The sequence below is a fragment of the Sus scrofa genome, chromosome 13, assembly GCF_054392235.1.
Source record: "Sus scrofa isolate SSC_HxYL_T2T_F1_AM1 chromosome 13, Sscrofa_HxYL_maternal_Yorkshire_Landrace_v2.0, whole genome shotgun sequence".
Taxonomy (NCBI): Eukaryota; Metazoa; Chordata; class Mammalia; order Artiodactyla; family Suidae; genus Sus; species Sus scrofa.
In genome coordinates this window covers 14,800,382-15,874,772 of record NC_139395.1, presented here as the reverse complement: position 1 = coordinate 15,874,772, position 1,074,391 = coordinate 14,800,382, and the positions used below count along the sequence as shown (strand labels likewise).

At 40.8% G+C, this 1,074,391-nt stretch overlaps 3 protein-coding genes, 2 long non-coding RNA genes, 1 other non-coding gene and 2 pseudogenes across 11 annotated transcripts; 3 read left to right on the top strand and 5 right to left on the bottom strand.

Annotated features, from left to right (window-relative positions):
• Nucleotides 1-9,207: 9,207 nt before the first annotated feature.
• LOC146397180 (uncharacterized) lies at nt 9,208-16,455 on the bottom strand. 2 transcript variants are annotated; one of them, XR_014825076.1, is made up of 3 exons: nt 16,326-16,455; nt 13,096-13,272; nt 9,208-10,031 (listed from the first exon to the last, which is right to left on the bottom strand). It is a non-coding gene; the product is annotated as an uncharacterized LOC146397180 (long non-coding RNA). The 2 variants fall into 2 exon arrangements; XR_014825075.1 differs by lacking the exon at nt 9,208-10,031 and having other exon boundaries at nt 10,090-13,272.
• Nucleotides 16,456-16,653: 198 nt separating this feature from the next.
• NUDT16 (nudix hydrolase 16) lies at nt 16,654-19,435 on the top strand. Its single transcript, XM_021071323.2, has 3 exons — nt 16,654-16,809; nt 16,910-17,179; nt 17,943-19,435. Exons 1-3 carry the CDS (start codon nt 16,672-16,674, stop codon nt 18,123-18,125), a joined length of 591 nt encoding a protein of 196 aa, XP_020926982.1. The 5' UTR covers nt 16,654-16,671; the 3' UTR covers nt 18,126-19,435.
• Nucleotides 19,436-106,276: 86,841 nt separating this feature from the next.
• On the top strand, nt 106,277-108,972 carry LOC100153897 (elongation factor 1-alpha 1 pseudogene; annotated as a pseudogene).
• A 1,523-nt stretch (nt 108,973-110,495) lies between these two features.
• Nucleotides 110,496-149,472, bottom strand: MRPL3 (mitochondrial ribosomal protein L3). Its single transcript, XM_001925038.6, has 10 exons — nt 149,243-149,472; nt 148,056-148,240; nt 146,970-147,061; nt 144,969-145,067; nt 133,414-133,513; nt 131,564-131,624; nt 122,477-122,585; nt 119,242-119,319; nt 117,146-117,223; nt 110,496-110,954 (listed from the first exon to the last, which is right to left on the bottom strand). Exons 1-10 carry the CDS (start codon nt 149,332-149,334, stop codon nt 110,802-110,804), a joined length of 1,047 nt encoding a protein of 348 aa, XP_001925073.3. The 5' UTR covers nt 149,335-149,472; the 3' UTR covers nt 110,496-110,801.
• A 21,241-nt stretch (nt 149,473-170,713) lies between these two features.
• On the bottom strand, nt 170,714-765,934 carry CPNE4 (copine 4). 5 transcript variants are annotated; one of them, XR_014823542.1, is made up of 16 exons: nt 763,025-763,330; nt 585,842-586,022; nt 370,821-371,000; nt 331,005-331,076; nt 327,789-327,863; nt 316,437-316,520; nt 313,590-313,679; nt 226,134-226,232; nt 221,534-221,620; nt 218,314-218,373; nt 198,631-198,764; nt 188,641-188,695; nt 185,006-185,057; nt 180,208-181,683; nt 175,761-176,785; nt 170,714-171,319 (listed from the first exon to the last, which is right to left on the bottom strand). XR_014823542.1 is itself a non-coding variant. In XM_021071322.2 (16 exons), exons 1-16 carry the CDS (start codon nt 765,825-765,827, stop codon nt 171,185-171,187), a joined length of 1,728 nt encoding a protein of 575 aa, XP_020926981.1. In that variant the 5' UTR covers nt 765,828-765,934; the 3' UTR covers nt 170,714-171,184. The 5 variants fall into 5 exon arrangements, 4 of the variants coding, with proteins under 4 accessions (XP_020926981.1, XP_020926979.1, XP_084845162.1 ...); XM_021071322.2 differs by lacking the exon at nt 763,025-763,330 and adding an exon at nt 765,775-765,934 and having other exon boundaries at nt 175,761-175,997; nt 181,550-181,683; XM_021071320.2 differs by having other exon boundaries at nt 175,761-175,997; nt 181,550-181,683.
• On the bottom strand, nt 351,446-352,069 carry LOC100739261 (protein FAM136A pseudogene; annotated as a pseudogene).
• LOC146397179 (uncharacterized) lies at nt 763,551-764,545 on the top strand. The gene is made up of 3 exons (XR_014823543.1): nt 763,551-763,681; nt 764,201-764,287; nt 764,410-764,545. It is a non-coding gene; the product is annotated as an uncharacterized LOC146397179 (long non-coding RNA).
• A 182,530-nt stretch (nt 765,935-948,464) lies between the features above and the next one.
• TRNAC-GCA (transfer RNA cysteine (anticodon GCA)) lies at nt 948,465-948,536 on the bottom strand. The gene has a single exon. It is a non-coding gene; the product is annotated as a tRNA-Cys (tRNA).
• Between the last annotated feature and the right edge of the window lie 125,855 nt (nt 948,537-1,074,391).

The window sequence follows — 1,074,391 nt, the reverse complement described above, 5'->3', positions numbered from 1 at the left end:
CAGCATGTGAAAATTCCCCAGGCCAGGGATGGAACTGAAACACAGCAGCAACCTGAGCCGCTGCAGTGACAACAGGGAATTCCCACACATAACACATATTTAAAGATGCTGTTAAAGAAAATCTTATTTTGCAGTTCCCTGGTGGCACAGTAGGTTGAGGATCCAGCATTGTCACTGCTGTGGCTCTGGTTACTACTGTGGTGCCAGTTTGATCTCTGACCTGGGAACTTCTGCGTGCTTCGGATGTGGGGGGAAAAACATTTTTTTGGACACTTGTTAGACACGTAAGAAGGAAAGTTTTATTCAGGATTAGGTGGAAAGACAATTGCAACAGGGGAGACAGGTGTATCTTAGCTCCTAGTGCAGCAAAGACATCAGGGGATTTACATCCCAGGAGGGTAGGGGCGCTGATGGGGATGGGAAAGGGAGGTTATTACAAAGAACAGATGTCCAGAGCAGGGGAAATGGCTGCTAAACTGACCTAAGCAGGATTCCTGCTGGAGGCAGACCAGGATGATCAGATATCGCGAGTGGGGGATAAGGAATTTTATGCAGTATTGATGGTGGACAGATATCAAGCGTGGGAGGAGCCTCCCTACCTGACTCGGCAGGCTGCAGACAGGGCCCAAGGTTGAGGCTTAGTCAAAAGAGGGCTCTCAAGAGACTGTCTTCAGACAGGAGAGAATCAGAATCTTTGTCTGTATCCAGGGAGATAAGGAAGGGTCCAAAGCCTGTCTTTTGTTACAAAGCTGCCAGGGTGAATCCGGTGTGCAAAGCACTATTGTTCACTATTTTGCTCCTGCTACCAATTCAGGGGGCTGAGGCAGAAAGGCTGGTTGCCTCATTGACCCATTATGGATGGTTCTGTACCCCTAGTGCAATGCTCTATCTATAGACAAGTGTTTCTCAAGTTTGAGCCTCAGAATCATCTGGAGGAAATGCAGTGCATAATATGGCTAGATTAGAAGGATTTCAAGATGCAGAATTGCAAGAAGGATGAATAACTACTTGGAATAAAGTGATTTAAGAGGACTACCCAACCAACATTAGATTATGATGTGCACAAGAAATGTAAATTTTGGAGTTCCTGTTGTGGCACAGAGGGAACGAATTCGACTAGTGTCCATGAGGATGAGGGCTCGATCCCTGGCCTCGGTCAGTGGGTTGGGGATCTGGCATTGCCATGAGCTGTGGTGTAGGTCTCAGATGCAGCTTGGATCTCGCATTGCTGTGGCATAAGATAGCAGCCTCAGCTCTGATTTGACCCCTAGCCTGGGAACATCCCTATGCCACAGATTCAGCCCTAAAAAGCAAAAAAAAAAAAACAAAAGAAGAAGAAAGAAATGTAACTTTTTTGCGTATGCTGGGGAGAAGAATCACCTGGAGAGTTTATTAAAACACAGATTACAGGCCTATCCCCAGTAACTCTGATTTGATAGATCGGGGCGGAGCCCAAGAATTTGCATTTTTAACAAGTTCCAGGTGATGCTGATGCTGCCAGTGTGAGGACCTTACTCAGAACCACTGTTCCAGACCCTCTTCCACACCTCCCCTTGTTGGAGCAGTAGCTTTGTCTCCTCTCGGTTGGGGCATAAACCATCGCATATCTCTGAAGCCAGTTTGAGGATTGGGAGGAAGAACCTAGACTCCAGATGCCTCACCATGAATATTCTCCAATGTGGTGACTGAGAGGAAAAAGTTAGTGTCGATAACTTGACTCGAGGGGACTGGATGGGGTCAGTTTAAAGAGAAGGGCATTTGGCCGATGTGTTCTAAGCCTCATCCCCAGTTCTGCCCGGCAACCCAAGGAGACACGAGGGCTCAAGTGAACCACAGCGTCAGTGGTCAAGGGCTTGTAAACAGCACTGTTCTGTTTTCCCTCCAGCTCCTGTGCTCTATGGAGAGACCACCATAGATCCTCATGCTGCCCCTTCCCAAAACTAACAGTGCCTGTGTGGCCATCCCTTCCTACAGGCAGGATCTGCCAAATTCTGAACTTGAGCATGTTGCTTAAGTCAAGACCTAGAACCTGTGGCTGCTGCCAGGGGAGAACCCTGAAGTCCTGCTTGGGTGGGTCATAGGACCACTCTGCTGTAGAAACAGGTATGGGCATGACCCTCAGGGTAACAAGCAAGCGACCTCACCCCCAGGAGGAGCTCCCCACAGCCCCCCTGCTCTTTTATGACCAACCAGGATTTTTTGTTATCCATTTTAATTTTATATACATAATTTACAGACATTACAATTATTGTTTTCTAAAAACATCTTATATGTATACATAGATTTACCTCTTATATTGTTCTTCATTGCCTTCTACATGCCCACATTACTATTTGAAATTATTTTCTTTTCCTGCAGAGCTACTTGGCAACACATTCCCTTAGTCCTTGTTTATCTGAAAACGTCTGTATTTCACCTTCCTTTTTCTGTGGTTTCTAGGTATACAATTGTAGTATAATGACCAACCAGATTCAACTGCATCTGGAAGAGGGGACAGTAGTAGCACATCAGTTAATGAAAGTTTCTGAACCTCCCTGCTGATGGTTTTCAGAGTAAACAGAATATGTGCGTTGGGGCTCAGGCTGGGCTGCCCCCAATGATGCCACGATGGCAGCTGATGATTTTGAATTGAAGTTGCTTGAGAAGAAGCCAGTGCAAGAAGGAAGCTCTTACCCTCCTCTGTCCCCCCAAAAAGCAGGAAATAAATGTCCTATGAGAGGCACCCTCACTTCATCTGGATACCTCCAATATCTACCGAAGTCTGATCGTCAGAGGTAGGGAATTCAGAGCTGGGAAGCCTATAAACAAACTTGGTTACTTCTTTTAATTCACTACCTCACTAATTGGGCACCCAAAACTAAGTTTCTTTGTCCTGTGAATTCCTCAAAAAGTTATTTTTTCCTCATCTAAAAAATATAAAACCTGACTGCTTTGGCCAAACTTAGGTCCCATTTCTTGCCTTTTTTTTTTTTTTTTTTTTTCTTTAGGGCCACACCCACAGCATATGGAAGTGCCCAGACTAGGGGTCTAATCAGAGTTGCAGCTACTGGCCTACACCACGGCCACAGCAATGCAGGATCCAAGCCTTGTGTGTGACCTACACCACAGCTCACAGCAACACTGAATCCTTAACCCACTGCGTGAGGCCAGGGATCGAACCTGCATCCTCTTGATGCTAGTCAGATTCATTTCTGCTGAGCCACAACAGGAACTCCTCAGTTCCCATTTCTATGGGACCTTCATGCACATGAGTTAAAATGTGTTTCTTTTTCTCCTGTTAATCTGTCTTGTGTCAATTTTATTATTTGTCCAGCCACAAGAATTCCAGAGGAACAGAGGGGAGATTTCCTCCTCCCTAACACATGTGTGAGTTGCTGGACTAGAAGAAGAAATATCTAGAGTTTCAAATATTTCAAAAACATGTCCAGGGAATAGCACCCTGGGTTTAAAAACATGTTGTAGGGGCAAAGAGACCCCTTCTACTCTCTTAGGTTCTGAAACTGGGGCCTACAAAGTAAACTGACAAAAGATGAATTAGCAGTAGGAAAAGGATACACATTTTATTTGATCTTAATGTTTTTACATGGCCTGGGCGGGGGTGGGGTGGGGGGGTGGCTTCTGAAAAGAAGTGAGAACCCCAAAGAAACAAGTAGGCCTGAGAGCTTATGTACTATTTTGATAAAAGAGAAGTCATAAATTTGTGGAGATACAACAAAACAAAGAATAGAGATTTGCGGAGTTCTCATCGTGGCTCAGCAGAAACGAATCTGACTAGCCTCCATGAGGACGCAGGTTTGATCCCTGGCCTCGCTCAGTGGGTTAAGGATCCAGTGTTGCCACGAGCTGTGGTGTAGGTCGAAGAAGCGGCTCAGATCTGGCGTTGCTGTGGCTGTGGTGTAGGCCAACATCTGTAGCTCATTTAACCCCTAGCCTGGGAACCTCCATGTGCTACAGACGTTTTTGTTTGTTTGTTTGTTTGTTTAACAGTGCACCCCCCCCAAATAAAAGAGATATTAAATTGTGGGACAGTGTTCAGAAAGTAGATGGGGAAATGAATGGAAGGCTTGAGTTAGCAGGTTTGTTTGTACAGAGCCGTCATGGCGTTAGTGCCCCATCCCCAGTGATAAGAATGTTCTCCTTTTCCTGGTCCAGGGAGGGTGTCTTCTCATGCAACATATATGCGTTTAAGCAGAAAGGGGGAAGGCAGAGGGCTCTTTCTGAATCCGCTCTTTCTTAATTACTTTCAGCTCAAAAAAATCTTTATGCAAAAGTGGCATATGTGGGGGTGCCCTAATCTGGTCCCCTGCAATGTCTAGGAAAACAAGTTCAGAAGGAAAATACCTTATCTTTCTAGGATTTGTGCTGTGCACTGTATCAGGCTTCAAAGAAAGGAAAGCTAGGAAGAAATACTGTCTTGGATCACAGCTCCATGTCTTATAGAGAAACTCACTGTGTTTACCTTCCAGTCGGTTCATTAGGTGTGGCAGGATCTAAGGCAACTAGAAAATTCCCTTTTGATTTTACCTTTGGGAAAATGCTTTCTCCTTCAGCCATAGTCAGTGTGGGTATTATTAATCACTGACTGAATTGCAAGATGGTGAATGAACACTGGCTGAGGAATTAGAGAGCTAGGAAGCTGCTTGTTATGAATCCATGGCAAGAACGAGGAAATAAAGAAGCTCTGCTAGCTTGCTGCTTTGTAAAAAATACATGTGTTTCACAAATGCCACCTGACCTTTCTGCTTTCTCTTTACACAGAAGAAATGCCACCAGCTATTTTGGGTGATGCAGGGATAAGGCACACAAAGGAGAGGATGGGAGTTAATTATTTAATGGAATTGGGGCTAAGGCTGGAGCAAAACTTCTAGGTCTAATAAAAGAGTCCAATTGTCACAGTGGACTCAGGATACAGGAGGCAGACAAACAGTAGCTCAAGGGGCCAGGGGAGGGCATACCGACTCCTCTTTCAAGATGATGGGGTAACTCATGTGTGTGTTAACCAATGTGTCAGAAGGGAATGTGGCCAGGCCACCAAGATCATAAAGGAGCAAAAAAGAAAAATGCGGCAAAGAGAAGATGGTGGTGTGAGAGAGACAGAGGGAGAGGATGGGGAGAGGGGCCGGGATGGGTACACAGTAAAGAATATGACCTGCCACTTGGAGTTCCCTGTGGCGTGGTGGATTAATGATCCAGCGCTATCTCTGTGGTGGTGTGGGTTCAATCCCTGGCCCAGCTCAGTTGGTTAAAGGGTCCAGCATTGCTACAGGTGTGGCATAGGTTTCAGCTGTATCTTGGATTCAGTCTTTGGCCTGGGAACTTCCATATGTTACGGGTACATCAAGGAGAGGAGAGGAGAGGAGAGGAGAGGGGAGGGGAGGGGAGGGGACGGGAGGGAAAGGAAATGATCTGCCACAACCTGTGTAAAGGGGAAAAAATTTTTTTTCTTTTGTCTTTTGTCTTTTTAGGGCCACACCTGTGGCATATGTAGGTTCCCAGGCTAGGGGTCAAATCAGAGCTGCAGCCGCTGGCTTATAACCACAGCCACAGCAATGTGGGATCTAAGATGCATCTGCGACCTACACCACAGCTCATGGCAACACCAGATCCTTAACCCACTGAGTGAGGCCAGGGATCGAACCTGCATCCTCATGGATACTAGTTGGGTTCGTTAACCACTAGGCCACGATGGGAACTCCGGGGGAAAAAAATTTTGAACTTGCTGCAGATGGTTGGATTCTGGACCCACTCTTGCCATTTCCTGAGTGATATAGGGCAAGTCATTTCCTCTCAGTTTCCTGCCTATGTCTGAAGATTGCCATTAAGAAAATAAGCAAGATCATGTCATATGTTGAATCACAGGACATTGCTAATGGTGTTCAGTTGTAATGTGTGGACATGCTTTAAATGGTGTAAGACGCTCTCCACTTTGGAGGAGGAATTATTAACTTTGTCAGGCTGCCTGATCTCCCATCATTGGAGAGTCATCCCTGAAGGCTTCCTTAGGCTGCTAAGATTCTACCACCACCATGCAAACTCACCCCAAAAGTAAACACTTTTAGCCACTTTCAGCCAGCACTTGGCTAGAAATTCGCTGACAGTTGCTGAGAGCTGGGGGGCCGTGACAATGAGCCACCTGGGAAGCAAGTTCTCTAGCCCCTGTCAAAAAGGGACTGCTTCCCTTGCTGATCCCTGTGGAACAGAGCAGAACCTTGCAGGCCTCCCCCAGAAGGACGAAACTGAGCACTTAAGGATGAGGACAATAAAGTCACACAGTACAGTTTTACAGATACTGTAGCTGCCAGCAGAGAGAAAAAGCTAACTGCCTGATGACCAGCCTGCCACCATGACATAATCTGCTCCATCTTGAGCAGTGCTGAAGCTATGGCTAGCAGAATTCCAAGAACTGGCCTCAAGAAAACAAGATTAACACTATTTCTCAATAACAATTTCTATCTTTGTGGGCATGAGAATAACTGCAGCTTGCTCTGCCCATATATGTAAGCAGGTGTCTAAAGCAAAGAGATGCTACAGACCCACTCTGAAAGTGCAACGCCCGATGTCAGCATGAAGACGTTACAGAAGACGGACCTTTCCCCCTAATCCCATAGAAATGTAATGATGTTTGACAGTGGGGAACTGAAAGCAGCTCCTTTGCCCCTTTCCAGTTTACTCATTTCTGTTCCCCTCTAGCCTTAAAAGAACCTAATTATGGGAATAAGATCACTAAGCAATTGAGACGAACTCTTGACTTACGCTCTCCTGAATGCACCCCATGCCTTGTCTAACCCGTGATTCTTTTCCTAGACAGAAGATTGAAAAACTAAGTTTAAAAATGACTTAGTTTACCCTCAACAGCCCCCTTAGCAATCCTGCAGGGAGATCTCACAGGCAAGATAACATCCGAAGAGTGAACCGGTCTGCATGCAATGGAGAAGGCTGCAGACCCCTACCTCTTGCCTTGATGATTCAGAGATTCTTCCCCCCCAATTTTTCCCTTTAAAAACTGTTGTGGTTGGAGTTCCTGTTGTGGCTCAGTGGTTAATGAATCCGACTAGGAACCATGAGGTTTTGGGTTCGATCCCTGGGCTTGCTCAGTGGGTTAAGGATCCAGTGTTGCCGTGAGCTGTGGTGAAGGTCGCAGACGAGGCTCAGATCCCGAGTTGCTGTGGCTCTGGCATAGGCTGGCGGCTACAGTTCTGATTCAACCCCTAGCCTGGGCACCTCCATATGCTGTGGGAGTGGCCCAAGAAATGGTAAAAAGACAAAAACAAATTTTTTAATTAAAAAAATGAAAACTGTTGTGGCAGAGCAGAATCTTCAGAGTTGGTCTCAGGACACCAGTCCATCATCTCCCCAGATTGTTGGCTTTTCTGGTTAAAGCATCTTTCCTATCTACTGACACTTGCCTCTAGAATGATTGGCTTATGAACAGCAAGCAGCCAAACCTGAGTTCAGTTACAGCTGGACTAAATCCATTGTGGCACAGTAGAAATAAATCCGACTAGTATCCACGAGGATTTGGGTTCGATGCCCAGCCTTGCTCAGTGGATAGGGGATCTGGCATTGCTGTGAGCTGTGGCGTAGGTCACAGATGCGGCTCAGAACCCAACTTGCTGTGGCTGTGGTGTAGCCCAGCAGCTATAGCTCCAATTCGACCCCTAGCCCAGGAACTTCCACATGTCACAAGTGTGGCCCTAAACAGAAAAAAAGAAAAAGAAAAAAACTCATGAGAAACACCGAGCCAGAACCATCCAAGGAGCCATTCCTTAATTCCTGACTCTCAGACACTGTGAAATGTGAAGTGTTTATTGTTAAGTCTCTACATTTTACAGTACGGGTCAGCCTTAGATGACCGATACAGAAGGAAAAGCCCAGGTGTGAGCTGTTGGGTTTGCTCTACTAAATCTGGTAGAAATAGCCGGCCTCTGCAGGGGGCACGACTATCAGCGGCAACATCAGGCTGTGTGGAGGGCAGATGTGAAGAGCACGAGGTGAGGCAGTTAGGTTAGTTCAGGCAAGCAGAGGTGAAGCCTGACTGTCATCTGATGCGTCTGGGTATGGAGGCTGGAGGTAATGGGAGGGAGCTGAGGGGTGAGGGCTGCCTGGGGTGGGGGAAGAAGTCGGGTGTCAGTGAGGCTCCTAGGTTTCCATCCTGGGCAGCTGCGCAGGTGGCGGGAACTCATAGCACGGGAGATGCAGGTGAGTTCATTCCTGGGTGTCCTGGATTTGAGGCATTCGGGGGAGATTCTAGGGGAGAGGTCCCAGCATGAAGCTGGAGGTATCTAAACAGCCCTGTCCTGGAGTTCCATTGTGGATCAGCAGTAACAAACTCAACTGGCATCCATGAGGATCCAAGTTCTATCCCTGGCCCTGCTCAGTAGGTTAAGGATCTGGCGTTGCCATGAGCTGTGTTGTAGGTCACAGACAAAGCTCTGATCTGGCTTTGCTGTGGCTGTGGCGCAGCCCAGCAGCTGCAACTCTGATTCAACCCCTAGCCTGGGAACTTTCATATGCCACACGTATGGCCCTAAAAAGCAAAGCAAACAAAAAACAAACAAACAAAAATCCTGTCCTCCTAGTGAAATGGATCCACCTAATGAGCTCCAGACAACACAGCCATGGATATTGTTGATGCTGCAGCTGCAAATAACCTAGAAGAGGACTGGCTTTGTAGAATGCCACCTCCTTGAAGGCCGCTGGATATGACTGCAGGTATGTGATGCCTAAAAATAATCTAGCAGCATCTAGCCCTTTCGGTAAGTTTTTTTAGCTAAAACCCCCAAATGGCCCTAGTGGGCAGCTCTCTGTGGGTGGCACCTCCTCTCCCTCCCTGCCCTTACTCTTCAAAATCAGTAGCTCTTAACCTTGGCTCTGAATTCGAAACACCAGGGAAATTTTATGTGGATGAAGCAGGAGATGTAAAATTTCCTGGCAGATGGGAGCTGTTGGTTGCACTCTTCTTTCTGCCTAAAAAGTGAGACCAGTCTCACTCTCTCTAGGACCAAAAGGGATCCTGTCTATGAAAGGGTTTTGTGAAATGCAAAGCCTTATTCAAATGTAAATGATAACCTTTACCTTTACCTTTAACTACATGAGAAGTCAAAGAGCTTTTTATTTTTAACTTTTCGCTATGAAAAACATCCCAACTATACTGAAGAGAATAATATAATAAGCCCTTATTAAGGAACCATCACTCAGCTTCAGAAATGATCAATTCATGGCCAGTCTTATTTTATTTATAGTCTCACCTATAACCCCCCACTAGATTATTTTTATATCATTCATAAATATTTCAGCATGTATCTCTAAAAGATAATCTTTTTTTTAAAAAGCCACAATACTATTATCACAATTTCAAAATGATCAATAATTCCTATATAACAAATATCCACTCAGTATTCACATTATCCCCAGTCTTTTTCTTTGTTTCTTTGGGTTTGGATCCAAATAATCACTTCCTTAGATACGTCCTCAGTCTGGTTCAATGTATAGATTTTGCCCCAGTTGCTCTCCGTTTCCCCTTACAATTTTTTGTTTGTTTGTTTGTTTGGCTTTTATCAATGCACCTGTGGCATATGGAAGTTCCCAGGCTAGCAGTCAAATCTGAGCTGCCGCTGCCAGCAAGAGTAAGGCGGGATCCGAGCTACACCTGCAACCTACACCACAGCTCACGGCAACGCAGGATCCCTGACCCACCGGGCAAGGCCAGGAATTGAACCACATCCTCATGGATACTAGTCGATTTGGTACCGCTACCCCCTTGCACTTCCTTTCTTAAAAAAAAAACAGTTCATTGGTCCTGTAGTTTCCTTCAGTCTATGGGAGTTCCCATCCTTGTGCAGTGGATATGAGTCTGATTAGTATCCATAAGGATTCGGGTTCAATCCTTGGCCTTGCTCAGTGGTCCAGCGATCCAGCATGGTCGAGATCTGTGATGTAGGTCGCAGACGTGACTCAGAGCCCAAGTTGCTGTGGTTGTGGTGTAGGCCAGCTCCTATTCGACCCCTAGCCTGGGAATTCCATATGCATCCCTAAAAAGCAAAAAAAAATTTTCCTTCATTCTAGATTTTACTGACTGCATCCTTCTGATTTTTTTTAAAAAAATAAACTTTATTTTATAGATGTTTTGGTTTTACAGAAAATTTGTGAAGACAGTACACAAAGATTCCAGACAGTTCACTCAGTTGCCCCTTTAATTACCATCACATCAAGGGTATGAACTACCAACAGGACCTCACATTGGCTCTTTTTGTAATCATTTAAAATAAAATTCTCATGGTAACCATCTCTGAAGTGATAAAAATCTCAGAAATATTCTCCCTGGTTAAAAAAAGAAAAGAAAAGAAAAGAGAAAAGAAATATTCTCCCTGATGTTGCAGCATGCATGCAAGAACCCTCTAAGAGTCCTAGAGGAACGTGAACATTTAATGAAAGCTAAGTCTTCTTTGACCCTGGTCGTAATAAAATAAACCTATGACATTTATCTTTGGCCTTGCCTGTGGCATATGGGGGTTCTGGGGCCAGGGGTCATACCTGAGCCACAGCAGCAACCCAAACTGCTGCAATGACAATGCCAGATCCTTAACCCTCTTGAGCCATGAGGAAACTCCTTAATATGTTGATAACAGATTGTTTTTCTCTATTTCTTTACTTTTTTTTTTTTTTTCCTTTTTAGGGCCACAGCAGCAGCACATGTAAGTGCCTAGGCTAGGGGTCAAATTGGAGCTACAGCTGCTGGCCTACACCACAGTCACAACAACACAGGATCCAAGCTGCGTGTGCAACCTACACCACAGCTTATGGCAACACCGGATCCTTAACCCAGTGAGTAAGGCCAGGGATCGAACCTGCATCCTCATGGATCCTAGTCGGTTTTGTTGACCTCTGGGCGGTGAAGGGAACTCCATGTTTTTCTCTGTTTCTTAAATAGATGTAGTAGGACTGAGAATAGGGATTCGGATTCATTAGAGTCACTGCCGTGGGCAATTCTCCGTGTAAACAGAAGAGATTTCATACTGCTGGCTCTTAGCAAGTCCTCATTGATGTACATGCACACACTTGTAAACATACAGTAGTTTTAGTTGGACTTGGTTGGAGGGAGGTATACTTCTGCCCTTGTGTATGGTTTCTTGACTTCTCCAAGAGGACTCCAGCCCTTAACTTGGATCCCAAATGTATATAACTCATCTGCTGAGACTTGAATTTCCCCAAATAGAAATTTATTTTTTGGATAGAAAATCTGTCACCCTTAATACATAAAGGCCCCCAGTAAAGAGTGTAGAATGCAAATTGCTACCAAAATTTTACTAGTACTTCTATCGGTTTCAGGCAATAAATCTACATTGTGTGATCGTCATTGTCTGAAACCTCAGGAAGATCTCTTGCCACTCTACCCTGCTACTGCGATCTGAATTTTCTCCCTCACAGCTAGTCATCTGGGTTAAAGCATTGCTTTAAAGTACTGCATTTAAAGTGCACAAGGAGGAGTTCCCGTCGTGGCTCGGTGGTTAACAAATCCAACTAGGAACCATGAGGTTGTAGGTTCGATCCCCGACTTTGCTCAGTGGGTTAGGGATCTGGCGTTGCTGTGAACTGTGGTGTATATTGCAGACAAAGCTCGGATCTGGCATTGCTGTGGCTCTGGCATAGGCCAGAGGCTACAGCTCCGATTGGACCCCTGGCCTGGGAACCTCCATACGCCTTGGGAGCGGCTCAAGAAATGGCAAAAACACACACACACACACACACACACACACACACACACACACAGTGCACAAGGAGTTCCTGTTGTGGTTTAGGGGGTTAAGAAACTGATTAGCATGCATGAGGATGCAGATTTGATCCCTGGCCGCCCTCAGTGGGTTAAGGATCCAGCATTGTCATGAGCTGTGTAGGTCACAGATCTGGTGTTGATGTGGTGTAGGCCTGGAGCTGCAGTTCTAACTCAACCCTTAGCTTAAGAACTTCAATATGCTATGGGTACAGCCCTAAAAAGACAAAAGAAAAAAAAAGTGCAGGACCAAAACATGGTGACTTGGAAAGGTGCTACATTAAGCCATGAATCTGCCATGTTTTGTTAGAGTAACTGCTCTTATCAAGAGAATGCTTTCCAGGTCTCTCTCAGGTCGTTGCTCAAATGCCTTTAAAGTTGAAATTTTTTTTTTTTTTTTTGATCTTTTTAGGGCCACACCTGTGGCATGTGGAAGTTCCCAGGCTAGGGGTTGAATCAGAGCTATAGCTGCCAGCCTACACCACAGCCATAGCAACATGGGATCCGAGCCACGTCTGAGATCTACACCACAGCTCATGGCAACTCCCAATCCTTCACCCAATGAGCAAGGCCAGAGATCAAACCCACATCCTCATGCATACTAGTTGGGCTTATTACTGCTGAGCCACAACAGGAACTTCCTTATGTTATGTGTTTTACCTCTTCCTTTCACCTATTTTTTGTCTTCTCCCACTTGAAGGAAATCTCCCTGAGAGCAGGAATCCTTTTTTGCTTTTGTTTTTGCTTTTTCACTTAAGAATCACCAGGTCTTAGAAGGGTTTCACCAGAGTTCCCTGGTGGCCTAGTGCTTAAGGATTTGGCGTTGTTACTGCTGTGGCTCTGGTTAGATCCCTGACCCAGAAACTCCTGCATTCCATGAATGTGGCCGAATCACTGTTGATGCTGCCCTGGATCATGTGGCAGAGGCAGTGCTGCTCAGGTCTCTCCATAGAAAGCACCACCCCCCGCCCCCTGCCACTGCCGTCTTTGGAAGGAAGTTGCTGTTCACAGCCCACATTGAGGGAGTGGACAGTATTCACCCTCTTCAGAACAGAGTATCTGCTTCCGCATGGGAGATTTGTCTTCTCCCCAATCTATGTACTTATTCATTATTTATATGAGCACAGACCTGTAGATATTTCATACTTTGGATTGCAGTCCAATACTGCTTTATTTTCTTGCCCAGATTGTTCCAGCTTTGGCTGTAGGAAGCTCTTTCCATTGGCTCCTATGTGTCTGTTCTCCCCCACCCTTTTTTTTGTGCCTGTCCCTTTGACAAACTTCTTTTCATTACTGACGTATTTATTTTTAGTGCACTTCCTTACTTTCTGACATCACGAGATGCTTCAGGCTCATCATGTATTATCCCCCGGATGTATTTCCTGCCCCAGTGCTTGAATCAGCCGTTTCTTCAAGGAGTCTTTCATTGGGAAATGATAAGAGAAATCAGATCTGGGCACTGGGTGTGCTTGTTGCTCCTGGGAATTGTCACTTCTAGGCCCCTGCAGCCAAGAGAGCAAGGAAATATCTACGTATGTTACCTCTGTATGTACACACATCCAAAAATATTTCTATATGTAACCATCTGTATCTAAGTTAAATACAAATTCTCACTGATGTCTCCAACTCTAACCCACTACCTTCTCGACCATTTAGTTTCTTCCTGATATTTGGAAAAGATGTCCTTTTGTATCTCATAAAAATCCAGATTCAAATTCAATTTTTTGGCAAGAATATTTCATGGGAGGTGGTGTGTTCTGTCATCTTAGCAATGTTAGCAGCCACTGATGATCATTTCCTAAGATCTCCTAATTCTTTAAAGTTAAAAAAAAAAATGGTTTTGACTGGTTTCACTCTTCTCTGAATAACTGGAATTCTCTATAGAAAGAGAAACCTCGGGGAGTTCCCTTTGTGGCTCAGTGGTTAACGAACCCGACTAGGACCCATGAGGATGTGGGTTCGATCCCTGGCCTCACTCAGTGGGTCAGAGATACAGCATTCAGTGAGCTCTGGTGTAGGTCACATACATGGCTCGGATCCTGTGTTGCTATGGCTGTAGTATAGACCAGCAGCTATAGCTCTGATTTGACCCCTAGCCTGAGAACTGCCAAATGCTGTGCGTGTGGCCCTGAAAAGCAAACATAAAATAATAAAATAAAACCCACCCATGCATCACCACCAGATTCTGATTCGATTGGTCTGGAATGGCATGCTGGAACAGGCAGGTCTTTTTTCTTATTTATTTTTTTATTGTGATATAGTTGATGTATAACACCATATAAATTACAGGTATAGAGATTCACAATTTTTTTTTTTTTTGTCTTTTTGCCATTTCTTGGGCTGCTCCCATGGCATATGGAGGTTCCCAGGCTAGGGGTCGAATCGGAGCTGTAGCCGCCGGCCTACACCAAAGCCACAGCAACAGGGGATCCGAGCTGCGTCTGCAACCTATACCACAGCTCATGGCAACGCCGGATCGTTAACCCACTGAGCAAGGGCAGGGATCGAAGCCACAACCTCATGGTTCCTAGTCGGATTCGTTAACCACTGTGCCACGACAGGAACTCCAAGATTTACAAATTTTAAACGTTATACTCCACTTATACTTATTATAGTTCTCCATATATGTGTCAGTTTTTTTGTTTTATTCACTTGTTTGTTGTATTTTTTAGATCCCACATGTAAGTGATGTCATACAGTATTTGTCTTTCTGTCTGACTTATTTCATGCAGCATAATGCATTCCAGGTGGATATCTTGCTGCATATGGCAAAACTTCATTCTTCTCATGGCTGAGTAGTTTTCCATTGTATATCTGGTATATTTGTACATCTTCTTTAGCCATTCATCTTCTTTTTTTTTTTTCTCTTTTTCCTTCTAAAAAGAAAGATATGCACCGGCAGCATATGGATGTTCCCAGGCTAGGGGTTGAATTGGAGCTACAGCCGCTGGCCTACACCACAGCCATAGCAGCTCAGGATCCGAGCCACGTCTGCGACCCTACACTGTAGCTCACAGCAAAGCCCGGTCCCCAACCCACTGAGCGAGGCCAGGGATAAAACCTGCATCTTTATGGATACTAGTCAGATTCATTTCCACTGCACCACAGCTGGAATTCCTAGCCATTCATCTGCTAATGTACATTTAGGCTGCTTTCATAATCTTGGCAAATACAAATAATGCTGCTATGAACATTGCAGTGCATGTATCTTTTCAAATTAGTGTTTTTATTTTTTTCAGGTATACAGCCAGGAATGCGATTGCTGGGTGGTATGGTAACTATTTTCAGTTTTCTGAGGAGCCTCCACAGTGTTTTGCACAGTGGCTGCACCAACTTGCATTCCATAACGGGCAGTTTTTGTGGAATTTTTGCAGAGTGATTCTAATGTTTAACCAGGGCCATTTCCAAGGCCCCTGGAACTCTGGAGAGTTGTCTCACATCTACAGTCTCGTCACCTCAATCCAGTTCCCTGTCAGTAGCTGCCACCTCTGACGTGATATTCAGAAGACGAAGCCAGGACAGATGATGCCAGGGAAGGCTCACTAACCCCCCAGGATGCTGAGGCTCAGTTCCAACCATCAGGCCTTTAACATAAGACACAGCACTCTGTCCCACCCTCAACTCCACGGATTTTGCCGTGGCTAGCACTGTTCCAAGTGTTTTAAATCTCTTGACATCCCTACTAGGTTGGTATAATCTCACCTAACAGATGAGTGACTGGATTTGAGAGTTGACTGACTCACTAAGGTCTCCAGCCTTTTTCTGAGCTGGTTCCTGGGCTTTGTCTCATCACGTGACAGCACTTAACAGGCTATGACTCCAAGCCCAGCCCCTCTCAAGGGGCTCCTCCTTCCCTAAGTGTAACAGATATTTACTCTTGAAGCAGAGACAACCTGCAGGGTGCAAGGCCTGAAAAAAGGTGAGGAGGCCTGGCCTGGAGAGAGAGATCCGGAATCCCTGTCCCTCATTCAGCATCAGGCCCTGTCTGGGTGTGGGCGGTGCCCCTCCCCTTCCTTCACAGCTCAGTGGTCTGAGCGTGGGTGAGGGCAAAGTCTAGAAACCCTGGACACTCTACCTCTGACTCCTTCCTGTGCCCACGAGGTCTCACCCGCAACTCCTTCCTCACTTACCCTTTCCAGAAAATCTCGTGGGTGCTCTCCATTCTATCCGCCCCCTATTGCCTCCCCTAAGTCCTGACTAGAACTACACTCATCACCCACCACCACCCCTCCATAATCTCCATCCCAGACAGTAACAACGCCATCCACCCAGACCAGAAACTCCGACCTCATCCTGGCACAGTTGTTCCTGACACTCAATCAGCTATTAAGTCCCAGCAGTGTTACGTCAGGAGGGCTGTTAACACCCATCGGCTCTGCTGTCCCCATGGCCCAGGGCAGACTGCAGCTTTGAAGCCAACTCTGCTCCATTCCCTGTCTACGCCTGCCCTAGGCCCCCGGGCTTCGTACACCATCCTGAACCAACCAATGTGGCTCCTCCTGCTCCCCGGACGCGTCCCTAATTATATAATTAAACCCCCGCTCAAGCTGCAAACCTCTGCGCAAGTGCCAATTCGCTCAGCCTGCTCCAGGAAGGCAGTGACGTCAGCGTTATTTACCGGTCTCCCTCAGCAACCAGGACACCTGCTCCGCTGCCGCTCCGCCCCTGCGCTGTAGGCCAAATTCCCGGGTGCCCCAAGGCCCGAGACTTCCTCCAGAGGCAGGCCCCGCCCTGATTGGCTGCCGCCTGGGCTCGGTCTCCGCGCTCCGTCCGAACCAGGGTAGGTTCCGCCCCCAGGCCCTGCAGGGGATTGGCCCCGGCCGCCCCGCCCAGCTCCGATTGGTCCAGGATGAGGCCCGCCCACGTAGGCCGTCGGGCCCACGGAGGCCAGAGCGTCCAGCATGGCCGGAATGCGTAGGCTGGAGCTGGCGGAGGCTCTACAACTGGGGCCAGGCTGGCGGCATGCGTGCCACGCGCTGCTCTACGCGCCGGACCCAGGGCTGCTCTTCGGCCGTGTCCCGCTGCGCTACGCCGTGCTGGTGAGGAGGGGGCGCGCCCGGCCACTGCCTGCCCCCCCCCACCCCGCCCTGCGGCCGCCCCCGGCCACGCCCCCGACCATCCCTGCTTTCCTCTTCGCAGATGCAGATGCGCTTTGACGGTCGCCTGGGCTTCCCTGGAGGCTTCGTGGACTTGCGGGACCACAGCCTGGAGGATGGGTTGAACCGCGAGCTGGACGAGGAACTGGGCGAGGCCGCAGCCGCCTTCCGTGTTGAGCGCGCCGATTACCGCAGCTCCCACGCGGGGTCCCGGCCACGCGTCGTGGTGCACTTCTACACCAAGTGTCTGACCCTGGAGCAGCTGACTGCGGTGGAGAGGGGTGCGCCGCGCGCCCGAGACCACGGGCTGGAGGTGCGGCCAGCCTGGGACTCCACCCCACGTCCTCCCCGGCCCCAAAGGCCTGTCCCGAAGTTTCTTAGTGTAGCTGTTGCCTGGGTGACCAGTTGCAGCCAACCTGGTCTTCCTGCAAAGACCTTATTCTCTCCCCGGTTTACAGGCCTCTATAGCTGTCTTTCCAGAACACATCCATCCAAGTCACTCTTCTGCTTCCCTTTGATAATAACAGGCATTGCACCTTAGGCCCTAGTTTTTCTTGGATGGGAGATAATGGTCGGATATTTTGTGGGAAAACCTCAGCGGTTAGGCTAGACGAGCAGGGGACAGACTTGTATGGCAATGGGTCTCAAACTTTGGCAGGTATCAGGATCATCTGTGAGGCTTATTAAAACAGTGGTTACTGGCTGCACTCCCAGAATTGCTGGCTCAGTGGAGGAGGGGGAGAAGGACCTGAGAATATGCATTTTTCAGAAGTTCTAGAGAATGCTGATATGGCTGGTCTGGGTACCACATTTTGAGAACTACTGGTGTAGGGCTGTGCATGCATCCTGGAGGCGGGAGCCACTAAGGTTTAGTGATGTGGGAAGGGCCAGCATTTATGGAGCTGGATAGCATGCCCTGGCTCATTTCTTTGCAAAGACTTGGGCCCGCTAGGCTCCATAGAGGTACATGTCCTCAGGCCTGGTTCTGCTGGACTGATAAGGGGTGAGCCTCTGGAGTATCTGGCTGGGCTGAGCTCCCTGAGTTCCCAGATTCTCCCATCTCCTTCCTTTCCCAGGTGCTGGGCCTGGTGCGGGTGCCCCTGTATACCCTGCGGGATGGCGTGGGAGGCCTGCCTGCCTTCCTGGAGAATACCTTTATTGGAAATGCACGGGAGCAGCTGCTGGAAGCCCTCCAGAACCTGGGACTGCTGGAAGCTGGTTCTTTCGCCCGCCTTAAGATCTCAGCTCCTCCTCCCTAGAGGCAGCCCTCCTTGGACTAGTGGCACCTTCCTGAGATCAGGGCCTTTGTACTGGGGAGGGAGGGAGGAAAAGGGGTTGTTTTCTTTTCTGGGCCTGGGCCTGATAGATGATAACAGATTAAAAGAGAAGTGTGTGTAATATGTTCTGAACAGAGGGCCCCCACAGCGACTCACAGCATCAGTGGCAAGAATCTGCCACTCACCCCAGGGCACCCTGGCAGATTCTCAGAACCTGCCTCTTCCCTATACATTTGCACACACACAGGATGGCAGCCCCCAGACATGCCGCAATCTGCCCATACATGAGCTGATGCCCCTCCCCCCACCCCCTGCCAAGTCCGGTTTAACCAAGAAGTGGCGTGTGTGGGGCATAGAGTATCATCACACCCATCTCCTTGCTGGGAAGGAGCTTCTGAAGCAGGGAAGGTCTTTCCTCACACTCCTCCATGGCTGTTTCCAGGGTCCAGTCCAGCCCTGGCTGGTTGATGAGGGCAGAGAAGCAGATGACCCTCTTTCCCCCGAAAGTGGTTGTATCCTTGCCTGGGGGTTGGCCAAAGGAGGATCCCCCCAAAAGGAAGTAGAGGGTCCTAACCAAGTCCCTGCCCTCTTCTGAAACTGAGCAGAAGGGATGAGGAAATGGTTTGGCCTCCATGGACCAACCTTGGAATTGGATCCTGGCGCATCTCCTGCAACGCTTTCATTTGGGACCCCTAAGCTCCAGGGGACATCAGAAGGGAGCTGGCCAGCCCTGACAAAAAGAACCTCCCAGTAAAGAAGGGCTTGTAGCTGGACCTCAAAGCCTTTCAGTTGTTTCAGCAAATGAGCTGTATGAAATATTGGAGGTCTAAGAATGAGAGAGAGCCTAAGACCTTGATCTTCCATGTGGCCATGAAGCTCGCTTTCTTTCTTTCTTTTTCTTCCTTCCTTCCTTCCTGCCACACTTATGGCATGTGGAACTTCCCAGGCCAGGAAGGGAACCTGTGCCATAGCCGCAACCCAAGCCCCTACAGTGGCAATGTGGATTCTTAACCCACTGTGCTACGAGAACTCCAGGAAGCTTTTTCTTAAAGAGCCAAATAGTGAATATTTCAGGCTTTGTGGGCCACAGAGCATGTAAGTAGCAAGGTCGGACACATAAATTGCTGGGTGTGGCTGTGTTCCATTAAAACCATTTAAAAAGGGATGTGGCCAGTCTGAGGGCCACAGTTTGCCAGCCCCTGCTCTAGAGGGAAAGATAATTATGATGCTTATTTACTTATTTTATTTATGTCCATGCTAAGAAAGGAAATAAAGGATTGATACAAGTCCTACCTTGCTGTCTTTCACTGTTAGTTGAGGTGGCCTGGAAGGGCCTCTGAAGAGCATTTAGGGTGGATCCAAGGAGGAGTGTGGGGAGAGGAGTCTAGGTGTTCCAGGAAGAAGCACATGTTAAGGCCCTGGGGTACGTCTTGGCAGATTATCCCAAGACAGAGGTAGAGAATTAGACTCTGCCAATTGGGTGGCAGCAGGGGGTGAGGCCATGACCTTGCAGGTCATGATCAAGGGTGTGGTGTGTGGAGCATAGGCTGGGAGGGGCTTAGAGAAGAAGAGGGCCTGGAGCTGGAGAGAAGTGGGGGCATTTGAGAGCTGGTGCTGGGGCAGCAACAGGCCCTCTGGCGGGCTGGCTGGAGGGTGTCCTAACTACAAGTTATAGATGAAGGGAAAACCTGGCAAAGCTGGAGGGGGGATCACACAAGCTTTTGGAGGGTGGAGTCAAGGTCATTTAGAGTATATGCTGAGACCTACATTTGTGAGTCATCAGCATCAGAATGGTGTGGCAAGTTTTCACATTGGATGACACAGTGATGGACAGTGATGGGGTGTGAGGCTTAGGTCTCAATAAGACAGCAAAGGCAGGAGGTGACTTCAGAGGGCCTAGCAAACGAGTCTTGGCGAGGCAGGACTCCAGCATGGGCTGCAGTGGTGGGGGAGGTATACCAGAAACAGCTGGCAGCACTGAGGAAAGAGTTTAAGGGGCCAGATCTCTACTAGCTTAAAGGATTCTTTCGCTGATCAAGAGTTTATCCACAATGAGCACATGAATTTCAGATTACATACAGCGAATCCATGGAAACTGCAAGCAGAGATCAACAGAGATCTCAGACCCAGGTGGGAGACCATAGCCCCAGTTCCCCAGTCCTAGGTAAAATAAACTGACAACATAGTAGGATGGAATCTAGGATATAAAAATGATAATGATGATGGTGACAACAGTTGAACATTTTGGCGGTGCTTGCAGGCTGTATTCTAAGCTCTTTTCATATATTAATATTTGTAATTTAACCCAACCATATCATAGAAAGACACTATTACATTATCTCCCTACTCCAGATAAAAAGACTTAGGCAGGAGTTCCCGTCGTGGCGCAGTGGTTAACGAATCCGACTAGGAACCATGAGGTTGCGGGTTCGATCCCTGCCCTTGCTCAGTGGGTTAACGATCCGGTGTTGCCGTGAGCTGTGGTGTAGGTTGCAGACGCGGCTCGGATCCCGCGTTGCTGTGGCTCTGGTGTAGGCCGGCGGCTACAGCTCCGATTCGACCCCTAGCCTGGGAACCTCCATATGCCGCGGAAGTGGCCCAAAGAAATAGCAAAAAGACAAAAAAAAAAAAAAAAAAAAAAAAAAGACTTAAGCACAAAGGACAACAAAATAATATACTTTGCCTAAGTGATAGGTCCTTTGTTGTGCCCATGAGGAAGCTCCTAGGCCAGGGATCAAATAGCAGCAACCCAAGCCACAGCAGTGACAATGCCAGATCCTTAACTGATGCGCCACCAGGGAACTCCTAAAAGATAAATCTTGAACTCTGCTGCTTGAAGCGGAGACTCTATCTTTAAGGATCCAAGAAACACCAAATTACTCACCTACTGGGGCTTGGAAAACCTCAGTAAATCCTCTGGGCTTGTACCACCTTCTCTGAAAGAGTGCCCATCGAGTTCTGTGAGTACATGATAAAACTGGAAACAAATGACAGGGAGAGACACTCTGGAACTTTCTTCTTTATTATTGTTCACATCACCTGAACTTTCTACAGTATGTATGCATTTTGTCTATAAAATGTCCAGTTAAAAGAATGAAAATGTGGAGTTCCCATCTTGGCTCAGCGGAAAAAAATCTGACTAGCATCATGAGGATGCAGGTTCAATCCCTGGCCTCACTCAGTTGGTTAAGGATCCGGTATTGCCTCAGGCTTGGATCTGGCGTTGCTGTGGCTGTGGTGTAGACCAGCAGCTAAAGCTCCAATTGGACCCCTAGCATGAGAACCTCCATATGCCGCAGGTGTGGCCCTAAAAACAGCAAAAAAAAAAAAAAAAAAAGAATAGTAAGGAATTTGCTTTTTTTCTTGTCAGTTTGCAGAAACCCAGCCCAAATAGATCTAAAGAAACAAAGGATTCAAGGCATGCACAGGACACAACCCAGGAAGAATACCAGGCAGTCTGTCCAGTTGAGGGAGAATCTGAAGTTCTCCAGTCCCAAATGAGAAAAATCTTGGTGGAGCCTGAGGGGCCAGGTGTGGTCACAGGCTCAGCTGGACTCTCCCTGCCAGCCCCAGGCGATGCCCTTGACTGCCCAGACCTGGCTCCTCTGCCCTCGCAATGGCCAGGAAAGCAGAGAGCAGATATGGGGATGGAGCAGACAAGGGAGGGGACAAGGATGCTGTGTAGCACCAACAACCTATGCCTACCCCAGGTGGGAAAAAAGGCTAGAGACTCACACTTCCTCTTTGTGCCAATAGGGACCTCATTCACAAGATTCCATAATTCTTCACATGGCTTTACTTTGGTGTAGAAACTCATTCCTATGATTTTCAATAAAGGCTTTGCTCCATGTTTAATGTAACCCTCAGAGGATCCCTTTTAATGGCTCCGTAAGTTTCCCGGCAGGCATTTCCTCTGAATTTTGATCACCTCCTCTAGTTTCTTATCTCCAACCCACCAGAGCTGAGAAAGCTATGACCCTGGGCTCATTGCAGTGTAATCCCGAATCCCTTCCCAAGGCCCCCGCCCCGCCCCCCCAACTCCTCTCTCCCAGAGTTTACATTTTGCTTTGCTAACTTCAATTCCGCCTTTTTTTTTTCTTTTTTGGCCACACCTGCTGTATATGGAATTTCCCAGGCCAAGGATCAAATCCAAGCTGGAGCTGCCACCTATGCCACAGCTGCAGCAACACTGGATCCTTAACCCACTGCACCACATTAGGAACTTCCTGTCTTTTTATTTATTTATTTATTTATTTGGTCTTTTTAGGGCCACACCCATGGCATATGGAAATTCCCAGGCTAGGGGCAGAATTGGAGCTGCAGCTGCTGGCCTATGCCGCAGCCACAGCAAGGTGGGATCTGAGGTGCCTCTGCAACCTACACCACAGCTCATGGCAATGTCAGATCCTTAACCCACTGAGTGAGGCCAGGGATCGAACCTTTGTCCTTAGGGATACTAGTCAGGTTCGTTGACCGCAGAGCCACTTCTTACTTTTAATGTCACTTCCTAAGGGAAGAAGTCTCCAGTCCTGATTTTCTCATATTATATAGAAAATGGTAGAATAAAATTGAATAAAAGAGTATGCAAATCCTCCCCAAAGTAGGAAAGAATAGTATAAATGTATGTCAGGTAATCAATTTGTTGTAATTTTATGGGTTGTTTTTTTTTTTCCCTGAATTTTGTCATGTTTGTGGTATTTTTTCAGCTTTTGTTTTGTGGGTTTTTTTCTTTTTATTGTTCAGCTTTTGAAAGTTGTAATTTGTTGCAATTTTACATCCTATATCAATATTCCCTTTGGTTTCTTTTTTCTAATTTTGATTTCTTTTTTCCCTAAAGAACATTTCCCAAGTTGCATAGGATTCGGGTACCCAGGAAGCCTAGTCCTGCCTGCATGTTGAGGCCTGGCAGCCCTTGTTGTCAGGAAAACAGCAGGAAGTAGCCATCACCACCGCACACTTCCCAAAGCCCCTGGTACCAGGACAGAGCCCCAAAGTCCAGGAAGGAACTAAAGAGGGAATTAACTGTTATCCCTTTGAACTTTTCTTCAGCTTCCAGAGCTAACTCAAACTATTCCTCATTTATACAATAGATAGTAAATTATCTAAATTTTCCATTCTGAAACTTAGGGATGATGAATATGAGAATATGAGAATATGAATGGAGAGGGTAATTGACTCTCTGTGAGCAGGAAGTCCCTAAGAATCACACTCCATTCCCAGAGGGTGGCTTCTTCTTGCTCTTGTCATGGGACAAACCATCGCCACATGTAGTGGCTTAGAGTAACAGCAATTGTTTTATCTCTCGTGTCTGGAGTGGGATTAAGGCTGGACTTGACAGCTCAGAGCTGGCCTGTCCTTTCTGCCTGATCACAACCTCAGAGGTAGATGTTTTTTAGAAAAACACAAACATCTATGACCTCAAGTTGAAAAATTATTCAAAAGAGATGGACATTGTGCAGAAGATTTAGGAATATTTGAATCACTTTATTTAGCTTATATTTCCCACGTATGCCCAAGAGTCAATACATAGAAAAAAATGAAGTAAGAAAACATTATGTTATGGCCTATGCCAGAAGACAGAATTATTTTTCTTCCCCTTTCTTTCTTTATCTTTTTTCTTTTTCTTTTTTTTTCCTTTGGCTGTGGCATGCAGCGGCTTGATATGCCGTTCCCAGACCAGGGATTGAACCTGGGCCACAGCAGTCAAAGTGCTAAATTCTAATCTCTGGAACTCCCAGAATCTTTCTTTCTTAGAAGTACATAAAATAGATAGTTCCTGTTGTGGCTCAGGGTGAACGAATTCGACTAGTCTCCATGAGGATTCAGGTTTGACCCCTGGCCTCGCTCAGAGGATCAAGGATCTGGCGTTGCTGTGAGCTGTGGTGTAGTTCACAGATTCGGCTCAGATCCCATGTTGCTGTGGCTGTGGTGTAGACTGGCAGCTGTAGCTCTGATTCTACCCCTAGCCTGGGAACTTCCATATGCCATGGGAAAAAAAAAAAAAAGGAAGAAGAAGAATTGCATAAAATAATAATGCAGGTAGTAGTCAATAGCGTCTTACAATGCAGGACATGCAGAAGGGGAGAAGCTCGTCTTTCACCCTGGAGGCGCCTGGAATCATAAGTGACTTGAAACAACCCACAGCAGGCAGCTGGTCTGAGAGACACAGGTCAGAAAGGCCAGCAGCTGGCTCATCTGGTTCATCCCCTGCCTGAAACACCAGGCAGAGACCAGGAAGGACAGCACCGAGTGAAAAAGCTAAAAAGTGAGTTCGTGGAGACCAAACAATATGCCCAGCGGTGGCGCTGGGGTGGGTGAGGTGGGTGGGACAAGATGCTGGCAGAGGCCTCCCCAGTGTGGAACAGAAAGGAGGTTCAGGGGTGCAAGGCTTGGGAGGATGAGTGCTTCTGCCTGTCAGTGCCGTTGGTGACCAAACTATCCCCAAGTCTCCTTCTAAAGGGACTAGGAGGGGGAGTTCCCATCCAGGCTCAGTGGTTAACAAACCTGACTAGCATACATGAGGACCTGGGTTCAATTCCTGGCCTTGCTCAGTGGGTTAAAGATCCAGCATTGCAGTGTGCTGTGATGTGGGTTTGCAGACGTGGCTCATATCCCACATTGCTGTGGCTGTGGTGTAGGCTGGTGGCTACAGCTCTGATTGGACCCCTACCCTGGGAACCTTCATATGCCACAGGTGCGGCCCTAAAAAGACAAAACAGCAACAACAAAAAGACAAAAGGGACTAGGAGGGCCTAGCCAAGCAGGGAAGAGATCACGGGTGGACACAGAATTGTCTCCAGAGACAGGACAGGTTGCCTGGTTGAGGCAGGCACAAGGGGAAGCAGAGCCTTTATGGATCCATTCTGAAGGAAGGAGTTAAAATTCTCCTGGGTCTGACTGGGACAAAGATTTCAGGTGGAATAACTCAGCCACTTGACCCACTCATAGGGACTCTAGCACCAAGTACTTTAAGTTCTGTTCAAACATTGATTTCAATACCCCATTTTCAGAGTTCCCCCTGTGGCACAGTGGGTTAAGAATCCGCTATTGCTGCACCCGTCCTGTAGGTCACAAGTGTTGCTCAGAGTTGAACCCTGGCCCAGGAACTTCCATGCTGCAGGTGCGTTCAAAAAATAAAAATAGAAAATACCTCCTTTCCCAAACTAGAATATGGTCGGTTGAAGCGGCTCCAACTTTGCAGACAAAGTTGCTGAATGAAACTGAACACGTGGTCTCCCTAGGTATCAGGCACTGATGAAAAATGCCAGTCCTATTTGAAGTAACATATATCTTATGTCACGTGGTGTTTGTCCCAGAAAGGCCCACTTGCCCCAAATCTCCCTACTGCCTACTTGTCCTTCAAAGCTCATCGCCCCTTTAGGGCAGGTCTGGTCCCCCTCATTTTGGCTGCCGTGCCAACTTGAGCATGCCGCCACAGGAAAACCATCTCACTGGCCAGAACCCTTCCTTTAAATTGTTTTTGGCCCTGCTTGAACACAACTTTACTTCCCCAGCATCTGGCAAGTTACTAATGAAGTAGGCCCAGGAAGCCCTCAGTAAAATACTTATCAAATTCATGCTTCTGGAAAAGTCTCTTATGAAAGCTAAACAAGCCTATAGAAACTCAATTTTGAATATTAACTTAGATTAATTCTTTTTTTTTTTTTTTTTGCTTTTTAGGACCACACCTGTAGCATATGGAAGTGCCAGGCTAAGGTTTGAACCAGAGCTGCAGCTACCTGCCTACACCACAGCCACAGCAGTGAGGGATCTGAGGAGCGTTAGCAGCTCACTGAAATGTCGGATCCTTAACCCACTGAGCAAGACCAGGGATTGAACCAGCATCCCCATGGATACTAGTGGGGCTCGTTACCACTGAGCCACAATGGGAACTTCCTAATTCACATTCTTTTCCAGGTTTTTTTCACATTATGGCAAATAGCACTGGAGTGGGATTCAAGAGGCTTGCACAACTCCAGAGGCCATGTGACTGGGCAACTTCCTACCCTCTCTGGGTCTTGGTCTCCCTGTCTCCTGTGCACATCTCAAGGGTGTCCTTTGTCTCCTATTATTTATCACACCGCCTGGCACATAGTATGTGCTCAATAAATATTTGAATAAGTTAATCTGTGAAATGAATGAAAGTTAGGATAAATTATTTCAAAATTCCTTTTTTGTTTGTTTTTAATAAAATGAGTTGGATTTTTTTAAATTTATTGTTAAAGTATAGTTGATTTATAATATTGTGTTAATTTCTGCTGAATAGCAAAATGATTCAGAATATACACATATGTATCTTTTTCCATTATGGTTTATCACAGGATGTTGAATATAGTTCCCTGTGCTATACTAGGATCAAAGGACCCTTTTTGGTTTCCTAGTAATGCATACTTCCTGTCACTCTATCCATTCAAAACACATATTAGTTCTTAATCCATGTGATACAGTTTAACAAAGTCAGTTTACACTGCTGCTTGGAGGTATCCTAGCAACTAATTACCATGGCAACATCATACTTCCTAGTCATCAAATATGGAAACAGTCGAGATGAGCCGATCAGTATTTATATTGAGGTTTAGAACTCAAATCCAGCCTTACCAATTATTGTCTTATAATGTTTCAGCAGTCCTGAGGGACACTTCACAGATTCTCTCTTACCTATTGGCTGATAACTGAAATCCTATGATTCATCTCTCTAGTGTGAAGAGCTTTATGTCCTTTTAAAAACATAGAACATCCATGTTTTTTAAACAGAGTCCAATATCAGAACAAGTATCTTTATGTATTGACTGCATGAAACTTCTAAAGATACACTGGTGAAACTTCTAAAGATACACTGGTTGAGAGGGTCATGTTGCTTCAGTTTCATAATATTATCTTAAGGGAATTAAGCTCACAATTCATTGTTTCGGGTCTGCTAGCATGACAGCTGGTGGTAGTTTGTCAGACTGCAGATTAGGCCCCCAAGTGCATTCATTATGGCTAATTACACCAAAATACAAGTTATTTATAGAAGGTATTATTTCCATACATTTTAACAGGTAAACCAAGCCTGTTGGCTGAATGATAGATTTTTTTTTTTTTTCAGGTATCACTCAACATAGCAAAAAACCTCCTAGCTCAGCCAGTGGTCTGCCATCGCATCCTTTTTAGCTAAAACATTCTGGGCTTTCAGACCTTTGAAAGCCACCAGAGTTATCCAATGGTTCCTGCCTTCATAGTTATTTTAATTGGGATTTGGGTGATTCTGATTGAATTTCCTACTAGAAGAAGGAAACCTACTTCATAGCTTTAATACAGGGACATTTGTAATTAAATGCTATTTATTAATTATGTGAAACCAAACCAGATGGACATGTAGAAAAGGGCAGGTAAATCTGCTGCTAAACTTCACCCCAAACATTCTAAAACAATGTCTTTGATGAGAGAGAAGCAAGAATGAGAACCCTTTTGAGTCTAGCCCTGCAGAGGCTGTCAGTACACCCTGAATTTCTGCTGACCCATTCACTGGCTAATAGATGTTCAGGTGTTTTGCCTGTCTGACTCTTCGCTGATGCTGGACCAGCCTGGCAGGTGCCAGATCTAATTCAGATTCTGCATGACTTTCTGAGATTTTACTACCTAATCACATTCATAGAGGTAGTCAGAATGTGCAGTGCTCACTTATAAATGAGCTGCAAAATCAGGACTTTGATTCTACTTCAGATGGGAAGGAAAATCATTCTGCTTAAATAAGATTGTCTACCTTGGTTATATGCATCCCAGCACAAGGAATTTGGGCTGGGGCAAAATGCAGAAAGTCAAATATAATGTTGGAAATTTATATACATTTCCATTTTCTGATGGGCATATGTTATTTATGAAGTTTTGGGTTTTCAGTGACAGAAAATCCAATTTAAACCTTTTTAGCTCATATACGTGGAAATCTGAGAAGTATGTAGATTTCAGGAATAGTTGATCCAAAGCTCAATGACTTAGTTTTTTTTCTCACTACGTGGCACTGCTACAGTAAGGGCTCCGTCTCAAGGCTGGTATCCCTTATTTATACCCAAAGGAAGAGTCCTTATCTCTGCCATGATTGGCCAAAACTGACCATTCTCTGTGGTCAGAGGATAACAATATACTTTGGCCTGGGAGTCCTAAATCAGTGACCATACCCAGGGGAATAGGATTAAGTGATGGTCAGTTGTAGTCAGAACTCACGGCTGCTGTTTATGAGGGAGGAAAGAAAACCACAACGTCCAAACTGTCAATAACGGTGCCATAGAAGACTGAACATTACCTTTGAATAAGTACATGATTATTTCTGTCAATCAAAGTATAAAGAGGGCACAAAGGAAACTTGTATTTTTCTGCCTGATTTCAAACAATTCCCTGTAATTGAAGAATTTACGTGACACCATTGTCTCTCCTTGGCAGTTTTCCCACTTCCATCCCACATTCAACAGGAGACTGGAGTCAGAAATGGATTTTGTAGTTTCTATATCATGGTAACTAGTGGCTGTGGCTGATCTCATGTTCCAGGTTTTGCTATTAGGAATGCTTGAGCAGAAAGAGTCAAATGTCCTGTCCCCTGTCTGGCTCAACCGTTCTGCTCTCAGTCGAAGCTGGAAGAGTCAAGCCTCAGCAGCAATATCTCAAATGGCCAATTTAAAAAATTTACTTACCAATTAGGCTGTTCTCCAAAGTGTGTTTCGAAACATTTGTTTGCTTAAGTGACTATAAAATTAGTAATACAGTTAGGCATCAAATGAATGGGCTTTCAGGTTTCATTGAAAAGCTCTGCTTGGAGAGAGCATTTTGCATTGATTCCTGTCATCCTTAAAGCCACTATGTTATCCAGCCCTTTACAACTGATCCAGAAGTACATTTAAACCTGCTCACCCCTGGGTCCCTTGAGATTGTGTGAGCATGTAATTGCTGTGTGTGTACACGTTGTTTTTGTTTGTTTGTTTGTTTTTGTTTGTCTTTTTAGGGCCGCACTTGCAGCTTATGGAGGTTCCCAGGCTAGGGGGGGAATCCGAGCTGGTCTACACCACAACCACAGCAACGTGGAATCTGAGCCACATCTGCAACCTAGAATACTTTATCCAGCAAGAATATCATTTAAAATAGAAGGGGAAATAAAAATTTTTCCCAACAAACAAAAACTTAAAGAATACAGCAACACAAAACCCAGGTTAAAGGAAATATTGAAAGGGCTTCTCTAAACCAAAAAGAAAGGAAGGAAAGGGAAGAAAAAAGAAAAGAAAAAAAAAAGAAGAAGAAGAGGAAGAACTAAGACTGAGGAAACCGCAATCAGAGAGCAGCACTCAAATAAGCCAGCATACAGATTTAATCATGAACATGCTTCAAACAAAATAAAATTAAAAAGAAAAAAATAAAAGAGTCATCAAAACCATAAAATGTGGGCAAGGGATGTTAGGAGGTAAATAATCCTTTTTGTTTGTATGTATGTCTCTCTTCTTAATTTTAATATAATAATGAAGTGTTTGAACTTACAGGACCATCAGGCTAAAACACACAATTATGGGAAGGGGTTAGCATACTTAAAAAACAGGGCAACCACAAGCCAAAACCAAATATTGCATTTGCAGAAAATGAAAAAAAAAAATACACTCAAGCAGATAATAACAGGAGACCATCCAACCAAAAAAAAAAAAAAAAAGAAGAATGCAGAACCATAGAATCAACTGGAACACGAGGTTCAAATGGCAATAAATAATCAGCTATCAATTATCACCTTAAATGTCAATGGACTGAATGCCCCAATCAAAAGACACAGAATGGCTGAGTGGATAAAAAGGCAAAAACCTTCAATATGCTGCCTACAAGAAACTCACCTTAGGACAAAAGATACATATAGATTGAAAGTGAAAGGCTGGGGAAAAGTATTTCATGCCAATAGACATGACAGAAAAGCAGGAGTTGCAACGCTCATATCAGACAAAATAGACTTTAAAACAAAAGACATAAAGAAAGACAAAGAAGGACACTATTTAATGATTAAGGGATCCATCCAAGGAGAGGATGTTACTATCATCAACATATATGCCCCAAATATAGGAGCACCCAGATACATACAACAAATAGTAACAGACATAAAGGGAGATATTGATGAGAATACAATCATAGTAGGAGACCTAAATACCCCCCTCACATCAATGGACAGATCCTCTAGACAGAAAACCAATAAAGCAACAGAGATCCTAAAGGAAACAATAGAAAAGTTAGACTTCATTGATATCTTCAGGACACTACATCCAAAAAAAGCAGAATACACATTCTTCTCAAATGCTCATGGAACATTCTCAAGAATCGACCACATATTGGGACATAAAGCGAATCTCAATAAATTTAGGAGCATAGAAATTATCTCAAGTATTTTCTCTGACCAAAATGCCATGAAATTAGAAATCAACCACAGGAAAAGCAAAGAGAAAAAACCTACTCCATGGAGACTAAACAACATGCTACTAAAAAACCAATGGGTCAATGAGGAAATCAAGAAGGAAATTAAAAACTACCTTGAAACAAAGGATAATGAAGACACAACCTCTCAAAATCTATGGGATGCTGCGAAAGCAGTGCTCAGAGGGAAATTTATAGCAATCCAGGCCTTTCTCAAAAAAGAAGAAAGATCCCAAATTGACAACTTAACCCTCCACCTAAATGAATTAGAAAAAGAAGAACAAAAAAGTCCTAAAGTCAGCAGAAGGAAGGAAATTATAAAGATCAAAGAAGAAATCAATAAAATAGAGACTCAAAAAACAATAGAGAAAATTAATGAAACCAAGAGCTGGTACTTTGAAAAGGTGAACAAAATTGATAAACCCCTGGCCAGACTCACTAAAAAGAGGAGAGAAAGAACCCAAATCACCAAAATTATAAATGAAAAAGGAGAAATCACAACAGATACAGCAGAAATACTAAAAACCATAAGAGAATACTATGAACAACTATATGGCAATAAGTTTGACAATCTGGAAGAAATGGACAATTTTCTAGAATCTTACAGCCTGCCAAAACTGAATCAAGCAGAAACAGACCAACTGAACAGACCAATCACTAGAAATGAAATTGAAGAGGTCATAAAATCACTCCCTACAAATAAAAGCCCAGGACCAGATGGCTTCACAGGTGAATTTTATCAAACATATAAAGAGGAATTGGTGCCCATCCTCCTTAAACTCTTTCAAAAGGTTGAAGAAGAAGGAATACTCCCAAAGACATTCTATGAGGCCACCATCACCCTCATTCCAAAACCAGGCAGAGATACCACCAAAAAAGAAAACTATCGGCCAATATCATTGATGAATATAGATGCAAAAATTCTCAACAAAATCTTAGCCAACCGAATTCAACAACATACCAAAAAAATTATACACCATGACCAGGTTGGGTTCATCCCAGGTTCACAAGGATGGTTCAACATATGCAAATCAATCAGCATCATACACCATATTAACAAAAAAAAGTCAAAAATCATATGATCATCTCAATAGATGCAGAAAAAGCATTTGACAAAGTCCAACATCCATTCATGATCAAGACCCTCGCCAAAGTGGGTATAGAGGGAACATCCCTGAATATAATCAAAGCCATTTATGATAAACCCACAGCAAATATAATCCTCAATGGGGAAAAACTGAAAGCCTTCTCACTCAAATCTGGAACAAGACAGGGATGCCCACTCTCACCACTGCTCTTCAACATAGTTTTGGAAGTCCTGGCCACAGCAATTAGACAAACAAAAGAAATCAAAGGCATCCATATAGGAAGAGAAGAGATCAAACTGTCACTGTATGCAGATGACATGATTCTATACCTAGAAAACCCTAAGGACTCAACCCCAAAACTCCTTGAACTGATTAATAAATTCAGCAAAGTGGCAGGATATAAGATTAACATTCAGAAGTCAGTTGCATTTCTGTATACCAGCAATGAAACATTAGAAAAGGAATACAAAAATACGATACCTTTTAAAATTGTACCACACAAAATCAAATACCTCGGAATACACCTGACCAAAGAGGTAAAGGACCTATATCCCGAGAACTATAAAACCTTAATCAAAGAAATCAAAGAAGATGTAAAGAAATGGAAAGATATTCCATGTTCCTGGATTGGAAAAATCAATATTGTAAAAATGGCCATCCTACCCAAAGCAATCTACAGATTCAATGCAATCCCTATCAAATTACCCATGACATTTTTCACAGAACTAGAACAAACAATCCAAACATTTATATGGAACAACAAAAGACCCAGAATCGCCAAAGCAATCCTGAGAAACAAAAACCAAGCAGGAGGCATCACTCTCCCAGACTTCAAGAAATACTACAAAACCACAGTCATCAAAACAGTGTGATACTGGTACCAAAACAGACAGACAGACCAATGGAACAGAATAGAGAACCCGGAAATAAACCCTGACACCTATGGTCAATTAATCTTTGACAAGGGAGGCAAGAACATAAAATGGGAAAAGGAAAGTCTATTCAGCAAGCATTGCTGGGAAGCCTGGACAGCTGCATGCAAAGCAATGAAACTAGAACACACCCTCACACCATGCACAAAAATAAACTCCAAATGGCTGAAAGACTTAAATGTACGACAGGACACCATCAAACTCCTAGAAGAAAACAGAGGCAAAACACTCTCTGACATCAACATCATGAATATTTTCTCAGGTCAGTCTCCCAAAGCAATAGAAATTAGAGCAAAAATAAACCCATGGGACCTCATCAAACTGAAAAGCTTTTGCACAGCAAAGGAAACCAAAAAGAAAACAAAAAGACAACTTACAGAATGGGAGAAAATAGTTTCAAATGATGCAACTGACAAGGGCTTAATCTCTAGAATATATAAGCAACTTATACAACCCAACAGCAAAAAAACCAATCAATCAATGGAAAAATGGGCAAAAGACCTGAATAGACCATTCTCCAAGGAAGATGTACAGATGGCCAAGAAACACATGAAAAAATGCTCAACATCGCTGATTATAAGAGAAATGCAAATCAAAACTACCATGAGATACCACCTCACACCCGTCAGAATGACCATCATTAATAAATCCGCAAATAACAAGTGCTGGAGGGGCTGTGGAGGAAAGGGAACCCTCCTGCACTGCTGGTGGGAATGTAAACTGGTACAGCCACTATGGAGAACAGTTTGGAGATACCTTAGAAATCTATACATAGAACTTCCATATGACCCCGCAATCCCACTCTTGGGCATCTATCCGGACAAAACTCTACTTAAAAGAGACACATGCACCCGCATGTTCATTGCAGCCCTATTCACAATAGCCAGGACATGAAAACAACCCAGATGTCCATCGATAGATGATTGGATTCGGAAGAGGTGGTATATATACACAATGGAATACTACTCAGCCATAAAAAAGGATGACATCATGCCATTTGCAGCAACATGGATGGAACTAGAGAATCTCATACTGAGTGAAATGAGCCAGAAAGACAAAGACAAATACCATATGATATCACTTATAACTGGAATCTAATATCCAGCACAAATGAACATCTCAGAAGAGAAAATCATGGACTTGGAGAAGAGACTTGTGGTTGCCTGATGGGAGGGGGAGGGAGTGGGAGGGATCGGGAGCTTGGAAAAAAAAAAAAAAAAAAAGAAAGAAGAAGTACAGTTAAACCTGCTCACCCCTGGGTCCCTTGAGATTGTGTGAGCATGTAATTGCTGTGTGTGTACACGTTGTTTTTGTTTGTTTGTTTGTTTTTGTTTGTCTTTTTAGGGCCGCACTTGCAGCTTATGGAGGTTCCCAGGCTAGGGGTGGAATCCGAGCTGGTCTACGCCACAACCACAGCAACGTGGAATCTGAGCCACATCTGCAACCTACACCACAGCTCACAGCAACTCCAGATCCTTAACACACTAAGCAAGGCCAGAGATTGAACCTGTGTCCTCATGGATGCCAGTCAGGTTTATTTCTGCTGAGCCACGGTGGGAAATCCCAAGTACTTAATCTAAATCATTGTATTTAATTTGCAGTGTCATTGCATTGAATGTGAGTCCCATTTCACAGATAAGGAAACACCTTTGCAGAAGCTAATGATTCGTCAGCTGTCCTAGAGCCAGAAGTAGCTGAGGCTGAACTGAACTCAGGTCTGCTGTGCTCACAGCCCAGGAGCTGACCCACCTAGGTTCATGGCCTCACTCTCTCCAGGACTTGAATTAAGTTAAATTTTCATTTTGCTTTTAGCTTTGCCTCCCCCTGGCAAACTTTATATTCATTGACTCAGTACTTACTGAGCACCTCCTATATGCCAGATACTGTTCTAGGAGACACAGCAGCGAACAAAGCAGACGAATCCTTCCTTTCAGGAGCTTACATTTTATCAAGATTAAGCTCAGTTGTCTGTGTCCTGATGTCCCAGGTTTTCACCTAAATATCTTTTTCCTTTCAATCACTCAATAAACTCAAGGCCTTTTCCAAAGGCTGCTTGCTCTGAAATATAATTCAACATTTCGATTCTGTTTTGGTTTCACAAGAGGCATCAGAGCCCTGAATTTGCTGCTTACCCAAGTATGTGGGCACTGGGGTGACCAGTGCATTGACATCTGTTTGGACTGAAAGAGTGGTGGAGTTTCCACTCTGACGCAAAGGGATTGGTGGCCTCTTGGGAGCTCTGGGACCTAGGGTAGATCCCTGGCCTGGCACAGTGGATTAAGGATCTAGCGTTGCCACAGCTATGGCTTAGGTTGCAGCTGCAGCTCAGATCTGATCCCTGGCCTGGGAAGTCCATATGCCATGTGTTGGGCAAAACAGAAAAAATAAAAGTATTGCAAGTCCAGTTTCCAGGGAAGCAGGTTCTGATTTTCAGGCAACACATTTTTTGGAAAGGACTCACAGGCACCAACCAGACAGGGGGAAATGCCCAACTGCTGTGCAGCTACTTGAACCAGCTTCTTCATTTTGGTGAGACCAGCAACAGTTGTTCAACTGACTTCTATTATTATGTGGTTCCCTTTGATATTTGGTGTTATTTGAGGACTATGATATTGTTTTGTTTAGTTGTAGTTAGCATTTCCTGGCCAGACTAGGCATTGGACCTCAAGTTATACAGATTACATCCTTTAATTCTCAAAACACCTCAGTGAGATAACTACTACCCTCCCCATTTAACAGAGGGGGAGACTGAGGCACAGTGAGGTTTGGCGATGTCCACAGCTGATATCTGAACCCAAGTCTATCCGAAGTTGGGGCCTGCGCTCTGACCATTGTCTAACCTACCCGGCCTCTCCTCTTTTTGCTAGGTTGGCTTGAGTCTCCTCTAAGTTTAGTGGTTACAGTATACTCTTGGTCTATATGACCTACTGATTTATTTACCAGCAAACATATCGTATTCTGAACAGTGTTCTGGGCACCAGAGCTATGGCATATAAGACAGACCCTCAGAATATATCACAAGGTAGTGAGGGGCTTCCGAGAAAAAGGGCACTTACCAGAGGGAATAAGAGGTGCTAAACTTCAGAAAGCCCTGTGTGCAATGAGGTACACAGGTGGCCTCCTAACCCTCATAGGATGGGGAGCTTCCCAGTGAAAGCGACAGGGACCGGACAGCTAAGGAAAAGCCTAAAGCAAGGATCCAGATACGCCTGTGTTCGTGCAGGAGTGAGCATGGGGGATGTTCCAAGAAGCCAAAGGATACACATACTTGGCATAGACCCAGGGATGGGGAGAAATCCAGGATGTCAGGGCCCCATGTGAGAGACTGGACATGGTAATGGTTGCCTTGGAGACCGGGCAGGTCCAGATCAGAAAAGCCTTCCAAACACCCCTATAGAGACCATTTTGCCCTAAGAGTACTGGGAAACCACTGCAGGTCATTAAATAGGGTGACACTATAAGATTTGCATTTTGTTTTGCCAATACATTTTTTTTGGGGGGGTCATGCCCGTGGTATGTGGGAGTCCCAGGCCAGGGACCGAACCCAAGCCGTAGCAGCGACAACACCAGATCTTTAACCCACTGAGTCACCAAGGAAATCCTAATATGTTTTTCTTTTCTTTTCTTTTTAGTGGCTTTCTTGAGATATAATTGACATACAATTAACCACACCTATTTAAAATAACCATTTGGGTGAGTTTCCATGGGCATATATCCTGCTGAAACCATCAAGTGTTTGTGTCACTCCAAGTGTTTTCTTCTGTCCCTTTAAAAATCCTCCCTCCTTACCCCAGGCCTAGCCCCAGACCATCTGCATTCTGTCAGTAGAGATTAGTTTTTATTTTCTAGAGCTTTATGTAAATGGAATCAAATTTTGTAAAGAATATACATTTTTGTATTATTTTCAGCAAGATCATGGAGATTGCCAAAGCAAGAATGGATAAAAAGAAAGACTAGAGGCTTTAGCTCATAAATTATTAGCTAAAGTAACTCGCACCTTTGGAAAGGGGCTCTTTCTGAAATGCACTCTGTTCATCGTGATGTAAAGTGGCAGAGCTAAAAGCAAGCTTAGTGATGTCTAATTCTACCTCTCTCCCGGGACCTTGTAGGTCCTTGTTTGCAAGGACAGAAATTCAGTTCAAGCTGTCTGGAGGGCTTGCACAGGCGCGCGCGCGCAGGCACACGCACACACACACACACACACACACACACTCTCATGATTTTATTGGTTCATGCCACTGAAAAGCTCTGCAGTGGCTGGCTTTAGGTGTTGATGCTCAAATGACCTAATTAGCCCTTGATTTTTCCCGATGACTTAGTTCTCTTCTCCTTCACCACTGCCATGTCATTGCTGTTGCTGTGAGAACATTTAGGATCTCACAGCAACTTCCAGTGTTGCTAACTAGAGTCCCCAGGCTTCACACCGTTTCCCTGGAACTTTGTCATCTTGTACCTGGAAGTTTGTACCCTTTGGTCAACATCTCATGCCTTCCCTACCCTCCAGCCCCCTTAGAGTTTCTTGTGTTTATTTAAGCTCTTGCTCCAGAAGTTCCATTCAGCGTCTGTTGTTCCATTTTCGTCTTTAGGTGGATGGTTATTTTGCCCTGGGAACTCATTTCCTGTTTAAGCTATCACGTATGTTTGGCCTTTTTTTTTTTTTTTTTTTTTCTTTTTTTTTTGCTTTTTAGGGCCGCACCTGAGGAAGTGCGGAAGTTCTCTGGCTAGGGGTCAAATCAGAGCTACATTTGCCACCTACGGCACAGCCACAGCAACGCCAGATCGCTGACCCACTGAACAAGGCCAGGGATCGAACCCGCATCCTCATGAATACTAGTCAGATTTGTTTCCACTGTGCCATAACAGGAACTGCCCCCCCAAACCTGGTTTTGATGAAAATCCACTTCCCTTCAGGGGAGTTTAAACACAGGAAATGGGATAAGCCCCCAGGCAGATGGCTTGGAACCCCACATAACTCCACAGACGACGCTTTTGATGCCACTCTGCCAGGCAGTCCTGTGAACAGTGGTCTCCTAGGTTAGACTCCATTGTCCCAGAGATCCTGAGGGGAGGGAGGTGAGTGAGCGAATGCTAGACATCAGCTGTCCGGTACTGTTTTCATCACCCCAGCAGGGCTCCTGCAGTACTGTTATGCACCCTGGCTGCACGGGCAGCCTGCGCTGAGGCTGCAGGTTTCTGTGGCCAAGAGGTGCCTCGGATTCATTCAAGGCCAGGCTCTGGAGAGGGAGGAGGAGTATTTGGAGGCCTTCCTCGGTGCATGCCCTCTGTCTGCTCTGCCCTCCAGCCGTCTCCCTGGGCTGTAGCCACCTGCCCCCACACTAGACAGCCTGTCGTGTTGTTGATGGCTTTTTCAGATCCATGGCTGCATCTGCTTCTATAGCTTTTCTAGGGTAGATTTAGGTGGAGAGAGCCGGCAAAGTGGTTAGTACACTTTGACAGAAATAGGAAGAGACCTGGACACATGTGTCTCATTTTACAGAGCAATTGGCACGAACCTCTGTGTATCACTTCTCTCTTAGAAGGAGTGATGGGGAGAGCAGGACCAGGAAACATAGTCAAGGACCAGTACTTTTTCAAAAAATTTATTTTACTGAAGTTTATCTGATTTACAATGTTGTGTTAATTTCTGCTGTACAGCAAAGCGATTCAGTCTTACATATATATTCTTTTTCATATTCTTTCCATTATGCTTTATCACAAGGCATTGAATAGAAGTCCCTGTGCTATATAGTAGGGCCTTGTTGTCTATCCATCCTGCATGTAACAGTTTGCATCTGCTGATCCCACACTCCCACTCCATCCTTCCCCTTACCCCTCCCCCTTGGCAACCAAAAGTCTGTCCTCTATGAAGGACCAGTATTTTTTAAAGCAGAAGAAAAATATTAAACTTTAGCCCTCTATTTTCTTCTCAAATCAAACCCAAGTTAAATCTTCTTTTAGATAATTATTCAGACACCCTGAAAAGCATTTAATAATAGCTTTTAATGATTCATATGAATATTTTTCTCTGAAGTTGCTTGTCTTTGGGGAATGTTGGTGTGAAACTTTTGCTCCTCGGAAGTACGGGTGAGGTCTAAGTACTTACTGCTTTGTGAAGTGGTTATGATAATAGGAATTAATAATTGTATTTCTCTGTGCTTTGCCAAAGCAGTTGGGCATTGCAGAAACACTTTAGAATAAAGCAATAAATAGATAAGTAGCTTAAAAAACCCTTTAATTAAGCCCCTTAATATAAAGTACAAGTTCATTCTTTTTTTTTTAACCCCAGTGTCTACAAACTTTAAAAAATTGTGTTTGCACTAATTACTTTGGTAGATACCAAAGATTGTCATTTGTAGAAATATGTTATTAGAAATACAACACCAAGATTCTAAAATGCATGGCAATGCCTCAATCTGAGGCAAAAATGTTTACTAATGGTAGAACCAAGAGGGTTCTAAGCCCAACAGTTGTAGGCCTTGACTGCCACCAGCTAGCTTTGTGACCCAGGGTAAGTCACTTACTCTCTGGGCCTCGGTTTCCTCATCTGTTAAATGAGGTCACTCAAATAAACCTCTTAGGTTCTTTCCTGCTTTAGAATTTTTTTAGCCTCTATAAATGCACAAGTTGCCCACCCCGAATACAGTTAATAATTTATATAAATAGCCCACATGTTTTCTCTAACATTTTATTAAAGAAATTTTCAAACAAAAGTTGAAGTAATGATGCAGTAGAGAGATACCCCTGGGCCCACCATCTAGATTTGACCACTAAGATTTTTCTTTCCTTGTTCTATCACGTTTGAATTTATCTGTCCATCCCTTTAGCCAACCACCATTCCATCATACTTTCTAAGGTAATTCAAAGCCAGTTGCAATTGCCAGTATACTTCACCCCTAAGCAGCCCAGCACATGTAGTAGTGGTAATCAGAGGTTCAATATTTGTGTTTGTTTGTTTGCGGTCTTTTTGTTTTGTGTTTGTTTTTTTGTTTGTTTGTTTGTGTTTTTTTTTTTTTTTTTGGTCTTTTTAGGGCCACACCTGCATCTATGACCTATACTACACCTCATGGCAACACCAGATCCTTAACCCACTGAGGGAGGCCAGGGATCGAACCTGCATCCGCATGGATACCAGTTGCATTCATTACAGCTGAGCCATGATGGGAACTCCTGTGTATTCTTTTTTTTTTTTAAGATGAAACCTATGAACTGTTAAATGCACTAAAAATATTTTTTAACTTTTTAAAATTTGAAATACAGTTAATTTATAATGTTATGTTAGCTTCAAGTATACAGCAAGGTGGTTCAGATATACATATATATATATTCTTTTTCAGATTCTTTTTCATTATAGGTTATTACAAGGTATTGAATATAGTTCCCTATGCTATATAGACAAACAAGGAACTATCCTTGTTTACAGTAGTGTGTATATGTTAATCCCAAACTCTTAATTTGTGTCCCCCACCCCCCGCTTTCTCTTTGGTAATCAGAGTTTGTTTTCTATGCCCATGTTGAAATGCACTCTTAAGTGCCAAATGCATACACCCAAACCTCTATCAGGGTTAAGGAGCGTTACCATCGCCCAGCAGGTTCCTTCCTGAACTTTCCATTCCATCCCCCCACTCATGACCCCACCTCACCCCTACAGGTCAATTTTGGATGTTCTAGAGTTTGATGTAAATGGAATAATACAGTATGCTCTCTCTTAGTCTGGCTTTCATTCAGCAGTTTTGCATTCATCCGTGTAGTTGCATAGAAGCAGTAATTCCCCTTCACTAACTAAATCCCGCTGTATAAATACATCACGATTTGTCTAACTGCTCTTCTGCTGATGGACCCTGGGCTGTTCCGCTGTTCCATTCATTCTCAGGATACCTACCCCTTCTGGTCCATTCCACGCCTTAGCAGATTCATTCCTGGAAGACTGGATGACAAGAGTGCTCTGGAGTGATTGAAATGCAGCAATACTGGTTGAGAATTTGCAAGGAATTTTGTTATCTCAGTTTCTACTGCTAATATAGTTACATAGATAAAAGCTGAGAAATCTGTAAAATCTTGGGAGAGGAGCTTGTATGTACCATTTTCTCCTATAACATCCAAATACAATTATAATAAATTTAAGAGTTTGGCATCAAAAAAAAAAAAAAAAAAAAAAAGAGTGCTCTGGTGTACCAAGCCCAGCTGGCCAGCTGGCTTGGGCCAACATTTCTTCAGGGGCACTTAGCATATTGGTGAGTGGTGTATGGGACACAAATGGCACCCTTGTGAATGCCCTCTGACCTCAGGGACACTAGGCCAGGACAAGGTAGCTAAAGGCTGGAATCCCCAGATAGGCACCTCAAGATCTGAAGTCGCCCCATCTACCGTATAAACACATATTTTATGAGTGCCCTGATATGAAAACCCTGGGGAAGACCTGATTTAGGCTTATAAAGTAAAAGAGGCATCCATCCCCCACGGAAAAAGAAACTGAGACGTCATGGAATCACACTTGAGATTTCAGCAAAAGCTAATTAGATAGTATACACACACTGAACATTCAAAGGAAAACCTCTAGATGAAATAGGAATAATCCTGAACACGTGCTATAATGAGTGATTCAGAAGGAAATTCTACAAGAGCCCTGCCAACTTTCACAGGGAAAATGGGAGAGATGGAAAGAGCCACCTCTGAGTGTGGCTAAAATGGAAACAGACAGCAAGCATCAAAGGACTTTTATAGAAGCAAGAGCCTGCATTTTTTTTTTTTCTTTTTTGGCCACCCTGCAGCATATGGAATATCCAGACCAGGGCTCAGATCCAAGCTACAGCTGCAGCAGTGCTGGATCCTTTAACCCACTGGGCTGAGCAGGGCATTGAACCTGCATCTTGGCACTGCAGAGATGCTGCCAATCCCATGCACCACAGAGGGGACACCAAACCTGCCCTTTCTGTCCTCTTTTGGCATCTCTTTCGGTCCTTTTGGAAATGGCCCCATGCATTCCAGATGGTGTCAGAGGATTGGCTTTAAGGTCTGGAGACGAGGGCTGAGACTAATCCTAATTCTTCCAATAGCCAATAGAGTGACTTTGGCAAGTGCATGAGAAAAAGGAGTACAAATTTCTATAAAAATGCCCACCGTGGATTTCCCATCATGGCTCAGTGGTTAATAAACCCAACTAGTTGGAGTTCCTATCATGGCGCAGTGGTTAACGAATCCGACTAGGAACCATGAGGTTGTGGGTTTGATCCCTGTCCCTGCTTGGTGGGTTAACAATCCGGCGTTACCGAGAGCTGTGGTGTAAGTCGCAGATGTGGCTCAGATCTGGCGTTGCTGTGGCTGTGGTGTAGGCTGGCAGCTACAGCTCCGATTTGACCCCTAGCCTGGGAGCCTTCATATGCCACGTCTAGAAAAGACAAAACACACACACACACACACACACACACACACACACACACACACACACAAACCCAACAAGTATCCATGGGGACAAGGGTTCAATCCCTGGCATCACTCAGTGCATTAAGTATCCCGTGTTTCTGTGAGCTGTGGTGTAGGTCACAGATGTGGCTTGCATCCCAAGTTTGCTGTGGCTGTGGCTGATGGCTGCTGCTCAGATTTCACCCCTAGCCTGGGAACCTCCGTATTGCACAGGTGCAGCCCTAAAAAAGACAAAAAAAAGAAAAAAAGAAAAATGTACACCCTGCCCACTTCCAAAAAAATTTTAGAGATGATTGCAGACAAAATAATCTTTTTTTTTTCTTTTCTTTTTAAGGTCGCTCCTGCAGCATACGGAAGTTCCCAGGCTAGGGGTACAATCAGAGCAGCAGCTGCCGGCCTACACCACAGCCACAGCAATGCCAGATCTGAGCCCTTTCTACAACCTACACCAAAGCTTGCAGCAACTCTGGATCCTTAACCCACTGAGTAAGGCCAGGAATGGAACCTACATCCTCATGGATCTTAGGTAACCCGCTAAGCCACAACGGGAACACCACCACTGAGTTTTAATAATGTATATAATGTTTAAGCCCCAGTTACAAAACTACCCTCAAATGCACATGGTTTCAGCTACACATATTTGCTTCCTAAGTAAATGTTAATGGTTCTCAGTGATTCTAGCTCATTTCAGGTCTGGTTTATGTCTCCAACTTCTGCAGTGCCACACACTCCTGTCCTTACACAGGAGATTCAAAATAAACTAGGACAGGGTGTTCCCTAGTGGTCTAGTGGTTAGGATTCAGTGCTTTCTTTTATCATTGTGGCCTGGGTTCAATCCCTGGTCTGGAAACTGAGAGCTTATACTGAACCACTGCATGCCTTAGCCAAAAGGAAACAAAAATAAACAGAATAAACCAAGAGAGCCGGACGCAATTTTTATCTTTTGAGATGAAAAGCCCATAATGATTTTTTCAAATAGAATCAGTCATGAATCAGGGATTTCCCATCCTGGCTCGGCAGTAACAAAACCAACTAGTATCCATTACAATGTGGGTTCAATCCCTGGCCTCGCTCAGTGGGTTAAGGATCCATCTTGCCATGACCTTCGGTGTAGGTCGCAGTTGCAGCTTGGCTGCCATGTTGCTGTGGCTGTGGTGTAGGCTGGCATCCACAGCTCCAATTAGACCCCTAGCCCAGGAACTTCCATATGCCACAGGTGCAGCCCTAAAAAGGCAAAAAAAAAAAAAAAAAAAAAAAAAAAATCAGTCTTGAATCATATATTCTGAAACACCGAGCTTTAGCATTGTTCCTTGAAAGTCAGTACGTAAATTGTAGAAAAGGCCAGGAACAATGCAACTATCAAAAAATAGACAACTCCATGGAAAAGAGAGACCACGTTTGAAGAAGAATGCCAGGAAATGGAGTTCCCATCATGGTACAGTGGAAACAAATCCGACTAGTATCCATGAGGATTCGGGTTCGATCCCTGGCCTTACTCAGTGGGTTAAGGATCCGGTATTGCTATGAGTTGTGGTGTAGGTTGAAAACGCAGCTCAGATCCCACATTGCTGTGGCTGTGGTGCAGGCCGGCAGCTATAGCTCCAATTAGACCCCTAGCCTGGGAACCTCCATGTGCCGCAGGTGTGGCCCTAAAAAGACAAAAGACAAAAATAAATAAATAAATAAATAAATAAATAAATAAATAAATAAATAAATAAAACTAAGAATGCCAGAAAACACAACAAATGGGGCTTATCTTCTACTTCCAAGAGAAATCGAAAGGGCAGTCTTGTAACTGAGTTGGCGCCCTGTGGAGCTCCTGGCACCCCAGGTTTTCTGTGTCCTCTACTTCCTATTTTTAGGAATAAGGAGTTCCCGTCATGGCGCAGTGGTTAATGATCCGACTAGGAACCATGAGGTTGCGGGTTCAATCCCTGGCCTTGCTCAATGGGTTGGGGATCGGGTGTTGCCCTGAGCTGTGGTGTAGGTTGCAGATGCGGCTTGGATCCCAAATTGCTGTGGCTCTGGCGTAGGCTGGTGGCTGTGGCTCCGATTGGACCCCTAGCCTGGGAATCTCCATATGCCGTGGGAGCAGCCCTAGAAAAGGCAAAAAGACAAAAAAAAAAAAAAAAAAAAAAAAAGGAATAAGCCTCAATGACCTTCCCTGAGTTCCAAAGGGCAGTTGCTAATCAGAGAAGGGAGGGGATGCAGACACCAAGGAGGAAAAGTGCAGCCTTGGGCAGGGTCCTGGTTCCTCCTCAAGAAATATACCCAACAATATCTTTGAGTCTTTCTGCAGAACTAAAACCTCCAAAGAATGAAGAACTACTTGATGAAGTATTTTTCATTCTGGGAAGAAGGAAGAACACCCAAACCAGTCCTGGGGACCACTAAACACCCACTTTGAAAGGCAATGCAAGGTTGTCTCTACCCTGATACTTATCTGTGGCCCTATTTTCCACTGCCCATACTCACCATATTAGGAGATTAGGCTACCTCCTAATCTCTCCCAAGGAGGGCACAGTCTTTAAGGCATTGTCCTGCAGTGGTCCCCTTTGCCAGGCAAAACAATAAAGCTGTATTTTCCTTCACCCAAAATTCTGTCTCCATGTTTCTATTCAGTAATGACAGACATAGGCTGAGTTTTGGCAACAATCTGAAAATACCTGGATTGTTTCACCAGGAATGAAACACACATTCTAAATCAATGGATCAAATTATAACAGTATTCACTCTTCAGTCACTTAAAAAGTTCAGTATAAGAGGAAAACATTCTGGGAGTTCCCATCGTGGCTCAGTGGTTAACAAATCCGACAAATCCGACTAGGAACCATGAGGTTGTATGTTCGATTCCTGGCCTCACCCAGTGGGTTAAGAATCCAGCATTGCCATGAGCTGTGGTGTAGGTCACAGACACGGCTTGGATCTGGCGTTGCTGTGGCTCTGGCATAGGCCGGCAGCTACAGATCTGATTAGATCCCTAGCCTGGGAACCTCCATATGCCCTAGGTGTAGTCCTAAAAAAAAAAAAAAAAAAAAAAAAGAGGAAAACATTCATGTAATAATATGTAATCTAATTTTACGTTACAGAAATTTGTAATTTTCCCACAAAATATTTTAGCTACAGAGACATTTGAAGACCAATGAGAACAATCCTGAAGAAATAAGATGTGGAAAGTGTTGTAATTTCTGAAAACCGTTGTCAAATGAGTTTTTATGTGCTTAAGACTTTTCCCTGTGATTTGTCTGTTACTTCAAGTGAAAGACATCTTTCAGAGTAAAAATTAATAAAAACTGTCTTCCATGAGCTGTAAGTGAAAAGATAAGTAGAGGAATTTGGTTATTGTCGTTTAACATGAACCTGCAAATTTTGACCAAATCATTGATACTTGCAGAAGTTAAGGCTCAAGCACAAGAACTATGTTATTTCACCAATGAGATGCAGTTGGCAATTTTTTTTTTTCAAAAATTTCATTGACACCAGTCTTTTTGTGTGTTTTTTTTTTTTTTGCTTTTTATTGCCACATCCATGACATATGGAAGTTCCCAGGCTAGGCATTGAATTGGAGCTGCAGCTGCCAGCCTACACCACAGTCACAGCAACACAGGATCTGAGCTGCATCTGTGACCTCCTCCGCAGCTCGAGGCAGTGCCAGATCCTTAATCCACTGAGCAAGGCCAGGGGTCGAACCTGTATCCTCATGGGTACTAGTCAGATTCATTTCCACTGTGCCACGTGGGAACTTCTGCATTGATACCATTTTTGTTGTTGTTGTTTTGGCTATACCTGTAGCATGCAAAACTTCTCAGGCCAGGAATTAAATCCACACCACAGCAGTGACAATACCAGATCCTTAACCACTCAGGTAACTCTGCATTGATATCATTTAAAAATATCAATCATCTTTTATCCTTTGTTGTAATACTTATTAAATTTCAAAATATATTTACTGACATAATTATGCACATGCAGTTCACTAATAGAAATATTTACTGTTTGGGAATTCCTGTCATGGAGCAACAGAAACAAATCTGTCTAGGAACCATGAGGTTGCGGGTTTGATCCCTGGCCTCACTCAGTGGGTTAAGGATCTGGCATTGCCATGAGCTGTGGTGTAGGTTGCAAAAAAAAAAAAAAAATGTTGACCTATGGATGTTATTTTTCTTTTCTTTCTCACCTCAGAGGTTTTTTTTGTTTTTTGTTTTGTTTAGTACGAACTAGTCCCAATGTTTAAAAATTGAGGATTTCCCTAATGTCTCAGCAGATTAAGGATCACACGTTATCACTACCGTGGGTTACTGCTGTGGCACAGGTTCAGTCCCTGATCTGGGAACTTCCACATGCCATGGGTGTGACCCCCCCCCCCCAAAAGAAATAATTGAGAGTTCTAACACTTTTAAAACAAAAATTCATCTCTTTTAGAAAACTGGGGAGTTCTAGCTGTGGTGCAACAGGATCAGCAGTGTCTCTGGAGCACTGGGACACAGGTTTGATCTACAGCCTGGGAGAGTGGGTTAAGGATCGGAGGTGCAGCTTGGATCTGATCCCTGGCCCAGGAACTTCATATACTGTGAGGCAGCAGGAGGGAAGGAAGGAAGGAATGAACGAAGGAAGGAAGGAAGGAAGGAAGGAAGGAAGGAAGGAAGGAAGGAAGGAAGGAAAGAGAAAGGAAGAAAACCTGAAGCTCCAGCAATACAGTGCCCCCCTGTCACATGCTAGGGAGGGGCTGGGCTAGAGAAGCACTGAGCCTGTGTTGCCTGGCAACAGTAGGGGCTGTGGTTATCCTCTGAAGGCTGGGCAGCCTCACTCACTCCCTTCAGCTGCCATGCCAGGTGGCTTTTGTGCTGCATATGTCTGCCCTAGGCTTTTACCATTCCCCTGCTCATGCTTCCGGTTAAGTCAAATTAGTCACACAGAGGTGATAAGGCCTGATAAGGATGGAGGTGATGGTATCTTTCTCTGGGAGATTTGTATTCTAATGGGATTTAGGGGAGGGACTGTCCTAATCCTATCACACCCTGACTGTGAAAAATCTCAGGAATTGTGTGAGAAACTTTTTTGCCCTCTTGGCCTGGGATTGATGGCAGAGTTGTGTTGCTTTTGCCTCCAAACTATTTGACATTCAGTCTGTTTTTCTTCATCACCACTTTCTGAGATGGTGAAGCATCAAGAGATCGGTTTTGGAGATGCCTATTAGAGCTGAAAGTGTAAGTTTTAGAGTCACCAGCTAGAAGTTCCCGTTGTGGCTCAGTGGGTAACAAACCTGACTGGTACCCTTCAGGACACAAGTTGGATCCCTGGCCTCAATCAGTGGGTTATGTATCTGGCATTACCCTGAGCCGTGGTGTAGGTCACAGACACAGTTCAGAGACCCTGTTGCTGTGGCTGTGGCAGCTGTAGCTCTGACTTGACCCCTAGCCTGGGAACCTCATATGCCTCAGGTATGGCCCTAAAGACAAAAAAAAGGGGCGGGGGGGGGGTTCTCATCATGGCTTAGTGGTTAATGAATCCGACTAGGAACCATGAGGTTGCAGGTTTGATCCCTGGCCTTGATTGGTGGGTTAAGGATCCAGTGTTGCCATGAGCTGTGGTGTAGGTCGCAGACGTGGCTCAGATCTGGCATTGCTCTGATGCTGTGTCACTAGCTAGTAAATGGGGCTAAAAATCAAGAGACTAGATGAGACTCCACTGGGTAATGGATGATTTTGGAGTCACATAGAACTGAGTTTAAATCTTGTCTTCACTGTTTATGAACTTAGGCCAGTAATGCAATCTTTTTTGTTGTTGTTGTTGTTCAATTTTTTTTTGTCTTTTTGCCTTTTCTAGGGCCATTCCCGTGGCATATGGAAGTTCCCAGGCTAGGGGTCCAATTGGAGCTGTAGCTGCCAGCCTACACCACAGCCACAGCAACATCAGATCCGAGCCGCGTCTGCAACCTACACCACAGCTCACGGCAATGCTGGATCCTTAACCCACTGAGCAAGCCCGGGGATTGAACCAGAAACGTCATGGTTCCTAGTCGGATTCGTTAACCACTGCAACCACTTTGTGCCTCAGTGTCCTCATCTGTTAAAATGGGTGGTAATAATAATAACAGGCAGAATACTAACTCTGGTAGTCAGTGTAGTAGCATGGGCTTTGTAGCATTCTTTGATATGGCTATTGATTAACATTTGTGGCTTAAGGGCTCCAGAGAGTAACATCCCCACAAGCCTTGATTACTACAGGGAGTGTACCTACACCCAGACGGATCTTAATATCTAGCCCCCTGTAACTCAGTATGTGGGAGGAGAAGGGCAAGAAACCATGAGACTTATGGGCCATTTCCACCCCTAAGACCCCTATTGAACAAGGACTGATATAGGTTATTGGGCAAGGCCAATGGGAGAAAACCACATCTTTTTGGATCCCACGTTAGTAACCCCCATCTTTTAGGGCTAAAAACACCTATAAGACAATAGAGAGAGGGACTTTTCTTCCCCCTACCAGATGTTCTGGGAGCTGTTTGCTTTCCTATAATAAAGACTTTGCTTGCTTGCCACCTATGTGCTCTCAAAGTTCATTCTTCGGCTCTGTGAACAAGAACCCAGATTCCGGTAACATCTTTCCAGCATCATGGGAACCTCCATGTGCTGCAAGTGCAGCCCTAAAAAGCAAAAAAAAAAGTGATAATTTTGAACAGTTTAGCACTTGCCATTAGCAAGTGCTACATGGAATAAAACATGAGCCACTGTTGCTGCCAACCTGCAGCACCCCTTGAGTGGAGTTGAGAGTGGAGACCAGGAGTGAGGCACTCTGAGCTCTTGGTAAACTGGAAGAACATATCTTCAGATAGTTCAATTTTTTTTTTTTTTTCTTTTTAGGGCCACATCTGTGGCATATGGAAGTTCTGAGGCTAGGGGTCTAATCAGAGCTACAGCTGCTGGCCTATGCCACAGCCAAAGCAATGCCAGATATAAGCGGTGTCTGCAACCTACACTCATGGCAACACCAGAGCCCCAACCCACTGAGTGAGGCCAGGGATCAAACATGCAACCTCATGGTTACTGGTCTAATTCGTTTCCACTGAGCCACTGTAGGATCTCCCCAGATAGATATTTTTAGAAGATTTTATGAACCCATTTCTTGCATCTCCTCAAATCTAGTACAACACTAAAATCCTTCAATGATGACTGATGTCTATGACTAGTAGAAACCTTCACAAGACCAGCAGCAAACCTCTGTAAAATGTGTGCATAACTGCATGCCTATCCCCCTTCACCTTTATGACTTATATCTTAATATTTCCACTTTCCTCTTTGGGGCAGTATTTCAGAGCTATCTCCTGGGCCATGGTTAAGTGAACAAAACAATGACGTCTCCCGTCTGTGAGAAGAGCCACTTCCAAAGGTGGACTAGGGAGTGCTGAGGGAACTCAGGAAAGAAGCAAAGAAGACTGGCCCACAGCTGAGGTGCATTTCAAAGGAGGGGTTCCAGGAAGCCCAGACATTTACATCTTTCCATAGAAACTGGTTTTCTGTAAGTCTTTTTCTGTAAATCTGGTTTTCTCTAAATCTTTTTGTTCCTATGATCTTCTCTTTGTTGCAAATACTCATATATCCTAGCTCCCCCCTCACCTCTTCAGCAATTTCTTGGGGATACCTGAGATTCTGTCTCCAGGCTTAAGTCCTAATTTCACCCCAAATAAAACTTAACTCTCAACTTTCAGATTGTGCTTTTTTTTTTTTAAGTTGACATAACACAGGTAAAGGATGTTGACTATAAATAATAAAGTGAAGTCACTTATGTCAAAGGTATTTAATAGAGATGAGGACACTGATTCAGAGAAATGGGAGATGAATGGGAAATCTTTGATTCAGAGGATGAGCCTCCTCATCATGCCTTCTCACAGCAACTCTGACCTTCTGGGCCTTGGCTTACTGTCAGGGACTGCTAGTCTAGGCACCAGGTTCCCAAGTTCTTGTCACTTTGCCTTCTTTACTTTCATTGTCAACAGCAGCTACAGGGGACATGCTAGCAGTCTCTCTGTCTGTGCTCTGATGCTGGGTTCAAGAGCTCTGGTCCCCCCCACATTTAGGGGTGAGAATCTGCTACTAACTGTGGATTTTCATACAAACCACTGAGCCCAAATTGGGATACAGTGCTCCAGTTCTCACAAGAGCTTCTTTGTTTCTTTCATTCTTTCTTTTTCTTTTTCTTTTTTTAATTAATTTAATTTTTTTTAGGGCTGCACCCATGGCATATGGAGGTTCCCAGGCTAGGGGTTGAATCAGAGCTGCAGCTGCCAGCCTACACCACAGCCACAGTAACACGGGATCCAAGCCATGTCTTTGACCTACACCAGAGTTCACGGCAATGCTGGATCCTTACCCTACTGAGCAAGGCCAGGGATCAAACCCTCATCCTCATGGATACTAGTCAAGTTCATTAACCATTGAGCCATGGTGGGAAAGCCCAAAGGCTACTTTCTTTAGACTGTGGCCAAAAGGCTGTCCTTGAGGTCACCAAACACTGAGGGAATCAAAGTGAAACTTTAATTTAGCCAGGAGATGGATGATTCAGGTCCCAAATTTCACTGCATTCCACAGGTCCATGTTTTCATGATCTGGTCCCTGGGATCTTTCCTCTGTTCCCATCTAAAGATGGTCACTAAGTAGATATTTGGCCTTTTAGGAATGAAGGCTTTAATGAAAAGATTTCAGGCATTCCCTTGCAGCACAGCAGGTTAAGATCTAGCATTATCACTGTGTCAGCTCAGGTCACTACTTGGTGCAGATTTGATCCCTGGCCTGTTGTAGGACTTACGTACAGAGACACAAGACCCCAAGGCTTTTGCCAAGAAGCAGCTTTTATTCATGCTGGCACTGGTTCAGTGGATTCATATCCAAAGGCTGAACCCCATATGCAGCAGGATGTTGCCTTATATAACCAGTTAGTTAGTTTTCCCACTACATCTCAATTCCTTTGTCCCCCTTTTAAGTTGTTCTATAAATTTTGAGCAGACAGTAATAGATACCCACCACCCCATCCTCATGGATACAGGTTATGCTACATTGTTGCTGAAATGTGCACGCATGCATAGATATTGGTGTTGCATGTTGCCTTCCCTTTGTTCTGGGAGGACCCTTCCCCCTCTCTACTATATTCCCCCCTTTGATGCTCTGATCCCTCTCTTAGTGTCAAAGAGCATCATCTTGGGCTAGGGGTTTATATGTTCATAGCATCATTGCCTGTGTGGCCATTTTCCTTTTGACCATGGCCTCAATGAGGCCAGAGACAGATCTTATAACTAGAGGAGCCAGACAGGGTAAGATCAGACAGCCTCCCAAGATCATGAGCATGATACCTATGAGGGTTTTGAATCCCCCAAAGGTTGAAAACCTTTCCCTGAATAGTTCTCTGGGGTTCCAGCCCTTTCAAGTTTGTAGGGGGACACGTGCCACTTTTCTGATGTTTGTGGCTATGTTAGTTACAGTCTGGCCATTATCATCTGTCTGGAGGCAGCAGTTGGATTGGTTAAATTTTTCAAATACTACTCCTTTTTGTTAATAGGTAATTCAAGGCTAGGTGGTTCTGGTAAATTGTTGGGTGCATTTACGACTGCTATTTTGCCATGAATTCTAGGGATGTGGCTGTTTGGTTAGTAATAATTTCCAGTATGGCCTGCAACCTGATGATTCAATTGAGCCTATATAAATGGGTTTGGTAGCCCCAACTCCCAATTTGTGTCCAAATGGCTGGGTCATATGTTTTAATAATCCTTTGGGGTGGCCACTCATTTCCCCCCCATCTTCGTTGTCCTCCTATCGCAGGACTCCTTTTGGTTCTAACCTTTAGGCTCTGATTAAGGGGAACTCCTAATTTCTCTCCCTCCTGGTTCAGTAGGAGGAAAAATCCTGGTTGGAGTATTCCAGTGGTGCAGAACCCTTTCCATTGGGCAGAGAGTGGGTATATGTTCTTTTTTCCCACACATCCAAAACAGTCCATCAGGTGCCCTCCTGTGTTTGGGGTCACCAAGAGTGAGGCTGTCCCAGTGTTTACTTATTTCAGGTATGCCATGGAATGGGCTGGCCTCCTCCCCAGTATATATGGTACTGTTGACTATGGCTTGATAGGGAGAGGATTGGCACTGGGGGCTGTTAACCACAGAAGCCAGGGCCCAGTACCAGGTAGGAGTGTTTGGCCACCACTTGAAACTGATACAGTCCCAAGAAAGTCTTTTTACATGGGGTTTTTATATAATCAGGACCTGTTTTACTAAGTCACTCTTCTCCAATTACCTCTGAGGCCAAAACCCAACTTTCGGGATGGTTGTTTTCTCTTTCCATTATGAAATGATTCCATTGGAGTAAATGGAGTACATTTAGGCTGGCCCCCTTCCAAGGTCATTTTTCACTCATAAGGGCCCCTCCACATACCCAACAGTCAGTGACATTGAACTCATGGGCAATCCCTTCAACTAGGTCAATGAAAAGTTTCTTCCCTAGGGTGGGGAATTCCCGGTCAGGACCTAGGTCCTGTCTTAGTTGGTCATAGACTGGGCTGGGCCCTGATTGAGGGGGCATCAGACCTGCCTGTTGTTTTGTTTCTTGTATCATTTCTCTGACTAGCTGGGCCTGGATGTGATTCTGAAATCCCCCTCCATCGGACATGCCCCAATGTCCACCATATGTCCAGCAGGCCCAAGCCCTTTTATTTAGTCACTGGCAAATGTGCCCCTCTGGGTATTTTGTCTTTATCCATCTCATCCAATACGTTTTACCATGATATGTGTAAAGGGTGGGGGTGTTACCTCAATAACAAGCAGCTGTTTGGTAGGCATAGGAGGTGAAGGATGATCCAACCTTCCCTTGGTACCAAGAATTTCCCATACACTTATCACAAGGGGTGGAATTTGAGTATACAAAAGGGACAAAAGGGGCCCAGACCAGAAGCAATCAATAATGAACAACAAAACAAGCTACCTAGAAGAGGAAGCAGAGTACTAGCGGGACCTTTTGCCACATTGCCAATCAGTCACAGACAGGTACGAGGGGTGGCAGTTCATCACAATAAGGGGGTCAAAATGAGGAATGGACACAGTTTATTTATCCCATCTGGTGGCTGACTCCTCAAGCTTCTGCCACGTATAGACTAGTCAACCTCAGGAGTGACTGGATCAGGGCTGTCGTCCTCGTGGGTCTCTGGAGCTGCAGTTTGTTTCTTTTGGATGGTCAGCTTGCATGGTATCAAGGGAACAGGGACACACTCTCAGTCTCAAGATGCTGGTTTTACTCTGCTGTGGGGAATCCAAGGAGCCACTTCTCCAAATTTTACTGCAGTAGGGGTGGATAAAATGACAGTAAATGGGCCCCTCCAAAGAGGTTTTTTAATGGCTAGACACTCTATTCTTTTACCCATACAGCATCCTCTGGTTTGAAGGGGTGGGTGTCTGTGTTAGACTTATAGGCAACCATTCCCTAACCCACTAATGGTGGCCACGGTGGAAACTCTCAGGGTGAGGTTCCCTAATTTCTTTAAGTCCCCCCATATACCCTTAATGAGAGAAGGAGGATTTTGTAAATAGAAAACCCAGTCTATTTAGTAGGGGTGGACCTAATTTTTAGCAAGGCTAATAGCAAGTGGTCCCAATGCAGATGTGTCTCCTGACACAGTTTTTTTAATTGTGGTTTCAGAGTCCAATTTATCCATTCCATCTTCCCAGAGCTTTGGGGCCTATAGACTATGTGCAACTTCCAGGTGATTTGCTACAAATGCTTGTCCATTAAATCCAGTTGACTGGAGAATATTTTATCCATGGCTTTAATACAATCATAATCTGATTGAGCCGGCCCCACCGGCAATAGGGTTGAGTAGTGTTTAGAGTCCTCACCACCTTGGGTTGTAGGGTTTAGAGTCCTTACTGCCTCCAGGCAAAACCACAGATTTTTACATAAAATTCCCTGATATTTGACCATCCGGACATTAGTCAGCCAGTATTGTCCGTTATATTTCATTAATGTCAATACTGAATGTGACACATGAACTGTTAGTTCTTGTTAATTTATTAGCTTCTGACATTAAGAGAGCTGTAGCTGCAAGTACCTACAGGTAGGGTGGCCACCCCTGTGCAACAGAGTCAAGCTTTTTGGAAAGATATGACACTGGATGATGTCATGAACCCAGCATTTGAGTTAAGACCCCTACTGTGACCCTGGCATGCTCATGGACATACAAGAAAGAAAGGCTTAGAGTTATCTGTGAGGCTCAGGCCAGGTGCATTGGTGAGGACTGCTTAATTAATTTTTTTTCAAAAGCCTTTTGTTGTACTCATTCCCACAACATATGTTCCCGTTTCCCCCCTGTTGGGGCTTCATAAAGGGGTTTTGTTAAAATGGAGAAGGTTGATATCCAGATGCTGCAGAAACCTGTAGTCCCAAGAAATTCCTGAAACTGGCATTGGGTGGAGGGAAGTGGGATTGAGCAGACAGCCTGTTTTCTCTCTGGGCTGAGTTGACGTTGTCCCTGCTGGCCTGGCTTTTTGGTTGCCTTCCAACTGGAGTATAAGGGGCTAGCACTGGCAGCTCTGGAGAGGCGGCTACTGATAACATAATGGGTGAGTCAGGGAGGGGCTGTCCTCAGGGGAGGCAGCTGCCTCTGGTACAGCCCCATCCCCCCGAAGTGTAGGCGGCAGAGGAGGGTACAATGGTGCATAAGGTGGGGGAATTTCCTCCAGTTCCTCAGATAAAACAGGATTTTTGGGTTCCAGCTGGCATTTTGAGTGAGTCTGCATTCGATCCAACATGATTTTACAATTTTCTTTCAGACAGGCTCTTAACTAAGGTGGCCCAGATAGGACCATGTCTTGCCAGCAGTCAATGTAAGGGAATTGGTCGAGGTGCCCTGGGTCACCTGTGATGACTCTAAACACTTTGTTAACTAGTTTTTTATCTAGTGACTCCTCAGAAGGCCACCCCACCCCGAACAAAGGCCAGTCTATCTCACGGATGGTCCAGAGTTTTCCGGGAGTCAATTTTACCATAATCTCCTGAATATACCCTCTTGAAATTTTTTTTAATCATACACTTTAAGGAGGTAAGGTTTACTCTGTTTTCCACCCATTTCTTCCCCCTAAAAGATGACAGTTACACACAAGAAGAGAAAGGGAAACAGTAAACAGTTGATTCATCCATCTCATTTACTCACATTCATACAACATCTCTAACCCACTGCCCAGCACCTTAGCGTTGTGGTTTCACCTCTCATCTCCTGTAAGAGAACTCCCGTGAGACTATTTGGACAACTCTGGGAGGTGATCAGGGTCCCCTTCTGCCTTTAAGGGCATGCCACCAAATTGAACCCAGGTTCTTACCAGTCCAACGGGCGGTGCTCCCTTGGCTGGTTCCTGGGCCTCACCGGGTGCCATTGTGCTCCCCTGGTCCTTGCCCTGGCTCACCAGGAGGGCTGGTTTCCTACAGATCAATTGGTCTGCAGGCACCAGGGGAGATCACCTCTCCCAGCATCCCAGGGGTTTCACCTCGGTGACAAAAGACATGAAATCACCATCTCCAAATCCCAGATGAGCCCCCAAGAAATGTGGTAGAACTATGTACAGAGAAACAAGACCCTGAGGCTTTTTGCCAGGAAGCAACATTTATTCATGCTGTCACTGGCTCAGTGAATTCATATCCAAAGGCTGAACCCCAAATGCAGTGGGGCGCAGCTTTATATACCCCGTTAGTTTTCCTGCTACATCTAAATTCCTTGTGCCTCTTATAAGGGTGTTCTACAAATTTTGAGCAGAGTTATAGACACACCTGAGCTCATGGATACAGGTTATGCAATGTTGTTGCAGAACCCTACATGAGTGCTCAGATGCTGGTGTTGCATGTTGCCTTCCCTTTATTCTGGGAAGGGCCTTTCCTCTCCCCACTACAGCCCAGGGAACTTCCACATGGCATGGACATAGCCAAAAAGTTTAATGCATTAAAAAAAAAAAGAAGAAAATATTGCATCTGGGGTTTTAGGAACAATCCAAAAGCTTTGAGGAGAAGCAAGAATGTAGATGATAATGGGTGAGATAATTGTTGAGACTTTTCTGATGCAAATCCTAAACTTCAGATGCCTAAAAATGGGATGATCTGAGAGTTTCAACCTAGAGCTGAGCTGGAAGGTATTCATGGGCCTTTGGAGGATGTGGTGACTCTAATTGTTTTGGAAAGACTAGGCAGACTCTGGTGGGCTGAACTCTCATGTCCAATTACTTACTCTTTCTAGAGCACTGGCTCTCAAAGTCTGACCTTTGGAACAGCAGTTGTTTCCATGTTATCTGGGAACTTCCTTACATGTAAATTTACCCCAGAACTATTGAATTAGCAACTGTGGAATTTGGGCCCAGCAATCTGTGTTTTATCAAAATTTCCAAGTGATTTTGATGCAGCTCAATTTTGAGAACCACTATTCTCAAGTATAACTGCAAATCTAAACAAGTCTCATAGAACACTGGAAGCAGGGAGGTAAGGAGCATGCTGGAAATGGGAGGAGAGGCAGAGGGAAGTGGTGGAGGACTGGTGTAAATGAGCAGGACCCTGGAAGGCCTTCCCAGAGTGGACCCCCACTCATGTCCTCCACCTGCCTTTTTATCTATGGAAAAAACTTTAGTCAAAGAATCAATTTAATCAGAGAAGTGAGAAAATACAGAGAAAAAAGGAAAACAGTCAAGCAAGACAGAATGATAATATTTTAGCCATTCAACAAAGTTAAGGACTTTTAGTTAGTTCTTCTTCAAAGACTATGGATAATATTCTGAGCCATGTCCTTGGAGCTGTTCTGCAGGTGCTAAAGCCGCCACCATGTGGAAAAGTTTAACTGTGTGCTGCTCATAAGCACATAGGCCCCAGACTAGCTCGAACCAGAAGGTTGATCACACTGACTCCCAATCACCTCACCACCCACCAATCAGGAAAATGTCCATGAGCTGATCATGCCTGCTCCTCAAACACTATAAGATTCTTCACTACCCCCTCTAAGGACAGGAATAGTCCTTGTGGTGCTAGCATGCTGTGTTCCCCTCTTTGCCTGGCAATTAAAACTGCTTTTTCTATTTCCTCCAACTCTGAGTTTCTATTTGACATCAGTGTACAGACGCAGCTGATATTTCAGCAACATTGTCAGTGTGATGTGTGAATCTGTAAGCAGATAGAATGGAAGGTCCCCAGGGAAGGAGAACCAGACATGGCTTTCTTTTCTTTCTTTCTTTTTTTTTTTTGGCCATGCTCATGGAACCCACATCACAGCAGTGACCTGAGCCACAGCAGTGACAGCACTGGATACTTAACCCTCTGAATGAGGCCAGGGATCTAACCTGTGTCCTCATGGATGCCAGTCAGGTTTATTAACTACTGAGCCACTAAGGGAACTCCTCTTTTCTTTTCCTTTTTTTGCTTTTTAGGACTGCACTTGCAGCATGTGGAAGTTCCCAGGCTGTGGATCGAATCAGAGCTGTAGTTGCAGGCCTACACCCCAGGCATAGCAACAAGGGATCTGAGTCCTGTCTGTGACCTATACTGTGGCTCACAGCAATGCTGGATCTTTGTCCCACTGAGCAAGGCCAGGGATTGAACCCTCATGGATACTAGTTGGATTATTTTCATGTATTATTTTCACTCTGCCACAATGGGAATTCCAAGTACCTGATCCTGAGGGAACAAAAGAACAAACTTTTCAAACAAAACAAGTAAGGATAGTAAAGATAACATATCTATTGTAGACTCCCAGTTCTCTTTCAATGGCAAAGATTAGATTGAAGCCTCAACCACCAGGTCCACTGGAACCCAGGAATGATGATTTTAAATGTTTCTGACCCTGTGACTTCACTAATTAAAGCTGGAACTCTGTTGACTTTTGCCCTGATTCTATACTGAATTCTCCTCTGCTCAAGCCTCCTCCTGAATATGCATGTAATTTTAGCTTAAAACTTCCCCAGTTTTGGAGTTCCTGTCATGGTGCAGTGGAAACAAATCTGACTAGGAACCATGAGGTTGCAGATTCAATCCCTGGCCTTGCTCAGTGGGTTAAAGATCTGGCATTGCTGTGAGGTGTTGGCCCTAAAAAGAAAAAAAAAAATGTCCCCAGTTTAATTTCCCAGATGATCTCCTTTTTGCTGCAAGTAATAAATCCTTCCTTCTCCTTCTCTTTGGCTTTGTTGTATTTTGGGCTCCATGTATACCAAGATGCAAACCTAGCTTTGTCAGGAAATAAATCTACAGGTTATCCTATTTCTCCAAGTATGATTATACAGTCTGAACTGGGAGTCAGCATGTAACTGAACACAAGTTCATGTGCCTGAAGCACAGTGAGGCCAAATAAACTGAAATCAGAGTTTAGAGCAGAGGGAGGTTTATTGCAGGGCCATGCAAGGAGAATGGGGTACTCATAGCCCCTTAAACCCCAAACTTCCTGGAGAGTTTTAGCAAAGCATTATTATTATTATTAATATTATTTTAGGGCCACACCCGAGGCATATGGAATTTCCCAGACTGGGGGTCAAATCGGAGCTGCAGCTGATGGCCTACACAACAGCTACAGCTACAGCAATGCAGGATCTGAGCCTTGTCTGTGACCTACACCACAGCTCATGGCAATGCTGGATCCTTAACACACTGATTGAGGCCAGGGATCAAACCCACATCCTCATGGATACTAGCTGGGTTAGTTACCACTGAGTCACAATGGTACTCCCAGCAAAACATTTTTAAAGCTCCATTCAGGGCATGGGTACAAGGTTGTAAGAAATGAGATCAGCTTATGCAGTTTTCTGATTGGTTGATGGTGAGGTAACAGGGCAGTGTCACAAGGGTAACATTTTTAATCCTTAGCACCCGTAGGTCAGCAGCACTTAATTTCTTCCATTCGGTGGTGGTCTTTAGGATCTGGAAAAATTCAAGAAATATGCATGAGATAGTCTTATCTTGGTACTTCAGAGAGGAGCTAAAGCAGAGGATATGGGGAGGGACCTGTCCTGGGAAGGCCCCAGAGGGTCCTGCTGTTACAAGCTTTTTCCTCCTGTGTTGGAGCACATTTGTTGTAAAATTTTACCTCCATTTGAAATTTCTCATGATTCAGTGGGTTCCCAAATCTACTTTCCATCTGGGCATCTGTTCCAAAGGTGATCAGATAGCTGTGATTGCTTTTCAAGTACCTCCTGCAGAAAGCTGAGCCTCCCCACATGCTTTCCTCATTTGCATGCAGAATACATTTTAATGAGGATGATTCAGATTCTGGGCATTTGGCCTCCTCCCCTTGCTTCCACGTCTCACACTGTAAAGCATGCTAAACAGAGCCCAGAGGGAGTGCACTAAATGCACAAAGAAGTAACTCCATAAAGGCAAGCAGGAGTCCCAACCAATATCATTTTGCTTGTAATTGACACATTATACAATCTTAATACAAAATTGCAGACATCTAGTTTCCTTTATGGCCAAACACTGATGAGTCCAGACTCCTGAGACTCTTCAAAATATTCCAAAGCCATAATGCCTAAATCTAGGGGTGTTATAGAACTCAGCAGTGTTAGAATATAATCAGGAAAAAATCATCTTCTGACACACAGAGAGCTGTTAGGAGAGAGGAACCTATCTTTTAATTTGTAGGAAGTACATGGAGTTACTTGCCTGGGAATTTCTATAGGGTTGCAGCCTAGGCTATAGGTGCTCTGAAGGCTACTTATTGGGAAGACCCTTGACCCTGCTTGAGCATTTCTGTTTGGAGAGAGGATGCTGAGAGCCAATTTTCAAGAAGAGAGTTTTCAAGAAGAGAATCTGCCTGATGATAAAGTCCAGGGGATTCTGAGAAAGGCTGCAAGGCAGCATGTCTGCCAGTACACAAAAGGCATAAGGCTGTAATGCCTGAAAAAACATGTTTCTAAATTCTTGCCTTTCTTGTTTTTAATGATCACCCTGTGTTCTGTTTACTGTGCCTTGACTCTTGATTTGGGAGTCATTCTTGCTTGCTAAATTTTTGGGAGAATAGCTCTTCGTTATCTGCACATAAATTACGTGAGTTTTTAGAAAGATTCCTTTTTCTTATAAGAGAATCATAGATAACAATGGTATTTACTACTTGTAATTTTAGAAGAAATTGTTAAGTTTTATAGATGTAGTTTGAAACATTTAGAGTTGTTGATTAGTTTAACAAATTGTTTTTCTTTGGCTGATTTATTAATCTATAAAAAGAAAATAGGCATAAAGGCCTATTGCTGATTGTTAAATATGTTAGTAAAACAGGTTGTGGTTGTTGAGTTACTAACCAAACGCCTGCCCTAAAAACACAACGCATTTGTGGTAATCACAAAGGTCATGGGAAGTCTTACACCTCTGACATTTACGGCCTACGTGTGATCTCTAGTCCTGCCTCATTATCTTTTAATAGGTTTAGAGCATATCCTGCCTGGACAATGTGCTTCTTAATCTTTAGACTTAATTGACCTCTTACTGTTTCTACAAGTTATAGTCTTTTCTCCTATTTAAGTCACTGCTGTCCACCAATAAAGTTGAGACTGCATGAACACTACTTGAGAGTGTGCATCTCCGTTATTCCTCCACCTGCTGCCTCTCCTCTTCAGGAACATCCCTGGCTTCTGGGGCTGGACTCTGGCAAGAGGATACCTGACCAATGTGTGGAGCACCTTGTAGTGCCAGGAGACCCTGTGTCCAGATGCAACACTCAACGAATAACAGATGGGGAACCAGTAGGTAGACATCCACCATGTCTTTGCATCTTGGGACAGCTCTGAAGAGGGTCCTGCCCTACCCCCCAGAGCATCCTAGTAGAAGAGAGCTCCGTTATGTACTGTGGTAATTGGCTTTATCACACACCCTTTGCCACTTTTTTCTTTTTCCAGGCCACTTTCCTACTCCTTTGCTGGAGTTTTCTCAGATCAGCTCTTGTTACCTGAAAACTGGGTTTGCCTCCTAGGAATGTCAAGCCAATAGACACAACCAAGCCAAAGAACAGGAGAAAGATGTATTGCTGTTGATGAAACTCATCCTCTGTCTGATGTTGCTGAATAGAAATGTGGAGACAGTTTGGGTGAAAGAGAAAAAGATAGCTTTATTGCTTTGCCAGCCAAAGGGGGCTACAACAGGTTAATACCTTAAAGACTGTGGCCCCCCCTTGAGAGAGATTAGGAGATGGCTTTATAGTATAGGGAGTGGAAAATAGGGCTATGGATAAGGATCAGGGTAGAGGCAAGCTTGGGTTGTTTCTCAAAGCTGGTGTTTAGTGGCCCCAGGACTGGTTCTGGTGGTCCTCTTTCTTCCAGGAATGAAAAATCCTTCATCAAGTAGTTCTTCCAGTTGTTGGGGGTTTAGTTCTACAGAAAGGCTCAAAGATATTTTTACGTATATTCCTTGAGGAGGAACCAGGACCATGCCCCAAGGCTGTACTCTTTTTTTCTTGACTGCTCCTTCCTGATCGCTGCATCCCTCCCTTCCCTGATTAGCAACTGCCCTTTGGGACTCAGGGAAGGTTATGGATACTGAAGCTTATTCTATAAAAACAAGAAATGGAGGACACAGAAAGGCTTGCATGCGCAGGAGCCCTAAAGGGCCTTGCTTGATTACATTATTATTTGCAGCAAGTAAAGAGAATGCCAGGGTAGCTCCAAAGTAGTGTCTTCCCAAACAGCCAAATTGGGGAATTTTTAAGCTAAGGATACATGCATATTCATGAGGGGGTTTGATCAGAGAATTCAGCGTAGAATTGGGACAAAAGGTCAACAGAGTCCAAGCTTTAGTTGATTGAAGTTGGGGAGAGTCAACTTCATCTTTCCAGCCTCCATCTGGGTGGGGACATTAGTTCTGCAGAAGAGCTCAAAGATATTGTTACATATATTCCTTGAGGAACCAGGACCCTGCCCCCAAGGTTGCACTGTTGTTTATTGACTGCTCCTCCTTGTTTCTGCATCCACTTCCTTCCTTGATTAGCATCAGTTTGAATCTGCCCTTTGAAATGCCAAATGAAGCCTATTTCCCACAAAAAAGAAACAGGGACACAGAAAGGATTTGTACCCAGGAGGGGCCCACAGGGTCCTGCTTGGTTTCATTCAAACTTCTTATCCTTGAATCTTTGTTTTAGGGTCTGCTCTTGGGAGAAACTGAATGGAAAATTTTATAGAGTTCCTACTGTGGCACAGTGGGTTAATGATCCAGCTTATCTCTGTGATGTTGCCTGTTCAATCCCCAGCCTAGTGCAGTGGGTTAAGGATCTGGTTTTGCCACAGCAGTGGCATAGTTTGCAGATGCAGCTCAGATTTGATTCCTGGCCTTGGAACTTTCATATGCCAGAAAAAAACAACTTTCATATGTGGCCAGAAAAAAATATATATTTTAGGTGGGACACCCAATAAGAGAAGAGACAGCTTTTATTCTTGATAATAGAAAGCAAGCTATTACATTCAGGTAAATGTTATTGAAACTGAGAGCACTAACAGCCTGAACCTAGCCAGAACACAGATTGGGACTTGAACCCACATGCCAGAACTCAAATCCAGCCTAAACCCAGTTTGGGACTTGAACTCAAGGTTTTAAATTAGAATCACTCACCCTGTGTCTGGACTCACTGAGATTCAGGTTCTTCATGTCTCCATGCAGAAGGAATTTAGAGAGAGACAAAGTGATAGGCAAGAAATAGATTTATTAAGATAGGACGCTTGTGAGAGATGCAAGTGGGCAGGCACGGAAGCTCTGCCCCAAGGATCTGGTGTGCTTACAGTTTTATCTTCCAAGGGGAGTCGGGGTTGGAAAAGCCTGCCTCCTTTCTCCTTTCTCCTTCTCCTTAGTATCCAGTAAGGTGTGTATTCAAATCCACAGAAGGGTGGTCCTCAAACTCTTGCCCTTGGTCTGAATGTGAATGCAAGCTTAATCCCACCCCCCACCCAACCACCTGAGGCAATTCTCCTCAGGCTGCGGCTCCACTAATGAAGCAAAGCTGCCTTGTTCTGATGGATTTTTTGAGCTATTTATTTACTGACAGCAATCACCCAGTGTCCCCAAGTTTCCCTCGTCATCTGTGGTCCTTTATTGGGATTTCTAAAAATACCAGTGTCTACTCCATCCCTATCAATATTAATGAGTTCAGTCATCCATTTTTTACCAAACATTAAGTTGGTATCACTATCTACCTGGAGCCAAGAGAGGTGTAGAGCTTGGGGCCTGATTGTAAGTGATTGTAAGGGATATCATCCTAATGAAATGACGCTTGAACCCATGGGCTGGAATTCCAACCCAGCCAAGACTCAGATTGTGACTCAAACTCATTGTCTTTTAATTAAGATCACATACCTCATCTCAGGACTTCTTGAAGTTCAGGTTCTTTATGTCTCAGTGCAGAAGGAATTCAGTGAGAGGCAATGTGATAGGTAAGAAATAGATTTATTGAGAGAATCATACTCCACAGGCAGAACATTGGCCTCTCAAAAGGCAAGAGGACCCAAAATAGGGAGTGGTGAATTTTTATGGGCTGGTTATTTTCATAAGCCAATGAATGGGAGCATTTTCCAACTACTGTTGGGGAGGGGTGGCGACTTCTAGGAATTGGGCCACTACCCAATTTTTGCCCTTTTACCGATGGCCTCTGGACTGTCATGGTGCCTCTGGGCATGTCATTTAGCTGATGCACTGCAAAGAGTGTGTAATGAAGCTCAAGCTTCACTGGTAATCAAATCTTTGCCATCTTGGGCCTAATAGGTTCCAGTCAGTTTTTATTGTATTTTCAAGGGCTATATCATTCTTTAAGGAATGTGTCCTGACTTTTCCCTCCTGTTTCACTGATGCATTTGAACTTTCTTGTATGAAAAAGAGGGAGCTATTGAAGAGCTTTGACTAAGAAGGTGATATAGTCAGAACTGGACAATGGGATGCTTAATCTGGCTCCATAGTGTGAACTGGAGGCTGCGATTGGGCAAAGAAGACACATTACAAAATCGGTGGGATATTTTTAGTGCTAGTGCTGAAAAATACTTTTCAAAAAGCTGTATGCATGACTTCATAAAAATATAAAATACGTCAAAGATTTTATTCCACTCATTAAGGAATCAGTAATATGTTAAAAGTTATTCAGGAGTTTCTGTTGTTGCTCAATGGGTTTAGGAACCAACTTTGTCGCCATGAGGATGTGGGTTCAATCCTTGGCCTATCTCGGTGGGTTAAGGATCTGGCATTGCCACAAGCTGCAGTGTAGTTCACAGATGTGATTCAGATCTGGTGTTGCTGTGGCTGGGGCTTAGACCATAGCTGCCGCTCTATTTGGCTCCTAGCCTGAGAATTCCATATGCTGTGGGTGTGGCCATAAAAACAACCTTAATCAAATGAGAATTTGAAGAACAGAGCCTTACAAAAGTCAACCCCTCCAAAAAAACAAAAACAAAAAAAACAAACAAAAACAAGCAAAAAATGTGGAATGTGTTTGTTCAGAGATGTGGAATTGGTTAATGTCCTACAAATGATAAAGAATAAATTTGAATGTTATCATTTTTAAGTGATTTTTATTTTTTCCATTATAGTTGGTTTACAGTGTTCTGTCAATTATCTACTATACAGCAAAGTGACCCAGTCATATATACATCTATATACATTTTTTCTCACATTATCCTCCACCATGCTCCATCACAAGTGATTAGATATAGTTCCCAGAGCTATACAGCAGGATCTCATTGCTTATCCATTTCAATTGCCATAGTGTTTATCTATTTACCCCAGATTCCCAATCCATCCCACTCCCTCCCCCTCCCCCTCTTGGCTGTTGTGAATAGTGCTGCAATGAATGTACCGGTTAATGTATCCTTTTCAAGGAACGTTTTGTCTGGATATATGCCCAAAAGTGGAATGCTGGGTCATATGTTAGTTCTATATTTAGTCTTCTGTGGTACCTCCATACTATCTTCCATAGTGACTATACCAACTTACATTCCCACCAACAGTGTAGGAGGATTCCTTTTTCTCTGAACCCTCTCCAGAATTTGTTATTTGTGAACTTATTAATGACGGCCATTCTAACAGTTGTGAAGTGGTACCTCATAGTAGGTTTGATTTGCATTTCTCTAATAATGAGTGATGTTGAGCATTTTTTCATGTGCCTGTTGGTCATCTGTATATCTTTGGAGAAATGTCTATCCAGGTCTTTTGCCCATTTTCCAGTTGGGTTGTTGGTTTTTTTGCTGTTGAGTTGTATAAGCTGTTTGTATATTTTAGAGGTTAAGCCTTTGTCAGTTGCATTGTTTGAAACTATTTTTTTCTCCCATTTTGTAGGTTGTCTTTTTGTTTTGTTTTTATGGTTTCCTTTGCTGTGCAAAAGCTTGTTAGTTTGATTAGGTCCCATTGGTTTATTTCTGTTTTTATTTCTATTTCCTTGGGAAATGTTATCATTTTTATGATGAAAGTCGATTGGCTCACTGCCGGACAAAATCAGCATTTGTCAGACATCCATTGCATTGCATTCTGGCATAAATTATTTGTATAGCTGTCAGTTTTCTACAAGTTACCCTTCTCCCCTAAGAATTATAAAATAGTCTGATTCCTAGAAAACCAGTCAGAGGTACACTCCCAACATTGCTCTGAAGGAATGCCCAATAATCTCCTTGGCCTATTTTCAAACCTAAGATAAATTTCTTGATAGTCTCCCCCCACTCCCTGTTGTTTTTTTTTTGTTTGTTTTGTTGCTTTTTTAGGGCTGCACCTGAGGCATATGGAGGTTCCCAGGCTAGGGGTTGAATTGGAGCTGTAGCTGCTGGCCTATGCCACAGCCACAGCAATCCCAGATCCTTAACCCAGTGAGTGAGGCCAGGCATTGAACCTGCATCCTTGTGGATCCTAGTCAGATTCATTTCTGTTGTGTCACAACAGGAACTCCAATAGTCTCCCCTTTTGTGATCATAAATAACATGTGAAATTAAGGCATTTAGCAAGAGTGTTAAGTAACCCTAAATGTGTCCTTGACTTTGCTTTGCAAATCTAGAGCTATAGAGTATTGGGTAAATTTACAGACCAGCAGTCTCACACTGGACTTTATAAAGTCTCTATTCTTTTCTTTCTTATCTTGAGGCTTAGGAAGCAAACCCAAGAAATTCTGTCCACCAGATCTAACCTGGAGAACCTATCAATTTGGTAAATTATTCTCTTCTTGAGGTTCTCTCAATTTTCTACTTTGTTGGCCTCTGAGAAAAAGTGACATTCCTTCCCACCTGTGAGTCTACAACCTGTCAGCCAGGCAGCAGGCCACTTTTCCTAGGAGAGGTTTATGGGTGTTGGCTCACATACAAAGTCAAACACTTAATAGAAGTTTTGTTGTATGTGACCGGGTCTAGGAATGTATATATAGAGATGTGATAATTCTTGAAGATTGCTCAGTACACAGGAAAACCTGATATGCCCCGAAATCTTCCTGAACATCTGTTAAAGAGACTGGATAATTTTCTAATTTGAAAATAATCATTAAAATGTATATAACTTACCAACAGCCAGCAGTAAAGTTACAAGAAAACCAAGTGTTATCAATAATAATGATAATAATAATAATAATATATTTCAATCAACCACAATAGAGAAGGGAATAAACTAATGGTGTGGTCAGGACATACTACCCCAAAATAATGGATACTGTGTTGAACCCAAGTTCATGTGCTTGATGCACAATGAGGCCAAACTGAAATGTTGGAGTTTGGAGCAGAGAAAGGTTTATTGCAGGGCAGAGCAAGGAGAATGGGCAGCTTATGCTCAAAAAATCCCATACTTTTTTTTTTTTTTTTTTGTCTTTTTAGGGCTGTACCCACCGCATATGGAGGTTCTGAGGCTAGGGGTTGAATCAGAGCTGTAGCAGCAAGCCTAAGCCACAGTCACAGCAATATGGAATCCGAGCAGCATCTTCGACCTACACCACAGCTCGTGGCAATGCTGGATCCTTAACTCACTGAGTGATGCCAGGGATTGAACTTGTGTCCTCATGGATACTAGTCAGATTCATTTCCCCTGAGCCATAATGAGAACTCCAAAACCCATACTCCTTGACAGCATTATGGGAAGAGGTTTTTTTTGGTTTTTGGTGGGGTTTTTTGTTTGTTTGTTTTAGGGCTGCACATGCGGTATATGGAGGTTCCCAGGCTTGGGGTTGAATCAGAGCTGCAGCTGCTGTCCTACCCCACAGCCCCAGCAACACTGAATCCTTAAATCACTGAGTGAGGCCAGGGATCAAACCCGAATCTTCATGGATACTAGTTAGATTCTTTACTGTGGAGCCATAAAAGGAACTCTGGGGGAGGAGTTTTTAAAGGGAAGATTCATGGTGAGGTCTTCAGAGTGTGTAACTTTCTTCTAATTGGTAGGTGATGAGGTAACAAGGAGGTGGTCCAGGAACCTTGTGCTCAGCCTCCACCTGGCTGGAGGCCTTAGTTGTGACAGAAGAGCTCAAAGATATTGTTCTGCATATTCTTGAGGAGGAACCAGGACCCTGATTTTCCCTGCGCTGTTGTTTCTCAACTGTCCCTCTTTTGTTTCTGCATCCCTTCTCTTCCTTGATGAGCAGTTGTTTGGAACTCAGGGAAAGTCAAGGAGGCTGACTGAAGCCTACTTCCTACAAACAAGAAATGAGGGCTGGAAAGGATTTGTACCTGAGAGAGCCACTCAGGGTCCAGCTCCATTTCAACATGAGCTACTCTGTTCATTCTAATTGTTTAAATAGAGCAAGTCTATCTGCCCTTGACTGTGAATAGACGCTTTTATGTAAAAATTAAATCATAGTATCAGTCATGTTTTGAGTAGAGAGAAAGGAACTTTCATGTAGAATAGCAGACTGGCCTTGAGGTGGAATACTACCTCAGGTAGTCAATGTAGGGGCATGGGCTTTGATGCATTCTTTGATATGGCTGTTGATTAACATTTGTGGCTTGGAGTTCCCATTGTGGCACAGTGGAAATGAATCCAACTAGGAACCAGGGGGTTGCGGGTTCGATACCTGGCCTTACTCAATGGGTTAAAGATCTGGCATTGCTGTGGGCTGTGGTGTAGGTCACAGACATGGCTTGGATCCTGCATTGCTGTGGCTGTGGCATAGGACAGCAGCTGTAGCTCCAATTCAACCCCTAGCCTGGGAACTTCCATATGCTGCAGGTAGGCCCTACAAAGACAAAAGACAAAACAAAAACAAAAACATTTGTGGTTTAAGGGCTCCAGGGAGTAACACCCCCACAGCTCTTGTTTACTATAGGGAGTGTACCTATACCCAGATGGACATTAATCTCTAACCCCCTGAGTAACCTTCCCATACACAGTCTATGGGAAGAGAAGGGCAAAGAAACCATGAGACGTACAGGACATTTCCACCCCTATGACCCCTATTGGACAAGGACTGATATATAGGTAACTAGACAAGGCCAATGGGAGAAAACCACATCTTTCTGGACCCTGCATTGGTAACCCCCATTTTTAAGGAATAAAACCCCCTATAGGACAATAGAGGGGGGCTCTTCTCCCTCCTCCCAGCTGTCCTAGGAGCTGTTTGCTTTCCTGTAATAAAGATTTTGCTTGCTTGCTTCCTGTGGGTGAAATTCATTCTTTGGTTCTGTGAACAAGAACCCAGATTCCAGTAACATCTTTCTGGCATCAGCCCCAGTGTCTGCACACGTGAGACACCTCATGTATTTGCTACTCAGAGTCAAGGAGCAGCAAGAACCCCAGTGAGTTCTGGGGCTGCTCCCACACACTGCCTTGGAGCAGGTTCCAGGCGGGAATGTAAGTAGCAGGGACCAGGGAGTGTTGAAAAGAGAGGTCTGGGAGTTGGTCATTTGAAGAGACAGGGCAAAGTCCTCAGCCATTTTCCAGCAATTTCATGACCTCTACTGAAGAAAGTCACCGTAACATTTACAGCTTGGCCTGCACTGGGAAAAGAAAGTGAATAATAATGCCATCAAAGGAATTGTGGTTTGCATTCTCTCTGAATGTATATTTATTTCTTTTATCCCAGCTGCTTCTGTACCCACCTTGCTGTGAAACAGCATAATTAACCACTGGGTTTCAGAGAGAGGTGATAATTTTCAGCTTATTCTCAATTCATTTTCAGTACAAATTTTAGCTTAAAAATGTTTTTCCTTCTCTTTGACAGCAGCTCTCAGAAGTGGGTTTTGCTGGAAGCCTTCTATTTTCATCACTCTGATTGCATTATTTATGTTGCAAATCACTGATTTGGTATTTGTGAAATTGCCATGTTTGGAGCAGCAACGCTTTTAGTTAATGGATTGATGAGTTTTAAACTTGTTTATAAAAATTTTTTAAAAAAAAATAAAGACTCAATGTTTCACCCCTTAATGCCTTGCTTTCAGGATAGCCATAAACAGGAAACTCTTAATATTTACTTCAACTCTTACTGTAAAATTAAAACTGAAGACCATAGTATCTAATCTTCCCTGATTAACATCGTGGTACCAATCTAAACTATTAGGTTGAAAACACCAGTTTTCACTCTAAACCAAACTCTAAATACATCATTCCCCAAATATCTGATCTTGGTGAATGGGGTGGAATGACAGAGCCATTGAAGTTGGCTCTGCCTTGACTTGGTTGTGTCACCATATTTTCACACACACCATTTTTCTGGGGGGCTACTTGTGGCATATAGAAATTCTGGGACCAGGGGTCAAATCAGAGCTGCAGCTTCTGGCCACAGCCACAGCAGTACAGGATCCAAGACACATCTAAAATCTGCAACACAGCTCACTGAAACACAGGATCCTTAACGCACTAAGTAAGGCATCAAACCTGCATCCTTATGAAACTAGCTGTATTTGTAACCTGCTGAGCCACAACAGGAACTCCCTATCCTCACCTTTTTTTTTTTTTTCCCCTTTGGCTCTGTTTCTCATTAATGACTTAAGAAGATTAGATTGGATTATGAGTAATTTATACAGTTTTTCTGTTTGTTTGTTTGCTGTTGTTTTGTTTTAGGCAACAGAGTCCTTTAAATGAAATTTTACTTGAAATTCTGATGTATAAAATTGTGTATTTATCTTCAAATTCCGTTAAACAAGTCTCCCCAATGGTTAGTGGCTTAAGGCAAGTAATACTTTCTTATTTCTCACAGCTTCTGTGGGTGGAGAATTTGGGGGCAAATTGGCCGAATGGCTCTAGCTTCGTGTTTCTTATTGTAACCCAGCAGATGCCTGGGAGGCCTTCCCAGAGTGGTCCCCACTCATGTCCTCCACCTGCCTTTTAATCTATAGAAAAACTTTAGTCAAAGAAGCAGTTTAATCAGAGAAGTGAGAAAATACAGAGAAAAAAGGAAAACGGTCAAGCAAGACAGAATAATAATAGTTTAGCCATTCAACGAAGTCAAGGACTTTTAATTCCTCCTCAAGGACTACAGATAATATTCTGAGCCATGTCCTTGGGGCTGTTTTGCAGGTGCTGAAGCCCCCACCTGGTGGAAAAGTTAACTGTCTGCTGCCCACAAGCATGCAGACCCCAGACTGGTTAGAATCAGAAGTTGATGACACTGCTCCCAAAGACCGCACCACCCACCAGTCCATGAGCCGACCACACCCTGCTCCTTAAATACTATAAGACCCTTCACTGCTCCCTCTAGGGGAGCACAGTCCTTGACATACTAGCCTGCTATGTTCTCCTGTTTGCCTGACAACTAAAGCTACTTATTCTGTTTCCTCCAACCCTGAGTTTCTATTTGACGTCAGTGAACAGAGGCAGCCGAGATTTCGACAATATTATGAGATCAAAGTCTGTTGTCAATTGACGGCTTGACTAAGGCAGCAAGTTACAAAGATTCCACCTCGGAGGTGGCTTCCTCATGCAGCTGGCAAGTGATGCTGGCTATTGGTCAGGGTCTCAGTATTTCTTCATGCGAGCTTCTCCATAGGGTTGCTAGAGTGTTTTCACAGCATGGCAGCTCTCTACCCCAGACTTGTTTCTGCCCTAAGCTGGGTACAGTTTTACATCATTCTTCCTCCAGATACATGGGTCTTTGTGCCCTGGAGACAGCAAGTTTTGCTTCCCCTCCCCCAGCTGTGTCAGGTTTTGTTTGTTTGTTTTTACTTTTTAGGGTCATATCTGTAGCATATGGAAGTCCCCAGGCTAGGGGTCGAATCAAAACTATAGCTGCCAGCCTATGCTACAGCAACGTCAGATCTGAGCAGCATCTGTGACCTATGCCACAGCTCATGGCAATGCCGGATCCTTAACCCGCTGAGCGATGCCAGGGATCAAACCCGTGTCCTCATGGATATTAGTTGGATTCTCTTCCCCTGCACCACAACAGGAATACTTGTCAGGCTTTGTAGGAGACTCGGTTCAAGGAACAGAGCAGGGCTCTATGCTTCCCCCACTCCCAGTTGTTATCGATGAAGAAACCAGCTCACAGAAGTTCGGGCCCCATTCTCTCCTGATTTCCCTCCAGGCTCAACAGAGCCAGAGGAAGAGGGGGGCAAGACCAGCTCTCTTCCAGACTCAATGCATCTCTAGGAGCAAAACCTCTGTCGTTCCTGCTCTTAATTCTGGGGCAACCAGAGTTCACAGATTGGGTTTGGGAGGCTGTGTCTGTTTTTTCCATCTACAACACATATCATGTATTGTCTATACCCTGTGCCTGATTCATAGCAGATACATGCAAACATGGATCTTCTTTCACATCCCATGAAGAGTCCCCATGAGCTCCCATGTTTCCACTCCAATTTGACTTGGATAAGTAAACTGTAGGTAGGGCTTTGGCTTTTCTGGAGCAAATGTAAACAGCAGCCTGCTGAGCTCCTCCTCTGCTCCCAGCACATTGTGTTCAAAACCTCTTCACAGCCCTCTGTGAGCACAGGCCTGAGCAGGGAGGAAAAACTCCCTTCTTCCTTTCTAGATTCTTTGGCTGGTCTGTAATTAAATTGACATAAAACAGATTAAGATGAGGAAAACAAATTTAATTTCCTATGTATGGGAATCCCGTAAGAATATGAGACTCAGAGTCCCCGTCGTGGCGCAGTGGTTAACGCATCCGACTAGGAACCATGGGGATGCGGGTTTGATCCGTGCCTTACTCAGTGGGTTGGGGATCCAGCATTGCCATGAGCTGTGGTGTGGGTTGCAGAAGGGGCTCTGATCCTGCGTTGCTGTGGTTCTGACGTAGGCTGGCAGCTACAGCTCCGATTGGACCCCTAGTCTGGGAACCTCCATATGCTGCAGGAGCGGCCCTAGAAAAGGCAAAAAGGCAAAAAGACAAAAAAAAAAAAAAAAGAAGAAGAATATGAGACTCAAGGAAGTGATCAAAGATCCCGTGAGAGACAGAGAGGAAATCTCTTCCTAAGAGGGGGGCCGACCCCTGGCACCTGGGTGTGCTTCTAACCCAGAAGTTCCCCGTATTTGGGGTTTTTATAGAACTTCATCACATAGCCATGATTGACTAGGAACTCCATTACCAGCCCCTCTCCCCTCTTTGGAGAATGAGGGACGGGGCTGAAAGTTCTAAGCTTCTAATCATGGGTTTCTTATGACCAGCCCTCTCCCAGGAGGCCACCCAGAGTCACTTCATTTGAACAAAGATGTTCTTGCCCTCCAGGAAACTCTGAGCGGTTTGGGAGCTTGGTGTCAGGAACCAGGGTCAAAGACTGAAATATTCGAACAAAAGATTCTCCTGGCACCCCTATTTACAAGGATTTTAGGAGCTCTGTGTTAGAACCTTTTTTTCCCTCTGTTTTGAGGGCCACACTGGTGGCATATGGAGGTTCCCAGGCTAGGGGTCCAATCAGAGCTATAACCGCTGGCCTGCACCACAGCCACGCCCATGTGGGATCTGAGCTGCAACTGCAACCTGCAACACAGCTCACAGCAACGCCAGATCCTTAACCCACTGAGCCACGCCAGGGATTGAACCTGCATCCTCATAGATGCATATCAGGCTCGTTAACCACTGAGCCCAGACAGGAACTCCTGTGTTAGAATGTTGGGGGCAGAGACCAGTATGTCTTATTTAAAGACCCAGATTTAAATCTTGATTCCATGACTTACTGATTTTGTGACCTTAGGCAAGTTTCTCAAACTCTGTGAACCTCAACTTTCTCATCTGTAAAATGGAGGTATTAACGACAACCACCTTGTAGGCTCCCATGAGGATTAAATGGGGAAATGCACATAAATCCTAGTGTTTTCTGCTTAATGAGCCCTCATTATGGACCTCTTTTAGGTGCATCATTGTGTGACATTGAATGGACAAGAAGGTTTTTTGCCAAAGGAAGAATTATAATAATAATTATAATAATGTTTGAACATATGCCTTCTACATGTATTAGCCCAATTCCTCCACACTTTAATTGTCTGTTACCAAAGGCAAGTTCATGTGCCCGATGCACAATGAGGCCAAACAACACTGAAACATTGGATTTTGAAACAAGGAAAGTATATTGCAGGGTCATGCAAGGAGAAGAGTAGCTTGTGTCCCCCAAAACGCAAACTGCTCAAAGGGTTTCAGCCAAGCATTTTTAAAGGCTAGGTGAGGGAGGGTGTGGCTGGTAGTTGTAAACTTCCTGGTCTACAAATCCTTTGTTCTTACAGCTGTCCACATAGGTCGTGATATTCCTGTAACTCTCCAACAAGACAAATGTTATTCTCTGTCCTGAAATTTTTTGACCTCTTATATGAATTGAAAAATGTTGTACTCTTAAAGGTCAGTGTAAGGTCGGCCAAAAGGACGAGACCGGAGTTCAGGCATAAAAGACTTTATTAGGGGGGTGTACTGCCAGGCTGACTCACAAGGGGAGGTGAGGAGGGAGGTTAAATGTGGGTGCCAAGAAAGAGGGTCTCTGTGCAGAAGCTGATTGGCCATTTCTTATGTAAATAGGGTGAAAAAGAACAGACCAATTAGTTTGGGGGAATTGTTAGCAGTATATGAACAGAAGTTTAGACATTCTCCTGGATAGTGGGGTAGTCTTTAAGATTGGGTCCCATGATTTTGGGGAAGACTTAGTCATGTCTCAGTCATGCCTTTTCCAAGAGCTAGGCGAGAGCCTAGAGCTAAGTCCTGTTTTTCCAGAGACAAACCTAACAGTCAGAGACTTGGAGCTCCCTTTGTGGCTCAGAGGGTTACAAACCCAACTAGTGTCAATGAGGATTCAGCCTCGATCCCTGGACTCCCTCAGTGGGTTAAGGATCAGACTTTGCCGCAAGCTGTGGTGTAGGCTGCAGAGGTGGCTCGGATCCTATGTTGCTGTGGCTGTGGTGTAGGCTGGCAGCTGCAGCTCTGATTTGACCCCTAGCCTGGAAACTTCCATATGCTGCAGATGCAGCCTTAAAGAGAGAGAGAGGGAAAAAAGTCAGAGACTTTAGAATGGGGGTTATTCTACATATTTCAGGCTATATTCTTTTATGGAAGGTGCAGGGCCAGCATGACTAAGCCCGGGTAATAGATCACAAAGGTTGTTTCTTTCTTTTTTTTTTCTTTTTTTTTTTTTTTGTCTTTTCTAAGGCCTCACCTGTGGCATATGGAGGTTCACAGGCTAGGGGTCTAATCAGAGCTATAGCCACCGGCCTACACCACAGCCACAGCAATGCCATATCCAAGTTGTGTCTGCAACCTACAACACAGCTCATGGCAATGCTGGATCCTTGACCCACTGAGCAAGGCCAGGGATCGAACCGGCAACCTCATGGTTCCTAGTTGGATTCGTTAACTACTGAGCTGCAATGGAAACTCAATAGAGCACAAAGGTTAAAGTAAAAGGAAGAGACCTAATGTGAGTCAGATTGGTTCTTCCCTACTTCATAAAGGAGAGACTCTTGTCTGCCTTTCATAGATGTAAAAATTTCTTTCTTTTTCTTTCTTTCTTTCTTTCTTTCTTTCTTTCTTTCTTTCTTTCTTTCTTTCTTTCTTTCTTTCTTTCTCTTTCTCTCTCTCTCTTTTTCTTTCTTTCTTTCTTTCTTTCTTTCTTTCTCTCTCTCTCTTTCTTTCTTTCTTTCTTTCTTTCTTTCTTTCTTTCTTTCTTTCATTCCTTCTTCCTTCCTTCCTTCCTTTGGTTTTTTTAGGGCCACACTCGTGGCACATGGAGGTTCCCAGACTAGGGTACAAATCAGAGCTGCAGTGGTCAGCCTACACCACAGCCACGGCAATGCTATATCTGAGCCACATCTATGACCTACACCACAGCTCACAGCAACACTGGATCCTTAATCCACTGAGCAAGGCCAAGGGTCGAACCAGCATCTTCATGAGTCCTAGTTGGGTTTGTTAACTGCTGAGCCATGAAGGGTACTCCCATAGATGTAAAAATTTACTGAAGGATGCACAGCTGGGAAGATCGAGGATTCAAACAGAGTTGGCTCTCTGAAGTCCAAACTCTGCTGTATTTTCTCCACTGTTCTTTCCATGTAGACCCTTAGAGCCAGGAAGGACTTTAGCAGACTGTGGAGTGTATTGCAGATTGGAGTCTCCAGAAGGAGAGGCTGAAATGGAGTTTGGGGCAAAGGGTGTTGACTAGAGATCAACACCCACTGAAGGCAGGGAGGAGAATGGAGTGGAGGAGGCAGGTGAGCCAGGATGCGTGTCTGACAAAACCATGACCAGCCTGGCCTCTGGGAGCCCCATGGGAACATCAGAGCATCACAGTTATTTCTTTCTTTCTTTCTACCCCCCCCTTTTTTTTTTGGCCACACCCACCGTATAGAAGTTCCTGGGACAGGGATTGAAACTGTGCCACACAGCAGGGATCTGAGTCACTGCAGCGACAATACCAGATACATAACCTGATGAGCCACGCAGGAACTCCCTATCAGAATTGTTTCTGCAAGTTCCTGTTGCGACTCAGTGGAAACAAATCTGACTAGTATCCTCGAAGATGGGGATTCTATCCCTGGCCTTGCTCCATGGGTGAGGGATCCGGCATTTCTGTGGCTGTGGTGTAGGCTGGCAGCGGCAGCTCTGATTTGACCCCTAGCCTGGGAACTTCCATATGCTGCAGGTGCGGCCCTAAGAAGAAAAAGAAAAAGAAAAAAAGAGTTGTTTCTGATTCACTGTTGTTACCCAAGAATGGAGGTCAGTACCAAGGGAGATATGTCAGTTAGGAAATGTATTTGCTATGTATCAAGACCACTCTGACCCCACAAGACAAATGAGGGACTGGATTTTTCTTACATGAAGGAAACCTGGAGATAGCCATTTCTGTACTACACTCTATGAAATGACCAGAGATGCTTTTGTCTTTCTTAACCCTGATCTACTACACCATTCAACTGGTCATGCCTGAGGCATGCAGAAGTTCCTGGGCCAGACAGTGAACCCGAGCCACAGCAATGACACTAGAAACTTATGCCTGAAAGAAACTCATGTAACACATGCATTTTTTCCTTAAGGCTCATAACAGACTTTTGTGCTTAGGCACCCAGATAGCAGACAGAATTCAGCATTAGGCTTGAGGGTCATGTTAAACATCAAAATCATCAACAGAGAGCACAAAAATGTGCAAACATCGCACTAAATAGAATGCAAAAAGGACACTTTATGAGAGCTTAATGTCAGTGTCACCTTGTATGACCTCAGTGGGGAACATGACAGCAGGAAGGTGTCTCAATTTTTTTTTCTCCTCTCCGTGTGTCTGTGACTGACCCCAGGCCCATAAGTACTGGTTTTTCAGTTACAGAGGAAATTTAGTGAGCAGTTGAATTCATAATGAGCATTAACTGTATAAAGTCAAAATTTTCACTTTTGTCTCTTGGATTTAACATCACTGATGGACACCATTTATCCAAAATGAGCTTATTTCTGTTTTGGATGCCCATGCCTATTTTCAGTCCCTTCCCCTACAATGTGTGGGCCTTGACGGCAGGTGAGTACTTTCAGGTATGAGTAACATAAAATAGGATGATAGATATGATGGAGGTGGCTGTTTCAGAGTGGATGGTCGGTTGGAAGCTCTCAGAATTTGAGAATCCAGCCCTCAGTGATTGGTAGCTTTTTAGTTTTTTTTTTTTTTTTTTTTCCAGGGCTGCACCCACGCCATATGGAGGTTCCCAGGCTAGGGGTTGAATAGGAGTTGTTGCTTCTGGCCTGCACCACAACCCCAGCAATGCTGGATCCTTAACCCACTGAGTGAGGCCAGGGATAGAACGTGCATCCTCATGAATGCCAGTCAGATTCATTAACTGCTGACCCACTATGGGAACTCCCAATGATTTGCAGCTTTTTAAAACCAAAGAAAAATGCTGTGGAAGAAAGAAATTGTTTGAATAGTGGGTGGGTGCATTAGAGAGATGGGGATACGATTCCCTCCCCACCCCCTTGTCTACTTTACAAATTTCAGTAAAATCCCTAAATAGTTAATTATGAAAAAAGAGCTATTAAAAAGAGGAAGAAATATCAATTTAAGAGATCCTAGACTCTGGGAGTTCCCATTGTGGTGCAGTGGAAACAAATTCGACCAGTATCCATGAGATTTGGGTTCAATCCCTGGCCTCACTCAGTGGGTTAAGGATCCGGTGTTGCCATGAGCTGTGGTGTAGGTCGCAGACATGACTCAGATCTGGACTTGCTGTGGCTATGATGTAGGCCAGCGGCTGTAGCTCCAGATTGACCCTTAGCCTGGGAACTTCCATATGCCACACATGCAGCCCTAAAAAGCGGAAAAAAAAAAAAAAAAAGGAGACAGAGAGGGAGATCCCAGACCCAACCTGGGCACAGCACTCACACCTCAAAAAAGGACTTGTTTTGCCTGCAGAAGGCAAGTGTCATAAGCTAGAAACATTCTATTCGTTGAGTTTGTGGTTTTTCAGCACCTGTTGGGCAACATTAGAGTGAGGTGCACTCAGGAAAGGAAGGGGCCTCTGCAAATGGTTTCGGTCCCTGGTGCTTCCAGCCCCTCCTAAATCAATAGCCCTCAGTTGTGTCCCCTTCCCCTGGCCTCCCTCTCATTTCAGCCCCAGGCTCCTCTGTTTGCTGAAATGACACTGACACCGAAAGTTTGCACAGGCCATGACATTTCAAGAAAGATCACCCCCCCAAAGGCATTCCCTGGAAACTTTTTCTATTCCAAAAACGGTTTCCTCCCCCCTCCCCGCCTCCAACCCAAGAAATTCTGGTTTGCTGCTGAAGAGCTTCTGAATTCACTGAAGCAATGAAATTTCTGCCTCTTGTCGGGAGCATTGCCCAGAGACAGGTCAAGGGCAGAAAAGCCAGCAAACACCTTGACTGGAATCCCACTGCTGCTCTGCACACTTTTCTTGATCTTTCTGCATCCCGTGTCACATGGGTGCTCCTAGCAGGCTGTTCACCAGCTCACTGATAGAGCTGGGGGGCTGTTTCTCAGTTCTACCACCTCCAGTGGAAGGCACAGCCAGGGAGAGGCGGAGACTTCTCTGCATGAGGGTCCTTGGGCTGCTGTGACAAACTCCAATAAGCTCAAGCTTGGGGGCCTAGACAGAAATGTATTCTCTCCAGTCCTGGGGACCTGGGCTTCCTCTGGGGGCTTCCTCTGGAGACTCCCGGAAAGGATCCATCCTTGCCTCTCCCAGACTCTGGTGGTTGTCATTGTTCCTTTTTGTATGGCTTCATCCTTCTAATTTCTGCCTCTGAGGTCACTCTGCTTCTCCTCTTCTGCTTCCTTCTTACGAGGATGAGGGTGACCTCATTTAGGGTTCTCCCCCATGATACAGGACACTCTCTCCGTCTCAAAATCTTGAATGTTATTACTTCTACGAAGTTCTGCTTTTCCATATAAGGTGACTTTTGCAGATTCCAGGGAATTAGGGCATGTGTATATTGGGGGGGGGGCGTTTTCAGTCTATCAACTCCCCAAGAAAGAAAGCTTCCCTCCTGGCATGTGGGGGCATTGACACTAGATACTCTGAGACTGCAGCTTGAGCAGAAGTATTTATAAAACATTTATTAACACTGAAGATGTGTTTGGGAAAGAGGCAGGTGACTAGGGGCTGGAAAGCAAGCATCTCTTAGGAGAATAATCTAGAATGGCCCAAAATAAGAGAGGAGGAGATGTCCCAATTTGGGAACAGCAAATAGAATCCAGGATGAGGCAGAGGGCTTGTGAGTTCGGAAGTGGGATGATTCCATGCCCTTCTAGGGCTGTGAGGTTGCAAAAATGGTGGCATATCCCCAGATGAGGTCCATATGAAATGTGCTATCCCTGCATGCCAAGGGAAGCATGAAGCCAGTTGGTGGTGCTCTTTTTATTTATTTTTATTTTTATTTTTGCTTTTTAGGGCCACACCCACGGCACATGGAGGTTCCCAGGCTAGGGGTCAAATTGAAGCTACAGATGCTAGCCTATGTCACAGCCACAGCAATGTCAGATCAGAGCCACATCTGTGACCTACACCACAGCTCACTGCACTGCCGGATACTTAACCCACTGAGTGAGGCCAGGGATCGAACCTGCATCCTTGTGGATCATAGTCAGGTTTGTTAACTGCTGAGCCATAACGAGAACTCTGGCGGTGCTCTTTTTCAATGAACCCCTTTCTAATATATCGTAAAAGGGCTTCTGAAAGGGGTGGTTTAGATCTTGGGGGATGAGGAGTGAGAAGTCATGCTCCAAAAAGGAATTTGTTTCTTTTTATCCCAGAGACATGTGAAATGTTCCCTTCTTCCGGTGGAAGCCAGTGCCTCTGAAGGTGAATGTTCAGTCCTGATCCCCTTTACTCCTTGTTTTCTTCCCCCGGACATTTCAGTTCTATCTCAAACCCCTCTTCCCTTCCCTAGATAATAACACTGCTCAGCATCACCTCCAAGAAACTCACCAGCCACGCCTGGGAAGGGCTGGATGGCCAGGTCAGGCTGCCCAGGTCAGCTAATCCTCACCCATGAGGGGCTCAGAGTTGCAGAAAATGGGCTTTGCTGTGCCAGCCCAGTCCAAGGAACAGGATTGGGGTTCTGAGGGTCAGGATGGATGTGGGGCTGTAGCTCTGGCTTGTTTTCTTTTCGTTTTCTTTCTTTCTTTTCTTTTTTTTTTTTTTTTTTTTTTTTTGCCACACCCATGGCATGTGGAAGTTCCCAGGCCAAGGATCAAAACACTGCCACAACAGTGACCTAATCTGCTGCAGTAACTGTGCTGGATTGGGAGTTCCTGTCTGACTCAGCAGGTTGAGAACCTGACTAGTATCCATAAGGATGAGAGTTCCATCTCTGGCCTCGCTCAGTGGGTCATGAGCTGTGGTATAGGTCACAGAAGTGGCTCTGATCTGGTGTTGCTGTGGCTGTGGTGCAGGCCAGCAGCTGCAGCTCCTATTTGACCCTTAGCCTCGAAACTTCCATATGCCACAGATGCAGCCCTAAAAAGAAAAAACAAACAAATGAACAAACAAGCAAAAAAAACCCCATAATGCTATGTCTGTAACCTGCTATGCCACAGGGGAAATCTTGATTTGTTTTCTAATCATTTTAACTGGCCTATGAGTGGAAGGCAATTTCCAGAAGACCTGCTCCTCCTGAAAGAATCAGATGACTCAGGGAGAGGAAGGGTGGTGGGTAGAGACAGAGGCCTGGTGCTCCAGGTACAGTGGAAACACTGGAAGAGCCAGCAGAAGGAAGCCACACAGAGTGAAACCCAGGGTCACAGACATGTTTAGGAGCTGTTGCCTCTTAGTTCAGGTCCTGCTCTGAGGTGCTCAGGGTCAGCTCTGACAAACAGGTGGGGCTGGGGGTGGTCTGCAGAAGGGCTACATGTGTGGTTCCTGTGTGCTGAGCCCTGATGACCTGCCTTCCAGGGGGTCCCAAGCTCTGGGAAGGGCCTGCGCACATAAGCCCCAAATCCTGAGGCCTAGGTAACTCATATACCCTGGGAAATGCACACCCAGGTGAACTCCATATTCTGGAAGTGGCCTGCACAAAAGAGCCCTGTGTGCTGGGAGGGGATACGAATGAACATCCTCTCTTTGTACATGGCACAGGGTTGCAGTCAGCCTGTTGCTATGAGCTTCTACAGCCATATCTGGTTGCTGAGACCAGGCCTGGGAAAGGTGAAAACCTTGGCTTTGCTTCAGTGAGATCCATGTAACTGAGATAAGGCTTGTGAGCTAGAAAAATAGGACATGGTGGTCAGAAAGGAGGGTATACAAAATCAAGAATTAGAAGATCAGGAGTTCCTGTCGTGGTGCAGTGGTTAACAAATCCAACTAGGAGCCATGAGGTTGCGGGTTTGATTCCTGGCCTTGCTCGGTGGGTTGAGGATCCGGCATTGCTGTGAGCTGTGTTGTAGGTTGCAGACGTGGCTTGGATCTAGGGCAACCTAGAAGAAATGGAAAAATTCTTAGAAAGGTTCAATCTTCCAAGACTGAATCAGGAAGAAATAGAAAAGATGAATGGACCCATCACAAGTACCAAAACTGAAACTGTGATTAAAAAATTCCAGCAAACAAAAGTCCAGGATCTGATGGCTTCACAGGCAAATTCTATCAAACATTCAGAGATGAGTTAACACCTATCCACCTAAACACGTCCAAAAAATCACAAAGGAATGAACACACCCAAGCTCATTCTATGAGGCCACCATCACCCTAACACCATAACCAAAGATATCACAAAAAAAGAAAATTAGCGGTCAATATCAGTGATGAACATAGACACAAAAATCCTCAACAAAATGCCAACAAACCAAATCCAACAATACATCAGAACGATCATACACCATGATCAAGTGGGATTTATTGATTTTTCAATATCCACAAATCAATCAGTGTGATACACCACATTAACAAATTGAAGAATGAAAACCACATGATCCTCTCGATAGATGCAGAAAAATCTTTTGAAAAAAATCCAACACCCATTTCTGATTAAAAAAAAAAATCCAGAAAAGTGGGCATAGAGGGAACATGCCTCAATATAATAAAGGCTATATAAAACCAACCAACAGCTAACATCATTCTCAATGGTGAAAAGGTGAAAGCATTTCCTCTAAGATCAGGAACAAGACAAGGATGATTACCCATGCCACTTTTTGTGTGTCTTTTTAGGCCCCGCACCCTCAATATATGGAGGTCCCTAGGCTAGAGCTGTAGCCACTGGCCTATGCCACAGCCACAGCAACTCCAGGTCTGAGCTGTGTCTGTGACCTACACCACAGCATGGCCACACCAGATCCTTAACTCACTGAGTGAGGCCAGAAATCGAACCTGCATCCTCACGGATGCTAGTCAGATTCATTTCTGATGAGCCATGATGGGAATTCCACCCTTGTCACTTTTACTCAATATAGTTTTGTAAGTCCTAGCCAGGGCAATCAGAGAATAAAAAGAAATGAAAGGAATCCACTGTTTGAAGATGAGGTGGTATTATACATATAAAATCCTAAAATGCTACCAGAAAACTGTTAGAATTTGTGAATGCATTTGGTAACACTGTAGGATACCAAATTAATACAGAGAAATGTATTTCTATATACTAACAATAACAATGAAAGAAAGCGAAATTAGGAAAACAATCCCATTTACCAGCACATCAAAAAGAAAAAAATACCTAGGAATAAACCTACTGAGACAAAAGATCTGTACTCAGAAAACTATAAGACACTGATGGAATAAACCAAAGGTGATACAAACAGATGGAAAGATATACCATGTCCTTGGACTGGGAAAAAAATCAATATTTACAAAATGACTATACTCCCCAAGGCAATCTACAGATTCAATGCAATCCCTATCAAATTACCAATGGTGTTATTCATAGAACTAGAACAAAACATTTTAAAATTTGTATGGAAACACAAACGACCCCCCCCAAAGCCAAAGCAATCCTGAGAAAGAAAATTGGAGCTGGAGGAACCTCGCTCTGTGACTCAAGACTATACTACAAAGCTACAATTATCAAAACAGTATGATACCGGCACAAAAATAGAAATATAGATCAGCGGAGCAGGATAGAAAGCCCAGAAGTAAACTCAAGCACTATGGTCAACTAATCTATGACAGAGGAGGCAAAAATATACAATGGAGAAAAGAGTCTCTTCAATAAGTGCTGATGGGAAAACTGGACAGCTTCATGTAAAAGAATGAAATTTGAAAACTCTCTAACACCTTACACAAAAATGAACTCAAAATGGATTACAGATCTAAATATAAGACTGTATAGTATAAGAACTTTACAAGAAAACATAGGCCAAACACTCTCTGACTTGAACTACGGCAGTGTCTTCTCAGATCCACCATCCAGAGTAATGAAAATAAAAACAGAGACAAACAAATGGGACCTAATTTAAAAGTTTTTGCATAGAAAAATGAAATCATAAACAAAACAAAAAGACCGACAGAATTGGAGAAGACATTTTCAAATGAAGGAACTGGCAGGTAATTAATCTTCAAAATATGCAAACAACACATGCGGCTCAATAAAAAAAATAAATTAAAAAAATGGGCAGATCTATTAGGCATTTCTCCAAATAAGAAATACAGATGGCCAAAAAACATATGAAAACATGCTAAATATTGCTAATTATTAGAAGAATGTAAATCAAATCTACCACCTTACATCAGCCAGAATGGCCACCATCAAAAAGCACACAAATAGGAGTTCCTGCTGTGGTAAAGTAGGTTAAGAATATGACTGCAGGGGTTCAGATCACTGCAGAGTTGCTCATTCAATCCAGGCTTGGTGCAGTGTGTTAAAAGTTCTGGCATTAGCACAGTTGCGGTGTAGGTTGAAGCTGTTTGGCCTGTTTTCTTCTAGATTCAGTCACCAGCCCAGGGACTTCCACAGGCCTTGGGTGCAGCCAACAAATTAAAAACATAAGTCTACAAACAATAAATGCTAGAGAGTGTGTGGAGAAAAGGGAAACCTCTTACACTGTAAAGGTTCAGCTGCTATGGAGAACAGTATGGGGGTTCCTCACAAAAGCTAGAAATAGAACTACCATATGATCTAGCAATCCCACTCCTGGGCATCTCTCCAGAGAAAACCATAATTTGGAAAGATACATGCACCCCTATGTTCACTGCAGCACTGTTTACAATAGCCAAAAAGGAAGCAAACTAAATGTCCATCCACAGAGGATGGATAAAGAAAACATACAATAGAATAATACTCAGCTATAAAAAAAGAATGAAATAATACCATTTGCAGCAGCATGGATGGACCTAGAGATTATTATACTGAGTGAAGTCAGACAAAGACATATATCATATGATACCACTTACATGTCAAATCTAAAAAAAGGGTAGGGAGTTCCCTTCATGGCTCGGCTCTTAATGAACCTGACTAGGAACCATGAGAATGAGGGTTCCCTGACCTCTCTCAGTGGGTAAGGATCCCATGTTACCATGAGCTGTGGTATAGGTTGCAGATGCGACTCTGATCCCCAGCTGCTGTGGCTGTGGTATAGGCCAGCAGATGTAGCTCTGATTCAACCCCTAGTCTGGGAACTTCCACATGCTGTGGGTGTGGCCCTAAAAAAGAAAAAGAAAAAGAAATAAAAAAGGTATAAATAAATTTATTTGCATAACAACAATGACAAAAGAATTAGTTGATCCATTCCACAATTCTATCCTGAGTGGCCAGGAGAATTCTGTGGTTGGGTACCTGAATAAATCTCATCTGGAAGGAGATAGGAGTAGACAAAGATTGACACTGGAAATGGCCAAGTAGTCACTCAGCCCGAGAGGGAATGTGGGGTCAGTTTTTGGTTTGGAAAATGATCATGCTTTGTCTGTGTTCAGACGTGTCTTGTTCTTGTCTCCATTCATCAGTGTCACAAAAGGACCTCATCTGATGATGCTGGTGTGTGCAAATATTAAGCTCTGCAAGAGGACTACATCCCAGCAAAGAGTACCAAGCCAGTTCCCGGGTGTCAAGGATGGCTTTCCTTTTTTTCACCATATACAACTGACCAAACATTAAGAGCAAGAAAACTCCAGCTTTCAGATGAGATCAGATGCATAGACAGACAACTCCAGCTTTCAATAAATTGCATCTGTTGGTCTGACATTCAGGAGAAACAGAACAGGCAGGGTTAAGAAATTCCCCAACCTCCCAACAGCAGCCGCACAATGCCTTTTGAAAAGAAATTAAAATTTCATGTCAAAATGATTTAAATGAAAGAGCAATGAAAACATTTGAGCTTCAGTGATTATAGGCATAGTCTAGAGACACAGCTGACCTACTTTCAAAGTGTGATCATCTTTCTGGGGATTCTGTCATGGATGCTAAGTACATTTGAAATTCCTTTACAGTTGCTGTGATTGTTTTCTAAAATGACAACACAGTTTCTATTTTTATGACCTTGACTGTATTGTGGGTTCACCCCTCACACATTACAGTTGTTTTAGTGAACAAATGCATCTGGAATAAATCTGTGGTTCCCAAATGCATTACTACTCAGGAAAAAATCAAATAATAAAATATTGATGCAAGAGGGAAGCTACCAGGGCGCCAACCATCACAAGATCCTCATTTGGAGCAGAAGCACAGAGTTGATCTGGGTCTCTAGCCTCCAGCTTTAACCAGACAATGAGCTATTCCCCATCGGTCCCTACAAAGTCAGCTCTGTGTGGTGAGAGACATTTTCTGTCTGGTTTCCTGCACAAGTCCCCAGGGCCCAGCATGGTGCTTGATGAACCATAGATGCTCAATAAGTAATTAAGTAAATAACATGTTTGGGATAACTAGAAACACAAAAACATTTCTAGAAAGTCAATGCTTTGGATATGTAAAGGACATTGGACTCTGGTACTCAAAATACGGTCTGTAGACCAGCAGCTTCAGCATCACCTGGAATCTTGTAGAAATGCAGAATCTCATCACTTATAACTGGAATCTAATATCCAGCACAAATGAACATCTCCTCAGAAAAGAAAATCATGGACTTGGAGAAGAGACTTGTGGCTGCCTGATGGGAGGGGGAGGGAGTGGGAGGGATCGGGAGCTTGGGCTTATCAGACACAACTTAGAATAGATTTACAAGGAGATCCTGCTGAATAGCATTGAGAACTATGTCTAGATACTCATGTTGCAACAGAACAAAGAGTGGGGGAAAAACTGTAATTGCAATGTATACATGTAAGGATGACCTGACCCCCTTGCTGTACAGTGGGAAAATAAAAAAAAAAAAAAAAAAAAGAAATGCGGAATCTCAGGTTCCACCCTGAACTGCCAAAAAAATCTGCATTTTAACAAGATCCCTAGGTGATTGACAAACATGTTAAAGTTTGAGATGTGCTATCACTGGGTGGATGGGGGAGATTTTAGTACAGATGGATAATTTGGGTCCCATCTCCAGAGACTTGGATGTATGTCCAGGATAGAAAAAAAAAAAAAAAATCACTGATGGTAGACCAGTATCCTGTGTGACCTTATGTAAGTTACTTAGCTTTTCTGAGTCTCAATAGTCTTATCTGTTAAATGGGCTTTGTCAATGTCCCCCAGCCAAAGGCCATCAGGAAAACAGCTGTGGTTGAAGAAAGTGGATTCAGTGACCAGGGGCGATGTGGAAAATAGCCCTTCAAAAGGATCCTCAAGACGTTTCAGGTGAGGGAGGGGCTGTTTGCAGGATGTGAACTTGTGTGAGGTGATTTGGGAGAGAGTTCAAAGGCAGGTGATTGTACTTTGAGTGGGTGCTCTCTGGAAGCAGGATCAATTCTGCTATACCTGAATAATTTTTATTTTTTACTTTTTTTTTTGGTTCATTTTATTTATTTATTTTTATACCTTAATGATTCTTATCCCTCAGAGGTAAGGAGAACAAAGTAGGATAAAAGCTGTAGTTGGTAAAGAAATCACTCATATTGGCCGGGGGGGGGTGGGGGGGTTGGTCATTTTTATGGTGTGAACTGTGCTCATGCTGATCTTGTTTTTGTCCTGCTCCATCGCAGTCACAGAGTAGCCTTGTCAGTGTTGGTGTGTATGAAATTGTCGGTGTCCAATCTATGATAATATAAAAATTATTATTATTATTATTTTGTCTTTTGTCTTTTTAGGGCCACACTCATGGTATATGGAGGTTCCCAGGCTTGGGGTCAAATCAGAGCTGTAGCTTCCAGCCTACACCACAGCCATAGCAATGCCAGATCCAAGCTGCACCTGTGACTTACACCACAGCTCACGGCAACACTGGATCATTAACCCACTAAGCGAGGCCAGGTATAGAACCCATGTCCTCATGGATGCTAGTTGGGTTTGAACTCCAAATATAAAAATTATTAATGAAATGTGGGTTTTTTTGTACTATGTGTTAAAATTCCAGTGTGTATTTGAAATTTATTTTATATCTCAGTTCAGACTAGACACGTTTCATATGTTCAAGAATCACATGTGGCCATGACTTTGTCAAGTATAGTCTTAGAGAGTTGATTTTTAGAGATTAAATTAGGTAATAGTTAAAGTAATAAGCCCTTGGCCTGGCTCAATAAATCTTAGCTATTATTGTTGTTACTGATGCAATAAAGGCAAAGTGACAGTCACCTTATCTAGGATAAGGCTGGAATGAATCTTCCAGATGGGAAAATATTAATTAATGCCTAGAAAACTCCAGAGAGAGCTTTCTGCTGCCAGGATGTAATGGCTCCATAAATACCTATTAGATTAAACATGTTAATTGTATTACTCAAATCTTCTATGTCTTCACTGATTTTTGTTTGCTTCTCCTATCAGCTTATTTTAACAGACCTGATAAAGATATGTTAACATTTTTTTAGTCACTAAATTGTGAGTTTTTTTCCCCTTGTAATTCTATTTTTATATGTTTTGTGTATTTTGAAATTAAATTGTTAGGCACATGTCATTTCATAATATAGCAATCCGTTGTTGTTTCCTTTCTGCCTGTTTTTGTTTTGTCACTTCCTGCCATGAGCATCCTTCTTTGAGCATCCTAAACACATTAATTTTAAGATCTTTGTTGAACTGTTTATAACTTTCACGTGGAAAGAATTCATTCTGATTTTTGGTTGTTTTGGCTCTTTCTTAGCATCTGATTTCTCTTTATATTAAAAAAATAACAAAAATGTTTATTAAAAATATTAAAAAAGAAAAAAACAAAAATTTTAAAACATTTTGGTTTTGAATGGGAGATGGTTTCTTTACCCTTAAAAATGTATTTTCTCTTTCTCTTTTTGCCTCATTGCCTATTTGTCTTCATCTGATATATATTTTTTTAATTTTATGGCTGCACACCCCACCAGGAATTGAATCTGAGCTGCAGCTGTGACTTGAGCTGCTGCCAGTAGGATTCTTAACCCACTGTACTATCAGGTGGTAACTCTCTTCTGATAGTTTTGCAGTTGCTTTTACCTGGCTCCTGGACCCTTAGTCCAGAAGGATTTCAAAAGACCCTGATCTTGGTAATAGTGGAGACTTGTAAATCCACTTACTGAGCCAGCAGGAATTTGGCGTGTAGCTTGGGCATAACATTCATTCATTCATTCATTCATTTGCTCATTTAGGATTTTTTTAAAAAATTTATTTATTTTATTTTTTTGGCTGCCCCACAGTATATGGCGTTCCCAGGCCAGGGATTAGATCCGAGTCGCAGTTGTGACTTACGCCAGAGCTGCAACAATGCTGGATCCTTTAACCCACTGTTATGGGGCAGGGATGAAACCTCCATACCTCCAGTCCCATTGCCCCACAGCAGGAACTCCTGGTTTGGATTTTCTCTTATTTTATTTTATTTTATTATTGTTTTTTTCTTTTTAGGGCCACAACTGTAGAAGTCCCCAGGGTAGAGGCTGAATTGGAGCTGTAGCTGCCGGCCTGTACCGTAGCCACAGCAACTTGGGATCCACGCCGTTATCTGCAACCTACACTGCAGCTCATGAGCTCATAGCAACGCAGGATCCTTAACCCACCGAGTGAGACCAGGAATCAGAACCACATCCTCGTGGATACTAGTTGAGTTCTTAACCTGCTGAGTCACAACGGGAACTCCTTTTTGTATTTTAATCTAAAGACAATGGAAACCTTTATAAACAGGAGAGGAGATATACACACACACGTTGATATATAACTGAAATAGTTGATCTATAATATATTAATTTCAGGTGTACAACCTAGTGATTCAGTATTTTTATTTTTATTTATTTATTTATATTCTTATTATTTTTTTTGCTTTTTAGGGCTGCACCCACAGCATATGGAAGTTCCCAGGCTAGGGGTCAAATCGAAGCTACAGCTGCTGGCCTACCGCACAGCCACAGCAACTCGGGATTGGAGCCACATCTGCGACCTACACCACAGCTCACGGCAACACCGGATCCTTAACCAACTGAGCGAGGCCAGAGATCAAACCCGCATCCTCATGGATACCAGTCAGGTTCGGTTCTGCTGCGCCACAACAAGAACTCCCCAGTATTCTTAATGATTATACATTAAAAATTATTAAAAGGTAATGGCTATATCTATTTACATAGAAAAGAGTTAAAATAGCTTATCTATTTTATGCCTAGTAGTTTGTTTCTCTTAACCCCACACCCTTAAGTTGCCTCACCCTATTGGTAACCACTGATTTGTTTTCTATATCTGTGAGTCTGTTTCTGTTTTGCACATTCATTCATTTGTATTATTTTTTAGATTCCACATATAAGTGATATTTTAAAGTATTTGTCTTTGTCTGACACATTTCACTAAGCGTAATATTCTCTGGGTCCAACCGCATTGCTGCAAATGGCAGTGGTCTCCAACATCCAAGGCCAGTAAATGTCATGAGCAACAATAGTTTTGTTTTTCTCTTGTCTTCATTTGCTGAGGATATTGAGATAGTGGAGCCCTCCCTCTGGTTTCATGTAAATTTTGGCTTTAGTTTCCTCTCTTGGGTCAAGCATTTGGGCCCCTTTCATTCCACTGCCATGAGTTTTTTTCTTATTCATGTCTTAAAAGACTTATGGTTCAGTTTGTTCTCGACTTTACTTATTTTCCTTTCCTGGTTTATTTGTCGTGGAATCTGGCTATGCCTATTTACATATCTTGTCCATCACTGTTTTGTTCTATAGCAGAGAGGGTGCAAGGAAGTGTGATTTCATTTCTCTTTTCAGATGAGAAGTCTCAAATTGCTGTTTTTAATAAGACTCTTTGTTATGTGTACTTATGGGTGTGTAAGCTCTTTGGGGCTTTGATCTCCTGAGAATCAGCATAGCATCCGGGCCATGAGAGAAACTCTTAAGAGCCAGCCTTCTCTTGCAGCCCCATCTTAAGAATCTATCATCAGGAGTTCCCGTCGTGGCTCAGTGGTTAACGAATCTGACTAGGAACCATGAGGTTGTGGGTTCGATCCCTGGCCTTGCTCAGTGGGTTAATGATCCGGCGTTGCCATGAGCTGTGGTGTAGGTTACAGACGAGGCTCGGATCCCGCGTTGCTGTGGCTCTGGAGTAGGCTGGTGGCTACAGCTCTAATTCGACCCCTAGCCTGGGAACCTCCATATGCCGCGGGAGCGGCCCAAGAAATGGCAAAAAGACAAAAAAAAAAAAAAAAAAAAAAAAGATTCTATCATCAGTCTTTTTTAAAACGTCTCCTCAGAGAGATAATTTATGCTTGTTTATTTAGCTCACAGATATGACTTTCCTCAGTTCTATATTTGTGCATTAAAAAAAGACACCAAACCAGTCTCAAATGAAAACCCTGTCAACCTAAAAGTTTACACGAATGGTTGAAGAAGGGAAATTAGGAGGAAGTTTGTGTGTGATCCTCTTCCTCTCCAGGTTCTGTATTTCCTTTCAAGCATCTGCTTAGTTCTCCTGAGATCTTTCCTATCCAACCTCTCTGACTTAGAATTTTTTCAGCAGCAATGAGTATGTTGTATCCTTCTATTTGTGTAATTCTATGGTAACTTAGAGTAGTTTATTTCATTTGTGAAAATTCTGAGTCCAATTTTGAATACTTTTTCTCGGTCCCATTTCATTACCCCCTTCATTGAATTCCATTCCTGCCCTTTTATCCACAAGACTTGCTCCCAACCACATTAATGAAAAAAATTTACATTTATAATTGAGGCATAATATGTATAAGTACACAAATTTTAAGTGAACAGCCCAATAGCTCTTTGCATATAAACCCATACACTCAAGCAGCCATTGCCAAGATCCAGGTTTTTTTTTCGGTCTTTTGTCTTTTTTCAGGGCCACACCCATGACATATGGAGTTTCCAAGGCAGAGGTTGAATCAGAGCTGCAGCTGCCAGCCTACACCACAGCTAGAGCAACTCAGCATCCAAGCCTCATCTGTGACCTACACCACATCTCACTGCAACGCCAATACCCACTGAGTAAGGCCAGGGATTGAACCTGAGTCCTCATGGATACTAATGGGGTTCATTAACCACTGAGCCATGATGGGAACTCCAAGATCCAAGTATAAAATGTCTCCAACATCATACCTGACTCCTGTGGGCTCTGCCCACTCAATGACCTCCCTCTTGCTCTTCTGCAGAGCAGACTTGCAGAAATCTCTTCCAATCTCTAGAAGGATATAGTAGTTTTTCCTATTCTTTTTTTTTTTTTTTTTTTTTGTCTTTTTGCCATTTCTTGGGCCGCTCCCGCCGCATGTGGAGGTTCCAAAGCTAGGGGTCTAATCAGAACTATGGCTGCCAGCCTATGCCAGAGCCACAGCAACGCAGGATCCGAGCCTCGTCTGCAACCTACACCACAGCTCATGGCCATGCCGGATCCTTAACCCACTGAGCAAGGCCAGGGATTGAACCTGCAACCTCATGGTTCCTAGTCGGATTTGTTAACTACTGAGCCACAACGGGAACTCCGAGTTTTGCCTATTCTTGAACTTTATGTAAACAGAACCATAACTGTGTGTATTCTTAGGAAAAAAACCTTTGTTTTTGGAAATAGTTTTAAAATCACAAAGAAGTTGCAATAATCATACAAAGAAAATCTCTGTACTTTTTACCTAGATACACTTGTTGCTAACATTTTTCCACCATTTGCTTTATTATCCATCTACCTATGTTATATAAATATTTTCTCCTGAGTCTCTCTCTCTCTCTATTTTTTTTTTTTTTTTGGCTGCACCCCCAGCATGCAGAAGTTACCAGGCCAGGGACTGAACCAGTGCCAGAGCTGTAACCAGAGCCACAGCAGCGACAATGTTTGATCCTTAATCCACTGAGCCACGAGGGAACTCCTCCTGAGTCTTTTCCTGAACTTTTAAGAGCAAGTTGTATCCCCTGCAACTTTTTTGGGTTTTTTTGTTTATTTGTTTGGTTTTGTTTTGTTTTTGTTGTGTTTTTTTTGTTGTTTTGTTTTGTTTTGTTTTGCTTTTTTTAGGGCCTCACTCACAGCATATGGAAGTTTCCAGGCTGGGGGCCAAATCAGAGCTACAGCTGCCAGCCTATGCCACAGCCACAGAAACGTGGGATCTGAGCCATGTCTGCGACCTACATCACAGCTCATGGCAATGCCAGATCTGTAACCCACTGAGCAAGTCCAGGGATCAAACCTGCATCCTCATAGATACTAGTCAGATTTGTTTCCACTGCTCCACAAAGGGAATTCCCCCTGGCAACTCTTTTTTTGTCTTTTAAAAAATTTATTTATTTTTTATTAAAGTTGATTTACAGTATAATGCTAATTTCTGTTGTAGAGCAAAGTGTTTAGTTATATACACACACATACATTTTTAAAATATTCCTATCCATTATGGTTTATCCCAGGAGATTGAATATAATTCCCTGTGCTATATTTACAGTAGGACCTTGTTGTATATTCATTCTAAATGTAATAGTTTGCATCTACTAACCCCAAACTCCCACTCCATCCCTCTCCCTCTCCCTCTCCCTCTCCCCTCCCCACTGCCTTCCCTCAGCTCTGGTGGGACCTACAATTTAGAAATGACAGGCAATTTTATGAAATGTAGTTTTTTCATCAGGAACAAATCTGTTCTTCACTTATTCAAGTTTTACTCTAACCATTAACATCTAGAAACGTTGGGTACATTAATGTGCGGTTTGCTCTGTGGGTTTTATAAATTGTTTCCGACTTTTACAAGAATGTCACTATGGTGCTTGGAGTCAACTAAGAGAAAGGCAGGTGGAAGAACCAAGGAAATTGAAAGTAAAAAAAGAAAAAGAAAATTCTCCGGTGTGTTCAGTATGTTCATTTCATTTACTTGTCAAATACCTGTCACCTGCCTGGCACTGTGCTAGACATGGGGACGCAGACAGGAAGCCAGACCAAAGAAAAGAACAAAAGAACATAAGGAGAAAAAGATTATATTTTCAATATACTCATTCCATTCCCTTCTTGTGTGTGTGCCTTTCAGAGGCCTTCCAATGCCACCTGTGTAATCTGTCCCTGGGAGTTCACAGAAAACTAAGGTTGACGTCTAATGAAGGGGGTCTGGAATGATTCAGAATCCGCCTGTCAGATGTCAAAAATCTTGGCCACAGTGCAGCACCTTAGAGATGGAAGAAAAGGGTTTTTAGGACAGATAACAGGACGTTCCACTTAACACAGCAGGTAGTAAAGTGCTGGCTGGATAATTACTAATAGTTCAATGATGAGCTCCAATCAAATGTCATGTGATTCATAATGTGTTAACGTACAGCCTAGGGCACTGCATGCACATGGGGCAGGAAGAAGAAAGGAGAGTTTATCTGTATATCAGAATTTTTTTTTTTGCTTTTTGCTTTTTAGGGCCACACCCATGACATAGGGAAGTTCTCGGGCTAAGGGTTGAATCAGAGCTGTAGCTGCTGCCCTACACCAGAGCCACAGCAACTTGGGATCCAAGGTGCATCTGTGACCTACACCACAGCTCACAGCAACACTACATCCTTAACCCACTCAGCTAGGCAAGGGATCGAAACCTGCAACCTCATGGTTCCTAGTCAGATTTGTTTCCTCTGTGCCTGGACATGTGCTTTTGCATTCCTTCATGGTTTCCAGGCAATGACCTGACTAGTGTCCATGAAGTGGCCTCACTCAGTGGGTTAAGGATCTGGCGTTGCTGTGAGCTGTGGTGTAGGTCCCAGGAGCAGCTCGGCTCTGCGGCTGTAGTTCCGATTCAACCCCTAGCCTGGGAACCTCCATATGCCTCCATATGCAGCCTTATAATGACAAAAAAAAAAAGAGAGAAAGAAAGAAAGAGAGAGAGAGAGAGAGAGAGAGAGAGAGAGAGAGAGAGAGAGAGAAGAAAATTAAAGAAAAGAAGAAAAGAAAAGACAAAACAAGATGTCCCCAGTTGAAAGTAGAGAGAAAGCCCATTCCTTTTTCACTTCAGGGAGGGGGACCAGATATTTTTGTCTCAAATAGAGGAGATTGGAACCCATGTAACATTGCTACCGCCAGGGCTGTAGTGTATCATCTCCAGCAGCAGCCCTGTGGCCACAGTGTATCAGCTCTAGAAGCTCTTTTATCCTGTGAGAAACTAAGGGAGCACTCGGAGAGTTGCAGAGCTCAGATTTACTGTGCTGGCAGGCTCAGAGGAGATTGCTCTCCCGAGTCTGAGCCCCAGGAAGGGTTTCACAAGGCTTTTGTGGGCTAGTTCTTCTGGGTCCATGCTTGGCTGGATGGACAGGAGTGAGGTCAGGCAAGGTAGTAGATGCAGAAGCAACTTTACAGAAGTGGATTCGTTAGGGGCTGTTGACTGGACTTCGCTTAATCGTCATGGCCGGGATGTCTCCTTTCTACCTTTTTTTTTTTTTTTTTTTGGTCTTTCATCTTTTTTTTTTTTTAGGGCCGCACCCACGGCATATGGAGGTTCCCAGGCTAGGGGTTGAATCAGAGCTGTAGCCACCGGCCTACGCCAGAGCCACAGCAACACGGGATCCGAGCCGCGTCTGCAACCTACACCACAGCTCATGGCAACGCCGGATCCTCAACCCACTGAGCAAGGGCAGGGACCGAACCCGCAACCTCATGGTTCCTAGTCGGATTTGTTAACCACTGCGCCACGACGGGAACTCCTTTTTCTAAATTTTTATAAAAAAACAAATATCACTTTTGTTAGAGTGGAAAATCAAAGAATAGGCAGGAGGCCAGATTGCTGAGACTTCCAGTGAGTTTTATTGACCAACAGACTGGTCAGGAGCCCTGAGAGAACTCAGGCTCCCCACCACTTAGGGAGCAGCTAGTTATATAGGAAAAGGGGTAGTTTCTATTTTTAGCACAGGTTTGTTCTTGGGCTAAGTGGGCATTCAAGGCCTAGGGGGACGAAATCTCCTTAGGAAGGTGGGTAATGGTTTGGGGGTGGGTGTAGGGGGAAGTTGTAAAGAAACATCCCATGACAAAAGACTGCTTAAGTTAACTGGTCTCCAAGGCAGCTCATTCATTGTGGGGGAGGTCTCAGCCTTCTAGATTGCAAGTCTGATTAGAGTTTTGGTGGTACCTAGCAAGTCATGTCTGATTCCCCACCTAAGAAATTTTATAATAGTTTATTTTTAACTTTTAAAAGTCAGTAACTCCTTTTTAGTGTCCTCTTAAAATCTGAGTGGATGATTGGCCCACAATAATTTTTCCCTAATTTTTATTTACTCAATTAGTGAGTTCTTGGAATGTCACCTTTGTTTCCTGGAGAGTAGGAAACATCCCTGGCTCCATGTGGGATCAACAAACCAAGAGCTCAGGAGGTAACAAAGAGGAAACACCCCCCTCACCATGGCCAAAGAATTCCACACAGAGATGAGCAAATAAGCAATGATGGGGGAGTTCCCATTGTGGCTTAGGAGAAATGAATCTGACTAGTATTCATGAGGATGCAGGTTCGATCTCTGGCCTTGCTTACTGGGTTAAGGATCTAGCATTACCATGAGCTCTGGTGTAGGTCAAAGATGTGGCTCAGGTCTGGTGATGTTGTGGCTGTGGCATAGGCTGGTGGCTACAGCTCTGATTTGATCCCTAGCCTGGGAAACTCCATATGCTGTGAGTGTGGCCCTAAAAAGACAGACAGACAAACAGATAGACAGACAGAAAGAGAAAGGAAGGAAGGAAGGAAGGAAGGAAAGAAGGAAGAAAGAACGGGATCTCCATGCCAGGGAGCACCAAGACCCTAAAAACTCAGGCATTTTTCTGTCTGATGGTAAAAGAGAAGGGTCACCAGGAGATTTCTCAAAGTTAGTCTGATGATCGATCTGTGTGGGATAAATTAAGTCAACCTAATTTACCATATAAATAGGAGAAATGACTAATCCGTAGACATTCTTCATCCATGAAGTGACGTGAAGGCCAAGAACGCCTGTCTATTCTGTCCCCCGCTCCTTCCCACTTAGTTAGATGGAGAGAAAATTGGGACAATGTCCTTAAAAAGCTGCAAGCGTTCTCTCTTCAATTGCACTCAATGATAATTTTTAAAGAAGTTTGTTCAGTAGTTTTTTTGACCTTTTTGATATTTTGGAACCACAGGATTTTTTAGAAGTCTCATACTGTTTTACTGCCTGAAGCTATTTGCAGATCTAATCAACAGCTATTTGTCAGACTTAAGACTTTTTTTAAAAAAATTGAATTATAATTGATTTACAATATCATGTTAGTTTCAGGTGTACAGCAAAGTGATTCAGTTATACCTACACACACATATTCTTTTTCAGATTCTTTTCCTTTATAGGTTATTACAAAATACTGAGTTCCCTGTGCTATATAGTAGGTCCTTATTGGTTATCTATTTTTTATATAGTCATGTGTATATGTTAATCTCAACCTCTTAATTTATCCTTTCTCCCACCCCCTTTCCACTTTGGTAACCCTAAGTTTGTTTTCTATGTCTGTGTGTCTCTTTCTGTTTTGGACATAAGTTCATCTTTATTGTCTTTTTCTTTTTTTTTTTTTTTGATTCCACATATAAGTGGTATCATATGATATGTGTATTTCTTCCTCAGACTTCACTTAGTATGATAAACTCTAGGTCCATCCATGTTGCTGCAAATGGCACGATTTCACTCTTTTTTATATATCCATAGTATATGTGTACCACATCTTCTGTATCCATTCCTCTGTCCAGACTTCTATGTATTAAATTTGTATCCTGCAACTTTACCAAATTCATTGATAAGCTCTAGTAGTTTTCTGCTCAGTGCTTATTTTTAAAGAAGTTGGTTCAGTATTCTTTTTATTTTTGTCTTTTTAGGGCCACACTCTCAGCATATGGAAGTTCCCAGGCGAGGGGTCGAATTGGAGCTGCAGCTGCTGGCCTACACCACAGCCACAGCAAGGCAGGATCTGAACCCTGTCTGCGACTTACACCACACTCACAGCAATGCTGGATCCTTAACCCACTGAACGAGGCCAGGGATCAAACCCACATCCTCGTGGATACTGGTTGGGTTCATTTCTGCTGAGCTAAGATGGGAACTCTGGTTCAATATTTTTAGGTGGCATATTCCAGAACCTCAGGATTTTTTTAAGTCTCATACTGTAGCCTGAAGTTATTTATGGATTTAATATCTATTAAGCACACTTAAGATCCTTGTTCAGATCAAAATAATAATCTTGGAGGTGACTGCAAGGATAATATGATTGTCTTGAGTTGCACCATGAAGTGGAAGGATAGATGTTTTCATCTTTATTTTCTCTTTGCCACCATCACACCGACACCTCAATCCCACACATCCCCCTCTTGGTCTTTGAGGATTGGAAGGTAAGGTGGCTCTGTCAAAAGAGCAATTTCACTCAGTTGTAAATAGGAGAGGCCTCAACAGAAGCTCCCCTAGTCTGGTGGCAGGTGACCCTACACCCAAGGCCAGTTCTTCTCACACTCCCTCCCACTCCATTCTCACAAGCCTGGCTCTGCCAAACCAGTCTTCTTTCAAACCAGTCTTCTATCTCAGGTGATAGAAGAAGAGATGAGAAGTGGCAAGATTAAGGGATACAACACCGCGTTTTCTTCTGGAGACGTGGTTGCAACTGCCTCCCAGAAAATTTGTCTAAATCATGCAAGAGGTATAGCTGGGGGAAGGGGTTTCTATCTCCCCACAGCTGGAGAGAGGGCTTATCCCCAGAACGGTTAGGAAGCTGGGGCCCTGCCCAGGATGCAGAGGTCCAGAGAGGGGGGTCACACCCAAGACCCTTCATTTCCACAGCAGCTTCTTTAGATTTGTTCCTTTTTTTTTCCACAAGTTTTCAAAAAATAATTTTTTCTTGATTGAAGTCTAGTTGATTTACTATGTTGTGTTATTTCCAATTGTATATATGTGTGTGTGTGTGTGCATATATATATATATATTCTTTTTCAGTTTATTTTTCCTTATAGGTTATCACCAAATATTGAATACAGTTCCCTGTCCTCTATAGTAGGTCCTTATTTATCTATTTTATATAGAGTAGTGTGCATATGCTAATGGTGAAACTTCTAAGTTATCCCTTTCCTTCCTTCCTCTTTGGTAACCATAAGTTTGTTTTCTATGTCTGTGAGTCTCTTTCTATTTTCTATCTTTTTAGATTCTGCGTATAAGTGATATCGTATGATATTTGTCTTTCTCTCTCTGGCTTTCTCCATTTAGTATGTTAATGCCTATGTCCATCCATGTTGCTGTTAGGGTTGTTCTAAAGCATTGAGCCAGGAGAACATCTGTCCCAATCTGCATCCAAAGAAACGAAAGTCAATGGATAACCTTTCTCCACTTTCAGTTTCTCCTCTCAGTGGTTTTTGCTAAATCTTTGAGACTTGCTGCAGGTGTAGGACAAGAGAAATAAATACAGTTGCAAATATCACAGCAACAATAACAAAATTTGAAAACTTTAGACAAGCTAAAATTGGCAGGTCGTTTCATCTGTCCTAGTATCAGAGGCCACTAAAGCAACCTAAAGCAATTCAATAGACGTTTGTAGATGAGGTTAAATCACAGTTCATAACAGAAGAAACCAACGATATCAATTTTTTAGGGAGCTCTTCTAAGATAATGATGGCTCCCATGTTGTTGTGGAGAAGGATACAGGAAAGTCAAGGGTCCAGTTTTGGTACAAGCTCTGTCAGCAGCTTGTCTGGTGAGATCCTGACCAAGTCCTTGACCCCCTATTCTGTTTTTTCAGTGACCACACAGGCTTACTTGCATCTAACATTCATATAGCTTATGAGATGCAGTGTACATTCCTGGGGGGGCGGGTAGATACTCTCACAAGAACATAAAAACACTCTATAATATAAAGTAGTAATGTGCACATATACACATTACTATTAATAAATTTTTTTAAATTAAATTTTACTGGAGTATAGTTGACTTATGTTGTATTGGTTGCAGGTGTACAGCAAAGTGAATTAGTTATACATATACATGTATCCATTCCTTTTCAGATTCTTTTCCCATGTATGTTATTACACAGTATTGGGTTGATTTCCCTGTGCTATACAGCAGGTCCTTGTTAGTTATCTATTTTATATATAATAGTACATATATGTTAATCCCAGCCTCCTAATTCATCCCCCCCATGTTTCCACTTTGGTAATCATAAATTTGGTTTTGAAATCTTTGTTTCTATTGTGTGTGTTGTTTTATATCATTTCAAATTAGATTCCAAATATTAGTGATCTCATATGACAGTTGTCTTTCTCTGTCTGACTTACACCACATACATTTTTATATTTTCTCCAAAGTGAATTGCTCTGCGGAGGTTCCCAAATAACTGTCCTAGGTGCCCCACATGATTCTATTTCAGGCCAATGGTTCTGAATCTCAACGATACATTGGTGTTACCTGAGCTTTAAGAAACCCCAAAGTCTGGTGCCCAGCTCTAGAGAGTCTGAGAACACTGTACTGGGGTTTAAAAACTCCCTGCATGACTCTAAAGAGCTAGAAAGTTTGACATACACTGCTTCAAGTGAAGGTAAGACTTGCCTTTGGAAACCATGGTGAGAATTTCCTGTGTTTGACATGGTTTGGATGGACCTCATCATAAACACATATCTCAGTGGTTCCTGGGCCACAGAACTTTGACCCTCTCTCTTTACGGCAAATGGTGTCTACTAAAGGGCTTTGGGTCATTAAATCACAACTTTATTCCTGTGGCAGAGGCATCTTCACGGTTATTGGCTAGAGAAATGAACCAGGTAAACAGGGAAAAGATGCTGCCTGTACTAAATTTATGGGTAGAAAAAGTCTAGAGTTTTTACAACTTGATCTTTTCCTTACTTGCTTTTTTTTAATCAGTTCTTTTGTATTTGCCTACTTCCTCTGCTTTGATTCTTGTTTTCCTAAATATTCGCGTCCTCAGTTCTGTCACTTAGGGTGATATTTTAGCAGCAGGCAGCTATTACTGGCAGCTGGTGGAACTCTATGTTTAAGGAGAGGAGGGCCTCCTATTCCTCTGTGAGGTGAAGCATCACATCAGTGCTTCTGCCGTTAGCAGAAAAAATAAAAAGGACAGTCAGCCAACCGTTCTGACATTATTTTTGTTTCATCATTTCAACGCACCATTTCAGATAAGTAAATTTCTGTTGGATGCCAGAGAAAGCCATTTATTATCATTCATTCTGACAGAGTCCAATCAATACAGTCATCCATGTTCCCTACCAGGACTTTTATGATGGAGTGTTTAGTTAGTTCCTTCTCAAATAAAAACAAATTCAATGCACTGTCAGACCTTGATGGATATCTTATCCTTCTTCTTTAAAGACATCAAACCTGGAGATCCCATCGTGGCTCAGTGGTAACAAGCCCAACTAGAATCCATAAGGACACGGGTTCGATCCCTGACCTTGCTCAGTGGTTGAGGATCTTGCATTGCCGTGAGCTGTGGTGTAGGTCAAAGATGTGGCTCAGATGCTGCGTTGCTGTAGCTGTGGTGTAAGCCAGCAGCCATAGCTCCAAAACTATGCTGAAGAGCAGTGGTGAGAGTGGGCATCCCTGTCTTGTTCCAGATTTGAGTGAGAAGGCTTTCAGTTTTTCCCCATTGAGGATTATATTTGCTGTGGGTTTATCATAAATGGCTTTGATTATATTCAGGAATGTTCCCTCTATACCCACTTTGGCGAGGGTCTTGATCATGAATGGGTGTTGAACTTTGTCAAATGCTTCATGATTTCTGATTTTGGTAGCATATCTGCATGTGGAGGATTTCCTACCTTTACTATATGTGTGCCTTTACTGGTGAGCCTTGACACTTGTAATATTTTTGTTTCTAGTTGTGGCCTTTTCTTTTCCACCTAGATAAGTTCCTTTACTATTTGTTGTAAAGCTGGTTTAGTGTTGCTGAATTCTCTTAGTTTTTGCTTATCTGTAAAACTTTTGATTTTTCCTTCAAATCTGAATGAGAGCCTTGCTGGGCAGAGTAATCTTGGTTGTATTTTTTTTTTCCTTTCATCATTTTAAGTATATTGTGCCACTCCTTTCTGGCGTGCAGAGTTTCTGCTGAAAAATCTGCCAATAACTTTATCGGGGTTCTCTTGTGTGTTATTTGTTTCTTTTCCCTAGCCGCTTTCAATATTTTCTCTTTGTCTTTAATTTTGGTCATTTTGATTAATATGTATCTCAGGGTGTTTCTCTTTGGGTTTATTTTATATGGTACTCATTGTGCTTCCTGGATTTGAGTGGTTCCTTTCCTATGTTAGGGAAATTTTCAACTATTATCTCTTCAAATATTTTTTCTGGACCTTTCTCTCTCTCTTCTCCTTCTGGCACCCCTATAATACAGATGTTGGTGCATTTAACGTTGTCCCAGAATTCTCTTAGACTGTCTTCATTTCATGTCAATCTTTTTTCTCTTTTCTGTTCTACATCAGTGAATTCCACTAGTCTGTCCTCGACCTCCCTATTTGTTCTTCTGCCTCTTGTATTCTGCTGTTGTTTGCTTCTCATGAATTTTTCTATTTCATTATTGCATTTTGTATCTCTGCTTACTTAAGTTTTAAATCTTGTATTTCTTTGCTCAGTGCTTCTTATTTATCAATCTTTGCCTCCAGTTTATTTCCAATGTCTTGAATCATCTTCAGTATCATAAGTTTAAAGTCTTTTTCATGGAGGTTGATAATCTCCAGACAACTTAGCTGTTTTCCTGGGGGTTTTCCTTGCTCCCTTACCTGAGTCATAATTCTCTGCCTTTTCATTTTGTATAGATTTTGGTGTGGGCTCCTTTTTGCAGACAATAGAGTTGGAGCCTCTCTTACTTCTGATGTCTCCCTCACCTTGTGGCTGAAGTTGGTACAGGGGCTTGCTGTAGGCTTCCTGATAGGAGGGACTGGTGCCTGCCCACTGGAAAGTGGGGCTGATTCCTATCCCTCTGGTGGGTAGGGCGTTGTCTCCGGGTGAGATTAGAGGTGCCTGTATTCCTGGGGGGTCTTTAGGCAGACTGTTTACTCATGGGTGGGGTTGTGATCCCACCCAGATTGTTGTTTGGCCTGGGGCTTCTCAGCCCTGAGGGATGGGGCTGTATTTTTCCAAAATGGCCACCTCTAGAGGGGCACACACTGATGATTATTCCCAAGACCTCTGCCTCCAATGCCTTCCCCCACAACAAGCCATATGCCACAGTCACCCCCTGTTTTCCCAGGAGATCCTCCAAGAACTGCAGCCATGTCTGACCCAGATTCCTATGGAGTCTCTGCTTTGCCCTGAAAGCCTGTGTGCCCCTTTCAAGAATGGGGTCTCCATTTCTCCCAGTCCCATGTAGCTCTTGCACAAAAGCCCCACTGGCCTTTAATGCCAAATGCTCCAGGGGTTCCTTCTGCCAATTTCAGATCCCCAGGAATGGGTATCTTACATGAGGCTCAGAATTCACATTGCCATGGGTGACTCTCTGTGATATGATTGTTTTCCAGTCTGTGGTTTGCCCACCCAGCAGGGATGGGGTTGCTGGTATCACATAATTGCGCCTCCTACTGTCTTGATGTTGCCTTCTCTTTGCCTTTTGGAGTAGGATATCTCTTTTGATAGTTTTTCAGTCTATTTGTTAAAGCTTGTTCACAGTCGGTTGTCATTCTGTTGTTTTTATGAGAGAAGATGAGCTCCAGTCCTTCTATCTGCCATTTTCCACTTGGAGTTTATTAATTCATTCCACGAGCTTTATTTACTGACCACCACATGCCAGCCACCCTCAAACCTGTGTATTCTCACAAGTTACTCAGTAAAGGGATGTTGCTGGTAAATTTAAATTATACATAATGGCCCATCTCTGGCAATTCTGCCTCCCAGTAATAAGCATTATGCTAAAATACCTTGGTTTCATTCACAGGAAATATCTTGACCATTCCCACCTGTGCATGACTGCAAAGAGGAAGAAATCAGCACATCCTCTCCAGAGCCTGGCTGAAACCAGGACTTTACCTTTCCTCTTTCAGTGTTAAAGCCTGAATTCTAACTCAGGCAAAATGGTTCTTAGGGATATGAGCCCACCATCCTTTCCATCTGCTGGATTTTTTTTTTTTTTTTTTTTTTTTTTGCTTTTTAGGGCCGCACCCATGGCATATGGAGGTTCCCAGGTCTAATTGGAGCTACAGCTGCCAGCCTACCCCACAGCCACAGCAACGCCAGATCTGAGGCATGTCTGTGAACTACACCACAGCTCACAGCAACACCAGATAGTCAATCCATTGAGTGAGGCCAGGGATCAAACCCACAACCTCATGGTTCCTAGTTGGATTTGTCTCTGCTGTGCAATAACAGGAACTCTTCCATCTGCTGGATTTCTGAATAAAGTTATTCCTTGCCCCAATAATTCATCACTTGATTTATTGATCCTGCCATGTGTTAAGCAGTACAAGCTTGGATTGAGTCACAAATTTTGATGAAGCAGTCAGGAGCCTTGTTGCTCTCAGCTAATGCCCCCAGCTGAGGAATTTTCAGGTAAGGCACTAGCAGCTGCTTGGACCACTTGTCCTGAGGATCTGCCCTTCAAATTTCCCTAAAGTTCTTCCAGCTTCCCCAGTGCTTGGCAGTTGGAGCAAAAAACTGACATGTGGGAGCCAATGGGCTCCATATAGGAGGGGAAGTCGCTCTGGTGTGTCTAGCTGGTAACCTTATTTCCTCCGTTTGGGGATTTTTCTCCAGAGTAAACCAATTCATTTTGTATCTAAATGGGGTACCCTGTTGGAGAGAGGAAAGTGTTGTTGGGCTTTGACCCAATTTATAAACCAGTTCATATGTTTCTTTGGATGCTAGTATTTGTGTGTGCTGTTTGTGTTTTGTTTGTCTTAAATTGCTGTCTTTTAAAATGGGAACTGTTTCAACTATCCCTAAAGTCCTCCTGAGGCATGATCTGATTACAGCCACGAACCCATGAGAGAGAAGATGATATTTTATTGTAACAGTGTGTGGCTATAGCACCTATTCAGACCTCCATAAGGAATTTAGGCAGGCTTGTCTTCAGCACCATGTACTACCACCCTTGCTGTGCTAATTATGTCATTTATGGTCTCATTTATGGTCTCCTGTGTTATTGGTATATAAAAAACTCAAGATGAAACTTGAGGGTACATTTAAGATTTTTTGTCCTTGGGGTTTTTCATTTTGTTTGGTAGTGTTTGTTCATTTACAGCCAAATAAATTTTGTGATATTTAAAATTTATATATAAAATATATATAAAACTGAATCACTTTGCTGTACAGTAGAATTTGATACAACATTGTAAATCAACAATACCTCATTAAAAAAGAAAATTCTGTGTTAGTTCCTGAGGCTCAGGGATTTGGTCTGGTTTCACCCCCACAGGGCACCCAATTTGAGCCAGCAGCCACTCCCAGGGTGGGCAATTTCTCTTCTGCTGTTATGTCATAGGGGGCCTAAATGTAAATGACCAGATGGCTGGACTGCTCAGACTTGTTTAATTGGAAAGATTGCGACACTCCTTTTTTAAAATCTATTTTTAAAATAAGTATATTTTCTTCTTTTTAAAAATTTTATTGATGTATAATTGACTTAAAATATTGTGTTAGTTTAGTTTCAGGTGTACAGCAAAGAGAATCAGTTTTTTTTTTTTTTTTTTTTTGTCTTTGTCTTTGTCGGGCCGCACCTGCAACATATGGAGTTTTCCAGGCTGTGGGTTGAATCTGAGCTGTACCCTCCACCTATGCCACAGCCACAGCAATGCTGGAACCGAGCCACTTCTGTGACCTACACCACAGCAATGCCAGATCCTTAACCCACTGAGTGAGGCCAGGGATCGAACCCGCAACCCCATGGTTCCTAGTTGGATTCATTTCCACTGCACCAAGATGGGAACTCTGAGGATGAGTTCTTTTATAGGGAGGCTCCTCTACAATTGAAGCCCACTTGGCAGGACCCACAGTGGAGCCAAACTGGGAGCCCCAGTGAGGGAGGAATGCCCTTATGCACTTCTTATTAGAGCATCTTCTTGGGGCTTTGAAAAGTAGAACCAAAGCAAAAGAGTTTGAACAAAATTCAAGTAATTCAGCAAAAAAAAAAAAAAAAATGAAATCCCCTATGAATTTCTGGAAAAGCTTTATCAGGCCTTTTGACATGATACTAATGCAGAGCCTGAGGGCCCTGAAAATATCAGAATGGTAAGTTTTTGGCAAGTGCCTTAGATATCAGGAGAAAGTTGCAAAGATTAAATGGTGCATTTTGAATGAACATTTCTCAGTTGGGTAGATGTTGCTTTTTTTTTTTTTTTGAGGGTGATGGATGTTTATTATCTTGATTGTGGTGATGGTTTCAAGGGTATATGCATATAATTTATCAAATCGTACCCTTTTACCTTTTTACAGAGATTTATGAATGGACATTACAGAAAAGGATATGGGCTCAGAGTTGAAAAGGATGACCGAAATAATAGCACTAATCAATGAAGACAATTCATTGATCTTTAAGGCATCATTCCAGAAGTTGCTCTTGAGTATTTACTATAAAAGGGGAATTTTATAGACTCTTTGGAGTAAATTTTTTTGAACAAATCTTTATCTATGTATCCAGAATCTGTATATCTTTAAATAAATACTTTAAAATATTGGCCCAGGTCTAGGGAACAGTATTAGATGCTATAAGCCTTATTTGATGAACAAGTTAACAAATCCTACTCTTAAACTTAATTCCCTTCCAAATTTCTTTTACTACCATCCATGAGAATGCAGCCAACTTTTTCACAACTAAAATCTGAGATCAATATCATATTCAAGAGACCAACATAGCTCATTTTTTCATTCTGATGGATATCTCATTTATTAGGCACAGAATTCATGATGCTCCAGTGCCAAGAACTACTAAGCAACAGAACATATGTAGGCAGATGTGATGTTTGCGTATTCACACAATATGACATTTACACCAAGATCAGAAGTGTATTATTGCTGGAAAAAGAGTAACAGTAACAGAAAGAGAAGTAGTAATATTTATTCATTTTATAAGGTACCACTCATAAAAGCATCTCCATGATCTTAACAAATAACCCTCTCCTAGACCAAACAAACAAATTCAGAGGGACATTCACATCTTTCCACGTTTAGTTTCTCCTAAATGCCAGGGGTAGATGTTGCTTTTGAAGTGTTCAACAGGGAACAACAGAAGAAAGAAGCGCAAAACAAAATGCCACTTTTTGGCAGTGGCACTGGATTCCTGGAAGGTAGGTAAAGAAAGAGAGGTAAGCCACCACTGGGGAAGGAAGAAGAACAGTGGAAAGCAGATTGTCCTAGGCTAAAACCTAAGAAAAACAATAAAAGAGCCTCTCGTATGGTAGAAAGAGAGGAATGCTCTTAATGAATGAAGAGGCCCAGGGGCTCCCTTGGCCTTGAGGCACCTAATTCTCCACAGGAGCGCCAGGTAAAATTGACAGTGAGGAATAAGCTGATAGGTCTCACCTTGAAGCTTGTCACCAGAACAGCTTGATATCATAGTTTCACCAGAATGCGTTAGCCTTCAGGTGGTGCTCACGAAAACTCCAGGAAAAGGAGTTCCGGTCATGGCTCAGCAGTTGACACAAGGAACTCGACTAGGCTCCATGAGGTTGTGGGTTTGATCACTGAACTCGCTCAAGTGGGTTAAGTTTACTGCGTTGCTGTGGCTGTGATGCAGGCTGGCAGCTACAGATCCGATTCAACCTCTAGCCTCCGATTCAACCTCTAGCCCCACACTTCCATATGCTGCAAGTGTGGCCCTAAAAAAACAAAAGAAAGAAAGAAAAGTAAACCCCAGGAAAGAGGCAGAGCTTTCTCCCAAGATCTATGAAAAGACACAAAGTGTGTGCTAATGGCCTCAGAGAAGGCCAAAAACATATGGCCAATAAGAACTCTATTAAAAAGTGATTCTGGGGAGTTCCTGTCGTGGCTCAGTGGTTAACAAATCCGACTAGCATCCATGAGGGACTCCGGTTTGATCCCTGGCCTCGCTCAGTGGGTTAAGGATCTGGCATTGCCCTGAGACATGGCTCGGATCTGGCATTGCTGTGACTCTGGTGTAGGCTGGCGCCTACAGCTCCGATTGGACCCCTAGCCTGGGAACCTCCATATGCTGAGGGTGCGGCCCTAAAAAGACAAAAGAAAAAACAATATCCTTGGCAAGAGAATCACTTCTCTCACAGACATATTTGTCAAAATGCTAGCCAGTGTAATCTGAAAAGGACAAAGGGTAAGTCTGGGAGTGGGGTTTCACTTGGATCACATGTCACCTGGATGGAATTGGAATGCAGTTGTCTTGATTCCTGAGCCACTCTTGGACACTGTGTTGCATTCATAACAGCGTCCATTACAGGAGAGTTACCACATTACAATGGATTTAAATATATATAAATATATAGCTATAATTATATATAATATTTATAGACATATATATATATATGTATACATATATATAAAGTGAGGCCTAACCTACAAAAGACCATGCAGTGAGTCACTCAGAACTGCATGATCTATGCTAAAAATTACCCAAAGCCCTCTTCAGATATGGACCCAACAAAGAGGAACCTGAGCCACCTCGGAGGACTGTACGCAAGTGACTGCCACCACAGAGAATTTTGGAAACCTGCTAGTGCTTGTGGACACTTTTTTCGGGATGGTCAAAGCATATCCCACCTGGACAGAAAGTCTCTAAAGCGTATGCCTGGGTCTTGGACACACTGAAAGCTGAACGTGAGCACAGTATCTACCATGGATGCGTCTGTGGAAATTCGAGGTCATTAAGTACTGCGTGACCACTATTGATGCTTGGACACAGAGACGTCAAAGACATGATGACAGGCACACCCCAGGCTGACTGTGTTGTCCTAAGCGTTGCTGCTAGTTTGGTGAATTTGAAGCAGGTATCTACAAGAATGGGCTGACCCTTCTGGCTTACACTCTGGGTGTGAAACGACTAATTGTTGAGGTTAAGTTGATTGACTGCACTGAGCAAGCCCTTCTGGCTTACACTCTGGGTGTGAAACGACTAATTGTTGAGGTTAAGTTGATTGCACTGAGTCACCCCTATGGCTAGAAGAGACACAAGGAACTCATAAAGGAAGTCAATACCTACATTAAGAAACTTGGCAACAACCCCGCCACAGTAGCATTTGAGCCAATTTCTGGCTGCAATTGTGACACACGACATGCTGGAGCCAAGTGCAAACATGTCTTGGTTCAGAGGCTGAAAAGTTGCCTGTAGAACCACAACTGCTTGAAGCTCTGGACTGCATCCTGCCATCAACTCTTCCAACTAACAGATGTGGTTTCTGCTTATCCAGAGAATCCACAAAGCAGGTGGTATTGGTACTGTCCCTGTGGGTTGAAGGGAGACTGGTGTTCTCAAACCAGGTGTGTCAGTCACCTTTGCTCCATTCGTGGTTACAACCAAAGTCAAGTCTGTTGCAATGAACCATGAAGCTTGAATAAAGCACTTTCTGGGGACAATGTGGGCTTCATTCTCAGGAAGGTGTCAGAGATGTCTGTTGTAGCAATGTGGCTGGTGACAGCAAAAATGACCCACTGATGGAAGCAACTGGCTTCACAGCTCAAGTGATTATCTTGAACCATCCAGAACAATTCAGTGTTGGATACACACCTGTGCTGGATTATTATACAGCTCACACTGTTGGCAAGTTTGCTGAGCTGAAGGGAAGACTGATTGTCTGATGGTCCCAAATTCTTGTAATCTAGTGATGCTGCCATTGTTGATACAGTTCCTGGCAAGCCCATATATATTGAGAGCTGCTCTGACTCTCCTCTGGGTTGTTTTGCTGTTTGTGACATGAGATAGATGGTTGCTTTATGTGTCACCAAAGTGGACAAGAAGGCAGGTGGAGCTGCCATGGCTGTGGCACAGACTGGCAGCTGCAGCTAGATTCAGCTCCTAGCCCAGGAACTTCCATGTGCCACAGATGTGGCTCTGAAACAGAAAACAAAAACAAAACACACATAAGACATATTTTATCTTCTCCAATAAGACCTTACCATATCTCAGGCTTTTTCCCTCAGGAATCTTTTTTAAAAAATTGCTATTGTGGATGGTATACATCTTTGCATAGAATTTCCCAATTAAGTATTTCTCTTATGTTTGTCTCTGTTGATGCTGATTCAGTCACCAGGACAGTATTCATTGGTTTTGGTTTTGATAGCTTATCAGTTTTCTGTTTTGATCTTCTAGGTTGTTTCTCTTACAATGAGATTTGTTCTCACTTTTCTATATTTACGACTTTTTCTTGTCTTACCGCACTGGATAAGATCTGCAAGAATACTGTTGAACAGAACCAGTAAAGGGTAGCTTTGACCTCTGACAAGAATGTGTCTAATATTTTACCCTTGAATGTTATGTTTACCTTTAACAAGGTCAGAATTTTCTAGTTTGATAATATTGGTTTTTTTTGATAATTTTTGTTTTTAACAAAGAATGGTGTGGTAACCAAGACCTACTACAGTTTAAAATGATTCCTCTTGAAGATTTCATGATTAAAGAAATACGTAGCAGATCAATATTATTTGTTTTAAAGGAACAGTATTATCTATTTCTCACCCAGGAAGCTCAGAGCCAAAGTGAGTATACCAACTTTGCATATCATACCTGCTCATCTTCCCAACCCCATACCTATTCTAATTCATACCATCCTACATGTTTTTCCCTTACTTATAATGCATGGACCTTTTATCAACTGCCACAAATCTTTAATGAAATGAAATGAGGTATAAATAAAAACTTTCCATTAGTTATCAGGAAATCACATGGAACTCTAACAATGTGGTTAATAAGGCTCTTGGGTGGCTGTGTGAATCAAGTCTCAAAAAATATTTGGAATTAAGTTAGATTCTGTGGGTCCTCAGGAATCTGGTCAAGAGGAAATCTGGTAGTTAAATGAGGCCTACTTATACTTTCATTGTCAAGCTTAATTATTTGTCATAAGTAGCCATCAGTAAACACATTTTCAGTTCATAGAATGAAGAGAAACTCAGGATCCCTTCACATTTGAGAAGTAGATGATAAGTTTATTGAATGCACACCCAGGCCATTTTTCCTTGATTTTTTTTTGGAAGACATCAAGGAAAAAATAATTACACCTATCTTACAGTTGAGTGACTTAAAAAACTCTACCTTCCAACAGAAGTATAAAGAAGATCCATAATTTGATTTATTGTCTTTGTCAGGCTTCTGACATACATTTCTGCAATTTCAATAAAAATCTCAATTCCTCTATTTTTAGGGCTGAGAAAATGCTTTCTTTTATCTGAACAGTCCCCATATGATCTGACACTGTTCCACATCCACCCTTTCACAAAGACAGACAAATCTTTAGTAAGAGAAGTTATATTTATAAACTTGAGAAATAGTTAAAAAAGAAACAACAAAGCCCCCAAATTACAAAGAACTTGCTAATATGCAATTCACCAGTCCATCTTAAGTTTGGCATATTCAATCTACTTAATTGATTTGTTTAATGTGGTAATTTTTAAATACAAAATCCACTTGGGGGATGAATGATATATTTATGCCCTTGACAAAAGATAAGTGTGGTAACTAAGGCAATACAATTCCTGGTTATTTTATTGCTCAGGCTCATCAGAATTCACAGGATATGTGAATAATGTCCAATGAAGTCAGCTGAATGTAATAGAAGGTGCCCCAGGCTGACACACATTTTCATCATACAAATCTTCTGGTAGTGCCTCTTCATCTCCATCAGGAAAGTAGGTGGGGAATGGCAGATTTTTACAGAAATCCTTATATGCAGGCAGTTTAGAATCTTTGATCTGGAAGGAGGAAACAACGATCTTATTAAAAAGTTATACCAATTATTTAAAGACAGACTATTACAATTATTATTCACAATCAATCTGTTCCTATATTTTCTTTTTTTTTGTCTTCTGTTTTTTAGGGCTTCACCCACGGCATATGGAGGTTCCCAGGCTAGGGGTCTAATCAAAGCTGTAGCCATTGGCCTACACCTACGCCACAGCAACGTGGGATCTGAGCTGCGTCTGCGACCTACACCACAGCTCAGGGCAACACTGGATCCTTAACCCACTGAGCGAGGCCAGGGATTGAACCCATAACCCCATGGTTCCTAGTCGGATTTGTTAACCACGGAGCCTCGACGGGAACTCCTTGTTTTTTTGATCCTACATTTTCTAATGTAATGACAGTTGTTAAGTATATAACATATATCCATTTTATAAATCCTATATCCTTTTATAAATATATTTTTAATTCCAATAGTTCTTTTTTTTTTTTTTTTTTAATGGCTATATCCATAGCACATGGGAGTTCTCAGGTCAGGTCGGCATGTGGAGGTTCCCAGGCTACGGGTCAAATTGGAGCTTTGGCTGCTGGCCTATGCCACAGCCACAGCAATGCAGGGTCTGAGCCATGTCTGTGACCTACAGCACAGTTCACAGCAACGCCAGATCCTTAACCCACTGAGTGAGGTCAGGGATCAAATCCACATGCTTATGGATGCTAGTCAGATTCGTTAACCAGTGAGCCAGGATGGGAACTCCCATGTATTTTTTGTCTTTTTTTTTGTTGTCTTTTTGTTTTTTTAGTGTCCTACCTGTGGCATATGGAGGTTGCCAGGCTAGGGGTCGAATCGGAGCCGTAGCCGCCGGCCTACGCCAGAGCCACAGCAACGCCAGATCCGAGCTGCATCTGCGACCTACACCACAGCTCACGGCAACAGCGGATCCTTAACCCACTGAGCGAGGCCAGGGATCAAACTTGCAACCTCATGGCTCCTAGTTGGATTTGCTTCTGCTGTGCCATGATGGGAACTCCCTATGTATTTTTACCACACTATTTGCTACCAGATTTTTTGAGTTAGGGTTAAAAAAAATTAAATTTACCTAGTATTTTTGGTAGTCTTAATTAGAATTAAGACTAAGAGCATATACACCAAAACATAAAGGTTCCTTAAAGAAATTAGCTTATATTTAACATGTAGTAATCTCACTGAGAAGCAAAGGACAGAATAGTACTTAATGAAAATAATAATAAAACTATAAGTCTTTAACTTTTTTAATTCTAAAGATGTTCTAATTACATTTATGAAGTCATAGATCAAGGAACAGTACAACTATTGATATGATCTAAAATATTGGGTTTTATTTTTGGAAAATATTATTGCATTCTTTAAAGCTTTTCACACAAACTTCATTCAGAGAAATAAGAAAAAATTACACATAATTATACACACAGAGTAAAATGAGACATAATCATTTTGCCAAAAAGAAATAAATAATTTGAAGTACACAGCTGCTAGGAATAGCTAAGTATAGAAAAACAACTCTTTTCATATAGCTCATTAAAACAACAGAAATTATCAATGAGTTGACCAGAAGAAATACTTTTTTTTTTTTTTTTTGGCCAATTGTTAATCTTGGTTTGAATTTAACTTGGAAAAAAAGTAATATTCTGCCAATTTAAACTGTTTCATAACTTGAAACTCAAAATAAAACCCAAGCAAATAAACAAAACCAACAACAAAACTTTGTTACTTTCGTAACTGTGAAAACTTAGTTATAAGTTGCCTAAACAGTGAACTTATACACAGGCACTTTCACATTTTTATGATCTCTCATACATGAGGAACATTTCAGGAGAAAGCACTACTTATGCATTCTGTCAATGCTACAGTACTACAAAAGAGTGCTTTGAAACACAGATGATGCTATTTCATCTAAATCTCATGTCCTAGGGACACTGAAGGTGAGAGAAGAAAAGAGAGAAAAGTCTTGAAGCCCACTGGCCACCTTTAAATGTAAACGCATGTCTCTTTGGTACACTGCTATTATTTTTTGAAGGTTCATGTTCTCCATTTATTTAAACTATAGTAATTTGAAGTATAGCTGAATGTTGTTTTAGTTTCAGATGGAGAGCAAAGTGATTTGGTTATACATATATGTATTCTTTTTGAGGTTCTTTTCAACTACAGGTTATCACAAGATATTGAATATGTTCCCTCTGCTAAATAGGAAGTCCCTGAGGTTTATTTTATATATAGTACTATGTCTATGTTAATCTCAACCTCCTAATTTATCCCTCCTGCACCTCTTTCCACTTTGGTGACAATAAGTTTGTTCTCTGTGTCTGTGAGTCAGTTACTGTTTTGTAAATAAGTTTACTTGTACCTTTTTTTAAGATTTCACATGTAACTGACATCATATGATACCTGTTTATCAGACTTATTTCATTTAGTATAAGCTCTAGGTTAATTCATATTGCTGCAAATACCTTTATTCTTTTTATGGCTAAATAATATTCCATCACCCCCCCCCCATATCTTCTTTATCCATTCATCTGTTGATGGACATTTAGGTTGCTTCCGTGTCTTGACTAGAGTAAACGGTGCATTAGAACATTGGGGTGCATCTATTTTTTCAAATTATATTTTCCTCCAGATACACACTCAGGAGTGGGATTAGTGGATCACACGGTAGCTCTATTTTTAGTTTTTAAGGAACATCTATACTGGCTGCAGCAGTTTACATTTGCGCCAACAGTGTAGGAGGGTTCCTTTTTTTCCACCATCCTCTAGCATTTACCGTGTGCCGACTTTTTGATGATGGCCCTTCTTGACTGGTGTTAAGGTGGTACCTAAAGTAGTTCTAATTTGCATTTTACTAATACTTAGTGATGCTGAACATATTTTCATGTGCTTTTCGGCCATTCATATGTTTTCACTGGAGAAATGTCTAGTGAGATCTTATGCCCATTTTTTGATTGGATTTTTTTTTTTAAATATTGATCTGAATAAGCAGTTTGTATTTTTTGGATATTAATCCCTTGTAGGTCACATTGTTTGCAAATATTTTCTCCCATTTTGTTTCTGGTTTACTCTGCTCTGCAAAAGCTTTGAGGTTTAATTAGGTCCCATTTGTTTAAATTTGTTTTTATTTCTATTACTCTAGGAGATGGGCCCAAAATGATATTGTTGTGATTTATGTCAGTGTTCTACCTATGTTTTCTTCTATGAGCTTTATAACATCTGGTCTTAACATTCAGGTCTTTTATCCAGTTTGAGTATTTTTGTATATGGTTTGTGTATGGTGGTTTGTATATGATGTTCTAACTTCAATGTTGGAAATGTAGTATCTACTTTACCCATCATGACTTATTGAAGAGACTGTCTTTTCTTGACTGTATATTCTTGCCGCCCTTGTAGAAACTGACCATACTTGTGTGGGTTTATTTCTGGGCTTTCTATCCTGTTCCACTGATCTATACTTGGTTTTGTGCCAGTACCATACTGTTTTGATCACTGCAGCTTTGTAGTATAGTCTGAAGTCAGGGAACCTAATTCCTCCCAGTTCTGTTTTTATTTCTCAAGATCATTTTGGCTATTCAGGGTCTTCTGCGTTTCAATAAAAATTTAAAATTTTTTCTTGTTCTAGATCTACAAAAAAATGTCATTGGTAATATGAGATTACACTGAATCTGTAGATTCCCCTGTACAGCACAGTCATTTTAACAATATTGATTCTTCCAATCCAAGAACATGGTATATCTCCCCATCTGTTTATGTCATCTTCGATTTCTCTCACCCACAACTCATAATTTTTGTAGTACAGGTCTTTTGCCTCCTTAGATAGGTATATATTCCTAGGTATTTTTATTCTTGTGGATGCAATGGCAAAGGTGATTATTTCCATAATTTCTCTTTCTGCTCTTTTGTTGTTAGTGTATAGAAATGTACAGCTTTCTGCATATTAGTTTGTATTCTGCAACTTTATGAAATAATTTATGAGATCTCATAGTTTTGGGGTGGTGTCTTTAGGATTTTTTATGTATAGTATCATGTCATCTGCAAACAGTGACAGTTTAATCACTTATTTTTCCAATTTGGATTCCTTTTATTTCTTTTTCTTCTCTTATTGCTGTGGCTGGGCCCTCTAATGATGTTGATACAAATAGAGAGAGTGAGCATCTTTGTCTTGTTCCTAATCTTAGAGGAAACCAAATTGTAGCCTGATATGTCTAGGGCTCTGGGGCTATTCCATTCCCCCTTACAGTTTTCAGGATCTTACATTTGCTCTCATCAGCAATGAATGGAAACTCTGGACTTGGGCCATAACATCTTGGGGCAGAGTGGAATAACGGTGCTCTTTGAGGCTTTAAAAACAAAATAACAGCCCCTTAAAAACACTCAGGTTGAAGAACAATGAATTTATCACAGAAATTTAGAAATTGTTAAAGGATGTGAAAGAACACAATCTGAAACTGATAATGACGTAATGATGCCAGAACAACCAGGTCCTCATATTGTGACTTCCTTTCCTGAACACCTTGAGACCTTTTATGAGTACCAAAGGGGGGAATCTGAGATCTCTGAGTATCAAATGTTAATTACTGGATCAAAATGTAGAATTGAGCACTGGTTTTCATTCTCTGGTTTCTGGTAAATTCTGCACAAGTCACATACCCACTTTATGTTAAAATGTTACCTCTCACAAAGATAATAAAAAGCAAAGTACTTACAAGAAAAAGGAAGGAAATGCTTTTCAGCTTTTCTACACTGATTATGTTAACTGTGGGTCTGTCATATATGGCCTTTATTATGTTGAGGTAGGTTCCCTATATTCCCACCTTTTTTTTCCAAGAGTTTTTTTTTTTAATTTTTTTTATCATAAATGGATGTTGAATTTTATCAAAAGCTTTTTCTGCAACTATTGAGATGAACATAAGGTTTTTTCTGCTGTTTGTGAATGTAGTATATCACACTGATTGATTTGCAGATATTGAAAAATCCCTGAATCCCTGGGATAAATCCCACTTGATCCTGGTGTATGATCCTTTTAATGTATTGCTGGATTCAGTTGGCTACTATTTTGTTGAGGATTTTTGCATCTATGTTCCTTAGTAACACTTGCCTTGTAACTTTCTATTCCTTTGATATCTTTTCTGGTTTTGGTATTAGGGTGATGGTGGCCTCATAGAATGAGTTTGGAGGTGTTCCTTCCTCTGCAATTTTTTGAATAGTTTCAGAAGAACTGTGTTAACTCTTCTCTAAATGTTTGATAGAATTTGCCTGTGAGGCCAGCTGGTCCCAGACCTTTGTTTGTTGGGAATTTATAATCACAGACTCAATTTCGGTACCTGTAATTGGTCTGTTCATCTTTTCTATCTCTTCCTGGTGCAGTCTCAGGAGACTGTACTTTTCTAGGAATTTGGTCATTTCTTCTAAGTTGTCCATTTTATTGGTATATAGCTGCTTGTAGTAGTCTCTTATAGTCCTCTGTACTTCCGTGGTGTCAGTTATAACTTCTACTACAAATTTATTTTCAGAATGGAATATTCAAACGTAAAAAGTGATCTCTCATGCTATTATGTTGGCTTAAATGCCAGGTACACTATTTGTATTTTACTTGATGGAAATAAGTCTCTGAGAGGTTAAGAACTTTTTTGCAAATCTATCCTGTACAACATATTTTATCTGTATGTTTTGAACTTAAAAATGAACACACATTTTTAAAAGGAAAATGCTTAAATGTGTAATCAGAGCAATGCTAGTAATAATAATAATAATAATAAATCTCTCCTTAAAATGTCCACCTCAAAACACCTTTCTTGTTGACTCTCATTTAATGTCCACTTCATATATTTCCAGTTTCCTTGTCAAAGTACTCTTGAAAAATGAAAAAAAAAAAAAAAACTTTTTAGACAGAAGTATTCAATATTTTGGCAAGTAGTTATCCTAATATCCCTTTTTGTATTTCTAAAGAGACTTTTACTGGCCCTACCCTTTGTGCAGGTTCATGGTTTTTGAGACAAAGGCTATAAGTTATTTTGTGCAATTTTCTCACTCAGGTTCTCCTAAAAAGCAGAAAAATTAGCAAAGAACATGTGGGGAAATAAGCACTTATTTTCAAGTCACATTTATGGGTGCAAAGGAGAACTTACCATACACATCCAAATATCTGAATAAGGAAAAATGAAAAGTTATACATACCTTCACTAGGCAATTTTTGTGTCCAGGTACAGAGCCATTTACATAGATTATATTGTGTTTTGTGTTTATTCTCCACACCTAAAGTAGAAATGAAAACAAACTTTGAGAATATACTTGTGTTACAACAAACAAAAGCTGAGGCTATAAGTAGCCTGTGAAGTCATAATGATGTTAGCACCTCAAAATGTTGAATAAGAATAAAATTTTCAAATTCCTATGGATGACTCGTGCTGTAATATTATAATGTGTATGTCTCATGGAAATGGTAGAAAACTCATTTTAAATATAAATGTGACAATATTCCAGGTATCTTAATATTCTGCTGGCATCCTTAAGAATAACAAGTAAAAATTCAATTTTATTTTATTTTAGGTAATATGAACATGCTTGCTGTAACTAGAAACTGGGACACCACAACCTCTTTGGGTCTAATTTTTTTTTTTTTTTTTTTTTTTAAGTAGCCTGAGTACATGGCATTCAAAAAGATCTTCAAGTGGAGAAAACATTTACACACGTGGAAGAGAATAGTCAAGAAATGGTACTGAAAATATTTGGGGAAAAAATCCAGTTTGACCCACACCTAATATCTAATAATGGCTTAATGTTAAATACTAGGGAAGCTACATACAGATGCACACATGAAAAGAAAACACATAGGAGTTCCTCTTGTGGCTCAGTGGTAACAAACCCAACTAGTATTTGTGAGGATGCGGGTTTGATCCTTGCCCTCGTTCAGTGGCTTAGGGATCCAGCATTGCCGAAGCTGTGGTGCAGACCACAGACATGGCTCAGATGCATTGCTGTGGCTGTGGTATAGGCTGGCGGCTGCAGCTCTGATTCAACCCTTAGCCTAGGAACTTTCATATGCTGTGGATGTGGCCCTAAAAAGATTTAAAAAAAAAAAAAATACATAGATATGTCGACATAAATAAGCCTCCATGATAAGTATAAAATAGAAGAGAGGAAAAAATCTTAGATTTAATTATATAAAAATTTAAAAACTTCTGCTGATCAATATTTATAAATAAAATACTTCTGCTGATGAATATTTATAAATAAAATACTTTATATCTAGAGTAGAGACTGGAAGAATCTGCACTAAAATGTTACTTACCAGTGGTTACCCTGGAGATTGTTTTTTTGAGTGGCTTATTTTCTATTTTCTATACTTTTCTTACACACACACATACACACGCTAATAAATATATAATTATATGAAACCCATTATAGTACAACTTTTTCACTTAGATATTACATACATTCAAGTTAGCAGAGACTGAATTTAACTCTCCTCTTTAAATGTATAATTATTTTATAAACATGGATGTATACCACAACGCTATTTTATACTGTCTTTTCCTATTTTGACTGTCTTCCTCTCTCCTCTTCCTCACCCACATTTAACATTTAATCAAAAACCATCTGGTATATAACTGTCTACTCTTCTTTGTGATTACATGGCATGGCAACATATATATGTAGGGAGCGTCTGTTTACTCTTTTAAAGAGTTTTTTTTTGTTGTTTTGTTTTTTTCCTTGTCTTTCTAGGGCTGCATCTGCAGCATAAGAAAGTTTCCAGGCTAGGGGTTGAACTGGTGCTACAGCTGCCAGCCTGCACCACAGCTATAGCAAAGTGGGATCCAAGCCACATCTGTGACCTACACCACAGCTCATGGCAATGCCGGATCCTTAACTCACTGAGCGAGGCCAGGAATTGAACCCATGTCTTCATAGATACTATTTGGGATCGTTACTACTAAGCCATAATGGAAACTCTTTAAAGGAGTATTATACATTTATAACGCTCTGAATCTTTCTTTTTTCACACAACAATACTTTGTGGAAATCTTCCAGATCAAATAGTAGAAAATTAACTTTTTCTTCTTAATGAGTGCATGTTCCATGGCTTGGATGTTCAATATATATATGAAAACAAATACAATACACATACAGGGTTCACGTATACCCCACTCCTCAATAACTGTAAAACCTACTGGAACAATCATATGCTGACACATGTTAAGTGCATATTCTGGTGTATTCGCATTCAGGAATTAACTTAACCATTCCTAAAAAGAGCCGCTCCAGAAACTTACTTTCAGTCCAAATGCTGTCCTATCGATGTTCCCCAACTGTCCAGGCATTTTAGTTCCAGGCCACACTCTGGCAACATCCTTAATGACAGACCAAAAATTAGCACTTTTAAGTAGGGCTCTCCATTTTAAACAGTACCAATCAAACCAAATATAAATAAAATAAAACTTATTAAAGTGCTATTTTTTTCCCCATTTTGTTAGGCCCCAGTAAAGAACTAAATATGGAGCTAGTCACATGTACCCCTAAAGAATTTCCTTTCTAAGTTAGATTAGGAAAAAAAAAAAAAATTAATACAGGCGAAAAACATACTTAGGAGAAAAACTCAGTAATAAGAGTGTAGCAACTGAGCCAATAATGGTTGGGAAGGATATACAAACATCACACCACCATTCAAAGAAAAATCGGACTTCCCAGCTTGTCTTCACTGATCTTTGCATTAACTGACTTGGACTCCATCCACACCACTGTTGCTAGAATGGTCCTACTCTTCTACCCTTGCTTTTCATGTTACCGTCCCTCAGCAGAGGGACTGATCAAAGGATAGATAGTTATCTCTAATGGTGAGAAACTTGACCCCCATTGTCAATATATTTACCATCTGCTCAATTCCACAATTCACAGAAAACATCTCAGAATAGCTAATACTACTTCAAAAGACAAAGATAATTAGAATTTAACACTTGCGCAGAGTGCATTTTAAACTTAGACTCTGAAATGGTGTGGAGAAAAGGGAACCCTCCTATACTGTTGGTGGAAATGTAAACTGGTATAACCACTATGGAAAACAGTATGGAGGTTCCTCAAAAAACTAAAAAAAAGTTACCATACAACCAGCAATCCCACTCCTGGGATATCCAGACAAAACTGTAATTCAGAAAGATATGTGCACCCCTTATGTTCATAGCAGCACTATTTAGCCAAGACATGGAAAGAACCTAAATTGTCCATTGACAAATGAATGAATTAACAAGATGTGGAACATATATACAAAGGAATACTACTCAGCCATAAAAAAAGAAATCATGCCATTTGCAGCAACATGTATGGACCTAGAGATTCTTGTACTAAATGAAATAAGTCAGAAAGACAAATACTATATATCACTTATATGCAGAACCTAAAATATGAAAACAAATGAACTTATCTATGAAACAGAAACAGGAGTTCCCATCGTGGCACAGCGGAAATGAATCCGACTAGGAACCATGAGGTTTCGGGTTCAATCACTGGCCTTGCTCAGTGGGTTAAGGATCCAGTGTTGCCGTGAGCTGTGGTATAGGTCGCAGATGCGGCTCGGATCCCACGTTGCTGTGGAGTAGGTGTAGGCCAATTGCTACAGCTCCGATTAGACCCTTAGCCTGGGAACTCCATGTGCCGTGGGTGCGGCCCTAAAAATACCAGAAAAAGAAAAGAAAAAAAAAGAAACAGAAATAGACTCATAGACATAGAGAACAAACTATTTACGGTTTCCAAGGGGGGGGGGGCATGGGAGGGATAGAGGGGGAGTTTGGGGTTAGTAGATGCAAATTATTATGTATAGGTGGATAAACAAAAAGGTCCTACTGCAGAGCACAGGGAACTATATTCAATATCATAATGGAATCATAATGGAAAAGAACATGAAAAATAATATATATGAATCACTTATAAATCAACTATATTTCAATTTTAAAAATTAAAAATAAATAAACTCTGACTATATGACCAAAACTGTGTATTCACATGTTACTTGAGTTAGTCCACTCTATTCCCCCACTTTAGTTAAGTTCTGTTACTCATTCAAAATAGTTAGGTTCATTTCTAGTTATATTCCATTAAGGATCCCCTCCACTGCCCCATTTTTATTTTATTTTGAGTATGTAAAATATTAACATGGTATCAAAGTTAAAAGTAAAATGAAAAAGTGTATCAAATTAAGTGCCACTGCTGCCTCTTCCTAAACCCTTCCATACTGTTCAGTTCCATCTCTTGTAGATAACCAATCTTATTAGCTTCTAGTTTATTTTTCATCCTTCTTTTTGCAAAAATAAGCAGATAACATGTGCATTTCCTTATATCCTGGAAATAACCCCACTGTTTCATGACTCTGTCATTCTTTTTCAGTTGCATAGTATTCCACTGAGTAGATACACCATAGTTCATTCATCCAAATTCTCAAGTACGGACATTTATGCTTATAATTAAATAATGTTACAATGACTAATTTTGTGCAAATGTATTTTTATGTTTTTCAAAGAGTATCTTTTGGGTAAATTCCTACAAGTAGGGCTGCTGTGTCAGAAGCAAACACATGTGGAGTTTGTTAGATACTGCCACATTTCCCTCCATAAAGGATACATTATTTTATATTCTGACCAGCAATGTATGAGAGTGCCTGCTTCCCTACACTCTTGCCAACAGAGTGGCAAAATTAAACAGTGTGACAGCACAATCTGCTAGGTGAGAAATTAACTCAAGAGAGCTTTTAGGAGTTCCCGTTGTGGCTCAGCGGTAATGATTCCCGACTGGTATCCATGGAGATGCAGGTTTGATCCCTAGCCCCACTCAGTGGGTTAAGGACCCGGCATTGCCATGAGCTGTGGTATAGGTCACAGAAGCAGGTTGGATCTGGTGTTGCTGTGGCTGTGGCAAAAGCCAGCAGCTGCACCTCCGACTCGACCCCGAGTCTGGGAGCCTGCCATAGGTGTGGCCCTAAAAAGAAGAGAAGTAGAATATATAATCGAGCTTTAGAGACTGATCTTGCATCCTCTGACACTCCAGAGAATAAGACTCCCCCTCTCTTTACGCTGTAGCTCCTCTGGGAGATGTAATCAGTAGGACTAACACAGCTATATAAAACCTCTTCTCTATTTCCTATGCTCTTATTGTCTACTTCTCCACTTCCACTACTTTCTCCTCACCATTTTATTGTCCTTGACAACCTTTCTCAATGGTCTCTTTTAAGGCAAAAACTTGCAGCTGACTTCAGAGTGTGGGATAGGAGACAGAGATGGGAAAGAAAGTAGCCAGACAAGTACTGAGAACACTGACTGAAAGTCTGTGGGACATAACTGAAAGATTCAAGTCCAGCTCTGGAAAGTAAGTAAGGCCAGAACTTATAAAGGGTGGATTTTTACTATACTTTTTAACTACCTGGAATCAGAGTCAAATGATATGACTGAATCCCAGGAACAAACAAAGAACACACAAGTTGACTTTTCAGCACTAAAAAGAGGATCACTAAGTTATACTTACACCAGTTGAAATAGCTCCAGGCCTCCTGTGGGTTTTCGTTTGACCATGAGTAGCAGGCTGGCCTTTAAATCCCCATCTTCTCATGACACCTTGAAAACCTTTGCCAATACTGAACAAGATAAACATTAGAATTTACATAGTGAATAGAGGGTAAGAGATCCCCAATTGCATAACTCCGACAGTACCTGAGAGTTTTAGTAAAGTTCCTTATCTAAATAACTAGAAAAGGCCAAGCAAGTAAAACCACAAATGAACAATGCCTTTATCTCAGTCCTGGTTTGCACCCCTTCCTGGAGTCTCATTCCACACAGAATGACTAATTCAAGATTGTGAGACAACAGCAAGCTAAGCAGGGGGAGTTCTGTCATCCTAATCCTATGAAACAACACAGTAAAAGGTGTACATTTTAAATGTTCAAAGTATTTTGTAGGAGAGGTAGCGGGCAACTATTAAAATCCCCATCTCTGGAGTTCCTGTCGTGGCGCGGTGGTTAACAAATCCGACTAGGAACCATGAGGTTGCGGGTTCGGTCCCTGCCCTTGCTCTGTGGGTTAACGATCCGGTGCTGCCGTGAGCTGTGCTGTAGGTTGCAGACGAGGCTCGATCCTGTGTTGCTGTGGCTCTGGCGTAGGCCGGTGGCTACAGCTCCGATTCGACCCCTAACCTGGGAACCTCCATATGCCGCGGAAGCGGCCCAAGAAATAGCAAAAAAAGACCAAAAAAAAAAAAAAAAAAAAAAAATCCCCATCTCCTGGTACACATGCTCCCGTGTGATCAAGCACCTCCCCTGGAGTCTGGGTGAACCTAGCAACTCACTCTAAGGAATAAACTGCAGTAGAAGTTACGAGACGTCAAATTTGACATTAGGTTCCAAAGAGACTGGCTTCCATATCTGCACTCTCTCCCTCACTAGGCTCTGGGGGAAGCCAGGTGCCACATCATAAGCTATCCTATGCTGAGTCATGTTGGAAGGATATCACTAGCTAACAACTATGGACCTGATGCTGGCCAGTGGGCATGCTAGTGAGCTTTTAGGCAATTTTCTCCAAGTCGAACCCTCAGATGACCACAGCCCTGACTAATGCCTCGGCTGCAGCTTTATTCAAGACCCAGAGCCAGGAGCACTCAGCTAAGCTGTACTGAGATTCGTGACTATAGAAACTGTGAAGTAGTAAATGTTTGTTGTTTTAGGGTAATGTGTTTGGCAGCAATATACAACAGAACACTTAATAAAACAGTAATAACTAACAAGTTTTAATTTCCAAAGATGGATCTTGGTTTCAAGGTCTGAATCAGAAGCTAATGGGGAAATATAATCAGAGAGCAATAATTTCTTAAAAATCTTACATTTCATATTTCAATTTTTAAACAAAAGCATTCTATTTTCAGATTCTGCTAACTAGAGAAACATTCTGCAATGGAGGCAGAAACAACACTAAGATTCAAGAATTATTAAAGTTTGCCTGACTGATATATTTATCAGGACAAATAATAACTGAATGGGCTACAATGAATTGTAAGACTACCAGACATATATATATATATATATATAATAAAAATATTATATATATAAATATAATATATATGCATGTATGTATATCTATATATATATATAAATGGGGGGGGCATGCCCATGGCATGTGGAAGTTTCCAGGCCAGGGAAACCACACCACAGCAGCGACCCAAGCCCCTGCAGTAACAATGCTGGATCCTTAACCTGCTGCACCACAAGAGAGCTTAATGATGAATTTTAGAATATATTTGAAAATAAATGCTTGGCAATTTAAAAATAAACAAGAAGTACCTAAAGAGTCATCTGAATCTTTATTATTTGGCAAATAACATTTTAAAGAAAAAAAGGGGAGGGGACTGGAAACACCCATTTTAAATTAGCATGTTTTAAAAATGCTGCATTTTAATACCAGCCACTCTTGGTAGAAAATCTGCAGCATCATCTAAGTTCAAAAGCTGATTCATCTGCTTAGAGAGAGAGCCTGAGTGTGTGCACCCATAAAAAACATGCCAGGTAAATTACAGAAGATAATTTAGCTCATTTTAACAGCATATGATTACAAGATGAAAGCGGTATCCTGAAAGTGCTAATTATGCACTGTTTTTCAATCTAGTTCTAGAACACGTCATGTTGTTACACTCTGTACAATAGGAGCCTCTTCAACAAATAACCTTTAGACAAAGGATAAGACATACATGAGGTGACAAAATCACTGGCTGAATTAAGATCATGTAAAACAGAGGGCACCTGTCGCTCCATTAGGGTGGGGATGGGGGGACCCACATGTGTCTATTCTGTTGTTTCTCTCAGCTGTCACCCAACTGGAGAACAAAAATGAAACACAAGCAAGAACAGCACAAATCTACACTTAGCATACTCATCCACATTTCAAATATAAGGTTTCCATACATCATATAAATTAAAACCTTCATCTTACTAAAAGGATACAAAACACATAACACATGCTTTATCTCTCCCACCCCTTTTCTGCTGCAGTTTTTAGTTAATGACAACAGAAAAAAAAAAAAACACAAATGAAAATTCAAATCAGAAAGAACAGTGTTAGAGGTTTCAGTGTTAGTGACACATACCTGAAAATTAGGAAAACATAAAACATGTAATTCAGAGCATCTATCTTGTTAAAACCAAACAAAAAACTCATAAAAAAAAAATCTCAGGAATACTATTTTTTTTCTTTTTGTCTTTTTGCCTTTTCTAGTGCTGCACCCACGGCATATGGAGGTTCCCAGGCTAGGGGTCTAATCAGAGCTGTAGCCGCTGGCCTACCAGATCCGAGATCCAGATCCGAGCCGCATCTGTGGCCTACACTACAGCTCACGGCAACGCCAGATCCTTAACCCACTGAGCAAGGGCCAGGGATGGAACCCGAAACCTCATGGTTCCTAGTCGGATTTGCTAACCACTGCACCACAACGAGAACTCCTCGGGGATACTATTTAAATTTAGGAGACTTTACTGCCCTCATTTCCCAGTGTATTTCCTTATTATGCTTTAAATTCATGAAGCGCAGGGATTGTGTATTATCTAACCCTAGCACCCAACTGAGAGAGGTCAGAGTGATTTTGTCACTGGCTTTAACTGTCTTAGGAAGAGAGATAATTATTTCCTTTATTTTGTACTATAGTTTCCAAATGCTATCTAACAGGCATGCCTTTATAAAAGTTTAAGACTCTATTAAGAAAAGGAGATGAGAGGCTTAGAGGTTTGACTGTAAGAATCTTGCATAAACGAATATATAATCTAATACTTCCAATTGCATTCTATGAATCTCTTGAGATTACTATGTGAACTTCATTCCCCTGTCTCATTGTGACAAACGCCTAAATGTCTACCAGAAGACACACAGGTTTCCCCATTTTGTGGGAAACTGCATTTGACTGCATGGGTCTGGATATACTTACATATGGGGATGAAACAAAATGTCTTAGGTGAGGAGAACTTTCCATTCTGAGTCCTCTGAGAAATTCCTCCAAAATTTCATCAGAGTCTTTCTCTTGCCACTGAAGATCTTTGCAAATTCTGGGAGTCAATTTCTACCCAACTTATTGCTGTCTAAACCTATTCAATCAGTGATGTCAACAGCTCCTGAGCCCACAGGTAAGTCATGGTGGAATTTTCCGTGCTTTGTGTCCCGTCACATAGAGTTAAAAGCTGGCACGGAGTATCTGTATGGTTGCTATTCTCTAGGATGAATTTGTGACAGCATGACCTGAAGTGAAGGTATTCTGTTTCCATCTAAAACCTTTATAAAGCGCCCTTCAACATTCGGAAACATTTTTATCAACGAGTGACTGCTGAGAGTACAATGCTCATAGCTTTTACTAACATCAAATCTAGCTTGTTCGACAGAACAAAGAGCCAATGTGCAGCGATTCCTTTGAGTCCTCCTATAAAATGGAAAATGTTCTGGCTGTCCTAAGGAAACTCAGAACATCACATTTACCGTCCTGAGGGCAGTCTGCTCTTCTCAAAAAAGAAAACTCCAATAACCAATTCTGCAGTATCATGAAAAGACACACCCGTTGTCCGAAGGTCTTCAGCCATATCAATTTCTTCAACAGTTGAGAAGACCATACTACCATGTGCTGCGAATCTGCTGTTATGTATTACTTCTTCATTAATATAAAAAAAGAGTGCGTTACGCCTCTTGGAAAACGGAGGGATTATTTTAGAAACATTTAGAATTGAAAGGAATCTTAGAAACCATTTACTCTCAAACCCTTATATTAAAGATAATGAAATCTACATCCAGAGAAGTTAAGCCACTTGCCCAAGGTCAAATCCTGGGTAAACAAAAGCTTAGTCATGTTTTCACAACCTAGGTCACACACTGCCTCTTGAAAAACAGTAAAGCAAGATATAAAAGTATCTGGCAAATCAGAGAGGCACTGGAGCTATTTCAAGGGCATCCTCATCACACTGCAAATTCTTGATGTAGTAGTTAGTATGTAATTTTAAAATTACCTACAGTGCTTTGTAAAGCTACTGCTGTGCAATACAAAAAGATAGTCTAAAGTAAGAGGTAATAATCTGATGTATGAGAAAACACCACATTTGAATTCCTAATGACTTAATGTCTTTCATTCATTTAAAAATATATTTCCTATTGAGGAAAACACAGATTTTTCCTTTTAAAATCTGAAACAGATTAAAAAGCAGTAATACCAACTATAATAGTGATCACATCCACACTTCTGAGCATTTATTATGTCCCAGGTCTTGAGCTAAGAGCTTTCTGTGCATTATCCCAATATTTTTTTTTTTTTTTTTTTTGTCTTTTTAGGGCCACACCCACGGCATATGGAGGTTCCCAGGTTAGGGTCTGAATCGGAACCATAGCTGCCGGCCTACGCCACAGCCACAGCAACATGGGATCTGAGTTGCATCTGCAACCTACACTACAGCTCACCGCAATGCCGGATACTTAACCCACTGAGCGAGGCCAGAGATCAAACCCTCGTCCTCATGGATACTAGTTGGGGTTGTTAACCACTGAGCCACAACAGGAACGCCGATCCCATGAAATCTTTATAACAAGCTATGGTGTAGGTACTATAACTAGTCTTAATGTTAATGATTAGGCAATAGAGGTTAAGAGCTGCTGAGAAGCAGAGTCATGCTTTTAGCCACTGCCTAGATTGTCTCTCACTAGACAGTCATTCTTTAAGGGGGTGGAGGTGTGTGGAACCCATCTATACATGCTAGACTTAAAATTTTATGTAGAATAAACTGCATGAAACAGCTATATTTCAAAGACTGGGTCTTATTATCTACTAATGGCATAATGAAAACAGTAAAAAAATTATTCTGTTATAATGATTTTATATATTAGATTTAAAGATCTTTCCCATTTAATCTAAATTGAATTTGTAGATGAAAAGTATTTCTGGTTTAAAGATTAAAATAAAAAACTCTAGTTCATTCCAAAGTGACACTGGTAAATTTACTTATTTATAGAGAATTATACCCAAATCCAACATAGGTAAAAACAATACATCTGTGTATCTTTTGACATATGCAGACACTCCAATGCAAACATTAAAAAAGGAACATTTAGGAAATCTTTAAGAAGAAGCTAATACTGGAGATCCCGTCGTGGCTCAGTAGTTAACAAATCCGACTAGGAACCATGAGGTTGCGATTTCGATCCCTGGCCTTGCTCAGTGGGCTAAGGATCTGGCATTGCCGTGAGCTGTGGTGTAGGTTGCAGACGCAGCTCAGATCCTTGTTGCTGTGGCTCTGCCTACAGCTCCGATTTGACCCCTAGCCTGAGAACCTCCATATCCCATGGGAGCAGCCCTAGAAAAGGCAAAAAGACCAAAAAAAAAAAAAAAAAAAAAAAGCAGCTATTACTGTTGGTTACTGGTCATGTAAAGGAAAATGTCTGCAGATAATTTCATTCTTGAAGTAGCTAGATTCTATTAACACTACTTCCTTAAATTAGTGTTTTTCTGTTTAATTTTTATTTAGTTATTTCTAAGGTACACTTAATCCAGCAATTAGAATCAAAGGTACAAGGTAAAAAACTTAAAATAGCCTAAATATAAGCGTAGATTTAACAATTAAATATAATCATTACAATATGAGAAAAATGAAGAATTTAAATTAGAAAAAAGCCTCAAATTAATCTCTAATAGAAAGATGATGAGGCCAGTTATGAAGGGTAACCAGTTTTCAGTTTCATGCTAACTAAAATGTGTACAATACACATGCCTACTTTTACTGACAATGCTCTTTGTAATGGGACTGATTAGACTTGCCTGCTTTAAAACAGATGTCTGTATGTTATAATCTGAGAAAAGGAAAGGAAGGTACTGGGACTCTGTGCTGGGTAAAGGAGTGGCAAGAAAAGCAGGCCCACAGGTCACCTCTTGACTATTTTCCAGTCCAGTGGATCTCAGTGTGTGGTCCCTGGACCAGCAGCATCCATAAAACCTGGGAACTTGCTAGAGATGTGGATTCTCAGGTACCAGCACAGATCTACCAAATCTGAAGACTCTGTGTGTGTGTGTGTGTGTGTGTGTGTGTGTGTAGGGGGGGGTTAACAAGCTTTCTTGGAGATTCTGAAGCTCATTCAAGTGTGGGAACTGATCATCCATCCTGTAAACTCATGTCCCTCATCTGACCTATGTCACTACACAAGTTTTTCTTCTAGTGTTTACACCTGTAACAGGATTAATAATCAAGAAGATGGAGCCAAGAAGTTTTGAAAATTTAAAACAGGGGCTGAAAATGAAGGAAAAGGTAGAAAATCTCTGGCTGTAAGTGAGCCACAGCAAGGGACGGGGAAGACTCACATTCTACACCCAAAAGATGACAGTTCCCTTTATAGTTGATGAGGAAAAAAATATTCTCTTGCTGGATGCAAAGGCCTAAAACTCCAAATGCGGGCAACTGTCCAAAAAATGAGAAGCATGAGGGAAAGGAGACAAAATAATTTAAAAAGGGAAAAAAAAAAAAGGCAAGCAAATTCACCACACACTCACGCACAGACACATATACTTGGGGAAGTCTATGGCAAAGAGAAAAGGCAGCTTCCACCAAGAAGGACTATGTGCAGCTGAGACCCACGGCTGCAGCCAGGAAAGAATTCAAAATATCCCCATACAAGAAGGACAAGGAGTCCTAATAATTCACAAGCATTTACAAGTACCTTGAGGCTGTAATAACATGCCAGCCGTAAGAAACACTTAGCTAAAGGTCAAATAAAGTCTGTTTCATTCTGATCTCAGGTACTATCTCGCAAAGGTACACACATAGGACAGTGCAAGTTACTGCAGTCCACACAACAGCAAGGGTGTCCTCAAAGGCAGGTCCTCCCCTCTCCAGAGTGAATGTCGACTAACCTAAGTCCCGGTTATTCTCCCTGCTCTCACTGACTATCTAGTCCCGAGGCTGGTATAGGGCTGGACACACTCTTATTTTCTAGGTACATGATCTTAAGACACAAAACAAAATCAACACATTCTCTTTTCACTTTAAACTCACAAGAAGGCTTAAGTTTTAATAGCTTTCAGAAGCCAAGGAGATCCAACAGTAGTATGAAATAAAAGCGTTTACTGAACACAGGCCCTGAAGAGCTAATCTCCAAGCCAGGCTAGTCACAAGTGCAGCCACAAAGCATCTACTAATAAAGGAATCTGACTTTCAGAGGGCTTCTGGAATATCTTGTTTGTCCTGTGAAATTTGCAATGGAATGCACACACTACCAACCATGTATAAATTAACAAATTATTATGAGCTATTTTATTACATGTAATACTTCAGAAATTTAAAAAGTAAAATAATCTGATTCACAACACACATCTCCCCAGACAACCAAACCAAAACTTTATAGCTCCAACATTTTGAGTTCTTCACAAGGGCAGGCAGGACAAAAAACATTACCAAGAAGCCAGTACTTTTAGAGGCCCAAAGAAGTAGGAATAAGCCTGCAACAATCAGGAAGCAGGGAGAAAAAGAGGAAGGGTCACAGTCTCTTTTCGAAGAGGCCCATTCTCTACTCCCCTGCCCAGTCTGTCCCAGTGCATTTCTAAATAGCTCATCAAAGGTTAAGGCCCCCAGGAGCCATGTGCAATGGCCCAGATTTGAAAGTGGGCAGTAGTAATGTGGAAGTGAAGACATTACCAGACCTATTAAGGAAACTGATACTGGATTAATCTGGTTTCCTTGATAATAAGAGCTGCTCTTGCTCAGTCACTGTGATCCTAAGACTATTCCAGAGCACCTGTGGGCCACTGTTGATTTTCAAAGGGTTCCCAGTCAGAACAATGCTGGAACAAAGGCTGAGGATCTTGTCAAATGACAAAAAGAAAGCCTAGGTGCATAAAGAAGTGATGCGTCTTCTCAGTTGACAAAATCAGAAACAAGAATGGACAAGAGCTGGCATTTGGAGTTACGCTTGGCCCAGATCATGTGGACCCTGACAATCTACCTGGAATAATTTCTACATCAACACGTTTAGGGCCTGGTTACTCCATTCCACAGTGAAGTAACCAAACATAGTTTCTGAAAAGCAACCTGTTACATCTTAATGTTTCCTAGAGCTCATCAAGCCAGTACTGAGAGGATATGATAGATGGCAAGTTATGAAAAACTACAGTACCCAAAATACCACCACCCAGTCTAAATATAATTTGAAGTTAGCATTTCTGCTAGAGTGACAGTTGGGTGTTAACTTCTCCCCAATTGAACGACCACTGTTAATTTCAACAAAGTAACCCATGTCACTGTACATAGCCTTAGGTCTTCAAACAGATGTGGGCCCAGCCCATGAGGAACCTAAGTTATGTGACCTTTTCCTCAGTCCCATTTCAAGAAGCACGTATCTCAGTTTAAAAGCTGAAACCTGATGTGAACTCCTCACAGACAACTAATTCAGCACAATTTAGAAACCAGTACTGTCAGTAACATTAGCATTAAAATTATGAATGAGAACAATGGTTACGTATCCTTTATTCACTGACTTGAAATACCAATCTTTCACTTGATCTGCTGTTTTTCTAATATACGAGGGAAACAAAAGGAAAAGAGAACCTGTTACATGGACCTACGTTTTGGCCGTGACATCCACATACTGTCCTGGACGAAAGTGAGCAGCGTATAGAGGGGTGCCTTTATGGGAAAATAAAACAAAAAGTTAGTACGAAATGTGTCGGTCCAAAAACAACTTCATTAAACATAAAGTATATCCAGGAAGCCTTCAAGTTATCATATTTCAAAAATGTTGGAAGTCTCTTCTGCAGTTATTAGAAATTTCAATAATAAAATAGCAAAACTGCCCAACAAACACATTTTAATGGACTGTATGGGGGCTCAAGTGACCAAGAGACCCTGGTGCTGATACACTATGCCTTCACAGAGGCCAGGGTGATACTGGCTAAGACGGCAACTCCCGCCTTATTTTTTTTCTGCCTATTGGAAATAAGTTATCCAAAAACAGGAACTTTAGTTATTTGAACACAGGTCCATTGTATGTTGGGTAATGATTATAATATGTATGATCTATCCATAAAAAGCCCATGCAGATCAGATTTTTGGTGGACTGGTCATTGTTCCAGTAAAATATAGTTATTCTAGCACAGTGCCCAGATATTTAGTATAATAAGAAACTACCATTATAGATACCCTAATTTTATACATAATATTTCTAAAACTAGTTGTATCTAAATAAAATCTTTCTTTAAATGCACTTCAGAAACATGTTATTTAAAGGAATTTTGTAAGTCAAAACCCCTCATAATATCTTACTTACATAAATTTGGAATGAATACTTATGAGAACTATTTAAATTGGCAATTAATCTCCAAACATTTATAGGATGCTTATAATATGTACAGTTAGAAATATAAAAGTATAAGATATGGCCCTAACTTCAAGAACCTATTATCTAGATGAAGAATCAGTATTAATATCATCTAATAAGAGACTTATTTTTGTTTAAAACAGGAAGTAGAGTGCTGCAGGATTTCAGAGGGTAGTGTCCTTTAGGTAGGATTTATGGGCAGAGAAAAACCTTGAATTAAGAAAAAGTAGGGGAGATAAGGTGACTGAATTTCTATGAGGACAAATGACTTGAACTCCTGAAATCCGATCATTTTTCACCCACAAAACAATATACATGGTTTGAGCTACAGCAAGTTAATGAGGATTTATTTTTTATATTTGTTAGTTTAACTCCATTTACTTTATCCTTAAGATGAAAAATTTGACTGCCAAAAATATTTTTAATTCTAGCTTATTGACTCTGCCGCCTCAATTAATAAGGTCTGTTGCAACTGTATATTACTTCAAGAAATTCAGTTCACGTATGACGTTATCAAATCTTAAAACATCCTTCTATAGTCTACTTGTTAGAACTCAAGTACAAGAGATCAGGGAGCCCTGCTGAAGTTCAAAGACATCAAAATGCTGTTAACTATGAACCAATAGAATATTGCCAAATTTTACTTTTTGACATCCCTGGAGTAGATAAAAATACTCTGGAATTTTCAAGTAAGAATTTTTACATCAAGGCACTATGGTTAGTCACTTTCCCATTCTAGGTACATTTTCTCACTCTCAGTGAGAGTCTAATTATTCTTCATTTAACAGAATGCCAGCCTACCAACAGAGAACTTCACATTTTAAAAGTTCATTTATTTATTTGGAGTGGCTTTTCTTTGTACATTAAAAACAAAAGCGTTCCTCCCTCTTTCGTGGAAAACAAAGAGTTCTCTACAGTTCTTTCCACTTAAAGAAACAGACTTGTTTGTCCCTAGTGATTAAATCAGATACTGTTTTATATTTAAAAATAAATGTTTGTGGCTTTGTATTGTGAATTCACTTTATTGAAAGGGTTGACATTAAACAAATCACATATTTGGGTATTTTTACCTCCCTCCGCTTCCCGACCTCAGATTACCTGGCTTAATTACAGCATTTTCTGTTACATTAAAGATTTTAACTTTCTGTTTTGGAGGCAATCCAAGTTCCTGGTAAAATTCCAATATAGATGCAGATTTCTACAGGAAAAGTAGCACACATACATAACACAGTAAATACTAAAGGCAGAATTTAATGCATAAAAATCTAAACCAAGTTACTAACACCCCAGAAAACAAACTGTAAAGCACTCCGATTCCCTAATCAACAAAAAGTACCCTACTCCCCTTATTTAAGGGAAGTAAGATGTTTATCCATCACACTTAGGGTCCAAAGAACTGGCACAGTGCAGCTCATATAAAGTATATGAGGGAAGTCCCCGTTGTGGCCCAGTGGAAATGAGCCCGACTAGTCTCCATGAAGATGTGGGTTTGATCCCTGGCCTCACTCAGCAGGTCAGGGATCTGGTGTTGCCATGAGCTGTGGTACAGGTTGCAGTTGTGGCTTGGATGCTGCGATGCTGTGGTTGTGGCATAGGCCAGCAGCTATAGCTCCGATTCAAGCCCTAGCCTGGGATGGGAACTTCCATATGTCAAAAGAAAAAAAAAGTATATGACGTGCGGCCTAAAAAGCAAAAGCAAAAAAAAAAGTATATGAGGAAGACGTTTGACCCATAGGAAAAGAAATAGTTGTGCTCATATCTGGGTTTTGACTGGAGACTGCATGTATCAAGAACCCCAATCCTGAGAAATCTGACTACGTCTATTCTGCATCTGCATCCAAGCAGCTGGGAGAGAACACGACAGTTCACACATTCGGATGTGCAACCACAGACTTCAGAGTGTTAGTGTTCCAATGTGGCCTGGCCAAGCCACATTCCTGGTTAAATCCCTCTCATTCCCCAAGGCAGCTCTGTCACATCCTCTTAAAACCTCTAGCACTGTCCCCTTCCCCCCTCAGAGCTGAACGTGCTCCTTCTCATTTCACTGAAAAGAAACAGAGGAAACGAGAGCCCTTCCCAAGCTTTTACCGCCAAATCAGCCCAAGTGCCTGCACCAGCTCCTATAATGCCATCCTCCCAACCCACTCCAGGTGCATATGGGGAGCTTTCAGAGAACGCTAAGCCCAGGGCCCTCAGCTTGGAGCTGTAACTGCAGTGGTCTAAGGCAACATTCAGGTATCAATGTTTTTCAGCACTCCATGTTTCTCACATGAACCGGGGGTGGGAACTATGATGATAAATAAACTGTCCATGTACTTATTAAAGCCAAGTCCTTCAATGTGGACTGACTCCTACCCACCTCTCACCTATGCAATGGCTTTACTCCTGAAATTGTCCCCACCATTCTCTGAGTGGAAAATCTCCCCCTTTCCACTGAGATTTCTTATGAGCATAAAACAACCACAATAATTCATATAAAACCAGAAATTTTCCTCAACCCTGTGGTCTCCTCCAGCTAATCTTTCTGTTCCCCCTCATGACAACGCCCCACCCACTCTCTCAAACCCACTGTCAGTCATCAGGGCCTTCCAGCCCCTAATTATCAAAGGAATGTGCTGGTCAAAATCCCCAAACTGGTCAACACTCATTTACCAGCTCATGGCTCATAACGGGTGATGCAGAGGATGGCTTTCTCCTTGGAAGGCTTTCAGCTACAACTCTGTTCTTTCAGATGCTAATGACCCACTTTTCTAACATTGACCCCAAATTCTACTCTGAACTACAAATTCTTTTTGTCTAGCTGCCAACTCAGCATTTCACTTTGATGTCAAATGAACAACTCAAGTTTAATGCATCTACACCTCAACTCAAAACTCCTCCCCCTCCCCAGGCCTGCTCTCCTCACCAAATCACCATAAATGGCAGCTTCAAATCTCTGTTGTTTAGATCCAATATCCTGTGGTCTCCTATCACTCCTCTTTCTCATATACCATGTCCAACCATCAGCAATTCCTACGGACTATCTAAAAACACAGCCCACATCAAACACTTCTCACCCCACCTCACCCCCACCCCGTCATACATTGTCTGGATTATCTCAGCAGCCTCCTAAGAGGTCTCCAACTTCCAAACTCCTGACTCCCTGGTCTGCTCTCCTCTCACAGGCTAGGTTGATCCTTCCAAGCTACGTCAATCTCCATCTCATGCAGAATCAGGTCCCAAGTCCTCACCATGATTTACTAGGTTCTGTACCGTCTGACCTTGTCCACGACTCTCCTCCCAGCTCACCCTGCCTCAGGGACAGGGCTCCTGCCAGCCTAGGAACTCACTGAACAGTGGCCTCAGGTCTGCTGCACAAACTGGTCCCCTACTTGCAATGCCATTCTGCCCGATGGTTTTCCCTCTTTCCTTTTCCTCTTCAGTCTTAAACTGCCTATGCTTTTTACAACTGCAGAAAATGTCTGCCTCACTATTTTAAAAAAGGGTAAGAAGGAAGCATGTTCCATTCTTCTCCAGGATTTAAATCTTCTCTCCCAATAGGGTAAGAATGCTATATTAATTATGTTTGTTTACGCATGTTTAACATGTCCTTTTTAAGTTCTGTCACTTCTAAATACTGTAGAAGGGAGACTTTTTAAAATTTAAAAGTGCATTTTTATTAAGGAAAACTGCAAACATATAAACATATGATGATGATGTTGACAGAGTCAACAATTATCAAAACTGGGCCAAATTCATAGGTGATATTTCTACTTTTTCTTCCAGTTTTATTGCGATATAAGTGACTTATAGGACTGCAGAAGTTTAAGGAAATATAGAGAATAATGATTTGACTTACATTCATCATGGAATGATTATCACAATAAGTGAACATCTACCATTCCACACAGATAAAAATTAAAAAGAAAAGAAAGTTCTTTGTGATGAGAACTCAGGATGTACTCTTAACAACTTTCATATATAACATTCAGCAGTGTCAATTACATTGATTACATTGTATATTACATCCCTAGTATTTATTTTTCTATACCTCTGACTGCCTTTATCTAATTCCACCTCCCCCATCACCTACCACTGGTAATCACAAATCTGAAACTCTTTTTCTATGAGTTTGTTTGTTGAAGTATAACTGACCTACAATAATGTTAGTTCCTGGTGTACAACATAGTGATTTGGTACTTCTTTACATTTCAAAATGACCATCTGTCACCATAAAAAGAAACTGCACAGTTATCAGCTATATTCCCCATACTGTGCATTTTATCCCTGTGACTCATTTATGTTGCAAATGGAAGTCTGTACCTCTCATCGTCCTCACCTATTTCTCTTCTCCCCCGACACCCTGCCAGATTTTTGTATGACATGCCCCCTCACTTTATTTAGGTCTCCACCTAAATACCAACTTACCTTTCCCAATTATTCTACTTAAAATAGCACCACTTTCTGCCTTTCTATCCCCTCAGTTTACTTTATTAAAGCATGTCCCTCCATCTTTTGCAATACACATTTTAAAACTGTTTATCTTGTGTACACCACCCTATGTCACCCCCAATCTCACCAAAATGTGTTTCTAGAGAGCAGGTACTTTAGTTGCTGTTCCATCCCCAGCTGCTGCTATTGTAAATATCCTTAAGTAGGAAATATCCTCGGTTAGAAAACTTTATGGACAAGCTATCCTTACCATAATGTTCTGGTGTCTTTTTTCTTTTTTAATTCTTAAGACTCCCCCCCCCCCTTTTTTTTGTCTTTTTGCCTTTTCTAGGGCTGCTCCCATGGCATATGGAGGTTCCCAGGCTAGGGGTCAAATTGGAGCTGCAGCTGCCGGCCTACGTCAGAGCCACAGCAACGCCAGATCCGAGCTGCATCTGCAACCTATACCACAGCTCACGGCACCGCTGGATCCCCAACCCACTGAGCAAGGCCAGGGATCGAACCTGCAACCTCATGGTTTCTAGTCAGATTCGTTAACCACTGTGTCACAACGGGAACTCCAAATTCTTAAGACTCTTGATATAGACTGCTGTAAGACATACCTTACCTTAAGCTATATCACTTTACACTTCCTGATGTGAAGAGCCTCTTCCATGAGAGTATAACCAACAATACCTATCCTTCTGCTGTTCGCTCTCCTCAGCTTCCCTTCTTATCCTAAGTGAAGCACCTGCAGGACTCTCCTCGGCCACAGCACTCTATGTTTGCTGACCTGTGTCTGCCTAGGCCAGTCTCTTGCCCTGTAATCTATTTCCAAAGCACATTAAAAGTCTGCTAAATATATGTCTTGTCCCAGCTCCAGTGATAAGTCAGACTTATTTGAGGAATATGTATTTAAATATACAGTAAACTTCAGACACTGGCTAATAACTTCAGTTTGAAATATGAACCACTGGTGCCCCTTTTATAACTTACTGAGTAGGCTTCCCTTAGATGAAATGAAACTTGGTGGTACTGGCTTATAAGTAGAGAATGTTAGTTTCTGGATCTATCCACAGCCCCCTGAGACTCTCCCAGGAGTCCCCAGTGGGACTGTGCTGCAAATGCTGAGCAGCTCAGTTCTGGATGTCCACAGAGATTGTTCTCTCCCTCTGGAGTCCCCTCAGGAGCGCTTTCCTCCCAGAGTGATAACACAACCTCCTCCCCATCATCCTCTACAGTTTCACACCCCCACATGCTGAACTCTGAGACAGATATTCAACATCACTCTCCCCACGTCCCCTGCTTGTCATCTTCGGTCATGCACACTTCTTCCACAAAAGCAAACACAAAGGTTTTCATTTAGAAATATGGCTCCTTGAAGAAGAAATAAAAGGCATCCAAACTGGGAAGGGAGAATTAAACTATCACTGTTTGCAGATGACATGACACTATACACAGACAATCTTAAAGGTACCAACAGCAAACTATTAAACAGATGATTCAGTAAAGTGGCAGGATACAAAATTAATATACAAAAATTGTTGCTTTTCCATACATTAACAATGAACTATCAGGAGAAATTAAGACAACACACAAAAAATGAAAAGATGTATTGTGCTCATGGATTGGAAGGATTAATACTAAAAAACAGTCATACTATCCAAGGCAATGTAAAGATTCAATACACTCCCTAACAAAATAGCAATGACATTGTTCACATAAGTACAATAAACAATCCTAAAATTTGTATGGAAATACAAAAGATCCAGAATAGACAAACAAGGTTGAGAAAGAAGACCAAAGATGGAGGTGTCACACTCCCTGAATTCAAACTATACTTCAAAGCTACAGTAATCAAAACAGTATGGTAGTGGCACAAAAACAGACACATGGATCAATGGAGCAGAAAAGAGCCCAGAAATAAACCCACACTTACATGGTCAATTAATCTATAACCAAAGAAGGTAAGAAAATACAAGGGGGAAAAGACAGCCTCTTCAATAAATGGTGTTAGGAAAACTGGACAGTGATATATAAAATAAAACTGAACCACTTTCTCATATCATATACAAAAATAAACTAAAAATAGACTAAAGACCTAAATGTAAGAACTGAAACCATAAAACTCCTAGAAGAAAATATAGGCAGTACGACCTTTGACAAAGACTTAGCAAAATTTTTTGGATACGTCTCCTCAGACAAAAGAAAGAAATCAATGGGACTATATCAAACTAAAAAGTTTTTCCAAAATGAAGGAAACTATGAACAAGACAAAAAGACTATCTACTGAATGGTAGAAGACATTTGCAAAAGATATATCTGATAAGGGATTAATATTCAAAATATACAAAGAATTTAGGAGATGGGATTAATTTAAGATGGTGGAATAGAAGGACTGGAGCTCAACTTCTCTCCTAAAACAACAAAATTTACAACTAAATGCTGAGCAATCTTCAACCAAATGGACCAGACACTTTCAAAAAGATATCCTACTCCAGAAGACAAAGAGGAGGCCACATCAAGAGGTAAGAGGGGTGATTACACAATACAAAATATACAAAGAATTCAGACAACTCAACATCAAAAGAAACCCAACAACTGGATTAAAAAAGCAGAGGGGACTTCCCTTTGTGGTTCAGCGGTTAATGAACCTGACTGGGATCCTTGAGGATGCAGGTTTGATCCCTGGTCTTGCTCAGTGGGTTAAGGATGTGGCGTTGCCATGAGCTGTGGTGTAGGCCAAAGACGTGGCTTGGATCCCATGTTGCTGTTGCTGTGGCTGTGCCATAGGCCAGCAGCTACAGCTATGATTCGACCCCTAGCCTAGGAATTTCCATATGCCACAAGTGTGGCCCTAAAAAGCAAAAAAAAAAAGCAAAGGACCTGAACAGTCATTTTCCCAAAGACATACAGATGACCAACAGACACATGAATAAATATTCAACAACACTAATCATCAGGGAAATGTAAATGAAACCACAATGAGATATCACCTCCCACTTGTCAGAATAGCTATTACCAAAAAGACTCCTTGTAATTTTTTTTAACAGAGCAATAGTTTTACTTTAATTATTTTCATATAAAAATATTTCAATGACTATGATTGCAAGCAGCCAAGCCAAGTTTTAAAAGGATGTGCTGAATCTTACTTCCTGCCACTCAAATTACAGGTCAGAGTCATGGTCACCAGTGTCATGCAATCTTGTGGACATGTTTTTATGTCTTCATTTTACTTAACTTTTTTTTTCTCATTTTTAAATTTATGATAAGTCCAACATAAAGGATGTTCACATAGGACCCCTTTAATGGGTACTTCCAGAAGAAACTCCTGAGTATATGTTATCCCAAATTACTATACCTCCTCTTAGTACCAGTTTATATTTATCTTTTTTTTAATAATGATCATAACAATTTGATTTCACAGGATTTCCATCCCACAAGACTTTCTGTTATTTTTATAACAAGTTTTGGGGAGAATGTGGAGAAAAGAAAAACCTTGCACACTATTGTTTGGAATGTAACTTGGTTCAGACACTATGAAAAACAGTACAGTGGTTCCTCAAAAATTAAAAGTGGAACTATCATATAATTTAGTTATTTCATTTCTGGATATTCTTCCAAAGAAAACAAAAACACTAATAGGACAAGATATATGCACCCCTATGTTCATCACAGCATTATTTACAATAGGTAAGACATGAAAGTAACCTAAGTGTCCATCAATAGATGAATAGATAAAGATGTGTGATGGATACACACACACGAATACTACTCAGCCATGAAAAATGAAACAGTGCCATTTGCAACAACATGGATGAATCCAAAGGGTAATATATGAAGTGAAATAAGTCAGATGGAGAAAGACAAATACCATATGATTTCACTTACATGTGGAATCCAAAAACAAACAAATGAACAAACAAAAAGAAAACAAACTCATAAATACAAAGAACAAACAGGTGGCTGCCAAAGGGGGATGGGGTGGTGGAATGAGTGAAATAGGTGAGGAAGGTTAAGAGGTACAAGCTTCCACTCAGTTACAAAATAAATGAGTCATGGGGATGAAATGTACAGCATGGGGCATAGAGCCAATAAGAATGTAATAACTCTGGTAACAGATGGTAAATAGATTTATCCTGGGGATCACTCTGTAATACTGAACCACTATGTTATGCATCTAACAGTATTGTAGGTAAATTAAATATCAATAAAAATTTTATAGTCTCCTTGAAATTATTTCCCTGATACACTGGATTCAGATTTATTAAATCTTCGAACATACTTCAATTTCATTTTTATATATTCATATATTCTACTTTGTGATTTATAAAACAAATTATTTTATTAATATCAATTTTTAAATATGCCAGGAGACTTCTGAGAAAAAGCCTTTATTTTTTAAATACAAAACAGACAAGATAAACATCTTGACTAAGTAACTACAGACCAAGAAATAAAAAGAATAAAGGTAATATATACTTCCTGATTATCTTCCAATTTCAACTAAAATCAAATACTTTAATTTTTCTTTTAAAATAAAAATACCATAAAATGAATTAGGTATCAGTTGTGAGAAAAACCAAATGTTCAAGTTGAGTTGAAATCAACAGCAGTGTAACTGAGGTTGTTTTTTTTTTTTTTTTTTTTCTTTCCTAACTTCCAAATAAATGATTTCAAAAGGCAATTTAAAAGACTGACAGCAGTGTCACACTTGGATAATTCCATCTATGAGGTCGCATCTTCCCCCCTTCAAAGTTCTCTGCAATTATCTTTCTCACAATGAAAATGCTTCTCTGCTATGAAGACGAATTGATTTAATCAACTTTTAGGGCCATTTATTCAAAAATACTATGTACGACATCAGTTTTTATTTATAATAAGGTACAGAAATAACAAAGGAAAGTAGTCTAATTTCTTGGAGGCATAAATTCTTTACAGGTTAAAAAATAATATTTTAGCCCTATTATAAAAAAAAATGATTCAACAACTCAATTTTAGAATGCCTAACTATTTGATATTATATATTTATAGGTCTCTTTCCCCTCTCTCAAACCCTCTACAATCAACCTACTTGCAAGTTCCCTGAGAGTGCAAGAGGAAGTCTGTACACTTTTAGTTTCAAAAATCTTTTTCCTTTCTGAACCAAAATGCTTTATTTATAAAAAATTCTAGAACTTCATTTTCACATCCTATTCTGATGAAAGGTCAAGAATTTTTTTTTCTTTTTTTTTTTGGTCTTTTTGTCTCTTTTGTTGTTGTTGCTATTTCTTGGGCCGCTCCCACGGCATATGGAGGTTCCCAGGCAAGGGGTCCAATCGGAGCTGTAGCCACCGGCCTACACCAGAGCCACAGCAACGCGGGATCCGAGCCGCGTCTGCAACCTACACTGCAGCTCACGGCAACGCCGGATTTTTAACCCACTGAGCAAGGGCAGGGACCGAACCCGCAACCTCATGGTTCCTAGTCGGATTCGTTAACCACTACGCCACGACGGGAACTCCCAAGAATTTTTTTTTTCTTAATATTGCAATACATGCTCTCTGGACCTTAGAAAAGACCAAGAAAATTAGTATCTCAAAGAATAAAAGGACCTCTATAGAGGCCTACATGAGAGCAGTGAATAGTTTTAAAAGTTTATGTTAAGTGGTTAAAATTCACCACAGTATAAGAATACAGCATCCAAATCACTCTGCTATGCTACATATTCAGCTTAAGGTACATAGACCATAGTCTCAAATGTGATAGTAGAAATAAAAGCTATCATTTTGGTAATATTTTAGTGGTAATATTTGATTTATGCTAATATAATTTTATCAATAAGACTATCTTCATCACTAAGCAAAATAAATTGTGCTGGCAAGTACATTTTGGGGGGAAACTTTTTTTCTCAAAAACAAAAATGGATCTTTACAAAGATGAAGGAGCTAAAGGAATCAGAACTCAGCTCTTCTAACCCCATGCCCACTCACCACTATCCCACAGTCCTGGGAAAGTGACGCTCACAGATCTGCTGGAGCAGAATGGATCAACCCAGTATCATATCTGACTTACAAACATCAAGGCTATAATCAGAAATTTACAAAATCAGTAATGAAATAAAGATGACAGTGCTACTACGCCTAATGAAAAACACAGAAATGTAATCAATTAAAAACCTGTGGTGCCCATCAAACTGAAGAATTATTCACATGATTCATAGGAATCCTGGCAAAGACACACCTAAAAATGCAAATATTTGACTTTTTTTTTAAGTTTCCAGCTGTATTGCACAGAGAACTATATCCCTGTGTTGGAAGATGATGGAGGATAATGTGAGAAAAAGAATATATATATATATATACGTACATATATATATATATATATATATATATATATATGAATGACTGGGTGACTTTGCTATACAGTAGAAATTGACAGAACATGGTAAATCAACTATAATGGAAAAAAATAAAAATCATATAGAAAATAAAAATAAATAAAATATTTAATGAAAAAAGTATCCAAAAGTATCATACTATGCTTTTAAATAATGTGGAATTAATTATCTGAACATTGAAATTATCAGTCAATAAACTATTAAGAATAGCAGATGTTACTATGAAGGCTTAATGAAAAATAAACCCTACTACCATAATGTGCAAAATAGCTAACTCCTTTAATATTTATGAGACAGGCCTATTAAACTGCAGGATTCCAACCACAGCCAATTTACCAGTCAGTATACCCCACTACTTACAGAACAACTCCACCAGATTTTCTGTAAACACCTCAAACACATCTTTCTGCACAGCTTCTCTCCTTATCCCCATTCCAGGTCAGGGCATCAGTACTGATCAGCTGGATCCTCTTCCCACAGGCTCATACTCTCCCAGTCTTTCATAATCCCTACCTTTAAGCCCAATGCAACTGCTCTGAGGCAAAAGACTTATTAAGGGCTTAACACAAACTCCAAAACGTCCTCCCTGCATCAGGATTCTTCTAATTTTTGACCACTGCCTTGGTTCAAGAATTCAGAAAGTTCCTCAAAGTCTACAGGATGAGGTCTAATTCGTCAGCTTCCCTCCCTGACAGCTGTACCTTTCACATCTTCCCCCACCAGCACCACTGCACATTAAGATCTGGACACACCACCATCCTCTTCCAGAGAACATCTGATTCTGCAGAGACCGCTCCCCTGGTATGCCTTTCACACCCTCTCCTTTCTGGTCTCCTCCCTATGACACCTCCTAGCACCTTGCCACCCTCACTCTGTGCCTATCGCACTTACAGTAGTGTATTGAGATGGCTGATGCTATGTGGTCCCAAAGGGTGGATATAAAGATGCAGTTAAGAAAGTAAAGCTTTTGGAGTCTGACTGTCATTCTACCTCTAATCAGTAGATGTAACTCCTGAGGGAGTTAACTTAACCTCTTAAGCTTTAGAGGCTGAAAAAGTTACCAAGTAATAAATGTAAATGACTTAATGCTTACATACCCTGTATGTAGTAAGTGTTCAAAGATGAGCTATGACAAGGAAATAGGAGGCACATGATAAACACCCATAGTTCTGACAGTTGCACAGGACAGGGTATAGAGTGATTTTCATTCATGTTCATTTCATAAACAATTTATAATGGAGAAATGCTATTTAGAAACAGGCGATGTTTTAGTAAACCTAAAGATATTCCAGTAGCCATTAATGAAAACCAGCACCATTTCTAGAAAGGCAGTTTCTGCTTTTAGTCTCTAAAAAGCACGAAACAAAAAACCTAATTGTGCAGATTTTTCACATTTAAACTACAAACTCAGCATTCTATTAGTACTCTACTTGGAGGAAATAAACTTTAGAAAAATCTTTTGTGGGTTCATATACAGTTTTCTCCCCAGTGAATCCTCACATGCTGTTGGTGTCAAGAGATGAGACAATTTAGGAAAAAAAGTGAAATTAAACATAAAGCAACCACAGATTAATCAAACAACTATCTTTTGAGTGTCTTGTTATACACCAGGCACATGTGAAAAATCTCTTGTAATCCTGGTAACAAACTTCTTGAGTACTGTTTTTATCCCCATTTTAGATTGGACAACACTGCAGCTTAGAGGGTAAAGTTATGTGTTCCAGATAGTGAAGGAAGCTACTGGAACAAACTCAAAGTCTCCCTGACACCTGGGCTCAATGGCTCCCCCCAAACCCGAAACTTAAAGAATTCGGATCTAAAATTAATGAAGTGTACTCTTCTAGGAATGAAAATGCTTCCTTACATGGAAATGTGATACAGTTTTTCCTCCTACAGTTAGGGCTGCCATTCTTCCATTATGATTTTCCTTTGGAGTATATTTTAGGACATGACAGTCTTGTACCTAAAAAAACAAACATTAAAAAAAAAAAAAAGAAAACTAAGTATGCAGCAGGATACATGTTTACATACCAGCCACCTCAAGGTCCTAAGACAATTAGGAATTCCCTAAAGTTTCTTATCTCATCATTCCTCTAAAACAAACCACAATCTTAAAATACAGAAATAACCTTAAAAAACTGTCAAAGACAACACATACAAAAAAGTGCATTAAATACAAATATATAACAAAATGAGTACTTACAATGCAAATTTGCATGTAATCACTGCCAATGTCAAGAATCCCTCAAACCTGTGTCTTCCCAATCACCAACCCCTACTCCTATTTTTACCTCTAGAGCAGTGGCTCTCAAAGAGTGGTCCCCAGACAGCATCAGTTTCACCTGGGAACACGGTGAAAATTCAGATTCTCAGGCTTCAGCCGAGACCTACTAAGTCAGAACCTGTGTTTCATAAGCCCTCCAGGTGATCTGAAGTTCAGGAAAGTCTGAGATGCCTGCCCTAGAAATAACCACCTCTCTTGACATTTAAGGTAATCATCTATTTAACTTTTCTTTATAATTACTACCTTTGAAAGTATTGCTTAATCCTGCAACTCAGTGCTATCTGTCAAACCTTGATGTAAGTTCATAAAGACTCCACATTTTCTTGCTTTTGCTCAAGATTCTATTTGTAAGCTTGGCCCATACTGCTGTGTGTGGCTCCATTCTATCCATTTTCACGGCCACCCATCGTGTAAACATACTATGAAGGACATGTGGGTTATTTCTGGTTTTGGAGCATTTAGAGCAATGCTGCTACAACCACTGCTGTACAAGCATTTTTGATGCTAGACAGTAGAAATGGGAGACCTCAAGGCTCACTACCTCAATTTTACCATGATGCCAAACTCTTTTCCGAAGAAGCTGTACCAATTTACAATCCCACCTGTCATTCCTGAAAGCTCCCAAATTCTGTAGAGTTCTAGAAACTATACTCATTCCCTAGATCATTCAGAGTCAACAAAAACTTGCTAAGGGCTCACATGTCACCTGTGCTGTCAACACTGGAAGCACTTACGTGCATGAACTCTGTTTTTAATCTCCATTGCAGGTGTAAGTGCTTGTCTAAGCCTGGGCTCCAAAGATAAACTGAGCTGTCCAAAGTGATTTGGGAACGATGCCCTCCTAACTTTATCAGTGATCTTTTTTATAATAATGACAAAAACAACAGCAACTAACATTATTGGACATTTAACTTAAAACTGTTTTACATTTTAAGTGCTTGACATTCATCAGATTGAGCAAGCTTCATGATAAGCCTTTGAGGGAGGTCAAATTACTTCTTTTCCAGAATAAAATTCTTTTACAGACAAAGCAGTGTTCCAAGGAACACAGTTTAGAAATGGCAGAATCAAGATTTGAGGTATTCTGGTTCTAGGGCCTACATTGTTAACCATTAGAGTTTATTTTATCTCAGAGAACAAAACGCTGCTTCTCCAGACAAAACAGTGTTACAAAAGAGTTAGTAAAGAGATTAAAATTACAATCTGGAATTGAAAGAACTCCATAATGAAAATAAGCTGGGGCGAGTTTTTTTTTTTTTTTTTTTGCTTATGAATTAAACTAGAAGATCTATAAGAAGCTGGGTTACAGGTTTTTTTTTTGTTTGTTTTGTTTTTTTTAATTCATTGCCCCAGTTATCCCAATGCCAGTATCAAGAAAGCTACCACTCAGATAAAAGTAAGAACATTCACTGAAACCCATCTGAAGTAAAGTTCTTTCACAGTATTTATGCTTGACTTTACCTCTTCTTAGCCACACAGTAACATGTTTCAGGATACAAATATTGCTCATTTAGGTTACAACAAATGGAGCTACACACACACACACACACACACACAGCTGAATTACATCTTGTTTCTTACCTGAAGTAACGTGACTACATGCTTCTGACCATCTTTGGTCCATAAGGGCATCATGCCTAGCTTCAGTGCAATGAGGCCTACTCTAGAGGAACCTGGCAGTTAGAAACAAATCAATGTTCACATAGTTTTTTCATCACCTGTCAATACAACAGTATTTCCTAAATTCTGGTTTCAATAACAAGAAGCAGGCAGATAAGAAACATGCTGATATATTCACAAAGTAAAATACAACTGTCCTTTACAGATATAAGTGCCTGCAACTACTCCTGACATAACATGTTGGTACTCAACAAATCTCTATTAAATGAAAACATATAAGAGGACTGTACAAAATAAAGGAAACAGTTAAACTGGTATATTCTGGTATTTAAAATAATTATATTAAAGGAGGATATGATAAATCTATCATGATACTTTGCTTTCCTGGTATCAATTCATATCCACAGAATACACCTGCTACTCAAATTCCAAGAAGTCAGCTGGAGTTATACGAATGACACAGGTGCTTATGTTGCTAAAGTATGTCAGCATCCATCATGAAACCTGATTTATTGCATACATTGATACGCTGCTCCACTAACAACTTCAGTCATTGTATAATTCAACAGCCACAATAAACCCCAACCAAAGACAACACCTTCAACAGGAAAAGCTTTAGGTTTCTTGGTCTGGCCACATGTGGATTTAGTAGTCTACCAGAAATAAAAACTGCTGATTCTGGGGGTATGCTTGGCAGGCCTGGAGTGCTAGAATACCCCAACTGCAAATGTCAGTGTAATACACTACAGTTTAGATCACACTCTTCCAGCTTTCCTTCCCTGATTTAATATTACTTTTTATCTGAAAAAAACAAGAAAACATTTGCAGAATGACTCTCTTTTCACCTACAAAGCAACTTCTTTATATCCTGATGATTATCAGACATTCACTAACAGTAGACTAGGATGCCAGAAATATACTTGCAAACCAAACCACAATGAAACAGACACACTTAAGACACAAAAACTAAATTCAAGAGATGACAAATTTATCTAGAAACTATATAGTAATTAGGTGATGAAAACACAACATATACAAAATAACCACCTGGTTCCCAAGGGTGTATAGGCCATGGCTCATCTTTCAGAGGACAGAGTTTACTTGCTAATTGGGCTTTATTTTCATCAGAGACCAACTGCTTAACAAAGGGAACGTTTTCTTCAGAAAGATGCTCATCCCACCAAGTAACACTCTTGCCATGGAGACTTCTAACCAAAAGACAGATGTCTGTTCTGTAAAAATAAAAATTAGAAAACAAAGCACAATTCACGTTTCCCCACTTAATGTTACGGAATGAAGGTTACATAAGCTGAAAAGTGTAGCCAGGGCCTTAGGAAAGGGTTGGGTTCCGGTTCTAGTTTTTCCCTTGACATTCCTCATGATAATGGGGTTCACATTTTAACTGCCAATGGCTACTGTGGAGGAAAAGTTCTTCCTCTTCTCCGGGATCAACAGATTTCCAACAGAAATCTTTATGTAGATTTCTAACAGTAGTCTTTATGTAGGCAAGAGAAGCCACAGGTCTATTTAAACATGTACCTTAACAGTTTACATCCAGTAGAGGTGACAGAATGTGGGATACACATCTTTCTCTGATAAATTCACCTCTTCCCTGAAAGAACATGCCCTAGGCTGAGTGATAAGGAAACTGGGTGTACAAATTTTAAAAATCCCTAAAAGACATAACCTCAAACTAGCTGAACAAATCAAAACAGACCTTACAGAGAAGGTCAAGAAAGAGGTGTGTGTAATTCTTGCAAGGAGGGTCAGAAAAGCCTTCTGTGCTCTACCTCTCCTTTGCTGACAGGTACATAGATCAGCTAGAGTCTCGATTTTGCACTTACTAGCTAAGCGACCTTGGGCAAACTACTTCTCCAGTCTCCCTTTTATATGCAACGGAATAAAGATAAGACGGAGTAATATCTTTAAAACGGATGACAGCAGCTCTCACGTGAGGCTACATCAGCTAAGGCGCCTAAAGTACCTGAGCATTTAGGACGGAGTAAATTCTCCCTAACTGGCAGATAATATTATTGCTGTTGGTAATGCTCGCTGCAGCACGGGGGGTAAAAAATCGCCCCTTCAATCCTTCAAAGGGCACGTCCTCTCTCTTAAGGCAGAGCTGGAACTTTCCTCCCCAACCCAGGGCGCACCTTTCAGCGCGGGGCCAGTCTATGGCCCAGGGCCGCTGATGCAGGGACCACCATCCGCCCCCGCCTCTCCTCCGCACCCACCTGTTTCCCAAGCCCCGGGAGGCACCCAGGCCATCCGCGCCGCAGCCCAGTACCCGGGCGCCGGCCCTACCCAGCAGCCCCCAGCCGGGCATAGTGAGGCCGAGGAGGGCGCGACCGCTACACCTCTGGGCGCCCCGCCACTCCGCTTTCAGGGCGTTCCGCCGCCGACCCTCCCAAGCCTTTCCGCCGCCGCCAGCCGCTGCTCCCCGCTGCCCCCACGACGGAAGAAGAGCTGCCGGAGCCATTTCCGGTCCAGCAGCAATGCGCGCCGGCGCCGGGGTCAGCCCCGGAAACTAGAGTTCCGTCTCTGGAACAGTCCTACTACGGAGCCGAGGCCGAGCTGTAGGGTGGGGTCTGAGTGACTAGGTTTCCAGGGGTGGGAAAAACGAAAGGTCGGAGTTTAAACTTTAGGAGAATGAGGCGAACTAGGGATAGGCTTCCTAAGGAAGCGAAATCACTTCTAAATAATGCCCGTTATGGGGCAGTTCATTGTACTAACAGTGCTTGATATTCTTATATTGGTTTACGTTGAAACAGCCCTGAAAAAAAGACTTATTTTTTATATTATCAATGAGGGTACACAGAATTTTGGTGCTGGTCCAAAAGAGCACATTTGGCAGATGGGCAGAGTTGGCATTGAAACACGGTTGGCGTGTGCTGGTAGAATATGACCAAGTTAATGATGTGTGACTTCCAGGACTGGATCGTAGAAGGTATTGCTACTGTCTTGGGCTCCTGGACGGCTGGCTCCCTATGGGGAAACCTAGCGGTCATGTCCTACAGACACTCTGTAAAGAGGCCCATGTGTAGAGGAACCAACTTTTCCGCTAGGAGTGAGCCACGTAGGAAGGGGAAGGAAGGTTGCCAGTCCCAGGAACCTTTCAGATGACTGCAACTCCTGACGGACTTTGAGCCTGAACCATCCAACCAGGGAACTCATGGGTTCTTCACCAGAAGAAATTGCCAGAGAGAATAAATGATTACTCTTATCTTGAGTCACTAAATAGATACCTAATACACCTTCTGCCCAAAGAAATCCTTATCCTGGGTCCCAGAGTCACCTAACCACCATGTGTATATCTTGGGCATTCATTCTATTACTTCAGAAATGTTTTTCTTTCTTTGTCAAATGGGTGTCTATAGAAATTGGGAAATAAGAACTTAAAATTTTAGTTATTTCAAGAGCCTCTTCTTATTTGAGATCTGGCTAGCTTGGCTTAAAAAGTCCAGGCAATGCTCAGTTCCTGCTGATTACTTGGGCTGTTCTATAAAAACATCGCCTACTACTGTCAATGGCTAGTGTGTCTTGTGTGTATACTGTGCTATAATATGCATTTAGTATTGTGGAAGCCTATCAGTCAGAGACCACCTGAACTCAAACAAGGTTAAATTTTATTAGCTTGCTGCAGCACAAGAAAATATACACCTCAGGAGTTGTCTATGTAAAGGAATTATAAGATTTGGACTTATGATGGGTGATTTTAAGGTGGCATCAGGGAAACAGGGACTTGTTTTGGAATGGATGCTATCAAGAAGCAAGGACAATTCAGCATTTGGACAACTCAATCATTTTGTTCTGGCGGAAAGAAGGACAAAGTGAGATTAGGGATGATGCCAGTGAGGGAGCAGAAATCACTCAGAAGGAACTGTTAGTCATTTTGTAGCTGGGATAAGACGGCAGTCTCTTAGAAAGATTTTATTGATATTCCTCTATAAACACAGCAGTCTGATTCCTAACAGGATTCATTTTAACTCTTTCAGTGTATTTCCTCACTTAATCTTTATAATGACCTCACATGATAATATGTATAATTATCTCCATTTTACAATTGGGAAAATAAACACAGAGAGATGATACAATTTAACTCAGCTAGTAAGGGTGGACTTAAATCTCAGTGGTGTGACCACAGAGCCTATGCTCTCAACTATTTTGTTTCTTTGATTCTCTAAGACAAATATGTTGTTACCCTTGCATTGTAATTCCTCTATAGCATAGAGGAAAACTGGTAAGTGAACATATCATACACAGCGGTCTGTGAGGAATGAGGAGGCAGCCATTCAGTCTAACCTTTGCCCCTGGCGCCAAATCTCTCTCGGTCCATAATGGCAACCGTGAGTAAAAGACATCCTTAGCAGGCACTACTGCTGAACTAAATCAAAGGAAATCATGTTTTGTCTGCTGTCACAGAGCACACATCTCCTGATTGCTAGCCATGTCTGGTAGGTATCATTTTACTTGATTTAGTCACTATAGTATGCTGCTAATCAAAGAGGATCAGCCTGATTTTTAAGGGATCCACCCAGGGCCTCCTTTAGGGCACTCAGGCACCAAGTTCCCATCACTCTGACTTCAGAGATCACCCTGGACCTTGGGACTCTGATCCCAATTTGCCTCTCTGGGACTTCACTTTCTCATTGGAACAAAGATAACCCCCCTTATCTCTTTTTAGTACTACCATTCCGTAAATCTTACTCCTCTAATTCAGACCAAAAACTGATATAATAAATGTTCTTTTCATTAAATAAAGCATTAGGAATTGTTTAACTTCTCAATTTCTAAATCCATGTCCAACACAAGAGAATCATCACAGGAGGAGTAGGTTTTAAACCAAAGTTGTTTTTTTTTTTTTTTTTCTCTTTTTGTAGGGCCGTGCCTGACGCATATGGAAGTTCCCAGGCTAGAGGTCTAATTGGAGCTGTTGCTGCCACATCTGCGACCTACACCATGGCTCACGGCAATGCCAGATCCTTAACCCACTGAGCGAGGCCAGAGATTGAACCCGTGACCTCATGGTTCCTAGTCAGATTTGTTTCCACTGTGCCATGATGGGAACTCCAGGAAATATCTTTTTTATGTTTTCCTGCCTGTGGGCCTTTCAGATAGTTTTTATAATGTTTGTGATATGCCCTTTTGGGTTGGCAGAATTATGCTTTTTTGTTTGTTTGTTTTTTTGCCATTGCTTGGGCCACTCTCGTTGCATATGGAGGTTCCCAGGCTAGGAGGCTAATTGGAGCTGTAGCCACCGGCTTACACCAGAGCCACAGCAATGCGGGATCCAAGCCGCTTCTGCAACCTACACCACAGCTCACTGCAATGCTGGATCCTTAACCCACTGAGCAAGGCCAGGGATTGGACCTGCAACCTCATGGTTCCTAGTCGGATTTGTTAACCACTGAGCCACGACAGGAACTCCTATATTTTTTATTGTTGATTAGTTTTACATTGTATATTCATGTATGCTACCTCTTAACATGCCTTATATTTGAAATTGAAAACGTTTTAAGTGAGTTTAGACTTCTAATTAAATTATCCTTGGCTTTCCTCCATTTTTCTAAAGTTATGAGAATTTAGAATGTTTTAAAATCAGTAGAGCTGTTATGAAGTTTAGTTGAGCATAAATGGAGGAATAGATAAAATTAACTTTGGAAAGTTTTGAACTTTGGGATTCCACTGTTAGCTGGAATAGAAAACTTAAACGGCCATATTGCAAAATCCATAGAGCTTCATTCTGTAAAAAGATGGATTCTGCTTCAATGTCCTCCAGCAAGACTAAGTTCCAATTTCATTTTCAGGATAAAGCTTTTATTTTTATTTATTTGCTTTTTAGGGCTGTACTTTCCGCATATGAAGTTCCCAAGCTACGAGTCAAATTGGAGCTACAGATGCCGGCCTACACCACAGCCACAGCAACATGGGATCTGAGCCCAATCTGCAACCTATACCACAGCTCATGGAAATGCAGGATCCCCAACACACTGAGCAAGACTAGGGTTTGAACCTGCATCCTCATGGATACTAGTCAGATTTGTTTCCACTGAGCCATGATGAGAACTCCCAGTATAAAGCTTTTAAAAAAACAATTTTATTTATAAATTCCTAAGTTTGCCTACAGATTTTAGGGTTCCAAGAGTTGACCAGCATGGGAACACATTTGTCCTAAAGTGAAGAAGAAGAGAAGGAGGAGGAGGGGAAGGAGAAGAAAAGAAGAATCATCAATAGTGTGGTCACATGGTGATATGGGTTTAAAGTTTCCCAGCATCCTGTCTTTGTATTCAGAATGGTTCTGAAACCTAATGTAATTAAATCCATGTACATTTATTTAAAGTTCTCTGATGATTGAATAAAAATGTTGATGCCTACCGACCACGGAGCTTCACATAGCAGAGGACCAGATGCTTTCAGCCCAGGAAGGCTCCTTCACCTGGACTTCCTCCAGAAGCCATGGAGCTTTGAAGGCTGCAGTGTAGCTTGAGACCAGTGAACACTCTTGTAATCTGGAACCAGGGTCAGGGTGTCCTGTCTGAGCCCAGCAGAGATAGAGTCTTGAGAAATTCTAGAGAATGAATTCATTTTGGATTTTGATTACACTTGGAAAGGGTCCCAGAAGAATTAGAAATAGCCAACCCTTAAACTGTGCCTGCTAAGTGACAGGCACTGTTCAAAGTGCATTACACTTATTCCTCACCTACGAAGTAGGCACTATTGTTTTCATTCTCATTTACAGATGTTGAATTTGAGGCTTAGAGAGAACTAGCAGCTCATCCAAGCTCATGAACTTTAAGTTTGTTAAGTAAGTGTTGGAGCCACTGCTCTGTTACACTGTCTCACCTAAGATGAGAAAGATGTATATCTGAAAGATAAGATTTGAATATTCCTTGAGGGAAGAGTAAGAGTTCCTAGGAACAGAGTAGAGAAATAACATGCTAAGAAAAAGGACCATGGTTCCAGCTACTATTGCTGGGTAATAAATCACTGCACCCTTTTGGGCATAGCACAACCACCATTTTATTTTTGTATGTCTTCTGTTGGTTAGGGTCAGAAAAGGCACAGTGGGGGTGGCTTGTTTCTGCTTCATGATGTTTGGGACCTCTGCTGAGATGACTCAAAGACCAGGGATGATGTCAGGTGTGGGGCTGACATCATTTGAAGGCTCTTTCACTTCAGGTCTATTGTTTGATGCTGTCAGTCAGGACCTCAATTAGGCTGTTCTCTGGAATACCAGTGTGTGGTCTCACCATGTGGCTGCTTGGGGTTCTTCACAGTGTGGTGGTCAGATGCCAACAGCAAGCATCCCAAGAGAATCATATGTCAGCTGTGTTATGCTTTATGATATAGCCTCAGAAATCACATGCCATTACTTCACTTCAGACATGAGCTGGCCCAGATTCAAGGGAAGGAATAGAGACCCACGCCTCAATGTGAGCATGATAGAGCCGCCTTGTGAGAAGAGCACATGGGGTGGGAGACACGGTTACCACCATCTTTATAAAGTATAATCTGCCACAAACACCACAGATGTATCCATGAAAAAGGATAGAATTGCATCTAGGTATTTGCAGGAATGACCAATTGCTGGTCAATTGTTGATTGACCAATACTTCCCTGTGAAAATGCTTCAGATAATTTCTGGCTGGGTTGTAGGGAAGAAAACAAGACTTATCCGATTTATCCCACATTTTCTTCTGCTTCCTATTTCAGCTTCTTGATAAATATCTAGTATTTCCTCTATTCAGAGAGACAAAGGCCAGGCTTGAAGGACTGTAGGTGCCCAGGGAGACGTGAATACCACCCAGCATGAACAGCACATTCTGGGACAGAAGAGACTGACCATCAGGCAGGATGAGCCACCAACCCTAAATGCCCTTTCTATTGCGCCTGGTCTCTTAGTGACAAGGGCTGGGGAAGCTGAGAAGGGTCCAGGAGGAAGAGTGGGTGACTGCAAGGGGCAGGGAGGGCACTGCCAGGCTGCTTAGCGGTCAGACAGTGACAGCAGTTCCTCCCTCTGTGGTATTTAGATTCCAACCAGGTCTAGCAGGATTGTCATGGCAACTCACTTGTCTGCACCACTGAGCTGAGACAGGATTCCCTTAGTAACCGAGGGGCCCAGGAGATGATGCTTAAAATAATCTTTTATGCCCAGGCAGAAATGCCTTTGCAATTTTATTAACCATGAAGCATCATGGGGCATGACTTTTACTCCCACTTTATTTCAAAATGGAACAAAATGGCTTTTTAAAGCAGGAATTTCCACCAAGGGCCAAATGCTGTCTTGGCTCTGCAAAGCACATATCCTGCTGAAACCAATGAGCATCACACCCAAGTTTCTGAGAGGAGCTGCTGGTCACTATTATATAAATTATCTTCAAATAGGCCTGGCAATCTCTGGCTGAAATCACTGGGCTTCATCTAATCTCTTTTCTATTTCCTATTGAAGTCCCAGCCAGTCTCGCAGTAGGACAAATAGTTATGCTTGGCAAGAGTTTAACGCTTGGGCCATTTAGCCTGACACCTTCTTGCATCTGATGCCCTCCCTGCTCACATCATGTCTCCAGTTTTTCTTCATATCCAAGACCTGCCTCCCTGCTAAGGACTCCCTCATCATCACCAGCCCTGGCAATGAATCCTTGCTCTCTTAGCACTTACCATATGTATGCATGTTCTCTTGGAGTATTATCTTTTTGATATAAGTAGTGAGGAGCTTCAAGTTTATAAATCATGCCTTCTTGACAAGATTGCACATTCTGTAAAGGCAGGATAATACATTTCCTCAGTCCTCCCAGAAGTCCTACATTGTGCTAAGAGCTCCAGAAATGCTTGAAAATGATAGTCATGGTGGTTGTACAACTTTGTGAATATGCTAGAAAATACTGAAGTGTACACTTTGAAAGGAACAGCTTGACAGATGTGCATTATACCTCAATAAAAGATATGAAATCTAATGGAAAATATCCAGGATATCTAGAATGATCATACCAACAGGAGTACAGTTAACCCCAGAACCATAGCCTGTTGAAAGGGTCTTAACTTGGGTTACCAAGTGACTAGCCAAAGGCAAAGGGTTTGTCTTGCCCACACATTGCTCCTTCTGCCTCCTCCACCAATATCGGGAGCAAAGGACTTGATCTACTTATGTAATAGCTAGAAGCAGAATTTTTAGGATTGGGAAGTTCTGGGTTCAGCTCCTCTATCTGCTACTATTCCTCTGCACCTGGGGGAAACCACTTAGTTTCTCCGAGCTTCCTCATCTATAAAATATTTTTAAAAACAACAACAACAACAAAACAAACCCATACACCAAAACCCTTCTCAAGGCAACAGTACAGATTAAATTAACTGATACTACTCAGCCATAAAAAACAACAAAATAATGCTGCAGCAACATGGATACAACTAGATATTATCATACTAAGTGGACTAAGTCAGAAAGAGAAAAACAAATACCATATGATATCACTTATATGTGGAATGTAAAATATGGTGCATGGAGTTCCCGTCATGGCACAGCAGAAACAAATCTGACTAGGAATGATGAGGTTTCGGGTTCGATCCCTGACCGCTCAGTGGGTTAAGGATCTGGCGTTGCCATGAGCTGTTGTGTAGGTCACAGACTCGGCTCTGATCTGGTGTTGCTGTGGCTGTGGTGTAGGCTGGCAGCAGTAGCCCGATTAGACCCTTAGCCTGGGAACCTCCATATGCTGCAAGTGCGGGCCTCAAAAGACAAAAAAAAAATAAAAATAAAAATAAAAATAAAAAGTGGCACAAATGATCCTATCTACAAAACAAACAGATAATGGACATGGAAAGCAGACTTGTGATTGCCAGGGGGGGAGGAAGTGGGATGGACTGGGAGTTTGAAGTTGGTAGATGCAAACTATTACATTTAGAATGGATAAGCAATGAAGTCCTACTATACAGCACAGGGAACTATATCCAGTCTCTTGGTGCAGAACATGATGGAAGATAGTATGGGATAAAGAATGTATACATATGTGTGTATGTATGACTGGGTCACTTTGCTGTGCAGCAGAAATTGACATGACTTTGTAAATCAACTGTACTCTAATAAAAAAAGTTAATAGCCTGAAAAAAGTGATGCATGCAAAATTCTTAACACAGTAGTTGGCACATATTATGAACTAAAGAAAAAAAAAGCCAACTACTTCACTATTAATAATATTTAGATTCACTTTCCGGTATAGTACAATAATTAGGGAAAACCTTGATTTATCATTTCCTTACTTTCTCGTTTCCTTACTTTCTCATTGGTTAGGAGCTCTCTTTTTCTTTCTTTCTTTCTTTCTTTCTTTTGTCTTTTTAGGCCATACCCATGGCATATGGAATTTCCCAGGCTAGGAATCTAATTGGAGCTGTTGCTGCTAGCCTACACCAGAGCCACAGCAAGCCCAGACCAGAGCCGCCCGTCTGCGACCTACACCACAGCTCACGGCAATGCCAGATCCTTAGCCCACTGAGCGAGGCCGGGGATCAAACTGCAACCTCATGGTTCCTAGTCAGATTCGCTTCTGCTGCGCCACGAGAGGAACTCCAAAAGCTCTCTTTCTCATCAGATCACTTTGCTATTGTTTCGCCTCTAATGTCCTTTATCTCCTTGTTTGCTGATCTGATTTTAATACTGCAGAAATACAACATGTGAAAGATTAGTAGTTTCATTGTTTAAAAACATCACCATCACCACTACCATCATCTTTATCACCATCATAGTTTCATCACCATCACACCACCATCGATTTGCCTGGGCTCCTATCTGGTCAACATGTAGTATGGTAATCCCCCTCCTCTCTCTCACTTCCATTTCTTTCTTTGTCCTTGGAATCCACACTCTTCAATCCAGGAGCACTGCAGAGAATTCTAGGTGTAAGTCTGAAAGATTTGCCTTAAAGTTGCCTTCCAGGGAGTCAGTCATTATGGGAACAGTCATTTGTCTGAAGGAACATGTGTTTTCTTGAAAAAAGAACTGCTGTTATATTACAGCCATAGTAATAGTAGTAACAAAAAACTCATAATAATTTTTGAGTCACTTGTATGGTATCAGATGTAATGGTAAATGTTTTGCAAATACTATTTCATTTAATCCCCTCAACAATCTTTGAGGAAAGTACTGTGCCTAGAGAGATTAGATAAACTGTCCAAGACCACGTGTCTCCTAAACATCTGTAGGAAACCATATAGCTTGTCCAGCCTGGTTAGAACCCAGGTCTCCTAATTCCCTTCTGTTTTTTTCCACTTAATGTGATGCTGAGCCCTTGGATTTGCTGGCTTGGGTGACTGAGAGCAGAAGCTATTTATAAAATATCTCCTTGCTTAAGTTATGGCCAGTAGAAAATGGGAAAATGATCTTTAAAGTGAAATATCAACCAGATTGGAAATGTCTAAATGTAAAATGCCGTTCTGAGTGGGCAAGGCTTTCTGCAAAAGGACATTTGAGACTTGGTCGGACAACAAAATAAAATATATCAGGAACTGATACTTGGGGAAACTGACTTTTCACCTAAACTCAGCTCTTCCTCCCATGAGCACAGGGGAGTATCCCGGCACCAGACCGTTGGAAGTGTCAGGCAACAGAAAGATGCTGGTTATAATTAATGGATGCTTTCTGTGACTCTAAGGCATACTGGCCTTCCCTGAGAAAGAAAAATAAGATAACCCATGGGACAAGCAGCCATTCTCCCCAAACTTCTCTCAGTTTTTCTCTGCAAACTTCTAGCAAATTCAGAAAATACCTTAATTAGAATTTCTTAGAGTTCCCACTGTGACAGTGGTAAAGTAACTGACTAGTATTCATGAGGATATGGGTTTGATCCCTGGCCTCACTCAGTGGATTAAGGATCTGGCACTGCAGGGAGCTATAGAGGAGATCACAGACACAGCTTGGCTCTGGCATTGCTGTGGTCGTGGCTTAGGCCAGAAGATATAGCTCTGATTTAGCCCCTAGACTGGGAACCTCCACACACCATGGGTGCAGCCCTAAAAAGACATACATACATACATAAATAAAATATTAATAGATGAGTAATTCATATTAACTTAGCTACTTCTCATCCCTGCAAATGTTCAGTGACCAGAAAGAAGTGAGGGGAACAGATTCCCCTTGTGGCTGGTGAGAGTAGGTATGGCCATGTAGCACCACCTCCCTCTACACCTGCCCTGGTGTCTTTCTTCTCTGACCAAGGTCAAGCTACATTAGTCAAAAGTCTTCCGTTGTGAGCATAGCTCATACAACTCAACAACAACAACAAAATAAACAATCTGATAGAAAACTGGGCAGAAGACCTAAATAGATATTTCTCCAAAGAGGACATATGGATGGCCAATAGGCACATGAAAAGATGCTCAACATCACTAATTATTAGAGAAATGCAAATCAGAATTACAGTGAGGTACTGCATCACACCAGTCAGAATGGCCATCATCAAAAAGTCTGCAAATGACAAATCCTGGAGAGTGTATGAAGAAAAGGGAACCCTCCTATGATGTTGGTGGAAATGTAAATTGGTGCAGCTGCTATGGAAAACAGTATGAAGATTCCTTAAAAAACTAAAACTAGAGTTGCCATATGATCCAGCAATCCCACTCCTGGGTATATATCTGGAGAAAACTATACTTCAAAGAGATCCACGCACCTCTGTGTTCATAGTGGCACTATTCACTGTAGCCAAGATATGGAAGCAACCTAAATGTCCACTGGCAGATGAATGGATTAAGATGTAGTGCCTATGTAGTGTGGAATACTACTCAGCCATAAAAAAGAATAAAATAGTGCTATTTACAGCAACATGGATGCACTTAGAGACTCATACTAAGCAGCATAAATCAGACAGGGAAAGACAAAGACCATATGATATCATTTACATGTGGAATCTAAAATATGACAGTGGGAGGGATCGGGAGCTTGGGCTTATCAGACACAACCTAGAATAGATTTACAAGGAGATCCTGCTGAATAGCATTGAGAACTATGTCTAGATACTCATGTCACAACAGAAGAAAGGGTGGGGGAAAAAACTGTAACAGCAATGTATACATGTAAGGATAACCTGACCCCCTTGCTGTACAGTGGGAAATAAAAAAAATAAAATAAAATATGACATAAATAAATATATTATAAAATAGAAACAGATTAACAGACATAGAGAACAGACTTGTGGTGGCCAAGGGGGAGGAATGGACCAAAACTTTGGGGTTAGCAGATGCAAACTATTATATATAAAATGGACAAACAACAAGGTCCTACCATATAACACAGGGAACTATATTCAATATCCTGTGATAAAACATAATGGAAAAGAATATGAAAAAGTATATGTATATGTGTATAACTGAATCACTTTGCTGTATAGCAGAAACTAACATTGCAAATCAACTATATTTCAATTTAAAAAATAAATAAAATATCAAAAAAAATCTGTGGTTATGAGCAACAGAAGTTCAGTTTCAACTGAATTAAGTGAAAAAGAACATCCATGAGCTTTGATGGCTGAGAATTCCAGGGATGAGGTTGGATCCATAGTCTGAGATCATCAAGATGCCACATTCCTTTTCCCCTTTCTACCTCTTCATTCTGTGCTGGCCTCATTCAGATGAGGTGGCGAGTATGTTAGGGATTTTTGGCCTGGTGCAGGTTATGTGTTTATCCCTGTGTGGCCACTGTGACAAGGACAATCAAATGCTATTGGTTTGTGCACTTTCCAGCTTACTTCATTTTTTTTTTTACGCCATCCTTTTGTCTTCCAGGCCACACATCTTGCCCCTTATGCTACAAATAATGACTTAGAGATTGCTTACTGTATGCCATGCATTGAGCATTTATCTCCTTAAATCCTCACAAAGACTCTAAGAGGTAGATAGCATTGTTTCCATTTTGCAGATGAGAAATCTAAGGATCAGAGAAGGTAGCTAAGTTTATATTCTCTAGGAAATATATTTTTGCCTGACTCCAAAGCCTTTGCTCATAACCATATCGATGAGTCAGCCTTCATCAGGAGGGTAGGACAGGCTTGTTTCCTTGCCTTGGTAGAATGGATAGATGCACATTCTAGGATAAACTGAGATCTGCAGAATGGCAGCTCAGCTAAGTTCATTCTGATCCCTAGGATATTAAATAAAGAGACAAAATCAGAACATGATGGTAATTTCTGGACTGTGGCTAAATTTAATGGTATTTTTAATCACTTTCATATGATTTGTATTCAACTCTAAATGAATTAGTTTAGATTATGAAGTTATTTTCTCAGCTTAATCTAGTTCCTATGCGTGTACATATTTTTAATATCCTGCACTCCAGTCCACCTGAGTTTGACATTTGGTGCTCTGAATGCTTTCCATAATGCAGGGATTACAGTTCCAGTAGAGACCAGCTGGTTGCCAGGGATTAATCTGTGGGTTTTTAATGAATATAGGAAGTCTTCTTTAGCATTTTATGTCACTTAGAAAAATCATTCTCTATGCAAGAGGGAAGAAAAATGCTTCTTTTGAAATACACCATACCTTTTTATCACCTGTGAAAGAAATTCCTTTCTTAGAAATCTCACCTGGTCATCAGTATGGGCACAATAATGAGGGAAATCCTGTTTGTCTTAGCGTGAACTATGCCAACTTGGGGCTCTGCTTTCAATCTCACAGAGTGAAATCTAATGAATACACGTGCATCTATATATGTAGATGTACGAAAGAGAAGGGCACTCTATATAGTATAAGAAATCAATGTATGTTTGAATCTATTTTAGTTTTCTTTCAGAAATTCCTGGGTAAGACTAGAGAAATCATTCATAATGCCCAAACTTGAAGCTGGGTTTACTTTTCTGGGAAAAAGCATTTTTTTATTCCATCAACAAGGCTGCAGTTTTAGGACATTTTATGTTCCCAGGAGTCAAAGAAACAGACAGGAATGCAATGGCAGCCTGGTGCTCCTTTGTGAATTCACACTGGGCTTTTCAAATTACAAACCACTGTAATTTTCATCAGATTGGAAATGCATACTCAACCTTAGTGTTCTTAGGTAAACTTCAGAATTACAGAATTACTTTATTTGCCCTAAAGATCCCAAAACATCAAGGTCCCAAGCAGTCCCAAATCCCAGCATTTATTTACCATGCTCTGCTTAAGTTCAAAGGACAGAAACACTTCTAAAGTCACAAAGTGAAGAAGGCTCAGACACATTTTTAACTCTGAAGAAGAAAGAAGAATGGGATTGTGGGGATAAATAGTGCTGTTGTTAGCATATATGAAATTTTTGTAAATATTTTATGAAGGCTTTCTTTTTCTCCTAGGAGTTATTAAATGAATGATACATCTTATAATCCATGATTTATTAGAGCAAACAAGGCATCCTCTTTTAAATGCATCTCCTTCAATTAAAAATGTTTGTTGTCAGTTCAAGCATTCAGGAAAGATTTGTTGAGCACTCCTGTCTGTTCTTGGCTGTACTTTGGGGAATTAAGCGAGGTGTCCATGGTGATGGTGGTGGGAGAGTGGGGGTGGAGTTTGATTGAAAGATACAGTAGCCCAGAAATGTGCTAATGCAGGAGGGGGTGATTAGTGACAAGAACCACAAGTCACATCCACAACCACAAGTGGAGCCACATCGAAGGCAAGAAGTGAGGGTGGATCTGGGAGCCTGGTGAAGGACTGGATTGCCTGCTCATCAAATAAGCTGGGTATTAGAATGTTGTATTATTTTTGCTTTTCCGAAATCAAGGTGAAATTCATGTAACATGACATACATAAATTAAAATTAGCCATTTTCAACTGAACAATTCATTGGAAGTGCATATATTCACAATGTTATAAATCTCTATCCCTAGTTCCCAAACATTTTCATCCCTCTTTTTTGTTGTTTTTAATGAAAAGCAGGGGAAGTATTAGAGATATCTGAATTATAAATTTTATCACATCAACCTCAAGGTACTTGTCACATTCTCTTGCAGTGTAAGTTTGCTGTACTTCATGGTGAGGGGCTAGAAATCTTTGTGTTAAACAGTGGCTTTTGGTATGGTAGAAGTTATTGCACCAGAATCTGATTTTTGCTCAGCAGCTGTATTTCTCAGAAGACTGTGGGGAGATCTGTCATTGACCAGAAGGGCACCTCCTCTTACTGCTTCAGCCCTGCATGCTCTGATCATGTATTGGGTGCTGATAATAGCTCCTGAGGGCACTGCTCTCTGGGAGAAACTCAAATTTTTGTTGGAAAGAGGTTCTGGCAGAGGTAAGACCAGGTGAATATGAACTGGGAGGAGAAAAACTTGGCCAAGGCTTGATTCCGAAGGGCTCCTAAGAGGAGTTGTCACATGGACTGAGAACTCAAAGATAAGTAGGTGCCAACTGAGTGGAAGGGGGAGTCGGGGAAGCTTCCACCAATGCATTGCGACAAGATTGTCAGCTAGCAGTGTGGAGTCGGGTGGCTGAGGTAGTCAAGAAAACTGGGCAAGGATCAGATGATGAAAAGTCAAGTACATGTTAAGTTCAAAGTCATTTTCAAGTATTGTGATTTTATTCTGAAGTTGGTGGGGAGCCACTGGAGGATTTTTAGCAGGGCAGGGAGGTAAAATGCTTAGATTATAATCACTCTGGCAACAGTATGGAAAGCAGATTTGAGGAAGACAATGTAGATTTAGGGAAACTGGTTAGGAGGCTCTTTTGTATCCCAGACAAGAGATGATGAAGACTCAAACTAAATCAGGGCAGTGGCTGTACAAAGAAGGATAAAAGTGATGCTGCCAATTATAATAGCAAATGTTAAAATATATTCAGTACTTGCCATATGCCAGGTGTCATGGCTCTTGAGCTGTGCAATCCAATCTCCCCTTCAGGACAGAAGGGCTTTTCCTCCAGATGTAGGGACCCAGAAGCTGACCTCTCCGTAGTTTCCTCAGTTAAAGAGAGGCGACTCCTCCCAAACCATCCCTCTTCTTGAGGCATCTCATATCACTGGTTGGTCTATGAGGGGGTATAAAGGTTTGACTGCCATGCCACAACTTGAGATAACTTGGAAGGACTATCTCAGCTTCAAATCTACCTGTTACAACCCAGCATTTTCTCTGCCCAACTTCCTTTCCTCTCCTTCCACAGGTCATAATCCTGAGAATATTCCCTTAATAATCTACCTTCACACTAATCTCACTCTTGGAGTTTAGTTCTTAGGAAACCCAAACTGCAACACCAGAGAGGGTTCTGGGTACTTACACACATAATCTCACATCCTCACAGACATCTGTCAAAGTAGGAATTATCTCATTCCACAGATGGGAAATAGAGGCTTAGAAATATCATCCAACTCTGAAGCAGCAAAGGTTGGATTTGGATCCAGGAAATATTCTAGCTGGAAAACACTGGGTATTCCCACTGAACCATGCTTGGTAGGAGGGCATGGAGTCTAGAGATATTAAGAAAGCAGAATTTTTTAAGGACAATTTGAAGGTCTATCTCGTGTGAGGGACAAGGAAGAGGAGGATGAGAATGGTTGGCATGCTTGCTATTTCTTCTCACATGTGCCCCCACTTCTCTCGCTCCACACCTTCATGTGTTTTAATGTTAAGGCATGTGCCAAAAAGGATTCCAAAGTCCTAGAAACAGAGGGCAACTCTGGGCTGGAAGACCCTCTACATATAGAGACCACATATTGCCTCTGCTTCCGTCACTCCTAACTACCTCTCCCCTCCACACCGATCCCCACCCCCAAGCCTTGGGCAGGTTTGTATTCAGCAAGCGCTGTAAAGACTGAAGAAATGAGGTATTCAAACAGATTTAGAGGAAGCTCTTCTGGACAGAGTATTTTTGCTATCTCTCCTTAGCCTTGTCTCTATTCCCCTTCTGTCTCTGTGGGCAACCTTTTTACAGTTCTTGAACACCCAACGTTTCCTTTTAGCATCTTCTGGCAATACCCTGCATTCCCTCTGGGATAGGTAAAGTGGCCCCTCAAATGTGTCCAAACCATAATCCTTGGAACCCATAAACATGTTATTTTTCATGACACCAGGGACTTTGCAGATGTCATTAAAGTTATAGATCTTTGGATAGTGAATCCTGTCTGTCTGGGTGGTTCAATATAACCAATGTAATATAACCTTGCTGGAGCCAGAGATGCTGCAGAAAAAGTAAGGGAGAGTCAATATTTGAGAGTACTTGACCCCCAGTGCTGGAAGGGCCATGTAGAAAACATGAAAGGGGTAAGGGAATAAAGACTCTCCACCACCAGCCCCCAAGCTGACAGCCAGCAAGGAAACAGGACCTCAATTTGACAGGTGCAACCAACAGCTGGGAGCTGTGAAGCAGATTCTGACTCAGAGACATTCAGTAAGGAATGCAGTCCCCCTGACATCTAGATTTTAGCCTTATGAGGCCAAGAGGACCCAGCAGAGTCTTCCTGGACTTCTGCCTACAGGAATTATGCAATAATAAACATGTGGTTTTAAGCCATGAAGCTTGTGGCAATTTGTTACGCAGAAATAGTCAACCAACACACCTTTTGTCAGGGGTCTGGAGCAAGCAGTTCTCAAAGTGTGATTCCCAAAGGTCCCTGAGACTCTTTCAGTAAGTCTGTGAGGTGAAAAACCCTTTTCACAATAACACTAAGATTTTATTTGTACTAATAGTGCAAAATCATCAATGGGGAAAACCATGGGAATCTTGGCTCACAGAAAGGTGGCATCACTTTACCAGGGGTCATTCCATTTTTCACTGGCACAACCATGCAGGGAAGAACAGTTTCACTGAAGGATATTCTTAAGGAACAGAAAAATTGCTAGTTTTATTAAATCTTGACCCTTGAACCCATGTCTTTTTCATTTGCTGGGTGACCAAATCAAAGCACCCAGAGAGAACCTCTGCCTCAAAGAAGAGCACATATGCTTTTTCCCTCCATGGAACACCATTTTTACTCAAAAAAAAAAAAAAAAGACTGACACATAAATTATAGTTATTAAGATGTGGGTATTTGGGAGATATTTTCCTGAAAAAAATGAATGAAGTGAGCCCACCACTTCAAGAAAAACAAATGACAATTTTTGTTGTAAATGATAGCAGCTGAGCTTTCTAGCAAAGAACAGAATTGAAAACCTGAGTCTGCCACTGGAATTTGACAAATTCTTAATATCTATGCTGTCTGATGAGATCAGTTGTGATATTATATAACAGAAGAATGTGATTTTTTTTGTATTGTAAAATAAACCATTGTAAGTATTTGGAACATTTGAAAAACTGAGTGGATCAATATTTTCCAAATGACCAATGCATGATGTTACAAAATCATGCGCTGGTAAAAGAACCATAGAAAATGCCAGGAAGCATTTATTGATATGCTTCCATATTCCAAATTGTAACTAACTTTCAAGAAACTACCACTTGCTTTATATATATATTTATATATATAATGAAATATTAATCAACCATAAAAAGAATGAAGTTATGCCATTTGCAACATTACGGATGGACCTAGAGATTATCATACTAAGTGAAGTAAGTCAGAAAGAGCAAGACAAATACCATATAATATCAATTATATGTGGGATCTAAAAAACAACACAAATTAACTTATCTATGAAACAGACTTCGGCTCACAGACATAGAGAACAGACTTGCAGTTGCCAAGGGCGGGGGGAGACACAGGTTGGGAGTTTGAGATTAACAGATGCAAACTATTAAATATAGGATGGATAAACAACAAGGCCCTACTGTATAGTATTCAATATTCTCTGATATGAAAGGAATATGAAAAGGAATATATATATCAAATATATGTATATCTGAATCACCTTGCTGAACAGCAGAAATTAACACAACATTGTAAATCAACAATACTCCAATAAAATAAAAAAGGAAACTACCACTTGTTGAGTTTTGATGTGGTAAAAAGAAGAATTAGCACAATTATCATAAAAATACCCTTACCTTACCAGTTACATAGCCATCTAAGGCTAGATTTTCTTCGTTGTGCTTCAACCAAGACATCATTTCACAACAGGTTGAATGCAAAAACAGATATAAGAATCCAGTTGGCTTTTGTTAAGCAAAACACACAATGCTGCTTGTCTCACTATTTTTTGATTTCCAAAATAGAGCTTTTTATAAAAATCTTTTAATTTTAATATATAATGGGTTTATTATTTTTATGTAAAGGGATTAATAAATATATTATATTTTCAGTTTCAATTTCAAATACAGCAAATATCAACAGACATGAACCACAGAAATAAAATCTCCTTGTTATCCTGAAGAATTTTAGAGTACATATTATCTACTGAGGTCTGCTGGAGCACAGGCCATTTGTGGTTATAACTCAGTGGTTCCGAATTTGCACTCAGAGCCAGTGTAAACCCAGAGGTATTTTTCATTTGACTCGTACCCCTTGGCCCTTTTGGTGTTTAAAACAATTTTTGACTTTTGAATGGGTTTTCCCTATTTACAAATCAGTAGGTTTTATGTGAAATACAGTTTTCTATTGTCTTGAAAAACTGGACCCTGCCTGCACCAGGTCCATGGTTCTGCTTGGATCCTGGAGCTGAGTGCAGCTGCTTTTCTCTGCACACACACTTTCCAGTTTCCCACCATCCTCACCACACCCTACTCTCTACATCTCTCCCTTTAAACCTGTTTGTCCTGAGTTATTCACACATGGCTCAGACCCTGGAAGCATCTGTATCTGAAGTGTCTCATCAATATGGTGGCAAGAAGCTGGGAAGACCCAGGTGTATCCTGAGACTCTTCTACTGCTCCCAGGGGAGACGTTGTACATTGTGAGATGCCAAGAGCCCACAAAAAGAAGATGAAATCACCAGATGAGACAAGGATTTATTTTCCTTTCTTTTTTCTTTTTGGTTGTCCACATGGCATGTGGAAGTTCCTGGGCCAGGGATCAAATCAACTCCATAGCTGCAACCCAAGATGCTGCAGTGACAATGCAGAATCCTTAACTTGCTGTGCCACAAGGGAACTCCGAGACCAGGATTTCTGAAATGGAGGCAAATGTCATTTTTTAATGTTCATTCTCTCAGATATTTTAATATCTGCTGATGAATATGGCTAGTGGATGGATATCATGCCAGGACTGTCACTGAAATGGGGATTATAAACGGAGTTTGTGCCCAAAGGGCCAGAGTATTTGGGTTCAAATCCTGGCTATGGGTTTTGAGTTATATGACCTTGGGTTAGTTACCCAAAATGAGACTGATAATACTATCTACCTTATAGGGCTTTGGGGAAGATTAAATGAGATAGTATGTGACAAGCACTTACAACAGTGGCTGGCACAAAGGATGCCCTCAACGATTATTAGGTATCATTTTTATCATTCTTTTGAGCTGGGCTTGAGTCTGGCTTTGAAAAAGGAAGGCAACTGCCTTAAGGTTCTACTGGGGAACCTGGGCTCTCTCCTCACTACCCCATCTACCAGATCCCAGGCATGCTGACATGAACATAATGGATTCTGAAAGATATTTGAGAATGATAAGATGCATCATTTTGATAGCCACAGCCACTCAATCCACCTGTTCAATCTACGGTGGACTTGGCAGAAGACCTAAATAGATGTTTCTCCAAGAAGACGGAGAGATAGCCAATGGGCACACGAAAAAATTCTCAACATCACTAATTATTAGAGAAATGCAAATCAAAATCACAATGAGGTATCACCACATACTGGCCATAATGGCCATCATCAAAAAAATCTACAAATAACAAATGCTGAAGAGGGTGTGGAGAAAAAGGAATCCTCCTACACTGCTGGTGGGAAAGTAAATTGGTGCAGCCTCTGTGGAAAACAGTATGTAGGTTCCTCAAAAAACTAAAAATAGAGCTGCTATGTGATCCACCAACCCCATTTTGGGCATATAGCCACAAAAAACTATAATTTGGAAAGATACATGCTCCCCAGTGCTCCCCATATCACCACTATTTACAATATCCAAGACAGGCAAGCAACCTGAATGTCCATCAACAGACGAATGGATAAGAAGATATGGTGAATATATACAAATACTACTCATCCATAAAAAAGAATGAAATCATGCTATTTGCAGCAACATGGATGGACCTAAAGATTATCATACTAATTCAGTCAGATGGAGAAAGACAGATATCACATATACGGAATCTAAAAAAATGATACAAATGAACTTATTTATAAAACAGAAACAGACTCACAGACTCTGAGAATAAATTTATGGTTACCAAAGGGGAAATGTGGGGAGGAGGGATAAATCAGGAGTTTGGGATTAACATATACATACTATTATATATAAAATAGAAAATCAACAAGGACCAATTGCATAACACAGGAAACTATATCAATATTTTGTAATAATCTAGAAGGGAAAAGATCAGAAAAAGATACATATTATATATATTATATGTATATATGGTTTATATATATATGCATATATGTTATATGTGTGTATTTGTGTGTGCCTATAACTGATTCATTTTCTGTACACCTGAAAATAAGCCAACATTGTGAAGCCACTGTATTTCAATAAAAATTTTAAGAAATTAAAAAAAAATCCACAGTGGATTTAATATTGATCATGAGGCACATTAACAAGTCCACTCATTTGTTCTTTCATTCATTCACTTATTTGATTATTTTTTTTCTTCATTCATTAATCATCCATTGAGTGCCATGTTCCTAGCCCATAGACATGGAAGCTCATGTCCTTGTTTTGGGTTATAAACACCCACCAACTATTTCTGTAGGACTGAGTCTAAGTATTTTAATTCTTTGTCTGTTGCAAACACTGATCCACATGTTTCTACAAGACTGTGAAAAAGCTATTCCTAATCTGAGGCCAAGTCACTTATGTGAAATAAATCACTGTTCAGAAATTTCCTTGAAAAGAGAAACAAGATTATAGCTCTTAGGAAAAATTCTGCAAGTACCCCATTTATTCATAAAATGATACAGTTTAAATATTTATGTTTTTTTTCAGTCATTCATTTTTATCATCATTTCCAAATGTGCTTTCAGCCAACATGTATTTGCAAGGTTAGGATCTCTAGTTATAACCCTGGAAATTGTACAAAGCATTTGATTTGCTTGTTAATACTTCTCCCTTGAGCAAACAGCAAATAGATCTATTTTGCCTTGTGATTTACTTTTCCATCTCTCTGACCAAAAGTGGGTTCCATCTAGTGTCTTTTATCCTTTTAAAACACTTGTCCATTTCACTGCAAAAAGATTATACAAGTAAACATTCATTCTTCTGGTTCAAGACTAGGCATTTTATATCAAAACACCTCCACTCCAAACAATGATTTCAGGCATTTGTGCTGATAGAGTTTGCTCTCAGGAGTGATAAAAGAAGCCCTCCACTAAGCTGAAACATCAACCTTGTGGGCCCTCTCTCTGGAGAGCTACACTGCATGGCCCTTGGCCGTAACAAGTTTCCACTGTCTTGGGCCTATTGAGGATGGTTTGAGGTATTCCTAGGATTGACATAAACAGGGGGCCTGTACTGGGTCTTTGTCAGAGCTGTGGGATCTTGGACCCATGCAGACCTACAGTACCACAGTCTAAATTTTAACAAGATATTCTGGTGAAGATCTGTTTACACAGGAACGTCTAAGAAGGGCTGACTGGGTGCCCCAGACCCACTTCAGGGAGACCACCTCTAGGCAGATAAATGACACCTTCAGTGGAGAGACCATTCTCAGCATGTAGGAATTAAAGATGACAACCGCAAAAATAGTGTTTTTTTTTTTTATTTTAAACATGCAAAATACAATCCATGCATCTGCCATTTTAAAAAGTCTCTCATCCTGTAACAGATAAAACCAAATATGTTTTGGCTATCAACGTCCAATAAATGTTTCAAAATGCTTTACAGTGTAAAGATAATAAGAAATTTAGCAAAATTTCAACAAACCTGTATAAAAAACAGATACAGATTACATTTTATTTCAAGGCGACCATGCTGTAATGTAAAGAGTAGGTTATAATTATCTGTGTCTCTTTGTAAAAAGTCTTCAACAATCCAAGGGCTTAACAGATCCAGGCCTCGGGGCTACACATGCAAAAAAAATTGTCAGTTAGTTAAAAATCACCAAAACGTGCTATTTTTAAATGTGTTATGTGCGTGTGTTTTTTAAATAGAGGAGTAAAAGTATTAAATATTAGCAGGAAGAGTATTTCAGAACGCTGTAAAAGTGTGTGGAGTTCATGGAGCCAGTGTCCGGGAAGATTCATACATTTCTGATGAACACTTTGGCTTAATCCCTTTGCCATTGTAATAGTCCACAACTTGGTTTGGGACTTCAGCCAACACGCTCTTTGCCAGGGCAGCTGGAGACGCCTGCAGAGAAGAAGAAATCGCCATGACTTTGGTACCTGGCCAAAGGAATCCGACCCAGATCCAATCCAACCCAAGCCTAAAGGACTTGAGTCCCGCCCTGAGCCACTGGTCTCATTCATTCATTCATTCATTCACTCAGGACTTGTCCAGCATCTATTCTAAGACAAGAACTGTCAGATTTTTAGGGAATGAATCTTTACTTTCAGAATTATATTTTTTTTCATATGTCTCAAAATATAAAACTATTCACATCTGAGGATGGGTGAATGTTGAATGGCAGAAAGAAGTGCTTTGCAGTTTTGTGTCTGAATTATACTCAAATCCAGACACCTATTTGTGTTCCAGGGACTATGCTAAGATTTATACAGGCTATGCTTTTTGCCATTAGGGAAGTTACAGTCATGTGAGGGGAACCTGAGGGGGCTGAAATGAACCGTCCTATGAGGCAGAGCATGATACATGCCACAGAGCAGCAGATCTCATTGCATGGGAGTTGACTAGAAATGCTGAATCTTAGACCCATCCCAGAGCTACTGAATCTGAATCTGCATTTGAACTTGACATCCAGGTGATTCCCGTGCACACTGAAGTTTGAGAAGTGCTGCTTTTGAGTCACAAACCTTATGTGACCAGAGCATAGAAAACCAAGAGACTGAGTCATCTTGGAGGAAATTACAGCAGACTTCCAAGAGATGGTGTTTAAGTTGGGTATGTTTTAAAACAGGGAGGAGAGGGTTGGCATTTGATTATTCCAGGGACAGTGAGTCACCCCATGGGGCTAAAGGAAGTGCATGTCTGTGTGCGTGTGTGTGTGTGTGTGTGTGTGTGTGTGCTTGCACGCGAGTGCACTGGGGATGCAGGATTGGTGGGGCATTCAGTTGGAAAATGAGCTTGCAGCCATGTAATGGAGGGTCTTAAATTACATGCTAATTAACAAAGCCTTTGCTCCATCAGCATTATGGACCCTGGGGTAAAGGAAGGTGGAGGTTAATATTCTGCAGGGACTCTGGGGTCGTGCAGAGCTGGGTCTGACCTCTGATCCTGGGACTCAGTACTAACCCAGCCCATAGGCAAGTAAGATTGCATGAGCCTCATTATGAATAATTACTGAAGTGGTTGAAAACTTGAAGCAGAGTAACTATTAACAAATGTTTGAGGTCTCTCAGGAAAAATCCTGAAGGAAAGGGGGCTGGCTAAGTGCCAGACGACCATGTTTCCAGCTCTTTCTTTCCTACGTGGCTTGTCACTCAGTCATTCAATTTTGCTAAGCCCTGAGATTCTCAGAGACAAAATAGGCAAGAACAGGAACTCATTCTATATCATAGAGTTTTTTAGGAGGCTCACAATGTAAGAGACACATATCTTTAAAACAATCTGAAAACACTGTGAGGAGTGTTTCTAAAATGGTCCTTCACATTCTGAAGATGTCTTAGTATGCTGGATATTGGCATCCATGGATGCTCTATAAATAACTGCTCAGGGTTGTGTGTTAGATCATGGCCCACTTGTATACCGGGGAAGACACAAGAGTCATGTCTCACCCTTTTCTCTCTGGCCATCACTCATACAATGGTTAGAAAAACAAATATGTTACTTTCCAGCCTCCTTTGCATCTAGGAGTGGCCCTGTGATCTGGTTTCATCATTTGAGACACAAGTGGGAGTTTCCTGGGGGATGTTTCTTGGGAAGCTCTTCAACAGACATGATTGGCTCTGTTTCTCTTTCCTCTTCCTTTTTTTCCATGAACTAAAACGTGATTCCTGGAGATATGGCAACCACTTTATCATTATGAGGGAAGAGCAAAAAAAATCTCTGTTAGCCCTAACCCTACTGAACCATTGAAAAAAGGAATGTCAGCAGCTGCCAGGCCCTAACTTCTAGCTACATGAGCATACTTGTATTTATATAATCCAAGGTTTCTCAACTTTAGCAATATTGCTGTCTTGATACATTTGATCATTCCTTGCTATGGGGCTGTCTTGGGCATTGTAGGATGTTCATCAGCATCCCTGGCCCCTCCCTACTGGATGTAAGTAGCCATCACAATTGTCTTCAGACACTGCCAAATGTCCCCGGGGAGAAAAATCATCTTCAGTTAAGAACCACTCATGTGATTCACTGTGAGATGGATTTGCTGTTATTTGAAGACAAAAATATTCTTGAACAGTGTGTCAAATAAAACCTTCTTGGATGATGAAAAGTATTCTATATGCATGCTGTCCAGTGTGGTAATGACCAGACGCATGCTGTCACCAAGCCCTTGAAATGTGGCTAGTGTGACTGAAAAGTTGATTTTTAATTTTTAAAAAAACTTTTAATGAATTTAGATTCAAATAACCACCCATGGCCCTTTGCCACTTTGTTGGACAGCAGAGTTCCTAGTGATTTGCCGGATCTTTGCATATCTGTGTTGGTGGTTCCAGCGAGCAAAGAGGGCTTGGAGGGCCATTAGCTTGGGAAAAGGCAAAAAGTATGAAAGTAGGTAAAAACAGCTGGCAGCAATGGCTAGAGCTGTATTTATTAATCACCTACACAGACCAGGCACTGTGCTGAGCTTTTTTTTCATAGGCACCACATCTAATCTTCCAATGTGTGGGTCATCTGCCCTACTCTACAGATCAAAGTCTGTGACACAGAGCTTTAGTAATTTGCTCCAAACCACAAAGCTCAGAGCCTCTTCCCTGTCCAAAGCTCTGAGAAACCATGGGGAGTAGACAAAGGGAGCAATTCACAGGTTTCTGGCTGCATGAAATGGACTCAGTACCTCACCTTGCATTTTATTTATGATTTATTAAATTCAGAGTAGATCAGTCTGGATAATGAAGTTGTTCTCAGTATCTAATTTGAAATCCAGGAAGATAAGGTGGGTGCTATGCTCCCGGTGTTCTGCTCTAGTGGTCCACAGGGAGCTGGGACCTTGGGCCAGAGGGACAGCGAGCACACCCCCTTCCTCACCTGATCAGGTACTTCCTTGTCACTGGTACCCCTCACCTCCCTGCCCACTAAGGTCTGGCCTCCTCGTGTCCAGCTCCAGCTGCTTCTCTCCCTCTGAAGTTCTATAGCCACAGGGAAGCCCACTTCAACCACCCACAGGCTGCTTAGAGTGGGAGTTTTCTGTGGATACCTAGGTCCCAGCCATGTACTTATCCAGTAAATTGCTAGAGGCCAGGACCCATGGCTCCTCATCTCGCTGTGGTCTGGTGCCAGTATGCACCTCGCATACAGCAGACACTCTGCTAGTATGTGAGGAAGAGGAGGGGCTGGGGTAGAGGGTGCAACTTTGCATGGCCCAGTGGTGTGTGTGTGTGTGTGTGTGTGTGTGTGTGTGTGTGTGTGTGTGTGTGTGTAGGGGGCAGGGAGAGGTGGTTTGGGGAAGCTGATGAGTCTCCTAAGGGGTGAGCTCTTGGCTCTTTCTTCACTCAGGGTGGTGGTCAGTTCTGAAAAAATAGGGCAGAACATCAAAATCTGGAAGGACACCATCTCTTCCCCTTGGGCATCATGCAAGGAGGTAGCTTCACTGATGAACATACCTGCAGGGAATTTAGCTCTAGCACATCCCTCCCTGGAGAGACTGCCACTCCTGCTGTCCCATGCAGACAACTTGAGGGCTTGGAAGCCTCCCCTTGGGCAGGCTGAAGATGGGTTAGAGCAGCAGCATTACCCTTCACCCATACCCTGTGGGGGAGCTTTCACAAGGGCATGGGACAACACAGGGGACTGTATGTGACAGCTATGCTGCCCCCAAGGACTCCCAGACACAGCAGGTGAGGCCCTGCAGGGCTCTTAAGGGTCACCACCATCCCAGAGGGAACTTTTGTATGAATCAGAAAAGGGCTGAATTTTTAAAACCCTGTTGGTCATGAACCAGTTTTGATTCGGCCTTAGAAAACTTATTCCTACATTTTCCCCTATTGACTACAATCAACTATTAAAAATAATCCTTTAAACTAGCTTTGTCATCTTGCTAGTTCCCTCATTAATGAACTAAATAAACCCTTGATGCAGCTGACTATGTATTTATAGAGGATTTAGATTTCTATCAATTTGAAAATACACTTTGCCAAGGCAAACACAGGCCTCTGCCAAGGCACATGGCTTGATAAGGAGAACAAAGGCCGGATTTCAGCTTCTCTTTGCTGCTTCAGCCAGGCACCCTTGGGCAGGGAACAACCTTCACAACCGTACATGGAAGGCCTGGGTGCACTGGAGACCCTGAATTATGTGGATGAAGCTGGGCTCCAGTGACATGCTGGCTACATAGTTGGCATGATTCTTCATCCACAACTCAGGTTACTTCTTCCCCCAGCAAGTCAAGCTCTATATGTCCTGGGTGGGAGGTGGCCTGGACCAGGTGGGGATGGCTGCACTGCTTCACTATGAACACTGGTAGAAAAATAGCGGACCTCTGCTCTCCCACAGGAAGCCCCCGGTACATGCGTACGTGTTTGAAGTTCCTGAAGGGCACGAACTGGACGATGTCTCGAAGGACAGGCTCTCCCTTGGGTGACCTGAGAATCCCATCATCGCCATCGAGCATCTGCATGTCACTGAAGTCTGCGTTGCCCACTCCCACGATGATGACAGACATGGGGAGGTGGGAGGCGTGGACGATGGCCTCTCGTGTGTCGGCCATGTCTGTGATGACCCCGTCGGTCAGGATCAGCAGAATGAAGTATTGCTGCCATCAGCCAAACACCAAAGGGTGATAGGGATGGAGAGGTGTGGGAGACAAGGACAAAGCCAGTTACGCACTCAGGTGGCTCCAATGCCTACTTACCACAGCAAAAGTGACTACAGACTTTTTCTGAGCGCCCGTGTTGACAGCCCTAAGACTGAAGACTTAGGATGAATGGAACCTAAAGGCAGGCATAGTAACTGCAGGTTAATTCTAATGATCACCCTCTTTGCCTTGGAGGTTTACAAGAGTCCAAAGCTAAGCTGCCTAATACAATGGCCATCACCTCCATGTGATTTCTGAGCCCCTGAAATGTGGCAAGAGCAAAGGAGAAATGGAATTTTAAATTGTATTTCATTAGAATGAATTGAAATTTAGCTTTAAAAATCGGGTACACAACTGAGTTCTTAGACATCTCTTAAGGACATTTGAAATAAGTGAATCCACTTTCTCAATTATCCGTTTATAAAATCTAAGTAAAGATCAGTACTCTTTATGGTAGCTTAGCATCTGAATTAAGACAATGTAAGTATAAAACACACACTGGATTTTGAAGACCTAGTACCAAAAAAAGAATGTAAAATATTTTATTAATACTTATTTACATAGGTTATATACATACATATATATATTTGTCTTTTAGGGCCACACCCATGGCATATGGAGGTTTCCAGGCTAGGGGTCCAATCGGAACTGTAGCTGCTGGCCTACACCATAGCCACATCAACTCAGGATTCAAGCTGCATCTGCAGCCTACACCACAGCTCATGCAACACTGGATCCTTAATCCACTGAGCAAGGCCAGGGATCGAACCTGCATCCTCATGGACGCTAGTTGGGTTCACTAACTGCTGAGCCATGATGGGAACTCCTAGGTTATCTCTTATGATGATAATATCTTAGTTATATAGGGTTAAATAAAATGAATTATTAAAATTAATTTCTCTGTTCTAGTCACTTTTTAAAATGTGGTAATGGAGAATTTAAAATTGCTGCTGACGGGAGTTCCCATCGTGGCGCAGTGGTTAACAAATCCAACTAGGAACCATGAGGTTGTGGGTTCGATCCCTGCCCTTGCTCAGTGGGTTAACGATCCGTTGTTGCCGTGAGCTGTGGTGTAGGTTGCAGACACGGCTCGGATCCCGTGTTGCTGTGGCTCTGGCATAGGCCAGTGGCTACAGCTCCGATTCGACCCCTAGCCTGGGAACCTACATATGCCACAGGAGCGGCCCAAGAAATAGCAAAAAGACAAAAAGACAAAAAAAAAAAAAAAAATTGCTGCTGCCTCCTGTTGTATTTCTAGTGTGAGGCAATGCAGTAAAGCCCCAGTGGGAGAGGCGAGGTTGTGGTCTCTTGCTCTGAAGGCCATGTGCCGGGGGCTGGGGAGTGGTCTGCAGGTGGCTGCTCTTCTCCAAGGATGTGGGCAGAAGGCTCTTCCTGCTCTAAGTCCTAGCTGGACAAGCTGGCTGGTGGCTCATCTGGGATGGAGATGGAGAGAAAGCTCTATACTCATCAGCGCAGAGGGTTTGGGAAGGACCACTGGGTCTCAGGGGGAAGGCCCACTGGATGTCATCACTGTTCTCAGATGTTAGAGGCATCCTGACAGCCTGCCCAGTGAGAGGGGAGGGAAGGAGGTCACTGAGATGCTGCTTGTGCCAAATCAAAAGGACATCTATGTATTAATCTTGCAATAGGCTCTACATCTGCAGGACGTAAATGTGGGACAATTGAGTCATTCCAAAGCTGCCATCTTTCAAGGGAGAAAGGCTAGATAGAATAATCACATGTTGAAAACATTTGGTTTTGAGGATCATACATGAAAGTCTGTCAGTGCTAGAGTTCCCGTTTTTCTCTGTAAGTCTGAAAAAACATGTTTTTAAAGAAAACAACTCAGTCGAAAATACAACTGGAGAGGAACTTCACACTATGATGAAGATGGCCACATGTTTTGAATGTTTTCATACAGTTTAGTATGTCACTAATTGTTTCATGTCCATTAACTACTCACCCTTAGTTCTAGCTGAATCATTTTCAGATTCATTTGAGTTGTAATTTTCATTCATATCTATTTTTTTTGTCTTTTGTCTTTTTAGGGCTGCACCCGCAGCATACGGAGGTTCCCAGGTCAAATTGGAGCTGTAGCTGCTGACCTACACCACAGACACAGCAATGAGGGATCTGAGCTGTGTCTGTGAACCATACCACAGCTCACGGCAATGCCAGGTCCTTAACCCACTGAGCAAGGTCAGGGATTGAACCCGCATCCTCATGGACACTAGTCAGGTTTGTTAACCACTGAACCATGATGGAAACTCCCATATCTGAGTTTTGTAAGTTTTACATATTCATAAAGAAAGTGGTCTGGGAACTTGGAGGAGGGTTTTAAAAGGTGACGTAATGGAGATACAGGGGGAAAGGGTAGAAGAAGGCAACTTGGTGACTTGGGGATGGAGAGAAGGGGCAGCAAACACCAGAACACAGGTCACGATTCCCTGGTGTGCTTTGGAGGCCATAGCAGATGCCACACCTGGGTGGAGACTCCTCCTGATTCCTGACTCTGTGCCCTCCTCTGCCACTCGCCACCTCCCCTAACTTCTGTCTGATCTGATCTTCATGGTCCAAGGTATGGATCTCCCCTACCTGCTCCAAGCCTCCGGGAGCAAAAACCTGACACTTAGCCACATCAAGAAAATTTAGAGTTGTCATGGTCTAGAGAGGGTGTTGGGAAAATGTTTTCTATAAAGGGGCTATAATAAATACCTTAGGCTTTGTGGACCATAACGGTGCCTGTGGCAACTTGCTAATGGCCAGTTAGTGTGAAAACAGCCATAGACAGTACTTAATATGAATGGGCATGGCTGTATTCCAATAAAACTTTACTGATGGACACTGAAGTTTGAATGTCACATAAGCTTTGTGTGCCATGAAATACTATTATTCTATTGATTGTTTTCAACCATTAAAAACTGTAAAAGCAATTCTTAGCTTGTAAACCATTGAAAAACAGGCTGTAGAAGGTAGCTGACTTTTCATTTAGAGCAGGGGTTCTTAACCTGGGCCAGTGGACTTCTGAGTTGAAAGAACTTAGTCTGTGAAGTTGGGGCAAATTAAAGTTTTATTTTTACTAAAATTCACCATTTTTTCAATTATAAATATAATCAACAAATAAAATTAGTTTTAACTGTGCTTGTCACTGAGTCAAGAATAGAAAACACAGAAGATGTTCTTGTTATATTACAGTGGCTGCAAATATCTCAACATATCATTTACATTCAATATTACTTAGAAATTATAGAATTATTAGGCCAACCCTTAATTCTCATAATTTAATTTTATCACTGTATTTTCAATACTTCTACGTCACGTTTAAAGATATTTTGCAAACTGCATTTCAATATAATTGGTTTATTTTATGATATATATATTTATTTTGTTCATTTAAAGCCCCTTCTGAGAAGGGACTCCATGTGCCTTAGCAGTTGCTGGTGGTGTCCATGTAACAAAAAGGGTTAAGAAGCCCTGGTATGAAGAGACTGTCAATATTCTAGAATCTGATCCTTCCAGGTTTAATCTAGCTAAAGGTAAAAGGCTGCAGACTGCTGGATCAAAACCCTGGTGGAAATTTCCAATAAAACTACTAGTAACAGTTGCTTCCAAAGTCAGGCTAGGAAGATGCTCATGCTATAGCTTTGAATGTACTTGAGGTCCTATTCACATAAGAAGAGGACTTTTTTCCTTTCGGAAGAGTTCCACAAAATTATAGAGAAATCCTACAGCTACAGATTTCCTGGCAGAATGTGCTTATAAGGTTCAGGGTTAGGACCCATTTCAATCAGTGGTAATAAGGGGTCCTGGACTGCACACTGTTCAAAAGACAATAGAAATCAGGAGTTCCCATGGTGGCTCAGCAGGCTAAGAATCTGACTAGTACCCATGAGGATGCAGGTTCGATCTCTGGCCTTGCTCAGTGGGTTAAGGATCCAGCGTTCTGTGAGCTATGGTGTAGGTCACAGATTTGGCTCAGATCTGGCATTGCTATGGCTGTGGTACAGGCCTGCAGTTGCAGCTCCGATTTGACCCTTAGCTCAGGAACTTCCATATGCTGCAGGAAAAAAAAAAGACAGTAGAAACCTCTGGGGGAAAGCATCAGTGCTTCTGGCCTATAGGTGTGAGTTGTTTGAGGAGATGCAGATTAAATGCTTTATATATTGGCTTTCTGAGCAAGGTATCATTTGTAGTATTTGAACTTGAAGTTCTGGTAATCAAAAAAAATTAAAAAAAATAAAATTAAAATATTGATCTTGTCTAAGCCTATCCCTAAATCTTGCCTCTGTGAGGATTCAGATTTGCTCCAAGGCTTCCGCGGGTTTGGTGAGATGGAGATACTGCTAACTGTGACAAGCGTAGTCTTCAGAAGGGTGTTGGGGGGAGGTCTGGGTGGCGTGGTGGAGGGCCAGTGGGAGGAGCGATGGAGACAGTGAGTATGGATAACTTTTCACTGAATTTTGCTCCAAAGGAGAGTAAAATAAGGGACAGCAGCTAATGGGCCAAGTGGTGTCAAGGGAGAGCTCTGGACTTAAGAGATATTTTGTTTTATTTGCTAATAGGAATGAGTCTTCAATAGAAAGGAAAATAAAAAAAAAAAAACCAAAAACCAGATGATAGGGAGAGAAAGGGAATATAAATACAAGGTCAATGTCCCTGGATAGTTGAGGCACTGAGGCATGTGCTGCAATGGGCAGAGGAGAGGTTGCTTTGAGATGGGAGGGTGGTCCTGGCTGTCCTAACACGGAGGAAGCTGAAAAAACGGGGGCAGGGCAAGGGGTCAGATGAACGCATGTGAGAAGGGAGTAGTATATCATTTTCTTCATGCAAATGAAGGGAGCAGTAAATTATTTTCTTCCTGGAACCCAGGGTAAAATCATAGAGAAAATTTCTGGCATCGGTAATATCTTGCAAGATCAGAAAAAAGGTTATAAAGCTAAAAACGGAACATATTAATGCTATTGAACAGTAACACAGAAAAATTATTATGGTAATGTATTTAATGCTAATGTATTAGGGTAAAAAAATCAAACTCTGGCTTTGAAGCCTTGGTTTGCATTTTTCTTAAGAAAACCACCAAAAGAAAATGAAACAAATATTCACCAAGATGTTTTATGTTACTTCACTTGACCACCAGAGGGAAGAATAACTCCTTGTTTTACTTCACTTGCATCTGTAGTCTGGGTACACTGGAAAGCAAGTTTAGTTTTGGACAGTTTTTATTTTTCCTTCCCAGGAACAGAACGTAAGTATGAGCATCATGAGTATGCCCTACACTCCAGCGAATATAGCAGGTTCTCTCATGGACTGTCTCCTGTGCTCAGGTTAACACTGCATACTTATCCCCACTTTTCAGATGGGAAGACTGAGGACCAGGGAAGGTTAAGTCATTTCTCTAAGCTCGCACAGGTAGAAATGCAAATTTACTGTCAGAACAGGATGGGTGCTGTGGCCAATATCCAGGAGAAGAAGGTAAACGCCCATCGTAGGCTGAACCCCCCTCTCCTTACCGATGCCTCCTTGGTGTTGGTTTCCTCTGATGCTGACTTTGCGACCTTCTGGATGATGGGCGCGATGTTGGTGGGGCCATAGAGCTGGAGTTTGGGAAGGCAACTCTGGTAGGCTTCCACAACTCCTTGAATCCCTGGGGTGAAATGGCCAAAGATCAATTCCTCAGTAGTCCCCTACACACACACACACACACACACACACACACACACACACACACACACACACACACACACATTAAATTCCCCCAATAGTCCTTATCAACAGTATATTTAAGTTCTTAAGATAAAAAAGAAAACACTGTATCACTGAGCTGGTATTGCTGCCTCTATTCCCACTGAAGTCATTCTCCTTATTTACCTATTTTTTGAAATTGGCTTAGGAGGGATTTATTAATGAATGATTATGTTTGCTACAGAATATAAACAAGATTTTTATGACAAAGGGAATATTCTAGAACCACTTTTTTAAAAATGTCAGTTGTGAACCTATGTATTCCCAAATCTTTTTCTTCACTTTCAAAAACAAGCAATTCATATTGGGAATACTTTGCAACCCTACAGCTTGAAACTCAGAGAGGAAACATTTTGATCTGAAATCACTGTCCTTCAAGGTTCAAGTCAAAGTCACCGTTTCCATAAACATCTCCATAATGTCTCACACCTTATACGTTAGATTTCATTAGATCCTCCTACCTAATGAAAGAGCTGTTATACCCACTTTACACATGAAGCTTAGAGAGGTTTGTTGCAGATTTACGATTCACACCCAAGTATATCTGGCTCTAAGGGCCATGCTCACAGCTCTAAGACACCTCTAGTTTTCACAGCATCTTTTGTTGTTGTTGTTGTTGTTTGGGTTTTTTTTTTCTTTTCTTTTTAGGGCTGCACCCTCAGCATATGTAGGTTCCCAGGCTAGTGGTCAAATCAGAGCTATAGCTACCAGCCTATGCCACAGCCACAGCAACGCCAGATCAGAGCTGTGTCTGCAACCTACACCACAGCTCATGGCAATGACGGATCCTTAACTCCCTGAATAAGGCCAGGGATTGAACCTGCTTCCTCATGGATGCTAGTCAGATTTGTTTCCACTGAGCCACAACAGGAACTCCTCATAGCATCTTGTTGATTCTAATATACCCATCTTGGGCCACCTATGTGAGTGATGTGTACACACAACCATCTTCCCAAGTTTTAAAGTCCTCATGTGCAGGAATTGCGGCTTTATTCCTCATGAGTGCCAGGCATGTGGGCCACTTGGTAGCTGCTCCCCAAACATGCGATGAATGAGCAAAATGACTGTCATTGCTGTCTGTAGGACAGATGCGTGATGTCCATCACCATGGTCACCCCTCATTTAAAGGGGGGCTTCCATCCAGGAGATCACAAGGGGTGGGACTCTTCTGGAAGAGACAGTCCTGCCAGCAAAGCCTTGACTGCACATGGAATGTTCTGCTCATGATCCCACAGTGACAGTTCCATTACTAAAGACTTTTGTCCAGTGGCTCTTCTTCATGTCTGTGCCTGTGTTACTTCTCACCTTCCTCGGTTTCAGCACATCCTCCTCCTACATCCCTTTCTACCCTGAAACAGCACCCTGGTCCTGTTTTAAGCCAGAGAGACCCACAGAGCCGCTCCTGTGATTGTTTTCCCTCCACATCCTGCCAACTAGCTTTTGGGCATTTTGGATGAGCAAGTTCTATTCTGTTCTGCCTTGACACCCATGCATGTAACAAAATTTGTATGAAACTAACTGAAAACACTGCATTCTCTTTGTCCTGCCCCAAAGCCTGCCATCCTAAAGACAGATGCCAAATCATCTGAATTTGAAGTTAAATTATGCTGAACAGAAGCTCATTATCTCTCTCTCTCTCTCTCTCTTTTTTTTTTTTTTTTAGGGCGGCACCCGCAGCAGATGGAGGTTCCCAGGCTAGGGGGTTCCGATCGCAGCTCCAGCTGCCGGCGTATTCCACAGCCACGGCAACACCAGATCCGAGCCATGTCTGCGACCTACACCACAGCTCATGGCAATGCCAGATCTTTAACCCACTCAGTGAGGTCACGGATCGAAACTGCAACCTCATGGTTCCTAGTCAGATTTGTTTCTGCTGAGCCATGACCAGAACTCCAGAAGCTTTTTATCTTTTCTGTTTCTTCAGTTTTTGCTAAGAAAAGCAAGTTTGATTTCTCTTCCAAGAGCACCAGACAGATGAATTCTCAGATGTGAAATGGGCTAACACTGGATACATCCTTTATTTTGTTTTGGTAGGAAACTGTCCTTACAGTTGAATGGCAGGGTGGTTCCGGATGAGGGAAGCTTAAATTCTAATAAACTTGGTGTGAGGGGTGGCGAAAAGGAATAAAAGGCAGAATGGGGATGTGTTCTCAGAGGCTGTCACGAGCAGAACCGGGGATACTGATGTTGTGCTCTTGGACGGTTAGTGCAAAATCTGTGAAAGAACCTGTGAGGTGCTCTTCCCCTTCCATGGGATCTGAATTAAACCTCCTTGACAGGAAGGAGCGGGGAGACAGGGACATTCCTACCACCCCAATGTAAAAATATCTTACCATTTTCCTTCCTTCTTTCTAGGGCCACACTTGTGGCATGTGGAAGTTCCCGGGCCAGGGGTTGAATTGGAGCTGCACCTGTTGGCCTACGCTACAGCAAAATCAACACTGGTTCTGAGTCTCATCTGCAGCCTATGGTAACATCAGATCCTTAACCCATTGAGGGGCCAGGGATAGATTCCGCATCCTCACAGAGACCACACTGGGTCCTTAACCTGGTGGGCCACAACAGGAACTCTGTACCTTACCATTTTCATAGCAACAAGTGTTCTTGGCTCTACTTATTATTTAGAAATAAGGAAAAGTAATTCTAGGATACAATTTATCATCATCATTTTGTGGAGTGTGTTCGTGAATTTCTAGCTGGAAATAACAGAACATGGACCAAAGCCTTTGAGAAAGCTCTTTCTGTCACTTGTTTGAAGTTGCTGAGGCCATATCCTTGGCCAACATGCTGAAAGTGTCAAATGATTTCCTTGCTTTCTGCCTGTCCTTATTCCTTCATAGAAGGAAGTTGTGAAAGATAAATACTTGATGACAACTTGGAAAGCAGAAATGGGTATCTCATCACTGCCCATCAGGTGACCCTCCCCCATGGTTTTTTTTTTTTTTTTTTTTCCCTCCAGAGGAGTCCAGAATTGGGGTCAATATTCTTGCTCTAACCTCAAGACCTCGTCTGCATTCTGTATTTCTCAGCTCTTATGTCTCTGCTCTCTTGTTACAGCTCTTTGTTGCCTTCAGAAAGTAGCATGTTTATTCGGGTCCAGGGAGCCTACTTCTTTACTGTGGACAGTCATCACTGAACACACTGTATCAGGAGAGAAACTAAAGTGGGAAGAGTAAGAAGGGAGGGGCTGTGAGACCCTGGCTTCCTCTCATGCTGTGATTTACCTGCACATTCCGGGTTGTCTTCATTAAAGTTGATGGCGAAGTCATGAGAGACCTGAACACCAATTAAAATTTACACAAGGGAAAAAGGAGGATGACAATGTTAATGCAGTAAACAGGCATGGGGGCTCGGAGTCTACAAACAAAGGCCCATTTCACTCATTATGTGTTAAGCACCAGGAACCATTTGAAGCCTTTACACAATCAATCTGAGATAGAGGATGGATTCTAAGCTCCCTGTGGAGCTGAGGTGACAGGGAGATTTTCTAGAATCAGATAAATGCTGGCAGGAGGGGGAGAATAAGGCACAAAAAAATTCAAAAAAGATTTCAGAAAAAGTCCAAATAGCTTCCAGATAGAAGTGGCCACAGACTGGAGGCTTAGATTTGGCTGAGTTTGATTTGGACACAGTGATTAAAAAATGATAACTCAATAACCCAAGCTGTCTGCTTGACACAGCCATGGTTACAAAGGCTCCAGCTAAGCTGTTGACATTTAAGACGCATTCTAACATAATGTAAAGAACTGCTGGGCAGGAAGATTTTCACATACATACAGGTAAAAATAGATTCTGCTTTTGAAAAAGTAATATAACTTGGAATCGTCCAACTCAAATTTTTCTACCTGGGAGGACCTAGTCACAAGGTCAAATAACATGTAGTTTACTTTTTTTCCCCCTAAAACCCGATAAAATAAGAAGGATTTCCTGGTATCTAGACATTTTTACTGGGGCACTTGGAATTTTAGAGAGACTTCCATTTCAAAGGCTATTTCCCAAAGCACTAACTCTCTGAGGGCTATAAAATAGGTCACTGTGTTAAAAGACCCCTCTCTTCTCAGTAGGGGTCAGTGCTGAGGCTGTTGAGGCCTGGCCCATATTCCTTTGTCCTTGGCTCTTCTAGGCAAGTCAGCTGACTGCGAACCATCCTACATGTTTTATTTATGCTTAAGCCTCCAGAGCCTGTTTTGCCTGCCCAAGTGACAGGCTAAAAGTGTAGGGGAGTTAAGGTCCCCTGGGAGTAGCCCTTCAGCCCAGCTCTCCCATCCGTTGGGGTCTGTGTGTGCTCTGCGCCATCTCCAGGATTCAACGCTGACTGGCCATGCTTGTTAGTAAACCTTATGTTGACTTCTTCCTGTTTCCTCACTCTCTACTGAGGTTTCCTCCACCTCTCAAATAGTCTCGTTGCAAGGTCTATTCCCAGGAGAGTGCAAACTAAGACAGAGGTGCCCGTAGCTCAGTTTCAATGCAAACACTGAGATTTTTATCCTGAAGAAGTAAGTCATGGTAACTTTGTAAACTCTCTGGAGCTACTGAGACCATCAGTGCCTATCTGGGGCAGAGGGAAGATGAGGCATGGAAAAGGGATATTTAAATGGCTTTTGGGGAGCTGACTGAGGATACATGAGAGATGCCTGTTAGGACAGCAGGAAGAAGAATTTAGCTGCCAGGCAGAGTGGAGCCAGGGGATCAGGACTTTAAAACAGCAAGAAGGAGAAGTTGCCTCAGGATGTCACAGATGAGGACAGGAAGGCCTGGAGTCAGGTACACTCACACCTCTGTTGTCAGCTCCTTGGGGCCAAGCTGAGATGGGAAGGCTACCTGGGGGGATGTGGAGAGGATGCTCAAGCATCTGGGGGCAGCTGGATTGGTGGATGTCCAGGTGCATTCCAGCCCCTGGGCTCGGCAGCTCTGTGAAGGTGAGCCCTCACTTGAAGGTGTCTGCATCTCCTGAGCTCTGGCTAATTCTTTTATGGGTAATCTTTTAACTTTATTGTTGCCAGGCCTTTCAGTTTTTCCAGAGAAACCAGAAATCTGACATTTTATATGAAATTGTCTAATTCTTAAAAAAAAAAAAACAAAAAACAAACAAAACCCTATGTGTCAAATGGAATATATTTGTGGCCTGACTAACGTCTATTGCCACCAGCTGACAACTCTTGCTCTATATTATCCCCCCCTACATGTATGCTATTTCCAACAAATGCTTCAAGAATTCTCTAGCCATGGCCAGCAGGGAGGCCAGTATGGGCCACAAAGGAGGAGGACAGGTTAGGGAGCCAGGCCACTCCAACACTGCTCTTTCCAGCAGGATCAGGGAGATAGATTCCATCTTTCACTGAAGGCCCTTAGTCTGATTGTTCCAGTGTAGGAGCAAGTGCCAACATCTGCCTCAAGATATTCAGCTGAGGTCAGTTCAGTAAAAGAAAAATTGATGACTAGGCAGGATTGCTTGCACTTAACTCAGACCTCAGAGGCATTGTGAGGCTGGAGCAGGGGCCCTGCTCCTCTCCAAGGCTCTCCCACCTGGGAAGCTGAGTCCCCCAAGGAGAGTGCTTGAGGTATATACAGGGCCATCTGATATACCTCAGTCCCACTGCAGTGCAAACCTCTCTATGCATAGTCTTTGCTCTTTTTGTGTCATGACAAATTGGCATCAAGACCAAATAGGATTTTAGCATCTTCATAGAAGCCTTTCAGCTCCAGACTATCTGAGCCAGAGAAGCTTTCTTCAGGCCTGTGTCTCCCACACAAGATTGGTGCTTAGGAACTCAGGATAAGGGGGTCTGGGGACCTCACTGTCATGGCCTTTCACTGTTTCCATGATCTTATCTCCTTTCTTCAAAGGAGATAAGAACAGATGGGTTCTGAGCCACTGGAGATCAACTTTGCATTTCATCAGTCTCTGACCACATCTAGAAGCAGCTAAATGATGCAGCTCTTCATTTAGAAATGACTCTGAAAAGAACCATCAAGAATACCAGGAGGCTGGGTGTCATTAAAAGATAGACTCCAAGTATAAAAATCTTTCATAATTTCGCTGTTCTAAGATAACTGCTATTAAAAAGTCAAAAATAATGTAATACCTTTGATGACAAAAGTGGTCAACGGTATGTACTTCCAATTATGAGACAAATAAGTACTGGGATAAAATGGAGAACATGATAAATATAATGAACACTTTTTTTTTTTCCTTTTTGTCTTTTTAGCTATTTCTTGGGCCGCTCCCGTGGCATATGGAGGTTCCCAGGCTAGGGGTCGAATCGGAGCTGTAGCCACCAGCCTACGCCAGAGCCACAGCAACACAGGATCCGAGCTGTGTGTGCAACCTACACCACAGCTCACGGCAATGCCAGATCCTTAACCCACTGAGCAAGGGCAGGGATCGAACCTGCAACCTCATGGTTCCTAGTCGGATTCGTTAACCACTGCGCCACGACGGGAACTCCAATAATGAGCACTTTTGTATGTTGTATATGAAAGATCTTAAGAAAGTCCCAAGAGTTCTCATCACAAGGAGACAACATATTTTTCCTTTTCTTTTATTTTGTATCTTTGTGAGATGATAAATGTTCACTAAACTTATTGTGGTAATCATTTTATGATGTATGTATGTCAAATCATGTTTACACCTTAAATTTATACAGTGCTGTATATGAATCATACATCAATAAAACTGGAAAAAAATGTAAAAAGAAAACAAAACAAAACAAAAAGACAGGTTCCAAGGAGTTACTCTCATTGGTTCTGAAGACTACTTCTGACTTTTTGGGATTCATGTAGTTATATCAAGGGCTGAAATAGTGAGACTCCTGGGAAGAAAACCTAAGTCATCCCATATTTATAACAAAACACTTACCGTGTACTCTGGGGGTATCCTGGCACCAAACCCAAAGGCTGGGAACATTTTGTCACTGAAATTAAAAAAAAAAAGAAGTTGCTTCATTTGTTCATCTAATGAGGAGGAAAACATGAACCTACATTACCTCGCTGGAACAGCACTGCACCAAATGCTGACTCATGTTTCTTGATTATCTGTGTAATAGGGGACAGTGATAGCATGGGCAACTAAAATCAAGAAATAATCTTCAAAAGTCCTCACAGTCTTTTGTCTGCAACTTCTTCCCTTACCTTTTTTCCAGAATTGATACCAAGGAATAAAAGGGCCCCAGGATTTCCCCCACGTCCCCTTTTCTGTCTCCTTTGAAAAGTGATCATGAATTAACTCCTATGGTTGACTGTGTTAGGAGCTTTCATATATATTATCTTTTAAAATCTTTACGGGGAGAGATTATTATTCCACTTCACAGGTGGGGAAGTGCCTAGGGCAGTAGAGTGACAGGCCTGAAACCAAAGGGGAGATTAAACACTAATGGGAAGTTTTAGAGGCTAGTTGACAGAATTTGGTTCCATCTCCAGGACCCGCTGTGCCTACGCTTCACTCACAGAAGCAGCAACATATTGTGTGTGTGTCTTGTCTTATCTCTTGAATTCAAAGGGACACTGTTTTTTGTATTATTATTCTTATATCTCCACCGCCTCCCTGCCCCAGCTGCCTCTTGCCCCTATCTTCAGCATAATACTTGCCATAGTGTGTGTGGTTAATAAATATTTAATGAGTAGATAATCCATGAATTGAATCGTTACAATTTGGCTACGTAAAGAAGGGAAAATTCTTATGAAAATTCATGAGAGTCATAAATCTGTTTTTGGCTTGGTCTCTCTCTCTCTCTCTCTTTTTGCCACCATGTCAGGTATGAAGTTCCTGGTCCAGTCTGAGCCACAGATCCAGCCTATGCCACAGCTGCAACAACTCTGGATCCTTAACCCACTGTTTTGGGCCGGGGATCGAACCTGAATCCCTGGGCTCCAGAAGCGCCACTGATCCTGTTGCACCACAGTGGGAACTCCAGCTTGGTTTCTCTTAAGCATACTGAAATTTCTCTCTCAATTTATTCATTCATGAACACTGCATCTTAAGTCTAACTTTACTGCTTTCCTTTTCTATAGGTGAGAGGGGCGTAGGAGAAGAATTAACATTGGTTGGCTTGGCTGTGTACATACATAGAAAATTTTCACACGTTCAAAGGTCCACCTACTTGTTATTCCCATTTTACTGATGAATAAACAGTCTTAAAAAGGCTAAGAAACTGCCTTAAGGAACTTACCATGGAGTACTGTGTGATTCCAAAGCCCACACCTTTTCTTGTTATACTTATACTCCATAATAACTTAACAGTTATGCACATACAGCATTCAATGTGATTTCCTCTTCCACTTCCTGTAACTGGGCCCCCTGGCCAGACAACAAGTAAGACTCTCCTTGAGCAAGTTTTGTGCTGTCAGAGGATTGTTGTGACGGGACTCTGGGATATTGCTTTTGGCAGAGGGCATGTCCTTCTTAGGCCAACTACGTTTTCTTTCTCTCCCATTAAAAATACAACTGAGATTTCTTGGAACAATTCCTCCATTTCTCAGTTTTTTGCAGAGTCAGACAAAGAGAAAAGGAAATTCAGAGGAGGGCTTGTTCTTCCAGAATGTCTCTGGAAGCAAAAGGGAAGGGGAGCTCGCAAGCTGAGAAGTCAAAGGATCAAAGCCAGAGTGTCACCTATCACCATCTAATGGATTTATTATTTATTTATTTGCTTGCTTGCTTGCTTGCTTTTTAGGTCCACACCTGGGTTATATGGAAGCTCCCAGGCTAGAGGCAGAATTGGAGATACAGTTGCTGGCCTATGCCACAGCCACAACAATACCAGATCCGAGCCACATTGGCGACCTACACCACAGCTCACAGCAATGCCAGATCCTTAACCCAATGAGTGAAGCCAGGAATTGAACCCATATCCTCATGGATGCTAGTCGGGTTCCTAACCTGGTGAGTCACAATGGGAACTCCATCCACAACTGATTTAGAGGTCATCAGTAGACAGTGATGGCTTTGAGAGAACTACACCAAAATACAGCCAATTTGACCAAATTGGGGTGGGAGTTGGGACATACATAGAAACCAGAATTCTTTGAAATCAGAGACCAAATTCACCAGAAAATCACCAGCTCCCCCCTTTCTTCTTTTTGTATATTTGGGCTTTGTGGTGCATTGCATCTAGCAGGTATTAGAAAAGGTATTAATGCTGATATTAAAAGCTTATAAAGGATTAGCCACAGCACTGAGAAAAAATACTCCTGCTCCTTGTAAATACTTCAATACTTTGCCTCAGCAATTCCTTCTTAGCCAAGACAAGGGTGAGAATATGTGGGAAGGAATCAGCGAGGAAGATTTTAGAAGTACTTTCTAGTTAAGTCTGAAAAGAAGCTATAGTTATAGTTATAGTTGGAGGATGGGTCCTGCTTCTTCCAACTCAGATGGTTCAGAAGTCAAAAACAAGAAAGCTAGAGGGCTCCACACTTTATTTTCTTTTTTGATGAGTTCAGGAGGGGTAATATCTAATATTCCATCATTTCTCATCACCAAGCCAGTGTACCAGCCATAATGATATTCCTTTTATTCCTTTAAGCCACCCTTGGGGATTGAAGTTTGCTGAGCATGAGGCCCTGTTATATAATTGAGTTTCAAGAGTAGGGAGGTAGGGAAAATGCCTCACCTAAAAGGGGAATAATTAATGAGTCCGGAGGGCATCAATTCTCTGAAAATAACCACCACAAAGACTCTAATAAACATACTAAAGAAAACATTTTAAGCCTAAGCACAACAAATTTAAGCATTCATTTTCCCGATTAAAAATAAAACTAGGCAGAGAGGAGTCTTATTAAGCCAGAGGCAAGAGAAGGCAGGTTGAGCTCTCAAGCAAGCACTGGCATGCCAACACAGCAGAAAACTAAGACTGGACCCACCAGCACTGAGTAAAGGGGCCATTTAGCAATTACTGGGAACATGACTGCTGGAACCTTCCAACCAGGAAAATTCAGGGCAGATCCCCACATTGCTGAGGGTATTATTTCTAATTATTGGAATAAAATGGAATATAACATATGATCAAAGAGCTCAAGATCTTTAGTGGCAAAGAGCATGCTATCTTGAACTTCTTAGGGAAAGATCTTGGTCAAATGATCTGCCAATGGAAGATTCATCTTTACTCTCCCTGGAAAGGGAGACTGAGCTAAATAAAGCAAGAGATTAATAAAAGACAAATCACCACATCCATAAGGAAATGGAGATAAACTCAGAGCAAAAAAGCACGTCAGAACAACTAGACATTTTACAAAGGCTGTTCTTGGGAGTTCCCATTGTGGCAGAGTGGAAATGAATCCGACTAGGAACCATAAGGTCGCGGGTTCCCTGGCCTTGCTCAGTGGGTTAAGGATATGGCATTGCTGTGAGCTGTGGTATAGGTCACAGATGCGGCTGTGGTGTAGGACGGCAGCTGTAGATCTGATTGGATCCCTAGCCTGGGAACCTCCATATGCTGCAAGTGCGGCCCTAAATAGCAAAACAAAAACCAAAACAAAGGCTGTTCTCTAAAACAGTGGTCACAAATCTCAGGCACATGGAAGTGCAAGCCCTTCTGGGGATATAAGAACATGGCTTCTTTGTTTTTAAAAGAAATTACTATCCAGTTCCTCTACCTCCCCACATATTCTTTTCTGAAAGTGATCTTCTTGGAGCACCTGTGATGGAAATACTTGTTCCCCATTCACAACTTCCCTATCACAATTAACCCTCTCCTCACCCACTCAGAACCTCAACACTGTGGCATATTGCTCTCAAGTGTAAAAGCTCCACTACAGAAAATAAAGGGATACTTCCCAAAGTGAATAACTCACTAGCAAACAAATCCTTCTGCAGGTTAGGTAGTTGCCAATTTTTCCTTAGAAAAATTGTAGGAGGTGTTAATGTCAGGTGGTAGATCATTAGAAACACCTTTTGATGATAGACCACTATGTCATTTTTTATATAAAACCTGGAATTGAAAGAATTGCATAATACTGCTAGCCAAGCTCTTTCCATTACTATGGACTTATTTATAAAAGCAAGTTTTCTTAGTATTTACACTGATAAAAACAAAAACTTGGAATTCTTTGGCAGCTCAGTGGGTTAAGGAGTCAGCGTGATCACTGCTGAGGCTTGGGTTGCTGCTATGGCACAGGTTTGATCCCTGGCCCAGGAACTTCCACATGGCATGGGCTTATTAAAAAAAAAAAAAAAAACACAAAACCCAAAAAACAAACCACAACCCCCCCCAAAACTGGATTAGAATTGATGCTAGAACATGGATGGAACTAGAGACTCTCATACTAAGTAAAATAAGTCAGAAAGAGAAAGACAAATACCATATGATATCACCTATATTTGGAATCTAACTCATGGCACAATGAACTTTTCCACAGAAAAGAAACTCATGGGCTTTGAGAACAGAACAGACTTGTGGTTGCCAAGGGGGAGGGGAAGGAAGTGGGATGGACTGGTGGTTTGGGGTTAGTAGATGCAAACTATTGCATTTGGAATGGATAAACAATGAGGTCATGCTGTATAGCACTGGAAACTACATCTAATCACTTGTGATGGAACATGATGGAGGCTAGTGTGAGAAAAAGAATATATGTATGACTGGGTCAGTTTGCTGTATAGTAGAAATTGAAAGAACATGCAAATAAACTCTAATGGAAAAAAAATCATAAAATAAAAAAAAAGTAAAAGAAAAAAAGAATTGATGCTGGACTCTCCCATCCTGGCCATGGGTAGAAGTCATCTATGGATATGTAAACTGATTAGGAAAAAAAACCAATATCTGTTTCACTAAGATTTTTTTCGTTTTTATTTTTTATAGGTAATAGTCAGGTATTGAAATTTCCCATCTATTTATAATCAATTAGACACGATAATTATTGCAATAAAAACTAAAGAAGATATTTTTAAGTTCTTTTTGAGTTTTTCATTATAGTAAATTTTAGAAATTGGAAATTTTAAAATGTATATTCATTTTTTAATTAAAGAAATATATGATACAGTGATCAATAAAGGAATTTCAAATCAAATTTTAAAAGACACATTGGGATGGGAGTTCCCATTGTGGCTCAGCGGAAACGTATCTGACTAATATCTATCCATGAGAACACAGATTTGATCCCTGGCCTCGCTCAGTGGGTTAAGGATCCAGTGTTGCTGTGAGCTATGGTGTAGGTCGCAGACATGGCTTGGATCTCACGTAGCTGTGGCTGTGGCATAGGCCGGTGGCTACAGCTCCGATTCGACCCCTAGCCTATGGGAACCTCCATACGCTCAGGTGCAGCCTAAAAAGAAAAAAGAAAAGATGTATTAGAATGAAATTTTGTGGGGAAGGGCATGGAAATATGAGTTCATGAAAAAGAAGAAACAATTAAAATTCTTAACTTTAAATGATGAGCTTGTTCATGCATTTTTCAAATGGATTATGGTGGATATCAAACAGCTAAGGCATTTAAAGTCTAGTGGATGCACTCATGAGAGTTATACAAGAGTTTTCTTTTTAAATGTCCATATTTACACTACACTAGGATTTCCATTCTTTGTCACTATTTAAACCCATGATGGAAAACATCCAATTCCAACATAAAAATGTCTGAGGGTTATAAGTTGTCATAATATTCTTTTTAGGGATATATGAACCAAAAAATTTTTAAAGGTCATTGACTTTTAGATAACTTTTAGATCTGAAACGATAGATCTTCTCCCTTTTGTAATCAGTTTATGTTTTAAAAACAAGTGAAGAGTATTAAAGTTAATAGCCTCTATCACTTACCCAGTATGTACAACTATCTAGTCTTTACAACTGGTCTGCCGAGAAGCTGGATGAATCTTCCCTTTGGAATCAAGGGAACCAAAGCCCAGGGAGTATAAACCTCAGGAGGATAAAGGGAGTGAGCTGGGGTCTGAACCAGGTCTGCATGTCACTAGGACTCTGTTGACTCTGCCCTTTATAGGTGTAATAATTCACAATAATATTCTATCAACAAAGAACAGATTTAGCAGAATTCACCACCATCAGGAAGCCCCCCTTGATCACCCACTTCTCTTCCCACAAAAGGTAGAGTTAATTCTTCTCTCCTTATAGTCCCCATCCTTACACAGCCATGTGGGGCTGGGATTTACTTACGTGCCCTTCTCTGCCATAAGACTGTGACCAATTTGTGGGGAAAGTGTGCTTATTTATTTCTGTGTCTTAACTGCCTGGTGTGAGGGCCTGGCATGCATTAGGCCTTCAGCTTTTCCATCTTCCCCATCTCCCTCAGTTTAACTCTGGGTCTCAACCGTGGATGCCCACTGGAATTAAACACCCCAGCCCCTTGGATGTACACAAGACATTAAATCAAAGCATCTGGGGTGGGGCACAGGAACCAGCTTGTTTAAGGCTTCCTGGGTCGTCCACTGGAGCCAAGGCTGGGCAATGCTGACTATTTCTGGCAGAATTGGAAAGGCAGCACGGTGATGTGGGCCTACCCTTTAACCTCTCCCCAGTCTTCTATGTTCAAAGATGTCTGTCAGGAGTTCCCTTTGTGGCTCAGCAGTTAACGAATCTGACTAGGATCCACGAGGATGTGGGTTCGATCCCTGGCCTCACTCAGTGGGTTAAGGATCCAGTGTTGTTGGGAGCTGTGGTGTAGTTTGCAGACATGGCTTGGATCCCACATTGCTGTGGCTGTGGTGTAGGCCGGCAGCTGCAGCTCTGACTGGACCCCTAGCTTGGGAACCTCAGTACGTTGTAGGTGTGGCCCTAAAAATCAAAAAAGAAAGAAAATGTCTGTTAGGGCTGAGGTTTCTGTTCTAACCTTGCCTCCTAGCAGTACCTGGCACACCACAGAGGAGCTCCCTGCCTCAGCTGGTAGAATCTGGGATGGCCTGTCTTCTTCTGGGATGGCCAAATCTACCCAAGAGCAGTCTGGACTTCCACGCAACGGACCGTATCTACATTCACTTGGTAGCAGCCAGACCAGCCTTTCTATGAAAGGATGTGGCAGGTGGTTAGAGACTCAGGTATCTGCTGAGCCCCAGGAAAGGGCTGCCACCTTGGCTTTGAGCAACCTGAGGGGACCAGGCTATTCGTAGGAGCTGGAGAAGGGCTAGAGCCATTGAGATGAGCTCATGCATGAGTGTGTGCTCTTGGGAGCTGGAGGAGAGAGATGATAGGGGTCTATCATTTGGGGGTGCAGAAAGAGCCGGCTGGTGGGGTTGCTCTCTGGGCTCAGGACAAGCTGTTTAGGGGGAGACCCACCAATCAAGGCTAGCCTGAGAACTCAGTTCTTCACACAGCTCTCAAGCTGCTCAGCTTCACGGATCAGCTTGTCATGACCTTTGAGCAGTGACTGTACAAGGCAGGACGAAAACCCTTGGCTGTCAGAGCTGGAAGGAATTTCCAAGGCTCATGGGGATTAAAAACCTCCATGTCGCTGCAGGGACGGGAACGGTGCCTTCTGTCAGTTATTCAAGTGTTTCTTTTTCAGCATCAACCTCACTGACTTTGATGCAAGAATAAATTAATTCCAAAGCCTGACTTGAAATGTCCTGACTGCCTGTCTATTGTCTTTCTACCCACACAGAGGAGAAGCTGTGGAAACTTGTCAGTTTTCAAGACATGATTAGTGTGCCCATTTCAATGCTGAGCTGCCTTCTTTGTAAAAAAAAAAAAAAAAAAAAAAAAGCCCTGCTGAGCTGAAGAAACCTGATTTTCTTAGCCAGTTGGGGCTGGTAACTTTGATACTATTCTTTCAAAATTTTTTAAAGAATCATTTGCAAGGATTCTTCACGTAACCCCTGAAGTGTCATCTCTTACCTTTATATGGAATCTGTATTTTTGATGGAATACAAAATGCTCCCCAGGCTTTGTCTGGCTCAAATTACAAAGGGACAACAGTTCTAAAAGATGAACAGGTTCCTCCCACTATCGTTGCTGCATCTTGCAAGCCAGATAATCAGGGAATAGTTCTGTTGCTTGCTCAGACCATCCAGGAAAACTGCTGCAGAGCCGCAGAAAGGGCTCCAAGCATCCGCATCTTAATTCCCGGCCAAGCCATCAATCTTCTCTTTGGAATTCATTATTGAGCTGTCCTCTGCCCTGCTTAGTCAGAGTCAACTTTATAATTAAGCATCTGCTGTGTTGTATTCAGTACTTCTACTTATTTTATTTTATGAGCATTGCAAGACTTAAAAGTTATTAAGAAACCTGAAGATGTTCCTTTTCCTCCTTCTTCTCTTATATGGATACATTATGACACTAGGTCATGTGTGCATATGTGTGTGTGTGTATGTGTATGCGTGCATGGGTGCGTGTGATAGAGAAAAGGGAGATAATTACTGTGCTGGTGTCTTGGGGACATTTGGAGGGGTTGCTGACAGTGGGGATGCAAATCTGTCAATCTTTTGCCTCCTTGGTAGAAATCTTGTGATGTGAGCCTCTCTAACAATCCTCCCCGAAATGGGCCCTGAAAAAATCAGAGCTGGGATTCAAGTTGTCTTCACAGACAATATTGCAGAGTTAAGTACAAACATCACTTCAGCAAGGTTATTTAAAATGCCACTGTTGCCCTTCATTCTAATTGTCTAAGAGGGAAGTGTCAGCATGGGCCTAGTGTTTAGAGCTGTCTAATTTGACTGGACCTGTTCACTCATCCCAAGCTGGCTTCACACCTGAGTTACTAGTGATGACTAAGCTGAATCCAGAGATGTGCCTGCAGGTAGGACACTGAAGGAAACTTTCCTATGGCTTACCCTGTTCATTTCTCTGCACCTTCTAGGTTGTGTCACTCCCTATGGTGCCTAGGTATCAGGTTTTCATCAATTATGAAATTAGAAAGAATAAAAATCAGGCTATCCCATGAAATCACTCTGAAACTAGAAGACAGAGTCCCTTTTTTTCCCTGGTTTACCAGGTCAATTAGCTGTAGCTCATTACTAACTAGTTCTCTTTTACCATCATGACCATCAGGTAGTCAACTGAGATTTACCTATATTTATATTTACACAGGTTCTACCTCAAAGGGTGTCCTTGATCAAAGATGTGAAAACCTTCACCTTGGTGTGGAAATACTGGAAAGGCAGAATACATTCAGCTGAATGCAATTTATGTAAATCATTTCTTACAGGGAATTCTCTTGGTGAGAAAGGTCAATATTTACCATCAAGCAAAATTACTATTCAGATCTCAAACTGTATTTTCCATATACTCCCACAAGCACACACTGGTGTGGGCACACATACATGTGCAAACAGGCAGACACACACCATCTGCTAAAGCTACCAATAGCTTTTGAGGTCAGCGAAAACCCCATAGTTACAAACTTATGCTGTGGGATGAGGTGGATCTGGGGTTAAATCCTGCCTCTGGCTGTGGGACAGGTCACAAATCACATCATTTCCCTGCATAGTTTCCTCTTCTGTTAACACCCAGGACAGAAGGGTGAATGTGAGGATCAGAGAGAATAGTGCCCAATAAGCCAGTGCTTTGCAGACTCCAAAGTGCACACAGATCATCTGGGAATCTCACTATAATGCAAATTCTGATTCAGATTCTCAAGTGGAGCTTGACGGTCTAAGTTCCTAGGTGACACCGTGTTGCTGGCCCATGGACCAAACTTTGTGTAGCAAGGCACATACTGACACTTTGCGAAAGGGAAACCAACATTGCTATCCAGGTGTCCTCCCAGCCAAGTGAGAGAAGAAAGCTGAGAAAGGATTTTTTTGGTGCCCAATGTGAACTTGGCATGAACTCAGTTGCTCTAGGTGTGGAGAGGATGACATGTTTGGGGCAAGATTTTATTCTCTCTCCTCATGAGCCTCAGCATCACTTAATTTCCATTCTTCTGCCCAGGGTCAGCCAGGGAATGTGGGAACCCACAGGGATGGGAAGGCTCCTACCTGTCATAGTCTTGGCAAATCTCCCCCACGGCCACCAAGGCCTTCAGGTACTCGTTGGGCTGATAGGGGTGGATGTAGTGCAGGGAACAGCTGTTCCTGGGGTCCCCATTTGAAGCGGTGAAATCTATAGCTACCTGGAAGAGAAGAGAGGAAAATGGGTCTTGTAGGAATAGCTATCAGCCATGAGAAGACACAGCCTGAGAAGGGAAAAGCTGCTTCTTACACATCCCACTGATAAGCAGAGTGAGAGAAGAAATTCGTTAGCTTTAAAAACCAGTTATTAATTTGATTGAGGACATTTCTGTAGTTTTCAGTCTCCCCCTCCCGTTGTCCTCTCTTCTCCCTATCTGAAATGGAACTTGCAATCGACGTCCAGGACAGAAAGCCCAGCTCCTGGTCTACAACATCACCAGGCAGCAAGGGCAAGGATGGAATATTGCAATTCACTAAGAAGAGTCTTCTGTGCTTTCTGGGCAGAAGATTCCATCTCTGAGGCCTAGGTAAACTCTCTCAAAACTAAATTGTGTGTTAAGGATGTATTCTGTATAACAAAGCCATTGTTGTTTTCATGAGCGGCCAGTTACCGAGAGATGTGTTAAAGTTGGTATAGTAAAAAAATCTGTCAGAGGCGGCTCTGAGCAAAGCTTTTGGTTCCCATTCAACTAGGAACTCCTGCCTATGACAGAGAAGATGCTTGAGTGCTACAGCAATGTCTGTGCCAAGTAGAGAAGGGAAACCTCTGTCCTGCCACCTAGTAGTCATTTTCCTCGAACTTCTTAAGTTTTCTCTGATCCCCCAATATCATCATCATCTAAAGAAAATTTGACTCACTCCGTACGTCTTAACAACAACCACAACAACAAAATGCTTAAGCCGGCAGGGTGCTAAAATGGGAAGGTGCATTTCTTCTGATTTCTAACCTCACTGCCATGTTATTTGCACACTATTTAGCAAGATTCCATTATAACAAATAACTGGAGTTTCCCATTGGATTTAAAGTGGGATGTTCATTCTGGAAGGACAGAGGAAAGATGCTAAGTGTTCTGTTTCTGCTTCTGCAGGGCCAGCCTCTAAGAGCAACAATTACTAAAAAAAAAAAAAAAAAAAAAAAAAAAGCCACCAAGTCTTATATTGTAAGAGCAACAATTACTAAAAAAAAGCCACCATGTCTTATACTGTAATTAGAGTAACTACAAGAGAAAAAGCAATAGGCTAATGGTAATTCGCTTACAACCTCTCTTTTTGGTTCATAAAGTTATTCTTTCATCACTGAATTTTACCCCTTTTCTTCATCACCCCTCCACAGGACTTTGTTGAAAATAAATTTAAGCAGGAGTCAAATTCTATTTTCAGAATCCCTAGAGGTTTTCGACAAGGTAGTACAAACTGATAAAATGCTAGTACTAAGTGTTTCAAAAGGAAAGGTCATGTGAAGAAAACTGCACAGTGTTTCAAACTCATAGATGCCCTGACTGTGGACACAAGAGAAAGAAGGCAGGGGTCACCTCTGTTAAAACCCTACTATGTGTCAGACACCTGGGCTGTTTGACAGGCATTGTGTCATATCGTTTTCATAAAAACTCTCTGAGGTAGAGACCATTATTCCTTTATATTGATGAAAAGCCTGATGCCCAAAGGTGATTAAGATGACAAGGTCATGGGGGATGGAGCTGGGTTTAAACCCAAGTTTATATGGTTCCAAAGACTCTTCTCCATCATAACATTACACACCCAAGAGAATGAGTAAGTCTGTGACCAGCATGTTCAGATGTCTTGTGGGTATGTTTTCTTTCTATAAAGAATGAACGAGGCAATTTGGCCTGGAGGCAGGGAGACTAACCAGGAGGCAACTACAATAATGCAGAAGAAAAGAAATTCCTTGAATCAACAGCTCTTTATGACCAGAGCAGCTGTAAAAGGTAGGAGAAGGGCAACTGAAATGTGTGTGTGTGTGTAAAACAGTGGAGGAACATGTAACTGAGGATGACTGGGACCGACCTAAAAGGACCACTGAATGAAGTATTTTCTGAGATAATTTCATCTTAAAGGTGAAAGCCGGAGATGGGATTAAGATGGCAGAATAGAAGGACTGGAGCTCAACTTCTCTCCTAAAAACAACAAAATTCACAACTAAAGGCTGAGTATTCTTCACCCAAATGGACCGGAAACCTTAAAAAAGATATCCTACTCCAGAAGAAAAAGGGGAGGACACATCAAGAGGTAGGAGGGGTGATTTCATGATATAAACAACCCCATACCTCCTGGATGGGAAGCCCACAGACTGGAAAGTAACTGGTTCACAGAGACTCACCTACAGGAGTGAGAGTTCTGAGCCCCACATCAAACCCTCACATGCGGGGATCTGGAACTGGGAGGAAGAGCCCCTGGAGCATCTGACATTGAAGGCCAGTGGATCTTGTGTGCAGGAGCTCCACGGGACTGGGGGAAATGGAGACCCCATTCTTAAAAGGTGCATACAGACTTTCATGTGCACTGGGTCCCAGGGCAAAGAAAAGACTCCATAGGAATCTGGGTCAAACCTGACTGCAGTTCTTGGAGGACATCCTGGGAAAACAGGGATGAATGTGACTTGTTGTGAGGGAGGGACATTGAAGGCAAAGCTCTCAGGAATATTCAGCAGTGTGCCTTTCTCTGGAGGTGGCCATTTGGGGAAAATCTGGCCCCACTCATCAGTCAGCACTGAGAAGCCCCAGGGCAAACAACAATCCAGGTGGGATCACATCCCTGCCCCTCAGTAAACAGGCTACCTAAAGACTCCTCAGGCACACAGTTGCCTCTAATCTCATCCAGAGACTAAGCCCCACCCACCAGAGGGATTAGAATCAGCTCCACCTACCAGTGGGCAGGCACCAGCCCCTCCCATCAGGTAGCCTACAGCAAGCCCCCATACAGACTTCAGCCACAAGGGGGGCTGACACCAGAAGTAAGAGAGGCTACAACCCTTTTATCTGTAAAAAGGTCACCACACCAAAAACCTATAAAAATGAAAAGACAGAGAACTATAACTCAAATGAGGGAGAAAGGAAAAAAATCCCAGAAAATCAGCTAAGTGATCAGGAGATTCTCAGCCTCCAGGAAAAAAAAACTTTAGATTGTTGATGATAAAGATGATGCAAGACATTGGAAATAAACTGGAGGCAAAGATGGATAACTTACAGGAAACACTGACCAAAGAGATACAAGATATAAAACTTAAACAAGAAGAGATGCAAAATATAATAACTGAAATAAAAAACTCACTAGAAGCAGCTAACAGCAGAATATAGGAGGCAGAAGAACAAATGAGCGAGGTGGAGGACAGATTAGTGGAAATTACGGATGCGGAGCAGAAAAGAGAAAAAAGATTGAAAACAAATGAAGAGAGTCTCAGAGAACTCTGGGACAATGTGAAACACACCAACATCTGTGTTATAGGGGTGCCAGAAGGAGAAGAGATAGAGAAGGGGACAGAAAAAATATTCCAAGAGATAATAGCCAAAAACTTGGCTATTATGGGAAAGGAACCATTCACTCAAATCCAGGAAGAACAACAAGTACCATATAAAATAAACCCAAGGAGGAACACCCTGAGACACATATTAATCAAACTGATCAAAATTAAAGACAGAGAAAATCTTGAAACAGCTAGGGAAAAGAAACAAGTAACATACAAGGGAACCCCAATAAGGTTACTGTCAGATTTTTCAGCAGAAACTCTGCAGTCCAGAAGGGAGTGGCATGATATACTTAACGTGATGAAAGGAAAAAACCTCCAACCAAGATTACTCTACCCAGCAAGGCTCTCATTCCGATTTGAAGGAGAAATCAAAACCTTCACAGATAAGTAAAAGTTGAGAGAATTCAGCAACACTAAACCAGCCTTACAACAAATACTAAAGGAACTTCTCTGTGGGGAGCCGAGGAGATGCAGGGGGCCAAGGAAGGGAACTAGCCTGACGGAACAGTTCCAAAGGCAGGGTTCCTAACCGAGGAAAAAAAGCCTACCCAGTGGCACAGTTCCAAGGACAGGTTTAGAAATAGGGAAAAGGGCTTACCTGGTGGCATAGTTCCGAGGGCAGTTCTAAAAATAATGAGGGTCACCTGCTAACCCGATAACAATGGCAACAATAACAAAATGAAGGCTTTGCACAATAGTGCAAGAATAAAATCGCTCTTTGGAAAAATCAGTCTTTCTTGCTATTTACTTATTATTCAATCTTTCCTGTTATTTGTTTGTTATACTTTGTTATTTTCCTATATTGTTTTGTGACTCAATAAAATTGGAACAACAAAAAATTGGAACAGTAATAAAATAATAAGAGCTTCACTTTGGTTGAATTCCCCCTATTGAGATCCAATGTAGGTAAAAACAAAGTATTCATTAGTTTGTTACAAGTAAGAATAGGTTTTAGAGTTAGGTAATTGTGTTATGTACAATAGCTTAAGAATAGGTTAGACATACATGAAAAAACATAATAATAATCTTGCTTTTAATGAATTTTGTAAAACACTTTTAAGTTTTAGGAAATTAAGTTGCTTTGATATAAAAAATATTTTCTCATACTGTCCCGACCATAACACTTTGAAGTTAGTACCCCAAACTTTAATCTAAAAAATGAGTTTTTGTAAATGTCAAATTCTTGTGCTTGTGACCTTTCTAGTTGTTAAAGATTAGCTTAAAACAATAACAGGTGGTGCTTGCTAAAAGTAACCACAAAATGTTTTGTACTGAATCGCCTTATTTTCACATAATGTTTTTTCCACATGATGTTTTGTACCCATTATAGTTTTACATGATGTATTGTATCTGTTGGTTTTAATTAAAATCCTTAGAATAAAATGTATATCTACTGTACCATGTAATCTAAAAGTTTAACCTTTAAAAATATGACCTAAGCACTGTAATGTCAGTTACAATTAAGCTTCTATATAAACTGCTACTTATGCTAATAGCATTTGAGCAGTCCAGTGCCCTAAAAGAAGGGACAAAGAGGCTGTCTCCGTGTGCATTGCTGACACTGTCCATAGGGACACCCTGGCTGCTGGAGCTGGACTCTGGCACTTCTCTAGCCAGAAAAGAAAAGACAGCAACAGGAAACAAAAATACTGCAAACGACAAGGCTCACAGGTAAAGGTATATATACAGTAAAGATATGAAATCATCCATGCACAATTGTACTACCAAAATCAGAAATCATAAGAGGTGGGTACAAACGCAGGACACTGGAGATGAACTTGCAATTATGAGAACAACTTAAAACAATCTCATATACATACAGACTCTTATATCAAAACTTCAGAATACCTGCAGAACAAAAATCTACAATTTATACACAAACAAAGAAAAATCAACTCAAATACAACACTAAAGACAGTCTTCAAACCAGAAGAAGAGAGAACAAGAGAAGAAGGAAAGAAAAAAGAGCAACCAAAACAAATCAAAAGCAATTAATAAAATGGCAATAAGAACATACATATCAATAATTACTTTAAATGTTAATGGACTAAACACCCCAACCAAAAGACATAGACTGGCTGAATGGATATGAAAACAAGACCCATATATATGCTTTCTTCAAGAGACCCACTTCACATCTAGGGACACATACAAATCGAAAATGAGAGGATGGAAGAAAATATTTCATGCAAATGGGGATCAAAAGAAAGCTGAATTAGCAATATGCATAACAGACAAAATAGACTTTAAAATGAAGAATATTTTAAGGGACAAAGAAGGTCATTACATAATGATCAAAGGATCAATCCAAGAAGAAGATATAACAATTTTGAATATCTACGCACCCATCATAGGTTCACCACAATATATAAGGCAACTGATAACAACTGTAAAAGGACAAATCAACAATAACTCAATCATAGTAGGGGACTTTGACACAGCAATGGAGAGATCATCCAGACAGAAAATCAATAAGGAAACACAGGCCCTGAATGAAGAATTAGACTAGATGGACTTCATAGATATTTATAGGACATTCCATCCCAAAGCAACAGAATACACATTCTTCTCAAGTGCACATGGAACATTATCTAAGATTGATCACATCCTGGGCTACAAAGCCAACCTTGGTAACTTTAAGAAAATTGAAATCATATCAAGTATGTTTTCCGACCACAACGCTATATGCTATACGACTGGCAATCAACAACAAGAAAAAACCTGCAAAAAACACAAACACATGGAGACTAAACAACATGCTACTAAACAACCAATAGATCACTGAAGAAATCAAAGAGGAAATCTAAAAATACCTAGAAGCAAATGACAACACAGATACAATACTCCAAAACCTATGGGATGCAGCTAAAGCCATTAAAAGAGGAAAGTTTATAGCAATACAAGCCCACCTCAGGAAACAAGAAGAAGCTCAAATAAACAAGCTAACTTGACATCTAAAGCAGCTCAAAAGAGAAGAACAGACAAGACCTAAAGTTAGTAGAAGGAAAGAAATCATAAAGATCAGAGCAGACATCAATGAAATAGAAATGAAAACCATAGAAAAGATTAATGAAACAAAAAGCTGGCTCTTTGAAAAGATCAATAAAATTGATAAACCCTTAGCCAGACTTCTCAACAAAAAAAGAGAGAAGAGTCAAATCAATAAAATTAGAAATGAAAAAGGAGAAGTAACAACAGAAATCACAGAAATACAGAGGATCATAAGAGACTACTATATGCAACTATATGCCAATAAAACAGAAAACCTAGAAGAAATGGACAAATTCTTAGAAAGGTACAATCTTTCAAGACTAAACCAAGATGAAATAGAAAAGATGCACATACCAATTACAAGAACTGAAATTGAAACTGTGATTAAAAAACTTTCAACAAACAAAAGTCCAGGACCAGATAGCTTCACAGGGGAGTTCTATCAAACATTTAGAGAATAGCTCACACCTCTCCTTCTGAAACTATTTCAAAAAAATTTCAGAGGAAGGGATACTCCCAAACTCATTCTATGAGGCCACCATCACCTTGATGCCAAAATCAGACAAAGATACCACAAAAAAAGAAAACCACAGGCCAATTGCACTGATGAACATCGATGCAAAAATCCTCAACAAAATACTAGCAAACCACATCCAGCAATACATTAAAAGGATTGTACATCATGATCAATTGGGATTTATCCCAGGGATGCAAGGGTTCTTCAATATTCCTTAATCCATCAGTGTGATACACCACATTAACAAACTGAAAAATAAAAATCATACGGTCCCCTCAATAGACACAGAAAAAGCCTTTGACAAAATCCAACACCCATTTCTGATAAAAACCCTTCAGAAAGGCAGCATAGAGGGAACCTACCTCAACACAATAAAGGACGTATTTGAAAACCCAGAGCAAACATAATTCTCAATGGTGAAAAGCTGAAAGAATTCCCACTGAGATCAGGAACAAGACAAGGATGTCTGCTCTCACCACTACTCTTCAACATAGTTTTGGATGTCCTAGCCACGGCAATCAGAGAAATGAAAGAAATAAAAGGAATCTGAATTGGAAAGGAAGAAGTAAAACTATCACTATTTGCAGATGACATAATACTATACCTAGAGAACCCTAAAGACTCTACCAGAAAACTGTTAGAGCTCATCCATGATTTGGCAAAGTCGCAGGATGCAAAATTAATACACAGAAATCGATAGCATTTCTTTTTTTTTTTTTTTTTTTGTCTTTTGTCTTTTGTCTTTTGTCTTTTTGCTGCTGCTGTTGTTGTTGCTATTTCTTGGGCCACTCCCGCGGCATATGGAGGTTCCCAGGCTAGGGGTTGAATCAGAGCTGTAGCCACAGGCCTACGCCAAAGCCACAGCAACACGGGATCCGAGCCGCGTCTGCAACCTACACCACAGCTCACGGCAACGCCGGACCGTTAACACACTGAGCAAGGGCAGGGACCGAACCCGCAACCTCATGGTTCCTAGTCGGATTCGTTAACCACTGCGCCATGACGGGAACTCCGGATAACATTGCTATACACTAACAATGAAAGAGCAGAAAGAGAAATTAGGGAAGCAATCCCGTTTACCATAACATCTAAAAGAATAAAATACCTAGGAGTAAACCTACCTAAAGAGACAAAAGACCTGTACTCTGAAAACTATAAGGCACTGATGAAAGAAATCAAAGGTGACACAAGTAGATGGAAAGACATACCATGCTCTTGGATTGGAAGAGTCAATATTATCAAAATGACTATACTACCCAAGGCAACATACAGATTCAATGCGATCCCTATCAAATTACCAAGGACATTTTTCACTGAACTTGAACAAAATATTTTAAAGTTTGTTTGGAAGCACAAAAGACCCAGAATAGCCAAAGACATCCTGAAAAAGAAAAATGGAGCTGGAGGAATCAGGTTCCCTGCCTTCAGACTATACTACAAGGCAACAATCCTGAAAACCATACGGACTGGCACAAAGATAGAAATATAGATTAGTGGAACAGGATCCTTATAAAGCCCAAAATTAAATCCACACACCTACAGCCAACCCATCTATGACAAAGGAGGCAAGAATATATAATGGAGAAAGGACAGCTCTTTCAATAAGTGGTCCTGGGAAAACTGGACAGCCACATGGAAAAGAATGAAATTAGAACACTCCCTAATACCACACCAAAAAGAAACTCAAAATGGATTAAAGGCCTAGACACAAGACCAGACACTATAAACCTCTTAGAGGACAACATAGGCCAAACACTCTCTGGCATAAACAACAGCAACAACTTCTCAGATCCACCTCTTAGAGTATTGAAAATAAAAACCAAAATAAACAAATGGGATCTAATTAAACTTAAAAGTTTCTGCACAGCAAAGGAAGCCATAAACAAAATGAAGAAACCCACAGAATGGGAGAAAATCTTTGCAAGTGAACCAACTGACAAGGGATTAATTTCCAAAATTTATAAACACTTTCTGTAGCTCCATACCAATAAAAAAACAACCCCATCAAAAAATGGGCAGAAGAGCTAAACAGATAATTCCTCAAAGAAGACATACAGAAGGCCAAAAAACACAAGAAAAGATGTTCAACATCACTCATTATTAGAGAAATGCAAATCAAAACCACTCTGAGGTACCACCTTACACCAGCCAGAATGGCCATCATCAAAAAGTCTATAAACAATAAGTGCTGGAGAGGGTGTGGAGAAAAAGGAACCCTAGTACACTGTTGGTGGGATTGTAAGTTGGTGCAACCACTGTGAAAAACAGTATGGAGATTCCTCAGAAAACTAAAAAATAGAACTCCCATTTGATCCAGCAATCCCAGTCCTGGGCATCTATCCAGAGAAAACCAGGACTCGCAAAGACACATGTACTCCGATGTTCTTTGCAGCATGATTTTCAATAGCCAAGACATGGAAACAACCTATATGTCCATCAACAGAGGAGTGGATCAAGAAGAAGAATATTCCATATACACAATGGAATATTACTCGGCCATTAAAAGGAACAAAATACCAGCATTTTTAACAACATGGATGGACCTAGAAATTATCATGCTAAGTTAAGTCAGCCATACAATGAGACACCAACATCAAATGCTTTCATTGACATGTGGAATCTGAAAAAAGGACAGACCGAATTTCTTTGCAGAACAGATGCTGACTCACAGACTCTGAAAAACTTATGGTTTCCAAAGGAGACAGTTTGGGGGGTGGGGGGATGTGCTTGGGCTGTGGGATGGAAATCCTGTGGAACTGGATTGTTATGATTATTATACAACTACAGATGTGATAAATTCATTTGAGTAATAAAAAAACAGGTGAAAGCCAAGCCACTGGAAAAGAGAGAGAAAGACAACAGGTGTAATGCCTTTATGAACTGTGTGAAAAGCTAATTGAGGGGGTGCCTACATACATATTCTGTGAATGAGAAGAAGGTGTACAGTACTCCAGGACCCATCCATGGACCCCCAACCAGAGAGAGGTCCGGATGCATGCTGACAATCTCCAGAAAACTCCTCCAGGGAGAACCTTTGAGAGATACCACAGAGACAGTGTTTGGAGAAACTAAACATCTGGGACCTCCTGGATTAACTAAGCTCCAATATGCACCCATAACTCTCTGCCTTTTTGTCCTGAAGAGACACGCTTAAAAGATCATGGCACCTCACATGTGTGTACATAGTATTGAAAAGGTAAAAATATAATGTGAGAAAAAGAACATAAACAAACAAAAAGAAAGTGCTTTTATTTATTTATTTGTTATTTCCCCAATACAATTTTTTTTCTACTGTACAGAATGGTGACCCAGTTACACATACATGTAAACATTCTTTTTTCTCACATTATCATGCTCCTTCATAAGTGATTAGACATAGTTCCCAGTGCTACAGAGCAGGATCTCATTGTTAATCCATTCCAAAAGCAATAGTTGGCATCTATGAACCCCAAGCCCCCCAGTCTACCCCACTTCTTCCCCCTCCCCCTTGGCAACCAAAAGTCTATTCTCCAAGTCCATGATTTTCTTTTCTGTGGAAAGGTTCATTTGTGCCATATATTAGATTCCAGATATATGTGGTATTATATGGTATTTGACTTTCTGACTTACGTCACTCAGGACGAGAGTCTCTAGTTCCATCCATGTTGCAGCAAATGGTATTATTTTGTTCTTTTTTCATGGCTGAATAGTATTCCTTTGTGTATATATACCACATCTTCCTAATCCAATCGTCTGTCGATGGACATTTGGGTTGTTTCCATGTCTTGGCTATTGTGAATAGAGCTGCAATGAACATGTGGGTGCATGTGTCTTTTTTAAGGAAAGTTTTGTTCAGATATATGCCCAAGAGTGGGATTGCTGGGTCATATGGTAGTTCTATGTATAGATTTCTAAGGTATCTCCATACTGATCTCCATAGTGGTTGTACCAGCTTACATTCCCACCAACAGTGCAGGTGGGATCCCTTTTCTCTACAGCCCCTCCTGTATTTGTTATTTGTGGACTTATTAATGACATTCTGACAGGTGTGAGGTGGTATCTCGTGATAATTTTGATTTGCATTTCTCTAATAATCAGGGATGTTGAGCATTGTTTCATGTGCTTGTTGGCCATCTGTATATCTTCCTTGGAAAAATGTCTATTCAGGTCTTTTGCCCATTTTTCCATTGGGTTGTTGACTTTTTTGCTGTTGAAGTATATCAGTTGTTTTTATATTCTAGAGATTAACCCCTTGTCCGTTGCATCATTTGAAACTATTTTATCCCATTCTGTAAGTCGTCTTTTTGTTTTCTTTTTGGTTCCCTTTGCTGTGTAAATCTTGTCAGTTTGATTAGGTCCCATTGGTTTATTTTTGCTCTTATTGCTGTTGCTTTGGGAGACTGACCTGAGAAAACCTTTGTAAGGTTGATGTCAGAGAATGTTTTGCCTATGTTCTCTTCCAGGAGTCTGATGGTGTCTTGTCTTGTTTGGATTGTTTGTTTTAGTTCTGTGAAAAATGTCATTGGTAATGTGATGGGGATTGCATTGAGTCTGTGGATTGCTTTGGGGATACTTAATTATGATGCCCTCATTTTGGAGCATCCACTCTCCCTGTGCTGCCCAGTACTGCAGCTGACAACTTGGTCCACATGCTGATCACCTGCTTTGCTAAGGGTAACCTGTGATAAAAAAATATGCTGGTGTCCTAATTAAAACCAGAGAACAAGTCAGATAATATAAAGAGCAGATGGGAAAATCTCCATAAAGAAAAATGGCAATTCATTGAACATAATGGGACATTTTATCCTCTCCAGGCATGGGATCCTCTGAAGACACAGGCACCAAGGGCAGCATCTGAGCCCAGGTGTATCACCTGGATGAGGACCTGTGGTGTGAGGAAGAGTGGATGTAATATCTGGATGAGCTTGGAATGGATTAGCAATGAGATCTTACTGTGTAGCACTGGGAACTATGTCTAGTCACTTATGATGGAGCATGATAATGTGAGAAAAAAGAATGTATACATGTGTGTGTAACTGGGTCACCATGCTATACAGAAGAAAATTGACAGAACACTGTAAACCAGCTATAATGGAAAAAAATAAAAATCATTATATATAAAAAAGATTTTGGCAACAATTCTTACTGAAAATAAAAATCACAGGGCTGGGATTAGGGTAAGACAGGGGAGGTGATGAGGGCGTAAACTCAGGAAGGTAGTCATCTGAGCCAACCCTGTCCTTGCCTGATCCTGACAGTGATGCCTCCTTACACCGTGCATCCTAGGTACCTCTCTTTCTTCACTCCTGTCCTGGTGCTGCAACATCATTTCATTTCTAGCAACTCTTCATCCTCAGGCTTGGAATGATTCACTTATGCTTAACAAATGAGGGTGGGGCAGAGATGATGATGAGGAGAGCATTTTTTAAAATGATTTTTATTCTTTCCATTATAGTTGGTTTACAGGAGAAGAGCATTGTGACTGAAGATATTAAGAAACAAATAGGATTTGGTGACTGACTGTGAGGTTGGATACTGGAAGATGGTATTAAGCTGCCCATGCCTGGTGTTGCTATAGGAACTTAACACACATGCCTGATGGAAACTGTGCTGTTTTTCTGTAGGCAGGCTTCTGGGTTTCCACTCTTCCCGAGGGGAAGGGCCTTGGGTCTGTGACAACCACAGAGGCTATTCCAGCTCAGGAGATGCTGATATAACTATGGCGAAGGGTATGAACTTAAGAATTATCTGATGGAAAAGGAAATATACCAATGATCCTTATTACCTACTGCTTTCTATTGTTCAGAAAAAAAATTTAATCATTTGACTAGGCAGCAAATGGGCAGTCTCAAGTACATGGCAGCTAAAAGATTTTTTTTGCTGGCAAGTGACGGATTCTGAAGACTCCTTGATGAAGCTGGAGATAAAATCGCTGTCTTTAGGGGGTGGCCTTCTATCAAGAATTCTCTGAGCTCTTTAAGTTAGCATGAGTGCAAAGAGAACAGAGTGAAAGCTTAGGTTTTAAAAAGCAACAGGGAGGCCGTGAAAGATAGGATTAAGTTGAGAAATAAAAAGCAAACAATGAATGGAAAATGCCAGTTTGTGGAGGAGGATCCCGACTCCCGGCATCTTGAATGCGGTGGGCTTGCAGAGCCGCTGTTTTCATCTTCTTTTATGAAGCATTTAGGAAAGCCTGCGGTTCTGGTGTGTATGCCAATCCTCCCAGCAGGCAGCGCCTGAACAGGCCTCCTTCGTCTCCCCTTTTGCCCAAGAGGCCTCGCTCTACATTAGGCAGAGACGTGGAACGGTTTTGCAAAATCTAATAAAGTAAGAAAGCAAAATACTTGCTCCCTTCACACCGCCAAGTCCTCAGTATGGGAGCTGCTTCCAGAAAAGGATGGACACTAGTGATGAGCAGCCTTCCTTGGACATTTTTAGCTTCCTACCTTCTTGTGATAAATGCACCATTTGAACACCTCCTGGATGTTTTCTGAGAAAAGCTGCTGTGAACCCATCTCTGGGTAGCTGCCTGATCCCTCTGCCATCAACCTCGGTGATACCACTTGTTTTTCTTTTTTAGATTTGTATACAATTTGGACCTATACAACAAGCCTTGTAGGTGGAGATAATGTTTAGTCTTGACTATTTCTTAAATAATTTGTCAAATTCTTGTGCTTCTCTGTTTCCTGCATAGCGGGCAAAGAAATAGGACCCTAGGTGAGATGGAAAGATGCCAGAGGTCAGCTGGTTTATTTCCTGGAAAGAGCAAAGCTTTCTTCTCTTCAACCCAGGACTCATCCTTATTTCTCAGAGGTCTACCCCAGAGTCCATCAGTGTTTAACCTGGGATATAAAATCAGTATTTAAAACCTAAACTGAGAGACAATGTGGACATAGGGTGTCCTAAAAGATTACATGAGAGAACTTTTAATAGGTAGTCTTTTTTTTTTTTTAAGGCTTGAAGGTTAATCTGGGAGAAGCCACACTGAAACACAGACTACGAAATCAGAGGTAAAGGAAAGCAATACCATCTTTATTTCTAAAAAAATTGCAAATGATAAAAAAGGGTCATTTGAATAAAAAAATGAAAACTCGGGATTCCACTAGCCTGGTAAATTGCATACACACACACACAAACACACACATATAAACAAAATATTTTAAAAATTCATATGTAAAATATAGTTATATATATAATATATATAAACATTTAACATAGTTGTAATCATTGGGCAATTCTGCTTTATATTCTTTTTTCTTCACTCAACATTATGTCATAAACATATCCTCATGTTATTATTAATTATGATAATTGTCACTTAAAATGGACTTAATAGTCCACTGAAATAAGTAACTGCAATTTACACAGCTATTACCTTCAGGTTGCTTACAACCCGTCTCTGTGAAAATTCATTTTACAATGAACACTTTTTTTTTTGCATCTGGAAAGGCAATAACTTTCTTTCTTTTTTGTCTTTTGAGGGATGTACCCACAGCACATGGAAGTTCCCAGGCTAAGGGTCGAATAGGAACTGTACTGCCGGCCTGCACCATAGCCATAGCAACACCAGATCCAAGCCATGTCTACAACACACACCACAGCTCACAGCATTGCTGGATCCTTAACCCACTGAGTGAGGCCAGGGATTGAACCCACGTCCTCATGGATTCTAGTTAGGTTCATTACCGTTGAGTCACAACAAGAACACCATGAAAAGGCAAAATCTTTCAAAAAAAACATTTAATTCTTCTACCACTTTCTTTCCAAATACCTTATGGAGACTGTTTCACCTATGCTGTCTATAGTTGTGCATTTTGTATGTGAAATTCTAGCATTTTTTTTCTTTTAGCTGCTGTGCAATGTGCCGAACCCACGAAATCCAATCTCTTTCCCTGAGGGCTCTGCTTCACCTCCACCCAGCTCCTCCAAGACCACAATGTGACCATTGTCCCAGAGTCCTTATGACTCAAGGGTTCACCTGAGAAACCAAGGTTGTCCTCAGAGGTGCCCTTGATCGCTCAAAACTGTGTGTGAATCGGGTGTGTGCACTTGCCAGTGAGAGCATATAGATCTTGTATTTGATTTCAAGTGGCCCATGTGACCAAAAAAGAGGAAGAATCATTGACTGGGGCTCTTTTTAGCATCCTTTCTCTTTTTCCCTCCCCTGGGACTTCTCTGCTAATTTTACAGCATAAAACTCCCCTCTTCTCAAACCCAAGTTGTCACTCTTATTTCTGCCTCTTTCCTTCCTATCGCTGTTGGCCTTCTTGAACGAGAAGTTATAGCCACTGCGTTCACTTCCTCACCATCTGTTACAGTCCAACTCTGGGGTGTCCCATCTCATTCTGCAGAAGTTGCTCCTTGAAGATGATTTGTGCCTACTTATCACACAGCCCAGTCACATGTTTTCATTCTTCTCCGTCTGTCTTCTCTTTAGTATATGGGATTATTGCCCTTGACTTTGTAACATTTCCTTCTGATTGTCTGATTTACGGCCTCCTCCAGGACCTTTTCCTCTGGCATCTCCTCTCATACTGTTTGCCCCTCTTCCCTCTATTGCCAAATGGAGGTCTTCTACAATTTTCTGTCACCATGCCCCTGTCCTTCTGTATTCTTTTCTTTGGTCATCTCATCCAGACCCATATATGCGCAGCTTCCACCTCTCTCCTGAAACCAAGATGGGTATTTATAAATGCCATCTCCACCCAGATACCCGAGAGTCCTTCCACCATGTGCACAGGGAATTCATCCTATTGTCTGACAGCAATTCCTGATTTCCACATTTCTGTGAATGAGACTGCTACACTTTGTGTTCAGGCACAAAAGATTTGAGTCATCCTGGACGCATCATTCTCCCCTGCTTCCCATCTCCCCCTACATCGTAGGTCAAGTCTAATTGACTTGGGTTCATTAGCTATTGATGAGGCTAATTGACCTCAAAAGGGTCCACAATGCCCCTTCCTACTGTTGTCCCTCTAGTTATGCCTTACTACCTGTCACCAGGAAGACTGCAGTGGGATTTAATCTCTTTCAGAGTCCCTTCACCACCACTGCCTTTCACCAAACCTGCCCCAGATTTACTTCCATAAAACATGGCCTAATTGTGCCAGAGTCCTGCCCAAGATTCTGCTGAATGTTCCCTTATCCATCAAATTCAAAGTCCTTCAAGTTCTCAATCCAAACCATTTCCCCAACACTTCTCTAAATATATGCTGTATGTTCACATTAACCCAAGTAAAGTTTCAGTATTTATCATTAGAATAATTGGATGCATAAACATTTAAATTCATAGGGGTGCTTTTGAAAGCAAAACCTGTTATCACATTTATTTATTTATTTATTTTTAGGGCTGCACCCAGGGCATATGGAGGTTCCCAGGCTAGGGGTCTAATCAGAGCTGTAACTGCTGGCCTACGCCACAGCTGCAGAATGTGGGATCCGAGCATGTCTGCAACCTACATCACAGCTCATGGCAATGCTGGATCCTTAACTCACTGAGCAAAGCCAAGGACCGATCTCGCAACTTCATGGTTGCTAGTTGGATTCGTTAACCACTGAGCCACGATGGGAACTCCCCAGTACATATTTATTGATCCAATTTTTTCCTTTTCCCTAAACCTTATCTCTTCTCAAAGATTTAAGCTTCAGTCCATCGTCACTCAACAGAAGTATTTTGATCCCCTTCTATACATCAGCCTGGGACCTGGAGGGAAAGATGTGGAAAGTGCAAAGTCTTTCTCCTCACCTCTGTTTGTAGTGAGTACTGGTCAGAGTCTTGACAGGAAGCAAATGGTCCATTTAAAAGGGATGGTTGAGGAGAATTTAATAAAAGGACAAATCAGAAAGGTTAAAGAAGGCTGACTAGAAAGGGTCGAGGGGGACAGTTAGTAGGACTTGGTGAGAGAAGTCTCTGCAGGGCCAGCACCTGATGGAACCGTCTCTTTCCGTAGAGGAATGTGGTCACTACCAAACAGAAGCCTGGCTGGCAGAGAGCAGGGGAAAAGTGCCCCATCTTCATTCTCCTCCAACTGACCTCTGGCTGCTGCCTACCTATTGGTCAAATCCAACCAAAATCCATGAGCAGGAGAGCCTCCTGGGGCACTGGCGAGGGGCCAAGATGGGCACGGGGGCGGGGGAGGAAACACGCAGAACGGAGTTCCACTGCTGACTCCTGAGGGGCTGTCTCCAGGGAGACAGAGGCTCATCTTGGCTGAAGCTGCTCAGGAGTATAGTGTTATCCTCTGGCTAGGGGGAGATTTTGACTCTGGAGGGTTGAGGGGCAGGATGACTGCAATGGAACCTCTTCCTCCTGCCCTCTGCTCTGCCTTGTCTTCAGGCCAGGAAGCTCTCTTCTCATTTCCCATCCCTCTGCCACAGTCCCTTCATTTTGCCAGATGGCTTCAATAAAATGATTGGCAGATAATAAATACTTAGAGGCCAAATTAAATAAGACATGTTAATTGTTATTGATAGTTTGCATTACATGTTATCATTTACATTGGATGGCACCGCTTGAGTAATGAGACATTAACATTGAGAAAGCTGACTTAATTTGAGGGGAAAATGACAAAGAAGTGGCTGGTATGTTTTCTTCAATATAAAGCTCAAAATAGAACACCTAGCACCCTTCTCCTGCATCCCTGGCCTGAGGCCCTCCAGGAAGAAGGGCTTTATTGCAGGCACTGCTGATGGCCTGGCCCCTTCTTCTCAGCACTTCTCTGTAGGTGCTACCCCTCTTCTCAGGCCTTGCTCCAGACTCATGCATGCCAGATCTCCCACAGGCCCATCTGTGGACTCTGGAGGGCTAGAAAGCTGGTGGGTGAGAACTGCTATGGAGTCCCTCTCAGTTGAGCAGGGTCAGCAAAAGTGAGGAGGGGAGGGCAACCCTCCTGTGTCAGACAGGCCACGAGACTTTGCCTCCCCTCTGTGAGTCAGAGTGTGGAACTGGGAACCCTACGGGGGTCAAACTTCCAGTTTTTAACTGGAGTTGATTCTTTGTAGCCTGACCCCAAGGACAAAGCAAGCCCCTGAATGTTGAATAATTAATTGTTCAAAAGCATGGGATCTATAGACTCTAAAACAGACCCAAATCAATAAAGCTTTTCCTTGAAAACCTATAAATAGTTCCCTGAAATTACTCCTTTGCCTATGATTGAGGACACCAGCTTCTCTGTGACATTGCTGGCTCCTCTGCCTCCATTTCCCAGGACAGCTAGAGTCAGGGGTATGTGCCTACAATGCACACATTTGCTGCCTTCTAAACATGCCAGTGTAGATGGGAGGGTTGGGTAAGTATGTCTTTAGAGAACCTCAAAGAGATGACCAAAATCTATAATTAAGTCCTGCATATGTTCAGGGGCAAATGAACCGTGCCCCTACGTTTAGGCGAGACATAGGTAGACCCTCTGAGGTTAGGGCAGAGGGCCATCCTTATCTCATCCACTCAGAACTCCCTTCTAGTCCTTTGGCCACCATTACCCCCAGTTCCAGGAATACACTGGTCCTGTCTACTCTCTTGGGCTCAAACCTAGATTAGAAGGGGAAACCCATTTTCCTTGGCTTCCTAACATGACTGAGCCAGTCTAGGGAGCTAAGCAGGGGTGAATTTCATAAGTGCACTTCTGGAAGATGAAGGACAAATGCTGCACAAACTGGATTCCTCTTGTTTACATGCACGTTGCTTCCCCACAGGTTTTAGAAGGGTTATCTCTTGCCATCTGGGTATTCTCTTTGTGGAAATCATGTCTGCCCAAACATGGGAAGATCTTAAATATGAAGCCATTGAAAGCAAACTGTTCCAGGGCAGATGGACCTAAAACCTTGGCTACCCAGGCACTTTAAAAGGACCCAGTCCACCCACTGAGATACACATTAGGAGTGTGTAAATCTCATGAGCTCACGAACTCCACACAGGAGACATTCCTCAATCCACCTGCTCATTCTGCTTTTCAACCTTAAAAGACCAGTTATCCAATCTTTAGGAATTCACCTTTTTATTGCCTGATGAACCACGTGGATGGCTTACTCTTGGCACTGACCACTGGGCATGAAACAAATGCTTATGTTCTTGCCACATGGACACAAGCAAGATGTCTGCATTGGTTCAGTGAGACATCCTGGCATGGCTCACTTCCTTCCCTCTCTTCTCATCTGTGATGGGATCTGGAAACCTGCCCCCTGCTCATGCCTCATACAGTGACTAAAAGAATGGAAAGCCTTAGGCTGGTTCCTCAGACCACCTGAGGTTGAATGGCATGAATTTCCTCATAGGATGCTGAAAACCACACTCACCGGGGAAAACAGATGTATGGGCTCATTTAAAAAACATATTACTGTATAATTTTCTTTTGCCTTTTGTCATTTTTTAGGGCCACACCCATGACATATGGAGGTTCCCAGGCTAGGGGTCCAATCGGAGCTGCAGCTGCCAGCCTACGACACAGCCAAAGCAATGTGGGTTCTGAGCCATGTCTGCAACCTACACCACAGCTCACAGCAACGCCGGATCCTTAACCTACTGAGCAAGGCCAGGGATCAAACCCACATCCTCATGGATACCACCTGGGTTCGTTAACCACTGAGCCACGACTGGAATTCTGATAATGTATGATGTTTTAGCAATGAGACTTGAACAAAGCTGACCCAGGATCTTAAGAGACTTTTGTCTTCTCATGCCCCAAACCCAGCACCATTCCCCAACCTCATTCCCCAAATAGGAACAAACGTAGAAACGACTTACTGTAAACTGGATTTGACAGCCACCCATGATGTAGTCTAGGAAAGAGTGCATCTTGTGGATCTGTGGAGGGTAAAGTGAGGAAACTGTATTAGGAACAGTGGGATCTGTATCCCTACAGATTAGAGGCCTAAACCTTGGGCAGAGAAAGATCTGTGGGAAAAAGATGGGTCAGCTGACTTTGTTCTATGAAAGGAGAGAAAGAAAGCAATGCTGAATTTAGATGGGCATGTGCGGGCTGCAACTGTCCATGCCCTGCTACTCTCTCCTTCGGTTTATGCATGATTTTAATCAGCCTCAACCTTTAGGGTGAGACTAACACTGTGATTTCAGGATCACCACCGGTTTGAAATAAAGTCTTGCATTTGATTTTAGTCTTGCTGCCTGCATCAGTCCCAGTCCTGGTCACGTTCCCAACACCTGAGAAAGTCTACTGCCAGAGGGTTAACATTTATTGAGAACTAACTGTATGTCAGGCAACATCCATTATCTAATTTAATTATTTGAACAAGGCTGTGAAGGTGATGCTAGTATTGTTATTGTGCCCATTTTATAGATGAGGAAACTGAGGCTAAGATCACCTACCTAGATAGTGGAGGTAGGACTCAAATGATGGTGGTCTGACTGCACAGTTCATCCTTTGACTTCTAGGTTGGAAGTAAGCAAGATCTGATCCCTCCTTTCTGCCCAACCACCATCATCTGTGTTGTCACATGCTTTAATGATTTCTAGTCTCAATTTCTGCTTCTTTATGATTCTGCTGTTTGTCTTTTTTTTTTTTTTTGGCTTTTTAGGGCCACACCTGCAGCATATGGATGTTCCCAGGCTAGGGGTCTAATCAGAGCTATAGCTGCCAGCCTATGCCACAGCCACAGTAACGCCAGATCCAAGACTCATCTGCGACCTACACCACAGCTCACAGCAACGCCATATCCTTAACCCACTGAATGAGGACAGGGATTGAACCCGCAATCTCATGGTTCCTAGTCAGATTCGTTTCCACTGCACCATGGATGGGAACTCCTGTTGCTTGAGTCTTGGTGACATTCATTTATTCACTTACTCAACAAGGAATTCCTGAGCCCCCACTCTGCACTGACGCTAGGGATACAGGGATGAGCAAAACATGGTACCTGAAGTCACGAGCTCACAATCCGGATCCTTTCACCAGGACAACTTCTAGCTGAGTGTTGACCCTCACATCTCTGACTCCATCTGATTATCACGGCAGCTTCTCAGAGACTGACACATGAAACCCCATGGTGGTATTTCCAGGTACCACCCTGGGTGGCACCCATCTATGGGCAGACTTGTCTCAGGGCTGATGTTTACTGGGCCCTCTGAAGAGGGCCTGCTCCAGGCTTCCTTATGGCGATGCACTTCCTGGTAGTTGGGATACCCTACTACTATCTGAATACCAAGAAAAGGAGTTCAACAACCATGGCTTCTGAGTGCCAAACTCTTAGATCAAAACAGTCACCTTACAGAGACAGAGTGTTGAACTGACTCATCTAGATCTTCTTTCTTCCTGCTTCTGTGGGCACAGGGGTGGTCACAGGCTTATTCTCAATGTACCAGGATTTGGTCTGTACAGACAGCTAAGATGACCAGAGACAACTGCCTTTGAAAGAAGAGTTTGTTATTCTCGGCTTCCCAAGGGACAGGAGGTGTATCCACGTGAGGAAGCACTGGGATCAGTCAGGAGGCAGCAGGAGTGAGGGGAAAGCATGGGCAGAAGCCATATTGTCATTTTTGTAGGAAGGAAGAAGTGAGGCAAGGTACGCAGTTAAGCAGGTTTAGGATTGACTAGTTTGAATAATTTTGGAGACTCTGGGCCATAGGAGTGGACTCTAATAGTTTGAAACCTGGCTCTGGGGTGACATAGGGCAGGGAGCATACTGGCTTGGTGTGTGAGTTCAGGAGAGGAGGCTCCAGGCGAGTGTGCCTGCATGTTAAAGGTAGGCTCCAGGCACGCTGATTGCTGTCTCTAGGAATTAACTAACTCTGGAAGGGCCAGTTCCTCCCTAGTATGCAAAGCCCCAAGACATCAAAGCATTATAAAATACAGAAAAAAAAAGACATTATGAGAACAATGACTCCAGATGGCCAATCATAATGCACCATCCCCTGGTCTGAGTGATTGGTTCAAGGGGTTGGGCATGTGACCTAAGCCAGACCCCATCAGTCTTTTCCTCTAGTCTCCTGTCATATAAGGATGTGCCTCTGCAGTTCCTGGCAGCCAGGAAAGGCCAACTCTGAGTGAAGGAACATGATATATATATATATATGAGAGAGAAACTGGATGGCACTTAAGTCCTATATGGTAGAGTCAGATTAAAATCTCAGCTGTGAGGTAGTACACAATCTCATTTGAAAGCAGAGATATCAGGGTTGTGATAAGAATAAACACAATGTATTATAGTGATTTTCACATGATAAGGACTCAACCAGTGGCAAAATTATTCTCAGATGTGACTTAAGAGGTTTAATTATTAGCACATGGGACTTTCTGTGAAGATAGCACATTTAGGCCCCGGAGTCTTCCCCGTGTGCCTTGGTTTCATGGTGCTCTTTCAGTATGGGGGAGGTGCCATATGTAAAGCACCAAACACTGTGACAGGCACAGAGCACATGCTTTAGAAATGTTGGTTGCCCTCTTTGGGGTTCTCCCTCTGGTGCTGCCCTGGACAGAGAAGAGCCTGACTTGTGACCAGGCCCTTCCTACTCTTGGGGGGCAAGAGGTCCTTGTGGAGGGGATGGTGGCATCGGGCCGCCACAGCTCCAAGACCACCCATGCTTACATTTCTTGTGTACATCCATTAATACATTGACTTTCTGATTTTTTTTTGTCTTTTGTCTTTTTAGGGCCACACCCATAGCATATGGAGGTTCCCAGACCAGGGGTTGAATAGGAGCTGTAGCTGCTGGCCTATGCCACATCTACAGCAACGCGGGATCTGAGCCACGTCTGTAACCTTCACCACAGCTCATGGCAACACTTAACCCACTGAGCAGTGCCAGGGATTGAACCTGTGTCCTCACGCATACTAGTCGGGTTCATTAACCACTGAGCAATGACGGGAACTCCTGACTTTCTGATTTTTATTTAAAAAGAGATCACATCTCCTTGACACTCTCTCCTTATGACTGACCACACAACCTGAAGTCTTCCTCCTAGACAGCCCTAGCTTTACAGAACTGGAAGACAGGGCCACGTGTATACCTTGCACTGATTCAAAATCACAATGCCCGAGTTCTTATAATTCTTCTTCTTGGCTTTGTACTTGGGGTTGATGCACTCCCACTGCACCTGCAACAAGAAAGGTTATAGCATGACTGCCAGCTCAGGCAGAAGTGGAGTCATTCATGAGGGGCCCCTGGGCACGGCTGCCGATGGACCTGAGGGCTGACAAATGGTCTCAAGTGGATACCCTTGCATCTAGAGAGGCAGTAAGGAGGAATGGCAGAGAGGAAGAGTCTGATATCATGCTACCTGGTTTGAATCCTAGCTCCTCCACTTTCCAGCTGTGTGACCTTTGGCAAATGATGTGATTCTTCCAAGCCTTCCATATCTCCTCTGTAAAATGGAGCTTATACTTGTATCTATCTCAGAGGCTTACTGTGGGATCGAATGATCAACCTCTGTAATACATTTAGAACAGTGTCTGGCGCTTATAAATGTTTACAATTAATGCGGCCAAAATCAAGCAACAGAGGGAAGGATTGATTTGGAGACACACATGAGTAACCCAAATGCTGAGTCTTAGTGTCTAGGAATTGACTTAAGAAGTAGGAAAATTGAGGAACACTGAATACTGGCTATAGGAATTTGGTGAGGATAATGATGAGTTGGTGTAGAACTTCCCAGAGAACTAAGACAATGGACTGATACACATCACAACCATGACACAACAGATCTCCAAAGGGGCTTTTGTGAGGGACAGAGTCAGAGCTACAGGAGGGGCTAGGAACTGAGGAGGTAGCTACAAGCTAATGGGTTCTCCAGGCAAAGATATCTCAACCTTTCCAGCCTGCAGATGACTTCAGGGGACAAAGTCAAACACCGAGAGTTGCTGAACACTCCTGCCCACTGGCCTGTGGGAGTGGATGTTTGGATTTCAACTCTGAAGACAAATGTTCACTCCCTGATAATTGGATGTATCTGAAAATGGAGCAATTTCTAAGGCAGATGTGAGTGGGATAGACTGCTACAGCACCAGCCCCGATGAGCCCTTCCCCATTGTCCTCGCTTGTGTAGTCCCCTCTCACAATGACTTTGAGCTTAATCAGGTGATTCATTTTGACCGATGGGATGTTAGCAAAAATGAGATAAGCAGAGGCTTGAAAAATGCCCAGGCAATGGGGCTGACCCTCCTCTTGCTGCTGGATGGTCACCACCATGTGAAAAACCTTAGGCTGGTACCCTGGAGAATGACAGAGCACGTGGAGACATGTCCCAGCCCCCAGCTGCTGCGGCACAAAGGCAGAGGAGTCTCCTTGGCACCATGTGGAGAGAGAGGAGCTGCCCAGATTGTACATCTCCTGTCCTGCCCATAGAGTCACCTCCTAACACCTCCCTGCCACTTTATCTTGTCTCTCTGTAACTGATCATTTACACAGCAGCCAGAGTCATCTTTTTTAAAAAAATTAAAACCATTCATATCATTCTCCCGCCCAGACCCTTTGCAGCATTGTCCAATAGAATTTTCTGCCATGATGGGAATGTACTCTATCTGCACCAACCAATGTGGAAGACGAGATATACAAGCACTTGATATGTGTGTGTGTGTGAGAGAGAGAGAAAGATATGGAGGAATTGAAATTTTGGGTTAACTTAAACTTATTAAACCTGAACTTTAAATAGGTTCATGTATCTAGTGGCTACTATATTGGAGAGCATGGTTTCAGTATACTCTTAAGACATTTATAAGAAAAGCCAAACTCTTTCCTCTAAGCCATCAGAATCTACTTCTCCTGGCCTCTGCCTCTATCTCTGACCACTTCTCATGCATATGGCTCCCTCACCCTCTATGCTCTGGTTTCTTTCCAGACCCTTAAGCACATCAGCTCTTTACCAATTCACTGCTTTGCAATGCTGTTCCTTCTGCCTGAAATGCTATTTCCTTGCTTGTTATATGGTTGGCTTCACTTCATCCTTAAGGGCCCTCAACTTAAATGTCACCTTTCCAGGTGATCTCTTCTATGTTACACCTTTATAACTAAACTGGCTCAGTTTTCAATAGCATTTGTCACAAAGTATAATTACATTTTTATTTTTTGTTTACTTGACACATATTTATATTTTACTTAGATGTACACATGTGTCACACCTAGAGCCTGGCACTTAGTAAGTGCTTCTCAGTAAATATTAGTAGAATCAATAAGTAATACAACGGTTTCCACAGTGCAAATATGTTAGAATAGGGGCTGAGTGGTTGCACTAAAATCTTTTTGGTGTCTCAGTGATACAGAAAAATACAGTAGCTTATGATCCATTTCCTCAGGGGGACTAAAAGATTTATTTTTATTTGAAAGAGATCCACTACATAGGAAACAAACTTATGGTTATCAAAGGGGAAAGCGGGGGGGAGGGGTAAATTAGGAGTTCGGGATTACCATATGCACACTTCTATACATAAAATAGACAATAAAGACCTACTGTATAGCCCAGGGACCTAAAAGAATCTGAAAAAGAAAATAAAGAATACACATATACATATACATATACATATACACATACATTTATATATAACGGAATCACTTCGTTGTACGCCTGAAAGTAACCCAACCGTACTTCTTTTTTTTAATTTAACTTTATCAGAGTATAGTTGACTTACAATGTTGCATTAGTTTCAGTTTTACAGCAACGTGGATCAGTCGTACATACAAATATACCCATTCTTTTTTCCCAAAAAGGTTATTATGAACCATGAGTAGATTTTCCTGTGCTATTCAGTAGGTTCTTGTTAATTATCTATTTTATACAGTAGAGTGTGTGTATTATCCCTACACTTCCAATTCTTTCTTCCTTCCCATGGTTCCAACCATGCTTCAATAAAAAGATTAATTTCTGTTTGTTGGAAAGCACTAGGCTTTAGCGTGCTTCAATTGTGATGTATGCCATGATCTTACTTTTAATATCCTCCTAGGATTCTAAAGGTGAAATAGTTCCCATTTTTATTGGTTTGGCTATTTCTATAAAGGAGAACAAAGGCAAAACTTCATAAAAATCTTTAGAATTCTAGCAGGTGGTATCGATAACTATCATTGATTTATTAGCTCAATGGGGCCTGGTTGTTTAGCTTCAAAGAAGCAAAAATGTTTCTTGCTAAATTCCTAGTTATTTGGGAGTGACTTTATTTATAGTTTAGTGTTGGTTTTAATTGTAGCCCTGAAAGTCTTCATGCCTGCTTGTGGGTGAAGGTCTCTGTGTGTCTGACAATTTTCTTGTAATGCTGGGTATATAACAGTGCATATACAGAAGGTTTTGTGGTAGCGTACAGCCCTTGAGTTTTCAGTTCTCTGGGAAGTATTCGACAAATGGTTTGATTCTAAAGAATGTCAGTTTATTTTCATCCAGTATGTATATCTTGACATATATGAAAGGAGAGACTTGAACAATGAGTTGGGACATCTTCCCTAAGCAGCACTCTGAGCAGGCTAGGCACAGGGTCTTATCTCTAAGGGAAAAGGTCTTTCTCTGCTGTCACTCCTTTATGTTCTATGGTGACAGTGGTTCCCCAGAGTAAGAATGGCAGGTACCTTGATTTGAGTTCCTCCAGACGTTAACCCTGAGGTAAGGACATAAGTTCAAGTAATTCATCTTGAAGGTAGTACCAGGAAGCAACGATAGAAGAGTGGGGAATGGAATAGGGAGGCAGCCGAAAGGGGTTCAGGATCAAGTCCCATACCCCTGCAGGCCACCAGGGCTGATTCCTGCTAGGCAACTCTGGGAAATGGCACAGAGCACACCTCAGAGTTTTGCTTACTGAAGGGCAAAAGAGCTGGGGTATTTATATCCCATCTCTGGATGGCTATCTGTTGAGGGTTAATCCCTGAAATGTGTACATTTCCCCCACCACTTCTAGCCTGTTGTGGTCAGAGAATGCCCTCAGACAGAGAGTCGGGTTCTGCACCTGAAGCTGGGAAGGTGAGCCTTGAACTGGTCAGAGGAGAAGTTACATAGTGAGAGATGTATGTACATATCCATCAAAGTCTGAATGTGCTAGTGTAGTGTTCTTCCTAGCTCTACATTTTCCACAGCCCCGTGGCATTAATCACACATTTAGTCTTTGGACAAATTATTTGATTCCTCCAAGTTTGTATTTTGGGCACCCTATTTTCATATAGTCCCACCATTTCACTCTTACACTCTTGATACCAAGACATAAACCCAAATACCACCACATACCTCATACAGGGATTAAACTGCATCGTACAGAAACATATACCTCCTCTGTATGTCCCTCAGATGCACAGAATCCACCAGGTAGTTACCATTATCACCTTCATTTTTTTAGGTGAGAAAACTGAGGCACAGAAAGACTGTCACTTGCCCAAGTCTACAGAGCTACATGATATTAGAAACATTTTCATCTGAGTTATCCATTTTGCAAGTACCATCTTGAGGCAGGGTCCTGTGCAAGGTCATACCAGCTGCTGTGGGCTGGATTAGCACTAGAAAGCTACCTCCATTATCTCCCTCCTTGCCCCACTTAAACATGTTTTAATGTCTCCCCTCTAGACATTCCTATGTAATGGTGCTAAGGATGCACAGCAAGAGATGAGTTTTGGGGAAATGCAACAGCTGGTTTACCACATACCTGTTTCCCTTCCATTGCTCCTCGCATCTCCTTGAATGTTGAGGTGAATTCACCAATAAAGTCATGTTTGCCATTGGAGTCCCAGTCCCATACTATACACTGCAAGAAAAAATAAGCACTTTTAAAAAACTAAGAATGTGTCTGTGGAAAAGGCTAGAGAGGGATTCCTTCAAGATTGTGGGGTAGAATGACTTGAGCTCACCTCCTCTCACAAAAACAACAATTAAAACTAACAGCTGGAAGCTACCAAAAACAGATATTCTACACCCAAAGGCAAAGAAGAAGCCAAACCGAAATGGTGGGAAGTGTGCTTTCATGATATAAACAGTCCCATTCCTGCCAGGTGGGCAAGCCACAAACTGGAAAATAACTATAATGCAGAGGCCTTCCCACCAGAGTGAAAGTTCTGAATGCATCAACATTTGTATTATGGGGGTGCCAGAAGAAGAAAGAAAGACAGAGTTAGAGAAAATATTTGAAGAGATAATAGCTGAAAACCTTCCTAAAATGGAAAAGGAAACACTCAAGTCCAGGAAACACAATGAATACCATATAGAATAAACCCAAGGAGGAGCAACCCAAGATACATATTAATCAAACTAACAAAAATTAAAGACAAAGAGAGAACATATGAAAAGCAGTAAGGGAAAAGGAACAAATGACATACAAGATAATCCCATTAGGTTATCAGTTGATTTTTCAGCAGAAATTCTGCAGGCTAGAAGGGAGTAGCATGATATACTTAAAGTGATGAAAAGAAAAAAACCTACATCCAAGAATACTCTACCCAGCAGGGTTCTCATTCTCTTTGGTAGATCACATTCTGGGTCACAAATAAAGCCTCGGTAAATTTAAGAAAACTGAAATCATTTCAAGCATCTTTTCTGACCACAATGTGTTAAGACTAGAAATCAGTGACAAGGAAAAAAAAAAGCTGCAAAAAACACAAACTTGTGGAGACTAAATAAAATGCCACTAAACAAACAATGGATCACTGAAGGAATTGAAGAGCAAACCAAACTCTATCTAGAGAAAAATGAAAATGAAAACATAGTGATACAAAACCTATGGGATGCACCAAAAGCAGTTCTAAGAGGTAAGTTTATAGCAATACAAGCCTACCTCAGGAAACAAGAAAAATCGCAAATAAACAATCTAACTTTACACCTAAAGCAGTGAGAGAAAGAACAAACAAAAAAAAATTAGAGGCCATGATCAGTGGTGGACATAGATGTAAAAATCCTCAACAAAATACCAACAAAACAAATCCAGCAATACATTAAAAAGATCAGACACCACGATCAACTGGTGATCAAGTAAATCCCAGGGATGCAAGGGTATTTCAATATCCACAAATCAATCAGTGTGATTAACCATGTTAACAAATTGAATAATAAAAACCACATGATAATCTCAATGGTAAAAGCTTTTAACAAAAATCCAACACTCATTCTGATAAATACCCTCCAGAAAGTGGGCATAAAGGGAACCTATTTCAACATCATCATCATCATCATCATCATAATATGACATAATAATAATATGACAAACCAACAGCTAACATCATTCTCAATGGTGAAAAGCTGGAAGAATTCCAGCTAAGATCAGGAACGAGTAAAGGATGTGCATGCTTATCACTTTTATTCAACACAGTTTTGGAGGTCCTCGCCACAGCAATCAGAGAAATAAAAGAAACAAAAGAATCCAACTTGGAAAGGAAGAAGTAAAACTATCACTGTTTGCAGATGACATGATACTACACCTAGAAAACCCTAAAGACACTACCAGAAAACTATTAGAGCTCATCAATGAATTTGGTAAAGTCGCAGGATATAAAATTAATACATAGATATCTCTCCCATTTCTACACATTAACATCAAAAGAACAGAAAGATAAATTAAGGAAACAATCTCATTGAATTGAAGAGAGTAAGACAGCTAGAAATAAATCTACCTAAGGAGGCAAAAGACCTGTACTCTGAAAACTATAAGACACTGATGAAAGACATCAAAGATGGTACAGATGGAAAGATATACCATGCTCTTGGGTTGGAAGAATCAATACTGTCAATATGACTATAATACTCAAATCTACAGATTCAATGCAATCCCTATCAAATTACCAATGCCATTTTCCGGAGAACTAGAACAAAACATTTAAAAATTTGCATGGAAACATAAATGACCCCAAATAGCCAAAGCAACCATAATAAAGAAAAATTGAGCTGGAGGAATCAGGCTCCCTGACTTAAGACTATACTACAAAGCTACAGTCTTCAAAATAGTGTGGCACTGGGACTAAAACAGAAATACAGGTCAATGGAAGAGGATGGGAAGCCCAGAAATAAACTCACACACCTATGGTCAACTAATATATGACAAAGGAGGTGAGAATATGCAATGGAGAAAAGACAGTTTCTTCAGTAAGTGGTGCTGGGAAAACTGGGCAGCTACATGCAAAATAATGAAATTAGAACACTCTCTAACACTGTATACAAAAATAAACTAAAAATGGATTAAAGACTTAAATATAAGACTGTATACTACAAAACTCCTAGAGGAAAACATAAGTTGGCATATATCCGTAACAATATATTTTTGGATCCACCTCCAGAGTAATGAAAATAAAAACAAAAATAAAAAAATGGGAGGGAAATTCATAGCAATACATGCCTTCCTCGAAAAAGAAGAAAAGTCTCAAAAGGACAACTTAACCCACACCTAAAAGAATTAGAAAAAGAACAAACAAAAACTAAAGTCAGCAGAAGGAAGGAAATCATAAAGATCAGAGAGGAAATCAATAAAATAGAGATTAAAGAAACCATAGAAGAAATCAATAAAACCAAGAGCTGGTTCTTTTAAAAGATAAACTAAATTGATAAACCTCTGGCTAGACACACTAAGAGGAGAGAAAAAAACCCAAATAAACAAAATCAGAAATGAAAAAGGAGAAGTCACAATAGATATTACAGAAATGCAAAAAACCATGAGAGAATACTATGAACAATTGTATACCAACAAATTTGACAACCTAGAAGAAATGGACAAATTTCTAGAGACTTACAGCCTACCAAAACTGAATCAAGAAGAAATAGATCAACTGAACAGACTGATCACTAGAAATGAAATTGAATTATGTCAGAAAAACATTCCCTACAAATAAAAGTCCAGGACCAGATGGCTTCACAGGTGAATTATACCAAACATACAAAGAGTAATTTGCACCCATCCTCTTTAAACTTTTTCAAAAGGTTTAAGAAGAAGGAACACTCTCAAAGACATTCTATGACACCACCATCATCCTGATTCCAAAACCAGACAAAGATAGCACCAAAAAAGAAAACTATCGACCAATATCTTTGATGAATTTAGATGCAAAAATTCTCAACAAAATTTAAGCCATCTGAATCCAACAACATGTCAAAAAGATCATAAACCACAACTAGGTGGGATTCATCCCAGATGCACAAGGATGATTCAACATACATAAATCAATCAATGTCATACACCACATTAACAAAAGAAAAGTCAAAAATCACATGATCATCTCAAGAGATGTAGACAGAGTCCAACACCCATTCATGATCAAAACTCTTACCAAAGTGGGTATAGAGGGAACATTCCTTAACATAATCACAGCCATTTATGACAAACCCACAGCCAATATAATACTCAATGGAGAAAAGCTGAAAGCCTGCCCACTAAAATCTGGAACAAGACAAGAATGCCCACTCTCACCACTGTTATTCCACATAGTACTGGAAGTCCTAGCCACAGCAATCAGACAAACAAAGGAAATAAAAGGCATCCAAATTGGAAGGGAAGAGGTAAAATCGTCACTGTATGCAGATGACATGATACTATATATAGAAAACCCTAAGGACTCAACCCAAAACTACTTGAACTGATCAACAGATTCAGCAAAGTAGCAGGATATAAGATTAATATTCAGAAATCAGTCACATTTCTGTATACTAACAATGAAATATTAGAAAAGGATTACAAAAATACAATACCTTTAAAAATTGCACCCCCCAAAATATCAAATACCTGGGAATACAGCTGGCCAAGGAGGTAAAAGACTTATATGCCAAGAATTATAAAACATTAATCAAGGAAATTAAAGAAGATGAAATGGAAAGATACTCCATGCTCCTGGGTTGGAAAAATTAATGTTGTAAAAATGGCCATACTACCCAAAGCAATCTACAGATTCAATGTAATCCTTATCAGATTACCCATGACATTTTTCACCAAACTAGAACAAACCAAAAATTTATATGGAACCACAAAAAACCCAGAATTGCCAAAGAAATTTCAGACTTCAGGCAATATTACAAAGCCACAGTCATCAAGACAGTGTGGTACTGGTACCAAAACAGACAGGTAGACCAATGGAACAGAATAGAGAACCCAGAGAAATAAACCCAGACACCCATGGTCAATTAATCTTTGACAAAGGAGGCAAGAATATAAAATGGGAAAAAGACAGTCTTTTCAGAAAATATTGCTGGGAAACCTGGACAGCTGCATGCAAATCAATGAAACTAGAACCTCACACCATGCACGGAAGTAATCTCAAAATTATAAGACAAGACTCCATCAAACTCCTGGAAGAGAACATAGGCAAAACATTCTCTGACATCAACCTTACAAAGGTTTTCTCAGGGCAGTCTCCCAAAGCAATAGCAATAAGAGCAATAATAAACCAGTGGGACCTAATCAAACTGACAAGATTTACATAGCAAAGGAAACCAAAAAGAAACCAAAAAGACAACTTACAGAATGGGATAAAATAGTTTCAAATGATGCAACTGACAAGGACTTAATCTCTAGAATATAAAAACAAGTGATACACTTCAACAGCAAAAAAGCCAACAACCCAATGGAAAAATGGGCAGAAGACCTGACTAGACATTTCTCCAAAGAAGATATACAGATGGCTAACAAGCACATGAAACAATGCTCAACATCCCTGATTATTAGAGAAATGCAAATCAAAATTATCACAGGATACCACCTCACACCAGTCAGAATGGCCATCATTAATTAGTCCACAAATAACAAATGCTGGAGGGGGTATGGAGAAAGGGAATCTCTCTTGCACTGCTGGTGGGAATGTAAGCTGGTACAACCACTATGGAGATCAGTATGGAGATACCTTAGAACTACCATATGACCCAGCAATCCCACTCTTGGGCATATATCTGTACAAAACTTTTCTTAAAAATGACACATGCACCCGCATGTTCGTTGCAGTTCTACTCACAATAGCCAAGACATGGAAACAACCCAAATGTCCATCGACAGACGATTGGATTAGGAAGATGTGGTATATATACACAGTGGAATACTATTCAGCCATGAAAAAAGAACAAAATAATGCCATTTGCAACAACATGGATGGAACTAGAGACTCTCCTCTGAGTGAAGTAAGTCAGAAAGAGAAAGACGAATACCATATGATATCACTTATATCTGGAATCTAATATATGGCACAAAGGAACCTTTCCTCAGAAAAGAAATCATGACTTGGAGAATAGACTTGTGGTTGCTGAGGGCGGGGGAGGGGGAAAGAGTAGGTGGGGGAGGGGGAAAGAGGGTGGATTGGGAGCTTGGGGTTAATAAATGCAAAGTATTGCCTTTGGAATGGATTAGCAATGAGATCTTGCACTGAGAGCTATGTCTAATCACTTATAGTGGAGCATGATAATGGGAGAAAAAGAATGTTTACATGTGTGTGTAACTGTCACCATGCTGTACTGTAGAAAAAAATTGTATTGGGGAAATAACAATAAAAAAATTAAAAACATATGGAAGAGAACAAGAAGTGAGATCTTTAATTTTTAACCTACATGAAAAAACGGGTGAAAACTGGTCCTAAGTGAGTCATACTGCTAAAAAGCAGGCATCAATCACATGTAAAGGTGGGACTGATCACTTCCAACAACAGGGTTCTATCTGACATAGGACTGTCAGGCTAACTTCTGGTTTCACTAGGAACACTCTGCCCAGTAACTAGATTGAAACAGTATCCACCCATCTGCCTGGTTACACGTCAGATGAAGAGAGAGCCCCCCTCCCATTTTTTCCACGGTAGAGTTTGGGCTAGGGTCTCAGGAACTCAGATCACTTCTACATCTTAAACCAGGGATTTGTATCCAGGAAGCCCCAGACCTCCAATAAGATGAAGAAAGAAAAGGAGAATTTTACTCAGAGGTTTTCTGTGGAAATTGGGGTTCAAAGGCAGATTGGTTCTTTCTTGGAATGAAAACTTCACTGGCCAGTCCTGGCTTATAAACCTGGCTTGTAAATCTATTTTCTGATCCTGTGGGATGCTGCATGGACCTACAATGAAAATGTTCAAAATGAAACATAGGTCCCTCCCCAAATTTATTCTTACTCATTTATTTTCTGTCACAGTGTGTTGTATCCACAGTCATCCAGCTGAAAACATCTCTCGGGATGTGCACCTTGAATGTCACACTGTTGAACACCTGTCCACTGATCTCAGTTACTTACACAGGTGTTTTTCTATTTGCCAGCCTTTCCTTATTGACCATGACACTCACACAGTCATTACCCAGAGCCAGAAGCAAAAGAAAGCTTGCCTGGCCTGGAGACAGAAAGAGAAGGAAGGGTGCTCCAGAGGCTGCGCCTCTCAGGCTCCGCCTCTCAGGCTTCTAGCTGTGCCCAGGAGTGAACACAGCCCTGGGACATCTGAGTCTGCCACTCGGATACTCATTCTTCTGTCTTGGGAAGGAAGGGATAAAAAGGCAAAGGGGCAGAAACAAATAAGAGAAAAGAAGAGGAAGCAGCCTTTTAAACACTCCTTTGTGTTTTACTATGTTTCTTTTCAACTCTTCCTGCCTCCAGAGCCAGAGCAGGATATAGAAAAAGCAAGAGAGAATGTTTGCAGTACTTTGGTTTGTCACCACATCTCACGCAAAATCACCAATCATTCATGGGCCCTCTTTTAGATTTTCCGTCATGCTGCAGCTAGTTACTGCCCTCCTCCCACCCGCCACCAGAACGGTCCAGACGATTGCTCTTTCTGGGCATAATTCCCCTGGGCTGGCGAATGAGTCAGGCTCCCCAGGGCTCCAGATCTGACCCCCTGAGGCAGGCACTGTTGCTAAAATGTGCTCTGCTTCTTCAACTGATGGTATTTCTCCTCATGGCAGTTGCAGAATTCTGTTTTGGCCTTTCTCAGAAGGGATCCCAAAGGAAGGATGATACAGCGAGGCAGAAAAATAAAAACACCGTCTTCCCCTTTCTGTCTGCTATGAAGCTGGCTTATGACAGCTCTGAGGCAACTGACAGAGGAACACATCCTAGTGAAAGTAAACAGATCAACTGCCCTGCAGAAAGGCTGACACAGCAGCAGGGTTCTTGGTGTGAATCAGTAAGGAAGCCTTGACAGATCAGCCAGAAAACAGCAGCTCACAACCATCTACAAGCCAGGAGGCCTTCAGTTCTAACAGCTCACAGTGGAGTTTAGGTATATCATCTTAAAACGTCTAAGCTCGACAGATGGTCTTGTCACCTCCCTCATTTTACAGAGAAGGAAATTAATGGAAGAGAAGTGACTCCTCTGAGTTCACTCAGTGAGGGACTGTGACTAAGATCCAGGTTTTTCTGCCTACCTAATCTCACCACCACCACCAAACAGAAAGTTATAGTAATTACAACATATGTAGTGCTTACTATGTTCTGAAAACCACATATATAAGTTCCCTTAATCTCCAGAACAGTTTATCATTTTGCTCATTTTACAGGTGTGGACACCAAGGCACAGAGAGAAGTCAGGGTCCCAAGAGCACATAGCTAACAATAGGTAATCTTCGACTTCTAAGAAGTTAAACTTCATAGCCTGTCCTAACTGACCATCTCTTATGAACTCAGGCCATTTGTGTTTATGGCTTTTAATCTTATACAATAACCTTAAAGTGAAAATGTTATTATTACCATTTACAGGTATTAGTCACCAGCTTAAGAGAGGTTAATTGACTTAACTAAACATCTAGAAAATGACAAAGACGGTGCCATAGCTGATATGTTTTCTGTTACGCCTCTATTAAGAACTTGCCTTGCAAGTGGGAATTCAGAATCAAGGTCTCCTTAGACTTCGCTATGTAAAAAGCACCATTCTTTGCTTGAAACTCTAAACTACTGGGATCTCTGAGGCTCAATGGATCTACCAAGCAACATGGAGAAGCTGCTCATTATTTTAACATTGTACCTGGTCATTTGTCCAGGCAAAGTAGGATTCACTGTCCAGTTTCTCTTGGCTCGCTTACACCATTTCTGAAAGTTTCCATTGCAATTTGATGTCTATTTTAATGCATCTCCAGCAATATGGTCACCACTGGTCTGTATCCACTACTAGAAGGAAAGTTCGAGTATGGAACTTTTTATCATGGTTTAGCTTAGTTCTTGGGCACAAGTAAGAACTCATAAATATCTGATGAGTTCATGAAAAAGGTATTTCTCCTTAAGTGAGTGTGTGGCAGTTCTCAGATTGGCCCTGTTTCCACACTGCAAAGTAAAGGGAGGGTACCACAATCAACTGGTTAGTTTAGGAGACAACCAGACTGGGTGATATGCTTTGGTGGTGATTGACATGAGTTTAGGCAGAGTTGTCCACATGGGATTCAGGACACGAGTTGATGAGTTCTGTGCTTGCTCTGCAGATAGAGCTGTTGAGACCTTGGGGAGGCTTCTCAGTATTTATGTGCCTCAGTTTCCTTCTCTATGAAATGGCTGTCTGGGGAAGGAGATGTGGTGTGAATGCCCTCTGAGGTCCTTTCCAGATCTGGAATCCCCTAGTTATACAGCATGGCATCTTTATTCCTTTGCGAACTTTCTGTTCTAAAGTCTGAGATAACCATATTAAAGTCATAAAATTCTCAGTTAACTATCAGTAGCTGAGGAATGTAACAATACTCCTTTTGTTTTCTTTTGTGAAGTATCTTTTTGCCCCTTGGACACATTTTCTTAGGGTGATTTTCACAAGGGCACCTTGAGATGGAGGGTCTGTTCTCACAGATGACAATACTAAAATTCAAGAAAGCAACTGAAGGTGACTTATTTCCCAGCACAGAGCTAGCAAGAGTGGAATTAGACTGTGAACTTGCCTTTATTTCTCCACATCCAGGGCCCTTTTCATTAGACCACAGAGCTTCATAACATACTCGTGCCAGGTACCTTTTCAATGGTAGGCTTCGCCCCTACCCTTTTTCCTTTTTAAAATAACGAACTAAATCATGGACATCTGACCTATCCCAGGGAAAAATATACTTATATACATTTTTAATCCTCTCTTTGATAATAGGCACTCTAAAATTGCCCAGAATGATTAATCCAGGAGGGCCTTACTGGGCTCATTTAAAGGTAGAATTTTAAACTGAGACCATTAAAATTAAATGCTAATGGAATCAGCAGTGCAGGAACCCAACTGTGTTCTCATATCACTTAATCTAGACCAGTCTTCTAACTGCAGCTTTTGGGAAATCAGGCAATGTTCTATCATTTTAAGGAGTTTTAGGCAAATATAACAATTGTTTTTCAGGAGAGCTATGATTAGGGATTTTGCAAAATTTCATTCATAATTTAGTACTTGGAATGGCTTCCTTTTTGTAAAAATTCAGTGACAACACAAAATTAGTGGTTTATAGAGGACTAAACATCTGTGAAAAGAATATCAAATGTGTATTTGCTTATTTGATTGTTGTGACTTGGGCACAGACAGATCTTGGCTGGGCATGGGAAGAGTGTCCAAGCCCCTTTGGTTATTTTCTCATCACTTGATTGCTTCTGCTCACTGCAGACCTGGCAAACTTTCTGACATCAACTCAGCTGCTAGGATAGGAGTTAAAAGTAGCTCCCTTCATTGTGGTATATACATACAATGGAATACTACTCAGCCATAAAAAAGAATGAAATAATGCCATTTGCAGCAACATGGGTGGACCCAGAGATTATCATACTAAGTGAAGTAAGTCAGACAGTGAAACACAAACATCATATGATATCACATAAATGTGCAATCTAAAAAAAAAGATACAAACAACTTATTATAAAACAGAAACAGGCCCACAGATACAGAAAACAAACTTAAGGTTACCAAAGGGGAAGGGGAGGGATAAGTTAGGAGTTTGGGATTAATATGCATACATTACTATATATAAAATAGCCACTAAGGACCTACTGTATAGCACAGGGAACTATATTCAATATCTTATAATAACCTATAAGGGGAAAGAATTTGAAAAAGAATGGATATATGTATATGTATAACTGAATCACTGTGCTATATACCTGAAACTAGCACAACATTGTAAATCAACTACATTCCAATTAAAAAAATAGCCCCCCCCCAGCTGTAACATGAACCCTCTGATTTGAACTTCTGAGTTTGGCAGGGCAGGATTTGACATGAAGACAGAAACCTTCACAGTAGAGCAGAGATGAAGCTGGACTCTGTGAGATAAGCATATGCAGCATCTAGATGGAGGGGAGGGTTTCTCAAATAACCATTATGTAAGTGCAGCCCCAGAAAGGACAGGCAGGGCTGCGGCCTCAGCCATGTGCATCTCTGGCAGTCAACTTTGCTCAGCTGGTGGGCAGGACAAGCAGACATTTGTCTGATGAGAGCCTGAGTATCTTCTGGGAACTCAACTTAAGGTGAAGAGAGAGGACAAGATGGGCCCAGGAAAAAAGAACTGGATTTTAGAGGAGTTTGGGCGAGACTGGGTAGCGTTTGGTGACAATCACTCAGGATTTTCCACACGTCTAGCCCCCGTGCATTTGTGTCTGAGTTCTGAGGAAGGGGCGGTGAGTAGAAAGGAAGCTCAAAAGAGGAGTTTTTACAAACTAGCAAGGTGTTATGTAGGTCAGGAGAACAGAGGGTGTGGTTTTGATGTACTGAGAAGCCTAGGTTTGGGCATTCCGAGGGCTCAGTGCGTCTCCATGCAGGGGAAGTGAGTGTTGCTGGGGACTGAGGGTAGAGGGATGGCAGGGATGGCAGCAGCAGGGATGTCCCACAGCTTAGAGGACCCAGTCTGGACATCCACACACTCAGACATATACGCATCAAAGTGGCAGCAGCAGCAGAAAGAAAATGGTGCTGAAATCTTTGGCATCTGTGGAAGATGACTCCCTTTGGCCTGGGGTTCATGTGAGCTTCTAACACATGAGAATGGAGAAGGGCTTTCATCAGGCTGCAGGGGAGGCAGAAGCAGGAGGTAATGCATTGAAGGAGGGTGGGCTGTGGCCCACACAAGAAGGAACTGAAACGACGTGGGGTGGGAATGTGCAAGACTTTGCTTGAAATTTTCAAATAAATAACTGAAGGGCAAACATTAGAGGGTAAGGGAGGTCAGAGGTCCTGCCTTAGATGATGATGCAAGACCAAGGGAAATGTAGGCTCTACTCCCTGTGTTTATTTTGGAAACTACACTAAATATCAGGCACAACAACAGGTCTTAATTCCAGGTGCAGACCCTTTACATACATCTTTGCACAGTCACCTACCACCTGTTTTCCCTGTCAGACCTGCCCTCACTTGCTGATGCCACCTCAAGAAGAAACACAAGTGTCTGGGACTTGCAGTGCAGAAGCAGTTGGGTGGGGGGGGGGACTCTGTTCTCATCCTGGAGATGTACCACCAACCTCATCTGCACCCTATGTCCAGACCGATGGGGCTTCCTCTAATCTTGAAACTCAGATTGCCCAATGGAGAAGCATCCAAAGCACGAGTTCTCCTTGCATACCTGGGTCAGCTCTATTGGCCTCTGTCTGCTCCTTACGTCTTAATCTTCAGGATCTAGACTCTATTGCTGTTGACTTCACTGCCTTTCTTCTAAATCTGCTCTGGATTTACACCTTGCATTTGTTTCACTACCTTTCCACAAAAGGGGCACAGCTTCCTTTTCCAAAATTAGAGTTGGTTAAAGATGTAGGTGCTTCCAGGAGAGGAAACACCTGACCTTGGAAGGAACCTGCTAGTGGTGTGATAAGGGTGGATATAGCAGCACTCTGGAGTCATTCAGAATTTGATTCCAATCTCCTCAATTTCCCAGACAACTGGATAATCATGTCCAAATTATGCTGACTTTCTCTACCCAGTTTATTCATCACTAAGGTAGGGATGATAATTCCTCTCCACTCTCTAGGTTACTGCAAGGATTTATTCAATGCCTTTATGTTATTTATTACCTACCATAGACTAGGAATCATGCTGACAATGGGGAAAAGAAATGAAGGACTTAGCTCCTGCCACCAAGATGCTGATGATGTCGTGCAGGAAATGGACACACAAACCAACAGAGGACTGTGATGCAGGGTGGAATTGGTGGAAGTGGCAGAAATGGAGGGTTGTACCAAGGGCTGTCTAGGCATCTTCACTGAGGACAGTCAGAAAATTCTCCTGAGAGAAAACAAGCAAAGTCCCTGGTGAATGGTATATGCAAGTATGAGAGATCTTTATCTCATTCACACAGAGAAACCAAACGTCATCAGACATTTCTCTGAGCACAAAGTAAGGTCAGATAGAGCAGAAGAGTATTCTGGGTGCCTGAAGGTAGCACTGGAGAATACTGAGGTACTTTCTTTTCCCTCTTGCTTATATTTGAGGCTGCATAGAATAGGAATGTAATTTGGAATGTTAAGTTGAGTTCCTTCTCTCCCCTCACATTACATGCCCCAGAGCCAGTGTGAGCATCTCAGAGCATGTCTCTGCAGGACCTTGTGCTATGCCACAATGAGCATCCTGGGACATGGGTCCTGGTGTGGCCTTTGATGTTAAATAGCTCTGTCCCACTGTCCTCATCAGCAGAATGACTGGTTTGCATTGGACGAATAGTGATAAAAATTTTTTATGCCTAGGGATTTCATATGTTGAAGGAGAGCTTATGAAATTTCAGATTCCTGGGCTTTGCCATCAGAAATTCTGATTCATTTTTCTGGGGAAAGGGCCCAAGAATTTGACATAGAAGAGAACTAGCCAGTTTGGATGCATGTGGTCTCTGGACACATGGAGAAACACTGGACAGAAAATTTAGGAGTCCATGGTTTGTGACAACAGTGGAATAATTACAGTTATAGCCTGGCTTCATACTATGTTCTTCAATCCAATGAGAAACCTGACCACAGGCAGAAAAGAATATTCAAGGGCCATCCCAGCACCTTCAAGATCATTCAATGCAGCACTGCTTTAAGTAGGCAGGTAGAATCCTAAAATGTTGTGCTCACCTGTGTTGGACAGAGAGATGCCCAGGAGGGAAGGGCGGTGTGGATGTTGGCTTTATCTTGCCAGTTCACACAGCTCTCCTGGACTGCAGCCAAGCCTGGAGACATTCCACAGTGAAGTGTGTCACTCTTGGAAACTGTTGGAAATGTATGGCTTTGGGAGGCTTAGTTAGTTCTGATAAGCTTCAGAGCTTCCTAAGGGCTTGCCCAAAACTTTTTAACTTCACACCTCATTAGTCTTCAGGAAGACTGAAAGCCCCATGTTCGTGTAGACAGAGTGGAGGGGCTGCCTCTGACAGTGACTTATGCCCCAAGCTTTTAACAGAAGCTCCAGCTCCATGACCAGTTACTCTGTGTTTGTTCAACCTGTACTACTCAACCTCCATATATACAGGTGTTGGATCTTTCTGAGAAGCTGATATTTAATCTGATGAGTGGCTGAACTCATCAGATGAGTTCAGATGATTGATGAGAGGTTGAAGTCAGGAAACATCCTTAGGTGAACTGCAAATATGGATACAATCCTTACTCAATGCACAGATATTCCATAATACAAGGAAGTCCAGTAGGTTTCTGGAGCATGATGCGTATTATTCTGAATATCTGACAAAGCACTGCTATCCTCGAGGAGTTCTGAAATTATAAGAGTCTCTCTCTCTCTTTGGTCCCTTTGCCTCTTACCTATGCTCCACCTTTCTACATAGTTCTTAAGACCTATGTTGGATGAGTCTGATTCTATAACAGGAGGTAGAAAAAGCAACTGTGGATTTTATTTTTCCTCTTTGATGGCTTTCTTTCATTCATTATCAAACCTTTATCAACCACCTCCATTGTGTCAGAAGAAAGACAGATGTATTAATCTCCTCCCATATAAAGCTTGCAGTCTAGAGGTGAAAACAGACATTAGTCACATATAGAAAAAAGATGTAAAATTAAAGTGGGTACATAATAGGGTTTCAGAAAGTGTTGGTTAGATAAATAAATGAGGAATGATCCCAACATGTGAATGAGATCTTTTATGTAAGGATCCTGGAACACTTCTCACAAATGCTGAGTAATAATTACCTCCAAATGTTCTGGGGATCTGCAGGAACTGGTACAAAAAGCCCTCCCCTCTTTCCTCTGAAATTCAGATTAGGTATATAATCTGTATCTCATAACATTAACCTCAGAGTTTTAAGACAGAAAAGCCATCCCAGGGCTCCAGAGTTGGCTAGTGTATCCACAATATGTGCTGTGTTAGATTCTCTAACTCTATTGAAAAAGCCCAAATTCCAGTTGAATGATGACCCTTGAGATCCTTGGGCTGACTGGATAGGGGTGGTATGTGCAACGTAGGTTTTAAGTCCTGCAGGTCAGAGGTCACAACTCCCCAATTTTCCTTGTAAAATGCCCTGTATGAGTGACGCCTAATAAATACATATTTTCCTATATTTATCTGTTTTAAATACAATTAGCACTTGAGTTATTTCTGTGGGCCAGGTACTCATTGGCCAAGTCCTCTAAGTACACCTCATTTAATCCTCGCAACAAACAAATTATTATGTTGATAACATTTTGAGGGAAATTGAAGCCTAGCGAAATAAGATAACTTTCTTAAAGTTTCTTAGCTAGAAAATGGTACAGGTGGGATTTGAATATTGGTCTCTTGGGAAAGAGCCCACACTTTTCCATACACCACATTGCATTTTTAATTCATCATTGAATGAATATTTATTACATGCTATATTTTATGTTACTTTCTGAGTACTGACGACATGACAGTTGAGACAGGATGCTATTTCACTATTTTTTGAAATCAATCTATCCTAGCATTTATCAAGCCCCAGAGCATTATATAGAATTCCTTGGTTGGACTGATCCTCTGTAGGCAATGTAAACTATTTTAAGCAGAGGAATAACATAACCAGACTAGTAATATAGAGAGATCACTGTGACTGCCAGGTGGAGGAGGAATAAAACGGGTGGGGGATAGAAGTTCAGTGAGGTCAGGAAGTAAACCCGTGGCGTGAGATTTGTTATGGAGGGATTAACGAGTTAGCAGCTATGGGTCTCAATCTCTAAATAGATATTGGGGTTGAGGGAGAGGAAGAGGAAGAAGAAACTGGTATCAGCCCCAAGCTTCTGGCTTCTGGGTGTATCATTCTCCTGGGCAGGAAGAACAGGAAGAACAGGCTTGAGGGCTAAGGGATGGTTCAGTATTTCGCTGTGTTGAATACTGGATCCCACATTCCTGACCTCTAATAAAACACCATGAATCTCTGGTCTCACGACAGGTAATCATTGTTTCTTCTAGAAAAATGCCTGTGTCTCTGTTTCTAAATGAGTCAAGCTGCTCGTGGTTTACAGATTGCTAGAAGTTGATGCCTGGAGGCAGCCTCTCTCATTGTTCCCTGAGAAGGAAAAGGTGCTTGAAGACCGGAAAAGAACAGATGACTCCGTTTGTATGGCTTCATCAGTCTGGAAACCACAAGCTGGCAATGTGGGCCTCACTGACAGCCAAGAGGGAGTCTTGGCACAGCCAGGCAACTCCGTTACAGTGTATTTCTGACATAAGCTCATTTACTTGCTTCTCTTGTTTAATTATTGTCCATGATGTTTAAGACTTGGAGGTTTTAAAACAAGGGAACAAAACAGACCTTAAAAGCATGGAAAAACGAGCCATCCCTAACCAATCACACGAAATGATTTATGGAAAACTGCTTTGTTGCCACCATGCCCAAACCAGTTCTGGGAGTTTACAATGGACTAACCATCTATCAATGAGACAGTATAAAATTAACTCAGGCCATCCCAGATATTGTTCTGAGTCCTCCTGCCTCATCACCACCACTGACAGGCCCCTGCTCTGCTCCGGTGTTTACAAAGTTTCTTTGACCTTCTTGGGCATATAGCTCATCCTGTGGGCACCATGGGGCCTGTGATGGTCAGTTCTTTCCATGGTCTGGCTACTCCTTGGGACCCTCCCATTCATGTCACTGTGAGCATACATCACATCTCACCCTGGTTTGGATTCTGAGTCCTCATCTGGAAATTGACTTCTGACTGCAACCCTGTGTAGATCTACTCCAGCGATCCTTGGAACTGAGCTTAGGTGATGCAATACTTTTTAAAAAACTACTTTAGTTCTTTGTGAGGGGAGCCCTCTGTCACTTAGCTTTTCTATGCAGTCTGAACTCTTCATGGTCAATCTGTGCCTCTTTGAGTTATGCTACATATTTATTGAGTTTGAGGAAAAGAGTCTGGAGTTCCGGGATGAAACAAGAAAACCCAACAATGGTACTAAGCTGTTAGCCTAAAATTGCTACTGGTGAAACTCTCCTTGTCAAAGAGAATCATTTCTCCTCTTCTAAACAATAATTATTATAGACAGACTTTTGAGTAGAATACTTTCCTGAGAGAAAGGAGGACTTGTGTCTGAGTTATCCAGGAAGATATCCTATTCTTTCTATCCAGATAGAGTCAGACACACATTTGCAAGATGGACAAGCAGAGAGTTGAGATTTTGACAGTATTAGGCAGGGCCACCGATCTGTCTTACCTGGCTTATCACCTAGGTAATTGAACCTTTCTTCTCATTCCATTTCTATTACCAGACAGACCAATAGCTTTATTTGTCTCAGGGGAGAAGACACAGAACTTCTCTAACTGGAAGTATAAACCCATCCATTCACTGATGGGCATGGCCCTTCTAGTAACAGGCTTATCAATAACTAAGACCCAGAAAAAGCAGTGGACACTAATTAGAATTTTTTTCTGGATATCATAACAGTCAGTGTATTTTCAATGGTGGTTTTTGATAAATGAACCTAAATTTCAATCTAAATTCTATTCTCCATATCAAGATTATCATTTTAAAGAGCAGAAATAAAACTTCATTAATACATGTGGTAGCAAAGCATTTTAGAATCTTCTGATCCATGGTGAAGATGCGTTAGCCATTGTACCACTGGCCCTCTTGGTAGCAAAGCATTTTAAAAGTTCATTTTAGAGCACAAGTTTTATGGGAGGCTAATATGACATTAATAACAAAAAAAGAGGACTAAATACTCAAATAAACATGTTTTCCTGAGAAAATGAAGGTTAAAGTTTTCTCTCTTGCAGATTCTGAAATGCCAGTGTGCAGGGCACATTACCAGGGTGAGGCAAAACAGCCACTGAGGACACAAAATTTAAGGAGGCACTTGTTTTCAGGGCACCATAAGGACGGGTTGTCACTTGCATGAAGCTGAGAGTGAGTGCTTCCTTTATTCTTGCATCAGTCCTCCTTTTTGCCTTCCCCTACTCAGGGTCTTGCTAATGTGAATTGTGAATTATTTTCAAGATTAGGACATAATACACAGTGTTTCCCAGCTTATTTTGTCAGGAAACTTGGGTTTGCATTTATATACAGGTAAAATTTGTCATGAGATTAGTGCCTTGGAAAAGAAGTTTGACAAATGGATGTTTTACAGTCATTCAATAAACATTGTTTTTGATGGGACCAAATAATAGCAAGGCACTGGGGATATGAAAATGAAAATTCCTTTCCTTTAAAACGTTGAAATCTAGTAGAGAAAATCAGTCCAAATAAATCAAGTATATGATTTAGTTATGTGTTGTGCTAGAGGGGCTTCTAATGTGGCATCTGACTCAGAATGGAGTTTGAGGAAAGTGAGTGGAAAGTTTACAGTGGAATAAGTAGGGAAGCTGAGTTTTGGAGGATTAATGCAATTTAATATGAGAGATGAGAGGGTGACAAGTCTGCCAGGCAGAAAGAACACCAGTGTGTACTGTAGGTTCCAAGGTCTGAGAACGTGTGGCATGTGTGAGTCATGCCTGGTGTGATGGAGCCAAGGAGGAGAAGACAACCATGTTGAAAACAACTGGCTTTAAAGAAAGGACACTCAGAGGTTCATAAGCACGGATAATTGAGGTTGAGGACATGGATGCATGTGTATGTAGACCAGAAGGTCTACAGGACACACATACAATAATCAACAGAACTGGGAAGAAGATTAACGTCCTAATCATAGCCAAAGAGGGCCCCAAATGTCATTGCCTCCTTTGCCATCCTCATCCTCTCCATGCCCCCACTTTTCCTCAGGCTCAGGGATTCACTACCCAGGCATCCTTCTTCAATCAGGGTCCTGGCACACTCTGTTCCCTTTGCCTGGAGAGATGTTTTTTCCTCCAACTTTTCCTAGGTAACTGCTTAAATTCTAGGGTATCTACTTAAAGGTCCCTTCCTCAGGTATTCAAACTAGATTTAGCTTGTTTTATTTATTTATTTGTTTATTTTTGGCTGCACCTGTGGCATATGGAAGTTCCTGGGACAGGGATCAAATCCCACCCACCAGAGCAGTAACCAGATCTGCAGCGGTGGAAACACTGGATCCTTAACCTGCTGAGCCACCAGGGAAATCCAACTTAACTTGCTTTAAACTTTTTTCTCTCCCTGCACTTTTTTCTTCATTTTGCACTTTGGGATTACATGTTTTCATAGAATAATACAGATCATGATGACCTGATTAATTTCTGTCTCCCCTCATAAACTGAATGTTAGGTTCAGGGGCAGCCACCACTTTTGTTTCATTCACCATTTTATTCCCCAAAGCTGATATCGAACTTTGTGTACTTTAGGTGCTTAATACATGTTGCTGACTGACTGTGCAGCAGAGGTGGTTAGCTATCCAGGGCAGGGTAGGGCTGCTGAAGGATGGGCTCCATTTCCCAGCCACACGGCTAGCCACCACAGAGGAATGTGATGTGTCTCACTTCTGGGCTGTTGAAGGGGATGCACATTCTCCATTATTCCCTGTCTACTGGTTGAAGTGAAGGGATTTAAGGCTTTAGAAGGCCGTAGAACTATGAGGTGAAAGGGGTCTGGATCCCTGAAGAATTCCCATGAAATAACCAATTCAATTTTTCCTTGACAAATAAATTTCCATTTTCTAAGCCATTGAGAATTCAGTTAAAAAACATACAAATAATACATGTAAAGGGATACATGAAAGATTAAAACATAATCCAGATGTGATCAGAATAGATCTGGTTCTCTAGACCACTTTAGCCAAGGATTTTTAACAACATTTAATGAAAAGGAGCTGGGAATTACTAGAAATCTTATTGTTGTCATAGTTATGTTTGTTCAGATTAACTATATATATAGCAAAATGTTTACAGCCTTTATTCCAGACCATGGGGTTGATTATTTGCCCCTAATCTTGTTAATTTTAGAGCCCCAGCTAGACTGTTACAAATGAACTCATGGGCTAGATGGAATATCTGAGTTTTAGAACTGAGATTCTCATGCTCAGAATGAATGAAAATAGATCAGCATAACCCCTTTAAGAATGCTGTTTTACCTCATGTCTCAGGAAAGAAGAAAAACCCAAATAAACAACCAAACCTTACACTTAAAACACCTAGAGAAGAAAAGACAAAGCCCAAACTTAGTTGAAGGAAAGAAATCATAAAGATTAGATCAGAAATTAATAATATAGAGACAAGGAAATTAATGGAGAAGATCAATGAAACCAAAAGTTGATTCTTTAAAAAGATCAATGAAATTGATAAGCCTTTAGCCAGACACATCAAGAAAAAAAGATAGCAGGTTCTAACCAATAAAATTAGAAATTAAAAAGGATGTTACAACTGACAACACAGAAATACAAAGAATCAGAAGAGACTACTATGAGCAACTGCATGCCAATAAAATGGACAACCTAGAAAAAAATGGACAGATTCTTACAAAGATACAACCTACAAAGACTGAATCTGGAAGAAATAGAAAATATGAACAGACAAATCACAAGCACTGAAATTGAAAATGTGATTAAAAAACTTTCAAAAAACAAAAGTCCTGGACCTGATGGCTTCACAGGAGAATTCTATATAACATTCAGAGAAGAGTTAGAACCTATTCTTCTGAAATTCTTTTAAAAATTTTCAGAGGAAGGAACACTCCCAAGCTCATACAAAGCTACCATCACCCTGATACCAAACCAGAAAAAGATACCACAGAAAAAGAGAAAATTACAGGCCAATATCACTGATGAACATAAATGCAAAAATCTTCAACAAAATATTAGCAAGTCACATACAAATATATATTAAAAAGATCATATGCCATGATCAAGTGAGATTATCCTAGGGATGCAATGATTTTTAAATATCTGCAAATTGATCAGTGTGATTAAACCATATCAACAAACTGAAAAATAAAAACCATATGATCATCTCAATAGATGCAGAAAAAGCTTCTGACAAAATTCAACACTCATTTCTGATAAAAACACTCCAGAGAGTGAATATTGAGGGGAACTACCTCAACATGATAAAAGCCATTTATGACAATCCCACAGCTAACATTATTCTCAATGATGAAAAACTGAAAGTATTTCCACTAAGATCAGGGATAAGACCATGATGCTCACTTTCACTAATGTTATTCAACATAGTTTCAGAAGTCCTAGCCATGGCAATCAGAGAAGAAAAAGAAATAAAGGAATCCAAATTGGAAAAGAAGAAGTAAAACTATCACTGCGGATGACATGATACTATACCAAGAAAATCCTAAAGATGCTACCACAAAACTGTTAGAGCTCATCAATAAATTTGGTTTATGATGTGAGGCAAATGACCCTCACATCGAAAAGAATAAAAAACCTAGGAATTAACCTACTTAAAGAGACAAAAGACCTATACTCTGAAAACAATAAGACACTGATGAAAGAAATCAAAGATGACACAAATAGATGGAAAGATATACCATGCTCTTGGATTGGAAGAATCAACCTTGTCAAAATGACCGTACCACTTAAGGAAATCTACAGATTCAACACAATCCCTATCAAATTACCAATAACATTCTTCACAGAACTTGAACAAAATATTTTAAAATTTGTATGGAAACATAAAAGATTCTGAATAGCGAAAGCAATGTTGAAAAGAAAAAACAGAACTGGAAGCATTAGCCTCCCTGGCTTCAGACAACTACAAAGCTACAGTCACAAAAACAGAAATACAGATCAATTGAACAGGATAGAAAGCCCAGAAATAAACCCAAGCACCTATGGTCAACTACTCTATAACAAAGGAGGCAAGAACATACAGTGGAGGAAAGATAGTCTCTTCAATAAGTGGTGCTGGGAAAAATGGACAGCTGCATATAAAAAAATGAGATTAGAACATTCTCTAACACCATACACAAAAATAAACTCAAAATGGCTTAAAGCCCTAAATATAAGGCTAGATACTATAAAACTCCTAGAGGAAAACATAGGCAGAACACTCTTTGACATAAATCGCAGCAATGTCTTATTTGATCCACCTCCTAGAATAATAACAATAAAGACACAAATAAGCCAATGGGACCTAATGAAACTCAAAAGCTTTTGCACAGCAAAGGAAACCATTAAAAAAAACCCGAAAAGACAACCCACAGAATGCGAGAAAATCTTTACAAATGATGCTACGGACAAACCCTTAATCTCCAGAATGTACAAACAACTCAAGAATAGAAAAACAAACACCCAATCAAAAAGTGGACAGAAGACCTAAATAGATATTTCTCCAAAGAAGACATACAGAGGGCCAGCATGTAAATTAAAAAATGCTCATCACTAATTATTAGAGAAAGGCAAATCAAAACTACACCAGCTAGAATGGCCATCATTAATAAGTCAACAAACAACAAATGCTAGAGAGGATGTGGAGAAAAGGAAACCCTCCTTCACTGTTGGTGGGGATGTAAGTTGGTACAACCACTATGGAAAACAGTATGGAAGTTCCTCAGAAAACTAAAAACAGAACTACCATATGATCCAGCATTCTCACTCCTGGGCATATATCCAGATAAAACTTTCATTCAAAATATAATGCACCCTTAATGTTCACTGAAGCATTATTCACAATAGCCAAGGTATGGAAACCACCTAAATGTCCATTGACAGATGAATGGATTAAGAAGATGTGGTACATATACACAGTGGAATACTACTAAGACATAAAGAAGAACAAAATAGTGCCATTTGCAGCAACATGGATGAAACCAGAGAGTCATACTAAGTGAAGTAAGTCAGAAAGAGGAAGACAAATGCCATATGATATTATTTAGTTGTGGAATATAAAATATGGCACACATGATTCTATCTACAAAACAGAAACAGATCCTGGGCATGGAGATCAGACTTGTGTTTGCCAGGAGGGAGGGGAGGGGAGAGAGGATGGGACCGATGGGGAGTTTGGGGTTGGTAGATGCAAACTATTACATTTAGAATGGTTAAGTAATGGGGTACTACCATACAGAGCAGGGAACTCTGCCCAGTCTCTTGGGTTAGAACGTGATGGAAGACAGTATGAATAAAAAAAGAATGTATGTGTATGTGTGGCCTGGTCACTTTGCTATACAGCAGAAATTGAAGGAACATTATAAATCAACTATAATTTAATTTAAAAAAAAGAATTTTGTTTTATCAAGATTTGGTTTTGAGTATGAATTATGTCATACTAGTATAATCCTTCCATTAAACCAATCTCCCTCCTCCCCTTCCTCCTTCCCTTTTTTTCTCTCATTTCACAGATATTTTTTGAGGACCAACCATGGGCCAGGTACTATGCTGGTCCTTGATGATAGAATGGTGAATAAGACTTAGGCTGACATCTGGTAGCTGAGTAGAGTTGATAGGGTGTGTGGAAAGTGAGTGGAAAAGAAGGATGTCTAGGCAGGTGTACAGCACATTCTGGAGAATTTGTGCTTGGGTGGACGTTCTCTCTCTTGAATCCATCTTATTTTTCCATTTTGGCAAGTTTTAGGGCAAGCTTACCTTTTCCTTAAGCTACATGTCAGCAATACAAAAATGCCTGTTTCTTTATGATCAGCATTTATCAGAGCATTTTTTTAAACCACAAAACAAAATATTTGTTCCTACTTTATTGGTGGATTCATGGCCAGTTACCAGTATGAATGATGCCTTGGCCAAAAAACAGGAGTGGGACAGCCCATTATGCTTAGGGATATAAATTATCCTTGATGTAGCTGTGTCATCAATTTAATAGCTGCACGCTAAGGATCATTAAACCTAGCACCATTTGCCATACCATTATTTATAATAGTGCCCAAGAGCAACATGTAATTAACTCTGTGACTGACTGACAAACCAAATTGCAGGGTAATCAATCATATTGTATAAACACTTGTCACCAGGCTACATGTGGGATGTGAAGGTTGACATGTGGTGTCTCAGTGCTTGCCTGTCTAGATGGTGGCTCTGGGCCAGTGTGAGGCCCACCCCGATGGGGACTTCATTCTCAGATCCAAATTTAGAGCTGGTAGCTGTTCCTTGGTAGTCAACCTCACCTTGCCATCTAGTGTGATCTCTGGGCGGTTGACCAGAATAGAGACTGTCAGTTCCACCTTAGCTGGGATAGCTGTCTCTTTTTAGAAAAGTCCCCTCAACCCATGAATTTTTCCTTTGCCCACGAGTCCCTATCTTCACTAAGTTTTCTTTCTGCCACTTGCCTCAAAAAGCAACATCCACTCTTCTGCATGTTTCCCTTTCCGACATCTATTTTGTAACTTGTCCACTTCTTTCAGGTGACCAGCTATGACTCCACCACAAGCAAGGGCAGATGAGACCCTGTCAGGGTTTTTCTCCCATGCACAGATTGTTTCATAAAGCTTACCATTGCCCAGAAAGGTTAGCCCCTCTGCCTGTTACAGCTGCTTGCAACTTGAGAAACTCCAGGTCCTGCGTGGCCAAAAGGAAGTCTGAGACAGTTGTTCAGATTCATTCCAGAGAGAAAAATGGCCCATGGGAAGATATGCCTCCCCTATCAGCATGAGTTTCTTCTGTGTGAATACTGAGGCTAACGTGCAAGAGTCTAACAGTCTGCGTATAGAAACTGGACCCTGTGGTGAAGTGAGGTCTTCCTGAAGTGGGGAGGCATCTTTTCAAGTGTCATAGGAACCACTGGGTTCTTAGAGTGGTGAAAGAGAGGATTCTGTACCTCTATCTTGTCATCTCTTTCTCACATCTAGACCTAGATGGCTAATGCCTGGCACAGGCACATTTCCCCACTGCTCTCTGCTTATGTTCTCAGCCTCACGCATTGCAGACATCACTCAATCATTATACTTCCCTCACGCAGACTCGCTCTCAATCCAGCATCCCAGTTACGGTCTGCTGTCCACAGTTGGGATCTAAGATGAAAATCTGTTTCCTACTGTCAGTCTCAAGTCTAGTGGGTCAAGATGAATGTACGTAGGGGGGTGCAACGAGGAAAAGAACTCCGTGCACGTCACTGCCTTGCCCATTGGGGCAGGAGGGACGAGCGAGCCGTATCTTTTAAATCACATTATTTTCACTTCACACTACTCCCTGGGTTTATTTTCTATTTGTTCTTTCCTGTCTTTCAGCAACATTTGGTTTGAATGATTTGGCTTTGTCACAGCTAGGCCACACAGCACCCACAGGAAAACCATGTGCCTGTGGTTGGGTCAGAGTTACGTGGGAAGTTGATTACTTTGAGACTGCTAATTAATAAACACTCCTAGGAAGTCTAGGTCCTACAGTTCAGCTGCTTTTCCTTACTCTGAGAGTCTTTCTCCTACTGACAACCTTAGTGATCCTGATTGCTATTTTATTAAAGAAGGTAGCTTTCAATATTTACAATAGCCAAGACATGGAAGCAAACCCAAATGTCATTAACAGATGAATGGATTAAAGAAGATGTGGTATATGTACACAATGGAATACCACTTAGCCATAAAAAGGAATGAAATAATGTCATTTAAAGCAACATGTATGGACACAGAGATTATCATACTGAGTGAAGTAAGCCAGAGAAAGAAAGACAAATACTGTCAGATATCATTTTTATGTGGAATCTGAAAAAATGATACAAATGAACTTACTTACAAGCAGAAATAGACTCACAGACCTAGGAAACAAACTTAGGTTTACCAAATGGGAACGGGAGGGGGATAAAATAGGAGGTTGGGATTAACATATATATACTACCATATATAAAGCAGATAACCAACAAGGACCTACTGTACAGCACAGGGAACTATACTGAATATTTTGTAATAATCTCTAAGGGAAAAAAATCTGAAAAGATTTTATATATATATATATATAAAATGTATGTATAACTGAATTACTTTGTTGTATACCTGAAACTAACACAACATTCAACATTGTAAATTATGCTTCAATTTAAAAAAAAAGTTTTTAAAAAGGAAAGTAACTTTCACTTCTGCCACCTTACCAAGACTATCAAAAACTCATAAAGAGGCAACAAAAAAGTATTTTATTCACAGAAATTACTATCCCATCTGTCTTCTTTCCACCTCTCCTAGTCACAAAAGCATGTATTTTCCTTGTCAAGTCCTTCTAATTTTATATCGCTAAAGCTACATATCCATGTAGCAAATCTCAGTTTCCTGATGACTTAAAACCCATGGATATAATGATGTTTTGGATGATTTTCCTGGCATGGGTTTCTAAGAAAGATACAGGAAACCTGTTTTCTTCTCCTTTAGCCCTTAGAAGCTTAGCTTTTAAGATGCTTTCTGGAGCTTTTGATATATGAAGAGGTGAATAAATGGGCAAATACAAATGGGCCTTCTAATAGCTTATTATTCATATTTGCAAACAGTTACCTTGACAAGCAGGTATGTGCACATTAAACCCAAGTATTGCTTTGACAAGTGAATCAAAAGAGAACTTCTTGTAGGCAGCCTGCAAGGCAGGAGTTCTTGGAGGATTCGCCTTGGCATGTAATCTAGTTCAGATGAAAGATCTGGACACACAGACCATCAGTCTCCTCTTTGTCTCTCTGTTCACATGCAAATTATTCTTTCGGTAGGTTCTTTGTAATTCCACTAATTAAGGGCAAACTATTGCTTTTTTTGGCCCTGAGTCAGAGTTCCACAACATTTTTCTTCAAAGCCTCCAAATCATCCCCACCAAAAACATGGGGTGGAATTAAAATACAGTAAACTTGTAATCAGTATTTGACCTGGTGACTGGCCTGGACCTTGTTTAGATTCCCCACTAAGCCCAGCATGGAGAAACATAAATCTACTCTCCATCGAATGAATAGTCTTTGGGATTTTATTGGTTTCATATCCCAGGTAAGTGGGTAAGAATGAATCAAAAGGTAGAGACGCTCACTGTAAAGGTATGGGATCCATTCTGTGCATGTCTATACCACGGCTTCAGTCATCACCTCATTCATTCAGCCCAATAATATTCCCCAAACATATTCTCTGCAGGCTGCCAGGAAACATACAACATACAAAGTGAGTTTAAAAATGCAGTCGTACAGAAGTTCCCATTGTGGCTCAGTGGAAATGAACTCGACTAGTATCCATGAAGATGCAGGTTCGATCCCTGGCCTCGCTTAGTGAGTTAAGGATCTCGCATTACCATGAGCTGTGGTGTAGGTCGCATTTGAGGCTCGGATTCTGCATTGCTGTGGCTGTGGCATAGACCAGCAGCTGTGGCTCCGATTCGATCCCAAGCCCGGGAAATTCCATATGCCATAGGCACAGCACTGAAAAACAAAACAAAACAAAACCCCAAAACGTGGTCACTGCCCTCAAGGAGCGTGCCATCTAGTAGGGAAGATAAACATATATTAGAAGTAACCAAAAACCAAAGCCAAGTTGCCTGTGATTTTATTAGGAACTGTAGGAAAAAGGTTTGGGTGGAAGCTAGAGAGGTGTGATCTATTATGGATCCTCGCAGCACATGAGAAAAGAAAGGGGCAGATTCTTACTTGTTTCTGTAACTTGTTCCAGGAAAAAATTAGGTGTTTAATAAACGCCTGATGAATGCAACTGAGAGGAAACATGGAAAATTCTTGAGGGGGTTCCTTTCTGAAGCAGGTCGAGAAGGAAATATGGAGTTCAGGTTAACAAAGAGAAAGCAGGAGGAAATTCTATACAGGAAACTGAAGGACCCTATTAGAAATAGTGAGGAGCAGCCTTTTGGAGCAAAAGGGAAGAATAGAATATAAAAAGAACCGAAGAACTGTGACATTTACCCTTATTTTGGGCTTCCTCTCAGATATGACCCTACAGAATTACTTAGAGAAACAACACATGCTCTTGTTCCTGACCAAGTTATGGGGAGACTGAATTGTTCTCATGGAAATAGTCTTTCTGGGGTCTTCTAAAGTTCACAAAAGTCTTAGCTCAGTATTCTTAAACTTTAGTATACATAAGAATCTTCTGGAAGGCTTGTTAGAGCACAGATTTCTGTGCCTCATTGGCAGTTTCTTTCTTTCTTTCTTTCTTTCTTTCTTTCTTTCTTTCTTTCTTTCTTTCTTTCTTTCTTTCTTTCTTTCTTTCTTTCTTTCTTTCTTTTAGGGCCACACCCACAGCATATAGAAGTTCCCAGGCTAGGGGTTGAATTGGAACTGTAAGCTGCTGGCCTACACCACAGCCACAGCAACACCACATCTGAGCTGGGTCTGAGACCTACACCATAGTTCATGGCAACACTGGATGGCTGACCCACTGAGCAAGGCCAGGGATCAAACTAGTCAGATTTGTTTCCACTGTGCCACAATAGGAACTCCCTGGCAGTTTCTGATGCAAAAGATTTGGGATAAGGCTTGAAGATCTGTACTTCTATCAAGTCGTCTGGTGATGCCGATATGCTAGTTCTGTGACCACATTTTGAGAACCCCTGTCTTAGATAAATATACAGCTGCCCTACCTCATATTTATACCATTTCCCAAAACATGGAGAGAACAAAATGTCCTAAGATGGCTGTGATGGTCAGAGGTTTAAAAAATGTTTGCTGAAGGTAGTTATTTCAAAGACGCCTGGTTTTAGGTGATTTAAGATTTCTGGAATAAAAGTGCATTAATTTCCAATTGATAAATGATTATACTCTAGAAGTTACTACTTGGTTTTTTTTGGTCTTTTTTTTTTTTTTTAAGGGCCACACCCATGGCATATGGAGGTTCCCAGGCTAGAGGTCGAATTGGAGCTACAGATGCTGGCCTACACCACAGCCACAGCAATGCAGGATCCAAGCTGCATCTGCGACCTACACCACAGCTCATAGCAACACCAGATCCTTAACCCACTGAGGAAGGCCAGAGATCAAACCTGAAACCTCATGGTTCCTGGTCGGTTTAATTTCCACTGAACCACAAGGGGAACTCCTGGAAGTTACTACTGTTACCTGAATGTTGAGAACTCAGAACAACAAAGTTTTAAATAGTGTTTAGGTCTCCAACTCATCACAAAAAGCCCAGGCCACCTGAAATATATCTAATGCACTCAATTTTGCAATGGATAATCACAGAAAATAACACCACAGCAATAGTTAAGCCAAACACAAGCCTAAACATGCATGCCTCACTCTGTCCAACAGAAGTTACATGATCATTAAATTTTGATAAATTTATTTTAGTACATTAGGAACTTCACTAATTGAATATTCTTTAATGTAAGAATAACAGATTAGTGCAGAATGAATTTGAAAATAATGAAATAGTGCATAAAGGAGTAGTTAAAACCTTTGTGCTTTTTTAAAACTTTTTTTTCTTTTGGCCACACCCATGGGGTGTGGTAGTCCCCAGGCCAGGGATTGAATCTGTGCCACAGCAGTGACCCTAGCTGCTTCAGTGACAACATGGAATCTTTAACCTGCTGTGCCACAAGAGAAGTCTAGGTGCTTTTTAAGTTGTAATTTATTTTTATATATCACAGTTACTTGTAGGAAAGAAGATTTGGCTCACATAGGCATTCCAGCCTCTGTTACGGCACTGGTTTTGAATGATTTACTGGAGGCTGGGCTTCAGAATATCTGCTCCTCCCACATCCCTCTTCTAGGGTTTCTGTCCATTTAAGTTGCCATAATGGTGCCTCATGCCTGTGCTCCCCTGAAATGGGCACCTAGTCTAAGGGCAGCCCACCTGCAGGTTGGCCAGGAGTCTACAAGATGACCTGGTGTCAAAGTTTGGCTTATCATGGACAATGGGGGACTAACTGGACCAATCAGAACTTGGGACAGAGAGAAAAAATGAAGCAGTTGGTTTTGGGAATGGCAGTAGCTAAAGGACACAGGGAGACTAGCTAAGTTGCCATATTAGTACAGCATGAGAATTTGTGAATTTGTGAATCCCTGTTGCTTACAAGGTTGACTAGATGATCCAGTCATGTGTGCTGCTTTGAATTCTGAAAGATTTGAGTCTTGAACCACTTAGTAAGCTCTATGAGAATTGGTGTTCAGCTGTTCCTGGAATCCTGGGATTGAAGCAAAACCCTATCTTCTCCCTTTTTTTCAGGTAAGTTTTTACCTAACTCACCCAAACTAAAAGCCAACAAAATTCCTTTTAATAAAAATAGCCTAACCAACAAAAACTCCTCTGGAAGTTCCCCTAGTGACAGATTTGGGACATAGCTGCAGAACTGGAATAGCATTTCTCTCCTCTCCCTCCTGATCACTCCCAACGGAAGGATTAGGAAGTTAAAATCCTCATGGCTTTGAATTCATCAGAACGGAGGCACATCAAAATGCAAGGAATTAAGGAAGAGACAGTACATAAAAGAGAAAGGAAGAATGGGAGTCAGGGGATCAGTCCTCTACACAAAGGAAGGTGCAAAGCCTTTGATGAGCTGCATCTATAAATAATTAGCTTTGCCAGTCTCTGTAGGGCTTTGGCCAATTGGTCCAGGTCCACTAGCAATAATGAGGGCTAGAGATGCTGGCCAGGAAGCTCAGCTATAAGATGAGCCAGAGGACAAGGTACTTCAGATACTCTGCATTTGTGTGATGCAGATTTATAGGGTCTGAGGAGTGCTAGCATGCTTAGATTCATTAAATGACAACTTAATCACCATGACTTGTATCAAGCGTGTCATTGAAATCTTAGTATCTTAGTTGAATAGTAATTTAGGGATTACTCTACTATTATTCTCATTTTAAGGTTGAGAAAACTGAGGATGATCATGATGAAATGAAATTTCTAGTTTTAAGGCAGGACAAGAAAAAAATTAAACATAAAATTCTCTCTGCATTTGTTTGGGCCTCCTCCCTCCCTAGTGTGTAATGTGCATCTACATTACACATTCATCAGAAGTCCTCAAAGGTGGGAGTGCCTGCTCAACCATAAAGATCATTTTTTCTTTCTTCTGTGGCTAGCAATGCAACTTCTTAAAGGAGTAAGTAGTGTTCTTTCCCAGCTCTGTAGGGGGTCATGGTGACTCACTGCTCACTTTGTATGTGCTTACCTGAACTATGTATCCTTGGTGACTTTATGTATAATATTAGTATGTTATTTTAATGTATGATCCTTTGTCCCAAAAATGTACATGACTATGCTTTTGACTTCCAACAGGTGGAACAGTTCTCAGAGCTTTTTGAAAATCTGCTTCCTGGGTTATTATCCTCAGTTTGGCTCATATAAAATTCCTTTTTTTTCTCCTTCCAACTTGATAGTTAATTAAATTTCATTGACATTTACTTGGTAGAGCTGGCAGGATATCAGAGACACCCATCAGAGGACACTTGGAGTCTACTCTGAACTGGTGCTTGGTACCAGCTCAGGCCCTTTGAGCCCCGCCTGATATTCTTTAGGTGCTTTTGTGAGTTCTCCTGATATCCAGATATCACTGCTGAGAATGACATCCTAAATTTTACTTGAGTTGTTTTTCTCGGGACTTAGAGTCCTAAGGGGGTACCAGTACAATTCCTAGGCGGGGACCTAGGGGGAACTTTGGAATGAATTGAGTTGGCTGTCTTTTTTTTTTAAATGGCTTAAATTGGAAAGATTATGTATATATGATCTAAACAAACTACTAGTGAAATGAGAGACTGAGACTGCTCAGCTCCAAAGAAAAAGGGACATCTGTTTCTTCGGGCCCCAAGGTGTTCTGAGATGACTGAGAACTTAGCAGAAGTGTCTGAGGACACTAAAATCCCACTAAAATCATTAAGTAAATTCTTCTTGTTGGGAGGAGGGGCATAATAAAGGCTGATCACCTGGTGACCTGCGCAGTTTTAGACTGTCAGAGGAAGAAACCAAGACTCACAAGGATAACTCATTGGGGAGCCAGACTCAGAAGCAGCACAAATTTGATCTATCACACTTCCCTCAAAAAGTTTAGCTCATATCTGACTTAGGCTACCAAATTGATAATGGGAAACGCTGACTCAAAGGCTAAATAGCTCCAGCACAGGCAGCCCCTCACTGGAACTCCAGTTGGCTTCATGTCTGGAATCAGCATGCTCAGGTATTCATCTTAACTCTTAAATGGCCAGGATGGACCTCCTTTGACATTCGAGAGAAAGCCAGTTTGATAAAACATCTTTTCTTCCTCCCTCCCTGTCCCTCTCTCTTTCTCTTTTTTTTCTTTCTTTCCCTCCCTTTTCCCCCTCCCCCTCCTCTCCCTCTCTTTCCCTCCCTCCCCACTTCTCTCTCTCTCTGTCTTTCTTTCTTGGCTGTGCCTCTAGCACGTGGAGGTTCCCAGGCCAGGAACAGAACCTGTGCCACTGTAGCCACCCAAGCTGCTGCAGTGAAAACACTGGGTCCTTAACATGCTGTACCACAGGGGAACTCCTAAAACACTTTCAAAATTCTGACCCTGAGAAAATAAAAGTATTCCTAGGAGAAAACTTAAAGTTAACAACATCATCTGAGACTATAGTCTTTTAGGTCAATTAGCAGAACTAAAAACTGAAAGGAAGGAAAAAAAAAGGGAAAGAGACTTTTAAAATAAACCAAGTAGGAAAATTATGAGATTTCTGTGTGTGTCTGAATGTATGTTTCTGTGCGCTAAGTATGATATGTCTTTATCTCCAGATGGTGTTATCAAAATTAATTTGTAGGAGTTCCCGTCGTGGCGCAGTGGTTAACGAATCCGACTAGGAACCATGAGGTTGCGGGTTCGATCCCTGCCCTTGCTCAGTGGGTTAACGATCCGGCGTTGCCGTGAGCTGTGGTGTAGGTTGCAGACGCGGCTCGGATCCCGAGTTGCCGTGGCTCTGGTGTAGACCGGTGGCTACAGCTCCGATTAGACCCCTAGCCTGGGAACCTCCATGTGCCACGGGAGTGGCCCAAGAAATGGCAAAAAGAAAAAAAAAATTAATTTGTAAAAGAACTCTATTCAACTGACTTAAAAGTAAATGCTTGCAAATAAAATATTTCTAAATGTAATTTAAACTAGCCCCAATTTTAAAAAAAGGATTACATGATCCAGGATTAATCTTTAATAAATAAAAACAAGTTTAAATTGATGGTTTTATTAATACAGATGTGTCTTTAGAGTCATCAATATTAAGTATAATACTCTTATTGTACCTATGTTTATTGAAGGTCAATAAACTCATATTATCAATGTTACAAAATTTGTCAAGACGGTAATCAATGGTATGATGATATTTTCATAAGTAATAAAATAGAGATAAATGGGATAAGGGCTTTGGGGTAAACTCTTTAATAATAATATGCTATATGGTATGTCTACCTAAAAACGGTTTCTCCAGATTTTTGTCAACCTGAAACTTTACAGTTCTGATAAATTAAATGATAGGAGTTCCCACTGTGGTGCAGCGGAAATGAATGTGACTAGTATCCATGAAGATGCAAGTTCGATCCCTGGCCTCGCTCAGCGGTTTGGGGATCTGGTGTCACCTTGAGCTGTGGTGTAGTCACAGATGCGGCTCGGATTCTGCATTGCTATGGCTGTGGTGTAGGCCAGAAGATGTAGCTCTGATATGACCCCTAGCCTGGGAACTTCCATATGCTGTGGGTGTGGCCCTAAAAAAAGAAAAAAAAAAAATAAATGATGGAAATTCATTAAATGTCTAGATTACTTTCAATTAGATAAAATGCTGAAACAATAATTACTAAAGTCTATATTTACCTGCTTTTGACCTCTAATTACAGAGAGACTAAATATGTTTGAAACTATTAACAAATATATTTTGTGCTTTATTGAAAGACTGCACTATGAAATAGTATATATTTCTAGAAATTAATTTTAAAAGGGAATCTTGAGAAAACATTTTTATGCATTTCAAGACTAAGATTAAATTGAAGTAAATGAATTTTAATATTCATGATGAAATTATGTACAATTAGAATTTTTTTTCTTTGTTGAGAGGACAAAGCTATCGTGAAATGTTGATCTGCTTTTGATAACAGCTTGTAAAGTTTCTTTACCAGTAACTTTCTCTACTTCCCCTTGAAATCATTTATTTGACATTTTCGTTATGCAAATAAATATTACTTCACAGTGCCTTATGATTCTACTTAGCCAAATGTTTCAAAACATTTGGATATCTTTGACAACTTACTCAAATCAAGAAATTATATGAAATTCCTAAAATTTGAAATGTCCTGGTATGTTGTCAGTCATAATTATAGCTATTATCTTAAAATGTCCTATATCAGAAATAGCCAAATTTCCTTGACAATCACATTGTAATCAGGTTTAATCAGGTTGTTAGCCATTTTTTTTTTGTCATTTAGATAAATTTATTGTCTTAATCTGATGCTTTTACAAAAATGCTTCGGGATGACTTGCTTTTATGCTCCAAAACTAAATTAGACTCAGTAGGAAGAGGCTTCCACCTTGTATGAGGGTTACTTCTGAAAGAGTTCTCTCATGTAAGGCTACTGAAGAAACAGTAATGGCTCATTTAACTATTTATGTTTCATGCTCAGTTGAGTCTCTTCTAAACTCTTACCACACTCAGCCAATTCTGTAAGCCAGCTAACTTCTTATAAAGCATGGTTGATTTCTGCCTCTAACACTGCTTTAGTCTGATGTAACAACCTTAATCCTGCAACTCTGCTTCCAGAACTACAGAAAGGAAACAACCACAACTACGTTTTATTAACAGATTATTTTCTTGCTCCCAGGAATAATTTACAAGAAGCCCTATTCATAAGACTGATCTATTTTAATTTACAGATGCCTCCTACTTAAAGGATTAACAAGGACATTATTGAGATGGATGTGCAATAACATTCACAATGGACATAAATGAAAACTTTTATGTACCAGAAACAGCGGAACAAGCAAATTAATTGTCTTAATTCTAGCTTGTCAACTAGCTAAAGACCAGGTAACAAATATTTATATTGATAGTTGCAATGCTTTTGAAGTGGCACACAACTTTGTAGTGTTATGAAACAATGAAGTTTTTCACCTTTTCAGGACCACCTGCAAAAAAATTACAAGACAGGCTATAAAATTATTAATTGTTATACAACTGCCAAAACAGTAATTATTAAAACAATAGGGCATTCCAGGTCTGACACTACGGAAACTAAAAGAAATCAACTTGCTGATGCTGCAGCAAAATAGGCAGCTTTAAATATTCATCCTGTCCAGTTTTGAGAATGTCCACTGCTTTCCATTAACCCTGCTAACCCAATTAATGATTTCTTTCTACAGGCTCAAGAGATCACCAATAAAGAAAAGAAACAGATACGGCAACAAAAAGGGAGAATTTTGACTCTACCACACAAATATGGTTTAGGCCTGATAAAATAAAACTTATGTCTCTTGAAGCCCAATTGCCATTACTCCAGCATGAAAATTCTTTAACTCATTGAGTATCTGAGAAAATGGTTTCATAGGAAAACCAGACTTTTAGAAACTTGTATGTGCAATAGTACAGAGGATTATATTATGTTATTGATAGGGCCTTAGTGAAACATTTAAATGGTAACTACTTTTATAGTGAGCACCCAGGAGATGTAAAGGATTATAGATTACAACCTAGAGATTCTGTTTATTGGAAGGACACTGAAAAAAAAAAAGAAAAAGAAAAAGAAAAAGAAAAAGATTCCTTGCAGACATGATATTCTTTCTAATACCTTATTAGGTATTATTAACTAATCCATGTACAGCCAAACTGAAAGACATTAATTCATGGATTCACATCTCTCATTTAAAAAAAGCCCCTCCACCTAAATGGACTTTGACCCTAGTTTCTAGCACCTGGTTTCAACTAAGCCAAGCATCACCAAGCTAGGAAAAGACAGTTATGACAGTAGCAGAGAGATGACCCAAGAGTCTGGACCAGGCCTTATGCCTATTCTACTAGTTTAATTGTACTGTTTACCGAGTATCTATCAAAATTAAAAGTTATTACTTTATTTCTAGCTATATTTTGCCCCGATGTTTAGGATAGAAAGAAAATAGTAACACTGTCACCAAGTACTGCTACTAGGAACAATTTAACTGGTTGTTGGATTTATCATCAAATTCCTGGGTCAATACAAGGCCAATATAATCCCCTCATAATTCTTGTCACTGACTTTTCAGATGTTCCTATAATCTATAAAATGTTTCCCCACTAGCATATACATCCATGTTTGTTTACTATATTCAATTAATCTACTCACTTCTGAAGTTTCTATGAGAAAGTGACATTGCAAAACTAAATGTTTTTTTGAAAAATATATCCATTCTTTCCTCCCACATAGGTTATTACAAACTACTGAGTAGATTTTTCCTGTGCTGTACAGTAGGTTCTCATTGATCATCTATTTTTTTTTTTCCTTTATATGGCCACACCTACAGCATATGGAAGTTCCCGGGCCAGGGGTTAAATCGGAGTTGCACCTGTGGCCTATGCTACAATCTTGGCAACACCGGATCCAAGTAGCATCTGCAACCTATTTTGCAGCTTGCAGCAATGCTGGATCCATAACCCACTGAGTGAGGCCAGGGGTCAAACCTGCATCCTCACAGAGACAATGTTGGGTTCTTAACCCGCTGAGCCATAACAGGAACTCCTGATCATCCACTTTATACAGTAGTGTGTATGTGTTATTCCTACCCTCCCAATTCTTCTATCTCTCCAATGGTTTCACGTATGGTAACCATAAGACAGGTTTCGAAATCTCTGAGTTTGCTTCGGTTTTTAAAACAAGTTCTTTTGTATCATTTTTATTAGATTCCACATAAGTGAAATCATGTGATATGTGTCTTCCTCTGTCTGAATTCACTTAGTATGATCATCTCTAGGTCCATCCAGGTTGCTGCAAATGGCATTATGTTACTCTTTTTTATGGCTGAATAACATTCCTTTGTAAATATGTGCCACATCTTCTTTATCTATTCCTCTGTTGATGGACATTTTGGTTCCATGTCTGGGAGAAAAATATTTATAAACAAAGTGACCAACAAGGGATTAATCTCCAAAATATACAGACATCTCATGGAGATTTATATAAAAAAAACCCCAAAATAATCCAATAAAAAGGGCAGGTCTGAAAAGACATTTTTCCAAAGAAGACATACAGATGGCCAAGAAATACACAAAAGAATGCTCAACATCACTAATTATTAGAGAAATTCAAGTCAAAACTACAATGTGGTATCACTTCACACTGGTGAAAAAGGCCATTACTAATAAATCTACAAATAACAAATGCTGAAGAGGGTATGGAGAAAAGGGAACCCTCCTTCACTGCTGCTAGGAATGTAAATTGGTGCAACCACTATAGAGGACAATTTGGAGGTTCCTTAAAAAAAACACATATAGAACTACTATATGATCCAGCAATCCCACACCTGGGCATACATCCAGAGAAAGCTCTAATTCAAAAAGATGCATGCACCTGAATGTTCACAGCAGCACTATTTGCAATAGCCAAATGGTTCTTGATTTTTTAAAACTGCTTTGCAGGGGAAACTTATGCTGTAATCCAGACAATATTGTGTTTTCATATCAGATGAGTCCTCTAATATAGCTATCTAATGAATGACTCACATAGAAAATCAAATTTTTGCATTGAAGGGTCCCTTTTTTAGTCTAAATGAAGTGTTGGATAAATGGTTCCGTTCTGGGGAGTCAAGGCTTAGATCTCTGCTTCTCTGCTTAATTATTATTGTTACCTATATTGATTGTGTTCTATATCATTTAAATAATTATAATCTCTTGTACCTCTCAATCTATATTCAAAACTCCAACTAAAATAATGGTGTCTAGTTCCTGCTGTGGCACAGTGGGTTAAGGATATGGCATTGCCACGGCTGTGGTTGTAGGTCACAGCTGTGGCTCAGATTTGATCCCTGGCCTGGGAACTTCCATATGCCATGGCCAAAAAATAAAAATAAAAAAATGATGTCTAATGACTTGAAACTATTGATCATATCTATAGTTCTATATAAAATAATGGACATGCACAAGGCACATACAGGATACTACTGGCATAAGTCTTATTGGACAACTTAGAAGCAACTAATAGTCCTTGCCAAGCATTTGACTAGACTAAGCCCCTAAAAAGAAAGAAAGAACTGGGCTGTTAAGGCCAGCTTTGAGGGACATGACGGATCTAGGGCATGTAAGCAGCCATCCTGGCATCAGGGGACCAAATATTTCATCACCTTTCTACTGAAAGGTTAATGATCAACAGGGGGAAAATAATGACATAAAATTTCTATTTTAGGAGTTCCCATTGTGGCTCAGTGGTTAACGAATCCGACTAGGAACCATGAGGTTGGGGGTTCGATCCCTGGCCTTGCTCAGTGGGTTAAGGATCCGGCGTTGCTGTGAGCTGTGGTGTAGGCCCGTGGCTACGGCTCTGATTCAACCCCTAGCCTGGGAACCTCCATATGCTGGAGGTACGGCCCTAGAAAAGGCAAAAAAGACAAACAAACAAACAAAACAAAAAATATTTCTATTTTAAATCAGGACAAAACAATTAAACATAAAATTCTCTGTTCTAGTTTGGTCCTTCTCCCTCCCTAATATGCAGAGTACATCTGCATTACACATTAACTAGAGTGCCTCAAAGATAGGAGTGGACTGCTCAACCATAAAGATTTTGCTGTTGTTGTTATTTTTTATTCTGATGTTAGTGATGTAATTTTTTGAAAGAATAGTGTTCTTGCCCAGCTCTGTATGGGGTCATGGTAACTTGCTGTTCACTTTGTATGTGTTTACCTGGACTATGTATCCCTGATGGACTATGTAAAATATCAGGATGTTATTTTGATGCCTCAAAAATGTATAGGACTGTGCCTTCAACTTCTAACAAGTGGAACAGTTCTCAGACCTTCCTGAGAATCTATTTCCCAGGTTATAATGCTAAGTTTGGTTTGAATAAAATTCCCTTTTTTTCTTAACTTGACAGTTAATTGAATATTTGTTGACAAATATCACAAAATTTATTCCTGATGGCATTGCTTTTATTTATTTATTTTTGTCTTTTTGTCTTTTCTAGGGCCACACCTGCAGCATATGGGTGTTCCCAGGCAAGAGGTCTATTTGGAGCTGCAGCATCTGGCCCTCACCACAGCCACAGCAATGTGGGATCCGAGCTGCGTCTGCGGCCTACACCACAGCTCACGGCAACACCAGATCCTTAACCCACTGAGCAAGGCCAGGGATTGAACCTGCAACCTCATGGTTTCCAGTCAGATTCATTAACCACTGAGCCTCAACAGGAACTCCCGTGATGGTGTTGCTTTTAAAGCCTGCTCTACTTGTTCTTAGCTCAGAGGCAATAAAAACCTTCATCTTATTGAATATTTGTTACTGATTTTGTTAGGCCATTTACTATAGCTCTCACATTCACTCTGTCACACCAGCAGCTACGCTTATAAGTTTTAAAATAGCTGTTACATATCCTATCTCATTTGATTCTCTCAACAACCCTTTGAGATGGGCAGAGGTATCATTTCCATTTTCCAGATGTAAAATGGAGAGCCAGCTTCTCTGAAATCTAATTCATATGCCTTTCAAAGTGAGAACATATTTGAAAATAATTTATAAGCTAAAATTTGAAATAGAAATGCTGGTCTTTATCACATCTCTCCCCTTAATCTCCATGACACATTCCCTGGACAATAGCAAAGATACATCCTTAATTACAGTGTCTTTGCATCTTTGGTTCTTTGCACAACACTTTGCATTGATAGAAATTTTCCTCAAATTAAGTTAGACTCCCCACTGTATTTAAACAGGATCCTTTTGAATGTTGGTAACTTTTAAAAAATTCCCCCAAAACTATCTTGAATCTTGGTTTAATCACTGGACGTATTTAAAGAAAATCACCATTTTCTTTAAAGGCTTTTGTTTGAGAGCAACATTAACTCACCACTACCTAAGCTAGTCATTCATTCATTTACTCATTAGTTCACTTCTTCCTTGGCAAATACTATGCACCAGACACTGTGTTAAAGCTAAAGATACAAAGATAACAAGGCATGGTGCCTTTTTTTCCTGGGAGCTTATAATTTGGTGCGTGTCGGGAGGCGAGGAGTGGGAAAGAGAAAGACAGGCAAACACACCAATAGTTATGACAAAGTTGAGGACAGGATACTGTGAAAACACAGCAGAAAGTTCTAAGTTACAAGGAGACATCAGGAAGGCATGTTTTGAGGGGATGGCATTCATCTGTAAGGACCCCTGCCTTTCTGAATATATAGGAGAGCTCTTGGTGCCAGTAGAGATGGCTACAGATGGCAGAAGATGCTTCTTTTCATTTCTGTATTCTGCTGTCCCAAAAGAGGGGAACTTATATGGCAAAAGGGAAGAAATTAAGAAAGAATAATAATAAAGCTTTGCTGACAGTTTAGCTTAAAGTTGTATTAAGCTAGGACACATCCTCTCTTAAAGTAACTTATCTAAGGATCCATTTTATAAAAGAACAAACAGAGACCCAGTGAAATTAAGTGAGTATCCCAAAGCTAGGCAGCCATTGACTGGGATGACTCAACCCAAGTCTCCTGAGTATTGTTGCCTCTCCGCCATCCATATATTTTTCCTTATATTACAAATAAGTTCTTTGTCTTTGTTTTCTGTGCATACTGACAGGCCAAAAGGAATAAAGCTGGGCCTTGTACAGTCCTGAGCTATTTAGTTTCACAGTAATTTGGGAAGATAAGCTTCCTTTTGGTCTTACGGTCTCGCATAAGCATAGAGAAGGTCTGTCTGATAGGATTTGAAGGAGCACTCTCCAAACATCCTTCTGCTCCTAAAAGATTTATCTCTCAGGGGCCAAAGTGTCCACTGTAAGTGGGGCAAAGTTAAGTGGCAGAGACTTCTGAGAATAACGGCACAATCTATCATCATAAATTTAGAGTTTATTAATTTATCAAATAGGAGCAGCTTTGTCACCACCAAACTGGGGGAATGAGGTCAGGGAATAAGAAATGTCACTTTTGGTGCAAAATAAACCTTGGATTTACAGGGAATTTCTAAAGGGATTCAAAATAGGAGATCTTGAGGGACTCTAAAGGGCTTGGAGTGTGAGTATGGGATGGTTCTGGGCAGAGGCAATGCTAAAAGCATAGAGAGAAATGACAATGAAAATATTTAACTCATGTCCTTGCTTACTTTCTGTGTGTGAGAAATAACCTGTATGTGCTACAGTATCTGGACCTTCTTATAGCATTTCAAGGATATTCTTGGAGAAAGTGCAGTTATGGCAGAATGCATTTTCTCTAAGCTTCCAGGAACCTGTTCTATTACCACTATAGATTAGGTGTCCAAACCTGGAATGTTTGTTAGAAAATATACTTCCCAGTACTTTGAATATATACCAAAGCCATGTGTGTTCATGGAGCATCCAGTATTGGGACAGAGAAAGCAGATGAGGTCCCTGTTCTCAAGGAGGGAGATATCACTGGCCTATGACCACTGGCTGAGTGAGCACAACAGACAGTGAGTGGTCCACATCCAAGGGCTTGTGTGTAACCTAGGATTTAAGGACTGTCAGCATAAACTTGGGGAAGCTGGGGAAGATTTTATATCAAACACTATGGAAAAAAGTTTGAAGAATAAGCAGTGTGGCCAGTGGAAGGACAGAAAACATTGCATATGAAGTTATGAAGTGTTTGCTTCCTTAATGGGGAGGAAATGACCTTTCTGAGGAGGGAAAACTTAGGAGAAAGGAATTGTTGGGGAAAAGAGTTGCAACCATAGGTGAAAGGGGGAGACAGGTTAAGGAACAGCAGGCAGGGGACCTTTAGAAAGACATAACAGAACTGGAAAAATCCCAAGTTCCCATAATGGCATGCATCATGTGTCCACCATCAATTCACTAGCGGCATCTCCTACCACCGTCTCCCTGCTCATTCTGCTCCACATATGGTAGCCTCCTTACCCCTCCTCAAATTTGTATGGAATGTGTCTACCTCATGGATGTTGTGCCTGTGTTTGCTCAACCTAACACACTTCTTTCACAGATTTTGGCATGGCTTGCTCCCTTTCCTCCTGGTTTGTACTAATGTGTCACCTGCTTATGTGATCTTTTCTGACCATCCTAATGACAGTGTTATAGTGTTAATAGCCAAGATATGGAAGCAACCTAAGTGTTCATAAACAGATGAACAGACAAAGAAGATGTCACACACACAGGAAACCTACTCAGTCATAAGAAGAAAGAAAATTTTGTTATTTGCAACAACATGGATAGACCTAGAAATTATCACACTGTGTGATGTTAAGCCAGACAAAGACAAATACTGTATCATATCACTTATATGTGGAGTCTTAAAAATACAACAAACTAGTGAATAAAACAAACAAACAAAAAAACAAAAAAGGAGACTAAGATACAGAAAACAAACTAGTGGTCACCAGTGGAGAAGAAAGAGGGATATCCAATATAGGGACAGGGTATTAAGAGGCATAAACTATTATGAGAACCTGGTAATCACTCTGTACCCACTGCCATCACCTTAAGGAGAAAAAGAGGGTGAGTGAAGTGGTAAAGTAAGAAAATAAAATAGGGCATCAAGTCATAATATACTCCCAAGATTCTTTGGAGCCATTTAGGAACAGAATAGCTTCAGACAGGATTAAGATGGTGGAATAGAAGGACTGGAGCTCACCTTCTCCCATAAAAACAACAAAATTACAACCAAATGCTGAACAACATTCAACCAAATGGACTGGAAACTTTCAAAAAGATATCCTACTCGAGAAGACAAAGAGGAGGCCACATCAAGATGTAGGAAGGGTGATTATGTGATATAAGAAACCCCATACCCACCAGGTGGGAAGCCTACAGACTGGAAAGTAACTGTATCACAGAGACTCACCTACAAGATTGAGAGTTCTGAGCCCCACATCAGGTCTCCACACCTGGGGATCTGGCATTGTAAGAAATAGCCCCCACAGCATCTGGCATTGAAGGCCAGCGGGGCTTGTGCTCAGGATCTCCACAGGACTGGGGGAAATGGAGATCCCATTCTTGAAAGGCACACACAGGCTTTCATGTGCACTGGATCCCAGGGCAAAGCAGAGACTCCATAGGAATCTGGGTTGGATTTGACTGCAGTTCTTGGAGGATTTCCTGGGAAAACAGGGGGTGACTGTGGCTTGTTGTGGGGGAAGGACACTGGAGGCAAAGCTCTTGGGAATCAGCAAGTGTTCCACTAGAGGTAGTCATTTTGGGAAAATCTGGCCCCACCCATTAGTGCTGAGAAGCCCCAGGCCAAACAACAATCCAGGTGGGATCACAACCTCATCCATCAGTAAACAGGCTGCCTAAAGAGCACCACCCACAGCCCCAGACATACAGCTGCCTCTAATCTCACCCGGAGACAAAGCCCAAAACACCAGAGGGATAGGAATGAGCCCCACCTACCAGTGGACAGGCACAAGTCTCTCCCATCAGGAAGCCTACAGCAAACTCCCATACCAACTTCGGCTACATGGGAGGCAGACATCGAAAGTAAGAGAGGCTACAACTCTATTGTCTGCAAAAAGGAGACTATACCAGAAACCTATAAAAATGAAAAGGTATAGAACTATAACTAGGATAATGGAGGAAAAAAAACACAGAAAAACATCTAAGTGATCTGGAGATTATCATCCTTCAGGAAAAAGACTTTAGATTGATGATGCTGAAGATGATGCAAGACATTAGAAATAAACTTGAGGCAAAGATTGATAATTTAGAGGAAACAATGAGCAAAGAAATACAAGATTTAAAACTTAAGCAAGCAGAGATGCAAAATACAATAACAGAAATAAAAATTCATTAGGAGCAGCCAACAGCAGAACACAAGATGCAGAAGAATGAATAAGCAAGGTGAACGACAGACTAGTGGAAATTATGGTTGCATAACAGAAAAGAGAAAAAAGATTGAAAACAAATGAAGACAGTCTAAGAGTACTCTGGGACAATGTTAAATGTACCAACGTCCATATTATAGGGGTTCCAGAAGGAGAAGAGAGAGAGAAAGAAAGGTACAGAATAAATATTCAAAGAGATAATAGCCAGAAATTTCCATAACATGGGAAAGTATCCACTAACTCAAATCCAGGTAGCACAACGAGTACCATATAAAATAAATCCAAGGAGGAACACCCTGAGACACATATTAATCAAACTGACCAAAATTAAAGACAAAGAGAAAATCTTGAAAGCAGCTAGGGAAAAGAAACAAGTAACATACAAGGGAACCCTGAAAGTCTAGTGGCAGATTTTTCAGCAGAAACTTCAGGCCAGAAGGGAGTGGCATGACATATTTAATGTGATGAAAGGAAAAAAACTCCAACCAAGATTACTTTACCCGGCAAGGCTCTCATTCAGATTTGAAGGAGAAATGAAAAGCTTTACAGACAAACAAATGCTAAGAGAATTCAGCAACACTAAACCAGCTTTACAACAGAGAGTAAAGGGACTTCTCTAGGTGGAAAAGAAAAGGCCACAACTAGAAACAAAAATACCACAAATGATAAGGCTCACTAGTAAAGGCATATGTACAGTAAAGGTGGGAAATCATACAGGCACAAATATGCTACCAAAATCAGAAATCATGAGAAAAGGAGGGTACAAATTCAGGACACTGGAGATGCACTTGCAATTAAGAGTCCAATAACATAAATCAATTTGTATATTAAGCAGACTCCTATATCAAAACTTTAAGGCAAATGCAAACCAAAAATCTACCACTGATACACAAATAAGAAAAATCAACTTAAATACAACATTAAAGACAATAATCAAACCATAAGAGGAGAGAACAAGAGAAGAAGGTAAGAAAAAAGAGCAAGAAAACCAAATCCAAAACAGTTAATAAAATGGCAATAAGAACATGTATATCAATAATTATCTTAAATGTAAGTGGACTAAATGCCCCAACCAAAAGACATAGACTGGCTGAATGCATACAAAAACAAGATCCATATATATGCTGTCTTCAGGAGACCCACTTCACTTCGAGGGACACCTAAAAATTGAAAGCGAGAGGATGGAAGAAAATATTTCATACAAATGGGAATCAAAAGAAAGCTGGAGTAGCAATGCTCATATCAGACAAAATAGACCTTAAAATAAAGAATATTAAAGAGACAAGGAAGGACATTACATAATGATCAAAGAATCAATCCAAGAAGAAGATATAACAATTTTAAATATATATTCACCCAACATAGCATCACCTCAACATATAAGGCAACTGCTAACAACCTTAAAAGGAGAAATTGACAATAACACAATAATAGCAGGGGACTTTAATACCCCACTTATAGCAATGGACAGATCATCCAGACAGAAAATCAACAAGGAAACACAGGCCATGAATGAAGTTTTGGACCAGATGGACTTAATAGATATTTATAGAAGACTGCATCCAAAAAACAGCAGAATGCACATTCTTCTCAAGTGAACATGGAGCATTCTCAAGGACTGATCACATTCAAGGCCACAAAGCAAACCTCAGTAACTTTAAGAAAACTGAAATCACATCAAGCATCTTTTCCAACCACAATGCTATACGACTGGAAATCAACAAGAAAAAAATTTCAAAAAACACAAACACGTGGAGACCAAACAACATGCTACTAAACAACCAATGGATCACTGAAGAAATCAAAGAGGAAATTAAAAAATTCCAGGAAGGAAATGACAACAAAAAGACGACACTCTAAAACCTATGGGATGCACAAAAGCAGTTCTAAGAGGAAAGCTTACAGCAATACAAGCATACCTCAGGAAACAAGAAAAATCTCACATAAACAAGCTAACTTTACATTTAAAGCAATTAGAGAGAGAAGAACAGACATGACCTTAGGTTAGCAGAAGGAAAGAAATCATAAAGATCAGAGCAGAAATCAATGAAATAGAAACGAAGAAAAGATCAATGAAATAAAAAGCTGGTTCTTTGAATAGATCAACTAAATTGATAAACCCTTAGCCAGACTTATCACGCAAAAAAGAGAGAGGATTCAAATCAATACAATTAGAAATGAAAAAGGAGAAGTTACAACGGATATCACAGAAATACAAAGGATCATAAGAGACTACTACATGCAACTATATGCCAATAAAACAGAAAACCTAGAAGAAATGGACACATTCTTAGAAAGGTACAATCTTCCAAGACTAAAACAAGATGAAATAGAAAAGATGAACAGACCAATCATGAGTACTGAAATTGAAAGTGCGATTTTAAAAAACTTCCAACAAACAAAAGTCCAGGACTAGATGGCTTCACAGGTGAATTCTCTCAAACATTTAGAGAAGAGCTAACTCCTATCCTTCTGAAACTATGCCAAAAAAATTGCAGAGGAAGGGATACTCCCAAACTCATGCTATGAGGCCCCCATTACCCAATACCAAAACCAGACAAAGATACCACAAAAAAAGAAAATTACAGGCTGATTTCACTGATGAACATAGATGCAGTAATCCTCAACAAAATACTAGCAAACCAAATCCAAGAATATGTTAAAAGGATTTTATATCATGATTGGTGGGATTTATCTCCCGGGATGCAAGGACTCTGCAATATCTGCAAATCAATCAGCATGATACACCACACTAATAAATTGAAGCATAAAAACCATATGATCTTCTCAATAGATGGAGAAAAAAGCCTTTGACAAAATCCAACACCATTTCTAATAAAAACCCTTCGAAAGTGGGCATAAAGATTCCCTACATAACATAATAATTCCCTACCTCAACATAATAAAGGCCATATATGACAAACACAGCTAACATCATTCTCAATAGTGAAAAGATGAAAGAATTCCCACTAAGTACAGGAACAAGACAAGGATGTCCACTCTCACCACTACAATTCAACATAGTTTTGGAAGTCCGAGCCATGGCAATCAGAGAAGAAAAAGAAATAAAATGAATCCATCTGGTCCTGGACTTTTATTTGTAGGGAGTGTTTTTATGACATATTCAATTTCATTTCTAGTGATTGGTCAGGTCAGTTGATCTATTTCTTCTTGATTCAGTTTTGGCAGGCTGTAGGTCTCTAGAAATATGTCCATTTCTTCTAGGTTGTCGAATTTGTTGCTATATAGTTGTTGATAGTATGCTCTTACGTTTTTTTGTATTTCTGTAGTATCCATTGTAACTTCTCCTTTTTCATTTCTGATTTTGTTTATTTGGGTTTTTTCTCTCCTCTTCTTGGACCAGATGGCTTCACAGGAGAATTCTATCAAACATTCAAAGAGGAACTTATATCCATCCTCCTTAAACTTTTTCAAAAGGTTTAAGAAGAAGGAACACTCCCACCACCATCACGCTAATTCCAAAACCAGACAAAGATAGCACCAAAAAAGAAAACTATCGACCAATATCTTTGATGAATTTAGATGCAAAAATTCTCAACAAAATTTAAGCCATCTGAATCCAACAACATGTCAAAAAGATCATAAACCACAACTAGGTGGGATTCATCCCAGGTGCACAAGGATGATTCAACATACATAAAAAAATCAATGTCATACACCACATTAACAAAAGAAAAGTCAAAAATCACATGATCATCCCAAGAGATGTAGAAAAAGCATCCGACAAAGTCCAACATCCATTCATGATCAAAACTCTTACCAAAGTGGGTAGAGAGGGAACATTCCTTAACATAATCACAGCCATTTATGACAAACCCACAGCCAATATAATACTCAATGGAAAAAAGCTGAAAGCCTGCCCACTAAAATCTGGAACAAGACAAGAATGCCCACTCTCACCACTGTTATTCCACATAGTACTGGAAGTCCTAGCCACAGCAATCAGACAAACAAAGGAAATAAAAGGCATCCAAATTGGAAGAGAAGAGGTAAAACTGTCACTGTATGCAGATGACATGATACTATATATATAAGAAACCCTAAGGACTTAACCCCAAAACTACTTGAACTGATCAACAGATTCAGCAAAGTAGCAGGATATAAGATTAACAGTCAGAAATTAGTCAAATTTCTGTATACTAACAATGAAATATTAGAAAAGGATTACAAAAATATAATATCTTTAAAAATTGCATGCCCCAAAATATCAAATACCTGGGAATACACCTGGCCAAGGAGGTAAAAGACTTATATGCCAAGAAATATAAAACATTAATCAAGGAAATTAAAGAAGACGTAAAGAAATGGAAAGATATTCCACGAGCCTGGATTGGAGAAATTAATATTGTAAAAATAGCCATACTACCCAAAGCAATCTACAGATTCAATGCAATCCCTATCAAATTACCCAGGACATTTTTCACAGAAATAGAACAAACAATCCAAAAATCTATATGGAACAAAAACCCAGAATCACCAAAGCAATCCTGATAAACAAACACCAAGCAGGAGGCATAACTCTCCCACATTTCAGGCACTATTACAAAGCCACAGTCATCAAGACAGTGTGGTACTAATACCAAAACAGACAGACAGACCAATGGAACAGAATGGAGAACCCAGAAATAAACCTGGACACCTATGGACAATTAATCTTTGACAAAGGAGGCAAGAATATAAAATGGGAAAAAGACAGTCTATTCAGAAAATATTGCTGGGAAACCTGGACAGCTGCATGCAAAGCAATGAAACTAGAACACATCCTCACACCATGCACCAAAATAAACTCAAAATGCCTGAAAGACTTAAATATACGACAGGACACCATCAAACTCCTGGAAGAGAACATAGGCAAAACATTCTCTGACATCGACCTTACAAAGGTTTTCTCAGGTCAGTCTCCCAAAGCAACAGCAATAAAAGCAAATATAAACCAATCGGACCTACTCAAACTGACAAGATTTGCAAAGCAAAGGAAACCAAAAAGAAACCAAAAAGACAACTTACAGAATGGGATAAAATAGTTTCAAATGATGCAACTGACAAGGGCTTAATCTCTAGAATATACAAGCACCTTATACACTTCAACAGCAAAAAAGCCAACAACCCAATGGAAAAATGGGCAAAAGACCTGAATAGACCATTCTCCTAGGAAGATATACAAATGGCCAACAAGCACATGAAACAGTGCTCAATATCCCTGATTATTAGAGAAATGCAAATCAAAACTACCATGAGATACAACCTCATACCAGTCAGAATAGCTATCATTAATAAGTCCACAAAGAACAAGAGCTGGAGGGGGGGTAGAGAAAAGGGAACCTTCCTGTACTGTTGGTGGGAATGTAAGCTGGTACAACAACTATGGAAATCAATATGGAGATACCTTAGAAATCTATACATAGAACTGCCATATGACCCAGCAATCCCACTCTTGGGCATGTATCCAGACAAAATTTTCCTTGAAAAAGACACAGGCACCCATATGTTCATTGCAGCACTATTCACAATAGCCAAGACATGGAAACAACCTAAATGTCCACCGAGAGATGATTGGATTAGGAAGATGTGGTATATATACACAATGGAATACTACTTGGCCATAAAAAAGAACAAAATATTGCCATTTGCAGCAACATGGATGGAACTAGAGACTCTCCTCCTGAGTGAAGTAAGTTAGAAAGAGAAAGACAAATACCATATGATATCACTTATATATGGAATCTAATATAGGGCACAAAGGAACCTTTCCTCAGAAAAGAAAATCATGACTTGCAGAAAGGTGCCAAGGTTGCCAAGGGGGAGGGGGAGGAAGTGGGAGGGAATGGGAACTTGGGGTAAATAGATGCAGAATGTTGCCTTTGGGATGGATCAGCAATGGGATACTGATGTGTAGCACTGGGAACTCTGTTTAATCAATTATGATGGAACACATAATGTGAGAAAAAAGAATGTGTACATGCATGTGTAGCTGGGTTATCATGCTGCAAAATAGAAAAAAAAATCTGTATATATAAAGAAATATTAAAAAAAAAAGAAATAAAAGGAATCCGAATTGGAAAGGAAGAAGTAAAACTATCACAATTTGCAGATAACAGACATGATACGATACCTAGAAAACCTTAAAGACACTACCAGAAAACTGTTAGAGCTCATCAATCAATCTAGCAAAGTCACAGGATACAAATTAATACACAGAATTCGACTGCATTCCTATATACTAACAATGAAAGATCAGAAAGAGAAATTAGGGAAGCAATCCCGTTTACCATCACATCCAAAAGAATAAAATATTTAGGAATAAACCTACCTAAAGAGACAAAAACAAAAAACAAAAAAGAAACACCCTGTACTCTGAAAACGATAAGACACTTATGAAAGAAATCAAAGATGACACAAATAGATGGAAAGATATACCATGCTCTTGGATTGGAAGAGTCAATATTATCAAAATGACGATACTACCCAAGGCAGTCTACAGATTCAATGCAATCCCTATCAAATTACCAAGGACATTTTTCACAGAACCAGAACAAAATATTTTAAAGTTTGTTTAAAAGCACAAAAGACCCATAAGAGCCAAAGACATCCTGAGAAAGGAAAATGGAGCTGGAGGAATCAGGCTCCCAGACTTCAGGCTATACTACAAAGCAACAGTCATCAAAACTGTATGGTACTGGCACAAAGACAGAAATATACATCAGGGGAATAGGATAGAAAGCCCAGAATTCAACCGATGCACCTACAGCCAACTAATCTATGACAAAGGAGGCAAGAACATACAATGGAGAAAAGAAAGCCCCTTCAATAAGTGGTGCTGGGAAAACTGGACAGCCACATGGAAAAGAATGAAATTATAACACTCCCTAACACCATACACAAAAAGAATCTCAAAATGGACTAAAGACCTAGACATAAGACCAGACACTATAAACCTCTTAGAGGAAAACATAGACCAAACACTCTCCAGCATAAATGACAGCAACATCTTCTCAGATCCACCTCTTAGAGTAATGACAGTAAAAACAAAAATAAACAAATGGGACCTAATTATACTTGAAAGTTTCTGCACAGCAAAGGAAACCCTCAACAAAATGAAAAGACAACCCACAGAATGGGAGAAAATCTTTGCAAATGAATCAACTGACAAGGGATTAATCTCCAACACCACTCTGCTAAAACTGCTCTCATTAACATGGGGGTATCATTTCAATGGCCCCACGTTGAAAAAATCCAGTGGTCAATGTGCAGTCTTCATTTTTCTTGACCTGTCACCAGCATTTGACATAGCCGATCATTTTCTTCTCTTTAATAGACTTTGTAGACTCGGCTTCTAGTGCATGACACTCTCTTGATTTCCTTCCAGTATCACTAGACATACACCCTCTCATTCCTCTGTTTCACATTTCCTTAAACTCCTAGGAAGGCGTGTCCCAGAGCTGAATCTCCAAGTAGCTTCTCTTCTCCAGCTATGCTCGTGGCTCTGCATCCTCAGCATTAGCACTACTGACATCTGGGCCAGATAATTCCTTGTGTATTACAGGATGTTTAGTAGCACCCCTGACCTCTAAGCACTTACATGCCAAGAGCAACCAGCCTTGTTACTCCCAGTTGCGAACCACTGCCCTGGGTATTCACATCTATTTTTATGGTTTTGCTAGCAAGCCAAAAATGCCCAAGTTTATATCTCAAGTTTTTGTCTTCAGTTCAGGCCTTTCCTCTGCCTACTCTACTTCTCCACTTGGGTGTCTAATGCATATTCTTCATTAAACCTACTTTAGCTGTGGTGCTACCCATATCAATTAATGGCATCCCTCACTTCCATTTGCTCATGAAAGAATTCTCTCTCCCTTATTCAATTCTTTAGGAAATCCTCTTAATTTTCCTTTATAAAATATATCCATAATCCTATTCTATCTTACCACTTCCACTACTCTTTTTTGGCCCACACCACTCTCTCTTGCCTAAGTAATCACAATAACTTCCTAACTGGTCCCTTTGTCTCCATGCCCGCTTTCTATAATTCCATTTTCCTCCATATGGTCATTCCCACCCTGCAGAGGAATCCATTCTAATGCAGATGAAACATATTCTTCTCAAGTACACATGAAATCTTCATGAAAACTGACCTCTGGCTCAAAAAAGTCGAAGATTTAGTAATAAGAAGATCATGTTCTGTGACTACTACAAAGTTAAAAATTGATTTTTAAAAACTACATCTACATATAGATATGAGCTGTGGTGTAGGTTGCAGACGTGGCTTGGATCATGCATTCTGTGGCCGTGGCAGAGGCTGGCCGCTGCAGCTCCAATTCAACCCCTAGCCTGGGAATTTCCATTTGACATGAGTGTGGCCCTAAAAGCAAAGCAAAACAAAATAACAACAACAACCAAAAAAAAAAAAAACCCCAAAAAACTGCAATGCTAAAAATGTGTATACGTTTAAGGTCTTAGATATATTTGGGGTTGTGGTTAGCCATATTCATCTCAATTAATGTTGGGGATTATACCACAACCCTTGATACATTTAGTAACAACCTCCTGTTTTCGATCTTGCACTTTGTGGGGTGTCACAATGCACCCTCTCAACCAACAGGTATGTTTATCCTTCAGATACTAGAAACACATCCTTCAGATACTAGAAACACATCCAACAGTCTCCTGAATTTTGCATAATTTGAATATTAATCAACTAATTTAATAAGTTTAGAAGTTATGAATTCCAAGACTGGCAAATATTTTGCCAAAGCTATATCTATAGGAAATACAGATGAGAAAGAGTGCTTCACTTTGGATCATTTACCCAGGTAGAGCTGTCAGAACCAATAAACAAAGTAAGTAATCAAACTCATCTATTGTCACAATCCAATTTACTTGAACTTCAGCCTGCAAAGCAATTCTAGAGACAATTAAACCTGGTCTCCAGTGAAGGGGCCAGTAATAGTCAACAATTTCATAGTCAGTCCTCATGTGTTCATATCCATTCTTAAGGTGAATGTTTCAGATTGGGTAAATATGATTACTTCTACCTTAATCATACTCTGACCTTCATTATTGTTCTCAAGCCTAGAAATACCATAACTAGAAGGGAGATGAGAGGCTAAGAAGATATTGTGAAGCAAGACTCTTTCCACTTCACATGAAAAACTAAAGTTTAAAGGCTCTCACAAACTAGAAGGGAATGGCAAGGTGTATTTAAGGTGATGAAGGGAAGGAACCAACAACTAGGAATACTTTACCCATCCAGGCTCTCATTCAGATTTGATGGATTGAGCAAAGCTTTTCAGACAAGCAAAAGTTAAGAGAATTCAGCACTTCTAAACCGGCTGTAAACAACTACTAAAGGAACTTCTCTAGGCAGAAGAGGCCACAATAAGAAACAAAAGTTATAAATGAGAAATCTCACCAGTGAAGGCAAGGATCTGATAACAAATATGATACCAAAATTGGCAAGCATGAGAAGAGAAAAGGACAAATGCTGGAATATTGAAGGTGCATTTGAAATTACATTAACTGAGCAACCAAAAACAATTCTGTACATACATAGATGGTTATATCAAAATGGGGGAGTTCCCATCATGGCTCAGGAGTAATGAGCCTGACTGCCATCCATGCGGACCCGGGTTGGATCCTTGGCATCGCTCAGTGGATTAAATGATCCAGTGTTGCTGTGAGCTGTGGTGAAGGTAGGAGATATGGCTTGGATCTGGTGTTGCTGTGGCTGCAGCATAGGCTGGCAGTTACAGCTCTAATTTGATCCCTAGCCAGGAAACTTTCACATACCATGGATGTGGCCCTAAAAAGACCAAAAAAAAAAAAAAAAAGAATGGCAACCACGAACCAAAAAACTAGAATGGACACACATATAAAAAAGAAAAAGCAAACCAAATACAACACTAAAGATAGTTAGCAAATCACAAGAAAAGAGAACAAAAGAGGATGAGAAGAAAAAAGACCTAAAATAACAAATCCAAAGCAACTAAGAAAATGGCAATAAGTACATACTTATCCATAATTACACTGAATGTAAATGGATTAAATGCTCCAATGAAAAGACACAGTCTGGCTGCATGGATACAAAAATAAATGCTGTTTACAAAAGGCCCACTTAGGACCTAAGAACACATACAGACTGAAAGCTGGGGGATGGAAGAAGGTATTACATTCAAATAAAAATCAAAGGAAAGCTGGAGTAGCAATATTCATATCAGACAAAACAGATTTTAAAATAAAGAAGGTCACAAGAGACAAGGAAGGAAATCACATAATGATCAAAGGATCAATCTAAGAAGAAGATATAACAACTGTTAATATATATACACTCAACATAGGTGCATTGCAATATATAATGCAAATGCTAACAGTCATAAAAGGAGAAATTGATAAGGACACAATAATAGTGGGGGATTTTAACACCCTACTTACAGCAATGGACAGAGCATCCAGACAAAATCCACAAGGAAACACAGGCCTTAAATGACACCCTAGATCAGACAGATGTACTGATATTTATAGAACATTCAATTCCAAAGCAGTAGAATATACATTATTCTTAAGTGCACATGGAACATTCTCCAGGATAGACCATGTCTAGGGTCACAGATCAAGCCTTGGTAAGTTTTAAAAAACTGAAATTACCTCAAGCATTTTCTCTGACCACAATGTTATGAGACAAGAAATCAATGATAAGAAAAAAATAAAAACAATAACAACAACAAAACAAAATGCTAGAAGCTAAACAATATGCTACTAAACAACCAATAGATCTCTAAAGAAATCAAAGAGGAAATCAAAAGATACTTAGACATACATGACAACAATATACATCAATCCAAAACCTATGAGACACAGCCAAAGTAGTTCTGAGCAGGAAGTTTATAGCAATACAATCTTACCTCAGGGAACAAGAAGAATTTCAAATAAATAACCTAACCTTACATATAAAACACCTAAAGAAGGAAGAACAGACAAAGCCCAAATTTAGTAGATGGAAAGAAATCATAAAGATCAGAGCAGAAATCAATGGAATAGAAACAAAGAAAACCATAGAAAAGATTAATGAAATTAAAAGCTGGTTCTTTGAAAAGATCAACGAAATTGATAAACCCTTCGCCAGGCTCATCAAGAAAAAAAAAGAGGACTCAAATCAATAAAATTAGAAATGAAAAAAGGAGAAGTTACAATGGACATCACAGAAATACAAAGGATCATAAAAGACTTCTACAAACAACTATATGCCATTAAAATGGACAACCTAGAAGAAATGGACAAATTTTTAGAAAAGTACAATCTTCCAAGACTAAATCAAGAAAAGTACAAAAGATGAATGGACGAATCACAAGTACTGAAAATGATTAAAAAACTTTCAACAAATCAAAGTCCAGGACCAGATGGTTTCCTAATTCTATCACAAACTTAGAGAAGAGTTAAAACCTATTCTCTGAAAAAGCAGAGGAAAGAACACTCCCAAATTCATTCTATGAGGCCAGCATCACCCTGATATCTAAATCCGATAAAGATACCACACACACACACACACACACACACACACAATTACGGGCCAATAACACTGATGGACACAGATGCAAAAATCCTCAATGAAATACTAGCAAGCTGAATCCAAAGAGTACATTAAAAGGATCATAAACCATGATCAAGTAGGATTTATCCCAGGGATGCAAGGATTCTTTGATATCCACAAATCGATCAGTGTGATACACCCCTTCAACAAACTGAAGAATAAAATCTATATAATCATCTCAATAGATGCAGAAAAAGCTTTTGACAACATTCATCACCCATTTCTGATAAAAACTCTCCAGAAAGTAGGAATAGAGGGGAACTACCTCAATATAATAAAAGCCATATATGACAATCCCACAGCTAAGATCATAATAATAAGATCTCAATAATGCAAAAGTACTTCCACGAAGATCAGGAACAAAACAAGGATTCCCACTTTCACCAATGTTATTTAACATAGTTTTGAAGCCCTAGCCATGGCAATCAGAGAAGAAAAAGAAATAAAAGGAATCCAAATTGGAAAGGAAGAAGTAAAACTATCAGTTTTTGCAGATGACATGATATTATACTTAGAAAATCCTAAATACATTGCCACAAAAGTGTTAGATCTCATCAATGAATGTGGTAAAGTTATAGGATACAAAATTAATACACAGAAATCAATTGCATTTCGATATACTAAAAATGAAAGATCAGAAGGAGAAATTAGGGAAACCATCCCATTTACCATCATATCAAAAAGAATAAAATACCTAGGAATAAACTTACCTAAAGAGACAAAAGAGCTATACTCTGAAAACAATAAAACACTGATGAAAGAAGTCAAAGATGATACAAATAGATAGAAAGATATGTCATGCTCTTGGATTAGAAGAATCAATATTGTCAAGATGACTATACTGTCCAAGGCAATCTACAGATTCAGCACAATCCCTATCAAACTACTAATAACATTCTTAACAGAACCAGAACAAAAAATTTTTTAATTATATGGAAATACAAAAGACCATGAATAGGCAAAGCAATATTGAAAAAGAAAAGAGAACTGGAGGAATCAGGCTCCCTGATTTCAGACTATACTACAAAGCTACAGTCATAAAAATATTATGTACTGGCACAAAAACAGAAATACAGATCAATGGAACAGGACAGAAAGCCTAAAAATAAACCCAAGCACCTGTGGTCAACTAGTCTATGATAAAGGAGGCCAGAATATACAGTGGAGAAAAGACAGTCTCTTCAATAAGTGGTATTGGGAAAACCAGACAGCTACATGTAAAAGAATGAAATTAGAACATTCTGTAACACCATACACAGAAATAAACTCAAAATGGATTAAAGACCTGAACATAAGGCCAGATACAACAAAACTCCTAGAGGAAAACATAGGCAGAAGACACTTTGACATAAATCATAGCAATGTCTTGTTTGATCCACATCCCAGAATAATGACAATAAAAACAGAAATAAACCAATGGGACCTAATTAAACTCAAAGGGTTTTGCACAGTAAAGGGAACCATAAGTAAAATGAAATGACAACTGGGAGTTCCCGTAGTGGCTCTGTGGTTAACGAACCAGGCTAGTATCCATGAGGACACAGGTTTGATCCCTGGCTTTACTCAGTGGGTTAAGGATTTGGCAATGCTGTGAACTGTGGTGTAGATGGCAGAAGCAGCTTGGATCCCATGTTGCTGTGGCTGTAGTGTAGGCCAGCTGCTCTGATTCAACCCCTAGCCTGGGAACCACCATATGCCACGGATGCGGGCCTAAAAAGAAAAAAAAAAAAAAAAAAAAAAGACAACCAATAGAGTGGGAAAAAAAAAATCTTTGCAAAGGATGCAACCTATAGGGCCTAATCCCCAAAATATTCCAACAACTCCAACTCAACGACAGAAAAACAACCAACCCAATTGAAAAATGGTCAGAAGACCTAAATAGACATTTCTCCAGAGAAGACATATGGATAGCTAATAAGCACATAAAAAGATGCTCATCATCACTAATTATCAGAGAAATGCAAATCACAACTGCAATCAGGTAGCATTTCATATTGGCCACAATGGCCATCATTAACAAGTCTACAAATAACCAATGCTGAAGAGGGTGTGGAGAAAAGGGAACTCTCCTTTGCTGTTGGTGGGAATGTAAGCTGGTACAACCAGTATGGAAAACAGTATAGAGGTTCCTAAGAAAACTAAATGGAACTACCATATGGTCCAGCAATCCCACTCCTAGACATATATCATGGCAAAACGACAATTCAAGAATATACATGCACCCCTAGTTTCACTGCAGCACTATCACAATAGCTAAGACAAAGAAACAACCTAAATTTTCATCAACAGATGAATGGATTAAGAAGATGTGGTACATATGTAAAATGGAATGCTACCCATTCATAGAAAAGAACACAGTAATGGCATTTGCAGCAAGATGGACACAACTAGAGATTCTCATACTAAGTAACTCGAAAGAGAAAGACAAATATATGATTTCACTTACACATGGAATCTAAATTATGGCACAAATGAGCATATCTACAAAACGGAAACAAATCATGGACATGTAGAACAGGCTTGTGGTTGCCAAATAGTAGGGGGGAAGGAGTGGGATAGCCTAGGAATTTGGGGTTAGCAGATATAAACTATTACATTTAGAACAGATAAGCAATGAGATCCTACTGCATAGCACAGGAAACTACATCCAGTCTCTTGGTATAAAACATGATGGAAGATAGTATGAGAAAAAGAAAGTATACATGTATATACTTATATATACATATATACATGACTGGGTCACTTTGCTATACAGCAGTAACTGACACAACACTTTAAATTAACTATACTTTAATAAAAAAATTGTACAAAAAAAAATCTCTAGCCAGGTGTTCCCTCTACCGATCTGGTGTTGTCTCTGAGGATGCACAGGTTCAATCCCCGGCCCAGTTAAGTGGGTTAAGGATCTGGCATTGCCTCAGCTGTGGTGCAGTTTGTATCTACAGCTTGGATTTGATCCCTGCCCCAGAAACTTCTGTATGCTGCCAATGCAGCCAAAAAAACCCAAAAAACAAAAAAACAAAACAAAACAAAACAAACTCTGGCTATATTTTATGAGACTATTCCCTGGTTTTATTTCATTACTTCATAAACTGAAATCACCGTAAGTGTAAAATGAAGGGAGTGGGCATGGCTTCTCTTGGCTGAGAAAATTACTGGACACATAAAAATATCTGGAAACATCAACTTGACAGTACATTAAATGGTTCTCAGATGCTGTCATACATGAACTTTTAAACTTCAAATTCTTTTATTGATAGCTTATCCTTTTGCAAAACCGGATAATCATAGCCTTTTAATGGGTGACATCACTCAGGATCAAAAGTGAATTCAGAGTTTTGGAACACTTTTGTATGGTTTTTGTTGAATAAGTGTTATTTCACATTCTATGATTTCTTTCAAACTTGGATCTAATTTAAAATAGATATTAGAGAGCTGAAGTTATAAAAAAATTTCAGAAAACCTGCTGGTCCTACAATTCTTTAGTGCCATAATGAATGAAAGTCTCCTAATTTTGTCAAACTATCAGATATGATTTAGACATAATCAGTTTTGGATTGGCCCTAAAAGTGATCCATCAATTTAAAAAAGAAACTATTCCTATGTTATCAATTTGTCAGTTTTCTAAATATTCTAACTACACATGGCTACTGGCTACCCTACTGGACAGTAGTGATAGACACATAATAGAACAGTCCAGAAATCCTACTGGACAGTGCTAGCTGAGACCTTTATCTGATATCCTGCATAAAGAATAACTATGGGTTAGACTGAGTAGTCAACTCAAATGTCTTCAGAGATCAAGAAGATAAAATATGTGGGTAAAGCAATAATGTAAGCCTAGAGAAAGATTTAGCATCTCTCTTAAATTTAACAGTACAAATTATACATTCCATCCAGAGAACTATCTGCCTGCAGCTAACAGTGTCCAATCTGGATCCTGCTTTTTTTCAGCCAGGTCTGTGATCCCACAAGACCTTAAGAACTGTAAAACTTCTCAGCTTGAAAGGTAATAGCTTATCCAGGTAAAATAACAGACTTGAAATTCAAATGTACCTGTGAAATCCAAACACAATTTCATGCATCAGCACCCATTTAATGGCCTTATACATTATATGATTTTCACATAGCCTGTACCATAGGTTCTCACACTTCAGCATACATCAGAATCACCTGGAGGGCTTGGATTTCTGCTTCTGTTGGTCTTGGGTGGAGCCTGAGATTTTAAATTTCTAACGAGTTTTCCACTGATGCCGGTGCTACTGCCTAGAGGATCCCACTTTAGAAACCCTAGTTAAAGTACTTGCTGATCATTCTTTTCCTCTTAGGACATTTTCCATGTCTATAGTTCTGAGTCATTTCTGTTATGAGAGAAGAGGCCATCTGTACAGGAAGTAAAATGATCCCAGAATGAAGAGTTAGGAGACCTTGCTTCTTGTCTCAGTCTGCATATTGAATCTATGACCTCAAGCAGGTTATACACTCCTCTGCGCCTTAGGAGAATGGGAACGGTCTAAAGATGCTATGGATTATAAATAAAAATAGCAGGGATATAAGAAGGGTGTCTTCAAGGAAAGTCAAGAAAAGCTGGGCACAATTTCAAGTTTAAATGGCTTTCCAGTAATGGACAAAAGCAAAGAAAAAACAGTTTATTCCAGCTTTAGGTAATCTAATTGCAGCTCAAAAAAGTTTTCAAAGTAGGGAAGAGATGGAGGGTGATATTGTACTAACAAAATGCCCCTGTTGAAATGGATCTGGAAGGTTCTGCTGTCAAGAGAGGTACTAAACCATCACTGCCTGGAAGAGGAAATAAGAAAAAGCTGGAAGACTGAAATCACTGTAGGGAGAAGTTCTCCAAACCAAAAAGACACAGGATGTCTTAATCACATTTCTGCATTGCTATCCATCCACTATCCATCTGTGATGTCCAAACTAACACTGCACTACCTTGCTTCAGCACTAAGAGCTGGAGTTATTCATGCAGATGCCCTCCTGGTTACCAACTACAGATAGAATTTTCCCATCTTTCAGATTTAGCTTTTTTTTTTTTTTTTTTTTTTTTGGAAATAACTCTCTATGGCAGTGACTGTTGCCTCAGAGAACACATGTACATTTTATTTCATTTGGTTCCTGGACAATAAAATATCTTCATGAAGGATCTATCATGGCTTCCAATGCAGGTAACATAGCTCATGCTTCCTGACCACTTAGTATATGCTGAGTGAGTTGTTTGTATTTCTTCCTTTAATCCTGAATACAGCTCTATAAAGTATATAATATCTGGTATTATTTTATGCCCAGAGTGGAGGTTGAAAGAAGTAAAGTATTACCTAGTCATAAATAAAACAAGATCCAAAGTTTCAAGTATAGAGTCTTGATAAAGTGAGCCGTGAGCTGGGTTTTCATTCTTTGAAGTCTCAGCATTGAGAGCCTTTGTGGCAAGTGTCTGTCTGCCCTGACTGTGTGACTCTGCTTAGAAAGTGTATTTCTAAAATAACAGGTCCCATAGAGCAGTCCAAGTGATTTTCTGACATTCTCATTGCCTCAAAAAATGTCACTGGGAAGTGGGTGGGGGCTGGCATTACCATCTTTGTTTTGTAGTTGATACAATTCAAGCACAAGAGGGCTATTTATCCAGAATTGTGAGTGGAACTCAGACCTTGACCCTGGAGAAAGGCTTAGGAAGCTGAAGAACCTGCCCATAAAAGACCTCTCTTTTCAATAGCTGCAGAATATCCAATTTGTAACCCAGGGGGTTACTTTGTGCCAGAAAGCAGTGAGAATCACTCTTTGCGATTTACTAAGAACACAAACTCTGCTGGAAAAAGGTGCTAAACTATGCACGAAAAAAGTAGAAAACCTCTTGTTGCCTATCAGACCAAGATACCGAAGAGTTCTGGTTATGTTTCTCTTAAAACATATCAGGCCTTAAGAATTAAGACTCAGGCCAAAGGGTTTTCCCCTGTCCACAGCAATATATTTCTTATTATAAAATGGGATGGCCTTATCTAAATGCTGTAGACAATTTTTATTAATAACTTTCATTGAAACTACCTATTCTGTGAAACAACAAAAATTCTTCCCCTACATATTATGGTCCCCACCCCCCTCTCCAAAAAAACCCAAACCAAACCAAAAAGCAAAATAAGACCTCACATGCTTCCATTCTGTCCTCAGGAAACTTCTTAAAACCTCACCCATGTCTCCAAGGCCCAACAAATGTCATAGGCTGAATCCAGAGAGTGAGCTCTGCTGAGGACAGCTACAGTATGTCCAGTATTAGGAAAGCATCTCAACACTGGGCTATCATCATTCTTTGACATTTTCTTTGGCAGCATGGAACAGCAGTAAATAGATGAGTTGGAGAAAGAGAAGTGCAAGCATGTCAGGATGAGGAAAAGGGCTAGGCAGTCAGTGATGACAGCTGGGTACAATCTCTGGACTCCGCTGCTGCTAGGTAACATTTTTGTTAACTTGGAAATCATTGATGATGCAGAATAGATGGTACCATTCTATCTTCTGGAAGCAGAGTCTCAAGGAAAAGATGGGGGAAGAGGGGCTTTCTAGTCTGCCTCTGTCTTACAACTGCTGTGCAGATTGAGAGAAAACTTTGAAGGGTGAAATAGCTCCTATCCACTGTCGAGATGGTGCTTTGGCCAGACAGAAAGTTCTGTCTTGCAAACGTCAGCTGGAGTGAAAGATAGAGCCTGAGAATGCTGGTAAGGAGACAGCAAACTAGAGTTTCCCAATTCTAATCTCTTAAACTGTTCCTTTTGGAGCACATTAGATGTACCCCCTAAATGTGGCAATGCGGTTGGAAACCACAGCAAATCTGACTGCCAGGGGCCACTGCAGAGAGTAACTGTGTTGATTCCTACAGACAGGAATGGGTCACCAGGAGGACCCTGAACCCCAAGAACCATGCACCTGCTGGTGTAGAAAAGTGATGGGAAGGGATGCAGATGCTGGAAGGGAGAAAAGTCTGGTTAGCAGCCCCGTCCTTTGCCTGCCCTCCATCATCTCCAATCCTGCTGTAACCTCTCTTTTCCCTTGTCCCATCTAATGGTCCAGGGAGTAGGTTTTTGAATCTAAGAAGTGGGTTGCATGGAAAGGCTAATAACAAGATCCTGGAGGGGGCTGGGTTTGTAGTAGAAAAGATGGACTTTGGAATCAGGCTGTGGGTTTGAATCTTGTCCCTGACTTTACTATCTACTTGATCTTGAGGCTCTGAGTAAAATGCCAATAACAATACCTACCATGTAGGGCAGATGAGGGGAATTAATGAGATTACTCAAGCAAGAAATTGGAGAGGAATCTTAATCCTCACTTTCCTTTCTCCTCTTCCCCATCTGATATCTAGGCCATCACTATTTCCTGTAAAACATATTGCCTAAATATTCTCCAAATGACTCATTTGCTCTCCTACTCTCAATGTCTTGTCTGGATCACACAAACACCTTAACTATTGTTTTTTTCTTGTTCAAGTCCATGGAGTCAGATTAATTATCAGGAATGTGAGTCTGACCATAGATTTCCTCTCTTATATCCCAGGATGGGTGTCCTATAGATTTTTCTTTCCCTAGTATTTCTGTACTTTAAAAAGTATCTGTTTATACGTGGATATCAGGCTTCCTCATTGCACTTTGAATGTTCTGATGGAGACATTCACCTTTGTACATCCAGAAACTAGCATGGTGCTTCACAGAAAGTAGGTCTTGAACAGAGATTTATATATAATTGAATGAATGGTCACATATTTAATGTATTGAGGAAGCTGGCACTTAAAAGATATTCAGCAAATGATTATCACTTTCAAGGAATAAATGGCCTAAATATTTGAAATTGAGATGGTTCTGAAAATTCTGATTTTGCTCCTTACTGACACTTTTTAAAAGTATGGATTATTAAGGCTGTCTTGACATATAGTAGGCAATTCAAGATCTGTTGAATGAATAAGTGAATGAATGAATGAATGAATCCTGTGGCATAACGGCAGGTACTCCATCTGACTAATGAAGAAAGTAAGGTTTAGAGAAGTTGGTACTAAGCCCTGGGACATCCCCAGGGGGCCCAATTACCTGGAAATAGATGGTGGGGCTAGAAGCAAATGTTCTTCCTCAGGAGAACAAAATGCAACCAGCTGGGCAGGCATGGAAACCTGATGGAAACCAAAAAAGAATTTTCCTTTTTTGCTCTGTGTTCTTGGGGTTGATGAGTGATGGATTTGCAAGGCCCTGGAACATGGAAACACAGGAAAACTGTAGGATAGCTGTTGCCAGGTGAAAAACTGATTTGTAAAAGGCAGCAGTTTGGGGCATGGTGTTCTACTGTATTAGCACATCACAGTAGAATGAAAGAGAGGTCATATCAAATTGCCTCCAAGAGCGCCAAGCTCCACTGATACTGAATCATTCTACTGTTTGAACTCTCCAGTCCAATTATCTTTTTTGGCCCTGAGAGATGGCTCTCAAACAGATTCCTTCTCATGCATAAGGTACAACAACACACAGAACCCACTGTTGTCACTTAAGAGATACAGGCCAAACAGCACATCAGCACTGAAGGAAATGCATTCGGGTCAGTTTGTACAGCATTAATGGAAGCCCAGTGGAAAGGCTAGTTAAGGGCTGAGCTCTATTATGGGCACACCAGAGGAGAGGGGAGTGCCAGGCTATTCACCTTGCTCCCTTCCCTGCCATGCTGAGGTTTTGGCAGCATCTATGTTCCTTTGTCATCACAGCTCCTGGGTGTAGGGGAAGGAGATGGCTTTTATAGTTTTGTCTCTCTGGGAACATAATCCCCTGCCGTTGTCTTTTTAGACCTGGAGTGGTAAAAGCTTCCAGCTATTGTTAGTTCCTGGGCACTTAACCACCTCTCATTTTACATCTGTGAAATGGTCCTTCATTAAATGCTCTGCCAGGATCCTGACTGACAACTGAGGAGAAAATAATTTCTCAACTTTCTCCTTAAGAGAGCAGGTTGTTAGCTCTGTCCTAGGAAAATGTGGGAAGAAAACATACTGTCAGAGACTTAGTATTAGAAGATGGCCATGGATTAGATCCCTTAAGCAAAAGGCGTTTCGTTGTAATTCTCAGTCAAGTTGTGTGCAAGGGTAGGGCAGCCTAATACGTATCACTTTTTAAAACTTGTCGGAATACATTGCACACAGTCAGTAAGCATTTCATCAATAGGCAAAGGCATGGGGAATGCATTTTCTTCTGTTGCCTTCTGTAAGGTCATCTGGAGGCAACAGAATAAGGGAAGAGAGTTACTGGTTTTATTCTCAGCTCCGAGGTGAGGGAGGGTCCAGACCTTTGCCTTTCATTTCTATCTGTGGGACCTGGGGAACATTGCTCAATCCTGCCGAATCTCAATTGTAACACCCTCAAATAGATACAAAAATACCAATTCTATAAAGTGGGGAGGATTAAATGACATTAAGGTAACTTGTTGAGCAGACTGCCTAGTGCTTGGTAGGTCCTCAGATTAGAAAATAAGGTCTGCAAAACCAAGAGGTGCGAGGACCATCCTCTGGAATATTCATTTTACTTTGCTATGTAACAAATGACTACAATGCAGTGGCTGAGAAGAACACGTTTGTTATCAGCTTCCATGGGTCAGGAGTCCGGGTACACCTCAGCGAGGACCTCTGCTTGGCATCTCACAGGCTTAAATCTAGGTGTTGGCTATCTACTTCAAACCCAGGTCATTGGCAGAATTTGGGGCTACAGAATTTATGGAAGTTTGTTTTTTGAAAGCCAGCAACAGAGAAAAAGGGTCTCTACTGCTTGAAGTCTCTGACTCCAGGGAAGGCACAGGCCCTCTTTTAAGGGGGTTTACTGAGGCAAGAACCACCAGGGCAATCTCCTTTTTAGTAATACAGTGTCAACCGAAGGGCTCTCAAAGACATCTTCACCTTTGCCATATAAAATAACATAACCACGAGAATAACATTCCACCACCTTTGCCACATCTACTGGTTAGAAGATCACAGGTCCTGACCACACTCAAGAGGAGGGAAACAGACAAAAACATGGATATGAGAGGGTGGGAATCACCATAGCCTGGGTGTGTGCACAACTGGAGTGAAGGGGAAAATATTAGCACTTGCATTCATATTCATTTTCATCACAGCCTTTAAAATTCTATTATTGAGTATGTGCATTTTATATTTTATAAAATTCTATTATAAAATATAAAATATACATACTCTATTAGTACAAGAGTAAAAGTGTATAATTAATAAAATATGTATATGTTGAAAGTGCTTTTGATGGAAATGCATGGTAAAAAAAAAACACTGTAAATCATTTCAAGCAACAGCTCTTTCCCCTACTCTCTCTTCTCACTTTTGCTAATTATCTGTGATATCCTGTGCAAATTACTTAATCTATGACTCAGCTTCTTCATCTGCAAAAAGGGGAATAATAATTCCTGCCCTGTCTACTCCAAGATGAAGCTCTGAAGAGAAAGTGTTGGGAAGCATTTGGAAATAGACACAATACATACAAAACAGGCAGAAAAACAAAAGAGTTTTTATCATCTCTGATTTTACACTAAGAAAAGCCAGAAAGAACTGTTCAAGGTAATGTCTCCTTCCTGCTGATACATGATTTCTCCAACATATATGCAGGGTCCCCCAGGAGATTTAAAATACGATACGGCTCTCTGGGATTTTACAACAGGCTTACAAAAACTCTTGAGGTTCCTATTTCCTGGCTGTTCACTGCAAGGGCAGGTCACCTGAAATGTGATGGGCGATATTAAGTTGCGGGAAGGTCCTTGGTATTTCCTCTCTTCCCCTGCCCTTCAATCATTGAGAAAGATGGAAAACAAATCTGCTGTTTTGTTTTACTCCTACCTTGGAGACTGCAATTGAACCCGTTCCCCCATTTCTCCCAGGCATCAGAATAGGAGCCATAAAGAAAGGCTTCCGGAAACCTTCAGGAAGAATCAGATAGATTTCAGAGTCAAACAGACCTAGGTTCAGGTTCTGTCCTTAGGATGCTTTTGAATTTATACATATGGATGACTGGGTCACTTTGCTGAACAGCAGAAATTGGCAGAACATTATAAATCGACCATATATATATATAAAAAACCACCTCTCTGGGCTTCAGTTTTCTTCTTAGCCTCACAATCTTGTCATGTGGTTCAGAGGGGATACAAGGTGGGAAATAGCTGGCATGGTTCCTGGCATACAGTAGATGCACAATAGTGGCTTCATGCTCTTGTCCCTCCTTGTAAGTCCAGATTCAAGCCATGATTTGGCTTCTAATGAGCCATGCGGTCCAGGGCCAGTCCTCTCTACTCTCTGGGACTCTAACCCACAATTCTAAGGAGACTTAGGTTCAAGCCCAGCACTGCTGCGTGAGGTTCCATGGGACTGTGGACAGGTCACAGAGGCATCCTCCATGTCCTCTTCCTAACTCCAGTGTCTGTAACTCCTGTTCACTGATAAAATAGCTGATGAGGAGTTCCCTTCTCAGCTCAGCGTTTAGTGAAACCAACTAGGATCCATGAGGATGAGGGTTCCATCCCTGACCTCACTCAGTGGGTTAAGGACCTGGCGTTGCCTTGAACTGTGTGGAGTAGGTCACAGATGCAGCTCAGATACCGAGTTGCTGTGGCTGTGATGTACGCTAGCAGCTGTAGCTTGGGAACTTCCATATGCCGCTGGTATGACCCTAATAATAAATAAATAAATAATTTAAATAAAATATGATGCCTCCCTTTACTCTCAAGATATAAATCCAGACTCCGTAACATGACCCATAGGTTCTGTTTACCCAACAGATTTCTTTCTTTCTTTCTTTCTTTCTTTTTTTTTTTTTTTTGTCTTTTTGCCATTTCTTGGGCCGCTCCCCTGGCATATGGAGGGTCCCAGGCTAGGGGTCCAATCGGAGCTGTAGCCACTGGCCTACGCCAGAGCCACAGCAACGCGGGATCCGAGCCGCGTCTGCAACCTACACCACAGCTCACGGCAATGCCGGATCGTTAACCCACTGAGCAAGGGCAGGGACCAAACCCGCAACCTTATGGTTCCTAGTTGGATTCGCTAACCACTGAGCCATGAGGGGAACTCCTACCCAACAGATTTCTAACTTCCATCCTGCCAGGGGCCTCCTCCCTGGTACACCAAAGGGCTATGGAACTGGGCCTATTAATCATGATCTTCTGAGCCATTTCACACATCTTCGATGTCCTGGCTTAGATGTTCTATTCTCCCAGGAAATCTGCTCGAAAGCCTGTAAATATTTTATGTTCTCTATAATAAGTTTATATAACTTATACATGGGCAGAATCTTAAGACTAGTTGGCTGAAAACCCCTTAACAAAACTTGCTGGGAGATCCATTCTCTTAAGAAATATCCAACTCTTAAGACACCTCCATACTCTTAAGAAATACCCAACAAGGGACTAAATTTCCTCAGACTATTTAGTTAAAGCAGGAATTCTCCACCTTGGGTAAACATCAGAATCCTTTTGGCAATTTTCAAAATTTCTGATGCTTTGGCTCCATACCCATCAATTATTTAATTGGCCTGAAGTGGGATCAATACTTTTAAAAGGTCCCAGGTGATTCCAGTGTGTGTCCAAGGTTGAGAACCACTGCCTTTGTTATGTCAGGGCAGTGTCCCCTGATGTTGTCACAGAATTATTTTCTGCCCATTCTGAGTTTAGCTCTGGGTTTCCTCACCTATTGCTACTTACAAGCCAAACCTCTCCCAGGAGAAGGCTTCCTTCCTGTGCAGTAGGGGTCAGCTTTAGCAATAACGATGTGACAGTTCAATCTCCATGCTTCTGAATTCTGTTTTCATTTCTCATTTGGGACAAATTCAGAAAGAGGACAATGCATTTTCACCATTAATACCCAACAGAGAGGAAGAGAGTAAAGATACAATTGACTAGATTAGTGGTTCTCAACCAGGGGTGATTTTGTCCCCCAGGGGAGATTTGGCAATGTCTGGTGATATTTTTGGTTGTCACATCTGGGAGTGTGTTACTCATCTAGTTGGCAAAGGTCAGGGATGCCGCAAATGTCCTACTCGCACATGGTAGCTCCCTATAGCGAAGATTTATCTGGCCCCAAATGTCAGTAGTGCTAAAGTTGAGAACCCCTGATTGATAGATGAGATGATTCCAATACCTCCTTCTAGCTTTAAAATACTTGAAAGTATCAAATTGGTTCAGCAACTATGGAAAACAGTATGGAGATTCTTCAAAAAAACTAAAAACAGAGTTACTATGTGATCCCATGATTCTACTCCTGGGTATATACCCAAACAAAACTAATTTGAAAATACACAAGCACCCTTTGTTCATAGCAGCACTATTCACCATAGCCAAGACACGAGACAACCTAAACGTCCACTAATAGAGGGAATGGATAGAGAAGATATGGGACATATGCACAAGGGAATACTACTCAGCCATAACAATAATGAAATAATGCCATTTGCAGCAACATGGATGGACCTAGAGACTATCATACTAAGTGAAGTAAGAAAAAGATAAATATCATATATCACTTATATATGGAATCTAGAATATGACACAAATGAACTTATCTATAAAACAGAAATAGATACACAGACATAGAGAACAGACTTGTGGTTGCCAAGAGGTAGGGAAGGAAGGATTGGGAGTTTAGGATTAGCAGATACAAACTACTATATATAGGGTTGATAAACAACAAGGTCCTACTGTATAACACAGGGGACTGTATTCAACATTCTCTGATAAACCATAATGGAAAAGGATATGAAAAAGAATACATATACATATACATATACACACACACATATATATATATGTATTACATATATATATATATATATATATATATATATATATAAAACTGAATCACTTTGCTATACAGCAGAAATGAGCACAACATTGGAAATCAACTATACTTCAATAAAATAAATTTTAAAAATAGTTGTATCGATGACCAGCCATTGAAGAGTCTGAGTACTATGAGGAACTGAAGTGAATGAATGAATAAGTTAGTTTGGGCAAGAAGGAAACAATGTATGCAAACACTGAGAAATTTTAAGGTGGACACAGATGAATGAACACAAGTTGCTGAGATTGTTTCTTGTTTTTTTTTTTTTTTTTTTGTCTTTTTGCCTTTTCTAGGGCCGATCCCAAGGCACATGGAGATTCTCAGGCTAGGGGTATAATCAGAGCCGCAGCCGCCGGCCTACACCAGAGCCACAGCAACGCAGGATCCGAGCCACGTCTGCGACCTACACCACGGCTCACGGCAATGCCGGATCCTTAACCCACTTTGAGCAAGGCCAGGGATGGAACCTGCAACCTCATGGTTCCTAGTCAGATTCGTTAACCACAGCACCACCACGGGAACTCCTTTTTTTTTTTTTTTTTTGAGATTGTTTCTTGACTGTTTCTTTAATATCTGCATGTGAACTCTGGACCAGCAGTATCAGCCTCCCCTGGCAACTGTGAAAAATGGAAATTCTCAGGCTCAACCCTGGATCAACTGAATCAGAAACTCTGGGGTTAGAGACCAGATATGTAAGTGTTTTAATGAACTTGATGCATACTCAGGTTTGACAGCATAGTTCTAGGTCATATGTTGATCTGTCATCAGGTTTGTTGAGTTTGGTATAATACTGTACCCCTCCACAAGTCAGTTTCATTATTGGAACTAGCAGGGGTGAGTGGATTATAACAGAGTGTATGAACAGGGCCCATGAGTCTGCAGGGGAGATGAGCTGCAGGTAATGCTTCCTGACAAGCCCATTTAGTGATTTTACTCCTTCATGGGATAGCTGTCATAACATGTTTTAAAGGACAGTGCAACCAGGCACGCTGGGCAGTCAACAACAACAGAATTTGGGTAGATGCTAAGTGTCAAGAAAAAAGAAAGAAAGAAAGAAAAAAGACGAAATTATAACAATGTTTCGATGACCAGAAAGTAGAGGATGGCCCTTTCTCTTCTCATCCACTCCAGGGCTTAATTAAATCCTGATGATCTCACTCTCTTTCTCTCTCCTGATTTTCTCCATTGAAAAACCTGACAACATAAAGTTAAACTAGAAGTTATCATTCCTAGTACTAGATTTGGTCCTTGCTAATTTTACAGATTTTTGGAAGGGAGTAAGTACCTGCCCAGGAAATATTCCAGTAAAATGAGAGAGACCTGAGATGTGGAAAATCCACAAGGCAGCTTTCCTTTCCTTTCCTTTTCTGAGAGGAATTTAAGCCTCTTAGTCCTCCAAAAGCTATGCTGTGAGAGCCAGGTGGGATCAAGATCTTGTTTCTCTTCTTTGTGGCTTTCATCCCAGCCTCTCATCCTGAAGGAGTGTTTTCCCTGTTGGTTTTTCCCTCGTCAACATTCCTCCCTTCCTTTCTTTCCTTCTTGCAACCCAAAAGGGCTGATGGAAGAAAAGATGTGCTTATATTCAAGAGAGGAAAGCTATTAGGAGAGGGTATGATGGTAAATCGCCTGTAGTGGGGTGTTTTCCAAGATACTGACAACAAAGAAGAAAAGTTTCTATAGTATATTTAGACTTGCCTCAAATAAAAGTAAGTGTTCAAGATCAAAAGTGATAGGATGACAATAATAAGTTAATTGGCAGTGTCAATATATGTGAGGGTAAGAATAAGTGGCTGAGAAGAGTATTTTTCTTGGAGCCTTTAAAAGGGTAGACCAAATAGCAAAAACTTGGCAGAATGTCTTCCAAAAGATCTCACCAATGTAACTATGGACATTACACATGCATGCAAACACACTAGCCATCAATCCATCCACACATCCCATCCATGCATACATACCATCCATCCATGCATCCACCTATCCATCTACCAGGCAGATATTTATTAAGCATACATTATGTGCTTAGCACTGTTTTAGGAACTGAGGATACAGAGAGGAATTAAATAGGCCTGTTACCTTCCCTTGAACCCTTATACTTGCATTTCAGTACAGGAAACAGACAATCAACATATAAACAAATAAACACGATGATTGCAGATGATGCTAAGTGCCAGGAGAGCTATTAACGTGGTGATGGTATCACAGGAATGAACCATGAGATAAGTTCATGAATGATGAGGTCTGGGAAGGCATCTCTGAGTGGCTGGGTTTTGAGCTGACATCTGAAAGTGAAAAAGATGACAACCATTCAGAGATGGAGAGGGAACAAAGGGGGACAGATAGGAATTTCAGGCATATGTCAGGTTCTTGAAATGCGAACCAGGCGGCCAATGAGTTTAAGAAAAATTATCTATCACCTAGAAACAAGTCAAGAGTGTGACTGCAAGTCCTTTCAATGGCATATCGAAGCTCTTTTTGGCAGTCCCAAAGGAAGATCATATTCCTATAAGAATGTACTATTGTGTGATTTTGCTATTTATTATTTATTAAGAACTCAGACTCTGTGAAGTTATTTATGTTAAATTTACATATGATGCAATGATTTCTATCTAGAAGCAAAGATAACCCTAAAGTTTATGATTTATTTCTATAAAGGACTCTGACCATTCTGTATTTAAAAATCTTATTCCCATTTAAATAAAAAGACTGTGTAAAGCCTATTTCTCAAAATGCTCTTGGAAAACAGTTTATCATTTTATTGGTTTTCTCATTCATGAATGGGTTGATTAAAATCTCTGACACATGTTCATGTGATAGCTGGGTAAGAGTCATGCTTTTATCTTTCTAAAATTATACTTTGACAAGACTCACTGTGGATAAGTACCATTGTCATGAAGAGTTGCTGATGCCCCCTTCAGCTCCTGAGAAGGAGGGGCTGTGGGATTGTTCTGCCCAGCACCTAAGAAAGGGTCACTGCTCTTGGCCCCAAGGACTCTTTATAAAAGCTGTCCTTCATCCTAAGAGAGAGCTCTCTTAATGTTTTATTTGATAATTCTATTGAAAAGATTTTCCCCAAGAAATGCCCAGGATGGCAGATTGCATTACTTTTTTTTTTTTTTTTAAAAAAACCTACATTCTTTTTTTATTGTTTAAAATGTGGGAGAGTAGCTGAATGCCTTACAGAAATGCATTCAATACAAAGGCATCTCAGGATGGCAACCCAGTTTGTGAAAACCTTCCTATTGACAAGACTACGTTTAAAATATTTCCAAAGGGCACAAACAAAAAACTGAGATCTGGAGGCAACTTTTTCAGCTGCTACATTAACAAAGGGGTGCAATGAATGATGAAAGGTGGCCTAAATAAACCCAAACATACAAGCAAACAAGGGTAAATGTAGTAAGTGAATGTCCATGTCACCCACAGACGGTGTAATTTGGATGGAAGAGGGAGCCCCCTCGGGTTGAATTATGCCCCAAAGCTGCACAGAGGATGCTCAGACTTTCCTTAGAACGTTCATTCACTGTCATTGTTCAGTAACTTGGGCCAGCTGGTTCTCCCCAAGCATCTTCCTAAAAGCTGGTTACCCATTTTAGTGTTCAGTGCAGACAAGGGCATAGATGGGTTGAATAATGTGAGAGAATTGCTTCTCATCACAGCAATAAATTACAATTTATTGAAATAGATGTTTTCTCTAGAAGAAAATGTCCCTTGGGTGACAAGAGGGTTCCTCCCTCTTCACTTTACACTAGCAGTCTCACCAGGGCACTGATTAGTGTTGATTTGGTGCCCTTAGTTTAGAATTTCAAAGTATTTTCCAAAGGTGATTTCTTCAAAAACCTTTTCTGAGTCTGTCAGAAAGAGCAGGGACTATGGACAGTTTTTTCAACAAAATAGCTGGGCCAGATTGTGCCGGCCTCTTCTATGCTTTTCACTCATAATGGCAGAAGGAAGGACCCCATCCCCACCCCACAAGGTTTTCTGAGAGAGGGAGGAATACGGCTCCCTCATAAGGCTCTGAGGAGCTGCCACACCCTCATCCTGGGTTGCTGTGAGAGTAAGAGCCATCCTAGGTGAGGTTTGCCAGGTGTGGGCAGTACCCAAATGCTGCTTAGGACAGTATCGCCAAGCAGTTGTTTCCCAAGGGACGAGTTTGAAGTCACCCTAATAGGAAGAAGATTCTTTTTATACACACATTTTTTATTATGGCAAAAGTTATATAACCTAAAATCTACCTTTTAACCATTTTCAATGCACAGCTCTTCATAAAGTATGACATACATTCAACACTGTTCATTCAATACAGCATGAAGCACATCCAACACTGCTGTGCACTCATCACCACCATCCATCTCCGGAACTTTTCCATCTTCTGAACTGAAACTGTATACCATTTAAGGCCTAACCTGCAAAGTTCTTTTTATATAAGACCAGATTGTACGGTTTCCTGGTGGTGGGGGGAAACATAGCACTTGCTTTGGCAAAAAGTGTTCTCTCTTCTTAGATAGTGAGGGAATCAGACTTGATTCTCACCGATAAAAAAAAAAAAAAAAAAAAAAAAAAACTATCTCAGCATTGAAGTACCTATTTTATTTTTATATTTTATTTTATTTTACATTTTTTTTTGTCTTTTTGCCTTTTCTGGGTCCACTCCTGAGGCATATGGAGGTTCCCAGGCTAGGGGTCTAATCAGAGCTACAGCTACCGGCCTACGCCACAGCCACAGTAACGTGGAATCTGAGCTGTGTCTTCCACCTACACCACAGCTCATGGCAACACCGGATCCTTAACCCACTGAGCGAGGCCAGGAATCGAACCCTCAACCTCATGGTTCCTAGTCGGATTCGTTAACCACTGAGCCATGACGGGAACTCCATTTTAATTTAACATTTTAAAATAGTCTTTATTTCATTTATGTCTTTCATAATTTCTACTTTTAATTAATTAACTTTTAAATGAAGTATAGTTGATTTACAATATTGTGTTAGTTTCAGTGTACAGCACAGCATTTCAGTTATACATACATACATATGTGTGTGTTATACATATATGTGTGTGCACGTGTGTGTGTGTGTGTTTTAGATACTTTCCCCTTATAGGTTATTACAAAATATTGAGTATAGTTCCCTGTGCTATACAGTAAGTCCTTGTTGGTTACATATTTCATATATAGTAGTGTGTTAATCCCAACCTCCTATATATCTGGAAAAGAAAACATAATTTGAAAAGATAAATGGACCCCAATGTTCACAGCAGTACTTTTTATAGTAACTAAACTTGGAAGCAACCTAGATATCTATTGACAGATGAATGTATAAATAAGATGTGGTATACATTTTACACACACATACAAACACAATTCAGTATTAGTCATAAAAAAGAATGAAATGATGTCATTTGCAGCAACATGGATGGGTCTAGAGATGATCATACTAAATGAAGTATGTCAAAGACAAATATCACATAAGGTACTTGCTTTTGGCCTCATTTTCAGGACATCCATTCCTCTTGTGTTGCAGTCACTAAAGCCTGAATAGAGGAGGGCTCCCATGAGCACTGGAGGCTTGACCTATGAAGGGGTGAAATTTTCTCCTTCGATGGTGTTAATTGGAGAAGTAATGGGTTCCCAGCATGGAACTAGTGAAAATAGGAGGGTTTCTTGAAGAGAAAGAGAGGAGAGGGTGGGAGAGAATTGTTCTGGCCACAGATAGGCAGCGGCTGCTCTCCTAAACATTGAGACATAGAATATTCCACCATCATAGAGAACTTTATTGGACAGAGTCAGACAGACATGATTTTGGATATGTCACTTATAAGCTCTGTGAATTCAGTCACGCCCCCTTTCTGAGCTTCAGTTTTCTCACCTGCAAAATGGGTATGAGTAAGAGTGTCTCTATGGAAGAACCAGCTCGCTGGTCACCAAAAATCTAACTAGACCACATTTCTCAGCCTCTGTTGCAGTTCAGTGTAGCCATATAACTGAGTTCTTTCTAGTCACTGCAACATGGGCAGCAATGCCAAGTGCTGTTTTCAGCTGAAACTTCTAGAGAGCCCTTTCCACATTTTCTACCTTTCTTCCTGCTGGATGCTAATAACAGTGAGGACCTAAGGTATGGAGGTGTCACAAGATAGAAGCAACTGGCCTCTGAATCACTTCATGGAGGGGAGGCAGACCCTGATTAGAAAGCTTTAGCTGTCATGTGAGCAAGAAATAAACTGACATTGCATGGTGGCTCCTTGTTACTGCAGCATTATTTAACTTAGGATAATTATAGGATTGAGTGAGATAATTTAAGCAGTGTCCAGAATAGCACCTGGGAGTTGGTGAATGCTCAAAAATGTTAGCTGTTTTTTAATAGTTTAGAACAAGGACTATAGAGCATGAGAGACCTGGGTTTAAACCACGGCTGCACTACCCACTATGGAAAACAATATGCAGTTCCTTAAAAAACTAAAAATAGAGCTACCATATGATCCTGCAATCCCACTCCTGGGCATATATCTAGACAAAACCACAATTGGAAAAGATACAGGCACCCCTATGTTCAGAGCAGTGCTATTCACAATAGCCAAGACATGGAAGCAGCTAAATGTCCACTGACAGAGAAATGGATAACGAAGATGTGGTACATTATACAATGGACTATTACTCAACTGTAAAAAAGAATGAAACAATGCCATTTGCAGCAACATGGATGGACCTAGAGATGATCATACTGAGTGAAGCAAGTCAGAAAGAGAAAGACAAGTACCATATCTTACCATTTGTATGCTGAATATAAAATATGACACAAAGGAACTTATCTGCAAAACAGAAACAGACTGACAGACACAGAGAACAAACTTGCAGCTGCCAACAGGGGAAGGTGGAGCAGGAGGGAAGGAGTTGGAGTTTGGGATTACCAGGTACAAACTATTACACATAGGATAGATAAACAACAAGGTCCTACTGTATAGCACAGGGAACTATATTCAATGTCCTGTGATAAACCATCATGGAAAAGAATATGAAAGAAAATGTATGTATATATGCATAACTGTATTACTTTGCTGTACAGCAGAAAGTACATGACATTGAAAATCAACTATACTTCAATAAAATAAATTTTAAAAAAACCAAGGGCTGTACTACTTAGCTGCATAATCTTAAGCAATTTCCTTACGCAGTTTTGAATTCCTCATCTATAAAAAAGGGGATAATATTAACATAAAGGGAAGTATTAAAATTAAGAGATCATGTAGTTTTTCTCACATTCAGAAGCTTCCTCTATTCCTGCATGATTCAACACTATTTTCCATGCTGCAGAAGTGATGGCAGATCTCAGGAGAGGGAGCCTGCTGTGCTCAGGTGCCATTTACTTAAGCAGTGTTGAGAATTCCTGTGCCAGCAGTGATCCAACACAGAGACACCTTGGTGAGTCTGCAGTCCTCTGGTAATTGCAGGATGTCTAGGCTGAGTGGGCAATAGACAGACACAAAAGCCACAGTCCTCCAGTCCAGAGACCATAAAGAAAACACATTTTAACAGATCTCAAGAAAGCTTAACAGGATCATGAGCCATCCAAAAATTTTTCCATGCTGCACAGTAGAAGAAAAATAATGTATTGGGGAAATAAAAAAACACAAATTTTTTTCCCTTTCCATGATAAGGTATGCAGAGAGGGATGTGAACTTGCTTCCAGCTGCCTGAGAATGTCAGGTTCTTTATTATAGCTATTTCCAGTAACATTGAACACAGTGACGAAGCCTTCACTTCCAACTTCTTGTATAGTGTAACAAGAATCAGGGCATGCTGGTGTAATCCATGAGCTATTTAATGACTGCAGCTCTCTTTCTAGGAGTTTGGAGGAACTATGGGGCTGATTTGGGACCATTGTCAAGGCTGAAATCTGGGGGCTTGAACTGGGGTTTCTTCCTTTCTAAGCAGTAAGAGCCAGAAGAAAATCAGGATGAAACAGAAAGAAAATGAGTATGGCAATTAAAGGATCAGGCACTTAGAGATCCAGGAGTTAGGAGTCATGTGGGTTTGGGAATAAGCGTGAAGGTCCAAGGCAAACTGCAAGAACACACTCCAGGAGTGAGATCCACTTGGCAGCTGTATGTCAATCTGGCTCAGAGAGTCCAAAGCAAAGACAGTGAATTTGTGGAGAAGATGGCCTGGTTAACAGGAGAAGGGAGGCCAGGAATAGGTGGATAGAAGCTAAGGACAAATGCTAGGTTTCCATACAGGAGGAAGAGCAGAATGTAGACATATTTACATTTAACTTTGCAGTGAGGTGGCAGGAAAAACAAAGAGCTATCTAAGAGAGGTGCCAGGACGTCAGCTACGTTTGGAGAATCTGTAGGAAGCCAGTGTTTCTTCCATGTGTGCTTGGCAAATGGCCTGCACCAGCATTGTTTAGGAAAATCATTAAAATGAAGGTTCCAGGACTACTGGGATTCTGCTTCAATAGACTGAAAGTTGGCCAGGAATCCAACCGTGGGTGTCAGAAGGGAGTTCATGAACTTGCTGTTTTAAACCTGCCACAGAAGACGGAAAGCGTAGAACTTCTCTGGTGGTCTAGTGGTTAAGAATTTGGCAGTGTCATTGCTGTGGCTCGGGGTTGATCCCTGGCCTGGGAACTTCTCCATGCCATGGGTGTGGCTACAAAAGAAAAAAAGGAGAAGAAGAAGGAAGGCATAAAATGAACAAGATGAATGATGGAAGTGCCATTTATGGTCGTTAGGCTTGTGTCTGGGCCTCCCCTCACCTCTCATTGTGTCCGGGCCTCCTGAGTCTTATCACTTCTGCTTTGACTTTAGGGACCTGCTTCTCCTTTTCTTCTACTTCCTTGTCCTGGTTCTGTTTTGCTTGTGTCCACCCCATCATGACCTCAGCTAATAACCTGGGTATACCAGCTGAATAAGGGCTGGGCGCAGGTTGATACAGAAACAACTGGTTCTCATCACCCGAGATCCCTGTTCAAGGCAACTGGTTTCTATCACTCATACTCAGAGGATGATCAATAAGCTCTCAAGGGGAAAGTCTCCAAGTTACCTGCATGAAGGAGACAGAAGGAGATAGGAAGTGACCTCAGACTGTTTACATAGTGTTTGTCTGGTTTGTTCCGGCATGGCATTTCCCCAGTACCGGGCACAGTTATGACAGGGATGGAGTAGGCACAGGTAGTTGTAGAAGTGCCAATAAGGGACCACAGATAAAAGAGGGAAACCTAGGGGAATTTGGGAGACCACTGTAAGTTAAAATAACTGCTTGTGAGGGCCATGAGAACAAGGCAGGCTAGCTTGACTAGTGGAGGTGTGAGATATGCCTCAGGTCATTGGGTGGGGGATGGGGTGAGGCCTGCCTACCTTCAGGTTCAGACCAAAGGCAGGAATTTGAGAACCACCCTTCTGCTGATTTGAATAAGCCCCTTGACCAATACCAAAGAGGAGCTACTACTTGAAGAAAAATGAAAAGGCGGTCTTTTCAGACTCCCACTCCCCTTGGGTGAAAAAACTGTAGCCCACCTGGGGGCAGAGTCTACTTGCCTGCCTGCTTGCATCTCTCACAAGCATCCTATCTTAATAAATCTATTTCTTGCCTATCACTCTGTTTCTTACTGAATTCCTTCTGCATGGAGGCACAAAGTCCAGACACCAGGTGAGTGATTCTAATTTAAAACTGTGGGTTTAAGTCCCAATCTGGGTTTTGGCTGGGTTCGAGTCCCAGTCTGGGTTCTGGCTAGGTTCAGGCCATTAGTGCTGTCAGTTTCAGTTAGGCTGTTAATAATACTGGCTGGTAGTCCCTTCTCCCTCTCTTCCTCTCTAAGCCTCCATCTGGAATAATCTGTTCTGAATACCAGCACTGTCTCCTAATGAATATGTAGTGTATATTAACAATGTGTTGATCAAATCAAAGGAAATGATTAATATCATATTTTATAGAATTGAAGAGGCACATATTTATTTTCTTAACAACAACAAATTGATAAGAAAGCACCGTGTTATAGTTTCAATGAGAGCATTTTTTTCCCCTTTAGTGGTATGGTAAATAGCTGATAGTTTCTCAGACTTTATGAAATATGCTACATATAGAGAAATCTTTCTTTGTCAAATCTTTCAAATGATGATAAACATTTTGGTTGGGTGAGAGTAAAGGGATATGCTCTTTCACAGAAATACAGCAAAATAGAGGCAGCACAATTCAATAAAAAGTATGGAATTTGGCATTTGACTGCAGGGGGTTTCAAGCCTCAGTTTTTTTCATCTGTAAAATGAACAGTGGAACATAACCTCACAGTTCAGTTAGAAGTAAATGAAGTTATTTATTTTATGATTTTAATAAGGGCTCTATATTTCATTAGATAAGCCAATGTTAAATATAACCCTAAATATATTCAGGAAGCAGGAACTTTGACATAGTTCACAAGACATTTCAGCATGTTGGAGGGTTGACTCTTGAGTTACCAAGAAAGAATCCTCTCTGAATTGCCATCACAGGTATTGAAGCCTCAGTAGATGTGGCTGAGAAAACGCTAAGCCTCTTGAGGCAGAATAATAACTCAGGTAGTCAGTGTAGGAGTGTGGGATTTGATGCATTCTTCGATATGGCCATTGAATAACATTTGTGCCTTAAGGGCTCCAGAGAATAACATCCCCACAAGGCCTTGTTTACTACAGGGAGTGTACCTATGCCCAGATGGACATTAATCTCTAAGCTTCTGTGTCTCAGTCTATGGGAAGAGAAGGGCAAAGAAACCATGAGACATATGGGACATTTCCAACCCTAAGACGCCTACTGGACAAGGACTGATACAGGTAACTGGGCAAGGCCAATGGGAGAAAACCACATCTTTCTGGACCCCACATTGGTAACCCCCATTTTTAAGGAATAAAAACCCCTATAAGACAATAGAGTGGGGGACTCGTCTTTCCCCTCCCAGCTGTCCTGGGAGCTGTTTGTTTTCCTGTAATAAAGGCTTTGCTTGTGTTCTCGAAGGTCATTCTTTGGCTCCGTGAACAAGAACCCAGATTCTGGTAACATCTTTCCAGCATCACTCTGACACCTTCACAATTACTGTAAAAAATTATGCCATCAGAACAAATGGGGCAACACCAGAGGACTTTCCACCTTAGTGATGGGTAAGACTAGATGATGCCCTCATCTGCACTGCTATTTAACACTGTGCTGTGGGCACTGGTCCTCACAGGTAAAGAAAACAAAGAACTAGAGCTATTGGTTAAGTAAGTAGGGGCAAAACCATCTCTATTTCCAAACAGTATATATTTTAAAGACTCTAGGAGTTCTTTTGTGGTGCAGCAGGTTGAGGATCTGGCCTTGTCACTGCAGCAGCTTGGGCTGCTGCTGTGGCAGTGGTTCAGTCCCTGGCCCAGAGACTTACATATGCCATGGGCAGGGCCAAAAAAATAATAAATAAATAAATAAATAATCAATAGAAAATTACCATAAACAACAATAAAACTTAATAAAATAGTAATTTAAGAAAAAGAATAGTTTTTACATATGCGAACAACAGTTAGAAGGCATAGTGGAAGAGAAAGAAACAAACAAAAAAATAAACTATGCATAAACCTAAAAACAAAAATCCACGCACTGAAGTTTGGCACTTGCCATCAGCCTCTGCATGGATTAAATCTTGAGCCACTGCAGCTGCAGACCTGTAACACCCTCTGAGCAGGGTTCAGGGTGAACATCAGGAGTCTGGCACTCTGTACTCCGGGAACACTGGAAGGACAGTCTTCAGTCAGATATTTTTAGGAGATTTTATGTGCCCAATTCTTGCATCTCCTCAGATCTAGAAAAACACTAAAATCCGTCATGGTGATGTCTGCTCCTTGTGACTAGTAGACCTTCAGGAGATCAGCAACAAACTTTGTAAAATGTGTGTATGCCTCATCCACCTTCCCCTCACCTTTATCATATCCTGATATTCCCCCCTTTTCCTGGAATTTCAGCCCAGTCTATAGTTAAGGATAAAACAAAAAATATCACTGTCAATCTGTGAATGCAGGTACTTCCTAGGATGAGAGCAGGTGAGTCCTGCAAGCCCTGAAAATTCAGGATACTGGCTCTGATAGTGGAGGTGCATATCAAAGGTACGATTTATGTAAGCCCAGGCCTCTTCTGTTCCTGCTCCTTGCCCTTTGTTGCAAAATCTCTGGTATATCCTAGTTTCTCCCTCACCATCTTGGAGCTGTTTCTCAGGGCTACCTGAGATGCTGTCTTCCAGGCTTAAGTCCTAATTTGGCCCCAAATAAAACGTAACGCTCAACTTTCAGGTTGTGCTTTTTTTTTTTTTTTTTTTTAATGTTGACATAACCTTCTGGAGATCAGCAACAAACTTTTGTAAAATGTGTGCATGGCTGCATGCACCTCCCTCTCACCTTTCTATCCTTTACATCCCTGATAACCCCTCTTTCCTTTCTGGGCAGTGTTTCAGAGCTATCTGAAATACTACCTGGGCTGTAGTTAAGGATAAAACAAAGAATGTCATGGCCATCTGTGAATGCAGTCTCCTCCAAAGGTGAGAGTCTGTGAATTCTGCCAGCTGTGAAAACTCAGGCTACTGGCCTTGATGGAGGAAGTGCATATCAAAGGAATGATTTCAGTGAGCCCAGGCCTCTTTTGTTGCTGCTACCTACCCCTTGCTGCAAAAATTCCTATATATCCTAGCTCCTCCCTAGCCCCCGAAGCAGTTTCTCAGGGGCTACCTGAGTGCTGTCTCCTGGGCCTACATCCTAATTTTGCCCCAAATAAAACTCAACTTCCAGGCAGTGCACTTTTTTAAAGTCAGCAGTCCCAAACATCTAAGAGGAAACATAAGTGCTCATGCAAAACACAAAAGCAGACTTGAATGAACTGAAAGACAGGCTATGCTCTAGGCTAAGACTCAGTATTAGAAAAGATTACCTTTGCAATCTCAATAAAAATACCACTTTTTCCCCCCCTTCTGGTACTAGTTGCTTATAAAGCTGAATGGAAAGAACAAAGGAGGAAAATATCCAGGAAAATCCTTAAGAAGACAAAGAATATAGAAGTGAGAGGGGCTGGCTCTATCAGGTATTAAAATATCCTATAAAATGATTACCTATAAGGGAGGGGGGTAAAAAGTAGAAGAAAGAGTAACGAGAGCTAAACTTTTCTGAACATACTTCGTTTTGTAGTTTTAACTTTAGAATCATGTAAACATTTTATATAATTATAAAACAAAGTTTAACTTGAAAAAATAGGAGTTCCTTCCCATCATAGCACAGCAGAAACGAATCCGACTAGGAACCATGAGGTTGTGGGTTCAATACCTGGCCTTGCTCAGTGGGTTAAGGATCTGGCGTTGCCCTGAGCTCTGGTGTAGGTCATAGAAGTGGCTTGGATCTGGCGTTGCTGTGGCTCTGGTGTAGGTGTGAGGCTACAGCTCCGATTAGACTCTTAGCCTGGGAACCTCCAGGTGCTGCGGGTGTGGCATTTAAAAAAAAAAGAAGAAAAAATAAATCCTAAAACCTGAAAGCAGAAGTGAACAAAGGAACCTGACAGTTCCATGGGGTAGAGCTTTAACTACAGAGAGGAATTGTTTCTAGACTTTAAAGTGTGACTCAGCAGCCACAGAGAGATATATATCTTATGGAGAAAAGGAATTTCAAAATTTCAAAGCTTATAAATTTGGAAAATTCATTTCAGAATGCAAGGAAACTATTAAGCATCTGTCATAAGAATTCAAGACCCAACCTGAATGGGGTTTTAACTGGTTAAACACGGGCCAATTCAGGATTTCAAAGGAATAGTAATAACTGAAATAGACTGAAACACTTGAGTATATTAAAAAAAATCCATGAATTTTTAATAATACTAAGGGACCGCTTTAGTCACCTATGAATGGGGGATGCCAGAGAAGTAACTTGTGATTCTGAAAATTGTTTTAAAAAAATAAAGAATAAAGCATTTTCCTGCCTTTCTTGTATAAATCCCACCTCAGGGAACCAAAGGGTTGGTGAAGGGAGATTTTCTTTACAGAAGAACTCTAAATAATAGATGGAGAAGAGATAATAGAATTAGAAAATTACCATTTTGGAAATTCAAATGAAATAATGAATCTACGCAATGCTCCTCGATGACTGTAAAGATCACAAACATTCTGTAAATTGTAAAACATTCTGGCTATAAAACAGCCCCTGAATCTGATCAAGTCCCAACTAGCTGTTTATAGGGAGTGCAGAGTGGGGGAACAAAAGCAACCTGGTTTCTTCATTAAGTAAAGGGCGAGGGCAAAAAATAGGGCGAGAGAACTATAGATTAAAGGAGACTTCAGAGATATTCAGTCAAGTGTCATGCTTGGACTTAGATTCCAGTTTGAAGGAAAAAAAACCCTACACTTTTTAATATTAGTCACATATGAATAATGGCAGAATATTTGCTGGTATTTAGGAAGCTTAGTTAATATTCCAGGTAAAAAAATAGGTTTGTGGCTATGTTTATAGAAAGATTCCTTATCCTTTAGAGACACACATGGAAACATTTTCAGATGAGATGATGAATCTGGGAGAGGGCCTCATATGACTTCTGTTGGCCCTAGACCCTTCTGCCTTCTTAGGCCCCCTCCCACCATAATAGATTTTGGGGATCCTAAAAAGGTTATTGTTTTCTGATGTGTGAAAAATGGAAACATTTTATTTAATCTTACAAGTCCACTTTTCCTTATGGCTTTTAAAAGAAATTTTAAAAGAAATTAAATTTTTGTAGGCTCCTGAAGGTATTATGGTTCCTGGCACTATAGCCAGGATTAGTGAGCCGTGGTCTGAGATCTGTTTCAAAATGGTCCAGGGGTGGGGAGAGGGAAAGGGTAGATGGGTATTGGGAGTATGGATGAAATAAAATCGGCCACAAGTTAATAATGACTGAAGCTATGTAATGGGTAGGGGGAGTGGAATAGGTTATTATAAGGTCTTTCTACTTTTACATATGTTTAAAAATTTCCATAATAAATAAGTTAAAATATCAATTTATGAAAAAGACTTATTTGAATGTTATTTTTACTTTTCCCACAAAGGAAGAATATGAAATAAATGAAACCAGAAGAAAAGCCTGGTTATCTGACTTTGGTATTCGTGTGGACCCTGAATAAATAACAAAAGATCTCAAGTCTCATTTGCGACAAAGACCTCATTATTAAAGTTTTGCTAAGACTGAGAATCTAAATAGACAGAGGGCTTTTAAAATGTTTAAATTTAAAAGAATGTATACATGTATGTGTAACTGGGTCACCATGCTGCACAATCGAAAATTGACAGAACGCTGTAAACCAGCTATAATAGAAAAAAATTAAAATAATAAAAAAAAAATTTAGGAGTTTCCGTCGTGGCGCAGTGGTTAACGAATCTGACTAGGAACCATGAGGTTGCGGGTTCGGTCCCTGCCCTTGCTCAGTGGGTTAACGATCCGGCGTTGCCGTGAGCTGTGGTGTAGGTTGCAGACGTGGCTCGGATCCCGCGTTGCTGTGGCTGTGGCGTGGGCCGCAGGAGTGGCCCAAAGAAATAGCAAAAAGACGAAAAAAAAAAAAAAATTTAAATTTAGAAGTTCACTTTCGGAGTTCCCCTTGTGGCTCAGTGATAATGAACCCGACTGGTATTCATGAGGATGCGGGTTCAATCTCTGGCCTCATTCAGTGGGTCGGGGATCCGGTGTTGCCATGAGCTGTGGTGTAGGTCTCAGACGTGGCTTGATCCTGCATTGCTGTGGCTGTGGTGTAGGCCAGCAGCTGTAGCTCCGACTCTGACCCTGGCCTGGGAACTTCCATATGCTGCAGATGCGGCCCTAAAAAGACAAAAAAAAAAAATTCTCTTTCTCTTTTCTTCTTTTTTTTTTTTTTTTTTTGGCCTTGGGGAGATGCTGTCTGCTAATATGGTACCATTTTATTTCAGAGAAAGCTGAATGGGAATTTCACAGTGGCCTCTGTGACAATATCGTTAACACAAACAAAGGGCGATATAGGAAGTCTCTTCTGACTCTCAGAAAAGCTGTGAGCAGCTGAGTGAAAATATTGTCTGTGGCCTGGTGAACTTAGCACACCTGTGTGGGAGACCCCCCCACCCCGGTGAGATGCTAAGGACCTATCAGTACCTCCCTCCCTCCTCCATCCTTTCTCTCCAGAAACAGTCACTGAGCATCTACTCTGTTGAGCACTGGGCTGGATGCCTGGATACACAGAAAACAAAACATTGTTCTTACTCTGAAGGAGCAAACCAGAAAGCACGAGTCATCTGGTGGGGAAAAGGAGATGTAGACAGAAATGTTCCAACAAGTGAAGAAGTATCTCCACATGTGGATGCAGAGCACTGGAGGGCACCCACAGATGCTCAGGAAATCAGGGAGAGTTTCTGGAAATGGAGGGAGACTGAAGAGACCCAAAAGAAAATAGCATGATCCAAAAGAATGAAGAAAGCATCCCCGCTGCGAGGCCTGTGCCAGACCCTGAAGGCTAGGTGGGTGCAGGGTGAGTACCAGTGCTCAGGAGTGAAAAGTTGGTGGAGGGGAGCCTGGGTGGTAGAAAGTGGTGGGGGGCACCGAGTCTTGGAAGGGCTCTCATGAAGGAGCTAATGTCTGCTCCAGGGCTTCTCAGTGTGGGCTGAGACCAGCAGCATTAGCATCACCCAGAAACATGTTGAATGCAAATTCTCAGGCTCACTCCAGACCTACTGAATCAGAAATCTGTGGGGGTACTGCCCCAGCGGTCTACGTATTAAGTCTGCTAGGTGATTCTGATGCATCAGTCTAAATGATTTTATCCTTCAGAGAACATTTAGTAATGTCTTTTGGCTTTAAGGCTGATGGGAGTGACGTACTACTAGCTTTAGCAGCCTGGATACTGCTAAATATCCTATAATGCGCCAGACAGGACCCCCCTTCTCCACCACCAATCCAAATGTCAGCGGTGTGGCTATGGAAAAATCCTGATCCTCCCTTTCTCTCTGTCTCTCTCTCTCCTTCCTTCTTTCCTTTTCTTTCTTTCCTTCCCTCCCCCTCCCTCCCTTCTTTCCTTCCTTTCTTCTCTCTCTTCACTCCCACTTGTCCTCTACAGAAAGCATAACACTCAAAAGGCCACAAAGCACTCCTTTTTTGCATTTTATTTATTCAATTATAGATAACCCTATCCTTTTATCTAATAAATAACTCCCCATGACTAAGTTGACCTACGGCTAATGGTAGCATTATTTTGTTTCTGCCCCGAAAAGTCCATTTATCTCTCTGGGAGTGGGATGGGGTGGTTCAAAGTATAGACGATAATCCCACCCTAGGCCTGAAGCTTTAGGCCTTGGCCACTCTGCATATGAGCTTACACATGAGGCCCGAAGAGCCAGGGGTTCTGATTATGGCATGAAAAACAGTTCCAGTGGAAGCTGAGGCCCCTGTAGGAGATATGAGGGACAATTCTGCGCTGTTCCTCAGATCATGGAAGTAAGCATGTCCACAGAGAGTACAAAGTCCTAACAGAACAGTTTTAAACAAATATATGTAAAGTCACATTAAGAGTCTGGGATTAACCAGCAGGTAGGATTCTAATCTGATTGATGAGACTGACAAATCCAAGAAATTATATCTATTAGAAGAGGGGTTGTAGGACAAAAGAGTGAGGAAAGTGTAGTTACAAAGACAAACACTGGCAGTACCCATCTAACTTTCTGGGAATGTTTAGTCTGCCTAATGGACCTCTTACATCCCCCTGGGGTGATAGATGCATCAAGCTTTTAAAGTCTGAAGCCATTAACCCATCTCATCATCTAGCTTCCCTGGCTTGGCTTTCAGGCTGGCACACAACCTTCTGACAACTGTCTTCTCTCTACGGTTTTTGCCCACATGGAGAAAATGCCCTGGTGGAGCTGATATGAATGTTGAGTCTGAGAGAGGATCATGTTTTTCACTGAACGTGAACCAAACGGCCTCCTGTCTTATAGCTCCAGCCTCTATTGAATTTACTCAGTCATCCTGAATTGGCAGCAACAGCTCACCATACTCTGAAGCTCCTCCCACCAAGATGTAGAGTCCATGTCCTATTTTCTCATCCTTGAACCTGGGCTAGCTGTGTGACTGGCCAAGAGAATGCAGATGAAATGACCTTGTGTGAGTCTGACACGGGGCCTTCAGATACAGTGCAGCTTTTGCCCTGGCTCTTTTGGACCCTAGGGTTGCTGTGTGTCTAAATCCAAGCTAGCTTGCTGAATGATAAGAGACAAATGGCCCAAGCACCCCAATTATTCCAGATGACAGCCAGACAAACCCAGAAGCAGAGACCTCCTGCTCAGTGCATCTGACTATGAATACATGAGGGAGTCCACACAAGACCCATGGAAGAACCTCCTCAATGAATTCAACTTGCCAACATGCAGAATCATAAGCTAAATAAATGCTACTGTTTCAAGTATTAAATTTTGGAATAGCCTGTCATTCGACAGTGGGTAACTGATACAACAGTATTTGTGTTTTTAATAACTTGCAATTATACCCAGAACTGATTGCCACAGTTTCTCTCTGAGAAGCTACGGGATTTGCCTCTTAACATAACACAACTGGGATTTATCTTGTTATCCCATGAGCCTAATGGCTCTAGCAGAAGGGGGAGCCTCTGCTTCTTCCGTCAAGATGCTGAGAGATTTGGGTAAACGCTACAGAAAACGTTGGATTTGCCAACATTCACTTGAGGAGAAAGAGGAATGTCAAATAAATAAAATTGCATTTCACGGACACAGATAAATTTCTGACCTTCAGCCGGCGGTCGGGATCTCCGCTGCATAGAGAATTTACTGATACTTTGAATGATTTCCAGGCCGGGCTTAAGTTATTCATCACAACCTGAGGGGGGGAAAAAAGAGAGGAATGGTGGGTGGGGAGGAAATGCTTGACATTTTCACATTTCAACATAAAAACTGCTTGAGAAGCATTCAGTGCTTACAAAAAGGACAATTGTCTGGAACAGGTGCCTTAATAAAAACTTGGAGCAGGGAATCTTTTAAGGGTGCCCACTAAAGGCCCACTAAATGGGCAGACCTCCTGTGGTCACTGGCTTGGCTGTTATTTCATAAATAATAACAGTAATATTGTCCAGTATGTAGAGGCCGAGGGTGACCCCTTCTATATCAAAAGAGGTTGGGATTAAGGAGATGGGGCTGCCTCTAGCCTCTGATAAAGTATCCCTGTTCCATAGGCAAAAATTCTCTTCTGTTGAGGTCAGCATAGGTAAAGTCCATTGATGGGTGTGGGGGTATGAGACAGGATAATTCTGTCCGGTGAAACCCTTTTGAAACCAGTTTACTAATCATGAACTTGGCTAAATCCTGACCGAGTCCTATTCTGCCCTCACTATGATTTAAATAATTCAATTTGGTTTAGAAAGTATGAGTATCTGCTTTAAGCCTAGGATTGCACTATGTACTCTATGGCAGGGGCTCCCTAACCGTGGTTCCTGGACCAGCAGACCCTGCATCAGCCGGAAGCTTGTTAAAAATGCAAATTTCTAGATTCCACCAGAAATCTTCTGTGGGCTGCTAGGTGGCTCCAATGCATGAAATTTGAGAACCACTGCTCTAGGGGACATACAAATGAAGTTAAATGGAATACTGTCATATTGGTTTTTCTTCCTATGAAATTTTTAGTTAGAATTTTTAGCATTATAAAAAAATTAATTCTCTATCCAAAAAAACATAATTATTTTATAAGTGATTCCCTCTTCTTCTGGGTTCCTTAAAATAACTGAATTATTGATTATACTGTCGGCTCATTATTAAATTTCCTTTAATGCATTAAAGTAGAAAGATGATGTTCCTGTGTGACTCTGCCTTTTATTTACTCTGATTCCGTGAATGATCAAAGTGATAGTGAGAAGAAAAGTTAGATCAAATTATTTTGGTTAATTTAAATTTCTCACTTTTATACAAAAAATACTAAGCAGTGAAGATGTTTCACGGCAACAGTTTTGTAAAACTCAATAGCTGATCAAAATTTCAACTATAAATTTCTCTGAAATTAAAATCTGTGTTGTGTGTGTGTGTTTCATATGCACCAACATGTGCTTCCTCAGAAAGAACAGTATTGCATGGAATTTATTTTGTATAGCTATTGAGTAAGAAAGAGGAAAAATCAATGTTATGCTGGTTGACCCACTGGAAAAGTTTCCAATCACATTTCTTGTGAGATTCCAGCAGCCACCTGCAACAGGGTATGGGGAAGTTCTAGAGATTCTGGAGAATTTACCAGTGTCAATAATGAGAAGAGGGTTGCTGTCAGGAGCAAAGAAGAGAAGTCTAACAATATGCCACCGCTCTTCTTTCTCCCTGCACATTCAAGTCCCCATACACTGGCTGGAGCAAAGGCATGAATGGGTACCACTTCTGATTCTCAAGTTACTACTCCTGAAAGAAGTTTGTTTCATCAAAGGAATCTTTGTGTGGAAAAAGTCCTATTTTGTGGTGGCGATGGGGTGCCACTCAGGGAAACAGTCTAGTTTCATCTGAAACTATTCCCCAGGGATCAAGGTCCAAAGAATCACACAGCACTATCACAGGCAGTGGACATACTTCTACGCCCGACTACATTCATGTATTCAATCTTTTATTAAACACACTTTATTAAATGCCATCTATGTGCCAGATGACAGCCACAGACTAGTCCATCCAAGACTATTCATTTCTTGTTTACCTTAAGTACAACCCGAAAAGTTTCCTTAATGCTACCTACAACTCTGTGACTTAAGAAACATGGAAGTGGATGTCCGGTGCAGGGTATGGGAACATGGTGCCCCATGATCATCCTATGAGAGGCATGAGGTTCTTTCTTCCCTTACCCCACACTGTAAGCACAGCAGTCTTTTCTCAGCTCCAAGCCATTCATCAAAATTACCCGACTTCCTCCTTATCAGTGCACTTGTGACCCCCCCACAATCTATCTTGAACTGGCTTATAAAGAAAATGAAATAAAAAGTGAAAATTAGAATTGGCTATTAAGTGGGTAGTGGTAGTTGGTGGGAGTGAGGGGTAGTGAAGGTTATGGTTTGGAGTCATGTGGAGAAAAGGCGGGGAGGAGATGCAGCCAGACCAAGTGCCCGCTGATGCGGACAGTCATTCCCATGATGCACCTGACATCAGTGCAGTGCATGGACTCTCCCTAGGGAGGAAGACTGGCTCCTGAAATTACAGCCAAGTTCGGGCTCAAACTAATTCAATTCAAACTTCAGCTCTGCCTCTTGCTCACTGTGAGAAATGACTTGAACTCAAAGTGCAGTTTCTTCAATTGTCGAACAGGGTAATAATAATCACGTCAAGGGATAGTTGTGAGAAGTAAATAAAATGATGCACATAAAACCTCAGTACAGTGGTTGGCACACAGTCATGCTCATTAAATATTAGCTATTAATAAGTTGCTGGCTCTCTGTATTAAAGGTCAGTAACGGAAAATCTGGGCAAAAGAGGCTCTTCTGTAGCACCCGTATTGCGAACGAATTCAGAGGCCTGGTGGGACAGCTACTGACATTAAGAAAGGGAACAGTTTCTCAAAACAGGTCAGTGTATCGTCTTAAGGAGACGAGACGGCACAGCTGAAGATGACCCTTCTCACCTCAGTTCGGTGCACAAGTTGCTGAGTTGCATCATCATTCATTCGAAAGATTTCCAGAAATGGGTCAGACTTACTGAAGAAATCCTAAAATAGATAAGCAGAAATGAGTTGCTGCCCTCCCCTTGTACAAATAACATTTGAGCCAGCTCTGGGTAAAATACCCCTGAATATAACCCTTCCCTGCCTTATTCTTCATTCCTGGGACACACCCTTGGCTAGAATAAGTTGCATCTGAACCCCAAGTCCTTTGAGAAGTAAGGACTTGGTTGATTGCAATTCCAAGTATTTTTCAAAAATCAAATCAAATGCCAGTTCTCTGTGAGGCAGTGTATCTTCTGTCTTAATTATGTTAATTCTAGTTATTGTAAAGCCTATGTCAGATGCCCACAGTATCTAGATCACTGTGGGTCTGTTTTTATTATCTGTTTCTTGGCTCTGCTTCTTGTTATGCTTGTTATTTTTTGATTGAATACTAGACAGTGTGTAAAAAAAATATAAATGCTTTAGATGAGTCTAGTGTCTGGAAAGCACGTAGAATGGGAGAAGTCACCTGAATCCAATTAGGATTGAGCTATTTAGAGATTGCTTTCTTCAAAAGTCTTTAAAGGTCTGATATATTTCTGATTCTTCTATTCCTTGGATTATTTTACAGCCCTCTTACTCAGAAGCTGAGTGGTTATGGGGCTGTTCCTCCTTGACAAGTCCTCAATGTTCATTTCTGTTTGTGAGACTTTGAAAAGCTCTGTTTACTTCCATAATCTCTGGGATTTATACTTTTTTTGTTCAGTTTCTCTCTATGCTGCTATTTTCTCATCAGCAAATGCCTTCAGGGGATAAGTCACTCCAATTTTGGGCTGTTTCCCTTCTCTGAAGCATCTACAAATAACCTGAGCTTTCTCAGTAGCCCTATACTCATTTTGCTTCCCCAATTCCATGAGACTATCAGAACCACTACCCAGTTTCTTATTTCTTAGTAGTTATTTCTGCTAGGCTTCGCAGATTCTCTACTCAGGGGTTTTTATGAATCAGCATTGTGGAATTGCCTTAAGTAGAAAATCTGCACAAAATGTCTGAATCGCCTCAATGGATATCTCTTCTTTCCAGTACTGAAAAGTATCAGCCTGGAACACTCTGAAGGATACATTAGAAATAGAGGAGGTGGGAGTTGGAGATATGTCTTTTCTTTGGCTTTCCTCCCTACCCAACCAGGGCCAAACATCCAGACTCTGGAAAATACACTTCCACTCTATTTCTGAAGGTGCCTTCATCTTGTCAAGAACCCACACTGACTGCTTTCATTAAGAAGTCTGCCCTGCAAACCTGTCTCTCTGATAAAACAGCCTCTGCTTTGCTCCCTGACATATTTCTGATTCCTACCTGTTTTCATTTGTTCAAGACATTTGCTCCCTGAGCCTATTTCCCATTCAAGACTCATCTTTTTTTTTGAATTTAATTTTTATTTTATATTGGAGTATAGTTGTGTTAGTATAGTTACATACATAGTTAGTATAGCATGTTGTTGTTTATGCTGTATAGCAAAGTAATTCAATTATGCACATACCCATTCTTTTTTTGGGGATTCTTTTCCCATATAGGTACTGTAGAATATTAAGCAGGGTTGTGTTATATAGTAGGTCCTTGTTGACTATCTATTTCATATGTATATGTAGTAGTGTGTATCTGGTATTCATGAATTCCTGATATAGCTCTTCTCCACTCCTCTCTCCTTTGGTAGTCATAAGTTTGTTTTCTATGTCTATGAGTCTGTTTCTGTTTTATAAGTAAGTTCATTTGTGTGATTTTTTTTTTTTAGATTCCACATCTAAGTGATATCATATGGTATTTATCTTTCTCTGACTTACTTCACTTAATATGATAATCTCTAGGTCCACCTATATTGCTGCAAATGGCATTATTTCATTCTTTTTTATAGCTATGTAATATTCCATTGTATATATGTACCACATCTTCTTTATCCATTCCTCTGCAGATGGACATTTAGGTTGTTTTCATGTCTTGGTGATTGCAAATAGTGCTGCAATGAACACTGGGATGAATTTATCTTTTTGACTTAGAGATTTCTCTTGATATATGCCCAGGAGTGGGACTGCTCGATCATATGGAATTCTATTTTCAGTTTGTGGAGGAACCTCCAGACTGTTCTCCACAGTGGCTGCATCACTTTATATTCCCACCAACAGTGTAGGAGGGCTTCCTTTTCTCTACACCTTCTCCAGCATTTACTGTTTGTAGACTTTTTGATGATGGCATTCTGACCAGTATGAGATGGTACCTTGTTGTAATTTTGATTTGCATTTCTCCAATAATTGGTGATGTTGACCATCTTTTCAATTTTTTTTGGCCATTTTTCTGTCCTCTTTGGAGAAATGTCTATTTAGGTCTTCTGCCCATTTTTGATTGGGTTTTTTGTTTTTTCGATATAGCACTATGTGAGATATTTGCACATTTTGGAGATTATTCCTTGTCAGTCACTTCATTTGAAAATATTTTTTTTCCCATTCTGTGGGTTGTCTTTTTGTTTACTTTATGGTTTCCTTTGCTATGCAAAAAAACTTTTAAATTTAATTAGGTCTCACTTGTATATTTTTGTTTTTATTTTCACTACTCTAAGAGGTGTATCCAAAAAGTTACTGCTGTGATTTATATCAAAGAGCGTTCTGCCTATATTTTCCTCAAGGAGTTTTATACCATCCAGCCTTACATTTAGGTCTTTAATCCATTTTGAGTTGATTTTTGTGTATGGTGTTAGAGAATGTCCTAGTTTTGTTCTTTTACACGTAGCTTTCCAGTTTTCCCAGCACTACTTATTGAAGAGACATTGTATATTTTTGCCTCTTTGTTACAGATTAATTGACCATAGGTGCTTGGGTTTATTTCTGAGCTTTCTATCCTATTCCATTGATCTATAATTTGTTTTTGTGCCAGTACCATACTGTTTTAATGACTGTAGCTTTGTAGTATAGCCTGATGTTAGGGAGCCTGATTCTTACAGCTCCATTTTTCTTTATCAGGATTGCTTTGGCTATTGGGGATCTTTGTGTTTTCAGACAAATTTAATTTTTTTTGTTGTTGTTATAGGTCTGTAAAAAATCCCCTTGGTAATTTGACAGGGATTGCATTGAATCTATAGATTGCCTTGGGTAGTATAGTAATTTTGACAATATTGATTCTTCCAGTCCAAGAACATGGTATATCTTTCCATCTGTTTGAATCCTCTTCAATTTCTTCCATCAGTATCTTACAGTTTTTAGAGTACAGGTCCTTTGCCACCCTACAAAGGCTTATTCCTAGGATTTTCATTCTCTTTGATGTAATGGTAAATGAGATTGTTTCTTTAATATCCCTTTCTGAAATTAAGTTATTGTTAGTGTATGGAAACGCAACAGATTTCTGTGTATTAATTTTGTATGCTGTAAGTTTACCAAATTCACTGATGAGCTCTAGTAGTTTTCTAGTAGAATCTTTAGGATTTTCTGCTTTGTGCTGGGTCCCAGTGCATGCAAAACCTTGTGTGTGCCCTCCAAGCATGAAGTCTCTGTTTCCCAGTCCTGTGTAGCTCCTGAATTTGAGCCCCACTGGCCTTCAAAGTCAAATGCTCTGGGGCTCCTCATCCAGATGCCAGATCCTCAAATGACAGGGTGCTTAGATCTCTCACTCTTGTGGGAGAACTTTTGCGATATAATTACTTTTCAGTTTGTGGATCAACCACCTGATGGATATGGCATTTGATTATATCAGGAAAGCATCCCTCCTAACATCTCATTGTAGCTTCTTCATCTCTGGATGTAAAATATCTTTTTGGTAGTTTCAGTTGTTCAGCAGTTAGTTGTGATTTTGGTGGTTTCATGAGAGGAACTGAATTCAAGTCCTTCTACTCTGCTATCTTGTCCAAAATTGAGGGGCTGCTTTTCAAGACTCATGGTAAAGAAGCAGAACTTCCCTCTCCATCTCTTCACTAGTGGGGGCATCATTTGCAAAGATTTCTCCTATTAGCTTGTTCTGTGTGTCCTTGGGGCCCTTCTCCAGGAAGTCAGGCTTTACTCCTGAGATGGACTGTTGGTCCTTCAGGGAATGTATGTGTGAATTGTGCTTAATAACTGCTTAAACACTGGAGGAACTCTATCAGTTCTTTTCCTGTTTCATTTTATTGATAACTTTAAACTTTTGCTATCATTTTTATTCAAAAATAGAACATAGAGAAAAAATAGATGACAAAAATAGAAAGAAGGAAAAAATAACCTATAGTCTCACTCATAATTCCACAACTGTCAACAACATTTCAGTAATTTTTTTTATAGAATTTAGATATAATTTTATTTTCTTTCTTTCTTTTAAAAAATACATTTGTAATTATAGTTTTGTCTGGATATATGCTCAGGAGTGGGATTGCTAGATCACATGGTAGTTCTATAGTTAGTTTTGAGGAAACTCCATACTGTTTTCCATAGTGATTGTACTAATCTACATTCCCACAACAATACAGGAGGGTTCCCTTTTCTTCATACTTACTCCAGCATTTGCTTTTTGTAGTCTTATGGCCATTTTGACCCATGCAAGGTGGTAACTCAGTGTAGTTCTGACTTGTCTTTCTCTAATAATTAGTGATACTGAGCATCTTTTCATGTATGTATTGGCCATCCATATATTTTCTTTTTTCTTTTTCTTTGTTTTGCTGCAAATGTGGCAAATGGAAGTTCCTGGGCTAGGGGTTGAATTAGAGCTGCAGCTGCTGGCCTATGACACAGGTATAGCAATGCAGGATCTAAGCTGGGTCTGCAACCTACATCACAGCTCACAGTCACGCTGGATCCTTAACAAATTGATTAAAGCCAGGGACCAAACCCAAGTCCTCATGGATACTAGTCAGGTTTGTTACCACTAAACCACAATGGGAACTCCTAACCCATATATTTTATTTGGAGAAATGTCTATTTAGGTCTCCTCTGCCCATTTTTCAATTAAGTTGTTGTTTTTTTTTGTACTTGAGTTGTATAAGTTGTTTGTATATTTTGGAAATTAAGCCCTTGCTGGTTGAATACTTTGCAAAGATTTTCTCCCATTCCTTCTTTCTTTCTTTCTTTTTTTTTTACAATTTGCTTTTCTGTGCAAAAGCTTTTGAGTTTAATTAAAAAAGATACATGCACTTCTATGTTCACTGCAGCACCATTCACAATAGCCAAGACATGGAAAAAACCTAGATGTCCATCAACAGATGAATGGATTAAGAAGTGGTATATATATATATATATATAATGGAATAAAACTCAGCCATAAGAAGAAAAAATTAATACCACTTGCAATAACATGGATGCAACTAGAGATTCCTATACGAAGTGAAGTAAGTCAGAAAGAGAAAGACAAATACCATATGATATCACTTATATGTGAAATCTAAAATATGGCATAAGTGAACTGATCTACAAAAGAAAAACAGACTCAAAGACATAGAGAATAGACATGCCAAGGGAGACAGGGAAGGGAGTGGGATGGACTGGGAGTTTGGGGTTAGTAGATGCAAACTATTACATTTTGAATAAATAAGGAATAAGGCCCTATTGTATAGCATAGGGAACTATATCTAACTCTTGGGATGGAAAGTGATGGAAGATAAAATGAGAAAAAAACTGTATCACACACACACACATACACATATATATGACTGGGTCACTTTGCTATATGGCAGAAATTGGCTCAATATTGTAAATCAACTGTGTTTTAACAGAAAAAAATAAAATATACATTTATAAGCCTACTCTATATGCACTTCCTTACCCTATTTTTTTTCTCTTGAAAGTGTACTACAAGGTTTTTTCTATTTTGTTTCATATTCTTTTAAGGTACTATTTAGGATTCGTACAGAGTTCTTGTCAAGAAAATATTCATATTTTATGTGTTAAGTATATTTTCTTTTACAGGGAGGCAATTCCCAAGTAAAATTCATCAAATCAGACAATAAAAACTTTGATTCTAAATTGGTGACTAAGGACTCAAAAGGATATGTTGTAGGGTATTTTTTGGTAAATATGTATCTGAAAAGCTATTTTTGTATTGAATCCACTGCCTTTTTATCCTTGAATAAATATAAACTGGCAGCAATGAAAAAAAAAAAAGAAAATACACTGTAAATGAAGAAAAGAATGATCAGATACAATCTTCACCCTTAAGTAACTAAAAATCTAACATGTCGCACACTGGCTTTAGGAGTGTTTTCATATCCATATATACAGTCTGGATGATCTGGGACAGGATATATTTAATTTTTCCAAGTCTCCATTTCCTTATTAATAAATAGAGAGGTTATCAACACAGAAGGATAAGAAGAACCCAGTGACTGGCACATGGTTAGCGCTCGAGAAGCATTGCTTCTATGATATTACCAATAAAAGAGAGAATATATGAGGACACTTAGTAAAGCACTATACAAGCATCAGGATAATTACTATTAAGAAGTCATCCAATTTTTGGATGACTCATAAGCAGCTCACACTCAGAAGTCACAGTTCATAGACAACAAATCTGTCTTTAACTGTATAGTTACTTGACCACAATCTGGAATTTTTAAGCTGCCTTTCCTTGACCATCAGAATTAAAATGGCCCTTGGGACAGTTTAGTGCAATAAAGATTAATTATATAGGAATTTCACTGAAGTTTTGCTACAGAAAAATGTTTTAATTACTTGGAGGCTACATGACTCTGATTTTTTAGCCCAACATGGAAGAAATTTAGTCACCTGAGAGGGTAATAATCAGCTGAGATCTGACACAGAAAAGGAAGCAGTGCATAGCCACGACAGTGATCCTGAAAACAGAATAAATGTAACTAGAAAAGACTAGTTGAAAGACTTGGGTTCATATCCAGACTCTATAGCTTCCTAGCCTTGTGACTTTGGGCAAGTCATTTAAGCTAACTATGCTTCACCTGTAAAATGGAAATAATACTTACTTTTGATAATGTGGCTATGCATTTTGTGGATAATGTAGTTGAAACAAAATACCTGATACATTGTAGATACTCATGAATGATAATTTGCTATCATTAACACAGGTTGGGTTGGTTTGCAGGCAGGCATACTCAAAGAAAGTAAAATCATAGCACAGTATGAGAGAGTTAATGTTTTTTAGAACAGGGGTCAGCAAACTGTAGTGCATGGCCCAAATTTGGCCCACTGCCTGTTTTTGTAAATAAAGTTTTATTGGAACATTGTCATACTCATTCATTTATGCATTGTCTATGGCTGTTTTCATGCCTCAAAGGCAGAACTGAGTAGTTGGGACAGAGATCATATGACCCGTCTAAACTATTCACCATCTGGCCCTTTATAGGAAAAGTTTGCTGACCTTGGCTCTGGAGATGGATTTGCTTGCTTATATGACACCGCATTAAACTAGCACTGTGGTAACATTAAAAAATGCAGCTTATAAGGATCATGATTAAAGATATGAAGACCGCTAGTGTGAGAATCAGTTCCAAAATACCAACATGAATACTTTCTTAGGAAAGGAAGGAAAAAGAACACTTTGTCAGCTTGAACGTTCCAAACTGATTACATTCATACCGCTACTTGATAGATTAATCACCAACTAGCTGCTAATGTAATAAATATGCTTTAGGAGTTAGAAAGCCCACTCAGTGAACTGCATTAATATTAGACAAATTTAAGTTATTTCTTGCAAACCTAATCTCTTTTATGTGCAGTTGCCATGAAGCCTACTTCTCATTTTTCAAGGACTCTGCATTTCCATCTCAAGTAGATAACTGCTGGTCTGCTGAACAGCATTGGAAGTCAAGTTAAAAATGACTATTTCTACAAAAGAAAAGGAACATTTCTCTGTCACTGTGGTTTGCAAAACTACCATTATACTCCACAACAACAGGTCTCATTCATTATACTATTTAAAAATAATAAAAATAAACCCTTTATACCATAAAAGAAATAACGTTTTAATGGAAAATAATTATATTTTCCAAATGTATAAAATAGTCAGAAGAATTACATTATTTTACAATTTTATAAATCAATTTAATAACTGGCTTAATACAAGGCAGCAGGATTCTCACATCTGTTGCTGTCTTCAATCTGTTGTGAAACTAGGCATCATGCAGATTCTGGAAAACCACTGTACCACTGTGACATGATAAGAGTGAAGAAAGAAAATACTGTCCTACTATTACTTTGAAAATGGTTTTGACCTCATGCATTCTCCTGAAAGAGTCTTGGGCCTGGGACCACACCTTGAGGACTGTTGCCTACAGCAGTCATACCCTCACCTTTCTCCTCCCTGGCTCCCTACTTCCCTGAACTAAGATGGGAACATTACCTTTCTAGCTAAGGCTAGAAGGAGGTCCTCCTTGAGAACCCCTGGTAACTATCTTTCTGGCTGTGACATGAAATCACTGGTTCTCTTATTCTGATTCTACCACAAAATACTGCGGCAGGTTGTATTTTCCACCACAATGTCCACTGTCCACAGGCTTTTCTACACTATGACTATCACTCCTCCACCAGGGCTGGAGTCTCACCCTCCTCTCCTTGACTCTGGGCTCCTAATGACTCACATATAACCAACAGAAGCAGCAGAAGGTATGATGTATGACTTGCAAGGCTAGGTCAGAAAAGGCTGCACAGCTTTCATCTGCTTCTCTTGGGATGTTCTCTTTGGGGAAAGCAGCCACGAACCCAAGACTACCATGAAGTATGCTTGCTGACTGTCCTGGTGGAGCCCGGCCTTCCAACCATCTCGAGTCCTGGGCGTGTGAGTAAAGCTCTTCCACTACCTGAGTTTAACTGAGTGACTTCTGTCAGCGTCATAAGGAGTCGAATTGCCCAGTTGAACCCTGCCTCAATTTCTGACCCTCAAAATTATGACATATAATAAAAGAGTTGTTAGCCTAAGTCACCACATTTTGAGGTGGTCTGTGATGCAGCAACACATAACCAGTGCAGCAACAGTGTCTTTGGATAAGTCACCAGGCCTTGCTGAGCCTCTGTTTCCTGAAGAGGTTGTGTGGGAAAATCTTCACGGTACCAGGTTGCTCCTCAAGTCTACCACTTTGCTCTGTTTCCACCCAAGCCCATTCACCTCCCAGTCTACACTAGAGCAATGGTCTCTGCATTGTTCTGAACAGGGCCTGCTTCTGTCTGGGTGACTGAGTCTGAGCAAATCTCACCACGTTATGGAGGATCTGGGGTCTATAGCTCCAGGGTACTGAGTCTCAGCAATGGGCCACTAAGGGCCCTGGGGAATCCGCAGAGCTGAGGGTGGGAATGGCCATCGAGAACCAGGGTAAGTGCTCTATGAACTCTTAGTTCTGCAAGCAAGTGCTCATTTAGGGAAAACGCTCAAACACCTTAGAGCCAATGGGCCCACTAATAACGCCCCACCTCCCCTTGCACTATAACACAGGTCACTTAGAGGACAAATCAGAGGTATTCGAGAGATGATTAATTGGAAAGAAGCCATTAAGTGAGCAGCTTAAAACTGCTACACACTGATCCAATGGCTTATAATGGCACAGAGAAAGACTACAAAGCAGTCTGGTGAGTTCTTCCAGAACTTGAAGATATGGTGGCAGAGAAAGCACATGCTAATCACAAGGATATGAGGGTTAAGAACTTATGCTCCACTGACATCAACACACACAGTTAGCAGTTTGTAAAAGTGTCTCACAATCCACTCAGGACAACAAAAAAATCCAAGACTTAAGAATAAAGTCTTTCCTAATATCTCCAGGTGAATGAATTACTCTTTTCAGAACACTGATTATGTATCACATCCTCTCATGGCTTGAGTGCTGTTATATTGTTGTTTAAATTGATGGTTCACTTTGATGGTGAATTACAGATTGTGGGCAAGAGAGTGGTTCAAAGTATGCCCTTTTCCCACCAAACAATACATAATAAGCATGCAACAAAGGTTTGATAAAGGAATGATGAATGAGCAAGTACACAGACAAATAAAAAAATGAATAAATGCATAAATGGGTGGAGGCTTTTTTGTAGGTGAAAATGAATGAACTATGCCAGGAGCTAAGCTGTTGCTTGAGACTAAGCTTGAGATACAGGTTTACCTTTCTCAGCCCAATGCCTGTAAGAAATTGTTTGAAAGTGGTGCCACATCCCTAAATTGCCTCTCTTCTGGCTGTCTACTAGGAAAATGGAGTTCTTTGTGAATATATGTATGGAAGTGATGTGTTTTTGACTCAAAGATTGGTTGGAGGGAAATCATAAATATATAGTGAGCATGGAGAGGAAAATTTCTTTTCAGTGGTGGAGACTATAGAACTTGTCTGTAGATATAAAACTAATATGACCTGTGACGGGTGGAAGTTGTGAGATATAATAGAAAGAATACAGATGGGACTCAGACTCACATGGGATGAGTCCTCAGTTTTACCACCAACCAGCAGGGTATGGTGGCCATGAGCATATGCTTTGCAGACCTCCTACTAAAGGAGGTATGACTGACCATAGGCCCCTAGCTGCTGTGCTCTGGGATGCAGCCCTATCCTTACTCCAAGGCCAAGTTATCTATGGACTGCTCCCAGACAGTGCTGTATGTATAGGGGATATGCAGGCACTCATGGGAGATACCGGTCTCTCTCACTGGCAGGTTTTGGCTCAAGGACTCCTTGACGGATTTGTGGAATCCTCCTTAGACTGTATGGCAGTGCAGGACCTGCCCCTTCTCCCCTTCACTCCTTTGCTTACGGTAAGCCTTACATGGTGGTCATTCGCTTTCCCAGACTCCCTCCCACTGTTCCCTACACAAGGGTTTAATCCTAATGAAATCCTTGCATGTTTAACTCCATCCTGGTGTCTGCTTCTTGGATTATCAGGACTAACACATGAAGTGACTTTAGATATATTATTTCATCTTGGAATCTGTTTTCTCGCCTGTAAAATAGGGTTAATAATACCTGTTATGTGGGTGTTATAAGAATGACTGTGATCAGGCATGATAGGTCCTTAACCCTGTATCTGGCAAATATAGGTGCTTAATAAATGTCACTTTTCTTCCTTTCACATCTCTTTTCTTTTGAAATATTCCTAGAGATTAAATCACATTTGCCCGTGCAAATCTGACCCATGGAATCTGGGAGCAAATGAAGTCTTTATGTAACAAAATTGTCCTATTTTAATTATAGCCCCTCTCCCTTCTCATTAATTCCTTCTCAATTTAGGGGAAGTCTTACTTTGCAGACATCTCTGAAATCTTTGATCTGTTTAATAACGTGAGTTGAAAAGGAAAAAATAGCTGTAAGGGAAATCTTATTAAACTTGTGTGCCAGCTTTATTACTTCTTCAATAAGGCTGATGGCAAACACTTTACCTTGTCATCTAATTTCCGTGCATTGAAGGCAAGTTCAACGTAGTCATCATTGCCAGATAATTCTTCAGCAATTACCTGAAGGAAAAAGCACACATCAGGTGCAGTGGTGGTTGGACCACTCAGTGTAGGAATTCATGAACAAAAATATTAGCTCATGTTTGATCCCAAAATCAACAAAGACTGATGTTTGGCATGAAGTTTCCTGCAACTCAGTGAACATGGCATAGCATCTCCAGGTGAACAGGGGAAGCCTCTAGAATGGACAACGGGAGGTAACTAGATCTCATTTATTGAGATGTGGGGTGTAAGCTGAAGAAGGAGGTGTTGGAGCAGTAGTTAGGAAGAATTTCTTCCTTCAAAGGTCACATGGCATTGAAGGGCAGGGCCATAAATAATTATACATATTGTTCCTTTGGGATGTTACAAGGAAAGAGGAGCAGGAAGCAATATTTCTCCAGTGTTTTGAGTCAGATTAACTAGGGATCAGGGAATAAACTGGTCTCTATGTCCTTTCTAGACCAATGGTTATAAAGTCATCTAAGAAATGTTCTAACTCCCATGTTTCAAAAAAGACTGTCCCTTTGGAGTTCCCATTGTGGCTTAGCAGGTTAAGAACATGGCAAAGCATCCATGAGGATGTGGGTTTGATCTTTGGCCTCCCTCAGTGTGCTAAGGATTTGGCATTGCCGCCAGCTCTGTGTTGCTGTGGCTGCGGTGTAGGCTGGCAGCTGCAGTTCTGATTCGACCCCTAGCCTGGGAACTTCCATATGCTACTGGTACGGCCATAAAAAGACAAAACCAACCAACCAACCAACCCCCAAAGGACTTTCCTGGAATTCAGAGACAGGGCGGGGGAGTGTTGCAGGGAGAGAGAGAGATAGAAAGAGTCTGAGCTCAATCTAGGGAGAGAATAAGGATCTTAATCCTGTCCTCCCAAGAACAGAGAATTCCTGACAAAGATTTGGCCTAAGTGAAGAGAAGACAGTATCTAAGAGCCTCTTTCATAAAATATCACTTCCGAATATTTAATAGTGACCCTCAAAGCCTTGGAACAGAAATTGGTGGAAAAAGAACTCAGGAGAAAAACAATAACAACAACAAAAACCTAGGGAAAAATCTAGTTACATGCAGGTTAAACCACTTTTAGACTATGTTAGGACTTCACCATGCATCAGGGTACAGAGCATGGATGCTCTTATCAAATCTGTTACAGAGAGATGCTGAACTTTAATTCAATTTTATCTGCATTCTACCTGGGCTCAACTTTCCATTATGATTTGGGTTCATCTGTTCTGAGTACACACTGGGAATCTCTGGAAATTTCTATTTTATGTGTAATATTAAAGTTAAAAGGGTTGTCTAAGGAGGGAAAGACTCCTCCAAAAGTGTGAGCACCTGAAGAGTAGGGAACCTGAGTCCAGAAACACAGTGAAAACTCAAGAACTACTTGATAAATGAGAAATCATACTGTTTCAATTTTTCATTGCATTCTCTTTTGTCCCATGTCCCCTTAATACCTCTTACACTCCACTTGGGGCATGGTCTTTGGCATGGCCCCTTTGAGAAGTTATGATCTCCATCTGCAAAGACTGGAAAAATTTGCACACAATTTCAAGTGTTTTCCAGGTGCTATGGAAGCCATTGTTCTGATTCAAGAACCAAGGATAAAGAGGAGTATTTAAATATTTAAAATCAGGAAAGAGATTAATTTTTCTGGGTTGTGTGGAGGAGGAAAATCTCCAAGACTTCTTAGAAAAAGCAGCAAGATGAGCTTTTTTTTTTTTTCCCCTGGGAAAGAACCATGGGAAAATCTCAATGCTTCTCTGGGATTGAGGCCTTTGGGAGGGAGCCCTTGGGTCCATGGCTTTTTAGAGCACCAAGGGGTCTTCAAAGACCACTGGAACAATTTGTTCATGATTGAACATGGCAGTCAAGAAAAAGCTTGGACATACCCATATGATCTAAAATATTCAAGCTGGAGTTCCTGTAGCGGCTCAGTGGTTAATGAACCCGACTAGTATCCATGAGGACAGGGGTTTGATCCCTGGCCTTGCTCAGTGGGTTAAGGATCTGGAGTTGCTGTGAGCTGTGGTGTAGGTTACAGACTTGTCTTGGATCTGGACTTGCTGTGGCTGTGTTATAGACCGGCAACTGCAGCTCCAATATGATCTCTAGCCTGGGAACCTCCATATGCTGTGAATGTGACCCTATAAAGACAAAAGACAATAAAATAATAAAATAAAATATTCAAGCCAAAACCCCAGATAAGTTCTTGTGAGAATGATCCTACCTTTCACCAGTGGAAATGAAATGCATCTGAATTTTTTCTTTTAAAAAAAGTCTTCAATTTTTTTCTTTTAACAAATCAGTAACTTTCAAGTTAAAAAGGAATATCCAAAGGAACTCAGGAGGTTTGCCTCCTAAGGCAATTTGTCTCACAAGCAATTTAGACTCTCCTGCTACTTTTTCTGTCTATTATGATTATCATATTTTTTTGTTCACAGAGCTAAATGGTTAGACTGCTTTATCTTTCTCAAGGACTGTAATACAAAAAGCCAAAGCTTCGAATACTTGAAAATTTAACATTTTATTTAGAAATACTTCCAATATTACCCAATCAACAAATATGCTCTGTAATCTGCAGTATCCAGTATAGTAGCTGCTAGCCACATGGAACTACTGAGCACTTATGTGACTAGTTGCTTTTATTTAATTTTAAATAATTTTACTTAAGTTTGAATAACCACATGGCACATCTCCAAACTATTATATTAAAGAGGAAAGTTAAATGTTAGGCTCTCTGGTCCTTAGGCAACAAATCAAACTTTAGACTACATGTTATTAGAGCATTGTTTTTCTCCAAAAAATGTGAAACAAGGACAGATAACTTTGATGATTTGAAAATTCTGGACAATTCCATATTCTTACTGTGCTCAATAACTCTATATTTGTCCCCTGCTAAAACCTACATATAATTACAGAAGTGCTTAGTTGAAGTGAACGGCCTCACTTTCAAATCATTTTTCCTAGAATGGAAAGGTCTAAACTGTATTGGAAGGACAAAGAAAGATGGGAAAAAAGAAGGGATGACTCGGATAGCTGAGCAGTTGTGGGATCAATTCCCAACAGCCAGAGGATCTGCCTTCCACATGGCTGGTTGGGACTAGCCAGCACCATCTGGGAACCTGGGCAGGTGGCTGCCTAAGGAGGGCTTACCGTGATGGAGGATTTCCCCGCTGTGTTCCCATGTTTCAACAAGGATTTGGACAGCTTTCTTTGGGAAACAATCTGTACAAAAGGAAACACAAGATGGAGATACTAGTCACATACCTGTAGGTATACTTTTATCATTTCCCCTACAGAGTTCTGCATTTACAGCTCTGCTTGAAATAATGACTTTGATGTCCATTTATTTTCTAAGGTTCTTCCACAAACCTCTCCTAAACACAGGTTATTCCCTCTTATGGTCTATGATGTTGAGCATGTGAGGGATTATAGATAATTACAGTCAATTAGGAGGTGGCTTAATTTTTGCTGAGACATTTATATTAAAATTAGGTAGAATATGTTGGATGCATACACTAAGATAAAGGAGATGAAGTTTCAAAATAATCTCAAATTAGCACTAAAACCTCTCTGCAGTGCAGAGTTGGGTGGGGTGCCAGGAGGGAAAAAAAAAAACCCAAAAAAACTAAAGGTCTAAATATATCCCTCTGTTCTATAACCTCTAGGTTAGAGATATTTTTAATCTATTCTTTTTGGGCATGTGGAAGTTCCCAGGCTGGGGGCTGAATTGGAGCTGTAGCTGCCAGTCTACACCACAGCCAGAGCAATGCAGCATTTGAACTGCATCTGCAAACTACTCCACAGCTCACAGCAACACTGGGTCCTTAACCCACTGAGCAAGGCCATGGATCAAATCTGCATCCACATGGATACTAGTCGGGTTTGTTACCTCTGAGCCAAAACGGGAACTCCAATTATTATTTTTAATATATTCATTAGGAGATATAAAATAAGTCATCAGGGGAGTTCCTGTTATGACACAATGGAAACGAATCCGACTAAGAGCCATGAGGTTGCAGGTTCGATCCCTGGCCTCGATCAGTGGGTTAAAGGCCGGCTGCTGTAGCTCCCATTCAACCCCTTGCCGGGAATCTCCATATGCCGGGGGTGTGGCCCTAAAAAGCAAAAAAAAAAAAAAAAAAAAAGGGCATCAGGAATCCAATGCTCAGACAAGCCAACAGGAGTAATTGAGGTTCTCTGCGCAATTCAATGTCAAGGCACAACGAGCAAAACAACTAAAATCACCATTACACTGGGAACTCTTCTCAGCAGCACCTGCCCCATCCCCTTCTTACTCTTTTTTGAAAGAGAAGAGTAGCCAGGCACTGAGGCCCGTGTGGGACGTGCACGCCATGATTCCCAAGGAGACTAGGCTGAAAAGACTCAAATGAAAGCAGTTCTCTCACCAAGTGAGAACAAACCTCCTGCTGCAGGAGGGACTTCTACCCAAGATGACCCCAGGGATCCTTGCTTCCGGGTGTTTGCATCACTGGTGTAATCCCTTCCTTCGAGAGTGGGGTAGATCTAGTGACTCGCTTCCACAGAAGAGAACATCATTACAGTGATAGGGCATTGCTTCCAAGATTAGGTTCTGAAGTCATTCCGACTTCCTTCTCACTCACCATCTCTCATTCTCTCCCCAGAGCCTTTGCCCTGGGGGAAGCAGGCTGCTACATTGTGAAAAGCTCTATAGATCAGTCTATGTGGTAAGGAACTTGTGTCCCCACTCAATAGCCAGAGAGAACCAGAAGTCACCCGGCAGCACAGAAATGAGCTTGGCAGGTTATCCGCGTGGCACCTGAAGGTAACTGTCCCTTGAGCACAGCTTGTGAGACACCCCAGTCCAGAGGCCCCAGACATACTGCCCAGATTTCTGGCACACAGAAACTGTGAGACTATAAATGTTTGTTTTTCAAGCTTTCAAGTTTTGGGGTAATTTTTAATGCAGCAGCAGGTAAAAATACACATAAGATAGGGGAGGGAATCACTGTGAAAAATCATACATAAACCCATTCTTGGAAATCCTTATATATATATCTAATGTATATTACATCCTTATTATATATACTATATTGTCACGAGACATGTTTCTCCAATATTTTCTTAGCCTCTTTGCTGAAAACCCCATCTTGTCCTGCTTTACTTTACCCCATCTTCCTGCTTGGAAAACAGTCCAGTGCTGGTAAATGACTTAAGCTTAAGAATAAAGATCTAAAGGCATAAGTTATTCATAGGGTCAGCTGAATGAGGACTTAATGCATTGGTCTAGGCACGCTGGACCTGTGCCGATTGGCACGCCTTTTGCACAGCATGATACGTCCTCTTAAGAATAAAAGAAAGAGGAGCCTCATGGCCCCAAGGGGTTTATGAGGGGTCATTAGCAGGATATGCATTAGCAAGGAGAACTGAGGTGCAAACTTAGGCATGCAGGGTTGCTGCAGATAGGCACACTGTCTGCAGAAGCACAATGTCTATTCTCGAGATGCTATGCATAGATAGCTGATGACAAGCTTCCTCAAATGCTAATGACTATTAGATGCCTAAAGGTCAGAATAAAAGCTTAATCAGCAATCAGCTATGTGACTTTTAAAATAACTTAAAAAAAACCCCTATATCCTGCACCTACAACCCCCTTCTCGCTTGACATAATCCCAAAGAACACAATAAAAGCAGTGTGGTTTCTTGAGGCAGGGCTCTTGGTCCCAGAGACCTTGAGTCCCTGGGTTCCCACCTTTACTTAAGATAAATGTCTCTGTGTCTTGTTCTATGTTAACTTTTTTCCTTAAGATTCACAGCACCCGTTCTTCAGCCCCATCCTGCTGAGCTGGTCTTGGCACTATATAATATATATATATGGATATTTAAAAATTGAAGTTCAGTTGATTTATAATGTTGTGTTAATTTCCTCTGTACAGCACAGTGATTCAGTTACACACACACACACACACACACACACACACATTATTTTTCATATTCTTTCCCATTATGGTTTATTATAGATACTGAATATAATTACTTGTGCTACACAGTAGGACTTTGTTGTTTATCCATATTATATGTATTAGTTTGCATCTGCCAATCCCAAACTTTCACTCCCCCCCTCCCCTACCTCCCCTTCCCCTTGGCAACTACAAGTGTTCTTTATGTCTACAAGTCTGTTTCTGTTTCAGAGATAATTCACTTGTGTTATATTTTAGATTCTACGTATAAGTGATATCATATAATATTTGTCTTTCTCTGACTTATTCACTGAGTATGATAATCTTTAGGTTTATCCATGTTGGTGCAAATGGCAATATAGGCACATGTAAAGATGCTCAGCATCGCTAATCATTAGAGAAGTGCAAATCAAAACTACAATTAGGTACTACCTCACACTGGTCAGAAAGGCCATCATTACAATTCTATAAATAATAAATCCTGGAGAGGGTGGAAAGAAAAGGGAACCTTCCTACATTGTTGGTGGGAATGTAAATTGGTGCAGCCACTGTGGAGACCAGTATGGAGGTTACTTTAAAAACTAAAAATAGAGTTACCATAAATTCGGAGAGAAGAGACTGGATTTATGAGATTTAAGTTGTAAAATAGTCAGAATTTGGGAATGAACTCAACATGGAGTGGTGGGCATCATAACAGGAGCCATGCCCTTTGGTGAGCTAAGAGTCACAAGAAGAGGACATTAAACTTGAGGGCAAAGAACACAGTTTGGGGTAGAAAGCAGACTGGAGTAGGTTGAAGAAGAGAGGAAGGGAGAGGACAAGGACATGTGCACAAGGAAGTTCTGTTAATTTTGGCTGCACGGTGGGGAAGAAAGAACAGACTCTGAGGGGAAGGAGACGTTCGGTGAGGTTTTTGTTTTTGTGGTCACTTTGTTGCTGATTTTACAGTAACACAAATTTGATATTATCAATTTCCCTTTGTAGAGGAGGAACTTTGGACACTAGAGAGTTTAAATAATTTTCCTAAGGCCACAGAGGGAGTGTGGCAGGAATTTGAACATAGGTCTGACTCCAGAAACTGATCTCCAGTTACATTATGGCTGGTTAAACAAACTCCTTTACCAGATTCAGAAAATGTTTACATCTGGAATTTCATTGCATGCATTTTCTTTTAAGCCCTAGATGTCATGTTAGTGCTTAACCCTCAATATATAATCATGGAAAAGATGGTAAAGAAACAATCAAGTTGAAGCTTAAGAATGAAGTGATCTAAAGGCACTGGCTTTACTTAAGTGTGGTGCAGCATAATAATTAAGAACATAGGTTTTTTATTTATAACTAATGATCAATAAAATGACATGAAAAAATTCAGATGATAAAGGAATTCGTTTTCCTCCCCATAGGAATTCTGAGTCCAAAGTCCTCACCTTTTGCACAGACTCTTTAATAATGTTCCAGTGCTTTTACTCCTGTAGGCAAAATCATTCCTTCCCTCTCCTCATTCCTAGATTATCACTTATCCTAGAAAGGCTTCCATTTCCTAGAATAATGTAGACATTATTTTTTTTTAACTTGAGGTGAACCAAACACAGAGGAAACACAGAAGACAAACAGCAAAAGGACATCAGGAAGACTCTGGTTCCCCTCTGAGGGTTTTCAGCAAAGAAGGGGGTGGGGAAGATATGTGAATAAATGACAAACCAAGGGTCATAAACAGTAGTCAGGTCAATATCTGATTAAAGAAAGGCAACGTTATGCCATTACCTAAACAAATGTGGTCTCAGAAATACTTCTGTCCATTGTCACTGTATTTCATCCACACTGGTTACCTATCCCAATGCTCCAGGTAACCCCAACAACCCTCTCAGCACTGTGATGACCCACACATGGGGTTACCAGGTGCAGGGAGACTGTGGGTTACCAGGTGAGGGGAGACTGTGGGTTACCAGGTGCAGGGAGACTGTGGGTTACCAGGTGAGGGGAGACTGTGTTTACAGACTGTGTCTTTCAAGATCTACATTCTCTTTCTTTAAGGAAGACCAAAGGGGACTTAACCCATGGGAACCTGGATGGTTCCAGGTCTCTCCCCTCACTCTTAACTTATTTAGAAATGCCAGCATTTCCATTTGTAGGGTCTAAAGAGAATGCCTCCCATCTTTTACAAATGCTAGGAAGATAAGTAATTTCTCAGGAAATATTCCTTCTTAAGAAATGGGCATTTGACTAATCAAGCAAGCATTCAAACAAACTTATTTTACAGCCCCACACCTCCATCTCAACTCCAAAGCTGAGTAATAAATAGGGTTTCAAATCTTTCATTGTAACGGTGAGTTGCCCTTGGAGTTGCCATTCTTAGGACTGTTGGGCAGAAATAGTAGGATGCCCAGCTGGAGCATCGATCTATAGAGAGAAACCTATTTGTTGCTGATCCCTTCCCACGAAATCTTTGTTGCAGCTGAAGCAATAGTATCAGACTCCAAAAGGCCTTGGGTCAGGTCAGAGGATGTGAGAGTTAGAGTGACAAGGACTTACCCTCATCCCAGGTGACATCTGAGGCCAACAATTAAGCAGCTCTGCCTGGCATTGAGATACAGAGAATGCACTTCTCAGAGGTCCTCTAATTTGACTCTACTCACCCTATAGTGGGGTCGCAGCCGCAATCTTTAGCACTTGATAGAAGGGTGAGGTGGAGATAAGGAAACACTCTTATTAACAGTTGGACCAGAGGAAAAGTGCACCATTTAGCGCCCTAATCCATATTCACACATGGGTCTGGGGAGGAAGAGCTTCTCCTCCTATGAAGTGGACAGTATTCAACCATCAGGGATCCCTATTTTGCAGGAAAGTGCACTGCTTCATTTAGATGAATGGAAACAAAGTCAGGAGAATGAAAAAATTCTGGTCAGTATTTCAATAAGTGTATATTGGTTGGACTTGCTTACAAGTCTTTCAAAATCATCATTTTGGGGACTAGATAGTTGTTTTTCATGAGATATCTTTTACTGAAAATATCTTCATATTATTTTTCGTGAAATTGCTTTAAGACTATTGCAAAAACAAACATTTATTGCACACCTTCTCGGTGTCATGCAATTTAGAGGTGACAGTGGCAGACAGGTGAAAACATCTTTACAATACTTGACAGTTGCACCTCTGTGAGCCAGAACTGATGATGCCCAAAGCATGTATCAGAGAATTTTCATTCTGTTAAGGTAAGTAACTATTGTATGGAAAAGTCTTTGTGTAAAAAGTCTTTGGAAATCACAGAATTGGATAAAGTTTGACATCTTAACTGCAGGACATCAAGAGAAATTTAGCTGTGAATTACTCTGGGCACAGTCATGGAAGGAGCATTCCTTACACTTTCTTTGGCCCCAAAACCTCTCATCAAGGAGCATCCCCGGTGTTCCGTTAAAATATCAGTTACAACTTCCACCACTACAAGGGATGACCAAGGACTCCTGATGGGTCTCAAAGCAATGAGGAGGACCAACCCAGGTGCCCTCAGGCCTGGCTTGTGCAAACTGGCTGGGCCTCTAAAGGTTGGCATTGACCCCTCTTTGCTTAAAGGATCCTCTGGTGTCCATGCCTGCTGTCCTCAGGCACAGTGAGCTGAAAGTGGGCAGGAATAACACCTTTGGGGGTAGAGTCAGCCAACCGACAGGCTTTGATGCAGAAACCCACAGCTCCTTTGCCCCAGGTTTGGGGTGACTCTAGGTGTCTGTTCTGAATGGAAGCTGAGTTTCCCTGACGGATGGACTTCTAGGTGTTCTCAGTGGTGATTCCTTAGACATCACGCCCTTTGCTTTATTGGCTGCTCTCCTTCCCTTCTACTTCTCCACTCCCATTCTAGTGTTTTCTTCATCTCCCAATTAATCTACTTTCCAATCCTGGTCTGCTTCTGACAGGAGGTTCCAAAATTTACTCTGTGTCAGATAATGTATTAAGTACTTCATACACATTATCTCATTCACTGTCATTTAGTGACAAAACTCTCTCTTGCCCCCAAGCAACTGGGATGAAAGAAGCAAGGCTTAGAGAAATTAAGGAGTTTATCTAAGGTCACACAGTATTGTGTGAATTGTGTTACCACCTCTCTTCATACTCTGAAACCCTGACACACAATGTGGCTGTATTTGGAGATAGGGCCTATACCGAGACAACTGAGGTTGAATGAGGTCATAAGGGTGGGGCCCTGATCCAATAGGTGTCCTTATTTTAAAAAAGAAGATACATCTTTCTCTGAACACTTCATAGAGGAAAGGGTATGTGAGCCCACCTAAGAAGGTCTTAAAGCCAGTGGAGGCCTCACCACAAACCAGTCCTACTGTCACCTTGATCTTAGAATTCCAGCCTCCGGAACTATGATAAAATAAACTGATGTTCCTTAAGCCACTAGTGTGTGATATTTTGTTATAACAGCCCTAACAGACTAATACACATAGCTGATAAGAGTTGAAGCCAAGATTTATTCCTTCATTGAGTATCTTATTTGGTGAATATCTCTTATGTGCTCAGTGTTGAGAATAACATAATCACAGAGGGTAGGCAGGCTCTGCCCTCCCTGCAACAGCTACATAAAACAGGTCAGGGGAGTTCCCGTAGTGGCTCAGCGGTAATGAATTACACTAGTATCCATGAGGATGTGGGTTCAATCCCTGGCCCAATTCAGTGGGTTAAGGATCCGGTGTTTCTGTGAGCTGTGGTATAGGTTGCAGACACGGCTTGGATCTGGCATTGCTGTGGCTGTGGTGTAGGCCAGCAGCTGCAGCTCTGATTCAAGCCCTAGCCTGGGAACTTCCATATGTTGCATGTGTGGCCCTAAAAAGAAAGTCAGATTCCAACTTTGTAAGGAGCAATGTCATGCCATGGGTGGGTGGGAGGAACGGGGACTGACTCACCTTTCCAGGAAGTCAGGTAAGGCTGAAGAAATTACTCCTGACCTGAAGGCTCTTGGACAATAGCCGAAGAGTCAAAGAGGAGAGGGCTGATACTCCAGGTGGAGGGGGCAGTAGGTTTGAAGGGCTTATGTGAATATGAGGAGCAGGGTGAGTATAAGGTGAGAAAAGAAGTCTTTTTATTTATTTTCAGAGACCAGGCTCTTGGCTGTGCTGCCCTCTGACTCAGTACTTTAGCAAGATTGGCTGTGGTTGGTAAAGTGACCCCATAAAGATATCCATACCCTAAATTGCTAAAACCTGTGGGTATTACCTTACATGGCAAAGAGTCTCTACAAATATAATTAAGGATCTTGAAATAGGGAGATTATCCTGGTTTATTTGGATGGACCCTAAATATAATCTCAAGTGTCCTTATCAGAGGGAATCAGAGGAAGATATAGTGAAACACACTCAGAATAGAAGGGAATATGAAGACAGAGCAGAGAAATATTTGAAGGTGCCAGACATGGCAAGGAATGGATTCTTCCCTAGAGGCTTCAGGAAGAAGGTGGTCCTGCCGACACCTTGATTTTAGATTTCTGCCCCCAGAACTTTGAGAGAATAAATTCATGTTGTTGTAAGCCACGACATTTGTGGTAATTTTTAACAGTAAACACAGGAAACTAATAGACTGATTTAGCCCATGATCAGGTTCAGATGGTCCTGGTGATGACTGAGTTTAAGGAAGTCCCTACCTTCCCCTTTTCATCCCTAAGACTTCTGGGTAGTATCACTTCACCTGCAGGAGTCAGACTTGCTCAAGGTAAACATGCCAAAAGGCCTTGGCCTTGACACTCTCCCTCCCTTCCCTGGCCACCTTGCTCCCACCACTGACCCAGAGGCCCTGTTATCCTACCTGAGCACTGAATAATGCCTGAGAGCTTGGGTTTCTCATGTGCACTATGAATAAAGGGAAACTTTAAAATTGTCTTAGTATTAAAAATAGTCTTTAAGAACTATGCTTTTTTCTTATGCTGTTCCCTCTGCATAGGAAAACTCATATGCTATCCTCTCAATTGGCAAATTTTATTAATTTTTAAGATAACTTGCTAGAAGTTTGGGTGGTAAGAGTGATGTGGAGTCGCCTGTGGGACAGAGATCTGTGCCTTTGCCCCTCACAGTGTGTCCTCCCCTCCTCACCCCATCTGGCTCCCTCCAGCAGTAGGCATGGCCTGGGAACTTGCTAAAAATGCCCACTCTCAGGGCACATCCCAGACTGGCTGAATTAGAATCTGCATTTTGATGAGATTCCCCAGGTGATGTGCATGTACATTAAAGGCAAGGAGCCCTGAGCTAGAAAGAGAATTGCACAGAGACAATTTTAGTACAATATGATCAAATTAAAAAGATTTATAGAAAAGGGCTTTAAAAGGAATCAGGTCTACTGACTTGGACTAAAGGAGCAAAGAGGCTTTCTCTGCCATTTGGGGAAAGGACAGGGAACACATGGGTGTATGTGTATTTTATGTGCTTACAGACTAGGCCTCAGCTCCCCAGTGGAGACATCCAGAAGGACCAGTCTGGGGACAATGATTCTGAGTGACAGGAGTGATGGGCAATCAGCAGACTTATGCTTCCTATCTTAAGCTTTCATTAAGCAGGGTTTTAATTACTTCAAGTGTAATTATAGGCTTTTACCCTTTCTCTGACTTCATTTGCAAGAGATGGAGTGGAGAGAGTTTCAGAGAGGGATTTAAGGATTGCCTGTGTATAACTCATGTACCTTTGTCTCCTCATCACAAATGATCTGGCTCAGAGGCTGCCTCCCTACCCCTTGATGAGCCATAACACATGGAGAGCAGGAGAAAGAGAAGGAGCCATGTCTCCAAGCAGCCAGTGCCCAGAGTAAGGCATCGTGTCAGGTCAGGGGCAGAAGGAGCTTTCTGACCACCACCTTTGGCAGGCAGTAACTCATCTTCAGGAAGGCTGGTAAGCAAACACTAGTAGTCCCCAGGACAGGGGAGAGTGGGAGAAATCCTTTGACCATTTTTAAGTGAAGGAAGCAAATTCAAAACTTTCAAGTTGTTAGACTAGGTATTTTCATTACCAGTTAACAGGTGAAGAGACCACAGACTCAACGATAACTAAGGTCACACAACTATCAAAGATATTATTGAAGGACCACTTAATATGTGCCAGCTACTGCTCAAAAGTGCCTTATGCGCATTGATTTATTTCATTCTCATGACAGCTCTGTGGAGTATTATGCCTATTTACAGATGCAAAAACTGACTATAGCGAGTATATTGGTTTGCGAGGGCTGCCATAACACATTTTTACAAACTTACTGTCATAAAACAATAGAACTGTATTTTCTCAAGGTCCCAGAGGGCAGAGTCTGAAATCAAAGCATCTACCAGGCCATGTTCCCTCTAGAGATTCTAAGAGTGACTTCGCTATCTTGTCTCTTCTGGAGTCTGATGCCTGCCAGTGTCCCCTGGCCTGTGGCTCATCCTCTACCTCCTTCCTGTGGTCCACTCCTATCTGTGTCTCTCCTCTGTGATTCTTTTATAAGGACACTTGTCACTGGATTTATCCCACCTGGATAATCTAGGAGGAGATTCTCTAGGAGGAGAATCTCTTCATCTTGAGATTTTTTACTCAATTAGATCTGCAGTGACTCATTGTCCAAATAAGGTCATATACAGATTATGGGACTGAGAATGCAGACTCATCTTTCTTGGGGACATTATCTGGCCCACTACAGAGAGGCTAGGTGACTTGTTCAAGTTTGTACAGCCAGGAAACAGCAGAGCTTGGATTTAAACCCAGACTGTCCAGCTCCAGAGTCCATTCCCTCTCTGCTGCTTCCCATAAATGATTCAGGCAGGGCTTGATCCAGGCCCCATGCTAAACCCTACCAGATGGTATGTATGCAGTGATTCACATGTATTCCTCTCCCTGGAGGAGTTGGCCTCAGAGGGGAGTTCTCTGTCCCCCAAACCATTGCAGAGGCCACCTAACTCGTCCTCTAGCTTCACTCTTTCTAAAAAATGTAGAGTAAGGATCTCACATGAGGCTTCAATGCTGAGCCTGGTGGGGGGCCAGGCAGGTTAACCCCTCTGTGCCTCAGTTTCTTCTGTGAAATGGTGATAGTCCCATCCATCCCACTGCTTTCATATGTGCATAATGAATGCTAACAAAATCTCAGCATCAGGCACATAGTGATGCTTTGGGAATGCTCCTTCCTCTTCTTTTCTCCCCCATCTGATCAATCCTTACATAGAGACAATCATAGTCACCGACTGGTTTGGACAGTTGTCCTGGCAGTGGAGTGGAAAGAGGTGGATGGTAAAGATATTTAAGACACTGAGTTGATGGTGCTTTGGGAATGGCTGATTGGTGGGCTGCAGGGAAGAGGGAAGGAGGGAGTGACATGAGGAACGGCTCTCGGGTTTGGGGCCTCTGCATCTGAGAGGGCAGACGTCTCATTCCCTGAATGGGACACAGCAGAGATGGTGCAGATGGAGGGTGAACAGGGAAAGCAAGAAGGCATGGTGAGTTTGGTTTTGGGCTGCTGTGTCTGAGGTATCTGTGAGTCATCCAAGAGGAGTCAGTATCTAGATACCCTTGAGTATATAAGTCTAGAGCATGGAGGAGAGGCCTGAACTGAGAGTCTCCAAAGTGTGGATGATGAATGGAAGGGCAGGAGCTTATAGGAGACTTTATGAAGGAAAGAAAGGAGAGGTCTTAGAGTCAGGTGCCCTTCCCAGACTGAAACCCACAGCAATGTCTCCTCACTACCCTCAGCCTCTGAACCCTGTGGGGGCCAAGCCTCCTCTCTCCCATGGAGGGGTGAGAGATCCTCCCGGCTTGGAGGTTGTGTTGCTGTGGCTGGGGCTATGATCTGCTGGGGGCAGGGACTGCCTTCTTTTCTATGTGCTGATGGAGGCTTCAAAAGGAACAAGATTAAAAAGTGTGAGGCATCACTAACAATGAAATATCAGAAAGAGAAGTTAAGGAAGCAATCCCATTTACCATCACATCAAAAAGAATAAAATACTTAGGAATAAACCTACCTAAGGAGGCAAAAGACCTGTAGTCTAAAAACTAGAAAATGCTGATGAATGAAATGAAAGACAACATAAACAGATGGAGAGACATACTGCATTTTTAAATTGAAAGAATAAATATTGTCAAAATGACCATAATCCCCAAGGCAAGCTACAGATTCAGTGCAATCTCTATCAAATTATCAAAGGCATCTTTCACAGAACTGGAACAAAAATTTTTAAATTTGTATGGAAACACTAAAGGTCTAGAATAGCCAAAACAATCTTGAGAAATAAGAATGGAGCTGTAGGATTCAGGAGCTGACTTCAGACTATACCACAAAACTACAGTTATCCAAATGGTATGGTACTGTGAATTTCCATGGTGGCTCAGTGGAAATGAATCCGACTAGTGTCCATGGGGATGCAGGTTTGATCCCTGGCCTTGCAGGGATCTGGCATTGCCATGAGCTGTGGTGTAGGCTCCAGACATGGCTTGGAGCTTGTGTTGCTGTGGCTGTGGTGTAGGCCAGAAGCTGTAGCTCCGATTTGATCCCTAACCTAGGAACTTCCATAGCCCGGTGCAGCCTTAAAAAGCAAAAATGAAACAAAAGAAAAAACAACCCCCCCAACCCCCACCCCCAAACCTGTATGGTATTGGCACAAAAGCAGAAATATAGATCAATGCAACAAGTAGAAAGCCCAAAAAGAAACCCATGCATTTACAGTCAATTAGTCTACAACACAAGAGGCAAGACTATACAATGGAGAAAAGACAGTCTCTTCAATGTTGTGCTGGGAAAACTGGACAGCTTACATGCAAAAGAATGCAACTAGGACATTCTCTAACACCATACACAAACTCAAAATGGACTAAAGACCTAACTGTAAGGCTGGATACTATAAAACCCCTAGAGGAAGACATAGACAGGACACTCTTACATAAATCAAAGCAATATTTTTTGGATCTATCTCCTAGAGTAATGGAAACAAAAGTAAAAATAAACAAACTCGACCTAACTAAACTTAAAAGCTTTTGCAAAGGAAACAATAAGCAAAACAAAAAGACAACCTATGGAATGGGAGAAAGTATTTGCAAATAATGCAACCAATAGGGGATTAATTTCCAAAATATACAAATAGTTCATACAACTCATATCAAAAAAAGCAACCCAACCAAAAAATGGGCAGAAGACCTAAAGAGATAGTTCTCTAAAGATGATATATAGATGGCCCATCTATGTCTTCCTTCCCATTTCAAGCTTTTCTGATTCTAGTGGAATCCTACCTGCAAGTCCTACTGCAATATTTAGTTTTTTTGGTTCTAGTCTCACTGTGGAGAGACAGGCCTAGAGGATTTCCACCACTTTGTTTTTGATAACTGACCTGGGAGTGCATGCTGATCTCAGACTCCTGTGGGCAGAAGCAGGGGAAGAGTGGGTGAAGCCCTGTAATCAGCTTGCTTAGCCTAGTCTGACCTCCCTGCTGGCCAGAGAAGCCCCAAAGGCTCACATTCCATTGAAAACAAAGATAATGAATTCACACTCAGCCTCATTTTGCCCCTCAATCTAAAATCAAGACTTGGGGAGTAAATGTAAATGCCCTGAAGGGTGGGTTTAGACAGGCAGTAATTCTGTGTTGGGTGCTAGAGGGATTGGAATGAAGGCTGGTTGGCCATAAGCAAAAGTGGGGGGAGGTCTGGTAGAGGTCCCAATAGCTGCTTCCAAATCCAGCTGGCACATGTGGGTGATAGACCCAGGGCAACCTGGCAGGGCAGGTGGAGGGCTGAGTGCCACCCACCCTGCCTTAAGGGACTGGACCGGGACAAACACCTAGAGCTGATTTTCCACCGTGACTTGTCAGTTCTTGCTAATTCTCACTTAGTTTCAGGTAACTTTCCCTCCTCCCTTGTCCTCCCATAAAGCTGGGAGAGTACCATTTTCCTGTGCTTATATGTGGAACAGGACTGTAAACACAGGCCCAGTTTTCAAAAATTAGAGTATAGTTGGTTTACAATGTTGTGCCAATTTCTGCTGTACAGCAAAGTGACCCGGTCTCTCCCCCCAAATACATACATATCCATTCCTTTTCTCATTATATTCCATCATGTTCTATCCCAAGAGAATACTGTACTGTGTTGTTCAGTAGGATCTCATTGCTTATCCATTCTATATGTAATAGTTTGCATCCACATAAACCCATTTGAATCGCCACTATTATCTTTGGAAAGCTATCTTTGAAATTAAGCAGACATGAGGAGCTGCTTTCCTGGGGTGGTGCTGGTGGGATCCTTAGGCAGGAGGTACAGTCTGTGGCTGAATGACATCTATGATTGGCAGGCTCAGTCCTGGATGAGATGAGAAGGGTTGGGGGCAGTTGAGGTGGGCAGAGGGGATCCTGCAAAGGGATGAGGATGCAGAGAGGGATGCTTACTTTCAGGGACAAAGGGAAGGACAGAGATGAGTGAGAATCATTGATTACTAGAACTGGAAGGAATGTAGAGATTAATCAATACAAAACCTTCCCTCTATAACAAGGGCATTACATCACTGAGATCACACTGGGACTTGGTAAAGACAGGTTTCAGAGCATATGATGCCAGTCTAGGAGACCATGGAGGAAATTTAAGGGTACAAAAGGAGGTTCTAGAGGAAGCAAGGGATTTCCCCTAGGATCTGAATGTAAGAAGATTACTTGCTCAACAAAGATAGCCAAGGAAAAAGGCAAGAATTAATTTTCTTCTTCTTGGAAAGCTGAGGCGTGTGCTCACCCACAATTGCCCTGTGTGAATCCTACCTCCCTATGCACAGAATAGTCATCAAGGGAAGTAGCACTGCTTCCGAGGATTTCTCAACAGGTCCATGGGAGCCAAGATGATGGTATTTATTGATGACATCACTAATCACTCATCTGCCTTGTGCTTGCAGTAATTCTGCAAAGTTGAGGAAAGCTTTTTGTGTGCACAACAGAAAGAAAATGAGTTGCCTGCTGTAATGTGTACAATTTGACTTCCTGAGCCATCAATTTTATGCCATGGGGCTACTGGATATTACGCAACAAAATACCAACCTTGGGAATTGTGGGTTTTACAATGAGCTCAGATAGCACCTTCTGCACCATCATACCCCAAGTACTTGTGGATAGTGTCCATTTCAGCCTGAGACAAAATGCCCATGCATCATTGACAGCTTGTCTTCAATCCTTTCAGGGGTCATTGTGGCTGATGTAATCCTAACATTCACCTGTGGCAGGAGAGGAACCATCAGTCTGGATAACAGGTTCACTCAACTACACTGAGTGGTTAGGAGAAATGATCTTTGGAAACCAAGACCCTCACTGCGAATATAAACTCAAAGCTATATACTTGGTTCTTTGTGGGACTATAACTTCATGAAGCAATTCCCTTACTTTCCAGATGTTTTTTGTCCTTCTTATTTTCTTCATATTATTGCTTCAAATATTAGTTATTTTTCATAATTGAAACTAGTGATACAGTGTCCAAGTTTCATTAGCCCTGGTTCTCAAAGTGGGGCTTCTGACCAGCAGTATCTCCATCCCCTGGAAACTCAGAAAGGCAAACCATTTGGTTTCTCCCTAAATTTTCTGAATCAGTAACTCTGGGGGGTAAGGCCCATATTCCATGTTTTAATAAGCTTCCAGATGGCTCTGATAAGTTCAAGTTTGAGCACCCCTGCTCTGTGGGAAGAAGGCACATAGCACCTTCCTCTCTCAGGAATGAGTCAGGGACCCCCAAGAGTCTAGAACTCTTGTAATGGGTCACAGATTTCCCTGCTCACTTAGAGTGACAGGAAGCAGGAGGTTCTTTGTTTAAACAGATACTCTCTGACTTCTGGGGGAAGCCATACACTACAGAGCAGCCCAGTGACAAGGAAATGAGGAGGATTTCACACAGTGTATCTGTTCTCCAAGCCAGGGAGGAGAGAAAACCTTTGTAAGAAAAGCAATGATGAAACCCAGTGCAACCACTGAATTTGGACAACAGGCTTGATCAACATGCTTGAAGGTGAATAAGGCCAGGAGGGACCACCTTTTGAGTGCTGTATTTGGAAAGGTTCTAGTTTGGGAGGTTAACACACTATTTAAGAAATCATATTATGTTTAAAGTGAATTCAGTATGTAAACCTTGAGGAGAGATAACCAAAGGTATTTTTTCCCCAAGAGGATTCCTATGTTGTCTATATCAGCTATGTATAAGACAAACAAATAAACTTAAAAAAAAACCATAGCAAAGGAAACTCCAACTTGGATCTGCATTAACAGCTGCTACATCATAATTTACATTATTTAAGGATAAGCTATTAGAGTAAATGGAAAAGATCATGAGGGGCTTAGGAGCCAAACAGGTTCCAGGTTCCAGCTCTACCACTTAGCAGCCTTGAAGAAACTATCTAGCTGTATTCAGTCTCAGTTTCTTCAAATGGATGTAGTGATAATGGTACCCTACTTACCTACCTCTCACAGATGGTGTACTGATTAAATGAGTTGAGGTATGGCGAGTGCCCAGCACAGTGGTTGGTAAATAAAAGTGCCTGGAGAAAGGTACCTGCTATATGTATTATTTTTATTACTTCTGACTCATTGTCCACTGTATTGGTGCACAATGGAGTGGAAACGTACAGGGATAAATGAAAGAGTTAAGCAGCAATGGAAAATGAAGGCATCATATTAAAGAAGGTCAGTTTACTGTTCCAGATAGTGAAGGGTCACATTTTTCCTTGGCATACGCTCTGTTGGGTATGGGGGGCGCTTATCTCCTGGTCTTCTTTCAGCCAACAGAAACTCAAGGATGTCCTTTGTGCTCACACAGAAGGTGCACACAGCTTTCCGAGCACCCTGCATCTCTGGGATTCACCCCTTGCGCCCATCTGCTGAGAACACACAGTTCTCCCTTGAGTGCCCTCAGTGGATGTGAACCTTCATCTGGCATCACTGCTAGTGCTAAGCCACTTGCCGTGCTGGTACCCACGTCACGGCCAATGCCAGTTTCTAGCATCCTGAGGGTTATTTTTCCCTTCCAAAAAGCCACATGGCAGAGTGAGAATGTGACAAAAACTTAGAGCAAGTACCTGTGGACAACCTTGAAGAGACAGGCTTTGAATGTGTGCCTTTCTGCAAAGGTTTCAGGAAGACCATTAATCTTTGCTTTTGGGTGGCTTCAGGTGTAGAAGACAAGAACAGGAACATCTACCCCAGATGATTTCAGAGATTTTACTTAAAACCATTTTTATGAAAACTAGTATGATAAGGGTAAGTATTACATACAATCTGAATTTTGACTATATAAAGTACACAACAAAATTAAGGCAAAATGATAAGTTCAGTTTGATTAACTTCCCAGGACATGGGTTCTGTCATAACATTTTCACCCTTTTCCCTTCCATATTCACTCCTGAAAAAACATTAGTCCCTCCATGTGTCTCAAGTGTCTATAGTGGTCACTCCTTAATAACAGGTTTCAGATCCTGAGTCCTTGTTCTTTCCAGGGACCCTGCTGAGCATCTTATATCTGTTTTCTCATTTGATTCTCACAATAGTTCTAGCACTATTATCATCTCCATTTTGCAGATGAAGAGACTGAGGCATAAATGGCTATAAGAATTTGCCTCTGGACATACATTTGAGTGTGGCTAAGCTGGCATCTGACTCAAAACCACCTGGTTCCACGGTGGTATGTACACTTACTTGAGCATCATGAAACAGCACCTCGGACATGGACCACATCATTCCCACTGCTCCTGCATCCACCGTTCCCTGGCCAACTAAACGGTGCAAGGAAAAGGAATCTTCTTTTACCACTGAAGTTATGAAGAAGGTAAATGCTGGTTTTCTTTTTATTTGATCATATCAGACAAAAGAATGATTTTGAAAAACAAGAAAAATTCCCATCCATGCCTAAAGATTACAGCCTGTGGAGCCACAAAGGAAAAGGAGGTCTACCTGCCCTTCACATAGTTCCTGTTACTTATCTGGCATGCCACTCTACACACAGAAAATGCTTAGCAAAGGATTCTGATTTTAAGACATCAAGTTCACATTTTCATCTAAGAAAAATGAAATGTCCTTACATACTCAATGATTAAAAAAAAAACCCTTTATGATTTGTTCATATGTGGTGTGTTCGATGAATTTCCTTCCAAAAGTGAAAATAAAACAGCCTATTTGCGGTATCTCATCCCTTTCCTGCTACCAACTACCACCTACAGGTATCATCTTCAGACCCACAGGTCAAGCCACAAAGTGGCAATCCCCCCTGGATTCTTTAGACACCCTGAGCTTAGGGTGTTAGCATCACCTTCTATGCCCCATCCCACTCCTCATTCTGATTCTCCTCAAAGAGAGTCACGTTGCTCCTCCAGTAAGTAACCTAAGCTAGATGCCAGCAACTCCTTATCCCTCACCCAGTCTTATTGGTTCTGCTCTTGGACAAACTCCCCTCTGCATCTCTTCTCAACTTTAATTGCCACTGTCCTCATATCGTTCCTATTATTGTAACAGCCTCCAAACTGGTTTCACTGCCTCCACATCCCTCCTCTCCCATCCATCATTACAGGAATGCCAAAGCGACACACACATCCAATCTTGACCTTCCCCTTGTTAAAATCCCTCAAGGTCTTCAGTGCATCAAGGCCTAGCTCTCCAGACTTTAGAGAAAGGCTCCTGAGAGCATCACGGACAGCTCCCCCCTCCTGTATAGCCCCATTTATCCTTTTCCCAACTCTCTTGCCCATTCCTGAGTCACTTAAAGTCATTTTCATTCTTATGCTGCTGTGCACCTGCCAGCCTTTTGCCCAGAGTCCGTATTTCTTTCTCTGCTGGTGAATCCCTACTCATTTTTTGAGATACAGGTCCAGAGTGGTACACCTTTTCTGTGAGACCTCCTTGACTCCATCTAGGCAGAAGTAAGTCTTTCCCATAGAGACTCTGGAAAAAACTCATTGAAGCACTTAATAATATTTTGATTATTTATTCACTAGTCTGTGTCTCCCAGCTATTTATAAGCTCTTCTGGGGCAAGGCCCCTGTCTTTTTCATCTATGTGCCTCCAGTACCTAGCATGGTATTGGGCATACCCAGAGCACCTGTTAATGCTTATTGAAAAAAATGAATAAATGGAAGAATGAAACTTACTATGTCAAAATAAAGGTTCATACTGATCTGAAATTTTCAAAATTAACTGATCAATAAATGTGACTTCAGCACGAGTGATATACAAAGTATGATGACATCTTAGAAACAAATAACAAGTTCTTTTCCGAAGAACCTGGGGGCCAGATAAATATGTATAAAAATAAATGCTAATTAAGAGAGAAATTATTTTTTTAATTAAACCTTATTTATTTTTAAAACCAAACCACTAGGAAAATATATCATCGTCTTGGAACAGCAAAGAGACAGGCTATATTATCATTTCAAGTAATAAGTTGGTAACAAGACAACAGGGTCCTTATCAAAACAATAAGGTGCCAGAACTGGGACAAGAACAAAGGCCCTGAAAAAAGTGGTCAAGGAGTCACAGCTGGCCCCTGAGTTGCTTACTCTTTCTCTGTTGATCTTCATGTTGCCAAGGGATTGTCTCAACAGAGCCCTGTTATTTCAGGTGGCAAAGTAAGCAATACTGGGTTTAGGCTTTCATTCGCTTTTTTTTTTTCTTTTTTGCTTTTTAGGGCCATACTTGTGGCATATGGAGGTTCCCAGGCTAGGGGTCAAACTGGAGCTACAGCTACTGGCCTACGCCTCAGCTGCAGCAACGCCAGATTCAAGCTGTGTTTGTGCCTACACCACAGCTCACAGCAATGTCAGATCCTCAATCCACTGAGCGAGGCCAGGGATCAAACCTGAAACCTCATGGCTCCTAGTCGGATTGGTTCCCCTGCACCACGAAGGGAACTGCTAGGCTTTCATTCTATTCTGATTTATGAAAACCAGATTTTTCCAAATCCAGTACTTCACAACTCTCTTAATTAAGCAGACAACAGTTCCTCTTCCACTGTTCACTCCAAAATCCTAGTATACAGCACAATCAAGATCCCCTTCAAGGGTGAGTGTCACTGTAAGATTGTTCTGTCTCTCTGCTGCAGACAGCCTCAAGGCCCATTGTGGCTGCTGGTGAAAGGGAAGACTTGCTTTCCATACCAGTGTGACATCACCTCTCATATTTTTGCAGGGTCTCCAGACTGAAAGATGTAAATACGTGAGCATTTTAAGTAAGGCACATCTACATCTCCATGGCCAAAAATGAATACTCACAAGGACCCTTTCAAAGTTCTTATCCAAACTCTTGCTCCCAACTCCACGTCTTAAGCTAAATAGATGTATTTAGCTTGTATATAAAAGAAAACCAAGCAAAACAAAACCCCAGAAGCCCCCTTTCACCTAAATTGGTGACCTTGAGGATTTTGTTTTATTGTAGTTTGTGGAAAATGGCATGGTGTGTGTTGATCCGTCTGGTAAACAGGAGGTTGGCTGGCAACAAACATAAATACCTCTCCTCACACTCCACTAGATCACAGGCAGGTTAAAGGAAGCTGTCAGCCTGCTGGTATCTGTGTACTAAGATAATCTGGTACCTAGGAGGGCTCTGGTTTGGTACAAGAAAGGTTCGCTACTGCCAGGGTAAGCACTTGCTACATGAAACTGAGGCTCTCAAAAACTCTCTTGTGCAATCTCTGACCCAAATTTTAGCACCGTTTTTTTCCCATTTCACTTTTTAGGATTGAAACACAAGGGAACCAGTGTCTAGAGGCAAGTGACAGAGGCCTTGAACTTGCTTCCCATCTGTAATTTCTTCATTCATAAACTTTGCTTGAAAGACCCAAAACCCCATTCCTCTTTTTTAAATAGATTCCTGCCCTCAGACCCGATGGCCAACAGAAGTCCCATGGACGAGAGTGACTCCTTCAACTTCTTGGTCGTGGTTGGGACGAGGTTCATGTGGTCATCCACACACTTGGTCACACAACTCTCCAGCTGCCGCTTCACCTGGAGCTCCTTATTGGCTACATCTATTGAATCTTTGGCTTTGTTGTTGCAATGCAAAGTGCACCGGGCCAGGTGGTCCTGGAACTTCTCAAATTCGCTCATGATCAGGAACTGGGCTTGAGCCAGAGGTGCATGGCAGTGCTCAATGCACTGATGCACCTGCTGCGTGGATGCCTGACTGTCCTCACAGCAGCCAGCACTGCATAGGAACACGAGGTCCTGCATCTTCTGGATGTTCCCTCTCTCCAGCTTCTTCACCATAGCGCCCCCTGCCTCCTGCACCCAGAGCTGCTGCAGCTCCGCATGGTGACCACCAGCTGCTCCCTGCTGCACTGGTTCCCACATAGAAATTACTTTCTTCTTCTTCTTTTTTTTTTTTTTTTTTTTTTTTTTGCTTTTTAGGGCCGCACCCATGGCATACTGAGGTTCCCAGAATAGGGGTTGAATGCGAGCTACAGCTGCTGCTGCCGGCCTACACCACAGCCACAGCAACATCAGATCTGAACTGCGTGTGTGACCTATACCACAGCTCATGGCAACACTGGATCCTTAACAAACTGAGCGAGGCCAAGGATGGAACCCACAAATGGTTCCTAGTGGATTAATTTCTGCTATGCCACAACGGGAACTCAGTATTATATTTCTGTTTGTTTGTTTGTCTCTATTACTCAATGAATTTACTACATTTATAGTTGTACAATGATCATCACAATCCAATTTTATAAGATTTCCATCCCACACCCCCAGCACATCCTCCCACCCTCGAAATGTCTCCTTTGGAAACCAGAAGGTTTTCAAAGTCTGTGAGTCAGTATCTGCCCTGCAAAAAAGTTCAGTCTGTCCTTTTTTCAGACTCCACATGTCAGTGACAGCATTTGATATTGGTGTAACAATATCTGACCGACTTCACTTAGCATGATAATTACTAGGTCCAACCAATTGCTAAAAATGCCAGTATTTCGTTCCTTGTAATGGCTCAGTAATATTCCATTGTGTACATGTACCACATCTTCTTTACCCACTCCACTGTTGATGGACATTTAGGTTGTTTCCATGTCTTGGCTATTGAAAATCATGCTGCACTGAACATCACAGTACATGTGTCTTTGCGAGTCCTGGTTTTCTCTGGATAGATGCCCAGGAGTGGGACTGCTGGATCAAATGGAAGTTCTATTTTTAGTTTTCTGAGGAATCTCCATATTGTTTTCCACAGTGGTTGCACCAATTGACAATCCCACCAACGTGTACTAGGGTTCCTTTTTCTCTACACCTTCTCCAGCACTTCTTGTTTGTAGACTTTCTGATGATGGCCATTCTGGCTGGTGTAAGGTGGTATCTCAGAGTGGTTTTGATTTGAATTTCTCTAATAATGAGTGATGTTGAACATCTTTTCATGTGTTTTTTGGCCATCTGTATGTCTTCTTTGGAGAACTGTCTGCTTAGATCTTCTGCCCATTTTTTGGTGGGATTGTTTGTTTTTATGGTATGGAGCTGCAGAAGGTGTTTATAAAATTTGGAGATGAATCCCTTGTCAGTCGACTGACTTGCAAAGATGTTCTCCTATTCTGCGGGTTGTCTTTTTGTTTTGTTTAGGGTTTGCTTTGCTGTGCAGAAACTTTTAAGTTTAATTAGATCCCATTTGTTTATTTTTTCTTTACTGTCATTACTCTAAGAGGTGAATATGAGAAGATGTTGCTGTCATTTATGTCGGAGAGTGTTTGGCCTATGTTTTCCTCTAAGAAGTTTATAGTGTCTGGTCTTATATTTAGGTCTTTAATCCATTTTGAGTTTCTTTTTGGTATGGTGTTAGGGAGTGTTCTAATTTCATTCTTTTCCATGTGACTGTCCAGATTTCACAGATTGAACAGGCTGTCTTTTCTCCATGGTATATTCTTGACTCCTTTGTCATAGATTAGTTGGCTGTAGATGCATCGGTTGAATTCTGGGCTTTCTATCCTATTCCCCTGATGTATATTTCTGTCTTTGTGCCAGTACCATACAGTTTTGATGACTGTTGCTTTGTAGTATAGCCTGAAGTCTGGGAGCCTGATTCCTCTAGCTCCATTTTCCTTTCTCAGGATGTCTTTGGCTCTTATGGGTCTTTTATGCTTCCAAACAAACTTTAAAATATTTTGTTTGAGTTCAGTGAAAAATGTCCTTGGTAATTTGATAGGGATTGCATTGAATCTGTAGACTGCCTTGGGTAGTACAGTCATTTTGATAATATTGACTCTTCCAATCCAAGAGCATGGTATGTCTTTCCATCTATTTTTGTCACCTTTGATTTCTTTCATCAGCATCTTATTGTTTTCAGAGTAGAGGTCTTTCGTCTCTTTAGGTAGGTTTACTCCTAGGTATTTTATTCTTTTGGATGCGATGGTAAAAGGGATTGCTTCCTTAATTTCTCTCTGATATTTCATTGTTAGTATATAGAAATTCCATCAATTTCTGTGTGTTAATTTTGTATCCTGTGACTTTGCCAAATTCGTGGATGAGCTCTAACAGTTTTCTGGTAGAGTCTTTAGGATTCTCTAGGTATAGTATCATGTCATCTGCAAATAGTGATAGTTTTACTTCTTCCTTTCCAATTTGGATTCCTTTTATCTCTGTTACTTCTCTGACTGCTGTGGCTAGGACTTCCGAAACTATGTTGAAGAGTAGTGGCGAGAGTGGACATCCTTGTCTTGTTCCTGATCTCGGTGGGAATTCATTCAGCTTTTCACTATTGAGAAGGATGTTAACTGGGTTTGTCACATATGGCCTTTATTATGTTGAGGTAGGTTCCCTCTATGCCCACTTTCTGAAGGGTTTTTATCAGAAATGGGTGTTGGATTTTGTCAAAGGATTTTTCTGCATCTATTGAAAGGATCATACGGTTTTTATTCTTCAGTGTGTTAATGTGGTGTATCACACTGATGGATTTATGGATATTGAAGAACCCTTGTATCACTGGGATAAATCCCAATTGATCATGATGTACAATCCTTTTAATGTATTGCTGGATGCGGTTTGCTAGTATTTTGTTGAGGATTTTTGCATTGATGTTCATCAGTGCAATTGGCCTGTAGTTTTCTTTTTTTTTGTGGTATCTTTGTCTGGTTTTGGTATCAGGTGATGGGGCCTCATAGAATGAGTTTGGGAGTGTCCCTTTTTGGAATAGTTTCATAAGGATAGGCATTAGCTCTTCTCTAAATGTTTGATAGAATTTGCCTGTGAAGCCATCTAGTCCTGGACTTTTGTTTGTTGGAAGTTTTTAAATCACAGTTTCAATTTCAGTTCTTGTGATTTGTTTGGGCATGTTTTCTATTTCATCTTGGTTTAGTCTTGAAAGAATTTACTTTTCTAAGAATTTGTACAATTCTTCTAAGTTTTCCATTTTATTTGCATATAGTTGCATATAGTAGTCTCTTATGATCCTCTGTATTTCTGTGATTTCTGTTGTTACTTCTTTTTCATTTCTAATTTTATTGATTTGAGTCTTCTCTCTTTTTTTGTTGAGAAGTCTTGCTAAGGGTTTATCAATTTTATTGATCTTTTCAAAGAACCAGCTTTTTGTTTCATTGATCTTTTCTATGGTTTTCATTTCTATTTCATTGATGTCTGCTCTGATCTTTATGATTTCTTTCCTTCTACTAACTTTAGGTCTTGTCTGTTCTTCTCTCTTGAGCTGCTTTAGATGTCAAGTTAGCTTATTTATTTGAGCTTCTTCTTGTTTCCTGAGGTGGGCTTGTATTGCTATAAACTTTCCTCTTAGAATGGCTTTTAGCTGCATCCCATAGGTTTTGGAGTGTTGTATCTGTGTTGTCATTTGCTTCTAGGTATTTTTAGATTTCCTCTTTGATTTCTTCAGTGATCCATTGGTTGTTCAGTAGAATGTTGTTTAGTCTCCACGTTTTTGTGTTTTTTTTTGCAGATTTCTTCTTGTTTATTTCCAATCATATAGCGTTGTGGACAGAAAAGATATGATTTCAATTTACTTAAAGTTACCGAGGTTGGATTTGTAGCCCAGGATGTGATCAATCTTAGAGAATGTTCCGTGTGCACTTGAGAAGAATATGTGTTCTGTTGCTTTGGGATGGAAAGTCCTATAAATATCTATTAAGTTCATCTGGTTTAATGCTTCATTCAGGGCCCGTGTTTCCTTATTGATTTTCTGTCTGGATGATCAGTCCATTGCTGTAAGTGGGGTGTTACAGTCCCCCACTATGATTGTGTTATCATTGATTTGTCCTTTTACGGTTGTTATCAGTTGCCTTATATATTGTGGTGAACCTATGTTGGGTGCATAGATATTTAAAATTGTTATATCTTCTTCTTGGATTGATCTTTTGATCATTACATAGTACCCTTCTTTGTCTCTTAAAATATTCTTCATTTTAAGGTCTGCTTTGTCTGAGATGAGTATTGCTACTCCAGCTTTCTTGTGATTCTAATTTGCATGGAATATTTTCCTCCATCCTCTCACTTTCAATTTGTATGTGTCCCTAGAAGTGAAGTGGGTCTCTTGAAGAAAGCATATATATGGATCTTGTTTTTGTATCCATTCATCCAGTCTATGTCTTTTGGTTGGGGCGTTTACTCCATTAACATTTAAGGTAATTATTGATATGTATGTTCTTATTGCCATTTTATTAATTGCTTTGGATTTGTTTTTGTTGCTCTTTTTCCTTCCCTTCTTCTCTTGTTCTCTCCTCTTCTGGTTTGTTGACAATCTTTAGTGTTGATTTTTCTCATTTGTGTATAAATTGTAGATTTTTGGTTTGCAGTTATTCTGAAGTTTTGATATAAGAGTCTATATGTATATGAGATTGTTTTATGTTGTTGGTCTCTTAATGGCAAGTTCATCTCCAGTGTCCCGCATTTGTACCCACCTCTTCTCATGATTTCTGATTTTGGAGGCATAATTGTGCATGGATGATTTCGTATCTTTACTGTATATATACCTTTCCTGGTGAGCCTTGTCATTCGTGGAATTTTTGTTGCCTGTTGCTGATCTTTTCTTTCCTGCCTAGAGAAGTTCCTTTAGTATTTGTTGTAAGGCTGGTTTAGTGTTGCTGAATTCTCTCAGCTTTTGCTTATCTGAGAAGGTTTTGATTTCTCCTTCAAATCTGAATGAGAGCCTTGCTGGGTAGAGTAATCTTGGTTGGAGGTTTTTTCCTTTCATCACGTTAAGTATATCATGCCACTCCCTTCTGGACTGCAGAGTTTCTGCTGAAAAATCTGCCGGTAACCTTATTGGGGTTCCCTTGTATGTGACTTGTTTCTTTTCCCTAGCTGCTTTCAAGAGTTCCTCTTTGTCTTTAATTTTGGTCAGTTTGATTATTATGTGTCTCGGGGTATTCCTCCTTGGGTTTATTTTATATGGTACTTGTTGTGCCTCCTGGATTTGAATGAGTGGTTCCTTTCCCATGTTAGTGAAGTTTTCGGCTGTTATCTCCTTGAATATTTTTTCTGTCCCCTTCTCTCTCTCTCCTTCTGGCACCCGTATAATATGGATGTTGGTGTGTTTAACGTCCCAGAGTTCGCTGAGACTCTCTTCATTTGTCTTCAATCTTTTTTCTCTTTTCTGTTCTGCACCCGTAATTTCTTCTAATCTGTCCTCCACCTCGCTTATTCGTTCTTCTGCCTCCTGCATTCTGCTGTTAGCTGCTTCTAGTGAATTTTTTAATTTCAGTTATTGTATTTTGCATCTCTTCATGTTTAAGTTATATATCTGGTATCTCTTTGGTCATTGTTTCCTGTAAGTTATCCATCTCTGCCTCCAGTTAATTTCCAAAGTCTTGCATCTTCTTCAGCATCAACAGTCTAAAGTCTTTTTCCTGGAGGCTGAGAATCTCCTGATCACTTAGCTGTTTTTTTTTGTTTTTTTTTTTTCTCCCTCATCTGAGTTATAGCTCTGTGTCTTTTCATTTTTATAGGTTTTTGGTGTGGTGACCTTTTTACAAATAATCGAGTTGTAGCCTCTCTTACTTCTGGTGTTTGCCACCCTTGTGGCTAAAGTTGGTATAGGGGGCTTGCTGTAGGCTTCCTGATGCGAGGGACTGATCCCTGCCCATTGGTACGTGGAGCTGATTCTAATCCCTCTGGTGGGTGGGGCTTAGTCTCTGGATGGGATTAGAGGCAGCTGTGTGCCTGGGGAGTCCCTAGGCAGCCTGATTACTGATGGTTGGGGCTGTGATCCCACCTGGATTGTTGTTTGCTCTGGGGCTTCTTCTCAGCACTGATGGGTAGGGCAGATTTTCCCAAAATGGCCACCTCCAGAGAAAGGCACACTGCTGAATATTCCTAAGAGCTTTGCCTCCAATGTTCTTCCCCCACAGAAAACCACATTCACCCCTGTTTTCCCAGGAGGTCCTCCAAGAACTGCAGTCAGTTTTGACCCAGATTCCTATGGAGTCTTTGCTCTGCCTTTGCACCCAGTGCACGTGAAAGTCTGTGTGTGCCTTTTAAGAATGGGGTCTCCATTTCCTCCAGTGCCATGGAGCTCCTGTGCACAAACCCCACCAGGCTTCAATGCCAGGTGCTCTGGGGCTCTTTGTCCCAGTGCCAGATCCCCACATGTGGGATTTTGATGTGGGGCTCAGAACTCTCACTCCTATAGGTGAGTCTCTGTGAACCAGTTACTTTCCAGTCTGTGGGGTTTCCCACCAGGGTGGTATGAGGTTCCTTATATTGTTTCATCATCCCTCCTACCTCTTGATGTGGTCTCCTCTTTGTCTTCTGGAGTAGGGTATGTTTTTGAAGGTTTCCAGTCCATTTGGTTGAAGATTGCTCAACATCTAGTTGCATATTTTGTTGTTTTTAGGACAGAAGTTCATGTCCAGTACTTCTATTCTTCCATCTTAATCCCATTGAAACTGAGGTTTTGAAGGGTAATTTTAAAATTGTTGTTTCTTGGAGATCGATGGAAAAACTCAAGCCTCCTTCAGGGAGTATGTGAGGTAAAAATTTTTGATAATAATAAGTATTTTTGTAATAATTCTGAGACATAAGTTGCGTTTTTCACCCTCATCCTCTTTCAAGTAGGCAGTAGTTTTTCATGATGTCATCAGATTCTTGATAGGGTTTTCTCTGAGCAGGAAGGTAAGATGGATCTGCAAACCCTGATTCCACTCCAGATGCCCCCCCCACTGGTGTCACCGTATATCCTGGATGGTAGAGCCTAACTGTGGAGTGTCCTGGGGCTCAGGGAGTTGTCACATCTACACAGGATCCAGGGTCCTGGTATCCCCTCGCTGGCATCCAGGAGGTTAAGTTGTTGGTCCCCGTGAGCCCAGCTCCTTCCAGCCTTGCTGCTCATCAGCTGCCCAGGGTACCCCTCTGAGATCCTCTATTCTTTTCTTTTTTTTAGTGGTTGCACCTGTACTACATGGAAGCTCCTGGGCCAGGGACTGAATCTATGCTGCAGCTGTGACCTACGCCACAGCAGCAGAAACACCAGATCTTTAACCCAGTGTGCCAGGCTGGGGATCGAACCTCTTCCTCTGCAGTCATCCAAGTCACTGCAGTCTGATTTTTAACCTACGGCACCTGGGTGGGAATTCCATGAGAGAAATTACTTTAATGAATTGACAAAATTGAACTTATCAAGGCCATGTAATATGAGCTAATTAATGAATGACATGGAGATTAATTCCTGGAGCTTAGAGTTTGAAGAGGTCACTGTGGCCTGGGAAAGTGGTTCAATGGACTCCACAGTGCAAGTGGCAAAAAAAAAAAAAAAAAAATTAGCCTGCAGTGGTTCAAATGTCACAGGGAATCTATTGGCTGAAATTTCCAGGAAAGGTACTTCTATCTAGTGACTATCATTTGATTTCTATCTTCCGCCTCATAACTCCATGTTCTTCTATTGAAAGGTCTATTTCCAGACTTAACAGGCTCTCCTTTTCTGTCCCAGAAAGCTCCAGGAAATATATGTTTATATCTCATTATGCCTGATATTACTCAATATTTAAAGGCCATTTTCTATATGGCCATATTTTGTATATGATGGGAAATGGTATGAAAATGATCAGGATCTGATAGCTAAAAGTGCAGGGAGACAGGCTATGGGGTGGACAACCAACAGTCTGTATAGCAGATGCCATCGGTGCCCTGCTCTTATCCCTATGCCCTAAGACCTGAGTGCAGAGCACTCACTTCTGACCACCTGCACCTGTATTTCTTTGGTTGCAGACTTCTACAGGTCTTTGCAGCTGGCTTTGCACCCATGCAAGAAGCCATAAATGCCAGGTGATTAATGTTCCCTTCCTGAGAACAGCCATTGATGACTGATGATAGCAAGTACACTCCACAGGTATAACACCCCACTTCCCTCATCCCAAGGGTGAGATCACCCTGTGGTGTTTGCTCTAAACCAAGTGTCCCGGCCCAACTACACTCTAGCTGCCCACTGTGGTACCTGCCTGGACAACATACCCTCCCAGGCTGCCCTCCTTTTCCTGCCTCACTTCTCTCCACTGTGCTGCTTCCTTTACCTCCTTTGACTTCCTATCTCAGAGTTGGCTTCTTGAGGAATCCAAACAAAGATACTCTGCACCATATGCCAAATTCCTTCCTGAATCCAGAGGCTCTGTATGCAAAATTCCCATCTGCTCAGAATGTGTTTCCTCTCTCTCTCTCACTCTCCTTTCCAGTCTCAGGGTAAACGTCACTTTCTTCAGGAAGTCTTCAAGTCCCTATCCACTGACACCATCCTTTCAATGTTTGTTCTCCTATTCTCTACTTCTCCCTAACAATGGTTGTGATTTAATCAATTATTTGTGTAACTGTTTGTTTAACATCTTTATCCCCAACTATACTGTGAGCTGCTTGAGGGCAAGGACAGTGTTTCTGGCCTGCTGCTCTATTGCTGATCCCTGGCACAATGCCTGGAATGAAGCAGAAGGTCAAGAACTGACTGAATGTTGGAAAGATGAGCCTTAGGAAAGACGTAAGTTTGAGGTTGCTTCACATCAACACAATTAAAGCTCTGGATGAAAAGGATCTTTTATTCACATGACTTTTGAAGGTTCTTCATTTATTTCTTGGGACAGAATATAACTGTAATACATGGGAGGGATACCCATTATCTAAGGGAGAATCTTGAAATGGCTCCTTTGTGTCTATAAAAATTCCATTTTAATCACCATTTAATTTTATTTATACACTGCAGAATTTCACCTAAAATCCAACACTCATTCATTCACTTATCCTTCATTAAATGTCTACTTACAGGGCCATGTACCTGGCAAGAACCTTGAACTACCTGTCATCGACTCTTCAGAAGTGAGAGGGGACCAAGATGGCAGAGGAGTAAGACGTCGTGCTTACCTTCTCCTACAAACACATCAAAAAAACACATCTACATGTAAAACGACTCACATAGAACATCTACTGAATGCTGGCAGAAGAACTTAAACCTCCAAAAAGGGCAAGAAACTCTTCACATAACTGGGTAGAACAAAAGAAAAAAGAGAGTGAGAGAGAGAAAAGGAGTCAGGACAGGACTAACATTCCTGAGAGGGAGCCGGGAAGGAGAAAATGAACCTACACACTGGGAAGCCACCTTGCTGATGGAAAGATCAGCCTAGACAGAGGGACCTCAAAGTCTCTGAGAAAAGTGCAGCAGCTGGACTGAGGACAAAGTAGAGTAAGAGCTGCACAGGTCATCTGCAGCACTGCCCAGGACTCCACAGCCTGAGATGCTTGGGAGGAGGCTGGGCGCTGGGACTCAGGCTCTGGAGGTCAGTTCCAGGGAGCCAACTAGGGTTGGCTGTGTGGGGATGGCCTGAGGGGCTTCGGAGTGCTATGCCATGGGTGGGGGAGCGGTATGCTATGGGCTGGGGAGTGGAATGCCATGGCAGAGGGAACCCGGGAGAAGGTCTGAACCCGCAGGAGAGACAAGGCGCCATTGCTGGGGAGAGCGAGAGGAGGAGGGGTGGACTGTCATAGGGAACTCCCTGCACCAGAGTGTGAACATATTTGCAGGCTCTCAGAGGGCGGGGTTCCTCTGGTAAAGGCTATGGGTGGTGAGAAGACACTTGCTAAGGCTACCGGAGACCAGGCGCTTCTTGGGAAGGGTATTGGTGGCTATAGACCTTTTGTGTGGGCTAAGGCCAGTGAGGAACTAAGTGCAATGTGGTGCCTCTTGCATGATCTATAGGCAGCAGGGATGGACTGTGGTGGTTGTCTTGAAGGCCAGAGGGAGGTGTGGCCTGCCATCACTGGGGGCCTGTGAGTGGGCTCCACCTGCAGCCCCAGGAACTTCATGGGTCAGCACAAATAAAAAAGAGGGCACTGCAACCAAGCACCATACATTGTTGCTCTCACCCACCTGGAAACACACCTGGCCTGCAGCTGCCACTGCCAAACACTCTGGGCAGCTCCCAGATGCTTGATCACTACAACTAGGAACAGCTGGTACAGCACCTCTTGCATGGGGTAAGCGGGACGGGGTGCTTCTTGCATGGTCTGCAGGTGATGGGGGCAAACCACTGAAGTTATCTCTGACTCCAGAGGTGGGCATGGCCCACCACCACTGGGGATCCCTGAACAAGAACCACTTGCAGCCCCAACCACCTCAGAGGGCGCCACAGAGGAGGACATTGCAATGGAACACCATGTGTTGTTGCTCTCACTCCTCTGGGAACACGCCAGCCCTGCAGGTGCCACTGCCAAACGCTCTGGGCAGTGCCCAGATGCTTGATCACTGTCTCTTCCCAGGTACCTATGACAAGGAGCTGGTACAGCACCTCCTGTGGGGGCTAAGTGGGATGAGGTGCTTCTTGTGTGGTCTATGGGTAGTGGGGGCAAACCACCACAGTTATCTCTAACTCCAGAGGTAGGTGTGGCCTGCCATCACTAGGGGTCCATGAACAGGCACCACGTGTGGCCCCAATCACTTCAAGGGCATTGTGACCAAACCACCTGTTGTTGCTCTCACACTCTTGGGAGCACACTGGCCCTGCTGACACTACTGCCAAATGCTCTAGGCAATGCCCACACACTTGATCCCTGTCACTTCCCAGGATCCTGCAACTAGGAGCAGACTGTGCAGCACCTCTTGTGTGGGCTAAGTGAGATGGAGTGCTTCTTGCATGGTCTGCAGGTGGCAGAGGCAAACCACTGCAGTTATCACTGACTCCACAGGTGGGTGTGACGTGCTACCATGAAGGGACCCTGAACAGGCACTACTTGTGGCACCAATGAAGTCAGAGGAGGGCATTGCAATTAAACACTACCTGTTGTTGCTCTCACTCTTCTGGAAACTCAGACACCCTGCTGCTGCCACTTCCAACTGCTATGGGCAACTTTTAATCTGCCTAAGGTTCATTATCACTTCGTAGGGGCCTGCAACTAGGAGTAACTTGTGCCAACTTCCTGCAGGTCCTTGCTGCTATTAAGAGCCCAGCAACCAGGCACTGACTACCAGCACTACCTGTTGCCTCCTTCTCCCTGGAAACACACTCAGCACCCTGGGGATAACAGCCTACTCACACCAAAGAAAGAGATAGCAAGTATTCAAACTCTCATGCCAAGAATAAATAGTAACCCCTCCATAAAATACAAAGGGATGCTCTTGCATAGAAGTACACTCCAAGACTATAGGTTGGCTTCCCTAAACTCACAGAAAGAAAAATATAAGCAAGATGAAGCTCGGAAATGATTCCCAGTTAAAGGAACAGGAGAATTCACATGAAGCAGTAAAAAATGAAAAGGACCTCTGCAGTTTGACAGACACCAAGTTCAAAAGGAGATAGTGAAAATACTGAAGGAATTAAGGCTGAACATCAAGGAATTAAGAGTGGATATGAATAGTAATGCAGTTTCCTTTAGAAAGGAACTAGAAAACATAAGAACATAGAAAAATTAGAAAATTCATTTGCAGAGACACAAACTGAGCTAAAGGCACTAAAAAGCAGAATGAATAATGCAGAGGAATTAATTAGTGACTTGGAAGACAGAATAATGGAAATCATCCAATCAGGACAGCAGACAGAACACCAAACGAAAAAACATGAAAACAAAAGAAGAGATCTATGTGATAACATAAAGTGAGCCAATATAGGCATAATAGGAATTCCAGAAGGAGAAGAAAAAGAAAAGTGGATGCTGGGAGTTTGGGATGGAAATGCTATAACATTGCACAACCATAAATGTAATAAATTCATTGAGTAATATAAAAAAAGAAAATATATTTGAAGAAATCATGGCTGAAAACTTTAAAAATTTAGAAGGAAACTGATATCAAGACACAGGAAGCAGAGAGGGCCCAAACAAGTTGAACCCAAACAGGACGACACCAAGAAATAATGTAAGGAGTTCCCGTCGTGGCGCAGTGGTTAACGAATCCGACTAGGAACCATGAGGTCGTGGGTTCGGTCCCTGCCCTTGCTCAGTGGGTTAACGATCCGGCGTTGCCGTGAGCTGTGGTGTAGGTTGCAGACGCGGCTCGGATCCCGCGTTGCTGTGGCTCTGGCGTAGGCCGGTGGCTACAGCTCCGATTCGACCCCTAGCCTGGGAACCTCCATATGCCACCGAAGCGGCCCAAGAGATAGCAACAACAACAACAAAAGACAAAAAGACTAAAAAAAAAAAAATAAATAAATAAAAAAAAAAGAAATAATGTAATAAAAATGGCAAAAGTTAAAGACAGGATTCTGAAGGCAGCAAGGGAAAAACAAAGCATTACTTATAAGGGAACCCCCATTAGGCTATCAGCTGATTACTCTACAGAAACACTACAGGCCAGAAGGGAGTGGCAAAATATATTTAAAGTGCTGAAAGGAAAAAATTTGCAGCCAAGAATACTCTATTCATGAAGAATATCATTTAAACTATAAGGGGAAACAAATAATTTCTCCAACAAACAAAATCTGAAAGAGTACAGCAATATTAAACCCACTCTAAAAGAAATACTGAAAGGGATTCTCTAAATAAAAAAAAAAAGAACTAAGAAGAAATAGGATTGAGTAAATCACAATTGGAAAGCAACCACTTAAATAAGCCAGTATATAGATCTAAAAGGGGTAAAAAAAAAAACCCTACTGTAAAAGTGATGATAAACAAAAGGGACAGCAAGAGGACAAACATGAAGATGTTATAAAAGGACTTCAAAATCATAGAATATGGGGAAGGAAAGCAAGAAAATCTAAACTCTTTTTCTTTTTTTTTTAATAATGTGTTTGAGCCTATATGACTATGAGGCTAAAGCAAGCAGATGCAGGAAGGGGTTAACATACTTAAAAAAAGGAAACCAGAAATCAAAACCAAACACTGCATTCACAAAAACTAAAAAGAAAAGTACTCAAGCATAAAATAAATAGAAATTGACCAACCAAAGAAGGAAAGGAAGAAAGGAGAAACACAGAATCAACTGGAAAACAAAGTTTAAAATGGCAATAAATACATATCTATCAGTAATTACCTTAATGTCAATGGACTGAATGCTCCAATCAAAAGACATGGAGTCACAGATTAGATAAAAAAGCAAAAACCTACAATCTGTGGTCTACAAGAGACTCATCTTAGGGCAAAGGACACATATAGATTGAAAGTGAGGGGATGGGAGAAGATATTTCATGCCAATGGACAAGACAGCAAAGCAGGAGTTGCAATACTCATATCAGACAAAATAGACTTTAAAACGAAGGCCATAAAGAAAGACAAAGAAGGACACTATTTAATAGTTAAAGGATCCACTCAAGAAGAGGACATTACAATCATCAATATATATGCCCCTAATATAGGAGCACCCAGATACCTACAACAAATACCAACAGACATAAAAGGAGAAATTGATGAGAGTACAATTAACAATAGAAGACTTTAACACCCTACTCACATCAATGGACAGATCCTCTAGATAGAAAATCAATAAGCAACAGAGATCCTAAAGGACACAATAGAAAAGTTAGAAAAAAAAAGTGATCTATAGAATCAATGCAATCACTATCAAATCACTAATGACATTTTTCACAGAACTAGAACAATCCAAAAATTTATATGGAACCACAAAAGACCCAACATTCCTAAAGCAATCCTGAGGAACAAAAACCAAGCAAGAGGCAATATTACAATGCCACTGTCATCAAGACAGTGTTGTACTGGTACCAAAACAGACAGACAGACCAATGGAACAGAATAGAGAACCCAGAAATAAACCCAGATACTTATGGTCAATTAATCTTTGACAAAGCAGGCATGAATTTAAAATGGGAAAAAGACTGCCTTTTCAGCAAGTGGTGCTGGGAAACCTGAACAGCTGCATGTAAATCAATGAAACTGGAACACACCCTCACCCCACGCACAAAAACAAACTCAAAACGGCTGAAGGACTTAAATGTAAGGCCAGACACCATCAAACTCCTGGGAGAGAGCACAGGCAAAACAGTTGCTGACATCAGCCTTACAGATATTTTCTCAGGTCTCCCAAAGCAACAGAAATAAAAGCAAAAGTAAACCAGTGGGACCTAATCAAAAGGACAAGCTTTTGCACAGCAAAGAAAATCATAAAAACAAAACAAAAAGACAACCTACAAAATGGGAGAAAACAGTTTCAAACAATGCAACCGACAAGGGCTTAATCTTTAAAATATACAAACATCTCATGCAACTCAACAGCAAAAAAGTCAACAACCCAATTGAAAAACGGCAGAGACCTGAATAGACATTTCTCCAAAGAAGATATACAGATGGCCAACAAGCACATGAAACAATGCTCAACATCACTGATTATTAGAGAAAAGCAAATCAGAACTACTATGAGGTACCACCTCACATTGGTCAGAATGGCCATCATTAATAAGTCCACAAAGAACAAATGCTGGAGAAGGTGTGGAGAAAAGGGAACACATATGTACTGTTGGTGGGAATGTAATCTGGTACAACAACTATGGAAAACAGTATGGAGATACTTTAGAAAACTATACATAGAACTACCATATGACCCAGCAATCCCACTCTTGGGCATGTATCCAGACAAAACTTTCCTTGAAAAAGACACAGGCACCCATATGTTCATTGCAGCACTATTCACAATAGCCAAGACATGGAAACAACCTGAATATCCATCTGATAGTTGATTGGATTAGGAATATGTGGTACATATACACAATGGAATACTACTCAGCTATAAAAAAGAACAAAATATTGCCATTTGCAGCAAAATGGATGGAACCAGAGACTCTCATACTAAGTGAAGTAAGTCAGAAAGAGGAAGCCAAATATCATATAATAACACTTCTATCTGGAATCTGATATACACTACAAATGAACCTTTCCACAGAAAAGAAAGTCATGGACATGGAGAACAGACTTGTGGTTGCCAAGGGGGAAGGGGAGGAAGTGGACTGGGAATTTGGGGTTGATATATGCAAACTATTGCCTTTGGAATGGATGATCAATGAGATCCTGCTGTATAGCACTGGGAACTATATCTAGTCACTTGTGATGGAGTATGATAATTTAAAAAAAAAGAATGTATACATGTATGTGTAACTGGGTCACCTTGCTGTATAATAGAAAATTGACAGAACACTGTAAACCAGCTGTAATGGAAAAAATAAAAATTGTTATTTAAAAAGAAACAAAACTCTTCAGAAGTCATGAGAGAGATTACACTGACAGAGAACATCCCAGGCTCCTCTTCTACCTCCCCTCACCTGTACTTCCACGGTAGGCCTTTCGCTTTCATTGAAGGAACAAACTTATGAAATCCATCACTATATTTGCTGGAAAAGGGAAACTGAGGCATTGTCTATTTTGTCACTCAGTGCTCACATGGGAGAAAATTCCGTTAATGACAAGTGGCACAGCAGTGTGAAAACAAACCAATGAACATGCCTGCTTGCCATCTCTCTGCCAGGCAGATTCTTTCTTACTAATCCCTAAATAAGCATTAACTCTTGATGTGGCTTTTGTGAGTCCTGAGGCTTATATAATTTCGGATCCCTCTTTGAGAAGAATTTACAACGGTACAAATAAAAACATGATGCTTTTAGTGAGGACTCTTGGGGGGCTCTAAAGTTTAAGCTGCACTGGCTTCCTAGTAAACCAGTATCTGACCCTGATTCAGATTGGCCTATCCTCCAGCCTATGTTTTCTAAGCATTGTTTATATTGCTTTTTTATTCAGAAGGCCTTCCGCCCTCCTCCTTTTTCATACCCTGGACCATTTTTTCAAAGTGTGGTTCCACAGTGCCTTCTCTGCTTTATCCCAGTAGAAAGATCTCCATTTCTGGCAGGTCCAAAACCCTCTGCATAAAGCTCTGGATATGCTATCTCATTTTGGCTTAAAGAGCATCATGAGCCCTCCCATCAGGAAGCCTACAGCAAGCCCCCCATACCGACTTCAGCCACAAGGGGGGCTGACACCAGAAGTAAGAGAGGCTACAGCTCTATTATCTATAAAAAGGTCACCACACCAAAAACCTATAAAAATGAAAAGAGAACTATAACTCAGATGAGGGAGAAAGGAAAAACCCCAGAAAATCAGCTAAGCAATGAGGAGATTCTCAGCCTCCAGGAAAGAGACTTTAGACTGTCGATGCTGAAGATGATGCAAGACATTAGAAATAAACTGAAGGCAAAGATGGATAACTTACAGGAAACACTAACCAAAGAGATACAAGATATAAAACTTAAACAAGAAGAGATGCAAAATACAATAACTGAAATAAAAAACTCACTAGAAGCAGCTAACAGCAGAATACAGGAGGCAGAAGAACAAATAAGCGAGGTGGAGGACAGATTAGAAGAAATTATGGATGCAGAACACAAAAGAGAAAAAAGATTGAAAACAAATGAAGAGAGTCTCAGGGAACTCTGGGACAATGTTAAACGCACCAACATCTGTATTATAGGGGTGCCAGAAGGAGAAGAGAGAGAGAAGGGGACAGAAAAAATATTCCAAGAGATAATAGCCGAAAATTTCCCTAATATGGGAAATGAACCACTCATTCAAATCCAGGAGGCACAACAAGTACCATATAAAATAAACCCAAGGAGGAATACCCCGAGACACATAATAATCAAACTGACCAAAATTAAAGACAAAGAGAAAATCTTGAAAGCAGCTAGGGAAAAGAAACAAGTCACATACAAGGGAACTCCAATAAGGTTACTGGCAGATTTTTCAGCAGAAACTCTGCAGTCCAGAAGGGAGTGGCATGATATACTTAACGTGATGAAAGGAAAAAACCTCCAACCAAGATTACTCTACCCAGCAAGGCTCTCATTCAGATTTGAAGGAGAAATCAAAACCTTCTCAGATAAGCAAAAGCTGAGAGAATTCAGCAACACTAAACCAGCCTTACAACAAATACTAAAGGAACTTCTCTAGGCAGGAAAGAAAAGATCAGCAACAGGCAACAAAAATTCCACGAATGACAAGGCTCACCAGGAAAGGTATATATACAGTAAAGATACGAAATCATCCATGCACAATTATGCCACCAAAATCAGAAATCATGAGAAGAGGTGGGTACAAATGCGGGACACTGGAGATGAACTTGCAATGAAGAGACCAACAACATAAAACAATCTCATATACATATAGACTCTTATATCAAAACTTCAGAATAACTGCAAACCAAAAATCTACAATTGATACACAAACAAGGAATCTCTGGAGAAGAAATATATCTCATGGTAAATAAGTGCATAATCCACCATGAAGGGGGTCATTTAGATCTGATTCTGATTTCCTCTCCATCAAAGAACTTGTGATAATTATAATTAAATAATGCCACTGTGCAATTAAACAATACAGTTCTACAATTGTATTATTAATAACCATTTCTCTCCATGGCACAATGTAAGGTCTATAATGTCTTGTTTATCACATCACCTAGAACAGTGTAATGCATTTATTGAAGAATCAATGAGATGGAACAAATTGTGAGGACATATTTATATAGTTACACTGCTTTTTAACCAACTTATGCATTTTATATTTTACTTATTTTCAGAGGGTTTATTATTTTTGTTATGCTTACCAGTTGTTATTCTTTTTACTATGCTATATAAAATACTTAAAGGTATATAAGGCTTTTTTCTTTATAAATTTTAGTTGCATAATATAACAATTTAATATAATGCTAGTTTTTAAAGAAAAATTGAAATGTAATAGATAAAACTAAGTAGTAAAGATGAAAGCCATAAAATTGGGATAAAGTATAGAATAAATTTCCTATTTGTCTCAGCATATTTTCAATTCCACTTTTCCAGTGGGAGTCACTTAATCTGTTTCTTAAGATCCATGTTATAATAATCTGTGTGAATGTAATTGTGTGTAAATGTATGTATTTTATTCTGTAAAAAAAAAAAAGAGCATCATGAATGGCTGTATTTGGGGGGCATATGCTGTGCTTTCTCCAATTAGTCTTGGGCACAGGGACTATTTCTTCACTTATGTCTCCTCTCAGCACTCACGTTCTGGGGAGGGGAGGGAAAAATGAAAGGTATATGAAACCAAGATGATGGGGTTTGGAGTCAGGCTAACCTGATTTGGGTTCTGACTGCTCCTCATTATTGTGGGGCCTTGGGCAAGTTCTTAACCTCTCTAAGTCTGGGTTTCTCACTGACAAATGGATATAACAATGGTGTGTATTTCCCATCATTGTGAGGCTTAAGCAAAGCATTCACACATTCACCAAATAGCTATATACCCTGTCTTTGGCTAACTTTGGCACCAGAGGCTTGGGGTAAACTTGAAAGAGCAATCCTTCTTGTGTGTGGGGTTACCATATCTGAGTTGGGAGATGGAAATGTATGATGTATCAGTATGAGGCTAGAGCAGATAGACAGCCAGGGCAGAACAGGTGCTCCACAAAGAGTTGTTTAATAAATAACCAAGAGAATGAAGGAATTCAGAAGTAATAGGATTCACTTGGCAAAACAGGTAACACTTTACATATGTACAGCATCATCTAGATGTAAATGTAATGTTAAATGTACTGTCACAACAGTGCATGGACAATCATTAAATGCTACATGTTCAAGGCAATAAAATCAATAGGAGAAAGAAAGCAAGGACTGAATGAGAGGAGAGAGGGAAAGGGGAGGGAGAGAGGCCCTCAGAAGGCAAGAGGAGAGGAAGGGCATCATGCACCCACCTGGCCCAGTGTGCACTCCATGCCGCCCAGGAAGTCGGCCTCCTTCAGGCCATTGTGGTTGCTGCTGATGTCGTGGACCTCAAACCGCAGGCGCTGCACCTCCTCAAAGTAAAAGTCCACAGTGAACAGCTTCGAATACACTGGGTTGATACAGGTGCGAATCACCTCTGTCCTGTCAACCTGAAGAAGAGAGGAAGAGTGAACCCATCAGAGGCCAGGGTTTCATATCATTACCCTTCCAGAGGATTCATCTGATGGCAGCTTCTGCCCTTCCAAACTGTCAATGCCCTCTATCAAGTCACCAGGGTGAGCAGTTTGGATGTCTTCAAGGAAGCACCTTCAGAGAAGAAGCAATGTTTCCAAGAGGAAAATCAGAAAATAATCTGAAGCTTTGTATTTAAGGGTTTGGAGCACGTTGTACTGTTAAGTAATCGGGCAACAAGGTGGATTATTAGGGGTTGCCTGGAGCCTTAGGATGTGTGAGTTTGAGGGCACATCTGGGCTCAGGAGTAAAGAAATCTGAGGTTGATTCTTGATGTCTAATGGGCACAGTAAGGGCAAATGACCATGTAAGATGCTCCATTTTAGCCAACCCTACTCTAATATGGGTATCACAGTTCATGATTCACAGCATCCTAAAGAGGAAAAGCTGGGAAAAGGAATATTTAAACTTTTGCTGAGTTTAAATGTAACGTTGACTCAGTTCCCCCCCGCCCCCGGGGCCTTAGTTTCCTCATCAATTAGTGAGGATGACAGGATAAAAAGTCTCTCCCTGCTCTAACATTCTTGGAGCAAAGATTCCCCTTGCCTGCTGTGAGACAAACTCTCCATTTCTCCCCCACTTTCTTCCCCTCTCTGTGCCCCTGAAGGTTGATCTCTATGGACTGACTTGCCAGGGCAACCTTGATCTCTGGGTTCTTGCTTGGAGGCAGCCAGAGACAGACCTCAGCAGGAGATCAGAGGGGGACAGGCAGTGTCACCATGCCTCTCCACCTCCTGCTAGTGGTTCCTGTCCACAGAGGGCCAGGATCTAGTGACATGGTCCTGACCCTCAGACCAAGTGGGGGGAGTGGGTCTCTGCTGCCACCATGCCATCCTTGGTGGGATCCCTTGTTCTTGCCTATGACCATGCAGAGTCTCTCTGTGCAGTTTAGCCCTTTGGGTGAAACTCAGGTATGCCACCTGTTTTCTGCTCCTACTCCCAGCCCCCACTAAAGTTGTTCTCTTCTGTGACTGTCACAAGAAAGAATACTCAACATCACTTATAATCTGCAATGCCTTAAAGGACCAAATTAGAGATAACCCAAGATCCGTCACTCACATTTTACAATTGGAGCCTACATGTACTGTCAGCTTTCAAATAGAAATATGGTTTACTGGATACTTAGCAAGAGTCACTTATTAGCACAAACTATGAAACACATACCACTTTTATTAGAGCACTGGGGAAGTCTGTTAATAAAATAAAATGAAAAGAAACCATTTTTGACCATATCATGCATATACATGTCATCTAGCAAAGAAAATTCAATACATTCTTTTTTCTTTGTTTTTTTTTTAGGGCTGCACCTGTGGCATATGGAAGTTCCTGGGCTAGGGGTTGAATTGGAGCTGCAGCTGCTGGCCTATGCCACGGCCACAGCAATGTGCCAGATTTGAACTGTGTCTGCGACCTATACCACAGCTCACGGCAATGTTGGATCCTTAATTCACTGAGCAAGGCCAGGGACTGAAGCTGTGTCCTCATGGATACTAGTTGGATTCCCAACACGCTGAGCCACAACAAGAATTCCCTTGGTACATTCTTGAGTTTAGCTTTGTCCCTGGCCTTGTCCCTTCCCATGCAGGGTCCTGTGTAAGACAGGGTTATCCTTCAAGGAACATTCTATTCTTGGTGGGATGTATGATACAGGCTGTGAGGAGGAGAATATGGTCCTTTTATGTCCCTACATAACAGACAGAAAACTAAACCCAACCCACTGCCGATTAGCATTTTTGTAATGCTACTGTCCAGACCAATGGTTATTGACTTCCCATGAAGATTTTGGTTGAGCTGATTTTTACCTTCTTTAAAATGGTCATTATTGGGGGCAGGACTGCATATGCTACTGGCAGATTTGTGGGTACAAGGATTTACTGTATTGCCGTACTTTTATTTTTAGTTACTAAGAAATCATGGTTTTCAATAATAGTAAAAATCAGAGGTCACAAACAGGCAAATTCACAGTCTTGGAGGTGTTTTATTTGTCACTCTTAAAAGTAGTTTTCCCTTAATTTGCCAACATAAAAGAGGTGCTATTTTTATTGCTTCCCCCACTTTGGCAAAAAAATCAGATTATCTGGCAGCCTGGGGCTACATTCAGATAAACATTCACACTTCATTTTCCAAGCTTTAGCCCTCAATGAATTTCCCCTTAGAGATATTTTTGCAACATCTGGTCCAAATGCATTGAATAATGAGCCATATGATAAGAGATTTCATTATACTCATTATATTCATATGGTGCCTGTTGTAGAGAGATTTTGAAATAAGAAATAACTTATAGGTGGATTCTCAAAACAGAAAAAGGAAACTTCTTTCCTCATGTCTAGAAGAACCGAGTCCTTGCCAGGTTTAGATGATAAAAGAGTGGATGGAAACCCTCGTCTTTGCTTCTTTGCTTTAACCATCCCAAAGGGCACATGGCTAATGTGCCTCAATCCTGCTGCTTTTTTTCTCACTTCTTGATGTTCATGCTGATCCCGCATAGACACAATGTTTGTGCTGGCATCAGGTCACACTTCAGATGGACCATCAAAGGCAACACTGGATGACTTGGTTTTGTGAGGGAAGGAAGGGACTGGCTTGGAAAGAAGTTAAGTAATAAACATTTGCATTACTAAGAGAGAGATTTCCAAGGAGAATCTCAGGGCCAGTAAGAATTCTGAGTGTGAAGGCTCAGGAAGAGAAAGAGAATGTTGATTAGGAAGTGTTCACATCACGAAATGCCTATTTGAAAGATGTTTCAAAACATTCTGCATTCTCAGTCACTATGGGAGGTGCTTTAACTTTTCTGGAGACTGAGGCAGATTTAACTTGAGCAACAGAGCCTAGGATGGTTCATATTTCTCACTGAGAGGCGTCAAGGTCAAGACAGTTGTTTCCAAAGAACCATCCACTGACTGGTGTTGTGGCTGCATCAGAATCAATGGGACAGCTTTCCTTAAAACTCAGACTCTATTCCCTACCCTTAAGGGTTCTAATTCAGTAAAAGTGGAGACCCCAGAAATCTGTTCTTATTTATTTATTTATTTTTTAGGACTGCGCCTGTGGCATATGGAGGTTCCCAGGCCAGGGGTTGAATCAGAGCTGTAGCCGCCAGCCTACACCACAGCCATAGCAACGCAGGATCTGAGCAGCATCTGCAACCTACAGCACAGCTCCCAGCAGTGCCGGACCCTTAACACACTGAGTGAGGGCAGGGATCAAACCTGCGTTCTCATGGTTACTAGTTGGGTTCATTACCACTGAGCCACATTGGGAAGTCAGAAGTCTATATTTTTAAACATATCCTAGGCAACTTGAATGTGGGAATATCAGAGTAAAGGAATTGAGGTCTAGTTCTTGCTCTCGTGTAAGGTTTTCTTGTCAAGGTTTTTAAAAATATTTTTCTCTGTTACCCAGTCTGCAAAACTGTCGACACTTTCCTCTTCTGCAGCCATAATGACTGATACACCAGTGTTGTTTATGGTTAGCAGAACATATCCACACCCAATTTTTATTTGGTTCTTAAAGCAATCATGTGATGTAGCTTTATACTATCTTATATATGAGTAAAATCAAGGTTAGATGTCAGCAGACACTCTGGGTGACAGAGTGGGCATTGAGCTCAGGCCTTCTGACCTCAAAGTCTGGACTATTTTTCTTAATTCATCTTTATTCATGAACATTGCTAGAAAGAAAGGAAAAATGCAGCTGGGTTATGATATGTTGGTGATAGACTCAATTACTGAATATTGCTTTTGATGAGATCCTCTTTTAAGAATTTCATCCAAGTATAATTAAGTTCCATTAGTTTATTTTTGTTTTTACTGTCATTACTCTAAGAGGGGGATCTGAGAAGATGTTGCTGTCATTTATGTCGGAGAGTGTTTGGCCTATGTTTTCCTCTAAGAAGTTTATAGTGTCTGGTCTTATGTTTAGGTCTTCAATCCATTTTGAGTTTCTTTTTGTGTATGGTGTTAGGGAGTGTTCTAATTTCATTCTTTTCCATGTGACTGTCCAGATTTCACAGCACCACTTATTGAACAGGCTGTCTTTTCTCCATGGTATATTCTTGCCTCCTTTGTCATAGATTAGTTGGCTGTAGATGCATCGGTTGAATTCTGGGCTTTCTATCCTATTCCCCTGATGTATATTTCTGTCTTTGTGCCAGTACCATACAGTTTTGATGACTGTTGCTTTGTAGTATAGCCTGAAGTCTGGGAGCCTGATTCCTCCAGCTCCATTTTCCTTTCTCAGGATGTCTTTGGCTCTTATGGGTCTTTTGTGCTTTTAAACAAACTTTAAAATGTTTTGTTCTGGTTCTGTGAAAAATGTCCTTGGTAATTTGATAGGGATTGCATTGAATCTGTAGACTGCCTTGGGTAGTATAGTCATTTTGATAATATTGACTCTTCCAATCCAAGAGCATGGTATGTCTTTCCATCTATTTTTGTCACCTTTGATTTCTTTCATCAGCATCTTATAATTTTCAGAGTACAGGTCTTTTGTCTCTTTAGGTAGGTTTACTCCTAGGTATTTTATTCTTTTGGATGTGATGGTAAAAGGGATTGCTTCCCTGATTTCTCTTTCTGATCTTTCATTGTTAGTATATAGAAATTCCATCAATTTCTGTGTATTAAGATTGTATCCTGCGACTTTGCCAAATTCATGGATGAGCTCTAACAGTTTTCTGGTAGAGTCTTTAGGATTCTCTAGGTATAGTATCATGTCATCTGCAAATAGTGATAGTTTTACTTCTTCCTTTCCAATTTGGATTCCTTTTATCTCTGTTACTTCTCTGACTGCTGTGGCTAGGACTTCCGAAACTATGTTGAAGAGTAGTGGCGAGAGTGGACATCCTTGTCTTGTTCCTGATCTCGGTGGGAATTCATTCAGCTTTTCACTATTGAGAAGGATGTTAACTGGGTTTGTCACATATGGCCTTTATTATGTTGAGCTAGGTTCCCTCTATGCCCACTTTCTGAAGGGTTTTTATCAGAAATGGGTGTTGGATTTTGTCAAAGGATTTTTCTGTATCTATTGAGAGGATCCTATGGTTTTTATTCTTCAGTGTGTTAATGTGGTGTATCACACTGATGGATTTGTGTATAATGAAGAAGCCCTGCATTCCTTAAAAGTTTCTGCACAGCAGAGGGCAAAAAAAAAAAAACCAACCAAAACAAAACAAAAAACAACTCACAGAACGGGAGAAAATACTTGCAAATGAATATACTGACAAGGGATTAATTTCCAAAATTTATAAATGAGGTGTTTATAAATTTTGGAGATTAATCCCTAATCAGCTCAATACCAAAAAACAAACAACCCCATCAAAAATCGGCAGAAGATCTAAACAGAGAATTCTCCAAAGAAGACATACGAGTGGCCAAAAAACACAAGAAAAGATGTTCAACATCACTCATTATTAGAGAAATGCAAATCAAAACCACTATGAGGTCCACCTCATACCAGCCAGAATGGCCATCATCAAAAAATCTACAACCAATAAGTGCTGGAGAGGGTGTGGAGAAAAGCAACCCTGTGACACTGTTGGTGGGAATGTAAATTGGTGCAACCTCTGTGGAAAACAGTATGGCGATTCCTCAGAAAACTAGAAATAGAACTACTATGAGATCCAGCAATTCCACTCCTGGGCACCTATCTAGAAAAAACCATGACTCGAAAAGACACATGTACTCCATTGTTCATTGCAGCACTATTTGCAATAGCCAAGACATGGAAACCACCTAAATGTCCATCGACAGAGGAGTGGATCAAGAAGATGAGGAGTGGATCAATGAGATATTATCCAGCCATTAAAAGGAATGAAATACTGGCAGTTTTAGCAACGTGGATGGACCTAGATATTATCAAGCTAAGTGAAGTCAGTCAGACAACAAGACACCATCATATCTATCTCTTACATGTGGAATCTGAAAAAAGGACAGACTGAACTTTTTTGCAGAACAGATACTGACTTCGAAAAACTTATGGTTTCCAAATGAGACAGGTTAGAGGGTAGGGGGATGCACTGAGGGTTTGGGAGGGAAATGCTGTAAAAGTTGATTGTGATGATTGCTGTACACCTATAAACGTAATAAAATTTATTAAGTAATTAAAAAATACAAAAAAAGAATTTGATCTAAAACATTTTTCAGTGTAACAGTAAAGTTTATAATAGTTCATGCTTATGGAAGGCCCTCACTTTAAAAAAATGCATTATTGAGGTAAAATTTACATAAAATCAACCACGTCTATTTAAAATGTGCGATTCAGTATGTTTTGACATGTGCATATATTTGTGAAACCATCCCCACAATCATGTAAAGGCAGAGTGGGCAGTGAGGAAATTTGAGGCGCTTTCTCCTAAATCTTATTGTTCAAAGTAAAGATATAAAACATGGAACTGGTGGGGAAAGTCAGTGAAAGAGGCCGTAGTTGTGTCTCTGGAGATATGGGCTGTCCACTGGGCATATTGGAGATACCACGGGGCCATGAACACCGCCCATGGAGACTGAAATGTGTCGGGGATAAGATCAGTGTGTCATCAATAAATGGTTCAATACTTTGCAGAGAATAGCCGTCTGTGTCCTGGGGCTCCCAAGAGCTGCAACTGACACAGGCCAAGAAGGTGAGGTTATTGGGAGGTAAATGACAAACAGTGTGATACTATTAGTGGGGAGAAGGTAAAGTCTGGAGCCAAAACCGACGTCGTCACTGAAGGGTCTAAGGTTTCCTAGAGAAGTACAGGCTCTTATCCTAAGGATAATAAGGCTAGCGAAAAATGACACTATGAAAGCTCCCAGTGCAAGCTTATAATTAGGTATTATTTCAAACTGATATTCTTTTTTTTTTTTTTTTTTTTTTTTTTGGTCTTTTTGCCTTTTCTAGGGCCGTACCTGCGGCATATGGAAATTCCCAGGCTAGGGGTCTAATCGGAGCTGTAGCCGCTGGCCACAGCCACAGCCACACAGGATTCAAGCAGCGTCTGCAACCTACACCATAGCTCACGGCAACACCGGATCCTTAACCTACTGAGAGAGGCCAGGGACCGAACCTGCAACCTCATGGTTCCTAGTCAGATTCATTAAACACTGTGCCACGACAGGAACTCCTCAAACTGATATCTTTAAATATTTCCTCAATATTTATTTAGTGAGGGTGGGGAGAAACCAATATTCTCTGAATAAAGAATGGATAATGTGGCACACCAGCCAATATATGATCAAAAATAAAGGACTGCTTAACAGACAATTTTTCAAGCCATGTAACTTCCAAAGGGATATAGTAAACAATATAAAATTTAGATAATAAAATAGGTCACTGAGTCATAGAATTAGCATTATTCAATTTCAGGATTTCAGCTGCTAGGGCTGCTGATTTCAAGTGCCTGGCCTCGGGGTTGGTGGGGTTGCACTGCAGCTGCAACAAACAAGTTGCATGTCCCAAAATGACTCAGTAGTGGGAGACAGGTTGGTGCTAATGAGACATGGCTTTTATCATCTATCTATCATCTATCTCCCTCCCTACAACCTGTGGTATATAAAAGGTCCTGGGGTAGGGACTGAATCAGAGCTGAACCTGCAGGCATATGACACATCCACAGCAACACCAGATCCAAACTGCATCTGCAACCTATGCCACAGCTTATAGCAATGCTTGATCCTTAAGCCACTGAGCAAGGCCAGGGATAGAACCTGCATCCTCACAGAAACAACATCTAGTCCTTAATCCACTGAGCCACAATGGGAATTCTGGCTTTTATTTTTAATGTAAGTTGATTCTCTACTTGAATAGAGAATCAACATTTTGCTGATTATGTAAGAAGTCACATGTAGGAACTTGAGTTTCCTGTTGACATTTTTTCGATGTGTCTTTGTGCTGAGGTTGCATCATTTCTGGCTGCCTGGCTGGTGTGCCACATGGATGATTCCTGCTTCCCAGACTGAAAATATGCCTGAGTATTCAGAAGCCTTTGCTTCTCCTTCATTTATCATAACATCCTGGGCTGAAGCTGACCTTGCACCTGGACACATCTGTCCTCAGCTCATGGTCCTCACTATGGACAATATTTGCATTCCCAGGGGGGCATGTGGAAATGTGTAGGGGTATGTGGGGTTGTCACAATGATGGGGGGATATCATTGGAGGCTAAATTCCCTATGATGTGGAGGTGTGTCCTGATCAGCACAGAACTGAAAATTCTCCAAAGCTAGCAGTTTCTCCATTGGTCCACCTTGGACCCCAACCAAAGAAGTAGAGAAACTTCTCAAAGGGTCTCTGGGTCTCAGAACTATCCACATGAGAGGACTTACTAGTCAAGACAGTAACAAAGAGCGGGATCCATTGGTGTGAAACTCCAGAAGCCACTCCTATTTGATGGTTTTTTTTTTTTTTTAAGGGCCACACTTGTGGCATACGGAAGTTCACAGACTAGGGGTAGAATCAGAGCTATACCTGCCAGCCACAGCCACAGCAATGCAGGATCTGAGCCGCATCTGCGACCTACACCACAGCTCATGGCAACGCCAGATCCTCAACCCACTGAGTGAGGCCAGGGATCGAATGTGCACCCTCATAGATACTAGTTGGATTCGTTTTTGCTGAGCCACAACGGGAACTCCCTATTTGATGTTTTGTTCTAGGAATAACACATTTCACTGAAGTCACCTTCTTATGAATTCATTTTGACCTCTGCCTAGTAAATTATTTAATTCCTCTTGAAAATAGTTGGCAAGCTGGGTGGGGACCAATGGTGATGGCAACTTTTTTGCTCTGGCAAAGGAAGGAATAAGAGAAAAAGTGATGTCCCTTGATTGTTTACCTTCTTATCTTCTTATAGAAGGTGATTTACATGTTACCTTTGGTGCTCACCTTCATCAACTTTAAAATAAACTTTTCTTTCATAATTCAACATTTAGAATTTGGATGCATAATTTTGCCTACCATTGCTTAGTTAGAAGTATTTTTTTTCTTAACTAGTGGTACATAAATAGTGCTCCATTTCCCCCTGATTAATCACCTTACCAATGAGTCTATTAAATATATCATCCTTATTTTGCAGGTGATAAAACTATATCAGAAAGGCAGTGGCAAAAGCAAGGATAAAACTCAGTGTATCTGATTCCAAAATATATGTTCTATGTCACTGTTTGTTTTGGGTTGAATTATGTCCCTTAAAGTTTGTATGTTGAGTACATGAGGATGTGATCTTATTTAAAATTTTTTTTTATATTGTAGTTAATTTACAGTGTTTTGTCAATTTCTGCTGTACAGCAAAGTGACCCAGTTATATATACATAATTCTTTTTCTCATATTATCTTCTTTCATACTCTATCACAAGTGATTGGATATAGTTCCCTGTGCTGCACATCAGGACTTCATTGCTTATCCATTCTCAATGTAATAGTTTGCTTCTACTAACCTCAAGCTCCTAGTCTATTCCACTGATATTATTTGGATACAGCTGTTACAGAAGTTAGAAGTTAGGATAAGTCATTCTAGAGTAGGGTGGATCCCTGATCTGATATGACTATGTCCTACAAATAGGGGATATCTGGACACAGACATGCACACAGGATGATGTCATTTGGATGGAGAGATTGGAGTGATGCACTAGTAACCCATGAAGCACCAAAGACGGCCAGCAAACTACCAGAAGCCAGAAAAGAGTTGTGCAGCAGATTCTCCTGGGTGCCCTAAAAAGAAGCAAAGCCTGGAACACCTTGATCTTGTACTTCTAGTCTCAAGAACTGTTAGACAATAAATTGCTGTTGTCCACGCCACCCAGTCTGTAGTACTTTCCTACAGCAGTCCTAGTGAATTGTACAGCATCCTAACTCTCTCAAGTAGCATCCAGATTCATCTCTGAAAAGGCACTTCTCACCCACCCCATGGCAAAATCTTCAAATACTCTAGATTAAAGTAAACGAGTGATCCAGGATTATGAAAGTCAATCTTCAGTCCCCCACCCCCTTCATCTTCCTGCTATGCATTTAACCTCAAAAAATAGGACCTCTTTGCCAGCTGTGTTTTGTTTGTGGAGCCCTGGGGATTAGCCTGATAGAGAACCTGGAGTGAGACCGTCCTTTATCCTCTAGACACAGCCTGGGCTTGTGCTGTTCAGAGTGAACATCAGAGTCACGTTGCTTCTCCCCGGAGGGGGGCGCAGAGTGAATGAAGTGAGCATTACCTAGAGGCACCTTCAGTGAGGTCTTAAGGGCCATAGGGATGATTCCTCAGGCTTCCTCTTCTTTTGTTGCCCTTCTCCGACCCTTTAGACTGCTGGATCCATTCACACAGAGCCTGGGCCATTCTGGCCTTGATTTGCATGTTGGCAGGTGTCTCCTCAGGTATTCCTCTTCCCCAGTGTGAGTGGCCAGAGTGTGCAGCTTAGTTCCCTGGTCTCTACTCCACACCCCACTGCCCTCAGCTCTTAGTCCACCCGGCTGTCACTGTACCAGTGCTGGAGGATAGAACTTCCCGTGATGATGGATGCACTGTCCAAAATGCTAGCCACCAGCCAGATGTGGCTACTGAGCATCTGAAATGTGTATAGTGGGACTGAGGAGTTGAATTTTAAATTTTGTTTAAATTATACTGAACAGCACTTCTCCAGCCCGTGTCAGCTGCATTTCCCCACAGACCAATGAAATACTGATGTATATACTGCAGTTGATCCTTGAACACCATGGGTATGAGCTGTGTGAGTCTACATATATGCAGACTTGTTTTCACTAAATACATCCTTTGGTACCACACAGTCAGGGGCTGGTTGCAGCTGAGGATGTGGAACCACAGATTCAGAGGAGCTATGTAGACAGATGGCTGACTACAAGTTATGTTCAATTTTCGGCTACGTGGAGGGTTGGCACCCCAACTCCTGAGTTGTTCAAGGGTCACTTGTATATTACCATTTAATGCGCCTAGAGACACCCAGGTGGTTCCAGCAGTCTTGCACAAATGTTCTGCACATTGAAAACACCTGGGGATTACTAGCCCTCTAAATTAGAATCTCGGGGGGTTGATATAAGTAGTTTAAGAAACCCAGGTGCTATAGGCTGACTGTGTCCCCTCAAAATTCATATGTTGAAACCTAAGGCCCAATGTGATATTAGGAGGTACGGCTTGGGGTAGGTGATTAGGTCATGAGGGAGGGGCTCTCATGAATGGGATTAGTGCCCTTTTAAAAAAATGAGACCCCAGTGAATCCTCTTGCCTCTTCTGCAAGGTGAGGACACAGTGAGGAGACGGCTAGCTGTCTGTGAACCAGGAAGCAGGCTCTCATCAGATACCGTATCTGCTGATGACGTGTTCTTGGACTTACAGCCTCCAGGACCATGAGAAATAATTTTCTGTTGTTTATAAGCCATTGAGTCTACAGTATTTTGTCACAGCAGCCTGAACGGACTAAGATACAAGGTGGTTTTTAAACTCTAAAGTAGGTGATTTGTAAACTATGCAGTAGTTTAAAAATCATAACCGTGGAGTTCCCGTCGTGGCGCAGTGGCTAACAAATCCACCTAGGAACCATGAGGCTGCGGGTTCGATCCCTGGCCTCGCTCAGTGAGTTAAGGATCCGACGTTGCCATGAGCTGTCGCGTGGGTCGCAGGTGCGGCTCAGATCCCGTGTTGCTGTGGCTGTGGCGTAGGCCAGTGGCTACAGCTCTAATTTGACCCCTAGCCTGGGAAACATCATGTGCCGCGGGAGTGGCCCAAGAAATGGCAAAAAGACAAAAAAAAAAAATCATAACCAATGTACAATTAATGTTTGAGCCAGTAATACTCTATTACCAGCTGCACAGCTCAACTCCAAGATGAACGACAACCAGAAGGTACCATGTGATATATTCTGAGCACTCTCACCTCTTGGTAAGACTGTGTGTTTGCGCATTTTTGCAGCTGCCACTTTGACTGCTGCTCGTCTTGCTATAGGATATGAAGACTGAAGGAAATTAACTATGTTGTGAGCTGATTTATGTGATGTATTATCCAACTGAGCACTCCATTAACTGGCTGACTCCCAATTTGTGAAACAAGAGTTAGTGAATATGGTGATTAGTTTCCTTTTCTGCTCTGTGCCCTGAGAGATTGGCTACATGAATTGATTCATTAGGGTTTCTTTGCTAGCTTGTCTCCTTTAGTCAATGGGAGATCAGAAAGTGGGAGGGAAGAGAGATCCATGTTTGCTTGCCCTCTCCTTGCTGCCTCATGCTGCAGTTTTAGGCAGTTACTACACACTACCCCTCATCTCCACACCCCCCACTCCTGGCAGTCCTTCCTGCAAGTCTCCAGCTCTCATTGGATTCAGTTTCTGCCTGCCCATCAAGCCCAGTGGTGCCTTCCTACTGTTGCTCGTCCCAGAGCATCTCAGTATTCCTTGCCAGTCCCTTTCACTTTGCCCACACATCTGTATGGGTGTCATAAACAATTCCCTTTCTGCTGAAACACTGATGGGCAGCAATGCTCTTCAGAATGACCCATGATAATGCAAAACCCCAGGGTAAGCAACATTGCGTCCAGTCTGATGTCTCAAGATGAATGAATTATATAATCTTTTAAGAGTTTGAAAACTGGTCATATATGATTCATGTGGTAACGTCCTCTTAGCCTCAATGTCTATTCTTCAACCATGTTCAGTAATGGATCATAAGAAACATTTACTGAGCACTTGGTATGCACTAGGCACTGCTCTAACCCCTTCACATGCATTGTCCCACTTGGTCATCCCAACAATCATATATTACCACTGTTACTATTTATACGTGAGAAAACTTAGGGTTTAAGGGATTAACTTGCCCAAGGTCACTCAGCTATTAAGTGATGAAGCCACTTGGGATTTCTCTTAAAGCTCCTTCCTGGAACATGACATTTCCTTGAAGAGGACACATCTCTTCCAGCATCCTCTGAACATAGTGGTTCCAAGCAGGGCCCTTCCCAATGCTCAAGACTTCAAATACACTTTGACAGTAAAACAATCTTTACTGCTCCCAGCTGGGTAACAGACCCTGAAGAGTCTTTTCAATGTGACTGTGGGGTGCCCTCTGTGCCTCTCCTGTCTTCAAACTTTCTCTTCCCCCTCCTTTATATTTTGCTTTTTAATTTTATTTACACTTAGCTCATGCCCCTTTGGGAAGGCTCAGGAGAAATCTGGATGTTCTAAGCCAAGAGGATCTAAGAAGATTCTAGAACATAAATGATGTTTTCAATCCTAAGTCAACTGCCTTCTACCCAACTCCAGCTGTAAGCTGGAACATAAATATCAAGCAATCAGAAACTGCCTTACAAAATTCACGCCTGTCTGCTAAAAAAGGCATACTGCCAAGCTGGGGAGGGAAGGTGCTGGATTTCAGGTCACTCTGAGTTGCAGCTCCTGTCAGATCCTCCTCATAAGGAAGCTTGGAGGCTAATCCCACACAAGTGTAAAGCAATTTGCACTTCACTCAGATGCTGGTTATTAACAGGATGTTCCCACCATCTCATCTCTTTGTCACAGCTGTAGAGTCCTCAGAAAAGGTCGTCCGAGACTGGAGAGGCTTGGTTTTTCTTATTAACTGACATTTGAAATAGTGAAAGAAACTCATCTGCAGGATGCTGCACACACATCCTAAGTCTGACCGTGCACCAGCCAGCCAACCGCATAGGTGGGCTCGCAAGGCCACCTCACCTTCCGTATAATAAATACCCATGTGCAGGGACAGAGCAGTGGGGGTGTTCCACAGCTTGGGGTCTGCCTCCAAGGTTCCAACTCCTCCTCCTCTGGCTCTTAGAATAACAAACATCCATTCTGCTTATAAGTCAATTCCTAACTGCTCAGACTGTGAACCAGTCACATGATCCAAGTGGACCTTCTCCAAATGCCACTGGGCAGGGAGGAGTACACAAGTCTCTGCCGGGGCTCGTCCTTATAGCGCTTGCTCATTCATGGGGGTGCTCACTTCTCCTTGACACTTTGCTTTTCATGGAAAGTGGATGTTGTTAATGGCAATAATCTTGGATCTTAGCATTAATCCAGTCCAAGGATGGCAGCAGCCTTCATCCTGCCTCTCGGTTCAGAGTAGACAGTGGGAAAATAGTGCCTGGAAAGGTGCCTGAGGCTACCTCTGCATTTACAGGGCAGATGATTGCTTAGCGGGAGTGCGGGTGCGGGAGGGGTTGGGGTGGGAGTGGGCTCAGGTGTCACATGTATCATTCTCTTCTCTGATGATTCAATTTGTAAGGAGGAAACTGAGATCTACAGATATTGCCAAACCCCCGAAGCTACAAACTGGCAGTGGAGATGTGGACCAGCTAAGTTCTCTGCCAGATGGTTCCGTGCTTTGTCTCCCACAGCTAACTGCTTATTCCATAACTGATGTACAGCTACACAGGTGCTTGCAGGATTCAGGGTCCAGCATTTCCGCTTCAGAGTTCAAAACAAACACACATATTCAGCTTCTTTGAGTGGTTTTATCAATAAGCTAATCCACCTAAGCATCTGAAACAAAATTCTAAAACCCAAGTTCCATGAAGGGGGCCATACCTTCAGGAATTTAGAGCTAGGAAATGGGCTAGCCCAGGTGTCTCCCCACATAAGCATAAGTTGCAAGGGAACCTCGCAGCCAGCAAGACCAGGATGTTCAGCTCACAGAGCAGCACGGGCTCAGCCACTGTTGCCTGTCCCCTAGATGAGATGATTCAGAGCACAGGCAGACGTCCTGCCTGTCCTGTGAATGGGACGAACACCGCTTCACAGCAGCATCCCTGAAACATGCTCTACAACACGCAAGCACAACAAGCAGCTCTGGCAAAGGAGTTTTGGAAGTTCTGCCCAAGGCACCCTTTTCTTAGAAAGCTATTATGCATAGTAAAGTCTATTAAAGGTTCCTGAGGGGATCTGCAGATAATAAATGTGTTAGCTTGATTAAAATTTTCCAAACTTACTTAATCCTCCTTTTCCTCCTCACAAATTACAAATTACATACCCAACAAAACACATTTGAAGGAGTTTGCACTAAAGTGTTAAGAAAATAGACATCTTTGATTTTCTCTAACAGCAAAGAAGTTAAAACACAAGTGGGACACATTGACTGGTGTACTCCACAGCTGGCACAGTGACAAACAATTTGTTCAGTGTTTATTTATTAATGAATACATGGCAAACCTCTGAATGTGTCTGAAGTTTTACACAACTTCAACAGTCCTTGCCTCTCATCTTCCCTTGACAGGCTTCTCTCTCTGAACTCATTAAAATGTTGAGCTTCTACCTGAAACTAGACCCAAGTTACCATAAATTCTTATCATCATGAAACTCTAGCTCAGAAGCTAGAAGGCAGTGGGAAAGAGAGGACTGAGTTTCTTCTCAGCCTGGAGTGGATCCTGATAGAAGCCACAGGCCCCTGTTTCTCATCACAATTAATTTAGACCAAATGGTTTTGTTTAGCCACATGCCATGGCGTTGCCTGGTGACAAGTCTGGGGGATGCCCGTCTGTCAGTCTAGTCACACAGCTGGGTTGTCCTTCCACTGGGACCCGACAACAAGCACCCCTTCCTTTTGCCTCACTCCCATATATTTCACTTTTCATCTTACTAGACCTCAAAAGACTTCCCTTTGAATCAAAGGGATTGAAAACCCTTCATTACATTTTGTTACTTAAGAAGTCAAAGCTGCTTACACTGGGCTGAGAGAGCGCATGGAGGATGGACACCCTGAGTATAGGAGGTATATTCTCCTTATCAAGTCCTGATCGTCTGGGCCTGAGTCTATCCTGTGATAGGCTGAGTACTGGAATGTTCTAGACTATTGGAGATGATGACTGCTACTGATTCACCCCAGAAGGTTCAAGCAACTCCACATACCACAAAGCTCTCCCAATGTACATCTTCCCTTCTATCCCTGTTTACCTCCTCATAAATAGGAGAGAGAGTTTATGATAAATAAAAAGGATTGGAAATCAGAAAAATAATCTCAATGGATTTTTCAATTTGCTGCTGACCTCTTGGGCAGACTGATTCTTTATGGCAATTACCCTCAGACTGTCACAAGATAACATCTTTATTAAAAGAGGTAAAAATCTGTCTCTTTCTTTTTCTCCTTCCCATTCTCACATTTTTACTTCCTCTGTCTTTAAATACACATATACATACAGCACATGAGGCTCTTCTATGAAGCATGTGCCTTTTAGAGGCATCTCCCACTGATGCTGTGATGCTGCTCTTATTTACTTGTCATTCATTCTGCAGATACTGAATAGCTTACATTGCTGGGTTCTTCACAAAGTACAAGCATTATTGGGAGTGGGGCCAATTGAAGTGGTGAAATTTCCCACCATACTCTTACCACCATCAGCATTATTCAAATGATCATCAGCGATTAATATTTATTGCACACTTACATTTTTAAGCACAGCCTTGGATACTCTTAGGATTACAGCTGACCCTTGAACCACAGGGGCTTGAACTGTGTGGGCTCACTTATATGTGGACATTTTTCAATAAACATATTGGAAAATATTTTGGCAATCTATGACAATTTAAAAAACTCACAAACCATATAGCCTAGAAATATTGAAAAATTTAAGAAAAACTTACATGTCATTAATGCATAAAATATGTCTAAATACTAGTCTGTTGTATCACTTACCACCATAAAACATACACAAATCTATTGCAAAAAGTTAAAATTTTTCAAAACTTAACGCACACAAACATTTACAGACCATACAGGGTGACTTTTGCAGTGGAGAGAAATGTAAACAAATGTCAAGATACAGTATTAAATCATTCAGTTAACTGCACTAATACTGTGCTATTGTAGTAATTTAGTAGCCATTTCCTGTTGCTCTTGAGATAAGCTTAACTGTTGTAAGATACCATGTTACACAAATCATTTTCACATGAGCAGTTGCTCTCTAAGGTAAATTGTGTATCTCAGTAAAAAGTGATCTCTTGAAGGTCTTGAGTATTTTTCATCATGCTTGGTTCAATACTGTAAACCTTGAATAACTCCAAAGGACCCACACAAAGTGCCACTGGTGATGCTGGCAGTGCTCCCAAGAATCAGAGTGAGTTGCCTGATGTACCCTATCTGGACTGATGTCTGCAGCTGCTACCATTTCAAGATGAATGAATCCATTATTTAGAAAGTAAAGGCAATCTGTGAAGCCATTGCTTCAGCTATACCAGCAGGTATGAAAACCTTGCACTAGTTGTGAAATACCTTTTATTATGATTTTTAAAAGTAGCTTTTATGGGGATGTAGGACTGCTTTAGGAAAGGTATACTTATAAACTCCTATGGAATTTGACAAAAAGCCAAGTTCTTATATGGCAACTTAAAGCAAAAGGAAAGTGAAGGATCTAAAGGTGGAGAATTTAATGCCAGGCAAGGATGGTTTGATAATTTTAGAAAGAGATTTGGCTTAAAAAATGTCAACAGGAGAAGCAGATTCTGCCGACCAAGAGGCAGCAGACATATTCCAAGACACCATTAAGAAAATCACTGAGGGAGTTCCTATTGTGGCTCAGCAGTTATGAACCCAATTAGTATCCATGAGGATGTGGGTTCAATCCCTGGCCTACCTCAGTGGGTTAAGGATCTGGCATTGGCATGAGCTGTGGTGTAGGTTGCAGATGTGGCTCAGATCCCACCATATTTCTGTGTAGGCCTGCAGCTGCGGCTCCAAAGAAAAAAGACAAGAAAAGAAAATCACTGAGGAGAAAAAAAAATATGTGCTTCAGACAGACAAAAGCACCACAAAGGGCATTTATTAGGAAGAGAACAAGCCACTAGGATTTAAGGCAGGACGGGATAAGCTAACTCTACTCTTTTGTGCAAATGCAGTGGGATTTAGGGTCAAGGCTGCCCTCATCTATAAAGCTGCTGACTCTGGAGCCTTGAGGGGAAAAGATATTTTCTGATTGCTGTTGTTAAAAAACAAGAAAGCCTAGACAACAAAAGCCCCTTTTCTGGACTGGTTCCATTAATGCTTTGTCCCTGAGGTCAGGAAGCACCTTGTCAGTAAGGGATTGCATTTTAAAGTTCTTTTGATATTTGACAATACCCCTGGCTTCCCAGAACCCCATAAATTCAACATCAAAGGTATCAAAGTGGTCTTTCTGCACACAGACACAATGTCTCTATTCAGCCTCTATAGCAGGGGGTCATAAGGATCTTTAAGGGTCATTACACATGGTGCTCCATGGAAAAGACTGTCAACACTTTGGAAGAAAACCCCAACGGAGGGAACATTATGAAAGTCTAAAAGGATTATACCATTAAAAATTCCATTGTTGCTATAAAAAAATGAAAGCCATCAAGCCTGAAACAATAAATTCCTGCTGGAGAAAAAATTTGTCCCAATAATGTGCATGACTTCACAGGCTTCACAGGGGAGCCAATCAAGGAACTCATGACAGAGATTGTTGACATGGCAAAAAAGGTAGAGGCGAATGGTTTCAAAATGCAGATCTTGGAAAAATTCAAGAGCTAATTAAATACCACACCCAAGGAATTAACAGAAGAAAACTTGACAGACAAGTGCTTTTGAAGCAGTGCCAGTGGATGAGGAAGTCGTAGAAGAAACAGTGCCAGGAAACAAACTGATATCAGACAATCTGGCAGAGGGTTCTGATTATTCAAGACTACTTTCGACTTCTTTTATGACAAAAATCTTCCTATGAAGTGGGCACTGGAACCAAAGCAGAGAGTGGTACTCTATAGAAACATTTTTAGAGAAATAAAAAGGCAAAAAGTCAGGCAGAAATGACAATACATTTCCATAAGGTTACGCCGATTATGGTTGTCTCTCCTGCCTTCCCTCCCACCTCCTTCACCTCTGACACCTAAGACAGCAAGACAACACCTCCTCTTCCTCCTCAGCTCACTCGGTGTGGAAACATGAGGATGAAGAGATTTATGACGATCCACTTCCACTTAATGACTAATAAATACTCATCATGCCATACAGATAATAAACTTCGCTGTGTGTGTGTGTTTCAAAAGTCTAATGACGGTATGGCAAGAACTATATGAGATGTCTTTGTGTCACCATCATCAACCTAAGTGTTCATCAGCTAGAACATTATGGCCAAGACTTGTACTGACGTGGACAGCCTCTCCTAACATAGGTGTAAGGTGAGTGATATTTAACATAAAATTAATGTCTTAATTTTCTGTTTTGTAACTTTACTTTCAAAGAATTACGTTACTGAACAATATGCCTCCTCTTCCCCTAACCCCCAAAGTTGGAAAATGCATATCAGCATTAGATCACTGATTTTTTTTTTAAGTAGTAATGTTTCCAACACTGTATCATGAATATGACTATAATACTGTATACCATAAATATTTTCTAACAATTCACTCCTTAGTGTAGGACTAGGCTACCATGAAGCAATCGCATTGCTGTTTTCCTTCATTATCAATAAATGATTTGTCATACTTGTGAATAAATACGAATTTCTCTTTCACATTAGCTCTTAATTTTTTTTTCTTTTTAGGGCTGTGCCCATAGCATATTTAAGATCTCAGGCTAGGGGTTGAATTAGAGCTGTAGCTACTGGCCGACACCATAGCCACATCAATGCCAGATCCAAGCCGCATCCATGACTTACTCCATAGCTTGTGGCAATGCCAGATCCTTAACCCACTGAGTGAAGCCAGTGATCAAACCTGCATCCTCATGGATACTAACTGGGTTCCTAACCTGCTGAGCCACAACAAACAGAACTCCTTAGCTTTTAATTTTTGATGTATAGTATTGGTAATATATATAACAGCTACAGTGCTTTTTATTATATAAGACAACATTGATATAGGTACAGACAGATGATTCATCTTATAAACAGATGATGTAAGCTTGTGGTACTGATAAATACAGTATTGTAAATGTACTTTATCTTCCTTATAATTTTCTTAATAATATTTTCTTTTCTCTAGCTTACTTTATTATTTTACAGTATATAATACATATAACGTATTATATATAGCTTATGACAGCTTAAGTTATTGGTAGGCTTCTAGTCGACAGTAGGCTATTAGCAATTAAGTTTTGGTCGAAAGTTATATGTGAATTTTTGGAGTTTCCATGTGGCTCAGTGGGCTAAGGACCCAGTGTTGTCACTGCAATGGTTTGGGTTGCTGCTGTGGTGCAGGTTCGATTCTTGGCCCAGGAACATCCACATGCCATGGGTGTGGCCAAAAAATATTACATGGAAATTTTTGACTATGTGAGGGAGTTGGCGTTCCTAAGCCCCAAGTTATTCAAGGGTCAACTTTATAAAGAAGCAAGAAATTGACAATGACTGGAGTGCTTTGACAGCTCATCATGGGCTCTGTGCTAAGTTTCCTGATTCTCAATCTCTCTTCAAAGCTACATGACACCGTTCTATGTTTGTAACTTGCTCAATAGGTAAGGAAACCTACTCTAAAGTATCTTGCTTTCTTGTAACATCATCAGTGATTTCAGTGCCTAACTTTGGCCCCCTGGAGGATTGCTTTTTCTTCTAAGAGAAACCCCAAACCTTCTTTTCCTGTGTCTTACTTATTTGCAAATGCTTCTGATTAGCAATTTATATTCATTTCCATGCATTCTCTCATTCACTCAGTGAAGATTTAATAAATGCACGTGATTCTTCCAGCACTGAGGTGGTAGGCCTTAGGGATTCAGCATTAAAACTAGTTATATACCATACCTCCCAAAGCCAAGAGTTCAATTTATAATATAGATGTCCTACACAAGGTCCCATTCATCCTGTGGGAAGGACACTCTGTGTGTCAGTGGCTACTGGTCACACTCTGGGGTGCTCTGCAGTGGAGGGATTCCTACTCTAGCACAGAGAAAGAAAGACAGAAAAATTCTCATAAGTGACATCTTTAAGTGTGCAATAGGTGCGACAAATACAAGTAGTTCTTCATCAGTTTTGCAAGCCCATTATACATATTTTTTCTGATCTGGCAGCTATTCTTGGAGCTGGGCTGAGTGTTTTTTGTATTTATATACCAAGACATCAAGCTTTCAGGAATTAACAGGCCAAGGCCAAAATGAAGCAGATTTTGGCTCCATAAAGAGAAGACGTCTTAACATCAGAAAAACCAGAAGGAAAAAGATGTCACCTTAGCAGGAATAAAGAAGAGATGGGGGTGGGAGAGAAATGGGTTAATTTTTAAGGTTTCTTGCAGGTCTGGAACTCTAATTCGATTCTTAAATCCATTTTTTTAAAACTGGCTTTGATATAGCTAGAGAATAGTTTTAATTACATAGAGGATAATTTAGTTGTTATGGATTGTCCGTGGCTCATGTCCAGCTCCCTGATTTTACTTGATCCACTGTGAGGTTTTCTTTCTTGGTCCACCAAATACACGCAAACATAAACAAAACAGAATGTGTGTATTATTAATGATGACTTTTTGATTTCTATACTTTTTACATTTTGACATTTTGGGCCTTGCTGACCCTGGAGGGACAATCCCTGTTAGGGCTGGCCAATTCTTAGAGAAAATAAGAATCCTAGAGAGTGTCTTTTCATATGCAAACCAACCAATCCAAGAGCCTACCCCCAGACCCCTCTCACCTCTTTTATCTTACACTCTGCATCGTGATTCCCCTACCGAATTCACCCCAGGCCAGGCATCTGACAACCAAGGACAGCTCATAGCCTCTGGAGCTCAAGGAAAGTATTCACACCAGCCCAATCATCCTAAACCTGCTTACCTTGCCTCGCCCAGTCTTTCCCATGAAAACCCCAATAAAGGCTCCTGCTCTTGCTTCCTCTGACCCCCTCTGCCTCCTGACTGACCCCAGGGCTGCCCCATGCACTGTCTCCTGTTTCTAGGGCAATATGAGTACAGACTCTGTCCTTTACAGCAGTCATTAGAGTCTGCAGCTTTTACCATGCCTGATTGAAATAATTCCTTAAAGTACCCTTAAGGTATGTTTAAAACAATGTAGCTATAGGAAGTTAGACAGTTTGATAAGGAAGGAACAACTAAAATGGATATTTAGGGATTATTTTGTGGATTTGGGTAGCTTTTCCTTGGCCTCTGTGGTCAGTAGAGGAAGGAAGCTGACATTTATTGAGCACTTACTGCATGCTACTGCACTTAGATTATATTACTTACATCTCAGAACATGATGGCATGAAGGCATATACATGAAGGTACAGGATGATATGGGTACAATCAATATTGTGGAAACTGACAGGTGAGATCATTAAGTAACCTGCCCATGGTGGTCTCACCCTCAGTTCCTGGCTACGCTGAGTGGAAAACCAAGTTGTCTACTCCAGGTTTTATTTACTTATTTATTTTTAATCATACCCCAGTACCTCTTTCTATACCAAAAACTGATGTCACAGCAGCCTGCTCTGATTTTCTTCAAGATAGCAAATGCAGGCTTGGAAAGGATTCTGCTCATCTCCTACCCAGATGGCCACTTGGATTCTTGAGACAACAGCCTATGCTAGATGTGGTAGAGGAAAAAGCACGTTTACAACCAAGTGATATGGGTACAAGATGAGACATACAGGTATGAAGCTCAATCTGTCTGTCGCTTGTGGCTTGAGGTGGATCTGGCCTGTGGCTAATGGAGGAAGTGTCTCCTGGCACTGGTCTCAGGCAGGAACTCCTCATCTGTTCATGGCTAAATGCCTTAGCTTAGCTCTACAGGTGGGTATGATCCAAGGCTTAATTCTCTCTCTCTCTCTCTTTTTTTTTAGGTCCACACCCATGGCATATGGAGGTTCTCAGGCTAGGGATCGAATCCAAGCTGTGGCTTCTGGCCACTGATGACTTCCAAACCAACATCTCAAGCCTAGATGTCCTTTCTCCCTTAACATCAGACACGAATGTGTTGTCACCAGCCCTGTGCTGGCACAGTGGCAGGGAGGTTCTGCCCAAGGCAGGAGGCAAGCCTTAAGGAAGAGAGCTCAAACTGAGGGGGGTGATTTTATTTGGAACAAAGCCTAAGAGGTTCTGCCTAATGCCTTGATGCTGAAAACCATAGCGATCTTGATGGAGAGCAATTAGGAGAGGGCTAGTAGTCCTATGATACAGGTAGCAACAAGCTACCTGGCAGATCAGTTAGAAATTAAACAGAAGAGAAAAAGGAGAAAAGGAAAGACAAGACAGGCCTTTCTGGGGGTCAGAAAGGCTATGGGCATTCCTTAGGCTGCACCAGCTCAGGAGCAATTAGAGCAGAACACAGGGCAGACTCAAAAACGTCTCCCAAGCCTATCTGATCTATCAGTGAAACACTAGCCTAAGGGGATTAAGCACAAATTCAGACCAATACAAGCTGAATATTAAGTTGCTCTCACCCAGGGATGACTACTAGGAAGTCAGGCTTTCAAAATAAACTCATGTTTATCTCTGACAGTCTGAGAGACTGTGCATACCCAAGGCTGAACCCTCTCAGGACAAGCTGGTGAGTGACTGCAAGAGCTACTGCCCTGTGACTGAATTAGGGGCAAAATTTAAACTCCTTGAGCTCTACAGTCTCCAAGCTCCCACCACACTTAACATTCTACAGGCATCTCAGACTTTACATGTTAAAGATGTTTGCATGTCCTGATAACCACTCCTGATTTTTTTTTCTTTTTTTTTTTTGTATATTTTTTTTTGTTTGTTTGTTTTTTGCCATTTCTTGGGCTGCTTCTGCGGCATATGGAGGTTCCCAGGCTAGGGGTCTAATCAGAGCTGTAGCTGCCGGCCTACACCAGAGCCACAGAAACGTGAGATCGGATTCACGTCTGCAACCCACACCACAGCTCACGGCAACGCTGGATCCTTAACCCACTGAGCGAGGCCAGGGATTGAACCTGCAACCTCATGGTTCCTAGTAGGATTTGTTAAACAATGCGCCACTACGGGGACTCCTCTTTTTGCTTGTGTGATAAAATTGTTATTCATTGTGCCTCATCAGTTTGGAAAAGAATTTTTCCAATTTTTCCTAGAAAAAATCAGGAGTGGAGTTCCTGTCGTGGCACAGTGGTTAACGAATTTGACTAGGAACCATGAGGTTGCGGGTTTGATCCCTGGCCTTGCTCAGTGGGTTAAGGGTCTGGTGTTGCCATGAGCTGTGGTGTAGGTTGCAGACATGGCTCGGATCCTGTGTTGCTGTGGCTGTGGTGTAGGCCGGTGGCTACAGCTCCGATTAGACCCCTAGCCTGGGAACCTCCATATGCCACGGGAAGTGGCCCTAAAAAAGGCAAAAAGACAAAAAAAAAAAAAAAAAAGATAAAAAATAAGAAGGAAGAAAAGAAATAAAGTATAATAGTCAATGCATAAATGAAAAAAGATCATATTCTCCCACTGAAATATGAAGACCACCTTACCAGCTCTAAAAGAAATCCAGTTGAACCCTCCTATCCTGTTGTTGGTACAGGTACAGCCTCTATGGAGAACAGTATGGAGGCTCCTCAAAAAACTGAAAATGGAGTTACCATATGATCCTGCAATCCCACTCCTGGGCATATATCCAGACAAAACTATCATTTGAAAAGATAAATGCACCCCCCCATGTTCATAGCAGCACTATGTACAATAGCCAAGAAATGGAAACAACCTAAATGTCCACTGACAGAATTTATAACAAATATAAACATGACATAACACACACATACACATGCACACGCACAATGGAATATTACTCAGTCACAAAAAATAAAACAACGCAACAACATAGGTGGACCTAGAGCTTATCTATACTAAGTCAGACAATTAGGATACCAATTACATGCAGAATCTAAAATATGACACAAATGAACTTATCTATAAAACAGAAACAGACTCACAGACATAGAGGAGAGATTTATAGTTTCCAAAGGAGGAAGAGGAGGGAGAGGGATGGAGTGGAAGTTTGTGAGTAGCAGATACAAACTATTATATATAGAACGGATAAACAACAAAGTCCTCCAGAATAGCACATACTCACTATAGCACTATATTCGGGAACTATATTTAATATCCTATAATAAACAATTATGGAAAAGAATTAAAAAAAAGTTGAATGCAATTTATAGGAAGAAGAGTTAGAGAAAATAATAAAGATAAAAATAAGGATTAATCCAGTAAAATAAAAAACTTAAGAAAGCAGGATTGGTGGTATTAACAGCAAGTAAGATGGAATGTAAAGTTAAAGTGTAACCTTACAAGGTAAACAGGTGCCATGTATTTATAAGTTGCACAATTTTTCAAAAAGATAGGTGTCATAATTATGGATGCGCACACACGTAAATATCATCTACATATAAGAAACAAAGCCTATTCTGGGGAATGCTGCAAAATGCAATTACCATTGGACATTTCAATATATCTACCTCAGAATGGATCGATTTATCAGATAAACAATAAATAAAGTCATAGAGGAATTTGTACAAAAAAGTATGTGTATGTACATACACACACGTGTATGTATGCATATATGTGAATATGCACACATGTATACACATACACACATATCATATGTATTTTCACATGCATACATACCATAACCTCATTGAATAGGAGACTGTTTTTCTTTGCGTATATGGAACATTTATGGCTTTCTAATTACTCATCAAGTGAAACTTAATAGTGAACAAAATCCGATAAAATTAGAAATAAAGAATTAAAAAGTGACCAAAATTTTATTTGCTTTGAAAGTTAAAAAAAAAAAAATTCATAGTCAGTCTTTTTTTTTTTTTGCCATTTCTTGGGCTGCTCTCACGGCACATGGAGGTTCCCAGGCCAGGGATCAAATCGGAGCTATAGACGCCAGCCTACGCCGGAGCCACAGCAACTCGAGATCTGAGCCTTGTCTGCAACCTACACCACAGCTCACGGCAATGCCAGATCCTTAACCCACTGAGCAAGGCTAGGGATTGAATCTGCAACCTCATGGTTTCTAGTTGGATTCGTTAACCACTGAGCCATGACAAGAACTCCCATAGTCAGTCTTTATGTTAAAGGGGAAATAAACAGAAATTTCGAACAATCTAGAAATCAACTAAATGAATATTTCTTATCAAAACCTATGAGATTCTGAATATTCTACTCTTTGGAAAAATTGTAGTCTGAAATGCTTTTACCACTAAAGCGTATAGTATAAAAATATAAAAATTTGGTACTCATCTTAAGAAACTAGAAGAACAATAAAATAAAAATAAACTAGGAGGAGAAACTAAGAAAGATAGGAGCTTATGTCAACAAAAGAGAAGATAAGGAAATACAAATACTAGAAGGGATAAATAAATTTGGGAAATGGTTCTTTGAATAATAATGTAAAATAAAACAGACCAACATCTAGCAGTCGGATTATAGATAAAAGAGAAATAACAACCCCAAGGCAGGAAGGATTAAAATAATATTTAAATGACTAAAAGAATATTTAATATTAAAACAATATTAAAATGATGGTATTTTTAAGAAAAATATAAATTACTCAAACCTATCTAAGAAGAAATGGAAAACCTGAATAGATCAACAACTGTAGACAAGCCTGTGAAGGTGATTAGAGATCTAACATTGAAAAGGGCACTAGGACCAGATGGGTTCACAGCTGAGATTCAGCTAACCTTTTTAGAATAGATAATTACAACATTACTTCAATTTTCCAGGCCATAGAAAAAGCTAGACAGCTCCCCAATTAGTTTCATGAAAGAAGTGTAAATTTTATACTAAAATATCATACAGAAGAGTAGAAAATGGAATAGTATACATCAAAATCATTTAGGAATATAGACATGAAGACTCTAAACAAAACATCGGCAAAAGAATCCAGCAGTGTATATAAAAATATGCACAACCAAAGAGTTTATTCCTGTGATGCAAATGAAGTTAAATATCAGGAGATTTATCAATACCATTAATTACATAAATGCATTAAAGGTAGGAAATCATGTGATCATATCTATAGACACTGAAAACAATGCTACTAAGTGAAACAGGAATCTATGGAAACTACTTAAAACACCGAGAGCAAATCAAATCCAAACAGAATAATAAAAGCATTTCAATTAAAATCACTAATTAGACAAGTACATCCATTATTATTATTTAATATAATCTGGAGAGTTGTTTGAAAACAATATTAAAAAATTAAAGAACTGGCAGATATATTAAAAAGTATAGTTAAATCACTTCTTTTTTGCTAACATAAAACTGTAAAATATATAGAGAACCAAAACATGCTAATAAAATATACCAGTTTTAATAACAGACTTTGATAAGAGGCCTGAAAATAAAATATGAGAATTAAATACAGAAATTTTAAAAAGCTATTGCTTTTCTCTATTTTAACATTAAGGATGCAGAAATGGAAATAGGAAAGGATCCATTTATAGTAGTGATAAAATCATTTTTTACAACATTGTAGGGAGGAGTTCCTGTTGTGGCTCAATGGTTAACGAATCCAACTAGGAACCATGAGGTTGCAGGTTTGATCCCTGGCCTTGCTCAGTGGGTTAAGGATCCTGCGCTGCTGTGGCTCTGGCATAGGCCAGCAGCTACAGCTCCGATTAGACCCCTAGCCTGGGAACATCCATATGCCGTGGGAGTGGCCCCAGAAAAGGTGAAAAGACAAAACAAAACAAATATATTGTAGGGAGTTCCCGGTGTGGCTTAGGGGGTTTAGAACCTGACATTGTGTCCATGAGGATGCAGGTTCAATCCCCGGCCTCACTCATTGGGTTAAGGATCCAGCATTGCTGCAAGTTGCAGCATAGCTTGCAGATGCAGCTTGGATCTAGTGTTGCTGTGGTTATGGTACAGGCTGGCAGCTGGAACTCCAATTTGACCCCTAGCTCAGGAACTTCCATATGCTGCAGGTGCAGCCCTAAAAGAGGAAAAAAAACCAACAAAACCAACAAAACAAACAAACAAACAAACAAACAAAAAAACAAAAAAAAACATGTAAACATATTTATTAATCAAACTTTAAAATTTTGAGTTTTACAGATTTACATGAAATTGTATGAAAAAAATACATAGATCCTTTGTAAACTTTACTCAGTTTCCCCCAACAAAAACACCTTCCAAAACTCTGGTACAATATCATAACCACGATATTGACATAGATACAGAAAATTTGTAACATCACAGGGGACCTTCATGTTGCCTTTTTATAATCAATCTCACTTCCTTCCCACACTGCCTCTATTTTTTTTTTTTTTTTTTTTTTTTTGTCTTTTTGCCTTTTCTAGGGCTGCTCTTGCAGCATACGGAGGTTCCCAGGCTAGGGATCCAACTGGAGCTGTAGCCACCGGCTTACGACACAGCCACAGAAATGCCAGATCCGAGCCATGTCTGTGACCTACACCACAGCTCACGGCAATGACAGATCCTCAACCCACTGAGCAAGGCCAGGGATTGAACCTGCAACCTCATGGTTCCCACTGAGCCACGATGGGAACTCCCACACTGCCTCCTTTTTAACCACTGGCATCCACTAACCTGTTCTCTATTTTTACCATGCTGTAAACTCAAGAATGTTATTTAAATGGACTCATACAGTATGTAAGCTTTAGGGACTAGTGCTTTTTTCCCCCACTACTAAGCACAATTCCCTCTGAAGACTCATTCAGATGGCTGTGTGTAACAGGAGTTCGTTATTCTATGTTGCTAACGAGAATTCCATGACATGGATGTATCAGTTTGTTTAACCATTTACTTGTTACAGAACATCTGGGTTGGTTTTCAATTCTGGGCCATTAGAGATAAAACTGCTTTAAACATTTGTGTACAGATTTCTGTGTGAACATAGTTCATAATTTCTCTGGGACAAATGCCCAGGAATGCAACTGCTATGGTATATGGTAGTTGCATGTTAATTACTAAAGAAACTGAAAAACTTTTCCAGAGTGTCTGTACCATTTTACATGCACATAGCCAATGCATAAGCGATCCAGTTTCATTTTATCCCCACAAGTTTCATTGGTCATCATTATTTTTAGTTTAGTCATTCTAATAAGCATGTAGTGATCCATCACTGTGTTTTTTTTTAAACTATAGTTGATTTACAATGTTCTGTCAATTTCTGCTGTACAGCAAAGTGACACAGTTACATTATCCTCCGTCATGTTCCATCACAAGTGACTGTATACACATCCCTGCTATACAGCAGGATCTCATTGCTTAGCAACTCCAAATGCAATAGTTTGCATCTACTAAACCCAAACCCCCATCCCATCCCACTCTCTCTCCCTACCCCCTGGCAAATGCAAATCTGTCTTCCATGTCCAAGATGTTTCTGTTCTGTAGACAGATCATTTATGCCATATTTTAGACTCCACATATAAGTGATGTCATATGGTGTCTTTCTCTTTCAAACTTGATTCACTCAGTATGAGAGTCTCTAGTCCCATTCATGTTGCTGCAAATGGCATTATTTTGTATTTTTATGGCTTAGTAGTATTCCATTGTATGTTTACGTGTGTGTGTATGTATGTATGTATGTATGTATCTATCTATCTATCTATCTACCACATCTTCTTCATTCATCTGTCCATGGACATTTAGGTTGTCTCCATGTCGTGGCTATATTGTAAATAGTGCTGCAATGAACATACACTTGCAGCTGCAATGAACATACACATGTATCTTTTTCAATGAAAGTTCTGTCCAGATATATGCCCAGGTGTGGAATTTTTGAATCATATGGTAGTTCTATATTTAGTTTTCTAAGGTATTTCCATACTGTTTTCTACAGTAGTTGTACCAATTTATATTCCCACCAACAGTGAAGGAGGGTTCCCTTTTCTCCACATCCTCTCCAGCATTTGTTGTTTGTTGACTTGTTAATGACAGCCACTAGAACTGGTGTGAGGTGGTATCTCAGTGTAGTTTTGATTTGTATTTCTCTAATAATTTGTGGTGAGCATATTTTCATTTGCCTGCTGGCCATCTATATGTCTTCTTCGGAGAAATGTCTATTTAGGTCTTCTGTCCATTTTTCAATTGGGTGTTTTGTTGTCGTTGAGTTCTATGAGTTGTTTATTCTGGATGGGTTTTTTTTTTTTTTTTTTTTCGGTCTGTTGTCTTTTTTAGGGCTGCACCCATGGCATATGGAGGTCCCAGGCTAGGGGTCGAATCAGATCTACAGCTGCTGGCCTACACCACAGCTCACAGCCACGCCAGATGCTTAACCCATTGAACGAGGCCAGGGATCAAACCCACAACCTCATGGTTCCTAGTCAGATTTGTTTCCGCTGCGCCACAATGGAAACTCCATATTCTGGAGATAAAACCTTTGTTAGCTGAACAATTTGCAAAGATATTCTCCCATTCTGTGGGTCTTTTCATTTTTTTAATGGTTTCCTTTGCTGTGCAGAAGCTTTTGAGTTTAATTAGGTCCCATTGGTTTATTTGTGTTTTTATTGTCTTTATGGAGTGGGTCAAATAAGATGTTGCTGTGATTTATGTCAAAGAGTGTTCTGCCTATGTTTTCCTCTAGGAGTTTTGTAGTATATGGCCTTATATTTAGGTCTTTAATCCATTTTGAGTTTATTTTTGTGTATGGTGTTAGATAATGTTCTAATTTCATTCTCTTACATGAGGTTGTCCAGTTTTCCGAGCACCATTTATTGAAAAGACTATCTTTCCTACACTGTATGTTCTTGCTTCCTTTGTCACAGATTAGTTGACCACAGGTACTTGGGTTTATTTCTGGGCTTTCTATCCTGTTCCATTGATCTATATTTCTGTTTTTGTGCCAGTACCATACCATTTTGATGATAGCAGCTTCATAGTAGAGTCTGAAGCCAGGGAGACTGATTCCTCCAGATCCATTTTTTCTTTTCAATATTGCTTTGGATATTTGAGGTCTTTTGTATTTCCATACACATTTTAAAGTATTTTGTTCTAGTTCTATAAATAATGTCATTGGTAATTTGATAGAGATTCCAAAGAATCTATACATTGCCTTAGATATAGCATAGTCATTTCTACAATACTCATTCTTCCAATCCAAGAGCATGATGTATCTTTCCATCTATTTGTGTCTTGTTTGTTTCATCAGTGTCTTATCATTTGCAGAGCAGAAGTCTTTTGTCCCTTTAGGTAGGTTTACTCCTAGGTATTTTATTGTTTTTGATGCAATGGTAAATAGGATGGTTTCCATAAATTCTCTTTCTGATCTTGAGAAAGATCAGATTTTTGTGAATTAACTTTGTATCCTGAGATCTTACCAAATTCATTGATGGGCCCTCATAGTTTTCTGGTAGTGTCTTTAGGCTTTTCTAGGTATAGTATCATGTCATCTGCAAACAGTGATAGTTTTACTTCTTTTCCAATTTGGAGTCCTCTTATTTCTTTTTCTTCTCTGATTGCCATGGCTAGGACTTCCAAAACCATGTTGACTAACATTGGTGAAAGTGGACATACTTGTATTGTTCCTGATTTTAGTGAAAATGCTTTTAGTTTTTCACCACTGAGATCAAAGTTAGCTGTGGGTTTGTCATAAATGGCTTGTATTATATTGAGGTAGTTCCCCTCTACACCCACTCTCTGGAGAGCTTTTATCAGGAATTGGTATTGAATTTTGTCAAAATTTTTTTCTGCATCTATTGAGTCGATCATATGGTTTTAATTTTTCAGTTTGTTGATATGGTGTATCACATTGATAGATTTGCGGATATTGAAGAATCCTTGCATCCCTGAGATAAATCCTACTTGACCATCATGTCTAATCTTTTAAATATATACGTGTATGTGTTTTGATAATATTTTTTGAGGATTTTTTCATCTATGTTCATCAGTAATATTGGCCTGCAATTTTCTCTTTCGGTGGTATCTTTGTCTGGGTTTGGTATCAGGGTGATGGTGGCTTCATAGAATGAGCTTGGGAGTGTTCCTTCCTCTGAAATTTTTTTGGAGAAGTTTCAGAAGAAGAGGTGTTAACTCTCCTCTGAATGTTTGGTAGAACTCAGCTGAGAAGCCGTTAGTTCTGGACTTTTGTTTTTTGGAAGTTTTCTTAATCACATTTTTAAATTTCAGCACTTGTGCTTGGTCTCTTCATATTTTCTATTTCTTACTGGTTCAGTCTTAATAGATTGTATCTTTGTAAGAATCTGTTCAATTCTTCTAGATGGTCTATAGTTGCTCATAGTAGTCTCTCATGATCCTCTGTATTTCTGCAGTGTCACTTGTAACATCTCGTTTTTCAATTCTAATTTTATTGAGTTGAACACTCTCCCTTTTTTTCCTGATGAGTCTGGTAAAGGTTTATCAATTTTGTTGATATTTTCAAAGAACCAACTTTTGCTTTCATTGATCTTAATGGTTTTTTTTTGTCTCTATGTTATTAATTTCTGCTCTAATCTTTATGATTTCTTTCATTCTACTAATTTTGGGTTTTGTCCTTTCTCTAGCTGTTTAAGGTGTAAAGTTAAGTTGTTTATTTGAGTTTTTTCTTCTTTCCTGTGATGTGACTGTATTGCTAGAATCTTCACTCTCAGAACTGCTTTTGCTGTGTACCTTAGGTTTTGGATTGTTGTGTCTTCATTGTCATTTGTCTTTAAATATCTTTTAATTTCCTCTTTGATTTCTTTAATGATCCACTGGTTGTTTAGTAGTATATTGTTTAGCTTCCAGGAGTTTGTATTTTTTGCTGTTTTGTTCTTGTAGTTGATTCTAATCTCAGCATTGTGATCAGAGAAAATTCCTGAAATAATTTCAATTTTTTAAAATTCACCAAGACTTGATCTGTGGTCCAAGGTGTGATCCATCCTGGAGAATGTTCCATGTGCATTTGAAAAGAAATTATATTCTGCTGCTTTGGTTGTGAAAAGTTATGTAGGTATCAGTCACGTCTGTTTGGTCTAGTATATCATTTAAGGTCTCTGTTTCCTTGTTGATTTTCTGTCTGGATGATCTGTACAGTGCTATAAGTGGGGTGTTAAAGTTCCCCACTATTACCGCATTACTGTCAATTTTTCCATTTACCGTTGTCTGTAGTTGCCTTATATATTGTGCTGGTCCCAGGTTGGGTGCATATATATTGACAATTATTATTTCTTCTAGGATTGATCCTTTAATCATTATGTAATATCCTTCTTTATCTCTTGTGACCTTTATTTTGAAATCTATTTTGTCTGATATGAGGATTGCTACTACTGCTTTTCTATAATTTCAATTTGCATGTAATATTTTCCTCCATCCCCTCACTTTAAGCCTGTGTGTGTCCTTATATTTGAAGTGGGTCTCCTGTAGGCAGCATGTGTATTGCTGTTGTTTTTGAATCCATTCGACCAGTCTGTATCTTTTAGTTGGAGCATTTAATCCACTTACATTCAATGTAATTATGGATAAGTATGTAGGTACTGTCATTTGCTTAATTTTTTTTGGGGGGATTGCTATTTCGGGTCTTTTTTCTTAGCTTCTTCTTTTTGTTGTCTTCTCTTATGATTTGATGACCATCTTTAGTGTCTGTGTGGCTTGCCTTTTCTTTTTCATGTGTGTGACTATTATAGTTATTTAATTTGTGGTTCCCATTATATTTTGATATATCATCTATATGTATGCAGAATTGTTTCTGCTTGCTGATCTCTTAATTTCAAATGCATTTTCTTTTTATTGTTAGATTTTTATTTTTTCTATTATAGTTGATTTACAACGTTCTGTCAATTTCTGCTGTACAGCAAAGTGTCCCGGTTATTTATATTTATATATATGTTCAAGTGCATTTTCAGTGTTCTGTATTTGTCCTCGCCTTTTCTCATGCTTCCTATTTTTGATATCATTTTTGTTAATGTGTGATTTTCTTATTTGCCTTTACCAGTGAGCTTTTTCATTTGCAATATTCTTGTTTCTAATTTTGTCTTTTCCTTTTCTGCTTAGAGAAGTTCCCTTAATAGTTGATACAGAGCTGATTTGGAGGTGATTAATTCTCTTAGCTTTTGCTTGTCTGTAAAGCTTTTGATCTCTCCATCAAATCTGAATGAGAGCTCTGCTGGGTAGACTATTCTTTCTTCTATGTTCCTCCTCTTCATCACCTAAAATATATTTTGCCACTCCCTTCTGGCTTGTAGAATTTCTGCCGAAAGTTTAGCTGTTATCCTCATGAAGGTTCCCTTACATGTGATTTGCTGCTTTTCCCTTACAGCTTTTAATATTTTTTTCTTTGAACTTATTTTTTGTCCATTTCATTAGTATGTGTCTTGTTGTTTTTCTTCTTGGTTTCATTTTGTATGGAATTTTCCATGCTTCGTCCACTTGTTTCCTTTCCGATATTTGGGACATTTTCAGTTATAATCTCTTCAAATATTTTCTCTGGCCCTTTCTCTTTCTCTCTTCTCCTTCTGGAAGCTCTATGATGCAAATGTTGGTATGTTTAATGTTGTCCAAGAGGTCTCTTAGACTCTCCTCAGTTTTTTTTTTTCATTCTTTATTTCTTTTCTGTAGCAATGATTTCTACCAGTCTGGGTTCTGCCTCAATTATTTATTCTTCTGCCTCCGTTAACCTGCTATGGGTTCCTTCTAGATTATTTTTCATTTGAGCTATTATACCTTTCAACTTGCTCTTTAAATCCTCCAGCTCTTTATTACAGATTTCTTTTAAGTTCTTGATCTGTGAGTCCATTGTTTTCCCCAAGATCTTGGATCATGTTTACTATCATCACTCTGAATTCTTTTTCAGGTAGATTTAGTGGTTTTTATGTGTTTCTGTCTTGTTCCTTTGTCTCAAAGCTGCTTCTTTGTCATCTCATAGTGACTGCCTTTCTGTTTATTGTCTTCTTGACAATTTCTATGTAGATACCAAAGCAGGTGCCCAGTCCTGGAGTTCTCAGGGGTGGTAGCAGTTCACGTGTACCCAGAGCATGTGCTGGGAACAGTGATATCACACTACCTTTCCTGGAGCTAGGTGGCTGCTAGAAATGGGGTCGGTGAGGTAGGTGGCAGTGATTCACCATTCACAGGATTGCTTTTGTAGTTGCAGGGGTAGCAGTGTCTCTTGCAGCCCCACCTGCTACCAGGTAGTTTTCAGGGCTATTTCCTGTAGCTTGTAATGTCAGCTTTTTCTCCTGCTGCCCTCCCTTTGCTGGGAAGGCTCTAGGGACTTCATTCTGTCGCTGTAGGGGCAGGTGCTGCTGTTCTTGCTTGGCCACTCTAGGGATCTTTCTCTAAAGTCCCAAGGGCAAGGGAGCTTCTTCCTAACTGTTGCTAAAATGCTCTCTCTGTAGCTGCAGGATGTGTTTCTGGCAGTTTCTCCCCCTGCCTTGCTGCTGGTACGAGTGCTCTTCGTAGCTCTGCAGATTGGAATGTGGGTTAATGGGCCTCCCCTAGCTCCCCTGGTGTGGAACGAGTGCCAGTGGCATGGGCCTTCTCAGGGCCACTGGCAGGGGCTGTGTATCTTGTGCTTTTCTCCAGTTGGGCAGCCCACAGCTCTAGTAGGGAGTGGGCACCAGCAGCCCTCTTGTGGGGAAAGGGCGCTGCCACTGGTAGCTCTTCTGGTGCTGGGGCCACACTAGCACAAGCTCCTGCAGAGTCTCTAGGTAGAGCTGATGCGCCTGTGTTTTCCCTCATGGAGCAGATTACTGCTGTCATGGGGATTGGATGCCACTGCCAGCATCTCTTCTGGAGGTTGCACTCCACTAGCGTGGGGGCTACTGCCAGGAACCGGGAACTTGGTTATTCCCCCAGGTGGTTATGCCACCTGCTCCAAGAAGCCTGTAGCCCTAAGGGCAGGGTTGCTTCCCAACTGCTGCTAGGCAGCCACTGCTGCCAAGTGGTTGCCCGAGCTGAAACAGGCGGTGTCCTGCTACTAGAGAAAGCATGTTCAGGGAACAAGGCTGTAGTGTTATATTCTGTTCTTTCCTTCCAGCACCCCAAACAATGGTCTCTAGTCTAAGCCTGACTAGGTTGCCTCTACTGAGATGCTCTCAGTTCTGGTCACCCTACACTCTAGTCCCTCTAGGTTGTCTCCACATGGCTGACTCCAGCGTTTTTCCACGTAGCCAGCCCCAGCTCTGTCTTTGGGTCTGATCTAAGGCCAGAGTTTTAGTTTCCAACACCTGCTGGCACCCGCCTACGGTTGCCATTGCCTGTAGCACTGACTGTGGAGGATTTTCGCCTTTTTACTGCTTCACACCATTTGTGTAGAGTTCCTTCCCTGTTTTTGGCCAATATCATCACTGGTGGGAGAACTTCCTGGGGTGCAGGAGCTATTCCTCTTTCTAGCTCCCTGCTAGGAGAGCAGGTGCCATATTGCTTCATTTTGCTTCTTTTTTCTCTTGTTCTTCTTTTTTCTTTTGTTCTACCTGAGTTTGTAAAGTTTTTCTTGTTCTATCATAAATCTGAGGTCTTTTGTCAGGCTTTTTTTTTTTTTTTTTGCAAATTTTCTGTGCGAATAATTCCACATGTAGTTGTATTTTCAATGCATTTGTGGGAGTAGGTGAGCCTCATGTTCCACATTGTGGTTTTAATTTGCATTCCTTAATAGATAATGATGCTTAAAATTTTTCATATGTTTTGCCATGTATATGTCCTCTTTGGTGAAATGTCTCTTTACATTTTTTACCCATTTTCTAATCAAATTGTTTTTCACAATTGAATTTTGAGATTTTTAGATATATTTAAGATACTAGTCCTTTGTAGACGTGTGTTGGTAAATATTTTCTTACAGTCTGTAGTTTAGGTCTTTCATTCTCTTAAAAGGGTTTTTTGTACATCAACGTTTTCAACTTTGACGAAGTCCAATTTATCTGTTGTTTTATGGACTATGCTTTTGATGTCAAGTTTAAAGATTTTTTGTCTAGCCCTAGATCCCCCAAATTTTCCCCTAATTTCTTCCATATGAGTTAGAGTTAAGTCTTTGATTCACTTTGAGCTAACTCTCTAAATAAAGTGTGAAACTCAGGACAAGGTGTTTTGTTTTTGCTTTGTTTTTCTCTATAGAGTCCCACTGTTTTCCACTCTTACAGCACCATTTGTTGAACTGCCTTTGTACCTTTGTCAAAAATCAAGTGGGCACTGGAGTTCATATTGTGACTCAGTGGGTTAAGAACCCGCCATAGTCTCTGTGACCATGCAGGTTTGATCTCTGGCCTTGATCAGTGGGTTAAGGATCCAGCGTTGCCGCAAGTTGTGGTGTAACAGGTCACATATGCAGCTTGGATACAGTGTTGCTGTGGCTGTGCTGTAGGCCTGCAGCTGCAGCTCTGATTCAACTCCTAGTCTGGGGAACTTCCATGTGCCACAGGTGTGGCTGTTAAAAAAAAAAAATCAAGTGGGCGTATTTCTGTAGGTACATTTCTGGGCTCTCTGTACTGTTCTGTTGGTCCATGTGTCTACCCCTTTGCCAATGTCTCATAGTCTTGAGACCTTACTGCAGCTATACAGTAAGTTTTGAAATCAGGTAGGCTAATTCTTTCCATTTTAATCTTTTTTTTCCAAAATTGTTTTACACTCTTCTAGTTATTTTGCCATTTAGAACAGACTTGTCTGTAGCTACTAAAAATATTCTGCTGATATTTTGATAGGAATTGTACCAAACTTATTGATAAATTTTGAGAGAATTGACGTCTTTATTATGTTTAACATTATTATCTCTTAATTAATCAACATGGCATGTATCTCCATTTATTTAGATCTTTGATTTCTTTCTTTCACATTGTGTAGTTTTTAGCATACATGTCCTCTACATGTTTTGTTAGATTTACACCAAACTATTTCAGTTTTTTTTTTCTTTTGAGCAGTTGTAAATGGCACTGTATTTTAAATTTTGGTTTCTAACACAATTGTCAATGAAAGACTAATCACAGAATGAAAACCCAAATGGCTAATATATTTTTGGAATATTAAAATTCACTAGTATTCAAGAAGATACAAATTGGAATAACAATGACATTTGATTCTCATCAGACTGGTTAAAATTCAAGAGAGATAAAACCTATTAGACCTGATATATGACATCAAAAAAACTCTCACATTGCTGGTGAAAATGCATATATTATGGCATTTGGGGAAAGTCATTTAGCAACATCTACTTAAAAAATTTTAAAAATATTAATATGCCCTTGGAGTTTAAAAATATGAATATGCCCTTGGAAATGGAGTGTGGCACTTGCCATCAGCCTCCACATGGATTAAATCATGAGCCCTGCAGCTGCTGACCCACAGCACCCCCTGAGCAGATCTTAGGGTGGAGACCAGGAGTGAGGCACTCTGTGCTCTGGGAAAGCTGAAAGAGCAGGTCTTCAGATAGTTAGATATTTTTAGGAAAAGACTTTATGAGCCCACTTCTTGTATCTCGTATCTAGAAAAAACACTTAAGTCTTTCATGGTGATGGCTGCTCCTTGTGACTACCAGTAACCTTCACGAGAATAGCAGCAAACTTTTGCAAAATGTATGCATGGCTGCATGCACCTCCCCTTTCCCCCATATATCCTGTTACTTCCACTTTCCCTTTGGGACAGTATTTCAAAGCTGTCTGAAATGTTTCCTCCAGGACTGCAAGACAAAAGATGTCACAGTCATCTGTGAATGCAGCCACTCCCTGAGGGAACTTAGGAAAGATAAAGAATAGCTGAGGTGCATATCAAAGGAGTGATTTAAGTAAGCCCAGAACTTTGCATCTTGCCATAGAAAGGTGCTGAATTCCCTAACTTTAGATATCTCCTTTTCTGCAATCTTTTGTTCCTTCTACCTGCCCTTTGTTGAAAAAACACTCTTATATATCCTACCTCCCCCTCACCTCTTAAGAGTGGTTTTCTCTGGGCTACCTGAGATGCTGCCTCCTGAGGTTAAGTACTAATTTTGCCTCAAATAAAACTTAACTCTCAAGATTCAGGTTGTTCATTTGTTTCAAGTCAACACCCTTCAATACAGCAATTCCATACCTGAGAATGTAACCTTCAGAAATAATTACTGGCATGTGAGAAAATACCAACAGTTATGAATTGTAGAGATATTTTAGTGCCAGATAAACTGGAAACATGATGAATGCCATCAACAAGAACATGGCTGGATTAATTGCGGTTCATCCAAACCATGGGATATTACACAGCCATTTGAAAGAATGAAGTCAGACCATATCAACCAATGTGGAGGGACTTTCATAAGGTACTTTGTATTTAAAAATGCAATGTACAAGAAATGATGTATAATGTGTCTCCATTATGTAAACCATTTATCTGTGTCCATGTTAGAATGTTTATCAATATCTTGTGTAAGGTTACATGAACAAAGTAAAAATCTAAAAGGTTATGTTCTAAATTGTTTACATTAGAGTGAGAATATACATTGAAAGACTGAGGAAGATGATGATGAAAGCAATAAAAAAAAAGAAAAAAGAGGGTGCTTTCAAAAAGGTGAAGCTTGGAGTTCCCGTTGTGGCGCAGTGGTTAACGAATCCGATTAGGAACCATGAGGTTGCGGGTTCGGTCCCTGGCACTTGCTCATTGGGTTAAGGATCTGGTGTTGCCATGAGCTGTGGTGTAGGTTGCAGACGTGGCTCGGATCCCTGTTGCTGAGGCTCTGGTGTAAGCCAGTGGCTACAGCTCCGATTAGACCCCTAGCCTGAGAACCTCCATATGCTGCGGAAGCAGCCCTAGAAAAGGCAGAAAGACAAGGAAAAAAAAAAAAAAAAAAAAAAAGTGAAGCTAGCGCCATACATATGTATTTATATATTAACTTATATCTACATTCATGTGTTTGAGTGTTACATATTTGAAAAAGTTCAAAAATACCTATGTATAACAAATACCTAAATCGGAGTTCCTGTCATGGCGCAGTGGTTAACGAATCCGACTAGGAACCATGAGGTTGCAGGTTCGGTCCCTGCTTGCTCAGTAGGTTAATGATCCAGCGTTGCCGTGAGCTGTGGTGTAGGTTGCAGGCACGGCTCAGATCCCATGTTGCTGTGGCTGTGGCTGTGGCCAGAGGCTACAGCTCCAATTCGACCCCTAGCCTGGGAACCTCCATATGCCGCAGGAGCGACCCAAGAAATAGCAAAAAAACAAACAAAAAAACAACACAAAACAAAAAACCTAAATCGCCTAAATCACAAAGAAGATTTAGGTATTTTTTACGTTTTAAACTTTCTGAAATCTCATGCCATCCTGCCCTGTCCTACCTGGGATCCCCAAATGTTGCGCCACCTGCTCCTGATGTCCAACCATCAACCTGGCTCCATAATGTAGGATCACCCTAACTCAGCAGATAATCCTCCTGCTGACACCCTAGGAGAATTTCAGTAGTGGCCTAATGCTGTGTCACAATGCATATGTCATTAACCTCAGCTCATAAAGTAGGCATTTGACCATTTCACATCTTCACAAGAGAAAGGATGAGGATAGTACAATAAGATATTTTGAGAAAGAGAAAGACCATATTCATATAACTTTCTATTTTGTCATGAGTTGTAATCTATTTAAATCCTAATTTATAAAATAAATTTTATCATAGGTATGTATAAATAGGTAATTTATAAATAACTAATTTATAAATTAAACTTTATCATAGGTATACATATCCAGGGGAAAAATAGTATATATAGGATTCACTACTATCTGTGAGATCAGGCATCCACTGGGGGTCTTGGAACATATGCCCAATGGATAAGAGAGGACCACTGTACTTGAATTTATAAAAGTTGGGTGCTCCTGTGACATGAAGCCATAAGCTATGGCTCTAAACTGTGTAAACCATGGCACTCATGGCACAGAGTCAATTTATGAGCAACACTGGATATTTTCAACATTAGATCACTTCACTACATTTCCTTCAAAGTTCTGACATTCTTATGAAATTAGATTTGGGGCAGTTACCAAAACATGGGACAGTACATGAGAATACCGTGTCCAATATCATTTCAAAGTCTGAAAAGTTGTGCTGTGCCCAACAAGCACACACATTTTGTTATCAAGTAACTATGATTACTAGAGAGTAAAATCTTAAATACTTTTTCTTTTGATGTATGTGTATTACTTTTTCAAATGCTTTGTTCAGTTGTTTGGAGCTAACTAGACAATAAATGGAACTGGTAAGTATTTCATTTGCTGACTTAAAAAAATGCACAACCTAAAAGTTGAGAGTTAAATTTTATTTGGGGCAAAATGAGGACTTAAGCCTGAGAGGCAGCATTTCAAGTAACCCTGAGAAAACTGCTCTGATGGGACTAGGGGGGAACTACGATATACAGTTTTGCAACAAAGGGCAAGTAGTAGGAACAAAAGATCACTGCTAATAACAGAAAACAAGTTAAGGAATTTAGGACTTTTCTAAGGAAGAGGCAAAGTTCCGGGATCACTGAAGTCATTCCTTTGATATGTACCTCAGCTATCTGGGGTCAGTATCCTATGTTTTCACATCCTGAGTCTCCTTGGGGGCTAGCTGTTAGGGGTGGCTGCAGTCTGAAAGCTGCTAGATGGCAGGTATTCTTGTTTCTTTCCTGAGTTCCCTCAGGGCTCACTGGCAGCCATGCACACATTTTACAGACGTTCACACTGGTCTCATGAAGGTTACAGCTAGTCATGAGGAGCACACGTCACCAGGAAGGATTTGAGTGCTTTTCTAGATATGAAGAGATGCCAGAATTAGGTTCATAAAACCTTCTCCTAAAAATGTCTAACTATCTGAAGACCTGCCAGTTTTCCCAGAGCATATAGAGTGCCTCACCCCTGATATCCACCCTGAGCTCCTTTCAGGGGTGCTGAGGGTCAGCAGCTATCGTGGCTCATGATTTAATCCACGTAGAGGCAGACAGCGAGTTATGGCAAATGCCAGTTTCCAGTTCACACTTTTAAATTAGATACACTGCAAGAAAATCACTGAACCACTAAAAGAGCTGTGAGTGTGTCCACTACTATAAGATGATACAGATGAAGCTAAGGCAACTCAAACCTCCACAGGGGAGGAGGCAATGACTACAACTACTATGAAAATAGCTCTATGGGCTTGGGACAGATGGCCATTACTTAAATACAATACAATCTTTCTTTTGTAATTTGTAAAAAAAATTTTTTTTTTAATGCTAAATGTGCTGCCAGTGACTCTATTCCTATTTACCCCAAAGAGTTAACTGCTATTCCATCCACTGCTTCCATTACAACTTTCAGGGAGGAAAGAATACAAAACAATTACAAATTGATTACTGTTACACTGGGTTTTCAGGAGCTATAAATCTGAGCAGTGCCTTGCTAGGAGACACAATAAGTTTGACAAGTTTCTTAATATTCAGAAACCAGGCATCAGCTCTGTTTGTAGTTTGCACATTCTACTGTTGATTGCTTCCTTTGTGTGTTTTGTAATGGGATTTGTTCAACACAAAGACCACATGTCTACCTTATTATTTTGTGATTAAATAAATCACATTAGGATCACCTGCCCCCTTACACTAGGCAGTCTTACTCTGGTCACTGTCTGGGTACCTACTACTGTGAAGCATTTTCCAGAGAGACTCCCCAAACCAATTTCCAAAAGCAAAACTTCCCTAGCACAGTCCAAAGAAATCTTGACAGTTTGCTTTCATGAAGTCTTGATGCCCTCCTGAGAGGGTGTCAGTAAATGGATCTAAGTCCTCCTAATCCAAGACCCATCCCACCCCCAAGAACATATCTGAGGACCATGCAGGCTGTGCCACATGTCATGCTAGGGCTTTATGGGTGGCCAGAAAGAAACAGAGGGTAAAAGATACCAAGAAGCTTTGGTGTCCAGAACACTTTGACAACTCTTTCACCAATCCAATTGTTCATATTTATTGGTAATTAGACCCCAAAATAGTCATTAGTGCTAAAGTAAAAATGACCCTATACAATTAACAGATGTATATTTTCCCACCTGGTCCCCTTTATCAGATGCTGACAAAAGACTAGGTTTTTCTCAAGGGTATTTTTTCTTTAAGCTCAGGCTTCAATTTTCAATTCTTAAGTTCTAAAGCTGCAAAGTCCATCAAACCCACACAGGAGCTCAGGATGAAGACCTCACAATCCAGAGCCAAAATCTATAGTGCAGAGCTTATTCTACTGTGCTGCTAACATGTTATCCTAAAAGTGCCTTCCCCTAGAAAGTTAAATTCCATTATCATCCATCCACTCTGTGCCTTAGGATGGAAAGGATGAGTGGGGTATGGGAGCTGGCCTCTCACCTGTGGCCAGGAGATGGCAGGAGAGGGTCATCTCAGGGAGCCAAGAGACCCTTAAAGGGACTCCTTAGGGACTGGGCCATCAGTGACAGTTCCTGGGGACTTAGCAATTCAGTAGCAAGGGCTTGAGGTAGAGGCCCAGAATTGAGGGCTGAAGTGTGCCTAACTGAGAGAGAACCAAGCAGATTGGGAGACCAGGGGGATTCCAGTCTGTAGACAGAGCCAAGCAAGAAGGAAGGAACGAGTCAGGAAACAGAGTCAGCGCAGACCACCGACAGCAAAGAACAGCTCACATTACTGCCAAAAAGCCACTGGAGCAGCAAGCTGGCTTTAGAGCCACAGTCTGTGGCCTCCATTTGTAGACCAGGATAGGTATGACATCCCATGCTCCTCTGTCTTGGTGGCCTCACCAGAATCCTCACTAGAAGGACAGTTGACCTAAGAGCTTTTCACCAAAAACCAAGAAATTTGAGTTCTTGAAAACTTCTTTCATTATCTCATTACTGCAACCAAGCCAAGGTTACCAATTCCTTCTTTTCCCCCCAAAATCAACCTCTAATCTATAAGGAAGGGTGCTACTATTTATCTAATGGTAACACCAATCTGAGATTTAAAAAAGCTACTAGCCCAAGGGAGAAAGAAACTGGATTCAACTGCAAAGAAGGCATCTTACAAGAAAAAAAAAAAAAAAAAATACGGGTAGTAGGGCAGAAAAATATGGAGCTACAATCAGGTACTGGGATTGTTGTATTTATCAACCTACGTCAACTGCTTTATCATTCCAAGAATAATGGATAGAAAATTACATAAGGGTTAAGGAAGGTTTATAGGTTCTTTAAGTCATCTGCAGGGCTGATCTTTAAAAAATGATCAGCATAGGAGTTTCCACTGTGGTGCAGCAGAAACGAATCTGACTAGGAACCATGAGGTTGAGGGTTCGATCCCTGGCTTCGCTCAGTGGGTTAGGGATCTGGCATTGTCATGAGCTGTGGTGTAGGTTGCAGACGAGGCTTGGGTCTGGTGTTGGTGTGGCTCTGGCGTAGGCCAGCAGCTGTAGCTCCAGTCTGACCCCTAGCCTAGGAATCTCCACATGCCTCAGGTGTGGCCTGAAAAAGACAAAAGACAAAAAAAAAAAAAAGATTAGCATTAATGAAAGATGAAAAAACTTCAGCACCTCCTCCTACAAATGGGCATAAATCTATAGTTGCCTCACCAGCTGTTCTAAAGGGTTCACTCTGATGTATCTTAGGTGCTGTGGAGTGCAAATTATTGTCAATATTATAGCTTTGTTAGAAGTTCATTTTATAGGATCTACTGCAGGCAGCTTTGCCACTTCTGTTCTTTTTTTTTTTTTTTTTTTGCTTTTTAGGGCCCCACCCGCAGCATATGGAGGTTCCTAGGCTAGGGGTCCAAGTGGAGCTACAGCTGCCGGCCTACACCACAGCCACAACAAAACACAGGATCAGAGCTGCATCTGTGACCTACACCACAGCTCATTGTAACACCGGACCCTTAACCCACTGAGCAAGGCCAGGGATCAAACCCTCAACCTCATGGTTCCTCGTTGGATTCGTTTCTACTGCACCAGAACGGGAACTCTAGCTTTGACACTTCTGAAGTGGTACTTTCCCTTCAGAAAATACCCATGTCGCTGTGACCTGCTTGATACCCACATATCTAAGAATCTTACCGGCAACTTTGCTGATTCAACTTGGTCAAAGCGCAAGTGGTTCGGATTTTTTTTAAAGGGTCAATTCCATCAAATCTGGAATTGCTACTCTAGCTGTTAACTTAAGAACACCCTTATTGAGTGAAAGCCATGACAATGAAGCCTAAGTTATGACTGTAGAATTTTGTCTGACTTAAGGGAGGAAATTATGAGACTAACATTTTTTCAGATCTTCTTATGCGTTTTATTATAGAACTTAATCCTCACAGCATCCTTGTAAAGGAAGCATCCTCCCCACTAAGGTACAAATGAGGAAAAAGGGTTCAGGGAGGGATTAGAACTGGCTCAAGGACACTTAGCTGTTACGTTGCAGATTTGATTCCAACACTTTTCTTAAAATAAAGTGAATTGTTTGGAAAACAAACAAAAAATGCTGTTTGTTCCTTTTCACTAGTCAAACCCAGCTTCCCATAGGATAGATGTCTAAGTTTCAGTTTACATGGCCTAAATCTTAGCCCCCAATGTCACAGAAAGCCCTCACTCTTCCCCCTTTTGCATTCCCCAAATCACTGAGTCACTCTGCAGGTATGGGGTGCACGTGCATTTGCATATGCCCTAGGATGGGATAAATCCTTTTGCCCTTGAGGATGATTTGTCAAGCAAAGCTCTGGAAGTTCACATTTGCACTCCATGAGCGAGCAGATACTTCATTCCCAGGGAAGCTTCACTATGTGACAATTTTTTTCAAAATAGCAATTTGGAAATTTAAATAATAGCAGCCCTTCTTCATAAAATGAAACGACCGATTCTGTCCGTTCTCATGTTTCTGGGCCATGACTGGGCCAAAGGGATGGCAAACCAGATGTGGTATGAGCTTAGTCAAAGCAAGAGAAAGAGATTCAGGGAGATTATTTCATTTTCTTGGAAGTTGGTCCTAAAACTCCCCATGGGAAGAAACACACTTGCCTTGTAGAGTAGGTGCCTAGGTCAGTTCATTTTGGGGTAGAACCTGAGCCTTCAGGATCAGAATGAGAATGAAAGTGTTTAGCTTGCGACTTGATTTGCTTTTTCCTCCAAGAGGGAAGAGCCAGCAAGGGAAAGGGAGACAGAGAAAAAGAGGGAAAAGGGCTCTCTGGATATGAAATGATTCCACATCATTTCCCAGCCCCAATTCTAATCAGGTTACCGAAGTCACAAAACACTTGAGAAAAAAAAGGAATTTTTAAATAAAAGGTTGCAAAAAGCCTGGGCATATTTTCTGGAGTGCTACAGGAACAATTGTTGCTTACAGAGGCAGAGTCCACAAGGAAGCAGGCTTCTGAGAATGTTTATTCACCCGGGGGGGGGGGGCCTCCCATGGGTTGTGAAAAGCTTAGGTCAAGTTCAACCAGCTTTCAGCCACACTGGTACCTTCACAAGTCTGTGGTCTTGCTTTCTCACTCCATTTGCCTCTCTGAGGACCCTGGTCTCTCACCACTCTGCAAAAATGTCTGGGGTTAACTTTTGTCAACTCTTTGAAGAGAAGAAGCAAAAACAGAGGTAGAAATGGAAGCAGGTAGGGTGTTTTCTCAAAAACAAACAAACAATCAAAACCATCCCCCAATCATGATTCTCTAGGTGAGAGGAGATGAAAATCTGTTTAGCATTGCCCTAGTGCTCAAAGGAACAAATTAGGAGGCCTTTTTGAGTGGAAATAAATGACTGAATTCCTACTTATAATCAATCAATTAGGGAGCAAATGATAGCACTCAAATGAGGTTTCCCTTCTCTGTGAAATACACAGTGACCCATCCTAATGCCCATTTAAAAAGGATCTTTTTAGCAACTTTGACATTCACTTCAAAAGGAACCTTATTTTTAAAAGAAATGACTCCTGTTCCTTCCATCAAATCCTAACTCTCCCTTTGTGGTTAAGTTCAATTATCAGAGTAAAGCTTTAGCCAGCTTGAAGTGGTCCATTTCCATCATATGTCAGACTACTACAGGGTACCTGAGAAGAGAGTGTCTAAATCTATTTTTACGGTCTTCTGAAATCTATTTAAGGGTACCCAGTGGCCACTCAAATTAATAGTTACTAATTATTCATCAGGTTCTTTAATAAATACTTTACATTCCTGATCTCATTTAATCCTTAAAAGAGCTCTACAACGAGGCTGTTTCTTACATAGCGATTGAGCGCCAGAGCAGTTGGTGGCTTTGGGGTAATAACGCAAAGAGAGTGAGGGAGCAAGCTCTTCTAGAAAGAGCATTCCAGGCAGAACAAACAGACTTTCAAAGGCCCTCGGACTTGGTGGGCTCAACAAATGGCAAGGAGGCCACTGTGGCTGGAGCAGACTGATGGAGAGTCCAAATGGACCAAGTCAGAGAGATGAGGGGGAGACAGATCATCACGTAGGACTTTGCAGGAGAGTCACTGTGAGCTCTTCGAGTGAGATGGGCAGAAGCACTGGAGGGTCAGAATGGAGGACAGACATATATATATGCCTAACTATTCTTCCTAAAGAGTCTGTAAGCCAAAAGTGGGTATACACCTTGTCAATATAAACCACCCTCACAAAGTTAAAAGAAAAAAAACAGCAGTTAAGTGACAGAACCAGATATGATCAGGGCCACCCATTTCAACAAAGGCTGTACCTCTCATCACTGCACCATGTCTGGTCAAATCAGAGACTGATAAGCTTTTCTACCACATTTGCATGCTCAGTTAAGGTTTTTTATCTTAGGATTTTTTTCTTAGTACCAACAAGGAATTACCTGCTTTTGTTATATAAATTGAAAATTAGTTTTAAACAATATTAAAATAAGGAGAAAAAAGAAACCAGAGGAGAAACTATTTATCAGCTAGAGTTCACCTGGTTTTTACCACCTTGTGAGGCATCATTGTTAAAGCCGTTCTACACTGCTCAAGGTTAACACTGTATTGGGTGGGGCAAACCCAAAAGAGCCTTGGCCTGGCGCAGAGACCCAGTTCTATCTGGAAATCTCTGAGTTAGTCTGAGACATTTGCTTAGCCTCTCTGGGTCTCTCATATTTCAACTGTACAATGAGGAGTATTTTCCAAAAGTGCTTTATAAAACATGTGTTGGAAAGATACTGTTTATTTTTTTTTAATTATGACTTTTTGGATGTGTGTTATATATATATGTGTGTGTGATGGGGGCAGTGCCAAGTTAGGTGGAAAATTCTACACACTATGCCCCATTCTCAAAGATCCACAATACTAACCAACAAATTGAAGACCCTGATAAGTTCTGCAATGCACTTGGGGACCAACTGCAATCAACTAAAACACCTGTGGCCTTTGTGGACCTGGATGATGCATTTGATGTCTGCCAGGTCAGGATATATACCTACTTTATCTCACGGCTGTGAGCTGAGGTCAAATCGTTTGTCATGTATTAGCATGCCTAGTCTGTAATTGATGTTCACTGTAAGTCAGTTATAGAGTCTTGGCTTATCCTTCTCTTTCTGATTTTGGTTAAAACACACAATTTTCTAGGTCTTTGTTTCTTGAATAACAAATAAGAGCGAATAATACTCGCTCTTAACATCGTATGTAACAGGTGTTCATAAATGGTCATCTCTCCACCTGCGTGGTTTGGGGGAAAAAGTACATCAGGGAGGTTAGTCAATCACCTCACAGAGCCCAGGAGCTTCAACCTCCCTCTTCAAACTTCCTTCCAGAGCAGCTGAAGAGGGACAGTATGATGACATGGATGTTCTAAATTCTTTTCTCACGGATTAACAATTTAATAGTCAGGCATGTGACCTGAAAGGAGTAACTAAAAATGAAGACGTCTGACATGCAAACAATATTAAATAAGAATCAGGGAACCATTCCTGGTGATACAAAGATTTAATAAGCACGGTTTCATTCCTTTCTGTGGGAAAGATCAGATAATAACATAAAAAATACCAGCTGTTTTCCCTGTACTTAAGACATACATTACTTTTTTCCTTGATCAAGTTACAGTGGGCCAAGGCTTATGGTCTTTTCGATATTACAATTAAACACAAGTCAAGGCAGGGAAAAAAAGTCACACACATAGAGGTTACCAGATAAATACCACTGAAATTCCAATGAGGAAGGAGCATACACCACAGAATGGCTTCTTTCAGAAAATAAAACTACCTTTTCTATTCAGGACAGGACCATTTAGAATCTTCTTCAAATACAATAATGTCTGCTCCCTGAAGAAACTCTCGGTTGTTTTATGTGTCCTTAGTTATATCATAACCAGTGTTTGAATTTCTTGCACAATGAATTTTTTCTCTTTAAATCGGACAAGCAATAAACTATCATGATAAATGTGATTTAGCAACTGACTTAGAACCAGAGATAACACGAGCCACAGCTGCCACGCCAAGCAGCCTCCGACGGATTGGCTGAAGGTGCTGCCATGACAATCCTGCCCAGGGCTCACTGTGTTCATCCAGAGCTGTAATAAAGTAGGTTGCTTTCCCTCCAATTCTTCCATTTATTTCTGGAGCTATCTCACTGTAATTTAGCCCAAGTTAATGATAACCCTAAATGCAATATTACCAGTTATTATTTCTCACTTTAAAATAGTGCCTAAGTGGCTAATGCTCCCTGGTTTAGATGGAATCCGAGGGCAGGGAGTGAGGAGGTTATGATGGGCAGAACAGAGAGACCATGAAAACTGTGCCTCTGACCCTCTGGTCAGCTCATGTCTACCTTCCAGACTTCGCCTGTCTCAGGCAGGCAGAGGATTGAGACATTGGCCCCTAACATTGGGGAAGACATCACACTCTCCTACACTGCTCAAGGATATACTTTTTGGAGAAAAAGTTTGTATATGTAACAAAAGCCGTAAATATTGATTGTTCTTCAATCAAGCAATCTATTTATTTATTTATTTTGCCTTTTTTGGGCTGCACCAGTGGCATACGGAGGTTCCCAGGCAAAGGGTCCAATTGGAGCTGTAGCTAAGAGCCTACGCTACAGCCACAGCAGCGCTGGATCTCAGCTGCATCTGCAACCTACACCACAGCTCGTGCCAGACCCTTAACCTGAGTGAGGCCAGGGATTGAACCTGCATCCTCATGTTTGTTTTGTGTAGTCAAATTTGTAGTCATGTAGTCAGATTTATTTCCATTGAGCCATGATGAACTCCAGCCACGATGGGAAGTCCAATGAAGCAATTTAATATTCAGGAATTTATCTTAAGAAATGTTCATCACAGCATTTTCTGTATCAGAAGACAAAAGAAAACAACTAAAATGTCTAATAATATAGTTTGGTGAAATAATTATGGCATATGCAATACTGTTCCCAGCAAACAAGCACATGGTAGACCAACTCTCTAAGTATTCCAAGTTTTAATTTATTTAATTTCTTAAACAACCCTATGAGGCAGTACTATCACAACCCCTATTTTACAAGTGAGTCAAATGAGTCACAAGGATGTACATAGCCTGCACAAGTGTCCATGACCCCCAAGTGGCTAAGCTGGCACTTGAACCCAGCAGCCAGCATGGCGCCACAGTCTACATCTCTATTTATGCTGCCTCACAACAATGAGATAATGTTCCATCAGCACAACTGATGTGAGGGAGACATGTTATTTCATGGAAAAGTGTTAGAATATGTGGGTGAATGAATTAAAAAAAAAACAGGTTACAAAATAAGTTGAGCAGTGTGATCCCATTTTCACAGAAAAAAAAAAGAAGTGTCTTTATAGAAAGAAAGAAAACTAAAGCTCTTTCAAGATATAACCAACTCAACTTACAGTGGTTATTTTGGGGTGGCATCTTCACATGCTTCCGAAATTCTTTTTGTTTATCTCTTAGTTCTAACAATCGTTCCAAAGACCATGTATTTATTTATTTTTACAATGATTTTTATTGTTTCCATTATAGTTGGTTTACACTGTTCTGTCAATTTTTACTGTACAGCAAAGGGACCGAGTCTCTCTCTCTCTCTCACACACACACACACACACACACACACACACACACACACACACACACACACATATGTACGTACACACATTCTCACATTATCCTCCATCATATTCCATTATAAGTGACTAGATATAGTTCCCTGTGCTATAGAGCAGGATCTCATTGCTTATCCACTCCAAATGCAAAAATTTGCATCTATTAATCCCAGACTCCCAGTTCATCCCACTCCTTCCCCCTCCCACTCCACCTTGGCAACCACAGGTTTGTTCCCCAAGTTCATGAGTTTTTTTCTGTGGAAAGGTTCATTTGTGCCACAGATTCTAGATATAAGTGATATCATTTGGTATTTGCCAAAGACCATGTATTTAAATGTTAATTAAGCCTCCTTAGAAATCAAAGAAATGGAAATTAATTATGAGATGTAATGTTATAATGAAATTATAATATTCATGTGTTAAATTAAAAACCCTAATGCTAGCCGTATTGTGATGAAAACAATGCACCCATGCACTGCTGCTGGCAGTATATACTGTTTCCAACCCTCTGGGGAAAGTAAGCTGAGAGCCTTGAAAATGTTCATTTCCTGTAACCCTGTGGTCCCACTTGGAGAAATTATCCTATGATCACAATTCAAAGGAATAAAACTGCTTTATGTATGTAGTGAGAAGCACAAAATCAAAATATGTAATGTGTGCACCCACTGTAGAACCACGCGAGGCTGGCGGGCCACCCGAGTCCCTGTTTGCCCAGCTTCTGTCCGAATGGGCTTCTGAGGAAAGATGTGGATCAGGCATACTGAAGGGCTCCACACGGCTAAACATAAGCTCCCGTCCAAGTCATGGGTGTTAAAAAAGCCAGGAAACGCACCCGGAAAAAGAAGAGACTAGACCTAAATCCAGGAACACCAGTGGCTTGTGGGAGAGACGGCCTTCTGAGTATGACACCCTGTGCTATCACCAGTCTGGGTTGCAGGGACGTGGTCAGGCACAAGCACTGATACCGAGGGGCTCTTCCTCCCAAGAACTGAAATGTCACACTTTCTCTTTGACAATCCAGGGAGCAAATGTATCTCCTTTTCCGGTGGTAAACACAGTATGAGGAAACAACAAAAGTGACCTAGCTAATCACCCTGGGAAGTACTTGCATTGGGAAGATGACAATGTGGACAACACCCCAACTTGTTGATGTACATTAATGGCTGGCTTGTCAGGGCTTGTTTGGGGTGCTCCCTTGACTGTGCCCACCAACAAAAAGCCTGTAAAGTCTCCCCAACCCGAACGGGTTCCCAGCCTTGCAGGACCTGTGTTGAATCACTGAGCCCAGACCCTAAAACATGTTAAACATCCTCCTTCACCTCCTGCATCCCAGACACTAAGAGCAGCCAAAGGACCTTATCCTCCACAGCAGGAAGTCTAACAAACTCTACTTTTCTGACCAGCAGGTATTCAGGTGGTCTTTTACAGACAACAACAGCCTCTTCTCAGGTTAGGAACAGGAGATAAAATTGCAAGAATGGATGAGGCAGGCAATGGCAGTGATGTTGCTAAGATGGAGACAAACCCTGGCTTCCTGGGAAGGATGAGCCACAGAATCCGGAAGGCAAGGGAAGAAGAGGAACTGGGAGTAAAACTGTTGAAGACCCTGAGGATGGAGAAACTGCAGCAGCTCATGGACTGTGGGAAACAAATGGTACCAGGAAGAGAGAAGAGAGTGGCGCAGATCTGGCACCAGTGGATTCAGGGCATGGACCTTCGTGTGGGCTCATGACATGGAAGGAGGGACTTGGAAGCTGGGGCTTCAGAGTACCTTTGCTGGAAATCAGAGCCAGACTCCCAGGGATGCTTACTGACCTTGCTGTGGTTTAGGGGGTGACCTCTGGCTCCAGACCACCTACATCCAAACCCTAGTGCTGTGTGACCTTGCATAAGCTGCTTGACTGTAATATAATTGTGCAAAGCCTCAATCTTCTCATCTGTAAAGTGAAATTACAAATAATTATAACAAGTTTGATAGGATTGTTTGAGGATAAATAAGGTGGCTGGCATAGTATCCCATTTGGTAAGCACTCAAGAAGTTGTTAGCCTTTACTTATTTATTTATTTATTTATTCATTCATTTATTTATTTATTTTTATTTTTTCTTTTTAGGGCCACACCCATGACATATGGAGGTTCCCAGGCTAGGGGTCCAATCGGAGCTACAGCTGCCAGCCTGCGCCACAGCTGCAGCAATGCGGGATCCAAGCCATGTCTGTGATGTACACCACAGCTCACGGCAATGCCAGATCCTTAACCCATTAAGCAAGGCCAGGGATGAAACCCGCATCCTCATGGATGCTAGTCGGGTTTGTTAATAGCTGAGCTATGATGGGAACCCTTTACTTCTAATTTCATCATCATTGTCTCCTTGGTAGAACTCTTCCAGGTGCTGGAAGAAGAAAAAACTGGGACACTTAGTTAATCATTATGTATTATATAGAACAGCAAGCATTTTAGAAATTAGTAGAGTACTGGTAAATTTGCAACATTTGCCAATTTTCATGGTGTAAAGATTCCCACCATGGCCAACTTTAAGCCATCAGTTTGAAGGCTCTGGACCCAAAGTAGAGATGAGATATGCAGGCTGGGCCCTCATGAGCTGGGCACAAGCTGGTTCAAACACAGCCCATCTCTGGCGAGAAGCTTAAATATCTGACAAAAAAGAGTGGTCACGAGGATGTCCCTTGTTAATATACAATAATACTGTGAAAATTATAATTATAAAGACCAGATACAGCCCTGCGAAATGCTTATGATAATAGAAAAAAATCAAGATTCAAAACCATATCTATAATGAAATGGTAACTAGAGGCTTCCTTGATTCTAAGGTGCACAGTTTTCAGTTTTGCTAATTTTCTGTGCTCACGATGTATCTTACAATCCCCATTTGATGTTGTTTAATTTATTCTTTGTTCTGAAAAGCAGTTAATGAATCAGCAATGCCCTTCATAAGCAATGCTATTCAAGAATCAGTAGTTAATGGAAGATAAATCTATGCCAATGTCGGAATTGGGAGAGGAAAAAGAGTAGAGCAAACTAAACACCACTTGATCTTTTGCTGAAGCAATGCTGTAAGGGAATTTTTTTCTTTCATCTGGATGCATGTTAATATTATATGCACAATAAATCATAATAAAACTTTAAAATAGAGTCTGAACATGGCCATAAATGCACGTGTGCAAGACAGGGGAAAAGCCCATTGTCCCTCCCTCCCTCCCACTTTCTTTTTCTTTCTTTCCTTCCTCTCTTCCTCACTCACCCTTCCTTCCTTTCTCTCTCTGTTTCTTTCTTTCCCTCCCTCCCTCTCTGCCTTCCTTCCTTCCTTCTTTTCTTTTGTCTATAGCTTATCTAAAACATCTGATTATGGAGTAGTAATGGAACACAATGTGGAAAGTGCTGGAGGTGTGTGTGCACAGGGTGTGCATGTATATTGTATTTAGATATTTAGGAAAAAGAAAGAAAAAGAAAACCTCCGTCACTTCTCCTACCCAGGAGTGATAAGCCATACCGAGACACAAATTTTGAGCTAGTCCTTTAAAAAAAGTTGAAGAAAATCAGTTCAGATTGGTTTTAAAAAAAACAGGACTCAGTAAAGAAGGGTCAGCTCCATCTGAGTCCAATAGGTGGGATTTTTTTTTTTTTTTAATACAAAGAGCCCACTTGGCTCCCTGCAGCTTGGCTGGGGCACTGACGGGGGTTGAGGGGTAGCCATGGCCCCTTTCTTCTTTAGGCAAGGAGAGAACATTGTTCATATTTGTCAAACTTGGGAGGAAAAAAAAAATCACAGCACAATTTTTCCCTCTGCTATCTCAGTGAATATTTCTTCAAAACAAGAGCTTCAGATCCAATCTGCCCACCAAAAGGATAACTTTGTGCTAGAAGGATTTCTTTTCAATTCCCCAAATCTCCTCTCCCACTCAGATGTCACAGGTTTTAGGAGAAACATGTTTTCAGTGTTTGCATACAGAAAGTCAAGTACCCTTATCAAATAGAGCCTACACTCTAGTATTTTGTTTGGAAACCAACTCTCCAGTTTGTGGACTTTTTGGTCTTGGCTTTTCTGTTCTTTTGTTTTATTTATCCTCCCAGGTCTGGTTAAAGGGAAGATGGAAAGAAAAGTAGTTCACTGAAGTTATTGGCCAGGATATCTGGAATTCCCAAACTTTGCGGAATTGCTTAGGATTGTTATTGGGCTTAAGCCACTCTGCGTGTACCAGAAGTTTCAATGTTCTCCTGCTCCTACCATTTCCATAGAAAACCAAGGGCTGCTTTTGAGGATGTTTGCACTCTCTTATTCTCGAACCCAACCCTGACTTCTGGTGGCTTGTATGGGTCACTAAAGATGCCCAGAAAGAGAGATTCTGCAAGAGCTCACAAATTTCAATTCTTGATTTACAAGGAGAGGTAAAAATGAAGACAGACCAGAAGACAGACTAAAGTGGATACAGGGGAGACCTGGGAAAAAAAATCCTACCGCCAAGGTAACAGAGCCCAGAATGAGTCTACCCATGGGACAGAAATTGGATCAGAACTCCTCCTTTGTGTAATTGACCTTCATGGTGCTCTTTTCTTTCCTCCCAGGACTGTGTTGCTATCAAATAGAATCTCTTGATATTGAGAAACTGCAACACTTTTAGGACCTTGAGCTGGTTGAGACTCAACTAACAGTATCTGCAAAACCCACTTTCAATCCGAAGGTTCCAGAGGGATGTTTGTTGAACAACTTCATTTTAAGCAGGATGGGGAATGGCTCCCTCTGATCAGGTGTCCAAAGGTCTGGGAAAAACAGAATTGATTTCCTTCTGCTGTCAAGGATGATTTTGCTTTGTTTTTTATCCTCTTCACCACGAATTCAATGCCACACTTCCCCGCAGTGCAGCCAGATTGAACATGAATACTGAATGAGTCTCCTGGAAAGAAATTCAAGCCCCAAACCAGACCAGTTAGAGAGAAAGGCTACCCGCACTCCTCTCAAAGCAACTTGCTTATTCAAGGTAGTCTAAGTTCTTTATATTTTGAATATGCTCAAAAAATAAATTCTAAATATTTCATAGCCCCGAGGACTGGCAAAGCAAATCATTACTACCTTTCTTAGGTGTGTGAGTGTGAGTGTGAGTGTGAGTGTGTGGGTTTTCATCAAATATCTATAAAGTCTGACCTCACCACCAATGTGTACTCACCAACTGATGCTGTTAGAGATTCCCACATCCCATTGCTCATGGAATTTTCCAGCACTCATGGATTCCCTAGTGTTAGACAAGTTAACCATTGGCTCTGTGATCCTCTTCTGGAATGTGTATCATTAGAGGGCAAGCTCAGAAATAGGTTTGAGGGAGCTCTAAAACCAATCTGCTACCCAAGTGACAACAGAGAAACATGACTGGTAAGGTGTCTCCCTCAGGGCTGTGGAAAGATGCAAAGAACACTCAAGTGCCAAGTTCGCTTTGTCTGACAAAACCGAGATGCAGCTGTCTGTAAATGACAGCTATAGATGTCTGTAAATGACACCTGTGTGAGGAACATATACCTATTCAATCTAACAGTTACCGTTGTAGACAAGATAGCTAAGAGTTGATTGATCTGTGCTAAAACGGAAAGATTCGAGATTTTTCTTCTGACAAATTAGTAAGAAGCCTAGTCCAGAAAGGAGAGGTTACCTAAGACCCCCCCAAATCACAGTAATAATGACCCCCGTTTGGGGAGTAGGGGGATAAAATCTTGCCATCAACAAGCAGTCATGAGACAGATGGAAGGAAACACAGGTAGATAAAACTGTCTGTTTACAAACCTCTTTCTTTTTTTTTTTTTTTTTTTTGTCTTTTTGGTATTTCTTGGGCCGCTCCCGCGGCATATAGAGGTTCCCAGGCTAGGGGTCGAATCGGAGCTGTAGCCACCCGCCTACACCAGAGCCATAGCAACGCGGGATCCGAGCCGCGTCTGCAACCTACACCACAGCTCACAGCAACACCGGATCGTTAACCCACTGAGCAAGGGCAGGGACCGAACCCGCAACCTCATGGTTCCTAGTCGGATTCGTTAACCACTGCGCGCCACGACGGCAACTCCACAAACCTCTTTCTTCATTCTTATTTGCTCCCTTCTTCCTGCTGCTCCTTCCTAGATGACTGGTCTGGCTGGCCCTAGAATTTACAGGGCAACAGGGGCAACTTCCTTGAGCACTGCTAATGGGAGGAAGGGCATCCCCCCCCTCTTCTATTATTTGGACTACAGATAATGATTTTTATACTCTTTTAAATAGACTGCTGTAAAAAGTCAAGTAACTAAAACTGCATTATGAGAAGGGCATTGTTTATTTCCACTTCCCTATATTCTTTGCCAAATAGGGCCAAAGAAAAACCTTTTGAGTTATTCTCAGAGCTAAACTACTCTTGGTCTGGGTCTCACAACCTTCAAGCAGTTTGCATAGTTCATGATGCATTTATTCCAACAACAAAGCAAGAACCTCAAGCCTTTGAATGACTTTAAGATATTCAATTTCTAAATGTCTGTGGGTTTTTGTTTGTTTGCTTTTTGTTTTTTTAGGCACAAAACATGTTCTGTTGATTCACAAGCAATTGTTGGGTTTTAGGTTTGTGCCGGTGTATTACACATATGAAGGGATTTTAAATGGGGCTTTTCCTGCTACCCTGGAATAACCTCCAGCTAAGGACACAAAAGTCAAGTATCCCATATTTTAAAGAGAGGAATAAATTGGGGAACAAAACCCTTCTAGAATGACCAAATCCCTAAAGATCAGTACCTTCAATAGAAGCTTGTGATTAGAGAGGAAGAAAGGGAGGGCCAAGAAGCACTGGAGCTGTTCTTATTGGCTGACAAGGGAGAAGATAAAGCTTTATTCTGCAAATCCAAGGGAGCAGAGTCCCTGCAGGAGAGGTCTCCTCAGAGACTGGTAGGCCTGAAAGAAGGGGATCCTTCGTTGGGCATCTGCTTATGCAGGGGGTTCTGGGAGCCGAGTTTCAAGAATGGAATCCACCTGATGACAAAGTCCAGGGGACTCTGAAGAAGGGAATCTGCCTGATGACAAAGTCCAGGGGACTCTGAAGAAAGGGCTGCAAAACAAGAGGCTTGCCAGACCCCTGATACTAGAGGACGTTATGTCTGAGGAAACATACCTTTAAGTTTCTGCTCTTTCATAAACAATCTGTGCTTTCTTTACTGTACTAATTCCCTGTTCCTTACCTCAAGAAAGGAATTTATTAACTTTTATTATCTTTGCCTGTTAAACCTCCAACTTACCTCCGGGAGAATAGCTCCCCACTGTCTACTTTCAAATGGGTCTCTGATTTGGCTTCTGTTTTTCACAAGATCTTAGATAATATTGGTATGCATTATTTAGCTAAAATTGTTTTAAGTTTTTAGTAAGTAAATAAGTTAAGTTTTAGGAGTTATAGGTAGTTATTGATAATTTTTGAATTACTGAATTAAGTATTTTAAGTATAGAAATCTATTAATAATAAAGTTAAAAGTAAAATAGTTGTTAGGTTTATAATCAGATGATTGTTCGAAGAAAACAATATATTTGTAACTTTTACAAAGGTCATGTGTGGCTTACATGATTCCTAGTTCCTGCTTGATTGCTCTTTTATGGTGTTCAATTCTATTTTACGCTTTTAGACTGTACTTTATCCAAATCATGTGCTTTTTAATCTTAAAAGTTTATCTATGTTTTTTGGAAAATTTTGAGATATTGATCTTCCATTGTTTATGTCAGTTTTAGCCCTTCCCCCTATATAATTCGCTGTTGTCCACCAATAAATATGAGACTGCTTGAGCACTACTCGAGTGTCTGTGTCTCCATTATTCTTCCTGTGCCCGCCGCCCCTCCACTTCGGGGCATCCCCCTGACTGCCAGGGCAGCAAGGGGGCTTACTAATATTTCCTTGGTGCCCATGTGAGCAGTAAATGAAGAGAGTTGTGGGGGGAGGGAAGGAGCATTAAGGACATCTACCAGTCAGTGGGACAACAATGGTTGATTTTTTTGTTAGTCAGAAGGCAGACAGCACTGGAGCTTGTTCTGCATGTATCCCACTCTTGAGCGCCAATGCCTGGAGGTTCCAGGAAGCCCAGGAAACTATGAGATAATCCTCTAGAGGCAGAAGTGAAGAAGGCTGGGGTCCTCTGCCAGTGCTGTGACCACCTGCTGGTACTGAATCCTAGAAGAACTATTTATTTATTTATTTATTATTTTTTAATCTTTTTAGGGCTGCATCTATGGCATATGGAGGTTCCCACGCTAGGGGTCTAGTTGGAGCCGTAGCCGCCGGCCTACATCATGGCTCACAGCAATGCTGGATCCTTAATCCACTGAGCGAGGCCAGGGATAGAACTTGCAACCTCATGGTTCCTAGTAGGATTCATTCCCACTGCACCACAATGGGCACTCCAGGAGAGCAATTTATAAAGCTGACATCCTGAGACTTCTGCCATGCTGGAACCAGCTCAGGCTGTGTCTTTGGCACCAAACATTCTCATCTTGAAAGACCCTCCTGACTTACTCATCTGAGCTATATGTCATGCTTGGACCCCTAAATATAAACTACTGAAGACTTCACTCCACTCACAAGCCATTTACTTGAGTTGTCTGCCTGCAAAATATGGAGATACCACATATTTTTTCTCAGAAATTAGCTATTTCATTTTATTGACTAAACCAGAACACAGGAAAGTTTATTTATGAAAGTAATGGCTAAATGTAATGTCCAGTGACCATCATAGCATTCATCTTGACTATAACTCATCTCTATACGTTTATTTGTTAAAGTTTTGCCCCCACCAAGTTGTAAGCCCCATGTAAAAGGGAAATATTTCTGATCCTTTAATGCTGTATCCTCAGTGTCTACAGCAAAATCTGCCACATAACAGATATTTAATATTTGTTGAAAACACAACTAACATCTTTAAATGCTACCAATTACCATATCCAAGTTATATATATTTACTTATAAGAGACAGAAAGAAATTTGGGCCTGGGATCCAAATTGATTTTTCAAAATCCCCATTCTGATGAGGTTGATAGTATCTGAAAATGGTTTTGTGTGTTCCTGACTCCATCTCGGAGCTGCAGCTGCAGAGTCTGAGGTTAGCGTAAGGGTTAAAGTTTTTGCCAGTACACATATTTCCAAATATAATAATTCCTGCCCATGGACCGACATTTAATTCAACTGGTTTTAAGGGTGCTATGGTCCTTTCCTGAATTGCCACCAGCAACCCTCACAATCAGTGACTGGAATCAAGTGACTGGAAAACGGATGGAGTGAAGCTACAATGAAGTTCCTGGAGGAAGGTATACCAGGAGTTCAGCACATTTCTCATCCCAAAGCAAGCTCCTTATTCTACCCCAGAAGTTAGGCCACGAGGGGTCGAGGGGGGCAATACCACAGGGGTGGTGGAACCATCTTCACTGAGATCTAAAGGAAAGGACTGACAGAGCAAACAAGGCTGAGCGGCCTGTACCTGGGTCACACCAGGAACAGCAGCTGGTGTGCAGTAGTTGCCCAACGAATGTATGTCCTGTGAGGGGACAGAGAGGATACACGTTATTCTAACTGCAGAAGGACACCTCAGGAGTTTTGCCACACTTACTGTGGTCCCAGAAGTTCTGTTGGGCAGCATCCATGCGGTGTGTGAGCTATAAGGTTGCATCACTGTGCTAGTCAAGTGTAAAGGAATCCCATTTGGGGTCCTCTGACAGCACCAGAATCACTTCACGAGTCCCCTCCCCTAGCAGACAGCTGCAGATGCAAGGAGCCATACTTTTTTCTTGAAACCAAGTTACTGATGTGAAGTCACCTAATCTTTCTGCTCAGATTTGTGAAACAGAGATGGCCTGGTAATGCCCTGTCAGCTAGAAGGAATGAGAGCAGCGGGAAGGGATGACGATCTACCCTGAACCTTAACACATGTGATTTAACACTGCGTTCCTGTCGGCATTTGCCATCGAGGAGCCTCTGCAACATGTTTTCTACTCTTAAAAAAAGAGAGAAACAGTGAGAAAGAACCTTTTTTCTTCCTATGGACACAGAAGGTGAAGGCATAATGTCTTAAGCTCTGGCTACCACCTAACTATGACACAGAACCAGCCTGAATGTGAAGCAAGCAGGCTCTAAGAGAGGGGAAAAAGAAGGAAAGATCCTGGGTTTGTAGGATATTAATTATTAAGAATAGTTAATAAATAGCTGAGTATTCTCCTACTTGTAGTCAAGAGCATTCTAGCTGAAAGTGTGACAGAGATGGAATTTAAACGCAGGCCTGCCTGAGCACAAGGACCACAAAATTACCAGGGAATGAGAACTGGTGGCCCCTGGGAGCCTTGACTTTGTGCCTTGGGTGCTGCTGGCAAGAACAAGAGAGAAGGTACCTAGAGAGACCCTTCCATTGCCACCCCTCCCCATTTCACCTGTTAACACACAGTGGTCAGAGTTGGATATTGTTTTTAAAAAGTTTCTCCTGATTAAAACTAACAGAAAACCACAGACCACCCTATGCAGCTTCTTTAACAACGGATTTTTTTCTTGAAGCCAACTCTAAATTGGCTGTTTCTTTTGCTTAAGGGGACCTCTCTTAAAATCCTGGCCTAAAGTTTGCCTCCATGATTTTGGCTGATAAGGGATGGGAGAGAATGGAAGGAAAGATGAAATCTGAAGGCAATTCAGAAACCATCCCTGGAGTTCCCGTCGTGGCGCAGTGGTTAACGAATCCGACTAAGAACCATGAGGTTGCAGGTTCGATCCCTGCCCTCGCTCAGTGGGTTAACGATCCGGCGTTGCCGTGAGCTGTCCTGTAGGTTGCAGACGCGGCTCGGATCCCACGTTGATAGGCCGGTGGCTGCAGCTCCACTTTGACCCCTAGCCTGGGAACCTCCATATGCCGCGGGAGCGGCCCAAGAAATAGCAAAAAAAAAAAAAAAAAAAAAACCATCCCTTAACTTAACTGGTCTAATTTTTTCTTTCTTATCTAAATCTCTTTTTCCCGGGGCTATTAAATCAATAAGGTTAGCTTGTTTTCAATTCCAGTCTTTTTTCTTTTTTAGCTGTTAGGGAAGGTTAGGCGTAAAACGGCAACTGGTCACACAGAGAAGAGAAGAGAAACGCGGAAGACACTGTGGGTCGGGGGGGCAATAAAATCTGACTGTACTGTGGAAACAGTTCAGACCAGAAGTTCTTTAAAACCTCTGATGCTTCTTGAGAAAGATTTCAGGGACCATTTTCTTTATCCAGAAGGTAACCCTCTCTGGTGGGGCAGAATTTTAGTTCCTATGCAATAAAGATCTAGAAGATGCTAGAAAAAGAGTTGGGTAGAGTGCACACTGGCAGAGTGAGGCAGTGTTTCAATTACTCCTTTCATCAGTTTAAATGCCACTGGATACACACTTTTGTGTATGGATCTAACCTGAATTCTCTAGGTCTTCAGCATAGGATGCAGGTAAAAATGAGAGATGGGCCTGATGCCTGAAAGCTCTGATGCTTCAGGTTCTGTTTTCTCTGGATGAGGATTCCTAACAGCAATTTGCACAGGCCAGAGAGTAAACTGGAAAAAAAAAAATCTAAAAATGTCCCAGCTGGAAAAGAAGGAAAGTTCAGGGCTGTCCATTTTCTTTTTCCTCTTTGTCTCAATCCATAATCTCAGACTTTAGAACTAAAAGTTGAGGGAAACAGTGCAAATGTCATGGCTTCTCTATGTTTGAGAGAGGCCTTTGTGGGCAACACACAGCATGAAATTAAGCACATAATAAATTCACCAGCCTGACAGGCTGTGGGGCTCCCTCAGCTTTCATGCACAAATGTGACCCAGTAGTGGATAACTATAAGACAGCAGGCAAATACTACCCACACTTCTAACCTCTGGACCCAGCAAACCTCCTCCTGAGTTGAGCATCCTTCATCTGGCTCACCTTTTCTTTCCTCCCCGACTAACTCTGGAGGATCTTTCTGACCTGGTCACTGCTCAGTTCCAACTCGACTTCTCATTAACTTTAAATATGCTTCCCAAGGCAACCAAGCATCTTAGGTGACCATATGTCAGTGTCCTCATGTCTTTGTCATGGGCATGATGTCATAGTTACATGATTTCATCTCCTCCAATAACACCATCTCGCTTCTCATAAGCCAGGAAGCCATAGCTCAGTGATCTTAAGAAATTTTCTGGGCGGTCTCTTCATGGCTCAGCAGTTAACAATCCCAACTAGAATCCCTGGTCTTGCTCAGTGGGTTCAGGATCTGGTGTTGCTGTGAGCTTTGGTGTAGGTCATAGATGTGGCTCAGATCCCGTGTTGCTGGGGCTGTGGTGTAGGCCAGCAGCTGCAGCTCTTATTTGACCCCTGGCCTGGGAACTTCCATGTGCCGCATGTGCAGCCCTAAAAAACAAAACAAAACAAAAAAGAAAGAAAAGAAATTTTCTGAGTTTTACTTATAGCAAGTAGCAGGCCAGAATTCCAGCTGGGGGACTTTCTTCTTTCCACTGTCTCAGGACGTTCCAAAGCCCTGGTCAGAGGCTGCCAGAAACTAGAGCCTGCAACAAGAGAGGGAGGAGGCTGATAGCATCCTGGCCAAACATTTTTCACCTCAGCATCCTGCTGCCTCCCACCAGGGATGAGGAGAGAGTGTGATAATGGGAACTTTATTTCAGACAAAACTATTCCAATCAGTTTCAAATTGAGGCACTGAAGCCATGCAAGGGAGATACCCCAGAGATAAAACAGATGCCAGTTTGGGGAAAGCACTGCACAAAAGCACTCAGCCTGGAAGCAATCAGCATCTCCAAAAGCCAACAGGGTTTATATGAACTGCTGAAAACAGGGCCACCTCACTTAACACCCTGCTTTATCACATCTTGCTGGGCAATGGCCTTTCATTTATCAGGAGCTGACAGAGGATTAAGGACCTATCTTCAGGGAGAAAGAAATTCCCCTCCTCATCCCCCACCTGCCACACACAGATTTAGGGAGACCTGTTAAACACTAAGAAGTACATTGAAGCAAGTGTATAGATTGAATTAAAGAGTGACAGGGCAATTCAATGAGTTGTGTATCAGTTACTGCTACTTCTGTTCCCAGGTATACAAGCAGGTTGACCAGAGGCTGCTGAGTTTTTATATTTTATAGCTGGAAAGGCCATGTCTCCCCATCCTCAGAGCATAAACACTGGACAACATGCCACCTTCAGACTTGCTTCATTCAAGACACATTCTAAAATATATACATTAATCTTCCTGAAAAGAGGCTTCTTCTCACAGTAAAGATGTCTCTTTACTGTGAAAGTGCTTCCTTTTTCCTCTGGGAGGTTTTGTGGTGAGGGAAATCTGTGTATCTTTCCCCTTCAAGAACTTGGACCTGACCTCTCCCAGCACTCACAAATAAGGAAGAGCTTTCAATGTACCCTATGCTCAGGTACATCTTTAACTATACAAATGAAGACAGAAAAAAATATGAGGTGAGTTCATCTTTGAGTTTTTAAGTAGATTTTGGACCAGAGACAGTAGCATTTCAGTAGGATTTTTTTTTTTTAATTTCAAGAGCCCAGACATTTAAATAATAAAAGCAAATCCCATTATAAAATAGTAGATTGAAAGAAACAGCTATAGACCAGGAAGATTTCCCCAGAGGATAGATGAGTGCTGCCCACTGCAGGATGGATCACACTGGAGACACAGGTGGAGGGGGACCCTGGAGCAGCCACCTGGCTCCCTGCTCAGCAGGAGGCATGGGGGTTGCCTTCCCTGAGGAGGACATCTGAGTGACAGCAGCCATTAATATGCACCCAAGGGCATTATGCAATCACATTGGTCCCACCCTTAGGGACAACAACCCTTCCGTATTCCAGAAGAATCTTAAGCCCCCCAAGACCAAGTGTGGTTGCTGAGCATGTGGAGAGGAGGTGAAAATGAGGAATGGAAAGCACCTGGAACCCATCCTTTGGCAAGGTTGAAGGAACCATGCAGGGACCTTCTCCTGAACGCAGAGGAGAACACACTCTTTTACTGAGGTAGCTATTTAATGATGACATGTTGAGGGCATTTTATAGCTATATTTAGGAAGGGGATACACACTGATTCTGTATGACTCTGGCACAGCTGTCAAAAGCAAGTTTCCCAGTAGAAATGTGTTTTGCTTTCTGGCGACTGTGTTCCTTCTTGCACAGGGTCCTTGTCCTCTGGAATAGAGTGTGGCTGAACTCCAACACCAGGCCTATTTTCTGGGGACCGACAGCAGTCCTCACAAGATTCCATCTACTCCTACTCCCTGTCTTTAGGGGTGATGCGCTGCTTTGTGCTAGAGCTCTCTGGGGCCAGCTTCTCGCCCAGTGCTCTGTGTGAACACCCACTGCCGCTCTCACCTTCATGACCCTACACTTACCAAGAAGTCAAAGTCCCCGAGTAAGCTGCAAAGACAGGGAACATTTTCCCCAGTTTTTATATCAATTGCTTGGTTATGGCTGGAAGCAGACAATTTTCAGGAACAAATATGCTAAAAGAACAGAAAACCTGGAGTTCCCGTCGTGGCGCAGTGGTTAACGAATCTGACTAGGAACCATGAGGTTGCGGGTTCGATCCCTGGCCTTGCTCAGTGGGTTAAGGATCCGGTGTTGCCATGAGCTGTGCTGTAGGTTGCAGACACGGCTTGGATCCCGAGTTGTTGTGGCTCTGGCGTAGGCCGGTGACTACAGCTCCAATTCGACCCCTAGCCTGGGAACCTCCATATGCCACAGGAAGTGGCCCTTGAAAAGGCAAAAAGACAACAAACAAAACAAAACAAAACAAAAACAGAAAACCTGTTGGAAGAGGTTTCTGTCCTGCCTTCCATAAGGATGAGGACATCATATACCCGGACCCCATCTTGTGTTTCCCGGAGTTAAAGCTTCAAGCTGTATCCCACTCATCTGAATATCTAAAATGAAGAAACCAATGGGTAATAAATATGCAAAGGCCATTCGGAATCTTAATGGCAGAGCAAAGTACAGGGTCCTTCTAAATAAAAGACTGAAAAATTAAATTTAAAGTATATGCAGCTAAGATAGGCAGAGGAGGCCAAAGTCAAGTTGAAGTCAAAGAAAAACACTCCCTGAAGAGGACACACAGTGGCAATTCTTGCATGTTTTCTTCTCCTAATATTTCCCGACTGTGTCACAACTGGTTCAGAAATCAACATTCCGGGTCTCTGTGCCAGGTGATTAAATGCACCATCTTAAAAACATCTGGGCTTCCTACTTAAGACAGGAGAAATGGTTAAAATTTTAGCCCTTTCAAACACTAACAACCCGGTCCTTTGGATAAACGGCTTCATCTTTTTAGTCTCATTTCCCTCATTGTTCAAATCACACAGAAGGACCTCACCATGCCTATCTGAGATAGCTTTCTGAATCTTCACCTCCAAAGGTTTGCCAATTGATCCTGGTACAGAGAGGGTACCAGTAGTTATTGCCCATAATTGTTTGGGTAAATAAATAAGGATACGAGATAATTAATAAGAAAATAACTTGAAATGGTTAAATGACTTAAAAATACACTACCTTTGCCATTCTTCATTTCTTCCCCTCAATAATCAGCCCTCCCCTGATTACTCTATTTATTATGCTCTTAAGCATCTTCAAAATCATAACGAGGTGAGTACGTCAAACCAAGGAGATTAAACTTTGTAGTATGTAAAGGGAGGTATCAATTTGGTCAATTCTTAAGTTGACAGTTTCTAAAATTCATAATAAAAATACAGTATCTTAGTGAAAAGAGGCATCCAATACAAAAGATTTTTGTTTAATATTATTGTCTCATCTCTTTTCAAACAGATTTCATGTTTCTTAACGTCATATTTTACAAATACTTCATAATTATGTCGAAACATTTAATAATTTAATCTATATCTTCCCAATATATGATGCAATTTGTACACATGAGCAAGTGCAGTGTGGTTTATCTCCTTTAGTTAAAAAGATTAATTTTACTCCAAAAAGGCCATACATGGTTTTTGAAACTAGGCAACTAGACTTAAAATATTCCAAAAGAGACCTTGATATATTGTGAAAGAGCTGGAAGCGGAGGGGCTGGAGATTTTATGTCGCCAGGTAGGGAATGGTGAGTGGAAATGCAGATTTCTTGGTATTTCATGCAATGCTGACATTTTCTCTAGAAAAAGGGAGCAAAGATTCTTTCTTTATCTGAAGCTGCGGGAGCGCATCTGAAGGCAGCCTGGAGGTGTGGTACGTTATTACTCCCTAGGAGTTAATAAGTGACCGTTTCGGCCTCCCACCCTTTGGAGGAACAACTCTCAGGCACGTGCTACAGAATTCCTCAGAAAGTCCTCTGTATGAATGGACCCCAGCTGCCCACCCTAGAAGACCCTTCACTGTCATCTTTCTGTCCTGCTTCCCTCTCTCTGTTCCTTGATACCTGCTTCCTGGCATCACCTCCAAAATAAAAGACCTGCATTCAAATCTCTGCCTTAGGCTCTGCTTCAAGGAAAACCCAAACTAAGACAGAATTAATTGCTGATGTATCTGGTCCAGGGTAATAAGGACATAAAACTGCTGTTACTAATCACCTCCCCTGAACCCATCACTGTGTCTGGCCATTCTACATAAAGATTACGGAAAAAGCCTGGGCTCTGGAGACAAAAGGGCCTGTATTTAAATCCAGGTTGTACCTCTCACATTTGTGGTCAAGGCATTTAACTTCTTGCAGCTTCAGTGTTTTCATGTGTAAAATGGAGATGTAATAAGAGGCTTCTTTGAAGATTTAATAGTAGACAGATAGTTCTCATTTTACAGTAAACTGAGGCTCAGGGAGATTAACTCACTTACCTGTCCTGTTTAGTTAGTCCCTCCCAGCTCCACCAGCTTCTTTACTGTCTTCCGACACACCAGCCACAGTTCTGTCCCCAGTTTTGAACCTGCCACCTAGAACTCTCTTCTTGTCAATACCTGCTTGACTAATTTCCTCACCTCTTCCATGCCTCTGCATATTATTCACCCCCCCCCCACCAATCAACCAGGCCTCCTCTATCGCTCTATTTATCACAGTCTTCCTCCCAAAGTTTCCCCCAGTCTCCAGGGCTTTTGTTTCCATTCTTATTTCTGCTATTGCTTCTCTACTTTTAGCTTCCTGCACATGTTAAAGCTACTTCTTTCAAAGTTTCTTTCAGACTGTTCTATCATCTCCAGTACTTTGATTACAAAATTGACACTTTGTTACATCTACCAACTCCCTCTCCTGGTGGTTTATTTCTTGCATGTGGTGTGTGATTGTTATTGCGAGCTCATCTTCAGCAGGAGTCATGTTCCTTGAGAGTCTGGGTGCTCTGGGTTTAGAGTCCTCCTTAAGAACTGGATTTATGTTTGTGTCTGCCAAGACATTCAGGGAGCCAACTACTTGTGTTGTTCACTGATGGCTTTTTACATATTTAGGATTGTGGTAATACTCCCAGGTGACTCTATTTCTATCTGTGACTTTAGGTAAAGGACCGATTTTCATGATGTTTCCCCAGGCTTTTTCATTCTCCAATTCGGGTAATTCCCATGTCCAAGTCAGGGCTTAGCTACAAGGCCCCAGAGCACACATGGGAGTTAAAACACCAGCTCTCTGGGACTTTGGGCCAACAGTCAAGTCTTTATGTGCCAGTCATCAACAATTCTACCAAACACTCTGGCTTTGCTCCCCTCCTTTATCTCTGGCACCTGGGATTGCCTTGTCTTATTTTCAAGCATAGCTGTGTTTATTTTAAACTTCTCTAAATTTGTCTAGCACTTCTTTGGGTTTGAAGAAAGAAGGGGTTCTTTCTATGCCAGGTCAGTTTGCCAGGGTGACTAGAAGTCTTCCCTTATTAGAAATAAAATCCTCTTCAGACAATGTGGGAATTTACATCAGAAATGTAGAAAATAACGACATTGATAGTAACAACTGACAGGGAAAGCATTGACTGTGACATAAAATGCTTGGGATTCCATATGGCATTACTTGCCTGAATCATCCAAATGACTCTATGAGAGAGACGCCCTTATGGCTATTTTAGAGAAGAAAAAATTCAGGTTAGAGTAGCTGACATGCCTATAACAGAGTAGGCTGAGATTCCCACGCTGAGTCCACCACTTACAATGCGCATGACTCTGGGCAGGTTCTCATAATTTCTAAGGAAAATGATATTCAATGTGAAGATTAAATGAGATTATACTTAGAAGGTGCCTAGTGCAGTGCCTGGGACGTGGACTACTCTATAAATGTTAGGTCTTATCACATAACACTTATTTAGAAATTGTATTTTTATTGTGCAGGGGAAATGAATATCCTCTCTGCGGACATGAGGCGGTCCTAAGAGGATTCTAAAAGGATCATTAGATTCTAAGAAATCAGCATCAGCACATGCTTTCTGACTGCAAGGAGGCTTCCTGTACACCTTCTGTGAAAACACGTTATCACCAGCTTGTACTTCTGCCTCTCTTTTTGCATCTTCACGCATTTTAAGTTCATATTACTTGCTAACTGATGCACTCATTTCCTGGCACACCAAAATCATCTGTAAGGTGTTCCCTGGGTCTCCAAAATTAAGTTTATGTAGGTGCCCTGGGAAGCTTGTCTTGGCCGCCTTGGTCCAGGCCACTACATGGAGGAGGGATAAGGAGTTTCAGGTTAGGCTCTTGAGATGCAGATGTTAAAGAGGGTCTGGGGGTACAAGAGGTTTGTTAGAGACTAATGCCTGTGAGAGGAAGGGAGAAAACAGGATTTGGCAGAGGAAGAAGATGAACAGCATTGCAGGGCTTATAAAGTCTTGGGCAACTTGTGGGGAGCCCTGGAGAATACTGCCTGTCAGCATGGCCCTACGTTAGGCCCACATGGCAAGGCTTTTACACCCAGCCTCAATCAGGTACCAGATACCTCAGAAAGGGCAGGTCCTCGGGTGAAGGGTTCTTCTTTAGCCCAGACAACCCTTAAGACTCTGACAGTTCAGATGGAGGTTCTCTGATAACCATCCTCCTTACCACTGGGAATCAACTTTCCTTGGGGTGTGGGCTGTGAATCTCTGCATCTTCTGGGGAAGAGATGACAACTACACCTGAGATTTCATCAATATTCTAAAGGAAACTTTGAGGCCTTGACCAAAATGAGCACCCTTCTTCCTTCTATCTTGTGCAGGAGTTAATTCTATAGCTTGACCTTCCCCACTTGGTTACAAGTTCCTGGAAGGCAGAAGCTGGGAGTTGTACATCTGAAGACCCTGTGGCACATAGCACAGGGCCTTTTATTTAACAAGGGGTGAGTGGATATGTTAAATAAAAAACTAGAGGAAATTAAGGCCCACAGGAAAAAGGATCACTCAATAGATCACTTTTGAACATGTACGTCATACCATGTACCAAACTGAGTAGCAAATGTATTAAAGTCTTAACCATAGAAGTGGATTAGCAATGAGATCCTGCTGTGTAGCACTGGGAACTATGTCTAGTCACTTATGATGGAACATGATAATGTGAGAAAAAAGAATGTATACATGTATGTGTAACTGGGTCACCATGCTGTACAGGAGAAAAATGACAGAACACTGTAAACCAGCTGTAATAGAAAAAAATAAAAATCATTATATAAAAAAATTAAAAAGAAACCATACATGTAAAAAAAAAAGATAAATATGAGTCTTGTTTTGAAGTATTCAAATTTAGATGCAAAAAAAAGCACAAAGTAAATTCAGAGTTTGCTTATATAATTTTTAAACTTCCATATGTTTAAAGACAAATTAATAACTTGGAAAATATTTGTAACAGATCAAGACTTCTTTTTAATAAATAAAAAGTTCATAGAAGTTAATAAAAATATCCTAATGCAAAAAAGAGCAAATGATAAAGAAGTATTTCTCCAAAAAGAAGAAATACTTTTGGCCAAAAAATATATAGAAAAGGTCTAGTCACCTTAATAATCAAATGATTGCAATTTTGAAACTGACAAATTTTGAATTTTCTGTAAAATTATCTGAGATATAAACACTGATAAACATCCAACAATAGAGGAATTAGAATTAAATAAATTAAATAAATTATGGCTTATCCACTTACTGTGAAGTTATTAAAGTCACATCATTAATATTAAATTTAAGTAAATTAGAAAGTGCTTAGGTTATAGTGTTAAGTTGAATAAAGTCACAACAATGTGACTCTAAATTCACTTATAAATATATTTACTTACATCTATACACATACACAGAAATTAGCAATGTTTATGGCAGGAGGGTGGAATGATAATAATGACTTTTCCTTATCTATTCCTTTCTTTGTTTTCAAATTTTTCATACTGTGCGCATTTCAGAGAACACAACCAAACACAGAAACACACACATACACACTCACTTTTAAAACAAGAAGTTAACAATAGAGGAAGTTCAGCCTGCTCCTGACCTTTCACCAGCTACCAATCTGCAGCTACTCACTCTATATTCTTGGAAGAAATGATACCTTAACTGTCTCAACTTCTTTAGTCAAAACAATCAGTATGACTGTCCAGCTCTGATAGTGTGCAAATTACTGTGGAGTGTCCTAAACATGCACTGCGGAGTTGCACATGCTTGAATCTGAAACTCAGACCAGTCAATGACTAGCTATGTGTGTTGACACTCAGAGAGGTACTTTCCTTCTTTGCAAAACAGGGTTACAAGGTTATAAACATGCACTTGGTATTACTGAACAGGATGGGTCTAACAGTTCAAAGCACAGACTGGGGAATCAGATTGCCTTGGTTCCAATGCCAGCTCTGTTATTCACTAGCTGTGAAACCAGGGCCATGTAGGTTAACTTATCAGACCCCCTGTTTAATGGGAGATAATAAGAGTGTCCGCTTAAGGGTTATTAACAAGCACTTAGAGCCATCCTGGTATATGGGGCACACTAAGCCAGTGAATTCAACATTTATTCACCAAGGCATCTGCCATAGACCCATATTAAAGAGACACAATTAATTCAGTTAATTCAAAATCTAAGTATCTGCTAGGTGCCAAGTCTTTCTAAGAAATCCACAATATCAGAATATACATCCTCTGCTTTTGAGAAAGTCATGATTTGGAATAGGAGGCACGTATAGGGAAAAAAAAATCCCCAATAGAATAAAGTAAATCAGGTTGGAGTTCTGTGTGGGGCACAGAAAGGAGCCCTTCATCTGTCTAGTCCAGGAGTGCAGAGACGGAGGTGATAGCTGAAGTTTGAGGCGAACAGTAGGCAGCCAACCCACGTCCGTTTCTCCCTCTATGCCATTCTCTTTCTAACCACCTTCCCTCATCAAATCCTTAAGGGGAGACCATGCTCGCCCTCTCCCGATTCACTTACTCACACCCACGGCGGGCAGTCTGGCCATACACTGTGAACTTGAACGCATGTCTGACATGCTTTTGCCATTCTTCTGCTCTTGGCAGCCAGATGTGGGGCTTCTGTACTTCTCCTTGATGTTTGCTTTGACCTTTAGTGAAAGGCTATGCTAACTTCTGGCTCACAAAGCAGTAAATACCGATGTCTTGCTGTCACAGAGCTTTAAGAACACAGGGACATTTGGAAACTAACTAAGCCACTTAGCCAACACCCACCCTACCCAGGGGATCTTCTTTGTTCTGCAGGCCAAATGGGACCTGTCTGGATCCCCCCTACCCCAACAGAGCTGATTTTGTTGGCCAGTCACTCCATGCCTGCCTCTAATTGGCACCTTTCCTAGCAGTCTAATTTAGAAGTTTAAATCTCTCCAATGTAAGTCAAGAATGGGGCGAGCCTGATGAGAGCTGTTCGGGAAGACCAGCTGCTCCCTCTAGCTAGAAATCCTGTCCTTCTCTCCACCTTGCCTGGGAACCTCCATATGCCACAGATGTGGCTCTTAAAAAAAGGCAAAAGACAAAAATAAATAAATAAATAAAAATAAAAAGTGACAATTTGATGTTATAGTGATTCAATGCTATTATCTAGTGAAAACTACTTGGACAAGCTCTTCATTAACAAATTTTATAAACTTCCTTTTCTATCCTTTTTTTTTTTTTTTCCTTTTGGTCTTTTTGTCTTTTCTAGGGCTGCATCTGCAGCATATGGAGGTTCCCAGGCTAGGGGTCTAATCGTAGCTGTTGCTGTCAGTCTACAAAAGAGCCACAGCAATGCCAGATCCAAGCCGTGTCTGCGACCTACACCACAGCTCATGGCAACGCCAGATTCTTAACCCACTAAGCGAGGCCAGGGATCGAACCTTCAAACTCGTGGTTCCTACTTGGATTTGTTAATCACTGAGCCATGACAGGAACTTCCCCTTTTCTACCTTTAACTGGACTTTCATTTTATTTTAATCAAATAATTTTATCCCAATGAAATATGATTTTTATGCTTTAAAATGTTTTATTAGTCTGTCATATCTCTTTATGATTAAAACAGGTCTGTAAATATAACTCTTTTTAGAAAGTTTTCTGTAACACTAAGTATTAAGTATTTTAACTTGGATTAAGTTAGTATTATAATTGTTACTGCAGAATTGATAAAAACAATGAAATATCTTCTAAATTTTGATAACTAATTATTAGGATTAAAATCCTAATTCAAAATGTGTCTCTTAATAAGAGGAATGGCTACTCATCCTATAATTACTTCATGTATTCATGGATAAATATAACCAATCTCTAGAATAAATCAGTTTCAGCCTCCATTGCATTCTTATTTTTCTTTCTATAAAAATGAAAAATTTATGAAATGCTTAGAACTAAGAGATTTTTTTCTTATAAATTAACAGACATGAATGGAGTTTTTGTAATAGCAGTGCCATTCAATTTTTTTGTACCCTTTCCAAGCTGTATGTCAAAAATCACATAGTGATTTGTCAACAAAAATTATTTTTAATGACCCACAAACTGACAATCAATTAGTCCACCTTCAGTTATGCAGAAAGCCAAGAACTGGAAAACCTAACTTGATTACCCAGTCAGGGCAGTCATTCGTTTTCTCAAATACCTACACTAATACTTCAAATGGCCCCTTATTTTACACTTAGGAGGTTTTTATAAACCACAATGCAATGTACCATAGACAGGGTCCCAGCATTAATAGGTTCCTTTATTTGATAAGGTAGGAGAAGCATGAGCGCGTAGGCATTTCAATTTTTAGGAGACAGTATGGCTGGTACCGGATGGTCTGTACACCCTTCCTGTTTTCCTAGGGGTGTGCTTCCCTAGGTTTGAAGAATGTTGCCTTAAGTCAACCAGTCAATAGATCATAAAGATTGTGAAAGGAGACAAATTACTGATATGCTTGTGGGATGGAGAAATTAATAAGTCAGAGAGAGAAAGACAAATATATCGTATCACTTATATGCAGAATTAAATGATTCAAATGAACTTAAATACAAAACAAAAATAGACCCACTGACAGAGAAAACAAACTCATGGTTACCAAAGGGGAAAGGGAGAGGAGGGATAAATTAGGAGTTTGGGATTTATATATATGTAAATACACACACACACACACACACACACTACATACAGATAAACAACAAGCAGTAGGGAGCTATACTCAGTATTTTGTAACAAACTATAAGAGAAAAGAATCTGCAAAAGAATACACACACACACACATATATCTGTGAAACTAACACAATATTGTTAATCAACCATATTTCAATTAAACTTTTTTTAAAAAGAGTGCCTGGGAAGTCATCTCCCCTCCCCTCCGCCACAAACACTGAGTGACCTGGAACCACGCTGGTGGCAGGTTCCACCTCCCCAACTCATCTGCAGCCACCAAGCTGTGTTTCCTCAGCAATATCAGTTGTTTTCTCTAACCACAGGACTCATCTGCACCACTAAGTGGACTATTTCACTGGTATTAAGGTTGTCAGAAGACATCATCAAGTTATTTAAGCTACTGGACTATAATAAGTCTGATTCTGCTTGAATCAGAATTAAAGGGAACGAGGAACTGAAGGCATCTCCCTACCTCTTGGCAGGAGAACTAGCCTGGGCTTAGGCGCAAAGTAAGAAGAGGACACAGTGATTCAACTTCACAGAATTGCCGCTGGAACCAAGGCTATTGTCACTGAAAAGTTTATTCCTACCCTACACTCATACCATCTCATTCCAGGTTCCATTTCTTTCTTAAGAGAAAAACTGACCAACCAAGAGCTGATTTATAACAAATACTTTGGTTTCATTTTCTTTCACTTCAGATTCTTTTTTTTCATTTTAAAAAGTTTTATTGAAGTATGGTTGCTTTACAATGTTGTGAATAATTCCTGCTGTATAACGAAGTTAACAAATACACATATCCATTCTTTTTAAATTATTTTTCACTATAGGTTATCACAGAATATTGGGTAGAGTTCCCTGTGCTATTCAGCAGGTCCCCGCTGACTGACCATCCATTCCAAATACAATACTGTGGCTACGACGATCCCAAAACCCCAATCCACCCTCACCCTGCCTGTCCCCTAGGATAACCATAAGTCTGTTTCTGCGATTTTTTTTTCTGCACCCCTGGAATACAGAGGTTCCCAGACCAGGGATCTAATCCAAGCCACAGCTGTGACCTATTGCACAGCTTCAGAAACACTGGATCCTTAACCCACTGTGCTGGGCCAGGGATCGAACCACCTCAGCGGCAACCAGAGCTGCTGCAGAGACAATGCTGGATCTTTAACCCACTGCACCACAGTGGGAACTCCTGTCTGTTTTGTAAATAGTTGCATTTGTATCTTTTTTGGGGGATTCCACATATATCATCTGAGGTTCGTCTTTGACATTTCACTCAGCAGGAGAGTCTCTAGGTCCATCCATGTTGCTGCAAATGGCATTATTTCATTCTTTTTTTTTACTTTATTATTATTATTTTCTGTTTATAATGATTTTTATTTTTTCCCATGATAGCTAGTTTACAGTGTTCTTTTAATTTTCTACTGTACAGCAAGGTGACCCAGTCACATGTACACGTATACATTCTTTTTTCTCACTTTATCATGCTCCATCATAAGTGACTAGATATAGCTCTCAGTGCTATACAGCAGGATCTCATTGCTTATCCATTCCAAAGGCAATAGTTTGCATCTATTAATCCCAAATTCCCAATCCAACCCATTCCCTCCCCCTCCCCCTTGGCAACCACAAGTCTGTTCTCCATGTCCATGATTTTATTTTCTGTGGAAAGGTTCATTTGTGCCGTATATTAGCTTCCAGATATAAGTGATATCATACGGTATTTGTCTTTCTCTTTCTGACTTACTTCACTTAGTATGAGAGTCTCTAGTTCCGTCCATGTTGCTGCAAATGGCATTATTTTGTTCTTTTGTTATGGCTGAGTAGTACTCCATTGTGTATATATATATCTTCTTAATTCAGTCATCTGTTGATGGACATCTAAGTTGTTTCCATGTCTTGGCTATTGTGAACAGTGCTGCAATGAACATGTGGGTGCATGTGTCCTTTTCAAGGCAAGTTTTGTCCAGATATATGCCCAAGAGTGGGGTTGCTGGGTCATATGGTACTTCTATGTATTTCATTCTTTTTATGGCTGAGTAATAGTCCATTGTGCATATGTACCACATCTTTATCTAGTCCTCTGTCAATGGACATATAGATTGCTTCCATGCCTTGACTAGTGTAAATAGCACTGCAATGAACACTGGATACATGAATATCTTTTCAAATTATGGTTTTCTCCAGATAGAGGCCCAGAAGTGGGATCATATCTGGATCATATGATAGTTCTATTTTTAGTTTTTTGGGGGAACTTCCATATGGTTTTCCAATGTGGTTGTACCAATGTACATTCCCACCAAGGTATAAGAGGGTTCCCTTTTCTCTGCACCCTCTCCAGCATTTATTGTTTGTAGACTTTTTGATGATGGTCATTTTGATTGGTACAGTAAGACTTCACTGTAGTTTTGATTTGCATTTCTCTAATAATTAGTGAGGCTGAGCATGTTTTCATATGCATTTTGGCCATCTGTCTATCTTCCTTGGAGAAATGTCTAATTAAATCTTCTGACCATTTTTTGATTTGGTTATTTTTTTAATATCAAGCTGCATGAGTTAGTATATTTTGGAGATGAATTCCTTGTCAGTTACTTCATTCAAATTCTTTCATTTCTTCAAGAAAGACATTTTAATGCCAGTGCGTGGATGTCCTGCAATAGTGCCATTGTTACCAACTTTAATTCACCCCAAAAGTACCCACTTGCCTTAGATCCCCAAGACATTACCACATCCCAAACTACATCTACATTTGCACTCAAAGAAATGTCTACCTATGATCTGAAATATAAATATACCAAAGAAACTCACAATTCTCTATGCATAGCCCACAGTGCTCTCCTAAATACCTATTGTGAATAAGAAGCTGCCAATCAGACATCTACACTTGGAAATAGAAATGTATCCTTAACATAACATGCCAGGACACAAGTTTTTATTCCATTCCCAATCCTCCAAAGGCTTCTTCTCAAGGTTCCCTGTTTCTGTAAAAGGCACCACAATGCACTGAGTTCCTCAAATAAAAAATCTGTCAGTCATTCATATTTTCCTATACCCCCAAGATAAAGCCATCTGCAAGTCGGTATTTTAGGAAATGTGCACGACTACACCTCCATACTTCCCCTTTCTGTCCAAGACCAAGACTTCACAGATATTTGCCACAGACTTTCCAGAGATTTCCTTATTTTAACCCCCCTTATACAATTCAATCCATTCTCTACACAGGACCAAAAATGACATTTTAAACACGAAAATCATATCATGTCATTTCCCTGTTTAAAATCCTTTGGAGTTTTCTACTGTTCTTAAAATAAAATCCAAACTTTGAGAAGAATCTATAAAGGCTCTGTAATCAGTGATTTTTTTTTTTTCACGTGTGATTGGAATCTCCTGAGACCCTAAAATAACCACAAGAGCAGCACAGCTACAACAAGAACAACAAAAAGCAAACACCAATGCCCCATCCTAGACTAAATGAATAGAAATCTCTCTGGGTACAGTGCTTGCATTTTTGATACTCAGTAGGAGTTGACAACCACTGCCCAACATATGATTCTGTCCACTGCTCTGGCCATTTCTCCCATCATAATTCCTCTCACTCACTAAAATCTAAACTTACTGAGCTCTTTCTCTCTTTTTTTTTTTTTTTTGTCTTTTGTCTTTTGTTGTTGTTGTTGTTGTTGTTGTTGTTGTTATTGTTGCTATTTCTTGGGCCGCTCCCGCGGCATATGGAGGTTCCCAGGCTAGGGGTTGAATTGGAGCTGTAACCACCGGCCTACGCCAGAGCCACAGCAACGCGGGATCCGAGCCGCGTCTGCAACCTACACCACAGCTCACAGCAACGCCGGATCGTTAACCCACTGAGCAAGGGCAGGGACCGAACCCGCAACCTCATGGTTCCTAGTCGGATTCGTTAACCACTGCGCCACGACGGGAACTCCTCTCTTTCTCTTTTTGAACACACCAAATTCAAACCTACTCCAGAAGTTTCATACTCGCTGTTTCCTTTCTCTAGAATGCTTTACAGCCAGATTGTTAAGTTGGCTGGCTCCCTCTCATCCTTCAGGTTTCAGCTCAAATATCACCTCTTTAAACAAGAGAGTCATAGAGAGTTGGGCAGCAGATACGTATGCTTCCATTGTCTATGTACATGAGCTCAAAGGCATCATATTAGGAGTCATCACCGAGCATTCCCCATTCACTCTCATGTTGTGGGCCCTTTTCTATGAGCTTGTTATCAATGGCTGCCCTCCTGTTTTCTTGCCCATGGTGTGCAGCCATCCCGAGATGCCATCAGGATTATAAGGCTCTTAAGATGCCAAGCAGGCAGGGGCCACTTCTAACTACCTTTGTGAAATGACACTTCTCCCCAGGAATGTATTCCAAAACACAGACCCTTATAAGTGCCCTTCAGTGACCTTTCCCAAGAAAATACTTACAGAGAATCCAGTTCGATTTCAGACACTACTTTTTCAGAGATGCAGGTGACTTGGGCATAAAGCTCTCACAAGAGGAATGAGTTTCAAACTTAGATGCCCAAGCACAGCTGAGATATCAAGGGATTTCCCTGTCACCACCACTTTCAGTATCTTAATAGGACTTTCTACTGATAAAAAGCACAGTATCTTTCAAAGAAATTGTGCAGATGTTGGGAATCACAAAAACCTGAGATTAAGGCTAGTTTCAGAGTTTCTTTGTTAAAATGGGTAGTTTCTGCCCTGCTAAGTATGCCCGGCCATGTGGGTGAATAGAGGATGTAAACCCAGCCCCTATCCAAGCATGTCCTGGAATGTCTTTCCAGAGGAAAGTGTGTTTTTCCCAAATTAAACCACAGTTGGGGGAGGGGCATTATTCTTATTTCTCAAAAGGTGCCACATGGTGCAAACACAGCCCTGGGAGTACTATTATTTTTGCTCATTGTTTGTTTCTTGTCTTATTTTGCTGATGGCAACTCTGTTATCCAGAAGCAAAGTACTCAGTCTCAGTGGAAACTACCTCAGTGAGTCAAAAACCTGCCAGTGAACTGACAAAAAGTCTAGAGCTCATTCCAGGGTCACATGGAAGTGTTTTCACTGTTACTCTGGGAGAAGACCTGGTTTGTGGCCAGCGCCTATAAGGAAGCAGTGGGGCCAGGACTCTGGAGTGAGAGACAAAATTGTCAAAGTTCAGATCAGGATGTTGACGATGGCTCCACTTTCATGGGAGTCACCTCACTTCTCAGGGCTCCTCTTCCTCCCTAGGAGATGGGTGGACTCAGGAAGTACCAAATTTAAGTTCTGTTGGGCTCTGACACCTTTGCCCTGAGGAAGCAGCAGAACTTTTTCTAAATGGAGAACTTTATTTCCACAGTTACTTGAATCAAAGCCATCTTGTGAGACTTGTGCCACATTGAGCCACTTTGGAATCATCTTCAGCCTCATTAACTAACCCTTAAGGGTTAGTCTGGTCACCACCAATGGCCCTGTTTATCAAACTTGTTCAGCTGAATTCCTAAACTTGTATGAAGTCAGGTTTCCCATCCCTAAAGCTTCGCTGCAGACATATTCATCTCTTCTGCACCTTCTCCCTCAGGTCAAGGGAACAGACCATCCCAGAGCTTTCTGTTGAGAGACTGCTTCCTAAGCTGCATCCCTTCAGTCTCTGGAGGAAGGATGCAAAATACCTTTTCTCTCAGTCAGTTCAAACCAGAGTAACCCACTGCCACACACTCATCCACCCCTTCCTACTAGCTCCCCCACCCTTATCTGCAGACCCCCTATCAGTACAGGATTTAACCTCATTTGCAGCTCTCTAGGGAGAATGCATTCAACTGCATGCTTCCCAAGGTGCTTCCATTCCTGGCACAAAAAGCTGAAAATGTCATCATATTTGCAAATGAACAGAAACCTCCCACTCAAAGAGCATCAGTGCTACTGTGCTCACAGAAACAGATGGCAGGAGCCTTCCTCTTGCCACCACTGCTTAGTTTGTTAAGAATAATACACAGATAGTCCTTTCCTCTAAAGATGTTGGGAAAGTTTAACTTTGTGAAGGTAACAGCTCTTTGCCTCCAACCAGAAGATTGAACAGTCTTTGGAAAGGGGCGGAAAGGTTCGTATTTACTTGGGATGGTGCTAGTCAGCTCCAGCCTCTGACAGGTATTTACTCAAGCTTCACCTCACACTGCATGGGTTACAGTGGCTCCGGATTTCTTTCTTTTTTTTTGGCTTTTGTCTTTATAGGGCCATACCTGTGGCATATGGAGGTTCCCAGGGTAGGGGTCTAATCGGAGCTGTTGCTGCCAGCCTATGCCAGAGCCACAGCAATGCCAGATCCAAGCTGCATCTGTGACCTACACCACAGCTCATGGCAATGCTGGATCCTTAACCCACTGAGCAAGGCCATGGATCGAACCCGCAACCTCATGGTTCCTAATTGGATTCGTTAACCACTGAGCCACAATGGGAACTCCATGGCTCCGGTTTTCTTAAACTACAGAAATCTGAATTCTGGATTGATCCAGACACATCAAGACCATCCTCTTGTCATTTGTCAAGGAGAAATAGGCTGAAAGCAGCCAAAAATATCCCTCATCACTTGCAATGGTCTGTTTTCTTGGATTTAGTGTCTTGAGCAAGCAACCCCAAACTGGCAGGGGGAGGGCTCTGAGGAAGGCAGTACAGAATATTGCATCCAAAATATTACTGGAGATACACCCAGTAATGGTTTCTCAGAAATGAATAAAGCATACATTTTCTGGCTTCATGCCACTGCCTAATCAAGAGTGACTGGTTTCTCCCCACCAAAGTGCAAACAAAGGTTAGACTGGATTACAAACTTCCCAAATGAATACCCTAGAAGGGTCCAACTCTTAGGACACCTATTCTATGTTTCTGTTCTATTCTGTAGGAACCAGGAACATGGAACATGGAAATGATGGGGGCTTTCATTACGAATTTTATTAATACTATTTTACTCATATTAGGAATGGCAATATTAGTGAGAGTGATGTTCTGAGATAGACTGACTGCCTATTCAGATACCAGGGCACCCTTAGGAACACCATAGTATGAGAAAATTAGACATAAAACAGACACTTAGAAACATAACAGTCTGTAAGATGTGAAAGATATACACAGAATGACAGAAAAATTTCATCACAATAACTTCCTGTCCAATCACTCCAAACCATGTACGCCACTGCAGAAGAGATAAAACTATGCAATCCAGGCAAAAAGGTGGCCTTGCAATCCTAAACAGAAAGAGAAGTGGAATCAAACACAGATGTTCCGTCTGCTCAGGTTTCTGTCAACAGAGGAGGAGCAGGGGAGGTTCTGGGCCACTACTTCTTACCAAAGACAGGACCAACCATGGCCTCACTCTTCAATGCCTCTTACCTGAGTGAGTCATCCAAGTGAGTAAATCTGCCCAGTGAATGGACATGTCACCTCAGATGCTCATGTCATGATTATGAGAATAATGCTCCTCAGAGGCCTCAGTCATAGACTTCTGCCAATTAACACGGATCTATGGAGATGTACACAATGATTCAGTGAATCGTCGCTAAGCACCTACCTTGATCTATGGCCCGAGCAAGATAATGGGAACATAGAGCTCAACTAAAAAAATGCACAACCTGAAAGTTGAGAATTATGTTTTATTTGGCAGACATTCTTAGGATTTTGAGCCTAAGAGGCAGCATCTCAAGTAACGTTGAGAAAAGGCTCTGAGGAGGCAAGGGGGGGACTGAGATATATAGGAGTTTTGCAACAAAGGGAAGGTAGTCAGAACATTAAAAGATTACTGTTAATAAAAGAAAATTAGATATTTCAAGGTAAGGAATTTGTTAGTACTTTTCTATAAATGGGAAAATGCAAGAGTCTGTGAGAAATTTTATTTATTTAGTTTTAATTTTTTTTTTGATTTTATATTTTCCATTATAGTTGAATTACAGTATTCTGTCCATTTCTACTGTACAGCAAAGTGACCCAGTCGTACACACATATATATATATTCTTTTTTTCACATTATCCTCCCTATCATGTTCCATCACAAGTGACTAGGTATAGTTCCCTGTGCTATATAACAGGATCTCATTGCTTATCCACTCTAAATGTAATAGTTTACATCTATTAAACTCAAACTCCCAGTCCGTCCCACTCCCTCCCCCTCTACCTTAGCAAACACAGGTCTATTCTCCAAGTCTATGAGTTTCTCTTCTGTGGAAAGGTTCATTTGTGCTGTATATTAGATTCCAGATATGTGGTATCATATGGTATTTGTCTTTCTCTTTCTGACTTACTTCACTAAGTGAGAGAGTCTCCAGTTCCATCCATGTTGCTGCAAATGACATTACTTTGTTCTTTTTTATGGCTAAGTACTACTCCATTGTGTATATATATATATCTTCTTAATTCAGTCATCTATTGATGGACATTTAGATTGTCTCCATGTCTTGGCTATTGTGAACAGTGCTGCAATGAACATATGGGTGCATGTTCTTTTTAAAATGAAAGTTTTGTCTGTATATATGCCCAGGAATGGGATTGTTGGATCAGAGGTACCTCAATACTGTTTTCCATAGTGGTTGTACCAATTTATATTCCCACCAACAGTGTTGGAGGGTTACCTTTTCTCCACACGCTCTACAGCATTTTTCACTTGTTGACTTTTTAATGATGGCCATTCTGACAGGTGTGAGGCGTACCTCATTGAAGTTTTGATTTGCATTTCTCTAATAAGTAGTGATGTTGAACACTTTTTCATGTGTCTGTTGGCCATCTGTATATCTTCTTTGGAGAAATGTCTATTCAGGTCTACTGCACATTTTTCAATTTGGTTGCTGGTTTTTTTTTGCTGTTGAGTTATATAAGTTATTTGCATATTTTAAAGATTAAGCCTTTGTCAGTTGCATCATTTGAAACTATTTTCTCCCATTTCGTAGGTTTTCTTTTTGGTTTTTTTATGGTTTCCTTTGTGGTGCAAAAGCTTGTCATTTTGATTAGGTCCCACTGGTTTATTTTTGCTTTTATTTCTGCTGCCTTGGAAGACCGACCTAAGAAAATATTTGTACAGTTGATGTTGGAGAATGTTTTTCCTATGTTCTCTTCTAGGAGTTTGATGGTATCTTGCCTCATGTTAAGTCTTTAAGTCTATGAGAAGTTTTTAAATTTTCTTTCAACTAGTTAAGCATTTGGAAGAAAGAAAGCAGTTAACTCATCCTCTTCTCAGTCTGATCAAAGAATTAGCTGAATAGGGATATTTAAATGGGCATCAGGTAGTGGAAAATTGGTAATGTTTTGTTAAAATGGCATTAATTCTGCTGGTATCGTGGCTTGAATTTCACAAAGAAAAGTGATTGCTTAGAAGATTTTAATTTTTCATCTTTTTTTAAAAACCAAAAACCCAGAAGAAAATCAATAAGACAGCACTGAGCAAGGTTTAACTCCATTACACTTTGGAATTTAAATTGAACTTGTGTGCCCCATAGTCAATTAAAGATACTTTTCTCCGAACTCTCCTGACAAGACATTTCCAAAGAGCTTAAGATGTATTTATTCGCTTTGTAGAGATCTGAAAACTGGCTCTGAAAGAAAAAAAATGTCATGAATGCTACTGCGAATGTTTTTAACTTTTAGAGTTATCCCATGAGAGACTAGGCATAATTGAGTTAGAAAAGACACACAGACAGCTGGGGCAGGACTTGCTCCTGAGGCAAAAATAAACTCATTAAAGGTTAAACTCCGTGCAGCGTCTTTAAGACCAAGCCGTGAAGCAGAGCCGCAGCACTGAATGGGACCATCACAGTAATCTCATCTGAGATAAGGCCTCCTGTGCAGAGCTGGGCTCAGAATTCTCCCACGAGAGACTGCAGGGTGTATTCAGTCATGTCTCACTGAATCCACTCTATTTGCAAGACTGAGTCACAGAATTGTTATTTATGCTGAAAAGAGATCATTATTTTCTAACTATTGTGGTATTTTGTTTTGTTCTAATTTTTATTTTCTAATATTTTGCTGTTACTCATCAGTCTCCAAATTTAATTATGAAAAACCTGGAACAATCTTTTTTTCACAATCCCCTTCCTCCCTTTCTCCCATCTCTCAGCTTCCAGGAATGATGCTCCATCCCTAACTCAAGGGCCACATACAATCACTGCTTTCAGTGGTAGCTGAGTTCCCTCTTCCCCTAGCATAACTGTAATCAAGTAGAACCCTATGGGGACTTCCTGGAACAGACACCCCTCCCATACCATGTCCTCTGCCTGCCTTTTGACTATTGAAAAACTTTAGCCTCCAAAGCCTTCCCCAAGTTACAAAGGGAAATTTAATCAGATAAGTGAGAAAATGCAGAAAGAAAGGAAAAAAAAGTCCAGTAAGACAAAATAATAATACTTTAGCCATGAAACAAAGTCAAGGACCTTTAGTTCCTCCTCAAGGCCTATAGATAATGTTCTGAGCCCATGTCCTTTGAGCTATTTTGAAAACTGAAACCCCCACTAGGTAGAAGAAGTCAACTGTCTGCTGCCCACAAGCACATGTACCCCAGACCAGGCGGAACCAGAAGGTTGAGGACACTGACTCTCAATTACCACACCATCAACCAATCAGAAGAATATCCATGAACTGATAACACATGCCACTACCTGCTTCCCTCACTCTGTCTTTAAAAACTTTTCCCTCCAAGCCTCCAAGGAGGGAGCTAGAGCCTTTTAAGCTCTAGCTCCCCAGGACTCCTTGCTCGGCCTTGCAATAAATACTTCATTTTCCTTCACCACGACCTGGTGTTCGCAAACTGACTTTACCATGCGCGGGTGAGTGGACCCAAGTGTAGTTTGGTAACACTGGTAAAACACACCAACGGTGATAATTCCGTGGCCTGCAGGGTTACTGGCCTGTGCCAGAAGCTGGGATTACTGCCTTCTCTCTGTTGTTGAAAAACAAATGTAAGGTCTAGGAATGGAACAGGCTTTGGTCTGCAAGAGCCCTAGACATCAGGTCTCAGTTTTCTTATGGACTGCTCTGTGTGTGTGTGTGTGTATTTCATAGTTTCTTTCCAGAAACCTTTTCTAACAACCCCAAGAGTTTGTGTTCCCCATGTGACCATTAAGCGCATTTTTGCCGCTTTTAGAACACCTAATAATACAGCTGCATTTAAAGGACTCTACACTATTATACAGCAAAGTGCTTAAAGACAGGCCCATTTATCTTCTTTGTGTGTGTTTTATTTTCCTTTTCAAAAATTTTTTTATTATAGTTGATTTACAATGTTCTGTCAATTTCTGCTGTATAGCAGTGACCCAGTTTTATATATATTATATATATATATTCACACACACACCCCTACATATTTTTTCTCATATTTTTTCTTAAAAAATTTTTTTCATTGTAGTTGATTTACAATTGATGTTATGCCAATTTCTGCTGTACAGGTTAATAATCTATATCTACACAGCTCTTGGCAAGTGCTGAGCATATAGTGCTTGCTATATGGGTGGATAAATGGTGGAATGTAACCCTATGATAAAAATGACAGAAGAAATGGCTTTGCACAAATCTTGTTCTTTCTGTCACATTCTGTCAGTCCACCACTGGCAAAAAAGGGAAACAATATTCAGGATTTTGATACTAAATGTACTAATATTTTAATTTTATGGAAACTTAAAACGTCAGGTTTAGAATGGATCTGAGATATTACTTGCTAAAATATGTGATGGGGAAGAAAGGAGGGCCTCTTTCAATTCTGCTGAGTGCAGTAAGTTTCATGGGGCCAGGAATCCTGTGTGAGGCTCTCCCACTGTGTATCTCCTATTCAGGTTGCAAGTGTACAGGTTGGGAAGGCCTGGGTGAAGATAATCCAAAGAAGAAATACTGGTATTACAACCAGGGAGAGTTTGGATGTTAGCCTAAGTATGTGGCCTCAATTTCATGATAAAGATTCTGAACAATGAAAGACACTATTGGGTGTATGTTTGGAATTGGTACATATTGGGGAACCCATTCTGGCAGCAATGAGAAGGCTGAAGACAAAGGTGGTCACACCTAACAGGCAGCTGCTCCATCTTCTATGAGAGAAATGAAGAGGGCCTCTAGGAGGGTGAAAAGGAACAGGAGATTGAGAGCTACTTTAGGGGTGGAATGACCATATCACCAGAGAGGAATCATCTAAAAAGATTTCCAAGGGGCTCATGTTAATTGTGAAGAAGGAAGTAGAGATAAGAAAAAAGACAGAGTTCAAAGCACTAGCAGAGCTCCTACCAGATGAAGTCAGTATCTAAACCCTGCAACGAAGTTCCTGGACATGTATTTCCTCAGTGGCACCTGCAGGAGGCCTCCATCATTTGCCTTGAGGGCCTGAGAGGAGTGACCTGCTTCTATCAGCGATGCCCACAGCAGGCATATGCAGGCAGTGCCTGGAATTTTCTAAGAAGCTCACGCTGCTTTCCTGATTGAAATGGGGTCAGGTTTATTTTTGCATTTTACTGCATTTCACAATAACTTCCTGTCTAATTGCTACAAACCACGAACACCATTGCAGAAGAGAAAAATCTATATAATCCAGGGAAAAAAGTTGCCTTGGGACCCTTCTGACATCTTCTCAAGTTTCCGTCAACAGAGGAGGAGCAAGGGAGGCTCTGGCCACTATTTCCTACCAAAGACAGGACCCAACCATGGGCTCACTCTTGAAATACAGGACATCACCGTGCAAAAAATTCTGGGATATAAAATGCAGTCTACCTCATGAGTATTATGCCAGGCTTGAGAGGGCTGCCTGAAGCCTGTCAAAATACTCAAAATGCTCAATGTCAGGACCTGGTCTGGGTACACTGCCAAGTGGCCCTGAGCTCAAGCCATGGTAGGATTCAAAAGAAACTAAGCCAGAAGCTGGTGTGACTGGAGATAAAGAGAGAGAGCCCCACGGCTATGATCCTCAGACGAGATGGAAATAGTCAGATGGGCCTATCTGGCAGGCTGAGGAAACAGGGAGGGGAAGTTCTGAGACAAGACAGTAGGAGGGTCAGTTTCATGGCAAATTAGACTAGCATCCAAGTGAGAGAGGAAAAGGATAACATAGAAAATGTCCCAGAAGGACTTGAGTGAGTATCACATTCTACCCACTCAATCAAAGTAGAGGGCAAAGCCTCCTTTCCAATAGGTAACAGAGACTCAGGGCCATAGAAATAGCAGGTCCCCAGGGCAGAAAATAACCATGAATATTAAAGAATAGTATCCAAGCATTTCATATGTCTGGTCTTGAGTGTAGAATAGTAGACTATTACAAATTCCTTGCAAAAAAATGTTGAAAAAAATTCCCAGCTTCTCCCTCTGGGTTTCAGAATTGAAGTGGGGTAAGGAAGTGGGCAGATGCACTGAATGTAGCTGGGATGGGGCCAGGACAGCACTGGCAGCGTGGAAAAAGAAGAGACCGAAGTTACACTGCGCCAACCTCACAGGAAGCCTACTGCCGATGTCAAAAGAAAGACATCTAAGCGGAGCCTTGCAGCATCATCTCCAAAGCTAATGCTTCTGAAAGATCAGAACTGAACCAACAGTCAAGATAGAATATTCAGCTTTACAGACAGAAAAAGATGCTACTTTGCCCCAGTGATCTGTAAAGAGACCAGGTTATGATAACATAGAGTCACAACAGAAGAGGTCAGTGGCCCTCAGAGAAAACTATTGCTGAATGAGAACTTAGAGTCTTTGGTCTTAGTTTCCTGGCCTCAGTCAGCTGGAAAACTTCAATGAACATAGGACTAGAATTAGAAGTTTTTGAGGTTGACTTGGAGCATTTTCTACCTTATATATTCAATTTGGTTTTCAGGGGGGTAGTGAAGGTAAAATTCAAAAGTACTACTGTGAAATAAGGCAAAATTGAATTCAAGTCCTGGCTCTGCAGTTAGTTAGCTGGGTGGCTTTGGAATTGGGCAAGGTGCACAATCTCCTGAAGGTTTGGACATGGGCATAACTTTACCTACATCTTGGATGCCATGAGGATGTAGTGAGATGCTTAGCACATGCCTGGCATGTGGCAGGTGACAGGAAATACAATTCTTTCCCCTTTCTCTGTCCAATCAGACCCACTCAAATTTCGTCCCTTATTTTTTTTCCCCAGGAAACAAAAGTACAAGGAAGTTTGGTTGATAATTGCTTCTATAAAGCTTTTCAATGAAAGAAAAACCATGCATGTTATTTGCTCGTCTTAAAGGAAACATTTGGATATGAACAATTTGAAGGCATAGGCATCTGGTAATCTTTTCTACATAAAGAATATAAAATATGAGGAAACATATTTTAAAAACACTGTTAGGCAACTCCTCTGAGCCAGGCACTGTTCTAGGTACTGGAGACATGTAAGATAAATAACTCTCTGTCCTCCTGACACTTAATACACAAGCTGGGGAAAACACACTCTGCTCAGAAGTGTTTTACTGCTGCGCTATTTGTGATGATAAGAAACTAGACACAATATTAATGTTTAACACCATGGAAGTGGCTAAGTAAATTATATACTTCTGATTATTGGAGCATTATGCAGTAATCAAATGATAGTTGTGAAAAAAATGGACAACTATAAATAAGAACCAGTCCTTTACCGAGTAAGAAATCCAGGTTCTTATTAAAGTTTGACTCCATCTCTGAGTATCTGAGTTTGGAAAATAGACTAACTGACATAGTAGGTTAGTTCTTTTTTCTCACATTGTTTTATCTCTTGCAGAGCCTAGAGTCAACTTCCATCTCTGACTTTCTCTGTCTCTCTCTCTCTCTCACAAACACACACCATTGTTAATTAATCTATCCAAATGGTATCAAAGGGCTAGGTTGAAATTCCTTCCTAGCATTGATGGTTTGAGATTCTTTGCTTCAACCATCAGACAGAAGTTCTGAGAGTTGTTATTACTTATGCCTTCCCTATCCATCCACTTTTTATCATCATCAGTATTTATGTCTCTTTGGAACCCAGTTGTTGGTCCCAAGAAATATCCACACGATTTAGCCAAATGCAACTGGAGTGCTGGAGAGAAAACGTTAATGTCAGGAAGTGAAAAGTATTACCAAACTGTATGGAATATGTGACTTGAAAAATGCTTATAAATAGGGAGGTATGTCTTTCTTGGGTATGACTTCAGCCTTGGGAATAAGGGCTAGCATCCAGCTCTATGTACTTCTTAGATTGCCCTCTATAGGCCTGATCCACATAACTAGTGCAAAGGTTTAAATTAGTGGTCAGCCAAGAGCAGTAATTGTGGTCTTGTGAAATGTGATTATGAAATGGATTTTTTTTTACCCCTCCCTGTGTCCCACATCGTTACAATGTTACTTTTTCAATTCAACTCATCAGACAGTACAGCATATTTCCTCACTCTTTGCACCTGGGCTTGCCTGGTGACTTGCTTTAGCCAATGGAATATGGCAGAAGTGGCTGTGTGCCGATTCTAAGCCAAAGCTGTAAGACACGTGCTTCTGCTCTTTCTCTTGAAGCTACACCCCTGCCATGTGACTGATCCCAAGCTAGGCTGCTGAGGAGCAAGAGACCACATGGTCCAGTCACCCCCCATTGCCCTTGTCACTAGCCAGGCCTTATTGCAGTTAAGGGCAGACACATGATAAAGTTCATCTGAGAACAGAAGAATGCTCCACAAAGCGCAGCACAAACTGCCGCCCACATAGGGACTTACATAAATGGTGGTTGTTTTAAGGCATTTTATTTTGGATGATTTATTATCTAAGGAATGTGGAAGCAAACTAGACTCCAAAATGAGCAGAAATCTGATCACTTCCCAGATTCACGTGCCTTGAGTCCAGTCAGGAGAATTCAAGCTGCCCATTTGTGAGTCTTCTCTCCTCATTTCCATCTAATCAGCCCATGAATGAATCACACAGTACCTGCTGCAAAACTGAGAAATATGCATCCCCCTGGAAAGACCATCACTTACTTTTCTTGGTGCCTTGGAGAGATATGTTATTCTGGATACCTAGTAATTTGTCAGAGATGTATGTGACAGGGCACACTCATGCTTTCCAAGTATTCATGGCAGGCTAAAGAGATTGAAGGGAAAAGATTAGCATCTGCAGCTACAGTGAAACCACAAGCAGGTGATTCCAACAACTTCAACACCATTAGATCACGCTGTTTTTGTCCCTGGGCTGATGCGCTGTACTAGTTTCCTATGTCTGTCTGCAAAAAACACCCTAAATTGATAGTACAGAAAGGAGCATCATTTATCATTTATTGTCTCTCATAGTTCTGGGCTTAACTATGTGATTCTTACTTAGGATCTCTCATCAAGTTGCAGCCCAGTTGTGAAAGCATCTTGGAGTCACCCTGAAGATGTTTCACGCACCTGGCTGGTGCTGTCAGCTGGATCACCTACAAGTGGTGACTTTAAATGACCTGGAATTCTTCACAGTGGGGTGACTGGGTACCAAGAACAAGTGTTCTGAGAGACAGAGCTAGGCAGAGGCTGTAGCTACCTTAATGCCTCAAGAGTCACAGGGTGTCACTTCAACTGTGAATTAGGCTCTATGATCTATTGAACTGTCAGTCAAAAGGTCCACCTAGGTGCATGACAAAGGGACAAAGTCTACCTCTAAAACCCATGAATGTGGAAAGGACACATTTAAAGAAAAGGATGTAGGGTAGAAGTTAGTACAGCCTTCAGTGGAACACTGTAAACCAACTATAATGGAAAAAATAAAAATCATAAACAAAAAAAATCAAAAAAAGAAAAAAGAAAAGGAAACTCTCAGAGATGTGGATAAATAACAGGAAATCAGGAAATTCCAGAGTCACTTTTCTGCGCCCAAGCCAGACAATTTATTAACATGCAGTTAGAATCATACTAGCTAACAATTTAGACATTAAATACTGTATGGCAATATCCAACACTGGATATGATTTAGGACTTAGGAACTCTCCCTGTTTGATTTGAGTCTTTCTAAAAGCATATTGAAAGTTAATGAGAACCCCCACCCCGCGCCCCCGCCACACACACACACACATAAAGGAGTTCCCTAAGGTGCAGCAGAAACGAATCTGACTAGGAACCATGAGGTTGCAGGTTGGATGTCTGGCCTCGCTCAGTAGGTTAAGGATCTGGGATTGCTGTGAGCTGTGGTGTAGGTTGCAGAGACGGCTCAGATCTGGTGTTGCTGTAGCTGTGGCGTAGGCCGGTGGCTACAGCTCTGATTAGATACCTAGCCTGGAACCTCCATATGCTGTGGGTGCTGCCCTAAAAAGACAAAAGTAAAAAAAAGTTAATGAGAATCTTTCCGTTGGCTGGATGCAGTCCTTCTACATACAATTAAATGATATTTAATTTAAAATGAAGTTTGCTTTAAAATATTAATCAGAACAAAGTAATTTTACAGTTGTCAGATTCTGCCTGGGGGGAAAAATCACAGCCAACTTTGTAAGCTGATACTAAGCCCCAGGTGCAAAGAAAAGGTAAAAACTCAAAACAAACAAACAAAAATCTCTTACATACTTTTAGAAGCTACAAACTACAACAAAGCTGGTCCCTCCTTTTCTAGCTCTAGTTTCTCATGGGTGGTCCACTCTAGGGCCCCTGCCTCTAAGGGACTGGGGGGAGTGGGTGTGAATGGCTTCAAGTCTTTTTGGATTGTCTTCAAAAATCTAACTAGTCACTTATGATGGAGCATGATGGAGGATAATGTGAGAAAAAGAATGTATATTTGTATGTGTGACTGGGTCACGTTGCTGTACAGGAAAAAATTGAGAGAACACTGTAAACCAGCTATAATGGAAAACTTAAAAATCCTTTGAAAAACATCTAATTAGGGAGATGGCTAAGGAGGGATGAAGTTTGTAGTTTTATTTATTTATTTATTTATTTATTGTCTTTTTGCCTTTTCTAGGGTCACACCTGCGGCATATGGAGGTTCCCAGGCTGGGGTCTAATTGGAGCTGTAGCCACCGGCCCACACCAGAGCCACAGCAACGCAGGATCTGCAACCTACAACACAGCTCATGGCAACGCCGGATCCTTAACCTACTGAGCAAGGCCAGGGACTGAACCCGCAACCTCATGGTTCCTAGTCGGATTCGTTAGCCACTGAGCCACGACAGGAATTCCTGAAGTTTGTAGTTTTAACAAACATTCTTAAATTGAAGCAGAAGGTAAAAAGGGCTCTTCTTAACAACCAGAGCTTCACAGGGTTAGGAGGGAGAGAGAAGAGAAAAAGAAAGGTATGCATTACAGGAGAGCAAGGGGACATGCATTCCTGGGAAGGCCAAGGGCTGTCAGCATATTCAGAGAGGTGCACGGGGGCTTAGAGGTCAGGAACCAGTGCTCCAGACTGCCGGTGCTTTGGGGTGATAGGGAGAGGGGAGCACAGATCCACAGAGGAGCAACGGTATTTGGCATAGGCAGAGGGAGATGCCATCTCAAACAAGTCTCTTTGCCGTACACTAGACACAGAAGCCTCACACAGTCATAAGCCCTTAAGGCCAAGAGGCAAAGGACATCTCAGGCACCTTTGTGGGTCACATGATCCCTGTTCCTTGCCCAACTCTGACATCACATGGAGAGGGAATGAAGAGTGTTCTGGCAGTCACAAAAGACAGATGTTAAAGTTTCCTGTTAACTTTGCGAAATCAGAGTCGTAAATATTAAATTTTATTATAGAAAATAGAGCAAGTTCTATTTCTTACAAGTTTGTGGACTTGTTTTCAGAGAAATAAATGTTTCTTTAGTCACTATTTTCTTAAATTCAATAAAATTAATTTCACATTAGTGGACAGAAAATCAGAAAAATAAGGAGGAAATGCCTTTCACCCTAGTTTAGCGGAAAGAACACTTAGAAACAGATAGTCTGGGGTTCAAATCCTATTGTCACACTACTACATACTATTGACTGGGTGTGTAATTATGAGCATTTCATTTACCCTCAATTTTGTCATATGTGATATGAACAAATTATACTTGAATACAGAATTCTTGAACAGTTTATACATGACAACATGTGCAAAGCCTACTGTAAAGTAGTGGCCTTATAACTCCAGATGTGCTGGTCTTCATCTCCTATCTCAGAACGTTATAGGCTATCATGAAATAGTGAATAATCTGAAGGCAATTAACTTGAGAGAAAAATAGTGGAAAAATCCCATTCTCATTTACTGAACATGTCATAATGAGCGACAGAATTAGAAATTATCCTCATTGTCTGGTCTAGTATGACCATCATTTACTTTAGAAATAACAGGTTGGAAGATAGCCCTGTGACAGTCGGTATCCACTATAGTTTCCAGTGATCCCCAGCTCCTGTGCAGTTCCCTCCCAACTTTCATAATCAACAGGATACTGTGGAGATTATGAGGTGTGGCTCCTGAGGCTAGGTCACACGCGATGTTGCAGATGCCACCTTGCTCTCTCTTGGTCACTTGCTCTAGAGGAAACCATCTACCATAAATGAGAGCACTAAGATATTTTTATGGGAAGGAGCACATGGTGAGGAATTAAGGCCTCCTGCCTATAGCCAGCACTGACTCACCAGCCACAAAGATGGACCATCTTAGAAGAAATCCCTCAAGCCTCATCAAGCTTTCAGAGGATGGCAGCCCTGGCCAATGTCGACTCTAATACCATGAGACACCTTGAGTCTGAACCACCCAGCATACGGCTCTCAAATTCCTGAACTATAGGAACAGTATGAGACCAAAAACCTTAATTGTTTTATGCCACTAAGTTTCAAAATAGGCTGCTAAAATAAAGCTCCATGAAACCATTTGTTCTCCTCACAGCCCGTTTTTTATTTTTCTCTGTCAGTTCTCTTCAGCATTTCCTGCTAGAACTTAAACTGTACTCAGGTACAGGCGCTCAGTGGCACATTTGCTTACTTGAGTGTTAAGGTTAGAAATACAAGTTCAAGTTTGCTTTCACTTTTGCCTCATAAGGGGCTCTGATTCTAGAGTTGGAGGACCTTCAAGTTATATGGTATAATAATCTATTTTCTCAATTTAAGAATTCATTGAAACATCTAGTTTCTTAGAGAATACCCGAACAGTGGGTTTAGGGGGAATCCTCCTCCTTGCCCCAGCATTATTAAACTGAATCTGTTATGCCTTTAAACAGTTATTTCAACTATCTATCACTCAACATTATTAAACAGGTTTTTTTTTTTTTTTCTTTTAAGGGCTGCACTTGTGGCCTATGGAAGTTTCTGGGCTAGGGGTCAAATCGGAGCTGCAGCAGGTAGCCTATACCACAGCCACAGCAACACCAGATCCAAGTTAAGAAAATTTTGTTATATTGATTCAATAGTATTCAACTATTTTTGGATTTCATGGTTTTTTTTTTCTCTCTCTTTTTGGCTGCATACATAGCGTGTGAATGTTCCTGGACCAGGGATTGAACCTGTGCTATAGCAGGGACCCAAGCCACTGAAGTGACAATGCAGGATTCTTAACCTGCTATGCCACAGAAAACTCCGATTCAACTATTTATGACCTATAAATGGCAATTTCATATCATTTAAACCAATGTAATTTCAGCCTAAAGTTATTCCAAAGAAAATGGGAAAAAATCTGCGAAGACTATGTAGAAATAAAGAATTCATGAAATGATGACAGGTAAAGTACAAAGAACAAATACTCTATGTGTAATACAAATTCAAGCATGTAAAATGTTTCCATATTGAAAAAGGTTAAAAGAAAACAGAAATAACAGTAGCTGTTTTAATAGAATAGCGGAAGCAAAAGGAATATTAAAAATCTATTCACAATGTTTTAATTTGTGTGTGTGTGTGTAATGTACATGTGTATACATATACACATGCATATACAAATTTAAAGTGCAGCAAACCAAGGTGAAATTAAATTACTTGGAATCCTTTAAAGTGATTTGGTAGGTTATCTAAAATACTCTATTTTATGTAAGTCTGAAAGAAATATATTAACCTATTTCTCCAGAGGAAAAAAGTTCACTGATTCCATTCTTAAACAGAAATATCAAACAGCCATCAACTGAAGAGGGAGTGATTCCATGCTATGAAGCAGTAGGCTTCAGGAAGAAAAGTCCCAGAACACACATTTATTCCTGCTGCTCTCACAATATCCGAATCCAAGATGTGATGTGCTTAATTACACCTGACATGGCTGTGAAATAAGATATGAAGAATACCTATTTTTCCTGCATATTGAGTCTTCGGCAAGAGATTCCAATTGTGTCATCTCTCTACACCTGACTTCTGAATAACTGATAAATGGCAGGGGCCTAGGTGAAAACTTCACCAGGATGTGGTGTTGTACCCAAGAGGGATTTGCTAAGTCCACATACAAAAGTTCTCTGTGATAAGTTGCTGGGTGTGACACAGACACCTATACACGTGGAGTATCTAAGGAGATCTATTAGTTTTGTCAGCAGACTAGGTACTCTATAGCAAAAAACAGCCCTCCCCATCTCAGAGGCCTAAAACAACAATAGTATATTATCTGTTCTTGTTGCATGGACATCACACCTTGGTAGGGGGGTGATGGAGGGGGGGTCTCAATTCATTGTAGTAATTTAAGGAATCAGGCTAGCAGAGCAGCCACTATCTTGAATATTGTCGGCCACTGTTCCAAGAGAGAAAAGTGCTCTGGAGGATCTCACTGGTCTAGAAGTGTTTCATTATTCATGATTCACTTGCCAGAATTAGCCGCAAGTTTCTACCAATGAGAAGGACCTAGGAAGTGTAATCCTACTATGTGTTCAGAAGGCAGAGAACTAGAAAAGCTTGCCAAGTATTGTTAACGACTGCCACAAGAATCCTCCTCTCTCTACCTATTTTTCTTTTTAAACAGAGGTAGGAGATGCTGAGATGTGCCTTCAAACAGTCTGCAAGAGACAGTCTGCAGGGTCGCAGGGCATCAACAATCAGGAGGGAGTCTCAAAAGGAATAAAACAATTTTAAGAGGCTGTTGGGTCTGGTGGATAAAGGAAGATTAGAAGAATTAAATATGTATAGTTTGGCTGAGCAGACTCAGTGGGGAGCAACAGTGGGTGGTAGTAATCTAAAAATATCCACCAGCTGAAACAGACCAGGAGGAAGAATTATTGAGCATGAAAATCAGAAAGTATCACTAGACATTCTACCAACAGATAAAGGAGATAGGCTCTGGGATCATGAACTTGGGCAATACTAACAGTATAAATAAAGTGAAGGAAACTGAAGCATTTTCGAATACTTTTTACTTAAGAAGATAAGAAAATCCAATAGATAAAATCCAGGGATGAAAGATGAAGGGAGCCACAGGGAACCTGACCTCCCCCTTCCATGTGAGAAGTTCCTGGTTGTTAGCCAGATTCCAACTTGAGGGGGTCCATAGAAGCAGATAAATCCTCTTGATAACACTTGTGATAATTTAGAACAATTGAATTTTAAGTCAACGATGGCACACTTTACAACGAGCCCTCCCTCTACCCCTCTACGACAGTAAGAGAAGTTTCCTATATTTAATACTTGGAGTATGTTTGGGGAAAAGTCCTAACACCCACTTTTCCTTAAGATGCTTCTACAAGCATTTTAATATTTTTTCCAAATCTAGAACCACAGGATTTAATATGTGCAGGACTAACCTCTGTGCTCAGGTACTAAGAGGTTTTCTCAAATCCTCCATTCTGTCACGGTGGGTATTTGATAATTTAGATTCACATCTTCCCTTTGCTTCCTTGCAGCCTCACATCGAGACTTGCCTGACTCATTTTGAAAAGCTGAAAACTGAAATTGGGCTGGGGTGGGGGAGTGGACATCTTTAGATACCTGAGTAGTGTGTACATTTCAGGAGTTTGTTGGCTGTCTTTCAGTTAGTTGTTTCCGGTATTAACATAAGAAGAGTTCAATTACTTACCTTTTCCCAGTTTGTTTTTCAAACAGGAAAGACGAGGGGTTTTATTTTTATCCAAATTAAAACTTTTCATAGTGAAGAGAGTCTAATCCACACCCCTTTATAGGAGTGAAACAGGGATCAACTCACTTTAGAAAATCATAAAACCAGAGTTCCCGTCGTGGTGCAGTGGAAACGAATCCGACTAGGAACCATGAGGTTGTGCGTTAGATCCCTGGCCTCGCTCAGTGGGTTAAGGATCCGGCGTTGCCGTGAGCTGTGGTGTAGGTTGCAGATGCAGCTTGGATCTGGCATTGCTGTGGCTCTGGCCTAGGCTGGCAGCAATAGCTCTGATTAGACCCCTTGCCTGGGAACCTCCATATGCCAAAGGTGAAAAGACAAAAGACAAAAAGAGAGAGAGAGAGGGAAAGAAGGAAAGAAGGAAAGAAGGAAGGAAGGAAGGAAAGAAAGAAAGAAAGAAAGAAAGAAAGAAAGAAAGAAAGAAAGAAAGAAAAGAAAAGAAAAGAAAGAAAGAAAGAAAAAGAAAGAAAGAAAATTATAAAACCAAGCCAACCTGAAAATTTCCAGTCTTTGGGTTTCTGAGAGTCACTGTGCAAACAGGCAGCAGGAACAATACAGATGTGTTAACACTGAGCATTTGCTCTCATCAGTCAAAGCCAGAGGGAGTGAACTGCATCATATACATTTGTACTGATTTCGTTCTCTGCACTACTTCCAAGGAAGAAATTTATCTCCCTAAGTGCCAACTACCACCTCTACCCTATAATACTGGCCCACCGCACAGCCACCCCATTGCCCCCAGCATAGTTACGTCCTCTTTTTAAAAACCAACTTTACTGAAGTATAATTCACATTCAGTAAGACCTATGGAAAAAAAGGAAAAGCAAAGCAGGGTGAGAGGAATCAGGAATGGGGGTGAGTGGGAGTGGCCATGATCTGCAGTTTGTAATTTAAAGGAGTAGTGTAGGGTACGCCTTCATTGAGAAGGTAAGCCTTGAAGGAGGGGACAGAGTTAACTGGGCTGCGCTCAGGGGGGAGAGAGTTCCAGGCAAGTGGGACAGCCATAGCACTGATCCTAATGCTAGAATACACCTCTTACGGTTAGGGGTCACCAGGGAGGCCAGCATGGCTGAAGTCTGGGAAATGAGGAATGAACAGGAGGATAGGAGGTGGGGTAGGTCATGGAGATATGAAGGAATCAAACCATGGTGGCCCCATGCTGGAGGACGCTGTTGTTACTATTATTCTACCATGTTTTATGGCGTTTTATGTTTTATGGTGGTGTAGAAGGGCAGCCTGGGGCCATCAGTAAAGGAAAAAGTGGCAAGTATGTTTTAGAACTGGTCCAGGGTCCAATAGGATGGAGCAGCAAAGGCCAGCAAGGCCAGAAGAACGCAGACATTCTAAGAAGAAAGCCGGAAGCCTCAGAGACAGGAAACTATGATAATGACGCTTATGACAGAAGTTTTAGAGAGAAGTACTTCCTTGAGACATAGACAAAGAAAAACAGAAAAGTCTTTCCCAACCTTCTCAAAGAAGAAGCATTTTATCACCTCCCCCTAAATGAAGAGCATAAATAAAAGAAATGCCGCCTACCCACATCTGAAAGGTTGCCAACTCCTTTTTTGTAAGAATTCCAGGATCTTTTCAGCAAGGGGCTGCCTCAGAGTCTTGATATGCGCTGTGCTGTGTCGCACAATCTCAACCACTTAGGTCCCCTGAGACTGAACCACAATCTCATTTTCTTTCTTTCTATCTTTTCCTTTTTTTTTTTTTTGGTCTTTTTAGGGCCACAACCGTGTTATATGGAGCTGTAACTGCCAGCCTACACTATAGCCACGGCAATGTCAGATCCGAGCTGTTTCTGCAACCTACACTGCAGCTCACGGCAAAGCCAGCCTTTAACCCACTGAGCAAGGCGAGGGATCGAACCTGAGCCCTCATGGATACTAGTCAGATGCGTTTCTGCTGAGCCATGACAGGAACTCCCCATATTCAAATCCAATATAAAAAATAGCCACCTGGGAGTTCCCGTTGTGACTCAGCAGGTTAAGGACCCAACGTTGTCTCTGTGAGGGTACAGGTTTTATCTCTGGCCTCACTCAGTGGGTTAAGGATCCAGTACTGCCGCAAGCTGTGGAATAGGTCACAGATGTGGCTTGGATCCAGTGTTGCTCTGGCTGTGGTGTAGGCTGGCAGCTGCAGCTCTGATTCAGTCCCTAGGCTGGGAATTTCCATATGCCACAGGTACATCCATAAAAAGAAAAAAAAATGATTTGACGAGCCAAGCCAAAAAGTAAATTGTTCAGCATCTTATTCTCAGTGTCAAGAAACCGGTTTCTTTTCATCAAAACACAAAATTGCTTTGTTAGCTGAGTACATAAAAACACCAGAGGATTTATGTTCTTTCCTTCACACATGCCTGGGTAACTCCCCTTAGTAGCAGTAGGAGTTGCAACAGCCCACACAGGGAAAAACAGAAGCTCCGCAGGGGAAGGTAACATGGAGCAGAGCTACCCAGTGGAGTCCTACTGTTGAGAGCACATGATCTGATTGCCCATGCCTCTGTTTCCTCATCTGGCCAGTAGGTGTGAATTTTGTGTTTTTCTGTCCAAAACGTGTAGGATAACAAATTAAGGGTTCACATTGACAGCTACAAATGCACTGACCTCATACTATGTGTCCAGCATCATCTGTGTTACTACTCCAGTGTGGTACATGGACCAGTGGCATCAGCGTTAAATGGAAGCCAGTTAGAGATGCAGATCCTTGGGCTCCAAGCCTAACCTGCTGAATCAGAATCTGCATTTTAACAACAGCTCAATCTTACACATTAAAGTTTGAGAAGCACAGGGCTAAGTTTTTTAAAAACCTAATTTAATCTTCGAAACATCTCCAAGTGGTGGATAAAATCATCCCCATTCTATCGATTAGGGAGTTAAAGTTCAGTCCTGACACGGCTTGCTCCAAGTCAATTAAGTTGTAAAACCAGGATTCAAATTCAGTTATATCTGATTCTAACAGATGCATGCTCTCTCCAGTAATACTATCTCACGTTACATGTGTCCAAGAGATCAAGATTTGGGGAGGAAATAAGGGGAAATCTTTATGCTTTACTTCATGAAGATGTTCAAAAGAAAATAAAGAGGCCATCACTTGCATGTAGGAAAAGCCATTTAAGTGTGTAAGGAAGAAATACGATCTCAATATAGGTCAGATCTAATTAAGAAGGAAACAGAAGTCTTTTAGAAGACTACAAACCAGGACCCTTCCCCCAGGTGCCTTGTAGAGCGAAAGAACACAACACACCAACCACACACACTTTTCTTAAGAAAACCAAATACTGCCTGGCATGAATATGTATAATTAGATGTTCCCTGCGAGTGAGAAGTAGTAATTAATTCAGTGTTAAACATCACAATCTATTACTTGAACTCCATAGCAACTGTAGTTGCCAACAGAAAGAAAACAAAATTTCAGAGCCTATTTTTAAATGATTACGTTGAAATTTTTGAAACTGTATAGACACTGACACTCGCTATTTTTAGGCTAAAACAACAGCCATTAACTCAAGAAGTAAAGAAGGATTCTAAAGAATAAACCAAAACTAAAGGTAATCTCATCTGAACCAACTGAAACAGTTACATGGACAGAATGACTGCGACCCTGCCCAAGCACCAAGCTCAGTTGCTCATTACTTGGGGAGAGAAAATTGTTCTTTCAGGCCAAGAAGAGATGCATTAATAATTTCTTGAAAGATAGTCCTTGGAATCAAACTGAACTAGATATGCACCCCAGCTTTGTCAAGTGGTATGCTTCCTGGGACAAGCTGCTGACTTCACTGGGTTTCAATCTATACAGTGGGACAATTAGAGATATTTCATAAGGATTCTCATAGAATTCCCCATACAAGGACTCGTAGATTGAGTTCCTTTGGGAACTTTCAATATATGTATTAGGAGATTCCCTTAGGGTCAACATATGTGGAAAGGAAGGGAGCAAAATGGGCAGAATATGTTGCTATGAACTCCCAATAATGGACTCGGCCGACATCATGGAGCGCTGGAGTTTACACGGCCTGACAGAGCTATGTGCCAGTGGCTGAAATGTCCAGACATTTATCCCCCACTCATCTGTCAGTCAGTAGAGATGGGAAGGTCAGGGAAGGTCATGAACTTGGGTAAGGGGCTTCTCTGCAGCTGTTAGTCCCTGAACGGGGCTTACAGCATCCTTAGCAGCTGGGCAACAAATCCCTTAATGGGGGATCCGGGTCTATGTCTCTACATTCAACACACATTATGCAAGTCATGTTTTCTTCATTTCCTTTTCTTATGTAATCCTTAAAAACATCTCTTACTAATAGATTCTGGTGTCCAGAAAGACCCTATTAACATCCTATCAATTTCTGTTCTCTGTTTTTCAAAATAACTTTTAGTACTTTGTTAGATCCTAGGCTCTGAGGCTCTTAAGCCCACATTCATCTCATTAAAACTTCTCAATACCTCTATGAGATAATGTTCTTCTCCATCTTCTACTTGAAGAAATGAGTGAGAAGAGTAAATAGAGATAGTTCTGATGAGCAGTTGAGAGTGAAAGGACATGCTACTGGACAGGTTTTTAATGGCACTTCTTGTTGCACCACTGCTGTGCCTTCCCAACATCAACCCAACCTATCAACAATTGAACAACAGAAGTATCGAAGGAGTTGTGCTCCCTTTCTTCCTGTTTTTTGAGATAGATGACTCATGTATCTTGCCAACTCACTTAACCTTTATGCCACAATGTTCCCACACTGTAAAATGAAGCCAGCCCATGTCTCATCCCCAGCACCCCCCCCCCCGCCCAGGACTTCATAAGGTAGTTGGATTACAAGATCTCTAGAGCCCCTTTCGTTTTGAGAATTCTCCACTGATAATCCAGCATATCACTTGATGGAATGGAATGTACTTTGAGGCAAGCTTAGAATATAGTTATGGTTTCTTGGTTGCAAGCAACAGAAACTACTTTGACCAATTTACCAAAAGAACATTTTTTGGAGAATACTAGGAGTCTAAGGAATCAGTGAAACTGGCAGGACTATGTAGCCCTAGGTGGCTAGCAATCAGGAAGCCAGCCATTTCCTCACTGCAGGAAGACTGAACAGATGCTGTCCATGGTGCTGGTACAGTCACTATGATGAATAGCTTCCAAGCATTCCTTCCACCCTTCTTCACTTAACCAAGTTGGAAGGTCTAGACAGGAACACACGCTTGGCTGCCCCATGGCTATTCCAGGGAGAGGACATAGAGAGCATGGCTCCTTTGGTTTCTATTGTAGGAGAGGGCATACAGAATTTTTCTCCCGCCAAGGCTTCACAAACTGGAGGAGATTTCATTTCAAAAAAGAAACAGGGTTATATTTAGAAGTGGGATACACACACACACACACACACAATGGAACATTACTCAGCCACGAAGAACATGAAATAGTGCCATTTGAAGCAACATGGATAGACCTAGAAATTATAATACTAAGTGAAGTCTGATAGAGGAAGACAAATATATAAGATCATTAATATGTGGCATCTAATAGAAATGATACAATAGGACTTATAAAATAGAAACAGACTCAAAGATTTTGAAAACAAACTTATGTTTACCAAAGGGGAAATGTTGGGGGCGGGGGAGATACAGTATGGGGGTAGGGTTGATATATACATGCTACCATTAATAGAATAGATTGGGAATAGGAATCTACTGTATAGCACAGAGAAATTTACTTAGTACTGTGTAGTAACCTATATGGGAAAAGAATCTGAAAACAAATGGATATACATATATATGTGTAACTGATTTACTTTGCTGTATGCCTGAAATTAAAACAACTTTGAGGAGTTCCCGTCGTGGCGCAGTGGTTAACGAATCCGACTAGGAACCATGAGGTTGCGGGTTCGGTCCCTGCCCTTGCTCAGTGGGTTAACGATCCAGCGTTGCCGTGAGCTGTGGTGTAGGTCGCAGACGCGGCTCGGATCCTTCGTTGCTGTGGCTCTGGCGTAGGCCGGTGGCTACAGCTCCGACTCAACCCCTAGCCTGGGAACCTCCATATGCCGCGGGAGCGGCCCAAGAAATAGCAACAACAACAACAACAAAGACAAAAAGACAAAAAACAAACAAAAACAAAAACAAAAAAACAAAAAAAAAAAACAACTTTGAAAGTCAGCTAAATTTTAATTTAAAAAATTCAAAAAAATTTAAAAAGAAGTGGGAATGTACATGCACACTGTAGTGCAGATTCGCAAATGTAATTCTAAGTTTGCTCACTCAAGTCTTATGTCCACAAAGCAAATCAAATTTAACTCTGTATTTTGATGCCGTCCAAATCATTTCAGGATCCTCCTTCCCAGATCCCTCAGTCTCTCCTAAGGCTCTTATGTCCTCCATATATATTTGATAGATTCCCTTGGAAAATAGGAAAACTTGACAAATCAACTCTAAGTAGTTCTTCAAGGGACTGCTTATTCTCACCTTACCAAGATAAGTGTAATGATAAACAGAGAAGTAAGAAGGACTTAGGGGGGAAATTGCTATTTTATATACACTCCTAATAACCAAAGTAGAGGAAGCCATTTAATTCCCATATTCTGTAAATTCGACGAAACTGGATTTACAAAACAAAGTAAAAATCAGTGGCGCTGATGAACTAGTCAATTACATAGAATAAAATTTTTTTGTTATTTTTTCAGGTTCTAGGTCATCTACTTAAAATTTTAACCTCCAATCAAGCTACGATAAAAAAGCATTTGGTCATGTCCCTGTAGGAGGGTGTGAAATTTGGCTGTGTGTCACAAAATCCCAAAGAGGGACTTTAATGTGCTCCATACGCTGACTGCTCTGATCCTTAGTCCAGCACAGACCAACGGCTGTAATTCCAGCCTTAGCGCAAACAGATCATTTTCCAAAGGAATGCACTTATCAAGGGTTAGAAAATAATATTTCTTCTTAAATACCCCACCCCACTCCCATATCTCCGAGCAACTCAGGATTCACTAATTTAACAGGTGGAGAGAATTTGGCCATAAGTTTGCTGTTCAGCCATAAAAGTTGATGTCCTTATCTGCTGTGAGGAGGGGACTTTTCTCTTGTGCAGGGGACCAGACACAGTCTTTTTTTTTTTTTTTTTTTTTAAGGGCCCCATACGTGGCATATGGAGATTCCCAGGCTAAGGGTCAAATCAGAGTCCTAACTGCCAGCCTACTCCACAGCCACAGCAATGCCAGATCTGAGCCATATCCATGACCTACATTGCAGCTTGTGGCAATACAGGATCCACAACACACTGAGCAAGGCCAGGGACTGAAGCTGAATCCTCACGAATACTAACCTGCTGAGTCACAATGGAAACCCCAGACACAGTCTTATAAAGAGTTAGGGGGTATCTTGTTTACATAAATATAACATGTATGTAGGACTCACTCCTGCAGCCCCAGAAAAATCCATCTACCTAAGCAATCATTTGGGAAGTATTCCTGTTTAATATGCTTCAACTTGTTATTTTTCATCCAGTGATGGATCTACAAAATAACTCCTCCACTTCTCAGAAAGGGGGAAAAAATAAGTGGTAATTTACACATCATCAGAAGCTTTTTAATACAGGGAAAAAGGGAAGAGAACTAACATTTATTGAAAGGTTACCATGTGCCAGACATTGCTAGATGCTTCACAAATCATTCTGTCCTCACCACAACCTTATAGGATGCTGGGTTATATCCAGTGAATGGACACTTGGAAATGCTAGTAACTTGCCCAAGATCTCACAGACCATAATTGGTAGGTCTGCATTTGACTCTAACACCAATGCTCACGAGCTTTCCACAATGGCAGTGCCATCAAGACAGCAAGACTTAAGTTGTTTGCTGCTGTTGTTATTGTTTTTTGGTCACACCTGCAGCATATGGAAGTTCCTGGGCCACAGATTGAATCTGAGCCACCACTGCAACCTACACTGCAGCTGTGGCAATGCCAGATCCTTTATAACCCACTCTGCAGCGCCAGGGATTTAACTTGTGTCTCTGCAATGACCCGAGCCATTTCAGTCAGATTCACCACACTGGGAACTCCAAGATCTAAGTTTGATGGTGCCACAGTTCAGAAATCATCTTCTCGGAGACTGTCACATCAATATAGATAGCACTGCTGTGAGCTGTTGGGATTGAAATGTGCCATGTGCTCTGAATACAGGGTTAAGACTTTCATTTTCACTGAGCACATGGCAATTAAATACCTTCTTGAAAGCAAATGAGAGTGGATGAGATTTGTAGCATCACGGAAGCACTTTCCAATGAATGCAAAAAAATAATGAGGTTTGCAAAATCATGTTGCAATCATACTCTCCTTAAAGGTTAGGCATGGAGGCCAAGCTGCTTTCATCAGCCACATTGGAAAATACGTAAAGATAAGCATGTGCTGTGGGGTTTAAATAAGACCACACATCAAAACTATATTTTGTTTCCACTCTAATATCAAGGTAGTGAGCCAAATATTTCTTCTCTTCATTTATTTAAATGGTTTATCAGACACAACTTAGAATAGATTTACAAGGAGATCCTGCTGAATAGCATTGAGAACTTTGTCTAGATACTCATGTTGCAACAGAAGAAAGGGTGGGGGAAAAAATGTAATTGTAATGTATACATGTAAGGATAACCTGACCCCCTTGCTGTACAGTGGGAAAAATTTAAAAAAAAATTAAAAATAAATAAATAAATAAATAAATAAATAAGAAAAAAAGAATAAACGAAAACACTGACCAAAGGGAATAAATAAATAAATAAATAGAGGCACTGGTGTACACACTGGATCTTAGAACGAGATTTTCAGATTTGGATATAGGAACTATTTCATGACTCTTTGGGGCTCTTTTATCACCTAGCTCAGAGAGAAGATCTACAATAAAGTTTCCTTTAATAAATGAATGAATAAATGAATGAGCGCTTGTTCCTTATTCTTAAGAATAAAAATCTTTACTATACTGAACACTCAGAAAATTAAAAACACTAGTCTAGAAGACAGAAAACCTGACTTCTACAGCTAACTATTTGGGCTCATCATTTAAATGCTCTGGTCTTTGGAACCTTGTCAAAAGAGAGGTTTGAAAGACCAATTAACACTGTGACTCAATGATTCTATAAATTCAAAACCCAGTTGTTTGAGTCATACTTACTTTCTGATATCTTTCAGGTTATACAATAACATGGGAATCTGACATAAATGTGGCTTAGAAAGAAATGTAGAACTCAGAGTTTACAAAAGAACTACTAATCTCCTAGGAGGCAACTCACTTGAAGGCCCTTGTGTATGCTGCCAAAAGATAATGATGCCAGGGACATTTGCAAATGTGATGTGACTTGGTGCTTTAGTTGGAATGTTGGGGAACAGGGCAGAAGTGCTGAGTTTAATACCAGTCAGCAGTCTGTTCAGGTCTCTAATGTCCCTGGGGTCTCAGTGTTTTTAGTATTTAAATAGGTACGCCCGTATAAACTTTTCCCACTGGAAGGAAAAAACAAAACAAGCTGTTTGAGTGACAGCAGATTAAACATAGGAACGTCATTAGAAGGAAAATATTTCCCAGTTATCTGGTGTGTCTGCTCGCTTCTCTGGGGCAGAACTAGAGAAGAGAGAAAACTTGAGGCACAGCAACTATGTCTTTGCTCTCATTTTTAGGCCACCTTGGATCTGGAGAGCATCTTTGGTGAAGAGCCTGGAGAAGATAGCAAACAAAGGAGCAGGAAGTAAGATAGGCTGCTAGTCCCGGAAATTCTTCATAGTAGTGCAGAATCTTGAAGTCTTGGAGGGACCAGACAAGTGGGACCTTTATTCCTCATGGGATGTGACTCAAACTTCCACCATCAATGGAATAGCTGAAGCAGAACCCTGAGTTTCTGGAACCATGAGATCTGTTATGATTCCTTGGCAGCTTCTGGCGTTATAGTAATGAATTATTCCAAATGCAATTAATAGTGAGAAATAGGAACCATGTGAATTCTTCTGGTAGCATATCCTTAAAAGCAATCCTCAGAAATGGCAGAAATGCACAGATTTTAAGAGCACAGTTCACTGAGTTTTGGCAACGGTTTATATTAATGTAACCAGTACCATAATCAAGATACAGAACATTTCCATAATCCAAGCAAGTTTCTTCCTATACTGATTTCTATCACCCTAGCTTATTTTTGGTTTATATAAGAAATCATACAGTATGTACTCTTTTATACTTGGTTGCCTTCAGTAAAAAAAAAAAAGTCTATAATTTTTATCCATGTTATCATACACATTCCCAATTTTTTCTTTTCATTGCCGAGTGGTGTTCCATTTTATGAATATATCACAATCTGCTTATTATTTCTTAAATTAGTTGTTTCCAGTTTGGGCTCCTATAAATAAAGCTTCTATGAATATTCTTATATAAGGCTTTGTATGTATACATCTCTCTACTTGGATGACTATGAAGGGGGGAATCATTGAGTTCACACATTTTATTCTTAAAAAAAATTTTTTTTAGGGTCTACTGAAGTTCCCAGGTTAGAGGTCCATTCAGAGCCAGAGCCGCAGCAACGCCAGATCCAAGTTGCGTCTACACCATAGCTCACAGCAATGCCGGATCCATAACCCACTGAACAAGGCCAGGGGTCGAACATGCATCCTCATGGGTACTAGTCAGTTCTTAACCTGCTGACCCAGAATGGAACTCCCACATCGTATTCTTAAACTCCTGTCTTGATTAATCTCTTGGGTAATCTGGATAACATATTAGAATTTTTTTTTTTGCTTAAAAGTTTGATAAGCATTACGTTTCTAAAGAACTGGTATACCTCTTAGGAATTTACATAAAATACCTTTGTTTTTTATCTACATGGGTGACATACTTTTGAAACGTATCTCTTCCTCTCTCATCTACCATCACTGTCATTGCTCTACACTAGGCTTTATCATCACTCACCTGAAACACTCGACCTTGAGTATCTCTATATCATTATGATCCCCATGCCTGGCACATGGCCAAAGGTTTTACTAAGACCTTTTCAAATGAAATGTGTGCCTCTTTTTAGTCACTCAAAGTAAATTTCATTGGTGCAGTTTACTCATTCCCTCTTATCTACAACTCAACCTCATCAGCACAAGGTGAAAAATTATGAGTGAGAAATTAACATTCAAATCCCAGATGAAGCTGATGAGGCAGAAAATACAAAAAAAAAAAGATGCCCATAACATCAAACACACAATCTTATAAAATAATACTGTAACTACAGTATAAAAAACAACAAATTAAGGAGTAAAGAGCCCAGTAGAACACTCCTTGACAAATGTTGAATCCACTAAGTTATAATAAATTAAAAGTGACACCTCTTCCCAAGATGATGGGGAGAAATTGGTTAGACTTATTGTCATCTGTAGTTGAAACATCTTTATACACATCACTGTCATCAAGATGGTTTTCAGCACAACGTGGTGTTGCATTTCAATCAAGCCACTAGGTGACAGTTTGTAGGTGGAAATTAGCAAGACCCTTTGTGCATGGAAACACACACACACACACACACACACACACACACACATACACACACACCCCATCCCAAAAGTCAACACAGTAGAAGATTCTTGTTAGATTTATGTAGCTAGAGAGCAAAATCCAAGTGTTTTGTGGTTCTTTTCAATGAATTGCTTAGAGCTTAGACAATTTCATTACAGTGGCTGCTCAATGACCATATTCTCCTCTGAACTTATGCCTTTGCTACAGATATTCTTTTTTTATTTTTATTTTTTAAATCTTTTTGTCTTTTATTTGAGGGCCGCACCCATGGCATATGGAGGTTCCCAGGTTAGGGGTCTAATCAGAGCTGTTGCTGCTGGCCTACGCCAGAGCCACAGCAATGCCAGATCCAAGCCGCGTCTGCAACCTACACCACAGCTCACGGCAATGCCAGATCCTTAACCCACTAAGCAAGGCCAGGGATCAAACCCACAACCTCACGGTTCCTAGTAGGATTTGTTTCTGCTGTGCCACAATGGAAACTCCTGCTACAGACATTCCATCCCAGGTATGCCATCCTGTGCTGCCTTCTTGTTGACAAGTTCTATCACACTCCATGCCCAACTCAACAAGAAATACATCTACTTTCAGCCTATGTCCAGAATATGAGTACTTTGCTCCCTCGCTGCCCTGGTCCAAGTTACCACCATCTCTCACCTCTATGATGTAACACCACTTTATCTGGGCCCCTGCTTTCATCCTTGTTCCTCAACAGCTTATTCTCAACCCAGCTAACAGTACGCTTCTTCTAAAAGATACAGATCATTGTTACTCTCTTTTCCGCCAAACTCTTCACCCTACCATTCCACTTCTTTATATTCCTACTCCTGGTACTCATGCATCCTGAATAGTCCTTAAACATTCCTAGGATATACATTTCTACACAACTGTGATGGTATTTCCTTCTCCTTATTCTTGGTGACCTAAGTCATCTTCAAGTCTTGCTCAAATGCCACCTTTTCAATAAAGCCTGCTCATATCTCTCTAACCAAATCCCAACACCCTGCTGTCTTCCCAATCCTCCTTACACCATAGCACTTACCACATTCTTCTTACATACTTATTTAATATATGTATTATCTACTATCTCTCTTCCCTAACTATCTTCACAAAGGCAAGATCCACAAATTCTTATCTATTTTATTCACTGATATATCCCAATCATGCAATGCTTGGCATATAGCAGGTATTCAATAAACATTTATTAAACACATGAAAACCTTAGCATTAGATGCTTCTAGAAATGAAGATCTCCCTTGAGGCTGACTTTACTATGGAAAATTTAGAAAATACACTGAAAGATACTGTTAAGCATCATTGTTGTAGGTCAAATTTTAAATTCTATGTAGAACTCCAGGTAAAATTATGCTACCTGGAAGTAGAAGAGAGGTTTTAAGGGAATAAAAATCTATAATTTTTCTATGCACTTCACTTAGTGTATAACATTGTTAGAGATTCCTCAAAATTGAGAGTAATAAGTTTTTCTTTATCCTGCAAGAAAAATGCTGTCATCCTGGCACTGACGTTTCTCAAATTCAATGGTCTATGGCACATTGGATGGATGTGAGTCCTAGGAGGAGGGAGGATACATCATATTGTTCAAGCATCGAAATTGTTCCAAGAATTTATAGCATCATATCCAAAACAAAATATGTGCTTCCCACATACTAGCCTTTCATATACTACTAATACTTGTATTTAGATATTATTTTTTCTTTAAATTGATACTTTAAGAACTTGGACTACCTATCTAAATAACTGAAGATTTACATCACCATCATAAATGCAAAATAAGTATCACTTGCCATAAATGAGAATAATATATATATATTTATTATATATATATAATAAAAACAAATAAAGGCTAGGTAGACACTTTCACTGGCCCAATGCTTTGAGTCTGAGATCTTTCTGTTTGTTGAACATGAAGAACATAAATGTTAAAAAGATATGAAAATAAATCTTTTTATTTTGGATGGACTGGGAGTTTGGCGTTAATAAATGCAAACTATTACATTTAGAATGGATAGACAGTAATGTCTTCCTGTATAGCACAGAGAACTGTATCCAATCTCCTGGCATAGACCCATGATGGAAAACAGTATTTTAAAAAAGAATATATACAGTATTTTTAAAAAGAATATATATTTCTATACAGCAGAAATTGGCAAAACATTGTAAATCAACTATACTTTAATAATAATAAAAGAAAACTTTGTTGCAAGGTTGACTCTTCAGTGGTGTTTGGGAACTGGAATTCTAGGAGGGTTCATACTCCCTAATGTTAAGAGGCTCAATGTGCTAGACTCTATAAACAATACTTTATGCTGAACATGTGCTTTCCTTCTAGAAGTCTGGAATTTTGGGAACATGCTGGGTGATCAGCCTCCAGAAAAAGCTTTTGGAACTAGTCTTTAATGAGTTACATGGCATATTGTATGCATCTGCAGCCACTTCTTTGCTGGGAGATTCAGTATATCCCCTGTGACTCCAGGAGGAAAGGATTCTTGGAAGCCTGCACCTAGTTTCCTCCAAACATCTCCCCATGTGCACTTTGCCTTTGCTGATTTTGATCTGCACCCTTTTACATTGTGATAAATCCAAGCAGTGAGTATAGTACAACTATATGCAGAGTTCTGGGAGTCCTAGTGGTGACACACCACCAGTCCCTCTAGTCCCCTGACACACAGAAAAAATTAAAAGTTCTATGAGATTTATTCTAAGAAGAAAAAAAAAGATGAAAATATGTGATGACAAAATAAAACTTTCTTTTTAACATCATCAGAAGAATAGAAAGAGAATTAGAAGGGCTGTTTTTACGGTGTGACTTGGGATTACTTAAACTGTGTCCTGATTTCCCTTATCTCTGTGTATCTAGAGCCTTAGGGTGGTTACCAGGGACATTAAACACCAACCCTATCATTTATCAACTGTGGAATCTTGAGCTAGAGACATAATCTCTCCAAATTTCATTTCCCCTCATCTGTGAAATGGGCCAAGAATGCCTATTTTGCAGACTGATGTGACACTTGGATGGTAGAGTACATGAAAAGGAGAGTGCTTTAAAATGCTTTAAAATGAGAATTCTCTTCCAAGTCAGAAAAGATTCTTGGCCTTAAGTTTCAATGTCTAAAATCCTCTCTGTTCAGGCCCCTCTTGAGTTCCCACTGTTAAGGGCTCAAAGTTCTACTTAATGGGTTAATGGTTTAGATTGTGTAACAGACCTTTATATTAACATGTCATCATAGTTTGAAGGATGTCAGTTCGTGTGGATATTCTTATAGAGTAACCCCAGCTGGTTTTGAACAGGGAGTGACAGTAAATGCTGTGTCAAATCAGCCCCCTTCCAGTCTCCACAGCTAAAAATGCCAGCTGTGCCACAAGAGGGCTGGCCCAGAGTATCAAGATATAAACTTGTTCAGGTCGGCTTGCTCAAGAATAATTCATTAAAATTGGGGAATTTTGCAAAGGTCACAAGTGACTCATCAAGAACATCCGATATTTCCAACCCTCTCTTTTACCCTATATTTCACCACGATTCCTTCTTCCACTGAATCGCATACATTCCAGCAAGAGGAAATTGGTATTTGGGTTATATTTTCCCCATCTGTAATAAAAGCAGGGACAACTGAGGGCTGAGGAATATCTTTAAATTCAGATAGCTATTAAAATGGCCAATTAACATTATTTGGATAATTCAAAGAATTAAGCAGAAAAACCAGAAATATCTGGAAACTAAGATACGATTACTTCTCTATGAAACACCAATTTTAATCCCACATTTTGAAAAGATAAGATTGGTGTAAATATTCATATGTTTGGCATTTTTTAAAGACAAAAGCTGGGGAGAAAATGCAGACTATAGTGAAAGCCTATGTTTTAAATTCCCTTTTTAGATTTTATAATAACCTCTGTCTTTTTGCATTTTCTCCCTTTATTAATACCATGGGACAGCCAGATTAAATCAACTCCTTTTAAATTATGTTTCTTATTTCTCTGTTTGACTCATTTACTTGTTGATCCCTTTAGATGTGGATTGATGAATAAGTAGAAAAGTGAAGACAAGATATTTTTTTATGTCACTTTTTTTTGACAGAAGTTAGATTTTATTTTCTTATTTTGATTCAAAGAGAGGGTTCGTTGGGCTTAAAGGTGTGGGTGGCAAAGAAATTCTTCTTTGAAGGAAAAAGGGCTTATTCATCAATAATTATATCTGTAGTTAAGAAGGAAAGGATCACTAAATAAACAAGGATTCTGAGACAATTAACTGGAAGAAAAAAGATAAAGTTACATCACTTCTCACAATAGAATAAAAATAAATTATAGAAGGACTATGATTTAAATGTAAAAATAAATAAATGAAAATATAACTGCTATTTATCATCTTAGAAAATAAAACGAAAAAAGAAAAATGTAAAAAAATAACATTTTTGTAAAAAATAGCACATATAAAAGATAAGAAAAGCTGGGGAAATTTTAGAACAAATAAAATTATTATAAACAAGAAATACATATAGAGTATTCATTTTAAATAATTAGGAAAACATTTAAATCTCATTTGAAATTGGTCAAAGGACATAAGCAAGTAATTCAAAAAATAAATAAAAATTAATAATAAACACAGAAAACAAATTCAATCTCATTAGTAATAAAAATAAAATGATAGCTTCTGGTTCTGGTCAAGATGGAACAAAGACGTACCAGCCTACTTCTGTTAATTACAATTAAAACCCTGGACCTGCACAAAGCAAATATCACAAGATTTTGAAAGGTGAAATCAAGAAGACAGGCTAAGAAGGAAGGAAGACTTGGCACTGAGTTCTCTGCAGTTTGTTTATTTATTTTTTTTCTCATATATATCTTAGTCTGGGAACGAGAGCTGTCTGCAACTTGGAACTAGAACAAGGTACAATAAAAAATAAATACATTTCCAGGAAAAGGCTGCTTCCTCCCATCCTGAAGACTGAAAAGAGGAAGCTCTATAGGCTAGATCCCTGCTACAACCTTCCCCTAGTAACACCACATAAGAGGCAGCTCCTGGCAGCATCTCTTTCTTTGCCTCTCCCTGAAGAGTCTTGGAGTGCATCGTTGAAGTTTGGATTTGAGTTTCTGAGTTGTTTTGAATCATGAACACAACTCCTTCCTACACTGGGAAAATGACAGCAAAGAGGTAGTGACCCCCCTGGCTCCACCGGATTAATGCTGCAGACACTGAGGAGTGGAGCTCTGCAGGACTCTCCATGTCCTTCACTAACCAAATTCATGAGAGGCAGCATTTCTCTACTTGCCTCTTCCCCCTAATTAGAGTGGAGAAGGGATCGCTGAGAAGACAAGCTAGAGAAAAGGACCCATTATTTATCTGCTAAAATTTTATTGCAGTATAGTTGATTTAAAATGTGTTGTCTTCTGTATAGCAAAGTCATTCAGTTATACATATATATGTGTCTTATTCATATTATTTTCTATTATGGTTTATGACACGATATTGAATATAGTTCCCTGTAGGACCTTGTTGTTTATCCATTCTATATATAATAGTTTGCATCTGCTAATTTCAAACTCCCAATCTTTCCTCCCCAATCCTCCTCTCCCTTGGTAACCACAAGTCTGTTCTCCATATCTGTGAGTCTGTTTCTATTTCGTGGATAAGTTTATTTGTGTCATATTTTAGATTTCACATATAAGTGATACTGAATGGTATTTCTACGTCTCTTTCTGACTAACTTCACTTAGTATGATCATTTTTAGGCCCATTCACGTTGCTACAAATGACGCTGTTCCATTCTTTTTGATGGATGAGTATACTCCACACCGTCTTTATCCATTCATCTGTCCATGGACATTTATGTTGTGTCCATTTCTTGGCTACTGTAAATAGTGCTGCGATGAAAATAACTGTGCATGTATCTTTTGAATTAGAATTTTTCATGGTATATGCCCAGGATTGGGATTACTGGATCAGTAAGAAAAGTCTATTTTAGTTTTTTGAGGAAATATCATACAATTTTCCACAGTGACTGCACCAATTTACATTCCCATCAACACTTAAGAGGTTTCTCCTTTTTCTCCACACCCTCTCAAATATTTGTTATTTGTGTACTTTTTAATAATGGCCATTCCGACCAGTATGAGGAGGTACATCATTGTAATTTTGATTTGTGTTTGTAATCTTAGTTGTTTTGAATCATAAATACAAGTTGTTTTGTAGGTGCTTTTATCATGTTGAACAAGTTTCATTCTATTTCTACTGTGCTGAGAGTTTTTAGCATGAATGGGTGCTAAATTTTATTAAAAGACTTTTTTCCTGCCTCAATCAATGGGATCATGTGGATTTTCTCCTTTAAACTGTAAGTATGACAGGCTGCATTAACTCAGGTTTGAGTATTAAAGAAACTTTGTATCCACTTGGTCATGATGTATTACTACTCCTTTTACATATTTACTAATATTTTGTTAACGATTTTTGTATCCACGATAAGGAGAGTTGAGGTTCAAGTGCTGATTATATTTTAAACCCTGTGAAGTGCTAGTCTGGTCTGCCCCACTTTTGCACTACCTAGAAGACAATCTGGGTGACATTTTGTACCATAATTCAGTTCTCAACGCATTTGCTGTGATCGTTCTAGTCAGCTTCATGCACGGGCCACTTCAGGGTGAGCCTGAGACTGCAGTTGGAAAGGGTCCCTTTCTACAGTATGGAGTTTCCTCAAAACACTGAAAATCGAGTTGCCATATGATCCAGCAAACCCAATCCTGGGCATATATTCAGGCAAAACTCTAATTCAAAAGAAACATACACAGTTACATTCATAGCAGAACTATTTACAATAGCCAAGGTGCATGAATGCCCATGAATAGATACAGATGATGTGGTATCTATCTATCTATCTATACACACACACACACACACATACAAACACACACACATATATACATATATACACATATATACCAAATGAAATAATGTCAGTTGCAGCAACATGGATGCATGTAGAGATTATCGTACTAAGTGAAGTAAGTCAGAAAAACAAAGACAAATGCTATATGATATCACTTACATGTGGAATCTAAAATATGACACAAATGAACTTATCCACAAAAAGACTCACAGATACAGAGAACAGATGTGTGGTTGCCAAGGGGGAGGAAGGGGTGGGGGGATGGGTTGGGGGCTTGAAATTAGTAGATACAAATTATTATACATAGAATGGATAAACAACAAGGTCCTACTGTATATATAGCCCAGGGAACTATATTCAGTATTCTGTGATAAACCATAATGGAAAATAATATGACAAATAATGTATATACATGTATATCGCTTTGCTGTATATTAGAAATTAACATGACATTGTAAATTAAATCTACTTCAATAAATACTTTTTTTAAAAAACAAGTCATATTCATTCACATCATATTAAATGCAGCAGACTGAATGCTTCTCCAAAAGATCAAGAACAAGTGTGTCTACTTTCACAAGTCTCGTTCAACATATGGATGTTCTAGTTTGTACAATTGCGCAAGCAAAAAAAAAAATACAGTTTGGAAAAGTAAAAAATAAAATTTCCCTTCATGGGCATGGTTAGGCAAAGAGTTCTTCGACAAGACATAAAAAGCATAATCCATAACAGACAGAATTGACCAATTAGACTTTATAAAAAAAAAAGCCCACTTTTGTTCTGCTAAAGGTACTGTTAAGATAATGAAAAGACACACTGCAGACAGGGAGAAAACATTTGTAAGTCAACATCCAACAAAGGTCTTATATCCAAAATATATACAGAACTCTCTAAATTCAACAGCAAGAAATCAAACAATTTAGTTTAAAGATGGATAACATATTTTATGACGTACATCACCAAAGATATACAGATGTCAAATAAGCAAATGAAAAGATGTTCACCATCACTAGATATTAGAGATATGCAAATTAAAGCTACAATAAGATACAGCTATAAACCTATCAGAATGGCTAAAATAACAAAATGCTGGGAATAACAGGTGCTTATGAGATAACAGAGCAATTGGATCACTCATACACTGCCCGTGGGAATGTGCAACGTGGTGTTTACCCTACAGAAAGAAAACTTATATTTACACAAACACTTGTACATAAAGGCTCACAGTCTAAAACTAGAAACAACCCAAATGTCCAGCACTAGGTGAAAGGATAAACAAACCATGAAACACTACATATCATTAAAGAACACACTATAGATAACACACAAAAACTTGAATGGCTTTCAAGAACATTATCCTGAAGGGAAAAAGCCCAACTCGAATGGTTACATACTGTGTGATTTCACTTTATATAAAATTGCCAAATGACACTATTACAGTGATGGAGAACAAATTAGAGGTTGCCAGATTGGTTTGCTGACTATAGTGTTGTGTTTGGATTTTTTCTCATTTGTGTTTGTACCTATTGTAGATTTTCGGCTTGTGGTTTCCATGTGGTTTTGATATAGGAGCCTATATGTACCTATATCATTGTTTTAAGTTGCTAGTCTCTTAATTGCAAATACGACTCCAGTATCTTATTTGTACACTCCTCTTCTCAAAGTTGCTGGTTTCGATGTCATATTTTTCTGTAGATGCTTTCCTACCTTTACTATATGTCTGCCTTTACTATATGTTTGCCTTTACTATATATTTGTTACTTTACCAGTAAGCTTTCTCATTTGTAATTTTCTTGTTTCTAGTTGTGGCCTTTTCTTTTCCACCTAGAGAAGTTCATTTAGTACCTGTTGTAAAGCTGGTTTAGTGATGCTGAATAATCCTAGATTTTTCTCGTCTGTAAAGCTTTTGATTTCTCCTTCACATCTGGATGAAAGCTTTTCTGGGTAGAGTATTCTTAGTTGCAAGTTTTTTTTTTTCCTTTCATTGCTTTAAGCATTTCGTGCCACTCCCTCGTGGCCTGCAGATTTTCTGATGAAATATCAGCTGATAACCTTATTAGAGTAGCATTTTATGTTATTTGTTTCTTTTCTCTAACTGCTTACAATATTTTCTCTTTGTCTTTAATTTTGGTCAGATTGACTACTATGAGTCTCAGGGTGTTCCTCCTTGGGTTTATTCTATATAATATTCGTTGTGCTTCCAGGATTGGACTGAGCGATTCTTCCCCACATTAGGGAAGTTTTCAGCCATCATCTCTTCAAATATTTTCTCTAGTACTTTCTCTCTTCTCCTTATGGCACCCCTCTAATGCAAATGTTGGTGTGTTTAAAGTTGTCCCAGAGGTTTCCTAGACTGCCCTCATTTCTTCTCATTCTTTTTTCTTTATTCCCTTCCATGGTCTTCAAGCTGCATATGTGACCTGTACACCACAGCTCACAGCAATGCCAGATCTTTAACCCACTGAGTGAGGCCAGGGATCACACCCACATCCTCATGGATACTACTCAGGTTCCTAGCCCACTAAGCCGCAGTGAGAACTCCCTGATTATGTATTATGTATATAGATACAAAATATATACATTGAATATATTGCATATTCAAATATGTTGAATAATATGTATATTCAACCTCCTTATCTTTACATTCTAATGGTGAAAGATTTTGTAAAAGAAAACATTCCCATTGCAATGGTGAAATTTTTGAAAATTTTCTAAATTTACATTGTAGAAGATGGGTTAAATAATTATAGAATTTTGAAGGTAGTCTTTGAAGAACTTATGCAGAAAGTACAATACAATGGGAAGATGCTTATAATATAATGTAAAATTTATTTAAAAATCAGGATATGAAATTACATATATATACTATACATAGACATATTCATATTTTAATGTATGCTATTTAATTAAACATACATTTAATTTACAAATCATTTATATGCTATCTTGTGGGGTTTTTTTTGTTTTTGTTTTTGTTTTTTTGCTTTTTGTCTTTTCAGGGCCACACTCGTGGGATATGGAGGTTCCCAGGCTAGGGGTCTAATCGATCCCACTGGCCTACACCACAGCCACAGACATGGGGAATCTGAACCGCGTCTGAGACCTACACCACAGCTCTCAGCAATGCCAGATCCTTAACCTACTGAGCGAGGCCAGGGATCGAACCTGCAACCTCATGGTTCCTACTCAGATTTGTTTCTGCTGCACCAGGACGGGAACTTCACTATCTTGTAATTTTTTATGTCATTATATTGTCTATTTTATACATTTATATATTTATTTATACATTTATTTAATATGATATTGATAGTGTTTTTTCTGAGTGGTGGCATTATGGGCCACATTGATTTTGTGCTTTATATTTTTGTCACATACAGAAATGGAAGCATGCTTATGTGCAATGTATGTAAGTGTGTAACAGTACTATAATCAGGAAGATACCAAGCCTTGAGAGGGAGGAGACCTGGTGTTGACAGTAAGCAGGCAACCACAGCAGATTGTTAAAACATGCAAGTTTTGCTAAAGCAGAAGTTATGTCATTTCAGAGTTTCTCATGGCTCTACTGATTTATAGTTCAATTACCTCAATCTATGAGGCACTACATGAGGCAACACAAGACGGAAAAGGTGAACTGAACTTGAGACCTTACGGTCTGGTTGGAAACAATCACGTACGTGTATAAATCCATCCAACATGAATAAGAACTTTGTGAGTGCCCTAAGAGATTAGCAAAGGAGAAGCCACATCTGGCAGAGCAGCCAGAAAAATTTTTGTGACTGAGTTAGTAAAATCAGCCTTATCTCTTCCTCTCACATATCAGCTGATGTTCTTCTCTATAATTTTCTCAATTATCTTCGAATTTTATTTCATTAGTCTTTTGAATCATTATTTTTTATTTCAATTTCCTCCACAGGGAACCCTGTCAACAGCCAAAGAGTGACACGGAACCAGTGAATTGGAATCCAAAAGCACAAATCGCAGCTCAGTTAACAAATATGTTGGCTAAATGCTGGGCTCAGTAGGAAACAGTCAGCCAAAATATTTATCAACAGGATTTTAATTCTACAGTTTGATTTAAATTTCTGCTCAACTGAGTGTGTGGTATATCTAGCTAGTTAACTCTAGAACTCTAATCAAAGGACTTTCAAAGCAGCAAGACAAATATTTGTATATTTCATTGCCAACCTCAGATGGTATGACTGCTGAATACATTCAGACACCACTCTGAGTCCCTGGCAGTTCTTTAAGAAATCCTTTAGGGTGCCTATTATCTGGCTTTTTACATCATGCCAGCAGAATACTCCTGTAAACATGGCACAGGCTTCTAGATTCTGGCTTAAGGACCTTAGCTTGATAGGAACTGCACTTGCAGTTGGTTTTCCAGTAGTAATGATACAAAGAGGCATTCACACTGTGGAGTGGAGGGCTTGGATGTGAGGGTTTATCTGGATGGGGCCACCTACTGTGTCCTCCCCTTCAGGAAACTTCTCCAGGGGTAGGGTAACTTCCTTTCAACGTTATCTGCTGTCTTCCTCCTGCCTGCACTTACATTCTGCTTATGAACAGAATTCGTCTGTAAACCATCACTATCCCCTAAGGAGGAGAAATGGGGTCTTTCAGGTTCCAGAAACCAGTATAGCACCTTCCCTATAATAACCCTGGAAAGACTAGAAAGGAAACACAGAGCTTCTGCAGCCAGGGGGAGAGTTAAGTGATGTTACACAGGGAAGTTCCAGGGCTTCCTGTTTCCATTCCTGCTTGGGAGAAGAGAGTATAAGAAGTCAATTTTTGGTTATTATTTCCATTAGAAAGTGACCAATAAACTGTCCCTCCATCACTGCCAGTAGGCAAAAAGATTCCTATGTGAGAAAAGAGCTTGAAGTATTCAAATGGGCACAGAAAAAAAAAAAAAAAGGCAACATTACATCATTCAGCAAGCAGAGAAACCACCATCAGTGTGACGGACATGGAGAGGCACCACTCAGATCCTCCTACATAGAGGGAACTGACTGCATCAGGCTCAGTACCAGGTTCCTCAGGGATCACCTCAGCTGCACAGCCAGCTTTAAACCATGGAGTAGGGACACTATGATATAAAGTTGAAGGTGGTATCCTGCTACACTGGGAAACCGAGAGGGAGACCGAGAGATAGAGACAGAGATAGGGATAGTAAGAGATGGAGGCTGAGAGTCGAGAGAGAGAGAGAAATCTGTTCCCTGCCTTAAGGGTACCACAACAGAAAAGAAAAGGTGAAATAGCATTCTGAAGGGAAGGAGAAAGGTAAGAAGGTGTGTTTAAGTTTTCCAGTACTTATATGAAGTCTGCAGAAATGTGTGCAGAAAAATGGGAATAGGCCAAAAGAGTCCAGAGGCTGAATGAAATCTCTAATTGGGATGGAGCTGGCATAGAGAGGGAGTCAGCAGGGATCCCAGACACCAACAGGTGCTGGAGCTCCACCAATATCCAAATAAATCCATTTCCAAGGGCAGTCAGTACAACAGATATAGACATTCACTTTACAAGTAGGTAGCAGAAATCCAGATGACTGAGCAAGAACCAGACATCTGTGACACCATGTAGCTACCTATGTAGATCCCTCTGAACCCAGGCTCAACAATGGAAAGAGGACAAGAAGAGCAGACTCCTTGAGAGCAAGATTCACCTAGGTAGGAGATTTGAAATTTGGAGTGACTGGATTTAAATACTCAGCTGACTATTTTCATCAAAATGATTGTATTAACTTAGATGAGACTACTGTAAATCAGAAAGGATAAAACGATCGCCAACTGGCCAGTTTACGGTAACTCCTACCATAATCAAGCACAATAAGGGTTCAGGTGTGAGTCATGTTCTGCTGTAGAAAAACACTCATGTCTTTTCACATCTGAGCTGATCCTGAAAAATTTAAGCCATCAGCCTATCTTTCAAATTAACACGAAGCACTTTATTCCACCATATGCACATCTGAAAAGTGCTCCATGATGAAGAGAGAAAATGTACAACATTTACACACTGGGCAAATAAGGCAGCTAAGAACAAAGCACACACTCAATAAGCCCTAAGTGGTTGATTTTACTCCCAATCTCACCCCTTCTTCCAATATGGAATGGTACCTTGAGCTATCTTTATCTCTGCATCTCAATTTGCCTATTAATAAAAATAAGTAAAATCCAATAGTATTAATTATAAAACATATTGAAAAAACTGAAATAATCATTACATTTAGAGAAAAATCTCCCTATACCATGCCAAATATAAATGATAGATAGTGGGAATGGGTGTGGGCAGGGGAGAGTTGCTGGCAGAAGTCCAGAATATATGAAAATTATTCATGCAGAACCTGAATGGGAAAGGGCTTACTATTTGAATTATGCATGCTTCTGTTTTATCAAATCCATTCCTCCCCCATACATCATAGGACTTGTCATTTATTATTTACACACCAGGGTATATTGCTTAAAAAAAGAGATCAAGGTGATATGGTGCATACAGAAGGAGGGTTTACATTAAGAGTATGAGTATTCATTAACCAGTTCAACATATTATAGATACATTTATTTAAAGATGGAGTAATGTATGTGGACAATGTCCAGAATGAAAGAAGTTTCTCCTCTCCTGCTATTCAGCAGGCTCTTTGGACAAGCAGAACATTTCTAAACTGTACTTTGAAATTTTGCAGTATTTGCAGCGTTGTGTTCATTCTGAGAGCCTCAATTTGCTCCTGTGCAAGAGACCTCCCTTAAGGGGTTGCTGCAAAGATGAGATAATATGCTGTACATAGAGCACTTGGTGTGACAGCACCTGGCAAGGGCCTTTCTGCTACATCCCCGGGTCACCAACATGACCTTCCGTCCCAGTTTACCCAGCCCTGAATATTCATGAAGCCTTACAGGAGCATGGGCTCTCCCTGACCTGGTCTGAACACACACACACATAAATGTCCCGTAAAAAGAGCAGTGGGGGAGTTCCCGTCGTGGCGCAGTGGTTAACGAATCCGACTAGGAACCATGAGGTTGCGGGTTCGGTCCCTGCCCTTGCTCAGTGGGTTAACGATCCGGCCTTGCCGTGAGCTGTGGTGTAGGTTGCAGACGCGGCTTGGATCCCGCGTTGCTGTGGCTCTGGCGTAGGCCGGTGGCTACAGCTCCGATTCAACCCCTAGCCTGGGAACCTCCATATGCTGTGGGAGCGGCCCAAGAAATAGCAACAACAACAACAACAACAACAAAAAAGAGACAAAAGACAAAAAAAAAAAAAAAAAAAAAAGAGCAGTGGGAAAACATGGAAAGCATGGGGAAAGGGAGTGACAAGGAAGCAATACAGAAATGTAGGTACAAGATCTCAACAAATTTTAGCCAACCCAATCCGACAACAGATAAAAAAAAATCACACACTACGACCAAGTGGGATTTATCCCAAGTTCGCAAGGATGGTTCAACATATGCAAATCAATCAATGTCATATATCCACATTAAGAAAAGAAAAGTCAGCAGGGGAATAAGAACAACACAGCACCTCTTGCATGGTCTTCAGGTGGCAGGGGCAACCCACAGCAGTCATCTTAGAACCGGAGGTGGGCATGGCCCACCACCACTAGGGGTCTGTGAACAGGTACCACATAAGGAGTTAGTGCCTCAGTCACCTCAGAAGTTGGCAAAAAAAAAAAAAAGGGCACTGCAACTGAGCACCACCCGTTGTTGCTCTCAATCCCCTGGAAATTCACCCACCCTGCAGCTGCCACTACCAAACACTCCAGGCACCACCTACACCTACCTGATCACTGTAACTTCCCAAGGCCCTGCAACTAGGACCAGCCTGTGCCACCTTCCTGCAGGTCCCTGCCACTGTCAAGGGCCCAGCAACCAGGCACTAGCTACTTGCCCTGTCCATTGCCTCCATCTCCCTGGAAGCATATACCCTAAAAATAAAGCACCCTAAAAATAAAAAGTACACTCTCACAAAATATCCAGGGGCACTTGCACGTATAAATAGCCCTCTAGGACTACATGGTTGTTTTCTCTAAACTCACAGAATAAGAAAAATATAAGCGAAATGAAGAACCTCAGGAACCAACCCAGGTAAAAGACCAGGAGAGTTCACCTGAAGCAGAAAATGATGAAACAGACCTCTGCAGGATAACAGAAACCTAGTTCAAAAAGGAGATAGTAAAAATACTGAAGGAATTAAGATCAAATATGAAGGAGTTGAGAGTGGATATGAACAGTAATGAAGAATACTTTAAAAAGGAAACAGAAAATAAAAGGAGAAACCAAAAAAATTAGAAAAGTTATTTGTAGAGATGCAAACTGAGCTAAAGGCACTAGAGAGCAGAATGAATAATGCAAAGGAATTAATCAGTGACTTGAAAGATAGAATAATGGAAATCACCCAATCAGGACAGCAGCCAGAAAACCAAATGAGAAAACATGAAAGCAATATAAGAGATCTGTGGGATAATATAAAGCAGCCCAATATATGCATAATAGGAATTCCAGAAGGAAAAGAAAAAGAAAGGGGTATTGAAAATATATTTGAAGAAATTATGGCTGACAACTTTCCAAATCTAAAGAAAACAGGTATCAAGATACAAGAAGCACAGGGACCCCAAACAAGTTGAACCTAAACAGGCCCACACGAAGACATATTATAATAAAAAATGGCAAAAGTTAAAGATAGGATTCTAAAGGCAGCAAGAGAAAAGCAAGGCATTAATTATAAGGGAAGCCCCATAAGGTTATCAGCTGATTTCTCTACAGAAACACTACAAGCCAGAAGAGAGTGGCAAGATATATTCAAAGTTCTAAAAGGAAAAAATCTGTAGCCTAGAATACTCTATCCAGCAAGAATATCATTTAAAATAGGAGAAATGAAGAATTACTCCAACAAACAAAACCTAAAAGAGTACAGCAATACTAAACCCACTCTAAAGAAAATACCGAAAAGATCTTCTCTAAACAAAAAAAGAAGTAAGAAGAAATAGTATGGAGGAAACCACAGTTGGAAAGCAATCACATAAATAAGCCAGTACACAGGTCTAAAGCGGGGGGAGGGGGGAGGAACCTACCGTAAAAGGGATGAAGAACACAAGGGAACAGCAAAAAGGACAAACACAAAGATGTAAAAAAAAAAAGACTTCAAAATCATTGAATGTGGGAAAGGAAAGTAAGAAAATCTAGACTCTTTTTCTTTTTTTTTTAATAATGTGTTTGAGCTCTATGACTATCAGGCTAAAGCAAGCAGATATAGGAAAGGGTTAACATACTTAAAAAACAGGGCAATCACAAATTAAAACCAAACACTACATTCACAAAAACTAAAAAGAAAAGTACTCAAGCATAAAATAAATGGAAATTGTCCAACCAAAAAAGAAAGGAAGAAAAGAGAAACAGAGAATCAACTGGAAAACAAGGTTTAAAATGGCAATAAACACATATCTATCAATAATTACCTTAAATGTCAATGGACCAAATCAAAAGACACAGAGTGGCGGATTGGATAAAAAAGCAAAAATCTACAATCTGTGGTCTACAAGAGACTCATCTTAGGGCAAAGGACACATATGGACTGAAAGTGAAGGGATGGGAAAAGATATTTCATGCCAATGGACAAGACAGCAAAGCAGACTTTGCTATCAGATAAAATAGACTTTAAAATGAAGGCCATAAAGAACGACATATAAGGACACTATTTAGTGGTAAAAGGATCCATTCAAGAAGAGGATATTACAATTGTCAATATATATGCCCCTAATATAGGAGCACCCAGAGACCTACAACAAATACTAACAGACATAAAAGGAGAAATTATTGGGAATACAATAACAGTTGGAGACTTTAACACCCCACTCACATAAGTGGACAGATTCTCTAGACGGAAAATCAATAAGCAACAGAGATCCTAAAGGACACAATAGAAAAGTCAGACTTAATTGACATTTTCAGGACATTACATCCAAAAAAATCACATTCTTCTCAAGTGCACATGGAACACTCTCAAGGATGGATCACATACTGGGGCACAAAGCTAACGTCAACAAATTTAAGAGTATACAAATTATTTCAAGTATCTTCTCTGATCACAATGTCATGAAACTAGAAATCAGCCACAGGAAAAGAAATGAGAAAAAACTTACTACATGGAGACTAAACAACATGCTACTAAAAAAACCAATGGGTCAATGAGGAAATCAAGAAGGAAATTAAAAAATACCTCAAGACAAATGATAATGAAGACACAACCACTCAAAATCTATGGGATGTCCTAAAAGCAGTGCTCAGAGGGAAATTCATAGCAATACAGGCCTTCCTCAAAAAAGAAGAAAAATCTCAAATCAACAACTTAACCCAACACCTTAATGAATTAGAAAAAGAAGAACAAACAAAACCTAAAGTCAGCAGAAGGAAGGAAATCATAAAGATCTAAGAGGAAATCAGTACAATAGAGATTTGAAAAAACAATAGAAAAAAAATCAATCAAACCAAGAGCTGGTTCTTTGCAAAGGTAAACAAAATTGACAAACCTCTGGTGAGACTCACCAAGAAGAGTAGAAAAAAAACCAAATGAAGAAAATAAGAAATAAAAAAGGAGAAATCACAACAGATACTACAGAAATACAAAAAACCATACGAGATTATTATGAACAATTGTATGCCAACAAATTTGACAACTTAATAAATGGACAACTTTCTAGAGACTTACAGCCTGACAAAACTGAATCAAGACAAACCAGATCAACTGAATAGACCAATCACTAGAAATGAAATTGAATATGTCATAAAAAACACTCCCTACAAATAAAAGTCCAGGACCAGATGGCATCACAGGTGAATTCTACCAAACAAATAAAGAGGAACTTATATTCATCCTCCTTAAACTTTCCAAAAGGTTGAAGAAGGAGCACATCCAAAGACATTCTATGACGCCACCATCACCCTAATACCAAAACCAGACAAATACACCAACAAAAAGAAAACTATGGGCCAATATCTTTGATGAATATAGACACAAAAATACTCAACAAAATTCTAGCCAACCAAATCCAACATGACCAACTGAGATTCATCCCAACTTCACAAGTATTGTTCAGTATATGCAAATCAATCAACATCATACACCACATTAATAAAAGAAAAGTCAAAAACACACAGTCATCTCAGTAGATCAAGAAAAAGCATTGTACCTCGGAATACACCTGACCAAGGAGGTAAAGGACCTATATGCCGAGAACTATAAAACTTTAATCAAAGAAATCAAAGAAGATGTAAAGAAATGGAAAGATATTCCATGTTCCTGGATTGGGAAAATCAATATCGTAAAAATGGCCATACTACCCAAAGCAATCTACAGATGCAATGCAATCCCTATCAAATGACCCACGACATTTTTCACAGAACTAGAACAAACAATCCAAACATTTATATGGAACAACAAAAGACCCAGCATCGCCACAGCAGTCCTGAGAAATAAAAACCAAGCAGGAGGCATAACTCTCCCAGACTTCAAGAAATACTACAAAGCCACAGTCATCCAAACAGTGTGGTACTGGTATCAAAACGGACAGACAGACCAATGGAACAGAATAGAGAACCCGGAAATAAACCCTGACACCTATGGTCAATTAATCTTTGACAAGGGAGGCAAGAACATAAAATGGGAAAAAGAAAGTCTATTCAGCAAGCATTGCTGGGAAACCTGGACAGCTGCATGCAAAGCAATGAAACTAGAACACAACCTCACACCATGCACAAAAATAAACTCAAAATGGCTGAAAGACTTAAATATACGACAGGACACCATCAAACTCCTAGAAGAAAACATAGGCAAAACACTCTCTGACATCAACCTCATGAATATTTTCTCAGGTCAGTCTCCCAAAGCAATAGAAATTAGAGCACAAATAAACCCATGGGACCTCATCAAACTGAAAAGCTTTTGCACAGCAAAGGAAACCCAAAAGAAAACAAAAAGACAACTTTCAGAACGGGAGAAAATAGTTTCAAATGATGCAACCGACAAGGGCTTAATCTCTAGAATATATAAACAACTTATACAACCCAACAGCAAAAAAGCCAATCAATCAATGGAAAAATGGGCAAAAGACCTGAATAGACATTTCTCCAAAGAAGATATACAGATGGCCAACAAACATATGAAAAAATGCTCAACATCGCTGATTATAAGAGAAATGCAAATCAAAACTACCATGAGATACCACCTCACACCAGTCAGAATGGCCATCATTAATAAATCCACAAATAACAAGTGCTGGAGGGGCTGTGGAGAAAAGGGAACCCTCCTGCACTGTTGGTGGGAATGTAAACTGGTACAGCCACTATGGAGAACAGTTTGGAGATACCTTAGAAATCTATACGTAGAACTTCCATATGACCCCGCAATCCCACTCTTGGGCATCTATCCGGACAAAACTCTACTTAAAAGAGACACATGCACCCGCATGTTCATTGCAGCACTCTTCACAATAGCCAGGACATGGAAGCAACCCAAATGTCCATCGACAGATGACTGGATTCGGAAGATGTGGTATATATACACAATGGAATACTACTCAGCCATAAAAAAACATTTGCAGCAACATGGATGGAACTAGAGAATCTCATCCTGAGTGAAATGAGCCAGAAAGACAAAGACAAATACCATATGATATCAAATATAATGGGAATCTAATATCCAGCACAAATGAACACCTCCTCAGAAAAGAAAATCATGGACTTGAAGGAGAGACTTGTGGCTGCCTGATGGGAGGGGGAGGGAGTCGGAAGGATCGGGAGCTTGGGCTTATCAGACACAACTTAGAATAGATTTACAAGGAGATCCTGCTGAGTAGCCGTGAGAACTTTGTCTAGATACTCATGTTGCAACAGACGAAAGGGTGGGGGAAAAAATGTAATTGTAATGTATACATGTAAGGATAACCTGATCCCCTTGCTGTACAGTGGGAAAATTAAAAAATTTAAAAAAGAAAGAAAAAGCATTGGACAAAATCCAATATCCATTCATGATGAAAACAACCACAAAAAAAACTCTTACCAAAGTGGGTATAGAGGGAACATAACTTTAACATAATAAAAGCCATTTGTGACAAACCACAGCGAATATAATAACGGAGAAAAGCTGAAAGCCTTCCCACTGAAATCTGCAACAAGATAAGTATGCCCACTCTCACCAATTTTATTCAAGATAGCACTGGAAGTTCTAGCCCCAGCAAGCAGACAAACAGAAGAAATAAAAGGTATCCAAATTGGAAGAGAAGAGGTAAAAATGTCACTCTATGCAGATGACATGATACTATATATAATCCCTAAGGACTCCACACAAAAAACTACTGGAACTGATCAATGAATTCAGCAAAGTAGCAGGATGCAGGGTTAAAATTCAGAATTGGTTGCCTTAATCTCTGTAATATATAAACAACTTATACAACTCAATAGCAAAAAACCAATTGAAAAATGTGCAAGAATACCTGAAATGGCATTTCTACAAAGAAAATATACAGGTGGTCAACAGGCACATGAAAAAAATTCCCAACATCACTAATTATCAGAGAAATGCAAATCAAAACTACATTGAGGTACCACCTCACACCAGTCAGTATGGCTATCATTAACAAGTCAAGAAATAACAAATGCTGGAGAGGGTATGGAGAAAAGAGAACAGTCCTTCACTATTGGTGGGAATACAAATTGGTACAACCACAGTGGAAAGCAGTAGGTAGGTAGCTCAAAAAACTAAATATAGAACTATTATATGATCCAGAAAGCTCACTCCTGGGCATATATGAGGACAAAACTTTCACTGAAAAAGATACATGCACCACTTTGTTCATTGAAGGACAATTCACAATAGCCAAGACATGGGAACAACCTAAATGTCCATCGACAGATGAATGGATTAAGAAGATGTGGCACATATACACAATGGAATACTACCCCTCCAATAAAAAGATAAAAATAATGCCATTTTCAGCAACAACATGGGTGGAACTAGAGACTCATCCTGAGTGAAGTAAGTCCGAAAGAGAAAGACAAATACTGTATGATATCACTTATATCTGGAATCTAATATATGGCACAAATGAATCTATCCACAGAAAAGAAACAAACTCATGGACTTGGAGAACAGACCTGTGGTTGCCAAGTGGGAGGGGAAGGGAATGGGATGGACTGGGAGTTTGGGGTTAGTAGATGCAAACTATTGCATTTGGAGTGGATAAGCAATGAGATCCTGTTGTATGGCACAAGGAACTACATCTAGACAGTTGTGATGGAACACGATGGGGATAATGTGAGAAAAAGTATATATACACATTCGTATATATGCACACATATACACATACACACAGACACACACACATAAATATACACATATGAGTGGGACACTTCCTGTACAGCAGAAATTGACAGAATATTGTCAATCAACTATAATAGAAAAAATTAAAATCTTTATACAAAAGAAATCTATGATATTTTTTTGAGCCAAGCTCTTGAGAACTATACTATGATGTTCATACCTCATGGTTCTTCCAGAATCCCTGGCGCAAAGGAGACACTCAATTCATGTCTGTGGTCTGATTTGAACCTTGGGAATGTGGAACAAGATAGAACATGGAAAATGCAATAACTTCCTCTTTCTTTTTTTTTAAATTTTTTTTTGTCTTTTTGCCTTTTTATGGCCACACCCATGGCATATGGAGGTTACCAGGCTAGGGGTCTAATTGGAGCTACAGCTACCAGCCTATGCCACAGCCACAGCAATGCCAGATCCGAGCCATGTCTGTGACCTACACCACAGCTCACAGCAATGCCAGATCTTTAACCCACTGGACAAGGCCATGGATCGAACCCGCAACCTCATGGTTGCTAGTCGGATTCGTTTCCCATGCTCCACGATGAGAATTCCTCACTTTCTTTTTAAATTGAAGAACTTAAATGGATAACCATGTCGCATCTTTTCTAGGAACAATCTTGCTCTTTCTCTTTTAAAGTTCTACATAATGGCCTGCCCCCATGACACTAAGGCATATTCTGTACACTGTACAAGTCACCACACTTTGAAAAATAAAATTACTATAAGCCAGGAGTTTTATTGCATCTGCTACTTCTAGTTTATACCTTAATTATTTAGTAAAAATCACTTTGCTTATTAGTTCTCTCATACTACATTTCGATATCATGTGAGATAAAAAGATTTGGGTAAATATCTAACAGAAAATGAAAAAGATTCATTCAATGCTTTTATTTCATATATGTATTTTTTACTGGATGTAAGACTTGCAGCCTATTCACAATAGCCAAGACTCGGAGGCATCCTGTGTCTATAGAGAGTTGAATAGACAAAGAAGATGCATTGTGTGTGTGTACACATAAAATGAAATATTATTCAGATAAAAAGGAAATATTGACATTTGCAGCAATATTCATGGACCTAGAGATTATACCAAGTGAAGTCAGAAAAAGAAAGATGCTAAGAACGTGTGTGTGTGTGTGTATATGTGCGTATAAATGATGGAGTCACTGTGCTTTAGAGCAGAAATTGGCACAACACTGTTAATTAACTATACCTTAAAAAAATAAAAAATATACATTAAAGTGAAAAAAATCCAGAAAGAGAAATATCATGTATCATTTATATGGAGAACTCTTAAAACATAATACCAACAAACCTACAAAACAGAAACAGACTCACAAAGAAAACAAACTTAGGATAAAATAGGAGTTTGGGATACACACGTTACTACATATGAAACAGATAATCAACAAGGACCTACCATATAGCAAAGAAAAGTATAATCACTATCTTGTAATAACCTGTAACAGGAAAGAATATTAAGAATATATATATATATGCATAAATATGTATATGTAAATATATATGTATATCTGTATACCTATATACACACAAATTATATAATTGCATCACTTTGCTATTTACCTGAAACTAACACAACATTGTAAATCAACTATACTTCAATTTAATAATACCTCAAATAAAAGACTTGTTATAAAGCTTCAGCAGATTGACTTAAATACTGACTTCCCATTACATACGATGTACCTTCATTAACTCACACTGAATATTAATTCCATGCATGTACCAGTCTCAACTATTTAAATATATTACCCCACTTAATTTTCACAACAACCGAATGACATATTAATTCTATTTCACAGTGAGGAACTGAAGTTTAAAAGAGATAACTATCTTACTTGAGGTCATATCCAAGCAGCAGACCCAGTGCTCAAACCCAGTGTTCTCTGACATCAGTTTCTGCTATTTATCATGCAGTCTGCCATTAAAATTTATACTGCCCACCCACTTAACTGTAATCAAATCTTCTCAAAGATACAGTTTACTGTAACACAATTCCATTAATCTCCTTAACTTTTTCATAAGAAACATGACATGCCTTTAAGAATCCATGAGATGCTGACTCACAGACATTGAAAAACTTATGGTCTCCGGAGGAGACAGTTTGGGGGGTGGGGGGATGAGCTTGGGCTGTGGGATGGAAATCCTGTGAAATCAGATTGTTATGATCATTATACAACTACAGATGTGATAAATTCATTTGAGTAATAAAAAATGAAAAAAAAATTAAAAATAAATAAATAAATAAATAAATAAAAATCAACACTGTTCCTATTAGGGGACCAGAATTTGGCTCTGAGCTTTCTAGTTAAATGAGGATGAGCAGCTGGTCTTAGAATGTGAGCCAGAAGGAATATTTTTGAGGCCCAGGTAATCAGCAGATTATGATGATTAAAGTCCTTTTGATCTATTTAAATCAGATTTATTTTTCATTTATTTATTTTTGGCTGCACTATGGCATACCAGAGTTCCTGAGCCAGAGATTGAACCCATGCCACAGTTCTAACCAGAGCCAAAGCAGTGACAACACCAGATCCTTAACCCACTGAGCTGCCAGGGTGCTCCTAAATCAGATTTATTTTTAAAAGCTGGACAATTATAGTGTTATTAATATTCTATGTAATCCAGCCTTCCTCCTAAAAGGCTCCAACCTCAAACAAATAAACAACATAAAAATCTCCCCAAAGAACTACGTCTTCCCAAAATACGGAAAACTATTTCCACCTTCAGTGTGATGCTGGTGAAATTCTCTCTCCATGGGTATTATAGTAGGAGTAGTTTTTGATTAAAGGAAGGAGTGATGGAGAGTGGGTGTTTTTATTTTTTTTTTTTAATGTGTCCTGCAACCATTTGATTATTGTACCTGAACCAATTGCTAAGAGGTGGGCAAAGGACCCAAGCAGGATAATGGGAATTCCTTCTCCGGAATTTGAATCACTTTTTGATACGACCCAGAGACAGAAAATGCTTGGTGTCATTCACTGCAGTGGATGAGCCTGGTTGGGGCTGGAGCACAGTGTCCTGGGCACTCTCATCCTTCCCCTGACCAGACCAGACTGGCTCGTCCTTTGGGGGCCTGAGACTTCTGCCTTCCTCTCTCCTGTGAGACTGCTCTCTGCCTGCCCCAGTCACCCCCAGAGCTTTCTAATAAAAATCTCTTTTCACTTAAAAAAAAAAAAAAGAATCCATGAGACAAGAAGCACAAAAATGGAGCACAGGTCCAAGGTCATTAAAATATGTGTAAGAATATTTTTTTCTGCTACTTTCATGTACTCCCTTTACGTATGCTGATTGAACAAATAAAGGAATGAATGAAATGAAATAATAACTAGGCATAAAAATGTTGGCCCACATCTTTCCTGCTCAACGACTATGTAGATATTATTCAGTTTCTTTTCTAGTCTTTAATATGGCAGAAACTGGACACTAGCTTGATTTTGGTTCCCTTTAGGATATTATTTCAAATTCCTGTATGTTTATAGGCTTTGTATTTTTGCTTTGGGAAGAAAATTTAAGAACAATGAGTTGAGGACTGAGTCTTTCTCCATTATTTTTTATTGAAGTGAGATAAATCTTTTCAGTTTGCATCCTCAATTCTATTCGCATTTCCAGAAAGTTAACTGGAATTAAATCAAGCACTTGAAGCCCGATAGCAGAGAGGTCAACAGCACAGGGATTAGAGCCAGACAGCCTAAATTCACATTTTCACAAACCATGCAATTTTGGGCAAGGCATTTAACCTTTCTGTGCCTATTTCCTAAATGTAAAATGAGGAAAATAATGTACTTAACTAATGAAGTTATTATGAGTTGATACATATAAATCACTCAGAGTGCCTGGCATTTAGAATATATTCTTCAAGAATATCCAGTATCAATTTCTAGGATCGAAGAGGTATTGTTCAGCACAGACCTTCTGAAATGAACTGGTGTCTTCCCTCTTGCTGCCTAGGTTTCCAACTCTTGATGGACTAAATTAACAAAAATCCAGCCTACCACTGACCAGCTACCTGAGTTCTTTGTTTACCGTTAAGTTACTGTGTTTTACTGTCAGAAATCTCTAAAAGCCTTCTCTCTCCCTCTCCAGTTTCCCCAGCACAACCCACTTCTTACGACCTCCATTCTTTGTTGACAGAGAAAACCTGTCCCAGAATAGATACAGTAAAGGAGGGGCTAATGCTTGGCCTTATCCAGGAGGTGGGTAATGGTAATGAATCAGATTAGAATTTACCAGGAACATTTATAGAAGGCATGGCAAGGACAGAATAAACTGGCTGCTTTCTGAACTCACCCACAGAGTAAAAACTTGTACAGTTTTCTGCTTGGTTCAGATCCTGGTAACGAAAGGAGAACGTATTTTTCCTTGCTTCTTCCACACTGGGGAATGGCTTCAAAAGGCAGGCTGCTTACTGAGATTCTCAGTTCAGCTCCATGAGATTTAAAGTGTGTGAAAACTCTCCTACAGTGATAGTCTAGAGGTCCTATAGACTTTCTTCTATGCTTTTAGTGACAGAAGATAAAAGACAGGTAGAAGATAACTCTGCAGCACAGAGTTACTATGAGCTAAATGTCATTTTTATTTTAGATGACTTAAACTTTCCTTTCACCCTTCTTCAGCAACTTGATGCTAGCCTTTGAGGTCCAACCTTATCTCTGCACCAACTCCTCAGATTCTGACCCATTTATATTCACATCTTCCATATCCCATTTACTATGCCATATAACAAACATCTCAAAGTCACTGGTGTAAAGCAACCATTTCAACATGCTCGTGGATTGTGTGAGTTCCTAACAGGATGACAGCTGGGTTTCAAAGCATGTGTTGCCCCAAACCAGGCAGAAACCTATTTCCTCATGTGAGCCAACCTCAGAGGTGCATACATTCACTGCAGTCATAGGTCTACCCAGATCCCACACTTTGAAGGGAGGGATGGCAAAGTGCTATTACAGGAAGAGCATGAGGAAGGGTCCTATTTTTGTGGCCATGTTTGGAAGATATAAGCTGCTACATCCTCCAGACTCTTGGTGTACTATTTCCCTAAGTATGATGTCATCTCATCACTGGCCCCTCAAAGGTGTGTTCCTGCATTCCTCTTCTGGACACTGTACCCTGAGCCCCATGGCTATGCCCTGGGAAGGAAATGGACTATGTTAAAATGGTTTGAGCTAGTTCATACTGTCCTTAGGAAGGCTTGAAAATCAACCTAGGCTAAGAAGCCAAGAGATATAATTAACACATCCCTTTTCAAATGATGTTGGTGAAGAAACTACTATCCCTACATGGCCACCAGACAGAAAGAACTTGTTCCTTGCGTCTGATGGCCAATTTACTAGGCCTGAGACTCCATAGGAGGAAGGCGGTGTATGACTCCTCCCAAAAATCCAGACATAGACTCCCCAAATATAAGAAAAGGTGGAAGGTGGGCAGCTGAAACAAATGTAAGGTGTCTTCTTTTCTTTTTGTCCTTGCCTGACCCACAGCATAGAGATGAAGTAGGAATCAGTGATGATATGGGCACACAAGGCGTTCCACAAAGATAAAAATCACCTCAGTGACACCTGCAAGGAGGATGTCAGTTATGCCTCCTTAGAGCTCATTAACTGAGTTCCCCTCAGTGCTCAGGAAAGGGCCTGGTGTGCACTCTTTGTGCAATGCGTGAAGACACCCAAATCCAAAGGAAGACAAAGAGGCATGAACACTTATTTTAGAAAGGACATTAAGCATCCTCAGCTGTGCAGCCAGCACGCATGGCTAAGTGCATTAGCTGGAGGCCAGATGCACATGGCCTGGATTATCTAAGGATGTAAGACACCGATGGAAACAAAAGCCTTGAGCACAATCAAGCACACAGTTTTTGTGCTCTCTCTTCCCATCACAGTTGCCCCTACCACCCAGCAGCCTTTCTCCCATTGTGCTGATGGGTTTTACAAGGGTTAGTCACCTCACTTCAAGCTTTTCACAGATCTGATATTGACTTCACTCCCATTTCCTAGACACGGAACATGTATATATCCACCTGAGCTACACCAAGGTTTTCAAAATCCAGATTACTTCTGAGCATGCTCCGTTCTACCTAGAATTTACGTCATTTAGAGAATACCCTCCTGATCCACTCTCTATCCTTATCCTTCCTGCTTTTGGTTCCAAAGGCTAACCTTGCCCTCTGGCTTCTGGCTGGGCTTGGCCAATGAGATCACCAGCAGGAGACTGAAGGGAGGGAGTAAGGTTAGGCTGGCGTCTCTTCTTTAAGGCCCCTCCTGCATTCCTCCGGTCAGGCAACCCCCTCCACACAGCTCTGTCCATAGTCCTAGTGCACGCCCTCTTTACTGCCCCTCTCGGCATTGGCACCTTACTGGCCCAGGCACTGCACCATTTCCATCTTTATGAACGGTTCTCAAATTGCCATCTCTTTCATGCCATGACCCTCAGATACATCCACTAATAATATTTACACTCCTCAAAGTGATTAAAAATTTTTAAATCCTATCACTGTGTCTATAATTTATTTAGAGTTCATTAAAAAAAGATGGACTGATGGAAAGAAATGTGAGAAAGCAACTATGGTACAATTTTGGGGGTAAGTGTATGACAGCTCACTGCAAAATCTCTCCAACATTTCCAGATGGTTGAAAAATTTTACAATAAAATGTTGGCGAAAATCCTATCACTACAGAATGGAGAAGACTTACACTTCCCTTTCCAATTAAGGAAATTGGAAAGATTCTTGAAGGATTGCCCCCTAAAGCATGGTAGGTTGTTATGGTCTTACTGGTAAATTCTATAAAGTATTAAAGGAATTAACAAATCCCATACTATATAATCAGTACAGCTCTTGTATGCATTCTCATCATTCATTTAGGAAAGCTCCCCCAAGTTGGAATGACTAGTTCAAAGAGTATAAAACTGTTTAGACATCTCGGCTCTCTTGACTGATTTGCAGTAAGGATAACGAGCACTGAATTTTCATTTCTATAGTTCGGCCCTGTCCTGTGGCAAATCTGTTCTATACATCCTCTATATCCTCATGGCAGCACCACGTCATCCCCTCAACATCCTTTTGCAAAGCAAGACATTCACATACATTTTGACATCTGTTGTGATATATATTGCTAATTTAAAAGAAAACTGGACTGAAAATAAGGGTAAATCTTGAAGAATCAGAATGTAGGAAGCAGTATGACGCTACAAAGCAGTGTGCAGGACTGCTTTGCAGGTCAGCTTCCTAAAACAAAGAGATTATGAGAGAAACAACAAATAAGCTGTCTCTAGATTTGTCTATTCTTCTTGAAAACTTCTGACTTTATAGGTTAAGGAGTATTTTCAAATTCTCCCAGGTACCATCAGTCTAGAGAGGCTTCATAAGAACAGTACATAATGTTTTACTCCATCACCGAATCCTCAGATTTTAATCCTACATGAGACTCTGGGAAAGAGAAGCAGGACAGAGGAAGGAAGGTATGGGCAAGGAATAAGTAGCCCAGTGAGAGAGTAGTTCTAGACCTTTCATGTAAGAGCAGAAACTTCCAGGCCACTGCTGCCATAAAGAACAGCAACAAGAGTCCAGCAGGGATCCGGAGCTCCTGGCACTTAAGAGAGAACATGCCTTCCCAAAGTCAATACCAACTAACAGATGGGCAGCTCCCGGCAGAAGCATCACAGCCTTCTCCAGACTGTAAATGGTAGGCCACGGTGCCAGGAATCATCACAGATGCTGGGCCACACTGTACGTCTCTGGGGAGATCTACCTGACACTGGGACACATGCGTCTCTCTTCTAGGACAGCTGAGGACCACTGAGAAAAGACCAGTCAAGACGGAGCCTAGGTGAGCACTTGTGATAACAAAGAAGGGAAGTGCTAATGCCTAGAGAGAAAGAGCCACCATGCTGGAATTTCTGTTGTGGCTCAGTGGTTAACGAAACTGACTAGGAACCATGAGGTTGCATGTCTGATCCCTGGCCTCGCTCAGTGGGTTAAGGATCCGGTATTGCCATGAGCTGTGGTGTAGGTCGAAGATGCGAGTCAGATCTAGTGTAGCTGCAGCTGTGGTGTAAGCCGGCGGCTACAGCTCCGATTAGACCCCTAGACTGGGAACCTCCACATGCCGCGAATGCGGCCCTGGAAAAGACAAAAAAAAAAAAAAAAGAAAAAGAGAGAGAGAGAGAGAGAGAGAGAGAGAGAGCGCCACCATGCAACTACAAAAGGGTCAAGCAAAGCAAAGGAAAGCAGACATGCAGGACCAGAAGGAGGATGGAAGAGGGAAGAGCCTTACAATGCAAGCAGACATTTGGGGAGAATATCAAATACAGAATGTGAGATCACATAAACTTCGGACTTATGCCTACATTGTTGGAGGCCCAGTCTGTGGCCATGTTACATTGGATGAGTTACCTGTAAGCCAGTCTTTCTGAGCCTCTGTTTTCTCATCCATAAATTAGATACTACCACTAAATCACAGGCTATTCTGTAAATGTTATTTTAAATGGTATGTTAACGATCAACACAATGCCTGGCACATAAAAGATGCTCAAAAATACTTGACATCTATTGTCACTCAGATAGCAGCTGAGATCTCAGTGCCCATGAAGGCTGAGGGCTCCAACTTCATATACAGTGAACAATTCAACACCACTCCACATCTTTTTAATTCTCAGAAATGTGTGTGTGTGTGTGTATACATGCCTCTGTGTGTGACTGTGTTTTGAGGTGACTAGGCAGGAAGGAGTTTTAACTCAATAAGACAGATTTCAAAAATGTAGCTTCCCTTATTTTCTATAAATTCATCTCTTATTTTTTCATAATTTTTGAAGAAAAAATGCACATACTTTCTAGTTATTTCCTCTGCTTTGGGTAAATACTCTGTCAGTTCACATGTCAAATTCTTCATCATCAAGGGTGTTTCTTTTCTTTTCTTTTCTTTTTCTTTTTTTTTTTTTTTTTTTGTCTTTTTGTCTTTTGTTGTTGTTGTTATTGTTGTTGTTGTTGCTATTTCTTGGGCCGCTCCCGCGGCATATGGAGGTTCCCAGGCTAGGGGTCTAATCGGAGCTGTAGCCACCGGCCTACGCCAGAGCCACAGCAACGCAGGATCCGAGCCGCGTCTGCAACCTACACCACAGCTCACGGCAACGCCGGATCGTCAACCCACTGAGCAAGGGCAGGGACCGAACCCGCAACCTCATGGTTCCTAGTCGGATTCGTTAACCACTGCGCCACGACGGGAACTCCAAGGGTGTTTCTTCTCTTAAAGGGTGTCTCCATCTCTCCCCTTTCTACAATCTGCCTAGGACCAGGGGAAGCTCACATCTTCCTAGCAGCAGCGGGGTGTGTTTATCTAGTCCTGCACTATCCTTCTTTGTGTTCCCTGATGAACTTAAGGCTGGGGACAGCTCACCTCACTCAGGATTTAGCAGAAGACTGCCTCTGTCCTCAGCGTAGCTGCTGCTCCCTATAGCTAGGCCTTATGTGTTTGAGAGGCCTGGGCTCGTCTCCAGGCCTCAGCAGATCTTCTGATCTCTGACCAAGACTCCAATTTAATTACCAGCTTGGCTAGTCCTCCTTGATGTGCCTGGACACAGATCATTTTGGCCAGAGCTTGCTAAAGTGCCCTTCATATATAATACCGCATTTTCTCTATGGACAGAGGCAGTCTTTTTTCCCCCCTCATTATCCACAGGTTATGAGAAAATCGTGGAAGTTGTTGGGGGAGAAACCATGTCAAGTCTTCATTCTACATTTTACAATGCCACGTCTGTCCTACTATGGTCCCCATATGTCACCACGAGGCATCACTGCCATGTGATTTACCAGAGTCACAAGAGAGGAAGCATGTAAAAGTCCTCTTTACTTTTGGCTGGTTCTCTTTAATTTATTTACTTTAATTGAAGTAGAGTTGATGTACAATGCTGTGTTATTTCTTCTGTACAGCAAAGTAGTTCAGTTTTACATACATATATATGTTCTTTTTTATATTTTTTCATTATGATTTACTTCACAATATTGAATATAGTTCCCTGTGCTATACAGTAGGATTCCTTTTGACTTCTTTTTGAACCTAACTGGAGTTTCTCACTCAGCTCCCCTGAATAAAATCGATGCAATGGACAAACTGGATTACTGTGGAAAACTGTGTACTCACCTGAAATGCATCTCCTAAACCATCTCTTTCCTCACCTGGCAAAAGACCTTCTACGTCCACTTCTTGTTATGTGATCCCTTCTACAGGATTAGTCTGGACCTTCTCTTCACCAGATTTTAGAATAAAATGCTATGATTAGAGCAACATAAGTCTGACCCTTGATATGTAAAGGAAATGTATAATTCAGGAAACCCTTGGAGTCGTAAGACTACCAGAAGTTGCACACTGATCCTTTCTGATTGTTCTGTGGCTTTAATAATCCCAACAGTCTACGAGACAAAGGTTGCCTCTAGTTGAATGTGGAGGTGACAAGCAAATGGAAAAGGGGATATATCAAATGTAGAAAATTCTCATTTTATCAATATCTTCTTATCCCAGATCCCCTCTTAGTTAATTTACAGTCTCATAGTATTACGATCAGGGAAAGTGCTTGAGATAATTTCTTTTTTTTTTTAATTTACCATGGCTTGATCTGTGGTCCAAAATATGCTCTATCCTGGAGAATGTTCTGTGTGCACTTGAGAAGAAACTATATTCTGCTGCTTTGGGGTGAAAATCCTATAGATATCAGTCAAGTCTGCTTGGTCTAGTGCATCATTTAAGGCCTATGTTTCCCTGCTAAATTTCTGTCCAGATGATCTGTCCATTGCTGTAAGTGGGCTCCTGGAAGCTAAACAATATGCTACCAAAGAATCAATGGATCACTGGATAAATCAAAGAGGAAATTAAAAGATACTTAGAGACAAATGACAATGAAGATACAACAATCCAAAACCTATGGGACACAACAAAAGAAGTTTGGAGAGGGAAGTTTATAGCAAAATATCATACCTCAGAAAAGAAGAAAAAACTCGAACAACCTAACCTTACACCTTAAACAGCTAGAGAAGGAAGAACAGACAAAGCCCAAAATTCATAGAAGGAAATTAGTTATAAATATTAGAGCAGAAATTAATAACAAAGAGACAAAGAAAACAATTTAGAAGATCAATGGAACCAAAACTTTTATTGAAACAAAAGATCAACAAAGTTGATAAACTTTTACCAGATTCATCAAGAAAAAAAAAAGGGAGAGGGTTCATATCAATAAAATTAGAAATGAAAAAGAAGTTACAACTGACACTGCAGAAATACAAAGGATCATGATAGACTACTATATTGGCATATATGAACAACTATATGCCAATAAAATGGACAACCTAGAAGAAAAGGACAGATCCTTACAAAGGTATAGTCTACCAAGACTGAATCAAGAAGAAATAGAAAATAGGAAGAGACCAAGCACAAGTCCTGTAATTGAAAAAAACTTACCAAACTTCCAGGACCTAATGGCTTCTTAGCTAAATTCTACAAAACACTCAGAGAATAGTTAACACCTCTTTTTATGAAACTTTTCTAAAATATTGCAGAGAAAGGAACACTCCAAAGCCACCATCACCCTGATACCAAAACCAGACAAAGATATCATTAAAAAAGAAATCTACATACCAGTATCACTGATGAACATAGATGCAAAAATCCTGAACAAGATAACAGCAAACCACTTGCAAGTATATAATAAAAAATTGTATACCATGATCAAGTAGGATTTATCCCAGGGATGCAAAAATTCTTCAATATCCAGAAATCTATCAATGTGATACACCACATCAACAAACTGAAAAATAAAGACCATATGTTCCTTTCAATAGATGTAGAAAAAGCTTTTGACAAAATTCAACACCCATTCCTGATGCAAACTCTCCAAAGAGTGGGCAGGAACGGAAACTACCTCAAAATAATAAAAGCCATTTATGGCAAACTCACAGCCCACATCATTCTCAAGGGTGAAAAACTGAAAGTGTTTCCACTAAGATCAGGAATAAGACAAGGATGTTCACTTTCAACAACGTTAGTCAACATAGTTTTGGAAATCCTAACCATGGCAATCAGAGAAGAAAAAGAAATAAAAGGACTCCAAATTGGAAAAGAAGAAATCAAGCTATCACTGTTTGCAGATGACATGATACTATATCTTAAAAACCCTAAAAACACTACTAAAAAACTAATAGAGCTCATCAATGAATTAGGTAGTCACAGCATACAAAATTAATATGTCTAGTCACTTATGATAGAGCATGATAACGTGAGGAAAAAGAATGTATTCATGTATGCATAACTGGGTTACCATGCTATACAGTAGAAAAAAATAACGTATTGGGGAAATAAAGAAAAATTAATACACAAAAATCAATTGCATTTCTATATACTAACAATGAAAGATCAGAAAGAGAAATTAGGGAAACTATCCCATTTACTATCACATCAAAAATAATAAAATATCTAGGAATAAACCTACCTAAAAAGACAAAAGACTTCTACTCTGCAAATGATAAGACACTGATGAAAGAAATCAAACAAGACATAAATAGATGGAAAGATACACCATGCTCTTGGATTGGAAGAATCAATACAGTCAAAATGAAAATACTACCTAAAACAATCTATAGATTCAATGCAATCCCTGTCAAATTACCAATGACATTATTTACAGAACTAGAACAAAATTTTTTAGCATATATATAGAAACACAGAAGACCTCGAATAGCCAAAGCAATATTGAAAAGAAAAGATGCAACTTGGAGGAATCAGGCTCCTTAACTTCAGACACCTCTAAAAAACTACAGTCATCTATAGAGTATTGAACTGGCACAAAAACATAAATATAGATCAATGGAACAAGATAGAAAACACTGAAATAAATCCAAGAACCTATGACCAACTAATCTATGACAAAGGAGGCAAAAACATTCAGTGGAGGAAAGATAGTTTCTTCAATAAATGGTGCTGGGAACACTGGACAACTGCATCTGAGTATGAAATCAAAACATATCTCTAACACCATACACTGAAATAAACTCAAAATTGATTAAAGACTTAAATATAAGGCCAGATAATATAAAACTCCTAGAGGAAAACATAGGTAGAAGACTCTGACATAAATCACAGCAAAAACTTGTGACCCACCGGGTAGAATAAAGACAATAAAAACACAAACCAATGGGACCTAATTAAACTCAAAAGCAGACAAAATCGAACATCCATTCATGATAAAGACTTTTACCAAAGTGGGTAAAGAGAGAGGATACCTTAGCATAATAAAAGACATTTATGAGAAATCCACAGCAAATTTAATACTCAATGGAGAAAAGCTGAAAGCCTTCCCACTCAAATCTGAAACAAGACAAGGATGCCCACTCTCAACACTGTTACTCAACACAGTATTAGAAGTCCTAGCCATAGCAATCAGACAAACAAAATAAATAAAAGGTACCCAAATTGGAAGAAAAGAGGTAAAATTGTCACTCTATGCAGATGACATGGTACTATATAAGGAAACCCTAAGGACTCCACACAAACTACTCAAACTGATCAACAAATTAAGCTAAGTAGCAGGATATAAGATTAACATTCAGGAGTTCCCATCAAGGCTCAGTGGTTAACGAATGTGACTTGCGAAATACAAGGTTGCAGGTTTGATCCCTGGCCTTGCTCAGTGGGTTAAGGATCCAGCATTGTCATGAGCTGTGGTGTAGGTCACAGACACGGCTCAGATTCCGCATTGCTATGGCTCTGGCATAGGCTGCTGGGTACAGCTCCATTTAGACCCCTAGCCTGGGAATCTCCATATGCCGCATGCCCTAGAAAAGACAAAAAGACAACAAGAACAACAAAAGATTAATATTCAGAAATTGGTTGCACTTCTGTACTAACAATGAAATATTAGAAAAGGAACACAAAAATACAATACCTTTTAAAACTGCACCCCAAAAAATCAAATACCTGGGAATAAACCTGACCGAGGTGAAAGACTTATATGCTGAGAACCATAAAACATTCATCAAGGAAATTAAAGAGTCAAAGAAATGGAACGATATCCCATGTTCATGGGTTGGAAAAATTAATATTGTTACAATGGCCATACTACCCAAAGTGATCTAAAGATTCAATGCAATCCTTATCAAATTACCCATGATATTTTTCATAGAACTGGAACAAACAATCCAAAAATATATATGGAACCACAGAAGACCCAGAATTGCCAAAGCAATCCTGTGGAACAAAAACAAAGCAGGATGCATAACTCTCCCAGACTTCAGGCCATATTACAAAGCCACCGTAATCAAGACAGTGTAGTGCTGGTACCAAAACAGACAGACAGACCAATAGAAGAGAATAGAGAACCCCAAAATAAACCCGGACACCTATGGTCAATTAATCTTCGACAAAGGAGGCAAAAATATAAAATGGGAAAAAGACAATCTTTTCATAATTGGTGCTGGGAGAACTGGACAGCTGCAAGTAAATCAATGAAACTGGAACACACCCTTATACCACGCACAAAAATAAACTCAAAATGGCTTAAAGACTTAAATGTAAGACACCATCAAACTCCTGGAAGAGAACATAGGCCAAACATTCTCTGATATCAACCTTACAAATGTTTTCTCACATCAATTTCCCAAAGTAACAGAAATAAAAGCAAAAATAAACCAATGGGACCTAATCAAACTGACAAACTTTTGCAAAGCAAAGGAAACCATAAAAAACAAAAACAAAAACAAAAACAAACTAAAAGACAACTTACAGAATGGGAGAAAATTGTTTCAAATGATGCAACTGACAAGGGCTTAATCTCTAAAATACACAAACAACTTATACAACTCAACAGCAAAAAAGCCAACAACCCAGTTGAAAAAAGGGCAAGAGACCTGAATAGACATTTCTCCAAGGAATATATACAGATGGCCAATAAGTATGCAAAAAAATGCCTCACATCCCTGATTATTAGAGAAATGCAAATCAAAACTACTATTAGGTACCACCTCACACCAGTCAGAATGGCCTTCATTCATAAGGCCACAAATAAATGCTGGAGGGGGTGTGGAGAAAAGGGAAACTTACTGCACTATTAGTGGGAATGTAAATTGATACAACCGCTATGGAAAACAGTATGAAGATACCTGATAAAACTATGTATAGAATATGACCCAGCAATACCACTCTTGTGCCTATATCTGGACAAAACTTTCATTTAAAAAGACACGTGCACCCGCATGTTCATTGCACCACTATTCACAATAGCCAAGAAATGGAAACAACCCAAATGTCCATGGATAGATGATTGGATTAAGGCATGGTATATACACAATGCAATACTACTCATCCATAAAAAAAGAAAAAAATAATGCCATTTGCAGCAACATGGATAGAACTAGAGATTCTCATACTAAGTGAAGTAAGTCAGAAAGGGAAAGACAAATACCATATGATATGACTTGTATCCGGAATCTTTCCACAGAAAAGAAAGTCACAAACATGGAGAACACACTTGTGGTTGCCTGGGGGCAGGGGGAGAGAGTGGGATGGATTGGGAGTTTGGGGTTAATAGATGCAAAGTATTGCTTTTGGAACGGATAAGCAATGAGAGCCTGCTGTATAGCACTGGTAACTAGGTCTAGTCATTTATGATGGAGCATGATAATGTGAGAAAAAAGAATGTATACATGTATGTGTGACTGGGTCACCATGCTGTATAGTAGAAAATTGACAGAACACTGTAAACCAGGTATAATGGGAACAAATAAGAATCATTATAAAATAATTTTGTTTTAAATATAAAAAATAATAAAAATGAAATGACAACCCACAGAATGGGAGAAAATCTTTGCAAATGACTCAACCTACAGAGGTTTAATATCTAAAATATACAAACAACTCATGCAACTCAACAACAAAACAAACAAAAAACCCATCTGAAAAATGGGCAGAGACCTAAATAGACATTTCTCCAAAGAAGACATACAGATGGCCACCAGGCACATGAAGAAATGCTCAACATCACTAATTAGTAGAGAAATGCAAATCAAAAAAAAACAACTTGAGGATATTTTCCCTTTTTGACGAAATAGTGCACTTCTTTTCATTAACAATAACAACTCATAAGTCTTATGGAGGTGGTTTATTTTGTCTTGACTGTCAGAAGCTTAAGCTGAATTAAATATTCAATTGTTAAAAAAAAAAAAGAGTTCATAGTCTGATTTTAGATTTTAAATAAAACATCATGGGGAATCTTGCATTCAATAAGTGAATGGACTTTTAGTAGATAAAAAAGGAGAGAAGATAGGTAGAAATGAAAGAATAGTGAAAAGAAAGTATTAGATAACTCCCAAATCCCCCGTGACACTGGGGTTTTCATATGTCACAGCTAGAATGATTGGATTCTTTAAAATAAAAACACTGTATTTTCAATATTAGCATGGATTTCCTATGTTCTAGTAAGTCATTTCTGTTATTTGCCTCTATCTTGCTCCATTATGGGACTCTTATTAAAATATATTATACAATACCATCCCTGGAGTTCCTGTTGTGGCTCAGTGGGTAAAGAACCCCCACATAATATCCCTGATGATGTGTGTTCAATCCCTGACCTTGATCAGTGGGTTAAGGCTCTGCGTTGCTGTTCCTGGGGTGTAGAAAGACAGGTGAAGCTCTGATTTGACCCCCTAGCCTGGGAACTTCCATATGCCACAGGTGTGGCCATAAAAAGAAAAAAATATACATCATCCCTTATTCAGTTTATATATGTCTTCTTTTTGGGTGAATATGTAATTTTTATTTTTCACTTTTATAAACTTCTCACATTTCAAATTTTCCACTAGCTTTAGCCAGTAAAACACCACTGATACAGTGTATGATGATTATATATCATACTTTTGTTATGATAAAGATTACATTTTGTTCATAAAAAAAAAAAACAAAAAAAAAAACAACACTGAGTTATCACCTCACGCCAGTTAGAACAGCCATCATTAATAAGTCAACAAACAGTATATGTTGGAGAGGATGTTGAGAAAAGGGAACCCTCATTCACTAATGGTGGGAATGTAAATTGGTGAAAACAATATGGAAATACCTTAGAAAACTAAATATGGAACTACCATAACCATATGATCCAGCAATCCCACTCCTGGGCATATATCTGGGCAAAACTTGCACTGAAAAAGATACATGCACCCGTATGATCATTGCAGCAGTATTCACAATAGCCAAGACATGGAAACAACCAAAACGTCCATAGACAGATGACTAGATTAAGAAGTGTGGTACATATGTACGATGGAATACTATTCAGCCATAAAAATGAACAAATGAATGTCATTTGCAGCAACATGCATGAGTGGAGATTCCATACTAAGTGAAGTAAGTCCGAGAAAGACAGACACCATGTGATACCACCTAAATGTGGAGTCTAAAACATGGGACATATCCATCTACAAAATCAAAACAGATCATGGAATGTACGACAGACTTGTGTTTGCTAGGGGGTGGGGGAGGGAGTGGGATGGATTAGGAGTTTGGGGTTAGTAGATGCAAAGTACTGCATTTTGAGTGGTTAAGCAATGAGACCCTGCTGTCTAGCACAGGGATGCATATCCAGTCACTTATGATGGATCGTGATTCATTGTGAGAAAAATAATGTTTATATATGGATAACTGGGTCACTTTGCTATACAGCAGAAATGGACAGAACATTGCTAATCAACTACAATAAAAAATTAAAAATTTAAAAATCCATTACTATACATAGAACAGATTTAATGAAGGGTAGGAAAGGAGTTCCCTGGTGGTATAGCGGGTTAAGAATCTGGCATTGTCACAGCTGTGGCACAGGTTTGATCCTTGATCCAGAACTTCCTCCACATGCTGTGTGCATGGCAAAAAAAAAAAAAAAAAAAAAAAGTAGGAAGGATACACACAAGGGATTTATATTTCAGAAGAGGAAAGTACTAAATTTGGACAATTTTGTAGCCTACTGGCCTGCCTACCACCAGTGATTTTTCACTGGCAGCTTCCCACTTATTAGCCCAAATCATCTCCTTCCTGCTTCCCTTTTACCCTTCTGTCATTCTTCCTAACCCTATGCACCCTGCCTATTCGAAGGCTGTTCTTCTCCAGCTCCAATATGAATCATCTGGGGATCTTGGTACAATGTTGATTCTGATCCAGTAGATCGAAGTTGGGCCCAGGATGCTCCATTTCTATCAAGCTCCCAGGTGTGGCCTCTCCTGGCCAAGGACAATACTTTGAGTAGAAGGCTTTTGGGAATTCTGTATTTTTTTTTTTTTTTCATGAAGATCTATTCTGCTCTTCCAGGCTCCCATTGCCAAGCTACATTTCTACACCGACTTTTTGCACAACAAATGGAAGGGTGGAGGTACAATCCACCCTCCTTGGAAGATGTCTTCATTTAAAACGTCAATTTTTTTTTTTGTTTGTTTCCTTTGCATCATAGCCATAATCTCTAATCCGTCTATCACTAAGCAGATTTTACCAGTGACTAATCTTATTTATAACTCCTATCCCACTCACACTTACTCTTCTTCCTTTTCTGCTTCATTTCATCCCACCAGTCTCCATCCCGGAATAATCACGTTTAAAAGAGCAACAGTTGGAGTTCCCATTGTGGCACAGCGGAAACAAATCCAAAGGAGAACACTGAGGTTGGGTGTTCGATCCCTGGCCTCTCAGTGGCTTAAGGATCGGGCGTTGCAGTGAGCTGTAGTGTAGGTTGCAGACGCGGCTCAGATCTGGTGTTGCCGTGGCTCTGGCATAGGCTGGCAGCAATACCTCCAATTCGACCCCTAGCCTGGGAACTTCCATATGCCGCGGGTGCGGCTCTAAAAAGACACACACACACACACACACACACACAAAAGGGAGCAATAGTTTTAAGCCGACATCCTTTAATCCTACACCATGTGAGCAAAAACGACAAACAGAGCAAGGCTAAGAGTTCTCGTTGCTAAAAGCAAAAAAAGAAAGGGGGTGGGGGATAATGAGCCAATGAGCTGAAGTTTTCCAGGAGGGCTTCTAAATCTGTTCTACTGTGAATTCAAACTGGGACACTGGGAGCTTCCTATCTTAGATACTTTATTAGGTGATTAGTAATTAAAAGTGCCTCAAAAAAACAGCACTGAAAAAAATTTGCACCCAACCCCTATTTGGCTCATCTGAAAACAGAAACACTTGAGAAATGTAAAAATCTTTAATCTCTCCAGATTACCCAAGCACAAACCAGGCCAAGAGCATCAACTGCTTCTAAAATAAGATGCAGGTGTTCTGAAAAATCTAGGTCAGACTCTTCATTTTAAATTACTCTTCACTCCATGTATCCAAAGGGGAGGGAGGATTAAAGAAGGCATTTTTCATCACAGCCTCACTACTCACTAATCGAATGACAGTAGTGATTCCAAAAAAAAAAAAAGAAAATGAAAACAAACAAAAGCGATACCATCTATCTCTTCCTGTCTTAGCTGCCCAACCCAGATTAGAGTTAATACATAGCCTCAGGAGGACTCTTGGACTAAAATCCTCATAGTAAATTGCATCACTGGTCTCAAATTTTCACCCTTCCTGCATCTATGCTCTTTGCCAAGTGATTTTGAAGCTCCTCCCCCTAAAGGTACAAAGTATGTTTCTCCACACCTTGAGTTTGGTTTCTCCATATTACTTTGGCCATAGAATGAAGCAGCAGGGACAATGTCTTAGCTCTGAGCCCAGGGCTTATGAGACCTTGTGTCATGCCTGTTGCTCTTTGAGACTTTTGTCATCACCACTACAGAACAGGCCCCAGCTAGCCCTCTGGTCCCAGGAGAATGAAAAATTCATAGAATAGAGCTGTCTCAACCAAAAAGAATGTGCAGGAGTCTAGCCCAAACCATCTAGCTCTCAGTCAATCCACAGACATCTGAGCTAAGTCAAGTCATTTCTGTGCCATTTACTTGCTGCAGTTATTTGTTCTGCAGAATGATCACAGCAAGAGCAAACTGGCATAGTACTATCATAGCACTGAGCACCAGGAGTAGACTGTTCCTTATCTGGTACTGTAAATCTACTTTTCATTGTGCATAAAATCTGGAGTATTCATGACCGGCATCTCCTGAATATTGGGAGTATCTCTTTTGGTTGTAGCAGTCTGCACAATTCATCATTTCCATTTTTCTGAATTTTAAAACACTTTTTAGTTTCTTGGCTAACCCCAGAACTCCTCTCAGCGTAATATTAACTAAGTCTTAAAATAGGGCCTGCTCCTATAAAAAAATGCTTTCTAAGGGTTCTTGGTGTAGGGTTATGACACCTTTAGAAAAAGTACACCTTCCTCTATGTGGACTGTGCCTGTAGGAACTAAAGGTATCTGCTCTTTGCCCTGGGTCAGAAAGCAGGCAATACTGAGTTCGAATTAAAAATCATTAGCTGTGTGGCCGTGAACAAGTTACTTAATCTCTCTGAGTCTCAATTATTTTATCTATAAAATGACATCTCATGGAACATAACATTAGGTAAGAAGTGTAGAACACCCAGCCTGATACCTGACATATGCCAGTAGCAGTTGTTCAGTAAGCATTTGTTTTTTTTTTTTCTCAGTCTCCCCTTCCCAACTTCTGCAAGGAGCTACTATGACTATATGAAAGAATAGCCATGTTGGTGTTAAAATAAGATCGTTCAGTAGGATTTCCTGAATTTCTAATAAGTGCCATGGACTCTGCTTTCCTGAGGATACAACATGAGTAAGACAGGGTCACCAGCTTTAGGAAACTAAAGTGTAGCAGAGTACTCTCTGTGGTAGGTGCTTCATTATCTCATATCTCGTTAAATCCCCTTAAAAATCCTCTGAGATCTCTACTACTGTGAGCAATTAATCAGCTATCCACAGCCAGGAAGCAGCAGAGTAGGGATTCAAACTGGGGTAGTCTGGTTCCAGGGCCCATGCTCTATCCCCTATGCTAGGATGTGATCCGTTGAAGCTAAATATGCAGAAGCTGCACAACTTAGACATTCTGCTTTTTGCAGGCTCCCCTGCACCTGAGTGCAAGAGCCTTCAATACAGAACCACTGACATTACTGACGAACGGAAATAACAGAATGAGGGAAGGTACTGCAAAATGGGTGTTGTGTGATGCCATTTATGTTAATACTTTAGGCTTTTTAAGGTACATATATGTATGCATGTATGTATGTATGTATATAAATATATAAGAAAAGTTGCCAAGTAGATAACCTTCCAAGAGGAAGATAATCAGTAAAGAAGGTGGGTGGTTTTTAAAATGAAGACTGTATTTGGACATTACTCATTAAAATTGAAAATTAGTATTTTTAATCCCTCCCAAACAAAAACTCAATGAAAAACTCCAGAGGCTAACTGTAAGAATATTCTATAAGCTTGACACCAGCTGTGTAACAGGTGGGCAGAGGAAATAGAACAAGCTGAAAAAATTAGGACTAGAACATCATACAATGTGGATAGGACTATTACTCTCCAAAAGCTGCAAGGTACTGAGTGATTAACAGGAAAGTAAATAAGGGTTTAAGTACACTTTTTTAAAAAATTCTTTTTAGGGCCAAACCTATAGCACATGTAAGTTTCCGGGCTAAGGGTTGAATCAGAGCTGCAGCTGCGAGCCTATGCTATTGCTACAGCAACACGGGATCCAAGCTGCATCTGAGACCTACACTGCAGCTTGTGGCAACGCCAGATTCTTAACTGGTTGAGTGAAGCCAGGAATTGAACACACATCCTCATGGATACTAGTCAGGTGCTTAACCTCTGAGCCATAACAGGAACTCCGAGTTTGAGTACATTTTAACTATCTTATGCTTTTTTCAATTATGTCTCAATAAAGCTGAAAAAAATAAGGGTCTGACTTCCTCCTTCACATTAATCAAGAGTGGGCATAAAAAAGTTTATTAAGTCATTTCATGGAAACTGGTACGGGAAAGAGAAAAGTAAACATTCCCTGTGCCCCAAATTCTTATTATAAGCCTTCAAATGAACACCTCAAAGCTGTAAGCATTAGAAAGAGAAAGGCAGACCATTCTCGTAGAGGAGACAGCCAGCTTGGCCTGAGGAGACCTGGTTCCTATTCCTGGTTTTCCATCCATTTAGCAGCCACTTCCAGACATAGAGCATTTTACATCCAGAGGAGGTCTTAAAGACCACAGACCCTTCTCATTTTTACAGATGAGGACATGCAGACATGGGAAGAAGAGGTGGGCCGTTTAAGATCCCCTGGTAGCACCAAGGCCCAGGCCAGGACCTCAGGAGAACCCTTCCCGACCACTGTACACCATCATGGGTGAGTTCCATTCATAGGTGAGAATGGAGCCACTGGGACACCTGTCCACACCACAAGCAGCTGCAACATTTACATCTGTATGAGACACTCTGACTTGTGCCAAAGGGAAGGCATTAAACCCGAGTTTTCTTTCCTTCCAGTTTTATTGAGATACAATTGACGTACAGCCCTGTATAAGCTTCAGGTGTACAATGCAGTGATTTGACTTTCATACATCATGAAATGATGACCAAAGTATGTTTAGTGAATATCCACCATCTCATACAGATACAATGAGAAAGAAACAGATTTTTTCTCCTTTGTGATAAGAACTCTTAGAATTTACTCTCATACACAACGGTGTTAATTATATTTATCATGTTGTACATTACAGGGATGTTGAACATCCCAAGCTTTTAATTAAGAAAAGTCTATTCTTGAAAAAGACATGGGGGGGGAGCATACACATTCATATGTTTATTCATGAATTTGTTTATTCCTACAATAAAATATTTTCTATGAACTTATTGGGCATTATAAATATGATATAGTAATGGACACTTTCACAGATTAGAAATAAATCCCCACAAGTCTACTGCCCAGGGGGAGAGGGAGGGAGTGGGAGCCTGGGGTTAACGGATACAAACTATTGCTCTTGGAATGGATTTACAATGAGATCCTGCTGTGTAGCATTGATAACTATGTCTGGATACTTACATCACAACACAACAATGGGAGGAAAATTTATGTATACATGTATGTGTAACTTGGTCCCCATGCTGTACAGTGCAAAAAAAAAAAAAAAGAAAGAAAGAAAGAAAGAAATCCCCTCCTCAAGAATTAAATCTGTACATCTCCTAAAATATTAGCAATATATAATGTAAGAAATTTGTAAAATCAGCAATAAATTAGAAGGTTAATATATCATAACCAAGTGGGATTTATTCCAGGAATATAAGGCTGGTTTAACATCTGAAGATGAACTGTTATAACTGACTACATTTATGGAATAAAAGAGAAAAACATATTATCACAAGAGACGCAGAAAAAGTATTTGACAAAATTCAAAGCCTATTGATGTTAAAACATCTCAGAACACTGGAAATAGAAGGGAGTTTCTTGAGTGTGAAAAAGACACCTACAAAAAGCCTAGAGCAAACATATTTAGTGGTGAAGTTCTAAACATTTCCACTCAAGATTGGAAACAAGATAAAGATTTCCATTTTTCCTACACGTATTCAACAGTGTACTAAAAGTTCTAGACATTTCCAGCCAAGAAGAAAGAAGATGAAAAATGAGAACAACTATCATTACTCAGAGACATTATTACTGTGTACACAGAAAGTCCTGAAACTGCCTGATGGCTCAGAAGGTTAAGGATCCGGCATTGTCACTGATGAGACTCAGGTCGCTGCTGTGGTGTGAGTTCAATTCCTGGCCCTAGGAATTTCTGCATGCCTTGGGCACAGCCAAAAAAAAAAAAGCTAAAAAAAAAAAAAGTCCTATGGAATCTAAAAATAAACTAATAAAAAAACTAAATTAGGAAAGTCACAAAGTCATACACAAAAATCAAATGTATTTCTACTTACTAATAATAAACAAGTAGAAAAATGATATAACTTAAAACAGCATGAAAATAAAATATACAGAAACCAAATTAGCAAAACACATATAGAACTATATACAGTGAAAAACCATAAAAAATTTTTTGGGAGAAAGTTTTAAAAAATGTTTTAAAGGGAGACATATTATGTTAAGATATACATGTTGAGATGTTAATTATCCCAAAATTGAGGTAAGATTCAAACTTTTCGAAGAAATTGTCAGGTTGATCTTGAATATTTGCGAAAATACACGTGATCTAGAATAGTCAAAAAATCCTGGAAAAAAAGAATGTTGGAGGACTATCATTATCTGAATTCAAGATATACTATGAAGATATACTAGCCAAAAACGTCTAATACTGATGTATGAATAGAAAAATGATAAATAGAACAGAGTAGTCCAGAAATAAACACTTTCAACTGATTTTCAACAAAGGCAATTCAATGTGGAACCAAAAAAATTTTAAAAATCTTAACAAGTGGCACTGAAACAACTGTATATCTTCATAAAATACTTTCAAACCCTATGTCACTCTATAAACAGAAATTAATCTCATAATTAATGGTCTCAAAAGCTATTACTATAAAGCTTCTAGAAGAAAATATGGGAGGATATTTCTGTGTCTTTGAAAATAATATGTAGTTAGGGTAAAAATGCAATCGATATAAAAGAAAAATGACATATTGGATTTAATTACAGTTAAAAAATGCACCAGTAGAAAATGAAAAGGTAGGCCATAAAAGACTACATTTGTAATTTGAATGCTCAAAGTATACAAAGAACTCCTACAAATCAACAATAAAAATAAAAACAATGATATTTAACATAAATCATAGCAAAAACTTGTTTGATCCATCTCCTAGAATAATGACAATGAAGACAAAAATAAACCAATCGGACCTAATTAAACTTAAAACCTTTGCACAGCAAGGGGAACCATTAAAAAACTGAAAAGACAACTCACGGAATGGGAGAAAATCTTTGCAAATGATGCAATAGATAAGAGCCTAATCTTCAAAATACACAAACAGTTCATACAGCTCAACAGCAAAAAACAACCCAATTGAAAAATGCACAGAAGACCTAAATAGACATTTCTCCAAAAAAGATATATGGATGGCCAGCAGGCACATGAAAAGACACTCAACATCACCAATCATTAGAGAAATGCAAATCGAAACGACACTCCTGGGCATGTACCTGAACAAAATTTTCATTCAAAAAGATACATATACCCTATGTTCATTGCAGCACTATTCACAATAGCCAAGACGTGGAAACAAGCCAAATGTCCATTGAAGGATGAAAGGATTAAGAAGATATGGTACACATATACAATGGAATACTTCTCAGCTGTAAAAAGGACAAAACCATGCCATTTGCAACAACATGGATGCAACTAGAGACTCTCATTCTATGTGAAGTAAGTCAAAGAGAAAGGAAATACCAAATGATATCACTTACATGTAGAATCTAAAATATGGCACAAATGATCCTATCTATAAAACAGAAACAGATCACAGACATGGAGAGCAGACTTGTGGTTGCCAGGGAGGCAGGGGGAGGGAGTGGGATGGACGGGAAGTCTGGGGTTGGTAGACGCAACTACTACATTTAGAATATGGACAACAATGTACAGCACAGGGAATCATGTCCAATCTCGGGTTAGAACATGATAGAAGACGGTATGAGAAAAAGAATGTGTATATATACATACATATTTATTTATTTCTTCTTCTCTCTTTCCCTCTCTTCCTCCTACCCTCCCACTCTCACTCCTCTGGCTCTCCTCCTCCCCCTTGTCTTTCCTCTTCTTTTGAGGGTCCCTAGAAAAGCAGGAAAAGATTTATTTTCACAATATAATTTTGCTCAACCCAAGAATTTAAATTTTTTATGACCAAAGTCTGATCTATGACCATGGGTCTGGTGAACCAGTGGTGTTCTTGCTATTACTTTTGCTCAAGAATCCAAGGAAAGGGCAAGTTAAAGAGAAAACAGCCTTTGTTTTTTGTCAGTGAATTTCTTATGAGCCTCTTTCTAGGACTGCATTTCCAATGTTCAAGAGGCATCTTTGTGGGCCTGATCTCAACTTAATTTTTTGCAGTAAAGGGTTTTTCTTCCCTTGTCCTCAAGATACACACTCCTAGTTGGCAGAGATTGGAATTGGTTCCTTATCTCCACTGAGGTTGGACAGACACCTAAGACTGCCTCTCTGCAGTTTCTAGGCACAAGCAGATATTTTCGGTTCTTGACTTGTCAATTACTACATCATCTTCCACAGCTCTCTTACTGTAAAGTTGATTGTGCCTTCATTTCAGGAAGGTTTCTTCAAGGTCTGTGGAAAGAATACTTTCCCTTGGGCAGCTCCACAACCTCTTTTTTCAAGACTTAGGTTGGTTTCAAAATCATCACACTAATTAGCTGTGCAATTAGGTAAAGCAATAGTTTCTGAGTTTGTTTTGATCTGAACAGTCATTTGCTTTCCCAGTTGTGCCTTGAGAGTGTGTGGGTGAGTGTGGAATGTGTGTGTGACAAATATCACAATATTACAATATCACATTTAATTCTGAAGAATTTCTTTGGGCCCTTTTTTCTTTCTTTTGCTATTCAGGGCCGCACCTGTGGCATATGGAGGTTCTGGCTAGGGGCCACAGCAATGCCAGAGCCAAGCCATGTCTGTGACCTGCACCACAGTTCATGGAAGCACAGGATCCTTAACCTACCGACTAAGGCCAGAGATCTAACCCGCATCCTCATGGATTTTAGTTGGGTTCACTTCCACTGAGCCACAACAGGAACTCCTGGGCCTGTTTATAAATCCCTCCACCTCCAGACTCTGCTTAGTTGAATCTATAATCATATATCTGGCAATATTTGTAATTATCATCCCTGGAGCCAAGCTTGGTCCTTTCTAATACATAGATTGCTCATATAAAGTAAATTTTATTGTACATTTTTTTCCTGCACTTGGTCTCATGTCTGCCTTTCTCTGAGTCTCCCTCTGGCTGAAAAGCCACCGGAACCAGAAATATGCGTGAGATTCAAGCCAAGAGATAATTTGTCTAGACTAATCCTTCTGTTTGCCAAGACAATGTGCCTTCCTCCAGCAGAGGCCAGGAACCTTGGATAACATAATTTTGACATGAAGAAAAGGAAAATGGCCAACCATGTGGTTCATTCTATAAAGTCTATTCAGTAAACATTTCTGGGGCACTCACTATATGCAGATTCTTAGAAGATGCAAATATTTACTTTTATGTGGTTTCTATATAATTGTCTCTCTCATGATGATCATAGACACACTCCAACGAAGGTAAGATGATATCTAACAGGCAACCCAATCCAAAATTCCATTACAAAGGCTTTATACACTCTAAACATTCCACAGTTCTTCAGGCTCTCAACTCTATAGTTGCCTAGAACATGACAAATAACAGCAAGATGGGATGTTTACATGGCATTTCTGCACCAAGGCACTGGAAGAGGAAAATAACACATATGTGAATGAGAAACATGGAGGGTAGACAGAAAACCCTACTGAGAAATGATGGAAACTTGGAAGTGTCCAAAGAAGGATTTTCCAGTCATTACCTTTCTTGGTTGATAATAATTTTTAATGATAATTTTCAATAATTAATAATAACAACAATTCTACATTTCAGTTACTGCTCTGAAGCCTTACATGCATTAATACATTTCCTCTTCCTATGAGGTTGATGCTACTGCCGCATTTCACAGATGAGCAAAATAGAGCCCAGAAAACTGATACAATTTCACATAACTAACAAGTTGCAAAGTTGGGATTTAAACCTGGTCAGGGGCAGGGTCCAGAGACCAAGTCCTTCCTCATTATGGTACCTGATTGTTCACTCAGTGAAATAAAAGGGTATGCTTTTTTCATTTTTTTAATATTTATAAGACAGAGTCACTTCCCCTCACTTAAGTCGTGTTTACATTCTACCTGGAAGCAAACATCAAACCTTAAAATCAAGGATTATGTAATGACAGAAACAAAGATCATAAGTAATGTTCCTTCATTCTCATGTTCCATCACATCTTTTTTTAATTAAAAAAATCTGAAGTATAGTTGATTTACTACGTGTTAGTTTCAGGTGTACGGAAAAGCGATTCAGTCATATATACATATTCTTTTTTTTTTTCTGGGCCATACCCAGCATATGGAAGTTCCAGGGCTATGGGTCGAATCAGAGCTGTAGCTTCTGGCCACAGCCAGAGCAATGTGGGATCCAAGCCGCATCTGTGACCTATACCACAGCTCATAGCAATGCTGGATCCTTAATTCACTGAGCAAGGTGAGTCCTCATGGTTACTAATCAGATTCATTACCGCTGAGCCACGATGGGATCTCCTATATTCTTCTAATATATTTGTATATATTCTTGCATATATATATATATATATTCTTCTAATATGTTTGTATATATTCTTGCATATATATATATTCTTCTAATATATTTGTATATATTCTTGCATACATTCTCTCTCTCTCTCTCTCTCTCTCTCTCTCTATATATATATATATATATATATATATATATATAATTTTTCAGGTTTTCTTCCATTATAGGTTATTACAAGATATTGAGTATAGTTCCCTGTGTCATACAGTACATCCTTCTTAGTTATATAGTAGTGTGTATCTGTTAATACCGAACTCCTCATTCATCCCTTATTCCCCTTTCTCCTTGAAAACCGTAAACTTGTTTTCTGTACCTGTGAGTCAATTTCTGTTTTGTAAATAAGTTCATTTGTATCATATTTTAGAATCCACATATAAGTGACATGATATGGTATGTCTTTCTCTGTCTGATCTATTTCACTTAGCATGATAAAGTCCATCTATGTGGCTAGAAATGGAATCACTTCATTCTTTTTGATGGCTGAGTAGTATTCCATTATATATATTTACTACATCTTCTTTATCCACTTAGGTTGCTTCCATGTCTTGGCTATTTTAAATTATGCTGTTATGAACACTGGGAATATTCATCTTTTCTAGTTTTCTCTAGATATATGCCTAGGAGTGGAATTTCTGGATCATATGATAATTCTATTTTTAACTTTTTAAAGAACTTCCATATTGTTCTCCATAGTGGATGTACCAATTTATATTCATACTAACAGGGTAAAAGTTTTTTTTTTTTCTCCACACCCTCTATAGCATTTATCATTTGTAGACTTTTTGATGATTGCCATTCTGAGTGTGAGGTGATATCTCATAGTTTTGCTTTGCATGTCTCTAATAATTACAATGTTGATCATCTTTTCATGTGTCTGTTGGCCATTGACATGTTTCTTCTTTCAATACTCTTTAAACAAAAACTTAGAAATATTTTGTTTCTATCCCAATGCCAGATTCTAGCGTGTCATATCTGCATTCAAAGAATTTACCCTTAGGCCCATGGGTATTTTAATTTATTATAACAAAACTGATTATGGTTTCTTTCCCTACACTAGAAATCTGACATAGAATTTGTAACATAAATCGGGTAAAAGTAAGGGGTGGGTCTTCCAGCAGTAGTCCAGCCACTCCCTGTTTGACAGGAAATGCTCCATCTTTGCAGAGTTCCCAAAACAAGTAGAGAAGCCCTAAGTTTGGTCAACATCTGGTTGGACAGTGGGATGCAGTGAAAAGAGCAATGAACTAGGGACTAGCAAATTAAATCAGCTTGATTTTAGCAACATTTCTGATCCCATGATCATTTCTTCAATTTACAGAAAAAAGTTGGGTGACTGGAAATTCTTTAAGGTCCTTAGAAACAGTTCTACAGTTATATAGATTTGGGGCTTGTTGGCTGCAGGACAGAATGTTCTTTCTGGTCCCTACTTTCTAGGGGAATGGTTAACTGAAAGAAATCCTCTATGGACTGTGAGAGAGAAACCCTGTTACAGCCCTTGCTGCCTCTCCATCTCCCAACCTCTCTGCTACTCAGTCGGTTGCACTCCTGGATTAATTATGTTGCAGAATCCACTGAGGAATCTAATACAGCCCTCATTTCTCCTAACAACACAGCAATTTCAAGCAGGTTCTTGGTAGATAAAAAAAGAAAGAGCGAAAAAACTTACACCAGATGTAGCCATATAAATACTACCACACAGGTGTTTGGAGGGAAATGAGTTCTCCAAATTATGCAAATAACTCTCTTGACAACTCAACTTGTTAAAACAGCTATTCACATTCCTTCAGGGACTTTTTATTTTTAAAATATCAATTTTTCCACGATTGTGAGTTGATTCACACAATTATATCTTCAAACTTAATTTCTTGAAGCCAAGAGAATTAAATATCTGACTATGATTTTTCCTCTGAGAACCTAGAATGAAAAAAGATTAATAAATTGCATCATACAGAGTGTACGAGCATCATTTCAACTCTAGCTTCAGACTCTCCTCATTCAAACGTATCACCAGATTCATTAATAAAAATTTCAGGTGAGTTTGGTTATTCTTTCTTTATGATGTTCCCTCCCTGATGGACTATAGAGCTACTGCTCAAAAAACAATTAGCCACAAAGTAAGAGAGAAGAGGAGAGAAGGGAGTTCTCATTGTGGCTCGGCGGAAATGAACCTGACTAGTATCCATGAGGATGCATGTTTGATCCCTGGTCTCACTTAGTGGGCCAAGATCTGGCATTGCTGTGAGCTGTGGTGTAGGTCACAGATGCAGCTTGGATCCTGTGTTGCTGTGGCTGTGGCATAGGTCGGCAGCTGCAGCTCGGATTCAACCCCTAGCCTGGGAACTTCCATATGCTGTGGGTCTGGCCCTAAAAATTTTTAAAAATTAAAAAGAGAGAGAAGAGAGAAGTGCTGATTATCCACAGAGAGCCTTGGATAAAGAATTATCTCTTTTTACCAAGAGGCACTGTTTGATATTTACTGAAAACACAATAAGAGATGCTTTTCTTCACTTGTGATGCATATAGACCTTTTTAGATTTGGGCATCTTAGGGTAATACCATGGTATTCTAAAAGTTTTATGAAAGGTATTTTAGACATATCTTTCTTTGAATGCCATTTCAACAGTGAAACATTTGGAAATAATCACGACGAAGTCTTCACAGGGCCACAGCAACTACGAATTAGAGACCATGAGTCCCCAAGCAACCACACCATTGTCTCATAATTTTGAAAGCAAATGTGACAAAGCACATCTAGGAGGAGTACTGTGGGGAAACTGGTGTAGCTCAGGCTCTTTCCGGTGGGCAGCCATGACATTCCAGTGTCTTAGCAACCTTACTTATATAATGATACTTACACAGGTGCATGCTCAGTGGAGTAGCATGACGACAACCTCTTATGTAACACCTTGGCAAATTGCTGGCTTTGTTCTACACTGGTATAAAAGGCGGACAGGACTTTCCATTGCCCCGTTGCTTGTGAAGATAATAAAGGGATGTCTGACCTACGCATAGCACCTCAGCTCTTCTTTCAGCTGCCAGAATCCAGACTGAACCTGCCTGGTTTGCAGAGACTACAGAACAGGTAGCTACAGAACAACAAAACTCATCACAAAAACCCCAACAACCAAGCTTAAAAACATTGCCAGTTGCCATAAGCCATCCCTCCACGAAGGAATATATAAGCTTTGAGCTTGAGCAGTGATTCTCAACCACAGCAGCAAATTAGAATTACTTAGAAAGTTTTAAAGGAATAATAGTAAAGTCTAGACTCTACACACTAGAATTTCTTAAGGAAAAGTTCTAGGTGACTCTAATGTGCAGCTAAGGTTGAAAACCACTGTCTAAAGGAGCTGGTGGAGTTGTGGGGATGCTATTATCAGAGATTAAAAGCATTAACCACTTTCCACTATACTTATAAAGCACAAATTTATACTAATCACGTGATCTCAGCATCAGAAGTCATGAATGCGTGCCATGCTAAGGATGACCATACACCACAACTTGCCCAAGATAATCTTGTTGACTTATGCCTGTTTTTTTCCATGTAATAATTAATATCATTTCTTTTTGTTTTCAAAAATGTGTGGTTTAGACTGTAGTTTATCTGCTAACCTATTCATGAAACCTAAGAAAACAGGTAACAAACCTCAGACTGGCTCCTTAACTTTGCCTGCCTCTACAGGCTGGCACTTCAGTGTTCTTCCAGACACTCTTCTCTACCCAACACCCATCACTGGAAACCACCTGCAGCTGACATCTTTTTGGCTAATTTTGCAACTCCAGCAAATCTTTGCTTTTGAACCTTTTCCAAACTACTTCCTCCAAAATTTAGCATCAGTCTCAGTGGTTCTTAACCTCTGAGTGGTTCTCAGGTGGCACATTAGAAACACTGCTGGGGTAGAGGGGTTTAAATATTCAAACACCATGCTATATCCCATGCCTTGCAATGTAGAATCTTCAGGGGTGAAACTCAGGCATCATATATTTTTAAAAGTGACTTGAATAAGTAACCAAGATTGAGATCCAATACTGTACAGGTGATTCTAATAAGCAAATAGTGTTGCCAAACACTGAACCCTGTTCCATTCAGATTATAGTCTACGATTTTGCTGATGCCTAAACCTCTTTTGTTTCTGAAAAACTTTCTATCAAAGGGCAAAACTTATAAAAGATGGGAAAAGATGCATAGTGAAGTGCTGGTCCTCCTTAAAGAAATTACATGACTCTAATCTAATAGTACCTAAGCCAGAAACTAACTAAAATAGAAAACACTGATGCAAATCCATCCACAGAATGACCCATCAGTCCACACTTTCTCACTCAGCAATGAGGAATAAGGAACATCCCTTCCTTTATCTCAAACAAATCATCTTCTCTTGGGATCCATCTCTTATATACTCAGAATTATGACAACCCCAAAGTCATAATTTAGACAAGCCAAGACACTTGGGTCTTTAGCTATTTGTCAGCAGTTAGGCAACACCAGTTTTGTGTCTATACAGCTGTGTTTGCACAACACACAATGATGCAGTAACAAATGTCTCAGAAGCTATGTTGGGGAAATAAAGATGGCCATAATAAATACCCAGTCTAGGAGAGCTAGAGGATTCTAAGGCTACAGACATATAAAATTAAAATTTATGATGATACTATGTTCCTAAGTTATAATGACGATGTTTGGAAACAGACTAGCTATTAATTGAAGATTATTGGTTATACAAAACACAAGGACAGTAAGGCTAAGATATGAAAAAATCAAAAATTAACTGAGTTCATTTAAATGACTGCTATAAAACATTAAAGAAATGGCAGGACCTGGATGAAAAGGAGTTGAGACAAAGTCTGATTATTCCCCAGTGTTTCCTGTCCCTGGGATGTATGATACTCAGACAACAAAGACAGCTGAAAACTGTATTTTCCTCTCTTTAATGAAGCTCTACATACATAAAATGTATACAGAAATGAAAGATTTAATCCAAACAGTACGGACAAGTTTTAAAGAGTACAGGACTTTGAGTCAGTTAGACCTAAGTATGAATCTGAGATCTTGGTTGTGGAGACTAAGTCAGTCAACTCAGAGTCTCAGTTTCCTCATTTATAAATAGGAGTTATATAGCTTATGACATAGCAGATGCTGTAAGGATAAAATAACATGTATATTCTGTGTGCTAAGCAATGCAAAAACAAGTGCTCAGCACACAGAAGATACAAATGACATGTGAGTTTCTCACGCAATGAAAAACACCTGTTTCATGATTTTGCCTTTAATAACAGGAAGAAGAAACCTGTGTGATTTCTCGACATCATTGCAAATGCTACCTTCCTAGACAGTTAATTTCAGTATATGAATCCTATATCAAATATGTTCTGCTGCCTCTCTCATCACTGACTTTGAGTATTTCTACCACCTGCTATGAAGTGAATTTTGTGTCCCCTCTAATTTTTTTAAGTGGCCACGCCCATGGCATATAGAAGTTCCTGGGCCAAGGACTGAATCTGAGCCACAGCTGTAACCTGAGCCACTGCAGTCGGACTTTTAACCCACTTTGCCATGGAGGGAATTCCCCCTTTAAATTCTTATATTCAAATCTAATCCCCAAGGCGATGTTATTAGGAGGAGAGGTCTTTTGGGTATGATTAGGTCATGAGGGTGGGGGCCTCATGAATGGGACCAGCGCCTTTATAAAAGAGACACTAAAAAGCACCCCCCACACTGTCTCTTCTGCTCTATGAGATCATAGAAGACAGCTGTCTATGAACCGGGAAGTAGAACCTCACCAAACACCAAATCTGCTGGATTTCCCAGTGTACAGCACTGTGAGAAGTCATTTATGTTGTTTGTTACGTTCCCCAGTCTATGACATTCTTTTAGAGAGGCCTCAGCAGACTCAGACACCACCTCATATAAAAGAAAGTTTGGGTGTCATTGTTGAGTACAATCACAAAAATATTAACATTGATTTGGCCAAGGTGGTGGAGTAGGAAGACCCTGTGATCATCTCCTCACACAGACACACCAAGAGTATAACAATTGACAGAGCAACTATCTATGGGAATGATCTCGGGATCAGCAGAGAAGATTCTCTACAACTAAAGACACAAAGAAGGAACCAAAGCAAGATGAGCAGGGGGGGTAGAAATGTGTCACAGCCAGAACTCATACTCCTGAGTGGGTGACCCATAAACAGGAGGATAATCACACAGGTTCTCCCCAAGCAGTGAAGGGTCTGAGCCCCACATCAGGCTCTCCAGCCCAAGGGTCCTGTCCCAGGAAAATGATCCCTCCGTACATCTAGCTTTGAAGGCCTACAAGGCTTGGGTACGAAATAGCCAGAGGGCTATATAAAAGAGACTTTGCTTTGAAGAGAACACACAAAATCTCACAGGCTCCTAGACCCATGATAAAGGCAGGAGTTTGAAAGGACCCTGGGTCAGATCAACTCACTGGTCTTGGAGAGCCTCCCAGAGAGGCAAGAGGTTGGGACCCCCCCCTGGGGACACACAGTGGGGGTAGACACTTGGAGGAGTCCATTCTATCATCAGGAAACTATGCTGGACTTACCGTTTTGGAGTCCTCTCCCCAGCCTATTAGCACCAGGGGCTTACCCAGCCACCAGTGGGCAGGCACCAGTACCAGTTACCAGGGCCACAAAGCCAGCAGTTCAGTGACCTGGACTCACTCAACGGTGGGCTGGCACCAAATCTAGGACTCCAGAGCCAAGCAGTCAGCCATGTGTGGAATCAGCCACAAGCAAAAGCAGGCTGATGGCTACCACATGAGGCAACAACTGGCAGCCAACCAGGCCAGGCCCTGCTTACCAACATGCACACATTAATCAGCTCAACACAACAGGGGCCCATGCATCCCACACAGGGGGCACCCCTAGAGCATATAGCTCTGGCGATCAGAGAAGAGTGTACTACTGGGCCCCATAAGATATCTCCTACATAAAGCCACTTCTCCAAAATTGGGAAACATAACAAACCCATCTAATACACAGAAAAATATAGATGAATGAGGTAAAGTGAGAAGACAGATAAATATGTATCAAATGAGGGAACAAAGCAAAACCCGAAGAGAAGTAACCAAAGTGGAGATAAGCAATCTACCTAATAACAAGTTAAAGGTAATAATCCTAAAGGGTGCTTAACAAATGTGGGGAAAGAATGGATAAACACATTGAAAAAGTTTGACAAAAGAGAAAATACAATGAAGAAATGGAATTAAAAATACAATAATTGAAATGAAAATATTATAGAAGAAATTAACTGTAGATTAGATGATACAGAGGAATGAATCAGTGAGGTGGAAGACAAAGAGTGAAAACACCCAAGCTGAATGGAATAATATATATATAATATTTTAATATATATATTTTAAATGAGCATAGTTTAAGAGACCTTTGGGACAACATCAAGCACACTAACATTCACATTATAGTGGTCCAAGAAGGGGAAGAGAGACAGAGCGAGGAGCAAAGAACTTGAAGAAATAATAGCTAAAAACTTCTTTAAACTGGGGAAGAAACAAATACCTAGGTCCAGAAATCACAGAGTCCTGGGAGTTCCCATCATGGCTCAGTGGTTAATGAATCTAAGGAAGCGTGAGGTTGTGGGTTCGATCCCTGGCCTTGCTCAGTGGGTTAAGGATCCAGCGTTGCTGTGAGCTGTGGTGTAGGTCACAGACACGGCTCAGATCCAGCGTTGCTGTGGCTGTGGTGTAGGCCGGCGGCTATAGCTCCAATTCAACCCCTAGCCTGGGAACCTCCATATACATTGGAAGCAGTTCTAGAAAATGCAAAAAAAAAAAAAAAAAAAAAAAAAAAGAGAGAGAGAGACAGAAATCACAAAGTCCTGAACAAGATGAACCCAAAGAGGAATACAGCAAGAGATATTGCAGCTAAAATAGCAAAAATTAAAGATAAAGAAAACCTTAAAAAACAGCAAAAGAAAAGCAACCAGTTATATACAAGGAAACTCCCATAAGGCTATCACCTGGCATGATATATTCAAAGTAATGAAAGGGAAAAACCTACATCTGAGAATATACTACCCGGAAAGATTATTATTCAGATTTGAAGGAGAGATCAAGAATTTTATAGACAAATAAAACATAAGAGTTCAGCATCATTAAATAGGTCCTACATGAACTGTTAAAGGAGCTTCTCTAAGCAGAAAAGGCCACAACTAGAAACATGAAAATTATGAAAGGGAAAAAAATTCACTGGTAAAGGTAAACAAGGAGGAAAGGTGGAGAATCAACCCCTTACAAAGCTAGTAGGAAGGTGCAAAGATAACCTTAGTAAAATCATCTATATCCAGACTAAGCCGTGAAGGGATACACCAAGAAAAAAGTGTAATATATGATATCAAAAATATTAAACATAGATGGGGGAGTAAAAATGTAGGTTTTTTTAGGAGGCATTCAAACTAAAGAGAGCATCAATTTAAAATAGTCATGTATATGTATGTAAACACACACAGTGTTATATATAAACTGCATGGTAATCAAAAATCCAAAACCTATAACAGATGTGCACACACACACACACAGAGAGCACTAAAAACAGGCATCAAAACACACAAAAAAAGAGGAAAAACAAGGATAAAGGAACAAAAAGAACTATGAAAACAATCAGAAAACAATGAAAAAAACTATCAATAATTACATTAAATGTAAATAGACTAAATGCTTCAATCAAAAGACACAGAATGGTGAATGGATTTTTTAAAAATACATACATATACTATTAACAAGAGACTCACTTAAGATCTAGAGACACATATAGATAAAAGTGAGGGGATGGAAAAAAATATCCCTTGTAAACATAACTGAAACGAAAGCTGGGGCACAATACTAAGACAGAAAGACAGGGTGGCAATACTTATATTAGACAAAACAGACTTTAAAAGAAAGACTAATAGAAACAAAGACATTACATAATGATAAATAGATAATTCCAACAATATACTATAGCAAATGTAAATGCACATGCAGACAAATAGGATTGGGTGCATAAATACATGAAGCAGAAATTAATAAATATAAGGAAGAAACTGACAGTTTCTTCAAACACAACAATACCATGGAGCTTTAACATCTCAATTACATTGAAGAACAGATATCCAGACATAAAATCGAAACGAAAGCACTGGCCTTAGAATACACATTAGACCAGATATATTGAATATTTTTCCAAAGAAAACAAAAACAATAATTTGAAAATATATCTGCCCCCTACACTCATTGCAGCATTATTCACAATAGGTAAGGCATGGAAATAACCTAGTTGTCCATCAATATTAATGGGATGAAACAGAATATTACTCAGCCATAAGAATAAAGAAATCTTGCCATTTGCAACACATGAATGAAACTTAAGCTAGTGTGCTAAGTGAAGTAAGTCAGAGAGAGAAAGACAAGTATCATTTGATTTCACTTAAATGTGATCTTTAAAACCAAAACAAATGAACAAACAAGACAAAACAGAAAGACTCACAGATACAAAGAAAAACTGGTGGTTACCGGAGGAGAGGTAGGGAAGGGGGTTAAGAGTAAAAAGGTGAGGGAGACTAAGAGATACAAAATTCCAGCTGTTAAAAAAAATAAGTTACGAGACGTAATTGACAGAACAGGGAGCACAGTCTATAATAATGTAAAAACTGTTGACAGATGCTAAACTAGACGTCCTGGGGATCACTTTGCAATGTATAAAAATATCAAATCATTATGTCGTACACCTAAAACTAATGCAGTATTGTACGGCAACTATGCTTCAATAAAACTATTGACATTTACCTTCATTTTAGTCTTTCTGAAACTGGTCATGTATTGCTCATCTTTACAGACAACTTCCCATTTGGAGTCAAGTAATGCATGCACGATATTACTTAATGGAGAGATTCTTATAGGTTTGGCTCAGTTCCATTTGACTCAGTTCAGCACAAAATTATCACTTACATCCCAACATGCCTTTTAAAGACAAATGAGTAATTCTCACTGTAGTGCAACAGGATTGGTAGTGTCTTAGGAATGCTGGGATGCAGGTTTGATCCTTGGCCCAGCACGTGGGTTAAGGATCTGGCATTGCCACAGCTGCAACTTGGGTGGCAACTGTGGCTCAGATCCAATCCCTGGCCTGGAAACTCCATATGCTGCAGGGCAGGGAAAAAAAAAATAAAGACAAGTTAGACAGTTTTTGTTTACAAATAAGTGGCCAGGACTGAGTTTGATTCCACTGCAGAAAACTCTCCTGATTCAAGGATGCAAGATATGAGGTTGCAAGATGCTCCCTGCTTTCTGGGAAAGCCAGTCAGCTTGGGGCATTCCATCTTGTTAAAAGGGAAATAAGAAGATGTTAGAACTGAGAAGAATACTTTCCCTTCAAGATGATAAAGAGCGTTCAAGGGCACTTAAAATGGGTAGGCTTTGGCCAGCAAGTATACAAAGGGACAGAAAGCCTTAGCACCAGCCACGAGTTCTCCAGAACAGTGAAAGCAGTTATACTGCAGGGTAATGAAGGGAAGTGGGAACAAAATGTTTAGTCATCATCATTTTGTTCAGTATTCAGCAGTATTTATTAAGGACTCTTCCCAGGGGCTCTGTTCTTTGCCATTTTTTCTTTTATTCTACAGTCTTTTTTAGAACAATATCACTCGAATGTATAGCTTCCAGTAACACAAATAATTAAGCATATTAGAAGCCTATATTTTCAGTCCAGGTATGCTTCTGGGTGCTAGAAATTTATTTCAAGATGTTGTTTAATCTTTCCAAAATATAAATTTTATGAAGATATTTCCTTTTCGGGGGGGTGAGAACATATTTTAAGTTTTTAAATTACAGTACAGTTGATTTATAGTGTTGTGTCAACTTCTGCTGTACAGCAAAGTGACCCAGTCATAAACAGACAAACACACTTTTTTTTCTCATACTCTCTTCCACCATGTTCAATCCCAAGAGACTGGAACAGTTTCCTGCGCTGCACAATAGGACCTCACTGTTGATCCATTCTATATATAATAGTTTGCATCTACCAACCCTAAACTCCTCATCAGCTCATTCCCTTTCCCATCTTCCTGGCAACCCAAAGTGTGCTCTCCATGTCTGTAATCTGTTTCTCTTTTGTGGATAAGATCATTTGTGCCATATTTTAGATCCCACATATAAGTGGAATATATGGTATTTGTCTTTCTTAGTCATTTCACTTAGCATGAGAATCTCCAGTTACATCCATGTTGCTGCAAATGGCATTATTTTGTCTTTTTATGGCTGAGTAGTATTCCACTGTATATATGTACCACATCTTCTTTATCCATTCATCTGTTGATGGACATTTAGATTGTTTCCATGTCTTGGCTATTGTGAACAGCGCTGCAATGAACATGCAAGTGTATGTATTTTTTCAAATTATAGTTCTGTACAGATATATGCCCAGGAGTGGGATTGCTGCATCATATCCTATATTTATTTGGTATTTAGTTTTCTGAGGAACCACCATACTGTTATCCATAGTGGTTTTACCAATTTACATTCCCACTAACAGTGAGAGGGTTCCTTTTTCATCACTCCCTCTCCAGCATATGTTATTTGTTGACTTGATGATGGCCATTCTGACCGGTGTGCAGTGGTACCTCACTGCAGTTCTGATTTGCATTTCTTTAATAATTAGTGATGTTGAGCATATGTTCATGTGCCTACTTGCCATCTGTATGTCTTCATTGGAGAAATGTCTATTTAGGTCTTCTGTCCATTTTTTTGATTGGGTTGTTCATTTCTTTTGTTGCTGAGCTGTATGAACTGCTTGCAGATTTTGGAGATTAGGCCCTTGTCTATTGCATCATTTGCAAAGATTTTCTCCTACTCTATGGGTTGTCTTTTCATTTTTTTAATGGATTCCTTTGCTGTGCAAAATCTTGAGTTTAATTAGGTCCCATTGTTTTTTTTTTTTTTTCTTTGTCTTTATTGTCATTATTCTAGGAGGTGGATCAAAAAAAAGTTGCTATGATTTATGCCAAAGAGTATTCAAGGTTTTTTTTTTCTGGATGTCTTTGAGACCCCGAGTCTCTCATAATCCCTATTCTGGCTCTTGAGAGTAGCATGACTCATTAGGCCAAATTCTCAGTCTTCTTTGACTTCCTTACCACCTATCTCAGTCTAGGCTCCAAGCTTTGTCAATTCTTCCACCAAAATTTTCTAAATCCATCATACCCTCTCTATACCCACAATCTCTGTCCTAGTACAGTCTCCCATGATTTGTTGCCTGAATACCCTACCAAAGAGCACATTCCTGGCTTGAGTACTTCTAATCTCTTTCTATCTAAACTACCTTTTAAATGGCCATGAAGTGGTCTTTCATCAACTCTCCTACTTTCATATAACAAATACCAATGAATTTCCAAAGACTCATATAATGTCTTCTGCTATCTGTCTTCAATTCACACATCTCCCCACCTGCCAAAAATTAATTGTTGTTTTCGGTCATGCCATGCCCTCTCAAGCTCTTACATATTTTAAATATACACTCTCTTTTTTTTTCTTTTTTTAGGTCCTTTTGTCTTTTAGGGCCACACCCATGGCATATGGAGGTTCCCAGGCTAGGGGTCCATTCAGAGCTGTAGCCGCCGGCCTATGCCACAGCCACAGCAATGCAGGATGTGAACCCTATCTGCGACCTACACCACATTTCATGGCAATGCCAGATCCTTAACCCACTGAGTGAGGCCAGGGATCGAACCCTTGTCCTCATGGATACTAGTCGTTTTCATTAACTGCTGAGCCATAAAGGGAACTCCCCACAAAAATAAACTCAAAATGGCTGAAAGACTTAAATATACGACAGGACACCATCAATCTCCTAGATGAAAACATAGGCAAAACACTCTCTGACATCAACATCATGAATATTTTCTCAGGTCAGTCTCCCAAAGCAATCGAAATTAGAGCAAAAATAAACCCATGGGACCTCATCAAACTGAAAAGCTTTTGCACAGCAAAGGAAACCCAAAAGAAAGCAAAAAGACAACTTACAGAATGGGAGAAAATAGTTTCAAATGATGCAACTGACAAGGGCTTAATCTCTAGAATATATAAGCAACTTATACAACTCAACAGCAAAAAAACCAATCAACCAATGGAAAAATGGGCAAAAGACCTGAATAGACATTTCTCCAAAGAAGATACACAGATGGCCAGCAAACACATGAAAAAATGCTCAACATCGCTGATTATAAGAGAAATGCAAATCAAAACTACCATGAGATACCACCTCACACCAGTCAGAATGGCCATCATTAATAAGTCCACAAATAACAAATGCTGGAGGGGCTGTGGAGAAAAGGGAACCCTCCTGCACTGCTGGTGGGAATGTAAACTGGTACAGCCACTATGGAGAACAGTTTGGAGATACCTTAGAAATCTATACGTAGAACTTCCATATGACCTTGCAATCCCACTCTTGGGATATATCCGGACAAAACTATACTTAAAAGAGACACATGCACCCGCATGTTCACTGCAGCACTATTCACAATAGCCAAAACAAGGAAACAATGCAAATGTCCATCGACAGATGATTGGATTCGGAAGAGGTGGTATATATACACAATGGAATACTACTCAGCCATAAAAAAGAATGACAATGCCACTTGCAGCAACATGGATGGAACTAGAGAATCTCATCCTGAGTGAAATGAGCCAGAAAGACAAAGACAAATACCATATGATATCAAATATAATGGGAATCTAATATCCAGCACAAATGAACATCTCCTCAGAAAAGAAAATCATGGACTTGGAGAAAAGATCTGTGGCTGCCTGATGGGAGGGGGAGGGAGTGGGAGGGATCAGGAGCTTGGGCTTATCAGACACAATTTAGAATAGATTTACAAGGAGATCCTGCTTAGTAGCAGTGAGAACTTTGTCTAGATACTCATGTTGCAACAGAACAAAGGGTGGGGAAAAAATGTAATTGTAATGTATACATGTAAGGATAACTTGATCCCCTTGCTGTACAGTGGGGAAAAAAAAAGCAAGATCCAATTATGTCTACAGGAGAATGCATTAGATCAATATATATGAAAAGTTTGAATGCAAAAAATGGAAATAAAATAATTGTACCAATAGCAACAGCAAAAAAAAAAAAAAAAAAAAAAAAAGGGAACTCCCTACACTCTTTTTTTAAATGTCCTTTACCTCCTACTTTATATGATAACACACCCACATCTCAAACCTCCTCTCAAACCTCACATTCTCTGTGAGGCCTTCTCTGGCTCTCAGGCAATTGTTCAATCTGTGTCATATATTCCCAGATAATCATCCTATAATTGTACTTGTCACTTTCAATAAGAAGCATTTGTTTACCTTTCCTTTACTAGACTAGGGCTATTTCTGAATAAAGACTGTATCTTAGTCATCTTTGTACTCCTGACGCCCTACCCCCAACCCCTCACTACCATCAAGGCACAGCCTAGAGCTTGGAACTGGGTAAGTTATCAAGACATATCTGTGGACTGAAAAGCAATTCAGCAGGTATCACACATTGGGTCCTGTGAGTAGCAGGCCTCGAGACAGGGTCGAGCAAAGAGGTATGTATTTAGGAGCAATCTTGGGATCAGTACCTATGGAAGGAAAGAGAAAAAAATCAGGGGTGGACAGAGAGAAATAAAACTCATGTGGGCAAATGATACCCCCATAGGAGCTCTAAATGTCTCTGTGGAATTAGATTAAATGGAAAGGCCTTTATATTGAATATATATTGATCATTTATTGAATGTGGCCACTCTAGGAAGGAAGCAACCTTGGGTGATAAGGCTCTGAAACTGAATAATCCCCAAAAGAGATGACAGCATTAACATTGACCAGGAATCAAGTTCTTCCTTGTACAAGGTCTGGTTGCATGTCACAATATCTACCACAGTGGTGTAATTCCTTTTGTTATAAATATATCACTTAGAAACTGCATTTAGCAAAGAGTAACAGAGTTCCCCACAAAAGTAATGTTGACCCACTGGATGCTTTAGTCTTCTTTTAACAAGATTCTGGAGATAGGAACTACTGACATGAGTTCAGTGGTCTGGCGTTCTAGAGCTGAGGTCTCCTCAATCCTTTGGGTGTTTGTCACAGTCAAGGGAAGCCCTGTGGCAGCTTCATCCATCATGTCCACATCCATGCAGCAGGAATGAGAATGGACAAAGAAGAAAGATCTGGCATCAATGGAAAGCCAAACTTTCTCCGAAGTCTCCAGCTAGACTTCTACTGACATCTTATTGGTGGGAACACTATCACACAGCCACCCATAGGCCAAAGGGAGGCTGGAAATTATATCTTTTCCATCATACTTATATCTATTAATTTTTCCAATTTTTACTACCATATTGCTCACAATACAATGGACACTGTGTGTGAGACATTATCCTAGGATTACACAGCTTCATAAATAAGAGACACACTTCCATCCCAGGTATAGAGGATGGAAGCAAAACACAGACACATAAAAATAACAATTTCAGAACAAGAGAGGAACAAACTAACATAAATTTTATCTTTAACTGTGATAAAAAATGTGTAACATAAAAATAGTAATTTTTACAGCTGGGAGCAATTGCCTCTTTCTCACACTTCCCCAAAGCAGAGTTCCGTTAGTGAAAAAGGAATAATTGATATGAGCCAACAAAGAATTTCTGCCATATAGACTCAGATTTAAAAATCTATGTTCAAAAGAGAAACAAGTGTCATGTAATAAGATTGGATAGCATGGAGACAGGGTAAATTCATAAGGTAACCACTGTTTTGTAAAGTGACTATTTCACACCTAGCATACAAAATTATTTGAATTAATTAAGCTTGCAGAGGAGATGAGAGGAAATACAGCATCTAGCTCCTAAAGTGGGAAAAAACAGATTGTTGGGACAAAGGATCAGAGCCATCTTCAATTAGAGAGGGCAAAGAAGAGAATAACAGAGAAAAGAGTAACAAAGGAACATGACACCAGCAAGCATTAAAACAAAACAGCAAGCATAAAACACAAAGGCCAGGCATCTCAGCAACTAGTCAGCAGCACTCCTTGGAAATTCAGGTGAGAATTCAGAGAGGCAGATGGTCCTTCAGGAAGAATGGTAAGAGTGTGTTGCCTGAGTTCACACTCAGAGATAGAAATAGGTTTCCCAGATGTGAAGAAAGAGACAGAAAAGGGGTTGTCATGCTCAGGAGGAGCTGGAACCATCACACCCACAACCCTTGAGGAATGGCTGCAGAAGGAGAGGGTAAGAGAAACGATAAGGACAAAAAGCACCAGGAATGAAAACCGAGAACCCTTGAAATCAGAAAGCAGGGGCCAAAGGGCAAGCCAAACATTAAATGAATTTTCAGAATGGAAGAAAGAATGGTCCCCCTTGAATATCCATAGAAGGGCCAAAATCAACTCTGTGACTAAGACACAAAAGGACACAAAGACAGTGTTGAATGAGCCACTATGAATTTTAACTGCAGTCATAGGGAAAGGCTGGAGCTAACGTCGCCTGATGAGGTCCACCAACCTATCCCTCTGTGCCAATGCCAGTCCCTACCAGCTTCAGAAAACTCTAGCAATTTCTCACAATTTCCCTTGATAGTTTAATCAATCTTCAATTTACAGTTGATTTTTCAGTTTGGGAAGTGTATAAGATATTGAATATTCTTCCAGGGACCTTAGGTTTTAATTCTAGCTCTGCCACTAACTAGCTTCGTAACCATGGAAAAATAACACCCCCTCTCGGGACTTCACTTCTTCATCTGTAAAATGAGAGAGATACACAATGTATTTCCCAGTTCCCTTCATCCTCTGTGTAGATGGATCATGAATAAGTGTCTTCCTTAAAAAAAAAAAAATCCTTCAAAAACAGATCTCAACAGTCCTGCTGTATAGAAGTGTATATTGCACTAGTGATATAACATGATGGAAGATAACATGAGAGAAAGAGTGTATATTATAGATACGTCATGACTGGGCCACTTTGCTGTACACCAGAAATTGACTTGACAGAACATTGAGTATCAATTATAGTAAAAAAAATTTAGAAAACAGATCTCAACAATCGTTCTCTGGAATAAAAGCTTACATAAAAACTGCCCTTTTAAGAAGGTAATTGTAAATCGTGCTACTCCAGTGTTCATAGCAGCACTATTTACAATAATAACCAAGACACGGAAGCAACCTAAATGTCCATTGACAGAGGAATGGATAAAGAAGATGTGGTATATATACGTATACCATCTATACATATATAATATACAGGAATATTACTCAGACATAAGGAAGAATTAAATAATGCTATTTGTGGCAACGTGGATGGACCTAGATATTATCATAAGTGAAATAAGTAAAAGAAAGACAAGTATCATATGATATCACTTATGGGTGGACTGGGAGTTTGGGGTTAACAGATGCCTTTAGAGTGGATAAGCAATGAGATCCTGCTGTATAGCACAGGGAACTATATCTAATCACTTGAGATGGAACATGATGGGGAATAATGTGAGAAAAAGTATATAGCTATGACTGGGTTACTTTGCTATACAGTGGAAATTGACACAGAACATTGTAAATCAACTATAATAGAAAAAAATAAAAATCTGTTAAAAAGAGACAAAGAAATTTATTCACGAAACCAAAAGAGACCCAAGAGAGACACAGAGAACAAACTTATGGGGAAAGGTGGGAATGGATAAATTAGGAGCTTGGGACTAACATACACACAGTTCAATATATAAAAATAGATAACCTACTGAACAGCACAAGGAATTCAATATTCTGTAATAAGCTATATGGGAAAGGAATCTGAAAAAGAATGAACATATTTATAACTGAATCTCTTTGCTACACACCTAAAATCAACACAATATTGTAAATCAACTATACCTTGATAAAAAAAGAAAGCAATTCCTTTAACTTCTCTTTATTTTTCTGAATTCCTACCCATAAGAATAGTAACAATAATATATTTTTAAAAATCTGTCAAGGATGCAGGATTTAACAGCTTATGAAATGCGTTTATATCATTTAATCCTCAGAATATTCAGGTGAGAGGAGGTGGCAAAGGCATTAATTTTCCTCTCCCATATCCATTCTTCTTGCTCTGGGAGTAAAAGGCCCCTAATTTTTGCGGAAACCCATGACCACCTGAGATAAAGCATGCCATTCCCGGCCTAAATTCTGGCAGAAACAGTGTTATAATTACCAGAAGACATCCTCAAAAAGAGGTGGTTGTGTGCCTCCTTAGCACTTTCTCCTTCCTGTCAGCTGAGATGCAGACTGATGGATAGAGCTGAAGCAACATCTTGGACTATGAGGCAAAAGTTTCAGGTGGAGGATGGCAAAGCAACAGGAGAGAGTGCCTTGATCCCCTGTGACCCTATCAGTCTGCTTTAGCAGACTCTGGATGTCTTTAGTGTGTGCATAAAATAAACTTCTGTTTTGCATAAATAACTAAGACTTTCCTTCACTTACAGCCCAAATTATTGTTGACACAAGTATAGGTTACATTTTACAAATATAATAATTTGCTGAAAACTTCCATAGCAGTAACATTTGAATACAAGACAATCATGTGAACTGTGAATCCTACTTCTCTCTAAATACATAAAAGCAACCGCTTGTGGATATGAGCTGAGATAACACCCTCTAAAATGGAATTTGCCCAGACCACAACAGCTTAAAAGCAGCTCATGCTCCTCTCCACGCAGAAAGCATCCCTGTGAGGTTTCCCTATGTCCCCATGGACAATCACCACTCCAGAATTAAGGAGGGATGCTGGATACCATCTCTATGGAGAACTCTTATTCTTCTCAAAGTACCTAAGTAAGGGATAGGAAGAAATGAGAACACAGTGTCAGAAATACTGGGTAAATGACATACACACAGACATCTTACTAGGATTGCTGTGAAGTGCGGTTCAAAGGCTTTTGAGAGCTAAGCCAAAGTTTCAAGAACAGTTTTTCAGAAAATAAACAAAGACATCTTTACTTCTCTTCCCACCCCAAACCCCTCCACACCAGCCCCCACCCTAAAACAACCTCTAGGATAAATCTTTTTTTAATTTAATTTTATTAGAGTATAGTTGATTTACAACATTGTATTAGTTTAAGGTATATAGCAAAGTGAGTCAGTCATATATATAAATATATCCATTCTTTTCTCCCATATAGATTATTAAAAACTATTAAGTAGATTTTCCTGTGCTATGTAGTAGCTTCTTGTTAATCATCTATTTTATAAATCTTATCACTTCCAGAAAGTGAAGAGGTGAGGAGGTCAGACTTCTCCCCGGGTTTAGTGAGACCAGACGTCTCACATTGGCCTTGCTTGGAGTGCTGTGTGCTGACAGTCAATAGCAGCTGAAACTTGAAGAGCAGGAAATATTATTATGGAATGAGTTACATTAGGACTAGTTAAATTGTTTTGTTGTTTTTAGATAAAACTGCTCAAGGTTTCTCACAGGAACCATATTCTCCTCTAAGAAGTAGATGGGTTGCAGCTCTGAGGCTCATGGCAGCTGGAACAGCCTGTTAGTTCAGCTTTTTAATTAGCGGAAAACTTGTGGGCCATGTGTCCTCCACTTCTGCGTATTTTATAATGGAATATTTTTAGATAAAAGCATGAATAAAAGATGTGGCTTTTGTTTGTTATTGTGTATATTATATTTTATTATGGTTTTATTTTTTTCCACAGCACAGTTCTAGGTATATAAATGTATACAGTTCTATGTTGAAAGAAGGAAAAGAGAGAATATGATTCCAAGACCCCCAAGAAAGGTCCTGATTTTATTAACCATGCTTACATACTTGCGTTCATATTCATCAAGAGCCTGCAGTATACCAGGCACTTTGTTTGGCATTGGGAATATGATCAGTGAAAGATACAAATGGACCTTTGTCTGAAGAGGAATATATATAATAAGTAAACAGTAAAATAAGGCATTTCCTATGATTTGAAAAACATAAGGTTGCCTTTGAAATGGTTAAGCAATGAGATCTTACTATATAGCCCTGGGAACTATATTTAGTCACTTCTGACGGAGCATGATAATGTGAGAAAAAAATGCATATATGTATGTGTGACTGGGTCACCTTGCTGTACAGTGGAAAATTTACAGAACACTGTAAACCAGGTATAATGGAAAAAAAATAAAAATCACTATAAGAGAAAAAAAGGGGAATATAAAATTCCATGCATTTATCAATGAAACAGATTGCTGGAAAAGAGTTTATCCTAATATTGCATTAATAGTCATGTTGGAGACATTATGATTCAAAATTAGCAAGGCCCAAAGATACTGTAATGAGATTAAAAAAAAAGTTTAAGGAAGCATATATAGGAGTCCCTAATTTGGTAAGGAAGGGAGAAGGGCAGTTTGATGGGAGGGTTTAGGGACAGTTCCTCAGGGAAACTACAACTACGCTGAGATTTACCCATGATAAGTAGCAAATGTCCTAGTGACCACAGGAAGTGTGTCCTCGACAGAATCAACAGCATGGGTGACTGTCCAGTAGCATCACAATGGGATTAGGACAGGATACTATTCTAGGCCCCACTTTGCTGCCTTATCCCCAAAGGGCAAAATAACACTTCTTACTACTTATCTGCTCATTCTTTTAGCCATTAAGTATTCAACTATGAGTCACACACTCTGCTGTGATTATGGAGTTTAGAGAGACACATTAGACATAGTCCCTAACCTAGGTAGAAATTAGTTTTGTCAATAAAAGCAGTCCGAGCTTAAATTGATGGTATGAGGGCTTCAGCTGCTAATAATCAGGCATGAACAATGTGATATTTAAAATAGAAGTAGTCATCTGCAAACCATGATAGTTATACTTATTCTTTTCATGATACTGTACCTAGAAAACCCTAAAGACATTACCAGAAAACCATTAGACCTCATCAATGGATTTAGTGAAGTGGCATGATACAAAATTAATACACAGAAATGAATTGCATTTTTATACACTAAAATGAAAGAAAGAAAAATTAGGAAAACAATCCCATTTACCATGACATCAAAAAGAATAAAATAACTAGGATAAACTTCCCTAAAGAGACAAAAGCTCTGTACTATGTAAACTATAAGATATTTATGAAAGAAATCAAAGATGACACAAACAGATGGAAAGATATACCGTACTCACTGAATGGAAGAATCAATATTGTCGAAATGAGTATACTACCCAAGGCAATCTGCAGATTCAGTTCAAACCCTATCAAATTACTAAAAACATTCTTCAGAGAAGTAGAATAAAATATTTTAAAATTTCTATGGATACACAAAAGACCCCACATAGCCAAAGCAATATTGGAAAAGAAAAACAGAACTGGAGAAATCAGGCTCCCTGGCTTCAGACTATACTACAAAGCTCCAGTCATCAAAACAATATGGTGCTGGCACAAAAACAGAAATATAGATCAATGGAACACACTAGAAAGCCCATAAATAAACCCATGCACCCATGCTCAACTAATCTATGACGAAAGAGGCAAGGACATACAGTGGAGGAAAGAGAGTCTCATCAATAAGTGGTGCTGGGAAAAATGGACAGCTACATGTAAAAAAAATGAAATTAGAAATTCTCCAATACGATACACAAATAAAAACTCAAAATAGATTAAATACTTAAACTTTAGGCTAGATACTATAAAACTCCTAGAGGAAAAGACAGGCAGAATGCTTTTTGACATGAATTGCAGCAATATCTTGTTTGATCCACCTTTTAGTTTAATGACAATAAAAACAAAAATAAACCAATGGGACTTAGTTAAATTCAAAAGCTTTTTCACAGCAAAGGAAACCATAAAAAAAAGACAACCCACAGAATGGGAGAAAATTCTGCAAACAACACAAATGACAAGTGCTTAATTTCCAAAATATACAAACAGTTCATACAACTCAACAACAAAAAACAAACGACCCAACTGAAAAATGGGCAGAAGATGTAAACTGACATTTCTCCAAAGAATATATACAGATGGCCAGTCAAATGAAAAGATGCTAAACATCACTAATTATTACAGAAAGGCAAATCAAAACTACAGTGAGGTACCACCTCACACCGATCAGAATGGCCATCATTAATAAGGCTAGAAACAACACATGCTGGAGAGGGTGTAAACGGAACACTACTACCCTGCTGGTGGGCATTCAAATTGGTACAACCACTATGGAAAACAACACGGAGCTTCCTCAGAAAACTAAAATATAGGACTACCATATGATCCAGCAATCTCACTTCTGGGCATGAACACTTATGTTCATTTCAGCACTATTCATAATAGTCAAGACACAGAAACAACCTAAATGTCCATCAACAGATGAAATGATTAAGAAGATGTGGTACAAATATACAATGGAATACTACTCAGCCATAAAAAGAACAAATTAATGTCATGGATGCAAGTAGAGATTCTCATACTAAGTGAAATAAGACAGACAAATACCATATGATATCACTTATATTTGGAATCTAAAATATGGCACAAAGGATTCTATCTAAAAAGTAGAAATAGATCATGGACATGAAGAGAAGGCACTTAAATAACTGCCTCTTAGGAGACTTGTGATTGCCAGTGGGAAGGAGGGAAGGGAGTGGGATGGATAGGGAGTTTGGGATTAGTAGATGAAAACCATTACATTTAGAATGGATAAGCAATGGGCTCCTACAGTGTGGCACAGGGAATTATATCCAATATCTTAGGTTAGAACATGATAGAAGATAGTATGAAAAAAAAAGAATCTGTATGTGTATGCATATATATACATATATGGCTGTGTCACTTTTTCCAAGTTTCTTTAGTTTTTCTGGAAGCACATAGTTCTCCCAAATAACTTCTTTTAAATGCTCTGAGAAAGGATGCCAATTAATGATGGTGCTATCAGAAGGTTCCTAAATAGGAAATCATTTGACTCAGCAGCAGACATCACACTGAGCCATGTTAGATATGCTCAGGGGACAGTTCTGGGGACATGAGGTCATCAGGCTTGGCAGAGAGAAAGTGGAGGGGGAGTTCAATAACCACCTCAGGAGAAACCAAACATCTGTTGAATGGCCTCTGTGAAGAGGTCCTAGTGATGCTAAGTGTGGTGGGGATTTGAAGACATGAAGTTCTGACACCAATTATTAAGCCACCTCAAGAGTCCCGGAAGAAAATTCTAAAAACCTAGAGTGAGGGCAAAGGAGATGTCAGAGAATGAAAGAAGAAATAAATGTTGCATAATGAAAGAAGAAAGAAATATTTAATTTCATATAAATAAATAAAGGAGAAAAACAGTACAAAAAATCAAAACTGGTCCTTGGATGAAGTAGGGAGGGTAAAAGAGAAAGAACCAAACAACCAGGAACATGAAGTTATTTGTAATGGGCACTTCCAAGCTAATGGTGTCGCTGTCTGCTATGTAACTTTACCAAGTGAAGACAAAACAGGAGTTTGTGCTTCTAGGAGATGATCTTGGTTAGAAAATGGGATAAGTTAGGATTTTTCCCAATAAGAAGAGCTGAGGAGATTCTAGTAAAATTCACTAATAGGGTCGGAAGAACTCTTCAGAGAGAGGATTGTATTTTTGGTTGTCACCATGGAGAATATTCTTTAGAATTCTGCAAAGGTCCAGGTGAGGAGGTATGGTGCAGAGCTGCTTACATACTGACATTGACTTTTTCACCATTCACACCCAGACCCTGGAAACATGTACAGTCCTGAAGCACTGAGGAAGCTTCCCAGAGAATCACACCACTTTCCGTGGGTCCAGACAGAGAAGAAGAGAGAGGGACGGTGGCTTCTTTCCAACTCTCTCTTGTGATAATTGCCTCAGGAACCCAGGTACCATGTTTTGAGGAAGCTCTAATCATATGAAGTGTCCACATTTAGATGTTCTCAGAAATAACCTCAGCTAGGCACCCAGCACATGAGTCAATGAGCCTTCAAATGATTTCAGCCCTTGCCCTTCAAATTTTCTAGCAAAGATTTCAGACAAGATATCCCTCAGGTGCCCTACCTCAATCCTTGACCCACAAAATGTGAAAGATAATTGATTTTGTTGGTTTATGCCACTAATGATTAAAGGAAAGCAATAAAAAATGAATAGAGATGCCATCTTTCATGGCTCTATGGTACCCAAGACTTGGAATTGTCAGATGGCTGGAACCATGTCTTTTCATTTGTATGTCTCCAAGACTTAGAGCCAGGTAATAAATACATTTTGTTGGCTAGATGAATTTTCATAGGACCCATCTCATTTTGCTCTATCCACCCCTGAAATCTTCCACTCTGTATGACCCAAGGTCAACATAAATACCAATAACTGATGTTCACTAAGCGTGTATTAATACCAGCAAATGTTCTAAGGATGTTACGGGCATATATTTATTAAATATCCACAGCAGTCTTAGACCTAGCCCTGTGTGGGAGGTTCTTTTACTGAGGAAACTAAGATACAGAGAGGTAAAGACTTGCACAGATAGTGGCAGAGTCAAGACTCAAACTTTAGGTCAGATTCAAACTTTCACAGGCTAGAGGTGAACCACTTCTCAATATTACAGATCACAGGGTGAGAGCTCAGAAACAGAAAATCTCTCGGAGTTCCTGTCGTGGCTCGGTGGTTAACGAATCCAACTAGGAACCATGAGGTTACGGGTTCGATCCCTGGCCTCGTTCAGTGGGTTGAGGATCTGGCATTGCTGTGGGCTGTGGTGTAGGTCACAGATACAGCTCAGATCCCGCACTGCTGTGGCTTTGGCGTAGGCCAGTGGCTGTAGCTCCGATTGGACCCTAGCCTGGGAACCTCCATATGCCACAGGTGCAGTCCTAGAAAAAAGACAAAAAAAAATTCTCACCTACATAGGATTGCTGGCCACGAGAAGCTGATACATGATTATTAAAGTATTAGCAATAGGCAATACAGGAACTTAATTGTGTGTAATAACTGCGGACAGCTCATGCTCCTTGACTGACAGCTTGAGGAAGGTAGGTGGGTTTGCCAATTATTAAACTCTCATCTCTCAGTTGCAAACCCATTCCTCTACATTGCTCTGTGATGCTGGAGCTGGTAACTCTGACAACCAGTCTGCCCTGGCAGCCTCTGCCTAGTGTGGTCACTAGAGGTGACAATAAGTCTGGAGGAGGAAGAGGAAGGAACTGGCCTCCACACTCCAAGAGCATCTCAATCTTCCCCCAACAGCAATTCTCACTCTGGCAATGGCACTTCTTTCCTTGGCAGCTGCTGGATCTGCTTTGCAGTTTTTCCAGCATTCACCGAACCAGCCTCATGACCCATCAGGGACATGGCACTATCTCCTCCTCAAAGGCTGGATTTTAGTCCATTTTTCCTCTTCATTCTTCTAGCCCCAAAGGTGAAAGCTACTTCCTTCAGTTGCTATCATTTTATTTATTTATTTATTTTTGTCTTTTTGCCATTTCATGGGCCGCTCCCGCGGCATATGGAATTTCCCAGGCTAGGAGTCTAATCGGAGCTATAGCCGCAGGCCTACGCCAGAGCCACAGCAACGTGGGATCTGAGCCAAGTCTGCAACCTACACCACAGCTTACGGCAACGCAGGATCCTTAACCCACTGAGCAAGGCCATGGACCAAACCCGCAACCTCATGGTTCCTAGTTGGATTCGTTAATCACTGAGCCATGACGGGAACTCCAGTTGCTATCATTTTAATACCATAGTGTCTCCTATTTTGCTTTTCATATCTATAATTCTTACTAAACAATTCCCTATATGAAATTCTATCTCTTAAAATAACACGTAGTTTTCTTTCTTCTGACTAGACCCTGATTGACACAACAGGGGATAAAAATAATGACTCTAGCAAAGCTGGCTTCAGAGATTTGGGCAAAGACACCTGCCTTTACACATGCTAATACTTCTGCCCCTCTCCTTGAAATCCTGATCTTTTAGATCATGCTCAACCTCCCCAACTCTGAAACTAGATCCTTAGAGCACACTGAGGTCTCTGGTATTCATGGAACTTCACTTTCAGAGGTTAAAATTTTGTTGCACAGGAAATGTTTCTTTTAGCACATTGGTGTGCTCTGCTCAGGTTCACAGATAACTACGAAACAGTGACATCATGTTGTAAAACCTAAAAATACACAGTGCTTATTTGTTAATCTTAATAAAGCTAGGGGAAGAAAACAACACTGACTTTTGCACCAGCACTGGGAATTCAGGAACAGCAAATGCCCAATCTCTATCCCTAAAAGGCCTGCACCACAGAAGGGTGGCTGACTCTTAAATGGTAACTCTCAATTCAGCTCATGAGAGCTATAGGTAAGGTATGTATGGACACTGGAGGCAGCTGGAAGGTACGCATGAGCCTCTATACCTTCTCCCTGACCCCTCAGCTTCTTCATCTTATGTCTATCTCGCCCCCACCTCCTCAGGCCACCTTGAGGAAATATCTGGCCCATAAGACTATGGAATGAGTGGGGGCTGATGAGCTGCTCACCTCACCATCTCTGTCTGGCTATGCCTTGGCTTCCAGTCTGCAATGCACCATTTGACCACTTTGCCTTAATTTTAAAACTGCTTTAGTTTTAAAACTATTCATTCATTTGACAAATGTTTATTGAGTACGTGCAGTAGTCCAGGGACTGGACCAAACTCTGGGGACAAAACAGGGAACAGGACACAGTTCCAGGGCTTGTGATATTATGGTACATTTACAAATGGATTATTTCAAGAAATTTCACTTCTTTTCCTCTCCTAAATTCTAAAGTGCTCAGAGGCTGCTGCAGAGTTTAGGTACAAAGACCACCTTTGTTGGCTATGTTACCTTGGCAAAATCACAAGGTCTCTGAACTCTGATTTTTTCAGTTACAAATGAAGGTAATAACACTGACATGGCAAAGCTGTTGTAGAAATTAAATGGATTGATGATTATGAAAGTACCACGTACATACTGAATTTATCTATAAGAAAATGATGCTACTTCATTTTTCTTGTTATATTTAATATGCTCGTTTCATTTACAAAGATGTTTCATTGAAAATAGTCAATTTTAACTTTATAGTAAAGAATTAAACTTAAAAACTTACATCTGCAGTTCCTTGTAACAATGAGAAAAGTTGGAAAGATCCTGGCTGAAAACCAAATCAAGCAAAAAAGGGAACTTACATGTATATTATTGATGAGTATTTCCCAAATATCTATTTCCACAGTCAGACACTAACTCTCAACAGAATATAAGATCTTTATATCCTGTTACAAGGGCTTAATCTCTAGAATATTCAAGTAACTTAATACAACTCAAGAGCAAAAAAGCCAACCACCCGATGGAAAAGCGGGCAAAAGACCTGAATAGACCATTCTCCAAGGAAGATATACAGATGGCCAACAAACACATGATGAAATGCTCAACATCTCTGATTATAAGAGAAATGCAAATGAAAACTCCCATGAAATACCACCTCACAATAATCAGAAGGGCCATGATTAATAAGTCCACAAAGAACAAGTGCTGGAGGAGGTGTGGAGAAAAGGGAACCCTCCTGCACTGTTGGTGGGAATGTAGGCTGGTATAACCACTATGAGAAGAGTAAGGAGGTACCTTAGAAATCTATACATAGAACTACCATATGACCCAGAAATCCCACTCTTGGGCATATATCTGGACAAAACATTCCTTTAAAAAGACACATACACCCGCATATTTATTGCAGCTCTATTCACAATAGCCAAGACATGAAAACAACCCAAATGTCCATCAACAGATGATTGGATTAGGAAGATGTGGTATATATACACAATGGAATACTACTCAGTCATAAAAAAGGAAAAATAATGCCACTTGCAGCAACATGGATGGAACTAGAGACTCTCATCCTGAGTGAAGTAAGTTAGAACGAGAAAGACAAATACCATATGATATCACTCATACCTGGTATCTAATATAGGGCACAAATGAACCTTTCCACAGAAAAGAAAATCATGGACTTGGAGAATAGACTTGTGGTTGCCCGGGGTGAGGGGGTGGGAATGGGATGGACTGGGAGCTTGGGGTTAACATGAAAACTATTGCTTTTGAATGGATTAACAATGAGATCCTGCTGTGAGGCACTGAGAACTATGTCAGGATATTTACAAAGGAGCACGACCATGGGAGAAAATAGTATGTATACATGTATGTGTAACTGGGTCTCCATGCTGTACCATGGGAAAAAAAAAGATTGTGTTGGAGAAATAACAATAAAAAAATAAATAAAACAAGAAAAAAAAAACTTTAAATTAGAGCCTCTGCTATCTGGCCTTAACTATGGAGATGGAGATTTGCCAACTTGATATATAATTGTCACAGTAAACTTGTAAGATGGCCTCTATTCCTCTTTTAGAAATAAGATAACCAGAAGCTGAGATAGTAAGTATTTCTCAGAAAGTATGTAGAAGACATGGGATTGAAGTTAGGCTGTTTAACTCTAAAAGCTATGGATTTTTTAAAATAATGTGGTATATCACAGAAGGCACTGAATAAATACTTGATCACTATTAAAAAGTGCTAAATGGAAGCAAATATCTCTGTGGGATGGAGAAAAAGATCATCTGTTTGAGAAATTGTTTTGTTTGTTTGAGTCTCCTCTTTTTTTTTCTCACCCCTTGTTTAGTCTAGCTGAAAGTCTGTCTATTTTGCATATCTTAAAAAAACACTTAGTGTTGTGATCTTTTCTGATGTCTTTTTAGATTCTATTTCATTTATTTCTGTTTTAGTCTTTATTATTTTCTTCCTTCTGCTATGTTCAACTTAAGTTGTTTTTCTTTTTCTAGTTCTTTGAATTATAAAAGGTTGTTTAATTGAGTTCTTCCTTATTTCCTTAATATAGATGTTTATAAACTTCCTTATTAGAACTGCTTTTGTTGCATCCCATGTTTTGATATGCTGTATTTCCATTTTCATTTGTCTCAAGACATTTTATTTCTTCTTTGACTTTATGTTTATTCAGAAGCACATTATTTAATTTCCACATAGTTGTGAATTTTCCAATTTTCCTCCTGGTATTGATTTTCATATCATACCACTGCGGTCAGAAAAGATACCTGATATAATTTCAATCATATCAGTAGTTCATATGTCTATACAGTAAAAACAAACTATCCAAAAAGGAAATTAAGAAAAAAAAATCCCATTTTCAATAGTATCAAAATGAATAAAATACTCAGGAAAAAACTTAGCTAAGGATGATAAAGATCTGTAAACTAAAAAAATCTAAGACATTTATTATAAGAATTGAAAAAGACACAAATGGAAAGAAATCTCCTAGTCATGAATTGGAAGAATTAATATTGTTAAAATGCCCATACTACCCAAAACAATCCACAGATTAAATATAATGCCTATCAAAATCCCAATGGTATTTTTCCACAAAAAAAAAAAAAACAGTAAAGAATCCTATTTGTATGGAAACTTTGTATGGAACCCCAAAAGACATGTAATAGCTAAAGCAATCTTGGAGAAATTATACTTACTGATACAAAGCTATAATAATGGAAACAGTATGCTATTGATATAAAAATGGACACAAAGCTCAATGGGACAGAATAGAGAGCCCAGGCAGAAACTCACATGTATAAGGTTAACTAATCTTTGCAAGGGTGCCAAGAGTATACAATGGAAAAAGGATCATTTCTTCAATAAATGATGCCGGGAAAACTGCATACCTGTTTGAAAGAAAATGATATTGGACCACTGTCTCTTACAATACACAAAATTACTTGAAATAGATTAAAGACTTAAACATAAGATCTGAAACCATTAATCTTCTAGAAGAAAATACAGGAAATGAGCTTCTTGATATTGTTCCTGACAATGACTTTCTTGGATTTGATGCCAAAAGCAAAGGCAACTATTACACTTAGAATGGATAAGCAATGAGGTCCTATTGTATAGCACAGGAAACTATATCTAATCTCTTGGGATAGAACATGATGGAAAACAGTATGAGAAAAAGAATGTGTATGTACATGCCTGGATCACTTTACTACATAGCAGAAATTGACACAGCACTTTAAATCAACTATACTTTAATAAAAATTTTAAAAAGAGAAGAAACAAAGAAATAAAAATAACCAAGTGAGACTATATCAAACACAAAAGAACTGTGCAGCAAAGGAAGAATCAACAAAATCAACAAAATGAAATGCAAACCTATGGAATTAGAGAAAATATCTGCAAGCCAAGTATCTGGTAAGAGGTTAATACCCAAAAGATATAAGAAACTCATACAACTCAACAGCACACAATACACACGTGCATGCACATGCACACACACACACAACCTGATTTAAAAAATAAGCGAAGTACCTGAATAAACACTTTTCTAAAGAAGATATACAAATGGTCAACAGGTTTATAAAAAAGTCCTCAATATAATCAATCATCAGGAAAATGAAAATCAAAACCACAGTTAGTAATCACCTCATATCCATTAGAACGACTATTATAAAAAAGACAGGAAATAATAAGGGATGGCCAGGATGTGAAGTAAAGAAAACCCTTGTGCACTATTGGTGGGAATGTACATTGGTATAGGCATTATGGGAAATTGGTGGAGGCTTTTCAAAAATTTAAAAATAGAGCTCTTATACATGATCTTGCAAGCCCACTTCTAGGTACACATCCAGAGGAAGTGGTATCAATATCTTGAAGAGATATCTTCACTCTTGTATTCACTGCAGCATTATTCAAAGTATCCCATATATGGATGCAAGCTAAGTATGTATCAAGTAATGAATGGATAAAGAATATGTGATATATATATACACACACACACACAGGCATACATATATGATATGTATATCACATAAATATAAAAATTTTGTGTATATATATATACACATAAATATACACATATATGTACATTCATACACACACAATGGATTTACTGAGTAATAAATACAAGGAAACCTTGCTTTTATGACAACATGGATGAACACGGAAGACATTATGCCAATCAGCCAGAAACATAAAAATAAATGTGGTATGATCTCACTTCTATGTGGAATCTTAAAGAGTGAAATTCACAGAGGCAGAGAGCAGGACAATGGAGGATGAAGAAATGGGGAAATGGTGTCAAAAGGTTCCAACTTGCAGTTATAAGATGAGCAAGGCCTAGGGATCTAATGTACCGCATGGAGATCACAGTTAATAATACTATACTATACACTTGAAATTTGCTAAAAGAGTATCTCTTGGAGTTCCTGTCGTGGTGCAGCGCAAACAAATCCGACTAGGAACCATGAGACTGTGGGTTCTATCCCTCGCCTCGCTCAGTGGGTTAAGAAACTGGAATTGCCATGAGCTGTGGTGTAGGTTGCAGATGCGGCTTGGCTCTCATGTTGTTGTGACTGTCGTGTAGGTCAGCAGCTATAGCTCTGATTGGACCCCTAGCCTGGGAACCTCCATATGCTGCATGTGCAGCCCTAAAAAGAAAAAAAAAATGTATCTCTTAAGTGTTCTTGCCACACACTCATAAAGGTAACTACATGAGGTGATGGATATGTTAATTTAACTGACTGTGATGATCATTTCACAATGGGTACATATATTAAAACATCACATTGTATACCTTAAATAATTACATTGTACAATGTAAACTGTCAATCATATGTCCATAAAGCTGGAAAAGAATTTTAAAATAGAAAGCATTTTTCCTCTTATCATGAGAAAGTTCACTGTGCTTTTAACTCTAAAAAGGCTGTTAAGTTTTTGTTGGTTGGTATTTTCATTTTATTTATTACTCATTACTGCAGTTTAAAAAATGATCTACCTTTCCCTAGACAAAAAAAAGTCCCATATTGCAATAAAAGGCAAAAGCATATAATACTTCTCTAGTTTATAGAAAATTCCAACTTCAACCAAATGGAAGGCAAGCCTTTGATTTTCTTGTGAGAGCGATATATAGCTTTCACAAGATGAGATTTTTTTTCACGGAGATCATGCACATGGGTGTGTTTTATCATCAGTATTACTAAAGGATAATCTGTGTGGCACCTGACAGAAGGTGGCAGAGTGTAATGACCCATGTTTGGGACATCACTAACCAGAAGGAACCACAAGTGACAGCATGGCAAGCTGAGCCATCACACTCTAAGCACCAGGTATAAAGTACATGAGCGTCAGCAAAGGATATGATCTATCTTTGAAAAAGCCATTCTATTGCTATTTTCCTCAAAGCTGAAGAGGATTTGATTGTATCATGCTCTCTGTGGCTCTTTTGTCTTAACAGTCTACAGCAGACACTATGTCATTCCCGCAATACCAAACCAACACCCCTCTCTTGCCTTCTGCTTTAACGGCTAAAAAGCCAACCACCAATTTCCCAGCTACTCTTGCATCCAGTAGTAACCAGTGACATCATTACCATCAAGCAACCTCTAAAATGTAAGTGGATTTGGGTTCTGGGGACAAAATCTTTTGCACTAGAAGGCAGACATCATATTTGGCAATTCAACAGCTGTCTTGCATCCAGGAGGAAACAACTAGAGGGAGGAAAAGCCAAATTTACTAAAGGTGGCACAAAGAAAATACAGAAAAATCTCAGATTCTGCTGGTGATTTGGAGCAAGTGACAAAATAACAACCACCTCTTGTTATCTGAGAAAAAAATAACCCTTATTTGTTCAAAACTGCCTAGCTTCCTTTTCTCAGAGCTGAAAACATTCTTAGCTGGTACAAAATGTAATATGGTTTACTATAAAGCTGAATGATGTAACATGGATGATGACTAAAATAATTATGAGTCAGGATTTTTTAATAGAAAGGCATACCATAATATAAATAGCAATCAATAATATAAGCGATAATTTTAAGATTATAATTCCACAATAAGAGAGTGATAGCAAAAATGACTATGGTAGCTAAGATTACCCTGTTTATTATTGCAATAACTACTATGGGGGTGAATTAGAAATAGGTTGAGAAGAGAGCAACTGTTGGGGTCAGGAATGTATATGCACAATAGACATACAACTAAAAGAAACCTTTAAATAAAATGTTTATGCCCAACAAAAATATGAAACTGCTCATCTTTTTATTCATAGGAACATGCAGATTAAAATCCCAGTGGGCTAGGACTGCACACTACTTGAATACTTGAGATGAAAAAGGAAAGAAATAGTATCAAATGTTGAGGAATTATGGAGCAATTAGAACTCTCAAACACTTCTGAACAACCAATTTGCAAGACAGTTTGAAAATATCTACTCAAGATAACCCTTTGCTTACCTTTTGACCCAGCAATTATACTCCTGGGTATTTATCCAAAAGGAACAAATTGAGATGCTCACCAAAAACCATCCATAATGAATGTAAATAGCAGTGTTATTCGTAAGAGCCCTAAATTGCCAAGTATGGGGCTCTGGGGTTCTGCTGATATTCTGTTTCTTAACCTAGGTGCTAGTTCTAAAGCTGGATTCATTTTCTGAAAATTTATTGAGCTGTACACTAATGACTTGTAAAATAAAATGTTTACCTAAAATAATTATAAAAGGATGTTTACCCAAAGACGGAGTGAAGCAGAATTTCACACTAGCTAGATGATTCAAATAACAAAAAGACATATCCTCAACCCATATACTATCAGGAAGTACTAAATTCCTAGTAAGAACAAACATTCTACAACTAGATAGGATGCACCGATCTCTATAGAACTTCTAAATGATCAAATTCAGCAGTGACGAAACATCCACAATCTTTACAAATAAAAAGAAATCTCAATTAACTACACATTCAAACATTTGTTTAGTGATGATCAGGTATCAGACACTATTTTAGGAGGTAGATACTCAGTGATGAGTAAGATAGATCAAAGCACTGCCCTTATGGATATGACTTTGCCTTAGTCTAAGTTCCTGAATAAAGAAAACTTGGAAAATTCATTAATTGATTCTGGAAGATGTCATCAAAAGTGTAACTGAGACTGCCTCCTACTGTTTGACTTTTTGACTCAGTTTCATTTGGTAAGAAGCTCACTAACCAGAGTTAACTATGAACTGGATCTAAGAGTGTAAGGGTGTGTATGCATGCATGTGTGTGTGTGTGTGTGCAAAAAGCACAGACTGATTCAGAGTGTTTGAGTCTGTCACTGAGTGCAAACACAGAGCATGGGAGATTGTCTAAGATAAATATGTGATTAAGTGAATGAAGGAAGAGAGTGTGGAACATTACAGGAGAATATACGAGTCAGAGTATGTATAACTAACGCTGAAATCTGTGAGGAAAATTAAGACAACTTCCACTGATGGATTTTTTTCTCAAGCTTCCACGTTGTTTCCTAAGATCTCGATGTACAGGCAGTCAGCTGGTTCATCTGCTTCATACCATATCCAGTCCCCATAGTATATTCATAGGAAAAGGCTGGCACTTAAAGCAATCTAATTCCAGCTCAAGGCTGCATTGGGGTTATTCTCTATTCAAAGGATTAAACCCTCTAAACAGGCCCCCGATCCCTCCTGGGATGTCCCTTCCTCCCCCCACTGAGAGTGCTGAATACCATCTGTGCTAATAAGGTTCTGTGACTCAAAGCCCATCGACCTCCTAGGATGACTATGGACTTCCCTTCTCAAAGGTCTTTAAAAATAGAAGAGATATTCTCTTCTGGGGGTATGGCTTAGGCAGAACTCTAGCCAAGAAGACAACGGTCCTTTAATAAAATACTATCCAGAACCATTTATCAGAATTATCCAGGCTTGGTGATTGGAAGGGGCGTCTGCTCCTGCTGAAGTTGGTCTTTTTGCACATAGCATAATTTTCTCTTGTTAACCAGTGTTAACCTTATCTTATCTACACGGCAGACTTATCACCTAAGATCTAGTTAAATCACATCATTTTTAATAAAACCTTCCCTGGCTCCCCTTCCCAGTCAAGAGTTGAATATTCTTTCCTCTGACTACTCCAAGATTTGAAGGAATATTTTGATTTCACACATTTTCCTATCCCTTGAGAAACATAGGATTTATGAAGATAGGGATCATAACTCCCAGTTCTCATATCCAACGGCAAAGGAGGTGCATGGCATTTGGCAGGTACTCACTGGCCCCTTGCTGAATGAATGTCAGTGATGAGGTGATGCTTACAAAATGGAATTTTTGGAAAATAAATTTTCCCAATATGAGAGCTGGCTTAAGAAGTGGGATAAAAATTAAGCCATCTATCTCATCTTAAAAAAAAAAAAAACCCAAACTTCCCTTGTCCAGATCTCTTGGATGCATGCCTTGACCTTTTTTTTTTTTTCCTCACTTTTTAGGGCTGAACTTGCTGTATATGGAAGTTCCCAGGCTAGGGGTCAAATTGTGGCTGCAGCTGCAAGCCTATGCCACAGGCACAGCCACAGCAATGCAGGATCCAAGCCATATCCGCAACCTAACACCATGGCTCACAGCAACGCTGGATCCTTAACCCACTGAGTGGGATCAGGGATTGAACTCACGTCCTCTTAGATACTAGTCGGATTAGTTTCCACTGAGCCACATCAAGAACTCCGACTTAGGGTATTTTTTAAAGAGAGTTCTATAGGAAAGATGAATAGAATCTTGAATGTTTCCAGAAGAAATCCTGGAAATATTCCCTCTAACTAATCAGGGAGATAGGGGAAAAAAAAATTGAAGGGAGAACTCGGGTTAAATTGAAATAAAATTAACTTACAGAACACTGAACATCATAAACATTCCTTGGACAAAAAGGACAGCTGAGAAATAAAAGGTTATTTTGTTTAGATTTATGACTTGTAAGGATTGATAGTTTGTTTAATCAACAAGTGGATCCATTTTTAATAATAAATTTTATAATTAGAATAGCTTAACCTCTGGGTTTCACTCTGAGGCAGAGAAAAATAGCCCGGGACCTCTGGGAGCCAGCTTGGTGCTTTCAGCTTGACCTTGGTGTTGCTAGGAGCTGGTCTGGCATGTACAGCTAGGTTTCAGTGTCCTGTGGAACAAAAAACTTTCACAGAACACCAATAACATACAAGGCCACTGTGCTTCCCTGATGGAGCAAGACAAAGACTAGACTGCTCCATAATCATATCTGAACCAGACAAAAAAATAATCCCTGTCCAAACCACAAAAATGACCAAATACCACCCATGCTGGTTAAAATGAGTGACTGGTATTTCTTTACTGATAATAGCTTTAGCTTTGGTCTATTCTTCTCTCCTAGATAAGATCTACTAAGATGCTCAATTAGAGCATTGTCCCGGCTTCCATCCAAGCCACAGTAAAAATGCCCTTCCTTATATTCTTCCCAAAACACCTAGCAATTGCCCAAATTTGATAAGTCCTTCTTTAAACTCTCTTATTAAGATGCCTCTGAATTCCACAAATAGAGTGATTTCCCTTGGGTCCACAAAAAGCAACAAACCCAAATTGTTCAGCTATAGGTGTCTTCCTGGTTTCAGGAAGACACATTTATTTATTCACTAACATACAAATTGACTTCTCCCAAGTCCAGGGTTAACACTAAGATATGAAATTCTCTTGATTAAATTTAACAATTCTATCATATTATCATAATTTGTTGTTATTCTGTCCCACCTCAGTTAAGCAGAATATTTCAGAAACCTCCAGAGGAAATGATGATGGAAGAAATTATTTTAGGGAGTTAGAAAAAGAGAAGGAACAACTGGAGTTTCTATTTTCTTACTCCCTTTACGTAAGAGAAGGAAATCACCTTCCACAATGTAGAGCTCTGTTGTGTGGTGGTCACATTTATTCCATGGAAGCAGTATATCTTCCTCAGCTCCTCAACTCACCGTCGTAATTTCCACCAGTTTTCTCTGCACAGAGATTTCTCCATGGAGCTGTCACAATATTTTTCTTCCAACTAAGAATACCAGGGTGCTTTCTCCCAAGTTCTTGTGTTGTATAATGTGACAGGTTATTAAATCAATTTCTTTCCCTCACTTTAAATAAAGCACAGCATCAAGCACAGTGATTGTTCAGAATTACAGTTGACAACTGAGAGATGTCTGGATTCAGTCTTCAGTCCTAACACACACATACAACAACCCACATCTCTCTCTTCAAGCTCTCACTTTCACAAACCCACACATATACTGTATATAATAAAAATGTGTTAATATCAGTTGCTTTAATTATATCAGTATTTTCTTATAGCAGTAATATTGTTATTATATGGATAATTAGTATACATATTAGTAAAAAGGACAATTTGGGGAGAAGGACAGAGGTATGGTGAGACTCACTTATGTGAGCTCAAGTCATGCCAAGCCAAAGATCCTCACTTTGTGACCAGGGTAGGAGGGGATGACAAAGGTCTGGGGAGTCTATGTATCAAACTCTAAATATTTAAAATCTTTTTTTTTTTAACAATTGTTCCCTTTGCATCTCAGTTTGCTGGTAGGAACATATGAATATGATCATTTCAAATAGGAAATGAGGTAATTTTAAAAGCTTTATATCTGTGTATATCCTTTGATCCAACACTACTTCCCCTAAGAAAGCAACCCTAAATGTTAACCGAATTATGTTAATATTGACATTGACCGCTGGCAGTGATGTAATTCTCGGTTCTGCTGAATGCTAAATCTCCAAACAAACTTAACATGAGACACTTTAATTGTCTGCATTACATAGGAAAGAAAATGGTAACCGACTGGTGTAAGATCTTATAGCTGATAAATAACGGAGCTGGGATTTGAACGCAGACGTTCCCTGACTCTCACTGTAAGTACATCACCCTACCTCTTGCCACTAGAAGCATGTCCACTGCGGAATTATTACACAACTGCTCTTCCTCCAGTACTGCCATCATTGACCCTGATACTCCAACCTCTGGAATCATGCTCCATTCTTCTTTTTCTCATACCCTCCAACTCAATCATCAGCAAATTTTATAATCTATTTAATTCATCTCATTTCCAACCACTTCTCATCTTCTCCATGGTTACCACCTGATGCAAACTGTTCTATCCCTCCCTTGGACAAATGCAGTCTCTGTATACTGTCTGGCACAGCAAAGTGTGTTATCCCTGGAGTTCCCATCATGGTGCAGTATAACGAATCCGACTAGGAACCATGAGGTTGCGGGTTCGGTCCCTGCCCTTGCTCAGTGGGTTAACGATCCGGCGTTGCTGTGAGCTGTGGCGTAGGTTGCAGACGTGGCTCAGATCCCGCGTTGCTGTAGCTCTGGTGTAGGCCGGTGGCTACAGCTCCGATTTGACCCCTAGCCTGGGAACCTCCATATGCCGCGGGAATGGCCCAAGAAATGGCAAAAAAAGACAAAAAAAAAAAAAAAAATGCAAATCACTTCCTGCTCCAAGCCTTCCACTACCCTTCACACCCCAACACATTTGGAATAGAGTTCAGAATTCCAGGATCCCTACCACAGCTTGTGAGTCCCTATACACAAACTGGCCCACAGCTGCCTTCTCATATCCTTTCCTTCACTCCTGCTTTCCAACCACACTGTTCTCTCTTTTTTTTTCTGCAAAAAAATACTATTTTAAATTAAAGCCTTCCCCTTTTTTCAAATATAATTGATTTACATGTTTTAATTTACATATATTTCTAGGAATATACCTAGTACGTCATAGAGTTAGGCATACAGTGAAAATTTTTTCTGTGGAATCTACAAGTCACAACAGCAACAGTTTTGGGATGTTACTGTTTTAAGCATAGGTCTTTTCAAAGTCTTTTAAAAATGAATCTTATTACATTTATAGTTGTACAAAGATCATGAAAACCCAATATTATAGCATTTGCATCCCAAATCCCCAGCACATCCCCCCAACCCCAACCTGTCTCATTTGTAAATATAAGGTTTTTTTGGGTTTTTTTTTTTTTTGTCTTTTTGTCATTTCTTGGGCTGCTTCCTGCGGCATATGGAAGTTTCCAGGCTAGGGGTTGAATTGGAGCTGTAGCCACCAGCCTACACCAGAGCCACAGCAACGCAGGATCCGAGCCGCGTCTGCAACCTAAACCACAGCTCAAGGCAACGCCAGATCCTTAACCCACTGAGCAAGGCCAGGGATCGAATCCGCAACCTCATGGTTCCTAGTCAGATTCGTTAACCACTGAGCCACGATGGGAACTTCTGTAAATATGTTTTAAAAGTCTGTGAGTCAGTATCCAATTGCCAAAGAAGTGCATTGTGCCCCTTTTTTAGATTCCACATGTAAGTGATAGCATACAATGCTGGTGTCTCACTGTCTAACATCACTCAGCATGGTAATTTCTAGGTCCATCATGTAGCTAAAAATGCCGTAATTTCTTTCTTTTTAATGGCCGAGTAATATTCCATTGTGTATATGTACCACTTCTTGATCCACGCCTCTGTTGATGGACATTTAGCCTGTTTCCATGTCTTGGCTATTGCATAGGGTGCTGCAATGAACACTGGAGAACACGTATCCTTTTGACTCATGGTTTTCTCTGAATAAATTCCCAGGAGTGGGATTGCTGGATCAAATGGTAGTTCTATTTTCACTTTTCTGAGGAATCTCTAAATTGTTTTCCACAGTGGTTGCACCAATTGAAAATCCCACCAACAGTGGCATAGGATTCCTTTTTCTCCACACCCTCTCCAGCATTTATAATTTGTAGGCTTTTTGATGATGGCCATTCTGGCCGGTGTAAAGTGGTATCTCAGAGTGGTTTTGATTTGCATTTCGCTAATAATGAGTGATGTTGAACATCTTTTCTTGTGTTTTTTGGCCATCTGTATGTCTTCTTGGGAGAACTGTCTGCTTAGATCTTCTGCCCATTTTGTGATGGGGTTACTTATTTTTTTGGTATTGAGCTTCAGGAGGGGTTCATAAAATTTGGACATTAATCCCTTGTCAGTTGATTCATTGTCAAAGATTTTCTCCCATTCTGTGGGTTGTTTTTTCGATTTGTTTAGGGTTTCCTTTGCTGTGCAGAAACTTTTCGGTTTAATTAAGTCCCCCCCCCCCTTTTTTTTTTTTTTTTTTTGTTTTTACTGTCAGTACTCTAAGAGGTGGATCTGAGAAGACGTTGCTGTTGTTGATGTCGGAGAGTGTTTGGCCTATGTTTTCCTCTAAGAGTTTTATAATTATCTGGTCTTATATCTAGGTCTTTAATCCATTTTGAGTTTACTGTTGTGTATAGTGTTAGGGAGTGTTCTAATTTCATTCTTTTACACATAGCTGTCCAGTTTTCCCAGCACCACTTATTGAAGGGGCTGTCTTTTCTCCATTGTATATTCTTAGCTCCTTTGTCATAGATGAGTTGACTGTAGGTGCGTCGGTTGAATTCTGGGCTTTTTATCCTGTTCCACTGATCTGTATTTCTGTCTTTGTGCCAGTACCATGCGGTTTTGATGATTGTTGCTTTGGAGTATAGTCTGAAGGCAGGGAGCCTGATTCCTCCAGATCCGTTTTTCTTTTTCAGGATGGCTTTGGCTCTTCTGGGTCTTTTGTGCTTCCAAACAAACTTTAAAATATTTTGTTCGAGTTCTGTGAAGAACATCCTTGGGAATTTGACAGGGATTGCACTGAATTTGTAGGTTCCCTTGGGTAGTATAGTCATTTTGATAATATTGATTCTTCCAATCCAAGAGCATGGTATGTCTTTCCATCTGTTTTTATCATCTTTGATTTCTTTCATCAGTGTCTTATAGTTTTCAGAATACAGGTCTCTTGTCTCTTTAGGTATGTTTATTCCTAAGTATTTTATTCTTTTGGTGCAATGGTAGATGGGATTGTTCCTCTAATTTATCTTTCTGATCTTTCGTTGTTAGTATATAGAAATGCAGTCAATTTCTGTGTATTAATTTTATATTCTGCGACTTTGCCAAATTCATTGATGAGCTCAAACAGTTTTCTGATAGAGTCTTTAGGATTTTCTAAGTATAGCATCATGTCATCTGCAAATAGTGATAGTTTTACTTCTTCCTTTCCAATCTGGATTCCTTTTATTTTTCTTCTCTGATTGCTGTGGCTAGGTCTTCCAAAACTATATTGAATAGTAGTGGCTACAGTGGACACCTGTGTCTTTTTCATGATCTCAGCAGGAATTCTTTTAGCTTTTCACCATTGAGAATGATGTTACCTCTGGATTTGTCATAGACAGCTTTTATTCTGTTAAGGTAGGTTCCCTTTATGCCCATTTTCTGAAGGGTTTTTATTAGAAATGGGTGTTGGATTTTGTCAAAGGCTTTTTTCTGCATCTATTGAGAGGATCATATGGCTTTTATTCTTCATTTTGTTAATGTGGTGTATCTTGTTGAGGATTTTTGCATCTATGTTCACCAGTGAAATAGACCTATAATTTTCTTTTCTTTCTTTTTTTTTTTTTCTTTGTATCTCTGTCTGAATTTGGTATCAGAGTGATGGTGGCTTTACAGAATGTGTTTCGGAGTCTTTCTTCCCCTGCAATTTTTTTGGAATAGTTTCATAAGGATAGGTGTTAGCTCTTGTCTAAATGTTTGTAGAATTCTCCTGTGAAGCCATCTGGTCCTGGACCTTTTTTTTTTTTTTTTGGAAGTTTTTTAATCACAGTTTCATTTTCAGTACTTGAGATTGGTCTGATCATTTTTTCTATTTCGTCTTGGTTTATTCTTGGACAATTGTACTTTTCTAAGAATTTCAACCCCACTGTTCTCCATCCATCCTGCCTCCCTGCTTTTCCTTAAATAGACCAGTAAACCTATGTCACTGTATCATGGTCTCTGCTCATCTTTTTTTTTTTTTGTCTTTTTGCCATTTCTTGGGCCACTCCCACGGCATATGGAGGTTCCCAGGCTAGGGGTTGAATCAGAGCTGTAGCCACCAGCCTACGCCAGAGCCACAGCAACGCAGGATCCGAGCCACGTCTGCAACCTACACCACAGCTCACGGCAACGCCGGATCATTAACCCACTGAGCAAGGGCAGGGACCGAACCCGCAACCTCATGGTTCCTAGTCGGATTCGTTAACCACTGCGCCACGACGGGAACTCCTCTGCTCATCTTTCTATTAGAACACTTTTTTTCCCACAACCAGATAGCTCATTCCTTTACAGGGTCCATTTCCTGTGCAAATATTGCCTTCTCAGGGAAGTCTTCTCTAACCATAGTTTTTAATATGGTGCACCAGAATTCTCCACCCTCTGCCCTGCTTCATTTTTCAGATACCTCACCACTATCTAAGCAGATTACACATTCATTGTTTATTTTATTTTTTAATTAATTAATTTATATTTTTACAGAAGCACTTGCAGCCTATGGAAGTTCCTGGGCTAGGGGTCAAATCAGAGCTCTGGCTGCCGGCGTATACCACAGCCACAACAATGCTGACCCAAGCCACATCTGCAAACTACACCCCAGACTGCAGCAACACCAGATCCTTAACCCACTGAGCAAGGCCAGGGATGGAACCCACATCCTCATTAACACTATGTTGGGTTCTTAACCTGTTGAGCCACACAGAACTCCCATTGTTTACTTTCTTTCCTCTTCACTTGCACAAAAGCTGGGGTTGTATGTTACTCCTGCTGTGTTCCCAGGCTACAGAAGGCAGAGTGCCTGGCACATAGTAGGAACTCAGTAAGTGTTTGCTAAAGGAATAAAAAAAATTAACCCCTTAAATGTTCACCATTAGTGGACTTGTACGTAAATCATGGTTAATCCACAGGATAAACTAGTCTCTTACCAGTAAATTCTTGTGGAAAATATTTCTTAGGATTGAAAAATGTGCTTGGCAAATTTTAAGGTAGCAGGTAGGGAGTGGGCGAGAAAAGGATCAAGTAGGAAAGAGGTGGATACAGTTGTGTTTGGGCTCAGTTGGCTGCCACAGACACTGGTGCTATGGTTTCCAAGAAAGGGGCAGGACTGGAATGATGAACACCAGTGGGAAAAGATCATGAGGCAGCCTAAGAATCCAGTCTTTGATGTGAGAAGCTTTTAGAGGGCAGGTTCCACATACACTGACATGTGATCTTGGAGATGTTATTATTATGACATCTCTGAGTCTCAGTTTCTCACCTGCAAATTGGCAATAAAAATAACAGTACTGACTTTAATAGGCTGTTGTGGGGAATCAATGAAAAAAACTGTGGAAGGGCTATGCAAATACTAGTTGCTCTTATTCCTTCCTCTTCTTTGTTATATCTAGTGGTGGTTCTACGTATATACATTATTCCTAAAACTGGGGTCAAGAACCAGAAGAGAGACTTCACCTCTGTTCCCTTCCTGCTGTACTTCTTGAGGCTGTGCATTTCCCAAGTTCAACATTTAGCACAGGAAGTCTTTCTTTTTGCATGTTCTATGTCTGCATCTTTCAAGCTTCCAAGACGTACCCAAATGGGAAGTGGGATTACAAACATGCCTACATTCTTCCTAAGCACACCCTTTAAGGTACTCATAGGATCATGTGATAATAAGATGGGACTCCTTGGTTAACTAACATTTCCAGATATGATCCACGGCTTAACAGCATGATAAACACTCAAGATTCTTCCTATTGCCCTGCAACCACCATGCATGGAAGGCCACAATGCACACACTCTAGTCAGAAGTCTCAGCCTGACATGAGATTGAAGGGCCTTTGAATGATTTGAACTCCAGCCTCAAATCCTGTGGAGGCCCTGAGCCCTGTGGATTAGTGATAAATCACCCTCACTGCGCCCTGTCTGAGGTCTTGATGCATAGAATCCATGAATTTAATAAAATGGTTGTTTTAAGCTGATAAATTTTAGGGTAACAGTGTTGCAACAGGAGTAATTGGAACAAAATGGAAAAGCAATTCCTGAAGAGGGGCAGGCTTAACTAGGTTCCCACGTCTCCCAGAAATCCCAATTCCTCACAAATTATTCTAAAAAGGACAGAACTCAAAGGGTACTTTAAAAGGTCCCAGATGTTCTTGCTTCCATACACAGTTTCTAAACTGTATTCTTTTACAAGAACTGGTCTTCACACTCAAGGAAAAAAAAATACCTAAGACCAAATTCTCAGAGGGGAGGAAGCTCTTGAAATATCAAGTATTTGAAAACAGACTAGCCAAGATAGGAAGCTGAACATTTCAGAGCTTGAATCAAGATAAAACATTTAATTAGCCTATAAACTGACCCTGAGAACATCTGGAGCTTCCAGAGGGAAGAATTTTTTGTCACTTCCCTTCTAAGTCCGCCAAACAGTATGGGCTGCTGTTGGCACAGAAGTAGAGATGGAACGGCAAGGTTATCAGCACAGCCTCTCTGATTCCCGTCCACAGATTAGAGAACACAGACAAGTGAAATGAAGTTGCTCCAAGCCTATTCATCTTCCTCAAAATGCAGAGAGTGTAGGGGAGGAAGAGGCTTAGATAATTCCCTACCAGGAGAGAGGAAACAAATCAATCAAAGTGGTTAGTCAGCAGCTTGGCAGAAACTTCGAGGCCTGTTAAATTTTTTGACTGAAAGTTCTTATTTTACACAGATGAATGGGGCCAGGAATACTTGGGATGAGAAGCAGAACAAACACCTGTTGCTGGCATTAAACACCCCTCATGGAGGTATTACCTGATGACATCTTCTACATAAAGAGTGCTAGGTGATGTGCAAAACACATTAATTTTGCACACATTATCTCCTTCAAGCACAATTACATTTAACACTTATCAAGCACTCTCTACGCCCTCAGTACCCTGCAAAGCAATTCTTATACAACACTTATACATTTCATTATTATAGTAAATCCATGGAGCAGGTTTCATTGTTATCTCCATATTATGATGGAGAGAATGCAGGCCCAGAGAAGTTGAGACTTCTGTGTAAGGTCACAGATGACCCAAGTGTTCCAGTTCTAAAGTCCATAGCATCAGCTTTTTCAATATCCTGCCAGCCAATCATTCAGTCATTTAGACAGGAGGTGACTTGAGCGTCTCAGAAGTATTATGAGGCTTCCCAAGGTCACACAGTTGATGTGAGGGGCACCTCACAACTGTCATAACTACTCTTCTGTACTGACTCATTTAATCATATAATTATAATCATCCCCATATGGCAAACTTCTTACAATCCTTCCTCCATCCTCTCTGGGAACCATACATTTGTTTTCTATGTCTGTGAGTCTACTTCTGTTTTGTAAATAAGTTCATTTGTACTATTTAAAAATTACTCCACATATAAGAAATATCATAAAATATTTGTATTTGTATGGCTTGCTTCATTTAGTATGATCATCTCTAGATTTATCCATGTTGCTGCAAATGGCATTATTTCATTTTTTATATGACTCAATAACATTCCACTGTATATATGCTACATCTTATCCATTCATCTGTTGATGGAAATTTAGGATGTTTCCATGTCTTGGCTATTGTGAATAGTGCTGCTAAAAACACAGGGGTATATGTATATTTTCAAGTTAAAGAGATTTTTACAGATATACATGCAGGAGTGGATTGCTAGATCATATGGCAACTCTATGTTTAGTTTTCTGAGGAGCCTCCATACTGTTTGCCATGGTGGCTGCACCAATTTACATCCCCACCAACATGGTAGGAGGGTTTCCTTTTCCTCACACCCTCTGCAGCATTTGTTATTTGTAGACATTTTAATCACGGACTTCCTGACAGGTTTAAGGTGATACCTCATTGTAGTTTTTACTTTCATTTCCTTAATGATTAGCCATATGGAGCATACTGTCACATGTCTGTTGGCTAGCTATATGTTTTCTTTGGAGAAATGCCTATTTAGGTCTTTTTCCCATTTTTTGATTTTTTTTTTATATTCAGCTGTTTGTATATTTTGAATGCTAAGCCCTTATCAGTCATATCATTTGGAAATATTTTCTCCCATTCAGTACATTGTCTTTTTTGTTTTGTTTATGGTTTCTTTTGCTATGCAAAAGCTTTTACATTTATTTAGGTCTATTTGTTTATTTTTGGAAAACATGCTCATTCTAAACACTAGTGTCCTTATATGGTATTATTTCTAACTCTGGGCACTAGAGACACGAAGATGTGAATTCAAACCCTAACACCACTTCTTACTAGTCTTGCGACCTAGACATATAGTTTTCTATAGGTGTCAGTTTTCTAACCTATAAAATGGGTAATCACAGCCCCTATCTGCCAACACTGTCATGAGAATTCCATGAATATGCACAGAAATTCAGCTCATGCTACACAGCAGATAATCAGTGACTGATGAGCATTAATTATTCTCAGAGGTGGGCAGCGAAGGATTATGGCAACACAGTCTGGGCTCAGTTTGCGACAGCATACTATTTGTGTAGCCCTTGAGTAAGTTGCTTAGAATCTGTCTCTATAAAATATCTTCACAGGACAATTTGTCCAGCTATTTTGATAATGACATATGATGACATATACAAAGTGCCTAAAATATTGCCTGGTACAGTTTGTATAACTGCTCTCAATATATTAAAGATTCTTATTAATAAAAGGCCATTACACTTAATTAAAAAAAGATAAAATGGGTTGAAACTGCAAAGAAAAGGTAAAGAAGATGATCATCAACAGTGACCCTAGCTAAACATTAAAACAGGTGTCCAGGAAAAGTGTTCAAAAGATCTCCTTCAAAATGCTTCAGGTGTTTCAAGCCAGGGCAGAGGTCTCTGAATCATGGATGCCACCTCAATTTCTTTCCCTGGCTTGGAATCCATCTTTCAAATACACGATATGGGACTCAACACACGTTATAAAAACCCACGGGCACCAGTGTTGAGTCTGAGTGTCCAGAGTGTGTCTTGGTAGTTTTTCAAACTGAGGAGGCAATAAAGTCCATATCACAGTGCTTTCCTCTCTGTAGGAGGCCTGACCTTATCCTTCCAGCTGATAAATCATTCTCCAGGCCCCCAAGAGTTTTAGTAGTGACAACACAAGATTTCAGTTCAAAATGTTTTTTCTCTTTTGCAGCACATTTCTCATCGTGTGTAATTCTGCTCTCAGACATCATAACATTGACACCTTGGAGATTTCAATGATAAGAAAGCTACTTATGCACCTATTACACAATCCAGTAATCCTTCCCTTCATCCAAGTGCATCACTTATGAAGGGAGCCTCACAGGTCTCTGGCCACAGGGATGTAACCTCCAGTAGCAGCAAGGAAATATTTTCTGGTTCTAATATTTCATTTTGTTTTCTATTCAGTACTCAGAGTAAGATTTCTAACACCAAAATTAACTTTTTTAAGAAAAGAAATTATTCTCATTAAGGACGTATTAAGGAGGAGGTAGAAAGCAACATCAAAGTTTTCCCAAATGGGAGTTTGATGTGAAACCACAGTGGAAACTTTGTGAACAACTGAAGAAAAGTGTTGCTTTTTATCATCTGTCATACTAAGTGTTAGCCACTGAAACGCTGCAAGTCTGCAAAGTGTGAACACAAAATTTTTCAAGAAAGGAGCTGGTTTGTGATATCAAGAGGGAATGATTTAATTGACCTAATTTTCTTTTTTTACCTCTCATCTGAATCCACAGCTGAGAGCTTAGGGTATATTTCAGAGGCCCAGCCCTGGAGGTGCAGGAGTGTGGTTCTGAACTCAAACACGTCCAGGAGCCACTTGAACCATCCCAGTGAATGAAGGGGAGTGCTAAGGAATGAGGACAGGGATAAACTTGAACTCTGGGTAGAGGCAACTGCGACCACCTCCAGCTTATCACTGCATAAGAATTAAAGGCTCCATGTTGCAAGACTTTCTACTAACTCAAAGGAAACAAAAAATCTGGAGTTTTATGAAAAATCTCCTGATCTTCAATTTTTGTCAACCAGTACAAAACTTGTTTAAACACCACATAGGCTAAGCAAACTATGACTGGAGAGCAGACAGACACCTCTGGTAAAACTGAGATATTTTTATTTATTTATTTTTCTTTCACTGTGACACCTGTGGCATATGGAAGTTTGAAGACTAGGAGTCAAATCAAAACTGCAGCTGCAGGCCTACGCCACAGTCATAGCAACAACAGATACAAGCCGTGTGTGACCTATGTCACAGCTAGAGGCAATGCTGGATCCAAAACCCACTGAATGGGGCCAGGGATTGAACCCACATCCTCATGATACTAGTCAGGTTCTAACCCACTAAGCCACAACAGGAACTTCAATATGGGTTTTAGAATCAAGCTTTATGACTTACTAGTTGTGGCACCTGGCGATTTACTAATTCTGCCTAAGCCTCAGTTCCCCTACCTGGTTAACAAAGTCTACATTGCAGGAAAGCTGTGAGATTAGAGAGAAAATATGTAAAATGATGAATACATAGCTGGTATCAGCAATTATAGATAGCTGCTTTATTTTGTTTTCACCTAAATGTTCATATTGCCTGACTCATTTTCATAAAACCCTAGCACTGTGGAGTAATGGAAAACTGCATGTCTCAGACACAAGTAAAAAACTTCTATTTTGGGCTCCATTCTCCTGGCTCAATACACAAAAGTGTACTGCCTCACTACTGCTCCCAGCATGTTCCACAGAACTCCTCCATGAGCCCTCTAGCCAAGAAGGAACTGCTGGGAAATTTTTATAGCCCGTTTATTGGGGAGTAGGCAAACCCCCCACCATGGATCAATATCTCTCTTCTGTGCTGCCAGTAAGGATGCTGGATCTTATGGCATCCAGACCCTAAGTCTGGCTGGGTGGGGAGTGGGGAGAGAAGACGGGAAAGAATGAAGGGAGGGAGAAGTGATTGGTATTTGGCTCCATTCCATGTAAAGGTAGCCTAGGCACGCTTGAGATGATTTACTCATCACACATTGAGGGGAAGGAAAAGGTTTAAGTTAGGACCTTGTTTTAAGCCTCCTTTCTCACGTTCACGGGAACCTATGAGGCTCCAGCCCTCTGTCTCTAAGATGAGCTAAGTTCTATTGGACTCTGAGGTCTCTGAGAACACAAACTACATCTTGTTCATAGGACACAGTACATGCTAGGGCTAATTTCAGTGTCTATGCCACCTTTTTATGGGGCTATTAATGAAAAGTAAATGAAATCATGATAGTAGATGAGCTTTGTGATTATAAAGTGTCATACAGATATATTATTATTATAAACAGTAGTCATGCACTAATTTCCACTGATAGTTGATATATTAGATATAACCACACCAATTATTACTAACAATTCTTATTATTACTAGCAATCTACCTAAGTACATGATTCATCATAACATGTTTTCATGTGGCGTTGATCCAAGGTAATTTGTTCTCAGAATTACTTAGAGCTGCCTACAGAGGAACTCAGTAACTATGATTAAAATTAAATGCAGGAGTTCCCGTCGTGGCACAGTGGTTAACGAATCCGACTAGGAACCATGAGGTTGCAGGTTCGGTCCCTGCCCTTGCTCAGTGGGTTAACGATCCGGCGTTGCCGTGAGCTGTGGTGTAGGTTGCAGACGCGGCTCGGATCCTGCATTGCTGTGGCTCTGGTGTAGGCTGGCGGCCACAGCTCCGATTAGACCCCTAGCCTGGGAACCTCCATATGCCGCGGGAGCGGCCCAAGAAATAGCAAAAAAAGACAAAAAAAAAAAATTAAATGCAAAGACAGAATTAAAGGTGATTGAGCAACATCCTAGTGGTGTAGGCAATCATTTGGCTTTTATCAATGAGGACAAGTACTCTGCAATTTATAAGGTCTCTGCCAAGGGCTACAATATCACCAGTGTAGCTCCACTTCATGAAGAACATCCAGTATGCCCAGGGAATAGAGCATGTGCTCCAGGAAACTGAATAAAAGTCTCCAGTTCACAAGGGCTCCTGTCCTTGGAATTCCTGAGAAGTGTTCATTCATTCCATTTGGATACGAAGTTTAGGTCTCAGGAGTTAATAAACACTGACACTCACTAGAAGGGAGGGGTAATTATTTGCCCTCTTCACTGGAAGGTGAAATGTGTTCTAAATTATTATCACACTGAACTACACCATATGCTATTACCATTATACAGCCAGGAGTGGGAACAGGAGGAATTTAAAAAGTGGGCATGAACTAAATTAGGGCAATTAAATTGTGGGTCTGAAATTCTCAGTTGGGAATGTATTTCCAAGTTATAGTTTTTTTTCTTCTCTTCTTTCTTACAATTACAATAATTGCCATTAAAGAATTAATGAAAGTTTTGCCATCTCATCTCTACATTATTTTTTTTTTATTTTATTTATTTTGTTGTTGTTGTTGTTGCTATTTCTTGGGCCGCACCTGTGGCATATGGAGGTTCCCAGGCCAGGGGTTGAATCGGAGCTGTAGCCACCAGCCTATGCCAGAGCCACAGCAAAGTGGGATCCGAGCTGCGTCTGCAACCTACACCACAGCTCACGGCAACGCCGGATCGTTAACCCACTGAGCAAGGGCAGGGATCGAACCCGCAACCTCATGGTTCCTAGTCGGATTCGTTAACCACTGCGCCACAACGGGAACTCCTCATCTCTACATTATGAAAGGAAACAAAAAGCATTCTATCTATCTCCTTGGCCCTCAGACACACACCCAAAACACTATTGGTATTAAAGAGCAACAATCTGTTCTGCATTTTGAACAATTTATTCTCAATATTTCAAAGACAGATTTATCCTCATCAATCCTTTTTTTTTTTTTTTGAAGTATATCTAATTTACGATATTATATTAGTTTCAGGTGTATGGCACAAAAATTCAGTATTTTCATAGATTACATTTCCTTTAAAGTTATCATAAAATAACGGCTGTAATTCTCTGTGCTGTATGATATACCTTTAATGGATAAAAAAGATAGAGTATCTATAGATAACGAAATATTACTCTGCCATAAGAAAATAACTTTTTGATTTACGACAATGTGGATGGACCTAGAGAGTATCATGCTTGGTGAAATAAGTCAGAGAAAGACAAATACTGTATGTTATCACTTACATGTGCAATCTAAAAAATAAAACAAAGAAATGTATATAGCAAAACAGAAACAGACTGACAGATATAGGAAAACTAGTAGTTACCCCTGGGGAGACAGAAGTGGGGAGGGGTAGGAGAGAAGGGGATTAAGAGGCTCCAACGACTAGGTATTCTTACTGATGATTTTTTTTTTTTGCTTTTTTTAATGGCCACACCTGCAGCATATGGAGGTTCCCAGGCTAGGGGTTGAATCGGAGCTACAGCTGCCGGCCTACACACAGCCACAGCAATGCGAGATCCAAGCCATGTCTGCGAACTATACCACACCTCACAGCAACACCAGATCCTTAACCCACTGAGTGAGGCCAGGAATTGAACCCGCAACCTCATGGTTCTTAGTCAGATTTGTTTCCACTGCACCACAACAGGAACTCCCCTCTTACTGACTCTTAATACTATTACGTTGCAGAAGGTCAGACCGCAGGTCCTTTTGAGTCTAACAATCAGGCTTATATTTTCATGAGGCACTTTGGAAATCAAATGTTCTCTTCTGTTGCTAACATACTACAGCCAACAGTTCCCCTGCATAGAAGCAGGCCATCTGAAGGCAGTTATAATTATTGCAGTACTAACCTGGGCTGTAAACTAGAGCAAAACAGGGTCTTTTTTTTCCCACTGGAATTCTATTACAAAAAGCACAGGCCAGCAATCACAATTGATATAAAAAGAAATGTCAATCTCTAGATATAGCTTCCCCAACAGAAGTTAGGCTGTAAAAATAACAGCCTATGTTTACAAACTTTTCTCACCCAGCCAAATTCTCTACCCCACCAAGGAGACTCTGAAACCATATGAGGTATTTCTTACCCTCAAATTAATTAACATTAAATAATTAAATATTTTCCTTCCTCAGTTACACTATCCACCTTTCAACTGCTCAGGAGCCACTGGAGACCAGTGACTACTTACTGGCCAGCACAGGTAGAGAACATTCCTATCATGCAGGTGGTTCTAGTGGACAGTACTCATCTCCATAGAATCTCTTTTGCCAAACTTTAAACTTCTCTCTGAAAGAGAAGGTCACCTTGTTTTTCTCTTTCTCGCCCAGACACCCCCGACAATCTTTTCATTATGCAAACCAGTTTAGCTTCTCAAGTTTTTTCTTTTTTCTCCACTTAGTTACCAGATTTCACGTAACATAGGCACCTAGGAACTGACACAGCCAGCATGAATTCTCTTGTGCAAGGCTTCTTCTCAATTCTCTAATTCTGAACATAGAAATCTCTCTGTAAATTCAGATATGTTCTAAGGTACGGATATAAGAAAAGAGGAATTGGTTATATCCCCAGGCAATGTCCAGTTTGCCAGTCTTCACTAAACATAGAGGGCAGTAAGTGCACTGGTTTATTTTTTTTTTTTTGGTTGTTGTTGTTCTTGTTTGCTTTTTAGGTCTGCACCCATGGCACAAGGAAGTTCCCAGGCTAGGGGTCGAATCAGAGCTGTAGCTGCTGGCCTACACCACAGCCACAGCAACTCAGGATCTGAGCCACATCTGCAACCCACACCACAGCTCATGGCAATGCCAGATTCCAAAGGGCAGGGCTTAAACCTGCATCCTCATGGATACTAGTTGGATTCATTTCCACTGTTCCACAGCAGGAAAGCCCAGGTATGTGGTTTAAACAGGCTGTCAGGCGCTTCTCACTTCATAGAGAACCACACACAGCACTTGGACCAAAAAGTCAGAATTAGCACTAAAATATGCCCTACCTGATGACTGAGTGCATGATTCTCCCAGTCACTGTGAGTTGTGAGAAGGTCTGTGTGCTGGTCAGTGTTCTCTGTGCTATCAAGTATGTTCTAGACTCTTCCCTACAACCTTGCCGACTGGCTTTCATCAGGGTGCGGTCCCTGGAACACGTGGATGGGAGAACTGAGATGCCATCCTGTCCCCGCCTCCCTTTCAGACATTGTTTCCAGCACCACCTGCATCTCCTCTGCTCTCTGGATCTCATCAGATAGGCCCTCTGTCCACAGATTCAGCTTCCACTGGATGGCCTAGCTGTTTGGTTCTGGTACTAACATCTCCTTTGTCCCTCTCCCCCATGGTGTGCTGGTAAATGCCTAACAACGGGCTCTCTGGGTGGGAGAAAAGCCCTGATTTCAAACGTCTGTCAACATCTGTAGTGTTAATACTTACACTCAGGCTTGCAAGATTCCTGGAGATTTAATGATTGACTCTCACAAGCCTCTCTGAGCTGGCTTCTACACATTATCGCTCCACCCTAAGCCAAGAAGCAGCTCCCTGTTGTTAACTCTGGGTTCCCTCATTAGTTTCCCTATTTAGTTTCCCTATTTAGTTCCTCAACATTCCCAACTTCATTGTTACTTGAACTAATTTATTTCTATTAGCCAAATGGCATGGACTCTGTTCTCTCAACTATATCCTAAGTGTATATTCTTAGGACTATAAAATGTACTAGAGAAGTGTTTCTCAAAGTTCCAAAGTATAAATCAGCCACATCACTAAGCATGCTGAAAGTTGGGCTGACATTATTCTTCAAGAGTAAGACTTTCTAGATGAAGGAAGCAATGAATCTGGTTATAACATGGTACAAGTTTCTCTTCTCACCATGCGCTGTTAATAAAACATTTGCAGGCTGGTAGCTACGTGTAGTAACTCTGTAGTATAGCACTTGGGAAAAGCAATTTGGCAAATGTGTCAAAACCCCCAAAGCATCCTATCCTTTGTTTCACTAGTTTTACTTTGACAGAATCTCTCCTAGGAATTCATCCAAAAGGAAGGGAAGAGCTTTGTGAACAAAGATATTCACAGCAGCGTTATTTAAAATAGGGTAGTTTTGTAAGCAATTTCAAAGTGAAAAATATGAAAATGATTAAATCCACTTGATGGGATATTATGCAATTTTAAAAATAATAATCATGAATATTATAGTAATACAGAAGAAATAAATACATATAACAAATTTTATTACTAAGTAATAAAATCAGGAAAAGAAAATTTATATGCCTGATAAATATCATGCAAGAATATGAATGCCAGAAGAAAAAGACTGGGAAAAATGTACAAAGAATTACATAAAGGGGATCTTATGAGATGAACTCCTTTCCTCTAATTTTTGAAGAGTGACTCTTATAATGTAGGCATTCCAGTTAATTTTGTTAAATAAAAAATAAAAGACAACAAAGCCCACCAAAGTCAGGGAGAATATTTAAAAGGAAAAAAAGAAAAAGACCTTACACATTAAGACACCTATGAATGCTGTTTTATTCTTAAAATATAAGCCCTGGACAGGCTGGAAATGAAATGAAGATCCCCATCTGTCATTCATTCCTCCATTCTGGTTATGTTGCCTTCTCGCCTGAAATTTCATCTGCTCGCCAATTTCTACCACAACTACCTTTCAGAGAAGTGGCTTTTATCTCATGTGCTACCTGTGAGGTCTTCTGAGCCATCTTCCTACTATGGAGGGAAGACTTTTCCCCCTAAAGGAGCACCTTTCAGCTCCTTGCAAAGTAATGGGGGGAGGACTGAAGTCTATCCTCTGGCATACAAACCAGGTTATTTGTCCACACTTCCTCTACTTGGCATGGATTCAACCCCTCACCCAAATTTGACTGGGCTTCTGGTTCCCTTAGAGATGATAACAACTACTTCCTCCACTCCACCCTCTATCCATTCCTCACCTGCCATTCACCTGAGACCAGGATTTTTAAAAACATTGCTCACTTAGCAAAAATAAACCCATGGGACCTCATCAAACTGAAAAGCTTTTGCACAGCAAAGGAAACCAAAAAGAAAACAGAAAGACAACTTTCAGAATGGGAGAAAATAGTCTCAAATGATGCAACTGACAAGGGCTTAATCTCTAGAATATATAAACAACTTATACAACTCAACAGCAAAAAAGCCAATCAAGCAATGGAAAAATGGGCAAAAGACCTGAATAGACATTTCTCCAAAGAAGATATACAGATGGCCAGCAAACACATGAAAAAATGCTCAACATCGCTGATTATAAGAGAAATGCAAATCAAAACTACCATGAGATATCACCTCACACCAGTCAGAATGGCCATCATTAATAAGTCCACAAATAACAAGTGCTGGAGGGGCTGTGGAGAAAAGGGAACCCTCCTGCACTGCTGGTGGGAATGTAAACTGGTACAGCCACTATGGAGAACAGTTTGGAGATACCTTAGAAATCTATCCATAGAACTTCCATATGACCCTGCAATCCCACTCTTGGGCATCTATCCGGACAAAGCTCTACTTAAAAGAGACACATGCACCCGCATGTTCATTGCAGCACTATTCACAATAGCCAGGACATGGAAACAACCCAAATGTCCATCGACAGATGATTGGATTCGGAAGAGGTGGTATATATACACAATGGAATACTACTCAGCCATAAAAAAGGATGACATAATGCCATTTGCAGCAACATGGATGGAACTAGAGAATCTCATCCTGAGTGAAATGAGCCAGAAAGACAAAGACAAATACCATATGATATCACTTATAACTGGAATCCAGCACAAATGAACATCTCCTCAGAAAAGAAAATCATGGACTTGGAGAAGAGACTTGTGGTTGCCTGATGGGAGGGGGAGGGAGTGGGAGGGATCGGGAGCTTGGGCTTATCAGACACAACCTAGAATAGATTTACAAGGAGATCCTGCTGAATAGCATTGAGAACTATGTCTAGATACTCGTGTTGCAACAGAAGAAAGGGTGGGGGAAAAAACCGTAATTGCAATGTATACATCTAAGGATAACCTGACCCCCTTGCTGTACAGTGGGAAAATAAAATTAAAAAAAATTAAAGAAAACATTGCTCATTTAGACCAGGTACCCAGAACCAAAAAAGAAAAAAAAAAAAAGAAAACAACAACATAGCCTATTCTTTAAAACCACTCCTCATCCAAACAAACAAAATATAGCTGCAGAATTCAACCTGTAATATTGCCCTTTTTCCAAGATGCTATTAGCAAATGAGGTCCAAGAGAGACCCAGCATCTGATCTCCTGCCTCAAGGGCATAAGTTTATTTCCACTTTTCCCTTCCCTACTCCTGCTACCACATCATCATACATAACCATGACCATGTAAGTACAAAGCCTCTGGTTCTCAACTCATGGAAACAGTAGCCACAAGTAAGCACTGCCATTCACCTGAGATCAGATCTTTACAAATATTGCTCACTTAGACCAGCTACCTAGAACCAAAAAAGAAAACAACAACAACATAGTCTACACTTTAAAACCACTTTTCATCCAAACAAACAAATCCAGCTGCAGAATTCAACCTACAATATTGACACACAAACCAGCAAAGACCACACCAATGGCCATTCTAAGTATAAATTAGCAATGAAGAGCTCAGACCCTGGAGCTTGAGTAGAAGATATGAGATTTTCCGTTTACAGACTAAATGATTCTGGGCAAATCCTAACCTTTCTGTTTCCTCATCTGTCTCTGTTTCCTCATAGGAAACTATGTGACTATTGTGAAGATGAAATTAGTTACTTTACCTAAAGCACTTAGAACACTTCCTGAGATTTGATAAGCATCCAATAAAGTTTAGCTAATATTAAGTTCTTGCTTCAGAAAATAAATGCGTGATGTGCTTCCTGTAAGGCAGTGCCTACTGCCCATCCCCTATGCCTACAAGCACAGAGATTAAGGGCGATGTCAAAAGATCCACCGTGTAAAACGTCACGATGCAAGCACAAATATTATCATATTCATTTCTAGAATCTTAACATCCCACCAAAATAAACCACTTCCAGATGGGAAACACCAAAACATTCCCAAACCACTCCTCCTGCCATACTTCTGTCCACGTCACTGGATATGCCTACCTCGAACCACTGCCCATGGGACTGCATCTTGAGGATGACACAGGGGTCTGGCTTGGAAAGGGCATCTCTGTCGGAAATGCCTTTGCACGCCACACGCAGCTCCACTTTGGTCAGACAGGGGCTGTTGAAGATACCCAGTGTATTGGCAGCCGACTCATAAATGTTGCTCATCTTCTTCATTCTGTTTTAGGGAAGGAAAAGAGGAAAAAAGACATGTCAATCATCACAGTATTTGTCAAAGGAGAAAGCCTTGCATTCACTCTTCAGGAAATTGTTCAATACACAGTTTCAAATACTGAATATATTAATTATCTAGCTTTCCACTCCAGGGTCACAGTTTCAGGGAAACAAACAAAATTAAAAAAAAATAAAAACCTCCAATGAGTGCTAGAGCACTTGGTGAAGAACACTATTTTTATATGATTTACATACATTTGCATAATAAAATTTCTAGTCTGTGAAATAATATTAATGAATTAGTGCAACAGACTGCAAACTGTAATCCAGTTCTATATCAAGTGCACAGCTTCGTTTACAGAGTAATTGGTTAATCAATTTAATCATATTCCAAGTTTTTAAGATTCCTCTCAAATCAGCACAGAGAAGGACATGGGCCTACTAAAAAAACAGTCCAAATTTCCCTTCCCTAATCCTGGCCCTCTTCCTCAAGACGCTATTAGCAAACAAGGTCCAAGAGAGACCCAGTATCTGATCTCCTGCCTCAAGGGCATAAATTTATTTCTACCTTTCCCTACCTTCCTGCTACCACAGCATCATATGTAACCATGACCATGTAAGTACGAAGCCTCTGGTTCTCAACCCATGGAAAGAGTAGCCACAAGTAGGCACTGCAAGCCCCGTTACCATCTTTACATGGTCACCTTTCAGTGACCATGTATTATGGAGGTTCATGGCTACAGGGAATCCCCCAGAGCTTATCAATGCTCTCTTTTCCTGAAGAGGGCTGGACCTGGAAGGGCATCAACACATCCTCTCAGAAGCAAAATCAACAGACTTCTCATGAAATTCTGTTTTTGCATAACCCCTGAGGAGAAATGTGACCCAGCATGGGATTTCCTCACTATAAAATGTGGATAATCTATTCCTCTTCCTCCCCTTCCTCCACAAATGTTCATTGAGTTTCTCCTTGGCACCCTGTACCATATTAAGTTTGAGCACACCAGACCACCTCTTATACACACACACACACACACACACACACAAAAGCTGGTCTCTCCAAACTTAGCAGCTAGCTCCATGCCAAAGCCAACCTTTCAAATCTGATAATGCCCCTCCCTCATGGCAGATGTCACTGGGAATTTTCTCTCCCAATGCTCCATCACAAGGCTCTCTACTCCTGCTCTCCATTCTTCTTCCCCTTCCCTTCTTCTCTCCTTCTTGCAACTTCCTTCCATATTCCAACTCTCTAGTGTCCTATTTATCTAATTATTGTGTACACAGGTTTTTCCCTATTTATGCCAAAAGGAAATTGTAGTGAATGCCAGAAAGTTATGCCCTAGAACAGAAGTGGACAAACTGCCCTTTGTGCCTAGTTTGGCTCACCACCTGCTGTGGTACGTAAAAGTTTGATTGGAACACAGGTATGCTCATGCATGTGTGTGATGCCTTACTCTAACTACAGCATTCGGTGCTTGCGACAGAGGCTGTATGGCCAGCAAAGCCTGAAATACTCTCTGGCCTCTTCAGAATACGTTTCCTAACCTCTTCTATAAAATACCAGGTAAGGGAATTTGCAGTTAGGAGGAGTTAGGATTCTGTTTCGATATGTGTTGTGGGATTAGTTTAAGGGTGATAGTTGCTCTGTATTCTATTGTGACGAATACTAATAGGGACACTGGGACATTTGCTTTTTTACAGGAGAAAGTCCAAGCTCAGAGAGGACTGGCACCTTGCCCATGTCACATAGTTCTTCTAGCAGCAGAGCTGAGACTGGAATGCTAGTTTTCTTTTAGCCCACACTATTTTTGCCATATATAAAGCCTTTGGCTGGAGAATTGCTTGAATCTACCAAGTAATAGTGGATATGATAATATCCTTGATTTATTGCAACCTCCATACAGAATCATTCTATTTTTAAATAACTTTTATTCATATATAGAAAATGTACAAATCATAAATGATTGTTTCCTTTACTTTTACGGATTGTGAACAGAACAATTATTAGAGCAACACAGAAGGCAGAGCAGATACGATCTGCAATTTATAAAAAGGTGAAGGGGAAGAAGGAAAGCACTAGCAGGAAGATGGCTTTGTATCACACCGTGTTGGGAATAATGTTGTGAACTGTCTATCAACGTTTTGATAAGAACTGCGTGTCCTTCAATTGCTGCCTTCCTGAATGCTGCTTTCCTGAAGCATTGACTGGCTCCTTGGATGCACACTGCTTTTCTGTGTTCTGCACGGACTCTGCTATCTCTGGGAAGCATTGCTCTCCTAACCAGCTCTATCCTTTTGGCTCAAAGCCATGTTCGTCCTCCTTTCTGTCTGTCTGTCTATCAGTCTCCCCTCCCCCCCCCATTTCTTTAAGACTACTTTTTAAGAGCAGTTTTAGGTTCACAGCAAAATTGAAAGAATGTTCAGAGATAGCCCATATGACACTTTCCCCCAAACAGGCATATCCTTCTTCATTACATTTGTTATAATCACTGAACCTCCACTGACACATCATCATCACCCCAAGTCCACAGTTTACATCAGGGTTCATTCTTAGGGTTTCCATGGTTTAGAAAAATGCATAATGACATGTATCCTCAATTATAGCACCATACCGAGCAGTTTAACCATCCTAAAAATCCTCTGTTCTCTGCCTATTCATCTCCCCCTAACTCCTGGAAGCCACTGATCTTTTTGCTGTTTCCATAGTTTTGTCTTTTTCAGAATGTCATAGAGTTGGACTCGTACAGTGTGGAGCCTTTTCAGGCTGGTTCCTTTCATCCAGGATCACTGACTCCTTTCTGTAGAACACAAGCTTGGCTAGAGATTGGAACATCTGCTCTAATTCCAAGTCTTGACTGTGGGATGTAATGGAAAAAAGAATGTAAAAGGAAATGCACAGTTCCTTCCAGGGTCAAATCCTGCCTCTTTCACTCACTATATAATGTTGAGCAGGATTCCTAAACTCTCCGTTGTATTATCTACCTTGAAGAGTTGCTCTGAAGGGGAGATGAAATAACATATGTAAAAGGATTAGTGCAATGCCAGGAATACAGTAGATGCTCCCAAAATGGAGTTATTATTACTGAAATCGGACTGCTCTCAAGATTAAATGAATCATTATCCCACGGCCAACAAGAACTCTTAGATTTTCTGCAATTTCTATAGGATCACAGTTTACTTGACCCCTTAAATGCATTTGGTCTTTGCAGCCCACATAGTCTGGGCATAAGACCCGCCACCTAAAAGCACACGGCCGGACGGCTAACCCCTCACATCACTAGTCTGAGGATTCATACACATGAGCACACAACTCTTGCATGTTTGGAAAGCAGATAGTAAAACATAGGAGACAATCTGATCACATAGGAAAAAAACAGTCCAAAGAAATTTAAAACTATTAGGAAAGCCTTTTGAAATATGGATGTATGCCATGACCATGAATGGTATATCATAAACTATACATATATGTAGTACTCTGAGATATTAGTTGGTGGCAAATTTAAATCATTTATAAACAAGTGAACTGGGGGCACATGTTCAGAGACTTTTTTAACCAACAAAAATTTTATAGATCATTCTGTTTTCCTTCTTTTTTTGTCTTTCTCAATGAATTTATTACATTTACAGTTGTACAATGATCATCACAATCCAGTTTTATAATATTTGCATCCCACACAACCAGCAAAAACCCCTACCCACTTTGGAAATCATAAGTTTTCAATGTCTGTGTATCAGTATCTATTCTGCAAAGAAGTTCAGTCTGTCTTTTATTCAGATTCCAAATGTCAGTGACAGCATTTAATGTTGGTGTCTCATTGTATGGCTGACTTCACTTAGCATGATAATTTCTAGGTCCATCATGGTGCTAAAAATGCCGTAATTTCCTTCTTTTTAATGGCCGAGTAATATTCCATTGTGTATATGTACCACTTCTTGATCCACGCCTCTGTTGATGGACATTTAGGCTGTTTCCATGTCTTGGCTATTGCATAGGGTGCTGCAATGAACATTGGAGTACATTGTGTCTTTGTGAGTCATGGTTTTCTCTGGATAGATGCCCAGGAATGGGGTTGCTGGATCCAATGGTAGTTCTATTTTTAGTTTCTGAGGAATCTCCATACTGTTTTCCACAGTGGTTGCACCAACTGACAATCCCACCAACAGTGGAATAGGGTTCCTTTTTCTCCACACCCTCTCCAGCATTTATAATTTGTAGGCTTTTTGATGATGGCCATTCTGGCCGGTGTAAAGTGGTACCTCAGAGTGGTTTTGATTTGCATTTCGCTAATAATGAGTGATGTTGAACATCTTTTCTTGTGTTTTTTGGCCATCTGTATGTCTTCCTGGGAGAACTGTCTGCTTAGATCTTCTGCCCATTTTGTGATGGGGTTATTTATTTTTTTGGTATTGAGCTTCAGGAGGGGTTCATAAAATTTGGACATTAATCCCTTGTCAGTTGATTCACTGGCAAAGATTTTCTCCCATTCTGTGGGTTGATTTGTTTAGGGTTTCCTTTGCTGTGCAGAAACTTTTCAGTTTGATTAAGTCCCTTTTGTTTATTTTTGTTTTTACTGTCAGTACTCTAAGAGGTGGATCTGAGAAGATGTTGCTATTGTTTATGTCAGAGAGTGTTTGGCCTATGTTTTCCTCTAAGAGTTTTATAATTGTCTGGTCTTATATCTAGGTCTTTAATCCATTTTGAGTTTATTTTTGTGTATAGTGTTAGGGAGAGTTCTAATTTCATTCTTTTACACGTAGCTGTCCAGTTTTCCCAGCACCACTTATTGAAGGGGCTGTCTTTTCTCCATTGTATATTCTTGGCTCCTTTGTCATAGATGAGTTGACTGTAGGTGCGTCGGTTGAATTCTGGGCTTTTTATCCTGTTCCACTGATCTGTATTTCTGTCTTTGTGCCAGTACCATGCGGTTTTGATGATTGTTGCTTTGGAGTATAGTCTGAAGGCAGGGAGCCTGATTCCTCCAGATCCGTTTTTCTTTTTCAGGATGGCTTTGGCTCCTCTGGGTCTTTTGTGCTTCCAAACAAACTTTAAAATATTTTGTTCGAGTTCTGTGAAGAACATCCTTGGGAATTTGACAGGGATTGCACTGAATTTGTAGGTTCCCTTGGGTAGTATAGTCATTTTGATAATATTGATTCTTCCAATCCAAGAGCATGGTATGTCTTTCCATCTGTTTTTATCATCTTTGATTTCTTTCATCAGTGTCTTACAGTTTTCAGAGCCCTGGTCTTTTGTCTCGTTAGGTAGGTTTACTTATTTCTTTTAGGCAATGGCAAACACTTGGAGCATTTAGGGATGGGAAAATAGACATGATGAAATAATCAGTCAATAAAACCAATCTACAGCCAATATGATGGCTGCAGTAGTCGAGAAAGTTTGTAATTGTCTAAGGCTGTTATGCTGGTCATTATTTATTCCTCATTTTCCCATTGATTTCCCCTCCTTCTCCTGAATGCCAGCTCATTGTTGGCTAGCTTCTTATTGCTGTGGTCTGAATGTTTGTTTCCACCACAAAATTCATATGTAGAAAACACCTGAAGCTGGTGATATTAGGAGGTGGAGCCTTTGGGAGGTTATGAGATCATGAAGGTGGAACCATCATGAACAGCACTCGTGCTCTTATAAAAGAGATTCCACAGAGCTCCCTCTCTTGCTAGGTAAGGACAAAGAGTGGGAAGAGGGCCCTCATCCATGCCGGCCCTCTAATCTTGGGGTGTCCAGCCTACAGAACTCTGAGCAGTGGCCAAGTCCCTACATGACAAATCCTTCTCCAAGACTTCAACTCTCAATTTGTGCTTTGGGAATATGGTTTCTTCCATTGCTCCTTCAGGCTTACTGTAATAAGGAAGAAACTTTGCATTCTATTACATGTTAATCACTAAAGGAATGTTGCCAATCAGCTTAAATTATACATAACGGCTCATTTCCAGGACCTCTGCCCCCCAAGTCACGAGCATTAAGCTAAAATACCTTTTATCAGCTCACAGGAAATATCCTGACCAGGCCCACCGGTGAATGACTGCAGAGAAGAAGAAATTAACACATCTCTGGAGGCTGACAGGAACCAGAAAATGTGTGATTTAATACCCCCCCCCTTTAGTATAAGAGAAGATGGAATTCTAACTCTGGTAAGACGATACTTTGGGAAATGAATGCACCATCTTCTTGGTCTGCTGGCTTTCCAAATAAAATCATTCTTCCTTTTCCAAACAACTTGTCTCTCAATTTATCAGCCAGTTGTGTGGCAACAAGTACAACCTTGGACTCAGTAATATTCCAGGTCATAACAGTTTCCTGCAAGTCTTTGGGTGACCACCCTAGAAGTAGAGCCTGAAACAAGCATTCAAATGCACCTGATGACTAATTGAGCAGAGGATAGAAAAGAAGTGATGAGAGGAGGTGGTCTCAGCAGGCCCAATTCAATATAGTCCAAAGAAAATCACCAGAGCATGAACTATAATACTAAGATTTATCCCACCTCCAGGAAAGGGGTCTAGTCTCTTACAGCCCCATGTCAGTCAGTCAAGCTAGGGTTGATGGGGGCTTAACGTCTTGGTTTTGGTCTCTTCCTCCATTTACTGAGCAATAAGTGCAGCCTCCAGAAAAAAAGGCAGTCATGAACTTTTCACAGCCAATGCTCAAATCCACTGGGTACTAACTTGATAAAGGGGATCTGGGCAGAATAACAACAAGGTCTATTTCATTACAGTGGTTAGTCTCCTGTAGGTCAGGGACTACTTCTTATACTTGATTGCATCCCCAGTAGTGTTAATCTTGATAATATTTGTAGATTGGTGATGAGAACACCATAAACCCTGACTTTGAAAGGGAGAGAGTATAGGACATGTCTATGCACAAATGAAAACCCTAACCAGATGGACACATTGGGGAAGATGAATTCCTCTGGCTGCCCAGAGGTAGCAGCAGCAGTGACCTTGACTTTGGAGGTCGTGTACAGGACAGTGTAGTCAGACGGTTTGGCCTGGGCCATTCTGAAGCTCACTGCTGAAAGGTGATCACAAAATATGGCTCTGTCAACCAGTGATCAGCGACCTCCAGCCCCAGATATATGGAGTAAACAAGTCATTTCACACTCTGTTAGAGAACAGGATTAATACGGCCAGATTATCAATAGATTGTCCATGGCCTATTTAAATCCTCTTTGTTACCTTCCATACAATACCCTGGTTTTACAGAAACTAATGTCTGCTGAGAATTATTTTAATGAAAGCTGACTTTTAGACAATTTTAGAAGCAAATTATAATTGCCTTTTCACTCAAATAATTTAAGTTATAAAAAACTACCCCTTTAACATATCCACACACTCTAATAGAACAAACTGATCCTGAAACTTAATTAGTTTCTGAATGAGTTGCAAACAATGCCAAGACAATAGAGAGCTCAAGAGGGAACAGAATCAGTTCACAGGGGAAGCAGACATGCAGAGCTTGTCTTAAAGCAATGTTAAGGGTAAGTGTATAATCTCTGTTCTGATGGCTTTGGCATCATTTGGCCTTTTTAAACATCACAGCACATCCAGGGAAGGCTGCTGGGCTGGATGGCTCTATCACACAAAATTTGCATTTCAATTCAAGAAATACCATGGGGCCCTGCTCTGTACCTGGTGCTGCAGTGGTTCCCAGAGGCCCTGAGCAACACATACTCAACTATGGAGAGATCAGGTGCTATTCCCCCAATTTGCCAAGTTTCCTCCTATTCAATGTTCCCTGATCTGCTCCTAGATCAAAAGTAATTCTAGGAGTTCCCATTGTGGCTAAATGGTTCCCATTGTGGCTAAGTGGTGACTAGAATCCATGAGGACATGGGTTTGATACCTGGCCTTGCTCAGTGGGTCAAGGATCTGGTGTTGCTCTGAGCTGTGGTGTAGGTTACAGATGCGGTTAAGATCCCATGTTGCCGTGGCTCTGCACAGGTCAGTGGATACAGTTCTGACTGGAACCCTAGCCTGGGAACCTCCATATGCCACAGGTGCAGCCCTCCCCCCAAAAAAGACAAAAAAAAAAGTAAATCTGCTCTTAGGTGGCAAGCATGATGCTGAACACTATAGTGAGTCAGCCCATTTCCTAAATGTTTACATGCTGGAGCAATACTTCTCAGGTTGTGCATGATCACAAACCACATAAGGAGTCTGTTAAGGTGTGGTTCTTTCTTCAAGGGTGGGGGGTAGGGCCTGAGACTGTGCTCACAGATGTCAGTGATCCTGCTGCCTGTGGACCACACTTTCGGGGTCAACGTGGTTGAATACAAACAAAACATTTGTAAAACAAAGCAAACTGCCCTAGAGGTTGTTCATCTGAGGATCAGACACTTACACATGAGATGCTGGTGATACAGAAGACAAGAGTATGGATTCAGGAACAGAATATTTAGTTTGCTCTGCTGGTCCCTGTGTGTGATGCTGGGTGATGTATTTGAATACTCTGTGCCTCTGTTTTATCATGTGTGAAGTGGGAATAATAATAATAGCTCCTACATTATAGAGTTATCTTGACAATTAAATGAATTAACCCTCATAGAATCCTCAGAAGGATAATGAAAAGGGTTACCATCGTTTCAAAAAATGACCCCACAGGAGTTCCTGGTGGGGCACAGTGGGTTATGAATCCAACTTCAGTGGCTCATGCTGCTACAGAGGCATGCGTTCAATCCACGGCCCAGCACAGTGGTTTAAAGGATCCGGCATTGCTGCAGCAGCAGTTTAGGTGGCAACTACAGCTTCAATTCAATCCATGGTCCAGGAACTTTCATATGCTCTGGGTGTGGCCATTAAAAAGAAAAAAAAACTGACATCAAGCTCTTATACATCTGCCAAGCACTTGACATTCATTCACAAGGAGAATTATTAACAAAATTAGCTCCTCAGGATAATATTATATTAGGTCCTGTCAAGATGCTCGTTTCACAAGAACAGAACTGCTTAGAGAAGTGAAACAATGAAGCAGCCAAGTGTGATAAACAATGCTTTGAACCCCAAACTCTAGGTCTAGAATTTAGGGCTTACACCACTCTGCTCCACTTGCCTCCCTGTGGTATAGCAGCTTAAGACAAGTCTCAACAGAAAAGAGAACCCTCCTATACTATTGATGGAAACATAAATTTGTAAAGGCACTATGGAGAAGAGTATGGACATTCCTAAAAATAACTTAAAAGAGAACCACCACGTGATCCCAGTAATTCCACTCTTGGGCATATAATTGGACAAAGCTATAATTTGAAAAGCTACATTTACACCTATGATAATAGCAGCACTATTCACAATGGCCAAGACGTAGAAGCAACCTAAACATCCATCAACAAAGGAATAAAGAAGATGTAGTATGGAGGATTCAGAGAAGATGATGGAGTAGCAGGATGTGAGGCTCACCTACTAATAAAAACATGTCACAAAACATCTACATATGGAACAATTCACACAGAATATTTGCTAAACGCTGGCAAAAGACCTCAGGATTCTGATAGAGCAAGAAAATCATCAACAAACCAGATAGGACAAGGGCTTAATCTTTAAAATATACAAGCAACATATACAACTCAACAACAAAAAAGCCAACAACCCAATGGAAAAATGAGCAAAAGACCTGAATAGACATTTCTCCAAGGAAGATATACAAATGGCCCACAAGCACATGAAAAAATGCTCAACATCTCTAATTATTAGAGAAATGCAAATCAAAACTACCACGAGATACCACCTCACACCAGTTAGAATGGTGTCATTAATAAGTCCACAAATAACAAATGCTAGAGGGGGTGTGGAGAAAAGGGACCCATCCTGCACTGTTGGTGGGAATGTAAGCTGGTATAACCACTATGAGAAGAGTATGGAGGTACCTTAGAAATCTATACATAGAACTACCATATGACCCAGAAATCCCACTCTTAGGCATACATCTGGGCAAAACATTCCTTGAAAAAGACACATGCATCCGCATGTTCATTGCAGCACTATTCACAATAGCCAAGATATGGAAACAACCCAAATGCCCATCAACAGATGATTGGATTAGGAAGATGTGGTATATAAACACAATGGAATACTATGCAGCCATGAAAAAGAACAAAATAATGCCATTTGCAGCAACATGGATGGAACTAAAGACTCTAATACTGAGTGAAGTAACTCAGAAGGAGAAAGACAAATACCATATGATATCGCTTATATCTGGTGTCTAATATATGGCACCAAGGAACATTGCCACAGAAAAGAAAATCATGGACTTGTGGAATAGACCTGTGGTTGCCAAGAGGGAGGGGAGAGAGTAGGGTGGATAGGGAGCTTGGGGTTAATAGAGGCAACCTATTGCCTTTGAATGGATTAGCAATGAGATCCTGCTGTGTAGCACTGGGAACTATGTCTAGTTACTTATGATGGAGCATGATAATGTGAGGAAAAAAAAATGTATACATGTATATGTAACTGGGTCACCATGCTGTACAGCATAAAAGAAATTGTATTGAGAAAATAAGAATTAAAAAAAAAAAAGAAACCAGTTAGAAAAATAGAAAGAAGAAAAAAAGAAAAAAGAGAAAATGAGAAAGGAAGCAGGGTGGGACCTGAACCCCTAGGAGACAGCTTGAAAGAGGAAAAGCATCTGCACCCTGGGAAATCACCCCATCAGTTAGGAAATTAGTGAGGACAGGGGAGGAACATTAGAGTAATGGAGAAGAACACAGCAATTGGTGTGAAGCAGTTTAAAAGTTGAACAGTCCTCAACAAACAATCAAGGCTAGCACTCTGCACTTCCCAAGCATATGCTGGTAAAGGCAGGGGCTGGGAACCAAAACTTCACCTTTGGAAATCAGACTCAGAGAGAGCCGGGACTACCTACTTTGGAAAAAACTGGAGCTGGCTGCAAGAAAAAAGCCCAATGAGACTACAGTCTAGGGTGATCACATCTGAGGGTATAAGCTGAGAAAACCCAAGGGGCTTGGAGGCCAAGAACCACCATTACAGCTTTTACCCTGCACTTGCTCTCAGGCTGCAGGACACCATACGCTCCAGCTCCAGTAGCCACTGGGGAGCAGCTGCGGACAGCAACAGCTGGGGAGAAACCCCAGCCCTTAGGGCTACAAAGAATGCTGAGCAGCAGAGCAGGTAGAGTAACCACGGGAAGAGCACAAGCTTAGGCAGCTACAGAGAGCACTCCAGCAAGCAAGTAGCCTGGCAGGGAAGTGACCACCAGGACAGCACACATCTGCGGCTACAGAGACTGCCTTTCAGCAACAGCTAGAGAGTAGTCCCCACAGTTGGGGCTGCAGAGAGGGCTCCCAGGAGTGGACAAAAATAGTAAGTGACCATGGAAAGAGTGACTGCACCTGCACCTACAGAGAGCAGTCCTGAAAGCCTACCCAGCAAAGGGTAGGTACCAGAGAAGCAGATGCTAGCTTTATCAGCTACAGGAAATGGCCCTGAGAGCTACCTGGTATCAGGTGGGTACACAGATCCACTGCTGCCCATGTTGACTGTAAGAGCAGTCCGAGAACTGTGACCACTGCAGTGGTAATGGATGCCATCCCCAGCAGCCACATGCCCCAAGAGAGGTAGGGTGATATGGCTGTTCCAGTCATGTGATCTGGGTACATGTGAGCCACAATCACCATGGAGAACTCTAGCACTGGCCACCAGCTGCTGCATCTCTACAACTATTGTCAAGAGAACCACAAACATAAAAAGTTAGACAATAGACGAACAAAGAAATAGCTTTCAGAGAAAGGAACAAAACAGAAACACACACAAACAACTAAATGATGAGGAGATAGAAAATCTATATGAAAAAGTACTCAGGGTGACAATAGTAAAGATGATCCAAGATATTAGAAAAAGAATAGAGGCACAGGCTGAGAAGTTACAAGAAATGTTTAACAAAGAGCTAGAAGACTTAAAAACGAAGCAAACTAAGATGAACTGCATAATATCTAAAGTAAAAAAAATACACTCGAAGGATAGCAGGATAATGGAGGCAGAAGAACAAAGAAGTGAGGTTGAAGAAAGAGAGGTGGAAATCACTGTCACAGAAAATAATAAAGAAAAAAGAATTTAAAAAACTGAGGAGAGTCAGAGACCACTGGGACAACAATAAACATACCAATATTTGCATCATAGGGTTTTCAGAAGAAAAAGAGAAAGGGCCAGAGAAAATATCTGAAGAGATTATAGCTGAAAACTTCCCTAATATGGGATAGGAAACACTCAATTTGAGGAAGCACAGAGAATCCCAATCAGGATAAACCCAAGGCAAATCAAAGCAAGATACATACTAATCAAAATGACAAAAATTAAATAAAGGAAAAATATTAAAAGCCACAAGGGAAAAGCAAAAAAAAATTACATACAAGGGAATCTCCCAAAAGATCATAGCAGATTTTTCATCAGAAACTATGCAAGTCGGAAGGGAGTAGAAAGACATATTTAAGGTGACAAAGGAGAGGAACCTAGAACCAAGAATACACTATCCATCAAGACTCTCATTCAGACTTGATGGAGAGATCAAAAGCTTTTCAGACAAGCAAAAACTAAGAATTCAGCACCTCCAAATAAACTCTACAACAACTATTAAGGAACTTCTCTAAGTAAAAAAGGCCACAATTAGAAGCAAGAAAATTACAAGGACAAAGCTCACTGGTAAAGGCAAAGATAAGATAAAAGTAGGAAATCACCCAATAAGAAACATAACATCAAAAACAGCAAGCATGAGGAGAGGACAAATGGAAAATGCTTTTAAAATTAAGAAACCAACAACCAAAAAAATACAACCTATAAAGATTGCTATATCAAAATCTAATGGGAACCACAAACCAAAAAACTACAACAGACACACAAGAAAAAGCCAACCAGGGCTAACTAAGATGGCAGGAGGAGTAAGCGGTCCTACTCACCCTCTCCCACAAACACATCAAAAAAGACATCTACATGTAAAACAACTTGCAGAAAACATCAACCGGAAGCTGGCAGAAGAACTTAAACCTGCAAAAAGGGTAAGAAACTCTTGACAAAACTGTGTAGAACAAAAAAAAAAAAAAAGAAAAAGAAAGAGAGAAAAGGAATCAGGATGGCACTGGCATTCCAGAGAGGGAACTGTGAAGGAGAAAAGGAACCCACATCCTGGGAAGCCACCTAACCAAAGGAGAGATCACCCGAGCCAGAGGGAACACAAAGTCACTGAGAAAAGTGCAGAAGCTGGACTGAGGAGGGCAAAGCAGAGTGAGAGCCACACAGATCATCTGAATCACTAGCCCAGACATAACAGGCTGAGATGCTCGGGGTGGGGGCTAGGCACTGAGACTAAGAGTCTGGAGGTCAGTTCCTGGGAGAGGGCTGGGGTTGGTGGTGTGGAGACAGCCTAAGGGGATGAGGAGCAGTGCGCCACGGGCGGGGGAGCAGTTTGGTACAGGCTGGGGAGGGGAACACGACAGCAGAGGGAACGCGGGAGAAGGTCCAGACCCACAGGAGAGGCAAGGCACCATCACTGGGGAGAGCGAGAGGAAGAGGGGAGGACCACCATAAGAAACTCCTTGCTCCCAAGTGTTCATGTGTGCCTGTGGGCTTGCAGAGGGTCTGGCAGTTCTGGCACTGACTGCCCCGGGCAAGAAGGAGCTTCCTAGTCTGCGGAGAACCAGACAGCTCTGGTGCAGGCTGCCCACAGCATGAAGCCACTTGCTAGTCCACGGCGGACTGGGCATCTCTGGCACAGACTACCCATAGCGTGAAGCTGCTTGCTAGTCCGCAGAGGACTAGGCATCTCTCGATAGGCTGCCCACAGCATGTAGTCCCTTGCTAGTCTTTGGGATCCCAGAGGGCTCTGACTAAGACCGTGCATGGTGAGAAGTCTCTTGCTTGTATATGAGGAATTGGGTGCTTCTTGTGCAGGCTACCCATGGCCAGGCACCTCTAGCGTGGGCTAAGGGTATCAGGGACCTAAGTGCAACACAATACCTACCAAGCACCATATGCTGCTGCTCTCACTCCCCTGGGAACACATCCACCCTGTTGCTGCCACTGAAATGCTGTGGGTGGCGCCCAGACACTTGGACACTATCCCTTCCCAAGACCATACAACTAGGAGCAGGGGCAGAGCACCTCCTTCGTGGTCTAACTGGGACAGGGGGGTTCTTGCATGGCCTGCAGGTAGTGGGTGCAAACCACCACAGTTATCCCTGACTCCAGAGGTGGGTGTGTCCCACAGCCACGGGGGATATCTGAACAAAAATCACTTGCAGCCCCAACCAAATCAGAGGGCACCACAGAGAAGGAAATAATAACAGAACACCACCAGTTATGGAACTCACTCCCCTGGAAGAACACCCACCTTGCTGCTGCCAGTGCCAAATACTCTGGGCAGCACCCAGATGCTTGATTACTGTCCCTTCCCAGAATCCTACAACTAAGAGCAACTTGTACAGCACATCCTGGGAAGCATCGGGGGGAGTTGAACATGATGAGATGCTTCTTGCATGGTTTACAGGAGGATGGAGCAAACTACCGCAGTTCTCTCTGGCTTCAAAGGTGGGAGTGGCCTGGCACTACTGGGGATCTATGAATAGGCATCACCTGCAACCCCAATCACCTCAAGGGCACCACAGAGGAGGACATTGTGAACTCAATGTCTGTCAGCAATTAGGCTAAATATCAAGGAATTAAGCTGACAGAGACAGTAAGGCAGATAACCTTAGAAAGGAACTAGAAAATAAAAGGAGACAAAAAAGATAGAAAACTCATTTGCAGAGATGCAAACTGGGCTAAAGGCAATAAATAGCAGATTGAATAAAGCAGAGAAATGAACCAGTGATATCAAAGATAGATTGGAAATCACCTAATCAGGGCAGCAGACAGAAAACAAAACGAAAAAACATGAAAGCAATAAAATAGATTTATGGCAAAATATTAAGCAGGCCAATCTACACAGGATAGGAATTCCAGAAGGAGAAGAAAAAGAAAAGGTGATTGAAAATACATTTGAAGAAATTATTGCTGAAAATTTTCCAAATCTAAAGAAAAGAGATAACAAGATAGAGGAGGCGCAGAGAGCCCAAAACAAGTTGAACTCAAACAGGCTCATGCGAAGGCATATTATAATAAAAGTAGCAAAAGTTAAAGACAAGGAGAGGGAGTTCCCGTCGTGGCGCAGTGGTTAACGAATCCGACTAGGAACCATGAGGTTGCGGGTTCGGTCCCTGCCCTTGCTCAGTGGGTTAATGATCCGGCGTTGCCGTGAGCTGTGGTGTAGGTTGCAGACGCGGCTCGGATCCCGCGTTGCTGTGGCTCTGGCGTAGGCTGGTGGCTACAGCTTCAATTAGACCCCTAGCCTGGGAACCTCCATATGCCGCGGGAGCGGCCCAAGAAATAGCAACAACAACAACAACAAAAGACAAAAAGACAAAAAGACAAAAAGACAAAAAAAAAAAAAAAAAAGACAAGGAGAGGATCCTAAAGGCAGCAAGAAAAAAGTAAGGCGTTAATTATACGGGAAACCACATAAGGCTATCAGCTGATCTCCCTACAGAAACACTACAGAACAGAAGGGAGCAGCAAGGTATATTTAAAGTGCAGAAAGGAAAAAAGTTGCAACCTAGAATATTCTACCCAGAAAGAATATCATTTAAAATAGAAGGGGAATAAAGAATTTCTTGAACAAACAAAAGGTAAAAGAGTACAGAAATACTAAACCCTTTCTAAAAGAAATTCTGAAAGGGCTCCTTGAAATAATAAATAAATAAATAAATAAATAAATAAATAAAAGAAACAGAATGGAGGAAACCACAGTTGGAAAGCAATCATTTAAATAAGCCAGAATACAGATCTGAACATAAAGAGGTTAAAAAAAAAATTTTTAAGACATCAAAATCGGAGAACATGGGGAGGGAAAATAAGAAAATATAGATTCTTTTTTAATTCAGAAGAAAATTTAATGATGTATTTGAGCCTATATGGCTAGCAGGCTAAAGCAAGCAGATATAAGAAGGTGTTAATGTACTTAAAAAACAGAGCAACCACAAATCAAAACCGAACATCACATTCACAAAAACTGAAAAGAAAAGTACTCAGGCAGAAAATAATTGGAGACCATCCAAACAAAAAAAGAGAAAGGAAGAAAAGGGAAACACAGAAACAACAGGAAAACAAGATTTAAAATGGCAATAAATACACATCTATCAATAATCACCTCAACTGTCAATGGATGAATGCTCCAATCAAAAGACACAGAGTGACAGATAGGATAAAAAAGCAAAAACCTTCAATCTATTGTCTACAAGATTGTCATCTTTGATTTCTTTCATCAGTGTCTTGTACTTTTCAGAGTACAGGTCTTTTGTCTCTTTAGGTAGGTTTACTACTAGGTATTTTATTTTTTGGATGCAATGGTAAACACGATGGTTTCCCTAATTTCTCTTTCTGATCTTTTATTGTTAGTGTGTAGAAATGTAAGCAATTTCCGTGTATTAATATTGTATCTTGCTACTTTGCCAAATTTATTGATGAGCTCTAACAGTTTTCTGGTAGGGTCGATAGGATTCTCTAGGTATAGTTACGTCCATCGACAGAGGAGTGGATAACTAACCTATAACAAAAGAAACAAGAATATATAAAGCTTGTTTAATAAGTGGTGCTGGGAAAACTGGACAGCCACATGGAAAAGAATGAAATTAGAACACTCCCTAACACCATACACAAAAATAAACTCAAAATGGATTAAAGACCTAGATATAAGACCAGACACTATTAAACTCTTAGAGGAAAACATAGGCCAAACACTCTCTGACATAAACGACAGCAACATCTTCTCAGATCCACCTCTTAGAGCATGGACAATAAAAACAAAAATAAACAAATGGGACCTAATCAAACTGAAAAGTTTCTGCACAGCAAAGGAAACCCTAAACAAATCGAAAAAACAACCCACAGAATGGGAGAAAATCTTTGTAAGTGATTCAACTGACGAGGGATTAATCCCCCAAATTTATAAACACCTTCTGCAGCTGCATACCAAAAAATCAAAAAACCCCATCAAAAAATGAACAGAAGATCTAAATGGACACTTCTCCAAAGAAGACATACAGATAGCCAAAAAACACAAGAAAAGTTGTTCAACATCACTCATTATTAGAGAAATGCAAATCAAAACCACTCTGAGGTACCACCTCACACAAGCCAGAATGGCCATCATCAAAAAGTCTACAAACAAAAAGTACTGGAGAGAGTGTGGGAAAAGAAAAAAACTATTACACTGTTGGTGGGATTGTCAGTTGGTGCAACCACTGTGGAAAACAGTATGGAGATTCCTCAGAAACTAAAAATAGAACTACCATTAGATCCAGCAACCCCATTCCTGGGCATCTATCCAGAGAAAACCATGACTCCAAAAGACACATGTACTCCAATGTTCTTTGCAGAAATATTTTCAATAGCCAAGACATAGAAACAACCTAAATGTCCATCGCTAGAGGAATGGATCAAGAAGAAGTGGTACATATACACAATGGAATATTACTCAGCCATTAAAAGGAAAAAATAACGGCATTTTTAGCAACATGATGGACCTAGAAATTATCATGCTAAGTGAAGTCAGCCATACAATGAGACACCAACATCAAATGCTTTCACTGGCATGTGGAATCTGAAAAAAGGACTGACTGAACTTCTTTGCAGAACAGATGCTGACTCACAGACATTGAAAAACTCATGGTCTCTGGAGGAGACAGTTTGGGGGATGGGGGGATGTGCTTGGGTTGTGGGATGGAAACCCTGTGAAATTGGATTGTTATGATCATTATACAACTACAGATGTGATAAATTCATTTGAGTAATAAAAAAAGGTAAAAATAAATAAATAAAATAAAAATAAAGATGTGGTACACATACACAATGGAATATTACTCAGCCATTAAAAGGAAAAAAATAATGGCATTTTTAGCAACATGGATGGACCTAGAAATTATCATGCTAAGTGAAGGTAGTCAGACAATGAGACATGAACATCTAATGCTATCACTTACCTGTGGAATCTGAAAAAAGGACACAATGAACATCTTTGCACAACAGACACTGACTCATAGACTTTGAAAAACTTACGGTTTCCCATGGAGAGAGGTTGAGGGGTGGGGAGATGCACTGGGGGTTTGGGATGGAAATGTTATAAAATTGTGTTGTGATGATTACTGTACAACTATAAATATAATAACTTCATTGAGTAATATTTTAAAAAAAAGAGAAGACGTCATCAAAGTACTGAAAGACAACATAGGCAAAACATTCTCTTACATCAACCTTACAAACATTTTCTCAGGTTGGTGTCCCAAAACAGCAGAAATAAAAGCAAAAATAAACCAATGGGACCTAATCAAACTGGCAAGCTTTTGCACAGCAAAGGAAACCAAAAAGAAACCAAAAAGACAAATTTCAGAATGGGAGAAAATAGTGTCAATTGATGCAACTGACAAGGGATTAATCTCTAAAATATACAAGCAACTTACACAACTCAGCAGCAAAAAAGCCAACAGCCCAATGGAAAAATGGGCAAAAGACCTGACTAGACCATTCTCCAAGGAAGATATACAAATGGCCAACAAGCACATGAAAAAATGCTCAACATATCTGATTATGAGAGAAACGCAAATCCAAACTACTGTGAGGTTCCACTTCACACCAGTCAGAATGGCCATCGTTAATAAGTCCACAAATAACAAATGTGGAGAGGGTGTGGAGAAAAGAGACCCCTCCTGCACTGTTGGTGGGAATGTTAGCTGGTACACCCACTATGGAGAACAGTATGCATGTTACTCAGCAAACTATACAATATGGCCCAGAAATCCCACTCTTGAGCATATATCCAGAAGAAACTTTCCTTGAAAAAGACACATGCACCTGCATGTTCACTGCAGCACTATTCACAATAGACAAGATATGGAAATGAACCAAATATCCATCAACAGATGATTGGATTAGGAAGTGGTATATAAACACAATGGAATACTACTCAGCCATAAAGAGAATACAATAATGCCATTTGAAGCAACACAAAATGGAACTAGAGACTCTCATACTGAGTGAAGTGAGTCAGAAAGAGAAAGACAAATACCATATGATATCACTTATAACTGGAATCTAATATACAGCACAAACGAACCTTTCCACGGAAAATAAAATCATGGACTTGGAGATAACTTTTGTGGTTGCCAAGGGGAAGGTGGAGGGAGTGGGATGGACTGGAAGTCTGGGATTAATAGATGCAGACTGTGGCCTTTGCAACAGATGGGCAATGAGAGTCTGATGTAAAGCCCTGGTAAATAACTATGTCTAAGCAGGTCAAACGCTGTACTGTAATAAATTGGCAGAACACTGTATGTGTAAGCAGGTCAAATGCTGTACAGTAAAAAACTGACAGAACCCTGTAAACCAGCAATAACAAAAAAAATTTTTAAGAAAAAATCAAACACTGTATATTTTGCAGAAAATAAACTATATGTATAAGAATGGGAGAAAATAGAAAGGATTAATACTAAATGTTAACTATATTTATAACTAGGAGTGTGGTTTCAATTCTCCTCATTATCTCTTTTTATATTTCCCAAATTGTGACATAATGAATTTATATTAGTTTTTAATTGGAGGGAGGACTTAGCAAGTGTAATAAGAAATAAAGATATCAAGAAAGAAAAAAAAAGCAAACCAAACATAAACAGTGAAGTTAGTCAGCAAATCACAAGAGAAGACAACAAAAGAAGGGGTGGGAAAAACCTAAAATAATTGAGAAAAATGGCAATAAGTACTTTTTATCCATAATTACATTGAATATAAATGGATTAAATGCTCCACAAAAGACATGGTCTGGCTGAATAGATACAAAAACAAGACCCATGTATAGTGTGTTTACAAGAGACCCGCTTCAGAACTAAAGACACATACAGATTGAAATCCAGGTGATGTAAAAATATATTACATGCACATGGAAATCAAAGGAAGGTGGGAGTAGCAATACTCACAGTAGACAAAATATATTCTAAAATAAAGAAGGTCACAAGAGACAAACAAAGACACTACCTAATGATCAAAGGATCAATCCAAGAAGAAGATATAACAATAAATATGCACCCAACATAGAAGCACCATAATATACAAAGCAATTTCTTACAGCCATAAAAGGAGAAATTGACAGTAATAGAATAATAGTGGGGGACTTTAACACCCCACTTACATAAGTGGACAGAGAATCCAGATAGAAAATCAACAAGGAAACACAGGCCTTAAATGACATACTAGACTAGATAGATGTAACTGGTATTTATAGAACATCCCATCCCAAAGCAGCAGAACACACATTCTTCTTAAGTGCAGATGGGACATTCTCCAGGAGATATCACATCTTGGCCACAGGTCAAGCCTTGGTAAATTTAAAGAAAAACTGAAATTATTTCAACACTTTCTCTGACCACAACGCTATGAGACTAGCAATCAACCACGAAAAAAAAAAAAAAAAGGCAGCAAAAAACACAAACTCCTAGAAGCTACATTACATGCTACTAAGCACCCAATGGATCAATGAAGAAATCAAAATATTCTTGGAAAAATGACAACAAAGATAAAACTATCCAAAAGCTATGGGACACAGCAAAAGCAGTTCTGAGAGGGAAGTTTATATCAATACAACCTTATCTAGGAATCTAGAAATATCTAAAATAAACGACCTAACCGTACACCTAAAACAAGTAGAGAAGGAAGACCAAAGCCTGAAATTAATAGAAGAAAAGAAATTATAAAGATCAGAATAGAGGAGTTCCCGTCGTGGCTCAGTGGTTACCGAATCCGACTGGGAACGATGAGGTTGTGGGTTCGATCCTGGCCTTGCTCAGTGGGTTAAGGATCCGGCGTTGCCATGAGCTGTGGTGTAGGTTGAAGACACCGCATGGATCCTGCGTTGCTGTGACACTGGCATAGGCTGGTGGCTACAGCTCAGATTTGACCCCTAGCCTGGGAACTTCCATGTCTCATGGGAGCAGCCCTAGAAATGGCAAGAAGACCAAAAAAAAAAAAAAAAAAAGATCAGAGTAGAAATAAATGAAATATGAAGAAACAGAAGAGAATACCAATGAAATCAAAAGCTGGTATTTGAAAAGATCAACAAAATTCATAATCCTTTAGCCAGACTCATCAATAAAAAAGGGAGAACATGCAAATCAATAAAATTAGAAATGATAAAAGAGAAGTTGAAACTGACACCACAGAAATACAAAGGATCATGAGTGTACTATAAGCAACTACATACCAATAAAATGGGCAACCTGGAAGAAATGGACAGATTCTGACAAAGATACATCTTCCAAGCCTGAACCAGGAAGAAATAGAAAATATGAGTAGAGCAGTACTAAAATTCAAAATGTGATTTAAAAGTTACCAAAAATCAAAAGTCCAGGACTGAATGGCTTCATAGGTGAATTCTATTACACATTTATAAAAGAGTTTACACCTATTCTATTGATGCTATTCCAAAAAATTATATAGGAAGGAACATTTCCAAGCTCCTTCTATGAGGGCACCATTATCCTGATACCAAATGAGACAAATATAGCAACAACAACAACAACAAAAAGAAAAATTACAGGCCAATATCACTGATGAATGAAGATGTAAAAAAACTCAACAAAAATATGAGCAGACTGAATCCAACTATATATTAAAAGGATCATACACCATGATCAAGTTTGGGTTTATCCCAGAGATGCAAGGATTAGTCAATATCCACAATCAATCAGTGTAATACACCACTTCAACAAACCGAAGAATAAAAATTATATTAACATTTCAAAAGATACAGAAAAAGCCTTTGACAAAACTCCAATTTCTCATCAAAATTCTCTGTAAAGTGGGAATAGAGGAAACATACCTCAACATGATAGAGGCCATATATGATAAACACACAACTAACATCATTCCCAATGACGAAAAACTGAAAGCATTTCCTCTAAGATCATGAAAAGGCAATGATGTCCACTATCACCCCTGTTGTTCAACATAGTTTTGGAAATCCTAGCCATGGCAATCTCAGAAGAAAAAAAAATAAAGGGAATCCAAACTGGAAAAGAAAAATTAAAACAATCACTGTTTGCAAATGACATAATAATATGCCCTTAAACTCCTAAAACCGTACCAGAAAACTCTTAAAGCTCATCAATGAATTCGGTAACATTGTGGAATACAAAAATAATACAAAGAAATCAACTGCATTTCTATATACTAACAATGAAATATCAGAAAAAGAGATTATGGACACAATAACATTTACCTCACATCAAAAAATACAATTCCTAGGAATAAACCTACCTAAAGTTTCAGAAGACCTGTACTATGAATATGATAAGTTGCTGGTGAAAGAAATAAAAAATGACAGAAACATATGGAATGATAAACCATGTTCTTGGATTGCAAGAACCAATATTGTCAAAATAACTATACCCTCTAAGGCAATCTACAGATTCAATAAAAATCTCTGTAAAATTACCAAGGATGGTCTTCACAGAACTAGAGCAAAATATTTGAAAGTTTGTATGAAAACATGAAAGACCGTGAATAGTCAAAGCAATATTGAAAAAGAAAAAAGAAAAACAGAACTGGAGAAATGAGGCTCCCTGATTTCAGACCATATTGCAAAGGTAGAGTAATTAAAATAGTATGGTACTGACACAAAAACAGAAATATAGATCAGTGGAATATGATAGAAAGCCCAGAAATAAACCCAAGCAGATATGATCAACTAACATATGAGAAAAGAGGCAAGAACATACAGTGGGGGAAAGACAGTCTCTTGAATAAATGGTGCTGGGAAAACAGGACAGCTACCTGTAGAAGAATGAAATTAGAACATTCTCTAACGCCATACACAAAAACTCAAAATGGATTAAAGACCTAAATATAAGATCAGATTCCATAAATCTTGAAGAGGTAAACATAGGTTGAACACTCTCTGACAAAAACCTGCATAAACATATTTTTGGATTAACCTCATAGAGTAATGAAAATAAAAGCAAAAGTGAAGAAATGGGACCTAATTCAACTTAAAAGTTTTTTCATAGTAAAAGAAATCATAAAAAAATGAAAGACAAACCAGAGAATGGGAGAAAATATTTGCAAATGAAGCAACTGACAAGGGATTAATCTCCAAGATACACCAACAACATATATACATCAATATAAAAAAATAAACAACATAAACAACCTAATAAAAATTGACATTTCTCCAAAGTAGACACGCAGATGAGCAGTAGGCAAATGAAAAGATGCTCAAAATCATTAATTATTAGAGAAATGCAAATCAAAACCACAGTGAGGCACCACCTCACACAGATCATAATGGCCATCATTAACAAGTCTAAAAATAACAAATGGTCCAGGGGGTGTGGAAAAAAAGAGAACCCTCTTACACTATTGGTGGGAATGCAAATTGTGCACAACCACTACAGAAACAGTATGGAGGTTCCCCAGAAAACTAAATATAGAACTACCATATGACCAAGCAAGCCCACTCCTAGGCATATATTTGGTAACAGCATAATTTGAAAAAATACTTCTATATTCACTGCAGCACTATTCACAATAACAAAGACATGGAAACAGCCTAAATGTCCTTGGATGGATGAATGGATTAAGAGCATGTGGTATATATATACAATGGAATACTACTCAATCATAAAAATGGACAAAATAATGCCATTTAGAGCAACATGGAAGCATAGAGAGACACTTATACTAAGTTAAGTAAATCAGAAGGAAGTAGAAAAACATATATCACTTATATGTGCAATCTACAATATGGTACAAATGATACTATCTACAAAACAGAAACAGATCACAGACATGGACAGCAGACTTGTGGTTGCTAGTGGGAGTGGGGAGGGAGTAGATTAGATGGGGAGTTTGCAGTTGATAGATGCAAACTATTATATTTAGAATAAAAAAGCAATGGGGCCCTACTGTACAACACAGGGAACTATGTCCAATCACTTAGGGTAGGACATGATGGAAGATAGTATGAGAAAATGACTGCATACATATGTATATATACACATTTTCTCATACACACACACACACACACACACACACACACACATGATTGGGTCAACTATGCTACACAACAGAAATTGGCCCAACACTGTAAATCAAGTGTGCTTTCATAAAAAATAAAGATAGCATTACTTATTCCTTTCCAATAAAAAGAAATGTTACTGAATACTGAATTTACAACAGTAGCTATAGAGATTTTTAACCTCATGGGAATTATTTTAATTACCTATTTATTTATCTAATTAACAAATTCATTGATTTAATTAAAAGGACTATGTGATACACGTGCACGCGAGCACGCGCACACACACACACGTACACAATGGACTATTACTCAGCCATAAAAATAATAAAATGATGCATTTGCAGCAACATAGCTGGATATAGAGCTTAACATAGTATGTGAAGTCAGAAAGAGAAAGATGTAAGGATAACCTGACCCCCTTGCTGTACAGTGGGAAAATAAAAAAAAAAAAAAAAAAAGAAAGAGAAAGATGAGTATCATATATCAGTTATATGTGGAATCTTAAATATGACAAATGAACTTATCTACAAAGCAAAAACAGACCACAAACATAGGGAACTGATTTGCAGTTGCCAAGGGGGAGGGGAGTGGAGAAGGGATGGATTGGAAGTTTGGGATTAGCAGATGCAACTACATTTAGGATGGATAAACAACAAGGCCCTACTGTATATCACAGGGAACTTGGTCAGTATCCTGTGAAAAGCCACAATGGAAAAGAAAATGAAAAAGAATGTATATACATGTATAATTGAATCACTTTACTGTATAGTAGAAATTAATACAACACTGTAAAAAAACTGTACTTCAATAAAATATATATATTTTTTTATGAAGACTCTCAGTAAAGGTGGCAACACCATACATTATGTCCCCAAGTGTTCTTGACCCGCGTAGTTCCCAAGTGACACACTGCACTGCTCCCTCCCTCGTTCTATCCAACCCCAAACTACCAGTGCCCTTCTCTCCATCCTCTAAACTTTTATAGTCCATATTATTTTTTTCCATCACAGAGAGCCCTTTATTTTATACGTTAATGTGATCTCAAGGTTTCTTTCCTCTCACAATCATTTCCTGCCCTGCTAAGGCCTCAGCTACCAACTTGGCAGCACAAACACTGAATCCTCTACCAAGAGGGCAAAAAACAGAGAAAAACAGAGAACATTTATACTTTTTGTTTTCATCAAGCCTATAATACACTATAAATCTCTTTAAAATAGCTTGTTTTCCAGGTGATAATACTAACAGCATAAATAACAAACTACCCAGAGTTTCACTTAACCTTTGGTATAATCCCTTGAGATAGGTATTGTCATCACAACTTCATAGAAAAAAAAATGAGAATCACAATGGTGAAGTCATAGCTGCTAAGTAACAGAGCCAGGAATTAAGCTTTGGTCTAATGGATCCTTAAATCTGTGTTTTTGACCATTTCTTATAAAATGATGTACATTCTTAATTAGCTTAACAATTTCTTTTTAGATCATGAAAAGGCAAACTTCAATCCTATTCCAATCTTAATAAATCTGAAAGGTGTAGTGTGTGAAAGAATGTGATTGTGCTCTAGCAACCTCTAAAATTCACTTTTCATTTCTCCCCTTATTCTCAAGGCAGCCCAAGTCAATTTTGGAACTCTCTTTGTAAAAGGCAGCCTCACCAATAAGTTGAGGATCCTGGGAACTCAGTGCCCCTGCTGGGGATGATTTCATTCACTGAGCATCAGTGAGTCACAGGTGGTAGGGGTACAATACCCAGCAAACCTGGAGATAAAACCATGTCAACCACAAAAGGCCACAGTGCTAAATGAATCAGATTCAAAATTGACAATATGTGAACCTGAATATTTTTCTGAAATATACCAAGCCAAATCACTCAAGTGCAGTAAATTAGTAGTTCAGTCATTTCCTGACTTTCTAATTTGAGACAACAGAGAAACCGAAAGAAAAAAATCCAGCAGAGATCCCATTTCCTGAAAAAGAGCTTGCTTGGGAAAATATACATAAGGAGTCAGATATATCAAAGTTCTAGGAACTTCCAGCTCACATTTGTGTCTCTAACCATGAGTCATACAGATGAGATTTTTCTAGAAAGCAATTATGTCCACTGCATCACATTCCTATTAATTTTATAGCACTCAAATGTCACCCATTTTTAGGAGAAGAACTGCATATATAAATTTAACTGGATAATTATAAAAGCTGGCAGAAAATTTTAGAAGTGAAACCTGAACAAAATATCAAAGGAAACTATATGAATGACTGTCTCCTCCCTTTCACAGCCTCTCCTTTTGCTGCCACATCAAAAGTAACTATAGCTCCTAGACGAGAAAGAAAAAAGCAAATTCAGATGACGCTCTATTATTTTGGCACTGAAATAATTTCCTGCTGTTTCTCAGGCAACTAAATTTACTCAGTAGAAAGATCAAATCCCAGTCTTATTTTGTTCAGTTATTTTCCCTTTTTACTATAATCCTAGATTGAATTCTTTCACTAGTGTCATGCTAACAGGAAGTCGGGGGCTCCCAAAATGGATTTTCTGCTTCTGGTCTCATACATGTGTCTAAATTTAAAAGCAAAAAGGAGCAAGATTATTTCTATGTTAAACAAGAGAAACTACAGACAGCATATAAAGCCTGGAGGCAATATCCTTGGAGAGGCATAATGAATCTACTTATGGGCTTATTCTGCTCCACAACCTCATTTAAGACTTGTCTTGGCTTTGAATGACATCCTAATATTCACAGACTTTTGCTTAGCTGGCAAAGAACAGCATGGTGTGCTTTGGTAAAGAAGAGGGGCTTCTGTAGATGACAAAGCATAGAAAAGAAATATTTCATAGGACACAGAACACAACCTCTAATTCGGTGTTGTCCCATACGTGTGATGATGGGAATGTTCTTTGTCTACACTGTCTAATACAGGACCACCAGTCCTTGAGCTGGGGCCAGTGCAACTGAGGAAATGAATGGTTAATTCTACTTCATTTTATCTTAAATTTAAATAGTCACCTGTGGCTGGTGGCAACCATAATTGACATGCACAGGACATGCTGTATTATACTACTGTTGATAGCTTTCCTTTTTTCCTTTCTTCCTCCTAAAGGCTAAAGCTGAATGGTATTGCTCAAAAGCACATTCCAACATAGTATGTGATATCTAGGACCTCAACATAAAGCAAGTTATGAAAACAGGACATGTGAGAAAAATCTACTTTCCACTATTTAGTGGAGGCTGAACACAGAGGTGCTAAAAGTATTTAATAGGTACAGGTTTGGTCTGTAGGCTTTACCTTGTTTTCCACAGCCACTTGATCAGTGGTGACTGTTTACAGTACTGCATGGAGACAGACTGCATGAGAAAGTGTGTGATTAATTAGTGATGGCTGCTGTCTACATGCTTGGGAGAGGAATGTGGCAGCTTGAAGAAAATATTGGGGTGAGGTTCTCCTTGGAACTTCTTTCTAATATGGCCTTACATTTATATCTGATGTGCAATAATGTTTCATACGGCCTTACATTTATATCTGATGTGCAATAATGTTTCATACGGCCTTACATTTATATCTGATGTGCAATAATGTTTCATACGGCCTTACATTTATATCTGATGTGCAATAATGTTTCATACAGCCTTACATTTATATCTGATGTGCAATAATGTTTCTACAAAAGTTTCAAAACGGCATAATGTAAGTTTTGTGGCAAATAACCTTGCTAGAGTAGCAATGGATTGAAAGACATGAAAGATGAAAATTTAGGAAGAAGTACTATGTAAACTGGGTGTGATTTTGGGAATGGAGGGAGGACTGCTTGAAATGGAGGCTATTTTGGAGGAGACCATCATGTCTATCTCAGTATCTGGTCATATGGACACATGGTGATGCTCTGAGGAAGAAGAAAGCAACAGCAGATGAGGTAGGTGTGGTATCTGCATGTCAGTTTTCACCCGTGGATTAGACACACATACACATTCATTCTCTCCCTTTCTCTCTCCCTCCCTCCCTCTTCTGTTGAGTTTCTGCCAGAATGCAAAGTTGGACTCCTTTTGTATAACAATGTGAGAAATGAATAACCATTAGGGGATCCTGAAGGAAAGAGACAGTCTCCCAAGGAGCACAGAGAATCCTCAGGGGTCCTCTGGCAGTAGGAGGAGATACCGGCTCAAGTGATTACATCTAGGCACCTGGGCAAGATGTGTGTGAGACATGATTAGATGAGGAGGAAACCTGACAGATGCCATGCATGTAGCAGCTGGGGGTTTTGTGGGTCTCCATCCCCACTGAATGTGAGGCGAACATGAGCACAGGAAACCTGCAGGCTCCAAAGTGGGCACAGGGACCAGAGAAACAAGTGCCACATGGAAAACCACAACAGCAACAATGACATCAAGTATGGCAACTGTTCTGGATGGTTGTGTGTCCAGCTGTGCTCCGCACTGCCAGCTACAGCATCACATCCAATCCTTTCAATGGTTAGGAAAGGTAACTCAGTATTATTTTAGTTCTACAAATGAGAAAGCTGAGATTCAGAAAATCTGTGTGAATTGCTAGATCACATAACCAAAAAATGGAGGGGGCAGGAATCAGCCAGATTTTTTTAAACTCCAAAGGTCAGGATTCTGAATGGAATGTCATTCTCCCTCCTCTGCACACCTTACCACCTCAGTTCAGTTTCTAGGTCTATTTGAGTTCCTTATTGCTGACAGTCTCAGAGCGTTATATCTCATTCATTCATTCATAAAATATTTATTGAACACTTCAAACATGTGCTGGGAACCGTGCTGGGTACAGGGAGATACAAAGATGAAAAGACAAGACCACTACTTTCAAGGAGCTCAGAGGCAAATGGGAAATAAACAGACAAGTATTTATAACAGATTAATTCTGCCTGTTCTGCCTTCTGCCACATTTCCATTATAATAGCCATGGAGGACCTCAGAAATTTTCAATAGAACCAAAAGGAAAAAATATCCCTCCAGATGCTTTCTACATAGCAGGGTGCTATGAAACAATGGTTCTATTGTGCAACATACTAATAAATACTCTTAGAAGCAGAAAATGGTAGATTTTATAACATAAAGCAGATTTCTGCTCTATGTGAATATGCTCTGTAAACCAAACCAAAAAGGAGAAAAATTTTACAGAAAATTTCATGGCTGCCCCAATTTACATCCCCACCAATAGCGTAGAAGGGTTCTCATTTATCCACTTGTTTGCCAGCATTTTTTTTTTTTTTTTCTGCACCCATAGCATGTGGAAGCTCCAAGGCCAGAGAATAAAACTTGGCCAAAGCAGCAAACTGAGCCACAGCAGTTACAACACTGGATCCTTAACCCGCTGAGCTACCATGGAACTCCCTCCAGCATTTATTATTTGTAGACTTGTTGATGATGCCCATCTGACCAGTGTGAGGTACTACCACACTGTAGTTTCGATTTGCATTTCTCTAATAATTATCAATTATGAGCATCTTTTCATGTGCCTGTTGGCCATCTGAATATTGATGCAGCCACCATGGAAAATGGTATGTAAGTTCTTTAAAAAGGTAAAAATAACGTTATTGTAGGATCCAGCAAATCCTACTCCTGGGACTATATCCAGACAAAACTATAATTCAAAAAGATACATGCACCCTAATGTTCATAGCAACACTATTTACAACAGCCAAGACATGAACCAACCTAATTGCTCGTCAAGAGATGAACAAAGAAGATGCAGTACATATATACAACGGGATATTACTCAGACATAAAAAAGGAATGAAATAAAACCATTTGCAGCAAGACGGCAGGTTGTAGAGATTATCATAGCAAGTGAATTAAGTTAGACAAGAAAGACAAATACCATATGATGTCACTTATCTGTTAGAATCTAAAAAGTAATACTAATGAAATAGACACAGACATAGAAAAAAATTTAGGTTTATCAAAGAGGAAAGAAAAGGGAGGAGGGAAGGTAGTTTAACAGTTATAAACTACTATGCATAAAATAAATAAGCAACAAGGATTTATTATATACCACAGGGAACTATATGTTATAATAACCTATAAGGGAAAATAATCTGAAAAAATATATAACTGATCACTTTGCTATACATCTAAAACTAATACAAGATTGTAAATCAACTATACTTCAATTAAAAATTTCATGAGGCACATTAGAAGATAAATGATTAGCAAAAAGTAAAAGCAAAAATAAACTCTGGGAAAAATGGCAAAGATGCCATCGAACAGAGATAACACTGCATTTGCAGGTAGTTTGTTTCCCATGGAAAACAACTATTACTGAGAGATGAGACCAAACTACCTCAGAAGCAGTACAGTGTGGGAGATGCTGTCTCTCAGGTGGCGAGGAATGGACTCAAAGCTTCTGAGTCAGAGCTCAAGCGACAATCTGGCCAACCTACTCTAGACAAATACCTAGGGGCTCACCAACTTGAGCCAGATACTAGATTTCATGGTGGCCCTCCAATGCTCAGTCAAGAGGCAGGAAAAGCTAGTGTTGACCGGATATGGAGTAAGATAGTGACACTCCACTTAGCCTCCGCACCAGTAAATGCCAGGTTGAATGGTCTTCCCAGCCTTGAATGAATAAATGTGAAAAACAAGGACCTGAGAAATAGACAGGGATAACAACAGTGTGGTCTAGTCACACGATGGATGCCATACAGCAATGAGCACGAGGGACTTTTTGATATGCACACATGCACAGATGAACCTCCTAGGTATAATGCTAAACAAAAGATGCCAGATATAAGAGTACTTGCTGGGTGATCTCAATTACGTCAAGTTCAAAAATAGGCCAAAATTAATTATAAGGATGAAAAGTAGAACAATGGTTACATTTTTTTGGAAGCAATGATGGAAGGGATACAAAGGAGGCTTTGGGGTGCAGGAATATTCTACATCTTGATTTTGGAGTGTTTGTTTGGTAAAAGTCTGTGGACCTATACATTTATGATGTAAATTCTTCTGAATGTTCGTTGCACTTAGATGAAATTTTACTTAAAAATAAACAATAGATGGTATAAATAAAGCCAGCATATCTAATATGTTAGTAATCATAAAGAAGTTAAACTTTCCTCCTAAAGGACCGAGGGACCCTTAGGTTACATTTAAAATCTAATTAGGTGATACTCAGAAAGCAAACTACATGTAATAAATAAATAAGTGGATGTGAAAATGAATGAATGAATATATGGACAAAGAAAAAGAGACTCCAGTGAAAATACAGTAGGGACGGTAATAGTAATATGAGAAAAATCATTATCTCGGGAAACAAATCTTAAATGAGACAAAGATAGTCACTTCTTTCATTCTTCCAAATGGAGTACATTATAAATGATTCCCCATTGCCATCAGCAGGTACCAGGTGCTCAGGGGTGTTTGACAAATTGTTAAACTCAAATTTTATAAGGTCACTCCCTACCCCACATCCTTTTGTGGTATCTAAATTATACCGGCTGAAGTCTACACTTCATATCCAAGAATCACCTGCTGATTCTCCTACTTTTTCCTTAGGGCATACTTCAAATCACTCCATTCACCTTACCCTTCTTTTTCATACTTTTAAATCATTCTTGTCCCTCTCCGGGGATGCCCATGGGCATTTTTTTCACATGAAACATTACTCCTCATTTATACCTCCTTCATGGCTCCTTTTAATCTTCTGATAAAATTTCCATGACCACTCCATACCCATTAGTCACTCTTTATTTTGTGTTCCTACAGTCCCTTCACATAAATTGTCACACACATGTTAATTAGTTTTCGTGTCTGCAAAGGCCTGGTGGGTGGGGCACAGAGACTAAACTAAACTCCTAAACTCCTAAACTAATCTAATCTAGGGGATGACAGGCCAAAGACAGGCACAGGGTCCTGTAAAATCTGTGACTTTAGCTGCTGATGAAGAGATCTGCAGAACAAAAAACAGGGACCAAGGTAGCCATCCAGGTCCTCAAATTGCCAGGTGACCTAGAAATAAAACAGTTATGATCTATGCCATCATCTTATAACCAAATACTACATCAGTGTGAGACTCCAAAAGCATTCTATCCTCCTGAGCATGTCTCTCCCTCCAATCATCTTCCCCTCCATTAAGCTTTTCACTGATACTGCCTAAAACAGATTATTTCCATGGTAAACCGCTGAAGCAAAAGAACAAGGCCTGGAAGGAAATCTCACAGTCTGGTCTGATAATGAGTTAACTCAAAAAGCAGAACACAGGCTTTCTGCTCACCTTGATGGACTAACAGTACTGTTCCCACACACTTGGCACTTGGTTGCTTCACCAAAGGGCAATGATTTGCCTCTGCATCTGAGGAATCCAATTCTCCAAGAAGAAATGATGTCAGTTCTGGGTAGAGAGTATCAATTCACTCCTACGTCTGTTACAATTGGACTAGAACACATGGACATATTCCTTAACCCTCAAGTCCCTCAGACTTTGTGTTCTCCCATTTCACTGAAGTTTATAATTCTCATAACCACAGACCACTGGCAAAAGAAGCTCATGGTCGAGGATACTTTCCTTTCAGCCCTAAAATCCCTAAAACTCAACTTGACAAATAATTATTGCGCAACTACCTTGTGCCTAATACTCTATTACATGCTATGAAGGGCACCAAACTGCTAGGGTGTGGTTACTGCCTTTGAAGGACTTTCACTGTGACCAAGTAGATGAAATATTTTATTCATAGAAGTCACTATAGACTTTTATTTAAACATGTAAGCTTTTGAGTCAGACAGTCTAACTTCAGACCCTGGATGCATAATTTGCTGTTAAAACTGTAGGCAAGATATACTTTGGTTTCCTCATCTGCAAAACAGAACTAATAATAGGCTCTACCTTAGCATTGTTGTAAGGATTCAGGGAGTAACAATGCACATAGAGAGCACAGAGTAAGTGCTAAGTAATTGCTATATTAACTAGTGCTCACATGAAAAAGATTTCTGCAAGTAGATATATGATAAACTGTTAAAATAATTAGCAAATACTATCTAAGCCAAGATAGAGCTCAGAAAAGGCAGAAATACTATGGTACAAAATAAAGGAAAGAAATGAATCAGAAGAATTAATACTGTTAAAATGACCATACTCCCCAAAGCAACCTACAGGCTCAATGCAATCGCCATAAAAACATCAGTGGCATTTTTCACAGAACTAGAACAAACAATGCAAAAATTTGTAAGGAAATACAAAAGATTTCAAATAGTCAAAGCAATCTTTTTTTTTTGGCCATACTCACAGCATATGTAAGTTCCTGGGCCAGGGATTGAATTCAAGATGTTGTAGTGACAACACCATATCCTAACCCACTACACGAGAAGAGAACTCCTTAGCCAGAAGAATCTTGACAAAAAGAACAAAGCTAGAGGAACCATGCTTTCTGATTTCAAACTATACTATAAAGCTCTAGCAATCAAAATAGTACAATACAGGCACAAAAACAGACACACAGATCAATGGAACAGATTAGAGAGCCCACAAATAAACCCATGCACATACAGTCAATTAAACTGGAATTAAGGTAGAATAAAGGAAACAAGAATACACAATGGAGAAAAGACAGTCTATTCAATAAATGGTGTTGGGGAAACTGGATAGATACATGAAAAGAATAAAACTGAGACACTTTCTTATACCATATCCAAAAAGTAAAATCCAAATGAATTAAAGACTTAAATGTAAGACTTGAAACCATAAAACTCCCAGGAGAATATGCAATACATTCTTTGACATCAGTCTTAGCAATATCTTTTTGGATCTGTCTCCTCAGGCAAGAGAAACAAAGGTAAAAATAAACAAATGGAACTAAGTTTGATAAATTAACAAACTTTTGTACAAAGAAGAAAACCATCCCCATATGAAAAGGAAACCTAGTGAATGTGAAAAGATGTTTGGTAATGATATATCTTATAAGGGGCTGATAATCAAAATATGCAAAGAATGCCATAACCCAGTATCCAAAAAAAGCACAATCCAATTTAAAAATGAGCAAAGGACCTGAACAGACATTTTTCCAAAGAAGACATACAGATGGCAACAGACATGTGAAAAGACACTCAACATCACTAATAATCAGGGAAATATAAATCAAAACCACAATGAGATATCACCTTACACCCATCAGAATGGCTATTATAAGAAAGATAACTAATAACACATGTTGGTGAGGGTATAGAGAAAAAGGAACACTTGTTTACTGTGTGTAGGACATAAATTGGTACAGCCACTACAGAAAACATAAAATTAAAAATAAAACCACCATCCAGCAATTCCATTTCTGGGTATCTACCTAAAAAAGCTAAAACACTAAATTGAATAAATATATGCACACCTATGTTCATCATTATTTATAATAGCTAAGATGTGGAAGCAACCTAAGTGTCCATCAATAGATTAATATATTATATATGCATATATATATAAACAAAATAAAATATAAGCCACAAAAATAATAAAATTTTCCCAATTGTGAAAACATGAACTGACTTAGAGGATATTGGCTAAGTGAAAAAAGTCAAAGACAAATAATATATGGGAACACTTATTTATGGAATCTAAAACAAACAAATGAACAAACAAAACAGAAAGAGACCCACATACAGAGAACAAACTGGCAATTGCAAAGGGGGAGGGGAGAGATGGAGAAATGCATGAAACAGGTGAAGGGGATTAAGAGGTGCAAACTTTCAGGCATAAAATAAGTAAGAGGATGTAATGTCCAGCATAAGGAATATAGTCAACAATATTGTAGCAACTTTGTATGGTGACAAATGGTTATGAGACTCACCACGGTGGTCATTTTATAATATACATAACTCTCAAACCACTATGTTGTAAAACTGAAACTAATATATTTTACATCAACTATACTTCATTATAAAATAAATTAATTTTTAAAAGAAATTTCAAAGTTAATATGAATAAAAAATGTAAGAAATGGTAGTTTAGTGAAGAGAGAAGGCAATATTTATCAAAAAGACTTCTCTATGCTAAAATTGATATTAGGTGCTTTACCCTGAACCATTACTATGTAATCTGTAAAATGGAAGCTAAACTTAGCAGCCTAGTCTAAATGGAAGAGGCTAGGAAAAGAAGAAAGAAAATGCCAATTTATATGTCCAATCGTCAAAAAGTGGCGAAAACACAGAAGCAGCATGCTGCATCTGGAGGTCATAAAATGCTCAGACGGATGAGCATCTCACCCAGGCGGTACATGACAAAGTAGAAAGTGTGTTGGAGACCCAAGTTTGTGTCCTGGCTCTGACATTTTTCAGTTGTGACATAATTTCTCCGAGCTCAGTTTTCTCACTCTAAAAAAAGAAAATTATAATAATAGCTACGTCTGGGGATATGTGTTTCCATTCAAATTTTAGCACTATTTTTTAGAGAGATAACAGACATAAAAGAACCAATCATAATAACCAATACAACAGAGTCTCTAAAAAACATTATTTCAATTTGTCCTGACCTCTGTTTTATAATATAGCAAATGCCCAAATGCTACACACTCATATTTCAGATCATTTAAGAGAACTGTGATTTAAAGATACAACCATATATATATATATATATATATATATATATATATATATATATATATATATATATTATATTGCCTGATGGGAGGGGGAGGGAGTGGGAGGGATCGGGAGCTTGGGCTTATCAGACACAACCTAGAATAGATTTACAAGGAGATCCCGCTGAATAGCATTGAGAACTATGTCTAGATACTCATGTTGCAACAGAAGAAAGAGTGGGGGAAAAACTGTAATTGCAATGTATACATGTAAGGATAACCTGACCCCCTTGCTGTACAGTGGGAAAATAAAAAAAAAAAAAGAATAAAGATACAACATTATAAACCAAGACTCCAAACTAAAAATTAATTCATGTTAGGTAATTCACATATTTGATTTGAACCATTTTAGAACAAATAGGTTCAATTATTTTAGAAAGGTTCACTGGACATGTGGTAATTGGCAAATTCAGTAAAGAAACTACCTTTTGGAGTACCCTGGTGGCCTAGGAGTTAAGGACCATGTGTCACTACTGTGGCTTGGGTTACTGCCATGGACTGGGTTCGACCCCTGGTCAGGAAACTGTGCATGCCATTGGTATGGCCAAAAAACAAAACGAGACAAAAACCTACAAAAATAAGAAATTTTTGGAGGATTTAAAAAATGAGTTGACCACATTTTTACTTGAAAGAGTCTCGTTCAATTAAAAAAGGTTGTTCATTTTCCCCTTTCATGCCAATAGCGGGGCAAAAGAAGGTGAGGTAAAAGTGTATGCATGTGTGTATAAAATCTTCTCAGCAAACATTTTATCTGTTTTCTTAGCACTCCTGCAGTTAGGCAGAGCCATGCGACTAGTTATGAGAAGTAACTGCTTCAGGAAGAAGTGTAAAGAGCCAGGGCATGTCCTCTAGCTGTCCTTTCTCTGCCAGGCTGACCAAAGAAGTCTTTTATTGTGACAGTGGACTGACAATATCAAAGTCCCTGCAGTCGCTAAATCACTACTGAAAGACCGTAGTCCTAGAGACACATCTGGACTTTAAAAGGTGTTTTACATCAGTGACAAATAAACCCTTGAGTATGTTAGGGCTTCAGATGTGGTATGCTTGTTACTGCAGCACAACCTCACCTACCTTGAACCAATACAATATGCACATTCATTTCTTTTCCTGAATCAGACAAAAAAATGTGTGTGGTAGGGCATGAGTGAAAGAGATGAGAGAAAAGGTATATGAAGGTGTATGTACTAGTAGAGAAAGCATTGACTATGTAAGCGTGTATATGTGATTTATTGGCTCTGATGTCCAGATCTACCCTCTAGACTCAAGTAGGGGTCCTTTAGGGTAAGTTATCTATAATGACAACCGAACGATCCTCAGTGGGTATTCCTAGGATGGCTGTGAGGTAGAGGGGTGCCTTGAAATCCAGTTCTTACCCTTCATTAATCCATTCCTCAAATTCTTCTTTAATCACTCTTATGGTTGGTTTTCTTTATAACCAGCTAAGTACCTGTCATCCCAGCATTGAAAGGACACTGTCCATTGTTTATGACTTCTCCAGGAATAATTAATTTTCTGCTTATGGGTTTTATCACATGTGCCTTACAAAGATTGCCCAATGTTTTAAAAAGAAACTTATAGTTTTCTTTCATATAATAATTTTCAGAAACCAGAGAAATCCAAGTTCATGGTTTAAAAATAGAAAGTATTAAGAAAGCACAAGGACAAAAAATACTTGTAATTTCACTACTCAGATAAAAAAATGACATTTTCAAATATTTTGTTACAGGCCTTTTTATGTTTATTAAAAACAGAATCTGTACATAGTCTTTGTGCTGCTTTTTAACCTAAGAGATATATTAAACAGCCCTCTCTTTAAGATACCTACATCATGTACTCTCATCCCATTCTTATCACTTTTATAAACAAGAGTTTTAATAACTAATATTTTATTTTTACTGAGATATTAAACCTATTCAAGTCAGTCTTCTTCTTTGGACATTTAAATTGTTTCCAGTGTATTGTTATTTAAAGATACCTCCAAAAGGCACACATAATATTGATACATATGTCAGTGTTTCAAAGCTCAGATTCACTCCAGATATCAGCTACATAAAATTATACGGTATTTTACTCCTTAAAGCAATCTGATACTTTTGTTTTGTCACCATCAAGTTGGAGCAGGGGCCGTCTGGCTTGTGAGAAGCCAGTGGAAGTGCAAAAAGCCCAAAAAGACCAAGGAGAAGCTTACTGAAAAAGATGACTCAGGTGCATGAGTGGCTGACACCAGTTAAACCTCTGGCTCTCGGGAAAATGACTCCTAGTTCCCCTAAGCTTTTCTTTCTAATCCTTCTCCCTCCACTAAAAGTACAATGCAGAGTGAGAAGACAAAGGTTAGCTGCCTCTATTCTTCTTTCAAGCCCAAAGCCCAAAGGAACACTCCCAACTCTCCTCTGGTCGAATTCAACTCAACAGAATGTGAGATTAGATAGGGACCTATGACAGTGTTTATCTGCAGTGTCCTCCATTCGTTACATGTCCCCTGGGGACCTGCCACAGAACTGAAGGAACAAAGGTCCTGAACCCATCTCACCAGAGACAAATTGACAACAAACATCCAGCAGATAACATGCCCTCTCTCCCTTCCATCTGCTAAGTCCTCATTTGTGCCCCTCCCTAGATGGCCATTCATTTCCACTCTCTACCCCAAGTTCCAACCCTATCAGGTACAGCAGTAAAGAAACAGTAGAAGAGAGGAGGCACTTACTTCTACCATCAACGTAGTACAAACTCTTCAGTACATAACATCTACATCATACAGAAAGGACTCAGAAAAGAACAGAAAAGTTATGAAAGAGATGGAAAAGTGAACAGACCTAGAGGTGAGAGAGAAGATCAAAGTATCTTCAAATGGGCATAGCGGTGGATCCAAAATTTTGCTGCACCCAGGATTCACTTGAGGATCTTAAAAAATACACCTGTGTTTTGCCTCAGACATTCTGGCTTAACTGCAGTGAGACTTGACCGTTAGTGGTTTTAAAAGCCTCCTAAGTGATTCTAATACACATCAAAATTTGAAAAACACTAATGCAGGGATTTATTTTATAGGTGGATGCGGATTGGTTATTTTGTTTTCAGTCTCTGGAAAGGATACGATAGGGAGAATAGATTGTACTTTTGACTCTAGAGGAGATCAAACTCCCAAAACTAATAGATGTAAATATGGGAGTTATCAATCAGATGATAGAATGGCTTGTTGATTTATGTGTCCCTGGAGCTCAAACATCACAATCAGAGTGGCAACATCACCTCTGCTCCCTTCAGTTCCCACATAAGGTCACTCTGGCTTTCCAAAATAACCTTGTTAGTGGCAGCCTGGACTCATAGGCCAAGCCAGGGAAGACCTTGGTCTTCAACAAGCAACAACTGTTAAGATTTTCTTCTTCACATGAAATTTTTCTATGAATTCATCTTCATTAAAAAGTTATACTCTCAAAATCTGAGGATTCATTCCTCCAGTCATTGATGATTTGCTAAAAGTTTTACCCTCCTTCCTTCCCTCCATCCATCCTCTCCTCCCCTTCTCCCTTCCTTCTTTTCTTTCCTTCTTCTCCCTCTCTCTCCAGAATTTTAGCACTTTTCTTTGATGTGGGAGGCCCTCCCACTCCTCGCTCCACACATACCCACACGTAATCACAATTTCAGCTGAAACATCACCTACTCCAGGAAGCCATCTCTAGTTGGCTAAGTTGGTTGGCCCTCCTCAAGGCTCCCATAACACCGTAGGTCCATCACTGCACAAGCAAAGGTACTGCACTTGCTTAAGGTTCTCAATTAACTTCCTGCTTCTTTCACGAAACTATAAGCTCTACGAGAGTCCAGCACCTCCACCCGCCTATCTGTAAGACGCCATCAACAAGCACATGATGAAAAATAAACTAACTACTGTGCACAAAAAAAGGTTCTGCTTAAGGTGGAAAAGAGGACATTTGTATCCTTCTACCTGAATGGTAAATATGTGTTTTTTGCTGGAGATGGGGAAAGAAAAATGGGATGAGAAAGAAGACAAAATATATTTGTTTAGTGTGCCCAGTGTTACTCTAAAATACATAGATATGCAAATGCCTTGGAACTTTGCATCAACTATCTAAAAGACGTGATAAAATACTCCTAGTACATAAAGCATAAAAATTCATGCTATTTGGAAAATTTCCTGAGGGTCACACAGCATACGAGCAGTTGAAATGAATAACAAGTATTAGCATTCTGATTCTGGTGATTAATCATCATGCTATCTTGCGTAAATTGAGAATTTCAGGAAATCTAGAGACATTTGATGTATTTTCCAGGTGCCTGGTCAGGAATGTGAGAACGTCAGAAAGAGGGTCTATCCTTTTACATCCATGGATGGAATAAAGAAGAGACAAGTAGAATAAAGATCTTCAGGCTGTGGGACATTTCATCTCTCAGTGATATCCCAGTGGTGGGGAGATGTGCTCAGCTGAGTGAATTTCAAGGTTATATTATGTCCACTAGAATTAAAGAAACAAGAGGCAGATATGGATCAGAGGGATCAACAACAACAACAACAACAACAAAACATAGTGAGAAACCCCAAGAGGAGGCGGGTTGACAGTGAGAGGATAGGATAAAGAAATCTTCCTGCCTCTCCCCCAAGTTAATATGTGAGGAGAACCACCAAAGAAAGATAATTCACCAGTAAACATTTGTGGATTTGCAGCACAATTTACTGGATTAGATGCACCAAGAACTTTAAATGAACAATAATAATAATACTTATAACAAATATACTTAACAATAAAGGTATGAAAAATAAGAATTAAGAAAATAATTATAGGAATTCCCATTGTGGCTCAGGGGTTTAAGAACCCGACTAGTATTCATGAGGATGTGGGCTCAATCCGGGGATTCTCTCAGTGGGTCAAGGATCTGACATTACTGAAAGCTGTGGTTAGGTCTCAGATGCAGCTCAGACCCCACATGGCTGTGGCCGTGGAGAAGGCTGGCAGCTGCAGCTCTGATTCGACCCCTAGCCTGGGAACGTCCCTATGCCGCAAGTACAGCACTAAAAAGAAGGAGCCAAAAAAAAAAAAAAAAAAAAAGAAAGAATTAAAATGAGAAGAAGCAGGTGGAGTTTACCAGAAGGTAAAATTTTAAATTATGAATAAAACAAGTGAGGGTTTTTGAGGAGAGTCAAGAGGAGCATCCAGGGAAGGAAGTGGTGTTGCTGGGCCCATCATCAACCTAGAGAAGCACACCCTGATTCTAGGTTTAGCTATTTTAAGCAAGAATGAGCTATTTTAACATTTGTATCTGAAAAATCTCATAGCAAAATGACAGAGGTTGTTAATTCCATTCTTTTAAAACTAGTCTCCCAATTTTAAGTGGGACATTTCCCATTTCTCTCCTTTCTCTGAAATTCCTTTAATACTCTAGAGAAGGGTGAGTATTTCAGGCAAGTCTTGAAGAGTGGGTCACAATTCTTAAAGCAGGCAAGAGTAAGAGGGAATCAGTACACCAGGAAGGTAGAACAGCTTAGGCAAAGGGGTGGAGGTCTGAGGTAGGGAAGGGGAATTGAGTGACCTCTGTGCTTAGAATGTAGGGGGCAGAGGAGAGGATGGAACAGAATTGGGAGCAAGGTGGATGAAGGACCTCATAAGCCTTGCAACTAACAATGCTAATGTCACTGAACATTTACTAGGGTTCAGTGATTTTGCCTTATAATTTATATTTCTCACTTAAACTTCACAACAATCTTATAGGCAGTTATTAATCCCATTTCACAAATGTACCAACTGAGCCTTGAATAATCTTGTTTATTTGCTTGTGTTCAGTGGCTTTCTTTTGTTTGCATTTTAGAGGATCATAGAGCTGTCTGATGTCAAAATTTTGTTTATTTCCAATTTTACTGGCCAAAATACAAAATTGACCATTTAACTCTCCACTCCTTCAGGGCACTTTCAGGAGTAAGAACAAACTAACTAGAATGCACACAGCTTTTCTCCCATCCCATCCACTACAAACAACTTGTTATTTTTCACACATTCACAACTCAGGACATCTCATTCTCATTGCTGAATTATTCCTCTAGTCTCATTCCAGACCAGGTGCTCTTTGGAGGTCAAGGCTGGGTCACAATGGATTTTTACCCCATTCCAAGTACAATGCCTGGTTCAAAATGAGGGCTCAATCAGAGTTCCCTTGAGGTGCAGCAGTTTAAGTACCCAGTATTGTCACTGCAACAGCTCAGGTTGCTGTGATGGCACGGGTTCAATCCTTGGCCCAGAATTTCCATAGGCTGTGAGTGTGGCCAAAAACAAAAACAAAATGAAATCTCAATGTTTTTAAATGGACGAATTAATGAATCAATCACTCAAATTATCTTCGGTTCCCATGTAAAACAATCTTACAAAAACATTCTGCAAGATATTTTATCCTCTGCTCTGGATATTAAGCAGAGTTTGATTTCTCTGCCTGTCCCAGCACCCTACATCCCACCATGGTTTTCTGCCTTTGTCTTTGTAGCAAGATATAGTTAGCTGGGTTATATCTGAAATAAGACAAGAGAAATAATTCCATTTTCTTTTCTGCTTGCATTCTTCTTCTTTATTTTTATTTTTTGGCTACACCTGCAGTATATGGAAGTGGGGTCAGCAGAGATCACATCAGTGACCCAAGCCACTGCAGTAACAAATGCCAGATCCTTAACCTGCTGGACCACAAGGGAACTCTTCTGTTAGCATTCTTAATGTCATTTAGCTTTATATGTAAAAATCATTCAAAAACATATTAGATACATGGGATAAAAGCCTAGGAGAAAATACACTACAATGTTAATATTAATGTGTTCAGCATCATGAGATTATAGCTGATTTCAATTTTTAGTGTTGTGCATTTTGGTATTTTCTAAATTGTAGGTAATAAACATGCATATATTACTTTTGTAACAATAATATGATAAGAACTGTTTTAAAGCACTAAGAAAACTCTGTGAGTTCTTGTTATATAATGTGTTCAAAATCTAGAATATTTTCTAACAGTCTGATTCCTAAAAAAATTGTTTGCACATAAAAGTGTGTATTTAACACAAAAGCTTTGTAATTCATGCTTTAATTGTAGTTGGCTACACAATCCTGAGGGAATTTCACCATGAAAGCAGCCCAAACTTATTCAAAGGAACAAGGCTTTCAAGCCGGTGGTCCCTACTGTCCTCAACCTTTGCCATTCAGCAACAGGAGGTGCCCATCTGTCACAGAAAGAGGTCTGCTCATGGCCTTCATCCCAAAGCCCACCTGAGGACCTAAAGCTGTGTCCACACAAGTGTACCTGAGGTGTGAACACCATGAGGAAACAGAGCTTGTGTCCTTCCAGGCCTGTATCTGGCTATGCTTGTTAAGGCAACATCCTGGAGCAATTACCTGCTGTCGACACTCTCTCCAGGCCCAATCAGAACAGATGGAAAAGTGTCAGGTCTCCCAGGCCTAAGGCAGGGGAAGCTGTCATGTGAGAAGCTCTTATTTCCTGACACCTTTGTCAAGACACAGAAAAACCAGAGGGAAAGAGCAGCAACTGGCTGTTCCATCATCAAAGCCTGGCTGCTGGTCTGGACAGTGAGTGATGAGGCTCTTCACAGTCCTGTGAAGAGGGCCAGTACCAGGGTCAGTTGAGGGGAAACAGAGCTGGAGCATCTTCTGAACAAGAGCTGCAGGAAGTGTCCATCAAATTAGCCAGAGGAGACAGAAGACTCCCTTAGTCTCTGGATGGTTAAGATTTTTCAGGTCAGCCAGATGTATATGTCATACATACTGCTACCCTCTTTTCTTTACCAACTTTTCCCCACAAAGAAAGATATGCTCTGTTTAGAACATACCACTGAGTTGAAGGGCTGCACTTGCTTGATGCGAACCCATTTGAGCCAAAAAAGAAGCCCAGATATCATCTTAGTACAAACACCAAGCCCACAGGGACCAGAGATCCTCAGGAAGGACCAAGATTCAAATGACCTTTGGTACCTACCATCTAGGTCTCTGAGTTTCTCAGTCCACAGACAGTGGCTAAGGAGTAAGCAAAAAAGATAACGTCTCTTGTCGTGGTGTTTTAAAGCAGCTTGCTTAATGGCTGCCATTTACTGAATGAATCATAAAGGAAACTTGGACTGTGAGGTTGTGGTTCAACGCACAATACAGGCAGACCGCAGAGATGCTGCAGGTTCAGTTTCAGACCACCACAATAAAGTGAACATGGCAATACAATGAGTCACATGGATTTTTTGGATTCCAAGTGTATATAAAAGTTATGTTTACACTATACTGTATTTTACTAAGTGTGCAATAGCATTATGTCTAAAAAATAATGTACATACTTTAACTTAAAAGTACTTTACTGCTAGAAAACACTAACCATGATCTGAGCCTTCAGCGAATCATAATCTTTTTGCTGGTGGAGGGTCTGATCCTGATGTTGATCTTGATGGCAGTGGTTGCTGAAGGCTGGCGTGGCTCTGGCAACTTTAAAAAATAAGACAATGAAGTTTGCCACATCAATTGCTCTTCTTTTTAGGAATTGTTTCTCTGTAGCACGCAATGGTATTTAGTAGCATTTTACCCAGAGCAGAACTTCCTTCAAAAGTGGAGTCAGTTCTTTCAAATCCTGCCACTGCTTTATCAAATAAGTTTATGTCATGTTCTAAATCCTTTATTGTCATTTCAACAATCTTCACAGCTTCTTCACTAGGAGTAGTCGTCAGCTCAAGAAACTACTCTCTTTGCTCATCCATAAGAAAGAGCTCTTCATCCATTCAAGCTTTATCATAAGATTGCAGCAATTCAGTTATGTCTTCAGGTTCCACTTCTGTATCTCATTCTCCTGCTATTTCCACCATATTTGCAGTTCCTTCCTCTACTAAAGTCTTGAACCCCTCAAAGTCAACCATGAGGGTTGGAATCAACTTCTTCCAACCCCCTGATGTTTACATTGTGATCTTTTATCATGAATCACATCTGTGAACATGTCCCAGGTTTTCACTTTCTTTTTCCAAGATTCATTAGAGGAATCATTATCCATGATAGCTATAGACTTATGAAATGTATTTCTTACATAATAGAATTGAAAGTCAAAAATGACTCCTTGAGCCACAAGCTGCAGAAAGGATGTTGTGTTAGTAGGTGTGAAAACAATATTAATCTTATTGTACATCTTTATCAAAGTTCTTGAATGACTAGGAGCATTGTCAATGGACAGTCATATTTCAAAAGGTATTTTTTTTCTTTTTTTTAATTTTATTTTCCCACTGTACAGCAAGGGGGTCAGGTTATCCTTACATGTATACATTACAATTACATTTTTCCCCCGCCCTTTCTTCTGTTGCAACATGAGTATCTAGACAAAGTTCTCAATGCTATTCAGCAGGATCTCCTTGTAAATCTATTCTAAGTTATGTCTGATAACCCCAAGCTCCCGATCCCTCCCACTCCCTCCCCCTCCCATCAGGCAGCCACAAGTCTCTTCTCCAAGTCCATGATTTTCTTTTCTGAGGAGATGTTCATTTGTGTTGGATATTAGATTCCCGTTATAAGTGATATCATATGGTATTTGCCTTTGTCTTTCTGGCTCATTTCACTCAGTATGAGATTCTCTAGTCTCATCCATGTTGCTGCAAATGGCATGATGTCATCCTTTTTTATGGCTGAGTAGTATTCCATTGTGTATATATACCACATCTTCCGAATCCAATCATCTGTTGATGGACATTTAGGTTGTTTCCATGTCCTGGCTATTGTGAATATCAAAAGGTATTTTTTTTCTAACAGGTTTCAACAGAGGGCTTAAAATATTCAGTAAACCAAGTTGTAAAAGATGTGCTATTACTGAGCTTTGTTCTTTCATTTATAAAGCACAGGCAGAGTAGATTAAGCATAAATCTTAGGGGTCATAGGATTTTTGGAATGATAACTGATCACTGGCTTTAACATTCATCATTAGCCCCTAACAAGACAGACAGTCAGCCTGTTCTTTGAAACTTTGAAGCCATGGATTGACTTCTTTTCTTTAGCTCTGCAAGTCTTAGATGGCAGTTTCTTCCAATAAGAGGCTGCTTCACCTAGAGGGAATATCTGTTGTCAGTTCCACCTTTGTTATCTTAATTAGATCTTCTGGATAACTTGCTGCTGCTTCTACATCAGCACTTGCTGCCTCACTTTGCATGTTTATGTTGTGGAGAAGGCTTCTTTTCTTAAACCTAATGATTTAGCCTCTGCTAGCTTCAAACTTTTCTCCTGAAGCTTCCTCATCTCTCTCGGCATTCACAGAATTGAGGAAAGTAGGGCTTTGCTCTTAATTGGGCTTTGGTTTAAGGCAATGTTGTGGCTGGTTTGATCTTCTATCCAGACTGCAAAGACTTCATATCAACAATAAGGCTTTTTCACTTTCTTATCATTGGTGTGTTCCCTTGGGCAGCACTTTTGATTTCCTTCAAGATCTTTTCCTTTGCATTCACAACATGGTAAGAGAAAGAGGCCAAGTTTTTGACCTGTCTGGGATTTCGGCGTGTCATCCTCATGGAGCCTAATCACGTCTAGCTTTGATTTAAAGTGAAATATGTGCAACTCCTCTTTTATCTTAAATACCTGGAAGTCATTGTAGAATTCTTAATTGATCTGATTTCTATATTATTATTTCTCCGGGAATAGGAGGCATAAGGAGAGGGAGACAGAATAGAACACATATAACATTTATTGATTAAGTTCACCATTTTACACGGGTGTGGTTGGTGCATGATGCCCCCAAACAATTACATGGCTCCTTTCTACCCCTCTTCATGTCTTCATATCCTCTCCATTCACCATCCCATACAACTGTGCAGACCTGCCACCATGACAGTTATTTTGCACATTCTCCCCACTATACCAAAGCCCACCCTCTCTGCGTCCTGGTCTTTCTACCTAACTATCTTGCTGGAAAATTCACCAACAAATTAGCAATTTGACAGGGCTTTTAAACCTTTTTTTTTTTTTTTAATGGCCACATCAGCATATGGAAGATCCCAGGTCATGTTGAATCTGAGCTGCAGCTTCAAACTACACCGCAGCTATGGCAAGGGCAGATACTTTAACCCACTGTACCAGGCCTGGGATTTAACCCATGTCTCTGCAGTGACCCTAGCTGCTGCAGTCAGACTCTTGACCCACTGTGCCACTGTGGGAACTCCAGAGATTTTAAACCTTTAACTGAACCCTCCTCACTGAGCAAAGCCTCAATGCTGTTGAGTGAATATTTCCAAGCTGCTGGGAGCAGGGGATCCTTTCTACAGGAAGGACTATTGCAGTTTGCCTTAATGGGCAATCACTTGAGCACTGACTATAGCAAGCACATGCACACGCACAGAACGTCTTTTGTCTTCAAGTGCTACTGTAAATGTGCCATGGAGATTTTGCAGGTAAGCACTAAAATGCAGCACCCTGGAGGTCCTTGCCAGACACTCCACTTAACTGATAGTCACAGCAAATACTAGCACTTTTCAATGGATGTTAACAAGAGGTAGTGTTAAGGATGTTAACTTTCTAGTGAGCTAAAAGACTTCATCTTGGTATCTAGCCTATATTTGTCAGGGTCTCTATAGGAAAAAAAACGGCACCCTCAAATTAGGGTAGGTGTGATGCAGGGGGAATTCAAGGGATAATGCAATAAAAAGATAACTGTAGGAGCTAGAACCCAGAGAGAGAGAATTATTTAGGAAAAACCTGTCTTGAGAAGATCAGGGACATAGCCAGCACATGGTGACCTTGCAGGGAAGAGGCCAGGAGAAGACACACCGACATACCCTAACCTCATCCTTTCTTCTTTTTTTTTTTTTGTTGCTGTTGTTGTTGTTGTTGCTATTTCTTGGGCCGCTCCCGCGGCATATGGAGGTTCCCAGGCTAGGGGTTGAATCGGAGCTGTAGCCACCGGCCTACGCCAGAGCCACAGCAACGCGGGATCCGAGCCGCGTCTGCAACCTACACCACAGCTCACGGCAATGTCGGATCGTTAACCCACTGAGCAAGGGCAGGGACCAAACCTGCAACCTCATGGTTCCTAGTCAGATTCGTTAACCACTGCGCCACGACGGGAACTCCGATACTTTCTTCTGATCTACCGGGGTTCCCAATTAAAACAACAACAACAACAACAACTGGAAGCCAAAGGACTTATTTTCCCATGTGGTTATATATAGGGTAGCTGTAGTAATGGTGATAACGGATGAAAGATTCACTGCACAACTTTGGGCAGTCTGTTTCCTGTAGACTGCAAAGTGAATGCTGCTCCCAAGATTCATGCATTGTGGCAGATGTACTAAGCACCTAGTACAGAGCCTAGCACATAATAGGGGCTCAGTGGGTATTAACTCCCTTATTTATTTTAATTGGGACAAACTAAGTAAAACGTTTCCAGATGTACGTAGGTCTCCTCAGATCCTCACATATAGGAACGTAAGGAAAAAAGCTGCCAGCCTCCGGTGACCGATTTCCCTTAGGTAGTGAAGAACTTACTGAATGGTGAAGAGCGCTCAACCTGACTCCTGTAATCACAGAATGTTCAGAAACAGGTGCTTTCAAAATTCCTGCTTCCCATCTTGTGCCTCTGCCTCTCGCACGAGGTGAGACAAGGCAGATGAACTAGCTGCTGTGAAGTGAGAAAGAATGAGCTCACACATAGGAAATGAAAAGTGTTGATTAGAAATATTTCCAATCAACGCATAGCAGTACTTCATACAGGAAATATCACTACCTGATATTTTACCAAAGGAAAATGACACTTACTCATTCCCCATAAACTTCAGGGCAAGTTCAATCATGGTAGAAAATACAGCCAATGAAAGGGCTCTCTACCAATGAGACTGGTGGGAGCTTTTGCAATATGCTTCTGAAATCCAACCACTGCTGAACAATATCCAGTTTCAGCATATGAACACTGAAACTATCTCAGGAAAGGAAACAAAAATCAATTCAGTGAAAAAGAAACTGGTGAACCCATTCAACAAAAAGGTTAAAGAGGCAGAAATCTTAAGAAGGAGACAAGAACCTCATCTTGGCTAACACCACTCTTTTGCAAAGGGAACCATATTTATCAGAGAGTGAACTATTCCTCACTCTTTGATGAATATGGTTATGGTTACCTCAATGTGGAGCATCATACTCATGGGTTTGTAGGACCTGCCCTAGTGCTTTGGTTCATACGACTTCTGCGGTCTCCTTCACCTCTGAAAGATGAAGAACTTGAGTCTTTCCCTCTAACCACAAAGACTGTTTATGTCCCCATCTCCATCTCAACTCCATCTTCATTTTGCTCTAAACTTTTTACAATTAAAAAAATATCCAAGAAAACTGATCTAAAGCTGGCATTTCTTGGTCACTAAGATAAATGAAGGATGAAGTTACAAACAGGGCACATAACTGTGTGACCTTGAAGAAATTACTTCTCTGGGCTTCAAATTTCTTATCTGTGCCCCTGGCATTTAGATTAGAGCTATAAGGTACTCTCCAATGCAAGCATTCTATGACACAAGGAGAGAGGAGACAAGCAAGAGTCAGTCCAGTGGAGCTGATGAAAGAACATTCCAGTATATGCAAAGTCTCCCCTTGGTTCTTACATCTCAAAGTTTATTGTATTTCAAAGTACTACTTCCTTTTTTCTGCCTCCAGTTTTGACATCATGATCAAGTGAGTACCAGTCAGATAGGGCTACAGATACCATAGTGAAAAGGCAATGTTCCTAATGCAAACAGTAGTCAGAGGACTGGAAGGTTCAAGAAACTTGCTGAAGGATGTGGCTGTGACTATCAAAGAGATCTCACATGTCAGCTAATGGGTTTAGACTGGAGGACAGAAAGCAAAAGATCAACACTTTAAACAGAAGTATACACGTGCTGGCAATCTGAAAGGTCTCATTACCATAAAATTGGCTAGTTCAGCTACCAGGTATAATACAATCCCAAAGGAAACCTGGCTATTTGATATAGCACAGATCAGGCCACAAATTACCTCTATCTCAGAGTTCCCATCATGGCAGTGGTTAATGAACCTGACTAGGATCCATGAGGATGCAGGTTTGATCCCTGGCCTGGCTCAGTAGGTTAAGGATCCAGCATTGCCGGGAGCTGTGGTGTAGGCTGCAGACTCGGCTTAGATCCACATTACTGTGGCCATAGCGTAGGCCAGTGGCTAGAGCTCCAATTTGACCCCTAGCCTGGGAACCTCCATATGCTGTGGCCCTAAAATAGTAAAAAAGAAATAAAATAAAATAAAATAAAAATCACCCCTGTCTCAAAGCAAAGCCTGGCCAAGATCTCCATTCAATTATTAAAAACATTCCAGTATATGCAAAGTCTCCAAACTTGCCCATATTTAAAGTCGGTTTTACAGCTAAGGAACTGAGGGCAAGAGGAAACTGAGAATTCAGAGGTAGTTAAGGGTCAGCTCATGCTTTATAGAAGATATTGAAGATTTTAGATTTTAATGCCATGATGACATGACATATATAAGCTTCTTATGGATCCCTCTGGAGCGGAGTGAAGAAAGGATAGGGAAGAGCAAGAATGAAAGCGAGGAGAATGGTTGGATGGTCATTACAGCCATGAAGTCAGGAAAGGACGGAAGTTTAGACTGAAGCAGTAGCAGAGGAGAAGGAGAGAAATAAGCATATCTGAGGAGCACCTTGAGAGAAAAACTGACAGGCTCTATGGAAAGTGGAATATGTGAATGAAGATGAAGGCAATGACAAAACGATGCCTGCCCATATTCATGACATGCCTAACTGGATATACAGAGGACACAGCATTTTCTGAGAAGAGAGGCACTAGGAAAGAAGAAATATATGGGCCAGAGGTGGAAACTAAGACTCATGTTTTAAAGACAAATATCCTGATATCACTTATATGTGGAATCTAAAATATGACATAAATGAACTAATCCACGAAACAGAATCACAGACACAGAGAACAGACTTATTGTTGCAAAGGTGGTAGGGGTGGGAAGGATAGAATGGGAGTTTGGAATTAGCAGATGCCGTATATAGGATGGATAAAAAACAAGATCCTACTGTGTAGCACAGAGAACTATATTCAAGATCTTGTGATTAAACCATAATGGAAAAATATGAAAAAGAATGTATACATATACATATAACTGATCACTTTGCAGTACAGCAGAAATTAACACAACATTGTAAATCAACTCTTTTTTAATAAAACAATTTCATTAAAAAGTTATGTTTTCAGAGTTCAAATTGTAGCTCAGGGGAAACTAACCTGACCCGTATCCATGAGGATGTGGGTTTGATCCCTGCCCCAACTCAGTGGGTTAAGGATCCGGCATTGCTGTGAGCTCAGATCTGACATTGCTGTGGCTATGACACAAGCCAGAAGTTGTTGCTCTGATTCAACCCTTAGCCTGAGAACTTTCATATGCTGCAGATATGGCCCTTAAAAGCAAAATAAAATAAAATAAAATGTTATATTTTCATAGCACCATGTTAAATCCTGTTTTAAATGCGAATTCACTGAAAACAAGAATGTAAAGTGACTGGATTTAGGAAGACCATTGTTGGCTTTCACAAGATCAGTTTATGTGTAGTAACAGGTGGAAAATCCATATTGAGAAGAATCAAAAAATTAATGGGAAATAAGGAAGAGAAAGCAGCATGTGTATGAAGGTTTTTCAGGAAGTTTGGGTGAAATGTTATAGAGAGAAGCAATATCAAGGGAATTTATATAAGGATGGAGTATGTATAATGACACAGATGTAGGCTGCTGGGAAAAATCATTAAGGAGCAGAAACTAAAGATACCTGGAAATGAAAGGCCTGTGAGAATGTGATAAGGGATGCTGTCTGGAATACCTATGCTTCTGCCACTGAGCAGAAAGGAAGAAAAGGCAGGTAAGTCTGTGGGGATGGTGGTGCAATGATAAAAAGTTTTAATTTAATGGTTTCTATTTCTTCTGTGAACAGAAAGATGTCACTTGATTAAGATTGTGGAGAAGGATTTTAGAGCTGTAGGGGTCATGGAGGAGACATAAAATGAGTTTAATGATGAAAAAATGTGGAAATGCAAATAAGTATTTTGGCATTACTTAGAGTCCATTTGGGGTGGATGGATATGGATTCCCAATGTGTGATGTTCTCTAGAGGTTTTAAGCTAGCTCTTTGGAAATGGGCACATAGTTTGGTTCAGCTGGGCTGAGATGAAGGAGTTATCATGATGGAGAGAAAGCCAAGGAAGCTGAGAGTATTTACAAAACAGCATTAAAATATAGTCCAGTGACATAAAATGTGAAAAGGACAGAAATGAAATAGGAAGAGGCCAATGGAGAAAGTAGAGACATCGACAGACTGGACATTTTAAGGAGGTCACAAAATCACTGTGTAGAGATAGTTAAATAAATAAGCTGGAAAGTGGGATAGTTGAGTTAGCAATACTAGAGATGGGGCACTTTATTAATGACCAAAGTCAACAGCGGGAAGGACATGTGATGAATGGAGGAGAGAAAATGATCATTGGAGATATGAAAAAATTCAAGGAAATCAAAAGTCTGAATCCTTTGGGTGATGTTTAAACAGATGTCAAATTTCTTGGATGACAGAAGGCAAGGAGCTGAGGAAGACTGAGTGAAGTCTTCAGTGATAGAAAGGAAATGATAAGAAGGTGGGAAGAGGACTGCATGGCTTTCAAGCAGAGTCTAATTTTCAAAGCCATGCAGAAAATAGACTCTGCTTAAAAAGGTCACAGAAAATGTGTCTTAGGGGTTAAAACATGTTAACCCAGGCAAAGTAGAAGATAGAAAGCTTTCATTAGAAGTATAAATTTTAGAGAAGTCCATTGTTTGGGGAATTCTAGGAAACACCACTGAAAGTAGGCTTGGAGGAGGGGTAGTGTTTAGGGTCTATAAAGAGCATATATGGGTGGGTAAGGGAATATGAAGTTCCTTTTATACATTAAGAAAACGCAGAATAAAGTTAAGGCTGGGATAACCAATGTACAGTGCAACATTACGGGTCTCCTACTTTGTTTTCTTTTTGCTTCAGCAGAAATAGTATTTAGGACTTCTGATATGATAATGGCTATATAAGTCAGCACTTTTACTCTGCCTAAGGAAAATCACATGAAAGTAATAAGGAGAATAAAAATAAAACTTTCAAACTCCATTTTTAGTGAGATCAAGAGACAGATTTAATTCACAGAGCCTCAAAACATATTAAAGGGCTGCCAAAAGCATTTGAGAAGAAGCAGAGCCTCTGGGAGGGGAAAAATGAATAAGCATATGTGAAAACTCAGCACTGATAAATTTCAAAAAGGATAAACAACATTTACTTGAAAATGGGGGCTTCCCTTAAAGTGCAAAAGGTATCTGTTTTGGAATAATCAGTGTGGGTTGGGTGAGTGGGGCTGACAGCAAGAGCACTGCTGTTCTAAGCCTAGTCCAGAGAATATAAAAGGAGATTACACAAGAAACACTAGGATGAGTCTCAGTAGCAGAAAAAGAGAGAATCTTTGGGGTGATGCTTATAAGTTTACCTTGAACACTTACCATCTCAAAGAAAAACTTCCTACACATAACTAGTTTATTACAAAAAGCAAACTGACTCATTGAAAAGCAATAAAAGGTGAATTGAGCCAAAGCAATCTTGAAGGGAAGAAAAAAAAAAAAAAAAGCTAGAGGTATCACGTTCCCTGACTCCAGTCTATACTACAAAGCTACAGTAATCAAACCAGCATGATACTGGCACAAAAAGAGAAACAGAAATCAAAGATAGCTGATAAATAAATCCATGCACTTAATGGTTAATTAATCTATGACAAAGGAGTCAAAGATATAAAATAGAGAAAGACAGTCTCTTTAACAAGAGGGTGATGGGAAAACTGAACAGCTTCATGTAAAAGAACAAAATTAGAACATTCCCTCACAAAATGGACTAAAGACCTAAATATAAGACCAGAAGCCAAAGAACTCCTAGATAGAAACATAGGCAGAATACTCTTTTACATAAATCATAGCAATATTTTTTGAATCTGTCTCATAAGGCAAAAGAAATAAGAGAAAAATATTAAAATGAGACCTAATTAAACTTAAAAGCTTTTACACAATAAAGAAAGCCATGAACAAAACAAAAAAACATTCCACAGGAGTTCCCATCATGGTGCAGTGGAAATGAATCCGACTAGGAACCATGAGGTTGCAGGTTCGATCCCTGGCCTCGCTCAGTGGGTTAAGGATCTGGCATTGCCATGAGCTGTGGTGTAGGTCGCAGATGCAGCTCAGATCTGGTGTTGCTGTGGCTTTGGCATAGGCCAGCAGCAACAGCTCCGATTAGACCCCTAGCCTGAGACCCTCCATATGCTATGGGTGAAGCCCTAAAAAGACAAAAATACAAACAAACAAACAAACAAACAAAAATAATCCACAGAATGGGAGAAAATATTTGCTAAAGACGTGACCAATAAAGGATTAATAGCCAAAATATATAAACAGCTCATATAACTCAATATCCAAAAAAACAAACAATCCAATTTAAAAAATGAGCAGAAGGCCTAAATAGATATTTTTCCAAAGAAGATATACAGATGGCCAATAGGCACATGAAAAAATGCTCGACATTGCTAATCATCAAAGAAAAGCAAATCAAAACCACAATGAGATATCACTTCCCACCTTTCAAAATGGCTAGGATCAAAAAAAAAAAAAAAAAAAAAACAGAAATAACAAATGTTGGTAAGGATGTTGAAGTAAGAGAGCCCTAGAACATATACTGTTGCTGGAAATATAAATTAGTGCAGCAACTATGAAGAACAGTGCGGAGGTTTCTCAAAATATTAAAAATAGAACTATCATACAAACCAGTAATTCAACTGCTGGGTATATAGCCAATGGAAATGAAAACACTGATTTGAAAAGATACATGAACTCCCAATGTTCATGACAACATTATTTATAACACCCAAGACATGGATGAAACCTAAGTGTCTGTCAACAGATGAACAGAAAAAGAAGACTCCATAAATACACAATGGAATATTACCCAGCCATAAAAAGAATGAAATTTTGCTATTTGCAACAACAGATGAATCTCCCGAGTATTATGTTTATTGATATGACTCAGATAAATAAAATCAAATACTGTATGTAATCACTCATATGTGAAATCTAAAAAATAAAATAAAAATGTATATAGCAAAACAGAATATATTAAAAAAAACAAATTATTGCTTACCAGTGCAGAGAAGGAAGGGGTAGGGATAAGATAGAGATATGGGGTTAAGAGACACAAACTAGTGCATATAAAATAAATAAGCAACAAGTATATATTATACAGCAGAGGGAATGCAGCCACATTTTATAATAACTTTAAATGGATTATAACCTTTAAAAATACTGAATTAAGGAGTTCCCACTGTGGTGGGATTAAGAACCTAACTAGTCTCCATGGGAATGCGGGTTCAATCCCTGGCCTCACTCCGTGGATTAAGGATTCAGTATTGCTGTGAGCTACGGTGCAGGCTGCAGGTGCAGCTCAGATCCAGCATTGCTGCGTTTCTGATATAGATTAGCAGGTGCAGCTCCAATTCAACCCCTAGCCCAGGAACTTCCATATGCTGCAGATGTGGCCCTAAAAAGAAAAGAAAATACTGAATCACTATGTTATACATCCAAAACTAACATAATATTATAAAGCAGCTGTACTTCAATTTTTAAAAAGTGAATTGGTATAGATATGATGCAAAAAAGTAGAAGAAAATGTAGAAAAGAGATAAAACTTAGAAATAAAGCATATACATTAGAAAAGGTCATGGGCACATGAAAGTTGTTCATAAAGTATTTTACGACAAATTAATCTCCTCTATGAATGAATAACGCAGAATAGAAATGTAAGAACTCAGAATAAAGATAGAATAACAAGAAAAGAAGAAGAAATGAGTTGGCAGAACCTAAGAAATATGTAGTAGGGGAAAAAAATCATAGAAGCAAAGAAGAAACATGAAAAGACATGAGAAGAGCAAACATCACAGACAGCACAGTAAGGAACACAGAGACCATAAATAAGAAAACAAGAAGCAAAAAAAAGCACAAATATGAGTTAAAGATTAGACAGACAATGAAAATTATAAGAAAAGCAACAAGATTCAATTTGTGACTATTCAGAGTTCCTAAGTTACGAAACTAAGTGAAAACCAAACAAAATAGTGAAACAGAAAAAGGAATTAAAATATGATGAAAACTTACCTGAAATAAAAACGTTAAATATACATATCAAAAGAGCACTACATGCACTAGGAAACTTACACAAAAATGGGCAATACTAAGACAAATTCCAGCAAAATTATCACACTTAAAATAATTATTGGGCAACTACGAAAAACCATTCAGGATAAATCAGACTGGCATAAGAATTTCAACAGAGAAATTCTAGACCCAACATAATGCAGCAGCACTTACAAGGTTTTAAAAGAATGAAAAGAACAGTATTATGAGCTAAGGATTTCAAATAAAGTCAAACTATACTTCAGGTATAAAGGCTAATGACTAGCATTTCTGAACCTTTGTTTTTAAAGGTATGTTGTACTTATGAGAATTTCTTGAGAAAATACCATAAGACAAACTTAAACATGTTACCAAATGACTGAGGGAACTATGGGAAAGGAATAGTGCATTAAATGTATTTCACTCTCCAACTATGACAAAAACAAATATGTGAATTAAGATGCACCGACAGAATGTACATATTATCATCTTGACCATGTAGGTATATGCAAATAACAGAAATATGGCAGAGAAAAGACTAAAGAAATTCGGAAATAAAGAAAAACTGGTGTTCACTCTATGGAGAATCTTAGGGGAAAAAAGTATCTTTTAAAACTGATAAATCAAATAAAAATAGTCATATTTATTAGTATAATCAATATAAACGATATTATCTAATCAGCCTGAATTTTATAGCTGACTGGGATTTAGTTGGGAGCCTGAAAAAGTTGGTAGGCACTTCCTCCACCTAGCTTCAACAGTAAAACTGAGTCTCCAAGGAGCTTCACCATACTTTTGCAGCTGCCACACAAGAGATGGACCCTTGAATCATCTAGCTCAGATAGCCAATGGGGCTCTACATTCATGAGTCCCACAGAAATATATTAAATAAACAAACAAAACACCCAGTTTTTGAATGAGTTCACAAGCATTTCCTGAAGCTATTCCCTTCAGGTACACTGCAGTGGGAGCCGGCAAAAATGCCCATCTACCAGTATCTCCCTGGAATGGATTTACTGCATGTTCCCACGATAATAAAAGCTGAAGCAGTTACACACAAAACATAAGGGAATCAAAACATACTACAGAAAATCATCAACTATCAAAGGAAGAAAGACATGAAGAAAGGAACTACAAAGGAGCCAGAAAAAAATGAATAAAATGGCAGTGGTAAGGCCATACCTATCAAAAATTACATTAAATGAAAACGAACTAAATCCACCAAAGGACACTGAGTGGCTGACTGGATAAAGAAAAAAACAAAGTATATACTGCCTACAAGAGACTTACTTCAGCTTTAATGACATGTAGAGTCTGAAAGTGAAGGGAAGGAAACGGATTTTCTATGACAGTGGAAACCAAAAAAAAAAAAAAAAGTAATTAATTTCAGACCAAACAGATTTTCAGCCAAAAGTGTTAAGAGACAGATGGCTAATAATGACAAAAATAATGACAAAAAGGTCAATTCATCAAGAAACCTAATACTTCTAAACATTTATGCACCCAACACTGAAGCCCTGAAATATATGAAGTAAATATTAACAGATCTGAAAAGAGAAATATAGACAGCAATACAATAAAAGTAAGAGATTTCAATACTCTATTTTGAACAATGGGTAGATTATCCAGATAGAATATCAATATAGAAACATTGTATTTAAACTGTATGTCATACCCGATGGACCTAACAGACATTTATAGAACATTCCACCCAACAGCAGAATGCATATTCTTCTCAAGAGCACATGTTCTCAAGGATAGATTATATGTTAAACCACAAAACAAGTCTTAAATAAATTTAAGAGGATGAAATTCTTGTTCTGAGAGAACAAGAATCTTCTCAGACTGTAATGATATGAAACTAGAAATCAATTACCAGGGGGAAAAAAAGAAAAATTAACAAATATGTGGAATTTAAACAACATAGTCCTGAACAAGAAATGAATCAAAAAAGAAATTTAAAAAGGAAATTAAAAAACCTTGAGACAATGAAAATGAAAACAAAATTTACCAAAAATTTTAAAATGCAACGGAAGCATTTCTAAGAGGGATGTTTTAAATGATAAACAGCTACATTAGGATAGAGGAAAGAAGTCAAGCAAACAATTTAACTTCACACTCAAGAAACTACAGAAAGAAGCTTAAATTTATTAAAAGAAAAAAGTAACATAGATCAGAATGAAAATAAATGTAATAGAGAGTAGAAAGACAGGAAAAAAGATCAATAAACCTAAGAACTGTTTTCCTGACAATATAAAAAAACTGACAAAATGTTAGCAAAATTGAGTAAGAAAAGAATCAAAGACTCAAATAAGTTTAATCAGAAATGAAAGACATTACCACTAATAATACAGAAATACTAAGGAACACACAAAAAACAACTGTGAACAATTAAACACCAACAAATTAGATAACCTAGAAGAAATGAATTTCTAGAAACAAATGTCTTACTAAGACTGAATGAAGAAACAGAAAATCTGAATGGATTAATTATTAGTAAGATTTCATCAATAATCACAAAGGTCCCAACAAAGAAAAGTCCAGGACCAGATGGCTCCACTGTTGAAATATACCAAGCATTTAAAGAAGAATGTATAAAATCCTTCTCAAAATCTTTCCCAAAATGAAAGAGGAAATACTTCCAAACTCATTTTACAAGACCAGCATTATCCCACTACCAAAGCTAGGCAAGGACACTACAAGATAAAAAATATTACAGGTCAATACCTCTAAGGATCACAGATGCAAAAATCCACAACAAAATACTAGCAAAGTGATTTCAATACCATGACTGATGTATCATACATCATCTGCAAATCAATCAATGTGATAAGCTACATTAAAAAATGAAATGCGTAATGAGAGAAGAAAGAATGTTACATGTAGGTGTAACCAGGTCACCATGCTGCACAGTAGAAAAAATATATATAAAGAAATTTAAAAAATGAAAAGTAGAATCATATGATCATCTCAATAGATGCAAAATATCATCTGACAAAATCCAACATCCTTTTATAATAAAACTCTCAACAATAAAAAAAGAAGGAACATACCTCAATATAATAATAGAGGTCGTATATGAGAAGCCCACAGCTCTCAACACACTCAGAAGAGAAAAGCTGAAAGCTGTTGAGTTGTATGGGTAGTTAGTTTATTTTGGAGATTAAGCCCTTGTCAGATGCATCCTATGCGACTATTTTCTCCCATTCCTTACACTTATTTGTACTGTTGTTGTCAGAGAATGTTCTCTATAGATATTGTTAACCTATACTCTCTTCTAGAAGTTTAATGGTGTCTTTTCTTATGTTTAAGTCCTTAAGCCATTTTGAGTGTATTTGTGTGCATGGGGTAAGGGTGTGTTCTAGTTCATGAATTTACATGTAGCTGTCAAATTTTCCTAGCACCACTTAATGGAGAGACTGTCTTTATGCCATTTTATATTCTTGCCTCTTTTGCCAAAGGACCACAGGTATCTGGGTTTATTTCTGGGTTCTCTATTCTGTTTCATTGGTCTGTGTGACTGTTTTGTACCAGTACCACACTGTCTTGATTACTGTAGCTTTGTAATCTTGTTTGAAACCTGGGAGAGTTATGCCTCCTGCTTGCTTTTTGTTCCTTAGGATTGGTTTGGCAATTCTGGGTATCTTATGATTCAACATAAATTCTTGGATTTTGTTCTAGTTCTGTGAAAAATGTCATGTGTAATTTGAAAAGGATTACATTGAACCAGTACATTGATTTGGGTAGTATGGCCAGTTTAATGACACTAATTCTTCCAACCCAGGACCATGGAATATCTTTCCATTTCTTTGAATCCCCTTTAATTTCCTTAATTAATGTTTTATATTTCTCTGTCTATAAGTCTTTCACCTCCTTGGTAAGGTTAATTCCTAGGTACTTAAATTTGGGGTGTTCAACTTTTAAAAGTATTTTATATTTATATGCCTTTTCTCATAACTCATTGTTAGCATATAGAAATGTGACTACTTTAGGTGGCATATAGAAATCCTGCCAATTTGCTGAATTCATTGATCAGTTCAAGTAGTTTTTGTGTGGAGTCCTCAGGGTTTTCTATATATAGTATCTTGTCATTTGCATAGAGTGATGTTTTTACCTCTTCTCTTTCAATTTGGATACCTTTTATTTCTTCTGTTTGTCTGACTGCCATGTTTAGAACTTCCAATACTATGCTGAATAAAAGTGGTGAGAGTGGGCATCCTTATCTTGTTCCAGAACTTAGCAGTAAGGTTTTCATCTTTTCTCCATTAATTATTATATTGGTTGTGGGTGTGGCATAAATGCCTTTTACTATGTTAAGGTATGTTCCCTCTATACCCACTTTGGTAAGAGTTTTTACCACGAATGGATGTTGGACTTTGTCAAATGCTTTCTCTGCATCTATTGAGATGTTCATGTGATTTTTGACTTTTCTTTTGTTAATGTGGTGTATGACGTTGATTGATTTGCATATGCTGAACCATCCTTGTGAACCTGGGATGAATCCCACCTGGTAGTGGTGTATGATCTTTTTTATATGTCGTTGGATTCAGTGGGCTAAAATTTTGTTGAGAATTTTTTATCTATATACATCAAAGATATTGGCCTATAATTTTGTTTTTGGTAGTATCCTTGTCTGGTTTTGGTATTAGAGTGACGGTGGCTGCATAATATGTTTAGGATTATTCCTTCTTCAAAATTTTGTAAAAGTTTAAGAAGGATGAGTATAAGTTCTTCTTTGTACGTTTGGCAGAATTCGCCTGTGAGGCCATCTGGTCCTGGGCCTTTGTTTGTAATGAGTGTTTTTATTACATATTCAATTTCAATTCTAGTGATTTGCCTATTTAATTGATCTATTTCTTCTTGATTCAATTTTGGTGGGCTGTATATCTCTAGAATATTTTCAATTTCTTCTACGTTTTCAGACTTGTTGGCATATAATTGTTCACAGTATTCTCTTATGGTCTTTTGCACTTCTGCAATATCCACTGAGATTTCTCCTTTTTCATTTCTTATTTTATTTGGATTTTTTCTCTCCTCTTCTTGGTGAGTCTGGCCAGAGGTTTGTCAATTTTGTTTACCCTTTCAAAGAACTACCTCTTGATTCTACTATATTTTTGAATCTCTATTTTATTGATTTACTCTCTGAACTTTATGATTTCCTTCCTTCTGCTGACTTTAGGTTTTGTTTGTACTTTTTTCTAATTCTTTTAGGTGGTAGGTTAGGTTGTTGATATGAGATTTTTCCTCTTTTTAAGGAAGATCTGTACCTCTATAAATTTCCCTCTAAGAAGCGATTTGGCAGCATTCCATAGATTTTGAATGATTGTGTTTTCATTATCATTTGTTAATTCATTTCCCTTTTGATTTCTTCAGTGATGCATTGGTTGTTTAGTAGCATGTTGTCTTCTTTCCATGTAGCCAGTTTTTTCTTATTTCTTTTCCTATGGTTGATTTCTAGTTTCATGTCATTGTGGTCAGAGAAGATTCATGAAAGAATTTCTAGACTCTTAAATTTTCTTGAAGTTAGTTTTGTGCCCCACTGTGGGGTCAAGCATAGAGAATACTCCATGTTCATTTGAAAAACAATATATTGGGTTTTTTTGTTTTTTTTTTGGTACAATGTCCTGAAAATATCAATTAAGTCTAACTGTTCTATTGTGTCATGTAGGGTCAATACAGCTTTATTGATTTTTTTGTCTAGAGGATCTATCCACTGCTAAAATCTCCTACTATTATTCTATCCGCATCAATTGCTTCTTTTATGTATGTTAGTATTTGTGATATGTATTTGGGTGCTCCTATATTAGGAGCATAGACATTGATGAGTGTAATATCCTCATCTTGAACTGATCCCTTTAGCATTAAATATTGTCCTTCCTTGTCTTTCTTTACTGCCTTTGTTTTAAATCTATTTTGTCTGACAAGATTATTTCAACTCCTTCTTTCCTGTCTTTTCCATTCTCATGAAATAACTTTTTCCATCCCCTCACTTACAATTTATGTTTCCTTTGCCCTAAGGTGAGCCTCTAAAGGGAAACATATTGTTGTCTTTTTTTTTTTAATCCAGTCTGCCACTTTGTCTTTTGACTTGAACACTGAGTCCATTGATATTTAAAGTAAGTATTGATAAATATGTATTTATTGCCATTTGAAACCTTGTTTCTAGTTGATTCTATGCTTCTCTTTCTTTCTTCTTTTGGCTGGATGATTTCCTTTTATTTTATGCTTGTATCCTCTTATTTTTACTTTTTGTGAATGTATTATTTGGTAATGATTTGTGGTTGTCCTGTTTTTCAAGTATGTTAACCCTTTCCTATATCTGCTTGCTTTAGAGTGATAGTCATATAGTCTCAAACACGTTCTTTGAATAAAATCTAGATTTTCTTATTAACATTCCCCACATGTTGATTTTGATGTCCTTTTTATATCTTCATGTTTATCCTTTTACTGTTCCTTTTGTTTATCATTGCTTCTATAGTTTTATTTTACTTTTAGATCTGTATATTGGCTAATTTACTTTCCAACTGTGATTTCCTCCATCCTATACCTTCTTACTTCATTCCAATTTAGAGGAGACCTTTCAGTATTTCTGTTAGAATGGGTTTAATATTGCTGTATTATTTCAGGTTTCATTTGCTGGGGGAATTCTTTATTTCTCCTATTTTTTAATTAATCAATGAATTTTATTACATTTATAGTTGTACAAGATCATCACAATCCAATTTTATAGCACTTCCATCCCAAATCCCCAGTGCCTCCCGCCAACCTGTCCCATTTGGCAAATGTAAGTTTTTCAAAGTCTATGAGTCAGTTTCTGTTCTTCAGAGAAATTCATTGTGTCCTTTTTTTAGATTCCACATGTTGGTGATAGCATATGATGTTGGTTTCTCACTGTCTGACTGACTTCAATTAGCATGATAATTTCTAGATCTATCCATGTTGCTGCAAATGCCATTATTTCTTTCTTTTCATGGCTGAGTAGTATTCCATTGGGTATATGTACCACTTCTTCTTTATCCACTACTCTGTCAATGGACATCTAGGTTGTTTCCGTGTACTGGCTATTGTATAGAGCGCTACAGTGAACAATGGAATGCATGTATCTTTTCGAGTCATGGTTTTCTCTGGATAAATGCCCAGAAGTGGGACTGTCAGATCAAATGGTAGTTCTAGTTTTAGTTTTCTAAAATACTCCATACTGTTTGCCCCAGTGATTGCACCAATCTACATTCCCACCAACAGCGTAATAGGGTTCCTATTTCTCCACACCCTCTCCAGCATTTATAGTTTGTAGACTTTCTGATGACGGCCACTCTGGCCGGTGTAAAGTGGAATCTCAAAAGGGTTTTGATTTGCATTTCTCTAACAATGACTGATGTTGAACATCTTTTCATGTGTTTTTTGGCCATCCGTATGACTTCTTTGGAGAATTGTCTGTTTAGATCTTCTGCCCATTTTGTTATGGGTTGTTTGTTTTTTTGGTATGGAGCCACAGAAGGTGTTTAAAAATTTTGATATTAATCCCTTGTCAGTCACTTCATTTGCAAATATATTCTCCCATTCTGTGGGTTGTCTTTTCATTTTGTTTAGGGTTTCCTTTGCTGTGCAGAAACTTTTACGTTTAATTAAATCCCATGTGTTTATTTTTGTTTTTATTCTCATTACTCTGGGAGGTGGATATGAGAAGACGTTGCTGTCATTTATGTCGGAGAAATGTTTGGCCAATGCATTCCTCTAAGTGTTTTATACTATCTGGTCTTATATTTAGGTCTTTAATCCATTTTAAGTTTACTGTTGCATATGGTGTTAGGAAGTGATCTAATTTCATTCTTTTACATGTGGCCTTTTACAATTTGCCTCTTAGAACTGCTTTTGCTGCATCCCATAGGTTTTGAAGTATGGTATCTTTGTTGTAATCTTCTATTTTAAATGATATTCTGGCTGGGTAGAGTATTCTAGGATGCAAATTTTTCTCTTTTAGAAGGTAGATTATATCTTGCCATTCTCTTATGCCCTGTAGTGTTTGTGTAGAGAAGTTAGCTGATAGCCTTATGGGGGTTCCCTTGTACTCAACTCTTTCTCTTGCTGTCTTTATAATTATCTCTTTACCTTTAACTTTTAACATTTGTATCATAACATGTCTCAGTGTGGGCCTGTTTGGGGTCAATATGTTTGGGGGTCTCTGTGCTTCCTGTATCTTGATATCTGTTTCCTTTTGATTTAGAAATTTTTCAGACATAATTTCATCAAATACAGTTTCAACCCCCTTTTGTTTTTCTTCTCCTTCTGGAATCTGTGTTATACACAGATTGGCATGACCCAATTGAAAAATGAGCAGAAGATCTGAATAGACATTTCTCCAAAGAAGATATATGGATAGCCAACAGACACATGAAAATATGCTCAACATCGCTAATTATTAGAGCAATGTAAATCAAACTACAATGAGGTACCACCTAACACCAGTTACACTGGCTATCATTAATAAGTCTACAAATAAAAAATGCTAGAAAGGGTATGGACAAAATGGAACCATCCTACACTGTGAGTGGGAATGTAAATTGGTATAATCACTATGGAAAACAGTATGGAAATACCTCAGAAAACTAAACATAGAATTACCATATGATCCAGCAATCCCACTCCTGAGCATATATCCAGACAAAAAATTCAGACAAAAACATACTTGCTCTGCTATGTTCGTTACAGCACTATTCACAATAGCCAAGACATGAAAACAACCTAAACGTCCACTGACACATGAATGGATTAAGAAGATGTGGTACATATACATAATGGAATACTACTCAGCCATAAAAAAGAACAAAATAATTCCATTTGCAGCAAGGTGAGTGCAACCAGAGATTCTCATACTAAGTGATATAAGTCAGCAAGAGAAAGACAAATACCATATGCTATCACTAACATCTGGAATCTAATATATGACACAAATGAAACTATCTACAGCAAACAAACTCATGGACATGGAAACAGACGTGGGTTTGCCGAGTGGGAGGGGCAGGGAGTAGGATGGACTGGGACTTTGGAGTTAGTAGATAAAAACTATTTCATTTGGAGTGGATACAGCACAGGGAACTATATCCAGTCACTTGTGATGGAACATGATGGAGGGTCATATGTAAAAAGAATATATATATATCTAAACATCTATACATCTATACATCTATATATCTGTATATCTATATATCTATATGCATAACTGTAGCTATATCTATATCTATATCTATCTATATATATATATATATATATATATATATATATCTGTGTCACTTTCCTGTAGAGCAGAAATTGATAGAACATTGTAAATCAACTATAATTAAATATTTTTTAAAAACAAAATATTTTTTTAAATAAGTTGAAAGCTCTTCCTGTAGCACCAGGAACAAGACAACAACATCCACTCACAGAACTTCTATCCTACACTGTAGCAAAATTCCTAGCCAGAGAAATTATTTCAGAGAAACAAATAAAGTCCATCTAAATCAGAAAGTAACAAGAAAAACTGTCTATTTGCAGATGACATAATCTTATATATAAAAATCCTAAAGACTCCACCAAAAAACTGTTAGAAGTAATAAATTCAGTGAAGTTGCAAAATACAAAACCAATATACAAAAATACGTTATGTTTCTATATACTAAGAATGAACTGTCAGAAAGAAAAATTAGGAAAATAATCCATCTACAATTAGATCAAAAAGGAAATAAAATATTTCAGAATAAATTTAACCAAGGAGGTGAAAGATGTGTACATCGAAAATTGTAAGACATTGATGAAAGAAACTAAAGAAAAAAGGACATTCAATGCTTATGGAATTGAAAAACTAATATTGTAAAAATGTCCACACAACTTTGCATGCTCTAAAGATTCAATGCAACCCCTATAAAAAATTCTTCAGGACACTAGATCCAAAAAATCTTCAGGACACTATATCCAAAAAATCAGAATACACATTCTTCTCAAGTACACATGGAACATTCACAAAAATCAACCACATATTGGGACACAAAGCTAACCTCAACAAATTTAGAAGCATAGAAATTATTTCAAGTATCTTCTATGACCACAATGTTGTGAAACTAGAAATCAAACACAGGAAAAAGAAATGAGAAAAAAAACTACTACATGGGGACTAAACAACATGCTATTAAAAAACCAGTGGGCTTATCATACACAACCTAGAATAGATTTATAAGGAGATCCTGCTGAATAGCATTGAGAACTATGTCTAGATACTCATGTCGCAACAGAAGAAAGGGTGGGGGAAAAAACTGTAACTGCAATGTATACATCTAAGGATGACCTGACCCCCTTGCTGTACAGTGGGAAAATAAAAAAAAAATAAAAATAAAAAATAAAACTCCTTTCCGAGCTTCCAAAAAAAAAAAATAATAAAATAAAAAAAAAATGAAAAACCAGTGGGTCAATGAGGAAATCAAGAAGGAAATTAAAAAATACCTCAAGAGAAATGATAATTAAGACACAAACTCTCAAAATCTATGAGATGCTGCAATGGCAGTTCTCAGAGGGAAATTCATAGCAATACAGGCCTTCCTCAAAAAAGAAGAAAGATCTCAAATTGACAATTAACTCTCCACCTTAACGAATTAGAAAAAGAAGAACAAAAAAGACCTAAAGTCAGCAACGGAAGGAAATTATAAAGATCAAAGAGGAAATCAATAAAATAGAGATTTAAAAAACAATAGAGAAAATTAATAAAACCAAGAGCTGGTTCTTAGAAAAGGTAAACAAAATTGACAAACCCCTGGCTAGACTAAGCGGAGAGTAAGAACCCAAATAAACAAAATTAGAAATGAAAAAGGAGAAATCACAATGGATACAGCAGAAATACAAAAAACCATAAGAGAATACTATGAACAACTATATGCCAACAAATTTGACTATCTGGGGAGAAATGGACAGTTTTCTAGAATCTAACACCTGCCAAAACTGAATCAAGAAGAAACAGACCAACTGAACAGACCAATCACTAGAAATGAAATTGAAGATGTCATAAAATCACTCCCTACAAATAAAAGTCTAGGACCAGATGGCTTCACAGGTGAATTCTACCAAACATATGAAGAGGATCTGGTGCCCATTCTCCTTAAACTCTTTCAAAAGGTTGAAGAAGAGGGAACACTCCCAAAGACATTCTGTGATGGCACCATCACCCTAATTCCAAAACCAGACAAAGATACCACCAAAAAAGAAAACTATTGGCCAATATATTTGATGAATATAGATACAAAAATTCTCAACATTTTAGCCAACTGAATCCAACAACATATCAAAAAGATCATACACCATGACCAGGCAGGATTGATCCCAGGTTCACAAGGATGGTTCAACATATGCAAATCAATCAACGTCATATACCATATTAACAAAAGTAAAGTCAAAAACCATATGATTATCTCAAAAGACAGAAAAAGCATTTGACAAAGTCCAACATCCATTCATGATCAAGACTCTCACCAAAGTGGGTATAGAGGGAACATTCCTTAACATAACCAAAGCCGTTTATGACAAACCCACAGCACATATAATACTCAATGAAGAAAAAATAAAAGCCTTCTCACACAAATTTGGAACAAGACAGGGATGCCCACTCTCACAACTGCTATTCAACATAGTTTTGGAAGTCCTAGCCACAGTAATTAGACAAACAAAAGAAATAAAAGGCATCCAAATTGGAAGAGAAGAGGTAAAACTGTCACTGTATGCAGACGACATGATACTATACATAGAAAACCCTAAGGACTCAAACCAAAAACTACCTAAACTGATTAATAAGTTCAGCAAAGGAGCAGGATATAAGATTAACATTCAGAAGTCAGTCGCATTTCTATATACCAACAATGAAATATTAGAAAAGGAATACAAAAATACGATACCTTTTAAAATTGCACCCCAAAAAATCAAAAACCTCAGAATACACCTGACCAAGGACGTAAAGGACCTATATGCCGAGAACTATAAAACTTTAATCAAAGAAATCAAAGAAGATGTAAAGAAATGGAAAGATATTCCATGTTCATGGATTGGGAAAATCAATATTGTAAAAATGGCCATACTACCCAAAGCAATCTACAGATGCAATGCAATCCCTATCAAATGACCCATGACATTTTTCACAGAACTAGAACAAACAATCCAAACATTTATATGGAACCACAGAAGACCCAGAATCGCCAAAGCAATCCTGAGAAACAAAAACCAAGCAGGAGGCATAACTCTCCCAGACTTCAAGAAATACTACAAAGCCACAGTCATCAAAAGAGTGTGGTACTGGTATCAAAACAGACAGACAGACCAATGGAACAGAATAGAGAACCTGGACATAAATCCTGACACCTATGGTCAATTAATCTTTGACAAGGGAGGCAAGAACATCAAATGGGAAAAGGAAAGTCTATTCAGCAAGCATTGCTGGGAAACCTGGACAGCTGCGTGCAAAGCAATGAAACTAGAACACACCCTCACACCATGCACAAAAATAAACTCCAAATGGCTGAAAGACTTAAATATACGACAGGACACCATCAAACTCCTAGAAGAAAACATAGGCAAAACACTCTCTGACATCAACATCATGAATATTTTCTCAGGTCAGTCTCCCAAAGCAACAGAAATAAGAGCAAAAATAAACGCATGGGACCTCATCAAACTGAAAAGTTTTTGCACTGCAAAGGAAACCCAAAAGAAAACAAAAAGATAACTTACAGAATGGGAGAAAATAATTTCAAACAATGCAACGGACAAAGGCTTAATCTCTAGGATATACAAGCAACTTATACAACTCAACAGTAAAAAAGCCAATCACCCAATGGAAAAATGGGCAAAAGACCTGAATAGACCATTCTCCAAGGAGGATGTACAGATGGCAAACAAACGCATGAAAAAATGCTCAACATCGCTGACTATAAGAGAAATGCAAATCAAAACAACCATGAGATACCACCTCACACCAGTTAGAATGGCCATCGTTAATACGTCCACATATAACAAGTGCTGGAGGGGTTGTGGAGAAAAGGGAACCCTTCTGCACTGCTGGTGGAAATGAAAACTTGTACAGCCACTATGGAGAACAGTTTGGAGATACCTTAGAAATCTATACATAGTACTTCCACATGACCCAGCAACCCCACTCTTGGGCATATATCCAGACAAGAGTTTCCTTGAAAAGACACATGCACCCGCATGTTCACTGCAGCACTATTCACAATAGCCAAGAGCTGGAAAGAACCCAAATGTCCATCGACAGATGATTGGATTAGGAAGATGTGGCATATATATATATAATGGAATACTACTCAGCCATAAGAAAGAATGACATAATGCCATTTATAGCAACATAGATGGAACTAGAGACTCTCATACTGAGTGAAATAAGTCAGAAGGACAGAGACAAATACCATATGATATCTCTTATACCTGGATTCTAATATACAGCACAAATGAACATTTCCACACACAAAAAAAAAATCATGGACTTGGAGAATAGACTTGTGGCCACCGGGGGGGAAGAGGGAGGGAATGCGAGGGATCAGGAGCTTGGGGTTATTGGATACAACTTGGAATCAATGTACAATGAAATCCTGCTGAGTAGCATTGAGAACTATATCTAGATACTTATATATCAACAGAACAAAGGGTGGGGAAAAAATGTATACATGTAAGTGCATATTGGCCTCCATGCTGTACAGTGGAAAAATAAATAAATAAAATTTTTAAAAATGCCCACACTACTTTGCATGCTCTAAAGATTCAATGCAATCCCTATAAAAAATTCCACTGACATATCTCACAGAAATAATACAAATAATTCTGCCAAAGACCTCAGATAGAGAAAGCAATCTTGAGAATGAAGAGAAATGTGGAAGGCATCACATTTACTGATTTCAAATAATTTTACAAAGCTATAGTAATCAAAATAGTATGTCGCTGCTATAAACACAGACACATTGAACAATGGACAAGAATAGGGACCCCAGATTTAAACCCATACACATGTGATCAATTAATTTTTCACAAAGATTCCAAGAATACAATGATAGTATCTTCAATGAATGATGGATTGCCATAAGCAAAGAATAAAACTGGACTATACAAAAATCTGGACTTACACAAAAAAATAAACTCTAAATGGATTAAACACTTAAACATAAGACCCAATACGATAAACTCCTAAAAGAAAACACAGGCAGTAATAAGCTCCTTGACACTGGTCTTAGCAATGTTTTTGTTTTTTGATTGACACCAAAAGCTCAGGCAACAAAAGCAAAAATAAACAAATGGGACTATGTCAAACTGAAAAAATCATGCACAGCAAAGGAAACCATCAACCAATGTAAAGGCAACATACATAATGGGAGAAATTATCTGCAAACCACACATTTGATAATATATTAACACTATATATTAACAGCAAAAAGCCCTAAATAACCCAATTTTAAAATGGGCAAAGTGTCTGGATAGATATTTTTCCAAAGAAGACATATAAATGGCCTACAGGTACATGAAAAGGTGTTCATCATCAGAAAAATGCAACTCAAAAGCACAAGCAGATATCACCTCACATCTGTTAGGATGTCTATTATCAAAAAGACAAGAGATAACAAATGCTGGTGAAGTTATGGAGAAAAGGGAAATACTTTCATAATATTGGTGGGAATATAAATTGTAAAACGATTACGGACAACAATATGAAAGTTCCTCAATAAACTGAAAATAGAACTGATACATGATCCAGCAGTCATACTTCTTGGCATATATCCAAAGGAAATCAAATATTTTGAAGAGATACTTGTACTCCCATTGTTCACTGCAGAAATATTCACAATAGTCAAGGTATGGAAACAACCTAAGAGTGTGTTCACAGAGGAGTATTAACAGAATGATATCTATACCACCATATCTCTTGTATATACATATACATAAAAAATGGGACATTACTCAACCTTCGGAAGGAATGAAATCCTGCCCCTTGCAACAGCATGAATGAACCTGGAAGGCACTATACTAGGTGAAGGAAGCCAGAAAGAGAACAACAAATACTGCATGACCCCCCTTTTATGTGGAATGGAAGGAAGGAGGGAGGAAGGAAGGAAAGGAACAGAAGGAAGAAAAAGAAGGAAGGAGGGAAGGAAAGGAAAGAAAAGAAGAAATGAAAGACTGGTACACTAAATAAATTCATAATTACCAAGGTAACATAAGAATAGAAATACGTATCTTCCTAAATACCAGACTATAAGAAAAAAAAGAAAAGGGCACATTGCAAAAGTTTTTCAAAACTTGCTAAATATTACACAACAGGAGCATATGGATACTTATCATTAAAAAAAAAAAAAAATTCAACTCAAAAGACAGCATTAGGACTTCCCGTTGAGGCTCAGTGGGCTCAGAATCCAAGTAGTATCCATGAGGATGCAGGTTCGATCCCTGGACTTGCACAGTGTGTTAAAGTATCTGGCATTGCCATGAGCTGTAGTGTAGGTCACAGACGTGGCTCGGATCTGGTGTTGCTGTAGCTGTGGTGTAGGCCAGAAGCTGCAGCTCTGATTTGACTCTTAGCCTGAGAACTTCCATATGCCATGGGTGCAGCCCTAAAAAGGAAAAGCAAGCAAGCAAACAAGCATTACGTTTAGTGGGCAAACTTAAAAGGCATCTCACTAAATTCAAGAATAAGACAGGAATATTCACTATCATGACTACTGCTCAACATATTAAATTCAAACTACATTAAAATACCTATCAAAGTGCCAAAGACAAACATGAAAAGTTGGCAATATATTCTGCATTCAATGCCTTGGAGAAGTAGGTGCTTTCATACATAGCTAATACAAATTGGTACAAAGCTTATACTGGGAGACTTAACAATACTGTTTCAGATGATAAAGGCATATGGCCCTTGACCCAGCCATTCCACTTTTCCAGACCTATATACAAAGTTATTCCTTAAAGCATTATATAAAAATAGCTAAATATTGTAAACAATCTAAAAGTTCAACCATGGAGAATTAGTTAAATACATTGATAACAGATCCAAACAATGGAATACCACAAAACTGCTGAAAAAATAGGAATGGCTGTTTGTGTGAAAATGGAGTTATCACCACACTATGTTATTGTTAAGTGAAAAACAAAGCTGCAACAAGTGTGTAGAAAATGCTGTCTTTTCTGTAAGAAGGAGGAAAATAACAAAATTATATATGTATATTTACTTGTGTATTACAAAGAAACTCTGGAAGAATTACTAAAAAACTTTTAAAACTATACAGAACACTGTAAACCAGCTATGATGAAAAAAATAAAAATCATTATAAAAATAAATAAATAATAAATAAATAAAAATAAACACTGTAAACCAGCTATAATGAAAAAAAATAAAAATCATTATAAAAATAAATGAATAAAATCTTCCCACTGAAAAAAATTAAAACAATAAAACTGTAACTTTTGGGAAGTATTTGGCAGAGCTGGGTGGATACATGTCTCAGTATGCCTAGGACTGTCCTGATTTGCTGAGACGGTCCTGATTTACACCTGTTGTTCCAGTTTAATTATTATTAATGTCCCCTTTCACTCTCAAAACTGTCTCAGTGTGGATGATAAACTATGGTTAACCATTAATGCACACTGGCTGCCAAAACAAACAAATATTCATGTGGCACTTCCTGTACCAGGCACAGGTCTAAACACTTTATAAGATATTTAATCCCACAGGTCATCCTCTGCCCACTGCTACTGTAGTCAGTGGCTCTTTCTATCCTGGTCTCAAGCTGGTTGGCCTGTACTACGCAGTAATGACAATAACAGCAACTGTCCTCCATAGAGACTTGCAGCATCCCAAGCACTTTACATGCACCATCTCATCATCAAATCTGGTTAGAAGCCCTTCCAGGTAGGAGTTAACACTGTCCCCATTTTACACATGGGGAGACTGAATAATATGCCCAAAGTCACACAGCAAGACAGTAATATGGCTGGATTTCGCACCCAAGTTTTCCTGTTCCCCCAAAACATGTGTGTATGTGTTATCTTTGTGTGTCTGTGTTGTGTGATAACCACAACCCTTAAGTTTAATGTAAGTAATCATATTGTTTTGAATTGGCAAGCTTAATTCCTCATAATTAAATCATAAGATTAAGGCATTATGATGGTTTTCAGATAAAAGGAAAAAAGAGAAATTTATGCTTTTCCAACAATGCACATAAATAGTGTATCAATCTTCTAGATTTGTTCTGGCAATCAAAAGTATTCATGATAAACACTAAACTTCATATTCAGTAAGATCCAATTATGTAACTCATACAGACATAAAATGAGAAATTCACTAAAATATAATAGTGGGTTTCTGTCAGTTGCAGAATTACAAGTAATTTTGTTTTCACCTTTTTCTATTTCCAGTATTATTTCATGTTTTTTACATGAAGCATACTTAACCTTCATATTTTGAAAGCACGATAAAATCTATTTATGAAGGAAAATATATAGGCTCAGATACATACAGATTTCTAGTCCTAGGGTTTATAGTTTAAAGCAAAATACTTTAAATGCAATTCAATAAAAGGCTAAAGAAAGTAAAAGCTGATTCAGAAGATACACATTTTATTTTATTTTATTTTGTCTTTTTTGCCATTTCTAGGGCTGCACCTGTGGCATATGGAGGTTCCAAGGCTAGGGGTATAATCAGAGCTGCAGCTGCCAGCCTACGCCACAGCCATAGCAATGCCAGATCCAAGCCACATCTGCGACCTACACCACAGCTCACAGCAACACCGGATCCCTAACCCACTGAGCAAGGTCAGGGATCAAACCCGCATCCTCGTGATCCCTAGTTGGATTTGTTAACCACTGAGCCACAATGGGAACTCTGGAAGATACACATTTTAAAATCCAAGGTTAGGAAAGCCTTTCATAGACTCTCCTGGTCATCTTGGCACAAATCACATGCTCAATAAAAAAAAAAATGCCTTCTCTGGCTTACTAATACTTTATTGTTTACTCTTAAAAACTATACAATTTCATACTACCTTGTTTGATAAGAAAATATGTCTGTCCTCTTTATTACAACCTAATATAGTAAAATTAGGTTTTAATAAGCTTCTAGAGAATACCTATATTCTCTAATGTTACCAGAATGTTTATTGCCTAAAGTATTGCTTTATTTTTACAAAACAGTTCATTTTAAATGAAAATCTTTTTATTTCTGTTAAAATTTGATGCTGCAGTCAAATGGACCTGTATAATTTAAAAAAATGAAAAACATAACTTATATGTTGAATCTAAAAAACAGAACATGCTGGTGAATATAACAAAAAAGAAGCAGAGACACAGTTATAGAGAACAAACTTGTGGTTACCAATGGGGAGGGTGACAGGGGGAGAGGCAATATAGGGGTGATGAAGTAAGAGGTTTAAATCACCAGGTATAAAATAAGCTACAAGAATATACTGTACAACACAGGTACCATAGCCAATATTTTATAATAACTATAAGTGGAGAATAGTCATTATAAATTGTGAATCACTTATTCATGGAGGATGCTAATGTGCAGTTCACTTAGCTGATTATGATAGTAAAGAAGATCAAAGATCTTGGAAAAAAACAGAACATAAGCTAGGATAGATCACATTCTGGGACATAAATCAAGCCTCATTAAATTTTAAAAAAACTGAGATCGTATCAAGCATATTTTCCAATCACAATGCTGTCAGACTAGAAATCAACAAGATAAAAATACAATAAACACAAACACATTGAGATTAAAAAAGAATCACTGAAGAAATCAAAGAGGAAATTTAAAATACATAGAGGCAAACAACAACAAAGACAAAACAATCCAAAACATATAGGCTGCAGCAAAAGCAGTTCTAAGACAGAAGTTTATATCAATATAAGCCCACTTCAGGAAACAAGAAAATCTCAAATAAACAACATAACTTTGCACCTAAAGCAACTAGAGAAAGAAGAACAAAACCCAAAGTCAGCAGAAGAAAAGAAATCATAAAGATGATAGCAGAAATAAATGAAATAAAAATGGAGAAAACCATAGAAAAAATCACTAAAACTAAAAGCTTATTCCTTGAAAAGATCAACAAAATTGATAAACCAGTCAGATTCATCAAGAAAAAAGAACTCAAATCAATAAAATTAGAAATGAAAAAAAAGGTAAATTATAACAGACATCACAAAAAAACAAAGATCATAAGAGACTATCACATGCAACCATGTGCCAATAAAATTGAAAACCTTGAGGAAATGGACAAATTCTTAGAAAGGTACAATCTTCCAAAATAAACAAGGAAGAAACAGAAAAGATGAATGGAATGAAATTGAAACTATGATTTTAAAACTTCCAAAAAAAAAAAAAAAAAAAGTCCAAGACCAGATGGCTTCACAGGCAAATTCTATAAAAACTTAGAGAAGAGTTAACACCTACTCTTCTGAAACTATTCCAAAAAATTGCAGAGGAAGGAACACTGCCAAACTCACTCTATGAGGCCACCATCACCCTGATATCAAAACAAGACAAAGATACCACACACACACAAAAAGACAGGCTAATATCACTGGTGAATATTGATGCAAAAATCCTCAACATAATACTATCAAACTGAATCCAGCAATACATTAAAAAGATCATACCACATGATCAAGTCAGACTTATCCCAGGGATGAAAGGACTGCTCAATAACCACAAGTCAATCAGTGTGATACACCATATTAACAAACTAAAAAATGAAAAACATATGATCCTCTCAGTAGTTGCAGAAAAAGCTTTCAACAAAATCCAACACCCACTTCTGATAAAAACCCTTCAGAAAGTGGGCACGGACGGAACCTATCTCAACATAATAAAAGCTATAGATGACAAACCCAGAACTAACATCATTCTCAATGGTGTAAAGTTGAAAGAACTTCAAGTAAGACCAGAAACAAGATAAGGATGCCAGCTCTCACCACTTCTATTCAATATAGTTTTGGAAGTCCTAGCCATGGCAATCAGAGGAGAAAAAGAAATAAAAGGAATCCAAATTGGAAAGGAAGAAGTAAAACTATCACTGTCTACAGATGGCATGATACTGTACCTAGAAAATCCTAAAATGCTACCAGAAAACTGTTACAGCTCATTAATGAATTTGGTTAAAGTTGCGGGATACAAAATTAATACACAGAAATCAACTGCATTTCTGTATACTAACAGTGAAAGATCAGAAAGAAATTAGGGAAACAATCACATTTACCATCACATCAAAAAGAATAAAATATCTAGGAATAAACCTACATAAAGAGACAAAAGAACTGTACTGAAAACTGTAGGATGCTGATGAAGAAATCAAAGATGACACAAAAAATGGAAAGACATAACATGCTCTTAGATTGGCAGAATCAGTATCGTCAAAAGACTACCCTACCCTATAGATTCAATGCAACCCCATCAAATTATCAATAACATTCTTCATAGTACTAGAACAATAGATTTTAAAATTTGTATGGAAACACAAAAGACCCCAAATGACCAAAGCAATCCTGAGTAAGAAAACCGGAACTGAAGGAATCAGGCTCCTTGACTATACTACAAAGCTAGAGTCATTAAAACAGTATAGCACAGGCACTAAAACAGAAATATAGGTCAATGAAACAAGATAGAAAGCCCAGAAATAAACCCAAGCATTTATGGTCAATTAATTTATGACAAAGGAGACAAGAATATACAATGGAGAAAAGATAGTCTCTTCAATAGGTGGTGCTGAGAAATTGGATAGCTACATGCAAAAGAATGAAATTTAGAATCTAACACCATACATAAAAATAAACTCAAAATAGATTAAAGACCTAAATTTAAGACCAGACAATATGAAACTCTTAGAGGAAAACCTAGGCTGAACACCCTGACTTTAGAAACCACAGGATTATCTTCTCAGATCCACCTGCTAGGGTAACGAAAATAAAAACAAAAATAAACAAACGGAACCTAATTGATCTTAAACGTTTTTGCACAGCAAAGGGAATCATAAAACACAAAAACGACCCACAGAATGGGAGAAAATATTTGCAAATGAGGCAACTCACAAGGGACCAATATCCAAAATACACAGACACCTATTGCAGCTCAATATTAAAAAAAAAAAAAAATCAGGAGTTCCCGTCGGGGCACAGTGACTACAGTAGCAGTGGGCACAGTGGTTAATGAATCCGAGTAGGAACCATGAGGTTGCAGGTTTGATCCCTGGCCTTGCTTGGTGGGTTAAGAATCCGGCATTGCCATGAGCTTGGGTGTAGGTCACAGATGCGGCTTGGATCCCGTGTTGCTGTGGCTCTAGCGTAGGTCAGCGGCTACAGCTCCGATTGTACCCCTAGCCTGGGCTCATCCATATGCCATGGGAAGTGGCCCTAGAAAAGGCAAAAAGACAAAAATAAATAAATAAATAAATAAATAATTTAAGAAAAAACAAAAAATGGGCAGAAGGAGTTACCATTGTGGATCAGCAGTAGTGAACTAGACTAGTATCCACAAGGATGTGGGTTCAATCCCTGGCCCTGCTCAGTGGGTTAAGGATACAGCATTGTTGTGAGCTGTGGTGTAGGTTACAGGCACAACTCGGATTCCACACTGCTGTGGCTGTGGAATAGACCAGCAGCTGCGGCATAGACCAGCAGCTGCAGCTCCAATTCACCCCCTAGCCTGGGAACGTTCATATGCCACAGGTATGGCCCTAAAAAGACACATCAAAAAAATGGGCAGTAGATCTAAACAAGCATTTCTCCAAAGAAGTCATACAGATGGCCCCCCCAAAAAAAAAAAAACGCACATGAAAAGATGCTCAACACCACTAATTATTAGAGACATGCAAATCAAACTACTATGAAGTACCACCTTACACCATCCAGAATGGCAATCATCAAAAAGACTACAAACAATAAATGCTGGAGAGGGTGCCAAGAATAGGGAACCCCCACATACTGTTGGTGGGAAGGTACATTGTGCAACCACTATAGAAAACAGTATAAAGGTTCCTTAAAAAACTAAAAATAGAACTACCATATAACCCAGCAACCCCACTCCTGAGCATCTATCCAGAGAAAACCATAATCCGAAAAGATACAGCACCCCAATGTTCACTGTAGCACTATTTACAATAGCTAAGACATGGAAGCAACCTAAATGTTCATCAACAGAGGAATGGATAAAGAAGACATGGTACATATATACAATGGAATATTACTCAGCCATAAAAAAGAGGGAATTAATGCCTTTTGCAGAAACACAGATAGACCTGGAAACTATCAGACTAATAGAAGTTAGAAAGTGCAAGACAAACATCATATACCACCTATATGTGGAATTTTTTTTTTTGAAAAAAAAAAAAGGATGCAAATGAACTTATTTCCAGAACGGAAACAGACTCATGGACTCTGAAAAACTTATGGTTACCAAAGGGGACGGGTTGTGGGGTGGTAGTGATGGCCTGAGGGTTTAGGAGTAGCATATGCTCACAGAGGTATATGGAACAACTGGCTAATGGGGACCTGCTGTGTGACAGAGTACACTATCCAGTGTTCTGTGATAATCTAAGAATCTGAGAGAGAATGAATGTGTATATGTATGACTGCGTCATTTTGTTGTACAGCAGAAATTATCACAGCCTTGTAAATTAACTACACTTCAATAAAACTTAAAAAACTAAAATAAAATTTGTGAATCACAATACTGTATAACACATAATATGTATACCTATAACCTATATAATGTTGTACAACTATAGCTCAACTGAAAAAAAATAACAAAAAAATTCCAAGCAGCTAACAAAATTTCTATGTTCCAGTATCGATGTGCCATTAGCAAGTGGAATAAGAAAGTAATCTATTTAGTGAACATATCAGCAAATAGTTACTGAATGCCTCTTATTTACTGCTTTCACTCTCCAAAATAAGCTATTTGTCACACAAAATTACAAGCCTATTTCTAACTATAAAAGTGAAATGTAACAACTGTGAAAAACCTGGAAATCTTTGAGAATCAAAACCAAAATAATCTAGAATCTTGTTCATTACTATTGAAATTTAGGCAGGGTTCCTTCCTCCGTGTATGTGTGTATCCTTTCTGTCTGTTTGTGTGTAAATTTAAAAGCAAGAACTAACCAGAATTTCATTACAGTTCCTTCAATCTGAAGGCTGTGATGTCAGGCAGCTATTAATTTCCACCTCCTCCTGAAGAATTTCACCAAACTGGCATCAATCCCACACCCAGAAACCTCCTCCATCACCCTGGAGTTTTTCTTAATGGCCAAAGAATTCATTTGAGTAACCTTGGTAAGGAATTGCTTCCACTCTTCCAAGACCTACAGAGAAAGAGATTACCATTCACAGAAGCTAGTTAAAAAGAAAAATAGGTCGCCTTAGCTGTAAACTGATCTTTTTTGCCAACCTAAGCAGACACTGCAGAAATAGGGTCAGAGTGCAGACTCTGGAGTTCAGAAAAGCTGGTCTTCCATGCCACTTTTGCCAGTATTTAGTTGCATACCTTGGGGCAAATTAATGAACCTCTCTGTACCTCGGTTTCCACAGCTAAGCTATAGTTAAGCCCAAAACCTCTTATCTGAAACCTGTGCTGTCAGATGTGTTATGGAAATCAGGGAGCTTTGGCACTTACAAAGGCATAAAGTAGATGTGAAGTATAAGTTGTAACATCCAAATTATGCCATCTATAGTCTATTTGTTTTTGCTTTTTGTTTTTGTCTTTTTAGGGCTACACCTGTAGCATATAGAGGTTACCAGGCTGGGGGTTGAATAGGATCTGTAGCTGCCAGTCTACCCCACAGCTACAGCAATGCCAGATCCAGGTCACCTCCTTGACCTACACCACAGCTCATGGCAACACTGGATCCTTAACCTGAGCGAGGCCAGAGGGATTGAACCTGTGTCCTCAGGGATGCTAGTCAGATTTGATTCTGCTGAGCCACGACGGGAACTCCTATAGTCTATTTGTAATGTCCCCCAAAGGATCTGGGCCCTGTGCTCCACACTCAAACACATGTATATTCACATAGCAAATGTGCAGGTGTCCACAACCTATATCTAGCCTCCCATCATTGCCAAATTTTTCCACCACGAGAGTTCAAAAGTTTGCTCAAGTTTTACTACAAGTAAGTTTTGGCTTGGGGGATTTTAGGAATTTTAGAATCTAAATAAGGGATGATAGATAGCCCTTTAATACTTTATAGGGTTGTGGTAAATGAAAAGAGTGCTTACTGGGCCTGGTTCAGAGATGAACATATAATAAATTTTATTACAGTAACAACTCATGGTTACTATCAGTACTCCTTTCTTTCATTTTTTTAAATTTACTTATTTATTTTTTTGCTTTTTAGGGCCACATCCACAGCATATGGAAGTTCCCAGGCTAAGAGTCTAATCAGAGCTACAGCTGCTGGCCTACACCACAGCCACAGCAACATAGGTCTGAGCTGCGTCTGCAACCTACACCATAGCTCACTGCAACACCCGATCCCCAACCCACTAAGCGAGGCCAGGGATCAAACCTGCAACATCATGGTTCCTAGTCGGACTCGTTTTCTCTGTGCCATGACGGGAAATCCCAGTACTGCTGTTTTATTGAAGTGTAGTTGATTTACACTGTTGTGTTAATTTCAGGTACACAGTAAGATGATTTAGTTACATATATAATTTATTCTTTTTCAGATTCTTTTAAAGGTTACTATAAAATATGGACTATATTTCCTTATGCTATACATTAGGTTCTTATTGATTCCCATTGCTATTATTTTTATTATTTCATTTTCAAAATCTCTCTCACGTAAGCCCCCTTCTCTCTGCTGCCTGTCATCTGCATGAATTCTGATCTTCCCCTTTTCTCACCTGCATACAGCTATCAGCCTCCTAACTGACCTCCCATCAAATGTCTCTCCCAGGACATCCACCTTCCCCTGTAAACCTCAATGAGACCTGCCATCTCCCCTATCTTCCCTGGCTTCCTGTCACTAACTCCATTAGGCTTAACTGTTTAGTATGATCTACAAAAGACCTACTCTGGTTCTGACCCCCAGCTCCATTGCTGCTTCACCGCCCACCACACCCATCCTTGTACTTCACATTCTAGAGATACTCCTTGAGGATATCTCAAACACACCATGCCTCTTCAGCTTTTCCTTCCCCTTATGATGTTTCTCTTGGATTCCACAAGATGAATCCAAGTCCCCTTGAAGCAGTATCCCCAGCCTTTCCTGATAGATTCAGACACACCGCCACATACCCCAGATGGCTGTCCTCTCTGCTGCTGCTCTGCCACATACATAACCTAACTCTACCACCACATTCATTACAGAGGACTGGAAATTGCTTGCTTCTGTGTCTCCCTCTTTGAAGACAGAGAGCTGTCATTTTGTTTGGTTTTGTTTTATTCACTCCAAATTTCTAGCACCTAGCCATGGTCAGAATTAAAAATGTTTATATAACTGAATCCCAGATCTAATAAAGTATTACAAGATTAAACAGGCACCAAATACCTATCTTCTAAACAGAGCAAAGCTAAACTTCCTTCTCTCTTTTTGCCAGAAAATAATCTCTGCAGAAAAAGCACAGAAGAGACTGGGCCATCTCCTCTGCAACAGAAGCCAACAAATGACTTCCCACATATGGGCAATTTGAGGTAGTGGGGCTGGGGCTGCCATGTTCTTGAATCATGTCCAGAAAAGCATGTGAAATGAGAGAAGGCAGGGCTTCGTGTGTTTCCCCTACCCACAGGCTGCTCCTGGCTATAAGTGTTGTCAATATTCTACTTTCCATAGCAGCGGTAGCAGCAGGGAAAAGGCAACAGTCAGGGCTCACCTCAGGCCTCAGCTGGCCACCTTCCATGTCTCAGAGCCCCAGGAGAGAAGCCAGTGCTATCCATCCACCTCTGGACAAATGACACCAGGAGGGAGATCCAGTCCAGTCTGGCCATGTCAACTTGGTGGGATTGTGCAGTGGAGGCGATAAGATTTAAATGAGACCAATTTACATCTTAATTATTTTCTCCTAAGATAGTATTTAAGCAAAGATAAATATTGCAGTGTTGGAAGTGTTATCATCCGTTCAAAAGCTCCAACTGTCAATGTGCATCTAATGATAAGATAAGATTCGTGGAACTTCTCTGCCATGTGCCAATTGAAAGTAAGATGTGAAGAAATTAAGTGAAAGTACATACTGCACATCCAGGGCTGGCACATGTTCCTCAAAAGACAAGCTTTACAGATGTCTGGACCCTAGGTCCAGATACTGCGAATAAAATCTTAAATAAATATATGATTGAATGGAACAAGTGTAGGACAATGTGGTATGTGTGTATGCATATCCACAAAAGAATACTAGTCAGCCATTAAAAAAAAATGAAATAATGCAGAATTCCCATTGCGGTACGGTGGAAATGAATCTGATTTGTATCCACAAGGATGTGAGTTTGATCCCTGGCCTCGCTTAGGGAGCCAGGGATCTGGAATTGTCATGAGCTGTGGTGTAGGTCACAGACGCAGCTCAGATCCTGTGTTGCTGTGGCTGTGGTGTAGGCCGGCAGCTGTAGCTCTGATTCGATTCCAAGACTGAGAACTTCTGTATGTCATGGGTGTGGCCATAAATAGCAAAAAAAAAAAAAAAAAAGAATGAAATAATGCAAACGTGGATAGACCCACAGATGATCACACTAAGTGAAGTGAGCCAGACAAGACAATATCATATGATGTTGTTTACTTGTGGAATCTAAATATGACAGAAATAGACTTATCTACAAAATAGAAACAATTCACAGATATAGAGAAGGGATTTGTGGTTGCCAATTGGGAGGGAGGGCAGGGGAGGGATGGACTGGAAGTCTGGGATTAGCAGAGGCAAATTATAATACATAGGATGGATAAACAACAAGGAATACAGGGAGCTATATTCAATGTCACGGAATAAACCATAAAGGAATGCGGGGGGTTTGGGGGGAAGAGCAGTCAATCACTTACATTCATTCCAGATACTAGACCAGGTACTTTAACTTAGCTAATTTAGCCTGCCTATAACCTCATGTTGGAGAAGACATGAATTCCATTTTGCAAGTTTCAGAGAGATTATGGGACTTGTCCAGTATCACACTGCTGGTGGCAGTGAAAGGTGTTGTGCTCAGATCTTTCAAGAGAACCTGCCACAAGAAGGCTGGTTGGTGAACATCCTCAAGCTGCCATACATTACAAACCTCAGCAGCATCCACCTCTGAGGCCACACCCTCCCAGGACTGCTCCCAGCCAATGATAGGGAATGACTCAGGTACAAGAGGTGGGCCATTTCAACCCATAGCAGGACTCCTGTGATGGGCAATCTGCTCTGACAACCCTCATTGCCTGCCTGAGCCCTTCTCAGAGATACACTATCTGAGGATCTTCCTACCCAAGCCTCTTCCTTCTTGCTCTCCTTTCCCAGGTATCAGATTTTCATCATACTCTGAAATCCCTTCCCACAGAATCTATTTTCTTCCCCCTTTATTCTTTGCTTTTAATTTCCACAAGTACATCTCTCCCATGTCTAATTCCATCTTGGCATCTGCTTATTGGAGGACAAACTGCCACACGGAGAATGAATATGACTCACTGAATCAAGTAGGTCCTAGGATGGTTAAATGATGACAGGAATAGGATCATGACAAAATGTAAAATTACCCGGGACACTGATGGCATGGAGGCCAAGAGTTCACAATTCTTGGTACACATGTGAACTACTTGCGATATCTTTTAAAAACAGATGTAATCAGTACCCACCTTGGATACACTGGAAGCTCTGAGATTGGTGTCATAATATCTTTAGGTAACTTATTGGGTGAAATTCATGTTCAATGAAATTAACCATTTTAAGATAATAATTCAGTGTCATTTAGTATCTTCAGAGTGTTTTTAGAATCACTTCCTCTATCTAGTTCCAAAATATTTTCAACACTTATAAGTAAAACCTCTTATCCATTAACTGGATTCTCCCTACCCCTGCTCTCCCCAGCTCCTGGCAACCACCAATCTGCATTCTGTGTCTATGGATTTCTCAATTCTAATATTTCATATTAATGGAATCATACATTATTTGTCATTTTGTGTCTTGCTTCTTGCACTTAGCCTGATGTTCTGGAATTTCACCCTTTTTGTAGCACGTATCAGCACTTCATTCCTTTTTATGACTGAATAATACATACATAATTCTATTACATAATACATAATTCTATTACATGAATATACCACAATTTTATTATTCATTCATCTGTTGATAGACATGTGAGCTGTTTCTACCTTTTGGCTATAGTAAATAGTGCAGCTGTGAATATGTGTGTACATGTCCTTAAGTGACTATTTTCCATTATTTTGGATATATAACTAGGAATAGAAATTGCATGGTGATATGGTAATTCAATGTTTAACTTTTTGAGGAACTGGCAAACTGCCTTCCATGGAGGCAGAACCATTTTACATTTCCACTAGCAATGTACAAAGGCTCTAATTTTTCCATTGCCTCATCAAAACCTATTTTCTATTTTTTAAATTATAGCCATTTTAGTGGGCATGAAGTGATACTTTTTCGATTTGCATTTTTTTAAATGACATGATACTGAGCACCTTTTTGTATGCTTGTTGACACCTTGTATACAATCTTTGGAGAAATGTATATTCAAGTCTTTTGTACATGTAAAAATTTGGTAATTTATCATTTTGTTGTTGAGTTGTAAGAGCTCTTTACATATTCTCATCCGTGGTATATGGAGGTTGCCAGGCTATAGCTGCTGGCCTATACCAGGGCCACAGCAATGTCAGTTCTAAGCCGTGTCTGTGATCTACACCACAGGTCATTGCAATGCCAGATCCTTAACCCACTGAGCAAGGCCAGGGGTGGAATCTGCATCCTCATGGATGCTAGTCAGATTCATTTCCACTCAGCAATGACAGGAACTCCTAGTGTTAGATCTTAATAATTAGGTTTTTGGTCCATTTTGAGTTAATGTTTGTATTATGGTGTGATGTAGGGGTTCAACTTCACTCTTTTGCATACAAATACCAGTTTTCCCAGTACCATTCACTGAAAGTGCGTGCATCCTTATTAAAAATCAATTGGCCATAGATGAATGGAATTGCAGCAGCTTGTAGCAAATTTTGAAATCAATAAATTGTCTGTCTTTTTCAAGACTGTTTTGGCTATTCAAGTTCAAGGGACATCACAGTTCCAAAATGAGGATCAGCTTTCCCATTTTTGCAAAAAAAATGACCATTGGAATTTTGATAGTGATTGCACTGAATCTGTAGATTACGTGAATAGAATTGACATCTTAACAATATTGTCTTTCAATTCATAAATATAGAATATTTGTCCATTTATATAGGTCTTCTTTAATTTCTTTCAGCAATATTTTATAATGCACAAGTCTTTAATAACTTTATTCCTGGGTGTATTAAAGGTGACATATAAAAGAAACTGTTTTCTTAATATCATTTTCAGATTGTTCAATTTTATTGTATAAAAACACAACCGATTTTTGTACGCTGATCTTGTATACTACAACTTTGCTGAATTTATTCATTAGCTGTAATAGCTTTTTTGTATATATTGAGATTTTCTATGTATGGGATCATGTCATCTGTAAATAAAGATAAATTTTACTTCTTCCTTTCCAATTTAAATGCCTTTTCTTTTTTATTTTCTTTCCTTTTTCCCCTAATTTCTCTGGCTAGACCTTCCAGCACAATTTTGGGTATCAGTGGTAAAAGTGGGCATCCTTTTCTGTTCCTAAATGTAAAGGGAAAACTTTCAGCTTTTCACCATTGAGTATAATATTAGCTGTGGATTTTTCATGAATGCCTTTTATTATTCTGAGAAGGTCATTTTCTATAAAGCACTAAAAATAACAAATGTAGGAGCTCAATAAGTGTTTATTAAATTGAAAACAAGAAGTGATTTTCCCTATATGCTGATATGCTTTGGCATAGAGATACTGAGTATAAAATGCAACGTAGGAAAAAGCCAACACAAATAGACAGTTCTGAACACATTGACTATGATTCAGGGAATCAGAATCATTATGTGAAGAAAGGAATACAGGTTTTGGTGTCAGACCAAGTATGCTGGAATGTCGATTCTGCTATGATCCCAGTTGTCTGACACAGAGCAATGTGTTAAACAAACCTCTTTAAAGCTTTCTTTTCGATAAAGTAGAGACAATATTAACCGTATGGGATCTGTTATGACTACATGCAAAGGAATGCATTCTGCACTCTGTACATAGAACATAGAACATAACCTTTGGAGTTCCCATCGTGGCGCAGTGGTTAACGAATGCGCTCACTGGCCTCGCTCAGTGGGTCAGGGATCTGGCATTGCCATGAGCTGTGGTGTAGGTCGCAGACACCTCTCAGATCCCGTGTTGCTGTGGCTCCGGCATAGGCTGGAGGCAACAGCTCTGACTAGACCCCTAGCCTGGGAACCTCCATATGCCATGGATGTGGCCCTAGAAAAGATAAATAATAATAATAATAATAGTCACCATCATCATCATCTTAGCTGAACAAACACTAGTTCCTTGGTTAGGCTTAGTCCTATGGCAAGGACAACAAAGAGGGCCCACAGCAACAGAAAAGAGGCCTACTTAGGACACATCTGATTACCTGAAAAGTACAGATCAAGGCAAACACTGCATTCCCTTCACCTTCTCAGTTTCTTCATTAATTGTGTTATAAAACATTCATTCAGCATTAATTTCATGTTAGGCTCAATGCTTCACTTAGATTAAAATGTGAATCATGGAACCCCAGTTGGAAATGGAGGAAAGTCAGGAATATCTACAACACTTCTTCCAATCTTCCAGCTGAAATAATAAAACATGCAAAAAAAAAATTGCACAGGTCCTAGAGTAATAAAGTGCAGAAGTACTGGATGTTAGCCAAAGTCATATTTAAAGGTGAAACATCAGAAGTGTCAGTTATGTAAACATTTATTCATCACTTACTATTTGCTATATTCTGAGTCAAAAATCAAAGTATCTTCTATTATGACTATTTAATAAATTCCATACATCTACCTTATGAAATAAGAAGAGAATATCAAATTATAATTATTTATAACCTTTGCAGGGATGCATTCCTTGGCCACCTTATTAAAAATTTCAAAGCGCCCCACAACCTCGGGACTTACTTGCTATTTTTCTTCTCTGCTTAATTTTCCTCCATAGCACTCACTAACTTTCAACACACTATATACTTCACATAGTTATTTTGTTTATTGTATGTCTCTCCTCCAAAATGATAGCACTATGAGAGTGTTCCATCATTCAGACAAAACACAATATATTCATCCATTCCCTACATAAAACACATTAGGTTTGTATCTACCTTTTCACTGTTACAAAACATATGCCTTCTTGTGCACATGAAGAGTTTCTCTGTGGTTTATAGTCAATTCTTGTTATTTCCAGTAGTACTGTTCTATAAAGTCACAGTGACCACTGAATTAGCAGATACTGCACCATTGCTCCTAGAAGAATCACAGGGTTAGTCCCTGCAAGTGTCTGGCCACAATATTTTTGCTGACCAACCAATTGATAACCTTGTTTTATGTGTGTTTCTGTTTAAACACATTGTATTGAATATATACATTATTATTCACTAACAATGAACTCACAGTAAACAGCCCTATGACTTACAGCCAAACAAAGTGTATCTAACACGATGTTTTTCTCCACAAGGCACATTACAACCTTGAATTTACGAACACTGGGCAACACTTCAGCATACACTCAAGGGGACCATTTTAAATAGTGAAAACACCAACGAAAAGCACAAAATGCAAACAAACAGACAAAAACAAAGCACAAAGTCAACCATGAGAAAGATACCTGCTTGCAAACAAAACAAGAAGGAAGAGAGTTGCCTTCTTCAACCTCAGCTGGGACAGTATACATCAAGAGACTCAAACTTTTCACTACTCTGCACTTGTCTGCAAGGGAGAAAGCACCATGGATACTGATTTGAGAAGTACAAATTTATTTGCAAATACAGGATCTGCGAGTAATAAGGAGTGACTACACATAGAAGCAATATTCCTAGATATTAACCTACAGCCATCTTAGGAGTTCTTAGGAGTTGGCACATTGTTGCTCAAAATGATTGTACCTATTTCACCTCCATCCTAAGTTTGTCTCCATCCAATGTCCCCATGTCCTTTCCATTTCTTGGTATTGTTACTATTTTTAACTTCTGTTAATCTAAGGCACATTAAACAGAAACTTGCTTGCTTAAATTTGGATTTATCTGATCACTAATGAGATTAGGAACCCCTTCATATGTTTTTTACTTTATGAATTGCCTGCTGTTGCTCTTTTCCCATTTTCTTATTATTTGCCAATTGGTTTGTTTTGGCTATCCTCGGATACCTACCTCAACATATACATTTTAGAACTTTCCCCAGTTGTATGAAAACTTCTGTTGGAAAATTTATTAGAATTGCATTGACTTTATAGGTCAATTTGAGGAGACTCAACAGTATTAAAGGATCTATTACTATCTTCTTTTATGTGTTTCAGAGATGTTTTGTGATTCCCTCTGAAAAATATTATACCTTTGGGGGTTAAATTTATTTTGAGCCATTGTGTAGTTTTTGTTATTGTAATTTTGTTGTAACTATACAATTAAAATATTTTATTATAATTAATATATTTATAATCAATGTATTTGTATCAATATAATTAATATACTAATATAGTTATGTTATTATATATAATATTTTTAATTACTGTTGATAAAGGGCTCATTACTGAAAAATTTCCCAGTTTTGTTGAGATATAATTGACATAAACATTGTATGTTTAAGGTGTATAGCATAATGATTTAATATATGGATACACTCTCAATTGATCACCACAATAAGTTAATATTCATCACTACATATAGTTACAAATTTTTTTCTTGTGATGATAATTTTTAAGATCTACTCTTAGCAACTTTCAAATAAACTATACATATTGTTAACTACAATCACAATGCTATACATTACATCCCAGAACTTATTTATCTTATTACTGGAAGTTTGTACCTTTTGACCACTTTCACTGATTTCACCCACCCCCACTCCCATCCCCCATCTCTGGCAACCACCAATCTGTCTCTGTTCACTTGGCATAATGCCTTAAATGTCCATCCATATTATCATACATGGCAGGATTTCCTCCTTTCCTATGGCTGAATAATAGTCCTGTGTGTGCACGCGCATGTGTGTGTGTGTGTGTGTGTGTGTGTGTGTGTGTGTGTATGTAAAGAAAATGGGAGATAAATAGATCATTTTCTTTGCCACTTATCTGCTGATGGACACAGACCATGGTGGTTTCCATGTTGGCTATTATAAACAATGCTGCAATGAACGTGGGCATGCAGTGAACATGGGCCTGCCAAGATGGTTTTTATATTTCCTTTGGATATATAACAAAAGTGAAATTGCTGGATTAGCTTTCATTCTAATTTATTGAGAAAACTTCATACTGCTTTTCATAGAGGTTGCACGAATTTATACTCCCACACTGCTAACATTTTTATGATAATGTCTTATCTGGAAAAACTGAGCTTTCAATATTTTTTGATTACTGTCAGTAGATACTGTTGGGTTTTTTTCACATATAGATGCGACAGACATTACTAATTACACAGCATCCACTTGCCATATTTTCATTTGATAAGAGGACCTCTCCCCAGTATACACATCAGTTTCAGCAAAGCACTTGGCCATTATCTAGAAATTACATATGTTAAGTCTCCCTTGTAAGCATGTGATTAAGTTCTGGGTTTTCTGATTTTATTTTTCATTTTGTTTTTTTAAGTTATAAGGCTAGAACCTCCAGTAAAAGGTGGAATAGTGAAATAGGAAAGTGGGCATCCTTGTCTTATACCTGACTTAATGGAACTATCTTTAAACTTTTAAAATATGAAATTTACTAGAGCTTTGGATAGATATTATTTTTTAGATTTTTTTATTGACGTATATGTAGTTGATTTACAATATTATGTTGGGTACAGATGTACAGCAAAAGTGATTTGGTTTATATACACACATATAAAATAATACATATTCCTTTTCAGATTCTTTTCAATTATAAGTTATTACAGAGATTGAATATAGTTCCCTATGCAACATAGTAGGTCCTTGTTATTCACCTATTTTATATACAGAAGTATGTATATGTTCTTCTTAAGCTCCTAAATTATCCCTTCCTCTCCTTTCCCCTTTGGTAACCATAAGTTTGTTTTCTATGTCTGTGAGTCTGTTTCTGCTGTGTCGATCAGTTCATGTGTATCATTTTTTATATTCCACATATAAGTAATATCATATGATATTTGTCTTTCTCTGTCTGGCTTACTTCACTTAGTATGCTAATTTCTAGCTCCATTCATGATGTTGCAAACATAATTATATCATTCTTCTTCTTTTTTGAGTAGTATTTCACTGTGTGTGTGCACATCTGTATGCACATGTGTGTATACCACATTGCATAGATACATTGACTATGTTCTGTAATTTCCTTTTTTTCATAGTTGACTATGAGATTTTTCTTTTTGTTTTACTTATTTTTATCATGTTATGTGACATCCAATGCTTTTTCTGAATTGTACTGCATCTAAATTTTCTGAGAGCCTTCTATTTTCCTCAGCTGCCTTCTTTTTTCTCTGGGTTGGTGCTCTAACCAGCCGAACCTCCCCTCTGCTTCTGGACTTGGGTGAAATGCCACACAACAAGGCTTAGAATTGGCTTTTTTAACAGTCAACATCTTGCCAGGTGTACAAAAGTATCAGGTCTCTGAGACCTTGACCGATGGGAAACAAAAGACAGGAGGGAATCAGGAAGATAAATTTACCCTTCCCTTGCCCTTTTATGAACTGCTCCATGGAGTACTTTCCTCTCGCAAACCTTTTGTGTAAGTTCCAATGAGCTGAGGAAACATACCTGGATGCCATGTTTCTGGAAGTTGCAATGTATTTGGAAGTTGTGGCTAATACAGCAAAGGAATGGATTTACATCTCATCTTGCTTGACATTACCTATTTTCCTCACTCTCTACTAAGACTTGTACCTATCAAAGTGTCAACACTGTAATCTATGCCCCCAAGGCTCTGCTTTCTAGCAGATCCATCCTAGGGTACTCAGACTAAAACCTACCGCATCTACTAAGATGTTGGTAATGTTTTCCTCACTTAATCTCTTTCAGATATCAATATATTAATTCATATTGATATATAGACTGATGTCAACACATCATTCATCCTCAGGATAAATTCTTCTGATAATGATATATTTTTAAAATACTAGATTTCTTGTGCTAGTATTTTATTTAGGAATTGTTTGCTTATGACCCTAAGTGAGATTAGTCTACAGTAGCATTTTCTTTAACTGATAATATCTGGTTTTGGCATCAAGATAAAAAGTCTGTAGCTTTTCTTTCTTCTTTTATTTGCTGAAATATGCATAAGATATAGATTACCAGTGCACTGACATTTGATGAAACTTGTGTTCAAATTTTACTAGCCTGATTTAGAATTGATGGAGGCATATTTTTAACTACTAAGTCTATTTCTTTAATGGATATTTGCTCACCGCGATTTTCTATGTCACTTTCAGTCAATAAAATCTTAAATATTGAAATGCTGTGCATTAAAAAGTATATAGTTTGAAATTTACAGAATAGCAAAGCAGACTCACACCCAGCAAAATCCACTTAGGGTAGTTTTTGGCTGAATGATCATAAATATACACAAAATTTATACAAAGAGATGGAAGCTCAAAATGGCATTTATTACAATACCAATAATTTTGGAAACAAATATCCAAAAAATTGAATTATTTTAGGCAAGGAATTGTATCTACCCAATTACCATATAGCCAAAAAAGTTATATCCTTAGAAAATATATAGAGAGTGTGAGAAAATACTTTGGGTTTGTAGGTAAGAAAAAACTATATATTCTATTTCTAAATTTGTTTGCAAATGGTAAGAGAGAGGGAGGGAGGCAAAGAAGAGACAGAGAGGGAGGGAGTAGGGGAAGGGGAGGGGGAGGGACAGGAAGAATAAAAGGCTCATGTGCAATATTTTTCATTAAAATTTACATATATATTTTATCATGAACATGATGATACTTTTCTTATCAGGAAGAAAAGGTGTCATAAAATATTTTTAGAGAGTTCTCGTCGTGGCTCAGTGGTTAACAAACCCGATTAGTATCTGTGAGGATGTGTGTTCAACCCCTGGCCTTGCTCGTGGGTTGAGGATTGGGCATTGCCGTGAGCTGTGGTGTAGGTCATAGACAAGGCTCGGATCCCTCGTTGCTCAGACATGGCTCAGCTTCTGAGTTGCTGTGGCTGTGGTGTAGGTCGGCAGCTGTAGTTCTGATTTGACCCCTAGCCTGGGAACCTCCATACGCTGCAGGTGCGGCACAAAAAAAAAAGACAAAAAGACCAAAAAAAATTGTGTTTTTAAGTCATTACTATCTTCTATAGCCACATTGATCCAGGATGAGGTGTTAGGTCAGCCTGCAGGAAATGTTCGGTGCCATGTCCTACTTAGACTAAGCTAGGATGCAAAATAACCCAATACTAGAACTCAGTGAGAAACTGTGATACCTATAACCGCTATCAGGGCACATACCCCCAAGAGTCTCAGTCTTGTCAGACTACATCTTTTTTTTTTTTTTTTTTCCCACTGTACAGCAAGGGGATCAAGTTATCCTTACATGTATACATTACAATTACATTTTTTCCCCCGCCCTTTCTTCTGTTGCAACATGAGTGTCTAGACATAGTTCTCAATGCTATTCAGCAGGATCTCCTTGTAAATCTATTCTAAGTTGTGTCTGATAAGTCCAAGCTCCCAATCCCTCCCACTCCCTCCCCCTCCCATCAGGCAGCCACAAGTCTCTTCTCCAAGTCCATGATTTTCTTTTCTGAGGAGATGTTCATTTGTGCTGGATATTAGATTCCAGTTATAAGTGATATCATATGGTATTTGTCTTTGTCTTTCTGGCTCATTTCACTCAGTATGAGATTCTCTAGTTCCATCCATGTTGCTGCAAATGGCATTATGTCGTTCTTTTTTATGGCTGAGTAGTATTCCATTGTGTATATATACCACCTCTTCCGAATCCAATCATCTGTTGATGGATATTTGGGTTGTTTCCACATCCTGGCTATTGTGAATAGTGCTGCAATGAACATGCGGGTGCACGTGTCTCTTTTAAGTAGAGTTTTGTCTGGATAGATGCCCAAGAGTGGGACTGCAAGGTCATATGGAAGTTCTATGCATAGATTTCTCCATAGTGGCTGTACCAGTTTACATTCCCACCAGCAGTGCAGGAGGGTTCCCTTTTCTCCACAGCCCCTCCAGCACTTGTTATTTGTGGATTTATTAATGATGGCCATTCTGACTGGTGTGAGGTGGTATCTCATGGTAGTTTTGATTTGCATTTCTCTTATAATCAGCGATGTTGAGCATTTTTTCATGTGTTTGCTGGCCATCTGTATATCTTCTTTGGAGAAATGTCTATTCAGGTCTTTTGCCCATTTTTCCATTGATTGATTGGTTTTTTTGCTGTTGGGTTGTATAAGTTGTTTATATATTCTAGAGATTAAGCCCTTGTCAGTTGCATCATTTGAAACTATTTTCTCCCATTCTGAAAGTTGTCAGACTACATCTTGGGCATCCTCTTAGACTGAAAAAAAGCAAACCTTACCAAGGGAAAGCAATGTTCCCATGCCTATCAGCCTGATCCTGGGACAAATATAATAGCCTCTTGAATTGATTTTGAGAAAGAAAAGCCTCAACAGTGATCACTAGCATGTCCTGCCTTCCATCCAGCACCAGATAAACAAGGAGACTCTCACAGTAAAATAAGCTAAGAGGAGCATCACAGATCCTTTAGTTATCAGTATTATTATCAAACTACTGAGTAGGAAATCATTCAATCAGGTGAGTGTGCAGATGTAATAGAAAAGGCATGTATGTAATTTTTTTTAAATTCTAATTCAAGCCTTTCACTGAGGAAAGGAAAACCTATAATGGGGAAATAATCCACCCCAAGTAGCGAAGCTCCTTCTCACCTTATGCCTTCCAATTCCCTCACTTATTCAATTACCACCCATTTGTTAGGATCCTGTTAATGGTATGAGGCACTGCAAAGAATCAAAGATTTGTCGTGCACAACCCCTGTCTTCAAGGACCTTACTATAGAAGAAGAGTTTTATATCAAATGATTCTATTGCATCTTCTGTGTTAGAAGGTGGATAAGGGAGAAAACAGTTGGAGAAAAAGTTGAGGCTGAAAGTTTTATCCTACCCATGTGGATGCAGAAGCTGCTAAACATGGCACTTTGGGCTGCAATTAAAAAAAAAAAAAGATCTGAGCTAGCAGCAGTAGTTGTTGAAAAGGAGGGAAAGAACACCTCAGAGTCTGATAGAAAACAATACGGGTGTATTAGACAAATAATGGAACTTCACAAATAGAACATGTGATGTCTCAGAGCTCAAGAAATACTTGCAGAGTTCTGGCAGGGTAATTCAGTAAGAATGATAACAACATGAAGCATTTGGAATGCTGTATTTCATGTCCTCCTCACTGCAATGCTCTGAAGCTGGTATATGAGGCAGGTAATTCAGAGACCAAGTGATGTTCCACAGTGCTTACCCTTAGTAATGGAGTCTATATTCAAATCCAGGTATACTGACGGCAGAAACACTTTTTGTACATTTTTGTTCTCAGTGTGGTTCTTAGACCAGCTCATCAGCATCACTGGAAACATGCTACAGATATAAATGTCCCAGTCCCCTACCCAAACATGCTGATTAAGAAACCAGGACTATTTTAGCAAGTCCTCCTGGGGTATTCTGATGCATATGATGCTTGAGAATCACTGCTCTATCCCAGTCTCTTTGAAATCAGATATATGGAATGAAATTTAGTTCTCCTATGTTCTTGTTGTGTGACCTTTGACAATCTAACTTCCTAAACTTTAATGCCTCTGTGTATAAAATGGAGTTAATAATAAAGTACTCCTGCATTCCCCAAGCCTGGTGGGTTTTACAGTGAATAAAATAAGATAAATGGAAATAAAGTATCCGGAGCAATGAAGGCTCCGCAAAAGATATCTGCATGCAAACTGGACATAGGCTATGAATCAGGTAAGAGCTCTCTAACTGAAACCAATGAGTTAGCAGAGAAGGTTGGAGGGGTTAAGGTTAACACATCCATAGGATCCAGTCATCAAACAACAAATATCAAAAACATCAAACGATAGAGGTATGATTCAGGGAAAACAGTGCAACATCTAGGCAGAGGGGGGACTAGAAGAGTGAGAGAGAATAGGCGGTCTGTTCTAATCAAAATCTATGAGAGAAAAATCACAAACTCAAACACTGTCCAATCATCAAGGCATAGCCACCAACTTCCTAAACATTCTCATGCAAGGACCACTATGGAAGAGGGAATATGGAAAGTCCCAATTTTAAAAAGCATCCCTCCACCCAGTCTAACTCTTTGTTTAAATGGCTGTAGGAGGAGGGAAGATGATGGGTTAGTAGGACATGAGGCTCACCCACATGTGGATGCATTCACATCAAGAATGCATCCACATGTGGAATGATTCACACAGAAAATTTCCTGAATGCTGGCAAAATACCTCAGGATTCTGATAGAGCAAGAAAATCTTCATAAAACTTGGTAGGACAAAATAAAAAACCAAAAAAAAAAAAAAGAGAGAGAGAAAATGAGAAAGGAAGTAAGACAGTACCTGCATCCCTAAGAAAGAGCTGGAAAGAAGGAAAGCTCCTGCACCCAGAGAAGTTCCCCACCAGTGATATCAGTCAAGACAGAGGAGGAACTTTAGAATCTTAGAGGAGAACACAGTAATCAGGGTGAAGCAGTTAAAACTGAAACAGTCCTCCACAAATGGTTAGTGGTAAGGCCCTGCACTTCTCCACATTATGCAGGAGCTGCAAACTGAAATTCGGGCTTAGGAGATCAGACTCATGGAGAGAGCTGGGGCTAGCTACATGGAAAAAAAAAACGGATTGGCCACATGGGGGCAGCCTGGAGGGACTAGAGTCTAGGGCTATCATGTTTGAGGGTATAAGCTGAGGAAACCCAACCAGGTTTGAAGGCATGGCACCATTGTTTGAGGTGCTAGAGGGAAGGGACAGGATCTACCACTACTATAGCCTGTTCCCTGAACGTCTTCTCAGCCTGCAGGCCACCATCTGCTCCATCTCCAGGAGCCACAGGGGGAGCAGCTGCTGTCTAGAAAGACTTGGGAAGCAGCCCCCACCCTTAGGGTTTCAGAGATTGCTCCCAAGCAGTCCAGCAAACAAAGTACCCACCTAACAGCACACAAGCTACACAGAGTTCTACTACAAACCCACCCAACAAAGGGAGTGACTGCTGAACAGCACATACCTCCCTGGCTACAGAGAGCATTGCCTAGCAATGAGGGAGCAGCCACCATCCTTGGGGCTACAGAGAGTGCTCCCCCTAGTGGTCAAATAGGAAGTGACAGCCAGAACAGCACCTGCTCCCACAACTATAGAGAGCTCTCCCACAAATCCTCCAGGTAAAGGGAGGGAAAAAAGGAACAGTGTCTATCCCCACAGCCACAGATAGCAGTCTGGCAAAGGGAGAGACTGCAGAAGCAGCTACTGATGCTGCCAATTACAGAAATGGTCCCAAGAGCTGCCTGGTAGCAGGACGGGTTGTTGGAGCTATGGCTACCCCCACAACCCCACTACAAGAAAAGTCTTATGAACAGTGAACCACTGTTATCTTCCTCATGCACCGTATCCCTAGCAGGCACCTGACTTCAGGAAAGGTAGTTTCATACTGCTGCTCCCATCATGTGCTCTGGATACACGTAAGCCATCACCAACCCTGAAACTCCAGGAGTGGGCACCAGCTCCTGTACCTACCTGCTATCAAGGGGACCACATCAAATAACATAGAAAAATAGAAAATTAGACAATATAAGATGACAAAGAAATAATTTTCAGACAAAGGAACAAGACAGAAGCATATACAAAAACAACTAAATCAACAGGAGACAGGAAATCTACCTGAAAAACAGCTCATAGTGATGATACTAAAGATGATCAAAGATACTGGAAAAAGAATGGAGGCACAGACTTAGAAGTTAAAAGAAATGTTTAACGAAGAGCTAGAAAACTTAAAGACCAAGCAAACTAAGATGAATTACACAATATCTGAAATAAAAAATATACTAGAAAGCATCAATAGCAGGATAATGGAGGCAGAAGAGTAAAGAAATGAAGTGGAAGACAGTGGAAATCACTTCCACAAATAAGAATAATGAACAAAAGAATGAAAAGAACTAAGAAGAGTCTAAGAGAACACTAGGACAACATTAAACATACCAACATTTGGATCCTAGGGGTTTCAGAAAGAGGAGAGAGAAAATAGGCCAGAAAATATCTGAAGAGGTTATAGCTGAAAACATCCCTAATATGGGAAAGGAAACGCTCACTAAAGTTGAGGAGGAACAGAGAAAAACCCAAAGAGAACACAGTGACACATATCCTAATCAAAGTGACAAAAATTAAAAACAAAGAAAAAATATTAAAATCCTCAAGAGAAAAGCAGCAAATAACATAAGAGGAAACCCCCAAAAGGATAAGAGCTGATTTTTCAGCAGAAACTACGTAAGCCAGAAGGGAGTATCAAGATAAATTTAAGGTGATAAAGGGGAGGAACCTAGGACCAAGAATACACTGTCCACCAATGCTCTCAATCAGATTTGATGGAGAAATCAAAAGCTTTCAGACAAGCAAAAACTAAGAGAAATCATCAACTTCGAATCAATTCCACAACTACCACATGAATTTCTCTGAGCAGAAAAGAAAAGGTCACAATTAGAAACAAGAAAATTACAAAGGACAAAGATAAAAGTAGGAAATCACCCACTGACAAACATGATATCAAAAATAGCAAGCATAAGGGGAGGACAAATGCAGAACAATGAAAATACTTTTGAAATTAAGACAGCAGAAACCAAAAACAATGCTGTACCTATATAGATTGCTATAACAAAATCTAATGGGAACCACGAACCTAAAAACTACAATGGACACACACAAGAAAAAGGAGAGCAAACATAACACTAAAGATAGGCAGCAAATCACAAGAGAAGACAACAAGAGGAATGTTAGAAAAAAAGACCCAAAATAATTGAGAAAATGGCAATAAGTACATACTTATCCATAATTACACTGAATGTAAATGGATTAAATATTCCAACCAAAAGACACAGACTGGCCAAAGAGATACCAAAAGAAGACCCCATATAAAGGCTGTTTACAAGAGACCCATTTTAGGCCTAAAGACACATACAGACTGAAACTGAGGTAATGGAAGAAGGTATTACATGCATGCAGAAGTCAAAGGAAAGCTGAAACATATGATATCACTTATATCTGGAATCTAATATATGGCACAAATGAACCTTTCCACAGAAAAGGAATTCATGGACTTGGAGAACAGACTTGTGGTTGCCAAGAGGAAGAAGGAGGGAGTATGATGGACTGGGAGTCTGGGCTTAATAGATGTAAACTATTGCATTTGGAGTGGATAAATGATGAGACCCTGCTGTATAGCACAGGGAACTATATCTAGTCACTTACAATGGAACATGACAAAGGATGTTGTGAGAAAAAGAATGTATATACATGTGCGATTGGGTCACTTTGCTATATAGTAAAAACTGACAGCACAGTGTAAACCAACTATAATGGAAAAAATAGAAATCACTAAATAAAAAAAAAGAAATCAAAGGAAAACTGGAGTCACAATGCTCATATTAGATAAAATAGACTCCAAAATAAAGAAGGTCGCAAGAGACAAAGAAAGACACTAGATAATGATTAAAGGATTAAGCCAAGAAGATATAACAACAGTAAGTATATATGCACACAAAATGGGAGCACCAGAATACATAAAGTAACTTCTAACAGCCATAAAAGGAGAAATCAACACTAATGGAATAATATTGGGGATATCAACACCCCACTTAAATCAATGGGCAGAGCATACAGACAGAAAATAGACAAGGAAACATAGGCCTTAAATGCCACACTAGACCAGAGAGATGTAACTGATATTTATAGAACATTCCATCCTAAAGCAGCAAAATATACATTCTTCTCATGTACACATGGAACACTCACCAGGACAGATCACATCTTCGGCCACAGATGAAGCCATGGAAAATTTTTAAAAATTGAAATTATTTCAAGCACTTTCTCTGACTACAATGCTATGAGACTAGAAATCCACCACAAGAAATAAAAAAATAAAAAAAGCAAAACCCACAAACTCCTGTAAGCTAAACAACATTGTACTGAACAGCCAATGGACCAGTGAAGACATCAAAGAGGAAATCAAAAGATATAATAACATATGACAAGAGAGATACAACATTCCAAAACCTACGCAACACATCAAAAGTAGTTCTGAGAGGGATGTTACTAGCAATACAGTCTTATCTCAGGAAACAAGATAAAGCTCAAATAAACATCCTAACCTTACACCTAAAACAACTAGTGAAGGAAGAATAGACAAAGCCCAAAATCAGTAGAAAGAAAGAAATCATAAAGATCAGTTCAGAAAATAAATAAAGAAAAAGCAAACAATAGAGAAGATCAATGAAACCAAAAGTTGGTTCTCTGAAATGATCAAAGAAATTTATAAACTTTTAGCCAGATTCATCAAGGGGGGAAGAAAAGAGGAGAGGGCTCAATTCAATAAAACTAGAAATGAAAAAGGAGATGTTACAACTGACTGACACCAAAGAAATACAAACTATTATGAGAGTACTATAAGCAACTATATGCCAATAAAATTGACAACCTAGAAGAAAGGGACAGATTCTTACAAAGGTACAACCTTCCAATACTGAATCAGGAAGAAACAGAAAACATGAATAGACCAACCACAAGTACTGAAATTGAAAATGTGATTTAAAAACCACCAAAAATCAAAAGTTCAGTATTAGATGGCTACACAGATGAATTCTCCAATCATTCAAAGTTAACACCTATTCTTCTGAAACTATTTCAAAAAATCGCAGAGTAAGAAAAGTCCCAAACTCATTCTATGAAGCCACCCTCACCCTGATACTAAAACCAAAGATACCACACACAAAAAAATTACAGGCCAATATCATTGATTAACAAAGACATAAAAATCCTCAACAAAATATATGCAAATGGGATCCAACTATATAGTAAAAGGATCACATACCATGTTCAAGTGGCACTTATACCAGGGATACAGGAACTCTTCAGTATCCACAAATCAATCAGTAATGTGGTCATCTCAACAGATGAAAAAAAATTTTTGACAAAATCCAACACCTGTTTCTGATTTAAAAAAAAAAAAAACAAAAAACACCTCCAGAAAGTGGGCATAGAGAGGACCTACCCCAACATAATAAAGACCATATATGACAAATCCACAGCTAACATCATTCTCAATAATGAAAAACTGAAAGCATTTATGCTAAGGATGTCTACTTTCAACACTCTTATTCAACACAGTTTTGTAAGTCCTAGCCATTGCAATCAGAGGAAAAAATAACTGAATCTAAACTGGAAAGGAAGAAGTAAGCTATAACTATAACCATAACTAGAAAATCCTAAAGATACCACCAGAAAACTGTGAGAGCTCATCAATAAAAAAATTTTTTGTGTGGTATCTTTGGTAGAGTTTCAGGATACAAAATTAATACATAGAAACTGATTGCATTTCTATATACTAACAGTGAAAATAAGAAAGAGAAATTAGGAAAACAACCCCATTTACCAACACATCAAAAAGAATAAAATATCTAGGAAGAATCCTACCTAAAGAGACAAAAGACCTGTACTCCAAAAACTATATGACGGTGATGAAAGACATCAAAGACAATACAAACAGATGGAAAGATACACCATGCTCTTGGATTGGAAGAATCAATACTGTCATAATGACTATACTACCCAAAGGCCATCTATAGATTCAAAGAAATCCCTATCAAATTAGCAATAACATTCTTCACAGAAGCAGAATAAAAAAATTTAAAATTTGTAGAAACACAAAAGACCCTGGTTAGCAAAAACAATATTGAAAAAGAAAAACAGAACTGGAGGAATCAAGCTCCCTGACTTCACACTATACTGAAAAGCTAGAGTAAAAAAACAATATAGTACAGTCATAAAAACAGAAATATAGATCAATGGAACAGGATAGAAAACCCAGAAATAAACCCAAGCACCTATGGTCAACGAAGAGGCGAGAACAAATAGCAGAGGAAAGACAGTATCTTCAATAAGTCGTGCTGTGAAAACTGGACAGCCACATGTAAAAGAATGAAATTAGAACATTCTCCAACACCATACAGAAAAATAACCTCAAAATGTATTAAAGATCTAAATGGAAGGCCAGATACCATAAAACTCCTAGAGGACAACATAGGCAGAATGTTCTTTGGCATAAATCACAGCAATAGCTTGTTTGATCCACCTCCTGGTAAAATGACAATAAAAACAAAAATAAACCAATGGGAGCTAATTAAACTCAAAAGCTTTTACACAACAAAGGAAACCACAAAATGGGAGAAAATATTTCCAAATGATGTGACTGACAAGGGATTAACCTCCAAATATATAAACAACTCATGCAGCTCAATATCAAACAACAAACAATCCAATCAAAAAACTGGGCAGAAGACCTAAATAAACAGTTCTCCAAAGAAAACATACAGATGGCCAAAAACACATGATAAGATGCTCAACATCACTAATTTTTAAAGAAATGCAAATCAAAGCTACATGAGGTGCCACTTTATACCAGCCAAAATGGACATCATCAAAATGGACATCAAAACACCAATGGACATTAAAACAATAAATGTTGGAGAGGGTGCTGAATGTAAACTGATACAACCACTATGGAAAACAGTATGGAGGTTACCCAGGAAATTAAATATAGAACTACCATATGATCCAACAATCCCACTACTGAGCATATCTCCAGACAAAACTGTAATTCAATATATACATGCACCCCTATGTTCAGTGCTGCACTATTCACAATAGCCAAGACATGGAAACAACCTAAATGTCCACTGATAGATGAATGGATTAAGAAGAATATATACAAATGGAATACTATTTAGCCGTAAAAAAGAACAAAATAATGCCATTTTCAGCAACATGGTTGCAAGGAATAATTCTCTTACTAAGTGAAGGAAGTCAGAAAGAGGAAGACAAATACCATACAATACCACTTATATGTGGAATCTAAAATATGGCACAGGAGTTCTTGTCATGGCTCAGTGGTTAGCTAATCCGACTAGGAACCATGAGGTTGTGGGTTCAATCCCTGGCCTTGCTCAGTGGGTTAAGGATCTGGCGTTCCGTGAGCTATGGGGTAGGATGCAGACACGGCTCGGATCCCGCGTTGCTGTGGCTGTGGTGTAGGCCCATGGCTACAGTTCCAATTGGACCCCTAGCCTGGGAACCTCCATGCGCCGGGGGAGCGGCCCAAGAAATGGCAAATAAAGAAATAAATAAATAAGTAAATAAATAAATAAATAAATAAATAAATAAAATATGGTACAAATGAACCTATCTACAAAACAGAAACAGACTTACTGACATAAAGAACTTATTTTTGCCAAGAGAAGGGTGAAGGAGTGGGATGGACAGGGAGTTGGGGTTAGCAGATGCAAACTATCACATTTAGAATGAATAAGCAATGAAGTTTCACTGTACAGCACAGGGAACTAGATCCAATCTCTTGGGATAGAACATGATGGAATATGAGAAAATGAATGTATTTTCTGAGTCACTTTTCTATAGAGCAGAAATTGATACAACACCATACATCAACTGTACTTTAATAAAAATAAACTTTTTTAAAATCATTTTTAAAATTACATAAAATAAATGCCTGCAACACGGAAGCATGAAGGTGCCTCTGAAACATAATGGAATTTGTAAATAATGTTTTCTACTCTCAGATGCAATTTAGGGTTAACTCCTTTTGCTCCCCTTTATCACTCCCATACCCACTCCCATACAAAGACACCTAAATTAAAATGTCATACACTGCCCTGAATTACAGTGACAGTGAGCCATAGCCTATAAGAACCTTCAGTTTTTTTTTTTTTTTTTTTTGGAATGATTAACCAACTTCATTATTTTAAGACATATATCTCCTGAATACTAAAATCTCATAGCTAATTCAAGTAGTACGTCATACTATGTGGTGCTTCTAAAAGTTCAGGTCATTCAAATGACTCAAAGATAGCCTTGAGAAGAATTGTGAGCCGACAACATGCTGTGTAAGGCACATGAAAGATAGAAAACTGTTAATGATGAACAGCACAGTATCTAATCACATTAGTTTAGAAATCCTTATTGCTTTGGAAAAAAATGCTGATAATGTCTTCCGACAATGCTTTTTTTCCTGTGATACTGGATTTATGTTCTAAGCCACAGAGCTGATTTCAAACAGTTTAGTCTCATTATCGTAATTTTTATCAGAAAAAGCAATACAGATTATAGCTAGTCAGAACTTCACAGATGAACAAGACAAGCTCAGAGATGTCATAGAACCCAGAGGCCCAGAAATTGGCTTCTCTAAGGCCACAGATGTAAGTGGTTATGGGCAGAGCTGAGACTAACATTTTGGCCACTTGGATCTTCATTAGAGGGACTTTCTTCCATGTGAACCAAAACAAAACAAAAAACAAAACTAAAAACCAAAACAAAACAAAAAACCCAAACAACAAAATACAACAACAAAATACAATACTGTATTAGAATTTTAACTGCCTTAGACCCTAGAGGATTGTGTTTCAGTAGCTCCTCTGACTCTTGCCAGATAAGGTCATCACTCTGAGCCTTAGCATCATCACTGGTTAAAAACCAGTAATTCTGGTTTACCCCAGTGTTGATGTGAGCAACAAACATGTGTGATAGTGTCTGACCCATAAATCCATCCAAAGTAGTACTCAGCCAATATGAATTGTCATAGGGCCAAAGGAAATGGAGATGGGCCACTTACCAGTAAGTGGGCTAAGTTCTAGACTCTCCAGTGACCTGAGTGGTCAGCAGGATCTCTGACTAAAAAGAAACGATCATTAAGATATGCATTCGCCATCTTACCCCTTTAAAAGCAAGCAGGTCATGTTTCTCCAAAAGTGTCCTTCTTTCCCTTCACTGTTGTCTACCCCTAACTCTCAAGATCCAAACCTAGTAGAATGAAAGCAGATAATGTAGGGTTGAAGGGGCTTATGGTCCCTCATCACAATCTATTAAACATGGCCTTAAAGAAAGACCAGCTACCAAGAGTCAGACAAATATCTCAAAACGATTTTCCATTTATCTCTCTGCCTTCTCCCTTTTTCCTGCACAGACACAGTCTGCCAAGGCATACACCTCACCAAGTCCTGCTACATAGTCTATTTCTAAAAATTCTTCAATCCATTTAGCCAACTAGCCAAACCAAGATTCTCATTCATTAATCATTCATTTATTTGCCCAGCAAATTAAGCTTGGTACTAACCTGCGAATAGATAGTTCATTAAAGAATGCCCTAGGCCCCTGGGAACACCCTTACTTTGGTAACCACCTAACAGATCTCCTGGCTTCCCTTCTCACCACTGCAATCCATCTTCTTTAAGTTTATTATCCTTCTACTTAAATAACAATGAAAGAAAGCATTGGAGTTCTTGAAGTTCTCAAAATTCCACACATATGCAAATATGCCTTTGCTGTCCTCCTTTGATTAGATGCCCTTTGTAAACTAGAAAACTCCTTGAGGTTTATTTATATAGATTATGAATAATATAAAATTAATTCATTTATATATGAATTACATATATATTCATTTATAAATGAATGACATATTTATATATGAATGACAAAAGTGTATTTCCCATACCAAAGTATATTTCTCACGTTTAGTCTTCCCCCAAGTTTTCTGGGTCACAGCTCCCAAAACCCTTGGAATACCCTAAGTGTTGAGAGTGATAAAGGTATCTTTTGTTATGTCAATGAGGCAAATTTTGGAAAGCAACTAAGGATGGGAGCTGGTTGCCAATGGAGGCAATCCTGTGATTAGAGGCTTGGAACTTCCAGTTCTACTCCCTGATCTCCATGGAGGGGAAAGTAGCTGGAGTAAAGTTCAGTCACCAACGGTCAGTAGTTTAATCAATCATGGCTATGTACTGAAGCCTTCATAAACCCCAAAAGGACAGGGTTTAGAGAGCTTCTGGACTTGTAAACACAGGAAGATCTGTAGAGGGTGGTCCTGAGCCCTTTCTCTACACCTTGCTTGATGCATCTGTTTCATCCGGGTGTTTCTGAGTTATTTGTATCCTTTCACAATAAACTGTTGATGTAGTAAGTAAAATGTCTCTCTGAGTTCTTTGAGCTGCTCTAGCAAATTATAGAACTCAAGGAAAGAGTGGTCATGGGCACCTCTGATTTATAGCCAGTCAGTCAGAAGTACGGGTAAAAACATGGACTTGTGTCTGGCATCTGAAGTCCAAGGAGGGGGTTCTTGGAACCTCCAATCTAACCCAGTTGGTCAGAAGCATGGGTGATAGGCTGGGCTTGTGAGTGTTGTCTGAGGTAGGGACACAGGGCACAGTCTCATGGTACTGAGCCTCAACCTGTGGAATTTTATGCTTTCTCTAGGGAGATAGGGTCAAAATTGAGTTGAATTATCAGACACTAGCAGTGTGTCCTTGTTGATATGGGAAAGGCCCCTGCTTGCCCCCCTCACACAAACACACACACAGTCTCCCTCTCTCTCTCTCACACACACACAGGAACTGGATCCAAGAACACCCTTTATTTCAAGTCACTTCTCAAGGCCCTACCTCTCAGTCTTAGCTCCCAGAGCAAGTTGTTCATACTTTCATTACAACTGTCTTCACAATGCATTGTGGGTAGCTGTTTCATTCTGTTTCATCCATTAGACTAAGAGCCTCTCGAGGTCAGAATTTTTTTTTCCCTTTTTAATTTCTACTTCTGCAGGGCCCATCCAATAAGTGCTTGGTGCTCAGCAGGTGCTCAGTTAAGGGTTGATGATGAGACATCTTTCCCTCTCCCTCAGAACTTGTCACCTGTTTCAACTACTCTGACAGTCAACTGAGGGTCAAAATCAATCCATTGCTTTAGTTTCTATTTAGTATCTGATCTTCTCTCAGTTCCACAGGGCCAAAATCTCAAGAACAACAAAAAATGTGCCAAGATGCCCCAGAGCAAAATACAGACCATCATTCTCAGGGACAGCCACACAAGGATAAGCATATATTACACCCGCATCCCAAATGTTCCCTCCTTCTCTTTCCATTCATTCACTTTGCTACATACCTGAAACACTACAAATCAATTTACACTTCAATTAAAAAATATTCATTGAGGACCTAATATGGGGAAGGTGTTGTTCTAGGAACTCAAACATTTATACTTGAATATTTATCTGTCATGGAGTCTTGAACAAATGGATGTGCTTCTGGAGGCAAATGCATTTGTGGAGCCCCAGAAACTGAAAAATGTGCAAATGTGTAAATACACTTTACTAGGAGAGAGACTAGCTTTCAGCAGATTCAAAAAATAAGAATCGGTGCTTTAAAATGCTCTTGAAACAATATATATTTACATCTGAACAAGTTTCAAGACTTTGCTACTTGTTAAAGGAATCCTTATTCATTTAAAAGATTTCTCTTTTCTTCTTAGAATATAATAAACTCTATAAGGATACTGTATTCTGTATAAGCATATAGTATTCTGATTTCTTTCTCCTACAGACCAAAAACTGTGCCCTGAATGTGGTGAGACCTCTGTAACTTATGAATCATCTCAATGAACATTAAAGCACACGCCCAAGGAGAAGCAAAATACCATTTTTCTTTCTTTTTCTTATGGTTGCACCCAGTATATGGAAGGGCCAGGGCCAGGGACTGAATCCAAGCTGAGGCTATGACCTACACCACAGCTGTGGCAATGCCAAATCCTTTAACCCACTGGGCCGGGCCTGGGATCGAAACTGTATCTCTGCAGCGACCTGAACCAAATTCTATTGTTTTTTTAAAGTATAATTGATTTCCAGTGCTGTGCCAATTTGTGCTATACACTAAAGTGACCCATTGACCGAGTCATTCATATATATGTATGTATATATGTATGTATATGTATATATATTCACACACACATTATTTTTCTTTTTTTATTGTGCAATTTTTTTTATTTACCAAATACATTATTTTTTTTTCTACTGTACAGGATGGTGACCCAATTACACATACAGGTACATATTCTTTTTTCTCACATTATCGTGCTCCATCATAAGTGACTAGACATAGTTCCCAGTGCTATGCAGCAGGATCTCATTGCTCATCCATTCCAAAGGCAATAGTTTGCGTCTATTAACCCCAAGCTCCCAATCCATTCCACACCCTCCCCCTCCCCCTTCGCAACCACAAGTCTTGTTCTCCAAGTCCATGATTTTAGTTTCTGTGGAAAGGTTCGTTTGTGCCATATATAAAATATCGGATATAAGTAATATCACAGGTCTTTCTCTTTCTGTCTTACTTCACTCAGTATGAGAGTCTCTAGTTCCATCCATGTTGCTGCAAGTGGCATTACTTTGTCCTTTTTTATGGCTGAGTAGTATTCCATTGTGTATATATACCACTTCTTTATAATCCAATCATCTGTCGATGGACATTTGGATTGAATCCATGTCTTGGCTATTGTGAATAGTGCTGCAATGAACATATGGATGCATGTGTCTTTTTTAAGGAAAGTTTTCTCCAGATATATGCCCAAGAGTGGGATTGCTGGGTCATAGGTAGTTCTACATAGAGATTTCTAAGGAACCTCCATACTGTACTCTATAGAAGTTGTACCAGCTTACATTCCCACCAACAGTGCAGGAGAGGTCCCTTTTCTCCACACCCCCTCCAGCACTTGTTCTTTGTAGACTTATTAATGATGACCATTCTGACTGGTGTGAGGTGATATCTCATGGTAGTTTTGATTTGCATTTCTCTAATAATCAGGGATGTTGAGAATTTTTTCATGTGCTTATTGGCCATCTGTATACCTTCCTTGGAGAAATGTCTATTCAGGTCTTTCGCCCATTTTTCAATTGGGTTGTGGGCTTCATTGCTGTTGGGTTGTATAAGCTGTTCATATATTTTAGAGATTAAGCCCTTGTCAGTTGCATCATTTGAAACTATTTTCTTCCATTATGTAAGCTGTCTTTTTGTTTTCCTTTAGGTTTCCTTTGCTGTGCAAAAGCTTGTCAGTTTGATTAGGTCCCATTGGTATATTTTTGCTTTTATTTCTGTTGCTTTGAGAGACTGACCTGAGAAAACATTTGTTAGTTAATGTCAGAGAATGTTTTGCCTATGTTGTCTTCCAGGAGTTTGATGGTGTCTTGTTTTAAATTTAAATCTTTCAGCCATTTTGAGTTTATTTTTGTGCATGGTGTGAGGGTGTGTTCTAGTTTCATTGATTTGCATGCAACTGTCCAGGTTTCCCAGCAATACTTGCTGAAAAGATTGTCTTTTTCCATTTGATGTTCTTGCCTCCTTTGTCAAAGATTAATTGACCACAGGTGTCAGGGTTTACTTCTCTATTTCATGGTCTATATGTCTGTCTTCGTACCAGTACCACACTGTCTTGATGACTGCGGCTTTGTAATAGTGCCTAAAGTCCGGGAGAGTTATGCCTCCTGCTTGGTTTTTGTTTCTCAGAATTGCTTTAGGAATGCTGGGTCTTTTGTGGTTCCATATACATTTTTGGATTCTTTGTTCTAGTTCTGTGAAAAATGACATGAGTAATTTGATAGAGATTGCATTGAATCTGAAGATTGCTTTGGGTAGTATGGCCATTTTTACAAAATTAATTTTTCCAATCCAGGAGCACGGAGGATCTTTCCATTTCTTTACATCTTCTTTAATTTCCTTGATTAATGTTTTATAGTTCTTGGCATATAAGTCTTTGACCTCCTTGTTTAGGTTTTTTCCCAGATATTTGTATTTCTGTGGTGCAATTTTAAAAGGTATTGTATTTTTGTATTCCTTTTCTAATATTTCATTGTTACTATGCAGAAATGTGACATTTCTGAATGTTAATCTTATATATCCTGCTGCTTTGCTGAATTTGTCAATCAGTTCAAGTAGTTTTGGGGTTGAGTCCTTAGGGTTTTCTATATATAGTATCATGTCATCTGCATACAGTGACAATTTTACCTCTTCTCTTCCTATTTGGATGCCTTTTATTTCTTCTGTTTGTCTGATTGCTGTGGCTAGGATTTCCAATACTAAGTTGAATAACAGTCGTGAGAGTGGGCATTCTTGTCTTGTTCCAGATTTAGTGGGACGGCTTTCAGCTTTTCTCCATTGAGTATTATATTGGCTGTGGGTTTGTCATAAATGGCTTTTATTATGTTAAGATATGTTCCCTCTATATCCACTTTGGTAAGAATTTTGATCATGAATGGATGTTGGACTTTGTCAAATGGTTTTTCTGCATCTTTTGAGATGATCGTGTGTTTTTGACTTTTCTTTTGTTAATGTGGTGCATGATGTTGATTGATTTGCATATGTTGAACCATCCCTGTGAACCTTGGACAAATTCCACCTAGTAGTGGTGTATGATCTTTTTTATATGTTGTTGGATTCGGTTGGATAAAATTTTGTTGAGAATTTTTGCGTCTATAGTCATCAACGATATTGGTTATAGTTATCTTTTTTGGTGGTATCTTTGTCTGATTTTGGAATTAGAGTGATGGTGGCATCATAGAATGTCTTTAGGAGTGTTCCTTCTTCTTCAGCCTTTTGAAAAAGTTTAAGGAGGATGGGCACCAGATCCTTTGTATGTTTGGTAGAATTCACCTGTGAAGCCATCTGGTCCTGGACTTTTATTTGTAGGGAGTGTTTTTATGACATATTCAATTTCATTTCTAGTGATTGCTCTATTCAGTTGATCTATTTCTTCTTGATTCAGTTTTGACAGGCTGTAAGTCTCTAGAAATTTGTCCATTTCTTCTAGGTTGTCAAATTTGTTGGCATACAATTGTTGACAGTATTCTCTCATTGTTTTTTTTTTTTTTTTTTTTTGTATTTCTGTAGTATCTGCTGTGACTTCTCCTTTATCATTTCTTATTTTATTTATTTGGGTTTTTTCTCTCCTCTTCTTGGTGAGTCTAGCCAGAGGCTTGTCAATTTTGTTCACCTTTTCAAAGAACCAGCTCTTGGTTTTACTGATTTTTTTCAATTGTTTTTTGAATCTCTGTTTTATTGATCTCCTCTCTGATATTTATGATTTCCTTCCTTCTGCTGACTTCACATTTTGTTTGTTCTTCTTTTTCTAATTCATTTAGGTGTTGGGTTAAGTTGTTGATTTGAGATTTTTCTTCTTTTTTGAGGAAGGCCTGTATTGCTCTGAATTTCCCTCTGAGCACTGCTTTTGCAGCATCCTATAGATTTGGAGTGGGTATGTTTTCATTATCATTTCTCTTGAGGTATTTTTTCATTTCTTTCTTGATTTCCTCCTTGACCCATTTATTTTTGAATCTCTATTTTATAGATTTCCTCTTTGAACTTTATGATTCCCTTCCTTCTGCTAACTTTAGATATTGTTTGTTCTTCTTTTTCTAATTTAGGTCATGGGTTGTCAATTTGAGATTTTTCTTCTTTTTTGAGGAAGGCCTGTATTGCTATGAATTTCTCTCTGAGCACTGCTTTTGCAGCATCCCATAGATTTGGAGTGGTGTCTTCATTATCATTTGTCTCAATGTATTATTTAATTTCCTTCCTAGTTGATTCATTGGTTTTTAGTTGCATGTTGTTTAGTCTCCATATAGTAAGTTTTTTCTTATTTCTTTTGCTCTGGTTGATTTCTAGTTTCATGCCATTGAAAGATACCTGAAATAATTTCTATATTAAATTTGTGGAGGTTAGCTTTGTGCCCCAGTATGTGATCAATCCTTTAGAATGTTCATTGTGCACTTGAGAAGAATGTGTATTCTGATTTTTTTGGATGTAATGTCCTGAAAATGTCGATTAAATCTAACTTTTCTATTGTTTCCTTTAGGATCTCTGTTGCTTTACTGATTTTCTGTCTAGAGGATCTGTCCATTGATGTTAGTGGGGTATTAAAACATTCTTTTTCTCATATTATCTTCTATCATGTTCTATCCCTTAACCCACTATGCCATAGCAGGAACTCTCAAAATGTTTTATTAAGTTAATAGATGTAAACTATTGCCTTTGGAATGGATAGGCAATGAGATCCTGCTGCACAGCACTAGGAACTATGTCTAGTCACTTATGATGCAGTGTGATAAGGTGAGAAAAAAGAATGTATACATGTATGCATAATTGGGTCACTGTGCTGTACAGTAGAAAATTGGCAGAGCAGTGTAAACCAGCTATAGCGGAAAAAATAAAAATCATTATAAAAAAGAAAAAATGAAAGCTTCCCTGAAGCACAAATACAACTATCAAATTCTCCTCACTTCCTCTTGTCCTTACTTGTTCCTCAATGATTATTTTTGACAAGCATGATATCAAAAAAAGAGTTTTCCCTTGGGAATATGACCCAAAGACCTGGGTCCCAGGCCCTCTTCTCCAAGTGTCAGCTATAACCACAAACAAGTTGTTTTGTCTCCACTGGACTATCTTCTACCTACAAAATGGATTTTTTTTTTTTTTTAAGAATTCAATGAGACATGCCTGGCAGCCCCATAACACATGCTGTGGTCATAACTGGTGCTGCTCACCAAGGGTTACCTATTCTTCTTTCTCCAGGAGAACTCCCCGCCTTCTTCAAAATGGGTGCAGCCATGTGACTCACTTTGGCCAATAAAGTGGAAATAAAAAGGCCTTCACTCTCAATGAAGCTTTAAGACCAGATTGGAACTGCCATTATATTCATTATACCATGAAATAGCAACCTCTTGACTGTTTTTCTGATTCGCTAAGATATCATTAGACTCAAAATGCCCAGTCATTACATTGAGCCTTGACGAGCAACAGTTTCTCTTAAAAGTTTAAGAGCTTTCCTTTCGGCCCCAGAGGATCATCTGGATTTACTTACAAAAGCCCTACTGTGATCTGTCCTCGCCCCTGCAGAAGCATCTTCATCCTTCACCCCCTGCCATTTTCCCTGGGAGTCTGCCCTGCATGGGCTACATCAGAAGCTCCCTGGCCCTCTGGCTTCTCATCAATACAGTCACTAGGAGACAGTAACGGGAAAAGGTGAGCAATGGTGTTATTCCCAGCCCCCTCCCTTCCTGAGTATTGTGCTTGGTCCTATTCTCCAGCTGAACTAAAGTCATGCCTTCTGTAAGCACTCCCTCCAGAATGACAAGCATTTCTCTAGTCTCAATAAACCATTTACCCCTCATCCCTTCAAACCTAGAAGTGACAACAGCTTCAGGATCAATAAACACATTCAGATTTAATTTTGAATTGTGAGGCCTCTTTGGGGTAGTACTGAGTAAAGAGTATATTCTTAGATTATTTTTTTAATTTTACATCAACATATTTTTATTGAGAGTTCAATAAGAAAATGACTATTGAATTTACTATCTGAATTGAACCTATGTACAAAAGCAATAGCATAAAAAAGTTGATCAACAATAGACCAAAGACTGGAGATATTTCCTTCTGTGGATTGGATGATATGAAATATTCCCTCAGTCAAGATGAAAGACCTGAAATACCTTACTAAATAATCTTCAAATTTCAGTTTTGACTGTTGGAGTCAATTTAGCCTATGCAGCATTACTCACTGAGCACAAAATGGAATCACTTATATGCCTCTCTCCCACAAGACTATTGCCCAGGAGGGGCTCTGGTAGGCCTTAGTGCCCCTTCTTTAGTTCCATGCCTGCCACTCGACAGATGTTTAATGGATGTTTGCAGAGTGAATGGTTAGATGAAGAAAGGGATGAGAGCCTAGCAAAGCACATTTACTCAAGAGAAAAAAATAAACATGACAACCAAAGGCCAGAATTGAGAGTAAAGAAACCTCTTATCTTTCTATTCCAGGGAGATGAAAATACAAAACAAAGAGAAAGGCCTATCCTCTCAGGGAATAGTAAACACTGCTCTCTCAACCTTTAAAGTCAACAAAAAGACTAAGGGTCATACATCAACACTTCCCTGGCAACATAGGTCTCATTGCCACCAACAAGTACACACTCCAATAAGACAGAAAAGCCTACAGCTCTCTCCACCTGGTGAATTCCCCAAGTTCAGCTGGCTGCCTTGGAGCCTCATCAGAGCACTCAGAACCAGAGTATCTCTGTCTGAGGTAAAGTACGTGCACGAAGCTAGAACAGATGCCAGTCCCCAGTGAATGTTGTTCTTTTTAAAATAAACAGATGGCATTACTGGGACAAAAAAGTCTAGTCTTTTCTATTGGAATTCCATACGAGGAACACTGTACCCCATAGACAGCTGCTGCTATCATGGAACAAAGGATGTTCCAAGCCTCTGAGAAGAAAGCTCTAACAGTAACAAAGGTCCAAGAGGTCATTCGTACAGCCCAGATGAGGACAGAGTAGAGATGACAGTGGGAAGCAGGCCAGATGGTACTGAGAAATCAAACTACAAACAGTCCTACTCCTAAAGGTAGCTCTGGACTTGGCCAGTGGTGACCTGGGTCCTCACCCTGCCTTTGTCCCTTCCTGCTATCATTTCTAGGGTTCTACTTCCCCCTCCTTAAATGAGATTGCAGAATCAAATATTCCCAGGGGACTTATCCCAGCTCTGACATTCTGAGATCTCATAGTCCAAAGAAAGCCTGAAAATAAAGAGCTATAAAGTAAGTTTTAAAGTTTCCCTGAACTCAGATTTCTCATATATGTTTAAAAGTGAGAATTAGAAAATAACAAAGGTCCACAACTCAATTCAGGTTTGGTCCCACCTTCTCCCCCTCATATATACATAGCCCTCCTAACTCATCTCCTAGCTTCAAAACTCAAGCTGGCTGTACTAGCAGAAACAGCACAAACTCTCAATTCACCCAGGGGGTTGGAGAAAAGTCACTTCATATAACCAAGTAGTGGTATGATGGCCACTTCAAAAATTACCAAACCTGGAGTTCCCATCGTGGGTCAGTGGTTAATGAATCCGACTAGGAACCATGAGGTTGCAGGTTCGATCCCTGGCCTCACTCAGTGGGTTGAGGATCCGGCATTGCCATGAGCTGTGGTGTAGGTCACAGATGCAGCTCAGATCCCGCTTTGCTGTGGCTCTGGTGTAGTCCGGCAGCTACATCTCTGATTAGACCCCTAGCCTAGGAACCTCCATATGCTGTAGGAGTGGCCCTAGAAAAGGCAAAAAGACAAAAAAACAAAAACAAAAACAAAATACCAGATCTGAGCTTAAGAGAAGGAAGAAAGGCTAGAGGTTCCGAGATGTGTTCAAGAACATATTCAAGTGCTCTCAAAAGAATTCCTATGATTTCAAACTTCTACTCAGACTCTGCTCTGTGGACTTTATATCTTTCTTCTTCTCTCCCTTCTCCCCAGAGCCCATCTAAGTGTAGAATGGAAATAAAAAGTCAATACTTTCCCACTAAGAATTAAAGGTAATAAGAATATACATATTAATAACAGAATATTAATAATATAACAGAATATTAATAATATTATTATGTTAATAACAGAATAATAGTAACAGAAATGTGATGTTGATGGTAGTGGCAATGATGATTTCTGACATTTACGTAGACCCTAGTATGGACCAGGCCCAATTCTAAGTGTTTTACATATGTCCATTAATTTGTTCTTCAGCACAACCCTAAATGGTAGGACTATAATCATCTCCAATGGCAGATAAGAAAGCTGAAGAACAAAAAGTTTAAGTAGTTTTTTTCGAAGTCTCACAGAGCTCTGCAGCAGAGCTAGGATTCAAACCCATGTGTGACACCAGGGTCAATGCTTTCAACCCACTGAACAACTTCTCCGGACAGGGGAATCTAGTCCAGAGAAAGCTGGAATGTTCTGAATAGTTAATACCACGGAGGAGTGAGTATGAATGTTTATCTCTAAGGTCAATTTAATCTGTGGATCTATTTAACAATTACCTAAGGAGAGGAGACATGTCACAGGTACTTAACTTGTCAAAAGAAATTGCTTCACAGAGCATATCATTGACTTTTCTCCCCCTAAGAATTCAGCACAGATTAGAAAGGTGCCAGGCCACAAATGTGCATCTCAGGGCTCTTTATCCTGCCTATTCCAAACATCTCATCCTAAACTACAGGGCTAGACCAGTTGCTTTGAATTACCATGGCAACTAGAGTCAGTGGTGATGTCCCCATGTAACTAGACAGAGGAAGGGCTGTCATTAAAATCCTGCCTGTGGTGGAAAGTGGGCATTTGGAGACAATCTATCCTGTGAGTGATCTTTCACTTTAGGAAAAAAAATGCCCTTGCTTTTGTCAGAACTTTCTGTTCTCACATCATCTTAATATAGATGTTTCTTTTTTTTTTCTGCATGGAAGAGGTTTGAGAGAGTCCTATTCTTCTGCTTCCCTTCCCAGCTACACACTGAAAAATCTATGTGCGTGCACATATGTGTGTATATGCCTCCATTTACACACACATACACATATACACATATATGTGCATGTGTGTATATACATACACAGTAAATGTATACATATGTACATTCAAAATATGCAGAGTCAAATGCAGATGCAGATATTCTTACTTCCCACCTTCCTTTCACCATGGCACTCTCAGCTCATGATTCTGTCAGATGCTCATCCACCTGGAAGCAGATTCAGCTGCAAAAGGACCCCAAGCAGCATCTTCTCCTCCCTGACCTGAGTGAGAATAGGGCCCACTCAGATGTGCTCTGAGTCATCATGGTCACCACTAGCTCCTCCCCTCCCCCATACTATGCCAAGGGAGCTAAGCCTGTCTATACACTCTTTACCTCAGCATCTTCAAAAGGGATGCAAGAGAAAGACCACCATTTTTCCTCTCAAGATTATATCATTATTTTTAGCAATGTTTTGAACCCATCAGCAAATTGATATTCGGGCTTCGGACAAGCTGACAAAAATCTCTCCTGCAAGACAGAAGTGCCCGTCAAATTTTAACTAGGTTCTAGAGGTTGAATGGGATGGTGTTTAAATGATCCTTTCAACTTTGAATGTATAAGTCAAAAGAACTCAGTCAAGGTCATCGGGAAAAATAATAAACAACAGGAGCGGCAGCCTTAGGAAATGGGCAAACATGCAGGTTTCCACAGAGTAGGAGAAAAAGCCCTGGGTGGTGAGCGGGGTGGTTCTGCCCATCACTGGTTAGTGACTTGGGCATGAGACTGACTTTGCCTGAATGTCCAGTCCCTCCACTTAGAGAATGAGCACTGTGCCATCGTCTCTCCCACTACCACCGGCCTCAGCTTCCATAACGAGCCTGCCTGCCACTGGCTCCAACCTCTTCAGCCCACTCATCTCACACCCAGGGGCATCTTCTCACACTACTTCTGTAAGCCCTGAATGTGTGCCTTGCAGAAATAACATCCTGACATCTACACCTATGGAGGGAAAGGCAAGGAAACCTGAAAAAACGAGGTGGAGGTGTATGTTGCCATCCTAGGGTGCTTTGCAAAGTAAGGAAATCAAGGTGCAGAACCACATTTCTTGTTATTATTTTTTTTAACTTTTTTTCTTTTCACGTCCACACCTGTGGCATAGGGAAGTTCCCGAGCTAGGGGTTGAATCAGAGATGCAGCTGCAGGCCTACACCTCAGCCACAGAAACACCAGATCTGAGCCACATCTGCAACCTACACTTCAGCTTGCAGCAATGCTGGACCCTTACCCAATGAATGAGGCCAGGGATCAAACCCACATCCTCAAGGATACTATGCTAGGTTCTTAACCCACTAAGCCACAATGGGAACTCCTAGAACTACATTTCTTAATGCTTCTGTTTGAGGATAAAAGTTGTCATAATCAATATCTGCACACGTAGACATTTATGTCTAGTATGCACAGAATTTTATCTGACAAGCATATACTAGGTTGAGACATACAAATAAGGACAATCACTACAGCATGGCTTTGACAGTTGAAACAAATTAATGAAAGAAATAACTAGAATGTGCACTGATAAGGGGCAGGCAAAACAGATTATAACTTATCCATACTACATAGCTGGGACAAAGGATAAAGTAGACTTAGGGATGCAATATATAAAGACTGCAATGCTCACTGCAGCACTAATTCACAATAGCTAAGACATGAAAACAATCTAAATGACCATCAAAAGATTAATGAATAAAGAATATGTGACATATACATACTATGTAATACTATTTAGCCATAAAAAGAATTAAATAATGTCATTTGAAAACATGGATGGACCTGGAGATTATCATACTGAGTTAAATAAGCCAGACAGAGGAACACAAATATCCTATGATATTCACTACATGTGGGATATAACAAAGATACAAAAAAGAAACTTAGAAACAAAACAGAAATAGACCCACAGACATAGAAAACAAACTTATGGTTACCAAAGGGGAAAGGGAGGAGGGATAAATTAGGAGTGTGGGATTAACATACATATGCCGCTATATATAAAATAGATAACCAACAAGGACCTACTGCATAGCACAGGGAACTCTACTCAATATCTTATATTAAGCTGTAAGGGAAAAGAATCTGAAAATCACACACACATAACTGAATCACTTTGCTATACACTTGAAACTAAAACCACATTGTAAATCAACTACACTTCAATTTTTTAAAAAAAGACCCATAAGATACACTGTTATCTTATGAAAAAAAAGTTACTAAGCTATCACTATGAGTCTTTTTTATTTTTTTAATAATTTTTTTTATTTTCCCACTGTACAGCAAGGGGGTCAGGTTATCCTTACATATATACATTACAACTACATTTTTCCCCCACCCTTTCTTCATGAGTCTTTTTTAAAAAGGAATGCTCTCTCTTCTTTCACTCTCCCCTGTCCCCTTACCTATATAACACTCAATCCTTGGAGTATTTCTAGATGGATAACAAGTAATTCTAATTTATTGGGGGGGGTGGCTCTTTAAAGTTCAAAATATGCAGTAAATTCTTGCAATTCCAAAGTTTTCTGTCTAAATATTTAACCAGTTACAATTTGTTCAGTAAAAGAAAATCAATGCCTTGTAAACGAGTAGAACTTAATTCATAAAGTGGTGGACATGCTGAGGGTAAAGATGCTTCTGTCCCCTAAATCCTGACATGATCATTCTTTGGATTCGAGAACAAGAAAGAATGAAGTTACAAAGGCATTTGCCCTGGATTCTTCTCCTTCATTCTGAGGAGCTAAGGAAATTCTCCAGGATGTCAGAGAGACTTATACTAACACTACTTTCTAGAGAAACCAAACAAAGCAGTTGCAGCCGTACCCTCCAATGAAGCCAAGAGCTGCAAGAATCCTAGGAATCAGCAGATTTACATCCGTGCTCTCCTGTGCTTCTCGAGAGTCTCTGTGTCTTCAAAACACAAAGTACTGAATTCAGAAAAGTATTTGTTTGGAAGATAAAACTAATGAGATTTTTCCTAGTAAAGATACTAGGAAATAACTGTTTCATCTTTTTCTTCTTTAAGAAGGCTTTTATATGCTCAAACCAGCATTATCTATGGGGGGGGTCAGGAGTTTGAGGTAGGAGGGAGATTTACTATTATAGGGTTTGATTTTTTTATACTATTTACTATTACATTTTTATATACTATTTACTATTATGTTTACTATTTACTATTATATTTTCCATTATTTACTGCATAGGGTTTGATTTTTTTATATTATGACTACGGTTTACTATTCCAATTTTTTTATTACTTTTTTAAATACTATGACTATGGTTTACTTTTTCATCTAAAAATTTTGGTTCATATGAAAACAAGTAACAAATGAAAACCTAACACTGACAATGAAAACTCTGATAAAGTTCATCTAAGTTATTCTCACTTTGAGGTCTTGCCCATGTGTGGCAATTTGGGCCTGAGACACTCTAAGGAAAAGAAGTTTTTTGGTTCTTTGTTTTTATTTATTTATTTATTTAAGAATGTACAGGAGGAACGTTGGGGGGGGGGACCTCTCTCCCGAAGTAATCTCCTGAGGTGAATGTCAGAAAATTATGTCTAGCACCCCAAGCTGTATGTTCCCAAGAGGAAAAGTAATTAAGAAAAGCTTGGGGGAAAGTCATACAAATCATCAAGGAAATTACCTCTGAAATTGAGCCAAGGGAGACAGTTGTGTAATGACCGGTGAAGGATTTGACAATTGTCTTCTAAGTATCTGAAAGGAATAAATATCCAACACTGAAAAATTAATAGGTGGTAAAGGAGAAACATTATAATTCCTAATAAACCCACTTTAGGTAAAACTTTATTTCTTCTCCAATAGATGCAAATTAAATATGAACTAATTCCACACAGTATTCAAAGACCCCGGACTTTATGCAAAGGAACCAGAGAGAGGGAAGAATACAGAGAATACAGTCTCCTATTCCATAAAGAACCTGATAGCAGCAGAGATGGGTGAAAAGCTCCACTCTCCCCAGTTGCTGCTCAATTGTTTAATAAGCAGATAAGTCCTACTAAGGAATCTTCACCACATAGGCTGATGATTAATTCAAGCACTATATCATCTTGTTGTGACAGTAATAAATGAGATACAGTAATAATTAGCCACCATGAGACCTTCCTCTTTCAGGGCTGTGAAAAGAGGCACAAGAGAAGCTTACACTTCAGTGAGGACCTGCAGCTAAGGTGGCATCCTATGCTGAATATCCAGTCAATTCATATTTCATAATAAATCACCCAAGGAGGAAACTACTTCCTCCCCCACCCCATACACAGAAACCACTGTAGTGCTATTTAGTTTCAGGCATCTCCTCTAGATGGTTCTTTAAAATGTCCATTTTATGATCACTGAAGGTCCTGGAAAATTGTTCCATCTGTATCCCCAAGCTTCATTTACCAATGAAACCTACAAGATAAATTCTCTTTACCACTAAGACTTATCCATTCAGATTTCTTAACAGATGAGCCATTTTAAACTGGTGAAAAGTCCTACTTCACTTAGTATGATAATCTCCCAGTCCATCCACATCCGTCCGCAAATGGCATTATTTTGATCTTATTTTATGGCTGAGAAATATTCCACTGTATATATGTACCACACCTTCTTTATCCATTCTTCTGTCAATGGACACTTAGGTTGCTTCCATGTCTTGGCTATTGTGAATAGCGCCTCAATGAATACTGGGGTGCACATATCTGTTCAAATTATGGTTTTCTCCAAGAGATGCCCAGATGTGAGATCAATGGATGATAAGGAAGTTCAATTTTTTTATTTTTAAGGAACCTCCATAATGTTATCCAAGGCGGTTGTAACAATTTACATTTCTACCAACAGTGTAGGTTAGACAGAGAAAGACATATCATATGATATCATTTATATGTAGAATCTAATTTTATAAATGATGCAAATGAACTTATTTACAAATCAGAAACAGCCTCACAGATTTCAAAAACAAACTTATGCTTACCAAAGGGGAAGCATGGAGGCGATAAATTAGGAGCTTGGTATTCATATATACACACTACTATATATAAAACAGATAACCAATAAAGACCCACTTTCTAGCACAGGAAACACTACTCACTATTTTTAATAACCTACAATGGAAAATAATCTGAAAAAGCATACATACATATATATGTATAATAAGTATATATATATGAAATACATATATACGCATATGGAATACAACAGCTATTCTTCAACTTTAAAAAATCATTTATTTTTTTTTAATTTATTTTATTTTTTTAATTATTTCCCCAATACAATTTTTTTTCCTACTGTACAGCATGGTGACCCAGTTACACATACAGGTAGTTACACATACAGGTACATATTCTTTTTTCTCACATTATCGTGCTCCATCATAAGTGACTAGACATAGTTCCCAGTGCTACACAGCAGGATCTCATTGCTCATCCATTCCAAAGGCAATAGTTTGCGTCTATTAACCCCAAGCTCCCAATCCATTCCACACCCTCCCCCTCCCCCTTCGCAACCACAAGTCTTGTTCTCCAAGTCCATGATTTTATTTTCTGTGGAAAGGTTCGTTTGTGCCCTATGTTAGATTCCAGATATAAGTAATATCACATGGTGTTTGTCTTTCTCTTTCTGTCTTACTTCACTCAGTAGGAGAGTATCTAGTTCTATCCATGTTGCTGCAAGTGGCATTACTTTGTCCTTTTTTATGGCTGAGTAGTATTCCATTGTGTATATATACCACTTCTTTATAATTCAATCATCTGTTGATGGACATTTATGTTGTTTCCATGTCTTGGCTATTGTGAATAGTGCTGCAGTGAACATGCAAGTGCATGTGTCTTTTTTAAGGAAAGTTTTGTCCAGATACATGCTCAAGAGTAGGATTGCTGGGTCATGTGGTAGTTCTATGTATAGATTTCTAAGGTACCTCCATACTGTTCTCCACAGTGGTTGTACCAGCTTACATTCTCACCAACAGTGCAGGAGGGGTCCCTTTTCTCCACAACCCCTCCAGCACTTGTTCTTTATGGACTTATTAATGACGGCCATTCTAACTGGTGTGAGGTGGTATCTCGTGGGAGTTTTGATTTGCATTTCTCTAATAATCAGGGATGTTGAGTATTTTTTCATGTGTAATGTTTTTAAAAATCAACAGTGTCCAATCTATCTACAGTTATTCACTGCACACCCTCTAGGTACTGAATGCAAACATATGCAGGTCCTTCAACTCACAGAAATTAAGTGCTAGATTCAGAAAGTGAAGTCACATAAAAGGAGTAACTGGAAACATACACTTACCATATACCGAATAGTTATTAACAAATTTTTATACCCTTGATATTGATAAAAAAAGAGAAAAAACACAGATTTGTCTTCATATATCTATGCATATATATACAATATTCAATAAATTTCTAATTGGCTTATTATGAAACTTATATACGTATTATATATGAAACTATCTAGAATATTCTTCCCACATTATCTTTATGGAAATTCTGAGATTCATGTTTTTGCTTTAGTCATAAATAATGCTGATTTGAGCATGCAAAATCTTATAGGAGAAAAAAATAAGAAATTATTTCCTAGTATCTTTTTTTCATGGCATACGGAAGTTCCCAGGCCAGAGATTGAATCCAGGCTGCAGCTACGAACTATGCCACAGCTTCAGCAATTGTGGATCCTTAACCCCCTGTGCCACAGCCAGAACGCCACTAGTATCTTTAATCTGTGTTATCATTTTTATTTTCTAAAGAATCTCACCCAAAACATTTTTAATTGAAACTAAAAATATTTTAACCACATTAATGTTGAATAATATGTTTGATGAACATAAGATTTTCTGATTAAAAAACCACTAACCTATAAATACCTACGTTTTTCAGGTACTTAAGTTTATGGTCTTAACTCTAAGTTACTTTGTATTTGTCTAAATTTTTTAAATAAAGAGATATAGTATTTTTTTCTCTAATGGTAGAGCCATCCTTAAAATACATATAATTTTGCACTGCAATTTAAAACACAAAACCTGAAGAGACTCATTCACATTTACATCATACTGAGGCTGTGTATTTGCTAGAATATCACATCACACCTTTAAAATATATACATATTATACATTACTTGCTCCCATGTGGAGGTGCAAGAAAAGACTTATGTTCCATAACCTGAAGTTCAAAACATGCAGTAAATCCTCATAAAGTCTCCCATCTAAATATTTACCTAGTTACAATTTGTTCAGTAATTGAAAACCAATACCACATATAGGTATAGAACTTAGTTCATAAAATAGTGGACAAGTTGAGGGCAAAGAAGCTTCCAGCCCCCAAATCTGACATGATCATTCCTTGGATTTGAGAACAAGAAAGAATAAAGTTTGAACCAACTGATTTACATCAACTTATCCAACAAGCCTCCCCAAAGTCTTTAGGACATAAACCTCTGCCATGCCGTGGATACAGGAGAGATGCAAGGTTACCTTCAAGCCCTGCAAGAATTCAGGAATCCTGCCAAAAGCAACCAGAAGCCCCTTGTGCTGGTGGCTCTTGCAGATTTGGCTTCTCCGAGGCAGATCTTAGCATCTGAGACAAGGCCTCATCAAAGCACTCTGCCCTGTCTCAGATGCTGAGGTCTACAGCAGAGGACCAGAATCTGCAAGAGCCACCAGAGCGAGGGGCATCTGGTTGCTTCTGGCAGGATTCCTCCTCACTACAGTGAATTCACTAGGCAGATAATTATTTCCCATAAGTGGAGACTCAGGCAAATTTTGCTCCTTTAAAGGACTATACAAATAGTTAAGTGACTCAGTCAAGATGCTGCAAAATTCTCCTAATTCCTCCACCGTGGTCTTTCTACTGAGCCATGATGCCTCTAGACAAATTTATGCTTCAGCATATTAGAGATGAATGGCTACAATAGTACCGCTTCCCATCATCACAGGATGAAAAGTAAAAGTATACAAGTGTTTTAAGCATGTGTTTGTGTGTGAGTGCTATCTTGACCCACCCCTAGCAATAATGTTTTTGCATACAAAAAGAAATTAAACCATGAGACTTTGTGAATACTACAGCTAGAACAAACCTTAGAAAATGAACTAAGAGTCCTCTGAGTGTATCATCCTGCCTCTGTCAGAGTAATAAATAAGGAAAGACAACAACTTCTGGTATGGGAAACTTTACATATATAGATAGCTACTACTATTGGGTTGATGGTTTAATACTTCAGCTGTCTCTGTCTTCCAATGGGACAAACCTGAGTTGTATCTACATTGTTTCTCAGAGTTCCCCAGTATGACTAAATTCCAATTGCCAACAGTGTAAATTTGTTTGATAAATGCACCTTTTATTGGGTTCCAGCTCTTCTCTGTCTCCCTAACCCACCCCCTACCCACCAGTATTTCCTGAGATTACTTCTCAGACTACTTGCACTGAAACCCTCATACCAGGGTCGGCTCCTGGGGACCCAAACTAAGATAACATGTAATGTTTGAGTATGTGCCAGGTTTGAAGCACAGTACATTGCCTGTTTTACCTTAATTAATCCTCACAACAATTCCACAAAGTATTTTATTTTCATTTTTCAGAAGAGGACCATGAAACTTAGAGCTATTATAACTGGCCCACAGTCACTCAGAAAGGAGTAGAAGAGCCATGATTAAAAGATCTGTCAGACCCCAAGTCTTGTTTTTAACCACAAAGAATCATAAATCCTTTATCAGTGCTGCTCTATGGGTTTACTTACAAAATGTCTGAGAAATATTTTAAATCACTTTGTAATCAGTGGCATTCAATGATCAATAGAAACCAGATAAGTCAAAAGCCTGGCAACTCCAAAAGAATGCTATATCAAAGAAAAACCTTAGGGAGGTGTAGTAATGAAGTCCTCACTGACTTCTGCTTCCCTGTTCATGCAGAGATAGCCTATGACCAGAGAGTAGCGACCCTGGAAGCATGAGTCTAAGGGTTTCCAACTAAGTTGGATGGAAGAAATGCCCATTTTATACTCTCAAAGCAGTGGATGCACTGCCAACATTACTTAAAAATATGATTAAGTGCCAAATGGTAAATTAGGGATTGGCAAAAGTGAAAGTTTGAGTGGATGATGGGAGCAACTACTTGATAACTACTTTGACTATATTAACCCTCCTTGTTAGTCATATTAGGCTACAAGGAAAGTGTGATGCAAACCAACTCTCCAGAAGGAGATGGGGGAGGAAAGAGAAACTGACTGGTGGTGTTTGCCCATTTCTGTGGTGTAAATACTCCCACCGTGGCCAATTTTGAGCTACCAACACACATGCTGTCCCTGAATGCATAACTGGAAAGAGAAGCAGAAAGTCTGCCTTCACAAGCCAGCATAAGCCAGCTCCAACACACCATTGCTTCCACGGAATGATGAAAACACAAGCCAGAGGCTTAAATGTGTCCTCTCTATGCTCTAGGGAAGGTGGAGATGAGAAAAGCAGTAAATTGAGAAAACAGCTTAAATCTGCTCTTGGTGAGATCTTGCTTCATTCTATGGTAATGACTGTTCTTTCCAAGCATGAATTAGAGAGATCAGAGGCACTGTGCAATATAGGACTCAAGGGGGTATACAGCAGTGTTGTTCAATTTTGGCTGCATGTTAGATCCCAAAGTTCTGCTGCCTAGACCTCACTTAAGACCAATTAAATCAGCATCTGCAGGAGGAGTGCCCAGGAATCATTTGACGTCAATGCCCCATAAGGGGTGAGAATGAAGCCTCCCTAGTAACACTTCTCAAACTTGAATGTGCACAGAATTCACCTGGGTGTCCTGTGAAAATGCAGATTCTGAAAACATTAAAGTTAAAAAAAGAGTTGTACTTTGTAAGTTCAAAAACATGAAAAGCAAATAAGTTAATGATTAGAGAGAGAAGTAAGGCTTCTGATTACTTCTAAAAGGTATGAACTAAAAACAGGAAAAAAATAAACCCTCATGGGCCTTTGGAATGTTCTACATCTGATCTGAGAAATGGTAACATAGGTAACACATGGTCATGTACTTAAATTGAGTACACCTGACACATTTTACTGTATATACACTATACCTCAACAATAAAACAGTGGGACTAGCAGGGAAATGCAGAATCTGATTTAGTGGGTCTGGGTAAGTCCTGAGATTCCAGATCTAACAAGCTCCCAAGCAGTGCTAATGCTGCTGGGCAGATCACGCCTTAGTCTCAAGGCTCCAGGCTAGAGTCTGAGTAACTTAAAGTCAATGAGAGACAAATGTTCATCCAGGGCCCACATGTGCCAGGCACAAGGCTATGCCCAGGAGGTGTTAACAACAGATTCATGGCTATGTATCAGACTTATGCTATGCTGCCCTTGAAGAGGTCAGTCTACTGAGGTCCTACAGTTCATACAACAAATCCAGTCCTAATTAAAAGTATCTCAAAGAGGCTCTGGCCTGTGCTTTGAGCAGCAGGTTCCTGTTCCCCACTCCCCAGAGTTTATAGTTATTAGGCCTGAAAGTGTGCATTCCAAAGATTTATTCATCCCAACTAACAGATATGCCATGAGACCAGGGTGACACTGAGTTGAGAGAAGGCCAGCATGGGAGGAGAATGAGGAGTGACGGTCTGCAGTAAGCGAAGGTTTTACTGATGCCGTCAGGAACAGAGAAAGTAAGGCTTGTGAGCCATGGGAAGGATTCTGCTCTTTATCTTCAGAGCAATGGGATGCCTTTGAGGTTTTAAGCTGAGGGATGGCATAATCAGATTTACATTTTTAAAAAGATCAGTCTAACTCCAGTGTGGAGAACTTATTAGAGGGGGGGGCCGGAGAGAAGGTTTGTCCAGGAGACCAAAAGCAAAGTGATATTAGTTTGGACAGGGTGACAGATGTAGGGACAGAGCAGGTTGACCAATATGTATTTGGGAACATGGGCAGGTCTTGATGATAGATTTTGACTATGGGGGTGCCAAAGATGAGTTTGAGTCTCTGCAGTTGCACAACTCTAAAAATGGGAGTGCCATTCACAAAAGTGGGGAACACTTATTATTTCCATATTTTCCAGAATAATATCACTTTCATGCCAATCTATTATTTTCCAGTAATCATAGTTTACCAATGTAAGACTTTGCCTAGAAATAAATTTATATTTTAAAAAATGCCATCTCTTTCCAATGGTCAACATAACTCTTTCCCTACGTGGTTGGCCTCACACAACCATGGATCACTATAATGGCAGGTCTTCTTATGTTTCATCGTGAATTTAAAGCCTCCCAAACTCAAAAACTGGAACAAATTATCCTTCTCTTTGTGCCACCCTTCTTTTTCCCTTTAGCACTCAAAAACCAGTAGCTGACTACTGTATATGGAGACACACACTTTTAGAAAATTGCTTATAATTGTGTGCTAAGCTGACTCATAATGTGTTGAATTTACTTCCCAAGGTAATGCAATTTTTTATTTGCATGTAAAACAGTTCGGTTTATCTCCAGCTTCAAAGAAGTACACTTGACAAATAAAAACTGTATACATTTAAAGTATACAACATGCATTTTTAGAGTACGTTCAGGGCCCACTTCCTGAATGACTGTAGGCTTCTCACAAAGGTGACCATGACCATGACCTCTAGGAGAAAAGCCACGTACCTGGATACATTACCATGCGTCCAGAAAAAATAAAAGCTTTTGGTGGCTATTAAGATCAGATTCAATACCAAAACACGGGTGTATAAAGTTGATTGATGGTATCTCTACAGGTCAGCTAAACCCCTAAAAGTACATGGGCTTGTTTCAGCCACAAAATGCTGCTCAGGGATACAAAACGTTGAGTTTCCATCAATCACTCTGAAGGCATCATCAGAGGCTCTGCCTACAAATATACTTGTATTTTTTTAAAAAAATACTTCTTGAGGCGTTCCCATCGTGGCTCAGTGGTTAACGAATCCGACTAGGAACCATGAGGTTGTGGGTTCGATCCCTGCTCAGTGGGTTAATGATCTGGCGTTGCCAACAGCTGTGAGGTAGGTCGCAGACTCGGCTCGGATCCCACATTGCTGTGGCTCTGGCGTAGGCTGGCAGCTACAGCTCTGATTAGACGCCTAACCTGGGAACCTCCATATGGTGTGGGAGCGGCCCAAGAAATGGCAAAAATGACACACACACACACACACACACACACAAAATACTTCTTGAGCACCAACAGTGGCAAAAACACAGTTCAAATGTGTGGACCCCAAAAACCAAGAGTCCACATGGAAATGTAATCTGCCAGGGAGACAGAATGGGAAGGAGAAAAAGAAAAGATAATCCAAACAGAATGAAAGTGGTGCTAAGAGGAAAGAGAAGCGATTTTTGTAAAAGGGAGAGGAATGATACATTTTCTCTCACTGGGAAGGCAGAAAAATTATTACAAAGACAATGAAATTTGAGGCAGCGGTGGCTGAGAAGTAAAACTTCAACATGCAGAAAAAGCCTGTCCACCTAATACCATGTCAAAAGCATCAAGAAGCAAGATTGTATTTATGTTCTGGGAAATAGGTGCCAGTCTCGTGTGAAGTTTGGTTGCTCTGGTGGGCAGGATCAGAATAAGCATTGGAAGGTTCAGAATCCTGGGCTACAGTGACTGAAATGTAATGTGTGAGGCTCTGGAAAGCCACTCAAGGTTCTGGAGCTTAATGACTGTTGGATGATGGGAACAACACATATACTGGATGATTGTGAATTTTTACCAAAGTCCATATTCTCTCCAGTTGAATTTCTCATGGTTTCATTCACAACTCTGTACATCAGAGACATTTAAAATCACACATCTTCATTTATCATTTTCTGCTTATCATACAAGCCTCTGAAGTCTTATATGGCCACATCTCCAAGAGCTAAAATTTTATCCAGTTTCTTAATGAAAAGACAGTCTTCGGGTTCTATTTTATAAAAGAAGAATTTCAGTATCTAAATCGTCATTGGCTATATATAGATAGGTTCTTTTTTTCCCTAACACCTCTTGGTTTGAGGACTGAGTTGAGTTTTGAGTTTTAGCCAATTTTTTAATGACTAAGTCCAAATGGCCATTACTGAATGAAGGGAGAAAAACATTATTGCATGTGTGGAGTAAAATTTGTGGTTTTGTGTTTTCATTTAAAATCCCCCAGCAAATAAAATAACAATTGCATAAAACTTTTCAAGAACATATTCAATGAAATAAGTAAACACATTGACTTTACAACAACATACTGCCAGGATGGAATGAAATACGCAAAGTGATCTTCCTTATTTTCTTTGATCTCTTAAAATAAGTATGTGATATAGGTATTTATATTTCAAAAAATGGATTCAAAAAAATCACTAGTGCTCCCTTTTCTTTCACTCCCAGTGTAATTTATTTGTCCTGGGTTTCCATTGATAAAGATAGAAAAGGAGGATAAGGGAGGCTGAGAAGCTTCTGGAGGATAAAGCGCATGGAAGGGGTGGAAGAAGCCCCTGGCAATGGCTTGGCAGAGCTGTAAGGAACTGCATCATTGTGATTAGAAGGCGGTGGGTCCACACAAAAACGCCGGCTCTCTTCTGCCTCACTGATGTGATAGTAACAAGACTGGTGCTAGAGTTCTGAAGGGAGAACACACATGTGCTGTTTCCTTTGCATGTGAAGCTAAGTAGATTGATACAAATTACCTGGATGCAGGACCTTTTTAAAATTAGACACTGGAAAACTTTGATTTTTTTTTATCTTTTTTTTTTTTGTTTTTTAGCTCCTCACCCACTGCATATGGAGGTTCCCAGGCTAAAGGTCGCATTGGAGCAGCAGCCACTGGCCTACACCGCAGCCACAGCAATGGGGGATCCAAGCAGCATCTGCAACCTACACTACAGCTCACGGCAACACCAGATCCTTAACCCACTGAGCAAGGCCAGGGACCAAACCCAGAGGTCGAACCCACATCCTCAGGGATCCTAGTTGTGGGTTCATTAACTGCTCAGCCATAAAGGGAACTCCAAAACTGTAATTTTTATTTCATGCTCAGTAACCTTTTGAAAAAGCAGAAGACAGTCACATGAAATGTTGTTAGTCGAGCTACTCAAGTGTGGGTTGCCTGGGCAGAAGACACCCCTGTTTTGCGTGTAAGAATAGAAAAAGAGGGCACAGTTCAGACTGGTAAGCCTGGAGGTCTGGCCATAAGAAGCATGAATTTGTCTGTGACGTGGGGTGTCTTGGTAAATGCTTACATTAGCAAGTGCAGCAGAAGCAGAAACAAAACCCTTGGAGAGAGGATGGGGCCCTAGAAGGTTTCCAATCACAGGGAAAAGTCTCTTTTTTCGCAGTACAGTAACTATTAAAAAAAAAAAAAAAAAAAAAAAAACCTGAAGATATGTTAATAGGCAATGGGCCTGAATTTAAGACACCAATCTTACATCTGCTTTAATTATTGCTTGAATAATATTCCTAGCTTTAAAAGAACCAGTAAGGCACTCCTATTCAACATCATACTATCAATCTTTGCTAGTGTAAAATTGCTAGAAATGAGAAAGAAAAGGCATACAGACTAGAAAAGAAGAAATAATGCTGTCTCTTATCCTCAGAGAAAATGATTATCTATGTAGGAAATCCCAGAAGTCTACAAAAAAAGCTATTAGTACTAATACTGAACTTAGCAAATTGCCTGATAAAAAGATTATACAAAAGTCAACAGCTGAAAGACAGGATTAAGATGGGCAGAATAGGACTGGAGCTCAACTTCTCTGCTAAAAACAACAAAATTCAGAACTAAAAGCTGAGCAATCTCCACCCAAATGGACCGGAAACCTTAAAAAAGATACCCTACTCCAGAAGAACAAGAGGAGGACACATCAAGAGGTAGGAGGGGTGATTTCATGATATAAACAACCCCATACCTCCCAGGTGGGAAGCCCTACAGAATGGAAACTAACTGGTTAACAGAGAGAGACTCACCTACAGGAGTGAGAGTTCTGAGCCCCACAGCAAACCCTCATGTGCTTGGATCTGGCACTGGGAGAAAGAGCCCCTGGAGCATCTGGCATTGAAGGCCAGTGGGGCTTGTGCGCAGGAGCTCCACAGGACTTGGGGAAACAGAGACCCCATTCTTAAAAGGCGCACACAGACTTTCACGTGCACTGGATCCCAGGGCAAAGCAAAGTCTCCATGGGAATCTGGGTCAAACCTGACTGCAGTTCTTGGAGGATATCCTGGGAAAACAAGGGTGAATGTGGCTTGTTGTGAGGGAAGGACATTGAAGGCAAAACTCTCGGGAATATTCAGCAGTGTGCCTTTCTCTGGAGGTGGCCATTTGGGGAAAATCTGGCCCCACCCCTCACTAAGCTGCTGAGAAGCCCCAGGGCAAACAACAATCCAGGTGGGATCACATCCCTGCCCCCCAGTAAACAGGCTACCTAAAGCCTCCTCAGGCACACAGTTGCCTCTAATCTCATCCAGAGACTAAGCCCCACACACCAGAGGGATTAGAATCAGCTCCACCTACCAGTGGGCAGGCATCAGCCCCTCCCATCAGGTAGCCTACAGCAAGCCCCCATGCAGACTTCAGCCACAAGGGGGGCAGACACCAGAAGTAAGAGAGGCTACAACCCTTTTATCTGTAAAAAGGTCACCACACCAAAAACCTATAAAAATGAAAAGACAGAGAACTATAACTCAAATGAGGGAGAAAGGAAAAAAATCCCAGAAAATCAGCTAAGTGATCAGGAGATTCTCAGCCTCCAGGAAAAAAAACTTTAGATTGTTGATGATAAAGATGATGCAAGACATTGGAAATAAACTGGAGGCAAAGATGGATAACTTACAGGAAACACTGACCAAAGAGATACAAGATATAAAACTTAAACAAGAAGAGATGCAAAATATAATAACTAAAATAAAAAATTCACTAGAAGCAACCAACAGCAGAATACAGGAGGCAGAAGAACAAATAAGTGAGGTGGAGGACATATTAGTGGAAATTACGGATGCAGAACAGAAAAGAGAAAAAAGATTGAAAACAAATGAAGAGAGTCTCAGAGAACTCTGGGACAACGTGAAACGCACCAACATCCGTATTACAGGGGTGCCAGAAGGAGAAGAGTGAGAGAAGGGGACAGAAAAAATATTCCAAGAGATAATAACCAAAAACTTCCCTCACATGGGAAAGGAACTGCTCACGCAAACCCAGGAATCACAACGAGTACCATATAAAATAAACCCAAGGAGGAATACACTGAGAAGCATACTAAACTACCCAAAATTAAAGACAAAGAGAAAATCTTGAAAGCAGCTAGGGAAAAGAAACAAGTAACATACAAGGAAACTCTGAAAGGCTACTGGCAGATTTTTCAGCAGAAACTCTGCAGTCCAGAAGGGAGTGGCATGATATACTTAACTTGATGAAAGGAAAAAACCTCCAACCAAGATTACTTTACCCAACAAGCCTCTCTTTCAGATTTGAAGGAGAAATCAAAACCTTCACAGATAAGCAAAAGCTGAGAGAATTCAGCAATACTAAACCAGCCTTACAACAAATACTAAAGGAACTTCTCCAGGCAGAAAAGAAAAGACAGCAACAGGAAACAAAAATTCCACAAATGGCAAGGCTCACCAGTAAAGGTAAAGATATGAAATCATCCATACACAATTATACCACCAAAATCCGAAATCATGAGAAGAGGTGGGTATAAATGCAGGACACTGGAGATGAACTTGCCATTAAGAGACCAACAACTTAAAACAATCTCATATACATATAGACTCATATCAAAACTTCAGAATAACTGCAAACCAAAAATCTACAATTGATACAAACAATGAATCTCTGGAGAAGAAATATATCTCATAGTAAATAAGTGCATAATCCACCATGAAGGGGGTCATTTGACATCATTCTTGGAATGCTGACATCTTCTTACATCTGATTCTGATTTCCTCTCCATCAAAGAACTTATGATAATTATAATTAAATAATGCAACTGTACAATTAGATAATACAGTTCTACATTGTATTTTTAACCATTTCTTTCCATGGTAAGGTCTATAATGTCTTGTTTATCACATCACCTAGAATGGTGTAATGCCTATATTGAAGGATCAATAAGATGTAACATTTATATAGCTACACTGTTTTTTAACCAATTATGCATTTTATATTTACTTATTTTCAGAGGGTATATTTTTTTATTCTTACCAGTTAAGTTATTCTTTTTATTATGCTATATAAAATATTTAATGGTATATAAGGCTCTCTTTTTTATAAATTTTAGTTCATAATAGAACAATTTTAATATAATGCTAATTTTTAAAGAAAAATTGAAATGTAATAGATAATACTAAATAGTAAGGATGAAAGCCATACAAAATAGGATAAAGTATAGCATATTTTCCATTCCACTTCTCCAGAGGGAGTCACTTAATCTGTTTCTTAAGATCCATGATATCATAATCTGCATGAATGTAATTGTGTTTAAATGTATGTATTTTATTCTGTAAAAAAAATAAAAATAATTAAAAATAAAAATAAATAAAAAATAAAAAGGACGGGGACAGAGCCCACATATGCAAAAAAAAAAAAAAGAATAATTTTAGAAATCAAATTATAGCCTCTAAATATACGTTAAAAAAAAAAAAAAACAGGAGAGAGGATATCACGTTACTATCTCCATTGCTTTAGACAAAGTCTTTGACAGATTAAAAAAAAAAAGAAGTGGAACTTCACTTTTTTTAAAGCTTAGGTGCAAGTCATTATAATATCCCAAATAATACATCTTCGAAAGTTTGGTCTAATAAAGCTATTGCTCTCAGAGAAAAAAAAAAAAAAAGTCAACAGCCTGTCTATATACTAGCCATGGAATGGAAAATTAATATTTTTTAAAAGTATAGTTTACAGTGGCACCAAGAAAATGACATTTAAATATAGATGAAATCTAAATTTATATTAAGGTCTAAATCCAGCAAGATCTTCTCAAGATCTGTATGCTGAAATCTATAGAATATTAATGAGAAAAATCATAAAAGATCTAAATAAATGGAGCTATATTGGGCTTATCAGACACAACTTAGAATAGATTTACAAGGAGATCCTGCTGAATAGCATTGAGAACTATGTCTAGATACTCATGTTGCAACAGAAGAAAGGGTGGGGGAAAAAACTGTAATTGCAATGTATACATGTAAGTATAACCTGACCCCCTTGCTGTACAGTGGGAAAAAAAAAAAAAGACAATACTGTTTCATAAGTTCAATACCAATCAAAATATCAGAACAGTGAGTTTTGTGGTCATATTTTGTAAAGAATAACTTACATAAGAAAAAGTCAAGATAACTCCAAGCTGCAAGTGCAACGGAATCACAGTGTGAAATACCAACTCCTTACTTCTCAAAGTGTGGTTCAGGACCAGCAGCAGCAGCACCATCAGGCAGCCCTGTTCAACCAGCATCTGAACTTCTAACGAAATGCTCCAGCAGGAGTTCCCGTCATGGCTCAGTGCAAATGAATCTGACTAGTGCCCATGAGGACGCAGGTTCAATCCCTGGCCTTGCTCAAGGGGTTAGGGATCTGGCATTGCCGTGAGCTGTGGTGTAGGTCACAGATGCAGCTCGGATGTGGCATTGCCGTGGTTGTGGTGTAGACCAGCAGTTACAGCTCCAATTTGACCCCTAGACTGGGAACATCCATGTGGCTCTGATGTGGCCCTAAAAAGTCCCCCCCCCCAAAAAAAAAGATGCTCCAGCAATTCAATCTACGTATACCTTACAGTCCAAGAAGCACTGTGTGTGATTTTCATCTTCAGCCCTTCCCCAAACAATTCACTCTGATCCATGGTCTTTTCCTTTATTTAGGCAGCAGAGTACAGATTAAGGAAAGAAATTCTTTTGAAGATGTGTTTATTTCTCTTGGAGAGTCCTATATATTGTCCTAAATCTATCTCTAAAGTCTGAAAAAGTAATTAGCTTAAAAGTAAAGCAAGTAATTAGGTTAATTAACACCAGCTTCTCCCAAAAGACCTAAACTTTTAGAGTAGTACATATGGGGGCAGGGATGGTAAACAGATGAAAACACGTTTTCTATAAAGAAACTAATTTGTAGAGAAAAGCACATAATCAATGTCAAAAGAGAAGGTATTTAACCAAAAGTACATGCTGCCAAATGATTGTTTAATAAAAGTCCACTGCCCTCTTTCCTGTTCAACTTTTAATTTGTCCCTTCTTCCTTTCCTCCTGCCTCAGTGACTAATTTCCTCTAAAGTAGTTTTTATTTTATTTAAGCTGTTCTCAAAACAGAATTCACAAGTGCATGCGAACACACATCTATTCTTTTAAGGGAGTTCCAACACATGGTTATTTCATGGGTTCAGCCAGATCTGAGCTATGTCTGTAAAATTACTACTATTTTCTTTAGGTTTGTGTGTATGTTTTAATTCTAAATCCAGGAGCCAGGCCTTTTCTCCTCACGGGTCTCTGAATGATACCTCCCCCTTCTAGGCTCTGTAGCAGCCCTTGCCCTCCCATAAAGGCTTCTGGAGACCTCATCCAGGTGGAAAATGTTTCCTGACTTTGCTTCAGAAAGTTCATTTATAAAGCAGCAGAACAGAGTGTGGCATTATATACTGATCCTGATGCCCGTGCTTTCTTGAAGACATCAGCAAGATTTCTCCGGATAAGAAAAGACACCATAAAATGAGACCATTCTGGAAGAAACCCTGCCAGTCTTTGGAAAGCTGGGAAACTTGCACAATGAGGAGAGCCAGTGAAAACTATTCAGCCTGGCAACGGCCAGCCTCCTTGGTGGACCCACTTCTGAGCCATCACCTGGGCTTTCTGAGCATTTACTATGAAATAGTCACAGAAGCCATCACCTCAACAATGGTTCTAAGAGAACCTCAATTCCCCACTTCACCAAACAGATCATTTCTAACAAGAGAATTGCCATTGTAGTACATTTAATAAGCAGGAACTCAAAATTCGTGATATTTGATTAGGTAAATGAAATCTTACAGAGAAGCATTCTGCATGAACCACTGGTCAGTAAACTCTGTCACTTTCACCCATGCTATAGTTGGGACTCCAGGGTTCACATCTCTGAACTGGGGAAAGTGACCTCATTCCCATCCAACATCTGACATTCATTATTAGCACGCTCCATTTTTCAATTCGCTGCTGATCAACTCAACCTCAGCTCTCTCCCCTCTGGAAGTAATTGGCTGTGACTCACCCTTTTGCCCAGGACACCACAAAATGCTCTCTGTGTTTTGAAGGAATTAAGAAGTGCCTGATACCAACCACGTGTCTTCCTTTGGAGTTTCAATTATTCATTTCTCCATGAGAGCAAAAGGTTGGAGCATCGGGTTATTTATAGCTGGGGGACTGTGGAGAGAGGAGGAGAGAGAAGAGATCCAGAGGAGACATTCCATCAAAAACAAAATGAACTCAGGCAGGAAGGCAGGAGAGGACAAAGTCAACAAGTAGGAGAGAAAGGAATCAGTGCACATGGGGAAGACAGACGAAGATGAGCCCTAGCAGGAGAAGAGCAGTAATGATGTGTCCAGTGAAAAGTGGAGAGTAATAAGGTGAGAAGGAGAGCAAATCTCATACAGCGGGGAGAGGGTTTAACACTGCCCACACCTCAATCCTGGCCTCTTGGTTCAGCCAGAACCTGCCGGCAGAGTCCAGGTGTGATCTGATTAGATCTGTTGAGTGGGTTACACAGGGGGAAACATCTCCTAGGTACACAGTGACTGTGGCATCCCCAGCCTCCTGGGAGTACACTGTCACAGATCTACAAGACATGATCTGGTTTTTGAGTTAGGAGGTGGGATAATGAAGCAAAGGCCATATCTCTTTGGAAAAGTGCCTTCCTGTCTAGAAATAAAGCCACCTGAGTTTCAGGAGGCCTGGAAAGTTTGCACTAGCATTTTTTAAATATTCTAAAAAGGCAAAGCATCTTCTTCAAGAATAATGGGACCTACGTGTTGGTTATGGGAGCGACTAGGTTACACCAAGAACTCTTACTGAGAAATACTAACACAAGGTGAACTTTGGGGTGGGGGATACATTACATAGAAAACCCTAAGGACTCCACAAAAAAACTACTCAAACTGATCAATGAATTCACTAAAGTATTAGGATACAAGACTAACATTCAGAAATCAGATGCATTTCTGTTTGCTGACAATGAAATATTTGAAAAAGAACATAAAATATAATACCTTGTAAACTGCACCCCAAAAAATTAAATATCTGGGAATGAACCTGACCAAGGATGTGAAAGACATATGCTGAGAACTATAAAACATTAATCAAGGAAATTAAAGAGGAATCAATGAAATGGAAAGATATTCCACATTCCTGGGTTGGAAGAATTTTTTTTTTCTTTTTTAGGGCCACACCCATGGCATATGGAAGTTCCCAGGCTACGGGTCCAATCAGAGCTGTAGCTGCCAGACTATGCTACAGCCACAACAACTTGGAATCCGAGCCACGTCTGTGACCTACACCACAGCTCATGGAAACAGCAGATCCTTAACCCATTGAGCAAGGTCAGGGATCAAACCCACAACCTCATGGTTACTAGTCAGCTTCCTTAAACACTGAGCCATGATGGAAACTCCAGTTGGAAGAATTAATATCATTAAAATGGCCATACTACCCAAAGCAATCTATAGATACAATGCAATCAAATTACCCATAATATTTTCCACATAATTAGAACAAACAATCCAAAAATGTGTATGGAATCACAAAAGACCCAGGATTGCCAAAGCAATTCTGAGGAACAAAAACCAAGCAGGAGGTGTAACTCTCCCAGACTTCAGGCAATATTACAAAGCTATGGTAATCAAGACAGTGTGGTACTGGTACCAAAACAGACATACAGACCAATGGCACAGAATAGAGAATCCAAAAATAAACCCAGACACCTATGGTCAATTAATCTTTGACAAAGTTGGCAAGAATACAAAACGGGAAAAAGACAGTCTTTTCAGTAAGTGTGCTGGGGAAACTGGACAGCTGCATGTAAATCACTGAAACTAGAATACATCCTCATGCCATACACAAAAGTAAACTCAAAATGGCTTAAAGACTTAAATATAAGACAAGACACCATAAAACTTCTAGAAGAGAACATAGGCAAAACATTCTCTGACATAAACCATACAAATGTTTTCTTAGGTTTCCCAAAGCAATAGAAATAAAAACAAAAATAAACCAAAGAGACCTAATCAAACTTATAAGCTTTTGCACAGCAAAGGAAACCATTAAAAAAAAAAAAAAAAGACAACTGATGGAAAAGGAGAAAATAGTTTCAAACGATGCAACCGACAAGGGCTTAATCTGCAAAATACACAAATATCTCACACAACTCAACAGTAAAAAAAACCAACCACCCTAAATAGACCATTTCTTCAAAGAAGACATATGGATGGCCAACAGGCACAGGAAAAAAATGCTGAACATCGCTAACTATTAGAGAAATGCAAATCAAAACTACCTCACACTGGTCAGAATGGCCATCAATAATAAGTCTATAAATAACAAATGCTGGAGAGGGTGTGGAGAAAAGGGCACCCTCCTACACTGTTGGTGGGAATGTAAATTGGTACAACCACTATGAAAAACAGTAATGGAGGCACCTCATAAAATTAAATATAGAACTACCACATGACCCAGCAATCCCCCTCCTGGGCATATATCCAGACAAAGAATTCACTGAAAAAGATACATGTACCCTATGTTCATTGCAGCACTATTCACAATAGCCAAGACATGGAAAAAAACTAAATGTCCAAGGACAGATGAATGGATTAAGAAGATGTGGTTTATATACACAATGGAATACTACTCAGCCATAATAAAGAACAAAATAATGCCATTTGCAGCAACATGGATGGAACTAGAGACTCTCATACTAAGTGAAGTAGGTGAGAAGGAGAAAGACAAACAGCATATGATATCACTTATCTGGAATCTAATATATGGCACAAATGAACCTATCTACAGAAAAGAAACAAATCCATGGATTTGGAGAACAGACTGTGGTTGCCAAGCGGGAGGGGGAGGGAGTGGGATGGACTGGGAGTTGGGAGTTAGTAGATGCAAACTATTGCATTTGGATTGGATAAGAAATGAAATTCGGCTGCATAGCCCAAGGAACTAAATCTGATCATTTTTGATGGAACATGATGGAGGATAATGTGAAAAAAAGAATGTGTGTGTGTGTTTATATATATATATATTTTATATATACATAAAAGCATGTTATTTTGCTGTACAGAAGAAATTGATAGAACACTATAAATTAACTACAATAAAAATTTTAAATTAGATTAATGACAATAAATTGGTGAGATCTGACAGGAACTTGAACGCCAGGCCAAGGTCATAACATACATGGTCCTGCAAGGAGTACAGAAAGGAAGAAGTTTCTGAGAATGAGAAGAGAATGTGTTTCATGAAAAGCAATTTGAATTTCTGGAGTTAAATAGTGGCATCAGTGACAGAAGTATGAACATTAAGAAAACAGCCATTTTGCAAAAGACATTGTATCTTGATTTGCCTGTTGAATCTGAAAAATGAGTAAGTCCTACAGAGATAACCATTTGGGGGGGGGGTGAATTTCAGATACTGAAAGCAGAGGAAAGGAGAAATACCAATTGAGGAGGTCCCATCATGGCTCAGCGGAAACAAATCTGACTAGTATCCATGAGAACACAGGGAGATTGCAGACGGGGCTCAGATCTAGCAATGCTGTGTCTGTGGTGGAGGCCAGTGGCTACAGCTCCAATTCTACTACTAGCCTGGGAACCTCCATATACTGCAGGTGTGGCCCTTAAAAAAAAAAAAGAGTTCCGGTCGTGGCGCAGTGGTTAACAAATCCGACTAGGAACCATGAGGTTGCGGGTTCGATCCCTTGCCTTGCTCAATGGGTTAACGATCCGGCGTTGCTGTGAGCTGTGGTGTAGGTCACAGACGCGGCTCGGATCCGGTGTTGCTGTGGCTCTGGTGTAGGCTGGCAGCTACAGCTCCGATTCGACCCCTAGACTGGGAACCTCCATGTGCCGCGGGAGCAGCCCAAGAATTGGCAAAAAGACTAAATAAATAAATAAATAAATAAATCATTAAAAAAAGAAAGAAAGAAAGAAAGAAATATCAATTGTGTAATCACATAAGTATATATCATTATTGAAACTGGGAGAACAGCTAGGCTTTTCATCAGTTTGGGACCTTCAGAAAACAGAAACCCATGCAAGGTTATTTAAGAAAGAAAAGTATGGGAGGATATACAGTAGGTCACAGAAGTAAAGGACTTCCTCTGCTGAACTAGGAAAGGAGTGATACCCTGGAAACAAGACCTATGTTCTGGCCCTGACTTTCCCACTCGTTCCCTATGAAGCCTTGGTTAACTTACTTGGTATTCCTTAGTTTCTTGTCTCTGCAAAATAGTAGGTGAAACCAGATGGTATAGAAGAGTCATTTTCAATCCGGTATTCTCAAATATTTCTACTTTCAAGAACTGTTTTCTATGATACTGGGAAGGAATTTCCCAGAAAGGAATGGTAAGGTTTGGAGAAAATGCAATCAAAAGGCTTTTTCTGTAACGAAAGTATCAGAAGGAGTGCCCACTAGTCTTCTAAGTTCTGTTTCCATAAACCAGTTAGCACTTCTATGTCACAGAGTCTCAAGCTAGGAATCATTTCTTTTCAGACAGTTCAACATCAGATACAAAAACCGAGATTTTCCATACATGTTATTTCTACCATGTTCTAGCTTCTAGAGTTGCAACCGTAGCCTGATGTTAGTCTGAACTTGCCAGTAACTTCTGGCTGTTTGGAAGCTTTTGATAGTGATATTCATATTTTGCAAATCCAGATTTGTGTCTTCTTTAAACAATTAATCTTGCTCAGAACTCAGTGCATTCCTATAATTTGTAGACTCAAGTTTTCTCTCAAAGTAAAGAAATTTTCTTTTACTATTTTTTTAAGATTTCTATTTTTTTATATTATAGTTGATTTGCAATGTTTTGTCAATTTCTGCTGTACGGCAAAGTGACCCAGTCATACATATATATGTATATGTGTGTGTGTATGTATATATGTATATATAATCTACATTCTTGTTTCACATTATCCTCCATCATGTTCCATCACAAGGGATGAGATATAGTTCCCTGTGCTATACAGCAGGATCTCATTGCTTATCCACTCCAAATGCAACAGTTTGCATCTACTAATCCCAAACTCCCAGTCCATTCCACTCTCTCCCCCTCCCCATCCCCCTTGGCAACCACAAGTCTGTTTTTCAAGTCCATGAGTTTGTTTCTTTTCTGTAGATTGGTTAATTTGTGCCATATATTAGATTCCAAATATGTGGTGTATATATACACAATGGAATACTACTCAGCCTTAACAAAGAACAAAATAATTCCATTTGCAGCAACATGGATGCAACTAGAGACTCTCATACTAAGTAAAGTAAGGCAGAAAGAGAGAGTCAAAGTAAAGAAATTTTCTTTTACTATTTTTTTTAAAATAACTGCCTCTCTTCCACCTGTTCTTTTGTGGACCTTCTGGAATGCCCAGTGAGGATCTCAGACTATCCTCTGGGTCTTTTGCTCCCTCATTTTCATTTTTGTGTATCTTTACTTTCTACTTTGAAATATTTTTTCATCTTCCAAGTCACTCTTTTAGTTCTTAATAGAAATTAGTCTTTCAGCTGAATTATTATATTTTAATTAAAAAATAATTTTAAAGTCCCAATAAAATTTTTATGTGATAAGAAAATCAACCTAAACACTTTTGTTATGATCAGTGATATTGTTCAGCTTGCATCTCTACTAGCTCAATTTCACTAGGCAACATCTGTCCTAGGCATTGTTGGGCCATCCTCCTATGGCTGCACTATTTTCTTCTGCCTAATCATGACTTATAATCAAAATACTCTTCCCACCTTCCAGCAATCAAACAGGCATTATCCTAGGTGGAAGGAAACTTGCAAGCAGTGGTAAGTGCAGTAGTCACTGGGGGCCAGTGAAGCACTGGTCAGCAAACTTCCATCCTTCTATTCCTTCTCTCTCAGGAAGCTTCTGCAGACAGACCTCCTGAGTTACAAGATCTGGTGTCTCCTAGACTCTGGGATTTGAGAATCCTGTCTCATCCGCTTAACTCCTCAGCAGTTACTCCGGGTCCAGGAAAATCGATCAGGCCTATCATCAAAGGCCACACCTGGCCTCTTTCCTGAAGGAGTCCTTTCATCTCTCTTAGGCCCATCTCTAACCACTCTTTGCCCTGAGCCTCTCAGCCTCTGTATTTCCTAAAACCTATCTGGCCCACAAGAGAATAAAGTCCTCAGCTTATTCTCTTATCCTCAAGTCTCAGGAGAATTAGCTTCAATTATACCTCCAGTGTCAATCCCACCTGAACTTGGCCCAGCAGAAGCAGAATAATTTGGAGTCAAGAGGGACTGATATAAAGGATACACCACTGGGCTGCCACTTTCCCAGAAACCCTTTCCTCAAAGTGTTAAAAGTACAATTAAACATACCAAAGTCCAAGTTTCTAAAGGATATAATGTAGGATGATTATTCATATTACATAAAAACTCTACTACGAAAAATACTACATTTTAGAATAGCTAGCACCTCCTTAGAATAATAACAGCATGATTTTTAAAAAAGTACATTGATGACTGCCAGGTCTTTCATGGTTATGCTACTTTAGAAAGAGGAGCCCACATAAGATTCCCCTCATCCCTCATCAGGCTGCTCTATATTGTCCTGATGCTATCAGTTTACTATTCCCTCAAACTCAGGAGTTCACCAGACATGGTCTGGTTCAAGGTGAGCACCAGGCAAGGACTTAATACATGCAGCCATTTGCTCCTGAGAGAGGAGGAAACAGTGACAGCACAGTGGAGAGGGGATGTTTGAGTTTGGTCTCCACAGAAGCAAATTCTTCATTGGGCAATGTGTAGGACCAGGGCTGAGAGGGTAGCATTGGTTTGGAAGCTCTGCGCAACCTCAACCATAACCTCTCGCCTCTTTCACACTCTGCTGATAATAGTACTCAAGACACATGCACGCCAGCAGCCAATATGAACAAGGAAGCTGATACTGAGAAGATTCTCCCCCAGTGTCCCCACTGTTGTCCATTTCTTTCATGGAGTACTGGAAGACACAAGGATCTTCTTAATTCACAGGATGGACAGGTCCAGTTCTTTGACCCTAGTAGTATGAGGTCAGCTAGACTGAGAAAGGAAGAACCAGGAATTTTTCTCTCTTGTCCCTCTCCACCACTCTAGAACCCCAAGAGCATAAAATGCTTTTACTTCCCTTGAATTTCAAAGCTTTCCTACTGCTATGGCCTAGGCATCCTGGGTAACAATCCATGAGCAGGACAAGAAAGCCATGCCCAGTTGCCAACCCACTGTGTATACTAATTACCCTGTAAGGTAAGTGCTTCCCCCTTCACTTTAACCCCCCAAAACAAAATGACTACCAGAAACTAAATTTGGAGAAATACATTTTAGCACTATTAAACCCCAGGTTAATGAACCAATCTGTTCACGTGGCAGCTTACAGTGTGTTTTCCATTTCCTACCAGCAACCTCCCCCTGGATGCTTAAGGGCAGATGCTTCACTATGCTTCCAACTCTGACACATTTTTTTATCCAGGTTTTGAACATGTCGAAGGAACTGATTTAACAGCAGCCTTCATATGACAAGACAGGAAAGAAGATATTTTCCAGAGCAGCATTTTCTTTTTTTTTTTTTTTAAATGTAGGATGGTATTATTGTGCCTTTAATTAAATGATTCAGACATGGCTACACAGCTAGCCTGCTTATAGTTATCAGAATTGGGGAGCCAATTATTACTTTAAATCTAAATTCACAGTATTTACTATCATGAGTGTGATCACAGGATTTTACTTTATTTACATATAATTTGGTTCTTAACACAATTTGTAATAGTGAATACAATACCCAACCTTTGTTATTAAATAATGTATATTTAGATAAAGAATTAGAGTTGAATAGCTATCTTTCCAATACACATGAAATGTTTCTAATTCTTATTCATCCTTGTAGGCATGGTATAAAAATATTTATAAAAGAGTTGGTTACATATTCAGACAGAAAGAATTTACATACAGTTAATAGAATATTCATAGTCGGTAACATAGATGTGAACTGATGTTGATGCTACTTAAATATAAATCTAAGTGGTTTTAAATGTAACAGTAAAAACAGAATAAATAAGACTAAAATCAAATGCAGATTATTTTTGCTGAAAAGTCCAGCTATACAATTAACAATAAAATTGGTATTATTGTCTTCACCCCATTCTACAAAAATCTACTTCCTATCCATTGAGGTTACGGACAGCAAATAGAAATTTAAAATTTCATAATAGCTATTATTTTTCATAAAACATAGACTTTTAAAATATTTTATATAATAAAGGAAAATATCTATCACTGATGTCAGTGTGTTCTTATATTCAACTCAAAGAAATTTTATTTTGTTGCAAAAAAGTTTCATGTTTGACAATTTATTTAACCTATTACCCAATTATCTGATTCTATCCTATATCTTTAATATTTAATAGGCCCTATCAGAGTGGCATTTTCTTAAGAATCTCTTATCAACCAAGGAACTGTGACCATCTCTTCTGCCCTCACGTGGATAGTGTGCATTTGCTACGTGTTGGGTACTGAATAACATGGAGCAACTGTTACAAACAGAATCTCCAAGCCTGCTGGCCTGAAAACTATAAGAAATACCTGGTGCCCTATAATTCTCAGCATTTAGAGAAAAGTCCATCCATACAGAGAGCAGACATAAAAAGCAATGATTCCTAGCAACAGCGCCACACCTGGATGAAGCGGAGGGAAGGCGGGCTTAGGCCTTCCTCCTTCTGTGTACTCCACAAATAAGAACATCCAGAGACTGGACTGCTATGTTGAGGCCAAAACCCATGTCCAGGTCATGCCACTGAGTCCCTCCAAGTCACAGAGGTCATTTAAGGACTGTCCAGTAAAAGAAATCATTGGACATTAACTCGATCACCCACAAGGCAACCATATTCATTTTTCTAACTTTCCTAGGTCAGCCACTGCTGAACAGAATTTTTTTCCCATGTGCGTTCCTTTCCAAATACTTTTATTTTCCTTAGCCAAGTTACATTGCTCCCAGTGAGTCCTGGGCTCCTTTCTGAAGAATAGTATCACTGCAGACAAGGCGGTACCAGCTAATAAAACCCATTAGACTGACAATTTCATCGTCACCTCTAGCACCCACGGCCCCATGGCAACAGCCTCCCAGAGTTGCTTTCTCGACTTCCCTCATTTGCCCCAATTGTCATTTCAACAGCATACCTGGCATTCAGAACAATCTGAAAGGGCCAAAGACCAAAGCTGCAGAGATGGGGATATTAAATTAAACCCATGCCTCACCAGAAAGCCTCAGAGGGACTCAGGAAGAAAAGGTGAGTGACAGGGACCAAAGCACTCATTAATGGGAAGCTGACTTGTCACATTCATGGAGTCCTGTCAGGAGCTGAACTCTGATTTAAGCAGGAAGACAAGGTATGATGTTCCAGAGAAAATGCTTCATTTTTTTTTTTTCAACATTTAACTCAATTGCCTAAGCCTTTTTATTCTTTTTATTTATTTTTTTTTTGCCAAGTTAGATTATATTTAAATATTTGGACTATGACAAGAAAGTCTTTATTAAACACCTGTCTGCATTAAGCACACTTGTCCTCCAGAAGCTTTTAAAATAGGAAATTATGAATGGAACTAAAGACTCTCATACTAAGGGAAGTTAGAAAGACAAATACCATATGATTATCATTTATATCTGGAATCTGATACATGGCACAAATGAACCTTTCCACAGAAAAGAAAATCATGGACTTGGAGAACAAACTTGTGGTTGCTAAGGGGGAGGGAGTGGGATGGACTGGGAATTTGGGGTTAATGGATGCAAGCTATTGCCTTAGGAATGGATAAGCAATGAGATCCTGCTGTGTAGTACTGAGAGCTATGTCTGGTCACTTACGACGGAGCATGATAATGGGAGAAAAAAGAATGTATATATGTATGACTGGGTCATCTTGCTATACAGTAGAAAATTGACAAAACACTGTAAACCAGCAATGATGGAAAAAATAAAAACCTTTTAAAAATAAACAAATAAAATAGGAAATTAGGGATGCAGGGTTTAGGTGAGAAGCCAGCAGAAAGCAAGTCCATGGGGCCCATTTGCAACTTGAAAGAAAGCAAGAAAGAAAGAAAGAAAGAAAGAAAGAAAGAAAGAAAGAAAGAAAGAAAGAAAGAAAGAAAGAAAGAAAGAAAGAAAGAAAGAGGAAGGAAGGGAGGGAGGAAGGAAGGAAGGGAGGGAGGGAGGGAAAGAAAAGAAAAGAAAAGAAAAGAAAAGAAAAGAAAAACTCAATCATGAACGATCCCTTTAAGAGTTATCTGTATATCGAAGACTCTATTAAAATAATCATCCCTATGGAGTTCCCATTGTGGCTCAGAGGGTTAGGAACCCAACATAGTGTCAGTGAGGATGCAGGTTCGATCTCTCGCCTCACTCAGTGGGTTAAGGCTCTGACATTGTTGCAAGCTGCAGTGTAGGTCACAGATGTAGTTCAGAGCCAGCATTGCTGTGGCTGTGGTGTAGGCTGGCAGCTGCAGCCCCAATTTGACCACTAGCCCAGGAACTTCCTTATGCCACAGGTATGGCCCTAAAAAGAAAATAATAATAATAATAATCATTCTTGACAATAGATAAAAATTTAAATAGAGGAATGTATCAAAAAGCCAAGCTTTGACAATACTCTCCTGATAAGCTGACGACCCCAGTGAAGAAAACAGCTATCAATTAAATCTGCATAATTCAAAGTGTGGTCCTGCAATTAACAGTCTCAGCATCACCTGAAAACTTCTGAAATACAGAAACTCAGGCACCCCTCCAGATCTATGCAGACAGATTCTGCATTTTATCTACACCCCCAGGTGATCTGAACCCCTGAGTTCGATGAGTGAACTCTCGGGTTTTGAAGAGAACTTATCACTGACATGCCCTGCTGATCTTCCCAGCACGGGCCACTGTGAGGGGACATGCACACTGTAAGGCCACGTAGCTAGAGGCCACACAGATGACACCCTAGGTGCCACTTGAGGGACTCTATACAGCTATGGGGATAAGTAAGGGAGGACAGGAGAGAGGAGCATGCATCAGAGACCAACTTTGCAGTCTAGCTGTAATGACTATCTCTGGCTGGAAGGCTTTGAGCTGCCAGTCTGATTAACCTCTTCACAAAGACCTCATCAGCAGTCAGCTCCAACTCTGCTGACCCCAGCACCTTGCCAAGATCATTTGTTCCCAGGGAGCAGGCCAATGGAGCTCAGACCTCCCTCCTCTCAGGACTCGGACAGCAGGGATTATGACGACCTTGACAGTCATGGGCTCCCTTTCTCTCCTACTTCTGAGGGAAGCCATCTCACCTCCTGCTCCCAGTGGGAGATCTTCTGCCCACCCTGAGTGCTCAATACCAGGGTGATAAAGTGAGTGGGCACGAGACCTCAGCATGTGCATTATCCCAGCCTTGTACAAACCATCCTAATGCCATCTTTTGACCACATTTCCTGAGAGGCAAGTCATTCAATTAAAATTCAACTAATGGCTCTCTTCTCCATTCAAATGTATTGGGATCTTGGAAAGTAAAAAGTTACTTGAATAATGATTACCACACAGGTTCTGATTAAAAAATAAGGCTGCTGACAGCTAGGGGCCATAGACCCTGAGATGCTAAAACTCGCCAACACCGGCATTTTAATTACAAGGTAACATTCATCATAAAATACCAAATTAACTACCCTAGAAGAGCAGAAGGGGATAGAGATTCAGGGACTGGCTGACCCTAATTAAACTGGATTTCATAATGGAAATGATGGTCCCTCATCTCTGAATGGCACTCCTCTCTCTTGCTGCTCTCTGTACCCTTTTCTCAACATTTTCTCCAAGTTCTAAATAACTTCAAGAAAGAAACAGAACAAGGAAATAATTTGTGATGATCACCATTTACTTCTGTTCTGTGAGACAGAATTACAAGGAATACATAAGCACTTCTAAATATCCATTCTATATATATATATATACATATATGTATATATATATATATAGGCTGTGTCCACGCATAGAGAAGTTCCTGGGCTAATAATCAAACCTGAACCACAGAGGTGACAAAGCCGAGACTTTAACTGCTAGGTCACCAGGAAAGTGTATTCATTCTATATTTATACCTATACATAAAATTATTTTTTACTTAGATTATAACAAATCTAAGCAAAACAAATTACTTTTATTTTCTAAAAAATATTTGGGTTTAAAAATTTTTGTAAAATTCAAAGAAGTATAGAGAAGAAAATAAAAGTAATCATTAGCATCAATGATTATAGCTGTCAATATCTGGATGTACTGATTTGCAATATGGAGTGTGTCTGTGTGTGTGAAGAGAGACAGAGTGACACAGGTAGAAATTACCAGAGAGTTAGACAGAGAAATTTGGAATCATAATACACATAGTTTTATATTTTATTAGGTTCATGTAACATTGTTTTGTGAGGGATTTTAATGATCTGTTGGAAAATATTTTTATACTGACGTTAAAAACAAAACAAAAAAAACCTAAGAATTCCAGTTAGGCCATCCTTTGCAATAGCACCAAGAAAACTGAACAATTTCCTGAGCTAAAACATTCTTGATGGTTTAGAAGAAATATATTATCCTTTAAAAAACTGAAGATACTAGTATAACCAACATACAGAAACTTAAAATAGCCAGAGTTGGACATGAGTCACTGGGTTAAACACATGGAACTGAAATTAGTATCCCTTGTCAAATGGAAGTGCAAATCCATGAGAGTATTCTGAAGAAATATCATAGTATTATAACTGTTACCTTTAACGTTTTCTATAACTCAATAGAAGAAATAAAACAAAGGACTAGAACAACTTGACTAGAGTCTTTGAGCTCAATTACATCTAAGTTTCCTCTTTTGCACATGGGAGAATTGCTCTTCTCCACCTTTGCAGTCTGGGGTCATATGATTACTTCAGCTGGTAGGATGTGACCAGGATGCTATGTCTCTTCAATGAGCAGGGCAGGACAGTCCCAGCATCCAGCTTCCCTGGTGTAGTGACCATGAAAAGGTCTTGTGTTGAAATGGAAGAGCTAAAGGTCAAGGCACTTCCTGCTCCATCGATGATGGGGTGGCAGGAGCCTTAGAGAGTGGCTTAGATACACTAAGCCACTGGGGTTATTTGTCAAGTTAGCACAACCTATATTATCCTGAATACTACAATCAAAAAAAAAAAAAAAAAAAGAATGAATGTTCAATTCCTATCAGACATGCATGAGAGCTGTAGGCCACTATGCTTCACAGAAGGAAGGTAACATTCTGCTCACACCTCCTTTTCCCCAGCTGTATCCCTAAAAAATGGGGTAGGTCAGAATGTGTGATCAGATTAGAGGGGGCAGACTTCAAGGTCAGTTACATTCTCTGACATTCAAATGTATGGAAGGCACCTGCTACAGGAAACAACTTTGCAGAGGCTTCGAGGAATGAAGAAGTTGATTAGGGATAGTCCCTGCCTTCTAGAAGTTTAAGGTCTACCAGAGAATAAAGCCATGAGTACAGAGATGGCCTCTGAGCCTCAGCTCTATTATCTGTCAAGTGGGGATAAGACAGCACCTTCTCAGCAGAGCACTAAGAGAATGTAACACCTAACACAACACCTAACACAGTAATTACTCATTAAATACCTATTATTGTTAGTTTTCATTTATCTGTAGGGCATATTATTTATCACAGAATCGTCCCTTCTTCAATTTAAAAAAAAGTAGTTTCTCCCTGTGTGTCAAAATATACATTATCATATAAAAAGCATGGGCCTCACACAGCAGACAGTCCAGAGATGAAAAGTTTAAACATATGTCCTGGGCTGAGGGACTTCTGAAGACCTCAGTTTCATCAATGATAAAATTGAGATAATAATATCTTGTTTTCAGGATTCTTGGAAGGAATTAAGGAAATCAAGTACATGACTCAGAAATATAATTCTTCTCCTCATACTTCCCCTTCTTTCTTTAAGAAAGATAACCAGAACAAAAGATGTAAAGCCTGTTTACAACTGTAAGTAGATTATCTCTAAGAATCCTACAGGCTCTGGAATTCAGAGAAATGTGTATCCTAAGAAGCAGGATGTTTCCAAAGCTGGGAGACTCCATTTCCCTTTCAGAGCCATACAACTCATAATCCTGTTTCCTGAAACTTTAAAATTGTATTCACTGTTATCCACAATTCTATTTAACTTGACAAAAGGTTTTCTTTCACCTTTTGTAGTTCTTTGGGTTGAGCTGTTATATGAAAAAGTTGACTGAGAAACAAACTGCCTTTAAGAGCAACTAACAATGAGGAGCAGTCAGCCCACATCTCCTCCTATAGATTTCTAGGGTTACAAAGGTGCACGAACGCCAATATTTCAGCGGGGCAGTGGGGGAAGGCCCTGTTAGTTCACTGGTGACATGATACCAATGCGGCATTACATTATCCAGTCTATGCCGACTCGGGAATGGAGAGAGATTAAACTCAGCTATAAAAGAAACAGCACGTCTGAGCTTGATGTAGTCTTCTGGCCAAGAAGCTTAGGGTACATGACAATAACAGCCAATCACTCATCTGGCCCAGAACTAGTACCTTTTACTTGTTACTCATTTTGTTAATATATATGGTATATTCACTACCTCTTCCAGAAGGGTTTTTTTGGCATCTTGAATTCAAGCTTCTCTTGAGAAGAGGAGGAGGAAAATCGAAAAATGTGATGTGATTGGGGGAAGAAAATGGGGCAAAGGTTCTCAATGAGCCCCAAATCTGGGGAAGCAATCACTTCAGTATCTCCACTTCTTTTTCAGTTTTTTTTAATTTGGGGTTTTTTTTGTTTTTTTTTTTTTTTTTAACTGCCATACCTGTAGCATAGGAAGTTCCCGGGTTACGGTCTGAATCAGAGTTGCAGCTGCTGGCCTATGCCACAGCCATAGCAACACGAGACCAGAGCCACATCCTCGACCTACATCACAGCTTGCACAAATGCCAGATCCTTAACCCACTGAGCAAGACCAGGGACTGAACCCGCATCCTCATGGACACCATGTCAGGCTCTTAACCCTCTGAGCCACAACAGGAATTCCCACTTCTCCTTTTGACCCCAGAGGTCTAAGCATTTGGTTCAAAGAAAAGACAAGACCCAAACTATCAACTTCCATTTAAAGCAACTGTTATCTCCTATCCTCCAAGAGGAAACCCTGGAATCAGAGGGGTCTGCATTCCAATTGCGAGTACCCCCACTTGACTCACTCTATGAATCTGGGCAAGTACAACCTCACCGAATCCCCAAGTCCATATCTGCAAAATGGAGGAAACACCACTTAAATGGGGGTGTTGGGAGGACAGAATGAGGTTACCTGTGAAGTTTCTGGAGAGCCACTACCCACAAGCACACATGCCGAACACCACTGCCACACTGTGAATGGCATGCCTTGAGTGCAGTGTGAAACCTGTACAACTGTACATGGCAGAATATTCCTTCATTCAACAACTTCATCCATTCAACATTCATATACTATGTTCCAGGCACTGCAGTGCCAAATTCCCTCAATAAGCTTAAATGAATTATTCATCTATAAATTTATTCTAAATTAATTCTTAGTTTTCCATGACACCTATCACAATTTTGCATTCTGTCTGTCATTTGCTCAAGTGTCAGTTACCCAACACATCCACCATACTGCCGCATTTCTGTGTTTCTTTTCATCACCATGAGCTATTCCCCAAAGTATCCAAAACACAGTGTGATGTGAAGTCTGTTCAGAGTGGGTATCTCTGACAAAAATGGCACATCTTTCCAAGGGCTGGGGCACGCCTGGCACGTGGACCATCAGTGAGAAGAGGCTTTTTCCACTTTCATTGCCAGATCCTCAGCCCTTAGATCTGTGTCTGGCACACGTTTGTGGGACAGAATGAAAAACTGGAGCCCTTGGAGGTGTTACGTAAAGATAATTCAAATCCCTGAAAGATTATTATTGGATTACTGGAGGAGGATTAAGAGAGAGTATTTCAAAATGAAAAACATCCACATCCAGCCCCAAGAGTGAAACGGAGGAAGTATGAGATCTAATAGCCTAATTATTAGAGAGTAATCTAAGAAAATCAGCTCTGTCCCAGACTTAGTATCTTTTTTAGAGTGATTCACAAGATATTGTGATAACAACATCATTTATCAAGTGCCTTCTATGTTTTGTGACATCCAATCTGTTATCTCTAATCTTCACGACAATGCCGTGGACGTCAGGACTACTATTCCTATCTTAAGAATAAGGAAATAGGCTTGGCGATCATAAATAACTCAGCCATGCCATACATGCAGGAAGGGCCTAATCTGAAACAGGCTCATCTGGCTTTGAGCCCTTCATCCTTCACATGGAGACAAGAGAGTGTGTGTATGTGTGTGCATGTGTGTACATATCCAGAGGCGCATGAAGATATAGGACGTGTGCGCCCCCATCGTCAGCTGCTGTTCAGGATATGCCCATAATGCCCACAAACCCTGTAAGACTAAACTCCCAAAGATTTTTTTCTTTATGATTTTATTTATTTCCAAAACTTTATGTTCTTTAAAGAAAAAGAGAGACTATTTTAAAACCCACTGTCAGGTCCCATGATAACATCACCCATCATGGATGCATGATGATGGAGGAGGAAGCATGGTTATGAAAATTCACAGTCATCACTTTCTGGCACACAAGTCTCTGACCTCTCTAATCTTTCGCATCTGGGAATATAAAACTGGGCATCTGAGCAGCTCTGACCCCAGGCTCTGAGACCAACACCCCAGGCTGTTTAATGGCCTAGAGCTCTCCAAGGGTGCCCGGCCTAAGGAGGCCATGTGGGAAGAGGCAGTGGGTCCCTACTGAGCCACCCAAACTCCTTACCTAATAGACCACATGGCTGAGCAGGATGTCTGCCTGGAACTAGAGGTGAGGGCTGGCCCTGGGCCAAAGGGCTGCTCCAGGCATTTCTCTGTGGCCGATGTCAAGGTGTGCAGGGTGTTTAATTAAAGGAGTACAACAAAATGGCTTCAAGGCAATGGTGCATTTCCCTGCAAAGCCTTGGCCTGTGTGGAGTCAATATCCCTGAGAAGCCCTCTCCCTGCTGCTCCTAGTGGTGATGGGGAGGCCCCATCCAAATGCTTCCAGAGCTCACACAGTTTGTTTCCTTCCCTCCATGCTTGTTAGATGCCCGGCATAATTTTCACAGGCCATGTTGATGCCATACGCTCAAACCACTGAAGCATTTTACTGCCTGAGCAGAGGCACTTAGCACAAGAAGAACATATTGTTTTCATAGCTGGTTGACTCTCAATACCTCCCTCAGGAGGCTCCAGGCTCAAAGAGAAGGTGTCTGGGATGTGTGGAAGATGCCAGCAAGGTAAAGAGTACCCAGTCTGCCCGACAAGCAGGAAGAAGATTCAAGCCATTAATAACAGAACTTTGACACAAAAGAAAAAAAGTAGACCATAAAGAAATGATATATACAAAAATGTTTTTCTTTATTGGCAAATTAACACTAGTTCGTGTTAGTGATTCTCATGCAATCAAGGTCAATTTGTCTCCCAAGAGATATATAGCCAAGTCTAGAGATATTCTGGCTTATCACAATTAGGTGGAGAGGAGAATACTACTGGCTCCTAGTGGGTAAATGAAAATTACCTACTAGATGTTTAGCAGCATCTGACATGCACAGGACCATCCATCCAAAAAAGAATTGTCAAAACTCAACCCCAATGCCAGTGGTGCCAAAGCTGAGAAATCCTGGTTTGTGTTAACTCTGCACAGGTAAGAACGCTCCCCCTGCCCTGAAACTTCATCAATTATATTAGCCACATTCAAGGCAGAGTGGATAGTGATTGGAACATAGCATTGGAGCAGTTGGAGCATTGGAGCATTGGAGTTCTCTCGCAGTGCAATGGGTTAAGGACTCAGTATTGTCACTGCTGTGGCTCAGGTCTCTACTGTGGCTCAGGATTGATCCCTGGCCTAGGAACTTAGACACAACATGGGTACAGCCAAAAATAAAAAACATAAAAGCAGTACCGTCTGGGGGGTTTCCCGGTGGCCTAGTGGTTAAGGATCCAGCATTGTCACTGCTGCAGCGTGGGTCACTACTGTGGTGCAGGTTCAATTCCTGGCCAGGGAGCTTCCATGTGGCATGGGCATAGCCAAAAACAAGCAGCACCATTTGGTGTGTAAGGTCTGGGTTTGAATATTGCAGAAGAACCTTCTAGCGCTGTGGCCTTGGGCAGGTGATCTAATTTCAGTGAGCCTCCGTTTTCTCTTCTGCCAAATGTAGACAGAATTGGCCACAGCTAACCTTGTGAGGTTTAAGTTACATGAGATGATAAGAAAGCATTTAGCACCTTGTCCACACTCAGCTACAAATAACTGAGTGCTGATTATCAAGGCCGACAAAGTGGGGGCAAAACAGAACAAAACATGGCTTTTAAGAGAAATGCACTTTAGCAACCTATGGGAACTGGAGTCTGGGTTTGACAGGATTTCAAGGAAGCTCAGAAGGTGCCTCTTTCCTAGCGGGTCCATGCCCTAGGGAGCCTCACCTCTGTGTACCCACACCCAAAGGTACCTCCTTGTCCTCCCTGTGACTCTCCCTTTGCTCAGCTCAGGCATCTGATCACTCTGGTGTCCAGGTCTTTACTGTCAAAGGCCAAGCTTAAGCCCAGCGATAGGCGGGTCAGGGAGAGAAGACACTTGGGCATGCGTGGAGCCAGAGGGGCTTTGGCTTCTCGCCACGGCTCCAATGCTAAGAAAATCAGGCCAGACTTGGCAACACTTGCCTTTGGTCTGATGCCTGCCCTCCCTGGCCTCTCACAGCTGATATCTGCTTCAACACTGTTACCTCTAGGCTCCAGAGCCCTGTCCTCAGAGCAACCCAGGAGCCCTCCTTTTCCCAAGCCCATGGATTTCCTGGCACACAGGTTACCCTGCTGGCTTCAAAGGCCCTCTGGGCAGGGAAGCACCACAGCGCACGTAGGGAGCTGCTCAGCCAGCCATGCAGACAGCCTCAAAATGCCTTCAAATCAAAGAGCTAAGTAAGAGATTCCTGGGAAGCCACCAAGCTCAGTTTACCCAAGCAGGTGAGATGGAAGCTCAGAGAGAGGAAGACACAGGACCACTGCCACCCCACAGGGCCCCTCTGTATAAGTTAGAAATGACATGTATTGGATGGAGGCAGTTCTGGGTCAGGGTGAACAGCCAGCAAGCAGCCGAGATCTCAGGCCAACAGACCATCCTATGCAAAAGCTCTGGGAGGGGGCTGTCAACAGAGCTGAGATCAGACTGATGACCTCTTAGTAGAGATGGAGTCAGTTATAGACAGAAAAGGCACGGCTCCTGGACTCTTTGCTGTCCTTGCAAACCAAGATCCATTGGTTGACAAGCCTAGATTTCACATTCCATCTTCCTTTGGCCCCATTAACGACAGAAAGGGGAAACAAGCAGACACCTGGAGTGGTATGGGTTTCATAGCTGGTAGCCCAGAAAAACTCAGCACTTTCAAAAGAGTGAGGAAAGCTGAAAAGGGGAAACCTCATTACCCAGTTCAGAGTCAACACAGAAATGTAAGGTCAAACCCCAAAGGATGATTTTGTTTTGAAATTGTAACCAGTCATCATGGCAGAGCAGAGGGAAGACGGGGAATGGTTTCACGCAGTCCATTACATTTCCCTTCACTGGAGTATCTTCTATGACTTTTGTGATGCAAAAAACATGGCACATGATTAGGGGCAACTTCTACTGGGATTAGATAAATTGTTACACACTGCAGCTTAGGCACAGCAGGAACCTGTATTAAAACAGTTCAGCTACCACTCCGTCCCTCTTGTTCTGCAGACAACTTGCTTATTCTCCTCTCATCCTTTTTTGTCCTGATTTTCCCTTCGTGTACAACACCTGCAACCTCTGCCTCCCTATGTGGTCTTGGGAGGACTCCTCCTTTCTCTACATCCCATCTTTAGGTCAAAGATCAGCAGACTTTTCTAATAATGGACTGGACAGGACACCCTTCTAGGCTCTGTCCCTCACAAATACTACTCAACTCTGCTTTTGTAGCACAAAAGCAGCCATATGCAATATGTCAATTATGGCTGTGGCTACATCCCAATAAAGCTTTATTTATAAAGACATGTTGCAGGCTAGATTGGGATCCTTGGCCAGTCTGCCAGCCTCTGCTCAAGGTGGTGCTGGACATGAAAGGGGCAGAATCTGAGCCCCAGGTCACTGACACAAGCCGTGAAAGCCACCAAGCGGTGATGCTCCCAGACAAACAGAACTTAGTAGCCAAGATGGCAAATGGTACAAAATTCTTCCTCCCATTCTACCCTTTATGGTCACTGAGTTGGGAAGAGGATTAAACTGAGAAGATTGGCATCAGGCAATAAGAGAAGGGATTATCCTAGAGCAGAGAGGCTTTATTCTAAGAGATACCTTCATCTGGGCATCATGAGATTGATAAATTCATATAAGATTATGCAAATAAGACTGGTCTCTCCTCTACGTTTTCGGAGAATACCAGAGGGACAAAACCAAAAAGGTGGCCTCAAGAATAGGAGCATATTAAAGAATTCTGTCTATTCTATTTATTTAGGCAATTACACACAGTTATGCCTTGACACCAAGAGTTTTTTTGTTTGTTTTATTTTGTTATGTTTTGTTTTAAAGAGTGAATGAGACCCAGACAGGACTTCCCAGAAGCCTAAGATCTGGAACAAACTAACATGTCTAGAGGGCTCTTGGGAAACAAGAAGGCTCTGCTCCATCCATGTTAGACAGTGAGGGGAAGGATGACAATCCATCCTGATGTAGCAATTAATTTTCTGCTAGAAGGACAAGACCTCAAGACCAACTTCTTTCTTCATGACTGAAAAATGTTCAGTTTCCCAGATTATAGCATAATCCCTTCAGGGCAGGGAAGGCACTATTAAACCCTCACCCAGTATCCCTACAGGTTAAGTATTAATCACCGCTAACATCTAAGGAACAATTACTCCATCCCAGGCACTATCAAAGAGCTTTAATGACCTTCTCATTTAATAACCTCCCAACTCATGCCTTGGGAGGCATTATCATTATTATTCCGTATTGACAAATAATGGAACTGGGACACAAAGAGACTGAGTAACTTGCTCAAAATTATGCAGCTACAAGTACAGAATCCAGATTTGAACCCAGGTATTCCAGTCCAGAGCCAGTGCTCTTAACTTCTTAACTATTTGCAGTGCTTCTAATAATGCAACTCTACAGGTGATCAGCACAATGTGTGGGATGGATGACAGCAGTGACTCTGGGAGGTCAGGAGCAAAGAAGGAGTTTTGGGCTGAAGGTAAGCCAAACTGTGCATAATTGCCAGTGAGCTCACTCTGTGCACTCCCCTGGGTGGGGACAATGGGACATCTTGATGGCTCTGCACCAGGAGCCAGGATCTAAGAGGGTGGCTGCTACTAGAGGAGCTGTAAGAAGGCATTTCTGCAGCTCATTAAAAAAAAAAAAAAAAAAAAAAAAAAAAAAAAAAAAGGCTGTTCTTCAACTGCCTCAAGCTGGGAGGAGCTGGAAATGTGCCTACCACTGGGAACAAAGCTCTCTCTGAACACCCCCCGACACACACACACTAGAGCCTTCCCAAAGGGGACTGGGTAGAGAAAATGGTCCCTGGGTAGTCCCTCCACATCTTCCCAAGATCCTGACTCTAGGGACAGGGATTTGGAATTTCTCAGTGATGGGTAAGGACAAGGGGCAGCTAAGGAGGAGGAAAAGGAAGAGGCACTAGCAGGCTGTGGCTAGAAATGATAGGTTTTAGATCACTGGGTTTTTCCTTCCTCAACATCCTAATTATTTTGATTTTTCTTTCCTTTTTATTCATGTTTTTTCTTAAAATGTTTTCTTTTCAGGAGTTACGTTCATCTTTTTCTGGTCTAACACTGGCATTTGGGAGCAAGAAATGTAGTCCAATTAAAATTTTGAGTGCACCACATGGAATATAAGGCAGATTGCACTTCTATTGTCTTTTTCAATTTTACTGAAGTATAGTTGACTTACAATGTTTCTACTGTCATTGCATATATTGTGTACTTGGCTTCAGCCTTTAACAAAGTTATTTAATAGTTTTTGAGCAATTGGACAGCTTTTAACTAGCTTAGAATTCTACACCTCCAAAGTCATTATATCGTGTTAGGAGAATGTCATGAGCAAAAATGTCTGATTGCTTTTTTTTTTTTTTTTTTTTTTTAACCAAGAATACTTTCAAATAGACACTATGTATCTTTGTAAAAGATATCTTTATTCTTGAAATATATTTTACCCTCCATTTGAAATGTTTCTTTAAAATTACATTAAATCACTCCTAATGAAACATGGAACAAAGTTGTTTCATTTATTCTCTGATCAAACATCTAACATTTCTTTCTTTGTATAACATATTTTGATAACAGGGTGCGAAGATTCTGTACAAGTAATTATTTCCAAAAGTCAGAGAACCTGTACTCAGATCCTAGATTATCTTTAATCTGTTGCATTACTTTGGCCCAAATCATTTCACATCTCTGTACCTAGGTATCCTTTTTTTAAAAGATTGGGAAAGAAGTTGAATTAAAACTTAGAAAATTGTCTTTTAACAATACCATTCTAGAACAGCTTTCAGTGAGGTTTACATTTCCTACCATCTTCCTGCTTCCTTTCTGCTCTAAGGCAACCCTTTTAACCGGATTTCACCTGATGAAGGAAGGGAAGGAAAGATCAAACAGACCCTGAGAATCACCAGGGAAGGAAGAAAAAGGAATTCTTTGTTCTGCACACACACAGACAAAGACACACACACACACACACACACACACACACGACATATACAATGACTGCAACACTAGAATGTGAACTTTTCAATAGTCAGTTGTACCATACCAATGAGAATATCTCTATTCTAAGAGCCATCATCAAGTATTTGGTAAAGGAATTATTTATTTTACTTAAGGTCAAACATCAAAAGGCCACAAGCTTAGGGGAACCCGCGCCACCCTATATCTCCCTAGTCTTGGAAAGGAAGGATCCAATGAAACAATCACAAAGAATGCCAGCCTCAGAGGGAATAAACTTAGAATCTTCCATTTCCACAGCCTGGATGTCACCACAGTGTATCAGTCAGATTTCACTTAAGTCACTACCAGGAAAGATCCAGACACCGGCTAGGGTCACGACTCACCAGGCATCTGGAAAGCAACTAATTCCTCATGCACTGAGGATGCCAAAACCAAATAACATAGATTGGCTTCAGCTTACAACACGCATCTACTATGAAAATATCCACAAACAATGGCTAAACATACAAACAATGTGCAAGAGAAATGGGGGTGTTTCCTGGACCAGCCACAGCATAAATTCCAAAAGTCTTTATTTCAGGCCCTTGGGACTCTCTAGCATGTCAAACTATGAGCCCGAAAAGCAGTGCTCCAGATCACTCAGAACTGACAAAAATTATGGTTGAAACTTCAGCCACCGAGCTGGGAAAAATGTTTCAACAGCATCTCTTCAGTTGAGATGGCCCCTCCAAGGAGCTCTTTACATGCAGCAGAAAGTGACCAGTCTGCTGATCACAGCAGGGACCGAGAGAAACTGGGTGCTTTCCTTGAACCCATCAACAGCTGAATTTAAAATGTGGGGAAAGATACAGAACTGGAGAGGAAGTGGCCTGTACCCAGGAGAGGAAGGGGAGCCAATGGAGCCCTGGAATAGGGAAAGGTCCCCTGGAACTTACTGTCCCTCGGAAAATGTAGGCAACAAAAGAAAAAGACCAACAGCCCTAAGCTTTTACTCACATCATTCCCCTTTCCTGGACTGAATTTCTCCCTTCCAAATATGGAAATCCTATTTGGAACCCCAGTTTATGCTCTTTCTCCGTAAGACTTTTCCAAACCCATCCACCCCACAAAAATTGCTCCCTTCTCTAAAGCAGAATATGTCTTGTTTCACTTGTCTACCAGTAATGCTCATGCTGTCTTCTGGCATCTCACCTTCTTTCATGACACTGAGTAATTATTACACTATTATTCGGCTTTTCACATACGCACATCTCAATTCCTAAATTTGATTTTAATCTCTCTTCTCAAAAGTGTAGTCCAAAATCATATATATAGTAATTGATGAAGGAAAGAAGTGTAGTCCATAATCAATATATAGTAATTGATGAAGGAAGGAAGGAGTGGGGGAAGGTAAAACAACACAAAAATTTTCCCACAAGGGTGGATGTGTTGTGACAGAAATGGCACCAAAATTTCATGCAAAGCAAAAACCAAGAGCACCCAGCAGACACCTGAACACATCTACTGAACGGAAGGAAGGAGGTAAAGAAAAGAAGAAAAGACTAGAGGAACTGACAAAGGGAAGGAAATGAGGAAGGGAAAGAAAAAGAGGGAAGGATGGAGGGAGAAAGGGAAGGAAGGAGGAGAGAAGTATGGAAGGATAGAAAGAAAGATGGACAAAGGGGCAGGAGGAAGGAGAAGGAAGAGTGGGAAAAGGGGGAAAGAAAGGGATGGAAGAAAAGTCTTACCCTTGGCCTTCTGTGCCTTCCATGTTGATACTTGTTCCCTTTTTATTTCCAAAATATCTCTTGGGACCTTACAGTGTACCCAGCACCTATTTCCAGGCTGCCTTATGCACCTGCATAAAGATGTGCAGGAACCACTGCACAAGGCCAATATGTTTCACTGGTCAGCACCCACCATCTCCTAAGAGTCCAGTGCCCCGGTCTAGGGAAGCCGGCCCCCTAGTGTCTCACAGCCCAGGGCTCGGATCTCTGTGTCTCACAGCCCAGGGCTCAGATCTCTGGAGGACGTCTGGGAAAAAGCCTGGGCACTACTGGCCCTCCACTGGGAGCACAGCGGGAGGCCTTCTCCTCTTATTTGTGCCAAGGCATCACATGACACTCAGCCCACCAGCTTCCTGGGCAGTGCATTAGGGAATCAGGGCTCCTAGGTTCCAGAGAGTGGGGGACAGAGAGTGGCTCTGAGGACAAACACTGTCGCAGCCATGCCTTCTTAACAACACCCCAAGGCACTGCCCTGGCCCCTCCTGCACCCCCTCCTCTATGCACCCCCAAGGACCCAGGCACTCAATTCCAAACAACACAATATGCAGCTCTTTACGGTAACAAAATATCCCCAGTTCTACTGTTCCCCTTTCTTCTAACAGAAATGTTACACTGTCATGAGTTTAATGCACATATTTTTTTAAGAAACTTGCCATGGAAAACACACCCATTGAAGAGACAACATAAGGGTTCTTGATGGGAAAGGAGAAGGTCTCTGCCTCCGAGAAGTCCATAAACTGCTGAAATTGAATGCGGGACTCTACATACAAATGGGTGTGTTCACTCTTCAGGTGAAAGAATCCATAGCTTTCAGGAGGTTCTACAAGGGAACTACATCTTGTTTGGTCAGGGGAAAGATGGGTTGGTCATCTTGCCAAAGACAACTGAATTTCATGAAGATACATTTCCTAGAATTAACCAATTTTGCTAAGATGACAAGTAAATTTTAAAATAGGCATTTTCTTCCCCTTCTACCCCTCAGTTCAGTGGCAAATCAGTCTTTGGGCCTGTCTGTCATCTGTCTGTCCCCACCAGGCCTGTAGCGGATTTGCTGGAGATGTCAGCGGAAGGCCACTGAGATGTGTGACACTTCATGAAGCGCAGGCCCACTGTCATCCTTTCTCTACATTAAAGTAAGCCACTTCCCAATGAGCAAGCCTTGGAAATATTCTGCCTTCTGTCCACCCAACTGCACTCTCCAGAAATAAGAGGAGGATATGGTTTTAACACACCACACCATTGTCTTGAAGCTTAAAATATCATTGGAAGAATAAACCAGGGAGCTATGTGAAATAGTTAAGTAAACCCTAACACAGCAATGCTGGGGCATGAACAGTGATTCAATGGTTACAGAATAAAACCAAATCTAGAAACCAGGGCAATGCACTTGAACAAGCACCGAAACACAACATAATAGGAATATCTACCGTTATCACTTTAATTTTAAAAAGCCTTTAGCAGACTCTGCAGCTGTTAATCACTGCTCACATATGGCATGGCTGTCACCTTTATGAATCATGTTTTATCTTGAAAAGACTGTCCTTTATTACCTTTCCTTTTGCACATTCCTTAGGAGTTGTGAAATTAAAAAAAAAAAGAAAAAGAAAAAGCTCTGAGGTTCTCACTGCTAGGATCAACATTTATAAATAAAGCAAGCAAGAAAGTGAGTTACAGTTTTACATTATGTCCAATTCTGTGAAGCCACGTATTAGCATCTTCATTTCCAAGCTGCAGAAAGGGTGCCATCTCTTACTGAAAGTAACTTCTACTATAAGAATCTGCCTTGATGCTACAGGAAATCTTCTAAGCCCTAGGTAGTGAGTAGCCGTAACACTCAGACAGCTGTTGTTTTAGATGAAGGACTTAAATCTTAAAAAGACATTTGATTTAAAATAACAGGCATGGAATTGCATGAATCTGTAACATGATACATCTGGAAAACAAATGAGATGAATAAAAGTAAGTATACATTCATGGGCCCAATGAAGATACACATATAAAGGAATAAGGAAGATTTACAGTCAGATACACATGACTTGTTCACTTACTTTAAAAAACAATAGAGGCAACCAATATAAAACTTACAGTCCAGGAAAACATATTCTAACACTCTCACTTGACATAATGAAGCACTTTACTGAACTGCAACACACTAGCCATACTTCAGAGAAAAAAGCAACCCCTCTGCCTCTAGCCCTAAGACTAAGGCTTCAGAAGTTCTAAGAATTAGGAGTTTCAGAAACTAAAATCCTAGAAAGGGACATATTATGCTCCTCCAGCAGGGCCAGTCAATCTGTCAATGCAGCACGCCTTCTAGCTGTGGAGCTTAAAGGTACGAGAGTCAGAACACAGCATGATTGCTCCTCGGCTCCATCCCGGTCCCATCCTTTCTACCCTTCTCTTCCCAAAGGGGACTGCGTGGTCTGGGTCCTGTGAGTTGAAGCCAGAGCCAGTGAGCAGGGCCCCCATCCTCAGCTCACATCCTGCTTGGCCTCAGCCTTCCAACGTGCTACAAGAAGTCACTCACCTGATTGGGAGGCAGGAGGGCTGCTCAGCTGAACGCCAGTACTCTGGAGCCTGGAATTCCTGAAAGGAAAACCCAGGTGCAGCCTGGGATGCGGATGCAGAGGCTGAGGCTCTGCTTACATCTCAGCAGAGGCAGCGTTTCACCCTCCCAAATGAATGAATGAATAAATGATAAGCCCATGGTCGTATCTGTGGAGCTGAGCTAAGCAGATGGAAACCCTGGCTATCTCCTCAGGAAAGGGGACCGTGGGAACTCCAAGTCCTAAAGGGAGGCTCAGCATAAGCTTTGAATCAGCCGTCAGCTATTAAATCACACTACGGAGCATGAACCTTCCTCCCGACGGCACAGCTCACATTTCTCCCATAGTGGAGGACAGTAATTGCCATCATCTCTCTTCTGCTCCATCCCCCACCACATCATCTGCCCACTGCTACCAGAACCCTGTACTGTGACTTGGGGACCTCAGGCACATCTGGAACATGCTCAAGATCACACCACAAGCTGCCAAACATAAACAACAAACACACTCCTCAAGCCCAGCTCCAGGAAGCAACTCAGAACAGGTATTAAGCATATTTGGATGCTCTCAACCCTTTAACCCTTCTGTTTCTCTCCATGTAAGACACTCAATGCACAATGGCAGTGGACGGTCATACCTTTTGGCTATGCCTAATAACTCCAGCTGATGCAAAACAACTATGACTGACAGTGGCTCAAGAAGCTGTGGCTGTCTGTCACTTTGGAAGACTGAGGTGCAAGGTTACCAAGGCTCACCTCCCTTCTCTCTAACATTATGCAGAATAGTCATGCAAGAAGGAGCCTCAGAAATCACATCAGATACTTTGATTTTATAAATGGGGAAATGGAACTCAGACACAAATCACTCATCTGGAAATACACAATCATTCAGCCCACATGCGCCTACTGCATACAACATCTTCACAAGGCAGAGCCACAAAATTCTATCATTTATATATAAATTTGGCCCAGAGCCCTTATTTCAGAATAATACTCCCTTAGATTTTTTTTGAAGTCTGTATATGTTTCTTATCTGGAGACGGCCAAATAGAAATACACCCCCAAGTGCAGGAGTTGGCAAACTATTTCTGCAAACAGCAAGTCAGCAGGCTTGTGGGCCTGCTGTCATAACCACTCGGCTCTGACACTGTCATCTAAGAGAAGCACAGGCAGCATCAGGTGTGACTGGGTTCCAACAAAGCTTGATTTACAAGAGTCTGCATGCAGAATTTGGCCCCTGGGCTGTATTTGGCTGACCCCTGCCTTAGTGGATCTTGATTTGACACCGACCAATTTGGCCTGCAGATCTTGGATTGGCCTTAATTAGATCTTATTTTACCTCACACCTCCCCAGATTCACAGACATTAAAATACATAGATATATAAAGGAAGAATCACAGAACAAGCTGCTTAGTGAACTTATAACCACTCATAAAACATAGGGAATGAATGGGAATCATAAAGAGAGCTGTCCTGCCCATCACAAGCAAAGGGGAACAGAGTTTCCATCTAAGTAACCAAACACCACACCTCCCTAACTGAATGTTATTTCTTCTCCCCATCTTAGAGAAGACAGTGTCCCCATGAGGTCAGGCAGATTCCCATCATGCTATGCTTTGCTGTCAGAGGCAAATCTAAGCTAAGCTAGACCTGAGACTGACTATGTGTTGACAGGGCAGACAGAGGGTCAGGGAGCAGGTCTGGTCTTCCCCAGCCCTATCCCCAGGCAGGAAGGCTGGGTGAGGAGTAGGGCCCGGCTACCTCCCATGTTTGTGCTCACTTTAGCAAAACGGGTTCTCAAAAGCGGTCTTAGAAATCTGCAAACCAAGAGGATTCATCACTGAGAGCTGCTTACATGAACCAGAATTCTAGAAACAGAATTCTAGGCAAGAAGCTCATGAGTTAGAAAGAGCACAAGAAACCTGGCTGTAAGAATTCCCAGGAGCTTCCCTCGGGGCACATATCACAGACTCCCATTTAATGTGAAGGTGAAGAGGCAATTCAACTTGCCAGTATAATTCCTTATGCCTTAGACCTCCTTACAAGTGCTTCTTTGTAGAAAAATATTTCCTCTAAAAAGTTACAATCACCTGGCATCTTGGGTCAACCAACAGAGGTGCTTCATGTCAAATGTCAGCTTTGAAGGAAGATGACAAATAATCATCTGCAATCACACTTTTTTGTTTGTTTGTTTTGGCTATAGGATGTACCTTGTGACACAAAACATCTGGCTAAACACTTTCAAAGTTGCTTTGTGAACCAGTGACTCAGATGTTTGGTGTCAAGAAGAACACACAGTCTGGTGATGACTGTGGATTCTGACTCGGTCATTCAGATGACTGGTGGATTCTCACTTTCCCACTCTTCATCCAAGGGTCCACTATATCTAAATAACCTCACTAACCTTGCTACAGTTCGCCAGTTTCTATAAAAACAAAAGGCGATCCGAACTCACTGATCATCCGCTGAGAACCACATCGAGTTACATTGGCCCTGATTTGGTGACTTGACTCAGTAAAACTTAACAAAGCCATAAAGCTTTCAGAGGTAGCCACAGCATCCGTGCCTGAACAACCAAGGACCATTACACACCAGAGGAAAGCATCTACTAGGCCTCCTCATGCCCATTAGATAATGACTATAAATGATGTGGTCGTTAGCCCAGGATTAAACACATTCATCTGCCAACATCACAAAAAGCCTCAAGACTTGAGTCTAATCATCCTTCTATTTCTCTTACTGTAACAAAGCAGCAGGAGTGATCCCTCTATGCTTCCTTGGGCTTCCCTGGCAACAGTTTTCCCTCAGGAACCCTGAAAGCAATGATGTCACTAGCTTCCATGAACTATCTCTTTTTAAATGCCCTCAGCTTGGACAGAAACTCTTTGATGAATAATAAAGCCACCACATCTTAGTTTGCACTGTGACTAGTCACTTAACTGTTGCTTTTCCTTATCATAAACACACACACGTATACACACAGACATTTAAAAAAGTGATTCTAGGAGTTCCCGTCATGGCTCAGCAAAACAAATCTGACTAGCATCCATGAGGATGCAGGTTTGATCCCTAACCTCGCTCACTGTGTTAAGGTTAGGTCGCAGACATGGCTTAGATCCCGTCTTGCTGTGCTGTGGCATAGGCCGGCAGCTACAGCTCCAATTCAACCTCTTGCCTGGGAACCTCCATGTGCCACGGGTGTGGCCTTAAAAAGACCAAAAAAAAAAAATTCCAAACCAGGTCAGCCTTGTCTTGAGGAAGCCATCATCACTAGAAATGCAGTCTTAGGCTTAAAAGGGGCCCTCATGGTTTAAAAAAAAAAAAAAAAAAAAAAACATGTTTAGCCAGAGTTTCTCATCCTTGATGGCTACAGAAGTCATTAAAACAAGTCAGGGTTCAGAATCTAAGAAAGATTACTATTTGCATCATGGTTTAGTGCAGAGGTTCTCAAAGTATGAACCACTTTGTTTTAATTTCTAATACAGTAAATGTTGACAGATTTAACCCAAATAAATGAAAAAATCTTTTGAGTCTTTAGTAATTTTTGAGAGTGTAAAAAGGCCCTGAGACCAAAAATCTGAGAACCTCTGTTGTAATGGAAGGAAGGACTGTACATTTTGGAGTAAAATGGTTTTTAACTTTGTCTCCCATTGTCTCCCACCAGCTCTGTAACCTTAGCCACGTTACTTAACCTCTCTGGTCTTCCACTTTCTATGGATCAGACTAATTGCCCTTATAACTATCTGCTCAAGCATGTTTCCCTGATGTCTGTGGTGTTGGTTCTACATCCCCAGAGCTTAGCACAGCATATTGCATGATACACAACAGGGTCTCAATAAACAATGATGAATTGATTTGTGAAACAGGTGTGAGGATTAAATAGGCTGATATGTGTAAAGTGTTGGTGAGGTACCTGGTACACAGCAAATGTCACAGGTGTTCCGTAAATGTCAGATCCCTGCTCCACCACCAATGTTGCTCTCAGCTTTACCCCACAAGTGAGAAAACGTAGTCTGTCTAAATAAAGTGAATACCTAAGGCAATGGTTCTCAAATTGTGGTTCTCAAAACAAGAGCGTCAGCATCACCTCAGAAACTACTTCACTCTTAACACTGGACCTGGTGAGTGAGAAACTCCCGAGGTGGGCCCATGGATCTGTGTTGTGACAAGCTTGCCAGGAGATTTCTGGTTTGTGCTCCAGGGTGAGAACCATGGCTTTACAACATAGATGGAGTCTCCAAGAAAAAAAAGGATATTTTGTGCTAGTAGCATTTTGTATTTTGACAGCAAAGGGTACGCAATATGGTGTCTACTTCTGACTGCCCCGAATCTTTTTTGGACAAAGATAGGATATACATAAAGTCAAATACAATAAATGTCTATTGATAAGCCTCACAAGGTGGAGTGATTGATTTTGTATGTCTGGGGTACAACTGGGGTATGTGAGTGATTGATTTTGTATATCTGGGTAAATCACCAGATATATTTTGTATATATTTTGCATATCTGGGGATTTTGCATAGCTGTGTATCTGGGGGCCAGTGCATTTGAAATAAATCTGGAACCAGCAGGAACGGAGGAAGCTTTATCTTGGAGAAACCCCAGCATAATCCTTGAGTCATCTTTGTGGTTAGGCATAAAATTTGTGGGTGGGAACAGGGGTGGGGATGGGGGAAAAGGACTGCGACTGTGTCACTAGCTGTGAAACATTTTATTGCTAATTTCTATCATATCTTCATAAATACACTCCTTCTAGTCTTCACAACTCCCTTGCAACACAGCAAACTACCACCATTGTGGTAATTATTCCCAAGTGCTAACCTCTGAGGGACGCCACCTGCCAACAACAGTGACAACCTGAGAAACTTCCAGGTCCTCACAACACAATGGGCACTTGGGGTGCCCATATCGTATGAGCCTCACAGCTATCCCAGGGCACAGGCTCTCACGCTATTCTCATTTTACATCTATGGGAACTGAGCTTCAAGAGATTAAGCACAGCTGGAATTCAAACCCAGGAATGCCTGGCTCAAAAATGTATGCCTACTAGTAAATCCACCTACCCACACAAAACACAGAGTGTGACCCTACAAATATAGTGTAGCGCTTTAGAAGTAAGCGCATTTTGGGTAAGGGCTTTGGTTCAAAGTTAATGCATACAGTAAAGCTCACACATGGTCAAAATGATCCTTGAAAAAAAATCCCATAAATTGTTCACCAAGTGCAATACATATTGCATTACACATACAACAGTTGTATGCTAATATATATCTGTACACCACATATTAATTTAGACTATAGAATACAAAGCAAACAATCAAAATGTAATACAAGTATTTTTTAACAAGTGAGAGAGGGTGTAGAGTTGGTTTTGAGTACACTAAATGCATACTCACAAACCTGGCTTAGATGCAGGATGTAAGCTAAGGGCACGCACACAGGGAGACAGAGAGAACACTCCACGGACCAGAAGGTGCAAGGTACTCTGGAGTTACATCAAAGAGCACAAAATATAGCCACTACCTGGCAAAGCTTGTGAGACACCAAGGGAACAGGCACACCCATGCATGCTGATGCTCTCAGCAGGGGCTGGAAAATGCGAAAAGGGAGGGTCTGAGCCTTCTTGAGAGAAGCAGACACAGAAGGTGGCTAAGAAACAAAGACCATGTGAAATGACCTTGAAAGCAATGTCCTGGTCAAACCCTTCTACACTGTTGGTGAGAATGTAAACTGGTATTCTGGAGAACCGTATGGAGTTTCCTAAAAAAAGAATATGATCCCATCCCATTCTTGGGTATGTATCCAGACAAAACTATAATTTGCAAAGACATACTCAGCCCAATGTTCACAGCAGCACTGTTTACAACAGCCAAGACATGGAAACAACCTAAGTGTCCATCAACAGATGAAGGGACGAAGATGTGGTGCATGTACAATGGAATATGACTCAGCCATAAAAAAGAAAGAGTTAATGCCATTAGTAGCAATATGGATGGACCTAGAGATTATCATACTAAGTGAAGTAAGTCAGAGGAAGACAAATATCATGATATCACTTATATGTGGAATCTAATATATGATACAAATGAACTCATCTATAAAACAGAAACAGAATCACAGACATAGAGACCTGTGGTTGCCAAATAGGGGATAGGGGAGGGATGGAATAGGAGCTTGGGGTTAGCAGAGGCAAACAATTATATACAGAATGGATAAACAACAAGGTCCTACACAAGGACTATATCCAATATTCTGTAATAAACTGTAATGGTGGAGTTCCAGTTGTGGCTCAGTGGGTTATGAACCCAACTAGTATCCATGAGGATGCAGGTTTAATCTGTGGCCTCACTCAGTGGGTTAAGGTTCCAGCCATGATCTGTGGTGTAGGTAGCACACATGGCTTGGATCCTACATTGCTGTGGCTGTGGTGTAGACTGAGGGCTGCAGCTCTGATTCGACCCTGAACTTGGAAACCTCCATATGCCACAGGAGTGGCCCTAAAAAAAAAAAGAAAAAAAAAAAAAACTTCGATGGTAAAGAATACAAGAAAAAAATGTCCTAGTCTTGAAATTGGACACCCTAGATTCGAATCCTCTTCCTCCCCTGTTGCTAGTGTTTTGGCACTTACCAAATTTTTATAAGATAGGACTAATGATATCTAACTCATATAGACTATGAATTTATAGTGATTTTGTGTTTATGTTTCTAGAGTGGAATAATCTTTTCTGTAAGATAAACATGTATTATCTGAAATAAATTAAAACCCCTTTTTAAAAAGTACTATATCCTCCTTTACATCTTCCCTGGGAAAAAGAGAGAGGAGGAGTGAGAGAGTGAGAAAAACCAACACTTAATGCAGGTCCTCCAGTGCCTTATGTAAGTTTTATCTCAATTTTTGCAGATGAGGAAAAAAGGCTCAGAGAGGTTTTTCCAAAGCCAAACAGCTACTGAGTGACAAACGAGGATTTGAACCAAGTCTGTTTACCCTTAAAACCTAAGCCCTTACTATAACAAAACTCAGTAAATATGTACCTTTATCAAATTACATTGCAACCTAGTGATTTCTTGGCACAATCCTGAATATGAGTGAAAAAGAAAGAAATAGCACTGCTCCTACAGTAAACCAAAATTTTTGAAGCAGCTGCTAGATGCCTGGCCCTGCATAAGGTTCAGTAGTGAACAGGACAGAAAGTCCTGCTCTCAGGAAGCACACAGTGGGAAGGAGAGACAGTGTGGGCCAGGACGAGACCACCACCCATCTTGGGTGAAGGATTTCACCTTGCTGGGCTTCTGTTGCCTCATTTGGAAAATGGGAAGGGGTGTTCCTAATTTTATGGGATTGTTCAGCCCTCACATTCTCTGATTCCATAAGAAGCCTTTGTTTTTCTGTTTCTTTAAAATGTAATCAGGCCATGAGCTGTGATGAATGTTGTTAGCTGCTCCCCAAATCAAGTATTTCCACCTTTTCCCTCTGACCAGGCTTTTCCCCCCACATGATGCACCATCGACCAAATCACAGAACCTAAGGGGTGCCCGGCAAAAGAATCCTAAGCCTGGCTTCTTAGGAGAGCTGTGGTCCACCTGGCAGGTAAACCTGGCCATCTCTGGTTTCACATCAACATGACCTCAGGCACAAACTTTCGTGTTTTTCCATTTTTTTCATTAAGTTACTTGTTGAAACAACTGCACAAATAAAACAAAGACATTAAATCAGGCATCCTCTGCCTCCAGTGCCTAGTTCTAAACTAAATGATCTTCTGCCACTTTAATGATAAATATCAGGCATTTCTTATAACCATTCTGCTACCCTTATTATTTTCACTTTTGTTGATATCTGTACTGAATACATCTTTCAATAGTTTAAAAACATAATCTTTATTTAGGTTGTTCCAGACCCAGCCTTTTTTTCAGGGGGGGGTGGGGGGGGTGCTCATGGCATGTATTAATTCCAGGGCCAAACCCCGCCACAGCAATGACAATGCCAGGTCTTTAACCCACTGAACCACAGAGGAACTCCAGACCAAGCCTATAGTGGTAAGGGTTTTCTTGTCCTATTTCTAATATGTTCCCTTTAGAAATAATCTTCCTCTTTGAATGGATTAAGTTAGTTACATATGCACTTATGACATTGATGAAATTAATGCATAGAGGGTGGTAGTACAAGTTGACCGGACTTAAGAACCTCTATTAGTGCAGTTAAGCATACACACAAACCAAAGTATATGCTGAGTGGGATTCCCCTCTCCTTCTCCTCCCTCAGAACTACCTTCCACAGACTCCTAGAAATACAGGGAGATGCAAAAATACAAGGGTAAAGGACTTAAGGCACCACTTTCCAGGGTCTCTGAGACAAAGTAAGTGGCTCAGTACCTCTCACCCCACATGATTTGTTCATCTCTCTCTCATACTCACTGTCTGCAATTTCAAAAGATGGGAACTTCGTGTTGACCCCAGTGCCTAACATAGCTTTGGGCATAAAGGCTGTGATCAATGACTGGTCAACAGATGGAAAAGTGAGACCCCCTCTGCTGAGCAGAGGTGTGTGGGAACAGGAGGAAGAGGCTCGGATGGAAAGAGAAGGAAGAAGTTGGGGGAGAACTCTTGAGAGAAAGGACACAGGGATCAATACAGGCCGCCCGACCAAAATACCACCACTTCTCCAGGCTCCACATTTACAACCATCAGCCTGGTTTTCCAGACACCGAGTCCCATGCAGGCCTGCAGCTTGAAAACTGCAAGCCCAAGAGTGGAGCCAGGTATTTCTGGGTCTAGAGTTCTGCCTCTGGAAAAACAAAGGGCAGTGAGATCACAGTCAGCCCGTGAGGCTGCTGGGCCATGGGGACACCAGACGAGGCTGGAAGTGCTCCGACGGATGCTGAAAGCAGACCTCTAGCCCCTCTCTGGAGCAAGGAATTTAGATATGAGAGTCAGAGGTGCCTGGTAACCAAACTCTTCTCTGTAGGTACTTCACTGGAGTTCTACCAACCCCATCTCCAAGCCTGAAACCTGCAGGTGGGCTCGGTCTGTGCTCTGGTGCCCCCTAGTGGCCGTTGGCTCTAACACCAACCCTGCCTTTCCTCCTGCCTGTCCCCAGCCTCTTGGGATGCACTGGCCTTGAGCATGTGCCAGCCTGATTTTGTTCTTCCTCTCCCTCTAAGCGCAATGAAATCACCCTACATAGGTTTAGGATCTCTTGGATAAGGAAGGTCTTTCAGTCAATACACCTTAAACCTGAGAAGGTTTTTTCTAGAATTAACCTGAAATATTGTATTTTTCTCCTGATGTATTCAAGGAGAAAATGTTTCCAAGCTCTAGTTTTCTAAGTCATAGGAAATATAAAGTTATAAGTATTATGTTCGGAACCAGAGATAGAAAAGCAACATTTTAGAAAGTCTTTCTTTTGAATGAAGGATTCCCCTGTGGATTCCTTAAACTGTAAATACATAAAATCTCCCTGTTTACTTCATTGACTCAGTTGTGACATTTAAAATAGAAAGCTAAGACTGTGCATGAGCAATTCCTCACAAAACATGCACATTCGCAGGGATAGCTGCAGACAATGACTTTGTACAAATTTTATCACATCTATTGAATAAATGCTGCACTGGCTCCGAGAGAGAGCAAAATAATAGGACTCAATCCTGCTCCTCCCATCTCCAACTCAGTAAAGATTATTTGTGCACATGGAACCACCACAATAATTAGGTCCAGGGAACCTGAATCCCTTTGCAAGAGAAACAATCAAGGGGGTTGCTGACTGAGTCCCCTGATCTTGATCTGAGGCTCAGTTCCCACATCTGACAAATTAAACAGCTCAAGTCAATAATCTCCAAGCTCACTTCCAGTTCTCAGAGTCACAAATTCAAAGTGATAAAGTTTATGTTTACAGTTAGAGATGAGCCTGCCATAGGCCAGCTTAGATGGGCTCTTCCACCCCTAGGAGGGCACCAAAATCATAGGACAAGGATAAAACTTCCCAAATAAGTCATCCTTATCACCTTTCACTTTTCAAGACATGCCTCCAGGCCGTCCACGTCTACTGAGTTAAAAGCTAGTCATTCTCAAGTGGCTTTCCTAAGAATCTAGCAATCAAAGAAAGGACTTCCCAGCATTTGCTAACTTAAGGGAAACATAGACTATATTTCACGTATATTTAGTACTTCGTAGCCTAAACAGAAAGCTCCCACATAAATGAGATTTCTAGTATAGAAGAGACTGCAAGTATATGTAGGCATTACTATGTTTTTAGTTCTGCAATCATGAATTTTAGCAGATAACTACTGATTGAATTTAACGCTAATTGAGGTTCTCCTACATACTGTCTATTTCAAGTAGCACAGAAAAGACAGCATATCTTAACTGACCTATTGATTGAGCTTGATTTTGGACTTATCACCAACCTCCACAAAAATACCTCACTCGAAAGGTATTCGTTAACTCCAACCCCCCCTGATTTTGATAAAATGCTACCCTCAAAAGAAAAACCATTATGAAGTTTTCCTATAAGTTCTATAATCTGTCTTTACCATCTGGAGAATGACAGAGTTAAAGGCAACTTTATCATCATATGCTGCAAGGTCACTTCTAATGTACCATAGGATGGTTTTGAACCATGTGACATTTTATTTTAGGTGCATTTAAAATTTTCTGTCTTGATATTTAGTGACTCCAGTGGACTAGTTACTGTTGCCAAGGCAATATGACTTTGGGTTACTATAAGGATCCAAAGAGGTTTCTGTTTGTTTGTTTTCTAAATATTAACATGAAAAAAAATGGAACAAGTAAATATAGAGAACAAATTTAGCCCCTTTCCTCCTTAAAATGCATGAAATATCGATCTTCTGGTCGTATCTCTGATTGAAAACAATAAAGACTCATGAGGTGACTTTCCTAACTGGTATAGAGACTTTCTCCCAGTGGGTGGGACTGGTACCACCAGAGTCCTCTTATTCTTTGTTCTGGATTGAGACCCCTCTGAAAGTGTAGCACACTGATTATACACAATGCAAACTATTTACCTCCAACAGGTTTACCTCCAAGAGAAAAACCCATTCCTTACATGAACAAATGGGACCATAAAGGTCCAAAGTGTACTGTTTCAGGGAACTTGTGAAGAGCGGGCAGAGAAATTCATGGTGCAAGCTGTAGAAATATATTCAGCTGAGTTCCAAAAGATTCAAATGCAGATGAGACTAAAGATTCTGCATTAACCCATTTTTTTTTCCTCTGTGATTATTCTTTCTAGTCAGTATAAGCTAAAGGTTTTCTGTCACAATAGTGAACTCAAATCATCTGATGATGGGGAGAATCAAAGCCTCTATTTCCTGGAATACTACATAAAACCTCTCTGGAAACAGATAACATCTTTGCTTCCTAACAGAAACACAGCATTTTAAAATCAGAAGTCCACGTGCAGATGAAAAAAAAAACAAAAAAAAACAAAAAAAAAAAAAAAAACCTGCAGTACAAGGCACTTTGTAACTAAAACCTCCAAAAGCAGGGTTTCCTTAAGATGAAGCAATGATTCAAGTAAATGCTGTGTTACCAGAAACTAGAGGAGAAACAGGAACTTTTTTTTTTTTTTTTTTTTTTTTGGTCTTTTTGTTCTTTCTAGGGCTGCATCCATGGCATATGGAGGTTCCGAGGCTAGGGGTCCAATAGGAACTGTAGCTGCCAGCCTACACCACAGCCACAGCAACACCAGATCCAAGCTGCGTCTGCGACCTACACCACAGCTTGTGGCAACGCTGGATCCTCAACCCACTGAGTAAGGCCAGGGATCAAACCCACAACCTTATGGTCCCTAGTTGGATTCATTAACCACTGAGCCATGATGGGAATTCCAGAACAGGAACTCTTTTAAGCGCAACTAAAAAACAACTCACAAGCCTCAGAACAACTATTTTTAAAGAAATATTTAACAGCTCTAGGAAAGTGCTTGTCTCATGCTAGAAAGCTCCCTGGACCCAATCAGCTCCTGCTCCCAATAAATGATGCTGGGTGTCTGGAAGAATAAACATGAGACTGAGCACACTTAGGAATGGTAGAGGTTTGATGTCCATGAGCATTTTCACACAGTAACACGTGAGCAGATCTTTGGTTTCATTCTAGGCAAGCTCTTCTCATGGGACCATTCAAAGCTGCCCACAATTCAACAGCCACTCCTACCATGGACAGATGCTTCCTTCTATGGAATGCTCAGGAGAAATCACCTGGTATTGATGTGGTTTGAGTCTGATCCTGTGAACCCATCGGAATCTTCCCACCAGGGATCAAAGAGGAGGCTGTCAGGATTAACACAGGTGTCCTGGCTGTACTTGGTAAACCTTCTATTTTTATCCACCTCCTACCTGTGAGTACCTCTGACCTATTCTGAGCTCAGACCCCCATCTCTTAGAGTGAATTTTCTAGTCTTTCTTTAAAAATGGACGGGTAATAAAATAAATTTAACCTGGAAGCAGCAGCTTAGCAAGGGAAATGAAAACGTCAGGAGTTATCTAACCACAGCCACAGCCATCCAGGTATCTGCTGGGTAATAAAAACGGGAAGGGCATCAAATGAAGTAAGTAAAGTTGTGGCTTGTCTCTGGCTCCTGGGGCGGGGGGTGCTATGCAGTTTAATTGATGTTTACTAACTACAAAATGCTGTCATAGATTTGAAACGTCTATGTTCTAGGAAAGTTGGAGGGGATGCACAGGGGGAAGACTGTTTTGGCATAAAGCAAAAAACAAAACACAAACGTTTTTGAGAAGAGGGATTGTTAAGAGGGTAGTAGAAGGAAAGATGCGGAGAAAAGAATATCTCCTCTGAAGTTAAAATAGTTTTTCCAAAAGAGTAGTGTTTAGTCGCAGTTTAAATAGAACACTTTAAAATACCTTGGACAGCTCAAAAATGCTGTTTAGGAAACAGAAAATCAAGTGAGCTAAGAACAACCAGAGGAGTGCTTTAAAAATCCGGGCAAAGCAGCCAGAGCATGAGAGTTTGTTTTGTATAGTTTTGAACACAAGAGTAAGGAAGCAGAGGCATTTCCTCCCAAAATGCACTGAAATCCTGAGGCATCAGTGGGTCAGTGACAGGACGTCGCAGGTGGCTGGGTGGCAGTGGGAGTAGGGGGTATTTCTCTCTCAAAGTATCCCGGGGCACCCACTCCTCCAGTACCTGATCCCACCACACCCTTCACGGTTCCTCCCTCCACCTCTGGAATCCCAGGGGCAGCACTTCTTAAAGCTCCAGGCTCCAGGGGCCATTTCTGCAGCCGAGATTCTTCCCCGGAGCCTGGCAAGTTCTAGGACTGGAAGCCAGGCTGGGTAGGCCCCCAGGCGCTGTTGGACCCGGAGGACAGGGCCTTAAAGCCCACCCACGTCCTCAAGGGGAAGGAGAAACGCATCTTCCCAACAGCACTTCTCTGAAGTCAGCCTGCTCCCCACCCTACCTATACTCACTTGACGCCTCGGGGACCACCTCCTAACTGATACCCACCCCTTAACTGTCCCCTCGATTCGCCCCTGAAGGTCCTCGGGTGTCTACGAAAGCACGGGTCCTGACCTCTTTAGTGGGCTGAGGCTGGCGCTTCACAGTCCCTCCGGGCCCATCCCCCGCCCCCTCTCCCTGGTACTTTAAGAAGGAAGGTGCACGGAGGGACTTGGCTGAATCTAGGCACCTTTGAGCCTATGTAGGAGTTTGATGCTCGAGAGCCCCAGACGCAATTGCACATTGTTGGAACCTACTGTATGGGGGGGGAGGGGATAGCGGGGGGAAGGCTGGGAGGCTGAGTCCCACCGCTGGGGTCTAGCCCCAGGACCCCGCGCTACGCCCCCGCCCCGCTTCCCAGCCGTCAGGACGAGGGGCGCCGCGACTCCAGCTGGGACGCGCGTCTCCCGCTCCCACTCCCCTGCAGACGCGCAGGGCGACCCCCTCCCCACTCCCGCCCCATCCGGCTCAGGGAGCCGGGCGAAGAGCAGGGGCGAGGAGGGACCAAAGTTCCTCTAAAGATTTCCTAACGCGGCCGCGGAGGCTCGAAGCCAACCCGTGTGCCTCAAAAGTTGCTCTCGAGCAGCGGCCGGGGACGCGGAGCAGGGTCCGCCCTCACTTACCTGGCTCGCGGCCCGAGGGCACCAAGCGTCGGCCGGGCCGGCCGTGGGCGGGTCAGGGTGGGGTTGGGGTCGCGCTCCCTCCCCTCGGGCTCGCGGCAGCTCAGCGGCGGCGCAGTGAAGAGGAGCCGCGCGGGGAGTTCGGGCTCAGCGGGGACCCGGGCTCCATTCCGGGCGGTGGGGCGGGGCCGCTTGGCTCTCAGTCGCTCGGGGAGGGCGATGGGGGCGGAGCGGAGGGAAGCGGCGGGCGCGAACGGGCGGAGGGTAAGGCGGCTCGGCCGAGAGCTTCCACCTTCCGAGGAAACCCGCGCGCCCCGCGCCCGCGCGCGGCCGGCTCTGAGACCTGGACACCAGCGCCCCCTGGGGGCCCCGGCAGAGGGCGAGGCCCGGAGAGGAGTGCACCGCCCAGCCCCGCCCCGCCCAGAGGTCTTCCTGGAGGGGGCGGTGCCCGGCTCCCCTCCTGGCCACCGCTCTCTCCCGGCTCCAGGAGACGCGTCACTCTGGGGACCTCCTCTCCATTTCAGGGTAAAGGGGGAGTACTTGGAAGGGGGTGGGAGTGATGCTTCTTTCCGCATACAGGAAACTTCTTGGATGAATGCTCAACTGCCACCAAAAAAGGCGAGGTTATGGCTCACCTCCGACAAGAGCACCTAGCATACGGTAGGAGCCTGGTAATTAATTTTTAGTAAATAAATGCGTGAATAAATGAATGGACGATGAGGTTTTTTTCATCCCATGTCTTCCCGAATACATCCACTTCATAAATAAGTAAAAGATAAAGAAATGCTTGGAGAGCAGCAATGCTTAAAAATAGATATAAACACGCTGTCTTATGTAAGGGGTAACCACTGCCACATGTTATGAAGCACTTTATAGAAAGGAAGTGTAGCTTTCCTGTTCCAAACTTATTAAAGCCGAATTTAAACAAATGAGCGTTGTGCATTGCATCCGACAGTTTCTGCAACAGTAAACTAGACAGTTACACTCTTTTAGCATAGAGGTATTGTCAGAACCACAAATTGGATTTCAGAATCCATGAGGTTCAGAAAAAGCTGACATGTCTGACATTGGGATGAGAAGGAGGATGCTACATACAATGTCGAAAGGGACACCAGGACATAGGAGGGTCTTCCTCCCCAGCCTCTTAAGGCACATCTAACAAGACCTCTCTTCATGTAGACAGGTTATCAGCCAAGAGCTTTTCACCAACCACAGAGTTCTCAATCTCAAAGCCTGGAGAAGAAGAAGTAACTGGATTAGGAGCAGGTACCCAACTGATGGTTTTGTAGAGGCAATTAGGAAGATCCTTGGGATACAGAGGAAGAGCCTTCAGAAAGAAAAAATAATTTTTTATTAAAATTTTTAATAATAATTTTTCTTCCCCCCAGGCCACCTCACAAGAACTTCTGAAGCATGGTAACATTGTGGACCCTAGAAAGAATAGGGAAGTTCCTTTGTTTCAATTTGAGGAAACTTGGGTCACATGGTTAAGCACAAGCCAACCAACACGGTCTTAAGATGCAGAATTCAGCAAAGTTCCAGGCCTTCCACAGATTCTGGAACCATTCACAGTGCTCTGCCACACTTCTGGAGCCCCATTGGAGTCCCACGTGATCGACAGCAACTGAGCGTGAGACTCAGGATTGTTCCCCAGAGTAAATTCATTGTCTTCACATCAGAAAGTGACAGGGGGGTGGGTAGGTGGATGCTGGGCGGGCAAAGTAAGCATATGTCTACTGAACATGGAAATATTAAGTCAGAAAATATTCCTTTCCAATTTAAGTAGCTTTGGAGATGAAATTGACATTTGAGCTGGATTGAACTTGCAAAGATGAAGGGAAGAGAAAGGAAAGTGATTGTGCGTGATTCCTTGCATGCTGATTGTGTTTTCTGAAATGTAAGTCCCGTGAAGGCAGGTGATAGTCTGTTTCATGGCCTTGTTTGTGATTGTCACCCCAATGCCATCACAATGTCTGTCACATAGCAGGTAGTCAATAAACATTTGAGAACTTAAATTATTAAAAATACCTTAGAGCTTACTGAACACAAATCTCTCATTTTCTGGGTAAGAGAAAAGGAATTAAGTGTGCTGAGCATGTACTATTTCCAGGCAATCCGTGAGCTACTCTATTGACCACAAACAATTGCCAAAGTAGATTTTATTATCTCTACAAAAAGCCTGGAGTTTGGGTGGTCATAATGCCCAGACCAGGGAACATAATTAGTTAGTCGGAGTACAGGAGTGATAATAGAAGCATTCTCTGAAAGGACAGCTAAAAATGACAGAACCAGGAACCACAGAACAGATAATGGAGTCAGAACCACAGGGAAGAGTCCCGTACAGCCATCTTTAGCCCCTCGTGTTAAAGGCACAGGCACACAAACTGAAAGCAGCACCACAACTTGTGACAAATATGGTTTCCTCTGCCAGCAGGCTTCAGCTTCATAATTAGAAACAAACAGTTGCCTGCAAGCCAGTGTGCAGAACACACGTGCGGCCTTATGCCGGAAACTTGGATTTTTTTCCACAAGGCATGACATGGAAGGTAAATTCAAAAAGGCTCTCTGCCAGGCACAGAAAGCAGAATTTCCTCCCACGCTTCCTATGAAACCAAGAGCCCATCTCTACAAATAAATATATATAACCAGCTCATGAACTCAGGTCCCAGTTGCTGCTCCCACAGCCAGTTGCTCACCAGCCGGAGTCCTTTAAACAACTGTGACATCAAAACCCCCTGATCTGTATCACTCACCTCTTCCCAACTCTCTTCTTGATGGATTCTGAGCTGCTGGGCTCTACAGCCATGGTCAGAATGATCTAAAGCCAAGCCACAGCACAACCGGTGTTTCCAAGCCACAAGGGAGGCTCCAGCTCTGGGCAGATTCACTCGCCTGGTCTCTGTTTGATAACATAAGAAGAGGCATCCGCTCACTGTCCTATGCCAATATGAAAGGCACCCCTCCCATCAGTGTGACAAGTGCAATACTGGAACGGAGCCAGGGAACAAAAGGGAAGAAACGTCGATTCTTACCAATGCAGTTGATACCATTTTTCAAGGGTGACAGATGATGAAGGGGGAAAAACAGACAGAGAGTCAGTGCCCTGCATTGAAAACCTTGGATCTTTCCCTGAATGAGTCAGGGTGAGCATTTTGTTTTGAAATTGAATTTCTGTCTTCTTTTTCTTTTTTTCTTTCAAGCTGTAGGATGGTTATATCCTCAACTAGTCAAGGGGACTGCTGTAAATAACAGGATATATTTCTGAGATTTTGGATCAAAAAAGAACACTGCATTTACCACCAGTGTTATTTATAGATCAAAAATATGTTCTTTTTTTTTTTCTATTTCATGTGATTTTGAGAATTGACTGATATGTCTTCCTCTGGTGTTTCTATATATATATGCCTGAGATGGTTTGCATTACTGGAAAGCAGAGAAATGCTCTAAGAAAGCCCTTCTGAGATGCTGAGGGCCAAGAAAGAACCGATACACACATTCCAAGCTGATGTAGGAATGGCATCTTCTGCAAGTCTGTCCTTCCTTTTTGTGAAGATCCTGTGTGACCCCTAGCCCCTCTAACATCTACCAGTAAAAAGCCGCACCACGAAGGGAATGGCCTTATTCTTTTGTCTACCAATAGGTGGCATCACAATCCCTCTTCACTGCATTTTAAAAATCACTAGCAGAGAGAATTTTCTTTTCTTTTTTTGTCTATTTGTCTTTTTAGGGCCGCATTCGCGGCATATGAAGTTTCCCAGATGAGAGGTCTAATCGGAGCTGTAGCTGCCGGCCTAAGCCACAGCCACAGCCACATCAACACAAGATCTGTGACCCGTCTGCGACCCACACCACAGCTCATGGCCAGATCCTTAACCCAACTGAGCGAGTCCAGGGATCGAACCCACAACCTCACGCTTCCTAGTCAGATTCATTTCCGTGCTCCACGATGGGAACTCCTCTTTCTTTCTTTCTTTTTTTTTTTTTTTTTTTGTCTTTTTTGTTGTTGTTGTTGTTGTTGTTACCATTTCTTGGGCCGCTCCCGCGGCATATGGAAGTTCCCAGGCTAGGGGTCCAATCGGAGCTGTAGCCACCGGCCTACCCCAGAGCCACAGCAACTCGGGATCCAAGCCGCGTCTGCAACCTACACCACAGCTCACGGCAACGCCGGATCATTAACCCACTGAGCAAGGGCAGGGACCGAACCCGCAACCTCATGGTTCCTAGTCGGATTCATTAACCACTGCGCCACGACGGGAACTCCGGAACTCCTCTTTCTGAGATTTTCTGTTTTACCATGGGTGGTGCTTTAAAGAACACTGAATCAGCTCCCCATTATTTCAGAGCAGCTTTATCCCATTTACCTTTTAATTAGGACTCTCAGTCATACCCTCTAAGCCTCAGTTTCTTCATTGTGAAAAGAAGATATTTGAATTGAACTCCAGCTCTGGGATTCTGCTTTTCAGCTATATTAAGTCTGTCCTATCACACCATTCCTCATGTTCATGATAAACACATCGAGACTCTATTCCTTTGGATTTAAGGAATGTCAGCATGCAACTACCACTCTGTTGTAGAGACAGCTATTTGCTTAGCCTGTAACTGTTTTTTTATTTTTCCTTATTTAAAAAAGGAGAGTTTTGAGGGAGACGGCCATGTGTCAGCCCCATAGCACATTTCCCAGCCTTTCTTACAGATGGGGTGGTCATGCATCAAAGGTCTGCAATGCATCAAAGGTCTGAAATATGGTAGACATCAGACACATATAGCTGCTAAAATTCCAATTTATTAAAATTAAGTAAAGTTTAAAAGTCATGGAGTTCCCTGGTTAAGGATCCAGCATTGTCACTACTGTGGTGTAAACTCAATCCCTGGCCCAGGAACTTCTGCATGCCACAGCCACAGACCGAAAAAAAAAAAAAAACCAAAAAACAAAAACCAAAAAAAATTCCCTCCATCACATGAGCCACTCTTTACATGCTAATAGCCACAAATTGCTAGTAGCTGCTATCTTGGATAGTTCAAGCACAGAATATTTCCAACATTGAAGAAAGTTCTGATTTGCAAGGTTGGTCTAGCCATTGAGATGTCTGTGGAAGTTACAGAGTAGTTTCCACGATAGTCCTAAAAGGGAGGGAGAAACCGTGGGGTACTGGCATGTACCTTTATCTCCTCACACCTCTGCCACTACCTTCTTTCTACCTGAAGTTGAAGATAGGTCAGCCATCATGTGACTAGGAAGCAGCAAGCATTTGCCAAGCCGGGCTAAGCAGAAAGGTAAAAGGAATCTGGGTCTTTGATAGTAGGAAGGCGATCATATTGTCACCTATGTTATTATGAGAAAAATAAAACTACTACTTGATACAAGCCACTATGCTCAGCTCTTTATTATTAATAAACAAATAGTATTTCTAACTGATATACCCTCAGAAATTTATCTGGGCAACTTTTCTACTAACTTTTCTATCAACAGCTTTGGATAAACAGATTTCTTTCCAGTTTTCTGTACTTCAGTCAGAGTTGAGGACAAGATCTTGGCTAAAAGAAACAAAACACCGTACATACCCACAAAGAGATAATTATTGATTCCCTTCAATATACCAAATGGGCCAAGATTGTGGAGAGGGGGCATTAATGGGGCCCCAGTATTCCCTATTTTATAGTTTGGCTGCAGTGTTGCATTATTCTGGGTAGGGAGAGAAAAGAAAAATGGTATTTGAACCTATTCTATGTTCTAGAAACTTGGCTGAATGACTTAACAACATAATCATAATTAAGTTTCATGACAATCCAATAAGGTAAGTATGCATAGCTCCCCCCCTTTTGTGTAGATAACAAATTGAGAGATATGAAGTATCTTGTCAAAATCTACATAGCTGGTTAGTTACAAAGATGAGCTTTAAACCCTGGTCTGCTTGGCTTGCCATAACGGCATAATGAAATTCCCCTGGTGAGTGAGTGCCATCAAATTCTTCTGCTATACCGGCTCATTTCAAAACTCTCATTCCATCCTCTGGACCCCTTTTTGATGGACATGATTCTTTTTCACCATAGATAAGGCCAATGACATTTATCTTCATCTTCATAAATTATAGAAGTTGACAAGGCAGTTTGAGCAAAAGGTGTCCCGAACAAGAAAAAGACAAAGGCTCCAAGGCAAGAGAAACCAGTCCGATCCAGGGACTTCAAGTGACTAAGTAATCCACTTTACCCAGGGCAGAATAAGGGAGCGAGGAACAAGTGCTGAAGCAAACAAGCAGGCAGCGGTGTGTGTACAAAGGGCCTCAGAAAACTTACCTAAGGAGATTTGCTTTCATTCCGTGACTCACTTATTCCCAAATCTTAAGGGAGGTTCCAGACTTCTTCTTCATCCACAGAGAAATGAGAAAAATAAGAAGTGTTTATGCAGCCAAATTAATATTTTGACATGATCTCTTCCTTCATATTTTTTTTTAGTCACTGCATTCTTGTCATCAATTTCTTGTGAGGCTTTGTCAGTTTTAAAATGTCCTTACTTGATAAAATAAAAGTACTGATGAACCAAAGCCAACCCAAAAAATGTGTTTTGAAGTTTGTCCTATGAAATCTAAACATTTGGAAACATCAGCTGGAGATTAAGGGAAGACATTGAAGAAGTTTGAGTGAGCAGTGTGGTGGTCAGATGATAATGAAAAATTAAAAAGAGATTAGAGGCAGAAATACTAGAGTTTGAAAATGAGTAATGGGTCTTTTCAGTGAATTCATTCAATAGATATTTGTTGAGCACTATTCAGGGATATAGCAATGGACCAGACAGCCAAGGTCTCTGCCCTCATGGAGTCATCAGTCAGATTGGAAAGACAGAAAATGAACAAAGAAAGAGAGAAAAAGAGAATGGGAGTCAAGGAGAGGAAAGAATGAGAGAGAAATAAAGAAAGAATAGGAGTTCCCCTTGTGGCTCAGCGATTTACAAACCTGACCAGCATCAGTAAGGATGCGGGTTCAATCCCTGGTCCTGCTCAGTGGGTTAAAGATCTGGCACAGCTGTTATGGATGCAGGTCTGATTCAACACCTAGCCCGAGAACTTCCATATGCCGCAGGTGTGGGCCTAAAAAAGCAAATTGTTTTAAAAAAAAAAAAAGAAAGAATAGCTCTAGGTCATAATAAGCCCTGGGAGAGAAAGAAAAAGGATGAGGAGATAGGGAAGAACTAGGAAATGATTCTTAGATAAGATAGGCTAACAAGACCTCTAGGGAGGAAGCATATGAGATGAGCACAAAAGGTTGGGAGGAGGTAGTGTGCAGGAAGCAGAGAAAAAAGCGTCTAGCCATGGGTCACGATAAGTATGAAAGCCCAGAGGTGGAGAAATTTCTTTAGGTTTTCAACGGTCAGTGTTAAGAGTTTGGAGAAGAGAGAATGAGTCATTTAGCCCACACTAAGCTTCATAAAGGGGAAAAGAAGAAAGAAGGATGAAAAAAGATGAGGAGGCTTCAATATTACATAAGACTTGTCCTGTTGGCTTTACTAATTAACCACATTTTGTATAGTCTGTGCCAAACAGCATCCAAGGCACTTGTTCTTCAGGATCATAGAGTCCAGTACAAAGCATAGAACAGAAAAGGAATCCTAGAGAGTTTCCTTCCACTTCATGCACTAATGACATGACCAGTCCCCTTCAACACCAGTGGAAAGGGAGGCTTCTGGACTGTGAGCTCAGGCAATCAACACATATAGGGTTATTTCTGAAGAAGTCTGTATATCCACGAAAGAGATTTAAAAGAAGAACAAGATTTGCCTCAGCAGAATCGCCTCCCCCATACAACCTGTTATTCCCATGGCAAACTTCTAAAATTACCTTTTGGGTCAAATACTTTTATATGTGCTATCTGGTTATATGTTATTTTCTTCACTCTTTGCATTAAATCTAGGAGACGTCATTAGGCTCATCATGTGGATCATCCTTCTGGTGAAGGATGTCTTTTGCTTCCCAGGTCACAGGGCTGACCTCTGTGTGGCCATGGACACTGGCTCCCGTGGGAGGAAGGGACACTGCTGTCACAGTTGTGGGCAGACCTGAGGGCCTTCAAGGGCAGGTTCTGGGACAACAGTGTTTTCCCTGTAGTGTTGTTGTGAGGCAGTGTTCAGAGTTTCTAAAACACATATAAATAAAGATATTTTAAATCACTGAATGAAATCTTATATTATATATCCTGTTTTGGAACCTGCTTTCTCTCTCTCTCTCTCTCTTTTTTTAATCAACACATTTTGGGAGTTCCTGTTGTGGCACAGTGGAAATGAATCTGATCAGGAACCATGAGGTTGCAAATTCGATCAGTGGCCTCACTAGTGGGTTGAGGATCCAGCATTACCGTGAGCTGTGGTGTAGGTCACAGATGTGGCTCCGATCTGGCACTGCTGTGGCTGTGGCATAGGCCAGCAGCTGTAGCTCCGATTAGATCCCTAGCCTGGTAACCTCCATAAACCACGAGTGCAGCCCTAAAAAGACAAAAGACAAAAATAAATAAATAAATAAATAAATAAATAAATAAAAACAATCAACACATTTTATTATTTTCAACATTGGAAGTTAAATTATACTGTGCGAGGAGTGACCAGTATCCTCGATGTTTTTGATGATGGAACCTGCTTTCTTACATCTAAAAACATTAACCTACATCATAAATTATGAAGACTATGCAATGTATATGAATATAGCAAATGATGCTAAATGAATTCTTGTTTTTGAGTATTTATTTCCAGTTCCTCACTGTTGTACTCAAAGCTTCCACAAGCATGCTTTTATATCACGTACCACTGAGATGAGGTGACAGGAACACCAAGATGGGCACCTCTGTGGTGTTCTTTCCAAAAATCCATAACCACAGTCTAATCATGAGAAAAAAACTAAACGAAAACAAATTGAGGGACATTCTGTAAAATACCTAACCAGTGCATCGCAAAACTATCAAAAGCTTTAAAATGTAAAACAAAACAAAACAAAACAAAGACTGAGAAACTCTCACATACCAGAAGATATTGAAACAGCAAATTCAATGTGGCACCCCAGGTCTGATCCGGGGGCCGAAAGAGGACACTGATGGAAAAACTGGTGAAAGTCAAATAAAGTCTGATGTTTACTTAATAGTAATGCACCAATGTTGATTCCTTAGCTATGACAAATGCTCCATTGTAACAGACACACTCTGGTAACCCTAGAGGGGAATGGGTGAGAAGTATATAGAAATTCTCTGTACTGTCTTTATAACTTTTCCACGAATCCGAAATTATCCCCAATTAAAAGTTTATTTTTCAAAAACACACGAGGTTTCCACTTGTTTCCTTAAAATAAAGGTAGACTAGTTGAAGTGAAGCCTATGCATACTTTTCAGGCTTTGGATATATTTTGTGAAATTAATGGTAATTTAACTTAATTACCATTTTTTGCCTACTTTGTAAGCAAAAGCCTCACTTCACCTGCTTGGAATCTTTAAGTCAAATGTCTCCAGAGCAAATGCCATAGGAAGACATTCCACAGTTAACCATAGAACTCAGAGAATATTGATGAGAACAGCCAAAGAATTAGGACCCAGCCCACCTTTCCCAACCTGGATGGTTCTCACAGGGCAAAGGAATAAAGAAGTGACGGAAAAAAAAAAAAAAAGTCCTGGGAAATAAGAACAGGAAGTCAGAAGATGCCATTTGTACATAGTCATTTTTCTGATTGCAACTCTGCTTTCTGCGTTTTTCCAGCAGGGCCGCCTTTAAAGTGAATCATCCGTGATCAAAGGCAGACCAAAATAACACATTGTTCCTCTGGAGAAGAGAAGGTGAAGTCCTATCATTCTGAGGGTATTCTTGGGGGAAAAGGAAAGAAGAGCAAGAGAGACCGCATTGCCTCCTTTTTCTAAAAGCAAGGCCTGTAATTTTGCTCTTTTGAAAATCTTTTTTAAAAATACTTGCCTATTAGGAAAGGCATAAGTAATGCTGAGGCCTGTATTAAAAAGTTTATCTGTTTTGTTTTTATCACCTCTTCCTGTAGCAGCTGCAGCAGGTGATCTGCATTGTGTCTGATTTTGCTCTTGTATTTATACAGAAGGAGCCATTAACAGGTAGTGAGCATCGGCACCAGGCACTGTACAGGACCATCTCAGATGTTCTCTCATCAATCTTTCTGAACAGTGCAGGCTAACAGTGTGGGCGATCCCCAAAATGATCACTACTCCTTCCCTATATAGATATACAAAGAGATACATACAGAAATATATGGGTCTCCCCTACCATGCACCCCTGCTACTTCTCCATCAAGCAGGAGAATATAGTCGTCCACCCTCTTAAATCTAGGCCACCCTTGTGACTTGCTTTGGCCAATAGACGCCAGCAGGAGTGATATTTGGTTCCAGTTCTGAGCCTAGGCTTCTAAGAGGGCTAGCACACTTCCACTCAGTCACTATGAGAAGCCCAGGCCATCCTATTGGAGGGTGAGTGAGAGATGCGCTGAGATGAGCTGCTTCGGTGGAAGCCCTGACATGGGAGCTGACCTGGGCAAGATCAACAAACTAGCCCCCAACCAGCCTTTGAGTGGCAGTAAACACATGAATGAACCATGCCAAAGACAGCCCAGCCTGGGTGAAAGTATGAGCTAAGAAATGCTTCATATTTTAAGCCACTGAGTTTTGGAGGTGGTTCGTTATACATCAAAAGTGAATTGATCCAAGAAGATAGGTTTTTTTTCTTCTTTTTTTCTTAATGGCCGCACCGGTGGCATATGGAAGTTCCTAGGCCAGGGACTGAATCCTAGCCACAGCCAGACAGTACCAGATCCTTTAACCCACTGCTTCACAGCAGTAACTCAGTCTTATTTCTTTTTTAGGTATAAGGAAATTGAGGCATACCAACAGAAAGACAAATGTATGATATCACTTACACGTGAAATTTAAAAAAAGGGTACAAATCTTCTTTACAAAACAGAAGTAGACTCACAGACATAGGAAACAAACCTATGGTTACCAAAGGGGAAGAGGGGGAGGGATAAATTAGGAGTTTGAGTTTAACATATGCACACTACTATATATAAAATAAATAACCAACAAGGACCTACTGTACAGCATAGGAAAAAAATCTCAATATTTTATAATAATGTATAATGGAAAAGAATCTGAAAAAGTTATACAATATACATACACGTGTGTGTGTGTGTGTGTGTGTATGTATATGCATAACTTTGTTGTATACCTGGAATGCAACATTGTAATCAACAATACTTCACTTTTTTAAAAAACAGGAACAAAATTGAGGCATAGAGAGATTGAATGACATCCCCAAGGCTGCACAGTTAGTAAGTGGGGAGAATCAGATTCAACCCTAGGACTGAGTAAATCCAAGGCCTCTGCTCCTTCCACTGCAAACCCTGCCCGTAGAAGGACAACCAACACAATTGAGTGTCACAGCTACTTAAATGTGATAAAAATAGAGTTCATTCCCCAGCTGTCTCCCAGATAGTGAGCAGCATGGGTGCATACGTGCACCTTTGTAAAGAACGATCTATTCAAAGGAGAGAAGGGCAAGTGACGGCTATTTTTTAATTTCAGTAACAAAGTCTAAAACAAATGCATTCACCTGGGTATAAATGTGACATTACCCACAATGACAAATGACTTGCTTTTGACAGACTGACTTGTGTCTCCCTTAAAAGCAAGGTCGCTCTGAGGATAACCACTCAGCACTCCTTTTCTCCCTTCCCTTGGTGCTCTGCCCTGCTCTCATCCATTCTTGTGCCACGTCTCTCTCCAAAACTTTCTCCTTCTGTCTCCTGTGCACACCCTCCAACTTTCTCTGTTCAGCAAGACCTGCATTATGATACAGGTTTAGCTAATCCTCAATAGCCTCACTTCCCTAACTCCTGTGTTTTTGACAACTTCCTTATCTAGCTTCGAATTTTTCACTCCTCTAGTTCATTATTTCCTTGGATCCACAAAACATTGAATTAGTTCATGACATTCCTCTGCTTAATCCCCTGCAGCCCCTTCCTACTGCTCCCAGGAGAGTCTGAACTCCTTAATATAGCTGAGTAGGTCCTACATGGCCCAATTATTTCTACTTTTCTGGCTTGTCTCACACTATGACCCTGTTCAAGCTCCTGATGGCTGTATTTAGCCAGACTTAATTTCTTTTAGGTCCCTTAACTCCTATTTCTGAGCCTTTCCACATGCCGTGGAGTTTTGTACTCTCAAGAGCATGTGCACGCACATGCACACACACGCACATGCACATGCGTACACACATACACACTCTATTTTTTTATGTCTTAGAAGAAATTTCCTTCCTGCTGAGGATCCTGCCCTGAATGTCGTAAAGGAGATAGCATGATCTTACTATGTGCCCACAGGTAGTCTGTACTTATCCTACTATAGCATTTACCCCTCAGTAATGTTTTTGCTAGTTTAACCGCCAGTATCCCTTAACTTACTACTTCATTTCCATTGAGTACCCTTGGTTGGAATGGAGTTTTGTACATAGTAGACTCTCAGTGAATATTTATTGAATACACAAGTCATATGTTATTATTCCTTATGTATGCTTTACCTGCAAAAGAATTTTCAGAGTTATTAGACTCAGTATACAAGAAGGCAAATTTGGAATATTTTCAGTAATAAGTAGCAGAAAAATGAACACAAGCTAGGTTTTAAATAATCAGGGATTGGCTCATGCATTTGGAAGACTCCAGAGGCAGGATAATAATCAAGTGGTTTTTACCCAGTAACTCTGGCTCTGGCTTACTGCTCTGACAGACTGTAAAGCAGTTATAACAACTCAGACTACTTATTCACAGATCTGGAGGATGGGAGAAAACACTTTGGTGCAGAAAATACAAGCAAAGTTCCAAGGTTTATTCTGATTGTATTGCTTAGGCCACATGGCCATGAAAGAGTCAATGCTAGGGTCAGGATAATGTGACATTCTGATTACGCTTCCCACACCCCAATAAGTGGGTTGTGTAGGGAAGTAAATGAAAATTGGGGTATTACTAAGAAGAGTCATAGGCTCACAGACATAGAGAACAGACTTGTGGTTCCCAAGAGGGAGGGCATTGGGGGAGGGATGAATTGGGAGTTTGGGATCAGCAGATGCAAACTATTACATTTAGGATGGATAAACAACAAGGTCCTACTGTATAGCACAGGGAACTCTATTCAATATTCCATGATAAACCATAACGGAAAAGAATATGAAACAGAATACATATATCTATGCCTCTATCTATCTATCTATCTATCTGTCTATCTAGATATAGATATATCTGAATCATTTGCTGTACATTAGCAGAACATTGTAAATCAACTCTACTTCAACAAAATAAATTTTTAAAACATCTTCCTTCACAACAAGTCTAAAAAAATAAGAAAGTCATGAGTACACAAGTACCAGCTACAACTAACGACTGCATTTATCACAACATCATTTTCCATGACTGAATTCATGGTGATTCACACACTGTGTGGTCTGTTCTTGACATGCCATATTCTCACATTATACAGATTCTGATGAACCTCTTCTTTTTTTTTTATTTATTTATTTCTTTTTTATTTTTTTAATTTTTGTTGTTGTTGTTGCTATTTCTTGGGCCGCTCCCGCGGCATATGGAGGTTCCCAGGCTAGGGGTTGAATCGGAGCTGTAGCCACCAGCCTACGCCAGAGCCACAGCAACGCAGGATCCGAGCCACATCTACAACCTACACCACAGCTCACGGCAACGCTGGATCCTTAACCCACTGAGCAAGACCAGGGACGGAACCCGCAACCTCATGGTTCCTAGTCGGATTCATTAACCACTGCGCCACGACGGGAACTCCCATGATGAACCTCTTCTAAGGATCATTCTGTGATGGAACAGCCCTCAAAGCAGACTTCTTTAACATGACTGGCAGAAACATTGCAGCCTCTGGATGAATACTCACTCAAAGTTAGCATTTTAAATGCAGAACCTTTCAGCAGATTCATAAGATGTCCGATCCACCTCCAGCTTTTGGAACCGCCCTCTGGAACTGGCTGACCTCCTCCACCTGGTGGAAATATTTGCTCACCACAGTCATCATTGTGAGCTTGATCCTTTTATTCTGACCCTGTGTGATTAATTGTACTTCTCACTTCATTACATCCCTATTAGAAGCTATCAACCTTCAAACGGTGATAGGAGGTGTACCAATGTAATGTACTGAAGCCCACTCGACCGTCTGTGAGTGGAGACCTAACTGTTTTCCCCTAATGATGCCCCTTTTCAGCAGGAAGCAGTCAGAGTGGTCCTCGCCCCTTTTCCCCGTGGTTAGAGTCTTGAATTCTAGAAGGGGGGATTGAGGCAGAATAATAATTCAGGTAGTCAGTGTAGGAGCATGGGCTTCAATGCATTCTTTGATATGGTTATTGATTAACATTCATGGCTTAAGGGCTCCAGGGAGTAATATCACCACAGGCCTTGTTTACTACAGGGAGTATACCTATGCCCAGATGGACATTAATCCCTAAACCTTTGTGAATCAGTTTATGGGAAGAAAAGGGCAAAAAAAAAACCCATGAGACTTATCAGAAATTTCAACCCCTAAAACCTCTATTGGACAAGGACTGATATAGGTAATTGGGCAAGGCTAATGGGAGAAAACCACATCTTTCTGGACCCCATGTTGGTAGACTGCCATTTTAAGGGATAAAAACACCTATAGGACAATAGACAACAGGGGGCTCTTCTCCCCTCTCTCAGAAGCCCTGGGAGCTATTTGCTTTCCTATAATAAAGACTTTGTTTGCTCAAAAAAATTTTAAATTAAAAATTTTTAAAAATGCAGAGCCTTCATCACCTATTTCTAAGAGTAGTTTTTCAAATGTTCTTTACCAACTCCAGCTGCTGGCCTTGGAAATGGCTTCTCTCTCGCTCTCTATCTCTTTTTTTTTTTTTTTTTTTTTTCTTTTTAGGGCCGCACCCACAACATATGGAGGTTCCCAGGCTAGGGGTCGAATTGGAACTGTAGCCGCTGGCCTACACCACAGCCACAGCAATGCCAGATCCAAGCTGCCTCTGTGACCTACACCACAGCTCATGGCAACAATGGATCCTTAACCCACTGAGCAAGGCCAGGGATCGAACTTGCATCTTCATGGATGCTAGTCAGATTCACTTTCCTCTGAGCCATGACAGGCTCAGTAGAAGCCTCTGTATTTCATTTATTCTACATCAGTGGAAAAGCATTTGTCTGGTCTTTAGAGACAGAAAGAGTAGCTTTCAGATAAGGCCCAAGCTGAAAGCAAGTGCCTGCCTTGAGCAGAAATGTGATTCTTTCTATACTGACCACAGAACATTCTTCTGGCCTTAGTGTGTCAGAGATTTTACTATTCAGCTTCTTCCTGCCAATATGAACTGGTTTAACAATTAAAATTAACATGAGTAGTATAAAGAAAGATGTCAGTCAGGTCAATTAAGGGGTGATTCAGGCCATCATATTTATAGAAAGTGATTCAAAACATCATCTCTGCTTTTTAATAGACATCAAATCAACTAGACTTCAAACCCACCTTTATTTTGTAAATATTTTCCATCTATCAAAAATGAGAACACGACATTGCATTCCACAGCCTCTTATTAGCATCACCACAAGAGCATGTCTACTCGTGATTCATTTCTTCTTGAATCCTTCCTCCAGAGAATACAGAAACATAGAATCAAATGCAAGTATTAATCATTGCTCATTCATTAAGTGTTTTCTGAGTGCCTGCTATGTGCCAGGCACTCTGCCTGTCACTGAGAGATAAAGGGAGAGAAGAAAAGAGACTGTTTTGTAAGGGGTTGATGGTCATGGTCATATAGCTCTAATAAAGCCTGGTGAGATTATGAAAGAGTTTGCAGGGTCCTACGGTAACATCAGGCTGGGGGGTTAACATGGTCTAGAGAAATGGAAATAGAAAAGTTTCCTGAAGAGGTAAAATTTAGGCTCAGACTTAAAAAGTCAGTACAAATTGGCAGAGGAAAAGTGAGGGAAACAATTATATTCCAGAGATTAAAAATTGGTTGAGGAGAGAGGTGGATGATGAGAGAGGTGGGGGTTGGGTGGGGGAGGGGCTGGAGATGGAAAAGAGAGATGGCCCAATGAGGATCATGAGAAGCAAGAGGCTGATAATGGCTTATAAGGCCATTAAAGAGTGGACTGCAAGGAATCATTGAAAACATTTTCAAAGGGGGCTAGCACGATTTTATTTCCATCTTAGAAGTTCCTTCTGCAGTTGGATAGGGAATTGATTGAAGTGAGCAAGACAGGAGTTAGGGAGACTATTTAAAATGGTGGCAGAGATCTGGGTGAAAGAGGATAGTGGCCTAAACCCAGGTGGTAACAGTGAGAATGGAAGGGCTAGGTGACTCCAGAGATATTCATAAGGCAAAAATTCATGTGATTTGGGTTCATTCAGTGTGGATCTCAAATACCTCTGCCCATGTCTGAGACCACCAGCAGACAGTTGCTGTACACACAGAGGGCTCCCTGCATTTGTGTCTAGGGATACTCTCTGGCCACTGGCATGGGATGGCTAGAATACAAGCAAGTCAATGCTCCAAGAGCGACCCTCTGCCAAAGATCCCAGTTTTCTTGTCCTTGTGTGAGATGACTCTGGGAATCTTCTGCATGGCCTCTTAGGGGCCCTCACTGAAACCGAGCCCCAGTGGCCTACAGTGGTGATCCACTCATAAATGCATCTTTATTGGCTTTCTGGCCCTCCCTGTCTACTGCCCTATCCCCTTACCTCTGCTTCCTAGTATCACCTCCCAAAGAAAACACTTGAACCAAAATCCTCATCTCAGGGTTAGCTTTGGGGAAAACTCAAATTAAACGTTATATGATGTTAGATTTATTAATTGAAAGAGACTTTTTAGAAGCCCATCCAGGAGTTCCCATTATGGTGCCATGGAAACGAATCTGACTAGTATCCATGAGGATGCCTGTTCGATCCCTGGCCTAGCCCAGTGGGTCAGAGATCGGGTGTTGCCACGAGCTATAAAAAGCTCATCTATAGCTCCTTGAGCCTTTCAAACATCCTTCTCACTTAGCAGAGATAACCACTGCCAGATCCCCTTCTGGACCACTCCTCTGGAGGGCTAATGAGGAGAAGACTACATTCTAATCAAGTCACACTCCTGGCCTCCTTGCCGGTTCTCTGCCTGTAATTCCTTTTTCTTCATCAGTGACTAGGGGCAAGCAGAGTGGATTTTGCCTGCTGAGATCAACTAAAATCAAATACCTCAGCCTTTTGTACCTATGTTATATTAACATGTATTAATCTTTGCTGTGGTCTTGTCAAGAGCCATCCCTGGGAGAACAAGGAGTTTAGTATATATTCACTTTTTATGATTTTCTGGATTTTATACAAATCAAATTTTAAAGGAAAGCATACCCACTCTCTTTTTTTTCTTTATATATATTTTTTTATTTCTAGGGGTAGATAGAAAGCAAGTATTTTCCTACCTGCCCATGACCTAATCTCATCTCATACTCTTTAGATTAAACACGAACATGGTAAAAGACAAGAAAAGTATCTGTGAAACATAAGATGTGTGTCAGGCTCCCACATTTGCTCCTCATTGCCTGGTGGCCATGTCTGCAGATCAGAAAGGATGGAGGAGGGCAACAAGGGTGAGGCAAGCAGAAACTACTGTTTCCAAGCACTGGAGTTGTGTCAGGAACAGATCCAATGCTTTGAATTACTGTCTCACTGAATCCATGCCTCCCCCCATAGGTCCACACAACAAGGGATATTATTCTCATTTACAGATGAGAAGTCTGAAGTTAACAGTGGTTAGATGTCACATATGACTCTGTGGTAGAGGCTGGATATAAACCACACCCGTTTGGCTTCAAAGCTCATATTTCTTCACTACACTATTTAACATCAAGCCATTTTTCCTGTTTCATGTTCCCCAAAGGCAGAGAGAACTTTTCCTGGTGGAACTTTCAATAAGAGCATTTCCTAGCAGCCAGACAATGCCATAGGGACTATTACAAACACACTAGCGTTAACCCCTGACTTTCTCCAGCCTCAAACTTATGCAACATATCAGTAAACTGTCACTGTGGCTACAAACAGTCAGGTTGGGGCACTTCTAAGTTTAATAATAACCTAATAATCCATAACAAGAACAGTGCTCTGGCAAGTAAAGACAGCAGGTCATAGAATCTCCCTCCCCCCAAGACATAACAATAATTATAACAACAACAGCAGCATCTTATTTAAAAAATGAAAATGAACCACCACAATCAACATTATGTTATGAAATTATGAAAATGGCAGCTGAGCCAGGGGTGTAGGGGAGAAGATTCTGGTGCAGTTGGCAGGATCAGTGCTGCATAAAGAAAATGAATCAGCAGACCTGGGAATAATTACTAACAAGTTGGCATAGTCATCAGTTGGAGGAGTTGTAAAAACTCTCCCAAACCCCAAGACTGTCACCACAGGAATTCCCAGGGATGGAGGAATTCCAGTCATCCCATTTGGGCATCTCCTGGCCGAGAGGAAGGAGACAAAAGAAGGAAAAATGGTTAGGACTACCCAGATATAACCATCTCCAACAATAACGGAGATTTAGCAGAACAAGATAAGAAAGTGTGCTCTTAGGGTGCAGGGAGAACTCTCAGAGCCCTGAATGAAGACTCACTTCTCTGGAATGATGAAGGAGGGCCCAAATCTCAAGAGGCTATTTTTTTTTAAACGTACTTTATTGAATTATAGTTGATTTACAACGTCGTCTGATTTCTACTGTGCAGCAAAGTGATTCATCTATACATACATATATATATATATATATATATATATATCCTTTATCATATTTCTTATATATATATATCCTTTGTCATACTCTTTTTCGTTATGGTCTATCACAAGATACTAACTCTAGCTCCCTCTGCGATACAGTGAGATCTTGCTGTATATTCATTCTGTATATATATATAATAGTTTGTATCTGCTAATCCCAAACTCCCAATCCATCCCTCCCAACTGCCCCCCTCCCCCTTAACAACCACAAGTCTGTTCTCTAGGTCTACGACTCTATTTCTGTTTCATAGACAAATTCACTTGTGTCATATTTTAGATTCCACATATAAATGATATCATATGATATATTTGTCAAAAGACTATTTTGTTTTTCTTCTTGTACTGACAGGAATAGAAATAGCTATCCAGACAAGAAGGTGAGTGGAAGTGGAGATATGAAACAAGTAGGATGATCTCTCTGATGTGAGTAATAATCCACACTGACTTAAAGGACAGACCAGAGAAAGATGCCATCCCTGTCCTCTCTCCCCTCAAGAATTTAAACCAACTCCAACCAGGAGCAATGAGTCCTGAGACAGGAAAATTGACAAAGATCCAGAAGGAAGTCCCAGATCTCCAAAGGCCGCACACAACCCAAGCTTATCTCTCCAAGATGTCTCCCAGTGCTCCAGGCTATTTTTGAAAGCGAGAAGAGCTCACAATGCGCACACTTCAAAGAAAAGTAAGACAAATAAGTCACTGACAGAGTGAGAAGAGGATTAAGGAGAATCTGCTCACCTTGTGAGACCAATAGAAACTCTAGGTAGGTTGTCTACTCAAATATTGAATGTGCAAAGAAATGGTGGGCATTAAGAGAACATACAACAGGCAAAGGAGAAAGCAAGAATGAGAGTGAGAGAAAAGACAGAAAATGCCAAAACTATTCCCAGAGCTAACATGGAGGAAATTCTCTGGTAGCACTTCATGTTAGGACTTTCTATGGACTTCTATAGAAGATGAAATCAATGAAATAAGACTGACAACCAAAGATAATAAAACCATAGAATGAGATGAAAATTGACATTGCAGAGATGAGGAAACAAGAGAAAGACCAAAACAACCTATTATAATAGACACAGCTGAAAACAATTACTAATATATAAGGAAGGCTTAATTACAGTGAACATAGAGAGGGGGAAAAGAACTAAGAGCCTAAAACAATAAGGAGAAAGGTAATAGATGCAGAGAACAGAGAGGAAAAAATAACCCAGTGGCCCAAGACATCATTGTTTCAGAAACAGAAAATTCAAATAAATTGAACAAAAAGATATTTAAAATTTATTGAAGAGATTTTCCTTGAAGTAAGGAAAAACAATCTACGGACTGAAAGGCACAAAATGTTCTGGGAACACTAAACATTGTGAAAGAGTTATTAAAATCACCATTAAGTTATTGAACTCTGAAGCTAAAAGAAAATTCTTCAGGTATGTAGGAGAAAAAAAAAAGCAAGTCGTGAGGACAAAAAATAGAATTTGGCATCAGAATCTCCACAGCAGATTTTAATGACAGAAGTCAATGAGCAATGGCTTCAAAGTTTGAGTAAAGAAATTTTGACCTAAGCCTACCTTGCAAAATCAAGATATCTTTAAAATACAGAGGAAACAAAAAATTGTTTCACCATCAAAGAGTTGAGATTATAATGCCAATGAAACCTTGGAAAAAACTCCCAGATGGTCAAACCAAACCAACAAAGAGTTAAATTGAAATACAGAATCTAATGAGTTCCTGTTGTGGCTCAGTGGTAACAAACCTGACTAGTACCCATGAAGACACCAGTTTGATCCCTGGCCTCCCTCAGTGGGTTCAGGATCTGGCCTTGCTGCAAGCTGTGGTATAGATTGTATACACAGCATCCATCCCACGTTGCCAGCAGCTGTAGGCCAGCAGCTCTGATTTGCCCCTAGGCTGAGAACTTCCAGATGCTATGGGCATGGCCCCAAAAAGACCAAAAAGAAAAAAAAAAAAGAAAAAAAATGAAAGAAAGAATCCAAGAATACAGAAACTGTAGTACAAAGGACTAATTTCTTTAAATAAAATTGAGGATGAAACAATTATGGGAACTGTTCAAAACAGTAGTAAATGTTATAGATCTTGACAATTTTAAAATATAGCTAAAGAGAATAGGACATGAGGGAAAGGAACATAGGAAAAAATGTAAAGGTGCAACTTCATTTTTCATACTAGAGAAACAATCAGTATTGCACAAACATGGAACAGAGTTAAAAACCACATATGGCTCCTTTCCGTCAATGTTTCTAACTGCTTTCTTAACAATAGAACAGAGGGTCTCAAATCTTACTGTGCACAAAATCATTTGAGGGGTTTGTTACAATACAACTTGCTGAGCCCACACACAGAAATGTGGACTGATGCATAAGAACCTGCATTTCTAAAAAGTTCTCAAGTGTTTGCTGATGCAACTGGTCCAGAGACCACTGCCTTAATAGATTTTAGAACTAGATTCTCCTGGGAAATCATTGTTTTCGTTCAAATTTAAGGGAATTTAATAATTTTCATTTAAAATGACATATGTATAGTATGATATCTTAAGGTGAACATTCATCTAAACTATCTACTTTTCTATTTTTTTACGTCTGGAGAAAGAGGGAAGAAGAGGAGAGAGGTATATTGAGAATAACTGAAGCTTGATGTTAATGATAGTTTTTCCCACATGGTGAGATCTTATTTTTACTTTTACTAGTCTCCGAATATCTTAGGTTGAACCTATGAAACATTTTTACAAAATAGTAATAACATTAACAATAACAATAAGCTTCAAGTTCACAAACACAATTTATTAGATCCAGAGTTCAATTCTCAGGAGTTACTCCAAGAAATGTGTTTTGAAGGTCATGATGGTCTCCTATGATATGAGCAACATGAAGTTAGTGGTTAGCGATTCAGCTGAAACACCCCTACTTTACCACAATGACTGTTTTTTTTTAACAGCTGCTGCAGCATATGAAAGTTCCGCAGCTAGGGGTCAAAGTGGAGCTGAAGCTGCAGGCCCATGCCACAGCCACAGCAACGCCAGATCCAAGTCGCACCTGCCATCTGTACCACAGCTTGTGGCAACACAAGCTTAGCCCACTAAGCGTGGCCAGGGATTGAACCAGCATCCTCACGGACACTATGTTAGGTTCCCAACCTGCTGAGCCATAACAGGAACTCCCCCAATGACTTTAAATGGATTTTTCACCCACAAATTCATTTATATCCTCACCGAGAAACCTATGTTTTCTGTCTGCTGCATGAAATCATGCCTTTCTTTAGTCATTCTAGAACTGGTTCTCCCACTTCTTAGAGGTTTTGGTGAACAAATTCATACTAAGACTTTCTATAATCTTTGAGATTTTACAACCTTTCCTTCATCCTGATCCAGCCTCACAAAAATGCTTCATGGATTTTCTCACTCCTTGTCCTGAGACCCCAAATTTCCCCTGGCCTGTTTTAACATTCCTTCTCTAGGTATGTTTTGCAAAACACCTACCTTATCTTGGGCACATTTAGATGTTCAATAAATAAAAGTCTTCTCCAACTTGGTTGATGAGAGTACTTTATGAGTTGGAAATGAGAAAAAAAAAACAAAAATAAAATATTGCCAGTTTATAAGTTACCAAATTACACCTCAACTTCAGAATAACTTCCCATCAGTGAAGGAAATACAGGTGATGTAACCACCACTGAAATAAGAGTAAAGAAAAGCCCCTCTATAGTGAGTCTAAACTTGGTAAATAGGGCTTGCAATAGAATCTGAGAACTGGGTTAGAACTCCTTTGAGTATATATGAGGGAGGGAGAGAGAGAAAGAGAAAGAGAGAGAGAGATGAGTAAGCCAACGGATGCATTGGGGTTATTAAATAAAGATTAACAAAGCTAATGTCCCATCAACTAAAAAAATTATAATCTGATCATGAGATCATCTCCACTTTGACCCCTCAGGTGTGAATCAGCATCGAAGTGGGACCCTATCATCAATATCCATGACACCAACTCATTATTTTGTAGACCTTCCCAACTCTAATGTTTTCTGAGTGCTTGATTCTACATCGATCCTTCTCCCTGGAAAACAGGGTGTCAGAAAACATTCTGTATCTGGAGCTGCAGCTAGTCTGCTAGGCCTCATCTATCACCCAGCATCCTCACCTCAAACTGCACTCATTTGGGCACTGGTTCCTCCCAAGGGGCAGGAAGTGGAAACAGCTATATCTGAAAGAGCAGATGCTTTTCTAGAATGTTTTGTTGAAAGCTAATACAATGTTTCTTACACTCACTTTTCACCCAGTTCGGGACTTCAAAAGGCAGGCTCCAAAAAAACTATCTTACCTTTCCCCACTCTATCTGAGCAAGAAGAGTTGCCTTTGTTCTTTGCATGTATCTTTAGCATCTCAGCCTCACTCACTGACCCTTACTCCTATTCTTATTTGATTCCGGAAGTTCGCTATACCTTTTCCTAACTGATCTATTTATCTGATACCCAGGTCAAGTCCGGTCTGCTAACCTCAGACAGGTTACAAGTGGAGGCCTGGGTAAATGAAGCCTGTAACCCCCAACTCTCTTCTTTGGAATCATGAGAATGTCACCATTTCATTGCTTTTTCCTCCTAAATTCATTTTCCACCAAGTTTGCCAATCTTGATGAGCCAAAGGAGGTATAAAGAGTATTTCTATGTGGTATATCAAGATGTTATAAGTCAAAGTGGTATGATATACACTGGGTTTGGAATTGGAAGACCTGGATCCCAACACTGTTTTCCATCTCACGCTAGTTGTATAATCTTAGGCATGTAGGTACAGCCTAGGTACAGCCTGAGCTGAACACTAGGCCCTGTGTCTGAAGTCTGGGTTGGCAAAGCATAATCCAATGGGTAAATACCAGAAGCAATGTTCAATGGAACATCCAAATGAGCATCTTATGAGTCATCTAAAATGTATGCAGCGCAGCAGTGAACCATAAACTCCAAATGCGTAAGATGAAATGCCAAGGAAGGTTTTGAAGGATGATACGATGTGAAGGGAGAAAAGCAAGGATGAAGCATTCACTGCCAGGCTGGAAATAAATTCCACATGGCTCAGGGCCATGACTGGGCAATCAAGAAACTGATCCTAGGGAAGCAAAAGGAGAGCGCTTGTTCTTAAAGTCTGTTTGCATGGATAACAGTATTAACACTCAGAGTAAGATGATCAAAATCCACAGAAGTCTAAGTTGAAGACACAGTGTTAAAAGGTATAAAGACAGTTGAATTACCAAATGTTAAGGATAGAAGGGATATAAAAAATGCATTCATGTCATCCAACTCTGTATTTTATAGAGGAGAAAACAGAATCTACATATGAAGTGAAATGTCCAATAAAGAACAGACTTGTTTGCCAAGGGGTAATGATGGACTGGGAATTTGAGGTTAGTAGATGCAAGCTACCATGTATAAGACTGATAAACGACAAGGTCCTACTGTATAGCACAGGGAAGTATATTCAATATCCTGTAATAAACCATAATGGAAAAGAATATGAAATAATGTATATTTGTACAATTGAGTCACTTTTCTATACAGCAGAAATTAACAAAACATTGCGAATCAACTATACTCTAATGAAATAAATTTAAGAAAATAAAAATAAACAAAATGACCTATTCATGTTAGGAAACTACCAAAACCACCCACCTTGGCCATGCATGATAATAATTGCTTGCATGAGTTATCTCACAACAGGAGCCCTCGATAAGGAACACAGTGCTGCCTGGAAAACTAACTGGAAGAATTCAGGAAGAGCCAAAAGGAACGAGGAGACACCATCCCATGACATGGCCTGCCAACTTCCCAGAAACCCTCATAATGGAATCCACTTTGGTTGAGAAATGCGCAGACTTCCAGGAAGGACCCTAAGTCAGACCAATTATGAGCCAAGCCAGATGATTGGCCAGAGACAACCCAGAAACTAACCACATTACCATAAAGCCTGAGACTGCAAGCCACATGGCAGAGCAGGTCCCTTACCCTGATATTCTCTGCCCAGGGATCCTTTCCCAGTAACATCTTTTGCTTTGTCAGCACGTGTGTCTCCTCTGACAATTCATTTCTGAGTGTTAGACCAGAGCCCATATTTGGGCCCTAGAAGCAGATCTCCCTTCTTGCAACATCCAGAGTCTCACATTTAGTTAGTAGCAGAGTTGGGACCATCAACACACAAAGTCACCTTTTTTACCAAGTACGCAGATTCCTTATTTCTGATCCCCACAAGTCATCCCATTCTAACTGAGAATCTGAAGCTCAGTGAAATCAATTTACCTTGACTCACAGAGCCAGTAGTAAATCATGAGTCAGAGATTTCAGTATTGGCCTGGCTTCCCTAAAACACCTGTGTTTATTTTGCTATACTGTGTTGTTTTACGTCTCTCCCAAATTAGAGAGATGCAATGATTCACAGGGCCCCAAAGTGTCTCAGGATTTGAACCACAACCAGCACCTTCCCTGCTTCTGAATTTTCTTAAACAGCTAATTTTTTACCCTAATTTCAGTCATACTTTATTCTCTAGACCAGGTAAAAAGCTCTTTACCATTTTCCACAGTAACAGTTGTTGAGACACAATTTCATATGACTCAAATTCAAGCTTTGACAAGGAAAGGAAGACAGAACTTCTGATGGACAAAGTTTCCTCCAGGGCAAACTGCAGCTCACATTGTCATGAAAATTATATTTATTGAATCTTTTCTTTTTTTTTACATGTGGAAATTTGTCTAATTAAAATAATAAAAACACTCCATCATTTGCATAGTGCCACTAGTGCAAGCCACTTTGCTCAAGGCAAGGGGAAAAATAACTTCTAGAAGCAGCAATTAAGGAGGAATATATTGGCAATGGAATATATTTCTTTCTTTCTTTTTTTGAATGGCAACATCCAAGCCTTATGGAAGTTCCCAGGCTAGGGCTCAAATCGGAGCTATGTCTGCGACCTATAACACAGCTCACCATAATGCTGGATCCTTAACCCACTGAATGAGGCTAGGTATCAAAACTTCATCCTCATGGATCTAAGTCGGCTTCATTACCCCTGAGTCACAATGGGAACTTCCAATTTCATATATTTCTGCTAGGATTAGGAGAGGAACTTAAAGTTTATTAGAGGTAGGAGAGGAACTTGAAGGTTCTTGGTTTGGTAAACATTGAGCTGGGATGCTCTGAGCACTGGGGAAAGAGGCAAAAGATTACAGACATAGACCCTGGACTCCTGAAGATGAACACCTGGGAGGGAAAGATAGGCCTGTAGTCAACTACAGAACAAAACAATAGACTAGTGGGTGAAAAAACCTGTGTGGCACAATGTGGATGAAGGTAGGTAGGCTTCTGGGTTGTATAATCATTCACACATTCATTCTTCCGATACTTTAAGTTCACCGGGTCAGGCATTTGTGAGGTAGGGAAAATCACGAAGTAAAAATAAATCAGGGGGAGGAATGGACTCGGAGTTTGGGGATTAGCAGTTGCAAACTATTACATATAGAATGGATAAACAACAAGGCCCTACTGTATAGCACAGGGAACTCTATTCAATATCCTGCAATAAACCATAAAGGAAAAGAATATGAAAAAGAATTATGTATAAACTGAATGTATATTCAGTCATTCAGTGAATAACTGAATCACTTTGCTTGCTGAAACTAACACTACATTGGATAGCAAATAAATATAATTTATTAATTAATTAAATATACAAAAGAAAATCAAAACCAAAAAATTTTTTTAGTTCCTCACTGGAGATGATGTTCTAGTGACTGGAAATGGGGGATATGCATGTACACATACTCATACATCTGTATGTCAGGTGGTAGTGAGTGCTGCACGGGGGAGATGGAGGGAGGGGAGGGGGTTGGAGGTTAAACAGGGTGTCAGGGAAGGTGCCCTTCCCACAAGGTGCCCTGACGTTTGCAGGCAGTCCGGCCAAGTCATCGTCTAGGGGTAGAGCATTCTTAACAGAGTGTAAAATGTGCTCGAGGGCTCTGAGGTCCAAATGTTTGAGAGATAATGAGGAGATGGAGATGGTGTAGCTGGAATGGAGCAGGAGGAGAGAGAACAATGGGACACAGGGCCAGAGAAGTAGTAAGACAATAGGTTCCCGTGACCATGAACAGGACTTTCTGTGAAGATAAAATTGTCCTGTGTCTGTGCCATCCAGTATATTAGCCACTAAGCCACATGTAACTACTGAGTGCTTGAAATGTGGCTAGTATGACTGAAAAGCTCAATTCTTATTTTTTAAGATTTTTTTTTTTTTTTTTTTTTTTTTTTTTTTTTTTTTGCTTTTTAGGGCAACCCGGAATCCAAGCCATGTTGGGACAACCTACACCACAGCTCACGGCAACACCAGATCCTTAGTCCACTGAGGTAGGTTAGGGATTAAATCCACATCCTCATGGAAGCTAGCCAGGTTTGTTAACTGCTGAGCCACAGAGGGAACTCCTCAATTCTTAATTTTATTGAATTTACACATATTTAAATTTAAAGATCCACATGTGGCCACCATATTGGACAGTGAAGATGAATCTTTGTCAATATTTTGGCTTTTATTCTGAATAAGAGTAAAGTAAACTGGAGCAGAGCAGAGGAGTGACTTGATCTGACTTGGGTTTTAAAGGATCACTCGAGATAATCTTATGAAAACAGACTGTAGGGTCAAGAGCAGACTCAGAGAAAGCTGACTTCATCCAGGTGAGAGGTGATGACAGAATAAGAACTCAGATTGGGAGGTGGGGGTGGGTAGTAGTGGAGACGGTGAGAAGTGGTCAAATTCTACATATAAACCCAAGGTGGAGCCCATAGGATTTGCTGCTGGGTTGGATGTGGGATGTTATAAACACCTCAGAAGATCTATAGGAAAACTCTTGGTTTCTTCTGTCCTTGGCAGCTGGGAAAATTCTATATTAATTGAAGATTCTACCTGTGTTGCAACATCATCTAAAATTAAGTGAGATCACATAAATGCAGTGTGTAGCATTAGGCTCAGTACATGATACATCATGATAGGTTAGTTTTCTTCTCCAAGAAGCCAGACCACAGACCCTTTCATCAGCAAGAGCCCTGTTGACCAGCACGGGTTGGTAGTTTTCCTATAAAAAGCCAGACATATAGCAAGTGTTATTGGCTTTGCAGGACATATAGTTTGTGTCATGACTATTAAACTCTGTTGTAGCTAAACAGCCAGAGACAGAAAACATAAATAAACAGACACTGCTATGTTCCAATAAAACTTTATTTACAAAAACAGTTGGCTGTTTGTATTTGGCCTGAGGGTCATGTTTGCCAACCCTTGGCTTAGAGGAAATATTCATTTACCCTAAAGGGTCACTTTAGAGAGATATAGAGGGTGATCCATGTGCCTTGCTTATCAGCAGCAGTCCTAATGTGCATTTGCTATCCCAGTATAATTGTTAATACTAATTATTTCACTATCAAAAGTGTGCTCGTTGGAATAATAATCTATGTGGTTGTGAGTCTACATCTTCTTTTCCTACACTGAGAGAAGTTGGATAGTGTGATAATTCTTGTATTATTTTGGTATTAATGCATTTTGTTTTCATTTATGAAACAAAGAAAAGTTTTACTGGGTACCTATTCTGTCCAATACTATGAAAAGGACCCAGATCAGAACCAGACCCTATCACAGGGAATACCCCACAGTAGGTACCACTAATGGCTTGTGGCTGTCCATTCCTGAGCCAGCTCAAATACAGCCCCATCATTTTTTCCCCAATACACTGCTCAAGGCAGCCCATACCAGTCATACCAAAATGCAGTCTCTGTCATCCCAGCCTCAGAATGCAAGCATGGATCCTTTCCATCAAGACTCATACCCTGGCTGGGAAGGTCAAGTTGCAATATATAGAATTCTAAACTCTGATGTGATAAGTAGTGCAAACAATACATACGATAAGGTCCTTACTGGATATTTTCATTTTCCAACTCTCCCTTGAAATAATGGTTTTATTTCCATTAACAACAGCACAAGAACTTGCCAGGTGGACACATTGTGCATAGTTCATGGTCCCTATTTTTAGCAGGAGAGGAGATTGAAATGTTACCTCAGAGAGGACAAAATGATTGAGTTTAAAAGTTTGTGGTACAAGGAATAATTGAACTAAGAATTACGAAAAGATACAAAAGAAGTAAAACCAAAAGAATGATGACAATGAACTTGCGCTTTCTACCTTCAAGGCTCTGGGCCCTCATTAGCTGACAGACAAATGAAGCTGATGTCCTCTCCCTACCTTGACACAAAAAGCACAAGCCTACATAGAAGCCTTGCCAAGGAAGCTATAGCAAAGTTTTAGGATGAAAAGCAGAATGTAATTGATCCTCTTTCACAAAAGGATCCTAAAGTGTCTCCAAAATGAATTTACCTGGAACTTGACACATCTGTGTTGCTCATCTAAATTACCTCCAATGTGCCAGGGTCAGATAGTTCACTGTCAAGAACCAGAACCACAAATCACGGCTTTCAGTCTCTCTTTTTCAGCCCTATGATTTATACAAAACAGCTCTCTCAAGTATGAAGTGCGTCTATAAAAGGTATCAGCATCTATTAATTTGCCTCACCCAAAGATCGCCTCCACCCCACCACATACACACATGTTCAACACATACACACATGTTCAACACATACACACATATTCAACACATACACACATATTCAACACATACACACACATCAGCTGCTTCTGGGGGACCCATATCTTCAAGACTTCAGGGAATCAGCTGTCCTTTAATTTTCAAACAGAACTGCAGTCTCTCTCCAACCTTCCAGGGAAAATTCAGCACCCATATACTTCCTTTTCTCACTGCTCCCCTGCAGTGTTTCTGAGGCTTCCCATAGGGCTTGTCTCTTGTTCATCTCATCTCAAAGCCAGTGTCCTCCTTATGCATCTCTCCTCCTGCAACTGCTCTGTCCTTTCATATCATCAGCCTCTTGGGAGCCCACCCTGGTCCTTCATTCCCCACAAAGCATTACTGACTTGGCACAGGTCTATATAATCAAACTTCAGTCGAGGTCTGAAGCAACAGAATGGGGACAACAATAATTTAAGACATCATCTTAAAGTTGAAAAGTAAGACATTTTGTTCCAAAATGCATCCTTCCCTCTCACAATATCTTGCTGGCTGTGCTTCTTCCTTTAGCCTTCCTGCCAACTTAGGGACTTCTGGTTTCCCAAACCTTTTACCTGTCTCCCTTCTCCTAGTTCCCTTCCATCTCAGGTACCTTATCCCTTTCTGGGTGGCCCTTAGAAATCCCCAAGTCCCCTCCCCCAGATTTATTAGATTTTTGTGCGGAGCAATCCTGCTGTCCCTCTGTCCCCTCTCCTCCCCTCTAAATTGAGGCCATGTAAGGAAAAGCCCTCAAATTTCACCTTCAAAGAATCCATTAAGGGAGATTCTTAATTCTCCATCTCCTTTGATATAAAATAAACCCACCCCAGGCTACAGAAGTAGCTACTTTCAGTTTTTCTTCTGTTCCAAATGGTATTTTTCTTTTTGTATTATGATTAATACAGCACCTTCCATTATCTACACATTGAGATTTAGGGAAATTTTTTTTAATTCTATAGTGCAATGGACCAGTTCTATATATACCTGAAAATAGCAGCATTTCTGATGCCACGAATATGCATTTTCAGGTAAGGATTTTTTCACTTTTATTAGTGTTATTAGGTATTCTATTCTCTTGAGATTAGAAAAAAACAGTCCCAATGATAGCAGTATCTACAGAAAGCAGAGTTTTGAGAAATTGGCACCCAGGAGCCATAATTTGGAACCAGGTGCTGTCCTAGATTGCCACAGGTGTGTTAAGGGAAGTGGATTTGTCTTTGCATTGTGATCTGAAGCTGGTACCAGAAAAGGATAAAATTAAGAAGTGTTTCCTCCTTTGTAAAAATGCAGGGTGTCCAGACCCTGCCATCTTATCCTTACTCCTCCAGCCTAGCAAAACAGAAAAAGCCCTGAATTTTCAGGAACATTTCATTGTCCACCCTTAGGGAATGGTCTCAACAACTGCAATTACAACAGGCCAAATGATGAAGGTGTCCAGGAAAAAATGGAAGAGAGACAAGGCTCTAGTTGACTTAAGAGTTTTCTATAGCGTCAGGTCACAGGGAATAGATACAAGATTTTGAGGAACTCTTGAATCAAACTCAGTATTACTGAAGAGTGGAGATGTTGTTAAGGGAATATTAAAAGATGGGGTTGATTGGGTGCTCAAGACTGTCTGGTCTTCTTTTCCTCACTCTTCAAAATAACAACAGTTTTTTAATCTCTATCCCCCGACTATTTGCCAAGCTCAGTGCCATTTCATTTATCCTTTACAATGGACCCATGAGATAGGTACTATTGGGTCCTATTATTGTGTCCATTAGCTTGAAAACAATTGTACAAATAACCAAATGAGTTTTTTTTTTTCCTTTTTATGCCCACATCTGAAGCATGTGGAAGTTCCTGGGCTAGGTGTTGGATTGGAGCTGTAGCTGCTTGCCTACACCACCGCCACAGCAACACTGAATTTAAGCTACATCTGAGACCTACGCAGCAGCTTGGTACAGCTTGTGTCAATGCTGGATCCTTAACCCACTGAGCGAGGCAAGGGATTGAACCTGCATCCTTGTGGAAATTATGTCATGTCCTTAACCTGCTGAGCAACAACAGGGACTCTTCAAATGAGTTTTAAACAAATGAAATCTAAAGGGCGAGGGTGGGTGGAGGGAGTTGTCCAGGGGAAACCCAACCGGGGGCTGAAGTAGGAAGAAGGGAAGTCTGGAGGAGGACAGCATTTAGTGAGTACCTACTCCACGTCTGGCAACAGCTGTGCGATTTTATTATTATCCACATTTTACAAATGAAGAAACTACCAGCAGAGAGCTTAACCATTTTGCTCATAATCTCATAACTAGGTAGTGGTATTTAAACTGAAGTCTGTTAATTCCATTGCACCAAATATCTAGATACAGAGCCAAAGTGCCACCACAATTCAACAGCTATCTTTTCTAAGTCTTATTTTGAACAAAGAACTAAGGTTTGGAGTTCCCGTTGTGGCATGGTGGAAAAGAATCCGACTAGGAACCATGAGGTTGTGGTCCGATCCCTGGCCTTCCTCAGTGGGTTAAGGATCCAGCGTTGCCACAAGCTGTGGTGTAGGTCGCAGACGCGGCTTGGATCTGGTGTTGCTGTGGCTGTGGTGTAGGCCAGTAGCTACAGCTCCAATTAGACCCCTAGCCTGAGCACCTCCATATGCCGCAGGTGCAGTAACAAGCAAAAACAAAAACAAACAAACAAAAAACTAAGGTTTGCCTGATGAAAAGTGAAAGAATTGTGCAGCTATTCTCAGATCTACATACCTGGTTTAAACCAAAAAGATCTAGAATAACTAATAAATATCCCAGCCATGACCTTGTAACTCAGAATAACCTGACTTGAATGTCTTCAGTCACCATAGGACAGATGAGCCTGCCCTCTGCTCTGGCTCCATTCCAAGAGCTCAGTGGATGGGACCTCACTCTCTTCCCAACCATCCCCATGAAACAGCAGAAAGTCAGAGAGGTAGAAGACCAAGCTAACGGACCAGTCCCCAGGAAGCCTGTGCCAGGATAATAAGAGAGCCCTGGTATTTTGAGTCCTAACCCTGGTTTCTGATCCCAAAGTGACCCTCTCTGTGGGGGTTTCTTGTTTCTCACCCACTTTGGACTCCGTGGTCATCATGAATTCCCAAGCCACAGTGTAGGCATCAACTCATAAGGCATCAATGCTGCTTTCCCACCTGGCATATTAATAGTTATGGGAGAAACAATCAGAGTTTTTTTTTCAACACATAATTTAAATAAATGATGGTTCCGAGATTTTAGGGGAAGGGGTGTCTGTGTACAAGTGTGTACATGTGTGTGCTCATCTATGTGTATGTGTATTTTGGTCCCTTGAATTTCTGCTCTCTTTTGAACAGACCTTAGGATTCATTTAGCAGATGGTCTGCCAAGAGCCTGATAGACCCTAACCTCCCACATTAAATGTTTATAGAATTGCCGGTCAGGGGTGAGAGCAGGGATAAGAAAGATAACTCAGAAAACAATCAAGCCCTTTTATTTATTTTGTTTTGTTTTTTTTATAATGATTTTTATTTTTTCCATTATAGCTGGTAAGTCCTTTTATTTAAAATAACAAATCATAACATGTATTTACAGCACTTTGTAGTTTACAAAATGCCTTCCCGCCTACCATCACATTTGAGCTTCTCCATCACCCTCTGATGTATATATTTATTTCAATTTTATACATAAGGCAAATTAGACTCAGAGAGGAGAAAGGATGGGTCCAAGGCCACTCGGTCACTAAGTGGAAGAAAGAAGGTCTCTTCACTTCACAGCCTCTGGCTTCAAACTTCCTGTCTCTTCAACTGTCTCACCACACTGCCTGGTCCCAGGAGGCTTGAGGAGACAGAGTCATCCAAGATAGGACTCCTTATCCTCCAAAATTTTCAATACACACTTTAAAAAATTAGAATCAGATGGTGTTCTTCCTACGTAACAACACTTTTTTTCCCCTCTCAAACTGATTTTTAAATACCAAGGACACTTCTAATAGAACAAATCCATAGAGGCAGAATGGTACAGAACAGGCTCATTTGTCAAAGATCTTAGGGAGGCCATCTCTCCTCAATAAGAGTACAGCAGATTCTGTACAGAGTACAGAAGTTAACTATTTGTGGCTGTGAAATTCTGCCAGTTCGACTAATGCACGAAACTTTATTCTGATGCTAACAGATAAGCACTGATGATCAGTAAACACCATGGAGAGGAAGAGTGTTTTATTGAGTCTATAGTCAACTGTGAACTTCGGCTGTATGGTTCTCAACCCATTTAATGAAAGGAGGGTGGATAAAGGAACCTCTGAGTCAGCAAGATTGACCCAGAAAATTCAGGGACCATCCCAAGAAGAAAATGGAGTATCTATAGGAAGGTCCCACATCAACAGACCCAGAAGGAAAGAAACTACTGATTAGATAGTGTCTCAAGTCTCTCTCAAGAAATCTGGACATCCACTAATCTCAATGCTAATGAACCCCAATGAAGCAATAGTAAAATGAGGCATATCAGGACCTGATGGACATGGTTCTGGGAGGGAGATGCTGGGGAGGAGACAAAGATAAATATCGAGGGAAGAAGGAATCACTATAACTGGGTAGGTGGACACAGAATTCCCTACTGTGTCACTGAGTCATGAACAGGCTCCAGCTATCCTGGTGCCCATGAAAACAAACACACTGAAGAAAATGATGAGTAATTAATTCCTGTTTGGAGGGCTTCAGCTCACTTTTAAGGAAAGTATATGCGATAACACAAAAAATCAGAGTATCAAAACAGACCAATATGAATCTGAGATCTTAGTTATCAAGCTTCTCTAATAATCTCAAAGACGCAGGAACAGACAAGCAAGGAAAAGCCTGGAGTCTTACACGCCCTTTCCTCTCACTCCAGGTCAAGACTAACCTATGACTCTCTAGGCTACATGTATAATTCACATTACTTACACAGAACAGTGAGGAACAGAGTTTAACTCCTATAAATCCAGATTCAGGTTGGTTCAGGATAAGATCCTTGAATCCCAGGCATTCTCGTCATGGCACCACGGAAACCCATCCGACTAGGAACCATGAGGTCGAGGGTTCGATCCCTGGCCTCGCTCAGTGAGTTAAGGATCCGGCATTGCCATGACCTGTGGTGTAGGTTGCAGACTCAGCTCCAATCTGGCATTGCTGCTCCTGTGGTGTAGACTGGCAGCTGTAGCTCCAATTAGACCCCTAGCCTGGGAACCTCCATATGCCTCAGGTGCGGCCCTAAAAAGGCAAAAAAAAAAAGAACCAAAGATCCTTGAATCCCCCCAAAAGTATTCATTTTTAAAAGTTTTATTGAAGTACAATTGATTTAAAATGCTGTGATAATTTCTTCTGTACAACAAAGTGATTCAATTATACATGCACACACATTCATTCTTTTCAGCTTCTCTTCCCACAGAGACCTTGACAGAACGTTGAGTAGAGTTCCCTGTGCTGTGCATCAGATCCCCATTGCACAATCGTTCCACATAATACAGTGCGCATAAGCCCATCCCATATTCCAGTTCACCCTCCCCCCACACTTTGTCCCTGCTGGTAAACATAAATTCATTTTCAACATCTGTGAGTCTGTTTCTATTCTGCAGGTAAGTTTATTTGTGGAGTTCCCATTGTGGCACCGGGGAAACCAATCTGACTAGGAACCATGAAGTTGCGGGTTTGATACCTGGCCTTGCTCAGTGGGTTGAGAATCTGGCATTGCTGTGAGCTGTGATGTAGGTTGCAGGCACACCTCGGATCTGATGTTGCTGTGGGTGTAGACTGGCAGCTGCAGCTCCAATTCAACGCCTAGCCTGGGAACTGCCATATGCCATGGGTGCGGCTCTAAAAAAAAAAAAGTTCATTTGTATCCTTTTTTTAGATTCCAAATATAAGTGATATCATATGATGTTTGAGTTTTACTAACTTCACTTAGTATAATTTCTAGGTCCATCCATGTTGCTGCAAATGACATTACTTTGGTTTTTTTATGGGTGAGTAATATTCCATTGCAAACATGTACCACATCTTCTTTAATCGTTCCTGTCAGTGGATATTTAGATTGTTTCCATGTCTTGACTGTTGTAAATAATACTGCAATGAACATTGTGGTTCATGTAATTCTTCTAATTATGGTTTTCTCCAGATAATGCCCAAGAGTGGGATTGCTGAATCATATGATTGTTCTATATTTAGTTTTTTAAGTAACCTCCATATTGTTTTCTGTAGGGTTTGTAGCAATTTACATTCCCACCAACAGTGTAAGAGGGTTCCTTTTTCTTGGAACCCTCTCCAGCGTTTATTGTCCATAGACTTTTTGATGATGACCAGTATGGCTGGGGTAGGGTGGTACCTCATAGTAGATTTGATTTGCATTTCTCTAATGATTAGCAATGTTGAGCATCTTTTCATGCATTTTGTGGTCATCTGTACATATTTTTTGGAGAAATGTTTATTTAGATCTTCTGCCCATTTTTGATTTTTTTTTTATATTGAGCTGTGTGAGTTGTTTGTATATTTTGGAGACTGATCTCTTGTCAGTCTCTTCATTTGCAAATATTTTCTCCCATTCTTTTGTTTGTCTTTCATTTTTATTTATGATTTCCTTTGCTGTGCAAAAACTTTTAAGTTTAATTAGGTCCAATTTGTTTATTTTTGTTTTCATTTTCATTATTCTAGGAGGCAGATCTGAAAAGATATTGCCATGGTTTATGTCAGAGAGTGTTTGGCCTATGTTTTCCTCTAAGTATTTTAGAATACTTTGTCCTTTTTTTCCCCTCTTTTTTTAGGGCTACACATGCTGCATTGAGGTTCTTAGGCTAGGGGTCAAATCAGAGCTGTAGTCGCCAGTCTACACCACGGCCACAGCGATGCCAGATCCGAGCCATGACTGCAAACTCCACCACAGCTCACAGAAACATAGGATCCTTAACCCACTGAGCAAGGCGTGGGATCGAACCTGAATCCTCATGGATGTCAGTCAGATTCTTTTCCACTGAGCCACAACAGGAACTCCTAGTATCTGGTCTTATATTTAGGTCTTTAATATATTTTGAGTTTATTTTATGTATGGCGTTAGAGAGTATTCTAATTTCATTCTTTTATATGTAGCTGTGTAGTTTTCCCAGCATCACTTGTTGAAGAGAGTTTCTTTTCTCCATTGTATATTCTTGCCTCCTTTGTCATAGATTAGTTAACCATAGGTGTATGGGTTTATTTCTTTTCATGATACCATTATCTATATTTCTGGCTTTGAGCCGTAACATAGTGTTTTGATGATTGTATCTTTGTAGTGTAATCAGAAGTCAGAGAACCTAACTCCTCCAGCTCCATTTTTCTTTCTCAGGATTGCTTTGGCTCTTCAGGGTCTTTTATGTTTCCATACAAATTTTTAAATTTTTTGTCCTAGTTCTGGGAAAAATGCCATTAGTAATTTGCTAAGGATTGCTTTGAATATGTAGATTCCTTGGGAAGTATAGTCATTTTGACAATATCAATTTTCCAGTCCAAGAGCATGGTCTATCTTTACATCTGTTTGTGTCGTCTTTGATTTATTTCAGCAGCATCTTATAGTTTACATAGTACAGATCTTTTATCTCTTTAGGGTTTATTCCTAGGTATTTTATTCTTTTTGATGTGATGGTAAATGAAATTATTTCTCTCATTTCTCTTTCCAATCTTTCACTGTTAGTATATAGGAAAGTAGCATATTGTTCTGTGTATTAATTTTATATCCTACAACTTTACTGAATTCACTGATGAGCTGTAACAGTTTTCTTAAAAAAAATCTTTAGGATTTTCTATGAATAGAATCTTGTCATCTGCAAACAGTGATAGTTTTATTTCTTTACCAATATGGATTCCTTTTATTTCTTTTCCTTCTCTGATTGCTGTGGCTAGGATTTCTAAAACTATGTTGAATAAAACTGGCATGAGTGGACACCCTTGTCTTGTTCCTGACCTTAGCGTTTATTCTTTCAGCTTTTCACCATTGAGAATGATGTTAGCTGTATATTTGTCATATGTGGCCTTTATTATGTTGAGGCAGGTTCCCTCTATGCCCACTTTCTAGAGGGTTTTTATCAGAAATGGTGTTGGATGAATTCCCTTTGTGGCTCAGCAGTAACAAATCTGACTAGTAACCATGAGGACATGGGTTCAGTCCCTGGCCTCACCCCATGGGTTAAGGATCTGACACTGCTGTGGCTGTGGTATAGACCGGGAACTTCCACATACCATGGGTGTGGGCCTAAAAACCTAAAAAAAGAAAAGAAAAGAAAAAGAAAGGAAAAAGAAATGGTGTTGGGTTTTGTCAAAAGCTTTTTCTGCATATCTTGAGATGATCATATGGGTTTTATTCTTCAGTTTGTTGATGTGGTGCATCACACTGGTTTATCTGTGGATATTGAGAAATCCTTGCATCCCTAGAATAAATCCCACTTGATCATGTTGTATGATCCTGCTAATGTATTGTTGGATTCAGTTTGCTAGTATTTTGTTAAGGATTTTTTCATCTGTGTTTATCAGTGTTATTGGCCTATACTTTTCTTCTTCTTTTTGTAGTGTCTTTGACTAGTTTTTGGTATCAGTGTGATGGTGGCCTCATAAAATAAGTTTAGGATTGTTTCTTTCTTTGCAATTTTTTGAAATAGTTTCAGAAGAATAGGTGTTAACTCTTCTCTAAAAGTTTGATAGAATTCATCTGTGAAGCCATCTGGTCCTAGACTTTTGTTAGTTCAAAGTTTTTAAATCACAGTTTCAATTTCAGTATTTGTGATTGATCTGTTCATCTTTTCTATTTCTCCCTGGTTCAGTCTTTCTAAGAATTTCTCCATTTCTTCTAGGTCATTCATTTTATTGACATATAGTTGCTTATAGTAGTCTTTTGTGGTCCTTTGTATTTCTGCAATATCCATTTTAACTTCTCCTTTTTTATTTGAGACCTCTCTTTTTCTTTATGAGTATGGCTTTGTTAATTTTGTCGATCTTTTCAAAGAACAAGCTTTTAAGTTTCATTGATCTTTTCTATTGCTTTCTTTGATTCTATTACATTTATTTTTGCTCTGATCTTTATGATGTATTTACTTTTACTTGATTTTTTCCTCTTTTTTTCTCTAGTTGCTTTAGATGTAAGGTTATGTTGTTTATTTTAGATTTTTCTTGTTTCCTGAGGTAGGCTTGTATTGCTATAAACTTCCCTCCTATAACTGCTTTTGCTGCATCCTACAGGTTTTGGATCATTGTGTCTTTGTTGTCATTTGTCTCCAGGTATTTTTTTAAAATTTCCTCTTAATTTCTTTGGCGATCTTTGGTTGTTGAGTAGCATATTGTTTAGTCTCAATGTGTTTGTGTTTTTTGCAGGTTTTTTTTCTTGTTGATTTCTAGTCTTAAAGTGTTGTGGTCAGAAAAGATGCTTGATATGATTTTAATTTTCTTAAATTTACAGAGCGTTGATATAAACAAGGACGGACCCTATTTCTAAGAAGTCTGTCATTAGCTGGTTTTACTGGGAAATTTGACTGGGCCTCTTGCCTTCTTTCTTTTCCAGAAGTCTCACCACCAATAAGGAGAGATTGGGTGACTGTCTTCCTCCTGCTATCCCTTCCCTTCCTGGCATAGGACTTTGTGTGAGGTTGCCCTGAGTGGTCTTGTGGGATGACCTTAACTCTACTGATTTGGGACCTGAAATCACTGCCATACTTATCTTCAGGATCTGATCAGTGTTAGATTTGGAGTTTGAGAGTCAACCTGGAGGAGGCTTGATTCATTATCTCAATTGTGATTTTCACTTAGTAACCATAATTTTTATTTGTGTAGCACTCTTCACTATACAGAACATTTTTTCTACTTGTATTATTACAACTGACATATAAAACTGAGAAAGCAGGCAAAGAAGAGAGTGGTTTATAAATGTGGAAAGTGAGGATAAGTTTCAGATAATATGTGGTGATTTAAGGTCTGTTTGGCCTCCCAAGTCCATGCTCTATCCACCACACAACACTGCAGGTGCTTTGAAGTATAGAAAGAAGATTTGACCAGGGTGGAGAGAAAAATAACTGTTTCCACTTTCCTCTTAAACTCAGAGCATTTTCCCCCAACTTCTACTTGCACAAAACTTGTCTAATGTTATCACTGTTGTGGTAAGGGCTGAGTGTCCTATGAAGGAGGACTGGCCCCATGAATCACTTTTTTAAGAACATTCAAATAAGAAAAGATGGATGGGCTATCCCTGCAGCCCTTATCTACTTTCTGACAGGTGTGACATTGGCAAGAAGAGTTTGAAAACACTTTCTTCTCAGGTTTCTTTTTGTATTCTCTCCAACAGGGCAATGATGATTGACTTCTGACATAAACAAGCAAAGGGAAAATAAGAGGGATGGAGGTAAATTTGTATTCATAATCCATCTATACATTCAAAACACAGGATTCGGTGTGGATGCCAAACAGGAACATTATTCCTGCCATATTCTTTGCCTAGAGTCTGGCCTATCTGGCTCCCAATCCCAGCACCACTGCTACACCTGCAGCAGGGCTCTCAGAGGCCTGTGTCCTAGGACAAGCCATCTCCAGACCAGGAGGTTATTGAAAGTTCTTGCCCAACTCCACAATCCAGCTTTGCCACCCAGATTGTGAAGCAGCTCCAGTCTTAAACTCTGTCCAGGTTATAGAACTCCTCTTTTCTAAATCATGTTAGTAACCTTATGCCCTAGACTGGCTAACTGGCTGTCTGCCTGGAATCACAATCTCTGTGGGTCCTTCAACAACCTTACTCTTCCAGGTAGGGGGGAACTGGGTTACAGGTCCTATATTCATAACGTGTGGCATATTCAGTCTTCTGAAAGCCCTCCCAAGAAATGCTGACCACATGGGCTGGATTACAATAGCCATCTATTTGCACCCAGCTATTGGAACATACTCATTATTTCCTGTTGAAACTCATCCCTTGCATCACTCTTTATCATATTATCTAGTATTTGTTACCATACTATTTAGATACCTTTTTAGACACCTAGGCTACACTGTTTTCCAGGTTCCACAATTATCTCAGTTCCATAAACTGCTATTTCACCCCAGTAAGCAGATGATCTCAGCTCTGGTCTCTTCCAATTCAACCTTACCTCACTGTTCTCAGAAACAAAAAACACATGCCTGGATGTATAAAAATAACCCATGAAGAAGAAGATCCTTTGGTATTAGGGAAGTATTTGCCAATCTTTGCGGAGGTGAGAAACCCTACTTTATTGGTTTGATTTTATTATACTTTCATTTCCTCTTAAAAAGGTTTTTGGAGTTAATTTTCAGATTAAATATATTTAATTACCTTTGGGGGGAAAAAAGATTTTCAGGTTACCCTGGCAAAAACTGAAGACATTGGAGTTCTTGTCATGGCTCAGTGGTTAACAAACCCTACTAGTAACTGTGAAGTTGCAGGTTCGATCCCTGGCCTCGCTCAGTGGGTTAGGATCTGGCATTGCCGTGAGCTGTAGTGTAGGTTGCAGACATGGCTCGGATCCCGAATTGCTGTGGCTGTGGTGTAGGCCAGTGGCTGTAGCTCGGATTAGACCCCTAGCCTGGGAATCTCCATATGATGCGGGTGTGGCCCTAAAAAGCAAACAATAAAACAGACAAAACTAAAGACATCTGGAGGAATTACAGGTAGAATTTTAAGTTAAGGTCAAAATGCTGAATAGATAAGTATTATAACCTTTTCTTTCCCACATCCCAATCAACAGCTCCAAGTCATATCATACCCCATGTAGGTTCTGACTTCTTTATCAGCCAGAAGGAGAGAAGAAAAATCATCATATCATCAAGACAAGTGTCATGAGGGAGAGGAGGTGAAGAAGAACACAAGTCATTTACAAAGTCTCTTGGCGGCAGGCCAAAGGTATATCAGAGAACCCAGAAGGTAATGATGGCTTCCTGAACACCTGTTCATGCTCCTCATTCTCCTCAGAGAAAGAGTCATAAAAGGGTAATAAACACTCAGATATAACAAGAGGCTCTTTCTAGTCTTCAACAAATAATTCAACAACTAATTCAATAGTAGAATTTTAAAAACAAGACATCATACTGGAGAGAGTGTTGTTTTCCAGTGACTCTCATACATTGCTGATGGGGAGCACTGGGGACTTTCAGTCTGAAAAAAAAAGCCATACTTTTTATAGTATGGCTCAAAAGCCTTTACAAGCTAAAATCCCTAAATTCAGTACTTCTTTGAAGAATCTACCTAAAAGAATAATCAGAGGTGCAGACAAAGAACATTCATGAAAGCACTATTTATAATAAAGAAAAATTAATACATATAGTTAGATAAATTGAGGCCCACTCAAATAATGGAATGTATGTAGCCATTAAAATTATATCCTAAAAATATTTATGAGTTTGGGAAATTTTCAAGACATCATATTAGTGTAAAAAGCCTGATATAAACTGTATATATCTTATAATCTTATTTGTACACAAGATTGCATCTGGAAGGTGAGATTATAGACAATATAAAATCCTTCTTCAGATTTTTCTGTGTTTTCTGTATCCAGAGAGTGTCTCACACACTGGCCCAAGGCAGGATTGGATTCCCTGGTCCATAAAATTCTTGTCTGTTCAGCAGGGAACCCCTTCCACATGGATTCCATTGCAAAGTGCTTTTTCTTCTTTCACAAGAGCTCAGATTGCACCATGCACCTAGCTGCTGGGAAAAGAGAGAAAATCTAATCGTCCTGGTAATTTCTCAGCCATAGCACAGCTTGAAAATGGAAACTTCCTGTTCATACCCTTGGCCTCACATCTGGCCACAGTTTATAATGCTTATTTTTGGAAATTCAGTGGCTGAAAAGATTTGTTGTTAGGCGGGTTTCCAGGTACCTGGCAGGTACTTAACAAATGTGTTATGAACAAAAGAATGAATGGGTGAGCCAAGCCATCAATCAATTTATCAACAATGTTGACTTCTTACCATATACCTCAGTTATTCAGGGCACCAGAATAAACCTTTCACCTGCCAGATTCTTCTCCTGTATTCTGCTAAAGCCTCCAGTGGCAAGCAGGAATTCACTAGCCATCAAGAACCATGGCATCCTGACTGCATTTCAATTCTGTCCCCTGCCTCCCATCCCAGCTCTTTTCAGACATGGACTCACAGGCTGCTCTACTGGGTTGATAAATTCCAGTGCAGAGGATGAAAATTGTATTTTGGGAGGATGCCTGAATGTCCCTCTTCCTCTTGTGAGGGACGGTGAATGGCCCAGCTGCTGGCAAGGAACCCTCAGGCAGCATGATGAACAACAGGGGTATTACAACAAATTCTGAAGGGGAAAGGAGAGGTTTAAACACCAGACAGCCCTGCTAAAGAGCCCAGGTTCCAAAGACCTGAGGTGAGGACAAGTTCATGTTTACAGAACTAGGAGATCAGAGGACAAGGATCAGAGACAAAAGAAGATCGGGAAGGCACAAATGGTCAGGGGCAGTGGTGGGAAGAAGTTCTAGGTGGTGGCTACAACCACATACGGTTGATTTGTTTTTTAACTATTTGGGTAAAATGGCCTGTTATAAAGGGCAAGAGGCAAAGTAGACAACACAGGATGGGGGAGGAGATGAATGGATAAAGAAGATGTAGTGCATATATATAATGAAATACTACTCAGCCATAAAAAGATTGAAACAATGCCACTTGTAACAACACATGGCTATCATACTAAGTGAGGTCAGACAGAGAAAAACAAATACTACATCACTTACATGTGGAATCTAAAATATGACACAAATGAAACTCATCTATGAAACAGAAGCAGACTCACAGACAGAGAACAGATTTTTGTCAAAGGTGAGGGAGGATGAGGCAGGGATAGACTGGGAGTTTGAGATTAGCAGATGCAAAGTATTACAGGTAGGGTGTATAAACAACAAGGTCCTTCTGTATAGCACAGGGAACTATATTCAATATGCTGTGATAAACCATAATGTAAAAAGAATGTGAAATATATATATATATATATATGTATGTATATATATATATATATATATATATATCGAATCACTTTGCTGTACAGGAGAAACTAACTCAACATTATAAGTCAACTATACTTCAATAAAATGAATTATTAAAAAAAAAAAGAGGAGTTCCCATCATGGCGCATTGGAAACGAATCTGACTAGGAACCATGAGGTTGCCAGTTTGATCCCTGGCCTTTCTCAGTGAGTTAAGGACCCGGGGTTGCTGTGAGGCTGAAAGGTACAGCTCCGATTGGACCCCTAGCCTGGGAACTTCCGTATGCTGCAAGTGCAGCCCTTCAAAGACAAAAGACCAAAAAAAAAAAAAAAAAAGAAAAAGGAAAAAAAGAGAAAAGAAACAAGCAAAGAAAATTAAACTGCTTTGGTCCTGTATACAGTCCATGGAATTAGCAACTCCATAAATTCATTCATTCATTCTCACTGACCAGGCAAAGTCCAGAAGTTAAGGGCCAGCTGTGAAAATAGTGAGAAAATATGCATATAGAAACCCCAAGAAGAACCTGAGTTTATTTCCATGGCCGTGATAATCCCATTGTGTGTCTCTGTGCACAGTGCTTGGCTGGCAGGCAACACTCAGCAGAGGCTTGCTGGTGAATGTGTGTGCTCATGATATTGTGATGTTAACTAGGACTTCAGAGAACAGCGCAAAGAGTTTCACTTGTGAATAAGTGTACATAGGGCTGGGGATTAGGTGGGGATGCAGGGTTGACAGCAACCTAGGCAGCCATGGACACTGGGGGCAGGATCTCCAGTTCTCTGAAGGTGTATTCTCCCCTCGTCCTCCTTCCCTCTCTCCCCCCCTCCCAAATTCCCCCCTTCCCCTCCTCTCTCCCCTTCCCTCTCATTCTCCTCCCTTCTTCTCTCTCTCTCTTGCTTCTTCTCCTCCCCACCCCTGTCTCTTCCCCTCCTCCCTCCCCCTCCCTCTCTCTGGCCCCCTCTATCTTTTTTCCTGATTCCCAAGAACAAGGATCTGATGGGACCAGTTCATCTTTGAGTCAAGGCCACATTATATACAGATCTCTATCAAGCCTATGGTTCAACTGAAAAAGGAGCAAACTAATATCCACTCTGTAGGATCACACTAAGGATTTAAACAAGGTGAAAATGAGTAAAGGTACCTATCATATATATTGGCTATATGGACACTCAAAGAGATGCTCTATATTCCTTTAGCCTCTTTCGGTGTTCAGACAAGTTAAATTTTAAATCTTTGAATTTCCCTCAGAGCATAATTCCCAGTCCCTAGCTATTTAGTGATATTCATAATTGCCTGTCTCTTCCATACCCCTCCCTTAAACTGCCCACCTAAAAGCCCATGACACCCCCCTGCCTATTTTCACAGCTATTCAGGACCTAAGTACTTGTTCCTTTTACAGATGAGGAAATTTAGGCACAGAGAGGCTAGATCAACTTTTCCACACAGTAAGTGGCAGAGCTGAACCAAGATCTCTGCTATTTTAATTGTAATCTGAAAAACTGTTCTTAAACCGTGGTAAAATGCTAATATCACAGAAAGAGAAATTTCATCTATCCTGGCACAAAAGAGCCAAACCAGAATACTCAGAATCCCTTGTTAGTAGATGTTTAAAATTTGTTCCAGGATTTGTATCCTATATTCTGACAGGATGACTAGGAAAGATCAAAGGATCAGCCCCCAGGAGAAAACTATTGCCTGAAGCACAATGAAAAAATACAAAATCACAACTGTGTTGTCAAAAAGAGGTCCAAATTGATGGTGTGACTTGTTAAATCACACCCAGTTCAGCCTGTGGAATTCTTAAGCTTATAAAATATTACTTTTTTAGGGCAGACTGGTTTAGAAAAGTGATGAAATAATTTGTAAGAAAAGTTGATTTAACAAGTTTCAATTATTTTACTCATTATTGTGAAGGTATATAAAATTTTAATGGACAGTTAAATTAATCACTGCCTCACAATTGTTTCATCAAATCGATATAGGCAAATGTCATTTAGCTTCTTTCTTCCCTTTTTGATGTTTTTCCTATTTATCTGAAATCTTCTCCGAGTTTTTAAAAAATTATTACAATATGAGATTATCTTGATCATTGTGGGTGCAAAAAAGCCAGTTACTATAGCCCAATAGATCTTTAGATATGTCCAGAGAAAGAAAGGCTCAGTGTGCCAATGGCCCCTTGACTTGCACCAACTGGCCTAGGTCTCTGGAGCTTAAGAAGATACAAGTGACATCCACTGGCCCTCTGCCATCATTACCTGAAGAGCCAGTCCTGCAATGATAAGATTGAATTTACAGGAAAAAGGCTTCAACAAGTGAATTTACAGGAAAAAGGCTTCAACAAGACAAGTAATGACCCTTGTCTTTCAGAAAAAAAAACAAAACAAATGCAGCATATGCCTAATATATCTGATGACTCTCTTAGGAGCAGAGTTCATTGCTAGCAAATAGGACATTACCCTAGCTAAGCGACTTAAGAGGAAGTCCTGGCTATCCCATTATTTTTCATCTATTTAGAGTTTATCCAATATTTGACCTGGAAGGAGTCAGAAGTAATGCATTGCTATTCTATTGAAGCAGTGATATAATTTACAAGAAAGCTATAAACACATAAGAATCTAATTTGTGTTGGGGGAGGTGATGACTATTAACTCAGGTCTTCTGGTCATTACATATCACAGGAGAGGCTTAACAGAGTTCCTCAACCTCAGCATTATTTATTGACATTTTGAGCCAGATAACTCTTTGTTGCAGGGAGCTGTCCTGTACACTATAGGATGTTGACAGGGTCCCTGGCCTAAACCCAGTAGATGCAACAATACTGTCCCCTTCCCCAAATGAAACAACTAAAAATGTCTCCAGATATTGCCAAATGTCTCCCGAGTAGGGGAATTCTCACTTGTTGAAAACGGATACTTTAACAATAATACTAATATTTACTGAAAGCATACTATAGATCAACTATTGGTTTAAACTCTTTTGTTTTTATTATTCTTATGGTCAAATATATTATCCATTCAGAGTAGTGCACAAAAAAAAAATGTACAGTTTAATAGCTTAACAAATAGGAAATATCCACCAGCAAGGTTAGGGAAAAAACAAAAATTACCACATTTAAAAGCTTTCATTGGATCTCTACACAATCTCTACCATGGCTTTCCCTGCAAGGTAACCATTATACTAAAATTCCTTGTTCTACTTTTAATTTCACTATCTACACATATATCCTTAAAGCTATAGTTTACTTTTTATGCAACATTTCTCAGCATTTTCTGGTGGGTATGTGTTATTTTTTTTAAGTAAATCAAAAAGAAAAATATTTGGGTTCAGGGAACAGGGAAAACAATACCAGAATTCCCAAGATGATGGAGAAATGTAATCTCAGAAGAGCAGGTGCTGATCAGGATAGGAAGCAACTGGTCCACATTCGAGTAGGTAAGACAGTCCCAGAATGAATTTCTTCCAGAAAATGAAATCAATATAATGCTTAATGTATGTGAATATATATTATTGAGAGGTGAATTGGAAAGCCTTTGAAAATGTAGGTGGTGATGAGGATCATGGGGATTGAGAGAGAGTTAGATCTTCTTGTTCAAAAATCAATAGATAATGTCTAACAGAAAGATGTTATTTTAAAATACGGCATTCTCACTGTGGCTCAGCAGGTTCCAAACCCAAGTAGTATCCATGAGGATGCAGGTTTGCTCCCTGGCCTCTCTCGGTGGGTTAAGGATTCAGTGTTGCTCTGCGCTGTCGTATAGGTCTCAGATGCTGCCCAGGTCTGGAGTTGCTGTGGCTGTGGTGTAGGCCGGAAGCTGCAGCTCCAATTCAACCCCTAGCCTGGGAATTTCCATATGCTGCAGGGGCGGCCCTAAAAAAACAAAAACAACAAACAATCGAACAAACAAAAACCTGACTTAAAAGGAGTTACTTATGGAGTTCCCATAGTGGTGCAGTGGAAACGAATCTGACTAGGAACCATGAGGTTGTGGGTTCCATCCCTGGCTTCACTCAGTGGGTTAAGGATCTGGGGTTGCCATGAGTTGTGATGTACGTCACAGACACAGCTCGGATCCGGCATTGCTGTGGCTATGGCATAGACTGGCAGCTGCAGCTCCAATTAGACCCTTAGCCTGGGAACCGCTATATGCTGCAGGTGCAGCCCTCAAAAGACAGGAGACAAAAAAAAAAAAAGGAGTTACTTATGATGGAAATGAATCCATGAGTAGTGCTTGAAGCAAAATGAAATAGGTTGGCATACTCATAAACTAGATTTAATGTAGCTTTTTCTGAATGACCATTTGAAAATAAGGAATGAAGTGGTTTGAGATGCTCCAAGGGTAAAATGAAATGGGAATCAATTCATGTCATTCTATTTGAGTAAAGTTTTTTTTTTTTTTTCTTGTCTTTTTAGGGATGCACCCACGACATATGGAGATTCCCAGGCTAGGGGTCTATGTGATATTCCTGCTGGCTCACTCCACAGCCACAGCAATGCCAGATCTGAGCCACATCTGTGACCTAAACCACAGTGCACAGCAACGCCAGATCCTTAACCACTGAGTGAGGCTAGGGATTGAATCTTCGTCCTCATGGATACTAGTCATTTTCCTTTCTCCTGAGCCAGGACAGGAACTCCGTCCTAAAAAGACAAAACAAGCAAACAAACAAACAAACAAACAAAAATACTCTGGCTTTCTAGGTCAGACCATTTAGATGGAGAACTGCCAAAACATGGTAACTATTTTAATGACCTCAACCCTGAGAATCCCTGGCACTCCAAACTTGCAAATCCTTCATTTTCCTAAGGAGGGGTCTGAAATTCCTCAGTGGCCATGGAAGGTTTCCTGTCTATTTTGGTTTGAATCTCAGTTCTGTTCTCTCTCTTTTTTTGGGGGGGGGGGCCTGCACCCACGGCATATGGAGGTTCCCAAGCTAGGGGTTGAATAGGAGCTGCAGCTGCCCGCCTACACTACAGCCACAGGAATGCCAGATCTGCAACCTACACCACAGCTCAAGGCAACGCCAGATCCTTAACCCACTGAATGAGGCCAGATTCAAACCTGCGTCCTCATGGTTGCTAGTCAGAATCATTTCCACTGAGCCACGCTGGGAACGCTTTCCAGTTCTGTTTGTAATAGGTGTATGATCTTGGTAAAATGACTTAATCTTTCTTAATCACATTTCCAACATCTAAAAATATAAAGATAACAGGGCGTACCTTGTTAATGATTTTTGAGATTATGGAGATAATTTTTCTAAAAACCCTTTGCACATAGATGGTTCTTTAGTAAATTTAGTTAACTCTATAATTATTGTCATTATTTCAATATAATAACCATTATTATCACTGCTATTTCCAAAGATGTTATATCCTATCCACTCTACAGTGGCTTTACACAGCAGCTGATGCTTCCTTTGTGTCCTTCCTTGTGCACTATGGGGTTATGCACAATGTTCTGCCAGCCAAGGTCAAGGGTCTGTGTCACTGAAGTTACCAGCAGCTTTATAAAGATTCCTATAAGGTCATGTACTTCTTAATTTTCTTAGTTCCTTCTCTTCATGGACTTGGAACAATTGTTCCTGAGGGTTGCATCAGATGGAATTTGAATGGCACCATTTATTTATACAATAAACTTTTATTGAGTAACTACTATGAATCCAACACTGTTCTCTGTGCAGAACATCCAAAAGCATATAAGCCATGGCCTCTGATGTTCAGAGGCTCAGCTCTGGTGGAGGTGGGTCATGACCTATACCAACACTTAGAACATCTTGGATCTAAGACTGAGAAGTTGTCAGGTTTCCCCGTGGGGCAGATTTTGTTGGCCAAAATGACCACAAGAAGCTCTCTTATTAAACAAGTTTTTCTTACATCATGACTTTGACATTCCTGCCAGTTTGGGTCTGTGTTCCCTCCTCATGAATCTGGGTGGGTCTGTAAACTTTAGGGAATGTGTTTCTACGTGACTTCCAAAGCCAAGTTGTAAAAGGTGACATACCTGCTATATGTAAACACACACACACACACATGCAAACTTACTAATTTAAAACAAATATCATTTTGGTCATGCATCTTCAATGTGAGCAGGGATCAGTGGAACAACATACTTCTACTTCAAGAGGAATGGCATCAGATATTGAAGCAAGGTTGGGCTGAAAGGTCCACTTCCAAGCCATCTCACTCACACTCTGGCTTTGGATATGGGCTGCCAGTTCCTGTCCATATTGGCCTCTTAATGGGGCAAACTGGCTTCTTCATAGCTGGCCTCAGTGGTTTTACACGGCAGTTCAAGGCTCCAAAGGCAAGTCTCACAAAAGAACAAGGCAGAATATACATGGTCTTTCCTTTTCAGCGAGCCTCCCCAGCATTACTCCTACTGCACCCTACCCATGGAGGCAACCACAGGAACTTGTATGGGTTTGAGAGAAATAGCTGTGGACCCATCTCTCAAAGGGAAGAGTATCACACCCATACTATGAGGACAGCAGGTGGAATGGGAGCGTATTGTGTCATTTCAGAAAAATACCGTCTGCCACACACACAAGATCTTGAATCTTCATTCTTTGTCAGAGCTTCCCTCAGGCTGCAGGAGACCATTTCACCTGTGTGCCTGGAAAGCTCCCAGTGCCTGGGAACTGACACCCGCATAGCCCTTAACCAGTTACTGACAGGAGCAGGGGGATATATATTCTGTCTTGTCTGCCTTCCAATTGGGAGAATTTTAAGTTGCGTTGTCTCCACATGTCCTCTGTGGATAGAGCCAAATATCTCTTCTGGGGACTTTCCACAATACAAACTCCTTTCTTGGACGCTTCCTACCTGATCTCAGTTCCCCACTGTCCCAATGACTCTTCAAAGTACTTCCGCATAAATCCTCATCTTTGAATCGCCTTCTTAGAAGATCCCAAGAAAACCCACTTAACACATATATACCACCTCATCTTAAGATATTTTTGTGGTTTTTCAAAAGAAGTCTTTAGGGAAATTTCAGATTGTAATCCAGAAATTGTGGTAATTATTTATCTAAATGACAAAAGAACTTATGCATACAGATGTTGACAAAAATACACATGGCAGGTAGTTCCTGTCATGGATCAGCAGAAAAAAAATCTAACTAGTATCCAAGAGGATGCAGGTTTGATCCCTGACCATGCTCAGTGGGTTAAGGATCCAGCATTGCCATGAGCTGTGGTGTAGGTCACGGATGTGGCTTGGATTTGGCATTGCTGTGGCTGTGGCATAGGCCAGTGGCTACAGCTCTGATTCAATCCCTAGTCTGGGAAACTCCACATGGCGCAGGTGCAGCCCTAAAAGGACAAAAAAAAAATCATATGGCAAAATAATTTGAGATATTGGTTTTGTTTTTGTCTCTGCATTTTCCCCCTCCTCTCTCATTTCCATTTCAGGAAAGTAGCCAAATACATTGCGATCCTTGTAATCTGGTGGAAGGGGTGTGTGGGGGGGTTACAGGGCAGAAAGCTGAAGTTTCTAGTGGTCCATATTCCTGGCTCTGTAAAGGGTAGATGCCTTGAAGTTATGTTATGCTTCTCAGAGGAAAAGGAACAAAGAAGAATTTCCTGAAGGCCCCCAAAGAGATTGTCTTAACTGAGAAAGGGATGGAGGTTGTCAGGACCCCAAAATGTGGGGCTCTAGGACTATTCTCAGGGAGGCCTTGAAGGGAGATGGTTTCATGGTAGACCTGTTGGCCCACTGAACAGGCTAATATGGTCTCCACCATATAAGGAGTGGGGTTTTCACAAGGTGGATGGAAAGTCACACACCTGGAGTTGAAAAAAAAGATTAAAAAAAGGATGAGCTGTGTCTGAGAAAGAAAAGCATCCGTAGGAGTAGGAGCAGTAGCCAGAAGGGGCTCTGGCAGAGAATTCCTTTGAAAGGTCTGCTTCTCCCGTGTTTTTTGCTTGAATATTGTAAAAAGTCACCTTTAACCTACAGTTTAAGATCCCCTCTCTGAAAAGAGAACCGTTCTACACTGTGGGTGAGAATGTAAATTGGTGTAGCCACTATGGAAAACAATTCCTCAAAAAACTAAAAATAGAACTACCATATAATCCAGTAATCTCACTCCTAGGCATATATCTGGAGAAAACTATAATTCAAAAATATATATGCACCCCAGTGTTCATAGAATCACTATTTACAATAGCCAAGACACAGAAGCTACCTAAATGTCCATCAACAGATGAATGGATAAAGAAGATGTGCTACATTTATACAGTGGAATATTACTCAGCCATAAAAAATAATAAAGTAATGCCATTTGAATCAACATGGATGGACCTAGAGATTATCATACTAAGTGAAGTAAGTCCTTCTGAATAAAGACAATGTCTAATTCCTATTACAGGCTCCAGTACCCATCAGATGCTGAGAGTTATGATAATCCTTGAAAGAGATATATTGACCAACAATCTTTACTTGATTCAAATGATGGGTTTCCTTGGCTTAGATATATTCTGAAAACAGTACATTATAACAAAATGTTTTTCATCTAGTTATAAGAAATAACCCAAATCAAATTTCTAGTCAACTGACTTATGAGAATAGCCTCTTTCAATAATGAAATTTGAAAGTCTGTGTGTGGAAGGGAGGCAAACTCAGTTTCAGAGTTTGGATTTCCACTTGCCTGTAAAACAGCTGGCATTTTGACTGCCCATTCCTAATTATCCATTGGCACCTGCCAGGAACAGCTTTGAAGACTATAGGATGGGTCTGATGCTTGGCTGATTCATGTATGATACCGACTTGGAACAGGGCTGCCTCCCCTCTAGAATTCACTGAGAAAAGTGCCCCTCTACTTACAGATACCCAATGTTACATCACTTATCAACATACAAGAGGGATGCAAAGAAGGAAAGTAGGAAGGGGGAAGAGGGAGGGAAGGTGGGAGAGGCTGTATTCTATTTTTCTTGTCTATTCACTTCCTAATTTTTGAAAGGACTTTCTCACTCCTTTTCCCCTCAAACCCTTGAGACCCCGCCCACCTTCTTACTCTCAGCCAAGTCTCATGGGCTTCTTCCTGGAGAAATTTGGAACAATAGAATAGAAGTTGGGCAAATTTGCTATCCCTTCTACAGATCTACCACCTCCAAGGCCACATTTTCCACCTTCTTACCTGCTAAAATGTGAATTAACCATATTACTAAAGGATGCTTTCCTAGCAATTCTCCATTCTCTCTCATACATCATCAAGCTTTCACTCTCTATGAAATCATCAATGTCAATTAAAAAATATTTTATTTCCTCCATCTTAAAGAATTCCAACTGGATGGACCTAGAGATTTTCAAATTTGTTTTGTTTTGTTTTTGTCTTTTTGCATTTTCTAGGGCCACTCCTGCAGCATATGGAGGTTCCCAGGCTAGGGGTCTAATAGGGCTGTAGCCGCTGGCCTATGCCAGAACCACGGCAATGTGGGATCCGAGCCGCATCTGCAACCTACACCACAGGTCACGGTAATGCCAGATCCTTAACCCACTGAGCAAGGCCAGGGATTGAACCCACAATCTCATGGTTCCTAGTCAGATTCATTAACGACTGAGCCATGATGGGAACTCCTAGAGATTATCATATTAAGTGAAGTAATTTAGAAAAAGAAAGACAAATACTATTTCATCTATATGTGGAATCTTAAATATGATACAAATGAACTTATCTATAAAAGAGAAACAGACTCATAGACATATTGAACAGACTTGTGGTTGCCAAGTAAGGTGGTGGAGAGAAATGGGATTAGGAGTTTGGGGTTAGCAGATGGAAACTCACATATAGAATGGATAAAAATAAGGTCCTACTGTAGAGCACAGGGAACTATATTCAGTAAGCTGTGATAAACCATAATGGAAAAGAATTTAATAGAACCACCATATGACCCAGCAATCACACCCCTGAGCATATATCTGGACAAAACTTTCCTTGACATAGACACATGAACCCACATGTTCACTGCAGCACTATTCACAATAGCCAAGACATGGAAACAACCTAAACATCCATTGACAGATAAATGGCTTAAGAAGATGTGGTATAAACCACAGATGTGACAAATTCATTTGAGTAATTAAAAAAAAAAAAAAGAACAACAAAAAAAGGAAAAAAAAGAACATGTGGTATATATACACAATGGAATACTACTCACCCATAAAAAAGAACAAAATAGGCGTTCCCGTTGTGGCGCAGTGGTTAACAAATCCGACTAGGAACCATGAGGTTGCAGGTTCGGTCCCTGCCCTTGCTCAGTGGGTTAACGATCCGGCGTTGACGTGAGCTGTGGTGTAGGTTGCAGACGCGGCTCGGATCCTGCGTTGCTGTGGCTCTGGCGTAGGCCTGTGGCTACAGCTCCGATTCGACCCCTAGCCTGGGAACCTCCATATGCCATGGGAGCGGCCCAAGAAATAGCAAAAAAAAAGAACAACAACAACAAAAAAAGAACAAAATAATGCCATTTGTAGCAACATAGATGGAACTAGAGACTCCCATACTAAGTAAAATAAGTCAGGAAGAGAAAAACAAATACCATATGATATCACTTATATCTGGAGTCTAATATACAGCACAAATGAACCTTTCCACAGAAAAGAAACTCATGGATTTGGAGAACAGACTTGTATTTGCCAAGAGGGAGTGGGATGGACTGGGAATCTGAGCTTAATAGATGCAGATTATTGCCTTTGGAATGAATAACAAATGAGATCCTGCTGTATAGCACTGGGAACTATATCTAGTCACTTATGATGGAGCATGATGGAGGATAATGTGAGAAAAAGAGTGTGTATATGTATATGTGACTAGGTAACTTTGCTGTACAGTAGAAAATTGACAGAACACTGTAAACCAGCTATAATGGAAAACATAAAAATCATTTTTAAAAAAGGAATTTAAATAAATAAATAGAGTTCCTGGCCAACACCAATCAAACAAAGGAGCTGAAGCAGGTGAACTCTAAGATACCTTCCATTTCTATATCCAATACTTCCTCAGACTCTGTGAATCCAAGGAGGTTTACAAAAGTTATAAGGAACATGTAGAATCTTAGATCAAGCAGGAGGGCTGGTCAACTAGGGTGGTACCTCCTTCTCTCTTATTGGAGAGAGACTCTGCTTGGAGTCTTCCCTGGCTGCATCATTTCAGCTGTCCTCTAGATGACACCAATTCTGGAGAAGCTGGGATGTCTATACCACATCACCCCTGATGTACAGGCTACCCAAACAGACTACTTCATGAGATCCCAACATGTCTCTGCCAAATTCAAGTCATGAGAAATTACTACTTGATGTCCACTAGTTAAATTCTGAGAGCTACACTTCTGCCTTTGGCCTAGTCCCTGCTACTCCTTAGTTTGCAGCATCATGTCAGAGCTGTTATGAACAAAGACCCTGCCCTCTCTGTGTACCATAAACTGCTCCAGGGTCTCCATCAGCAAAGGGCTGGGCACAGAGTTCTTAACAACAGAAACCACCATATCTGTTTTTCACTCACAGGATAAATGCTATTTCCTAAAATAAGGATAAAGCCTGACTGTAGGAAATGTGATATCCTGCCCCTGTGGAACACTTGCCAAGGCAGAAAGACAGGATTAGTATCTGTTGGCTGATTCTATGCCCACTACAGGGCTCAGTGGAAAACTAGCAAGGAGATCCACTCCAAGAAGTCCATAAGATTCTGGTGATCGTGTGAGGGGAGGATGCATTAGGGAGGCTTCTTAGTGACCCCAGAGACACCCAGAGAAGGAAAACTTTCAACAACAGTAAGGCTTGGAGTTGGGGCTTGCCTCCCTACTCAAATCTGAACCCCTACTGCTCCAACATGGACCAAGTCACAGCAGTCATGTGGTTTGCTAAGCTAGGCCAGAGCATTGAGAATAGGGGATGTATATTCTGTACCCAAAGACAAGGAAGCATTTTTTCCTGAGAACACATGGCTTATTCACAAAATACCCATGAAACTGACCCAGAAAATGACCTGCTCCTTAAAATTTGTCAAGGGTCAGTTTTGCTATGGACAATGAAAATGCAACTAATGCATCTTATACAGTTTGATCACTAACTCCTCTAAGAGTGGACTGGTTCTTCTCCCTGAAATATCTTCCTCCTACTTCTCCACCTAGAAATCTTTTATTCATCCCTTAGACCCAAATAAAATGTCCTCCCTGAAAACCTTGCCAATTCCTCCCCAGCCCAAATACACACGCACGCACACGCACACACACACACACACACAATATAAATCACTGCCTTCTCTGTAATATCCTAACACTTTGTTCATAATTTGATTAGTAAATCCATAAGCACCTTGAAGAAATAAGTCTATACTAAAAATGTATAATTGTGACATCCTCTTAGTTCATAAGTTGGGAATATATATTATGTATTTTAGTGGTATTGACAAATGATGAACTATAGTAATGAGAGTAATAAAAGCATATTTTTGAGCAAACAACATCTAATACACGCAGATGGTCATTTCTCTTTGGTCCTCAAAATCAGCAATTTTTATTTGATTTCATATAAGAATTTTTGGTCCATTCTACAAGAAAACAAGTGTCAGCATAATGTAAGTGACAGCCTCACAGTCTTCTCGCAACTTTACCTGATGAAGATTACCTTCCTGCCTAACCTTAAACAGAAGCTGCCCAGACTTGCCACGAAGCTAGCCATGAGAGCCTGAGATGAGAGTCACATCAACGGTGAATTCTTATTCAGAGTCAGTTTTCAAAATTGAATCCCGTCTCAAGTCACTGCCATTTTGAAGATGAGAGAGAAGCAAAGTGCAGGAATGTTCAGTCCAGCTGGTTGGGGAATAATGAGACAGCTAGTTCCTGTCATTGACATTTGGTGGAGATCTATCAATAGACCGTCATTAGACACTGTGGGTTCAGCCTGTGCTTAAGTGAATTTTCTCTGGTCTGGTCCTCACAGAAGGTGGAACAGGCTCCTCTCATGAAAGACACGTCCATAGAAAAAGGAAGGTGGATCATGAGTGGGAACTAGGGCATCCATAGGAATGGACAAAACCCAACCGGGGGGTATTCCTCTGAGCCAAGGTCAGGGAAAGTTTCTGTAAAGAGCCATATACTCAATGTTTTCAGTTTTTCAGGACATGTGATCTCTGTAGCAAGTACTTAACTCTTCCATTGTAGTACAAAACATCCATGGACAATACAAAACTGTGTTTTAAGAAAAATACTTCCAAAAGCATGCAAATAGAAAGTGTTTCCCAAGGTATTGTATACATACCTCCATGGAGCACAAGTAAACTGAGTGACTTTAGGTAGCTCACAACGAAATTGTTTTTTTCTTTTTTAGGGCCACACCTGTGGCATATGGAAATTCCCAGTCTAGGGGTTAAATTGGAGCTGCAGCTGCCAGCCTAGACCATAGCCACAGCAACATAGGATCCAAGCCACATCTGCAACCTATGCTGCAGCTTGCAGCAACACCGGGTCCTTAACCCACTGAGCAAGACCTGGGATTGAACCTGAGTCCTCATGGATACTAGTCTGGTTCTTAGCCTGCTGAGTCACAACAGGAACTACTAAGTTTTAACTTATATTTGTGATTTAATGTTCACCAGAAATAGAGAATTATCAAATTTGCAATTTCATGGATAAAATTGCTAAGCTAAGGATAAAGCTAAATTTATTTTTAAATTAAAAAAAACAGTTGATTTCAAACAGTTGAAAAATAATACATAAATAACAGGAGAATATTGAAATTGAAAAAGTCTTGGAAGTGGTCTGTGAATAACCAAAGTCTGGAAACACTGCTCTAAGCTAAACTTTATCTTCCCCGCTGTGTCAATATGACCTCACTTCATGTGTATGATAGCTATCATCATTATACTGGTCCATCGTAGAAGGGCCATTAAGGTCTACTTCAGACTTCTGGGCTGGGTTTTCCCTCCGGGAACTGAAAACTTCTCAGATTGGTTCCCAGAAGTGAACTATGGTTTGTCTTGAGGTCTTTCAACTATTATATGACCATACCTACAATTTTATTTGAAATTAATTTTTTATGTTTTTAAAGGTAAAGCAAATTAGACATTCATTCTTTTTTATAATTTAAAAATAAAATACATTCACATTATTAAATGAAAGAACCTTTGCTGAAAGGGAAATCACCAATCATTATGTAAATAGCTATTGAGGGATTGGTGCATGTTGGCATGGGGACACAGGAAAAGATTTTTTGTATATATTTTTAACTTCTAGTATGCTGCCTATGAAAATCAATCTGATTTTCAGAATGTTCTATGTTTCAAACTATAGAGAATAAACATTTAAAGATCAAAGAATATAAGACTTTTCTCATTCTCATCTCTCTTCTGCATAGTGAAGCCTTTTGATGTGATTTACTCAACAGTTTCCTTTGACTTCTGAATAGTCTTAATTCCCAGGTAAGATAATTCACCTTCTTCCTAGAAGAGAAAATCTGCTTGGCACAGGTATCACTCCCACTGTGTATTCTCATCAACCTTTATCATGTTGAACAAGGAATAAGCAAGGCAGAAGTCCAAACTCAGGAATAAGACACAGATGGATTCAATGGATAACCATTTTTTTTCCTACTTTGTAGAATTGTTATAAATATTCAAGATAAACTATGTAGGAGTTCCCGTCGTGGCGCAGTGGTTAATGAATTCAACTAGGAACCATGAGGTTGCGGGTTCGATCCCTGCCCTTGCTCAGTGGGTTAAGGATCTGGCATTGCTGTGAGCTGTGGTGCAGGTCAAAGACGTGGTTCGGATCCCGCGTTGCTGTGGCTCTGGCATAGGCTGTCAGCTACAGCTCCGATTAGACCTCTAGCCTGGGAACCTCCATATGCCACAGGAGGGCCCCCCCAAAAAAAAGATAAACTGTAAAATCTTTAAAATGTTTTCTGTCTAGTGCTGCTAGCTTTAGAAAAAAAAAAAATAGAGGCAGTCTGTATTTTATCTGGCAAGTGTAATCTGGAAATGTATATACTTGCAATACATTTTATAAATTGTTATCTTTATTAAAAACATGTGACCTTCTGTTTCTTCCTGGTATCTGCTTAAGAAAAATAAGAACATGTTTTGCAGTGAGCATTTAATTAACTTATTTTCTCAGAAACAGAAACAGAAACTTCCATTTCAGATATAGAAAGAAAGAGGAAGGAAAAACCAATTCTGTGTTAAACAAAATGAATATTGGAAAAGAGCAAGTAAACTGAGAAGAAAAATATCTTATTAGAAAAGTGGTCTCTGGGAAGGAAATATAGCTATATCTCCTTACTTCAATTACCTCAGTTTTTCATTGATTCCTTCCACACTGGAATCCAGTTCTTGATAGAATCTGTGGTTTATTTAAGATGAGGCTGACCTATATGACAGATGAGATTAAAATTTGGAAGGCATATGAAATACCCCATCCATTTTTCCACCTGACACCCATGCTCATCTCTTAGAGAACTTATGACCATAGAAGTCATAAGTTCTTCTAACTATAGGGCAGCCTGTGCCATTGAAGTTGGTGCTTTACAGCATGTTATTCTTTTTCTCAATGTCTGGGTAAAAGGAATTCCTGCTGTGGTTCAGTGTGTTAAGAATCTGACTGCAGCAGCTCAGGTTGCTCTGGAGGTGCAGGTTAGATCCCTAGCCTGGCACAGTGGCATTGATGCAGCTGCGATGTAGGTCACAGCTGTGGCTCAAATTCAATCCCTGGATCAGGAATTTCCATATGCTGTGAGTGCATCCATAAAATTGGGGGGGAAAAAAGGAAATAAAGATGACTGAGTAAAAAATTAATGTTCCTCAGGGAGACTAAAGGACCAGTGACATTCTGAATTGGCTTGATTTCTAGGATGTTTCTTACAGGCTTTCTGAAGCTAGCCCAACTACCTCCCAGTGGAAACATATACACAAATCCCCTCTGGTGTCAGCCACTCCAGTGTAGGTTCCCAGTAATCTCATAGAATAAGATCAATTAAATATAATCTCATAAAACAAAATTACTAACATACAGGGAAAGAAATCACCATGAATTAAAGTAGCAGAAAAATACACTGCATTATCAGATATAGAACATGTGAATGAAATGCATAAAAGAAAGATAAAACTAAAAATTAGTTTTTAAAAGAGCATACCAAAATGACCTTATGGAATTTAAAATAAACAAACTGAAGTTTTAAAAATATAGGCAATGATGGTTCAACATCTGCAAATCAATGTGGTATACCACATTAACAAAATGAAGAATAAAAATCATACGATCATGGCATTAGATGCAGAAAATGTATTGGACAAAATTAAATGTCTCTTGGGTTATAAAATCTCTCTAAAAACTGCATATGTACCTCAAAAAAAATAAATAAATAAAATGGCCACATACAACAACCCCATAGCTAACATCAAACCAACAGTGAAAAGCTAAAAGCTTTTCTCCAAAAATCAGGAAGGATAAAGATATCCAGTCTTGACACTTTTATTAAAAATAGTACTGGGATTTCTAGCCAGAGCAATTAGGCAAGAAAAACAAATAAAGTGCATGCAAATCATAAAAGAAGATTTAACAACACTTCTATTTGCAGAAACTGTTACAAATAATAAAAAAAATTCAATAAAGATGCAGGATACAAAGTCAGCTTACAAAAATGTTACATTGTGTATACTAACAAGAAACCATCGCAAAAGAAAAATGAAGAAAATAATCACATTTATAATTACATCAAAAAATAAAGTATCTAAGAATAAATTTAACTGAGAAAGTAAATGAATGAATGTATACTGAAAACTAGGCTTGTGTCAAAGAAGACACAAATAAAGGAAAGATATTCTATACTCAAGGATCGAAGGAATTAATATTGTTGAAAGGCCTATCCTACCCAAAGAAATCTACAAATTCAATACAACCTCAATCAAAATTTCAATGCACCTTTCAGAGAAATGGAATAATCCTAAACTATGTTATGAATCACAGAGACCCCTGAATAGTCAAAGTGATCTTGAAAAAGAAGAACTAAGCGGGAAACATCACACTTCCTAATTTCAAGTCATATAACAAAACTGGTAATCAAAAGAACATGGCATTGGCTTAAAAACAGACACACAAATCAACAGAATAGAATAGATATTCTAGAAAGGAATCCATGCATGTATGGCCAATTAATTTACCACAAGAGAGTTAAGAATACACATTAGGGAAAGGATAGTCTCTTCCATAAGTGGTGCTGGAAAAACCAGACAGCCATATGGAAAAGAATGAAACTGGAATCCTATCTTACAACACACACACAAATCAACACAAAATGGACTAAAGACCCACATGTAAGACCTGAAACCACAAAACTCATATTGGAAAACAGGGAGTAAGTGATACCAAAAGCAAAGGCAACAAAGGCAAAAATAAACAAGTGGGTCTAGACCAAACTAAAAAATATCTGCATAGCAAAGGAAATAATCAACAAAATGAAAAGGCTAATTATGTAACCAGAGAGAGTATTTGCAAATCATGTAACTGATAAACAGTTAATATGAAAAGTGTACATGGAACTCATAAAAAATAGTAAAAAAAAAAAAAAAAAGCAAACAGTCCAATTTAAAAATGGGCAGAGGATATTGAAAAATCCTTGCATCGCTGGGATAAATCCCACTTGATGGTGGTTGATGATACTATTAATGTGCTGCTGGGTAAAGTTTGCTGGTTTTTAGTTGTGGGTTTTTCATCTATGTTCATCAGTGATATTGGCCTGTAATTTTCTTTTTTGTGATATCTTTTTCTGGCTTTGGTATCTGGATGATTGTGGTTTCATAGAATGAGTTTGCAATTTTTTGGAAGAGTTTCAGAATGATAGGTGTTAACTTTTCTCTAAATGCTTGATAGAATTCTCCTGTGAAGCCATCCGGTCCTGGACTTTTGTTTGTGATACAAACTGAAGAATAAAAAATGTATGATTATATTGATACAGAAAAAACTTTTGACAAAATCCAACACCATTTCTGATAAAAAATCCTCCAGAGAGTGGGCATTGAGGGAACTTACCTCAACATAATAAAGGCCTCACATGACAGAAATCCTTGCTATCTTATCCTTGCTATGGCCCACTGTGTGACTGGGATAAGAGAATGGGTCATTTATCTAACATTAGGTACCAAGTATTCTCAGCCAACTTCTCAAATACATAAGACACACAAGTTTAAGTTAAGAAAATGAAAATGAATGACAATGACTTATTTCCTCAAGAATGTATGCCTCATTTTAATCCTGGTCTGATTCTCTTAAGATTGTGGTTGGAAAATAAAGAAAATAAGAAATGAATTTTGGCAAAATACCAGACACTAGTATAACAACAGTTCAATCCTACAGCAACTATAGAAAACATTTTTTTGCCCTACTTAGTGGTGAGGAAACCAAGGCTTAGACTGATGAAATAACTTGTTCAAAGTCACATAAACAGTAAAGTCAGCATTTTGAACTCCTGTGTTCAAAACCTCTGTTCATTCTACTGTCAGTTTCCGGAAGTATGAACTCCACAGCATCAACATTAACATCATTTGGGAACTTGTGACAAATGCAAATTTGGGGGCCTTGCCCCAGACCTTCTGAAAAGAAACTCTGTTGGAAGGACTCATAATCTATATTTTAACAAGTTTCTGGGTTGTTCTGATGCACACTCAAATTTGAGAACCCCTGCTCTGTGCCAGACTGATTCACAACACGGGAAGACACAGACTTGGTGTTTAAAAGGAAAAGGATGCTGAGCAGGGCAGATTCTTTATAAAAATAGTGCAGATTGGAATGGCCTCTAGCTTGGACCCTGAGAGTAGCCAGAGAAAATGATTCCTACTTCTAAATACACTTTGAGATGAGTCATAGAGGATGAGAATTGGGAATAGCTGATGCCCTAAAGGAAGATGGAATCATTTAGATCTTCCTTTGTTAGGATTTTAAGCTTAGAATCATACTGCTAAGTAGTCCAGTTAGAAGACTCAGAAAGGGAACAGATTAGCTCCAAATCACACAACTAGTTGGCTATCACACAGTCTGCAATAGAACAGGCTTCCCAGCATCTAGTTTGTTTTGGTTCTGTTGGCCTCCAGTTATTTTTCTGCACTTCACATCAGATATGGAACTTCTGCCTTTTCCTCTTCCAAGCCATGCCAAGGAGTTTGAGATGATTTTAACTTTAGGATTCTGAAAATGATTTCATATTTGTATTCAAACTTCCTGGCTTTGGGCCAAGGAAGCCAGACACAGGTTCTTAATCCATTTTTATCAACTGGAGAATAACTAAGAGATGCCAGTAGTAACCTCATCCAGAAATGGGGCATGGGGCACCCTGTTACACTGCAGTAAGCAGTGAAATTATGGGGACAGCTGGCAGGCAGAGATGTAAGCAAGAAGGAAGACACAGAAAATGCCTGCTGTCACTGGAACATTTTTCCTTCTAGGTTTCCTCTGCACTATAAGACTGCTTTGTTGGAAGACGAACCATGGAGAAATTGAAAATCTGATATGAAGCACCAGGAACATCACTGCCAATGATGAGCCTAGAGTTCAGGGATAGGAAATAGGTCCTGTGAACTGGAAATTGGCACTTGCCATGTTAGGGGCTACCTGGGGGCTCATTGTTAAAATGGCTCTTTATGCTGACCCATGAGACTGACCACCTTGCTCAAGCAGCGTTCTGTTTTCACAGCTGGTGCCTACTTTCCCAAGACTAGAAGACCCTTCCCCCTTCACCGTGGGACACCACACATCTCCAGCTTTCTCAGGATTACAAAACCACTCTACTATGAGATACCTTTGATTTTCTCATGACTACTGACCACCAGAGTTCAGCTGCAGGCCAAAGATAAACTAAACTCCCCACCCCCCCACCCCTGCTTCAGGGAATCCAATTTCCTTATATTATGCAGGATATAAGAAGGCCCCGCGAGAAGGGCGAGGGGCTTGCTCTTCTCAAGGGTCAGTCACCCTCTCCCTTTCCCCTCTAATAAGTTTTTTTTTTTCTCTTTGCCTGAACACCTGGCTTGTTCTCTTTTTCTCCATGCTTGCCTTACTGCCATCACTTGCCATCTGCCTCTACACAGATTGAATCATGAGCCACTGCAGCTGCTGACCCAAAACACCCCTTGAGCAGGTACTCTACTCAGGGAAAACTGACAGGTCTCCAGATAGTTAGATATTCTTAGAAGAAGATTTTATGAGCCCAATTCCTGCATCTCCTCATGTCCAGAAAAGCACTAAAATCCTTCGAGGTGATGTCTGCTCCTCAGGACTGGTTGAAATCTTCAGAAGACCAGCAGCAAACTGTAAAATGTTTGCATGGCTGATGATGAGCCCTGAGAGAATTCAGGAAGGAAACAGAATACCTGCCATCTAGCAACCACCAGATTGCAGCCACTCCTAACATCAAGCCCTGAGGAAACTCAAGCTGTGAAAACACAAGATACTGGTCCCAGATAGCACATGTGCATATCAAAGGAATGATTTTGTTGCAGAAACGGCAAAAACCGTGGCAATGGAAGGAGACAAACAGCACTCAGAGATATGGAAAAGCAAGGTTTGTTCAGCACTGGTGCTGGCCCAGAGGAGTCACCTCCAGAGTCTGAGTACCAGGTCTTTGTTCTCAGTAAATTTTATATACTACAAGGTCTTGATTTTCCCATGTAAGCATCCCGGACCTCCCCCCATCCCCAAGCAGACAGTGTTCCTCCCTAAGAAACTGAGCAAGCAAGGTTACAGAAGCGGAACTGATAAGCAATGCTAGGTACCTAATCAGCAGGGCTGCTGGCTTGGACATAGGGCACACAGTTGCTACATTGTAACAAGAAGGGTGGTATAGTGGCGAGCTTGCGGTTGCCTTCTTAGCCGGGGGGTGGGGGTGTGTGGGGGGCGTGGGGGGGGTGGGGGGGGTGGTGTTCTTTAGTTAAAACTCCATTTCAATTTCAGTGAAGTCTGATCTTTGCATCTTCCCATAGAAAAGCACTAAATTCCTTAAGTTGAGATAGCTGATTTTCTGTTATTAAGAGTAATTGTTTGTTCCTACCCCCTACCTTTTGTTGCAAAACTCCTATATATCCTAGCTGCCCACTTGCCCCATGGGAAAAGTTTTCTCAGGGTTACTCAAGATGCTGCCTCCTGGGTATAAGTCTTCATTTTGCCCCAGGTAAAACTTAACTCTCAACTTTTAGGGTGTGCATTTTTTTTTAAGTTAACTGTCCAAAGTAGCAGGAAAGAATTTATTAAAATCCTGGTCAGGTAGGCCTCTGGCAGAGGAGGGTGAGAGAAGAGAATTCAAGTTACTATACAGGTTTTCCAGATAAGAAAGTGACAGAGAACAGGGAACAGAATCCATGTAAATCCTAAGAACTACTAGGTGGATATGAAATGGGGAGAAATCTAACAAAAAAAGTAAACTGGAGTTCCTGTTGTGGCTCAGAGGTATCCATGAGGATGCAGGATTGATCCCTGGCCTTTCAGTGGGTTAAAGATCTGGCATTGCTGTAAGCTGTGGCTTGGATGTGGCTCGGATATGGTGTTGCCGTGTCATAGGTTGGCAGCTGCAGCTACAGTTCTACCCCTAGCCTGCGAACTTCCATATGCCACAGTTGTAGCCCTAAAAAGCAAAAAAAAAAAAAAAAAAAAAAAAGGCAAAGCAGAGCAAAGGGGATAAAGTTTTTGTTTGGGAGAAACCAAACAAGCAAAAACAAGAAAAAGAAAATGAATATGACTTCCTGAATTTGGGCTGGGAGAGATGCTGCTGGGGACCAGTGGTAGGCTGAATGTAAAATGCAATGCCAGTCTGAAAAGCTAGTCTTTGTTATAGATAATTATTGTTATTATTTTTTAATGGCTGCATCCGCAGCATATGGAAGTTTCCAGGCTAGTGGTTGAATCAGAGCTACAGCTGCTGGCCTACAGCACAGCCACAGCAATGTGGGATCCAAACCACATCTGTGACCTACACCACAGTTCATGGCAATGCTGGATCCCTGACCCACTGAGCTAGGCCAGGGATTGAACCCGTATCCCCATGGATACTAGTTGGATTCATATCCTCTGCACCACAATGGGAACTCCCTAGGTAACTTTTGAAGGGCAGGAGTATTTTGGTTATGGTTTTATTTCAAACAATTGCATTATGACTTGTAAGATGATATAAAGATGAAGAGGTACATTGGTACAAAGGGCCCAGAATAGTTTTCTCTCCAATAAGAGGTGGCCCAAGGTGGCCCAGACTCACTAGGACAAGGAGCGTGGGGGTACATCAAACCAGAAACTCTATTGGATACCAGGCTCAAGATCAAGAAGAGTATAGTCCCAAATATGGCCAAGTTAGGAAGATGTGCAGAGTCAAAAAGAGAGATTCAAGGAGAAAAGATAATAAAGCTGGAGGTAAGCATCACATCATCAAGAATGTCAGCTAGCATTTGTGGCTTTGAAAGTTAAGTGAGAGCTGATTCCAAAAGTTAGTTCCCAGTTCAATGGGCAAGTATCAGTTAGGTGAACTTAACTAAGTTCTTTTTTTTTTTTTTTTTTTTTTTTCAGCCTTAGTCTGCTTATAAGCAAAGAGGAAGATCAACATTTTTCTTCCTAGTGCTGCACCCCAACCCCTACCAAGTGATTGTGAAAATCAGATTATAAGCGGTGTAAGCAGAAAAGGCCATGAAATGTCAGGGGATCTTCAAATGCAAAGTGACAATGTTATAAAGTCATTATTTCTCTAATGCTACTCTGGCTTCTTGAGTCAATGAGATGGGTGGTCTGTTTGTGAGCTGTTATGTTGCAAGTGGGAAAACTTTCAGAATGATAATCTTAGCACAGAAGATAAGTCCAAGCAAACAATACAGCGGAAACTCCTTTATCTGGTGAGAATTAATATTGCCATTATTATATTAATATTGCCCCAACTCTTGGACTAGTGACTCTATTTTTTCCACTGCAGCAGGAGGGTTGATTTTTCACTACAAGATACAGCATGCACCCCAATAACTGTTGCTGAAATTTACCACAAAATGAGCAAATATCTCACTCTCAGGGACTCTATTATTCTTTAAGATGAAAGTGAAGCAAAAAGCCTAGCTTACCTCTAAGACCCCATGCTGAAGCCACCCACTGAATTATAAACTCTGCCTTATTCATGTCACTATGAGCATAAAGCACGGCAATCTCTAGGGTATGTGGAAGAAAGAGTAGAGAACCTATTGACAAAACCATGTGACTATTGAATTCTTGGCACAGACACGAATAATTATCTATCCAATGGCCATTCTTCCCTTGTACCACCCACTCCATCCCGCCACCCTCCTCAACTCACACACATGCTTCCTCCTCACCAATCTGATTTGTTCAGGGTAGCAGTATGGCCATCTAAACACTGAGGTATCACCTCACATTAGTCAGAGATGCCATCATCAAATGGTCTACCATCAATAAATCCTGGAGAAGGGATGGAAAAAAGAGAACCCTCCTATGATGTTGGTGGGGATGTGGGTTAGTACATCCACTGTGGAAAACTGTATGGATGTTCACCAAAAACTAAAAATAGAACTACCATATGATCCAACAATTTAAGTTCTAGGCATATATCCAGAAAAATCATCATTCAAAAAGAATGTGCATGTGCACCCCAAAGTTCAGTGCAGCATTCTTTACAATAACCAACCTAAATGGAAGCAACTTAAATGTCCATCAGCAGAGGAATGTATAAAGATGGTGTGGTACATGTATACAATGGAATGTTACTCAGCCATAAAAAAGAATGAAATTATGCCTCTTGAAGCAACCTATATGGACCTGGAGATTATCATACTAAGTGAAGTAAGTCAGATAGAAAAAGGCAAATATCATATGATATCACTTATAAGTGGAATCATTTTTAATGATGCAAATGAACTTATTTACAAAGCAGAAATAGACTCACAGACTTTGATAACAAACATGGTTGCAAAAGGGGAAGGATAGGAGGGGAAGGATGGACTGGGGGTTTTGGATTGGCGAATGCATGCTTTTGTATGTGGAATGGATGATTCATGTGGATCTGCCATAGAGCAGAGGGAAATCTGCATAATGTTCTGTGGTAACCTACGTGGGAATGGATATATGTGTATGACATATGGCTGTAACACTGCTGCACAGCAGAAATTAACACACGGTAAAACAAATATACTTCAATAAAATCCACTTAAATAAAAAATAAATATTGTAATTGCCTAGTCCCCCCTGTAGACAATGGTTGTCCTATGGCATGTGTCCAACCAATGAACTGCAGGCAAATATCCCTGGATAAAAGAGCTTAGCCTTGCTAAAAAGACACCCCTCCACCATTCACTTTATTTCCTGCAATGATGAGGCCTGGAGACACAGCTGCCGTGCCATCTTCCACCAGGAGGTGACATACAGGAGGATGAAGGCTGGCCCAGGGCAGATGAAGTCAGCCTGAGTCCGTAGGGCCATTGTTGGAACTGGGCAGCTGCCCCACTGCCTCTGTGCTTTTTATTAAGTGAGCAAAACAAATGCATTGTTTAAACTTTTTTCAGCCAGACTTTCTTTTATTTTTACATGGACATATTCCTAATTAACAAGAGAAATTTTCTAAGGGATAATGGGTCTATGAGCCCTATCAGTTCATCTTAGCCATTTATTAGCCATTTACTGGGAAGATAGTGAAGACAAGTAAGAATGACATGGAAATTCTGGAGAGATGACACAGAGGGACCTGTGTTTACTGATATATCATACTTTTGACATAAGTAGAAAAGGCTAATGGCATTTGAAAGGCAGCAAACTGTGGACATGACTCTGGCAGGGTTATTCAATCTATTAACCTATGAATATTTACTGAAGCCCTGTTCTAAACCTAGCATCCCCTTTTTCTTTCTTTTGTCAATACCATTCTTTAGAATGCCAAGATTATTCATGGGTGAAAAAGGAGACTCATCATCAAGGATCTTAAAGTGCCTCAGGGAAACGTCGGACACTGATCTACTGGAAATTTCTGTAACTTACCCACTTACTTAGCCGTGGAGCATGTAACAGATACAAATTTATTCTACTTTTTTAAAAAAACTTCTATTGATTGTTGTCCTAAGTGGACAAAAAAACTTTGAAAGCCAAGTGAAATTGAGCTGAGTTTCTAAGCCTTGTAAAATAACACACCTAATGCTAACCATAATAATGTGATGCTGCTTGAATATTATACCTAAGTAATAACTAATACACAGGAATGATGGCAATTACTTGTATACAAACTAGCCACTTTTCCAGGCTTTCTCCTCATTTTCTAATGCCTAAAATTAACACAACAGCCATGGGATTATTGTTTTAATGTCCTCACATATACCCAAACATATAGTTCAGAAAACTATAAAGTAGATCAAACACCTTCCCCTACCAGAGGAGAGGGCCTCTTGTTCCTGGTTGCCCACAGGCCTCCCATGGCCAGGCTCACTCACTGACCTCTAGGGCTGAGGTTTTCTCTCCTTCATTCATATACCAGAATCCTGTCAACTCGTGCTCCCTCTATCCTCACTTTAAAGTTACTGACAACTGAAGCACTATGTCCCAGAGGCAAGGAAGCTTAAATGAGCAAGACTTCCCACCATTAGACAATGAAAATAAAAACACCATCTCCACAGTGTTCTATGCTCAGGACTAATTTTTTTTTATGGCCGCACCCCCAGCATATGGAGGTTCCCAGGCTAGGGGTCTAATTGGAGCCACAGCTGCGGGCCTACACCACAGCCACAGCAATGCAGGATCTGAGCCATGTCTGTGGCCTATACCACAGCTCATGGCAACACTGGATCTTTAACCCACTGTGCAAGGGCAAGGATCAAACCCACAACCTCATGGTTCCTAGTCAGATTCATTTCTGCTGAGCTACAACGGGAACTCCCAAGAACTCTTCAAAATGTTTTACATACATTTGCTTATTTAATCCTCAGTTAACCACCCCATGAGGCAGATATTAGTACACTCATCTTACAGGGAAGGAGTGGAAGTGAGGTAGAGAGGTTAAATATGTTAGGATATAGTACATGATAGTATAGGTAAGCATGTTATAATATAGGATAAATAGGTGCAGTATAGGACAAGTACACTATAGGACAGGATACAGTGTGTAATAGTATAGAACAAGTATGCTATATAGTATTGAATATAGTATGTGATACTATCGAATATACTGCATTATAGTATAGGACATGGATGTTATAAGATAGCATATTATAGGATAAAGATGTTATAGTATATGATATAGTATGTTATGGTTTAGGACACAGAATGTTATGGTATGGATATAGTACCTTATAGAATAAGATATGTTATAGTATAGGATATAGTATATTATAGGATAAGCATATTGCAGTATAGGATACAGGACATTATAATATAGCATAAGTATATTATAGAACATAGTCTATTATAATATAGGATATAGTATGTGATAGTATTAAGATATATAGAATAGGATATAGTATGATATAGGATAAAGTACATTATAGGGTAAGTATGTTAAAATATAGAATATAATGTAGGATACAGTATAGAATATGGTATGGTATGGTATAGGATATGGTTCCTTATAGAACAGGATTTAGTACATAATAAGATAAGTGTATTATAGTACAGGACAAGAGGCAGAGGCACGGTTTGAACCCTGGCAGTCTGGCTCTGGAATATGATCCCCTAATTTAGCTTTGTTCCAAGGGCATTATAAGAACTTGGATGGATCTCAGATTGAGGCTTTCACTGGTTATCTTCTGTATCCCCTCAACCCTGACCCAGTCTTCATCCTTCTCTTCCTTGCTCTGTATCATACAGACTGAATTCTATCTGCATCTCCCAGACTCCCTTGGCTTCTGGCTTCCAACTGGCCAGTGTGAAGGGTTGACAAGAGATGAGAGGGAGAGAAGAGGGCATTTATTACTCTCAATGCTTTCCCCACTCCCTCACCACAGTGCCAAACAAGGCTACTTTAGAAGCTCCTGCTGAGTAGTGATGCTCATGGACTCTGGTCATAATGTCTCCTCTTGCCCTTCTCTAGGCCTGGGGAAGTTCATAGCTCTTTGGTGGCCGGTCTCTGGGTGTTTCCCCATCCTTTGTGGTTTGCCTGAATCCTATACACATCCATTAACCTCTGTTTGCTGGACACTTTCAAGAATGTCACTGATTTTCCTCCCTGGCCCTCACCTACACTAAGTTTCCTATGACAGAGAATCCTCCCTAGTCAAGGTGGTCTCAGAAGGGGCACATCTTTGTGACACTTGGTTCTTTATTGCTTATATAATCTTGGGTCTGCAAAATAGGTTAACTGACAAAAAGAGATTCTTTAAAATAATAAGAGTTAGGAGTTCCCATCGTGGTTCAGTGGCTAACGAATCCGACTAGGAACCATGAATTTGCAGGTCCAATCCCTGGCCTTGCTCAGTGGGTTAAGGATCTGGCATTGCCATGAGCTGTGGTGTAGGTTGCAGATGTAGCTCAGATCTGCTATGGCTCTGACGTAGGCTGGTGTCTACAGCTCTGATTAGACTCCTGGCCTGGGAACCTCTCTATGCCATGGGAGTGGCCCTAGAAAAGGCAAAAAGAAAAGTAAATAAATAAATAAAAATAAAATATTGAGTCAATATGCCAGAAAGATAAAAGTATAATGTTATACATCTAATAATAAAAAATGCAAATGTATGAAACAAAAATTGACAGGAGAGACAAAGCCCATTCTAGCTGAACATTTTAACATATCTCTCTCAAAAATGGTACAGTAATGAAACAATAAAAGCAGAAAATCTGAAAAACTGACCCTCTCTTCATACCATTATCCACCATATCTGTATCATAAAATTTAGAGAGAAGATAATTTTATTTTTATTTATTAACTTTATTTATTTATTTATTTATTTTTGTCTTTTTGCCTTTTCTAGGGCTACACCCATGGCATATGGAGGTTCCCAGGCTAGGGGTCTAATCGGAGCTGTAGCCTCCAGCCTACGCCAGAGCCACAACAACACAGGATCCATCTGAGCTGCATCTGCACCATATGTCCAGCTGCTTTTGCAGCCTACACCACAGCTCACAGCAACACCAGATCCTTAACCCACTGAGTGAGGCCAGGGATCGAACCCACATCCTCATGGTTCTTAGTTGGAATCGTTAACCACTAAGTCAGGATGGGAACTCCGAGAAAATAATTTTAAATACTAGCACCCTGGTGATACTGCCTATCAAGCTAGGTGCCAGTGAACTCTAGACTCCCTTAACAAGGAGGATATGAAAAGTAGAGGGCTCTTAAAACTTGAAAAGGTCTGTAAAGAGGGAAATTTCCATACATAGGAAAGGCTGGAAGCTCAAAAGACACAATCTGGTTATGATTGAATCCATTTGTATAAAGTGCTAAACGTCATTGATGATGTTAGAAGTCGAGACAGTGACTGTTCTTGGGACATAATAACCAGAAGATGCATAAAGTGGATGCTCAGGAAGCTGATTAGATTTTGTCAGTTGATCTACATGCGGGTTACTCCGCTGTGTTCAATTTGTAAAAACTCTTCAAGCTATGCCTCATGATGTATGCACTTTTTGGAATTTGGGAGTGTATAATATTTTTTAACAACAAAATATTTTACAAAGAAAAACTCTAGGAACTTCACGTTTTCATTTCAGTTATTGGTTTAGCTTCATTAATTTTAGTCATAAAAAAAGAAATAACCATACAAAGCTATTTGATAGCCCATTGTGGCTGGAATGTGTGTGTTTGAGGAAAACATTTGCCCTCAATTCATTACCACAAATCACGAAGTGGTCTGCAAAGTAGATAACTAGGAATTACATTTAATAAAACAGAAGGTCTTCCTGTTAATTCCTGGTTGGGGTTGCTAGCCCCCGTTATTCATTCTTTCCTGTATCCATGTACTACGCTATGAGTTTCTGAACAAAGAAATTTCCTCCTGCCTCAACTGATGATGTGCATTTCCCTTACCATTGCCTTTGGGCTTGATCACATGACATTCTTTAGCCAATTATAAATGTGCAGGAGTGCCAGTACCAAGGCTCAGGCTTCAGAGGCCTCACATATCTCTATTTCCTCTTTTGTGTCTCTGCCATTGCCCTCAGAAGAGTTTTCTCCAGACAATTGCTGTCTCTTTATCCTGAACTTCAGAATGAAACACATGGAGCAAACCTGAGACATGTGGGCCCTCAAATTGAAGCAGGAACATCCTGACAAACCAGCAGACATATGAGCTAAGGAAATGCTTATCATAAACAACTGAGATTTTTGTAGTTGTGTTTTTACAAAGCAGCAGCTAATCACTATACCAGCCAAGCAGAAAGATGTGATTGAAGTAAATTGTACAATTCTATCTGATTCTTCCAAGTTATAAGACCATTCACAATGCAGACTGTACCAGATCTTAAAATATTAATATTGTTGTTGTTGTGATGATAATGATGATGTCAGGTTTCTGATATTCATGCATAGTTCACAGTTTTAGAGTATCCAAGTGCAAGCCCAGGTCAAATGTAGAGAACAGTGCAAGATGCCAGGTAAGAGATACAAAGGAAATTTGTAGGTAGACCACAGAGTGCTTAAGTTTCTTAGCTTTTGGTTTTGTGGTTCATTTATAGATTTCTGTCTTCTTAGGTCCTGAATAAAGATTTCTATTGTCCAGTGAAGCCTTGTGGAACATATTCCTTGAAAAATTTTCCCACTATCCTTTTCGCCTATGAGCCATGCCCTTGCTATTTAGACTGTGATTTGGTAAGTGGATTCCAGGCAAACTGAACAGAAGAGCCCCTCCCTATTGGCAAAGGAGGCCAACTTTTCCCCCTCACATCTAATGAGAGAGTTAATACCTTCCTGTCCTCAGACTGCTCTTTATTTTCCTCCCTCAAAACTATGTGCTCTGACATCCTGATATTGGAACCTCAGCTCAGGTTTGCGTCCCAGAGCTTGTTAAGCCCTTCAGCCTCTTGTCAGCCCATATCTCACTGCACTCAGACTGCAGTGAGAAAGAGTGAGTTCTGCCTTGGCAGGCCCTTGAAGATCATTGGTTTTAAAATTTTAAATGGCCCTCCTGAGAGCTTGAGCAGAGATAGCAAAAGAGAGCACATCAATAGTTTTTGGTGGAAGTGCTGACTTCCTGACAGTCAGCAGCTTCATTTGCATCCTTAGCATGAGTCAATCTAGAATCCAGCCTCTGTCAGAATAAGAATGGAGTTTAGAGTGCCTGGTGTGGATCTGAGAAAGACATCCATTTGGAATCAGACACAACAGGGGCCCACATGACTTTCAACTCACAGATTTTCTTGAGGCTAGGTGAATGAGAAAGGAAGTAAAATGTACTAAAGGCCTGTCATATGCTTGGTGAAATGCTTAGAATTTTCATGCATATCTCATTTAATCCTCATAACAGCCCTGCAAGGTCTGTTTTTCCTTTTGTAAATGAGAAAATGGAGGGCTCAAGGAGATTAGACACATTCAATGCCATGTGATTGGTAAAAATGAGAGTGCAAATTGGAATCTGGATCTATCCCACTGTGCTCTTAGAACCCAGAGGATGAATGTGACCACAGAACTTACTTATCAATGACAAGTATTTTTCAAAAGTCCAAACAGCCTTATCTCAATGACAAGGTGTAAATCTTCCCCTAGAATCCAAGCTGGACATTCAGCCCCCCATCAGCTATTGTTGCCACTGTCAGAGAATGCCGTGTTGGAGGGATTCACTTTGCATAGAGACAGAGAGCCTGGTAGATTTCTGGACACCCTCAGATCACTGTGTCAACAACACAAACAGTCCTGTTGCCACTGCACAGCAGATGGTGCTGTCAGGATACTTTGAGAGGAAACAAGACAGACCTGCTTCCAACATAGAAAAAGAAAAAGGCAGATGTGTAATCTCACCAAGACACATCTGAACCTCAAGAACAAAACTTTGAGATAACTCATGCGCATTCTGTCTTAGTACATTTCATAACTTAAGACACAGGCCACTCTATGAAGCTCATTATGAGTTTGAAACAAATCTGGATTCCAATATAGGTAATATTTGGTAAGTATTATGTGTCCATCAATGGGCTAGGACTTTCACCTGGGTTGTTTTGCTCATCTTCCTCACCAGCCCTGTAAATAAAGAATCTCTGTGGCCTGAGAAAACTGAGAGCCACACATGTTAAGTACCATGGACAACAGTACCCGACAGCTAATGGTGGTAAAGCTGCATTTCAACTTCACTCTCTTGAAGAGTAGTTAAGAATTCCTAGCTCCAAACTGTGGTGACTGGCTGTAATCACTTGGATTTTTAATAACAATAAAATAGCAAGAATTCCACATTAGTAAAAGTAAGAAATTTAGATGGTACCAGGTTGGCAAGAATGTGCAAAAATGGGAAACTTCATAAACTGCTACTGGAATTATGAGCCTGCACAGCCATTTTGGAAATAATTCTGCTTGTAGATGGCAAAGATAAGTGTGTAGTATACTTGAAATCCCAACACTCCCACTCCAAGGCATATTCCCTAAGGAAATCTTAGGTTCAAAATGAGCCAAGGATGTTCATGGGTGTCCTGTTTGTAGAAGCAGAAAATTGAAGGCAGCCTGGTTTATTCATTAGAGAAATGAAATCAAATGGAGACTCCAACTGTGGAATTAGAAGCAATGAACTAGATGTTCAGCATGACAAAGCAACATAACTAAATCTCAGAAAATTAGAGTCAAGTGACAAAAGTAAAAAAACAATAAAGACTATAGTGTGATACCACCCCCAAAATAGATACATGTTACATTTTCTAAGAATCCATACATACTCAAGGATATACACCTGACACATCGAAGAGGGTGTCTAGGGAGGAATTGGCCATGGACAAAGAACAGGAGGGAGGCTAAAACATAAAAAGAGAAATAAAAATAAAATGAGAGTGGAAACTTTGATAATAATGCACCATGAGCTGAGAAGAAGGCCAGTCTTAACTCCATGCTTCTGAGACCAAGCCAATAAAGTATGGACTGCATGAAGTGGGCAGAGAGCATAGGAAGGTGACAGGAAATGGGTAATAGTGATACCAGAATCTGGGTTCTCGTTCATGGCGGTCAAAGAATGAACTCCGAGAACACACAGGCAGCAAACAAGCAAATTCTTTATTAAAGAAAAGCAAAGAGCTCCCAGGGTTGCTGGGAGGGGGGAAGAAGAGCCCACCTTTTCTATTGTCCTTTAGGGATTTTTATCTCTTAAAGGTGGGGAGGGTCACCAGCGTGGAGTCCAGAAAAATGTGGTTTTCTCCCATTGGCCTTGCTCAATTACCTATATTGGTCCTTGTCCAATAGGGGTTTTAGGGTTGGACGTGTCCCATGTAAGTTTTAAGGTATCTTTGTTCTTGTCTTTCCTTAGATTATGTCACCATTCCTCTCACTCCTTTTCTATCAGTTGAGGAGTAGGCTAGAGATTCGCATTTCCTATAGTAAACAAAGTCTGTGGGGAATTTGCATTTCCTATAATAAAACAAGACCTGTGGAGGTGTTACTGCCTGGAGCCCTGAAGCCACAAGTGTTAATCAATATCCATATCAAAGGAATGTATTGGAGCCCATGCTCCTACACTAACTACCTGAGTTAATATTCCGCCTCCATTGGAAAACCCAAGATCCTTAATCATCATCAGGATCTTTCAGTCAAGATTCTGTCATTATCATTGGATGAAACCCTTGCAGTCACAGGGACCATTGATAATTTCTGTCATTCAGTCCCAATTTCTCTTCTGTGACTCTGAAGAGCTCTAAACCACACAAGGTGTCCAGTATGAGCCCAGTCCCGTCTCTAGCTCCCAGGAGAAATGATCAATACAAATGACTGTTGTGGTTACATGTGAACTTGTACCCCAGCTTAGTATAAAACAACTGGCTTTGACAATGACATAAAGGAGAAAGGTAAACCATTACTTGTCCTGTGGAGGAAAACACATCTCTCATTGGCCACCAATGCTAACCCATTCTTCCACCTTCTCTAACATGCTGTGGCTTTCCAGTTATCCCTCAATTAGGTGAAGAAATTCCAGGAAACCCGAAATCAGGAAAAGATAATTTGAGGTCCTCAGAAAAATAACTGGAGAAAATTAACTTCCTAAATTGCCATCCAGACTGCAGGCTCCCTTGTTCTTAATAAACAAGCAAATAAGCAAGCAACAAAGAAATCAGAAGCAGTTACATTTGCAGCCAGGGAGCAATTTTAAGGAAAAAAAAAAAAAGGCTCAACAAGTAAACAATATTTTCTAGAGCATGGAGCACAGGCAAAATGAAAACAGGAGGAATCCTGTTGAGGTGTGCAAACAGTAATACAAATCAGAAGATTCTGTCCTGGAGTTCCCATCGTGGCACAGTGGTTAACAAATCTGACTAGGAACCATGAGGTTGCAGGTCCAATCCCTGGCCTTGCTCAGTGGGTTAATGATCTGGCATTGCCGTGAGCTGTGGTTTAGGTCAAAGACACGGTGTGGCTCTGGCATAGGCTGGCAGCTACAGCTCCAATTAGACCCCTAGCCTGGGAACCTCCATATGCCTGGGGAGCGGCCCAAGAAATGGCAAAAAGACAAAACAAAAAACAAAAAAAAGAAGAAGATTCTGTCCTATAGAGAATACAAGGAAGTTCAAAAATACATTCCAAGGACAACTTAAAAGATTGAATAATTACTAGCATCCAAGTTTATATTTAAAATAAATCCCAGACATTCATTTAGTTAATGCATACAGTCGTATGGTAGCCAAAAGAAAATCAAATTGCTATGATGAGAACATTGGCAAATGTCACATGAGAAAGCCATTTTTCAGACAATACATTTTTAAATGTCTTTTAAAAGGACCAGAGTTACACAAAACTCAATCAAATGAAAATTCAAGATCCGTGTTTTAAACTGTTGCCAAATGTTAAACAATCTAGGAAATTTTCAAGATTCTAGGATTAAGGGGGTGGGTAGATAAATAATTTCTAAATAATTTAGAAGTTTAGGGACCCTATACTACACATGTGATTTTATGAAACATATTTTGGAGGGGGCCCCAGGCGTGGCATTTGGAAGTTCCCAGGCTAGGGGTTGTATCACAATTACAGCTGCTGGTCTACACCATAGCCAAAGTGAGGCGGAATATTAACTCAGGTAGTTAGTGTAGGAGCATGGGCTCCAATGCATTCCTTTGATATGGGTATTGATTAACACTTGTGGCTTCAGGGCTCCAGGCAGTAACACCTCCACAGGTCTTGTTTTATTATAGGAAATGCAAATTCCCCACAGACTTTGTTTACTATAGGAAATGCGAATCTCTAGCCTACTCCTCAACTGATAGAAAAGGAGTGAGAGGAATGGTGACATAATCTAAGGAAAGACAAGAACAAAGAAACCTTAAAACTTACATGGGACACGTCCAACCCTAAAACCCCTATTGGACAAGGACCAATATAGGTAATTGAGCAAGGCCAATGGGAGAAAACCACATTTTTCTGGACTCCACGCTGGTGACCCTCCCCACCTTTAAGAGATAAAAATCCCTAAAGGACAATAGAAAAGGTGGGCTCTTCTTCCCCCCTCCCAGCAGCCCTGGGAGCTCTTTGCTTTTCTTTAATAAAGAATTTGCTTGTTTGCTGCCTGTGTGTTCTCGGAGTTCATTCTTTGACCGCCATGAACAAGAACCCAGATTCCCGTACCATCTTTCCTATATCAATAGCAATGCCAGATCTGAGCTGCATCTGCAACCTACACCACAGCTTACATCAACATCAGATCCTTGACCCACTGAGCAAGGCCAGGGATCAAACCACATTCTCATGGATACAATTTGGATTCATTTCCACTGTGCCACAATGGGAACTCCTGAAACACATTTTTTTATAACTGGAAATCTTTCCTTAAACAACTCCTTTCCCCAAACCCCACAACCTGATCCCATTTAATGACATTTAACGTTCAGGGGTATTTTATATTCTTTTCCAATGGACTTTCATCCTTCAGATGGCAATGGCTCCCAACACTTTTTAATCAGTCTTCTCTAGTCCCCTTCCAGAATCATTTCAAATAATATGTGATCAATACATATTTTCAATTCTCTAGGCAAACTGGAATTAAACTGAAATCTAAGTTTTTTTTTTCTTTTTCTTTCTTTCTTTTTTTTTTTTTTTTGGTGTTTTTGCCTTTTCTAGGGCCACTTCCAGTGGCATATGGAGGTTTCCAGGCTAGGGGTCTAATCGGAGCTATAGCCACCAGCCTATGCCAGAGCCATAGCACCGTGGGATCTGAGCTGCATCTGCAACCTACGCCACACCTCACAGCAATGCCGGATCCTTAAACCACTGAGCAAGGCCAGGGATCAAACCTGCAACCTCATGGCTCCTAGTCAGATTCGTTAACAACTGAGCCATGACGAGAACTCCAGCAAAGTCTTTATTAAAGGAAAGCAGATAGCTCCCAGGGCTGCTGGGATGGGGGAGAAGAGCCCCCCTAAGTTTTTTTTTTTTTTAAATACTTAAGGGAAAAAAATCCTATACCTTCAGGTAGCTTAGAATCTAATGGGGAAGACATCAGGGTAGAGGGATAAAAGCATACAGTGACAAATAATACGGTAGCAATAATTACAGGCTTTTTATAGGAGTATACATACCATACTTGGGAAGAGGAGAAGGTAGGTGAGAGCTAGCTGCTTGTAGAATATGATGGCCAAGGAGAAACAAAGCAGGCCAGGGGGCAAGGGGAGGACAATAAAGACTAAATCATCATCTCAACTTTCTACATTCACAGGCTTTAATATCCTGGAATGTTTAAGGCCAACATGGAATATAAGTGGAACTTTATAACAACAAACTAACAAATTAAGTGTGCTAATGTTGTATATCTATTTAACTAATACCAGGAGACCTTTGCATAGTTTATTTTATAGCCCATCTAGTGATGCCTTGCAGGGCATCACTGATTTTTAGAGTCAACATTCAGGAATCTCACTGTGAACTGGGGTTTGGTACTTGCCATCAGCCTATACATGGATTAAATCATGAGCCCCTGCAGCTGCCAACCCAATCTGGAGCATTCCCTGATGGGAGCTCAGGGTGGAGACCATGAGTGAGGCACACTGTACTCTGTGAAAACAGCCAGAACAGGTCTCCAGATAGTTAGATATTTTTAGGAGATTTTATGAGCCCATTTCTTGCCACTAAATCCTTCATAGTGATGTCTACTCTTTTTGACTAGAAAAACCTTCAAAAGACCAGTAGCAAACTTCTGTGAAATGTGTGCATGGCTGCATGTACCTCCCCTCACCTTTATCACCGATATTATTTACCCCCTGCCTCTTTGGGGTGTTATTTTAGAGCTATCCGAAAGACCAATGTCTGGCTATTTTTTTTAAAAAAGCAAAGGATGTCACAGTCATCAGCTAGTGCAGGCACCTCCAAGGGTGAGCCAGAGAGCCCTGAGGGAACTCAGGAAAGAAAAAAGAGTATCTGCCATCTAGTGGCCATCAGACTGCAACCTCTCTTAACTTTGAGCCCTGGGAATTCAGGCTGTGAAAACACCCCAGATAACTGAGGTGCATATCAAAGGAGTGATTTCAGTGAGTCCAGATCTTTGCATATTCCCATAGAAAAGCACTAAATTCCTTAAGTTGAGATATCTGGTTTTCTGTTATTGGCAGTGATCTTTTCTTCCTACTACCTGCCCTTTTTGCAGAAACTCCTATCTATCCATCCTAACTCTCCCCTCCCCATCTCCTCAGAGCTGTTTTCTCAGGATTACTAGAGATGATGCCTCTTGGACTGAAGTCCTCATTTTGTCCCAAATAAAACTTAACTCTCAACTTTTAGGTTGTGCATCTTTTTTTTTGAGTTGATATCACTCATCTTTGGATTGCTCTCAGAAGCTGTCATGGTTCCCTACAACCCTGGTTTGGTTAACATCCTCATTCCTCATCTAGAATTTAGAAAAAAATAATGTAGGCAATCAGTAAAAATTATAATATTTTCTCTAACCACATTTTCAGACACAGCCTTATGGCATTAAAAACAAGTACCTCTGGGTAGAAATATTCAAAAACCAAATTGTGATGGTAGTTGCACAATTCCATAAATTTACTACAATCATTGTATCTACTCATTTTAAAAAACATTTTGTCTTTTTATGGCCACACCCACAGCATATGGAAATTCCCAAGCTAGGGGTCAAATCAAAGTTGTAGCTGCTGGCCTGCGCCACAGCCAGAGCAACGTGGGACCTGAGTTGTGTCTTTGACCTACACCACAGCTCATGGCAACACCGGATCCTTAACCCACTGAGCAAGGCCGGGGATTGAACACATGTCCTCATGGATCCCAGTCAGGTTCATCAACCACTGAGCCACAACAGGAACTCCTGTATTTACTCTTGCTACTGTCAAGACATGCTTTGTTTTGTCCATAACAAAGCATGGAATGGCGGACATTTTACACATTTATTAAAGTGAAAGTATATTTTCAGAGAGGGGGAGAACTCACATGAATGCAAGGTTAACAAAAGAGGGCCTGACTCACTCTGCAATAGTCTGGTATACCCTACAATGCAACCTGAGTGGAGACTCAATTTGATCTTCCGATTGGCCTTGAGCAGGGGGAATAGGTTGCATGGGGAACAGGTTATATGGTGGCCAGGGGAGGAGTGGGTTCTCTAGCAGGGAGTGAGCAGCCCAGGATGGCCAAGGTGGGGGAAGGGGCATTACAATGAAACATGGCCAGAGGCTTTGGGGTTTAGGGTTTAATCTCCTTGAAGGAAACTTGAAGCCTAAAACACTCTTACAATGAGTGAATTTTAAGATGTGTAAATTATAATTCAATAAAGCACACTTAAAAGTTAGACTTTTAAAATTTATATATTATCCCTTTTAATGCATTTTTATACATTTCTATATATTATTTATGTTATACAGGCATCAGCCTTACTTCAGCATCCTGATTCCTACCCAACTAGCTTTGTGAACTCAGCAAGTAGCACATCCCTCTGAAACTCAATTTCCTCACATTGAAGGTGAGTTTTGATATTATTTGCACATCAGTCTCATAGGGCAGATTGAGGGGTACATGAAAAAGTGCAAAATCAGTGCCAATTGGGGGCCTAGTAATTAATATAAGCTTAATAAATATTGGTTTTATTCCTTCCTTCCCTTCCTTGAAGTATTTTTGGTAACAAATTTGAACATTGCAATGATAATATCCCTTCTACCAGAGGCTTTGATTCTCTGCCTAGGAAGTATTTGTATCCACAGCGGTGACTTTTCCCCGCCATCCCAGAAGAATGCATGCTTCCATCTCACTGTACAAAACCTACCTGCCTTTTGGCTCCCAGCTTCTAAGAAGTGCCACATCCTCTCAGCTTTCCCCCTTGCCAGTGACCTTCCAAAATTGATATTGAAACTGAGAACACTAAAGGCCTAAGCCTAACCAGAACTCAGACTGGGACTTGAACCCATGTGCTGGGACTCGAACCCAGACTGAACCCAGATTGGGACTTGAACCCACCTGCCAGGACTTGAACCCAGCCAAAGCCAGATTGGGACTCGAACCTATGGTTTTATTTACTTTTTATCTTTTTTTGTATTAATGCTTAATGAATTTTATTACATTTATAGGTGTACAACAATAATCACCACCAAATTTTACAGCATGTCCATGCCAAGCCCTCATTGCATCCCCCCACCCCCCAACCTGTCTCATTTGGAAACCAAACTTTTGCAAAGTCTGTGAGTCATTATCTGTCCTGCAAAGAAGTTCATTGTGTTCTTTTTTTAGATTCCGCATGTCAGTGATAGCATTTGATGTTGGTGTCTCATTGACTGACTTCACTTAGCATGATAATTTTTAGGTCCATCCATGTTGCTAAAAATACCATTATTTCCTTTTAATGACTGAGTAATGTTCCATTGTGTATATGTACCACATCTTCTTTATCCACTCCTCTGTCAATGGACATTTAGGTTGTTTCCATGTTTTGGCTATTGAAAATAGTGCTGCAATGAAGATTGGAGTACATGTGTCTTTTTGAGTAATGGTTTTCTCTGGTTAGATGCCCAGGAGTGGGATTGCTGGATCAAATAGTAGTTCTATTTTTAGTTTTCTGAGGAATCTCCATATTGTGTTCCACAGTGGTTGCACCAATTTACATTCCCACTAACAGTGTAATAAGTTGAACCCATGGTTTTAAACCAGAATCACTCACCCAGGAGTTCCCATCATGTCTCAGTGGTTAGTGAACCTAAATAGCATCCATGAGGAAGTGGATTTGATCCCTGGATTTTCTCAGTGGGTTAAGGATCTGGCACTGGGGTGAGCTGTGGTGTAGATCACAGACACAGCCCAGATCCAGCATTGCTATGGCTCTGGCATAGGCCAGTCACTACAACTCTGATTGGACCCCTAGCCTGGGAACCTCCATATGCCACAGGTGCAGCTCTAAAAAGACAAAAATAAAAGAAAAAAAAAAAAAGAAAGAAAGAAAAGAAAAAGCATGCAAGCAAGCAAAAGAATCACTCACCCTTTGGACTCACTGAGGTTCATGTTCTTCATGTCTCTGTGCAGAAGAAATTCAGCTAGAGACAAAGTGATAGGTAAGAAATAGATTTATTATGATAGAACACTTGTGAGAAATGCAATAGGGCAGGGACAGAAGCTCTACCTTGAGGATCCGGTGAGCTACAGTTTTATCATCCAAGGGGAGTGCGGGGTCAGAAAATTCTGCCTCTTCCTTTCTGGGAGTAGTAGCTCCTCCTTAGTATCAGGTATGGTGTGTATTCAAATCAGCAGAAGGGGGTCCTTGAACTCCTGCCCTAAGTTTGACTCTGAATGCATGCCTCATCTCATCCTCCAGCCAAAAACCTGAGGCAATTCTCACACCTCCACTAATCAATGCAAGCCTACCTTGTACTGATGGCTTTTTTTGGAGCAATTTATTAACTTACAGTGATCTCCCAGAGTCCATTAAATTTCCCTCTTTATCTTTGGTCCCTTACTGGGACTTCTACAACCACCTGTGCCTACTCCATTCTTATCAATACCGTCTTGGTTTACATCTCTCATTTAAGATACTAAAGTTTATAGCAAGCAACAGTAGGCTTTCAAAAGAGCTTCCAAGATTTTTTTTTTTTTTGTCTTTTTGCTATTTCTTGGGCCGCTCCCGCGGCATATGGAGGTTCCCAGGCTAGGGGTCGAATTGGAGCCATAGCCGCTGGCCTACGCCAGAGCCACAGCAACGCGGGATCCGAGCCGTGTCTGCAACCTACACCGAAGCTCACGGCAACGCCGGATCATTAACCCACTGAGCAAGGGCAGGGACCGAACCTGCAACCTCATCATTCCTAGTCAGATTCGTTAACCACTGCGCCATAATGGGAACTCCCCCAAGATTCTTAATAGTAGAGGTCATAAGAGAGAAATGCCATCCAGCAAAGAATCAGCTAGTGTGATTCTTCCCTGGTGGCACCCAGAGTTCACAGCTCCCCGGGGCTATGTAGTTAATGCCTCACCAGGGAACAAGTGGGAATTAAGATGTCTTGAATGAGAAGCAGCTGAGTATGGGAGCTTTGGCACTGACACCAATTGCAGCTTAGACCTGACATGCTGATGTATGTTTCCCTTCTCCCATGACTCATCTTGGGCAAATACTAAGGCATACTAGTCACTCTCCTCCACCCAAAAGCCTTGGGTGAGGCCCTGGGATCTTTGTTGCAGCCCTCGGCTCCGTCAGTAGCTCAAAGCAAGCCTCTGTTCAGGAGATTAAAGTAAATTAAGGTGAGGCTTTCAGGATGAAAGGCCCTGGCTTTCAGGTTTAACTTCTAGATAGATCTGCAGCCCACTTCACTGCTTTTGGTCTTCTCTTTTTTTACCATCTAGTTCTGCAGCCCTTTTGCTATCTTGCTCTGCTAGATTCCCTCCAGCAAACTTCTGAACACTGGGGCCAGCCTGGTGTGGAATAAAAAGAATGATGTGATTTTCAGAAACACTCACATGTCATGTCACTTCTTCCTCCACCAACCAGCTGCCCAGTGCCTGGAATTCCATGGAAAATTGTCATTCCTTTAGTCAAGGCTTTTAGTCTCAAAATACAACAGTCTAAATTTAATACTATATGTGAATAGTCTTTCAAGTGTTTATGTTCTTTAATTTATCAACCCCAGTATTAGAATTTAGTCTCACAAAACAAAGATATGCAGCAGGATTTTTGCACCAGGATGTCAATCACATGTTTGTCCTCTATATCTGCATCCAGGAATTCAACTAACAGCAGATCAAAAATATTTGAAAAAAAAAATCTGGAAAGTTCCAAAAAGCAAAACATGAATCTGTCATACTATTTACATAGTATTTGCATTGTATTTACAGCTGTTTACATAGTATTTACATAGTACTACAATGTATTTACAATGCATTGTATTTGCAGCTATTTGCATAGTATGTACAATGCATAATACAAGGTATTATACGTAATCCAGAGGTATTTTAAAATATATAGGAAGATGTGCCTAGGTTATTTGCAAATACTACACCATTTTATTTATTTATTATTTATTTATTTATTTTTATACAATGAATACTACACCATTTTGTATGAAGACTTGAACATCTGCAGATTTGGGTGGATAGGGATAGTCCTGGAGCCAACCCCCTGTGGATATGAAGCGACAACTGTATATTTTTAAAAAATGAAACCAGTGCAAATGCTCCAAAATTCAAATATGAAACAAATTTGGCAGTGCCATATAATGGAATATCAAATGAACATTAAAAATCAGGTTTGCGGAGTTCCCGTTGTGGTGCAGTGGTTAATGAATCCGACTAGGAACCATGAGGTTGCGGGTTCAGTCCCTGCCCTTGCTCAGTGGGTTAGGGATCTGGCGTTGCCATGAGCTGTAGTGTAGGTTGCAGATGTGGCTCAGATCCCGCGTTGCTGTGGCTCTGGCATAGGCTGGTGGCTGCAGCTCTGATTTGACCCCTAGCCTGGGAACCTCCATATGCCCCGGGAGAGGCCCAAGGGATGGCAAAAAGACAAAAAAAAAAAAAAAAAAAAAAAAAAAAAAATCAGGTTTGCAGTGTATTTCCTAATAATAAAAAGAACAGGACAAAAAATTACAGAGAAAGTCTGATCAAAGCAATACACACCCCACACAATATTATGTCAAGAGAAAAATTCTGGTAGAAAATGCTCAAATATATTGACAGTGTTTTTCGTCAGGTGGCTAGACACTAAGCAACTCTTTGAATTCTTCCTGTTCTGTTTCTTGTTTAGGGAGCATACATTACTTTTCTGATGAAAATAAAACACTTAAATAAACCTGTGAGGAGTTCCCACTGTGGCACAACAGGTTCAGCAGCATCTCTGAAGGGCCAAGGTTCAGATTCAATCCCTAGCTGGGTACAATGAGTTAAAGTATCTGATCCCTGGCCTGGGAACTCCATATGACAAAGGGCAGCCAAGAAAGAAAAACAAACAAACAAACTGGTGAGACTTCCACAATCCTCTAGAGAAGACAGAACTTTGATATCTTTTTTTTTTTTTTGCAAAGGGTCTCTGGGAATGTCACCCATCATTAAGTTTAAAATCCTCAAGAGGAGAAAGCTTTGATTGGGAGGAGAGAAGACTTGTTTCGAGGAAAGGAGGAAGAGTGTTATTGCCCTGTCAGTGAGACTGGACATAACATGAGGTAGTGTAGCTAGTCAGTGTAGGAACATGTGCTCCAATACATTCTTCTGATATGGCTATTGATTAACATTTGTAGCTTAAGGACTCCAGGCAGTAACACCTCCACAAGTCTTGTTTTATTATAGGAAATGCAAATTCCCCACAGACTTTGTTTACTATAGGAAATGCAAATCTCTATCCTACCCCTCAACTGATAGAAAAGGAGTGAGAGGAATGGTGACATAATCTAAGGAAAGACAAGAACAAAGAAACCTTAAAACTTACATGGGACAAGTCCAACCCTAAAACCCCTATTGGACAAGGACCAATATAGGTAATTGAGCAAGGCCAATGGGAGAAAAAACACATTTTTCTGGACTCCACGTTGGTGACCCTCCCCACCTTTAAGAGATAAAAATCCCTAAAGGACAATAGAAAAGGTGGGCTCTTCTTCCCCCCTCCCAGCAGCCCTGGGAGCTATTTGCTTTTCTTTAATAAAGAATTTGCTTGCTTGCTGCCTGTGTGTTCCTGGAGTTCATTCTTACACTGCCCTGAACAAGAACCTGGATTCTGGTTATCAATAACACATCACTCCCCTGGCCCCATTAAGTTTGCTCCTTCTCTGAGATCTGTAAACTTGGACATACTGTTATGAAGACTGGTTACAGGCAGTTAGAGAGTGAAATCACTGAATTAGAAGTACCAAGACCTTTCAGAAAGAAAAAAAAGCAATTACTGACATTTTCCCAACCCCCCCCTGCCCCTGCTCCCTGCTACCCCCACCCAGTAGCAGGCTAGCATCACAGGAAGAGCCAAGTGTTTTCTAATTAGCAACTTCACAGAACAGTAACATCCAATTGTGGAAAGTAACATAATGTCTTTTCTATCAAAGGAAATCTCCGTTACTCCATTTTGCTCCAGTTTTGGCTGAAAACCCTTCCTGCGACCCCCTCCCCCTTCCCTTTTCTCCCAGTAACGACTTGTTTCAAATTAGCTAACTGAGAAGAATGTGCACCCTGACCTGACCAATGGGATGGGGACAGGTACATCACCTGCATTAGGGATAAACAGGGAGGGTCTTTTCTTCTTTGCATGCTCTTTTTGAGTACCCATGCCCTTCTGCAGAAGTAAAGAGCCTTGAGATCGCCCCATGTTCATGTGTCTCATTTTCCAACACTGACGATCTGAGCCATCTCCCTAACGCAAAGATGATCCTTGTCAAAGACAAAAACAAGGAGTTCCTGTCGTGGCTCAGCCAGCAGAAGTGCATCTGACTAGCATCCATGAAGACTCAGGTTCCATCCCTGGCCTTGCCTCAGTGGGTTAAGGATCTGGTGCTGCCATGAGCTGTGGTATAGGTTGCAGACATAGGTTGGATCTGGAGTTGCTGTGGCTGTGGTATAAGCCAGTGGCTGTGGTGTAGGCCAGTGGCTACAGCTCCAAATTGATACCTAGCCTGAGAAATTCCCTATGTCACAGGTGAGGCCCTAAAAAGACAAAAAAAAAAAAAAAAAAAGGAGTTCCCATTGTAACTCATCAGAAATGAATCCAACTAGGAACCATGAGATGCGGTTTCAATCCCTAGCCTTGCTCAATGGGTTAATGATGTGGTGTTGCTGTGAGCTGTGGTGTAGGTTGCAGACACGGCTTGGATCTGGCATTGCTGTGGCTGTGGTATAGGCCAGCAGCTACAGTTCTGATTGATCAGACCCATAGCCTGGGAAACTCCATATTCTGTGAGTGTGTGCTTGAGAAAAAAAAAAAAAGTGTGAAACCACAAAGACATCCTGCTAAATGTGGCTAAAATGAGTGGCTGCTGCCTCTTTATCCATTATTTAACTTCATTCCTCCCACCTCCTAAATAAAATGTATTGATACCACCTGTAGCTATATTTAATTGCTTCCTAACAGCACTGAATCCAGAATAAATCAAGAATAATATTTCCTTGAAGCTTGCCCCAATGCTCTTAATCCAAGCCTAATCTCATAAAAAGCTTCTCATATACAAACACCCCTTGTTCCCCATGATTTATGCCCTCCCTTGTTGAAACAAATACCAATAAACCAAATTGTTCTGTCACCGGTTTATTCCTCCTGGTCTTTATCTGGGAGCATTGACTTCTCATTTCCTCTCCTGGTTTTGCCACCTACTGCACATGTTTCCTGAGGCTGGTCTATTGCCTTTACTGCAACACACTTTTCCTCATTCTTAAAATGTTACAATAAACCCTATCCCTCTTACTTCTCGGGATTTTTGTATTTTGGATTTTTGGTGATTTTTACATTTTTGATTTTGGATTTTTGTATTTTATCAGCAACTGATAAAACAAAAAATGTTTAATGGGATGAAAGAAAATTCAAAAGCAATGAACAGTGTGATGTAGTTTGGAAACACTTATTCAGTGCAGCTGAAGTATCATTCTGGCTCTTCCTCTAGCTTACTGTATAACATTGAGCAAATCAACTAACCTCTCTGAGTGTTATCTATAGGGAAATAATGATAATAATAATACACACACCACATAGGATTCTTGTGAAGCATAAATAAGAGAATTACCTAAGAAATAGTTCGGTACTTGTACATAGTAAATACAATGAATGTGGAAAAAAAGCCTATATATAGGCTAGGGCTAAAAGTTTATTCTTCTTGGTTTTTCTAGTGCCTGCCACTTAGTAGATATCTAAAAAATATATTTAAATTAGTATGTATATGTGAGTCGATCACATCTGGAATTATTTTATTCACTGAACAAAATTTCATGATCACTTTTTACATAGTTTTCCATGTTTTATAACCTGAGAGTGCATTGCTAAACCCATTACCATCACTTTCAGTCTAGTGAGGGAGATAGACATTAAACAAACACACAAGCAAACTGTATTTACAAGTCATGGTAAACAGTGGAGCAGGGTTTACCAACATTGACACCACTGACATTTATAAAAGGATAATTCTTTGGGGAGCCGTTCTGTGCATCTTAGGATGTTTATTAGCACCTCTGGATTTACCCTCTAGAAGCCCCTGAGCTTAAGCTGTGACAACCAAAGAAGCCTCCTGACATGGCCAAATGTCTTGAGGGGGGTGGAAAAAAGGATGGAATTCTCTGAGACAGCTGAATAAGGGGATAAATTTTGGTGACGAGTTAAGAAAAAGAAAGCCTGTTTGGGGAAAGGGTCCACATGATGCTGAGACCCCAAAGTGGTCAGGAGGTAGCTTAGCAATGGGAGAGGAGAGTGTCAGGTAGTTCTGAGAGCTGTAATGGCCCTGAGTTCAAGTTCAGAGGAAACAGAAGTCCAGTGTGGCTTGAGCACAGTGTGGGATGAGACGGGAGAACAAAGCCCATTCTTATGATCTGAAAAACAGGAAGGTAGGAATTCCTGTTGTGGCTCAGTGGTAACTAATCTGACTAGTATCCATGAGGATGTGGATTCCATCCTTGGCCTTGCTCAGAGAGTTAAGGATACAGAGTTGCAGTGAGATGTGGTGTAGATCACAGACATGGCTCAGATTCAGTGTTGCTATGGCTGTGGCATGGGCTGGCAGCTGTAGCTCCGACTCAACTCCTAGTCTTGGAACTTCCATATGCTGCAGGTGTGGCCCTAAAAAGACAAAAAAAAAAAAAAAAAAAAAAAAGGAGGATAGTTAAGCCACCTGGGTTCTGCTGTGGCTCCACTCACCTGCCATCTGCAAACATCTGTTCTCATCTTTATTTAACCTCCATTCATCATCTCAACAACAAGGAATTGCAGAAAGTGAAGCTGTAGGGGCAGCAACCATATCAACATTGAAGTCCTCCTCTTCTTCCTGAGCAAACAAACTAAACATACCCATGTCCTAGTAGATTTGGGCTGCTATAAAAAAATACCATAGATTGAGTGGCTTATGAAAAGTATAAATGTATTTCTGTCAATTTTGAAGGCTGGAAGTCGAAGATCAAACCTTGGTATATCAAGTCTGGTCCTTGTTAATATCTGTTCACTTGGCAGAAAGGTAAGGGAGTTTTCTGGGGCCTTTTTATGAGAAGATGAAGCCCATTCCCTCATGACCTTGGCATACCATCACCTTGAAGGTTAGGATTTCAATGTTTCAGTTTTGTGAGGACACAAACATTCAGACCATAGCGGGCAGCCTCCCCAGCAATAGGTTTGTACATACAGCTGAGATCTGGCCAACATAATGTGAGCAAGTGATGGGCACTACTTCCAAGCCCAGGCCTTTGAGAAACCATCATGCATGACCTTCCTTGCCCATTACTCTCCTCAGTGTCAAGGATAAAAATATATTAAAGACGGCATCTCCTCTATCCATTCTAGGTCCTTAAGTGTCTGTGTGGACTCCATGAAGCAGACAGACATTCACCTTACCAACCTTCTGGTCATGGTCAGCTGCACTGGATTCTTACAAAGGACAGAAGTAAACTTCTACTGAGTTAATCCCTGAAATATGGAGGTTTGTTATAGAAATTTGCATTATCTTAACAAACAGAAGCAACATCTTGGACAACAGCCCTCCCTGGATAGAGGATATATATTTTCCTTGGCCAACCACTAAGTGCAGAAAAAGGAAAAATCCTCCTGCCTTATTAGGCAGCTGTGGTACATTCAGGGAATAGCAAACTCCTGGATGACTCAGAATCATAAATGGGATAGATTTAGCCTTAAACTTTTGATGTGAATATACTGAAAATGAGTGGAAAAGTTCTCATTTCAAAATAGCATGTAGAGAATTTAATTTGTGAACATCTTACCACCTTAACCAATCAAAGGAGAAAATTCCAGAACAACAAAAATTTCTGAAACCAACCATGGTATAATTAAGAAACTGCAAAACTTTCTGGAAAACTACCATCACTACTACCAAAATTGAAACTCGATTAATTACAAGTCAATTAAAGGACGCAAAATATTATTTGAAAATTGCATAAAATAACCTACTTTCCTTCCCTAAAAGTCTCATATGTCATGTGCATTCCCTTCTCTCTCATTTTTAAAAAATGTGTCATACTTTAATTGGTAGCTCTTTTTTTTTTTTTATTAAAGCATAGTTTATTTACAATGCGATGCCAATTTCTACTGTACAGGAAAAAGACTCAGTCATACATGTATATATATTCTTTTTTTAATATTATTTAAAATCATGCAGCTGTCCAATTTTTTCAGCACAACTTGAGGAAGGGACTGTCTTTTTCTCATTTTATATCCTGGCCTCCTTTGTCAAAGATTAATTGACTATAGGTGTCTGGGTTTATTTCTGGGCTCTCTATTCTGTTCTATTGATCTGTAGGTCTGTTTTTGTACCAGGACTACAATTCCTTGTTTATTATAGCTTTGTAATATTTTCTGAAGTCTGGGAGAGTTTTGCCTCCTACTCCTTTTTTCTTCTCAGGATTACTTTAGCAATTCTGGGTCTCTTATGGTTCCATATACATTTTTGGATAGTTTGTTCAAGTTCTGTGAAAACTGTCATGGGTACTTTGATAGGGATTGCATTAAATCTATAGATTTGGAATTCCCATTGTGGCTCAGCAGAAGCAAATCTGACTAGTAACCATGAGGTTGCAGGTTTGATCCCTGGCCTCACTCTGGGGTTGCCATGAGCTGTGGTGTAGGTCACAGATGTGGCTCGGATCCTGCATTGTTGCTGTCATATAGGCTGGCAGCTATAGCTCCAATTCGACCCCTAGCCTTGGAACTTTCATATATGCTGCATGTGCGGCCCTAAAAAGCAAACAACAACAACAACAAAACAACAAAAAACAAACCAAAAAATCCTATAGATTGCTTTGAGTAGTATGGCAATTTTAACAGTATTAATTCTTCCAATCCGAGAGCATGGAGAGTTTTCCGTTTCTTTGAATTCTTTTTAATTTCCCTGATTAATATTTTATATTTCCCAACATGTAGTCTTTTTCTTCCTTGATCAGGTTTATTCCCAGATATTTTATTTTTGGTGGTGCAATTTTAAAAGTTTTTTTTTTTAATTTCTTTTCTGCTTCATTGTTAGTGTACAGAAATGGAACTGATTTCTGAATGTTAATCTTGTCTCCTGCTACTTTGCTGAATGTGTTGATCAGTTGGAGTAGTTTTGGTGTGGAGTCCTTAGGGTTTTCTATGCATAGTGTTATGTCATCTACATATGGTGATAACTTTCCCTCTTCCCTTATTATTCATTTTTTTTCTTTGTTATTGCTGTGGCTAGGACTTCCAATAGTACATTGAGTAAAGATGTTGAGAGTGGACATCCTTCTCCCAGATTTTGGCAGCAAGTCTTTCAGCTTTACTCCATTGAGTATAATATTGGCTGTGGGTTTGTCATAAATGGCTTTTATTATATTATGTTCCCTCTATACCCACTCTGGTAAGAGTTTTTATCATAAACGGATGTTGAATTTTGCCAAATGCTTTTCTGCATCTATTGAGATGAACATGTGATTTTTGCCTTTTCTTTTTTTAATGTGGTATATAACATAAATTAATGTACACAAATTAGTGTATGTTGAACCATTCATGTGAACTTGGGATGAATCTCACTTGGCTGTGGTATATTATCTTTTTCATATGTTGTTGTATATATTTATCCAAAACTTTAATGAGAATTTTGCATCTATAGTCAAAGATATTGACCTATAATTTTCTTTTTTGGTGGTATCTTTGTCTGGTTTTGGTATTAGGGTGATGGTGGCTTCATAGATGTCTTTGGGAGTGTTCATTCCTCTTCAGTCTTTTGGAAGAGTTTGATAAGGACCAGTATAAGTTCTTTATATGTTTAGTAGAATTCATCTGTAAAGCCGTCTGGTCCTGGACTTATGTTTGCAGGGAATTTTTTAAAATTACATTTTCAATTTCATGCTTAGTGATTAGTCTTTTCAAATAATCTATTTCTTCTTGATTTGATTTTGGTGGGCTGTATATTCCTAGAAAGTTGTCCATTTCTTTGATGTTGTCAAATTTGTTGGCATATAATTGTTCATAGTATTCTTTTATGGTTTGTTTGTTTGTTTATTTTGTATATTTCTGAAGTATCTGTTGAGTTTTCTCCTTTTTCTTTTCTTTCCTGTTGTTTCTGTTTAGGGCCACAATTGCAGCATATGGAAGTTCCCAGGCTAGGGGATGAAGTGGAGCTACAGCTGACAGACCACACCACAGTCACAGCAACATGGGATCTGAGTCCTGTCTGCAACCTACACCACAACTCATGGGAACACCACATCCTTAACCCACTGAGAAAGGCCAGGGATTGAACCCGCATCTCATGGGTACTAGTTAGACTAGTTTCTGCTGTCCCACAATGGAAACTCCCCTTTTTCATTTCTTATTTTGTTTACTTTGGTTCTCTCATTCTTCTTGGTGAGTCTGGCCAGAGGTTTGTCAATTTTGTTTACCCTTTCAAATAACCAGCTCTTGGTTTTATTGGGTTTTTTTGTATGTTTTGTTTGTTTGTTTGTTTGTTCTTATTTTTTGCTATTTAGGGCTGCACCTGCAGCACATGTATGTTCCCAGGCCAGAGGTCCAATCAGAACTGCTGCTGCCAGCCTATGCAACAGCCACAGCAACACTGAATTCTAGCTGCATCTGTGACCTATGCTGCAGCTTGTGGCAATGCCAGATCCTTAACCCACTGAGCGAGGCCAGGGATTGAACCTGCATCTTCATGGATACTAGTTGGGGTTCTTAACCCAATGAGACATAATGTGAACTTCTTGCTTATATTGATTTGTTCTATTGTTTTTTAAATCTCTATTGTATTTATTTATTGCTTTCCTCTCTGATCTTTATGATTTCCTTCCTTCTGTTGACTTTAGCTTTTGTTTATTTTTCTTATTGTTTTAGGTGATAGGTTAAGTTGTTGATTTGAGATTTTTCTTGTTTTCCTGTTTTTTTTTTTTTTTTTTTTTTTTTTTCCTTTTTAGGGTCACACCCACAGCATATGGAAGTTCCCAGGCTAGGGGTCAAATAAGAGCTGTAGCTGCTGGCCCACGCACACACCACAGCCACAGCAATGCCAGGTCCAAGCTGCACCTGAGACCTATGCTGCAGCTTGCAGCAATGCCAGGTCCCTAAACCACAGAGCTAGGCCAGGAAATAAACCCACATCCTCATGGATACTAGTTTTGTTCTTAGCACTCAGAGCCACAACCAGAACTCCAACTGTTTCTTGTTTTTTGAGGACAGCCTGTATTGCTATGAATTTCCCACTAAGAACCATTTTAGGGGCATCTTATAGATTTTGTATGGTTGTGTTTTCAGTGTTGTTTGTCTCAAGGTATTTTTTAAATTCCTTTTTTATTTTCTCATTGTCCAATTCATTTTTTAATCTCATGTTGTTTAGTCTCCATGTAGTCAGTTTTTTTCTGATGTCTTTTCCTGCAGTTGATTTCTAGTTCATGCCTTTGTGGTCAGTAAAGATGCTTGAAATAATTTCTATCTTTTAAAATTTGTTTATATTATTTTGGTGTCTCAGTGTATGGTCAATACTAGAGAATGTCCCAAGTACACTTGAAAAGAATGTGTATTCTGGATTTGGGGGGGATGTAGTGTCCTGAAAATATCAATTAAGTCTATCTGTTCCATTGTGTCATTTAGGATCTCTGTTGCCTTACTGATTTTCTGTCTAGAATATCTGTCCACTGATGTGATTGGGTGTAAAAGCCTCTTAATATTGTATCAGCATCAATCTTTTTTTTTATCTCTACCATTATTTGTTTTATGTATTTAGATGCTGATATATTAGGTACATATATGTTGACAAGCATAATAGACTCTTCTTGATTTGATTCTTTTATCATTAAATAGTATCCTGCTTATTTTTCTTTTTGACCTTCTTTTTTCTTTTTTTATTCTTTTTGCTTTTGGGGGGCACACCCACAGCATATGGAGATTCCCAGGCTAGGGGTCAAATCAGAGCTATAGCTGCCAGCCTACAGCACAGCCACAACAATGTAGGATCAAAGCTGTGTCTGCAACATACTGCACACCTCACAGCAATGCCAGATCCTTAACCCACTGAATGAGCCCTGGGATTGAACCCAAAACCTCATGGTTCCTAGTGAGATTTGTTTCCACTGTGCCATGATGGGAACTCCCTTTTGGCATTTTTAAACCTTGCTTACCAGTTGATTCTATGTTTCTTCTTTGTTCCTTTCTTTTTGTGTGTGGTTGAATGATTTCCCTTTATTTTATGCTTGTATCCTCTTCTTTTTGGTTTTTGTGAATCTATTATTTGTTTTTGGTTTGTGGTTGCCCTATTTTTTGAGTATTTTAATCCTTTCCTTTATCTGTTGCTTTAGACTGATGGTCATATATTCACAAATACATTCTATTAAAAAAGAGTCTACATTTTCTTATTGTCTTTACCACATTTTATGATTTTGATGTTCTTTTTCACATCTTAATATTTATCCTTCTGCTGTTCCTTGTGTTCATTATTGCTTACACAAATAGTTTTTTTGGTTTTTGCTTTCTTTTTGATCTGTATACTCACTTATTTAAGCAATTACTTTCCAATTGTTATTTCCTCAATCTTATATCATCTTACTTCTTTCCTATTTAGAAGGACCTTTCAATATATCTTTTAGGATAGGTTTAGTATTGCTGTATCCTTTCAGTTTTTGCTTGTTTGAAAAATTATTTATCCTTATATTTTAAATGATAATCTTGCTGGGTAGAATACTCTAGGCTGCAAAACTTTTCCCTTTTAGTACTCTTAATGTATCTTGCCACTCCCTTCTGGCCAGCAGAATTTTTGTAGAGATATCAGCTGTTAGCCTTATGGATGTTCCCTTGTAATTAACTCTCTGTTTTTCTCTTGCTGCCTTTAAAAATCATCTCCTAATCTTTATCTTTTGCCATTTTTTCTTATAATATTTCATGTTGTAGGTCAGTTTGGGTTCATCTTGTTTGGAATTCTCTATACTTCCTTTATCTGGATATCTATTTCCTCCTTTAGATTTGGAAAAGTTTCAGCCATAATTTTTTAATACATTTTCAATCCCCTTTTATCTCTTTCCTCCTTTTGGGACTCCTATTTTATGTAGATTGGCACACTTTGTATTATTTCTTATATTGCTTTCATTTTCTTTTTCAATTTGACTTTCTGTCTGCTATCCTGACTGGATGATTTCCATTATTCTATCTTCCAAGTCACTTATTTGTTCCTCTGCATTATTTATTCTGCTGTTCATTGTCCTTTAGCTCAGCTTTCCTGTCAGCAAATGAATTTTTAAATTTTTCTTGGCTCCTCCTTATAGTTTCTGGGGTTTTTGTTTGTTTGTTTGTTTGTTTTACAGTAATATATATTATTGCCAATAGCTGTGCTTTACTTCTTTCAGTATTTTCACTGCCTCATTTTTGAACTTGGTTTTTGTTAGACTTCAGAGGTCTATTTTAGTGTTTGCTCCTTCAGGGTAATTCTCCTGTTCTTTTAACTGGGAATGGTTCCTGTGCTTCTTCATTTGGCTTATATTTTTCTTACTCTGTGAGTTTAGAGGAAACAATTATCTACTGCAGTCTTAGAGGGCTACTCATATGTGGGATTGTCCCTGGGTAGCTTGTGTGGGTTTACTTTTGTTTTTGGCATGAGGACTACTTTTGGTTTTGATGCTGTCTCTTTCTTCAGTGTGTACATGTTGTTATCCCCTTGAGAGAGGGTATGCAGGTGTACGGCCTGTGCTCATGTGCTTCAGGGGAGCTGAGAGCAATGGCCAGCACCTACAGGCAGTGCCTGTTTGCCAGGGCCTTGACCATGGCAACAACCCCCTGTGCCTTATTCCCAGGCCCTTGGAGGTGGCATGCAGTTATGGCACCCTCAGCAGTGGCAAATGGTGGGTGTGTGCTTTCCCAGGGAAATATATATGAGGGGAGGTGCTGGGTTGCAGGGTCCTTGGCAGTGGCAGTGATGGTGCCTCACACATTTCAGGGAGGTTGGGGTGAAGGATGTCACCTGGTTTCAGTGCCCTCCACAGTGGCATTGGTACCCAGAGTGGTGGGGGTGGGGGCAGGCAGTGGCATGCTTCACCCATCTCTGGAGTCTTGGATGTCTGTGGTGGTTTTCACCTGCCCCTGTAACCCATTCAAAAGGTGTCCTGCTACCTGAAAGCTTGTGCAAGTGCAGAGAAACAAGTTCCTTTGGCAGTCCCTCTCCCTTCCCCTTATTCCCCATGGTGCTTTTCTTCCCTGGCAGGCTCAGGCCTCCTCCTGTATTCCCTTGGCTGTGGTGCAAAACTCTCTAGCCCCTCAGCCTGTTTCAGCCAACCCTAGTTCCTCACCAGGACTTATCTCCAAAGCCTGAGTCTCAGAACCCAGGCCCTGCCCAAGTATCTAAAGCTGGGGGGCACTAGGTGGTTGTACTAATCATCTGCATGGCTCTCTCTGATTTGCCTTCCTTAAACTGACTGCTGTGATTTTTTCTGAGGCTTTGAGGCTCACCTCCATCTTGGCTGATCTCCCCACCAGTCAGGGGGCCTCTCAGTGTGGGGATTACTTTCCTTTTTCACAGATCCCTCCCAGGACTAATAGTTCCATCTGATTCCTTTTTCTCTCTTCTCTCTCTCTCCTTTTTTTCTTTTGTCCTACACAGTTATGTGGATGTTTTCTTGCCCTTTTTGGAAGTCTGAAGTCTTCTGACAGCATTCAGTGGATGTTCTATGAAAATCATTTTCATGTCAATTTTTAAAAATATATTTGTGGGAAAAGGTGAGCTCCACATCCTACTTCCCTGCCATGTTGATTCTGGCTTCCATCACCCTGTTTTTTTTTTTTTTTCTTTTTTTTTTTACCATACTTTTCCACCTAAGCTAATGTCAATAGCTAGAGATGACTTACAATTTCCTGCAATCACAGACTTAGCAATCAGCCAAGCAAAATGAACCATCTCCTTTATTTATTCAAATGCACAATTCCAAATCCATGCATAATGTGAGAATTGGAATATAAAGAAGATATCCCAGGGAAGAACCGCAGAAGTATAAGCCAGACAGACATGCTTTCCCCTGCAATAAATAGAAAACTCAATTTTCAAGGTTCTGAAAATATTAAGGAGGATATTTTTTATCATTTGATGAGGTCTTGTATTAAGTGATAACAGATGCATTTAATATTGCATTGCTCCTCATGTGTACATTTATGCATGTGTATAAGAAATGCACAAGGCTAGAGGACAAGATGGTGGAGGAGTAGGGGGACACACTCGCCCTCTCCCACAAACACAACAAAAAAAACACATCTACAGAATAAATGACTCACACAGAACAGCAACCAATCACTGGCAGAGGAACCTAAACTCCAATAACGGCAAGAAGTTCATGACATTATTGGGCAGAACGGGAGAAAAGAGGAGAGTGAGAAAGGTGAATCTGAGCTGGACAGGCACTCCCGAAAGGGAACCGAGGAGGAGAAAGGGATCCCACACCCTGGAAAGTCACCTACTCGGGGGAAAGATCAAACGAACCGGAGGAATCTCCAGATGCAGAGAAGAGTGTAGCAGTAAGTTGGAGTACTGAAAAGATGATCAAGAACCGAACGGACCATCTGAACTATGGGCACAATCACCAAAAATTGAGATGCCTGGGTGGGGCTGGGCACCGAGACCTCGGCTCCAGAGGTTAGTCCCCAAGAACGGGCTGGGGAGGCGGTGCGGAGCGGAGCGGAGACTGCTTGAGAGGTTTAGAAACAGGTCTGTCAAATTTGACTGGGCAGAGACTGCCTGGGAGACTAGAAAACAAAGCTGTCAAGAGGAAGGGAGCAATACTCTAGGGGTGGGGAAGTGGAAAGCCGCATCAGAGGGAACCTGGGAGAAGAGCCTGGTCTGCACCCATGCTGGGGAGGGGAGAGAAGAAGGGGTGGGTCCCCATAGAATACTCCCCATGCCACAAAAAGCTTACAGGCCGCTAGCTAGCAGAAAGCTGTGCTTCCCAGTGCATCCCCTCCCCCCACCCCCGCCACCCCCTATGCTCTGGCCGGACCTGGGGATGCCTGCCATCCAGGAGGGCTGGCCTCAACAATTGCCTGAAGCCTACCACCATGGGAGCTGTCCCTGCACAGGCCTCCTTGCCCTTTGGAGGGGCTACACTTCCGCAGAGCAGCACCAAACACCACCAGCCCCCGAGAAAAAGCCTGCAGCCCAGAAAAGCTAGAACAAGCCTAGCCAGGCCGTGAATAGATCAGCCTAATTCTTGGATGGTTTTTCTGAGTTGGGCTGCCCTGGGGAGGAGCCTCTTGGGTTTTCAGCGGCCCTGCTACCCGCCCAAGCCCCCAGGGGGTGCCGAGTCCTACTGGATCAGCTGCATAGGACTGCCAGCTCCAGGCAGGACCCCCTGCAGCCCAGAAAACCTGCAACAAGCTTGGCCGAGACGGGAAAAGATCTCAGATGGTCTTTCTGAGTCAGGCTGCCCTGGGGAGGAGTCTCTTGGGTTTTCCGCGGCCCTGCTAGCCACCCAAGGCCTCAGGGGTTGCCCCACTCCCACGGAATAGCTGCTCAGCACCACCAGCCCCCTGGAGGAGCCCCTGCAGCCCAGAAAAGCTGCAACAAGCTCAGCCAGACTGTGAAAAGATCTGCCTACATTCTCAGGCCGTCCTTCGGAGTTGGGCTGCCCTAGGGAAGAGCCTCTTAGGTTCTCAGTGACCCAGATAGCTGCTCCAGGCCCCAGGGGGTGCTGCACTCCTGAGGAACAGCTGCCCAGAACCCCCAGCCCCCTGCAAGAACCCCAAAGCCCCAAAATAACAGAGCAAGATCTGCATGACCAAGTGAAATCTGCTACCATCGTGGTGTGGACCTCCCAGTCCTGTCTGCCCTCAGGAAGTCCTCCTTTGCTTCAAAGAAACACTGTTAGCCCATCAACACTCCAGAAAAGCCACACTGCCTCAAAAAAGATTGACCCACAACGCCAGCCCTCAGGAAATATTCCACGGCAGTGACAAGGCAAACACTGCCCAATCACGGAGAGTACAACTCCCTCAGGAGAAAGAAAACAACAAGCAAGATGAAGAAGCTGAGAAACCACCCCCAGTCAAACCAACAGGAGAACTCACCTAAAACAGTCAACAATGAAACAGATCTCTGCAGTCTGACAGACCTGGAGTTCAAAAGAGAAACAGTGAAAATACTGAGGAATTAAGAGAAGATATGAACACTAACGCAGATACCCTCAGAAAGGAACTAGAAAATATAAGGAGGAGCCAAGAAAAACTAGAACATTCATTTGCAGAGATACAAACTGAACTAAGGGCAGTAAAAACCAGAATGAATAATGCAGAAGAACGAATCAGTGATATGGAAGATAGAAGAATGGAAATCACCCAATCCGGTCAACAGACAGAAAACCAAATCAAAAAACTGGAAAGCAATATAAGAGACCTATGGGATAATATAAAGCGGGCCAATCTATGCATAATAGGAATTCCAGAAGGAGTAGAAAAAGATAAGGGGATGGAAAATATATTTGAAGAAATTATCGATGGAAACTTCCCAAATCTAAAGGATACTGGGTTCAAGATACAAAAAGCACAGAGGGCCCCAAACAAACTGAACCCAAATAGACCCACACCAAGACACATCATAATAAAAACGGCAAAAGTTAGTGATAAAGAGAGGATCCTCAAGGCAGCAAGAGAAAAACAGAATGTTACCTACAAGGGTAACATTCTGCTACCCCATAAGATTATCAGCTGATTTCTCTACAGAAACACTACATAAGATAATAACAGGAGACCATTCAACAAAAAAAAAAAAAAAAAGAAAGGAAGAATAGAGAACCATAGAATCAACTGGAACACGAGGTTCAAATGGCAATAAATAATCAGCTATCAATTATCACCTTAAATGTCAATGGACTGAATGCCCCAATCAAAAGACACAGAGTGGTTGAGTGGATAAAAAGACAAAAACCTTCAATATGCTGCCTACAAGAAACTCACCTTAGGACAAAAGATACATATAGATTGAAAATGAAAGCGTGGGGAAAAATATTTCACGCCAATAGACATGACAGAAAAGCAGGAGTTGCAACACTCATATCAGACAAAATAGACTTTAAAACAAAAGACACAAAGAAAGACAAAGAAGGACACTACTTAATGATTAAGGGGATCCATCCAAGGAGAGGATGTTACCATCGTCAACATATATGCCCCAAATATAGGAGCACCCAGATACATACATCAAATATTAACAGACATAAAGGGAGATATTGATGAGAATACAATCATAGTAGGAGACCTTAATACCCTGCTCACACCAATGGACAGATCCTCTAGACAGAAAACCAATAAAGCAACAGAGATCCTAAAGGAAACAATAGAAAAGTTAGACTTAATTGATATCTTCAGGACACTACATCCAAAAAAATCAGAATACACATTCTTCTCAAATGCACATGGAACATTCTCAAGAATCAACCACATATTGGGACACAAAGCTAACCTCAACAAATTTAAGAGCATAGAAATTATCTCAAGTATCTTCTCTGACCACAATGCCATGAAATTAGAAATCAACCATGGGAAAAGGAAAGAGAAAAAACCTACTACATGGAGACTAAACAACATGCTACTAAAAAACCAATGGGTCCATGAGGAAATCAAGAAGGAAATGAAAAACTACCTTGAAACAAATGATAATGAAGACATAACCTCTCAAAATCTATGGGATGCTGCGAAAGCAGTGCTCAGAGGGAAATTTATAGCAATACAGGCCTTTCTCAAAAAAGAAGATCCCAAGTTGACAACTTAACCCTCCACCTAAACGAATTAGAAAAAGAAGAACAAAAAAGACCTAAAGTCAGCAGAAGGAAGGAAATTATAAAGATCAAAGAAAAAATCAGTAAAATAGAGATTCAAAAAATAATAGAGACAATTAATAAAACTAAGAGCTGGTTCTTTGAAAAGGTAAACAAAATGGACAAACCCCTGGCCAGACTCACTAAAAAGAGGAGAGAAAGAACCCAAATAACCAAAATTATAAATGGAAAAGGAGAAATCACAACGGATACAGCAGAAATACAAAAAACCATAAGAGAATACTATGAACAACTATACGGCAACAAGTTTGACAATCTGGAAGAAATGGACAATTTTCTAAAATCTTACAGCCTGCCAAAACTGAATCAAGTAGAAACAGACCAACTGAACAGACCGATCACTAGAAATGAAATTGAAGAGGTCATAAAATCACTCCCTACAAATAAACGTCCAGGACCAGATGGCTTCACAGGTGAATTTTATCAAACATATAAAGAGGAATTGGTGCCCATCTTCCTTAAACTCTTTCAAAAGGTTGAAGAAGAAGGAATACTCCCAAAGACATTCTATGAGGCCACCATCACTCTCATTCCAAAACCAGACAGAGATACCACCAAAAAAGAAAACTATTGCCCAATGTCTTTGATGAATATAGATGCAAAAATTCTCAACAAAATCTTAGCCAACCGAATCCAACAACATATCAAAAAAATTGTACACCATGACCAGGTAGGGTTCATCCCAGGTTCACAAGGATGGTTCAACATACACAAATAAATCAGCATCATACACCATATTAACAAAAAAAAGTCAAAAATCATATGATCATCTCAATAGACACAGAAAAAGCATTTGACAAAGTCCAACATCCATTCATGATCAAGACCCTCGCCAAAGTGGGTATAGAGGGAACATTCCTGAATATAATCAAAGCCATTTATGATAAAGCCACAGCAAATATAATACTCAATGGGGAAAAACTGAAAGCCTTCTCACTCAAATCTGGAACAAGACAGGGATGCCCACTCTCACCACTGCTCTTCAACATAGTTTTGGAAGTCATAGCCACAGCAATTAGACAAACAAAAGAAATAAAAGGTATCCATAAAGGAAGAGAAGAGATAAAACTGTCACTGTATGCAGACGACATGATACTATACATAGAAACCCTAAGGACTCAACCCAAAAACTACTTGAACTGATAAATAAATTCAGCAAAGTAGCAGGATATAAGATTAACATTCAGAAGTCAGTCGCATTTCTGTATACCAGCAATGAAATATTAGAAAAAGAATACAAAGATACAGTACTTTTTAAAATTGCACCTCACAAAATCAAATACCTCGAAATACACCTGACCAAGGAGGTAAAGGACCTATATGCTGAGAACAATAAAACTTTAATCAAAGAAATCAAAGAAGATATAAAGAAATGGAAATATATTCCATGTTCCTGGATTGGAAAAATCAATATTGTAAAAATGGCCATACTACCCAAAGTAATCTACATATTCAATATAATCCCTATCAAATTACCAATGACATTTTTCACAGAACTAGAACAAACAATCCAAAAACATATATGAAACAACAAAAGACACAGAATCGCCAAAGCAATCCTGAGAAACAAAAACCAAGCAGGAGGCATCACTCTCCCAGACTTCAAAAAATATTATAAAGCCACAGTCATCAAAACAGTGTGGTACTGGTACCAAAATAGACATACAATGGAACAGAATAGAGAACCCAGAAATAAAACCTGACACCTATGGTCAATTAATCTTTGACAAGGGAGGCAAGAACATAAAATGGGAAAAAGAAAGTCTATTCAGCAAGCATTGCTGGGAAACCTGGACAGCTGCATGCAAAGCAATGAAATTAGAACAGACCCTCACACCGTGCACCAAAATAAACTCCAAATGGCTGAAAGACTTAAATATAAGACAAGACACCATCAAACTCCTAGAAGAGAACATAGGCAAAACACTCTCTGACATCAACATCATGAATATTTTCTCAAGTCAGTCTCCCAAAGCAATAGAAATAAGAGCAAAAATAAACCCATGGGACCTCACCAAACTGAAAAGCTTTTGCACAGCAAAGGAAACCCAAAAGAAAACAAAAAGACAACTTTCAGAATGGGAGAAAATAGTTTCAAATGATGCAACTGACAAGGGCTTAATCTCTAGAATATATAAACAACTTATACAACCCAACAGCAAAAAAGCCAATCAATCAATGGAAAAATGGGCAAAAGACCTGAATAGACATTTCTCCAAAGAAGATATACAGATGGCCAACAAACACATGAAAAAATGCTCAACTTCGCTGATTATGAGAAATGCAAATCAAAACTACCATAAGATACCACCTCACACCAGTCAGAATGGCCATCATTCATAAGTCCACAAATAACTAGTGCTGGAGGGGCTGTGGAGAAAAGGGAACCCTCCTGCACTGTTGGTGGGAATGTAAACTGGTACCGCCACTACGGAGAACAGTTTGGAGATACCTTAGAAATCTATACATAGAACTTCCTTATGACCCAGCAATCTCACTCTTGGGCATCTATCCGGACAAAACTCTACTTAAAAGAGATACATGCACCCTCATGTTCATTGCAGCACTCTTCACAATAGCCAGGACATGGAAACAACCCAAATGTCCATTGACAGATGATTGGATTCGGAAGAGGTGGTATATATACACAATGGAATACTACTCAGCCATAAAAAAGAATGACATAATGCCATTTGCAGCAACATGGATGGAACTAGAGACTCTCATACTGAGTGAAATGAGCCAGAAAGACAAAGACAAATACCATATGATATCACTTATAACTGGAATCTAATATCCAGCACAAATGAACATCTCCTCAGAAAAGAAAATCATGGACTTGGAGAAGAGACTTGTGGTTGCCTGATGGGAGGGGGAGGGAGTGAGAGGGATGGGGAGCTTGGGCTTATCAGACACAACTTAGAATAGATTTACAAGGAGATCCTGCTGAATAGCATTGAGAACTTTGTCTAGATACTCATGTTGCAACAGAAGAAAGGGTGGGGAAAAAATGTAATTGCAATGTATTCATGTAAGGATAACTTGATCCCCTTGCTGCACAGTGGGAAAATAAAAAAATTATTAAAAAAAAAGAAATGCACATGGTTATATGTATATATTCTGAAGTAAAAATTTAATGAAATTAAATATTCTACATGCAACATACTCTGATACTTTCTATTCTGTTTTATTTGGTTTTATTTTTAAAAGCTCTCAGGGACAAACACCCAAATTTTAATTAAAAAAAAATTTAAATGTATTTATTTATTTGTTTTTTTCTTTTTTAGGGCTGAACCCATGGCATATGGAGGTTCCCAGGCTAGGGGTCTAATCAGAGCTGTAGCCACTGGCCTAGACCAGAGCCACAGCAATTCAGGATCTGAGCCACATCTGTGACCTACACCACAGCTCGTGGCAACACTGGATCCTTAACCCACTGAGCAAGGCCAGGGATTGAACCTGCAACCTCATGGTTACTAGTTGGATTTGTTAACTGCTGAACCATAATGGGAACTCCAAATACCCCAATTTTTAAAATGGGCACACAGTTTCTTACAACAGAAGATATATTATTAGGCACATTAAAAGACACTCTTTAGAAGATAGTCATTAGAGAAATAAATGTAAATAAAATCCACAGTGAGACATGAGTAACACACACTAGAATGGCTAAAATTTAAAAAAACTGACAATGCTAAATGTTAGAGAGAAAAGGTGAGTAACTGGGAGTCATCATCATGTTCTAATGAGAATGCAAAGTTGTGTACTTTGTAAAACAGTTTTGCAGTTTTCCTTAGGTCAAATATTCACTTACAATAAGACCCAGGAATTAGTATCACGTAGTCAAGAGAAATAAAAACATATTTTTTCACAAAGACTTGCACATGAATATTTACAGCAGCTTTATTTATAATGCCCCCTCCAAAAGGAAAGAGCCATCACCATTAATAGATGAATGGGCAAACAAGTTGTGCTACTACAGAGCAAAGAAATGCTACCACAGAGCAAAAAGACCTACTTATACACCAAATATGTATGAACCTCACAGACACTAAACTGAATGAAAGAAGTCAGACAAAAATAGTATATATTGTATATTCTGTTCATGTAAAATTCTGTGTAAAATAAATCTGCTCCGATGACAAAAAAATTACCTGGTGCTGGAATTGAGAGAAAACTGACTATGAAGTGGTATGAGAGAATTTCAGAGGATGACAGAAATATTCTATATCTTGGTTATGTAGGTAGTTACAGGGGTGTATACTTTGTCAAAACTCATGGAATTGTATACATACAGTGAGTAAGTTAATTTTGGCTACACAAATGGGAAGTGACCTATACCTTTACTAGAATTTATACTCAAATTTATTACTCCTTTTTTTAGACTCAAATAATATCAAAAGACTTTCTGGAATCCTAATGATTGGTATAATAATCCAGGAGGCTATCATGCTACTCGTAATTAGATTAAACATGGTTGTGCTATTAAACATGAGACCTGGTACTCAGTAATTCCAATTAGCATAGGCCTTTAGAATTCTGTTTTCACCCTTGTTTATACTTGCACTATAACTAGTAAAAATACTTGAGTAAAAATCACTTTACTTTTTAAAAAAATTCATTAAAATTTGTTGATTTGCAATTTTGTACTAGTTTCTTCTGTATAGCAAAGTGACTCAGTTGCACATATTTATATTCTTTTTCATATTCTTTTCCATTATGGTTTATTATAGGATAATCAATATAGCTCCCTGTGATATACAGTAAGACATTGTTTTTATCCATCCTATACATAATAGTTTTCATCTGCTAATCCCAAACTCCCAACCCATCCCTCCCCCTCCCTCCTCCTCCTTGGCAACCACAAGTCTTCTCTCTATGTCTGAGTCTGTTTCTGTTTTATAGATATGTTCATTTTTGTCTGTCATATTTTAAATCACATATATGTGATATCATATAGTACATTTCTTTCTCTGACTGACTTAATTTGATTAGTATGACCATCTCTAGGTCATCCATGTTGCTGCAAATGGCTTTATTTCATTCTTTTTATGGCTGAGTAATATTCCTGTGTGTGTGTGCTTGTGTGTGTGTGTCTATGTGTGTGTGTATGTGTACATGTGTGTATGCCCATCTTCTTTATCCACTCATATCTCAATGGACATTTAGGTTGTTTCTATGTCTTAGCTATTGTAAATAGTGCTGCTATGAACATAGGGGTACATGTATCTTTTGTCCAGGTATGTGTCCAGAAGTGGGCTTACTGGATCATATGGCAACTCTATTTTTATACTCTACAGTTTGAAGAGAACTTTCACTTGCATTTTATCTGACCTGAGTGATAGTTCAATAAGGCATATATTTGTATTCTTCTTTTACAGTTGAGGAACTAAGGTTTAGACTCATAAAGCTAGTAAATGGATTAAAATCCACTTGTTTCTGAATTTGCTGTTTTCCCATTACATGACTCATGGCTTTAAGAGCACTGAGTAATGGGCTCTTGACTTTTGCTTTTATTTTCCTTGTTATTAGGACACCTAAGCACCAGGAGACATATTTGGTACATCTTATTTGCTTTCAAAAAAGACAGTTTGGTTCTACTGCTTTTATTCCAACCCACAGATCTATACTTATGGGTTCTATAAGAACAAATGGAAGTCACACTTTTAGGAGCTTTAAAAAAATATGTCCTTTACCTAAACATTTTATTTTTTTTCCTCAAAAAGTCGAATGCTCAACAGATTTAACTCATTAATCAAAAGGGAGAAATCATCCAGAGAGGGGAAACTATGACCTCTTTGTCAAGGGAAATCAGATTATTCAATGCTAAGAAAGGCTACTTTTACTTTTGTCTGAGAGTCTTAAGGATTTTTAAAGGTCAGCACCATGGAAATAAAAGGAGAAAGTGTTCAAGAAGAGCTCTTACAAATCTCCTCCTAATAGCCTTATCTTACCAGTAGCCAGTTATATTGGGTAGTAGTCTGAAGGACTAGTTCTATTCCCAAGAAGGCCACTTAAACCACTATTGACACCAGCAGTCACAATAATGTCCAGAAAGGTGGATCTCCCTTAATTCCTGCTGATAACGAAAACACACAGCAGTAGCATCTTTTGAGCAGCCAAAGGAAGGTAGGGCATTAACTGTTCACTTAGTTCTTGAGCAGGACTTGGGACATAAAAGGGTTGGGACATGTTTAGTTGACATAAGACAATTACTCCAAGCTGCAGCAAAAGAAATTTTGCAAAAGCCACTCATTAATTCTGTTATTCTGGGAAAGCCATTTTGTTTCTCAGAGCTTCAGATTCTTCACCTAGAAAATGAGAACCATCATTCTCTACCTCACCAAACTATGGTGAAGTTTAAATGAGACAAATATGAAAGAGTCAAGAAAATTCAGAAAAGCAGCATAAACTTTCATGGTCATTCTCTTCCATCTATCTACTTTTTATTAAAGGAAATTAGTTTTTGCTCAATCATGCTGGTTCATTTAATAAATGTTTGTTCAGTGCCTGCTATGTGCCAGACAATGGGCTATGTGTTGGAGATACAGAAGAAATAGGAGATCCTTACTTCCATAGTTTTTGGGGTGCAGTTGGGAAAGCAACAAAAAAGGGAGGCTAAGTGTAGATGTTGTGATGTGGCATCCAGATCCCCTTTTGGTGTCAAAAGACTAATTTTCCTGCTGCCAGAAGTACTATCAGACTCTTAGAGGCAAAATCTGGGCTCAAGAAAATCCCATTGCCCAAGAATCCCCTTGCCAATAAGTGATGGACTTAAGCATCTAAAGGCACAGTTCCCTTGCTACAAAATGGGTCACTTTTGAAAGGTCATTCTTCCTTAGTGTGAGTTGGTTGACAATGGGACATTATCACAGCTCACCCTGTTTCTGACCAGACCCACTTCCTTCCCTTTCTTTTACAAGTGTTGATCCCAGAGAGCTCTTGAATAAACCTCTTGCACACGATATTCTTCTGAGTCAATCAGTGATAATTGAATGTATGTGTCAAATTTGTTAGGCTACAGTGCCCATTTTTTTCCCCAAACACAGATGAAATGTTGCTATCAAGGTATTTTTGAGATGTGCTTAACCTTTAAACCAGTAGATTTTGAGTCTTCCATAATATGGGTGGGCCTCATCCAATCAGTTGAATGTCTTAAGATTGAGGTCTCCCAAGGAAGAAGGAATTCTGCTTCCAGACTGCCTTAAGACTTGAGTTGCCATATACACTCTTCCCTGGGTCCCTGGCAGATAGATAGACAAATAGATAGATAGATTCTGTTTCTCTGGAGAACTCTGACTAATGGGACTTCCTGGAACTGTACCACATTATCAGGTATTTATGATACAATGATTCATGATGTGAATTAGCACTAGGGCTGGCTTCACAGGTGGATGGCCTGTGTAGCTATATGGGGCCTAACACTCAGGAGGACTGGACTATCCATTCTACTGTCACCACCTTGAAAATGTTGGTAATTTTATCTTCAACTTTGGATTTTTTTTTTTAAGTTTTTTTTTTTTTTTTTTTTTTTTTATTTTCCCACTGTACAGCAAGGGGGTTAGGTCATCCTTAGATGTATACATTGCAGTTACAGTTTTTTCCCCCACCCTTTCTTCTGTTGCGACATGAGTATCTAGACATAGTTCTCAATGCTATTCAGCAGGATCTCCTTGTAAATCTATTCTAAGTTGTGTCTGATAAGCCCAAGCTCCCGATCCCTCCCACTCCCTCCCCCTCCCATCAGGCAGCCACAAGTCTCTTCTCCAAGTCCCAACTTTGTATTTTTAAGTGAAGTTTTATGGAACAATAGAGCATTGTGAGCAGGAGATGTGTGTCATGTGCATGTTAACTGGTTCTTGCCACCTCATTCATATACAACATGTATGATACTCTGTGACCCACTAATCCCAGTGGTCTCAGTGCATGGGAGCTCATTGAGACACAGGATCAGTGCCGGATAAGGTTGTTATGTCTACAACTGTGTAGGACAGCTGACAGCTCCAAGAGACCACACTTCAATTCTAACAACACTACTATATATAAAATAGATTACCAACAAGGACCTACTAATAATCTATAAGGGAAAATAATCTGAAAAAAATATATATCACTTTGCTGTACACCTGAAACTAACATTACATTGTAAATCAACAATTTTTCAAGTTAAAAAAAAGTTTCAGGAAAAATTCTAATCCAAAGCCACATAAAACAACAGAAAGAAGGCAATGGCATTCTGACAAACATGTATCCAGGAAACTCTACTATATATACATTTTTAATTCATATTAATTTCATGTATCAGCTAACTACTTATTCTTAGTCCTTTTTTATCCATCAGTAGCTGAAGGTAGAGAGTGCTAGTATGCTTATCAAGAAATGAAATTTAAAGTCTTGAGTTCATTCTGTGCATATTTTCCATTGTCTGGTAGGAAAAAAATACATATGCATGTACAAACTATGAAACATCTATTCTGTAACTTGGTGACGCTATATATGAGGTAAATGTTCCTATGTACAGCTGACAATGCACAATATAAAGATGAATGATAAAATTAGTGTAAATTAACACTGTAAAATTTGAATTTACTTTATTTAGAATGCCGTTAATGGGACCAAGGATCAGATGGCAGAGAGGTAAGATGACATGCTCACCTTCTCCTCCCAAAAGATCAAAAAACCACCACTACATGTAGAACAATTTGCACAGAACATCTGCTGAATGCTGGCAGAAGACGTTAAACCTCCAAAAAGGGAAAGAAACCCTCCACATAACTGAGTAGAACAAAATAAATAAAGAGAGAGAGAGAAAAGTAATCAGGACAGGATTAGCATTCCTGAGAGGAAGCTGTTGAAGAGATAAGGAACCCACACCCTGGGAAGCCACCTAACCAACAGGGAGATCAGCTGAAATGAAGAGACCTCAAAGTCACCAAGAGTTGGAAAGCAGCTGGACTGAGGAGGGCAAAGCAAAGTGAGAGCTACACAGATTATCTGTACCACCATGCCAGAGAGCACAGCCTGAGATGCTCAGGAGGTGGCTGTACACTGAGACTTAGGCTCTGGAGATCTGTTCCAGGGAGAGGACCAGGGTTGGCTGTGTGGATACAGCCTGAGGGACTAGGAAGCAGTGTGCCATGGGCTGGGGAGCAAAATGCCACAACTAAGGGAACCTAGGAGGAGGTCTGGGACTGCAGGAGAAGCAAGGCACCACTGTTGGGGAGGGCCAGAGGAGGAGGGGAGGACCACCATAGGAATCTCTTTCCCTGTGCATGCATGGACTCTCAGAGGGCGGGGCAGCTCTGGCACAGGCTACAGGAGACAAGGCACCTCTTGCGTGGCCTAAGGGCAGTGGGGGACTAGTGTGATGCAGTGCCTCTTGCATGATCTACAGGCAGTGGGGACAAACCACAGCAGTCATCTCAGAAACCAGAGGGAGGCATGGCCGACCATCACTAGGGGTCTGTGAACAGGCTCCACCTGTGGCCTCACTCACCTCAGAGGTTGGCAAAAAAGAGGACACTGCAACCAAGCACAACTTGGTTGCTATAACTCTGCGGGAACACATCCACCCTGCTGCTGCCACTGCCAAACACTCAGGACAGAACCCACATATGCCTAATCACTGTCATTTTCCAGGACCCTGAAACTAGGTGTAGCCTGTTCAGTGCTTCCTGCATAGGCTAAGTGGGATGGGTGATTCTTGCCTGGTCTATAGGTGGTGGGGGAAAACCACCACAGTTATCTCTGACTCCAGAGGTGGGTGTGGACTGCCACCACTAGGGGTTTGTGAACAGATACCACATGAGGCTCCAATCACCTCAGATTGGAACCACAGAGTAGGGCACTGTGACTGAACACCACCCATTCTTGCTCAAACTACCCTGGGAACACATACACCCTGGGTCTGTCACTGCCTAAATCTGCCTGAGGCTCATTACCACTTCCCAGGGCCTTGCAACTAGGAGTAGCCTATTCCACCTTCCTGCAGGTCCTTGCTATTGTAAAGAGCCCAGCAACCAGTCACTGACTACTAGCTCTGTCGATTGCCTCCTCCTCCTGGGAAACACACTTGGGGGACAACAGCCTCCTCACACCAAAGAAAGAGACAGCAAATATCCAAACTCCCATGCCAAAAATAAATAGTTAGCCCCACAAAATGCAAAGGGGCACTCTGGCATAGAAATAGCCCTCCAAGACTACAGTAGTTGGTTTCCCTAAACTCACAGAAAAAGAAAAATGAGGAAGCTTAGGAACTATACCCAGTTAAAAGAACAAGAGAATTCATCTGATGCAGCAAACAATGAAACACACATTTGCAGTATAATAGACACTGAGTTGAAAAGGGAGATAGTGAAAATACTGAAAGAATTTAAGGGCAAATATGAATGAAATAAGAGCAGATATAAACTGTAATGCAGATTACTTTAGGAAAAAAAAACTAGAAAATATAAGGAAGAACCAAGAAAAATTAGAAAATTCATTTGCAGAGATGCAAATGAAGCCAAAGGCATTAAAGAGCAGAATGAATAATGCAGAGGAACTAATTAGTGACTTGGAAGATAGAATAATGGAAATCGCCCAATCAGGATAGCAGACAGAAAACCAAATGAAGAGGTCTATGGAATAATATAAAGTGGGCCAATCTATGCGTAATAGGAATTTCAGGAGAAGAAAAAGAAAAGGGGATTGATAATATATTTGAAGAAATTATGTCTGAAAACTTTCCAAATCTAAAGGAAATGGATATCAAGATACAGGAAGGATAGAGTGCCCCCCAAAAGTTGAACCTAAACAGGCCCACATGAAGACCTATAATAAAAATGGCAAAAGTTAAAGAAGATTTTGAAGGAAGAAAGAGAAACACAAAGCATTAATTACAAGGGAACTCCCATAAGGCCATCAGCTGATTTTTCCACAGAAACACTAGAGGTCAGAAGAGAGTGGCAAGATATATTCAACATTCTAAAAGGGAAAAAATGTGCCACCTAGAATAATCTATCCAGCAAGAATATCATTTAAAATAGAAGGGGAAATAAAGAATTTCTCCAACAAACAAAAGCTAAAATAGTACAGCAATTCTAAACCCATTCTAAAAGAAATACTGAAAGGGCTTCTCTAAATTAAAAAATAGAAGAAGAAGGAGAAGGAGGAGGAGGAGGAGGAGGAGGAGAAGAAGGAGAAGGAGGAGGAGGAGGAAGAGGAGGAGGAGGAGGAGAAGAAGAAATAGGATGGAGGAAATCACAATTGGAAAGCAATCACTTAAATAAGCAATCACTTAAATAAATATAGATCCAACCGGCGGTTGGGGAGAACCACTGTAAAAGTGATGATAAACACAAGGAATAGCAAAAGGGCAAACATGAAGATGTTGAAAAAGGACTTCAAAATCATAGAGTGTGGGGAAGGAATGTAAAAAAATCTAGACTCTTTTTTGTAATGTGTTTGAGCCTATATGACTATCAGGCTAAAGCAACAGATATAGGAAGAGGTTAACATACTTGAAAAACAGGGCAACTACAAATCAAAACCAAGTATTACATTCACAAAAACTAAAAAGTACACAAGCATAAAATAAAAAGAAACCATCCAACCAAAAAAAAAAAAAAAAAAAAGAGAGAGAGAGAGAGAGAAAGGAATGAAGGAGAAACATAGAATCAACTGGATAACAAGGTTTAAAATGGCAATAAACACTATTTATCAACAATTACCTTAAGTGCCAATGGACTCTTTCAATCAAAATAATGGAAGACTAGATGAAAAAACAAAAGCCTACAATGTGCTATCTACAAAAGATTCACCTTAGGGCAAAGGACATATATAGATTGAAAGTGAGGGGATGGGAAAAGATATTTCATGACAATGGACAACACAGGAAAGTAGGAGTTGCAATACTATCAGACCAAATAGACTTTAAAAGAAGGCCATAAAGAAAGACAAAAGACACTATTTAATGATAAAATGATCCATTCAAGAAGAGGATATTACAATTGTCATTGTATATACCCCTAATGTAGGAGCACCCAGATACCTACAATACTAACAGATATAAAAGGAGAAATTGACAGGAATACAATAATAGTTGGATAATTAATTCCCCACTCACATTAATGGACAGATCCCCTGGAGAAAATCAACAGGGCAACAGATATCCTCAATGAAAAAATAGAAATGTTAGACATAGTTGATATTTTCAGGACATTACATCCAAAAAAATCAGAATATATCTTCTTTCCAAGAACAGATGGAAGATTCTCAAGGATTGACCACATACTGGGGCACAAAACTAACCTCAACAAATTTAAGAGTATAGAAATAGTTTCATGCCAACACAATGGCATAAAACTAGAAATGGCACACAATGGCATGAAACTAGAAATCAAACACAGGAAAAGAAATGAGAAAAAAACTGACTATGAGGAGACTAAACAACATGCTACTAAAAAAAGCAATAGGTCAATGAGGAAATCAAAAGGGAAATTAAAAAATACCTCGAGACAAATGGTAATGAAAACAAAATCACTCAAAATCTATGGGATGTCGTGGCAGCCCTAAGATGGTGGAATAGAAGGACTGGAGCTCAATTTCTCTCCTAAAAACAACAAAATTCACAACTAAAAGCTGAGCAATCTCCATCCAAATGGACCGGAAACCTTAAAAAAGATACCCTACTCCAGAAGAACAAGAGGAGGCCACATCAAGAGGTAGGAGGGGCGATTTTGTGATATAAACAACCCCATACCTCCTGGGTGGGAAGCTCCACAGACTGAAAACTAACTGGCTCACAGAGACTCACCTACAGGAGTGAGAGTTCTGAGACCCACAGCAAACCCTCATGTGCTTGGATCTGGCACTGGGAGAAAGAGCCCCTGGAGCATCTGGCATTGAAGGCCAGCGGGGCTTGTGCACAGGAGCTCCACAGGACTTGGGGAAACAGAGACCCCATTCTTAAAAGGCGCACACAGACTTTCACGTGCACTGGATCCCAGGGCAAAGCAAAGTCTCCATGGGAATCTGGGTCAAACCTGACCACAGTTCTTGGAGGATATCCTAGGAAAACAGGGGTGAATGTGGCTTGTTGTGAGGGAAGGACATTGAAGGCAAAACTCTCGGGAATATTCAGCAGCTGCCTTTCTCTGGAGGTGGCCATTTGGGGAAAATCTGGCCCCACCCCTCACTAAACTGCTGAGAAGCCCCAGGGCAAACAACAATCCAGGTGGGATCACAGCCCCACCCCTCACTAAACAGGCTGCCTAAAAACCCCTCAGTCACACAGCTGCCTCTAATCCCATCCAGAGACTAAGCCCCACCCACCAGAGGGATTAGAATCAGCTCCACCTACCAGGGGGCAGGCATCAGTCCCCCCCATCAGGAAGCCTACAGCAAGCCCCCATGCAGACTCCAGCCATAAGGAAGGTAGACACCAGAAGTAAGAGAGGCTACAACTCTATTATCTGTAAAAAGGTCACCACACCAAAAACCTATAAAAACGAAAAGACAGAGAACTATAATGCAGATGAGGGAGAAAGGAAAAAACCCAGAAAATCAGCTAAGCGATCAGGAGATTCTTAGTCTCCAGGAAAAAGGCTTTATATTATTGATGCTGAAGATGATGCAAGACATTGGAAATAAACTGGAGGCAAAGATGGATAACTTACAGGAAACACTGACCAAAGAGATACAAGATATAAAACTTAAACAAGAAGAGATGCAAAATATAATAACTGAAATAAAAAATTCACTAGAAGCAACCAACAGCAGAATACAGGAGGCAGAAGAACGAATAAGTGAGGTGGAGGACATATTAGTGGAAATTACGGATGCAGAACAGAAAAGAGAAAAAAGATTGAAAACAAATGAAGAGAGTCTCAGAGAACTCTGGGACAACGTTAAACGCACCAACATCACCAACATCCGTATTACAGGGATGCCAGAAGGAGAAGAGTGAGAGAAGAGGACAGAAAAAATATTCCAAGAGATAATAGCTGAAAACTTCCCTCACATGGGAAAGGAACCACTCACTCAAATCCAGGAAGCACAATGAGTACCATATAAAATAAAACCAAGGAGGAATACACCAAGACACCTATTAATCAAACTGAAATTTAAAGACAAAGACAAAATCTTGAAAGCAGCTAGGGAAAAGAAACAAGTAACATACAAGGGAACTCTGAAAGGCTATTGGCAGATTTTTCAGTGGAAACTCTGCAAGCCAAAAGGGAGTGGCACGATAAACTTAACATGATGAGATTTGAAGGAGAAATCAAAACCTTCACAGATAAGCAAAAGTTGAGAGAATACAGCAATACTAAACCAGCCTTACAACAAATACTAAAGGAACTTCTCTAGGCAGAAAAGAAAAGACAGCAACAGGAAACAAAAATTCCACAAATGACAAGGCTCACCAGTAAAGGTATATATACAGTAAAGATATGAAATCATACAAGCACGATTATACCACCAAAATCAGAAATCATGAGAAGAGGTGGGTACAAATGCAGGACACTGCAGATGAACTTGCAATTAAGAGAACAACAACTTAAAACAATCTCATATACATATAGACTCTTATATCAAAACTTCAGAATAACTGCAAACCAAAAATCTACATTTGATACACAAACAAGGAATCTCTGAAGAAGAAATATATCTCATAGTAAATAAGTGCATAATCCACCATGAAGGGGGTCATTTGACATCATTCTTGGAATGCTGAAGTCTTAATGTCTTATTTATCATAGTAAATAAGTAAATAAATCTCTGAAGTCAATAAATAATAATAATAAATAAATAAGTCAATAAATCTTGCAATTAAGAGAACAACTTACAACAATATCATATACATATAGACTCTTATATCACAACTTCAGAATAACTGCAAACCAAAAATCTACAATTGATACACAAACAAAGAATCACTGAAGAATAAATATATCTCATAGTAAATAAGTGCATAATCCACCATGAAGGGGGTCATTTGACATCATTCTTGGAATGCTGAAGTCTATAATGTCTTGTTTATCACATTACCTCAAATGGTGTAATGCCTTTATTGAAGAACCAATGAGATGTAACAAATTGTGAGGACATATTTATATAGTTACACTGTTTTTTAACCAACTTATGCATTTTGTATTTTACTTATTTTCAGAGGGTGTATTATTTTTATTATTCTTACCAGTTAAGTTATTCTTTTTATTATGCTATATAAAATATTTAATGGTAAAAATAAAAAAAGTTCAGTTCCTCATGAAACATAAGCTTTATTCAAAAGGGCGTTTTTGTTTTGTTTCTGCTTACTTGTATGTGATCTTTAAAGAGATCGACTTTTGTTATTTCATTTCTATAGCAAGAAAAAAAATGAAAAGTTTGGAAAATTAAGAAAGCACAAGTGAAATAAAATTAAAAATAAAAATAATTTTTAATGCTTCTATCCAATGATAAAAAAAAAAAAATCTATGGGATGTCCCAAAAGAAGTGCTCAGATGGAAATTCATAGCGATACAGGCCTTCCTAAAAAAAAGGAAGAAAAATCTCAAATTGAAAACTTAAACAAACACCTAAATGAATTAGAAAAAGAAGAACAAATAGAACCTAAAGTCAGCAGAAGGAAGGAAATTATAAAGATCAGAGAGGAAATCAATAAAATAGAGATTCAAAAAACAATAGAAAAAATCAATAAAACCAAGAGACGGTTCTTAGAATGGGTAAACAAAATTGACAAATATCTGGCTAGACTCAACAAAAAGAGGAGTGAAAAACCCCAAATAAATAAAATAAGAAATGAAAAAGGAGAAGTCGCAAGGATGCTACAGAAATACAAAAACAATGAAAGAATACTATCAACAATTGTATGCCAACATATTTGACAACCTAGAAGAAATGGACAAATTTCTAGAGACTTACAGCCTGACAAAATTGAATCAAGAAGAAATAGATCAACTGGACAGACCAATCACTAGAAATGAAATTGAATGTGTCATAAAAAACACTCCCTACAAATAAAAGTCCGGGACCAGATGGCTTCACAGGCAAATTCTACCAAACATGCAAAGAGGAACTTATACCTATCCTCCTTAAACTTTTCCAAAAGGCTGAAGAAGAAAGAACACTCCTAAAGACATTCTATTCAAAACAAGACAAAGACACCACCAAAAAAGAAAACTATAGGCCAATATCTTTGATGAATATAGCCACAAAAATTCTCAACACAATTCTAGCCAACCGAATCCAGCAACATATAAAAAAATCATACACCACTACCAGGTGGGATTCATCCAAGGTTCACAGGGATGGTTCAACATATGCAAATCAATCAACATCATGCACCACATTAACAAAAGAACAGGCAAAAACTACAAGATCATCTCAATAGATGCAGAAAATGCATTTGACAAAGCCCAACATCTGTTCATGATCAAAACTCTTACTAAAGTGGGTATAGAGGGAACATATCTTAACATAATAAAAGCCATTTATGACAAAACCACAGCAAATATAATACTCAGTGGAGAAAAGCTGAAAGTCTTCCCACTAAAATCTGGAACAAGACAAGGATGCCCACTCTCACCACTATTATTCAACATAGAACTGGAAGTCCTAGCCACAGCAGCCAGACAAACAAAAGAAATAAAAGGCATCCAAATTAGAAGAGAGGAGGTAAAACTGTCACTGTATGCAGATGACATGATACTATATATAGAAAACCCTAAGGACTCAACACAACAACTAATTGAACTGATCAACAAATTCAGCAAAGTAGCAGTATATAAGATTAACATTCAGAAATGAGTTACATTTCTGTATACTAACAATGAAATATTAGAAAAGGAATACAAATATACAATATCTTTTAAAATTGCACCCCAGAAAATCAAATACCTGGGAATGCACCTTACCAAGGAGGTAAAGTATTTATAAGCCAAGAACCATAAAAAATTAATCAAGGAAATTAAAATAGATGTAAAGAAATGGAAAGACATTCCATGCTCCTGGGTTGGAGAAATTAATATTGTAAAAATGGCCATACTACCCAAAGCAATCTACAGATTCAATGCAATCCCTATCAAATTACCCCTGACATTTTTCACAAAACTTGAACAAACCATCCAAAAATTTATATGGAAACACAAAAGACCCAGCATTCCTAAAGCAATTCTGAGGAACAAAAACCAAGCAGGAGGCATAACTCTCCCAGACTTCAGGCAATATTACAAGCCACGGTCATTAAGACAGTGTGGTACTGGTACCAAAACAGACATATAGACCACTGGAACAGAACAGAGAATCCACAAAATAAACTCAGACACCTATGGTCAATTAATCTTCGACAAAGCAGGCAAGAGCATAAAATGGGAAAAAGACATACTTTTCAGCTAGTGGTGCTGGGAAAATTGTACAGCTGCGTGTAAATCAATGAAACTGGAATACACCCTCACACCATGTACACAAATAATTTAAAATGGCTTAGAGACTTAAATGTAAGACAAGACACCATCAAACTCCTGGAAGAGAACATTAGGCAAAATATTCTGTGATATCAACCATACAAATATTTTCTCAGGTTAGTCTCCCAAAGCAACAGAAATAAAGGCAAAAATAAACCAATGTGACCTAATCAAAATGAGAAGATTTTGCACAGTAAAGGAAACCATAAAAAAAACAAAGACAACTTACAGCATGGGAGAAAATATTTTAACACAACGCAAATGACAAGGGCTTAATCTCTAAAAAACACAAACAGCTTATACAACTCAATAGCAAAAATACCAACCACTCAAAGGAAAAATGGACAAAAGACCTGAATAGACATTTCTCCTAGGAAGATGTAGAGATGGCCAACAAGCATATGAAAAAATGCTCAACCTCTCTGATTGTTAGAGAAATGCAAATCAAAACTACCTTAAGATACCACCTCACACCAATCAGAATGGCCATCATTAAGAAGTCCACAAATAACAAATGTGGGAGATGGTGTGGAGAAAAGGGAACCCTCCTACACTGTTGGTGGGAATGAAAGCTGGTACAACCCCTATGGAGAACAGTATGGATGTACCTTAGAAACTATACATAGAACTACCATATGACCCAGCAATCCCACTCTTGGGCATATATCCAGACAAAACGTTCCTTGAAATAGACACATGCACCCACATGTTCATTGCAGCACTATTCACAATAGCAAAAACAGGGAAACAACCCAAATGTACATCGACAGATGATTGGATTAGGAAGATATGGTATATATACACAATGGAATACTACTCAGCCATAAAAAAGAACAAACCAATGCTATTTGCAGAAACATGGGTGGAACTGGAGACTCTCATACTAAGTGAAGTTAATCAGAAAAAGAATGACAAATACCATATGATATCACTTCTATCTGGAATCTAATATATGGCACAAATGTAATTTTCTATGGAAAAGAAACTCATGGACTTTTTGAACAAATAAATATTTTTTGTTTTCAACTGCGCTTTGCAAATTATGTAATCAATGCTGATTAGTAAAGGTGCCTAGAGTAGGGGCTTCAAGAAAGCTTAGGAGTTCCTGTTGTGGCTCAGTAGTTAACAAAAAACCCAATCAGCATCCGTGAGGATGGGGTTTGACCCCGGCCTTTCTCAGTGAGTTAAGGATCTGGAATTGCCATAAGCTGAGGTGTAGGTCACAGATGCTGCTCAGATCCTGTGTTGCTGTGGCTGTGGCATAGGCCAGCAGCCACAGCTCTGATTGGACCCCTAGCCTTGGGAACCTCCATGTGCCAAGAGTGAGGTCCTATAAAAGACCAAAAAACAAAAAAAAGACAAAAATAAAAAAAGAAACTCAAAGTATGAATCCTCAAAGACTATTGGATATAGGAGAAAATGGGTTGAGGGAAATGGAGGAAGAGGTTTCAGGAGGAGTGAGCAGGGTATACTAAATGTTATAGTCTAGAGAGACCAAAAAACTGTAAACCATTTGGTTTATGTGAATCTTGAGCTGAGGGGGTAGGGTTGAGGGACCTGTCAAGAAATTAATCAGACCAGATCCTGAGGGTCTGGTATATAGGTGATGGGTAGCCAACGGATGGTTTTAAACCTGTGTTGTAAGAAGAGACACATTTGGAAAGACCTTTAACATCAGATTTGTTTCTAAGGGTCTCATGCAAAGAGCTCTGTGCTGCTGTTGCCCTATGAGCTCTACATTGCCTAACCTCCTCGCCACTGACTTTCCTTTCACCCAAATTGTCAAGGAGAGTACCAAGTAAAATTACCAGTACAGTCCTAGTTGTCAAGCATGTACCAGTTACAGTCGTAAAGGAGCAGAAGGCCACACACTGGTTACCAACCCCAGAAGAGGACTCTAAACACTCTACCCATTGTGTTTTGGTATCAGAGTTGCCAAGGAAAACAACACAGTCAAGTTCCTGGTGAAATGACACATTTCTTACGTAGAAAAGAGACAGTGCAAAATAGCCTCAATAGTGGATGTTAAGCCCTCATGGCTAACGGACTCTCCTAGCAGAGAGAGGATACTTTGTATTAACAGGATAATTTGCCTATGTGCACCACCCTTGTGCTATAGTGGAAGGACAGATGTGACAGTGGGAATGGTCAGGTGTCATGCGGTACTCACTTTAAGCAGAGATAAGACTACTCATTGCACCTGAAACCAGGAAATATATTCCTACATAAGGGGATAAGCCCAGTATAGGCTATGTTGGCTCTTTCACTCTTGCTAAGGTCCAAAAGAATGGCAGTTGAAAGGATTGTCTTCCTCAAAAACATTTGACATCCAGAGTCGATATCAACTGCCATCTCCTCCTTGACTCTTCCGGGATCATTCTAGAAAGTGAAAAGGCAATTTCCTAGAGAGATCATTGTCTTGCCAACAAATGGTACCAGAATTATGGGAAATTGTTGGTCAGCACCCCACAGGCTGCAAGCCCTGCCCTTGCCCAGCTTCAAGAATGAAGAAAGAGCCCCGAGTCAGCAACAGAAACCTCAATGGTTAAGTGGATGGGGGAGCTCATGAGTTCAAAGCAAGGTGCTGGAGTAAGACCCCGCTGTGAGAGGCAGACAGCAGGCAGAACATGGTGGCAGTCTGTTCTGGGTTCCCGAGGGAGGATGGGGGAGAGAGAAGATTACTAGTTACAGGGGAAATGACTGAGGTTGGCTCATTTACCAGGGAAACTAGCCAGGACCATGCCCCTTACCACCCCTTTGATAAGCTATCACTAGCTGGGGCCTGAAGCAAGAATGTAGCAAGGTTAGTCATGTGGGTAGTTGTAGGTGAACCAGGCACTGGTTGACAGGTGATTATAGAGAGCTAGAGTAGCCCTCTTGAGTAGCTTGATCATACAGATACGCAAAGAAAACAAATTTTCATCCAGTCTTATACATAAAAATTAATTGAAATAGGGTGTTCCTATTATGGTACAGTGGGTTAAGAACACTACATGGTCTTTATGAGGATGTGGGTTTGATCCCTGGCTTCACTCAGTGGATTAACGATCTGGCATTGCTGCAAGCTGCAGTGTAGTTTGCAGATGCAGCTCAGATCCAGTGTTGCTCTGGCTGTGGTATAGGCATGCAGTAGTAGCTCCAGTTCAACACCTTGCTTGGGAACTTCCATATGCCACTGGTGTGGCCCTAAAAAGAAAAAAAAGAAAAGAGATGGGAGTTCTCTTGTGGCACAGCAAGTTAAGGATCTGTCATTTTCAGCACAGTGGCCTGTGTTGCTGCTGTGGTGTAGGTTTGATTCCTGGCCCAGAAACTTCCACATGCCATGGGCAAGGCCAAAAAAAAAAAAAATTAATTAAACTGGATCATAGACCTAAATATAAAACTTAATACTAAAAATTCTAAAAGATGACATAGAAAATCTTTGTGAACTTGAGATAGGCAAAAATACTGAAAGCATGATCCAAAAAAAAAATAACTGATATATTTTAGACTTTACTAAAATAAAAAATGTTTGCTCTTCTAAAACCACTGTTAAGAGAATGAAAAGACAAGCCACAGATAGGGAGAAATATTTTCAAAGTATATATTTCACAGAGAACATAAATCCAAATATATAAAGAACTATAAAAAAATGCCAAGAAAACAAATAACCCAACTTTTAAAAATGAGCAAGAGGTCTGAATATATATGGGAAACATTAAGGAAAATATATGGATGCCCCAAATAAGCACATAAAAAGATGTTCAACATAATTATAATTTCAATTATAACACAAAATAAAATCTCAGATACCACTACATATCTATGAGAGTGACTAAAACTTTTTCTTTCTTTTTTTTCCTCCTTTTTAGGGCTGCACCTGTGGCATATGGAAGTTCCCAGGCTAGGGGCAGAATCAGAGCAGCAGCTTCCAGCCTACACCAAGCCACAGCAATGCCAGATCCAAATCAGTCTGTGACCTACACCACAGCTCATGGCAACACTGGATCCTTTAACCCAGGGGTGGAACCCACATCCTCATGGAAACTAGTCAGATTCTAAATCCACAATCTCCTGGGCCACAATGGGAACTCTTTTATTTTTTCTTTTTCTTTTTGGGGGGGTGGCTAAAACTTTTTATCAAACGTACAACATAGCAAATGTTGGCAAGGATATGAAGGAACTAGTACTCTCCTATACTGCTGATGGGGATGTGAAATGCTACAACGACTTTGGAAGACAGATTGGCAGTTTCTTAACAGGTTAAACATATACCTAAGATGTTCCACCCCAGGATTTTCCCCAAATAGTGCAGGGAGGTTTAGTCAATGTTCTGTAATAACCTATGGGGTGGGGGGAGAGGGGAGGAAGAATGGATATATGTATATGTACAACTGATCCATTTTTCTGTAAACATGATACTAATACAAAATTGTAAATCAACTGTACTCCACTAATTTTTTTAAAAAAGAAACCACATGTGCCCACAGAGACTTGCATGTAAATGTTCACATTTATTTGTAATAGTCAAAATGTGGGAACAATGCAGATTTTCACCAAAAAGTAAGGAGATAAACCAAGTCTGGTATATCCATACAGTGGAATACCACTCATCCATAAAAAGGAATGAACCATTGAGACGCACAGCATAGATGAACCACAATATAATTATGCTGAGTGGAAAGAAATTAGATGCTAAAAAGAGTACATATGATTGCATTTATATAAACCTCTAGAAAATGTTCACAAATCTATAAAAACAGAAAGCAGATAGTGGACAGGGAAAAGAGGGAAAAGCAAGGGAAAAGCAAGGTAGGGAAGACATTGCAGTGAGATGCCACAGGGAGAGATTCCAAAGTTCAGAAAACTTAGACTGTTGTAAAAAATGTGTTCATTGTTTTGGATTGTGTTAATGGGTTCACAGCTGTGTGTATGTCAAAACTTTTCAAAGTGTACACCTTAAATATATGCAAGTTATTCTATGTCAATTATATCAATAAGCTTTTTTAAAAAATCTTTGTTGTTTGGGGATCCATTTCACTATTTTTTCCTCTTTTGTCTACATTTAAGAGTAAAAATTTTGTAAGAAGCACCTTTGTCTTTTTGGCACAACATAAACAGAATCATGGAACTAAGTGGCCTCAAGGCGACAGCACATCAACTGAACCTCTCCCACTGGGAGGTCCACAGGTGATTTCAATGTTTCTTTATATTATAATCTCAGTCGTGTCACTAGAGTTTTCAGGAACATGTCAGGATTTGCCCAAATTTAATTTGACACCTAAAATGAGCCTCATTTACTTTCCTCTACACTCACTTCCCCTCAACAAAGATTTCCCTACAGAATCTGACACCCATGAGAACAGAGGTGCAGAGAAAAGTGATGTAGAATCTGTATTTGATTTCTCAGTCAGCTGCTGTCTTTCTCCTAGGTAGCTCTGGCTGATTTAAATCTGACAGGAGCTGAAATAACAATAAGATGTGATTTTTCACCCTGGTTCCCCTGGTAATAATCCACAATCTCGGGTTGGTCACTTCCTCTCTCTGCACTTGGTTCCCTCTGATGTGAGAGGTTTGATCCCTAGATTATTTGCATAGTCTGCCCAATCCCACTCCTGATTCTGGGAAGTGCTCCTTTTGATTAGTAGCTTAAATTAGAATTGCCAGCTTTCTTCCTTGCCTACTGGTTTATCCAGAAATGGGCACATAACCCCAGCAGGCCCAATAGAATCCTTTCTTGAAATTTTAAAAATTAGAGCCAAGAGGAGACCCTACCTCTCTGTTTGCAGAACTGGAAAATGGTGAAAGCCGAACAGATATATTTTCCAGTGCTCTTGAAGAAAAACCCACTATATTAAAAGAAGTTGAGATTATAGGCAGTGACCCTTTGAGAGCATCTGAGTTTCTGACTTCAGTCATTTCTGGTCTTATTTGCTCTCACTTGCAACCAGGAGTCCAATGATAAAATCAACAGCAGAGAATATCTTGATTTTGCAATGAAGCTTTGAAGAAAAAATTTTTTTGAAAAACTGTAGAAAGATAAGTTACTTGTGGCAGACTCAGAGAAGCACCACTCAGATCCTCCTTCAAGAGAGAGCTCACTGCCCAGCTGGAAGGATCCTGATTGGCTGAGAGTTTCCAGCTTTCAAGCCAAGAGGACAGCTTCCAACCAATAACTGACCAAAACAGTAGTAGTTGAGCACTTGCTAGCCTAGGGAGGTCCCCTCAACTAACGACTAAGCAAGAGATGCTGTACAAGAGCTAGCCATTTCCACTCAAAGCAGGACTTCTCTAGCAGACAATTTCCACAACAGTCCCAAATTCCCCATGGGGCTAGCAGATGCTTTGCCAGTTCAGCATTACAGTCGAAACTCTCTCTGCCGAATCCCATTCTCTTCTTTGCCCTTGCAGAGGTGTTACTCCTCAATAAACTTATTGGATTTCTAACTTGGTGTCCCAGCATTTTAGAAAGCCCTGAACTTGGTGCTCAATGGCCAACAAATTTAATACAGTAATATAATAATCCAGAAAATTTAAGCTAATACAACCAAGACCATGACTATTTTCATAGACATCTCTTCTAGAATAGGCTGAAAGAAAATGTCCTTTCTCAGCATCCATGAGCAGACGGAGATGATAAATATCTTCTTCCCCATGTTGCTGAAATATTGGCTGCTTCTGTACACCTATGCTAAATAGGAACGCAGAGACAGAGTTGGAGGAAACAGAAGAAGTAGCTTTAATTTCCAGGCAAAGAGGAGAACACAGCAGGCTAGTGCCTCAAGGACTGGCCCCCCCTCCACCCTTAGAGGGCGTAGTGAGGAGTCTTTTAGAGTTTGAGAAGCAAGGTGTGAGCAGCTCATGGACAATTTCCTGATTGGTGGGTGGTAAGGTCATTGGGAGTCAGCGTAATCAGCCTTCTGGTCCTACTCATCTGGGGTCTATGTGCTTGTGGGCAGCATGCAGTTGGCTTCTTCCACCTGGTTGGGGCTTCAGCATCTGGAAAACAGCTACAAGGACATGGCTCAGAATATTATCTATAGTCTTTGAAGAACTGAAGGTCCTTGACTATGTTGAATTGCTGAAATATTATTGTTTTCTTTTTTCTCTGTATTTTTTTCACTTCTCTGAATAAATTTGTTCTTTGACTAAAGTTTTTCCATAGATTAAAAAGTCAGGTGGAGGACTTGAGTGGGGGTCCACTCTGGGAAGGCCTCACAGGGTCCTGCTTGGTTATACCCCTTTAACCCAAACTCTGGTTCCTTGGCTCTGGTTCCTCTCTCCTCCCACCCTTCCAGGGGCCACACTGCAATGGTGGAGCTAAAACAAGACCACAAATCAGGAAGCCTTCCCTATCCATCTATTATTCTTGGAGCATCAGTGGACTTGCCTTGCAGCCACTGCTCCCACCTCTGGCCACAACTTCTTCATCTGCCTCACCCCATTTCTGGAGCAGGAGATTAATGAATGAACTGTCACTCTGAATGTGGCAAACCTTGCACATGTCTGAATCATTTATTTTGAATACTTCCCATTATATCTAACTTGAAGCTCCCAAATACATGATAGATAGCTAGAAAGTGAGTGAATCTAATTCTTCATTTTATTTTCCACTGGTATTTTTAGACAGTGTTAGAAGGCAAAGAAATTATGGCTTGTTCACACCTTGACCCATAGACTCACTGGTAGGATTACGGACATTCAAGCTAATGGGATTTCTATCAGAACTTATTTTTCCAGCTTGATTTGCACAAAACACATTCACTTCATAATCAAGAATCCAACACTCTAAGCTCCACAAGTTTATTGGATGTTTTGCAGATACTATCTCTTCAACTTTGTCTAAACTCAAAGGTAAAATATCATTTTGATATATACAACAGTTGAACTAAGTCAGAGAAAGACAAATACCATATGATATCACTTATATGTAGAAACAAAAATATGAGACAAATGATGGGAGTTCTCATTGTGGATCAGTGGGTTAAGAACCCGACTAGTGTCTGTGAGGATGCGGGTTCAATCCCTGGCCTCGCTCAGTGGGTTAAGGATCTGGCATGGCCACAAGCTACAGTATAGTTTGCAGAAGCAGCTTGGATCATGCACTGCTGTGGCTGTGGCTCAGTCTGGCAGCTGCAGCTCTGATTCGACCCCTAGCCCAGGAACTTTCGTATGCAGCTGGTGAAGCCCTAAAAATAAAAATAAATAAAATATGACATAAATGAACTTATATACAAAATAGAAACAGATTCATAGACTGTGCTTGCCAAGGTAGAAGGGGGTTGGGGGAGGGATATATTGGGAGTTTGGGGTTAGCACATACAAATTATTATATTAGGGATGGACAAACAACAAGGGTCTACTGTGTAGCACAGAGAACTATATTCAACATCCTGTGATAAACCATAATGGAAAAAAATATGAGAAAGTATATATATATATATATATATATATATATATATACACACATGTATAATGGAATCACAAATCACTTTGCTGTAAAATAGAAGTTAATATCACATTATAAAGCACCTATACTAAAATAAATGCTACAAAATAATAACACCAAGATTAAGGTGGCCCTCCTATGGGTTCTCCTCCAAATGGTAACTTGGGAATTTGGGCTGCTTCTGTAATTTAGTTACATAATCTTGTATGTGCGGCCTTCAGGATGTCTGCAATAGGGAAGGGAGGGATCAAATTCCATTGGTTGGAACTAGTCATCTGGTCTTAACCTTACTTCAGTTTCATTTTTGAGACATTTGCATTTGTTTCGAGTATTTATCATCATTACAGATAGATAATGAACTATCCTGCATGTGCATATGACATGCCGAAAACTTCTTTACTTTTAGACATTCTTTTACAATTTGAATCACATTTCACATCCATTATCCCAGTCTAAGATACATGAAAATCCCATGTGATCAATAAATGAGGTACAATTCTCCATTATGTCATAGGAAGATTAAGGCCTCAAGAATCTTGACCAAGGTCTCATGGCTGTAAAAGAGCTGAGACTCAGAATGAGCTCTGTGAGTTCATCCTTTCATTAAAGACATGCCAATCAGCATCCTACTGTACATCATATCTTTTAAGATGGTCTCAGGATAGATGAATAAAAGGAACTTAGCCAGAGAATAGATAAGGACTCTAATGAAATGAAAGAAATAGCAGTTTCAGGAATCTGGGTTAGAAATGGGGAATCTCAGAGTGATTCTGAAGATTCTGTGTTCTGTTTGCACATCTGTCTCCTTGACTAGCGTGTGGTTTTCTAAATGGGATGGAGCCACATCCACCTCTACCATCCCAACGTCTGACACAGGTCTTGACCCATGGTGAGCACTAGATCAATACTTATTAAATGAACGAATGGTGACAAAGATACACCTTCTATATCCCCTACCATAAAAAAATAGAATTTTTGAAATCTAGACCCTGCCTTTTCTTTTTAAATTTTTTTTATTAAAATCAATTTAAAATGTTTTGTCAATTTCTGCTATGCAGCAAAGTGACCCAGTTATACAAATATATACATTCTTTTTCTCACATTATCCTCCATCTTGTTCCATTACAAGTGATTAGATATAGTTCCCTGTGCTATACAGCAGGATCTCATTTCTTTTTTTTTTATTAATTTATTTTTTTTCCCACTGTACAGCAAGGGGATCAAGTTATCCTTACATGTATACATTTTTCCCCCCACCCTTTGTTCTGTTGCAGTATGAGTATCTAAACATAGTTCTCAATGCTACTCAGCAGGATCTCCTTGTAAATCTACTCTAAGTTGTGTCTGATAACCCCAAGCTCCCGATCCCTCCCACTCCCTCCCTCTCCCCCCAGGCAGCCACAAATCTATTTTCCAAGTCCATGATTTTCTTTTCTGTGAAGATGTTCATTTGTGCTGGATATTAGATTCCAGTTATAAGTGACATCATATGGTATTTGTCTTTGTCTTTCTGACTTATTTCACTCAGTATGAGATTCTCTAGTTCCATCCATCTTGCTGCAAATGGCATTATATCATTCTTTTTTATGGCTGAGTAGTATTCTCTGACCCTCACCTTTCAAATGCAGCCCCCGAAGTGGCAATATCAGGATCTTGGGAACTTGTTAAAAATGAGGAATCTCCGACTCCACTCAACAAATTTGCTGAATTGGAACCTTCTTTTTAACAAGATTTCAAGATGAATCATAAGTACTTTAAAGTTTGAGTTAATTCAAACATGGCCGGTGAGTAAGCTCTTTTGTTGTTTAGATAAAGATGTTCTAAAGATGCCCCAGCCTGGGGTATAAGCCCAGCTGGAAGCACAGCCTCATTCCCTGACCTCACTGATCTGATGCTTCCTTACAGACTATCTCTTTCTCTGCATAACAGAAATGCACAATAAATGGAGTTTGTTTAAATTCAGTATAATTTAAATGTATTTAAATTTACATTTATATGTAAATTAAATTTGTGCCTGTGCAGGGTTGGGGGAGATAACTTTATCTATTATGATTCTAAAACCAATTCCAATATGTGGATTTCCCCCCACCCTGGTTCATACCAAGCAATCCTCCAACCCTGGCTTGGTATCCTAACTTCTAACTCAATTCTAGCACCATCTACACAGAGGTGGCATCAGATACCACAGGTAAAGACATCACTTTGGATGCCAATCTCAAGACAATGTGCTCCTGACCAACTGGCTATACAAATCAAAGTTTCCCATGATCCACTTCTTGGTTTGATTAATTGCTAGAGTGGCTCACAGGACTCAGGAAAACTAGTTTACTAAATAAATTACCAGCTTATTACTAAGGATATTGAAGGATACTCTTGAAACTGAGAGCACTAATGGCCTGAACCTAGCCAGAACACAGATTGGGACTTGAACCCACATGCTGGGACTTGAACCCAGCCTAAACCATGGTTTTATTTTTTTTTTTTTTTTTTTTTTTTTTTGTTTTTTGCTTTGTTGTTTTTTTTTTTTTTTTAAAGAAAGGTGCTCAACAATTGAGAATCAACTGTTTTTTGGTTTTTTTTGTTTTTTTTTTTTTGTCTTTTGTCTTTTTGTCTTTTGTTGTTGTTGTTGTTGTTGCTATTTCTTGGGCCGCTCCTGCAGCATATGGAGGTTCCCAGGCTAGGGGTTGAATCAGAGCTGTAGCTGCCAGCCTACGCCAGAGCCACAGCAACGCAGGATCCGAGCCGCGTCTGCGACCTACACCACAGCTCACGGCAACGCCGGATCGTTAACCCACTGAGCAAGGGCAGGGACCGAACCCGCCACCTCATGGTTCCTAGTCGGATTCGTTAACCACTGTGCCACGACGGGAACTCCTAAACCATGGTTTTAAAATAGAGTCACTTACTCTGTGTCTGCACTCAGTGAGATTCAGTTTCTTCATGTCTCCACACAGAAGGAATTCAGCAAGAGACAAAGTGATAAGCAAGAAGTAGATTTATTAGGATAGGACACTTGTGAGAGATGCAAGTGGGCAGGCAAGAAAGCTCTACCCCAAGAATCCGGTGGGCTACAGTTTTATCAACCAGGGGGAGTGGGGGTTGGAAAAGACTACCTCTGCCTTTCTTGGAGTACTAGCTCCTCCTTGGCATCTGGTAAGATGTGTATTCAAATCAGCAGAAGGGTGGTCCTCAAACATTCAGATTCTGCCCTGGTCTGAATCTGAATGCAGGCCTAATCCCATCCCCCACCCAAAGACCTAAGGCAATTCTTGCATGTCCACTAGTCAAGCAAGACTGCCTTGTTCTGATGGCTTTTTTTTTTTTTTTTTGAGCAATTTATTAACTTACAGTGATCTCCCAAAGTCCCCTAGATTTCCCTCCTTATCTATGGTCCTTTATTGGGACTTCTTTTTTAAAAATTTAAAAATTTTCTTCATTTTAATTTACTTTTTTTCCCACTGTACAGCATGGGGACCAAGTTACACTTACATGTATACATTTTTTCCCCCACCCTTTGTTCTGTTGCAATATAAGTATCTAAACATAGTTCTCAATGCTACTCAGCAGGATCTCCTTGTAAATCCATTCCAAGTTGTATCTGATAACCCCAAGCTCCTGATCCCTCCCACTCCCTCCCTCTCCCCCCAGGCAGCCACAAATCTATTCTCCAAGTCTGTGATTTTCTTTTTCGTGGAAATGTTCATTTGTGCTGTATATCAGATTCCAATTATAAGTGATATCATATGGTAGTTGTCTTTGTCTTTCTGACTTATTTTCACTCAGTATGAGAGTCTCTAGTTCCATCCATGTTGCTGCAAATGGCATTATATCATTCTTTTTTATGGCTGAGTAGTATTCCATTGTGTGTATATGCTACATCTTCCTAATCCAAACATCTGTCGATGGACATTTGGGTTGTTTCCATGTCCTGGCTATTGTGAATAGTGCTGCAATGAACATGTGGGTGCATGTGTTTTTTTCAAGGAAAGTTTTGTCTGAATATATGCCCAAGAGTGGGATTGTGGGGTCATATTGGGACTTCTACAACTGCCCTGTGCCTACTCCTTCCCTATCATTCTGAATGAGAAATGTTGCCTTTTGTATCAGTAAATGAAAGGTGTTCCAGCCATCAAGACATCACATTACAGTGGACAGTGAGCCCTGGGGGAACTCAGGGTGGAGACTCATGGGTACCCATTGCCAAGCTCTCAACCACTGCAGCTTCCCCTACCCCAAATGAGGCACCCTGATTTGGGGTAGGGGAAGCAAGACACAGTCCCAGAGAGCTGAGGTGCATATCATAAGAATGATTTCATTGAGCCCAGATTCATGTATCTTCCCATATGTAGAAAACCACTAAATTCATCAACTTGAGATATCTGGTTTTCTTTAATTAACAGTAGGTTTTTTTTTTTTTTTAATGGTCACACCTATAACATATGGCAGCTTGTTGAATTGGAGCTGTAGCTTCCAGCCTATTACCACTTGATGTGAACTGCATCTGCTGCCTATGCCACAACTTGTGGCAATGCCAGATCCTAACCCACTGAGCAAGGCCAGGGATTGAATCTGTATCCTCAGAGATGTCAGGTCCTTAACCTGCTGAGCACAATAGAACTCCTAAGAGTAATTTTTGATTTTCCAATTATGTGGTCTTTGTCACAAAACTCCTGTGTATCCTGGCTTCCCCAGCCCCCTTTCCTCTTCTGAGTGGTGTCTCAGAGCTATCTGACATGCTATGTCCCAGGCTTAAATCCTCAGTTTTGTCCACTATATAAAACACAAATCTCAAATTTTAGGTTTTTTTTTTTTTTTTTTTTTTTTTTTTTTTTTCAGCTGACAATACCAACCAACAGCCAGATGAAGAGTTATACAGGGCAGGATCCTGAACAAAGGAGCGTCTGTGTTCCTGGAATTTGCAGCCAGCACAGCAGTGTATGAATGAGTTCTGGTTCACCAACATGGAAGCTCCCAAATCCTTTCCTCTTTGGTTTTTACAAAAGTTTTGTTGGCCATTGGTGATTAAACCCAAGCTCCAGCCCCTCTCCTTCTGGAGGCTAGGGAGGGTTAGGGACTGAAATTTCTCATCTTTAACAAGCAGTTGGCTCCCAAGGCAACCAGCCCCCATCCTTAGATACTTTCCAAAGGTACCTTCATTAACATAACAAAAGACACACATTTCCCATTCTGTGAGAATATCTCTGCAATGTTTATACCTAATTGGTAGCCCACTCCTCTTTTCTATGAATACTATTTCCCTGAGAGATCTCTTTCATTCCCGTGGTTATGGAAATTATCTACATGCCTTGACTCTAAAATTCTTATTTCTAATCCTGATATCACCCCAATTTTGATATCACATCAAAAGTATATATCCAACAGGGGATCTGATGTCTCCACTTGGATATCTAACTGGCATCTCAAATGTAACCTTCCCAAAACAAAGCTCTTCATTGACATTTCTATCCAAATTTGTCCCAACCTTAGTCCTTTCCAGGCAAATAGCCACCATCCCCTTGGTTAATCCATCCAAAGAGTTAAGTCACTTTGAATCCTCATTTTCCCTCATCCTCCATCCAACCCATCAGTGTGTGTCCCCTTGGCCATAATTCCAGAAGGTGTCCCACATCAATCTACTTTGCCTCACCACAGCTCTCCATCTGCTCTCACATGTCTCCTAGTCAGTCTCCTGGCTTCCACTCTTGCCCCCTCCAATTCATTTCCTAACACCCAGAATCACCTCTGAACAGAGGCAGCAGTTCATTTCTCCATCCTGCTTCAAAGTGTCCAAAGGCTTCCAAGGGTTTTTGAATAAAAGCAGTGCCTGAGGTAGCCCACATGGCCCAATTGAACCAGCTTCTAGCTGCCTGTTTGACTCTTCCTCTCTTCCACCCCCAAACAAACTATGTTTGCTCTGCACCTTCAATATGTCAACTTAATTCCAGATAAGAACTTTGCTTGTGTTCTTTCCTCACCTAGGCTCTTCCTAAAGTCTCCATCACTCAGATGGATCTGCTCACGTGTGGCCATTCTCCATCACACCTCTCTACTTTGTCCTTGTAACACTCATTTTTTTTAATCTTTTCACTCATTTAGGGTCTCTTTCTAGCACCATACTCTTCCTCACAACGTTAACTCTTTAAGATCAAGAGCCCTGTATCTCCAGGATTGTGAACAGGAAGCCCCAACCTATTCCAACAAAGAGCTTTGTGGGTCAAACTCATCCTGTTGTAACCACTCAATTCTGCCACGGTAGCATAAAAGCAAGTAAACAGGCAAGCATGGCTGTGCTCCAATAAAACCTTATTTACAATAACTGGTGGTAGAATGGATTTCACCCTAGGACCATAGTGTGCCGGCCTCTTAACTAGATGAGCACTTGGCATGTAGGTGATGCTCAGTAAATATTTATCAGATACATAAAATGATAAATGAATGAGAGATCTGAACAGAACACTCTGGGAGGGAATGACAAATAGAAGACTCAGCAGTATAACTCCATATACATTTAGCAATGGCATATTATTATTACTATTATTATATTATTATTAATTTTATTGACATATAGGGATTTACAATGTCATGCTAGTTTCAGGTATAGAGCACAATAGTTCAGTTCATACACACACACACACACACATACACACACACACACATAAATATATATTTCACATTCTTTTCCCTTATAGGTTGTTATAAAATATTGAGTATTGTCCCCTGTACTATATAGTAGGTTAATTATCTATTTTATATATAGTAATGTGTGTATGTTAATCTCAAATTCCCAATTTATCCCTCCCACCCCTTTTCCCTTTGGTAACCCTAAGTTTGTTTTCTATGTCTATGGGTCTATTTCTGTTTTATGAAAAAGTTCAATTATTTCTTTTTTCAGATTCCACATACAAATAACATCATATGATATTTGTTTTCTTGTCTGACTTATTTCACCTACTATGGTAATCTCTAGATCCATTCATGTAGTTGCAAATGGCATTATTTCATTCTTTTTATGGCTGAGTAATATTTGCGCGCGTGCGTGTGTGTGTGTGTGTGTGTGTGTGTATCTTCTTTCAGTGGACATGTAGGTTGTTTTCATGTTTTGGCTATTGTAAATAGTGTTACAATGAACATTGGGGTACACATATCTTTTCTTGCCTTCCTTTTTTTTTTTTTTTTTTTTTTTTGCTATGCCTGTGGTATGCAGAAGTCTCAGCCTAGGGATTGAACTCTCACCACAGCAGTGACCTGAGCCACAGCAGTGACAACACTGGAACCTTAACACCCTGAGCCACCAGGGAATTCCTATCTTTTCAAAGTATAGTTTTCTCAGGATATATGTCCAGGATTGGAATTGCTGGATCATAGAGTAATTCTATTTTTCATTTTTTTAAAGGGACCTCCATACTGTTCTCCATAGTGGTTGTACTTATTTACATGCCCACCAACAGTGTAGTAGGGTTCCCTTTTCTCCACATCCACTCCAGCATTTATTATTTGTAGGGTTTTTTTTTTTTTTCCTGTCTTTTTGTGTTTTCTGGGGCCGCTCCCGTGGCATACAGAGGCTCCCAGGCTAGGGGTCTCATTGGAGCTGTAGCCGCAGGCCTACGCCAGAGCCACAGCAATATGGGATCTGAGCCGTGTCTGTGACCTACACCACAGCTCACGGCAACGCCGGATCCTTAACCCACTGAGTGACGCCAGGGACTGAACCTGCAACTTCATGGTTCCTAGTCAGATTCATTAACCACTGAGCCACGACAGAACTCATTTGTAAACTTTTTGATGATGGCTATTCTGACTGGAGTAAGGTAATACCTCATTGTGGTTTTGATTTGAACTTCTCGATGATGGCTATTCTGACTGGAGTAAGGTAATACCTCATTGTGGTTTTGATTTGCACTTCTCTAATAATTAGTGATGTTGAACACACAATAGCGTATTATTAACAGAGCCTTATTTTCTCTCATGTACTTAACACTAAAGTTTAATATTTCTGTCCCTCTGAGATTTAGCAAAGACCTGAGAATATACTTTGTACTGAGATCAGACTGATCAGCTGGACCCTGAAGTCTTGGGAATCACTTGAGACCCAGTCTAAGGATTCCAACTCTTCTTAGATCAAACAGGGCCTGAATCTAGAAGGAAGTGCTATGTACCATCAGCAATGATAAAAATGACCCACAGTTTCTAAAAGAAGATTTTTAGTGAACTACTCACTGTTAAAGTTTTCCTTTGAGTCTGCTATACCCTGAATGGCATTTTAAGCATTTTCTACTTCATTTTTTCCCCAGATGTCCTTTATAATGGATAACAATTATGATTAAAGCACTTTAATACATTTTAGGGCAGCACCTGCCAAAGATAGAACTACTCAGTTACTGAAAATAATTGGAGGCTTGATTTTGAGGGAAAAGCATCTTCTGTTTGGAAGACTAATGGATTCCCAGAGCCCTGGTTGGGAGGAAGCTCAGGTCTGCCCCTAGAATGGTAACTGCCCATCTCTCCCTATTTAAGATTAATAGAACAATGTAAGACCACCCTCTATGATCCAAGTTAACAGATCAACATATCACCAATACAGGAGAACTGTTTCAGCCCCTGTAGCTCCACTGAGTAGAGAGGAATTCGGCATTCATTTTCCATAGAAACAGTGGTATCACACTGCCTTGATTTTATTGAAATCATAGTGAGACTCTGATTTTCTGGCACAAGAAGGAATGAAAAGGCACTTCACCACCATTTCTAAAGATACCTGTTTCAAGAAGTAGGGGACTTGGAGCTGCAAGTGGATGATCTGATAAAAATCTCCGGAATTAGATTCAGAGATTATCAAACTAAGTGAAGTAAGTCAGAAAGAGAAAGACAAATGCTGTACATCATTTATATGTCGAATCTAAAATATGACACAAATGAACTTATCTATGAAGCAGAAACAGATTCACAGAATAGAGAACAGACTTGTGGTTGCCAAGGGGGATGTGGCATGGGAGAAGAGACGGCCTGGGAGTTTGGGATGAGCAGATGCAAACTATTACATGTAGGATGGATAAACAACAGGATTGTATAGCACAGGGAACTATCTTCAATCTCTTATGATAAATCATAATGGAAAAGAATATGAAAAAGTATATTTATATTTAACTGAATACATATAACTGAATCACTTTGCTGTACAGCAGAAATTAACACAACTTTGTAAATCAACTGTACTTGGATAAGATACTTTTTTCTGTTTTTATTTTTATAGCTGTACCTGCAGCATATGGAAGATCCCAGGCCAGGGGTCAAATTGGAGCTGCAACTGAGGCCTATGCCACAGCCATGGCAGCACTTGATTTGAGTTGCTTCTGTGACCTGTGCTGCAGCTTGTGGCAATGCCGGATCCTTAACCCACTGAGCAAGGCCAGGGATCCAACCTGCATCCTCACAGAGACAATGTCAGGTCCTTAACCTACTGAGTCACAAGGGGAACTCCCAAAGTAAATTTTAAAACAGCAACAAACAAACCTCCAGGGCACTATGTGTTCACAGAGGGGTGTGGGAATATTCAGATCCTCTAAGTGGGAAAGAAAACAGGATGGGAATAGATGGAGAAGAATTATTCTCTAATTTTTTTTTTCCTCTTAGCCATGGAAGATACTGAGGTTAACAAAAATTTTATAAGCTAAAGAAAGCAACTTAATAAACTAAGGAAGGTGTTCCCTCCTGCCCTTTGAATTCTAATATCTGAAAGAACATACTGTGAATCAGAAAATGAGCAAAAATGTATCTTTTACAAAGCTCTAGTCCTCCAAAAGATTCTAAACTTAAATAAAACCTTTTTGCTGTACTTTTGTAAAACACTCAAGGTATGCCATTGCCAGAAAGTTTCGGATGAGCTTCATCTACTCAGAATTACCCAAACTGTTGTGGAAAATTTTATAATATTTTTAGGATTGATTTTTTTTTTACAGTGCCCTCTTGGTATATAAAAGAAAACAGGCAGCCTTCTGGGTTCACCTGGAAATCTTGTCTTGGACCTTTGCATAGGCATTTGGATAGATTTAGGAGCTCACTCACAGGGGGAAAGATACAGAATGAGCCCCTGAGGAAATATAAGGAAGGCCTCAAAACTTTTCTATAAGGTGGGTAGGGCTTAGGACTAGCACATAATGGAGGGGAAACTGTCCAGGCAAGCCTCTTCCCTCCTCTCATTGCCTGCAGGTGACTAGGAAGAAAGAAAAAGGTCCAGTCCTATGAATATCAGATTGCCTTCAAAATTCTTTTCTCCTCTGCTGACGATACAAGATCATGACAATGCAGTTTGAATTAAGTCCTCCACTTGAAATGACTGTGACTGTCTAGCTAATAAAATAATACATTCATGTATATGGGAAACAAGAATGGCTATCTCTCAAATACTTAATCAATTACCTTCTGGTTGGATCTTCTGATTAAATGTGCTACAGTCCTTGGAGGTAAACAAAATTCCCTCTTTGGGTTTCCAGAACTAGAGCATCTTGTGTCTGTTGTGTTATGGAAATTTTGCACCATCATTTCTATGTTCTTCATAAAACCTTTATAGTGTGGTTAATCCCTGAGGTGTTCTTCTGCAATAAGTGGAAAATTTGCCTCCCACAAAAAAGTTTTCATGTAAAAGGCAGCAATGGAGTCACCTAAGTGAGAACAGTTGATGGTAGAGGAGGAGTTTCAGTAAAAATGGGGCAGTAATACAGTGGAAGGAACATAGATTTGAATTCCCTGCTTACCAGCTGGGTGATTAAATCTTACTAGCTGGAGTTCCCATCGTGGCACAGCAGAAATGAATCTGACTAGGAACCATGAGGTTGTGGGTTTGATCCCTGGCCTTGCTCAGTGGTTAAGGATCTGGTGTTGCTGTGAGCTGTGGTGTAGGTTGCAGACGAGGCTTGGATCCTGTGTTGCTGTGGCTGTGGTGTAGGCCTGCAGCTATAGCTCCAATTGGCCCCCTAGCCTGGGAACATCCATATGCCATGGGTGTGGCCCTATAAAGCAATAAATAAATAAATAAATAAATCTTACCAGCTGGATTAAATCTTAAACTCCACCATGGCTTCTCCCAATACTGCCCATAAAGTTGCTATGAGAATTAAAAGGAGACCATATTTTCTAAGTTGCTTGACATATATTAAGCATCAAATGATTGTTCTTTCTCATTTTCTTTTTTTATACTGCCTTTGTAGATCGGAGATATGAGAGATCGTCCCAGGATGTCTCATCAGAATTCAGAGCAGCTACCTTTGCTTTTCATTTCAAGAAAATCTGCAGTTGATTCTTGCAGAGTCAGCTCATAAAGTATGCTGAACTCTTTCCAAATGGGTGTTTTTAACCAAGAAATAATACTGCTTCACAATAGATACCCATAAATTAAAAGGGAAAGTATCTAATCACATTTTTGCATGTGCCAAAGGTAAACATCTGCATTTCTCAAGAGAATTTCTGAAGAAATATTTAGAGAAAAACTCACCTAAGCAGTTAGGTCAAAAAATCCCCACATGCGAATTCCCGTCATGGCTCAGCAGAAACGTATCTGACTAGTGTCCAGAAGGACGCAGGTTTGGTCCCTGGCCTTGCTCAGTGGGTTAAGAATCTGGTGCTGCTGTGGCTGTGGTGTCGGTCAGTGGCTACAGTTTCAATTTGACCCCTAGCCCGCGAGCCTCCACATGCTATAGTTGAGGCAGCCTTAAAAAGAAAAAAAAAAAAAATCCCCAAATGCCACTTTAACTAAATCAATTTATATGAAACTGGAAAAAGTTTAAAAAGAAAAGATTTTGCCCTACCCCAGTATTCATTTCTCTTTTTTGATTTACGAATTGCAGCCCCAAAGAACTTTATCTCAAACCAGCAAATACACACACAAAGAATGCTGTTGCTGTATAGATTGATAGTATTATTAGATAAACACATGCAAAAAGTCTTAGATTTTAATATCAAAATATTGAAACTTCAATAGCCATGAAATACTTTCCATTGCTCATTCACTTACTAATTCATAAAGGACGTATTGAATCCCTGACGGGGCCAGGCAGTACTCCAGATGCTGGGGACAAACAGTGAACCAGATACGCAAAGCATTCCTGCATTCATTGAGCTTAACCTTCTAGTGAGAGGAGACAGATTAAGAGACATTAAACAAATAGATAAGTGATTTGTAATTTCAGATAATGAGAAATAGTATAAGAAAATATAATGATATCATTCCCTAGGACATAACACTCTTTAGACTCTCTGAGGGAATATTGCTTGAACTGAAATCTGAATGAGAAAACAAAGCTATGAAAAAATTTGGTGACAGAGCAATCAGAAAAAGAAACAGCAAGTGCAAATGTCCTGGGGTGGGAGCCAGAAAAGCATGTGTAGGAGCAAAAAGAATGCTTCTATGGCTGGGCAATAATATAGAAGAGGTTGTAGGCTATGGTAATCACCTGGGAATCTTGCTAATATTCAGAGTCTAATTCAGCAGGTCTGATTAGGTACCAGATGGTGTTAAGACTGGTGGTCCATGGAGCCCACTTTGAATAGCAAGGGGAAATTTTAAAATTTCCTGATAGTTGTAATGGAAATCCACATTTATCTGATGCCCTTACACCTCTAGAGCCCTTCTCAATTATACAAAGTTCTCATATCCCTTTGGTATTTCCCCTTGCCCAAAACAAATCTGGTATTTGGTAGATCACTCACTATCAATACCTGTGTTAAATGATAAAACTGATTATTGACCCAGGTTTGTGATTTTCCTGTTGCTAGAAAGAGTAACGAAAATATGTTGGAGTGGATAAAACAAAGATAGTCAATACAAAAATTATAGATAGACTTGGAATCATATATCTATAGGTTTAAATCCTACCCTAATAGCTGAAAGATCTTGGGCAAAACGCTCAACTTCTCTGAGCCTCCTTTTTCTTATCTGTAAATAGGACAACATCCATTTCATTAGAGAGATATGAAATTTACATGCAATAGTAAACTGGAAATGCATTGCAATTAGCATATGTTCAAAAATCATTCACTTTTTCCCTCTTTCCCCAGCTCCACCTGAATATCAACACCATGATATTTGTATCAAAGCACCATAATCTGAAAATTTTGTAGAGCAAAGCTGATTTCCAAATTTAGGACTCAAGACCCACATGCATGTAAAATAACTGATTATGGCTCCGTAACAATTGCTTATTGCTGTTTTGACGAGAATCGGTTCTATATTCTCTCCCTGGTTCTCTTACTAACTTGCTTGATGACTTTTGGGAAGTCCCTTGACCATCTGTGGGCCTCTGCGAAATGAAAATGAAAGACTGAAGTAGATGGTTCCCTAACTCTGGCATCTTCTGACCAATTAGCCTAGTGAAATTTCTGAAAGTGGCCTTATCTCCCAGGAACACGGCAGAAGCCTTGAAGCTGAGATATTTGGGTGATAAGATCTAAATTCATCAAGAAGAAGTGAAATCTTTGTTCAGTAACACTGGTCAACAAATAGCCTCACTCCCTTATCTCCACACCCATTGTTCCATGAACACAAGTACCAGAAATGTCATCTCATCTTCATTATATCTTTAATATTTTTAAAAGCAACTGCTATCACAAGGAAAACTTGAGAATGAGACTTAATGAAATCAAATAAATGCATTTCTGTTTTTTGTTATTGTTTTCCTGTCACATAATAATTTGGTAATCTTTTATTTTTAAAAGTATCTTTGAGACAAAAAGAAATCTATAAAAGTGCTGATATTTTAAACTCTTGTAAAAGTGTGAAGAAAACAGTTCAAGATTTCTATCTATGGAGTTCCCGTCGTGGCGCAGTGGTTAACGAATCCGACTAGGAACCACGAGGTTGCGGGTTCGGTCCCTGCCCCTGCTCAGTGGGTTAACGATCCGGCGTTGCCGTGAGCTGTGGTGTAGGTCTCAGACGTGCCTCGGATCCCGCGTAGCTGTGGCTCTGGCATAGGCCGGTGGCTACAACTCCGATTCGACCCCTAGCCTGGGAACCTCCATATGCCATGGGAGCGGCCCAAAGAAATAGCAAAAAGACAAAAAAAAAAAAAAAAAAAAAAAAGATTTCTATCTATTCTGGTCTTAACTGCCTCATGGCTTCCTTAACCAAGCTTGGGATTCTTATTTGCTTTTTTTTTTTTTTTTCCGCAGCCGCACCTGTAGCATATGGAGGTTCCCTGGCTAGGGGTTAAATCAGAGCTGCCCCTGACAGCCTATGCCATAGACACAGCAACACTGGACTCCAAGCCATGTTTGTGACCTACGTATGCCACTGCTCATGGCAATGCCGGGGATGGAACCCACATCCTCATGGATACCAGTCAGGTTCATTACCACTGAGCCACAATGGGAACTCCTTATTGGCTTTTATTTATTTCCCTGCTTGTTCTTTTTTGTTGTTGTTGCTTTTACAATTAAGCACAAAAAAAATTAAAACAACTCACAGGAAATGCCTCTGACACAAAAGAAGTACAACTCTTTTGAGAAGCTTATGCTGAAAAAGAAACACATCTTCTCCAAAGGTGTAACTTTCAGGGAAATGGTTTTTCAGGGAAGGCTTTGAAATGAGCAGAGGCTATTTCTTAGAAGGTCAAATACTTTATCCCACCCAAAAGTTTTCCCATGCCTTTCAGAGGAAACCATTTACATTTAGAGATGTCAATGAAAGTGCCCCTTCCCTCACACCCAGACAAAATGAAGAATTTCTTTGAGCCTTATTTACCTTCTGCCCGAGATGATTTTGCCATTTGCCTTCTTTATCCTGATGTTTTGAGGATTCAGAGTGCTGAGAAAATAAAGACCTAAGAAGCAGGTAATGGTGGCACAGGGTATGATTTCAGAGAGTTCATGGCAGCCACAGATCACACCATGTCAAAAAGACTCAATTGCATGTAACAAGGCAGATGCTAAATCCTCAAAATTACATGTGTTTCCCAGATCCATGGATCTTGGGAGCAGGCAAAGGAGCAGGAGCTGCTTACCTACAACATGAGCCCCTTAGTTTTATCTCTATTCTCTCCTGGCCAAGGGCACCCATAATTACCTCTGTAAACTGAACCTGCAACCCCACCCCCCGCCACAGAGTCCCACTGGGGAAAATTGTATTGGCAATTAATTTGTCAGGAAAATGCTAGGGCATGGGAACACTGGTAATTTTATACCATAGATATTCAAATTAAACCTCCAGCCTGAGTGTTTTCTGTGTCAGACTGTAGAATAGTCACAGAGGAAGAGAGAAACAAAAGCTTCTTCCTGCTATGTCCTGACGAGGGGCAGAAAAGAGTGTTCCAAGTGGAGGTAATAACCTTGGCTTCATCTGCAGGCTTGACTTGAGAACATGAAGACAAAACACTAATTACGGGGGATGCTCCTTGTGTTCTTCTCCAAGTCAAAGAGGATGGGGTGGTTGTTTGTTCTGCATCGTTTCTTGAGTGCCAAGACTCTTTTTTTAAATTGATGTATAGTTGATTTATAACGTTGTATTAGTTTCAGATGTACAGCAAAGTGATTCATATACATATATTCTTTTTCATATTTTTTCCCTTTATAAATCATGTCAAGATATTAAGATGTTAAGCAGAGTTCGTGCTTGTTGTTTATCTATTTCATATAAGTAGTGTATGTATGTCGATGAAAAACAATAGTCTCAGATACTGGCCTTGCAGGAGCCCACTCTAATTCTGCATGTTATTTTCCTAGGATTACTGTGGTTTATAGACTCATGGTCAACTGAGAACTACAAAAGCAGCAGAGGACAAAAGTGCATCCGCAGAGCACAACAGGAAATTCAAAAGGACAACTTCTGGGTCTTTCAAGCTGAATCGAAGGGGAAAGCATGGCACTTCCAATTCTCCTGTGGCTTTGTCCTAAGAAGTGCCTGCATTAATTCTTTTGAAGGGAGAAAGAAAATTAATGTGGATTGGCTATTTCTGGCCATTATATACATTATGTAATTCAATCTTTACATTAAAGTCATCAGGAATAAATTAGCCATCATCATTTTATAGATTAGGAAATTAGGGTTTATAGGTTAAGTCACTCGTGGCACATGGAGTTTCCAAGACTAGCAGCTGGATTGGAGTTGTAACCTCTGGCCTATACCACAGCTACAGCAACACCAGATCTGAGCTGTGTCTGTGACCTACACCACAGCTCACAGCAACACCAGATCCTTAACCCACTGAGTGAGGCCAGGGATCAAACCTGCATCCTCATGGATACCAGTCAGATTTGTTGTCGCTGAGACACGATGGAATGCCAAGATTTGAGCTTTTAAGTCAGCAGCACAGAATTATTAACACATTATCAGTCAAAGGGATTTTTTTCCTCTATTCAGAGATGTGAGGATACTTTGCCAAATTAGATTTGGAATCTTTTAAAAAATTCTCCATTTCTACCTAATATAGCACAAATCAAATATTATTTATGAATACTGATATATATAGTCTCTGTCTTTACTGTTGCTGTTCATTTATTTTCACATACAGACATTCTTTCCATGATGTGTAATAAGAATTCGGATCAGGAGTTTATCCTTGTCTGCTAAGAGCTGTTAGGGAAATGGAAAGTCCGGCATGATGAGAAAGGCTGAACCTTGAACTCTCACAGTTTGGGACAGCAAGAAGATTCTATCTTGAAGGCCAGCTTCAGTTGATTGGTAGTGGTCAGGATCCTGGGCACTGTGTTGGGAGAGATTCTGAGACTACACTCCGGCTCAAGAGGAGAGAGGAGAGGAATTGGTTATGAGCAGTGTGGCAGCAAAGTGCCAAGCTCTTGTCATTCTTGTTTTTAATGTTTCAGTACTTCCACTCAAAATGACCACCAGGTTATACAGCACCCAAAGTCAGAGAATTCTGGAAACTTCGTCTCTTTCAAATTAGAATTTATATATATAAGAGTAGTGATACTCAAATAATGAATTTCCCAAAGCTAAATAACTACTGGAAAAGCAGGACCAAGGCTTTAAGTCAAAGTCAGTTTTATTTTCTACCTTCAGCAATGTTTCACAATGAGACAAGTTTCCTTTTTTTTTAGCCATGCCTGCAGTATTTGGAAGTTCCCTGGGCCCTGGGCCTTAGCAGCAATCATAGCTACTGCAGTGACAACACCAGATCCCAAACCTGCTGTACCATAAAGGAACTCTGCAACAAGTTCCCTTTAACAATAGCCATATTGTTACACAGCTCCTGGAAAGAAAGTTGAGCAAACCACCAATATGCCAGGTCAGCGGGCAGTTCTCTCAAGCAGTGGGTGGTGGCCTCTTGTCCCCAGTGCCAAATTGGCCCACGAACCACCAAGAAATATCATCTAGAAAAGTCCGACCCTAGAAGAACCAAACAAGATAATGTCTGGTTCTGGTCTCCTAAGCAGGAATACATTCCCAAGGGAGCTGGGGACAAGGGGGTTCACAGGGATGACGTTGGCTCCTGAAACAGGACAGAACTAACCATATACATCAGTCATGGTGTGTTCTTCTCCCTGGAGCCCAACAGGTAGAGGGATGGAGGATAGCCCTGAAGGGGTATGGTTATAGATTATTCTTCCCCAAAGCATTCTGAAATGCATCATGAGCGTCAATAGTCAGAGGCCTGCATTCCTCCTGATGGACTCAGACAGAGACGCTCACAGCTTTAAAGATATCTCACAGTTAGGTGCGACTCTTACTCTCCAGGAAGCTGGGCCCAAAGGAAAATTTTTTTCAGAAGAATTTCAGCACTTTCCCTCTCTTGGAACCACTAAATAGGTCCCTTTCATCTCTTTGTTCTTTCCTTTTTTTTTTTTTTTTTTTTTTTTTTTTTAGATTGAGGTATAGCTGATTTACAATGTCATGTTAGTTTCAGTGTATAGCAAAGTGGTTAAGATATATATGTATATAAAACTTAAGTATATACTCTTTTTTTCAGATTATTTTCCCTTATAGGTTATTACAAAATATTGAGTATAGTTCCTTGAGTTATTCAGTAGGTCTTTGTTTTTTATTTATTTTATATAGTAGTGTGTATATGTTAACCTCGAACTTCTAATTTATTCCTCCTCCCACTTCCCCTTTGATAACCATAAGTTTATTTTCTATGTTTGTGAGTCTGTTTCTGTTTGGTACTTAGGTTCAGTTGTATCACTTTTTTAGATTCCACATATAAGCAATATGATATTTGTCTTTGTCTGAATTCACTTAGTATGATAATCTCTACATCCATCCATGTTGCTACAAATGGCATCCTTTCCTACTGAAGGTTTGTAACAGCTTTCTCCTTTAAAAAAAAAAAAATCTACATAGAATGTTCCTCCACCTCCAAGGCCATGTTCCACCAGTACTCATACTGGTGTTCCATACAAGGAGCCTTAATAAGATTTGTAATAGAACACAGGTGTATCTCCAGATGAACTAGATGGAGTACAAGAAGCAAGGGAATGAGACCTGAGTGCCAGGATTGAGGCAGGGCTTGGTTTGGCAGGGGGTGGGGTGGGGGTGGTCTGTGCTGTGTTATCTTGTGGTGCTTGGCAACAGGAAATCCTCTTAAGGAAATATGTCTCATTCCCCAAACATGAGGCCTATTTATCACATCTTCTCTATACCTATCCAAGTATGGTTAATTTCAAGGATAAGGGGTAAAAGGAGAAACAAAAAACTCACTTGTTCCAGGACTTTGTGCAAATTAGAGAAAAGGCACCCCTTCTTAAAACACTTTACTGCCATCTGCTGGAATGTTGTGAAAATAACGGTTCATATCTAGGGCAACTGTAAGTGAATGCTGCCCCCTGGAGGTGTTCCATGTCACTGCACAATCCAAGCAACTAAGGTGAGGGTCACAGAGGAAAAAATCTAGTCTGGTACTGGAACAGGAAATCCCAAGACTGTGCAAACATAGGTACTGGCCAGAATCCAGTATATACCAGGAGACAACAACATGTAAATCAAGGGAGGGCATAATCCAAGACAAAGCCAAGGGAGGCCAGGCTCCAAAAGTTAGGAGGCCATTGCCTCTAGTCATACAGAGGATGATGGCGGCAGAGGGAGCATGACAAGCCCAAAACAGGCCCCAGCACCAACCAGACTGAGGGGCCAGGGTAGGTTCCAGCTGAGAGAGTCAGACACAGGTCTTCAGAAAGTGACTCTAACTCTCAAACTCTGAGGGAGAAGTTGAGGATGCAGGTAGAACTAGCCAGCCACAGCTGTAAAGAGAGAAGGGCTGCAAATCCTGGGGTTGTGGCAGGATTCAGTAGTCATTCAACAACCATTTACTGAGTGCTTACTATACACTAAGTTTTATGCTAGGCGAAGAGGCTACAGAGATGAATAAGTCATGATCCCTATCTTCAAGGAACTCTTACGCTGATAAAAGCCCCCCAAAGAACATTTTTGGTGAATTTAACAATTAATCAAAAAAAGCAATAAATATTTAATGAGTGCCTATGATATGCCTGGCCCTATGTAAGCAGAGTATATGTAACCATGAAGTAGAAACTGTTCTTGACTAGACATGGAAACAACCCAAATTTCCATTGATGGATGAATGGATAAAGACAATATGGTACATATATACAATGTAATATCATTCAGCCATAAAAAGAGAATGAAATGGATGCACATAGAGATTATCATTCTAAGTGAAGTAAGAAAGAGAAAGACAAAGACCATATGAAATCAATTACATGTGGAATCTAAAATATGGCACAGATTAACTTATCTACAAAACAAAAACAAATGGAAGGGGAGGGGAGGGTTGGATTGTGGTTTGGGATTAACAGATGCAAACTATTATGTATGGGATGGATAAACATCAAGGTCCTACTGTAAAACACAAGGAATTATTCAATATTCAATATCCTATGATAAGGCCCAACAGAAAAGAATATAATAAAGAATATATATGTATAATTGTATCAGTTTGTTGTATACCTAAAACTAATACAACATTGTAAATCAACTGTATTTCAAATTAAAGAAAAAAAAAAAGAAAAGGAACGGTCTTTGCCTGTCAGGAGCCCACAAACAGGTAAATACACAGTTGCAATACAAGATGCTAGTACTGCCTGAGAAGTTAGTGCAGAGGGCTGTAGAAGTACATAGAGATCCCCCTAGTAGTCTTGGGGTACCTGAGGAAGGTTCCAGGAAGAAGCAACAACTAAGGAAAGACATGCATAGAACACAGTTCCTGCCCTCAAGAGATTTAGAGCCTAGTCCTGAGCTATCCAGTTGAGTATGGCTATTTGAGCACTTGAAATGTGGCCAGTGCAATAAACTAATCTTAGCCAATTTAAAGTTTAAATCTGAAGCAATGCAAAACACTTTTTTTTTTTTATGTTCAACGTACTTTATTGTTTTGGTAGGATTATGTTTCACTCTAACCATTTAATTTCGTAAGATATTATTGTTGTACGTGACCTGCATGTGCTTTTCCCTTTCAGAAAATTTTAGATTACATGGGGGTCTTGTTATATTTCTATTGAATAGCACTGTCCCAGATAGAAGAGACAGCTATACAGTCAGGAAAAAAACCAAGTATTTATTTTAATTGCTGGAATAGGTTCACTTACTACCTGCGGTTGCCTGGAAATATTAAAACAAAATGCTGAGAGGATCCTAGATGGCAGAGAAAAGACTACAGATTGAATGTAAATTAATGTCAGATGAATTTATAAAGAAATGTGTGGCACATGCTTAACTAGAGGGAGAAAAAGCAATATATTTTAGAGGAGAATCTCATAATCTGGGCAGAAGCAGGTCCCTGCATGGGGGTAGAGTCCTGACTGCTACATATGTGGAAATATGATGCTCACTGTTTTCCATTAGTCACTGGTGTTAGACCACAAGTAACAAAAATTTAACAGCAGCTTGAACTTTCTAGACATTTATGATTCACTCCACACACAGAGGTGAGGAGCCCATGCTTGGTTCAGAAACTCAAACATGCCTGCAAAGATTCAGCCATTGCTGTCCTTTCTGCCACAGTCCTAAGGATTTGGTTCTTTAACTTTAGGCTTGTCACCTCAAGGTCCCAAGGCAAGAAGCGATGAAGACGGGGACAGCCTTGTTAAAGAATTTTCTCTCAGTATCCTGGAATAAACTACAAGGGAAAAGAATATGAAGGCATTTCAATTGTGCTTCAGTGGAAATGAATATGACGAGCATCCATGAGGATGCAGGTTTGATACCTGGCCTTGCTCACTAGGTTAAGGATCCTGCATTGCCATGAGCTGTGGTGTAGGTTGCAGATGTGGCTTGGATCCTGCATTGCTGTGGCTATGGTGTAGGCCAGCAGCCACAGGTCGCTTCGACCCCTAGCCTGGGAATCTCTGTATACCTTGGGTGCAGCCCTAAAAAGATGAAAACAAAAAAAGAAAAAGAATGTGAAAAAGGATGTGTATATATGTACAACTGAATCACTGCTGTCCAGTGGAAATTAACCCAAAATTTTAAATTAGCTATACTTCAACAAAATAAATTAAAAAGAGAACAATCCCTTTAGCTTACTGACACTCAGAATTCTACCATGTGTTTCCAGGGAGGCAGAAAGAGGAATTATCTGGCAAAGGAGAGTCAAAAAGCCATGACATACTTGCACTAATCACAACTGTCCAGGCTGGACATACTGCTGCCAGAAATTAAATTGGATTCTTTTAGCTGGGACTAAGGGAAAGTAACACCCAGTGTCTCTCACACATATCAATGCTGATACTTGTCTCATGATATGTAAGTACCCCATAGTCTAATTCTTAGCAGGTGATTGCCTAAAAGATACTCCCTTAATTGTAAATGCAGGAAATTTTTATAACCATATATGAAGGAAGAGAGCCATGAAAGCTTCAGGCAAAACAAAGCTGTTGGGACACAGTGGCAACCTGCCTGCAATTCTCTTATTCTCATTTAGGAAAAGCAGTGCCATCTCATACCATTATTTTCACTGAGAAAGACAAGTGTGGGATTCACAATGACTAAGAAATTTTGTTTATTGAGAAAATAGTTTTTAGCACCGCTCTAAAGAGATGAGAAAACTGCAAAGTGTCCAGCCTTCTTGAGCAAAGAACAAGTCATTTTTCAAATTTCTCTGGGTAATTAGACCTGTAAATTGTACCCTGTACACAGAAATTGTTAGGACAAATTTTATAGCAAGAAATGTGCCAATAGGAGCTATAAACTGAAGACTAAAAAGTGGGAAGTAGCAATAAATACCAATAATCTTTACCCCTAAGGGAACGGACTCTCATTCTGCCATTCACAAGGAAATTAAAAGGTGCCTTCATGATCTGCTGGGATCCTGGTCAACCACTCATATGGAAGGCCTCACCACCAGGAGAGGCCAAACAGAAGGTCTACAAAGATGTGGAGGAGTGATACTTTATAAAGCAAAAGGAATTGAATTGCATTTAAACATTAGAAGTACATGTGGGCCCAGACAGAAAACAGATTTGTGGTTGCCAGCAGGGTGGGGATCGTGGAGGGACGAACTGGGAGTTTGGGGTTAATGGATGCAAACAATTATATATGGGATGGATAAACAGAAAGATCCTACTGTATGGCACAGGGAGTTACATTCAATATCCTATGATAAACCATAATGGAAAAGAATGTATGTATGTGTACACAAACACACACATATATAACAGAATCACTCTGCTGTATAGAAAAAACTAATACAACATTGCAAAATCAACCAAATCTTAAAAAGATAAATTTAAAAACTAAAAAAGAAGTACATGTGTGCCAATCACTTCAAAAGACATTCATTATGGTTCCACCCAGTTTTGGACACCGAGGTAAGTCCTGGCAATACAGGAGCAAAGAGCACCCATCCCTACCCTCAACAGGTTCACAGCCTAGTGGAGAGACAAATGGGAAAGTGATCAAAGCCGTTTCTTAAAACAACAGGTTTTAGGAATATCTCACAGAGGAGGTGACACTCCACCTGAATTGTAAAGCTGAGCAGACAACTTCCAGGCAGATAGAAGCTAAAGGAGATTCCTGAATGAGAAATGAGGGCAAAGACTTGAGAAGAGACCAGGCACCCAGTTCCCCATGAATATAACAAAGCAGGTTAGGATGGCTCTGGAGAAGCAACAAGCAAAAAGGCTGGGATACATGTACCCCTATGTTCACTATTCACGATGGCCAAGCAAAAAGCCTGGGATACATGTCCTCCTATGTTCACCATTCACGATGGCCAAGACATGGAAGCAACCTAAGTTTCCAATGGACAGATTTCTTTTGCTTGTTTTAGGTTTAGTTTGCCATTTTTTCCCTCAGTGCCTCAAAGAGAACATTTAAGTTGTTGATTTCTTTTCTAATGCAGGCATTTTATAGCTTTGAGTTTCCTCTAAGCTGTAATTAAGCAGCATCTTCTTTTTTTTTTTTTTTTTTTTTTTGCTTTTTATGGCCATACCCATGGCATGTGGAGTTTCCCATGCTAGGGGTTGAATCAGAGCTGTAGCTGCTGGCCTGTGCCACAGCCACAGCAACGCAGGATCCCAGCCAAGTCTGTGAGCTACACCACAGCTCAAGGCAACAATGGATCTTTAACCCAGGAAGCAAGGCCAGAGATAGAACCTGCGTCCTTATGGATGCTAGTCAGATTCATTAACCGCTGAGCCATGATGGGAACTCTGCATCCCATAATTTTTGATATGTTACATCTTCATTCACATTCGTCTTAGACTACTTTTTTTTTTTTCCTTCTTGGCCACACCAGTGACATGTGGAAGTTCCAGGGCCAGGGACTGAATCCACACCACAGGACTGACAATGCTGGATCTTCAATCTGATAAGCCACCAGAGAACTTCCCACCTCAAACTATTTTTAACTTCCCCTGTGATTTATTCTTTGATTCACAACACTAAGGTGTGTTGATCAATTTCCAGATGTTTGTGAGTTGCCCAAACTTCCTTCTGTTATTGATTTCTAATTTAATTCCTTTGTGATCAAGTCCATATTTTATACAATTAATTTTAAAGAAGGTGTTTTATAAGAGTTGACTCCTTTCCTACAGAGTAACAATGAACAAGTGGAATTTGAAATTAAAACACAGAGTCATTTATGTTAGCATTCCCCATATCAAAAATATGTATAAGATATCCTGAAGAAAATGACAAAACTCTGATGAACAAAATCAATGAAAAACTATAAATGGGGACATGTTCCAGGTTCATGAACAGAAAAACTATATCATCAAGATACCAGATCTTTCCAACTTGATATGTAGATTCCATGCAATCCTGACTGAAATCTCCCCAAGTTATTTTATGAACATCAACAAACTGATTCTAAAGTTTATATAGAGAGGCAAAGACTCAGAAAAGCTAACACATTGAAGGAGGAGAACCAAGTTGGTTGACTGACACTGCCCAACTTCAAGACTTAATACAAAGCAAGAGCAATCAAGACAGGGTTGTACTGACAAAAGAACAGACTAATGGAACAGAATAAAGAGCCCAAAAATAGACCCAATAGATACAACCAACTGATCTTTGACACCAGAGCAAAGGAAATACAATGGAGGAAAGATAGCCTCTTCAATAAACAGTGTTGAAACAATTGGACATCCACATGCAAAAAAAAAAAAAAATGAATTAGACAAGATCTCAGATCCTTCAAAAATTAACTCAAATGGATCTTAGGCTTAAATCTAAAATGCAAAAATATAAAACTCCTAGAGGATAACACAGAAGAAAACCTAAAGGTTCTTGAGCATGGTGATACCTTTTCAGATAAAATACCAAAGAAACAATCCCTGAAAGAAATCATTGATAATGAACTTCATTAAAATTAAAAACTTCTGATTGTGAAAAATAATATCAGTAACTGGAAGACAAATCACAGACTGGGAGAAAATATTTTCAAAAGACATATTTTATAAAAGACTGTTATCCAAAATGTACAAAGAACACTTAAAATTCAACAATAAGAAAACAAACAACCTGATTTAAAAAAGGGCCAAAGACCCTAACAGACAAATCACCATGGAAGATATACAGATGGCAAATAAACATATGAAAAGATATCCAAAGTCATCAGGGAAAAGCAAATTAAAAGAACAATGAGATGGCACTACATACTTAACTAGAATGGCCAAAATACAGGCAAAGCTCAGAATATTTTTAGGTAAGTGAAAATAATGTGCATGATATTAAAATGATGGATACATATCCTTACATATTTGTCCAAACCCATAGATTGTGCAGTACCACGAGTGAACCCTAAGATTAACTATGACTTTTAGGTGATTATGGTGTGTAGGTCATCCTTGGTAAGTTAGAGAGAGAGAACCATACTGGTTCCTGCTAATAGCTGTTCCTTTTTTGGAGATGAATTTCACTTAAAAATTTTTTTTTCATTTATATATTTATTTTTAGCCATGTTCACAGCATGTGGAAGCTCCCAGGCCAGGGATCAAATATACACCCCAGCAGTGACCCAAGCCACTGCAGTGACAACTCCAGATTCATAACCTACCTCATCACAAGAGAACTCCTTTATTTTTATATTTTTATTTTTTGCTGTTGTGGTCCTTGACTTGGTTCCTGACACAGAGCTCTGGAATCCCTTGTAATTTATTTCCTGGGTGGTAGGAGCATCTTTTGTCCTAATAAAGCACTCTTTCTATTTTTGTCTTTTTAGGGCTCATGCACTCTTGGCATATGGAGGTTCCCAGGTTAGGGGTCAAATTGGAGCTGCAGCTGCCAGCCTACCCCACAGCCACAGCCATAGCAACACCAGATCCAAGCCACATCTGCAACCTACACCACATCTCCGGGCAACACCAGATCCTTAACCCACTGAGCAAGGCCAGGGATCAAACCTGTGTTTTCATGGATACTAGTTGGGTTCATTAACCACTGAGCCACGATGGGACTCCAGTAATAAAGCAACTCTTGATGTGCTCCTGGGTGGGGGCTGGTAACCAGAAAGACTAAGCCATGATTAGAAACTTGGAATTTTCTGCCCCATTTGCACTTTTCCAGGAAGAAGAGGGGAACTGGAAATTGAGGTAATAATCAGTTATGCCTGTTTGATTACAGCTTTGTAAAATCCCTAGACTATAGGATTTGGAGAACCTCTGTGTTGGAGAATACAATCGCATGCCACCACCCCAACACTACAGAAGACTTTGTGCTCAGGGTCCTTCCAGACTTTGACCTGTGTATCTCTTTATCTGGCTGCTGCTCTATATCCTTCATTTACCATGTAATAAATCAGGATATGTAAGTTCGTGTTTCCCTGAGTCCTGGGAAGTGTTCTAGCAAGGGATCAGGGAACCCTGATTTTAGCTGCTTGGTCAGAAGTACAGGTGGCAACTTGGGACTTGTGATTTGCGTATGAAGTGGAGGCGATCTTGTGGGATTGCATTTTTAACTTATGGAATCTGATACTAACCACAGGAAGACAGTGTCAGAGTTGAACTGAATTATATCACACTCAGCTGATGTCAGAGGGTTAGTCAGTGTGGAAAAAACCCACATATTTTGTGTAAGACATGTTGTGAGTCTAAGGAGAGTTTTTCCCTATCTACATGTCGAATTACTTCGAAGCATCTTCATGTATGGCTTATTCCATAAGTGCTAAGACATTTTAAGGGGAAATCACATTTTAACCAGGCTCAACCCCGCAATCAAACCTCAATATTCAGACAGTGTTATATTTGTTAGAGTAGAAAATCAAAGAGACAGGAGGCTGAAGTGCTGAGACTTCAAGTGAGTTTTATTGACCAACAGACTGGCCAGGAGCCTTGAGAGAGAACTCAGGCTCCCCACCGCTTAGGGAGCAGCTAGTTATACAGGAAAAGGGATAGCTACTATTTTTAGCACAGGTTTGTTCTAGGGCTAAGTCAATATTCAAGGGTTAGGGGGAGGAAATCTCCTTGGGAAAGTGGGTAATGGTTTTGGGTGGGGGTAGGGGGAAGTTATAAAGAAACATCCCATGACAAAAGACTGTTTAAGTTTAACTGATCTCCAAGGCAGCTCATTGTTGGGGGAGGGATCAGCCTTTTAGATTGTAAGTCTGATTAGCGTTCTGGTGGTGCCTTGCAAGTCATGTCTGATTCCCCACCTGAGAGTATCTACATCCTTTAATGGATGAATTTGTCTATTTGTGCTGTCATAAATTACCCCCACTCAAATCTCACTTGAAAACCACTATATATCACAATAGCAGTGGTGGGTTGTATCAGACACAAGGGAATTCTAAGGAGAAAATCGGATACCCCAAGGCAGAATCCAAATAGGATTAAACCAGCTGATCCCCCACCCTTTCCATAATATTTTGGGAAGAAATAGATGGAGTTCTAGAATCATGCCGACCCTGGCCAAAGATCCCAATCATCCTTTAGTTGAAGTATGACTCTGAACTATGTTAACTCCTGGAACTTCATGATCCCCAACTCTAAAATGAAGATAAAAACACCTCTGGGAGTTCCCTGGTAGCCTAGTGGTTAAGGACCTGGCAGTGTCACTGCAATAGCTTGGGTCGCTGCTGTGGTGTGGTTTTGATTCCTGGCCTGAGAATTTATGTAGGCTGTGGGTGTGGCCAAAACACCCCAAAGGACAAAAACCAAAAACACCTTCATGACAGGCTTGTTGTTGAGTACTGAATGAAATATGGGTAGAAACAACCTCCAATAACTGTAGTGATGCATTAATGTTAGCAGTTATTGTCTTATGCCTCACAGATCTACTACCTTGCCCTCAGCCAGTGAGGAGAGGCTACACTCCACATGAGAACTAAACAATAATGCACAAAGAAGAAAAGGGTTTCCAATCAACTCTACTTCTACAGGGAAAAAAGTAAATCAAACCCGATTTTTTTTCCAAACTTTTTTCCAAATTTTTACCATACTTGAAAAATAAAAAGTATGCTTCAAAGCACACCCCTCCCATTTTAGAGTGAATCACGTTCTAATTACCAATAGTAAAATCAAGCTGAAAGGGAAGAATTCTTGGTTATTTTTTTCAGCATTTGAATGATGAAGCACTTAATTATTCATTCTGAGATTAGTTTGAAATTCTTATAAAAGGCACACCAGGAATGTTAACGGTGGCTGCAAACCCTGTGCAGAAGGAGCAGTGCATTTGATATTCAAGGGCCATTCTGTGGAAGGGGTTCACTGAGTACACTGGAACCATCACCAGCTTTGTTCAACTACAAAGAAGTCCTAAAGGCAGCTCCCATCAGCACAGGGAGGGTAGAGAAGGAAGGAAGATTCTTTACATATTCAACTTGGCCAAGGTCATCACCTAGGGAGTTTTCGGCTTAATTATATCAGCTTTGGTCAGAGAGATCAGGGATTGTATTAAGATGGCATTTTTGTGTTGAACCTTCCCAGAAATCGATTCCCAGGGCTCGATTGCCACTTTTGTACTGTTTATCTCTGAGTGTTATATATTCCTCCTGGAACTGGTTCCCTTGGGTAACAAGCTGTTACCAAAAGCACTTCAAATTCAAAGGACTACAGAGCATCTTGAAGGTCATCAGGACCAAGAAGCCTGCTTTCTAGACCAAAGACAAGCAATGGGGGTGTGATCACTATGCTGCCAACTGATTCATTCAGTGGGTGCCTGGAGAGACCTTGCCTGTGGGGAGAGGATTTGGCTTTCCATGCAAACTATACAGCGTACCCAATATGGTGGGTTCTGCCTGCTCAAAGAAGAAGGATAGTGAGTAGATTGTTTACAAACGTGGCCCCAGTTATTCCTCTCTCTGCATCCACATCTGTTTGCAGTTCCTCCCGTCAAATATCTATTTCCTAGTCTCTTGAGACTGAGCTGGACTTGTAATTGTCTTGGCCAAGAGAATACAGCAAAAGTGACATTGTGTCAGCTTCAAGCCTATGCCTCAAAAGACCTTACACTCTTTTTCTTGGAATACTACCAAGCCACCAAGTGAAAAAGGTCAGGCCAGCCTGTTGGATGATGAGAGACTCGTGGTCCAGTAACCTCACATTACTTCAGCCAACAGCCAGCAAACCCCAGAAGCATGTTCTTCTAGCTGACCAACAACTGACCACAGGCACACATGTAAGCCCAACTGTACCCGTCCAACCCACAGAATTGTAAGTTAATAGTCACTGCTTTAAGCCACAGAATTTCAGTCTGGTTTGTTATACAACAAAAGCTCCATGGAGACATGTATCCTATAATAGTGCATTCTGGTGGCAACTTCCCTGGGTGAAATGATGCCAGAGAAACAGAAAGCAGATGGCTTCTGAGGGACAAGTGCAAATGTCAGTCCTAGAATGAGATTCCACATCTGAACCTTCTAGGGAGACCACTCCTGTAATGAGGCTTGGTCTGCCCGCCTGGTGAGTATAAAGCACCAGCCTCTGGGTGCTGCTTTGCATGTCTGGAAATAACACAACTCCAGTTGAGACCCACCACCCCTTGTGCTTAACTTCCCTCTTTCTTTGGCCAAGTTTTGCTGCCTATCTCAATTTCCACCATCCACCTGCCCCATTTATCCCAGTAATCTGACTGAGCTCAGCTTCATTCTTTTGTTGCTCCCCCACTCCCCTTCATAATTTCTGGCTTCTGTCCACACCACAGGACAGGAACTATTCACCCCAAGTTCACTAATGGCCTCCTAAGTCCCATGTTCAATGGTTTTGTCTCCACTCACCTCTTATTCAACATCACTGAAGTGCCTGACCTTGTTCTCTGTAAACTCTTTGAGAGAGCTGACTTAGGAAAGTTTCCAACTACATGATGCTAAAGAATCCTTTCATTCAAGAAAACCTCAAGGCTTGAACATGATTATAGTGAGAGATTGGCCTTGTCAGAATCCTTCCCAAATGACAGCAGCATTTCTGACTCAAAAGAGAAAATTGTGACATAAAAAAGGTGACACAGATGTAAAGAACAAACTTGTATTTGCCAAGAAGAAGGAGTGGTGGAGGAGGGATGAACTAGGAGTTTAGGATTAGCAGATGCAAACAATTATATATAGAATGAATAAACAGCAAGGATCTACTGTATAGTAGGGAGCTCAATTTATAAACCAGAATGGAAAAGAATATGAAAAAGAATTACATATATATGTGTGTGTGTATATATATATATACACACACACATATATATAAAACCAAATTACTTTGCTGTACAGCAGGAATTAATACATTGTAAATGTTGTAAATCAGCTATACGTCAATAAAATAAATTTTAAAAAGAAACACTGCCACACCCTTCAAAAGTGTACATTTCATCCTGAACCTTCCCTTCCTCTCATCCTGCTGAAGGGCCCCTGGATGTCAACCACACTCTGAGAGGCCTGCATTTATTATGCTCTCAGCCCAGACCCAAGGCTTCAAATGCATCTCACTGCTCTGCTGCATCTCTGGCCTCCGTGGGTAGCTAGGTTCTGCCCCAAAATAGTCATTCAAAGCTCATGGAGATGACTTAGTGAGACAGGCCCAGTCCCTTAGGAAGTTATGAGTCAGAACCTCTCTTTCAGCCTTGAAAGTGATTAGCAAAGCAAAACAGAGTCTTTGAAACATTGTTTTCCTCTGTAACAGAGATGAACATGCATGTATTTAAGTTAAGACAGGTGTTATAGAAACTACCTATTTTAAGTGAATGATAAAGAAGCACCACACACTCCAATGAAATGAACAAACTCTTACTCAAGCTTGGGAGGCCATTTTTTGTTCTAAATGCACATCTTGGTTGACTGACCTGACATTCAGACGTGTTTATGGCTTCTCTGGAGCTCTCCCCGACCCTCCAACAAAGGCCTTAGAGCTCCAGAATATCACAAATCCTTTTAAATCCAAGACCCTATTAAACACAAGAGAATCTGAATGGACCACCTTCTTTTCCTGTACCAAATGAGTTTTAAAATATGAAATATACAAGCCTCTAATGAATTGCATCACCTTGGTAAAGATAATTGTGGATCTCCTTCTTTGACCCCATCTTATAAAGGAAAAAGAAACCCTTGAACCAGGCTGCAGGTCAGCTCAATGGGATCCTAGGGAGCTTATCTTCTTGTACCTAAATGGCTTGAGGCAAATTTTCAAAGGGGGCTCCTGCCTAAGCCAGAAGGTTCTCCCTCTGCTGCCTTCCCATACTTCTACTCCACTCCCTACTATCCCAGTAGGTGGAAGGTGTCACAAAGAGTTTCAGTTGAATGCACTTTGTACTGGGCTGCTTCCACCTCGGTATCTGTGCCAACTTCTTCTTAAAGGGCCAGATAGTAAATATTTTAGGCACAGTGATTCAACTCTGCCATTGCAGCAGGAAACCAGCCATAGACAATATGTAAGTGAGTGGGCACAGCTTTGTTCCAATAAAAACTGATTTACCGGAGTTCCCATCATGGCGCAGTGGTTAACGAATCCGACTAGGAACCATGAGGTTGCGGGTTCGGTCCCTGCCCTTGCTCAGTGGGTTAGCGATCCGGCGTTGCCGTGAGCTGTGGTGTAGATCGCAGACGCGGCTCGGATCCCACGTTGCTGCGGCTCTGGTGTAGGCCGGCGGCTACAGCTCCGATTTGACCCCTAGCCTGGGAACCTCCATATGCCGCAGGAGCGGCCAAAGAAATAGCAAAAAGACAAAAAAAAAAAAAAAAAAAAAAAAAAAAAAAAAAAAAAAAAAAAAAACTGATTTACCAATACACTTGACAGGCTGCATGTGGCCCATGGGCCAGAGTTTGCCAAGCTGTCAGGTATGGTCTGCATCACCCCCTCCAGGGCTAAAGCACTCAAGGGTTCCAGGTGCTGGGAATCAGAGAGACTGCAAGCTCCCTGTTGAGTTCCTGCATGGATCCTGTTCTCAGCTGAAGAGCCACCTGACACAGGGTGTAGTCTGTCTCCTATGGAGCCACCCACATCCTGTGGCTGGTAATGGGGAATGCAGAGGCCAGGTCCGCTTAGCCCAAACCAGGACAGCTATGAAAGGTCCTCCCAGCTCCTGAGCCACGGTAGCACTGACTGAGCCCTTTTGGGCAAATGGATCACAGTTCAACTTCTTTCTCCTCCCAGGCTTGCTTCCTTCACTCCCCTCCCACCCCAAGGGTCGGTCCTGAGAGCCCCGCCCAGTAACTTTATACACTCAAATCTCCAAGGCAGGGTCACAGCCTGCGAGAAAACCCAACTGGAAATGAGTCCTGGGCCTTGCCTCCTGGCCTTGCTCTCCATCCCTGATCCACACTGGTGGGCTTACTTACCTCCTGGCTGGCCCCCATCATGCTATGTGGCTCATGTGCCCACTGCTGAGACCATAGCTCCTCCTTCTGCTCAGACCACCACCACCACCCACTCAGGAAAGCTGCTCAAACTGTGCCTTGTGTAAAATGAAGATTCCAGGTCCTCACACTTAGATAATGTTTTATTGTTGATCTGCGGTGAGGCCTAGGAATCTATATACTTAAGCATTAACAAGCAACCCCAGATGATTCTAAAATTGGTGGTTTATGAACCACTCATTGAGATCACACCATACTTGTGCATAATAGCTGTTCCATAAATATTGATTTAGGACACATTTCTAAGTACCTCCTATGCTGAGTTTAATCCAAGACATATTGTTCCATATGTATAGGATATGCAAACAACAGACTAAGAATATCTAAATGAATGTACACAGAGTTGTAATTGCACATAGAACTTCAAAGTCATGTCTTCTTTAGTAAGCCAGACAGATATCATGGAATCAATAAAAAAAAAGGATACAAATGAACTTATTTACAAAACGGAATAGACCAACAGACACAGGAAACAAATTTATGGTTACCAAAGAAGAAAGGGTGGGTGGAGGGATAAATTAGGAGTTTGGGATTAGCAAATACAAACTACTATATACAAAATAGATAAACAACCAGGTCCTATAGGGAACTTATGGTCAATATCCTATAATAAAGCATAATGGAAAGGAATGTAAAAAATATATATTAGAAATATATATATTTCAGTTATATATTTTCAATTATATGTATATATATACACACATATGTAATTGAATCTCTTTGCTGTACACCAGAATCTAACACTGCAAATCCACTATACTTCAATAAAATAAAATTTTAAAATAAAAAGTAAATAAAATAAAAGAAAAAAAATAAAGATATCTTATTGATGTAATAATGAATCTCTGACCCAGGTAAAACTCATATTTATCAACAGAAGACATGCAATCATCTGACTGGCTTAAGTAACATGGAGCTGGGTAACTCTGGAGTTTGAGAGTGGAGTTTTACCAACAAAAGTGGGAAGATGGATCCCCCACTTCACCGCCCCAAGGAGTCAGTGGTAAAAGTGAGATGGACAGACACAGGATATCAGAACAAAGGCAAACACAATCTGACCTGTGACCTCATTAGATGTCACATGTGTTGCTCACAGGTTGTCTTCCAACTCTCATAAAAATGCAACCAAAGAAGCAATTATGATAATCTACTTTGTATTGGTATTTGGGTCATTTTCAAAGCCTTTAGCACCCTGGACAGACTACACCTTGGTTTTTCACATTTTTTTTTATTGTTGTTTTTGTTGTTTACCAGAAAGCATCCCTGCCTTAGGTACTGAAAGCAAGAATTAATTCAAAGCAAGTGTAATCCAGGCTACTGTTTTGGGTGCTTTTAGAAGAAAGTTACTCATTCTCTTAATTGAGACTGTTACCTGTGCTTTTTCACCCTGGAGATGGCTTTGAGGACCTCAAGATGACCAGCTGATAAGCATGAGCCCAATCCCACATTTTAGGCATCAAAATGAGAAGATCCAAAGGGATATAAGGTTTAGGGAGAAAGTCAGATGGAAACTTGTCTAATTAGATTTTACAGAGTTCAGGAGAGCCAATGGGGTAGAATTTAAGATAGAGATTTATAAATTAGCAGCTATAATTCTCTGCTTGCATTCTCCATACTCCTAGAGTGTTTAAAGAAACTGCTCTCTGTGAAACTAAAGGAAAGAGGTGCCTAGGAACAATTTGCCTTTGCAAGCCTGAAGATGAATCCATTGGTATACAAAGGCAGAACAATACAGCCACATGCTGGCAACCATCAAATCTCCCACATTGACTTTGGTTTTGTTTCTTTGGAAAAGTTTTGAGATGACCTGATGGGTGATCTAGAAAAGCTGGCAATTAAGTGGATCATGAACAGCAGGAATAACTGCTTGTAGAACTCTATTTCAGCTTGCTTAAATGAACTACCTGCAGGCACCCTGTAAGAAAGAGTGATGGCACAACACAGGCAATTCATAAAAGGGAAGAAATCTGGGCCATGTTTTGAGGTAGTGTCTTTAAAGTTTCCAGTGCACAGAAATGCAGGAAGGCTATTGTGCAGATGGTGTGGGTCTCGTCAGTGTGGAGTTGAATTCATAGTTATCCCAACTAACCTACCACAAAGCTAAATGTGCCAACTACCCTTCCAATGCACAAGCAATGCACATGCAATGCACCAGTGCCTTGCGTCTCATGATGGTTGTCTTAAAAATTTAACTCCCGTTTTTCGCAATTAATCAAGTTGTTATATTTGATTTACTACAATTTATTTTGCTGTTGAATTTTTTCTCCAGCCTAGGCTTTCTCAAGGCAAAAGTCCCCTCCAATGAGGCCACAGCTCCAGTCAGCCCTCACCAAAGAAAATGATGCATTAGAAAAACTTAGGAAGGAAACATATCCCAATGAACCAGTGGGTGTGATAATTAGTTGAGTTCTTTTATTGTCACACTTCATATTTCTCTTCTTAATTCCTCATAGCTAGGTATCTTCCCTCTCTCAGAGAGAGTATGTACTTCCTGTTTCATATCATTATTTTTATCCATCTCTCAAAGCATGAATATTTGGTATAGTTGCATTAACATATATATACACAAAGATAAGGTATGGAGCAATCTCAAAAATTTCTCTTCCCCTCTCCATAACCAAAACTATTCTTCCTAAACCATGACCCAATAACCATGTGGCTGTAACACATCATATTAGCAATCCTTTTATGGGGGTGAACTTCAGTATGTGTTGCACTAGGGGGTGTAGAGGAAGAGGTGGGTTAATTACCCACCACCAGAAGTCAGCTCTGGTTTTCTCTACTGCCTTGGTATCATAAATTGTTCTGAAAAATAAAGGTCCAGTGGGAAATGCCACTCATTCTATGGCGGTCTATGGTACCAGAGAAACAATGCAATTGAGAAAACTGTTTAATATTGTTTAACCCAGAATATTAGGCAGCTACTGCTGCAATAGTGCTGCATAACAAACAACCCCCCTCAAACATTTAGAGCAAGAAATTATCCTGACACAAGTCTGCATGCTAACAATAACTTCACTGATCTAGGCTTGGCTCAGTTGGGCACCTCTGCTTCAAACTGAAGACTGGCCAGCATGGCTAATGACTACTACTGGGCTTAGTTCAGCCTCAAGAGTGTCCATGTGGGACCAGGCTGAAGGAGCAGCAGCCCCCCAGGAACATTCCCACAGTGTCCTGATCCTGAAGCTATAGCCCCGTAGCTAAAATCCCTGCAGGGGGCTGAGGGGAGGATTTCTTGGATCCGTGTGATGTTTCTCTTCATGTCCTTTCCTACTTCACCCCCAACTCCATCTCCATTCCCATATAATCACTGCCTACAGGCGCTATTGTGACTGATGGGAAAGTGTTTTATCTTCCAACTTGCTCAGATAAATAAATAAAAAGTGGAGAAACAATGATCTGTATCAGAGAAACAAGAGTTGCTATATCAACAATTCAAATACAGACCAGTCCTTTCCAGAATGTGCTGGAGAGACATGAAGCCCTCTATAAACATTAATTGCAAAGGAGAGTATTTTAAATAAGTGTATAAGCAAAGACAAAAAGAACTATCAGTGATTAGCAATAAAGAACAAGACGATAACATCCCAGGAGAGAGGGAACATACAAACAAAGTCTACACAGCTACGTTAGGGTTACTGTCTGAGCTGCAGTTGTAAAGAGTTAGTAGGTAAAAGATAAATCTCTGTGTCCTTTACTGTGTAAGTACACAGTTAACTGTACTTGGTTCTTAGTATAGAATATGGAATTCTCAATAAAACTTTTTATCATTTTTATAAAATTCTGGGCATTACCTTCTATATCCAGACATGTACTGAGCAGATCCTACCTATTCACGGAGCCACACTCACAGAGCATTACCATGAGTAATCAGGTAGCATGTCCTCTAAAGAAAACTCTTGTTACCTCCCTGTTTCAGATGAATGTGTCATCGGTGTTTATTTCCTCTAGGTGGATGACACACTCCCATTGCTTAAAGAAGCTGGATTCAGAGTTCCTGTCATGGCTCAGTGGAAACAAATCTGAGTAGCATCCAAGAGGATGAAGGTTTGATTCCTGGACTCACTCAGTGGGTTAAGGATCTGGTGTTGCCATGAGCTGGTGGTCTAGGTTGCAGACGCAGCTCAGTTCCTGAGTTGCTGTGGCTGTGGTATAGGCCCACAGCTACAGCTACAGTTCGACCGCTTGTCTGGGAACCTCCATATGCTGTGGGTGTGGCCCTAAAAAGACAAAAAAAAAAAAAAAAAAAAAAAAAGAAGAAGAAGCTGGACCCTGTTACTTTAGAACATGTTAGAGACCATCAAACAAAACAAAGTCTAACAAAGTTTAACAAAGATCAAACAGATGTCTATAAGCACCAGACACCTTGATACAGATGGGCAGCCTCCACCAGGACTTCAATCAGACTTAAGTTTTCTCTCTTGGTTCACTATCTGATTCGTGTGTCCATTAAAGTTCAGATCAACTTTCACTTTCCTAAAGAAGCCTTCCTTGGCCACCCAAAACTTCAGTGAAGCTTCTTGAGCAAGGATTGATCATATCACACTTGAAGTATTTAATCATTCACTATCTTGTATTCCTAAAGTTTTTTTTTTTTTTTTTTTTTTTAATGCTAGAGCATTTTCAAAAGCAAACAAACAAAAAAGTGAAGACATCAGAGTTCCTGTCGTGGCGCAGCAGAAACAAATCCAACTAAGAGCCATGAGGTTGTGTGTTTGATCCCTCACTCAGTGGGTTAAGGATCCGGCATCGCCGTGAGATGTGGTATAGTTCATAGACGTGGCTTGAATCCTGCATTGCTGTGGTTGTGATGTAGGCTGGCAGCTGTAGCTCTGATTGGACCCCTAGCCTGGGAACCTCCATATGTCGTGAGTGTGGCCCTAAAAAAAAAAAATTAAGATATCACTACCAAAATGTTTCTCGAAGAAAGGATTAGGTTCCAATTTTTTAAACAATCTAATTAGGAGATGTTCTCCATTGGGAACACTTTTTTTTTGGTGGGGGGAGCAGCACCCACAGTAGGTCAGGCCAGGAATCAAACTCTCACCACAGCAAGCGATTCCAGCTGCTTCAGTGACAACACCAGATCATTAGCCCACTGAGCCATAAGAGAACCCCTCCACTGGGAACACTTTTGTTTCCTTATCTTACCAGGGCAGTGGCCCCCTAAAATATTGGGAATCAGGAAAACTACCTCAGGAGAAGCTGGGGCTCCCTGACAGCCCACTAGCTTCCCAGTGATCTCACTGTGCCACTGCTCACCCTGCCCCTGACTCACAGTGCTTCTCTGCCCACTAGTCTGGCATTTACTCTTCATGAGAGATAACCACCTCTGTTCAGACTCAGATCTCTTGGTTTAGAGTCTTCAACCTGTCCAGATTACATGTGTCCTCGGTGGACTCTTCCAGAGGAACCAGCTTTGGGCTGCTGTTCCAGCATCCTCCTCCTGAATGACCTTGATTCACTTGGCCTCTATGGGCCATTCAGCAGCTCTCTGCTGCCACCTCCTGGCAGTTTGTGGCATTATGCCAGGTCTTTCAAGGAATTCAGCCAGGTGCCTTAACTCTTAAATTCTAGTAAAATCCCGTGGATTGGGTATGCCTGGTGACAAACGGTCACTTAAATCTATCACATGAGAGATGTTCTTAAGTTTGATTAGTGTTTTTTTTTTTTTTTTTTTTGGCCATACCCCCAGCATGTCGAAGTTCCAGGGCCAGGGATTGAATCTGCACCACAGCCATGGCAGTGACAACGCTGGATCCTTAACTCCCTGTGTTGCCAGGGAAGTCCTTAACTACTATTTCCTTAGCACTTAACTTGCCTATCTCATATGCAACCCCTCAAATCGGCTAGCATTGCCTCTATTAAATGGATCTAAATAGGATTAAATAGATCTAAAAGGCTCTCCTAAAAACCCAGTCATCTTTATCAGGTTTTTCATCATATACAGTCATATATATTCATTTTCATTATGTATACACATACACACAGAAATGAAAATATGTCACTATACAAGAAGAACTGAAATTGCAGTCAAATCATTTCTCTCTTTTTTTGACTCCCTGTCGACATAATATTAAGGTTAGTTCTGATGATATACAATGGTAATTTTCAACTATTACCTTATATAAGAATTGCCTGGAGTTCCTGCTGTAGCACAGTAGGTTAAGGATCTGGCATTACTGCAGATGTGGTGTAGATTGCAGCTGTGGCTCAGGATCAATCCCTGGTCTGGAAACTTCCATATGTGGCAAAAAAAAAAAAAAAAAAAAGAATTGCCTGTGAAACTTGTTAGAAATTAAAGTTTCTGAGTATCACTCCTAGAGATTCTAATTTTCCAGGTGGAGCCCAAACACCTACATTTTTAACTATACACTCTGAGGCTTAGAAATAGAATACTAGACCAACAAGTACCAGGGTTAAGACGGGGGTTCTGTGTATTAGCATCTTTTATCAGCACAGAAATTAAGATTCCCTCTCCCTGCTGTGAGATGATTGCAGAGCCCACAAGCATCTGATGTAAGTGTGCTGTAATTTAATCACTCTCTTCCATGATTTATCATCCTGAACCTGCAGCACACAGAGATGATAAATAACTGAGTCAGCATATATTTTAGCCCCTGGGAAACAAGTAACAGCTATTTAGAGTAAGTACACTGTGGGGTCCTTCCTTAGGGTTGGAGACATGAACTTGAGAGGTTTTTAAAAAATTATTGTTATTTGCTTACTCAAATGAGGACTCATCAGACTAGCTGGGAAACAAACATCAAAGCTAGCTTCTACTGTGAAAACAAACATCAAAGAGAAAGCTATCTTTGCTAGCTTCCATAGCAGCTGAAAATGCAGTTAAAACTGCACTTCAAGCGCTGTACCTAGTAGTAGTCTCTCACCATTTTATGGTGCATTGGAATGACTCTGGCTCTTATTAAAATGCAGATTCTGATTCAGCAAGTTTAGGATGGAGCCTGAGATTCTGCATTTTTTAACAAGTTCTTGGGTGACTGCAAGGCTACTTGGTCCTCAGCACCCTACACTTTTTAGCAAGGCTTTTGTTAGGTTGCCTGCCTAGTAATCCTGGTTTTACCACTCACTTATCATGCAACTCTGGACAAGTTGAATTTGGAGCCTAGTTTTTTCATATGTAAAAATTGACAAAGATTTGGTGAGAATTAAAGCAGGACTACCTGTAACACCTGGCATTTGGAGACGTTCCAATAAACATTCATTATCAGTGCTACTGCAGGGCCAAACAACTTCATGCAACACCTGCAGTAGGAGGTAACCACAGCTTTCAGACCTTGGTCCCACCCCTTCTGTACCATTCTCCACTCTTCAGTCTTCACCACCCCGCACTATCTTTAGCTGATACACCAAGGAAATAAGGAGATGTGTTGGAAGCAGAGAGGTTTGAAGATGCTCTGCTTCTGGCTTTGAACATTGAGGAAGGAGCCGTGAACTAAGGAGGCAGGTCTAGAACTAGAAATACCAAGGACACAGATTCTACCCTAGAGCCATCAAAGAAGGCACAGCCCTGCCAACAACTTGCCTGTATCCTGGTGACACTGAATCTAGACTTCTGGGCTCCAGAACTCTTGAGAGAATAATACGAATTAATATCTGGCTGAGTCACCACTGTATTTTCCCTATTTTATCAGAGCTCTTCTGAGACTATTCCCTTTTCACTCACTCACTAAAATGTGAATTCCTTAAGGACATGATCCCGTCTAACTGTATCTCTAGAAGCTAGAAGAGGGCCTGTCACAGAGAGGGTATACAAGAGATATTTGCTGAACAAAGGAGTTCTAGCCATCTCCTCATATTTGCCTCTCTGCAGGAGCCTAAGTATAATCCCCTGGGCTCTTGTTTACACACAGCTCTACACTGGAGATACACTTGGATTCTGAAAGGTAAATACAGGCAAAGCCTCAACTAATTTGCTTCTGACAAAGCAACATGAAGGAAAGGTGAGCTCTTACTATTAAAAGCAACAAGTCGGGAGTTCCCGTCGTGGCACAGTGGTTAAGGAATCCGACTAGGAACCATGAGGTTGCGGGTTCGGTCCCTGCCCTTGCTCAGTGGGTTAACGATCCAGCGTTGCTGTGAGCTGTGGTGTAGGTTGCAGACGTGGCTCGGATCCCGCGTTGCTGTGGCTCTGGTGTAGGCCAGTGGCTGCAGCTCCGATTAGACCCATAGCCTGGGAACCTCCATATGCCGCGGGAGCGGCCCAAAGAAAAGAAAAAAGACAGAAAAAAAAAAAAAAGCAACAAGTCGCTGTTGGAAAAACATAATAAATGAACATTTGCTGATTACAGATGATGAAACAAAATCTCTTCTTCAGCTTTTTATAACCAAACTTTAGATATGGTATAATTTCAGGTTTTACTGTACAAGTGGCTTCTCGCAGTGCTCCCAGGGCTACCAGCAACACATCCCTCGGGAACTTGTAGAACTGCACATTCTCAGGCATTCTCTAGACCTAATGAAGCAAAAACTATGGCGTGGGGCCCAGGGCTTACATTGGAACAAGCCCTCCCACTGGTTCTGTGCATGATTTTTCTCTCCCATGCTGCTCTCAGCATCTTCAAACTCATGTCTCTCCTAGGAACATTAAAAACAAACAAACACTTCTAGGAATATGTAAATGTTAAATCAAAATAGTTACATTTAAAAGTATAGACTTTCAGAGTGCATAAACCTAGAGGTAAAGAGAAAATATATTAGTATTTCTCAGAGGATGGAAGTTTGAGAAAAAGCCAAAAAATGGTCATTCCAATCCTGCCATCACCCCCAAACCCTCTTCCTACTAGCCAAGGTCCATGGACCCCTTAGCACAACATGGAACATATCCCCGAACAAGCTAAAGAATAAAAGATAGGGGCCCACTGGGGGAGGAAACAAAAGAGCATCATCTTGTGAAGGGAGAGAGATATTATTCTATATTTACTATTTTATATGAAGAGAGGAATAGGTGAGAAGTGGTATCTTGACCATATTAAGCCAATTAGATCTACTTAACAGTAGGAAGAGAAATATAAAATTTTCTTTTTTTTTCTTTTTTTCTATTTATTTATTTATTTTCTGCTGTACAGCATGGGGACCAAGTTACACATATATATATATACATAATTTTTTTCTTCCATGGTTCCGTTGTGATGTAGGTATCTAGACATAGTTCTCAATGCTACACAGCAGGATCTCATTGTAAATCCATTCCAAGAGCAATAGTATGCATCTGTTAACCCTAAGCTCCCGATCCCTCCCACTCCCTCCCTCCTCCCCCACCCCTGGGCAGCCACAAATCTATTCTCCAAGTCTATGATTTTCTTTTATGTGGAAACTTTCATTTGTGCTGTATATTAGATTCCAGTTATAAGAATCTAATATCCAGTTATATGGTATTTATCTTTCTCTTTCTGACTTATTTCACTCAGGATGAGAGTCTCTAGTTCCACCCATGTTGCTGCAAATGGCATTATGTCGTCTTTTTTTATGGCTGAGTAGTATTCCATTGTGTATATATACCACATCTTCCTAATCCAATCATCTGTCCATGGACATTTGGGTTGTTTCCAGCTCTTGGCTATTGTGAATAGAGCTGCAATGAACATGTGGGTGTATGTGTCTTTTGTAAGGATAGTTTTGTCCAGCTATATGCCCAAGAGTGGGATTGCTGGGTCATATGGTAGTTCTATGTATAGATTTCTAAGGTACCTCCACACTGTTCTCCATATTGGTTGTACCAGCCTACATTCCCACCACAGTGCAGGAGGGTTCCCTTTTCTCCACAGCCCCTCCAGCACTTGTTATTTGTGGATTTATTAATGATGACTGTTCTGACTGGCGTGAGGTGGTTATCTCATGGTATTTTTTATTTGAATTTCTCTAAGAATCAGGGATGTTGAGAATTTTTTCATGTGTTTGTTGGCCATCTGTATATCTTCCTTGGAGAATGGTCTATTCGGGTCTTTTGCCCAGTTTTCCATCGGGTGGTTGGCTTTTTTGCTGTTGAGTTGCATTAAGTTGCTTGTATATTCTAGAGATTAAGCCCTTGTCGGTTGCATCATTTGAAACTATTTTCTCCCATTCTGTAAGTTGTCTTTTTGTTTTCTTTTGGGTTTCCTTTGCTGTGTAAAATCTTGTCAGTTTGATTAGGTCCCATGGGTTTATTTTTGCTCTTATTTCTGTTGCTTTGGGAGAACGACCTGAGAAAATATTCATGAGGTTGATGTCAGAGAATGTTTTGCCTATGTTCTCTTCCAGGAGTTTGATGGTGTCTTGTCTTATATTTAAGTCTTTCAGCCATTTGGAGTTTATTTTTGTGCATGGTGTGAGGTTGTGTTCTAGTTTCATTATTTTGCATGCAGCTGTCCAGGATTCCCAGCAATGTTTGCCGAATAGACTTTCTTTTTCCCATTTGATGTTCTTGCCTCCCATGTCAAAGATTAATTGACCATAGGTGTCAGGTTTTATTTCTGGGTTCTCTATTCTGTTCCATTGGTCTGTATGTCTATTTTGGTACCAGTACCACACTGTTTTGATGACTGTGGCTTTGTAATATTTTTTGAAGTCTGGGAGAGTTATGCCTCCTGTTTGGTTTTTGTTTCTCAGGATTGCTTTGGCAATTCTGGGTCTTTTGTGGTTCCATATAAATGTTTGGATGGTTTGTTCTAGTTCTGTGAAAAATGTCATGGGTAATTTGATAGGGATTGCATTGAATCTGTAGATTGCTTTGGGTAGTATGGCCATTTTCACAATGTTGATTTTTCCAATCCAGGAGCATGGAATGTCTTTCCATTTCTTTACATCTTCTTTAATTTTCTTGATTAATGTTTTATAGTTCTCAGCATATAGGTCCTTTGCCTCCTTGGTCAGGTGTATTCCCAGGTACTTGATTTTTTGGGTTGCAAATTTTATTTTATTTTATTTATTTATTTTAATTTTTTTTATTTTCCCACTGTACAGCAAGGGGGTCAGGTTATCCTTACATGTATACATTGCAATTACAGTTTTTCCCCCACTCTTTCTTCTGTTGCAACATGAGTATCTAGAATAGTTCTCAATGCTATTCAGCAGGATCTCCTTGTAAATCTATTCTAAGTTGTGTCTGATAAGCCCAAGCTCCCGATCCCTCCCACTCCCTCCCCCTCCCATCAGGCAACCACAAGTCTCTTCTCCAAGTCCATGATTTTCTTTTCTGAGGAGATGTTCATTTGTGCTGGATATTAGATTCCAGTTATAAGTGATATCATATGGTATTTGTCTTTGTCTTTCTGGCTCATTTCACTCAGTATGAGATTCTCTAGTTCCATCCATGTTGCTGCAAATGGCATTATGTCGTCTTTTTTATGGCTGAGTAGTATTCCATTGTGTATATATACCACCTCTTCCGAATCCAATCATCTGTCGATGGACATTTGGGTTGTTTCCATGTCCTGGCTATTGTGAATAGTGCTGCAATGAACATGCGGGTGCATGTGTCTCTTTTAAGTAGAGTTTTGTCTGGATAGATGCCCAAGAGTGGGATTGCAGGGTCATATGGAAGTTCTATGTATAGATTTCTAAGGTATCTCCAAACTGTTCTCCATAGTGGCTGTACCAGCTTACATTCCCAGCAGCAGTGCAGGAGGGTTCCCTTTTCTCCACAGCCCCTCCAGCACTTGTTATTTGTGGACTTATGAATGATGGCCATTCTGACTGGTGTGAAGTGGTATCTCATGGTGGTTTTGATTTGCATTTCTCTTATAATCAGCGATGTTGAGCATTTTTTTCATGTGTTTGCTGGCCATCTGTATATCTTCTTTGGAGAACAGTCTATTCAGGTCTTTTGCCCATTTTTCCATTGGGTGATTGGTTTTTTTGCTGTTGGGTTGTATAAGTTATTTATATATTCTAGAGATTAAGCCCTTGTCAGTTGCATCATTTGAAACTATTTTCTCCCAATCTGAAAGTTGTCTTTTTGTTTTCTTTTGGGTTTCCTTTGCTGTGCAAAAGCTTTTCAGTTTGATGAGGTCCCATGGGTTTATTTTTGCTCTTATTTCTGTTGCTTTGGGAGACTGACCTGAGAAAATATTCATGATGTTGATGTCAGAGAGTGTTTTGCCTATGTTTTCTTCTAGGAGTTTGATGGTGTCCTGTCGTATATTTAAGTCTTTCAGCCATTTGGAGTTTATTTTTGTGCATGGTGTGAGGGTGTGTTCTAGTTTCATTGCTTTGCACGCAGCTGTCCAGGTTTCCCAGCAATGCTTGCTGAATAGACTTTCCTTTTCCCATTTGATGTTCTTGCCTCCCTTGTCAAAGATTAATTGACCATAGGTGTCAGGGTTTATTTCCGGATTCTCTATTCTGTTCCATTGGTCTGTCTGTCTGTTTTGATACCAGTACCACCCTGTTTTGATGACTGTGGCTTTGTAGTATTTCTTGAAGTCTGGGAGAGTTATGCCTCCTGCTTGGTTTTTTTTTTTTTAATTTTCCCACTGTACAGCAAGGGGGTCAGTTCATCCTTAGATGTATACATTGCAGTTACAGTTTTTTCCCCCACCCTTTCTTCTGTTGCGACATGAGTATCTAGACATAGTTCTCAATGCTATTCAGCAGGATCTCCTTATAAATCTATTCTAGGTTGTGTCTGATAAGCCCAAGCTCCCGATCCCTCCCACTCCCTCCCCCTCCCATCAGGCAACCACAAGTCTCTTCTCCAAGTCCATGATTTTCTTTTCTGAGGAGATGTTCATTTGTGCTGGATATTAGATTCCAGTTATAAGTGATATCATATGGTATTTGTCTTTGTCTTTCTGGCTCATTTCACTCAGTATGAGATTCTCTAGTTCCATCCATGTTGCTGCAAATGGCATTATGTCATCCTTTTTTATGGCTGAGTAGTATTCCATTGTGTATATATACCACATCTTCCGAATCCAATCATCTGTCGATGGACATTTGGATTGTTTCCATGTCCTGGCTATTGTGAATAGTGCTGCAATGAACATGCGGGTGCATGTGTCTCTTTTAAGTAGAGCTTTGTCCGGATAGATGCCCAAGAGTGGGATTTCCTGCTTGGTTTTTGTTTCTCAGGATTGCTTTGGCAATTCTGGGTCTTTTGTTGTTCCATATAAATGTTTGGATGGTTTGTTCTAGTTCTGTGAAAAATGTCATGGGTAATTTGATAGGGATTGCATTGAATCTGTAGATTGCTTTGGGTAGTATGGCCATTTTTACAATATTGATTTTTCCAATCCAGGAACGTGGAATATCTTTCCATTTCTTTATATCTTCTTTGATTTCTTTGATTAATGTTTTATAGTTCTCGGCATATAGGTCCTTTACCTCCTTGGTCAGGTGTATTCCGAGGTATTTGATTTTGTGACGTACAATTTTAAAAGGTATCGTATTTTTATATTCCTTTTCTAATGTTTCATTGCTGGTATACAGAAATGCAACTGACTTCTGAATGTTAATCTTATATCCTGCCACTTTGCTGAATTTATTAATCAGTTCAAGGAGTTTTGGGGTTGAGTCCTTAGGGTTTTCTAGGTATAGTATCATGTCATCTGCATACAGTGACAGTTTGATCTCTTCTCTTCCTATATGGATGCCTTTTATTTCTTTTGTTTTTCTAATTGCTGTGGCTAGGACTTCCAAAACGATGTTGAAGAGCAGTGGTGAGAGTGGGCATCCCTGTCTTGTTCCAGATTTGAGTGAGAAGGCTTTCAGTTTTTCCCCATTGAGGATTATATTTGCTGTGGGTTTCTCATAAATGGCTTTGATTATGTTCAGGAATGTTCCCTCTATACCCACTTTGGCGAAGGTCTTGATCATGAATGGATGTTGAACTTTGTCAAATGCCTTTTCTGCGTCTATTGAGATGATCATATGATTTTTGACTTTTTTTTGGTTAATGTGGTGTATGATGCTGATTGATTTGCGTATGTTGAACCATCCTTGTGAACCTGGGATGAACCCAACCTGGTCATGGTGTATAATTTTTTTGATATGTTGTTGGATTTGGTTGGGTAAGATTTTGTTGAGAATTTTTGCATCTATATTCATCAATGATATTGGGCAATAGTTTTCTTTTTTGGTGGTATCTCTGTCTGGTTTTGGAATGAGGGTGATGGTGGCCTCATAGAATGTCTTTGGGAGTATTCCTTCTTCTTCAACCTTTTGAAAGAGTTTCAGGAGGATGGGCACCAATTCCTCTTTATATGTTTGATAAAATTCACCTGTGAAGCCATCTGGTCCTGGACGTTTATTTGTAGGGAGTGATTTTATGACCTCTTCAATTTCATTTCTAGCGATTGGTCTGTTCAGTTGGTCTGTTTCTGCTTGATTCAGTTTTGGCAAGCTGTAAGATTCTAGAAAATTGTCCATTTCTTCCAGATTGTCAAACTTGTTGCCATATAGTTGTTCATAGTATTCTCTTATGGTTTTTTGTATTTCTGCTGTATCCGTTGTGATTTCTCCTTTTCCATTTATAATTTTGGTTATTTGGGTTCTTTCTCTCCTCTTTTTAGTGAGTCTGGCCAGGGGTTTGTCCATTTTGTTTACCTTTTCAAAGAACCAGCTCTTGGTTTTATTAATTTTCTCTATGGTTTTTTGGGTCTCTATTTTATTGATTTCTTCTTTGATCTTTATAATTTCCTTCCTTCTGTTGACTTTAGGACTTTTTAGTTCTTCTTTTTCTAATTCATTTAGGTGGAGGGTTAAGTTGTCAATTTGGGATCTTTCTTCTTTTTTGAGAAAGGCCTGTATTGCTATGAATTTCCCTCTGAGCACTGCTTTTGCAGCATCCCATAGATTTTGAGAGGTTGTGTCTTCATTATCATTTGTTTCAAGGTAGTTTTTAATTTCCTTCTTGATTTCCTCATTGACCCATTGGTTTTTTAGTAGCATGTTGTTTAGTCTCCATGGAGTAGGTTTTTTCTCTTTCCTTTTCCCATGGTTGATTTCTAATTTCATGGCATTGTGGTCAGAGAGGATACTTGAGATAATTTCTACGCTCCTAAATTTATTGAGATTCGCTTTGTGTCCCAATATGTGGTCCATTCTTGAGAATGTTCCATGAACATTTGAGAAGAATGTGTATTCTGATTTTTTTGGATGTAGTGTCCTGAAGATATCAATTAAGTCTAACTTTTCTATTGTTTCCTTTAGGATCTCTGTTGCTTTATTGGTTTTCTGTCTAGAGGATATGTCCATTGATGTGAGGGCGGTATTTAGGTCTCCTACTATGATTGTATTCTCATCAATATCTCCCTTTATGTCTGTTAATATTTGTTGTATGTATCTGGGTGCTCCTGTATTTGTGGCATGTATGTTGACGATAGTAACATCCTCTCCTTGGATGGATCCCTTAATCATTAAGTAGTGTCCTTCTTTGTCTTTCTTTATGTCTTTTGTTTTAAAGTCTATTTTGTCTGATATGAGTGTTGCAACTCCTGCTTTTCTGTCATGTCTATTGGCGTGAAATATTTTTCCCCACGCTTTCACTTTCAATCTATATGTATCCTTTGTCGTAAGGTGAGTTTCTTGTAGGCAGCATATTGAAGGTTTTTGTCTTTTTATCCACTCAGCCACTCTGTTTCTTTTGAGTGGGGCATTCAGTCCATTGACATTTAAGGTGATAATTTATAGATGATTATTTATTTATCTGGCCGAGCTTGTTGCAGCTTTTCTGGGCTGCAGGGGCTCTTCCAGGGGGCTGGTGGTGCTGAGCAATTATTTCACAGGAGTAGGGCACCCCCTGGGGGCTTGGGCGGGTAGCAGGGCTGTTGGAGACCCAAGACCCTCCTCCCCAGGGCAGCCCAACTCAGAAAAACCATCTGAGATCTTTTCCCGACTCGGCCAGGCTTGTTGCAGCTTTTCTGGGCTGCAGGGGGTCCTGCCTGGAGCTGGCAGTCCTATGCAGCTGGTCCACTAGAGCATCCCCTGGGGGCTTGGGCGGGTAGCAGGGCCGTTGGAAACCGAAGAGGCTCCTCCCCGGGGCAACCCTGACTCAGAAAAACCGTCCGAGAATTAGGCTGATCTATTCACAGCCTGGCTAAGCTTGTTCTAGCTTTTCTGGGCTGCAGGCCTTTTCTCGGGGGCTGGTGATGTTTGGTGCTGCTCTGCGGAAGTGTAGCCCCTCCAAAGGGCAAGCAGGCATGAAATATCTTTTCCTACCACCTTGCTTTCGATCTACATGTGTCCTTTGTCCTAAGGTGAGTTTCTTGTAGGCAGCAGATTGAAGGTGTTTGCTTTTTTATCCAATCAGCCACTCTGTATCTTTTGATTGGAGCATTCAGGCCATTGACATTTAAGGTGATAATTTATAGATGATTATTTATTGCTATTTTAAACCTCTTTTTCCAGTTAATTCTGTGATTCTGCATTCTTCCTTTCTTTTTTTGGTTGGATGATCTCCAATTATTTTCTGCTTGAGTATTTTTCTTTTCATTTTTTTGTGAATGTCATGTTTATTTTTGATTTGTGGTTGCCTTGTTTTTTAAGTATGTTAACCTCTTCCTATAATTGTGTGTTTTAGCCTGATAGTCCTGTAGGTTCAAATGCTTCATTACCATACTAAAATTAAAAAAAAAGAAAATTTAAAAAAGAATCTATTTATTTCCTTACTTCCCTTGCCCACATTTTATGATTTTGATGTCTCATTTTGTCTTTTTAATTTTATTTTGTTTTAAATATGTTCATGATTAGGTCGGTATGCTGGCTTATTTGAGTGACTGCTCTCTAATTGTGGTTTCTTCCATCCTAGTTCTTCCTCTTTTTTTTTTTTTTGATTTAGAGAAGCCCTTTCAATATTTCCAATGGGTTTTGTATTGCTGTATTCTTTTAGCTTTAGTTTGTTGGGAAAATTTTTATTTCCCCTTCTATTTTAAATGATATTCTTGATGGATAGAGTATTCTAGGTTGCATATTTTTTTCCTTTTAGCACTTTAAATATCTCTTGCCATTCTCTCCTGGCCTGTAGAGAAATCAGCTGATAACCTTATGGGGGTTCCCTTATAAGTGACATTTTGCTTTTCCCTTGCTGCCTTTAGGATCCTCTCTTTATCAATAACATTTTTATTATAATGTGTCTTGGTGTGGGTCTATTTGGGTTCAACTTATTCGGGGCCCTCTGTGCTTCCTATATCTTGAAATCAGTATCCTTTAGACTTGAGAAGTTGCCAGCAATAATTTATTCAAATATATTTTCCATACCCTTACCTTTTTCTTCTCCTTCTGGAATTCCTATTATTGGTAGATTGGCCTGCTTTATATTATCCCATAGGTCTCTTATATTGCTTTCCTGTTTTTTGATTTGGTTTTCTATCTGCTGACCTGATTGGGTGATTTCCATTATTCTATCTTCCACATCACTAATTTGTTCTTCTGCAATATTCATTCTGGTTTTTACTGCCCTTAGCTCAGTTTGTATCACTGCAAATGAATTTTCTAGTTTTTCTAGGATTTCCTGTCGTGGCTCAGTGGTTAATGAATCTGATTGAACCATGAGATTGTGGGTTTGATCCCTGGCCTTGCTCAGTGGGTTAAGGATCTGGCATTACTGTTAGCTCTGTTGTAGGTCACAGATCCAGCTTGGATCCTGTGTTGCTGTGAGCTGTGGTGTAGGTTACAGACGTGGCTTGGATCCTGAGTTGCTGTGGCTATGGCATAGGCTGGCAGATGCCACTCTGATTCAACCTCTAGCCTGGGAACTTCCAAATGCCACAGGTGTGGCCATAAAAATCAAAAATAATTAAAAAAAAAGAAATAAACCAGTTGTCATTTCACACAATAGGTGCTCAATAATGAGACTGAATATTATCATTATAAGACCACTTGGAGGTCAATTCCAACTTGTGCTGAGTACTGAAAATAGATAAGAAGAGCTCTCTGTCTGGTAGGTATTGCAGGATACCTGGCCCAGAACAAAAGCCAACATCTAGAAACTGCCAGAATAGGCCAACAGAGCAGAGCATCTTAAAATTTGGGTGGTATATGGAAGGAAGCTTTTCCCCAAAGAATGACTCTTGTGGTTTTACAATAAGCCCACACACTCTTTGACACACCTCCCCTTCAGAGGGTACAGACTCATTCCCCTCCCCTGAGTGTGGACTATCCTTAATGATTTGCTTCTAACAATAAACATGTCGGCAATGATGGTCTATGCAGGGGAAGTAGCAGCCACATCCTTAGGATATTCTGGCACTCCTGCAGAGGAGTCTAGATGGCAAAGAGCGGAGACATCTGGCCAACAGCCAGCATTAGTTTGCCAACCATGTGAGAGAGTGAGCATTTTGAAGGGGGCACGGACACCAGGAGCCAAGACTTCCTCCATCTATAGCTTGACTACAGCCTCATGAGAGACCTAAGCCACAACTAAAACTGGCAACACTTGCTCCTTGAACCCAGCCAGAATCCAGACTGGGACTTGAGCCCACATGCCATGACTCGAACCCAGCCTAAATACAGATTGGGACCTGAACCCATAGTTTTAAAATCAGAATCATTTACCCAATGTCTGGACTTAGTGAGGTTCAGGTTTTTTATGTCTCAGCACAGAAAGAATTCAGTGAGAAATAAAATTATAGGCAAGAAATAGATTTATTAAGATAGGACACTTGTGAGAGATGCAAGCAGGCAGGCAAGGAGGCTCTGCCCCAAGGATTAGGTGGGCTACTGTTTTATCATCCAAGGGGAGTGGGGGTGGGAAAAGACTGCCTCTTCCTTTCTGGGAGTAGTAGCTCCTCCTTGGTATCCGGTAAGAGAGTATTTGACCCTATAAAGTCAAACTAGGACTGTAATGGTGCTTATTCAAATCAGCAGAAAGGTAGTCCTTAAACTCCCACCCTTGGTCTGAACCTGAATGCAGGCCTCACCCAACCTCCACCCAATGACCTGAGGCATATCTCATGCCTCCACTAGTCAAGCAAGGCTGCCTCTTTCTGACAGCCCTCTTGAGCAATTATTAACTTACAGTGATCTCCCCAAATCCCCTAGGTTTCCCTCTATCACTTATTGGGACTTCTACAACTACCTATGCAACTATCCTATTTCATCCCTATCATGATCACCTAAAAAAATCATTTTTGAATTCCTGTCCCTCAGAGACTGTGTAAGACAACAAATATTTGTCATTGTTTTAAGCCAACAAGTGTTGGGGTAAATTTTTATGCAGCAGGGTGGGTAAATAATATTCTGAGAGCAATAAGACTCTAGCTACTAAGATTACTGAGATGCAAGCAGGGCTCCAGCCCCAGAAGGAAGCACTGAGCTGGGAACCAAGACAGGAATTCAGGGATGAAAGCTGAGGACCATCAAAGCAAAAGGAACCACATGGTGGACTGAATCCTCAAGGTTTATATATTTCCCTGATGTGGAGTCCCCTTGCTGAAGAGCCTGGGGCAGGGTGGAGCCTGGAAATTTGGCTAGTAATGGGCCAAAATCTGGTAGAAATGTCTACTTCCTGGTCTGGCTTCAGGCAGACTGAGGTTCCAGGGGCTAAACTGCCCCAGAATGAGTTGTCAGGAGCCACCAGACACAGGGACCAATAGACAGTAGAAGTCACATCCCATGGAGGATTGAAGATCTTGGTACAACACAAAAGCTAAGGAGTTAAAGTCAGAGCTGAAAGGGATTTCATAACTGAGACAGAGCAAATAGTAATATCTTAGGATGAAGCCTGGAGGTAGGAAACCAGAATTAGGCAGGACGGCCCCCTTGGGGCAGTCCAGATACAAAGGCCCAAGTGGAATTGGTGGTTTACAAACCTCAAAACATCAACAGCTTTTTTTTGAACAGAGATTGCTGGGCCTCACACACTCCACCCCACCCCCAGAGATTCTGAGCCTAAAATCCAAGGGGGAGCTTAGTCACCTACATTTCTTACCAGTTCCCAGGTGCTGCTGATGCTTCTGGGGCACTTTCAGGAGCCCTGAGCAAGATAGGAAGGCTGGGATTATGTAGGACTGTGGGAATAGATCCATCACAGCAGAAAGAATCTGGAGAGGAGATGACTTTGAGCAGAGAATGTTCATGTTCCCTGAATCTAATTAGACATCTCCATGCACCACCCTTATGCTCCTCCATATTTCTTAAGCCCCACCTTCCGCTCTATGCTATTCCTTTCATCATTGAAAATGAAGTAACTGTAAAATAATTGTGCTAATTTATTCAACCATTACTATGTATTCTATATTATACAATTCTGACCTCCAACTATGTAGGGGAAACTCTATTGTTATCCCTAATGTACAATCAAAAAGAACCCAGAGCTTACAATGAGTAGCTAACTGACCCCAAACCATTTAGAAAACCAGAATAAACCTTTAGAAATTATCCTAACTGTAAAACAGTGACACAGGTATGTCCTTTTGGGAACAGGAAGCCAAAGTCTCCCCTCAGAAAAAACAAAATCCATCAGGTAGAAAAGTACTACATGATGAGCTTTGGCTGTCATTTCTTTTCAAAGATAAATGAGACAGAGATGGTATCTTGTTTAATGAAAGCTTGGATACAACTCATTTCCTTTTAAATAGAGTAAATTGAGATGCCTTTCATTTTTCTCTGAAGAACCCCTGCTATATGGAAACCTTCAAAAGAACATCAAATACAAGTCAGGTTAAATCTCTACATTGATTATTTATTTCCTAATATGTGCACAAGTGGCCCTACTGTGGCTTATATATTTGTAGCTCTGCCCTAGAGACAAAGCATGTCCAGCTCCATTTAGTGCTGGTTCATTAGAGTTGGATAGGAAACTTGGAAACAACTAAAATGGCCATTGTGTTATTTATGTAATTCATATGATAAACACCATGCTGCACTTAAAGCTTACACCATATGAAAAGTTTTAGAATATTTAACATCTTACAGGGTAAATTATTAGATGAATAAATCAGTTTATATAAACTTAAAAAAATATGCCTTAGGCTGATATCTTGGTTTGGGTTCTTACAGCAGTAGACTGAGTCAAGCATTCAAGTTCAAGTAACTTATTTGTGAGGTGACCACAGGGCACCCTGGTGAGGAGAAGGAAGTGGGACAGCAAAGGGAAAGTCAGCAAAGGCTGCATTTTTTATGCAAGTTACCACAAGTTACCACCACGGACAACTCACCTTGGTTTCACTGGGAACTCCAGAACCCAAGCACATGGCACCAGCAGAAGGGGTAAGGAATCTGGGGTTTTATTTATTTATTTATTTTTATTGAAGTATTTACAATGTTACATTGAAGATTTACAGTGTTATATTAATTTCAGCCACACAGCAAAGTGACTTGGTTATGCACACATTTCTATCTACTCTTTTTCAGAATGGATTAACAATGAGATCCTGCTGTATAGCACTGAGAACTATGTCTAGATACTTACAACGCAGCACGGCAATGGGAGAAAAAAATTATGTATACATGTATGTGTAACTGGGTCTCCATGGTGTACAGTGGAAAAAAAAATTGTGTTGGGGGAAATAACAATAAAAAATAAATTAAAAAAACATAGTGGCATCCAAGAAACATTCTTCTGTCTCCCTCTCCCTCCCTCTCTCCCTCTCCCTCCCTTTCTCCCTCTCCCTCCCTCTCTCCCTCTCCCTCTCTCCCTCCCCCTGCTTTCTCCCTCCTTCTCTCCCTCCCCCTCCCTCCCTCTCTCCCCCTCCCTGTAGGTTATTACAAAATCCTGAGTATAGATCCCTGTGCCACACAGCAGGTGTTTGTTATTTACCTATTTTATAAACAATATTATATATATGTTAATCTCAAATTCCTAATTTATCACTTCCTACCTTCCCCTTTGGTAAGTTTTTTTCTATGTATTTGAGTCTCTTTCATTTTTGTAAAAATGTATCTTTTTTTTTTTTAAGATTCCACGTTTGGTATTTGTCTTTCTCTGTCTGGCTTATTTTACTTAGTATGATTATCTCTAACCATCCACATTGCTGCACATGGAATAATTTCATTCTTTGTTATGGCTGAGTAATAAAGGAATCTGGGGTGTTTAAATAGCAGCTTCTGTCAGTCATTGTTTGAGGGTTGTTCCCAAGGGCCATAATTCCCTGTCACTTCCAGCTTGCCATGAACAGATGTAGAATAGCTCTGGGGTGGGGGAGGGGGGGAACCCTTCAGGAAAGAGATGCAGATGCTGGTGGTTGGGAATCAGACCACCAGTTCATGTCAGGGTGAACTGTGTGGTAAAGGCTGAAGGGAAATTTGTCCAGAGTGTCTGTACCTGGGTACCCAAGAAAGTAGAGCTTGCATAAAAGCATGTGTGCTATCAATTTTTCAGAAAGTGCCATCCTGGGGAGTAGGAGTGAGGTTAAAATGGAGGAGGCAGAGAAAGAAGATTCAGTCAGTTCAAGGGTGCATCTCTAAGCTGGCCACCACGGGGAAACAAGTGCAATGGATTGCTTGATCTCATAAAGCTGTTTCTCCAGAGGATGTATGAACAGCTGCATCTCTGGACATTCTGTTCTAAGGAAGGAGGAGACTTTAGCTATCAGTGTCTGAAGCTCATCAGTAAAAATTTCCCCCAATACATGGATTCAACACCAATCCCTGAATATGGAGGAGCTATGTGGGTCCTGTGACCTCTCTCACCTCAAAAGAAGAGGGAAGCCAAGAATGGGAGGCAAGGGGCATCCAGCATGGACAGGAAGGAAGTGTGTCTGGAGGAAGCTGACAGGTCCTTATGCACTTGGTTACCCTTGTGTCAGTCAGGACAGAAAAGGTGGCTTCAGGCTTAAGAAGTTGTCAAGGCCAAGAGGATCTGAGATGCTGCCCAAGATATGCCTAATACATTTTTTGCTTAATAACTTTACACACATTCACACATAAAACACAGGTTCACATGTACAAACACAATCACATACAAAAAAGAACAGTTTTAAAAAAAAGACAATGGTGAAGAGCCAATTTATTCCCTCCTATATTCTTTGATATATGTTTAAAATTTTATATAATATAGATGTTTTTATTTTTTAAAATTTTTTAATTTTATTTTTTATTTTATTGTCTTTTTGCCTTTTTTGGGGCTGCTCCCGTGGCATATGGAGGTTCCCAGGCTAGGGGTCCAATCAGAGCTGTAGCTCAGCACTGTTTTCTTAGTCTAATACTCCAGCTTTTAAAATACCACAGCCACAGCCATGCCAGGTCCAAGCCACATCTGTGACCTACACCACAGCTCACAGCAATTCCAGATGCTTAACCCACTGAGCAAGGCCAGGGATTGAACCCACAACCTCATGGTTCCTAGTCGGATTCATTAACCACAGAGCCACGACAGGAACTCCTGTGTTTTGATTTTTTAATGGGTGAAGGTTATGTGGACAATTTAGAAAGGGAGGCAGAGTAGTAAGCATTTACCTCTCCAAGTAAAACAAACTGGTAAAAAATTATTATTCTGTATTTTATGGACACAGACAATGTTGTCTTCTTCAATGAAAAGTCAAATCTTTTAAGAAATTGTTTAGAAAAGCAGCAATAAGTAGTTCTTTTTACTGAGAGGTATAACTTTATAAATAAAATTGGTTTCCAAATAATTTAAAAATATACTTTCTTTATGTATCTTTCTTCATTTATGTAGACATTCACTGAACTAGCCAATAGCTGTGATTCACCAAATATTTTCTGAGCCCCTACTGTGGGCAAGGGTCTTGCCAGCTACTTGACAAGAGGAATCAGAGAGAATTGCCACCAACTAGGGGCTTATGTTAGAATGGGTAAGATGGGTTATGATAGAAAATTTGTCCTCACCAAGTACCCAATCATTTTCTTACCTTTCCTGAGCTCCAGTGCAACGAAATTGGGGCCACATGACTGGTTTTGTCCAGTAAGCTGTGAGCAGAAGTGATGCATGTCACTCCTGGACTAAGGCACCTATAAACTGATGTTTTCTACCCCTGGAACAACATTTGCTAGAAGATATAACTACAGTAGTGACAAGGGCCACTAGACATAGGATACAAATCTTTACTGTTCACCACAGCCTGAGTGCAGACCTCTTTCTTGCCTTGGAATCCACACACACACACACACACACACACAAAACAACACTTATGGGTTATTGTTTATCTAGAAAACATAACAGAGAAACACACTCAAATACATTGCCACCAAAAACCAAAGAGGCCCACCAGGCGATGTGAGAGACCCACCCTCTATTTGAGGCATGTTCTAACATTCCTCAGACACTGGACCTCAGACACTATTTTACCATGTAGCAGTAGAATACTGCAATGTTTTTCTTCCACCCATAATGGGATGTAGGTAAAGGAACACAGCATCTGTGTGATATTCTTCCCCATAGTCTGTAACCCAAGTCTAATCTCAGGAAAACACCAGATGAACCCAAAGTGAGAGGTATTCTGCAAAATTTCTGATTAGGACTTTTAGAAAGTGTTAAGTATACCAAAAAAAACCCCCCAAAAAACAAAACCAAACAAAAAAACAAACCCACAGGGAAAGAAGGGAACACTCCTATGCTGTTGGTGGGAATGTAAGTTGGTAGGGCCCTTGTGGAAAACGGTATGGAGTTTCCTTAAAAACTTGAAAGCAGTGTTGCTGTATGATCCAGCAATCCCACTTCTGGGTATATATCCAGATAAAACTATAATTCAAAAAATGTCTGCACCCCTGGGTTCATAGCAGTTCTGTTTGCAATTGCCAAGGACTAGAAGGAATCTGAACATCCATGGACCAGTGAATAGATAAATATGTGGCAAATTATACAATGGATTATTACAGCCTTAACAAAGAATGAAATCATGTCATTTGCAGCTACATGGATGGAGCTAGAGATGATCATACTAAGTGAAGTAATCAGATAAAGACAAATATCGTATATACATATATATCATATATCAAATTTAAAATCTGATACAAATGAATTTATCTAAGAAAAAGAAACAGACTCACAGATATAGAACAGAGGGGGAAAGGGGAGAGGGACAAACTGGGAATTTGGGATTAGCAGATGCAAACTATTATATATAGGATGGATAAACAACAAGATCTTACTGTATAGCCCAGGTAACTATATTTAATATCCTATGATAAACCATAATGGAAAATAATATGAAAAAGAATATATATATGAGAATCACTTTGTTGTACAGCAGAAATTAACACATTACTGTACTGTACTTCAATTTTTAGAAAGATAAGAATTTTTTAGAAAGAAAGTTCTAGTTAATAAGCCTTGATTACATAAGACTGGAGAAATAAAGGTAAATGTGAGAAAGTGCACGTGTGTGTGTGTGTGTGTGTAGGATGGGGGACACTGGGTGTATGGATGTGTGTCTGGGTGTGTGGCTGTGTTTGGATGTGTTTGTTGCAGACAGTGGATTTCCATGTGCACACAGTTCTACTGTGAGGAAAATAAAAAGCCAAGATGTTTGCATGAAGCTGAGCTTGAGTAGGTCCTTAAATTTTGAGCCCTAAATACCTTAATTACCTCACCTTTTAATGATGCTGTCAGGATGAGAAAAAGAAAAAAAGGGGGCACCTGGATTTGAACAAGGGACCAGTTGATCTGCAGTCAAATGCTCTGCCACTGAGCTATACCCCCAACAGTGAGTTGCTTCTTACAAGCACCTGCTCCTCTTTTATGAGTTGCATCATCCTTCATAAATACTTTGAAGGCTGAAATTCCTCCTAGACTTAAATTCAACACTGATTCCCTTCTAGCCTCACCACTTCCTGTTTTTCCTAGAGCACGTGTGTTCTATTTTATTCCCAGAAACTAAAGCTCAGCACTGTTTTCTTAGTCTAATACTCCAGCTTTTAAAATACCTCTGTGGCTGTCCCTAAATCTCTGGGATATTGATAAACATTTGAAGTATCATGGGCCTACATCAAGTATTGGACATGAAGGGGATCTTAACTGGGTATTCCCAAATCAGAGATTCATGTTCAACTCCAAATAACAGGCAAACATTTTGTGTGTGCATGTGCTGCTGTATCTTGTGCATGATTTCATGAGGTTTTCAAAAAGACCTCATCATGTGAACTGCCTCATTTTACAGTTAGAAAAAAAATTTAAGTCCCAAATTCACCTTTGAATACTGCTGATGTCTTTTGAGTTCTGATCTGAAAACTGTTAATCCTATGTGTCTCCAAGATTGAAAAGAAAGGTCAAGGCAATCTCTGTCAGTGGAGCAGATGCTCCCTGATGAGGTCCATCAGCTGCCACAAAGCTAAGGAGCCAACAGCCCCCAGAGCTCCAGCTCAAAGCTCTCTGAGGGCCACAGAAAACCTCTCCCAGCCTCTCCACTCTGGAGTTTTAAGGGAACTGCAGATTGCAAATCCAGTCAGCCCCAAACTATACTTGTCTTCCTGCTCACACCTGCATCTCCTCCTATTTTGCTTTGTTTTAATAACAGTCGATATTTACTAAATTCTTGCTATGTGCCAGGCTCTGGAATAAAAGTTCTAGTCATAAGTTCCTATTGAATCAACACCCAAAAAATCCCACACAACAGGTTTTATTGTTAGCATGCTGATTTTGCAAGTGAGGACACAAAGGCAGAGCGGGGCCCCACAGTTGGGAGGTGGTGCAGCCAGGATTGGAATGAAGGTTCAGAGCTGGGTGCCAGGCCTGCCTAATTCTCCATCTCATCAGCTTCCTCCCTGTCTTGGTTGGTGACACTACTGTGTACTCAGCCATTTGGCCAAAACATTTAACACAACTCTGGGCTTTTCCCAGCCTCTGCTCCCCAGTTTCAGTTAATCACTGGGAACTTTAGTTTTCACAGTTGATGTCACGTCCATCCCTACCCCTGCCCCATATTGGGCCATCTCCTAAATGGCCTCCCAGCCTCCACCCCTCATATCCATCCCCCTCCTGCTCTCAGAGTAGCCATATTTTGTTTGTTCTGATTTATTTTGTTGAGTTGATTTACTATGTTGTGTTAATTACTACTATACAGCAAAGTTATTCGATCATTATATATATATACACACACTTTTTCATACTCTTTTCCATTATGGTTTATCACAGGATCTTGAATATTGTTCCCTGTGCTATACAGTAGGATTTGTTATTTATCCATCCTAGATATAATTGTTTGCATCTACTATCCCCAAACACCCAACTCATCCCTCTACCACCCACCCCTGGCAACCACAAATCTGTCTGTGAGTCTGTTTCACAAATAGATTCATTTGTGCCTTATTTTATTTATTTTTTTTTTGTTTTTTGTCTTTATAGGGCTGCACCCATGGCATATGGAGGTTCCCAGGCTAGGGGTCCAATCAGAGCTGTTGCTGATGGCCTGCACCAGAGCCACAGCAATGCTAGATCCAAGCCGAGGGTCTTTGACCTACAACACAGCTCATAGCAATGCTGGATCCTTAACTCACTGAAGGAGGCCAGAGATCAAACCTGCAACCTCATGGTTCCTAGTTGGATTCCATTGCACTATGATGGGAACTCCCATTTGTGTCATATTTTAGATTTGACATATAAGTGATATCATATGATATTTTCTCAGACTTACTTCGCTTAGTATGATAATCTCTAGGTCCATCCTTGTTGCTGCAAGTTGCATTATTTCATTCTTTTTTATTGATGAATAATAGCCCATTGTGCATATATACCACATCTTAATCCATTCATCTGTTAATGTACATTTAGGTTGCTTCCATGTCTTGGCTATCACGAGTAGTGCTGCAATGAACATTTGGGTGCATTATCTTTTTGAATTACAGTTTTTTTCAGGACACATGCCCGGGAGTGGGATTGCTGAATCAAATGACAGAGTAGTCATTTTAAAACCAGGTCTATCTATGTCTTTCACAAAGGCCTTCACAACAAACTCCAAGTCTCTTAGCACAAGACAGAGTTCTTACATTTGATCCCTGTGTGCCTCCTCAGCCTCAGCCTCCTCTTCTGACACTCCCTATATCACATTTTGTGCTCCAGACTCTGCCCTATAGTTTTCTCTGCCTTAGACTTAATCACCATTCACCACACCCCTGCCTCTGCTCTACCCTCCCTCTGGTGAGACTCTGACTTGTCCTTCCAGGACAGAGGAAGTCACTGCTCCTCTGTGCCCCTGAACCTGGCTCAGCTAGTACAGCTCACAGCTGTCATAATTCTTATTTTACAGGCCTCCTTCCTGGCAGAGAGCACACTGAGTCCAGGGGCTTTGTCATTTGTTTCTGGGTTTGCACACTTTGCACAGTTCTGGCATATAGTAGGTGCTCAGTGTGTGGTCATTCAGACTGACTTAAAGCACATCAGTGCCTGAGCTGCAGACAGGAGTTAAACCCAGACTTAAAGCCTGAATTCTAGCCCAGGCTGGGGTGCTCAGTTGCAGGAAATGAACTGGGGGTGGAAAGGTGATAGAAAGTCTTCAAGCTTTAGCATAGAGAAAAAAAAAGTACAGTTTCCTTAACTTGAGGCCACTTCTTGTTTATCCATAGCAGTGATCTGTGAATAAAGGCTTTATTCCCTCACTGTCTCTAGGACACTGCAAGGTGTGAGCATGGTCACTAAGTTGATGGATTTTCCCTGCAGCCAAAAGGTTCTAAAACTCTGTGGATAGTCCTAGCATGTTGGTAGCATTGCTAAGTGGAATTTTGTGATGAAGTTTTTAATAGGAACAGAACAGAATGAATAGTATATGAAGACGTTGACAACTGTGGTCTGAGTTCAAACCCCAGACCTGCACTGTAGCTTCTTCAAGTCTGACTCCTCATGCAAAATGGAGATAATGTATCTTGCATTGGTGAGAAATGGAGGAGATAATATAAAGAACCTAGTCTGCCACTTAGCATATCCACAAAGGACATTAGTGATTGTTCGACCATGAGATATAGACAATAATAAAGACAAAATCAATCCACATCTTCCTAAAGCAAAAAGAAGGAGGTACAGGGGGCATGTGGATTTGAACCAGGGACTTCTTGATCTGCAGTCAAATGCTCTACCCCTGAGCTATACCCTACTGAGATGGAATTCTTTTTATAGTCTATCTGTATCTCAAGATTATTATTATTATAACACCTGCAATGACTTAGAAGAGCTGTAATTATGGAGAACACTGTCTGGAAGGAGTCTAGGCATCACAAGTCTTAGAAGTTTATCATGAAAAAAAGACCTGACTCCTGAGAACTAAGTTCTCTGAGCCAAGAAATGCTTCCTAGATTCTCCAATACCCAAATCCTCTCTGTTCCCTATACCTCATGCAAAGTGAAACTTAGTACCAGGTAAAAATCATTGAGTTTTTCACAAATGACATCATCAATATAATGTGATAATTGGATTCCTATCATGTTTCCTTGGCCACAGCTCCCAGGGACTAAGATTCTTATTCCTCTTCTTACTTTACACAATTGAGCTCATAAATGGCACTCAATAGATATTATTGTCATTAAATTGATTCCAGGAAAAAAATGCATAAATAATGATTTGAATGAGATAGATTTTCCAGGACATAGCTGTCAGATGATTGTACTCACACAAGGACAGATTGTTAATGAGATACACTCTTATGTAACATAACTTGGCACAAGGTCATTAAATTTTTTTTTAAATTTTCTTGTTTTTATAGCCACACCCATGGCATATGGAAGTTCCCAGGCTAGGGGCCCAATCAGAGCTACAGCTGCTGGCCTATGCCACAGCCACAGCAATGGCAGATCCAAGCCGCCTCTGCAAACTATACCACAGCTCACAGCAATGCTGGATCATTAACCCAATGAGCGAGGCCAGGGATCGAACCCAAAACCTCATGATTCCTAGTCAGATTCATTTCTGATATGCCATGATGGGAACTCCCAAAAGGTCATTTGATGAAGAAAAACAAGCCTCCAAACAAAAGCCTATTATTTAAGTAAAGTTCTTATCCTAGTCCTACCAAGCAAAGTTCCTTTCAACTTCTAAACACAACCGCAGTTGGGCAACCTGTTTTTCTAGGCATCGTAAATATCTCTTCCCCCTAATAAACTCTTCAGGTTTATTCTCATGGAATCTGACCTGCTTAAACCTGTTGGGAAGATTCTCTTCTGCCCATTTCCTGACCATATACATTACTCAGGTTTTTTCAAAGGCTCCTACTTCTAGCTGGTTTTTTCGTACCAGGGTTATTTTTGATTGGGAGCCAAAGAGAGGGGAGATATTCCATCCCCTCTTTTTCTCCCCTGCCTCAGGCTAGAATTGAGAGCTACAGAAAGACTCACATGTGTACTTTGTTCTTTTCTCACCCTGGACATCAGTGGGAGTGGATATTTTAGCAGTAACAGATGTACCGTGTTCATTGCATGGAAGAACCCCAGCTTTGAAAGGGGTTTAGAGATCATTAATCCAACCACTTGCTTTGCAGACTAAGAAACATTTGGAAGGAAGATGAGTCCTGCTTAAAGTCACACACATAACAGTAGCAGGTTGGGAAACATGGGTCCACTCCACTGCCAGCTCCTTAAGGGATGTGGCTCTTGGAACACCCCCAATGCCTGGAACAGTGTAGGTGCTCCATGACATTTGTGGGATAAATGCCAAACTGTGGTTATATAGGTATACCAAATGCCCTGGTTTGCTGGGGATTCTCCTGGTTTTAGCCCTGAATGTCCTGCATTCCAGGAAGTTTCTCAGAAAACCAGGCTAGAGTTGGTTAGTCACTGTAGACATGACATTCTTTTTTCTCATTCATAGCATTTCCAAACCTAATCATTTACTTTTCACTGTTTCAACTTTTTTACCATTTGGATGTACCTCTTATACTAGTATTTACTTAATATTTGTCTTGAAATCAACCCACTGTTTTTTGTTTTATTTTTGCTTTTTAGAGCTGCATCTGCAGCATATAGTTTCCCATGCTGGGGTCAAATTGGAGCTGCAACTGCCAGCCACAGCAATGGGGGATCCCAGCCATGTCTGTGACCTATACCACAGCTCACGGCAATGCTGGATCCTTAACATATTGAGCTTGGATAGAACTTGCATCCTCATGGATACTAGTTGGTTTTATTTCTGCTGCACCACAATGGGAACTCCAACCCACTGTTTTTTATTTATTCTCATTCTAAACAAAAATAGCCTTGAAATCATGCCAATTGTATTTCTTTGGACTGAATATCAAAATCAATACCAGTTTATAATGTTTGTTGATACTGCATTTAACCCATGTGGCACTTATAACTTGACATGCACCCTTCTAAGTGCTTTACAGATACTGATTCATTTAACCCTTAAAACAATCCAATGAGAGAGGAACTATGATCATCTTAACTTTGCAATGAGGAAACTGAGGCAAGGTGAAGTTAAATAACTTATCTAAGGTCACACAGCTGGTAAATCTGTCCAAGTTTCTTTTTTTTACTAAATTTTTTTTATTACTCAATGAATTTATTACATTTATAGTTGTACAATGATCATCATAGTCCAATTTTATAGGATTTCCATCCCACAACCCCAATGCATTCCCTGGCCCCCTGAACTGTCTCCTTTGGAAACCATAAGTTTTTCAAAGTCTGTGAGTCAGTATCTGTTCTGTAAAGAAGTTCATTGTGTCCTTTTTTTTTCAGATTACACATGTCAGTGAAAGCATTTGATGTTGGTGTCTCATTGTATGGCTGACTTCACTTAGCATGATAATTTCTAGGAGCATCCATGTTGCTAAAAATGCCGGTATTTCTTCCTTTTGATGGCTGAGTAATATTCCATTATGTATATGTACCACACATTCTTGATCCACTCCTCTTTCAATGGACATTTAGGTTGTTTCCATGGCCGGGCTACTGTGAAAAGTGCTGCAATGAACATTGGAGTACATGTGTCTTTGGGATTCATGGTTTTCTCTGGATAGATGTCCAGGAGTGGGAATGCTGGATTAAATGGTAGTTCTATTTTTAGTTTTCTTTTTTTTTTCTTTATTTTTTTTTGTCCTTTTGCCATTTCTTGGGCTGCTCCCATGGCATATGGAAGTTCCCAGGCTAGGGGTCTAATCGGAGCTGAAGATGCTGGCCTACACCAGGGCCACAGCAACACTGGATCCGAGGCGCGTCTGTAACCTACACCATAGCTCACGGCAATGCCGGATTGTTAACCCACTGAGCAAGGGCAGGGACCGAACCCGCAACTTCATGGTTCCTAGTCGGATTCGTTAACCACTGCGCCATGACGGGAACTCCCTATTTTTAGTTTTCTGAGGAACCTCCATACTGTTTTCCATAGTGATTGCACCAATATACAATCCCACCGACAGTGTCATAGGGTTCCTTTTTCTCCACACCCTCTCCAGCACTTACTGTTTGTAGACTTTTGGGTGATAGCAATTCTGGCTGGTGTAAGGTGGTACCTCATAGTGGATTTGATTTGCATTTCTATAATAATGAGTGATGTTGTATATCTTTTCATGCGTTTTTTGGCTATCCATTTGTCTTCTTTGGAGAATTGTCTGTTTAGGTCTTCTGCCCATTTTTCATGGGGTTGTTTGTTTTTTTGGTATGGAGCTGCAGAAGGTGATTATAAATTTTGGAGATTAATTCATTGTCAGTTGATTCATTTGCAAATATTACCTCCCATTCTGTGGGTTGTCTTTTTTTTCCCCACTGTACAGCAAGGGGATCAAGTTATCCTTACATGTATACATTTTTTTCCTCACCCTTTGTTCTGTTGCAACATGAGTATCTAGAATAGTTCTCAATGCTATTCAGCAGGATCTCCTTGTAAATCCATTCTAAATTGTATCTGATAACCTCAAGTTCCCAATTCCTCCCCTCCCTCCCTCTCCCATCAGGCAGCCAAAAGTCTATTTTCCAAGTCTATGATTTTCTTTTCTGAGGATATGTTCATTTGTGCTGGATATTAGATTCCAGTTATAAGTGATATCATATGGTATTTGTCTTTGTCTTTCTGGCTCATTTCACTCAGGATGAGAGTCTCTAGTTCCATCCATGTTGCTGCAAATGGCATTATGTCATTCTTTTTTATGGCTGAGTAGTATTCCATTGTGTATATATACCACCTCTTCCGAATCCAATCATCTGTCAATGGACATTTGGGTTGTTTCCATGTCCTGGCTATTGTGAATAGTGCTGCAATGAACATGCGGGTGCACGTGTCTCTTTTAAGTAGAATTTTGTCTGGATATATGCCCAAGAGTGGGATTGCGGGGTCATATGGAACTTCTATGTATAGATTTCTAAGGTACCTCCAAACTGTTCTCCGTAGTGGCAGTACCAGTTTACATTCCCACCAACAGTGCAGGAGTGTTCCCTTTTCTCCACACCTCCTCTAGCACTTGTTATTTGTGGACTTATTAATGATGGCCATTCTGACTGGTGTGAGGTGGTATCTTATGGTAGTTTTGATTTGCATTTCTCTTATAATCAGCGATGTTGAGCATTTATTCATGTGTTTGCTGGCCATCTGTATATCTTCCTTGGAGAATGGTCTGTTCAGGTCTTTTGCCCATTTTTCCTTTGGGCGACTGGCTTTTTTGCTGTTGAGTTGTATAAGTTGCTTGTATATTCTAGAGATTAAGCCCTTGTCGGTTGCATCATTTGAAACTATTTTCTCCCAATCTGAAAGTTGTCTTTTTGTTTTCTTTTGGGTTTCCTTTGCTGTGCAAAAGCTTTTCAGTTTGATGAGGTCCCATGGGTTTATTTTTGCTCTTATTTCTGTTGCTTTGGGAGAACGACCTGAGAAAATATTCATGAGGTTGATGTCAGAGAGTGTTTTGCCTATGTTTTCTTCTAGGAGTTTGATGGTGTCCTGTCGTATATTTAAGTCTTTCAGCCATTTTAAGTTAATTTTTGTGCATGGTGTGAGGTTGTGTTCTAGTTTCATTGCTTTGCATGCAGCTGTTCAGGATTCCCAGCAATACTTGCTGAATAGACTTTCTTTTTCCCATTTTATGTTCTTGCCTCCCATGTCAAAGATTAATTGACCCAAGGTGTCAGGTTTTATTTCTAGGTTCACTATTCTGTTCCATTGGTCTGTATGTCTATTTTGGTACCAGTACCACACTGTTTTGATGACTGCGGCTTTGTAATATTTTTTGAAGTCTGGGAGAGTTATGCCTCCTGCTTGGTTTTTGTTTCTCAGGATTGCTTTGGCGATTCTGGGTCTTTTGTGGTTCCATATAAATGTTTGGATTGTTTGTTCTAGTTCTGTGAAAAATGTCATGGGTAATTTGATAGGGATTGCATTGAATCTGTAGATTGCTTTGGGTAGTATGGCCATTTTTACAATATTGATTTTCCCAATCCAGGAACATGGAATATATTTCCATTTCTTTATATCTTCTTTGATTTCATTGATTAATGTTTTATAGTTCTCAGCATATAAGTCCTTTACCTCCTTGGTCAGGTGTATTCCGAGGTATTTGATTTTGTGAGGTGCAATTTTAAAAGGTATTGTATTTTTCTATTCCTTTTCTAATATTTCATTGCTGGTATACAGAAATGCCGCTGACTTCTGAATGTTAATCTTATATCCTGCTACTTTGCTGAATGTATAATCAGTTCAAGTAGTTTTGGGGTTGAGTCTTTAGGGTTTTCTATACATTGTATCATGTCATCTGCGTACAGTGACAGTTTTATCTCTTCTCTTCCTTTATGGATGCCTTTAATTCTTTTGGTTTTCTAATTGCTGTGGCTAAGACTTCCAAAACGATGTTGAAGAGCAGTGGTGAGAGTGGGCATCCCTGTCTTGTTCCAGATTTGAGTGAGAAGGCTTTCAGTTTTTCCCCATTGAGGATTATATTTGCTGTGGGTTTCTCATAAATGGCTTTGATTATGTTCAGGAATGTTCCCTCTATACTCACTTTGGCGAGGGTCTTGATCATGAATGGGTGTTGGACATTATCAAATGCTTTTTCTGTGTCTATTGAGATGATCATATGATTTTTGACTTTTCTTTTGTTAATGTGGTGTATGATGTTGATTTATTTGCGTATGTTGAACCATCCTTGTGAACTTGGGATGAACCCTACCTGGTCATGGTGTATAATTTTTTTGATATGTTGTTGGATTTGGTTGGGTAAGATTTTGTTGAGAATTTTTGCATCTATATTCATCAATGATATTGGCCGATAGTATTCTTTTTTGGTGGTATCTCTGTCTGGTTTTGGAATGAGGGTGATGGTGGCCTCATAGAATGTCTTTGGGAGTATTCCTTCTTCTTCAACCTTTTGAAAGAGTTTCAGGAGGATGGGCACCAATTCCTCTTTATATGTTTGATAAAATTCACCTGTGAAGCCATCTGGTCCTGGACGTTTATTTGTAGGGAGTGATTTTATGACCTCTTCAATTTCATTTCTAGTGATTGGTCTGTTCAGTTGGTCTGTTTCTACTTGATTCAGTTTTGGCAAGCTGTAAGATTCTAGAAAATTGTCCATTTCTTCCAGATTGTCAAACTTGTTGCCGTATAGTTGTTCATAGTATTCTCTTATGGTTTTTTGTATTTCTGCTGTATCCGTTGTGATTTCTCCTTTTCCATTTATAATTTTGGTTATTTGGGTTCTTTCTCTCCTCTTTTTAGTGAGTCTGGCCAGGGGTTTGTCAATTTTGTTCACCTTTTCAAAGAACCAGCTCTTAGTTTTATTAATTGTCTCTATTGTTTTTTGAATCTCTATTTTACTGATTTCTTCTTTGATCTTTATAATTTCCTTCCTTCTGCCGACTTTAGGACTTTTTTGTTCTTCTTTTTCTAATTCGTTTACGTGGAGGGTTAAGTTGTCAACTTGGGATCTTTCTTCTTTTTTGAGAAAGGCCTGTATTGCTATGAATTTCCCTCTGAGCACTGCTTTTGCAGCATCCCATAGATTTTGAGAGGTTGTGTCTTCATTATCATTTGTTTCAAGGTAGTTTTTAATTTCCTTCTTGATTTCCTCATTGACCCATTGGTTTTTTAGTAGCATGTTGTTTAGTCTCCATGTAGTAGGTTTATTCTCATTTCGTTTCCCATGGTTGATTTCTAATTTCATGACATTGTGGTCAGAGAAGATACTTGAGATAATTTCTATGCTCTTAAATTTGTTGAGGTTAGCTTTGTGTCCCAATTTGTGGTCGATTCTTGAGAATGTTTCATGTGCATTTGAGAAGAATGTGTATTCTGCTTTTTTTGGATGTAGTGTCCTGAAGATATCAATTAAGTCTATCTTTTCTAATGTTTCCTTTAGGATCTCTGTTGCTTTATTGGTTTTCTGTCTAGAGGATCTGTCCATTGGTGTGAGCAGGGTATTAAGGTCTCCTACTATGATTGTATTCCCATCAATTTCTCCCTTTATGTCTGTTAATATTTGTTGTATGTATCTGGGTGCTCCTGTATTTGGGGCATATATGTTGACGATGGTAACATCCTCTCCTTGGATGGATCCCCTTAATCATTAAGTAGTGTCCTTATTTGTCTTTCTTTATGTCTTTTGTTTTAAAGTCTATTTTGTCTGATATGAGTGTTGCGACTCCTGTTTATTGGTGTGAAATATTTTTTCCCACCCCTTCACTTTCAATCTATATGTATCCTTGGTCCTCAGGTGAGTTTCTTGTGGTCAGCAGATTGAAGGTTTTTGCCTTTTTATCCACTAGCCACTCTGTGTCTTTTGATTGGGGCATTCAGTCCATTGACATTTAAGGTGATAATTGATAGATGATTGTTTATTGCCATTTTGGACCTCATGTTCCAGTTGATTCTATGGTTCTCCATTCTTCCTTTCTTTTTTTGGTTGGATGGTCTCCTGTTATTATCTGCTTGAGTGTTTTTGTTTGTTTGTTTGTTTTCATTTTTTGCGAATGCAATATTTGGTTTTGGCTTGTGGTTGCCCTTTTTTTTAAGTTTGCTAACCCCTTCCTATAATTGTGTGTTTTAGCCTGATGGTCCTGTAGATTCAAACACTTCATTACTATATTAAAATTAAGAAGAGAAACAAACAAACAAAGAAAAAGGGTCTATTTATTTCCTAACATCCCTTGCCCACATTTTATGATTTTGATGACTCTTTTTTTTCTTTTTAATTTTACTTTGTTTGAAATATGTTTATGATTAAATCTGTATGCTGGCTTATTTGAGTGATTGCTCTCTGATTTTGGTTTCCCCAGTCCTAGTTCTTCCTCTTCTATTTTTTCTTTTTCCTCCCTTCTTTCTTTCCTTTCTTTTTGGTTTAGAGAAGCCCTTTCAGTATTTCTTTTAGCCTGGGTTTTGTTTTGCTGTATTCTGTTAGCTTTTGTTTGTTGGAAAAAAAATTTATTTTGCCTTCTATTTTAAATGATATTCTTGCTGGTTGGAGTATTCTAGGTTGCATATTTTTTCCTTTTAGCACTTTAAATATCTCTTGCCATTCTCTCCTGGCCTGTAGTATTTCTGTAGAGAAATCAGCTGATAATCTTATGGGCGTTCTCTTGTAGGTAACATTCTGCTTTTCTCTTGCTGCTTTTAGGATCCTCTCTTATCACTGACTTTTGCCATTTTTATTATGATGTGTCTTGGTGTGGGTCTATTTGGATTCAACTTATTTGGGGCCCTCTGTGCTTCCTATATCTTGAAATCAGTATCCTTTAGACTTGAGAAGTTGCCAGCAATAATTTCTTCAAATATATTTTCCATCCCCTTATCTTTTTCTACTCCTTCTTGAATTCCTATTATGCATAGATTGGCCTGCTTTATATTATCCCATAGGTCTCTTATATTGCTGATTTTTGATTTGGTTTTCTGTCTGCTGACCTGATTGAGTGATTTCCATTATTCTATCTTCCATATCACTGATTCATTCTTCTGCATCATTCATTCTGGCTTTTACTGCACTTAGTTCTGTTTGTATCTCTGCAAATGAATTTTCTGGTTTTTCTTGGCTCCTTCTTATATTTTCTAGTTCCTTTCTGAGGGTTTCTGAAAGATAATTAGATACTGTTCATATCTTCTCTTAATTTCTTCAGTATTTTCACTATTTCTATTTTGAGCTCCAGGTCTGTCAGACTGTAGAGATCTGTTTCATTGTTGACTGTTTTAGGTGAGTTCTCCTGTTGGTTTGACTGGGGGTGGTTTCTCAGCTTCTTCATCTTGCTTGTTGTTTTCTTTTTCCTGGTGGAGTTGTACTCTCCATGGCCAGGCAGTGTTTGCCTTGTCACTGTCGTGGAATGTTTTCTGAGGGCTGGCATTGTTGATCAGTGTTTTTTGAGGCAGTGTGGGCTTTCTGGAGTACTGGTGGGGTTAACAGGGTCTCTTTGAAGCAAAGGAGGACTTCCTGAGGGCAGACAGGACTGGGAGGTCCACACCACGATGGCAGCATATTTCACTTGGCTGGGCAGAGCTTGCTCTGGTGTTTTGGGGCTTTGGGGCTCTTGCAGGGGGCTGGCGGTGCTGGGCAGCTGTTCTGCAGCAGTGCAGCACCCCCTGAGGGCTGGAGAAGCTAGCTGAGCTGATGCAAACCCAAGAGGCTCTTCCCCAGGGCAGCCCAACTCAGAAGGACTGTCAGAGAATGTAGGCAGATCTTTTCACGGCCCAGCCAAGCTTGTTCTAGCTTTTTTTCTGGGCTGCAGGGGCTCCTCCAGGGGGATGGCAGTTCTGGCCAGCTATTCTGTGGGAGTGCAGAAACTCCTGAGGGCTGGAGATGCTAGCTGGGCCACTGCAAACCCAAGAGGCTCTTCCTCAGGGTAGCCCAACTCAGAAGGACTGTCTGAGAATGTAGGCAGAACTTTTCACGGCCTGGCCAAGCTTTTCTAGCTTTTCTGGGCTGCAGGGGCTCCTGCAGGGGGATGGTGGTCCTGGCCAGTGGTTCTGTGGGAGTGCGGCACCCCCTGAGGGCTAGCTGGGCTGCTGCAAACCCAAGAGGCTCTTCCCGAGGGTAGCGCAACTCTGGAGGACTTTCTGAGAGTTAGGCAGATTTTTCATGGCCCAGCCAAGCTTGTTATAGCTTTTCTGGGCTTCAGGCCTTTTCCCAGGGGCTGGTGATGTTTGGTGCTGCTCCACAGGGGTGTAGCCCCTCCAAAGGGTATGGAGGCCAGGGCAGGGACAGCCCCCATGGTGGTAGGCTTCTGGCAATGGTTGACGCCAGCCCTCCTGGATGGCAGGCAGCCCCTGGTCCGGTGTGTGCATAAGGGGTGGTGGCAGGGGTGGGGGTGATGCACTGGGAAGCACAGCTTTCTGATAGCTAGTGGGCCAGTAAGCTCGCTGTGGCATGGGGAGTATTCTATGGGGGCCCACCCCTTCTTCTCTCCCCTCCCCAACACTGGCTCAGACCCAGCTCTTCTTCCAGGTTCCCTCTGATGTGGCTTTCCACTTCCCTGCCCTTAGCGTATTGCTCCCTCCCCCTGCAATGCTCTGCTTTCTAGTCTCCCAGGCAGTCTCTGCCCCGTCAAACTTGACAGACTGGTTTCTGGACCTCCCAAGCAGTCTCTGCTCCACCCCCCCCCCAGCCTTTTCCCTGGGACTAACCTCCGGAGCCGAGGTCTCGGTGCCCAGCTCCCACTCAGGCATCTCAATTTTTGGTGACTGTGCCCATAGTTCAGATGATCTGTTTGGTTCTCGCTCTGCTTTTCAGAACTCCGACTTACTGCTACACTCTTCTCTGCATCTGGAGATTCCTCCAGTTCAGTTGATCTTTCAGTCAAGTAGGTGATTTTCCAGGATGTGGGATCCATTTCTCCTCTGCAGTTCCCTCTCAGGAGTGCCTGTCCAGCTCAGATTCACTTTTCTCACTCTCCTCTTTTCTCTTGTTTTACCTAGTAATGTCACAAAATTCTTGCCATTATTGGAGTTTAGGTTCTTCTGCCAGAGATTAGTTGCTGTTCTGTGTGAGGTGTTTATCCTGGAGATGTGTTTTTTTGTGTGTGTGTTTGTGGGAGAGGGCGAGCGTGTCCCCCTGCTCTTCTGCCATTTTGCCTCCCTCCTGTCCAAGTTTCTGAAAGTCATCTGGAACACCCTCAGTGATGATCAGTGTGATGATTAATTTTATGTGTCCACTTGAATGGGTCACAGGGTTTCAGACATTTGGTGTCATTCTTCTGGATGTGCTGTGAGGGTGTTTCTGGATGAGATCAAAATATGAATTGATAAATGGGTAAAGCACGTTGATCCTCTCTTTTTAGGTGAGTCTCTTCAAATCCACTGAAGGACTGAATAGAAAGATTGAGTGAATCAAAAAGACCACAAATAACAAGTGTTTGAGAGGGTATGGAGAAAAAGGAACCCACATGAACTGTTCCCGGGAATACAAATTGATGGAGCCAATGTAGAAAACAGTATGGAGCTTCCTCAAAAAACTAAAAGTAGAACTATTATATGACACAGCAAATCCACTTCTGGATATATATACAAAAAAAAAAAAACCCAAAAAACCCAAAACAGTAATTTGAAAAGATACTGTATGCCCCAGTGTTTGCAGTAATGCTATTTATAATTACCAAGGTATGAAAGCAACTTAAAAGTCCATTTACAGATGAGTGGATGAAGAAAATGTGGCATATATACACAACGGAATACTACACAGTCACAAACAGAATGAAATAACATCTAGGACAATCTTTCAAGTTTTGTAAAGCCTCTAGACAGATAAGAAAGTCAGGGACTGGTGCGTGTTAATTTTATTAAAGAAAGGGTGGAGAACATCCCAGTCAAAGGGCACCCCAATGAACTGCCAAGGGAAAGATAGGCTAAAAGTTATGTCTAGTAATACATTTCCTTCAAGGGAAAACCATCTGCTCTACTTTGCCCTGAGGTCATGGTTAAGTGCAGAAATTTAGTATCAAACCCTCTTGGTCACTGTCTCTTTCATTCTCCCTTTCTTTCTCTTTCTCAAATTAATGGAAATTCTCATAGAGATCAATTTATTCTCTAAATGAAATAAAGTTCTTTTACAAAGTACATGCAAGCTACTCATATTTCAGTGGTCTAGTTCAGAAGTTATAGTTTCAGGTAGATAAGTGGCAAGGTTTATTCCCTAGAAGTTACTATTTAACCCTTGTTAGTTACCTCTTTAGAGATAACTGAGATGCTGTGTCCTGGGATTAAGTCCTCAATTTTGTCTGTTAAATAAAACAATTTCTCAAATTTTAAGTTGTCCATTTTATTTCAGTCAAGGGGCTGCACCTACAAAAATTGCACAGGAGTTGTGAAGGGGGACATGCCATGTTTCAGGGCAATTGCTGTGCAGTCCACTCACACTTATCATCCCATGATGCCCTTGTTGACTCTGGGAAGCCCCAAGCTCACAGCTCTGTCCATTTCCTGCTGGAGATCTTTAATTCTCTGAATCCTGGGTCAGTTTCATAAGCAGCACTGGGATGAGATGTCTCAGCAGGTCATCTGCATTGTTTTTTTTTTTAATTAATTTATTTATTTTTTAAAATTTTATTTTCCCACTGTACAGCAAGGGGGTCAGGTTATCCTTACATGTATACATTACAATTACAGTTTTTCCCCCACCATTTCTTCTGTTGCAACATGAGTATCTAGACATAGTTCTCAATGCTATTCAGCGGGATCTCCTTGTAAATCTATTCTAGGTTGTGGCTGATAAGCCCAAGCTCCCGATCCCTCCCACTCCCTCCCCCTCCCATCAGGCAACCACAAGTCTCTTCTCCAAGTCCATGATTTTCTTTTCTGAGGAGATGTTCATTTGTGCTGGATATTAGATTCCAGTTATAAGTGATATCATGTGGTATTTGTCTTTGTCTTTCTGGCTCATTTCACTCAGTATGAGATTGCATTGTTGAGACTGGAGGTTTGGAGCGTTGACAGATTGTTGTATGTGCCAGTTTGACTTTGTGGTTCCAATTTGTTCTTTCTTTTCCCTGCTTCCTGTCCATCTCCCCTTCTGGACTCCTGACCTCAGTGACCTCAGATGCAGTATTAGTCATAGGGCAACAGACACATACACTGCTCAACCACCTCCCACATTTGCATAAGGCTGAAACCAAGTGGGACCCTGTGGGGCTCTCCTGAGCACAAAAGTCTTTCTGTGTCCCCCCCCCCATTCTTTGTTTGTGGGAAATAGGCTTCATTCAGTTACTTTGCCCTTCCCTGAGTTCCAAAGGGAAAATTCAAACAGTTGCTAATCAGGGAATGGAAGGGATGCAGAAACAAGTGAGGAAGAGTTAATAGTATAGCCTTGGGGCAGAGTCCTGGTTCCTCCTCAAGGAATATATATAACAATCTTTGAGTTCTTCTGCAAAAACAAAGATCCCCACCCAGGTGAAGGATGGAGATATTGGGATGAATACAACATTCCTGGGACATTGCCCTGTTGCTTCATCAATCAATCTGAAGAAAGTCACACACCCTGTAGCCCTTGCCCGAATTCTGCCTACAAAACCTCTCTCCCAAAACCACGGAGAAATTAGAGGTTTTTGAGCATGTGTTGCTCATTCTTCTTTCATGGCCCTGCAGTAAGCCTTTTGAAGTCCCATCTGAAAACTGTTCTCACCACTGTCCAGCCATAAACCCAAAGGTTCATGTGTTTAGAGTCCTTTTGTATCTGAAATAAGACCACTACATATTAAATCATATTTTTTTACTGCAAATGTATAGCTGTTTTAGTATTTCTCATTAAGCTTTATTTAGCAGTAACTCTGAAAATTTCAGACCTAAGAATCTCTCCCCTATGGTGTAGGAGGAAAAACACATGGCCCCTGCTCTGCTCAATCAGTCTTATTTCTCAACAAACCCCTGAATCTCTAGATTGACCTTTATGTGCAGAAAGAAAGAACCAGTTTTGATCTCACAAGACCTCTCCAACTTCAAATATTCCATTCAAAATAAACTTCTAAACAATACACTGAATACCCTAAGAGAAACTTCGTCTTGAAAGGAACTGGAAGTAAATATTTCCAGAAGAAAATACTTAGATTTTTGTACATTGTCAAAGATATGTTAAACACACAACTATGTATAAAGCTTTCTTTGGAATGAAGCTCAGATAAATTTAATTGTCAAACATTGTTACTAAATTAACTCCAATTTTTAGCATACTGTTTATATATTTTTTGATCCTTTATTTTTATTTTGATAATCTTTTTTTTTAAAAATTATACTTCAATGTTATTTGGAACTATGTGGAATATGTAAGGAGATAATTAACATATCCCAATAGTTCTGAGGGAAAATTAGTTCAGTTTAAAACTCCTTTATGATGCCACCTGGAAACAGAATGTAAATGCATTATATTAATATTGTTGGGAGGAATACCTCTCTCAAAAGACATCTAGGAAGTGAATTAAGCTTGGGGAAAAAACAAGCATGACGCTTTTGCTGATCTGACCAAGTTCACACAGAGTGAAATAGCTTCACTCTTTGTGTATAAGAAAATTCCCTCATATACCTGGATTCTCTACTCTACCTCACTTCGTGTGAGGGATATTGGACACTAATTTTGATGTTTTCCCCTCAAAAGGGACCAAGGCATAAGCCTCACTGTATCACCAGTATCTACTACCAGAACTGTAATATCCCTGCTCTGAAATCAACCCCAGGGGCTCAAGCTCTTCTCTCTATGAACAGGTGGCCCAGGTACTGGCTGCCTCCCTTCCCAAACCTCCTTACATTACATATGAGCCTATTTCTTATGGACAAGGAAGAGTAACTCAGAGGGTAAAACTAAGAGCCCAGAGAGCAACATCAAGAGCCGCAGAATTAACATGCCCAGGTAGTAACACTGAGCCCTAATAAGAAATTAGTCACATGTGGGAGGGATCAAGATGACAGAGGAGTAAGATGTGGTACTCACTTTCTCCCACAAACACATCAAAAAAGGAAAAAAATGTCTACCTGTACAATGATTCACACAGAACATCTAGCAAACACTGGAAGAAGGCCTTAAATCTCCAAAAAGGGCAAGAAACCCACATACCTGGAGAGAACAAAAGGAAAAAAAGAGAGAGAGAGAAGAGAAGAGAAAAAATGGAATCAGGCAGAATAAGTACTCCTGGGAGGGAGCTGTAAATGAGAAAAGGAATCAGAACTCTTGGAGGCCCACTTACTGATGGGAAGATAAGCCAGGATGGAAGAGGAGCCTCAGAGCCTTGGAGAAAAGCACAGCAGCCAGACTGAGGAGGACAAAGCAGACAGCCATACGGACCATTGGTACCACTGCACCCCTGACACTACAGCCTGAGATACTCAGGCAGCAGCTGGGCCTTGAGACTCAGGCTTCAGAGGTCAGTTACAGGGAGAGGACTAGGGTTGGCTGTGTGGAGACAGATTGATGAGCTAGGGAACAGTGCACTATGGGCTGGGGAAGATAGCATCACAGCCAAGGGAGCATGGACTTCAAAGTAGAGTCAAGGCACCATTTTTAAAGAGAGCAGGAAGAGAAGGCAAGGGACCATAATAGGAATATCTTTCTCTGCACATGCCCATATTCTCAGGTGGCAGCATCAAGACACCTTGTGGGGGGGGGCAGTGCCCCTCTTGTGCAAGCTCTTAGGGTCAGGGTGTTTCTTGCTTGGTCTATGGGCACTGGGGGCAACCTGCAGTGGCTATCTCAGACTCCAGAGGTGGGTATAGCCCACCATCACTAGGGGTCCATGAGCAAGGGCCACCTGAGGCCCCAGTCACCTCAGGGGTCACCACAGAGAAGGGCACTGCAACTGAGCACAACCTGTTGTTGTTCTTACTCCCCTGGGAACACACATGCCCTGCTGTTGCCACTGCCAAAGACTCTGGGCACCACCTGCACCACCTAGAGGGTCTCTGCCACTTCCCAGCACCCTGCAACCAGGAGCAGCCTGCACCACCTCCCTGTAGGTCCTTGACAGTGTCAAGGGACCAGCAACCAGGCACTGGCTATGGGCCCTGTCCATTGTTCCATCTCCCTGGAAGAACACACAGGCCATACACCAGTAGTCTCCCTGTGAAGGAGATAAGAGCCTGCACACACTAAGGAAAGAGACAGCAAACATCCAAACCAAAAGCACCCCTCATGCCAAAAGTAAATAAATAAATAAATAAGCAAGCCATCACAAACTACCCAGGGGTTCTCTTGCATATAAATAGACCTCCAAAACTACAGTAGTTGTTTTCCTTAAACTCACAACATAAGAAAAAAAAAGCAAAATGAAGACACTCAGGAACTAATCCTGGCTATAACAATAGGAGAATTCCACTGAAGTACCAAACAATGAAACAGACCTCTGTAGCCTAACAGACACCAAGTTCAAAAAGGTGATAGTGAAAATTCTGAAGGAGCAAAGAGCAGATAAATATGAACAGTAATGCAGATTACTTTAGGAAGCAACTAGAAAATATAAGGAAGAGTCAAGAAAAATAAGAAAATTTATTTTCAGAGATGCAAACTAAGTTAAAGGCATTGAAGATCAGCCTGAATATGCAGAGGAACTAATAAATGACTTGGAAAAGAGAATAATGGATATCATCCAATCAGGACAGCAGATGGAAAACCAAATGAAAAAAAAATAGGAAAGCAATATAAGAGACCTATGGAATAATATAAATTGGGCCAATCTATGAATAATAGAGTCCAGAAGGACAAAAAGGAAAGGGGGATTGAAGAAATTCTGGATAAAAACTTTCCAAATCTAAAGGAAGCAGATATCAAGATTCAAGAAGCACAGAGGGCTGCTAACAAATTGGACCCAAACAGACCCACACCAAGACAAAGTACAACAAAAAGGGAAAAAGTTAAAAATAAGGAGAGGAGTTCCCATTGTGGCACTGAAGAAGTGAATCCAACTAGTATCTATGAGGATATTGGGTTCATCACTGTCCTTTCTCATGGATCCAGCTTTGCCATGAACTGTGGTGTAGGTCACAGACATGGCTTGTATCCTGTGTTGTTGTGGCTGTGTTGTAGGCTGCCAGCTCTAGCTCTGATTTGACCCCTAGCCTGGGAACCTCCATATGCAATAAGTGTGGCCCTAAAAATTAAATAAATAAATAAATAAATTTTTAAAAGATGAGAGGATTCTAAACCAGCAAGAGAGAAAAAAAACATTATTTATAAGGGAACCCCCATAGGCTATCAGCCAGTTGATTACTGTAAGAAACATTAGATGCCAGAAGAGAGTGGCATGGTATATTCAAAGTTCTAAAAGGGAAAAACCTGCAGCCTAGAATACTCTACCCATCAAGATTATTATGTAAAATAGAAGGAAGAGTTCATGTAATGCTCAGCAGTAACAAACCTGATTAGTATCCATGAGGATGCAGGTTCACTCCCTGGCCTTGCTCAAGTGGGTTAAGGATCTGGTGTTGCCATAAGCTATGTTGTAGGTCACAGACATGACTTGGATCTGGTGTTCGTGTGGCTGTGATGCAGACAAGCAGCTGAAGCTCTGATTTGACCCCTAGCCTGGGAACTTCCAAATGCACATGTCTGCTCCTAAAAAGCAAAAATAATAAATTAATTAATTTAATTAAATAGAAACAGAGATAAATAATTTCTCCAAAAAACAAAAACTAAAAGAATATAGTAATGCTAAAACCATTCTAAAGGAAATACAGAAAGTGATCCTCTATATGGGAAATAAGTAGGAAGCTGTAGGATGGAGGAAATCACAATTGGAAAGCAATCACTTAAGCCAGGATACAGGATCTAAAAGGAAAAAAAAAACTATCTGCAAAAGCAATGATAAACACAAGGAACAGAAAAAAAGAGAAAACATGAAGATGTTAAAAAGGACAACAAAATTATAAAATGTGGGGAAGGCAAGTAAGAAAATCTAGACTATTTTTTAGAGAATGTGTTTGAGCCTATATGACTACCAGGCTAAAGTAAGCAAATATAGGAGGGGGTTAGCATACTTGAAAAATGGGACAATCACAAATCTAAACCAAACAGTGTATTCAAAAAAATTAAAAGGAAGAGGACACAAGCATAATATAAAAGGAAATCATCCAACCAAGAAAAGAAAGGAACAAAGGAGAAACATAAAATCAACTGGAAAACAAGGTTTAAGATGACAATAAATACATATTTATCAATAATTACTTTAAAAGACAATGGACTGACTTCTCCAATCAAAAGACATAGAGTGGCACACTGGATAAAAAAAACCAAGAACCTACAATATGCTGCCTACAAGAGACTCACCTTAAGGCAAAGGACACATATAAATTGAAAGTGGGGGCCTTACACCAGCCAGGATGGCCATCATCAAAAAGTCTACAAATAATAAGTGCTGGAGAGGGTGTGGAGAAAAAGGAACCCTATTACATTATTGGTGGGAATGTAACTTGGTGCAACCACTGTGGAAAACAGTATGCAGATTCCTCAGAAAACTAAAAATAGAACTACCATTTGATCCAGCAATCCCACTCCTGGGCATCTATCCAGAGAAAACCATGATTTGAAAAGACACATGTACTCCAATGTTCATTGCAGCACTATTTGCAATGGCTAAAACTTGGAAACAACCTAAATGTCCATTGAAAGAGGAGTGGATCAAGAATATGTGGTACATATACACAATGGAATATTACTCAGCCATTTACAGGAAGGAAATAACAGCATTTGCAGCAACATGGGTGAACCTAGAAATTATCATGCTAAGTGAAGTCAGTTGGACAATGAGACACCAACATCATATGCTATCAAGAGTTCCCATGGTGGCTCAGTGGTTAACAAATCTGACTAGGAACCATGAGGTTGCGGGTTCAATCCCTGGCCTTGCTCAGTGGGTTAAGGATCCGGCGTTACCATGAGCTGTGGTGTGGGTCACAGACGCGGCTCGAATCCCGAGTTGCTGTGGCTCTGGTGTAGGCTGGTGGCTACAGCTCCGATTTGACCCCTAGCCTGGGAACCTCCATATGCCGTGGGAGCGGCCCAAGAAAATGGCAAAAAAGACAAAAAACAAACAAAACAAAACAAAACAAAAAACAAAACATCATATGCTATCACTTACATGTGGAATCTAAAAAAAGGATACAATGAACTTCTTTGCAGAACAGATACTGACTCACAAAATTTGCAAAACTTATGGTTTCCAAATGAGACATGTTGAGGGGCGGGGGGATGCACTGAGGGCTTGGGAGGGACATGCTGCAAAATTTGGTTGTGATGATGGTTGTACACCCATAAATGTAATAAAATTAATTAAGTATTAAAATAGAGTACAATAAATAAATAAATTGAAAGTGAGGGGATAGAAAAAGATATTTTGTGCAAATGGAAAGGACAGAAAACTGGGGGTTGCCATAATACTCCTATCAGACAAAACAGACTTTAAAACAAAGGCCATAAAGAAAGACAAAGAAGGACACTATTAAATGATAAAAAGGTCAATTAAAGAAGAGGATATTACACCTGTCAATAAATATGCCCCAATATAGGAGACAGACATACATACAACAAATACTAACAGACATAAAAGAAAAAAAAGATGGGAATACAATAATTGTAGGAGATTTTAGCACCCCACTCACATCAATGGACAGATCCCCTAGACAGAAAATCAAAAAGGCAACAGGGATCCCAAATGACACAACAGAAGTGTTGGACTTAATTGATATTTTCATGGCATTACATCCAAAAACTGCAGCATTCTTTTCAAGTGCACATGGAACATTCTCAAGGACTGACCACATACTGGGGCACAAAACTAACCTCAACAAATTTAACATTACAGAAATTATTTCAAGAATCTTCTCTCACCACAATGGCATGAAAATTGAAATCAACCACAGGAAAAGAAATGAGAAAAAAAAATGACTAAATGGACACTAAACAACACACTAATAAAAACCCAATGGATCAATGAAGAAATCAAAAGGGAAATTAAAAAATACCTTGAGACAAATGATAATGAATATACAACCATTCAAAATTGATGGTATGATGCAAAAGCAGTTCTTGGAGGGAAGTTCATAGTGATACAGGCCTTACTCAAAAAAAAGAAGAAAAATCTCAAATCAACAACTTGAGCTACCACCTAAAATGATTAGAAAAAGAAGAACAAACAAAACCTAACATCAGCAGAAGGAAGGAAATCATAAAGATCAGTGAAGAAAGCAATAAAATATAGACTGAAAAAACAATAGAACAAATCAATATAACCAAGAGCTTGTTCTTTGAAAAGGTAAACCAAATTGACAAATCTCTGGCCTGACTCACCAAGAAGAGGAGAGAAAGAACTCAAGCTAAGAAAAGAAAAAGGAGAAATCACAATGGATACTGCAGAAATACAAAAAATCATAATAGCGCGTTCCCGTCGTGGCACAGTGGTTAACGAATCCGACTAGGAACCATGAGGTTGCGGGTTCGGTCCCTGCCCCTGCTCAGTGGGTTAATGATCTGGCATTGCCGTGAGCTGTGGTGTAGGTTGCAGACGTGGCTCGGATCCCGCGTTGCTGTGGCTCTGGCATAGGCCAGTGGCTACAGCTCCGATTCGACCCCTAGCCTGGGAACCTCCATATGCCGCAGGAGCGGCCCAAAGAAATAGCAAAAAGACAAAAAAAAAAAAAAATCATAATAGAATACTCAGAGTTTCCTTCATGGTTCAGCAGAAAGGAGTCTGGCTAGTATCCATGAGGATGAAAGTTCAATCTCTGGCCTCATTTAGAGGGTTAAGGATCCAGCATTTCCATGAGCTGTGATGTAGGATGCAGATGTGGCTTGGATCTGGCATTGCTGTGGCTGTGGCATAGACCACGGCTATAGCTCCAATTTGACCCCTAGCCTGGAAACCTCCATATGCAATGGAGTTCTAAAAAGACAACAACAACAAAAAGCCAAAACAGAATACTATGAGCAATTATATACCAACAAATTTGACAACCTAGAAGAAATGGACAACTTTCTAAAAACAAACAACCCACCAAAACTGAATAATAATAAAAAAGACAAATGCCATATGATATCACTTATATCTGGAGTCTAATATACAGCACAAATGAATTTCCTTTCCACAGAAAAGAAAATCATGGGCATGGAGAAGAGACTTGTGGTTGCCAAGGGGGATGGGGAAGGAGTGGAATGGACTGGGGATTTGGGGTTAATAGATACAAACTATTGCCTTTGGAATGGATAAGCAAAGAGATCATGCTGTATAGCATTGGGAACTATATCATCACTTATAATGGAGCATGATTTGTGTGACTGGGTCACCTTTCTGTACAGTAGAAAATTGAAAGAACACTGTAATCCAGCTATAATGGAAAAAATAAAAATCATTAAAAATTAAAAAAGAAGAAATAGATCATTTGAACAGACCAACCAATAGAAATAAAATTGAATGTGTAATAAAAACACTGCTACAAATAAAAGTCCAGGACTGGATGGCTTTGTAGTTGAATTCTACCAAACATACAAAGAAGAATTTAGGGAGTTCCCATCATGGTGTAGCAGAAATGAATCTGACTAGGAACCATGAGGTTCTGGGTTCCATCCTTGGCCTCTTTCAGTGGGTTAAGGATCTGGAATTGCCATGAGCTCTGGTGTAAGTCACAGACACGGCTTGGATCCTGCATTGCTGTGGCTGTGGCATAGGTCAGCGGCTATAGCTCCAATTCAACCCCTAGCCTGGGAACATCTACATGCCATGGGAGTGGCCCTAAAAAGCAAAGCAAAACAAAACAAAACAACAACCAAAAAAAAAAAAAAAAAGAAAAAGAATTTATATCCATCCTTCTAAAACTTTTCCAAAGATTGAAGAAGGAACACTCCCAAAGACACTCTATGAAGCCACCATCACCGTGATACCCAAACCAGACAAAGATACTACCAAAAATAAAATTATAGGCCAATATATTTGATGAATATAGGCACAAAAACTTTCAACAAAAATTTAGCCAACTGAATCTAATAACATATAAAAAAGATAATACACAATTTCCACTTGTGATTTATTCTAAGTCATGAGGATTGGTTCAACATATACAAACCAATCAATGTCATACACCACATTAATAAATAAAAGTCAAAAAATACATGATCATCTCAATAGATGCAGAAAAAGCATTTGACAAAATCCAACCTTGAATTATGATAAAAACTCTTACCAAAGTGGGTCTAGAGGAAACATATCTCAACATAATAAAAACCATTATGACAAACATACAGCAAATACTCAATACTCAAGATAGCAAAGCTGAAAGCCTTCCCGCTAAAATCTGGAACAAGACAGGGATGCCCACTCCCATTACTTTTATTCAACATAGTAATGGAAGTCCTAGCCACAGCAATCAGACAAACAAGAGAAATAAAATTATCCAAACTGGAAGAGCAGAGGTAAAATTGTCACAATATGAAGATCACATCATACTATATATAGAAAACCATATAGACTCCACACCAAAACTATTCAAACTGATCAGCAAATTCAGCAAAGTATCAAGATGCAAGATTAACATCCATAAATTGGTTGCATGTCTGTATAATAACAATGAAACATTAGAAAAGAAATTTTAAAAATGCAATAAATTTTAAAATCATGCCCCCACAAAAATTAATACCTAGGAATTAACCTGACCAAGGAAGTGAAAGACTTACATGTTGAGAACTCTAAAACATTAATCAAGGGAACTAAATAGGAGTCAAAGAAATGGAAAGATATCCATGCTTTTGGATTAGAAGAATTAATATCATTGAAATTGTCATTTCTACCCAAAGTAATCTACAGATGTAATGCTTCCTTGTCAATTTATCCATGATGTTTTTCACAGAACTAGAACAAATAATTCAGAAATTTATATGAAAGTGAGAGGCCTACTGGGGGAGCATCTCATTGAGGGTGAGAAGCACTATGTTGAAAGGAAATGAGGGCACCTGCAGGGAGGTGCATGGGCTGAGTACCAGGGGGTGCTGGCTTCCTGGAGTCTGCTCCTCTCCAAATTTTCTTCTTCCCTTTCCATGAATTTTACAAAATATTTGTATATCATTTAGAATAAACCTTTTGCAAGACCTTGATCCTAGTGTGGCATCTGTAACTTTCCAATTTGTTATAGATTTTCTTTACTAGTAAGATTGTCTTTTATTTTTATTTTATGTACTAAGAGCTCTCATAATGAGTGAAAAGAAGAGGTATTGAGTTTGTTCAATTTATTAGACATTCTTATGTGTGCTCCAAGTGTGAAGGAAACATGCCCCCCATCCTAATTCCTAATATTCCTAAAAATTCCAAAACAGTAACCTGGTTAAAGCTAAGAGGCATGGGGATTACAGCACATTGGGGGCAATGTGTTCCAGATTGGCTGGTTGCTAAGCACTTAAAAGCCTTGGAAGTAAGATCCAGAGGGTCTGATGCAGGAAATCAGGGTGGGACTGGAGAGTTTGCATATCTAACCATTTCCCAGATGAATCTAACACTGCTGGTCCAGGGACCGCATTTTGAGAACTACTGCCTTAAACAATGAGAGTTTCCACAGGGATTTAAACAGCATCTGTTGAGACTTTTTGTTCTGCTCTATAGCTAAAATTTCCTCAGAGTGGAGACCCAGAGAACATAATTGGATCAGCAGTGGTCCTTCAGAGCCAGTAGCCTCTGTTGCTGCTGTTGCTGGTGCAGTTGAATGATGTGGGTTTTCACATTATGAGTCACATGGTGGGATTTCCCTTCAAAGTGCAGCTGAAATGAATCCAACTAGTATCCATGAGGATATGGATTTGATCCCTGGCTTCACTCAGTGTGTTAAGGATCTGGCATTGCCATGAGTATGGTGTATGTTGCAGAAACTGACTGGATCATGTGTGGCTGTGGCTGTGGTATAGGCTGGCAGTTGTAGTTCTGATTAGACCCCTAGTGTGGGAACTTCAATATGCCACAGTGCCTTGGGTTTGGCCCTAAAACAGCAAAAAAAAAAAAAAAAGTTGCATGGATGGCTTATGTGGAGCTCTGGAGGTTGGAGGAGGAAAGCCAGGTGCTTTTCACTCCTTGGTCACTTCTTCTCCCTCCACCATCCATCATCCATTGTACTTCCTTCCTATCACCCCAGAATGTCCCTAGTCTATCCCTCTACCTCAGGTTTCATCCTGGATCACAAGAGTCTTATTAAGAAAATTGGCACCCAAGAAGTTTGCTTCTGGGTATATGAAGCATGTCAGGTTCTTTTCCTGAGCATGGTGGTGAGGGGACGCACTTGGTATCAACATCTTCCATTCCCTGGACTAAGTAGTTATGATTCCATCTAGAAGGAGAGAGCATATCAGTCCCAGACAATGAGGAAGACAGAACTCTACATAAGACTAATGACAGTGATACTTGGTGAGATTTTCATCACTTACAAAAAGCATTTCCATTTTCTAACCTCTCCTGAGCCTATCTACTTCATTTCCAGCAGGCTTCTGGGAGGCCAGCCGTTTCTCTAATTCTCTTTAGGAATTTCATCACCCTAGAACTCTCTCCAAGACATCATGTCTACTCAGATCCCACTTGCCCATCCACCCAATAAGGAATAAAAACATTTTTTGTTTAAAGAGTAACTAAATTAAATAGATCAAACATAAAGAAGCCACAGACATTCAAAATATTTCATCACACTCTCCTAGCCTTTGTCCTATTCTGTTCCAAGAAGCCCCAAGAAGTCCTGTTCTGTACTGTCTCTGGTCTTTTAATCCCCAAGGATGCAGCCATCTTCACACCAGCCATCTGAGACCCTTCCCTTGTCCAGAGGAGCTCCTCTTCCATGAAAATGCCTTGATGCAGAGCTCTTCATCTTGGTCAGAAAGGAAGTTTAGGGCAGATTAATAATGGTGACCCAAGGTGACTTTGAACTGCCTCTGCATCTCAGGTGGCAAACACTTCTCAGCAGAATTATCTTTGAGGAGAATGGAGAGCAGAATACTGGCTACAACAAAGACCTTGATTTCTACTCAGTCTCTGTTTTGAATTTTTCCCAGAGCTGTGGCTAGACAAGCCCTATCCTTGTGCCCAATTATAGAACTAAAAAAAATTATGATTAATAAATGTGTTGCAAACTAAATAAATTTTAAAGAGCAAGCACACTTTACTTATCCCACAAATACTTAATAAACACACTTTATTTATCTCACAAATATTTAATATTTATCCCACAAATATTTAGGAAGCACCAATGTACCTATAAGGAAGGGAGTTGACAAAACTACCTTGCCTCTGGGGATCCACACCTTCTGCTGATGTAATTACAGTGAAAAGCGTAATTTTGTTCTAGATTGGATTCACCACTGGGTCACAGAAGACCCCTTTGTTTTTTCCTAACATTCTTTGCCCTGTCTTGCTTCTTCTCTGCTTTCCTAGTTTAACATGCCAATATCCCCAATTCAATCAACACCTCTTTAAACTTAAATACTCATGTTACTATTTTCTTGTTACCAAACTTGCATCTTTTTTTAAACAATGACTTCCCAGTTAATACACAGAGTCTATGATGTTACCTCAGCTGACATTTCTAATCCCACATAACTCATCTGCCAATTTAAGAATAGTAATACTTAAAATAATTAGGGACAAAGCACCTCAATTTCTCTTAGGACCAGAAACAGTTTTGTTTATTCCTTTTTACAACAACCAGGGCTGAACTGATCCTTGAGAGTGATTCATCCTGGATCTTCATTTCTCCAGTTAGACACACATACTTCTTTTTCCCTCATGTACTTCAGATACCAACTTCCTCCCACATTCAAGGTAGAGATACTTTATTAAGATTTCCTTTGTGCTGACTCTATACTTTGAACACATTTGTATACTTCAAACACACTTCAACAACAAACATCACACTGCAATATAATATGTGTTTACCCTTTCAGATGGTGGACACCTCCTAGGCAGGAACCTGATTCATTACTGTGCTGTCTCTAGGGCTTAATACAATTCTGGCACAGAGTGTGCACTCAGTAATATTTATATTGGCCTGAAATAACCTCAAACTTTTATAAGCAGAGACATATTTCATTTAATGCTGCCCCATAAAATGCTGATTTTCTATACCACAGTGCATTTCAGAAATAGTATCATATATACTATTAATAGGAAGTATAATAATAGCAATAGTAATTAATAGTAATATATATGAGTTGTATGCAGTTAACATGTGTTTTTATTTGGTCAGATAGCTGGTGTGGTCTAGAGCAACACTAATAGAATTTTCTAAAATGATGGCAATATCCTATATCTATACTGTCCTGAATTCCAGATTCTTGGAACACGACCCTACTACCTCACCAATCAGAAGAATTTCACACATCCTGCAGCCCTCACCCCAAAAGTTGACTTTAAAAATTGTGGTTCCCCAGCAAAAAAGCCAAAAACCCAATTGAAAAATGGGCAAAAGACCTGAATAGACCATTCTCCAAGGAAGATATACAGATGGCCAACAAGCACATGAAACAATGCTCAACATCCCTGATTATTAGAGAAATGCAAATCAAAACCACCATGAGATACCACCTCACACCAGTCAGAATGTCTATCATTAATAAGTCCACAAAGAACAAGTGTTGGAGGGGCTGTGGAGAAGAGGGAACCCTCCTGCACTGTTTATTGGTGGGAATGTAAGCTGGTACAACCACTATGGAGAAAAGTATGGAGGTACCTTAGAAAACTATACATAGAACTACCATAAGACCCATAAATCCCACTCTTGGGTGTATATCTGGACAAAACTTTCCTTAAAAAAGACACATGCACCTGCATGTTCATTGCAGCACTATTCACAATAGCCAAGACATGGACATAACCCAAATGTCCACTGACAGATGATTGGATTAGGAAGATGTGGTATATATACACAATAGAATACTACTCAGCCATAAAAAAAATAATGCCATTTGCAGCAACATGGGTGGAACTAAAGATTCTCATACTGAGTGAAGTAAGTCAGAAACAGAAAGACAAATACATATGATATTACTTACATCTTGAATCAAATATATGGCACAAATGAACATGTCCAAAGAAAATAAAATCATGGACTTGGAGACTAGATTTGTGGTTGTCAAGGGGGAGGGGGAGGGAGTGGGGGGGATTGGGAACTTGGGTTTAATAGATGCAAACTATTGCCTTTGGAATGGATGAGCAATGAGATCCTGCTGTGTAGCACTGAGAACTATGTCTAGTCACTTATGATGGAGCATGATAATATTAGAAAATAGAATGTGTACATGTATGTGTAACTGGGTCACCATGCTGTATGGTAGAAAAAAATATATATTGGGTAAATAACAAACAAATTTTGGTTGCCATGGGTGATGAGGAGGGAGTGGGATTGACTATGAGTTTGGGCTTAGTAGATGCAAACTATTGCATTTGGAGTAGATAAGCAATGAGGTCCTGCTGTATAACACAGGGAACTGTATTCAATCACTTGTGATAGAGCATGTTGGAAGATAGTGTGGGGGGGATGTATATAAGTGTATGGCTGGGCCACTTTGCTGTACAGCAGATATTGACAGAACATTATAAATCAACTAAAATATTTTTTTAAAAAGGAATGTAAAACATTTCAATATTTTATACAGTATACTTATAGAAATGATATTTTAGTTGTAGAAGACTAAATAAAACATATTGTTAAAATTAAAAAAAAAACCATTATTTCCTGAAAACCATCAGGGAATTCAGGTCTTTTGAGGACAATTCCCCCCACACACCTCCTTTACCTGCTTTGCAATAAACCTCTCTCTGTTCCAAACGCTGACATTTTAGGTTTTTTTTTGGCCTCACTGTGCTTTGTGTACACATACTTGAGTCCAAGGACATAGCCATCAGTTTCATGGTGTGTGTGCATATGTCAAACACACAGTATGTGTTTATAAGTATGTGTATATCTATACACATTGAGAAAAAAATAGAATGGTAGAAAAAGCAAGAAAAAGATCAATGATTATGTTCATATTAAACATCAGAGGTAGTGTTATTCACTAATTCTATAATAAATTTAAGCAAATAAACTTTTCACCAAAATCACACAGTAAATAAGAAAAATCATTGTTTCTAAATGTCAGCATATTTAAATCCTTCAATTAATTGAGTACATCTCATAAGGTACCATCTACAAGATAGTTATGTTCTTTTTCCACTTTGTTAATTATTTTTTAGATGTTTTGTAGTTCTCTGTGCTTTTCTACATCTCTTGGTCTCTCCCCTTGTGATTTGATTATTTTCTTTAGAGTTAAGTTTGGGTTCCTTTCTCCTTACTTTTTGTGTATCTGTTATGTGGTTCGTTTTTAACAACATATGTATATAGTATTCAGTTTTAAGTTCGTTTTTAACAACATATGTATATAGTATTCAGTTTTAAGTTTATGGCCAGTTAAATTTGAATGTATTCTAAAAATGATACATTTTTACTACACTTCCTGTTTTGCATTTTTGACATCATATTTTAAGTCTTTTAATTTTGTATACCCCTTAACTACTTATTGTAGTTATAGCTGATTTGACTAGTTTTGTGAAGACACAGCAAGAAGGCAGACATCTGCAACCCAAGGAGAGATGCCTTAGATGAAACTAACTCTATGGACAACTTGATCTTGGACTTACAGGCTCCAGAGCCTGGAAAGGAAATAAATTCCTATTGTTTAAGCTATACCCTGACTGTGCTATTTGTTCTGACAGCTCTAGAAAACTACTACAAATACCAAAATGTGTTTTTGAGTATTAAATGAGAAAGGTAAAGAGGCAGGGAAAAATAGACACATAAATGTTTGTCCTCATTAAAGTGATGTTTAACTTGCAAGTGAGCTATTGGGTCAAAAGAGAGTCAATTCAATGAGATGGAGGTATATACATTGCCCCCGAGCCACTGACTCCAGAAAACTCTTGCTTTTATAGAGTCCAAATAACCTAAGAAAGATTAAGAAAAAGTAGTATAAAAAAGAAAAAAAAACAAGGTAGCATGGAGATGATCTCAGAAAAATTATTTCCTATTGTCATTAGTTATTTAGTTATTTATAATGGAATTTGTGTGACCCTCCAAACTGGTGATTTGGTAAGGTCTGTCAAGGAAGAAAGAAGGAGAGAAAGAAAGAAAGAAAGAAAGAAAGAAAGAAAGAAAGAGAAAAAGAAAGAAAGAATGAAACAAAGAAAGAAAGAAAGAAAGAAACAAAGAAACAAAGAAAGAAAGAAACAAAGAAAGAAACAAAGAAACAAAGAAAGAAACAAAGAAACAAAGAAAGAAAGAAAGAAAGAAAGAAAGAAAAGTTAGAGGGAGGAAAGAAAGAAGGAAATAAGAGAAAAAGTGCAGGTATCCCATTTGGTTTTGAAAATTAGGAAATCATAAATTTTGAATTAATTGATGTGTCTGAATCAACACTCTGGACCTCCAATCCCATGAATTTTGTAATATGACTCATTCTGTTTTTACAACAACCAAGGAGGGCCCAGTGAAGCTCCTGGGAACAAGGCTCTCTATGTTCCCCCATTTATTGCTTTTAGGGAATAAGCTCCAGACTCCATGACCTTCCTTGAGTTCCAAAGGGCAGTTGCTAATTAGGGAAAGGAGGGGATACAGAGACCAGGGAGGAGCAGTCAAGAGACAGCAGAGTCCTTGGGGAAAGATCCTGGTTCTTCCTCAAGGAATATATATAACAGTATCTTTGAGCCTTTCTTCAGAACTAAAACCCCCAACAAATGGAGGAACTACTTGATAAGGCATTCTTCATTCCACAGAAGGAGGACCACCAGAGCCAGTCTTGGGGCCACTATCACCAGCTTTGAGAAGTGATGCTAGCTTGTCTCTACCATGATCCTTATCTGCAGCCCAATTTTCCAGTCTCCAAACCATAAAACCACCTCCTAATCTCTCCCAAGGGGAGCACAGTCTTTAAGGCATTAGCCTGCCATGGCCCCCTTTGCCTAGCAAAGCAATAAAGCTATTTTTTTTCTCCTTCACTCCAAATTTTGTCTCTACATTTCTATTTGGCACTGATGGACAGAGGCCAATTTCAGCAATAACAACAAAAAATTTGTTTTGTGGTCTAGGGAATCACATATTTACTTATTCATGAGCATTACTAACAGCTGACCAGATCTGTTAAGCTCTGTGCCTATGAAATAGATGTGGAAAGTTTATATTTCATACTATGCCCAACCATCTGACTCTAAAATTAGAAGCATGCCCACCAGCGGGACACCGCTTAAGTCCTTTTAAGTGACTGAGTGGCTAAGCTTCCGTCTTAGTCACTCTGCATACAGCCTTCCTCCCCTGAAGGACAGTTCCCACGGATTACTCATAGATGGCACTAGTTGACTATGATGAAAGAGAATTCCTTAAAATTTTAAAATATCTTACCATGGAATTTTTTAAACATACACAAAAGTAGAGATGATATTATAAGGAACACCCTTGTACCCACCAGCTAATGCCAACAATTATTAAGTGGCCAATCTCTTTACCCAACCCCTCCATTTACCCTACCCTCTGAATCATTCACAGTAAAGCCTCAAACATATTCTTTCATCTATAAATATTTAGTATGTATCAGTAAAAGGGAAAGGAAAGATTAGGACCTTGAGCAGGCTGCAATGAATCAGGATTTTTATTTTTGATTCTCTCTTTTAAATCTCTAATATTTAATTCCTATATATATATATATATATTTTTCTTTTTAGGGCCTTTTTGTGCCATATGGAAGTTCCCAGGTTAGGGGTCAAATCAGAACTACAAGCCTACACAACAGCCATACATAGCAATGCAAGATCCAAGCCACCTTTTGACCTACACCACAGCTCATGGCCTCCTATTTGGTGTCATTTGTGAGAATACCATGGGGTGCTGATTGCCCTAGAATCACTAGGTGCTGCTTTTCTCTGTTTGTGAAAAGAGCAACTTTTACTCCCAAATAAGGCTTCTCTAGAAGGGAAAACATGTTTATAATGGGTTTAAAGCTACTTAAGCCCACTGCAAACACCTAGTGCCCACAGCGCATTTGGCAGGGGAGCAGTTCAATTGTTGTAGTTATAACAGAGGCCTAGTGGGAAAAAGGCAAAGGTTGCTTTTCATTGCAAATGAACCTTGTGGCTAATGTTCTTTCATTGAGTGGAATATACTTTTCCAGTAGAAAGCTTCAACACTCTTGTTTTTTGCCATTTGTGAGTTTCATATTGGGTGCTGATCACCCTAGCATCGTTATGTGCTTTTTTCCCCATTGGTGAAAAGAGCACCTTTTCCTGTCAAATCAGTCTTCTCTAGAAGGGAAAACACATTTGGAGTGGGTTTAAAGCTACTTAAGCCCACTGAAAACACCTAGTGCCCATAGCATTTGGCAGGGGAACAGTTCACTTGCCCTAGCAACAGAGGCCTAAGAGGGGGAAAGGCATGGTTTTTTTTTCCATAGCCAAGCAACATTGTGGCTAGTGTTCTTTCACTGAGTGGAATATACATTGCCAATAGGAAGCTTCAATGCTCTGTTTTGTGTCACTTGTGAGATTGCTAGGGGGCCTGTATCACAATAGTTCAGAGCTTGTGCTTTTACTGGTGGTGACAAGGGCAACTTTTCATAGCAAATCAGGCTTCTATAGCATGGAGAACATGTTTGTACTGGGTTTCAATCTACTGAAGTCCACTAGAAGCCCATAGGGCATGTGGCAGGGGAGCCATTCAATCACCCTAGTTATAACTGAGGCCTAAGGGGGAGAAAGGCAGGGGTTTCTTTTCATTGCAAACCAACTTTGTGGCTAGTGTTCTTTCACTGAATATAATACACATTTCCAGGGGGAAGTTTCAAGCCTCCAGTTTTGTGTCATTTGTGAGAATGCCATGGGGTGCTGATTTCCCTAGCATCACTATGTGCTGCTTTTCCCTGTCTTTGAAAAGAGTACATTTACTTCCCAAATCAGGCTTATCTAGAAAGGAGAACACATTTGTAATAGGTTTCAAGCTACTGGAGCCCACTGCAAACACCTAGTTCCCACAGCACATTTGGTAGGGGAGCAGTTCAATCAGCTCAACACCTCCTAGGTGTTACGGAGTCCTAGGAGGGAAAAAGGCAAGTGTCAGTTTTCCTTGCAAACCAACATTGTGGCTAGTGTTCTTTCACTGAGTGGAATATACATTTCCTGTAGGAATATTCAACGCTCTTTTTTTTTTTTATCATTTGTGCAATTGCCATGGAGCGGTTATCATCATAGGTCACGATGCCCTGCTTTTCCAGGTTTGAGAAAAGAGAAACTTTTCATAGCAAATCAGGTTTCTCCAGCATGGAGAACATGATGTGAGTGTGTTTCAAGCTACTGAAGCCCACTGCAAACAGTGTACTCAGAGCCTTTGGCAAGGGAGTGCTTCAATCACCCTTGCTATAACAGAGGCCTAGGTGGGCGAAATCAAAGGCTGATTGTCATTGCAAACCACCATTGAGGCTGATGTTCTTTCACTGGCTGGAAAATTCTTTGCCACTAGGAAGCTTCAAGCTGCTTGTTTTGTGTCATTTGGGAGAATGCTGTCTTGTCTGATTGCCCTAAAATCGCCCTATGCACTTTTCCACCTTTGTGAAATAGTGATTTTTCCTGCCCTATCAGACATTTCTAAAAAGATGAATACATTTGGAATGTTTCAAGCTACTGAAGCCCACTATACACACTTAGTGCCCACAGAGCATTTGGCAAGGTAGTGGTCCAATCCCCCTTGTAACAGAGGCCCATGTTGAAAAAAGGTATGGTTTCTTTTCATTCCAAAGCACCATTGTGGCTGGTGTTCTTTCACTGAATGGAATATAATTTTCAAGTAGGAAGCTTCAAGCCTCTTGTTTTGTGTCATTTGAGAGTTTTCTTTGGGGCAATGATTGCCCTGTCATTTCTATGTGCTGCTTTTTCCATTTGGGAAAAGAGTGCCTTTCCCTACTGAATCAGGCATCTCTTGAAAGGAGGACAATTTTGGAGTGTGTTTCAAGCTACTGAAGCCCACTGTACACACATAGTGCCCAAGAGCATTTAGCAGGTTAGAAATTCAATCACCCTTGTTATAACAGAGGCCTAGGTCAGAAAAATGCATGATTTCTTTTCATTCCAAAGCACCATTGTGGCTGGTGTTCTTTCACTGAGTGGAATATATTTTTCAAGTAAGAAGCTTCAAGCCTCTTTTTTTGTGTGTCATTTGAGAGTTTGCTATGGGGCATTGAGCACCCTGGCATTGCAATGTGCTATTTTTTCCATTTGGGGAAAGAGTATCTTTCCTTACAAAATCAGGCATCTCTTGAAAGGGGAACACTTTTGGGGTGTGCTTCAAGCTACTGAAATCCTGTGTAAATACCTAGTGAACACAGAGCATTTTGTAGCCGAGTGGATCAATTGCTCTTGTTAAAACAGAGGCCTATGTGGGAAAAAGGCAAGTGTTGCTTTTCAATGCATACCAACATTGTGGCTTGTGTCTTTAGCTGAGTGAAATATACTTTGCCAGTAGGAAGCTTCAAGCCTTTTGATTTGTGTCATTTGTGAGATTGCTCTTGTTAAATTATCTCGATAGCTCTCAATGCACTGCTTTTCCATGTTTGTGAAAAGAGTAACTTCCCATACTACATCTGGATTCTCTAGCACCAAGAACATGTTTGGAATGGGTTTCAAGCCACTGAAGCCCCCTGCAAACAACTAGCATACACAGAGCATTTTGCAGCCCAGCAATTCAAATGCCCTAGTTATAACAGAGGCCTATGTGGGAAAACGTCAAGCATTGCATTTTTTTTTTGTCTTTTTGTCTTTTGTTGTTGTTGTTGTTGCTATTTCTTGGGCCGCTCCTGCGGCATATGGAGGTTCCCAGCCTATGGGTTGAATCGGAGCTGTAGCCACCGGCCTACGCCAGAGCCACAGCAACGCGGGATCCGAGCCGCATCTGCAACCTACACCACAGCTCACGGCAACGCCAGATCGTTAACCCACTGAGCAAGGGCAGGGACCGAACCCGCAACCTCATGGTTCCTAGTCGGATTCGTTAACCACTGCGCCACGACAGGAACTCCAAGCATTGCTTTTCGTTGCAAAACCAACATTGCTGCTAGTGTATTTCACTGAGTGGAATATACTTTACCATTATGAAACTTCAACACCCTTGCTTTGTGTCATTTGTGAATTTTGCTCTTAGATGGTAGTTGCAACAGCTTGTGATGCACGGCTTTTCCCTGATTTTGAAAAGAGCAACTTTTCGTACCAAATCTGGCTTATCCAGCAAGAAGAACACTTTTGGAGTGGTTTTCAAGCAACTGAACCCCACTGCAAACATATAGTGCACACATTGCTTTTGGCAGGGGGACAGATCACTCGCCCTAGTTATAAGAGAGGCCCAGCTGGGCAAAAGACAAGGGTTGCTTTTCATTGCATAGCACCATTGCAGCTGGTGTTCTTTCATCGAATGCAATATTCTTTGCAAGTAGGAATCTTCAAGCCTCTTGTTTTGTGTCATTTGTGAGACTACAATTGGGCAATGATCACCCTTGCATTAGTATGTGCTACTACTCCCCATTTGGGAAAAGAGTGCTGCTTTCAACCAAATCAGGCTTCTCTCAAAAGGACAACACATTTGGAGTGGGTTTCAAGCTACTGAAGCCCCCTGAAAATACCTACTGTACTCAGAGAGTTTTACACCAAGCAGTTCAATCTCTCTAGTTATAACTGATGCCTATGTGGGAAAAAGGCAAGGGTTTCTTTTCATTGCAAACCACCCTTGGGGCTAGTGTTCTTTCACCAAGTAGAATATACTTTGTCACTAGGAAGCTTCAAAACTCTTGCTCTGTGTCATTTGTGATACTGCTCTTGGGCGATTATCACAATAGCTATCAATTCCCTGCTTTTCTGTGCTTGCAAAAAGAGTAACTTTTCACACTAATCAGTTTTCTCCAGCATGGAGAACACATTTGGAGTGGGTTTCAAGCCACTGAACCCCACTGCAAATATCTAGTTTACAGAGAGCATTTGGCAGGTGCACTGATCAATCACCCTAGTTAGAAGAGAGTTCTATGTGGGAAAAAGGCAAGCCTTGCTTTTCATTGCAAAGCACCATTGCCACTGGGGTTTTTTTCACTGAGTGGAATATACTTTGCATGTAGGGAGCTTCAAGCCTGTTTTGTGTCATTTGTGATATTGCTATGGGGTGATGATTGTGCTAATATCACTACATGCTGCTTTTCCCTGTTTGGGAAAAGAGCTCCTTTTACTATCAAATCAGGATTGTCTTAAAATGAGAACACATTTGGAGTGAGTTTCAAGCCCCCTGCCAAGACCTAGTGCACACAGAGCATTTTGCAACCAGGTGGTTCCATCACACTACTTATAACAATGGCCTATGTGAGAAAAGGCAACGGTTGCTTTTCATTGCAAATCAACATTATGGCTAGTATTCTTTCACTGATTGGAATATACTTTGTCTGTAGGAAACTTCAAGTCTCCAAGTCTCTCTCTTTCTTTCTTTTTTTTTTTTTTTTTGTCATTTGTGAGATTGCTCTGAGGCTTTTAACAACCTAACTTGCTATGGGCTTCTTTTCCCTATATGTGAAAAGAGCAACATTTATTAGCAAATCAGGCTTTGAAAGCATGGAGAACACAATTGGATAGTGTTTCAGGACACTGAGTTATAATGAGTGTGATTGAACATTCCCCTGCCAAAAGCTCCTTATGCACCAGGTGTTTGCAGTGGGCTTCTGTATCTTGAGACCCACTCCAAATGTGTTCTCTGTACTGGAGAATCCTGAATTGCTCTGAAACATTGCTCTTTTCATGAACAAGGAAAAGCATTGCACCCAAGCTATTGCTATACCGAATCATAACAATCTCAGAACTGACACACTGAAAAAGAGCATTGAAGCTTCCTACTAGCAAAATATTCTCCACTCAGTGAAAAAACACTAGCCACAATGTCAATTTTCAATGAAGAGCAACCTTACCTTTTTCCCACTAAGGCCTCTATTATAACTAGGGCAATTGAACCGCTCCCCTGCCAAATGCTCTGAGTGCACTAAGTACTTGCAGTGGGCTTGACTCGCTGGAAATCTATGCACAACATGTTCTCCATGCTGGAAAAGCCTCATTTGCTATGAAATGTTGCTCTTTTCAGAAACTGTGACAAGCAGTGCATCCCAAGCTATTGCAATAACTATCATGTAGCAATCTCACAAATAACACAAAACAAGAGCATTGAAGCTTTCTAGTGGCAAAGTATACTACACTCAGTGAAAGAACACTAACTACAATGTTGGCCTCTTTTATAACTAGGGTGATTGCACCGCTCTCCTGCCAAATGTTACTTGTGCAGGAGGTGTTTGCAGTGGGCATCAGTAGCTTGAAACCCACTCCAGGTATGTTCTCCATGCTGGAGAAGCCTGATTTTGTATGAAAAGTTGCTCTTTGCACAATCAGGGTAAGGCCGACCATGGCCAATTAGGCTGTTAACTGTCCAAGAGCAATGTGACAAATGACAAAATACAAGAGGCTTAAAGCTTCCTACTGACACAGTATGTTCCATTCAGTGAGAGAACACTAGCCACAAAGTGGGTGTGCAATGAAAAGCAACACTTGCTTTTTTTTTTCCACCCAGGTCTCTGTAATAGCTAGGGAAATTGACTGCTCCTCTGCTCTATTCTTTGTGGGCACCAGGTGTTTGCTGTGGGCCTCAGTGGCCTGAAACCTGCCCCGAACATGTTCTACTTCCTAGAGAAGCCTGACTTGGCAGAGAAAGGTGCTCTTTCACAAATGGGCAAACACAGTAAGTGTTTGCAGTGGCCTTCAGTTTCTTAAAACCCACTGGCAATGTGTTCTCCATGCTGGAGAAGCCTGATTTTCTATGAAAAGTTTCTCTTTTCACAAACTGGGAAAAGCTGTGCATCTTGAGCTATTGTGATACTGCCCCATAGCAATATGACAGATGACAGAAAACAAGAGGCTTGAAGCTTCCTACTTGAAAAGCATATTCCACCCTGTGAAAGAACAGTAGCCACAATATTGATTTGCAATAAAAAGCAACCCTTGCCTTTTTCCCATCACAGCTCTATTATACCTAGGGTGACTGAACTGCTCCTCTGTCTAAAGCTCTGGGGGTTATAGGCATTTGCCACGGGCTTCAGGAGCTTGAAACCCACTCCAATCATGTTATCCTTTCTAGATAATCCTGATTTTCCAGGAAAAGTCTCTCTTTCCACAAACAAGGAAAAACAGCACTTTGAATTGCTAAAGTGATTTGCACCCAATATCATTCTCACAAATGACAAAAAAGAAGAGTGTTGAAAATTCCTACTGGCAAAGTATATTCCACTCAGTGAAAGAACACTAGCCACAATATCAGTTTGTAATGAAAAGCAACACATACCTTTTTCTCATCTAGGCCACTGTTATAAGTAGGCTGATTGAACCACCCCCCCTGGCAAATATTCCTTGTGCACTAAGTGTTTGCAGTGAGCTCCAGTCCAAAAGAGTTCTCCATGCTGGAGAAGTCTTATATGGTATGAAGAGTTGCTCTTTTCACAATCCAGGAAAAGCATTGCACCTGAAATATTATGATACCTGTCCTATAGAAATCTGATGAATGACACAATACAAGACAGTTGAATCATCCTACTTGCAAAGTATATTCCACTCAGTGAGAGAACACTAGGCACAATGTTGGACTGCAATGCAAAGGAACACTTGGCTTTTTTCTACCTAGGCCTCTGTTATACCTAGGGCAATTGAATTGCTTCCCTGCCAAATGCTCCTGGGACACTTGGTGTTAGCAGTGGGCTTAGTAGCTTGAAACCCACTCCAAAGGTGTTATCATTCTAGAGAAGCCTGCTTTGCCAGGAAAAGGCACTCTTTTCAAAAACAGGGAAAAGAGAACATAGAGATGCTTGGGTGATCAGCACCCTATAGCAATCTCACAAATGACACACACAAAAAAGATAATTGAAGCTTCCTACTGGCAAAGTATATTCCACTCAGTGAAGGAATACCAGTCTCAATGGTGGTTTGCAATGAAAACAACGCTTATCCTTTTCCCACCTAGGCCCCAGTTATAACTAGTGTGATTGAACCCCTCTCTTTCCAAATGGTCTGAGTGCACTAACTGTTTGTTGTGGGTGTCAGTTGCTTGAAACTGACCCCAAACATGTTCTTCTTTTTAGGGAAGCCTTATTTGGCAGGAAAAGGTGCTCTTTTTGGAAATGGGAAAACACCACATAGCAATGCTATAGCAATTAGCACACCATAGTATTCTCACAAATGACAGAAAATGAAAGGCTTGAAGCTTCCCAGTGGAAATGTATATTCCACTCAGTGAGGGAACACTAGCCACAATATTGTTTTGCAATAAAAAGCAACATTTACCTTTTTACCAACTAGGGCTCTGTTGTAACGAGGGTGATTGAACACTCCCCTGCCAAAGGCTTCTTAGGCCCTAGGTGTTTTCAGTGGCCTTCCATGTCTTGATATCCACTCCTAAGGAGTTTTCCATGATGGAGAAGCCTGAGTTGCTATGAAAAGTTGCTCTTTTCACAAACAGGGAAAAGCACTGCACCTGAGTTCTTCTGATACCAGCCCCATAGCAATTTCACTAATGACACAAGAGTGAAGAAGCTTCCCACTGGAAAAGTATACTACACTCAGTGAAAGAATACTATCCACAATGTTGGTTTGCAATGAAAAGCAACCCTTACCTTTTTCCCACCTAGGCCTCTGTTATAACAATGGGGATTGAACTGCTCCACATCCAAAGGCTCTGTGGGCACCAGATGTTTGCAGTGGGCTTCAGTAGCTTGAAACCCACTCACAACATGTTCTGCATGCTGAAAAAGCCTGATTTAGTATGAAAAGTTGCTCTTTTAACAAAATCAGGAAAAGCACTGCACCAGACATTTTACAATACCTGCCCAATATATATCTCAAAAATGACACAAAACAAGAGCTTTGAATCTTCCTACTTGCTAAGTATATTCCACTCAATGAAAAAACACTAGGAAGTGGTTTACAATGAAAAGCAAAACTTTCCTTTTTCCTGCCTAGGCCGCTGTTATAAGCAGGGTGACTGAAAGTCTCCCTTGCCAAATGTTCTGTTGGCATGAGGTGTTTGCCATGGGTGTCAGTAGCTCAAATGCACTCCAAATGTGCTCTCCTTTGTAGATAAACATGATTTGGTAGAAATGGTGCTCTTTTACAAACAGGGAAAAGCAGCCCATGGTGATGCTAGGGCGAACAGCACCCATATCAATCTCACAAATGACATAGAACAAGAGATTTGAAGCTTCCTACTGGCAAAATGTATTCCACTTGTGAGAATTAATATATGTCTTTTCTATCAAGGGAAGACTTGGTTATTACATCTTGTTTCTGCTTTGTCTGAGACACCCTCCTCCACCCCCCATTTCCCTCTTCTCCCAGTAATAATTTGTGTCAAAATAGCCACCTGAGAAGAATGTACATCCTGACCTGGCCAGTGAAAACAGAACAGATGTACCACCTGTGTTTGGGATTAATGGGGGTGTCTCCCTTCTTTGAGCATACTTTTTGAGCACTTGTGCTCTTCTGCAGAAGTAAAGAGCCTTGTTGAGATCTCCCCATGTTCGTGTGTCTCACTTTCTGACACTGATAATCCAAGGCTGGGTCATTTTCCCCAACAATCTTGCGGTCTTGCCCAGGATTCAGGGTCCCCTGGAGCTCAGATTCTTGAGGACTTGAGATGCATCCCATGGCCCCATTGCAGTGGCCCTGAATTGAGAGGTCTGCCCAGTGAACTTCAAACATGTGGAGGGCTCTTGACAATGTGGGAGGACAGACAGTCTGAGGAAAATGGCAATCATGGCAACCAGGTTACTCCATGACAGACCAAAAAGGAAAGGTCATGTTGTGGCAGTGACTGAGAATATCCTTGGTGGTTGGGGAAAGGATCAGTAATCCTCAAAAGGTCTGGATGAGAATTGCAGTCTTGAGTGAGACTGGCCTTTTCATGGTACAAATCAGAGAATCAGAGCACCATCACAGGCAAATGGGAAGTAAATCTTCCTGACCTACACTTCCACCTGGCGTATCGCTAGACAGTCCTATGGAATTAATGTTAAAGTATGGGGTGACAATCCATGGACAGAGGACAAAAAGAAGGGAAGAATGATTAAATATTGTTGTTTTGTCTGGACACAGACACCCATTATTGCCCCATTGGTCTTCTGGCCAAAGTTCAGATCAGATGAGTATTGGAATCAGTTAGCTGCTCATTCACTTTGTCCAGTGAATGAGCAGCTAACTGATTACAATCCTCATAATTGCACTGGCCTCACTCCAACCACAGCCACCACTGCTGCTGCCAGGGGAGCCTGGGAGGGATAGGGGCATGGGGCCAATTGTGCAGGCACAATTGTGCCACTGCTCACAGAGTCTGAGTCTACTGCATCAACAAAACCAAAGAATATGACAGAGCCTTTTTCTAGACTTAGGCTAGTGTTAAAACAATGTCAGGAGGATATTCAAAATTTTCTGATTCCCTCCGCTGCCCTGGGGACTTATAAGAAGAGCCACAATTGCTATTCTCACTACAGGAGACTCTCTTGGGTTGGGGGTTGAGTAGGATATGTAAATGCACCTTTAACCAGTGCTGAGGTCTGAAAATTTAAGAGGGAATTGTGGCCATTTTAAGAGGACACATACAGAGTAGTGGATCAAGTGGATCAGTTCCTTGGACCACAAGTCTGTACATGGTCCAAATTAATGTATATTTTGAGTATTCTATTTTGCAGGGAAGAAAGGGGGATGATTTGAGGTGCAGCCAGGCCTTGTGGGAGTGAACCCACTCTCCCCAGTCTGGGGAAGTTCAGGTGGAAACTAAATTTCACAATGAGGACCCCAAGTGGGACAAAAATAAGGTTGCCCACCAGGGGCATATGATAGACTTGTGAAATCTCATAATTCAGGGAATTAGAGATGCCATACCTTGGACTCAAAATGTATCTAAGGCATTTTTAATATGGCAAGGTAAAGAGGATATGTCAACTGAATTTTTGGAAAGACTCAGAGCTCAAATGAGAAGATATGGTGGAATAGATTCCACCAAAACTTCAGGACAGAGCATGCTCAAACCTCACTTCATAACTAATAGTTGGCCAGATAGTTCCAAAAAGTTACAAAAAATAGAGGATTGAAAAAATAAACCAGTAGAGAACTTAATAAAAGAGGCAGAAAAATCAATGTGTGAAGGGCTGAGGAAAAGCAAACACAAAAGACTAAGATCAAGTTTGCATATCAACAAAAAACAAGACAGGTTGCATCAAAAGGGTCCTAAGGACAAAAATAAGAGAGGGTTAAAATATCAGTCTCACCACAACCTGGAAGTATATTCCATGAAGTGTGATTGAATGCACTGGATTCCATGAAGCAGTGTGAAATGCATCCGGAGTGAATGCAGTGGATTGCATGCAGATTGGCCAAATGGATCCCGATGGAATGCAGTGGATTCCATGCAGCGTAGCACAATGGATGCTGATTGAATGCAGTGGATTGCATGCAGCGTGGGGCAATGTATCCAGGTTGCATGAAGTGGAATCCATGCAGCATGCTGCAACGGATACCGATTGAATGCAGTGGATTCCCTGCAGCATTGTGTAATTGATACCAATTGAATGCAGTGGATTCCATGCATCAAGATTCAATGCAGTGGATTCAATGCAGCGTTGTGAAATGGATCCAGAGTGAATGCAGTGGATTCCATGCAGTGTGGCCCATGGATCGCGATTGAATGCAGTGGATTCCAAGCAGCGTGATTGAATGCAGTGGATTCTATGCAGAGTGGTGCAATGTATCTCGATTGAATGAAGTGGATTCCATGCAGCTTGGTGTATCTGATACCGATTGAATGCAGTGGATTCCATGCAGTGTGATTTAATGCACTGGATTCCATGCAGCAGTGTGAAATGCATCCCGAGTGAATGCAGTGGATTGCATGCAGCGTGGGGCAATGTATCCAGGTTGGATGCAGTGGAATCCATGCAGCATGCTGCAATGGATACCGATTGAATGCAGTGGATTCCCTGCAGCATTGTGAAATTGATACAAATTGAATGCAGTGGATTCCATGCATCAAGATTCAATGCAGTGGAGTCAATGCAGCGTTGTGTAATGGATCCCAAGTGAATGCAGTGGAGTCCATGCAGTGTGGCCCAATGGATCCCAATTGAATGCAGTGAATTCCATGAAGCACGATTGAATGCAGTGGATTCTATGCAGAGTGCTGCAGTATATCTCAGTTGAATGAGGTGGATTCCATGCAGCTTGGTGTAATTGATACCGATTGAATGCAATGGATTCCATGCAGTATGATGGAATGCACTGGATTCCATGCAGCAGTGTGAAATGCATCCAGAGTGAATGCAGTGGATTGCATGCAGCTTGGCCCAATGGATCCTGATTGAATGCAGTGGATTCAATGCAGCATGGCCCAATTGGTCTTGATTGATGCACTGAATTACATGTGGAATGATTGAATGCACTGGATTGCATGCAGCGTTGTGAAATACATCCAGAGTGAATGCAGTGGATTGCATGCAGCGTGGGGCAATGTATCCAGGTTGCATGCAGTGGAATCCATGCAGCATGCTGCAATGGATACCGATTGAATGCAGTGGATTCCCTGCAGCATTGTGAAATTGATACCAATTGAATGCAGTGGATTCCATGCATCAAGATTCAATGCAGTGGATTCAATGCAGCGTTGTGAAATGGATCCCGAGTGAATGCAGTGGATTCCATGCAGTGTGGCCCAATGGATCCCGATTGAATGCAGTGGATTCCATGCAGCGTGATTGAATGCAGTGGATTCTAATCAGAGTGGTGCAATGTATCTCGATTGAATGAAGTGGATTCCATGCAGCTTGGTGTAATTGATACCAATTGAATGCAGTGGATTCCATGCATCAAGATTCAATGCAGTGGATTCAATGAAGCAGTGTGAAATGCATCCAGAGTGAATGCAGTGGATTCCTTGCAGTGTGGCCCAATGGATCCCGATTGAATGCAGTGGATTCCATGAAGCATGATTGAATGCACTGGATCCGATGCAGTGTTGTGAAATGCATCCCGAGTGAATGAAGTGGAATCCATGCAGCGTGATTGAATGCAGTTGATTCCATGCAGTGTGGCGAATGTATCCCAATTGAATGCCGTATATTCCATGCAGCATTGTGCAATGGATCCCGATGGAATGCAGAGGATTCACGCAATGTGGCCCAAAGGTACCTGATTGAATGCAGGGGATCCCATGCAGCATTATTGAATGCAGTGGATTCTATGCAGAGTGGTGCAATGTATCTCGATTATTGAAATGTATTCGATGCCGCTTGATGTAATTGATACCGATTCAATGCAATGGATTCCATGCAGTGTGACTGAATGCACTGGATTCCATGCAGCAGTGTGAAATGCATCCAGAGTGAATACAGTGGATTGCATGCAGCTTGGCCCAATGGATCCTGTTTTAATGCTGTGGATTCCATGTGGCATGATTGAATGCACTGGATTCCATGCAGCGTTGTGCAATGCATCCCGAGTGAATGCAGTGGATTGCATGCAGCGTTGGGCAATGTATCCAGGTTGGATGCAGTGGAATCCATGCAGCATACTGCAATGGATACTGAGTGAATGCCGTGGATTCCATGCAGTGTGGCCCAACGGATCCCGATTGAATGCAGGGGATTCCATGAAGCATGATTTAATGCAGTGGATTCTATGCAGAGTGGTGCATTGTATCTCGATGGAATGCAGTGGCTTCCATGCAGCATGGCCCAATGGATCCTGATTGAATGCACTGGATTCCACGCAGCATGGCCCAATGGATCCTGATTGAATGCAGTGGATTCCATGCGGCATAATTGAATGCACTGGATTCCATGCAGCAGTGTGAAATGCATCCCGAGTGAATGCAGTGGATTGCAATCAGCGTGGGGCAATGTATCCAGGTTGGATGCAGTGGAATTCATGCAGCATGCTGTAATGGATACCGATTGAATGCAGTGGATTCCCTGCAGCATTGTGAAATTGATACCAATTGAATGCAGTGGATTCCATGCATCAAAATTCAATGCAGTGGATTCAATGCAGCGTTGTGAAATGGATCCCGAGTGAATGCAGTGGATTCCATGCAGTGTGGCCTAATGGATCCCGATTGAATTCAGTGGATTCCATGCAGCGTTATTGAATGCAGTGGATTCTATGCAGGTGGTGCAGTGTAAATCCATTGAATGAAGCTGATTCCATGCAGCTTGGTAGAATTAATACGGATTGAATGCAGTGGATTCCATGTAGTGTGATTGAATGCACTGCATTCCATGCAGCATTGTGTAATGCATTCAGAGTGAATGAAGTGGATTGCATGCAGCTCGGCCCAATGGATCCTGATTGAATGCAGAGGAGTCCATGCAGTGTAGCACAATGGATCCCGATTGAATGCAGTGGCTTCCATGCAGCATTGCCCAATGGATCCTGATTGAATGCAGTGGAATCCATGTAGCATGGTCCAATTGGTCCTGATTGAATGGACTGGATTCCATGCGGCATGATTGAATGCACTGGATTCCATGCAGCGTTGTGAAATGCATCCCGAGTGAATGCAGTGGATTGCATGCAGCATGGAGCAATGTATCCAGGTTGGATGCAGTGGAATCCATGGAGCATGCTGCAACGGACACTGATTGAATGCAGTGGATTGCATGCAGCAGTGTGAAATTCATGCAGAGTGAATGCAGTGGATTGCATGCAGCTTGGCCCAATGGATCCTGATTGAATGCAGTGGATTCCATGATACGTAGCAGAATGGATCCCGATTGAATGCAGTGGATTCCCTGCAGCATTGTGTAATTGATACAAATTGAATGCAGTGGATTCCATGCATCAAGATTCCATGAAGTGGATTCAATGCAGCGTTGTGAAATGGATCCTCAGTGAATGCAGTGGATTGAATGCTGTGTGGCCGAATGGATCCCGATTGAATGCAGTGGATTCCATGAAGCATGATTGAATGCAGTGGATTCTATGGAGAGCGGTGCAATGTATCTCAATTGAATGAAGCAGATTCCATGCAGCTTGGTGTAATTGATACCGATTGAATGCAGTGGATTCCATGCAGTGTGATTGAATGCACTGGATTCCATGCAGCAGTGTGAAATGCATCCAGAGTGAATGCAGTGGATTGCATGCAGCTTGGCCCAATGGATCCCGATTGAATGCAGTGGAATCCATGAGGCAGGATTGAATGTCCTGCATTCCATGCAGCGTCGTGAAATGCATCTCGAGAGAATGCAGTGGATTCCAGGCATTTGGGAAAATGTATCCCGATTGAATGCAGTATATTCCATGCAGCATGGTGCAATGGATGCCGAGTGAATGCAGTGGATTGCATACAACGTGGCCCAATGGTACCTGATTAAATGCAGGGGATCACATGCAGCGTGCTTGAATGCAGTGGATTCTATGCAGAGTGGTGCCATGTTTCTCGATTGAATGAAGTGGACTACATGCTGCTTGGTGTAATTGATACCGATTGAATGCAGTGGATTTCCTGCAGCATTGTGTAATTGATACCAATTGAATGCAGTGGATTCCATGCATCAGGATTCCATGCAGTGGAGTCAATGCAGCGTTGTGAAATGGATCCAGAGTAAATGCAGTAGATTTCATGCAGCTTGGCCCAGTGGATCCCGATTGAATTCAGTGGAATCCATGAGGCAGGATTGAATGCAGTGGATTCTGTGCAGAGTGGTGCAATGTATCTCGATTGAATGAAGTGGATTCCATGCAGCTTGGTGTAATTGATACCGATTGAATGAAGTGGATTCCATGCAGTGTGATTGAATGCATTGGATTGCATGCAGCAGTGTGAAATGCATCCAGAGTGAATGCAGTGGATTGCATGCAGCTTGGCCCAATGAATCCTGATTGAATGCACTGGAATCCATGCAGCGTAGCACAATGGATCCTGATTGAATGCAGTGGCTTCCATTCAGCATGGCGCAATGGATCCTGATTGAATGCAGTGGATTCCATGCAGCATGGCCCAATGGATCCTTATTGAATGCACTGGATTCTATGCGGCATGATTGAATGCACTGTATTACATGCAGCGTTGTGAAAGGCATCCCGAATGAATGCAGTGGATTGCATGCAGCGTGGGGCAATGTATCCAGGTTGCATGCAGTGGAATCCATGCAGCATGCTGCAATGGATACCGATTGAATGCATTGGATTCCCTGCAGCATTGTGTAATTGATACCAATTGAATGCAGTGGATTCCATGCATCAAGATTCAGTGCAGTGGAGTCAATGCAGCGTTGTGAAATGGATCCTGAGTGAATGCAGTGGATTCCATGCAGTGTGGTCCAATGGATCCCGATTGAATTCAGTGGATTCCATGAGGCGTGTTTCAATGCAGTGGATTCATGCAGAGTGGTGCATTGTATCTCGATTGAATGAAGTGGATTAATGCAGCTTGGTGTAATTGATACCGATTGAATGCAGTGGAATGCATGCAGTATGATTGAATGCACTGGATTCCATTCAGCAGTGTGAAATGCATCCAGAGTGATTGCAGTGGATTGCATGCAGCTTGGCCCAATAGATCCCGATTGAATGCAGTGGAATCCATGCAGGGTACCACAATGTACCTGATTGAATGCAGTGGCTTCCATGCAGCATGGCCTAATAGATCCTGATTGAATGCAGTGGATTCCATGCAGCATGGCCCAATGGATCCTGATTGAATGCACTGGATTCCATGCGGCATGATTGAATGCACTCGATTCCATTCATCGTTGTGAAAAACATCCCGAGTGAATGCAGTGGATTACATGCAGCGTGGGGCAGTGTATCCAGGTTGGATGCAGTGGAATCCATGCAGCATGCTGCAACGGATACCGATTGAATGCAGTGGATTCCCTGCAGCCTTATGTAATTGATACCAATTGAATGCAGTGGATTCCATGCATCAAGATTCAATGCAGTGGATTCAATGCAGCGTTGTGAAATGGATCCCGATTGAATGCAGTGGATTCCAAGCAGCGTGACTGAATGCAGTGTATTCTATGCAGAGTGGTGCAATGTATCTCGATTGAATGAAGTGGATTCCATGCAGATTGGTGTAACTGATACAGATTGAATGCAGTGGATTCCATGCAGTGTGATTGAATGCACTGGACTCCATGCAGCGTTGTGAAATACATCCAGAGTGAATGCAGTGGATTGCATGCAGCGTGGGGCAATGTATCCAGGTTGCATGCAGTGGAATCCATGCAGCATGCGGCAATGGATACCGATTGAATGCAGTGGATTCCCTGCAGAATTGTGTAATTGATACCAATTGAGCGGTGGATTCCATGCATCAAGATTCAATGCAGTGTATTCCATGCAGCGTTGTGAAATGGATCCCGAGTGAATGCAGTGGATTCCATGCAGTGTGGCCCAATGGATCCCGATTGAATGCAGTGGATTCCATGCAGCGTGATTGAATGCAGTGGATTCTAATCAGAGTGGTGCAATGTATCTCCATTGAATGAAGCGGATTCCATGCAGCTTGGTGTAATTGATACCAATTGAATGCAGTGGATTCCATGCATCAAGATTCAATGCAGTGGATTCAATGAAGCAGTGTGAAATGCATCCAGAGTGAATGCAGTGGATTCCTTGCAGTGTGGCCCAATGGATCCCGATTGAATGCAGTGGATTCCATGAAGCATGATTGAATGCACTGGATCCGATGCAGCGTTGTGAAATGCATCCCGAGTGAATGAAGTGGAATCCATGCAGCGTGATTGAATGCAGTTGATTCCATGCAGTGTGGCGAATGTATCCCAATTGAATGCCGTATATTCCATGCAGCATTGTGCAATGGATCCCGATGGAATGCAGAGGATTCACGCAATGTGGCCCAAAGGTACCTGATTGAATGCAGGGGATCCCATGCAGCATTATTGAATGCAGTGGATTCTATGCAGAGTGGTGCAATGTATCTCGTTTATTGAAATGTATTCGATGCCGCTTGATGTAATTGATACCGATTCAATGCAATGGATTCCATGCAGTGTGACTGAATGCAGTGGATTCCATGCAGCAGTGTGAAATGCATCCAGAGTGAATACAGTGGATTGCATGCAGCTTGGCCCAATGGATCCTGTTTTAATGCTGTGGATTCCATGTGGCATGATTGAATGCACTGGATTCCATGCAGCGTTGTGAAATGCATCCCGAGTGAACGCAGTGGATTGCATGCAGCGTGGGGCAATGTATCCAGGTTGGATGCAGTGGAATCCATGCAGCATGCTGCAATGGATACTGAGTGAATGCCGTGGATTCCATGCAGTGTGGCCCAACGGATCCCGATTGAATGCAGGGGATTCCATGAAGCATGATTTAATGCAGTGGATTCTATGCAGAGTGGTGCATTGTATCTCGATTTAATGCAGTGGCCTCCATGCAGCATGGCCCAATGGATCCTGATTGAATGCAGTGGATTACATGCGGCATGATTGAATGCACAGGATTCCATGCTGCGTTGTGAAATGCATCACGCGTGAATGCAGTGGATTGCATGCAGCCTGGGGCAGTGTATCCAGGTTGGATGCAGTGGAATCCATGCAGCATGCTGCAACGGATACCGATTGAATGCAGTGGATTCCCTGCAGCCTTATGTAATTGATACCAATTTAATGCAGTGGATTCCATGCATCAAGATTCAATGCAGTGGATTCCATGCAGCGTTGTGAAATGGATCCCGAGTGAATGCAGTGGATTCCATGCAGTGTGGCCCAATGGATCCCGATTGAATGCAGTGGATTCCATGTAGTTTGGCCCAATGGATCCCGATTGAATGGAGTGGATTCCAGGCGGCATGATTGAATGCAGTGATTTCGGTGCAGATTGGTGCAATGTATCTCGATTGAATGAAGTGGCTTCCATGCAGCTTGGTGTAATTGATACCGATTGAATGCAGTGGATTCCATGCAGTGTGATTGAATGCACTGGATTCCATGCAGCAGTGTGAAATGCATCCAGAGTGAATGCAGTGGATTGCATGCAGCTTGGCCCAATGGATCCCGATTGAATGCAGTGGAATCCATGAGGCAGGATTGAATGTCCTGCATTCCATGCAGCGTCGTGAAATGCATCTCGAGTGAATGCAGTGGATTCCAGGCATTTGGGAAAATGTATCCCGATTGAATGCAGTATATTCCATGCAGCATGATGCAATGGATTCCGAGTGAATGCAGTGGATTGAATACAACGTGGCCCAATGGTACCTGATTGAATGCAGGGGATCACATGCAGCGTGCTTGAATGCAGTGGATTCTATGCAGATTGGTGCCATGTTTCTCAATTGAACGAAGGGGACTACATGCAGCTTGGTGTAATTCGTACCGATTGAATGCAGAGGATTCCATGCAGTGTGATTGAATGCACTGGATTCCATGCAGCAGTGTGAAATGCATCCAGAATGAATGCAGTGGAATGCATGCAGCTTGGCCCGATGGATCCTGATTGAATGCTGTGGATTCCATGCAGCGTAGCCAAATGGATCCCGATTGAATGCAGTGGTTTCCATGCAGCATGGCCCAATGGATCCTGATTGAATGCACTGGATATCATGCGGCATGATTGAATGCACTGGATTCCATGCAGCGTTGTGAAATGCATCCCGAGTGAATGCAGTGGATTGCATGCAGCGTGGGGCAATGTATCCAGGTTGGATGCAGTGGAATCCATGCAGCATGCTGCAATGGATACCGATTGAATGCAGTGGATTCCCTGCAGCATTGTGTAATTGATACCAATTGAATGCAGTGGATTCCATGCATCAAGATTCCATGCAGTGGAGTCAATGCAGCGTTGTGAAATGGATCCAGAGTAAATGCAGTAGATTTCATGCAGCTTGGCCCAGTGGATCCCGATTGAATTCAGTGGAATCCATGAGGCAGGATTGAATGCAGTGGATTCTGTGCAGAGTGGTGCAATGTATCTCGATTATTGAAGTGGCTTCCATGCAGCTTGGTGTAATTGATACCGATTGAATGCAGTGGATTCCATGCAGTGTGATTGAATGTACTTGATTCCATGCAGCAGTGTGAAATTCATGCAGAGTGAATGCAGTGGATTGCATGCAGCTTGGCCAAATGGATCCTGTTTTAATGCTGTGGATTCCATGCGGCATGATTGAATGCACTGGATTACATGCAGCATTGTGAAATGCATCCCGAGTGAATGCAGTGGATTGCATGCAGCGTGGGGCAATGTATCCAGGTTGGATGCAGTGGAATCCATGCTGCATGTGGCAATGGATACCGATTGAATGCATTGGATTCCCTGCAGCATTGTGGAATTGATACCAATTGAATGCAGTGGATTCCATGCATCAAGATTCAGTGCAGTGGAGTCAATGCAGCGTTTTGAAATGGATCCCGAGTGAATGCAGTGGATTCCATGCAGTGTGGCCCAATGGATCCCGATTGAATGCAGTGGATTCCATGCAGCGAGATTGAATGCAGTGGATTTTATGCAGAGTGGTGCAATGTATCTCCATTGAATGAAGCGGATTCCATGCAGCTTGGTGTAATTGATACCGATTGAATGCAGTGGATTCCATGCAGTGTGATTGAATGCACTGGATTCCATGCAGCAGTGTGAAATGCATCCCGAGTGAATGCAGTGGATTGCATGAGGCGTGGGGTAATAGATCCCGATTGAATGCAGTGGATTCAATGCAGTGATGTGAAATGCATCTCGAGTGAATGTAGTGGATTCCATGAATTTTGGCAAATGTATCCGTCTTGAATGGGGTATATTCCATGCAGCATGGTGCAATGGATCCCAATGGAATGCTGTGGGTTCCATGCAACGTGGCCCAATGGTACCTGATTGAATGCAGTGGATCCCATGCAGTGTGGCCCAATGGAACCAGATTGAATTCAGTGGATTCCATGCTGCGTGTTTCAATGCAGTGGATTCAATGCAGAGTGGTGCATTGTATCTCGATTGAATGAAGTGGATTAATGCAGCTTGGTGTAATTGATACCGATTGAATGCAGTGGGATCCATGCAGTATGATTGAATGCACTGGATTCCATTCAGCAGTGTGAAATGCATCCAGAGTGACTGCAGTGGATTGCATGCAGCTTGGCCCAATAGATCCCGATTGAATGCAGTGGAATCCATGCAGCGTACCACAATGGACACGATTGAATGCAGTGGCTTCCATGCAGCATGGCCTAATAGATCCTGATTGAATGCAGTGGATTCCATGCAGCATGGCCCAATGGATCCTGATTGAATGCACTGGATTCCATGTGGCATGATTGAATGCACTCGATTCCATGCAGCGTTGTGAAATGCATCCCGAGTGAATGCAGTGGATTACATGCAGCGTGGGGCAGTGTATCCAGGTTGGATGCAGGGGAATCCATGCAGCATGCGGCAACGGATACCGATTGAATGCAGTGGATTCCCTGCAGCCTTATGTAATTGATACCAATTGAATGCAGTGGATTCCATGCATCAAGATTCAATGCAGTGGATTCAATGCAGCGTTGTGAAATGGATGCAGAGTGAATGCAGTGGATTCCATGCAGTGTGGCCCATGGATCGCGATAGAATGCAGTGGATTCCAAGCAGCGTGATTGAATGCAGTGGATTCTATGCAGAGTGGTGCAATGTATCTCGATGGAATGAAGTGGATTCTATGCAGCTTGGTGTAACTGATACCGATTGAATGCAGTGGATTCCATGCAGTGTGATTGAATGCACTGGATTCCATGGAGCAGTGTGAAATGCATCCAGAGGGAATGCAGTGGATTGCATGCAGCGTGGGGCAATGTATCCAGGTTGGATGCAGTGGAATCCATGCAGCATGCTGCAATGGATACCGATTGAATGCAGTGGATTCCCTGCAGCATTGTGAAATTGATACCAATTGAATGCAGTGGATTCCATGCATCAAGATTCAATGCTGTGGATTCAATGCAGCGTTGTGCAATGGATCCCGAGTGAATGCAGTGGATTCCATGCAGTGTGGCCCAATGGATCCCGATTGAATGCAGTGAATTCCATGAAGCACGATTGAATGCAGTGGATTCTATGCAGAGTGCTGTAGTATATCTCAATTGAATGAGGTGGATTCCATGCAGTTTGGTGTAATTGATACCGATTGAATGCAATGGATTCCATGCAGTGTGATTGAATGCACTGGATTCCATGCAGCAGTGTGAAATGCATCCGGAGTGAATGCAGTGGATTGCATGCAGCTTGGCCCAATGGATCCAGATTGAATGAAGTGGATTCCATGCAGCATAGTGCAATGTATCCCGATTGAGTGCAGTGGTTTCCATGAAGCATGGCCCAATGGATCCTGATTGAATGCAGTGGATTCCATGCAGCATGGCCCAATTGGTCTTGATTGATGCACTGAATTACATGCGGCATGATTGAATGCACTGGATTCCATGCAGCGTTGTGAAATACATCCAGAGTGAATGCAGTGGATTGCATGCAGCGTGGGGCAATGTATCCAGGTTGCATGCAGTGGAATCCATGCAGCATGCTGCAACAGATACCGATTGAATGCAGTGGATTCCCTGCAGAATTGTGTAATTGATACCAATTGAGCAGTGGATTTCATGCATCAAGATTCAATGCAGTGGATTCCGTGCAGCGTTGTGAAATGGATCCCGAGTGAATGCAGTGGATTCCATGCAGTGTGGCCCAATGGATCCCGATTGAATGCAGTGGATTCCATGCAGCGTGATTGAATGCAGTGGATTCTAATCAGAGTGGTGCAATGTATCTCCATTGAATGAAGCGGATTCCATGCAGCTTGGTTTAATTGATACCAATTGAATGCAGTGGATTCCATGCATCAAGATTCAATGCAGTGGATTCAATGAAGCAGTGTGAAATGCATCCAGAGTGAATGCAGTGGATTCCTTGCAGTGTGGTCCAATGGATCCCGATTGAATGCAGTGGATTCCATGAAGCATGATTGAATGCACTGGATCCGATGCAGCGTTGTGAAATGCATCCCGAGTGAATGAAGTGGAATCCATGCAGCGTGATTGAATGCAGTTGATTCCATGCAGTGTGGCGAATGTATCCCAATTGAATGCCGTATATTCCATGCAGCATTGTGCAATGGATCCTGATGGAATGCAGAGGATTCACGCAATGTGGCCCAAAGGTACCTGATTGAATGCAGGGGATCCCATGCAGCATTATTGAATGCAGTGGATTCTATGCAGAGTGGTGCAATGTATCTCGATTATTGAAATGTATTCGATGCCGCTTGATGTAATTGATACCGATTCAATGCAATGGATTCCATGCAGTGTGACTGAATGCACTGGATTCCATGCAGCAGTGTGAAATGCATCCAGAGTGAATACAGTGGATTGCATGCAGCTTGGCCCAATGGATCCTGTTTTAATGCTGTGGATTCCATGTGGCATGATTGAATGCACTGGATTCCATGCAGCGTTGTGAAATGCATCCCGAGTGAACGCAGTGGATTGCATGCAGCGTGGGGCAATGTATCCAGGTTGGATGCAGTGGAATCCATGCAGCATGCTGCAATGGATACTGAGTGAATGCCGTGGATTCCATGCAGTGTGGCCCAACGGATCCCGATTGAATGCAGGGGATTCCATGAAGCATGATTTAATGCAGTGGATTCTATGCAGAGTGGTGCATTGTATCTCGATTTAATGCAGTGGCCTCCATGCAGCATGGCCCAATGGATCCTGATTGAATGCACTGGATTCCATGCGGAATGATTGAATGCAGTCGATTCCATGCTGCGTTGTGAAATGCATCACGCGTGAATGCAGTGGATTGCATGCAGCCTGGGGCAGTGTATCCAGGTTGGATGCAGTGGAATCCATGCAGCATGCTGCAATGGATACCGATTGAATGCATTGGATTCCCTGCAGCATTGTGTAGTTGATACCAATTGGAAGAAGTGGATTCCATGCATCAAGAATCAATGCTGTGGATTCCATGCAGCGTTGTGAAATGGATCCCGAGTGAATGCAGTGGAGTCCATGCAGTGTGGCCCAATGGATCCCGATTGAATGGAGTGGATTCCATGAAGCATGATTGAATGTAGTGGATTCAATGCAGAGTGGTGCATTGTATCTAGATTGAATGAAGTGGATTCCATGCAGCTTGGTGTAATTGATATCGATTGAATGCATGGATTCCATGCAGTGTGATTGAATGCACTGTATTCTATGCAGCATTGCGAAATTCATCCAGAGTGAATGCAGTGGATTACATGCAGCTTGGCCAAATGGATCCCGATGGAATGCAGTGGATTCATTGCAGCGTAGCACAATGGATCCAGATGGAATGCACTGGATTGCATGCAGCAGGGGGTAATGTATCCAGGTTGCATGCAGTGGAATCCATGCAGCATGCTGCAATGGATACCAGGTTGCATGCAGTGGAATCCATGCAGCATTGTGTAATTGATAACAATTTAAGGCCGTGGATTCCATGCATCAAGATTCAATGCAGTGGTTTCCATCCAGCGTTGTGAAATGGATCCCGAGTGAATGCAGTGGAGTCCATGCAGTGTGGCCCAATGGATCCCGATTGAATGGAGTGGATTCCATGCAGTGTGATTGAATGCAGTGGATTCTATGCAGAGTGGTGCAATGTATCTCGATTGAATGAAGTGGACTACATGCTGCTTGGTGTAATTGATACCGATTGAATGCAGTGGATTTCCTGCAGCATTGTGTAATTGATACCAATTGAATGCAGTGGATTCCATGCATCAGGATTCCATGCAGTGGAGTCAATGCAGCGTTGTGAAATGGATCCAGAGTAAATGCAGTAGATTTCATGCAGCTTGGCCCAGTGGATCCCGATTGAATTCAGTGGAATCCATGAGGCAGGATTGAATGCAGTGGATTCTGTGCAGAGTGGTGCAATGTATCTCGATTGAATGAAGTGGATTCCATGCAGCTTGGTGTAATTGATACCGATTGAATGAAGTGGATTCCATGCAGTGTGATTGAATGCATTGGATTCCATGCAGCAGTGTGAAATGCATCCAGAGTGAATGCAGTGGATTGCATGCAGCTTGGCCCAATGAATCCTGATTGAATGCACTGGAATCCATGCAGCGTAGCACAATGGATCCTGATTGAATGCAGTGGCTTCCATTCAGCATGGCGCAATGGATCCTGATTGAATGCAGTGGATTCCATGCAGCATGGCCCAATGGATCCTTATTGAATGCACTGGATTCTATGCGGCATGATTGAATGCACTGTATTACATGCAGCGTTGTGAAAGGCATCCCGAATGAATGCAGTGGATTGCATGCAGCGTGGGGCAATGTATCCAGGTTGCATGCAGTGGAATCCATGCAGCATGCTGCAATGGATACCGATTGAATGCATTGGATTCCCTGCAGCATTGTGTAATTGATACCAATTGAATGCAGTGGATTCCATGCATCAAGATTCAGTGCAGTGGAGTCAATGCAGCGTTGTGAAATGGATCCTGAGTGAATGCAGTGGATTCCATGCAGTGTGGTCCAATGGATCCCGATTGAATTCAGTGGATTCCATGAGGCGTGTTTCAATGCAGTGGATTCATGCAGAGTGGTGCATTGTATCTCGATTGAATGAAGTGGATTAATGCAGCTTGGTGTAATTGATACCGATTGAATGCAGTGGAATGCATGCAGTATGATTGAATGCACTGGATTCCATTCAGCAGTGTGAAATGCATCCAGAGTGATTGCAGTGGATTGCATGCAGCTTGGCCCAATAGATCCCGATTGAATGCAGTGGAATCCATGCAGGGTACCACAATGTACCTGATTGAATGCAGTGGCTTCCATGCAGCATGGCCTAATAGATCCTGATTGAATGCAGTGGATTCCATGCAGCATGGCCCAATGGATCCTGATTGAATGCACTGGATTCCATGCGGCATGATTGAATGCACTCGATTCCATTCATCGTTGTGAAAAACATCCCGAGTGAATGCAGTGGATTACATGCAGCGTGGGGCAGTGTATCCAGGTTGGATGCAGTGGAATCCATGCAGCATGCTGCAACGGATACCGATTGAATGCAGTGGATTCCCTGCAGCCTTATGTAATTGATACCAATTGAATGCAGTGGATTCCATGCATCAAGATTCAATGCAGTGGATTCAATGCAGCGTTGTGAAATGGATCCCGATTGAATGCAGTGGATTCCAAGCAGCGTGACTGAATGCAGTGTATTCTATGCAGAGTGGTGCAATGTATCTCGATTGAATGAAGTGGATTCCATGCAGATTGGTGTAACTGATACAGATTGAATGCAGTGGATTCCATGCAGTGTGATTGAATGCACTGGACTCCATGCAGCGTTGTGAAATACATCCAGAGTGAATGCAGTGGATTGCATGCAGCGTGGGGCAATGTATCCAGGTTGCATGCAGTGGAATCCATGCAGCATGCGGCAATGGATACCGATTGAATGCAGTGGATTCCCTGCAGAATTGTGTAATTGATACCAATTGAGCGGTGGATTCCATGCATCAAGATTCAATGCAGTGTATTCCATGCAGCGTTGTGAAATGGATCCCGAGTGAATGCAGTGGATTCCATGCAGTGTGGCCCAATGGATCCCGATTGAATGCAGTGGATTCCATGCAGCGTGATTGAATGCAGTGGATTCTAATCAGAGTGGTGCAATGTATCTCCATTGAATGAAGCGGATTCCATGCAGCTTGGTGTAATTGATACCAATTGAATGCAGTGGATTCCATGCATCAAGATTCAATGCAGTGGATTCAATGAAGCAGTGTGAAATGCATCCAGAGTGAATGCAGTGGATTCCTTGCAGTGTGGCCCAATGGATCCCGATTGAATGCAGTGGATTCCATGAAGCATGATTGAATGCACTGGATCCGATGCAGCGTTGTGAAATGCATCCCGAGTGAATGAAGTGGAATCCATGCAGCGTGATTGAATGCAGTTGATTCCATGCAGTGTGGCGAATGTATCCCAATTGAATGCCGTATATTCCATGCAGCATTGTGCAATGGATCCCGATGGAATGCAGAGGATTCACGCAATGTGGCCCAAAGGTACCTGATTGAATGCAGGGGATCCCATGCAGCATTATTGAATGCAGTGGATTCTATGCAGAGTGGTGCAATGTATCTCGTTTATTGAAATGTATTCGATGCCGCTTGATGTAATTGATACCGATTCAATGCAATGGATTCCATGCAGTGTGACTGAATGCAGTGGATTCCATGCAGCAGTGTGAAATGCATCCAGAGTGAATACAGTGGATTGCATGCAGCTTGGCCCAATGGATCCTGTTTTAATGCTGTGGATTCCATGTGGCATGATTGAATGCACTGGATTCCATGCAGCGTTGTGAAATGCATCCCGAGTGAACGCAGTGGATTGCATGCAGCGTGGGGCAATGTATCCAGGTTGGATGCAGTGGAATCCATGCAGCATGCTGCAATGGATACTGAGTGAATGCCGTGGATTCCATGCAGTGTGGCCCAACGGATCCCGATTGAATGCAGGGGATTCCATGAAGCATGATTTAATGCAGTGGATTCTATGCAGAGTGGTGCATTGTATCTCGATTTAATGCAGTGGCCTCCATGCAGCATGGCCCAATGGATCCTGATTGAATGCAGTGGATTACATGCGGCATGATTGAATGCACAGGATTCCATGCTGCGTTGTGAAATGCATCACGCGTGAATGCAGTGGATTGCATGCAGCCTGGGGCAGTGTATCCAGGTTGGATGCAGTGGAATCCATGCAGCATGCTGCAACGGATACCGATTGAATGCAGTGGATTCCCTGCAGCCTTATGTAATTGATACCAATTTAATGCAGTGGATTCCATGCATCAAGATTCAATGCAGTGGATTCCATGCAGCGTTGTGAAATGGATCCCGAGTGAATGCAGTGGATTCCATGCAGTGTGGCCCAATGGATCCCGATTGAATGCAGTGGATTCCATGTAGTTTGGCCCAATGGATCCCGATTGAATGGAGTGGATTCCAGGCGGCATGATTGAATGCAGTGATTTCGGTGCAGATTGGTGCAATGTATCTCGATTGAATGAAGTGGCTTCCATGCAGCTTGGTGTAATTGATACCGATTGAATGCAGTGGATTCCATGCAGTGTGATTGAATGCACTGGATTCCATGCAGCAGTGTGAAATGCATCCAGAGTGAATGCAGTGGATTGCATGCAGCTTGGCCCAATGGATCCCGATTGAATGCAGTGGAATCCATGAGGCAGGATTGAATGTCCTGCATTCCATGCAGCGTCGTGAAATGCATCTCGAGTGAATGCAGTGGATTCCAGGCATTTGGGAAAATGTATCCCGATTGAATGCAGTATATTCCATGCAGCATGATGCAATGGATTCCGAGTGAATGCAGTGGATTGAATACAACGTGGCCCAATGGTACCTGATTGAATGCAGGGGATCACATGCAGCGTGCTTGAATGCAGTGGATTCTATGCAGATTGGTGCCATGTTTCTCAATTGAACGAAGGGGACTACATGCAGCTTGGTGTAATTCGTACCGATTGAATGCAGAGGATTCCATGCAGTGTGATTGAATGCACTGGATTCCATGCAGCAGTGTGAAATGCATCCAGAATGAATGCAGTGGAATGCATGCAGCTTGGCCCGATGGATCCTGATTGAATGCTGTGGATTCCATGCAGCGTAGCCAAATGGATCCCGATTGAATGCAGTGGTTTCCATGCAGCATGGCCCAATGGATCCTGATTGAATTCACTGGATATCATGCGGCATGATTGAATGCACTGGATTCCATGCAGCGTTGTGAAATGCATCCCGAGTGAATGCAGTGGATTGCATGCAGCGTGGGGCAATGTATCCAGGTTGGATGCAGTGGAATCCATGCAGCATGCTGCAATGGATACCGATTGAATGCAGTGGATTCCCTGCAGCATTGTGTAATTGATACCAATTGAATGCAGTGGATTCCATGCATCAAGATTCCATGCAGTGGAGTCAATGCAGCATTGTGAAATGGATCCAGAGTAAATGCAGTAGATTTCATGCAGCTTGGCCCAGTGGATCCCGATTGAATTCAGTGGAATCCATGAGGCAGGATTGAATGCAGTGGATTCTGTGCAGAGTGGTGCAATGTATCTCGATTATTGAAGTGGCTTCCATGCAGCTTGGTGTAATTGATACCGATTGAATGCAGTGGATTCCATGCAGTGTGATTGAATGTACTTGATTCCATGCAGCAGTGTGAAATTCATGCAGAGTGAATGCAGTGGATTGCATGCAGCTTGGCCAAATGGATCCTGTTTTAATGCTGTGGATTCCATGCGGCATGATTGAATGCACTGGATTACATGCAGCATTGTGAAATGCATCCCGAGTGAATGCAGTGGATTGCATGCAGCGTGGGGCAATGTATCCAGGTTGGATGCAGTGGAATCCATGCTGCATGTGGCAATGGATACCGATTGAATGCATTGGATTCCCTGCAGCATTGTGGAATTGATACCAATTGAATGCAGTGGATTCCATGCATCAAGATTCAGTGCAGTGGAGTCAATGCAGCGTTTTGAAATGGATCCCGAGTGAATGCAGTGGATTCCATGCAGTGTGGCCCAATGGATCCCGATTGAATGCAGTGGATTCCATGCAGCGAGATTGAATGCAGTGGATTTTATGCAGAGTGGTGCAATGTATCTCCATTGAATGAAGCGGATTCCATGCAGCTTGGTGTAATTGATACCGATTGAATGCAGTGGATTCCATGCAGTGTGATTGAATGCACTGGATTCCATGCAGCAGTGTGAAATGCATCCCGAGTGAATGCAGTGGATTGCATGAGGCGTGGGGTAATAGATCCCGATTGAATGCAGTGGATTCAATGCAGTGATGTGAAATGCATCTCGAGTGAATGTAGTGGATTCCATGAATTTTGGCAAATGTATCCGTCTTGAATGGGGTATATTCCATGCAGCATGGTGCAATGGATCCCAATGGAATGCTGTGGGTTCCATGCAACGTGGCCCAATGGTACCTGATTGAATGCAGTGGATCCCATGCAGTGTGGCCCAATGGAACCAGATTGAATTCAGTGGATTCCATGCTGCGTGTTTCAATGCAGTGGATTCAATGCAGAGTGGTGCATTGTATCTCGATTGAATGAAGTGGATTAATGCAGCTTGGTGTAATTGATACCGATTGAATGCAGTGGGATCCATGCAGTATGATTGAATGCACTGGATTCCATTCAGCAGTGTGAAATGCATCCAGAGTGACTGCAGTGGATTGCATGCAGCTTGGCCCAATAGATCCCGATTGAATGCAGTGGAATCCATGCAGCGTACCACAATGGACACGATTGAATGCAGTGGCTTCCATGCAGCATGGCCTAATAGATCCTGATTGAATGCAGTGGATTCCATGCAGCATGGCCCAATGGATCCTGATTGAATGCACTGGATTCCATGTGGCATGATTGAATGCACTCGATTCCATGCAGCGTTGTGAAATGCATCCCGAGTGAATGCAGTGGATTACATGCAGCGTGGGGCAGTGTATCCAGGTTGGATGCAGGGGAATCCATGCAGCATGCGGCAACGGATACCGATTGAATGCAGTGGATTCCCTGCAGCCTTATGTAATTGATACCAATTGAATGCAGTGGATTCCATGCATCAAGATTCAATGCAGTGGATTCAATGCAGCGTTGTGAAATGGATGCAGAGTGAATGCAGTGGATTCCATGCAGTGTGGCCCATGGATCGCGATAGAATGCAGTGGATTCCAAGCAGCGTGATTGAATGCAGTGGATTCTATGCAGAGTGGTGCAATGTATCTCGATGGAATGAAGTGGATTCTATGCAGCTTGGTGTAACTGATACCGATTGAATGCAGTGGATTCCATGCAGTGTGATTGAATGCACTGGATTCCATGGAGCAGTGTGAAATGCATCCAGATGGAATGCAGTGGATTGCATGCAGCGTGGGGCAATGTATCCAGGTTGGATGCAGTGGAATCCATGCAGCATGCTGCAATGGATACCGATTGAATGCAGTGGATTCCCTGCAGCATTGTGAAATTGATACCAATTGAATGCAGTGGATTCCATGCATCAAGATTCAATGCTGTGGATTCAATGCAGCGTTGTGCAATGGATCCCGAGTGAATGCAGTGGATTCCATGCAGTGTGGCCCAATGGATCCCGATTGAATGCAGTGAATTCCATGAAGCACGATTGAATGCAGTGGATTCTATGCAGAGTGCTGTAGTATATCTCAATTGAATGAGGTGGATTCCATGCAGTTTGGTGTAATTGATACCGATTGAATGCAATGGATTCCATGCAGTGTGATTGAATGCACTGGATTCCATGCAGCAGTGTGAAATGCATCCGGAGTGAATGCAGTGGATTGCATGCAGCTTGGCCCAATGGATCCAGATTGAATGAAGTGGATTCCATGCAGCATAGTGCAATGTATCCCGATTGAGTGCAGTGGTTTCCATGAAGCATGGCCCAATGGATCCTGATTGAATGCAGTGGATTCCATGCAGCATGGCCCAATTGGTCTTGATTGATGCACTGAATTACATGCGGCATGATTGAATGCACTGGATTCCATGCAGCGTTGTGAAATACATCCAGAGTGAATGCAGTGGATTGCATGCAGCGTGGGGCAATGTATCCAGGTTGCATGCAGTGGAATCCATGCAGCATGCTGCAACAGATACCGATTGAATGCAGTGGATTCCCTGCAGAATTGTGTAATTGATACCAATTGAGCAGTGGATTTCATGCATCAAGATTCAATGCAGTGGATTCCGTGCAGCGTTGTGAAATGGATCCCGAGTGAATGCAGTGGATTCCATGCAGTGTGGCCCAATGGATCCCGATTGAATGCAGTGGATTCCATGCAGCGTGATTGAATGCAGTGGATTCTAATCAGAGTGGTGCAATGTATCTCCATTGAATGAAGCGGATTCCATGCAGCTTGGTGTAATTGATACCAATTGAATGCAGTGGATTCCATGCATCAAGATTCAATGCAGTGGATTCAATGAAGCAGTGTGAAATGCATCCAGAGTGAATGCAGTGGATTCCTTGCAGTGTGGCCCAATGGATCCCGATTGAATGCAGTGGATTCCATGAAGCATGATTGAATGCACTGGATCCGATGCAGCGTTGTGAAATGCATCCCGAGTGAATGAAGTGGAATCCATGCAGCGTGATTGAATGCAGTTGATTCCATGCAGTGTGGCGAATGTATCCCAATTGAATGCCGTATATTCCATGCAGCATTGTGCAATGGATCCTGATGGAATGCAGAGGATTCACGCAATGTGGCCCAAAGGTACCTGATTGAATGCAGGGGATCCCATGCAGCATTATTGAATGCAGTGGATTCTATGCAGAGTGGTGCAATGTATCTCGATTATTGAAATGTATTCGATGCCGCTTGATGTAATTGATACCGATTCAATGCAATGGATTCCATGCAGTGTGACTGAATGCACTGGATTCCATGCAGCAGTGTGAAATGCATCCAGAGTGAATACAGTGGATTGCATGCAGCTTGGCCCAATGGATCCTGTTTTAATGCTGTGGATTCCATGTGGCATGATTGAATGCACTGGATTCCATGCAGCGTTGTGAAATGCATCCCGAGTGAACGCAGTGGATTGCATGCAGCGTGGGGCAATGTATCCAGGTTGGATGCAGTGGAATCCATGCAGCATGCTGCAATGGATACTGAGTGAATGCCGTGGATTCCATGCAGTGTGGCCCAACGGATCCCGATTGAATGCAGGGGATTCCATGAAGCATGATTTAATGCAGTGGATTCTATGCAGAGTGGTGCATTGTATCTCGATTTAATGCAGTGGCCTCCATGCAGCATGGCCCAATGGATCCTGATTGAATGCACTGGATTCCATGCGGAATGATTGAATGCAGTCGATTCCATGCTGCGTTGTGAAATGCATCACGCGTGAATGCAGTGGATTGCATGCAGCCTGGGGCAGTGTATCCAGGTTGGATGCAGTGGAATCCATGCAGCATGCTGCAATGGATACCGATTGAATGCATTGGATTCCCTGCAGCATTGTGTAGTTGATACCAATTGGAAGAAGTGGATTCCATGCATCAAGAATCAATGCTGTGGATTCCATGCAGCGTTGTGAAATGGATCCCGAGTGAATGCAGTGGAGTCCATGCAGTGTGGCCCAATGGATCCCGATTGAATGGAGTGGATTCCATGAAGCATGATTGAATGTAGTGGATTCAATGCAGAGTGGTGCATTGTATCTAGATTGAATGAAGTGGATTCCATGCAGCTTGGTGTAATTGATATCGATTGAATGCATGGATTCCATGCAGTGTGATTGAATGCACTGTATTCTATGCAGCATTGCGAAATTCATCCAGAGTGAATGCAGTGGATTACATGCAGCTTGGCCAAATGGATCCCGATGGAATGCAGTGGATTCATTGCAGCGTAGCACAATAGATCCAGATGGAATGCACTGGATTGCATGCAGCAGGGGGTAATGTATCCAGGTTGCATGCAGTGGAATCCATGCAGCATGCTGCAATGGATACCAGGTTGCATGCAGTGGAATCCATGCAGCATTGTGTAATTGATAACAATTTAAGGCCGTGGATTCCATGCATCAAGATTCAATGCAGTGGTTTCCATCCAGCGTTGTGAAATGGATCCCGAGTGAATGCAGTGGAGTCCATGCAGTGTGGCCCAATGGATCCCGATTGAATGGAGTGGATTCCATGCAGTGTGATTGAATGCAGTGGATTCTATGCAGAGTGGTGCAATGTATCTCGATTGAATGAAGTGGATTCCATGCAGCTTGGTGTAATTGATACCGATTGAATGCAGTGGATTCCATGCAGTGTGATTGAATGCACTGGACTCCATGCAGCAGTGTGAAATGCATCCGGAGTGAATGCAGTGGATTGCATGCAGCTTGGCACAATGGATCCTGATTGAATGCAGTGGATTCCATGCAGTGTAGCCCAATGGATCCCGATTGAATGCAGTGGCTTCCATGCAGCATGGCGCAATGTATCCTGATTGAATGCAGTGGATTCCATGCAGCATGGCCCAATTGGTCTTGATTGATGCACTGAATTACATGCGGAATGATTGAATGCACTGGATTCCATGCAGCGTTGTGAAATACATCCAGAGTGAATGCAGTGGATTGCATGCAGCGTTGTGAAATACATCCAGAGTGAATGCAGTGGATTGCATGCAGCGTGGGGCAATGTATCCAGGTTGCATGCAGTGGAATCCATGCAGCATGCTGCAACAGATACCGATTGAATGCAGTGGATTCCCTGCAGAATTGTGTAATTGATACCAATTGAGCAGTGGATTCCATGCATCAAGATTCAATGCAGTGGATTCAATGCAGCATTGTGAAATGGATCCCGATTGAATGCAGTGGATTCCATGCAGTGTGATTGAATGCAGTGGATTCTAATAGTGGTGCAATGTATCTCCATTGAATGAAGCGGATTCCATGCAGCTTGGTGTAATTGATACCAATTGAATGCAGTGGATTCCATGCATCAAGATTCAATGCAGTGGATTCAATGAAGCAGTGTGAAATGCATCCAGAGTGAATGCAGTGGATTCCTTGCAGTGTGGCCCAATGGATCCCGATTGAATGCAGTGGATTCCATGAAGCATGATTGAATGCACTGGATCCGATGCAGTGTTGTGAAATGCATCCCGAGTGAATGAAGTGGAATCCATGCAGCGTGATTGAATGCAGTTGATTCCATGCAGTGTGGCGAATGTATCCCAATTGAATGCCGTATATTCCATGCAGCATTGTGCAATGGATCCCGATGGAATGCAGAGGATTCACGCAATGTGGCCCAAAGGTACCTGATTGAATGCAGGGGATCCCATGCAGCATTATTGAATGCAGTGGATTCTATGCAGAGTGGTGCAATGTATCTCGATTATTGAAATGTATTCGATGCCGCTTGATGTAATTGATACCGATTCAATGCAATGGATTCCATGCAGTGTGACTGAATGCACTGGATTCCATGCAGCAGTGTGAAATGCATCCAGAGTGAATACAGTGGATTGCATGCAGCTTGGCCCAATGGATCCTGTTTTAATGCTGTGGATTCCATGTGGCATGATTGAATGCACTGGATTCCATGCAGCGTTGTGCAATGCACCACGAGTGAATGCAGTGGATTGCATGCAGCGTTGGGCAATGTATCCAGGTTGGATGCAGTGGAATCCATGCAGCATACTGCAATGGATACTGAGTGAATGCCGTGGATTCCATGCAGTGTGGCCCAACGGATCCCGATTGAATGCAGTGGATTCCATGAAGCATGATTTAATGCAGTGGATTCTATGCAGAGTGGTGCATTGTATCTCGATTGAATGCAGTGGCTTCCATGCAGCATGGCCCAATGGATCCTGATTGAATGCACTGGATTCCACGCAGCATGGCCCAATGGATCCTGATTGAATGCAGTGGATTCCATGCGGCATAATTGAATGCACTGGATTCCATGCAGCAGTGTGAAATGCATCCCGAGTGAATGCAGTGGATTGCAATCAGCGTGGGGCAATGTATCCAGGTTGGATGCAGTGGAATTCATGCAGCATGCTGCAATGGATACCGATTGAATGCAGTGGATTCCCTGCAGCATTGTGAAATTGATACCAATTGAATGCAGTGGATTCCATGCATCAAGATTCAATGCAGTGGATTCAATGCAGCGTTGTGAAATGGATCCCGAGTGAATGCAGTGGATTCCATGCAGTGTGGCCTAATGGATCCCGATTGAATTCAGTGGATTCCATGCAGCGTTATTGAATGCAGTGGATTCTATGCAGGTGGTGCAGTGTAAATCCATTGAATGAAGCTGATTCCATGCAGCTTGGTAGAATTGATACGGATTGAATGCAGTGGATTCCATGTAGTGTGATTGAATGCACTGCATTCCATGCAGCATTGTGTAATGCATTCAGAGTGAATGAAGTGGATTGCATGCAGCTCGGCCCAATGGATCCTGATTGAATGCAGAGGAGTCCATGCAGTGTAGCACAATGGATCCCGATTGAATGCAGTGGCTTCCATGCAGCATTGCCCAATGGATCCTGATTGAATGCAGTGGATTCCATGTAGCATGGTCCAATTGGTCCTGATTGAATGGACTGGATTCCATGCGGCATGATTGAATGCACTGGATTCCATGCAGCGTTGTGAAATGCATCCCGAGTGAGTGCAGTGGATTGCATGCAGCTTGGCCCAATGGATCCTGATTGAATGCAGTGGATTCCATGATACGTAGCACAATGGATCCCGATTGAATGCAGTGGATTCCCTGCAGCATTGTGTAATTGATACAAATTGAATGCAGTGGATTCCATGCATCAAGATTCCATGAAGTGGATTCAATGCAGCGTTGTGAAATGGATCCTCAGTGAATGCAGTGGATTGAATGCTGTGTGGCCGAATGGATCCCGATTGAATGCAGTGGATTCCATGAAGCATGATTGAATGCAGTGGATTCTATGGAGAGCGGTGCAATGTATCTCAATTGAATGATGCAGATTCCATGCAGCTTGGTGTAATTGATACCGATTGAATGCAGTGGATTCCATGCAGTGTGATTGAATGCACTGGATTCCATGCAGCAGTGTGAAATGCATCCAGAGTGAATGCAGTGGATTGCATGCAGCTTGGCCCAATGGATCCCGATTGAATGCAGTGGAATCCATGAGGCAGGATTGAATGTCCTGCATTCCATGCAGCGTCGTGAAATGCATCTCGAGTGAATGCAGTGGATTCCAGGCATTTGGGAAAATGTATCCCGATTGAATGCAGTATATTCCATGCAGCATGATGCAATGGATTCCGAGTGAATGCAGTGGATTGAATACAACGTGGCCCAATGGTACCTGATTGAATGCAGGGGATCACATGCAGCGTGCTTGAATGCAGTGGATTCTATGCAGATTGGTGCCATGTTTCTCAATTGAACGAAGGGGACTACATGCAGCTTGGTGTAATTCGTACCGATTGAATGCAGAGGATTCCATGCAGTGTGATTGAATGCACTGGATTCCATGCAGCAGTGTGAAATGCATCCAGAATGAATGCAGTGGAATGCATGCAGCTTGGCCCGATGGATCCTGATTGAATGCTGTGGATTCCATGCAGCGTAGCCAAATGGATCCCGATTGAATGCAGTGGTTTCCATGCAGCATGGCCCAATGGATCCTGATTGAATGCACTGGATATCATGCGGCATGATTGAATGCACTGGATTCCATGCAGCGTTGTGAAATGCATCCCGAGTGAATGCAGTGGATTGCATGCAGCGTGGGGCAATGTATCCAGGTTGGATGCAGTGGAATCCATGCAGCATGCTGCAATGGATACCGATTGAATGCAGTGGATTCCCTGCAGCATTGTGTAATTGATACCAATTGAATGGAGTGGATTCCATGCATCAAGATTCCATGCAGTGGAGTCAATGCAGCATTGTGAAATGGATCCAGAGTAAATGCAGTAGATTTCATGCAGCTTGGCCCAGTGGATCCCGATTGAATTCAGTGGAATCCATGAGGCAGGATTGAATGCAGTGGATTCTGTGCAGAGTGGTGCAATGTATCTCGATTATTGAAGTGGCTTCCATGCAGCTTGGTGTAATTGATACCGATTGAATGCAGTGGATTCCATGCAGTGTGATTGAATGTACTTGATTCCATGCAGCAGTGTGAAATTCATGCAGAGTGAATGCAGTGGATTGCATGCAGCTTGGCCAAATGGATCCTGTTTTAATGCTGTGGATTCCATGCGGCATGATTGAATGCACTGGATTACATGCAGCATTGTGAAATGCATCCCGAGTGAATGCAGTGGATTGCATGCAGCGTGGGGCAATGTATCCAGGTTGGATGCAGTGGAATCCATGCTGCATGTGGCAATGGATACCGATTGAATGCATTGGATTCCCTGCAGCATTGTGGAATTGATACCAATTGAATGCAGTGGATTCCATGCATCAAGATTCAGTGCAGTGGAGTCAATGCAGCGTTTTGAAATGGATCCCGAGTGAATGCAGTGGATTCCATGCAGTGTGGCCCAATGGATCCCGATTGAATGCAGTGGATTCCATGCAGCGAGATTGAATGCAGTGGATTTTATGCAGAGTGGTGCAATGTATCTCCATTGAATGAAGCGGATTCCATGCAGCTTGGTGTAATTGATACCGATTGAATGCAGTGGATTCCATGCAGTGTGATTGAATGCACTGGATTCCATGCAGCAGTGTGAAATGCATCCCGAGTGAATGCAGTGGATTGCATGAGGCGTGGGGTAATAGATCCCGATTGAATGCAGTGGATTCAATGCAGTGATGTGAAATGCATCTCGAGTGAATGTAGTGGATTCCATGAATTTTGGCAAATGTATCCGTCTTGAATGGGGTATATTCCATGCAGCATGGTGCAATGGATCCCAATGGAATGCTGTGGGTTCCATGCAACGTGGCCCAATGGTACCTGATTGAATGCAGTGGATCCCATGCAGTGTGGCCCAATGGAACCAGATTGAATTCAGTGGATTCCATGCTGCGTGTTTCAATGCAGTGGATTCAATGCAGAGTGGTGCATTGTATCTCGATTGAATGAAGTGGATTAATGCAGCTTGGTGTAATTGATACCGATTGAATGCAGTGGGATCCATGCAGTATGATTGAATGCACTGGATTCCATTCAGCAGTGTGAAATGCATCCAGAGTGACTGCAGTGGATTGCATGCAGCTTGGCCCAATAGATCCCGATTGAATGCAGTGGAATCCATGCAGCGTACCACAATGGACACGATTGAATGCAGTGGCTTCCATGCAGCATGGCCTAATAGATCCTGATTGAATGCAGTGGATTCCATGCAGCATGGCCCAATGGATCCTGATTGAATGCACTGGATTCCATGTGGCATGATTGAATGCACTCGATTCCATGCAGCGTTGTGAAATGCATCCCGAGTGAATGCAGTGGATTACATGCAGCGTGGGGCAGTGTATCCAGGTTGGATGCAGGGGAATCCATGCAGCATGCGGCAACGGATACCGATTGAATGCAGTGGATTCCCTGCAGCCTTATGTAATTGATACCAATTGAATGCAGTGGATTCCATGCATCAAGATTCAATGCAGTGGATTCAATGCAGCGTTGTGAAATGGATGCAGAGTGAATGCAGTGGATTCCATGCAGTGTGGCCCATGGATCGCGATAGAATGCAGTGGATTCCAAGCAGCGTGATTGAATGCAGTGGATTCTATGCAGAGTGGTGCAATGTATCTCGATGGAATGAAGTGGATTCTATGCAGCTTGGTGTAACTGATACCGATTGAATGCAGTGGATTCCATGCAGTGTGATTGAATGCACTGGATTCCATGGAGCAGTGTGAAATGCATCCAGAGGGAATGCAGTGGATTGCATGCAGCGTGGGGCAATGTATCCAGGTTGGATGCAGTGGAATCCATGCAGCATGCTGCAATGGATACCGATTGAATGCAGTGGATTCCCTGCAGCATTGTGAAATTGATACCAATTGAATGCAGTGGATTCCATGCATCAAGATTCAATGCTGTGGATTCAATGCAGCGTTGTGCAATGGATCCCGAGTGAATGCAGTGGATTCCATGCAGTGTGGCCCAATGGATCCCGATTGAATGCAGTGAATTCCATGAAGCACGATTGAATGCAGTGGATTCTATGCAGAGTGCTGTAGTATATCTCAATTGAATGAGGTGGATTCCATGCAGTTTGGTGTAATTGATACCGATTGAATGCAATGGATTCCATGCAGTGTGATTGAATGCACTGGATTCCATGCAGCAGTGTGAAATGCATCCGGAGTGAATGCAGTGGATTGCATGCAGCTTGGCCCAATGGATCCAGATTGAATGAAGTGGATTCCATGCAGCATAGTGCAATGTATCCCGATTGAGTGCAGTGGTTTCCATGAAGCATGGCCCAATGGATCCTGATTGAATGCAGTGGATTCCATGCAGCATGGCCCAATTGGTCTTGATTGATGCACTGAATTACATGCGGCATGATTGAATGCACTGGATTCCATGCAGCGTTGTGAAATACATCCAGAGTGAATGCAGTGGATTGCATGCAGCGTGGGGCAATGTATCCAGGTTGCATGCAGTGGAATCCATGCAGCATGCTGCAACAGATACCGATTGAATGCAGTGGATTCCCTGCAGAATTGTGTAATTGATACCAATTGAGCAGTGGATTTCATGCATCAAGATTCAATGCAGTGGATTCCGTGCAGCGTTGTGAAATGGATCCCGAGTGAATGCAGTGGATTCCATGCAGTGTGGCCCAATGGATCCCGATTGAATGCAGTGGATTCCATGCAGCGTGATTGAATGCAGTGGATTCTAATCAGAGTGGTGCAATGTATCTCCATTGAATGAAGCGGATTCCATGCAGCTTGGTGTAATTGATACCAATTGAATGCAGTGGATTCCATGCATCAAGATTCAATGCAGTGGATTCAATGAAGCAGTGTGAAATGCATCCAGAGTGAATGCAGTGGATTCCTTGCAGTGTGGCCCAATGGATCCCGATTGAATGCAGTGGATTCCATGAAGCATGATTGAATGCACTGGATCCGATGCAGCGTTGTGAAATGCATCCCGAGTGAATGAAGTGGAATCCATGCAGCGTGATTGAATGCAGTTGATTCCATGCAGTGTGGCGAATGTATCCCAATTGAATGCCGTATATTCCATGCAGCATTGTGCAATGGATCCTGATGGAATGCAGAGGATTCACGCAATGTGGCCCAAAGGTACCTGATTGAATGCAGGGGATCCCATGCAGCATTATTGAATGCAGTGGATTCTATGCAGAGTGGTGCAATGTATCTCGATTATTGAAATGTATTCGATGCCGCTTGATGTAATTGATACCGATTCAATGCAATGGATTCCATGCAGTGTGACTGAATGCACTGGATTCCATGCAGCAGTGTGAAATGCATCCAGAGTGAATACAGTGGATTGCATGCAGCTTGGCCCAATGGATCCTGTTTTAATGCTGTGGATTCCATGTGGCATGATTGAATGCACTGGATTCCATGCAGCGTTGTGAAATGCATCCCGAGTGAACGCAGTGGATTGCATGCAGCGTGGGGCAATGTATCCAGGTTGGATGCAGTGGAATCCATGCAGCATGCTGCAATGGATACTGAGTGAATGCCGTGGATTCCATGCAGTGTGGCCCAACGGATCCCGATTGAATGCAGGGGATTCCATGAAGCATGATTTAATGCAGTGGATTCTATGCAGAGTGGTGCATTGTATCTCGATTTAATGCAGTGGCCTCCATGCAGCATGGCCCAATGGATCCTGATTGAATGCACTGGATTCCATGCGGAATGATTGAATGCAGTCGATTCCATGCTGCGTTGTGAAATGCATCACGCGTGAATGCAGTGGATTGCATGCAGCCTGGGGCAGTGTATCCAGGTTGGATGCAGTGGAATCCATGCAGCATGCTGCAATGGATACCGATTGAATGCATTGGATTCCCTGCAGCATTGTGTAGTTGATACCAATTGGAAGAAGTGGATTCCATGCATCAAGAATCAATGCTGTGGATTCCATGCAGCGTTGTGAAATGGATCCCGAGTGAATGCAGTGGAGTCCATGCAGTGTGGCCCAATGGATCCCGATTGAATGGAGTGGATTCCATGAAGCATGATTGAATGTAGTGGATTCAATGCAGAGTGGTGCATTGTATCTAGATTGAATGAAGTGGATTCCATGCAGCTTGGTGTAATTGATATCGATTGAATGCATGGATTCCATGCAGTGTGATTGAATGCACTGTATTCTATGCAGCATTGCGAAATTCATCCAGAGTGAATGCAGTGGATTACATGCAGCTTGGCCAAATGGATCCCGATGGAATGCAGTGGATTCATTGCAGCGTAGCACAATAGATCCAGATGGAATGCACTGGATTGCATGCAGCAGGGGGTAATGTATCCAGGTTGCATGCAGTGGAATCCATGCAGCATGCTGCAATGGATACCAGGTTGCATGCAGTGGAATCCATGCAGCATTGTGTAATTGATAACAATTTAAGGCCGTGGATTCCATGCATCAAGATTCAATGCAGTGGTTTCCATCCAGCGTTGTGAAATGGATCCCGAGTGAATGCAGTGGAGTCCATGCAGTGTGGCCCAATGGATCCCGATTGAATGGAGTGGATTCCATGCAGTGTGATTGAATGCAGTGGATTCTATGCAGAGTGGTGCAATGTATCTCGATTGAATGAAGTGGATTCCATGCAGCTTGGTGTAATTGATACCGATTGAATGCAGTGGATTCCATGCAGTGTGATTGAATGCACTGGACTCCATGCAGCAGTGTGAAATGCATCCGGAGTGAATGCAGTGGATTGCATGCAGCTTGGCACAATGGATCCTGATTGAATGCAGTGGATTCCATGCAGTGTAGCCCAATGGATCCCGATTGAATGCAGTGGCTTCCATGCAGCATGGCGCAATGGATCCTGATTGAATGCAGTGGATTCCATGCAGCATGGCCCAATTGGTCTTGATTGATGCACTGAATTACATGCGGAATGATTGAATGCACTGGATTCCATGCAGCGTTGTGAAATACATCCAGAGTGAATGCAGTGGATTGCATGCAGCGTTGTGAAATACATCCAGAGTGAATGCAGTGGATTGCATGCAGCGTGGGGCAATGTATCCAGGTTGCATGCAGTGGAATCCATGCAGCATGCTGCAACAGATACCGATTGAATGCAGTGGATTCCCTGCAGAATTGTGTAATTGATACCAATTGAGCAGTGGATTCCATGCATCAAGATTCAATGCAGTGGATTCAATGCAGCATTGTGAAATGGATCCCGATTGAATGCAGTGGATTCCATGCAGTGTGATTGAATGCAGTGGATTCTAATAGTGGTGCAATGTATCTCCATTGAATGAAGCGGATTCCATGCAGCTTGGTGTAATTGATACCAATTGAATGCAGTGGATTCCATGCATCAAGATTCAATGCAGTGGATTCAATGAAGCAGTGTGAAATGCATCCAGAGTGAATGCAGTGGATTCCTTGCAGTGTGGCCCAATGGATCCCGATTGAATGCAGTGGATTCCATGAAGCATGATTGAATGCACTGGATCCGATGCAGTGTTGTGAAATGCATCCCGAGTGAATGAAGTGGAATCCATGCAGCGTGATTGAATGCAGTTGATTCCATGCAGTGTGGCGAATGTATCCCAATTGAATGCCGTATATTCCATGCAGCATTGTGCAATGGATCCCGATGGAATGCAGAGGATTCACGCAATGTGGCCCAAAGGTACCTGATTGAATGCAGGGGATCCCATGCAGCATTATTGAATGCAGTGGATTCTATGCAGAGTGGTGCAATGTATCTCGATTATTGAAATGTATTCGATGCCGCTTGATGTAATTGATACCGATTCAATGCAATGGATTCCATGCAGTGTGACTGAATGCACTGGATTCCATGCAGCAGTGTGAAATGCATCCAGAGTGAATACAGTGGATTGCATGCAGCTTGGCCCAATGGATCCTGTTTTAATGCTGTGGATTCCATGTGGCATGATTGAATGCACTGGATTCCATGCAGCGTTGTGCAATGCACCACGAGTGAATGCAGTGGATTGCATGCAGCGTTGGGCAATGTATCCAGGTTGGATGCAGTGGAATCCATGCAGCATACTGCAATGGATACTGAGTGAATGCCGTGGATTCCATGCAGTGTGGCCCAACGGATCCCGATTGAATGCAGTGGATTCCATGAAGCATGATTTAATGCAGTGGATTCTATGCAGAGTGGTGCATTGTATCTCGATTGAATGCAGTGGCTTCCATGCAGCATGGCCCAATGGATCCTGATTGAATGCACTGGATTCCACGCAGCATGGCCCAATGGATCCTGATTGAATGCAGTGGATTCCATGCGGCATAATTGAATGCACTGGATTCCATGCAGCAGTGTGAAATGCATCCCGAGTGAATGCAGTGGATTGCAATCAGCGTGGGGCAATGTATCCAGGTTGGATGCAGTGGAATTCATGCAGCATGCTGCAATGGATACCGATTGAATGCAGTGGATTCCCTGCAGCATTGTGAAATTGATACCAATTGAATGCAGTGGATTCCATGCATCAAGATTCAATGCAGTGGATTCAATGCAGCGTTGTGAAATGGATCCCGAGTGAATGCAGTGGATTCCATGCAGTGTGGCCTAATGGATCCCGATTGAATTCAGTGGATTCCATGCAGCGTTATTGAATGCAGTGGATTCTATGCAGGTGGTGCAGTGTAAATCCATTGAATGAAGCTGATTCCATGCAGCTTGGTAGAATTGATACGGATTGAATGCAGTGGATTCCATGTAGTGTGATTGAATGCACTGCATTCCATGCAGCATTGTGTAATGCATTCAGAGTGAATGAAGTGGATTGCATGCAGCTCGGCCCAATGGATCCTGATTGAATGCAGAGGAGTCCATGCAGTGTAGCACAATGGATCCCGATTGAATGCAGTGGCTTCCATGCAGCATTGCCCAATGGATCCTGATTGAATGCAGTGGATTCCATGTAGCATGGTCCAATTGGTCCTGATTGAATGGACTGGATTCCATGCGGCATGATTGAATGCACTGGATTCCATGCAGCGTTGTGAAATGCATCCCGAGTGAGTGCAGTGGATTGCATGCAGCTTGGCCCAATGGATCCTGATTGAATGCAGTGGATTCCATGATACGTAGCACAATGGATCCCGATTGAATGCAGTGGATTCCCTGCAGCATTGTGTAATTGATACAAATTGAATGCAGTGGATTCCATGCATCAAGATTCCATGAAGTGGATTCAATGCAGCGTTGTGAAATGGATCCTCAGTGAATGCAGTGGATTGAATGCTGTGTGGCCGAATGGATCCCGATTGAATGCAGTGGATTCCATGAAGCATGATTGAATGCAGTGGATTCTATGGAGAGCGGTGCAATGTATCTCAATTGAATGATGCAGATTCCATGCAGCTTGGTGTAATTGATACCGATTGAATGCAGTGGATTCCATGCAGTGTGATTGAATGCACTGGATTCCATGCAGCAGTGTGAAATGCATCCAGAGTGAATGCAGTGGATTGCATGCAGCTTGGCCCAATGGATCCCGATTGAATGCAGTGGAATCCATGAGGCAGGATTGAATGTCCTGCATTCCATGCAGCGTCGTGAAATGCATCTCGAGTGAATGCAGTGGATTCCAGGCATTTGGGAAAATGTATCCCGATTGAATGCAGTATATTCCATGCAGCATGATGCAATGGATTCCGAGTGAATGCAGTGGATTGAATACAACGTGGCCCAATGGTACCTGATTGAATGCAGGGGATCACATGCAGCGTGCTTGAATGCAGTGGATTCTATGCAGATTGGTGCCATGTTTCTCAATTGAACGAAGGGGACTACATGCAGCTTGGTGTAATTCGTACCGATTGAATGCAGAGGATTCCATGCAGTGTGATTGAATGCACTGGATTCCATGCAGCAGTGTGAAATGCATCCAGAATGAATGCAGTGGAATGCATGCAGCTTGGCCCGATGGATCCTGATTGAATGCTGTGGATTCCATGCAGCGTAGCCAAATGGATCCCGATTGAATGCAGTGGTTTCCATGCAGCATGGCCCAATGGATCCTGATTGAATGCACTGGATATCATGCGGCATGATTGAATGCACTGGATTCCATGCAGCGTTGTGAAATGCATCCCGAGTGAATGCAGTGGATTGCATGCAGCGTGGGGCAATGTATCCAGGTTGGATGCAGTGGAATCCATGCAGCATGCTGCAATGGATACCGATTGAATGCAGTGGATTCCCTGCAGCATTGTGTAATTGATACCAATTGAATGGAGTGGATTCCATGCATCAAGATTCCATGCAGTGGAGTCAATGCAGCATTGTGAAATGGATCCAGAGTAAATGCAGTAGATTTCATGCAGCTTGGCCCAGTGGATCCCGATTGAATTCAGTGGAATCCATGAGGCAGGATTGAATGCAGTGGATTCTGTGCAGAGTGGTGCAATGTATCTCGATTATTGAAGTGGCTTCCATGCAGCTTGGTGTAATTGATACCGATTGAATGCAGTGGATTCCATGCAGTGTGATTGAATGTACTTGATTCCATGCAGCAGTGTGAAATTCATGCAGAGTGAATGCAGTGGATTGCATGCAGCTTGGCCAAATGGATCCTGTTTTAATGCTGTGGATTCCATGCGGCATGATTGAATGCACTGGATTACATGCAGCATTGTGAAATGCATCCCGAGTGAATGCAGTGGATTGCATGCAGCGTGGGGCAATGTATCCAGGTTGGATGCAGTGGAATCCATGCTGCATGTGGCAATGGATACCGATTGAATGCATTGGATTCCCTGCAGCATTGTGGAATTGATACCAATTGAATGCAGTGGATTCCATGCATCAAGATTCAGTGCAGTGGAGTCAATGCAGCGTTTTGAAATGGATCCCGAGTGAATGCAGTGGATTCCATGCAGTGTGGCCCAATGGATCCCGATTGAATGCAGTGGATTCCATGCAGCGAGATTGAATGCAGTGGATTTTATGCAGAGTGGTGCAATGTATCTCCATTGAATGAAGCGGATTCCATGCAGCTTGGTGTAATTGATACCGATTGAATGCAGTGGATTCCATGCAGTGTGATTGAATGCACTGGATTCCATGCAGCAGTGTGAAATGCATCCCGAGTGAATGCAGTGGATTGCATGAGGCGTGGGGTAATAGATCCCGATTGAATGCAGTGGATTCAATGCAGTGATGTGAAATGCATCTCGAGTGAATGTAGTGGATTCCATGAATTTTGGCAAATGTATCCGTCTTGAATGGGGTATATTCCATGCAGCATGGTGCAATGGATCCCAATGGAATGCTGTGGGTTCCATGCAACGTGGCCCAATGGTACCTGATTGAATGCAGTGGATCCCATGCAGTGTGGCCCAATGGAACCAGATTGAATTCAGTGGATTCCATGCTGCGTGTTTCAATGCAGTGGATTCAATGCAGAGTGGTGCATTGTATCTCGATTGAATGAAGTGGATTAATGCAGCTTGGTGTAATTGATACCGATTGAATGCAGTGGGATCCATGCAGTATGATTGAATGCACTGGATTCCATTCAGCAGTGTGAAATGCATCCAGAGTGACTGCAGTGGATTGCATGCAGCTTGGCCCAATAGATCCCGATTGAATGCAGTGGAATCCATGCAGCGTACCACAATGGACACGATTGAATGCAGTGGCTTCCATGCAGCATGGCCTAATAGATCCTGATTGAATGCAGTGGATTCCATGCAGCATGGCCCAATGGATCCTGATTGAATGCACTGGATTCCATGTGGCATGATTGAATGCACTCGATTCCATGCAGCGTTGTGAAATGCATCCCGAGTGAATGCAGTGGATTACATGCAGCGTGGGGCAGTGTATCCAGGTTGGATGCAGGGGAATCCATGCAGCATGCGGCAACGGATACCGATTGAATGCAGTGGATTCCCTGCAGCCTTATGTAATTGATACCAATTGAATGCAGTGGATTCCATGCATCAAGATTCAATGCAGTGGATTCAATGCAGCGTTGTGAAATGGATGCAGAGTGAATGCAGTGGATTCCATGCAGTGTGGCCCATGGATCGCGATAGAATGCAGTGGATTCCAAGCAGCGTGATTGAATGCAGTGGATTCTATGCAGAGTGGTGCAATGTATCTCGATGGAATGAAGTGGATTCTATGCAGCTTGGTGTAACTGATACCGATTGAATGCAGTGGATTCCATGCAGTGTGATTGAATGCACTGGATTCCATGGAGCAGTGTGAAATGCATCCAGAGGGAATGCAGTGGATTGCATGCAGCGTGGGGCAATGTATCCAGGTTGGATGCAGTGGAATCCATGCAGCATGCTGCAATGGATACCGATTGAATGCAGTGGATTCCCTGCAGCATTGTGAAATTGATACCAATTGAATGCAGTGGATTCCATGCATCAAGATTCAATGCTGTGGATTCAATGCAGCGTTGTGCAATGTATCCCGAGTGAATGCAGTGGATTCCATGCAGTGTGGCCCAATGGATCCCGATTGAATGCAGTGAATTCCATGAAGCACGATTGAATGCAGTGGATTCTATGCAGAGTGCTGTAGTATATCTCAATTGAATGAGGTGGATTCCATGCAGTTTGGTGTAATTGATACCGATTGAATGCAATGGATTCCATGCAGTGTGATTGAATGCACTGGATTCCATGCAGCAGTGTGAAATGCATCCGGAGTGAATGCAGTGGATTGCATGCAGCTTGGCCCAATGGATCCAGATTGAATGAAGTGGATTCCATGCAGCATAGTGCAATGTATCCCGATTGAGTGCAGTGGTTTCCATGAAGCATGGCCCAATGGATCCTGATTGAATGCAGTGGATTCCATGCAGCATGGCCCAATTGGTCTTGATTGATGCACTGAATTACATGCGGCATGATTGAATGCACTGGATTCCATGCAGCGTTGTGAAATACATCCAGAGTGAATGCAGTGGATTGCATGCAGCGTGGGGCAATGTATCCAGGTTGCATGCAGTGGAATCCATGCAGCATGCTGCAACAGATACCGATTGAATGCAGTGGATTCCCTGCAGAATTGTGTAATTGATACCAATTGAGCAGTGGATTTCATGCATCAAGATTCAATGCAGTGGATTCCGTGCAGCGTTGTGAAATGGATCCCGAGTGAATGCAGTGGATTCCATGCAGTGTGGCCCAATGGATCCCGATTGAATGCAGTGGATTCCATGCAGCGTGATTGAATGCAGTGGATTCTAATCAGAGTGGTGCAATGTATCTCCATTGAATGAAGCGGATTCCATGCAGCTTGGTTTAATTGATACCAATTGAATGCAGTGGATTCCATGCATCAAGATTCAATGCAGTGGATTCAATGAAGCAGTGTGAAATGCATCCAGAGTGAATGCAGTGGATTCCTTGCAGTGTGGTCCAATGGATCCCGATTGAATGCAGTGGATTCCATGAAGCATGATTGAATGCACTGGATCCGATGCAGCGTTGTGAAATGCATCCCGAGTGAATGAAGTGGAATCCATGCAGCGTGATTGAATGCAGTTGATTCCATGCAGTGTGGCGAATGTATCCCAATTGAATGCCGTATATTCCATGCAGCATTGTGCAATGGATCCTGATGGAATGCAGAGGATTCACGCAATGTGGCCCAAAGGTACCTGATTGAATGCAGGGGATCCCATGCAGCATTATTGAATGCAGTGGATTCTATGCAGAGTGGTGCAATGTATCTCGATTATTGAAATGTATTCGATGCCGCTTGATGTAATTGATACCGATTCAATGCAATGGATTCCATGCAGTGTGACTGAATGCACTGGATTCCATGCAGCAGTGTGAAATGCATCCAGAGTGAATACAGTGGATTGCATGCAGCTTGGCCCAATGGATCCTGTTTTAATGCTGTGGATTCCATGTGGCATGATTGAATGCACTGGATTCCATGCAGCGTTGTGAAATGCATCCCGAGTGAACGCAGTGGATTGCATGCAGCGTGGGGCAATGTATCCAGGTTGGATGCAGTGGAATCCATGCAGCATGCTGCAATGGATACTGAGTGAATGCCGTGGATTCCATGCAGTGTGGCCCAACGGATCCCGATTGAATGCAGGGGATTCCATGAAGCATGATTTAATGCAGTGGATTCTATGCAGAGTGGTGCATTGTATCTCGATTTAATGCAGTGGCCTCCATGCAGCATGGCCCAATGGATCCTGATTGAATGCACTGGATTCCATGCGGAATGATTGAATGCAGTCGATTCCATGCTGCGTTGTGAAATGCATCACGCGTGAATGCAGTGGATTGCATGCAGCCTGGGGCAGTGTATCCAGGTTGGATGCAGTGGAATCCATGCAGCATGCTGCAATGGATACCGATTGAATGCATTGGATTCCCTGCAGCATTGTGTAGTTGATACCAATTGGAAGAAGTGGATTCCATGCATCAAGAATCAATGCTGTGGATTCCATGCAGCGTTGTGAAATGGATCCCGAGTGAATGCAGTGGAGTCCATGCAGTGTGGCCCAATGGATCCCGATTGAATGGAGTGGATTCCATGAAGCATGATTGAATGTAGTGGATTCAATGCAGAGTGGTGCATTGTATCTAGATTGAATGAAGTGGATTCCATGCAGCTTGGTGTAATTGATATCGATTGAATGCATGGATTCCATGCAGTGTGATTGAATGCACTGTATTCTATGCAGCATTGCGAAATTCATCCAGAGTGAATGCAGTGGATTACATGCAGCTTGGCCAAATGGATCCCGATGGAATGCAGTGGATTCATTGCAGCGTAGCACAATAGATCCAGATGGAATGCACTGGATTGCATGCAGCAGGGGGTAATGTATCCAGGTTGCATGCAGTGGAATCCATGCAGCATGTTGCAATGGATACCAGGTTGCATGCAGTGGAATCCATGCAGCATTGTGTAATTGATAACAATTTAAGGCCGTGGATTCCATGCATCAAGATTCAATGCAGTGGTTTCCATCCAGCGTTGTGAAATGGATACCGAGTGAATGCAGTGGAGTCCATGCAGTGTGGCCCAATGGATCCCGATTGAATGGAGTGGATTCCATGCAGTGTGATTGAATGCAGTGGATTCTATGCAGAGTGGTGCAATGTATCTCGATTGAATGAAGTGGACTACATGCTGCTTGGTGTAATTGATACCGATTGAATGCAGTGGATTTCCTGCAGCATTGTGTAATTGATACCAATTGAATGCAGTGGATTCCATGCATCAGGATTCCATGCAGTGGAGTCAATGCAGCGTTGTGAAATGGATCCAGAGTAAATGCAGTAGATTTCATGCAGCTTGGCCCAGTGGATCCCGATTGAATTCAGTGGAATCCATGAGGCAGGATTGAATGCAGTGGATTCTGTGCAGAGTGGTGCAATGTATCTCGATTGAATGAAGTGGATTCCATGCAGCTTGGTGTAATTGATACCGATTGAATGAAGTGGATTCCATGCAGTGTGATTGAATGCATTGGATTCCATGCAGCAGTGTGAAATGCATCCAGAGTGAATGCAGTGGATTGCATGCAGCTTGGCCCAATGAATCCTGATTGAATGCACTGGAATCCATGCAGCGTAGCACAATGGATCCTGATTGAATGCAGTGGCTTCCATTCAGCATGGCGCAATGGATCCTGATTGAATGCAGTGGATTCCATGCAGCATGGCCCAATGGATCCTTATTGAATGCACTGGATTCTATGCGGCATGATTGAATGCACTGTATTACATGCAGCGTTGTGAAAGGCATCCCGAATGAATGCAGTGGATTGCATGCAGCGTGGGGCAATGTATCCAGGTTGCATGCAGTGGAATCCATGCAGCATGCTGCAATGGATACCGATTGAATGCATTGGATTCCCTGCAGCATTGTGTAATTGATACCAATTGAATGCAGTGGATTCCATGCATCAAGATTCAGTGCAGTGGAGTCAATGCAGCGTTGTGAAATGGATCCCGATTGAATGCAGTGGATTCCATGCAGTGTGGTCCAATGGATCCCGATTGAATTCAGTGGATTCCATGAGGCGTGTTTCAATGCAGTGGATTCATGCAGAGTGGTGCATTGTATCTCGATTGAATGAAGTGGATTAATGCAGCTTGGTGTAATTGATACCGATTGAATGCAGTGGAATGCATGCAGTATGATTGAATGCACTGGATTCCATTCAGCAGTGTGAAATGCATCCAGAGTGATTGCAGTGGATTGCATGCAGCTTGGCCCAATAGATCCCGATTGAATGCAGTGGAATCCATGCAGGGTACCACAATGTACCTGATTGAATGCAGTGGCTTCCATGCAGCATGGCCTAATAGATCCTGATTGAATGCAGTGGATTCCATGCAGCATGGCCCAATGGATCCTGATTGAATGCACTGGATTCCATGCGGCATGATTGAATGCACTCGATTCCATTCATCGTTGTGAAAAACATCCCGAGTGAATGCAGTGGATTACATGCAGCGTGGGGCAGTGTATCCAGGTTGGATGCAGTGGAATCCATGCAGCATGCTGCAACGGATACCGATTGAATGCAGTGGATTCCCTGCAGCCTTATGTAATTGATACCAATTGAATGCAGTGGATTCCATGCATCAAGATTCAATGCAGTGGATTCAATGCAGCGTTGTGAAATGGATCCCGATTGAATGCAGTGGATTCCAAGCAGCGTGACTGAATGCAGTGTATTCTATGCAGAGTGGTGCAATGTATCTCGATTGAATGAAGTGGATTCCATGCAGATTGGTGTAACTGATACAGATTGAATGCAGTGGATTCCATGCAGTGTGATTGAATGCACTGGACTCCATGCAGCGTTGTGAAATACATCCAGAGTGAATGCAGTGGATTGCATGCAGCGTGGGGCAATGTATCCAGGTTGCATGCAGTGGAATCCATGCAGCATGCGGCAATGGATACCGATTGAATGCAGTGGATTCCCTGCAGAATTGTGTAATTGATACCAATTGAGCGGTGGATTCCATGCATCAAGATTCAATGCAGTGTATTCCATGCAGCGTTGTGAAATGGATCCCGAGTGAATGCAGTGGATTCCATGCAGTGTGGCCCAATGGATCCCGATTGAATGCAGTGGATTCCATGCAGCGTGATTGAATGCAGTGGATTCTAATCAGAGTGGTGCAATGTATCTCCATTGAATGAAGCGGATTCCATGCAGCTTGGTGTAATTGATACCAATTGAATGCAGTGGATTCCATGCATCAAGATTCAATGCAGTGGATTCAATGAAGCAGTGTGAAATGCATCCAGAGTGAATGCAGTGGATTCCTTGCAGTGTGGCCCAATGGATCCCGATTGAATGCAGTGGATTCCATGCAGCATGATTGAATGCACTGGATCCGATGCAGCGTTGTGAAATGCATCCCGAGTGAATGAAGTGGAATCCATGCAGCGTGATTGAATGCAGTTGATTCCATGCAGTGTGGCGAATGTATCCCAATTGAATGCCGTATATTCCATGCAGCATTGTGCAATGGATCCCGATGGAATGCAGAGGATTCACGCAATGTGGCCCAAAGGTACCTGATTGAATGCAGGGGATCCCATGCAGCATTATTGAATGCAGTGGATTCTATGCAGAGTGGTGCAATGTATCTCGTTTATTGAAATGTATTCGATGCCGCTTGATGTAATTGATACCGATTCAATGCAATGGATTCCATGCAGTGTGACTGAATGCAGTGGATTCCATGCAGCAGTGTGAAATGCATCCAGAGTGAATACAGTGGATTGCATGCAGCTTGGCCCAATGGATCCTGTTTTAATGCTGTGGATTCCATGTGGCATGATTGAATGCACTGGATTCCATGCAGCGTTGTGAAATGCATCCCGAGTGAACGCAGTGGATTGCATGCAGCGTGGGGCAATGTATCCAGGTTGGATGCAGTGGAATCCATGCAGCATGCTGCAATGGATACTGAGTGAATGCCGTGGATTCCATGCAGTGTGGCCCAACGGATCCCGATTGAATGCAGGGGATTCCATGAAGCATGATTTAATGCAGTGGATTCTATGCAGAGTGGTGCATTGTATCTCGATTTAATGCAGTGGCCTCCATGCAGCATGGCCCAATGGATCCTGATTGAATGCAGTGGATTACATGCGGCATGATTGAATGCACAGGATTCCATGCTGCGTTGTGAAATGCATCACGCGTGAATGCAGTGGATTGCATGCAGCCTGGGGCAGTGTATCCAGGTTGGATGCAGTGGAATCCATGCAGCATGCTGCAACGGATACCGATTGAATGCAGTGGATTCCCTGCAGCCTTATGTAATTGATACCAATTTAATGCAGTGGATTCCATGCATCAAGATTCAATGCAGTGGATTCCATGCAGCGTTGTGAAATGGATCCCGAGTGAATGCAGTGGATTCCATGCAGTGTGGCCCAATGGATCCCGATTGAATGCAGTGGATTCCATGTAGTTTGGCCCAATGGATCCCGATTGAATGGAGTGGATTCCAGGCGGCATGATTGAATGCAGTGATTTCGGTGCAGATTGGTGCAATGTATCTCGATTGAATGAAGTGGCTTCCATGCAGCTTGGTGTAATTGATACCGATTGAATGCAGTGGATTCCATGCAGTGTGATTGAATGCACTGGATTCCATGCAGCAGTGTGAAATGCATCCAGAGTGAATGCCGTGGATTGCATGCAGCTTGGCCCAATGGATCCCGATTGAATGCAGTGGAATCCATGAGGCAGGATTGAATGTCCTGCATTCCATGCAGCGTCGTGAAATGCATCTCGAGTGAATGCAGTGGATTCCAGGCATTTGGGAAAATGTATCCCGATTGAATGCAGTATATTCCATGCAGCATGATGCAATGGATTCCGAGTGAATGCAGTGGATTGAATACAACGTGGCCCAATGGTACCTGATTGAATGCAGGGGATCACATGCAGCGTGCTTGAATGCAGTGGATTCTATGCAGATTGGTGCCATGTTTCTCAATTGAACGAAGGGGACTACATGCAGCTTGGTGTAATTCGTACCGATTGAATGCAGAGGATTCCATGCAGTGTGATTGAATGCACTGGATTCCATGCAGCAGTGTGAAATGCATCCAGAATGAATGCAGTGGAATGCATGCAGCTTGGCCCGATGGATCCTGATTGAATGCTGTGGATTCCATGCAGCGTAGCCAAATGGATCCCGATTGAATGCAGTGGTTTCCATGCAGCATGGCCCAATGGATCCTGATTGAATTCACTGGATATCATGCGGCATGATTGAATGCACTGGATTCCATGCAGCGTTGTGAAATGCATCCCGAGTGAATGCAGTGGATTGCATGCAGCGTGGGGCAATGTATCCAGGTTGGATGCAGTGGAATCCATGCAGCATGCTGCAATGGATACCGATTGAATGCAGTGGATTCCCTGCAGCATTGTGTAATTGATACCAATTGAATGCAGTGGATTCCATGCATCAAGATTCCATGCAGTGGAGTCAATGCAGCGTTGTGAAATGGATCCAGAGTAAATGCAGTAGATTTCATGCAGCTTGGCCCAGTGGATCCCGATTGAATTCAGTGGAATCCATGAGGCAGGATTGAATGCAGTGGATTCTGTGCAGAGTGGTGCAATGTATCTCGATTATTGAATTGGCTTCCATGCAGCTTGGTGTAATTGATACCGATTGAATGCAGTGGATTCCATGCAGTGTGATTGAATGTACTTGATTCCATGCAGCAGTGTGAAATTCATGCAGAGTGAATGCAGTGGATTGCATGCAGCTTGGCCAAATGGATCCTGTTTTAATGCTGTGGATTCCATGCGGCATGATTGAATGCACTGGATTACATGCAGCATTGTGAAATGCATCCCGAGTGAATGCAGTGGATTGCATGCAGCGTGGGGCAATGTATCCAGGTTGGATGCAGTGGAATCCATGCTGCATGTGGCAATGGATACCGATTGAATGCATTGGATTCCCTGCAGCATTGTGGAATTGATACCAATTGAATGCAGTGGATTCCATGCATCAAGATTCAGTGCAGTGGAGTCAATGCAGCGTTTTGAAATGGATCCCGAGTGAATGCAGTGGATTCCATGCAGTGTGGCCCAATGGATCCCGATTGAATGCAGTGGATTCCATGCAGCGAGATTGAATGCAGTGGATTTTATGCAGAGTGGTGCAATGTATCTCCATTGAATGAAGCGGATTCCATGCAGCTTGGTGTAATTGATACCGATTGAATGCAGTGGATTCCATGCAGTGTGATTGAATGCACTGGATTCCATGCAGCAGTGTGAAATGCATCCCGAGTGAATGCAGTGGATTGCATGAGGCGTGGGGTAATAGATCCCGATTGAATGCAGTGGATTCAATGCAGTGATGTGAAATGCATCTCGAGTGAATGTAGTGGATTCCATGAATTTTGGCAAATGTATCCGTCTTGAATGGGGTATATTCCATGCAGCATGGTGCAATGGATCCCAATGGAATGCTGTGGGTTCCATGCAACGTGGCCCAATGGTACCTGATTGAATGCAGTGGATCCCATGCAGTGTGGCCCAATGGAACCAGATTGAATTCAGTGGATTCCATGCTGCGTGTTTCAATGCAGTGGATTCAATGCAGAGTGGTGCATTGTATCTCGATTGAATGAAGTGGATTAATGCAGCTTGGTGTAATTGATACCGATTGAATGCAGTGGGATCCATGCAGTATGATTGAATGCACTGGATTCCATTCAGCAGTGTGAAATGCATCCAGAGTGACTGCAGTGGATTGCATGCAGCTTGGCCCAATAGATCCCGATTGAATGCAGTGGAATCCATGCAGCGTACCACAATGGACACGATTGAATGCAGTGGCTTCCATGCAGCATGGCCTAATAGATCCTGATTGAATGCAGTGGATTCCATGCAGCATGGCCCAATGGATCCTGATTGAATGCACTGGATTCCATGTGGCATGATTGAATGCACTCGATTCCATGCAGCGTTGTGAAATGCATCCCGAGTGAATGCAGTGGATTACATGCAGCGTGGGGCAGTGTATCCAGGTTGGATGCAGGGGAATCCATGCAGCATGCGGCAACGGATACCGATTGAATGCAGTGGATTCCCTGCAGCCTTATGTAATTGATACCAATTGAATGCAGTGGATTCCATGCATCAAGATTCAATGCAGTGGATTCAATGCAGCGTTGTGAAATGGATGCAGAGTGAATGCAGTGGATTCCATGCAGTGTGGCCCATGGATCGCGATAGAATGCAGTGGATTCCAAGCAGCGTGATTGAATGCAGTGGATTCTATGCAGAGTGGTGCAATGTATCTCGATGGAATGAAGTGGATTCTATGCAGCTTGGTGTAACTGATACCGATTGAATGCAGTGGATTCCATGCAGTGTGATTGAATGCACTGGATTCCATGGAGCAGTGTGAAATGCATCCAGATGGAATGCAGTGGATTGCATGCAGCGTGGGGCAATGTATCCAGGTTGGATGCAGTGGAATCCATGCAGCATGCTGCAATGGATACCGATTGAATGCAGTGGATTCCCTGCAGCATTGTGAAATTGATACCAATTGAATGCAGTGGATTCCATGCATCAAGATTCAATGCTGTGGATTCAATGCAGCGTTGTGCAATGGATCCCGAGTGAATGCAGTGGATTCCATGCAGTGTGGCCCAATGGATCCCGATTGAATGCAGTGAATTCCATGAAGCACGATTGAATGCAGTGGATTCTATGCAGAGTGCTGTAGTATATCTCAATTGAATGAGGTGGATTCCATGCAGTTTGGTGTAATTGATACCGATTGAATGCAATGGATTCCATGCAGTGTGATTGAATGCACTGGATTCCATGCAGCAGTGTGAAATGCATCCGGAGTGAATGCAGTGGATTGCATGCAGCTTGGCCCAATGGATCCAGATTGAATGAAGTGGATTCCATGCAGCATAGTGCAATGTATCCCGATTGAGTGCAGTGGTTTCCATGAAGCATGGCCCAATGGATCCTGATTGAATGCAGTGGATTCCATGCAGCATGGCCCAATTGGTCTTGATTGATGCACTGAATTACATGCGGCATGATTGAATGCACTGGATTCCATGCAGCGTTGTGAAATACATCCAGAGTGAATGCAGTGGATTGCATGCAGCGTGGGGCAATGTATCCAGGTTGCATGCAGTGGAATCCATGCAGCATGCTGCAACAGATACCGATTGAATGCAGTGGATTCCCTGCAGAATTGTGTAATTGATACCAATTGAGCAGTGGATTTCATGCATCAAGATTCAATGCAGTGGATTCCGTGCAGCGTTGTGAAATGGATCCCGAGTGAATGCAGTGGATTCCATGCAGTGTGGCCCAATGGATCCCGATTGAATGCAGTGGATTCCATGCAGCGTGATTGAATGCAGTGGATTCTAATCAGAGTGGTGCAATGTATCTCCATTGAATGAAGCGGATTCCATGCAGCTTGGTGTAATTGATACCAATTGAATGCAGTGGATTCCATGCATCAAGATTCAATGCAGTGGATTCAATGAAGCAGTGTGAAATGCATCCAGAGTGAATGCAGTGGATTCCTTGCAGTGTGGCCCAATGGATCCCGATTGAATGCAGTGGATTCCATGAAGCATGATTGAATGCACTGGATCCGATGCAGCGTTGTGAAATGCATCCCGAGTGAATGAAGTGGAATCCATGCAGCGTGATTGAATGCAGTTGATTCCATGCAGTGTGGCGAATGTATCCCAATTGAATGCCGTATATTCCATGCAGCATTGTGCAATGGATCCTGATGGAATGCAGAGGATTCACGCAATGTGGCCCAAAGGTACCTGATTGAATGCAGGGGATCCCATGCAGCATTATTGAATGCAGTGGATTCTATGCAGAGTGGTGCAATGTATCTCGATTATTGAAATGTATTCGATGCCGCTTGATGTAATTGATACCGATTCAATGCAATGGATTCCATGCAGTGTGACTGAATGCACTGGATTCCATGCAGCAGTGTGAAATGCATCCAGAGTGAATACAGTGGATTGCATGCAGCTTGGCCCAATGGATCCTGTTTTAATGCTGTGGATTCCATGTGGCATGATTGAATGCACTGGATTCCATGCAGCGTTGTGAAATGCATCCCGAGTGAACGCAGTGGATTGCATGCAGCGTGGGGCAATGTATCCAGGTTGGATGCAGTGGAATCCATGCAGCATGCTGCAATGGATACTGAGTGAATGCCGTGGATTCCATGCAGTGTGGCCCAACGGATCCCGATTGAATGCAGGGGATTCCATGAAGCATGATTTAATGCAGTGGATTCTATGCAGAGTGGTGCATTGTATCTCGATTTAATGCAGTGGCCTCCATGCAGCATGGCCCAATGGATCCTGATTGAATGCACTGGATTCCATGCGGAATGATTGAATGCAGTCGATTCCATGCTGCGTTGTGAAATGCATCACGCGTGAATGCAGTGGATTGCATGCAGCCTGGGGCAGTGTATCCAGGTTGGATGCAGTGGAATCCATGCAGCATGCTGCAATGGATACCGATTGAATGCATTGGATTCCCTGCAGCATTGTGTAGTTGATACCAATTGGAAGAAGTGGATTCCATGCATCAAGAATCAATGCTGTGGATTCCATGCAGCGTTGTGAAATGGATCCCGAGTGAATGCAGTGGAGTCCATGCAGTGTGGCCCAATGGATCCCGATTGAATGGAGTGGATTCCATGAAGCATGATTGAATGTAGTGGATTCAATGCAGAGTGGTGCATTGTATCTAGATTGAATGAAGTGGATTCCATGCAGCTTGGTGTAATTGATATCGATTGAATGCATGGATTCCATGCAGTGTGATTGAATGCACTGTATTCTATGCAGCATTGCGAAATTCATCCAGAGTGAATGCAGTGGATTACATGCAGCTTGGCCAAATGGATCCCGATGGAATGCAGTGGATTCATTGCAGCGTAGCACAATAGATCCAGATGGAATGCACTGGATTGCATGCAGCAGGGGGTAATGTATCCAGGTTGCATGCAGTGGAATCCATGCAGCATGCTGCAATGGATACCAGGTTGCATGCAGTGGAATCCATGCAGCATTGTGTAATTGATAACAATTTAAGGCCGTGGATTCCATGCATCAAGATTCAATGCAGTGGTTTCCATCCAGCGTTGTGAAATGGATCCCGAGTGAATGCAGTGGAGTCCATGCAGTGTGGCCCAATGGATCCCGATTGAATGGAGTGGATTCCATGCAGTGTGATTGAATGCAGTGGATTCTATGCAGAGTGGTGCAATGTATCTCGATTGAATGAAGTGGATTCCATGCAGCTTGGTGTAATTGATACCGATTGAATGCAGTGGATTCCATGCAGTGTGATTGAATGCACTGGACTCCATGCAGCAGTGTGAAATGCATCCGGAGTGAATGCAGTGGATTGCATGCAGCTTGGCACAATGGATCCTGATTGAATGCAGTGGATTCCATGCAGTGTAGCCCAATGGATCCCGATTGAATGCAGTGGCTTCCATGCAGCATGGCGCAATGGATCCTGATTGAATGCAGTGGATTCCATGCAGCATGGCCCAATTGGTCTTGATTGATGCACTGAATTACATGCGGAATGATTGAATGCACTGGATTCCATGCAGCGTTGTGAAATACATCCAGAGTGAATGCAGTGGATTGCATGCAGCGTTGTGAAATACATCCAGAGTGAATGCAGTGGATTGCATGCAGCGTGGGGCAATGTATCCAGGTTGCATGCAGTGGAATCCATGCAGCATGCTGCAACAGATACCGATTGAATGCAGTGGATTCCCTGCAGAATTGTGTAATTGATACCAATTGAGCAGTGGATTCCATGCATCAAGATTCAATGCAGTGGATTCAATGCAGCATTGTGAAATGGATCCCGATTGAATGCAGTGGATTCCATGCAGTGTGATTGAATGCAGTGGATTCTAATAGTGGTGCAATGTATCTCCATTGAATGAAGCGGATTCCATGCAGCTTGGTGTAATTGATACCAATTGAATGCAGTGGATTCCATGCATCAAGATTCAATGCAGTGGATTCAATGAAGCAGTGTGAAATGCATCCAGAGTGAATGCAGTGGATTCCTTGCAGTGTGGCCCAATGGATCCCGATTGAATGCAGTGGATTCCATGAAGCATGATTGAATGCACTGGATCCGATGCAGTGTTGTGAAATGCATCCCGAGTGAATGAAGTGGAATACATGCAGCGTGATTGAATGCAGTTGATTCCATGCAGTGTGGCGAATGTATCCCAATTGAATGCCGTATATTCCATGCAGCATTGTGCAATGGATCCCGATGGAATGCAGAGGATTCACGCAATGTGGCCCAAAGGTACCTGATTGAATGCAGGGGATCCCATGCAGCATTATTGAATGCAGTGGATTCTATGCAGAGTGGTGCAATGTATCTCGATTATTGAAATGTATTCGATGCCGCTTGATGTAATTGATACCGATTCAATGCAATGGATTCCATGCAGTGTGACTGAATGCACTGGATTCCATGCAGCAGTGTGAAATGCATCCAGAGTGAATACAGTGGATTGCATGCAGCTTGGCCCAATGGATCCTGTTTTAATGCTGTGGATTCCATGTGGCATGATTGAATGCACTGGATTCCATGCAGCGTTGTGCAATGCACCACGAGTGAATGCAGTGGATTGCATGCAGCGTTGGGCAATGTATCCAGGTTGGATGCAGTGGAATCCATGCAGCATACTGCAATGGATACTGAGTGAATGCCGTGGATTCCATGCAGTGTGGCCCAACGGATCCCGATTGAATGCAGTGGATTCCATGAAGCATGATTTAATGCAGTGGATTCTATGCAGAGTGGTGCATTGTATCTCGATTGAATGCAGTGGCTTCCATGCAGCATGGCCCAATGGATCCTGATTGAATGCACTGGATTCCACGCAGCATGGCCCAATGGATCCTGATTGAATGCAGTGGATTCCATGCGGCATAATTGAATGCACTGGATTCCATGCAGCAGTGTGAAATGCATCCCGAGTGAATGCAGTGGATTGCAATCAGCGTGGGGCAATGTATCCAGGTTGGATGCAGTGGAATTCATGCAGCATGCTGCAATGGATACCGATTGAATGCAGTGGATTCCCTGCAGCATTGTGAAATTGATACCAATTGAATGCAGTGGATTCCATGCATCAAGATTCAATGCAGTGGATTCAATGCAGCGTTGTGAAATGGATCCCGAGTGAATGCAGTGGATTCCATGCAGTGTGGCCTAATGGATCCCGATTGAATTCAGTGGATTCCATGCAGCGTTATTGAATGCAGTGGATTCTATGCAGGTGGTGCAGTGTAAATCCATTGAATGAAGCTGATTCCATGCAGCTTGGTAGAATTGATACGGATTGAATGCAGTGGATTCCATGTAGTGTGATTGAATGCACTGCATTCCATGCAGCATTGTGTAATGCATTCAGAGTGAATGAAGTGGATTGCATGCAGCTCGGCCCAATGGATCCTGATTGAATGCAGAGGAGTCCATGCAGTGTAGCACAATGGATCCCGATTGAATGCAGTGGCTTCCATGCAGCATTGCCCAATGGATCCTGATTGAATGCAGTGGATTCCATGTAGCATGGTCCAATTGGTCCTGATTGAATGGACTGGATTCCATGCGGCATGATTGAATGCACTGGATTCCATGCAGCGTTGTGAAATGCATCCCGAGTGAGTGCAGTGGATTGCATGCAGCTTGGCCCAATGGATCCTGATTGAATGCAGTGGATTCCATGATACGTAGCACAATGGATCCCGATTGAATGCAGTGGATTCCCTGCAGCATTGTGTAATTGATACAAATTGAATGCAGTGGATTCCATGCATCAAGATTCCATGAAGTGGATTCAATGCAGCGTTGTGAAATGGATCCTCAGTGAATGCAGTGGATTGAATGCTGTGTGGCCGAATGGATCCCGATTGAATGCAGTGGATTCCATGAAGCATGATTGAATGCAGTGGATTCTATGGAGAGCGGTGCAATGTATCTCAATTGAATGATGCAGATTCCATGCAGCTTGGTGTAATTGATACCGATTGAATGCAGTGGATTCCATGCAGTGTGATTGAATGCACTGGATTCCATGCAGCAGTGTGAAATGCATCCAGAGTGAATGCAGTGGATTGCATGCAGCTTGGCCCAATGGATCCCGATTGAATGCAGTGGAATCCATGAGGCAGGATTGAATGTCCTGCATTCCATGCAGCGTCGTGAAATGCATCTCGAGTGAATGCAGTGGATTCCAGGCATTTGGGAATATGTATCCCGATTGAATGCAGTATATTCCATGCAGCATGATGCAATGGATTCCGAGTGAATGCAGTGGATTGAATACAACGTGGCCCAATGGTACCTGATTGAATGCAGGGGATCACATGCAGCGTGCTTGAATGCAGTGGATTCTATGCAGAGTGGTGCCATGTTTCTCAATTGAACGAAGGGGACTACATGCAGCTTGGTGTAATTCGTACCGATTGAATGCAGAGGATTCCATGCAGTGTGATTGAATGCACTGGATTCCATGCAGCAGTGTGAAATGCATCCAGAATGAATGCAGTGGAATGCATGCAGCTTGGCCCGATGGATCCTGATTGAATGCTGTGGATTCCATGCAGCGTAGCCAAATGGATCCCGATTGAATGCAGTGGTTTCCATGCAGCATGGCCCAATGGATCCTGATTGAATGCACTGGATATCATGCGGCATGATTGAATGCACTGGATTCCATGCAGCGTTGTGAAATGCATCCCGAGTGAATGCAGTGGATTGCATGCAGCGTGGGGCAATGTATCCAGGTTGGATGCAGTGGAATCCATGCAGCATGCTGCAATGGATACCGATTGAATGCAGTGGATTCCCTGCAGCATTGTGTAATTGATACCAATTGAATGGAGTGGATTCCATGCATCAAGATTCCATGCAGTGGAGTCAATGCAGCATTGTGAAATGGATCCAGAGTAAATGCAGTAGATTTCATGCAGGTTGGCCCAGTGGATCCCGATTGAATTCAGTGGAATCCATGAGGCAGGATTGAATGCAGTGGATTCTGTGCAGAGTGGTGCAATGTATCTCGATTATTGAAGTGGCTTCCATGCAGCTTGGTGTAATTGATACCTATTGAATGCAGTGGATTCCATGCAGTGTGATTGAATGTACTTGATTCCATGCAGCAGTGTGAAATTCATGCAGAGTGAATGCAGTGGATTGCATGCAGCTTGGCCAAATGGATCCTGTTTTAATGCTGTGGATTCCATGCGGCATGATTGAATGCACTGGATTACATGCAGCATTGTGAAATGCATCCCGAGTGAATGCAGTGGATTGCATGCAGCGTGGGGCAATGTATCCAGGTTGGATGCAGTGGAATCCATGCTGCATGTGGCAATGGATACCGATTGAATGCATTGGATTCCCTGCAGCATTGTGGAATTGATACCAATTGAATGCAGTGGATTCCATGCATCAAGATTCAGTGCAGTGGAGTCAATGCAGCGTTTTGAAATGGATCCTGAGTGAATGCAGTGGATTCCATGCAGTGTGGCCCAATGGATCCCGATTGAATGCAGTGGATTCCATGCAGCGAGATTGAATGCAGTGGATTTTATGCAGAGTGGTGCAATGTATCTCCATTGAATGAAGCGGATTCCATGCAGCTTGGTGTAATTGATACCGATTGAATGCAGTGGATTCCATGCAGTGTGATTGAATGCACTGGATTCCATGCAGCAGTGTGAAATGCATCCCGAGTGAATGCAGTGGATTGCATGAGGCGTGGGGTAATAGATCCCGATTGAATGCAGTGGATTCAATGCAGTGATGTGAAATGCATCTCGAGTGAATGTAGTGGATTCCATGAATTTTGGCAAATGTATCCGTCTTGAATGGGGTATATTCCATGCAGCATGGTGCAATGGATCCCAATGGAATGCTGTGGGTTCCATGCAACGTGGCCCAATGGTACCTGATTGAATGCAGTGGATCCCATGCAGTGTGGCCCTATGGAACCAGATTGAATTCAATGGATTCCATGCTGCGTGTTTCAATGCAGTGGATTCAATGCAGAGTGGTGCATTGTATCTCGATTGAATGAAGTGGATTAATGCAGCTTGGTGTAATTGATACCGATTGAATGCAGTGGGATCCATGCAGTATGATTGAATGCACTGGATTCCATTCAGCAGTGTGAAATGCATCCAGAGTGACTGCAGTGGATTGCATGCAGCTTGGCCCAATAGATCCCGATTGAATGCAGTGGAATCCATGCAGCGTACCACAATGGACACGATTGAATGCAGTGGCTTCCATGCAGCATGGCCTAATAGATCCTGATTGAATGCAGTGGATTCCATGCAGCATGGCCCAATGGATCCTGATTGAATGCACTGGATTCCATGTGGCATGATTGAATGCACTCGATTCCATGCAGCGTTGTGAAATGCATCCCGAGTGAATGCAGTGGATTACATGCAGCGTGGGGCAGTGTATCCAGGTTGGATGCAGGGGAATCCATGCAGCATGCGGCAACGGATACCGATTGAATGCAGTGGATTCCCTGCAGCCTTATGTAATTGATACCAATTGAATGCAGTGGATTCCATGCATCAAGATTCAATGCAGTGGATTCAATGCAGCGTTGTGAAATGGATGCAGAGTGAATGCAGTGGATTCCATGCAGTGTGGCCCATGGATCGCGATAGAATGCAGTGGATTCCAAGCAGCGTGATTGAATGCAGTGGATTCTATGCAGAGTGGTGCAATGTATCTCGATGGAATGAAGTGGATTCTATGCAGCTTGGTGTAACTGATACCGATTGAATGCAGTGGATTCCATGCAGTGTGATTGAATGCACTGGATTCCATGGAGCAGTGTGAAATGCATCCAGAGGGAATGCAGTGGATTGCATGCAGCGTGGGGCAATGTATCCAGGTTGGATGCAGTGGAATCCATGCAGCATGCTGCAATGGATACCAATTGAATGCAGTGGATTCCCTGCAGCATTGTGAAATTGATACCAATTGAATGCAGTGGATTCCATGCATCAAGATTCAATGCTGTGGATTCAATGCAGCGTTGTGCAATGGATCCCGAGTGAATGCAGTGGATTCCATGCAGTGTGGCCCAATGGATCCCGATTGAATGCAGTGAATTCCATGAAGCACGATTGAATGCAGTGGATTCTATGCAGAGTGCTGTAGTATATCTCAATTGAATGAGGTGGATTCCATGCAGTTTGGTGTAATTGATACCGATTGAATGCAATGGATTCCATGCAGTGTGATTGAATGCACTGGATTACATGCAGCAGTGTGAAATGCATCCGGAGTGAATGCAGTGGATTGCATGCAGCTTGGCCCAATGGATCCAGATTGAATGAAGTGGATTCCATGCAGCGTAGTGCAATGTATCCCGATTGAGTGCAGTGGTTTCCATGAAGCATGGCCCAATGGATCCTGATTGAATGCAGTGGATTCCATGCAGCATGGCCCAATTGGTCTTGATTGATGCACTGAATTACATGCGGAATGATTGAATGCACTGGATTGCATGCAGCGTTGTGAAATACATCCAGAGTGAATGCAGTGGATTGCATGCAGCATGGGGCAATGTATCCAGGTTGCATGCAGTGGAATCCATGCAGCATGCGGCAATGGATACCGATTGAATGCAGTGGATTCCCTGCAGAATTGTGTAATTGATACCAATTGAGCAGTGGATTCCATGCATCAAGATTCAATGCAGTGGATTCCATGCAGCGTTGTGAAATGGATCCCGAGTGAATGCAGTGGATTCCATGCAGTGTGGCCCAATGGATCCCGATTGAATGCAGTGGATTCCATGCAGCGTGATTGAATGCAGTGGATTCTAATCAGAGTGGTGCAATGTATCTCCATTGAATGAAGCGGATTCCATGCAGCTTGGTGTAATTGATACCAATTGAATGCAGTGGATTCCATGCATCAAGATTCAATGCAGTGGATTCAATGAAGCAGTGTGAAATGCATCCAGAGTGAATGCAGTGGATTCCTTGCAGTGTGGCCCAATGGATCCCGATTGAATGCAGTGGATTCCATGAAGCATGATTGAATGCACTGGATCTGATGCAGCGTTGTGAAATGCATCCCGAGTGAATGAAGTGGAATCCATGCAGCGTGATTGAATGCAGTTGATTCCATGCAGTGTGGCGAATGTATCCCAATTGAATGCCGTATATTCCATGCAGCATTGTGCAATGGATCCCGATGGAATGCAGAGGATTCACGCAATGTGGCCCAAAGGTACCTGATTGAATGCAGGGGATCCCATGCAGCATTATTGAATGCAGTGGATTCTATGCAGAGTGGTGCAATGTATCTCGATTATTGAAATGTATTCGATGCCGCTTGATGTAATTGATACCGATTCAATGCAATGGATTCCATGCAGTGTGACTGAATGCACTGGATTCCATGCAGCAGTGTGAAATGCATCCAGAGTGAATACAGTGGATTGCATGCAGCTTGGCCCAATGGATCCTGTTTTAATGCTGTGGATTCCATGTGGCATGATTGAATGCACTGGATTCCATGCAGCGTTGTGAAATGCATCCCGAGTGAACGCAGTGGATTGCATGCAGCGTGGGGCAATGTATCCAGGTTGGATGCAGTGGAATCCATGCAGCATGCTGCAATGGATACTGAGTGAATGCCGTGGATTCCATGCAGTGTGGCCCAACGGATCCCGATTGAATGCAGGGGATTCCATGAAGCATGATTGAATGCAGTGGATTCTATGCAGAGTGGTGCATTGTATCTCGATTTAATGCAGTGGCCTCCATGCAGCATGGCCCAATGGATCCTGATTGAATGCACTGGATTCCATGCGGAATGATTGAATGCAGTCGATTCCATGCTGCGTTGTGAAATGCATCACGCGTGAATGCAGTGGATTGCATGCAGCCTGGGGCAGTGTATCCAGGTTGGATGCAGTGGAATCCATGCAGCATGCTGCAATGGATACCGATTGAATGCATTGGATTCCCTGCAGCATTGTGTAGTTGATACCAATTGGAAGAAGTGGATTCCATGCATCAAGAATCAATGCTGTGGATTCAATGCAGCGTTGTGAAATGGATCCCGAGTGAATGCAGTGGAGTCCATGCAGTGTGGCCCAATGGATCCCGATTGAATGGAGTGGATTCCATGAAGCATGATTGAATGTAGTGGATTCAATGCAGAGTGGTGCATTGTATCTAGATTGAATGAAGTGGATTCCATGCAGCTTGGTGTAATTGATATCGATTGAATGCATGGATTCCATGCAGTGTGATTGAATGCACTGTATTCTATGCAGCATTGCGAAATTCATCCAGAGTGAATGCAGTGGATTACATGCAGCTTGGCCAAATGGATCCCGATGGAATGCAGTGGATTCATTGCAGCGTAGCACAATAGATCCAGATGGAATGCACTGGATTGCATGCAGCAGGGGGTAATGTATCCAGGTTGCATGCAGTGGAATCCATGCAGCATGCTGCAATGGATACCAGGTTGCATGCAGTGGAATCCATGCAGCATTGTGTAATTGATAACAATTTAAGGCCGTGGATTCCATGCATCAAGATTCAATGCAGTGGTTTCCATCCAGCGTTGTGAAATGGATCCCGAGTGAATGCAGTGGAGTCCATGCAGTGTGGCCCAATGGATCCCGATTGAATGGAGTGGATTCCATGCAGTGTGATTGAATGCAGTGGATTCTATGCAGAGTGGTGCAATGTATCTCGATTGAATGAAGTGGATTCCATGCAGCTTGGTGTAATTGATACCGATTGAATGCAGTGGATTCCATGCAGTGTGATTGAATGCACTGGACTCCATGCAGCAGTGTGAAATGCATCCGGAGTGAATGCAGTGGATTGCATGCAGCTTGGCACAATGGATCCTGATTGAATGCAGTGGATTCCATGCAGTGTAGCCCAATGGATCCCGATTGAATGCAGTGGCTTCCATGCAGCATGGCGCAATGGATCCTGATTGAATGCAGTGGATTCCATGCAGCATGGCCCAATTGGTCTTGATTGATGCACTGAATTACATGCGGAATGATTGAATGCACTGGATTCCATGCAGCGTTGTGAAATACATCCAGAGTGAATGCAGTGGATTGCATGCAGCGTTGTGAAATACATCCCGAGTGAATGCAGTGGATTGCATGCAGCGTGGGGCAATGTATCCAGGTTGCATGCAGTGGAATCCATGCAGCATGCTGCAACAGATACCGATTGAATGCAGTGGATTCCCTGCAGAATTGTGTAATTGATACCAATTGAGCAGTGGATTCCATGCATCAAGATTCAATGCAGTGGATTCAATGCAGCATTGTGAAATGGATCCCGATTGAATGCAGTGGATTCCATGCAGTGTGATTGAATGCAGTGGATTCTAATAGTGGTGCAATGTATCTCCATTGAATGAAGCGGATTCCATGCAGCTTGGTGTAATTGATACCAATTGAATGCAGTGGATTCCATGCATCAAGATTCAATGCAGTGGATTCAATGAAGCAGTGTGAAATGCATCCAGAGTGAATGCAGTGGATTCCTTGCAGTGTGGCCCAATGGATCCCGATTGAATGCAGTGGATTCCATGAAGCATGATTGAATGCACTGGATCCGATGCAGTGTTGTGAAATGCATCCCGAGTGAATGAAGTGGAATCCATGCAGCGTGATTGAATGCAGTTGATTCCATGCAGTGTGGCGAATGTATCCCAATTGAATGCCGTATATTCCATGCAGCATTGTGCAATGGATCCCGATGGAATGCAGAGGATTCACGCAATGTGGCCCAAAGGTACCTGATTGAATGCAGGGGATCCCATGCAGCATTATTGAATGCAGTGGATTCTATGCAGAGTGGTGCAATGTATCTCGAATATTGAAATGTATTCGATGCCGCTTGATGTAATTGATACCGATTCAATGCAATGGATTCCATGCAGTGTGACTGAATGCACTGGATTCCATGCAGCAGTGTGAAATGCATCCAGAGTGAATACAGTGGATTGCATGCAGCTTGGCCCAATGGATCCTGTTTTAATGCTGTGGATTCCATGTGGCATGATTGAATGCACTGGATTCCATGCAGCGTTGTGCAATGCACCACGAGTGAATGCAGTGGATTGCATGCAGCGTTGGGCAATGTATCCAGGTTGGATGCAGTGGAATCCATGCAGCATACTGCAATGGATACTGAGTGAATGCCGTGGATTCCATGCAGTGTGGCCCAACGGATCCCGATTGAATGCAGTGGATTCCATGAAGCATGATTTAATGCAGTGGATTCTATGCAGAGTGGTGCATTGTATCTCGATTGAATGCAGTGGCTTCCATGCAGCATGGCCCAATGGATCCTGATTGAATGCACTGGATTCCACGCAGCATGGCCCAATGGATCCTGATTGAATGCAGTGGATTCCATGCGGCATAATTGAATGCACTGGATTCCATGCAGCAGTGTGAAATGCATCCCGAGTGAATGCAGTGGATTGCAATCAGCGTGGGGCAATGTATCCAGGTTGGATGCAGTGGAATTCATGCAGCATGCTGCAATGGATACCGATTGAATGCAGTGGATTCCCTGCAGCATTGTGAAATTGATACCAATTGAATGCAGTGGATTCCATGCATCAAGATTCAATGCAGTGGATTCAATGCAGCGTTGTGAAATGGATCCCGAGTGAATGCAGTGGATTCCATGCAGTGTGGCCTAATGGATCCCGATTGAATTCAGTGGATTCCATGCAGCGTTATTGAATGCAGTGGATTCTATGCAGGTGGTGCAGTGTAAATCCATTGAATGAAGCTGATTCCATGCAGCTTGGTAGAATTGATACGGATTGAATGCAGTGGATTCCATGTAGTGTGATTGAATGCATTGGATTCCATGCAGCATTGTGTAATGCATTCAGAGTGAATGAAGTGGATTGCATGCAGCTCGGCCCAATGGATCCTGATTGAATGCAGAGGAGTCCATGCAGTGTAGCACAATGGATCCCGATTGAATGCAGTGGCTTCCATGCAGCATTGCCCAATGGATCCTGATTGAATGCAGTGGATTCCATGTAGCATGGTCCAATTGGTCCTGATTGAATGGACTGGATTCCATGCGGCATGATTGAATGCACTGGATTCCATGCAGCGTTGTGAAATGCATCCCGAGTGAATGCAGTGGATTGCATGCAGCATGGAGCAATGTATCCAGGTTGGATGCAGTGGAATCCATGGAGCATGCTGCAACGGACACTGATTGAATGCAGTGGATTGCATGCAGCAGTGTGAAATTCATGCAGAGTGAATGCAGTGGATTGCATGCAGCTTGGCCCAATGGATCCTGATTGAATGCAGTGGATTCCATGATACGTAGCAGAATGGATCCCGATTGAATGCAGTGGATTCCCTGCAGCATTGTGTAATTGATACAAATTGAATGCAGTGGATTCCATGCATCAAGATTCCATGAAGTGGATTCAATGCAGCGTTGTGAAATGGATCCTCAGTGAATGCAGTGGATTGAATGCTGTGTGGCCGAATGGATCCCGATTGAATGCAGTGGATTCCATGAAGCATGATTGAATGCAGTGGATTCTATGGAGAGCGGTGCAATATATCTCAATTGAATGATGCAGATTCCATGCAGCTTGGTGTAATTGATACCGATTGAATGCAGTGGATTCCATGCAGTGTGATTGAATGCACTGGATTCCATGCAGCAGTGTGAAATGCATCCAGAGTGAATGCAGTGGATTGCATGCAGCTTGGCCCAATGGATCCCGATTGAATGCAGTGGAATCCATGAGGCAGGATTGAATGTCCTGCATTCCATGCAGCGTCGTGAAATGCATCTCGAGTGAATGCAGTGGATTCCAGGCATTTGGGAAAATGTATCCCGATTGAATGCAGTATATTCCATGCAGCATGGTGCAATGGATGCCGAGTGAATGCAGTGGATTGCATACAACGTGGCCCAGTGGTACCTGATTGAATGCAGGGGATCACATGCAGCGTGCTTGAATGCAGTGGAATCTATGCAGAGTGGTGCCATGTTTCTCGATTGAATGAAGTGGACTACATGCTGCTTGGTGTAATTGATACCGATTGAATGCAGAGGATTCCATGCAGTGTGATTGAATTCACTGGATTCCATGCAGCAGTGTGAAATGCATCCAGAGTCAATGCAGTGGAATGCATGCAGCTTGGCCCGATGGATCCTGATTGAATGCAGTGGTTTCCATGCAGCATGGCCCAATGGATCCTGATTGAATGCAGTGGATATCATGCGGCATGATTGAATGCACTGGATTCCATGCAGCGTTGTGAAATGCATCCCGAGTGAATGCAGTGGATTGCATGCAGCGTGGGGCAATGTATCCAGGTTGGATGCAGTGGAATCCATGCAGCATGCTGCAATGGATACCGATTGAATGCAGTGGATTTCCTGCAGCATTGTGTAATTGATACCAATTGAATGCAGTGGATTCCATGCATCAAGATTCCATGCAGTGGAGTCAATGCAGCGTTGTGAAATGGATCCAGAGTAAATGCAGTAGATTTTATGCAGCTTGGCCCAGTGGATCCCGATTGAATTCAGTGGAATCCATGAGGAAGGATTGAATGCAGTGGATTCTGTGCAGAGTGGTGCAATGTATCTCGATTATTGAAGTGGCTTCCATGCAGCTTGGTGTAATTGATACCTATTGAATGCAGTGGATTCCATGCAGTGTGATTGAATGCATTGGATTCCATGCAGCAGTGTGAAATGCATCCAGAGTGAATGCAGTGGATTGCATGCAGCTTGGCCCAATGAATCCTGATTGAATGCAGTGGCTTCCATTCAGCATGGCGCAATGGATCCTGATTGAATGCAGTGGATTCCATGCAGCATGGCCCAATGGATCCTTATTAAATGCACTGGATTCTATGAGGCATGATTGAATGCACTGGAGTACATGCAGCGTTGTGAAAGGCATCCCGAGTGAATGCAGTGGATTGCATGCAGCGTGGGGCAATGTATCCAGGTTGCATGCAGTGGAATCCATGCAGCATGCTGCAATGGATACCGATTGAATGCATTGGATTCCCTGCAGCTTTGTGTAATTGATAGCAATTGAATGCAGTGGATTCCATGCATCAAGATTCAGTGCAGTGGAGTCAATGAAGCGTTGTGAAATGGATCCTGAGTGAATGCAGTGGATTCCATGCAGTGTGGTCCAATGGATCCCGATTGAATTCAGTGGATTCCATGAGGCGTGTTTCAATGCAGTGGATTCATGCAGAGTGGTGCATTGTATCTCGATTGAATGAAGTGGATTAATGCAGCTTGGTGTAATTGATACCGATTGAATGCAGTGGAATGCATGCAGTATGATTGAATGCACTGGATTCCATTCAGCAGTGTGAAATGCATCCAGAGTGATTGCAGTGGATTGCATGCAGCTTGGCCCAATAGATCCCGATTGAATGCAGTGGAATCCATGCAGGGTACCACAATGTACCCGATTGAATGCAGTGGCTTCCATGCAGCATGGCCTAATAGATCCTGATTGAATGCAGTGGATTCCATGCAGCATGGCCCAATGGATCCTGATTGAATGCACTGGATTCCATGCGGCATGATTGAATGCACTCGATTCCATTCATCATTGTGAAAAACATCCCGAGTGAATGCAGTGGATTACATGCAGCGTGGGGCAGTGTATCCAGGTTGGATGCAGTGGAATCCATGCAGCATGCTGCAACGGATACCGATTGAATGCAGTGGATTCCCTGCAGCCTTATGTAATTGATACCAATTGAATGCAGTGGATTCCATGCATCAAGATTCAATGCAGTGGATTCAATGCAGCGTTGTGAAATGGATCCCGATTGAATGCAGTGGATTCCAAGCAGCGTGACTGAATGCAGTGTATTCTATGCAGAGTGGTGCAATGTATCTCGATTGAATGAAGTGGATTCCATGCAGCTTGGTGTAACTGATACAGATTGAATGCAGTGGATTCCATGCAGTGTGATTGAATGCACTGGACTCCATGCAGCGTTGTGAAATACATCCAGAGTGAATGCAGTGGATTGCATGCAGTGTGGGGCAATGTATCCAGGTTGGATGCAGTGGAATCCATGCAGCATGCGGCAATGGATACCGATTGAATGCAGTGGATTCCCTGCAGAATTGTGTAATTGATACCAATTGAGGAGTGGATTCCATGCATCAAGATTCAATGCAGTGGATTCCATGCAGCGTTGTGAAATGGATCCCGAGTGAATGCAGTGGATTCCATGCAGTGTGGCCCAATGGATCCCGATTGAATGCAGTGGATTCCATGCAGCGTGATTGAATGCAGTGGATTCTAATCAGAGTGGTGCAATGTATCTCCATTGAATGAAGCGGATTCCATGCAGCTTGGTGTAATTGATACCAATTGAATGCAGTGGATTCCATGCATCAAGATTCAATGCAGTGGATTCAATGAAGCAGTGTGAAATGCATCCAGAGTGAATGCAGTGGATTCCTTGCAGTGTGGCCCAATGGATCCCGATTGAATGCAGTGGATTCCATGAAGCATGATTGAATGCACTGGATCCGATGCAGCGTTGTGAAATGCATCCCGAGTGAATGAAGTGGAATCCATGCAGCATGATTGAATGCAGTTGATTCCATGCAGTGTGGCGAATGTATCCCAATTGAATGCCGTATATTCCATGCAGCATTGTGCAATGGATCCCGATGGAATGCAGAGGATTCACGCAATGTGGCCCAAAGGTACCTGATTGAATGCAGGGGATCCCATGCAGCATTATTGAATGCAGTGGATTCTATGCAGAGTGGTGCAATGTATCTCGTTTATTGAAATTTATTCGATGCCGCTTGATGTAATTGATACCGATTCAATGCAATGGATTCCATGCAGTGTGACTGAATGCACTGGATTCCATGCAGCAGTGTGAAATGCATCCAGAGTGAATGCAGTGGATTGCATGCAGCTTGGCCCAATGGATCCTGATTGAATGCACTGGATTCCATGTGGCATGATTGAATGCACTGGATTCCATGCAGCGTTGTGAAATGCATCCCGAGTGAACGCAGTGGATTGCATGCAGCGTGGGGCAATGTATCCAGGTTGGATGCAGTGGAATCCATGCAGCATGCTGCAATGGATACTGAGTGAATGCCGTGGATTCCATGCAGTGTGGCCCAATGGATCCCGATTGAATGCAGTGGATTCCATGAAGCATGATTTAATGCAGTGGATTCTATGCAGAGTGGTGCATTGTATCTCGATTTAATGCAGTGGCCTCCATGCAGCATGGCCCAATGGATCCTGATTGAATGCAGTGGATTACATGCGGCATGATTGAATGCACAGGATTCCATGCTGCGTTGTGAAATGCATCACGCGTGAATGCAGTGGATTGCATGCAGCTTGGGGCAGTGTATCCAGGTTGGATGCAGTGGAATCCATGCAGCATGCTGCAACGGATACCGATTGAATGCAGTGGATTCCCTGCAGCCTTATGTAATTGATACCAATTGAATGCAGTGGATTCCATGCATCAAGATTCAATGCAGTGGATTCCATGCAGCGTTGTGAAATGGATCCTGAGTGAATGCAGTGGATTCCATGCAGTGTGGCCCAATGGATCCCGATTGAATGCAGTGTATTCCATGTAGATTGGCCCAATGGATCCCGATTGAATGGAGTGGATTCCAGGCGGCATGATTGAATGCAGTGATTTCGGTGCAGATTGGTGCAATGTATCTCGATTGAATGAAGTGGCTTCCATGCAGCTTGGTGTAATTGATACCGATTGAATGCAGTGGATTCCATGCAGTGTGATTGAATGCACTGGATTCCATGCAGCATTGTGAAATTCATGCAGAGTGAATGCAGTGGATTGCATGCAGCTTGGCCCAATGGATCCTGATTGAATGCAGTGGATTCCATGAAACGTAGCAGAATGGATCCCGATTGAATGCAGTGGATTCCCTGCAGCATTGTGTAATTGATACAAATTGAATGCAGTGGATTCCATGCATCAAGATTCCATGAAGTGGATTCAATGCAGCGTTGTGAAATGGATCCTCAGTGAATGCAGTGGATTGAATGCTGTGTGGCCGAATGGATCCCGATTGAATGCAGTGGATTCCATGAAGCATGATTGAATGCAGTGGATTCTATGGAGAGCGGTGCAATGTATCTCAATTGAATGAAGCAGATTCCATGCAGCTTGGTGTAATTGATACCGATTGAATGCAATGGATTCCATGCAGTGTGATTGAATGCACTGGATTCCATGCAGCAGTGTGAAATGCATCCAGAGTGAATGCAGTGGATTGCATGCAGCTTGGCCCAATGGATCCCGATTGAATGCAGTGGAATCCATGAGGCAGGATTGAATGTCCTGCATTCCATGCAGCGTCGTGAAATGCATCTCGAGAGAATGCAGTGGATTCCAGGCATTTGGGAAAATGTATCCCGATTGAATGCAGTATATTCCATGCAGCATGGTGCAATGGATGCCGAGTGAATGCAGTGGATTGCATACAACGTGGCCCAATGGTACCTGATTGAATGCAGGGGATCACATGCAGCGTGCTTGAATGCAGTGGATTCTATGCAGAGTGGTGCCATGTTTCTCGATTGAATGAAGTGGACTACATGCAGCTTGGTGTAATTGATACCGATTGAATGCAGAGGATTCCATGCAGTGTGATTGAATTCACTGGATTCCATGCAGCAGTGTGAAATGCATCCAGAATGAATGCAGTGGAATGCATGCAGCTTGGCCCGATGGATCCTGATTGAATGCTGTGGATTCCATGCAGCGTAGCCAAATGGATCCCGATTGAATGCAGTGGTTTCCATGCAGCATGGCCCAATGGATCCTGATTGAATGCACTGGATATCATGCGGCATGATTGAATGCACTGGATTCCATGCAGCGTTGTGAAATGCATCCCGAGTGAATGCAGTGGATTGCATGCAGCGTGGGGCAATGTATCCAGGTTGGATGCAGTGGAATCCATGCAGCATGCTGCAATGGATACCGATTGAATGCAGTGGATTCCCTGCAGCATTGTGTAATTGATACCAATTGAATGCAGTGGATTCCATGCATCAAGATTCCATGCAGTGGAGTCAATGCAGCGTTGTGAAATGGATCCAGAGTAAATGCAGTAGATTTCATGCAGCTTGGCCCAGTGGATCCCGATTGAATTCAGTGGAATCCATGAGGCAGGATTGAATGCAGTGGATTCTGTGCAGAGTGGTGCAATGTATCTCGATTATTGAAGTGGCTTCCATGCAGCTTGGTGTAATTGATACCGATTGAATGAAGTGGATTCCATGCAGTGTGATTGAATGCATTGGATTCCATGCAGCAGTGTGAAATGCATCCAGAGTGAATGCAGTGGATTGCATGCAGCTTGGCCCAATGAATCCTGATTGAATGCACTGGAATCCATGCAGCGTAGCACAATGGATCCTGATTGAATGCAGTGGCTTCCATTCAGCATGGCGCAATGGATCCTGATTGAATGCAGTGTATTCCATGCAGCATGGCCCAATGGATCCTTATTGAATGCACTGGATTCTATGCGGCATGATTGAATGCACTGGATTACATGCAGCGTTGTGAAAGGCATCCCGAGTGAATGCAGTGGATTGCATGCAGCGTGGGGCAATGTATCCAGGTTGCATGCAGTGGAATCCATGCAGCATGCTGCAATGGATACCGATTGAATGCATTGGATTCCCTGCAGCATTGTGTAATTGATACCAATTGAATGCAGTGGATTCCATGCATCAAGATTCAGTGCAGTGGAGTCAATGAAGCGTTGTGAAATGGATCCTGAGTGAATGCAGTGGATTCCATGCAGTGTGGTCCAATGGATCCCGATTGAATTCAGTGGATTCCATGAGGCGTGTTTCAATGCAGTGGATTCATGCAGAGTGGTGCATTGTATCTCGATTGAATGAAGTGGATTAATGCAGCTTGGTGTAATTGATACCGATTGAATGCAGTGGAATGCATGCAGTATGATTGAATGCACTGGATTCCATTCAGCAGTGTGAAATGCATCCAGAGTGATTGCAGTGGATTGCATGCAGCTTGGCCCAATAGATCCCGATTGAATGCAGTGGAATCCATGCAGGGTACCACAATGTACCTGATTGAATGCAGTGGCTTCCATGCAGCATGGCCTAATAGATCCTGATTGAATGCAGTGGATTCCATGCAGCATGGCCCAATGGATCCTGATTGAATGCACTGGATTCCATGCGGCATGATTGAATGCACTCGATTCCATTCATCGTTGTGAAAAACATCCCGAGTGAATGCAGTGGATTACATGCAGCATGGGGCAGTGTATCCAGGTTGGATGCAGTGGAATCCATGCAGCATGCTGCAACGGATACCGATTGAATGCAGTGGATTCCCTGCAGCCTTACGTAATTGATACCAATTGAATGCAGTGGATTCCATGCATCAAGATTCAATGCAGTGGATTCAATGCAGCGTTGTGAAATGGATCCCGATTGAATGCAGTGGATTCCAAGCAGCGTGACTGAATGCAGTGTATTCTATGCAGAGTGGTGCAATGTATCTAGATTGAATGAAGTGGATTCCATGCAGCTTGGTGTAACTGATACAGATTGAATGCAGTGGATTCCATGCAGTGTGATTGAATGCACTGGACTCCATGCAGCGTTGTGAAATACATCCAGAGTGAATGCAGTGGATTGCATGCAGCGTGGGGCAATGTATCCAGGTTGCATGCAGTGGAATCCATGCAGCATGCGGCAATGGATACCGATTGAATGCAGTGGATTCCCTGCAGAATTGTGTAATTCATACCAATTGAGGAGTGGATTCCATGCATCAAGATTCAATGCAGTGGATTCCATGCAGCGTTGTGAAATGGATCCCGAGTGAATGCAGTGGATTCCATGCAGTGTGGCCCAATGGATCCCGATTGAATGCAGTGGATTCCATGCAGCGTGATTGAATGCAGTGGATTCTAATCAGAGTGGTGCAATGTATCTCCATTGAATGAAGCGGATTCCATGCAGCTTGGTGTAATTGATACCAATTGAATGCAGTGGATTCCATGCATCAAGATTCAATGCAGTGGATTCAATGAAGCAGTGTGAAATGCATCCAGAGTGAATGCAGTGGATTCCTTGCAGTGTGGCCCAATGGATCCCGATTGAATGCAGTGGATTCCATGAAGCATGATTGAATGCACTGGATCCGATGCAGCGTTGTGAAATGCATCCCGAGTGAATGAAGTGGAATCCATGCAGCGTGATTGAATGCAGTTGATTCCATGCAGTGTGGCGAATGTATCCCAATTGAATGCCGTATATTCCATGCAGCATTGTGCAATGGATCCCGATGGAATGCAGAGGATTCACGCAATGTGGCCCAAAGGTACCTGATTGAATGCAGGGGATCCCATGCAGCATTATTGAATGCAGTGGATTCTATGCAGAGTGGTGCAATGTATCTCGATTATTGAAATGTATGCGATGCCGCTTGATGTAATTGATACCGATTCAATGCAATGGATTCCATGCAGTGTGACTGAATGCACTGGATTCCATGCAGCAGTGTGAAATGCATCCAGAGTGAATACAGTGGATTGCATGCAGCTTGGCCCAATGGATCCTGATTGAATGCACTGGATTCCATGTGGCATGATTGAATGCACTGGATTCCATGCAGCGTTGTGAAATGCATCCCGAGTGAACGCAGTGGATTGCATGCAGCATGGGGCAATGTATCCAGGTTGGATGCAGTGGAATCCATGCAGCATGCTGCAATGGATACTGAGTGAATGCCGTGTATTCCATGCAGTGTGGCCCAATGGATCCCGATTGAATGCAGTGGATTCCATGAAGCATGATTTAATGCAGTGGATTCTATGCAGAGTGGTGCATTGTATCTCGATTTAATGCAGTGGCCTCCATGCAGCATGGCCCAATGGATCCTGATTGAATGCACTGGATTACATGCGGCATGATTGAATGCACAGGATTCCATGCTGCGTTGTGAAATGCATCACGCGTGAATGCAGTGGATTGCATGCAGCCTGGGGCAGTGTATCCAGGTTGGATGCAGTGGAATCCATGCAGCATGCTGCAACGGATACCGATTGAATGCAGTGGATTCCCTGCAGCCTTATGTAATTGATACCAATTGAATGCAGTGGATTCCATGCATCAAGATTCAATGCAGTGGATTCCATGCAGCGTTGTGAAATTGATCCCGAGTGAATGCAGTGGATTCCATGCAGTGTGGTCCAATGGATCCCGATTGAATGCAGTGGATTCCATGTAGTTTGGCCCAATGGATCCCGATTGAATGGAGTGGATTCCAGGCGGCATGATTGAATGCAGTGATTTCGGTGCAGATTGGTGCAATGTATCTCGATTGAATGAAGTGGCTTCCATGCAGCTTGGTGTAATTGATACCGATTGAATGCAGTGGATTCCATGCAGTGTGATTGAATGCACTGGATTCCATGCAGCATTGTGAAATGCATCCCGAGTGAGTGCAGTGGATTGCATGCAGCTTGGCCCAATGGATCCTGATTGAATGCAGTGGATTCCATGAAACGTAGCAGAATGGATCCCAATTGAATGCAGTGGATTCCCTGCAGCATTGTGTAATTGATACAAATTGAATGCAGTGGATTCCATGCATCAAGATTCCATGAAGTGGATTCAATGCAGCGTTGTGAAATGGATCCTCAGTGAATGCAGTGGATTGAATGCTGTGTGGCCGAATGGATCCCGATTGAATGCAGTGGATTCCATGAAGCATGATTGAATGCAGTGGATTCTATGGAGAGCGGTGCAATGTATCTCAATTGAATGAAGCAGATTCCATGCAGCTTGGTGTAATTGATACCGATTGAATGCAATGGATTCCATGCAGTGTGATTGAATGCACTGGATTCCATGCAGCAGTGTGAAATGCATCCAGAGTGAATGCAGTGGATTGCATGCAGCTTGGCCCAATGGATCCCGATTGAATGCAGTGGAATCCATGAGGCAGGATTGAATGTCCTGCATTCCATGCAGCGTCGTGAAATGCATCTCGAGTGAATGCAGTGGATTCCAGGCATTTGGGAAAATGTATCCCGATTGAATGCAGTATATTCCATGCAGCATGGTGCAATGGATGCCGAGTGAATGCAGTGGATTGCATACAACGTGGCCCAATGGTACCTGATTGAATGCAGGGGATCACATGCAGCGTGCTTGAATGCAGTGGATTCTATGCAGAGTGGTGCCATGTTTCTCGATTGAATGAAGGGGACTACATCCAGCTTGGTGTAATTGATACCGATTGAATGCAGAGGATTCCATGCAGTGTGATTGAATTCACTGGATTCCATGCAGCAGTGTGAAATGCATCCAGAATGAATGCAGTGGAATGCATGCAGCTTGGCCCGATGGATCCTGATTGAATGCTGTGGATTCCATGCAGCGTAGCCAAATGGATCCCGATTGAATGCAGTGGTTTCCATGCAGCATGGCCCAATGGATCCTGATTGAATGCACTGGATATCATGCGGCATGATTGAATGCACTGGATTCCATGCAGCGTTGTGAAATGCATCCCGAGTGAATGCAGTGGATTGCATGCAGCGTGGGGCAATGTATCCAGGTTGGATGCAGTGGAATCCATGCAGCATGCTGCAATGGATACCGATTGAATGCAGTGGATTCCCTGCAGCATTGTGTAATTGATACCAATTGAATGCAGTGGATTCCATGCATCAAGATTCCATGCAGTGGAGTCAATGCAGCGTTGTGAAATGGATCCAGAGTAAATGCAGTAGATTTCATGCAGCTTGGCCCAGTGGATCCCGATTGAATTCAGTGGAATCCATGAGGCAGGATTGAATGCAGTGGATTCTGTGCAGAGTGGTGCAATGTATCTCGATTATTGAAGTGGCTTCCATGCAGCTTGGTGTAATTGATACCGATTGAATGAAGTGGATTCCATGCAGTGTGATTGAATGCATTGGATTCCATGCAGCAGTGTGAAATGCATCCAGAGTGAATGCAGTGGATTGCATGCAGCTTGGCCCAATGAATCCTGATTGAATGCACTGGAATCCATGCAGCGTAGCACAATGGATCCTGATTGAATGCAGTGGCTTCCATTCAGCATGGCGCAATGGATCCTGATTGAATGCAGTGGATTCCATGCAGCATGGCCCAATGGATCCTTATTGAATGCACTGGATTCTATGCGGCATGATTGAATGCACTGGATTACATGCAGCGTTGTGAAAGGCATCCCGAGTGAATGCAGTGGATTGCATGCAGCGTGGGGCAATGTATCCAGGTTGCATGCAGTGGAATCCATGCAGCATGCTGCAATGGATACCGATTGAATGCATTGGATTCCCTGCAGCATTGTGTAATTGATACCAATTGAATGCAGTGGATTCCATGCATCAAGATTCAGTGCAGTGGAGTCAATGAAGCGTTGTGAAATGGATCCTGAGTGAATGCAGTGGATTCCATGCAGTGTGGTCCAATGGATCCCGATTGAATTCAGTGGATTCCATGAGGCGTGTTTCAATGCAGTGGATTCATGCAGAGTGGTGCATTGTATCTCGATTGAATGAAGTGGATTAATGCAGCTTGGTGTAATTGATACCGATTGAATGCAGTGGAATGCATGCAGTATGATTGAATGCACTGGATTCCATTCAGCAGTGTGAAATGCATCCAGAGTGATTGCAGTGGATTGCATGCAGCTTGGCCCAATAGATCCCGATTGAATGCAGTGGAATCCATGCAGGGTACCACAATGTACCTGATTGAATGCAGTGGCTTCCATGCAGCATGGCCTAATAGATCCTGATTGAATGCAGTGGATTCCATGCAGCATGGCCCAATGGATCCTGATTGAATGCACTGGATTCCATGCGGCATGATTGAATGCACTCGATTCCATTCATCGTTGTGAAAAACATCCCGAGTGAATGCAGTGGATTACATGCAGCGTGGGGCAGTGTATCCAGGTTGGATGCAGTGGAATCCATGCAGCATGCTGCAACGGATACCGATTGAATGCAGTGGATTCCCTGCAGCCTTACGTAATTGATACCAATTGAATGCAGTGGATTCCATGCATCAAGATTCAATGCAGTGGATTCAATGCAGCGTTGTGAAATGGATCCCGATTGAATGCAGTGGATTCCAAGCAGCGTGACTGAATGCAGTGTATTCTATGCAGAGTGGTGCAATGTATCTCGATTGAATGAAGTGGATTCCATGCAGCTTGGTGTAACTGATACAGATTGAATGCAGTGGATTCCATGCAGTGTGATTGAATGCACTGGACTCCATGCAGCGTTGTGAAATACATCCAGAGTGAATGCAGTGGATTGCATGCAGCGTGGGGCAATGTATCCAGGTTGCATGCAGTGGAATCCATGCAGCATGCGGCAATGGATACCGATTGAATGCAGTGGATTCCCTGCAGAATTGTGTAATTCATACCAATTGAGGAGTGGATTCCATGCATCAAGATTCAATGCAGTGGATTCCATGCAGCGTTGTGAAATGGATCCCGAGTGAATGCAGTGGATTCCATGCAGTGTGGCCCAATGGATCCCGATTGAATGCAGTGGATTCCATGCAGCGTGATTGAATGCAGTGGATTCTAATCAGAGTGGTGCAATGTATCTCCATTGAATGAAGCGGATTCCATGCAGCTTGGTGTAATTGATACCAATTGAATGCAGTGGATTCCATGCATCAAGATTCAATGCAGTGGATTCAATGAAGCAGTGTGAAATGCATCCAGAGTGAATGCAGTGGATTCCTCGCAGTGTGGCCCAATGGATCCCGATTGAATGCAGTGGATTCCATGAAGCATGATTGAATGCACTGGATCCGATGCAGCGTTGTGAAATGCATCCCGAGTGAATGAAGTGGAATCCATGCAGCGTGATTGAATGCAGTTGATTCCATGCAGTGTGGCGAATGTATCCCAATTGAATGCCGTATATTCCATGCAGCATTGTGCAATGGATCCCGATGGAATGCAGAGGATTCACGCAATGTGGCCCAAAGGTACCTGATTGAATGCAGGGGATCCCATGCAGCATTATTGAATGCAGTGGATTCTATGCAGAGTGGTGCAATGTATCTCGATTATTGAAATGTATTCGATGCCGCTTGATGTAATTGATACCGATTCAATGCAATGGATTCCATGCAGTGTGACTGAATGCACTGGATTCCATGCAGCAGTGTGAAATGCATCCAGAGTGAATACAGTGGATTGCATGCAGCTTGGCCCAATGGATCCTGATTGAATGCACTGGATTCCATGTGGCATGATTGAATGCACTGGATTCCATGCAGCGTTGTGAAATGCATCCCGAGTGAACGCAGTGGATTGCATGCAGCGTGGGGCAATGTATCCAGGTTGGATGCAGTGGAATCCTTGCAGCATGCTGCAATGGATACTGAGTGAATGCCGTGGATTCCATGCAGTGTGGCTCAATGGATCCCGATTGAATGCAGTGGATTCCATGAAGCATGATTTAATGCAGTGGATTCTATGCAGAGTGGTGCATTGTATCTCGATTTAATGCAGTGGCCTCCATGCAGCATGGCCCAATGGATCCTGATTTAATGCAGTGGATTACATGCGGCATGATTGAATGCACAGGATTCCATGCTGCGTTGTGAAATGCATCACGCGTGAATGCAGTGGATTGCATGCAGCCTGGGGCAGTGTATCCAGGTTGGATGCAGTGGAATCCATGCAGCATGCTGCAACGGATACCGATTGAATGCAGTGGATTCCCTGCAGCCTTATGTAATTGATACCAATTTAATGCAGTGGATTCCATGCATCAAGATTCAATGCAGTGGATTCCATGCAGCGTTGTGAAATTGATCCCGAGTGAATGCAGTGGATTCCATGCAGTGTGGCCCAATGGATCCCGATTGAATGCAGTGGATTCCATGTAGTTTGGCCCAATGGATCCCGATTGAATGGAGTGGATTCCAGGCGGCATGATTGAATGCAGTGATTTCGGTGCAGATTGGTGCAATGTATCTCGATTGAATGAAGTGGCTTCCATGCAGCTTGGTGTAATTGATACCGATTGAATGCAGTGGATTCCATGCAGTGTGATTGAATGCACTGGATTCCATGCAGCATTGTGAAATGCATCCCGAGTGAATGCAGTGGATTGCATGCAGCTTGGCCCAATGGATCCTGATTGAATGCAGTGGATTCCATGAAACGTAGCAGAATGGATCCCGATTGAATGCAGTGGATTCCCTGCAGCATTGTGTAATTGATACAAATTGAATGCAGTGGATTCCATGCATCAAGATTCCATGAAGTGGATTCAATGCAGCGTTGTGAAATGGATCCTCAGTGAATGCAGTGGATTGAATGCTGTGTGGCCGAATGGATCCCGATTGAATGCAGTGGATTCCATGAAGCATGATTGAATGCAGTGGATTCTATGGAGAGCGGTGCAATGTATCTCAATTGAATGAAGCAGATTCCATGCAGCTTGGTGTAATTGATACCGATTGAATGCAGTGGATTCCATGCAGTGTGATTGAATGCACTGGATTACATGCAGCATTGTGAAATGCATCCAGAGTGAATGCAGTGGATTGCATGCAGCTTGGCCCAATGGATCCCGATTGAATGCAGTGGAATCCATGAGGCAGGATTGAATGTCCTGCATTCCATGCAGCGTCGTGAAATGCATCTCGAGTGAATGCAGTGGATTCCAGGCATTTGGGAAAATGTATCCCGATTGAATGCAGTATATTCCATGCAGCATGGTGCAATGGATGCCGAGTGAATGCAGTGGATTGCATACAACGTGGCCCAATGGTACCTGATTGAATGCAGGGGATCACATGCAGCGTGCTTGAATGCAGTGGATTCTATGCAGAGTGGTGCCATGTTTCTCGATTGAATGAAGGGGACTACATGCAGCTTGGTGTAATTGATACCGATTGAATGCAGAGGATTCCATGCAGTGTGATTGAATTCACTGGATTCCATGCAGCAGTGTGAAATGCATCCAGAATGAATGCAGTGGAATGCATGCAGCTTGGCCCGATGGATCCTGATTGAATGCTGTGGATTCCATGCAGCGTAGCCAAATGGATCCCGATTGAATGCAGTGGTTTCCATGCAGCATGGCCCAATGGATCCTGATTGAATGCACTGGATATCATGCGGCATGATTGAATGCACTGGATTCCATGCAGCGTTGTGAAATGCATCCCGAGTGAATGCAGTGGATTGCATGCAGCGTGGGGCAATGTATCCAGGTTGGATGCAGTGGAATCCATGCAGCATGCTGCAATGGATACCGATTGAATGCAGTGGATTCCCTGCAGCATTGTGTAATTGATACCAATTGAATGCAGTGGATTCCATGCATTAAGATTCCATGCAGTGGAGTCAATGCAGCATTGTGAAATGGATCCAGAGTAAATGCAGTAGATTTCATGCAGCTTGGCCCAGTGGATCCCGATTGAATTCAGTGGAATCCATGAGGCAGGATTGAATGCAGTGGATTCTGTGCAGAGTGGTGCAATGTATCTCGATTATTGAAGTGGCTTCCATGCAGCTTGGTGTAATTGATACCGATTGAATGCAGTGGATTCCATGCAGTGTGATTGAATGTACTTGATTCCATGCAGCAGTGTGAAATTCATGCAGAGTGAATGCAGTGGAGTGCATGCAGCTTGGCCAAATGGATCCTGTTTTAATGCTGTGGATTCCATGCGGCATGATTGAATGCACTGGATTACATGCAGCATTGTGAAATGCATCCCGAGTGAATGCAGTGGATTGCATGCAGCGTGGGGCAATGTATCCAGGTTGGATGCAGTGGAATCCATGCTGCATGTGGCAATGGATACCGATTGAATGCATTGGATTCCCTGCAGCATTGTGTAATTGATACCAATTGAATGCAGTGGATTCCATGCATCAAGATTCAGTGCAGTGGAGTCAATGCAGCGTTTTGAAATGGATCCTGAGTGAATGCAGTGGATTCCATGCAGTGTGGCCCAATGGATCCCGATTGAATGCAGTGGATTCCATGCAGCGAGATTGAATGCAGTGGATTTTATGCAGAGTGGTGCAATGTATCTCCATTGAATGAAGCGGATTCCATGCAGCTTGGTGTAATTGATACCGATTGAATGCAGTGGATTCCATGCAGTGTGATTGAATGCACTGGATTCCATGCAGCAGTGTGAAATGCATCCCGAGTGAATGCAGTGGATTGCATGAGGCGTGGGGTAATAGATCCCGATTGAATGCAGTGGATTCAATGCAGTGATGTGAAATGCATCTCGAGTGAATGTAGTGGATTCCATGAATTTTGGCAAATGTATCCGTCTTGAATGGGGTATATTCCATGCAGCATGGTGCAATGGATCCCAATGGAATGCTGTGGGTTCCATGCAACGTGGCCCAATGGTACCTGATTGAATGCAGTGGATCCCATGCAGTGTGGCCCAATGGAACCAGATTGAATTCAGTGGATTCCATGCTGCGTGTTTCAATGCAGTGGATTCAATGCAGAGTGGTGCATTGTATCTCGATTGAATGAAGTGGATTAATGCAGCTTGGTGTAATTGATACCGATTGAATGCAGTGGGATCCATGCAGTATGATTGAATGCACTGGATTCCATTCAGCAGTGTGAAATGCATCCAGAGTGACTGCAGTGGATTGCATGCAGCTTGGCCCAATAGATCCCGATTGAATGCAGTGGAATCCATGCAGCGTACCACAATGGACACGATTGAATGCAGTGGCTTCCATGCAGCATGGCCTAATAGATCCTGATTGAATGCAGTGGATTCCATGCAGCATGGCCCAATGGATCCTGATTGAATGCACTGGATTCCATGTGGCATGATTGAATGCACTCGATTCCATTCATCGTTGTGAAATGCATCCCGAGTGAATGCAGTGGATTACATGCAGCGTGGGGCAGTGTATCCAGGTTGGATGCAGGGGAATCCATGCAGCATGCGGCAACGGATACCGATTGAATGCAGTGGATTCCCTGCAGCCTTATGTAATTGATACCAATTGAATGCAGTGGATTCCATGCATCAAGATTCAATGCAGTGGATTCAATGCAGCGTTGTGAAATGGATCCAGAGTGAATGCAGTGGATTCCATGCAGTGTGGCCCATGGATCGCGATAGAATGCAGTGGATTCCAAGCAGCGTGATTGAATGCAGTGGATTCTATGCAGAGTGGTGCAATGTATCTCGATGGAATGAAGTGGATTCTATGCAGCTTGGTGTAACTGATACCGATTGAATGCAGTGGATTCCATGCAGTGTGATTGAATGCACTGGATTCCATGGAGCAGTGTGAAATGCATCCAGAGGGAATGCAGTGGATTGCATGCAGCGTGGGGCAATGTATCCAGGTTGCATGCAGTGGAATCCATGCAGCATGCTGCAATGGATACCAATTGAATGCAGTGGATTCCCTGCAGCATTGTGAAATTGATACCAATTGAATGCAGTGGATTCCATGCATCAAGATTCAATGCTGTGGATTCAATGCAGCGTTGTGCAATGGATCCCGAGTGAATGCAGTGGATTCCATGCAGTGTGGCCCAATGGATCCCGATTGAATGCAGTGAATTCCATGAAGCATGAATGAATGCAGTGGATTCTATGCAGAGTGCTGTAGTATATCTCAATTGAATGAGGTGGATTCCATGCAGCTTGGTGTAATTGATACCGATTGAATGCAATGGATTCCATGCAGTGTGATTGAATGCACTGGATTCCATGCAGCAGTGTGAAATGCATCCGGAGTGAATGCAGTGGATTGCATGCAGCTTGGCCCAATGGATCCAGATTGAATGAAGTGGATTCCATGCAGCGTAGTGCAATGTATCCCGATTGAGTGCAGTGGTTTCCATGAAGCATGGCCCAATGGATCCTGATTGAATGCAGTGGATTCCATGCAGCATGGCCCAATTGGTCTTGATTGATGCACTGAATTACATGCGGAATGATTGAATGCACTGGATTCCATGCAGCGTTGTGAAATACATCCAGAGTGAATGCAGTGGATTGCATGCAGCATGGGGCAATGTATCCAGGTTGCATGCAGTGGAATCCATGCAGCATGCGGCAATGGATACCGATTGAATGCAGTGGATTCCCTGCAGAATTGTGTAATTGATACCAATTGAGCAGTGGATTCCATGCATCAAGATTCAATGCAGTGGATTCCATGCAGCGTTGTGAAATGGATCCCGAGTGAATGCAGTGGATTCCATGCAGTGTGGCCCAATGGATCCCGATTGAATGCAGTGGATTCCATGCAGCGTGATTGAATGCAGTGGATTCTAATCAGAGTGGTGCAATGTATCTCCATTGAATGAAGCGGATTCCATGCAGCTTGGTGTAATTGATACCAATTGAATGCAGTGGATTCCATGCATCAAGATTCAATGCAGTGGATTCAATGAAGCAGTGTGAAATGCATCCAGAGTGAATGCAGTGGATTCCTTGCAGTGTGGCCCAATGGATCCCGATTGAATGCAGTGGATTCCATGAAGCATGATTGAATGCACTGGATCTGATGCAGCGTTGTGAAATGCATCCCGAGTGAATGAAGTGGAATCCATGCAGCGTGATTGAATGCAGTTGATTCCATGCAGTGTGGCGAATGTATCCCAATTGAATGCCGTATATTCCATGCAGCATTGTGCAATGGATCCTGATGGAATGCAGAGGATTCACGCAATGTGGCCCAAAGGTACCTGATTGAATGCAGGGGATCCCATGCAGCATTATTGAATGCAGTGGATTCTATGCAGAGTGGTGCAATGTATCTCGATTATTGAAATGTATTCGATGCCGCTTGATGTAATTGATACCGATTCAATGCAATGGATTCCATGCAGTGTGACTGAATGCACTGGATTCCATGCAGCAGTGTGAAATGCATCCAGAGTGAATACAGTGGATTGCATGCAGCTTGGCCCAATGGATCCTGTTTTAATGCTGTGGATTCCATGTGGCATGATTGAATGCACTGGATTCCATGCAGCGTTGTGAAATGCATCCCGAGTGAACGCAGTGGATTGCATGCAGCGTGGGGCAATGTATCCAGGTTGGATGCAGTGGAATCCATGCAGCATGCTGCAATGGATACTGAGTGAATGCCGTGGATTCCATGCAGTGTGGCCCAACGGATCCCGATTGAATGCAGTGGATTCCATGAAGCATGATTTAATGCAGTGGATTCTATGCAGAGTGGTGCATTGTATCTCGATTTAATGCAGTGGCCTCCATGCAGCATGGCCCAATGGATCCTGATTGAATGCACTGGATTCCATGCGGAATGATTGAATGCAGTCGATTCCATGCTGCGTTGTGAAATGCATCACGCGTGAATGCAGTGGATTGCATGCAGCCTGGGGCAGTGTATCCAGGTTGGATGCAGTGGAATCCATGCAGCATGCTGCAATGGATACCGATTGAATGCATTGGATTCCCTGCAGCATTGTGTAATTGATACCAATTGGAAGAAGTGGATTCCATGCATCAAGAATCAATGCTGTGGATTCAATGCAGCATTGTGAAATGGATCCCGAGTGAATGCAGTGGAGTCCATGCAGTGTGGCCCAATGGATCCCGATTGAATGGAGTGGATTCCATGAAGCATGATTGAATGTAGTGGATTCAATGCAGAGTGGTGCATTGTATCTAGATTGAATGAAGTGGCTTCCATGCAGCTTGGTGTAATTGATACCGATTGAATGCAGTGGATTCCATGCAGTGTGATTGAATGCACTGTATTCTATGCAGCATTGCGAAATTCATCCAGAGTGAATGCAGTGGATTACATGCAGCTTGGCCAAATGGATCCCGATGGAATGCAGTGGATTCATTGCAGCGTAGCACAATGAATCCAGATTGAATGCACTGGATTGCATGCAGCAGGGGGTAATGTATCCAGGTTGCATGCAGTGGAATCCATGCAGCATGCTGCAATGGATACCAGGTTGCATGCAGTGGAATCCATGCAGCATTGTGTAATTGATAACAATTTAAGGCCGTGGATTCCATGCATCAAGATTCAATGCAGTGGTTTCCATCCAGCGTTGTGAAATGGATCCCGAGTGAATGCAGTGGAGTCCATGCAGTGTGGCCCAATGGATCCCGATTGAATGGAGTGGATTCCATGCAGTGTGATTGAATGCAGTGGATTCTATGCAGAGTGGTGCAATGTATCTCGATTGAATGAAGTGGATTCCATGCAGCTTGGTGTAATTGATACCGATTGAATGCAGTGGATTCCATGCAGTGTGATTGAATGCACTGGACTCCATGCAGCAGTGTGAAATGCATCCGGAGTGAATGCAGTGGATTGCATGCAGCTTGGCACAATGGATCCTGATTGAATGCAGTGGATTCCATGCAGTGTAGCCCAATGGATCCCGATTGAATGCAGTGGCTTCCATGCAGCATGGCGCAATGGATCCTGATTGAATGCAGTGGATTCCATGCAGCATGGCCCAATTGGTCTTGATTGATGCACTGAATTACATGCGGAATGATTGAATGCACTGGATTCCATGCAGCGTTGTGAAATACATCCAGAGTGAATGCAGTGGATTGCATGCAGCGTTGTGAAATACATCCCGAGTGAATGCAGTGGATTGCATGCAGCGTGGGGCAATGTATCCAGGTTGCATGCAGTGGAATCCATGCAGCATGCTGCAACAGATACCGATTGAATGCAGTGGATTCCCTGCAGAATTGTGTAATTGATACCAATTGAGCAGTGGATTCCATGCATCAAGATTCAATGCAGTGGATTCAATGCAGCATTGTGAAATGGATCCCGATTGAATGCAGTGGATTCCATGCAGTGTGATTGAATGCAGTGGATTCTAATAGTGGTGCAATGTATCTCCATTGAATGAAGCGGATTCCATGCAGCTTGGTGTAATTGATACCAATTGAATGCAGTGGATTCCATGCATCAAGATTCAATGCAGTGGATTCAATTAAGCAGTGTGAAATGCATCCAGAGTGAATGCAGTGGATTCCTTGCAGTGTGGCCCAATGGATCCCGATTGAATGCAGTGGATTCCATGAAGCATGATTGAATGCACTGGATCCGATGCAGTGTTGTGAAATGCATCCCGAGTGAATGAAGTGGAATCCATGCAGCGTGATTGAATGCAGTTGATTCCATGCAGTGTGGCGAATGTATCCCAATTGAATGCCGTATATTCCATGCAGCATTGTGCAATGGATCCCGATGGAATGCAGAGGATTCACGCAATGTGGCCCAAAGGTACCTGATTGAATGCAGGGGATCCCATGCAGCATTATTGAATGCAGTGGATTCTATGCAGAGTGGTGCAATGTATCTCGATTATTGAAATGTATTCGATGCCGCTTGATGTAATTGATACCGATTCAATGCAATGGATTCCATGCAGTGTGACTGAATGCACTGGATTCCATGCAGCAGTGTGAAATGCATCCAGAGTGAATACAGTGGATTGCATGCAGCTTGGCCCAATGGATCCTGTTTTAATGCTGTGGATTCCATGTGGCATGATTGAATGCACTGGATTCCATGCAGCGTTGTGCAATGCACCACGAGTGAATGCAGTGGATTGCATGCAGCGTTGGGCAATGTATCCAGGTT

Excerpts from the sequence above, each read along its gene's own strand:
- NUDT16 (XM_021071323.2), top strand. The coding sequence starts at position 16,672 with ATGGCCGGAATGCGTAGGCTGGAGCTGGCGGAGGCTCTACAACTGGGG. Across the intron at positions 16,810-16,909 it reads CGCTGCGCTACGCCGTGCTG|ATGCAGATGCGCTTTGACGG; the intron begins GTGAGGAGGGGG and ends TCCTCTTCGCAG. Across the intron at positions 17,180-17,942 it reads CCCGAGACCACGGGCTGGAG|GTGCTGGGCCTGGTGCGGGT; the intron begins GTGCGGCCAGCC and ends TTCCTTTCCCAG.
- MRPL3 (XM_001925038.6), bottom strand. The coding sequence starts at position 149,334 with ATGCCCGGCTGGGGGCTGCTGGGTAGGGCCGGCGCCCGGGTACTGGGC. Across the intron at positions 148,241-149,242 it reads TCCCGGGGCTTGGGAAACAG|AACAGACATCTGTCTTTTGG; the intron begins GTGGGTGCGGAG and ends TTATTTTTACAG. Across the intron at positions 110,955-117,145 it reads ACAAAAATTGCCTAGTGAAG|ATCAAAGATTCTAAACTGCC; the intron begins GTATGTATAACT and ends TCCTCCTTCCAG.
- CPNE4 (XM_021071322.2), bottom strand. The coding sequence starts at position 765,827 with ATGGCTGTAGAGCCCAGCAGCTCAGAATCCATCAAGAAGAGAGTTGGG. Across the intron at positions 371,001-585,841 it reads CCCATGGGCAGTGGTTCGAG|GTTGACAGGACAGAGGTGAT; the intron begins GTAGGCATATCC and ends TCTCTTCTTCAG. Across the intron at positions 181,684-185,005 it reads AGACAACCCGGAATGTGCAG|GGATTCAAGGAGTTGTGGAA; the intron begins GTAAATCACAGC and ends ATTTCACCCCAG.